Here is a 1,153,433-nt window from a genome sequence, read left to right as displayed (position 1 = left end):
ACATCTGGGTCATATGCGGTTTTGTGAGAACCTACTCAGAATTCAGTGGAACACCTGAGTTTCCACTGAGACTCTCTTATTTGGCAAGTCTTGAACTTTAAACTCTTCTCACCAGCGTTCCAGAAACATCTTCCTGGAAAGTGTCACCAGCACCTTGGTGCACAGTATCCTAGCGTGTCTTGCTGACGCCCCAGTGAAAAGCCTACTAGATAGTCCCATCACCAGCATAACAAGTTGCTTCTTAGTACAGTTTCCCAGAATCAAAATGGACAGTTACCTAGAAGATTTTGCTGCGATTCCAATGAGGGGTCTCTCCTCAGCAGCCTTGACCTGTGACATTAGCAAACCTCTTACATTCAGCGCTTCACAGCCACATACTTCCTGTGACAACTGAATCTTAGTCCTGAGGTGAGCATTATCTCTTTCAGGCTTGTTCCTTCCTTAAGTACACTCCCTCAACCCTGCATATGCTGTTCCAGGATTCTCTAGGGTTCTCTTTATCCATTCTTAGTAGTTAGTCCCTTTTTACAATTTATTAATGCTGTTCAAATTGCTGGTTTGTCTTCTGTCTCCTTAATGGACGCTGACATCTTTAAACAATCTCAATGCAGCATGAATTACAGTGCTTAAAAGAAACTTTTCAAATGGTATACAGTTCAACTCAACTCAGTTGAGGGTTCCACAAGCTATGTTTGGTTCCTGGAATATCTACAAATGGAACAATAGCAAGAAATGTAGATTTAGTTAGAGTGAAGTTAAGGAAACATTGGAAAACATAATTCATCCTAAAACAAACACACTACTTCAAAAACAGCCTAAGAACTATAGTGTCGGTGTCAATAATTGATGCTCCTTTGATGACAAAACATTTCATCTGGAAAATGTAACTGAAAATAACATGAGGCCATTTAATAATGGATAATATAAAACTCTGAATTTGTACCCTCTGCATGGACTTTCTACTTGGTTACTGATATTTTTTAACCTGTGAACATGGGTTCAAATATATCTTTCAAAGCCCCTTGCTCAAAGTACCTGTGTTTACCTCACATTCCCTCTTCCAAAACAATTCATTTTCCCCCAGTCTTCAGTCTCACTGCTGCCCTTTCTTCATACTGGTTTCTAGTGATGTTTGTTTTTCATTGTCACAAGTGGAGACCAGGAGCCTGGAAAACTGTTAAGTACTGGATTTTGTTTTACTCGGTAGGTACTTGAAGCAAATGATTCCTTTTCCACTGCTGGGAGGTGCTGAGACTTGGGAGATTGGCTGCTATTTGCTCTTCTTGAAGCTTATTGACTGTCAGTTTCTCTGGGAACTGCCTGCTGTGGCTAGGGAATGTGAAATGGCTTCTGTAGTTCCTACTGAGAAAGTATTCATTTTCTTAGTGATAAAGTGTTTCCCTCTGAAATATCATTGAAAGATCATTGCTACTGGTTACTGCTCTTCTTGGGAAAAGGAGGTTTCCTTTTAGCAGGTTATTAACTGAAGCAGATAAATGAGCTTATTTTATCATTAAAGGACTCCATAAGATTTGCAAATGCTTATTTATCCAAAGTGATATAAATTGTCAAGTTAACAAATATTCTGACTGATGAGCATATAAAATTATTTCATTCAACTCAAAGGGTTTTTTTTTCCATTTCATTTCTTTTTTGTTGTTGTTGTTGTTGTTTTCCATTTATTTTTATTAGTTGGAGGCTAATCACTTTACAATATTGTAGTGGTTTTTGTCATACATTAACATGAATCAGCCATGGATTTACATGTATTCCCCATCCCGATCCCCCCTCCCACCTCCCTCTTCACCTGATTCAATAGGTTTTAAGAAGTATTTAGTATATGTTTAGAATCAAGTTAAATTAGAAGTAGTCATAACAATTTTAAAAAAATTAAGGCCCCAGAGTCAAACTTCTGATATTTGAAGCTAATACTTCTACCATATATGTAATTTAGGCAGCCTTCCAAGACCCCAAACTCCTCATCTGTAAGCAGAGATAATGTTTCCTGCCTCTTGGAATGAGTATCTAAGAAATTTCATGTAGAGTTATTTATAATTGTTGTTGTTCAATTGCTAAGTCATGTCTAATTCTTTGCAACCCCATGGACTTCAGCATGCCAGGCTTCCCTGTCCTTCACTATCTCTCAAAGTTTGCTCAGATTCATGTTCATTGAGTTGGTGATGCTATCTAAACATCTCATATGTTTTTAAATGTTAGAAAACTATATAAAAATTTTCCTGTCCTCAAGAAGCTTTTCTAAAACAAAAAATAAACAATAAAATACAGCTTGTAATAAATTGCCATGTCCTTTAAGATAAATTTTATAAGTTACAGCACTACTAGCCCTAAACCTATATATGTGTGTGTATGTGTGGGTGTGTATATCTGTGTGTGTGTGTGTGTGTGTGTGTATATATATATATATATATATATACATATGTGTGTATATATATATATATATATATTCATGCATGTGTTAGTCTGTTAGTCATTCAGTCGTGTACAATTCTTTGTGACCCACGAAATATAACCTGAGAGGCTCCTCTGTCCATGGAATTCTCCAGATAAGAATACTGGAGTGGGCAGCCCTTCCCTTCGACAGGGATCTTCCTGACTCAGAGATCTTCCTGATTCAGGGATTGAATTTGGATCTCTTGCATTGCAGGCAGATTCTTTACTGTCTGACCCACCAGGGAAGCCCATATATATGTGTGTACACACACACACACACACACACACACACACGCGCACGCACACACATAAAACTCTGAAAGTTATTAGTGCTGGCCCCCTAATATTTTTTTCCTCCTCACGAGTACACAGTAGGATTGCTCTTCCCTCCCTCCTGGAAGTTAAATATGACCATGGTTCACCCTCTGTAAGCAAAGTGGTGTGAATCACTTCCAGGCAAAAACTAAGAGAGCCCACTTACAGTTCTACACGCACTTTTTCTCTGTGTCTTGACAGCAGGGTTTTGGAAAGCAGTGTTTCCTGTGTTACTTAAGCCGCATTGGGGATGTTTGGTAAGGTCTGGAGACATTTTTTAGTTGGCATGACTGTGGAGGGTGTTACCTGAATCTAGTGAGTAGAAGCCACTTCTGCAATAAATATTTTGCAGTGCACTGGAAACCCCTGCCCCTCCCACTCTAAAACAACAAAAATTTTGGCAGTCCAAACTGTCAATAGTACCACCATTAAGAAACCCTAGCTTGGAGCAAGGAAAATTTGGATGGTGGTTCCTTATTGTCCAGAAATGGACAAGAAGCATAAGCAAGAAATAACCCTTAGCTCTTTCGGACCACTGAAAGTTTCAAATTGTGTGTTATCACAACACAGCCTAACTTTTCCTAGTTGACACATTTAATTTGCAATTTGAGTGAAGTTAGAACACAATGGACTTACTCAAGTGATGTTTAAATAATTTCTTTCTGACACTTCTGGACTTAATATCCTTGAATACATGACTGCTGGGATTAAAATTAAGGTTGAAATTTGTTTAAAATGGAAAATAAATTGATCAATTCAGATTTCAAGATAGTTTAGCTAGTTTTCAGAGTGAAATGATTGCTCTTGAGAAGCATCTGGCTTTAATGCTTAATGTTCTTGCTCTAAGAAACCCAGCCATCCAATCAAAATGCTTGGGAGAAGAATAGATTATGAAATTTGCTTTAAAAATAAAACTGCAAGTTGCAATTGCACTGGAAAAAAATAAACTTTACATCACTTTTAGTTAAATATTTTAATATTTCCTACTATTCTTTTCATGAAATAATTTAACACACCTATTGAAGCAATTCCAAAAAGACTATTTTGATTTATACTTTTAGGGAATAAAAGAGAAAATAATTTTAAAAAGTTATGAAAATTTTTTTTATAAGCACTAATTCTTTTGATGAAAAATACTACTTATGATATCAGATGTAAAACGTGTAATTTTAATTTGTTTTCAAAGTCACAGGTTTTCTCTCAAGACATTTACTTTTTCATTTACTGCTCTCCATAGTTAATATATTCACTTAATTCAAATAATTAAAATGTATGAAAAGTGTCCCTCCCAGTTCGGCCATTACCTGTGACCCCGTAGGTGCATGACCTAGAACCCCTCATGAATGGAACCACCTGGAGTTGGACACGCTGTCATACTATATCCAATCCCATCGTGCTAACCTCGTTCAGAGTAACCCTGTTATTAGTTTCATATGGTTATACATATATTTATTCCCTTATAAATTTGTGATATATAATAAAGGCCAATGCATCCATATATGTTTGGAAACAAATGCTGATTAACTTTTTCCTCACTTTTTATTATTTTTCTTATATTAAACACATCCATAGGCTAGAACATAATCTCCATGTCTGTCCACAATAAAAAGTTCTCAAAAAAAATCACCTTGTTCCACATGCCTTAGATAAATAAGCTACTACCCAAAGGCTCCCATTTTCAAACCTGCCATTCCTAGCAACATCCCTTAATTGAGGTTATTTCCACAACTTATCCTATTGACCATTGACATAGTTGTCACACCTGCACATACTTCATATTCCCTCTGTTATACACCTGATGATCTAATGCCTAAAAATATGTCAATGACTGATAAATGCTTTGAGTGTTACCCTCAAAGAGAAATATATACTGTGATTTTATTGTAATTCTCACTAATACATTATGTAAGGTTAAGTTTTAAAATGTTTAAACTTTCATTTAAAAGAGACTTGAAAAATCCTGTTTTGGTTGCTATAAGAATCAGCATATTTAAATCTCCCTTTCTAACTATGGGCTTCCCTGGGCTCAGAAGTAAAGAATCCACCTGCAATGCAGAAAACTCAGGTTTGATCCCTGGGTCAGGAAGATCCCCTGGAAAAGGGAATGGCTACCCTCTTCAGTATTCTTCCCTGGAGAATTCCATGGACAGAGGACCCTGGTGTGCTATAGTCCATGGGGTTGCAAAGAGTTGGACATGACTGAGCAGCTAACATTTCTAGCTATCAATGTAAATGACCTTCAAAATATGGAAACAGAGGAAAATAAGCATTTCCATTAATCTTCTGAAGAAGACATGCATGAAAAGGTGTTCAACATCACTAATCACCGGGAAATACAAACCAAAACTACAATGAGATATAACTTCACACTTGTTAAAATGGTTATTATCCAAAAGACAAGAGATAACAAGTATTGGTAAGAATGTGGAGAAAAGGAAATCCTTGTGCACTGTTAATGGATACAAATTGGTGCAGCAACTAAAGAAAACAGTATGGTAATTCCTCAAAAATTAAAAATTGAACTGCTGTATGATCCAGCAATGCCATTTCTAAGTGTACATCCAAAGGAAATAAAATCACTATCTGGAAGAGACATCTGCATTCCTACAATAATTGCTACATTATTCACAATAGCAGAGACATGAATCAAGCTAAGTGTTCATCAATGAATAAATGAATAATGAAAATGTGATATGTGTGTGTGTATATATATATATATATATAATCTTCATATATATATATATATAAATATACATACCCAGGCATATTATTTGGCCATGAAAAACATCCTGCTACTTGCAACAACATGGTTGGACTTTGAGGGCATTATACTAAGTGAAATAAGTCAGATGGAGTAAGACAAGTACAGCATATTCTCAGCTGTATGTGGAATCTAATAAAACCAAACTCAGAAATAGAGAATAGAATAGTGATTGCCCGGAGCTAAGGGTGGGGGAAATGCGGAAGAATTATTCAAAGGGAACAAACTGCAGCTATAAGATGAGTAACTTCTGGGTATCTAATGGATATCATAGTGACTATAATTAACAATACTTTATTATATACTTCAGAATTGTTAGGAGAATAATTCTTAAATGTTAAGACCACAAGAAAAGGTAATCATATATGGGTATAGAAGTGTCAACTAACCTTATTACGGTAATCATTTCATAATATATACACATATCAAATCATCTCATTGCATACTTTAAATTTACTAATGCTATATGTCAATAATATATCAATAAATCTGGGAAAAAAGGCCCTGACAAAAAGCAATAACATTTGATTTGCCATCAAAATAAAAAATAAGCTATCACTTCACCGAAAGCAATGAAATGATGTATAGTATGAGGAATAAGAAAATGTCCAAACTAAAGCATAACTCTTTCTCTATGTAGTATATTTCCTATAAGAAATTATGTTGTCAGAAAATAATTATTTTTCATCTTTGAAAGATTTAAATATAAGTATATTAAAGATTTAAATACTGTAAAAAATTGTGTTTGAAAAATATATTGCAATTTCCTCCTTAATAATGATTTTTTTTTGGTTTATTTAACAGACATACACACATTATCTCCCACATTGCATATCTCAGTACAGAGAAAATATGATCTCATGAAGTCAATGAGACTTTTTTCTCCAGGTAATTTGAATTTTGAGCAGAATCATGTGGTGCATGAACATAGTTGGAGCTAAGACATTTGATGACAGCTTCTGATGATAAATTTCTTGAATTTTTTAATGCTTAATGGTTTAGTTTCCTTTCCATTTCCTAAATTAAACCATGAGCCATCCAATGAGTACCTTTTTTGCTCATTGGATTTATGGTTTCTGTTCCTAAAACAACAAATAAATTTCATTGCATTTTTATATCACAAAAATCAAAACATATCCTTGATATTAGAGCAAGAAATCAAGGAATTTCTTCAGTATGAGACTTGTAAAAAATTCAACATGAACAACACGAGGTCAAAATTTTAAATATGATGTAAATACTGAAAAATAAATTTATAACTAAAGAAAATCTATTTTGGAAAAAGGAAAAGCATTATAATTCTTCCACATTTCTGAAGGTGACAAAGCAATAAAAATTAAATAATTATTATATGCTTGTGTTTTCCCCACCCCCAATTCATATGTTAAAGTCCTAACACCTATTAGGGCTGAATTTGGAGGTGGGGCTTCTAAGGAAGTAAATAATGTTAAATAGGGTCATAAGAGTGGAGTCCTGATCCTTTAGGATTGTATTCTTGTAAGAAGAGAAATAAGAGAACATTTTTTTTATCTCTTTCCCTGCGCTCATGCAACAAGGAAAGGCCATGTGAAGACATATTCAGGAGGCTGTCATCTGCAAGCCAAGAAGAGAGTCCTAACCTTCTGAGACCAAATTTGTTAGAATCTTGATCTTACACTAGCCTCTAGAGCTGTGAGAATATAAATCTCTGCTGTTTAAGTCACCCAGCCTGTGGCATTTTGTTATGTAAGCCTGAACAGACTGATAAACATGATGAAAGAAATAAAAACTAGGTCCAGGAAATTTAATCTACAGGGAAAAATAAAGAGCTTAAAGAATTCATGACAATATAGAGCAAATGGATCCAACATAATAACTAAAGAAATAATACAAACATTCTTAAGCTGAAAATGAACATTAGCTTGGATATTTAAAGGGTTCACTAAGTAACAAAAAATAAGTATGTACATATATAAAAATAAACATCTTAAAGAATAAAGAACATCTCTGCAAATATCAAGAGAAAAAACTTAACTATAAAAATATAAAAAAATAAAACTGCTTTCAAGTATCTACCATACAGTAATAAATGACAATAAGAATAGATTCATGTCTGCAGCATTTTGGATAAAAAGCACTGGTGCTTAGGAAAGCTATATTACAGTTACCAAAATTTTTGTAGGGCAATATACTAAACAAACTAAGTAAATATTAAAACTAAGTACTTCAACATATTAATAGAGTGACACAATCAAGATTTCCTTCTCACTCACACCACAATTCACCTTGGTCTGAGGAAAAGCCCTCTCTCTCTGCTGCATGCAATCATTCAGGGACACAAGTCCTTCCATGCTTAGCCCAGAAGGGACATATCACTCCCTCACAAGCTGTGAACAAGAATGAGTGATATGGCCAGACCTCAAGATAGGGGACTGGAAAATGCTTCTTGGTTGCATGCTCAGGTAAAGGAAACACATTTCGGAAACATCTAACCAGCACTGTCTAATAGAACTTTCTGTAATGATGGAAATGTTCTATTGCACTGGCTAATATGGTAGCCATAAACCAAATATGGAACAGTGGTAAAGAATTTCTCTGCCAGTGCAGGAGACAGCAGGAGACGTGGGTTCAATCCCTGGGTCAGGAAGATCCCCTGGAGTAGGAAATGGCAACCTGCTCCAGCACACATGCCTAGAAAATTGCATGGACAGAGGAGCCTGGCAAGCTACAGTCAGCGGGGTTGCAAAGAGTCAGACACAACTGAGAACACACACACACAGGCATATATGGTATTTAGCCCTTGAAATGCGGCTAGAGTGACAGAGAAAATGAATATTTGAATTTATTCATTAGTTTTAATTACTTTAAATGTAAATAAATACATGTGAGTGGTGGTTTCATCCTGGAGAATGCAGACCACATGCACAGGACAATAGACTATGTGTTCAAAGATATTCACTAGGCACTATTGGTCTTGGTCAAAATTTGGAGACATGACAAATAACAACTCTTTAGGAAGCTGTGATATGATCCCTTCAGCAAATAGTTAAAATAGTATCTGTTGAATATCAGTTCTGGGCCTGTGGAGGCCAGAACTTTAGATTTGGTAGGAAATATCAGAGTATCAGAATATATTGGCTTTTCTAAAACTAGTGAGGTACTGCAAAAAGCAGTATCCTTTGGTCAAAGGCATCAGTTTTCTGTGGCTCAAACCAGAAACAACAGCATCACCTGGGAACACGGAAAAGGAAACTCTCCAGACCCACTGGGGACCTGTTGTGGGGGTGGGGCTCAGCAATCTGTGTTCAACCAGCCGTCCAGGTAATACCACCACATGCTAAATTTTGAGAATCACTGATCTAAAGCAAAAGTTCTCAACACCAGTTGCTCATTACAATTATCAAGGGAACTTTAAAAACCAGGGTTGCCATGGCTCCATCCTCAGAGATTTTTATTTGTTATGCAGTAGAACCAAGGATTTGAAAAAGCTCTCTAGGTGATTCAAATGTACAAACAGAATTGAGAATCAAAACTGAGGTGACCCAGACTGAAAACAGCAAAGGAAATAGAACGCAGTGTTAGCACAAATGACTTTTTCTGCCCGTGGCCTACAACACAAAACTGCTGAAGGTCCCTCATAACTTTGGATAAATATAATAGCACAATTCGGTTTCCTGTACCATTTTATGTGAGCAGAGACGAGCTACTAGGAATGCAAATAGAAGCAAGGACTGGGCTCCTGGTGGTGCCAGGAAGCTGGTAAGTCTGAAGCCCCAGTCCAGCCAGCAACACAAGCCTCCTGACGAAGCCTCTGAGAAGCGTCCTGGGAGACGGCTCCCTGCGCCTCCCCTCAGAGTCCAGGGCTGCTCACTGCTCTGAGGAAGAAGCCAGGGCCCGGGCAGGGCACACTGTCATGGCAGTGGTCACGGGCACAAACTCAGGAGCCAAACTGTCTCCAGTTTTGCCACGGCCTCTTAGCTGTGCAACTTGGGAAAACAGAGGAACTCTTTTATGCCCCACTTTTCTTCTCTAAAACGGAGATAATACTATTGTAACCTTCGGTACAGGGCTGCTCAGAAGAAAGAAAGAATAAATGAATGTATTGTTCAGACACTTCAAACAGCACCTGACACATATTATTAGACTTAGAAATAAGATTAAAAACAAAGCTCATGTCAGCTTGTTGCTAAGAAACAAAAACACAGTTCAATATTAAATGATTATTAGACAATGGTTACTAGCTATAAAAATAACTGTACATACATTATATGTGATATATAATCATATACATTTTAACATATTATATGTTTTAATATATATGTGGGCATATGTATAATTTCTAGACATCATGCTAGAAAATAACAATGACCAAAAGAGAAAATATAATGAGACACCACATTGTAGTATATTTATAGCATGACAGAAAATGCACAACTAATATACCAGACAAATATAAGCACCATGATAAATAAAACAACATAAGAAATAGGAAGTGATATTTGAGAAGTAACTTGAAAGAAATTAAGAAAGTCATGTTCATACCTGGGGTCAGAAAAATAGGACCTAAGGGAACATCAATACAAAAGCCCTGGGAAATTACAATTTTAAGTGTTCAACAAACAGCAAAATATATATATATATATATATATATATATATATATATATATATATATCATTAGAATGAACTGACTGAAGTACAGGTATTAGACAATGAGGCTTCAAAGATGGTCACGGCCAAGACATATAAAGTCTTGCAGGGCATGACCAAGATTTCAAATTTTATTTTTAAACAATGAGAAGATAGAATTTTTTGAGCAGGCAAGTTTTCTTTATCTACATACTGTACAGCTTCAAAGTCAAATCTACTCTAGCTTCCATGTAGTGAACTCATAATACTAGCTCAGGAGTAGAGGTGGCAGCAAGTTATGAAGATATTGCACAATGAAGTTTGCCACCCAAGAAAAAGATTATGCTGGCTTGAACCAAGATGATGATATAGAAGTGGTGACAATTAGATCTGAATAAATGTGGATTTGTGGATATGATTTATGAGCATGTTTGGCCTGAAAAAATCAATGAATCATAGGGCCAGATTCTATGACTGTGAGAAGACCAAACAGTTTGGCCTTGTTAAATGTGAATTTCATGGAGGCTCCAAGGAGAAATTGGAAATGGAAGTCTGATGCTCAAGGGAAACATGGGAGCTAAAGACCTTAACTAGGCTTCACAAGTGCATATAAATCCATGAAACTACCTGAAGTCTCCTAGTAAGTAAGTGTAGATAGAGGGGAAAAAATTAAATTGTTTGGCATCCAACTAATCATTTAAGTGAAGTGTTCGCCACCCAGGCCTGACTGTAAGAAATCTCTGATTGCTCAATTCCTGAAGCAGTTCAGGATTTCCTAAACTTATGGAAATAGGAAAAGAACTTCCAAGGTGTTAGTTTCCAGAGATGAAAATCCTCCCAGTATTCCTTGGAAAAGGGATCATGGAGGACATTGGACCAGGAAGGCTCCATCTATCCACACTTACAGGAAGTGTGGCTGTTGCTTTGTAGAATTCACTCTTCAGCCAAGGGGAAAACAAGTTAGAGGCCATTATCTCATAGAATAAAATCTGTATCCTGGAACTCTGATTGTTGCATGTTGCTTTCCATTTTCCCTATTTCTTAAAGGGAGGTGTTTGCTTTGTCTTCTTGTTTTTATTTTAAAACATGTATGTGGAGGTGGCTTTGTTTATATTTTAGCCCATAAATGGACAGAACATGCAATGAAATATCCAGACCTGACTGAAGGAACTCAACATAAACCAGTGATTCTAAATGCAGTAACTAAGATTTCAGGTAGTGTTCCGATGGAAAATAATAAACTTGTTTTCAATTACACATGAAATAATTGCCTTATTTTATCACAGACAATGTTGAAAGTTTAGGTATTGGTAAATGGGTGCAGACATATCTATCAAAGATGAAATGTAGTGAATATTTTTATTTTTGCCTTTTTAAGAATTTTTCTTTCCTCCCCTTGGCCAGCTTTTCCTTTTGGCAACAATACCTTGAATCACCGTCCACAGTGATTTTGGAGCCCAATAAATATCTGTCACTGATTCCACTGTTTCCCCTTCTATTTGCCTGAAGTGATAGGACCAGATGCCATGATCTTAGTTCTTTTAATGTTGAGTTTTAAGCCAGCCTTTTCACTCTCTTTCACCCTCATCAAGAGGCTCTTTAGTTCCTCTTCACTTTCTGCCATTAGAGAAGTATCATCTGCAAATCTGAGGTTGTTGATATTTCCCCCAGCAATCTTGATTCCAGCTTGTAATTAGTAAAAGCTATGGTTTTTCAGTAGTCATATATGGATGTGAGAGTTGGACCATAAAGAAGGCTGTTTGTGCTAAGCTGTTTCAGTTGTGTCCAGCTCTTTGTAACCCTATGGACTGCAGTACACGAGGTTCTTCCGTCTGGTGATTCTCCAGACAAGAATACTAGAGTGGGTTGCGATGCCCTCCTCCAGGGGATCTTCCCAACCCAGGAATTGAACCTGCATCTCCTGCATTGGCAGCGGATTTTTTTTACCACTAATACCACATAAAGAAGGCTGAGCGCCAAAGAATTTATGCTTTTGAACTGTGATGTTGGAGAATTCTTGAGAGTCCCTTGGACATCTAGGAGATCCAACCAGTCAATCCTAAAGGAAATCAACCCTGAATATTCAGTGGAAGGACTGATGCTGAAGCTGAAGCTCCAACAGTTTGGCCACTGATGCGAAGAGCCAACTCATTGGAAAAGACACTAACCCGGGAAAAATTGAGGGCAAGAGGAGAAGGGGGTGACAGAGGATGAGATTGTTGGATAGCATCACCAATTCAATGAACATGAGTTTGAGCAAATTCCAGGAGGCAGTGATGGACTGGGAAGTCTGGCCCACTGCAATACATGGAGCCACAACGAGTCAGGCATGACTTAGTGACTACACAACTACACCTTCAATTCAAAGAGATTCAATAACACATCATCCAGGTTTAAAAGGTAGGAATACAATCCAGGTCTAGAGTCTGGTTGTCAGTTCCCTTGTCCACAGTGATAAGTCCAAGCCTGTTATATGATCTAAAATAGTCTAAACAAATTCCTGCCCTGATTTTTGCTTAAAGAAAGAGTGATGATCCTTCCACTTCAGATTGTAGATTTTGAAGGACTTGAATTGGTGGCTACTAGGAGCCATTGTCTCTTACCTTATACATGAAAAAGCTATCTGGTATAAAGGAAAATGAAGCCAAGCCCATATGAGATGAAGCTGGAAAAAGTCCCAACAGTGTTGGGCCTCTGATTTTGGAGTCTGACCCCCTAGATCTATTCTCAGTCCTGAAGTTCTCTCTTTGGTTCTTTGACCTTCAGTTTTAACAGCTGATCTCAAGGACTGAAGAGGTGAGACAGAGAGACAGGATGACACCTTGATTTGGAATATAAAGACCTTGAATTTATACTAAATAATATTTTCCAACTAGCTGCCCCTGTGCCTGTGGGTTGCATGAGGTTAAACAATGTGCTACCAAAATTATCTATTGGTCATTTAAGTTTAAAAAACATTTAAACAAAGTTTAAATAAACAAGTTTTTCCCCCTGAAATATTTCTCAAAGTTTCTGATTGCATTGTAATTCTTTCCTGTGGTGTGGAGTAACCACAGTACCATCTATTCAAAGAAAACCATATCATTTATTAACATCTCCTCCACCAAACACAGTTTGGGAAATACTGGACTAGTCTTATGTTGTAGATAGAGAAAATTGTCCTCCTTAGGAATCTTATTCTTATCTTATTTGTTCTGATTTAAAGTCTTAGAAAGAAAGAAGAATGGCCAGAAGGAAAATACCATTCTTCCCCTGTGCAAAAACAGTCCCAGATAAGGATGTGAGCCAGTTCAGCCTAGATGCCCAAAATCCAGACTGTTAAATGGAATCACAGAAAAGCAAAGCCCTAAGCCAAACAAATAAATCTTTAGTGATGGAGCCCAGTGATTTTGACAGGCAAATCTGGGAGTATTTATGAATAAAAGAAATTTTCTAGTTTCAAAAATGACTGATATGGCTACATTTAGTCATCTACGTGTCCTAATTGATACACATCAACTCTCTGATAAGTAGAAGTTTATTCAAGCGGTTTTAGGTGTTAAGACTCTCTTGATTGCTAGACAGTTATGAAATGACAGTGATTTTTTTTGAGAATTGTGATATCTTAAATTTTAGATTAATCCTGAAATATAAAAGAATCATTTTCAGTTCAAAGATAAGCTGAAAAGAGATTAAATCCTCTGCTCTCAACTGTAAGGTTTAGTATTAGCCTGAAAGCATGAAGATAGGCTAACAGCCTTGAAAATCCTTGTAATCAGTCTTCTTCTAAGATAAAATGCACTGGTATTTTGCTAGTTATTGATATTCAGGCCATTTCTTTATTTTACTTCAGCTCTGCCCAGTTTTTTGAATTGACAGATTTTGAGAAGGGGAGAAAAAAATGAGATGTAAACTTAGAACTTATAACTGAAGGAACTAAAATTGCTTTAAGATTCCAACCAACAAAATCCATACAAAACAAATGCCAGTAACTCTGGTGGAAATAAACCTAGAAATTATATGTTTGTATGTGACTGACACACACACACACAAAAAGAAACAAAGTCAGTTTCACCTTGGAATATCTCAGGGAAGTTGGACTGTAACATCCAAGTTCAAAAAGTAGAAATCAAATGAAATATTTAGAAAATATATATATAATTAAGAGAAAGGTAATAGCAGAAGACAGGAAAATAATGGCAAATAAAGCCTCAAGTTTATAGTGTTTAAAAGTACTATGCAGGTAAATCACAAAATTGTATAAGTATCACTCATCAGGGTTTACCATAGCCCAGAAAAATACACTTCAAAATTGTGCACTCTATTAGAACGGAGTCCATGATATAACAAACCATCTTCGGATTACCACAATGACTTCTCACATTAAATGAGAGGTGGAGTAATTTGAATAGAAGATAAAAAGCAATCTAGTGATTGGTAATCCCTGTTTCCTATAGCAGTGTAGTGTATTTCCCAGGCCACTGTAGTCCAGGGTATAAAATGTTGCATATTACTAGTAAATTTCACTTATTCTTATTCTGACCTACAGTGTATCCAATTCTTGACAGAATCTTTTCCTTTTATGTGGAGAATGCCTCAACAAGTTTCTTTACGTGCCCGTGAGCAATTCCACTCATACCCTGTGAGACCATCATTTGTATGTTATTTGCTTGGATTTGCATATGCCTGGAGTCATGACTAGGGTCACTAACTCCCTCTCTGCTGAAAGGTAAAAAACACTTCACCACTCTCTTAGTTTGTGCTTCATAGAAACAGAGACTGAGTTAGAATTCTTCTTTGAGTGATATCTTAAGAAAGTGCTTTATAAGAAGCAAGATGAGTGAAGCAGGAAGGAGCAGGAGGAAAAGCTAAGCAAGGCTGTGTCTCAGCTAGGGACTAGGTTTTTTTCCAATTCCACGCTGAAGTTCTAAAGTTTAAATGGCACCATTGATGTAGCCCAAACTTAAGGCAAGAAGGGGTCCTTTTAAACACCCACAGTCATTGGATAAGGTCTACTTACAAGAGATTGGAGTCAAGGAGGAGAAAGGCAGAGCAATGGGTTGTTATTAGCCAACATTTAGAACAACAGGAAGAAGGGTGTATGAGATAGAAAAGAAACTCAAGTGAGGCACCAATAACACCCTTCCCTTACATAGCATTGTTGCCATTTTGAGCGCGTGCTCCCACTTCTGCTGTATCACCACTCCCACAAGGTATTGTCTAATCTGTGAAACCTCCATCTCTTCCTCAGGATCCACTCACTCAAACACTGCTGACTTCTCACTGGATACCATAACTTTTTAAGGAATAACTGATTCTTCTGACAAGTACTTCAGTTCCCCACTGCCAGTAGTATTGACATATGGGAGACCTAGAGAACCCAAAGCTCTATCATCTTTAGCTACACAAAAGAAAATGTCTCTTCCCTTTCATGTCATATTTTCATAGAGAAGAAATTAAGATAGCCATGATCATCAATGTTTTGCATTATTTACTCGGAGCTCTCTTGACTTAGGACTTTAGACATGAGTTCACAGGCAGGATGGAGGTTAATTTATAGACACTGTTCTCAATCATTCCTCCTATTTGAGAACTAAGGTTGATTTTTCTTCTCTCTTAAGAGTCGTTCTTTCCTAGAAGGTTTCTCTGTTGCTTATACAAATATATTTCTGGAAGCCCCACCTATCTGTCTGATATTTCCAGATATTTCTGAATCCAAAAAGGAAATAGACTTAAACCAAAAAAGAATACACAATAATTTGGTAGATAATTATATATATTTCAATACTTCTAAGTCTAATAGTTTTGCCTGCCTCGCCAAGTCTAATCAGAGAGCCAGTGAAGGCTGAGTTTACACTCTGAACCTTCATGAATCCTCCAAGGTGTGTCCATTCCATGAGATATTCCTGCAGACTACAATCAAGGTTTCTCCTCAAGGTACTGCAAGTATTTCTCTTTCAATATTGTCTTTTTTTTTTTTTTTTTCCTAAAACAAATTTGTTTCTTACTCTCCTTTTTTTTCTCTTTCCATTCTGTTCATATGAACTACATTTTTTTCATTTTTATTTGACTTTATAACAGATGCAGATTATAAACAGCAGCAATGATTCAGAAACTCCTGAAAACAAAATATAAAAGGTTGTAAAACACATGCTGCATATGCTGTAAACATTTGTTTCGTAATTTTGTCTGTAAGATCTGAAGTGTCTGATCATGCTTAAGTTTGATAGGATTCAATAGCTTCAAAATTGGTTTTTTGCTCTGCTGTCAAATGTTAGATCCCATTGCCTTAACTTTTACATATTTAATTTAATAAAGATTAAAGCAATAATATAAATCAAGTAATGAATACAAATACTCCCTGGAAAACAGGAATAATGTATTTTTAGATGGTTCTAGGGTATAAGACTTCCTGTAATTTGTTTTCAAACGCACAAAGAGTATACTTTGGTAGGCAACAAAAGAAACATATTTTTTCCTATTAAATCTCTGGTTTTTAACCTCATGACATACAGTATTCTTGTGACTGAAAAACTATTAAGTCTATAAAAAAGAAAGAAAACAAGCTTAAATAATTTGGACTCACATTTCATCTCTCAATAATTCATTTAAAAAAATGAGAATGTATTTTTCTATAGAAATTTGTCATGAGTATTCCTGTCTGCAGATAGACGGGAGGATTCAAGCTATTTTAGCATTTGTTTGTAGTCTAGAAACCTGAGTTCTATTTATAACTCTGATTGACATTATCAGCTAAAACCAAACATTCCACTGATTCTTCCTGGAGTTTCTATACCAGTACTATCAAATAATAATTAGTGAGCTTAATTAAAAGGATAACAGAATGTTCTTGAAGTACTCTAGCAATGAAGAATGTACCAGCATTTTCAGAGACTGTTTAGCAGCATTGTGGTACCAAGCATATACTGCATAGTCAGACTGCCAACTTTAAATAACAGCAACACCTATACAACTTTGAGTGAGTGAATCATCATTTTTTGGCCACAGTTTCTTCACTTGTAAAATAGGGATAATAATAGCAGTCATCATATAGGTTGGTTCTGAGAATGCAAGCTATCAATATCTATAAAGTTCTCAGAAAAGAAGCTGGCACATAGTAAATGGAATGTTGGTTTAACAAATATTATTCAGGTAACTATCACAAAATTTAATATTGCTTAATTTGTATACATGTAAGGGAAGGAGTCTAAGATAATAAAGAAACAAATCACGATCACTTAAAATAATACATAAAATGACATTCAGCAAAAGCAGAAAAAAACGAAAAATGATTTTTGTCTTCTGTTAAGCCATGAGGTATAGTTTTCCTATCTTTACAGTGGAAACAAATGGTAAACGCAAAGATTGTGACATGCCTTAGATTTTTAAACAGATTAGCTAAAATGATGAAAACCAAATCAATACACCTGCTTCTCAGATTAGCATCTATTTAACTTTAAAAACACCAAAGAAGTCTCAGAAATTCTTAAATAATTTCAAAACAGATAACAGAAAAATTCAGAATTTTAGAGATGGAAAAGTTTGAAATTTCTTTGGCAGCATTGTGTAGAGTGTAAGATTAACTTTCCTGTCCTGCTAGTACCTATGTATGTCAATATGACTTAATTATGACAATTAAAATCTAAGCATCAGTGTTGTATGAGACCTCTAAGATGCCTGCTTAAGGACTCTTTTTTTTTTTTTTTTTTTTTTTTGGCATTTTCTATTTCTAGGAAATAGGGAGCTCCAACAGCCAACTTTGTCAATGAAGCAATCTTAGGAATGGAGGCCATGTGCTGAGGCTGGTAGAAATGAACATTACACTGAAATTGGGGCCCTGATGGCTGTAGAAACACAAGTCAGTCTTGAAAATCACCTACTTTCTGTCTTTAGATTTGAGAGAGAAATAAAACTTGGCATTAATTAAGTCAGTGTTATACTTTCTTTTATATGGAGCTAAAGATGAACTCCCCAGGTCAGTAGGTGCCCAATATGCTGCTGGAGACCGGCGGAGAAATAACTTCAGAAAGAATGAAGGGATGGAGCTAAAGCAAAAACAATGCCCAGTTGTGGTAGGAACTGGTGATAGAAGCAAGTTCCGATGCTGTAAAGAGCAATATTGCATAGGAACCTGGAATGTTAGGTCCATTAATCAAAGCAAATTGGAAGTGGTCAAACAGAAGATGGCAAGGGTGAACAGCGACATTCTAGGAATCAGCAAACTAAGATGGACGGGAATGGGGGAGTTTAACTCAGATGGCCATTATATCTACTACTGTGGGCAGGAATCCCTAAGAAGAAATGGAGTACCCATCGTAGTCAACAAAAGAGTCTGAAATGCAGTGCTTGGATGCAATCTCAAAAACAACAGAATGATCTCTGCTCGTTTCCAAGGCAAACCATTCAATATCACAGTAATCCAAGTCTATGCCCCAACCAGTAACACTGAAGAAGCTGAAGTTGGATAGTTCTATGAAGACCTACAAGACCTTTTAGAACTAACACCCCCAAAAGATGTCCTTTTCATTATAGGGGACTGGAATGCAAAAGTAGGAAGTCAAGAAACACCGGGAGTAACAGGCAAATTTGGTCTTAGAGTACAGAATGAAGCAGGCAAAGGCTAATACAGTTTTGCCAAGAGAACGCACTGGTCATAGCAAACACCCTCTTCCAACAACACAAGAGAAGACTCTACACATGGACATCACCAGGTGGTCAACACCAAAATCTAATTGATAATACTCTTTGAAGCCAAAGATGGAGAAGCTCTATACAGTCAGCAAAAACAAGACCAGGATCTGACTGTGGCTCAGATCATGTACTCCTTATTGCTGAATTCAGACTTGAAGAAAGTGGGGAAAACCACTAAACTATTCAGGTATGACCTAAATCGAATCCCTTATATATATATGTATAATCATACAGTGCATACAGTGGAAGTGAGAAATAGATTTAAGGGACTAGATCTGATAGAGTGCCTGATGAACTATGGACGGAGGTTCATGACATTTTACAAAAGACAGGGATCAAGACCATCCCCAAGAAAATGTAATGCAAAAAAAGCAAAATGGCTGTCTGAGGAGGTCTTACAAATAGCTGTGAAAAGAAGAGAAGTGAAAAGCAAAGAAGAAAAAGAAAGATACACCCATTTTAATGCAAAGTTCCCAAGAATAGCAAGGAGAGAAAAGAAAGCCTTCCTCAGTGATCAATGCAAAGAAATAGAGGGAAGCAATAGAATGGGAAAGACTAGAGATCTCTTCAAGAAAATTAGAGATAGGAAGGGGACATTTCATGCAAAGATGGGCTCAATAAAAGACAGAAATAGTATGTATCTAACAGAAACAGAAGATATTAAGAAGAGGTGGCAAGAATACACAGAAGAACTGTACAAAAAAGATCTTCATGACCCAAATAATCACAATGGTGTGATCACTCACCTAGAGCCAGGCATCCTGGAATGTGAAGTCAAATGGGCCTTAGGAAGCATCACTACAAACAAAGCTAGTGGAGGTGATGGAATTCCAGTTGAGCTATTTCAAATCCTAAAAGATGATGCTGTGAAAGTGCTGCACTCAATGTCAGGAAATTCGGAAAACTCAGTGGTGGCCACAGGACTGGAAAAGGTCAGTTTTCATTCCAATCCCAAAGAAAGGCAATGCCAAAGAATGCTGAGACTACCGCACAATTGCGCTCATGTCACACGGTAGTAAAGTAATGTTCAAAATTCTCCAAGCCAGGCTTCAGCAATACATGAACCATGAACTTCCAGATGTTCAAGCTGGTTTTAGAAAATGCAGAGGAACAAGAGATCAAATTGTCAACATTGGCTGTCAACATTTGTCATTGAAAAAGCAAGATAGTTTCAGAAAAAAAAAAAAAAAAAACATCTAGTTCTGCTTTATTGATTATGCCAAAGCCTTTGACTGTGTGGATCACAATAAACTGTGGAAAATTCTGAAACAGATGGGAATACCAGACCACCCAACCTGTCTCTTGAGACACCTGTATGCACGTCAGGAAGCAACAGTTAGAACTGGACATGGAAAAACAGACTGGTTCCAAATAGGAAAAGGAGTATGTCAAGGCTGTATATTGTCACCCTGCTGATTTAGCTTATATGCAGAGTACATCATGAGAAACGCTGGGCTCAATGACACCCAGGCTGGAGTCAAGATTGTTGGGAGAAATATCAATAACCTCAGATATGCAGATGACACCACTCCTATGGCAGAAAGTGAAGAACTAAAGAGCTTCTTGATGAAAGTGAAAGAGAAGAGTGAAAAAGTTGGCTCAAAGCTCAACATTCAGAAAACTAAGGTCATTGCATCCTGTCCCATCACTTCATGGCAAATAGATGGGGAAACAGTGGAAACAGTGGGTGACTTTATTTTGGGGGACTCCTAAATCACTGCAGATGGTGATTGTGGCCATGAAATTAAAAGACCCTTGCTCTTTGGAAGGAAAGTTATGACCAACCTAGACAGCATATTAAAAAGCAGAGACATTACTTTGTCAACAAAGGTCCGTCTAGTCAAGGCTATGGTTTTTCCAGTGGTCATGTATGGATGTGAGAGTTGGACTCTAAAGAAAGCTGAGCACAGAAGTATTGATGCTTTTGAACTGTGGTGTTGGAGAAGACTCTTGAGAGTCCCTTGGACTGCAAGGAGATCCAACCAGTGCATCCTAAAGGTAATCAGTCCTGGGTGTTCATTGGAAGGACTGATGTTGAAGCTGAAACTCCAGTATTTTGGCCACCTGATGTGAAGAGCTGACTCGTTTGAAAAGATCCTGATGTTGGGAAAGATTCAAGACAGGAGGATAAGAAGATGGCAGAGGATGAGATGGTTGGATGGCATCACTGACTCAATGGACATGAGTTTGGGTGACTCCAGGACTTGGTGATGGACAGGGAAACATGGTGTCTTGCGGTTCATGGGGTCCCAAAGAGTCAGACATGACTGAGTGACTGAACTGAACTGAAATCAAATGTTAAATGAAGCCTGTGTTTTAATTGCTCAGTCATGTCCAAGTCTTTGTGACCCCATGAACTTGTAGCTCCCCAGGCTCCTCTTTCCCTAGAATTCTCCAGACAAGAATACTGGATTGGGTAGCCATTCGCATCTCCAGGGGATATTCTCAACCCAGGAATTGAACCTGGGTCTCTTGCATTGCAGGCAGATTCTTTATCATCTGAGCCCCAAGAGAAGCCCTAAATGAAGCTTACTCCCACAAAAAGGACAATAACTGTTTTGCCTCTTTATTCAGTGACTTGTGGAAAGATCTGAGACTCATGTTGCTTGGAAGGTATAAACAAAGGAAAATGAAATAAAGCAGGCGTTATCCCATTACTTTGGTATGAATAAAGTGTACCTTGGTAAAAAGAAGTACTCTAGTGATTAGTTGAATTTCCCAAATTCTCCACATTGGAATTATGATAATATCATATTAGAAAACTTTTGGTTTTAATCCGTTTCTTTCTGGGAATGGCTGGCAGGATTTGATAGATCTGGCTTCTAATCCATAAGGTCATTTAATATCCTTGATGCCTCTTTTGCTCTTAGTAACTCACCAGGACTCCTTACCTGAAGCTGATTAGAGCTCTGGCACCTGATGATCAGGGAGTATCTCTAAAGGTGCTCACCTACTAAAGATACTGCAGCCCCTTTATTCGTGATGATTGATCAAAAATACTCCTTGAAGGTGCCAATCTGTGTTGTGTTATTTGAGAAAACTATTTTTAAGTATATATTTAGAGTGAAGCTTTAAATAATTCAGTTGACCAAAATGTTTGTGGGTACTTGTCTGACTAAACTGTCTTATCTAATTATTATCATGCAAAATAATTTCCACCAAGTGTACTGGTTGAGCTACCAGGGAAGCCCAAGACATGTGGAATATATATGACTTCAACCCCATGGACTATACAGTCCATGGAATTCTCCAGGCCAGAATACTGGAGAAGGTAGCCTTTTCCTTCTCCAGGGGATCTTCCCAACTTAGGGATTGAACCCAGGTCTCCCATATTGCAGGCAGATTCTTTATCAGCTGAGCTACCAGGGAAGCACAGTGCAATTGGTTAGCATTTTTGACTGTTAACTGAAAGGTTGGTGGTTCGTGCCACCCAGGAATGTGCATCACTCATTTTCTTAGGCTTCCCTTGTGTCTCAGCTGGTAAAGAATCCACCTGCAATGTGGGACACCTGGGTTAGATCCTTGGGTTGGGAAGATCCCCTAGAGAAGAAAAAGGGTACCCACTCCAGTATTCTGACCTGGAGAATTCCATGGACTGTATGGGGTCATAAAGAGTCGGACATAGTTAAGTGGCTTTCACTTCACTTCAACTGTATTAGTAATGGACAGAATCTCAAAGAGACAGTGATTATAACAAGGAGTAGTTGCTTATTCAATAACCAGAACTTTACTTATTTTCTCCACTAAACAAGATTCACCTAGAATATGTGTTCCATATAGTTAATCTCCAAAACTTGTATGGGAATGATAGGTCTGTTAGGTAGTTAAAATAGGAAAAAGGAATCAAAATGGTGGTGGCTAAAAGATAAGGAAGGGGAAAGCCTAGGAATATAGAACAAAGGAAGGTCTGAGGACTGGAGTGAGGACTTCAGGTAAAACAAACAACACTCCTGACTAGCCCAGTGTAGATAGGGCAGGCCCAGGAGGAGGAGGAGAAAAAACATAAAAAGAGGAGCCAACAGACTGTTGCAGGAAGGGGGACCCCTTCCAGGGCCCAAAACTGGGCTCTTGTCTAACACTCAGAAATGAATTGTCTGAGGAGACACATGTGCTGACAAAGCAAGAGATTTTATTGGGAAAGGGCACCCGGGTGGAGAGCAGGAGGGTAAGGGAACCCAGGAGAACCCGCTCTGCCACGTGGCTCACAGTCTCTGGTTTTATGGTGATGGGATTAGTTTCTGGGTTGTCCTTAGCCAATCATTCTGACTCAGAGTCCTTCCTGGTGGTGCAAGCCTTGTTCAGCCAAGATGGATGCTAGAGAAAAGGATTCTGGGAGGTGGTCAGACCTGTAGTGTCTACTTTTGACCTTTCCCGAAATCTTCCGGTTGGTGGAGGCTTATTAGTTCCGTTTTCCTTACCAGGACCTCCTGTCGTAAAACAACTTATGCAAATGGTTACTATGGTGCCTGGCCAGGATGGAAGGTTTCAATCAGTGTGCTTCCCTTAACAGGACTGGGGGATCTCTCTTTTTGCGTCTTTTGGGTCGGTATGCCCTAATGCCTTGAGGATGTATTTTCCTTTATTTTCTAAATAAAAATGAACTGTAACATGGAGCTATAACACTGGTCCATAGCTTCAAATTTTTGCTGTGATGAGACAGATCTGAGGAAATTACACACTCCCCCGACAGGTCTAATAAAAATGAACAACAGTATTAGGTAAGAAAATCTGGAATGGATATAGCTTGCCCATTCTCTAAAAACATTGATTTGAAATGTTGCCAATACTGATTCATTTGCTGTACAGTTGGTCAATTCCTTATCAGAAATAGTATTTCTTATAGCTTTTGTGGTGACCCAAAGATGAAAGAACACATAAAACCAAGGAGGGTCTTGGAATGCAGGAATGGAAAAACCAGAACTTATCATCCTTCCCTCCCCGATGTTGTAACTATTAATGGATTTCAGGTCCTCCTGAGCAGTATAACCTCCTACCCCACAGGAAGAAGATATTTGCTTTACTCTTCCCCCACCCAGTATGTATGCCTCATCTGACCAGCAAATGACCCACAAGACCCCTATCCTACTCCTTGTTCCCTGGATATAAAACTAGACTAAGGACCCCTGCTCAACATCAGTTCTTCCTTGAGCTGACCCACTGTTCTAACAGTGTCTCTCACTTTAATAAACTTTATTTCCTTTTCATTCTGTCTCATATCTGGAAATTCTTTTCTAACCCATGCCTGGACCATGACAGTTTTATTTAGCAATAATTAACACTATGAGATTCAGAAAATCTATCAATGTATGGATCATCTGTCAAACAAAAGGCTTTCTTTTCCTAAGTGGTGGAAGCTGGAGAAGTAATGTTACTTCAAAGAAATGAAAACCTGATAGAGACTGCTATATTCATAGACAGGATAAGACTGAATTAACCACTCAATGTTCATAACCCCGTTGGTTAGAACTCAGTAGGCTTAAAGGGATATAGAAATAACCCAGCCTAAGAAATACTCTGTAAAACGGTGGGTCAAACTTTGGGAGAAACTCAAATTCTAATACAAATGACCAGGAAATAGTCTCAAGGGAGGATAACTTAACTCATTTGCACGTCTAAAGCTGAAAGAAGGTGTTAACTCTAGGGAGGTATCTCATAGGGAGATGGTTTGCAAAGCAAACCTTTCTGAAAAAGGCCAGCCTAAAGAAACAAAAGTTAGTATATTTATGCAAAATTTCACAAGAAAAATGGAAACTAAATCTGATTAGAGAAAAGAATTTATTCTAGTCAATAAAGTCCGTGCTCAAAAAAAATTAAAAAATTTTCATTTTATTTAAAATTCAAAGTCCAAAATAACAGCAAGTTAATATTACTAAAAGAAAAAGGTGGGTGGGAGAAAGGCAGCCTTTAATTTAATCTAAAGAACACACTACTACTTAGAATCATCACGGCTGAGATAACCATCCACATTAAAAGAAACTAAGGGCAAAATAATGACTAAATATATTTTTAAAAAGAGAAGTTTTATAGGCTGAGAGTAAGAAGTATCCAACCACTAAAAGCAGTGGCTGAAGGTAGAATGTACTATATTTTCAAAACAATTTTATCAGAATCTGTCTTTACCAAATCCCATTTCTCTATCTGGCCTGGATGGGGAGAGGGGGAGAGATGTAATTGAAAGGATTATGAATGGAGTGTTTTATATATAAGAACAGCTTCTCACCCTCAAGCATATTGGGTCTGTTAGGTAGTTAGAATAGGAAAAAGGAGTCAAGAATGGCAGTGGCTAAAAGACAAAAAGGGAGAAGTCCACAAAAATGGAACAAAGGAAGGTCCGAGGGCTGGAGTGAGGACCTCAGGTGAAACAAACAGCCCTCCTAGCTAGCCCAGTTTACATAGTGCAGGCTCAGGGGGAGGAGGAAAAAAAAAATGTATAAAATGAGGAGCCAAAATTGAGCCTCTGTTCTTTCTTCTCTTCAGGTCTTTTGGGTCAGCCCGTCCTCATGCCTGGAGGATTTTTTTTTTTTTTTTTTGCTTGCCAAATAAAATTGAGCTGTAACACTGGTCCATCTATTGCTTTGAACTTTTGCTGTGGCAAAACAGAACTGAGGAAATTACAAACTCCCCTGACAGGTCCAAATTCATGTATTAGAGTGTTAGAATCTGAGAAACAGAGAATCCATTCCAAATAAATTCTGGGGAATTATTGAGGATAACAGCTCATAGCAAGGGTGGAATTTCCCTCATGCTTATTATGGAAATATATCACTGCTACTTCTGCAGCTTCTCAAGCATTCTGGTAGTGAGATGATGTGTAAGTATTATAATCTTCAGATCTCATTATAAATATCTTAAGTATCATATTCATTGATTGATTAATGTTTAATTATGAGTTTAGGTAGCATGGGATCCACACTAACTGAAAGTCATTGGTGGGCGGAATCTCACTCTATCTTCTGTCGCTAGCTGTGGTAAGAAGAATAGTAGCTGGAACATGTGAACATGTTATCTTACACAGCAAAAGGGACTTCACAGATATGAATATCCTGACTTAAGCAGGTGGACCCAATCAAATTGCATATGGTGTTGGTTTAGTCACTAAGTCATGTCCGACTCTTGTGACCCATATCAGCCTCCTCTATCCATGGGATTCTCCAGGCAAGAATACTGGAGAGGGTTGCCATTTCCTTCTCCAGGGGATGTTCCCAACCCAGGGATTGAACCCAGGTCTCCTGTATTGCAGGCAGGTTCTTTGCCAGCTGAGCTATGAGGGAATTTCACTCATGCAACTAGTTGCATGAGTCCTTAAAAATGGAGAACATTTCCTGACTCTGCAAGATGAGATAGAAGAAAGAAGAGATATTCAAAGAGAGGGATTCAGTCTATCATAGGTGCTTTGAAGATGGAGGAGCCAAAGAATGTGGGAGGACTCTAGAAGCTGAGAATGTCCCTCAGGTGACAACCAGCAGTAAAAATGGGAATCTCAGTCCTACAATCACAAGGAGTTACATTCTGTCAACAACTGGAATGAGAAGGGAATATTTTCCCCAAGAGCTGCCAGTAAGGAAGCCACGCCTGCCAACACATTGATTTTAGCCTAGAGAGACCCCTCTCAGGTTTCTGAGCTACAAAAGTGTATGGAAATAAATTTGTGATGCTTTAAATCTCTAAGAGTGTTTTAATTTGCTATGATAGCAACAGAAAAATAATACACCAGCATTTAACTTTTTGTCTGACATATCAGAAGCACACAGCATTTAAATAAATATGAATCATTCTTTCATTAAAAATATAAGAAAATCTACTCAAATCCCTATATCTTCTAAACTTAACCAATATTTACTAAATATTGGTGTTATTCAGAACACTAGAGGCAACAAATATGTCACAGTGATGAGGAGGGTTATAAAATATATCAACAGAGGGACTATACCCCATTTGATGATTCACAGTTTACAATACCATAGTAAAGACTCAAAAAAATCCTAGAAAAATAAAATATTCAATTTTGTGTTTCTCAAACTTATTTGACCTTACAAATTTTTTCCCCAATTTTACTTTTCCTTTTTAATATCCTCTAGAATAAAATAAGGAACTATCATCTTAAGCAAATTGTTGTCATTTGCCTAGTTTGGGTATCATTTACACTACAGGAGAATCAATAAAACTTCTTAGTAGAAAGAATAACAAAATGATCAACATATTTAGCAATTAGGACCAAAAAGGACAATATGGCTACTAATAATGCCACAAGGATAAGGTTCTAAAAGAGTAGACTGTAACATGATGGGGGTCCATTTGTTCTTTTAAGAATTGCAACCCACAAACTCGTTTATCTTTAACCTTTTTTGGGAGACAATTTTCTGTTTTTTTATATATGTGCAGAAATATAATACGAGTAACTTAAACATTGACAAGAATCTAAGTCTTTGATTTCATGATAATCTTTTGTTATCACAGTGTCTAATTTTAAAAGGTGGACAAATTTATACCACTTCAAAAATGACAGTACTTAAACAAAAGCAAAAGAAAATATTTTTATCTTTTTCCATCTCTTCTCATTTCCGTCTCTTCCAAGATGCCTAAGGATTTTTATATTTTTCTGTCTCATCTCATTTCCATCTCTTCCAAGATGCCTAAGGATTTCTGTAAGAAAAGAAGAGTTAAATGAAGCAGATTCAAAAATTTAAACTATTCTTAGCTCATTTCAACTCTAACATTCATTTAATAATGGGGTTTAACTTAAACTAAATGAAACAGTAAACCAATCTGCCCCATCCATTACACTATTACATGCTATTTTTATTTACCAAATAATTTGAAGCCTAATGACTCAACTGGAAATCATAAAAATAAAATTTAGTTTGTCACATGATTTGTTTTTATAGTAGCCTAGCTTTCCTCTAAAGATTAATATAATGAAAAAACAAAACTTCCAACTATGATTTCTTTCTGCCATTGAGCTCACTGGGATTCATTCTACAATTTTAGATAACAAAGCAGAAAAAACTTTTACTGTTCTTAAACTCAAAATTCAAATAGTATATTATAAATGCTCTATCAAATATTAAATATATAATTTTATTGAAATCATTGTTACCAAAATTCCAGAATTCTAGCATTTTAATGTTATAATAAAAGCATTTAAAAAGAGTATCAAAATGCAATTTCAAATCAAAGACAGTGTATATATTTTACATTCCAACTGAAATGTGATGATATAAAAAGTTTTGCTTTGTAGGTTGAAATTTTTCATCTATGATTGCTTCAGTTTTACCTTAGCCTACAATTTCAGTCCCTCTTCCAATCACATCATTTAAAATCTTGTCTTTACATATGAAATATATGAATTGTGACACAACCAATCCAATGCTTTAGTCAGCCTTATAGCTGATATTCAGCCACTGTTAGTCTGATGTAACCTGCATCAATCACGAAACTGGCTAAAATGGAGGTCTTCCCAGGGCCTGGTGTCATAATCAGCAGCCACTGGAAAACATGGCTCACTGTGGAGACTTGAATGTTCTAAGTACCTACACCTCCAGTCATGTGTTAGCTAAACTTAATTAAATTGTGACTAGTAGTAGATTTGGGTGATCTTGGAGGAATAGTTACTTTAAACACTTCAAAATATAATCCATTTCCTAAAAGATGAGAATGAACTCATGGAAATAATCCTTTTTATAGATAAGAGAATTATTAGTCTAACAATCACCTTTACTTCTTGTCTCTTAGACTTGATAAATTTAAGAATATAGAAAGGTCATCAGGATGAACTTTTAAAAATAAATTACAAGCACACAAATATATTGAGTTACATATTTGACTCAGTCATTAAAAACACTAGAGTTGAGTATGACCGTTACACTTATCTTTTTTTCTTCATACTATCAGCTCTACCTAAACAAGGTATTCAATGAAACCTAGATTAGTAACTTCAGACACTTTTTTGTTTATCTTACTTGCATGTGAAGTAAGGACTAAACTGCCTATCCATCTTTAAGCAGACTCCCAGAGCCCCATAAAAGCTCGCTACAGCTGAGTGCTTAAACCACTCAATCTTAAAATGTGGAGTTGGGCCACCAGGCCACTGGTCCATTCATTAATCCAGAAAACCTGAAATAGGAATCTTGGAACACATCCTTCCTGATCACATCACGGAAGGGTCTAGTGCTCTCCCCCCATGTTAGTGGAATAGGGCTGGAAACAAGGATTTGCCAGTTGTTGATGCTGCCATTGCATCCCAGGTCTTGACCATGAATGCCATGAGAGGAACTAATGATTTCCTAATCATGATATTTAACAGTCCCATGCCCTCAAGTCAGTCTTCTGGCATTGATAGATTCTTTAGCTGTTCTTGAAGGTCAACAGCAGATCATATGGCACTAGTCTCTGTGAGTTTTCCCCCAATAAATTGATTCCAAACTCCTACTCCATGTTTGCTATCTTGTCATTCATCTTGTTCACCTGATTTGCCCTTGCATTCTAAGTATGATGGGCCTGTGTCTATTTCTTGCAAGCCCAAATTGCAGTTCTTAGATACTATTTTACATAGTTCAAAGAGAATAAAAATTCCAGGCATTTTTGATGAAAACACAGCTCTTGCCAAGAAAACAAATACTGGCAACAGAGAAAGAGCTTAATATTTTACTGGCAAAGTTTAATTTTAAGAACCTGAAATTTCTCTGGAGAAATGTTTAATATTTAGGGTCTTTCACAAGAGAATAGTATTTATCCTTTTACAAACTAAGAGGCCAAGAGATATAGTCAAAAGAACCCCAGATTAAAAGTCAATAGACATAGATTGCATGGCTCTGAAAACAAATCAACTGTGTAACCTGAAGCAAGTCAGTTTAATCTTTCTGAAACTGTTGGAAAGAGACTGTAAGAGAAAGAGCAAGAATTGATTCAGCAAATGAGGAATATCTAAGTCAAATGCATTCTGTGGTTTGAAACTTTGAGCAAGTAGAGAGTATGTATTAAAACAGGTCTATATGGTCAAGGCGGGCACCCAGTATTTGTACTTTAAAAGACTTGCCAATTTATGAATATAATGAAAACTGTATACCCAGTGCTGGATGAGATAGTGGATGAGGACTGTAATAACCTTCCCCTGACATATAGAGTATACTCAGAAACTTCACAAAGCACAATTATTTTAAGGGTAAATATAACTAGTACATTTTGCAAAGCATAAAGCCAAAGACAGCAAATAGTCATTACCTCTTCATTTATTACCTAACAAGATTTCAGAAAACATTTAGATGCAAAGAACTTTTAAAATGTGTTCATTCAAAATGTAGTAACACATTGAGCTTGCATGCCATTTTGTTTTTCTAAAGAACTTAAAAGTGCTTTTCAAGATCCCATTCATCCATTACAAAGCTTTTATTTTCAATAAAGGAAGAAAGATGTCCAGATATAAAATAGCTGTGATAATAAAAGATGCTAAGCACTGCACAAAGTCAGAATTTTAAGAAGAAAATTCCCTGGCATACCAGTCTTAGTTTGATGATTTTGTTACTGATTTGTATGCTTTTTCACCTGCTCTTTGGTGGATATTTTTATTTTTTTCTTCTCTTTTGAGGAGAAAACTTTTCATCTTATTTATTTTCCAAATCTATTACTTGGAGTTCTCACAAGTTAATGTTTTTTTAAGTTTCATAATTAATAATAGCAAATGCTATGTTGTTTTTAAATTAGGAGAGTTTTATTTTTTATTATTTTCTGATGAATATTGTCATAAACCACTGTCTTCAGAGAAGTATATTAGGACACCCTGTTTTATTGACACTCTGATTTCCTTATTAACTCTTTTGCTTTTTTTAAACCAAGAATGTAGGAGGTAGAATGCAGATGATGGAAGTGGTGACACCTCTGTGGAATGAGAAGGAATGATGTCAGGTGTATGTGATATATACGTGTGTGCTTGCAAATCTTTGCAGCTGCTAGCTGCCATCTCCTTTCTTCCTCGGTTTTGCTTTATCCAAATGCCACCTCCCTACCTATCCTGACAAGGTCACAGTTGCTTCACAAACTGAAAAACATTGGGAAATGCTGGTATACAGAAACACTAGTGTGGAAGAAAACAACACACACCAAGGACACCTTGTCTTGTCTTGACAAGATGGTGGCAGCATAAATTGGTTCTGTGTATGTTAAAAGATCAGTTCTATCAGTGTTCCAGAGTAGTGCTTTCTCTCTGCATGGTGTTAGCATATTATTTTGTGACAATACTAATGGTGGTTCTCCTTTGTTGTAGTTAAATGTTAGAAGTTCTAGATCTTTTTACCAAATTACACAATATTCCACAAAATCACAAAACAGTGCAAAATGTATTTTCATATGGATTAAACTGAAATTTCTGATTTCAGAGTTTAAATTGATCTGTCTAGTCTCTTGTATTAGTTAACATTTTGTCTCAATTCAAGACCGATGGTTTTGCATTGTTTTATCTTTAATAGAAAGGATATTTTATCCTAGGAAGACAGCTAAGAGATGAATCATACAGTCTTTTATTTTGGAATATATGACAATCATCCTAAATTCTTAATTCTGTACAAATAAATAGCAGAGTTCTCAGAAACGTATTGGTATCTTTAGAAAGGGATAGATAAACAAACACAATTTTTAAAAAATGTAGAGTGGGTTCAGAACACAATTATTTGTTAAACTGAGAGCCTCTTTTCCCTATTTCTTTTTTTGGCCAATTCATAGTTTCATTATAAGAAATACTAAGAACACTTGTCTATATGAATAACTGTATTAGATGCTAAAAGTAAGAAGCAGACTTTATTTTCGAAAGCTTACTGTCTCCTACACAGAAAGACAACAATACAGAAAACTATTACATAAGATAGAACATGGAAGTAGATACTAAAAATATTTTTAAGTGGTAGAAATGGAGAAGTGATTCCACTTGAATAGAATCATTAGAAACTAACTGAAATGGTTTTGGAAATGTTTCATAGCTATGGTATCTGCGGATAAGTGAGAGACATCATTCCAAACAGAGAACTGAATGAGCCAAATCTCTGAAGCAATAAGGGTTGGATACACACAGTTACTCTTTTGTGGGACAGATGTTGGGTTTAGCACTGGCAATACAACAATGAATATTAAGGAGATTGATATAATGGAGTGCACAGTCTGGTAACAATCTAGAAAGAACAAGAAAAGAAACTTTGCCACTAATACCAGTACCACCCAATGGAGTGACAAAGTAAGGATAGTGAAACCTGGAAAAAGGATGTGATTCGGTGAAATGCTGGTATGTGTGTGTTGTGTGCATGTGCGCACACATACACGAAAGCATATGAGTGTGTGGGTACACAGTTTAAGCATGTGAGAAGCATAATCATAACTGTGATTTAGGAAGATTAATTTGGTAGAAATAAATAATACGGAGCTAGGAGAATAGAAGTCATGTGGCCAGGGAAGAGTTTACTTTTGCATAGCAAATGCACTTTTTTTTTTTTAAATAAAATCTTACATTTTATCTCTCTGTCCCCTTCAATCTTCATTTTTGTTTAGGTTTTTGTTTTTTTAAATGGGAGATGGATGAAGGTAGGCAGGGTCTCTTGCCCTTTCCACATTCACCACCTGCTTAGGTTTCTCTTATCATATACCTTACATGCTCTGGCTGCTGCTTCTCACTGTTTATTCCTGCATGCATTGTTGTTGTTTTTTTTTTTTTTTTTCCTGTAATCTCCTTTGTCCCTGATGCCAATCCTAAGTACTCAAAAGCTAGTTGAATATATTACTACCTACTTTCAAACTCTGATCTTTAAGTTCTTATACAGATATATGTTCCATTCAGGTTGGCAGTTTGATTTATTATAAGCAGAGCTTATACTGATAGAATCATATATTCAGGCCTTTTCATTTTAAGAAATATAAAAGAAAATAAGCTCTGGAGCCCTGGATAAAAAGGGTGCTCAGTTACTGGGTGGGATAGGACCAGATGTCTGAGTATGGAAGCAAGGGTCAGGAATCATAGTAGATAAGATGACAATGGTTCACTGGTTGGGACTACAGTTAAGAAAGGGAACATGATAGTGTGATACTTGAGTAGGATCATAAAATGTACAAACCATAAGGTACTCAGCATTAATCAGTCCCTACAGATCTGGGCTTAGGAGTGTGATGACAGGGCTTGCCTAAGGCACAATAGCGAGGTAAGTGAATTCTGCTTCAGCAGCTGCTGACCAGCCTCTTCCACACCCTGCTTATCTCCACTGACATGACCGCTGCCAGGCAGTCAGCACGCAGGGCTTCCACGTGTGGCCCACCACCCTGGCCCTGGCCCACATTCTAGTACCATCCGGCTCTCTGGCTCTCTTTCTACTGTACTTACATTTTGAGATCAGGATCCCAGAGCTCTGATAAACTATTTTGGAGAAAGAAAGTAGTTGTGTTTCAAAGAACAATCCGAAACAATAAGACTTAAGCCAGTGTGATGACTTCGTAATTGTGCAACATCAGACTGCATGGCAGGTAGTAAACAGATATGTTAGGATGGAGAGATATGGTAAGGAAGGTTTTATATGCTGTTGTTGTATAAAAAATATCTAAACCAAAGCCACATTATGCATGCAGCTATCTACCATAATACATATATCTGGCATAAAATATTTTAGAATGACTGTAGGTAATTAAAAGGACAAAATAATCAAAATTCATTTAACTCCAAAACATATTGCTCTGCACGTTTTGTCAAATTTAAATTTATTTCTGACAAATTTTTCAAGTTAATAAAAATCATTTTAACTCAGATTGTCCTCTGGAGGTACTGTGTGTGTGAGTGCTAAGTCGCTTCAGTTATGTCCTACTCTATGTGACACTATGGACTATAGCTCCCACACGCCTCTGTCCATGGGAATTCTCCAGGCAAAAATACTGGAGTGGGTTGCCATGCCCTCCTCCATGGGATTTTCCTGACCCAGGAATCCAACCCACTTCTCATGTCTCTTGCATTGGCAGGCGGGTTCTTTACCACTAATGCTACCTGGGAAGCTCCTAGAGGTACTGTACTAGCTAATAATTCTAAATTAAGTTGTCAAGAGCAAACTATATGTATTATAAACACACACACACATATATATATACATAATCATAAACATATACCTGGTCTTATATGTATATGTATTTATATATTCTCCAGTTTTAAATTCAGGACATTTATTAAATATTTTAAAACATTAAACCTAATTAGAAAGTGCTTGGTCTTACTCACATTTTCTACATTGAAAACTAGTATTATATATATTGAAACTCAAAGCTAAACCTCCTGAATCATTTCTCTACATCTCAGAATACATAAAGTCTTCAGAACTATATTTTGGAAGTTTTGATCAATAGGATGATTCCCAACACATCAAAAGAAAACAACTGAGGAATAAGTTCTTCTAAATCTGTAATTGTTAACATGGGTTTCTGCTTGAAGAAAATCATCATAAACAGTATGCTTTCATTATGTTTTCTTACTAGAGTCAAAATCTGCCCTGTAAACATGCATGGTTATTCATTCAACATTATTTTTCTACATGCCAGTATAAACAAGACAAATAAAGTCTTTGCTTTCATGGAATTTAAATTCTGTTGAAGGAAAACAATGGATAAACAAAATAGCAACTATCAGATGAGCATGTGTGCTTAAAGAAAATAAAATACAGTGACAGGACAGTAAGTGGATGGCACAATGACACTTGAGAGAGAAGGGCAGTGAAGGACATTTGAAAGGCTGATCTTTGAATTGAGACCTGATTGTCAAGGATCTGTCCACTCAAAGATATCAAGGAAGGAAGCATTCCAGGCACAAGGAAAAGCAAACTCCAAGGTCCTGAAGTAGGAAGAACAAACACAGGTCATCGGGAAAATAGAACAACGACTGATGAAGCAGCAGAATAGTGACCCAGGTCATAGAAATGAGGAAGGGCCAAATGATGTGGTGATTTTTATGCCTTGGTAAGAACTCAAGTATTATTCTGAGTCAAAGCAGAAGTTAGCAGAGAATGTTAAAGTGGAAAGTAAAATTATCTTTTTTTTCTTTTTTCTTTTTAAACATGCTTCCATTTGCAGTGTCAAGAGATAGCAGGAAGACAGGAATATAGAACAAGGGCCAGTGGGGAGGCCTGCCGTTCTCAGGGTAGTAGTAAATGAGATAGAGAAACATGAAAAATTCATACTATAGTTTAATGGTAGAGCAAGTTGAATTTCTTTTATATTGGGATTGTGATGGGGCACTAATAAAGAAGAATCAAATCCCAGTCAAGCAGTAGACCTTATATATTTCTTTTAAAAAGTTTAAAAAAATAAAAACTAGATCTACATTAAAGTCACTTGTTAAATTAACCCTACTGGACACAAAACTCCTTTCACTTATAATACAATAAAATTCAACTCAAAAATATGTGTTAAGAAACTGCTATGCATAAAGCACTTTGATAAGTCTTACAGATAACACAAAAGACACCATTCCTGCTCTCAGTAACTACTAAAAATAGAAGACATATAATTAACTAGAGAACCAGTTTTTAGATAATGCTTTCAAATCAAGTAAAACATTTACCGAATGCCTACAATGAGCACAGAGCTGCTAAGAATGAAAAGAGGTTATACACTGATGAACAAACCGTGCCATTGGCAGCAAGTAATTTAAATCTAAACGAAAAACATAATTTCTCCTGGAATTAGCTACCAGAGATTATAAAATATACATCTATCCATTCCATCTTCAATAAGTTGGGAATCATCATTATATCATTTTTAAAATCTATCTCCATACTTAGCAGTGACATCTAGTAGTCATTTTCCTTTCCCTTTTACATCATGGCTCAGCAAAGTGTGCTGAAGGGACTATAGCAATCAGCATGTTGTGTTTTTCTTGTAGGCTTACTTTGCTTGGCTCTTGTTGTTTTAGGTAAAGAAGCTGCACTGCTAAATTAAAAGGCTATAAACTCACAGTGAGTGAGTGCCAATGACCTATATGATTAGAAAGAGAGTGATTTGCTCTGCCATCTGAACTCGGAGAGCACAGAGTAAAGTGATGCACTGGGCATGGGCCTTTTCTGTGCCTTCATGTGCTAGGATTTCCCAGTCTGCATAATTAGTCACTTCATAATAAAACTATTATATAAGAAAGGATGTTAGTGTCTTGCATGTTGCTAACGATGTGTTGCCACTTGCATAAGAGTACTTGAAATGTATCTTTGGAATATACAAGTGTTTCAAGCCAGCAGCCAACATTTTCCAGGCAGGGTGGGAGAATAGTAAAAGAGGATCTGGGTTTTTCAGAATGACTGAGATTACCTCATCTGGTACTTATAATTCTAGGTGTTAAATAGCAATAGTCTGTTTTCATTTTGAAGGGCAGTTTGGTATTATGTCAAAGCCAATGGTATGTTTATATTCATGATATCTGTGGCAAAGTTTGGTAGAAATGCTTAAGGGGTGGGAATTTTACATAAGGAAGCAATTGGAGGGCAACATACAGACACACAGACATGAGATCTCCTCTCGGGGATTCTGAGCACAGCTGACTTCTCCGAGTTCAGATGAGTACCTAGAGGCTGGATCTGGCCCTCAGAGTGACAAAAATAACATGTTCTCACACTGATGATGATAGACACCTGCTATTTAGACAATTTCTACCCACAGCAAAAAAGTAAAAAGCAAAAATCCTCATTGCTAGCACTTCCCTCCTCACAGCTGCTTCCTTTCCATACTAATCACAGCAAAGCAGACACTCATCTCAAAATTGACCAGAGAATGTAAATGGAAATAAAAATCTTCACTAACACATCTGAATATGATAACTGTCTGGTGAGAGTATTGAAGTAAAGGGGATATTTAAAAAGAAACTGAACTGAAATAGAACCAGAAAGAGATAAAGAAAAACTAACATTTTCCAGTTGGTAAGTCTGGCTTCAGATTAAGGTGTCCTATATGTATATGAATATAAAGATATCTGAGCAAATATATATGTCTATCTTTTTCAAGATGATACTACTTTATCCACTTATTTAGAAATGTTGGCTCAGCAGTAAAGCTTCCACCTGCAATACAGGAAACACAGGAGACTCAGGTTCAACCCCTGGGTCAGGAAGATCCCCTGGAGAAGGAGATGAAAATCCACTTCAGTATTCTTGCCTGGGAAATCCCATGGGTATCAGAGCCTGGTGGGCTACAGTCCACGATAGGTCACAAAGAGTCAGCTGTGACTGAGCACACACATGCATCTTGAGAAGAAATTATTTGTTCGTGTTAAATTGGATTGGGCTTCACAAAAATGATGACATTTTCCCTGAGTGTTAAAGAACCAAAATGTTTGTGTAGGAGAAAGATGAAAGATAATAATGTTGATCTAACAGCTCTTTCCATTCTGTGGAAAATTAAAATTGATCCTATTTTGGTGAATGCCTCCACCATACCTGGGAAAGCTGCCTTCTAGATTCAAATTTGGTCCTTTCTGTCAATAAAGCTGATCCAAATCTGACAGCCCTTGGCTGATTCTTCCAGCTGCACGTGCTTCTGAGTTATAGAGGTATGACCTGTGGTTTAAGATTGTGCAACTCAGAATTCCATCTGTATTTTTTTCCTCCCCCTTCCTGAAATTATCCCAACTGAACTTGAAACTAAACAGGTACTCGGATATTCTGCCATATTTCACTTTTTTACATACATCTCATCCAGCATATGGAAATCTCAAATATTAAAAATTATCTGTGTTCTAGGACCAAATTGTTGTGTTCATTGATCTTGTCCTGTCACTTGATATCCTCCAAAGTGTAAAGAATTTGATGTTACAGAAACACAAGAGGTGAGAGAAAATGACTATCTTTTGTGTACTATGGGTTTACAGGATATTTTTCAAAAAACTTGCAAACTAGATAATGTTATACAAATATTAGAAGAGTTTTTGGAGTATCAGTATGATGCGCTTAGCCTACCAAGGATACACTGACCTTGAGTCAATTCTCTCTTTCATTTTCAGTGATGGCATCATTAGACATACACATGTCTTTACACAACATTCACATGACTCACACCTAAACCCTGCCAGCCATGGTTGCTGCAACTTCTAAGAACAACTGACTCACTGAAAACTAACTAAGGTTATATTTGATATGAACATATATGCTATCTTAACCAGACTACTCTCTAACATCAGTGAAGAGAAAAAGAGCTTTCCATCAGCTCTGATCACAAGCTCACAGAATGTCAAAGGGACCATCTGGCTGACAGGTCCTAACATGCAGCTGCACAAATTTTCTAAAAATTATGAGAGAAATTGGACATTTTCTATAAGATAATACCACACATAGATACAAAAATAAGTTTCTTTTATTTTAATTGAAAGAAAGTGAAAGAGTGTTAGTCACTTAGTGGTGTCCGACTCTTTGCAACCCCATGGACTGTAGCTCACCAGGCTCCTCTGTCCATGGAATTCTCCAGGCAAGAATACTGGAGTGGGTAGCCATTCCCTTCTCCAAGGGATCTTTCCAACCCAGTGATCAAACCCAGGTCTCCTGAATTGCAGGTAGATTTTTTACCATCATCTGAGTCACTAGGGAAGCACTTGATTTTAATCAGTATTATATAAATGTAACTAAGGAAACAATACTAAATTAACTGTACATTTCATAATCAATTATTAATATAATTTTTAATACAATTTAAGTTACTGATTTTTTTTAATCTCTGACTTATCTCCTGTCTTGCCCTCCATCTAATCTATTCTCCATGCTACTAACATTATACCACTTCTAACAAGTCAAATCTAATCAAGAGCTTCCTTATTTATCTCTTAAAGATTCTGATTTGCCTAAGGGACAAAGCCCAAAATCCTTATCAGAACATAGAAGACATTCAGTGGCCAAGCCCCAGTCTAGCTCTTCAGCTACAGTTCTCATCTAACTTCTCATTTCCTTCTACCCACTCATCCACCCACAATTCTCAACCTCAAGCCATGCAAAGCTGCATGACTTGCAGGTCCTCAAAAATGCCAGGATATTTCATGCTGCCTGGCCTTTGCATTCACTGCTTCTTCTGCCAGGAGCACTCTTTCCGTCTTTGTTTGCCTAGCAGACAAACACCTACTCGTCTTTCAAAATTCAGCTCAAGCATTACCTTTTCTGTAAAGAGTTTTTCCCTCCTGGACGTCTGCCCAAGTAGAATGACCACTCTCCTATTTATGGTGTATACATCATAGTATATTTGGCATAAAGCACCCACACTCATGTACAGTTTTGCTCCTGTGTGCTCACTCCCTTCCCTACCTCCTTTTGTCCACTGCCTGGGTTGTTCTGAGGTCAGGACATGTACCATAATTATCTTTGGCTCCTTAGTACTAGTACTTTGCCATTGACCAGTTGCAGAAAGAAAGAAAACAGCAGAGAGAGGAGGGAAGGAAGCAAAGCCAGAAAGTTCTCTCAACTCAAAAGTATATTTCACATCTACTAATATCTGAGCATCTCTGTTGCTACTACACTCATCCAAATCTCCCTCCTCTGGACTTCTGCAACAGCCTGTTTCTCTGATCTTTTTGCTTTTAATTTTGCCTTGTTTGGGCCATCCTCCGTACAGCTGCCTGAGTAATCTTTCTGAAAAGCACATCTGAGCATATGACTTTTCTGATAAAATCTTCCAAGACTTCACATTGACGAGAGCAACAAGAAAAAAGATCTTCATATGCTGCCTTACATCCTCAATTTCATCTTTTTGAAATATATTTTTTAAGGTTTATTTATTTTAATTTTATTTTTGGCCATGCTGGGTCTTTGCTGCTGTGAAGCCTTTTCTCTAGTTGATGTGTACAAGCTTCTCACTGCGGCGGCTTCTGGTTGCCAAGCACAAGCTCTAGGGACTCAGGCTTCAGTAGTTGTGACATGCGGTCTCCGCAGTTGCAGCTCAGTAGTTGCGGTACGTGGGCTTAGTTGCCCCATGGCATGTGGGATCTTCCCAGATCAGGGGTCCAATTTGTGATTCTTGCATTGGCAGGCGGGCTCTTTATCATTGAGGCACCAGGGAGGCCCCTTCAATGTCATCTTGCACTGAGATTGAATGCAATCTCCTAATTTAGTATCTCCAGCCACACAATTCTTATACCTTTTTCACTATGATAACAGTTTTCCTGTCTCGGGACTTTTGCACTTGATGTGTCAAGAATATTCTTCCTCAGATCTTCGCATGACCGCTGCCTCCACATCATTCAGAGACAAGCTTCAAATATAACTAAAAGAAGTCCTTCCTGACCTCCCTGGGGTAGCCTCAGTGTAGCCTCAATCCCATTCCAAATAATACAATTGTCTAGGTGGAATTTATCACCATCTAAGATATTTTATTTGTTCACTTGTTCATTCTCCACATCCCTCAGTAGTAGAATGAAAAAGAGATCTGTCTTCTTCAACACTATATTCCCAGGACTCAGAACAAATCAAGGTACATACTGCATGCATTAGGCACCTAATACATATTTGCTGAAAGGTGAGGAGAAAAGTCCTATTTCATTTACTCTACTTTTCCTAGATGACTTTTCCACAAATTCTCTCTCCTCAAACTTAGACTTTCCCCCACAAAGTGTTAGTGTCTCCATTTGCTCCCGCCTTTTTGATCTACCCTTCTCTGCTCCTCTGCCCTCTGGAAATTGACCCCTATAAATGCATCACCTAGGGCCCTGCTGATGGCTTCTCAGAATTTAAAGTGGGAATCTTTGAAAGGATATCAAAGGGCAGAAGAAAGAGGCCCATGCTTCCTGCCAGCTGTGGATCAGTCTCTGTACCCTTCGAAATGTTCAGCTTTGGAAGGCAGCTCCTCCTCTTACCACCTTTTCCTTCCCTTTCTCACTTTGGCCTAGAACCGAAAAGGCTTTCTTCTGGTGTTAGTCTCCATGTGATTAATGTTTCCAACTCATTAGTAAGACTCTTGAAACAATTGAGTTTGACTCTGTTTCCTGAGGAGGTCTCATTAATACATTTATCCTAAGCTAGTGCTTTGTACTTTACAGAGAAAATTGGGACATTCAACTGAGAATTCCCAATGGCTGGTCCACCACATATGCCTACCTTTGCATCATGTTTCAATATCCTCTGCCATTCTGCCTGAGAGTCCAGGGTTGCCTAATATTATAGTCACAAGCAACACGTGGCCTTTGAGCATGTGAATGTGGCCAATATCACTGAGAAACAAAATGTTAAATTTTATTTAAATTTGTGCATGCATGCTAAATCCTTTCAGTCATATCTGACTCTTTCAGACCAATGTACTGTAGTCCACCAGGCTGCTCTGTTCATGGGATTCTCCAGACAAGAATACTGAGGTGGGTTGCCATGCCCTCCTCCAAGGGATCTTCCCCACCCAGGGATTGAACCCATGTCTCTTATGTCTCTTGCATTGGCAGGCAGGTTCTTTACCACTAGCACCACCTTAAACTTTGAATGTACAATTCATTTGTAGGCAAATATTAAATATGTTTGGAATGTTTGTGTTCAGTTCAGTTCAGTTCAGTTGCTCAGTCGAGTCCGCCTCTTTGCGACCCCATGAATTGCAGCACACCAGGCTTCCCTGTCTATCACCAACTCCTAGAGTTTACCCAAACTCATGTCCATTGAGTCAGTGATGCCATCCAACCATCTCCTCCTCTGTTGAACCCTTCTCTTCCTGCCTTCAATCTTTCCCAGCATCAGGGTCTTTTCAATTTGAGAGTCAGCTCTTCACATCAGGTGGCCAAAGTACTGGAGTTTCAGCTTCAGCATCAGTCCTTCCAATGAACACCCAGGACTGATCTCCTGTAGGATGGACTGGTTGGATCTCCTTGCAGATCAAGGGACTCTCAAGAGTCTTCTCCAACACCACAGTACAAAAGCATCAATTCTTCAGCGCTCAGTTTTCTTTATAGTCCAACCCTCACATCCATACATGACTACTGGAAAAACTATAGCTTTGACTAGATGGACTTTGGTTGGCAAAGTAATGTCTCTGCTTTTTAATATGCTGTCTAGGTTGGTCATAACTTTTCTCCCAAGGAGCAAGCATCTTTTAATTTCATGGCTACAGTCACCATCTGCAGTGATTTTGGAGTCCAGAAAAGTAAAGTCTGTCACTGTTTCCCCATCTATTTGCCATGAAATGATGGGACCAGACAGATCCCATGATCTTAGTTTTCTAAGTATTAAGTTTTAAGCCAACTTTTTTACTCTCCTCTTTCACTTTCATTAAGAGACTTTTTAGTTCTTCTTCACTTTCTGCCAAAAGGGTAGTGTCATCTGCATATGTGTATGTAAACCCATATTTTGATCAGTTCATTTTTTAAAGTCTAAATACCAGTTAATTATTTCTCTAGTTATAATTATATCTATATAGTGCTCTATAGATATAAAATACATTATTTTATAGGAATCTGAAGATCTAGTGTAAAATAAAAATTATAAGTGTAAAATTGCTTATTAACAATTGATATTATTGATACATGTTGAAGTGATAATATTTTGAATATACTGGACAAACAAATATAACATAAAGGTAAGTCATCTGTTAATTTTACTTTTTAAATGAATTTACTGGAAAAAAGTAAATTACATCTATGGCTCATATCCTCTATTGCACAGCATAGCTCCAAATCCATTCTCTGGGCCCCTAATTTAAGTCAACCTTTCATTTGTATACTAGCTCACATTCCTCTCACCTGCCTGAACATACCACTTGAGCAGTTCTCATCTTGTTCTCCAAAATAATCAATTTCTTCTTTCAATTGTATCCTTTCTATACACACAAACATGCTATTATTTTTCCCCTTCAGAAAAAACATCATCTTCACTCACTTTCAACCACTGTTCTATTACTCCCTTTGGCATCAAAATTCCCTGAAAGTGTTGTTAATATTGATGTTCTCAAATTCTGGTCTTTCCATTCTCTCTTAAACTGCTGAAACTGCTCTTACAAAGACCACGCTGCTAAGACAGTGTTACATGGGCCATTTGTCTTCTACATTGTTCACCAGCTAAGTACTGACATTAGTTGATGTAACAAATAGATTAGAAAAAGTTCATTAGCCTCCTCTTTCTTGAAATTTCTTGAGCTTCCCTGGTGGTTCACCTGGTAAAGAATACTCCTGCAATGTGGGAGACCTGGATGCAATCCCTTCATTGGGAAGATCCCCTGGAGAAGGAAACAGCTACCCACTCCAGTATTCTGGCCTGGAGAATTCCATGGACTATATAGTCCATGGGGTTGCAAACAGTCAGATACCACTAAGCAACTTTCACTTCTTTATATACTTTTTTTTTCCTAGTTTCCAGGACATCATACTCTAAGTTTTCCTCTGGTAATACCAGTTTCTCCTTCTTGGTCTTTTTTATTATTCTTTCTTCTTTTCTCAACCTCTTAATATTGTCATGCTCCAAGATTCAGTCTTTGGTCTTCTTTTTCTCTCTATCTTCATTCCTTCTGTGATTTACATCAAGTTTTGTGGTTTTATCAATCCACTTTGCCAATGATTCTGAAATTTACATCTCCAGACCAGAGATAAGCCTGAATTCCAACTCATATTTCTTACTACCTACTTGACATCTTAAACTTAACTTGTCCAAAACTGAGCTCCAGTCTTTCTGATCTGTATCTTTGGGTTACCTGGGCCAAAAATTTCAGAATCATCCTTGATTTCTTTCTCTATTACACAATAGGACATCAATCAATAAATCCTGCTTGCTCTAGCTCCAAAATATAGAGATTGTGACTAGTTCTCACCACCTCCACTGTCGTATGCTGGTCCAAGTCCCTATCATCTCCTACCTGGATTATTGCAAAAGCTTCCTAATTGTTCTCCCTGCTTCTCCTTTGCCTCCAACAGTCTATTTTACACACAACAGCCAAGAGTAAGCATGGCAACCAGGAAATCATATCTTGTCTTTGCTCAGGAAAATTCAGTGAGTCACCATTTCATCTGGAGTAAATTCAAACTCTTAACAAGGGCCAACAAACCCTACACAAAATGGCCAAGACAATGCTATGATGACATCTATTATTCTTCAGTTTTCTCACTCCACTTCAGATGCACCAAGCTCCAAGTTCTTTCTAGAGAAATCAGAAAAAGCCTTTACAATGGCTATTCCCTCTGCCTGGAACAATATCCCTGTAGATTTCTATGTGCTTCTTCCTTCATGCCTTCCAAGTCTTTGCTCAGAATTCACCTTTCCTATGAAGCCTGAGTTGACTTCCTATTTTAAACTGTGATGTTCACCCCAAATATACTATCTCCCTTATCCTAACTTTTGTTATCTCCTGACATTCATTGTCTCCTTACATACTATAAGTTTTACTTATTTTTGTGTCTGTTTGTTTGGTTTTTATTTCCTACTCCACTACTAAGTACACTCTACAAGACAGAGGTTGTTGTCTACTTCTGCCTAAAATAGTGTCTAGCACACAGGAGATGTTCACAAGATATGTGTAGAATGATATGATAGTTCAGCTACTTTATTCAGTCTTAATTATTCCAATGCAATCAAGAGTCTAAGTTCCAGTTTAAGAAAAAATATGATCCAGACTCATCACACTTAGCCTCAGATGTGCTTGAAATCCCTGATACTCAGAGATCATGGTATGGAGATCATGCTTTCTAAATGTATGAGAAAACAGATGATTTGCTGAGGAGCTACAGCCTATCATGAAGCCTGACCAGTCTGCAACGGCAGCTCTTCTTGACGCTTAATGCTTTCACTCTGCTGCTGGTAACTGCAACTATGAAATCAAAAGATGCTTGCTCCCTGGAAGAAAATCTATGACAACCCTAGACAGCATATTAAAAAGCAGAGACATCACTTTAACCACAAAGGTCTATCTAGTCAAACCTATGGTTTTGCCAGTATTCATGTACGAATGTAAGAGTTATACTATAAAGAAAGCTGAGCGCTAAAGAATTGATTCTTTTGAGTTGTGGTGCTGGAGAAGACTCTGGAGAGTCTCTTGGACAGTAGGATCAAACCAGTCAATCCTAAAGGAAATCAGTCCTGAATATTCATTGGAAGGACTGATGCTGAAGCTGAAGCTCCAATACTTTGACCACCTGATGTGAAGAACTGACTCATTGGGAAAGGTCCTGATGCTGGGAAAGATTGAAGGCAGGAAGGGAAGTAGAAAGCAGAGAATGAGATGGTTGCGTGGCCTCATTGGCTGAATGGACATGAATTTGAGCAAATTCCAGGAGATAGTGAAGGACAGGGAAGCCTGGCATACTGCAGTCCATGGGGTTGCAAAGAGTCAGATATGATTTAGCAACTGAACAACAACCACCTGATCAACATTCATGGAAGTACCAAGATGGGAAACAGTGCACAAAGTTTTAATTTATTGTACAAAATATACCAGTGTGCCAGCTTCATCAACAAGAATATCCCCCCAAAAATTTCTGCTGGTTCTCCACAGTAGAGGTGTATTTCATACAATACAGTTGCTAGAGTGGAAAGTACATTATTTCCTTATGGTTGGGAAAGCAGATTTTAATAAGTTTTCTGTAAAGTTATTATTATTGACTGCATAATGGTTATTTGTTTTTATAATTAAGGTTTTAAGGTATTATTTAAATAAATGCTAAAGTTCTGCTTAAACTACTCAATAATATTGAGTATATAAGATACTTATTCTCTACTATTTCCAACTTCATATATGTGATAGGCAAAACATTGCCCACCCCCGGCAAAATACCTCCCCATTCTCATCCCCAGAACATGTGAAATGTTATCTAACTTGGCAAAAGAGACTTTGAGAAGGTGAGTAAAATTAAGGACCTTCAGATGGGAGTTCATCCAAGATATCCAGATGAGCCCAATAAAATCACATGCATCCTTAAATGCTGAGAACTTTTCCCAGCTCCAGTCAGAGAGGGAGATGAGACTAGGGTAAAAGGCTCAGAGAGCTGAGATTAGAATTCAGAGGTTTGACATGGGTCTCCTTGGATTATGCAGTTGACAGGTCTATTATCTTTTCTGGAGGTTCTAGGAGAGAATCGTTTTTTGTTGCCTTTTCCAGCTTCTGGAGGCCACACACATTTCTTGACTGGTGATTCCCTTTCACCATCTTCAAAGCCAGCATTAATGGGTAAAGTCCTTTCTACAGCTCAGCCATCTGACTCTCTTGCCATAGTCTCATCTCTCTCTCTGATTGGAGCTGGGAAAAATTCTCAGCATTTAAGGATGCATGTGATTTTATTGGGCTCACCTGGATATCTTGGATGATCTCCCATCTGAAAGCCCTTAATTTTATTCACCTATGCAAAGTCCCTTGCCAAGTTAGATAACATTTCATATTTCAGGGATGAGAATGGGGACAAATTTTGGTGGGTTTGGGCAATGTCTTGCCTATCAAATATATGAAATTGAAAATAGTGGAAGGACTTTACCCATTAATGCTGTCTTTGAAGATGGTGAAAGGGAACCACCAGTCAAGAAATGTGACCTCTAGAAGCTGGAAAAGGCAACAAAAAAATTCTCCCTTACAGCCTCCAGAAAAGACATTAGCCCTGCCAGCCCCAGAATACAGGGAGACCCATGTCAGACCTCTGAACTATAGGACTATAGGATAATATATCTGTACTGTTTTAAGACACAAAATATGTAGTCAGTTATGGCAGTGATTAAATAAAACAATATTATATTCATTTAGAAATATTTTCTCACTAACTAAAACCGAGATATCAACTAGGATCTCCCTGTCTCTTAATATCAAGATCACAAATGCAAGTTCCCAGTCCATTGACTATAGGAACAATTTTCCCTCAAATTCGAATGGATATGCAAGACTAAGAGTGATTCCAACCATCATCGCCCACTGTATGTTTGTCAAAGTAATTCAGTGTAAAAACCATTCCATCATTTCCCTTATATATTTCCTTTTTATATAGCATAGATAAATCCAGGAGAAGGCCATGGCAACCCACTCCAGTACTCTTGCCTGGAAAATCCCATTGACAGAGGAGCCTGATAGGCTGCAGTCCATGGGGTCACTAAGAGTCGAACATGACTGAGCGCCTTCCCTTTCACGTTTCATTTTCATGCATTGGAGAAGGAAATGGCAACCCACTCCAGTGTTCTTGCCTGGAGAATCCCAGGGACGGAGGAGCCTGGTAGGCTGCCATCTATGGGGTCGCACAGAGTCAGACACGACTGAAGTGACTTAGCAGCAGCAGCAGCAGATAAATCCAAGTGAAATTTAATCCTTGTCCACTACTTCCACCAAATTATTTGTGTGCATAAGATCATAATGAAGACAGGAAATTTATGCAACAGAAAAACAAACCACACAAGCAAATGTTTTTCAAATATTTTCTTTATCTTTTCTTCAATTGAAATTTCAGAATCTAGTCCTGTTTTTCTTCTATTAAATCCTACTGTGAGTAGTCTGAGGCATTTTATCCTACTGAATTTTACAAGCTTTGAGTTTTGGCTCTCTTCTCCCTACCAAGTGACTTATCAAGGGTTTCCTCCAAGCCAAACATTTCTTCCCTTAAGGGCTGTAACTAAGATAGTTCATTTGTCATGCTCCCACATAAACTTTGACTACTTAACACACCACCTTCTATAATCTGTATAGGAAAATTTTCTCCCTTCCCAACTCTTACACACACATAATAAGACCAAAATTTTATGGCCATAGCACAATCTAGATAACTATTAAAATCTAATGACACCATGACCACATTTCTCAGGAAACAGTGAAAAAGAAATGTCTAACTCTAAACATTTTATTAAATTGATTTCCTACTGAAATGTTATCTATACTAATTCCCAATATAAAAGGATACAGCACTTGATTTCTAAAGCAACTCATTACTGATTTACAGGAAACAAGAAGGAATTTTATTGACTATTAACTATGTATATCACAAGCCAGCACAACACAACTGTTTTCTCATTTATTTTTCAATAAATCCATAAGGTGAGTACTAGTAGTCCCATAATACAGATGAATGTAAGTCATAAAAAGGTTAAGTAATTTTCCCAGTGGCCAAAAACTTGATGAAGCCAAGCTTCATGTTCTGGGATGCTTGGCTCACAGATAATCCTCCTACCCTATGGCTAAAATATTATACAATCAAATTACAGAATAGCAAACCAAAGTTCCAAGAATTCAAACAACTTCCCTAGAGTCCCACAGCTAATGGGCCATGGGCTAGCTTCCCAAGCTCAGTCACATAGCACACCAAAGTTTATGTACTATCCAATGTTCCTATAGTCAGCAAGGGCTAAGCAACTTGCAAGGCTAAGAAGACAAAACTTTGACTGAAAAATAACCACATTAACCCATTTTTTTCCTCTTCAGTTTTGATGCTAAGATATCCATTATATATGATTTAATATATATATTATATATATAATATACATAATTAAATATTACATGTAAGAATATTTTAGAGAGGCATAATTTTATGGAAAGAATAAAAACCTTTTAGTGAAAAAGACTTGATTTCATATTTAACATTTACATACACTCTTTCCAAAAGAGTGCATAAGAAAATAAAAAAAAAAGCTTTGACTCTAAAAAATGCAAGAGTAGCTGAGACATTGAGATAAAATAAGACATTTTTCACTAAATGCATTTTATGGTTGAAGAATTTTCTGTCATACATTAGTACATCATTTACTGAAAAAAATTAAATTTTAAAGATACATTTTAATGTAAAGTACCTAGCATTGTGAATAGCATAGAGTAAGCACTTAATAAGTGGACTTTTTTTTTTTTTTTAAGAAAAAAATTTTTTTCTGTCAAATTTCTTTCTACTTTCTGTTTAAGAGTCTGTGGAAGAGCAGCTTAAGACCACTCGGTGGTTGTTGCTGCCATTCAGTGGCCCAAGCAGCAGAGATGGGGGCCAATCCTCAAAGGTGGGCTGAGGCTCGTCTGCAGAAGGGAACTGCTAGGTGGGCACATGGGGCACTCAGTAACCAACAGAAGACCCAGATCCAGGAATCTGAGTCAGTGGCAGTGAGGTGAATGAACCTAGAGCCTGTTATACAAAGTGAAGTAAGTCAGAAAGAGAAAAACAAATAGCATATCTTAATGCATACGTATGGAATCTAGAAAAATGGAACTGATGAACCTCTCTGCAGGGAGGGAGTGGAGACACAGACATAGAGGACACACTGGTGGGCACAGCAGGGGAAGGAGAGCGTGGGACAAAACTGAGAAGGTAGCATTAACATATAAACACTACCATGTGTAAAATTGATAGCTAGTGGGAACCTGCTGCGTAACAGAGGGAGCCCAGCCGGGCGCTCTGTGATGAACTGGAGGGTTGGAATGGGGGGGGGGGGGCGTGGGAGTGGGGTACGAGGGAGGCTCTAGAGGGAGGGGATATATATGTTGTTATGATTGATTCTGATTTGAGCTATTGTACAGCAGAAACCAATACATCATTGTAAAGAAATTATCCTCCAATTAAAAAAAAATTGTTTAATATTTATAAAGGCTCTCTGGATCTGATCAGTGAAGCTTCCAGAGTAAAGTGGCAGCACTAGGAGTGTTCTAGTGGCAGCAGAAAAACCTTAAGCGCAGCTCTCTGGCCAGTATTCCTAAAGGGCAGGACACTGACATCAGCCAGGTTTCCAACCATGGCACAAGCTTCTCCCGGTTTCTCTTCAGATTGATGATGTATTGACAGATGTCATTACTGTTCCTTTCTGAGGATATACTGTTCCATTTGGAAGTCAAGGTAGGTGCCACCTAAGTAGGTTTCTGATGCCAGGGCATCCTTCTCCTTCATTTGCAGAACACCAAAGGTTCTGGTGACTCAACGGATATGAGTTGGACCAAGCTTCGGGAGTTGGTGATGGACAGGGAAGCCTGGCATGCTGCAGTCCCTGGAGTCACAAAGAGTCGGACACGACTGAACAACTGAACAACAATAACTGCCTTCTTTATGGTCCAGCTCTCACAACCATATGTGACCACTGGAAAGACCATAGCCTTGACTGAACTGAACTGAAGTGTTCTGGATGTTATAAAAGTTTTCCCTTTAATTTGTAATGAAAAGCCTCTCTTTTTATTTAAAAATGAGAAGTCTGTCCATATCAACAGGATAAAGATTCCTGAGAAAGAATTGCTTTTGAGCCAAATAGTGCCCTCACTCCAAAGATGCTGCTGCTTAATCGAAGTGTGGTCTTCAATAGCTGTCCTCCCATATTTAAAAAAAAAAAAAAGCAATTTCTCAGGAATAGAATTTAAATGTAAAAAATGCACTGAATCAGAAGCCAGACTAGCTTGACATGTCTTACAAGTACTAGCTTACAAAACTCATGAAACAAGAAATGTTTTAATTGAACACTAATTTAGAACTTCAAGTTTTAAGATATATTAATATATTTAGTCTATAAAATTTTGCAGCTCTTATTAAAAAAACCAACCAAAATAAAACTCAACAAATAAAAATGCAGGTTTAGTATATTCAATTATCACTAGATTTTTCACATGCACAAAATGAAACATTGAAGTGATTGTCAGGATATTCATGTGAGGCATTTGCTGAGTTGTTTAGTTCTTAGAACAGATTTTCTACAACCTGGTAGGAAAAAATGGTGAAGGTTATAAAGCTGGGCAATAGGGTATCATTTGGCTCATTAAAAAGAAAAAACAAAAACAAAACAAACAACAAAAAAAAAACACTGTTTGCACTTACCTAAGTTGAGTTGGAGGTACTTTCAAAGAGAAAAGAGCAAAGAGAAAGAGTATGCTTCTTTGAAAAAAAATCAAAGACACTACATATCGATAAACTCTTTGAAAAAAATAGAATATTGAACACTTTAATATCATTTATTGGTCATATACCATGTGGCCAATCACTCTAATTATGAAAATAACCAGTCCATGTTGATTCATAAAGCAACAGCCTTTTCAAAGACTAAGCATCACCTAGTGCTTTTCCTTATTCAGCAAATGTTTATTGAATGAGTTCTAAGTGTCAGGTATCATGCTAAGTGCTATAAGTAATAGAAAATACTTGCAACTAGTGTGGCAGAGAAAATATGTAAAGTAATTATAATAAAAGTCAGTATTTGGCTGGCAAGAGGGCCTTGTGGGTTGCTGTTTGTGATCAGATCTTTTCTAGACCAAGTTCTTCTTCCCATATACAGAAGATCCTAAAAAGTACTGAGAAGCAAGAGTCAGAGAAGAGAATAAAAATGCAACAAGAGGTGGTAGAGGTAAGAAAAAAAAAAAAAAGGGGAAAAAGGCAGTATTTTAAAAGTGCCTAATAAGTATAACAGATATTCTTCAACAGATACTCAAAAGAAGGATATAGCTAGATGAAAAGAGAAAGCTTATGAAGGACAAGTTATGAATGCATAGCATCAGTCCCACACTTACCTTTATCAGCTATTCCTTCTTGTGATATAATGAAGAAATTAAGCTTCAGAGTATGATCTGATAAGGTCTGAATGCTGGTTCTGTTACCACTACCTAGTAAACTGTGGGTAAATTTCTTATCTTCATTGTTCAGTTCAGTTCAGTCACTCAGTCATGTCCCACTCTTTGTGACCCTATGGAATGCAGCATGCCAGGCTTCCCTGTCCATCACCAACTCCTGGAGCCTACTCAAACTCATGTCCATCAAATCAGTGATGCCATCCAACCATCTCATCCTCTGTCATCCCCTTCTCCTCCTGCCTTCAATCTTTCCCAGTGTCAGGGTCTTCTCCAATGAGTCAGTTCTTCACACCACGTGGCCAAAGTATTGAAGTTTCAGCTTTAGCATCAGTCCTTCATTATAGGGGACTGGAATGCAAAAGTAGGAAGTCAAGGAACACCTGGAATAACAGGCAAATTTGGCCTTGGAATACAAAACAAAGCAGGTCAACGGCTAACAGAGTCTTGCCAAGAGAGCGCACTGATCATAGCAAACACCCTCTTCCAACAACACAAGAGAAGACTCTACACATGCACATCACCAGATGGTCAATGCCAAAATCAGATCGATTATATTCTTTGCAGCCAAAGATGGAGACGCTCTATACAGTCAGCAAAAGCAAGACCAGGAGCTGACTGTGGCTCAGATCATGAACTCCTTATTGCCAAATTCAGACTTAAATTGAAGAAAGTAGAGGAAACCACTAGATCATTCAGGTATGACCTAAATCAAATCCCTTATGATTATACAGTAGAAGTGACAAATAGATTCAAGGGATTAGATCTGATGGAGCACCTGAAGAACTATGGATGGAAGTTAGTGACACTGTACAGGAGGCAGTGATCAAGACCATCTCCAAGAAAAAGAAATGCCAAAAAGCAAATGGTTGTCTGAGGAGGCCTTACAAATAGCTGAGAAAAGAAGAGAAGCTAAAGGCAAAGGAGAAAAGGAAAGATATACTCATTTGAATTCAGAGTTCCAAAGGATAGCAAGGAGAGATAAGAAAGCTTTCCTCAGGGATCAATGCAAAGAAATAGAGGAAAACAACAGAATGGGAAAGACTAGAGATCTCTTCAAGAAAATTAGAGATACTAAGGGAATATTTCATGCAAAGATGAGCACAATAAAGGAAAGAAATTATATGGACCTAACAGAAGCAGAAGATATTAAGAGGAGGTGGCAAGAATACATGGAACTATATCCTCATTGTACCTACTTCCATATTTGTAAAGTGTGTATATGCTCAGTTGCTAAGCATATCTGACTCTTTGCGACCCTGTAGACTGTAGCCCACCAGGTTCCTCTGTCCATGGGATTTTCCAGGCAAGAATACTGGAGTGGGTTGCTGTTTCCTCCTCCAGGAGATCTTCCCGACCCAGGGACTGAATCAGACTCTCCTGCATCTCCTGTGTTGGCAGGTAGATTCTTTAACTCTGGAGTAAACAATATCCACATGCCTTTTACATTTTTCTTTTAGAGGTTCAACCATTCTTAATTGATCATTCTTAGCCCTTAGCAGTCTAATTTCATCCTACTCCTGATCATTGGAAGCAGCACTGCATCAAGCACCCGTTAATTACCACTTTACTATTATTAAATCCAACTGAAGTCTTTTGACTATTATCTTAATCTTTCTGCTGTCTTGGACTCCCTTTATTAATCACTCCTTGAAACTCTTTCCTCTCAGTCTTAACAACATACACTTGAAGCTACTTTCCTCTGTAGATGTATTTTTCAAGCTGCAGGTCAAAACACACTAGAGGATACCATTAATGAATCACCACCACAAATTAGATATTTTTTTCATAAAATAGAATTGACTTGAAAATATCACATGCATAATATTAATTATAATAAGCACTGCTTGGTGGCATATTTGTTTCAGGGGTGTGTGTGTGCACATGCATGCACAAATGTGTATGTAAAAATGGGCTACTGAAAATTTATCCATATAACTGGTCAAAATATAAAACGCATATCTCTATTGCAAGTCATGGTGAAAATTATGCAAACCATGGTTCTAGAGTCATTCCTTCCCAGTTTAATTTGTTAGCTCCTAGTCTTAAACCAGGGCTTCCCAGGTGGCCTAGTGGTAAAGAATCTGCCTGCCAATGCAGGAGATGAGATTTTCATCCTTGGGTCAGGAAGATCCCCTGGAGTAGGAAAAGGCAACCCACTCCAGTATTTTTGCCTGGAAAATCTCTTGAGCAGTGAACCCTGGCAGGCTACAGTCCATAGGGTTGCAAAGAGTCAGACTGAGTGACTGAGCATGCACACATGCATTTTTATATCAACCTCTTTGATACTGATTTTCTTCTACTATTTATCAGCTCAGTTCAGTCACTCAGTCGTGTCCAACTCCTTGCCACCGCGTGGACTGCAGCACGCCAGGCCTCCCTGTCCATCACCAACTCCCGGAGTTTACTCAAATTTGTGTCCATTGAGTCCATGATGCCATCCAACCATCTCATCGTCTGTCATCCCCTTCTCCTCCTGCCTTCAATCTTTCCCAGGATCAAGGTGTTTTTCAAATGAGTCAGTTCTTCACATCAGGTGGCCAGAGGATTGGATCTTCAGCTTCAGCATCAGTCCTTCCAATGAACATCCAGGACTGATCTCCTTTAGGGTGGACTGGTTGGATTTCCTTGCAGTCCAAGGGACTCTCAAGAGTCTTCTCCAACACCACACTACAAAAGCATCAATTCTTCGGCACTCAGCTTTCTTTAGAGTCCAACTCTCACATCCATACATGACTACTGGAAAAACCATAGCCTTGACTAGACAGACCTTTGCTGGCAAAGTAATGTCTCTGCTTTTTAATATGCTGTCTAGGTTGCTCATAACTTTTCTTCCAAGGAGCAAGTGTCTTTTAATTTCATGGTTGCAGTCACTATCTGCATTGATTTTGGATGGAGCTCCAAAAAATAAAGTCTGTCACTGTTTTCACTGTTTCCCCATCTATTTGCCATGGAGTGATGGGACCGCATGCCATGATCTTAGCTTTCTGAATGTTGAGTTTTAAGCCAACATTTTCACTCTCCTCTTTCACTTTCATCAAGAGGCTCTTTAGTTCTTCACTTTCTGCCATAAGGGTGGTGTCATCTGCATGTCTGAGGTTTCTGATATTTCTCCCAGCAATCCTGATTCCAGCTTGTGCTTCATCCAACCCAGCGTTTCTCATGATGTACTCTTCATATAAGTTAAATAAGGGTGGCAATATACAGCCTTGATGTACTCCTTTTCTATTTGGAACCAATCTGTTGTCCCCTGTTCAGTTCTAACTGTTGCTTACTGACCTGCACACAAATGTCTCAAGAGGCAGGTTAGGTGGTTTGGTATTCCCATCTCTTTTAGAATTTTCCACAGTTTGTTGTGATCCATACAGTCAAAGGCTTTAGTGTAATCAATAAAGCAGAAGTAGATGCTTTTCTGGAACTCTCTTACTTTTTCGATTTTCTATTTACAACCCTTAATTATCTCTTTTCCTGTCCTTCTGAACGTCACAGCTATCTTTTCCATATTACCAGTTGGTTTTCTAATAAATACCTAAGCTCATTATAAATTATTGATCCTTTTAATCAAGTGACATTAAGAAACTTATATGCTCTCATACTTAAGTGACAACAGTGTGATAGGTTTGAAGAAGAGAGACGGGTAGTGGGAAATCAGTCGGAAATATATTGCTGTGATCTGGGTTAGAGTGATTAGAGGAAAAATGTAAGTTAAAAGTCACTATGAGGAAATAATGTTCAATAGCAATTCAGAAATTAAGAAAGCAATTTTTTAATATAGACTGATATTAAAGTGACACATGACCAATTGGATACCAAGTGTAAAATAATAGGAAGTTACAATTACTTCTCCAAAATTGTCACTCTGAAAATGAAAGCAATATGAATACTAATAATCACCAGTGATAGTAATATTATCTTTATTGCCTTTTAGCTTGTCACTAACACATACTATACCTAAGCAGTTAAAAGGCTAAAGTCTGTCTAGAACTAAGCTCAGCCCATAACTCAGTCCCATAGAAATTTTGGTTTAATAAACAGTATGCATCTATATCTAGGTTCAACCTCACACTGAAAAAATAAATATATATATTCAGCAAAACTAACTTCTCTAGTGCTGACTGAACCTTTATACCTTTACTTGTGTCATAAATATACAAACAAATAGTTCATAATTTTTAAATCTCTCCAACAGGTCTTAACTATTCAAGAGAAATTTAAACTATTATTTGGATTTTTCAAGGTCTAGGTTTATGTGTAAAGATTTTTTCCCCCCTGTCTGGATCCCCTTTACTTCACACAAAAGTGTTTCTTGCTCTTTTCCAGAAATGACTTAACTTTCAAATTATGTGTCAACAAAGAAATCTGTGATACTGTTATGTCAGATAATTAATTCCTAATTTTCTCCTCCTCTTCAACTACATTTTATTAAATGCCCTCTAACTCTACTTTAACAGGGTGATCAAGATCTCAGCAAAGAAGAATCATAATGGACTGAAGACAGTTATGGGTTACCGTTTGTTTTGCATCCACCATCCAATGAGTCCATATATATAAAAAGACTATCTAAAAAGTCAATGGGGCTTATAAATTCGTGTTTCTACAATCTTACCAATAAAAGACTCAACGAGATAAAACTGATAAATGCACAGTAACATTCAAACAGAATGGACTTGAAATCAGAAGACCCTTTTTCAGGGGATTCCCTGGCAGTTCAGTGGTTAGTCCTTGGTGCTTTCACTACTGGGATGCGGGTTTGATCCCTGGTCAGGGAATCAGGATCCCATACGCTGTGTAGTCCAGGCAAAACATTTTTAAAAGGCCCTTCTCTAGGACTGATTTATTTACTAGTGATCTGGCCTTGGAGAAGTAACATAAATTCCCTGAGGCTCAATATTTTTCATTTATAAATAAAATTAGTGTGTTTTACAATCTAGAAGGCCCTGACACATAAAGCACATAAATAATATTCCTCTAGAATTTATGCTGAATACTCTGTGAAACAAACCTAAAGAAAAGAAGATAAACCAGAAGCTGAACCACCAGTTACACAAAAGAAAGGAAGAGAAAGAAGGTCTAGTTCAGAGAAGTTTATCTGAGGCTGGCTCCTTGCAATAATTTCGAGGGGAATGAAGTCCACACACAGCTGGAAGTATCTGTGTGCCTAGTCCCTCAGTCGTGTCTGACTCTTTGCGACCCCATGAACTGTGACCCTCCAGGCTCCTCTGTCCATGGGATTCTCCAGGCAAGAGTACTGGAGTGGGTTGCAATGCCCTTTCCAGGGGATCTTCCCAACCCAGGGATCGAACCCAGGTCTCCCACATTGCGGGTAGATTCTTTACCGTCTGAGTCACCAGGGAAGCCCCAGAATACTGGAGTGGGAAGCCTACACCTTCTGAAGGGAATCTTCGTGACCCAGGAATCACACCAGGGTCTCCTGTGTTGTAGGCGGATTCTTTCCCGGCTAAGCTATGACATATACAAGGTCAACAAACAAAACAAGGTTTTTAAAAAAGGAAGGAAAAAGAAGAATGGAGTCCACACAAATCCTTACATTGTAATAATGGCAACTTGCATGCAAAAGTGCATTGCAAGCACATAAGGATATAGCTGGGTTCACAAATAAGGGGTCTTACCAGTGACATTGTTTCAATATGAATATTGACTCTGTGAGCTTAATGGGAATTATTTAATAAAGACATGAGACTGTCAGCCAAAGAGTAGGTAAACAAAAAATAGGAATGCTGTTGCTATGGTTATATACAGAAAAAATGGCATTCAGTTCAGTTCAGTTCAGTCACTCAGTCGTGTCCAACTCTTTGCAACCCCATGAATCGCAGCACGCCAGGCCTCCCTGTCCATCACCAATTCCCAGAGTTTACTCAAACTCATACCCATCGAGTCGGTGATGTCATCCAGCCATCTCATCCTCTGTCATCCCCTTCTCCTCCTGCCCCCAATTCCTCCCAGCATCAGGGTCTTTTCAAATGAGTCAACTCTTCACATCAGGTGGCCAAAGTATTGGGGTGTCTGCTTCAACATCAGTCTTTCCAATGAACACCCGGGACTGATCTCCTTTAGGATAGACTGGTTGGACCTCCTTGCAGTTCAAGGAACTCTCAAGAGTCTTCTCCAACACCATAGTTCAAAAGCATCAATTATTCAGCACTCAGCTTTCTTCACAGTCCAACTCTCACATCCATACATGACCACTGGAAAAACCATAGCCTTGACCAGACAGACCTTTATTGGCAACAGTAATGCTAATAGAACATTATTTTTAAAAGCCATACAAATTGTCTTCATTGCTTGCTTTCTTATACTCCAGGTATATATGAAACTAAAGCCTGTTATACAGGGTGAAATCAGAAAGAGAAAATCAAGCACCCTATGAAAGTAAAAGTGTTAGTCGCTCAGTCATGTCTGACTCTTTGCTATCCTTTGAACTTTAGCCTACCAAGCTCCTCTCTCCATGGAATTCTCCAGGCAAGAATAATGGAGTGGGCAGCCATTCCCTTCTGCAGGGGATCTCCCCAATCCATGGTTCAAACCCTGCTCTCATGCATTTCAGGCAAATTCTTTACCATCTGAGCCACCAAGGAAGCCTGAAATATTATATATTAATGCATATATATAGAATCTAGAAAAACTGTATTAATGAACCTATTAACAGGGAAGGAATGGAGATGCAGCTATAGAGAATGGAGTTGTGGACACAGTGGGGAAAAGAGAGAGTGGGACAAATGGAGAAAGTAGAATCAACATGTATACAGTACCTTGTATAAAATAGATAGCTGGCGAGAAGTTGCTATATAGCACAGGGAGCCCAGTCAGGTGCTCTGTGATGCTCTTGAAGGGTGGGATGGGAGGAGTGAAGGGAGTCTCAAGAGGGAGTTGATATCTGTTTAATTATGATTTTCCTTGGTGGCTCAGATGGTTAAGAATCCATCTGCAATGCAGGAGACCCAGGTTTGATTCCTGGACTGGGAAGATCTCCTGGAGAAGGGAAGGGCTACTGAGTCCAGTATTCTTGCCTAGGAAGTCTCATGAACAGGAACGCTTGGCAGGCTGCAGTCCATGGGGTCACAGAGTCAGCCATGACTGAGTGACTCACAAGGCTGATTGGCATTATTGTACAGCAGAGACCAACACAACCTGGTAAAACAAGTGTCCTTAAATTGAAAACTATACAAATACTATAAATAACTAAAATTAAGTATTAATTGGATTTTGTAAGTTAGAAAGTTAAATAATGAAAAAAATTAACAAATCGGGACCATTTCTGACTTATGAGCCCATAACACTGAAACTTTAAGTTAGCTGGATCCCCTTACACTATCAAATTGTTGGTCTCTAAAGGAGTGTATCATTGTGATTGTGGTCATCTCTCTGGATCCTTCTTACTTTAATCTTCTTTCCCCCAATTCTTATTCCTGCTTTGTTTTACTTATCTTATTTCTACTGGCTGAAACTTTGGAATTTGGTCTCTACATCTTGAACCTTGGCTTATCTTCAAGGATTTCAACAAAGATTCTCACTCCATTCCTTCCCACCTCTCAAGGATCACTCAGATACATTAAATCATCCTTGTTATGAATATCTGTGTCTCCCCATAATTCATATTTTGAAACCGTAATATCCAGTATGGTTGTATTTGGAATAAGGAAGTAGTTATATTTAAATGAGGTTATAAGAGTGGAGTCTTGATCCAATAGGGTTAGTGTCCTTTTAAGAAGAGTCAGAAGAGAGCTCACACATGCTCTGCCTCTCTACCCACACTGAGGAAAGGACAAAGTAGACATCAGCAAGTCAGGAAGAGAGCCCTCACCAGAATTGACCCTGCCAGACCTTGATCTGGGACCCCTATCCTCCAGAATCATGAGAAAACTGGTGATTAAACCATCCAGTCTGTGGTATTTTGTTATGGCAGCCTGACCTACTAGGTCCTAGATTTGAAACCATAGACATAGACTCTTTATTCCTATCACACCACAATTTCCCCAATATGCCTCTCTTAAGCAGAAGTTGGGGGGAGTGTATCCACAAACCAATTGAAACTCATAAATCAGAAGCCATCAAATTACATCTATTTTCTCTATTATTGTAGCATGCCAGATTCAGTGGGGAAAGCAATGCAAGGATTGACAGTTAAAAAGTGAGAGTTTGCCTTCTTTTAACATTGCAGTAACATTCTAAAGGAAATCAATCCTGACTATTCATCGGAAGGACTGATGCTGAAACTGAAGCTCCAATACTTTGGCCACCTAATGTGAAGAGCGGACTCTGAGAAAAGACCCTGATGCTCAAAAAGATTGAAAGCAGGAGGAGAAGGAGGACTGAGGACGAGATGATTGGATGGCATCAGCGACTCAATGGACATGAATTTGAGCAAACTCCAGAAGTTGGTGAAGGACAGGGAAACCTGGAGTTCTGGCAGTTCATGGGTCACAAAGAGTTGGACACGACTGAGCAACTGAACAATCAACAACATTGCAGTAAGTGATCATTACCTTTCTAGACATATTTTCAAAATCAAAAATTAAGTTGACTTTAATAGTTTTCTAATTCTTGCATTTATAAGCATTGTCAGAGGTGCTATTTTACAATGTAGATAGTTGTCATTCACCTTCAGAAATTTTGATTCAGTATACCTGGGGTGTGATGTAGGAATTTACATTTTAAGCATCCAAGTAATTCTGACAACATAGTCCAAGACCATATTTGGTTAAGAATTAGTTTGAATATTCTAGCTATTTAATCTGTGTTTTTATCAATATTACCACATATCATAATATTCAGTTACATGATTTTTTTACCATTTCTCAAAAATGTATTTAGTTTTATGACTCTTTCATACTATATTATTTGTGTAGGTCTCTAAACATTTATGTTTTCCCTCAGAGAAACAGAAAATGATATTTTAATTGAGTTGTGAACTTGGATGAAGCCCTACTAGAGCTCATAGAAAAAAGTATTCCTCTTTTATTTTCCTCTTTATTAGTTTATAGTCACTGATTACTCATTAATTCCTACATTTTATGATTGAACTAATTTGATTCTATCATCTCAAGGCATTCATAAAGACAGAGAGATTAGGCAGAAAAAAAGGTGAAAAGATGACCAAATGTGATTTTTTTTCTCATCTGATGAAATTTAAACTAGAGCTACTGAAGTTAACTGTAAACTGCAAATGATAAAGAAATAACCCACTAGAAATTAATTTTACTGATGAGGAATAGACAAATAAGAAACACTGTGCTCCCTTAACATTTTTAAAGCAATTAAAATGTAGTCCATTAAAGACTACAGGTGATTTGTAATGTGAGTTGGACAGTGTTGTCATTGAGGTTAGTCAAGATAGATTTTCATTCAATTATCTACGCATCTTACCTCCCCAAGGATACTTGAAGGAGTCATCCAGACCAAAATCCTCAGTGATTTTTTTTTAACTTGAAGTTCATTAGCTCAATGGCAGATTGATGTATTGCACTTAAAATACACTGAAATGTCATCGTTTTAAATATCTACTAACACAGTCTTACACTATAGAGTTAAATTCATTCAATTTAGCTTTCGTTCTTTGGAGAGATTACTTTCTTTTATCAAATTCAAGCGGCAAGCCTGCCAGAAAAAGGTGTTAATCATGTCATTTGCTCCCATTGATGAAAGCTTTGTGTTTATTCAGTGTATTGCTCAACTTCCTTCTGCAGAGCCCTCCACTACCTAAGAGCAACATATATGCGTTAGGAGGCATATTAAATAATCAATGTGTATTGAATACTTACCATGTACCTGAAAGAAGACCTGCGCCCTTTACAAGGAATTTATCATCTTATTGGGAAAAGATGATTGGCATACATGAAATGTTTAAATGGCCATGAAACAGTTAAAATAAAAGGATTTTATATTTTAGAATTACATGCTATACAAGTTCAATGATAGGAAGGAAACCAGAGGATTTAAGGTGGGTTCAAAGGAATGAGCAAGGTTTTGGAAGAAGAAGAGAAAAATGAAAGCCACAGCAAATGGCAGAAAATGGTATGAGTGCAGAATGGGGTTCAGAAACAGAAAGTGTGGCTAGTGTGAAACTGGAGGTTGGGTCAGCCAGCCTGCTTAGACTGGAAGTTTCACATTGGGAAACAGTAGGAGATAAAATAGATTGACTACAACAAGAATAACATTTACTAGACTGTCCAGCTGTAAAACAAACAGAAGATCAAATACTATCTCCAATCTTTAAAGTTTACACTCTTAGGAAAAAATAATATTCTAAGACAAGTATTGCATCCTTGCTTCTTTCAGTTGTTCACCTACGGACTGTTTTCTGCACTTAAATCTGATTCATTTTCCATCATTAATTGATTTGGATACCAGAGAAGAGTTTAAACTCAACTTTATTGAAGCCTGAAAGTGAAAGTTTTAGTTGCTCAGTTGTGTCCAACTCTTTGTGAACCCATGGACTGTAGCCCACCAGGGTCCTGTGTCCACGGAATTCTCCAGGTAAGAATACTGAAGTGAATTGCCATTCCCTTCTCCAGGGTATATTCCCTACCCAGAGATCAAACCCAGGTCTCCCACATTGCTGGCAAATTCTTTATTGTCTGAGCCACGAGGGAAGCCTTGTTTAAGCCTATCTCCTCTTTTTTCTTTATCTCTTAGGAGGTAATGGATTTAACTCAATATAATTAATTGATGACTGGACATTATTATAAACCAGACATTTGTTAGGGCCCAGATCCTACATTGTTTTAAATATAGAATAATTCTCTGTGAGAATTATAAATTGTGAACTATAACAAAGGGGAACTTGAGAATATCATAATCATACCTGAAATGAATTTACCAGGCAAAAATTATAATATTTAAGTTTGGATTTGACCATCAATTCCTTTTTGCCTAGGACACTGGAAAATCTCTTGCCTTCAATTTTTTTCAGTCATTTTTTTTTTTAAAGTAAGGGCTGATTTATTATTCTTTGTTTCTCTGCTTTTCTGTTTTTATTTTCCTTGGTGCCATGGAGGGGATTTGCCTAGACGCTTGAAAGTGATTCATAGTTTAGTTCCTCAAGAAACTGGGGCTATGTGACCTCCCTAAGAATCCCAGTAACCCCCATCCCCAATGTCCTTCACACTGTCTCTTGTATTGTTCTCATTATGTGTACGTAAGTGTTTGGTAAAAGTTTTGGTTGCCAATTTAAACTATTTATTGTCTTCTCTGCTTCAGCTGCTGCTGGATTTCTGAACTTAATCTGCCAATAACTTCCATGTAACACATGCTCATGGCAGTTTTCATTGCGGCTGCCAGTTGCTGAACTCTTTGTACACATTTGCAATTCATTGTGTTACCCCCTCGGTGCTGTTTCTGGCATCTGCCCTAACGGCTGGATTTTCAGGGACAGAAAGATTCAGCAATTCTCTTTACAAACTCTCTACCCAGTGGGAGGTGCTATTATTTTACTTTATTCAGAGAAATTGGCTATGCCCCTAGGAAATCAAACAAAACCCCTTTCTTTTACACTTCCTCATTTTCTTACTTCAACTAAAGTCAAAAAAGGTATTCCACCCATGAATACTTTTTTTGTTTGTTTATTTTATTTTAAACTAGACTTTCCACTAAATGTGGGCATAAAATCCAACCGCACAGAGTTAAGAGCTAGCTGGTAACTCATAATGCCTGAGCACCCAAGTACCAAATTGTTTCCTAATTATTCACATGATTTATTTCAATTAATTTCTACAAAAAACTTAGGAAATGGGTACCATTAAGTAAGCTAAAGTCTACGAAGTTAAAGAAATTTCCCAAGTTAACAAAACCTTTCATTTGATATAGGTAGGTATAAGTAGTAAAGTGGAGATAAAAATGGCAACCTACTTTAGTATCCTTGCCGGGAGAATCCCATGGGCAGAGAAGCCTGGTGGGCTACAGTCCATGGGGTTGCAAAGAATAGTAAACAACTGAGCAACTGAGCATAGCAGATGCCAATTTCTTCACTTCTACAGTATATTGCATCTCAGACCACCAAGAAAGGGATCACTGAGAAAGGGACCAGTTTACAGTGAGACTATAACTTACTGTCCATGACTATTATTTTTTCCAAAAGACAGGCAGTGTTATGAGAGCCTAGGATAAGAAGAAATAATGCAGTTTCCCTTATGCATATGTATTAATAAGATTTGATATAAATAGAACCAACTTATCATTACAAATAGAACCAAGCCTAGCTCAAACATAATAGAGATTCATTACTCATTCAAGTAACAGTCTAGGGTGAAGAATAGGTCAGCAGAGTTATTCTCCTTTATGCTATTGTTCAGGCACCCAGACTGACATGTCTGGGTCATTTATAACATATGGTGTCCCTAACTCACCTTTGATTATCACTATTCCAGTCTGAAGTGTTCCAACTACTACACAATTGCACTTATTTCACATGCTAGCAAGGTCATCTTCAAAATCCTCCAAGCTAGGCTTCAACAGTATGTGAACCAAGAACTTCTGGATGTACAAGCTGAATTTTAAAAAGGCAGAGGAACCTAAATCAAATCCCTTATGATTATACAGTGGAAGTGACAAATAGATTCAAGGGATTAGATCTGATAGACAGAGTGCCTGAAGAACTATGGACAGAGGTTCATGACATTATGTAGAAGACAGGGATCAAGACCATCCCCAAGAAAAAGAAATGCAAAAAGGCAAAACGGTTGCCTGAGGAGGCCTTACAAATAGCTGAGAAGAAAATAGAACCTAAAGGCAAATGAGAAAGGGAAAAATATACCCATTTGAATGCAGAGTTCCAAAAAATTGCAAGGAGAGATAAGAAATCCTTCCTCAGTGATCAATGCCAGGAAATAGAGGAAAACAATAGAATGGGAAAGACTAGAGATCTATTGAAGAAAATTAGAGATACCAAGGGAACATGTCATGCAAGTTCTGTTCAGTTCAGTCTCTCAGTCGTGTCCAACTCTGTGCGACCCCATGAACCGCAGCACGCCAGGCCTCCCTGTCCATCACCAACCCCCGGAGTCCACCCAAACGCATGTCCATTGAGTTGGTGATGCCATCCAACCATCTCATCCTCTGTCGTCCCCTTATCCTCCTGCCCTCAATCTTTCCCAGCATCAGGGTCTTTTTAAATGAGGCAGCTCTTCGCATCAGGTGGCCAAAGTACTAGAGTTTCAGCTTCAACATCAGTCCTTCTAATGAACACTCAGTACTGATTTCTTTTAGGATGCATGGTAGGATCTCCTTGCAGTCCAAGGGACTCTCAAGAGTCTTCTCCAACACCACAGTTCAAAAGCATCAATTCTTCGGTGCTCAGCTTTCTTCACAGTCCAACTCTCACATCCATATATGACCAGTGGAAAAACCATAGCCTTGACTAGACAGACCTTTGTTGGCAAAGTAATGTCCCTGATTTTTAATATGCTATCTAGGTTGGTCATAACTTTCCTTCCAAGGAGTAAGCGTCTTTTAATGTCACAGCTGCAATCACCATCTGTAGTGATTTTGGAGCCCAGAAAAATTAAGTCAGCCACTGTTTCCACTGTTTCCCCATCTATTTGCCATGAAGTGATGGGACCGGATGCCATGATCTTAGTTTTCTGAATGTTGAGCTTTAAGCCAACTCTTTCACTCTCCTCTTTCACTTTCATCAAGAGGCTTTTTAGTTCCTCTTCACTTTCTGCCATAAGGGTGGTGTCATCTGCATATCTGAGGTATTGATATTTCTCCCGACAATCTTGATTTCAGCTTGTGCTTCCTCCAGCTCAGCATTTCTCATGATGCACTCTGCATGTAAGTTAAATAAGTAGGGTGACAATATACAGACTTGATGTACTCCTTTTCCTACTTTGAACCAGTTTATTGTTCCATGTCCAGTTCTAACTGTTGCTTCCTGACGTGCATACAGATTTCATGCAAAAATGGGCACAATAAAGGACAGAAATGGTATGGACCTAACAGAAGCAGAAGATATCAAGAAAAGGTGGCAAGAATACACAGAAGATTTATACAAGAAAGATCTCCATGACCCAGGTAACCACAATTGTGTGATCACCCATCTAAAGTCAGACATCCTGGAATGTGAAGTCAAGTGGGCCTTAGGAAGCATCACTATGAACAAAGCTAGTAGAGGCAATGGAATTCCAGTTGAGCTATTTCAAATCCTAAGGGATGCTGCTGCTAAAGTGCTGCACTAAGTATACCAGCAAATTTGGAAAACTCAGAATGGCCACAGGCCTGGAAAAGGTCAGGTTTCATTCCAATCCCAAAGAACGGCAATGCCAAAGAATGCTCAAACTACCTCACAATTGCACTTACCTCACACGCTGGCAATGTAATGCTTGAAACTCCAAGCCAGGCTTCAACAGTTCGTGAAACATGAAATTCCAGGTGTTCAAGCCAGTTCTTTCAAGACGTGAAGAGCCTCTTGGTGAAGTTGAAAGAGGAGAGTGAAAAGGCTGGCTAAAAACTCAACATTCAGAAAACTAAGATCATGGCATCCAGTCCCATCACTTCATGACATGTAGATGGGGAAACAGTGGAAGCCGTGACAGACTTTATTTTCTTGCACTCCAACTTCACTGTGGATGGTGACTGCCACCATTAAATTAAAAAAAAAAAAAAACTTGCTCCTTGGAAGAAAAGCTATGAAAAACCTAGACAGCGTGTTAAAAATCAGAGACATTGCTTTGCCAACAAAGATCCATATGGTCAAAACTATGGTTTTTCCATTAGTCATGTATGGATGTGAGAGTTGGACCATAAAGAAAGCTGAGTGCCAAAGAATTGATGCTTTCTAATTGTGGTGCTGGAAAAACTCTTGAGAGTCCCTTAGCCTGCAATGAGATCAAACCAGTCAATCCTGGAGGAAATCAACCCTTAATATTCATTGGAAGGACTGATGTTGAAGCTTCAATACTTTGGTCACCTGATTCATAGAGCCAACTCATTTAGCAAAGACACTGATGCTGGGAATGATAGAGGGCAGGAGGATAATGGGGCAGCAGAGGAATGAGATGGTTGGATGGCATCAATGACTCAATGGACAAGAGTTTGAGCAAACTCTGGGAGATGGTGAAAGACAGGGAAGCCTAGAATGCTGCAGCTCATGGGGTTGCAAAAATTTGGACACGACTGAACAACAACAAGAAGCCCAACGTCAGAGAGAACATGAGGAGGCATGTCAAGGAGTTTTAATAATTAACCTCAGAAGTGGCACATATTACCTTTGCTTATATAGGAGAACAATGGACCCACTGGAAGAGCAATCACATTACTCCATGTAAATGAAAGGGAAGCTGGGAAATATGGCAGAGATGGCTAGACACATGTCCAACCCTACAATTACAATGGAAGATAGGAGGAGACGTTTCTGGGGGACAAATGGCCATCTCCACCCCAGTCTACCTTTCTAGCCATCAAATACTGCAAGTAGATAAAATAGACTCATTCCCTCCCCAGAGAGACAATTCAAAGTCTTACCCATTTGCTGCAACCAGTCCCAAGTCCGGTATCTCCGGAATGTGAAAATTTTCCTCCAAGGCTAGATGTTTCATTTTAATTTGTATTTAGTTTAGTGGTATCAAGGCTAATACCAAAGATTATCTGCCCTCACCTAAGTCAATATATGTTGATACGGCAGGATAACCACAATAAAAATGCCAGGTAAAATGCAGGAGAATGTGTAGAGAAATAGAAATTCTCTTTTATTACTGGTATGAATGTAAATAAATTCAGTCAACTTTGGAAGACAGTTTGACAGTTTCTTACAGAAGCAAACATATTCTTAACATAGGATCCAGCAACCGCGCTGCTTGGTATACACCCAAAAGAGCTGAAAACTTATGAAAACCTACAAATGGATAATTCATAATTGCCATAACCTAGAAGCAACAAAGATGTCCTTCAAGAGGTAAATGGCTAAACAAACTGTGGTATATGCATACAATAGAATATTATCCAGTGATTTTAAAAAAAGAACTATCAAAACATGATAGACACGGATAAACCTAAAAGGCAGGATGAAGAAAGAAGCTGAACCGTAAAGTCTTCATACTGTGTGACTACAACTATATGACATTCTGAAAAAGACAAAACTATGATGACAGTCAAAAAAAAATTAGTGGCAGGGGTGGCCGTGGTTGTTAGGCTTGAGGAGTGAGGGTGAGATAAACAGATGCAGCTGGGATAATCTTTAGGGCAGTGAAACTATTTTGTATGATATAAAAATGGTAGATATGTGTCATTCTATTTACATTCCTCAAAACCCATAGGACATACAAGACAAAGAGTGAGCCCCAATGTAAATCATGGAATTCAATTTATAATGTATTAATATTGATTCATCAATAGTAACAAATGCACCATAATAATGGACAATGTTAACAGTAGGGAAAACCAGCAGATGAACAGTGAGGGAATACATAGGAATTCTCTGTATGTTCCAGTCACTTTTCCTGTAACCTAATACTGCTTACTAAAGAAAAAAACGTATGGTTGAGGGAAATGGCGAAGGCAGAGTTCACCAAAACAATGCCCTGCCACCAGGGAAGCACTAGATAAGACCTTGGCTGGTATGGAAAGGATCCCCACGTTAACTGTGATTCTGCCCTCTGGGAGAAGCTCCCTTTTCCATGACCCTCAGAGGCTCCTGAATTTGCCTTCTAGGAGCTTCCTCCTCCTCCGCCGTCTTCCATGGCACATCTATGATGAGGAAAGAGTGTGAGCCCTCTGAACAGGTCAGAGAATCAAAAGCTTTCTCAGATTCTTTGATAGTGCAATTCTCTCAAAAACTAAATAGGTTTTCGATCTATTTATTTCCTGTCCCTTCTAAGCGGCAGTGGCAACACCCCCCACATTCCTTAGATGTAATTTTTCATTTGTTTTTAACTTCCCTGTTTTTAACAGTGTGTGTGTATGTGTGTGCCTGTGTGTCTGCAGGTGTGAACTTAATGGTAGCTACCTTCAGAACATCTACAACAGTTGGGTGGGAAGTTATCACTCTGTATCTGATTTTTGCTACAAGGCTAAGTACCTTAATTCAACTTAGACATCTTACTGGGCCTTTGCATTTGAGATCTTTTTAAGTCTTATTTCTTCTTTGGGTTTCAGAAGCAGTTAACTTTTCCATGAGGCTCTTCATCTGAATTCTCTCCCCTTCAATCTCTGAGCTTAAAAAGGTCAATTCATGTAATACCTTACTTGAAGCAATGAATAGCAGCCAATACATATAAATATTCCAGCTCTTTCCAACCACTATACCTAAAACTATATGAACATGTGGTTTGTATTCCAAGTTATAGTTGGAGATAGCTTTTTTTTTTAATAAATGTCAATGTTTTGCCATGATATCATGTATTTCTCCAACTTTTCAGGCTGTGACACCACGGCCCAAATTGAATTGGTTACAACAGGGAAATTGATTGAATCAAACACCAATAATTCAGTGGTTTATATATATATGTATATACACATACATATATGTCTTTCTCACATAAAAGGGTAGAAGTTTCAGGGCAACCCTGGCTTTTCTCCATGTAGCCTTTCAAGGGTTAGTCTGATGGCTTACCATTTTCAGCACAAATAAGTTCCAAGATCTCTCTGGTTATTGTCATGTTGGTTAGGCAGAAGGAGAAAAGAGCACTGCAAGGGGCTCAGGAGGCAAGAAGCCAGGTGTGCAAATGGAAAACATCACTTCTACTCATATTCTGCTGGAGACAACTCTTGCAAGCCAATACCTAACTGCCAAGAAAGCTGGGGGTGCAATGTGTGCATGTTCAGTCATGTCCAACTCTTTGCAACCCCATCCACTGTAGCCCACCAGGCTCCTCTGTCCATGGAATTTTCCAGGCAAGAATACTGGAGTGGGTAGCCATTTCCTCCTCCAGGGATCTTCCAGACTCAGGGATTGAACCTACATCTCCTGTGTCTCCTGCATTGACAGGCATATTTCTTACCACTGAGCCAGTGGGGAAGCCAGGGATGCTGTACGGCTTACTAGTCATTTGCCAAACACTTCCACTCCAGTGGGAAAATGGAGACTACATTTTAATCAGCAGCAAGAGTACCCAAGTCACAAGAGGCCTTAGTCGCAGCCCAAGTTAATGGAATAGTGACTGATGTTTCTGCCACACCACACAAAAGGATCCCAACTCACCTCCAAGTATAGACACCCGTAGAGTCATTTAGTCAGAGCAAAAAAATAATTCCTCTTCCACCTCACTTAAAAGCTCACCTTTTAATTTTCTGTGCCAGAATCTTCCTCTATTCACAATCACTGTGAGTGGGAAAGTTAATTCAAGAAAAACTCTTTTTCGAAAATAGGCAAACATGGCCAAGCATAGCAGTACATGTGACTGTCTCTATCTGAATTAGTCATGTGCAGGATCAACAGCTGTTTCCGTGAGGCTGTCTTCTGTACTTTGTCTGTGGTCCTTCTGCAAGAGGAAGGGTCCGCCTTGGAGTTCACTCTATGGTCTTCTGCCCAAAGTGTCACATCTCCAGAAAGTACAAAAATTTACTAGCAATGTGCAATCTCACTTCAGACAAAGAAGTGAAGTATTTATTTCTTTTAAAAAATAGTGATAGTCTCAGAAACATGTTCATCACGAATATTAAGCCGCTGACTAGATGTATGTTCAGTTGCTACGGCCTTGTCTGACTCTTTGCAACCCTGTGGACTACAGCCCACCAGGCTCCTCTGTCTATGGGGTTATCCCCGCAAGAATTCTATAGAGGGTTGCGTTTTCTTCCTCCAGAGGATCTTGCCAACCCAGGGATCAAACTCGTGTCTCCTGTATCTCCTTCATTGCAGGCAGATTCTTTCCCGCTGAGCCACTGGGGAACCCCGCTGACTAGATATGAGATTCCCTTTTTAAAAGTTTACTTATATTACTTTATCTTCCCAAATATTATTGTCCCCACTTTACTGAGGAAGAAAACTGAGATTGGTAGGGGTTCCCTAACTTGCATAAGCAGAAGCAAAGTCACGCATTAGCAAACAGCTTACTTAGCCTCACAGTCCAAAATGCTTTCATTCGGGTGAACAATTACATCACATCTTTCTCCCAGAGCAATGCATAATTCATAAGTGATTCTTGCTGTACATTTGTGCAATTAAAGGCCCAATCAGGAGGCTTTCCCTGAGTGAAGGAACAATCAGCTCCTGAGGAGTTTTCAAGTCTTTACCCATTAAAGAATCTACCTGTAGCTTTTATGTGACAGTTTTTATGGCTTCTACCTATCAAGATATCAGAACACACTGTTAGAAAACCATGCAAGTGTAAAAAAAGACTTGCTCAGGAACAATCTTAGCCTCATCCCACTTAAGATTTGAGTTATCTAAAGCTACTTGTTCTAATTTCACACTTACCAAGCAAGCTTCTGATTAGGAATTGGCTTCTCATGTGGTTCTGTAACAGAAAGAACATGCTGATCAAAAGGATTTTAGAGTATTTATGCTTTCTGTGACAATACTTTCTTATGGCAAAGTGGCTATAATTTAATAAGTGACTTGGATTATAATGTGACTTCCCATACTATTTACCAAGAAAAGAAACTGCAATGATCATGCAAACTCAGGTGTTCTCAAGTATGCAATAATTAAATTTGTCATTAAAAATTAACATGTTGATATTATGGGACCAAGGAAAAGGACTGAACACAGAAACCAGAAACCTCACTGGCCACTTTGGTTCAAAGACACTAGGCCAATAATAAAAGATGAAAAGACTGAAAATTCAATTGTGTGAAATTCAAATCTGAAACAGATGTTGACAAGGAGAAACTATAAGATTTTAAGGATGATGTTTAGAAATTGATTCACTTAAGCCAAGAGTACATTTGATAATTTTATACCACAAAGAAAACTTTTAGAAAATAATCCATAAGAAATTAATTTGAAATTACTTACATGATATTATTCAGACTCAGGCACTAAGAATAAAGAAATTGAATTCAACTGAAATCACTGCAGGGAGAGAAACTTAAGATGCAAAGGCTAATATAAGATTTCATGTTTGAGAGCTGTGGGAAATGGGTGTGCTTCAAAAAGTGATGAAAAAGTCAAAATGGAAATAAATAGATTTTGTTTTCTGAAGTTTTATCTCTCTCTTTTCCGATTATGATGGAATTGATTCTGACAGATGTCTGTCTTTTGAACACCTGTGTGAGTCCAGTGCTATACTAGGTACTGGATAAAATGTAAGAGAGAAATGAAAATGGTTCCAGTCAATATGCAGCTTTAAATGCTATTGAATACACAAAGTAAATATGCATATATTTCAAAACAAGGCTGTAAAAATGAAAACAATTGATATAAATTGCAAGTTCATTATATATTCAGAATAGAGAGACATAAACTAGAATTAGAAAAAACTTCTTGAAGGAGACAGCATTGGATATCATTACTTCATGGATGTTTTTAGGCATCAGCATCATGAGACACAAAAAGATAGCTAAGTCATGTAGAAATTGCAGAAGAAACTTTGGAATAATTATAGCCTACTCTCCTTCCTCGCTCCAAAAATAACATATATGTAACTCTTCACAAAATCATTGTGAATTGAAAAGTTCTGTGACTAAGAAGTGACTGGAGACTTTGTTAGGCATGCTCTGGTGACCCTTAACGATCAAAAGTTTGAGGATAGTTACACTAGCTTCCAAATTTACTAAAGTATGCACACACACACACACACACTCAGAAAATCAGATGAAAATTCTAGCCACCTCTGGAGTTGCATTTATTTTGCTCACTGGCTGCAGCTACTGTGGAAGTAACTTTCAGTTAGAAGAATGTGCCATGAAAATATCAACTAGATTCAAATGCTCTTCATATTAGAGTATTCCTTTTTAATTATCATCTTGTTACATTTGGGGTTACAGAAAATCCTCAGCTTACAACAGTTCCATGACCCAAGTCTGATGATCCTTCTGGAATTAATTACATTCAAAGCATTTGATTAAGACTCATTTCTCTAACATATTAGAAATATTCTACTTTAAGGATAAAGAAGACTGAAAATGATGGGTTATTATTGCTGTTGCTCAGTCACTAAATCCTGTTCCATTCTTTGTGACCCCATGGACTGCAGCATACCAGGTTCCTCTGTCCTCCACTATCTTCGGAAATTCACTCAAATTCATGCCCATTGAGTTGGTGATAGTCTAACCATCTCATCCTCTGCTGCCTCTTTCTCATTTTTCCTTCAATCTTTCCCAGCATCAGGGTCTTTCCTAGTGAATCGGCTCTTCACATCAGGTGGCCAAAGTATTGGAGCCTCAGTTTCAGCATCAGTCCTCCCAATAAATATTCAGGACTGATTTTCTTTAGGATTTACTGTTTTGATCTCCTTGAAGTCTAGGGGACTCTCAAGAGTCTTCTCCAGTACCACAACTCAAAAGCATCAATTCTTTGGCACTCAACCTTCTTTATGGTCCAGTTCTCACATCTATACATGACTACTGGAAAAAAACATAGCTTTGATGAAGTGGACCTTTGTCGGCAAAACAATGTCTCTGCTTTTTAATACAAAGTCTAGATTTGTCAGAGCTTTCCTTCCAAGGAGCAGCATCTTTTAATTTCATGGCGGCAGATACTGTTCAAAGTGATTTGGGAGCCCCAAAATTAAAATTTGCCACTGTTTCCATCCCTCCCCATCTATTTGCCATGAAGTGATGGGACTGGATGTCAAGATCTTAGTTTTTTGAATGTTGAGTTTCAAGTCACCTTTTCTTCTCCTTTTTCAACTTCATCAAGAGGCTCTTTAGTGCCTCTTCACTTTCTGCCATTAGAGTGGTATCATTTGCATATCTGAGGTTGTTCATATTTTTCCTGGCAATCTTGATTCCAGCTTGTGATTTGTCCAGCCTGGCATTTGGCATGATGTACGCTGCATATAGGTCTTCCCAGGTGACTCAGTGATAAAGAATCCACCTGCAGTACAGGAGACAGAAGTTCTATCCCTGGATTGGGAATAGACCCTGGAGAAGGAAATGGCAACACATTTCAGTATTTTTGCCTGGAAAATCCCATGGACAGCAGAGCCTGGTGGGCTACAGTCTATCAGGTTGCAAGATTTGGACAGAGTGATTAAACAACAACATCTCTGCATGTAAGTTAAATAAGCAGGATGATAACATACAACCTTGTCATACTCCTTTCCCAATATTGAGGCCAATCAGTTGTTGCACGTTTGGTTCTGGCTGTTACTTATTGACCCACATATAGGTTTCTCAGGAGACAGGTAAAGTGGTCTAGTCCCCACATCTCTTAAGAATTTTTCCACAGTTTATTGTGATCCTCCCAGTCAAAGGCTTTAGCTTAGTCAATGAAACAGAAGTAGATGCTTTCCTGGAAACTAATGGGTACTCAGGTCAAAATGACAATATCTTAGAATTTTGCTCCATTTGTTGATAAAAGTTTTAATGTCTGTAATGAACTTCAACAGCATATAAGGTAGTAAATAAGAGTAAAACGTCACAAAATAGCGTAATTTACAACACATTAGAAATCACATAAAACTTCCATTTTATTTAGTTAAAAAGAAAGATCTATATATTTTATCATTAAGAAAATTGGATCAAGGGTAGATAAAAATTTGAATAATCTAAACACCTTAAATTCCTGCCCCAAAATGTTAATATTCTGACTAGAAATGAAACCAAGATTAAAACACAAAGCCAAACACAACTTGAACGTTCTTGGAGGAAGGCAAAATGCCTTTTGAAATTTGAATTTGCACACTAAGACAGGCAATCATCTACAATATTGGAAAAATCAAAGCTATCAAGCAAGAAATGTTTTCCATTTAGAAATAATACTTGAGAATGTAACCGACTTTAAAAGAACAATTTAAACGTTGTTAGGCCATTTTTGTGTCCTCTCTCATGAGTTATTATATTATGAGACCCTTTTCCAAAGGAATACAGATATTTTATTCCCAATTTATTTATCCTCTCGTAGGAGAAAACCAGAGGGAAGAAAACTCAAATTGTCCTACATTTTTTTACAGAAACACACCATCACCCTTACTGTCTAATTCCTCTTTCCAATAGGAAGATCTAGCAAGTAAGTTGATATTCTTATTAATCTAAAGGCATTCTGCATGGTGTTTCTTGCAGCAAAACTGAATTAGATTCAGGAAGCTCTGAGTGGTAAAAGGAATTATCAGGGCACTTTTAAAACTTAAGTAATCTATTTGTTGTGCTTTGGTATATTTTTGGTCAATGTCAATAACAAGACCACACATTTCTATATGTTAATGATAAATTGGATATAAGTCCAAGAGAGAATATCTTTACTAAATAAAAATACAACATCTTCAGGTTTGGTTAGCCTGAGCTTCTGTATATAAGCCAAATGTAAAACATTTGCATGAGAGAAACAAAGAAATAATATTCCTATTAGAGATGGGAGAACTCAATTCAGAGTCAGAAACCATTCTAGTGCTGGTCCAGGCTCAGCTGCTTACTATTTAAAATACTTGAAACCCAGATGTCTAACTCCCAAAATGAAAGATTCTTATACAATTCTTAATTTATATGATAATATTATAATAGATTTTGTTGGACCTTTTTTATATTTAAAATTAATTAGAAAAATGGAAATTATGTTTAACTAAAAAGAGAACCTATTTTATTGGAAAACTTCATAAAGGTATGTTTGTAGTTATATGTATTTGAGGGTAAAAAGAAATTTCCCTTGAGAATATAGTAAGTAAATCTTTAAGCATAGGACATGGTTTTATTCTGTTTTTGTTTTTATTTTACTATAAACATTTAGTATATGTTCAGCTATTCTGACAATGGACCAATTAATTGCATCTTTCTGTTGCAAGATTCACAAATATAGCTTTGTGGCCCACAGTGAGCTGGTGGAAATCGCTCAGTCATGTCCAACTGGAATTCTCCAGGCCAGAGTACTGGAGTGGGTAGTCTTTGCCTTCTCCAGTATCTTCCCAACCCAGGGAATGAACCCAGGTCTCTTGCCTTGCAGGGAGATTCTTTACCAGCTGAGCCACAGGGAAGCCCGATAATACTGGAGTAGGTAACCTATCCCTTCTCCAGCGGATCTTCCTGACTCAGGAATGGAAGCGGGGTCTCCTGCATCTCAGGTGAATTTTTTTACCAACTGAGCTATCAGGGAAGCCCTACTATACTATGTATAGTATGTGGCCCATATTACTCAGATATTCTTGGTTATTTAAATTTCCTTTTTTATAAATAAAAATACATCAGAAAATAACAAGTTTTTTTTTTCTTTCAAAAATGCTGATATACCAAATAGCTGTGTCCTACAAACCCAACAACAAAAAATTTACTCAATCACATAAATATTGGCAAAATTATGTGTTTTACACAGGGAGAAAAATAGTCATTTTATAATGTGAGGAAATCAGAGCTATATGTCATTCATTTTGACAGTGCAGCAAGATTAGTCCTTTGTGAAATCTACGCTGGTTTAGGACTGATTATCCCTTTTCTTTTTTCAGCAAACAATTTGGTCCAGTCGACCAGCACAGAGCTTCTTATCAAGTCGCTGTTAAAATAAGTCCCTTTGTATGTACTGTAAAGCCTTCCTGGTGGCTCAGTGGTAAAGAATCTGCCTACCAATGCAGGAGACTTGAGTTCGATCCCTGGATCAGGACAATCCCCTGGAGAAGGAAATGGCAACCCACTCCAGTATTCTTGCCTGGGAAATCCCATGAACAGGGGAGCCTGGTAGGCTAGAATCCATGGGGTAGCAATAGAGTCAGACAGGATTTAATGACTAAAAAACAACAATATATCTACTGTAACATTCAACCTCCAAGAAAGCCCCCCAAAATTATCACTCCCTAGTGTTTCTGGCCTTGTATAACTCCCATCACATTAAATAGAGCTGATATATGTATCTAATGGAGCATTAAGAATATGACAGAGTGTATTCTGAGACTAAGTAATAAAAGACAGCGGTTTTTGTCTTACACTTTCTCTTGAACTGCTTTCTGTGTGAGAAGTTAGCTATGATATATAGATGATACATTGATGCATTCATACCAATAAAAATGCCCAAATGGAGAAAAGTAAAGCATCCTGCCAACAGCCAATGAAGAACTAAGACCTTCTCCAGACAGCAGTGATGTTGAATGAACTATCTTGGAAGAGAATCCTCCAGTCTTTGTCAAGTCTTCAAATGAATGCAATCCTAGCCAACCTCTTAATTGCAGACTTCTAAGAGTTCCATCATCAGAACCACCCAACTAAACTGCACCTAGATTCCTGACCCTCTGAAATAATAAATGTTTATAGCTTTAATTAGCTAATTTAGGGAGTGATTCATTATACAATAATAGATAACTAGTACTATTAAAATTTTTGATTTTTTATTGTTTAAAAAGTTTTTTGTCAACATCACTTCATCATACAAACACATATACACATGCATTCACATGTGCTTCTACATATGGATATGAAAAGCATATTCTAAAAGTTATTTTTTTAGAGAATTCCTTGGCAGTCCAGTGGCTAAGACTTCACCTTCCAATGCAGGGGGTGTGGGTCCAATCCCTGGTCAGGCAGCTAAGATCACACATGACTCGTGGCCAAAAACCCAAAGCATAAAACAGAGGTAATAGTGCAACAAATTCAATAAAGACTTTAAAAATAGTCCATATCAAAAAAAAAGTCTTTATGATAAAAACTCTTCAGAAATCAGCATAGAAAGAACCTATCTTAGCATATTAAAGACTATATACAACAAACCCACAGCAAACACTAGTCTCAATGGTGAAAATCTGAAAGCATTTCCTCTAAGATCAGGAACAGGATAAGGGTGTCCACTCTCACCATTATTATTCAATATAGTTTTGAAAGTCTTAGCCACAGCAATCAGAGAAGAAAAAGAAATAAAAGGAATTCAGATTGGAAAAGAAGTAAAACTCTCACTGTGTGCTGATGACTTGATACTACACACAGAAAACCCTAAAGCTGCCACCAAAAAATACTGGAGCTAATCAATGAATTTAGTAAAGTCAGAGGATATAAAATTAATACAGAGAAATCCATTGCATCCCTATACACTAACAATGAAATTTCAAAAAGAGAAATTAAGGAAACAATCTCATTCATCACTTGAATAATAAAAAAAAAAATAATAAAATACCTAAGAATAAACCTACCTAAAGAGACAAAAGAACTATATGCAGAAAACTGTAAGACACTAATGAAAGAAATCAAAGGCAACACAAATGGATGGAGAGGTATACCATATTCTTGGACTGGAAGAATCAGTATTGTCAAAATGACTATATTACCTAAAGCAATCAACAAATTCAATGATATACCTGTTAAGCTATCAATGGCATTTTTCATAGAACTAGAACAAAAAAAAAAAAATTCACAATTTGTATAGAAACACAAAAGACCCCAAAGAGCCAAAGCAATCTTGAGAAAGAAAAATGGTGCTCAAGGTTTCAACTTCCCTGACTTCAGACTATTCTACAAAGCTACAGTCATCAATACAGTATGGTACTGGTACAACAACAGAAATGTAGATGAAAGGAACCAGATAGAAAGCCCAGATATAAACCCATGCACACATGAGCACATTATCTTTGATTAAGGAGGCAAGAATACACAATGGAGAAAAGACAGCTTCTTCAATAAGCGGTACTGGAAAAACCGAGCAGCTATGTGCAAAAAAAAAATGAAATTAGAACACTTCCTAACACCACACATAAAACAAACTCAAAATGCATTAAAGACCTAAACGTAAGGTCAGAAACTACAGAGCTCTTAGAGGAAAACAGAGGCAGTACACTCTGACGTAATCTCAGCAATTTGCTCTGTGACCCATCTTCTAGACTAATGGAAATAAAAACAAAAATAAACAAATGAGACCTAATGAACCTTAAAAGCTTTTGCACAGCAAAGGAAACTATAAACAAGATGAAACGACAACCCACATAATGGGAGAAAATGACAAATGAAGCAACTGACAAAGGATCTCCAAAATATATAAGCAACTCATACAGCTCAATATCAGAAAAACAACCCAATCAATAAATGGCAGAAGACCTAAACAGACATTTCTTTAAAGAAGACATACAGATTGCCAACAAACACATGAAAAGATGCTCAACATTACTCATTATTACAGAAATGCAAATCAAAACTAAATGAGGTATTACCTCACATCAGTCAGAATGAACACCATCAAAAAATCTGCAAAAAATAAATACTGGAGAGGATGTGGAGAACAGGGAGCCCTCCTGCACTGTTGGTGGAAATGTAAACTGATATAGCCATTATGGAAGACAATATGGAGATTCCTTTAAATACAAGGAATAAATCTACCATATAACATAGCAATCCCACTACTGGGCATATATCCTGAGAAAAACCACAATTCTAAAAGACACGTGTACCCCAATGTTCATTATAGTAATAGTTACAATAGGCAGGACATGGAAGCAACCTAGATGTCCATCAACAGATGAATGGCTAAAGATGTGCTACACATATAAAATGGAATATTATTCAGCCATAAGATGTAACAGATATGAGTCAGCCGTATTAAAGTGGATGAACCTAGAGTCTGTTATACAAAGTGAAGTAAGTCAGAAAGAGAAAAATAAGTATCATATATTAACACATACATGTGGAATCCAGAAAAAATGTACTGATGAACCTAGTAGAGAATGGACTAGTGGACTACGGGAAGGTGAAGGCGGGATGAACTGAGAAAGTAGCATTGACATATATGTAATATAATCTGTAAAATAGATAATGTGAAGTTCTTATATAACAGAGGGAGCTCAGCCTGGCACTCTGTGACGACCTCAAGTGGGTGGGATGCAGGGAGGAGAGGGAGACTCAAGCTTGATTTGTGTTGTTGTATAGCAGAAACCAACATAACATTGTTAAAACAGTTTCCTACCAGTTAAAAAATAAAAACAAAAATCTTTTAAAATTAAATAAAAATAAAAAGAATTTTTTTACTCTACATGCACTCAGAAAATGTTCACCTTCTCTAAATAATTCCCTCAAAGTTACTTTCCATGTGGCGCTAGTGGTAAAGAACCCACTTGTCAATGCAGGAGATGTAAGAGACACAGTTCAATCCCTGGGTCAGGAAGATCCCCTGGAGAAAGGCCTGGCAACCCATTTTGGTATTCTTGCCTGGAGAATCCCATGGACAGAGGAGTCTGCCAGGCTACAGTTCATAGGTTCGCACAGAGTCAGACACAACTGAAGCGACTTAGCACAGTTGTTTTCATTACACATTAAAAATTACTGTAATTTTAAGATATTTAAAAATTATAGCACCTAAATGTCAGGAATTGATTTTTTTTAACATTTGTATATTGAAAATAAATTTAATAGTTTGCTGCTGCTTACAAAGAATAAGCCCAACTCTATTACATAAGTATGTCGTTAAAAAATAAACCACTTTCACTCTCTCAGACATTTGGTGTTCCCATGAGTCAGTTTATGTTACCAATAGGACTTCTTATTTTGACACGCATAAAGGTAGCCTCAAGAACCACAGAAAACTTTGCACCTAACACTAAACGTGTAAGTGAGTTTGCCATCAACACACAATGCTTGGCTAAGGTCTTTACCACAATACACAAGAAATTCATAAGTGTTGACTGTTGCCGCTTCAGCTAGTTTGCCTGCTTACCCCAAAGAATTCTGAAGTGGAACATCTTGAAGACATTCCTATATTTAACACCACAGGAAACCACTTTTGCACTCCCAATTTGTTGTGATTTTTTTTTCAAGTAGGGGCACTACAGTTTGGAAAAGCACGCAAGGGTTGTTTGTTTCCTACACACTGGCCATCTTGCTGTGAGAAAAGGGAAGCGCCCATCACAAGCTTCTGCATAAATGGCCCTGATTGGCACTCTGCTGACTCGCTGATGTTAAGCACAGCCAGCAGAAGCCTGATTGTAATTATTCTTGTTCCTGCTCTCTGTGTATACATCAGGTGCAGCGGGGCTCTCAGGGATGTGCTGCTTAGTATCAAAACCCAACAGAGTTGGAGAGTTACCCTCACTCATTCACTGGTAGGCAAGGAAACACATTTAACATGGCTAAGTTGTTTGCAAGCCAAGTCAAACATAGCAGGACTCATGATTGGCACCTCGCCAAGTGCTCGTAGTGGGTGGTCAATGCACATTTGTCTAATTTAATTGAATCATCACAGAGAGCTGTAAACTAAACTAGAGCTTTAAAAAGTTTCCATTATAGGCGCCAGCTTTTAACACTAAAATATGGTGGCAGATTCATATTCTCAGAATGTGATTGCCAAGGCCTTTCTGGAAACTTCCTGTAGTGTAGGCTAGAATTAGTATATGTGACCAGAGTCACATCCACAATGGAAGCTTCGGCTATAATTTTCTAGCCCTCCTAAAGAGGTAATGAATTATCTAGTATCCTTTTAAAGAATCATTCTCTTTTTCAAATATCCAGAGCTATTTTCTATTTCTCATAGCTGAGAATCTTGACAATACAAGGGTCCTGTATATATTTCAGAATTTGAAGCTTTTAGGCAAATAAATAGAGAAAATACAAACTTACAGAATCAACATAGAACTTACAAACACATTAAAACATTAAGATATGCCGTTGCAACATAATATTATTTTGAAATGACATCATAACACTAAAAAAGCAAGACAAATATAATTTTTTTAATTTAAAAGTCACTTAGATTTATTATATTTAGCTTCATGGGAAATATAACCATTTTTCACAGTAGAAAGAGTGCTCCACAAGCAGTTTGAAGTCAGTGCTCTAGAACATTCTGCTGAATGTATATTTCTAACCACCCTTCACACCATGCCTCATAAACTACCATTTTATGTTATCTTTTGTACCCCCCATTTGTCTCCTTTCTTTCCTATGTCATGACATTGAAATAGATTTAAATAATTTATCAGTCTGCAGGATAAGCTAGGTTGGAAAAAGTGGCTTAAAAAGATGTAAAACCGAAAATTGATCTATACAGGAAACAAAATCTCTATCAAAACCCCAAATGGCTTCTTTTGCATAAATTAACAAGCTAAATATAAAATTTATAAGGAAATGCAAGAAACCCAGAACAACCCCAAAAACTGACAAAAAAATTAAAGTTGGAGAATTTCTATTTCCTGATTTCAAAACTTACTAGAAAGCTATAGTAAACAATACCTTGTGATGTTAAAATAAGCATATGCATATTAGATAAATAAAATAAAATTGACAATTCAGAAATCAACCCAAACCTTAAAGGTCAATTGATTATTTACAAGGCAATTCAATGAGGAAAGAAGAGTTTTTTCAATAAATAGTGGTGAGATAATTTTTGTGTTCAGCTCAGATCGGTGTCTCATTCGTGTCCAACTCTTTGCGGCCCCATGAACCGCAGCACGTCAGGCCTCCTTGTCCACCACCAATTCCCGGGGTTTACGCAAACTTATGTCCAGTGAGTAGATGATGCCATCCAACCATCTCATCCTTTGTCATCCCCTTCTCCTCCTGCCTTCAATCTTTCCCAGCATCAGGGTCTTTTCTAATGAGTCAACTCTTTGCATTAGGTGGCCAAAGTATTGGAGTTTCAGCTTCAACATCAGTCCTTCCAATGAACACCCAGGACTGGTCTCCTTTAGGATGAACTGGTTAGATCTCTTTGCAGTCTGAGGGATTCTCAAGAGTCTTCTCAAACACCACAGTTCAAAAGCAGCAGTTCTTCACTGTTCAGCTTTCCTTATAGTCCAACTGTCACATCCATACATGACTACTAGAAAAACCATAGCCTTGACTAGATGGCCCTTTGTTGACAAAGTAATGTCTTTGCTTTTTAATATGCTGTCTAACTTTCCTTCCAAGGACTAAGCATCTTTTAATTTGATGGCTGCAAACACCATCTGCAGTGATCTTGGAGCCCAGAAAAATAAAGTCACCCACTGTTTCCACTGGTTCCCATCTATCTGCCATGAAGTGATGGGGCCGGGTGCCATGATCTTAGTTTTCTGAATGTTGAGTTTTAAGCCAACTTTTTCACTCTCCTCTTTCACTTTCATCAAGAGGCTCTTTAGTTCTTCTTCACTTCCTGCCATAAGGGTGGTGTCATCTGCATATCTGAGGTTATTGATGTTTCTCCCAGCAAACTTGATCCCAGCTTGTGCTTCCTCCAGCCCAGGTTTTCTCATGATGTACTCTGCAAATAAGTTAAACAAGCAGGGTGACAATATACAGCCTCCTTTTCCTATTTGGAACCAGTCTGTTGTTCCATGTCTGGTTCTAACTGTTTCTTCCTGACCTGCATACAGGTCTCAAGAGGCAGATCAGGTGGTCTGGTATTCCCATCTCTTTCAGGATTCTCCACAGTTTATTGTGATCCACACAGTCAAAGGCTTTGGCATAGTCAATAAAGCAGAAATAGATGTTGTTCTGGAACTCTCTTGCTTTTTCAATCATCCAGTGGATGTTGGCAATTTGATCTCTGGTTCTTCTGCCTTTTCTAAAACCAGCTTGAAAGTCTGGAAGTTCTTGGTTCATGTATTGCTGAAGCCTGGCTTGGAGAATTTTGAGCATTATTTGCTAACGTGTGAGATGAGTGCAATTGTGTGGTAGTTTGAGCCTTCTTTGGCATTGCCTTTCTTTGGGATTGGAATGAAAACTGACCTTTTCCAGTCTTGTGGTCACTGCTGAGTTTTCCAAATTTGCTGGCACATTGAGTGAAGCCCTTTCACAGCATCATCTTTCAGGATTTGAAATAGCTCAACTGGAATTCCATCACCTCCACTAGCTTTGTTTGTAGTGATGCTTCTTAAGGCCCACTTGACTTCACATTCCAGGATGTCTGGCTCTAGTTCAGTGATCTCACCATTGTGATTATCTGGGTCATAAAGATATTTTTTTACAGGTCTTCTGTGTATTCTTGTCACCTCTTCTTAATATCTTCTGCTTCTGTTAGGTCAATATCATTTCTGTCCTTAATTGAGCCCATCTTTGAAATGTTCCCTTGGTATCTTAATTTTTTTGAAGACATCTCTCGTCTTACCCATTCAATTGTTTCCCTTTATTTCTTTGCATTGATCAGTGAGGAAGGCTTTCTTATATCTCCTTGCTATTTTTTGGAACTCTGCATTCAAATGGGTATATCTTTCCTTTTCTCCTTTGTCTTCACTTCTCTTCTTTTCTCAGCTATTTGTAAGGCCTCCTCAGACAGCCATTTTGCTTTTTTGCATTTATTTTTCTTGGGGGTGGTCTTGATCCTTGTCTCCTGTACAATGTCACGGACCTCAGTCCATAGTTCATCAGGCACTCTGTCTATCCAATCTAGTCCCTTAAATCTATTTCTCACTTTCACTGTATAATCATAAGGGATTCGATTTAGGTCATACCTGAATGGTCTAGTGATTTTCCCTACTTTCTTCAATTTAAATCTGAATTTGGCAGTAAGGAGTTCATGATCTGAGCCACAGTCAGCTCCCAGTCTTGTTTTTGCTAACTGTATAAAGCTTCTCCATCTTTGGCTGCAAAGAATATAATCAATCGGATTTTGGTGTTGACCATCTGGTGAGGTCCATGTGTAGAGTCTTCTCTTGTGTTGTTGGAAAAGGGTGTTTGCCATGACCAATACTTTCTCTTGCCAAAACTCCATGAGTCTTTGCCCTGCTTCATTCTGTACTCCAAGGCCAAATTTGCCTGTTACTGTAGGTGTTTCTTGACTTCCTACTTTTGCGTTCCAGTCCCCTATAATGAAAAGGACATCTTTTTGGGGTGTTAGTTCTAAAAACAGTTCAAAAAGGTCTTGAAGGTCTTCATAGAACTGTTCAACTTCAGCTTCTTCAATGTTACTGGTTGGGGCATAGGCTTGGATTACCATGTTATTGAATGGTTTGCCTTGGAAATGAACAGAGATCATTCTGTCATTTTTGAGATTGCATCCAAGTACTGCATTTCAGACCCATTTGTTGACCATGATGGCCACTCCATTTCTTCTAAGGGATCCTGCCCACAGTAGTAGATATAATGGTCATCTGAGTTAAATTCACCCATTCCAGTCCATTTTAGTTCTCTGATTCCTAGAATGTCGATGTTCACTCTTGCCATCTCCTGTTTGAGAGTGAAAGTGAAAGTGAAGTCGCTCAGTTGTGTCCGACTCTGCGATCCCATGAACTGTAGCCTACCACGTTCCTCCGTTCATGGGATTTTCCAGGCACGAGTACTGTAGTGGGTTGCCATTTCCTTCTCCAGAGGATCTTCCTGACCCAGGCATCGAACCCAGGTCTCCCACATTGTAAGCAGACGCTTTACCATCTGAGCCACCTGGGAAGTCCCTGTTTGACCACTTTCAATTTGCCTTGATTCACGGACCTAACATTCCACGTTCCTATGAAATATTGCTCTTTACAGCATCAGAACTTGCTTCTATCACCAGTCCCATCCACAACTGGGTATTGTTTTTGCTTTGGCTCCATCTCTTCATTCTTTCTGTAGTTATTTCTCCACTGACCTCCAGTAGCATATTGGCTACCTACCGACCTGGGGAGTTCCTCCTTCTGTATTCTATCATTTTGCCTTTTCATACTGTTCTTGGGGTTCTCAAGGCAAGAATACTGAAGTGGTATTCCCTTCTCCAGGGTATTGCCATTCCCTTCTTCAGTGGACCACATTCTGTCAGACCTCTCCACCATGACCCATCCGTTGGGCGGCCCCACACACCATGGCTTAGTTTCATTGACTTAGACAAGGCTGTGGTCCATGTGATCAGATTGGCTGGTTATCTGTGGTTGTGGTTTCAGTCTGCCCTCTGATGCCCTCTCTCAGTTCCTACTGTCTTGCTTGGGTAGATACATTTTTTTGCAGAGATACATTCAAAAGAATGAAGTTGTGGGCTCCCTTGGTGGCTCAGTGGTAAAGAATCTTCCTACCAATACAGGAGACAGGGGTTCCATCTCTGAACAGGGAGGTTTCCATATGCTGCAGAACAACTAAGCCCTGTTCCACAACTATGAGCCTGTGCTCTGGAGGGCAGGAGCTCACACGCCCTAGACCTGTGCTCAGCTGTGATAGAAACCATCACAAGGAGAAGCCACACATCACTGCACGTGGAGACTAGCCCCTGCTTACCCAAAAATAAATAAAGTTTTTTAAAAAGAATGAAGTTGGATACACATCTCAGAGCATATACAAAAATTAACTCAAAATGGATGAAATATCTAACTGTAAGAGCTAAAGTTATAAAACTCTTTAAAAATATATATAGATGTAAAACTTTGGACCTTTGGATTAGGCAATTATATTCTAAGGCATCACACTAAACTACAGAAAAAAACAGATAAACTTGGTTTCAAAATTTAAAACTTCTGAACTTAAAAAGACACTACAAAAGGTGAAAAGACAACACAGAGAATTGGAGAAAACTTTTGCAAATTATATATACGATGAGGGTCTATTATCCAGAACATCTAAAACTACTATAATTCAATAATAAAAGGTCCAATAACCAATTTAAAAATTGCACAAAGGAACTGAACAAACATGTCTTCAAAGAAGACATGCAGATGGTCAATATAAATATGAAAAAGAGACTCAGTCATTTGGAAATTAAAAATCAAAACTAAAGTGAGATACCACTTCACACCCACTAGAATAACTATAATCAAAATGACAGAAAATAAAAATGTTAGTGGAATGTGGAAAAATTGGGATCTACATTCACTGCTAGTGAGAATGTAAAATGATGTGGACACTTTGAAAAACAGTTGACCAGTGGCACAAACGACCCATTCTGGAAAAGGTTAAATCTTCAGGGGTAGAAGACAAATCAGTGATACCGGAGGTTTAGAGTAGAGGGAGCGGTTTCCTGCAAAGGGTCCATGGGAGAAAATTTTATGGTGATGAAATTTTCCTATTTTTCACATAGGGCTAGGGTAGTAGATGCATGACTATGCATATGTCAAGACACACAGAATTATACACAACAAAGACTGAACTTCCCTGGATGCAGATTAGAAAAAAGAGAGAGAGAAAACAATCAGCAAGTCAAGAGATTTCAGGATGGATTGTAGATTGTGACCAAAAAAATGTCATCACATTATAAATATGTTACATAACTTCACTGAAGGGGGTAAAAAACTGACCTAAATAACCTGAAAACAATGTTCTGTCTGGTTGCTATAGGCTCAAGACAAAATAAATTATATACAACCACTATTGTCTTGTTGGTAAATTTGTCTTTCATAGAGGTATGGATTAGAAATTCTGAACGCATTTTATATATACCATATATATGTATGATACATATATATATACACACATATAATTAAATAAATTATAATTAAACATATAATCAAATAAATTGCACCCAGTTTCTCACTTCCAGAGAACATACTTACAAATAAGCAAAGCAAAATGTCTACAGCAAGCCCCATGGTGCTGGGTTAAATTCAGAAATATATCTGTGAACTTGTTTTTATCTTAATGTGCATATCGATAAATAGGTTCAGTGAAACATATCTGTGCATATATGGATTGGTGATCATACATGTATTTGCTATTTTTGTCAGTTAAGAATGTAAAAAGTGACACCCAGGAGTAATATAGCACACCCCACCACCAGATCATGATTTCTAAATGCCTGACTCCAAAAAGATTTCAGGGCTTTCCTGGTGGCTCAGTGGTAAAGAACCCACCTGCAATGCAAAAGACTCAGGTTCGATCCCTGGGTAGGAAAAATCCCCTGGAGGAGGAAATGGCAACCACTCCAGTATTCTTGCCTGGAAAATTCCATGGACAGAGGAACCAGACAGGTTACAGTCCATAGGGTCACAAAGAGTCAGACATTACTGAACGACTAACGTGAAAAGATTTCACTTTAAGAAATGATTTATTCTAACACTATAACTGAGAAACACAAGATGAATCTGCTGCATCATACACTATGATAGAGAAAATAAGGACTTGAGAAAGGCAGAATACATAATGGTCCTTGTCAGAGAGAAAGAGACAAAAAAAGCTCCCAATGTCTAAGACCAGAATAATTTTTACAATACAATACAATGTGATACAATAAAATACAATTACAATACAACAAAGACCATAGTGAATTATATGCCCAAAGAATAATAAATATTCATTAATCCATACAGAGGATAAGATGGTTGTATGGCATCACCGACTCGATGGACATGAGTTTGAGCAAGCTCTGGGAGTTGGGATGGATAGGGAAGCCTGGCATGCTGCAGCCCATGGGGTAGCAAAGAGTGAGCGACTGAACAGAACTGAATCCGTGATAATATAAATCATTGATTAAAAAACAAATGGAGAGTTGGAAAAAAATCTCATTATAGAAGAATTCAATGAAGAATTGAGGGAACTAGAATATTACCTTAGTAGGTGCTGTGAGCAAAGTTCACTGATACATGCTAAAACTAGTAAAACCGTTAAGAGAAACAGAATGCTTACAAATCTTCAAAGTATCTCCCCCATAGTAAATAATTACAGTGATTTTTACCATGTGTCCACAAATTTGTTGCTATTCTTCCCTCCAGATTGTGAAGTTTAACTCCTCTCCCCTTGTGTCTAAGTTGAATTGGGTGACTTGCATTTAACAAGGGAACTTCAGTAATCATACAATAGAGAAATTTGACAGACACCACCTTAAGTATATCTCAGTTTTATAAGATTTTAGTAACAAACTACCACAAACTCTGGTGTAAAACAACAGAACTATATTTTTCTGACAGTGTGGGAAACTAACAATCTAAGATCAAGTTGTTGGTAGGGCCATGCTTCCTCTTGAGGGTCTAGAAAAGAATAAATTTTTTCCTCTTCTTTCTTCTAATGATTACTGCCAATGCTTGTCATTCCTTGGCTTCACTCCAGTATCTTCCTTTGTCTCTCTATGGCCTTTTTCCCTGCTTGTCTGTGTTATATTTCCAAATTTCCCTCTTAAGTTCACAATAGTCATTGGATTTAGGGTCCAATCTAATCTAGTATGATGGCATCTAAACTTGATTACATCTGCACAGACCTTATTTACAAAAAAGGTCACATTTTCATGTTCCAGGGGGACATGAATTCTGTGAGATAGTCTTAATACAAGTGATCAGGTCAATACCAAAGTAAAAGTCACATTGATACCATCTCCCCACTGATTTTACAAGAGCCGATTGATTGTGTTTGTAAACAATTCTATCATCTTTGGGTTGGAACCTGTTAATCATCTTTTCCATGTGCGTTATGATTTTCCTGATTCTTTCTGTGCTGAGTAATTTTGGATTTTTACTCTAGACATTTTGAACACTGTGCTATGAGGCTTTGTATCTTTTACAAGTACTATGTTGATATCTTTGTTTTGGCAGGTATTCAATCCCAGTGGGTACAGGTTTCAAGACCTGACCAATGTTCCATAGCTTGTTCTATTTTTAATGGCTTTATCGTGCTTTTTAGACACATCCTGTGTATTTGTCACTTATTGGTTTGATCAGCCTGGGACTAGATTGGGAATCACTCCCATGGTTCATCACTCAAAGCTGTTTGTATGCTATTTAGAACTTCCCACGTGGTGCTAGTGGTAAAGAACCTGCCTGCCAAGGCAGGAGATACAAGAGATGTGGGTTTGATCCCCTGAAGGAAGCATGGCAATCCTCTCCAGTATTTTTGCCTGGAAAATTTCATGGACAGAGAAGCCTGGCTGACTACACTCCATGGGATCCCAAAGAGTCACACATGACTGAGCACAATAGCACACATGCTCTTTAGGGTCACATCTGTGCATATACATCTGAGGGGTGATCCCAAGAGTTTATATCAAATTTATATGGGGTAGGTTTTCAAGCTGCTTCCTCTCTATGATTCCCTGAGTAACTTTCAGTTCATCAAGGCTCCCCTTTAGTCTTCCATCCAGAAAGCAGCGGCTCTGTTAGCCTCACTGTACCACACGCTTCCTGGCAAGGAATAGATTAGGATGTGCTGTGTGTGCTTAATTGTTCAGTTGTGTCCAACTCTTTGTGACCCCATGGGCTGTAGCTCTCCAGGCTCCTCTGTGCATGAGGATTCTCCAGGCAAGAATTCTGGAGTGCATTGCCATGCCCTCCTCCAGGGGATCTCCCCAATCGAACCCAGGTCTCCTGCATTGCAGGTGGATTCTTTACCATCTGAGTCACCTCGGAGTCACCACTCCAAGAATACTGGAGTGGATAGCCTATGCCTTCTCCAGGGGATCTTCTTGACCCAGGAATCTAACCAGGGTCTCTTGCACGGCACGCAGATTATTTACCAATTGAGCTACCAGGGAAGCCCCTAGGGTAGGATGGAGAGAGACAAGGCTTTATTCCACCCCCTTGAGAGCACAGTTCCTCTGATTAGAGAGGAAGTTTCTCCTCCCTCGTAATTTTAGGCACTAGTGGGCCTATGCTGTCACCACTATTGCTAACGGATCTCTTCCCTGCTCATCAGTCATGAAATGGAGAACTTCTCCTGGAGCTGTGTCTGTCTTTGTTAATGTCCACTTGTGAGTTTCAGACTGCCTTGAGTCCAGGATAGGAAATAAGGGGCGGGGCAGGGGGGGGGATGATAAACTCACTAGCAGTCTAATGACATTAAAATTTGGGGGCTTCTTCTGTTTCTATTTAATTTTTAGAGTCCTCAGATCACTGCTTCATACATTTTGTCTAAGTTTTAAAGATCATTTAGTAGAACAGACAGGATGAAATATGCTTATTCCTTTTACCTGGAGCAAGAATCACCAAAAAGGAGATGAACTGGAAATAAATAACAGAAAGATATTAGGAAAACCTCCATATATTTGGAAGTTAAAATATATTCTAAATAAACACTGTATATCAGGAATATTAGAATTTATTTTATACTATTGAAAATAAAACTTTTGATGTTGTACATCAAAATCTGATGAAAAAATCTGAAACAGTGCTTAGAATAAAAACTTTGCCATTGGAGATTCATACAAGAACAGAAGTTAGGAAAATCTGTAAACCAAGCTTTAAAGGGTAGCAGAATGTACCTCTCCAAAATATGTCCACTTTGGCAGATTGCTTATTTTTAACTATAAACACGTCAGTTTAGTTCAGTCACTCAGTCATGTCTGACACTTTGCGATCCCAATGGACTGCAAAACGCCAGGCTTCCCTGTCCATCACCAACTTCCGGAGTTGCTCAAATTCGTGTCCATCGAGTCAATGATGCCATCCAACCATCTCATCCTCTGTTGTCTCCTTCTCCTACATTCAATCTTTCCCCGCATCAGGGAATTTTCTAGTAAGTCAGCTCTTCACATCAGGTGGCCAAAGTATTGCAGTTTCAGCTTCAGCATCAGTTCTTCCAATGAATACTCAGGATTGATTTCCTTTAGGATGGACTGGTTGGATCTATTTGCAGTCCAAAGGTCTCTCAAGAGACTTCTCCAACATCACATTTCAAAAACATCAATTCTTTGGCGCTCAGCTTTCTTTATAGTACAACTCTCACTTCCATACAAGATCACTGGAAAAACCATAGCTTTGACTAGACAGACCTTTGTTGGCAAAGCAACATCTCTGCTTTTTAATATGCTGTCTAGGTTGGTCATAACATTCCCTCCAAGGACCAACTGTCTTTTTTTTTTTTTTTTTTCATTTATTTTTATTAGTGGGAGGCTAATTACTTTATAATATTGTAGTGATTTTTGCCATACATTGACATGAATCAGTCATGGATTTACATGTGTTCCCCATCCCGATCCCCCCTCCCCCTTCCCACCTGCCTCTCTACCTGATCCCTCTGGGTCTTCCCAGTGCACCAGCCCTGAGCACTTGTCTCATGCATCCAACCTGGGCTGGTGATCTGTTTCACCCTTGATAGTATACTTGTTTCAATGCTATTCTCTCAGAACATCCCACCCTCACCTTCTCCCACAGAGTCCAAAAGTCTGTTCTGTACATCTCTGTCTCTTTTTCTGTTTTGCATATAGGGTTATCGCTACCATCTTTTTAAATTCCATATATATGTGTTAGCATACTGTATTGGTCTTTATCTTTCTGGCTTACTTCACTCTGTATAGTGGGCTCCAGTTTCATCCAACTCATTAGAACTGATTCAAATGAAGTCATTTTAATGGCTGAGTAATATTCCATAGTGTATATGTACCACAGCTTCCTTATCCATTCGTCTGCTGATGAGTATCTAGGTTGCTTCCATGTCCCGGCTATTATAAACAGTGCTGCAATGAACATTGGGGTGCACGTGTCTCTTTCAGATCTGGTTTCCTCGGTGTGTATGCCCAGGAGTGGGATTGCTGGGTCATATGGCAGTTCTATTTCCAGTTTTTCAAGGAATCTCCACACTGTTCTCCATAGTGGCTGTACTAGTTTGCATTCCCACCACCAGGGTAAGAGGGTTCCCTTTTCTCCACACCCTCTCCAGCATTTATTGCTTGTAGACTTTTGGATAGCAGCCATCCTGACTGGCGTGTAATGGTACCTCATTGTGGTTTTGATTTGCATTTCTCTGATAATGAGTGATGTTGAGCATCTTTTCATGTGTTTGTTAGCTATCTGTAAGTCTTCTTTGGAGAAATGTCGGTTTAGTTCTTTGGCCCATTTTTTGATTGGGTCATTTATTTTTCTGGAATTGAGCTGCAGGAGTTGCTTGTATATTTTTGAAATTAATCCTTTGTCTGTTGCTTCGTTTGCTATTATTTTCTCCCATTCTGAAGGCTTTCTTTTCACCTTGCTTAGAGTTTCCTTTGTTGTGCAAAAGCTTTTAGTTTAATTAGTTCCCGTTTGTTTATTTTTGCTTTTGTTTCCAATATTCTGGGAGGTGGGTCATAGAGGATCCTGCTGAGATTTATGTCAGAGAGTGTTTTGCCTATGTTCTCCTCTAGGAGTTTTATAGTTTCTGGTCTTACATTTATATCTTTAATCCATTTTGAGTTTATTTTTGTGTATGGTGTTAGAAAGTGTTCTAGTCTCATTCTTTCATAAGGGGTTGACCAGTTTTCCCAGCACCACTTGTTAAAGAGGTTGTCTTTTTTCCATTGTATATCTTTGCCTCCTTTGTTGAAGATAAGGTGTCCATAGGTTCGTGGATTTATCTCTGGGCTTTCTACTCTGTTCCTTTGATCTATATTTCTGTCTTTGTGCCAGTACCATACTGTCTTGATGACTGTAGCTTTGTAGTAGAGCCTGAAGTCAGGCAGGTTGATTCCTCCAGCTCCATTCTTCTTTCTCAAGATTGCTTTGGCTATTCGAGGTTTTTTGTATTTCCATACCCAAGTGTCTTTAATTTCATGGCTGCAGTTACCATCTGTAGTGATTGGAGCCCCAAAAAATAAAGTCTCTAATTGTTTCCATTGTTTCTCCATCCATTTGCATGAAGTGGTGGGACTGGATGCCATGATCTTGCTTTTTTCAATGTTGAGTTTTAAGCCAGATTTTTCACTCTCCTCTTTCAACTTCATCAAGAGGCTCTTTAGTTCTTCACTTTCTGCCCTAAAGGTGGTGTCATCTGCATATCTGAGGTTCTTGATATTTCTCCTGGAAATCTTGATTCCAGCTTGTGTTTCATCCAGCCTGCCATTTCTGATGATGTGCTCTGCACAAAAGTTAAATTAGCAGGGTGACAATATACAGCCTTGACATACTCCTTTTCCAGTTTGGAACCAGCCTGTTGTCCCACGTGCAGTTCTAACAGTTGCTACTTGATGTGCAAACAGGTTTCTCAGGAGGCAGGTAAGGTGGTCTGGATATTCCCATCTCTTTAAGAATTTTCCACTGTTTGTTGATCCACACAGTCAAAGGTTTTGGCATAGTCAGTAAAGCAGAAGTAGATGTTTTTCTGGAATTCGCTTACTTTTTCAATGATCCAATGGATGCTGGCAATTTGATTTCTGGTTCATCTGCCTTTTTTAATCCAGCTTCAACATCTGGAAGGTCTTGGTTCTTGTGGTGCTGAAGCCTGGCTTGGAGAACCTTGAGAATTACTTTGCCAGAGTTTGAGGTAGTTGCAATTGTGCAGTCATTTAAACATTCTTTGGCATTGCCTTCCCTTGGGATTGGAATGAAAACTGAACTTTTCCAGTCCTGTGGCCACTGCTGAGTTTTCCAAATTTGCTGGCATATTGAGTGCAGCATGTTCACAGCATCATCTTTTAGGATTTGAAATAGCTCAACTGGAATTCCATCACTTCCTCTAACTTTGTTCATCATGTTGCTTCCTAAGGCCCACTTGACTTCAGACTTCAGGATGTCTGGCTCTAGGGGAGTGATCAGACCATCGTGGTTATCTGAGTCTTTAAGATCTTTTCTGTATAATTCTCCTGTATATTCTTGCACCTCTTCTTAATATCTTCTGCTTCTGTTAGGTCCATACCATTTCTACCCTTTCTTGTGCCCACCTTTGCCTGAAATATTCCCTTGGTATCTCTAATTTTCTTAAAGAGATCTCTAATCTTTCCCATTCTATTGTTTCCTCTATTTCTTTGCACTGATCACTTAGTAGGGCTTTCTTATCTCTTCTTGCTATTCTTCAGAACTCTGTATTCAGATGGATATATCTTTTCTTTTCTCCTTTGCCTTTAGCTTCCCTTCTTTTCTCAGCTATTTGGAAGACCTCCTCAGGCAACCATTTTGGCTTTTTACTTTTCATTTTCTTGGGGATGATTTTGATCACGGACTCCTGTATAATGTTATGAACCTCTGTCCATAGTTCTTCTAGTACTCTGTCTATCAAATCTAATCCCTTGAATTTGTCATGTCCATTGTATAATCATAGGGAATTTTATTTACATCATACGTGAATGGTCTACTGGTTTTCCCTACTTTCTTCAATTAAGCCTGAATTTTGCAATAAGGAGTTCATGATCTGAGCCACAGTCAGCTCTTGGTCTTGTTTTTGCTGACTATATAGAGCTTCTCCATCTTTGGCTGCAGAGAATATAATCAATCTGATTTCGGTATTGACCATCTGGTGATGCCCATGTGTAGAGTCACTTGAGATATAGCACTTGAAATATAGCAAATTGAGGGAGAAGCCCTTTCTGAATTTTTCGTATATACTTAGTGACAGACCTTCTAAAAGTGACTGAGTTGTCATAAACCGCCTCCCCAGGAGTTTCATCACTGGGGAAAATTGACATTATCTTAGAAGATGAGACTAGAAATTGACACCACACCAGAAAAACTGTCTCCGAATATCATACTTCCCATGTCTTCTAAGGGCCCATTCATCTTTCCAAAATGTCGTCTACTCTCCCCTAGGAAACCTACAAGCCCCTACCCTTTTCCTCCTGAGATGATACTTATGGCTGAATTCTAAGCTACTTCTTTGAGTTAGATTCATTTTTCCCTAGGTGTCTCAAATGAGGTACACATGTTAAATTTTTTTTTTTTTTTTTTTTTTTGCTAATTTGTCTTTTATTACAGGGATCTTAGCTAACACTCAGAAATTAAAAAGTAAATGTGTTAGTCCCTTAGTCATATCCAACTCTTTGTGCCCCCATGGACTGTAGCTCACCAAACTCCTTTGTCCATGAAATCCTCCAGCAAGAATACTGGAATGGACAGCCATTCCCTTCTCCAGGGGATCTTCCTGACCCAGGGATCGAACCTTGGTCTCCCACATTGCCAGCAGATTCTTTACTGTTTGAGCCACCAGGAAAGCACAAGATATAGAAAGGTAGAAGAAAAATTGTTTTTTCTCCTCAACAGTTTCTGCCTTCAGAAACTGGATAAATGAGAAATATATAAGCCCAAAGCAAGGGGAAGGAAGGAGATAATAAAGGCAAAAGCAGAAATCAGTACAATTTAAAACAGAAAAGAAACAATAAAGAAAATTAAGGAAACCCAATGTTGTTCTTTGAAAAGATACATAAGTCAACCTACTTGTTGCTTGGATCAAGATGATGATCAAGTAGACATGGTGAGAAGTAGTTAGATTTTGGATATATTTTGATGGTAGAGCCTTGAGGATGTTTTACATACTAGCAGAAGACTGTGAGGAAAAGAATGAAAGATTTCTTCAAGGGCTTGGGCCTAAACAACTAGATAAAACATTTGCCATGCAAAAGAAGGACTAAAGAATGAGCAGTTTTCAAAGGCTGGGGTTTGTTTTTTTCTACACCTAACAGAGGAACCCATTATATATTAGTCAAATTTAAACCCATGTAAGATTATTCATATCTCATGTAAAACAATATTTAGGGAGATTCGAGTTCCCATATTTATGTTCTGCTTCTGGCACATGTTTTCCATCCTCAATGTCACCTATTGATGTCCAGATGAGACCTAACCCAGCAAACACAAGCAAACTTGAGTTAGAATAAAAAAGTCAAGTTCTTGTGAAAGGAGCCCTTTCAATTGTCAGCTCTCTTTAAGTAGCTACACGAAACGTCCCATGTAACAGTTTCATGTGTATTACATTAGTTATAATTAGTTGCATGACCACCCCTTTTACAAAGAAAACTAAACAATGCATTATCTTATACTGGGCATTGATTTTTCCAACTAAAATTAGGGGTCACAGTGTAAGACTTTGTCTGATGAAGAGATGGAGATTAAGAGATATACAGAGCTACATGGAAATGAAATTTGGCAATGAGAAAATCTTAGAAATTTTGTGATTGATGTGATACAGTACGCAATGGCATGGAACCAGCATGAGAAATGCTAACCATTCATAGTATGTGAAATAGATGAAGGTGATATAAAGGCAGCATTCTAGAGATCTGATCTACTCAAGAACTCAGTTAGATGGACATAAGTATTCTAAAAGAGAAAATTCAGGTGTTACTGAACAAGATAGAAATGAGGAAAAAATGGTGAAAAAAATGAAAGACTAAATATTGTCAATGCTATTGATAGACAGCTGCAAATCCAATTTCAATTATTGAACAGTTACTCTACAAGGTCCCAGTACAAATGGAATGGTGTCACATCTTTATCATTAATTATCAGTAATTATCTATTATTGGTAATATTGGTAATTATTAGATGCATTTTGCTGAGTAATTTAGCAAAAGAAAAATCACTACATTTACTTTCTCTAGATGGCTTTGAGTCTGAAGATTTATTTTTAGCCACCAATTTAGGAGGGAAAAAAATCATTTTAGGTCACTTTGCTTAAATGGAAATACTATTTATATGTTAATAATTATAAAGCAATGACAACGGTTTGTGAAGGCTATGCTTTTATTAATTAATATAGTATAACAAGTAAGATGAACAGACTGTTATATGTGTGAGTGGTGTTTTGTTGGCTCAATATATTTTTGTTTAGTATATGAGACAAAAAAGGATTAACATTTTATATTTGTATCACTATAAAATTACCTCTTTGAAGGGTAGCTCATTTCATTTTCCATATCAGTGATGAGGAAATGTCTAAGAGGAAATCCATATGGAAGTATTTAGAAGAATATAGGAGATAACAGGGCAATCTTTCTCATGATTAGTTCCTACTATTATTTAAATCTACCCATAAAATAGTTGTAAAAAAAACTCTATTTCTTTTTTCTTTTTCTTTTTTAAGACTCTTAGCCCATAAGAAAGAAACCCAAAATATTTTTCTTGGGACTACATAACTTAACCCAACTCTATAGAAATACCTAAGTTTTCATTAATAGCTTCCTTTACCTTCTATTAAAAGTAAGTTGCTAGAGGAATTGCTTAATGTAGGTTTGAAAATGATTGCAAATATCAACAATTGATTCAGTAACTACTAAAATAGTTTTTGACTTAAATATAGTATGTTACAGGTTCTAAATGAATCTAAGGTTGCAACAGTTTTATAAGAACAGGGACTTTAAAAGATAATACTTTCACATTCCACATTGATAGCATCACTGACTCAATGGATATAAATTTGAGCAAATGCCAGGGTGCAGTTAAAAGGACAGGGAAGCCAGCATGCTGCAGTCCATGGGGTTGTGAAGAGTCAGACACAACTTAGCAACTCAACAACAACAACCTCATTCTCATGGCCTAAAAATTCTCTGGAAGAACTCTCCAACAGAAGTATTTCATTCCATGGTTATATGCCACTTTCTATAAATGAAGAACTGAAACTTCATAATATAAACAAAAGGGAAACATGTAATAAAACTTGAGCAATGTATTAAAAGGGAAACTGCCCTTTAGAGATAATGGATCTATTCTCTACTCCATGCATGAATGCAACTCTCATTAACGTTAATGGAAGTTATGCGTAAGCATCAAGAAAATATACCTGGTATAATGGATTTCCAGAATGGGTAATGGCATCTAATGTATTCCTGGCATAGCTGTGTCTTTATGCAGCCAAATAAGAGTATGCCTAAAATTTGGGGATAGAGATAAGAATTTAAGAGAAGAATTTTAAAGTAGTAAGAAAGTCTGAGAATACAATAATATCTTTGCATTTTTCTTCTCTCTTAAAAAAACTCCTTCCAGTCACTGGTAATTTCTCTCCTGCAATTGTGCGGATTTTAAGAGTCTAGTTTCAAAGCAATGATGTCACCTAATCAATTAACTGATCTCCAGTAGCATATTGGGCACCTACTGGCTTGGGGAGTTTATCTTTCAGTGTCCTATCTTTTTGCCTTTTCATACTTTCATGGGGTTCTCAGGCAAGTGTATGAAGTGGCTTTCCATTCCCTTCTCCAGTGGACCATAATTGCTGGGAGAAATATCAATAACCTCAGATATGCAGATGACATCACGCTTATGACAGAAAGTGAAGAAGAACTAAAGAGCCTCTTGATGAAAGTGAAAGAGGAGAATCAAAAAGTTGGCTTAAAATTCAACATTCAGAAAACTAAGATCATGGCATCTGGTCCCATCACTTCAAGGCAAATAGATGGGGAAACAGTGGCTGAGTTTATTTTGGGGGGCTGCAAAATCACTACAGATGGTGACTGCAGCCAGGAAATTAAAAGATGCTTGCTCCTTAGAAGAAAAGTTATGACCAACCTAGAAAGCATATTAATAAGCAGAGACATTATTTTGCCAACAAAGGTCCATCTAGTCAAAGCTATGGTATTTCCAATAGTCATGTATGGATGTGAGAGTTGGACTATAAAGAAAACAGCATCCAAGAAATGATGCTTTTGAACTGTGGTGTTGGAGAAGACTCCAGAGAGTCCCCTGTACAGCAAGGAGATCCAACCAGTCCATCCTAAAGAAAATCAGTCCTGAATATTCACTGGAAGGACTGATGTAGAAGCTGAAACTCCAATACTTTGGCCACCTGATGCAAAGAACTGACTCATTGGAAAAGACCCTGATGCTGGGATAGATTGAAAGCAGGAGAAAAGGGACTATAGAGGATGAGATGGTTGGATGTCATCACCGACTCGATGGACATCAGTTTGAGAAAGCTCTGGGAGTTGGTAACAGACAGGGAAGCCTGGCGTGCAGCGGTCCACGGGGTCACAAAGAGTCAGACATGACTGAGCAACTGAACTGAACTGAATCAGTTAACTAAGGTAACTTATAACCACAATGCCTGACAAAAAGTTAATGCACATAAAAGTTTAGTTGCTTTCCTGATCTTACTTGGATATTACATATAAAAACTCTCACAGTAGTAGCTATCAGTAATCCAGAAATCTTTTTTTCTCTAAATTCAAAGGTTCTTGATTATAGATTATCTGTTGATGTTTTGGTAGCTTAGTTAGCTGCCCAAAGCTTTTTTTTTTTTTTAAACTGTGGAATTTTTAAAAATCAGATTGTCACAACAGTCAAGCAAATATAAAATTTTATTAAGCAAATTATAATTTACCTAATTCCCTTGTGGCTCAGCTGGTAAGGAATCTGCCTGCAATGTGGGCAAGCTGGGTTGAATCCCTGGGTTAGGAAGATTCCCCTGGAGAAAGGAAAGTCTACCCACTCCAGTATTCTGGCCTGGAGAATTCCATGGACTCTTTAGACCATGGGGTCACAAAGAGTCAGTCACGGCTGAGTAACTTTCACTTCACTTTCACTTAATTTATTGAACAGTCAAGTTAGATACTAGTATGATGCTCAAAATGTAAACCAGGGCAGTTTTATTAACCCTTCACCTAAATATCTTCCACAATTTCTGGAAGAGACATTATGTGAGCTGAACGTAGTGATTATGTTCAGAAACTCTTCAGAACAGCCTCTCTATACAACTAATCTACATTCAATCATATGACAGAGAATAGCTAACTATTTTGAAATAAACTATTTCACGGTTCTTGGTCTTGGTTTTTATTTACGTCACTAATTACTCAGTTTATCTAAGGAAGAGTTCTTATCTGTTTCACACTGATATATTAGCTTTTTCTCAGCTTTGCTCTGCAATTTTTTCCTATTCAAATCCTTGGGAGCTTCCCAATCACATATCTTGCTTCTTCTTCAATAATGGAGACTCAACTGGTCTCCCCTTTCTTCCTCCCTCCCTCCCTTTTGCCTTTTGCTTTCCTTTCTGTCAACTCTACATAGGGTGTAAGCATTTATTCTCCCTTTCTCCCATCTAAAAGGGTGGGACAAGTCTATTGAAGTTTTGAAGAATAGTGAATAGAGGCAAAACTGACTTAACACTCATGTAAACATTGTTATGTTTTCCTTGACAGTCACTTGTATAAGTATACTACTGAAAATTTTTTTCTTTTGGTTTATATATATATATATATTTTTTTTCATTTATTTGGGATGTGATGGGGAGGGAGGTGGGAGGGGAGTTCAAGATGGGGAACACATGTAAATCCATGGCTGATTCATGTCAATGCATGGCAAAAACCGAAATGTTATGAGAAAGATTGAAGCCATGCCTTTTGAGATCTACAATTTGAGAAAGAAGGAAAAATGCAAATTCTGGCCAAGAGTCTGGAAATAGGATAAACCAAACAAGGTGTAAAGGGAGCTGACAAGAATAGAACTAGTGTGATTAGAAATTTCTTGTATGCCTGACATTTTGAGTATTAAGTAGCATTGCCATACATTTACTGATGATATTACCAAGTAGTATCATCCAGAGAGACTGAAGCTCAGAGGGATTTAGAAAATTTCCCAAAGACAGACACATGGTAAGTGTGTGTGTGTGTGTGTGTGTGTGTGTGTGTGTAATTTGACTCCTGAACTTTCCACAGCTAGGAAAGACTGCCTCATTAATAAAATGGAATTTTATTGGTTACATTCTCTGTCCCCTGAGTAGGTCATCTAAGCCATCAAATTAGAGTTTTTCGTCTCCTACCAAACTTCCAACTATTCATACTCTACACCACATAGTCTGTACACTAGAAAATAACATCTTCCAATTTTCAAAAGTCTCTAGTGGGCAAATTATTTCATATTTCTTAATAAATGTACACCATTCTTAATCCCATATATAATATCTTTTCAAGGGCATGTTACTCCATTATGATTCAGAAGAACATATTTGTCCACAACTTCCTCATGCAAAATGAGGATAACCTGCCCTTCATTCTCATACAATTGTTGAAGGACAAAATTTATGCAAACTAAACATGTTTGTTGGTAAGAGCTATTTTGTAACTTTTCTTTTCTAGGACCTAAAATAATACTTTGTGCATAATTCTAAGTAAACGTTGAATGGGTGACCTTTGACTTCTTAGTTCCACATATAGCTCCAAAGAAGAAATACCATGGAAACCATTACCTATTGTATTACAATGAAAAGAATCTGTTTTTAGTGTCCTAAGTACGTTCGGACAGGTAAGTACTCTACCATTCTCATTACATCTGTCAATTTTGAATTTAAAGAAGTACTGTGGCATAATAGAAAAAGCATGGGAAATCCTAAAAAACCATTTGTTCAAGTCCCCTAAAATACTTATTATGTAGTTTATAATCTTTACTAAAGGTTAAATAATTTGTTTGTGCTTCAGTATCCACAGCCACAAAATTGGAACTGAATATTTACCCCATTGATTTGTTAAGATGAAAAGACAATGTACCTGTTCCATATTATGCAGAAAATAAATTATTACTATTGTTATGATAGTAATCATCATCACTACCAACAGTATTCAAGTCAATACAATGAGGCTAGAAAGAATTACTTCATAATCTAGCATTTATATGCACATTTTACTAAAATGTGTTTTTTAGGTCGTGAACAATACTGCTAATTGATGGGCATTGAGTTAATTAGGGTACACAAAGCACTAATTGCAGAGAACAAAAAAGATTCCCTAACATGAATATCTCACAATTTAGAGCACATTTGTAATACCATCTATTATAGGGTATGGGTTCTATCAGCACAGCACTATACTATATTTCCCTGCAAAATCTAAATTTGTATACCCAAATAATAAATCTGTGGTCCTGGAAACTTAAAATAACCAAAACATTCCCTTTCTTTATTTCTCTTTCTTCATTTCCAGAAATTTAGAGTTTGTTTAGTATTCCAAGCAAATAAAATAATTTGCTGATTTTCTCCACTTATTTTGTTGTTTTCTTCTTTCGTCCCATTCCCCAAACTCTATCACTGAGTTCCTTTACTTGTCTCAAAAATTCATTTACTCTATAATATAAAATAGAAAGAAATGCACTGGAGAAGGAAATGGCAACCCACTCCAGTGTTCTTGCCTGGAGAATCCCAGGGATGGGAGCCTGGTGGGCTGCCGTCTATGGGGTCGCACAGAGTTGGACACGACTGACGTGACTTAGCAGTAACAGATTAAAATTACAGTATTATTTGTGGAAAGAAAAAGGGTGTTATTTAACATTTAGTAATCAAAGTACCAGATCATCTAATGTGCATGCTCAGTCACTCAGTTGTGTCTGACTCTTTGCAACCCCATGGATTATAGCCTGCCAGACTCCTCTGTCCAGGGAACTTCCCAGACAAGAATATTGGATGGGTAAATCATCTAATTAGCACGTGAAAATTTGGTCACCAAAAATCTGACCAGTTTCTGAATGGCCTCTTTGCTGAATTTTCATAGCTGCATTTTTATAAACATCCTAAATATTGTCTCAATACTTAGAGAAAAATATAACTGCCAGATTCAAAACAGAAGCACAAAATGCACAGAAAATCAGCTATCTAATCTAAAAACCATACATTATGATTTTATCCCAAATTTTTTATCAGTTTAAAACACTTAATATTAATAATAGACAAAAATGCTGAGAATACTAACTTGTGGAAAGACCTACCACAACCATATCCAAGTTACTGATAACCCTTTTCCAACATTTTCTCCTTGTTCAAGCTATACATAGTCTCCTAAAAATAAGAACACCAGCTATACTTGCTTAGGAGTCAGAAGGAAAATACTCATCTTTCCTTTTTGACCCATATATACCAATGTATTATACCTTCATGTTTACTTACCCAACAATATTCCAGTCAACATCTTGGCCATATGCCTCCAATCTTTGCTTAGTGTAATGGATTCTGAATATACCTTATAGAATTGCTCTCTGGTCTATTCTAAACTCACTTTACACTATACCATGTTTCTTTTCGGGTCTGAATAGTAAATCCTTATATTTGATGGATTAAAGCAATGCTTTTTTATTAAGAACACATACCGAGAAAAATAAACTTAAGGAAGCATGAAGACTGACTCTGTAAGTTGGAACATATGAAGCTCAAAGCACAAAAGAGAGGAGTTCCATTAAAATAAGTGTAATTTAAAAGTCAAATTTAAATATATGCAGAAAGCATATGAAATTGTGTGTATTTTAGCCATCAGGAGCAGACAATATTACTTGCCTCAAAATTTTTAAGTTCTTTAATGAAATAATATGATGTTTAAAATATGGGGAAAACCAGTATAAAAACTCAGTAGTGTTACTATGACAACAGAAAACCATTCAACAGTCTTAGACTAAGAAAAGTGAAAATAGATTCTTGCTTCATGAGAAATAATATTAAATTGGAATGTGCAATATTCTAGTTCTGCTTTTGACTTAATAAATATTCCGTAATATTTTAAAGCACATTTCTTATAGAAACACGTATACTGAGTCTTTGGAAATAATGTTTTTAAAAATTAAGGGAACATGACTCTAAATCTGAAGAAACTTATGATGTCTTTTGGGATAAAGATGGCACATCAATTTATTTCATTTTTTGCTTCATTTAACATATATTTATTAGGCTTCTACTATGCTCCAGCACTGTGATAGGTACTGTGGAAAAAAATGATGAACAAACAACACAATCCTTATTATCTTGGAGAGAAAATGAAGTAGGATAAAAAGACATTAATCATTTAATCATAACTATAAGATCACTGAATATACTATTTCTCCTGGTGGAAAGGGGATAGGGCAGAATTTCTGATACAGAGAGAATGTATGGTGAATTCTAAAAACTGTTAAAAAAAAAAAAAATCCAGTATAGGCCCAATCATACAGGATTTTGTAAACAAGTTAAGACTTTGATTTTTAGTCTAAAGGCATTAGAAAACTATTGAAGTGCTTATCAGTTCAGATAAATGATATTTTTATCTCAGAGAAAATTAAATTTCAGACTGTATTACTGACTTTTGTTGTAGAAACTAATATCAAAAGCTTATAAAACAACAAAAGGTTTGTATATGAATAGTGCCGGTCAGTTGTAGCTCAGTTCTGGTTGTCAGGATACACTTTTACTCCCCTCCCCAAGATTTTTTCATTTTCAGGTCAGGCTGAGAGATTAGCTCCTATCTGGCACACCTCTTCTTATAGCACATCAAAAACATCCCTCAGCAGTGCATAATATTCTAAAAGCCTCCATCTCAAAGTGAAAAGATCTCTTTTGCTCTGATTTCCTTGTCTCTCACAAGTCACAGAGCCAAGACTGACCAAGTGGTCAGAAAGTATTTAAACAAATGAGAGGGTTGGCAAGCCACCTGGCAAGGAGATAGAAAGGGAAATATGTAATTCTTCATTAGAGACAGGAGAGAAGAGTTAGGGAAAGTAAAATAATCTACAAGTGTTTAAATGTACTTTTGTGACTAATGAATAAAAGTGTAAGATAATATAGTAAAGTCATAGCATTCTTAAAATCACCTTGCTTGTTACTTAGATATGAGGAAACAAGTTGGTCGACATATCATGAATGAAACGTTTAGAGGAGGTATTCAAGGATGACTACTTCAGTAATAATTTGAAAGCATGTGCAACTTCATGAAATATGTATCCCCCAATAGAAAAGAAAACAAAATTAAAAGTCATCTTTGCTAATAGATTTCAAGAATTGCATTTGTAACCCATATGTACTTATTGTTTTATCTACAGAAAATAATTTAATCTCAAAGATTTCATAACCAGAACATTAGGGCTTGTGTTTAGTTATTTGTGCCCATGCAAATCAAAAGTATACACAGTACTATTTCATGTAGATAAGCATTAAAACTTAGCCAACCATTTCCTGTAAAAAAAATGTAGTTAATTCTTGAACATAGAGTAATGGTTTGGCACTTAAAATATGAATCATATTTTATTTGAGAATTCATAGTTTAACTTCATCATATATAAGCAAAACCTGTGTACTAAGGTAATATTATATTCATTTTGTACTTTTTAATGAGGGAATTTCTAAACCAACAAACAATTATCCCTCATCATCAAAAAATTTGCCTAGTGATGACCTCCTGGGAGTTTCACCAGTCTGTCTAGAAATTTAAATACCTCCTGTCTGATCAAAGTGTCCACAAGCACAGGATTTTTTAAAGTATCATATTCATACTAGCAAATACTAATTTTTGTAAGTATTATTCCATGAAAAGTTTTTTCATTAAATACTATGCCATTTTAAAAATGACCCATTTGTAGTATATTAGGCTTTCTATTGCTATATGACAAATTACTCAAATTTAGCTATTTACAACCACACTAACATATCATACAAATTTCCTTGGGTCAAGAATGTAAGTACGGGTTAGATGGCTCCCATGCTCAGAATCTCACCAGACTGAAATCAAGGTGTTAGCCAGAACTGCAATCTCATTCTAGTCTCAGGTCATCTTTCAAACTTACTGGTTGTTGGAAGAATTCAGTCCCTGTTGCTGTAGAGAAGGAAGTCTCCCTTTTCTTGCTAGCCGCAAAATGGAATACTGTCAACTCTTAGAGGCTACCCTCAGGACCCCGCCAAAGGTCCCAATCCAATAGGCAGTTCAGGATGTGGTAGCTGGCTTCCTCAAGGACAGCAGGAAAGTCTGCTGTTTGACTCTCTGACTTCTTTTAAGGACTCAAATTATTACATCAGGCTCACATAGTAAAATCTCTCTTTTGATTAGTTCAAAGTCAACTGATGGGGGATTTTTTCATATCTACAACAGCTCTTCTACCATATAAAGTCACACAATCGCGACAATGATACGCCATTATATTCACAGGTCCAAACCACCCAGACCCAAGGGAGGGAATGGAATCTTCAAGGCCATCTGAGAATTCTGTCTACTACACAGGGTTACTTTTTTTTTTTTCCCCCAAATGGCCCTGATGACTCAACAATCTAAAATGTAGAAATATAAATTCAACTCCACACAATCAATTATAAGCGCTACTTGACAAGTAACATGCCTGGAAAATCTTTCAGGGGAAAAAAATGTTTGCAATATATCCCATGTTGAGAAACCTTCTCTAAAAAACTCAGTTCATATAAACATACATTTAAACTTAAAATAATTTTATTATAAACAATGAGTGAACCAGAGAGGCCCAAAAGGAAACTAAGGTGAGTTTTTTAATCTCTCTACTCCCACACATTCCTCCAACTCAATCTTTTCCTTTTTCTTATTCCCTTTACTCTGTGGATGATCCTGCATGGGAAATCTCTACTTGGACCCTCAAAAGATATGGAATTAGTAAAAACCATCATCCTGCTATAATCTGAGTTCCTGAAAACAGTGATCTAAGTTTCCAGTAAACAAGCAAACAAGCCAATGAGAGAGACTGTGTGTGTGAGAGAAAGACAGAATATTGGCTGGCAACCCTAATCTTACCCCCAACCAATGTAAGTCCTAAAGTTTGTGTTTCAAATTGAATGCTCAGACCTGAAGACTCATGTCCCCCTAAAATCCTCTGTGCAAACCTAACAGCTTTATTCACTGGAAACAAGGCAAAAGTGCCTCAACAAGTGTCTGATAAACAAAACTTGTACCTACACACAACAGAACATGACTCAGCAACACAAAGGACAAGCTGCCAAGTCATGTAACAGCAAGGATAAACTTTAATGAATTTTTCTAAATGAAAGCGACCAGAACCAAAAGAGTTCATTCTGTAAGATTTTATGTATACAACATTCTGGCAAAACTACTGCATCAGTGGTTTCCAGGAGTCAAGGGTAGAAGGAATATTAACTGAGGGGGCTACACAGGGACAGTTAAGGTACCATTGAACACAAATCTCCTGGAAAATGGCAGATCAAGATGACAAAGTGTTAACAGATGATTTTCCCATTGGAAAAAATTTGAATGTTCAGCAAATTCCAAAATTTACATTTATTTTTCTTAGTTTTAAACTCTTTTTTTTTTAATTTCCATTTATTTTTATTAGTTGGAGGCTATTTGCTTTACAATATTGTAGTGATTTTTGCCATACATTGACATGAATCAGCCATGGATTTACATGTGTTCTCCATCCCGATCCCCCCTCCCACCTCCCTCCCCATCCCATCCCTCCGGGTCTTCCCAGTGCACCAGGCCTGGGCACTTGTCTCATGCATCCAACCTGGGCTGGTGATCTGTTTCACACTTGATAGTATACTTGTTTCAACACTATTCTCTCAGAACATCCCACCCTCGCCTTCTCCCACAGAGTCCAAAAGTCTGTTCTGTACTTCTGTGTCTCTTTTTCTGTTTTGCATATAGGGTTATCGTTACCATCTTTCTAAATTCCATATATATGTGTTAGTATACTCTATAGGTCTTTATCTTTCTGGCTTACTTCCGTCTGTATAATGGGCTCCAGTTTCATCCAACTCATTAGAACTGATTCAAAGTATTCTTCTTAATGGCTGAGTAATATTCCATGGTGTATATGTACCACAGCTTCCTTATCCATTCGTCTGCTGATGGGCATCTAGGTTGCTTCCATGTCCTGGCTATTATAAACAGTGTTGCGATGAACATTGGGGTACACGTGTCTCTTTCAGATCTGGTTTCCTCGGTGTGTATGCCCAGGAGTGGGGTTGCTGGGTCATATGGCAGTTCTATTTCCAGTTTTTTAAGGAATCTCCACGCTGTTCTCCATAGTGGCTGTACTAGTTTGCATTCCCACCAACAGTGTAAGAGGGTTCCCTTTTCTCCACACCCTCTCCAGCATTTATTGCTTGTAGACTTTTGGATAGCAGCCATTCTGACTGGCGTGTAACGGTACCTCATATTTTTCTTAGTTTTAAATTCTTAAAGCAGCCTTATACATTAAAAAATGTGTGTATGTTTCTGAACCAATTTTTTCTTTCATTAAGAGTTTGTAACAAACTGAATATCTGAGAGTGAAAATTGATAAATATTAAATGGTGAAAGAAATCATTACCTTTTACTATAAGTAGAAAAGTTCTAAGGCTAATAAGGGATAAACACCTAGACTATTGAATTGCCATTTATTCCTGAAAAATCATCTAATTTCAGCATAATCACAGTATAAATATTTAATTGTTTATCAAAAATATTCAAGGGAGAGATGAGCTTTTAGCTCCTACCATGTAGCTACCTACATTCTGCAGGTAGGTATAAGGAAGTGCTAAACTTTTCAATTCAATTAGAACTTGAAAGCTGCCCACTTTGAGATTCGCTGTCAGTTTGAATTGATTGACATTCACTGTTTTATATTTCTGTGATTTTTTTGTTGTTGTTTATAAGGTTCTTTCACTTTTACTATTTTATTCTATTATAAAATACATGGTTCAGATTCAAAAATATGAAGATACAAGCTATAGCTATAGTTTTACAACAATAAAGAGACGAACCTAGATATATAAGAAGAAAGATTAAAACCTAACTTTAAATTGTAAGAAATGTCTGTCCTTCACACTTGCAAAAATATGAAAAATGGATGGCAAAATATACTGAATTCTCACTGTAATACTTTAATACTAAGAGAAATTCAGCAGAAAGAAGCTTATCTGTTTTTACCTGAGATGTTTGGAAGGTGAAAATAGAGAAAGGATCTAGGTGATCGCTTGTGCTGATCTCTTGAGGATTGCATTATAGAAAGATTTCACAGTATCCCTTCATTCATCAATAAAATGATTAGATATTTAAATATTCAGAAATGTATTAATAATCCCAAAAATATTTTATCAGTTTTTCCTACAAACCGTTTAAATATCATTCTAGCATTTAAGATAAGAGCAAATAATTGAGACAGTACTAAAAATCAGATAATCTTTTAAAACTTTTTTTCCTTTGTAAATTTACTTGAGTAAAATTGACCTTTTTTGGTGTTCATTAAAGAAATTGTAACACATCCTTGTAACCACCACAACAAGCAGGGTCCAGCAAAGTTTATCAACCCCCCCAGAAACTGCTTAAGTCTATCCCTTATAGTTACAGCATGCTCCAACCCCTGACAAATACTGATTTGTTCTCTTTACTATAGCCTTGCCTTTTCTAGAATGTCATATAAATGAAAAATGCAGTATGTGACCTTTACACGTGGATGTTATATATGGGAGATACAAACAAGAGTAATTAAAAAAAAAAAAACCTTAATAAAATCATGTAGAGCTCATTAAAATAACTATGGAAACATGCCCACAGACTTGGAACTGAAGATAAAATCAGTTTTATAATATATAAGGTCAGAACAAAAGGCTAGAAATCGTACCTTCTTTCAAAAGACTAAAGTGTAAAGCTGTCCCCAAATTCACCTCTCATAAGCATTTATCTTTTAGATATGTTCTACAACTTGACAATTCTTATAAACTGGCTATTCCCATTTCCCCCTTTGGAATATGGGGCCACACAGTTTCCACCTGTTAAGGTCAATTAATTTGTGAAAGAGCTCCAACAGCTTTGAGCAAAAGCTCTTTTCCTTTTATTAAGGAATCAGAACTGCCATATGTTAATTGCTAATCCATTTCTCACCTAGAATAGTGAGACAACACAAAGGCATTATTTACACAGCATATTAAATTACTGCTTTTTAAAAATATAAATGGATATTTCTATAATAATAATGATAAGCTTTCCCACAAGAATTTAACTTTTATTTGTGAATTTATTTTCTCTAGTCCAAATTTAGGAGGAAAACATTGATAGAGGAGAAAAATTCTTTCAAATGATTTTTGATTCATCTTTATAAATGAACTGAAGATTATGGGTATAATAATTTATAATAAAGAACAACTCCATAAATATTAGTTTATTATAGAAAATGCATAACTTTATATCAATTAGGAGATTGTTTTGTTAGCTGGACCTCTCAGAGAGCATAGTGATGGGATAGACAACACTAAATAAAGTTTCTACAACTTCCTAGGGCTGGCATATCTAGAAGGTGATAAAGAAGGTCCCATTTCTTACTTGAATTTATGGTACTTTATTTGTTGTATAGTTTGAATGACAACTGTGAATGTCTAAATATAAGAAAGGTTAAGAAGAAAATTTCCAGACTGCTTGATGGAGCTAAGAATTCTTATCCATTACACAGGTTTGTTAAGGAAAAAAAAAAAAAAAAAATCAGGGTTGGAGAAAAGGAATCAGTATCTCAATTTATGTTTCCTATTATCTGTCATTTTCTCTTTCTTATTATAATAATATAGAATTTCAAACTCTATCAGCCATCTAGCCATCATAGTATTTGGAAACTGGTGAGAATATACAGTTTCACGTATACTTCACTACCCTGGAAGTTTGCAGAACACTAACAATGAAATTTGCTCTCATAAATAATAGAATAGCAAAGCTTTGTCTTGAAATACTATGCTTCGATCTTTGCAGATTAGAGAGCTATCACACAAGATGATAAAGGCTAAAATCTCACCCACAATCTGTGAGTCCTTGGAACATGTCTATTTTCCAAATAAATCTCAAAATAATATTTTTATTTCATTCATGTGCAATACAATCTCATGCTACAGCTGATTCATTTCTCCACTAAAGACAATTAGTTCATGTATTTTCCTATACTGGTTATTCTTTTCCATAAACAACTTAAGAAGTCATTAGCCTTGCTTATAACAATAAATGGATATTGAGCCTTATGTGTCAGGTGCTTTATTAGTCATGTTTTTACAAGAAAAGAGTTATTCAAAAGGGAATCCATTTAGTTTCCCTACTTCCAATCTTCTGAAGACTACGTCTATCCAGGCTTTTGGAGCATTCATTCACATGAAACAATCTAAAACTGCCCAGCTGATGAATTTAATGCTTCTACAAATATGACAAATAGAAGACTCAGCCTTGCATCTGGGGAGCAGCTGAGGATTAGCAATCTGGATGGGCATTCCAGGAGAGGTCAGGAGTAAGGACTCTGGCTATGAGTTTTCAGAAAGGGAACACTGAAATGGAATGGGAATACACCAAAGGAGGGCTTAGAGAGGAAAGAAGAATCTGGAGAGGAAAGAAGAATCAATTCTATGCAAAAGCAAGAAGCAGCATATATCTAGTGTCTGCACTCAACTTCACATTGTCTTTGGTCCCATGGAAAAAATAGGCCTTTTTTTCTTAACTCAGGTAATTAGTGTTCACCCACTAAGTAAATTTGTTCTTTTTAAAAACTGTATTTATTTTACCTGGAGAATATTTTCTTTACAATATTGTGTTGGTTTCTGTCATAGATCAACAAGAATCAGCCATAGGTATGCCCCCTCCCTCTTGAACCTCTGTCTCACCTTCCACCCCATCCCACCTCTCTAGGTTATCACACAGCAGGGGTTTGAGCTCCAGGCCTCACGCAGCAATTTCCCACTGGCTATCTGTTTTTTTTTACATATGGTAATTTATATTGTCTATGTTTCCAGGCTACTCTCTCAATTTATCCCACCCTCTCCTTGCCCCACTGTGTGCTGATGAACTGATTTGCAAGTCAGCAAAAGAAAATTTGTTTTTGAAAAGGGTATAGCTTCCTTCACTTTAAGATGTGAAACACAAATCTTCAAATTCTACCCCATTTGTCATGCACTGGAGAGTAGAGAGTCAGGCCAAAAGTAAGACAATATGTTTGTCATATGCTTCCCAGGTGGTGCTAGTGGTAACGAATCTGCCTGCCAATGCAGGAGACATAAGAGACACGGGTTCAATCCCTGGGTCAGGAAGATCCGCTGGAGGAGCGCGTAGCAAGCTACTCCAGTACTCCTGCCTGGAGAAACCCCATGGACAGAGGAGCCTGGCAGGCTATAGTCCATGGGGTCACGAAGAGTCTGACCTGACTGAAGCAACTTGGCCCAGCACACTTGTTCTGCAAATAGCATCTACTGATCCTGCCGCCTGGAGGTACGCCTTTGCCCTTCCTTTAACCTAACTTTGGTTAGGCAGTTCTCCTTTTGCAGATTTGGAATTACGGAATGAGGATAAAAGCAAGAGTCAAGAGAAAAACAGGAAAGAGAGAAACCTCAGATGTTTAATTATTTAATTATATTAATTGATTAACATAAATTACCTCTGGTTATTTCAGTTTTACACCTGACTTATTTGGGGGCTTGGGCCCTGATAAGCTGACTTTGCACCTAGACCCAGAAAGCTCAGAACAAATCACTGATGACAGCTAGGCAGTGATTCAGAAATTGCATCCGTCTCTAAACCCACACTCTGGCCTGTCTAATCTCACTTTGCTCTTGGTTCCAAATTTGTGATTCCTTACGGTAACTTCACACTTCCCTTAAAACTTCACTTTGCTTCCTCTGCTTTGCTGCTAAGAGACTCTAGCATTTGGACACTAGTTTTTAGTGTCATCTGTGGGCAGCAAAGTGTTAACTCAGCAGACCTAAGTTTCCCAAAAATAATCTCAGAATCCATACCCCAACGCCCTCCCCCACTCAAAATAAAAAAAAAAAAAAAAAAGAAGAGGTGATCTTGGTAAAATAAGTGTGATGAGCAGACCAAAAGTGAACGTCCATATATTTAAGTAGAATTGATGGCTTTTAAAATCAAATCTATGCCTAGATTTTGTGTTGTCTCCCCCTACTCCTTGCTCTCCACTCGACTGTGTGTCTGTCTTTAGTTATAAAAGCTTCCACACTATTGTACTATTATATGCTTCCTTGCCTCTGTGTCTCTGGTCATGCTATTGTCTGTGTTTGGAAGATCTTTCCCCTCTTCTCTATCTTTTGAAATTTTATTTATCCTTCAAGGCTCAGTTCAGATATAACATCTTTGGTAACGCTTGTTATTTGCTGTTGTTGTTCAGTCACTGAGTCATATCTTTGCAACTGCATGGACTGTAGCACACCAGGCATCCCTGTCCTTCACTGTCTCTTGGAGTTTACTCAAACTCATGTCCCTTGAATCAGTGATGCCTTCCAACCATCCCATCCTCTGTCGCCCCCTTCTCCTGCCCTCAATCTTTTCCTAGCATCAGGGTTTTTTTTCTAATGAGTCGGCTATGTGCATCAGGTGGCCAAAGGATTGGAGCTTCAGCTTCAGCATCAGTCCTTCCAGTGCATATTCAGTTTTGATTCCCTTTAGGATTAATTGGTTTGATCTTTTTGCTGTCCAAGGGACTCTTAAGAGTCTTCTCCAGCACCACAATGCAAAAGCATCAATTCTTCAGTGCTCAGCCTTCTTTATGGTCCAACTCTCAAATCCATACATGACTACTGGAAAAACCATAACGTTGACTGTACATACCTTTGTCAGTATAATAATGTCTCTTCTTTTGAACACACTGTCTAGTTTTGTCATAACTTTTCTTCCAAAGAGCAAGCGTCTTTTAATTTCATGGCTGCAGTTACCGTCCACCATGATTTTTGAGCCTCTCACTGTTTCCATTTCACCAGTTAGAATCAATTGTTTACTCTCTGCTAATTTAGGCATTCAGGTTACACTTTATTGGGAAAGCACAGTCTTAGAGTTTGTTGTGTTTATCTTCAGCCATCAGAAGATTAAAGAACAGGAAAAAAAAGTGTCTTAATTATTTTATATCCTCTAATTTGTGGTGATACCCATAATCAACTAGGTTTGTTGCCCCCCTGCCCCTGTATGATTTTTTTTTCTCTGCTTTCCATTCCCAACTCTTAAATTATAATCAAAGTAAAAAGCATAACTGTTATGGAAAAAGTATCAAGACAAGTCTTCTAGCCATACCTTTTCACCAGATTGCAACCAATAAACAACCCATATGAATATTCTGGAATCACTTCTAATCCTAATGCTTTGATCCTAATAAACAGTTAAGTATATGAATTGAATTTGATTAAAGTAAAAAGCTACCCAGTCTCTCTTAAAATATTCTCACTGGCCCACAACTAATCATCTTACTAGTTAGATGACAACTTGATGAAAATTAAGGTTTTTAAGTAACAAATGTTTAAACTAGATTGTAGGATGAAGGTATAAAAGTGGATTTAATTCGGAAACATTATATAAAATATAGAATTATTTTACATGTATATCTAAATATCAGAAAGAATTAATCATTTATCATGAATAAATGGATTGTATATCATACACAAAGAAATTAAAAAGGTCAATTTTTTAAAAATAGCACATTCGCAATCAATATAATTAGTTCTGTGACCATACCCACTGCTGTCTTTTTACAGAACTATGACTACTGGATCATAACCAAGTTCGTCAGCTGAATTCCAGCTGCAGAATTCATGTCTCTCATAACTATATGAGAGGGAGAAGAGGACTGCCTCATTTTCAAGCCATAAGTTGAGACCACAGTGTCATCTGGAATATGATAAAGTTTGTGAATGAGTTCATTTTATTTGGAAATCACTTAGAAAAAACAAATATGAAACCAGTGATAATGTATTTTCTGATACGTTTCAGATTTAAGCCACAATTAGAAAGGGTAGCTGTAATGCTATATAAAATAATTTTCCTGCCTATGTCAGACAGTTCATTAAGCTGTCAAAAATAATCCCACTAGACCTATATATAAATATATATAATATATATATATATATATACACACATATGTACATAGTGGGATTATTTTAAATTTTTATTTTATTTTATTATTTTAATTATTTTATTATATATATATACACATATATATATATATATATGTATATATATATATATATATCATCCAGTTACAGATTCTTATAGTATAAGGATTCCATAAAAAGGAAAGAGATTATCACAGCATAATTTTAAATTTAATGATTTAAATCATCTTTTTCCTTTTTGGCCTTTATTTGCATATGATTTTTCTAAAAACTGTAATTTAGCCTATGGAATAGGAAGAAACAACAGTCTCCAGTAAATGTACAGTTGGGATATTTTAGTTAGTCGTTTTTTTTTTAACTTCTAGGTTCATTCCTAGAATTGAAGACATTTTTTCATATTATATATTTTTTCATTGTTTTTTATCTTCAGGTTTTTTTTTTTAAAGCCAAACAATAATAATACTTGATGTTTAGGCATGTAGATGCAAAACATGGTATTTAAGGTCTTCAATGTATGTGCCTCCCTTACCTTATTAGCTAAACTTTCTTCTACCATTGTACCATAACAAGATGATACAGTTATACTAACCTTTTCAGATTGCTGAATTGTCCAATAACAATATCTTTCATTTAGTGATATCATGTATAAGTCACAGAACCAAAGACAGTTTGTACTGTAACAAAAATCAGCATAGAATAGTTTAGACTTGCAGATATTTGGGTTCAAATACCTGTCCAATCCTGTAGTACTTATGCAACCAAGGCAAGTTACTCAAATCCTTGTGCCTCATTTACTTCATGTGTGAATTAATGATAATAATAGTACTTAACTCAGAATTTTTTGAACAAAAATTAGTTAATATTTGAAAAGCTCTAAACAAATTGTAAGTGCTCAATAATTGTTAATTGGTATTTTAGCCCTAGCATTGTCACTAAAATCATGTGGAACATCAGGCAAGTCATTTAGCTTGTCAAGTGAAGATAATATACATTCCTTAATTAGTTATTAAGCTTGTTGTAAGTGCAAAGTTTAAAATTTTTAGTATTTTTAGTATTTATGTATTAACTTAAAAGGATTTTTGCAAAAGGAGTGATCTTAAAGGAAATGGAGTAGAGTTAAGGATGTACCAAAAGTATGGACAGAGAAGAAAGAAAGAATAAACCAAAATATTGACTTTTCAATATTGAGCTAAGAATTCTGCAAACACTGAATAGAATGTGTGACACACACAGACCAAAACTAATGATGTTTATAAGACACAGAAACCTGAAAAATATCATAAACTTACAATAGGGCAATTGATTTATAAAATGCATTATGTAAATACTCAACAAATACTCATTATTATAAATACATATCTTCAGAACAATCTTACCATGTGTGTATAGTTTTATTTCCAGTTTACTAGTTGGAGACCAAAAGTTAAGAAAACTTAACTAAATTACCCAAGATCCATAACACAACTAAAATAAAGCAGCACTGAGATGCAAATTGAAGTCTTTTGCAGATAAAGCCTGCGATCCTTCAATAAACTACCTCTCAATTCCAGGAAATGACATCATGTAAGTCTGTCTGAAGCAATGGTGGAAAACTAGGCTTAAACAGCTAACACATTTCACCAAACACTTTTAAAAGATTATGCTTCTTTTCCATTAAAAAGAAATAGAACATATGGTTCAGGTGGCCAGACAAATAAGTGGTAATTGTTTCATCAATATCCTAAAGGAGGAAGTTGAATAATTAATTGAAACTAGAAAAACATTAACAATTCAAGAGTGAGAAGAATTGACATTATCTACTGTTGGTTTGTATAAGGTCAACTATGTTTTATATTGTACCATATTGGATATGTAGAATTGAATAGGGAATTTCAAGGATTGTTTCGCCACTTGCTTTAACTTTTCACATAGGTTTTAGAAACTAACATTACACTTTACATACACTGGTGAGAAGCAAATTTAATCTACTCTCCCTATATGACACTTTTCTATTTCTACTTTTTTCCTTTGTCTTATGCCCTGCTGCTTCCGCATGTGGACTCTTAGTTTCCCAACCAGGGATAGAACCAGGGCCCCCTGAATTGGAAGCGTAGAGTTTTAACCTGTGGACCAGTAGGGAAATCCTTAACATCCTTCTTGTATCCCCTACATTAGTGAAGGTAGTCTAATGAATGCAATCCACAAATGTCAAGATTTCAGTAGCTTACCACAGTAAAGTTTTGTTTCTCATTCAAAACTCCCTCAAATGAGTTTCCCTAATCAGAGTGTAGCTCTCTTTCCAATGTGATTCAGGGAGCTAGGCCTCTTTCATACTGTGAATGTGATCTCTCATCTTCCTCAATTGGTTTCTAAGATTTAGGGACCATTTCAACAGACAGAATAGCAGGTGAAAAATTACACATGGGAGGTCTTATAAGCCTGACCTGGAAGTCTGCAGACTTTATATCATTTCTACTGAATACTCATTGTATATTATGTGTATTGTAATGTATATACTAATATACATTTCTTTGGCTAGAACTCAGTCACATGGTTATGTAACTGAGGTCACTCATCAGTTAGATCCATTAGACTATGTCTTGCTTAATAAATAATAAACTGTAACCTACCTTCATTGATCAAGCTCACTTTGTTTTCACAAAAACTGGACATACTCCAAGCCTCAAGTAGCCTACATAATAATACGTACACCCAAGTTGTTTTTCAGGAACTCAGGGTCAGTTGTGTCCAGCTTGAGCTCCAGTCATTTAAGACTGATCTGGATAACTGACCCGTCAACTTGTCATACACAAGTGTCTGGTCAGTGACCTTTTGACGTCAGAGGGCCAATAACTCCACCCTCGCAACACATCTATGTCGCCTTTTGCTGAACACGCACCCTGTGAAGAGGGCTGTGACTTAGCTGCACCTGCACCGGACAAAAATTACATCACCTTTTTCTTATTTCTAATCGCGTTTCCTTACATTCCTCATGCCTCACACCACCTGCTTCTTTATTTCATAAATATCCAGCCCCTTACCTTCCGTGAGGCAGACTTGAGACTTTTCTCCTGTTTTCTTGCTTGGCTGTTTTGTGAACAAACCCTTTCTCTGCTATAAGCCTCAGTGTCTCGGTATTTGGCTTGCTACACAATGGGCAAAGGAACCTAATTCGGCAACAGTTAGGCCTGTCTACAGGGGAGGATGAGAAAGACAGCCTCACTTTGTGTGTGGGAAGAAGACTTGGTGACAAACTAGCAGGTCTGAGACACAGTCTCGCTACCTGAAAACCATGTCTCATTTTAGAGTTCCACATGTCCAAATACATCAAGGACTGCTCTAGATGCAGTCTTCTTAAGTTTCCTGAGTTATTACCGCATAAGTGTGTTTTTTGCCATAAGTGAGCCCTTAAACAAGTTTGTAGGCTTTTGTTTTGTTTTCATTTTACATTGCTCTTAAGGAGCTTACTCTAAAGGCAAAACAGATTAAGAGTGGGATTCAAGGGACTTTCCTGGTGATCCAGTGGTTACGACTCTGCACTTCCACTGCAGAGGCCACAGATTCAATCCCTGGTCAGAGAATTAAAACCCCACAAGCCATTAGGTGTGACAAAAAAAAAGAAAAGAAAAGAGTTTGATTCAAGAGAAAACATCACAAGTTCAAATGCCATCATGTTTGAGAAGTTGCTTTAACTCTGACTTCATTTTCACATCCATAAAATAACACTCAAAGTATGGTTAAAAGGTCCAACTGGTATAATATATGTAAAGCTCTTAGAAGAGTGCCTGGCACATAGTGAATCCTCAATAAATTTTATCAATTATTTTAAATCTGCCACTTATTATCCATTTGCTTATCTCATTACTTTTATGAAACCAAAACTTCCTAAGGACCATGATCATGTATTTCCTTCAGGATCCTATGCATTCTTAGGCAATGCTCACCTTACGCATTCTTAGGCAATGGTACCTTAGGCAATGATAAGTCATTCAATCATGTCTGACCGTTTGCAACCCTTTTAACTATAGCCCGACAGGCTCCTCAGTTCGTGGGATTTTTCAGCCAAGAATACTGGAGCAGGTTGCCATTTCCTTCTCCAGAGGATCTTCCCAACCCAGGGATTGAACCCTCATCTCATGTGTCTCCTGCATTGCAGGTCGATTCTTTACCCTCTGAGCCATTGGGGAAGCACCTTAGGAATATCAGGCAATCAAGTATTTGTTGGATAAAGCAAAGGATTTCTTTCTTAGTTTTAAAAAATATTCTATATGCACTGCCATTATGTATGGTTGAAAAGATAATACATTGGAACAAAATACATAGTGGTGCTTCATATTCAGTTGCAAAATACTAAAATATATTCATAATTTTCCCCATTACTTCACACAGTTTAGTACATAAACGCTCACTTAAATGTATAGGATGATATTTATGATTGAGTTTTACCCTAAGTGCCCTTTATATTAATGTAAACTCTTGAGCAGTAACCAAAAATCATTACAGCTTGATGTCTTTTCAGTGGCCCAAATGAAATGAATTGGTCTCAGTCCAATTCCTACTGGACAAGTGTCTAAATCAAAAAACACCACCACAATTAGCACTACTTTAGTTAATAGTTTTAACCACTGAGGTCAAGGATAAAATGAATAATAAAATTTGAACTAACCTTGTAATGCAAGTTGTAACTCCTTCCAAAATAGAGGTTGCATAAGTGATATCTGATAACTAGTTAATTTGAAGAATAAAAGGAAGAAAGGAACAGCAATGAGACTGACTAAGAATTTATGTAATTTTATGAAACCGAATTTTCTGTAATAGTCATTCCTTTCCAAAAAATAGCCACTAAAAGTTTGCTTCATGAAAAAATAAATGTCTAACAAAGCTAACAATTTTCAACCTACTATTAATTTTGCAAATAAAGGTGAGGATTTACTTACAAATATATCTATCTCATTTCCAAGTCACCATATAGAAGACTCTGCTTCTCTCTGAATGTCCACTCCCTTCACTTCCTGCAGACCTCCCCTTCTCTGCTTGTCAGGCCTGGGATTAACAAAGCCTCTCCATGGTTTGTAGTTAATACATATCCCATTTTCAACTAGCTGAAGATACTTACTCAATTCAGTTCAGTCACTCACTTGTGTTCGACTCTTTGCGACCCCATGAATCGTGGCACGCCAGGGCTCCCCGTCCATCACCAACTCCCGGAGTCTACTCAAACCCAAGTCCATTGAGTCGGTGATGCTATCTAACCATCTCATCCTCTGTCATCCCCTTCTCCTCCTGCCCTCAATCTTTCCCAGCATCAGGGTTTTTTCAAATGAGTCAGCTCTTCACATCAGGTGACCAAAGTATTGAAGTTTCAGCTTCAACTTCAGTCCTTCCAATGAACACGCAGGACTGATCTCCTTTAGGATGGACTGGTTGGCTCTCCTTGCAGTCCAAGGGACTCTCAAGAGTCTTCTCCAACACCACAGTTCAAAAGCATCAATTCTTCTGGACTCAGCTTTCTTTAGAGTCCAACTCTCTCATCCATACATGACCACTGGAAAAACCATAGCCTTGAGCAGACAGACCTTTGTTGACAAAGTAATGTCTCTGCTTTTTAATATGCTATCTAAGTTGGTTATAACTTTCCTTCCAAGGAGTAAGAGTCTTTTAATTTCAAGGCTGCAACCACCATCTGCAGTGATTTTGGAGCCCAAAAAAATAGTCTGTCTGACACTGTTTCCACTCTTTCCCCATCTATTTCCCATGAAGTGATGGGACCAGATGCCATGATCTTAGTTTTCTGAATGTTGAGCTTTAAGCCAACTTGTTCACTCACCTCTTTCACTTTCATCAAGAGGCTCTTTAGTTCTTCTTCACTTTCCACCATAACGTTGGTGTCATCTGCATATCTGAGGAGATACTTACTAGCCACTCCTGAATGCCAATTCCAAATTCCCTGGAGAGAAAGACCTACTGGTCCAGGTAAGACAAAGATCTAGGATCACATAGAATAAGAACAACTGCCTTTCTCTTTGAAAGGGCAAGAACTTTCTCTGTGGGAGAATGATGAGGTTTTGTGAGTTAAGTAAATTCCTCCAGAATAGTTTATAACAGACAGTAAAAGCTTCCTCTTCAGCTATTAGATATCACATTTTTTTTACAAACTATTTTAGTTCTTTTTCCATGCTTACACTTTCCTCATCAAAATTTATAAATATTCTTGAAACTACTCTGAGCATTTCTTCTTTGGCATGGAAGGGTAGAAAGGGCACAAAGGAGAGGGAGTCATAAAAATTAGGTGAAATCTTACATTTCACAGTACATAGCCTCATGTTCTTGAGCATGCTACTTTATACTTCTCAACTGGAAAAAGCATGTAACAAAGCTCTTATCACACTACATGTAATTGCTTATTTATTCAAATCCCTACCCACTTATGCAAAATTCATTTTTTAGAAAAAATTTACTACTTTCTCACCTTAGGCCAAGCACTCTGATAAAACAGGGTATCCAAAGGAAGAGTGGGAGCGAGGAGGGGATCTGACACATTATCTGTACTTACAAATTACTGTAGATTGATGTTTGCACATCCCCATTCATAGGTTGAAACCCTAAATCCCTAGGGATGGTATTAGATGGTGGGGATCTTTGAGAGTTGAACTCTTATGAGTGGGATTTGTACCCTCATCAAAGAAATCAGGGAACCTCCCTCACCCCTTTCATCACATGTCACTTGAGATTAAAGTGAAAAGAGAGTTATCAACAAGACGTGGGCTCTCATTAGACACCAGTTCTCTCAGCACCACGATCTTGGACTTCCAGCTCGTAGAAGAGTGAGAAATAACTATTTCCTTTTATAAGCCACCCAGTCATGGTATTTTTCATTATAGCAGCAGACTAAGGCAGAAATTATTATTTGCAACTTAAAATTCCAATATGCTTTATGAAAAGCTTTACTTATCTTGGTAAAGTTTGAAACAAGGTCCTCCTATGAAAGCGAAGCAGAGAAAATGGAGTTAGAAACTCTAAGTTTCTAAAGGACAGAAACTGAATCGTGCTACCTCCAATATTCAGGATTTGATTGGCAACCAATATACTGGAGTTGGTTACCATTTTCTCAAGAGGACATTCGAAACCCAGGGATCAAACCCATATTTCCTGCATCTCCTGCATTGCAGGTGGATTCTTTAAAACTGAGCTACCAGGGAAGCTCCTTCACATGTTTTAAAAAGAACTAAAATTTTGTAGAACATGTGCCCCATTCTCATATCTTGCATCTCTTAGCAACACTTAAGTGGGAAATTTTCAGGTGAGCTGGATAACAGGGTGACTCCAAGAAAGACTAGTGAGGAATAAACCAACATGAAGATAGGACTATGAGATAAGTATGAAATAAAAGCATTCCACTTGTCACATACTCATTGTATCACAGAATCTTTTAAATTTCAAAAGATGTTTAATCTCCTTTAACCTCTATATAGATTACTCAAAAATTCACATAGAATGATGGTTTTGTTTTACTTTACTTCTAATTTCAGACTCTAAACTCAACATTCATATCTCCCAAATGTAAGCAATCCATGAATAGCTACACAATTTAGGGTTATTAATTAGAATAAAGTTGGCAGTTTGACTGCAGAGTTCAGCCTGTTTTCTTGTGATTCTTTAATGCGGTTGACTGCCTGCAAACATTTAAATGATTCCCCTGCCACTTGTCTATGTATTTAAGCAAAGAGACTATTACAAGAACAAAGACCTACTTGGTTTTTCTAATTTGACAGACGATAAAAGAAGGCTTTTGCAGCTTTGTTTTATTTCTAAACTCATTTACCACCAAGAGCATATCCACTTCGACTTTTTTTTGGAACTGGTTCATTATGAAAATGGTCCAATAAGGAGTAGTTGGACCTAGAGTTTTTATCCAGCGTTGAATGAGCCCAAGCTTGTTTCCCCTTTCTTTGTTTTATAATTGTATTCTCTTTCAACCCATTCTGTGGTATCCTCCTAAACATACTCTCTTTTGTACTGTTTCCTTTGATTGTGAATACTTCATTATATGTAGCAATTTCTATTATAGGTATACAAAATAAATTCATCAACTGATCTCTAGCTGTCTATTTTTCTAAAATAACCCATTGACAATTTATAATATAGGTGCTTGCTCAAAATCTTATTACTGCATATTAGAGAAATACAAGTAAATGAGCCATTAAATAAATCAGAATAGAAAATATAAATGTTTTGTAACTCTGAGGTTGAGCTATGCCCAAGCCAAAGGCTTGCATGCAGATGGTTTTTGGGATTGTGATCCCAAGAAGCAGATGGTTAGGGGAGGGCAAGGACAGGGAAACATGGAAGGAGAGAAAGTAATGTAAGATTGTAGAATATTAAAAACTAATCATCAGTACACAGCATTTTAACTTCTCTGTAGGCGGGACATTTTTTGTGGTGTCCTGCAATTGTTTTGAATGTGTTTCCAAGTGCTATTTGTTAATTTTCAGAAATACTGATAGGTGATTTTCAAATCATTGGCAATTTGAAAATGGTGGTATTTATACCACATAAATAAGCAAACATTCCCCATCAGAACATGTATATTTTTCCATAGGAACACCATTCATGGATACTTTTATCTGTTCTATCAGGGTCCACAGATTACATTTTTGTCAATAAGTTTTATTGACTCACAGCACCACCCATTAATTTATGTATTACCTTTGCTTTTGCACTAAAGCCAGATTTGGGTAGCTGAGACCCAGATCATACGGCCTACAAACCCTGAAATATTTACTATAAGGCTCATGACAGAAAAATGTTGGTCAGTTGCTGTGTTGAACTATGCTGAGTGAATCATCTGCCTTGGTAAAACAGAGCCCTGCTGCAAGGTTATTACATTTACCACTTTGCCTTTCTTTATTGAGATGATAAGGAGTCTATTCTCACATTTCCCCCAGTAGAGTTCATGTTTATCTGTCCCAGTCCTAGTGCGTTGCTCCCTATATGTAGGTATATTTCGTGATGCCCTAAATACATCTGGCAGCTACAGAAACATTTTAAACAGCAGCAGATTTTAAACTCCTTAGACCCTTGTATAACAATACCCTAAAAAACAGTGCAACAAGATTATCCTTTTTGTGGATTTTAACTCTTTTACCTTTAGCACTATATATGTGAATCCATCATTTGTGTTCAGTTCAGTTCAGTTCAGTTCAGTTTATCCATCATGTCCAACTCTTTGTGACCCCATGGACCACAACATGCCAGGCCTCCCTGTCCATCACCAACTCATTTACCTAAACTCAGGTGCATTGAGTTGGTGATGCCATCCAACCATCTCATCCTCTGTCGAACCCTTCTCCCCCCATCGTCAATCTTTCCCAGCATCAGGGTCTTTTCACATGAGTCAGCCCTTTGCATCAAGTGGCCAAAGTATTGGAGTTTCAGCTTCAACATCAGTCCTTCCAAAGAATATTCAGGACTGATTTCCTTTAGGGTGGACTGGTTAGATCTCCTTGTAGTCCAAGGGACTCTCAAGAGTCTTCTCCAACACCACAGTTCAAAAGCATCAATTCTTCGGCACTTAGCTTTCTTTAGAGTCCAACTCTCACATCCATAATGACTACTGGAAAAGCCATAGCCTTGACTGGATGGGCCTTTGTTGGCAAAGTAATGTCTCTGCTTTTTAATTCGTGTTTAGAAGCAAACCCCGTTCCCACCAGAGACGCTCAAACAGCTCAAAAAAACCTTGTGCGCACCAGGACCCAGAGACCCCACAGAGACTGAGACAGAACTGTGTTTGAGCATCTCCTGTGGAGGTTCAGGCAGGGGCTCTGGGTGCAGCAGACATGGGTATGGCATTAGCCCTCTTGGAGGAGGTCACGATTAACCCCACCATAGAGCTGCCAGAACTTACACAGGACTGGAAAATAGATTCTTGGAGAGCATAAACAGAACCTTGTTCCCACCAGGACCCAGGAGAAAGAAGCAGTGACCCCACAAGAGACTGACCCAGACTTGCCCAGGTGTGGCCAGGAGTTTCCAGTGCAGACATGGGTCAGTGGTGGCCTGCTGCAGGGTTGGGGTCACTGAGGGTAGCAATACAGGTATGGGACCTTTTGAAAGAGGTCACAATTATCTTTATTACCTCCAGCACAGTTTGGCCCCAGGTAAATAAAAGGGAGGGAACAAATTTCCTCCAATCAACAGAAAATTGGATTAAAGATTTACTGAGCATGGCCCACAGAAGATACAAAGAAGAACTGTACAAAAAAGATCTTCACAACCCAGATGCTCATGATGGTGTAATCACTCATCTAGAGCCAGAATCCTAGAATGTGAAGTCAAGTGGGCCTTAGGAAGTGTCACTACAAACAAATCTAGTGGAGGTGATGGAATTCCAATTTAGCTATTTCAAATCTTAAAAGATGATGCTGTGAAAGTGCTGCACTCAATATGCCATCAAATTTGGAAAACACAGCAGTGGCCACAAGACTGGAAAAGTCAGGTTTCATTCCAATCCCAAAGAGAGGCAATGCCAAACATTGCTCAAACTACCACACAATTGCACTCATCTCACATGCTAGTAAAGTAATGCTCAAAATTCTCCAAGCCAGGCTTCAACAATTCATGAACCATGAACTACCAGATGTTCAAGCTGGGTTTAGGAAAGGCAGAAGAACCAAAGGTCAAATTGCCAACATCAGCTGGATCATTGAAAAAGCAAGAGTTCCAGAAAAACATCTAGTTCTGCTTTATTGACTATGCCAAAGCCTTTGACTGTGTGGATCACAATAAACTGTGGAAAATTCTGAAAGAGATACCAGACCACCTGAAGTGCCTCTTGAGAAACCTGTATGCAGGTCAGGAAGCAACAGTTAGAACTGGACATGGAACAACAGATTGGTTCCAAGTAGGAAAAGGAGTATGTTAGGGTTGTCACTCTGACATACTGTCACTCTACTTAACTTATATGCAGAGTACATCATGAGAAAGGCTGAGCTGGATAAAGCACAAGCTGGAATCAAGATTGCTGGGAGAAATATCAATAACCCCAGATATGCAGATGACACCACCCTTATGGCAGAAAGTGAAGAGGAACTAAAGAGCCTCTTGATGAAAGTGAAAGAGGAGAGTGAAAAAGTTGGCTTAAGGCTCAACATTCAGAAAACTAAGATCATGGCATCTTGTCCCATCACTTCATGGCAAATAGATGGGGAAACAATGGAAACAGTGACAGATTTTATTTTTTTTAGCTCTGAAATCACTGCAGATGGTGACTGCAGACATGAAATTAAAAGACACTTGCTCCTTGGCAGGAAAGTTAAGACCAATCTTGACAGCTTATTAAAAAGCAGAGACATTACTTTGCCAACAAAGGTCCATCTAGTCAAGGCTATGATTTCTCCAGTGGTCATGTATGGATGTGAGAGTTGGACTCTAAAGAAAGCTGAGTGCTGAAGAATTGATGCTTTTGAACTGTGGTATTGGAGAAGACTCTTGAGAGCCTCTTGGACTGCAAGGAGATCCAACCAGTCCATCCTGAAGGAGATCAGTCCTGAGTGTTCATTGGAAGAAGTGATGTTGAAGTTGAAACTCCAATACTTTGGCCACCTGATATGAAGAGCTGACTTGTTTGAAAAGACCCTGATACTGGAAAAGATTGAAGGTGGGAGGAGAAGGGTTCAACAGAGGATGAGATTGTTGGATGGCATCACTGACTCGATGGACAGGAGTTTGAGTAAACTCCAGGAGTTGGTGATGGACAGGGAGGCCTGACATGCTGCAGTCCATGGGGTCACAAAGAGTCGGACACGACTGAGTGACTGAACTGAACTGAGCATGGCCTTGCCCATCAGACCAAGACTCAGTTTCCCCCTCAGTCAGTCTCCCATCAGGAAGCTTCCATAAGCCTCTTATCCTTTTCCATCAGAGGGCAGACAGACTGAAAATCACAATCACAGAAAACTAACCAATCTGATCACGTGGACCACAGCCTGGTATAACTCAATGAAACTATGAACCATGTTGTGTAGGGCCACCCAAGACAGACGGGTCATGGTGGAAAGTTCTGACAAAATGTGGTCCACTGGAGAAGGGGATGGCAAACCACTTCAGTATTCTTGCCTTGAGAACCCTATGAACAGTATGTAAAGTATTATTTGTGTAGGTACTTGCTTAGTGTATGTCTCCATCTTAGCCCTCAATTTTGCAAGACCAAGGTCTCCATTGAGGGCTTCCCAGGTGGCTCAGTGGTAAAGAGTCCCCCTACTAATACAGGAGATACCAGAGACATGGGTTCAAACTTTAGGTCAGGAAGATTCCCTGGAGTAGGAAATGGCAACCCACTCCAGTAGTCTTGTCTGGAAGAGTCCATGGAATCTCAAAGAGTCTGACAGGACTGAGTGCCCACACACATACACAGATTGTCCCTATTATTCCATCCAATGACTTCAGTTTGTCTCTGACCCCAGAGAGCCATGGAGCAACTTTGATGTTCATAGAGTGATCTTAAGACTCTGTTTCTCTACGTGTTTACTAGGTCTTTGTTGGATTCCATTTTCTCCTCTCCTGTTTCTTACTCCCATTATCCCACCTCTAAAATAAAATGTGCTTAGCTCATACATTACTAAAGCAATATACAAAGCTTCTCCTTGATTCTTGGGCTTTTACTATATTTCACTATTCTCATGGAATTTTAGAATGTTATTTAATTCAATATTTACATAACTATATTTATTTTTAAAGCACAGCTGCTCTTTCCCATATTTGACTATTTCACTTATTAACTGTTAATCCCATTACTAACCATAATATTAATAGCTGATCAGAATGTAATAAAATTTAAAAACATGGGAAAGCCTTTTTAAAGAACTGGATGCCAAATATAATTCTTGCTTTGATTAAAATTCATTCTATTTTTTCAAATATATTTTGAAATTATCTTAATCTAAAATGCAACCATAAATAACAAAACTAAAAACGTACCATGTTTTAACTTCCTTTTCTAAGATTCTAAATATTAGACAAGTGCCACATTTTTATAATTATCAAGAAAAGAAAAAGAGTTGAGTTAGTTCGCCCCCTTTCATCATCAAAACACGTTTTAGATGTTCTATTTATCAAGAATCTTGCCATGGATGAAATCCAGCTAGAACTAAATTAAGCAAAATGCAAATAGACTCAGGGGTGAAAGTTGGATGTATTTGGCTAGCTCCATGAGATCCTTTCTGTTTCTGTCTGTCTCTCTAGGGCTTCCTCAATAGTTCAGTTGGTAAAGAATCTGCCTGCAATGCAGGGGATCCCCGTTTGATTTCTGGGTTGGGAAGATCCACTGGAGAAGGGATAAGCTACCCACTCCAGTATTCTTGGGCTTCCCTGGTGGCTCAGCTGGTAAAGAATCTGCCTGCAATATGGGAGACCTGGGTTCCATCCCTGGGTTGGGAAGATCCCCTGGAGAAGGGAAAGGCTACCCACTCCGGTATTCTAGCCTGGAGAATTCAATGGACTGTAGAGTCCATGGGGTCGCAAAGAGTTGGACACGATTGAGCAACTTTCACTTCACTTTTCTGTCTCTCTCTCACTCTGTCTCTTGTTTTTACTTCACCCTCTGTTGGCTTTATTCTGAGGCTGATTGTATACATGTAACAAAGCAATGTCCTAAAACAGCTTTAGCTTGCATATTACCAGATAGACACCAAAGAGAAAAAGAGCCTATTTACCAGTAGCTCAAGAAAATGTGTCCTGGTGATTTTGATAGTCCATACCAGTAGGAACACATTTATCTTTTCCTAACTCAATCAGTGTGTCTGGAGAAAGTGATATACTGTGATTGACCAGGGATGGATCACATGCTCTCACTGTGGTATTTGAAGCATAGCCACTTAAAAGCCTCAAACAATAATGAGTTCTTAAAAAAAAAAAAAATTAAACAGTGGAGGGAGAGAAAAGAGGGTCATTGTGCCTACCATTGTCTTTTCTATCGATGATAAATAGCTGCTTGTTCCTAAAGTGAAAATTCACACTATGATCAAAGTGTATACTAACATGAAATATAAATAAAAACTGAATACTATTGCTCTTCTCTGAAAGGGTTTGCTCCACCTCAGATGAAAGAATAATGAATAAATGGATGAATGAATGAATGAGTGAGTCATGAAGCTTGGACTTACCTTCTCTGTCCAGGGTAATTCTCACATTCAAGAACTTCAAATTCAAACCAACTACTTTTCAATTCCTAAAGAAGTAATATCAACCAGGGGTTGAAGTCATCACCTGTCCAGTATGTATTTGCATTCTTGAAACAGGCCCAAAACCAGAGAAGCTAACAGAGACAATTTAGGCCTGGGGAAATAGTCAAGTTTCAAAGCAAAGTTCTAGTTCTCAAAAACATGAATATTAAAGTCTTTCTTCACATATCTCTTTTAAGACAAGGTAGTTATAATCTAATAGCTCTCTTGAAACTAGATTTTGTAAATGGTCTCACTTTTCAATGACCTAAAATTCCAATCACTATAGACATTAAACAATAAAATTTGGATTATTTAACCATCAGCAAAGAGCTTTCAATAACTTATTCATTTGTGCAATTTTTGCCATGTTGCTTTGAGTAAGTCACAAGTCACTTCTTTTTTGAAATACTCTCCATTCTTCCTCCCAATGCTTAGTCCCTTACCTTTCCTATCTTTTCCTTATCCTTTCCAAATTCCATACTAAACACTCCAGATTGAATGAATCTATTTGCTTGGTAAACATAGCATTTGATTTTACCATTTATTTTATCAATTGGTAATAATGAGTGTGTGTGGGTGTGTGTGCATTTTCTCTATAAGATGGTAAATATGTTGAGAACATAGTGCTATTAATAATTATATCTCTAGTTTCAAGTCTAGTGGAATACTAGTGATTATCCAGTAAAATAGTTAATTTCCAATTTTCAAATGGAATTACCTGTCTATGGTGTTTGGGAAAAAAATCAAATCTAATTTTGAAAGAATAGGAAGCCTTCATGTGGATTCTGATTTCAATTTCTTGGCACTTTTAAGAGTCCTAGACATTACTTGTTATGATTTCAAATTCAAAACATAAGACTTGTTTCCTTGATATGTGCAATGAGCCATATTTTTTCTCTTTTTCTGTTTAAAAGAAAGGAAAATAGTATATTTTGTGGATAAAGGCACAAATGAAGCTAGTGTAGAGACTGAGACAGAAGCTTAAATGGTCACGTGCAAATATATTACATTTGATGGATGTTTACATATTTTCACTTTGGAGTCAGTTTGATCTTGTATGAAGCAAGAAGGAAAGATACTTTTACTTTTACTTAATGAATCAGTAACTGGAAAATTAGAAAATTAAGGAACTAGGGCAAATTCATGAATCAAGTTAGTTCAGGAGTTCAGCATGTAAAATGGAGTAGGATTATAATTATGGTAACATGTTTCTATGTCCTTTACTTATTATTACATTACATTTGACCAGAAAATCACTCCTTTTAGTATCTTTTTTTTTTTTTTTTCACATTTTGAAACAGAGGTTAAATAGCCCTCACCTTATAAAGTCCTGGTGAGGAGAAGGAAAGAATGCGTGGAAAGCACTGTTTAATAGGAAGTAGTGCTTTGCAGCCACTTCAGCAACTTTCTCTGATGTTATCCTGCCAACCTGCCTCATTTAAGAAAATGTTTGCTTAGAAAAGACAGAGCAAAGTGCAAAATAACCATATGTTGAATGTGCTGACCATATTAAATTCAACCGTATGTTGAATGTAAGGAGAAAAAGAGACATAAGAGACACAGGTTCCATCCCTGGTTTGGGAAGATCCCCTGGAAGAAGGCACAGCAACCCACTCCAGTATTCTTGCCAGGACCTTGGTGGGCTACTGTCTGTAGGGTTGTGAAGAGTCAGACAGGACTGAAGAAACTCAGCACAAGAAGAAAAGCAGTAAAAAAAAAAAAAAAAACAAAAAAACTCTAGTCTGACATTCATTCTGCAGACCAAAAAGAAGTGTTATTGGTTGAAAATGGATTAAATGTCATGGGAGAAATGGCTTATGGCTGAAGGTGGTGAAGGAATCTTAGTGTACCAGCAGCAGGAAGAGAATGTATAAGAACCAAACATCAATCCCCATGATATACTTGAAGAGAGGATAGTTGAAAAATTAGCTAAGACCTATCCCAGACAATGGGCTTCCCAGATGACACTAGTTTAAGTAAAGAACCCGTCTGCCAATGCAGGAGACATAAGAGACATGGGTTCCATCCCTGGGTTGAGAAGATCCTCTGTAGGAGGGCAAGGCAACCCAATCCCCTTGCCTAGAGAATTCCATGGGCAAAGGAGACTGGTGGGATACAACCCATAGAGTCGCAAAGAGTCAGACACAACTGAAGCAACTTAGCACACACACATACTAGCCAATGCAAGAAAATTTTGCAGCCTTATAGCAGTTTTCTACATCAAAGTACCAGTTTCAAGGACTAAGACACCCAAGTATAAATTTAAGGGAAAATGTGCCAGTATTAATGGTGCACCTTTTCATATGCAACGTAATTGGTATTTACTGACTTCTAATCAGTTGAGTTCAGTCGCTCAGTCGTATCCGACTCTTTGGGACCCATGAACCGAAACACGCCAGGCCTCCCTGTCCATCACCAACTCCTGGAGTTCACCCAAACCATGTCCGTTGAGTGAGTGATGCCATCCAACCATCTCATCCTGTCGCCCCCTACTAGTTCTGCCTTCAATCTTTCCCAGCATCAGAGTCTTTTCAAACGAGTCAGCTCTTCGCATCAGGTGGCCAAAGGATTGGTGTTTCAGCTTCAACATCAGTCCTTCCAATGAACACCCAGGACTGATCTCCTTTAGGATGGACTGGTTGGATCTCCTTGCAGTCCAAGGGACTCTCAAGAATCTTTTCCAACACCACAGTTCAAAAGCATCAATCCTTTGGCATTCAGCTTTCTTTACAGTTCAACTCTCACATCCATACATGACCACTGGAAAAGCCATAGCCTTGACTAGACAGACTTTTGTTGGTAAAGTAATGTCTGTGCTTTTTAATATGCTGTCTAGGTTTGTCATAACTTTTCTTCCAAGGAGTAAGCTTCTTTTAATTTCATGTCTGCAATCACCATCTGCAGTGATTTTGGAGCCCAGAAAAATAAAGTCACCCACTGTTTCCCCTTATATTTGCCATGAAGTAATGGGACTGGATGTCATGACCTTAGTTTTCTGAATTTTGAGCCTTAAGCCAACTTTTTCACTCTCCTCTTTCACTTTCATCACGAGGCTCTTTAGTTCTTCTTCACTCTCTACCATAAGCGTGGTGTCATCTGCATATCTGAGGTTATTGATATTTCTCCAGGCAATCTTGATTCCAGCTTGTGTGTCATTGAGCCCAGCTTTTCTGATGATGTACTCTGCCTATAAGTTAAATAAGCAGGGTGACAATATACAGCTTTGATGTACTCCTTTCCTGATTTGGAACCAGTCTGTTGTTCCATGCCCAGTTCTAACTGTTGCTTCCTGACCTGCATACAGGTTTCTCAAGAGACAGGTCAGGTGGTCTGGTATTCCCATCTCTTTCAGAATTTTCCACAGTTCATTGTGATCCACACAGTCAAAGGCTTTGGCATAGTCAATAAAGCAGAAATAGATGTTTTTCTGGAACTCTCTTGCTTTTTCAATGATCCATCAGATGTTGGCAATTTGATCTCTGGTTCCTCTGCCTTTTCTGAAACCAGCTTGAACATCTGGAAGGTCATAGTTCACATATTGCTGAAGCCTGGCTTAGAGAATTTTGAGCATTACTTTACTAGCATGTGAGATGAGTGCAATTGTGTGGTAGTTTGAGCAATCTTTGGGATTGCCTCTCTTTGGGATTGGAATGAAAACTGACCTTTTCCAGTCTTGTGGCAACTGCTGTGTTTTCCAAATTTGATGGCATATTGAGTGCAGCACTTTCACAGCATCATCTTTCAGGATTTGAAATAGCTCAACTGGAATTCCATCACCTCCACTAGCTTTGTTTGTAGTGATGCTTCTTAAGTCCCACTTAACTTCACATTTCAGGATGTCTGGCTCTAGGTGAGTGAGAGTGATCACACCATCGTGAATATCTGGGTCATGAAGATCTTTTTTGTACAGTTTTTCTGTGTATTCTTGCCACTTCTTCTTAATATCTTCTGCCTCTGTTAGGTCCCTACCATTTCTGTCCTTTATTGAGCCCATTTTTTCATGAAATGTTCCCTTGGTATCTCTTATTTTCTTAACTTACTTCTAATATTTGAAACCAAAAAGTTACTGCAGACATTTATATTAAGTGTGAGGGAAACTGTGTGTAAACTAGGTATTGTAAGGTCTGAGTTAGCAATTAAGCCACTTTGTAAGAGTCCTTCCGAGCTGTAAATGTTACAACTTTCTATTTCATTTAATACTCAATGAATACTAACTTTAGATTCATTCTAGTTCTCATGAATAAATTCTTCCATTTTAGTAATACAGTTACAGATAATACAGATATTTTAAATGTCTCTCTAAGAGTTTATTCACATGATGTTCTTGCTCTACCTGGAAAAAAGTTAATATAATAAAATAATGATCCTCTTAATACTTTCATTTTGATAGTTATTTACCTGAAATAAGAGTGTATACCTCTGAAATGAGAGGTAAAATGTAGTTCCTTAGAATGGGCCCTAAATTCAAAGAGTTCTTTAGGAAGAAAATATAATTGAAGAACAAAAACAGATATCACTGATATCTATTTTTTATTCTAGTTACTGCTATTGTTACATGAAAAACTGCTGACATAGGTACAGAAATCAAAAGAGATACATTTGGGTAGCTTATATAAGATTTTGAAATAATCCTGAGATAAAAATCAGAACTGCTAGGTTTTAAAATAATAACATAATCAAGTCTCTCTGAATTAGGAACTCAAAGAACCATTATGAAGATGACAATATGATGAAGTCAAGGGCTCAAAGTTAAGAAAAATACCTATTTAGAAATGGATTTACCAGCCATAGATCCAAACAAATGGGACCCTGCAAATGGATTCACTACGTTGAGGAAACAGAAAATATTCCCTTAAAAAGTGTTGAATTAGAATATAGATTTTTCCCATCCACTGACTTGCATATCCACACAGCCCCATATTTAGCTTCTTAAGAAACTGGTGCCTTTATTAGAAGAAGAGTTCCAAGTTCACCTTGCATGGATAAGTGAGTACTTTCTTTCCATTTCTCCACAGTCAATACAAGATCTTTGAAAGGCGTGGTACTAACAAGGGACTTTAAATTTTTTTAAAAAATTGAACTATCTATGCATATTATTTGTCAAAAGAACTTGGAAAATAAGCGAGAAAAAATATTACACAAAGTGAATAAAATTTTGAGCCATAACTAGAATATACTACAGACATCGAATAGAAATGTAAAAGATTACAGGGAGAAAAGAGCCACTGTTTTTAACTAATCTTCAAGCCAGTGTTCATTGTGACTTAAAGCTATTAAAAATAGCATATATATAAAAAGGACTCACTCAGTGCCCTAGAACAGTATAGGTAAACAATGTCTTAGAGGCCAAGTCCAGCCTGCTACATGTTTGGTGTGCGTTGTTTTTGTTTGTTTTTTAACCACTAATGGGAATGGGTGTTATTTTTAATAATGTTTATAGTAGTGTTTAATAATGGTTTAATAGTGGTTATAAAAACAATATCAAGAGAAGAATTATACTTGGTGGTTATAAATTATACATGGTGGTTAATAGTGGTTATAAAAACAATATCAATAGAAGAATTATACTTGGTGACATGTGAAAATTATTTAAAATTTAAATTTCAGAATCCAAGATTTTACTGTGACACAGTCACACTCATTCATTTACATATTTTCTATGGCTGCTTTCACACTGCAAGATCAGAGTGGAAATGTTGGGGGCAGAGACCATATAACAGCCGTACCACCTAAAAATTTTGTTAGCTGACCCTTTATAGAAAAAGTTTGCCAACCATTGTACTGGAATAAGAATATAATAGAAGAGAAGACATCTCTGTCTCAGCCACTTTCATAAATGTACATAGAGCTGGGGAAATATATTTTGTTCCCTGGTTAGGCTGTTCTAACTCTAGTAGATAGTTTCACAACGGCCAGGAGAACAAGACATGGATGCTCAGAAATGAGTTGAAATAGAAGTGATTTGGAGTAAAGAATTCATACCTTCTATTGAAACCCATTGTTCTTTCAAAATCTCCCAAACTTTCATTGTTGGTGAAGCACAGGAAAATGAGGACAGATTAGAAAGTACCAGAAAATCTGGATCAACTAAGAAATTCAAACTGAAGCATCGGGACGAATCTGATAAAACAGAAGGGATAAAAATGTCTCTGCCTTTAAAAGATGAAAGATCCCAGGGGGCTGAAATAAATATTTTCCTTTCTTAATCAATGGACTCCACTAGTTACAGGTTAGGACTGGACCTAAGAAGAATTATTGTGCTTGCATTCAGAACTCAGTCAGGATAGAATTGGTTACACATTTGCTCTAATTTTGGCCAAAAAAAAAACAACTTTTCTTGGTAAATACCTATTAATATTATAAAGTAAGCACAATCTATTTTTCAAACTACTGTTCAATGACACCTAGAAAGAACAGGAAATAAATGGTGAATGCCCTTCCCCCAGTCTAAAGTACAGAAAAGAGACTGTAATAAACCCAACAAGGCCCTGCTTGGCAGTGTTTCTAGAGTTTTTCCAGATAATTACTCAACGCTCACCAAGCCCTCCTTCTCTGCTCCCAAAAACAGAATTAAAAGAAAGTTAGGGTGTGATCAATTGCCAATAAAAGGATTGTCTGAAAGTCCAATTTAAATATTGCCTTTGAAGGCATTCTGTGAAGGCTGACCAGGGTAAATGTGTTAAAAGGGTAAAATTTTTAAATTATAAATTCCTCAGTTCTTTCTACCTGTTAACTAAATAGAATGTACTCTCCCTATTTAGTTTCTCCTTGATGAAGTGTATCTTTGTTAGAATATTATGATATAGACTCAGATAATAGTCAGAAAGAAGAAAGAAGTAGGTGGAGTAAGGAAAGCCTTTTTGTGAGATACATAGCAAAAGTAAAGACTGGGAAATAAATCAGAAAGAAAAACCTGCATTAATTGAGACACTGAAAAATGAGTTCTGTTATCACTTATTTACACTAAGATATATTGCGAGGTATTGGCTTTAGAGAAAGACGGACTCCAAAGCAATATAGAGTAGAAGAGAATTAGAGAAAAGAGAATATGAATAGAGTCCCGAAATTTGGATAGCAGAAGTATCACTGCATTTAGTTTTCTGCATACCTATTTGCATATGAGAGTGATATCAGTTCTAGGATTCAAAAAGTTTGTAATATACTTTTATCATGTAGAGCACATATTCAGTAAATGATTGCTGCATAGACCTTTTATTTGGAATAGTACTTTATTCATAGGAAGTGAATCGGATTCATAACCTGGGTGACCAGCCATAGAATTTCACTGCACCCTAAAGACTGTTGGTTGACCTGTTTTAGGCATGCCATCTTGGACATCCCTTTGCCCTCATATTAGTGTTAATAAATCATTTTTTTAATAACCTTTCCCCATAATTTGTAAGCAGTTAGCCATAAATCCTAATTTTTGAGATGATATGATACTATTTACTTTTCTAGGAAGACAATAGAATCTCAATATTTCTCTACTCTTGAGAATATCTTGACAGCTTATTTCCCTCTTATGCTCTAAAAGGAAAATAAGTATAATCAATGCACAGTGAAATATTTATGTGCATAACTTCCTTTCTAATGCATTATCAAAATATCTGTTAGCACCACTTAAACAAAAATTTAGAACATTGTGTTTCTCTAATCAGATAATGTCACAAAATCTTTAAAATGTAATGGACTAGCACACTTTTGGTGGCATTTTGATGTGCTGAAACAGAAATCTGGCAAAATTGTCTCCAATCAGACCTCCCCCCAAATGTGAGGAGATAACTTATACTCAAAGATTGAACACTTTTTTTTTTTCAACCTGGAGAATACTGTTTTTAAAAGTGTCTATTAGAGATATTCTGCAACTGAATAGGAAGGTGAATATAAGTGAAAAGCAAACATATTCAAGAGAATGACTTTTGATGAACGGCAAATACTTCACTGAAGAGAAATATCTGTCAAAGAATCAGTAAAACATATGCACTCATTCAATCAGTTCAACAATAATTTATTATCTTCTTCATGAAGGCAATGAATTAGGTGTTCGGGTATAAAGATGAGAAAACCAGAGTAACATGAAATAAATATTCCAGTTTCCCCGCTCTAATGCCAAATGTGCTAGAGAGTCACAGTGTACTATTGGGGAGAGAGAGGAATTATGCTGACTGTGGGACTGAGGATGACTTCATGTCACATGTGGGTTTAAGCTGGGACTTCAAGGATTATAACTAGTTGTGATAATATGGGGGAATGTAGAAAAAAAAAACTGAACAAAGTAGAAAAACTCACAGGGAATGAGGTAGGGAGGAGAGGTGTGAGTGAATACAATAGAGGAATTAATTCCAAAAACACATCAGAGATGGAATTAATAGGGCATAATGGCATAAGATTAGGATAAGAGAGCCAAGGTTGGAAAGTTTTCATTTGGAGCATCTTCCTGCAAAGTTAGCTTCCTAAGTGATTCTGAAAATTCAGGATAAAATGTAAATTTTCAGGATAACTAAATTCATTCAGTTTTGAGCATATTATACTTGAGTTGACTATAGGACTTTGAACTAGAAATAACCAGTAAGCAGTTAAAATCTTTGTTTCTGGGCCACAGGAGGAGCTTCAGTCAATTATTCATTCAGTCAGTAAATATTAAGTATAATGTGCTAGGCACTGTGGTGGAAAAGAAAGTATAAAAATTAATTAATATGATCCCCCTCTTTAGAGGCTTCCAAATTAATGGTAGAGCTAAACCTGTAAACACACAACTAGAAATCAATGTGAAATGTGTCCTACTCAAAAAAAAAAGAATTACATACAAAAGGTCATAGAAGGAAAATGGGAGACATACAACTCCATCTGAGAAGGGAAAGTTGGCTTCAAGGCAGGGATATTTCTAGGAAAGTTGGACCTTGTCATCTGACTCATTTTGGCTAGAACTCCTCCTTATGGGGCTTCCCAGGTGACTCAGGGATAAAGAATCTGCCTGCCAATGCAGGAGCCGCAGGAGAAGTGGGTTTGATCCCTGAATTGGGAATTTCCTCTGGAGAAGGAAATGGCAATCCATTCCAGTGTTCTTCTGAGATTCCATGAACAGAGGAGCCTGGCGAGCTATAGTCCATGGGGTCACAAAGATTCAGACATGGCTGAGCAACTGACAAATAGATGGGGAAACAGTGGAAACAGTGGCTGACTATTTTTCTGGGCTCCAAAATCACTGCAGATGGTGACTGAAGCCATGAAATTAAAAGACGCCTGCTCCTTGGAAGGAAAGTTATGACCAACCTAAACAGCATATTAAAAAGCAGAGACATTACTTTGTCAACAAAGGTCCGTCTAGTCAAGGTTATGGTTTTTCCAGTGGTCATGTATGGATGTGAGAGTTGGACTCTGAAGAAAGCTGAGCGCAGAAGAATTAATGCTTTTGAACTGTGGTGTTGGAGAAGACTCTTGAGAGTCCCTTGGACTGCAAGGAGAGCCAACCAGTCCATCCTAAAGGAGATCAGACCTGGGTGTTCATTGGAAGGACTGAAGTAGAAGCTGAAATTCCAATACTTTGGCCACCTGATCCAGAGAGCTGACTCATTTGAAAAGACCCTGATGCTGGGAAAGATTGAGGGCAGGAGGAGAAGGGGATGACAGAGCATGAGATGGTTGGGTGGCATCACCGACACAATGGACATGGGTTTGGGTAGACTCCAGGAGTTGGTGATGGACAGGGAAGCCTGGTGTGCTGCAGTTCATGGGGTCACAAAGAGTCTGACACAACTGAGCAACTGAACTGAACTGAACTGAACTGAGCGACTGACTCTTTATGGACCTGGGTTTCATCCCACTGAGAACTTGCATAGTGGTACCACTCTAAGGTAATGCATTTAACATATCTCTGTACCCATCCTTACGGCTGCACCTGCCACTTGAAATGCAGTTTTCTCATAAGTCTAATAAAGTAGGTAATAGGATATTAAAGATACATAGTATTTCCAATATAGGGGCTTCCCCTCCTTGAGCTCAAAACATGTACATATTACTGTCTGTTATCTTTACTTGATTGCAAACTTACAATAGTCAGAACAAATGTGTTGATAAACCTTCTAACTTCTCACTCTGTAACCATTTGCTTCTCTCTCAAGATTCCTCATCTCAGCAAATGGCACCTTTGTTCTGGTTGCTCAGTCAAAAAACTGAAAGCTGTTTCTCTCACATTCTCACATCTGAATGGTGTCTCTGATTCTGCCCTGCCTCTCAGGACAGCATTTAGAGTGATTTGAAAGAAAAAAAAAAAAAACTGATCTAGCTATTCTTCAGTTTGGGCTTTCCAACCTTCTCTTAGGAAAAGGGAAAATCCTCAGTATAATCAAGAGGGCCCTAAACAACATTTCTGATTTCCTATCTTGAGTCACTCCAGGCATTCACACTTCCCTGTTATTTCTCACATACAACAGGGATATTCCCATCTCGAGGCCTTTGCTATTTCCTCTGAACCAAACATTCCTTCCTAGTCATCCCTAGGCTTACTGTCTCCCCTCAATCAAGACTTAACGTAATTTTCTTGTTTTTAGCAGACAAAACCTGCTGTGATCATGTTATATAAAAGTTTAACCTCATTCCTCATACATACACACATGCAATACGCTTCCTCTACTTTGTCGTTGTTTTACTATTTAATACTTTCCACTAGAATGTAACTTCCATGAGGTCAGAGAATTGTTCATTTTTTTTCCACTGTTATAGCCTCTGTACCTAAAACAGTGCCAGAAACATAAGGGGTGACCAATAAATAAGTCAAATTAATACTTTAAAGCTAATGAATTATAATCCTTGTTGTTGTTCAGTGTCTCAGTCTTGTCTGACTCTTTGTGACCCCATGGACTGCAGGCTTCCCTGTCCTTCACTATCTCCCAGAGTTTACTCAAACTCATGTCCATTGAGTCAATGATGCCATTCAGCCACCTCATCCTCTGTCACCACCTTCTCCTCCTGCCCTCAATAATCCTTGAATAATTGCTAAACATGGTACTTTAATAGAAAGGAAGGAAGGGAGGGATGGAGAGAGGGAGGAAAGAAAGATAGTAAGGCATGAAGTTAGAAAAGAAGGGAGAGATGAAGGGAGATGAAGATGGAAGGAAGGCAGAAAATTAGGAAAGAAAGGAGTGATGAAGGGAAGGAAGGCAAGAGGGAAGGTGGGATGGGATAAGGGAAAGAGGAAGAGGAAAAAAGGAGAAGAACAAAGAGAAGGAAAATGGGCATTTTCCAAGACAATTTACCACGTTTCCATGCAAGATACTTGCCCATAGTAGAAGAGGCTCACTTCTAGATCTCGCTGCTACAGCTAAAACTGAATGGAGAACCAAATTATCCAAGATGTCAGCATTAAAGAAAGAATGCATATATGATAAAGAATGAATCCAAGAAGCAAATTCTGCCTTGTATCAGTTAGTTCCGCTGTTAACACTGGACTTTTCCCAATTACCAGAGTAGAAGTAATCACTCAATTTTTAAATTTTACTTAACATTGTTTTGTGTATAAGCCTCTGATGGTACTACTGGAAGCCAGAATAACTGATTTCATATTTTAATTGCTTCCACCTGATTGTGAAATAAAGAGGGTTATGGTAGCATTTCATTTCTCTTTGATCCCCAATCTAGCATACTACCTGTCATATAATAAGTCTTCAGTAAATTGGCTGAATTTAATTGTGCAGGCAATAAAGAAATATAAAGAGCAAACTTAGAATTACAAGTTTTTTCAAATTTAACTTTAAGAGACACCTCTACCCCTCCTTCCCCATCCTGTCCTTCAGTATGGTCAGATTTGAATGAGTTATAAAATGAACACTCATACACACACATACACAACACATTTATTTTTTCCTATGTAGCCATGCCCCTAAAGTTCTCAGTCTTTCAGGTCACCCTTCAACCTATCTTTAAATGTAAAGGTTATTTACCTAGAGCCGATACCTTGCAGACTATGAGAAATCCAGTGCCTTCCCCCAGGACTTTGGTATTTGCAGTCCATTTCCTCTGGCCAGGTGACCTAGATGGTGGGAGGAGGCCGATGGGAAGGAAGTCCCAGGCGAAGCCGTATATGTACACATAAGGTCGATTGACTTCGTTGTACAGTAGCACGTGCTAAGTCGCTTCGGTCATGTCTGGTTCTTTGAGACCCTGCGGACTGTAGCCCGCTAGGCTTCTCTGTCCGTGGGATTCTCCAGGCAAGAAAACTGGAGTGTGTTGCCAGGCTCTCCTCCAGGGGATCTTCCTGATACAGGGATCGAACCCGTTTCTCTCACGTCTCCTGCATTGGCAGGTAGGTTCTTTACCACGAGCCTAAATCCCAAAGAAAAAAGAAAAAGTTATGGGGTTGTTTGACTCACTTCCATTACCAAATGCACAAACCAACTTCTCCTTCTGTCTTATAAATTATCACTCATCTGAGATCTTTGAATTGAATGTTGTATTTAAAAATAGCATAATAGAAAGTAAAATTAACCATTAGGTCTGAAAGATTTCCCTTTACTTCATGTCCCTAGTGTTTGCCCTTTCCCTTCACCTAGATTGTTAGTCCTAGGACCCACCGCTTAAACTAGAGACCTCTTCTTAAATTCTCTCTTTATAAAGTCTCTGAACTCCATATCTGGCCTGAGTCCTCAGATAACATAATAATTATCTATACAAAAATATCCCTACTTAATTCCGGGTCAGAAAAATCCCCTGGAGAAGGAAATGGCAACCCACTCCAGTATTCTTGCCTGAGAAATCTCATGGACAGAGGAGCTTGGCAGGCTACAGTCCATGGGGTTACATAGAGTCAGGCACAACTTAAAGACTAAACAACAAACACCAACAATAGAAAAATAAAATTATATGTTTGGTATTTACCTAAAATCTGCATGACTATAGTCTTAAAAATGTTAGCTTCTAGAAATAAGGAAGAGTCCACCAACAAAAATATATGGCTTCTATCCTTAGAAATATTATAGATCAACCTCAAAACAATGTATTAAATAGATCAATGTAAACAAAGAAATTAAAATTATGGTTGTATAAAGTGAGAGTTGAGTACTTTACAACTTAGTGCCAAGGAAAGAGGAACCACATGTATAAACATCCTCAGACATTCAGAAACTTATTCTGGGTCCTGGAATTATTGTAATGAGATACCAAAAACAATTTTTGATACTAAATTTTTCTGAGTGCTTATAAGGGTATAACCCTGATTGCCCAATGAATGATGATTTTAATTCTGAACTGAAGTTGCTTTCTTAAAATTTGTATTTACTAAAATGTTGCATTAAATAATAATTGTTTTGGGTTACATTTTGAGAACTGTATGGTCATATCTTTTAGTCAGTTGCATTGCTTAAATGTGCTTGAATCTTCACAGCCCTTCAAGGTGGGAATTTTCCTTTCTTTTCTTCAGGTAAACACAGGTAAAATAGATTTAATGGCTTTATAGCTCATGCTTTCAGTCCACTGTACTACACTTGCTCCAAAGAGAGTGAATAAAATAAACCATTTATTTCTCTGCTCCTTGTGATATCGAAGAATCCCATGAACTTAAGAATAAGACAAAGGATAGCCTGAAGATAATCCTTGTAGTACAAACACATTATGGCAATGAGACATTTTTATTACTCATCAATATTTCTCTTATCTTTAAAATAGTGCTTATAGGCAACTGAATGCTTAAATTTTCTTCTAACCACACTCTGTCATCTGAATGATCTCTTGCCTATTCTTTCAAAACACATTTACAAATATGTTTTTACATTAGCAGAACACATTATATATACTTTTTATTTGAATAAATTTAAAACATAATCTGTATTCATGAGAATAGTTCTTATTTCATCCTTACTGAAAGCAAAGAAAGTCTCATTATTTCTGCAAGATTTTTGTAGGGGTGGATGGGGTGAGGGAAAAGGGATGGGATAATTTGACAATTTTTTCATTACAGGCATTATTCACAGAGCAAAGGTTAGGAACCTCTGTAAAACAAAATTCATAATGAAATCTTTCTTGAATTCAAAGCTAAGAAAATATTGTCTTAAGACTACATTATCTAAAATACTTAACACACTAGTATACACAGGTGCTACTTAATAAAAACTATTTTAATACCATGATTTGTAATGAAGTCAAATAAGACTTATGCCTTAAGATTTACAAAGCCTCTTTAAAAAATGATTGGGGTGTGTAAGTGTTGCTTTTAAAGTGTGTTCAAGTTCTAACAGTATTAAATAATTAATTTATTGTGTTATTTTAATTGCCCAACTGCCAGTAGGCATTTGGCATATATTTCTATCAATAGTTAATGTGGTACAAAAAATCAGATACTTGTTTATAATGTACCTAATTCAACTAAGCTGGAAGAAAAATTTAATTTTTTCCAATTTCTTCTCAAATTAATCATATGTGTTTTAAAATGAAATAGTGTGTCAACTTGGTTAGGGCAAACTACTTAAAAACTTTAACAAGCTCAAAGGATTCTAAATTTTAGTTAATATACGTTACAGGCTGCAATAGAAATATTAAAGCTTCCTCCCACAAAATCTAGAGGAATGCAAGAATTAGTGTTTTCTTAGTGTACCAGAGATCAAATTGCCAACATCTGTTGGATCATTGAAAAAGCAAGAGAGTTCCAGAAAAATACCTACTTTTGCTTTATTGACTAAGTGAAAGCCTCTGACTGTGTGGATCACAACGAACTGTGGAAAATTCTGAAAGAGATGGGAATTTCAGACCACCTGACCTGCTTCCTGAGAAATCGATATGCAGATCAAGTGGCAACAGTTAGAACTGGACATGGAACAGACTGGTTCCAAATCAGGAAATGAGTACATCAAGGCTGTATATTGTCACCCTGCTTATTTAACTTATAGGCAGAGTACATCATGTGAAATGCCAGGCTGGATGAAGCACAAGCTGGAATCAAGATTCCTGGGAGAAATATCAATAACCTCAGATATGGAGATGACACCACCTTTATGGCAGAAAGCCATAAGGAACTGAAGAACCTCTTGATGAGAATGAAAAAGGTGGCTTAAAATTCAACATTCAAAAAACTAAAATCATGGCATCCAGTCCCATAGTTTCATGGCAAATAGATGGGGAAACAATGGAAACAGTGGCAGACTTTATTTTCTTGGGCTCCAAAACCACTGCAGATGGTGACTGCAGCCATGAAATTAAAAGACACTTGCTCCTTGGAAGAAAAGCTATGACCAACCTAGCCAGCATATTAAAAAGCAGAGACATTACTTTACCAACAAAAGTCTGTCTAGTTCAAGCTATGGTTTTTCCGGTAGTCATGTATGGATGTGAGAGTTGGACTATAAAGAAAGCTGAGCACCAAAGAATTGAACTGTGGTGTTGGAGAAGACTCTTGAGAGTCCCTTGGACTGCAAGGAAATCCAACCAGTTCATCCTAAAGGAAATCAGTCCTGAATATTCATTGGAAGGACTGATGCTAAAGCTGAAACTCCAATACTTAGGCCACCTGATGAGAAGAACCAACTCATTAGAAAAGACCCTGATGCTGGGAATATGGAAGGTGGGAGGAGAAGGGGATGACAGAGAATGAGATGGTTGGATGGTATCTCTGACGCGATGGAGATGAGTTCGAGTAGGCTTAGGGAGTTGGCGATGGACAGGGAGGCCTGGCATGCTGAAGTCCATGGGGTTCTCAAAGAGTCAGACACAACTGAGCTACTGAACTGAACTGAAGTAGTGTATTATGACTGCAGAATTTTGCACATTTCCTAAAAGTATATTAATGATCCCATTGTCTGAGTTTGGTCAGAGAATTCATTTATCCTAGTAGTTAACCATCTTTTTTTTTTTAACATAATTGCCTGTATTTAAATATAATTAGAAATATTTTTATTAAAAGAAGCTTTGATTTAGTTTGCCAAAATTGAAAACTTTTCAAAATCTCAGTCTCAAAATGCCAACATCATGTTATGTATATATATTCATGACTATAAGTACTCATTTTTAAAATATCATAAATCTCTATATAAATAAATGATTTAAAACCCAGCATAACCATATCCAATGAAACTAGCATTCTGATGTGACAAGTTATACAGTGCAAATTGTCAAGAGATGTCTTTGTGAAGTCACTTGTAAACAATTAAATGGTTGCTCACTATTATCATTGCAATTAGGCATTTGGAATTCTAAGAATTCACAAACTTAATAGCAATGTCTGCTTTCAAGTGGAATGGAGCAGCTTACTACAGATCAGTTCTTCACCTAGAACAATCAGAAAAGTTGGATAAATGGAAAATTCAAAGAGGTGCTTAGACAATGATTATTAAAAGAGTTAAAACTCCAGAAAGGAAACCTTTGAAAAGTTAGTTTTATTTTTACAGCCATTTTTACCCTGGAGGATTTGCAATTATGAGAGTGGGAGGGACTTTGAATAGGGTAGAGAGCACGCCTGTGATTAGGTTATGTTGACTAAGGAAAACACTGCTCTTTAAGGGCTAGGTCATTCCTGGTGAGAGATTCCAAATGTGACTGGTACTGAAGGAGTTTCTCCTTTGCTGTGTTTGAAAATGGAAGGGGGCACATGGTAGGTCACAGCAGGCAGTGTCCAAGGGCTGAGAGTAACCCCTGGCCAACACACAGCAAAAAGATGGGGGCTTCAGTCCTACAACTCCAAGGAACTGGATTTTCCCAAGAGCTTGAATGAGCTTGAAACCTGATCCTTCCTTAGTCAGCTCGTCACATGAGCACACAACCTACTTGTCTCAATGTCAGCCAGTAAAACTGTAAGCAGAGAACTCGGTCGTGCCATGCCCAGAAATCTGCCCTACAGCAATATAACCTGATAACAGGGTGCTGTTTTAAGATGCTAATTCTGTGGTAATTCATTATGCAGAAATTGTAAGCAAAGTAGAAGGCTGAGAATCTTCTATTTATACTGGTGAAGAACCATTGCAAAGAGAAACCAGAAAAGCTTTTGGTGGAGATTCCCAGGAGACTCAGATTTGTGACCACTTCCTGTGTGAGACAGGAAACTGAAATCTTAAGTGGAAAGCCTCTGAAATGCAGATCCAATTTTTCAGGAGGTATATTAGACAGCTAAGGTCCAAGAAAACTCACTAGATTCTCAGTTGAAAATCCCAGAGGGACGGGTGGATCACAAACAGACTGAACCTTATCAGGGCTACAACCAGCCTCCACTCAATAAAATCCCTGAGGGATTAAAGTGCCACTCTCTTCAACTAATGCAAAGGGTAAGCTCCAGGAAAGATAACATCATCTACAATATCCAGCATTCACTCAAACATAGCTAGTCATGCCAAAAGTCAGGACCATGTAGTTGAAAACAACAGAAAATAACAGACAATAAAAATAGATCCACCAGTGGTCCAGATGTTAGTTATTTAATAAAAAAACCTTAACATAAGTTATTGAAATGTTCTAGAAAGTATGAAAACTGTGACAAAAAGGTAAAGTGAAGAATTTCACCAGATAATAGAACTATGAAAAAAATAAATCATATAGAAGTTTTGAACTGAAAAAAAAAAAAAATGCAATACCTAAAATAAAGCATTAAGAAAGCTTCATAGGTGGTCTTCTATTATCTGCAAGCAAATTCATGTCAGAGTTCTATGAAATGAAAAAAAATATTCATTACTCAGCTAGGCTTGTGTTGCTTTTAATTTAAAAGTATAACGTGACGTTTTACAAAATAACACTTAAGAACCAATATCTAAATTCTTTACAGCAAAAGGATCAACAGTGGCTGTTGTTTAGATGACGCATGTTCAGCTATATACTTGAAAAGAATTTAAATATTTGTTCTTCACATGTGGAAAATAAAATATCAGTTAACTGAGGGATTATCCAACCTTTAACAAGCAAGTTACTGAAAATCTGGAGGCACAAGAATTGAAATATTGGTAAAGATTAGGAAGTCCCATAAGTCTAAAGCTAAACTTCTCTGAGGGCTTCAGGTTGAGAAAGAAAAAAAAAGATCAAAATTTTTTTGAAAGATACTCCTAATTACTGCTTTTTACATTCATAAAGTATTGTCATAAGTATTCTGTTATGAAATGTCTTTAATTTGATTTCCTTCAGAAATGTGAGAAACTAAAAAGAAATTAACCTAAAGATTAATCATACTTCTTAATTGCTAGTCATAACCAGTCATAAGGGAACTCAAAACGCTTAACAATAAATAAGCAATTCCATGCATATCATAGTCTGTTTGATCCGAGGAAACACATATTTAACTTACCAAGATATTGATTCCATTTATATATGAATTTATTTTGTTTTGTTCTTAAATATAACATTGAAGATATTTATTGAACTAGCTAAATGCTTTACATAAAGAATTCAGAAACAATCATACATTAAACTTTAATTTCATTTATATTTCAGAAAATTTTACTGCTTCAAAATGATGTTAACTTTCTCTTGAGAGATTGATTTTTATTGGAAAAATCTTCTTGTTACAGGATTATTAAAATAGTACACTAATAATGAATATTAGCTATTATTATTAATGGACACATAAAAAGAAAAAATATTAATCAAAATTCCCCATTCTGGTTAAAAGAAATTTATTAACACATAAAAATTAATAATAATTAATTAGAGGACTATAATCTTGTTTTTCTCATAAACCAAAATATTTTGTGACCATAGTTAACTCTATTCCACAGAATTTTTAAATATACTTTACATAAAATGGTAAAATATACTTTACATAAACATATCAGAGTAATCAAGTTAAAATCAAAGATAAAATCATTTTGGAAATCATAACAAATTTAAGCTTCTAATATGTCAGCTTATAGTAAATTATTATGAAATAATTAGATTCTAGATTTATTTGTATATATAAATTAAAAGCCTTTTACACTTAAAAACACAATATTCTCTTATTCTATACCCATTACTGAGTATTATAGACAAGTCTCCTAAAATGGGATAAAATGAACTCTTATTTTTCTAGTAGTCATTAAAATGAAACCAACCTGTAAAATATTTCATATCTGAATTTAGACAACACTACATTTTCTGAATTTTGGATTTTTTCTATAATTCAACTTTTGTATTTATTTCAAGCTTAGTTAGTATAAAATTTCACATTTTATGTGAATGGGTTTTATTTCTGGTCTAGGTCTGAAACTACACTACAGGTGTATGCTAAAAATGACTTAGTAAAGCAAATAATGTTAAGCCTTCCTGCTTCCCAGATTTTAATTGCTAGATTAAAGAATGACTAATAAACACTAAATAAATAAGAAAAGATCCAAGAAATATATTACACACATTTATCATGATTAAATATGGTTTATGGCTTATGCTTATGTAACCCATATCTGAGATGCCTCAGGCTTGCAGTCTACTTTATCTTACAGTAGGCAAGGCAAAGAAACAAATGACATTTTGGTTGCCCTAAGCCCCCATTTAACTCTTAGGAAAAAATATTTCCTTGGATTTAACTTTATAAGGATAAAAGAGAATGGACTTTGAAGTTAACAAATCTTTGTTCCAATTCTGCTCCTTTCCCTTGTTTGCTTTTAGAAATTTAACAGATTTCTTAATTTATTTTAACCCGAGTTTCTTAATCTGTGAAGTAATACGCACTGTAGATGTCCTTGCCTGTATAGGAATTGTCAGGAAAGGTTTAATTTCTCCCTCTACCTTTCTTGGGGCTGTGCTAATAATAAAATTGATAACAGACAGATTAACAGAAGGAAAAGAAACAAATTTTAACTCATGCCCACAGAGGTCACATAGAAATGGGACCTAAGAAGTGGCCAAACCAGACAGCTTTTATACATTTTAGACAAACAATAAATTTGTGAGTAATTGACACAGTAAAGAACCTTGGGTTTTGGGGTACTCAATTAGTGAAGAATATCTATACAGAGTCTGGGCTTCAGGCAGTAATTAAGGAAGTAACAAGATTTGTTTATACAGACTTTTCAGCTCTGGATTCCCAGTCTCTGGTGATAAGGGTGTCCTACCTCCAGAGACAGGGAGACCATCTTTCACACGAGAGATTTATTTCCCATCAAGGGGACAGGGGAGGATCAGAGTTTCCTTCTTACGTCTGCAGCTTCTCAAGCAACTTCAATTCAAAATAATGAATGTGGCATTGTGGCTCATGTTGGGGTGACCTGCCCTGAACCCCAACAGAATATGAATATGTATTTAAAACTCTTAGCCCTTGGTGGACATTCAGTAGATGGTAGATAGTCTTGAATGCCATGACCCTCTACTGGCCAGTATTCTATCCAGTGGTTCAAAAGAGTTAATTAACAGAAAACAATGTTAATTAAATCTGAGGTATGTGTAAAATGACTCAAAGTAAAATTCGTGATTGGAATCAGATCCCACAATGAACGTTTTTCATCCAGCTAATATACAAGTATTCTGACGAATTTCTCAACAATTGCTTTCCTAGTGAGCCTTGCCAAGTATTGTCTTGAATGTGACCTCTGAGGCACCCAAGACACTTTTGCTTGGAGCACATTTCATTCTTAGATGAAGGAAATCTCTCTAGCTATTTGTAATATTACTAGATCCTTTGCTTTGATCTTTCTAAAGCAATTCTTGCTCAGGTAAACTAGAAAGTATGATGCATGTGTAAGTGTATTTCTCCTTCCCAGTCTCCTCTATCACAAACACCAGTCCTACCTTCCTTTTTCAAGGGAAATTCTTATTTTCCTCAATGCTTTTTCAGTGTATGCTTTGAGATATATGTGACTTTATCTCTCTCTTATTCTCTATAACCTGTTTGAAGCTCATTTTTCAGATTGAGCATTCACACAAAAGAACCACAGAATTTCTAGGGAATATCATAAATGCACTAATTGAAATTATGTAAGATTTTTTGTGTTATTGCAAAATCTGACTCACTGACATTCAGTTAAAAGGTCAATCCCACCATTAAAGTTTCCCTCATCAGCTCAACCTTCCTCAGAACTCCAATTGCAATTTATAACTCTTCAGTTCATATCATTCTTGGGCTTATATTACAGTTTTGTAGGTACATGGCTTCTTGTTTTTTAAGCATATGGGAGCAGCATGAGGAATCAGAAAGAGCATGGACTTTGGATATTAAACAAACTCACAGGTTGAAATTCTGGCCTCACAATGACTGGCTGTGTGGCCTTAAACATTACTTTCATCTTGACTCAGTTGCTTACTTACTGTTTGACATTTAATCTCTCTGTATCCCAATCATCTATAAAATGTGGATAATAATAGTGTTTAGGTAATATGCAACTATTGTGATGACTAAATCAGATATTTCATGTTAAGTGTTTAGTACAGTTACTGGTACATGGTAAGTGCATTAAAATATTAACTTTTATAATAGTAAAAATTGTTATATTGTAAAATTATCATATTATCAAACTCTCTAAATTTTAATTTGCATAATATGTGTAATCATACTTTCTTCTCAGGGATGTTGTATGAGTTAAATATGATATTTTATGAAAAGAATACCTAGAATATTTTCTGACAACTAATGTGTATTTTGTAAATTAATCTATCTTCTATTTCAAAGTCTAATTTTCTCCACAACAATAAAATGTTTCACTCATTTTTGAAACTCTCAAATATTTTTGTACATAATTGAATCCAATAAATGTTTGTTGAATTAATTAAATCATAGAGTCAAATAGAATTGATTCTATGAAATAAACAGCATCCTACCAAATAAATTTTTGTTTGTAAGGCTAGATCTCATGAGCATTTATGATTCTGAGAATTTGCAGATTCTGACAAATAGTATTAAAATTTGCTATTCACTTGTAAATAAATATCCCTTTCTTTCTCCAGACATCTGGAGAAATCTGTCTCATTTTTAAATCCAAAGAAAGCAATTTGTTGAAATCAGAGAATTTAAATGGAAAATATTCTATATATTTTACATCAAAATTGAGAAATACCTAAAAGAAAAGTAAAAAGTTTGTTTCACTATCAAGTGAAGAAACTTTAACTCATTTAATAAGCAATTGTTAAATACATACTATGTTTACTTCAGGGATAGACATGGCTGGCCACAAGGACATTTAAGAAAAAATCATCCTATATTTTTAATAGGTAGCACTATTTTAAGTGGATTAGGCATGCAAATGAATGAATATAATATGAAAAACATGGTGATTTGCATGGCAACATGGAACAAAATATGTCTTGAACTCTGAAAATGAGTATTTCTAGCTGAAAAAATGGGAAAAGACTGAAACAATGTAGTATCTGAGTAAAGTCTTACAGTATGAATGCGTTGATGAGTCAAGATGGAGAAAAGAGTACAATCAGACTTTAACAGAGTGAAGATAGTCTTTGTGGCTTCAATAATGGCCTGAAAAAGATAGATAGGTTCAAGCCTTAACCTATGATCCCTATAAATGTGACCTTATTTGGAAATAGGATTTTTGCATTTGTAATCAAGTTGAAGTCACACTGGATTAGAATGAACCCTATATCCAATGGTTGCTTACCTTATAAGGAGACAACGATTTGGAGAAACCCGGGAAGATACCCTGGAGGAGAGCATGGAAACCCACGCCAGTATTCTTGCCTGGAGAATCCCAAGGAGAGAGGAGCCTGGCGGGCTGCAGTCCATAGTGTCACAAGGAGTCTAACATGACTGAAGCAACTTAGCGCACACACACACACACACACACACACACACACACACACACACACACACAATCAAGCTAAGCTGAAGTCCTACTGGATTAGTTCAGTTCAGTCGCTCAGTCATGTCCGCCTCTTTTTGACCCCATGAACCACAGCACGCCAGGCCTCCCTGTCCATCACCAACTCCCGGAGTCCACCCAAACCCATGTCCATTGAGTCAGTCATACCATCCAACCATCTCATCCTCTGTCGTCCCCTTCTCCTCCTACCCTCAATCTTTCCCAGCATCAGGGTCTTTTCAAATGAGTCAGCTCTTCGCATCAGGTGGCCAAAGTGTTGGAGTTTCAAATTCCACATCAGTCCTACTGGATTAGGATGGGCCCTAAATCCAAAGGTTGGTCTCCTCTAAGGAGACAAAGATTGGGAAACATTCAGACATACAGAGGAAATAAAGCCATATGACTATGGAGGCAGAGATTTTAGTGATGCCCCTACAAGCCAAGGAACACCAAGGATTGCCTGCCTTCACCAGAAGCAAAGAATAAGCAAGAAAAGACTTCCCTAGAGCCTTCAGAGGGAGCCTGAATCTACAAAAAGTTTGATTTCAATCCTCAGAACTGTAAGAGAAATCTCTGTTGTTTAAGCCACCAAGCTGTGGTAATTTGTTATGGAAGTCCTAAGAAACTAATACAATGGTCAAAAAGATGTTTTCCACAGTTTACCTCTTCTGTTGGAGTGGGCTTTAATAAAAACAATTGGAGATTTAATCAAAATTAAATCTTGTCTGTGTCATTTTTACTAGATGTGGAGCTTTGAGTAAATTAATTACTTCCTCCTAGCATCAGCCTCACTACAAAAAGAATATGAAGATTACCTACAAGTTCTTCAGATTTTTTTGTGAATCAATTGAGATGAAGTATATATGTCATCAGATACATAGCAGATATTCAGTCAACATTGACAGTAATAATGTTATAGTGCTCACCCGGTTTCATTCCTGGGGGGGGGGAGGGGAGAGGGGGGAGATCCGCTGGAGAAAGGATAAGCAACCCACTCCAGTATTCTTGGGTTTCCCTTGTGGCTCAGCTGGTAAAGAATCCTCCTGTAAGGTGGGAGACCTGGGTTTTATCCCTAGGTTGGGGAGATCCCCTGGAGAAGGGGAAGGCTACCCATTCCAGTATCCTGGCCTAGAGAATTCCATGGATTGTATAATCCATGGGGTCGCAGAGTCAGACACGACTGAGCAACTTTCACTTCCACTGTTGATTGCAGTTACCAAGACCTCTGGTGTTGGCATGAAAATAAACAGATAACCTCATACTTTAAATTATACCTCACATAAGTTTACTAAAGATTTTGAAGATCTAAGATGTACCTGAGACTTTTGAAAACTTGAAAAGTCAAGATTTTATTTGAAAACAGATAAAGGAATACAAAGGATCATAAGAGAATACTACCAGCAGCTATATGCCAATAAAATGGACAACTTGGATGAAATGGACAAATTCTTAGAAAAGTATAACTTTCCAAAACTGAGCCAGGAAGAAATAGAAGATATTAACAGACCCATCACAAGCACAGAAATCAAAGTTGTAATCAGAAATCTTCCAGCAAACAAAAGCCCAGGACCAGATGGCTTCACAGCTGAATTCTACCAAAAATTTAGAGAAGAGCTAACACGTATCTTACTCAAATGCTTCCAGAAAATTGCACAAGAAGGTAAACTTCCAAACTCATTTTATGAGGCCACCATCACCTTAATACCAAAACCAGACAAAGATGCCACAAAAAAAGAAAACTACAGGCCAATATCACTGATGAACATAGATGCAAAAAATCCTTAACAAAATTCTAGCAAACAGAATAAAATAGCGTATTAAAAAGATCATACATCATGACCAAGTGGGCTTTATCCCAGGAATGCAAGGATTCTTTAATATCTGCAAATCAATCAATGTAATACACCACATTAACAAATTGAAAGATAAAAACCATTAGATTTTCTCAATAGATGCAGAAAAAGCCTTTGACAAAATTCAACATCCATTTATGATAAAAAAACTCTCCAGAAAGCAGGAATAGAAGGAACATACCTCAACATAATAAAAGCTATATATGACAAACCCACGGCAAGCATTACCCTCAATGGTGAAAAATTGAAAGCTTTTCCCCTAAAATCAGGAACAAGACAAGGGTGCCCACTCTCACCACTACTATTCAACATAGTTTTGGAAGTGTTGGCCACAGCAATCAGAGCAGAAAAAGAAGTAAAAGGAATCCAGATAGGAAAAGAAGAATTGAAACTCTCACTGTTTGCAGACATGATCCTCTACATAGAAAACCCTAAAGACTCTACCAGAAAATTACTAGGGCTAATCAATGAATATAGTAAAGTTACAGGATATAAAATTAGCACACAGAAATCCCTTGCATTCCTATACACTAACAATGAGAAAACAGAAAGAGAAATTAAGGAAACAATACCATTCACCATTGCAACAAAAAGAATAAAATACTTAGGAGTATATCTACCTAAAGAAAGAAAAGGCCTATATATAGAAAACTATAAAACACTGATGAAAGAAATCAAAGGGGACACAAACAGATGGAGAAATATACCATGTTCATGGATTGGAAGAATCAATGTTGTGAAAATGAGTATATGACCCAAAGCAATCTATAGATTCAATGCAATCCCTATCAAGCTACCAACGGTATTCTTCACAGAACTAGAACAAATAATTTCACAATTTGTATGGAAATACAAAAAACCTCGAATAGCCAAAGCAAACTTGAGAAAGAAGAATGCAGCTGGAGGAATCAACCTGCCTGACTTCAGGCTCTACTACAAAGCCACAGTCATCAAGACAGTATGGTACTGGCACAAAGACAGAAATGTAGATCAATGGAACAAAATAGAAAGCCCAGAGATAAATACACGTACCTATGGACACCTTATCTTCAACAAAGGAGTCAAGAATATACAATGGAAGGAAGACAACCTCTTTAACAAGTGGTGCTGGGAAAGCTGGTCAACCACTTGTGAAAGAATGAAACTAGATCACTTTCTAACACCATACACAAAAATAAACTCAAAATGGATTAAAGATCTAAATGTAAGACCAGAAACTATAAAGCTCCTAGAGGAGAACATAGGCAAAAAACTCTCCGACATAAATCACAGCAAGATCCTCTATGACCCACCTCCCAGAATACTGGAAATAAAAGCAAAAATAAAGAAATGAGACCTAATGAAATTTAAAAGCTTTTGCACAACGAGGGAAACTCTAAGCAAGGTGAAAAGACAGCCTTCAGAATGGGAGAAAATAATAGCAAATGAAGAAACAGACAAAGGATTAATCTCAAAAATATACAAGCAACTCCTGCAGCTCAATTCCAGAAAAATAAATGACCCAATCAAAAAACGGGCCAAAGAACTAAACAGAGATTTATCCAAAGAAGACATATAGATGGCTAACAAACACATGAAAGATGCTCAACATCACTTATTATCAGAGAAATGCAAATCAAAACCTCAATGAGGTACCATTACACGCCAGTCAGGATGGCTGCTATCCAAAAGTCTACAAGCAATAAATGCTGGAGAGGGTGTGGAGAAAAGGGAACCCTCTTACACTGTTGGTGGGAATGCAGACTAGTACAGCCACTATGGAGAACAGTGTGGAGACTCCTTAAAAAACTGGAAATAGTACTGCCATATGACCCAGCAATCCCACTCTTGGGCATACACACCAAGGAAACCAGATCTGAAAGAGACACGTGCACCCCAATGTTCGTCGCAGCACTGTTTATAATAGCCAGGACATGGAAGCAACCTAGATGCCCATCAGCAGATGAATGGATAAGAAAGCTGTGGTACATATACACAATGGAATATTACTCAACCATTAAAAAGAATACATTTGAATCAGTTCTAATGAGTTGGATGAAACTGGAGCCCATTATGCAGAGTGAAGTAAGCCAGAAAGATAAACACCAATACAATATATTAACGCATATATATGGAATTTAAAAAGATGGTAATGATAATCCTCTATGCAGGACAGAAAAAGAGACACAGATGTATAGAACAGACTTTTGGACTCTGTGGGAGAAGGCAAGGGTGGGATGATCTGAGAGAACAGCATTGAAACATGTATATTATCAAGTGTGAAATAGATCGTCAGCCCAGGTAGGATGCATCAGACAAGTGCTCGGGCCTGGTGCACTGGGAAGACCCAGAGGGATGGGATGGGGAAGGAGGTGGGAAGGGGAATCAGGATGGGGAACACATGTAAATCCATGGCTGATCCATGTCAATGTATGGCAAAATCCACTACAATATTGTAAAGTAATTAGCCTCCAACTAATAAAAATAAATGAAAAAAAATAAAACCTATGAAAAGAAAATAGATAAAGGAGTTACTAGTTACACCATTTTTTTCTCTTATTTGCATAATTACAGTAGATACACCTGACTCTTAAGCACCATGTTTGATTGACATTGCTTGTAGTCAGATGATACAATCAAATAACAAATGTTACAAACTGTTATTTTGTAACTGGATCAACAATATGTTGGCATTATATTCAATAGCATTAGATACAGTTTTAAATATGGACATATTTCTTGGTAGTATGTATAATTGCATAACTTGAGGAATCACATAGTCCTAGCTTTGTTCTTTTCTGATAAATAGAAGATAAACAGTGCCATATGCTTTAATGATGCTTCTCAAAATGAGATTTAGAAGGTGTGTGTAGCACTGTGCTAGGTAATGCTTAGTAACTTCACTAGTAAACAGTGCATACCTTCCTATAGGTTAAATTTTAGAGAGAGTAAAAAGGGAATTAAATGTGTAATATCAAAGCAAGCACACCAGTGAACAATAGTTAACACTGCTGATTCCAAATAGCCTTGGTTCATTTTCTTGGGTCAATCGTTATCTTTGTGAATTTCAGGTATGTTTCTTAACCTCTGTGTGCCTCAATTTCCCTCATCTATAAAGTGGGGATAATCATTACTATGACATTTAATATGTTCATTAATTGTGCTAATAATATATATAAGCCACTTAAAAGTAGAGTGCCTGACACTAGAGTTGGATTTACCATGAAGCTGTAAACCTTAGCATCAGGTTTTTATTTTTCCTTTGCATTTCTCATTTTAAGCCTTGGGAGGCACCCTTGCAATGTTTTCATAGGCTCACATCTTTTTATAAATATGCAAATATAAAACATTTATCCATAATCACTTAAGACAACTGTCTCTCTCCATTTTGATTCCCACTGGATCAGCTTCCTTTCATGTCAAACGAGTTGAAGTGGCCCTGGGCATTCTGAACCGGCTGCGGGTAAGCTGAACTGGGGAGTAATTGAGTTTAGGTTCAATAGAGTAATTTGCATATATAGTTAAGGTACTACTGACTGTCTTGGTGAAGGAATGCATTCCAGGACTACTCCTAGCATACTGTGCTGATGTGCCCAGTGCCATAATATGAAAGTATAGGACCAGAGGATAAACTCATCCTTTAGCAAGTTGAACTTAACCTGTGGCACTGGCAGTGGAAGCAGGAGTGAAGTTGAGAAGAAACAAGGTTTGAAATGTATATAGCCAGAAATTAATTTCTAGAAAATTCATCCAAGTCTTGCAAAATATATATGAAATAAAGTTGATAAAGATTTCCTCAAATTTAAAAACAGTCCAAAAAATTTACATGGTATTAAACATAATGAATTATGATGCTGAAAGAAGTTTTTCTAAAGTCGATATTAGTTTTTAAAAATGGTAACCAATCAGTTATGTGAAAGAAGACTAAATTATCTTTCTATTCTCTCTATAGGAAATGATATGTTATGATTCTTCCCACAAAAAGGCAAGGAAAGGTATGAAAACAAAAGAAAAAGAAAAGATAGTACAGAGATATGTTATACATTTAATTACTAAAGATATTTTATTTCTTTTTTTATTTTATGATCCTGGTGATATTTGCTATGATTTCCCTTCTGAATAAATGATCACTTACATACTTATAATAATTTTATATACATAATTTTCTATTCATTTTCTTAATGAGCCAGCAAAATTTTATAAGCTTTAGCATCTATAAAATCTGGACAGGGTTTATATTAAGTATTAAAAACAATCAAAAAGTCATTAAAATATGTGAGATATATATATATGAATGTATATGAATACATATATGAATGTATAATTATAGATAATATATATGAATGTCTTAAATGCCCAATTTTAAAATGTAACCTTGAGAATCCAAAGAAATTTACAGCTCACAGAGGTCAAACTACCATCATCATATATAAGTCTAAGAGGTATTGTTTCATTGAAACCATTCAGCAGAGATATATTGAGCTTCCACTAAGTGTTGACGGGAATACAAATTGAACACTTAACTGTCTCTGTCTTCAAGGCACAGAGTATCTAGAGGGACAGAGAGTTGCTATAAGACAAATAAATGAGAGTGATAGGAAAGAAGGAAGGAAAGAAAAGGCAGGAAAAGAAGGGAAAAGAGAGGAGGGAGAACAGAAGTAGAACGAAAGTGTGGCGACATTTCTACTTCATTTTGTTTACTTGAGACCAAATAAATGAGAGTGATAGGAAAGAAGGAAGGAAAGAAAAGGCAGGAAAAGAAGGGAAAAGAGAGGAGGGAGAACAGAAGTAGAAAGAAAGTGTGGCGACATTTCTACTCCATTTTGTTTACTTGAGACCTTGGATTTTGTGATACCTCTTGTTGTTTTCTGAGTATTCAGTTTAGTTCACTTCAGTCGCTCAGTCGTGTCCGACTCATTGCGACCCCATGAATCGCAGCACGCCAGGCCTCCCTGACCATCACCAACTCCCAGAGTTTACTCAAACTCATGTGCATCGAGTCAGTGATGCCATCCAGCCATCTCATCCTCTGTCGTCCCCTCCTCCTCCTGCCCTCAATCCCTCCCTGCATTAGGGCCTTTTCCAATGAGTCAGCTCCTTGCATGAGGTGGCCAAAGTATTGGAGTTTCAGCTTCAGCATCAGTCCTTCCAATGAACACTCAGGACTGATCTCCTTTAGGATTGGCTGGTTGGATCTCCTTGCAGTCCAAGGGACTCTCAAGAGTCTTCTCCAACACCACAGTTCAAAAGTATCAATTCTTCAGTGCTCAGCTTTCTTCACAGTCCAACTCTCACATCCATACATGACCACTGGAAAAACCATAGCCTTGACTAGACGGACCTTTGTTGGCAAAGTAGTGTCTCTGCTTTTTAATATCTTGTCTAGGTTGGTCATAACTTTGATTCCAAGGAGTAAGCATCTTTTAATTTCACGGCTTCAATCACCATCTGCAGTGATTTTGGAGCCCAGAAAAATAAAGTCGGACACTGTTTCCACTGTTTCCCCATCTATTTCCCATGAAGTGATGGGATCAGATGCCATGATCTTAGTTTTCTGAATGTTAAGCTTTAAGCCAACTTTTTCACTCTCTTCTTTCACTTTCATCAAGAGGCTTTTTAGTTCCTCTTCACTTTCTGCCATAAGGGTGGTGTCATCTGCATATCTGAGGTTATTGATATTTCTCCCGGCAATCTTGATCCAGCTTGTGCTTCTTTCTGAGTGTTAGTCATCCTTTTGTCATCCCGAAGAGAAATTAATCCAGAATACCAAGCAACAGACATTAAGTAGCCCCAAGTAATTAGTTAAATTTTTCTAGATTTTACCAAGTCAAAAGAGTACTTCAGTAATGATATATAACAAGCAAAAAAATGGGTGAGAAGAAAACAGTGAAATGAGAAAAATGGACATAGATATTTTCCTTTTTATTTAACTGATGTCTTCCTTGAAACTCAAAATTTGGTTTTCATAAAATCACTGAGAACAATTTCTCAACACAATATAGAAAATCCCTTTGTAAAATGAATATTCTTTTCAATTATTTTTAAAATAAGTTTAAAAAAAATAGCGAAGTGACAAAAATAGGAAATCAGCCTGAAAATATGGAAGCAAACATAACAAATTAACAAATCAATGGAAAAGCTCTGGTGAATTAACACAAAGAAGTAAAAAGAACAGCACAGGAATCAAATGTAACATATTACTGGGTCTCTCATAGAGATAAATAAAAGCTTTAACATATGTTACTTTCACATTTTCATGAGAGTCTTAATTTTATACTCTTAAAACCTGTCCATCAAGATGCCCAATGGTTTCCCATGACAGAGATTGGTAAGATGTGCTGCCAGATGATTGCATCTAATAGACGGCTTAAGCTCAGACATATATTTTTTGAACTTCCAGAGATGAATCACAATCATCAAGAATTTTACTTTTTTATTTCTCTAGCTCTTGTTCTCTGTTAATTATGTGTTTTGTTTAGTTTTTGATATGCATAGGGCAGAAAAATTTTTGCCTATTGATGGCAGCAATGATTGATAATTTCATTTTATGGTTTTATCATTTAGTGATTGTTGAAAATAGATTAATAAATTATAGAGATTCATTCCCTCTTGAGTAAGAGCTGAAAGAGAATATGGTATGTTTTCTCTTGTTTGTTTACTTTGAGGTCAAATAATTTAAGAATGTCATGTCTACCAGCAATGATAACAATTTTTTGTATATGGATTTCTTAGGCACTGTGTTTTTGTTTACCTGTAATTAAACTGCAGATTTTATAAGATTATTGTACGTCTGCATGTCTATGTGTCTGCATTTTGTGAACAACCTGGTTTTTTGTTGTTATATTAGTGTGAAATATTTTTTAATTTCCAGAAAGTATTAATAGTTGAACTATAAGTTACTTGAACCCTGTTCTAATTGGTTTATGGAGATAAATAAGTAAATATGTAAACTAAATATTCATAACATTGTTAGAGAATAAGAAAATTTAACTTCTGATATTTTAAATATGCTAGACATTTAAAAAGTATTCTTAAAGAGACTAACTCAGAAATATTTTAAGGATCCAGGTTCATATACTTAAGCCATACTTAAATAATACAAATTTTATAAATTTAAGGTCAGTCTCTGGTAAACAAGAACATTTTATAATTTTGACATAATAAAAAAAAAAGCATGCCTTCTCTATGCATCAGTTCAGTTCAGACGCTCAGTCACATATGACTCTTTGTGACCCCAAGGACTGCAGCACTCCAGGTCTCCCTGTCCATCACAACTCCCGGAGTTTACTCAAACTCATGTCCATGAAGTAGGTGATGCCATCCAACTGTCTCATCTGCTGAACCCTTCTCTTCTCGCCTTCAATCTTTCCCAGCATTAGGGTCTTTTCAAATGAGTCAGCTCTTCACACCAGGTGGCCAAAGTATTGGAGTTTCAGCATGAACGTCAGTCCTTCCAATGAATACCCAGGAGTTATCTCCTTTAGGGAGGGCTGGTTGGTTCTCCTTGCAGTCCAAGGGACTCTCAAAGTCTTCTCCAACACCACAGTTCAAAAGCATCAATTTTTCGGCACTCAGCTTTCTTTACAGTCCAACTCTCACATCCATACATGATTACTGGAAAAATCATAGCCTTCACTAGATGGACCTTTGTTGGCAAAGTAATGTCTCTGCTTTTTAATATGCTATCTGGGTTGGTCATAACTTTTCTTCCAAGGAGCAAGCATCTTTTAATTTGATGGCTGTAATCACCATCTGCAGTGATTTTGAAGCCCAGAAAAATAAAGTCTGCCACTGTTTCCACTGTTTCCCCATCTATCTGCCATGAAGTGATGGGACCAGATGCCATGATCTTAGTTTTCCAAATGATGAGCTTTAAACCAACATTTTCACTCTCTTCTTTCACTTTCATCAAGAGGCTCTTTAGTTCTTCTTCACTTTCTGTCATAAGGATGGTGTCATCTGCATATCTGAGGTTATTGATATTTCTCCCAGCAATCTTGATTCCAGCTTGTGCTGCTTCCAGCCCAGCGTTTCTCATGATGTACCCTGCATATAAGTTAAATAAGCAGGGTGACAATATACAGTCTTTACATACTCCTTTTCCTATTTGGAACCAGTCTGTTTTTCCATGTCCTGTTCTAACTGTTGCTTTCTGACCTGCATACAGGTTTCTGAAGAGGCAGGTCAGGTGGCCTGATATTCCCATCTCTTTCAGATTTTTCCACAGCTTATTGTGATCCACACAGTCAAAGGCTTTGGCATAGTCAATAAAGTAGAAATAGATGTTTTTCTGGAACTCTAGTGCTTTTCCATGATTGAGCAAACATTGACAATTTGATCTCTGGTTCCTCTGCTTTTTCTAAAACCAGCTTGACCATCTGGAATTTCATGTTCATGTATTGCTGAAGCCTGGCTTGGAGAATTTTGAGCGTTATTTTACTAGCATGTGAGATGAGTGCAATTGTGTGGTAGTTTGAGCATTCTTTGGCATTGCCTTTCTTTGTCATTGGAATGAAAACTGACCTTTTCCAGTCCTGTGGCCACTGCTGAGGTTTCCAAATTTGCTGGCATATTGAGTGCAGCACCTTCACAGCATCATCTTTCAGGATTTGAAATAGCTCTACTGGAATTCCATCACCTCCACTACCTTTGTTCATAGTGATTCTTCCTAAGGCCCACTTGACTTCACATTCCAGGATGTCTGGCTCTAGGTGAGCGATCACACCATCGTGATCATCTGGGGTGTGAAGATCTTTTTGTACAGTTCTTTGTGTATTCTTGCCACCTCTTCTTAGTATTTTCTGCTTCTGTTAGGTCCATACCACTTCTGTCCTTTATTGAGCCCATCTTCGCATGAAATATTCCCTTGATATCTCTAATTTTCTTGAAGAGATCGCTAGTCTTTCCCTTTCTATTGTTTTCCTCCATTTCTTTGCACTTACAGTTGAGGAACTTCCCTGGTGGCTCAGATGGTAAAGCATCTGCCTACAATGGAAGAGATCCAGGTTCGATCCCTGGGTTGGGAAGATCCTCTGGAGAAGTAAATGGCACCCCACTCCAGTACTCTTGCCTGGAAAATCCCATGGACGGAGGAGCATGGTAAGCTACAGTCCATGGGGTTGCGAAGAATCAGACAAGACTAAGTGACTTCACTTTCACTTCACCATTGAGGAAGGCTTTCTTATCTCTCCTTGCTATTCTTGGGAACTCTGTATTCTAATGGGTATATCCTTCCTTTTCTCCTTTGCTTTTTGCTTCTCTTCTTTACACATCTAATGGTAAGGTCTCATCAGACAACCATTTTGCCTTTTTGCATTTCTTTTCCTTGGGGATGGTCTTGATCCCTGTCTCCTCTACTTTGTCAGGAACCTCCAGCCATAGTTCTTCAGGCACTCTGTCTATCAGATCTAGTCCCTTAAATCTATTTCCCACTTCCACTGTATAATTGTAAGGGATTTGATTTAGGTCATACCTGAATGGTATAGTTTTCATTTTTTTTTCTGTTTTACATATAATACAAGCATACATTTTGTTCTACCTGAGTTTTCTTCAAATTATAAAATTTTACTGATTGAATAAACTGATTATACACCTATATAATGTTTTCAATTATAAAAATATACCTTTTTATTCAACTAAATTGAATAGTTGTTCTAAAACTTTTGATTTCAAAAGTAGTTATACTTTGTAGTGTCAACTTGAAGATAATTTCCAAATTATCTTAAGGTAGCTTAAACCAAGGATTCAATTAATTAATGGATAATCATTGGATCCCTAATTAATTTGTTAGAATACTGAAACATCCAAACCATTGATTTATACTTGTAACTTAAAGTTTATGTATTTTTACCTATTTTCCTATGTTACAGAGAAGCTATATCTTTGGGTGATGTTATTGAGTGTTCATTTTTGCCACTTTAAGGAAGTGTAAAAGAGATGTGTAGCTATCAAAAACTTCATTTTGCATTTAGTTTCACAAACTGTGCTTATCTGTTAAATGCTTGCATAAGAGGACAGCTCTCTCTATTATTCACTCTGCAGTCCACTGTTTTTTATGCAAAATGAAGTTATTTACTTTTGTTACAAATGTATAATTAATGTATAATGTACATTTTTTGTTAAAAATGTATAATGTGAAATAGAAGTTATTTACTCTTGTTCAAAATGTATAATAAATGTATACTTAAGACTAAATAGTGAGAATTCAACTTTTTTTTTTTTTTTTTTTTTTTGCTTTTTAAGGAAAAATAGTCATTTGTTCCAAAGCAGGAATTCTCAAACTTCTTGGTCTTTGGATACCTTCCCATTCTTAGCAATTATTGAGGATGTGCAAGATCTTGCATTCATGTGAGTTACACTTATCAATATTCACTATATTAGAAATTGAGATGATTTTTTATTTCTTTGAAGAGAGTAGTGATGAGTTCACATGTATGAATACATACATACATATGAATCTATCATAGCATGATGAATTCATGAATACATCACAATGTATTCATCATTACTCTCTTCAAAGAAATAAACATTGTGTGTTGGCAACAATATCTTAGTATAACTATGAAATTAGTTTTTACATGGTAGAGCTATCCTAAAATAATTGTATCAGTTTTACAATATGAAAAAGCATAATAAAAAATGAAACTTGGAAGACAAATTTCATTTTCTTGCATTATAGTACCTGAATCTAAAAAGAAACTAACCAATATATTAATGTTTTACCAGTTAATTTAATCCTGGGTGGCTTGCTTCCTTGGTTTACTGATTAATACCTTCATCTACAGTATGAAAGGTAACTACCTTCTGTGTAAGCTGCCTTGCTGTTGTTCAGTCACTAAATCATGTCTGACTCTCTGCAACCCCGTGAACTATAACTCACCAGGCTTCCCTGTCCTTCACTATCTCTCAGAGTTTCCTTAAACCATGTCCTTTGAGTCAGTGATGCCATCCAACCATCTCATCCGCTTTCACCCCCTTCTCCTCCTGCTCTCAGTCTTTCACATTAGAATCTTCTCCAATGAGTCAGCTCTTCGCTTCAGGTGGCCAAAGTATTGGAGCTTCAGCTTCAGTATTAGTCCTCCCAATGAATATTCAGGGTTGATTTCCTTAGGATTGACTGGTTTGATCTCCTTACTGTCCAAGGGACTCTCAAGAGTCTTCTCCAGCACCACAATTTGAAAGCATTAATTCTTAGGCACTCAACCTTCTCTATTGGTCCAATTCTCTCATCTGTACATGATTACTAAAAAAACCATAGCCTACATTGTAAAATTCTGTGTTTTCACCAAAATTATTTTCTGTGCTTTATGTTAATTTTTATTAGGTCTTGAATACTTTAGAGGAAAGAAGAACAAAAACAAAAGTTATCACTTACCAAAGAACTAAGGTTCTTTAAATCTTATCATATATTGCTTTAAAATGTTTTATTGTCACTTTAAGTAGTTAACCAAATAATGTTTCTCAGATATCCTTGATCCTTTTAAACCAGTGTCCAAATCTCTCCTAAAAACTTTTTAAAATTTTCCTTTCAAAAATCAGATCTTACTGGATACAGTAATCTAGGTTGTAGGTTATTCTCTTTCATTACTTTCAGTACGTCCTGCCAATCCCTTCTGGCCTGGAGGGTTTCTATTGATAGATCAGCTGTTATCCTTATGGGAATCCCTTTGTGTGTTATTTGTTGTTTTTCCCTTGCTGCTTTTAATATTTGTTCTTTGTGTTTGATCTTTGTTAATTTGATTAATATGTGTCTTGGGGTGTTTCGCCTTGGGTTTATCCTGTTTGGGACTCTCTGGGTTTCTTGGATTTGGGTGGCTATTTCCTTCCCCATTTTAGGGAAGTTTTCAGCTATTATTTCCTCGAGTATTTTCTCATGGCCTTTCTTTTTGTCTTCTTCTTCTGGAACTCCTATGATTCGAATGTTGGGGCGTTTCACAGTGTCCCAGAGGTCCCTGAGGTTGTCCTCATTTCTTTTGATCCTTTTTTCTTTTTTCCTCTCTGCTTCATTTATTTCCACCATTTTATCTTCTACCTCACTTATTCTATCTTCTGCCTCCGTTATTCTCCTCTTGGTTCCCTCCAAAGTGTTTTTGATCCCATTCATTGCATTATTCATTTTTAATTGACTCTTTTTTATTTCTTCTAGGTCTTTATTTAACAGTTCTTGAATCTTTTCAATCTTTGTTTCCAGGCTATTTATCTGTAACTCCATTTTGTTTTCAAGATTTTGGATCATTTTTATTATCATTATTCTAAATTCTTTTTCAGGTAGATTCCCTATCTCCTCCTCTTTTGTTTGACTTGGTGGGCATTTTTCATGTTCCTTTACCTGTTGGGTATTTCTTTGCCTTTTCATCTTGTTTAGATTGCTGTATCTGGAGTGGGCTTTCTGTATTCTGGAGGTCTGTGGTTCCTTTTTATTGTGGAGGATTAACCCAGTGGGTGGGGTTAGACGATTGCCTTGTCAAGATTTCCTGGTTAGGGGAGCTTGCGTCAGTGTTCTGGTGCGTGGAACTTGATTTCTTCTCTTTGGAGAGCAATGGAGTGCCCAGTAATGAGTTTTGAGATGGGTCTATGTGTTAGGTGTGTCCTTGGGCAGCCTGTATGTTGATGTTCAGGGCTATGTTCCTGCGTTGCTGGAGAATTTGCGTGGTATGTGTTGCTCTAAAACTTATTGGCTCTTGGGTGGTGGTTGGTTTCAGTGTAGGTATGGAGGCTTTTGGACGGTCACTTATTACTTAAAGTTCCATGTAGTCAGGAGTTTTCTGGTGTTCTCAGGTTTTGGGCTTAAGTCTCCTGCCTCTGGATTTCAGTTTTATTCTTCCTGTAGTCTCAGGACTTCTCCAACTATAGAGCCCTCCTTTCAAGGATCTCATTCAGATATGAAGGAGAATTCAAAAGCTTTACAGATAAGCAAAAGCTGAGAGAATTCAGCACCACCAAACCAGCTCTTCAACAAATGCTAAAGGATCTTCTCTAGACAGGAAATACAGAAAGGTTGTATAAACGTGAACCCAAAACAACAAAGTAAATGGCAACGGGACCACACCTATCAATAATTACCCTAAATGTAAATGGGTTGAATGCCCCAACCAAAAGACAAAGATTGGCTGAATGGATACAAAAACAAGACCCCTATATATGCTGTCTACAAGAGACCCACCTCAAAACAAGAGACACATACAGACTAAAAGTGAAGGGCTGGAAAAAAATATTTCATGCAAACGGAGACCAAAAGAAAGCAGGAGTCGCAATACTCATATCAGATAAAATAGACTTTCAAATAAAGGATGTGAAAAGAGACAAAGAAGGACACTACATAATGATCAAAGGATCAATCAAAGAAGAAGATATAACAATTATAAATATATATGCACCCAACATAGGAGCACCGCAATATGTACGGCAAACGCTAACGAGTATGAAAGAGGAAATTAATAGTAACACAATAATAGTGGGAGACTTTAATACCCCACTCACAACTATGGATAGATCAACTAAACAGAAAATTAACAAGGAAACACAAACCTTAAATGACACAATGGACCAGCTAGACCTAATTGATATCTATAGGACATTTCACCCCAAAACAATCAACTTCACCTTTTTCTCAAGTGCACACGGAACATTCTCCAGAATAGATCACATCCTGGGCCATAAATCTGGTCTTGGAAAATTCAAAAAAATTGAAATCATTCCAGTCATCTTTTCTGACCACAGTGCAGTAAGATTAAATCTCAATTACAGGAAAAAAATTGTTAAAACTTCAAACATATGGAGGCTAAATAACACGCTTCTGAATAACCAACAAATCATAGAAGAAATCAAAAAAGAAATCAAAATATGTATAGAAATGAATGAAAATGAAAACACAACAACCCAAAACCTATGGGACACTGTAAAAGCAGTGCTAAGGGGAAGGTTCATAGCATTACAGGCTTACATCAAGAAACAAGAAAAAAAACAAATAAATAACCTAACTCTACACCTAAAGCAATTAGAGAAGGAAGAAATGAAGAACCCCAGAGTTAGCAGAAGGAAAGAAATCTTAAAAATCAGGGCAGAAATAAATGCAAAAGAAACTAAAGAGACCATAGCAAAAATCAACAAAGCTAAAAGCTGGTTTTTTGAAAAAATAAACAAAATTGACAAACCATTAGCAAGACTCATTAAGAAACAAAGAGAGAAAAACCAAATTAACAAAATTAGAAATGAAAATGGAGAGATCACAACAGACAACACTGAAATACAAAGGATCATAAGAGACTACTACCAGCAGCTCTATGCCAATAAAATGGACAACTTGGATGAAATGGACAAATTCTTAGAAAAGTATAACTTTCTAAAACTGAACCAGGAAGAAATAGAAGATCTTAACAGACCCATCACAAGCAAGGAAATCGAAACTGTCATCAAAAATCTTCCAGCAAACAAAAGCCCAGGACCAGATGGCTTCACAGCTGAATTCTACCAAAAATTTAGAGAAGAGCTAACACGTATCTTACTCAAATGCTTCCAGAAAATTGCAGATGAAGGTAAGCTTCCAAACTCATTCTATGAGGCCACCATCACCCTAATTCCAAAACCAGACAAAGATGCCACAAAAAAAGAAAACTACAGGCCAATATCACTGATGAACATAGATGCAAAAATCCTTAACAAAATTCTAGCAAACAGAATCCAACAACATATTAAAAAAATCATACACCATGACCAAGTGGGCTTTATCCCAGGAATGCAAGGATTCTTTAATATCCGCAAATCAATCAATGTAATACACCACATTAACAAATTGAAAGATAAAAACCATATGATTATCTCAATAGATGCAGAGAAAGCCTTTGACAAAATTCAACATTCATTTATGATTAAAACTCTCCAAAAAGCAGGAATAGAAGGAACATACCTCAACATAATAAAAGCTATATATGACAAACCCACAGCAAGCATCACCCTCAATGGTGAAAAATTGAAGGCATTTCCCCTGAAATCAGGAAAAAGACAAGGGTGCCCACTCTCACCACTACTATTCAACATAGTGTTGGAAGTTCTGGCCACAGCAATCAGAGCAGAAAAAGAAGTAAAAGGAATTCAGATAGGAAAAGAAGAAGTAAACCTCTCACTGTTTGCAGATGACATGATCCTCTATATAGAAAACCCTAAAGACTCTACCAGAAAATTACTAGAGCTAATCAATGAATATAGTAAAGTTGCAGGATACAAAATTAACACACAGAAATCCCTTGCATTCCTATACACTAACAATGAAAAAACAGAAAGAGAAATTAAGGAAACAATACCATTCACCATTGCAACAAAAAGAATAAAATACTTAGGAGTATATCTACCTAAAGAAACAAAGGACCTATACATAGAAAACTATAAAACACTGATGAAAGAAATCAAAGAGGACACAAACAGATGGAGAAACATACCATGTTCATGGATTGGAAGAATCAATATTGTCAAAATGGCTATTCTACCCAAAGCAGTCTATAGATTCAATGCAATCCCTATCAAGCTACCAACGGTATTTTTCACAGAACTGCAACAAATAATTTCACAATTGGTATGGAAATACAAAAAACCTCGAATAGCCAAAATAATCTTGAGAAAGAAGAATGGAACTGGAGGAATCAACCTGCCTGACTTCAGACTCTACTACAAAGCCACAGTCATCAAGACAGTATGGTACTGGCACAAAGACAGAAATATAGATCAATGGGAACAGAATAGAAAGCCCAGAGATAAATCCACGTACCTATGGACACCTTATCTTTGACAAAGGAGGCAAGGATATACAATGGAAAAAAGACAACCTCTTTAACAGGTGCTGGGGAAACTGGTCAACCACTTGTAAAAGAATGAAACTAGAACACTTTCTAACACCATACACAAAAATAAACTCAAAATGGATTAAAGATCTAAATGTAAGACCAGAAACTATAAAACTCCTAGAGGAGAACATAGGCAAAACACTCTCCGACATAAATCACAGCAAGATCCTCTATGACCCACCTCCCAGAATACTGGAAATAAAAGCAAAACTAAACAAATGGGACCTAATGAAACTTAAAAGCTTTTGCACTACAAAGGAAACTATAAGCAAGGTGAAAAGACAGCCCTCAGATTGGGAGAAAATAATAGCAAATGAAGAAACAGACAAAGGATTAATCTCAAAAATATACAAGCAACTCCTGCAGCTCAATTCCAGAAAAATAAATGACCCAATCAAAAAATGGGCCAAAGAACTAAACAGACATTTCTCCAAAGAAGACATACAGATGGCTAACAAACACATGAAAAGATGCTCAACATCACTCATTATCAGAGAAATGCAAATCAAAACCACAGTGAGGTACCATTACACGCCAGTCAGGATGGCTGCTATCCAAAAGTCTACAAGCAATAAATGCTGGAGAGGGTGTGGAGAAAAGGGAACCCTCTTACACTGTTGGTGGGAATGCAAACTAGTACAGCTGCTATGGAAAACAGTGTGGAGATTTCTTAAAAAACTGGAAATAGAACTGCCATATGACCCAGCAATCCCACTTCTGGGCATACACACTGAGGAAACCAGATCTGAAAGAGACACGTGCACCCCAATGTTCATCGCAGCACTGTTTATAATAGCCAGGACATGGAAGCAACCTAGATGCCCATCAGCAGATGAATGGATAAGGAAGCTGTGGTACATATACACCATGGAATATTACTCAACCATTAAAAAGAATTCATTTGAACCAGTCCTAATGAGATGGATGAAGCTGGAGCCCATTATACAGAGTGAAGTAAGCCAGAAAGATAAAGAACATTACAGCATACTAACACATATATATGGAATTTAGAAAGGTGATAACGATAACCCTATATGCAAAACAGAAAAAGAGACACAGAAATACAGAACAGACTTTTGAACTCTGTGGGAGAATGTGAGGGTGGGATATTTCAAAAGAACAGCATGTATACTATCTATGGTGAAACAGATCACCAGCCCAGGTGGGATGCATGAGACAAGTGCTTGGGCCTGGTGCACTGGGAAGACCCAGAGGAATCGGGTGGAGAAGGAGGTGGGAGGGGGGATCGGGATTGGGAATACACGTAAATCCATGGCTGATTCATATCAATGTATGACAAAACCCACTGGAAAAAAAAAAAAAATCAGATCTTAGAAGCAGAAAAATAAGATAAAATTTTCAGAATATTTTAATATCTGAAACTAACAGACTATGTCAGAGGGTCCCTTGGAAAATCACAAAGATTTGTTCTTTCACTTCAAAAAGAGATTTTAACAAGTATCTAATTAGATTTGTTTGATGAGTTTTATAGCCAGACTCGTCAAATCAGAAGAGACATTCAGCCTTCCTTAGGTTAAAGTGATATTGGTAAAATGTTATTAATATAAATATTCCAGAAATTTCAGAGTTTATGGGAAGTCTTTGTGTATTTGTTACTGCCCTTTCTTTCAATAACATGTTTCAACCTCAGGGAAAACATTGATCTAAACTCTTATTAAATTTTTTTCAAGTTTTCCTGCATTTTTCAATCTTCTGGTAGTGCTTTATCTAATATTAGTCAATATCTATATAACGTTATCAGTCATAGTTTCAATTATTACTTAAAATATTTATTGACCACCTCCTTACTTCTGTAATTTCAAACTACCACCTACAAGGCCAGTGATTCTCAAACAGTGAGACATATTAGACTTAACGTATGTGTAAGCTTTACTCCAGAGTTTATTTGACATTTGTGGGAAACTTTTGATTTGTATGTTTCAGGATCATTAAACGTTATATCCCAAGATTTTTTTCATCTTATAAGAAAAACTCCATCCATTATTTAATAGTCAGAACAGTCACTGACTTCTTTAACAAAAATATATCAGTCTCCTTCAACAAAATACAGTCTCAAAGGTTTATGGAAAAGGACTGTTCTAGGTACCTTACACTATTGACATTTCAGTGAATAGAATTTTGGATATATGTTTCTGACCTGACATTGTTTACATCACTTTTAGGTTCTGCCAGTGGACTACATCGGGATTTCCAGAACTATTTTTAGTCAAGAAGCAGACGGCCTCCTCAAAATGCTAACCCAATACCAAATAGAACAAGAATTAATTACATAGGGCTGAATAAGCTGGTGAGGGGAATTTTAGCATAGCTTTTTAAGGGAAGGGTATATTATTAATATAGCTTTAGTGTTTTATCTCCTGAATATATAAGAAAGTGTTTTCTCTTTGTTCAGTTCAGTTCAGTCACTCAGTCATGTCTGACTCTGCCACCCCATGAATTGCAGCACACCAGGCCTCCCTGTCCATCACCAACTCCCAGGATCTACCCAAACTCATGTCCATCGAGTCAGTGATGCCATCCAGCCATCTCATCCTCTGTCTTCCCCTTCTCCTCCTGCCCCCAATCCCTCCCAGAATCAGGGTCTTTCCCAGTGAGTCAACTCTTCACATGAGGTGGCCAAAGTTTCTCTTTGTTAAGCTATCTGAATCCCAGAAAAACTGCGTAAACTCTGCTTTTGTAAATTGAGATGAACTATTTTAGATGATATCTAATTCTCACTAATCATCAAATGCAGAAACTTACTACTTCTATTTACTTTTATGCCAATATAGTTATTTGCAGAGGATTGATAAAAATGTCTTTCTTTTTACCAGAATATAATAAAACAAAATGATTGTGAAACCATGGCCTTATCTCAAGAGTGTCATATTTGAGAACAATGCTCATTTAATCAGATATGACAAGCTGCTTCTTAAAAATAAAAGCTGGCTTTCTTATGGAGACAATGACTACAAAACTCTTTCAGGAAAACTGCCTGACACCTGGTTTGCAGAGCTCAGCCTCACAGGTAGTAAAGAAGGTTACCACCTGTTTGGTAAAGAACCTTATAAAATTTGGGGCACTATGAGAAGAGAGAAAAGTGACACAGGTTTAGAGTTACTGCAAATAAATATGGTGGAAGGAGCATCTTTGGACTTTATTTCCTTACCTTGGATTACTAGATAATAAGAGCTTTTATAAGTCAAACCTGATATTACTTAATGTAATTTTCTGAGTAGATGTTAGCCTTGTGGTGTTTGCAATTGTTAAATATTATATGGCTCTTGATTTTCAAAAGTGTAAGGTGTCCATGGTAAATTAATACTCTTACTGTACCTGTGTAAATAATCAGACCAACCTAGTGAGAACAGACTTATTTTGTAATCAAGAAAATCTTTTTTTGAGATTATCATGATTACAAGGGAAGAGGAACCTGTCAAGGAAGATTGTGAAAGACTTTGAAAGGTATCAAAAAGATTACTAGGTATCCTTAGTGGAACATTATGTATTGTTTAGAGCACACCATTTCAGGTTTTCTGACGCTAAGGGGTTTGCATTTTTCACTGTCTTTGGCCTAGTTTATAACTTTATAAGTTGTAGAAAATCAATGTGAATGATTCTTGCCCATGAATGTGTAAATTAATAGTGTTTGGTGGAATTAAATTGATTATTGCTCTGTGGATATTGACTAATTTTGCTGGTTTTGCATTTATTAAGCAAATTTATTTGAATATTCACCATGGAGCTACATAAGATGGCTGCCCTTTGGATATTCCTGCAAACTGGTTGCAACATTTTACAGGTTCCCTCATTACTTAATGGATTATGTAGAATTTTTGGCATGTGTTCTTTTAAAATATAAGAAGTTATGACAAGTAGAATACTTGAATAAGTAGCAAAAAGAAAAGTAGGCCACTACAGGTTCAAGATTAACCATATTTAATATATTTAAAAGGTAAAGTGTATAATTAAGGCTTAATTTTGATTTCACAAATGCTATGAAGAGAGAAAAAGCTTAGATATTAGTTTTATGTCAGCACATTTTATATCTTTATTTTATCTTTATTTTCTATAACACTGGTTGGCTCATCTCTCAGAAACGGTTTATATGAGCACTGTTCAGTCACATCATTTCATTGATTTAAATTGGTTAAAAGGCACAATGGTTGCATTTCTGAAACAATGCAAAAGTTCTCTATCACCTAAAAAATGGCATCTCTGAAATGAGAGAAACCAAGCTCTATATATTGAGTGGTGCACTTCTGAAGAGAGATTTGTAAACATTGACAATTTTTATCAGCCCACAAAACTTCATATCCCTGCTCTTGCTTAACAGTGTTATGACAATAAGGTACCCAATGTAGAGATCACCAATTGTCTTAAGGAAACTGATGCTAACCCATCATTTATCAAAGTAATATAAGAAATATTTATTTTTATAGAAATTTGATTAATATTTTACACAAAAAGAATTCAGTATCCATTAAAGTTGGAAGATTCTCAATGAAAATTAGAATATTAGAAGTTCTAAAAAAAGAAAAAAAGAATATTAGAATTTCTGTGTATTCTTACCATTGAAAATTGTAACTGTGAAGCTTTAATTCAAGTTTTCCGAACCTATGTGAGCATTTCATCCCATAGATACCCATTAAGAGCATGTGGAATAAAATTCCTCATAAAAACATTTTAGGGTATGCAGTACTGTCATGAACCATATATTAGATTGTTAATAAACTCTTGATGAATCCTATAAAAATAAGGTACTTTTAATGAGAGCAATTAAAAGTGTTTATAATAGAAAGAAGTATAAATACAAATAAGAATAAATAGAAATAAATTATATATAATCTTATATATAAGATTTTTAAAAAAATACCACTCCTGGGCATACACACTGAGGAAACCAGAGCTGAAAGAGACATGTGCACCCCAATGTTCATCGCAGCACTGTTTATAACAGCCAGGACATTGAAGCAACCTAGATGCCCATCAGCAGACGAATGGATAAGGAAGCTGTGGTACATATACACCATGGAATATTACTCAGCCATTAAAAAGAATTCATTTGAATCAGTTCTAATGAGATGGATGAAACTGGAGCCCATTATACAGAGTGAAGTAAGCCAGAAAGAAAAAGATCATTACAGCATACTAACACATATATATGGAATTTAGAAAGATGGTAATGATAACCCTATATGCAAAAGAGAAAAAGAGACACAGAAGTACAGAACAGACTTTTGGACTCTGTGGGAGAAGGCGAGGGTGGGATGTTTCGAGAGAACAGCATGTATATTATCTATGGTGAAACAGACCACCGGCCCAGGTGGGATGCATGAGACAGGTGCTCGGGCCAGGTGCACCGGAAGATCCAGAGGAATCAGGTGGAGAGGGAGGTGGGAGTGGGGATTGGGATGGGGAATGCGTGTAACTCTATGGCTGATTCATGTCAATGTATGACAAAACCCACTGCAATGTTGTGAAGTAATTAGCCTCCAACTAATAAAAAAATTGAAAAAAAAAAAAAGCTGCTACTCTAAAGAAAAAGAAAAAAAAAATAAAAGTGTGTCATTTTAAAAACTTTGTGTCATTTCTGTATGGATTAGTAAGTTCACTTTTATTAAAAAAAGAATCATACTATTTTCTTTTCTATAACCTCCAATTTTTATTACACATAAACATATTTCTAGGCTGTTAAATGCTTTAAAACACAATTTTAATGTCTTCAAAGTATTCTATTTATGAATATACCAAAATATTTTAGACAAGCCTTATCAATGGGCATTATAAACTGGTTTGCTTTTCACTATCATAAATTCCATACAGAATTCTTATGACTCTTTAGGATAAATTTCTAATCCAAACACAGTAGATCAAAAAATATGCAAAATTCTAATGTTCTTCATCTGTATAAGTATTTGGCCTTCCACCTCCATCAGGTTCTCCAACCGGCAGACCTGTGTTATGTTTGTATTTTACTATCAGTTCTCTTGTTACTTTTTGAAGATGTTTAAAATCATGACTAATCTCTTCAAACTTTCAACCATATTCATTTTCAGCCAGTTGAATTCACATCCTTCTTTTGATAGAAAATAGAACACATGCTTCCTCACCTAAAATAATTTTATATACTTACTTGCGTCACTGTCTATCCTTTTCACTTTTACACAGATAAAAATGTAAATCTTTGTCCTGCATCTTGGATTCCACTCTTGTGTTGCTCAGAAGACCTTCATATTCTCTATTCTGCATATCTCCCCACGTCTATTGATTCTTTCACAACATAGACCCCAAGCAAACAAATAAACAAAAAACCTAAACACCACAGTCCACCCCAGCTACTACTTTAAACTTTTTCTCCCTCCACAGTGAAAATTTTTCAGAATGTTGTTTCTACTCACAGTTTTAATTTCCTTACATTTAAGGCTCATTGCACAAGTCTGACCCATCTCCTACACTGCTTTTGCCAAAGGTATATTTTTACTAATAATTTTAGTGAAACTTATCATTTGGTCCTTATTTGCCTTCCCTGCGATATTTAGCATTCTTGATTACTCCATCTTTGAAATATTTACTTTTCCATGTTTTATAAAAGCATACTCTCCTATTTTCCCCCTACCTTTCTGACTCCCTGATTACTCTGATTTGACAGCTTCTTTTATTGTATACATGCTTTAAAGTAAGTTATTTCTCAAGTATGGCACCAGGCTCTTTTTTCTTTATTATTTTTTGCTTTGCTTCTTCTCTGCATAAAACATACTCTCTCCTATAGTATGAAGTATCTGGTAATTTCCATGTACCAGCTGTATCCTCACCCAAGTTATTGATAGTGAAGTTATCTCAATGTTAGTTTTCTCATTTGTAGAATGGGAATGAGAATTGTTTATCTGCTTTGGGTCACATTGGGTAACATCAGTGAGATAATTTAAACATTTTACTACAGTACCTGGCAAATAACAAGTGCTTAATAAAGACCCTTTATTCCTAATCTATAGTGTATTCAAAACAATTTTGGACAAAAATGTTATAATACTCAAGTAATTATTGGGAAGAAAATCCTTGGTGAATAACACAAGGTCAAAATAACAAAGCTCAAATAAGGTCAAAATAACACATTGCTATGTACATGAAAATATATTAGTTAAGATGACACTAGCTGCAATAACAGATGAACCTGAATTTTTCAATGGCTTAACACAATAGAATTTTATTTTTCATTCACTTAAAATAAATAGGTGGGGCAGAAGCTTTGCCCCAGACTGATGCAGATTTGGTATGCATAGAGTCTGCCATCTAGCATACTGCAGATAGTGTTTTTGCCAAATATTTTGGCACTGGCTATCTTAAGTCTTTCCAGCCCATGACACAAATTTTCTTGCCATCCACTGCCTTCTTACTAAGCCATGATATATCTTTTACGGTTTTGTCTTTTAGAAGTCCTACTCACTTCTACTGGCAATTTGTGTATTAGTTGTAGTAATACAAACTGCCTAAGATATAATTGCCAAAATCTCAGTGGCTTACTACAGTGATCATATAACACTGATAAAATTAATATCATTTGTATAGTAACTTCTTCCATCTCTTGATGACCTGTAAATCAAGAAACATATATTAATTCCAACATTGTAAGCAATTGGTAATCAGTAGTATGACTTGGGCTTCCCTGGTGGCTCAGACAATAAAGAATCTGCCTACAATGAGGGAAACCTGGGTTCAATCCGAAGGTGGGTAAGATCCCCTGGAGAAGGGAATGGCTACCCACTCTGGTATTCTTGCTTAGAGAACCCATGGACAGAGGAGCTTGGCAGGCTACAGTCGATGGGGTAGCAAAGAGTTGGACATGACTAAGCAGCTAAGGTTGCATGTACACAGTATGATGTAGGTGAGGCTACTTACTTTTGTCACTTCTCAGACTTGTATATCTGCAAATTAAGGGGCAATGATGAAATAAATGCTAAGATACATTCAACTATAACTTGGTCAATTTAACATCATATCAGGATAGCCTTAGCAGATAAAGTGTTCATGGCTGTGGTTTTTTTTTTTTTCTTTTTCTATCATCATTTTGACTGCAGCATCTACTATCATCTGGCATGCAAAGTTTCTCCTGAAAAATCAGCTGGTTGTTTTATGATCTTTCCCTTGTACATCAGTTCAGTTCAGTTCAGTCACCCAGTCGTGTCTGACTGTTTGTGACCCCATGAGCCACAGCACGCCAGGCCTCCCTGTCCATCACCAACTCCTGGAGTCCACCCAAACTCATGTCCATCGAGTCGGCGATGCCATCCAACCATCTCATCCTCTGTCATCTCCTTCCCCTGCCCTCAATCTTTCCCAGCATCAGGGTTTTTTCAAATGAGTCAGCCCTTCACATCAGGTGGTCAAAGGATTGGAGTTTCAGCTTCAAAATCAGTCCTACCAATGAACACCCAGGACTGATCTCCTCTAGGATGGACTGGTTGGATCTCCATGCTCTCCAAGTGTCTCTCAAGAGTCTTCTCCAACACCACAGTTCAAAAGCATCAATTCTTTGGCACTCATCTTTCTTCACAGTCCAACTCTCACATCCATACATGACCACTGGAAAAACCATAGCCTTGACTAGATGGATCTTTGTTGACAAGGTAATGTCTCTGCTTTTTAATATGCTGTCTAGGTTGGTCATAACTTTCTTCCTAAGGAGTAAGCGTCTTTTAATTTCATGGCTGCAATCACCATCTGCAGTGATTTTGAAGCCCAGAAAAATAAAGTTAGCCACTGTTTCCACTGTTTCCCCATCTATTTCCCATGAAGTGATGGGACCAGATGCCATGATCTTAGTTTTCTGAATGTTGAGCCTTAAGCCAAATTTTTCACTCTCCTCTTTCACTTTCATCAAGAGGCTCTTTAGTTATTCTTCACTTTCTGCCATAAGGGTGGTGTCATCTGCATATCTGAGGTTATTGATATTTCTCCCAGCAATCTTGATTCCAGCTTGTGCTTCCTCCAGCCCAGCATTTCTCATGATGTACTCTGCATATAAGTTAAATAAGCAGGGTGACAATATACAGCCTTGACGTACTCCTTTTCCTATTTGGAACCAGTCTGTTGTTCCATGTCCAGTTCTAACTGTTGCTTTCTGACCTGCATACAGGTTTCTCAAGAGGCAGGTCAGGTGGTCTGGTATTCCCATCTCTTTCAGATTTTTCCACAGTTTATTGTGATCCACACAGTCAAAGGCTTTGGCATAGTCAGTAAAGCAGAAGTAGATGTTTTTCTGGAACTCTAGTGCTTTTTCGATGATCCAGCAGATGTTGACAATTTGATCTCTTGTTCCTCTGCCTTTTCTAAAACCAGCTTGAACTTCTGGTAGGTCACGGTTCACGTATTGCTGAAGCCTGGCTTGGAGAATTTTGAGCATTACTTTACTAGTGTGTGAAATGAGTACAATTGTGCGGTAGTTTGAGCATTCCTTGGCATTGTCTTTCTTTGGGATTGGAATGAAAACTGACCTTTTCCAGTCCTGTGGCCACTGCTGAGTTTTCCAAATTTGCTGACATAACTAGCATATTTTCTCTTGCTGCTTTTAATATTCTCTTTTTGTATTTAATTTTGCTATTTTAGTTATAATATGTCTTGGTATGAACCTCTTTGGGTTCATCTTGTTTCAAACTCTCTATGCTTCCTGAATCTGGGTATCTGTTTCCTTTCCCTGATTCTGCAATTTTTCAGCTTCTGTTTCTTCAAATAAGTTCTCTGCCCCTTTCTTTATCTCTCTTCACCTTCTAGGATCTCCATAATGCAATGTTAGTATGTTGATGTTGTCTCAGAGGCCTCTTAAACTCTGCTCATTCAAAAAATTTCTTTTGTTCAGCTTGAGTGATTTCCACTACTCTATCTTCCTGTTCACTGATCTGTTCCTATGTATCATCTAATCTACTCGATTTTATCTAGCATATTTTTATTTCAGTTATTGAATTATTCAGCTCTATTTAGCTCTTCTTCATGTTTTGTCTTTGTTAAACTTATCAGTGTGTTCACCCATTCTTCTCCCAAGTTTGTTGAACATCCTTCATTTGGAACATATTCCTCTATCTCCTCATTTTGCCTAATTGTTTGCATTTCTATGTATCAGATAGGTTGGTTATGTTCCACCTCTTGGAGAAATGGCCTTAAGTAGGATACGTTCTATGGGACCCAGCAGCACACTCCTCTCTGGTCACTAGAGCTAGATGTTCTAGGAATGTCCCTTATTTGGGCTGGGTGGGCTCTTCTCCTTTGGCAGGTTGACCACTGTGGGTATGATGGCAAGCAGAAATGTCCCCAGTCCAGTTGGTTGCCAGGTCTACCTTGTGCAGTGGCTGGCAGCCCACTTGTGGGCAAGTAAGCACTAATAGGCTAGAGGGAAATCTCCAAAATGGCCCTCTTGCTGGAACAAACTCCCCCAAACAGTTGCTGCCAACACCTGTGTTCACAAGGGGAGTCCCTGTGGCTTTCTCCCTTTCCAAAGGACTCTCCAAGATCACCAAGTAGGTCTGACCTAGGTTCCTTTCAAATTACTGCCTCTGTGCTGAGACCTGGAGCATGTGAGATTTTGTGGCTGCCCTTCAAGAGCAGAGTCTCTTGTTTCCTACAGCTCGCTGGCTTTCCTATATGTTAACCTCTCTGGTCTTCAAAGCTAGATGTTCTGTGGGCTCCTCTTGTTGGTGCATGGAGTGCAGACTCTTGCTCTTTGGAGAGAACCTCTGAAATTGTAATCATCCTTACTTTTTGGGTCACCTACTTGGAAGTGTAGGTGTTATCTATACTTCATTGTTCACCCCTCCCATCTACCTTATGTGGTTCCTTCTTTACATCTTTAGTTGTAAAACATCTTTTCTTCTAGTCTTCAAGTCATTCTCATAGTTGGTCTGTGAATAGCTATAACTTTGGTGTGCTTATAGGAGGAAGTGAGTTCAGACTCTTCCTATTTCATCATCTCAGTCACATCTAGTAAAATTCATTTCATCATATAAAACTTATAAAATACAGATAGGTAAGAAAGGAAAAGAACATTACTTGTAATCATATCACCTAGAGAGCTATCATTTATGTTTTGATTTATATACTGCAAACAGCTATTTTATAATTACTTAGGTACTTTGTATTTAAATAATTTATGGATAGTAGCATATATATGTATGTTATTTGCTTAGTCAATCAGTTGTGTCCGACTCTGCGACCCCGTGGACTGTAGCCTGCCAGGCTCTCTGTCCATGGCAATTCTCCAGGTTAGAATACTGGTGGGTTGCCATGCCCTCTTCCAGGGAATCTTCCCAATCCTGGGGTTGAGCTCAGGTTTCCTGCATTGCAAGCAAATTCTTTACTGTCTGAGCCACCAGAGAAGCCCAAGAATACTGAAGTGGGTAGCCCATCCCTTCTCCAGGGGATTTACCTGACCCAGGAATTGAACCAGGGTCTCTTGCATTTGCAGGCAGATTCTTTAGCAACTGAGCTACCAGGGAAGGCCTTATATATACATATATATATATGTATATGTGTGTGTGTTTGTGTGTGTGTGTGTGTGTGTGTGTGTGTGTGTGCATGCACATTAAGTTTCTTTGGTCATGTCTGACTTTTTCGACCCTATGGACCATAGCCTGCCAGGCTCCACTGTCCATGGGATTTTCCAGGCAAGAATACTGGAGTGGGTTGCCATGCCCTCCTCCAGGGGATCTTCCGAACCCATGTCTCCTGAGGCTCCTGCATTGCAGGCAGATTCTTTAGCACTGAGCCACAGGGGAAGACCCGTGTGCATGTGTGTGTGTGTGTGTGTGTGTGTGTGTGTGTGTACCTACATATATATTCTGTATACGTATAGAAAGTTTTCTAGTGTTTCTATGTGTTAAGCAATTTTCTAAGCACTTCATTTCATATTTATTAACTTCTTTAATACCCACAAGGACTTTCTATTAATACCCCTGTGTACAGATAAGTGAGCAGAGGCCCAGTATATCTACATTCACATTGTTTTCTCACTGAGCAAACTGATTTTACAAACTAGTATATAATAACAAGGATTGGTGAAAGGGAATATAGAGGGGACAGTCACTCTGGGAACCCTCAATATGGAGGGTCCTCAAAAATTAAAAATAGTTTTATGCTAAGTGAAATAAGTCAGAGAAAGAGGAATAGTGCATGATTTTATGTATAATGTGGACTCTAAAAATAGAAACCAACAAAACAGAAACAGATTCATAAACACAGAGAACAAACTGGCTGTTGCTAGATGGCAGGAAGATGAGGGATTAGAAAATAGAAGTGAATGGGACTAAGAGGTGAAGATTTCCAGTTATTAAATAAACATATCATAGAGAAGTAACACACAGCATAAGGAACATGGTCAAAAATATTGTAATACTGTAATAACAGAATGATGACAGATGGTCACTAGACTTATTGCGGTACATATTTCATAATGTGTTTATGTAAATGTCCAATCAGTACATTGTACACCTGAAAAATAACATAGCAGTGTGCATCAACTATACTTCAATTTAAAAAGTTTGGGAAAAATTTTTTTGAGTTATTGGTTTGAAAATTTTAAACACATCATTAAGAATATCTTACTTGTTTACATTTTAACAAAAGCCTTCTAGGGACACACTTTGTCACTTTCATAGGTGTCAGTAAATGATGAAAGAATAGTAGAAAGCCTGAAAAATCCTTAATCACTACTTTTAAAACACACACACATTTCCTTCATTTCTATATAATGCAAGTCAAGAGGTCAGCATTTCTCAAAAGATACCCTGGAATCCAGCTGCTGGAGGAGAGGACAGACCTATGTTAGCATCCCACGTGGTGGAATCAGGATTAAAGGAGCTATTCTGATGTATCTACCAGTCCTTCTTCCAACACCATAGGTTACATCTCCTTACACTTGATGAGATCTGGAAGACACGTGGGCAAAATGTCCTTATTACAATCAGAGATAGCAGAGGAGCCAGAAGGTGATTTAAAAGCCCAAACTTAGCATATTAGGAACTGTGGTATTCTTCTCAACTGTGAGACTCAAGAATCAGTGTATGTCAAATCAAGCAGCATTTTATAAAACTGTGACATCTCTGCATTGAGTGAAAGTTGCCAAATACGCTTACTATATTGAATTCTCTATCTTGAGAGAAAACATTAAAAATATATATGTAACATTTGGTGATTATATCTTTGCCAGTTTGATGTAAGAAAATGTTCAGTTTTTTTTACCTGTATTTTAAATAAAGAAAATGCATAGAATATATTGAATTAATCTCTCCAATATACTATAGTAATGACATAAAATATTACTATAATATACCATGTATTGTGCATATAACTATGCTGCTGTTGCTTAGTCATTCAGTTTGTGTCCAGCTGTCTGTGGCCCCATGGACTGTAGCCTGCCAGGCTCCTTTGTCCACAGAATTTTCCAAGTGAGAATACTAGAGCCAGCTTCCATCTCTGACCCCAGGAGATCTTCCTGATCCAGGGAATTAACCCGCATCTCTTCCATCTCCTGCATTGGCAGGAGTATTCTTTACCACTAGTGCCACCTGGGAAGCCTGTATATAACTATACATAGCTACAGCATGACCACTATGATTGTCTTTTCAAATTTAATCTTCATAAAATAGAAACTTTTCTGTGTTCTGTATCCCCTAAGAATGGCTTTGTATCAGGCATATATATGTATTCATTCATTTAATAAATACATGTGACTACATACTATTAACAAGGAAACAAGCTACAGAGACTAATGTATTCAGGTTCACATAGCTAGCCTACATTGATTAGAATTCAAGATTACACCTAAAGTAATCCATCATTACCACCCAAGTAGGAAGAAAAAGGTTACAGTGACATCTAGAACTCTAGAACTCACACAAACCCCCAGGTCTACCCTAGAAGTGAATGTGATTGTATTAGTTGCTCAGTTGTATCTGACTCTTTGCAATCCCCTGCCAAGCTCCTCTGTCCGTGAGATTCTCCAGGCAAGAATACTGGAGTGGGTTGCCATTCCCTTCTCCAGGGGATCTTCCCGACCCAGGGATAAAACCCAGGTCTCCCTCATTGCAGACAGATACTTTACTGTCTGAGCCACCTGGGAAGCCCTAGGAGAGAGCCACTAGAAAATATTTTCAGTCACAGAATTTGAACCATTTTCAAGATCCATATCTCTACCTGCTTATATTATGGGTATTTTTGTTTCCAAAATATGTGACTCCATAAAGAATAAACTTTATGCCTTATTCATATACATTACTATGGAGCTAGCCAACACAAGAGACCCAGTAAAGTTCTAATGAATTGAATTAGAGATGAACAATATGTCAGTGGCACAACTGATTATAGAAACGAATATCCTTTTCATAGGACAATGAGAATACATTAGACACATGTATGTACAGGCATGCAGATTGATCTACTATCAATACAGGATCAAACTCCAAACCAAAGGGTTATAAAGTGATGTTTCTTTCTGAATTTTATAGAAATATAATAATTATAGAAATAAAATCATTTTTAAAACAAAACTGGATTTTCCATCAATGAAAGGAATACTTCCCATGAGTTGAGGCTGGCAGTGATGGGCCTGACTCTCAAACTAGACATAGACGCTGAGTTGTAAAAGGCATTTGAAAGGCAAATAGTACAGGAAAAGTCAACCAAATAAAATATGGAGTAGGTAACAGGAACCGTGGTTAGCACTAACGCAAATACACACCAGCACCTCTTATTGGACTTTCTTATACCATTCATACGCATGTATGTGTATACACACATGTGTGCACATATAGGTATGCTTGTATACATACACATAGCAACAGATAGATGGACAGAGAGGCTCACATTCAGAATTGAGTCTACCAGGCCAAAGGTAACAAGACCACCTATGTAGATCTGGCCTTTAGAAGGGATCCAATCTCAGAAGAAGAGAGATTATAGAAAAAGTTTATCAAAATAAAGAAATGCTCCATTCACAGAGGAAATGAAATATGAAGACATGTAGTCAAGCATAAAAGAGTAAAGCAACTGTCCCAGATACTCCAAGTTGGATTCAGAGCAAAAGCTTGTTCAGTGAATCAAGGCAGAAATCATTAACTTAAATGGAAGAAAATTAGGCAGAACCAAACCTGAAACATTGAAAAAAATGTTAAAATTCCTCACGTCTCTTCCTCTTTAAGTCTCTTTCTCATCTTTTTCTTTCTTATCTCCAAAAGGAAAAGTAGGTATGGTACAAATTAAGGTCACAAATGACAAAACTGTAACACCGTTTAAATAATTACAAGAGACAAGTAATGATGGGAACAATAATCATCTCAGACACCGAAGTCTAGGGAAATTCTTACTATTGTGCACAAAGCCAAATGCTTATCTTTCAGGCTTTGAAAGCAGAAGGGGAACATAATAGGATACATAGCTTTCAATAGCTAATAAGTAGAAAACCAAATTATCAGGAAAGAGATATGCCCCTCGCTCTGAAATCTGAGAAGAAATATTTCATGGATCTACACTGAAACTCTTCAAAACCACACAGACAGTATTGCAATAAGGTCTTTAAAGAGGAGGAAAAAAAAAAAAAAGATATCAAGAAACTTTGGATGAAATGAGATGAAATCATAGAAATAAGATAGAAAAAAATAAGCAATGCAAGTGATGATGAGACATATAAGACTAAAGGAGAGAGGCAGAAATAAATAATTATGAAAGGTAAAGCAGCACCAAGAAGATAAAAGTGGTAGAATCATTTTCACAATTGAACTGGACATGAAAAAAAAATACAGATTTTTAAATAATACAAAATCCAATGGCCAATATCTGTTATTGTAAATGTCTCCATTTTCCCTAGGAATGCATTCTTCATTTGCATGTAGGTCTCTCTGGCCAAAAAAAAAATCATTGTTTCAGAATTATTATTTTAATGCAGTGGCTACTAAGTTAAAATTTCAACTATTTCATAAAAATTCATTTATGTTATCTTTCAACATCTTTCTTTAAAAGATTGTTCCACTCTGAAATGCTATGTTATTTTGTAGAGCTGATCTTTCGCTAATCTGAATATGTAAGTGAAGGAACATAGGTTTTAGAATTAGATAGGTTTAGGTTTGAATTAAGCCCTTCAACTTATTGGCTGTTTGACTTTCAGCAAGTTAGCCAGCCCTTGGCCCTCTAAATTTACAACATGAAGTAAATAACTCCTATACCTCTGCATTGTTTTATTGTTAAATGAGATCATGTATAAAATGTTCCTGGTAAGTTTCAAGGCAAGTATTGGATAAATAATATTGCTACTCTGATAGGCTTCAGACTCTATATCTTAAATAGATAAATGAAATACACTTGTGGCAGGTAGTAAAAAAGAAACTTTCAAAGGAAAGAATTTTCTAAATATTTATACAATAAAACAGCCTTAAGAAAATAACCTTAGTTTATAGTTTTTAAACTGTTTCACATTCAATGGTTCAATCACTGAATATCTAGTCAATATGAAAGGGATCTTGTTGGGTAATATATGTACTAAAACAAATTTTAACTGCTTCCCCAAGAGTCTAATGGAGGACAGACATTTTTAACTAAATATTGAATGTTAGCCAAGTTTTGAAGAAGACACATGAGGCTATGGAAAGTAGAACACATGGGAAATTTTAGAGTAGTTCCAGAAACAGTCAGGAAATAATCATGAATGTTCCTGATCAGCTGTACATTTAAATATTATGCATATTAATAAATGTATGCAGCACTGTAATGATTTTTGCTTCCCCTGAAATAACATTCCTCTCAAAATGATTTCAGTGACTGTATACTAAGAAATTCATAAGTACTAGGATCCTTCAGTACAAATCAGCAATATTTATACCCCTGAAAGTTTAACTTCAGTTTTCCCAAATCAAATTGGAGCTCTGATCTCTCCTTTTCTAATAAATACAAATCACATTTAGTCATTTTTTTATCCTTGCTCTACCACCTGAGACCCACCAGTTTCATAGAGCTTTTTTTTATTATTTTCATTAAAATAAATCTCTGTAATACAGCAACCACACCATAGTTTAGTTCTATAAAATTATCTAAAGTTTTTTTTCATGATTTATCTTGTTATTTAGAAGATATTTCAAGATTATTGTTTATCTCTAGGTACCAGCAAATTTTTTCTTATAATTATTCAAGGAAAATTTTCTCATTTCAAAAAATATCTGTTGTGATATTTGTAATAACTTATTGACAGAGTATATAACTTGCCAGTGTACCAAGGTGCGTTATAGAAAAGTAATTCCTTCAGCTCACTTACCATAGCTTCCCAAGGTTCCCATGAGTTGTATAAGGCTAGAGTCCTGTGGTTAGTTCAAAGGCTGGTTAGCCTATTGCAGAATTATTCTTGAAGTTTTAAGTGCTGAAGTTGAAGTAACAGTACATTCTAGGTTAAGCCACACAAACCAATTTCACTAAGGGAATGGAAAACTGATTCTAATGGAAAACCAAGGTGATATTTTTAGCCATTCATATGTTAAGCAAATATTTATTGAACATTGCTATATGCAGTTCCTGTTTTACTTGTGGAGAAATATCAATGAGTAAAACAGAAAAAGTTCTCATCATCCAAGAGCTTACATTCTGATGGGGCGACGGTTATAAACCAGGGCCAACTTACCCATTCATATAGAGACTAAGGCCCATGGTAAGAAGAGGTGGCAAGAATACACAGAAGAACTATACAAAAAGATCTTCATGACCCAGATAATCACGATGGTGTGATCACTCATCTAGAGCCAGACATCCTGGAAAGTGAAGTCAAGTGGGCCTGAGAGAGCATCACTACGAACAAAGCTAGTGGAGGTGATGGGATTCAAGTTGAGCTATCTCAAATCCTGAAAGATGATGCTGTGAAAGTGCTGCACTCAATATGTCAGCAAATTTGGAAAACTCAGCAGTGGCCACAGGACTGGAAAAGGTCAGTTTTCATTCTAATCCCAAAGATTGCTCAAACTACCACACAATTGCACTCATCTCACATGCTAGTAAAGTAATGCTCAAAATTCTCCAAGCCAGGCTTCAGCAATATGTGAACCGTGAACTTCCAGATGGTCAAGCTGGTTTTAGAAAAGGCAGAGGAACCAGAGATCAAATTGCCAACATCTGCTGGATGATTGAAAAAGCAAGAGACTTCCAGAAAAACATCTATTTCTGCTTTATTGACTAGGCCAAAGCGTTTGACTGTGTGGATCACAATAAACTGTGGAAAAATCTGAAAGAGATGGGAATACCAGATCACCCGACCTGCCTCTTGAGAAACCTGTATGCAGGTCAGGAAGCAACAGTTAGAACTGGACATGGAACAACAGACTAGGTCCAAATAGGAAAAGGAGTACATCAAGGCTGTATATTGTCACCCTGCTTATTTAACTTATATGCAAGGTACATCATGAGAAACGCTGGGCTGGAATAAGCACAAGCTGGAATCAAGATTGGTGAGAGAAATATCAATAACCTCAGATATGCAGATGACACCACCCTTATGGCAGAAAGTGAAGAGGAACTAAAAAGCCTCTTGATGAAAGTGAAAGAGGAGAGTGAAAAAGTTGGCTTAAAGCTCAGCATTCAAAAAACCAAGCTCATGACATCTGGTCCCATCACTTCATGGGAAATAGATGGGGAAACAGTGGAAACAGTGGCTGACTTTATTTTTGGGTGCTCCAAAATCACTGCAGATGGTGATTGCAGCCATGAAATTAAAAGACGCTTACTCCTTGGGAGGAAAGTTATGACCAACTAGACTGCATATTAAAAAGCAGAGACATTACTTTGCCAGCAAAGGTCTGTCTAGTCAAAGCTATGGTTTTTCCCGTGGTCGTGTATGGATGTGAGAGTTGGACTGTAAAGAAAGCTGAGCGCCGAAGAATTGATGCTTTTGAACTGTGGTGTTGGAGAAGACTCTTGAGAGTCCCTTGGACTGCAAGGAGATCCAACCAGTCCATCCTAAAAGAGATCAGTCCTGGGTGTTCATTGGAAGGACTGATGCTGAAGCTGAAACTCCAATACTTTGGCCACCTCATGCGAAGAGTTGACTCACTGGAAAAGACCCTGATACTGGGAGGGATTGGGGGCAGGAGGAGAAGGGGAAAGAGGATGAGATGGCTGGATGGCATCACTGACTCCATGGACATGAGTCTGAGTAAACTCCGGGAGTTTGTGATGGACAGGGAGGCCTGGCGTGCTGCAGTTCATGGGGTCTCAAAAAGCCGGACATGACTGAGCGCCTGAAGTGAACTGAACTGACTGAACTTATCCATTCATATAGAGCCTAAGGCCTATGGTACTTTAGGGCCCATATATATGTTTTAATTTTAATTTACTTTAAAACTAGAAGAAAAATGTGAATGTTATAATAATGCACCCATCCTGCATTACATTTTTCTTTATACCAGTGCAGCTGTAAAATATAGTTTAAAATGTATTTTGTTTTTGAAGAAGGGGACCATTAAAGCAAAAGTGCCTTGAGACCACAAAAGTCAGTAGACCAGTAACAAACACATATGAACAACTAAATTATGTGGTGTATTAGAAAGTGAGAAGTTCTGTGGAAGAAAAAAAAAGGAAGTGTGGTAAGAGTCTGGGATAAAACTGTTTGCAGTTTTAAATAGAGGTTAGAGAAAGCATCCCTGAGAAGCAACATTTGTGCACAGACTGGAAGGAAGCAGTGCAGACCTCTGCAGGTAAAGAGTGCTCTAGGTGCAAAGATGAGCAGATGTAAAGCCCTGAGACAGAGTGTGCTTGGAAAGTGGTTAAGCAGCAAGGATGCTGCTGCTGCTGCAGCAAAGTGACCTCTGGGGAAACGAGCTAAAGGTCGTTTTTTTTTTTTTTTTTTTTTTTTTATTTTGAACAGAGCTGTTTCCCATTTTATTTTATTTTATTTTTATTTTTATTTTTATTTTTTTTGGGTTTTGTCATACATTGATATGAATCAGCCATAGATTTAGAGGTGCTGGGAGTCAGACTGTATAGCGCTTAGCAGGCCACTTCAGACCTCTCTGAGTGATAAAGGAACAGCTGGAGGATTTAAGGCAAGGCCACTGTTAGGCGTTAAACTGAGCACCCTAAAAAGTTACAGTGATGTCCTAACCCCAGGTACCCGTGAATTAGATATTTGGAAACAGGGTCTTTGTAGATATAATCAACTTAAGACGAGGTCACTAGATTGAGTTCCTAATCCAACATGACCACTGTCCTTATAAGAAAAGGAAAATACTATGGAAAGACAGAGACACACAGGGAGAATGTCGTGTGATGACAGAGGCTAAGTTTGGAGTGATGCAGCTGCCAACTGGGGAAGGCCAACAATTGATGGCCATCATCAGAAGCTAGGAAGAGCAAAGGCAGAATCCTACCCAGAGCCTCAGCGGGAGTGTAGCTCGGCTGACATCCTGACTTCTAGCTTCTAGTAGAACTGCTAGACAGTGAACTTCTGTTGTTTTAGGTTACCCAGCTTGCGGTACTTTGTTACAGTAGCTCTAGGAAACTAATACAGTCACGGCTCTCCCAGCAGGTATCTGACTAAGTGTCAAGAAAAAACTATAGCAAGGGCAAGGGTAGGAACTAGGAGGCTATCTTAGATCAAGTGTCCTGGGAAGCAGATTCTAAATCAGAGACTTGCAGACAGAAGGTTTATCCAGAAGTACACTCAGAAACAATACCGGGTGGGAATGGAGGTGGGGTGGGGGCCGGGGATGAGGGACTCAGAGCTAGGCATGGGGAAGAGTGGAGCTTGCAAAACACCCAGACAATTCAGTGGGTCCCGCTGAAGGCGAGATGGTCCTTCTGAGTCAACTTGAAGGTGAGCCTCCCATAAGTACCCCTGTGAAGGACAGGTATTGAATCTGTTTCCGGGGAGCAAACACAATCTTGAGTTAGAGATTTCCCTTTCGTGGAGGGAAGGAAATACTTGAGGAACGCCTCTGTGAGCAGCCCACATGCTTCAGGCTGTGGAAACGAATATTTTGGTCCTGGGGAGATGGAATATGCAAGGTGCTTTATATCATCTCCAGAAGAGGATACTGCATTTATAGAAGAGAGATTCAAACAGCATGGGAAAACGGGACTTGGGAGTATAGCCCATGGAATTCTGTGTGTGTAAATGGTGTAGTTGTCTATGGGGTGTGTGTGTGTATGTCCTAGCAAGGATCTTCCATTTGCACAGTACTCTAAATTTACACTATATGTAATTTGATGGCCACATTAGCCTTTTAGTGCAGGTAGCACAGATTTTTAAAATACTAATTTCTCCAATAAGGAAAACAGAGCCTAGAAATATCAACTACTTGCCCAATACTTGGTGAGTTAATGGTAAAGGCAAGACTGAATATATGGTCTTCTGAATCCATGTCCTGAGTTGTTTGTTCCAAGTCATATGGCTTAAATATCACTTCAGATACGTGATAGTGACTGTATTACACCATTCTGCATAGTCTTTTACACTTTGTTATGTTGCAATACTCCAAGAAGTATGTGGAAAGAACTGCATAATTGTTTATCAAATTCACATCAGTTTCTTCCTGGATCCAAAGCTAGACCACATTTGCCAACTTCCTTTACAGTTAGTGTAGCCATATGACTGAGTGCTCTTGAATGGAATCTGAGCAGTGATAAGGATCATTGTTGTTGTTGTGATCTCATGGGCTATAGCCTGCCAGGCTCCTCTGTCGATGGGATTGTCCCGGCAAGAATACTGGAGTGGGTTGCCATTTCCTCCTCCAGGAGATCCTCCCAACCTAGGGATCAAAATCCCATCTCCTATGTCTCCTGCATTGCAGGAGAATTTTTAATGCTGAACCACCAGGGAAGACTGCACTAAGAATCCTGCAGGCCCATAAATAAAATGCTAAGGAATCATCCCTCTCTGTTCCCCAGGGTCTTCCCAGTGCAAAGCCAAGCATTAAAGATGGACGAGTATCCACTAGCCTGGATCTCTGAATGTTTGAAAGGAACAAAGATACCCATACACTGGCTCCTGTTTAAATTTAGATTCCTAATCCAGTGTTTTTTTTTTTTTAAGGATTAGAGAATTGGAAACACTATATGCCTTAGTGTAAGATACGTAGTATAGTTTGGGGGGTTTTACTTCATGACATTTCACATAAGCCTAACTAATGTATCTTATTAAAATATAATGCTAAATAAATTAAGAATATATCAAGCTGTTTATATATGTATATTTAATTTTTTCACCATTTTGTGAGAAAAATCATTACTTTATTTTTCTAGTTGGTTAAATCCCTGAGAAATGAACTAATTAACTAATAACTGAGCAAACAAAAAACACTTGAGATTTAAATCATTCCAGCTTGAAAACATACCAGAGAAGGTGGGGAATTTACTCAGTGTTCCTATTTTAAAAACTGCATGGAAGAACTCTGAAAAGCCCCGCTTAAGTCATGTGGCCATCTATAACAAAACACTGGTAGAGCTGGTTACAATATGTGATTTGGCCTGGATCACAGCCTTCCCTATGAGGGCTGGGTACCACAACGCACAGATCATTACCAATACATAAGTGCAGAGGAAAAGGACACCCAAGGAATAGGCATGCAATTTTCAAAAGCAGGAAGTGGGAAATGACCAGACAAAATCCATTCATGACTATGACTAAGTTATGCTGGCTTCATCAAAAGGAGAATTTTCTGTAACATCTCAAGGGCTGTTTTCCAGAAACTAAGTATAGCAATGTAGCTGGATCTTACAAAAGAAATAGAACTGAGGTCCAGACAGCCATTTAAAAACTCTCTCTGCATTTCATGTAGGCTCTTCTCTGTGCATATGTTTTATGATTCCTTCTGCAGATTATCATTTTCTTCACTTTTGCTGGGTCCCTAAAGGCAAGTTTAAATGATGATAGAATAGTCCAGGTCTCCCATCAAACACAAACCATCTCTGATTCTTGAATGAAAATGGCAGGGAAATGAGGGCCACACCAGAGTTTGGTAGCTTACCTGGCCTATTCAGAGAAACAATGACTCTCTCAAGGCCAATTCCAATTTCTCTGGAAACAAGACTTGTTTATCCTGCTAAAAGCGACTTACCTCCTCCCCTTCCTGATTCAATGAACTGTAACCAAGGAGCAGTGTTCTCATTGGAAAAACTCACTTTCAGGATCTCTACGAATGTTGCCAAAGGTTTAATAAGATAAACGTGTCTAAATGCTGTACTCTATTAATACTAAATGTTCATTCTTGAGAAAGATATTATACTCTCTAAATGTTAGTATCATTATTATTAAAGTAGAAATTATACCTATGTCGCTGATTTCTTGGGAGGATTAGGCCTTGCCCATAGAAGGTGAGGATGAGATGGTTGGATGGCATGACCAACTCGATGGACATGAGTTTGAGTAAACTCCAAGAGTTGGTGATGGACAGGGAAGTCTGGCATGCTGCAGTCCACGGGGTGGCAAAGAGTCAGACACGACTGAGTGACTGAACTGAACTGATAGAAGGTGAGGGTCATTACTTTAAAAGAGTTTCAGTGCAAAAATAATATACATAAAAATTAGTCATGCTTTATTTTGAACAACAAAACATATTTTTTTCCTGGCTTGATAGGTAATTAGATGATTTCCAAGCTCTTTTCCAGTTCTTTAATGCAAGTGATTCTTTCCAGTGGATTCCAAACTATTAGCTAAAAAAATAGTGTTTTCAAAGCAAGAGATTTGCTAATATCTCAAGGATATTCCAAAGCATGTCATAGCATAAAATTATTTCAGAAGGATTCAATTTGTTTTAAGCAACAGCAGCCTCCCCTTGTCAAGGTGACTAACTTGAATTTGATAGCTTTAATTTAGATGTATAACTTTTATTAATATATAATCTTAAGAGTGATATATTAATATTAATCAGAGATAACATGAATTTTATAACATATATCATATAATACTTGCCTTGAATTTTTTCATCACCAAACATTTATTAAATATCTAATATGGTCCTGAGCACTGTATTTTTAAGTGGGCAATAACTATTATTTTTCCTACCACTCTTCATTTTGCTTTTATAAGAAAAGAGGTGAGGTGTATGATTGAAGCAAATATCAGAAATGAGAAAATTATCTAACTGGGAGTTAGATAACCACAAAAATAATATGACCAACATTCCAAGAGGAACAATGCAATACGTGTTCTATGAGCTAAGCTTACAGGAAAATCCAGCAGACAGTATTACAGGGAACTGAATTTCCTAGATATCACCATAATACAGACTGTATGTTAGACTATAACAACATGTCCATACACAATTTTCCCTTTGTGTACATCTTTATTAGGAGTTTAGATATAGATGCCAAATAAAAAATAATTTCTTATTAAGGCTAGCAGTATTTTTTAAAATCGGATTGCTTTCTTCAAGAATATATTGCACTAAATCAGTCTTAGATATATAGCAGAAAATGGACCATGTACCCCTGATCCTCCACTATTAGGGGTGTTGAGACCCTTTGCATAATATAGTCTGAAAACTCCTAATGAAGGATTCTGATTAGCGAAATTTGGGTCATCTGCCCTTGCCTGGATCACACATAGCCAAGGGACAGGGCCAAACAGTATGGCCAAAGCCTACTCATACTTATGTTTAGGAACCATTCTGAGAGAAGGGGGAGTAATTATGAGTCAGTCACCTCCTGTTGGTGTGTAAAAACAGTAAGGTTGAGGACCAGAGCCCAACAGGGTGCAATATTTTACAAAGAAACAAAAAGTCTTTCCCTTTTGTTCCAGGCCGTGACAGTCATTATTAAATACCTGGTTGACCATGATATTTTAATTTGTAATGCATAAGCACATTTGCCTTTACAAGAGGGAGATCTTAAGAAAACAGTTTTGGGTTTTGGAATATTTTCATATTTCTAGAGTCTAGAAGCTAGACACTGTGTTGTAATATTTTAATAGCAACCATGTTTGTAAGAGTGCTGAATACTTCTCCAAGGGCCAGTGTTCTATTTGTAACATTTATAGTAAGTAGTTTAAAGCATTTGGTGTTGAACCTAATTTAAAGTTATGAAAGGCAATTTAATTGTGGGATCTAAGACAAAGTAGCTGGGAAAGTTACAAAAAAAGAAAAGCTTGTTGTTTCTTTCATAGTCATGCAGAACTGGCATGCATGTATGCAAGCATTAGGGAAATTATGAATAGGAGTTCTAGAGAGACTCTCCACTGAGAAGAAAAAAGTCAGGATATAAAAAGAATGTTAAACAATTAGGAGAAGCTGTTTATAAAAATATCTATATCTAGATTTATTTTATCTAGGTCTATTGATAAATTTCCAGGTTATTTAGAATGTAGAATACACAGATCCTCTTTTGGACCAAAAAAGAGTAAGGCTGAATTGCTTTGAATCATGGCAAGAATAGATGATACCAAATCAGTAGGGATAGATAACCAATCTTTTAAAATGGGCCCTTTGATGTATATCCCAAGAAATAAAGAACATCACTGGATACTTCATAGAATTAAACTATCCCTTAGTCAGTCAAATACGTTCTGATAGTATATATAATTTTCTCTTGAGTCATTATTCTGGGCTTCCCTTGTAGCTCTGTCGGTAAAGAATCTGCCTGCAGTGCAGGAGACCTGGCATCTATCCCTGGGTTGGGAAGATCCCCTGGAGAAGGAAATGGCAACCCACTCCAGTATCCTTGCCTGGAAAATCTCATGGACAGAGGAGCCTGGTGGGCTGCAGTCCATGGGGTCGCTATAGTCTTCACTTGAGTCATTATTCTAGTGAACCCAGAATCCCTTAGACTTCTAATCATACCATGGCATACTAGGAATCTGAGTACTAAGCTCTGGTACATACTTTGCTTGCAGGTATGATTAACCCTGCAGTGTATCTAGGCCCAGTAGCATTTAAGATGACAACTGTCTGCTGATAATTGATTAGGTATTAGAAAATATTTTTCCTAATAACAAAAGCTTAGTAATTTATAATCTTGTGAAAGTTTACATCTGATTGAAATACAAGGTCATTTCATGTGAGGGTGGCATTGTCTAGCGTCTGCAGTAGGGACCATTTAGTTACTAAAAGCCTCAAATATTTGAAGCTCAGCCCAGGGTAGTGCACAACGCCAAGACATAGGGTAAGGAAGAGTTGAATCATTAATGAATCCTGATTTTCACTTGCATGCATGCCTGCCTCGAATAGTCAACGCTTCTCATTATACTTGTAGCTAGGTGTTACCAGCTCACCATTTCCGAAAATGAAATGAAAGGGCAAATGGTGTGTGCAGCTTTAGGAAAATGTCTCTGGGTGTGAGTATGCCTTTCTTTTCTTCCTTTTCTTCTCTGCTCCTACAGTGCAGGCATGTTTGCGAGAACTGGAATTGGGAATAACTACCCTGTGTGGCTGAGCAAGAAGATAAGGAAGGTGTCTGTTACAGGGTGCAATGTCACGGCAGCCCAGGATCACTAAATACTACACTTTAACCTGAAAAAATAAATCAACTTGTATCTGGTTTATTGTTGATGTGCGTTTCTGTTGCTTGCAGTCAAAGTGAATCCTAACTAACATAGAATATTTAAAAAAAGAAAAAAAAAACAACTTTGTTAACTTTAACTAACTTTTCCCTGACTAATTGAATAACTATCAATTCCAATCAGGTAAGAAGGCATTTACTGAGTATGAAAAAATAAGATATCTTACATACTCACTTCTTTTATACAATTACAACTGAGAGGTGTGCCACTGTGCAAAAGCCTCTGTTTATTTCTGTAGAAGTGACATCCGTGAATAGAAACCATGGATTAGTGACGTATATGTTCTATAAGGCAGTTGACATAATATCAGCTTTCTTTCCAGAAAAATTGTGTCAGTGTATATCACTAGCATAGAGGCAGGCCTGTCTCAGTTCACTTTTGTTAGAGTTTAGTAGTAGGAAACTGCTATTTTTCAGCTAATTTCATGAGTGAAACAAGATGGCTCTGGTAATTGTATACATTTTTATGTATTGGATTTATATTGACAGAACATATTTCCTTTTTTTTAATTGGCCACTTGTATTTATTTTGTGAACATGTTATGCATGTTCTTTTCCCAAATTTCACGTGCTGGAGATTTTAGTGTACTTCTTATTTGAAAAGTCTTTTGGTCAGGAAATTTTTTAAATGATTAAAATATTTTAATTGTGATTATCTTATTTGATTGGCTATTCAGCTTTTAAACAATTTCAGGGGAGGGGTTCTTCTCAGTTTCATACATATTGATTTATTTTTCAATTTTAATGTAGTTAAAATCAACAGTGGGATCTTTTTTGAAACCTCTCTTGCACACAGAGCTACCATGCATAATAGCTTCTTTGCTCAAACATCATCTGCCCTGAGAAGAAGGTGTTAAATAGAGTTGTGTAGCAAAGAGGGCACAGCATTTTATTTGATGGTATTTTTGTGGAAGGTTCACCTTAGAAAAATATTGGCAAGAGTCATGGATTTCCTGGCAATGGAGTATTGACACTTTGTATCTTAAATCAAATAGAGAAGACTATGCCCATCAGATTAAAAATGATTTGGAAGCATGAGGTTTGAACCTAAAGTACAGGTAGCTGCTGTAAAAATTGTTACCTTGACAATTGATTAAGTTGTATAAACCTTTAACCTATTCTTTTCTTTCCAGTGCTTTTCATTAACCACCAGCTATTTTTATTCACACATTTTTCCCCCCTTTTTGGTTCTTTCTTCCGCATTATTCTGTTTGTAATTTTGTTTGTTTGAGTCAACTCCTCTGTGGTGAATACTTTTAATTATTTATTTAACTTACAATGTTTAGTTTTCACTTATTATATCTCACTTGTTGATAAATATATTAATTATATTTTACAATTTATTTTTCTCACATATCCTACCAGACCTGCCATTCGTGATGTCTGGTTCTAACAGTTGGTCCATAGGTGCTGTTTACTTATTTCTGCTGCTACCACTAATACCATTTAATATCTATATAGCACCTTTCATTCTATATTCTGTTTTTATTTCTTTTCTACATATCTACATTTGGGGGATGAATTGAGTACTTTCCATTTTTCCTCCTTTACAAATAAGAGCCTCTTGTCACAATTGGTTAGAGTCCACTCTTTCCAAAATCATTTAAGTAACAAGTGACTCCAGATGTCAGTTTACGGTTTCTTTAAGTACTCTGGGGAATTCATGGATGCCCCATATTAAGCAAATTCAAGTAGCCTAACTTAAGCCTGTGAATATTTAGTTGGTCACAATTCAGCAATATCATTCAACCTTTTTCCCATTTTTTTTCCAAAATAAAAAGAATTATAATGTGCAAAATAATGTGGGTACAGATTAATCTTACACAGATGATTGAAATTTGTAATTTAAATTCCAGGAAGATACTCTAATGTGAAGAGGCATACAGACAAGCAAATAATACCTTTAAAAGAACAAGAAAAAAACAGAATGAGATGAGTGTAGAGATACAATCAAAGTGCTATGGGAATATAATAGAAGGGGTGATTATTTTGAATGGGTAGCAGTTGGTACTGGAATTGAGTTTTGAAGACTGAATGAGATTTTGATAGTCACTTGTATTGGGTTTGGTCTGTTAATTCGAATGAGGCTTTATGTTCTTCAGATGTTGACTCTACCTCCCTAATAACTGAGAGGGCATTAGATCATTCTGAATATATTATATACACTCAAATGTAATTTGGATATAATGTGCTTGTTGGATGCATATAATAAATCCTAGTTTCTCTTATAATTGCAACTCAAATGTACTGATATAGACAATAACACCTTAGCCATTTCAAATTATGAAATTTTAGAGCAGGAAAAGACCTTAGAAATTACCTACTTAACCCTCTCATTTACAAAGAAGGCAGAAAGGGGCTCAGTAATCGAACAAGGTCACTCAGTTAACTTGAACAGACTTTTCCTCCATCAAAAGGCACTGCTTTGGAAGCGGCACCTTTCCATATCCATTATGGTAATTTTGATTGATGTGAAATAAAATCATTGAATCCCCACATCGGATTATCAGAAGATACTTTAACGGCTACTATGAACTTGCACGCTATGCTAAGTTTGAAGGAACATAAAATGGACCAAAGGCAGAAAACGCACTGGGACTGGATACCTGCATAATGAAAATATGGAATAATTTGCACCTGTAAAAAGAGACGCTGGCGGTAGTTTCAATCTGATGTCACTTATTCACCTGGGTGGAATGAAGGAGGAAGAGAAGAGAGAGGGGGAGGGGGGAAAGAAAGAAAGAAGGGAGGGGGAGGGAAGCTCGAAGGGGGAATGGGGGGGGGGGCGAGAGAGAGAGAGGGAGAGGGTGGGAGAGAGGGAGAAGGAGGGAGAGAGAGAGAAAGCTTGTCTCAAAGCCGCGAGGAGAGGTACCCTTTGTTTGACAAACCCTGAAAGGAAAGCCTCCGTAGCAGCTCTCTCGTTCCCACCTCCAAGCGTTAGTCGAGCTGCTAGGTGGAGCCCGCGCGCACTCCAGATCCGGGTTTTGCCTTGCGCCACCCCTTCTCCCGGCGCGAGCCCCCTCTTCGGCTCTCGGCGCTCGCTTGCCCGCGGCTCATTCTGGGCTCGGCTCGGGCCCCGGCTGCGTCCGCCGCACGCAGGCTGCACGGCCCCGGCGCGCCCGCGCTCCGAGCCGCTCTCGGCGCGTCGCCCGGTTGTCTGCTCGCCCCAGTTCCCAGGAGCGGGGATGCAGATGCTGCCGCTGGTCGGGGTGGGCGCCGCCGCAGCCGCTGCCGCCTCTTCCCGGACTGCTCGCGGCCTCAGCTCCCGCAGCTGCCGCTTGTGACTCGCCCCCTCCCCTTTCTTTCTTCTCTTTTTGCCTCCGTCCTCTTTCTCCGGGTGTGCGCGCGCGCGGGTTGCACGGCTGGCTTTGGCAGGAGCTCGCTCGTGTGTGCGCGTGTGTGAGTGTGCGTGTCTGGAGAGCGCCAGAGCCTTGCTCGCTCGCGGGGAGTCGAAGAAGAGAACGAACCGAGGAGGCGGCGGCGGCGGCGCGGAGCCCGGGGCCGCGCGATGAAGCTCCCACATGCCCGCAGCTGCCCGGCCCGGCCGACGAGCTAATCAGCCAACCCCCGGGCTCGGGGCTCCGCGGCCCCCGGGACGCAGCCCTAGGCGGCCGGGCTCCCGCTCCGCCGGCGAGCCCCCGCTGTGCACCTGGGAAGGAGTTTGTGGGGCCCTCGCTCCGGCTCTCGGCGCAGGTTTCGGGCGCGTGGGGAGACCCTCGGCGGCGAGAGAACCTCGAGAGGAGAAGGAGGAGGGTTTGGCGGAGAAGGAGCCACCCCTGGCCCTCGCGGCTCCCCCTACCTTTTCCACCGCTCCCGCTCTCCGGCGGAAAGGGGAGGACGAGGAAGAAGAAGAAAAAGAAAGGGGGTGGGGTGGGAGAACTGGATGTAAAGATCGTCTGGGGGGATGGTGGCAGATTTTTGGTCTCCCCAGCAGCGTGTTTTCTTAAGCGGCAGCAGCAGCAGGAGGAAAAGCAGCCCCAGCTATGACTGCCGCATGTTAATAGCTGCCGCTGGGGTCCCTCGGCTGCTCCTGGAGCCAGAGCCTGACTCCGAAGTTGTGCAACTGTGGACTGGGAGAGACATTTGAACCCTCCACTCCCTTTGCTCCGTTTTTACTCCCTTGGTGTGTGTGAAGCGAGGAAACGTGAAGGAAGACAAGCATTTGGCTTCCCCCGCCCCCCGTCCCTTTTCTTCATGGCTGTGTAGCAGAAGAAAAGGGGGAAGGAGACTTTTCGTTGTTTCCTCGGCCGGGGTCTCCACCCTCCCGCTGCCTTCTCTGCGCTCTGGTTATAATTCCTGGACGCGAGTGCTGGGGCTGTCTACGCTGGGGCCGCTCGGTCTTTTGCCCCGGGCTCCACGGTTGGATTGTGGAAACTGCACCAGGCTGCAGGTTGTTGAGCAACTGATGGGACGAGATCAGGGACCGGCGGTTACGAAAGGTAATGTATTCTTCTCACTCTTCCTAACAGTGGTGGCCCCGGCCCGGCGCAGGCGTCTGCGTCCGCGGGGCAGGCGACCGAGGGGGCGCAGGATTCACGCACACTCAGCCTCCCACTTGCACACTCGCCCGCACACACACTCATCCAGTCGTGATGTGGGGCGGGAAGGGGACCTCACGGCTGGTGGGCGCTGGGGGTTGGCACGGGTTCGAGGTTTTTGCAGCCACTGGGCGGTTTGGCGGCTGAGAGAAACGCAGGGGAGGGTGGCCGGGGAGCATTCGCAGTCCAGCACTCTGGGGGGGATAGGAACGGTTTCCACCCCGGGAATTTCCCCTCCTGTCTCACCCCAGTGTCATTCCCCTGGTGGGAGCCCAAGGCAGACCAGGGGGCGCCTTCTCTCTGCCGGCCGGGAACCTGTGCCGCTTGAGGCGGGAGAGGGCTGGAGGACCGACAGGGACCGGGTGAGGAGCTCGGCCCAGGGGTGATGGGGGCTGAGGGGACCCTCTCAAGACACCTGCCTGAAGCATCCAAGGGGGTCGCCTTTGCCCAGTTCGTGCCCCGGAGTCGCGGAGCCTCACCACCTCCCCGTACCCCGCCCGCTGTGTCCCCTTCACGGGCAGTTTGGTTTAGACCTGCTTGCTCGGGCTTTGTTAGGCGGTTTTGGCTGGAGAAAGCGACTACTTTCGTGGGTGGCCGGGGGCGGCGTGGTGTTGGGAGTGGGCACTGGGCGGGGGTGGGGGGCGGTGTTGCAATCATCAGGCCGGCCGGGGCGCCGGGGCAAGCGTGGTCAGAGCATCGGTGGCCGCGGTCGGCTAGGTTACAGGTAGCAACGCAGGCGCCCCGTATTTTCTCACCAGTGAAGGGGAAGCTCCGGGCTGCGGCGGAGCTTCAGTGTTCCCGCACCCCGGCCGATGGTCCCGCGTCGGAGCTCAGAGGCTCAACGTGCCAGGCCCCCTGGCAGTGTAGGTGGGTGGGTGTGTATGTGTGTGTGTGTGAGGGGGAACCTCCGCTACCGGGGTGAATCGGCAGCGGGATCGGCGTGTTCGGGTCTACGTGTGCGCGCCTTAGTGCGCTCCGGGGATGGCCCGGAGATATTTGCCGGGATGACAGAGCTGATGCTACTTGAGCTGAGCTTGCTTATCGAAATCGCCTGGGATCCGCTTAACTGGAAAATCTGGTTTGAGGAGGCCGTGGGGGAGGTAGGGGTTCTGAGGAAGCTCTACTGTGTCCCCTGTCCCCTAGTGAGCACCTCTAAGAGATGCGTGCTGCGCGTGAGAATCTCTGGTGCAGCGCGCGATGCACCCCAAATTGGCCCTGATGAGGACCAAGTCCTCTTTCGGTCAGGTTGAAATAACCAAGTCAAGCCAGCATAACCCTTGGTCCTCGGAATTCTCTGGCCACTCTCCGACAGAAATGTGCGCTGCATAATTTATGGCCAGAGATATCACAGCAATTGGGCGAACTCGAGGCGTGTGAGCCACCTCTGGGTGTCTCCTCCGTGTGCCTGTGTGTGATCTGCCTGCGGTAGTTAGAACACATTGTAAACAACGGTGTAAGCAGCCCTGCCAGTCTCCCTCGGAGCCCGACCTGGTGATGTCTGCTGTGTTTACTTTCTTGGGTGGATTACTCATTAGGAAGTATAAGCCTTCTTGCACCTCTGATTTTACATCCTTTCAGCCAGCTGCTGGGGAAATGAGGAGATGCACAGACTCTGGCAGGAAGGAAAAATTGCCTTCTGTGGTTTGCTCTGAAGTAAATAGGCAGTCTGCTAATTTAGTGTCATATGGGCTATCAACACTAGTTAAAGGATGTCACTGTAGAATCTACAGAGAAATAGTTCTTTGTGATTTTTCATTTGGAGAATGTACTTTATTTCCCTGAGATTAAACAGAATTTAGCTAGATTTCCCTGTTATTCAGTCTGTAATGGTACTAAATGACTTAGAGTTCCAGTGTCCAATTTGTCTATATATGGATTATAGATAGAATTGTCAGTTCTTTTATAGTGTCTCCAAAAGAGGTTCCCAAATATTTGTCTAGGAGTTAGAATATTTGCAGTGAAATATCTCACCTTTGTTTCACTCCACCTTGTTGTTGTTGTTGTTGACCAAGGGTTAAAAATGTACAAAGACAGTTTTAAAAAGTTGGAAGGCTAATCCCTTTTCAGTTTCAATAATCAGAGACATGAAATTCCTTAGTTGTAGATTAGCCCTGACTGCTTTCATGTTTGTTGCCCATGGTTTTGTTGAAAGAAAGTATAGCACTGTAAATGTAAAAGGGTACTTTGATTCTGGGTACCATCATTTCCACATTTCTTTCAATTTTAAGATACTGGCCTCTTGAAGAAGCTTAGGTTACCCCTCACTCCCCTCACCAACAAAAGGAATACTGAATCACTGAGGATGCCTGATTTTGATTAAGTTATGTTTGTATGGGATAGGGCTAGTGGAAAACTTAGGAAATTGTGATTTCATCCATCTGATTCTAGCTTCTTACATTTCTTTCATTTCTAGAGGGTATGTGTTAAAGCCTTTGCCCTTGCAAATATTTCTGAAGATTAAAGAGTACTTGTCCTCTTATTTTAGAAGATCTAATCACAGTGATTCCCAGTCCTGTGCTAGAAGATTTGATCAGATCTGTTCTTTGTTTCCTAGCAGCATGTGTTTCCTAGCAGTCATACATTCCACAGGTCCCCATGTCATTAGAACTGTGTCTGTCAGGGTATTGTGCTGTCTTTAGCTGAAGGTGAATGTGTCACAAGTGTCTGAATGCCATTCCCTAGCCCTTCTTCATAACTAAATATTCAGTAACCTGCTCTGTTGGTGTGCATGGTTGATGAGACTATTTCTGTAAACTCAGGGTAGGAGAAATGATGACTATGAAGGTTTATGTGAACTATTTAAAATTTTAGATAGATACATTAGGTTGCTCCAGGCATCCCTGGCCTAAAGAGCGATAAGCCAGCATGTGATTTGCTTGATGGGTAAATGCTTTTGATGTCTCATTTTAAGTTGCTTGGTGTGATTATCCTTCAGATTGGGAGCCCTCCATGAAAATATGAATGGAAGGTCTTTTAGAAATGAGTTTCTTAATGATGATCTTCTTGCATTTTGGAGATTTTAAACATTCCTTTAAAACATTCCTTTGCACAGGGAATAATAGTGAGTATGAGACTTACTGGCTCCAGCTACTGTGCCTGGCATTGTTTCTAGTAATTAGGAAAGACAAATTTTTTATGGACTTGTTTTCCTTTTGATTTCTTGCTGAGCTCTAGCGAAGTTAATCCTAAATAGCAGATTAAAAAAAAAAAGTTATCAAATCAAAAGAACTGAAGTCAGTCAAATAATCTAATGCTAAACTGAAATGTTTTTTCAGATTTCATTTGGACAAATTTAACTGCTGGATGAAACTCTCTTTGAAAAGAGCTACCAAGTAGGAGTGATAGTTACTGTTAGAAGTGGGGGATTTTTTTTTGCCCAGGAATCAGCCAGGAAAACTGCTTGTGTATTTAAAAACAGAATAATTTTGAGAAATGCTATGCAGCTTTAATTTAGCATGGTGTGAATGGCTAGAGCATTTGGAATTAGAGGGAGACTATCTTTCCTTAAGTTTTGCAAATGACTATTTTCCCTTTGATTTCTTAGATTTGCATTGCATTCAAAATATGCTCTTGTTCACAGAGGGAGGAACCCTAAAGACAGAGGCTGTATTGTAATTTAGCATTTGTTTGCCTTCAAGGACATGCTTGCGCTTTGATCACTATTGCATTTATGTCTTTTTCTTTTATGCAAATGAATTTCCTACTAGAATATCCTATTTTATAATAAAATATAAACGAAAACTTTAAAATATGAGTAAGGGCTTCCTGACATACTTCCTTTCTTATCTTTGAGTGTGTGTTATTAGGGATTTGCTGATCAGTGGGAGAAAAACCCAGATTTTTCACTGATTATGATTTTGATATTGATGTTTATTGGCCAGTGTGGAAAAGTAGTACAAGCGTGCCTGTGAATAGCATTTATGAGCCCAAAGATGTGCACACTGTTCCCCAGATTCTTTCATGTCAGTACCCTGGTCTGAGTGTCTACGTGGGCCACTGATATTAACTTTTCTACTGCATAAAGTAACCAGGTGTAATTTTTTTCTTAGAATTGTTAAGTGTGCCCATGCACTCACAAATACAAATATATATAAAAGACTTAGCTGTTCTACTCTGAGTTCATTGAAATTCTCCATCTGTTTTTAGAGAGTGGGTGAAAGGAAGAATCCTTTCTGTATTTGATCATAACAGATTCTATGTGTGTTAGTCACTCAGTTGTGTCTGACTCTTTGCAACCCCACAGACTGTACCCCGTCAGGCTCTCTGTCCATGGGATTCTCCAGGCAAGAATACTGGAGTGGCTTGTCATTCCCTTCTCCAGAGGATCTTCCCGACCCAGGGATCGTCTCCTGCATTTCAGGCAGATTCTTTACTGTTTGAGCTACTGGAAAATCCTAACAGATTCTGTAGATCTTAATAATTTATGTCTTACTAATGTCTTGTTGACATTAGTTGACTTAAAGCAAGACTTTAGTTAAATATTAACGAATTTCTTCAGGAGTGATTACATATACATATTAGTTGTTAGCATTTGGTCCATATTCAAGAACTTAAATGGAATACTGTTGGTGGTAATCATAGTTATTGTGAACATTATCTTTGGGATGAGATTTGAGTCATCCAAATGAATATTTCTATCTGGTAAACTTCTGTGTCAGTTATTTTGTAGAGCAGACAACCTTCTCTTTTCAAACTTTATACTGGAGAAATCTGTGGGTTTTTGAGACCCTTTCAGGGGTACTGTAAGAAGAAAACATTTTCACAATAATGCTAAGATTTTTTTTTTAAACCTTTCAATCTCATCTTTAACAAGTTTATGGTAGAGTTTTCCAGAAGGTATACAATATATGATGCCATCATTACTTTGATGGCATATGGCCTGCTAGTGTATTCTTGTGTTTTAAAATTTTATGAGCTTAACTATTAGTATTTAAATATTGATGGTTGTAACCAATATAATCAACAGTTGCTTTAGGTCACCAATTTTAAGTGTGTAAAAGGGTCCTGGAACCAGAGAATTTGAGAACCACTGAAGTTGACTTTTCAAGATCTGCCTCCTTGTATTCAAAAGTTCACCTCACTGGACCATATAAAGAGTCATCTAGGATGAGAAAACAGATTGTCCAAGTTTTAAAAACACACAAGCCAGACGGGTATTTTATTAATTATTTGGCATGTTCACTTCTCCCTTCCCAATGTAGAGAGCTTCTTTCTAGTTTATTTGGTCCCCAGTTAGTGGAATGGAGACTTTAAGGTTGCGGGTCTCCAGCATGACATGCTGATAGTAGTAAAGGAGCTACTGGGAAAATTTAAAATCTAGCCCCAATTCTCGATATTCTGCTGTCTAGATAGGCAGACTGCTTGGTGGTGATGAGAAGGAACTCTGTGGTGTGTTTGCCGAGGCTTGATAAATTATTTGATTTTTGCCAAGATATTCGATCTCTCTCTCTATGCCTTAATTTCTTGGTATGTTTTGATGGGTATAACAGTTGTACCTAATTCATAGGTTTTTATTATTCATAAAATTTAATGGGAAAATACATGCAAAGTGTTTGAAGCAGTTACAGGCACAATTGTAACTACTTGCTACTGTCATTATTATTATTTTCTAGGTCTCATGAGGGGCCCAGGAAACTTTAATCAATTCCCCATGTGACTATGTGACTGAAATTTGCAATATGTGTTATCTCGTTGCTTTATAGCATACCTTAAAATGTGATTAAATTTGAAAATTTCATATAAAAGATAATCTTGGCTTTATTTTACCCTTGCACTTGAAAACTTATGAAGAGTTACTGGATTTTTTTTTTTTTCTGTATAGTAAGAATGAAATCAAACACCTTTTTAGTCCGGGCCAAGTTTGAAGTTTGGTAGAGGATGAATGCCCAATTAAATTGAGATTTCAAAGACCCTAATTGAATATTTATATGTCTTGGGAATTATTAGGGAGGAAATCACTTTTCTGAAGTGATATCAAGACGATTCACTACACTGTTAGTCTGTTAATCACTGTCTAAACATCACAACAGGCCATTTTCAGTGAAAAACATCCTTGGGGTAATTATACACTGCCGTTCTGTTTGTGAGTGGCTATGTGCTTGACGAGTAACAGAAACCCCACATAGAGATTACTTTTAATAGATGCTGAAGTTTAAAGCTGACCTGTAATACTTCCGAATGCACTTTGACATCTATTGGAAAACCTTCTCTCTCTCTCTCTCTTTAGTCGCTAAGTTGTGTCCGATTCTTGAGACTCAAGGACTGTAGCCTGCCAGGCTCCTCTGTCCATGGGATTCTCCAGGCAGAATGCTGGAGGTGGGTTGCCATTTCCTTCTCCAGGGGATCTTCTTGACCCAGGAATAGAACCCAGGTTTCCTGCATTGCAGGCAGATTCTTTACCAACTGAGCTATGAGGGAAGCCCTAACCTTATAGAGATATTTATAAATTCCATACATATATTTGAGCATATTTTATGGTTAGTTTTGGAGAAGGAAATGGCATCCCACTCCAGTACTCTTGCCTGGAAAGTCCCATGGACAGAGGAGCCTGGTAGGCTATATAGTCTATGGGATCGCTAAGAGTCAGACACGACTGAGCGACTTCGCTTTCACTTTTCACTTTCATGCATTGGAGAAGGAAATGGCAACCCACTCCAGTGTTCTTGCCTGGAGAATCCCAGGGACGGGGGAGCCTGGTGGGCTGCCGTCTGTGGGGTCGCACAGAGTCAGACATGACTGAAGTGACTTGGCAGCAGCAGCATGGCTAGTTTAATTTCTGACTTAGGGTGACTACTACGAAATGAGGACCATAGCACTGATCTTATCCAGCTTGTTGGCGAAACCTGACTTTTTGCTGGAGAAACTATACTATACTCCTTAGATGGGCATACCTGGACAGTGTTCCTGATTATGAACTGCTTAGAGATGGCCTTGGGAAAGAGAGACACTTGAATACAGTCTCAGATCTACAGCTTTATAGCTATATCATCTCTCTTTGTGAAATAAAGGTAGTAAAGTCTGCATTGCTGGTTTGGGGTGAGAAATAGGAAATGAGCAGAAAAGGACCTGATACAGTGAGCATTTAATAAATGGTACCTATCATTATTAGAGTAATATTAGAAATGTCCTTCGCTACTGGTATTAAAAAATCTTAGCTAAATCAAATATCATTTTTTTATTGAAGAGTTCTTGATGAGCTATGAAAATCAATAGCATTTTCTTAAGAACTTGAGAAAGGTTTCACATGCATTTTTGTCTTTTCCATGATCTTTCCCTCTTTCTTGTTTTAACCTTTTAGTAAGTACCTATTTCTGAGCTCTTCCTTGTAATCTTAAAATGTTGTATGTACTTTGCTACTAATTCTGCCCCCCTCCATCATAATCCTGACAGGAAAATATTTTTGACAGCCGCAAAGTGCTGTGTCTGAAGATTGACTTTAAATCAGGTATAAAATGAAAGTGGCAATTTAACTTAAGACATTTTAAATTAAACTCCTGATCATCTTTTCACATGGCGTCAGCAGCTCTTTAAGCTTTAACTGCATCAGAATATTCTACATGTTGTAACTAAATCATCATAAACTTCCAAGATTTAAGGATTTCCCATATTTTTGAAGGATTTATAATCTTAAAGTTTAGTCCTCATAAGATTGCTATAAATGCAGATGAACCCTTAAGATTCAGATCCCCAAATTGTCTTAAAAGACTAGAAGTATGGGAGGGGTCATAAATAAGTCCATGTTTTAGAAGGAACATGTGTATTTCAGTGACAGTTGCCATTAAGAGAAGCTATTAAAATGTGTGACTCATATCTAATCATTCAGAATTTATGTTAAAACGGAAAGTGTACAACATGGTTGGTGGTAAAAATGAATGAAATAATAAACTGCACATTGGACGGCTGACTTGCTAAATTGTACCAGACTTAAGTGTTTTAAAGTATGACTCAAGAAAATGAAAGCCAAGTAGAAACGACATCTCCTTCTGTTTGATCAGCTTGTGTTGGTGTTTACGCATCCCGCAGAGGCAAAGTGTGTTACTATTCAAGACAGCCCCAGTGGCTCCACAGTAGCCTAAGCCTGTGAGAATAGGGGAGAGACTTAAGCCCAGTTTTTGATGTTCTGCGTGGGTGGGTAACCTGAATACTAAAGTGCATTCCATTGACAGCTGACCCTCTAAGAGGGTTTCCAACAGTCTCTTGTTTTGTTTTGGTCCCCCCTCCCCATTTTCCTTTCCTCAGAGTTCTTCCAAATACTTTTGGATAGAGGAAATGGTCCTGACGGATGGTTCTTTTTTTGTATGAGATTTTATTTCTGGCCAGAACGGAAGGGCTCAACTAGTTTACATTTCTGTCTCTTGTTTTTTTTTTTTTTTTTTTTTCATATTTTCAGTGTTCTTGATATGTCAGTGGCTGATGGTTGTTTGAACCTTGACTCAGAATACTGATCATGACTTCAAGGAGTAGACAAAGAGTCTATTGAGAAATAGGTTTGTATTAGCATGAGGCATGTGTATATCTATAGACTTCTTTCTGCTGGCTTTAACTGTTCAGTTGAATTTGTCTGTTGAGTTTTAATCATAATATTAACAGTAGTTGACTTTGGAAGAAGAGCTTAGGAAATCCATTTTCTTTTAAAATAACATACCATCATGATTTGAATTTTAGATATATTCAATTAAATTTCACTTTTCAATAAATTTTATGTGTGACAGTTAAATATTATTTTGCAGTCATTCTAAAATGCAGCATAGTTGATAACATCTCACTTGATGCTTTATGATAAATCATACCATAATACCTTAGTTTTTATGGTTACATATGATAACCATAAATGATATGATATATGATATCATTATCATATGATATATCATATATCATATGATAACATATGATATATGTTATATGATATATCATATGATAACATCACTGTATGATAACATCTTGGTTGTCAAATGGACTTCAATTCAGCTTAAATGATTTAGTAGAATGGGTGTGCATGTTCTTTTTCTTTTAATTGCAGACACCTCCCATTAGGTTTAGGCCATAAATGATTAGGGGGAAGTTTTTGTGTTTCTCACCTAAAAAATCTTGGGGAAGGATGGAGGTTTACCTAGGCATCATAAAAAATTAGCACCTTGACTACCACCCGGATTCTGTTCCAGTCTCATGATCCAGTGCAGACTGCCTCTTTTCTTTCTCTCTGGCTTCACTCTGGATTCTTAACCTTTCACCACAATCTTAATTAGGTATTCAGCTTTAGATCAATCTATTATCACCAGCTTATGGAGTCAGTAAGGACACTGCAGTTCCTCTGTGGATGGACTAATATCTGGAAGAAAGAAAGACTCAATTAAAAGAGGGATATTGTTGACAGAAAAAGGTAGAGGGACTGATGAAACCTGAACGTCCACTGTAGTTAACTTTGTTAACTCATATCAGGCATTAGGAGAACTGGTTAGAAAAGCCATTTAAAAGGGATGCATTCTTTTCTTTTCAGTAGCCAAAGTGATCATGGAAAACGGTTTCCTTTTACTTGACTCAGAAAATGCAACAAAACATGCAGATCAAGGGAATTCAAATTTTCAGATTCAAGAATGTCTGTGAAACTGTCTAATTTGTCCAAGCTGTCCATGTCTGAAAAGCCATCAAATATCTTCAGATATTATTTACATAAACAGTGTATGCCATTCCATCATTTGATGGCAGAGTTGCCATCCCACAGTGTCGAACAGGGGACACTGGAGACAGATTCCTTGGTACACAGAATGCTAACTTTTTGCTCCTCTTCCTTCAGAGTGCTGATCTTACTGGTTAGATGGTTTAGGCATCGAGTCCTAAAATCCAGGTGAAAAATCCCCTAAGATGTGCCACTGGGCATGGAACTTGTGGTTGGGTGAACTTATGTATGAGCTCCACTAGCCATATTTAGATGGTTCTTACTGAAAAGGAACAAATTGTTCCTAAACCAGAAATGGAAGTTTCGCAGGAGAAAAAGTTATCCCAGAAGAAATCAAAGAAACAAAAACTTATGTCATGGGATTAGGTACAACATAAAATAAATGCAGGTAGAAATAAAGGGAGAAAAAAAATGGATTTACAGATATAAATCCACCCATCTGTTTGAAACGTCTAATTATTTTACACTTGCTAGTGTACTCATTATGTCATGCTACTGATGGGAATATATTTTTATTCAAATTAACCTTATGTTTAGAGGCAGAATTTTCAGAAGTACATCATGTAGGATATTTCAAATAATTGAGTATGGATAGCTTTATTAGCTAAAGCATCCAATGAAAATATATCTTCAGCATATCCACTAATAATGTTACTGAAATGATAGACATCTAATTTGGATCCATTATCACAAAAACTAGAGCCCAGGTAGTGTTTAATCCTGACACTTGACCAGCTGAAGTTAAATGGGGCTTGAGAGCTAGTATTTGTGTAAGATGGGAAACCTTTAAATTTACTGTGTTTTATGTTTTCTTTATTCAAACAGAAAGTTATTGTTGACTTTTCTTTTAAAATGACCAACTCGATGTAAATAGCAACATAGGAAAATTTGGGAGAATTTTTAAAGGTTGATAGAAGCCTTAGTTAGAAGAATTCCTATATACTTTCCTTATTGTTGTGTATCTTTGAAGAAAGAAGAGTCCTAAAAATTAGTAGGCTGTCAGCATTTTATTTTTATGATCTGACACTATTAAGCAAACTTTGGGAGTATTTCTTTTTGTGGTGCATTTGATTAAAGGTGTGATCTTATCTTGGTGAAATAGCCTGCTGGGTTGCAGACACTAGTATTCAGAAATGAAATTTGCTTAGAGCCTCTGAGCAGACATTTATTCATTGAGACCCTTACTGAATAATGGATGACAGTGAAATTGCAGGAGTGTATATGTGTGTTTTCTTGCCTGAATATAAGGGTTGAGATAGAGCAACAACAAAAATGTAATGGTGTATGAAAGATAGCATTAGGTTTATAAGTGAGAAATTAACCTACATCATTACGAATGGACTATCTGTGTGGAGGACTCAAAGTATCACTATTTGTGCTAGTCCATTTGCCTTGTTTCAGTAATCTTGCTGAGTTCCTTCCTTTTCTGCTATTCTCTCTTAGCTTGGTAGATGTTATTCTAGGATTTGTGCCACAATCCCAGTGTATAGCCTTTATGTATGCTCTTTTGATTCTACTTGGGTGCCAGTGATAGCTGAATTTTCATTCCTATTCGTTCTTCCTAGTGCAACTTATCCTACATTCTCAGTGATCACACTTAAAAAAAATTTTTTTTCCCCCTATGGCACATGCTCATGTTGAATACTTGTGAAATATAGTGATACATAAAGTCAAAACAGAAATCAACCAGTATATCATAATATAATGGCACATTGCCATGTTCACAGAGGTTATGTCACACATTTTTAGGCTGATTATCTATATATTTATCTATGTATTACCTGCATTGTATGTATGTTTGTGTCTTTGTTTTAGTAGAATTGAGGTTAAACTATATATAGTTTGTATAATTCTCTTCAGGTTCCCAATGGCATTAACTTTTGAGAGCATCATTTTTAATGTTGTAAAATATTCATTTTGTAATGTGGATACACTATGATTTGTTTAAACATTTCCTGAGAAATTCCCTGGCAGTCCAGTGGTTAGGATACTGTGCTTCCCCTGCAGGGGGTGTGGGTTCAATCCCTAGTCAGGGAACTGAGATCCCACATGCCACACGGTGTGGCCGAAAATAAATACATAAATTTTTAAAAATTAAAAAAAATTAGACATTCCCTTATTCATGTGAGTTGTACTTTGTGATGATAAATAACATGAAGCTTGGCCCATTCTCGGATGATTTTCGTAGCGGAGATTCCTTGAAGTACAGTTATTAGGACAAAGAGTAAATAATGACTGACTTTTACTACTTGGTTATAGTAATCCATATGCATCACCGTCTAACTGATTTTCTTGGGAAATTTTGAAGAATTATCAACTGTCAATTGTGTAGAATTAGTAGTTATTAACTTTTCGTTATTTATAAAGTTAGTAGCAGTTATAATAATTACCAAAGTTGTTTGGTAACTCTAAAGAATTACTAACTCTCATATCAATGTATAAAAGCTGAGGTCAATAAACTTCTCAGTAATAAAACAATGAAATTTACTGGCTATTAACATTTAAATAGGATTATCCTTAATGTCTTTGAATTTAACTTAATATTAAGATAAAACCATGCAGTGAAACTAATTTATGAAGAATTAAGAAATCCACCATCCCATTTACATCCCCATAAAATTTCTTAGTTTTGTTCTCTGCTCTGGATGGACTGAATCTCTCAAGTTCATCTGTAAACATCAATTTTTAACAAAGCTCTTCTTTTCCAAACCTCTCATGGAACAAGAAAATTGGTGGACTAGATTTGGGCTATTCTAAAATTTAAGGATAAAAAGCAGGAGTAAACTGTCAGTAAACACATTTACAGTAATTGAAGGTTGCCTATAAACGGAGAATGAGATCAGTAAAGAAAGTAACTGACAGAACAGTATGGCTCATAATTAATAAATGAGAGCTCAGTTTTTGTTAGGCTTAAGTTAAGTTAGAGATCTGTCCATTGGATAAAGAATGAATATAAAATGTTAACATGTTCAGTAGCACTGAAGTGAAATAGTAGAGGAAAACAGTAGGTATGTAATGCAAATTTTTATCATTTTAACAATAATGCCAATACCTACTGAGTTTAATTTCATTATTTCATTCTTTGGTCAGAGGGACCAGCTGTTCTATTTTTAACAGTATCTTTGTGATTTCTGCATCCAATCATAAAGACATTTATTTAGGGTACACTTCCTAGCAGTCAAGTTGGAGACCAGTTCTTACTTTACTTTCTATATTTCCTTTAAAAATGGGTACCAGAACATATTTATGGGACCGAGTTTAATGCTAGGTTAATAATAAATGTATATCTGCATGAATGTGCTTTATGGACCTAGAAGAAATAATTGAACATGCAAGCAGTTTTTGAAGTTACTGTTGCAAGGTAAATTCAAGTGCCATTGAAAATTGCTTTGCACGTGCAAGTAGAATAATAAAGGCATAGAAGGAATCCTAAAAGGCACACTCTTGCACACTTTGGTTCCTCAAAAAAAAATTAAAATGTTGGTTAACAACTCCCCGTTTACTAATCAATGGCTATAAAGTTTCAGTTATGCAAGATGAGTAAGTTCTAGAGCTCTGCTGAATAACGTTGTGCCTGTAGTTAATAATATTATATTGTCTGCTTACAAATATGTTAAGAGGGTAGATCTCAAAGGTTCTTACCATAGTAAATCTGTTTTAAAAGATTTACTTTTTTTTTAAAAAGATTCACTTTTTTTTAAAAAGTGACATGTCTGATGACTGTGAGCACATAGCCCCAGGCCTCCTAGAGCCTAAAGATTGATAATGTTAACTCCTGTGACACCACCCTGTTACCTATGTCAGAGAATTGCATCCATTCTGATCACATACCCTTTGACCCCCACTCCCCACCTTTGCCTGGCTTTTTAAAGGTGCTTTGTTAAAACTCTTCAGGAGCTTGAGGCTTTTTAGGGCATGAGCCACCTCATTTCCTTGCATGGCCCTGCAATAAACCTTTCTCTGCTCAAAAAAGAAAAAAAAAAGGTGCTTGTCAGGAATTGAACTGACTTGTCTGAAGTAAGATGACTGGTTTATAGCATGTGCTGCCCTTTGTCGAGTGCATGCATTGATATACTTTGGTGTATACTGAGATGTATACTTCGTGTTTCCTTTTCACTCCTTTTTTTTCTCACGTGGCTGAATTTACTTACATAAAATTATTACAAATTATTGTAAAGTTTAAGTATTAACTTGCATTTAGTTCTATATTAATGATCTTTCAGTTCAGTTCAGTCACTCAGTTGTGTCCGACTCTTTGCAACCCCGTGATCTTTACCCCAAGTAATAAATACACATGTAGAGAAATAACAAAATACAAGAACATAATGTATGTTAATGAGAAGCAAAGCGATAGAATAGCAGAAGCTTGAGAGTCAGAAGTGCATGATTTCCAACTTGCTCTCTGTTGTGACTCTGAAAACGTGACTCAGCCTCTCCATGACTTCATGTAAAATGGGGGTAAAAATAACGCTTACCTTTCCAAGTTATTTTGAGGATTAAATGAGATGATAAACATAAAACATATAGCACACTGATAGCTTGTATAACTTGTGTTAATTTTTCATAGATTTTTAAAGTGGATATCTTCTTTTAAGTGGGGCTCTAAATCATTCTGCTTTTTCTGCAGTTCTCAAAAGACCAGCTTTATGAAGTCATTATTTTTGTCATTCACTATGTATTTGTTAGCACCAGATGTCTACATGATGCTGGGGATGTGGAGCATAAGATGGGAAAAAGAGCCTCTGACTTTAGTACTTGCACAGACATAGAAATAAAGAGGTATTAAGCAATGTATCTATCATGAATTGTTAAAATTCTGGTAAGTGCTACAAAGGTCAAGTTCAGGATACTATGAGATAGCAGCAGGATCAGACCTTGTCTCAGTTGACGGGGTGAGTGAGTCTGCAAAGACTTCCCAGAGCAAGTGACATTTGAACTGAGATATGAAGGTTGAGTAGGCAGCCCTAGAGAATGTGCTGGTTCACTGCTTCCTTCACATTCTGTCATCAGGAGAGCTCATCACAGACCCAAGCATGTTCAAATGGAGGAGGTTAATAGAGGTGAGTAGAGGGAAGAAAATCGAGCATAGTTACCCTGATTTGACAGTAGAGACAACACATTACAACACACCTGAATTTTTCATTTTACCTGAGTTAACACAGAGAATGGTTTAACATCAGTTGTCTGGCTGTGATGCTAAATTTCAGAGTGTCATAAACTGTCTAATGACCATAAATTATGATCAGGCACTGTAGATTTGAAATGAGGAGGGTACTTAAAATCTGCATGGACACTGTAATCAAGGTTTCCTAGTTTAGCTTTAGACACATGTATCTGTGTGTGTGTGACTGGGAGAGAGTTTTACTCTAGAGGGTTGCTTTCTGTTCATTTTTATCCTAGCTTCTCCCCCTGCCCATTGTCTTTGTAAGTGTGTGGTGTCTTTGGTTCTGAAACTTTAGAAATGGAGGAACTAGTTTTAGGAATACCAGTTCTATAGTTTGGCAGTGGTTATAACTCTTTACTTGTCAAAGAACGGTAGTAAAATATCAATATGGAAAATGATTGTTAAGAGAGATATGGTATAATCATTTAGTAAAGACAGTAGATTTTCTCTAGCATCTCTCCACTGTGAGGATTAAGCTTGTTATTTATTTTTTGAAAGCTTTCCACAGTATATGATGATAAAACTGGTTTTATTGTTATTTAGAACAAATCATTGAATGTTAATAAAGTAACAATGAAGTATGTTCTAGAAAACAAATGATATTAGTTTAAGAGTCTGTGAATGAAAAGATAAATAAGTGTGGTTTAAGAAAATTATCTTAGTAGAATAAAAGAATTAATATAGGAAAAATGCTATAAAAAGAAGATAGTAAGTTTGGAATCATTAATCTTTTGCATCTGTTTATCAACATTTTACTTTGTACTTCCTGTATGATAAAATTAAACAGACTAGTGGTAGAGATTAGAAAAGGAAAATAGTGAGAATAATTGCCCCAAGAATCTCAGGCACTCCAGGTAAAAGTTTTTCTCACCCTACCACACCCTGGAGGATTTGTAAGAACTGACTAAGCAGAGAAACTTCTTGCAGAGAGGATCCTCCAGTCTCAAGGCCTAGAGTGAGATTGGTGCTCAGCTCCTGTGAAAAACTCAGGGAAGGTTCTAGTAGCTGGAGCATCAGGATTGAGAGAGGCATGAAATGTAGCTAGGGAAGTAGGAGTCCAGAATTTATAGGTTCCTTTTTTTTTTTTTTAAGGTTTTTTGGATTTTATCTTAGGAGAAGCAGGGTAATAACAAGATCAGATTCTCATTTTACAAAGATCATGTTGGCTCTTCTGTGTCGATGTCATTGGGGGAGGCTTAGAGAGGGGACGTGAAGAGACCAGCTAGATGAGAGTCTAAGCTTCTGCCTCGCCCCTCCTCAGTTGGGAAGTGTGGTCCAGAGCTTCGCGTGTAAGGAGGGAGTTTGTGCTAAGTGATGTCCCTTTGATTTCTAATGTGCTCTGCTGTGCTTACTCGCTCAGTCCTGCCTGCCACTTTGCGACCTCAGGCTCCTCTGTCCAGGGGATTCTCCAGGCAAGAATACTGGAGTGGGTTGCCTTTTCCTTCTCCAGGGGATCTTCCCAGCCCAGGGATTGAACCTGTGTTTCCTGCATTCCAGGAAGATTCTTTACCTTTGAGCCACCAGGGAAGCCCAAAGTCATTCAAAGGAATTTCTGTTTTAATGACACCTGAAAAGACAGTAATATAGGTTTATTGCAACACTACAGTGGTGTGATAGTCTGAGTGACAAATGCAAAAATGTTGACTATATTATTTAAGAATTTCTAAGACATTTTACCCATTATATACTTCATTAACAATTTAAATACTATATTTCCCCCTTGTATTCTGTTTTATAATTTCCCATAACACTTTTTAAATATCTCTTTTATAGCATTTATAACACTCTGCCATGGCTTTTGATTATTTGTCTTCTTGTCTTATACTTGTATGGAAATATAGTTTCATTTATAGTTGGGACTGCTTTTAGTCTTTTGATAATCTAGAGTATCTGATTATGTAAATGGAGTTTATATAGGTTATTTTTTTTAAGGATGGAGATATAGTATGCTAGGTAAGCATCATGTGTGAAATATATCTTGGATGATTTAAAAACATTAATAGTATAACCTCTAATAACTTGACTGTGTCCATGAGACTTAGTGTTTTAGAACATAGACTTTTAGAGTCGGATGAACTTAAGTCTGAACTTTAGGGCTGCATACCAAGAAAGAGCTGATCAGTGGTTTAATGATATCTATTTCATAGTAATATTATGATAATTAGTTTCTGTTATATAAGGTTTGTATATAAGGTTTGTATATATATATGAGAGTCAGATGGGAAAAATAGATACTGTCATGCTTGCATGTAGCAAGGAGTGAATCAAGGTGGTTCAAGCCATCTCTTTTTATCCTTTAATCCCAAAATTTTTGCAAGATTGACATCACTTTACATGTTGTCTTCAATCTTTATGGCCTTCCATTTGGGATTATTTTGCCGTGTCCCTTCATATATACCATACTATGTTTTTTTTTTCATCTCTGACTTATTCTGAAAGAAATGATTATTTAGCAGTTTATGAGATACAAATGGAAGCCTAAAAAAATTTTTAAAATTTGAATAAAGTTGCTTATTTTAAAAAGGGAGAGTTTAAGAAAATAGCATTACTCTCATAAAGAATTAACTCTTAGGGAGGATAAGGTATGAACTCAGTGTTGAATGCAATACAGTTTTGTAAAAACCTGAAGCAATGGGGAATTATAATTAGGTAATAGTTACCAAAATTAGTGGTGGTTTAGAGAAAAAAGTGTACAGTTAGTATGCATAATAGGAGCAGTATAGTTTTCAAAAATATTTTGTAGCCAAGTATTCTGAGAACAATTGCAGATGTGTGAGAACTAGGGCTTGGTACCCTTTGTACTTAGCTTGTGAGAACTTGCTCTTCAGAGGTAGCCTTATAGTATGTCAGTACTTATATCCTCATGAAGAACTGCTATTTCAATTTAAGATATTCTCTATTCTCTAATTGTACTGGGTAGAAGAGTTGCAATTTTAAAACTCTCTTGGCACCTTAAAGGACTTTTTGAATGAAAGTAAAAATCCGAAGTTCTTCTTCTGGGTAATTGAGTATCTAATATTATTTATAATCCTGACTGCTCTAAAAATGAATTAGTAATTTTTCCATAAGTTTTTGAGTCTTTCATTGGAATTAATATTTTCTTCTGTAATTGTTTTATTGTTTTTTTTCTGAATGTTGTATTAAAAAGAACTGTTAAACACAGAATGACATAGTTAAGCATATCAAAAAAGAACTTATTTTGAATAATTTTGGGTAATTGTAGCAAACCAGATGTTGCTAAGTTCTTATTTAATCAGAGATAAAAAATATTTGCAATATAGTTTTGTCTAGCTGTCAGCTTAGATAAATGAATCCATTTCAATCAGCATGCTCCTAGTGAAAAAAGGAGAGGATATAATAACATTTTTCTAGCTACATTTGTTGAAAATAAATATTAATCTTCTATGTGGTTAAAACCATGCTGTGCCAATTTTATCATAACCATAATTGAGCAGAAGCCATTTAGATTTTTTATTTTTATGAAGTTTGCTTCTTTTTCTCCTCTGGAGGCATTGAGTTAAATTCTACTTTTCATTTAGATTATATGTCCATGTAGGTTTGTGTTAATCTTATATTGTCTTGAGGCTACTTGTTAAGACACTATTGGGTGATTTATTCTACAAATATAATGCTGTGACATGGCCAAGATTTTTTTGTCCTTCCCAAACCTAAACTTCTATCTTTTTAAAAAAAGTCTGTTGTAATTCTTGAGAAATTTAAATATTAATACTTTAAAGATACCCTGTTCTCTTTTGTTCAGTAGCTTTAGTTAAGACAAACTGCAAGTTAAGGCAAGCTGTGCTGACTTCTCAGAAAATGATGTATAAAATAAAACACTAAAGGGAAACAAAAATCAAGCTAATACAACAAAATAAAATAAGACATTAGGCCAGGAAAAATAATGTTAATTTCAAGCTCCATTAGAAGTGCCAGTGAGAAGAATGGCAGAAAAGGATGATAGGTATCAGGACCAAGTTGGTATGGAATGAGTTTATATGTTTTTGTCTTTTTATTGTGCAGTCAGGGAAGGTGGAAAGAAAATCTCAGACCGTAAAGTGAAAAACATCTTCTTAAGAAAGTGTCAGCAATGTCATACTTTTCTGTACTAATAAAAGTTTGAATTTATGTGCTGTCTTAAGGGCTTCCCAGATCACAGTGATAAAGAATCCAGTTGGCAGTGCAGGAGATGCAAGAGACTTCAATCTGATCCCGGGGTTGGAAAGATCCCCTGGAGGAGGGCATGGGAGCCCACTCTACTCTTCTTGCCTGGAGAATCCCATGGACAGAGAAGCCTGGTGGGCTACAGTCCATGGGGTCTCAAAGAGTCTGACACGCCTAAGCACATACACACACAAACACACCGGGCCTCCACTATTGTTGCATACAGGAGTTGTAGTGAGGGGTTTGATATTATGGTTGTAATTGTTGATTTTTGTCAAATATATGGAATGCTTGTAGGGAAAATTGTTGGAGCCTTCTAGATATGGCTCAGAGGGTAAGGAGTCTGCCTCCAATGCAGCAGACCCAAAACATCTATGAGCTGTAATAATTGCCAGAACTAATTGATTGTTCCAGTTTATGCAGATGCTTGTCTAGGCAATTCATAGAGGAAATATAGAAAATAAAGATTGAGTTGGAATTTTATTTCTACCTCTAAGAATAATTCTTAAGGATGTGTCTTAGATTATTTATTTTTTTTTGAGTCAAACTCTTATTTCAGTTTTATTTGTGTCCTTTTCAGAAAGCAAGTTTTTAAAAGTGTTCTTCTTAATTGGTTGTTAGAAAATTGGTTGGAAACATAGCACAAAATTCTCTTTGGAGAGAGATTGGGATGCCAAGGAAGAAGGGAGAAATCATAGGTATAATTTTGTCTCCTTTTGCTTTTATTATGGCAGTTTGAGAGAAGAGCAGAAAGCACATTTAATGGTCTCTCTGCAGTTATGACTACTGCGTACAATATGAGCAGTGAGCAGAGAGTGATGCAAAATTGTCCTTTTATGGATTTCTCATTGGTCTTCCTGCTTCAGTGACTCTGAGAGAGAAATAAAGCAATTCTCTTTGCTTCTCCTGGAACACAGTGGTTTTGAATGTAGGTGTAGAACCAGATTGGTGAGTGGTGGTGTCAGTCCAATGCCTCTACTTGTGGTTAAGATTCATATGTCAACAATTGTGGGTGTTTTGCCCACACACTATGGGGTAACAACCTGTATTTGATTTTTATTTTCTTCCTACTGTGCTGAGGGTGTGTGTCTGAGTGTTTGTGACTTACTGATTGTTTGGGCAGAAGAGTAGGTTTCTTTGAGGTACCTTGTCATTCCTATACTGTCTAGTTTCTGCCTGCCTCCCTATGCCTTTTGAAGCACAGTAGAAGTCACAATCTAGAACCAAACAATCAGCTTCCAAGGGCAAATACTAACAGATCCCAGACTTTAAATGTTTCTGAAGAAATCTCCAAATATTGCAATAAAAAATGTGATTTCACAAAGTACTAGGTAAGTGTCTTTACATTTGCTACCCTCTCTTTTAAAATTCTCGCTGCGTTGTTTCAAGTGGTCAGTACCTTTTTCACTCATAACTTTTTTTTGTTGATAAATTATAACTTATTTTTAAATACTGTTTAAAAATCATACTTTAATTTTTTATTTCCAAAAAGAATCTTTGCATGAATATCTGAGTGGGGTCTCAAAGATGGATCTGATGAAAATTTCATATCTAATAAACTGCCTTTATCATTACTCTCTTTTTCCAGCTTTGGGAGAACTTTAAATATGTATATTTTCCATAGTTATAATTTTTGGGGTAGACATACATATCTAACGTTTGTTTAAGAGCCTTTATTTAGGTCTTTGTTGACAATATATTCTACATGAATGTGGAATCCACTCTTTTGTTCTTTTAAAACTGATTACAATTTGATATAGTAGTGGCCAGAAACTTGAAATGTATGGACGTTCTTCCTGTATCATGATATGACATGAGTCATTTCCTGGCTGATACTGTGGGCTAGTTAATTTCCAATCAAAGCCACCTTCCCAGAGTTGATAGCCCTGTGTCTGCAAGGGCTATGTAAGACTGAAACTTTTCGGAACATGTCCTGTTTTATGTAGTTACTGGGTCAATGTCTGGTTTTCCCATTTCTACCCTTTCTATCTCTATGCTCTTAGGGACATTATCCTTTCTGCCTCATCTTTCTTAACCTCAGTGCCGTCCCCAGGCAATATAATACCACTTAACTATCCTGTGCTAGGGAAAAATAGTCCTAATACCATAGTCAGTGTTTCTCTGTGCAGGTAATTACAAATATCACCTTGTTGTTCACCCTAGCTATATGTAGCTTCATATATTTGAACAGGTATCTGGTTTTTTAGACATCTCTCTTTTTACTTCCTCTGCTCTTTTAGTGACATCCAGTTTAATTCCAGAGCTGAGCTTAGTTCATTCTTAGAGGAGCAAGTCCGTTTCTTCTGAGACCTAGTCAACAATCCAAATTGGTCTTCCAGCAAGAACTCTGGCTCATCCAGTTATTTGGATTCAGTCCTATGTGTCTATTTCCTTTCCTGGCCCATGGTCAGAGTGAAAATCCATTGACTGTTCCCCTGGTTTCATTTGTTAGTAACATCTTTTGCATCACTGTTTTCTACCGTCTTGTTACCTGATTTTTTGTCTCAAGTTCTCATTTTTCTCTGACAGTCTCTCAGAATGCTCCCCACCCTTATTCTTTGTCTCCCCCAAAATAACTATCTAGAATTTATAATGACTCCTCATTTGTTATAGGTGAGTCACTGTCTAGCTTAGAGTTAGTTCTTTATTGTTCCTTTTCAATTCAAATATTAGCATAAACATTAACGTTTCTAAACCCAATTATAGTTATCATGCTTTCCATCCAATCTTAGCACAACTCTTCCTCTTAGCTTGGTGAGGGGTGTCTCAGTATCTAGTTATCCTAGTGGGTAAGCTTAAGGACCACTTCTTTAAAAGAAAACACTGAGAATTTATATTAGCTGTAACTGGACACACTTTAGAATTTGTAACAGTAAATAAATAATTTCACTTTGAAGTGTGGGAGATAGGAAAAATCTTTTTTTTTTTTTTTTTTAAAATATCACATTGGTGTCCACATGGTCAGAAATCTCTTGTTTTCTGTGTGTGTGTGATTATTTTAGCTTCAGGGTCATTGATAGAGTTGAGATTTTGATGTGGAGTGAATAGTAGAAATTAATTCATTTTATGAGACTTGTTTTAGATTTATGACTTTAGGTGAAACGCAAATATCACTACTTAGGTGAATAATCTCTGAATTATAAAGTAAGATATATTTGATCTTTGCTTATTGGCTTCACTTTATGAGAAGATGGAGGAGGTGCAAACCCTGAGAGATTTTCTACTTTGCAAATTGCCTAGCAAACAACTACAGGGACAGCTCAGATGGGAATGTGGCATGAAGTTGTCATTTCAGCTCACTCTGGAGATATGTGGGTGTCAATTAAAAAAAATTAATGGAAGGTGGATAGTCTATAAAATCCAACTCTTATCTTCAATCCTCAGAATAATTTAAAGGTATATGAAAGTAAAGCCTCATTATCTTTGTAAACCGAGATTATTTAAGCTCAGTGAAGAAGAAACAGAAAATATACCCTTCTGAAAAACCAAATTTGACTTTTAGGTATTCAAAAGTCAGATTATTAGATTATTTTACTAATTTGTGCTTTGGGAGCAAGTTATATACCAACATGATAATAAAATATTTTTATTTAAGATTTTGTTTTCTGGAGCTCAACATGAATGGCAATGCTAGCACATAATACATGCTTCATAAACGCACATTGATGAATGAAGAGGTAAAACTTTATTTTGCTGTAGCAAAGATATCTGGCAAAGATGGTGTGGGGAATTTTAAACTTTTCTTATGGCAATGTATTTCCTGTGAGTGTTCCTTTTCTTTCAGAATTATATTACAGTCCTAATGGAAAAGTATAATCTGTTCTTTAATTCTGCCCTTGGCTGAACTGAGCCTTGGAATTGTATAACTAACTAGATACAGTGTTTTGCTTCTCGGGTTCAGATGTAGCACTTAGGTTTTCATTTTTCATTCATGGCTCTATCTTTATAAAGCCATTCCTTTGTCAAAAATCAAAGGTTAATAAGCCCTAATTGTTAAACACAGCCAGTAGAAGCTATGCTATGCTGGTGTTCTGAAGCTCAGAATATTTGAAATGGTCTTCATTTGATGTTCTGTGACATTGGGACTGCTCAGCAAACTACTCTAAAATTTTCTGTTAAAAGAACTGGCAATTTTCTTAAATGTTTTATTTTGGATCAAGTTCAACTTAGAAGTTGTAAAAATAGCAGAAAGAGTTCCCATATACTCCTTAATTGGTGTCCCCTAATGTTACTGCTACAGTTTGAAGGTGTCCTAAATTTCATGTGTTGAAATCCCAATACCTAATGTTATGGTATGAGGAGGTGAGGCCCTTAAGAGGTTGTAGGTCATGAAGGTGGAGCCTCATAATTCCATAAATCAATGGAATTAACCGTCTTATGAAAGAGACCCCTCAGAACTCCCTAGCCACAGTGAAACTACCATCTATGAACCAGGAAGTCCTACCAAACACTGAATCACTGCACCATGAACTTAGTTCTATCTCCAGGACTGTGAGAAATAAATTTCTACTTTTATAAGCCACTAACATCTCTGGTATTTTGCTGTAGTAGCCTGAACAGCCTAAAACAGTAACTATAGTTCAGTTATCAAATCTGGAAATTAACATTGGTGAACTACTATTAACTAAATTCTGAGCAGATGTAAAATAGCCTATGCAAAGTGAGTCATGTAGCTAGTACATCTTTCAGGAAAATCTTTCAAATAGGTAGTAATTAGGCAATGAAAAGGGTTATTCAGGTAGTCTTATCTAGACATTATTTGCTTCATAATACTGTTTTGAGAAAACTGGAATTTGTGGATAAGATTTTGTACATTTGAAATGTAATGTAGATGTCTCAGATTCACACTGGACATATTACTTTTTTAACTTAATTTTTTCTTTCAACCAGACATGTATTAATTTTAATTTGTAAATATGTGAAAAAGAAGCCAGGCTAACATCAAATGAGTATGAATCAAAAATTTAGAATGTAGTGTAAAAAACTTATTTCAACATCAGATATTTATGTGAGGGCTGAATAATGTGTGGAAGTCAGAATGTCCAAAGTATAGGTTATAGCTCTGGCAATAGCTAGTTATGTGATATTTGCACCTTTCTGTGTCTCTTGCAAGTTGGGAATACTAAATAATACATTAATAGTGTTAAGATTCATGAGACTATATATCTAAAACTCACAGCACAGTTTGGTCCACAATAAAAACAATAAATACTAATGTTTATAATTCTTTAAAGAAGGCATCATTTTAGAATTTTAAATCACTGTATACCATATGACATCTTTTGAGAGAGGGTCAAGGACAAATTAGCAGAGGTGTCATTGTTAGATAATTAGAAGTTACATTGTTAAATTTTAGTATATTTTTATTATTTTCATTTTAGCGAAATAAGAGATTTGTTAACTTGCTATTGATTGAATTTAGAAATTATCATAACATGTAACTGTTTTATCCAAGAATGGGTAGATAATCAGGAAAATTTAGGAATAAAGAGAAGTAGAGAGGTGGGGATAAATTAGAAGTGGTTTGACAACAAGGAAAGAAGAAAACTATTAAACAATAGTGACTAATAAATTTTCCCCTTAGTATCGTAGTAGTTAAATAGTGCCATGTGTTTAGTTGTGTCCAACTCTTTGTGACCCCATGGACTATAACCCACCCGTCTCCTTTGTCCATGGACTTTTCCAGGCAAGATTATTCGAGTTAGTCACCAGTTCCTACCCCAGGGGATCTTCCTGACACAGGGATCGAACCCACATCTCTTGTGTCTCCTGCATTGGCAGGTGGATTCTTTACCAGCCTGCCACCTGGAACCCCCGAATACTGCCGCAGAGACATTTTAACTTTACCAGGCTCCTAGAATAAGAATATTGCTAATTCAGCAAAGTAAAAATCCAGATGAGACAATGCATGCAAATGCCTGAAGAGATTTAAATAAATATAGTCTTGATTTTTTTCATGCAGAAAGACTCACAAGTACAAAGAACAAACTAGAGGTTACCAGTAGGGAGAGGGAAGGGGCAAAGGGTAGGATGGTGGTAGGAGATTGTTAAGAGGTAGAAACCACTGTGTATAAAAGAAATAAGCTACAAGAATATAATGTACAGCTCAAGACATATAGCCAATATTTTTCAATAGCTTTAAATGGAGTATAATCTTTAAAAATATTGAATCACTATGTTGTATACCTGAAATTAATATAATATTGTAAATCAACTGTACTTGAATAAAAATAGCATGTCACTTTAAAAAAAAATAAAATAATTCCAGAAGTGAGTTGTCCAATGCTAGTGTAACAGGTTTTTGATGACGGTAAGACCTGAAGCTCCTATTGCTTAAGCCTTGTCATGTTGCTCTTACATCCTATGTATTCTCATAGTTGGCCTGCACATCAGCCACGGGAAGGAGAAAAAGTTGTGTGGAGGTATTGGATCTAGTAAAGGTAGAGGAAAACTTTTCTAGAAAATACTCAGTTTCTATGTCTTTCTACAGTGATGAGTCATAGGACCACTCCTAGCTAGAGGGGTGTCTGGGGAATCAACTAATTTTTAAATAAGCGTATTCTTACCCAAACAATGTGAAGATTCTGCTACTTAGGAAAAGGGAGGTGAATGATAAGCAGCTAATACTGTCTGCAGAACCCCTTGGCACAGTTCCCAGCATCTAGTGAGTCCTCATCATCTGGTAGGCATTCTGCTTTGTTATTGTTGTTGAATTCTTTTAGATCATCAGCATTAGACCCAGTTTGGTTAAATGAAACAGTACTTAGTAGAACTGTCAAGTGTTGTGAAAATATTCCAGATGTTGCAGTCTTTCCTTATCTTTTCTGAATTTCTAATGTGGGGTTCACTGCATAAGTTGTTAAGAAACTGTAGTGAGGTCTTTTCCCCAATTTTCTAAAACTCTTTCACCCCCCTTGTCATTTTTTTTATTTGTATGTTATGATTTGTAAAAGATGTATTATTGTTGATCCCGACCACCTGTCACATGAGTTTCATAGCAGTAGAGCTTTATTTAACCATTCAACAAAATATTTATTGTGCATGAAGTTTATATCATGATATGCCTAATAATGTCTTGAGGCTTATCAAACCTGCAGATAGGTTGCAAAGATTTTAGTCTTAGATGAAAGCCAGTAGTTTCCTAGAGAGAAGTGCTGGTAAGAACTAGGCTAGTTGGCTTGGGCACAGCCAGGTGGGCATCTGTCCCAGGCAGTCCCCCAGCCCGAGCAGGTGCTGTTTGTGCTATACGAGGAGACTGAGGCAGCAGCCCAGCTGGATAAAATGGTCCAGTGTGAGGATTGTTCTGTCTCTAGGAGACGATGGTCTCAGTGTGTGCAGGACCGGACTCAGGCATGCCAGATATGCAGTTTGTTGCAATAAAGGTAGATTCACATGACTCCAGTGGGTGGACTGAGGTTGCTGTTATGCTTGTCTTCTCTGGAGGCTGGGTGGGGCAGAAATTGAAGTTGGAAGACATCCTATGATTCTAGGTGAGAGGTTTTGTAGAATGAAGAGGCCAACAGCTAGCTAGTAATTCATGCAGGGAAATCTTTTATGGAGGGTGTTGGGAGGGGACAAAACGCAAAAACAAACCCTCTCCCAGGATTTGGCCTTGAAAGTGAAAGTGTTAGTCACTCAGCTGTGTCCGATTCTTTGCGACCCCATGGACTATTACCTGCCAGGCTCTTCTGTCCATGGACTTCTCCAGGCAAGGATACTGGTGGAGTGGGTAGCCATTCCCTTCTTTAGGGGATCTTCTTGACCCAGGGATTGAACTGTGGTTTCCTGCATTGCAGGCAGGTTGTTAATCGTCTGAGCCACTAGGGAAGCCTGAGTTTTGCCTTGGTCTTTTCTTTTCTTCGGGAATACTTTACTGTACTTCCATCTCTCCATCCTTCCCTCTTACTGGGCGATTTCAGGCTTATTATCATTTAGGACTCAGTTTAGACGTCACTCAGCTCCCAAATCTGGAAAAGGTTATCCTTTTCTGCATTTCTTAGCAACTACACTCTTTTCTGTAGCATTTCTTAAGGCTTTTTGTAGCTACCTACTTATTGTATTTCCCACAAGTAGTATCTATATTCTTCATTTTATCCCCTAGAGCAATCTCACTGCCTAGGACATGGTAAATGATAAACATAAGGTAATTAAAGATACCCATAGTGTCAGATATCTGCATTGCAACGTACAATACCTGGATAGGAGTGTATTTGAGTGTGTAACACTGAGCAGGTAATGGTGACTGTGTCATGCTATTACAATGCAAGAATGAGACCATTAGATTAGAAGGAGGAAAGAAGCATTGTTCGACAGATAGAGGTGGGAAATTTAGAGATATGAACTCGTGCAAGTACTTAACCTCCCAGAGCCCCAATGTCCTAATCTGAAAATGGTGGAGAGAATGGTGATTTCTCCCTCCTGGGATTGTGTGGAGATTAAATGTGATGATGTGTATGGAGAAATCAGAGAAAGGCTTGCTACAGAGTAAGTGATCAATTATTGTTACACATATTGTATTACACCTCTTATATATTCTTATCTAGATTTAAAGAGGTAGAATGTCTATTCTAATGTTTGCTTAGGTTTGAATTCCAGTTCTTCCAGTTACTACCAGTGTCACTTTAGAAAAGTAAGTTTATTCATCCTGAAAATGGGCTCATGATAGTAGCAGCTTCCCATTGCTGTTCTAAGGACTGACTGGCTTCAGGTATGCAACATGTTTAGAGCAGGGCCTGGCATTTCAAAAATGTGCTTTAAGATAGCTGAATGTGCTTTAAGATAGCTGAAGTCTCTGAAAATACTGTGTTAAGAGATGGACCTTCTGCTTTCATTAGATCACTCAGCAGAATAGAGCCAAAGGAGGCCACACTGTGTTTATGGAATTGCCGCCAGCACGACTCGCCCAAAGGTGTCATCAGCCAAGATAATTTTGTTGCCTCTGTGTCAGCCTGAATGTAGATAGTGACAAAGCCTTAACAGTTCTGTAATGTTGCTCTATTAAAAAATTATTTGCTTGAGTATTTATTATTATAGACTTTTTAAACAAATTTTTTATAAATAGTACTAAAATTCATTATGAAAAAAGCCATCTGGTTTGTTTGAGTACTCTAATGAAAAATCCCTTAATAATGGTAACATGTGGCACAGTGGTAAAGAATCTGCCTGCCAGTGCAGGAGACACAAGAGATGTGGGTTCGATCCCTGGGTCGGGAAGATCTCCTAGAGGAGGAAATGGTAACCCATTGCATATTCTTGCCTGGAAAATTCCATGGACAGAGGAGCCTGGCGGGCTACAGTCCATGGAGTCAGAAGAGTCAGACATGACTGAGTGCACACACACACACACAATAATAATAATAATAATAATAATAATAATAAAAACCTTATATTCAGCATATTAAACTTAATTTTAGTTAAGCGCTTCTGTACACAGATTTTTACTTAGGACCAGCTCATCTCTTTAGGCAGTTGTGAGTGATTGAAGTGATATGGGTTAAATTCCTACAATTCTTCTTTTATAAACTATTCTCCTTTATTTTAGTTTCCTGTGCTTTTGTCTTCTTTCTTTTTAAAAAGGCCATTGCGCTCCCCTGCTTTCTGCCATATACTACTTCTATATTTTTTCTTCCTTTATCCCTTTGCTTGCAAGAGCGTTAGCTGTTCTTCCCAAGCTATACTGTGAGAATAATACAGTGTTTGTATTTACCATCTAGATCCTTCACTTTATAGACTAAAAAGTTGGAGTTGTGGGAAGGAGAAAGTATTGGAACAGAATGCTCAGAGGAACAAACAACGATAATGAGGTTAGCCTGAAAGCCTGCGTGTCTGCTGACCAGTCAGCAGCCCTCATGGCAGCGCTCTCTCTGCTGTGGGAGTTGGATCCCTGGAGAGGGGTGTTGGGGGGTGTTCAAAAAATCCCAGTGCATGCGGTTGCAAAGAGTTGGACACGACCGAGCAGCTGAGCACATAGCGCTGGGTGGTGGGCCATATGATATGTGAGAAGATGTGATAAGGTTAACTTCTGTGGTGCTGAGCATGGGAATGCTCCCATCTTACAAGTATCACTTCCATCATAAATTATTGTACTGCTCATTAACCGGTTTAGACAAACAGGTGAAATGAAATTACATATTTAATATTTAGCCAATGTATATTTGAGTACCTATTCAAAACCAGATACCCATCTGATTACTTGGGATGAAAAATGAGCAACAGCCAAAGATTCTTGTCTTCCCAGAATGTTTTTCTATGGGGGAGAATAGACGTTAGTAGTAAACTTAAAAAGTGAGTGAGTTACACTGCCTTTTGGAAGGTAATAAGTGCTCTAGAGAAAGGCAGAGCAGGATAAGGGGATTAGAGAAATAGGTTGAGGGGAAAGGAAGGCAGGTTGTCATATTAAACAGGTCGGCTTCATTGAGAAGGTCACATTTGAATAAAGACTTGAGGATGTCAGAATGTATAAGCAAGTTTAATCCAAATTTCTACACAATTTTAGTTGTATAGGAGTTAGAAAATGAATAAGGAAATGAAAGCATGTTACTTACAATCTCTCCTGCTTGGGGTATTGAGACATATCATCCATAACTATAGATATAAACCATGCTCTACAGATCAATAGTCGATTTCAAGGACATTTGTTAGGGAAAATTTTAATTTATTAATAAGGAGAGAGGCATCTTTTGCTGACAGAATGAGAATGATATATAAAATGACCTGCTTAGGTTAAGAATTTTGGCATTCTCCTTAATCCCACAATGAACAGAACCTCTTTATGAAGGAAAGATTTTTTCTTTGGAAAAATTACATTTTCTTCACTTTATAGTAAGTTCATTATATCTTAAAATGTGTTCTGTATAGTGATTGCTGTATATATCTTTAGTGATATTTGCATCAATGTTTGTATCCAGTTGGGTATGGAAGGTGGTGTTATGTTATCTGAGCGAATGCATGAGCTTGCTCTCAAGGCTCAGCATCAAATTTAAGTTGTTTCTTGTCACTGGAAGTTATAGAATATCAGAAGTGCTTGCTAGTAACTCTGAGCAATATACTCACATATTCAGTATCCACAGTAACATTAGCATTATATTGTTAGTGTAGGGGTTTATTATTATCGTGAGCTAAAGCTGCTAAGTAATTCAGAAGTTCTCATATAGTAAGGTATAAGCCCTGTTATTACTGGCGGATGTAGATAGAAAGCTTCTTAATTTGTGACAGTGAAGAACATGATAATACACTGTGTTCATAATTCTTGTTATGGTGGAAGTTGTGGTTTGGCCGTTGTGGTTTGGCATATCTAAACTGGTGACATGAGAATTATTTCTGTTGACACTTAACTGAGAAGAGAACTCTGCAATTTTTATAATCATGCCTTGGTTTTAAAACATATTGTGGATCAGGTCCGTCACCAAAGAAGTTGAAATTGGCTTTCTGAGACTCTATTAGGTGTTGGATCAATGTGGCACTGACCTGAATATTGTGCTGAAAGGTGTAGCAGAAAGAGGATGAACTTTTGGATAAATTTGGTGTGTGTGCACAAGTGTGGGTGTTGTATTGATGTGGTTTACAAGACGGGTCAGGAATTCTGATGAATAAAGCTGGAGAGGTATGGAGACTTCCCTGGTGGTCCAGTGGCTAGGACTCCAAGCTCGCGGTGCAGGGAACCTGGGATCAATCCCTGGTCAGAGCACTAGATCCCACTTGCTGTAACTAAGAGTTTGTATGCTCCAGCTAAAATTCCCAGATGCTGCAATGAAGATCCTGTGTACCAAAGCTAAGATCTGGTGCAGACAAATAAATAAATCAAATATTTTTTTTTAAAAAAGCTAGAGAGGTGAGTTTGAGCCAGGTTCTGGGGCTTGGACTTTCTTGTGGTTAACAGGTGTAGGACACGGAAGATAAGAAGTTCTGCAAGAGGGGCCAGTCCTAGGTGCCTCTTGGAAAGATGTGAGGGACCTCGCCAGGCAGTAGCCTTGGGAATGGTGAGAAGTGTACTGATATAGAAGGTTGTAAGAAAGTAAAATGTTTAGGAGCTGATGACTAATTTGGGGATGGACAGTAAAGGAGAAGAAATCCAAGTTGATTTATATGTTTCCTGTGTGATAAGATGGTGGTGTCATTTTATGGTATTAGAGGAACATAAAAAAAAAAATGATAGGAAAGGTATTGCATTCAGTATAGGCCATTTCTTTCCCTTCCTCATGGGTATGGGCTGGAGATGGATTTCTGAAGCTATGGGGAAGATTTGGGCTAGAGATACAGATTTTGGCATCTTTGGGTGGAGGTTGAGGCCAAGGTTATGGATTAAATTACTAGGAGTCATAAAGTATAGGCATAGAATATAGCCAAGGATAAATTCATAAGGAACTGTGAGGGATCCAAACTAGAAAAGGGAAAAAAAAAGGTGTGGTCACAGAGTGTGGAGGAAAAACACTTTGATTTTAAAATAGAAGCAAAGAAAGAGTATTTCAGAAGTTCTTGTTCAAATGTAATTAGTGACCTTTTCCCAGAGTTTTTAGTGAAAGTTGGCACTGGCCAAAAAAGATGATTGCAGAGGGTTGGTGATTGAAGGAGAGGTGGGTAAGAACAGACAGCAAGTATAAATTATTTCCCCATTTGTAGGGAAGAGCAAGAGAAATTTTTGGCAGTGTCCAGAGGAGAATTATAGATGGCTGTGAGGGTTGGTTTTTTGTTTGCTGCATTGCTCACTTGCACTTTGAAGATAAGAGAGGGTGGAACATAATTGTGAGCTGTAGAAGTCAGTCTGAAGAGAAAATGTGAGGAACTTAGCTAACAAAAGCAAGGTCTCAGGAACATTTGGAAGGAGAGGCTTAGCTTATTCTTCTGCTCATGGAGATAATGCCCACCCTATCTCTATAAGGAATTAATGAGAGAGTAGTTTCTCATTTATCTAGTTATGTGCCTAGAGGTAAGAGGCATTCAGTAAATGTTTGGTCTATTCAGCTCCCAAATTCTCGCTTCTGAAATGTGCTTGCTGACCTAGAGTTTATACTAGCAGATATGTATTAAGTGGTTAACTGTGCTCGGTTAAACTTAAGATAATTTTAAGAGAGTGGAAATAGTTGATCTGTAATTCTTAATTTGCCATACAAATCTGTTTTTTGGCTAATCTTTTTTATTACCACAACTTTTCTGGCTATGCCACTGGTTGGATCAAGCTTTACAAATATAATCCTTACACTGCAGAATGATAATGCAGTGTGAGAGCTTATAGACCAGAGTGTTGCTTAAATAAGTAAGAAAGAATGGAAATAAAAATTCCTCTAAAAGTGAGGTGAGCACAGAATGGATAAAGCATAGGTGTGTAAAACCATCTTAAAACCAGCCCAGGTGGGATGCATGAGACAAGTGCTCGGGCCTGGTGCACTGGGAAGACCCAGAGGAATTGGGTGGAGAGGGAGGTGGGAGGGGGGATCGGGATGGGGAATACGTGTAACTCTATGGCTGATTCATATCAGTGTATGACAAAACCCACTGAAATGTTATGAAGTAATTAGCCTCCAACTAATAAAAAAAAAAAAAAAGTGATTGAATCGCTCTTTGGCCTAAAGCCCTTTGTTAGATTAAAGTATGCGTAGATCTGATGAGTACTGTGTCACTCAGGAGAAGAGCTGGTTAACTGTGGTTGTGTAGAAAGAAAATTCTTCATCCATTGGTGAGACCATCTGCCCTTAGAGAAAGAATGGGCTGATGGCTGAGACTCTAGTATCTGGGTCCCTGTGAAGGTTATTTCTCCTTGTAAATTAGTAAGGTGACATTCTGCTTATCTATGTCAATCTCTGTGGGCTTGGATATAGTGAGTCTGCTTTTAAGAGGCCTTTTCTTCCCTTCTAGATGTGCAGCTTTCTTTAATGTTTCTAAGCATATGAGAGTGAATCCTTTCTGTAAATGGTCAAGGAGACATGCTTTTTTCTTTGGTGAATCCATCAGCCATTTTTCTACTCAACACCACAGAGATAAAAAATTAATGCCACTGAAACCTCTTCTTTATCTTTGGTATTTTATGAAAACAATCTTTACTAGCTAGAACATGACTGTTATTCTAGTAAAGCTTTTTAGGGCTTATGCATATAAAATGAACTTTTATGAGCATATATCAATATTATGATAGCCAGCTAATTATTTTAGTGATTTTTAGCCTCTGTAAGTGGAGGTCTGTTTAAGAAAAGCATGGTAAATCCTAGTAATAATTCCTCTGAATTGCAGTTGTCACATGAGGTTGTTTTGGAAAAAGTATTATTTATTTCATAATTCAATAAAGTGAATTAGAGCTGAGTTTCCTCAGTGTGGTATATATCAAAACTTTTTTGTCCACCCAATGAAATCATAATTGTAAATCTGTCTAGGCTTGCTTTCTTCCTATCTTTTTAGATAAACAAGGCTATGAATTTGACTTTCTCTTTCAGATTTTACTACATTAATATCTTTTGCTCTGCATGCGAATTTACCTTTAATTCTTTACTCATTCCTTTTCCAGAAAGCAAAGATATTTATTCATCTGTAGTCGTGTTCCGTCAGAGTTACAGTTTCATATTTTAGTTTATTGTTGTTGCTGACTACTAAGAGATTGCTTAAGCTTATTTTCCCTAAAGTTTTTTCTTCTTCTTCTTCTTCTTTTTTTTTTTTTAATACATGAGCAGTACATTCTGAAGATGTTAGGAATCTTTTCATTTTCCAAGTATATATTCAAAAATTTGGACTGCCAGGAGTTTGACATAGATTAAACTTTTAAAATTTAAGAAATCCAGAAAAATGGTACCAATGAACCTATTTGCAAGGTTCTATAGGCAAGAATAGAAATGCAGATGTAGAGAACGGGTGTGTGGACGTGGTGGAGGGTAAAGAGAGGATGAACTGAGGTTGGAGTTGACGTCATACACTGCCGTGTGTGGAATAGATAGCCAGTGGGAAACTGCTGTTAGCAACGACCTAACAGGGTGGGATATAGGGGTTGGGTGGAAGTGGGGAGGTCCAAGAGGGAGGGAATATATGTATACATACAGCTGATTCACTTTGTTGTACAATAGAAATTAAAACAGCATTATAAAGCATCTATCAGTTCAGTTCAGTCACTCATTCGTGTCCGACTCTTTGTGACCCCATGGCCTGCAGCACACCAGGCTTCCCTGTCCATCACCCAATTCTGGAGTTTGCTCAGACTCATGTCTATCAAGTCGGTGATGCCATCCAACCATCTCATCCTCTGTCGTCCCCTTTTCCTCCTGCCTTTAGCCTTTCCCAGCATCAGGGTCTTTTCCAATGAGTAAAGCTTCTATACCCCAATTGAAAAAAAAAAAAAAAAAAAAGGAAAGCATTACATAGTATGTTTTATACATCTTGCCATCCCTTATGCCACAATCTTTAGTTTGGGGGTGGATTCCTGTTGAACATTTAGATAAACTTTTGGCCAACAGAGCTAGGTTAGGTGCATTTTCCCCCACTTGAGCGGGGAGAGGAGAAGGGAGGCAGTAGGTTCCTATTAGTCTTTGTTCTTTGATGCAGGGAGGCAGACAAAATGTGATGGAAGAGCTCACCATTGACCAAATCCTAGATCTTTTGTCTGTACCAACTCCTTGAGTGAAGCTGAGAAAATACCATTTTTTTCTTTAACCTGATGTATAACCCTGTCTGCATTTTAAATGTTTTGAATATTGATAAAGATTATAAAAGATAGACCTATTGGTTAGCTTTAAAAAAGCAAAAAAACAGCTGTATGATAATTAATGCAGCTGAGGTTTTCTGCAGTTATTAGTATTCTGGAAATACCTCACTAAGTTGCGTTAGCTTTTTGAAAACTTGGCAACATCTATTTTTAAAATCTGGTCTGTAGTCATATCTCTAGTATATTAAATGTAAAACAAGATCTCCTTAAAAGCCAGATGATATTATAATATTGTATATAGAAATAATATGTACGTGAATGGTCGGAGTGAAATATAGAAACAGAATAAAAAGCATTTCTTTTGTAACAATGTGAACCTGTGTATCTGAGGCATATAATAATAAACTGACACTAGCTCTTTTGCACTCTTGAGATTTCACTGGTATCAATTCATTGGAGTCTGACAACTTTCTTCTTTCAGTTGATTGATTTTGAATTTTTCAAACTGATTAATGTTTTCATTTGAATGGTAATGCTGACTTTGCAGAAGACGTGATCTTTTAATTAGCAGATGCTGAGATTAGCATTAGGGCTGAACAGTAATTAGCATTTGTTCTTATAGTACAGGAGTGCAAACTGCTGAAGCAAATAGAGCTACTGTGTCTACTTTCCATTGTTCTTTATATCTTATTTATGAGAGAGGTTAATAATTTTTGAAATACTTAATCACCGTGGCTCTAAAAACATTTTAATACAGTGAGGATTCACTTAAGAGAAAAATATTTTCAATTCCTTAAGAATTTCTGTGTGTGTATATGTATTGTGTTATCCAGTCACTCAGTCGTGTCTGACTCTTTGCGACCTCACGGACTGCAGCACACCAAATTTTCCTGTCCTTCATCATCTCCCGGAATTCGCTCAACTCATGTCCAATGAGTTGGTGATGCCATCCAACTATCTCCTCTTCTGCTGTCCCCCACTCCTCCTGCTTTCAATCTTCCCCTGCATCACGGTCTTTTCTAATGAGTTGGCTCTTCACATCAGGTGGCCGAATTATTGGAGCTTCAGTATCAGCCCTTCCAATGAATATTCAGGATTGATTTCCTTTAGGATGGACTGGTTTGATCTCTTTGCAGTCCAAGGGACTTTCAAGAGTCTTCTCCAACACCACAGTTCAAAAGCATCAGCTGTTTGTCTCTGAGCTTTCTTTATGATCCAACTCTCACATCCATACATGACTACTGGAAAAATGATAGATTTGACTATAACGGACCTTTGTTGGCAAAGTAATGTCTCTGCTTTTTAATATGTTGTCTAGGTTTGTCATAGCTTTTCTTCCAAGAAGCACACATCTTTTAATTTTATGGCTGCGGCCACCATCTGTGTTGATTTTGGAGCCCAAGAAAATAAAGTCTGTCTCTGTTTTGGTCGTTTCCCCATCTGTTTGCCATGAAGCAGTGGGACCTGTTGCCATGATCTTTGTTTTCTGAATGTTGACTTTTGATCCAACTTTTTCACTCTCCTCTTTCACCTTCATCAAGAGGTTCTTTAGTTTTTCTTCACTTTCTGCCATAACCGTGGTGTCATCTGCGTATCTGAGGTTATTGATATTTCTCCTGGCAGTCCTGCTTCCAGCTTGAGCTTCATCCAGGCCTGATATTTCATATGATGTAACCTGCAAATAAGTTAAATAAGCAGGTGATAATATACAACTTTGACGTACTCCTTTCCCAATTTGGTTCCAGTCCATTGTTCTATGTCCAGTTCTAACTGTTGCTGCTTGATCTGTACACAGGTTTCTCAGGAGGCAGGTAAGGTATTCCCATCATTTAAGAATTTTCTACAGTTTGTTGTGATCCACAAAAGGCTTTAGCGTAGTCAACAAAGCAGAAGTAGATGTTTTTCTATAATTCCCTTTCTTTTTCTATGATCCAATGGATGCTGACATTTGATCTCTGGTTCCTCTGCCTTTTGTAAATCCAGGCTGAACATCTGTTACGTTCTCTGTTCACATACTTTTGAAGCCTAGCTTGGAGAATTTTTAGCATTACTTCATTAGCATGTGAAATGAGTGCAATTGTGCCATAGTTTGAACATTTCTTGGCCTTGCCTTTCTTTGGGATTGGAATGAAAACTACATATATATATGATCCTGTTTTCAAGGTTTACCTAAAATTTTTATAATGGAACTTAAACATTATTTTGTGAAAGTGTGAATTCTTATTTATATGTATGTGTGTGTATACACAGATGTATGTAGTTATCAGATTATCCACAGTCTTTGTTTCCAGATTGTGCTGATTTCATTAACACTCACTCTATATCCAAAGCTACTTTGGGAATTAGCTTAAAATTGATGAACCCGAACTAGAGACAGTAGAGTGAAGGTGTTAAAAATTGGGGTTTGGTACAATGAGATATCACCTCACAGTGGACAGAATGGCCATCATCAAAAAGTCTACAAACAATAAATGCTGGAGAAGGTGTGGAGAAAAGGAACACTCTTGCACTGTTGGTCAGAATATAAATTGATACAGCCACTATGGAAGACAATATGGAGAACCCTTACAAAACTAGGAATAAAAGCACGTTCAGTTCAGTTCAGTCGCTCAGTCATGTCCAGCTCTTTGCGATCCCATGAATCGCAGCATGCCAGGCCTCCCTGTCCATCACAAACTCCCGGAGTTCACTCAAACTCACGCCCATCCAGTCGGTGATGCCATCCAGCCATCTCATCCTCTGTCGTCCCCTTCTCCTCCTGCCCCTAATCCCTCCCAGCATCAGGGTCTTTTCCAACAAGTCAACTCTTCGCATGAGGTGGCCCCCAGCAACCCCACTCATAGGCATATACCCTGAGGAAACCAAAGTTGAAAACTACACATGTATTCCATTATTCATTGCAGCCCTATATAGAATAGCTAGAACATGGAAGCAACCTAGATGTCCATTGACAGATGAGTGGATAAAGAAGTTGTGGTACATATGCACAAGGAATATTTTCAGCCATGAAAAGGAACACATTTGAGTCAGTTCTAATGAGGTGGATGAACCTAGAGCCTATTCTACAGAGTGAAGTAAGTACAGAGAAAGATAAATATTGCATACTAATATATATAGAATCTAGACAAATGGTACTGAAGAATTTATTTCTAGGGTAGCAGTGGAGAAACAGACATAGAGAATAGACTTATGGACATGGGGAGAGAGGAGGAGAGGGTGAGATGTACGTAGAGAGTAACATGGGAACTTACATTACCATATGTAAAATAGATAGCCAGTGGGAATTTTCTGTGTGTCTCAGGAAACTCAAACACCCTAGAGAGGTGGGATGGGGAGGGAGGTGGGAGGGAAATTCAAAACGGAGGAGATATATGTATACATATGTCTGTTTCATATTGAGGTTTGACAGAAAACAACAACATTCTGTAAAGCAGTTATCCTTCAACTAAAAAAATTCTAACACCATACACAAAAATAAACTCAAAATGGATTAAAGATCTAAATGTAAGACCAGAAACTATAAAACTCCTAGAGGAGAACATAGGCAAAACACTCTCTGACATAAATCACAGCAAGATCCTCTATGACCCACCTCCCAGAATATTGGAAATAAAAGCAAAAATAAACAAATGGGACCTAATGAAACTTAAAAGCTTTTGCACAACAAAGGAAACTATAAGCAAGGTGAAAAGACAGCCCTCAGTTTGGGAGAAAATAATAGCAAACGAAGCAACAGACAAAGGATTAATTTCAAAAATATACAAGCAACTCCTGCAGCTCAATTCCAGAAAAATAAATGACCCAATCAAAAAATGGGCCAAAGGACTAAACAGACATTTCTCCAAAGAAGACATACAGATGGCTAACAAACACATGAAAAGATGCTCAACTTCACTCATCATCAGAGAAATGCAAATCAAAACCACAATGAGGTACTATTACACGGCAGTCAGGATGGCTGCTATCCAAAAGTCTATAAGCAATAAATGCTGGAGAGGGTGTGGAGAAAAGGGAACCCTCTTACACTGTTGGTGGGAATGCAAACTAGTACAGCCGCTATGGAGAACAGTGTGGAGATTTCTTAAAAAACTGGAAATAGAACTTCCATATGACCCAGCAATCCCACTACTGGGCATACATACAGAGGAAACCAGATCTGAAAGAGACACATGCACCCCAATGTTCATCGCAGCACTGTTTATAATAGCCAGGACATGGAAGCAACCTAGATGCCCATCAGCAGATGAATGGATAAGGAAGCTGTGGTACATACACACCATGGACTCTTACTCAGCCATTAAAAAGAATTCATTTGAATCAGTTCTAATGAGATGGATGAAACTGGAGCCCATTATACAGAGTGAAGTAAGCCAGAACGATAAAGAACATTACAGCATACTAACACATATATATGGAATTTAGCAATATGGTAATGATAACCCTATATGCAAAACAGAAAAAGAGACACAGATGTACAGAACAGACTTTTGGACTCTGTGGGAGAAGGCTAGGGTGGGATGTTCTGAGAGAACAGCGTTGAAACATGTATATTATCTATGGTGAAACAGATCACCAGCCCAGGTTGGCTGCATGAGACAAGTGCTCGGGCCTGGTGCACTGGGAAGACCCAGAGGGATCGGGTGGAGGGGGAAGTGGGAGGGGGGATCGGAATGGGGAACACATGTAAATCCATGGCTGATTCATGTCAATGTATGACAAGACCCACTGTGGTATTGTAAAGTGATTAGCCTCCAACTAATAAAAATAAAAATAATAGAAAAAAAATAATAAAAAAAAAATAAAAAGCAAATGCACCAGTGGGGAGTGGGGTGGGAAATGGGGTTTGGAATCAGAGTCAAATCCCTACTATGATACTTTCTAGGGTGTATTACTTGACAGTTTTATCCACAGTGTCTTTTACTGTTGTGCAACATGAAGAGTGTAATAGAATTACTATGAAGATTAAATAAAACTGTATTTTACAGAAAGCATGTGCATGCTGCATGCTAAGTCATGTCCGACTCTGTGTAACCCTGTGGACTGTAGTTCGCTAGGCTCCTCTGTCGATGGGATTCTACAGGCGAGAATACTGGAGTGGAGGGCCAGGCTCTCCTCCAGGAACCTTCCCTATCCAGGGATCCAACCCGTGTCTGTTATGGCAGGACAGTTCTTTACCATTACCACCACCCAGGAAGTCCACATAAAGCTTGTAGTGTACATTAAATAAATTGCTGTTCTAGGGCTTCCCTTGTAGCTCAGCTGGTAAGGAATCTGCCTGCAGTGCAGGAGACCTGCGTTCAATTCCTGGGTCGGGAAGATACCCTGGAGAAAGAATCCCAGGGACAGATGAGCCTGGCAGGCTACAGTCCATAGCGTCACAAGAGTTGAACATGACTTAGCGACTAAACCACCACCATTACTGTTCTAAAAAAACCTACTGTATATGTTAAGTGATACAAGATAGGAGAATGAGATGGTTAGATGGCAACACTGACTCAATGGACATGAGTGTGAGCGAACTCTGGGAGATAGTGAAGGACAGTGAAGCCTGGCGTGCTGCAGTTCATGGGGTCACAAAGATCAGACACAGCTTAGTGACTGAACACTAGCATCATGATGACCTACATTTTAAAAACACAGAAAAACTGTTTATTTTAGCTTAGTTAAGCCTAACAAAGAAAATAAGTGCTAAACACCTGTAGGCTTGCTAAACCCCTGTTTTGCACTCTCGTGAGCATCACGTATGCCTCTGCCTCCTCTCCAGAAAGCCTGTCCTGCTGGTCACTGTGTCCATCCTAGCTCTTCTTCATATAGGATTTCTTACAGATAAGCTGAGATGTCCTCTCCAGAATTGTTGCCTAGCAGTGGCAGTTTCTGTTTTGTTTTTTATTTAAATGGTTTCCACAACAAATGACAGGAGAAAACCATCAAACCATGAATGGTGAAATACTTATATAAATTGAAGGCTGTTTTTCCAAAATGGACTGCATTTTTAGGTTGAAGGTAGAGAAGAGAGTGATAATGTATAGGGATGCTAAACGTGTGGCTGACTCAATGTATATCAAACGGTCAACATTGTGGGAGTTTAGCCAATGAAATTTAAAGAGAAAATTGCTGCTAATTCCCAGTGCCTGGGAGACATGTTCCTATATAGATTTTTTTTTAACTAGTGGTACCATTTAAAATAGCCCTAAAGTAAGTGTTTTTACATCTGTTACTATGGATGTTACTTTCTCCCAGGAGACATCAAACAGAACACTTAAACTCTGAGTGAGCAGAATAATTGACAATCTAGATCTCTATTCTCACATTGTGCTGCCTGCCCACTTAAATACAAACACAGGGAAAGAGTAAAAAATGAGTCAAAGAAGATTTCTAGAAAAGAAAAATAAAGAAGCTTCAAGATATAATGCTTTATTTCTTTGGAGGGTTTAAATGGTTCTTGAATGTAATGAAATTTTAACATGGAGAGAATAAGATTTTCTTTCAGGTTATCACATCTGTTGAAAATAGGTAAAACTAAATATGACATTGAAGCAGGAAGAGTTTTTACTTTAGAATTAGAAAATAGTTGAGAACCACATTCTTGAGAAAAACTGGCTTAAGTTCGTAAACTGAAATATCTGTTTACTTGAGTGTGTATTTAGTTGAATATCAAAAGATAATAAGGCAATTGACTGGCAAGCATTTCAGTTTTCAGACCTAACTAACTGGAATGTTTCCAATTAGATCTCAGATTTCCTTTTCTGCTCATCTCTATAAGACCTTTTATTCCCTAAGGTCAATACAAAGAAAAGTCCATCTTTAGCAACATGTAAATAGATCAATGAAGTTAGGACACTCCCTCACACCATACACAGAAAATAAACTCAAAATGACTTAAAGACTTAAATGTAAGACATGACACCATAAATCCTAGAAAAGAACATAGGCGAAACATTCTCTGACACATGTCATACCAATAATTTCTTAGGTCAGTCTCCTAGGGCAATAAAAAATAAACAAATAGGACCATATCAAGCTTATGAGCTTTTGCACAGCAAAGGAAACCATAAATAAAACAAAAAGAACCTACAGAATGGGAGAAGATATCTGCAAATGATTTGACCAACAACTTAGTTTCTAAATTATACAAATAGTTCATACAGCTCAGTAACAACAAAACCCCCCAAGCAATCCAATCAAAAATGAGCAAAAGGCCTAAATAGATATTTCTTTAAAAAAGACATGTAGATGGCCGATAGGCACAGGACAAGATGCTCACCATCTCTAATGATTAGATCAATGCAAATCAAAACTACAAAGAGATATTACTTCACACCATTTAGAATGATCATGATGAAAAGATCTACAAATAAATGCTGGAGAGAGTGTGGAGATAGGGGAACCACTGAATACTGTTGGTGGGAATGTACACTGGCACAGCCACACTTGTAAATAATATGGAGGTTCCTAAAAAAACTAAAAGTAGAGTTGCCACATGATGCAGCAATCCTGCTCTTGTGTATATATCCACAGAAAGCTAATTTGAGAAGACACATACACCCCAACATTCACAGCAGCACTGTTTTCAGCAGCCCCATATATGGAAGCAACCTTACTGTCCATTGACAGATGAATATATACAGCGGATGAGGTGTATATATGGAGTGGAATACTACGCCACAAAAAATGAAATGGTGCCACTTGCAGCCACATGGGTGGACCTAGATTTTGTCATGCTAAGCATATGTAATCTTGAATTAGGCATCAATATATTGAAATCACTTTTGTCAATATCCATTTTAGCCAGGTTAATCTCTATGTGGCTTGGAAATGCTTTTGCAAGGCAATTACTTTTCCGTAATTGTTTCTATTTTTAGAATGGGTAATATAAAGGGAAAAAATTGTGCTTTCTATCAATCTATTTGGCTTTTATAAAATTTGTAAATTACTTATAGGCAAAATGCATAGTTTGAATTGGGAGTGACCTCTCTTCTATTGTCCATTTTACCAGTACTTTAGTAAGCATCACCATATTTATCACTTGGTTATAGCATAATGTAACTTTTTTTTACTTGTGAGCACAGAAATACACTCGATACACCATGTACTTTAGGTATAGTTTGAATTTTATATTCCCGTATTTTGCTTAGCAATATGTTACTTGAGAGAAATAGGTTTTATATTTCTAAATATATGTAAATGTTAAATATATGTAAATGTTAAAAGGACTAAATTTGTGATGGTATATGGCACAATTTAGATTATTAGAATATTCCTGATCGTGTAACTCTTTGCTCACCACGCTCACCTAATTCCTTTTTTTCTGGGCAACCCTCAATCATAATTTTATTTGCTTGATGATCTGTTTAATATCTAGTGCTTTATACCAATTGTAACCTCAGTGAGGCTGGGACTTATGTCTATTATGTTGCACTGATGTACTTCCAGTTCCTATAGAGGACTGGGCATGTAGTTGGTGTTCAGTAAATATTTGTTAAATGAGGTGAATGAGTGCCTTTCAGACTGGTGAAATTGTGCTTCAGTGTTTTTTAAACATTGTTAATTGCCAGAAGGAAGCCTATGTATAATTATTAGAATGCTTCTGCAATTTTCTTTTTTCCATTATCTCATACACTGATTTATATTTGAATCAAAGAATATTTGTATTATTTTGAACATTAAATCTCTTATCTATATGCAGGCATAAAATTAGGATTAATGTCTGAAATCTCAAGAAAAAGCAAGGCCTGGGTTTATCAGTGAGCAGCTTTCCAATGAAAGAGTTGTATAAATTTTTCATGAACATTAGAACTAGCAGTGCAGAAAATACATAGAAAATCCCAGCGCACAAGTTATCATTGCCTGAAGGCTGCTGGCTATCAGTTTCCCCTGAACTATTTAGGAATGTGCTCTTATTTGTTGGCTAAATAGAATAGATATGATGATTTCATTTTTACAGACTGTCATTCTCTTCATACTTCATAACACATTCTTGATTTCAATATCCTCACATTGAGAAATATATAAATTTTAGAATTTTACAAACAATTATTGAACAGTTCTATGCAAGGCACTGTTTGAAAAGCACACCAATAATTATTGTCGCTGGCTTTGTTTGTAAGCTAGTGAAGAAATAGGACAAGTGCTATAAGCAAATTACAGAATGCCCTGGGAACATTGAGGAGAAAGTTAATTTCAACAAGAGAATCAATGAAATGTTTACTGAAATAGGTGATACTGGACATGAACATTTAAAGATGAGTAGAATTTCAGGAGGTGAATTGCTAAGAACACAGTGACCCCACTGTGTATTTGGTGTAGGGAGTTCAATTTCAAACCAGATGGGAAATAAACGCAAGTCAGGTAGAGGTCAAACCATCTACTTTATTATTGGCAGATATCAATTAGATACCACAGTCTGGCAGGGTAGCAATGGAGAGGCAGACAGGGAACAGACTTACAGACTTGAAGGCAGGGTGCAGGACGAATGGAGAGAGTAGCATGGAACGATATACACTAACATGTAAAATAGCTGGTGGGAATTTGTTGTACGACGCAGGGAACTCAAACCAGGGCTCTGTGACAACCTATGGGGGTGGGGTGGGAGGTGGGAGGGAGGCTCAACAGGAAGGGGACGTATGTATACCTGCGGCTGATCCATGTTGATGTATGGCAGAAACCAACATAATATTGTAATTATCCTTCAATTAAAAATTAAAAAAAAAAAAAAAAAGAAATCACAGCCTGGACCTGCAGCCAAGTGGCTTCTCAAATACTTCTTCCCTGGAGTTACACTTATCCAGGCCAAGTGCGAAAAGACACCCAGGTCTTGGGCCAACTTTTTACACCTTTTTCTCGCTAAATTGAAGTACATGAAATTACCCACCAAGTAATCTCTGCTTTTCACAAGGGCAGCAGTGACTACAGAATGAAGAGATGGTTAAGTATGTTTTCCTCTTGGGAGTAGAAGTGTCTGCATGAGAGAGGGGATTATGGTTCCCCCTAACAGTAGGTATCTTGATAGAAACTGGCTTAAGTTTTAAATACTTACTAGTAATATTTAAAGAAAGCTTTGTTAATTCTAATATTGGCTTTTCTTTAGAGCTGTCATTTTGTTTTGACGGAAAGCTATTTAATATCCAATCTAGTTCCTTTTCCTTCAGAGACCTTTCAAGGGAAGTCATATTTGTATTAGTGGAAGTCTTCAGCAAATAAAATTAAAAGTCTCTTATGTTTGATTTGTGAATGAAACCCAAGGTTGATTTTAATGCCATCATCGTAAAATAAGTTAAAGGACATTATATCACTGTGCAATCCAATGAAGCTAACCACACTATTAAGATTAATTTAAATTAAATTTTATTTCACTACTAAAATATTTTGATGAAATTCTATCCTTGGACTTATGATTTTTTTCTGCATTGAAAGTAAATTTGTATTGGCAATTTCAAATACAACTCATTGATAGAATACAAAAATTAGGGTCATTTATTGCTGTCCAGATCTACCTAACTTTCCCAACCTGTCATATTTTATAGAGCAGATATTTGTGGGTTATGGAGTTCAGCATGAGACCTTTGGTTGTGAAAGTTTATTAGCTGACTCCAGTTACACTGATTTATGCAGTAGTAAATATGATGAAAGGGGAGGGATTGTGTTTTACTGATCAGAAAACACATTGAGAGTTAAACTTGTATTTCAGGTCTTCTGTGGAGAATGTTTTCCTTATAAAAATGTTTTAATGACAGAAATACCCATTTGATGGAATAGAAATAAAAGTCACTTAAATAGCATTATAGAAGAGTTGCTGGCCTTGGTTTACTTTTTCCATGAGGCCTAAATAACTGTACGAGTAATAAACATAAAACTGGTGTTTCTTTTTCTCTCTTTAAATAGACATCTATTTAAATGTGTATATAAATTATTATTATTTACATTAGTTTTTTATCACATTATATAAACACTTTTATTACATTATTTACATTAGTTTTAATATTACATATTATTTATATTAGTTTTTTAATAATTAATAAATAATTATTATTTACATTACATTAGTAATACATACTATTACATGTGTCTGTAAATATATGTATGGCATATTCTCTTATATCATGTGACTCTGATCTGCTTTTCTTCTCTATTATCTGCCACTTATCTCTGCTTATTATACCTTATACTGTTTTTTTTTTAATGAGATAATACTTGTTAGAGAGATGTGAAGGGTTTATTTCCACATAATCCTCTCCTTGCCCTACTCTTCTGCAGATCCTGGTGTGAAGAACTTAGATGTAAACAAGAGAGAGAATTCAGTTCAGTTCAGTCGCTCAGTCGTGTCTGACTCTTTGTGACCCCATGAATCACAGCACGCCAGGCCTCCCTGTCCATCACCAACTCCCGGAGCTTACTCAAATTCATGTCCATTGAGTTGGTGATGCCATCCAGCCATCTCATCCTCTGTCGTCCGCTTCTCCTCCTGCCCCCAATCCCTCCCAGCATCAGGGTCTTTTCCAATGAGTCAACTCTTCGCATGAGATGGCCAAAGTTATTGGAGTTTCAGCCTCAGCATAAGTCCTTCCAATGAACACCCAGTTGGGTAGTAGTAAATGGAGAGACAGAATCTGGCCATTGTCTTTCTTTCTCATCATTTCTCCTCTGAAGCCCATTCGATTTTTTAAACACATTTATTTTTTATTTATTTCTGGCTGTGCTGGATCTTCCCTGCTGTGCAGGCTTTTCTCTGGTTGTTGTGAGCAGGCGCTACTCTTTGTTGGGGTGCGAGGGCTTCTCACTGCGGTGGCCCCTCTTGTTGGGGAGCACAGGCTCTAGGGCATGCGGGTCTCAGTGGCGGCACGTGGGCTCAGAAGTGTGGTTTCCAGGCTACAGAGCACAGACCCCATAGCTGTGGCCCCCCGGGCTTCGTTTCTCCTCTGCATGTGGGATCTTCCCAGACCAGGGATCAAACCAGTGTCCCCTGCATTGGCAGATGGATTCCGTACAGTGAGCCAACGGAGGCCCCCAGCACATTCAATTTTGCTGTCCTTACTTCTGCTTTCTTTGGCAGACTGTCAAGAACAGCTAAAGAAAACCAAATAGGCTTGTGGATCAGTGCTATTACACATGTAAGGTTTTTAGCTTCAGCTGAACCTCAGCAGATCCTTTCACTCGTCTCCCAGTCAGCTTCCTTTTCCCATCTATCATGGTTTTTATATTTGCATGTGCTATTCTTTTCCTGAAATATCTTTTTAAAAAGTTCCTCTTCGGATAAACCCCAGTCATCCTTCAAGACTGGCTGGAAATGTTACTTGAGTTTATGAAGCTTTGCAGCTTGCCCCTTTCTTCTTCCCATCTTCCCCAGGTCCTTCCCCCAGCCCAGCTACTGTCTTTCTTTTGCACGCGTTTAATGTGTCACAGGTAACATTATTAGTGTTGAAACCTTTTTCTCCCACGTGCAGTTACTGGAGGCCTTGTCCATGCTTCATTAATTGTTTTCTAGTCCATTGGAGGGCGGGGGGTGGGGGAGGCATGGTTAACATCAGTCTAGGTTTGCTGAGTAAACCAATGCCTTTGAATGGGTGTTGGTCTCAAAATGTGGTCTGCTGGGGAAGCCAGAGTCGTTGTCTTCTTGACATTTGTCACAAATATCTTCCTGTTTATAATTGCCATAGTTGATTTAAAATACATCACTACATGGTAATAGCATTAAGTGGTAAACAGATGGAAGGGTGAGGAAATAGTTCAAGTAATAATCTAGCTTTGCTCCTTTTAGATAAAGCAATAAAATACCTTCAGGCAGATATCTGTGTTTTTTTTAACAAGTTCTCTCAGGTTATAGCTCCCATAATTTCTATAAGTAGTTCCTGCCAGAGTGTGTTTGCATCAGTAGGCTATTTCTCTGTGTTTCTCTTCTTCCTGTTTCTTTTCCACCCTCGTCTTTTCCTCTGTGCTACTCTCTGTTGCCTCCTGACTATGGCTCTCCTCTAAAAATCTACATAAAATCTACAACTCCTTTCTGATCTCATTTCCATCGGCCATCTGCCAGCTGTCGAGGCAACAGCTGATTTTCCTTATATAGTGAAAGGGTGGGGCACTGATTCACAGGTGCCAGGCTTCTGGTTCTTTTCCCTCACCACCTTGAAAACCCAAGTTCCTTATTACATAAAATAGCCCAGCTGCCATCTGTCTTGTTACTGGTGATCAGGGAAGAATTTTCTGTAGAATGGTTCATAGTGGGACTCATTCTGAGGGTAGTAACTAGCAAAACTTACAAATGTCAGGCATTGGCATTGGGGGTAAGTTTAGTCATTGCTATCTTGCTGCAGTTTGGGACCCTTAAAGGGTTATTATATTCTGAAAATGTTCACAAACCTTAATAATTGTTTGTCCATAATTATTTAGTTTCTCGATAAGTTTAAACTTAAATATGTATTTAGGTTGGAATTTGTCATTATTGAGTTTGACTATGTCTCAATCTGAAGCAAGTTTCAATTGATTTTGTCTTTTATCATGTTATTACTTTAATTTTATTTAGCTCAGAACAAATGAAGATTCACTTATATCCTAAATAATAGATTTATGCTAATAATGCTTTTCCTGTATAATATTTTAACCAAGATGAGTTTTCAAATTTTTTTGGGAGGGATAATGGATCAGAATTGGGGTGAATGCTTTTTACTATGATTACCTATTATGGAGCATCACATTTTACCATGTGCTTATAGGGAAGAAACTAGGTTTACAGTCTATAAGGCCACACAGTTGAGTGCTTCTACTGATTATCTTTTAAGCAAACACTAATAATGTAACAATCTGAGATTGAGATGTTTTTAAAGAATAAGAAAAGAAGCAAATAGTTAATTTTTTTCCATATGCTTTAGTCTCAGATATTTTTGTCAGTAGCATATTAGCTTTTTAAAGCATGATCAAAAGCAGGCACTTTTAGTTTTAGCTGAATTCATTTAGCTATTAATTTAAAATATAATGTTCCTGACACTGAGCTACATCCAGGGGATAGAGAAATGAGTACAACACGCAAAGAGCCTTCATCATGTTCTTTTCCCATTCAGGGGGTGCTTTTATAAATAGAAATCTCCCTTGTATCCTACCTCCTATAGGCAGACCAAAATGTATATGGCAATTTGTGCATTGTAAGTTCTATAAAGTTTAGCTCTTTTGTAAAAGTTCATAGGGCATTCACTTTTTGATGTGTGGATTGTAAAACTTAGGTAGGTTTTTAAATACCTCATCTGCATAATTTGTGATGGGAGTTAAAATATTTTGAAGGGCATATTTTACACCATACTTCCCACCTAATGCCATGATTGACAGTTGTTCATTTTCCTGCCCCACAATGGTATTTAAGTAATGACACTTTCTGGTAAATTTCAGCCAGTTGTGGGGTTTGAATAACAGAATAATTCTACCATTATTTACATTATATAGCGTTTTATGTTTTAATGAATTTTCACATAAAAAAATCTGATTGCATTTTCCCAACCTCCATGAAATTTAGCTTTACCAGAAATTATTATTCCTTTCCTTAAATAATAAAATGATACTCAAAGATGTTAATAATAATAATAATAATAACAGCTTTTCCTTTTAGATCAAGAACAAAGGTTTGTCTGGAACAGTACCAGGAACAATACATCACAGTGGCTGTGGAAGTTATGCATTATTAACTTTTTCTTTACAGTTGAAAAACATGGAAGATCAGGCATGATAGATCCCGCCCTACTGCCTGGTATATCAGGATTTGAACCTAGATCTATCTCTTAAACTTGCTTGGAGTGTCTTTATTATATATTCTAATATAACATATTATAATATGAATATTCTAATATATAATTCTTTATTATATATTCTAATTATACCCCTCTGTCCTCCTTGTATGCATTAGTCAAGTCATTCAGCCAGTTGTCAGAGCTGGAATATCCAGATCTTATGGGACATAATCTGGTGCATTGTCATTCACTGACTCATTATTTATTCAAAGGTTATTTATTGCATGCAGATTCTATTCCTGTGATTGTGTCCTAGCTCACAGAGTTAAGAGCAAAGACATGGATTTGAATTTACAGTTTATTAGTAATGCTTTAAGGAAACATGAAACTATTCAAAACAGAATTAATGTGATTTATGTTTTAGAGCTTTTCTATTTACTCCAGAAATCCCCCATAAGAAGAGCAGTAAACTAATTTGAATACCATTTAAAAGTTTCAGGGAGGGAGGGTTAACAGGGAGGGGATATATGTATACCTATATTATATTGAGGTTTGACAGAAAACAAAATTCTGTAAAGCAATTATCTTTCAATAAAAAATAAATAAATTTTTAAAAGTTTCACAGGGGCAAACTGCTACATGCGTGAAATGCCGCGTTGACTTACTAAATTGAAACATTCTCATTTAGTTGTCTTTGCTTCTTTAGCAGTTAGATCAAGCGGTACTGTTTATTTTTTTGTCACTCTCATAGATTTTCAGATTATCTTCTAAAACAGACCCATGATGAGTTGTTGAAATGCTTCATTTTAGAAAGTTACATATGACTAGGCATGCTGTAAATTGAAAAGTTAAATTAAATTACTATTATATAACATTTCTTTCCAAGTATATTGAGTTTGATTTCCATTATTTTCTAAGCTATTTCCACTGCCTTAGTCTATTTGTTTGTTTAAAGTCTTTTAAAAAACAAATTTCACTGCTGATTTTATAATCAGTTGACTAAACAGCAAATACTGATATATTGATTATGTTACCTTTTGATATAATTTGATCTGCAGTAAAACCTAATCTGACATGATTTGTCTGTGGGTTGATGACACATGGGGAGAAATGGGTAATAGCTAAAGCATCTAAAATTAGCTGTCTTATATTTGTCTAAAATACTCTTCTTTGAGACATCAACCAATTTTTCTTTTAACAGTACATCTAATCAATTTCAAAGTGGAGAAAAATAAAGCCTGAGCCAGTTTTGAAAATTATTCCTCCTTGAAATGTTCTGAGTGCTGGAATTTATTTTACAGTTTCAGCTAAGTAGGCTTCTAGGCTGAAAAGAAGGGGATGAATAGTGTCTAAATCTGCTTTAGCAGAGAGCTTGTTTATCGAGCTACACCTCATTTTCCTTTATCTGTCACTGGGTAAATAATGGGTAGAATTTCTTGGTTGGTTGTATTGTACGTGCACAGCATAAAGCTTAGAGTCAACTAACTGTAGCATTTCTGATTCTTCCTTAAGCTGCCTTTAACTTGCTTAGCTCCCTTCTCTATCTCACCTTCCTGCCTGCAATATGATCCAAGCAGAATTATGCAGTTTAGACAATTATAGTCTTCAGTGTCTATCTTTAAATTTGTACATTCAATCTTGAAGTATAGATCCTCTGCAGGATGAAATAGAAATTACAGTGAAGTAGATTCTTAGGTGTAAATTGAGTTTTAATTTTTTTAGGAGCTTTCAACATTTTGTTTGGCAATATTTTTCTGTAAAGGTAATACATTGGTAAGGATTAGCTGTGTCTCATAGCATTTATCAGAAAACCCAGCATGTGAGGAGCTTAAACAGTACAGAAGTTTCTCTGTCTTAGAAAAGAAGTCTCAGTGGGCAGTACATGGTTGTAGGTTGTTTCCATGCTCTTCAGAGACCAAGGCTCCTGCCTCCTCCTTCCACATTTTGACTCTGGCTTTCATTCTCAGGATCACCTTAAGTTATGCCCTGGCTTCTGGAGCTGAAGCGACCTCATCTACATTTCCTATTGCAGGAAGGAAGGGAGAATGCAAAGCAGGAAGCACAAAAGGGATGCATTTTTCAGCTGAATCAAGGCCTTCTAGGAAATCCCATACAGCACATGTATATATCACTAGCCTGAATGTAATAACATGGCCATACCTAACTACAAGGATGGTTGGGAAGAAACCTAGTCTTTAAATTGGGAACATTGCCCCTTTAAATGAAATAAAGAAAAAAAAAGGAGAATGGATTTTATATGCAACTGTCATTGTTCATATCCATGATGGTTGCTTCTCCAGTTTTCAGTTTTTTCAACTGTAATTTGGGCAATAGAATATCCTCCCCATGGTGTTTGTGTGAGGGTTGAGGGAGATACTGCATGAGTGATACTTAGTCCTGGGACAGAGTAAACATCACCATGGTTGCTTTTCTAATTCTCGTTTCCCTTGTCATTACTGCAACATTAGAGCAGCAGGAAGTCTTAGGGCTTTATGGACACTTAGGATATGATGATCCACATTAACTTGTGAATTACTTCACTTTCGAGACTAATATGTGCTTTGTTTGCAATTGGTGTCTCCTTGTATTGTCTTTCTTCTATAATGCCTTACATAGCAAAGGGACATTCTATATTCATGCCCTAAATATAACTGAGAACTGGGGATTAGTCACTCTTTGAAGTGGAAAAGGATTAGCCACAGCCAGGATTAATCTATTCTGAAATTTTGGGGACTACAGAGTTCACTGAAATAATCAGTCTCCTTAAAGAAGCAGGCTGCTCTTTAGTCAAGGATGCTAAGAGAGTGTCAGTAAAGAAGGGCAGGCCTGGGCAAGCCACATGGCTAGTCTCCTTGTCAAAGGAGGGATTGGATTGGCTGATCTCTGAGGTCCTTCTTTTTAAATGATGTAATTGTAGAAATCCCATTCTCTTTAGGTCTTTTAAGACCATGTAGGTCTTTGTAGTGTTTGCTGCTTTTTATATGAAGGATAGTGAGGGTGGGCTGATCTGGTGGACTCTAAGCAGCCCTCACAATTTTATACCATTAAGTTTTGCTTCCTGAGGTATCAAATTCTTTACTTCCCTCTCTGGAGTTCCAAGAATTGCAGATTTAATCAGATTTGAGCTATTTCAAGTAAATACTCTTGAAAATAAAAGTTCAGTGGCACATACATTAATATGTTTTTTTGTTGTTATAAAATGGCTATTGGATTGTACATTATTTTCCTTTCAGTTCACTTCAGTTCAGTCACTCAGTCGTGTCCAACTCTTTGCGACACCATGAACTGCAGCATGCCAAGCCTCCCTGTCCATCACCAACTCCTGGAGTACACCCAAACTCATGTCCATTGAGTCGATGTTGCCATCCAACCATCTCATCCTCTGTCTTCCCCTTCTCCTCTTGCCCTCAATCTTTCCCAGCATCAGGGTCTTTTCAAATGAGTCAGCTCCTTGCATCAGGTGGCCAAAGTATTGGAGTTTCAGTTTCAACATCAGTCCTTCCAATGAACACCCAGGACTGACCTCCTTTAGGATGGACTGGCTGGATCTCCTCGCACTCCAAGGGACTCTAAAGAACTTTCTCCAATACCACAGTTCAAAAGCATCAATTCTTCAGCACTCAGCTTTCTTTAGAGTCCAACTCTCACATCCATACATGACTACTGGAAAAACCATAGCTTTGACTAGACGGACCTCTGTTGGCAAAGTTATGTCTCTGCTTTTTAATATGCTGTCTAGGTTGGTCATAACTTTTCTTCCAAGGAGCAAGCGTCTTTTAATTTCATCCCTGCAATCACCATCTGCAGTGATTTTGGAGCCCAGAAAAATAAAGTCACCCACTGTTTCCACTGTTTCCCCATCTATTTGCCATGAAGTGATGGGATCAGATGCCATGATCTTAGTTTTCTGAATGTTAAGCTTTAAGCCAACTTTTTCACTCTCTTCTTTCACTTTTATCAAGAGGCTCTTTAGTTCTTCTTCACTTTCTGCCATAAGGGTGGTGTCATCTGTATATCTGAGGTTCTTGATATTTCTCCCGGCAATCTTGATTCCAGCTTGTGCTTCATCCAGAGCAGTATTTCTCATGATGTACTCTGCATATAAGTTAAATAAGCAGGGTGACAATATACAGCCTTGACGTACTCCTTTTCCTATTTGGAACCAGTCTGTTGTTCCATGTCCAGTTCTAACTGTTGCTTCCTGACCTGCATACAGGTTTCTCAAGAGGCAGGTCAGGTGGTCTGGTATTCCCATCTCTTTCAGAATTTTCCACAGTTTATTGTGATCCACACAGTCAAAGACTTTGGCCTAGTCAATAAAGCAGAAATAGATGTTGTTCTGGAACTCTCTTGCTTTTTCGATGATCCAGCGGATGTTGGCAATTTGATCTCTGGTTCCTCTGCCTTATCTAAAACCAGCTTGAACATCTGGACATTCATGGATCATGTATTGCTAAAGCCTGACTTGGAGAATTTTGAGCATTACTTTACTAGCGTGTGAATGAGTGCAACTGTGTGGTAGTTTGAGTATTTTTTGGCATTGCCTTTCTTTGGGATTGGAATGAAAACTGACCTTTTCCAGTCCTGTGGCCACTTCTGAGTTTTCCAAATTTGCTGACATATTGAGTTCAGTAGTTTCACAGCATCATCTTTTAGGATTTGAAATAGCTCAACTGGAATTCCATCACCTCCACTAGCTTTGTTCGTAGTGATGCTCCCTAGGCCCACTTGACTTCACATTCCAGGATGTCTGGCTCTAGGTGAGTGATCACACCATTGTTATTATCTGGGTCATGATGATCTTTTTTGTACAGTTCTTCTGTGTATTCTTGCCACTTGTTTGTAATATCTTCTGCTTCTGTTAGGTCTATACCATTTCTATACTTTATTAATACGTTTCAGTTTTTTAAAATTATTTATTTTTAATTGAAAGATAATTGCTTTAAAATACTGTGTTGGTTTCTGCCATACATCCACATGAAGCAGCCTTAGGTATACATATGTCCCCTTCCTCTCAAACCTTCCTCCCACCTTCCACTTTGTCCCACCCATCTAGGTTGTCACAGGTCACCATGTTGAGTTCCCTGAATCATGCAGCAAATTCCCACTGACTATCTATCTATATATAGTAGTGTATATATATTTGACATGCACTTTTATGAAAGGAACTGGACTTTTTTTCCTCCCAAATTAGCAGTGGATTACTAACAACTAATTTCTTCCAAATAACTCCCAAGTAAATACTTGTTCTGGTATGTATTCTGTTGTTTTCAGAGACTACTTACTATCTCATCTGCACAAATGGGAATATTTATTATACTTGTTTTTTAGGTCAAGGAGGGAGAGTTAAAGAAAATCATGAATGTGAAGTTTGTTAACCGTTTATCTGGAGCTAGAGCTTATGACTATTATTTTTTTACTGGTACTAAATAGTATTCTTCCTATTATGGAAATGAACTTGATAGCTAGCTAATTTAATTAGGGAGATGATCATTCATCTATTGCTAAAAAACAACTATCAGTAACCATTTTATTATGCTCACACACTATATGGGCGGAATTCTGACATCATGCTTGCCTCTGTCCCACACTTGTCTGGGCACTCGGTGGGGAAGAGTCCACAGGCTGAGGGTGCCTCATGTCTGGGACCTGGCTCATCTGGAGGCTCCTTCACTCACAGGTCTGGTTTCTGGGGTGTGGTGCCCTGAAGGCTGTGTCCAGCTGGACGATTGACTAGAGAACCTGTACATGGCCTCTCTGTGTGGTTTGGATTTCTCCCAGTATGACAGCTGTGTTTGGAAGGGGACATTCAGAGATCAAGTGTTCCAAGTGACCCAGGGGAAGCGGCATGGCACTTTTTGACATTGCTACAGAAGGCACATACATCAGTCCTGGCACATTCTATTAGTTGATGAATTCACAAGCCCTCCCAGGTTAGGGGGCATAGAGCTTCTGTGTCCTTGGAAGGTGTGTCAAAGGACTGAAGGCCATTCCCACTGCCCTCCTGTCCTTAGAGAAGCTTGAAAGTGATGAGGGATAAGCATGATGTCGTTTGAAGATAGCTTGTCTGTAAGTTATTCTCAGAAGTAATGAAACTCTAATCTGTCAACATTTTAATATTACCAAGCAGGTAGAGTTTTTCATCAAAGGTGTAAAATTGCTGAAAATGTAATCCTAGCTTTTAATCCTGCTAATCTTCGGCCTTTACGCTCTCAACTCTATGATAAATCTTTTTCTAAAAAAAAATTTAAAAGTCATTGTGGTGGTCCAGGCACATTTTATTTTTCTCATATAGGAGTTATATCTTCCTAAGGTTTTTGAAAAAATAATTTATTTATATTCATTTTTGTCTGTACTGGGTCTTTGCTGTGCAGACTTTTCTCAATCTGTAGTGAGTTGGGGCTACTTTCTAGCTGCGGTGTGTGGGCTTCTCACTGTGCTGGCTTCTCTTGTTGTGGAGCCTAGATCTAGGGCCTGTGGACTCAGTAGTTGTGGCTCCCAAGTTGCCGAGCACAGGGTCAATAGTTGTAGAGTACTGGCTCAGTTGCTCCATGACATGTGGGATCTTCCTGGACCAAGGATTGAACCCGTGTCTCCTGCGTTGGCAGGCAGATTCTTTACTGAGCTACCAGGGAAGCCCCTAGGTTTTAATGAAGATTAAATTGCCTATTTTTAAAATGCTTAGAACAGTACCAAGTATATATATTATAAATCCAAAATAAGTGCTTACTACACTTTAAAAAGGTTTTCCAGGTGGCTCAGTGGTAAAGAACCTGCCTGCCAATGTAAGAGGCCTGGGTTTGATCCCTGGGTGGGGAAGATCCCCTGAAGGAGGAAATGGCAACTCGCTCCAGTATTCTTCTCTGTCTCCCATGGACAGAGGAACCTGGTGGGCTACAGTCCATGGGGTCGCGAAGAGTCAAACACGACAGAGCGATTAAGCATGCACACATGCATGCATGCACACTTCAAAAATGCTTGTAAATCCCTTTCAAAATGGCATAAGGAATAATAAAAAGTAAATTATTCTTAAATCAACATAATATTTACCAATATTTGTACCATCAGAATTGTTACTATATATTTCAGCATATTTGATAAACAAAAATGATTTTGTTAATTTGTTTTAAAGGTCAAAATTTATTGTCAACTAATTAGTGATTCTGATTTTTAAAGTACAATGAGTATTCTTTCTCAGATCTGTGGTTACAGTTATATTTCAGATGTGAATGTCTCATTAATTTTCCAAATTGATCTCACCTATTTTTTGGAAGCAACAGCATATCATCAAACTTGTTCAGATTTATTTTGGATCATTTCTGACTTGTATTTTAGTTGTCTCAAATTTAAAGCACATTTGAGGGGCCCCAGTCGAATGTTTTAAAACCTGAGATTATAGCACCTGGTGGCTGATGATGCTCTTCTAAACTTACTCAGACCAGAAAGCAAACTTATTTACATCTAAATGACCATACTTTCTTTTGCTCAGTATCAAGCCTGCTATTTCATTTTTATTTATAGTGACCTCATGCTTGGAGTACCTTGCATAAGTAGGAGTTTAAAAATTATTTGAATAGCCAGGATGAATATGTCTTTTCTTGATATTTTGATTTCTAAGCGAAGTGAGGACATGGAGGTTAAAATGTGTCGTGCATATTTTTTTAGTTATCCACTCAGTCTAAGCCAGGCATATGGACAGTTCTGACAGTTAATTCTGTAAATCATTCAGGAATCTGACTGCTTTCTCAAAACATACCTGGGTCTTTCAGGCAGAAGTCTACAGGTGATTGCCCCTAGATGTTTGCCTAGAGATGATTTAGAAAATTGGTGGGGAGCTTTGCTCTTCCCCAGCTATCAAAAATTAACCTGCCAGAAATTTGCAGACACAGCAATGATATGTTAATGATTCTGCACAGATTTTTTTTTTTTTTAAGTTAGCTATTCCAAATTTCGGAGATTCAGCATTTATTATTTGGTAATTTACTTCGTTGTTTGTGCTATGAATAGGACATTAATTATCAGGCTCCTTGACTGTCTCAAACCTCTAGAGTACTGATTCTATTTATTGAACTCAGGTAACCAGTGTTCTGTTATTCCAGTGGTGAACATAGTTCTCATTTGCTGGGAGAAAAGAGAGGAAAATCTTTGTACCAACAACTTAACTCCAAGAGGGACTGTTGTCTGATTTCCAAACAGGCTGGGGAGTAGGTACACTGGGTTGCCGGATCCCCTTCGGTATTCATTATAGCATCCTGACTGGGTCACAGGGTGAGAGCCCAGAGAGTGAGAGGGGCCGGGGTTGTGACGTTTTGTTTATATGTTCAGTTCCACTCATGCATGTATGTATTTATGACTTAGTATACTGTCATAGCCTTTTATAAATTTATAAATTAAAAAAAATCATTGCAAAAAATTTTATGTACTTTATAATTAAAGTTAGCTTCAAATGGTTTGAGCTTTTACATGTAAGTTAGTTAATTTATCTCTGTGAGGATCGAACCAGGTGATCTCCGAAGGCAGTTCTAAATCCCAGTGATTCTGTAATACAGGTTATTTTTCTAAACTTGAGCCTCCAGTTTGATTTTTTACCTTTGTTCAATTTTTGGCCTAACCATTATTCTGATCAAAGTGCTATACAAGCCATCAAGGTGCATTATCAATATTATTGGTAGGAACAGGAAAGCGTTTTACCTTTAGCTTTTGCTGTTTTAACTACTTCTCAACCTCCTTGTGCATTTTTTGTTTGCTTGTTCATTTCATTTACAGGAATTGCTTTACATTCAGCATCTTCAGGTTTAGTTAAAGGGCATGGTTACTCTTCCATTCCACTTATACTCCCCATCCTATAGAAGTATGTGTGTGGCTCAGTCCTTTGAAAGTTTGAAAATAGGATCCATAAAGTCAGAAGCTTCAAGATCTAAGCAGAGAGTCTTTATAAACTAGGCATATATTGTGTATGTGCTGCCAGCTCCTCAGATTATTTTTACTAGAAACTGGAAACCCAGATTTTTACTGTTACACATTCTACCATCTTGATGCCATTTGAAATGATTTTAAAACTCTGAAGGAATAAAGATAAAAGAAATTAAAAGTGATATGACTTTGGAAGACCAGGTCTACTAGTCCTTTAACTTCTAAACCTTAAACCTTAAAAGGCACACTTTTCAGCTTTGTACTGATTGCTACTCTGGGGGGAATGATTCCCCCCAGTAGACCCCCTCCCCTGGGGACTCTCCATTCGTGACTGCTATGTTTTACAAGTGTGAACTTGCCCAGAAACTATAATTATTCCTGGACTTCAACACGAGTTCCTCAGTAGTAGTTGCCATGCTTATTAATTTCCTGAAAAATGTCTGTCTCCTGAACTAACATCAGTTTCACAGGCATCCAGGGTTGTTGCTGGTCCTTAGGTCATCCTCACACTCAAAGCTCTTCCTTTTCACTAGTCACTTGTCTTCCTGTCTTCTGGATCAACCTACAATATTTTGCATGTTTTCTGATTTATTCTTCATCTTTCAGAGTCACTGCAACTCCTGACTCTGTGCTCATCTCAGCACCAGTGATTGCTTTCATTCTTGTTATCCTTTCACTTCTGTCATTGTGTGATCCTTCTTACTACTTTTTACACTCTTGCACTTTCTACATGAATGGAAAAAATGGAAGGGATAATGTCAATAACATAACTTAAGTAAATCCATGGCTGATTCATGTCAATGTATGACAAAACCCACTACAATATTGTAAAGTAATTAGCCTCCAACTAATAAAAATAAACGAAAAAAAAAAAGTTATAGCATAAATATAGCAACCACATGTTAGATTAAAGAATGATGCTGTGGGTTGGTATAAGAATGACATTACCTGACCACTGAATGCATTTGTTGTTGGCAATCAGGTTTGACATCCTATTGTTCTTCAACACAGACTTGCTCACTTTTGTGAAACTTTGAAATTGGTAAGTTCTCAAGAAAAGAGTTTCTGTTCTGCAGTAGCTTTTACATACAGATGTTACAGTATACACAGTATACTGTATATATTCAGTATACATAGACTGGTGTTTTAGAGGTCCTGAAATGATTCAGCTGGCCCTCTTATGAAATGCTTTTTGGGTTTCTCTTACTAAACTTGCAGCATTTTAACACTCAGCTAATTCACTTCAGTCATGTCCACTCCTTGTGATGCTGTGATTGTAGCCCTCCAGGCTCCTCTGTCCATAGGATTCTCCAGGCAGGAATACTGGAGTGGGTTGTCATTTCCTCCTCCAGGGGATCTTACTGGCCCAGGAATGAAATCCAGCTCTCTTATGTCTCCTGCATTGGCAGCTGGGCTCTTTACCACTAGCACCGCCTGAGAAGCCTTGCTTGATTTTATTTCTGTGCATCCCATTGTGAGGACAAGACTGTCATGAGTGATCTCGCCAATTGCCTTGTGCTGTTGTTTAGTCTCTAAGTCATGCCCGACTCTTGTTGTTTAGCTGCTAAGTTATGTCTGTCTGTTTTGACACCCCTTGGAATTGTATTCTGCTAGACTCCTCTGTCCGTGGGATTTCCCAGGGAGGAGTACTGGAGTGGGTTGCCATTTCCTTCTTCAAGGAATCTTCCTGACCCAGGGATCGAACCCACGTCTCCTGCATTAGTGTCTTTACTGCTATGTCACCAGGGGTAGGACTGGTTAAACTCAAATCTTCTGTGCTTCCCCTCTTTACACATCTGATATGTTTAGAAAGGATGATGTTGTAGTTAGAGATGCCATTTTCAATTATTTATGCTGAAGAAGATGTGCATTATTGTTTTATGTCATCACTATTAAATACATTTATTTTTCATAACTCTGCTATGAAGAGGTCCTGTTATTACTGTTGTACAAATAGGAAATCAAATTGTAGGGAGTGGAAATTACTTACCCGATGACACAGGTTACACATAATTCCTGGGAGCTCGCACTGTTCACCATTGTTCTGTGCTGCGTCTCAGCCTTTATTTCTGATAACTCATGGCTAGTGTAGCCAGGTGGCCCCAGTAAACAAGAAATCCTTTTCTAGCACCATACAAATCAATTCCTAGTATGTTGTTATGTAAACTTTTAAAAGAATAATGTAAAATTCTTACGTCGATATCTTGAAGAATTTACTGTTCTCGTCTTTTGCAAACTGAAAATGCATTTGTCTGAGTCTGCTGGTGTCTTCTGGCCCCTCTCCAATCTTTTAAGTTCCTTCAAAGATAACTGCATTTGTTGGATCCATTTTGCAAGTCTTTTCAAATAACCTGCTCTTTAGTCAAATGGTCTAGGAGATTGGAATACTTTCCTAGTAATACAATATTTCTCAACACGTTTTCACATTTTCTTACCTTTAGCTCTACTTTTCCTCCTGACCAGTTTTTCTTCTGCTCTTTACAGTCAAGTGATCATTCTCTAATAAGAATTCTGAGGCAACATGAACATTAGTTGTTTGGCTATCTTTTAATCATCCTTTTAATTATCCTTTATCATTTATATCATTAAATTAAAAATGTATGTCTCCCTTGTCCTCGTTTGTGGGCATTTGCTTCTTGCTTTAAATTGTTGCAGCACATAGTATTTAGTTGTTAGAGAATTTAAAAGTAAATCAGAAGTTATTTTCCTGCAAAACTGAATAGAATTTACTAGAATTATAAGAGTTTTCTCTGAGGTAGTATCAATAATTACAGACATTTTTTTTTCCTCTGCATGAGTCAGTATAAGTACTCGACATTTTTAGGAACATCATATCTTTCAAGATAAATCTCCAAAGTTTAGCTTCTTTTGTTTGTTTATTTGTTTTGGATGAAGGAGTACTGTGAGTTAATCAACACTAAATCAACCTGAGAAAAGCACATTTTTACTGTGCTTTGCTAGTGACTTACTTTGTGTTAATTTTTACCTTTCATTAATTGTAATCTAGAACAAACCAAGTTTATAAACTCTGAAGATGATGAAGGCCATCCAGGGTAGAATCACATTTTAAAAATGCAAATCCAACTAAGTGTGTCGTGCATTTGACTATATGTATCCTCACATCCTGTCATTTGTATTTATGGAAAAAATATTTATATATGAAAACTAACTTTAATAGGTGGTGCACTGTTAAAGAATCTACTTGCTAATATAAGAGACACAAGAAATGTAGATTTTATCCCTCGGTCAGTAATGCCCTCTGGAGTAGGAAGTGGCAACCCACACCAGTACTCTTGCCTGGGAAATGCTATGGACAGAGGAGCCTGGCAGGCTACAGTCCATGGGGTCGCAAAGAGTCGGATATGACTGAACACAGCATACACATTAAAAATTCTAACAGGTTTGTGATTACTTTGCTCATTTCTTCTGTTTCTAGTATAAAAGATTAGAATACACACAATCAAATTTTAATATGAACTGAAATATGAAAATTATAATATTCCTAGCTGTATACAAAAGTACAGTGAAATAGTCTTAACATGCTTAGAGTCAGTTTCATTGTAAGACATATTCAGTGCTTTTATTTCACCTTTCACTAGTTTGAATTCTTTGGCATTGAAATGCAGTATTTCCATTAGGTCCATGTTTTCAAGTCTATTCCTAACATACTTTCCCTCCTATGAATAATATCATAGTAGTTAATGATAGATCACAGTGTCAAAAAAGATCACAAGATCACACTGATCTTGGTCTAATTTTTCGCTCTGTTGAAAGAAATAAGAAATTCAGTTTGCTTCCAAATTTTGGAAAGAGGATAATGTTATTCAAACCAGTGAAGTTGCTCAATCGTGTCTGACTCTTTACGATCCTATGGACTGTAGCCCACCAGGCTTCTCCATCCATGGAATTTTCCAGGCAAGAGTACTGGAGTGGGTTGCCATTTCCTTCTCCAGGTGTTATTCAAAACAATAGTTTAAATATTTATTCATGATATCTAATTAGTGCTATTTATAATTGTTATTTTAAAACCATAATAATCCTTTGGTATCAGGTTTATGTTGTGTGGACCAGTGAATCTATTTGTTTAAGGTCATAGATTAGGTATATATTTAGACAGATCTGTGTTCTTTGAACTTAGTTTCAGACACACTGACTTAGCTTAGGAATACTTCAAATCTATTCTATGAGTACCAAATTTAAATAGTGGAGATAAGTATTCAAATTCAGTTAGAAAGCCTCACTACTGATGATAACAGTCTTGAAATAAAAATCAAATAAAACATTGTAATGCTCTTGTGTTGTCCTTGCTGTTCTATAGTTATGTCGTATGAACTCATTAAACATTATTTCACTTCATAATATTTTTGGATCGATTTTTCTTACTGCAGGTATGGATGTATGTGTGTGTGTGTGTGTGTGTACATATGCACGCACACTGTTGGGCGGAAGGCACAGTGGTTTGTGGGGAAAATGTGTATGTGGTTTCAACTGCCTGTTTTTCCCCAAAGTAAGAAGAGATGTATAAACAGGTACAGGTTAGAGTCCTTTAAGGTCTTCATTTTAGTTACCAATTGCTTCGGGACCCCCAGGACTAATATTTTTGTAAACATGAGTGTTACAATTTCTACCCCACCAATTCTAAAATATTGGTAACACCAAGAGATCTTGCTTATTAGCACTGAATAAACTAATGGATCAGGTCCCTTGATAAAATTTAGTTTTGGTTCCAGTTTTTTTAAAAAAATCATTATAACAACAGAGGATCCCCAAATGTGAGGATACACTTTGCTCTATAAGCCACCATGTTTTCGGTATTGATGATGATTTTTCCAACTGTAGTATTACTCTTGGAATATTTAGGACCCAGCAGAAACCTGGGGTGTGTTAGCTTGTGTGTTACATCATCCTAGTGTGTTACATCATCCTAATGTGGTTCATGTGGCCTTCGGATCAAGTTTTTGGTCTATTCTTCTGGGATGTGTGACATCGGGGATATTATCTTACCTCCCTGATTTCTACCTTGTAGAAGGGGAATACAAATAGTAACTGCTTCTTGATTATGTTAAATAACAGAATGCATATAACGTGATTAGTTCTGTATCAGGCACCTAGTAAGTGCTCAGTATTATTGAAATCAACTAATTGTCATTGACACTCCTGAGATTGTTGTCAGACTGCTTGAAGAGTAAACTTACAGTACTATTCATAACTACTCGTTGTAGCCCCTAAACCTATAACATTAGTGTGTCCATAAACAGTAGGGAAGGTGTTTACCCCAGGATTAATCACATATTGTTCTTATATGAATATATAATAAAAATAAAGTAATTCTGTTTTGAAATATAGATAGATATGTTGGGTATCACAAGTATTAAAAAAAAAAAAACAACCTCATATACTAATACTTTGCATTCTTAAACCTATGTCCAAGATAAGAAGATACAAATTTGGCCTTTCCTTTCTGTCCTGCCAAGATTTTTAAGCATTCCCATATTTGCCTGATTGGCTCCCAGTATCATTTCAGGCATGCTTCTTCATCAATTGAATTTATTTCAAAACTAATTAATGATATATTCCAATAAAATCTTTCACCAGCATCCTCCCTTTCCCACCATATTTAATTATTTTAAAATCAAGACAAATAACAATTTGATATAAGATCATCACTATTCAGAACTGGTCAGGCTTATTCCTCAATGTAAGCAACTCAGCAAAGCAGTTTTCCTCACAGCCTGGAGTCTTGCAGTTTTATCCTCACAGTGTTTCTGTCGCATAAAGTCTCACTGAAATGCAAGTTAGTCCTTGTGTCTCAGTGACATGATGACAGAAAGGAGAAAAATGGCATGATTAGCTTTTTGTATCTTTCTCTTGTACATTTTTTTCGTTGAACATATTTATGTTCTAAAACACTCACTTTCCATTGGAAATATATGAGATTCTGTTATAAAGTGATGCAAATCAATGCATACTCAAATAGGTTACCAAGATATATGCCATTGACATATTAGATTTCCTCTTTTCTACAGTTTCAAAAATCATTACTTTATGATTCAATTTAGAAAACATTTGAGTAAGTACTTAGTATCTAACATTGTGCTAGTAGCTTCAGGGATTTGCAAAGAAGTATAAAAATGCTTCTTGCAATCAAGGAACTTCCATAAGAAGTGTATGATTAAATGTCGGAATATATGATAAGCATGAAAATGAAGTCATTCACTCGTGTCTGACTGTTTGCAACCCTATGGACTGTAGCCTACCAGGCTCCTCCGTCCATGGAATTTTCCAGGCAAGAGTATCGGAGTGGGTTGCCATTTCCTTCTCCAGGGGATCTTCCCAACCCAGGGATTGAACCCAGGTCTCCCACATTGCAGGCAGATGCTTTACCTTCTGAGCCACCAGGAAAGGCCGTGAGGAGCATAGTAGATATTAATACCACACAAGGTCAGAGTTGAAAGAGATCAGAATGATTTAGATATTTGAAGATGGTTTCATTGCATATTAAACCTGTAAATTTGTGAAGCTCATGAAGAATACTAGAAACCTGATAATGGTTTGCTTGTTTTATACTTTTTGGACGAGAGATAGACTAGATAGAGCCTTAAATTTTATATCTCCTACTAAAGCATTTAGCTAACAGCTGTTTATAGAAGGAAACAGAATGTGCTTTTCTGTTATTTTCCCTGGGCATTTCTTGATCTACTTGTTAATAAATAATGAAGCCTAGAGACAGTCTAGCATAGTAGAGTTGATGGCAGAAATGGAGTTAATGGTGAGATCAAAGGCTTTGATGTAAACAATGTGATTTTGACTCTTAATTTTGATACTTACTACCTTTCCAATTTTGGAAAACTTATTTAATATCATCATGTCTCTTTTTTCATACATAAATAGTATTTCATGGTAGTTGTGAGAATTAAATAAGGTAAGTGAAAAGTACTTAGAGTGTCTGGCACACAGCACACATCAACACATACAAATTTAGCTCTATTTTAAACTAAGATCCTGGTTTAAGATCTTTGTAATTGTATGAAACCAAATCTGGTTTTTTCATCTCTATGAAGAGAACAATAGAGATTTACCAAGGTGTTTCAAAGGTTTGAAAAGATTGGTATTTTGGGATTGGCCATGGTGTGTGTGTGTGTGTGCAGTGCTGGAGGGGACCAGATGTGTTGCCATGGAAATTGATAAACATTGCAAATCAGAGATCCTTATTTTTTTCAAGAGTTGACTTACAAGCACACTGCTGGATAAAAGAGACATATGATTAAAGAATCACTGTAAAGACTATGATACAACTCTAATGCAGTGTTTCCGTTTAGTATTTGCAAGGACATTGAAACCAGCCAGGAATGTCAAGGAAGAGTATCTCCTCTGAAAAGAAGTAACATCTATAATTGAGAATTTGCCATGTGATAAGTGAGGACAACCGTTTCTGAAACAGAAGGAAATAACCTGTGTGAGGTTCTAAAGCTAAGAGAGAATTGTTCTTTCAAACAGCTGAGTTAAGTGGGGCTTGGTCTTAGACTTCTACGGAGATAGAGATGTTAGGAAAGGAGAGGTTGAAGAAGTAAAGTAGAGATCAGGGAAGGACTTAGCCATGGTTAGATTTGACTTTTAACTTTATTCCATGTTAACATCTAATAATCCAGCCTTATTCATGAGAGTCATCTTTATAATAGTTATGAAATTTATTATTTGCAATTTTAAGCAGTTATACAACCTGTGGTCATTCATAGCCATCTATGTGTTGTCGTCATTCAGCCACCTCTACATATTATGATATATTTTTCATTCTTTTGTATTATGTGTTTTATTTTTTTTAATGGAGGACTTTATGAAATTAAATATGTGCATACCTGATAATATTAACTCTCAAAATTAGAAAATGAAGTTAGTTTGGTATGACTTGCCTAGGAACCTCTATAAGTGCTAATTCTATTTTATACCTGTTTCAGTTTTGCCAGGGAGAAATATTAACCTCAGAATTGTGTTATTTCTGGGCTTCACTCTTTTGAGAAAACTCAGCTAATGCTTTCTTTCACATTCATTAAACAACATATTAGTGATCACCACTGTTAGATCTTTAATCTGGGCTGCTGCTTGCCTGGCCAACCACCCTGAATTAAAAAAGAAAAAAAAGTCTGCCTTGGTTTCTTTTGATTATATTTTCAATTTGGAACCCTAGTTTCTTCCTGATCATATTTATTTTATAATAGTTTTACAAGCATTTATCTTGTTGTAGAAAGGAGAAAAAAATGAAAGTGAAGGACTTCTGTCTCCTCTAATTTTGCCCTACTATATACAATGCCACCTATACATCAAGAACTAGACTTCTTGTCTGTTTTATTTTGAATAATAAGGAACCAGTTCATTATTTTTGTCCTGTGATGCACTACAACTCTTAAAAACTTCTATGACTCAACCATAAAGGAGTGTATCTTTTAAAATATTTCTGGAAAAACTATAAGCATATCAGCTTTCAAATGGTAATGCCAGGGAAGATTTATAAAATAGTGCACAGAGGTATTAGGAACTGTACATATTTAGATGAGTTTAAAATGTAAAGGTGGGGATTCCACATTTAAAATTTCTGAAAATTGTTCAATACAATCTTGATATAAAGAGTCATTGGGTAAATAATGAATTCCTGGATGGCTCAGTGGTAAAGAATCCCTCTGCCAACGCAGGAGACTCTATTCCTGGTTCTGGACAGTTTCCTGGAGAAGGGAATGGGTACCCACTCCAGTATTCTTGTCTGGGAAATCTCGTTGACAGAGGAGCCTGGCAGGTTACAGTCCATGGGATTGCAAAAGAGTTGACTTAAGACATGACTTAGCCACTGAGCCACAATAACAAACTGAAAACTTTGGTAAATGTAAAATCGTTGCAGAAACAATTCACAGTCTGCTTTCTGCTGTGTTATTTTCCAAGTAAAGTATGTACCATTTTGTTAGCAATATTAAATGAAAATAATTGGAATGAAATCAACAGTATGCAATATATTATTTAATAGGAATTGAGCTTTATAGTAAAGATATCCCTAATTTTCCCAGAGAGAGGGGATTTAAAATAGTTCATTAATTCACTTTGATATTTTGAAAAGTTAGGAAATTCTTAAGAGGAGGAACCTTGTGGTTGGGGTTTAATCTTTTTAATCTTAGCTGTAATTAAATATTAATTATAAAACACTTGTCTTTATATATAGTACCTTAAGGAACCTAGAAAAGTCTGGTTTCTTTGAATTTTTATGTATAGTTCTAGCTCTTCATTTCGCAGGAAGAAAAACTACTCCTAAAACTTTTGTATTTGGATGGAATGTCTGTCTACTCTGAAGTGCCAGGAAAAGCCTTAAATGACGTGTGATGTGCTACTAATCATCTGATGAGGCATTCAGTGCAGTGTGAGTAGGACTACATTACGTGGGTACCCTGGGTACTGGTTTCTCAAATGAACCAAAAACGTTTCCAGGGCCAGCAGCTGCTGAAATGGTGCCGCTGCTGCTGCTAAGTCGCTTCAGTCGTGTCCGACTCTGTGCGACCCCATAGACGGCAGCCCACCAGGCTCCCCCGTCCCTGGGATTCTCCAGGCAAGAACACTGGAGTGGGTTGCCATTTCCTTCTCCAATGCATGAAGGTGAAAAGTGAAAGTGAAGTCGTTCAGTCGTGTCGGACTCTTAGCGACCCCATGGACTGCAGCCCACCAGGCTCCTCCGTCCGTGGGATTTTCCAGGCAAGAGTACTGGAGTGGGGTGCCATGCCCTCCTGGAGGGGATCTTCCCGACCCAGGGATCGACCCAGGTCACTGGCCAACAGCAAATGTAACAGAGAGAGCATTGCAATTGTGGATAAAATAGACTGTGTTTATTTGTTCATTTACAGTGGACCTTTTCTCATTTGCTCCAAGGTAATTTTGACTTTCTTTGAAACAAATGGAAGTTATAGACATGTTGGTATCTTTTATTGTCTGTGTGGTGTCTGCATGAAAGAAGAAGCAAGTACATTTCAGGAAGTTTCCATAGCAGTAACAGATGCAATCAAACCGGCCAATATTGGGAATTATTGCTCCATAAGTAATTGTGGTTGGTTTCTAACTTTGATTTTATTCAGTCTAATAACAAGTATTGCTCTAAAGATAATTGTTGATGGTTGCAGACACTGATTTCATTCAATTAAGCTGGTAACCTTTTTAAGAAACTGCCTGGGAGAAAGCCAAGAATTCCAGTCAACTGATTTCTAGGGGAACTGAATTGCAGTCGTCTTAGCCTAGAAAATGTTCCAGGTAGACCACAGCTGTGTTAATTAACCTTTTCTTTAAACTACCTTCTCTACACAGAACTCCAGATGAGCAACATAACTGAGGACCATGTTATCTGGATTCAGATTTTGCTCAGAGTGATTATAAAGTTGGGAAGACATAATAAAATATGTTTGAGACATATACTAAGAGTATGAAGGATGGTCTGTCTTTGTAAATCACATCAAAATTCAGATTCTCCCTCCTTTCTTCCTTTCTGAAAATCAGTGATGTGTGTATTCAACAAAAGCAGAACCAGTGTGTATTATACAAAGGTTTGCTTTCTTTATGTCAAATTATAAATCCATAATGATAGATAATGTGCTTGGAAGACATTGGAAACCTGGTCTAACATACTTTTTCTTAATGAAATGTAGAATTATTGGAGTAGTATAATTGGCCTCTGACTAATATGGAGAATACTGAAATTTTGCTGTTTATATATTTTTTTGTTTCCCAGAATGGGAGAGGAAAAAAAAATACTTCGTGTTGAAAGTATACATTATATCTGGGGAAAACTGTTTCTTTAAATAAACGAAGCCTTTTGTGTAGGTACCAGTGCAAACTAGGAAGGCAAAAGTCATAGGTCCCAGTGACCATGTGTGTCAAAAAAGGGCATTTATGTGTCATAGCGACAACTAGTCATCTATGAAGTTGTATTGTTCATCGTACTAGTTAGAGGCAGGGAAGTATTAATGGAATTCCACAACCATCCATCCCTGCCTAGGTAAGGTAGGAAGAAAAACTGATAAACTCTTCAAAATATACTCATTTGAGTGATTTTTATATACAGAATATTTGAGCTAATTTTTATTGACTGTATCAACCTGATTAATGTTTTTATATTTTTGAAAAAATAGAATCTACCAAAAAACAACTTGCTAGGAAAACCATTCCTGACATTGCTGTTGATACTGGGTTTTGGTAGGTGAAGATTCATCATCTGTGATGATATTTATGTTTACAATTAAAAAGAATATGTCCAAGATGATTTTGATTGATTGACTTTTCCCTGGCTCATTGCCAGGGCTGCCACATATGTGAATTTCTAGGCTGTATCTTTTAGGTTTTGGTCTAACTCATGACAGCAGGAATTATTTCCTATCTTTCTGGGCTGAAAAAATTGAGGAGAGTAGTTAATAAGGTGACTTTGAACAGTGACAGAGGAATGTAGTGGGTATACCTTATGCTGTAAGCAAGTACTAATCTCTCTATGAACTGTAAGTAATATAAGTTAAAAAGTATAAAATTAGGAGTTTTTGCTTGAGAAGGGAAAAGTGAGATAATTGGCTAAAATGGAAAAGTTTTGAAATTTATTAGCCTTAAACATGATGAGAAGTTTAATTTAAACTGGCTTTTGAATCAAAGCAATATAGCATACTCTGGGGGTCAGTCAGTTCCAGTAAGTGGGAGGTACTGGCACGCCTAGTAAGATAATGTGAAAAATTAACTACAACCCAAGATTTTTGACCTTCAGTGCAATTTCAAAGTTGAAAGAGATTAACTTAAAATAATGATCTTTAAAATTTGCATTTTGGAATTGATCTTTTCCTTAGTTCTTGCAAAAGCACATTGATGCCCATAGATATTTGGGATATTATTTACAGTGGTATAAAATTAATAAGGAATTTTTTAATTTTACATCTTTTAGTCTTTATGTGTTTCTAGAATTCTTCTTTGGGCAGGTATAATTTGATAACAAATCCAAAAGTAATTTGTTAGGTTAATTTAAGGTTAGGTTTTTATTTTTGTAATGATTCCATTTTCAGAAAGTTTGTCTGGTCTTCCTTCATGCCTCTGCTAGCTGTCTGGCACAACCGTATCCTAAGGGGCTTGGACTTGATTCTCCACTCCACATTTTTTCTGACTCAGGACTACTTTAGAAAGAGCTCTGTTTTCTAGGCTTTTTCTGTGCTTCTCTACAATATTACCTTTAAAAAGTGCATTTAGGGATACTTTAGAAAGATTAAATTGTACTCATACATATTCATAAGGCAGGATAAAGAGCTGACTCTTACTTGGGGAGACTTTTAGAGAGTAGGGATTCTAGACTGTTAAGAAGATGCCATTCAATTTTAACATACTTCTGTAGGAAAAGAGATTTGTTATATATTGCTTTGATTCACTAAATCTTTACTGGATGTTTTTGGACATATTTGGACAAGCATTCATGCCTGGAAAATCCCATGGGTGGAGGAACTTAACGGGTTACAGCCCATAGGGTCGCAAAGAGTCGGACACGACTGAGTGTCCAAACATATAGACTCGTGTGTACTAGGACAAGCATTTGTGGGCAGGGAATGTTCTACAGTGGATCTTATACTGAGATTTTTCTTACATACAATTTACAGGCTGTTCTAAAAATATAGGGATAAAGATTCTCAGGAAGTAGTTTTTCTACTATAGTCACTCATTCTTATAGAATGAAATAGTTTTATATATAAGAATAATCTAATCATTCCAAAAATATTTTATGCTTGACAAAAATTCTTTTGATCCAAATTGGGGCTTCCCTGGTTGGCTCAGATGATAAAGAATCTGCCTGTAATGTGGGAGACCTAGGTTCAATCCCTGGGTTGGGAAGATCCTCTTGAGAAGGGAATGGCTACCCACTCTAGCATTCTTGCCTGGAGACTTCCTTAGACAGAAGAGTCTGGTATGCTGCAGTCCATGGGGTCACAGTCAGATATGATTGACACTTTCACTTTCACATAGTAGTCCACTAATTAGAGTAAGCCATAGGCTAGATCCTTTGTTTTTAACAGTAAAGTCATAGAAACATTACTGATGTAGAGCAATGGAGAGTTAGTGTTCACAATTGTGTGTTCAATGATGAAAATGTCTTGGACTATTGCTAATGAATTCCATTTAGGTTTGAATAGTATTTTTGTAAATATTCTTCATTTTGATGTGTTGTATTTTGTCTAAGTATTATAATTCTGAGCTCAGTAGCAATTTTGATGTGTTGAGTGCCATGTTTTTAAATACATTTAACAGAGTGAAACAAACTCAAAGAAGTTACATAAATGAAAGCAATTGCAGTTCTTGTTGCAAAATTAAGCTTTCAACTCTGTTGGAATATATTTTTAATAACCTTTTCTAAAAGCAAACACCCTATATAATAAATTACTGGCATGTGATATTTAAGAGACATCAATCAGGATTTCTTTTTTTTTTTCAGAGAGGGTCCCAGCTGCAACTTAGCATGAATAGAAATCTCTATCCCTTTCCCTCAGAAAGATTTATATGGTTAAAATATGAGTTATATAGTGAGTTCTTATATCACCACTGATCATCATTGATCTGAAACTGGCCAACCTGTAGATCTCTTCCTCATTTCTGCTATACAGTAGGCTTGAGAAGTGGAGGCAGCCCAAATTTTTATTCATTTGCACTTCGAGAGTCAGTTTTCTTATCCTTCTTTACTCTTCAGCATTCCAGCACAGATGAGAAAGAATATTTAAAGTGAGTTGATGTCAGCTTGGTGTAAAAAAAAAAAAAAATAATGTCCATCTACTAATACCATGGTTCAATTAAAAAAAAAAAAAAGGGAGGAAGAGATGTTTTCTTTTCTCCGTCCCTCTCTTATGTACTGGCTTCCAGAAACTGAGAGCTACTCAATTAAAAGGCCGGCTGTGCATGGACTGAGTCTCTGGATCTGTTTCAGTAAAGCATTGCCCACCTCAAATTTGGATAGTGTGTAGAATATTTTAGTTGTCTTCGCTTTTTATTTTGCTACTTTGATTCGAGTATTGTAATTATATGATAAATAGTGTACTGGTATTTTTGGGGAGGTATTGATTGAAATGCTTTTGAAAATACAGAATATTAAGTAAGTTTTGCAGAAGTATGCTCTTGGTCCAAAATCTTGGCGAGAAAATATTGATAACTCATTTTAAAAATTATGAATATGTATAATTATTAGTGGCCAACATGCCATTTTTTATGAGCCCATGTAAATATTTGATTGATTTCCTAAAACACAGGCTTCACTTTTTAGTCTATAAAATTTAGTTTGCTTTTGTTATGAATCCAATGTATTAAGTGATCCAAATGGATAAAATATAAGTAGTTTATGGAGAAGTTAACATTACTTCAGTTCTTTTGAAAGTTATTCATATTTTGAGTGGATGGTGTCAACTTCTTAGTGTAAAAGTCACAGGCCTAATATTCCAATTTGAAATCATTGCAGGTTTTCTCTCCTGAATTCAATTTTTCCCTCTTTGTAGATGCATGGTAAAGAACTTCATCCCAAGAATAGCTATCTGTTTTTACTTGCTGATTAACCAAATTTATATCTTCCTACTATCAGGTATGTTTTAGTCTAGGGTCTAGTAAAGTATATAAGAATTTATTGGACTGAGCTATTTTGAAGGAGGTAAATTCTATGGTTTAAGGAAGATATTTGTATATCATAATTTCCTGTGGAAATGCCCTATGAAATATTTAACATCAAGTTGCTAGCATACCTTTTTAGTACTAACAGCCTCCTCTAAAGAAAAATAAATGGCCTTCCTTTTCTTTTTATTTTAGTTGTGTGTGATGTATTAAAATATTACACATATTTGGGAAAAAACATTATGTAAAATTAAATGTTAGACCTGTAATACATCATTTATTAATTGGCAAGATAATTTCTTGAGAAACACTGCTACAGTACTATATGACCGAGTTTCTCAGATAGCAAAAACTATCTTAATTATTTAAAACTAAGGACATTTATTTGGAGAGCACTCTTGGGAAAATTAATAATTTTGTCAACCCATTCATTATTTGCCCTTTATACTTAGGGCTTTAAGAAGTGAAAGGCAGGTGATAGTATATCCACTGTTTCTTGGTCATTCAGATGGTAACTTGTTCAATTAAAAATTCTTGTTAGGTCGGACATAATGGATTCTTGTTGTTACTTTAGTATTTATTCAATGAAAGGGATCAATATTTTGGGCCTGAGGGAGCTACACGGATAAGAGACTCTGCAGTAAGTCTCTCTGTTCATTATAAACTTTTGGCTGGCAGGTGCAGAGTCTGCTGTAGGACTTATTTTAGTTAGAAGATTAAGGTGGAATAAAAATTCACATATTCTTTTTCTCCCTTTTTAATAGCACATAAGCTTTGTTAGTGCATTTTACATTCTCCTCCCTGTTCTCTTCTGTGTGTGCTCTTTTTAGAAAGGATTTCTAAAAGAGAATTTGAGAACAATAGATCTGATTTTGAGAAATTTAACTATCATGCACTTGAACTCTGCACAGAGCCCATTTGTTTCAAGTTTGAATAGATTAAATCTTATCGTGGTAATGTACACTCTGGTGGTACCTGATAGGTAGAGAAGTAATCATTCTTCATTAGCATAGTCACCTTTGCCAAGTTTTAAATGTATCTTTGTTTAAATTTAATGAAACTGATTTGTGATTTTTCTGAAGCATGGCATTAAATAAAGCTATAATAAATTCTATTTTGCTTTGCTAGTTGAAGTACTTTCCAAATATGGCCTAATGCTCTATTCAAGTAATAATGTCATTTGCAGAACAAGCTGTCAAATTCGACTTGCTCTAAATTTGGCAAGAGCCAGTATTTAAAAAATTAAACCAAAATGCAAGTCCTTGCATTCTGCAGCAAAACCTTACTCAGACCATTACGTTCAATCTAATAGATGATTTATTAACTTGCCATTTAATTCATCTGAGTAAAAGATTTAAATGAGATCATCGATCTGAGAGCTGGCATGAACCTTTCCAAATCCTTTAGTTCTGCTCCCTTTTTTTACAAATGGAGAAACTGAGGCAAGGAGAAATTAAATGGCATGCCTAAAATTACATAGCAAATTGTTGCCAAGAAAACCCGGTCCCCTCAACTGAGTCTTCCTTTCAAAACATCATGTCAAAGAGATTGGTTGCTGTTTATAAGAAACAATAATGGTTTAAAATTTATTTATGTGAGGACTTCCTTGGTGGTCCAGGGGTTAAGACTTTGTCTTCCAGTGCAGGGGGTGTGGGTTCGATCCCAGGTGGAGGAGGTAAGGTCCCAAATGCCCTGTGGCCATATATAACCAAAACATAAAGCAGAAGCAATATTATAACAAATTCAATAAAGATAAAATGACCCACATCAAAAAAAATATGTAAGCCAGTTTGTCTTCAGATCCCAATTTACTTAGAATTATCATAGTACAAATAATTTAGACTTGTGCAGCTTGCAAAAACCACCATATTTAAGGGTCAGATTATGTAAAGGTTAAATGTTAGAGGCCCAGAAATGTTAGGTATACCCTATAAGACTAAATTTAAAATCATAGGCTCCTGAGTGCAGGGCCTCTGTTTACTTCCATGTCTTTATAAAAGAAAACCTTTAGGGTTAAAATTCTAACAGGATGTTGTTGCATGACTGATTAAATTCCATAAAGGGTGAGAATTTGAGAAAATTTTACTTGTGACTAGCACCAATATTTCCCACATGGGAATCACATTATTTGTATCACTTTTCAGTTAATATTCTTAATAAGAAAAAAATTGTTTATCTGAGATTAGACATTCCTGGAAGCATATGTTTCTGTCTAATTGTGAAGATCCTAAGCATCATAGAAGAGTGGCAGTCATGGTAGTTTAGATTTGCTTGTGAGATAACACTGCATCAGAGGGAAGAAGTTTGAAATGCAAAGGCAGTTGGAGAGGTTGTCAGGAAGTTAATGTTATCCGAAGCGTGTTTTTATTATTGCTGCCAGTAGGCAGATGAAATGTAAGAATGACCAAGAAAATTAGAATGTCCTAAACACCTGCCATTTATAGCAGCTAATATGGTAAGAAACCACGCATTTCCTTAAATATGTAATTGAGCTCTTGCTATGCCATGAATATCTGATATTATTTGAATGACTTTTCTGATCACTTCCTTCATTGACTACAGTTATGTTGAAACTTAATTTTGGAAGACTTGATGCTGGTAGGTTCCAAATTCTTTTCATATCATGTGTATGGGAGACGATAATATCTGTATGGCATATACATTCCTAGAAAACTCCATCTTGTAATAGACTGTCGAGACCTGGTAGTTAAAGGAAGCAACAGAAAAACAGTAGTGGTTATTGAGCATCTCTTATATGAGAGGAATATGAACCCTTTTCTTGGAAAGTGATAAAGATGGGTATCAGTGTTCTTTTTCTGCAAAATTAATGCTCAGGAAATACAGCTAAGAAGTAATAGAACAAGAATTCAAATGCAGGTGTTTAGAATCCAAGTCAGGACTATAAACTCAAATGCCTTTAGGAGACAAAAATGTAAAATGAAACTGAAATTTATATATGTTGTAAATCTTTGCTCTTCACTATTGTATTATATTGATTGTCCAAGTCCTTGATCTTCAAAGATTTGACAGAATTGAATGTTACCCAGTTTTACAGAGATCTCAAATGAGGTCATACTATGGCAGAAGAAATATAATTATCCTAGAGCTGTTGGTTTCTCAGAGTAAGTATTGTTTAGGTTTTTAGTATTTCAGATATTTAAATGAATGGGGAAAATTTGTGAAATACAATCTATCTTATGTCCATAGCACTTCCATGTACACATCAGTGTGAAGTAGGTCTTTCTAAGGTTGATTTTGCGGCATTTAAGAAAAGAAAGTAAGTTACTAAATTCAGAAATGGATAAGGAAACAGAGAAGCCTACTCTTCTCTGAACTCTTTGCTGGAGGCAGCTGCACGCATCCCAGAGCTAACTAATTTATGGGAGAGTATTCACTGCTTGAGCTTCAGATTATTCAGAAGCAGCAATCAAGGCCAGCCCAGAATTAATGTGCAAGTGACCTTTCTCAGAACTGGGACAGAGGAAAACGTCACTTATCATTGGAAGAGGTAGATTTTCAGATGTCATGAACTTCTCTTGCTTCTGTTTGGGCTAAATGGTAGAAAGGTTTCCTTTTCATAGATGTTCATTCTCAGTAGAGAATGAATGGGTGATATAGTTCCATCTAATTCTGGATTCTTGCTGTTCATTTGTGTGACATTTAATGCAAAGCCATAGGGAAGAAAGTGATGTGTCCATTTAACAAAGGACTTTTCAGAGTATATTAAATTTACCATTAGAAGTGAAAATACATTGTTTTTTAAGTGCTTGATATATGTGAGATCTTCAAATACAAGAACAAATTCAGTCAATTCCAGGTAATTTGAATATGTGGAAATTATTTGGAACATCTGATTTCTCTAAGTAATTGTGTCTCATAGGACACTAAAACATTTAACTTTCTCATATAAATTAATGCTTATGCTAAAATAGAGCTTCTAGAGTCTCAAAATGATATGGTTTTATGATACTAAATTTAAAATTTTTGTGTTCATTTTTTTGATTTCTGTGACAAACTTAAAATGTTAATGAAAAAACTATGCCTAGAAGCAGAAGTATGTTCAGAAGTCATGATTTAAAAATAAGCAAAGAGAGTGAATCTAAAAAAAGGGGGAGGTAGGGTGATATCTTACATTTTTCAAATGAAATTAAAGTAATTCATTGGTAAGATTAATGTTGCATTCATGTGTATAAATCAAATATCTGTGTAAGCCTTGCATTCTGTGTAATGAGGGCTTTGGATACATTTTACTTTTTGAACAGCCTTTTAAAATTAGAAAACAATGCAGTCATGATTTTCATGAAATAAAAAAAAAAAAAAACCAAAACCTGTTCTAACATATCCCCAGACAGCTTGGGACACACTGCTAGTGAGAATACTACAGACTTTTAAGATGATAGGTAACTAAAACCAACATGGATATGGCTATAATCCTAATTAATATTTAGAATGAAAAGTAGGTTTTGAATAACTTTAACTATCAATCCTATTGAATTTATTTTGATATTTTTAAGAGAGGACTCTTCATTTAAAGTAAATTAGGGAAATTTTGTGTAATCAAATGCCCATCGAAGAGCATTCAGACTGCTGTATAAAGTATATTCTTCATAGACAGTAAGTTGAAAATAAATAAACTTTGCTTTAAACTATTATTTCGTATTCTGGAGTGGTCTTTTGGGTTGACAGAAATCTCCATAACATCTTGTGGAAAAACCTGACCAAATTTTCTGGTCAATCCAAAAATACACTTTGAATTCTAGTGTCTACTGTCTAGATTTGCTTCCTTCCCATACATGCTAGTGGTTTGACTTTGAGTAAGTTACTGTGTCAACTCTCAATATCCTCAGCAATATACAGGGGATAATGAGGAAAACTACTATTGGGGGGTGTGGGGCTGGGATGGAGAGGAGAATGGCAAACCACGTCAGTATTCTTGCCTTGAGAACCCCATGAACAGTATGAAAAGGCAAAAAGATAGGGCACTGATAGATGAACTCCCCAGGTCGGTAGGTGCCCAATATACTGCTGGAGATAAGTGGAGAAATAACTCCAGAAAGAATGAAGGAATGGAGCCAAAGCAAAAACGACACCCAGTTGTGGATGTGACTGCTGGTGGAATTAAAGTCCAATGCTGTAAAGAGCAGTATTGCATAGGAACCTTGAATGTTAGGTCCATGAATGAAGGCAAAGTGGAGGTGGTCAAACAGAAAGTGGCAAGAGTGAACATCAACGTTTTAGGAATCAGTGAACTAAAATAGACTGGAATGGGTGAATTTAATTCAAATGACCATTATATCTGCTACTGTGGACAAGAATCTCTTAGAAGAAATGGAGTAGTCATCATAGTCAACAAGAGAGACTGAAATGCGGTACTTGGACGCAATCTCAAAGATGACAGAATGATCTCTGTTCATTTCCAAGGCAAACCATTCAATATCACAGTAATCCAAGTCTATGCCCCAACCAGTAATGCTGAAGAAGCTGAAGTAGAATGGTTCTATGAAGACCTACAAGACCTTCTAGAACTAACACCCAAGAAAGATGTCCTTTACATTATAGGGGACTAGAATGCCAAAGTAGGAAGTCAAGAAATACCTGGAGTTACAGGCAAATCTGGCCTTGGAGTACAGAATGAAGCAAGGCAAAGGATGATAGAGTTTTGCCAAGAGAACACACTGGTCATAGCAAACACCCTCTTCCAACAACACAAGAGAAGACTCTACACATGGACATCACCAGATGCTCAATACCAAAATCCGACTGATTATATTCTTTGCAGCCAAAGATGGAGAAGCTCTATACAGTGAAAAACAGCAAGACTGGGAGCTGATTGTGGCTCAGATCATGAACTCGTTATTGCCAAATTCAGACTTAAATTGAAGAAAGTAGGGAAACCACTACACCATTCAGGTATGACCTAAATCAAATCCCCTATGATTATACAGTGGAAGTCACAAATAGATTCAAGGGATTAGACCTGATAGACTGAGTGCCTGAAGAACTATGGTTGGAGGTTCCTGACATTGTACAGGAGGCAGGGATCAAGACCAACACCTAGGAAAAGAAATGCAAAAAGGCAAAATGGTTGCTGATGTGGCCTTACAAATAGCTGTGAACTGAAGGGAAATGAAAGGCAAAGGAGAAAAGGAAAGATATACCCATTTGAATGCAGAGTTCCAAAGAACAGCAAGCAGAGATAAGAAAGCCTTCCTCAATGGTAAGTGCAAAGAGATAGAGGAAAACAATAGAATGAGAAAGACTAGAGATGTCATCAAGAAAATTAGAGATACCAAGGGAACATTTCATGCAAAGATGGGCTCAATAAAAGATGGAAATGGTATGGACCTAACAGAAGCAAAAGATATTAAGAAGAGGTGGCAAGAATACACAGAAGAACTGTAAAAAAATATCCTCAAGACCCAGATGATCATGATGGATTATTGATCACTCACCTAGAGCCAGATATCCTGGAATGCGAAGTTAAGTGGGCCTTAGGAAGTATCACTATGAACAAAGCTAGTGGAGGTGAAGAAATTCCAGTTGAGCTATTTCAAATCCTGAAAGATGATGGAACCAGCAGACTGGTTCCAAATAGGGAAAGGAGTATGTCAAGGCTATATATTGTCACCCTGGTTATTTAACTTATATGCAGAGTACATCATGAGAAATGCTGGGCTGGATGCAGCACAAGCTGGAATCAAGATTGCCGGAGAAATATCAATCACCTCAGATATGCAGATGACACCATCCTTATGGCAGAAAGCGAAGAAGTAGTAAAGACCCTCTTGATGAAAGTGAAAGAGGAGAGTGAAAAAATTGGTTTAGAATTCCATATTCAGAATATTAAGATCTTGGCATCTGGTCCCTTCACTTCATGGCAAATAGATGGGGAAACAGTGAGAGACTTTATTTTTGGGGGCTCCAAAATCACTGCAGATGGTGACTGCAGACATGAAATTAAAAGATGCTTGCTCCTTGGAAGAAAAATTATGACCAACCTAGGCAGCATATTAAAAAGCAGAGACATTACTTTACCAACAAAGGCTCGTCTAGTCAAAGCTATGGTTTTCCAGTGGTCATGTATGGATGTGAGAGTTGGGCTGTAAAGAACGCTGAGCACTGAAGAACTGATGCTTTTGAACTGTGGTGTTGGAGAAGACTCTTGAGAGTCCCTTGGACAGCAAAGAGATCAAACGAGTCCATCCTTAAGGAAATCCTTCCTGAGTATTCATTGGAAGGAGTGATGCTGAAGCTGAAATTCCAATACTTTGGCCACCTGTTATGAGGAATTGACTTATTTGAAAAGACCCTGATGCTGGGAAAGATTGAGGGCAGGAGGAGAAGGGAACAACAGAGGCTGAGATGATTAGATAACATCACCAACTCAATGGATATGAGTTTGAGTAAACTCCGGGGGTTTGTGATGGACAGGGATGCCTGTCATGCTCCAGTCCTTTGGGTCGCAGAGAGTCGGACATGACTGAGTGACTGAACTGAACTGAATGATGTAAAGTACTTTTAGGGGTGTGGTTGCCCTGGAATGAGGTAAATGGTGCATGTAAATGCTTAGTACAATTTCTGTCATAAATGTTAACTCACTTATTGTTTTGTTTGCTGAAGTTGTTTTTAACAGAGGAAGGACACATGTTGATGCACTCAGGGCCAGAGTTTAGTTTCCTTTGTTGAATTTATTTAATTTGGAAAGGAACATAAATATTTAAGTATGACCACTGTCATTAGTCCAAAGCTCTCTTTCCTAAGTACTGTATTTGGAGGGAATTGTGCAGTCTATTGTCTTTCTGCAGTTGGCAGCGGCGAGGCAGCACCGAGGCCCCCGTCCTGTGTGTGCAGAAAGCTGGACTCCTGCCTTTGCCTCCATATGAGTGGCAGAGTTGCCACTTTGCCTCCCATATGCCTGTCCACGAGGCTGTTTTTGCAGAATTATACAAAGGTCCTGTATTTGCTGAAAAAATATGCTTGTATGGGAAAGGCTTTGTGGCATTCTTTGTGTCTTTGAATTACTTCCATCTGTTTCTTAGTCAATGTTAAAAGACAAAGAAAGAAAAAAAGAGAAGTGGTGTTAGAAAATGGAAGTGTAGTTTTATAAACGCTGTGATAAAATTTTTGTTTATGACCCATTCCCCGCCCTCCACCATGAGGCATTTGAGAGGAGAGTGGCTGCCACACGCACTATTTCAATTTTACCAATTCACAGCTGTATGTAATAAAAGCATTTAGAGGTTTTAAAGAATACCTTTGCTGTTAACTAACGTCTGTTCCCCCAAATGGAATTTGTGGTGCAAGTCTTAACGGTTCTTTGTTATTTACCCAATATATATTTTAAATGTATTTCCTCCTACAAACATATCTGTTCCTAGGCATAAAGAAAGCCATTTTAAGATACACTGATGTAATATATTTTAGTGGTTTTAAAAATTGTGAAAACTGTGACTTTTTCCATATAGTCTATTGTCTTCAGCAATCTTGACTACAATAAAAGATCCTAAAATAACCTTCATCTTTTTAGTAAAAAGAGAATCTACATGCAACATAATAAAGAGAAATTAAGAAACTTTAAAGTGTCTATGTAGCAATATTAGAGGAAACTTTCTATAATTTGGAAAGGTTTGGCAAGAAAAAGTTGAAGTGTGGAAGTCAGAAATATTTGATAACAGAGTTCTGGCAGGAGTGATTTTCCCCTACCTTTCAACATGAAGAGTCTCTAGCAGTTTAATGAGCAAATATAAAAATGATAAATGTTGGCATTATTATATAAACCACAGGAGAGACTGCTATCTCCACTATGAAACTGAAGAGTTTTAAATCGTATCCCATTAGTGGAAGACAAGAAGGGAAGAATATGTTACAAACTTTCAACTACATTGGCCCCAAGTTGTAGACATCTAATTCCCCAGGGTACTGCCTTTCCATGAGGGCAGGGATGTTTATGTTGTGTTTAGCAACTTACACCCAGGGTCTAGCCTAGAACTCCTCAGCAAATGCGTTGAATGAATGACTGTATTTCTCAGAATGAATGATTTAAAAACTAATGTGTTTAGGGTTCATCATCTGTCTTCTCTGTATGTTTCTTTTCTTATCATAGGTAGAGTGCTGGTTAGGGAAGAATATAAGATGGACACTTAGAAATTGGTTCCTGGCTTTGCCCCTCACTGGTTTTGTGACTTTGAATAAGTCAGTTTCTTTTTCTGGGCTCTTTCCTGGAAGACATTGGTTTAGAATTAAAATTAGGACAATTTTAACCTTCAGACTTTTTTTTTTTCCCTCCAGCTTTATTAAGATGTAATTTGCATAAAACATATTGTAATTTTAAGGTGTACACCATGTTGATTTGATTCATTGATAAACTGCAAGATCATTACCGCCACCCAAGAAGTGAAGTGAAATTGCTCAGTCGTGTCCGACTCTTTGCGACCCCGTGGACTGTAGGCCACCAGGCTCCTCTATCCATGGGATCTCCCAGGCAAGAATATTAGAGTGGGTTGCCATTTCCTTCTCTAGGGGATCTGCCCAACCCAGGGATTGAACCCAGGTCTCCCACATTGCAGGCAGATGCTTCACTTCTGAGCCACCAGGAGGTTTTAGATAAGGGTCCATTATATGGTTTAGGGCCACGTGTGTGACTGTATTCAACTTCACCCTGGTCCTTAGCCTTCAGAGGGTAGGGTAAATATGTCTGTATTGTCCCACAGACTACATACTCTCCATGCTGCTGGAACTGAGTGTTTATTCCTTCCTGTCAGTATTGTCCGCTGTACTGCTTAAGCCTAGACTTCACTCCCTTGCATTATCAGATGACTATCGTCTCCGTGACACCACAAGTTTATCTGAAGGTAGGATTTTGCCTTTATCAGCTTTGAATGGTACCTGTGCTGTGTTTTACCTAACAAGATACATTCTTCACTAACAACAAAAAGTACCTTTCAGTAATAACTTTTTTCAAGAGCATCTGTACCAGCTGAAGGGTATTTGCTTCTAATTTCTCAGGATGTGCATATGCAAGTTCATATTGATGTAGGGTCTGCTATCCTGTCCCTTTGTTATCTGAAAGGAAACACCAGGTCTCTGGTTCTTCTCTTTTCTCCAGGCATCACAGAATGTCCTGCAGGGTCTACCCAGTCTGCAAAACTTGTCTCTAGGTGCTCTTTATGGATTTTAGTGATATCCCTGTTGAGGAGCATGCAGGCTTTAGTGTACTGGAGTTTTCACTATTTCTCTTTGCTTCTGCCCTGTCCACTTGACTCATTTAAACAACCTGGCTGGTTCCTGCAGGGCCTTGTGTTTGAACCATGTCTAGACAGATCGGGGTGGGCATTCAGTTACTTACGTATCTAAAATAAAAGCGATGTCTGTTGGCCTCAGGGGACACTCTGTTGAATCTATTTATTCTCTTAAAAATAGAAGTAGAAAACTAAATAAGGATTTAAGAAGTAGACGTTTGTGTCTCTACATTTTTTCTTTAAACAAAAGGTCTGAGACTGTACCACAGGCCAAAGACACATGTTAGGGAAAAGACAAGAAGCTGCCATCAGAGTTCATGATAGAAGAGTGTGTGTCCAAAACAGAAAGATGGGAGTTATCCTGCTAAATGAGGAGTAGGTACCTGGGCGCAAAAACTGGGAAAAGAAGTTGATTATCTTATTCAGCAAAACAATCTGTTTCAATAAAGGTCATGATGCTGGGTAGAAAGGAATATATGATTTTTAACATCCTTAAAATGTTGCTGTCCACAACAAAGGGTTTTTTCCTTATCTTAACTTTAGAGCTTTCCTGACCAACCCTGTTAAAGGCACGTCATCCATAAATTTAGACATTTTAAAGCCTTTTATGATTTCAGTCCATACAGCTTTTTGGATTCACATATAATGGTTTCAGTGGAGAGACTATGTCTTTTTGTTTGTTATGTATTTACCTCTTTCATATTTAAAAGAATGGCACTCAGTTCTGCAACATGTGGCTTTAGCAAATTCCATGTAGTCATGATTTTACAGATCAGATTTTGATTGTATTTATTTTTTTTGTTTTTGGCTTTCTGGGCTATATGAAGTAGTTCATTCTTTAGTGGTGTTTCCACAGATGTGTTTAAAAGATTATTTTATATCATAGATTTTAGAATTCTTGCTGTTCATTTCTAATTCCTTTTAATCAACTTAGGTGGTCATGTATAACTGAGCTGTGAACTTTATTTTATGTTAATATGCCTATTTTTCTTATTTAGACAGTTTTCTCTATTCTTTTTTCAAGCTGATATGTTAGTAAGAAGATATCTCAAATTTAGAAAAAGCCTGCATTTTATTTCTTTTCTAAAAATTTTTAACCATCAAATCTTAAGCTTATTACTTAACTTTTTAAAATGACTGTGTACTCATCTCTAAAATAGGGATAATATACATAATATTGTATTAAACAAAAAGTTCATCTGGATTTTTCTGTAAGACAATGTAGAAAAATCCGAATACAGTTTTTGGCCAACCCAATAGAGACTGGTGTATACATAATTTGCAATAATACATAATATACATAGCAGATATACTCAATACACATGCTATACATAGTAGATACTGTTGTGAGAATCAAATGGTGTGTGAAAGAAACTGGAAACTGAAGCACTAAGTAAGTTGAATTTTTTTTTTCTTCTTTGATGTAGCTATTGTTAAAAAATAATATCTGGACATTCAGCAAGTGTTTTTTGATCGTTTCTGGCTTCCTATGGGTGGGGTTTATAACATACACATTTTATTTACTCAAACTTTACTAGAGCCAGCAACCTGATTTCAGTTTCTGATATTGCCATATGATGGATGTGCAATTGTGGGAAAAATAAGTCATTTAACTTCTTGAGCCTCACGTTCTATATTTTGTGGGTGATAAGGTAGGAATGACTGATATGGGTTAGAATTATGCCTGTGAATCTTAGAATAGCACATGGATTAAAGTAGTTCAGCAGGGGTTGATATTGGTTTATCTTGATGAATGTGGGTAACATATAAAGTACCTAGCATGTGAAAAGATTCAGGTGGACACACATCAATATTAATTCTGTTTCACTTTCTTGTTAAGTTATGGCATTTTTAAAAACTATGAATACCATTTTGGTCAATTTTCAGTTACTTAGATAACAGTCAACATCTTGGCATAGAATTTCAATAGAATTCAGAATCTAAAATCACAGGGATGTAGTGGAAAGAATGTTTGAATAGAGAGTCTCAAGATCTTAATTCCAGTCCCAGAGTCACACCTTACCAGCTGTGTTGTTCAGAACAATTTACTTCACCTTCCTGAAATCCACCTCTCATTTACAAAAATAGGATAATAACATCTATCCAATGTAGCAGCAAAGATTGTCCTGAGAATTAAATGAAATGAATACATGTCAAAATGTTTTGTTAAGCTCCATTGCACTATAAATGATGCTATTGTTCCTATTAGGCCAAGCAATGCAAAAGTTAAGAGGGGACACTCAGAAGAAAGTAGGTATACCCTCAGACCTGTAGAAGAAGCAGTGATGGGCTAATTCCGTGAGGGAAGCCAGCCAAGAATTTATACCTGCGGGGTAAATTCTCAGTTGTAAGGGTTTGTGGCTGTGAGCAGTCAACAATTTTCAAGAGGCTGGTTAGGAAATTAAGAGAACAGATTAAAGTAAAATTGGGTAATGTTTCCCATGGATCTTTATACTTGAAAATTTTCAACTGAGACACAGCTGATCCTTTCATTTATTTTTTAACGGTAGCTGAGTTTGGCTGCCTGCAGTTACGCCATGAATCATGTTTATATTCTGAAAAAAAAAATGGTCTCTTTCATCTGCCCTTTCTCTTGTCCCACAACATGCAACTAAGATCTAAAAGTATTTTTTTCTCAAGGGAATTTTCTCGTCAGATCAAAACTCGAGTTCTGTGCAAAGATAATGAGCTTGTAGCAAATTGAATTTTAGCTTTTCTAAGACTACTGAAATATTTCTTACAGTATTTCTGGTAGGGTTCACAAGTGAAAATATGAAATGTGACATAAAATTGCAAAATATCTTAGGAAACATTGCAGTGGTATTTTGAAGGGAAAATGAAGCACTTCATTAGTAAGAAATGGTTTTGAATCCATATACAAAAGGACCAGATATGAGCATGTACAGTATCAGTCTGATTTATACCACAGGTTTTAGTTCATTTTGCATACAGACATGCCAACTCTTAATTCACATTGAACAAGACTCCTTTAATAATAAAGTCCTTATGTGGCTACAATTTAGTGCCTTAAGTTTGTTGCTGCTCCATGTCTGTTCATGATCATAAAAGAAAAATATTTCAGACTCCAGCAGATTCTGTTTGTCTAGACTGGTTTCAAAAAAAGTATTGCTTTATTTGATAATGGAAGTTGTAATATTTCAGCTTAGAGGCAGTTCCTTTTAAAAATATAGATCTATTTGGACTGTCTTGAAGCCAAAAATGTATCACTTCTGAAACTTAGTTTACTGGTACATAAGTAAACTGCTGCATTGAAAACTGGGTATTCATTGACATTTCTGAGTGGGGTTTTGTTTTGTGTTTATTAAGTAAAAATATTTGTTTCCCTGAATTAGGTCCTTTGTTTTGTATTAGCCAGCCGACTGTCTTCCTATTCATCTGTTCAGAGTACATTTACTGAACATCTACTGAACACCTTAGACAAATGTTATAATAGCAGAGGTTGTTGAGAGTGTGACTGAGGAAAGAATCTTTATTTATTTATTTTTTTCTTTTTTTTTTTCCATTTATTTTTATTAGTTGGAGGCTAATTACTTTACAATATTGTAGTGGTTTTTGTCATACATTGACATGAATCAGCCATGGATTTACACGTATTCCCCATCCCGATCCCCCCTCCCACCTCCCTCTCCACCCGATTCCTCTGGGTCTTCCCAGTGCACCAGGCCCGAGCACTTGTCTCATGCATCCCACCTGGGCTGGTGATCTGTTTCACCATAGATAATATACATGTTTCAATGCTGTTCTCTCGAAACATCCCACCCTAGCCTTCTCCCAGAGAGTCCAAAAGTCTGTTCTGTACATCTGTGTCTCTTTTTCTGTTTTGCATATAGGGTTATCGTTACCATCTTTCTAAATTCCATATATATGCATTAGTATACTGTAATGGTCTGTATCTTTCTGGCTTACTTCACTCTGTATAATGGGCTCCAGTTTCATCCATCTCATTAGAACTGATGCAAATGAATTCTTTTTAACAGCTGAGTAATATTCCATGGTGTATATGTACCACAGCTTCCTTATCCATTCATCTGCTGATGGGCATCTAGGTTGCTTCCATGTCCTGGCTATTATAAACAGTGCTGCGATGAACATTGGGGTGCACATGTCTCTTTCAGATCTGGTTTCCTCGGTGTGTATGCCCGGAAGTGGGATTGCTGGGTCATATGGCAGTTCTATTTCCATTTTTTTAAGAAATCTCCAGACTGTTCTCCATAGTGGCTGTACTAGTTTGCATTCCCACCACCAGGGTAAGAGGGTCCCCTTTTCTCCACACCCTCTCCAGCATTTATTGCTTGTAGACTTTTGGATAGCAGCCATCCTGACTGCCGTGTAATGGTACCTCATTGTGGTTTTGATTTGCATTTCTCTGATAATGAATGATGTTGAGCATCTTTTCATGTTATTGTTAGCCATCTGTATGTCTTCTTTGGAGAAATGTCTGTTTAGTTCTTTGGCCTATTTTTTGATTGGGTCATTTATTTTTCTGGAATTGAGCTGCAGAAGTTGCTTGTTTGTTTTTGAGATTAATCCTTTGTCTGTTGCTTTGTTTGCTATTATTTTCTCCCAAACTGAGGGCTGTCTTTTCACCTTGCGTATAGTTTCCTTTGTTGTGCAAAAGCTTTTAAGTTTCATTAGGTCCCATTTGTTTATTTTTGCTTTTGTTTCCAATATTCTGGGAGGTGGGTCATAGAGGATCCTGCTGTGATTTATGTCGGAGAGTGTTTTGCCTATGTTCTCCTCTAGGAGTTTTATAGTTTCTGGTCTTACATGTAGATCTTGAATCCATTTTGAGTTTATTTTTGTGTATGGTGTTAGAAAGTGTTCTAGTTTCATTCTTTTACAAGTGGTTGACCAGTTTTCCCAGCACCACTTGTTAAAGAGGTTGTCTTTTTTCCATTGTATGTCCTTGTCTCCTTTGTCAAAGATAAGGTGTCCATAGGTTGGTGGATTTATCTCTAGGCTTTCTATTCTGTTCCATTGATCTACATTTCTGTCTTTGTGCCAGTACCATACTGTCTTGATGACTGTGGCTTTGTAGTAGAGTCTGAAGTCAGGCAGGTTGATTCCTCGAGTTCCATTCTTCTTTCTCAAGATTACTTTGGCTATTCGAGGTTTTTTGTATTTCCGTACCAATTGTGAAATTATTTGTTGTAGTTCTGTGAAAAATACCGTTGGTAGCTTGATAGGGATTGCATTGAATCTATAGATTGGTTTGGATAGTATAGCCATTTTGACAATATTGATTCTTCCAATCCATGAACACGGTATATTTCTCCATCTGTTTGTGTCCTCTTTGATTTCTTTCATCAGTATTTTATAGTTTTCTATGTATAGGTCTTTTGTTTCTTTAGGTAGATATACTCCTAAGTATTTTATTCTTTTTGTTGCAATGGTGAATTGTATTGTTTCCTTAATTTCTCTTTCTGTGAGGAAAGAATCTTTAAAGAGATGACATTTAAGGTCAGGCCTAAAACATTAGAGCTGGCCCTTCATTTCTGTAAGGCTGAACTTAATGATATCTAAAGTCATATCTGTGATTCTGTGTGTGCCTGAGTAATAGAATTATCTGCTGTGACTGCCTTTATCATGTCTTGTTACGGCCTTATATTCCCGGTTGAGAACTTAAGAGGTTTCTGCTGATGTTTTTTGTTTGTTTTGCTTTTTGCCTCATTTTCCGTCTGTTATTTATTTGATCCCATCTCCCCTTTCTCCCTTACCTTGTAGCAGAAGCTCTTGGCTTTACAAGATTAATGTTAAATGTGTTGTTCTTATATTGGTTCTGTTACTAAATGTATGCGTATGGCCAAGTTACTTAACCTCTTTGGGACAAAGTTTCCTCATCTGGAAAATGAAGATATTTAAGCTTTGTAAACTACTTCAGAGTATTAGAAGGTTACTGATAGTTCAGTATTAAATGTACATGTGAAGGATTCTGAGAAGTATAAAATATGTGGGAAATATAATGTGTGTTGGTAATTTCACCCCAGGAGACACTATCAAAGAAAATTTAAACTATTTGATATATTGCTCTCTAAAATATGTTTAAAGTATTATTTTTAAGAAAAAGGACAAATTAATGTAAATAAAGTAGTTTTCTATATAAGTGCTGTTTGTTATCTCTAATCCATCTATATACAGCGCTGCCCTTATAAACAACGCGTAATTTTGGGAGACATTAATAGGGATCACATATTGGATATGTAAATTAAATGTTAACATTTTAATGTGAAATTAAAATCCCCTCTACAAAGTAGGGCTTCTAGGTGCACAGTGGTAAAGAATCCTGCCAACACAGGAGATGCAAGAGACTCAGGTTCAATCCCTGGGTTGGGAGGATCCCCTGTAGGAGGAAATGGCAACTCACTCCAGTACTCTTGCCAAGAAAATTCCATGGACAGAGGAGCCTGGAGGGCTACAGTTCATGGAGTCTCAAAGAGTTGGACACAACTTAGTGAGCATTCCAATGTATAGTTTCTTATCATCTGATATTATTTTTCCTGAGAAGATTATTTCAGAGTAGATAGGCTTTCTGAATTACAGCTTTGTTATTGTTTAATGATTCAAAAGGTGTATCTTTTTTTAAAAATAAAAGAAAACACAGAAGTCCATGCAAAGATATATATTTTAATAGCAAATATCAGAATCAATTTGTTTGCCTAACAAAAGTGCTTAATTAAATGTATTGTGAAACATTCACTTAGTGAAATGCTTTGCAGCAATTCAAACTTTTGATGAAAAATTTAAATGTTGACCCAGAAGACAGCTGTTATTTGACTGACAGATAAATGGAAAAAGAAGCTCTTGTATATTACACACACACACACAATATTACTCAGCTTTATTCCAGGAAAAAAAAAAAAAGAATGAAATAGTGCCATATACAAAGCATGGATGGGCCTGGAGATTATCATGCAAGTGAAATAAGCAAGACAAAGACAAATGCCACATTATATTGTTTATATGTGAAATCTAAAAATATGAAACAAGTGAACTTATTTACAAAAATAGGCTCTAAGACATAGAAAACAGTATTCTGGTAAGGAAGAGAAAGACAGGGATACATTTGGAGTTTGGGATTAAAATATGCATGTGTGCTGTGCTTAGTCGCTCAGTCATGTCTGACTCTTTGTGACCCGTGGACTGTAGCCCACCAGGCTCTCTGTCCATGGGATTCTCCAGGCAAGAATACTGGAGTGGGTTGCCATGCCCTCCTCCAGGGGATGATCCCAACCCAGGGATCGAACTTAGGTCTCACACATTGAAAGCAGATTCTTTACCGTCTGACCCACCAGGGAAGCCTAAAATATGCGTGAAAGTGAAAGTGAAGTTGCTCAGTCGTGTCTGACTCTTTGCGACCCCATGGACTGTAGCCCACCAGGCTCTCTGTCCATGGGATTCTCCAGGCAAGAATACTGGAGTGGGTTGCCATTTCCTTCTCCAGGGAATCTTCCCGACCCAGGGATCAAACCCAGGTCTCCCGCATTGCAGGCAGGCACTTTAACCTCTGAGCCACCAGGGAAGCCCAAAATATGCATACTACTATGTATAAAATAGGTAACTAATGGGGACCTGTTGTATGACACAGGGACCTATATTCAATATCTTGGAATAGCCTATAATGGAAGAGAATGTTAAAAAAGAACATAGGTATTTATCTATATGTATAATTGAATAACTTTATGGTTGACATGAAACTAACACCACATTCTAAATTAAGTATATTTCTATAAAAATTAAAATAAATTTTAAGAAAATTAAAAAAAAGAAAGATGAGTCAAATAATATGACCAACTTTGTAATAAACATTGATATATATGATATTGAGTACTTTCGAATATTGTATATTAAGTAGTATTTTAATTAAAACTTCTGGAAATTTCTGATAGTACTCATTTTTACATGTGACTTTATATATGTCTAAATTTTTGAAAGGTAGCAAATACTACTTTTTTATCAGACAAAATAATAAAGCTGCTTTCTGGTTTACTTTTTCGTGGAAAGGCTTTTTATTTTAAATGTATTAGTGTATGGATTGACATGAGTTTGGGCAAACTCTGGGAGATAGTGAGGAACAGGGACTCCTGGGGTGCTCCAGTCTATGGGGTGACAAAGAGTCAGGAACAGCGTAGGACTGACCAACGGTAGTGGTGTATACATGTCCATCCCAAACTCCCACACTATCTCCACACCCCTTCCCCCTTGGTAACTCTTAAGTATGTTCTCTAAGTCTGTGAGTCTGTTTCTATTTGGTAAATAAGTTCATTGAATCATTGTTACAGTTTTTTTGAAAAAAACAAAACAAAAACAAAAACAAAAAAAAAAGATTGTACTGTTTGAATTACATTTCCTAAAAGGGGAATGTTATTCCAAAAACCAGTGAGATTATGATACTCTAAACCAGATTTTTGTTGTGATTATTGTAGCAAGTATTTTTTAAGCTTTTCACATGTGAAGCTCCTTATGTTACGATTCTTGCAGTATTTCTCTGATCTAACCTTTTGGCACCTCAAGAATAGTATTTCTTGCACATTAAATTGCATTCTGATGGGGAGGTAATATTTTAAAATGATTTAACATACTTGGGAGTAGTTATATTTTTTGCAATAAGGAATTGTTAATTGTTAAGAATATCTCTAGGGATTTGTTTCTTGGATGAAGCATTAAGTTAAGAACAAGGTGTGGAAAAGAAGGCAGGATTTAGACTTTAGAATCTTCAGACTGAAACACTCCTTACCTTTGATTTCTTCTAAGTGCCTTACAGCCAAGGAAGCAAACGCTGGAGAGAATTCAGAGAAGCAATTCTGTAGAATTGGATTTTTTATATTGGGCGAGTTGACTGACCTCTACTGAGCCTTGGTTGCCTTTCTGGTTATATTTTTCTTGTACAGCATTCCATTTCTTTTATTTGACAAAACCATAATAATGATTTGGGAAAAAGCATTTTTAATGAGAAATACTAAATTACAAAAGTAGGCATGTTTCAAAGTTTAGAAAATCTTTTCAGTTTGTTATTGTCAATATCTATCTAGAGTCACTGAAGTGAATGTGACTTTCAAAACATCTACTTAGTTTCTCTGTGTTAATAAGGTACTTGACCCTTATTCTCTGGGTCTTCCAGTTCAGAACTATATCCAACGTATTTTTTATTTTGCTATCAATATTCTAAATAGGGTACAGTAGCTGCTTTTGCTTGCCTTCCAAAAGTGGAGCATTGCAGTAGACTCAGTTCAATTCAGTCAATCAGTCATGTCCGACTCTTTGTGACCCCATGGACTAAAGCACAGCAGGCCTCCCTGTCCATCACCAACTCCTGGAGTTTACTCAAACTCATGTCCATTGAGTCGGTCATACCATCCAATCATCTCATCCTCTGTTCTACCCTTCTCCTCCCACCTTCAAACTTTCCCAGCATCAGGGTCTTTTCAAATGAGTCAGTTCTTCGCATCAGGTGGCCAAAGGATTGGAGTTTCAGCTTCATCATCAGTCCATCCAGTGAACATTCAGGACAGATTTCCTTTAGGATGGTAGGATCTCCTTGCAGTCCAAGGGACTCTCAAGAGCTTTCTCCAACACCACAGTTCAAAAGCATCAAATCTTTGGTGCTCAGCTTCCTTTGTAGTCTAACTCTCACACTCATACATGACCACTGGAAAAACCATAGCTTTCATTAGATGGATCTTGGTTAGCAAGGTAGTGTCTCTGCTTTTTAATAAGCTGTCTAGTTTGATCATAGCTTTTCTTCCAAGGAGCAAGCGTCTTTTAATTTCATGGCTGCAGTCACCATCTGCAGTGATTTTGAAGCGCCCAAAAATAAAGTCTGTCACTGCTTCCACTGTTTCCCCATCTATTTGCCATGAAGTGATGGGACCAGGTGCCATGATCTTAGTTTTCTGAATGTTGAGTTTTAAGCCAACTTTTCACTCTCCTCTTTCAATTTCATCTGGAGACTTTTTAGTCCTTCTTTGCTTTCTGCCATAAGGTTAGTGTCATCTGCGTGTCTGAGGTTATTGCTATTTCTGCCGGCAGTCTTGATTCCAGCTTGTGCTTCATCCAGCTCAGCATTTCTCATGATGTACTCTGCATTTAAATTAAATAAGCAGGGTGACAATATACAGCCTTGAAGTTCACCTGGAAGTTCATGGTTCACATACTGTTGAAGACTGGACTGTAGAATTTTGAGCATTACTTTACTAGCATGTGGGATGAGTGCAATTGTGCGGTAGTTTGAGCATTCTTTGGCATTGCCTTTCTTTGGGACTGGAGTGAAAACTGACCTTTTCCAGTCCTGTGGCCACTTCTGAGTTTTCCAAATTTGCTGGCATATTGATTGCAGCACTTTCACAGCATCATCTTTTAGGTTTGAAATAGCTCAATGGGAATTCCATCACCTCCACTAACTTTGTTTGTAGTAATGCTTCCTAAGGCCCACTTGACTTCACATTCCAGGAGGTCTAGCTCTAGGTTAGTGATCACATCATTGTGATTATCTGTGCCATGAAGATCTTTTTTTGTATAGTTCTGTGTATTCTTGCCATCTATTCCAAATATCTTCTGCTTCTGTTAGGTCCACACCATTTCTGTCCTTTATTGTGCCCATTTTTTACATGAAAAGTTCCCTTGGTATCTCTAATTTTCTTGAAGAGATCTCTAGACTTTCCCATTCTATTGTTTTCCTATATTTCTTTTTTTTTTTTTGATCACTGAGGAAAGCTTTCTTATATCTTTTTGCTATTGTTTGGAACTCTGCACTAACATGGGTATATCTTTACTTCTCTGCTTTGCCTTTCACTACACTTCCTTTCATAACTGTTTGTAAGGCCTCCTCAGACAACCATTTGCCTTATTGCATTTCTTTTCCTTGGGGATGGTATTGATTCCTGCCTCCTGTACAGTGTCACGAACCTCAATCCATACTTCTTCAGGGACTCTATCAAAACTAATCCCTTGAATCTATTTGTTACTTCCACTCTATAGTCATAAGGGATTTGATTTAGGTCATACCTGAATGGTCTTAAAGAGATGGGAATACCAGACCACCTGATCTGCCTCCTGAGAAATATGTATGCAGGTCAGGAAGCAACAGTTAGAACTGGACATGGAACAACAGACTGGTTCCAAATAGGAAAAGTAGTATGTCAAAGCTGTATATTGTTACCCTGCTTATTTAACTTATATGCAGAGTACATCATGAGAAATGCTGGGCTGGAGGGAGCACAAGCTGGAATCAAGACTGCCGGGAAAATATCAATCACCTCAGATATGCAGATGACACCACCCTTATGGCAGAAAGTGAAGAACTAAAGAGCCTCTTGATGAAAGTGAAAGAGGAGAGTGAAAATGTTTGTTTAAAGCTCAACATTCAGAATACTAAGATCATGGCATCCAGTCCCATCACTTCATGGCAGATAGATGGGGAAACAGTGGAAACAGTGGGTGACTTTATTTTTCTGGGCTCCAAAATCACTGCAGATGGTGACGGCAGCCATGAAATTAAAAGATGCTTACTCCTTGGAAGGAAAGTTCTGACCAACCTAGACAGCATATTAAAAAGCAGAGACATTACTTTTCCAACAAAGGTCTGTCTAGTCAAGGCTATCGTTTTTCAAGTGGTCATGTATGGATGTGAGAGTTGGACTCTAAAGAAAGCTGAGTGCAGAATAATTGATGCTTTTGAACTGTGGTGTTGGAGAAGACTCTTGAGAGTCCCTTGGACTGCAAGGAGATCCAACCAGTCCATCCTAAAGGAGATCTGTCCTGGGTGTTCATTGGAAGGACTGATGTTGAAGCTGAAACTCCAATCCTTTGGCCACCTCATGTGAAGAGCTGTCTCATTGCAAAAGACCCTGATCCTGGAAAGATTGAGGGCAGGAAAAGAAGGGGATGACAGAGGATGAGATTGTTGGATGTCATCACTGACTCAGTGAACATGGGTTTGGGTTGACTCTGGGAGTTGGTGATGGACAGGGAGGCCTGGTGTTCTGTGATTCATGGGGTCACAAAGAGTAGGACACAACTGAGAGACTGAACTGAAATGAATGGTCTTGTGGTTTTCCCTACTTTTTTCAAGTTAAATCTGAATTTGGCAATAAAATTTCATGATCTGAGCCACAATCAGCTCCTGGTCTTATTTTTGTTGACTGTATGGAGATTCTCCATCTTTGGCTGAAAAGAGTATAATTCTGATTTCAGTATCTGGTGATGTCCACGTGTAGAGTCTTCTCTTGTGTTGCTGGAAGAAGATGTTTCCTATGACCAGTGTGTTCTCTTGGCAAAAGTCTATTATACTTTGCCCTGCTTCATTCTGTACTCCAAGGCCAGATTTGCCTGTTACTCCAGGCATTTCTCGACTTCCTACTTTTGCATTCTAATCCCCTATAATGAAAAGGACATCTTTTTTGGGTGTTAGTTCTAGAAGATCTTGTAGGTCTCATAGAAACATTCAACTTCAGCTTCTTCAGCATTACTGGTCGGGGCATAGACTTGGATTATTGTGATATTAAATGGTTTGCCTTGGAAGCGAACAGAGATCATTCTGTCGTTTTTGAGATTGTGTCCAAGTACTGCATTTCAGTCTCTTTTGTTGACCATGATGGCTACTCCATTTCTTCTAAGGGATTCTTGTCCATAGTAGTAGATAAAATGGTCATCTGAGGTAAATTCATCCTTTCCAGTCTATTTTAGTTTACTGATTCCTAAAATGTTGATGTTCACTCTTGCCATCTCCTGTTTGACCACTTCCGATTTGTTTTGATTCATAGACCTAACATTCCAGGTTCCTATGCTGTATTGCTCTTTACAGCATCTGACGTTACTTCCATCACCAGTCAAATCCACAACTGGGTGTTGTTTTTCCTTTGGCTCCATCTCTTCATTCTTTCTGGAGTGATTTCTCCACTGATCTCCAGTAGCATATTGGGCACCTACAAACCTGGCGAGTTCATTTTCAGTGACCTATCTTTTTGCCTTTTCATACTGTTCATGGGGTTCTCAAGGCAAGAATACAGTGGTTTGCCATTCCCTCCTCCAGCTGACCACATTTTGTCATAACTCTCCACCATGACCTGTTCGTCTTGGGTGGCCCTACACAGCATGGCTCATTATTTCATTGAGTTAGACAAGACTGTGATCCATGTGATCAAATTGGTTTTTGTTTTTGTGATTGTGGTTTTCAGTCTGTCTGTCCTGTGATGGAGAAGGATAAGAGGCTTATGGAAGCATTAGAATAAAGTGTAAGAAAATAAAAAGTGATAACTTGCCTCCTTTAATAATTCATTGAGATGAAACTTAGGAATAATTTGTATATGTTGAAATCCTAAGTAGCAGTCTTCATGAGTAGTCTAAAGAATAGCATTTTTATGGCTTCATTCTTTCTCTGAAGTCCTGGCAGCTGATAATCAAAATTTTCCAGTTAAAGAGGATTAAAAATGATAAGTCTCATAATTTTATAGATTATCTTACATGCTAGCAAAATAATGCTCAAAGTTCTCCAAGCCAGCACTGGGATGACCCTGAGGAATGGGATAGGGAAAGGAGGTAGTAGGGAAGGTCAGGATGGGGAACACATGTACACACACACACACAAAATCTCTAAGCCAGGCTTCAATAATACGTGAACCATGAACTTTCTGATATTAAAACTGGTTTTAGAAAAGGCAGAGGAAACAGAGATCAAATTGCCAACATCCGCTGGATCATTGAAAAAGCAAGAGAGTTCCAAAACATCTATTTCTGCTTTATTGACTATGCCAAAGCCTTTGACTCTGTGGATCACAATAAACTGTGGAAAATTCTGAAAGAGATGGGAATACCAGACCACCCAACCTGCCTCTTAAGAAACCTGTATGCAGGTTAGGAAGCAACAGTTAGAACTGGACATGGAACAACAGACTAGTTCCAAATAGAAAAGGAGTACGTCAAGGCTGTATATTGTCACCCTGCCTATTTAACTTATATGCACAGTACATCGTGAGAAATGCTGGGCTGAAGGAAACACAAGCTGGAATCAAGGTTGCTGGGAGAAATATCAATCACCTCAGATACGCAGATGACACCACCCTTATGGCAGAAAGTGAAGAACTAAAGAGCGTCTTGATGAAAGTGAAAGAGAGTAATATAGTTGACTTAAAGCTCAAAATTCAGAAAACTAAGATCATGGCATCCGGTTCCATCACTTCATGGCAGATAGATGGGGAAACAGTGGAAATAGTCACAGACTTTATTTTTGAGGGTTCCAGAATCCCTGTAGATGGTGACTGAAGCTATGAAATAAAAAGATGCTTAGTTCTTGGAACCAAAATTATGACCAACCTAGACAGTGTATTAAAAAGCAGAGACAACACTTTGCCAACAAAGGTCTGTCTAGTCCAAACCATGGTTTTCCGAGTAGTCATGTGTAGATGTGAGAGTTGGACTATAAAGAAAGCTGAGTGCAGAATAATTGATGCTTTTCAACTGTGGTGTTGGAGAAGACTCTTGAGAGTCCCTTGGACTGCAAAGAGATCCAACCAGTCCATCCTAAAGGAGGTCAGTCCTGGGTGTTCGTTGGAAGGACTGATGTTGAAGCTGAAACTCCAATCCTTTGGTCACCTGATGCGAAGAATTGACTCATTGGAAAAGGCCCTGATGCTGGGAAAGATTAAAGGCGAGCGGAGAAGGGGACGGCCAAGAATGGCATGGTTGCATGGCATCACCAACTCAATGGACCTGAGTTTGAGAACACTCTAGGAGTTGGTGATGGATAGGGAGGTCTGGCATGCTGTAGTCCATGGGGTCGCAAAGAGTTGGACATGACTGAGCGACTGACCTGACTGATGTTTAACAGCTGCTCTCAGAAGATCGAATTCAGGACTGTATCATGTTTAAAATCCACCTTTGGTTATTAAGTTGATTGTTAATATTTTAATTTTCATATAAGGTAGTTTTTGTGTTAGAGTTTTTTGGAATATATAGTAATGTATTATAGTGGGAAGTTGGCTTTGAGAGTGTGTAAGTTAGATTCATAATGCTTTTAAATTGATAACATTTTAGGTGTTTTTTGAGTAAAATTTTTAGATATTTTGTGGATTCACTAAAGAGATCCCCACACCTTTTATTATAATTAGCATGATATATCCTTTCTAGTTCCTTTTTAAATAATCTTTTTATGTTACATCTGATGAACTGTTTATCAATGGTGAATACAGTTGATATAAATACTGAAATTCTGCAGTAGCTGACATTCAAATTTGAACTTTAGACTCACAATTCAAATTTACTGAATTGTTGGAACCTCTGGAGTGTGACAACCAGTGGTTATTTTATTCATTCACAGTTACTTGGCAGACCTGAAGTTTTTGTTATCCATTGAAAGTCTTCGAATGTAAAGGTCTTCCTCATAATATGACATAAATTTTCATATTGAAAATTGTTTTGTTTAATGATAGTCCAGCTACTTTTCATAGTGAAGAACACGTCTTCTTTCTTTTTTTTTCCCCTTTGTTTAGTTATGGTCCAGCTGTTAAAAAAAAAAACAAAAAAAACCAAAACACTACACTGTTCTTTGTAATATGTTCTCATGCCAAAGAGAATCCTAATAGAAGGTTGCATTTAGCTTACTAGCCAGTCACACATTTTAAAGGTCTTCAATAGAGCCACCAATAATTCTATCACATACTGCCTAATATAATTCGGAAGTATGAAAATATTCCTCTCTGATTCCTTTATGTTTATTTTTTTTTTTTTTGCAAATAAAGTAGTAAATGTATAACTTGGGTATATTGGAATTGATTAGCCTTCCTGCTCTTCATAACTATAGGTAGCACTGGCTTGATGGCTAAAAGTTACTTTCCTCAGAAATGGCTAATTAGCAATTGAGACTTTTTTCAGGGACCCCTTTTCAGTGGTAGTCATGAACAGGACTTTCAGGTCTTTTAATTCCATCTTTTTCTCTTTTTTAACTTTTTCTATTTTTTCCTTTTGCAGCAGCTGCCTCACTCAGGTGCTGATGACCTCAGTTAGACCTGCGCTAGTCTCTTCCTTCAGCTCTGCTAGTCATAAATTCTGTTACCTTGTGCCTAGGAAGTCAGAGACATTACTCTCTGTTAACTAACTTTCAGCAATGGTGCCGACTCCTCAATTCTCCAAAGTATAGTAGAGAATCGACTCCAGTGGTTCAGACTTTACTGGTAAAGTTCAAGGATAACCAAAGAAAAATAACACACAGTACAATACAGATGTTGTTAAAGAAATTTCATATCTTAAAAGCTTAAGTTTATCCTAAGTCTTCTAGCTCCTTACCTGTTTCTGGAACCCTGGGGCAGCTTACTCTTCCAAGTGGAGTACTTTATGCATCCACCTCACTGCCCTCTACATTTTGGTACAAATTTGAGAGGATCGTGCCCAGGGTCCTTAATCTCCCCGGATGTCAAAATGATTCATAGTGCTAGGGTCCACACTCCAGAGCATCCCCCTACAATTATGTAACTATATGCACTTCATCCAGAATTACACAGTTGTGGTCCGGTCCCTAATACATGATCGAAGCCAGTGCCTTCTGGAGTATTTATTCTTAATAACATATCCTGACTATTTCAGTGTCTTTCCATTCATCTTAATTGATGTGAAGTGACACAGAATGGTCTTTAATTCCAGATCTCCTACAAACAACTATTCAAACAAGCAGGAATTTTCACAGAGCCTTCTCCAGAAGTAACAAAACACCATAACCTTGTAACACATTTATACTTAAGACATATGATTGACTTTCTTAACCAGAGTCCACTGTCTCTCTTTGTAAAATATCTGTATCAAGTGATTCTATTGCTTTTAAGTCTCCTGTGAGAAATAATGGACAATTGTTTGCTTTATATTAACCAAATAGGGCCATATTCTGCACCCATATGTACAGAAAAGTATATGGCAGTTATAAATAAAAGCTCAGTGCCTACTCTCTACCAAAGCATCTCACCACGTATTATTTATGAGCTGCATATAAATGATGGATCCAGAGATATATATTTCCTCATTCTAAAAGTATGCAGCATTTTATCTACTAATTGCTGTTTTTGATTATCAAAGAAATCAGTTTCCTATTTATAAAAATATTTTCATTGTATTAGTATGGAATGTTTAGAAATCTATTATCAACTACTCTTAACTTTATCTAGCTATAAAAATAATTGGTGGAACATATGCAAAATTTTAGCATTGGGGTATTCACTTATATAATGGAAGAATTCATTGAAAGAATGTGTGTTTTCTTTTTTTTTTTTCATTTATTTTTATTAGTTGGAGGCTAATTACTTCACAACATTGCTGTGTGTTTTCTTAAAATGTCTAAAGAAATAGTGAGATTTCATCATATTGACGTGGGCAGGAGATCAAACTGGAAAATATATCAGCATATATGAATTGACAGGACACTGTGCTTCCTTTCCTCCTTTCCTCCCTCCCCCTATCCCTTCCTCTATTCTTCAAGCTATCCTGAGTTCTCCTTATTTTATCATCTTATTTTACCAATGGCTTTGTTTCATCATTCCATGTTAGCTTAATGATCTTAATGTCCAAAAATATGTATTTGTGAGATGGTCGGACACAGGTAGATGGATATGGTTTCAGGCAATGAAAGAGAAACTACTTAATCTGTCAAGAAAGAAAGAAATATGACCCCGGCTTTATTTAGTATAGTGCTTTAGCCAGCTGGGATACCGTATATTAAAAAAATAAATAAATAAAACATCTCTCCAGATGCTAATTACAACAGAAGGGTTTACCACCTGCACTGATTAAATCAACCTTGAAAAATTATGCATTTATCTTACTAGGTAAAAATATAGAATATTTATCAACAAATGGAAGAGCAGATATATGGGGATATATATATATATAGTTTTAGTTTTCATACCTGGAATACTGCTGAGTTTTAAGTTGTATATATAAAATGAGGGGTATATTTCTTTTAATTTTTGGTGGTTGCTAGAAATAGTTAAGTAATTTTCTTGATGGTAAACTTGACCAAATATAATTTCTAAAATATAAAATGCATGCACATCAGTACTTTTTCTTCGTTCCCCTGGCTGTGCATCTGGACCGCCAATAGTCCATGGATTGAGCCTCGCATTGCCCCTTTTGGAGCAGCCTTGCGGCTCAGTCCCGCTTTGCACATCCCAGTGTCTGTGTCTTGCTCAGCGCTCTTCTGTGCCGCTAGGGAAACCATGCTCCAGGCTTCCGAAACAGGACAGTCATTCATTGTTGCAAACAGAAGAAAACATGTTCTCCAGACTCACTTTTAACTTATCCTTGCTTCAGTCAGAGGTTTAAAGGGATCCAGTTTGGAGCTCAGCATTATGTTAAAAATTGACTTAGGTTTTGTGAAATGCTTTCTTTTGGTGCTTTCCCTGCATTCCAGTGATCTTGAATTAATTAATATGGTACCATTAAGAACAGAGAGGGGGCTGTTCCCTCTTAGGAATTTAAAAATCATTTTTTTCACTTGGTGCTTCCGCTTGGACTTTCCTTTAACTTTCCTTATCTTTTTTTTCTTTTTTTCCCAGCAATTCATGCATAGGAGAACTGAAGAAGAGTGTTTAATTCTCTTAAAAAAAAAAAAAAATGAAACATGATCTTAAATATATTAAAATATTTTGATTTATTCTGCTGTAAAATTAATTCTCTTTGTGGCCAACTATTTCACAGCAGCTTGGCATGGGGATATAGAGTGTGTTTTTAAAAATATAGTTATTTGAAACTTGATTTATCATTTTGGCTCAAATATATGAACCCATAGAATATTTCACATGGATTGCAGTGCCAAATTCATGTCATCCCCCAGAACAAAACAATGAAGTTTGTTTTTTGATTGGAGCCTGGAGTCACTTGTTTAGTAGTTTTTTTTTTTTTCCCCCCAACAGTTAAGATTTTTACTTTGTCATGAAAGCTGACTGGCCTTGGCAATGAAATTTTAAAATAATGTTTGATTTTTAACAATCCTATTTTTTGGAAGTAAAATTTAAAAGTTTTTTCTAGAATCTTTAAAGCATTTCAGATGGTGACAGAAGTCATAAAATGAGAGAAGATAAATTCAGTCTGACACTTCAAGATGGTGTCTGTATAACTAAGGCAAATTGGTGAGTTGTATATAAATACCCAGTGAATTGGGAAACTGCAAATAGTTAGATATAATAATTCAGTCCGACATGAATTTTTCCTTCTTTTGTATACCGAGACAAACCTTGTGTACCTTGGTAAATTCTTTTGTAATTTCATCACATTCATTGAATTTTTCAGCAGTATATTATTTCTAGAAGTCCTAATTTGAATAAGATAAGAAAAGGAGGGAGAAAATCCCCCAAATTCAGTACACACACATTCTTTCTCTCAATATGTAGTGTTGGAAATAATATTTCTTTCAAAGTTATAAAATCCACAATTTTTCTTTTTAAATGTGGTCACCAGTTTTATGCACATTTCTTGCCCCACCCCCCAATTTTATCCTTTTGTTTTTGGTAAACAAGGTGTCTGTGAAGTGAAAGTTGCTCAGTTGTGTCCAACTCTCTGCGACCTCATGGACTATATAGTCCGTTGAATTCTCTAGGCCAGAATACTGGAGTGGGTAGCCTCTCCCTTCTCTAGGGGATCTTCCCAACCCAGGGATCGGACCAAGGTCTACTTCATTGCAGGCAGATTCTTTACCAGCTGAGTCACAAGGGAAGCCCAAGATGTCTGTATTCTTTTGTAATTGCTAAAGGACTTAAAATTACTAGTAATTTTGTAATTACTAAAGTCAAAGGACTCCTTAAATGTATATAAAAAAAAGCAGTGTCCAGCTTTACTTTCACTGACTATTATTTAATGACTGAATATCAGCAATAAATATGGAGCTCTTTATAGTCATGATTTTGCATAGGTAGAAGAGACCAAGTTCTCAGTTCTTGAATAGAAGGTACATTTTAACACACCAACGTAGAAACAGTCCAAGCACAAACTGCTTGTGGATAGTGTAGTTATATTGTAGAAGTGTACTACACTATGTAGAAGGCACACTTCAATGATCATTTGCCCCCTTTAACATCTTAGTATTTTAATAATAGACCATTACTAATGCAGTCTTTTATACTGTGGTCTTGCACCAGAGTATAAATATGTTTGACGTTGTTGTTAAGGTGACACATCATTTTCTTGTATATTGAGATTTTCATCTTAATGCATTATACCTGTCTGGTGAGGAAAACTTTAATGTTCTCTTGAAACATTTAAAAAAACAAAAACCCTGGAAAGTAAAAATGTCCCCTCTAAGGGATTAGAGGTAATTTTACTGACTATGTTTTCTGTATTATAGAAAAATGATTGTTTGAATAAATGTTACTCTTTTGTGTAGATTTATTAAATTGTATAAGAATTCTGTAAGCAGCTTTCTCAGTGGTAATCAAAAGCATAAAAATATGGGCTATGCTTGTGTGATATTTTTCAAAGGTACTGTTTATAGCTCTGCCTCTTTAGGAGGAATTGAAAATATAGGATGGTGGATATAGATTTTTTGGTAACTTGAGAAAACTTATCCTTGAGGACGGATAGTACCTGTCTCTTGATATATAACTTTAGTAAGTTAAATTGTTTAGTATGATTAATGGTTTTGAGGTATTATAGTTGAAGTAGTGATAATGATTTTAGAAACAGGTAAAAATCTGACCTAGGTAACTTAATAAAATATGTGAATGTACTGATTTTACTAGTGAGTTGAAGGATATATCTGGCTTCAAGCAGTATGATCAGAACTAGCATTTCTCTTTCTCCGTTTCTTGGTGCTTCTCCCTCACTGTTGACTCTGTACTCTAGTGAGCCAAAGATGGTAGGCCACAAGCTGTAGGACTACAGGATTTTTCTTTAAAATCCTGATCAATAGGAAAAAAATCAGCTTCCCATATTGTTTTGTAAAAGTCCCAGGATCAATGCTATTGACTCCAACTGGCCTGACTGGGAGAAGAGACATATCCCAGTCCATCTGAAGGTCAGTGAGGATGGCATGTACTAATTGACCTCAATCAATAAAGGGTTATGTTTCAATGAGTATGACACCAGTTTCCTATTGCTGAGAAACTTGGAGTACTATTTAGAAAAGATAATGGATGCAGGATTGACAACCACAGATTTTCACTGTAGTCATAATTGTTTTATTTTTGGAGCTCATGGACAGTGAAGCTACCGATGGGTTGAGAGGGCTTAGCATGCTTGTTTTTTAATGTTTTGAACACTGATTTTCACCTCCTCATCCTTATTGCTGTTTAGTCACTAAGTAGTACCTGACTCTTTTGTAACTCCATGGACTATAGCCCACTAGGCTCCTCTGTCTGTGGAATTCTCCAGGCAAGGATATTGGAATAGGTTGCCATTCCCTTCTCCAGGGGATCTTTCTGACTCAGGGACTGAACCTGGGTCTCCTGAATTGCAGACAGATTCTTATGGTCTGAGCCAGTAGGAAAGCCCAGAAGCAGACTATAACGTAATTCTTTTAGACCTTACTCTAATGGGCTGCTGAAGAGGACCATTTTCTCAGTTCTATGCCGTCAATAGTAATAGTATGCCATCAGAAGTTTTGCTGGGAGGAAAATGTTTCTCTGTGCTTTCTAGCTGCAATGTGCCTCCCTTCATAAATGGATTTTTTAACCTAGTCCTTAAGATATCTCCTTGGTTTAGCAACTTTTGGCTCTATATAACAGAAGATCAAGCTAGCAGTGACCTTATCCAAAGGACACTTGCTTACTTCAAAAGAATTCCGAAAGACGGTGGTACTTGTGACGATTTGGTTTTTCAACTGAATCATCAAGGACCTTTTCTCTTTTCAGAGGCTTTGGTATATAATTTTGCTAACTGTAGGTAGTAAAATGGCTTTCAGATATCTTGGCATCAGGTCCTGACATAACAGCATTCAAAAACAGAAGTATAATAGATTGCACAAATATTTTTCTGAAGTCACCCAGTACCCTACCCCCATCCCCAATTGCATATCATTAACTAGAACAATAGACTGTAAATAAATGTTATCATGTTCTATATTCATAATAGAGGCTGTGCCAGGTAGAGCGTGACTGAGAGCACTTGTGTGGCTGGGATCTCCCATTGCTGCTGAAAGTAAATAGGAGATAATTCCTTCGTCTTATGTAGAGGCATGGGGGTGAGAGACCATCCCATACTGAAGACTTGGTAATGAAAACCACTTTTTTTAATCTGTTTTAGTTCTTGTGCTTTTTCAGTGGTTCTGAATCTTTAGAATAATGTCATTTTAACAAAGTATTTCACATAATAGAAGCAAGTTCTGCTAAACCTGTCATCCTTGCCTGCTTCCTCCATCAAGATGCTAATGATGAAAACAGGATAGGTCAAAATAAATTAGGCAAAAAAGTAAAGTAAAATTATGCAGATATGTGCATGTATACACACAGAATGTTATATACACCTGGATATGTGTATGTATTATCATGTATTTTGGAGGTGCACATTGCCATGATGTAGCACAACTGAAGAATTCTAGTAATTTAAAATAGCCTTATCAGGTTTTTCTTTCATTTACTGATTTCCAAGCTTTTCTTCTTTCATAGGCTCAGATACTGCTCTCTTTCCATTCAAAATTTATATGATCAGTGTAATCTATTAACAAGAAATGCTTTAAATACATTTTCACCCACAGAAAGTATTAGCATCATCTTAGAGAAATGTTTGCTTACTACACTTTGCACCATCTTTCTCTCTCATTTCATGTCTGACTAATAAGATACTTATCATTGTACTGACTTAAATAATTATGATGTAGATAATTTTGCTTCCCTGGTCACTTCCAACATTAGAAGACTATTAACGTGTTGTGTACTAAATTATATAGATATGAATTATGGTAATAGTTGTCTTTATGACATAGTCATGATTTATATTATAGAAGATGTGTTTAGAGATAAGTTCTAACATAACAGTTTTTTTTCTCATGCTATCAGATTCAGAACTTCTAAGTCAGTTTTTTCAAACTTTTGAATGAGCCAGATATTTGGATGTTGCTATACCAAAAGTTTTCTCCATGATTATTATCTTTGTTCAGGTGATATATATTAAAAAAAAAAAGAAAAGGCAATTTTAGTGATCCCAATATAATGTAAGGAGTTAGTAATAGGATACTAAAGACAAAATGTTTTAATCAACATTAATTTTTAAGTCTAATCTGCCTGCAATGCAGTCAGGAGACCCAGGTTCAATCCCTGGGTGGAGGAAATCCCCTGGAGAAGGAAATGGCAACCCACTTTAGTATTCTTGCCTGGAGAATCCCTTGGACAGAGGAGCCTGGTGGACTACAGTCCATGGGGTCGCAAAGAGTCAGACACAAGTTACCAACTAAACCACCACCTTCAATTTTTTTTTTTTCCCACCTTCAATTTTTAAGTCATGCAACTAAGAAGGGAGAATCAGACAGTGCCCCCATTAGAGTAGAGTTAATGAAATGGAATTGGAGTTTCTCCAGTGCCCATTGACTGGTTTAGACTTTGTAGGGTCAAAAGTATAGAGCCACAATCATAATGTAGTCAATATAAACCTCAATAAAAAAACAGATGTAACTTATAGAGTGGCCATGATCTCTTATTAATTAAAACTACCTTATATTTACTGAAATATGCTTATTTTTCATTATGGCTCATGTATAAAATATCATTCTGGATATTTAATCCAGTTTGTTTAGTTCAAAGAGAAAGTCTTCTAACTTTGATGAAAGAAAGCAAAGTAATAACATAAAATAATCTCTGCGGGTTTTGGAACTATAGTTATAAAACTAGTAACATTTATTGCAGTTTATCTAGAAAGTACCGATAGTGTTTGGAAATTATTGTTTAACTAGATGGCGAGCTTGTACATGTTTGTAATTACCTTTTGTTGATATGAAAATATACTTGTGTATGTATGTGTAACTGTGTATCCATAATTTGAACATTAAAAACTAAAGCAGCCTCAAGACTGCCAACAACATAGTCTTCATGAGTCTGCTGTGCATCCAATGAGTGCGTGGTGGTACAGGAGAGAATCAGTCAAATAAAGAAGGTCTGCCCCAGGGCTTTTCTTTGTTAATAGCAAAGCAAGAGACCAGGAGTCTGAGAAAATCCTGGAAGCTAGGAGGAGGCTGGAAGGCAGAAAATAATCTAGCTGACAAAGGAGGAAGATTTTAGAGACTTTTCTATGTTCTCTTAGATGCCTTTTCTCAAAATGCCTCCCTATCTTCAGATTGCACCACTGGGAAAGCAAATAGAGCCTCCTTGACTAACAACCAAGATTCATTTTAGCAAAATATGTACCCAAGTGGCTTGACTATATCTTCTGACCTGTAATTTCCTGAGACCACCTATCCAATTTGAGGCTCCAAGGGAACAGTAAGGAGAGATTTCACAGACTGTTCAGGTGAACCTCTTCTTTCTCTGTTTCAATCTCAGACACAGCTAGTTATCAGACGCCGAGCACTTGCCTCAGCAAAGCCGGGATGTGCAGAAAACAGAGGTGGTGATTGCTGAGATAGGTTATATACCAGCTGGGGGTTTTGTGAAATGAAAGACACCAAGTCAAGCCCAAGTACTGGTTATGTTGAGGGGCAAAAACATGGCGCGGACTCAGCAGAAGGAAGAGTGAGTTATCTGGAGTGGAGGGAACAGTAGCATTCCCCTTCCGCTTTTGTCTTTTAAGCCATTATTACGCCTAAGATATTCTACTGGGTTTATATTAAATATGATTGTTGAATAAAGCTTTCTTGATTCACTTGCAAGTCATATGATTTAAAGCAGTTGCTCAGACATTTCCAAATGGATTTATTTTCATTTCCTCACAATGATATTGAAACTCTACCTTTTCCTGTAAATGGAAGTATTTAAATAGATGAGGTACTCAGAATCTAGACTTATGACTTATTTTACTTGTGATGATATATACTGTAGTATTGAATATGATGTTAGCAAATACCTTACCTGTCTGTGTGCACCACAACTGCATTCATTAATCAGAAATTAAGAAACTCAGATAGGAATATTCTGATTGATGCTATACTAGTTGATAATGCTTAGAAGAAAGTGACAAAATAGAGAAGCATATTCTATTGGCCCCAGGTATTTGTTTACTCACTTTTTAATAAGTGAATCCAATTTCAAGTCTGTTGATGAGAACTCAGACCTAGCAAGCAGTAGGAATTGAGGAAGGTTCAACCAATGTGGGATTAATTTAACATCCTAACTGTGACCTTCCTAGTTGTTCTGTTAGAACAAGTAATAAATCTCCCTCTGCCAGTTTCTGTACTTCATAAGTGTGAAATGTTCTCTTGTGGTTTTTAGGGATAAAACGGTAATGGCCTTAAGAGTTTTGTACAGTGACTGGAACATACTATAATTTATCCACTCAAAGGCATACATTATATTCTTATTTTTCTGTATCTGAAAATGGATGCCTTATAATATTTGATAGTCTATCAGTGTAATTGGTAACATGCTTTTCCCCTTAATGGTGAATAAAATTATATTCTATTGTATAAGCAGTGGCATCATGTGTTTTTTGAAATATGAGTCATAAAATGGCCTCTAAAATAATACTCCACCCTATAATGAAAGGTGTCTTAATGTTTTACAAATTGGAATAAATGTGCCCAAACTGTTAGTTCCCTTTCCTTTTCCGTAGAACTGTTATTTGATGTTAGCCATTGTTCAGTAATAATGGCTAATCTAAGCCTCAGTCTGCACTCCTTTTGTGATGCTTCCGATTTTATATATGTGTGTGTGTGTGTATTATTTTCAGTTAATAAATATAGACATCACAAATATGAAACAAATAATAAAAATAGTTAAATTCTTGTAATTGCGTTTGTTAATAATAGCTGTGCTTTGATAAAGATATTTTCACACATCACCAAGTTTCTGATGAAACAGCTGATCTCTACATAATACATGGGGGCTATAAACAGAGTGGAGAACAGTGTGACAAACCACTCCAGTATTCTTGCCTGGAGAATCCCATGGACAGAGGAGCCTCATGGGCTACAGTCCATAGGTCACAAAGAGTTGGACACTACTGAAGTGACTTAGCACTCACACATGCATTAACAGAGACTCCACTCAGTATGGAATTGATAATATATGTTATGTGTTTTTTTTTTTTTTTTTTTTTAGTGGACTTTGCCATGGTGTCTCATCTAAAGTAGACTGGTTTTTATGGCTGTGTAGTATGGATATGTGTGGCTACTGTGTGCAGTATGAAAAGGATGCTATGAAATAGAGGCTATTGGGTTTTTCTGATAAGAAACTAACGGGCCTGGTGCACCGGGAAGACCTAGAGGAATCGGGTGGAGAGGAAGGTGGGAGGGGGGATCGGGATGGGGAATACATGTAACTCCATGGCTGATTCATGTCAATGTATGACAAAACCCACAAAATAAATAAATAAATAAAATAACAACAACAAAAAAGAAACTAAACAAAGCTAGCTTAATAATACTGTTATTTTTTTTCCCCTGCCACTTCAGCAGATGATGTGATGAAGGAAACGAGTGCAGTGATGAAATATCAGGACAAGAACGTGGAAGGTTGAGTTATAGGAAATGAGACAGAAGATAGACTGACTCTTTACCCAGAACAAGTCTCAGGTTAACTGAAATTCTGGTGCTAGGAACAAATACAAACTCATTGCCTTTTCATGGTAAATGTCTGTAAACCCAGTTGTGAGGGAACCTCTGATGGCCTGGTGTGCTTTTCAACAGATTTGTAAATTCACTCGATACATGAAATAAAAATAAGCAGTTGGGAGTCAGTGCATTGCCTTATATTTTGGTAGATCAATTGCTTAAGGATTTAAAATCCATCTGCAGTAAGAATGATACATACTGGATTAGAATTAAGGGATTTATTTGACCTTCTTTTCCCAGAAAACCAGGATTACTTCATGTCAAAACAGTGTCTTGAGAAAGTGTAAATAGCAAAAGTCTTTACTTGAAACTTCATTTGGAGATGAAGACTTTTATTTCCAAAATATATTATCATTATAAGATATGATTTTGTGTACCTGTATTTTTGAAAGTAAGTAACTTGTTTTATACAAAGCAAAGCTTGTTAAATTGTGTTTGTAAAATGCTACTTGTGAAAGTAGCAGTGCTCAAATACATAATTTATATCTCTCTTCTTTGGCTCCCTATTTTAAAGTTACATTAATTATATCTATGAAATTAAACATGCTTTATTATGGTATATTTGACATATTGGTATTATTTGAAAACTCTCACCAAAGTATTTTGCAAAGAGAACATCAGTTTTATAGCAGTTGGTACTCTCCCTATTCCTCCTTAAACTATGCCTGTGTGTGTGTGTATTTGCTCAGTTGCTCAGTTGTGTCCAACTCTTTGCAACCCCATAGACTGTAGCCTATCAGGCTTTTCTGCCCATGGAAATTTCCAGGCAAGAACACTGAAGGGGTTACCACTTCCTTCACCAGGGGATCTTCCCAACCTGGTGATCAAACCTGAGTTTCTCTGACTCCTCCACTGGCAGGCAGATTCTTCACCACTGTGTGACCTTGGAAACCCTATAAATATTAATACCATGAAAACAATAGATCAGGCATCATAATTGATACTGTTTGTTGTGCTTTTTAATTGCATAGGTAGCTATTTACTTTTAAAGTGTTGTTTTATTTCCTGGATGAAATGGATAATTCTGATTTCTGAATAGGTACATTGAAAATCATTGCTGGATACCAGAGATGTTTCTGGGGTGCCTTTAATTGCGTTGAATAGTCTGCACCTAATCAGTTTTTGTACTTGGCCCTATGCCTTTCATAATATATGCCAAGTTACAGATTTCAAGTCTTTTGTCAATAGAATGGTGATGTTTATATGTACTTTGAAAAACTGTAGGGAACACAAAAACACTGAAAGTTGATTTCTAATTTATTAGTAATGGTGATCAAAATCTGCTGCATTCTTGTTTCTGCTTTGAATTTTTGTAAAGTGTGAGGCTGCAGATCTTATGTACTAACATAAGATTAACAACACAAGATTTTTCCCCTTCTGCTTTTTTGAAAACAAGTGTTTATTTTTAACTGTAGGATGATCACTTCACAATACTGTGTTGGTTTCTGCTGAGTGTGTGTGTGCGTGTGTGTGTTAGGCACTGAGCTGTGTCAGACTCTGTGACTCCATGAACTGGAGCCTGTCGCACCCTGCTGTCCATGGAATTCTCTAGGCAAGAATACTGGAGTGGGTTACCATTCCCTTTTCCAGGTTTCTGCCACACATCACCATGAATCAGCCATAGGAATACATATGTCCCCTCCCTCTTGACCCTTCTTCTCACTCCCACCCCATCCCACCCTGCCAGGCTGACACAGAGCGCTGGGTTGAGCTCCCTGAATCACACCGCAAATTCCCAGTGGCTCTCTATTTTATGTATGGTAATGTATATGTTTCCAAGCTACTCTCTCAATTCATCCCAGCCTCTCCCTCCCACACTGCGTCCCCAAGTTTGTTCTCTATGTCTGCATCTTCATTGCCGCCCTACAGATAGGGGCTCATCAGTACCATTCTTCTAGATTCCATATACATCCATTAATACACGATATCTGTCTTTCTCTTTCTGACGTACTTCACTCTGTAGGTTCATCCATCTTATTAGAACTGAATCAAATGCGTTCCATTTTATGGCTGAGTAATATTCCATTTTCTCTACATTCCATGACCTTTTTGATCCATTCATCTGTCCATGGACATCTAGGTGGCTTCCATGTCCTCACTATTGTAAATACAGCTGTGATGAACACTGAGGTACATGTGTCTTTTCCCATTATGGTTTTCTGACTGTATATACCCAGTAGTGGGATTATTGGGTCATATGGTAATTTTATTCCTAGTTTTTAAAAGAATCTCCATATTGTTCTCCGTAGTGGCTGTTACCAATTTGCATTCCCGTTAACAGTGCAGGAGGGTTTGCTTTTCTCCACAGCCTCTCCAGCATTGAATGTTTGTAGATTTTTTGGATGATGACAATTCTGACCCATGTGAGGTGATAACTCATTTTAGTTGTTACTTGCATTTGTCTAATAATGAATGGTGTTGAGCATCTTCTCATGTGTTTATTAGGCATCTTTATGTCTTCTCTGGAGAAAATGTCTGTTTATGTCTTCTGCCCAGTTTTTGACTGGGTTGTTTGTTTCTCTGTTATTGAGCTGAGTGAACTGCTTGTATATTTTGGAGATTGATCCCTTGTCAGTTGTTTCATGTGCTATTTTTTTCCTCCCATTCTGAGGGTTGTCTTTTCACCTTATTTATAGCTTCCTTTACTGTGCAAATACTTTTCATTTTAATTAGGTCCCATTTGTTGATTTTTGTTTTTATTTCCATTACTCTAGGAGGTGGGTCATAGAAAATCTTGCTGTGATTTATGTCATGAGTGTTCTGCCTGTGTTTCTCTAGGAGTTTTATAGCTTCTGGTCTTACATTTAGGCCTTTAATACATTTTGAGTTTATCTTTGTGTATGGTGTTAGGTGGTGTCTTAATTTCATTCCTTTACACAAAGCTGTCTAGATTTTCCTGTACCACCTGTTGAAGAGACTGAATTTTCTGCATTGTATATTTTTGCCTTCTTTGTCAAAGACAAGGTGCTCATTTGCATGTGGGTTTATCTTTGGACTTCCCATCTTGTTCCATTGACTGTATTTCTGTTTGTGTGCTGGTGCCATACTGTCTTGATGACTGCAACTTTGTCTGAAGTCTGAAGTTCAGGCAGGTTGATTACTCCAGCTCCATTCTTCTTTTTCAAAATTGTTTGGCTACCTGGGGTCTTTTGTGTTTCCATATGAATCTTGAATTCTTTATTCTAGATCTGTGAGAAATATCATTGGTAGTTTAATAGGGATGGCATTTAATCTTTAGATTGCTTTGGTCATTTTCACAATATTGATCCTTCCAATTTAGGAACATACTCTATCTCTCCATCTGTTTGTATCATCTTTGATTTCTTTCCTCAGTGTTTTATGGTATTCTCCATACAGGCCTTTTGACTTGGTAGATAGGTTTATCCCTAGGTATTTTATACTTTTTGTTGCAGTGGTGAATGGGATTGTTTCCTTAATGTCTCTTTCTGATTTTCCATTGATAGTATATCATAATGCAAGGAATTTCTGTGTATTAATTTTATATCCTGCACTTTGCTATATTCATTGATTAGTTTTAGTAATTTTCTGGTGGCATCTTTAGGGTTTTCTATGTACAGTATCATGTCATCTGCAAACAGTGAGGGTTGTACTTCTGCTTTTCAATCTGGTTTTCTTTTATTTCTTTTTCTTCTCTGATTGCTCTAGCTAGGACTTCTAAAACTATGTTTAATCATAATAGACACTCTTGCTTTGTACCTGATTTTAGAGGAAATACTTTCATGATGGTGTGATCACTTGCACTCACCTAGAGCCAGACATCCTGGAGTGTGAAGTCAAGTGGGCCTTAGGAAGCTTCACTACGAACAAAGCTAGTGGAGGTGATGGAATTCCAGTTGAGCTATTTCAAATCCTAAAAGATGATGCTGCGCAAGTGCTGAACTCAATATGTCAGCAAATTTAGAAAACTCAGCAGTGGCCACAAGACTGGAAAAGGTCAGTTTTCATTCCAACCCCAAAGAAAGGCAATGCCAAAGAATGCTCAAACTACCGCACAATTGCACTCATCTCACACACTAGTAAAGTAATGCTCAAAATTCTCCAAGTCAGGCTTTAGCAGTATGTGAACCATGAACTTCCAGATGTTCAAGCTGGTTTTAGATAAGGCAGAGGAACCAGAGATCAAATTGTCAACATCCACTGGGTCATCGAAAAAGCAAGAGAGTTCCAGAACAACATCTATTTCTGCTTTATTGACTATGCCAAAGCCTTTGACAGTGTGGATCACAATAAACTGTGGAAAATTCTGAATGAAATGGGAATACCAGACCACCTGATCTGCCTCTTGAGAAACCTATATGCAGGTCAGGATGCAACAGTTAGAACTGGACATGGAACAACAGACTGGTTCCAAATAGGAAAAGGAGTACATCAAGGCTGTATATTGTTACCCTGCTTATTTAACTTATATGCAGAGTACATCATGAGAAACGCTGGGCTGGAAGAAGCACAAGCTGGAATCAAGATTGGTGGGAGAAATATCAATAACCTCAGATATGCAGATGACACCACCCTTATGGCAGAAAGTGAAGAAGAACTAAAGAGCCTCTTGATGAAAGTGAAAGAGGAGAGTGAAAAAGTTGGCTTAAAACTCAACATTCAGAAAACTAAGATCATGGTATCCAGTCCCATCACTTCATGACAAATAGATAGGGAAGCAGTGGAAACAGTGGCTGACTTTATTTTTCTGGGCTCTAAAATCACTGCAGATGGTGATTGCAGCCATGAAATTAAAAGATGCTTACTCCTTGGAAGGAAAGTTATGACTAACTTATACAGCATATTAAAAAGCAGAGACATTACTTTGCCAACAAAGGTCTGAAGTCAAGGCTATGGTTTTTCCAGTGGTCATGTATGGATGTGAGAGTTGGACTATAAAGAAAGCTGAGCACTGAAGAATTGATGCTTTTTAACTGTGGTGTTGGAGAAGACTCTTGAGAGTCCCTTGAACTGCAAGGAGATCCAACCAGTCCATCCTAAAGGAGATCAGTCCTGGGTGTTCACTGGAAGGACTGATGTTGAAGCTGAAACCCCAATCCTTTGGCCACCTGATGCGAAGAGTTGACTCATTTGAAAAGACCTTGATGCTGGGAAAGTTTGAAGGTGGGAGGAGAAGGGGAAGACAGAGGATGAGATGATTGGATGGCATCACTGACACAGTGTACCTGGGTTTGGGTAGACTCCGGGAGTTAGTGTTGGACAAGGAGGACTGGTGTGCTGCGATTCATGGGGTCGCAGAGTCGGACATGACTGAGTGACTGAACTGAACTGAACTTTCAGTTTTCACCACTGAGAATGTTTGCTGTGAGATTCTTGCATATATGTTTAATATGTTGAGGTATGTTCCTTCTATGCCTACTTTCTGCAGGGTTTTCATCATAAATGGTTTTGAATTTTATCAAAAGCTTTCTCTGCATCTATTGGGATGATCACATGATTTTTATCTTTTAATATGTTAATATGATGTATCTCATTGATTGATTTGCATATATTGAAGAATCCTTGCATCCCTGGGATAAAGCCCACTTGATTATGATGTATGATCCTTTTAATGTCTTGTTGGATTCCTTTTGCTGAATTTTGTTGAGGATTTTTGCATCTATGTTCATCTGTGATATTGCCCTGTTTTCTTTTTTTTTCTGGTGTCTTTTCATGGCTTTGGTATCAGCATGACGGTGGCCTCATAGATTGAGAGTTTTCCTTCCTCTGCAATTTTCTGAAGAACTTGAATAGGATAGTTGTTAGCTTTTCTCTAAACTTCTGGTAGAATTCACCTGTGAAGCCATATGGACCTGGGCTTTTGTTTGTTGGCAAATTTTCTATTACAGTTTCAATTTCTGTGCTTGTGATTGGTCTGGTTATATTTTCTGTTTCTTTCTGGTTCAGTTTGGGAAGGTTGTACTTTTCTAAGAATTTGTCCATTTCTTTCAGGTTGTCCCTTTTATTGGCATATAGTTACTTGTCATAGTCTCTTATGATCATTACTATTTCTCAATTGTCTGTTGTAACTCTTTTTCATTCTAAGTTTATTGATTTGGGTCTTCTTTTTCTTGATGGATCTGGCTAAAGTTTTGTTAATTTTGTTTATCTTCTCAAAGCAAAGAATTAGCTTTTAGTTTTATTGATCTTTGCTATTGTCTCTTTCATTTATTTTTGCAGTGGTATTTATGATTTATTTCTTTCTACTAACTTTGGGGGTTTCTTTTTTCTTTTTCTAGTTGCTTTAGGTGTAAGGTTAGGTTGTTTGTTTGAAGTTTTTCTTATTTCTTTTTTTTTTTTTCATTTATTTTTATTAGTCGGAGGCTAATTACTTTACAGTATTGTAGTGGATTTTGCCATATATTGACACGGATCAGCCATGGATTTACATGTGTTCCCCATCCTGAACCTCCCTCCCACCTCCCTCCCCATCCCATCCCTCTGGGTCATCCCAGTGCACCAGCCCTGAGCACTTGTCTCATGCATCCAACCTGGATTGGTGATCTGTTTCACACTTGATAATATATATGTTTCGATGCTATTCTCTCAGATCATCCCACCCTCGCCTTCTCCCACAGAGTCCAAAAGTCTGTTCTATACATGTGTGTCTCTTTTTCTGTTTTGCATATAGGGTTATTGTTACCATCTTTCTAAATTCCATATATATGCATTAGTATACTGTATTGGTGTTTATCTTTCTGGCTTATTTCACTCTGTATAATGGGCTCCAGTTTCATCCATCTCATTAGAACTGATTCAAATGAATTCTTTTTAACGGCTGAGTAATATTCCATTGGGTATATGTACCACAACTTTCTTATCCATTCGTCTGCTGATGGGCATCTAGGTTGCTTCCATGTCCTGGCTTTTATAAACAGTGCTGTGATGAACATTGGGGTGCACGTGTCTCTTTCAGATCTGGTTCCCTCGGTGTGTATGCCCAGGAGTGGGATTGCTGGGTTTTTGTTTCTTGGCATAGGTTTGTATTGCTATAAAATTCCCTGCTATAAACTTACCTCTTAACACTGCATTTATTGCATCCCATAGGTTTAGAGTTGTCATGTTTTCATTGTCATTTGTTTCTTGATATATTTTTGTTTCCTTTTTGATTTCTTCAGTGATCTGTTGGTTATTAAGCAACTCATTGTTTAGCCTCCGTAAATGTTGTGGCATTTTTTGGTTGTTTATTTCTTGTAGTTGTTATATATTCTTATAGCATTGTGGTTAGAAAAGATTCTTGAAATAATTTCAGTTTTTTACAATTTACAGAGTCTTGATTTGTGACCCAAGAAGCGATCTCTCCTGTAGGCATTTCCATATGCACTTGAGAAAAAAGTGGAATCTATAATTCTAATAGTGGTACACTTAATATTGTCCCAGAGATCTCTGAGATCGTCCCCATTTCTTTTCATCCTTTTTTCTGTATTCTGTTCTGCTTCAGTGTTCCCACTGTTCTTTCTTCCAGTTCACATCTTCATTTTCTGTGTCAGATAGACGACTGTTAGTTTTGTTGGTTCCCTTTAGTGTGTTTTTAATCTCAGTTATTGTGTTGCTCTTTGCTGATTGTCTGTTCTTTAATTATTATAGTTCCTTGTTAAACATTTCTTGTTTCTTCTCAGATCTGTGCCTCCCATCTATTTATCTCTTCCTCCATTTTATTTCCATGATTTTTGATCATTTTTTGTTATTGTTACTCTGAATTCTTTTTTAGGTAGACTGCTTATTTCCTCTTCATTTGTTTGGTCTTGTGCATTTTTGCCATTTTCCTTCATCTGCTGCATGTTTCTCTGTCTTTTCATTTTGTTTACTTTACTGTGTTTGGGGTCTCCTTTCTGCATGTGGGGGTGGGGGGCCATAGTTTCTTTTAATTGTGGAGTCTTTCCTGTCATGGGTGAGGTTGGAACAGTGACTTCTGAAGGTTTCCTTGTTGGGAGTATTTGTCCTGTGTTCTGGTGGATGGAGCTGCATATTATCTCTCTGAAGAGCATTGACATGTCCAGTAGTATGTCTTGGGGTGTCTATGAGCTTGGTATCACTTTGAGTAACCTTTCTACTATGGGGGAGGGTTGTGTTTCTGTTTTGCTAATGGTTTGGCATGAGGCGTCCAGCACTGGAGATTTCTGCCCTTTGAGTGGGGCTTGGTTTTAATATTGATATGGAGACCTTTGGCAGAGGTCTCATCAGTTAATGGTCCATGATGTCAGGAGTTCTCTGGTGGTCTAAAGTCCTAGACTTGAATCTCCCACCATGGGGATTCAGGCCTGACAGTTTATTGTAGCATCAAGACTTCACAGGCCTCACAGCACAGAAGACAATACCCCGAGGGTAACAGCGAAAGCAACCCTCAATAGCCAAGGACACCCAAAGAGATTTGCACACTTACAGAGGGAAAAGAAGGGAAAAAAAAGAAAAGAAAAAATAAAAAGATAAAGACAAGAGCCAAAAAAGAAGAGATCCAGACTGTAGAAATAAGGGAGAATATTAATGAATTCATTTAGAAATAAATTGGTATTGTCCCAACCTCTATGCAGGTCAGGAAGTAACAGTTAGAACTGGATATGGGACAACAGACTGGTTCCAAATAGGAAAAGGAGTACATCAAGGCTGTATATTGTCACCCTGCTTATTTAACTTATATGCAGAGTACATCATGAGAAAGCTGGTCTGGAAGAAGCACAAGCTGGAATCAAGATTGGCGGGAGAAATATCAATCACCTCAGATATGCAGATGACACCACCCTTATGGCAGAAAGTGAAGAGGAACTAAAAAGCCTCTTGATGAAAGTGAAAGAGGAGAGTGAAAAAGTTGGCTTAAAGCTCAACATTCAGAAAACTAAGATCATGGCATCTGGTCCCATCACCTCATGGGAAATAGATGGGGAGACAGTGGAAACAGTGTCAGACTTTATTTTTTTTGGCTCCAAAATCACTGCAGATGGTGACTGCAGCCATGAAATTAAAAGACACTTACTCCTTGGAAGGAAAGTTATGACCAACCTAGATAGAATATTAAAAAGCAGAGAAATTACTTTGCCAAAAAAGGTTTGTCTAGTCAAGGTTATGGTTTTTCCAGTGGTCATGTGTGGATGTGAGAGTTGGACTGTGAAGAAAGCTGAGTGCCGAAAAATTGATGCTTTTGAACTGTGTTGTTGGAGAAGATTCTTGAGAGTCCCTTGGACTGCAAGGAGATCCAACCCGTCCATCCTGAAGGAGATAAGTCCTGGGTGTTTATCAGAGGGACTGATGCTGAAGCTGAAACACCAATACTTTGGCCACCTGATGTGAAGGGCTGAGTCATTTGAAAAGACCCTGATGCTGGGAAAGATTGAGGGCAGGGGAAGGAGATGACAGAGGATGAGATGGTTGGATGGCATCACCGACTCGATGGGCATGAGTTTGAGTGAACTCCGGGAGTTGGTGATGGACAGGGAGGTCTGGTGTGCTGCGATTCATGGGGTCGCAAAGAGTCAGACACGACTGAGCGACTGAACTAAGACTTTTAAAAATGGAAAAAGTAAGTTATAAAAAATAAAAATTAAAGGAATAATAAAGAACATGAACAATATGAAAAAGAAAATACTAAAGGGAAAAAAGGAAGGAGAAAAATGTATATAAGGGGTAGTTCTACCTCCACCTCCCTAGAAGGCCCTCCAATACTGTACTCCTCTCTGGACCTGCTGTGGGGACAACTCAGACTCTCATCTGACTCTGCTTCTGTGTGTACTTGCCTCCAATGCCCACGGTTGCCAGAGATGGGGCTTTTTTCTTTTGTGTGACCTCTCATTGTCCTTTTATATATTCCGTGGACACAGAGTCTACTTATTTGATCATGTGGATTTACTCTGCAGCTTGTAGAGCTGGTGGAAAGTTTTTTTGACCCTCCTCCTTAACTAGAGGACCCGCATCCCTGCTGAGGTTACGTAGGGCTGCAGTACAGATTTTCTGTAGGGTTCTCACTGCATTCAGACTGCCACAGATCAGCTGCTTCACTCTCCAGCATCCCGTATGCCTCCTCTCTGTCCCAAACTATTACTTTGATGTGGGAATCTCACCCCTGCTTCAGTTCCTCTATCCCTCGGATACAGGTCCAGTCCCGCTCTCTCTCCTCCTCTTTTCTCCTCCTCATTTTCCCTTCCTTCCTTTGTTCTACCGAGTTTTTGTGGATCCATATTCCTTTCTGGTGGTCAGGGACTCCTGCCAGCTTTCAGCTGGTGCTCTGTGAGATCCTCTGCTTTTGAATATGTATTCCTAATGTACCCCTGGAGACAGTAGTCCATGTTCAGCTATTCCTCTGTCATCTTGATGTCTTATTCCCTTCCGCATTTTTTCTTGAATCATTTTTCTATAGCTGAAGGCACAGCCTCTCCTGGGGAAGAGGAGGGTTTTTGAGGAGACAGAACTTACTGAATTACTACCTTATTTTTTACCTTAGTTAGAATACCCTCTTCTCTTCTTTCTGATGTGTGGGTTTAAGGGAGGAAAAGTAATTTTCCCGCTACCCTTGTAAGTTCATAGCTGTGACTCCTGTAATAAAAGACAGATAACAAGAGAAAAACAAAAGAAGTTTATTACCTTGTATACCTCATGCGTATATAGGAGATACCCAGAAAGAAATGAGTAGTAACTCCCTGAAGTGGCTTAGAATTCAGTCTTGAATGCCATCTTAATAGAGAAAGGGTAGGGGGATTTAGATCTCCAAGTTGGAGAAAATAGATGACTTTAGGGAAGATGAATGGGCCCTTAAAAAAACAGATGTGGCGATGATAGTTTGCGACAAACTTTGGTATGTCTTGGTGTGGTCTCAACTTTTAGTCTCCTATCCTGTGACAAAAGTCAGTCTTTCTTGGGCATGAAGTTCCCAGGAAGTGATTTCTGACATTGAGTTCCTCTTGGGAGATCTATCATTAGGCAGATAAGAAAAGTTCAGAGAAAGCCTCTACCTCCATTTGTTGTTTTTCATATGCCTATAGCTGAAACTAATCAGTGTTTCAGAGCAGTATAATTTGTGGTAAGATATCTTGAACTCCTGTAGTCATATTTTGGGGTGTAGTCGTATTTTGATATCCTTCAAAGCTTTGTTTTAAGTAAGTCAGGAGATTCTTGTGAAGTTTAATAAGATACCTCCTAGAATGGTCCTTAATACTCATGTATCACTGTTACCACCACCACTCAGTTATTAAAACACTTACCGTTTGCCAGGCTTTCTGTTATGTGTTTGATTTTTAGAATTTTGTATAATCTTCCAAATTGTCATTTTACATGCATGGAAAAAGGTTTGAGGAGAATCAGCTCCTCAAGATTACATAGTTAGTACATATTATAACAAGGATTTCAGCTATTTAAAAAACGAACAAACAAACAAAACCCATTTTTAATGAATTTGACAGGTTTGTTGCAAACTAATTTGAGCATGTTTTAATTATTAAATGTTCTGGAATTCGTCAAAAACTTGTTCATGTGAAAGTTATTTAAATTGTTCCTATTTCTATGTGCTCCTTTTTTTTTTTTTTTTTTTTTAGTAAAAGCATGAAGATATTAAGAAAGCTGTCATGAGAGTATCATAATAATATTAAGGGGATAGAATTAGATTAATACTATGTATGCTGTGTTAACCGGCCTACATTTGTGATCCATCTCCTTGGGCACACAGGCTGCTTCCTGTATTGTGCTGGTGAAGATAACCCTTAATTCCTCTGTATCCTGTTTTTGAATCATTTCATTAAACAAAAGCCTTTGAGTCTTCTTTTGTTGTGGAGAACAAATGGTTAGATTTTAGGAACTGTGGCTACTTTTGTTGTTCACAAATTCCAGGGCCTTTCAAAATTTATCGTTCACATTCTCAGCTCTGCACACAATCAGTCATTATGTCAGCAGCTGCCCAGGGAGCCTCACTTCAATTCATTCAGCTAAATAATAACCATCAGGACAACCATTGCTACATTAAAAATAATAATAAAATCAAATCCTTAAATAGCGGAGTTCTTTACTTCTGTAGCTAAAAAGCTTATATTGAGTAGAAAACCCATGGTACATTTTGACAGGAAGAGAAAAGCAATATCTGTTGAAAGTTAAATTGATTAGATTGATATGTTTTAATACTAGGAAAGGTTAGAAAGGGTTCCATTTCCAAATAAATGACTTCAAATGATTTATTACAGGCTACCATAACTTAATCAGATGTTGGCTTAGGTTTTTGTAGTCTAGAGAAGTTAGTGATCAAAAATTTGTAACCATGTGAATAATTATACATTTTGAAATAACAGCGTAAACTCATATATTTTGTACTTTTCTTCATTAGTGGTAATGGACATATTACATATTGAACATTTACCTTGCTTTTGAATGTGTGATATAATCTATTTGTAATTAAATTATTAAGAAAATAATTATCTAAAATGATAACTTGAGTGTTTGTCTCCATCCTTCTTCCACCCTGTACACCCTCCTCGTCTTTTTTCTCTGCTTTCCTGTGATGCGTCACTTCCTGCATTCCATGGCATATCACTGTTTCGAACACTGAAGAAGCAATTCATATGTTGCAGGCAAAGCATAAATATAAATATTAATTTATACAGCATCATTGTGAGGCTGTGTCAGGAACACTTTCACTGAACTCTTTTGTGTAATGTCAGGTTCTCCTTATTTTAAGTGTCCTTGATCATGTTCTTTACTGGGGTCTTAAACGAAAACCCATGTTTTTATCAGCATCCTCACTTAATTTCCTTCTTATGCTAGAAATAAAGAAAATGAGAGGTAAGTGCTGACTCAGATGATCAGTTTGCTGGCAACTTGCTTTTAAGGCACATGGAATTACAGCCATTAATTTATGCATAATGTTGCCACCTTTTGCATAAAACTTTACGTCTTTGAAACGATCTGTTTTACTTTCTGAGTTACTATTAACTTGAAAAAAAATGAGAAGTTTTATGTGAATTTAAATTCAGTTTTGGTTATATGAAAATTAGATGCATATGTCAGTTGACCTGAAGACTTGTTTCTCTTTTTTTTTTTTGATATATGTAGGGTCTATTGTTAAGAATCTGGATAATTTTCCTTAAAGATTTATGTTGTATATTTTCTCAACTATTGGCAAAAATGTAGTAATTAACAGTTTCACTGTTCATTAGCAAATCTGATGTCATAGATGTGATTTCTTAAAAGGTAACCAAGATAATTTTGGTGTTTATAGTAGAATATCTGTATGGTATCTTTTATTATTATTATTATTTATTATTATTATTACTTGAGAATCCAATGGGCAGAGGAGCTTGGTAGGCTGCAGTCTATGGGATCGCAAAGAATTGTACATGGCCAAGAGATTGAGCCCCTGGAAAGGGAAATGGCAATTCACTCCTGTATTCTTGCCTGGGGAATCCCAAGGACAGAGGAGCCTAGTGGGCTACAGTCCATGGGGTCTCGAGAGTTGGATACTATTTAGTGACTATACCACCACCACCAAGAGACAGCACAGCACAGGACATCATTATTATTTTTACCTTGAATGTTTTTAGTTACTGTCTCATTTACCATCAAATTTGGGATCCAGTTTTCTATTTTAGATTAGACAAGCATAGCAGCTTGCTGAAGAGTGGCTTTTTAAATTTAAGAATTATTTAGCTTACACTTATTAATACTGGATAATTCTGATATTTTATTTATCTTGAAACAAATAACTCATTTAGTTGAAATACAAGGACTTCTTAAGTTATATTTACCAAGTAAATCATTTTCATATATGATGCCAGTATTTTATCTCCATTTAAGCTCAGGTTACTGCTGTCATAGCCTTCATTCAGTGTTTCAATGCAAATGTTTCTAAAGGGTTGCTACGAATTTGCAGATGCTTTAAAATCTGCCAAACAAATATACATGCTCTAAGTGTGTAAATCTTCCAAACAAATCTGATATGGTATTAATATGAAACTGGAATAGACCAGACTAATGAATGCCAAACAATGTACAGTCTTGTTTGAATAAATTTTACAGAATTGCAGAGTTTGTAAATTACATAGCCAGCATAAATCAGTACCCTTTAGATTGCTCTGCCTTGGATAAGGAGTTGCCCTGCAAGAGGCCATGACATACTTGAAAGTGATTGAGAAGAAAGCAGTTAAAAGGAGAGAGGAACGCCCATTCAGGAAAGGGAATGCTTAGGAAATTATTATAAAAGTTGAGTACACGTATTACACATTCCTGAGCACTGGTTATTTTATGCAGAGTGCGTGGATGAATGAGATGGCTCATGCTGGTTTTTACTCTAGACTGTTATAGAATTAAGATTTTTGAACTGTTCTTGTAAATTTGCCCTAATGCTTGAGAAAAGTGAAGTCGCTCAGTCGTCTCCGACTCTTTGCGACCCCATGGACTGTGTAGCCCACCAGGCTCCTCCGTCCATGGGATTCTCCAGGCAAGAATACTGGAGTGGGTTGCCATTTCCTTCTCCATGAGTCCTCAAATCTTAATGTTGTTAGTTTCTTAATAAAGATTTTGTATTTATTGATCAGGGGCTTCCCAGGTGACGATAATGTAAAGAACCTGCCTTTCAATGCAGGAGACATAAGAGACATGGGTTCTGTCCTTGGGTTGGGAAGATCCACTGGAGGAGGGCATGGAGAATCCCATGGACAGAGGAACCTGGCAGGCTCTAGTCCACAGGGTTGCAAAGAATCAAACACTACTGAATCAATTTGGCACACACTCACTTATTGATAAAGCTGTAGATCATGGTCTCTGTTCTCATCTCAATGTTGTGTAAGAAAATTAACTTCCATGGAAGATACTGGTAATCTCTTAAGAATATTTCACTATGAGCCATCTAATAATTTTTAATCATTTTATTATAATAACTTACTTACTTTGCCATCCCCTTTACAATTTTATTGACTAAATGAAAAGTATTAGCATAAAAAGATTGTGAGGTTAAAACACCACTTTTTAAAATACTGTCTATAGTGGCAAAACAAGTTTTGTGAAGATATGTGAACACTTTTTATTTATTTATTTTAAAAAAAAGCTTTTTCACAGGATCAAATTAACTGCCAGGAAGTTTTGCCAAACAGATTTTAAGGGGAAAATCAGGCTATCCTAACTGTCCAAATGTTTTCTCACGTTTCAAACAAGCAGCTGCTAGGAGTTCATGCCAGTAGTAAACCTTTCAGGCAGAATGTAAGCAGCTGTCAATCTTGTGTCAATATTTTAAATTCACTTACAACTATCTTAACTGGTGTAAAAATGTCTCTTTCCCCCAAAAGTACTAATAGATAATTCCTTTTCATACTTGGCCTCCTTTTACTTCCCTAATGGTGAAATAGCCAAATAAGCAACTTTGGAAGAGAAAGAGAGGTTTCTTTTGAGTATTAGGAGTAAGGACAAATCTCAATTTGTCTCTTGATGAGGGTAAATCAAAAATACCAACAGCAACCAAAATATACTAACAACATGAAAAGTGTTAAAAAGTATAATCTATAAATAGTTTAGCAAATATTTGCATAATAAATTTTAGGGCTTATTGCTAGAGCTTTTTTAGTTTCATTTTTTGGTAAAGGCAGTCTAGAATTTGACCTTCAGAAGCTTACAGGTAAAGATTGGCAGAAGCAAGAACAAAATGCTTAGAAATTAGTTTGAAGATATCTATTAAGCTGAAACACTGGTGCATAATTATCACCTTGACTCTTAGATTATAATACAAAGATTATATTGTAATCCTTGGTCTAAAGAAGTTTTCTTTAAAATAGATAAGACTCAAAAGTGCCAGATATTATTGTGTATGTAAATTGAGAGGAAAATGTAAAAGATTGTGCTTGAGATATGATTGTATAACTTTTGTTTGCTAGAGTAGGAGGATTTTATTGAAAGCATGATGATGTGTAATCATAGGGTGAATAATGAGGGGAAAAGATAAAGAAACAGCAAACTGAAGCCACTTGTTTGCCTGGAGAGTGAGGATTTGTACAGAGCTAAAGATAGGGAAGTGAAGGCTATCAGTGGAGACACTGAAGCAAATGGTTAAATCCCATACTGTCCTTGAATGTTTTATCTAACAAGTAGGCATTGGGGAATTTTTTTATAAAAAGCAGAATGATTTATGGAACTAAGCGTTGTTTACTTCTCCTTGAACAACTTTTCACTTTCTGTCTTTTTTTTCCCCCTGCTTAACATTGACAAAAATTCCTTTAGTCATGGAAAATTTTTATAAGATTTAATTTTACCTCTAATGTTACATTTTTGCTATCCAGGTTCAAAAACTATTAACATACATCATTATGCATATTGATGATGGTTAAAAAATAGCCATAAAACAAAATCCTAACTCATTGTTAATATTGGATTATGAGATATAACTACAAAGTAATGTGATTTAGAAAAAACCAAACTTTCAGAATTGCAACAATTAATGTAAATAAGACAATCTTTTAAAATAGTCATTTTGAGACACTATACTCTTATTCTAGTGACAAGGATATTGCTAACTCATTTTTGAACTTGTCACTGGAATTGTCTTTATAACTGGTAATAGATAAGAAAGTAAGAACCACTGTTTTGTCAATACTTATGAAATATTTCTGTCACATCATGATCTGACTTGGCTCAGAATATATTCAGCCTTTCAAATATCATATCTATTCCTTACAGTTACTATGAAATGTAATATGGACCTCATCAGTATCCCTGAAACTTTAGTGAGTAATGAATATGAAAATGAATTCTGTCAGAGGTGCTAAATTGAAAAAGGGGTTCCAACATTTTTTTTTTTTAATTAATGGAAAAGTTGCTGTATTATTGCATAGATTTTTAAGGTAAGTTATAAAGAATCACATTCCTTACCATGTATAAATTCTAAGAAACTGTTAAAATTTTCTTTTATAATATCAACTCATATGACTATTCAAATTTACAACTTTTCTTTATGGAGTTAGAACATCAAACATCTGCATCTTGAAAGAATAGTTTATATACTAGTTGTGTGGTACTTAGACTCTCAGAGCTTATGAGATATAATGACTACTTTGAAAGTCCAGCTTCAGATTTTACTGAAAAAAGCCACCTTGGCTTCCCAGGTGGTGCTAGTGGTAAGGAACCTGCCTGCCAATGCAGGAGACATAAGAAATGCAGGTTTGATCTTCGATCCCTGGGTCAGGAAGATCCCCTGGAAGAGAGCATGGTGACCCACTCCAGTCTTCTTGCCTGGAGAATACTCTGGACAGAGGAGCCTGGTAGGCTACAGTCCATAGTGTTGGAAAGAGTCAGACATGACTGAAATGACTTAGCACACAGGACACACACAGCTTTTACATGCTGTGTGGTCTTAGGGGAAAATATCACTTCTGCCTGTAACTCTGATTCCACATCTGGTTATTGGGAATAATAAGAATGTCTCATAGGTTGTTTTAAAGATTAATAACAGTGTATGTGAAGTATTTAGAATGGCGCCCTGAACACGGGAAATGTTATCTAATGTTGATAGTTATTCATACTGATAAATTTGATTTTTTTTTCTTCACCAGCAAATTTAATATTAAATGATCCTATGTGTGATTTTCATCTGAAAGTAGTTATGACAGAAACTGTTTCTGGAAGAACACTGTTATATGCCTAAATCTGTAGTTTCCTTTGATTGTTAGGAGTCTTACACTTTTGTAGTAAAAAAAATTAATTAGATATTTATACATTTCTTCCATTTCAGGTGGCATCATTAAATGCCTATAATGTGAGATTTTTAAGTGTAGCATAGCTTTCTTTCTCAGGGTTTTAAAGTAAGTCATTCTGTGTTCATATACTACAGTAGTGAATTTTATGCATGGTTGTACAAACTACCTAGTACAGTTTGATTTCCTCATTTAATTTAGTAAATACTGAGGAGTGTACACCAATCTTGGATGGCTACATAAAACATGGATGTGATGAAAAATAAAGATATGTTAAATCTTGCAGAAATCACAGTTTAACTGCGACATGGAATCTTTACTGTCTTCACAAGGCATTATGTTCAGTATTAGCAGATGATAATAGATAGCTTGTTTTTTCAAGGGTGTGAACACGTTCATTTCTGTGCCTTGGGTAGCAGCTGTGTCTGCTGCGCACAGATGTTGCAGACTCTCCAGGTAAATGAGAGCTACAATGTTGTTTGTGTAGCTGCTGCTGCTAATTGTAGAGTATTTGTGCAGTAGCCCTGTTGCCTGGCTCTCTCTGCTGCTTTCATAGTGGTGAAGACCTCATTGTGTGATTGCTTTTGCCCTCATGTAATTGATTCACTCCTTGTTTTTCGCTTTGTAGTGAAATACATTTGATTTTAATCCAGTAGTTGTGCAACTCTCAAGGGAACAGACATTGTTCTATTGTAGGTGAAATACTCCCTATGCTCTTGAGGTCTTGGGACTTCCAGTTTGTTTGTTTATATTATTTGGTAAAGTGATTAAATAATTCACCCCTCCTGTAGGTTATGCCATTGAAAAACAAACTCCTGAATTGTAACAGGCAGCGAGGAGCCCTTATTCATTTATTTTTAAGTTTTAAGTTTTATACCTGAGGTCACTTTCTGCCTGCTCACTTAGTAGCTTTGAATGTTTTTTGGCTTTTGTATACTAATTAGTGCTTTCCTCTTCTTGTGTTGGTTAAAATTTTCAGATTTTCATTCTAGAAGTTATGTGTGTGTGTGTATGTTTTTGGTACACATAGCGGAAGGGTGAGTGCTTCCTTGTAATAACACGTTTCTAATCATTTCTGTTTTAACAAGCTCCAGAGGACCTTGGTATAACTTTTCCTGGGTGTCTTATTGATTTAAATCTCAGGATTAGTAATACAGTGAGTGTTTATGGAAAATCCCAGAGCAAAGAATTTTGATAGGAAGGTTCTTCCCATCTTAAAAATCACCTGAAATAATTCTGGTAGGCTTAGCGGTGAATTAGTTTCAACAGTGGAACACCAGTGCCTACCCTAGAATCCTTTGTCTTTGGCTCAAATTTCAGTCAAAAAAGCAGAGTTCTGGGTCCTATGTATTAAGTTATGAGGCAAGATTAAATTGTTAAATTATGAAGTCAGATTCTGTTATTCAAGATCAAACAACTAGTGTTTGTTATCAGTCATAAGCCTTGTGCCTCACTTGAACCATTTACAGGAATAATTTGAATCATTGATTCTTTGAAACAGCAGATTTTACAAATAATTTTTTCCAACTATGTTACTTGAAGTCTATAATAAACAAGACATAGTGTCCATGCTTAGTCACTGCAGTTGTATCCGATGACTTTTTGTGACCCCATGAACTGTGGCCCACCAGGCTCTTCTGTCCATGGAATTTTCCTGGCAAGAACACTGGACTGGGTTGCCATTTCCTTCTCCAGGGATTTTCTTGACCCAGGGATGGAACCTGTGTCTTCTGCATTGCAGGCGGATTCTTTACCACTAACCACTAGGGCAGCCCCCATACTTTAGTTCCAGCACTTAAATTGTGAATATTTTCCTTGGAAAGTGAGTTTTAATCTACATTTGGAGCTTCAGTAGTAGGAAATACTAATACTCATGTATTAAAATTTCTATATTATTATATCATTCCAGAATTTATAAATATAAAGTATCTCGTGCCCCTTCTGAGGAAAGTTCAAGTCTAAAGTAACAAAACAACTGTATTATATATTGTTGTAGATTGTATTATAATATCAGTGAGAATTTGGTTCACAAAAGTATGGTATGTTGGTGTAGGAAATGCTAGAGTTGGTAGGGTCTGGGGAAACTCTAAAAGGTTTTCTTTTATTTGTCTTTCAGTTAAGTTCAGTCACTCAGTCATGTCTGGCTCTTTGCAACCCCATGGACTGCAGCATGCCAGGCTTCCCTGTCCATCACCAACTCCTGGCGCTTACTCAAACTCATGTCCATCGAGTCAGTGATGCCATCCAACTTTCTCATCCTCTGCTGTCCCCTGCCTACAATCCCCAGCTCTCCTGCCTACAATCTTTCCCAGCATCAGGGTCTTTTCAAATGAGCCAGTTCTTTGCATCAGGTGGCCAAAGTATTGGCATTTCAGCTTCAGCATCAGTTCTCCCAATGAATATTCAGGACTGATTTCCTTTAGGACTGATTTTTAAAGAAAAGTAGGGCATCTAGATTTCCATGTAAACTTTCCTACTTTTTTTTCTAAAATTGTTTAATAATATGTGGTTCATAAAAGAAAAGATGTACAGTATCTTTCCATAAAGTCTTTTGATTTTCTGACTCGCAGATTAGCTTGAATTTAAAAAAAAGTGAGATGTAATTAACATGAAATATACACACCTCTTAAGCCATCTGTTTAATGACTTCTGACAGTATACATACTACTGGATAACCACCACTTAAAACCAGGTTCAGAACATTCTCACCACCCTAGACAGTTCCCTGGTACCCCCTTCCAGTCAATTCCCGGTTCTCCAAGTGTGCAACCATTTCCTGGAACCTTACCATAAAGGACAAAGAAATTCTGTCGCTACATCAATCTTTAAAGCCCAAGGGCTAAAACTTTCAATGGCCATCTTCTGCTATAAAGAAAACAAAATAAACTCAAAATGAACTTCCTTTGGTCAAGGCAGGAGGGAAAGGAAATAACATTTGTTTAATGCTTACTCTGTGCTGACCACTTTACATCCATTATTGAAGCCTCGTGTGCAAAGTAATGCAGTTTTTAAAGTATTTAGATGCAGGGACTGAGGCTTGTAATGAAACAATGACTTGCTCAGAGTCAAACAAGAGAAATGAAAGGTGAGAAATGAAAGGTAAGGTGAGAAATGAAAACCAGAATCACAATATTAAAGATTTCGTTTTCCTAGTATAAACTTGGAAATGTGTTTTTGAATATTAATATAATAATGAAAAATGGTTTTCTATGGTAAGATTGCCACATGGTAACAACAGCATCTAAAATATTAATACTGTTGTTCAGTTGCTGAGTCACGTCCAACTCTTTGCAACCCCATGGGCTGCAGCATGTCAGGTTTCCCTGTCCTTCACCATCTACCAGAGTTTGCTCAAACTCACGTCCTTTGTGCTGATGATGGCATCCAACTCCCTCATGCTCTGTCGTCCCCTTCTCCTCCTGCCTTCAGTCTTTCCCAGCATCAGGGTCTTTTCCAATGAGTCAGCTCTTCACATGAGGTGGCCAAAGTATTGGAGTTTCAGCTTCAGCATCAGTCCTTCCAATGAACACCCAGGACTGATCTCCTTTAGGATGGACTGGTTGGATCTGCTTGCAGTCCAAGGGACTCTCAAGAGTCTTCTCCAACACCACAGTTCAAAAGCATCAATTCTTCGGTGCTCAGCTTTCTTTATGGTCCAACTCTCACATCCGTACATGACCACTGGGAAAAATGATAGATTTAGCTATATAGGACCTTTGTAGGCAAAGTGATGTCTCTGCCTTTTAATAAGCTTATCTAGATTTGTCATAGCCTTTCTTCCATGGAGCAAGCGTCTTTTAATTTCATGGCTGCAGTCACTATCTGCAGTGACTTTGGAGCCCAGGAATATAGTCTGTCACTGTTTCCAATGTTTTCCCATCTATTTGCCATGAAGTGATGGGACTGGATGCCATGATCTTAGTTTGTGAAATGTTAAGTATTAAGCCAGCTTTTTTTCACCTTCACCTTCAATAAAATATTAATATATTCATTTATTAATTGCCTGATGCTATTCTGACATACTATTTTCGACATCATAATCAAATTTAAGAGGTAGTATTTTTATTTGTATTTCACAGATTAGGAAAATAAGGACTATGGAGGGTATAGTCAGGCCACTCAAAATGGCTGCCTTATGGCTTTATCTGCGTCTCCTTCCCGACCTGGGCCTTGCTTCACTTGTACCCTACACGTATGACTGACCTTCTCAGATACTTGCCCCAGGACCTAGTGATGGTTCTCATCAAAGGGGCGCTGAGGGAGTGTGCCCATCTACTGGTTTCCCTGGTTACTAGTGAGCCCACCTGACGTCATTTCCCCTCTAACTGGTGATCTCACCCCCCAGCATGCCCTGTTATTGCCACTGTGTCCTTCCTGCCTTGGGATGCAGGAGATGGGGTGGCGCTCTAGGACTCTGCTTCATCCATCCAAGCTTCCCTCATCCATTTAAATGATTGATGTTTCTGTTGCTGACTCCAGTCTTTCTCATGTTTAAACCTTGTAGGCCTGGGGGTGCTGGTGCAGCCCAACAGAGATATTGATTACCTTCTTCAAATTCACATATCAAATGAATCAGTTAAACCAGAAGTTAAACAGGGATCTTTAAGGATTGTACTTTTTATAAAATTATTTTGTTATTTGTTATATTTTAATGACTTAATATTACTGACTTTTACTTTGAAAGAAAACTTGATTTATTCTGTGACAAATGTTGATGGATTAGAGATATCAATTTTAATGGGGTATGAAGTGTGAAAGTATGCAAACACTATAGATGTTTCTAAAAGTGTGGAAACAATATGGGTGAAAGATGATATATTTTATATATAAATGTAAGATAGTAAAAAAAAAAACTTTAAAATACAATTAAGATGTATATCATAATTTACTGAATGGTGGTGTCTGTAGTCCAGATATTAAATAATTAGCAATGTAATGTTTTGTCTCACTGGTGGGGTTGAATAGTACACAAGTCCACCCTTGATTCTGTCTCATTTAGGAACTAATTGGCAAATTAAAATCAAACTATTTTTTGAATCATCAAGGCTAATTTAAGAGAAGGTAGCTTGGGTAAAATGTGCTGTTTTAAACTATCCCCCTGAAATGGTCTCACCTTCCTCTTTTTAGAGGAAGAAGCTGGAGAACCAAGATCTCCCTGAAAGTAAGCTCAAGACTTGTCCTTGTAATTCTCTTCCCGTTGGGAAGAAAAAGATGCTTAAGTGCATAGTGGTGTGTGGAGAAGGGAAAGAGCCCAGGGACAGACCCACATAGAAGTGTTACCTTAGCATTTTTACCTCTGTTGAAATTCAGTACATGACTTACTTAAAGTTAGCGTCTTGCCAATTCTATTTCTCCTCTTTGGGGAACAAATATAGGATGGAGACATAGTAGGATTTTCCAGTGATTCTGCACCTGAGAGTGGAAGGGTGCTGGGGGAATGCAAGCACCTCCTTGCAAGGATGGCAGAGAACAGAGGGACGGAGGGAGAGTGGCCCATTTTATTAACTATTCCTCATTGTTTTCATGTACCTTGAGGTTTCCCTGTGAATGACACTAAAATGTTTGTGTATTTATACTTTAATGTTTTTGAGACTTCCTTTGGGGACACTTACTGTGCTTAACCTGCTCATTCACTTCAGTCAGTTGCTAGTGTGTTAATTCATCCTGACACTATAAGTGCATTTGAAGTTCACAATAAAATAAAGACCATTAGTGAAGGTATCATTCAGTAATAAAAATAAGATCTGCAAAACTTGTACTTTAATTAAAAATGGGGGCTGTTGAAATGAGAGATTAATGGAGCCATAAAGTAGAAAAATTAAAATGCATATGTAAAACTGAATGGAATAATAGTTCCAAAGATTTACCTTGTCTTAAAATGGTTTCTGAAACCTTACTCTCATTAGATTGTATTTCTGAAGGTCATGAAGCCATAGAAGCAGGAATTTGCACAATCATTATTATTGGATTGATGATAGGTATTATAGTTTACTGTCTTATTTAAAAAGGTAACAGTGGAAAACAATACTATTTTGCCTTTGCTTTTTATTTTCCTTAAAAACAAAGTAAAATATTTATTTGTTTGGCAAGTTCTTTAATTATATTTTTGTTGCACATATAGAGAAAAGACTCCTTCAAATTAGATGACCTTAAAGTATATAAAAATGTTTTGAGTCATTCAAATGTAAAGCTTTAAATGATGCTCATTTCTAATTGATTTTCCAGAAGGGAGAATGATAGGAAGGAGGAAGGAAAGTCACATCTGTCAATTACTTTCCTGAAAATCCATATGAATTTAGTAAATTAAGAGATGCCTTAGTCTACTGTGTAGTTCAATATCTGAGGGTCAGGACATCTGGTACCCTAATTCAGCTCTGTCATATTTGTACAATGGAGATTTGAGTCAAACCATTTAAACACTTTTTGTTTTGCCCTCTATCAAGCCTCTACAGATTAACATGCTGGAGGGTAAAAGCTGGGGTATGATACTAGCATCTTATCTACTCCTTGTCTATGTCTGAAAATTAATAAGATGTTTACTTCCATCTTGATGCTTCCTTATTGCTATATAGCAATGATCACTTATCGTACTAAAGAATCTCTGATACATGTACACAACTCTAATAAATCATGTTTAGCATATCAGTGTCTTCAGATAAGAATAACAACCTTATGTTTTAAAGAGGTTAGCAGGAAAAAAAGGCAGATTGCTGATAATTCACTGGTTCGGAGTACTGGTTTTTAGGTATTTTCACCAGTGGACATTCGCCACAAAAACCTCCCTACACAGTCTTCCACCCCTCAGAAATGAAAGATGAGTTGGTTATCCCATAAATCATCTTTCCAAGAAAGCGAGCTGTTCTGCAATAGGATGGCAGATGGAACAGCTTTTTACCAGTGGGGGGTTGTTCTCTGCTGCCAAGTATATTGAGGAAAGAAGGAATTATGTTAATTTGTCTGTTTTTCTCCTTTGCAAGCAATTTTATATGTATAAGAAGCTCACTCATTTTGGGATCTAAGTTATTATTTTTGGCACTTTGTGTGCTGAATGTATATGCACTGGTTAACCTTTAAACAGATATAAATGCAATAGACTATTAAAGGGTCTTCTGCTTGTTGAATTTCAAAAAGTCATGGGAGGTTAAGGTCTAGAAAACATTATAGGTAGTCTCTCTTGCTGCCCAGTTTCTCAAATGTTCAGAGTAGAAGAACTCTTATGAGAGAAGTTTTCTTTACCCTGGCTAAAGACTAATAAAAAATATAAAATGGTTCAACTCTTACTCTGATTAAGCATGTGAAGATTATTTTATTAAATGACCAGATTTATGTAGGAATAGAATGCTTAGGCTCTTGGTAAACTTTATTCTTCGTATTGACTTTTGATATACATACAGATAGTTTTGCTGTCTCTCCTGACTTTATACAATGACTACTTAAATGCATAATCTGTTTTCTTTCTGTGAAGTACAATATCAATGTTCTATTCTTTGCCAAGGGCATGGGTTATTCCAGGGTGTAGTCAAGTGAGCAGTCCATCGGGACACATAATTATATCCTGCTCTTTCGTGCCTTCAAAGAGAATATTATGAGAGAATTACTAGTTTTCTCAAACAGCCACACATGTATTGAAATAGCAAGATCAAGTCCAAAATCCTTTGAGCTTTTTTTGCTAAAAAAGATAGCATATGAAATGCTGCACATCTTCATTATAGTTACTGCTTTCTAAGAAACCCCTTTTCCATGCTGCCTAAGATCAGCTTATTTTTTTAGAGTTCCTTTCTTCTTTTTTCTTTCATCTTTTTTCTTCACTTGTCCCACTTGAGGGGAAGATAACTGAATCACCTCAGGCTCTGTGCTTGTGGACCCTATGAATTTAATGCCAGTAAATAAATTACGCATGTTATATAGCAGTTAGAAAGAATGAAATGGGTATATTCCAGTCTAGGTTATGATTTCAGGTGAGTAGTTAGTATCTTAGGTGTTTTGTGTTATTTGATAGGGAGGAGATAAAAAATGATATCTGGATCTTAGGAAGGGACATTCTACTTTGTGCCAGATTCTAACTTTAAGTAAAATACTGTGTTTTAAAATAGTATTTTAAAATGCTGTCTTCTGTGTTCTGAATGCGTATCAGATGATTTTCTTGAGTATTTCTCTAACACCTTATTTGTAGATCCAGGTTACTTCCATTGTGTTGTTAGTCTTTCTGGAATATGTGGCTTCTAACATTGCTGTGGGGCTTCCCAGTGACTCAGTGGTAAAGAATCTTCCTGCCAAGCAGGAGAGGAGGGTTCGATCCTTGGGTCGAGAAGATCCCCTGCAGAAGGAAATGGCAACCCGCTCCAGTGTTCTCCCTTGGGAAATCCCATGGACAGAGGAGTATGGTGGGCTACAGTCCATGGGGTTGCAAAGAGTTGGCCATGACTTAGTGACTAAGCAACAACAACAACATTGCTATGGTATGTAAAGAGAGCTAGAAGACCAAGAACTGTATTTTGAGGGCCAGGTCTGACACATTTCATAATGCTGAACTTACTCATTCTGCAACCTCACTGCAAGGAGAACTGAGAAGAGCCCTCTTTTGGTATGTCTAGGAAGAAGTAGCAACGGGTTACTAGGCTTCATTGTCTCTGCCAATAGTTAGTGCTTTTATAAATTCATAACACAACCTATAATATTATCATCAGAGTCAATTTCAAATTATGTTACTCACACCTGGATACATTATGTATCTTAGTGTTCATAAAACTCTAAGAGAAAACGAGAACTTAAGACTGACACTACTCAACTTCAGGATTTACAAAGCTACAGGAATTATGGTAGTATGGTTTTTGGTGAAGAGTGGACAGACTGTTTTTGTCAAGATTAATGGAACAGAAAAAAGAATCCAGCAGTAGACCCACAGAAACATAGCTAACTTATCATTCACAAAAGAGCAAAGACAATTTAATGGAGAAAAGATAGCTTTTCAACAAATGGCAGTGCATGCAAAAAATATGAAATTAGAAACAGCCCTTAAACATGTCACAAAAATTAACTCAAAAATGGATCAAAGACTTAAGTGTAAAACCAGAAAAAAACTCCTACTTGATCACATAGGATAAAGTCTAGGTGACCATAGGTTTGGTGAATAATTTATATACAACAACTAGAGCATAGTATATGAAAGAAAAATACTGACAAGTGAGGCGTCATGGAAATAAAATCTGCTCCGTGAAAGACACTGTTAAGAGAAATGAAAAGAGAAATTATGTCTGGTAGGAAAATCTGTAAAACCTATTTGTGACAAGACTGATATCCAGTATATACAAAGAACTTTTAAAATGCAATATGAAAAAAATAATCCAGTTGAAAAGTGGGGAAGAGAACTGAACAGACTGCTCTGTGAAGACGATATGTAGTTGGTAAATAAGCCTATGAAAATATGCTGAGCATCATTTGTCATTAGGATATTCTAAATTAAAACAGTGAATTACTATTACCTTTTAGAATGATTAAAATCCAAACCACTGACAACACCAGTTTGTTGACAAGGCAATGGAGGAACAGGAACTCTAATTTGTTGCTGATGGGACTGCAAAATGATACAACTATTTAGAAGACTGTCAGTTTAACAATTTTTTTAAACTGTATTATTATGGTATGATACAACAGTCATGGTCCTTGGTATATGTTCAAATCAATTGAAAACACATGTTACACAAAATCCTGCTCACAAAAGTTTATAGAAGCTTCATTCATAATTGCTAAAACTTGGTAGATATCCTTTAATAGATGCATGTATAAACACACTATGGTACATCTAGACAATGGAATTATTATTCACAGATAACAAGAAATGAGCTATCAGGGTGGTCCAGTGGTTGAAATTTCACCTTCCAATGCAGGGAATGTGGGTTTGATCTCTGGTTGGGGAGAAAAGATACCACATGCCCCATGACCAAAAAACCAAAGCATAAAACAGAAGCAATATTGTAACAAAATCAATAAAGACTTTAAAAAATGGTCCACATCAAAAATAAAATCTTAAAAAAACAACAACGAAATGAGCTATCAAGGCACAAAAAAACATGGAGAATTTTAAACACATGTTGCCCCAGTAAAGAAGCGGTTTGATTCCACACTGTATGATTCCAACAGTGTGGCATTTTTGAAAAGGCACAAGTTACCAGTAAAAAATTCAGTGGTTGCCAAGGATGGAGGAAAATGGGACAGGATGAACAGGTAGAGCACCGGGGAGCTTTAGGGCAGTGAAAAGATTCTATAGGACACTCTACTGTTAGATCCATGTTACTATATATGTTCAAGTTTTAAAAGAGTGAAAGTTCTAAATATGAGATGGGAAAGAGTGTGGTGAGCAAAGGGTATTCCAAGTGGAGCTCACGTTCTCAGAGATTGGTAAAAATCAGGTTAAATTTCTCAAGAGGAGGAAGTCTGCTCAATTCTTGCCCAAGATCTTAACTCACATTTGCCTTGTCTCTGAATCCCCTCCCTTACTTCCAATCTGATATCTAAACCCTTGGCTGTCTAGGGACAGTATGTGTTTGATCCTTTATCTCATTTCCAGGACACAGAATTAATGACGATTCTTTTAAGTACCCCCAACCCATTCATGGGAGTTGAGTGGAAGTTCATTCTAACATAGACTAGCCACAAGCACACTATTGATGAGCCTTGGGATATTAGACGAGGGCTCTGTTTAACACCTTCTTCCCTGATGGCTCAGTTGGTAAAGAATCCGCCTGCAATGCAGGAAGCCTGGATTTGATCCCTGTGCTGGGAAGATCTCCTGGAGAAGGAAATGGCAACACACTCCCGTATTCTTGCCTTGGAAATCCCATGGACAGAGGAGCCTGGCGTGCTGCAGTCCATGGGGTTGCACAACTGCAATAAGGCCAGAGACTAAGTCTCCAGTGGTTGTGTTAAAAGTGTAGTGCAAGTGATCTTGAAGGAAGAGGCACTGCAGAGGCAAAGAATCAGGCTGGTTTTGATTTTAAGTCTTATATATAGATTAACAGGTACCTTCTGCCATCAACTTCTGGAAACCATGAATGATCAAGGTTAAGGACCAAGAGTCATATATAGGTACTAGGAGTTAGACTAGGTTGGATTTTGTGCAGCTCTTGACTGCTGTAAACAATCATAAGACCATATTCAGATCTCAGTCTAGGTACTTAGAGTCCTCAAGGTGACACTATTTTTTTGGCAGCAAGTTAAATGAACTAACAGAATAAATGTGTCTCATTTTCTCCCTGTTTTCAAGATATGAACCATGTGTAAAAATAGTTTTGAAATATCATAATTTAGAGTTTTCATAGGTATTAATTGAGTATCTACTATGTACCAAATATGTTTGAGGCCCTGGAATGTTGCTGTTCAGTCATCCAGTTGTGTTCAACTCTTTGTGACCCCATGGACTGCAGCACACCAGGTTTCCCTGTCCTTCGCCATCTTCCAGAGTTTCCCCTAGTTCATGTCCATTGCATCGGTGATACTATCCAGCCATCTCATCCTCCGTCACCCTCTTCTCCTTCTGCCTTCAGTCTTTCCCAGCATCAGGGTCTTTTCCAATGAACTGGCTGTTCTCATCAGGTGACCATAATATTGGAGCTTCAGCTTCAGAATCAGTCCTTCCAATGAGAATTCAGGTTTGATTTCCTTTAATCTTGAATATAACAGTAAGTAAAATTTACTGTTGCTATCACAAAACTTCCTCTACTTGAGGAAGACTGATTATGGAAAATATTTATAAATAATCTAGTGACTAATTCCCGGAGAAGGCAATGGCAACCCACTCCAGTACTCTTGCCTGGAAAATCCCACGGATGGAGGGGCCTGGTAGGATGCAGTCCATGGGGTCACTAAGAGTCGGACACAACTGAGCGCCCTCCCTTTCACTTTCCACTTTCATGCATTGGAGAAGGAAATGGCAACCCACTCCAGTGTTCTTGTCTGGAGGATTCCAGGGACAGGGGAGCCTGGTGGGCTGCCGTCTATGGGGTCACATGGAGTCAGACACGGCTGAAGTGACTTAGCAGCAGCAGCAGCAGCAGTGAATAATTCCAGATACTGTTGAATACAATTAAAAGAGTAAGAGATAAAGAAACTTAGAATGATCTGAGAATGAAGCTAACCTAGGCTCCATTGAGGAGTAAGATTTGGGATGAGACTCAGATGATAAGAAGGAAGAAGCTTCTTGAGGATCTGGGGGAATAACAAATGCAAATGCCCTGAAACACATACAAATTTGGCTTATTTCAGGGTCAGAAGAAGTTAATATGACAGGCATTTAGTGTTCCAGACCACGTGGGATAAAATATAAAATTAGAAACATAGGCAAGGTCTGAACTATGTAGGTTTCTAAAATGCCACAGTAAGATATTTGTTTTCTCATATACTTTCTTATGCATCATTTTAGTGAGTTATTAGAAGGAAGAATGTTATATCTGATTTACCTTTGAGAAGATCAGTCTGTTTACTGGATGGATAATGAACTAGGGGTGAGTTGAGTTAAGAGGAGAAGGCAAGAGTTCAGTTACAAGGTCTTTGCAGTTTTCTAGGTAAGAGATGATGATAAGCTGCCAGAATTGTGGTAATGACCTACAGAAAAAGCTAGTTTCGTGCAGCAAAGGATTTGGAATTGTTCCCTTCAGTTCTGTGTCAAGTTCTTGTTTTAGAACTCTTTACCTTGGGATCATTTTAAATGTTTGAATACATTTTTACCAACATAACAAGTGTCATATATACATTTGATATATACATATATTTTATATGTATATACATTTATACACATAGATATATATACATAAAATAGCCTCTTTCTCTCTCTTTTTTTTTTTCAGAGAAGGAAATGGCAACCCACTCCAGTATTCTTGCCTAGAGAATCCTGTGGACAGAGGAGCCTGATGGGCTGCCATCCATGGGGTCGCACAGAGTCGGACACGACTGAAGCGACTTAGCAGCAGCAGCAGTTCTTTTTTTTTATATTTTTGAAAACTACATAAATGGAAGTAGAGAATTTTAGACCATTTTTACTGTCATTTTTCCAAGATGTGCTTTGTTAAAAATATTAGGAAAATTATTGATAATGCAGAACTTGAGCAGTGTAAATTGATTTTTTTGAAGTTTTTTTCTTCAGGCTTGGGAAATTTTAAGCATTCACCCAGACTTACCTTTTGGGGGTATATATTTTATTATCCAGAAATTTATAAGAAGGAAGCAAACTCTGAAACTTGTAGAAATAAAAGTACTACTGAAAACTTTGGTCACATTCTGATGTGTGACCATTGTGGAATAAACCATGAGGCTGGATTGTATGTGCTTTAAGAATGCTAGTACATTTTTGAGAGCTAAATCTGGGGGTGGATCTGGCAGACCAATATCCTAGCTTCTGATATCACTAAAGAAGTAGCAATTATTTTCAATTTTTAAAATATAAAGCAGATTTTTGTTGGAAGCATGTGAAAGTACCCAAGTAGATTGCAAGACAGTTTTGACCCAAAGATTAATGGGACCATTACAAAGGCTTTCACCAGGTTGTAATTCTAAGGGTGGTTAGAGTACATTCATTATGTACTGCCAGGATCCTTAAGGGGTTTTTGGGAGAGCTGGAAATGGATCTTTCTACATCAAAAGCTATTAACTTGTTTTTCCCTTCTTATGTAAGGCATACATTAGTGACTTTTTAAAAAATGCATTGACTTTGGTACTTTTTTGAAACGCAGAGTAAAAATGAATTGTGAAATGTGAGTACAGATTAGTGGAGAGCAAATTAACTTAGCTCCCAATCATATTTTATCACTGGGTAAAGAAATGCAAAACTGAGAAGTATAGCTTCTATCTTTATAGAATAACGGGACTGCATTAGCTTTCCAGTCTGCCACACTGACAATTTAAATAACTGAATGTCTTCTTAATATATTTTTCCCCTCTTCTGTACCCTCATGTAACACTCAAAAAGAGAGCTATTATTTTTGTGCACTATAAGAATAGGATATTATTGTAAATAAATGATTTTTTCAAATTCAGTCTACTCAGCTTTGGAAGAAGATTGTTACGAACAACATCACACGAGGGGACTCAAGATAAGGATTTTAGCTCTGGTTTTGCTAATGGGCCAGATTATTACCTTCTTAGAAATCCAGGTCCCTTAGCAGCAAAAGGGCCATAGTATTAGGTTGCTGCAAACGTAATTGTGGTTTCAGACCATGCATTTTAAATCATTATAACTAGGCTCAAACAGATCTTTATTAGTCAAAATAGGAACTCTTACAATCAGCAAATTTTTGCTGAGAAATAGTTTGTTTATTCCTGTAGTGTAAAAATCATGCTTCAGGATTCAACGAACTCTTTGAAAGCATTGTCTGCCTGCTGCTGCTTATGGAAGCATTTTCCCTGAAAAATGTCGTCCAGGTACTTGCAGAAGTGGTCGTTGGTTGGTGAGTGGTTAGAAGAATATGGCAGATGAGCAAATCTTTGTAGCCCAAACATTCAAGTTCTGTAACTGGATGTGTGACATGTGGTTGGGTGTTACCTTTGAGAAAAATTGTGCCCATTTTGTTGACGAATGCCGGCTGGCAGGCATTGAAGTTTTGGGGGCATCTTATCGATTTGCTGAACATACTTCTCAGATGTAATGGTTTCACAGGGAATCAGAAAGCCGTAGTGTTTCAGATGAGCAGCACACCACCAAACAGTGACCCGTGACCATGACCTTTTTTTGTGCAACTTTGGGAAGTGCTTTGGAACTTCTGTTCCATCCAGCCACTGAGCTGATCATTGTCGGTTGTCCCATGCAGTTCACTTTTCATTGCCATTCAAAATCCGATTGAGAAATGGTTTGTTGTCATGTAGAATAAGATGACACTTCAAAACAGTGATTTTTTAAACTTTTTGATCAGCTCATGAGGCACCCACTTATCGAGCTTTTCACCTTTCCAATTTGCTTCAAATGACAAATGGTATGGGTTGAGTTCTTGGGCAACTTCTTGTGTAAAAAGAGGATCAGCTTTGGTGGTGCTCTAAGTTGGTCATTATCAACTTCCGATCACCGGCCAACATGCTTCTCTTCAAGGCTCTTGTTTCCTTGGCAAAACTTCTTGAACCTCCACTGCACTGTCCATTTGTTAACAATTCTTAGGCCAAATGTGTTGTTGCTGGTTCAAGGTGTCTCTGGTGCTTTGTGAACTATTTTGAACTTGAATAAGAAACTTGCTTGAATTTGCCTTTTATCTAACATTATTTCCCTAGTCTAAAGTAAATATAAAATACACAAGTGATAAGTCATTAGCAAAACAAAATAAAGCGAGAAACGTACATAAAAATTATGTGTAACATAACCACATTTAAGAATGTATTCCAATGTCAAAAGGCTAAGCTCAACAATGCAAAACTGCAGTTACTTGGCAGCAGCCTAATATATGCCTTGCCTTCATGTCAAGACATTTTGAGGATCAAATGAGGTAATTCTTGGACAAGTTTGTGAATTATGAAATAGTATAATATCATGATAGTTTTCCTGGTTTGAGTCATCACTCCTTTTCAGCAGAATTAGCCACACACTGCTGAAGTTTTGTCGCTCTGTTCTGTGGAGTTAACCCCTGGCAGCCGACAGAATGACGGAGACACTATGAATGTAGTCTTCAGATAAGCATCAGCTCTCTCATCAGGGTAACAGCTCTGTAATCACCCCAGGGAACTGCAAGTACAGTTATAGCACACAGTTTTGTCCAATTATAAACAGTTTCGTTTTGCAAATATGAAAACTCCCTCAGTCCAATTTTCTGTTTTTTTTTTCTTGACAAATTTAATGTTCTACAGAATTTGAAATATTTTAAATAGAATTATTATGTTGACAGTCAGAATGCTAACTAAATGTCATATTTATTTAGTAATTATTGGTTGTCAGATATTTGACAAGTCCTGTAAATTCTCAAATTTAATCCTTACAGCAATCTTGTATTATGATGCCTGTTTTAGCTAAAGGAAATCTGAAACTTCAAGATATTAAATAACTTGTGCAGGTTACAACTGGTTAAATGGTGTAATTAAGAACCAGACTGCCTGGTTTTAAAATATACACTGAAATACTACCTTTTACTACCCTCCTAGAGTCATTTTCTGGTAAAAATATTTCAGAAAAAAATTAGATAGAAATGCAGCATTTTCATAAACTCAAAGAAAACACCATTTAAGAAAAACACATGTCAGTTCTTCACTTTTATTTTGTTCTGGGGAGAGAAAATTTTAGTCCTCTCTACCAACACTTGGAATAAGTTATTAAGTTGTTTGATAAAAATCTTCACATCCGTATTACTTTCGGTCCCGTAGGCCCAATATATTTAAAGTTTCTTTTATTCTATTAAGAACCCTGGATATATTTACATATTCATACTTGACTTGGGATACTCTGAGCTAAGAAATAAATGGGAAACTGAATAATTCTTGAAAATTGACTTTATTATGTTAGTCTCTAGATTCTTCCACTTTCTCTCTTATATCACAGTTGATGAGTAGTTCTGAATATGCAGAGCCTATGGTATTTAGAATCAATGCATGTAGGCTCAATTCCAGCTTGCTCTTTGTGAGACTATAGTATTGAGATTTAGTGTACCCCCACTGAATTCTAATTTGATCATACATAACATGAGAATAACTATTAAATTTTTACTAATCTGAGAGAATTTTATAAAGTTTTAATGCTATATAAATTACTATATTATGTAATAAACTACAGGTTTATAAGCAACTGATTAAGGTAAGGTGTTCATATCTGTGTAACTGTCATAAATTTTAAATATGAAAGCTACTAAAATATGTGCATGTGCTTTGAAGAACTGGTACTCCTCTGCTGTGGACTGAATTGTTCTCCATTCTTATGTTGAAGTCCTAACCCTAATAATGTGACTGCATTTGGAGTTAGGATCAATCAAAGAGTGATAAAGGTTTAATGAGGCCATAAGTGTGTGGCACTAATCAAATAGTATCAATACCAGTGCCTTTATAAGAAGGGGGCTTCCCTGGTGGGTCAGGGGTAAATAATACGCCTGCCAATGCAGAGACGTGGGTTCGATCTCTGAGTCAGGAAGATCCCTTGGAGGAGGAAGTGGCTACCCACTCCAGTATTCTTGCCTGGGAAATGACAGGGGCAGACGAAGCTGGTGGGCTACAGTCCATAGGGTTTCAAAGAGTTGGACATAGCTGAGCACACACGCATACACACATGCATGTATATATAGAAGGTGAGAGACAGCAGAGCTCTCTCTTCCATATGAAGACACAGTGGGAAGCCAGCTGTCTGCAAGCCAGGAAGAGAGTCTCACCAGGAACCAAGGTGGCTTGCACTTCGATTTTGGACTTCCTAGCCTGTGAGATATAAATTTCTGGTCCTTAAACCACCCAATCTGTGGTGTTTTGTTATGGCAGCCCAAGCTCACTAATATACTTTCCTAAGTATACTAATAAACCCAAGGATAGTTGTAATAAATAGAACTAGGAGCAAGTTACTAGTAGTAAGTTACACGTATAGTGTGGGATTGGGTGAGGGGGAGAGAGAGAGAGAGAGAGAGAGATTGACTTTAACGAACTGGCTTAGTCTGGAGAGTCAGTCAGGTAAGAACTGATGTTGAGTTTTTGAATTGCAAGACTGGTCGTCAGAATTTCTATGTTGCATCCTAGAGGAAGAATATTTTATTCTTTGGGAAAACATAGTGTGTGGTCTAAAGGCCTTCACCTTATTGTATTCTGCTTTGCGTAGTTAACTGATTATAAATGTAAATCGCATTTATAAAGTACCTTTACAGGAACATCTAGTCTAGTATTTGGCGAAACAATTGGTAAACCATTTGGTTGGCCAAGTTAACATACAAAATTAACCGTTGTATTGCTGTAACAAATAACTATAAATTTAGTAGCTTAACAGAACAAATTTATAATCCTACAGTCTGAAAGTCGGAAGTCCGAAATGGTTCTCAGTTGCCTAACACCTAGCAAGACTCAACTTCTGGAGAAAATCCACTTCTTTGTCTTTTCCTGCGTCTCAAGGCTGCCTCCATTTCTTGGCTCATGGCTTCATTCCTCTGTCTTCAAAACCAAGTGTGTCTTACATTGTCATCTCCCTATTTCTCTTTCTTCTGCCTTTTCTTCCATTTATAAGAATCTTTGTGGTTACAGTAGCCCTACACTGATAATCTTAGATATTCTCTTAATCTAAAAGTCTGAATAGTAACATCCTTAATTCCATTTGTAATCTTAACTCCCCTTTGTCGTGTAATTTAAGATATCCACAATTTTGAAGGGTTTGAGACATGGACATCTTGGAGGTGGTGGCTTCTTCTACCGGCTTCACTAGCTGACTTATGTGGCCTGAGAAGGATATGGTTAATTGTTGAGACCAAACGTTTAAGCAAAAGCACCTAAGTTGGTAGTTCTAGCTCTTCCTTTGAGTTCAACAGGCAGATGACTTTATTTTTCCACAGGTTGAAGTGTTAGTTGCTAAGTTATGTTTGACTCTTTGTAACCCCATGGACTATAGTCTACCAGGCTCCTCTGTCCATAGTGTTCTCCAGGCAAGAATACTGGAGTGGGTTGTCATTTCCTTCTCCAGGGGATCTTTCCAACCCAGGGATTGAACCTGGTCTCCAGCATTGCAGGCAGATTCTTTACCATCTGAACCAAGAGGTTTGCTCATCTATAAATTGAACTGAAAGTGTTTGAAAGGATTAAGTGGTTTGATACTTGTAAATCATCTAGAAGAGTGATTAACACATAATAAGAAATCAGCTCATTTATCTGTTATTATTTTGATTACATATTCCATCTGTGTTTTTTTAGAAAATTAAAAGTAATATAAATTGGTTAGGGGAAATGAGAGATACATAATTATTATCACTTTGTTCCATGACTTTTCTTTAGGTTTTATGCAGTCCAAGATAACTTACTTTTTCTGTTTTAAATTATCTTAAAATCTAGAGATACAATGATATTTTATGCATATACATATGTACCTAGTAAATAAATGATACTTCATGCCTGGCAATGGAAACAGAAAAAGCATCACCAAAAATATTGAGCATATTAAAATAAGAATTTAAAAGAAAGATTGATTTTTTTCCCCACCATTTTCTTCTGATTTGAAGGAGGTGGGAGTTTTAGAAAAAAGAGTAAGGCAGACTTGATTATTTTTAAGAATATATAACATTATAATTAAATGTTAAATATTCTCAATAGAAAATCAAAAGCAAAACCAGATTATATTACAAAATCAACTTTAGTCATACATATGTGTTTGTGTGTGATTTTTATTGTTAGAAATGAGACTTGATCTGCCAAATATTTTACCTGTTAGGCCCTGGCAGCTCAACAGACAAATATGGAAGCCACAAAAATGGTATATCTTTATTACATTGAATTTATAAATATTTATAGAACATTTTGATGTGCACTTTTTAGATTTAATATTTTTGACATCAGTGGTCACATATTGAACTTTTCTATATTTTTCTTTCTTGGCTTTGACAATTCCTGTCTATAATAAATTTTGTGAATTTAGTAGTTGCATTGACATAGCTAGGTACCTGGGTAATGTAATCCATTAAGTCATACATGAAATAGAATGTTAAATTCTGCACTTTTAAATGTTTTTCATTTAACAAATATTTGTTGAGCATGTTCCAAAACAGATTCTAGTGGTTGCTGCTGCTGCTAAGTCACTTCAGTCATGTCCGACTCTGTGTGACCCCATAGATGGCAGCCCACCAGGCTCCCCCATCCCCCGGATTCCCCAGGCAAGAACACTGGAGTGGGTTGCCATTTCCTTCTCCAATGCATGAAAGTGAAAAGTGAAAGTGACATCGCTCAGTCGTGTCCGACTCCTAGCGACCCCATTGACTGTAGCCTACAAGGCTCCTCCATCCATGGGATTTTCCAGGCAAGAGTCCTGGAGTGGGTTGCCATTGCCTTCCCCGCTAGTGGTTGAGGACAAATTAACAAAATAGAAGAGACTCTTTTTCTATGCATCTTATATTCTAGCCTTAAAAAAACCCAAAATGATGGTTTTTAACCTTTTCTGGTAATTTTATGGTAGTATTCCTTTGTTATTGGATTAGAGGAGTAGAAGTATATTTAATGTAATTCATTATATAAAAAGTTAATTTTGAACTAATAGGATTAAATAGATTGCTGTGAAATAGAGAAGGGTCCCAGGTGGTACAGTGCTAAAGAAACTGCCTGCCAAGGCAGGAAACATAGGGTTCGATCCCTTGATGGGGAACATCCCCTAGTGGAGAGAGTACATTCCAGTATTCTTGCCTGGAAAATTACATGGACAGAAGAATCTTATGGGCTGTATAGTCCATGGAGTCTCACAGAGTTGGACATAACTGAGCATGCACAACCTCAAATAACAAAAAGAGAAGGGGGTCATTGAGCAAATAGTTATTGATTACTTACATATTGAAAAGGATTATGTCCCTTTAGGTACTAGAACCTATTATACTGAACAGTGTAACTTCCTCATGGCAAACTCAGAAATAGGGCCATACAGAAGCTGGGACCTTAGAGAACTGAATTATTTGCTCTGGTTGTACAGTTGAAGAAGCTGTGTCCAGAAATCAGGTATGTTTCATTCCAGCATAGAATACTCTTGACCCAAGTGCAATGTGATGTCTAAGTTTATAAATTTTTTAAAGCATTTTATTGAAATATCATTGATTTACAATGTTATGTTGATTTCTGCTGTGCAGCAATATATATTTATGTATATATTTAATATAATAGTTAATATATTCAATAATTATTTAATAATATTTAATATATATAAAATATATTTATATATAAATACACACATATATATATATTATTTTCCATATTATTTACTATTATGGTTTGTCACAGGATATTGAATATAGTTCCCTGTGCTATACAGTAGGACTTTGTTGCTTATCCATCCTGTATATAATAGTTTGCACTTGATAATCTCAAAGTCCCAGTCCATAACTCCTGCACCCTCCTCCATGTTGGCAAACGTGATTCTATTCTCTATATCTGTTTCTGTTTCTGCTTCACAGATACATTCATTTGTGTTGTATTTTAGATTCCACATATAAGTGATATCATGTGGTTTTGGTCTTTCTGATTTATTCCACTTGGTATAATAATCTCTAAGTCCATCTACGTTGCTGCAAATAGCATTGTCTCATTCCTTTTTAGGGCTGAGTAGTAGTCAACTCTATGTGTGTGTGTATACGTGTGTGTGTGTATCATATATCTCACATCTTCTTCATCCATTCATCTCTCAGTGGACATTTAGCTTGTTTGATGACTTGGCTATGGTAAATAGTGGTTTCACTATAAACATAGAAGTGTATGTTTCTTTGGAAATTATAGTTTTGTCTGGATATGCCAGGAATGGGTTTGCTACAGCATGTACTAAATTGCTTTAGGTATTTCTAACTCTTTGTGGCCCTGTGGACTGTAGGCTGCCAGGCTCCTTTGTCCATGGGATGCTTTAGGCAAGAATACTGGAGTGGGTTGCCATGCCCTCCTCCAGGGTTTTTTCCCACCCCAAGGATCAAACCTGCGTCTTGTATGTCTCCTGTATTGGCAGGTGGTTCTTCACCACTCGTCCCAGCCGGGAGGCCCTGGAGCAGCATATGGCAACTCTATTTTTAGTGTTTTGAGGAACTTCCATGCTGGTTTCCATAATGGCTGTTCCAGTTTACATTCCTACGAACAGTTTGGTTTGTAAATAACTCATTCTCTTGAGGGAGATGTTTCTACTTGTTAATGTGTGTTGTGTTACGAGGGATTTGGAAGTCTCTTTGGCCACAGGGTTTGTATGTATTATCATACAAAAGGAGTCCTCTGACTTCAATCCATTATAAACTATTGGAATCCACATGCAGGGAATAAAATGGTCTCTTTTATCTACACGTCAACGGGAATTCTAGGAAATATATGATTTGTGTATAAGTTTCAAATGATCACTTAAATACTTGAAAATTACTATTTGTTACTTGTCTAATTTGTAGGCTGTTTTTTAATCAACAAATTTAAATTTGAATTTCCATAAGCATGAACTTATTTTCTGTAGTTGAAATTTATCTCTAGTTTTTCTCTTTAATTTTTCATACATGGAAAATTTTTGTCAATGTAGTAAAAAGTTACTTTGTTTATGTGAAAAGTACTACATGTTTAATATGTTGTTAATGTAAAAAAAAAAAAAATGGATAAGGAAATGGCAACCCCCTCCAGTATTCTTGCCTGGAGAATTCCATGGACAGAGGAACCTGGTAGGCTATAGTCCATGGGATCGCAGAGTGGGAAACAACTGAGCTACTATCACTAACGTAAAAATACTACATGTTTAATAAGATCTTACAATAAGCATTTCTTGAGTAGTTACTCTTTGCTCTTTGCTGGATGTGAGGAGGTGAATTTGCTAATCTCTTTCCTCAGGAGGGAAATATTTAGAAATGCAGTCATTTCATTTAAATGCTGTCTGAGACATAAAAATACGTATCTGGTCATGTGCTATATTTTATTAGAATTTTTACCAGAGAGAGTATTTATAGTCATAACTATTTTGCTGTTTTAAAACAATTGTAAAAAATAGAAAAATTTAGGTAGCTATCTGATATTAGTTTAGTATGACAAAATCTACAAAATTTTATTAAATTTTATTTAGAAGAATTAATTTAATTATGTTTTTTCAGTGTTAATAATCTCCAGCTAGCCAATTATTCCATTTAAGAATGTTACTACAAAGAAAGAATTTAAAATTTTATATTTAGAATATGTTTCACTAAGAATTACTGAGATTTAGTACCATCTGAGTATTTTTTACCAAACTATTTTCATATTTTATATGATAAGCTTTACATTCAAGCATGAATTTAAATTAATATGAGACAAAACTTTGGAAAAGTATTTAAAACAGAAATTTAGACAATGATATTACAAAAGCATATTTAATACTCGTTTTGTACTGAAGCTTATCATAGTCAACAGAAAACTATATAGTGAAAGTGGCATATTCTGGTAAGCACAAGATTACTAAACCATCTAATTTTTGAGTGAAATCTCCAATTAAAATATTTGTAAGAGTTTCTCTATGAGATTAATCTTAATGGGGTACAGACCTATACTTATTAAGACTTGCCACTCCTTCGTTTTTGCTTTGAAAATTGAATGATTATTTTTATGGAAAAGAATTTATATTCTGAGTTCAAGAATGGTGAATTCTTGAATCAGAAAAAGATAGATTTGTGTTGGAAAATTTTAAATTTCTTTTGGGGTGCTTTTGTTTACAGGCTTTGGGGTAAATTTTCAACACTGTGTGTGTTAAGATTGAACCACGCAGCTCTCACTGATGTTATTGGGAATCTCTAGGCTACATTTGCTCATGCTGTGCTGAAAATGTACCTCCTAATGTTTGAGTCGTTTTCTGGCTATCATAGATGCTAAAATAGAGTGATTATGGCCCACAGTATAAGTATATACTTAGATAGTTTTAAAATATGTGTTTGATAAAGGGTTATGTGAATTGTTATATAGAGCTCCAATCTAATACACTACAACTTAACATTGAAAATAGTAGTGTTCAGTGAACTATAGCTTATATTTCACCAGGACCATATGATATGCTTCATTCTGACTTCATTTTACTCCTTGCTATGATTCTGAACAGGAGCCCCTATGGCACAAATGGAGGGCACCCCAGTGGATTCATTTATGAAATGCCATATGCTAAAAGTATTCTTAGAGCTTCACCCTCTTTCCCCTTTGTCCTTATTTTTAATGGGTACATCCAAGGCTTCAAGAACAAGGCTTCTATCTAGTGCAAGCTACACAATGAATTTTGCTAATTTTTATTCTTCATTTTGCTTGTTGAGGCAAAGTACAGAAGTATTTTCTGGAAAGTGTGTCCCTAGATTACTTTCTTTTTCTATTTAAGTGCACGTAGATGCTTTATCATTAACCTACTTCTCCATGATTGATTTAGAGAAATTCAAACTTATTGTAAAACTGATTTATCAGATATTTACTGTATTTTATGTGGTTTATGAATGGTTTTATATACTTATAGAACTCTGTGACTCTTTAAATAGTAAAAAGTCTAATTTTTTGATCACTGAAGAATGATTATAGAATGTTTCTTATATAGTACTTTCAGGTTAGTAAGGTTCAAGTGAGAAGCATTCTAAGTTTTGCTTTGTTAGTATTTAGTGTTTATTCAAAGAAACATTGATACATGAAATTTTAGAAGAAATACAAGAAAGAAATGTAATCTGAAAATATACCAATATTAAGCCATATATATTTATCACTGTGATATATCATATTTAAATTAAGGGAAAGGAAATGGAGAAGATTGATGATTTTTTTTTTTTTTTTTACTTTGAAGACGAATCAGACTAATTCCACAATATGCCTGATTTTAAATGTTTGGTTTTCTCCATGTCAAAAATGTTTTTTCTTTTATACACTTTACTGAGGTTATTGAATATTACTATCCGTAGGACTAAAGCACCATTAGATACTCTCCAAGTTAGAAAGATGAATAAAGCCCTTGGAATTAGAGCAAAATTACACATTTAAGAGTGATGAAAATGAGTTTGGACTTCTTCAAATCATCAAGCCTCCTGATGCCATAAGGAAAATCTACAAGCCTGATTAAAATTGAATGTCTTGGATTTAGGGGGAAAAGTCAATTCAAGGGACAGATTTAGATGTCACAGAGTTGGTAGCTGAAATTCTGGGATTAGAGTAGATCACTAAAGAAAAGGAAGTAGAATAAGAAATGAAACATCTAGGGAAATCATACAAATAAAGAGAAAGAGAAACAGAGAAAGACAAGCAGAATTTGAAGAGTTAAGAGACTGTGAAAATGATAGACAAGAAAGAAGCAATTTTAAGAAAATGAAGAGCTCAAATATCTAATGTTTCATATTGTTTTGGGCATATTGAGTGAGAAAAGGCAACTTAGTTAATTAATTCATGGATATGTTTAGTAGTTTTAAAGAGATATAACTTGAGGTTATATCTCATATTGATGCCTGAAAGGAAAATAATATGGAAACTGCCATTAAGACTGTCAAAAATTATTTCAATACATTGACCAGCCCCTTAGACTGCAGGGAGATCAAACCAGTCAATTCCAAAAGGAAATCGACCCTGAATATGCGTTGGAAGGACTGATGCCGAAGCTGAAGCTCCTATACTTTGGCCACCTGATGCAAAGCACCAAGTCATTGGGAAAGACCCTAATGCTGGGAAAGATTGAAGGCAGGAGGAGAAGAAGGCTGCAGAGGATGAGATGTTTGATGGCGTTATTGACTGAATGGACATGCGTTTGAGCAAATTCCAGGAGATAGTGAAAGCCAGGGAAGCCTGGTATGCCGCACTTCATGGGGTTGCAATGAGCTGGACGCGGCTTAGCGACTGAACAACATTGGCCATAAGAAGGAATCAAGTATGACGGTGCTATGAAACAGAGCGGGAGTTGTGGGAGGATGTTTTGTTGTTAATTTGTTTCTCTTCCATGGGCAAGATTTGCACTAATTTTTCACTAGGAAGATGTGTTAATTTATAGTCCACTGTCACCTTTGACAGTGAAAAGGGGCTGTTAGTATTTGTTTCAGGATGATAGGCATATACAGGAACTCTGAGTAGCAAACTAGGATATAATAGTTACCCTATTAGGCAGAAGGAATTAAGCCTAATAATTTTCAGTTCTAGACAGACTAAGGTAGCATAAAAAGCTTTTAGGTGTCTGGATGACAAAGAGAGCAGAAACATAGCCACATTCATTCCAGAGATAATTGGATACAGTGACACTTTCCCAATGATTGACTATAAAGTAGAGGCAAGACATATAAGGCCTATGCCAATTTTTTCATTATATATTTTAAAGAGTATCTTCTTTGCATGAAAGGGAAAGACAGAAACAGCATTTGACACTCTAAACAGTTGTTATAGAGGCATGTATACACAACCCCTAAAGGAAAATGACAGAGAATATCATCCATTACAAAAGAAAGCAGCCAGATTTGCAGTTTTTTTTTTTTTTTTCTTTGTTTTTAGGTTCAGGTTAACTTTTTTGGATATATTAAAGGAAACTATGTGAGATTTCAGTGAAACTTTATTTGAATATTTTAAGTTTTTTTTTTTCCTAAAGCAAAATGTTTTTCTGATAAATATGGTAGGAATGTTAGGTGATACAAATGGCCTCTCATTATACTAAGAGGATCTCATTTGGTTTGTTTTGTTACACTGTTGAATTCTCCCGGTCCTCCTCCTGCCTTATTGTGTACTGTTCCCCATAGTCCCTCCAGCTGAAAATTGATCTCCAGTCAATAGTGTGCATTTATTCAACCTGCTTCGTAATCGGTCCTGCTCTGTGAATGAAATTCATCGTGGGAGACTTGTTTACTAGCTCTGTTAGGACTGACCTGTTTGAAAGCCCTGTCAAGCTGTCTGAATTTGGATGCTTTGGACGTTTGCCGTAAGGAATTCTTTGCTCACCGAAGGAGCTAAATTGAGCAGAGATGAAGGACTGGTGTTCATTGATTTTTTTCCCTCCTTGCTTCTGAACAGCTTAGAGGACAGGATACAAATGTAAAAGCTGTACCATAAGCATTTAAATAAAATACTCTTCTAGTCTTGCAAGTCTAACTGATGTGGTTTCAAATGACTTCATAAAATAAACCAGGTTTATAATTGGGAAAGCATTTAGCTGGCTAATAGAAATTCAAAGAAATCTTTGGCAATATTGTATCATCTCTTGTACCTGCTCTTGAAAGCTGTTAGTAATGCCAGGGTTTCCTTCTTAGAGGGATCAAACCATCCTTTGTTTGAAATTAAAATTCAGTCCTTTGATGTTTCACTGGTCCTTTTCTTCTTCTTGCTCTTTTTTTTTTTTATTCTATTCTGATTTATTTTAAATGTAGAAATTTGTACATATAAAAAGATAAATGCTCAGTGAAAAGGAGGATTCCAACAATACAGGAAATTATAGAGGAGCTAAAGTCATTTGACGTGTCTGAAAAATTAATTTTGTTAAGCTTAGGTCACTATCCCTCTGTGCACATATATTGAATTGATGGTGTTCTGTAATCTGCTATTTTTTGTTTTTTTTTTTTAACTTAACAGTGTGTTGTGACCATTTTCTAGAACAATAAGTATAGGTCTGTGTTATCTTCCTATGACTTAAAGGATTCTGATTTACAGGATTCAGCTTTTTACTGCTTTTATAAAGATGGACATTACTAGAATCATAGAAGAATAGCTTTGTGTTAATCCTTGTTTCATGTCAGAAGAGAGCTATTCAAGTGGTCTGAGCACACAGGAATGTTAGCCACGGACAGGTGCATGTCCCAGAACCTGAGCATATTCTGTACAGTTGGTTCTTCTTTAAAGTCTGGAATCAAGGAATACATTTGGATTACTTTTTTGGCACGTTTCATTGTCTTAGCTTCTTTTCTTACATCTGCTCACAGTCTTTACATCTCTGTGGTTGTTCAGTCGCCCAGTCGTGTCTGACGCTTCGTGACCCCGCGGACTGCAGCACAACAGGCCTCCCTGTCCCTTATCATCTCCCGGAGTTTGTCCAAGTTCATGTCCATTGCATTGGTCATGGCATCCAGTCATTTCATCCTCTGGATTGCATTGGTTATAGCATCTAGTCATCTCATCCTCTGACACCCTCTTCTTCTGACCTCAATCTTTCCCAGCATCAGGGTCTTTTCCAATGAATGGGCTCTTCACATCAGGTGACCAAAATATTGGAGTTTTAGCATCAGCATTAGTCCTTCCAATGAATATTCAGGGTTGATTTCCTTTAAGATTGACTGGTTTGATCTCCTGCAGTTCAAGGGACTCTCAAGAGTCTTCTCCAGCACCACAGTTCAAAGGCATCAATTCTTTGGATGTCATGCTTTCTTTTTGGTCTTGCTGTCACAACCATAGGTGACGCTGAAAAGACCATAGCCTTGACTATATGGACCTTTGTCAGCAAAGTGATGTTTTTGTTTTTCAGTACGCTCTCTAGGTTTGTCACAGCTTTCCTGCCAAGAAGCAATTGTCTTCATGTCTGCTGTTACCATCCACAGTAATTTTAGAGCCCAAGAAGAGGAAATCTGTCACTGCTTCCACCTTTTCCCCTTCTATTTGCCATTAAGTGATGGAGACGGATGCAATGATCTTCAGTTCAGTTCAGTTCAGTCGCTCAGTCGTGTCTGACTCTTTGTGACCCCATGAATCGCAGCATGCCGGGCCTCCCTGTCCATCACCAACTCCCGGAGTTTACTCAAACTCATGCCCATCGAGTCGGTGATGCCATCCAGCCATCTCATCCTCTGTTGTCCCCTTCTCCTCCTGCCCCCAATCCCTCCCAGCATCAGGGTCTTTTCCAATGAATCAACTCTTTGCATCAGGTGGCCAAAGTATTGGAGTTTCAGCTTCAGCATCAGTCCTTCCAATGAACACCCAGTACTGATCTCCTCTAGGATGGACTGGTTGGATCTCCTTGCAGTCCAAGGGACTCTCAAGAGTCTTCTCCAACACCACAGTTCAAAGGCATCAATTTTTCAACGCTCAGCTTTCCTTACAGTCCAACTGTCACATCTGTACATGACCACTGGAAAAACCATAGCCTTGACTAGACGGACCTTTGTTGGCAAAGGCAAAGGTAAAGGCAAAGGCAATGGTCATAGCTTTCTTTTTTTTAATATTTAGTTTTCACCCGGCTTTTTCACTCTCCTCCTTCACCCTCAAGAAGCTCTTTAGTTCCACTTTGTTTTCTGCCATAGGAGCAGTATTATCCACTTACCTGAGGTTCTTGATGTTCCTTCTGCCAGTGTTAATTCCAGCTTGTATCTCATCTAGCCCAGCGTTTCTCATGATGTGCCCAGCGTATAGGTTAAATAAACAGGGTCACAACAAACAGCCTTGTTGTACCCCTTTCTTAATCCTGAACCAGTCAGTTGTTCCATACAGGGTTCTAACTCCTGCTTCTTGACCCACATACAGGTTTCCCAAGAGACAAGTAAGGTGGTCTGGTAATTTCATCTGATTAAGAGTTTTCCACAGTTTATTGTGATCCATACACTTGAAGGTTTTAGCACAGTTGATGAGACAGAGGTAGCTGGTTTTCTGGAATTCCTTTGCTTTCACTATGATCCAGCGAATGTTGGCAACTTTGATTCTGGTTCATCTGCCTTTTCTAAACCCAGCTTGGAAATCTAGAAGTTCTTGGTTCCTGTAATGCTGAAGCCAAGCATGCAAGATTTTGAGCATTACCTTACTAGTGTGGGAGATGAGTGCAATTGTCTGGGGGTCTGAACATTCTTTGGTACTATCCTTCTTGGGAATTGGGATGAGGATTGACTTTTTCTAGTCCTGTGGCCATTGCTGGGTCTTCCAGATTTGCTGATGTAATGAACTTTGATAGTATCATCCTTTAGGGTTTTAAATAGCTCTACTGTAATTCCGTTGTATCCACTAGCTTTATTGACAGAAGTGATTCCTAGGGCCCAGTTGACGTCACACTCCAGAATGTCTGGCTCTGGGTAACTGACCACATCATGTTTATCTGGTTCATTGATATCTTTTGTGTGTGTGTGTGTGTGTGTGTGTGTGTGTGTGTGTGTGCAGTTTTCTGTGTCTGTGCATTCTTTCCATCTCTTCTTGATCTCTTCTGCTTCTACTAGGTCTCTACCACTTCTGTCCTTTATTGTGTCCATCTTTGGGTGAAATGTTCCCTTGATATTTCCAATTTTCCTGAAGAGATCTCTAGTCTTTCTGCTTCTGTTGTTTTCCTCAATATCTTAGCATTCTTCATTGAAGAAGGCCTTCTTCTCCCTCCTTGTTATTCTCTGGAACTCCATGTTTAGTTGAGTGTACCTTTCCCTCTTTCTCTTACTTTCGACTTCTTTTCTTTCTTCAGCTGTTTGTAGAGTCCCCTCAGATAGTCAGTGTTTACAGATTTTCCCAGTGTTTTTTCCTTCCGATTAAATTTCACAGATGAATTTTTCTATGATCATCTTTGGCTCAATTTGCAGGGCCTTACATTTTCTTTGATTAGAAATTATTTTCCCACCTAGATTTTCAGCCTTGTTTATAATAGCTTTGCTATATGGGCATCTAAATTTTTTTATTTCAAAAGTTTTTAAGCATGACAAAATTTTAGGTTAGAGGAATATACATTCCAAGTAAAATTAACCTTAGCTGTAAGTAGTAATTTCTGTTATTGCTAGGTATAAGTTGCTAATGCCAATATAAAAGTGTATGTAATTACTTGCCGAGTTCAGTCATTATTCTCACTTGAAGGTACATTACAATTGCAGACCAGTCTTTTCCTTTTTGATTTGGGCAAATAGGAGCACAAACTTAGACGCTCCCTCATAGCACTGTGACTTAAAAAGGTGGGCACATTTACTGCGTTGAAAGTAGACGAATCTCTTAGATATCACAGGTTTCATTTCATCTGCTGTAAAGCAAGGCATTTGGAATTGTAATCTCTACAAATGTGTATTGAGCATCAATAATTTATTGGCCTATTTAAATGTGCTTTTTATTTATTCATCATTTCAAACTGTATGAGTGTTGCTACCTGCTTCCCATGTGGTGAGAATCTAAGGTTCAGAGAAATGAATTAAACTTTCTTATCATCTTATAGTTAATACATGGTAGAACTAAAATGTGAATTTAGTTCTTTCAGAATTTAAAACCTGTTGTTTCCCTGATTATATCATATATTTATGTTAATTTGATATACCCCAGGTGCTCCAGAAACTTACTTTCTAATTGGACAGAGGGAATATTGGGTTGGCCCAAAAGTTCATTTGGGTTCCCAGAGTAACTTTTTGACCAACCCAATATTTATCATTTGCCATCCAGACCAGTGATGCTTAACTAGCATGGTACCACCCCTGGAGCATTTGAGGATGTGGGAGAACATTTTCATTTGTCACATTGACTGGGAGTTGCCACTTGCATTTAGTGATTGAGGCCACAGGAATATGAAACATTTTGCAGTGTCTACTTCAGGCTCCTGGAACAAAGAATTTCCCCACACAGTTGGGCCCTTGGTGCCTCTGTTTGGAAACAGTAATTTTTCCTGCGATATCTGTGAGGGCAGGAGACATTTCTTCTTGTATTATTACTGCCTAGTAGAAGCATAGAGCTTTAGTGTTTCATAATGCGTACTGAAAACGTCCTGGAGTCATAGCCACCACGAGGAGTAGCCATACCAATAAAGCAGTAGTTATTACCACCACTTAACATACAACCCGGATTTTCAGTGCTGAGCATGTCTGTTTACTAAGAGAAGATCCAAAGCCTTCATGATGTTACAGATTTTACATCATAAACTCTCCTATGATATTAATTGTTCTCTGCCAGAGTATTTCACTGGTTACTTCCTTCACACTTATATTCTGTTGATAGTAATCTACCAAAGAAATTGTGCTTCCTGCTGTTTCATGTTACCCTTTCTTGGGTCTTTTTCTTTTCTATGCTAGGAAGGGGAAGTGTGAGGCGTTCAGTTGGGCCTGACTCCTTGTGAGTACATGGACTGTAGCCCGCCAGGCTACTCTAGCCATGGGATTCTCCAGGCAAGAATACTGGAGTGGGTGGCCTTTTCATTCTTCAGGGAATCTTCCCGGCTCAGGGATCGAACTTGGCTCTCTCACTTGGCAGGCAGATACTTTACCCTCTGAGTCAGATTCTCCTTTGGCATGCAGTTCCCATTTTTTATTACCTTGGTAGGTCTGACTCACTTTTCCTTATCTAGTTTAGGTATGTAACTGTTTCTCTTGCACAATTCCCGAATACCCTGCTCATACGGCTATTAAGGTGTTTACCACAGTACAGTGTTTTAGTTTTCTGATCTTGTTTTTCCTCTAGCCTATAAGCTCCCTAAAGGTAAGGGACTGTGTTTACTTCAGTAGATAAAAGATTATAGGTTCCTTTCCCCGTAACTTGAACTATTCTTGATGGGAGCAGTTGTAGAACAAGTAGTCCTTCAGCCAGTTCAGACTGTCCAAACTTCGTATTATGTCTTGGCATTCTTTTCATTGGAATGAGTCTTGTAAAAATCTTAGTATATATTCTCTTCACAGAAGATATATTTATACGGCTTTAAATCCATCACTGATTTTTAAATCTGTCATCGTTTGGCAGTAGACACATTTTTTTTTGGCTTAATAAGGCCAATTTTTTGTTGAAATTTACTCTCTGTAAAGGCTCCATTCTAAAAATATTTAAATCATTTGCTTTAAATAAGCATTTAACCAGCATAGAAGATAATCGAATATACTTTGAAAGTAAAGTACGAATAGTAATTAACAACTGTGAATAGGAGAGAACACTTGAAAATTTATTATTTCTATTTTGTACTGCTATCACAAATTGACTTAAGAGCAAATTGTTTCTTGATTAAATCCTTAAAAGGAAATCTTTAGTGGGCCTGTGTGACTATTAAAAATGCAAATATTTTAAATTCAGACTTATGAGAAACCACTTAAAAATAGAATTCTTGGATAATTAACTGTTCTGACTTAAAGGATCTTCAAATTTATCACAATAAAGTATAAACAAGTCACCTCACTTTTTCAGTTGTATTAAAAATTCTTCTATAATACTTTAGTCCATTAAATTAAGCATAGAACACTATAGAAATGATATATCCTCCTTGATTTAGGCTCTTACAATATTTGATCAATTTTTGAAATATGAAGCTCTTAATTGTAATTATGGGCTATAAACAAAATTATGTCATACTCATTTCTTGAGTCTAGGATGTACTCTGGGTGATAATGTTTTAAGAATAATAATTTATAATATACTTTCTTGTGATTTATCTTTCTCTTAAAAACTAAATACAATAAGAAAGAGTTTATCTTAGTTGAGACTTTGTTGATAATTAAGGTTTTAATGTGTCTATTAAATATAAGCTCATTTGCTGATGAGTGCTAATGGCCAAAATGAACTATGGAAATATTAATTCAAATAAGTGGTTGGAGGATGAGAAAAATAGGAAAATATCACTAAAATTAATTAAATGCTCTTTCCTATTATGAGATATATATATATGTATGTATGAGCTCATTTTAGCTTAAAATTATGTATACTTACATACAGTAGTTAAGGAAATCAAGCTGTTCCATTCTCTTTACAATGGTGTATTATTTTATTCTGCTTTTTATAATTAAATTGAAATGATGTGTATAAACTGAACTTCAGTGAAAATAAAGTTGTCATCTCAAGCTTTGTGGATTTTGTCTTGAGAAAACACATGATTAAATGTGTTAGATCGAGGTTAATGGATGTATTGTCTCTGAAGGCTCTGACAGTTGGGTTGCTGGCATGGTAAAAGAATTTGTATTCCATCAATGGGTGAACTTCTTACTTAGGTAATAAATAGTGTACTTTACAAAGAAGTAAAATGATGAGATTTATTTCCTTTGCTTCGGGGAGATGAGGCAAGGTGCATATGGCTATCTTGACTGACAAAGTTGTCTCCTTATCAAGAAATGACAGGTAAAAATGGCTAAATTCCAAATCATGAGCACTTGAAAATATTTATTGAAATTTTATTTTCTTTGTATATTAGTGAAAAAGAATACATTGTGAAATTTTAACTCTGATATAAATAATACTAATATCGTTGACAGTTTTAATAACTTTGTTATAAGTTAAGTATATTCTATGTCTTTAGTACCTAGAGCTGTGATAACTCAGGGGACATGATTTGAAATCTGGAACTTTAGCATCCTTATAAATATGAACTAATGGAATTTTACTTCATTTTTTATTCTATTTCTCAAGGTACAGTAAAACAGCAGAAAATAAGTAGTATAATAACGGGAATGTACTGAATTGGAAGCTGCACAGTTTTATTTTGGAATGTCACTTAAATGTATTGTGTTTAATCTGGGTATGTTGAATTCTTACTTAACCTTTCAACTTTATTAAATATCCTGATCTTATTATTCTCAAAATATCCTTTAATATAAATTTTATTTGCAAAAAATTAAAATAAATTTCCATAGTTTGCAGATAATTTAAATTTATTTCTCTCTTCAAGGGTTGGAATAGATTTTCTGGAGCAATGGGGAGAGAACGTCCACCCTCAGAACTTTTTGTAGTTGATCTCCTTCCTCTGGTCTGATCAGGAAAGAAGCTCTGAGAAAATTGTATTGTGAAGAGATATTAATTACATGTAGCAAAATGTAAAAGTGTGCATTTCGCTTGAAATGAAAGTGAAAGGAAACATTATAAACTTTGGATACCTAATGCATTCCAAGAAAAAAACAGAGATGTGACTATCAAGAACCATCAGTAACTGTTGTCAGGGACAACCTTTTCTTCCTCATACAAACTGATCGTTCCCACAGATCTAGAAAATGTACCCTACAAGCAAAGTTTTTCTAGCTACATTTTAGGACCCTAGGGAAGCTTCTGTAGATATCTCCGCTTGCATTTTACTGTGTTGATCTCCCCCTCCCTTTCCCTTTTTCTTTTTTTGGTTAGGAATAACCAACGTGAATAGAATGTTATATATTTTAAAAAGACTCCTAGACAAGACTATAAAGTATGTCTTTTTCAAATTCTGTTGAGTTAGATTTGTGACAGCTTTGGTAGAATTTTTCTATTTATCAAATTGGATTTAGAAAGAGGTTTATCATCCTAATCAGTTAAATGGGGACAAAAATCTCATCTTAAGTTGTTTCCATTGAATAAAATTTATCAAATTTATATGGTGGATACAATATTTGCTTCCTTATTGAAGAATGCCTATTATAATCCATATGAAAAATTCTTAACTCTTCCTTTTAATGGCACATTTATAAGCTATTCTTATGAAAAAAGTAGAATGATTTCTATCTTTTCTTGGTGGAGATTGCTTAAAGTAATGAAACTGGTTTGTTAAAATACTAATATAATCCTCAGTTAATAACCAATTATTGTGGTTTTTGTTTGAAGAAGAGACATTTAGATGAACCTCATCTCTTTGTAGAGAATTTACCTCTGGGATATGACACTGGACTTTTCTCACATTTCTGGGTAATACCTAAAAAAGCAGTACCTAATGCATAGATTCCTTTTCATTCTGTTTTACTTTTAAAGTTATTCAGCTTTTAAAGGAATATCATTACTGCTTGAGATTATCCCTATAATGAGAAATCACAGCATGCATCTTGAAAAAATGGTTCGACTTCATCTTTTCTCATTCATCTCCTTGTGCAATTATAAATGCATGAGTGCAGTGTATGGCTATTCAGGTCAAATTCTTTCAGGACTGATGTTCCTGTTATACAGTTTATCCATCTATTAGCATGCTGAAATGTCAAAAGCTTCATTTTTTAAGAGTAGAATGTCAGTTTCTTTTTTTACTTAGAGCAATTTACCCAGGGAAAAAGCAAGAGATTTGACAGTTACAGCCATCAGGGCAAGGTCTGGCTGATCATATGAGAAAATAGGAGTAAATGTTCAAATACAGGGTTTTCTAAGTTTATATGTTTTCAGGATGGTGTATGAGGTAAAAGGGACAGTGCATGATGTAAAAGGTAAATAGAGATCAGAATAATCTGTGCCTGTGTATATAAAAGGCTGCATCTCATTCCTAAATTTCAGGTTTTGAGAACTATTTTTTCACTCCTCTAAACTCTTGAATTCAAACTCTTAAGTGACTTTTGAATTGCAGCCAAGGGTATCATTGTGACTGCCTGAAAGTAAAGAAGTTTTCAGTTAACTGTTGTTTACATCTAAATATTTGAAACTGTGATTGAGAGCTTTTCATTGATAATTATAATTTTATTTATTGTATGTATATGGATAATTAAGAAATTAAAGATAGCATATGTATGTGGAAAAGAAGTTGGATAGAGTACAAAGATTCTGTATATTAATGTAAAATATATAAGATGTACTCAATAAGTACTTCATTAGAATATATAAAGTGAAATTATTTTAAAAGTACTATAAATATGAATATTAGCTCAGCTGTGTTGATCATTCAGCAGATAGTATTGGGATCAATGAAAGATTCTACAAGGGTACAGTTTTCAAGGTGCCAGTAAAGCCAAACAGTGAGCTTCTCCTCAAATTTCTGAAAATTCTCCTTTTGTGAGATAATGGATTGGGGTGGCTCTTTTTCTTTTCCATTTAAAAAGTCAGTTGGCACTGAGGAATGATGTGGTGGTTATCCACATTCCACATGGATTGAAAATCCCTTCCTGCATGCCCATGCTCTGGGATCTGTATGAGTCCATGAAATCCTGTGTGGTCTGTGAGCCTCTGCTCCGTTCTTTTATGTTCTGTCTCTGGATGGGACTGCGCTGTCTTGAGAGGTCTATCTGTTGAGAGTATTTCTCCCGAGAAAGGAAAGTGAAGAGCTTGGAGGGTAGCAGGTTATTTTGCAAGCCTCTGAGCCTCAGTGTATAAGTGTGTGGGGAGGTGTTAGGGTGGAAATTGGGCTCATTATGCCTTTCAGTTTATTCGTTTGTTGGTCCCCTGTCAACCTGCCAACCTCTCTGTGGGATAACTGCCCTTTGTATCATAATCTGCCAACATTCATGGTGGTTGCATTCACTGTATCCGTTGTACTTTGGAACTCCATTACATCTGGGGTTTGAATGCAAAGCTTCATGATATCTGGGTATATAGACAGTGTGCTGAGCCACAAAGGCATCTTTGTATTACTTAGTCTTCTTATAATCCTTTAAAACAAGACAAAACACAAAAATGCCCAAACCAGCTTTGAAGAAGGGATTTTCTGAGAATAGGAAGGAAAATATGCTTTCACCACGCTGTTCTATACTTTCATAATACAGTGTTTGGGAAGAAGGGGGAGTTTCTAATATTAAAGCTAGATTTGTTTCTTTGGCTAAAGTTGGCTATGTCTAAGACTAATTTTCTACCTGTGGAGACGTGGGTGACTTTGCACCTGTCTTCATCTGTTACCTTGCCTGGCAGGTGGCTACGTTGATTATTTTTGGCATGTGCCTTAGAAGCACCTCTGTGACCCTTGTGAGTTCCTGCTTTATCCACAGCAGTCCTGGACGATTCTTAACTTTGAACTCCTTTTTCAAAGGAAGATGTGCCTCTGACCTCTTTATGGTCACCTCCTCTGAGTCTCTTGTTTATCTTCTCTTTTCTGTGGGTGTGCAGTGTGCTTTTGAGAACAAAGAATGACAGCATCTTCAATCAGCAGACAGATGACAATTACAAATGAAATAAGGAAGACTTGTTTTCCTTCGTTCCACACCCCCTCCCATTACTTTAGAGACAGAATTCCAGTTCTGAGTTATGAGGAAAAGCGACACAGTTGGGATGCTACAGCAAACTCAGATAAATGCTGTCTTCTGCTTCTGTCCTTCCTGCCTCTCTTGAGGGCTGACACAAGCTTTGTGAGGGTCAGGGTACTCTCTTCCTTTCTTCCTCCTTTCTGTTGAAATACGTGACATAATTGGAAATGATATATTTACTCTTTTTGTTAAATTTCAGTGTAAACTGGTTAAGTTAGTGCATTAAGGTTTTGAGCACTTGCCCAGTACTCTGGTTCACATGTACTTTTCTTATTTAACTGATAAACTTACATAGGACCATGAAGTCAGAGCTTCCTTTGGAGATTCTTTGGCTTCTTAAGAATCCTAAGTCTGTTCATGCTACTGTACCTTCTTGTTTTGGCAGACCATTGACTTTCATAAATGTATACACATGCACACGCACATATGCGCATGCATGCACACACAAACACACACACAGACAGACACACAGAATACACTAGTTATAGTAGGGTCTGTTACGGTCTTCATCAGTACAGATGAATACAAGCAGATCCTAGGTCTTTTAGTTACTGTAATTAAAAGAAAAGAAAGTCCCTGTTATATGGTGGTCTCTCTAACATTGACTATTTACTACATCTTCAGAGTGGTATTTTCAGGACTTCTATGACAATATATAAAAGAAGGAAGGTGTCTTTCTGTTCTTCCTGTTTGTAGATGGTTCTGAAAATTTAGTGTGCATTTGATTCACTCGTGTTATGGTCTGTGTGACAGAGATGAGACTGATTTGATTTAGTAGCTATTATGTGGCACAGAGATATGCATATTAAATAAACATTCTGATTTTCAGACAAGAGGCTCAGAAGACACAATTTGAGGACCACTGAGGAAAGCCTTCGTGTGTGGTCTCTAGTGTGTTATAAATGAATCATTCTGTGTGAGACTTTGATCATCTAAGCTAGTTTAACTATCATTTCTAAGTTTGATCACCAGAAGGGCCATTTAATCTATATTTGGTTATTATATATACATATATATATGTAAATATTTATATTTTAGATAATATCCTATATTGGTTTCCATTCATAATTCAAAATTATTGAATAACTATTAAATGAATGTCAGTGTACAAATCATAATGAACATTTTATGTGAATGTGGATTATTATAATCTTCTGACATTGTAGGTACTCTGAACAAATATTACAATATTATGAAAGTGTCTTTTACATTAGGTAGAGCTTATCAAGTAATCCTATTTCCGTGTGTCTACAAACCTAACTCATGATCATTCCATTTCACGCAGATGTATGATTCCTAATCCTTACCTGCTCACTCATTAATGAGTACTGAAAGATTTTGCTCTTTGTAGGCCCACCGATAAAATGTTTAAGTGCTTTCTGATCAGACTGACTTCAGCAGTGATTGACACAGACTCATTCTTTTCTAGTCTTTGCTTAGGATCCTTAACTTCTAGTTGTTGCTGCTGTTCACTTACCCAGTCATGTCCGACTCTTTGTGACCTGATGGACTGCAGCACACCTGACATCTCTGTCCTTCTCCGTCTCCCAAAGTTTGCCCAAGTTCATGTCTACCATCCAGCCATCTCATCCTCCTATGCTCTCTTCCCCTCTGCCCTCAGTCTTTCCCAGCATCAAGGACTTTTCCAGTTAGTCAGCTCTTGGCATCAGATGACCAAAATACTGGAGTTTCAGCCTCAGCATCAGTCCTTCCAATGATTCAGGGTTGATTTCCCTTAAGATTGACTGGTTCGATCTCTTGCTGACCACGGGACTGTCAGGAGTCTTCTCCAGCACCACAGTTTGAAGACATCAATTCTTCAGACAACAGAGGGCAAGATGGTTGGGTGGCATCACTGACTCATTGGACATGAGTTTGAACAAGCTCTCGGACATGGTGATGGACAGGGAAGCCTGGCATGCTGCCGTCTATGGGGTCGCAAAGAGTCCGACACGACTGAACGACTGAACAATTGTCCAGCTCTCACACCATACGTGCCCAAGGGGAAAACCACAGCCTTGACTATATGGACCTTTGTCGGCCTTCTCGGTACTTGGCATTAAGAAATTATAAAAATAGTTCTAACTTATAGGTTTATTTTGATGCTTGATGCAAATATATTTGCAGAACCCTTAGCACAGTGCTTCACACATATTGAACCTTCCATAAATGTTTAGTTAGGTGATCAAGAGTGTCTAGGAAGCACATACCATCTCTGGATTTTTTTTTTTTTTTTTGATTGTGGCTATCAGCAATTTTGTTTTTATTTAGGTATTTGTTAAACTCAAGAAGGCAGTTAGATTGGTTTACTTTATACTAAAAGAGATCTTAGAGATTTTTAAGTGAACACCCATGCCACCATTTTTCATTTCAGAAACGGAGGAACTTCATGTAGAATAATTAATAAGCTGGCACTGGAGCTGGCACTGATTTACTTGCTCCAACTATGGAATACACATCTCCTAGCCTCATTATACTTCTGAATATTAAAGTATGGTGCCTTAAGTCACAGAAATTGGGCTATTGTCATCAAATAGCAAGCATTTGATAAACACTTACACTGTATAGGATATTTTGTGGTAGTGGTTGGTGGTTTAGTCATTCAGAAACGTCTGACTCTTTGTGACCCTATGGACCATAGCCTGCCAGGTTCCTGTTAATGGGATTCCCCAGGCAAGAATACTGGAGTGGGTTGTCATTTCCTTTTCCAGGGGAACAAAGATATTTTGTATGTATTTTAAATATTTGCAGGAATATAAAACTGGTTTATACTAAATTTTTAACATTTTTCTCTTTGAGTTGGGTCTAATAACAGCATACAGCATATATCAAACAGCCTTGAACTACAATTGTCTTGCACTTTGTATATGAATAAAAATTGGCAGACCCGATTCTATAGCTTGGCAGTGGTTCCACATGATGATGGAGCCCAGGGGGACAGTCTTAGACCTCTTGGTCCTTGGGCTTGTGAAGCTCAGGTGTTTTGGAGCCAGTTTGCTGCCAGCTGGTTTATTCTCAGAGGTGGTGCTCTGGAAATAATTCTTCAGGCAGATAGAAGCAGTCAGATTGGTCAACAAAACGGAGAACCAAAGTTATTGGATCCCAGTCCAGGATAATACCTTTTCAGCCGACACTGGCTGCCATGTAAAGAAAAGTACAAAGTTGGAGGGGTATTGACAGAACTTGTTCTGCACTTCATAATGTAACTCCATCTGAAGATGCAGGGCTTTATTTTGGCAGCTGTGATGTGGTGATTAGGCACATGTTTTAGACAGGACATGCATCAGAGCCATCATCCCTCAGATTCAAACTAAATTGGGCATTTTGCTCTAGGGAGTAATTCTGCCCTGCTCACATCTTAATGCTAGCTGCTTATCAGAGAGTGGCCCGACTGGCCCCATTAATCCTCATTTTAAAGTCCAGACCAAATATCACCTTCTCAGTAAACCCTTGTCCACTGTCCTCTTTTGTACAATATCTGCCATGCTGCTCTCTATTTTAGCAATCACTGATTTATACCTTTTTTGTCTCACTTTTGTCTCATAGTGTAAATGATTATTAGAAGGTTGTTATTTGATGACAAGTGTGAGATGGGCATTCTCACACTCTTACTGTACAGATTTAGTTTTGTTTTTTCAAGTCTCCAGTGTAATGTCAGGCACATTCTCAGTGCTTAATAAAAGTGGAATGAATGAATGTGCCATTTGGATACTTCTTTGTAAGGTAGAATTTAATAAGTATAGCTGATCTTGAGTGAACAGTGTTGCTATTGTACAGTGTAATTAAATATACCTTATAATGTCCCATCTCAAACTTTCTTGCTCTGAAATAGTACAGCTCGTCTGGAAAATTTTGCTCAACTTTCTCCTTTAAAGACGTTTCACAAAGCTGTTTTTCACTATTATTTAATAGTAACTCAACATTCAAAAAGCCAAGATCATGGCATCTTGTCCCAACACTTTATGGCAAATAGATGGGGAAACAATTAAAAGAGGGACAGACTTTATTTTCTTGGGCTCCAAAATCACTGTGGTTGTTGACTGCAGCCATGAAATTAAAAGACACTTGCTCCTTGTAAGAAAAGCTACGAAAAACCTAGACAACATATTAGAAAGCAGAGACATTACTTTGACAGCAAAGGACCACATTGTTGAACCTATGTTTTTTCCAGTAGTCATGTACAGATGTGAGAGTTGGACCATAAAGAAAGTTAAGAACTGAAGAATTGATGCTTTTCAAACTGTGGTGCTATAGAAGACTCTTGAGAGACTCTTGGACTTCAAGGAGATCAAACCAGTCCATCCTAAATGAAATCAACACTGATATTCTTTGGAAGGACTGATGCTGAAGCTCCAATACTTTGGCCACCCAGTATGAAGAACTGAGTTGTTGGAAAAGATCCTGATGCTGGGAAAGATTGAAGGCAGGAGGAGAAGAGGATAGCAGAGGATAAGATGGTTGGATGGCATCACCAACTCAATGGACATGAGTTTGAGAAAATTCTGGGAGATAGTGAAGGACAGGAGGCCTGGTGTGCTGCAGTTCATGGGGTCACAAAGAGTTGGACATAATTGAGTTTACTGAGCAATTGAAAAACAATAATAAATAATGATATACCAAGAGCCAAAGGACTTTCTTTAGGTTTGTTTGTTTTTATAGCTTTCTGTGTGTCTGTGTGCAAAGGGTCATGTGATACGAACAGTGGCAACAACTGCATTAGTTTGATGAATCAAGACAATTTTGAAGTGAAAGATTTAATATCAGTTCTTTAAGGGAAGTTTGCTTTAAATGTACCCTTAGATGAATTGTACCAAGGTAACACTGAGGTTTTTATAATGCATATTTGGTATAATGATTTGTGTGTGTGTGTGTGTGTATTTTTGTTGTTCTTATTTTTATTGCAAAACTGTTTTGTTAAATCTATAATCTATTGAAATTAGTATAATTCTGAGGAATAGCTACTTTCACATTTTCAAAGCAGTTAATCTAGGGAGATATTTGTTAACATTATGATAGTAGTTGCTATTTCCTTTGGGAAGTTTTCATTTTAATGTGTTATAAAATAATTATAAAACCAGTTTATAAATACTTATAAAAATTAAGGACTACAGAGGTGTATCAAGTTGAGTAAAAATTCCCAACCCCTCTTACTGGCCATAAGTAAATATGGTAAATGATTTAGTGTGTATTTTTCTAGATTTTTCTTTATGTATACAGTCATGTGTGTGCTCAGTTGCATCCAACTCTTTGTGACCCTTTGTGCTATAAACCACCAGGCTCCTCTGTCCATGTAATTTTTCAGGCAAGAATAAAGAAGTGGGTTGCATTTTCTTCCTTCAGGGGGTCTTCCCAACCCATTGATCGAACCCACATTGCCTCTGTCTCCTGCATTGCAGGCAGATTCTTTACCACCGAGATATCAGGGAAGCCCTGTGTAGTCACATATAGGGTAGTGTATTTATATATGGGCTTCCCAGGTGGCACAATGGTAAAGAATCCACCTGCCAATGCAGGAAATAGAAGAGATGTGGCTTCAATCACTGGGTCAGGAAGATCCTTTGGAGTAGGGAATGGCAACCCACTTCAGTATTCTTGCTGGAAAATTCCTTGGACAGAAGAACTTGGCAGACTACAGTCCAAATGGTTGCAGAGTTGGACATGACCGAGCACACAAGCACACAAACACATTTATGTATGCAATATATGCTTATACATATATGTGATGTATGCCTATAAAGCCCGTAAATTCCATTCATTAAAATGGAAATGGTATTGTTATTCATAACATTCTCAGATGTTTTTGTTGCTTCAAAACTTATCTTAGAAATCTTTCTGTCTTAGTGTAGATACATTTGTTTCTTTCCTTTTTATCAGTCTCTGAAAGTGAAAGTTGCTCAGTAGTGTCTGACTCTTTGAGACACCGTGGACTGTATAGTCCATGGAATTCTCCAGGCCAGAATACTGGAGTGGGTAGCCTTTCCTTTCTCCAGGGGATCTTCCCAATCCAGGGATTGAACCCAGGTCTCCTGCATTGCAGGCAGATTCTTTACCAGCTGAGCCACAAGGGAAGCCCAGGAATACTGGAGTGGGTGGCCTATCCCTTCTCCAGGGGATCTTCCTGACCCAGGAATCGAACCGGGGTCTCCTGCGTTGCAGGCAGATTCTCTACCAGCTGAGCTTTGCTCTAGTGGTTCTTTATTTACCAGGTCCACAGTATAGTGATTCAGTCTCTTTTTCTTGGCCTTTTGCATTGTTTTCAGGTTTTTCCTACTTTGATTTCTGTTGCAGCAGACATCATGGGCATATTTATTGGTGCAAGTATTGTGGGAGATTATATTTGTAAAAGTGGAATTATAGGGGAAATTATGAAATTGCCAAAACACAATGCAAACGCAGGAGTTCTTTCTTTCGCGTGGTCATTTTAATAACAGGATCTTGGTAGTTTAGTGTAAGTACACGTTTTTCTAATTATAAAATAATGTATATCCATTATAGAGAATTTAGAATTATAGAAACGTTAAGGGATAAAATGAAAAGCTTTATAGTCCTACCATCTAGAAGTAAGCACTGTTGCTCTTTTGATGTGTTTAGTTCCAGTCCAGATTTTCCTATGCATAATTTTTACTGTATTGATACCTCAGATCTTCTTATTTATCATTATAGTGCATTTATCCCTGCATCATTAGAAATATTAAAACATTGATATACTGATTCCCTCATTGTTCATTATATAGCACTAGCATGATACTTAAACTATATTTCTCTGTTTTATATTGATACTTAATATGTCTCCATTTTCAGCAGTCGTAGATAGTAAGAAATATCTTTCATGAAAAGCTTTCTGTGTTTCGTATTAGTCTCTTAGCACACATTAAAAGTTATATAAATACTGGGTTAAATAGTAATAATACTATGATGCACTTAGATGCCAAATTATTTCCCACAAAGACTGTATCAATTGCAGTCCTTTTTGTAGGGTTGAAGTATGCCTATTTCAGCATTCCCAGGCTGCTACTGATGGGTTTTTATGATGTTTGGAAGGCTACAACCCATTTCATTTTTAGACTTAGAATATTATTTTTTATTCGTTATAGATACTCCTTTATAGTTTTGGCTTAGAATTACAACTTGAACTTTGCCAATTGGCCCAAGTTATTAGACATTTCAGGACTATTTACTTATTGTGTAGTTTTACATGCATCATGTGTAGTGGGGTAATCAATAATGAACAATTCAATAACATAAATGTTTAATAGTAATAATGAAAACCGAGAGTCTCCAGAAAAATTCAATATGCATGAGAGTTCCTTTCAACTTTGTGTATTTCTTGGTGCTCGCTTCGGAGACCATGTCGTCTGCATCCACCCATCACACACACTGTGCACCTCAGAGAAGGAAAAAGTGTGTTAGTTTCTTTTTCTGTTGCCGTTTCCTCCTTCACATATGTCTTCTTTTTGTGATAAACCATATTCCTTGGTGGCTCAGATGGTAAAGAATCTGCCTGCGATACGGGAGACCCTGGTTCAATCCCTGGATCAGGGAGATCTCCTGGAGTAGGAAATGGCTACCCACTCCAGTATTCTTGCCTGGCGAAGTCCATGGACAGAGGAGCCTGGTGGGCTACTGTCCATGGAGATGCAAGATTCAGACACGACCGAGCGACTATGTTTTTTTGAAGCTTTTGCCACTGGGCTTTACCACTTTCTTGCCTCTTATTGTTGACATGACTGAGCTCCTACCATTTTCTCATTCAGGGAACCTTCTAGGATTATTCTCATAGCTTTTGTCTTACTGAACCTGTAACCTCAAGCAGCCATGATTTCAATACAGCTCAGTTATCAAACTATCTCATATAAATTTACCCATCTGCCATGATTATCACAAATCTTATCACCAGATTATTTCAGTTTTCAAAACCACAGAAATCAGACCTACTTCTGATTACAGTCTTCTCTTCTTCCAATTAACTTTCTCAGGTACTGTCATAACATCAGTACCATTAATACGTTGATTTTTGCCCTCACCGTATTCGATTCGTTGATCATCATTTTTCTTACAATCTTGCAAACACTCTCAAAACCCTTGTTGCTCTGTTTTCATCACACTAGCCTGGTGAGATGCTTTACCGTATGTCAAAAATGATGTGTTGGAAGGACCGTGGCCACATCAGGTTTAGTCCTTGCTCTCTCTGCTGACTAGCAATATAACCTTGGCAAGTCACTACGCTGATCTAGCCTGTGTGAATTGTAGTATTTAGACTAGATCATCATTTTCTAAAATATAACAGACACTAGGTCCAGGTGTTATATAAAAAAAAATTCCATAGTCAAATGCATTTGCGTATTATTCCCTCTTACAAATTCACTCTGCATAATAGCATTTTAAGGCTCTGAGGAGTCCTATGGGGAGGAAAAAGCAATTTGACATTATTTATCCTATTGTTTCTCAAACTATTTGACTATGGGGCCTCACGCACTTAATATCTATCTGCAGAACTTGAGTTACCTTGAACACACATTTGGGATTGCTGGGCCAGATTATCTTTGGAGCTGTTTATTTTTGATCTTTAATTTCATGATTCTGTAATTTGTTTTATGTGCTTGTTTTAGTCACTAAGCATATCTAGGATAGATACAATTTCGTTTGTCTGTAATTCAGTGAGATGGATTTATGCTACATATCACCCACAAATAGTGCTTGACCGTGGGCCTTCCTTAGGAAGTATTTTTTTGAGATCAGCGATATTTTATATGCTGTATTAGAGAGAAAAGCAATGCTTGTGACTTATTAACGACAGTGTGGCAAGCAATCCCTTATTCATCAGTCCTCAGTCAGTGAATATGAAGGTTTCTTTAAGACCCTCCCTCAAAGTCACTTAATGAAGAAGTAGATGCATTTTTGTGGGGGAGGCAATGCAGATATGTAAGAATTGCCAATCCTTGCTTTGCATAATATAGTGATTCTGGTAGGTTGCTTGAGTAAGTACAAGTTAAAGAGACGCATGCAAGTACAGGATTGTGAAGTTCAAACAAAATGGAAACTTGATTAACAGAAGTCACTGTCATAGACTAATTGTAATTCTGCAGCATGTGAATCCTTGAAAAATGTCCCCTAAAAGGTCAGCCAAAAGTCCTGCTTCTGTCTACTGTTCCCCTGAAGAGAATTTTCAAACTTAGGTATTTCCTGGCATGGTAAAAACCAAGGGACCTTTAAAAAATTTTTTTTTAAATATTTATATAAGTTAAAACAACATGAGTTTGGTGGAAATGATAGTAGAGCCTTTTCTGGTCATTAAGTAATAAGAATTTAGCTTTCAATTTATTTAACTAAATACACTATATGTGAATGAGAGCTCTTTAAACTGTATACATCTCTTTATTTTTTGTTCCCATGTGTCATTGTCTTAAGTTTACTTTTTTGAGAGAATATTTCTAAATTTGACCTTTTTCATGTATTAAGTTAGCATATAAAAGATTCATGCAAATGTTATTAGTTATGCATTTTAAAATAATTATGTTGGTTTTATTATAAATATGGGATATAATTCCCCAAGAGCATGGCAGAAATAATGAATTAGTACTTAGAGATTTTTCTAGTGCTAATGATTAAATGATTGCTTCAGTAGTGTAATTTTTCAACTCTACATAATTAATGACTCTGAGTAAGCAATTAAATTATGTTTAATTTTGATAACTGTTATGATTAAATAATTACATATTTTGTTATTTCTAAAAATTAATTGTTTTATTGGCTGTGATGTTGATTGAGTCTTCACATAGTTTATTGATTTTTGTTGTATGGGAAATGTTTTCTAAGTCAAACAAAAGCCCATGATACAACTAGGCAAAATCTCTATACATTTACTACACGGGCAAGAATAAAAACTGTGGTTCAAATACAAGAGCAGTTCCTTGTATTACTAACTGATTCATGAATTATACCAAGAGGATGGTCATTGATATTTTCTGAAAGGAAGTCCTTAAGTGGCATACTACACTTTTCTGTCTCTTTTGCCCTCTTATAAAAAGTTCAACATTTTATTAATGACTTGAAGAAAGACATCAAAGGGAATTTTTTCCAGATTTGAGGAGGACATTTATTTGGTAGCAAAATGTTATGTTTCAGAAATAAATTCCAAAATTGGTCTCTATAGGCTATAAAATTTGTATGAGTTATACAAGAAGAGGTTTATGGCATCTTATTTCTTCAAGAAACCATCTGAGAAAATACTCTATCACCATGACGTGAGTTAGGAGCTGCAAGGTGAGATAGGACTGAAGATTTTTTTATTCATTTGTCAAACCTGATTGATCGCTGACTACATGCTAGCTTCAGCTCTTCCTGAGCCCCCAAGGAACCCGTAGAACAGTTGAAATAGGTGTTCACTAACTGATGGTGGTAGTGAAAATAGATGCGCTTTCAGAAGTAGAAGGTTTGCATAGAAACAAAATTAAGATTGTTTTAATGCGCACATTACTTAGGATGTTTGAGGTTTCAATTACCTTACCACAGTTTGACCTTGTGGTGCTATCATTAATGACAATTATTAATATTGTCCAGAATAAAATGTTGTATATAGTATTGAAAAAAATTGAAACTTAAGAATTAGGTTTACAAACAAGAATTAGAATTACAAACCCTAACTATGAAACATACAGTGGTGTAGAAGGTCTAGACTGTATTATATAAAGAAATATTGAGAGACTGTTTAGCCTAAGCAAGAGAATGCTTAGGGATATGAAAGCTTTATATTGATATGTGCAAATGCCATAATCCATGTTTTTACTATTCTTTGTGTCCTGAAGTATAAGTGTACCAAAGATGTGTGAGAGTTAAAACAGTTTTCAGTTTAAAACTGTTTAAAACTGTTTAAGTTATAAACAGTGAGGATATTAGGATCCGTAAGCTTCTCTATTGGTATGTGAAACCTTCTTTGAAATGATTGTGAGGAGAATTGCTTTAAACTCTTTATGTACCTTTCATTACACCAAAGTGAATATTTCCAACTGTAGGAAGAAAGAAAAGAGGTATAAATGGATATACTTCATGATATTGAGTAGGAAGACAGTATATTCAATTTGGTTAATCGGCACATTAGCTCTTTAAGGCCAGCAGGTATCTTTCAATGCATTATTCAAATAATAGAACCCATTGGGTTACTAACGCACCAAACTGGTTTTCAGTATATAACTCACAACTACTTAGAATGGTTCTTTGAACTACAGTCTTAGAGTATGATGTCTGGTTTCACCAAAACAAACAAACAAAAATCAATGTATGCCTGGGTTAAAACTGATTCATGTTTAAAGTCTCAGGAAAAGCAATGACTTGATTCAAATCAAAGGACCTATCACAGGTACTTGAAAGTCTTGGATATTCCGTGAGGAAAATTGTTGAAGTTTTATACTTGCTCAAAACCAAAATCAAGAGATGCCTTCACCAGTGTGAGCCAAGTTGTATTTCTTCATTAACCCATATTTTTACATTTTATGTATGGAGAGTTTGCATTTATTTAATCATGGTAAAACATTCAACTAGAGATACTTGTTAAAGTATTATTAGAAATTTTATATCTTTATACTTTCTGTATCTATGTATATAATCTCTACGGAGAATTTTTCTTCTTATATCTTAAGAAGAGCCTGTTAGTAAATTATTGTACCCCTAATGGATCATTTGTCTATCATTTATTAAAATCAGACAAACTGACTTGTTAATATTTCTTCATCACCTGAAACCACTGTAGAGCACTCTTAGAAAATTTTAGCACATTTTCTAAGCTTGTAATAAAAGCAGATATTATTGGAAAAAGCAGAAAACACGATTACCAAAGAGAAGAAACCAAATCAAACCCTCAAACCCAAGGACAGACACGTTTTATTCTTAAATGCACATATGAATATTTTAATCAAAATGATTACAAAGTGATTATTTTCCTATGTAATTGATTCTTTATTGTGTATGTATTTATATCTTAGAATTTGAAATTACCTCGAGGGTAATTTTTGAATGTGCATTGAGATATTTGTTGATATTTTATTTAAAACATAAGTCACAGTTGCTCATTCAACATTTTGTAATATTCTTCCAGGAGTACTTCAATGAGATCATGTAATAAATATTCTCTATTATTGCAGAGCAGAGTTGTGGAGAAAGCATGGTATATTCAAATGAGTATCCTAGTAGTACTATCAGAATAAATATATGTTCTTAAAATACAAAACTTATGTTCTTTGGAATGTGGAAGCCTGATTCCTAAGTTAAATTTTTACAAGGCAGAATTAAGATTATTTAATTGGTGAACATAAATTTCTACAATACAGAAAGCTTAAATCTGAGAAAAGAAATAGTCAAAGGTGTAAAATATGGTAGATATAAAAATGAAATAAAAAATCATAGTAAATCATGACTGCCATTTTATTAAACTTTGTTTCATAAACTGGAAGAATTGGCAATCTGATAAATTTGCCTTTTAATATTCAGTGGTTAATTTTTTAAATAAATTATTCCTTTGTCTTCTACTGCAGTAGTTAGCTAAATCTGTCTTAAGGAATGTGGAAATCTTCAGTCTTGACTAAGTAATGATAGAGATATAAGTAAAACAGTTCTGGACTTAAATCCAGAACTGTTATTTTTTTTTTTTTTCCAGAACTGTTATTTTAACCGTATTCTTGATATAATTTAAGAAGAGAATTTGAAATAAAGATGAATGAGTTGGAAGGGTAGTTATTTAGGATATATGCATTTCATTTAACTGCCTTAAGGTATTTCTATAAGATCTGATTATGTTTGAATGCTAAGAAAAAAGCTTGTATCATGTTACTAGTTTCACATACAAAGGCAGTGTTATTTTTAAAAAGTTACGGAATATTTTGAATCTTGTAGTGAAGCTTGATAAACAGACTTTTAATTTTAGTATTTAGATGTGTGTTCCAGATTCCCTGGTGGCTCAGAGGGTAGAGTTTGCCTGCAATGTGGGAGACCTGAGTTCGATCCCTGGGTTGGGCAGATCCCCGAAGAAGAAACTGGCAACCCACTAGAATACTAGAGTATTCTTGCCTGGAAAAATCCCATGGACAGAGGAGGAGCCTGGTGGGCTACAGTCCAGAGGGTCGCAAAGAGTTGGACATGACTGAGCAATTTCACTTTGACATTCCACTTTCGTATGTTGATTCCTTTCCTATATTCTCTGAATTGCAGAAAAGAATAACAATTTTTGAACATTTTCATTCCACTGAGAACCACCTGTGATACATTTTTACTTTAAAGATAATTAAGCGTTTGGTTATTGCTTTTCTGTGATTATAGAAAATACAATGCAACAATAATACCCTATGATTATTTTAGAAATAAACCTCTTCCTCTTCCTAAAATGCCACACCATAATTATCTGTATTCTCTCTGTTAGGCTCACTATACTATAATATACAGTGTCCCTTTATAAACTTTGATCATGTCCAGAATCCTGGCTGCATCACACACAATGCTATGACTTACTTCTTAGATCATCTCTTAGATGGCACAATATTAGTGCTTGTCTTGTAGGTTGTAGTGGGAAACAATGAAATAAGGTTTAATAAATACTAGTACCTTTACATAAAGTAACCAATCAAAAATGTTAGATGCCATTATTTTCCTTTAAATTATGGGTTCCTGGGGCTTCATTTTCTATAATATTTATCCATGGCTTCCAAAATTGTGCCTCCCTAGAGTCAATGATTGTTAAATGAATCAGAAAATGAATGAGTGGTTCATAGATGGCCTTTTCACACTATACCTCACTCCTACTTATTTTTGAGTTAGCCACTGAAAATTTAAAAACATGCTTTACTTCCTACATTTATTCTACAAATGTTTATTGAGTAGTAACTTAGATCCATGACACAGTCTGAGGTTGTCCGTAGATAGGTGGTGGTGTTCAGTCACGGAGTCGTGTCTGACTCTTTGAGACCCCATGAACTGCAACACATGAGGCTTCCCTGTCCTTTATTATCTCCCAGAGTTTGCTCAAACTCATGTCCAGTAGTTGATGATACCATCCTACCATCTCATCCTCTGTCACCCCCTTTTCCTCCTGCCTTCAGTTTTTCCCAGCATCAGGGTCTTTTCCAATGATTCAACTTTCACATTGGGTGGCCAAAGTATTGGAGCTTCATCTTCAGCATCAGTCCTTCCCATGAATATTCAGGGTTGATTTCCTTTAGGATTGACAGGTTTGATCTTTTAGTAGTCCAAGGGACTCTCAAGAGTCTTCTCCAGCACCACAGTACAAAAGCATGAATTCTTTGGTGCTCAGCCTTCTTTATGGTCCAGCTCTCATATCAGTACATGATTACTGGACAAACCATAGCTTTGACTGAACAGACCTTGGTTGGCAAAATGATGTGTTTGCTTTTTAATATGCTGTCTAGCTTTGTCATAGCTTTTCTTCCAAGTAATAAGTTTCTTTTAATTTCATGGTTGCAGTCACTGTCTGCAGTGATTTTGGAACCCAAGAAAATAAAATCTCTCACTGTTTCCATCCCCCCCCCCCATATATTTGCCCCCATATATTTGGGACTGAATTCCATGATCTTAGTGTTTTGAATATTGAGTTTTAAGCCAGCTTTTCAACTCTCTTCTTTCACCTTCCTCAAGAAGCTCTTTAGTTCCTCTTCGCTTTCTGCCATTAGGGTGGTGTCACCTGCATATCTGAAGATTACTGATATTTCTCCCAGCAATCTTGATTCCAGCTTGAGCTTTGTACACCATGGCATTTTGCATGATACACTCTGAATATAAATTAAATGAATCAGTAGATTAGGATGTATTTATTTATCTTAAAGTTTCATTCATTTTGTAAATACAAATTGAGTGTTTAACTGAAGGTTTGGGCCAGGTGTGGTAGAGAGTATTTCAGAAGGGACTCAAACTGGAAACAGGGAAAAAAATTCAAACACAATGTTGATAACAATTCGAGAACACTATTTGAGATCTGTTGTCAATGGAGCATGAACCCATATCTGTAATATTTTCAGTTAATACAGATGTCATTTTCCTTTTTGTATTTTGAAATTTATACTGAAGAGTAACTGCAAAGAAGAGAGTGTAATTTTTCCAAAAAATTGTATGCCTCCTCCCAAATATTCTCTCATAGAATATTTTCTTTCTGTTTAGGCAGATGTAAACCTTTATAATAACTGTTCTGTCAGAAGTATAAAATTAAAAACAGTGAGGTGGTGCTGTTTATGTTATTCATAATCACTACTTTAGTACATTCAGTCACCTAATGATTTAAGTTATGAATTGAAAGTACTTTTAAAGGTGGCTTAGAGGTAAAGAATCCGCCTGCAATGAGGAAATTTGGGTTTGATCCCTGGGTTAGGAAGATTTCCTGGAGAAGGAAATGGCAACCCACTGCAGTATTCTTGCTTGGGAATTCCCATGGACAGAGAAGCCTAGGAGGCTACAGTCCTTGCTGTTGCTGAGTTGGACACAACTGAGCATGCAGGCATGAATTAAAATATTCAATGCATGGTAGTTCCCAGACATGTCATTTTGACATGACTGGAAAGGATCTGAGTCTCTCCATCTCTTTAATTCCTGGCTCAAAAGTCCCAAGAGAGAAGTCTTTTCTGTCTAACTACTATAGTTTAGGCTGGTCCTAGCATTTCCAAGGAGGAGTTTGGTAATGTTCTAGGCAAAGTGTTCCAAGTATTCTTAATTGTCATTTATTTGTGTGCTGTTTTTTTTTTTTAAAGCCTCATCACAAGACTTGTGGGATCTTAGTTCCCAACCAGGGATCAGATCCACGCCCCCTGTAGTGGACTACCAGGGAATTCCTTTGTGTGCTGTTTTGAATAGGTGCTGGCTGCATGTGCTTATATATATGTATGTGTGCATATATATATATGTACATATATATATACACATATGTGTGTATAGCTATATACATATATAAATATATGCTACACTGTGCCATTTTACAGAATCTCTGTTTCTAGTGCATTTAAATTTATAAGTTCAGTTCAGTTCAGTTCAGTGGCTCAGTCGTGTCCGACTCTCTGCGACCCCATGAACCGCAGCACACCAGGCCTCCCTGTCCATCACCAACTGCCAGAGTTTACCCAAACCCAGGTCAATTGAGTCGGTGATGCCATCTAACCATCTAATCCTCTGTCGTCCCCTTCTCCTCCTGCCCCCAGTCCCTCCCAGCATCAGGGTCTTTTCCAATGAATCAACTCTTTGCATGAGGTAGCCAAAATATTGGAGTTTCAGCTTCAGCATCAGTCCTTCCAATGAACACCCAGGACTTATCTCCTTTAGGATGGACTGGGTGGATCTCCTTGCAGTCCAAGGGTCTCTCAAGAGTCTTCTCCAGCACCACAATTCAAAAGCATCAATTCTTTGACGCTCAGCTTTCTTTATACTCCAACTCTCACATCCATACATGACCACTGGAAAAACCATAGCCTTGACCAGACGGACCTTTGTTGGCAAAGTAATGTCTCTGATTTTTAATGTGTTGTCTAGGTTGGTCATAACTTTCCTTCCAAGGAGCAAGCATCTTTTAATTTCATGGCTGCAATCACCATCTGCAGGGATTTTGGAGCCCCCCCAAAATAAAGTCAGGCACTGTTTCCACTGTTTCCCCATCTATTTCCCATGAGGTGATGGGACTGAATGCCATGATCTTAGTTTTCTGAATGTTGAGCTTTCAGCCAACTTTTTCACTCTCCTCGTTCACTTTCATCAAGAGGCTCTTTAGTTCTTCACTTTCTGCCATAAGGGTGGTGTCATCTACATATCTGAGGTTATTGATATTTCTCCTGGCAATTTTGATTCCAGCTTTTGCTTCTTCCAGCCCAGGATTTCTCATGATGTACTCTGCATATAAGCTAAATAAACAGTGTGACAATATACAGCCTTAACATACTCCTTTTCCTTCTTGGAACCAGTCTGTTGTTCCATGTCCAGTTCTAACTGTTGCTTCCTGACCTGCATACAGGTTTCTCAAGAGTCAGGTCAGGTGGTCTGGTATTCCCATTTCATTCAGAATTTTCCACAGTTTATTGTGACATATTATATAAATCATAACAAATACTAGCCATGTTGACAGATATGGTTTAAGTGATTGATTTCTGTTAAATATTTAAATCCTCATAACATCCCTATGATATAAGTAATGGTATATTGCCTTTTCACAGGGGAACACCTTGAGATACAGACAATCAAGTGGGTTATCTTAGGTTGCATAAGTAGTCATTGGGGCATCAGGGAATGGAGTTGTTAGCCGTCTAACTACATTGATCATGCTATCAACCACTGAAGTATTCTGCTTATGAAATAGTTTATTCCATTACAATATAAAATTTACATTACAACATAAAATTTGCATTACAATATAAAATTTACTTCCAGAAACAAAATTAAGAAAAAAAGATATGCCATGGGCAGTGCAAATCATTGTAGAAATGAAGGGCAATTTAATGGCCAAGATTGTTTATTTGGGTATCAAAGCATGATGGCATATGTTACATACTTCGTATAAAATTCTCTACTAACCCCAGTGGATAAGACTTTTTTTCCCAGTGCTTTACTGACCCAAATCAAATTCCGACTTTGAACTCTGACTCAATAAACTGTTGTAAGATATATAACATTTTAAAAATTATTAATCAGGAATGTGAATGATATACCCATTACCTGTGGGTTCAGAGAGGCCAGGACAGTGGTTTCTGAAGAAATTAGCATGATTTATTAGTAGTTCCAAGTTGTATTCATTTCAATTTATCAGCATGACCTTGCTTAGACTCTTTAAAAAGCTTCTAGTTCACCTTGAGTTTCTGTTCTGCCTTAGTTTGAACAGTGGTACAGTTTTATGGCTTCTTTTCAGTTTATACTTGCTAGAGCAAGTCAGTCTCTGGCTTCAACATTTCTTTCTGTCATAGTTTGAATTGATCGGAATATTTAAGGTCAGTGGAGCAGAATAATTTGTCCTTGGCCCTTTCTTTAGCTCCTTAAAAGTAAAAATATAAAGGCTAGTTTCATTTTATAAAAATAGGAGCAGAGAGATCTCTTTTCTCTTATCAATTCTTTAACTGCCTGATGGGTAATATTAGATGAGACACTAAACTAGGCAGGATTCATTCTCATCTGAAAATCTGATAAGATGAAATATTTACTGTTCAGAAATGTGAAACCCAAGTAAGATAAAACATATTCATCAGCTACAAACAAATCCTGTATTTTACTATTATATTAATATTATAACTGATTTTTGTTCTTTTTTAAGCCTCTTCCAAAAAGACTTCCTCTAGGTTACATATATTGCTTTTAGCATATATATACATCTATATATGTGTGTGTGTGTGTATATATATATGTGTCTGTAGTCCACCTTTTTTGATAATTTCTTAATCTTTTAATAATAGTAATGTATTACTCATGTAAATTAAGTTAGTTCCTGTTATATAATCACAGCTATTGTGCTTGGTTTAAATGCATTTCTAAGTTCTTGAGTGAAGAAGGTACATATCCAACTATGGAAATCTCCTTTGGTTAACTAGAAAAGTAGTAGATAATATCTTTCTAAGGTAAAGCAGTACCTTTCTAAGAAAGTTAATAGATAGATGATATTTTTCTAAAAGTGATAATTTGGGAATTAAGTTGAGTGTTTTCAATTTGTGGAAGGAATGTAAATGAGTCCTTTTTGGCCATGTTTGTTGACAAAATATGCCTTGGCATTCAGAACAGATATTGACACACTCTCTGTAAATACATAAGTGTTTTTAGCTGCTGATCATTCCATTTCTTAGCACAGCTATGCTAACTTCCCTATGAGAGTAATGTATCTAGCAGAGAAGAAAAGGAATGAAAGATTTTCAATAAATGTTGGTTAAGAGAATGAAGAGTAAATTCAAGTTTATGTTTCACTGGTTGTCTTGTGTCTTCAGAGATAATATTCATGGTTATATTCAGATTTTTGAAGTGTTATCCTAAATCTGCTACTTCAGTTCAGTTCAGTTCAGTTCAGTCGCTCAGTCATGTCTGCCCCTTTGTGACTACATGAACCGCAGCACGCCAGGCCTCCCTGTCCATCACCAACTCCTGGAGTCCACCCAAACCCATGTCCACTGAGTCAATGATGCCATCCAACTATCTCATCCTCTGCCATCCCCTTCTCCTCCTGCCCTCAATCTTTCCCAGCATCAGGGTCTTTTCCAATGAATCAGCTCTTCGCATCAGGTGGCCAAAATATTGGAGTTTCAGCTTCAACATCAGTCCTTCCAATGAACACCCAGGACTGATCTCCTTTAGGATGGACTGGGTGGATCTCCTTGAAGTCCAAGGGACTCTCAAGAGTCTTCTCCAACACCTCAGTTCAAAAGCATCAATTCTTTGGCGCTCAGCTTTCTTTATACTCCAACTCTCACATCCATACATGACCACTGTAAAAACCATAGCCTTGACCAGACGGACATTTGTTGGCAAAGTAATGTCTCTGCTTTTGAATGTGCTGTCTAGGTTGGTCATAACTTTCCTTCCAAGGAGCAAGCATCTTTTAATTTCATGGCTGCAGTCACCATCTGCAGTGATTTTGGGGCCCCCAAAAAATAAAGTCAGGCACTGTTTCCACTGTTTCCCCATCTATTTCCCATGAAGTGATGGGACTGGATGCCATGATCTTAGTTTTCTGAATGTTGAGCTTTCAGCCAACTTTTTCACTCTCCTCGTTCACTTTCATCAAGAGGCTCCTTAGTTCTTCTTCACTTTCTGCCATAAGAGTGGTGTCATCTGCATATCTGAGGTTATTGATATTTCTCCTGGCAATCTTGATTCCAGCTTGTGCTTCCTCCAGCCCAGCATTTTTCATGATGTACTCTGCATATAAGTTATATAAGCAGGGTGACAATATACAGCCTTGACGTGTCCCTTTTCCTATGTGGAATCAGTCTGTTGTTCCATGGCCAGTTCTAACTGTTGCTTCCTGACCTGCACACAGGTTTCTCAAGAGTCAGGTCAGGTGGTCTGGTATTCTCATGTCTTTCAGAATTTCCCACAGTTTATTGTGATCCACACAGTCAAGGCCTTGGCATAGTCAATAAAGCAGAAATACATGTTTTTCTGAAACTCTCTTGCTTTTTTTGATGATCCGGTGGATTTTGGCAATTTGATCTCTGGTTCCTCTGCCTTTTCTAAAACCAGCTTGAACATCTGGAAGTTCACAGTTCATGAATTGCTAAAGCCTGGCTTGGAGAATTTTGAACATTACTTTACTAGCGTGTGAGATGAGTGCAATTGTGCGGTAGTTTGAGCATTCTTTGGCATTGCCTTTCTTTGGGATTGGGATGAAAACTGACCTTTTCCAGTCCTGTGGCCCCTGCTGAGTTTTCCAAATTTGCTGACATATTAATATGGTATTAATTTAGTTCTTTTAAAATTTACAATGACTGATGTTAATAATGTAATGATTTTTGGATACACACACAAACAGACACACACACACACACACACACAGAGTCCATGGGGTCACAAAAATTCAGACACAACTGAGCTGAACTGAATGATCCAGAAATTTGTTAAGTAGAATTTTTTTCTACAGAACAGTTAAGGTTCCACCAAATAGACTGTGTTGTGGCACCTCACTAGTAAAATGGTACATTGTTTCTGTGAATGCAGAAAAATTATTCCACATATTAAGAGGAGGAATCCAAGACTTTTTCTTCAAAGAGGAATAAACTTCAGTTATGTAACTAATGGCTTTATACAGTAGCTCTTTTCCATAATACTAATCATAGTTTTTAATTCATTTTGCAAGCATGTTTTAATACTCTCATGAAGCAAATATAGCTCATTCCATGTGGTATTTGACAAGGTCATTGCATTAAATGGCTTCTTCAGTTCTTGCTTCTTAATTTTCTTTGCTTGGTCTCCTTTTAAATTAAAAGCAAACATTGGTATTTTCCTTGCAGCTCCTCTTCATAAACAAGATAGCTTGTAAATGCATTTTATCATTAATCATAGGAATGGAAAAGATAAGTTTGAAAACATAGCCAACTAAAATACCAGGACTGCAGAGTCCTACCCTGAAAAGGTCTGTATTTTTCTGTATGACACAACTGATTTTTTAAAAAACACTGGGCATTCCTTCCTCCCTGAATACTGTTAACTGTATTTCAACTTACTTATTGGTACTTGGTAACTTCCTGTTACACTTTTGACAAAGTGTAGTGCCTTATATATAATTTTTCAATAAAATGTTGGTGAGATTAAATGTGCAAAGTTGATTGAATTAGTCAATTAAAGTAGCATTGCTTTAAACCTTGTCATCATATATTCAGTTCATTATGTACTGATGCTAGGGAATTTTAAGTTTTATTTTATTATGTTGCTCTGGAGAAGGTAATGACCCATAGCTGCCTTTTATCAAATAATTATGTTTTTTATTTTATAAAATGAGTATAACAATTAGTTGCTTAATGAAGATTAATATGTTTCTTCATATATGATGTTAACTAGAACAGTGATGTGAAAGAAGAAAATGTTGTTGAGGATATGGAGTTTGGTATAATTGGAATTAAATAATATGTTAGAATTTTTTGAGTTAAACTGAATAATAGTAGAGCATGTTGGTATTTTTCCATTATAGTATTAATGTATGTCTACTGATGCTGCTGTTTAGTTGCTAGGTCATGTGTAACTCTTTGCAACTCCATGAACTCTCCCACCAGGCTCCACTGTTCATGAGATTCTCCAGGCAAGAATACTGGTTTCCTTCTCCAGAGGATCTTTCCAACTCATGGATCGAACTTACATCTCCTACTTGGCAGGTGTATTCTTTTCCACTGAGCAACATGGGAAACCCAATGAATGTCTTTTAAAGAAAAAATAGAGAAAAGAGGAAAATGAGAAATCTTCACTTACAAGATCACCAATTTTTAAAATATTTAATATATTTATTCTTTTCATAGCTATTTTAAAAGCATATTTTCAATAATTACAGAAAGAGCTGACTCATTGGAAAAGACCTTGATGCTAGGAAAGATTGAGGGCAGTAGGAGAAGGGGGTGACAAGAGAGTGAGATGGTTGGATGGCATCATCAACTCAATGGACTTGAATTTGAGCAAATTCCAGGAGATAGTGAAAGATAGGGAAGCCTGTCACAGGATCACAAAGAGTTGGACATGTCATAGTGACTGAACAACAACAATATCTACATTACGTATATGTGTTTCCTACTTTATTTGGTTCACATTGTATTCTAAGCCTTATTAATTGTGAAGATGTTTTAACATTTTTCATATTGAGAATGGTTTCATTTAGGCATAGAGATCCACACTTTTGGGTAGCAACTGGCTCTAATAACTGGGGAGCCTCTTGATAAATATCTAAAAATGTATTTTTATATAGTTTCAGACATATGTGAAAAGTTCTAAAACCCATAATGACCTGTTTGGGGAAAAGCAAAAAGCCAGTTAGTAATTCATATTAATACATACCAATGGAACATTTCTATGAAAAAAAAAAATACTCTAATCAGAAGCAGTTACTTACAAATAATGTGTGAAAGAAACTTCATGGCTTTAAAAGGAAGTGTGGCAGTGTGGTTAAGATATAGACTTTAGAGCCAGAATGGCTAATTATTGCCATTTTGCTTAGCTGCAGTATTTCCATAGAGGGTTACAAGTAGTTATGGGGGTGAAAAGTACTAGTCAGACTTTCTTGCTTCATCCTCTTTTAAACCTACTCCCATCTGACTTTAATCCTGACCATTCTATGAAAACTTTTCTTTTCAGTATTCGTATTTTCAGTATTCTGTTCAGTATCCCTAAATTGAGTGATAAATTTAGGTTCCCACTTTATTTGATCTTTCATCAGCCTGATACAGTTCATCATCTGTCCTCATTGAAACTCCAGCTCTCTTCCAGGTCATCACAATTTCCTAGTTTTTTGGCAACTCCCTCAATTTTCTTCAAAGGTTTCTTTTCATTCTCCTTAATCGGTAAATCTTAGACATTCTCACAGCTCAGTCTTTGCTTCTTTTCTATCTCATATTACACTGAATTCCTTGTAATATAGTTTGTTATTGTTTTTGTTCAGTCACTAAGACGCATACTACTCTTCGCAACTCCATGGACTGAGGTTGCCGCACTTCCCTGTCCCCCACTATCTGCCAAAATTTGCTCAAATTCATGTCCTTTAAGTCAACGACAATATTTAACTATCTCATCCTCTGACTCCCCCTTCTGCTACCCTCACTCTTTTAGTCTTTTCCAGTGAGCTGCTTCTATCTGATGGCCAACGTACTGGAGCTTCAGCTTCAGCAACAGTGCCTCCAATGAATATTCAGGGTTGATTTCCTTTCAGATTGACTGGTTCCTTGCAGTCCAAAGGACTCTCAAGAGTCTTCTCCAGCACCACAATTAGAAAGCATCAATTCTTTGATTCTTAGCATTCTTTATGGTTCAACTGTCACATCTGTACATTACTGAAAAAAAACACAGCTTTGACTATATGGACATTTGTCGGCAAAGCAGTGTCTCTGCTTTTTAATACTCTGTCTACCTTTGTCTTAGGTTTCCTTTCAAGGACCAAGTATATTTTAGTTTTATGGCTGTGATCACTGTCCACAGTGATTTTGGAGCCCAAGAAAAACTCTATTGCTTTTTCTATTGTTTCCCCATCTATTTGCATGAAGTGATGGACCTGATGCCTGATCTTACTTTTTTGAATCTTGAGTTTCATGTCAGCTTTTTCACTCTCCTCTTTCAACTTCATCAATAAGTTCTTTTATTATTGCCATAGGGGTAGCATCATCTGCATATCTCTGGTTTTTGATATTTCAAAAACCAGTCTTGACTCCAGCTTGTGATTCATGCAGCCTGGCAATTTACATGCTGTACTCTGCATAGAAGTTTAATAAGCAAGGTGAGACTATACAGCCTTGTTGTACTGCTTTCCCAATTTTGAACCAGTCTGTCGTTCCATGCCTGTTTCTAACTGTTGCTTCTTGACTGGCATAAAGGTCTCTCAGGAGACAGGTAAGGTGGTCTGGTACTCCTATCTCTTTAAGCATTTTCTGCAGTTTTTGTGATCCACACAGTCAAAGGCTTTCATGTAGTCAATGAAGCAGGCATAGCTGTTTTCTGGAATTGCCTTGCTTTCTTGATGATCCAATGGATATGGGCAATTTGAACTCTGGTTCCTCTGTCTTTTCTAAACCTATGTATATCTGGAAATTCTCTGTTCATGTACGTCTGAAACCTAGCTTGAAGGGTTTTGAGCATTACTTGACTAGCATGTCAAATGAGCGCAAGTGTATGGTAGTGTGAACATTCTTTCGCATTGCCCTTATTTGGGTTTGGAAAGAAAATTGACCTTTTCCAGTCCTCTGGCCTCTGTTGAGAGTTCCATGTTTGCTGACATATTCAGTGCAGCACTTTAACATCATCATCTTTTAAATACCTCAGTTGGAATTCTGTTACCACCTCTAGGTTTGTTAGTACTTATGTGTCCTAAGGCCCACTTGACTTCATACTCCAGGATGTCTGGCACTAGGTGAGTGACCATACCATCAAGGTTATCCAGGTCATTAAGACTTTTCTTGTATAGTCCTTCTGTGTATTCTTGCTCCCTCTTCTTATTCTCTTCTGCTTCTGTTAGGTCCTTACAATTTCTGTCCTTTATCACGCCCATCCTTGATGTCTCCAATTTTCACTGGAGACATCTCTAGTTTTCCCCCATTCTATTTTTTCCCTCCATTTCTTTATATGATTCATTTAACAAGGCCTTCTTATCTCTTCTTGCTGTTCTCTGGAACTCTGCATTCAGTTGGGTAAACATATATTTCCCTTTTTCTCTTGCCTTTTGCTTCTCTTCTTTCCTCAGCTATTTGTAGAGCCACCTTAGACGTCCATTTCACCTTCTTATATTTCTTTTGCTTTGGGATAGTTTTGGTCACTGCCTCCTGTATGATGTTATGACCCTCCATCCATAGTTCTTCAGGCATTCTGTCTACCTGATCTAGTCCTTTGGCTCTATTCATCACCGCCACTGTCTAATCATAAGTGATTTGATTTAGGTCATACCTGAATAACCTACTGGTTTTCCGTTTTCTTCAGTTTGAGCCTGAATTTTGCAATAATGCACTCATGCTCTGAGCCACACAGACTGCAAAGAACATAATCAGTCTAATTTCGCTATTGACCTTCTGGTGCTGTCCATGTGTAGAGTCACCTCTTGTGTTGTTGGAAAGAGGTGTTTGCTAGGACCAGTGTGTTTTCTTGAATAACATAGTTTAAGATATACTAATATAGGTTAGCATTGAGAATTCTCTAAATTCTGATTTTTCCTGAATTTTATCTCTGGCCCAACCATTTACACCAGACTGATTCATATATATAGCTTCTTTCTCAAACATCTTCACTAGGATTTTTATTATATACCTTCAACTTAATGTGTCACAAACTACTCCCTATCCACATACCTAAGATCAACTTGTCTGAAGCCTTTTATAGTATCACAATTGCAACTCTTTGCTTTCCACTGTAATAGTAAAAAAAATAAAATGAAAAGACTTTGCTATCTCTCACAGCATGTATACAATTCACAGGCAAATCTTAATGGCTCTATCTTATATATGTATCAAAAATTCTACCACTTCTCATCTTTACTGTCACCACCTTGCAACCAAGTCACTTTCCTCATTCATCTAGATTATCATCATTTTTCTGACTAGTCCCCCTGGCTTCCTGCAATCTGTTCTTAACAAGCAGCCAGGGTCATTGTTTTAAAATACAAGTTTGTATTATTTTCTTCCTCTGCTCAGAATCTTACATTGGTATTGTCATACAATCAAAGCCAGGGAATGAATAATAGCCTGCAGGGTTCATTTGAGTTAGGATTCTGTACCCTTTTCCCTATTAGCTGTCTAATCTCTGCTACCATCTTCCATCTTCCCCTCACTCAGGCTGCTTCAGACCTTTAGACTTCTTGATGCTATGGAAATATCCTTTTCAGCTCTTGCCTGAGGGTCATTGTAGAAGTTCCCCCTGCATAGAATGCTCTTGCTATTGATACCCAAGTAGCTTGCTACTGTGGTCCCTTCCTTTAGATCTTATACTGAAATGTCACCTTCTCAGTGAAGGATTCTTTCATCATATGATCTAAAAATTTATAAATCTGTATGCACTTTTATTATCACTACACTGTGTGAAACATGCAATATACTTTACTTATCACATTTTGTTATCTATGTTCCATGATAGGAATATAAGAAAAAAATGTCAAGGACATACATAGGAAAAGCTCAATACATTTATTCAAATAATTAGATACTTTTTGATGAATAAATTTAAAATCACTTACTGCATATTTGGTTTCCACTGTTTATTATTATTGTGTCATTTTTTCATTATTATACATAATATTGTACCTAGTACAGATTAGCCTATCTCTGAGGTATGGGTTTTCCAACTGTTATTGCTTGGGACCAAGAATTTCATGTTGTGATTTTAAGGATTATAAATATTTCTAAGATAAATCTGAATATAGTTTATAATATTGAATCAATGTAAAAGGGACTTTTTTTTAGATGTAAGAATCCTAAAAATGACCAAAACCATTAGGAAAGATGATACATGTTAAATTTGTAAAAAACTGAGATTATTTAGCCTGAAGAAGAGAAATGTCATACATATATGGCAAAGGATATTGACCAAATGGTTTCTATAACTACCAAAAACAGAACAAAGTAAAAAGTAAGAAATGATCTTTGGCCCCAATTGTATTACTTTCCTTTAAGATAGAATTGTTGAATATGAGGATATTAAAATAATAAAGTTATCTAAGAAAATTATCTTTCCATGATCAGTTCAGTAGTTCAGTCATGTCCGACTCCTTGTGACCCCATGGACTGTAGCATGCCAGGCTTCAGTGTTCATTACAAACTCTCTTGCTTGCTCAAACTCATGTCCATCGATTCGGTGGTGCCATCCAACCATCTCATCCGCTGTTGTCCCCTTCTCTTCTTGCCTTCAATCTTTTCCAGCATCAGGGTCTTTTCAAATGAGTCAGCTCTTTGCATCAGGTGGCCAAAGTATTGGAGTTTCAGCTCCAACATCAGTCCTTCCAATGAATATTCAGGACTGATTTCTTCTGTGATGGACTGGTTGGATCTCCTTGCAGTCCAAGGGACTCTCAAGAGTCTTCTCCAGTAGCACGGTTCAAAACTATCAATTCTTTGGTGATCAGCTTCCTTTGTGAGCCAACTCTCACATCCATATATGACTAAGAGAATAAAAACATATCTTTGACCAGATGGATCTTTGTTGGCAAAGTAATGACTCTGCTTTTAAATATGCTGTCTAGGTTGGTCATAGCTTTTCTTCCAAGGAGTAAGCATCTTTTAATTTCATGGCTTCAGTCACCATCTATGGTAATTTTGGAGCCCAAGAAAATAAAGTCTGTCACTGTTTCTATTGTTTCCCCATCTATTAGCCATGAAGTGAAGGGACTGGATGCCGTGGTCTTCGTTTTTTGAATGTTGAGTTTGAAGCCAGCTTTTTCACTCTTTCACTTTCATCAAGAGGCTCTTCAGTTCCTCTTTGCTTTCTGCCATAAGGATGGTGTCATCTTATAACTGAGATTATTGATATTTCTCTCAGCAATCTTAATGTCAGCTTGTGGCATCCAGCCCAGCATTTAGCATGATGTACTCTGCATATTCCCTGCTGGCTCAGAGGGTAAAGTGTCTGCCTACAATGTGGGAAACCTGGGTTCAATCCCTGGGATGGGAAGATCCCCTGGAGAAGGAAATGGCAACCCACTCCAGTACACTTGCCTGGAAAATCCCATGGACTGAGATGCCTGGTAGGCTACAGTCCATGGGGTCGCAAAGAGTCAAACATGACTGAGCAATTTCACTTCCACTCTGCATATATGTTAAATAAGCAGGGTGACAGTATATGGCCTTGACGTGCTCCTTTCCCAAATGGAACCAGTTTGTTGTTCCATGTCCGGTTCTAACTGTTTCTTCTTGACCTAAATACAGATTTCTCAGGAGGCAGGTAAGGTGGTCTGGCATTCCACTCTCTTTAAGGATTTTCCACAATTTGTTGTGATCCACACAGTCAAAGGCTTTGGCATATTCCATAAAGCAGAAGTAGATGTTTTTCTGGAACGCTCTCACTTTTTCTATTATTCAATGGATGTTGGCAATTTGATCTCTGGTTCCTCTGCCTTTTCTAAATTCATCTTTTACATCTGCACATTCTTGGTTCATGAACTGTTAAAGCCTTGCTTGGAGAATTTTGCACATTACTTTGCTAGTGTGTGAGATGAGTGCAATTGTGTGGTAGTTTGAACATTCTTTGGCATTGCCTTTTTTTGGGATTGGAATGAACACTGACCTTTTATAGTCCTGTGACCACTGCTGAGTATTCCATATTTGCTGGCATATTGAGTGCAATTCTTTAATAGCATTATCTTTAGGACTTGAAGTAACTCAGCTGAAATTCTATCATTTTCACTCTTTTTGTTCCTAGTTACGCTTCCTAAGGCCCGCTTGACTTCAGACTCCAGGATGCATGGCTCTTGGTGAGAGATCACATCATCGTGGTTATCTGGGTCATGAAGATCTTTTTTGTATAGTTCTTCTGTGTATTCTTGCCACCTCTTCCTAATAAATTTGCTTCTGTTAGGTCCATTCTGTTTCTGTCCTTTATTATGCCCATCTTTGCATGAGATGTTCCCTTGGTATCTCTAATTTTCTTATAGACATCTTTAGTCTTTCACATTCTATTGTTTCCCTCTATTTCTTTGCATTGATCACTGAGGAAGGCTTTCTTATCTCTCCTTGTTGTTCTTTGGAACTCTGCATTCAGATGGGTATATCTTTCCTTTTCTCCTTTGTCTTTAGCATCTCTTCTTTTCTCAGCTATTTTTAAGGCCTCATCAGGCAACCACTTTGCCTTTTTGCATTTATTTTTTCAGGGGATGGTCTTGCTCACTGCCTTATGTACAATGTCTAAAACTTCCGTCCATAGTTCTTCAGGTACTCTGTCTATCAGATCTAATCTCTTGAATCTGTCACTTCCACTATATAATCGTAAGGGATTTGATTTTTGTCATACCTGAATGGTGTATTGTTTTTCACTACTTTCTTCAATTTAAGTCTAATATTTGCAATAAGGAGTTCATGATCTGTGCCACAGTCAGCTCATGGTCTTGTTTTTGCTGACTGTATAGAGCTTCTTCATCTTTGGCTGCAAAGAATGTAATCAGTCTGATTTCAGCATTGGCCATCTGGTGATGTCCATGTGTGGAGTCATCTCTTGTGTTGTTGGAGGCGGGTATTTGCTATGACTAGTGCCTTCTCTTGGAAAAACTCTGTTAGCCTTTACCCTGCTTCATTTTGTATTCCAAGGCCAAATTTGTCTGTTACTCCAGGTATCTCTTGACTTCCTACTTTTGCCTTCCAGTCACCTGTGATGAAAATGACATCTTTTTTCATCTTTCCTTGATAGTTTTTTTTTCATTTTTTTAATGAAAATCCTTTCCCTCAAATCGATCTATAAACTAAACTCTTAGAATGATTTGGCTTCTAGATTCATAATAGTTGCTCAGTCGCAACATACTTAATTGGGCTTTCTCTCATAAAGTAAAAGATAATGAAGACTAAAACCCTTCAGACATTTATCGAGATCTTTTCCTTGCATAATGAATACTGATAGGCAACATTTTTGAGGAAGTGAACTTTCAAATAGCTATTTCCCTAGTAAATGACATCGTCATGTAAATAGCAATTATATTACTAATAATAGGTAAATTTTATGTATCAGGGTCTTTTAGAGAATATGTGCCTATGTTATTTCATCTTTTTCTTCAAATAGTACTGATAAGTAGACACTATTTTTATATTAGTATTAATACCATTAAAGAAATTGAGGCTTAGAGGTACAACAATCCAGCAAAGGCTGTGAATATAGTGAGTAAGAGACCTAGATATAAGGCCAGGTTTCCTCATCCAGTTCTTTTCTTTCCAGTAGCAATGGAATATTGTGTACTGTGCATAATGTGGGAATCACAGCTTCTTAGGTTGAGTTTTTACCAGTTTACTGTGACCTTTTAAATGCCTTAGGTCCCTGGAGAAGGAAATGGCAACCCACTCCAGTATTCTTGCCTGGAAAAGTCCATGGACAGAGGAGCCTGGCAGGCTGCAGTCCATGGTATTACATGACTGAGCGTGTGTGCACGAGGGTGGAGGGAGATGGGTTGGTAGCAATAAAGTGGTAGAACTAAAATAAGTAAATAAGTAAATAAATGCCTTAGGTCTTCCTTTGTCATATTTATAAAATGGAGATAATTATATTACCTATATCATTTGTCAGGTGACTCATGTATAGAAATAGTGCCTAGAATATAATGAGTATTAATAAGCACAAGGGATCAGAGAACAGCTTCAATGGATAAGGGAGAGAAGAAAGCTCTGTTTTGACTGATTGCTTGATATTAAAAAAAAAAAAATCTTTTGAAATATCTACTTTTGATTTGAGTCTTGATGTAATTGAAATAGTCTAAGAAAGGAGAAAGCAAAATGAAATGGTTAAAAGTGTGGGCATTGGGGTTAAATAGGCTTGATTTCTAGTGCAGGTCCTGACAATTACTAACAGATTTCTAGATCTCCATTGCTACATCTTAAAACCAGGACAGAAATGATAGCTACCCTCCTGTTGTTGAGGGGCTTCTGTTGTGGCTCAGATGGTAAAGAATCTGTCTGCAATGCAGGAGACCCGAGTTCAATCCCTGGGTCAGGAAGACACCCTGGGGAAGGCAATGTCTACCTACCCCAGTATTCTTGCCTGGAGAATCCCATGGACAGAGACACCTGGTGGACTACAGTCCATAGGTCACAAAGAGTCAGACATGACTGAGTGATTTAACACTTCACATGATGTTGAGAGGATTAGATGAGTCCCTGCAAAAAGGCTTAGAGCAGGGTCCAGCATGTAATAAAGTTAGGCATTTTATTTATGAATTTACCTGTGTTTTAGAACACATACTGTGGAGGCAATAAACAGTGTGAATTAGTAGAGAATGGGCGATATATTAGTGAAGAACTATGATTGTGCTAAGTCTCTCAGTTCTGTTCAGCTCTTTGCGACCCCATGGACTGTAGCCCGCCAGGCTCCTCTGTCAATGGGATTCTCCAGGTAAGAATACTAGAGTGGGTTGCCATTTCCTACTCCACAAAACTATGATAGACTTCTGTAAATTAAATTTAGCAAAAATGTTATTAAAAATGCCACAGAGCTTACTTAGTGTTTTAAAAAAAAATAAACATATATGGTGAAACATACATATTTGGTCATAAAATTGAAGACAAATATACAGAAGCAATTAAAGGAGTTTTGAAATCATGTGTTAATGTAGAAAGTATTTTGAGGATGTATTTTCTTTTATGCTACAAGCATATATTTGAAAGTGCTATTTTTATTATATGTATGTAAGCAAAAAAGGTTACGTTCTAGTAGTTCTGTTGTAATATATCCCAGGGTCTATTGTTAGTGTCTATTTTTAAAGTTTGTAGAGACATTTACCAATGACAAGCTCATGTTCCTGTATTTTAATTCAGAGCATGACATTGACACCAGTGTCTGAGGACTAGACCTTAACTACTTTTTCTCTGATTTATAATTCTGTATTGTTAGTACAACTGCCTAGCATGAAGAATTTAAAATATTTCTTTTGCTGCTGCTGCTGCTAAGTTGCTTCAGTCATGTCCGACTCTGTGCGACCCCATAGACGGCAGCCCACCAGGCTCCCCTGTCCCTGGGATTCTCCAGGCAAGAATACTGGAGTGGGTTGCCATTTCCTTCTCCAATGCATGAAAGTGGAAAGTGAATGTGAAGTCGCTCAGTCGTGTCCAACTCTCAGCGACCCAATGAACTGCAGCCTACCAGGCTCCTCCATCCCCGAAGTGGGTCGCCATTGCCTTCTCTGTAAAATATTTCTTTTAGAACTTTATATTGGATGCATGTTAGAATTACAGTTTCTCTATTTAAAGTTTGTCAATACTATGCATTTTTATATCTAAATTTTATATGATATAGTCTTACTCCAGAAGACTGATGATATTAATATCAATTTAAATATTTTATAATAGGCATAATATAAAATATCAGAAGTGATTACTTAATGTTCTGGTTTGTTTACTAATAAATAATGCAATGATATCTATATTTTGTCTAGATCCCTGAGACAAGGGTCCCAATTTAAAAAAATCTACAGCTCGTGGTATTTGAATATTTAGGTTTTTTTTTTTTTAATGTTTGAAAAAGAATGTTTCCCTTTGTTTACTCTGGCAAGTTTTTTTCTTGTAGTGGTGCTCACTTATTTCTTGAAATCACTAGAATTGTAAGCTCATAACTTATGATGCCCAGCATGATATAAGCATGTCTTTTACTTCTGTCCTTTTTGAATGCTGTAGAGCTATTTTATCTTTTGACTCTACCATTTAGTATTTATCTCATGTTTTGTAAGTTTTACATTCTCTATGCTGCAGATTCTTCATCTGTTGAATGGTGGTACTCTTCTTTACTTTGTAAGTTAAAATTTAAAAAAATAAAATAAAGACTTACATACATAAAACATGCAGTGTAACATTTATGGCCTTCATAGCAAAAAATAATTTGTGCCTATTATGTGCTGAAAAGGGTTCCAGGTTTTTCATATCATTTATTTAAAATCTTCTCAATAACATTTTAAGATACTTTAAGATAGCTCATTTCCCAGTTTTACAGGTGAACAAATAGGAACACAAACAACTTAAATTAATGCACTTATTGTCAGAGTCAGAATTTGTAATTGAGTAGCCTGGTTCCAGAGCATATACTTTATGCTTCTTTCTTTGTTTTTTTTTTTTTTTTTACTGTTATTACATAGATATTTCATATATTGTATATATAATTTATGATAAATAATTGGGGGTGTAATAAATCACTCAGTGATATATCCTATCTTCTATAGGTTTATCATGTGGTGCTTGAAATATGAAAAAGAGTATACAGAACAAGATGATATTATGCTTATCTTATATAAAACCCTATTGTGCATTTTTGCTGCTTTCAGTTCTTTTTCTAAAAAACAAGATATTTACCTTGTGTTTTTGAATATTTATTTACACACGTTTCCTCCATTGGGTGTGGAGCTTCTTAGTAAGCCAGGTTCTCATTTTTTATTTTGTATCACACATAATAACGTAGTGACTACTACCCAGTAGATTTTGAATACATTTTGTAGGATGAATGAGTGAACAAGGAAATGAAGCCATTAACATAAATGGAGAATTAGGAAAGTACAGTCTAAATGTTTCTCATGATATGTATAATACAAACAGGTTGGAGTTTGAAATGGGGACATTTGCTAGATAACCAAAATGCAATAATAATACTAATGGTTACTGTAATGTCACTTGCAGTAGTCTTTTCATGAATAACCACACCTTGATGCTATCAAGTTTTGAACAGCTGTATTTTGGGTAATGTTGTAGTAGACGTAATACACAGTAACTGTGCACCCATGTTCTTAAAATGATGAAATGGTTGAATGGCATCACTGACTCTATGGATATGAGTCTGAGCAAGCTCTGGGGGTTGGTGAAGGACAGGGAAGCCTGGTGTGCTGTTGTCTATGGGGTTCCAAAAAGTTGGACATGACTGAGCAACTGAATGTCGTTTTTCTTAAAACCATTCTAGCAAATATGATAAGCCTTACTTTAGCCTTAGGTTGTATTTCTAGAGGGAACATTAAGCAGCAGAATATTCTCTAAATAACAAGAAAACAAAAAACAAAAAAGACAAATACTTGTCTGGTCAAGGAAATGAAAGATAAAATATAAGCTGATATCATTATACCAAGCCATTAAACACTGGTTAAAATATGATTTTCATGCAGATGCCACTGCCTAGGTATCCTAACTGAAGTTGGTTGTTCTAAACAGGAGAGGGGGGAAAAAGCCACTTTTAGTCTTGAGTTTACTTGACAACTTGACTTTGGAGATGACAATGCCAAAAGCTACAAAACTTCAATCTACCACTGGAAGTTTGACTGACTTTTCTAAAATGTAAAAATCTGTATTTTAGCTCTACAGAGACTGCTGAAAAGACCAGTATTCTGGGAATTAAACACTTCTAGAGGAGCCTCTCAGCAAAGACAGGCTACTTGGTGCTCAAGATCATTTGGACTAAACTACATCAAAAGAAGAACTGCACCCTCCACGTCCCGCAGACACTTCTGTGTCCTCGCTGCCACCTTGCCGTACCTTTTCAGGTGGCACAGGGATAGTTTGCTGCCATCCTCTTGCATGTCAGAAACTCTCAGTTTTGGGATCAGCCAAAGTTTTGAAGGGGTATTTCATGGTAGCAAGTCTAAAATTGCTTCTGCTTCAGAACTAAGAGCAATTCCTAGAACTCCTCAACTTTTGCCCCACGATATTTTTTGTCTAAAGTGTATGTGTGTATGTTTGTGCTTAGCTGTGTCTGACTCTGCAACCCCGTGGGGTGTAGTCCACCACAATCCTGTGTCCTTGGGATTTTCCATGCAAGAATACGGGAGTGGGTTGCCATGTTCTTTTCCATAGTATCTTCCTGACCCAGGGATTGAGTCTCTTGCATCCCCTGCATTGACAGGTGAATTCTTTGCCATTGTGCCTCCTGGGAGGTGCCTAAAGTGTGAAGTGTAGAACAGTTAGTATCCTTAGAAGTTGCAAATGTTAACCCCAAAACTATTTTTCCTTCTCTTTCTCTCTTGCTCCCAAAAAAACATTAAAAAATTCTTATTTCTGTTTTGTAAGAATTCTATATAATGGCTGCAAAAGTTTCAACACATGCTGAATATAAATTCATGAGAACCATGATGAAGGGAGGTTTAGGAAAGCTATTATCCTAATTGTGTTATGAAGTTCATTCAGTTTCTCAACAAATTAGGCTACTTATTGAATAACTGATTTGAATGAAAGTTTACAATTTATAATATGATGAAATGCCAGATGATTTTTCCTAAAAGTATGGTAGTAATTTTAGGGGGAGAAAATTCATTTTATTTTATTTTTTAAAAAGAGATAATGGTACTTAATAACTTTATTTTAAAACAACTCTTCTCCTTCCAAATTGTATAGAGACACTAGAAATGCTGAAAAGTTTCGAGATTTCTATAAAGCCATAATTTTATGGAACATTTAAGTGTCAGTTGTTTTGACCAGCTTTACCATTAGACACATAAACATCAGTGCCTATTCACACACAGTAAAGGCACAGTTGGAATGTAGCCTGTTTTCGTGCTGTCTGTGCTGAGTTTTAATAGTACCTCTGCATCTATTTTTCCCAGTGGAAAATGACTGCATGTCACATTGTAGTTTTTTTTTTTTTAAATAACTACTGTATAATAAAATATAGCCTTGATAAATAGCATCTAAGCAAATAAAGCAGATTTGGACTGAATCCATTTTGCCTTCATCACTCAGGCTTTTAAGTAGTTGTGTATCCTAAATTGGTTTAATTGGATCAAGTTGCATTTGCAGTGAAGTTGAGAAAGATTTTATTTTTACTTATTGTTTAGGTAATGTTTTCAGTATAGTTTCCTCTATACTCCACTGTGTTTGTCCAGATTGTAATGTAAATTGCACTTTAAGGTAGTTGACATCTTCAGCTATTTTTTTTTTTCTTTTCTGTTGTTACTATTATTATTGTTATTCCTAATGAAGGAAAGAAAGTGAAGTTGCTCAGTCCCTCAGTCGTGTCTTGACTCTTTGTGACCCCATGGACTGTTTGTTGCCTACCAGGCTCCTCCTTCCATGGGATTTTCCAGGCAAGAACAGTGGCGTGGGTTGCCATTTCCTTCTCCAGGGGATCTTCCCGACCCAGGGATCGAACCTGGGTCTCCCGCATTGTAGGCAGACGCTTTACCATCTGAGCCACCAGGGAAGATTCCTAATGCTGGTAATTAAATAGCTCCAAAGCAGGGTGTTGTACATTGTTAAGAATTTGCACAATAGCTCTGAGTGTCCTGGGAGCAAGAATAATGTTTAATTAGATTTTGTAGCTGTTAGCTAACTCAGCATCAGATTTTCTGTGGTTTTGTATATTGGATTGATTATTGAATGAAAATGACTATGAATAGTTTTCTTAGTTAAAATCTAAATATATAATTAGGTTTGCTTTATAATATATTTAAAATTTCCATACACTTTAATGTAAAATTACAAAGTGAAATATAAAATTTAATTTTGTGGGTGAAAAATGATTCCATCCGTTTTTCAAGCCCTTTCTTACTTACTCTTCCAGAAATACCTTATTCATCTTTGGTCTTGATTTTTAACTATAATAACCATAGCCTGCTATGTTTGCAATTATAATAGGTATATCATAGTCATATAAGAGGGAATAGATATATGACTGTGTTTTCTATAAGGCATGGTCATTTAGTTCTAAATGCTGTTTGAAGGAATGAAAAACATTAAAAACTTTATTTTCATTTAATAGTTAAAGGTCAATTTATATTTGCATATTTTATCACATATGAATTTGGGAACTTAAGTTTGTTAAGAGGAAAATTAGAGGAAAATACAAAATTTTTGTATGAACAGTTAGTATTAATATTTCCTGTATGTTTCACCTCCTGAAAGCATAATTTATAGTAAATTGATTGTATTCAGTAACAATGGAGACTAAAATCAATTCCAAGTAAAATTTAAAAGCTCAATATTTTAATTCAGTGATTTTCATTGTGTTATAGTCTTTGACGTGTTAATCTGAAAAGTACTGTTTGGTTTGATCAACCTTACTTTTTAAAGATTTGTGTTGATTGCTTGCAAGCAACATGTATTACTTTTAAGAGATCTGTGAATAAATATGCTTTCTGCCTGTCTCCTCCCAAAATCCCAACTAATTAAAAAAAAATTTTGCCTGGACAGTATTTAGAAGGAGTGATATGAATTTCCCCCTTCATGGGTATGTGGTATTTAAATAGCTTAAAATGTGGGTTTATATGCTTTTCTTTTGATATACATAATATATATAAATAAAATAGATATGCTTAAAATCATGTCTTGAAAAGGCATGGACAAAACACACTTATGTGTATACATATCCTTTAAACTTTATCAAGGGTGTTAGCTTTTACTTGTATTTAACACTAGCATAGTTTGACCTTACTGAATTGAACATGAATAAAAATGCAGTTGTGTAGAAATCTGATTTGGGTATTGTGTTCTTTGCAGAGAAAAGCTTCTGAAAATTGGAAGCAACCCCCATCTGATAAAAATGGCAGAGCTCCAAATGTTTGATACTTTGAATAAAACCATTTCGAACTTCTCTGTAGGTAGATTTCAGTTTGCCTTGGAGCTTTGGGTGTTTGTGGTGGTGGTTAGTCGGTGAATGCCACAGTGCTGCCTCTACTTCTGATTTCTACCTGACGGACCCCATAGAACACAAATAATAAGAGTTGACTGAAGGCCTCTCTGTGGGTCAGGCTCATTGAGTTTTAGTGCACTGTATTTTCTTTTACAACATATTTCTTGATTAAGGACTGTTTGTTAGATTGATCTGATTTCCAGATGGTGGAGTCTCAGATAAGGAACTTATTTCAGTGGCATATAATGTACATCGCTTTAAAGATCTCAGTGCTCAAAATTTTCTGCTTGAAATCTTACACAAAGTGAGGAATAAAGCTATAGGCAGTGTAAGAATGGGACAGAAAAAAAAAATATAAAGGAGAAAGCAGAGCAGTGTGGTGCAATGGAAATCTGATATTTGATATGTAAGCTAATCTCTTTTGGTCCCGAAGCCAGATTTTTCTTTTTTTTTCCTCTTGTGAGAAGCATTTCTTTCTTTTTCTTTCTTTCTGCTTTTTGATCCCATACTCTGCCCTTTGCACAGTTGGAATGTCCCCAAAAGGCTTTGGCAGAGGTCACTTCTCAGAAGCTTTTTAAACTTTAGTTAGAATACATTTATTGATTTTTTTTAATGACCAGTGGAATGAGAATTTTTGGAAAAAGCTCATCTGAGATTCAATGTCTGACTTGGCAGTCCGAACTCTTTTAAACCTTTGAGAACACTTCATTAGACGCCAGGTCTTCATCGTTAGTAAAACTCTGTGTGGATTCTGGCATATTGGATTTTCCTTGGGATTGATAGCAGCTGACAATTTGGCTCCACAGACATTGGAGATAAAAATCATTTTTCTGGAGCTAACAGTCAGAAGCTGCATAAGTATATGAAAGTTCTGTAACACTTTTAAAAAAAATTCAATCATGTGTGTGTTGACACTATTTCATAGAAAGAGTGGCACACTAACTTGTTCTTAGACTCTTTTCCTTATTTATAATCATTTGAAGTTAAGCTGTTTTGTTTGTCTAAATTAACCATGAAGGGAAAGTACATTTTTGTCAACTGAAAACCTGATAACTAAGAATAGGATAGTGCTTAAAGGAAAATATCTTTTTATATTTCAGCATTTCTGCTTCAGTGTGCTTTTTGTTAAAGTTTTTTGTTAAAATTTTCAACATGAGATAAAACATGACAAATTTTTCTACACCCATATTTCTGAGATAATTCTCAGAAATTTACTCAAGTTAATACCATTCTAACACTCATGCTTCATGTTAGGCTCTAGTGTCTGCTTGACTGGTATCAAAGGTAATGAGATGTATTGATTGAAGGGTATTTAAATAATATACATTGAAAGTTGATTATTATGCATTGTATTAAAATGTTATTTGGAGATCATTTAAATAGCAAATATCTGCAATATATTCAAAATGAATGAATTCATATGCAACCATTCAAAAATACATATAAAGAATAAGGTGACTGTACTTTTTTCTTTTTGTAATCCACCTTTAAAAGGACACATTATGAGCTTTAAAATGTATATTCAAAGAAGCAGTAGCAATCAGTATCACTTGATTGAGGTATATATTTTGAAAATTAATTCTGTATAATTTAGGAATCATAGTTTCATATTTTAAAAAGAATTCTGAGACCACATTTTTTCTAACTCCTATGTTTAAAACATTTGTTATTCAAAATTTGATATTATATATAGCTGCTGAAGTTGAAATAAATGGACATGGATCTAAATAATCCTCTTTTTAATAAAAATTCTTGGGTAATCAATTATTGTATATTTCATTACTTATAATGCAAACTGGTCAAATTATTTTGTACTGCTCTGTTAGAGACCATATAAATATGTATATTTTTTTTAACAACTTATACTTCATGATATAAGTAATGAAGTGGATTTTAGAGTATTCTACCAGAAAATTATTATTTAAAAGTATATAGAGTAGGCACTTTTTACTATAAATGACAGAAGCTAGATAACGCCTATCATTATAGAACTTGCAAATCATGATTAGGAAGCAAATATGTGTTATTATGGTTAAAACATAACCATTTTTGAGGGTTAGAAAGAGATTACATTGGATGATGTTTTTTATATTGATAACTTGAAAGCTATTTCTCAAGAAGAGAATGCAAAGAATATTCATTGCTTAGGAAATAATCTTCCTAGAACTCCACCAACTCTTCTTAGGGTTAGAGCAATGGGCTGCTGACTACTTGTAATGCAGAAGTGTTAAAGGGAAAGCAGGAAGCCCTGCAGACCTCAGCCATTAATCCATCTTCCCTACACAGAGTTTCTATTATGAATTGAGTCCTTTATAGTATTGGTTCTAACCTTCAATAGTCACATCTGTTGTGTATTTTACCAACTTTTCTCCCATCATAGGAACTTTCTCATTTTTCCTGTAAGCAATAGAGTGCTTGAACTCCTTTTGACGGTGAATTATTCACAGCAGGTCATGTTTTCTTCCTTATGCCATAGGGTGATAGCCGCAGAGTTCCTTACATAGGAACAAGCTAAAGCATCTATGACTCAGTGGGCCAAGCCCTAAGGAGGAGGTACCTGTGGGTGTGAAAACTCTTGCCTTTTAGTATCATAATCAAGGCCAAAAGAATGCAGTGAAAGCAGACCCATGGAGGAATTACCACTCAAATGCAATGCCTTAACCCAGACGAGAGTTTTGGTATGATATATGCCATGAACTTTTGATTATTCAGGAATTTACCATTTCTGTGGGGCAGAAACAATCTTTGTGTGTAATTGAATTACAGACAAAGTAAAAGGCCTATTCTTTGGTTTTGATTTTAATAAATAAAAACTGTTCTCTGTAAGAAATTTGTACACACTGTTCTAATCCTTTATATTAACCACAGAGACGAGGTATACAGTGGACACTAATAAAGAGTTTTCCCTTCCCTTCCATGTGTCTGTTTATCCTATACTATTCTACTTTATCTTATCTAACAATCCTATTCTCTATATGTAGGCAACCAATGTATTTGTCACCATAATATTTCTTCCTTTGTCTTGTTTTAGTTATAATTTACTTTTTATTCATCTAAACAAAATGTAAGAAATTCAGCATTTGATCAGTAAAAATGTTGGATGATATATTGATCTTTGAAGATTATTCTCTATTTTGCATTATCTGTGTACTTTTCCCCTAATAAACTATGAGTTGTCATGTACTGTATATAATTTATATCCTTTGTAGATCTGTTGACTGTTCCAAAAAACATGTTATATTTTTTTTTCATGGGGAAGAAGTTTATGACTAATTTATTCACATTAAAAATGAAGACACTTTTGGGCTAGAAAAGACATGAAAATTTTTTTAACATAAAATAACTAGTGGGAGTGTATTCATCTTAACATTGGTCTTTGGTCAACATTATCCCTTCTTTCCTTTATTTTTCTCTCAGTTTTGTTAAGTTTGCATTTAGTTTGCTCTTCTTTTCTTCTATTTAAGGTGTCAGCTTTAGTTATTGATATGGAAACTTCTTTTGTAATATAGGTGTTTAAAACTATGTATTTGCTTTTAAGTGGTACTTTAGCTACAATCCATAAATTTTGTCATGTTGTGTTTTAGTTTTCCTTAGTTGAAAGTATTTTTAAATTTCTCTTGTGATTTATTCTTTGATGCATTGGATGTTTAGAAAAATTTTAAAAATTTCCAAATACCAGAGATTTTCCAAACTTCTTTCTTTTTTTATTTTTATTTTAATTTTGTTTTGGTTTGACAACTGACTTTGTATAGTTTTCAGTTCTTTTAAATTAGGAAAAAGATGGTGAAATTCCCAGGTGTAAATGCCACAGCATCCCTACTGTTCTTACCAAAAGTAGAGTAGTTTTTCTGGCTTAAGCACCTAATCTGTTGTATAACTAGTCAATTTCCAAACTCCTGAAATAGATAAATTTTGACACTATTTTTATAATTGATTTAGAAGTCTCCCTTAAGACACTCTTCTTTCTATGTGCTAAGTCACTTCAGTTGTGTCTGACTCGGTGTGACTGTGTGTACAGTAGCCCACCCAGCTCCTCTGTCCATGGAATTCTCCAGGCAAGAAGAGTGGGTTGCCATTTCCTATGTCAGGGGATCTTCCTGACCCAGGGATGGAGCCCATGTCTCTTAATGTCTCCTGCATTGGCAGGCAGGTTCTTTACCACTAGCGCCACCTGGGAATTCTCCTTTCTACAATGGCATACATTCTTGAGTCCTTAAACTATCACGTGTGAAAAATATGGTGCATTTAGAACTAAACTTTGCACTCAGTTTAAAATGCACCATGAGTTTAGAGATGTGTTTGTACACAAAGTATTCAGGCTAAATTCATGGGGTTTACATTAACAAGGTACTCTATCTTAGCTATATTCTGTCTGAGGAGCCAGCCAGCAACCCAAGCTGGCTGATGGAAAAATTCTATTTAATGGTGTAGACAGTGTCAAAAAGACTCTATGGAAAATAATAGGGACTTTTTTTGGATTAGTGAGGAAAATGAGGTCTTAGATTATTCTTGCAGATAGATTTAAGAGAGGGATAGATGGTACTCCAAGAATATCAAGTCCTGTTGCAGTATGACAGATGGAGGGGCCAGTGATGACAACATGTAATAACAGGTGGCCAAACTAAGTATCCGATACTTTGGATTCCTAGCCATGATAATCTTTATGAGTTGCCTTTTCTAATCTGTAAAATAGGAATTTTTTTTTTTTTTTTTTTGGTCTCTGCCTGCTTCATGTGGCTGGGATAATTATGATACTGGAAATAGAGGTGAAAAACAAATCTAAACACTCCACAGAGAGAATAATATAGTAGTACATAGTAATGGTCATCCATAAGGGCTTAAGTAGAAAATATTTGAAGATAACTCATAGACTAGTAGATTGAGAGACTGAAAGATAGTAGTTGGAAAAATGATTTGAATAATATGATCTCATGGAGGTAGAATGTCAATAGTGTTGTACTGTATCTATTTATAAAGCTTAATCTTATATTTTTTTAACTTCCAAACAATTTGAAATGATAGATATGAAGACTATATACTTCCTTTTACAGTAAGATAATAAATTGTGGTACCCAGTGTTTATTTGTTTAATTTAAAAATGAATTGAGCTCTAACTCTCATAGATAAAAATTTGCCTTATGATAATTTCTTTGATTTATTGTATTTTTATATGAATCTAAGTTCTCATTGACCTTTTAAAAATATCCCTCATCTTAGGCTGCAGACCATCTATTAACTGACACTAAAATGATCTTTTAAAAATATGTTTGTGCATATCACTTCTTTATCACTTCATGAACCTTTCCTGGACAGTTGAGTAGGAGTTGTCAAGTACTTTTGAATTAATGTCACACAAGGATATGGTGGCATTATAATAAAATGTCATTTCATCTTAATTCCAGACTGATTTTTACTGAGATTTCCTGGGGAATCTCATTTAAATATCAGAATATGAATATATCTTCTAAAAGTCATGAATCTTAGGAAATTCTGAGATGACTATTTCCTGAAAAATTCATTTAAGGAAGCCTGTTTTCTGTCTTTCATTGTAAATGTGCTCTTAACATATATGGATAGTAATAATCAGTATAATGCTGTTTGAATAGCTTGAGGGTTTAGACTGTGAATCTGGAATATTTGTAAGCAAATTCTAATTTTACCATTCAGTGTCTCAGAATATTTATTTGTAAAATAAAGAACATAACATTTATACCAACCTCAGAAAATTTTTCTAAAGTTTAAGCAGAATATAAAATTTTACTGTATTTAAATATTTTTTAAGTTCACTGACAATATTAATTGTTCAGAAAATAGTGTTTAAAGTTTAAAAATGTTTTTAAAAAGTCTTAAGAATATAAAGTCAAACTTAACTCTCTTCCCCTTCCTCTCTTTTTCTCATTTTGTTCTTAGTTTCCATTGAGAACAAAATGTAAACTCTGTAAGTGATATTTTTGTCTGTTTGGTTCATTCCTGAATCCATAGTACCTAGATCAGTGCCTTTACACAGGATAAATACTTAATTACTTTTGGAAGGAAAGAAGGAAAGAAGGGAGAAAAGAAAGAAGCTAGTCTATTTTTTAAACTTGCTGTCTCAGGATCAGAAGATTTATCTTTAACTTTCATGTCTTTATCTTGTGTTTTTTTAAATTAGAGACTCAAACTTTATTGTTATGTTATTTTCCATTTTGATATATTTGTGTTTGTTTACATTTTATCAACAGCAGGGTCTAATTTAACTTTATTTTTTAATTTAAGCAATCTAGTATTCATATCCAAGTACTTCATCTAACTAACTCTTACAACTGACAATTTCAATAATTGCTCATGAATTGGTTTTTTTTTTTTTTTTTTTCCCATTTTATTTTTTTATTTTTTATTTTTTTTTTTTTAATTTTTTTATTAGTTGGAGGCTAATTACTTCACAACATTTCAGTGGGTTTTGTCATACATTGATATGAATCAGCCATAGATTTACACTTATTCCCCATCCCGATCCCCCCTCCCACCTCCCTCTTCACCCGACTCCTCTGGGTCTTCCCAGTGCACCAGGCCCGAGCACTTGTCTCATGCATCCCACCTGGGCTGGTGATCTGTTTCACCATAGATAGTATACATGCTGTTCTTTTGAAACATCCCACCCTCACATTCTCCCACAGAGTTCAAAAGTCTGTTCTGTATTTCTGTGTCTCTTTTTCTGTTTTGCATATAGGGTTATCATTACCATCTTTCTAAATTCCATATATATGTGTTAGTATGCTGTAATGTTCTTTATCTTTCTGGCTTACTTCACTCTGTATAATGGGCTCCAGTTTCATCCATCTCATTAGGACTGATTCAAATGAATTCTTTTTGACAGCTGAGTAATATTCCATGGTGTATATGTACCACAGCTTCCTTATCCATTCATCTGCTGATGGGCATCTAGGTTGCTTCCATGTCCTGGCTATTATAAACAGTGCTGCGATGAACATTGGATTAAAGATCTAAATGTAAGACCAGAAACTATAAAACTCCTAGAGGAGAACATAGGCAAAACACTCTCTGACATAAATCACAGCAAGATCCTCTATGACCCACCTCCCAGAATATTGGAAATAAAAGCAAAAATAAACAAATGGGATCTAATGAAACTTAAAAGCTTTTGCACTACAAAGGAAACTATAAGTAAGGTGAAAAGACAGCCGTCAGATTGGGAGAAAATAATAGCAAATGAAGAAACAGACAAAGGATTAATCTCAAAAATATACAAGCAACTCCTGAAGCTCAATTCCAGAAAAATAAATGACCCAATCAAAAAATGGGCCAAAGAACTAAACAGACATTTCTCCAAAGAAGACATACAGATGGCTAACAAACACATGAAAAGGTGCTCAACATCACTCATTATTAGAGAAATGCAAATCAAAACCACAATGAGGTACCATTACACGCCAGTCAGGATGGCTGCTATCCAAAAGACTACAAGCAATAAATGCTGGAGAGGGTGTGGAGAAAAGGGAACCCTCTTACACTGTTGGTGGGAATGCAAACTAGTACAGCCACTATGGAAAACAGTGTGGAGATTCCTTAAAAAACTGGAAATAGAACTGCCATATGACCCAGCAATCCCACTTTTGGGCATACACACTGAGGAAACCAGATCTGAAAGAGACATGAATTGGTTTTTATATAACTTTTATTTTTGGATAGGGAAAGTTCATTTTTAATAATGTTTTCTCGTGAACATTGAGTTCCTATTTTAATGCTATCAGATTTGTAAAATATTTACTTTAAAAATATACCTTCTTTTTACAGAAAAGAAAGACCCCAAAACAAATGGAACTGACCCCAAAAGTATATTTTTAAAGTAAATATTTTGCAAATTTGATAGCATTAAAATAGGAATTTGATGTTCATCAGAAAATATTATTAAAATTAGTGAAACGACAGGCCACAAGTAGAAGGTATTTGTACCACTTAACCAACAAAAGATTACTTTCAGAATTAGTATATAACCCTAAAAGTCAATAAGGGAAAAACAAAAGAAAGTTTATGGAAGTCATGAGTAGACACTTTATATAGTAAATGTGAAAGGTCAATGAAATACTGCAGTGATACTCAGTTAATTGTATTTATATAAATTTTGAACACTAATGAAAACATGTCAATATAAACACATTGAGCTGTTATAGCCTCCATGAGTGTTTTCCTTCAAAGTAATCACTTTGATCAAAAATAACTGTAGCAACTCTTCTTTTAAAACTCCCTTTAGACCTGTTTACTAATTAGAAAGGAAATTCAGCCTTGTTGCTTTATACTGAGGACAGTGTTATTTGGTCTGGTATCTCTGTTTGCTTCTCCAGTCCCTCTGTCAGGTCTGTTTGTTTCGCTCGCTTGGTTCTTGTCTTATTACAGCAAAGATTTGAAATGGTGGACTGAAGGGTTTAAACCAGCAGGGAAGTTACAGCTCAGTTGCAGCTCACGCAGGCAGAACTTTTGTTAAACAGACCCCACCAAGACATGGGAGCAGGCCAACCTTGAAGGACTCATGATCTCTCTTGGTCTCCTTTTTCACGCTTCAAACCTCATTCTCTTGGTTGTGCACTGTGTAAAATGGGACTTGTACCCATCACCACTCAGGAAAGGGAATGCAAACGGGCTGACTGACAGTTGCGAGTTAAATAACAGCAGGCTCTGTTGTGCGAGTCTTCCCAAAATTCAGTCTGCTATAATCAGATGTATTTATGTATAGAATATTTATGAACCCTTAATGGGCTCCTAGCTGCCTAAGGTTACTTGAGGAAGCACCCGTAGTTAGTTTGTATCTACTGTGTGCCTAGGGCCCACATGCAATAGTTGGAAAAGACTCTGTGGGTTTTTTTTTTTTTTTTTTTTTGTAGCATTATCTGTGAGCTCTCCTGGGCGTGTCTGGGATGGGTTTTAAAGATCAGCTTTGCAGTCCTTTTCCGCTAGGCCACTCCTTGTTGCTTATGCCTAACATGAGTTGATGTTCATTGAAGAAAACAGCCGGTCCCATTGCTTTCATGTTTTTAAATCGAAACAAAATATAATGCTTCTATTAGTGAATATTTTTCCACTAGCTTGTTTTCATATGTATCTGATGGTAATCAATAATGTCTGCAAAGGAAAACTCAACTTTAATTTTATGCTAATGGCTTTCTGCCTATAACTAATTCTTTATCTATTTGAGGGACAAGATACTAGAATAGATAATAGCTTTTGTCATTGTTTTGGCATGTACATGATTACTTAACCTCTGCTAATAGCACAATACTAACAGCATAAAGAATACCAAATATCATAATAATTGAAATAGGTGATGCTTGTATAAAGCATTAAATGGACTCACTGTAAAGTTCAGAAATTGAACTTGTTGCATGACACTGAAAATGCTGAAATACCAAAAGAAATACCTTGGAGGACATTATTCCTTTTAAAAATTTATATATATATATGTGTGTGTGTGTGTGTTTATATTATTTCTTTTTGAATAAAATGTCTGACATTGATATTATTTTAATAAAAAGATAAATAGGAGATACTATAGTAGTTTACAGGAAATAAAGACTAAAATTTGCCATTTAAGTAAACTTTAATGTTATTGTTTATTCCTTCATAATACTTTTAAAGTCTGAGTTTCTCTAAATTATTATAATCACATTCTATGTGTGCTGTTCTGTGCTAAGTCACTTAAGCCATGTCCTACTCTTTGCAACCCAATGGACTGTAGCCCGTAGGCTCCTCTCTCTGTGGGATTGATTCTCCAGACAAGAATACTGGAGTAGATTGTCCTGCCCTTCTCCCTTCGTCCCAACCCAGGGATCAAACCCACATCTCTTCTGTCTTCTGCATTGACAAGTGGGTTCTTTACCACTAGCACCACCTGGGAAGCCCCTAAGCACTATCTATTTGTTCATAAATACACAGATCATGTATATTTTTGGGGTTTGTGTGTATATGTCTAATAGAGTAGCAAGATATATTAAGGTCTTCCTCCAATATTTTCCCACAATAGTTCTAGTAATAAAAGTGATTAAACATATCCCGGGATCTTAGCTAAAAGTTTCCAAAATTTCTTGGAAACCTCAGAATTTATTTTAAAACCCTGTGTGTTCATTTAATTGGGAAAATATTTAAGCACCATACCTATCAAATTCATTCAATTTTCCCACTGAACATTAGAGTAAATTAGATGGTGAAGGAAGACAAATCACATGTGAATTGAATTTTGTTTTTATATGTGGTTCTGCTGCTATGGACAGAGAAGCCTGGAGGGCTACAGCCCATGGGATTGCAAAGAGTCAGACATAACTTTGTGACTAGCAGCTATACCCTAACCTTTGTTGGAAAAATACATTTGACAAACAATAAGAAATACATATATACTCAAATAGTGCTACACCTATAACTATAAAGTATGTATTTTTTCTCATCATCTAATTAATTTTTTTTTACAGAAATGTTTAAGTGTTCAGTAAATCGGAGGAAAAAAATATGGAGTTTTAGCAACTGAAGCGCAAATTAAGGTAATTATTAGATTATTGCTGCCAATCATGATTGTTAGTAATTTCAAAGTATATTTAATATATTCGAGTTAGTATATGCTTTTATTTGTTTCACTGAAAATTGAACATATTGTTTGATGGGCTATTGAAATGCAATTTTTACATAGTTTTGGAAATTAAATTGACATTGCTTGTGAACAAATATGTAAATAATATACTACAAAGTACTTGTTGTGAGGAATTGTACTCTAAATATTTGCACACTAAATGGGCTACTAAAAATAATTTCATCAGTGTTCTACTTTTGAAAAGCATATGGCTATCTTACACTCCTAAGTAATATTGGATAACTATACAGATTTTTTAAAAAAATTAGTACATGTATATGACAATTCATTAAAGTCACTTTTGCTTAATCCGTTCTATTTGCTCTCAATTACCTATCCATGATGGTGAAAATGAATATTAGGAAATAAATGTATGCATCTTATAGACCAGACTATTTAATGTAAAGCACATTCTTTTCAAAAGTAATGTTTTTATTTATCATAAATATATGTATGCAGTACAACATAAGAGACTGTAAGGAGTATTACAGTAGGCCAGTACATGTAGTTTGTTTTGCAGCAAATCATTTGAAAACAAAATTAATTACTCAATGGTAAAATTGGAATTTCCTTTCTTCTTGAAGTTACTAAAGTTAAATTCCTTAATTTAGAAATTTCTAAAATGTACACTATTATAAACATGCAGCTTGAAAGTAGAAATATTAACTTTATTTTCTCTATATTAAAATCATATTAATCTAATTTTGAATTGAGGATATAATTGTTATGTATTATAAATCATTATAAGCCTGTTTTCAAAGATTCTGTATTTTTCTTTTTACTCTAAGAAGAATATTGAGTGACTTAAGACTATAAAAGCATTGCAGGCACCTTTGTAGATACTAAATTTTCCCCTTGATTTTCTTTCTTTTAGATATTTTTTTACAATTTCTTTGTCACTGTTCTCTTCTGCCCACTCCTTTACAAAGCAAGCAAATAACATTATCCCTCTTTTCCAGAATAGATGTGATTGAATCTACTAGCTTATCTATACATTGCAATATAAATTTCACAGAAGTTCTTTTATTGACTTGAGTAAAGTGGTTTTTCTGGCACTTAGTGAAAGAAATAAATTTTAAAACCGTCTGAATCATTTTTTTAATCATTTTAAAAAAAAATTAAGCCAAGCTAAACTTGTATGTGCTTGCTATAGAGAAGTTAAGGCTAATGAGAAAGACATGAAGCTCTATAGAAGTGATTATATATATTTTAAAAGGGTCAGTAGCAAACTGCTAAGGAAACAGCCATGGGAGAGCTTACTTTTGCTGGAGGCCCTTGAAACCTTCATGCATGCTGTGAAATTCACTGAGAGAGGTTGCTGATAGAGAGAAAGGGAGGCCATCTGGGTGGCCATGCATTCCAGATCAACACAATATCTTGTGAAGGGGTGCATAAAGAAGAAAGGGATGGCCATTGAAGGACTGAGGGATTACACATGTGATAGTACAATGTTAAGAGATGAATCTGGAAAAGTAGATTTGGAGCAGCTCATGTAACATATCATGTTTACCAGACGAAAGCTTAATTTTCCATCTTAGCTGTCTCTAGAGTGCTTAAGTATCCATAAGGTTGTGAGAAAAAAATTTTCAAATCTCTTCTGATGCCTATTTTCATTAAGAAATATGAGAAACAACAAAAACCTTATAATATTTAATATCATGATTGCTACTGGCCCCCAAATATGAAATTTCTGGAAAATTTTTGAAATTTTTACAGTATTAAGTGGTAGACAGTATTTGTTTCCTGGTTTTTTAGTTGACATAAAATACATATACCATATGTTCACCCTTTTAAAGTATATAATTCTGTGATTTTTAGTGTATTTGCAGAGCTGTGTACCTGTCACCACTATCTAATCTAGAAACATTTTCTCATTCCTCAAAGAAACATTGTACCCATAAGCAGTTCCTCCCCATTCCTGCCTCATCACATCAGCAGGCAGTCATTAACTTATCTTCTGCTGCTATGGATTTACCATATAAATGGAATCATACAATACTTTTGTATCTGCTCTTTTCACTTAACATAATGTTTTCAAGTTTCAACTCTTGTGTGAATCAGGACAATTATTTTATGCATGGATAATAGTAATAAAATCACATTTTGTTTATCTATTTATCAGTTGATGGACCTTGGGTTCTTTAACACTTTCTGGCTATTATCAGTAATGATGCTATGAACATATATGTTCGAGTTTTTGCATAGACATGTGTATTACTTTTTCTTGGATGGATAGGTGGGGTGGAATGGTAACTATGTTTTACCTTTTGAGGAACTTCCAAATTGCTTTCCAAAGCAATTTGAAGGATTTTACATTCCCACCAAAATTATGTGTGTTCTAATTTCATCATATTCTTGCCAAAAGTTTTTATTGTCATTTTGATTACAGCCGTTCTAATGGATATCAAGTGGTATCTCATTGGATTTTGATGGCAATTGTATTTTTAAGAGTATTTTAGTATACTGACGTTACAAGTGTTTTGATAAGTATGTGAAATAGAATCATTGTCTATTTTCAACTAGATTCAACTAGATAGATATTTAAACAAAAGTCTTTACAAAAGTAAAAGTGAAAGTCGCTCAGTCATGTCCAAATCTTTGCAACTCCATGGGCTATAGAGTCCATGAAATTCTCCAGGCAAGAATATTGGAGTGGGTAGCCTTTCCCTTCACTGGGGGATCTTCCCAACCCATGGATCAAACTCAGGTCTCCCGGATTGTAAATGAATTCTTTACCAGCTGAGCCACAATGGAAGCCCAAGAATACTGGAGTGGGTAGCCTATCCCTTCTCCAGTGGATCTTCCCGACCCAGAAATCAAACCGGGGTCTCCTGCATTGCAGGTGATTCTTTACCATCTGAGCCATCAGGGAATTTTGAGTTAAACTTACAAAATAAAGGTTATTTGATTAATCCCATGCATAAGTCAACAACAAATGGTATAGCTGGCATTTTCTCTATATAAAGCCTATTTTCAGATTCATTATAAGCATTGATAATCTCCTTAAATTTATTCAGGGTGTCAAAAACAACATAATCTCTTATATGTGATTAAACTTGGCCTAAGAGCGTATTTGTCTTGAGGTATAGGTTAGTGATAGTACACAGCATCATTAATACAAAAATTTTAATAATATCTGGAACACAGCTGCACCCCTTTCTGGGTTTTTCAGCAATGTCTGAAGTCATGCTCAATCTAGTCATTTACAAATTTTCACTAAATTTATGATAAATGTTTAGAAGTTGTGTTTGAGATTTCCTGCAGAGAAGGAATGAAATCATTGGAGAAACCATAGTTCTTCCTGCTGTGGTAAAGATGGTTGAAATCACACAAGACAAATTACATGGCAACAAATAAAATTATGTTACTTTATCACTAACTATTCTTAGAAAATTACATGAGAAACATTGCTTTAACCAGAAAAAAAAAAGTAGTGTTAGAACAAATTATGTAGTATGAGAGATTTGTTTTGCCTTTGGACAAAACCTGTTTTTCCAATATCAATCAGCTTATGATATTTGCTAGATTGCTTTTTAAATTCATGTTTATTGATATATAATTATGTATATTAAACACACTATTTTTAATTTGCAATTATATTTTGATGCATTAAGTTGTGTTAAAATGCACCACCAAAATCAAGATGTAGACTGTATCCTTCAACACAAGTTCTCTTGTGCCTGTTTGTAGTCATTCCCTCCTGCCAGTATCAGTCCTGGGTGTTTCTAGAATCTTCCTTAATAATGAAATACGGCAAAAGAAAAACAATAACCCCTGAGAGGAAGCTGACTGAAGAAGAAGCTGACTAAAGTTTTGAAGAAGGATTCTATATATGACCTTCAAGGTGTTACTTTTCTTCTCTCTGCTTCAATTTCTTTGCTAGACATACGGAGTTAACAACATCATCTACCACATATCATTTAGGGTAGAGCTAGGTATATTTAAGCACTCTGGACACTCATGTTTTTAAAATGAACTATAATTTTTTGAATCTTGTACAAAAGATTTATTGGAGTATATTTTCCACTGTAAATGACTTCTTAGTATCGATTCGGTCAGAAAGAATCAAATCACATTTTTCAAAATAATACAAGTATTTCAGAAGCATCATGCTCACACAAGTTTTGGTTAATGGTTCCATTCTTCCAAGTCCTTAGGCACAGATGCTTAGAGTGAATCTTGAATTTTCTTTCAAATGCATTGCATATTCATCAGCATCTTTTGTTGGGCTACTGAGTACCTTGTCTGCTACATCCAAATCATAATCCACTCGACTGGAGAATTGCAGCAGTCTCCTGTTTTTCTTGCTCCACTGTTTTCTCTCCTGTTCTGCCTTCAACCTTATCTGAACTCCAGCTGCCCTGACACCATTTTCATTCACTGACCACAGGAGCCCTCCCTACCAAGGAGTCTTAGCATCTTCTACCAATCACATTCTCCCAAGATACTCCAATGGCTTACTTCCTAGGCTTCAGATACTCTCTTCTCATGGCAGCCTTCCTTGAACAAACTATTTAATATTGAAACTGTCTGGGGGCATACCCCACCCTCCTCTCTTGCTTTCTTTTTCTCCAGATCATATAATACCACATTACACACAATTCTGTTTCTTGTCTCATCCTATTAGTCAATATATTTGAAATATTTCCTCTTTATAGCATCCTTTTAAGTTTTACTTTAATGTGTCTTTTATATTGTACCACTGGCCTTGCTCATGACTTTGGATATTAAAAAGTTAATTCTGGAGGCAGGCAGTGTGGGGGATTGTGTGTCTTGAGGCAGGAGAATTATCTGGGAAATATTTGCAATATCTCATGTAAGAGATAATAAAGATTTGATTTAAGGTGACAACACTGGGGATTGAGTAGTAGAAATGCATTTGAGACTCTGTATTTAAAGAAAATTGACAAGTAATAATGACTGATTATATTTGATTAGTAAGAGTTGAAGTCTCAGTGAGACAAATCTCAAGAAGCTTGAAACTGATGTCTCCATGGATGGTGGCACCATTTACTGAGCTTTAGGGAGCAGGGTTCTAGAGACCCTGTGTGTTTTTTACAAAAAAACAATTTTCTTCCTAGGAATAATAGAGCTTGTTTTTTTTTGCAGAAATTATTTCCAAAGCTTGATGTTAATTTTTATACCTAGGTAGGAATGATCTCTGGAAATAGAACACTTTAAACTGAAGGTCATTTCATTAATTGTCTCAAATTCTTCACCCATTTGTTTATAGAAATTAAGAAAAAACGTCTTGGTATGCTCTGAAATTACATTTTCTAATTAATTTCAAAACCACAGTCAGAAAGTGTAAGATGTATAAACTGGCCATGGGCAGAGTAAAAACACATTAATTATTCAGACAGTCATCCTTGCTTATTCCATTCTTGGAGATATAGTGGCTGTCAGAATCTGTCAGCTGTATAGTTAGTACCCTTCAGAATTTACATTCATAAATGGTGACCTTTGGAAATTTGCATAAAGATAAGTCTGGCATTGGAATGATAGCTGCCAGTCAGTGTTGCAAGGTGAAAGTTGTCAGCCACCATTTAAACAACAAAGTGGGCAATGAAGCAGAAATAGCAAATGGAGTATATACAAAAATGGCAATAATACTTATCTGCCCAAAACAAAAATATAACTTGTTTTTAATTAGAGTTTTATGAAGTTAAAAAAGTTATAGCCAATTACTAGATATCTTTGGAGCAGTATTTTTGCTTTTCTTACAACATTTTTATTCAAAGTTTTGTTTTAGAATATCAAATTTAAAAATTTAATCATTTAATATGTTTACTAGATTTTGTATTGTAAAATCAGTGTATAGTTATTATAGACAATTTAGAAATATTGCAAAGAAAGTTAATGATTATCCATAGCCTCACACTCAGAGAAAGTCATAGTTAATGTGTTAGTGTAAATTCTTATTTATCCTTTTAAACAGATAAATATATGTATGCATATTTATTTATTTAAATAAATAAGCATATTCATAACCTCATAAATGGGCAAGTACTTTCTTACTGTCATTATACTATATTTTATTCATCATAAATACAACTGAGATAAACATGTATAAATCCTTTGATACATAGTGATTATTTTTTTAATAGATTTTTAGTGGTGGAATTCTTTGATTCAATTTATAACTCTTTTTAAAACTTTTGATGTATATTAAAATTTCATTACAGAAAGTCAATTTATCGAAATACTCACCTTCTCCCTTTAATCATTTTCAGATGTTATATTTTATATGTCTGATAAAAGACTGCCATTTAGGGAATATTGCACTAAAATCAAACCTATGTAAGGCATAAAGTCATTTTCAATTAAAAGTATCTTTTATTATTGTTACTAGTTTCAATTTCTATGTTTCTATGTATGCATGTCACTTACTACTTAACACACTCGTCACCCTAAACCTGAAACATTAATATTTCAGAACAGTGCTGAATACCTAAACCAAAAGTAAAAAAATAATGAGAAACAAAATTTAAAAACTTTGAGCATTTAAAATAATTATATATAGATCATGTGATTTATAGAATTTATAGAATATTGAGATTTGTGCCACTGAGACTTCAACTCTCACTAATCAAATACAATCAGTCACTAAGACTGGTCAGTTTTATCCTTTAAATACAGAGTCTTAAATGCAGAACTGTCACAAAGTCCCCAGTGTTGTCGCCTTAGACACTAAATCTTTTTTATCCCTTACATGGGATATTGCAAATATTTCCCAGATAATTCTCCTGCCTCAGGTCACACAATCCCCTACACTGCCTGCCTGATTTATGGCGTTGAAAATATTGTGATGGTTCAAAAAAGACTGGTCATTTCTGCCTGAATTGGAGATATTATGTGGAGTATAGAGAGGACTGCTCTAGAATGTAAATATTTATAAGTTGGAGGGAATGGAATTTTTGTTTTGTGCCATAGCGAAAAACTAAAAATAGTTTGTTACCGACGATTTTTATTTATTTTTTGCAGGAAAAGGATTTTTAAATAATTTTTAAATTGAGTATATACATTTAAAATGTTTTCCTAAATACATGTATTTCAAATTATGAAGTAATTTGAAAATACTGGAGGAATTTTATCAAATGTGTATACCCATGAAACTGTGGCTGTTATTTGTCTGTCTTTATACCTATCTATATATCTGACTATGTATCTATGCTTATAGTGTTTGTTTTGTTTTCTACATTCTATTCTGAGATTTAAGACTTGTATAGAACTATGTTTTTATCACCATAAGTAGGATACAAAGTAGTTATAGCACCTAAAAGTTTCTCCTTGCTGCCCATTTTTAGTCATTTTCTGCCTGTGTGTCTAATCCGTTGCAAACACTATTCTGTTCTTCATTCCTACATTTTTAGGTTTTTTAGAATACCATATAAACAAATCATACAATAAGCAGGCTTTTGAAACTGACTTCTTTCACTCATCATAATGCCTTTGAGATTCATCCTTGTTTTTGAGTATATCAACAATTCACATGTTCTTTATTGCTGGCAGTATTCCAATCTATAGCTAACTCACAGTTCATTTATCCATCTGTTCCCTAGTTGAAGACATTTGTGTTGTTCGTAGTTTTTGGTGAAATTAAAGTTCCTGTAAAAATTCATATTGTGTATGTACATAAATTTTCATTTCTCTAGTATAAATACCTGAGAATTTGTGTTGTGTTGTGTCATGGTAAGTGTGTATATTATTTTTTTTTATTGTTTCTGTTGTGTATTTCAGGCTTATTTTCTTCCTGTTGCTATTTTATTTGTATCTTATGTGACATTGTTGTTATATAAATTGGTGCTATGCAAAGATTTTAATCTTCAAGTGCTAAGTTAAGCTGTTACTTTTTTAATGCTGACTTCAAGACCTGCTTTTATTTATCTCTGAATTTAAATAGAAAAAAATATGTCATCCAAGTGGAAAATGCTGCTTTCATGATATTTCCTTCCATAATATTTTTCACTTTTCTTTGGGACTATGTCTTGTTTCCTTTAAATTGATCCCCAAACAATTAACCATAGGAACTGCAGTTTAACTGTTTATCCACTAGGTACAATATTAGCTTGTATACTAATTAAGCTTAATTAGTTTTATTCTAACTAAAGCACTTTTTACATAGAAAAGATCCTCACTGAAAAAAAAAAAAACCACAATATATTCTAACAAATTTGGTCATTTAGCATCCAAGACTTAAGTGAAAATTTACAAAAAACACATATAAAAGTTTAGAAATACTAAAAACTAAATGTTAATGTTTATCAAGTATGAGGCATGAATAGAAATTGAAAGTCATCATAAAAAATCTTGTAAGTGTAGCAGTCTATTATATTTCAGAGTAAAGTTTCCATATGTACCTAAGAGTTTCTGAAATACATATTTTAGAAATGTGGTTCCCATTAGGAACACCTCTGAATCAGGTTCTGTTCCCTCTAGGCTTGGTCTTGCCATTAACTTGCTATGAGACCCAGGGCACACCATATAATCTCTCTGGATTATAGTATTCTCCTTTGTGCAATTAGTGAGGGTAGTGCTAGATTATCCATAAAGGACCTTCGTGCTCTTAAAAAAAAAAATAGGATGCTGCAATTCTGTAGTGATCTTGGGTCATTGAGAAGAAAAAGTTAGTTTGTGTGTGTTTAATATATTTTGTCACAAGGCAAGGATATATACAGTATGTTGTAAAAGACTTAAAAATATGTATAACTTTGAAAAACAGCTTTGGTACTTGGAAGAAATCCACGAATCATTCTAGGAACCTTGACTATTATCAAATCATTAATTTTCTTACTATTTTTCAAAAGTTAAGTAATTTAAAAAATTCTAGAATTTGTTTTATATTAAGTATTTACTTGAGTAAATATAAACTGATAACCTCTTTTTTAGTACTATAGAGCTTTATTGAAAATAGCGTTTTATCATTTTTTCCAGAATTTCTATTAGTACAAATGTGTTGAATTAGTTCAGTTCAGTTCAGTTCAGTCGCTCAGTTGTGTCCTACTCTTTGTGACCCCATGAATCGCAGCACGCCAGGCCTCCCTGTCCATCACCAATTCCCGGAGTCTACTCAAACTTACCTCTCCTTATTATGAAACATAGACTTCATAATGATTTCTCAATTTTTTTCAGAGTAAATATGAGTTGTTTTTTTTTTCCTTTTTAACAGAATTTTCACTTATATAATCACAAGGAAAGGGGACTGATTAAAAACATCATCTTTGGTTACATTTACTTAATGCGGGTAACTACTGCCTCATTAAGTAATATTTTTCAAATGCTGAAGAATGTCATTGTGAATCTTGAAGAGGAATAAAGGTTAAAACATTAAATTTGTTTTTAAAAAATGATTTAGTGGGTATTATATTAATATCTGGGATACTTAAAACCTCTGGTATGGTCTAGAGGGATTGTGTTGTCCTTGTCCTGACACAGAGAAAATCACAACTCTAGCAGGGGATAAAGGATCATGTAAAACTAGCTACATTATAATGTCCTAAATACTATAATAGAAACATGAGAAAAAGGACGTAATTAATTCTGAATAAAAGGCCTTAGGAAAGCTTTGCAAATTACTAGCGTATGGGAAGGATTTTACTTCCTGAGGCAGAGAATGGAGATTCTAAAAGAACAGATATTCTTTAGAAAATACTGTATTCATTAGAAAATAGTGAATATTCTATTTGAGGGAATATAGTTTTCCTCAGTGATGGAGTATTAGGTAAAGATACCTGAGGAAATTTAAGGATAATAAGAGATCCTTTTGATATGATTATATATTAAGTAGAGAACTAATTTTATAACAATATTGTCTTTTTTTTTAAAAAAAACAACATCTCTTGGAAGTGTGAGAGTTGCATTAAAGGTAGGATATAACCATCAGATAAGAAACATGAACTAGAGGGGTAGAACTGATAGCTACTGTTTTCTGTAAGCTGATCGGAAACACTAGTGTATTCAGCATTGATGAATTCCAAGTGCTTAACTTCCTCCCCTGCATTTTTATATAAACCTTTGACATATATACCTTTAGAACATACTTAGTTGAGGAGGACTACAGTTTTTCTTCTTTAAAACATTATAAATTTTACACATAAATAAAAATTTCTTTCATCTCTTTCCAATTCATCTCATGTATATTATATACATTTTGTTCTTGAGTTCTAAAATGTGTTAGTGGAGGAGAATTTAATTCTTTAAGAAAAAAGAATAAAGAAATTGAATTTCTTGGTTTGGCTTAGTGTTGCCTTCAATGTTCTGAGAACAATAATGCAATTAGATAAAATGTTTATCCACAAAATTTAATTCCTGGGGAGTAGCTTCTCAAATTGCCTCTTACAAGAGTAATGGAAGCAAGCAGTTGTTTGCTGGCTTTGTTGCCAAAAATTGTGAATGGCTAGATTTTTATAAAACGTGGTGGTAATGCATATATAATCATGTAAACTCTCCATTGTCAGTTTGAATGAAGAAACTGAGTTTTGTAGACAAACAGTTTTTGTTATATTGTCTCAGTGTTCTCAGGCATGAGTGAAGAAATCTTTGAATGTTATTAATTATTCCACAAATGAAGTTCTTAATAGAGTTCTTTTTCATTTCAATTTAATTTCATCCCTGATTAAATACACTGAATTAGTACTATTTTGGATTGTTATTTTATGGATAATCTAGTGATAAGTAGTTGAAAATAAAAGTTTGATATTTATTCTAGGAATATGTAAATATCCAAAGAAAACAAATGCTTCTTATCATTATACCTCTATCAATAAATATTGTAGCAGTTATTCCCTCCCATTAGCAGCTAATGATAACATAGCTGAATATATTTTAATTGGCATGAACTTCCATATAATGACAAGGAATAAACTTAATATAAAACAATTTGGAAAACATTGATATGGAGGGGAATAGCCCAACTGTTCGTTTAGAAAGGGTGACAGTGAAAGTTGCTCAGTCGTGTCTAACTCTTTGGGACCCCATGGACTATACAGTCCATGCAATTCTCCAGGCCAGAATACTGCAGTGGGTAGCCTTTCCCTCCTCCAGGGAATCTTCCCAACCCAGGGATCAAACCCAGGTCTCCCACATTCCTACATTACTGGAGGATTCTTCGCCAGCTGAGAGACAAAGGAAACCCTTAGAAAGGGTAGAATGTTTTTTAATCCCATCTTTGAATTAATGCTAATAGATCAACAAGGAATAATGAGCTAATGGAGTGTCCAACAAACTGTATTCATCATAAATTGAAGACAACATCTGAACTGAGATCATTTCCAAATTGCACTTACTATAGCCTTTGTTACCTAAAGGGGAAAGGATGTTTCTGAAGTGCTATTATGTGTGCTTTTACTCAAATGCTTGATACATTTCCTGTACATACATGATGCCCACTGATAAAATTCTTTTAACTTTAATTACAGCAGAAAATAAATTTCCAGCATAGTTTAAATTAGTGAGATAATATTAGATTTTGTTATGATTATGTGTATTCATCTTTAATACATTTAGAATGTAAACTCAAAGTTCTGGCCCATTTCTGCCATTAGTGATGATAAAGTCTTAATTTTTATTTATGTATTTCTATCTTTCATAATGTCATAGATCAACAAAAATTGGGTACTCTGATACATTTTAAAGAATGTATATATATCAAGTTACATTAAAACACATTTCTTTTTTTTTGCCATTTAAAAAATTTATTTAATTTTATTGAAGGATAACTGCTTTACAGAATTTTGTTGTTTTCTGTCAAACCTCAACATGAATCAATCATAGGTATACAAATATGCCCTCCCTTTTGAATCTCCCTCTCAGCTCCCTCCCCATCCAACCCCTCTGATGCAGAGCCCCTGTTTGAATTTGCCATACAGCAAATTCCCATTGGCTATCTATTTACATATGGTAATATAAGTTTCTATGTTACTCTTTCCATACATCTCACCGTCTCCTCCCCTCTCCCCATGTCCATTAGTCTGTTCTCTATGTCTGTTTCTACATTGTCGCCCTATAAATATATTACTTTTGTTTTTATTTCCCTTACTCTAGGAAGTGGATCATAGAGGATCTTGTTTGATCTTGTTCTGCCTATGTTTTCCTCTAACAGTTGTATGGTTTCTGGTCTTACATTTAGGTCTTTAATCCACTTTGAGTTTATCTTTGTGTGTGGTGGTGGAAGTGTTGTAATTTCATTGTTTTATGAGTAGCCATCCAGTTTTCCCAGCATCATTTATTGAAGAGGCTGTCTTTGCTCCATTGTATAATCTTGTCTTGTTTGTCAAAAATAAGGTACCCATAGGCGCATGGGTTTATTTCTGGGCTTTCTGTCTTGTTCCATTGGTTTATATTTCTGTTTTTATGCCAGTACCCTATTGTCTTGATGACTGTAGCTTTGTAGGATAATCTGAAGTCAGGAAGGTTGAGTCCTCCAGCTCCATTGTTCTTTCTCAAGACTGCTTTGGCTATTTGGGGTCTTTTGTGTTTCCATATGAATTGTGAAATTCTTTGCTCTGGTTCTGTGGAAATGCCATTGATAATTTGATAGGTATCGCATTGAATCTGTAGATTGTATTTGGTAGTATAGACAGTTTCACAATATTGATTCTTCCTACCCAGGAACATGGAATGTCTCTCCATCAGTTTATGTCATCTTTGATTTCTTTCATCAGTGTCTTATAATTTTCTGTGTTTAGGTAAGTTTATTCCGAGATATTTAGTTCTTTTTGCTGCAGTGGTGAATGGGATTGATTCGTTAATTTCTTTTTCTGGCTTTTCATTGTTAGTATATAGAAATGGAAGTGATTTCTGTGTATTGATTTTGTATCCTGCAACTTTGCTAAATTCACTGATTAGCTCTAATAACTTTCTGATACTATCTTTAGGGTTTTCTATGTACAATATCATGTCATCTGCAAACAGTAAGAGCTTTACTTCTTTTCTGATCTGGATTCCTTTTATTTCTTTCTCTTCTCTGATTGCTGTAGCTAGGAATTCCAGAACTATGTTGAATAATAGTCGCAAAAGTGGACACCCTTGTCTTGTTCCTGACCTTGGGGAGAGTGCTTTCAGTTTTTCATCTTTGGGAATAAAGTTTGCCATAGGCTTATCATATATGGCCTTTACTATGTTGAAGTAGGTTCCTTCTGTGCCCATTTTTTGAGGAATTTTAATAGTAAATTGGTGCTGAAATTTGTCAGAGGCTTTTTCTGCATCTGTTGAGATTATCATATGGCTTTTTTCTTTCAATTTGTTAATATGGTGCATCACACCATTTGATTTGTGTGTATAGAAGAATCCTTGCATCCATGGAATAAACCCAACTTATTACTGGCATATGAACTTTTTGATGTGTTGCTCAATTCTGTTTGCTAAAATTTTGTTGAAGATTTTTGAATCTATGTTCATCAGTGATATTGGCCTGTAGTTTTCTTTTTTGTGTTGTCCTTGTCTGGTTTTGGTATCAGGGTGATGCTGGCCTCCTAAAGTGAGCTTGGTAATGTTCCTTCCTCTGCAATTTTTTGGAAGAGTTTTAGAAGCATAGGCATTAGCTCTTCTCTAAATGTTTGATAGAATTCTGTGAAGCTATCTGGTCCTGCACTTTTGTTTTTTGGGAGATTTTTGATCACAGCTTCAATTTCAGTCCTTGTGATTAAGTTGTTCATAATTTCTATTTTTTCATGGTTCATTCTTTGAAGATTGAACTTTTCTAAGAGTCTGTCCATTTCTTCCAGGTTATCTATTATATTGCTATATATTTGTTCACAATAGCCTCTTATAATCCTTTGTATTTGTGCATTGTCTGTTATAACCTCTCCTTTTTCATTTCTAATTCTGTTGATTTGATTCTTCTCTCTTTTTTCCTTAATGAGTCTGGTTAATGGTTTGTCAATTTTGTTTTACCTTCTCAAACAACCAGCTTTTAGTTTTAATAATCTTTACTGTTGTTTCTTTCATTTCTTTTCAATTTATTTCCACTTGGATCTTTATTATTTCTTTCCTTCTACTAATTTTGGGGTTTTATTGTTCTTCTTTTTCCAGTTGTTTTAGGTATAAAGTTAGGTTTTCTATTCGATGTTTTTCTTGTTTCTTGAGGTAGGATTTTATTGCTATAAACTTCTGTCTTAGAACTGCTTTTGCTGCATCCCATAGGTTTTGAGTTGTCATGTTTTCATTGTCATTTGTTTCTAGACATTTTTTGATTTCCATTTTGATTTCTTTAGTAACCTGCTGGATATTTAGGAACATGTTGTTTAATTTCCATGTGTTTGTGTTTCTTACAGTTTTTTTTTTTTTTTCTTTCTTGTAATTGATATCTAGTCTCATAGCATTGTGGTCAGAGAATATGCTTGATACTATTTCAATTTTCTTAAATTTACTGAGATTTGATTTGTGACCCAAGTTGTGGTCTATCCTGGAGAATGTTCCATGTGCACTTGAGACGAAGGTGTATTCTTATGCATTTGGATGGAATGTCTTGAAGATGTCAATGAAATCCATGTCATCTAATGTATCATTTAAGCCTTGTGTTTCCTTATTAATTTTCTGTTTTGATGATCTATCTGTTGGTGTGAGTGGGGTTTTAATGTCTCCTACTATTATTGTGTTACTGTCAATTTCTCCTCTATATCTGTTGCTGTTTGTCTTATGTATTGATGTGCTCCTGTGTTGGGTGCATAGATATTTATTTGTTATATCTTCCTCTTGGTTTGATACCTTGATCATTATGTAGTGTCCTTCCTTATCTCTTGTAATCTTCTTTAATTTAAGGTCTGTTTTGTCTGATATGAGGATTGCTACTCCAGCTTTCTTTTGCTTCCCATTTCCATAGAATATATTTTTCTATCCTCTCACTTTCAGTCTATATGTGTCTTGAGGTCTGAAGTGGTTTTCTTATAGATAGCATATATGTGGGTCTTGTTTTGCATCCATTCAGCCAGTCTGTCTTTTGATTGGAGCATTTAATACATTTACATTTAAAGTAATTAATGATATATATGTTCCTATTTCCATTTTCTTAATTTTTCGGGGTTTATTTTGTAGGTCTTTTTTCTTCTCTTGTATTTCTTAACTATATAAGTCCCGTTAACATTTATTGTAAAACTGGTTTGGTGATACTGAATTCTCCTAACTTTTGCTTATCTGAAAAGCTTTTTATTTCTCCATCAATTTTGAGCGAGTTACTTGCTGGGTACAGTAATCTTGGTTGTAGATTTTTCCCTTTTAGGTACTTTAAATATTTCCTGCCATTCACTTCTTGCCTGCAGAGTTTCTGCTGAAAGATCAGCTGTTAAGTGCGTGAGGTTTCCCTTGTGTGTTACTTGTTGCTTCTCCCTTGCTGCTTTTAATATTGTTTCTTTGTGTTTAGTCTTTGTTAGTTTGATTAGTGTGTGTCTTGGTGTGTTTCTCTTTGGGTTTATCCTGTATGGGACACTTTGTGCCTCTTTGACTTGATTGACTATTTCCTTTTCCATGTTGGGGAAATTTTCAACTATAATCTCTTCAAAAATTTTCTCATACCCTTTCTTTTTCTGGGACCCTTATACTTCAAATGTTTGTGCATTTGATGTTGTCCCAGAGGTCTCTGAGACTATCCTCAGTTCTTTTCATTCTTGTTTCTTTATCTGCTTTTCAGAAGTTATCGCTACCATTTTATCTTCCAGCTCACTGATTGTTCTTCTGCTTCAGATATTCTGCTATTAATTCCTTCTAGAGTATTTTTAATTTCAGTAATTGTGTTGTTTGTCTCTGTTTGTTGATTCTTTATGTCGTCTAGGTCTTTGTTAGTTACTTCTTGCGTTTTCTCCATTTTGTTGTCAAGGTTTTGATCATCTTTACTGTCATTACTCTGAGTTCTTTTCGGGGAGTTCGCCTCCTTCCTCTTCACTTATTTGGGCTTCTGTGTGTCTAGTTTGTTCCTTCATTTGTGTAGGATTTCTCTACCTTTTCACTTTTTGTTATTTTTTAACTTATTGTTTTCGAGGTCTCCTTTTCTCAGGCTTTAAGGAAAGTTGGATTCTTTCCTTGAAGAAGGTTGAATTCTTTCTTCCTCTTGGTTTCTGCCCTCCTAAGGTTGGTCCAGTGGTTTGTGTGAGCTTTGAATAGGGTGAGATTTGTGCTGAGTTCTTGTTTGTTTTTTTTTTCCTCTGATGGGCAAGGCTGAGTGAGGTGGTAATCCTGTCTGCTGATGATTGGGTTTGCATTTTCGCTTTGTTGTTTAGATGAGGCATCCTGCACAGTGTCCTACTGATGGTTGGGTGATGCTGGGTCTTGTATTCAAGTGGTTTCGTTTGTGTGAGTTCTCACTATTTTGTACGCCCTAGGGTTAGTTCTCTAGTAGTCAAGGGTCTTGGAGTCAGTGCTCCTACTGCAGAGGCTCAGGGCTTGTTCTCTTTTCTGTTTTCCAGTCTGTCTTGGACTCAGCCAGTGAGGCATGAAAGATTCCCAGTGAACAAATTAAAGACAATTGGGCCCCTCTGTTCTGTCCCTGTGAGTTCTAGATCTCTGGCTCATTACAAAAGATTAATCTCAGTAACAGCTACATGGGAGAGGTGCGGTGGGCAAGGTCTGAGAGGAGATGACTCTTTCCAGGATGCCGTTGTCCCCAAATCTCCACGTGGTCTCCTGAAACACATTTTTAATATTAATCTCGGAAGAGAGATTTTTGACATATATGAAAATTATTGCCATCATGACACATTTGAACTGAATTTTTGAGTAGTTTTTCATCTGAAAGGCTGTGATCTCTGACAGCGTATTGTGTAGTATAGGTAAAAATGAAGAGTAGCCAAGATGCTTTGGCTTTCCCAGACACTGCATTTTCTGTAATATCCAAGTTTAACTCTTCTAAGAAGAAAATTGTATTTGTTGTTTTATGAATGTATAATGTAGTTACTGTAAATTTATTCTAAATCTATATTTTTTCCAGATAAGAAATTAGTTTTTAGAGTGACATGATAGCACATATTTGTGCCATGCTTTAGTATTTCTGATGCTTTTCACATTCAAATTCATATCACTGAGAATCTATTATTTTCCAGATCCTAGGAAACATATTTTAATGAAATTTCTAGTAACTCATTGACATAGTAAAGAAGAGATTGTCACTCTAGACATTGCGAGGAATGGAAATTTGATTTAGTAGAATAACATTTGATATCTCACAATTAGTTTCCAATATAATAAAATTATATTAAAACTATAAAATAATACATAGCAACAACAATCATGCAGTTTCCAGCATTATTATTTATTATTATATTAAAAATTAATCAAATCATTACAACATCATTCACCAATTATTACAAAATTATATAAAGTTAGGATTTTTAAGCAATGAACTGTTTCTTTGTTGCATGTTGATATAACTTATGGTTTTTCTCCCATGACAAAGTCTTCTTGTTCTCATGGAACTTTCTCAATTTTAAATTTTAATGGTTTTACAAGATCAGTTAAGGAATAGAACCCATGTGACTGAAGCAGAATTCCCCTTCATTTCTGTGATCTGGCCAGCATTAAAAACCAAATAGTAAGAAAGATACCAAAAGAGAAATGGGGCAAATGTGGGGATATGAAAATATGAATGTACATTTTGCCTTTTATAACTCGTTTAGATACCGTTTTAATCCTTCAGAGAATTTTGAGTTTCATAGCATCTTCCTACCTCTTAATTCCTAGTTAGCTATGTTGCCTGTATCTTCACCAACTTTTCTTTCCTCTTTTGCATCACAAAGTTGAATGCCAGTGTTTCTAAGATGCTCCTTGAGACTACTCCTGTTCTATTCTTTGTTTTATTAGTGCCACATGTGAGTACTATCTTTAGAAAAATTAAATAACTGCAGGAGTTTCTAACCTGGAGTAAAAAAAAATTAAAAAATGGTAAATGGTTTTTTCAAGGTCCAGAGAAGTATACTGAATTTCTTATCTCTTAAGAATCATTTCTTTAAAGAAGGAATTTTAAAGTATAAAGATTCAACTTCTCTGTGTTGTACTCCAAAGATATTTTGAGTGTATATTTGTAGAAATAGAATGGATGAGTAATAAATCGTTCACTGGAGAACAATACTAAACCATATTTTGAACAGGTAAATAAATCTGAAACTGTTGAAAGCTCTAGAGTGAATCATTTTTCATCGTATTTTAGAAAACTTTATCACACCCAGCAGCTTAGACTCTGAATGATGAAATAATAAAGTGATATTAGTTTTGATATATTTATTTTTCCTTGAGCAAAAAATTCGATGAACAATGTTTCACTGAAACTATAATCCTGAAAATTTGTCAGTGCTGTTTGTGAAATGTCTAAAAATTAAAATTAAGTAAGTAGTTGAATGTGATAAAGTAATTAATTAAACAAGAAATCATCCTTTGTAGAGCTGAAATTCCATATAAAATTTGGGATTTTAATTTTGGATTTTGATCGACTGAAAATATACATTTAAGTAGACCTTTCATTAGATATCAGAAGGTGAGAATTTTTAGCCTCTGTAAATGTATTGATGGTGAATAGCATCACAGTTCAACTTGAGCCATATTTTTTTTCGTTGAGATAAGTTACCTTTTTTCTTGTCTATTAGCATTTAAAGCATGGCAAAGAATTTCATATTTAAAATCATCATCTGAATTTGGTTAGCAAGTTCAATTCATGACAATCCTATCTATCAACCTTACTCTGATTCAGTTAATACCTGGGAAAATGGTGTCTCCTTTTCTATCTTCCCTGACTCCCCTAGGTTTGTTGACCACTCCACCGTTTGGGTTTCTCTGTACTCTTGCCCTCTGACACCATATACAGAGCCGGTGGTACTAAACACTTTCTTTAAAACCATGTTTGACTTTATTGGTATATTTCTGAAATATGAACCAACATATTCAAAGGATCTGTCAAAATCTAATATTTAGTTAAAGAAGTGAATCAGATCTAATGTCTAGAACATTTAAATAAAGGAATCTTCTCTTTTTTTCCTTTTCTCCTTCCTCTTCTCTTTTGCACTGTGTTTTTCTCCTTTCATAACTGTCTCCCTAACAAACACTGACACATGCATATACACATCCAATGCTTTTTTACTCCTTTATTCTTTCTTACAGTAAAGAAAAGAATAATGTACACTAGGGTTACTTGAATTTATTCACATATTCTAATTAAAAATAACAGTATTGAATGGACCATTTATAGGACAGGACAATTCCTTACTTGTAAGTAGAAAGTATATGGAAATAGAAATTGTCCACAGAATTGAGCATTACTAAAATTATTCTTATTCAAATGTCAACAGGATATTTGACATGAAAGATTCTTAGTTCAGTTAGTATTCTGTTCGTCATTAATTTATAAATAACATGAAGTGGACTGTGTGAAGCTCTCAGGAACAGAGATGATTTTTTTGTATGTTTCACAATAGAAATTAAGATTATTTAGAAAGGGCACTGGTGACTAGTTTGACATTGACTTTAAAAGTGTGTTTTTATGGCTAACGATTTAATCTTTAAAGCAGTTTATTTTCCATATGAAGTCTAATTTTAAATGATATAGATCATATATTAGACAATAATTTATAGCAGAATTATTTGTTCATTCTTGTTTCATCTTTTTGGCTAGTTTGATTAAGTTTCAAGATCTATTTTACAAATACTATATATACTTTACATTTTTAAAGTTTAAAGTTTTTAGGTTTGTAAGCAAGAGTAGAAAAAGGTATCAATTAATAATAAGATACTTAACTCTTCATAGTGAATAAAAATGCTAAATGAGTATTTAAAACTACTAGTAGTGGTTCTTTCACTGTACATATTAAGGATTGGGTTTCACTTCTGTAGACGAGTTTCTGCTGTAAATTTGAGAGCACTGAACTTAATGATTGAGATATCTTTCTTTTGTTAAATGTTTAATATTTAAATTTTCCTTTGTGCTCTACAAACTTAAACTCTTCCCTTTGGGATTTTAGAAGTGAGAAGAATGTCATTTATGTTTGCTCTTATATATGATAAAGTAGACAAAAACTTCAGTCGGGATGACAGGGTATAATTTCCAAATTTAATATGGAATTTAGAAAGATGGTAACGATAACCCTATATGCAAAACAGAAAAAGAGACACAGAAGTACAGAACAGACTTTTGGACTCTGTGGGAGAAGGTGAGGGTGGGATGTTTCGAAAGAACAGCATGTATACTATCTATGGTGAAACAGATCACCAGCCCAGGTGGGATGCATGAGACAAGTGCTCGGGCCTGGTGCACTGGGAAGACCCAGAGGAATCGGGTGGAGAGGGAGGTGGGAGGGGGGATCGGGATGGGGAATACGTGTAAATCTATGGCTGATTCATATCAATGTATGACAAAACCCACTGAAAAAAAATAAATAAATAAATAAAGGAGAAATTGAAAAAAAAAATGTGTTGACAAATGCAATGAATTTATACTTAGTTATAAGTAGAGGCAGTGAGTAGCAGGGCACATGATAAGTGCAAGTATGCTCCTGAGATAATATAATTTTCTATAAATCAAAATAATCAAGAGAGCATATATTTAATGGAATATGGATAATTTATCAGCTTCTATTAGAGTATTTATTTTAAAAAAATGAAAAGGGAAAATATCTAGTTGAATTTTTAAATCTCAGTTAAATAGAAAAATTTTGCATATATAGTATCTTAATGATTAGCCTATCTGGAAGGATAAATTCCATGTTGAAAGTAGTGTAATAATGATAGAAATGAGTATAATTATTATAAAAAGCTTTTGCTCCAGTGAAAGTCAAATGAAATATAAGAACTAAAGAAGACTTACAGTATAAGAAGAAATATGATATATATATATATATTTTTTTTTACTTTTTTTTGTAGAGGAGACTAGAAAGACAACTAGAAATGATTCCTGTTTAAACCTGGCATTTAGTAAAAGAAGACCATCACTATACATTGTCTGTGAGATTCCTTGTGAATAACTGGCAGTGTGAGGCTATAGTAGTCAGAGCTCTTTATTCCTTCCAAACCAGTTATTGTGCTGCTAATTAGAATTGGATATTGCTGGTAGTGGAAATGAGGGAGACTATCAATGTTACTTTGTGTTAAATTTTAATCACACAAGTTAGGACATTCAGAATTATGGTTTCCTTGGTAACCGCAACACTAAGCCCTGTGTGAAGGCATTACAGTGGGGGTCTTTGATTAAAAGAAAGTAAACCAGAAGTGAAACAAAATGCTCCATATGTGCAGCTAAAGTTACCAAAAAAGAAAAAAAAAAAGTCCAGCTCCCTTGTCCCTCATTATGTTTGTTTAATAGTACGTCACGTGTCTGTGCAGTGGCCTGAAAGGTCTGTTGTGATTCTCATGTGGATGCTGTGTTTTCATTAGGTTTCAAATGATTATTTTTATAGCAGCTTTTGCATTTTTAAAATTTATTCAATTTATGGTTTTCATTTTTAACATCTGCAGAATCTGACCCTGGAGAAATCGTGATAATTCATGTGGAAGATAATTTATTTTTTCAGTGAAAAATTTTTATAAAATGTGTAGATAAAATTACGTGTTGTGGGCTAGTCGCTCAGTCACGTTCGACTGTTTGCGACCACGTGGACTGTAGCCCACCAAGCTCCTCTGTCAGTGGGATTTTCCAGACAAGAATATTGGAGTGGGTTGCCATTTCCTTCTCCCGGGGATCTTCCCAACCCAGGGACTGAACCCAGGTCTCCCACACTGCAGGCAGATTCTTTACTGTCTGAGCCACCTGCACTTTTGCTTATAAGGTTTTTATTTATTTTTTTAATATTTAGGTTGACAGCTATTTAAGGTTCCATTTTTAGTAAGTTAAGTTTTACCATCAAAGTGAAAAGAGTCCCAAGGAAGAAACAAGATTGACTAATTAAAGGCATAGAAGAGCATTGGAGCCATAAAGAGAATGTCCTGGTGGTCTAGTAGTTAGTAATCTGGACCTTCACTTACAAGGGCTTGGGTTCAATTCCTGGCCAGAGAACTAAGAATTTGCAAGCCAGGCATTGCAGCCTAAACAAAAACCCACAAAACAGTGAACCCATGAAGAGATTGGTATAGTTAAAAAGTAGTTGAAGACACTGATCACTATAGATAAAATGTATTTAAAGAAGAATTTATTTTTGAATACATTTTGGTCAAGAATGGGGATAGTAATCACTAAACCATTGTGTCACATTCCTGTCTCATTTTTACAGAATATAATATTTAGCATATCCTGGAAAACAAATATGTTTCATGCAGTTAAATAAAAATGCACATATATGTATAAGCATGACAGTGTAATGTTTGTGCTGTAAAAACAGGGGAGATGTACTCTGATGAGGATTTTTTCCCTTTACTGTAGTGATTTATTGAGCATCTATTATAGAGTTAATTATGCTAGATTTGTCGTTACCGAAATTTAAGTGTTTTAAGAAACAAATGATCTGGTGACATTTTTGACAAAAATAAGTAAAAATAGGAAAAATATTTTTCTACATTTTAATCTCTAAATATAAACCATGCTAATCATCCTGTTACTTCCTATAAATATCTCAAAATATAGACTATAGCATATATTCAAATCAGTAACATAGATAAAATACTTTTCTGTGAATACCTAATCTTGGAAGAAATGTCAATGGGTCAGACTTTGGCACATTGTTATACAGACAGTAAGTCTGTTGCAGATATCAGCAAACTTTTTCTATAAAGGGCCAGATAGTAAAGATTTAAGTTTTTGCCTGACATATGGTGTCTGTCCTGACTTCTAAGCTCTGTTGTCATAGTGCAATGGCACCTGCAGTCAATATGCTAAAAAATAAGCATAGCTGGGCTATAATAAAATTAAGTAGATGACATTTGAGGTTCATCTAATTTTCACAACATGAAATCTTCTTTTAACTACTCTAAAATATATAAAGTAAATCTGAGTTTGTGAGATGTACAAAAACAGGTAACATGGCATGTTAGTCCTGTGGGCTGTAGTTTGCCAAACCCTGGTCTTTTTTACTTTCCGATTTTTGTTTTATTTTTATATTTGGAGAGGGTTTGTTTCTTGGTTTATTGAAATACAAATATAATTTAAATACAAATATAATAGCTACCAGCATGAGAAAAATTAGTACTTAAAACACTGGACACTTATGTATTCAAAATTGCTTTTTAAAATTCTACATCAGTTTCTGTTGATGATGTGAATATTTTTATGACACATTCTATTTTGAAACAATGGTAATATCATCTACATAGATTTAATAGTATCCCAAAATAGCATGTTTTTTCCCCCCACATATGATGTTTAATCAAGGTAAGAGCTAGGCAGATATTTGGGTAGGTGGAGATCAAAATGTGAATAAAGTGATTGGAGAAGGTAGTGTATACATATAGGTGCAATGTGCATTGCAACCCAGAATTAAGCAGATGAATACATATAGGCCTCCCCATGTAGACTGTTACTGCTGCAAAATTTATGGAATGATACACTAGAATCTGTGTTTCTGGTGTATGTCTGGCTGCCCACAGATGGAAGAGAGAGAAGAAACTAGTCAGGTATGTCATGCTCCTTTTTTGAACCTCTGATAAGTCTCAATGTTTTTTTCCCTACAGCAGAGTGAACAAAGGCTGGCAAATACCAGAAAGTTACATTAAATGCTGTTCTTTCTCTGAAAAAAAAAAAATACATTTAGAGGAAAGGCTTTTGGTTTTCCTATCTTTTATTCATTCATTTATTCAATCATTCAACACATCTTTTTAGTTACCTACTCTATTAGTTGTAGTTACCTACTCTATTAGCCTTAAAAATAGTTGTGAAAAAAAGAGCAAAAGGTAAAGGAGAAAAGGAAAGGTATACCCATTTGAATGCAGAGTTCCAAAGAATAGCAAGGAGAGATAAGAAAGCCTTTCTCAGTGATCAATGCAAAGAAATAGAGGAGAACAATAGAATGGGAAGGACTAGAGATCTCTTCAAGAAAATTAGAGATACCCAGGGAAACTTATCATACAAAGAGGGGCACAATGAAGGACAGAAATGGTATGGACCTAACAGAAGCAGAAGGTATTAAGACTAAGTGGCAAGAATGCACAGAAGAACTATACAAAAAAGATCTTCATGACCCAGATAACCACAATGGTGTGATCACTCACCTAGAACCAGACATCCTGAAATGCAAAGTCAAGTGGGCCTTAGGAAGCATAACTAGGAAAAAAGCTAGCAGAGGTGATGGAATTCCAGTTGAGCTATTTCAAATCCTAACAAATGATGCTGTGAACGTGCTGCACACAGTATGCCAGCAAATTTGGAAAACTCAGCAGTGGCCATAGGACTGGAAAAGGTCCATTTTCATTCCAATCCTAAAGAAAGGCAATGCCAAAGAATGTTCCAACTACTGCACAATTGCACTCATCTTACATGCTAGCAAAGTAATACTGACAATTCTCCAAGCCAGCCTTCAACAGTACATGAACCATGAACTTCCAGATGTTCAAGCTGGATTTAGACAAAGCAGAGGAACCAGAGATCAAATTGCCAACATCTGCTGGATCATCAAAAAAGCAAGAGAGTTCCAGAAAAACATCTATTTCTGTTTTATTGATTACGCCAAAGCCTTTGACCGAGTGATTTACAACTAACTGTGGAAAATTCTTTTTTTTTTTTTTCAGGTCCTTATCTTTTATTTTTATTTATTTATTTATTTATTTTCATTTATTTTTATTAGTTGGAGGCTAATTACTTTACAGTATTGTAGTGGTTTTTCTCATACAGTGGAAAATTCTTAAAGAGATGGGAACACCAGACCACCTTACCTGCCTCCTGAGAAATCTGTATGCAGGTCAAGAAGCAACAGTTAGTACTGTACATGGAACAACAGACTGGTTACAAATTGGGAAAGAAATACATCAAAGCTGTATATTGTCACCCTGCTTATTTAACTTATGTGCAGAGTACATTATAAGAACGCTGGACTGGATGAAGCACAAGCTAGAATTACAATTGCCGGGAGAAATATCAATAACCTCAGATTTGTAGATGACACCATCCTTATGGCAGAAAGTGAAGAAGAACTAAAGAGTCTTTTGAAAAAATAGAAAGAGAAGAGTGAAAAAGTTGGCTTAAAACTCAAAATTCAGAAAACTAAGATCATGGCGTCTGGTCCCATCAGTTCATGGCAAATAAATGGGGAGACAATGGAAACAGTAATAGTTATAGAGTTTATTTTTTTGGGCTCCAGATCACTGTGGATGGTGACTCTAGATATGAAATTAAAAGACACTTTCTCCTTGGAAGAAAAGTTATGACCAACCTAGACAGCATATTAGAAAGCATAAACATTACTTTGCCAACAAAAGTCCATCTACTGAAAGCTATGATTTTTCCAGTAGTCATATATGGATGTGAGAGTTGGACTAGAAAGAAAGCTAAGCACAGAAGAATTGATGCTTTTGAACTGTGGTGTTGGAGAAGACTCTTGAGAGTCCCTTGGACTGCAAGCAGATCCAACTTGTCCATCATAAAGAAATCAGTCTTGAATATTCATTGGAAGAACTGATGCTGAAGTTGAATCTCCAATCCTTTGGCAACCTGTTGCAAAGAACTGACTCATTTGGAAAAGACCCTGATGCTGGGAAGGATTGAAGGTGGGAAGAGAAGGGGATGAGAGGATGAGATGGTTGGATGGAGTCACTGACTCAATGGACATGAGTTTGAGTAAGCTCTGGAAGCTGGTGATGGACAGGATGGCCTGGCGTGCTGCAGTCCATGGGTTGGCAAATAGACATGACTGAGAGACTGAACGGAACTGAACTTTGTTAGTTGACTCTAGCTGCTGAAAGAAAATATCATCGTCTGGGTGGGTTACACAGCAGCCGTGCTATTTTTTCAGTGTTGGAGGCTGGAACTCCCATCTCCCAGTGCCCGCCTGTTTGGTTTCTGGTGTGTGCATCTCCCTGACTCATAGCTGGCTGCCCTCTCACTGTCCTCACCTGATCTCTCTCCATGTGTGTTCCTGGAATGAGCGCGGGGAGGGCTCCCAGGCACCCTTGATAGTTACAGTTGTCCTATCAGATCACAGCCTCATCCTCATGTTCACCTTCATTGTTTTTAGAGGCCCCATATCCACGTACTACCATATATGATTTTTTAAAGGGGACAGCTTATACGGTAACAACTACTCTGGGCCTGGCTCTGTTACAGTTGATGTGTTTATATTAGTTAGCAGGTTCAGTGCCATGGTGTTTATAGTCTATTGGCAGAGAGAGATATCACTCAAGTAATTTCACTAATTACCGTGTAATAGAAAGTGAAGTAACTTCTCTAAGGAAAAAAACTCTATTTTGAGATCATTATAATAATAAAGAGTATATATAAAATCCTAACCTAGATAGGTTCAGAAAAGGTCTCCTTGAGGATTGAAGAGGACTCTTCTAAAGAAAGAAAGCAGCTTGTGAAAAATAAAAAAAATTCCTTGTCACAGTGGGGAGCATGCTCCTGTAGTCATTCCTGTTCAGTTACTCTGGGGAATAGTACCTTGCTTTTTTCTGATTGTAGCTTAACTTTTGATCTGTAGGGAAAAAAAAAAAGTCCATAGTCTGTAAATATTTAGTTACATTTGAAACAAATTATCTGAAGAAATTTAGAATCATACATTTGATATTTCTTTATCTTGGCTTTAATGCTCATTAACAGAGGATGCCTCAACTAGATGTTGCTGCTACGAAATAGAACATTCTTTCAATCGATCACTTTTTTATTATCACTTGGAAGGAAATATAAAAATCCTGATAGTGTATATAAGTAGTTTAGTCTAAGCTGATATCGTATTTCTTTTCTTCCTTTGCAAAAAAAAAAAAAAAAAAGAAAAAAAAAGTCTGGTTAATATTAGTCAAAGGGAATATCTATTATTATTTTAAAAATTCAAGTCAATTGGTATTTTTGATCAGAATATCAAAATATCAGAATATCAGAATCATTAGATAATAAATAAAAGCCTTTCCTTTTTTTTTTCAGAATTGTAGCATGTTAGTAGTCCTAACATTTCAAGAGAATATAAAATAATTGAAATATTCATGAGAATAACATAGAAAGTGATGATAAATACATATACTGACAACTGAGATGTAACTAAAGATGTGGTGCATATACTTAAAATGCACTCCCTTTGACCAGTTCATTGCTAAATGCTTTCCCAGATTGGAGCCTGGATAGTTTTCATATAACTACTTACATCTTTGAAAAGAGATGAGGTTAATTGAGGAGGGAAGATGTAGATGTTAAGAGTCTTTGGAAACACTGCTACTTATTTATTATGGGGAATACAAAAATATTGACAGATTAAAAAATAACATGATTTTACAGTGAATAAGCAATTCCATTTGGAAAGGAAGCATAAAATTTCATACACTTTGATAAATTGTTCCATGTGTGACAGGAGCTCAGTCTTAATTGCACTCTGTATTATAGTAACTATTTACATTTCTTTCTACTGTGTGTAAAAAGGCATAGTTCTCTAAGAGCTACAATTTGTAGACTCCTAACACTTGATCTTAATTGTAATAGTTATGACCTACCTAGTCCAGATACATATCTGGAGTAATACCCAAAGGAGTTCTTTAGCTTGAGATTTATGATGACATTAAAAACTTTTGTTCAGAGTGACTGAAGCATTCCTATGGCATGAGAACTATCCATAAAGCCCAATGAAACACCAGGTAATATTCTGGTATACATCACTTATTGTAGTTGATTCAGATTCCTCCTAACTGTGAAAAATATCTGATGTGAAATTACAGGTTAATATTAGTACTGACTATGAGACATAAATTGTTTTTTGAAATTTAGGGATGCAAAATGAAATTTAGATTTGATCATAACTTTACCAAATTCTTATGTTCAAAGGCTTCTTTGTATTAAATGCAAAATATGTTTTTTAGATTGCCAAATGCTAAGCTTCCTAATTAATTAATGTTACTCCATGGTTAGCCACAACAGGAAAATAATGCATTTTGATCTGTATATTTTAACATCTGGTTGTCACTATTATGCTAAACCTATCAGAAATACTCTTTTCCAGATGTGACTTATGGCTACATTATATTTTATTTAGTTCAGCAAAATGTATTTGAAAAGAAATCAAAGATATTACAGGGAATAAACAAACCTAAGTAGTTTATTCATTCATTCATTGAAACAGTAAAACATTCATAGTGAAAACAGTTAACATTTATTGAGAAGGACCTACACACCTTCTATTTGTATACATAACAATTGTTTAATTTTTACATCAACTATGAGAGCAAATTCTATTTGTTCTTCATGGTATAGATGAGAAAACTAGAGAGAAAAAAAATTGTGGGTAGTCATATAGCTAATGTGGGCTTTCCCACATTATATGGCAAGCTTTGAATCTGAGCTGAGGCCAAAATGCTATACAATACAGCCTCAGTGTATGCTGCTTTAGTTTCTACTTGATTTTTGATCTACCTAAAAGAAGAATGAGTTGTTAAATTTTACAGGTCAAATGACTTTTTAATATTAATGAGGACTATATGCTGCTTTTATGAATAACTAGTACATTTTAAAGATGGTACATATTGAGGGAGATAGAGAAGGCAATATTTTATTAAGGTATTTTTTCCGAGGAACATATACTTTTTTTCCTGTATTTAAAATGATTTCTAACGTGTTGATAGATAATCCATTTTTATTTGTAAAAAGTCATTTCTAGTTTTGTATTATTTTAAACACCCTGTGTTTATCAAAATACAACAGAGTGGCTGATAAATTATTGAAATTATTAAACCTTTTCAATACTACACATTCATATTTGGAGAGGCAAAGGTAGTTCAAATATTTTAACTATAGTGTGTTTGTGGAGGAAAATATTCTGTGCAACTTATTCATCATGTCAATTTAGTAGAAATATAAAACACTGTAAGTATTGTTCTTTAATAGGTGAGCTTATCTAGTGTAATGGCTGAATGATGTCATTGGTATTTCCTTTAGCTAAGAACAGTATGCCTTATGCCACAAATCATTCCATGGAACCAACTGTCATAAAATACTGTATAGGGTTTTACATTACAACTAAGGTTAAAAATAACAAAGTATAATGTTATGAATATGATTACTTTAGTCAGATTTGTATAGATTTTATTTCATTCCAATGGTATGCGAGTTAGGCAAGTAATTGTATAAGTAATTCAACAGGACTTCTATACTTGGATATCAGTGATAAAATTTATATTCAATGCCTAAGTCTGATACAATGAAATCTCATAGTACTTTAGTGTACTTTTGCAGAATTAATAATAAAGATAATTTGAGGTAATATTTTTCTAAGTGGAAGCCAAGATTTGAGCCATATGGAAAAATCTGTTGAAGAATTATACTAAAGAGATATGCTTAAAAGTAATTTGTTTTGATATTGCAAAAGAGGATATGTCATTAGTCTTTCATATATTAATTTTCTCTTTTCTCAAACCATAATGATAGAATAGTGTCAGCCCTTTAAGATTTGAACTTCATCTGAGCGTAATTCAATAAATAGAGTAGTTAATCCTTTAATTTCCCTCTTTTATATCCTATGAAACCCTCAAACTTCAAGGTTTGAGGTTCTCATAATCTTTCTTTTTTCGTAACATCTTGATTATGTCTTAGGGTTGCCCATAAGAAACAAAAGAAAACACCAGCTGTGTAAACCAATTCTGAGTTTACATTGCATCTGGTTTTACCTTCCACACGAAGTTCTCTATAACAAGTTTCTCTGTCATCATCATAGCTTGAAGGATTGGGAAATAATAGAGTCGAATCCCAAGAGATGAAGGAGACTGGATTAGCTCATACATAATGTACATACTTTGCCATTAATTTCAGAAATGCCTGTACTTCAAGTTATAAAAATTATTGGGGACTTCCCTGGTGGTCCAGTAGCAAGACTTCAGGCTTCCAATGCAGGGGGCCTGGGTCTGATGCCTGGTTAGGAAACTAGATCCCACATGCTGCCCCTAACACCTGGCATGGCCAAATAAATAAGTAAAAATATTAAAAATTCTTTTGACTTGCATTCTCATGTTTATATGTGTATAAATTATAACTGAATGAATGAATTCATTAGAGAATAACAGTATATTAGTAAATGAAGGGACTCTTTTATAAATCATAAACTCAAATTATAAATTAGTTTTCCATAACAAACATTTTGTAGATTATATTCATAGAAATACATCTGAAAACAAAATTTAAATACAGAAGATGGTGAGCCTACAGTGCATCATATTTTCTAACACAGAGGACATAGGACAGGAGGGAGAAGGAAAGTAAAGTAAGATAAAACTTTTAAAAAAGGACTCTTAACTGCTGATTCTAAGATGAATCTGTGATCCTCAAAGAAATTTTACAAACTTTAACATCCAGCAAAGTTCTTTTGTACATACACTAAATTGACTATTATACTCTTCTGTATTCTTACTTTTTTTGTGGAAAGTTTCCCTTCTCTTTGTCTGCAATGAATTCCAAATGTGCTAGGCTTATTAGTTTGGCCCTTCTCTTCTGGGCCCCAGTTAACCAAAGAGAAGGTTATTTTAAACTACTGAAGCTGCACCTGGGTGTTTGTAGCTCATGGAGATATTAGATCTTTCCCTTTCTTTCTTGCTTGTAAAGATTTGCCTGGTCGTATTAATAGGCTATACAGAGATTAATTTGATTATTCCCTGCTTGTGAGAATAGGTTACCAGAAGCTGCACATCAATTTTTCCAGTTCTTACTGGTCTGGAGGACTGATTTTGTACTGAATCGTGGTTTTGCCTCTTTAAGCCTTGTGCAAACGTCCCATGCATACCAGTATTTAACTTGGAATTTGCTCTTTAAATGTAGATTATTCAATTTATATAAGTTTCAAGATAATCAGTAATGATAAATCTCAAGACTCTTGAAACTCATATGTATGGTTTTAGATGGACTGAGGTTCAAACTGAGATTCAATGATAGCCTGATTTCTTTTCCTGGAAGTTGAATAAGAAAACACGGAATTTGTATGATACCAAGGTGTTTGTATTGTCTCTTGCTAAATCTAACATACTATTGTGTGTGTGTGTTATTTGCTCAGTCATATCCGACTCTTTGCGACCCCACAAACTGTAGCCCGCCAGGCTTCTCTGCCCTTGGAATTCTCCGGGCAAGAACACCGGAGTGGATTGCCATTCCCCTCTCCAGAAATATGCTTTTAAGTATACTTTTTTCTGAGTTTTATAAATTATTCTTATAGATTAATTTAGAACAGTCATTATTAATGAAGAGAGCTGCTGATCAGATTTACACATATTGACTTTTAAGTCTACATAATGTAGTTTACTTATTACTTTTGTCTTCTTTTCTCTTAATGTGTCAGAGCAATTATTTTGTGTATGGAATTCAGATACTGGCATTTTATGCATCATGACTAGCTCTGCCTGGTTCATTATTTTTTTTATTCCCCAGTTTTTTATATCTTATATCAGTATTTTATATTTTATTATATTATATATTTATTTATTTATTATATCAGTATTTATTATATTTTATATCTTTTCTTGGTATTTTATATCTTATAAAAACAAAGATATGTTTAGAAAAGTCACTAAAATTTCCAATTTTGTCAAAAAATTTATGAAGATTATGTCTCTTCTCAAACTTATCCTTTTTATATTTATCAAATAGCTAAGTCATGTCTGACTTTGGAACCCCATGGACCCCTCCAGGCTCCTCTTTCTACAGAATTTACCAAGCAAGAATACTGGAGTGGTTTGCCATTTCCTTCTCCAGGGGATCTTTCTGACCCAGGAATCAAACTTGTGTTTCCTGCATTACAGGCATTCTCCAGCATTGAAGGCAGATTCTTTCCCATGGAGCCACCCAAGAAGTCCATTCATCAAGCAGTATACATATCATTTAGTTTACTTTTTGATATGTCTTAAAATTAGGCATTTTGATAATCTTAATTAATACATAATCCCAAAACTCTTGACCAGATGAGCCAAAAAAAGGTAAAGCATCTTAAAAACCAAATTGTGTACAGAGGTCTAAATGTTTCAGTCATACATAAAGTAACCTCATTTTTTATTCTTTTTAAGTAATATCTAAAAAAATAATATTAATAAAAAGTCATTTTAACCAAAATTTGAACCAGAAAATAAAATGTTATACTTTCTTTTTAAGGTGACTTGTAAACATGACATAATACCTTTACTGGGATTCAGAAAATGATTACACTTATTTTTATGCTTGATTTATATTCTTAAAATTTAAAATATTGATGATTTGATCTAAAAGTTAATCCAAAGGAAGAGTGGGTTTTGTTGTGCCTTATTTTTAAAGAAGTGTTATCTCAACATTTTTTTTCCCAATTATTTTCAGTAGTTGGAGGCTAATTACTTTACAATATTGTAGTGGTTTTTGCCATACATTGACATGAATCAGCCATGGATTTACATGTATTCCCATCCCGATCCCCCCTCCCACCTCCCTCCCCACCCCATCCCTCTGGGTCTTCCCAGGGCACCAGCCCCGAGCACGTGTCTCATGCATCCAACCTGGGCTGGCGATCTGTTTCACGCTTGATAATATACATGTTTCGATGCTGTTCTCTCAGATCATCCCACCCTCACCTACTCCCATAGAGTCCAAAAGTCTTCTATACATCTGTGTCTCTTTTTCTGTCTTGCATATAGGGTTATCGTTACCATCTTTCTAAATTCCATATATATGCATTAGTATACTGTATTGGTGTTTTTCTTTCTTGCTTACTTCACTGTGTATAATGGGCTCCAGTTTCATCCATCTCATTAGAACTGATTCAAATGAATTCTTTTTAATAGCTGAGTAATATTCCATTGTGTATGTACCACAGCTTTCTTATCCATTCGTCTGCTGATGGTCATCTAGGTTGCTTCCATGTCCTGGCTATTATAAACAGTGCTGCGATGAACATTGGGGTACACATGTCTCTTTCAGATCTGGTTTCCTCGGTGTGTATGCCCAGGAGTGAGATTGCTGGGTCATATGGCAGTTCTATTTCCAGTTTTTTAAGGAATCTCCACACTGTTCTCCATAGCGGCTGTGCTAGTTTGCATTCCCACCAACAGTGTAAGAGGGTTCCCTTTTCTCCACACCCTCTCCAGCATTTATTGCTTGTAGACTTTTGGATAGCAGCCATCCTGACTGGCGTGTAATGGTACCTCATTGTGGTTTTGATTTGCATTTCTCTGATAATGCGTGATGCTGAGCATCTTTTCATGTGTTTGTTAGCCATCTGTATGTCTCCTTTGGAAAAATGTCTATTTAGATCTTTGGCCCATTTTTTGATTGGGTCATTTATTTTTCTGGAATTGAGCTTCAGGAGTTGCTTGTATATTTTTTTACCTCAACATTTTTAAGTAAACTTTTTCAATATTCTTTCGTAGGATTAAAACTTAATTCAGAGTTTAATTAAGGGATCAGGAAAAGGAAGTTTAGGATAGAGGAAATGCATTACAGTTACATTTTTGTCTATGAGTATGTAATGCATGCTGCATCCGCTTCAGTCATGTCTGACTCTTTGCAACCCCATTGACCATAGGCCACCAGGCTCCTCTGTCCATGGGATTCTCCAGGCAAGAATACAGGAGTGGGTTGTCCCCTACTCCAGGGGATATTCCTGACCCAGGAATATCCTGTGTCTCTTACATCTCCTGCATTGGCAAGTGGGTTCTTTACCACTAATGTGACCTTGGAAGCCCCAAGATATAAATCTACTTGATATTTATAATCATCAATCCATATTAAATTGTGTGTACTTGTATGTAATGTTCTTTTTTTTTGGGAAAAAAGTGTCAATCAGCACTTTGGCAAATGAAAGGGAAGAAAAAAACTCTAAAACTTATTTGTTTCCACTTATTCATTAAACGAATTGGTATTGGACATTTTAAAATAGCATGTTTTCCCATAAATTTATATTTGTAATTCTTTAAACCTAGGCTATAAAAATGAAGTTTTGAGAGGTGAGCTGGAAAACAGGATATTTTTTATTCTTTTAATTTGTCATATTGCAAGAATTACACAATGAACTTCTGTATATTCTTCAACCACATTCCCCCAAATATTAAACTTTTACCTGTAACCACAGTTCCTAAAAACAATTAGCATTTTTTTAACATAGCGACGTACATGGTTTATCATTGTTTTCAGCTTCACATGCAAACAGAAATGCAAAGGTAAAATTATGAAAAATTGCAAAATGGTTACTGAAGAGCATTTAGCCTAAAGTGCTGAGTTTGGGGTTCATGTGACTGCATTGGTTGCAAGCCATCACTGTTTATAAACCTCAAATGTTGTCCATTTTACCAGTAATCTCCATTATAGCTAGAGAAAAGTCCCTAACCATGCATTATATTCAGTGATCATGCCCCTTTAGACTTTTTTTTCCTTTTTTTTTTTTTTTTTTTGTGTGTGTGGTGGTTTCTCAGCCTTTCTTTGTATTTCATTAAGTGATATTTGTAAGTTCTATAAGATAGTTCTTTTATAAATGCACCTCAGTCAGATTTTTTTCTTATTTTTTTCTCATGGTTAGATTTATATTAGACATTTTTGACATGAGTACCACAAAAATGATATGATGTTCTCAGTACAGCATATCAGGAGGCAAATGATGTCAATAACAAAAGTTGCCAGTCTTCCTTCTTTATTCCATTCAGCTCAATTCAGTTCAGTTCAGTTCAGTTGCTCGATCGTGTCTGACTCTTTGTGACCCCATGGACTGCAGTACGAAAGGCTTCCCTGTCCATCACCAACTCTTGGAGCTTGCTCAAACTCATGTCCATTGAGTTGGTGATGCCATCCGACCATCTCATCCTCTGTCATCCCCTTCTCCTTCTGCTTCAATCTTTCCCAGCATCAGGGTGTTTTCCAATGAGTTATTTCCTTGCATCAGACAGCCAAAGTATTGCAGTTTCTGCTTAAACATCAATTCTTCCAATAAATATTCAGGACTGATTTCCTTTACAGTTGACTGGGTTGATGTCTTTGTAGTCCAAGGGACTCTCAAGAGTATTCTCCAACACCACAGTTCAGAAACATCAGTTCTTTGGTGATCAGCTTTCATTATGGTCCAACTTTCACATCCATACCTGACTACTGGAAAAACCATAGCTTTGACTAGATGTACCTTTGTCGGTAAAGTAATTTCTCTGCTTTTTTTTTTTTTTTTTAAGCTTTGTCATAGCTTTTCTTCCAAAGAGCAAGCACCTTTTAATTTCACAGCTGCAGTCACCATCTGCAGGGATTTTAGAGTCCAAGATAATAAAGTATGTTGCTGTTTCCATGTTTCCGTATCTATTTTCCATGAAGTGATGGGACTGGATGCCATGATCTTTGTTATTTTAATTTTGAGTTTTAAAGCAGCTTTTTCACTCTCCTATTTCATCAAGCTTTCATCAAGAGGCTCCTTAGTTCTTCTTCCCACCAATCAACAGAAAATTGAATTAAATATTTACTGAACATGGCCCTGCCCATCAGAGCAAGAATCAAATTCTCTCACAGCCAGTCCCTCCCATTAGGAAGCTTCTAGAAGCCTCCTATGCATCAGAGGGCACACAGAATGTAAACCACAATTGCAGAATATTATGCAAACTGATCACTTGGATCACAGCCTTGTCTAACTCAGTGAAACTATGAGCCATGCCATATAGGGCCACCCAAGACAGACAGGTCATGGTGGAGAGTTCTGAGAAAACATAGTGCACTGGAGAAGGGAATGGCAAGCCACTTCAGTATTCTTGCCTTGAGAACCCCATGAACAGAATGAAAAGCCAAAAAGATATGACACTAAAAGATGAACTCCCCAGGTTGGAAGGTGCCCAATGTGCTACTGGAGACAAGTCGAAAAATAGCTCCAGAAAGAATGAAGAGGTTGAGCCAAACGAAAACAACGCCCAGTTGTGGATGTGACTGGTGGTGTAAGAAAAGTCCAATGCTATAAAGAACATTACTTCATAGGGACCTAAGATGTTAAGTCTGCCAATCAAGGTAAATTGGAAGTGGTCAAACATGAGATGGCAAGAGTGAATGTAGACATTTTAGGAATCATTGAACTAAAATGGACTGGAATGCACAAATTTAATTCAGATGACCATTATATCTAGTACTGTGGGCAAGAATCCCTTAGAATAAATGCAATAACCCTCATAGTAAAAAAAAAAGAGTCTAAAGTGCAGTACTTGGGTGCAGTCTCAAAACGACAGAATGATGTCTGTTTCCAACAGAAACCATTCATTATCACAGTAATCCAAGTCTATGCCCCAACCAGTAATGCCAAAGAAATTGAAGTTGAATGGTTCTATGAAAACCTACAAGACCTTCTAGAACTAACACCAAAAAAGATGTCCTTTTCATTATAGGAGCCTGGAATGCAAAAATAGGAAATCAAGAGATCCCTGGAGTAACAGGCAAGTTTGGCCTTGGAGTACAAGATGGAGCAAGACAAAGGCTAACAGAGTTTTGTGAGGAGAATGCACTAGTCATAGCAAACACCCTCTTCCAACAACACAAGGGATGACTCTACACATGGACATCACCAGATGGTCAACACCAAAATCAGATTGATTATATTCTTTGCAGCCGAAGATGGAGAAGCTCTATACAGTCAGCAAAAACAAGACCAGGAGCTGACTGGGGCTCAGATTTTGAACTCCTTATTGCCAAATTCCCTCTTCTGTAAAGATGATATTGAAAAAGCAGGATTCTTTCTTAAAAGTTTGCCACAGTTTTGTGCACCTCTTATGTGGATAACTGTCTGATTCACACTAATATAATACATATTAACACAAGAGCAGTATTTAGCTCTAAGTTTGAATCATTAATATTTTCATTCTTTCAGATTACAGTTTTAGCCAATACCTCTTTTAGTCTTTATCTTTTTTGGATAAATCATCAATTCTCTTTACCTTATCTTGAAATTTTGTTCTTTACACTTTTCTGACTTGTCAGAAATTTCAAGTATGTCTTAAGCTGGACTGCTGAAATGACTCCTTATATTTTACTTACTGGATATCAAGAAATACTTGGGAGATTTGAGAGATTTCCTGAACACTTTCAAATGTAGTGATATTACTAAGAAAGTCACTTTAACAATTCAGCTAGTGGAGTGATAATTCTATTTTAAGATGAGATCCAATTATTGAAATGATTTAAATAAAAAGTCATTAAAACTTTTCTTAGTTTTTAAATTAAATAATAAGAATGTGTTAATATGAATGCTAGCACTCATTTATTCATGTTAATAAACACAAATTGAGTTTTGGTAGTACATCACCTCTCAAATGTCCACGCTTGATGACTAGGTGCTGTGGTAGCTTGTTTCAAAAAGCTCACTATTTGGCTAGAGTCATTGACAGGTAACTCAATAATTTTAGTTCAGTGGGGCTAAGTCTTATGACTTTATCATCTCTAATGGTTATTCATTTTATAACACCGATTCTCCAAAAGAACTTCCATAATTTCCTGAAAATACTCCACCTACCTTATGCAGAAGCAGAAACTCAGGATTAATAAATGATGTATGACCAACTTAGACAGCATATTAAAAAGCAGTGACATTACATTGCCAACAAAGGTCCATCTAGTTGAACTTTGGTTTTTCCAGTAGTCATGTGTGGATGTGAGAGTTGGACTATAAAGAAAGCTGAGCACTGAAGAATTGATGGTTTTTAACTCTGGTGTTGGAGAAGACTCTTGAGAGTCCCTTCAACTGCGAGGAGATCTAACCAGTCCATCCTAAAGGAAACCAGTCCTGAATATTCATTGGAAGGATTGATGAGGAAGCTGAAACTCCAATATTTTGGCCCACCTGATGCAAAGAACTGACTCATTTGGTGCTGGGTAAGATTGAAGGTGGGAGAAGGGGATGACAAAGGATGAGGTGGTTCGATGGCATCACCAAGTCAATGGACATGAGATTGAGTAAACTCCAGGAGTTGGTGATGGACAGGGAATCCTGGCTTGCTGCAGTCCATGGGGTCACAAAGAGTTGGACATGACTGAGTGACTGAACTGAACTGAACTGAGCTACATTGAATGTGTAGCTAATGCTGCAGTGAATATCTGGATGCATATAACCTTTATGAGTTAGTGTTTTTGTACTAGTTGAATAAATAATCAGTAGTCATAAGTGTAATTGCTCAATTATGTAATAGTTCTGTCCTTATTTTTTAGCAACATTCTTCATTTTGTTTTCCATTGTGGCTGCACCAATTTACATTCCCATCCACAGTGCACAAGTGTTCCCTTTCCTCCACATCCTTGTCAACACTTGTTTTTTCTTGTCTTTTTTGGTAAGAGCCATTTTAACAAGTGTGAGGTGATTATTCATTGCAGTTTTGATCTGATCATCCCTGATGATTAGTGGACTTTTACATTCTTACTTCACTCTACTATAGTTTAAAGTGAAAAGTTAGATTTTCTTTAAGGTAGTCTTTTTATTTACTTGTTAATCTCAATTGAAGTCTCCCAAATGTTTTGGGTTTTCAAGGAAAATTAGAAAAGACGATGTGACATTACTGCAACTAAGCTTTAGTACCAAGCTTGTGATATTCCAAATAAACTTCATCTTGGAAACAATTTTTCCATACACTTTGAGAGGTAGATAAAGTGTTTTATATAGTGAATAATTTTAAAAATGTTTTATTATTAGATAATAGATTGCAGCCTATGACAGGAGGCTTAGATTTGATAATGCTTTGTAAAATAACAAAGATATAAAATACTATAAAATAACCCACATTAAAATATTCCCACATATTAACTGAAAACTTTGGTTTATTGATTTCATACTAAGGAATTTCAAGTACATCAAATATATTCAATATATGTATTATTGCTTAATATTTCCATAGCATACAGTGTTTGGTATCAATCATGTACTAAAAAATGCAATGTTTTTTTTATTAAATTACATCAGTTTTATAATTTACATGTGATTTTACATAGTATGTAAACAGAAAGACAAATAATTCCTGAAGTTATCCTTACATCTTAAGAAATGATACCAACACTTTTATTTTTGCAATTTAAGAAATAATGATGTGAAATTTATTCTTTTAAAATAATACTGGAAGTAATTAAGTTGTCTAATAAATATATAATTACTTTAATTTAAGATTATGAATAATGTTTCTATTTCAAAATACTGTATGTTTTATGTACATATCTAATAAACAGTTGAATATGTATGCACATTTTGGAAATTAAATTACACAATATCCCTAGGATTTACTTTACTAATCATTTTGGTAAATATTTGAACATTTTATTACTTAGATAAAATTTTTGATGTCATTGTGAAAATTATTGGGAGAACGTAATATTTGTATTAATCTACAAATATGCATAATTATAGTGCCTCATTATTCCATATTACAGTTCCTATTGAAAGCCCTGTAATAAAGTTCATAAGGAAACATTAATTTAAACAAATTTTAACACTTAATTTTTTGTTTTGTTTTTAATTAAAAACATACATAAATTTTACAGATAGATGTAGGTTGACATGTAAGAAATACTATGGAGAGTCTTCCTTTCCTAAGTTTTCTCCAATAGTGATATATGGCAGAACTGCTGTAGAATATCATAGACTGGGTCTGACATTGGATCAGTGAAATTCTTTTGCTTTCTATATGCCTATCTCCTTATATCAATATTTGAAGAGAGTTTCTTATAGACACCATATCTGCCAATCTTTGTATTTAATTTGGTTTAAATTTTCATAGTAAATTAGTTAATATGTTCAGGCTTGCATCTTTACTGTTGGTTTTTTCTGTTGGCTGTACTGTACAGCTTCTGGGATTTAGTTTCTACACCAAGTATTAAAATGTAAACTCTTGGCAGTAAGAGTGTGGAGTCCTAACCACTTGACCAACAGGAAAATGCCCTGTCTTTATTGTCTTTTATGTGTTTTTATATAGTTGCTTTCTTTGGGCATTATAGTATATATAAATGACATCTTGGTGACCTGGTGTCAACTTTTCACCAGTACAAGTTTCTCCACCAAAATTGCTGAGGCTTTATCTCCCTTATCATACTTTTACCCTCCCTCATGTATAAATAATTGTCTTATTTTCTCTCCGTACATTTAGAACCACATCAATGTCAAAATTTTGCTACTAAAGTCAAATATAATTCAAGAAGAAAGAGAAAATCTGTTTTATTAACACTATTTTCATCTTACTGTTTTCTTTATAATCAGTGATTCCTACTTTTATTATTTCCATTCAATTTAGAGAACCACTTTCAGGCATTCTGTTAGAATAGTTTGTTTGGCAACACATTTCTTTAGGATACCTTTATTTCCTGTGATTCCTGAAGGAAATGTTCATATGTTCCTTGATATATAATGTAGTGTGTTCACAGGTTCCACTGATTAGTATTTGGTGGGGATTGGGGGGAATTTTGTGTCTATCAAAATGAGGATAGTAGATCTTGTATTATAGCTTCTAAGACTCTCCTTAAATTTTTGTTTTCATTTTTTTTTCTCCTCTGTGGTTTAAATTGGATAATTATTTTGCTCTATATAAAATTATATATATATATATATATATATATATATATATATATATGTATGTATGTGTGTATATATTCTCTTTCTTATCTGTTAGGCTCTTGGGGTTATACACTGAGTTTTTAAATTTTGATTATTGTATTTTTCTGCCTTAAATTTTCTGTTTGGTTCTTCTTTACATCTTACATTTCTTTCCTGAAACTTTTTGTTTCCTTGCTAAGATTGTTTTATTTGGTTCAGGTGTTTCTGTAATTGGTCTTGGGACATTTTTGTGATAGTCACCTTAAAAGCATAGTCAGATGTCATCACATTACTGACATCATCTAATTTTTTTTTTAGTTCTTTGAGATTTTATTGGTTATTCACATGATGAATAATTTTCTTTTAAACTTGAACATTTTGTGTATTATGTGATGAAGCTCTGGATTTTGTTTAAATCTTCTCTTCAGCTGATTTCTTTGGTTACTGCCCCAACTGGGAAGATTGAGTACTGCTTTGTTATTTTCTTATGGAGATAGAAGTTCTCGTTTGGCCATTGTTAAAACCTGAAGGGGAGCACCTTATCACTGCGGGATGAGGCTGGAACATGCAGTTCCCACCAGTCCTCTACTGATACCTCCCTGACTGGGAGGAAGAAGAGTGCTCCATTATTACTAGCTATGTGGCTTCCACCTCCTGTGTGCACTGGTAAAATCTCTACTTGGCCTCTGCTCACCAACCTTATAAGAGATATTTCATTACTCTTGTTAAGTGTGGATATCCAAGTTCCCCATGTAGCTTTTATTGATAACATGGAGTTAGGAGTTCGTATTATTGCCTAGAGGGGATGAAAGTGTGACCTCCCCACTTTACCTTCTCTGATATCACACTTGTGGGGAAAGTATTAAGCTATATTGTTATAATTTAGTAGGAGTTGAACTTCAGACATTTCTTGGTATTTGGTGATGTCAATGGTGATGGGGTACAATGAGTTCTATGTTGTTTGCCTTGGATAGAGTGTTTTTGTTAAGTTTCCTGCATTGCTGTGATGCATTTTTCCTTGTTCCTTGGTTCAAGAGAGGAAGCTTTAGTTGAAGTTTTTTGTCTGCCTCTGTTATTTTTTTAGGTTTCCAGGTTTTTGTGTTCCAAGCCTAAGTTCTATAAATCTAAGAGAAAACCCAGGGATTCTCCACCATGTTGTTCCTTGAATCTTGAGGACCCGAGCGTGTCTGCCTACTCTCTCCAGATTTCAGGGTCTTCTTATATTTGTTTTATGTATAATGTCCATGGTTTTTAGTTCTACTTAACTGAAGAAATAAAAAACAAAGCAACAACAGCACAAACTCGTGCTGGGATCAGAGTTCTCTTTACCTTGTTAAGAAGAACAATCCCATATACTGCTCTAATTTCCAAACATCTATCCATTGGATTCATTTCATATTCTGTGTGGACTCAGGATCAAGGAGAGTGAATGGGTTATTGCTAATTTTTTGACTATTAATGAAAAAATATTAAAATCATGTCCCACTGATATGAAGTACCTTTGTGTATAAAGGCCAGATTAGTATGAAACTTTATATTTAATGAAATGCTTTCATATTACCAATCTACAACTTTGCTACTAGCTTTTAACTTTATATTGTTTTCATTTTACTTTTGTTAACTTATTCCCTTTCTCTGAGAGTATTTACTTTAGTGATTCATACTAATTCAGTCCTTTGACAAATTTTTCATTCTTAAGATATTTGTATGACCAAGTTTTTTTTTTTTTTTAATTCTTGCTATTAATGTACTAACAATTTAATGATGGATATGTTGAAGAATGAGAAATTATTATGATTTTCATTTTGAAAATATGAGAAAATATACATGTAAACTTAATTTCCTTCTATTTGCTTTCTTTATTCTTTCCTTTGTATTAAGTCTTGGTACCTCAGATTAAGAAACCAAACAAGAGTCAAGTGTTCAAATGGCATGTTGTAAATCTTATTGTTTATTAAATATATGCATTTTCAAATAGTAAATGTACATTTGGCAACTATGTGTGATTTTCCTGTATTTATTGGGAATATTTATGCCCCAAAGTCCTATTTCTAATATTAAGTTAAACCATATTGTTGTGACTGAAATTCATCAACTTTGTGGAAAACATTTCAGAAAATTATACCAGAAGACCCTCTTAGGCTGTCATAGATAATTGTGAAGGGAAAAAAGCATTACATGGAAATAGGAGCCCAGAAGCTAACTCATCTGAAAAAATGGAAAAAACAATATCAAAGGATTTCACTTTCCTCTGGTTGGGTCCAATTAAAATCTGGGGAAGTTTCATAACTAGTGAAGTCAAAGTTGCTCAGTCATGTTTGACTCTTTGAGATCCCATGGATTATACATCCATGGAATTCTCCAGGGCAGAATACTGGAGTGGGTAGGCCTTCCCTTCTCCAGGGGATCTTCCCAACCTAGGGATTGAACCCAGTCTCCTGTGTTGCAGGCAGATTCTTTACCAGCTGAGTTATGAGTGAGTCAGACGAAGTTTTATCAACTCTTCCAGAAAAATGCTTCACTAACTTAAGATGCATCGTCCCTTGTATGTAATATAAAGAGGCGCTGCCAAGACTATTCTTTCTACTACTAGTGCACGTTAATTATTTTGAACATTGGAGCTGATAATTGAAGAATTTAATTATTCTTTTATAAGTATATGTCACTCTTTTTCCAGAGAAGAATTTTATTGTTTGAATTTTCTTCTCTTCTAGTAAATGTAACATGATCCAAGTGAATATTTTCAAAAGTTTCTGTTATTATGTTTGACATTTTGCTAACTCTTTGACTATTATTCTGTGCTCTGTGTCAGTTTTTGCATTTTGTGAGCTTTTCCTTTTTTGTTTATTTTGTTCTTATCCCACCTATAAGTGAAATCATACAGTATTTGTCTTTCTCCATCTGACTTATAACATAAGTCTTATGTTATAACATATATAACACACTCTAAGTCCATCTGTGCTGTCACAAAAGGCAGATGCATAACACATCCTGTTTATCCATTTCTCTCTTGATGGTTACTTAGGTTGCTTCCATATCTTTACAGTAAATGATGCTGTGATGAACATAGAGGTGCATTTATCTTTTTCAATTAATGTTTTCATATTCTTTGGATAAATAGCCAGAAGTGGAAATATTGGATCATGTGGTAGTTTTGTTTATAATTTTTTGAGGAAATGCCATACTGTTTTCCATATTGGCTGCAGCAGTTTACATTCCCAGCAACAGTGTATAAAGGTTCCCTTTTCTCTGTGTCCTTGCCAGTATGTATCATCTTGCCATTTTGATAGTAGCTATTTTAACAGGCATGAGGTGATACCTCATTTTGGTTTAGATTTGCATTTCCTTACTAATTAGTGATTTTAATATCTTTTCACATGCCTATTATCCATCTATATGTCTTCTTTGGAAAAATACCTATTTAGCTCTTTGCCCAATTTTGTTGTTGAGTTACATGGATTCTTTATACGTTTTGGATATTGGATATCCATTTTATCTGGATATAGAATTTGCAAATATGATTTCCCATTCCATAAGTTGTGTCTTTGTTTTGTATTCACTGTTTAGTTCCTGAAAAGTTATTAGTTAATCTGTGCTTATGCAGTTATATTAAGGGAAATGGAGGAGAGGAGACAACAACATAGAAAATATGAGTATTAGTTTGTTTTTCGCTCGCGCTAGTGGTAAAGAATTTGCCTGCCAATGCAGGAGATGCCAGACATGGGTCCAGTCCCTGGGTTGGGAAGATTCCCTGGAGAAGGAAATGTTTACCTACTCCAGTATTCTTGCCTGGAAAATCTTATGAACAGAAGAAAGAGCCTGGTAGGCTACAGTCCATAAGTTTGCAAAGAGTCAGACACGATTGAAAATACATGTCCTTAAATTTGCAATAATAGTAAATCCAAGAATTGTATTTATGGTTATTTTCCTTTTCATTTTTCTCTGCTTGTTACAGGAGTTGATATTTGTTATAAACTGTAAAAGTGGTTTTTCACTTAATTTTTTGTAAAAGGCATAAAAATTTTATTTTTCCAACTTTAGTCATCAAAATAATGATATGGAAGTTTTTCTGTTATTTCAGTTTAAATTTTCCAACCTTTCATGGAGATCTTAAGCAAATACAATGTTTACTTGGACTTCCTAGATTGCTTGGTGGTAAAGAATTCACCTGCCAATGCAGGAGACATGGGTTTGATCCCTGGGTCAGGAAGAATCCTTGGAGAAGAAAATGGTAACCCACTCCAGTATTCTTGATTGTGAAATCCCATGGACAGAGGAGACTGTTGGGTTATAGCCCGTGAGGTCACTAAAGAGTCAGGTATGGCTTAGCAACAACAGCAATTCATTCATTTTTCATTTCAGTCACTCAGTTGTGTCCGACTCTTTGCGACCCCGTGAACTGCAACACGCCAGGCCTCCCTGTCCATCACCAACTCCCAGAGTTTACTCAAACTCATGTCCATCGAGTCGGTAACGCCATCCAGCCATCTCATTCTCTGTCGTCCCCTTCTCCTCCTGCCCCAATCCCTCCCAGCACAACAGCAATAATATTTACTTAATCTACCTTGTAGCTTTCTGGTTGCTGTAAAATAACTGGAAATGTATAAACCAATATTCTAAGTAGGTTTCTGATTTTCACCTGAGTGGAAGGAGATGCTGTGTTTTTATTTCCAGCTATTTCTTGTTGTTTTGCTTTGACTTTAGAAAAAGGTCTATATGTCTTGAATAAAAAGACGAGAGCCATTAAAATAGGCTTTACTAAGATATATCTACTAAGATATATCACTGAATGCTAACCAAATTTATTGTGGAGTACTTTAATACAGTAGTCTATGTAAGTTATATATTTAATTAAAACTAGGAATTAATTGATTAAATTACAATCTACTTACTAGGAGTCACATAATAAGAAACATATTTATATTAGTTTACCTTTCATGTATTGGTAATTCACTTTTGAAAATTTTATTTATTTCTAAACTGTTGCCTATTTTCATGAATTCTTTTTATTTTAGGAAGACTTTTTTAACGAGGAACCAATGAATTCTTGAGGAAAGACAAAAATTTTTTTTTTTTCCCCAAAGTTGCGTATCTGAAGCAAATTTTGTAGAATGTTAATACTAACTAGTTAGGAAAACTTAGAAAGTTATCTCATGAAGGCATCTCATGAAGGTTTGTACCATCTAGTACATCATTATTGGGGTGCTATTTTTATAAAGATGATAAAATTCTAATGAGTACTAGTAACACATATAATTGACCATTTTAAGTTTATCTCATTTTCCTCTTTGTTTCTACTTCCTTTTACCAATCTTTTCTTTCTCTCCTTATTCCTCTTCTTCATCCCCATTAAAAACAAAAACAAAAACAAAAACACACACATCTATTTAAAGTACCTTTTTTTCCCCAATATAGTATATATTTTCAGCTTTTCAAATAATCACTTTATAGAGCCAGGGACATACACTTCAATAATGCAGGTTGTGATATTTCTCAGTGTAGGGAATGTAGATGAGGACATTTTTCCCATGTTCTGACACTAACATATTGTTCTCGTTTTTGAGCCATTCTCCCGCAGGGTTTCAGAAGTTAAGTAGTCTATGCCTTTTAAAGGCAATTTTTCCCTTTCTTCTGTCTCTTTTGCGGTTTAGTTAGACATTCATCAAGATTCCTCAGTCTAACTGATAAGAAGTTTAGGTTATTATGGAAAGTAATTTTCAGAATATTAAAAAATACATCTTTCAGTTATATTTATCTATGTGCTCATTTTTAGAATTGATGAATTATGTAAAATGTATTACAATGTGTTATTTGATCTTATTGTTAGTATATATTCACAAGCATAATATTGACTTACATCTGTCTCAATTTTGGCTGAAAACATAATGGGAGATAAGAAATTAGTACTTTTTCAGTAAAAGCTAAGATGTTGAGTATTTTTTAATATTTATATACCTATTAGAAAAAATAAATAACTTTGAACTTCTTTCAAAAGTCATTGAACTTCCTTTTCTTCTTCATCCAAGCCTTCCCCAGATTCCTCAAAATGATTCTGCTTTATTCAGTTTCAACATGTGATAAAGAAAAAAGGATAATTGAGTACTAAACTGGGTCAAAGTATGTAAAAATCATGTTTAGAAAAATATTTTTGCTTATACTTTTGAATTCCAATACAAATGATTTTGAAAAATGGTATAGTAAGATCAATTCCAAAGTGCTAATAGCTGCTTATTTCTAGTATTTTTGAGAAAACTTAGAAACATTTTCCTTAGTGGTAAATATAACAGATGTTGTAGTTTAAATTTTAGTTTAGTTTTAAAATTTGTCATTTTTAAATTTGTAGCTTAGTTTTTAGTTTAAGTCAAATTTTATTTTTTCATTATAAGAAGAGTTATATAGAAATATAATTGAGAATTCAATTTTGTGCTTAAACTCTGTCTACTCCATGACTGACTTATGGAGCTTGAACTTTGGTGAGGCAGAGAGTTTTAGGGCAAAACCTTTGACATCTGGAGTAATAGACCCAAAGGAATCAGACTGACTGCATATTGATAGTAGAGCAGTGAAGATTTTCGGTAAAATTTAATTTCATTTTTAATGAGATACACATTTTAGGCACAATTACTAGTTAGCAGTTGAACTTGGTCCAAGCTGATTAAAGATAGAATCTTTAATTTTTTACTATGATGGATCATACAGACACAGGGAAACAATGTAATTTCCTAGGACTAAGCTTTTCTGTTGTCCTTAATATGTAACCTTCATTCTCATGCTTGCAAACTGGTTACTATCTAGTGCCAATCACCATGTTCTGGCTGGAAAGGGAGAAGAGCTGGATGCAAAAGGCACATTTCATCTAACGCTACCATTCATTTTGGAGATTTTCTAAATGTTGTGCTTAATAGCGTTCTTATTGTAACGTTTCATATTTGAAAGGCTTGAAAATATTTCTTTTTATGGTTAGAACAGAGCTTCTGCCACAAGGAATGAAGTTCTGTTAGTAAGGAGACACTAGAGAAAGGATATCGGGTAATCATCTGGAAGTCTCTGCCATCGCAATGGTTTGATATTCCCCAGTTCAGCATATGTTGAGCTCTGAACATCTGGTCTGATTTTGTCTTCAAAATGGAAGCAAATTGATATAAAATTTTGTTTAGGGTCATCTCTGGTCATTACTTCAGTATCTTGAGTATTATCTTTTTTCTTTTTTTAATGGTCTTGCAGTACTCTATTCCTGACAGTCTTCCTGTTAACAATATATCCTTTTCATTTTTTGTTGGTCTTGGCAAGGGCTATGTTCTTTGATAAAATGATATGCATTGATAAATTTTATAAAAGAAAACACTTTAAATGAAAACAGACCACTTGAATAGGGAAATAACATCCTGCTCAGAAAATTCTCAGTAAGGCCCAATGTTTGTTTTGTTAATTTTCTCATAAAATGTTCTTTTCATCATCAATATGCATTCATATAATACACCACAGTACTAACTGTATTAACTGTGTTGAATGCTCATGCTTCTTTGAGTAGAGTTTAAGAGGAAATTCTTGATTGGATATACAGGTAGCATCAGTTCAGTTCAGTTCAGTCGCTCAGTCGCGTCTGACTCTTTGCAACCCCTTGAATCGCAGCACACCAGGCTTCCCTGTCCATCACCAACTCCTGGAGCTTACTCAAACTCATGCCCATTGAGGCGGTGATGCCATCCAGCCATCTCATCCTCTGTCGTCCCCTTCTCCTCCTGCCCCCAATCCCTCCCAGCATCTGGGTCTTTTCCATTGAGTCAACACTTCCCATGAGGTGGCCAAAGTATTAGAGTTTCAGCTTAAGCATCAGTCCTTCCAATGAACACCCAGGACTTATCTCCTTCAGGATGGACTGGTTGGATCTCCTTGCAGTCCAAGGGACTCTCAAGAGTCTTCTCCAACACCACAGTTCCAAAGCATCAATTCTGCACTCAGCTTTCTTCACAGTCCAACTCTCACATCCATACATGACCACTGGAAAAACAACAGCCTCGAGCAGACAGACCTTTGTTGGCAAAGTGATGTCTCTGCTTTTTAATAATGCTGTCTAGGTTGGTCATAACTTTCCTTCCAAGGAGTAAGCGTCTTTTAATTTCATGGCTGCAGTCACCATCTGCAGTGATTTTGGAGCCCAAAAAACTAAAGTCTGACACTGTTTCCACTGTCTCCCCATCTATTTCCCATGAGGTGATGGGACTGGATGCCATGATCTCAGTTTTCTGAATGTTAAGCTTTAAGCCAACTTTTTCACTCTCCTCTTTCACTTTCATCAAGAGGCTTTTTAGTTCCTCTCCACTCTCTGCCATAAGAGTGGTGTCATCTGCATATCTGAGGTTATTGATATTTCTCCCGGCAATCTTGATTCCAGCTTGTGCTTCTTCCAGACCAGGGTTTCTCATGATGTACTCTGCATATAAATTAAATAAGCAGGGTGACAACATACACCCTTGACATACTCCTTTTCCTGTTTGGAACCTGTCCGTTGTTCCATGTCCAGTTCTAACTGTTGCTTCCTGACCTGCATACAGGTTTCTCAAGTGGCAGGTCAGGTGGTCTGATATTCCTATCTCCTTCAGAATTCTCCACAGTTTATTGTGATCCACACAGTCGAAGGCTTTGGCTTAGTCAATAAAGCAGAAATAGATGTTTTCCTGGAACTTGCTTGCTTTTTCGATGATCCAGCAGATGTTGGCAATTTGATCTCTGGTTCCTCTGCCTTTTCTAAAATCAGCTTGAACATCTGGAAGTTCTTGGTTCACGTATTGCTGAAGCCTGGCTTGGAGAATTTTGAGCATTACTTTACTAGCGTGTGAGATGAGTGCAATTGTGTGGTAGTTTGAGCATTCTTTTGGATTGCCTTTCTTAGGGATTTGAATGAAAATGGACCTTTTTCATTCCTGTGGCCACTGCTGAGTTTTCCAAATTTGCTGGCATATTGAGTGCAGCACTTTCACAGCATCATCTTTCAGGATTTGAAATAGCTCAACTGGAATTCCATCACATCCACTAGCTTTGTTCGTAGTGATGCTTTCTGAGGCCCACTTGACTTCACATTCCAGGATGTCTGGCTCTAGGTGAGTGATCACACCATTGTGCTTATCTGGGTTGTGAAGATCTTTTTTGTACAGTTTTTCTGTGCATTCTTGCCACCTCTTCTTAATATCTTCTGCTTCTGTTAGGTCCATACCATTTCTGTCCTTTATTGATCCCATACAGTAAAATTTAAAGACTCTGTATTATTCATATATAGGAAGAGAAAGTATATGATTTAATTCAGATACTATCTACATGTTACTGATTATAAATAGAAATCCTTTGTCATATGTGTCAATAGTATACTTGATTTAGAGTGGTTTCCATGGTTTTACAGTTTTAGAAATTCATATATGACATTTATTACATTAAAATGTATGTATAATACATATATGATACATGCAAGTAGATATTTAGAATTGTAATACTATATTTTGGTATTTTCAGAGAAGTAAAATATATTCAGATATGTTAAAATATCTATTTTTACAACTTTATATCAATCTGATTGTTCATGACTACAGAGTTAAAATTTTTAAGATACAGCTTTCTATTTTCCTTATTTTTTTTTCCTTACATGGAGTCTTTTACATTAGGGATCATGGCTCTGTGAATATGCATAAGAGTTTCTAATCAGGAATTTTAAAACAGTTTGGTTTCTGTAAATGCACACATTGGTTAATAAATCTTTATACGTATTTTTATCATGATAAACTCTAATATAATAATAAAACATTTGTAGTGGATAGAAATGTGGTGACTTATTCAAAGTCTCATTTCTATAGATGAAGAAACGAAAGCATAAAGTAATTTGGAGTCACACCCAAATTTATAAAATGTGACTTATTGGGTGAGGTCAAGTAAAACTTCATCCTCTAAGTCTTTATTTTTCTGTCACCTGTCTCAAAGAGGAAACTTGCATACCAGATAAGAAATGCCACTCTGGATGTTTTAGAATGCTATTGGAAGACCTATCTTCAAGTGTTATCTCTTTTCTTAAGAACTGCACAACTTGGAGCAAAATACTTATCAGTTTTCTGTAAAACTGGCAAATGCCATCTTAGTAACAAATTCACACAATTGCTGTGAAGATCAAATAAGATGTGTGTGAAAAGCACTAGAAGTCTTATAATAGTATCCACAACAAGAGTAATTTATATCCCTATGGCACTTTTAGAAAGTACTGTTTATTATTGCTCTCATGCCTAATTCATTTGACCTGCTTATTTATCTTTCATGTTATGGAATTGACAGGCGAGTGTATTTTCCTCGGTTCTGTCTCATCTCAACAAAAATTTGAAGTGAAGGACATTAAAGACCTCAGCAAGTCACAGCTCTTGACAGACCGCGTTATAGCTCTCAGGTCTCAAACAGACCATGTTATAGCTTTTAGACAGATCAGTGTTACAGCTCCCTGTTACAGGTCAATTTTATTTAGAAAATAGCAGGGATATACATCCTCCAGGCATGAGGGCACACAGACCCAAAGACGGGAAGAGAAGAAAGGGCGAGCAGAGTGCACGTGGTAGGGGCGGGGAGAGAATGATCACAGGAGAGAGAGAGAGACCCCAGCCCTATGGCTCCTCTTTTTGTATGTTTTTTTCCTCCTCTGGGGCCTGCCCTATGTAAATTGGGCTAGCCAGGAGTGCTGTTTGTTCTACCCGAGGTCCTCACTCCGGTCCTCGGACCTTCCTTTGTTCTCTTTTCGTGGGCTTTTCCCTTCCTTGTCTTTTGGCCACCGCCATTTTGGACTCCGGTCCCTATTCTACCTACCTAACAGATGTATAACCATTTTTATGCAAGTGTTAATTTTAGTATCTCTAAAAAGGTTCCCAACTAGAATATCCTGTTTAAAACATCTCTCTTAATACATTCTTAAAGATTTGGTTTTTCTAACTGTTATTTTGATTTCTTCAGTTCAATTCAATTCAGTCCCTCAGTTGTGTCCAACTTTTTGTGACCCCATGGACTGCAGCACGCCACGCCTCCCTATCCATTGCCAACTCCTGGAGTTTACTCAAACTCATGTCCATTGAGTCAGTGATGCCATCCAACCATCTCATCCTCTGTCGTCCCCTTCTCCTCCCACCTTCAATCTTTCCCAGCATCAGGGTCTTTTTCAATTAGTCAGCTCTTCGCATCAGGTGGCCAAAGTATTGGAGTTTCAGCTTCAGCATCAGTCCTTCCAATGAATATTCAGGACTGATTTCCTTAGTCTATTTGATTTCTCATCACGTATGTTCAGTTAAAATTTTAACAAACATATGTCATTGTTATGCTTGTTAATATATGCAAACTTATTCAGAAACATAGCCTGTTTATGTATACACACAGATAAGACAAAATGGTTTATGGTTAAGTTATGGAGCATCTTACTTTTTACTTGGTTATGAAGTACTGGGGCTTCACCAGTGGCTCAGTGTTAAAATATCCAACTGCAGTACTGGAGACATAGGTGACTCGGTGACTCAGGTTTGATCCCTGGGTTGGGAAGCTCCCCTGGAGGAGGAAGTGGCAACCCACTCCAGCATTCTTGGCTTGAAAATTCCATAGTTAGGGGAGCCTACTGGGCTACAGTCCATGGGTTTGCAAAGAGTCAGACATGACTGAGTTATGAAGCATATTGTGTACTAAGGATTCCAAGATATTTTTAAAAACATGATAAAATCAAAATTTATTCAAGGTATTTTTCTGTGTAGTATATTCATATAAGAAATTTTGAGTCTAATATGAATACTGCTGAATATCTAATTCATTGGTATTATAAATTTTGATTAAGTCTGGCATGGGGGTATTACATTGTCTAATTAATTAGTAAATTTTTGGTTATCATTGGTTATTTTATTTTCTTATGAATAGTTTTAAGAACTTATGTATTATTCATATATAACGTATGCACATAAGATTATATATACTTAAGAACATATCACATGATTGAAAGAAAGAAATTAGAAGTCACTGTTTTGCTTTGGCCAAAAAGCATTATGTTAAACAGATAATAGGAAAAGTAACAATTTTCATTGTGAAATTTTGATGAATGTAAATATAGATGAAACATTAAATCTTAGCCTTAATATTATGAAGAGGTATTGCTAAAAGTTCTAGGGGGACTGTATTTTGTGATTTTTAGCATTATTTCTGGTGTGTGGGGAAGTATGACCGAGACTTTTTAAAATTGAGAGGAACTAGATTTTGTTTTGAGTTAATATATAATTTGTCTGTGTTGGTTGCATCTTGATTACCCCCAAAGTTTTACACTTTTTAAATCTGTTCTGCATAATATATATATTGTACATAAACCTTGGAGTTGAGAGTCAACTGCTCAGAAAAAAACAAGAAAAGGCATTGATCATTTCACTAAAGCAACTGGGTTATTAGAGTTCTGTTAGGTTGAGAAGTAACAGTGGGAACAGTATGAATAAAGCAGGAAGCCATGAACTTTCTTTATATTTAGGGGAACGTTGAATCTGGTGTAGAGCAGATTAGCAAGCGATGAGCTAGAAAGGTATACTGAGGTTGAATTTCAAGAGTTCTTGATTATGGTAGGGAGCTTAGATTTCATGCTATAGCAGCATGAAGTCATCTGAGACTTGATGAAGAGATAGGGAGAGACCTTTTCAAATAAGCCTGGCTGGCAGCAATGTGCAAGATGAAAGTCAGACAAGAGTTCACAGGGCCCTGAACTTGTGGAATGACAGAAATAGAATGAAGGAGGTGGCTTTAAGAGGTATTTTGGATTTGGTTTAAAGGAATCCACAGGCTTATATGTGGAGAAGAATGAGGAAGAGAGAAATCTCCACAATTATAGCAGGATTTGTAATGTGACTGACTAGAAGACCAGTGATGTTATTTTAATAGGTTGAAATCACAGGATGTGAAAGAGTTGGATTACTGGGAGAGGGTGATGATTGTGGGGTGTTTCAGAATTGCTGAAGATCTTGGTTGTTTTTTTCCTTACACGGTTGGAAATGTGTTGTTTTGGAACTTAGAAACAAGAGCACAGTTAAATCAAGATATGGAGAATGGGAGGCAGTGTTTATAGTAGCCATAAGCCAAGGATGGATTGTAGGGTAAAACCATGTTTAAAAATGAGACTTTTATGAAAACTCCATGTAAAGATGAAGTAGAGGATGAGGAGATAAGTGAAGGAAGCTGAGAAGGGTTAATGTGAGAGATTCAGAAGGAAACACAGAAAGGGAGGACAATGTCACAGAGGTAATATTGAGGAAAATTCAAGGAAAACAACGCACAGTGTCAAAGGTTACAGAAGTTAGATCTGAAAAGATTCTGCAGTCTGAAAATAGAGTTTGTATTTAGATATTGAGAAGAAATATAATAGCATATCAAGTGAGAGTTAGCTCAAAATCCCAGGAAATAAAGGGGATTGGAGGTTGAAAATTAAAAATGAAATTTAGCAAAGCAACTTTTGTTGCCTAAAAAAGTACTTCCAGCAATGGCAAATTAAAGGCACACAACAGTATCTAATGAAATGTCACCCTCAAGTAGTTTCCATTGCACCCTGTTGTCACTTCAGAAAAGAGTGTGTGGGTAGAAAGCATGCTGAAAAATTAGACGTGAAGGAAAATCAAGCATATGTTAAGTAAATAGTTGGAGAAAGAAGACTTTGGATCATCACCTTTAGGAGTATGTGGGTTCATATATCATATAAGATATATTATATTCTAAAATTGCATGTGGTCATTTTACATTCACTATAGTTGAACTGATTTTTACCCCAGTGCTCTTGTTTAGAGTTGGGGAAATGATTATAGTTTTATCAGTTTTTCTGTGAACATAAGAGGTAGCTCTGTAAATTCTCATGTCCACGTTTCAAGAATGTCAATAAATGGTTTTTTTAAAAGTTCCTGTTTGTAGGCATTATGAGTGAAGAAATTAGGGCATTATCTTGCCTGAGTACTGGATATTCAGACTCTCAAGTTATTATCAATTACAGTTCAGAAATATGGATGGGAAATACTCATTTTAATTAGGAAGAGACACTTGGAAATGAAGTAATTTTTTAAGGTAATTTTCTTGGTGAATGATCACTTGAATTTATTTATCACATGAACGTCACAATGAAATAGATATTTATTGGGTAGTTTTTAATTAGAAATAATGGCTTGTAGAGTTGAAGTGCTGAATCATTTTATCTGTATCTTGGCTTAAGTGGCCCTAGTGAAAGATGATCTCATTGATAGCTTTGGAGCATCCTACCTGAATACTTTGTCTTCTAAAACACAGCAAAATCAGTCTTATATTGATATTCAAAAACTCTACATCAACAGTGAAATACAAAGATAATCAAATTATTAACCTGTACTTTGGAACAAACAGGTAATTTTGCCTTTCATCATAACTGAAGTACTTTATAAATTAATAGAAAAATAAGTTATATGGCTACCTATTTCTAAATGTAAATAGGATTGGAAGTGAATCAACCAACCTTGTCAAATTTATGAGCATGGGTGCAATAGTGTAACTGATGAGATGGCTTCACTGGTATGAAGGATGTGTCATTCGGAAGGACACATTGATTCAAGTTAGTTCTTTTCTGTTTGTTTGCATTTAATTATGTCCTAAAAAGATTGGTATAGAGAATAAAATATACATGAACTAGCACTTCTGATTTATAAAAGTATATCAATGACATTTCAATTTTGAATGCAACCTCTGTAGGGAGACTAGGACTGAACATGCAACTTGCATTAACAATATTGAATTCAAATGAAAATTTATTCCTATTTCTCATTCATCTTTTAGCCAAGGTATTTCATCCATACTGAAATGTACATTTTAACATTGCTTGTACTTAAAACCCACAATCAATAAAACTGAGATACAAAAATAAATGAAATTGAAAAAATTTTGTACTTAGTTTTATTATCTGTTCGTCCTTTATATAAATGTGGTGTTTCTCAGTGCCCTTTAGGAAATAATGGGATTAAGGAATTGAATCTGCCACTAACTGATTATGGATAGTTAAAATTTTTCTTGTGAACACAGCATGTATCTGATATGTTTATATCATATCAAAATATATTCCACCTAGTATTTTGATATTAAGGGTAGAAGAGGTTTAGTGGCAACATTAAAACCTCAAGCTCAGGAAAGCCTCAGGGTGGTTATAAAAAGAATAATGAATGTTAAACAGTATTTTCGATCACAATGTCTTAGATGTTTAAGTAGTCACTGAATGCTACTAAGAGCCTTCTCCTTCCATAAGTCTTGGTTTGTTTCTCGAAAGTTTGAGCCACATTGTAATCATTATTATCATCACTTGAAACTAAAGAAAAGAGGTGGATTGAGAATGCGGTCTCTGTATAGTTTCTGTCATTTTAATTGAAACAATCTGTCTTTGTGAGGAATCTGAGGTAAACTGTGCAAACCGTGAAATAGGATCTTTGAAGTGCTTAAACAATCCCTCTATAAAACAAAACCAATGGACGTGAGGGCCACCTGGCAGAAGCAGCTGTCCCCTGTCTCCCCTTCCTCAATGGCTGTTCTCATTCCACAGTAGGGACCATTCCTTTGTCCAGGGAAGCTGTTGTCTCCTTTGAGACTGAACACTCAACACAAGATGGCCGACTGAGATAGACAACTATTTTTTGTAGGAGTGTTCCACCTCAAAGGGGCTTGAGACCGATTCTAGTGACTCAGACAGTGAAGAATCTCCCTGTAATGCAGGACACCCGGGTTCTATCCCTAGGTGGGAAAGATCGCCTGGCAGAGGAAGTGGCAACCCACTCCGTTATTCTTGCCTGGAGAATTCTATGGATAGAGGAGCCTGGCGGGCTACAGTCCATGGGGTTGCAAAGATTTGGACACAAATGAATGACTAACACTTTGAGGCTCCAGAGCCTGGACCTTTTTGTTACCTATAACAAGTTCTACTGATATTGAACTGTTCTAATTTTTTTGTGTCTGTTATACAGAGAGCAAACTAAATGTAGTTGACTCTGGAACAATACCAGCTTAAACTGTGTAGGTATACTACTTATAGGAGTTTATTTTTCAATAGTAAATACTCCAGTACTAAGTCATTGATTGGTTTAAATTGTAGATGTGTGGGAATGGAGGTTACTTGTACTGAATATAAATTATAAGAGGATTAACCTCTGCATTGTTCATAGTTTATATGTATCAACAAAATAAATTGGAATAAACAAATGTCTATTGTCAATTCACCATGTAAGAATGATTGGGGAAGAATGAAAGCAAGAAAACCTGAAAAGATAGATTTTAATACTAAATCTCCCTCAGGGAGAAAGATATTTTAAGTCATATTTTTAATGTCAGTAGTAGCTTATAATGTACTTTTGTCATAGGGTCAGTACTTTTAAAATAACTATAAGCTCTTGCCAACAAAGGTCCATCTAGTCAAGACTGTGGTTTTTCCAGTGGTCATGTATGGATATGAGAGTTGGACTATAAAGAAAGCTGAGCACAGAAGAATTGATGCTTTTGAACTGTGGTGTTGGAGAAGACTCTTAAGAGTCCCTTGGACTGCAAGGAGATCCAACCAGTCCATCCTAAAGGAGATCAGTCCTGGGTGTTCATTGGTAGGACTGATGTTGAAGCTGAAACTCCAATGCAAAGGGCTGATTCATTTGAAAAGACACTGATGCTGGGAAAGATTGAGGGCAGGAGGAGAAGGGGACAACAGAGGATGAGATGGTTGGATGGCATCACCGACATGAGTTAGGGTGGACTCCTGGAGTTGATGATGGACAGGGAGGGCTAGCATGCTATGGTCATGGGGTTGCAAAGAGTCAGACACAACTGGGCGACTGAACTGAACTGAACTTAATAAATTAATAGCAATGCTATCCCCTGTTTCAGTGACCATAGGTAAGCTAATTTAATTTATCTCTGCTTCATATTTCTCATGAGTAAGATAGGGATATAATCAGTCTGATTTCAGTGTTGAACATCTGGTGATGTCCATGTGTAGAGTCTTCTCTTGTGTTGTTGGAAGAGGGTGTTTGCTATGACTAGTGTGTTCTCTTGGCAAAACTCTATTAGCCTTTGCCCTGCTTCATTCCATATTCTAATGCCAAATTTGCCTGTTACTCCAGGTGTTTCTTGACTTCCTACTTTTGCATTCCAGTCCCCTATAATGAAAAGGACATCTTTTTTGGGGGTTAGTTCTAAAAGGTTTTGTAGTTCTTCATAGAAACATTCAACTTCAGCTTCTTCAGCATTACTGGTTGGGGCATACACGTGTATTACTGTGATATTGAATGGTTTGCCTTGGAAACGAACCGAGATCATTCTGTCGTTTTTGAGATTGCATCCAAGTACTGCATTTTGGACTCTTTTGTTGACTATGATGGCTACTCCATTTCTTCTAAGGGATTCCTGCCTATATTAGTAGATATAATGGTCATCTGAGTTAAATTCACCCATTCCAGTCCATTTTAGTTCTCTGATTCCTAGAATATCGACATTCACTCTTGCCATGTCCTGTTCGACCACTTCCAATTTGCCTTGATTCATGGACCTAACATTCCAGGTTCCTATGCAATATTGGTCTTTACAGCATCGGACCTTGCTTCTATCACCAGTCCCATCCACAAGTGGGTATTGTTTTTGCTTTGGCTCCATCCCTTCATTCTTTCTGGAGTTATTTCTCCACTGATCTCCAGTAGCATATTGGGCACCTACCGACCTGGGGCTTCCTCTTTCAGTATCCTACCATTTTGCCTTTTCATACTGTTCATGGGGTTCTCAAGGCAAGAATACTGAAGTGGTCTGCCATTCCCTTCTCCAGTGGACCACATTCTGTCAGACCTCTCCACCATGACCCGGCTGTCTTGGGCGGCCCCACACGGCATGGCTTAATTTCATTGAGTTAGACAAGGCTGTGGTCCTGGGATCAGATTGGCTAGCTTTCTGTGATTACGGTTTCAGTGTGGCTGCCCTCTGATGCCTTCTTGCAACACCTACCGTCTTACTTGGGTTTCTCTTACCTCGGACGTGGGGTATCTCTTCACGGCTGTTCCAGCAAAGCGCGGCCGCTGCTCCTTACCTTGGAGGAGGGGTATCTTCTCATGGCCGCCCCTCCTGACCTTGAACGTGGAGTAGCTCCTCTCAGTCCTCCTGCGCCTGGCAGCAGCTGCTCTTTGGAGGTGGGGTTGCTCCTCTTGGCCGCCGCCCCTGACGTCAGAGGTGAGGTAGTTCCTCTAGGCCGCCGCTCCTGCGCTGTCGCAGCGCAAAGAGTTGGACACGACTGAGCGACTGAACTGAACTGAACTGAATATAGGGATAATAATAGGTACTTTATAGTTTTGTCATGGCAATTGAGCCAGTATGTGTTGAGTATTCAGAAGGGTTCCAGGGAAGTAAGTTAAATATTTGCTATTATTTTAAAAAATTAATAATAGCAGAATCACTTGTTTTGTTTGATGTATGTAAGCCAATTGATCTTTTCCCCTGAAGAATTAGTGTAATACCAAGTTCTTGAAACTGGCTTATTTTAAAATATAATTGAAAATGTGCTGCCATTTTATGATTCTGTACATGTAATAACTTTTTGCTTGTAGTAACTGTACATATAAATATTGACTCTTTTAAATCAAGTTATTTTGTCATGTTGGACTGGTTATGACTATTCAGCCATGACGTATTTGATCCATGCTCATCCATTTTTAGTCCATTTCACATGTCTAAATTACCCATTATGCAATAAGATTATAAGGCAGGATTTAACTTTGAAAAGACAAGAGAAGCCTGGTAAATAGCAGGTACATCAGACCTTGTCTTAATCCTAAATTAGTATCCCTAATGTCTCATTAATTATAATACTTTTCTACTCATCCTTGATGTTTTCTGTGTTTCTAATGCTCCATTTAGGCATGAAGTTACTAACTTCCTTAAGCAAAGGATCAGGGTATGCTACAAGAGCCTTATAAGGGCTCTCAACATTTAGTAGGGGCAGTTCTAGAATAAAAATACATAGACTAGAGATATGATTATTTTCCTGCATTCCAGTGATCCCGGTACTTCATTATGCACTGTTTCTATCTGGTATTTTCAGTGTTTCTTAGGTATATTTTTTCATGATGTTTTGGGCTCATTATATGTAAAGGTGATATCTTGTGTATTATCCCTCTGAGTTGCCATCTCACTGCAGAGGACTTGTCAGTAGAAACTGAATAAAAGTTTGTTAAGTTTAATTTATGAATGTATACATGGTGGATAAGATATCTAGGTATCATATTAGTGAAATGTTTACAAAGGCATGCCATGATAATTTACAGTGTCAGGATTGTGAGTGGCTTTTTTTTCTTTTTTAAATTAACCTAGCAAGTCACCTAACTCAGCACAAATCCTGTAACTTCTATGTTGCTAAATATGATGGATAATTTCCAGTCTCATCTTAGTGAAGTGTCAGTAGTATTCAAAACACTTAATAACTCCCTTTATTTCTGACACTTTTTTTTTTTTTTTTTTTGATGCAGTGAGCTAAATCACATCTCTAGAATTTCCGTGTCAGTTTCAGACACCACCATTCAGTATTGCCTTTTGCCTGTTTACTGAGTTTTTTCTTTGAGTTTTTTATCCTCCTTGTCTTCTTGCATTCCTACTCTGTAAATACTGACTATTTCCGGCTCACAAATTTATATCTATATGGACTTAGTTCCAGACTCATATTTAGCTATCTCCTGACATTTCAATTTGGGTGTCTTATAGTCTTCTCAAGTTAACATTTTCAAAAAGATAAAAAGTTAAAAAAAAATCAAAAACAAAAAAAAAGCCCTCTCTTCCACAACTGTTCTAACTGCCAATCTTCCCATATCAATAAATAAGATTTCCATTATGCCAAAGACTGTTGAATCATTTGTGATACCTCTGTCTTGACTGGACACTGCCAGAATATGTCTTAAATGAATCTGATTTTCATTATATTTCTAAAGACCATCTGCTTAGTCCAAGCCACTTAGTTTTCTGATTTAGTCTCCTTCACTAGATTATAACCTCTTAAGCACAATAATTAGATATGTTGAGGTTCTTGTTATTTTTCAAGTGATTAACCCAGCACCGGGCTCACAGTAGTTATTGGAATATATTTATGAATGAATGGATTTATTAGGGCTTCCTGGAGGAGCCTCTTCTATAACCACTGGTAAATGATACTTTGATAAAAATTTGCCATAGTCATGGTAGAAAGACTGCTGACAGTGTATTAATTGACACTGATATTATTTGAAATAAATTTCAATGCCCTTTTGGTGAAATCTGTTTAGAACTTTGACAGAGTGATAAGTTTTGACAGAGCAATTCATGATTTAGATAAAAGTGTTGTGCAAGCCATGAGCACATTTATCTTTAACTCTAACTATATGCTTCTCACTATGAAATTCCATACATTTAATAGTAATAAAATCAGGTGGTATTCTGATTTTAATCCTTTGTTTATATAGTCAGAATAGATAATATATTCATAGAATAGTTTCCTTCTTTAGCATAAATGAAAGCTTAATGATTATCCTGAATCCTGCTATTTTAAAACTTCTCAATTTGACATGTAGTAATTTTGAATCAGAAAGCATACTTTATACTACTGTATTTAGTGAATATTTTTCTTATTCATTGAGTAATTTCAAAATTAACCAAAGTACTTCAGATATGCTGTTTTTTTTGTTTTTTGTTTTTTTTTTTCATTAGAGCTGATTTTAAAACATACACATAGCTTGATTTTAACTAACATAAATTAGCAAAATGAAGATTTGTAAATTTGAAGATGTGCATTTATCACTCCCATTTTTTAATTCAATTGGACTTTACAAATATTTTTTAATATTAATTAATATTGATTTATATTTATAAAACAGAACTGATTCATTTGAGATAAATTTCAATTGAGATAAATAATATGGCCACTGAGATTTAAAAATGATATCACTCAAGTTTTGAAGAGAAAGTTTTCAAACATTAAATTGAAGAACATAGATTTTATAATTCTATTTTGTAAATCATGAAATAAAAACAATGTAACTCTTAGTTTTAAATGTCAGGACGATTTACTTTATTAATTATGTTAAAAGTATTTTATCAGTAATATACATGGTCATATGCAAATATACTATTTTTTGTTAGTTTGTGTGATGTGACCATTTAAATTTATTATACTTTAGCAGCCCTGGAGAAGGAAATGGCAACCCACTCCAGTACTCTTGCCTGGAAAATCCCATGGGAGGAGCCTGGTAGGTTATAGTCCATGGGGTTGCAAAGAGTCGGACATGACTGAGCGACTTGACTTTACTATGCAGCTAGAACTATCATTTTTATGAGGTTGTAGCCCCTGAAATTAAAAGAGAATCATTGATTTTGCCATTTATCTCATGTTTTTTCATGATTAGAATTATTTTTCTGTCTGTAAAGGAGTTCAAGGTTACTAATAAATATAAAAGAAAAAAATAATAGCAAATATAGAGAGTAAAATGTAGAGATCCCTTTCTAATCCTCTGCTTAAATTTCAACTACCACCAGACATTCATGGATTCATCATAAATATATTATTTCTCTGTACCAGTTTATTATTGATGAATGTATCAATACATATGCCCATTTTCAATGTGAAAATAGAAAGGTTAACTTAGGTTTCTATGTACTGTTTAGGCTTGGCAATGTATTCTATTCTGTACAGTGTATTCTAGTCTGTATTCTGTTGTCTATATAATATTATCTCTTTCTAAAATATGTATTAGTTGGTATAGTATTCATCATCTCCTTTATTTTTTTTTTCATCATCTCCTTTAATCAATGCATAATCTGAATGTTTCATCCCTCACCTAGGAAACTGTACAAGGTTTTTTCTGGTCCTCTATCTTGTTCCCTGACAGTCTTTCATCCATAAAACAGCAAGTGAGGGAATTCCTTGGTGATCCAGTGGTTAGGACTTTGTGCTCTCACTGTCAAGAACCTGGGTTTGATCCCTGGTTGGGGAACTAAATTCCTACAAGTCATGTGGCATGGACAAAATAAATACACATAATATAAAACAGCAAAATGAAACTCTCAATTTTTATAATCTAGCATATTTCAAAGAGTGTACTAAGAAGTTAAATTAACAGTAGTTCTAAACTTATAATATGTATACATAAATAGAACCTTGCATAATAGACAGGTTTTATAAATTTGGAGTTTATTCTAGGAATTTAATTAGTATATAATTCTTGCTGACCTGATGTACCTGAATAACTTCATTAGTATGAAAAGCCAAAAAAAAAAAATCAATTTCATTTTACATGTAATCAAGAGTAAGCCATGATGGGTATTGAATAAAGCTTATGATTCCAGATGTGAGCAGCTTTACATAATAATAATTTTTTTCAATACTGATTAATTCACGTCATTAGCGTCTATTTGTTGGTTGATTAAAATATATTCTTTGTTTCTTGGGAAAATTAAAGACAGCTTCAATTCATTTTTGCTTTTCTTTGAATTTTAAAATATTTTAAATTTTTGATTTTATATATGGAATAAATGTTTATGGATATACAATTTGATCAGTACCTCATGCTATAGAAGAGTGTGATTAATAGATCATTCACCATGTGTATAAACTCATTCTGATTTTTCTGTGTTCATTCACATGTTCCTCCATGAACAGTTTCTGAGTGACAGACTGTTTTCTATATTATTACTTGCGATGCCCATCTGCCTGGACAGTGTCTGTTCTCAAGGAGCTCATAGTTGGGTATGTCATAGTTGATTTGGGAAGGCTGACATAAATAGTTACAGAAAAATGTAATGAGTTTCTTAAAAGATGTATGTAAAAGGGGCATTGCTGAGATTTAGGACAACAATACAATCTGCCAAGTTTACAGAGAGAAGAAGCAAGTACTAGGGAGATTATGATACCTAGCATTGGCAGCTGCCCATTCCAGGGGGTATGTTTAAAAACACAGAACTGTGAAACTGTGTGGTGGTAGCCAGAGTAAAAATACAGCAGTTGAGCTGGCTCCCTGTAACTGTTGAGCCAGTTTTCTGGAGACTCTAGTGGTAAGGTTTATACATGAGAAAATTAATACCATGTATGAAATGTAGTGTTGATAGAAAGTCATTGAGTGTATGAAAGACTGAAGAATGCTTTAGATATTGTAATATTTGACATTGAAGAAAGAGGTCTTGCCTGGAGACAAACATTTGAAACTGGTCAGCTGATAGGTAAGAGAGAAAACTTGGGATTGCTTGAAATTCTAGGAACCCTAAACTTTATATGCCTTTAGCACTTAGCAAATTTGTTTCTTCAGTTCAGTTCAGTTCAGTCGCTCAGTCAATTCCGACTCTTTGCGACCCCATGAACCACAGCATGCGAGGCCTCCCTGTCCATCACCAACTCCCGGAGTCCACCCAAACCCATGTCCATTGAGTTGGAGATGCCATCCAGCCATCTCATCCTCTGTTGTTCCCTTCTCCTTCTGCCCTCAATCTTTCCCAGCATCAGGGTCTTTTCAAATGAGTCAGCTCTTCACCTCAGGTGGTCAAAGTATTGGAGTTTAACCTTCAACATCAGTCCTTCCAAAGAACACCCAGGACTGATCTCATTTAGGATGGACTGGTTGGATCTTCTTGCACTCCAACGGACTCTCAAGAGTCTTCTCCAGCAAAACATTTCAAAAGCATGAATTCTTTGGTGCTCAGCTTTCTTTATAGTCCAACTCTCACATCCATACATGACTACTGGAAAAACCATAGCCTTGACTAGATGAACCTTGTTGACAAAGTAGTGTCTCTGCTTTTTAATACGCTGTCTAGGTTGGTCATAACTTTTCTTCCAAGGAGTAAACATCTTTTAATTTCATGGCTGCAATCACCATCTGCAGTGATTTTGGAGCCCAGAAAAATAAAGTCAGTCACTGTTTCCACTGTTTCCACTCTTTCCCTATGTATTTGCCATGACGTGACAGACCGGATGCCATGACCTTAGTTTTCAAAATGTTGAGCTTTAAGCCAACTTTTTCACTCTCCTCTTTCACTTTCATCAAGAGGCTTTTTAGTTCTTCTTCACTTTCTACCATAAGGGTGGTGTCATCTGCATATTTGAGGTTATTGATATTTCTCCTGGCAATCTTGATTCCATTTTGTGCTTCTTCCAGCCCAGCGTTTCTTGTAATGTAACCTTCATGTAAGTTAAATAAGCAGGGTGACAATATACAGCCTTGATGTACTCCTTTTCCTATTTGGGATCGTCTGTTGTTCCATGTCCAATTCTAACTGTTGCTTCCTGACCTGCATACAGGTTTCTCAAGCGGCAGGTCAGGTGGTCTGGTATCCCCAACTCTTTTAGAATTTTCCACAGTTTATTGTGATCCACACAGTCAAAGGCTTTGGCATAGTCAATAAACAGAAATAGATGTTGTTCTGGAACTCTCTTGCATTTTCGATGATCCAGCGGATGTTGGCAATTTGATCTCTGGTTCCTCTGCCTTTTCTAAAACCAGCTTGAATATCTGGAAGTTCTTGGTTCAAGTATTGCTGAAGCTTGGCTTGGAGAATTTTGAGCATTACTTTACTAGCGTGTGAGATGAGTGCAATTGTGCAGTAGTTTGAACATTCTTTGGCATTGCCTTTCTTTGGGATTGGAATGAAAACTGACCTTTTCCAGTCCTGTGGCCACTGTTGAGTTTTCCAAATTTGCTGACATATTGAGTGCAGCACTTTCACAGCCTCATCTTGAGGATTTGAAATAGTTCAACTGGAATTCCATCTCCTCCACTAGCTTTGTTCGTTGTGGTGCTTCCTAAGGCCCACTTGACTTTCACATTCCAAGATGTATAGTTCTAGGTGAGTGATCACACCATCCTGGTCATCTGGGTCATGAAGATCTTTTTTGTACAGTTCTTCTGTGTATTCTTGCCACCTGTTCTTAATACCTTCTGCTTCTGTTAACTCCATACCATTTCTGTCCTTTTTAAGCCCATCTTTGCATGAAATGTTCCCTTGGTATCTAATTTTCTTGAAGAGATCTCTAGTCTTCCCCATTCTATTGTTTTCCTCTATTTGTTTGTAGTGATTGCTGAGGAAGGCTTACTTATCTCTCCTTGCTATTCTTTGGAATTCTGCATTCAAATGGATATATCTTTCCTTTTCTTCTTTGCTATTGCCTTGTGTTCTTTTCACAGCTATTTTTAAGGCCTCCTCAGACAACCATTTTCCTTTCTTGCATTTCTTTTTCTTGGGGGTGATGTTGATGCCTGTCTCCTGTACAATGTCATCAACCTCTATCCATAGTTCATCAGGCACTCTATCAGATCTAGTCCCTTAAATTTATCACTTTCACTGTATAATCCTAAGGGATTTGATTTAAGTCATACCTGAATGGTCTAGTGGTTTCCCCCACTTTCCTCAATTTAAGTCTGAATTTGGGAATAAGGAGTTCATGATCTGAACCACAGTCAGCTCCCAGTCTTGGTTTTGCTGACTTTATAGAGCTTCTCCATCTTTGGCCGCAAAGAATGTAATCAATTTGATTTCATTGTTGGCCATCTGGTGATGTCCGTGTGTAAAGTCTTCTCTTGTGTTGTTGGAAGAGGGTTCACCAGTAGTTCTGGGTTTAATCATGTTGATATAAACCTAAAAGAATGAAAACAGAAGAATTTATATAAATGTTGTTATATGTGAATATAAAATATCATGTTTGAAATGAGGAGCATAATGACAGGTACATCGTTGACCCAAAAGTCAAAATTTGGCTTGTTATAGTTAAGTTTAGTCAAAGATTTGAAAAGTTGAATATCCTCTTATATAAAACTTATGTAACATACCGGATACCTAAAAAATCTTTAGGGTTTATGTTAAAAATAAAGGTATACTAAAAACTACCCACTGAATTTTTGTGACTGCTAAGTAAACTCCAGGAGTTGGTGATGGACAGTGAGGCCTGGTGTGCTGCAGTTCATGGGTCTCAAAGAGTTGGACATGATTGAGTGACTGAACTGAAGTTTATTCAACAGAAGTGTTGAATATATCATAATATCATTGGCAGTAAAGTGGACACTTCGCCTTGTTTTCCTGGCAATGGCTGTAAATGTGACAACTCCCTTTTCCCGTATTTTTACCTATTCATCACATTAGTCATGGTGTCTTGTCTATCAGATCTGTAACAGTTTTATGTGTCCTTTTAAACTTTCAGCTGCTATTGGTTTATATTAACTCGTCATCTCATTGGAAATTTCCTCTTATCTTGTTTTTAAAAGTGCATACTGGTCCCCGAGTATTTGTAAAATATCACTTTCATCATATTATTCTCTTCAGAACTAATTGGCTTACTTGATGTATACAGATAGAAATCCATGAACAATGTTTTCCACAAGCAAGCCTCCTTTTCAGTACCAGTGTCTCCTTCTACAAAATACAAGTATCTCCTTCGACCTAAGTTACACTTCAGACAGACATTCTCCATATGTATTTCATCCTGTTATTCCTGCTGACAATTTTCTTTGTCTTCCTCCCTCCCTTTCCAACACTTGCCCTCACTTCACACTCCAGATCATATCCTATTCTTCACTGGACATCAGTGACATTTTTCTCTGAATTCTTTTGAAAGTCATCCACACTTAGAAATTAATCCAAATGAATTGTTGACAGTATTAACAAGTCTCCATAACTGACTTCCCAGCCCTGTGTACCGTGTTTTTCCTAACTAGCTGGAAAGCTCCACTAGGGCTGGCTGGCTTAACATTTTTCTTGTTCTGCTTGGAGCTCCTTATACTTAGAGTTGTGTCTGTCAAAATACAGTCTTTCTTTAAGCGTTTTATGATGGGATGATAAGGCAAATGTGCCCTCAGTGAAGTGATGACTATGAATATGACGCAGTGGAAAGAAGCTATGAATATTTTAATACACTTTTTAGGAATTCGCATGCTAAAATGCATGCAAACCTATAAAACTGTCTGTAGGTATTCGAGTCACTCTATCACTCTCTTTCACCTTAACCTATTTCAGTTCCTTCCTAGTATTAAGTATCAGGAATGAACTTATTTCTTTACATATTTAGTTGCATTTCTGTCTAGGTGATACATGGACTAGGCTCCATAGGAGACTTCTCTGTCTTCACTACTGTGTTTCCAGCACAAGCGTAGTACCTGGAACTTAGTCAATATTAGATTAATTAATTAATCAATTAACCAAGCAAAAATGTACAATTTTGGTATCTAAGATGAGGCCTACATGAAATGATGTGCTTCTGCTCAGTGGCGAAGTCTTCCTGCCTGACTGTTCTCCGACCCCATGCACTGGGGCCCACCAGGTTCCCTTGTCCACAGAGTTTCCCAGGAATGAATACTGGAGTGCGTGACCATTTCCTTCTACAGGGATCTTCCCTGCCCAGGGACTGAACCCTGCATTGCAGATGGATTCTTTACCACACAGTCACCTGGGAATTGCTTCTCCAAAATTGATGTTGAATACCAAACTTAAGGTATTTGTGAAAACATCATTATGTTGTAGTAATCTCTTCAATTTAATCTTCCCAATTCAGACTTCATTTGATGAAGAAGTTTCTCTGTAAATCTATCAGAGGTGTTTTAACTTTCCAGTCACTGTGCTTTGAAATTATTGAAAAAGTAGAACAGGGCCTCAGAGGTTGAAAGACAGTATTAGATAAGAGCAACTTTTGTCAGCTTATATTTTGTCAAGATTTGGTCTCAAATAATTCTTGAGAGTGACCCCCTTACACATAAGAGGTGACATTTTTCTTGTAAGAAAATGTATAAATATATTGGCTGAGGTTTTTTTTTTTTAATTTTAAACAAATTCCTTTATCTTAAAAAGATGACCCTTAGAAAAAGATGCATTTCAAAAAATATGCTACTTTTTCTTTTTCTTCCTACACTCATTCTATACCTCCACTCCCTTTTTATCCATTTTGTTACCTGTTTTACACATGCACATATACATGAATATATATACACAAATAGATTGAACATGTATGCATGTCATATACAATAAATATAATTTTATTAGTTGTTTCCATCAATTATATATCTGTCCTGTATTTCTTGTAATATAAAGTTTATGGTTCTCATATTTAGAATATTTTTTTCACACTTCATATGGAAACTGACAAAGTTTAGAAGAGGCGCTTGGTAATTGGGCCGCTCAAGTCATGTAACAGGTGATTCAAATCCTATTTATAAAACACCATCTGTTGTCTCAAGGGGCTTCTCAAATGCATTAGCCATGTCAGTAGATTTCTTAAAGTTTGTCAGTGGCTTTTCTTAAGAGCGCATGAGGCAGATGATTTCGTAAGAGGGTAACATCTGCAGATGGCAGAAGATGAGCTGCTGTTTGAAAACTTGAAATAGAAATACATATAATGTATCATGATGTGTTGGTGACCTGAGGTGCCCAGCTCAGCTTTCCTGTCATGCTTTGTGTTGCGCTAGCGGTCCTGCCCCAGACCACCTGAACTTTCTCTTGAGAAATCTTTTCTTTTTTAAAAAAAATTTATTTAAATAAATAAAATGTTGGAGGCTAATTACTTCACAACACTGTAGTGGTTTTTGGCATACATTGATATGAATCAGCCATGGGTTTACATGTGCTCCCCATCCGGAACCCCCTTCCCACCTCCCTCCCCATCCCATCCCTCTGGGTCATCCCAGTGCACCAGCCCTGAGTGCCCTATCTTATGCATCCAACCTGGACTGGTGATCTGTTTCACATATGATAATATACATGTTTCAATGCTATTCTCTCAGATCATCCCACCCTCGCCTTCTCCTATAGAGTCCAAAAGACTGCTCTATACATCTGTGTCTCTTTTGCTGTCTCGCATATAGGGTTATCATTACCATCTTTCTAAATTCCATATATATGTGTTGGTATACTGTATTGGTGTTTTTCTTTCTGGCTTACTTCACTCTGTATAGTAGGCTCCAGTTTCATGCATCTCATTAGAACGGATTCAAATGTATTCTTTTTAATGGCTGAGTAATATTCCATTGGGTATATGTACCACAGCTTTCTTATCCATTCGTCTGCTGATGGGCATCTAGGTTGCTTCCATGTCCTGGCTATTATAAACAGTGCTGCGATGAACATTGGGGTACACGTGTCTCTTTCAATTCTGATTTCCTCTGTATGTATGCCCAGCAGTGAGACTGCTGGGTCATATGGCAGTTCTATTTCCAGTTTTTTAAGGAATCTCCACACTGTTCTCCATAGCGGCTGTGCTAGTTTGCATTCCCACCAACAGTGTAAGAGGGTTCCCTTTCTCCACACTCTCTCCAGCATTTATTGTTTGTAGATTTTTGGATAGCAGCCATTCTGACTGGCATGAGGTGGTACCTCTTTGTAGTTTCGATTTGCGTTTCTCTGATAATGATTGATTCTGAGCATCTTTTCATGTGTTTGTTAGCCATCTGTATGTCTTCTTTGGAGAAATGTCTGTTTAGTCCTTTGGCACATTTTTTGATTGGGTCATTTATTTTTCTGGAATTGAGCTTCAGGAGTTGCTTGTATAGTTTTGAAATTAATTATTTGTCAGTTGCTTCGTTTGCTATTGTTTTCTCCCATTCTGAAGGCTGTCTTTTCACTTTGCTTATAGTTCCTTCATTGTGCAACGGCTTTAAGTTCAATTAGGTCACATTTGTTTATTTTTGCTTTTATTTCCAATATTCTGGGAGGTGGGTCTTAGAGGATCCTGCTGTGATTTATGTCGGAGAGTGTTTTGCCTATGTTTTCCTCTAGGAGTTCTATAGTTTCTTGTCTTATGTTTAGATCTTTAATCCATTTTAAGTTTATGTTTGTGTATGGTGTTAGAAAGTGTTCTAGTTTCATTCTTTTACAAGTGGTTGACCAGTTTTCCCAGCACCACTTGTCAAAGAGAGTGTCTTTTATCCATTGTATATTCTTGCCTCATTTGTCAAAGATAAGGTGTCCATAAGGTGCATGGATTTATCTCTGGGCTTTCTATTTTGTTCCATTGATCTTTATTTCTGTCTTTGTGCCAGTATCATACTGTCTTGATGACTGTAGTAGATTTGTAGTAGAGCCTGAAGTCAGGCAGGTTGATTCCTTCTGTTCCATTCTTCTTTCTCAAGATTGTATGCAGGTCAGGAAGCAGTGGTTAGAACTAGACATGGAACAACAGACTGGTTCCAAATAGGGAAAGGGGTATGTCAAGGCTGTTTATTGTCACCCTGCTTATTTAACTTATATGCAGAGTACATCATGGGAAACGCTGGGCTGGATGAAGTGCAAGCTGGATCAAGATTGCTGGGAGAAATATCAATAACTTCAGATATGCAGATGACACCACCCTTATGGCAGAAAGTGAAGAAGAACTAAAGAGTCTCTTGATGAAAGTGAAAGGGGAGAGTGAAAAAGTTGGTGTAAAACTCAACATTCACAAAACTAAGATCATGACATCTGGTTGCATCACTTCATGGCAAATAGATGGGGAAACTGTGATGAAGGGATGTGGATATGAAGTGGGATTTTTTTGGCAGTCCAAAATTACTGCAGGTGGTGACTGCAGACATGAAATTAAAAGATCCTTGCCCCTTAGAAGAAAAGTTATGACCAACCTAGATAGCATATTAAAAAGCAGACACATTACTTTGCCAACAGAGGTCTATCTATCAAGGCTATGGTTTTTCCAGTAGTCATGTATGGATGTGAGAGTTGGACTATAAAGAAAGCTGAGCACCAAAGAATTCATGCTTTTGAACTGTGGTGTTTGAGAAGACTCTTGAGAGTCCTTTGGACTTCAAGGAGATCCAACCAATCCATCCTAAAGGAAATTGGTCCTGAATATTCTTTGGAAGGACTGATGTTGAAGCTGAAACTCCAATATTTTGGCCACCTGATGTGAAGAACTGCCCCATTTGAAAAGACCCTGATGTTGGGAAAGATTAAAGTGGGAAGGAGAAGGTATTACAGAGGATGAGATGGTTTGATAGCATCACCGACTCAGTGGACATGAATTTGAGTAAACTCTGGGATTTGGTGATGGACATGGAGGCCTGATATGCTGCAGTCCATGGGGTTGCAGTGAGTCAGACACGACTGAGCGACTGAACTGAACTGAATTGAACTGAAGTTGTCCTGATTCTTATTGTTCCTGCCTTTCATCTTTTTGTCCCTGGTGGTAGGGGATGTGATGATGATTATTATAGCAATATAGCAACAACAGCAAAAAGTAATGATCAAATTGTGTTAAAAATTGTAGTCCTAATATGTAATAGGTCATGTGGTATTTATTTTAAACATTGTGACATCTGATCATCATTACAGTTTAAGATTTATGTTAAATTTTTTGTGCAGTGCTTGTATGCTCAATCACTAAGTTGTATCTGACTCTTTGCGACCCCGTGGTCTGTAGCCCACATGGCTCCTCTGTTGATGGGATTTTCCAGGCAAGATTACTGCAGTGGGTTGCCATTTCCTCCTTCAAGAGATCTTCCTGACCCAGGGATTGAACTCTCGTGTCCTGGATCTCCTGAATTGGAAGGCTGATTCTTTACAGCTGAGGCCCCTGAGAAACCCATTTGTCCTGTATTGTGCAACTAATAAATATCAGAACCAGTGTCTAAGTTCAATTATCTTTGAGATCCTATGGAGTGATTCTCTAAACTTTAATTTTTCCAGTTATTCCTCTTCTTTTTGTACTTTATATTTCCTGCCAGACTAATTCATTCTCGCTTCATCAATTTTCATGTCTTGGTAGATAATTCTTAAATTGATATCTATAATCCCATTCCTCTCTTTCTTCTCACTTCTGTGTCTCCAAATGTCTGACCAATGCCTCTGCCTGAAAATACTCTAGAAATATCACAATCTTTCTACAATATTGAAAATAGATTCTTCTTGGTTAAATCACCTTTGTCCTTTTAAACACCCACACGCACAACATTGTCTTTATCTCTGCTCTCTCAGTTGTTATCTACAAGCAGGAGGCATACAGTGTCAATTTTTATCTTGTTCCCTAGTTTTCTTCATTGTTGTCATATATATAGCATTCTTTTAAATATTATTGCTATTCAGCATGTTTTAAATCCTACAAATATCCCTACAAATTAAGTCTATATGTCACTGCTGAATAATCTTTCTGAAATTATTGAAAAGATTCTCTTTATGCTCTTAACAGTCTTCATTGCCTACACATGTTCAAAAATAATTAGAGAGGGCATGCTTGCCATATTTCCATTTTGGTACTTACTATCTTATGTGTTTGCAAGCCAACAAATGTTGGTTACATCCAGAAATCTCCTTCACAATTCATCAATTGAAGATGGACAACTTTTCATTACTTATCAACATGTCCAAGTCCTCGTGCATGACTCTTTCATCTTCCTGAATGTCCTGTCTTCCCCAACCTCTGCCTTGCTGAATTCTACCCTTTATCCATTCTACTTAGGTAACTTTTCCAATGGGAGGTAATCTCTTCCATGAACAAATTGACCATGGCTGGCTGAACTTTCTTCTCTCTGGTCTAGATGTTTAATGAATGTCTATTGAATTGAACAGGCTTCATCTAAATTCTAAGTTTGGCTATTAATAAATAGATAATTTTATAGTTCTAAGTTCACATATAATACTGTTTTTGCTGCCATCATATTAATTCTGATTTTGAGCATATTGTTTGAATATGCTTTCATTTTTTACTAGATTAATATAGTTTGAGATGATGTTCATGAAACTCTTGCTTAAAAACTGAGAATATTTTTTACTATTTACTGAAAATTTGGAAGAGTAGTTTCAGCTAAAGGAATAATTTGATTGCAGTGAGCAAATAGTTTTCTTCATCAAAGTTATTAATATTTTGTTTTAGTGCTTATAAAGTATTACTAAACTATAAAACATACTAATACAATTTTGTTTGAGCTTAAGAAAATATTTAGAGCAGTTAGTAGGTGCAGTGTTCTGAATGTAAGGAAGATGAAAGAGAACCCCAGTCTGTACCTAAAATAGAACTCCAATTATTAACAAAAATCCTTTGATAATAACTATAATGCTAGTTCAAATAAAGTATTTGAGAAACATTGAATAGATACAGTTGGTTATTTCACAGAAAGAGTTATATCTGAGTTGAAACTTGAAGCATAAACCTGAGTATAGGAAAGACATTACAAGTAAAAAAGTGTTAATTGTTCAGTCATATCTGATTCTGTGACCCTATGGACTGTGGCCCACCAGGCTCCTATGTCTATGGGATTTCCCAGGCAAGAATCCTGGAGTGTATTTGGAAAATTACTTCATTTGCTGGTAAACAGACTGATCCCCTTTTACAGGGGATCTTCCCGACCCAGGGATGGAATCCTGGTCTCCTGCAATGCAGGTGGATTCTTTACCATCTGAACTAGCAGGGAAGCCCATTACAAATAAAGTAGAGTGTGAACTACAGTTTTTGGAGGGATGACTAGTGTGTTGTGCTAGAGAAAAAGTAAGTCAAGCTGACGAGGTAGAGTATTAGATATGTGTGAGAAAATGACAAGAGGTTAGGCTTAAAATTTGGCTGGAATAGGTCAAAGAAAACCAGGCTCCTCTGCCCATGGAATTTTCTAGGCAGGAAACTGGAGTGGGTTGCTGTTTCCTTCTTCAGGGGATCTTCCCAACTCAGGGATCAAACTCGTTTCTCTCATGTCTCCTACATTGGCAGGCAAGTTCTTTACCACTAGTGATACCTGGGAGGCCACAAAGAGAGCCATTAGATCCTTTTAAGCAGAGAAACAAAACAGTCCTAGGTATAGCATTATAAAATCTGGATTTGAGAGGGGGTGCTGGTCAGAGAGATCTTTTAGGAACCACTTCCAATAATTTTGGTGAGAATAACATGCTTAGACTGGGCTTTAGATCAAGAATGGAATGAGACAAGTGTCAAAGAAAATAGTACTCCATTGAGTAAGGATTTAAAGGAGAGAGTTAGGTTTCATCTTGAACTCTGGCTGGGTCGTAATAATACTGCCTACTTGATAGAGAAAGCAGGGGAGTTTAGGAGGGGAAGCAATCATAATGAATTTGTCTCGAGTTTATTAAGTACTTTAGCTTATATGTATGTTTCTTGAAGTCAAAACATGCTGATGCATCTTAATCAATTCAGTCACTCAGTCGTGTCCAGCTCTTTGTGATTCCATGGACTGCAGCATGCCAGGCTTCCCTGTCCATCATCAGCTCCCAGAGCTTACTCAAACTGATGGCCATTGAGTTGGTGATGCCATCCAACCATCTCATCCTCTGTCGTCCCCTTCTCCTCCCACTTCCAATCTTTTCCAGTATCTAGGTCTTATCACATGAGTCAGTTTTTCCCATCAGGTGGCTAAAGTATTAAAGCTTCAGGTTCAGCTTCAGCATCAGTCCTTCCAAGAAATATTCAGGAGTACTCAAGACTCACTTTTCCCCACAGTCAGTCTTTCCCATCAGGAAGCTCCCATAAACCTCTTATCCTTATCCATCAGAGGGCGGACAGAATGAAAACCAAAATCACAGAAAAAACTAATCAAACTGATCACATGGACCACAGCCTTGTATAATTCAATGAAACCATAAGCCATGCCGTGTAGGGCCGCCCAAGACAGATGGGTCATGGTGGAGAGTTCTGACAAAACATGATCCACTGGAGAGGGAATGGCAAACCACTTCAATATGCTTGTCTTGAGAATCCCATGAACAGTATGAAAAGGCAAAAAGATGGGACACTGAAAGATGAACTCCCCAGGTTGGTAGATGTCCAATATGGTGCTGGAGATCAGTGGAGAAATAATTTCAGAAAGAATGAAGAGCTAGAGCCAAAGCAAACAAACAAATAAAAAAGACTGGGAGCTCCGTGTGGCTCAGATCATGAACTCCTAAGGCTACCCACTGCAGTTTTCTGGCCTGGAGAATTCAGGATCACAAAGATTCAGACACGACTGAGCAACTTTCACTTTCTGCATTTTAATAATTCATACTTTAAAAAATGCAACATAACCATTTATTTGTTAATAGAGTTTTCCATTCACAAGCTAGGAATTTTTTTTTTTTTAACCAGGAAAAGGAAATGTAGAATATTTTTATTCAAGGCACTTACTGCTATGGGGCATTTTTCAATTTGAATTCATTTTTATCTTAAAATATGTTTAATATAATGTATCTTGCAAACACAAAATGCACTGTGTAACGTTTTAAACAGTAGTTGAAAGACTCTAATACAAAACCATTTTGTTCTAAATCTAGTGCACTGTTTCTGACCCCTTTCCTACCAAATTCAGCCAGTGATATCAATGAAGTCATATAGTTTTCTCAACTAAAGGCCACTTCGTCTTTGTTTTATGCAAAACAGTCTATTTACCAGCAAATGAAGTAATTTTCCAAATCCCATTGCAGCATACACAGCTACATTCTTTGCAAATACTCCATTTATTTTTAGATGTTAAATGAGGATTTACAGGAACTCTTGCTCTGAAGAACATTTCAGAACTTGCCATTTAATCTTACTTAAAATTTAAGTAATTTTTTTTAAACCATTTGGTGCCATGTAGTTTTATGTTTAACAGGGATGTTATATATTATCACTGTTCAGTTTTTATGGTTGTTATCTTATCTAAGTAATCCTTTAAAAAGCCCGGGAATTTCCCTGGCAGTTCAGTAGTTAAGACTAAGTGCTGCCAATGCAAGAGGCATAGGGAAATGGGAACTCACATGCCAAGGAGCAAGAAAAAAGGACAAAATTAAAAACTCCAAATAAACTTAGCATGTAAACCAGCCAGCCTTTAATTCTGTTATTTAAAAATATTTCTTTAGATTTGAAGACATATTTGATCATGTTTTTGCACTTCATGTGATTGTGGTTTTCCTTACTTTAAACCAGTGGTGTGTGAGCAGCATATTGGGTTTGCCAAAAAGTTTGTTTGGGTTTTTGTATAACAACTATGGAAAAAAAAAAGTAATGAAGTTTTTGACCAATGCAGTAAAAATTTGTTCACACGTTTTGGCCCTTCCTACTCCCTATAGTCATTGAGAAACCACCTATCAATTTCTCAAAGAAAAACAAAATGAAGATAAGTCATAACTAACTTCTAATATGAAAGCCTTTTGTTTTTGTTCAGAATTAATGTGTTTATAAGGACAGAATTTATTATGAATAATGTGAGATTTATATGAGGAACATTAATTTATTAACACTAAATTTAGATGGTTTCATTCTCAATGGATGTCACTTTAAATACATTGCCGATATATCTAATTCTGATGGCTTAATCAGTGTGTATTGTTAGATGAAAAACAATGACAGGAATTTATATTATGTAGTATAGTCAAGGGACTCCCTCTATTTGGGGGAATAAAAAGGCATTCCTTGTTCATAGTATCAGACCAGTTCTATGCATTTAATAGTCATAACAATTTGGGATGGAATGGCATTCATATATGAAGGCATATTTGCACTGCTTCTCATTTGGTGTGCTTTTTAGTGTAATGTGATTAATTCTTTCAGGTGAGCAGCTTTTAGAAGTACTTTGTCTCTGGTCATAGGCCTTTTATTCTTTTTTTCCCAGCTTATGAATTGTTGAATCCTTAGCTTTATCTCCTTTCCAAACTCTTGGATTGGTCTATGGACACTTCTATCACCATGCTCAACCCTTCCCCTCAAGCACCAAATTCAGTCAGTGACTTTTATCTTGATATCTGGGCCCAGCCTCTGATTTGAACCCACTTTGGCTCAACTGAATTGTGTTCCCTTACTCCAGTTTGTGTATGCCTAGATCCCCGCGTTCATCTCTTTTTCTAACCTTCTAATAAATTACAAAGATTTTGATCATAGCCCTAGATCTTACCTTAAGGTAGTTCTTGCATTCTGTATATCATGTACTTACATAGTTTAATCTCCTGTTAGAGATGTCCCTTTGGGTTGCTATTTCTCAGTTCACTCAGCTTGCACTTCATTTTTTTATAATCCATCACTGGCATTCAACCAACCCAATATGGTCTGTATTGCCAGAGGCAGTTGCCAGAGGCAATTGCCATGGTTTTAAGCTCATCATGAACCAGGTTTCATGGTTTTTCCCCACCTCAATAATCCCTGGATTCTTAGGACAAACACTTTAGATTAGCCTTCTTGAACCTATGAGATGGGATTGACAGCTGCCAAATTACTAAAATGTGCTGCTTCTATATGGAATTTCATGTTTGTAGCTTCTGCATCTTGAAAGACAGTCTAGGCCCCAGCCCAGTCTCAGCACCGTAGCACTGCCTGTTTGAAAAGCTGTATTCTGCGTGTCCTGTCTAGGGTCATTGGAGAAAACATAGGTGAGCATGAGGGAAGTCAGAGAAGATTTACATAAAGGCAAGGGCAAACTTGTTTTTGTTAAATCCCCAGAATTTTCCTCAGTGGCAGACACAGAGCAGTGATACATATTGGTTGAAGTCACTAAAATTGTCCTGATATTACACGTTACACAGGAGTAGCAGGAAGCTTCTCCTGCTTCCTTCTCAGTTGTTGTCAGCCAGGTGTATATTTATTTAACTGCTTGGAGGCTTAGCCTGGAACAACAACAACAAAAACGTATTTGCTAGCAAATCATTTGCTGCTACAGAGCTGAAAATATACATTAATGGACAAAGGGACAATAGTAAGAGATAAAAGACATAGGAAAATAATTCTAAGCAACCTAGCTGTTAAGGATGAGATTCTCTTGGGGAATTTTGGGCAAGTGATTTACCTGCTTGTGCTTCAGTTTCGTTCTTTATTTGTGGAGTGAAAATTATAAAACTACTCCATAGATTATTGTGAGGTTTAAATGACAATTAAAAGTGCTTAACACAGCTCTCGGCATATGCATCATTTGATCAGTGTTACACCTTCTGTCCTGTGGACTTCACATAATTAAGTTGAAATTTGATTCAAATGCACTTCATTAGCAGCTTTAAAGGGCAAAAATGGCATTGAAGATTGTGTGTTGGGAGGTTGAAAAACCCTTCATCACTTAATTTTTTTCATCAGACCTAGATTCTTAACTCATCTTGATAATTATTTAGTTACAATTTTTTTTTTTTTTAAATTTTTTTATTAGTTGGAGGCTAATTACTTCACAACATTTCAGTGGGTTTTGTCATACATTGATATGAATCAGCCATAGATTTACACTTATTCCCCATCCCGATCCCCCCTCCCACCTCCCTCTTCACCCGACTCCTCTGGGTCTTCCCAGTGCACCAGGCCCGAGCACTTGTCTCATGCATCCCACCTGGGCTGGTGATCTGTTTCACCATAGATAGTATACATGCTGTTCTTTTGAAACATCCCACCCTCACATTCTCCCACAGAGTTCAAAAGTCTGTTCTGTATTTCTGTGTCTCTTTTTCTGTTTTGCATATAGGGTTATCATTACCATCTTTCTAAATTCCATATATATGTGTTAGTATGCTGTAATGTTCTTTATCTTTCTGGCTTACTTCACTCTGTATAATGGGCTCCAGTTTCATCCATCTCATTAGGACTGATTCAAATGAATTCTTTTTGACAGCTGAGTAATATTCCATGGTGTATATGTACCACAGCTTCCTTATCCATTCATCTGCTGATGGGCATCTAGGTTGCTTCCATGTCCTGGCTATTATAAACAGTGCTGCAATGAACATTGGGGTGCACGTGTCTCTTTCAGATCTGGTTTCCTCAGTGTGTATGCCCAAAAGTGGGATTGCTGGGTCATATGGCAGTTCTATTTCCAGTTTTTTAAGGAATCTCCACACTGTTTTCCATAGTGGCTGTACTAGTTTGCATTCCCACCAACAGTGTAAGAGGGTTCCCTTTTCTCCACACCCTCTCCAGCATTTATTGCTTGTAGTCTTTTGGATAGCAGCCATCCTGACTGGCGTGTAATGGTACCTCATTGTGGTTTTGATTTGCATTTCTCTAATAATGAGTGATGTTGAGCACCTTTTCATGTGTTTGTTAGCCATCTGTATGTCTTCTTTGGAGAAATGTCTGTTTAGTTCTTTGGCCCATTTTTTGATTGGGTCATTTATTTTTCTGGAATTGAGCTTCAGGAGTTGCTTGTATATTTTTGAGATTAATCCTTTGTCTGTTTCTTCATTTGCTATTATTTTCTCCCAATCTGACGGCTGTCTTTTCACCTTACTTATAGTTTCCTTTGTAGTGCAAAAGCTTTTAAGTTTCATTAGATCCCATTTGTTTAGTTTTGCTTTTATTTCCAATATTCTGGGAGGTGGGTCATAGAGGATCTTGCTGTGATTTATGTCAGAGAGTGTTTTGCCTATGTTCTCCTCTAGGAGTTTTATAGTTTCTGGTCTTACATTTAGATCTTTAATCCATTTTGAGTTTATTTTTGTGTATGGTGTTAGAAAGTGTTCTAGTTTCATTCTTTTACAAGTGGTTGACCAGTTTTCCCAGCACCACTTGTTAAAGAGGTTGTCTTTTTTCCATTGTATATCCTTGCCTCCTTTGTCAAAGATAAGGTGTCCATAGGTTCGTGGATTTAAGAATTTGGAGTGATGCTGTTAGAATATGTCAGGCCAGAGAATCATGTACATATAGGGAAAAAAATAACCTATTGTTTTTCCAGTCTTTTGGAGTCTTTGACCACAGGTATTTATAATCTGTAGAGTGTATGACTTGCTAAGAATAATGGTGCATGAAACCACCATTTCATTTACTTTGTCTTAAATGAAACAAAAAGAAAAAATGTGAGAACATATAGAATAAAATATATACACACACACACACATATATATATTCTCTTTCTGCTGATGTTCCATTTGATTTTTCTCATAGTAGGACACTTTCAAAGTCAGCTAACAGAATATGTAATCTCATATTTTGGACAACATTTTCATGTGCATTGCTTTCTAATATTTGCAGGGTTGTCATGTACAATGTATAGTTTGCTTACTGTGCAAGTCAAGGAGGCAAATAAAGTCTGAAACCCAGACTCTGCTCTACTTCCCAAGGCATATTCTCTAGATTGGGCTGAATGTGCACAGATGGGGCATCTTTATCGAATGAATTTGCAGTTACACTATGGGCTAAGAGCAGCCCTGTATATTTGGCTTTGATATTCATCTAAGTTACAAATGACAGTAAGCATTAGATAATATAATTGAATTCTTTCACAGATGTGTTATGTCCTAGAGTCATTCAATGGCAGATTTAATTATTCTACAGAAATACTTCTCCCCAAAAATATGGCACATTCTTATATTCATCTTTTAACTCTTTGGGGAGAAAGAAAAAAAAAAAAACTCTCCTTATACATTTTATCATTTTCCTTCTGTTAAATAGATGAAGATGGATCATGCAGTTATAATTATGACTGGAACTTAATATTGTAATATAGACCAATAGTTGAATATTAAGATCAGCTTATTTTTTCTTGGTTGCTTTAGATTGATAAAATATTCAAACAAATAATATTAAAGGTCCTAGTAGAGTGTTAAGAGAAAATGTCAGATTATAAGGCATTGATGTGTAATTTGTGAGAAAATGGAAATTTTTCATATTTGTTTTTTTCACATTGCAAGGGAAGTGGAGGGAATTTAATGAAATATGAAAAATATGAAGAAGTGACTCTTTTAAGCTCAAACTTTATAGAATGAATAGAAATCATATAGTTTCTTTTACCTTAATTGTGGATATACTAAGATTTCCAGACTTTTTATATCATGTGGAGTTTGATTTATAGCTCACTATTTGGTTAATTTACTTTGTTCCTTGGTTCCACAGTTTATAAAAAGAGGATGATAATAGTAGGTATTGTTTGGATTTTTCTAAGGTTTAGGTATCATAATGTACATGAAGAACTAAAAACAATGCTAGTTAAAATTTACAGACTCAAAATGTGAGATGTTATTTTTATAATTATTGGTTTTAACTACATCTTGCATAGCTATTTATTTACTCTTTCGTCTATAAGTTTAAGCCGATGCTTATTTTAGCATTTTAATACCATACCATATAGTAATATGATAGAAATATATATATTTTCTCTTCAGTGTCACTTTCAATTTAATGAGAGCATTGGAGTTGGGGGATGTTCAAATAACAAATGAATAGACATGAGAAAAATAATCACCAAGAATTCATTCTTTAAAAGGAAATTATTGTGTTATCATTACCTCCATCATGCTGTGCTGGGGTGTGCCTAGGCACTCGGTGGTATCCGACTCTTTGCAACCCCAGGGTCTGTAGCCCACCAGGCTCCTCTGCCCAAGGGGCAAGAATGCTGGAGTGGGTTGCCATGCACTTTTCCAGGGATTCTTCCTGAACCAGGGATCAAACCCAGGTCTCCTGCATTGCAGGCAGATTCTTTACTGTCTTAGCCAGCAGGGAAGCCCAAGTCAGATGCCATGGACTACCATTAATTGTATTTAGCAAAGGTGTTAAATATGAACACTTTACTTTTCATTGGTTTCTAGAGTTCTAATTTAGCCAACTAAAAATTAGATATATAAAAAAACCTTTGGCTAAAGAAATTACATTTTCTGCTATCTAGATGATAACTTGTGTGAACCTACTTTGTAAGTAATTAACATCATGTTAGAGAGTGTTACCACAGTATATTATGTTCATTGTCCAGACTGGGCATCCAGGAAGTTACGTGATTCTGAGCAAGTCGTATCTCTTTATTGAATCTATTTATGCTTTGAATAAATAAGTGAGACTTAAAGAGTTTTCAAACCATATCTTCCTAGTCACACAGTCTGATAGTTATTTATTTTTTTCTTCCAGATAATAAACTAAAAAAAAAGAAAAGGAAAAAAAGGACAGTCTCACAATTAAAAGATCTGTTCAGGTTCCCCTGCCTTTAAATTCTAAATACTCTAAATAAATTATATATATGTATATAGCTTGTATTATAAGTTGTGTGGCTCCAAATTGCTAACTTCATAGAAAACCGGACTAATGGCAAAAACTAATAAAGTAAACAATTGGTAGATTCTGGGAAAGAAAACAATGTTCATAATAGAGATTTATACTCCCTCCCTTTTTAAATAAGAAATTCTTAAGAGACAAAATAATTTATTTAGAGCATTTAGAATTTAAAGGCAGGGGAACCTGAACAGATCTAATTGCAAGACTGTCCTTTTTTTTGCATATATATATATATTTTTTATTATTTCACATTAAATTATTTGTGTCTTTTTCTATAGATGTATTCTTTTAAAAATATGTTACTTTTTGTTACATGACACCATTTTGTGACAATACTTATTTTAGTCTTACCTTTTATACAGATTATCAATCTCTGCCTGTTGAACTGGCATATTGAGTTTTGTTGTTGCTGTTCATTCAATAAGACCTACCTGGAGCTTTGTGACCCCATATTCTGCAGCACACCAGACTTTCTTGTCTTTCTCTATTTCCCAGTTTGCTCATATTCATGTCCATCGAGTCAGTGATGCTATCTAACTGCCTCATTCTCTGCCACTCTCTTCTTCTTTTGCTTTCAGTCTCTCCCACCATCAGGGTCTTTTCCAGTGAGTCAACTCTTCGCATCAGGTGATGAAAGTATTGGTGCTTTAGCTTCAGCATTATATCTAATATAATTATTTATTTTGATATAAGACTATTAAGTTCATGATTCATATCTATTTGCCCCATCTGCTTTTGTTCTCTCAGCTCATTTAAAGTGCAATAGTTTATTATTGAAATCTATGTTTAATAAAGGCATCTGATAAAAATAAAGATAGAAAGTTTTATTATATATAGATTTATTATGTATTAGCAAAAGAAGTTTCAAATTTTGCTATCCAGAAATTTCTGTACACTACAGTCTTAGACATTTCAAACATCTATGAATAACTAATAAAAATATCTGAAAACCATTTAATGATCACTTATTGTTTGCTGACTCTTTCATTTATTATCTACCAGGTTAAATATTCTTGAAGGAGTAAATCTGATATAAGAATAGTCAGACAAATCATTAGAATAGAATAGGTAGCCTAGAAGTTGACCTTGATTTGTATGTGATCAGATTATATGATAAAATAGATGACTCAAACAAAAGAGATTGAAGTATTTCAGAACTGTTGCTTTGTTAATTTGTTAGACTCCTCTATAAAAATATGTTTCCTCTCTTTCAAACTGTATAACTAATACATTTAAAAGATATAACATTTTAATTAAAAAAAGGGGCAAAGGGCAATGCAGCACTTTCTCTGAATGGTGAAGGATGTTATGAGCTTGCAGGTAATGAAAAGTATCACGAAGGCTATACAACCACTGTGTTGAATATCAATAGATTCAACAATTTCCAGACTGATGGATTGGCCAGGTTAGATACTGCTAAGGTACATAGAAGAGGTTACTTATATAATATGTTTTTAAAAATCTCAGAGCAGTCTGGATACATGGCAGCTAAATAGGCAATATTTTCTGTATAAATGGACATTTAGACTTTGAGCTCATGTTCCTCACCAGAGAATACAGTGGTGAAGAAAGTAACATTTGTAAGGATTACATTATGCCTTTGGAAACCCAACTGAAAACCTCCAACTCTCTCCATAGATGAATGCAAATGTCCACATGTTTGGAGTAGTCAAAATCATAGCCTAATCTGAACATATTCTGGACACCACTTCAACTGGCCAGCCTTCCTTTAATCATTTCAGCTCTGTGTGGATCAGAAAGGGGTCAGCTTACCAGAAGTCACAAGAAGTCAGAGTAACAAGACCAACTAAAGAGTTTTTGCTAAAGTAGACTAAGGTTAATAATGTACTGAACTCTGATTTTGTATCACATCATTTTCAAATCCTCTTTTTTCTCCCTACATAAAAGAGATCACTGATTAGTGATTTACGTTTTATACAGGGTCCAGAGTCCTCTCCTTTAGAGCTGATTCCCATAATTGCCTGGAGTGTGGCTGCTTTGGGCTGACAGCCAAATCTTTCTGCAGAAATTTTCCTTAGACTGGGAGGTGCCTTGATCAAGGCTTTGTCTTTGTCCTAAGGAAGTCTTCCTCCAATGAGCGGTCAGTGCTTGGGTACCCAGGCCTTCTCCATTGCTGTACATGAGTGCCCACAATGGCCATCTTTCTTTGAAGTCTCTTCATTGTTAGGGTGAAGCCTCTGTATTCATTACAGTTCAACCTTGTCCTCTGCTTAACTCTGCTTTCCTAACGTATCTTGATTCCTGCCGCCCCGCGCCGCGCCCCCCCCCCCCCCCCCCCCCAGTATTCTTCCTGCAAATATATGTTGTGTTCAAGGTGTGCTTCCCAGGGAATCTGACCTAGAACTCTAGTCATATTCATGATAATATTCCAAACTTTGCAGATATTATTTCAATTTTTGTTGATTCCTAGAACAGGAAAACAAACTTGTTCTTAGATGAACTTCGAGTGATGTTTGAGAATCTTTTAAATGTACCTTACTTGGTGTTTGAAATTATCGTTGGCATCTTTTTAATTCTTAGCAGGGCTTTACAGCACAAAACATGTAAGACTAATTCTGTACTCTCCTCATTTTCACTCAAATTGTACACATAACCATAATGATTATGATGTGTTCACAACCCCTTTTGAGATTTGGAGTGTTTGTGACATGAAATTTCATGATGTATTTTCATTTGATAATGGAATAGGCAAGTGAGACAGCTCTTTTTTCACAAAACGCCTGAAACAAAGATGCCAGAATGTAAAACAGCTTGGCAATTTATGGACAATTTATTATTATTTTTCTTGATTTTTAAATTCTATTTTATAGATTACTTTGGAGAAATTTTCCAAAAGTTTAATGTTGACTTTTGCAATAACTTAGACATGCATATATTGCTTGTTTAGGAATCATAAATGAGAACTGATTAAATTTGTAAAATAAATTTGCTACTGTAGTTCAGAAGTGTATGATTGGGAGACTGTCATAAAAGCTAAGAGACTAGTTCAGTAGTGAAAGACTGGGATACAGCATTGCGAGAACATCTTAGTTTGAATAAGGTCAAGTAAGATGGGAGTAAGTTTAAAAGATTTTGACTGTTAGTCTAAGGATATTGAATTTTACCTTTTAGGTAGTATGCAGTTTTAAACAACTTAAGAGGCAGGTTAGGTAACATATGAGAAATATATTACAGATGAAAAAGTGATACGTAAAATGAACTGGTAAAGGAAGAGAATGGTGGAAGGGATGTTATCTCAATAAGACAGGATATAAGTCTTCTTGATTGTCATATTCTCAATTCCATTACTTGGAAATCTTACAAATATATTTATGTTACATATCCCATGGAATGATTCCTATGGTTACTCTTGACGTGGGTTATTTCAGATGATTGTGTGGCTGAAAGACCCCTTTTAGGCAGTGGGGCATTGGTGTATTTAGTCACAAAATTATAATTTTCGGATGTAATGGTTATTTTATTGATTAAAATCAAAACATTCCCGAAGTCCAAAGATTAAATATACTGCTTTCTCCTTATCTTCATTGCCTCAGGATTTATCCCAGGAGAAAATTCAATTGGTTTGGAAACATTTATGTTTTACAAAGCCATGTTGGATTTACCTAGTATCTCATGCTTATGTAAATAATGGAAAATTGATTTTTAACTTGCAGATACATTAATCTGTACTTAAAATTATTGTCCATTTCTTATACAAAGACTCAGTTTATCACTAGATTTCTGTTGTCTCCACTATCTTACTTATTTTGTTTAAAGACATTTTGCTAGGTAGTAGCCCTAGGAATAATACTAGCTAAAACTTGCATAAATATTTCTAAAGAGACACATTTCTTACATCTATGCTCAAACATATACATGTACATACACCCAGATTCATTTATGTATAAATATGTGTTTATATATAAATATACTTATAAATGTATTACATTTACACAATTATAAATATAGACCTGTGTATATAAATAAATGTACAAATATTTGTATATATGTATTATAAATGTAACATATTATACAATAAATGTTTTACATTTATACAATTATAAATATGTATATATTTATATATACATGTATGTATAAATATGTATATGTATAAAATGTATAAATATACATGAGCACAATTATAAATGAATACATATGTATATATGTATTTATATATACACATATATATGTATATGTATGCTGCTGCTGCTAAGTCGCGTCAGTCGTGTCCGACTCTGTGTGACCCCATATACGGCAGCCCACCAGGCTCCCCCATCCCTGGGATTCTCCAGGCAAGAACACTTGCGTAGGTTGCCATTACCTTCTCCAATGCATGAAAGTGAAAATTGAAAGTGAAGTTGCTCAGTCATGTCCAACTCTTAGCGACCCCATGGACTGCAGCCTACCAAGCTCCTCTGTCCATGGGATTTTCCAGGCAAGAGTACTGGAGTGGGGTGCCATTGCCTTCTCCGATGTATATGTATAAAATTTATAATTATGTACATACATAAACATTTATGCATTTATAATGTATACATGTAGTACATGCATTGTATAATGTGTTACATTTACAACATATATACCTATATACATATTTATACATTTATAATTGTATAAAATTATACATTTATAAATGTATTAATTTATACAAATACAATTGCATTTATACAACATCAGTTCAGTTCAGTTCATTTCAGTCGCTCGGTCTTGTCCCACTCTTTGCAACGCCATGGATCGCAGCACGCCAGGCCTCCCTGTCCATCACCAACTCCCAGAGTTCACTCAAACTCATGTCCATTGAGTCAGTGATGCCATCCAGCCATCTCATCCTCTGTCATCCCCTTTACCTCCTGCCCCCAATCCCTCCCAGCATCAGGGTCTTTTCCAATGAGTCAACTCTTTACATGAGGTGGCCAAATTATTGGAGTTTCAGCTTCAGCATCAGTCCTTCCAATGAACACCTAGGACTGATCTCTTTCAGGATGCACTGGTTGGATCTCCTTGCAGTCCAAGGGACTCTCAAGAGTCTTCTCCAACACCACAGTTCAAAAGCATCCATTCTTTGGTGCTCAGCTTTCTTCACAGTCCAACTCTCACATCCATACATGACCACTGGAAAAACCATAGCCTTGACTAGACGGACCTTTTTTGACAAAGTAATGTCTCTGCTTTTTAATATGCTGTCTAGGTTGGTCATAACTTTCCTTCCAAGGAGCAAGCATCTTTTAATTTCATGGCTGCAATCACCATCTACAGTGATTTTGGAGCCCCCAAAAATAAAGTCTGACCCTGTTTCCACTGTTTCCCCATCTATTTGCCATGAAGTGACGGGACCAGATGCCATGACCTTAGTTTTCTGAATGTTGAGCTTTAAGCCAACTTTTTCACTCTCCTCTTTCACTTTCATCAAGGGACTGTCTAGTTCTTCTTCACTTTCTGCCCTAAGGGTGGTGTCATCTGCATATCTGAGGTGATTGATATTTCTCCCAGCAATCTTGATTCCAGCTTGTGCTTCTTCCAGCCCAGCGTTGCTCATGATGTACTCTGCATATAAGTTAAATAAGCAGGGTGACAATATACAGCCTTGACGTACTCCTTTTCCTATTTGGAACCAGTCTGTTCTATGTTCAGTTCTAACTGTTGCTTCCTGATCTGCATATGGATTTCTCAAGAGGCAGGTCAGGTGGTCTGGTATTCCCATGTCTTTCAGAATTTTCCACAGTTTATTGTGATCCACACAGTCAAAGGCTTTGGCATATTCAATAAAGCAGAAATTATACAACATGTGTGTGTGTGTATATATATATATAAATGTATATACTTGTATACCTGTGACTGATTCATGTCAATGTTTGGTGAAAACCAGCACAATATTATGAAGTAATTAGCCTATTATTAAAAAAATAAATGTATGCAATTATGAATGTATTACAACAAACAATTCTACAATGATAAGTGTATAAATAAATTTATACATATGTATATATGTATTATAAATTAATACATTATATAATACATATATTACATTTATACAATTACAAATGTATAAATGTGTTTATATAGATATTCATTCACTTGAATTCCTTTGGTGTCACATAGCTAGCATTTCAAAATTTAAAAAATTGCTTGTCTTCTCTATTTATATTTCACTTTTTTTAGATTCTGTGAATTCACATTTGCTAACTTGTTTTTCATGTGGTTAATGGAAATAAGTAATATCACCTTTCCAACTATAGATAGGCATCACTCTTAATGAACTTGTATCTTCCTAACTCCCAGATCTGTCACTTAATTGTAAGTATGTCATTATTAAAAGCTATGTGACTTATGTAAGGAGAGATCCTGTTCATGTTAACAGAGGTTTCATTAAGAGATAAGTAAAAAGTAAAAACTTGAAGTCTATGTAGGTAGAATCTTTCCAGCCTGTTTCCAATTGTGAGTAGCAGCCCCGAGAAGAGAAGTAATTACCAGGCTTGCCATGAGTCTACGGTGGCTTCCTTTGTTCTACCGCTTCACCTAAAAATAAAGCAGCACATTTTATACTCTTTTTTTCTGAAGTGTCATTTATCCTTAATTTTATGTATACAACACCAAGCTGGCTATTACTTACTAGCCATTTTGAATAGAAATAAGAGTCGCTAATGCTCACATATTTAATATAATATTCTAGGCAACAGTTCTACGTGTGTGCTCAGTTGCTCAGTTCTGTCTGACTTTTTGAGACTCCTTGGACTGTAGCGCTGCAGAGTCCTCTGTATATGGAATTTTCTCGGCAAGAGTACTGGAGTGGTTCACCATCTCCTACTCCACGATTTGACATTAATAAACATTCTTAGGGGGCTTCCTAGGTGGTGCAGTGGCAAAGAATTCACCTGCCATTGCAGGAGATGCAGGAGACTCAGGCTGGATCCTTGGGTCAGGAGTATCCCCTGAAGAAGGAAATGGTAACCCACTCCAGTCCTCTCACCTGGAAAGTCCCATGGACAGAGGAATTGGGTGGGCTACAGGCCATGGTGTTACAAAGAGTCAGAGATTGCTGAGTGTGAGCATGAACATGATTATGAGCAAGAAATGTTTACAATGAAAAGTAAAATGTCATAGTGAAGAGCATGGATGTGGAGCAGTCAGGTCTGAAATAGTGGCCCTGCCAGCTACTTGGTGAGTGGCCTTTGGCAAGTCACTTATAGTCTCAGTTCTTTACCTTGTTTGCATAAACGTTAGGGATACTAAAAGTTCTTACTTGTAAGGTTGGGGCGAATATTAAATGGTTAACATATGAAGAGTGCCCAGCACAGTGCCTGTTACCGAGGAAAACGTCAGCTATCTTGTTGCCTATCCTGAGTTATAATTCTTCCCACAGCTGTAAATCTCCATGAGGCTTTATGTACATAGCTCCTATAACTAAGTTTCACCTTCACATAGTGAAATTGGAAAGGAATTGAAGAGAATACCCTAGCAGTTCTGTTGTTAGGGCTCTGTGCTTTCACGGCAGGGGCCTTAGATTCCATCCCTAGTAGGATCCTGCCTATCAAACGGCCCAGCTGTAAAAAAAAAAAAAAGAGAAAAGAAAAGAAGTTAACAAAATAAATCTGTACTTCTTTCTGAATACAGGTCTCACTGAGAGAAAAGAAAAGAATATCTTTAGGAAAGATAAATTCTTTTGCTCATTTTTTTTCCCCCTTGCTTGAGTTGTTCTATCCTAAACCTTCTGTTTAGGGTAATATTTAGATAAATTATAATAGGACACAAATATTTTATATTTTAAATTCAAAACAAAGATTTTTTTTTAAACAAAGCAATGAGAATATATGCAAGTAGGATTTTTTTCTTTTTTTTTTTGCAAAAAAAGTGATCTATTATTACTTTGTACTGGAGTGTGAAGAGCTTGATTTATAACCATGGATAGTTAATATGAATAAATCATACATTACAACAGTGAGCTTCTTCTGAGATTTAGAATGCAATTTTTTGCATATAATCAGAATGAATTTGGCTGAACAAGTGGTAGCTTTTTGTTTGTGCGATATATATATATTTGTGTGTGTGTGTCTGTGTATGTGTGTATGGTAAGGATATATGTATACATACCTATACTCTAATCTTTTGTCCATGTAGATTCATATATAAATATATATAATCATAAACTAAATCATAAAAATATATGATTTGACAGAATGTAAGATTTTTTTCCCCCTTAATCTGTGAGAGGAGTATTTGTCTTTGGAATTTCTTTTGTTTAGAGCTCACTTTATCAGAAAGCATGAAGGCCTTTCACATTGGAAATCCTTCCTGTGACAGTGGTATTATAGTTTAAAGATGAAAAATTTAATTATGTAGCTAGTAATATATTTTACCTGTTGTTAAGGCAAAACAAAAGAAAACTCTTAAAAAATGACTTCATGATTTTGGACTTAAATTTAGTCTATTTTCCTTTTATGTACCTAAAAGTAATCAATCAAACATAGTGGTGGTGGGATGGGAAAAGACGTATTTTGGATTTGAAAGACTTCAGTGACATTAGTTTCTAACTAATGATGACAATTGCAGCAGTTGGAATATCCCATTAAGTTTGGAGGACTGGACAAGTCAGTGGAAAAGCATCAAAGCACTATTATTAAAAATGAAAAAGAAGAATTAATCATAACTTTGGAATATTTTCAAATTTGAAAATGTTTTCTTATGATGAGGATTATAGATGAGGACACTTATAACTAGAAAAGGTAAAAATATGGCCAGAGCTTAGCTATATCTTGAGGCTGAATGCCGTGACCATTGTATTCTAAGTAGTTTATTCATTTGTTCAACAAATGAGAATCAGCCATGTGCCTGGCCCAGAGAGTGTAGGTATGAACAAAACAGAGAGAAAAAAAATGCTTTTCTGTAACTATTACTGTATTACTATAGTATATGCAGTATATATATTATATGGAGTATATATAGTATATGAGTTATATGCTATAGTAATATAATAATAGCCTATACATATTCAACTATAATAATATTCTTATCTATTCAACTCAGCTATTTTGCTATTCTGTTCTATCCTATTCTACTACATTCTCTTCTTTATTTGCTTATGAAATAAAAGCATTTCCAGGTATTAGCCCTATTGTACTTAAAGAAACTCAATCTTTTACATAATTGAGATATTTGAAATTGAATAAACCTGTTACTTCAGAATTAGATGTAAAGCACCTTTGATCTATAACATTATAGATATATGTGTTTAGTTGTTTGGGGCTTCCCTCATGGCTCAGTTAGTAAAGAATCTGCCTGCAATGTAGGAAACCCTGGTTCGATTCCTGGGTCAGGAAAATCTGCTAGAGAAGGGATAGGCTACCCACTCCAGTATTCTTGGGCTTCCCTTGTGGCTCCGCTGATTAAGATTCCATTTAGTTATTTGTTACAGACAAATTTCACACAACTACTAGGCCTTATATCTGTATTATTCATTTGATCCCTACTGAATTGTCTGTTTCATGTATATTTAATAATAAAACAAACCAGATGATTGAACAAAATATTATGAAACAAATGTTAAAGGAACTCAATGACTTATTTATTCCATATTGCTTTGTTACTGAGACAAGTCAAATATAATGTAAAATACAGTCCCTAGAGTTTTGGGAGGGCTGGTGGCTTAGTTGTCAAGAATCCACCTGCAAGGCAGGAGACTGAGGTTCATCCCTGGGTGGGGAAGATCCCCTGAAGGGGGAAGCGGCAACACATTCCAGTATCCGTGCCTGGGAAATCCCATGGACAGGGAAGCCTGGTGGGCTACAGTCCATAGCGTCCCAAAAGAGTGAGTCACAGCTTAGCTACTAAACAACAACAGCAGAGTTTTGGGAACAAGTGAGGACAGACAAGATGAGATGTCACTTAGATAAAACTATGTAGGTTTACTTCTGGGTCTAGAAGAGGTAAATAAGAGTTTTTAAAAATTGTGTAATGGGATGAGTCCCAAAATAATGCATAAGAATTTGTCAAAAAGCGAAGATGGTTAAAATTTAGTCATACAAATTTTATTATATCGTAAAATGTCCAGCTTTCCCTGGGGCTCAGTGGTAAAGAACCTGGTAAAGATCCCTGGTGAGGAAGATTCGCTGGAGTAGGAAATGCTTCCCTGGCAAATCCCATAGACAGAGGGGACTTGTGGTCTACCAGTCTATGCTGCAAAGAGCCGGACAAGACTGAGTGAGCACTCGCAGCACAAAATGTAGGGAGTTATATAACTCACTTTCTCTCTAAATTCCTTTTTGATGTTTTCTACCAGTGACTATCATTTATATTTTGATTTACATTTTTGATATACATTAGTCTTCTGGAAAAAAAAAATGTACCTATGATATTTTTTCTAATATAGAGTCATTATAGATGAGAATGCATGCACAGTTTGTATCTTTTACTTAAGTCAAAATATATCATGAGGTACTCTGCATCCCCATAAATGTTTTTCAAAATGTTATTCAGTGGCTATTTGCATTGTTTCTAAAAAACTAGTCTCCCTTTATTAAACCATGGTTTGAAAATATATAATTGCCCCAGTTAATAAATTTTCCAATGTAAAATGGTTACATAATTAAAAAATTTTATTTCACTCAATTGTATGTAGTTATCCTCAAATACTTAGGGGTTGGCGTATGGTAGTCATAGTGCTTAATTTGGAAAATGATTGGAAATTGATCGTTAAACATAAATTAACAAAAATATAATTTTCATTAAATTGCTTACCATCTTATATATTAACAGAATGTCAAGAAAAAATTAAAAATCAGAAGACTCTGTTCATTGTCTTACTCTTTTCTGAGAATACAATTTTCAAAGCAGAGACCCCCAACTTAAATCATGTAATAGTCATGTTCTGAAGTAGCTTAGTTTGAAAACCTCTGTTAAAATGCAATTACATAGTTTAATAATGGAAATTTAATCAAACTAATGGAGCCTTAATTTACATTTTTAGTCCCTTCTGACTTATTTTTTTGTTCTTTGTGACTGATTAGATTCAGTATATTATTCTGGAATATAAACTGGCAATTAAGATTCATGTATTGGCTTTTAAAGTCTGTGTCAATTTTAGGAAAGTCATTTAGCATTTCTTATTTTACTAACATAAAATGATTAGATTGGACAAGGTTAGAATTTCTTAGTTATTCACAAAGATCTTGAGATTTTGGAGTTCCTAATTTCCCAATATAAATAAATAGCCATTGATTTATAATGCCTCTTGCAAATATAGAATTCTTCTTTCTGGAAGTGTTCAGATTTCATGAAATGCTTTTGCCATAAATTTGTCAAGATTCTTTGCAAGAGTTAATGTGTTTGTACATGGTAACTGTCTAAAAATAGTTTCCATGTGATAGCATTCTTCTTTTTGTCATAATAAGTGGGGTACTTTTCATTATGATTTTCAACCACTGCAATTTAATTTGTATCTTTTTCATGGGAAGTGAAAATAACTAATTGGATATGTCCATAAGTATGAATAGTGGTGTTTTAGTTCATTAAAATATCATGAAACAATTGTTAGTTCATGTGTAAAAATTCAAATTTTCTTTATTTTACAAATCTGAATTAAATGAATTATTCTGCTTGATTTTCATGGAAATTTCTAAAAATGCAGTAAGCAAAATCTTCATTAATAATTGTTTGGTCAGAAGAATTAATACAATTTCAAATTCACCTTTGCTTTCAAATAGTGATGTGTCTTAGAAGAAATGAATTTGGAAAAATAATAGAAATAGATAAATTCCTAAAATTTAATCTTGGATACCAATTTAACTTAAAAAAAATGTTTTCTTGCCCTGTTACTGAATTTTACCTCATCGAATTACCCAACACAAATTATTCAGGTCATCTAATATTACTGACCAAAATTAATTTTAATTTATGTAAGAAATACAATTTTAAATTATGGAACATTTATTTACTTCCTTTTTGGAAACCCATTATCCCTAAATGTTCTTGAGATCATTTACTTTTTGAAATACTGATATTGTAATGTGACTTGGGTGACTCTAGCATCTCAGAAATTCAGTTCCATTTATTTTTCTAATTCCTATTTTTAATGTTTTCTTTTAAAGGATTTCATACTTTTAAAAGAATATCACCAATGAGATAGTTATTCAAAAACATGTTCATATTTAGTGATATAATGGATGGTAATTTTTTAAGGCTGAACATTATATCACAGTCAAAAATAAATATTTCTCTTATTTAGCTCATCTACTGTATAGAAATTATCTTTATAAATTTGTCTCTTTAGATATTAAGGATACACATTTAATCTTAAGTTTTAAACCTTTTCTCATTTTTTGACATTATATTTTTAGGTATTTATCTTAAAAATCAGTAGTAATTCAAAAAGTTATCAGGAACTGAATTGTTTCATCTTTCTAAATCACCAGCACAGATCTTAGTAGATATCTTATTTCATGGATCTATATAAATGTGGTATGGTAACAAATAAAACCGAAGCTGAATCCCAAGCTGAATCAATGATTCACCTCCAGATCACACCTAGTTTAAGTTCCATGTGTGATAGCTGATATGAGTCAGCTTACAAGGGCATTCTTTATTTTTTGTTATTAATCTGTTCAGAGAGGCTGCATTTTCCTAATTAAGGAAAAGAGTAATTAAAAAAATCAAACAGCCAAAAACTTCATAAATGCCTAAGCATGTATTATTAACTGCATGAGGTATAGTAAAATGTAATATTTATACATGTAATTAAAGAGCATCCTGTTATAAAATTTACATTTGACCTTTAATTTTTATAGCTCTTTTAGGAGCCTGGTTATCTTCATTGCATATGTAAATGGGGATAGGAAGAAATATGATTTCATCAAGTGTTTCTAATTTGACTTGTTTCTTAATAATAGCCATAGTAAATTGTTGTCTAGCTATTGTTATTTCAAGGGTTCCAGAAGGGCCCTGGATCCACTAATCCCTTCTTTTCTGATGAATTTAATCTCCAATAAGATCAATTCTTGGTTTTCACTGAAATGCAGATGTTCCAGGGGAGGATAACAACTTGAGCCCTAGCAGAACTTTATGCTTTATAAACGAACTATTCACATTATTTCTAAGTAAGGCAGGTAAGAAAGGAGTGAGAATTTGAGAAAAGGGTGCCTTTAAAGGAAAAAGACACAGTGTGAGGACAATAAGTTTGAAATAGAGGATACTGGGCATCAGTCCCCTGGATGCTTTGGGCTTGGTTTGGTCCAAGTTCACTGAATCAGTAAAAAAAAAAAAAAAAAAAAAAAATTGTTACACACTAAAACATAATTAGTAAAAGATGTGATGACTTGATAGTGTCCTTGTCCCTTGATAAACTGTTTCTTAGCTGTCAACAGCAGGAAGTAATGGATCTGATTATTTGAGAGAAATTTTAAAAAATAATAATAATAGAGAAAGAAGATAGAAAACATCTGTTTTGTTTTCACCTTGGCCTAGTATATTGGGCCAGTCAGCATAGCCAGATGACATGGTATTGTGCAGGGTACATAGTCATTGTTCAATGAGTATAATGGTTGTACAGTACCTGCTTCTTGGCAAAAGGTCAAAGCTAAGGAGCACAATCCCTATAACCAAGGAGATTAAGACTCAGTCACATTTGGGGCTAATCAGAACTGTTTCAGTGGCCTCCTGCTCAGATGTTTGCTTGTTCCCACCTCCAGGGAGTTCGGTAGAAAATTATAAGCCTTAGTTACACAACTAATATTCTTCCCATGGTGGAATAATTTAAAAGTAAAGTGAATATAGAAAGGAAATGTGAAAAGGAACAGACGAAGCCCCTTTTAATTTTTCTCTTTGAAAGTTCAAGGGATGGGCGGGGTATGTGTAATGACTGGCAATACTGAAGACATATAAAAGTATATGCTGTTCCCTTGAAATTAAAATATTACCTAACATCCTGCATTTTTTACTGTAATCTGGCAATCCACATTTAGGGGACACACTAAAAATAATAATAATAATAATAAAGCAACAAAATAAACACAATACATATGGTACTTTACCTTGAAAAAGATTTCAAATTTATTATGGAAGTGGGGGTTTGTGAGTTGTGGGGAAAGAATTGATATGAAGTTTATGTGAAATTGGATAGAAAGTTTCAATGTCATATTAGATAAACTGAAGTCACCTGTGGACATTTGAAGTTGTGTCTGTTCATTTTCCTTGAGCTAGAAAAGGCTATGGTCCAAGTGATCAGTTTGGTTAGTTTTCTGTGAGTGTGGTTTTCATTCTGTCTGCCCTCTGATGGATAAGGATAAGAGGCTTATGGAAACTTCCTGATGGGAGAGACTGATTAAAGGGGAAACTGGGTCTAGTTCTGATGGGTGGAGCCAAGTTCAGTAAATCTTTAATCCAATTTTCTGTTGATGAGCAGGGCTGTGTTCCCTTCCTGTTACTTGATCTGAGGCCAAACTATGGTGGAGGTAATGAAGATAATGGCGACCTCCTTCAAAAGGTCCCAATCACACACTGCTGCTCTCTGTGCATCTGAGAGCAAGCCTGCAGCAGGCCAATGCCGGTCCAAGCCTCCACTGGAGACTTCTGGACACTCATTGGGCATGTCTGGATCAATTTCTTGTGGGGTCACTGCTCCTTTCTCCTGGGCCTTGGTGCACACAATGTTTTGTTTGTGCCCTCCAAGAGTCTGTTTCCTCAGTTAATTTAGTTCAATTCAGTTGCTCAGTTATGTCTGACTCTTTGCTACCCCATGGACTGCAGCACGCCAGGCATCCTGTCCATCACCAACTTCCCAAATTTTTTTTTTTTTCAACTTCCCAAATTTAACCAAACTCATGTCCATTGAGATGGTGATGCCATCCAACCATCTCATCCTCTGTCATCCCCTTCTCCTCCTGCCCTCAATCTTTCCCAACATCAGGGACTTTTCAAATGAGTCAGCTCTTTGCATTTAGGTGGCCAAAAGTTTAAGCCATAAGATCAGTCCTTCCAATAAACCCTCAGGAAGGCTCTCCTTTAGGGTGGACTGGTTAAATCTCCTTGAAGTCCAAGAGACTCTCAAGAGTCTTCTCTAACACCACAGTTCAAAAGCATCAATTCATTGGTGCTTAGCTTTTTTTAGAGTTGAACTCTCACATCCATACATGACTACTAGGAAAACCATAGCTTTGACTAGACAGACCTTTGTTGGCAAAGTAATGTCTCTGCTTTTTAATGTGCTGTCTAGGTTGGTCATAACTGTCCTTCCAAGCAGTACGCTTCCTTTAATTTCATGGCTGTAGTAACCATCTGCAGTGATTTCGGAGCAAAAAAAATAAACTCAGCCACTGTTTCCACTGCTTCCCCATCTATTTGCCATGAAGTGATGGTAGTAGATGCCATGATCTTAGTTTTCTGAATGTTGAGTTTTAAGCCTACTTTCTCACTCTCCACTTTCACTTTCATCAAGAGGCTCTTTAGTTCTTCTTCACTTTCTGCCATAAGGGTGATTTCATCAGCATATCTGAGGTTATTTATATTTCTCCCAGCAATCATGATTCCAGCTTGTGCTTCATCCAGCCTGGGATTTCGCACGATGTAATCTGCATATAAGTTAAATAGGCAGGGTGACAATAAACAGCCTTGACATACCCCTTTGCCTGTTTGGAAACAGTCTGTAGTTCTATGACCACTTCTAACTGATGCTTCCTGACCTGCACACAGATTTCTCAGGAGGCAGGTCAGATGGTCTGGTATTCTTGTCTCTTTAAGAATTTCCCACAGTTTATTGTGATCCACACAGTCAAAGGCTTTGGCATAGTCAATAAAGCAAAAATAGATGTTTCTCTGGAACTCTCTTGCTTTTTTATGATCCAGTGGATGTTGGCTATTTGATCTCTGGTTCCTCTGCCTTTTCTAAACCCAGCTTGACCATCTGGAAGTTCACGGTTCACATATTGCTGAAGCCTGGCTTGGAGAATTTTCAGCATTACTTTACTAGCATGTGCGCTGAGTGAGATTGTGCAGTGGTTTGAGCATTCTTTGGCATTGCCTTTCTTTGGGATTGGAATGAAAACTGACCTTTTCCAGTCCCATGGCTACTGTTGAGTTTTCCAAATTTGCTGGCCTATTGAGTGCAGCACTTTCACAACATCATCTTTCAGGATTTGAAATAGCTCAACAGGAATCCCATCACTTCCACTAGCTTTGTTCATAGTGATACTTCCTAAGCCCCACTTGACTTCACATTCCATGATGTCTGGCTCTAGGAGAGTGATCACAGCATCATGAATATATGTGTCATGAAGATCTTTTTTGTACAGTTTGGTGTATTCTTGCCACCTCTTCTTAATATCTTCTGCTTCTGTTAGCTTCATACAACTTCTGTCCTTTATTGAGCCCATCTTTCCATGAAATGTTTCCTTGAGATCTTTAGCCTTTCACATTCTATTGTTCTCCTCTGTTTCTTTGCATTGATCTCTGAGGAAGGCTTTCTTTTCTCTCCTTGCTATTCTATGAAATTCTGCATTAAATGGGTATTTCTTTCCTTTTCTCCTTTGCTTTTGGCTTCTCTTGTTTTCTCAACTATTTGTAAGGCTTCCTCAGACAGCCATTTTGCTTTTTCCATTTCATTTTCCTTGGGATGGTCTTGATCCCTGTCTCCTGTACAATGTCATAAACCTCCATCCTTAGTTCATCAAGCACTCTGTCCATCAGATCTAGTCCCTTAAATCTATTTCTCACTTCCACTATGTAATCGTAAGTGATTTGATTTAAGTCATACCTGAATGGTCTCATGGTTTTCCCTACTTTCTTCAAATTCAGTCTGAATTTGGCAATAAGGAGTTCATGATCTGAGCCATAGTCAGCTCCTAGTCTTGGTTTTGCTAACTGTGTAGAGCTTCTCCATCTGTAGCTGCAAAGAATGTAATCAATCTGATTTCAGTGTTGACTATTTGATGATATGCATGTGTAGAGTCTTCTGTTGTGATGTTGGAAGAGGGTGTTTGCTATGACCAGTGTGTTTTCTTGGTAAAACTCTATTAGCTTTTGCCCTGCTTCATTCTGTACTCCAAGACTAAATTTGCATGTTCCTCCAGGTATTCCTTGACTTCCTATTTTTGCACTCCAGTCCCCTGTAAGAAAAGGACATCTTTTTTGGGTGTTAGTTCTAACAGGTCTTGTAGGTCTTCATAGAACCATTCTACTTCAGCTTCTTCAGCATTACTGGTCTGGGCATAGACTTCGATTATCGTGGTATTGAATGGTTTGTCTTGGAAACGAAGAGAGATCTTTCTGTCATTTTTTAGACTGCATCCATGTACTGCATTTCAGACTCTTTTGTTGACTATGATGGCTGCTCCATTTCTTCTAGGGAATTCTTGCCCATGGTATTAGATATAATCATTATCTGAGTCAAATTCACCCATTCCAGTTGATTTTATATTGCTGATTCCTAAAATTTCGACATTCACTCTTGCCATCTCCTGTTTGACCACTTTCAATTGGCCTTGATTCATGGAGCTAACATTCCAGGTTTTAATGCAATATTGCTCTTTACAGAGTCAGACCTTGCTTCCATATCCAGTCACATCCACAACTGGGTGTTGTTTTTTCCTTTGGCTCCATTCTTTCATTCTTTCTGGAGTTATTTCTCCACTGATCTCCAGTAGCATATTGGGCACCTACCGACCTGGGGAGTTCATCTTTCAGTGTCCTATCTTTTTGCCTTTTCATACTGTTCATGAGGTTCTCAAGGCAAGAATACTGAAGTGGTTTGCCATTCCCTTCTCTAGTCAGTCCTCTGCAAGTTCTGTTTGTTCCATGGTGGGATTAATGGCCACCTCCTCCAAGAGGGCTAATGCCATGCTCAGGTCTGCTGCATCCAGAACCCCTGCACCAGGCCACTGCTGACGTGTACTTCCACAGGAGACTCTCAGACACAGTTCTGGATCGGTCTCTGTGGGCTGGGCATGCATTCCATGCCCTTTCCAGGTCCGAGACGCTCAGGCGACCAGGTGCTTGGTGAGCCCAGTGTCCCAGGTGGGTCGTGGGTCTCAATCACTTCCCCAGGCCCGCCGCTCGGTTCCCGGGTGTGCTGTGGGGACACTGGATCAGGTGTGCCGTATGTCTCCTCTGGAGAGCTGGAGGCATCGCTACGAAGAAAGCTAGTGGAGGTGATGGATTTCCTGTTAAGCTATTTCAAATCCTAAAAGATAATGCTGTGAAAGTGCTGCACTCAATATGTCAGCAAATGTGGAAAACACAGCAGTGGCCACAGGACTGGAAAAGGTCAGTTTTCATTCTAATCCAAAAGAAACACATTGCCAAAGAAAGTTCACACTTCGGCTCAATTGCACTCATCTCACACACTAGCAAAGTAATGCTGAAAATTCTCCAAGCCAGGCTTCAACATTACGTGAACTGTGAACTTCCAGATGTTCGAGCTGGGTTTAGAAAAGGCAGAGGAACCAGAGATCAAATTCCTAACAGCTGTTGGATCATCGGGGAAAAAAAAAAAAAAAATAGCTCCATAAAAACATGTTCTTTTGCTTTATTTTCTATACTAAAGCCTTTTACTGTGTGGATCACATCATACTGTGGAAAATTCTTAAATAGATGGGAATATCAGACCATCTGATCTGCCTTTTGAAAAATCTGTGTGTAGATCAGGAAGCAACAGTTACAACTGGACCTGGAACAACAGATTGGTTCCAAATAGGGAAAGGGGTAGGTCAAGGCTGTATATTGTCACTCTGCTTATTTAACTTATATGCAGAGTACATCATGAGAAATGCTGGGTTGGAGGAAGCACAAGCTGGAATCAAGATTGCCGGGAGAAATATCAGTAACCTCAGATACTCTAATGAGATCACTCTTAGGGCAGAAAGTGAAGAAGAAATAAAGAGCCTCTTGATGGAAGTGAAAATGTAGAGTGAAGAAGTTGGCTTAAAATTCAATGTTCAGAAAAGTAAGATCATGACATTCAGGCCCATCACTTCACGCCAAATAGATGGGAAACAGTGGAAACTGTGACAGACTTTATTTTTGGGGACTCCAGAATCACTACAGATGGTGACTGCAGCCATGAAATTAAAAGACACTTCTTCCTTGAAAGAAAAGCTGTGACCACTTAGACAGGATATTAAAAAGCAGAGGAAAAGGGGACGAAAGAGGATGAGATGGTTGGGTGGCATCACCTATGTGATGGACGTCAGTTTGCGTAGGCTCCAGGAGTTGGTGATAGACTGGGAAGCTTGGATTGCAGCAATCCATGGATTCAAAAAGAGTCGGACAAGACTGAGGGACTGAGTTGAACTGAACTAAACCGAACTGTTCATTTTGTGTGTTCCTCTGCAGGTGGGTTCAGTTTAGTGCAGCCATTTACCTAAGGGGCTAGAGAGGTCTTTTAAAGTTATTGGACCTTTAAAGCCTGAAAGTAGTGGACAGTACATAAAATGATGGTCTTGGCTGTCTTCCAATAATTTTTTTTTTTTTAATAAAAATTGGTCATTGCTGATTTCACATGAGTTTGCAGATTTTGGCTTAAAGTTTTCTGCCTACCAATTATTAAATAAACAAATCTAAAAATTGCATTATGTTCAAATGGTTCCTGAACCCCATCAGTTGCATCTGAAACAAATTTATGTTTTCAAAATGAGTTTTCAATTTCATTCTTAAGTTTGGCATATTGGAGTGCATGGACATATGTATATAGCGAAAGAGTCAAACTTCGAGTCATTAATACCTGTACTAGGAATATAAATATGAACATTTGTTCACTGAAACATGCTAAGTCAGGTTTACTCTCTCTGCCAAGGTGTCTTCATATTTTCATTTCTTACATCTAATTTCTTAAATTTAACTTTTGGTTTACACTGTTTATGTATTTTGTATTTAAAAGTATCTATTTACTCTAGCAACCTTGGTAGTACCTTCTGCATTTAATTTAGACATTTGGAAATATTTTAGCTGAAGTTATAAAATCCAAACATTTAAAATATGTATTTCTATTATTTTAAAATAACATATAACTAATACTGTAATTCCTAAAGAATTTCTGTTTTGTAATACACATTTTAATATTGGGACTAGAAATATGTATTGCTTGTATTTTATATGGAAGTTATTCTTTCTTGACCTCCTGATTTAAAATTGCTTTAAAATTTAGGTAGTGTATTTATTAATTATATGTTCCTTAGAAAACTTATCAAGGTTGGAGCATATAAATACTTTCTTTACAACCTTCTCTAATGCAGGCAAGCAGTTTGTGTTTATGATATATATATAATTGATGAATGCCTCTAATAGTACTATAAACATATATATATATATATATACACACACACACAATGATATAAATTTTCCTTTAATATCTGTATCTTCTGAATCTTAAGCTGCAACAAAAGGCTTTGGGGTAGCCTTTAGAATTGTTCTTTATAAATCACTGTCATAACTGATCCTCAACACTGGGATCCTGATGTCATTGCATGTTTTAGGAAAACGCACTTAATTAAGTGTTGACGTATGTGATTTTTTTTAGAACACCCATGTAGACAATACTTAATGCTGCATTTTGAGTATTCTGTATATCAATAAAATATATGCAAATACCTTTTCTTTGTGGGCATATATATGCAAATATAAAAATAGTGTTATTTGCAAGACTGGAAAATATATTTAATTTTAGTAAATATTTTTCTTTCGTTTTAAAATTAGTAAAGCTTGTCCAGAAGAATATGGGAAGGATTTTAGGAAATAATTGTGAGAAATTTTTAAATGGTCTAAATACAACCTACAAATAGCCACCTTTTTGTCCTAAACAAGCAGATTAATCAGCTGTAATACAATTCATAATCTTATGATTAAATATAATTTGGATACAATTACAAATACATTCATTTGTCCATTTTATAAATAATCTCGATGAGTTCATATTGTAATTTATTGAAAAAATACACATATTCTTTATATTTATACTTCTTATAATTTTAAAATTAAATGTTCAAAAAGTCCAGTAATTACTTGAGTATGAATTATTTCTAACTGCCAAATTATTTTTCCAAAAACTTCTTTTCTCTTTGTAAGTTAAGTTAGTTCAACAGGACTGTGGAAAATTAAAGTGTGTTTTTTTGTGTGTTTTTGGGCTCGTTCTTGAATGGTACAGTAAATTACATTTAAATATGAGATATACAGTTTGGACATATTGTATCCAATTCAATAAAGATTACCTCATCTTTAATGTGAGAAGTAAAATTATTTAACATTTGACAGTAATATTTGAAAAAATTTCCACTTTCTGATCCTTTTCAATCTTATTTCTAGATTGTCTCATACATTAGCCAGTATCAGAAAACAAAGCCATGGGGAAATTTGTCATCTCTAAAATGACTGTAAAATACATTTCATACATTATTTTCTTATATGAAAATTTTTTTCAAAAATTCTGAACATTTTGTATCATTAGTATCTCATGTGAATATAAAGAACAATGAACACTGGATAATTCTGCTGTAGTTTGTCTAGTTTGGTAGACCAGTGAGTATACAAAAATCAGATTCTGGATGAGTATGATTTACATTACCGTCTTTGTGTTATTCAATTGCCAATGTGTCCAATACTTTTGGAGAATTCAATATCCTCAAGAGACTAAATGTTCCATAAGCTCAGAGATTGCTAGCTTCATTCCCTGCTCTGTCCCAACTTAGAATGTCTGGTATAAAGTAGGCACTGAATAAATATTTGTTGAATGAATGATGTCTTCCTGTGTTTGTTAGACCAATAAGAGTTCAATTAAACCAATAAATCATTTGTGAAAATTTAGTATATGAAAAACGATGAAGTCAATTTAAAATCAAATAGAACCCAGCTTGACTGTTAGCTGTGTTGATTTTAGAGAAGCACCTGAGTGGCCACATTAATAAAGTATGGATGATGATATGTAAATTATAAAACTATTATAAGGACCAATGGAAAAAAATGTGTTTAAAGCATTTAACAGCGTGTGTAAAAGATACCTTCCCAGGTGGATCAGTGGTAAAGAATTAGCCTGCCAGTGCAGGAGACACAGGAGCAATGGGTTTGTTCAGAAAAATCCCCTGGAGAAGGAAATGGCAACCTACTCCAGTATTCTTGCCTGGGAAATCCTTTGGGCAGAGGAACCTGGAGGGCAACTGTCAGTGGGGTCACAAAGAGTCAGAGGATACTTAATGACTGAACATCATCAGATCATACAATTAGTTTAAGCATTCCAATGCATAATATACGTATAAAGAAATTCAGTGTCTGCAGCTCTACAAATAATTTTTGAATGAATGAATGAATAACCTCATTAATGTGAGGTTTGATTGCATTGCAAGTGTGGACACAGTGAGTGAGTTAGTGAATGAAAGTTGCTCAGTCATATCTGACTCTTTGCAACCCCATGGACTGTAGCCTGCCGGGTTCCTCTGTCCATGGAATTCTCTAGGCAAGAATACTGGAGTGGGTTGTCATTTCCTTCTCTAGGGGATCTTCCCAACCCAGGGATCAAATCCAGATGTCTAGCATTGAAGGAGGAATCTTTACCATCTGAGCCATCAGGGAAGCACATATCTATGTGAATAAATGAAATTTGAGGCTTATATAGTTGGAGAACAGTTTCTTTAAGAAGTGTGGCAGTGAAATACACTCTTATTTCAAGTTAGAACACTGGAGTAGAAGTGACCTGTAGTTCTCTTCTCACAGTTAATATGAATGCAGCTCAGTCACCTCCTAGTTATTTTAAACCTTTTTCTCCCATTTGTAACTTTGCAGATCTTACTTTCTTCTTTCAACATTTTTCCTTTTTCATTAAAAAAAAAAAATCTTTGATTTATTTTCATGGTTCTCCGCCTTTGTCTCTTTCTCTCTTTTCCTCCCTCCTCCCCTTCCTCTTTCCTTTCATCAATTTTTGATTTTTGGACCTCTGTAAATATTTATGAAAAACCACCTATATTTTCTTCTCTGTGCATGACTGTTGGCAGCATGTTTGTCTGTTTATGTCTGTCTTATTAATCACTGAATTGACATGTACACCTGGGAAAATGTTCTGATTATTGTGGAAAATTATGTTCTTGTTACTTAAAAATGTTTTGTCACATCTTTGACCTTTGTCAAAGGAAGGATAGATTAGACCTTGAGTAAGGCAGGTATACCATGATATCTCAGGTAACACAGATAAAGAGGGACATGGAGAATAACACAGATGTCCAGAGAGGAGAACATGGGGTAAGGGGATGAACTGAAGTAAGAAGTAGCTACCTTAGACATGATCTATCAAGCATTAGTCAATAAGACAAATGTGTGAGACAGATGCTCATGTTTTAAACTTTGGAGTCATCTGGCTGGTCAGAATGCCTCTTTTATATGAATAAGTCATAACTGTGGAATCAAGCCAACATAAAACCTTGAGAAAGCTTTAAAATGGCAGCATTGAATATTGATGCAAAGTTTTAAAGATATCAGTCAAATTATTTGCCTTTGTTTCTTTGAATGTCTGTTGCCATCCTTACAAAATAGTGAGTTGTAGAAGTTCACATAAAATAGTTCTATGCTATGTACAATGTACAATAATTTAGGATTAAGTAATTGAAGATACATGAACTTATGTTCTGACACATTCATATGTAATACTTATGCTTTCCTTTACTTGTGTGCTAGGGAAGCAATAAATAGCCAGGTTCCAATAGGTTTTACCCTGTAGTCTTTATACTTAAAATCACTTCAGAGTAACAGCTCTCTAAGTCATAGCAGCATATAGTATATTGCAACAGGTGCTACAGAGGAATTAAGCATAAAAGGAAATAAAACAAGTAAAAGCCCCATTGTTGAAAAACAGTTATTGCCTCAGGCATAATTTCTTCCACACCTTCTCCTGAGCCCCTGCCTGTATAACCATCACGATCTCTTAAGCAGCAGTGAGGTCACTTTGTGAAACTGTGTCTGTGTTTTACTGCCTAGCATATAAATACCAGGTAGCTCAGCTTTAGCAGTTGTTTTCCTGACTTCATAGCTTTGCTAAATCATTATGAGGTACAGCTGGGATGCCAGTGCTAGAAGGCTAGAGACGGATCTCTTTTTTTTCAAAAAGGTCAGCTTTTGTCAAATCACCCTGAAAGGAACCGTTTTTCTCAAAAAGACTTTTTCAGAATGTCCCAAATATTCTGTCATATACAGGGTGACTAGAGTTTAGAAAAGATTTCACTTTATCAACAACATCTTAAACTCAACTGAGTTAAAATTCCTTGCTTTGTCCAGAATAATAGTATCTTAGGGAAGCTACAGGTTGGAAATAGTGGAGAGCGAATGGAGCGAGACTTGGAACAAAGGCTGGAAATAGGACTAGGGCAGTGATTAACTGTGAGAAGCCATTGTTTCTCATTTAATGGACTTGATAAAAAGGGCTCTGTTGCAGGGACTAGCATCAAGAGAGGGAATGTCATTTAGCAGAGCCTACACCGCAACCTCAGCCATGGAAGGGACACAGCTTTTCTACTTCAATCATTGGCTATGGACCCAATCATCTCTTAGTACTTACAGAGCTTCTCATTTCTCAAGTAATAGGTAAAATGGAAGATAAAAGTAAAATAGGTTACTAAATTATGAACATGTTGTAATTAAAGTCTTCCTACTTTTTGGCATCCCTGGAGCCTGACTCAAATTTCTGGCTTGTGCGCTCTATTTGGCTGGGCTTTGGCATCTAAGCCTGCCCTTACTTCAAGGAGCATGGCATTTTTCTCTGTTCTTACGAGAGAGGTCCAGGTACCATTACTCCTCACTGGGAAGTCAATCTTCAGATCTTAAAAGGAAAGGCAGTACACTGTCTTGTGGTCCTGAGTTTAGACTACCTGGTTTGAATCCCTTTTTGGCCACTGTGTGTCTACGTGGACAGAGATGTCTTCTTTGAAAATTCTTCACTGTTCTATATTTCAATTTTTTTTATCCATAAAAGTGATGAAAATAATGTTTAAAGAATGTTCATGAGGAATGAATTAATTAACCTTTGTCAGGTATTTTGAATGAAGCCGAGTGCATTGTAGATGTTCAGATAGGAAAGGCTTTCCTAATTATAAACCTCTGTTTATGAGCACACTGCCCCATAGATTTCTGTTTAGAAGCATTGATCAGAGTTGCACTTTTCTGTTTGTGTGTGCATATATGTGTGTTTATGTGATTCAATTTTGTCCCTTCATTTGAAAGCTATGCTCTATAGCATTTAAAAACCTGTTTTATATTAAAACTTGTTTTTTGCATCATCCTGATAACATTTTATTCCTTGGAAAATATTTTCAGTTTCTCTTTTGAGATTGAATTTAGATGGAGAAAAAGAGATAAATTTGGCTGTATGAATATTCATAAGTTTTAAATGCTATCTATTTTCAAGACCAATTGTAATTTACAGGATGAGACTATTACACAGAATACAAGTGACAGGAGAATATATAATATGGACATTGATTTAGAATATAATTATTTATGAATTGTTTTGAGAAGTCAAATACAACTCTATGGGTCCTACCTGTATGTGCTTAGGAAGGAAAAGACGATATTATGTTTTTTCATGGTTGTGTGCTCCATAAGACTGTTTCTCTGTGTCTTATTTGTTTAAAGGAGAAAAATACACTGAAGGAATGGTTTGATTTTCTACCACGTGGGTGCCTTAGTTTTTACTATTAGCTATATATTTTGATTCAGTTCAGTTCAGTCGCTCAGTCGTGCCCGACTCTTTGCGACCCCATGAATCGCAGCACGCCAGGCCTCCCTGTCCATCACCAACTCCCGGAGTTTACTCAAACTCATGTTTATAGGTAAGGCTAATTTAAATGCTGCTTTTTCATTGTAATCACTTTGTCACACTTTTAGACAGTACATTATAGTAAGATTCTAGACAGCTCATAGGAAACCCTTTTCCTATAATTGGAAAAACTATGATTTTGAATGGGAAGGAAAATCTTGATCCTCAGTACTTTCTGAGGCAGAGTCATTTTAAAAAGAGAACAGGTTTGAATTTTAGGTTCTGGAAATTGATTATCTTAAAGCTATCTGGATCCTATACCTTTTAGAGTGTTTCTATATTCTCAGAGTAGGCGTACCTGAGTTTATTGTACAACTTAGGTAACAACTGAAAATAACAGTAGAACCAATGATCCAGGCTGGCTGTTATCTGAGTGACAAAGCATTTATGTAACAGTGATTTCTTAGAATTGCAGAAGTGGTCAATGTAAATATTATTGTACAGAATTTTTGTTATTTTTGAACATTTAAAAATAATATTTCAATACCTATTCTAAGGTTGCAAATGTTCCAATAACAAATAGCAGAAGGAAACCACTGTTTATATTTGAGAAACAGTAAACCGGTTAACACAAACTGGAAGACTGTGGTTGGCTTTGGGTACTAGATTCAGTATTTTTAACATATCTGTGTTTGTTAGTATTTTTATGACATTGCTTATGGGACATTGAGTAACAGAAAAACATGACGTGTGTGCTGGTGTTGGAAGGATAATGGAGTAGAACAGTACAAAATAGGATGAAGAGATACTTCAATTAGTAATATTACAAGTAGTTTCAGGATAGGATGTATTATCTTTGATGCATGAGAAAAAATTACTCAAAAATAAGCATATTCTTGTAGTTCTGTGGCTTATGAGTCTTCGTGTTACTTAGTTGAGTGTCTCTAGCTTGGCTCTCTCAGGAAATTGCAGTCAGGCTGTTGGACTGCAGTCTCATCTTTAGGCTCAACTGGAGGAGAATCCACCACTAAACTTACTCACCTGGGACTCTCTACTGGTTACATCATGACATCATGACGTCATACCGGTTACATCGTGACCTTACATCATACATGATGACGTGGCAGTTGTATTCCTCCAGAGCAAACAACACAAAAGGCCTAAGATGAAAACCACAGGATTTTTATAATCTGATCTTTAAAGTGACATCCTATCACTTCTGCCATTCTGTTTATTTGAAGTGAGTCAGTAGACTCAGTTCACCTACAAGGCGATGGATTACATGTGAGCGTAGATACCTGCAGGCAAGAATCATTGGGGTTCATCTTGAGGCTGCCCACCACAGATATGAGAGCCTCAGATGTAGATTTGGTAGAAGTACTGAAAGAAAGATCTATGTTGAAGAAAGTATTGATAGACTTTGAAAAGATAGCCCTAAATTTTAACCATAACTCTGTGTCAACTCAAGATACAACCTTGAAAGAGTTAACTTATCTTAAGAGTTCCCATTGTAAAGTGAAATGTTAGGTTCAATTCTAACTTTTCATTATTATTTCATATTATTTCCTCTTATCCTTTGCATATGATTGAATTCCTTGGAATCTGATTGGTATAAAGGTCTCCTGTGCTACTAATACATTAAATAGATTGAAAGCTATGAAGAGACTGCTGGATTTGACAATTAGGGAATTTTTTGACAGAATTCTCAGTGAGTGAAGAAGACAGACGTGACTGGAAGTAATTAGAGGGTGAAGTGGCTGTGAGGTATTGGAATCATTATTTTTTGGTTGCTAAGGTGAGAAATTTGACAGTGAAATGAAAAAGATATGTATGTTTTTGAATGTATGTCTTTTTTTGTAAGCATTAGAGACTTTCATATATTTCTGAGAAAGATGGTGACCAGAGAGCCTCAGCTTTATTCACCTTTGTGTCTTAGACCCTTGTGTAATGCCTGAAGCAAAGCAAATGCAGGACAAGGAGATGGTAGATGAATGAAAGCAGCTTTTCCTTCTCCCTTTATTACAGGCAGGGCAACCCACTCCAGTGTTCTTGCCTGGAGAATCCTAGGGATGGCGGACCTGGTGGGCTGCCGTCTGTGGAGTCACACAGAGTTGGACACAACTGAAGCGATTTAGCAACAGCAGCAGCATGTGACTAAGAGCAGGCACTAGATTGAGTTTGCTTGGACTGAATTAGTTTGGTGACACTTTTTGTGGCTCAGCTTTTCCATATGTAAAATGGGTATAATTCCGGACTGAACAAGAAATAAATGAAGAAAAACAAAGACAAGCCGAAAACATTTATATTGTTTATAATAGGGCATAAAACCTTGATATATGGTTAATTTTATTATTAAATACTTTTATTTAGGAAAAATATTTACAGTCATTTTCTCTTTTACCTAACCAGCTCTTACTTTTCTTTTATCTGAAACTTTAATCATTGGCTTAATTCTATTACACATTAGTGAAGCAGAAATTTATTCACCTTCTATTACATGCCAAGCTTTGTGCTAGTTGATGCAAATGTAGAAATGAATTAAATATAACCATGTACTTTTAGGCCTGTTCTCTAGGAAGAGACACATATACGTGAACAAATGAGAATAGTAAAGTATTCTTGACTTTGTGATACAGTTGTGAATAGAAATTTTTATGAATTTGTCAGAAAAAACTTCACAGGGAAAGAGATTTGTAAATATTATAGAAGTGAGATTTACTTTGCAATGGACAAGATTAATGAATGTATTATTAATATTGATGATTATGGAGCTGATCCTGAATCTTTAATTTTACAGTACAGCAAGCAGACAGAATAATCTGCAAGGCTCAAGTTCTAGTGTACAATAAAAAATGTTAGGATTCTGATGTACAATAAGAATGTTGTGCAAATCCCTTGGAAATATTAAGAATGTAATCTTGGCATTTAGGTACAACTGTCTTATATGAATAACTTTTAACTAAGGGAAAGAAAATAATTTGAAGATCCTATGTTATCTTTTGTGAATGACAGTGAAAACAATTAATTTGAGTCTTTTCTATGGCAGGCTTTGTTTTTCCATAGGATGTTCTAAAAGTTAAGGACACGTAACCAAAAAAAGAAAAAAGAAATATCAGTGAATGTTATGGTAAATAGTAATTTTGGGACACAGAGATGGCTTATTTACATTATTTGTTGAACACAAAGTCTTTATTGAATATTATTAGTTGCTAAATTCATAGGAAACGAAGTTATATCATTGACCTTCAGTTCAGTTCAGTTCAGTCGCTCAGTCGTGTCCAACTCTTCGCGACCCCATGAATCACAGCATGCTAGGCTTCCATGTCCTTCACAAACTCCCGGAGTTTGCTCAAACTCATGTCCATTGAGTCAGTGATGCCATCCAGCCATCTCATCCTCTGTCATCCCCTTCTCCTCCTGTCATCCCCAATCTCTCCCAGCATCAGGGTCTTTTCCAATGAGTCAGCTCTTCACATGAGGTAGCCAAAGTACTGGAGTTTCAGCTTCAGCATCAGTCCTTCCAATGAACACTCAGGACTGATTTCCTTTAGGATGGACTGGTTGGATCTCCTTGCAGTCTAAGGGACTCTCAAGAGTCTTCTCCAACACCACAGTTCAAAAGCATCAATTCTTTGGCGCTTAGCTTTCTTCACAGTCCAACTCTCACATCCATACATGACCACTGGAAAAACTATAGCCTGGACTAGATGGGCCTTTGTTGGCAAAGTAATGTCTCTGTTTTTTAATATGCTACCTAGGTTGGTCATAACTTTTCTTCCACGGAGTAAGCGTCTTTTAATTTCATGGCTGCAATCACCATCTGCAGTGATTTTGGAGCTCCAAAAAGTAAAGTCTGACACTGCTTCCACTGTTTCCCCATCTATTTGCCATTAAGTGATGGAACCAGATGCCATGATCTTAGTTTTCTGAATGTTGAGCTTTAAGTCAAAATTTTCACTCTCCTCTTTCACTTTCATCAAGAGACTTTTTAGTTCCTCTTCACTTTCTGCCATAAGGGTGGTGTCATCTGCATTTCTGAGGTTATTGATATTTCTCCTGGCAATCTTGATTCCAGCTTGTGCTTCTTCCAGCCCAGGATTTCTCATGATGTACTCTGCATATAAGCTAAATAAACAGTGTGACAATATACAGCCTTAACATACTCCTTTCCCTATTTGGAACCAGTCTGTTGTTCCATGTCCAGTTCTAACTGTTGCTTCCTGACCGCATATAGGTTTCTCAAGAGGCAGTCAGGTGATCATTGACCTTAGATGCTGATAATTTTTTTTTTCAAGGAGAACCTGTAACAAGAAGGAAGAGTGAGAACATTTCAAATAGCAAAATTAAGCAAAAAAATGAGAAATGTCCTCATTGTGTTATTTTTACAGTTTTTTCACCCTAAATCATAATGAGTATATTAACTTCATCAATACTGTAATAGATTTATTAACAGGAAAGCCCTGCCTATCTCAAAGCTATAGTGATAAGGAATTACCTGCTGTTTAGTATCTAAAGCATAAATTTATTTCACTCGAGTGCTATTATACTTCATCTATTTATTCAAATGTAATGTATCTCCTCCAAAGATAAATCTATTTTTCCCTGCAGGATTTTGTTGCTGATTAAATTAATATAAATTGCTGTCCAACTTTCATTATGTCACTGTTTTCCAATTGTACAAAGTTACATTTTATTTGAAATGATTATTTTCTCACTAAAGAACATGTGTGCTTAATAACAATCCAACTACTTTAGGCTAATCTAACAAACTATATTAGAATGCGATGGAAAAATGTAAAATAAATATCTTCTCAATGTGCTCTGATTGAACATTTTGAAGAGAATTTTCACAAGCTGGGGCATTTTCTTGTGCTTCTTTGTTTACTATTGATTTGTTCTATAGCAGTATCTATTGCATGTCACATGTCAATGGGTCCCTTGATTCTCTGTGTAAAAGATCATGATATTTGAATCATGAAATTGTAAGCATTTTTTATTGGAACCTGAAGGAGGTAAAATAAATTGGGATACTGTTAACAGCACTGCTATGTTACTTTAGCTTAGAGAAAAAGAACACGGTTCGTTATGATTGAATTCAGGGCTCATTTCTAAAAGTGACATAGATTTATAGTTTCTTTTCTGTCAGTCCTGCTTGGTCCCCATGGTACTAGATCTTTTTTGAAGTACGTAAGAAAGAGTTAGTGCTAATGGCAAGATTTTTTTCTATAAAGTTATATTTTAAAGTTAGATTTGGGAAATGTTAGCAAAGCCACTCTGATTTTTTGAAACTGTGATGAATTATGACTACCAAATATAGGTTTTGATTAATATTCATAAAACAGATCTTACATTTTCTTTGTTTTGTCAAAATACCTGCCAAGATCTTATGTTAACTGCTGCAACCATGGAGATTCCTCAGAAGCCTTGATAATATTTCAGGGATTTAAACTTCAATTCAAGAATGTTAAATCAGGGATAAGTGAAGTTCCTAAATTCTATTACCTCAGTAGATTTACAGACTATGTGTGTTTAGTATTGAAATCTATAGACATCATCCTATTCACATTGAAGCAAATATGTAGACTGTGTAATGATGAAAAAAATAATGACAGCCTTAATTTCAAAACACACAAGATGTTACACAAGAATTTTAGTTAAGAATTTAGACTTTACTCAAAAGATTAAATGGCTTATCAGAAAAATCTGGCAGCATCACAGTCAGTCTTGGCCCAGGGGCATTTTTTGAGCTGTGTTCAGTTTGGGTCATAAGGGTCCTAATATTTATCATTATATTTATATGTCAGATTTTCTGTTGTGCAATAGCTACTCTTCTATCTTCTGGTGAATTCCTTTCTGTATTAAGTATTTGAAAACCTTCATTAACATAATCAAGTATTCAACAAATATCCTTGCATATCAATATTATTTAAGAGTGATTATTGCTTCTAGGGAATTTCAGCCCCACCTCCTACTTCCCATTTTATTTATTTATTAAGCAAAAACTTGAACTCAGCTCATGCGGAAAAAAAAAAATGACATATATAGAAATAAATGAAAAGATAATGCACTAAATCTTTGTAGCTTGAAAAAAAAAGTGTACTGTAATATGTCTGATACCTAATTTTAAAAATCTTTGAGCGGCGGCGGCGGTGGCTCCGGGGGCGGCAGCGGCACCCCGGGCCCCGCGGGGTCCCCGGCGCCCGGCCACCCGGCCGTCAGCAGCATGCAGGGTAAACGCAAAGCACTGAAGTTGAATTTTGCAAATCCACCTTTCAAATCTACAGCAAGGTTTACTCTGAATCCCAATCCTGCAGGAGTTCAAAACCCACACATAGAGAGACTGAGAACCCACAGCATTGAGTCGTCAGGAAAACTGAAGATCTCCCCTGAGCAGCACTGGGATTTCACTGCAGAGGACTTGAAAGACCTCGGAGAGATTGGACGAGGAGCTTACGGTTCTGTCAACAAAATGGTCCACAAACCAAGTGGGCAAATAATGGCAGTTAAAAGAATCCGGTCGACAGTGGATGAAAAAGAGCAGAAGCAGCTCCTCATGGATTTGGATGTAGTGATGCGGAGCAGTGACTGCCCGTACATTGTTCAGTTCTAGGGCGCGCTCTTCCGAGAGGGTGACTGTTGGATCTGTATGGAACTCATGTCTACCTCGTTTGATAAGTTTTACAAATATGTATATAGTGTATTAGATGATGTTATTCCAGAAGAAATTTTAGGCAAAATCACTTTAGCAACTGTGAAAGCACTAAACCACTTAAAAGAAAACTTGAAAATCATTCACAGAGATATCAAACCTTCCAATATTCTTCTGGACAGAAGTGGAAATATTAAACTCTGTGACTTTGGCATCAGTGGACAGCTTGTAGACTCGATCGCCAAGACGAGAGATGCTGGCTGCAGGCCCTACATGGCACCTGAAAGAATAGACCCAAGTGCATCACGACAAGGCTACGATGTCCGATCTGATGTCTGGAGTCTGGGGATCACATTGTACGAATTGGCCACTGGCCGATTTCCTTATCCAAAGTGGAATAGCGTATTTGATCAACTAACGCAAGTCGTGAAAGGGGATCCACCACAACTGAGTAACTCTGAGGAAAGGGAGTTCTCCCCAAGTTTCATCAACTTTGTCAACTTGTGCCTTACGAAGGATGAATCCAAAAGGCCAAAGTATAAAGAACTCCTGAAACACCCCTTTATTTTGATGTATGAGGAGCGCGCTGTCGAGGTCGCATGCTATGTGTGTAAAATCCTGGATCAGATGCCAGCCACTCCGAGCTCCCCCATGTATGTCGATTGATGTCGCCGCTCCGTCAGACTCTAGACAAAGGGCTGAGAGGAAGCAAGACTTCCAGAACCTTCACCCCCACCACAGTGTTTCTGTTGCTCGCCAGACACCGCGCACACCGTGACTGGTGTTCTTTCATCCGGTCTGTATACTCCCGCCACCCCGAACGCGCGGCCCTGCGCGCCCGCGCAGCGTCAGCGCGGGCCAGAGGCCTCGCCCGCTCTCCCGTGAACCCGGATGTCAGTACGATCAGCTTGCTGACTGTGATGAGACCACATTGTAAACTCATTTCTAGACTCGAAGCCTGGAGACGCAGCTGCTGGAAGGGTGTTTCGTCAGGCTTCCGAATGCTGGATGGACGCGGTGGCGGCCGCGCTGTGTCTGAATGCAGGCTCTGGGCTGGAGCGCGCAGCGGGCGCGGCCAGCGAGACACCTTGCCTTCCGGAGCTGGGAGCCGGAGGAGGGGTAGACTTTCTTCACCAAGTGCAATAGGTTGACTGATTGGACCTTTTGTTGTTTGACAGTCACTGTCCACGCTTGGGGATCCATGTGCTCAGCCAAATTCCCTGTTTGAAATATCACGTTAAATTAGAGCACGTTTATCTTTACCAAAAACCGTGCTGCGTTCAGAGAGGAGAACGTGAAAATGCCCAGACGGGACAGAATGTGTTCTTTTCTCCCCCGCCCCCACCCCCAGTCCCCTGCCCTCCATCGGGGAGACAGGAGTCTGCCACGCGTCAGAGAAGGTGCTGATTCTCCGAGTTCGGTGTGCTGCCAATTGGATGTTCACCTGCCACAAACCACCCGGGCTGAGAAGGGAAGAATACAGAGGGCAAAGTTTACAGATGTTTTTAATCCTAGAATCCTGTCTGGAACAACTCGTAGCAGCTATGTATTTCCCCTGGTCCCAAGCCTGATGCTCTAGCCTCTGTAACTCACTGACGGGGAGAAGTAGCTGGTAGCAGTGTGCCTTGACTGATCAGATAAAGATGTCTTTTAGGCAGCGAAAGACCAGGTCTCAGCTGTGCGACATGACTGGTCCGGGTCTGCAGCTTCTGCGTCTCTTTCCCCACATCTGTGGTCTGTTGCCCCTACGTGACTTTTGCTTGATCCAGTATCTCGCCTTTTTCCCTATAATGGAAACCTTCATGATTACCAGGGATGTTCTTTACCAAGGATTTGTACAGCCTCCAGTGTATCACATGATCTCAAGTTTAAAAGGCTGAGAAGGTGGGGCCCAGCTGATGTGGCGGGTGATGGAAGAGCATCTCTTTTAGAGATAACACTTGACCAGAGGAGGATTTCTTTTACATGAGTTCCTCACCTACAAGACACTAGCAGGTCACCACATTTCTTAGGATTGGAATTCTACAAAAAACAACCCTAAAACCAAAAAACCCCCAAAGAACACCAGAATAGTTCTAGGAGGCTGTTGAAATCTGCATCTTCTGCTGTCCTTCCTCCCTTCCCCGTGAGCTGGGTCTCCATGGTCTCCCTCCAGCCCCCCCGGACGCCCCGCGTAGGTGTGATGGTCAGGTCTGTCCAGCAGCGCCGTGAGCAGCTCACGCCCACTGGAGCGTAAACCGGCCGAGGTCTGAGACGCGGCAGATGCTGTGACGGAACCAAACAGCGGTGGGTGTCGCTGCGTCTCCTCCCAGGTGACGGTCACAGACACTTTTCAACAACAAAGGGAGAATGGTGCTGTTTACAGTTACATCCTGTCAATTTCTGAATTCACCAGTGGTTTCTCGCTTTGGTCCACTTGCCTGATCTTCCTGTTTTCTCCCCCGTGGCATCGGAAACCCCAGATTTCCCAGCCTTGGAGGGGAAGCCCCGCAGCGCCTGCCCCTGATCACGCCAAGCCATCGCCCCCCATCCCCACGGCTCCCAGGGACCTAGGAGGACTCCACGTGGGGTCACTTTGCCATATGCAGATGGAGAGGAACACAGTGCTGACCGTCAGGAGCTGATCTGACTGTTCTCTCATGTGGACGACCACATAAAAAAGGCAATTTTAGTGTATTAATCATAGATTATTATAAACTATAAACTCAAGGGCAAGGAGTTTATTACAGTGTATCTTTATGAAAACAAAAGGGTGTACAGTGTTCACACACTGTGACAATAGTGTAAGAACTGTACATTGTGAGCTCTGGTTATTTCTCTCCTGTACCACAGAAGCATATTGTATAAAAACTGTCGGAAAGCTGATGTGAAGGGCTACTGCCTTATTTGTCTGTAAAAAGTGCAGCTCAGTCACATGACTGCTTCCTGGAGCTTGGGAATAGTTTATCCTGTATTCTTGTTTGAATTCTCCCTCTATTTAAGATGTATCCATGGAATCGAAGTGTCGATGTAATAGTTCTCTTCTCTTGTCTGCAGGTCAGTTGTAATAAATCTAGGATGTGATGATGAAAAAAAAAAAATCTTTTATAGCTTTTCAATAATTTTTTGTTCAATTTATCTAGTTTCAACTACAGTGTGGGTCTCCATGTACATGCGTGCTCGACTCTTGAGATCCCACGGACTGTAACCTGCCAGGCTCTTCTAGCCATGGTGTTTCCCAGGCATGAATACTGGAGTGGGTTGCCATTTCCTTCTCCAGAGGATCTTCTCCTACATTGGCAGGCAGATTTTTTTTTTTTTTATCAAGAGCCACTTGGGAATCCCATAAAAATAGTATAAAATCAAAAAAGTCAACTGCATTAGAGACATTAATGAAATTCCTCATTATTATGTTAGAGTATTCATGGTCAGAATTTTTCTATTAGTATGGTCAAGCATTGGCTTGGTGGCCATTCATGTTTTGTTACTAATAAGCTGCAGTAACATTTACTTTATTTAAAGAGGTAATGATCCACATCAATAATTATCAAAAAGAGTTGAACCAAAAAAGCCTGAATTTTTTTTTCTTTGTAAAATCATTAATGTTACAAGAACCATTTAATTCTCTGAACAAAACTACTTGGTACAAAAATATGTGGAATCAAGAATTTGAACTATACCCTTTAGCTCCTTAGCTTCCCTGATAGCTCAGTTGATAAAGAAGACTCCAGTAATGACCTGAGTTGGATTCCTGGGTTGGGAAGATTCCCCTGGAGAAGGGATAGGCGACCCACTCCAGTCTTCTTGGCTTCCCTGGTAGCTCAGCTGGTGAAGAATCTCCCCACCAGGCAGGAGAACTGGGGTCAATTCCTGGGTTGGGAAGATGCCCTAGAAAGAGAAAGGCTACCCACTCTAGTATTCTGGCTGGGAGAATTCCATGGACTGTATAGTACATGGGATCTCAAAGAGTCTTGGACAAGACTGAGCAAATTTCACTCTCACTTTAGCTTATTGTAAACAGAAATCTATTCCTACTGTATTTATATTTTCTTGGTAAATGTATTTCAGTACTAAGAAGTGTGTATAGGGGAAGGATGCAGAGAGCTTAGGGAAGTTTATAACATTATCTCTTTCTCACTTGGCTTAGGAGATTTAAAAGTTTGTGCATACATACTACTGTATATAAAATAAACAACAAGGACCTACTGTATTGCACAGGAACCTATATTCAGTATCTAGTAATAACCTATCATGGGAAAGAATTTCAAAAAGAATAGATAGATGTGGCGGGTGGGGGGGGATTGGTGGGTGTGTTTGTGTGTGTGTGTGTGTGTGTGTGTGTATAAAATTGATTCACTTTGCTGTTCACCTTAAAGTAATACAGCATTTTAAATCCACTATACTTCAATTAATAATTATTTTGAAATATATTTTGTGTTTGAGTTACTACTTTCTCTCTTACTCTTATAATTTCTCTTTATCTTTATTAATTTAAAAACTATATTTTGGCACAAAGTGTATAAAAGCTCATTGACTTTTAATGTTTAATTCATTACGTTTCTCTTCTTTAAAAAGGCTTGAAGAAGATGATTGCAAGAGTTTTCCTTTGTTCTGACACACCAAAATTACCCAAATATGGAGTTTGTACTTTTTAAATATATAAAATAATTTCTAGTTAATTTCTCCATAGAGTATCTTAAGTGTCATATGTTTCATTTTTATTTCCATATAAATTTTCTTTGAGAATAGAGCATAGAATAATAATTACTTCACTTGGAATATGATCTCCCCAAACCAATAAATTGTTGATCCTTATCAGAGTAATTTGTATAGGTATCTCAGATTAACACTATGCTAAAAGGATTAATGCTGTATTTCTTTCCAGGTAATTTTGTGTCTTCTGGCTAATTTTTAAGATACACACACTCACACTGAGACATGTATTTGTATCCCAGGATGATTCTGGTAATGGGGTTAGTGAGCCTTTGCTTTGTCGGCTAGACCACTGTAAGTCAGCAAAGTAAAAGATGAAGAAAAAAAGAAGGAAACTTGTGGGGTCATGTCTGAGAGGAGCTAATGGATGCTTTTGGTTTAATGATATCTGAAATGTATTTTTCAATGCTCCTTAGAATTCAAAGAAACTTTTCCATTAACTGTTTTAGTCCCAGGGAATACTGAGGTTCTCCACAATGCCATCCTGTCTCTGCTATGTATTTTCATTTCTGAATCTTTAATATTTAAGAAATCCAGTGTGGGGCTATTTGACTCTTTTCTGTTTGAGATGAAGTGAATCATTTCTGTATCTTTGTCTTGGATTTGGATGGTGAAATTGTTTTACATTGGATGTTTACTGGCAATATTCAGCAAATTTTCCCTTAAGTACTAACTTGTAATAATACATCCATTTCCATCTAAGATTTTTAAAGGTGCCTGTGAATGTACATATGTGTATGTTTTATGTTCATATGAAATAATAATATAATTATTTCAGGTAATATTTCAATGGTGTAGAAAATGTATGGATACACTGTAAAAATGCTCTTTTATTTCTATACCATGGGTCCAATAGGAAATATTCATTGTCTTTTCACTGTTCGATTGATTGGTTAATATTTGTTGCTATACTTCAGCTGAACTGGTGAAGTTTTTCCTTTTTTTTTTTTTTTTATCTTAGTTATGGGCAGATTAACTCTATACAAGATTGTCAAAGAAATGCCTTTTTGACATCTTGATTCACAAATAATTTTTTTCTTTTTTGACACCAGGCTCCCAAACAGATTGAAATGTTTCTGTTAGAAAAAAATTAATAAAACACAAATACCTCCGTATAAACCAACTATCCATGCTTTGTTGTTATTGGTGTTCAGTCGCTGAACCTTGTCCAGCTCTTTGTGGCCCCATGGGCTGCAGCACCCCAGGCTTTCCCGTCCTTCACTATTGCACTGAGTTTGATCAAACTCATATCCATTGAGTCAGTGATGTCATCCAACCATTTCATTCTGTCACCTGTTTCTCCTCTTACCCTCAATCTTTCCCAGCATCAGGGTCCTTTCCAGAGTAGTCTCTCCGCATCAGATGGCCAAAGTATTGGAGATTCAGCATCAGTCCTTCCAATGAATATTCAAGGTTGATTTCCTTTCATTTCAGTTCAGTTGCAAAGTTATGGGCAACTCTTTGTGACCCCTGGACTGCAGCATCCAGGCTTCCCTGTCCATTACAACTCCCGGAGCTTGCTCAAACTCATATCCATCCAGTCAGTGATGTCATCCAGCCACCTCATCTTCTGTCTTCCCCTTCTCCTGTTTTCAATCTTTCCCAGCATCAGGGTTTCAATTTTTTTTCCTAAGGAGTCAGTTCTGGGCATCAGCTGGCCAAAGTATTGGAGTTTCAGCTTCAGCAACGGTCCTTCCAATGAATATTTAGGACTGATTTCCTTTAGGGTGGACTGGTTTGATCTCCTTGCTGTCCAAGGGACTCTCAAGAGTCTTCTGTAGCACCACAGTTCAAAACTATGAATTCTTCAGTACTGAACCTTCTTTATGATCTAACCCTCACATCAGTACATGAGTACTGGAAAAATTAAAAAAACAACAAAACAACCATAGCTTTGACTGTATGGACTTTTGTTGGCAAAGTGTTATCTCTGCTTTTTAATACACTGCCCTGGTTTGTCATAGCTTTCCTTCTACAGAGCAAGCGTCTTAATTTCATGGCTGTAGTCACCATCCACAGTGATTTTGGAGCCGAAGAAAATAAACTCTGTCATTGCTTTCACTCTTTCTCCTTTTATTTACCATGAGGTGATTGGACTGGATGCTATGATCTTAGTTTTTTGAATGTTGAATTTTAAGCTAGCTTTTCCACTCTTCTCTTTCACCCTCATTAACAGGTTCTTTAGTTCCTCTTCACTTTCTGATATGAGAGTGATATCATCTGCATCTGAGGTTGTTAATATGTCTCCCTACAATCTTGATTCCAGCTTGTGATTTATCCAGCCTGGCAATTTTGCATGATGTACTCTGCAAAGAAGGTAAATAAGGAGGGTGACAATATACAGGCTTGTCATGCTCCGTTCCCATTTTTGAACTAGATAGTTCTATTTCTGGTTCTAACTCTTGCTTCTTAACCAGCATACAGATTTCTCAGGAGACAGATAAGGTGATCTGGTGTTCCAATCTCTTTAAGAACTTTCCTTGTTCGTTGTCATCCACACAAAGTCTTTAGAGTAGTCAATGAAGCAGAAGTAGATGTTTTTCTGGAATTCCCTTACTTTCTCCATAATCCAGTGAATGTTGGAAATTTGATCTCTGTGTTGAGGGTGTATAATCTGTTTTTTTTTCTTCCTGTTTTATTAGTTAAAATTGATATACAACTGAGTATTAGTTTAAGTTGTATAGCATAATGATTTTATATATATATAAATTTTGTATAAATATATAAAAATTATGTATATTATGATGTATATATATATCATTTATATATATAATGATTTTATTTTATATGAAATGAATGGGTTCATGCCACAATAAATTTAGTGAACATCTATTGCCTTATACTGGTATAATATTTAAAACAAGTTTTTATTTATTTATTTTTTTTTGCAGTGAGAACTCTTAGGATTTACTCTGTTGATAACTTTCACAGATAAATACAACAGAGTTAATTATATTGATTGTGCATTATATCTCTACTATTCATTTATCTTATAACTGGAACTTTGTGTCTTTTGACTACCTTTGTCCCCATACAAAGATACTGAATTGTTATTGACTATGTTACCCAGTCTGTACATTTCATCCTTCTAACTCATTTATTTTGTAATTAGAAGAATCAGATACTAAAGTATACATTTTCATTAAAGGTAATAAATAAGACATCATAAAGAAAAAAGAAAGAAGAGACCCTTTTCAAAAGGCCATTATTTTATTTGACTAAATAATCTTATTGCTTTACAAAGAAAAATAATTATCTGCCTTTTATTTTAAGAGGTTTAGGGGAAAAAAAGTTAGGGCTATAAGCTTTGTGTTTAAACTATGTTATGTTTCATGAATAACATTAAAAATTATTGCTATAGTACATATTCCTAAAAGCAAGACTATGTTTCTTTGGAAATGCAAGTTTCTGAGATATTTCAGAGCATACCTTATTTTTTTTTTTTTTTAATATTCTTGAAAGGTAAATCAGTGTCTCCACAACATGAAGAAATAGTCTTTTGGGTACTTTCAGCTATGTCTTATTCAGTAATCATAGATGTACTAGGGGAAAAAAAAGCCAGATAACATAGATAATCATTGTTTCTAAAAAATAAAGTTTTGTAATTATTCTAAATCACAAAATTTTAACTGCTCCAAAGTTAGTGCAAATATAGTTATTGTTTCAAAAAATATTTTTAACCTAATGATGCCTCAGCAGTTTCCACGGTAGAAAATCATGTACTTTGGCTCTTTATCTGCCTTCACTATGAATTATATTAGAAGAATAGTTAAATAAAATGTTGGTTAAATAGGTCCAGATATTACTGTGTATAGTAATCTGCCAGTTTTGTTGTTTCTGATGGATTTTCCATCACAGTTGATCTGTGTTTCTTTACTATATTTCTAGCTAGAGCCAAGTGTTGAACAATGATACTATATATCTTTTTTGTACAATTTGCCAATTTTGGTTATTTTAGAACCTAGGTGTTCCTGAATTGTCCTTGTGAATCATCCCCGTTCTGCAGAGAAAAGACTGAAGAAAGAAATGATTTATGTACTGAAGAGTCAATGTGATTTTTAAACTACATAACTCAAAGATATTTTTACCAAAGGCGGGGAGAAGAGCTTTTTCTAGGGAATCAAAACTGCAGTATCTTTAAATAAATAGAAGCCATTAAGTCATTTTAGAAATCTTAATTATTAAGAAAGTCAAATTATATGAGGCAAGCTTCTTACAGGCATTTATATTAAATAGTACTCTTTGTCACAATAATTTCAGGCAGCCACTTTTGTACTGCTCCTTTTCAAGTTTTGTTTCCTTATGCTTTCTCAGTTGCATAGTTTCTAGAATGGATTACTTTTAGCCTAAACTCAGTTAAATATAACTTAGAAGTAATTCTATAGCATCCTCTTATCTAATGGGAAATAAAAAACAGTCACTGTATGTAAAAGAGTATCTTGCTCAAATTTCATTTGATTTCATTGATGTGTGTAGATTTTCAACACTTTGAAAAGTATAGACAACCAGAGGATGGAGTGTAAGGACTTCGAGGTGAGATGTGTATGGTTTGTGTGGCTTGATCTTCATGCATTTTCACAGTTCTTAATGGGACTATTTTTTTCAACAACAACAACAACTTGGTTATTCTTCCCAATAAATAAGACTGTTTTTTTTGTTCCTTTGTTTTTACCAGTTGTCTTAATTAAATCACCATATTTAATTGGTTTAATTATCTTTCTACATCAGAAAATGTGTGCTGTTATTTGTGTAGACATCTTTAGGAGTCATTCAGTTTAATTTTTTAAGTGAAAATTCTTGACATTATTATAATTTAAGATGACACTTATTTTTAACATTATAAAATATTCCAGATATATAGAAAGTGCACTGAGAGTTAGAAATTGACTATTTGAATGATAACTGTCCAGTACTCTTGCCTGGAAAATCCCGTGGACTGAGGAGCCTGGTAGGCTACAGTCCATGGGGTCCCAAAGAGTCAGACAGGACTGAGCAACTTCACTTTCACTTTGTTTCATCTATTCATATGCATTCTGTTTTATTAGGTTACTTAAATCACAATATTTACTGAATAAAAATGAATATGATAAAAGATTATATGTTATCATTGTATTAATATTATATGACATTTATATAAATTATGTGTTACATATATATGAATCAATAAATTAGTGTATTAATGACTAAGTATAATAAGTTATGTTATAAAATTCTTTAATTATGGGAATCTTAACAGGACCTGACTTACATTGATTTTTTTTTTCTCTCTAAATACATCCTTTATTATTCTGTATTTAAGGACATTAGTGAAACCTGTTTAGGGTTTCCTTCTCTGTTGAGGTACTACCACTAGGAAATTTTCAATATATTTCTTTTCCTTGACATTTTCTTTCCCAGACTGTCAGTTACTGATTCCCAGATGTAATTGCTTTTTAGTTTTTCCCAATGTTGCTCAGGTCAGCTTCTATAGTGATAGGGCTAGAAATATGATGAATGGAACATAAAGATGATTTCATTCTGATTTTGTTTAATTCCTGTTGACTGTTTTGCCTACTAGTTAAACCCTGGAAGTTGAGGAAATGTTGCTGATGTGAAAATAAATTTCTTTACCTTCAGGAGCAATACCCATAGCTCCATCATATACTTGTTTTATAACTCCTGAAGAATAGATGTTATAATGAGATTATTATTTCTACTAAATTATACATATTTTATTATAGAGATTAAATATAGTTTAGATATAATATTTTTCCCCATGAAAAATATACTTTGAGGTACAAGCAGCTGTCTTAAAAGTTGAGTTTTGTAAAATGACATGTTTCATAATTTGATAGCTACCTGTAAATGCTAAATCATCAAAGTATTAATAGAAAAGTGTATTGATGCATTCAAGTTTTTAATCTGTGTTTTGGTGTTATATTAAACCAGACTATGGTAGCTATTGATTTTAAAACCATTAAGTGTATATTTAAATAAACTCTCAGTCATGTTAAAGTTACAGCATAAATATTGCATCATATGCTACAACCTTAGAAACTCTTCCTTAGCATTAATGGTCCCTGACTCCCTTTGGGTATTTCAGGAATTGATACTCCATAACGGGCCATTAAGGAAGATGTTTAATTTGAGACCTATCCAGGTGCACCCTACTGAGATGAGATAATTTCAAAACCTCTAATTTTCCTCCTGCCTGGTTACTACTGATACACTAACTGCAAGGAATGAAGCATAGCAAAGATATCTGTATACTCTTAAAGGGCACTACATTTCTTTCATAATCTCAAGAACAAGGCATGTAAAATATATAGATATCTTTATGTTAGGAGGTTCTAAAGGAATTATTTTTAGACCTTATTTGTTACACATTTTTTTTTAAATCCACTATTTTATAGTAATATCTTTCTTATCAATACTTGTTTAAACTTCTTTTGAAAAGATACATAATGATCTTTTTTTTTTTAAATGTGAATATCAAGGGTTTAAAGTCAAACTGTTTATATGGAAGAGTTGAATGGGACTGACTAGTCATGATAACTAAACCACAGTGAAACTCGGATCTTAGCATCTAGCTCATAATGAGATTTAGCTTCCCCTGCATTCCACTTGGTTTTGGAAAGTCTTCAAAGAAGCTGTAACTAGATGTGTAATTTTTTTTTTTCCTTGTGTGCCTGAAGGAATTGTAATAGAATGAATCTGATATCACTACCTCAGTTCTTTTAGCTTTTTTATTCTAGGGTTTACTTTTAATTAAGTCGGTTATTCAGTGACCGTCATTGTTTTCAGAGAAGTAGTGTTAAGACTCCCCACCCTCCCCATTCAGCCTTCTAAACCCATTCTACGGCTTGATATGACTCTAGCATCTAAGTTGACTTTTAAAGTTTATTGTTCCCAGCTATGCAAATACCTTTTTACCACTGTCAACTGTATTACTATCTGCATTGGTATGATATTTTTAAACTTTTGCTAGAGAAAAGATAATCATGTTTTTTTATTTCTCCAGCAAACCCTGGAACTTAATTTGTAACTCAAACTTATGCTAGATAGAATATATCATCATGATTATCAATTGTGAAGTACCCAGGTGATTTCAGTTATAAAATTGTCAAAAAGAAAGCAACATAAAAAAAAAAAGAAAGAAAGAAAGCAACATAAGACAATACTAATCTATCCCAATCATGAAGTCAGGGCAGATAGTAAAAATCCAATAAATATTAGAAATGTTTGAGGTTCATGACCTAATCACCTCTCAAAGCCCTCACCTACAAATTCCATCACCTTGGTATTTGTATTCAACATGTGACTCCTTGGGGAAGGGGGACAAACATGCAGTTTATAGTATGTAGGCTATAGAGTCAGTAGTCAAACGAAGTGATGAGATAGAGTAGGATCTTAAGAATGAAAGTACACACCATGTATCTAGACTATTCAGGTACAAATCTGAGCATTTTATTTTTAGCTTTGTGACCTCAACAAATTCTAACTTCTTGGTCTTGCAATTTCCTCATTTGCCAGTTAGGAATAATAATAGCTCCTTTCTTTGGAGTTGTTACAGAATTAATATTAATGTTTATTTTTAAAATAAATTAAGGGTGTTACAACAGTGCTTGATAGTAAGGAATCAGTAAATGTTCACTGTTATTGTGAGGAGGACTTTTATTTTGCCTCATGCTCTAGATTTTGGAATAGATTCACCTTCTCTTGTCAGAAGTGGAATTACTTACTTTGAAATAGAAACCTGATGAATCTGCATGTATTAAATGTAGCTTGCTTGACTTTGTTAATTTCTACTTTGCTTGGAAATAGAAATCAGTCCTTGAATATTATCATAAATGACATATTATGAAACAGTTGTTGATTTTTTGAATATCCTTTTAAATAATGGCTGTGTTCATCAGGCTTATTTTTCACAGCTAATATTGATGATAAAAGTTTGAGATTTTACTGATGACAAAAGTTTTCATTTGTAAAGACCAGAGTATCTATTTTACAAATCATATACATGGAAAGAGTATGAGATCCAGTTTTAAGTTTTACTTATCTCATTTCAAACAGCATTATTTCTCAATCTGGTTGCATTAATGCTCTTATTTATACTTAGGTTAATTTCAAACTCACTGATTTTATTTCCTATTGAACATATCAATGGAGGCAAATATCTTATCCAAAGCCTATTGGAAAATACCAGATGCTTTGTAGAATCTCAGGGAAAAGGTTAACTCAAGGACACGTTGCAAGGAAATGATCCTTAGTAAAACATCAATCTATTTCATGGCTAAATGATATGCTGCCCTAAAGCTAAAAATAGCAGTGTTCATTAAATCCAAATTTGTTCCTAAACATTAATAGACACTTGTTAGATCATAACATTATCTGAAAGACAATTAGATGGGACTTTTACTCTAGAGGACTTTCTTATAAAAGTTACCTTTCTGGATTACCTGTTTCCTTACATAACATCAAATTATGTTTGAAATGTAATTATAAGGCAATATGTGTTTTACTTAAGCAGTAAAAAATACTTTGTTAGTGTTTCAGACAGTGGGTAGAGATTTAGCATTTCATTGCTTGAAAAGTGTGGTGGGTAAATAATAAAAAATAATTGAATACAAATGGGTCTTTTTTCTCATCACTTTGGAATCTGTGGGACCATAGTAGTGAAGGAATGAGGAAAGAATAAAGACTTCAGGAAAGTTCTAGTGGACATGTAGTCTTACTTTTGGACTATTCTCTCTAACTCTAGTTTTTTTTTTTTTTTTTCTGTATATTCTTAACTATCTTCTATTTTTTGTTTTTCATCCTGATTTATTCTTTTTCTTTCCACCCTTACAAAATATATAACTTTGATATTCTGTAGTATGGGAAATCATTGTCTTGACTTTCTCCAAGTAATCTATACTTTAAATCACAGTTCTACACTTGGAGGTCTCTGTGAACTCCCAAAGTACAAACTCTGGTTAGTATTGTTACTAATACCACTAGCCTAAATTTTCTTTCCTCTCCATTTTTTTCTCGGTATGCCAGGACCAATTTAATCTTCTCAAAGTGTTGTGTTTACATTATACTTTCTGATTCTATCCCAGTTTTCACACAACCAATCATCCATTCCTATTGAATATTCTTCTGTCCCAGTCACCACCAAATGTAATCTCATTTACGATTTATAATCCTACTTTGGAATATAAAACCCTTCATTAAATGAAAAAAAGGATTTTTCTCACATATTGAATGCCTGCTCTTGCCAGGTATCTTTATAGGTCATGTAAGTGTATAACTTTTATTTAAGCCTTCAACCATCTGGTGGAATAAGTATTAATTTTAGATGTGAACATTAGAGTATAGAAAAAATTAAGTCATCTGCCTGTGGTCATACAGCTCACAGCTTGAAGAGAGAGAACTTTAAAACTTTTTCACTCCAAAGCTTGTATTATGCCTTCTATTCATGCTGATTCTGACGGCTCTGTTTAATACTTGATGATAGGAAGTTTTTTAAAAAAAAATGTGCAGAAATAAGGGACTAAGATGGAGAAGGAAATGGCAACCCACTCCAGTGTTCTTGCCTGGAGAATCCCAGGGACGGGGGAGCCTGGTGGGCTGACGTCTATGGGATCACACAGAGTCGGACACGACTGAAGCGACTTACCAGCAGCAGCAAGGGACTGAGAAAGATATGGCCGCATCTGGTTCTAGGTCAAAGCAAACATATACCTAGTGTATGTGAAATTTCTTCCAGGTTGTATTTGTCTTCAATGTGTTATAAAATATACATCTGAGATAAGTAGCAGAGTTAAACACGTAGCCTGTTATTTGGTAGTAATACACTTCCAAGTGCACACCAATGCCATTGTATGTGAAAGTGTGGTAATTTTCTGAAATCAGTGTTTGATCTCAGATAGCATAACAGCTGCTTAGAGATGTTATGCAAGTTTAGAACCCGGACAAATGTATCATATTATGAAAATGCAAAGTCTCATATTTTTGTGTGGTGTCATGTTAGGTACGATCTAAATACTAGTTAGTTTATTAGTTTGATGGTTCACTTAATACTTCTATTTCATTTAATATCTTAACTCAGTCTCTTTATATCATACCAAAGATGATTCACATAAATTACTTTCAGAGCAAAATGCTCAAGTGTTTAAGAGTAATGTAGAAGATTTAAAATTTTTTAAAATATATTTTGTATAAATATTTGACTTTCCTGGTTGCTCAGATGATAATCTGCCTACAATGTTAGAGACCCAGGTTCAATCCCTGGGTTGGAACGATCCCCTGGAGAAGGGAATGGTTACCCACTCCAGTATTCTTGGGGCTTTCCTGGTAACTCAGGAGGTAAAGAAACTGCCTGCAATTCAGGAGACCTAGTTTTGATCCCTCCTTCCGTCAGAAAGATACCTTGGAGAAAAGAAGGGCTACCCACTCACTACAATATTCTTGCCTAGAGAATTCCATGAATTGACTAATACTTTCACTGTAAATATATACCCTCAATTTTGAAAGAAAATGTTTGCAGTGATTTTTATTTATGCAAATTGTGCTTTTAAAATAAAAAAATTAAAATTTCAAAATTCATAGTTGGAAACTAAGTAAATTGAATTCAAATTCTTTGTATAGCTTTCACAACCTTTCTCTTCTACCCAAATGCTTTTCTATACAAGGTTCCCTTGCTCCTTACATACTCAGTAATTAGAGTTCTATAGTATGCTGTTTTTTATCTACTCTTAACTTTCTTCATAACAACTCATAACCTAGAATAATCCTTCCCCAACCACTGTGTAGTCAAATTTTATCTACTCATTCTCTAGCACAAGTATCCTTGCAAACTTAAAAATTCCGTAGTCTACTCAAATGTACTCTCATTTGAGAAGTTATATATAATAATTCTCTTGGCAAGCAGCAAGAAAACTTTAAAGAAAAAGTACTTTTTTTAAAGTTTTAGACATTATAAATTATAGCTAACATTTAAAAAAATATGTATTTTACTCAGTCTGAACTTTAAAACTTATTTTGCTTCTACCCAGTGATCATTGACACCAGACATTTAAACATTTTATAAGATGGTGATGGGAGGAAGTGTGTAATAGTCATCTAATTTTTCTTTTTACTGCTCTACTTCTTTTTCCTAAGAGTTAATTATAACTTGGAGCATCCATTCACAGCAGAATGAGTTTTCCATGTAGAACCATGTTGGAAAGACATGTTTGTGAGAATAGATACCATCTATTGTTTTATAGGACATGGATTATGGAGCACTGACCTGTGTGTGCTTATGATTGTGTAATATTAATAAATCATGGAAATATTGCCATATTAAATTTGAATAATTAGCATTTAAACTCCTTTTCTAAGCATCTATGCATAATTAAATACTCTATTTGAAATATATTTTTCAGCCTTGTTAAATGAATATTTCTCAGAAACACTTGATCCTTTTTGGTTAACAATACAGATAAACTTTTTTTGAAAATGTATCACTTTCATTAAGTTACCATATGTCAGTTTTATATTGCTAAGAAGTTAATATTTGTTAATGAAAGTAACTGCAAATCATTCAAATTTCAAAATCTGTCTAATAACCCTGGAGGAATATAGATTACATTCAAAAAATATTTATAAACATTTCAAAAGTAGGGTTTTTTTTGTTTGTTTCTTTTTTTGAGAAAATAGCTACAGTGTAGCTATTTGGAAGGAGGAAATGTTGCTTAATGGGAAACTGTTGTTTTATAATTAGCAATGGTATTATAGGACTATGTACCAATCAGTTATTAAAACAGTGCCACAAGGCATTTTAAACATTCGGCATGTACCAAACATGTAAAAAAATCAAGCTCTAAAAATACTTAAATGGAAAAACATGTAAATATAAAAAATGAAATGTGGATTAATATAAATTTGTAAAGTAGATATGGAATACAATTTGTAGTTAGCAGAATTTGTAATAAGTGAATATTTAACTGGTGGGAGGATATAAAATATTATAAAGAAGATATCATAGTATCTTCGGTAGGTTATTATGAGGGAAAAAGTACAATAATGACATGCAATTTAATTTGGAAAAGATTGAGGTTAAGTTATTTTATAGATATGTGGTTAAGAATAGCTAAAGTAGAAGCAACAATTCCAAGATGAATGGCATTTACAGGCTAATACTAATCTTTATTTAGAGTGTAGAAAGAAAGCAAATATAAACTTTCAAATATGATTTGAGAAGGATATATGAAAAAATTAAATTGAGAAAAAATTATGCCATCAGAATTTAAAGTACCAGTTTCCTCAAAGTAAATCAATGTCCTAAGTTCAGAAGAACTTTTATTTCAGCAGTAACAAAAAAAAAAAATAGTTTTAGCATATAATTGTGCTAGATATGAATTAAATTTAATCTGCATTAAACAAGGAATTTTATTAAATTTTAATCTGAACAAATAAGGAATTTTCCATGCTGTTTATGAGGAAAGAGTTTACTTATATAAGCCTTTGTAGAATGTTTTCCGTATTGTGAATTTTTTTTAATGTTTAGTTGAACATGAGTCAAATCACAGTTTCCTAATTATAATCTTAAATATTAATGATATAAATTAGAACACTTTCATCAGCCTCAATTTTTCCTTTCTAATATTGTTAAGTGTAGTAAAGCTATATAGTTTTGTTGGAGGACAGATATCCTAATCAAGATAAATATATTCCTTCCAAGTTTTTGAGAGCTTCTCTGGCCGCTCAAACAGTATAGAATCTGCCTGCATTGCGGGAGACCCAGGTTTGATCCCTGGGTTGGGAAGATCCCCTGGAGACGGAAATGGCAACCTACTCCATTATTCTTGCCTGGAGAATTCCATGAACAGAGGAGCTTGATGGGCTATAGTCCATGGGGTTGCAAAGAGTCCTTCATGACTGAGCGACTTTCACTCACTCCAGATTTTTCATACCGTAGCAGGCAAAACTGTCTGCTGTCTTCTGATAATCTTCGATGTAAGTTAGAAACTATCGTTCAGTAGTACTTTTAAAGCAACTTAATTTTTAAAGTAATTTAATGGTGGCTCAGACAGTAAAGCATCTGTCTACCATGTGGGAGACCTGGGTTTGATCCCTGGGTTGGGAAGATCCCCTGGAGAAGGAAATGGCAATCCACTCTAGTACTCTTGCCTGGAAAATCCCATGGACAGAGGAGCCTGGTAGACCATGCAGTCCATGGGGTCTCGACGAGTTGGACACGACTGAGTGACTTCAATATGTTTTATTACTGGAAATTAATATCCTAAGTAACAGTGTATTTCAAACAAGAAGAACATACTGAAAATTCTTTTTAAAAAATAAAATCTTACATTGTTTTAGTATCCTTTATTCATCCCTAGCTTTCTTAAGGACAGTGTGCATCTTTCTCAAGGAGACTGTGTATGATTTTCCTAAATATGTAAATGAGAGGTGTGAGAGTCAAGCATATCGTCTATTCCTCAGTTTTGAAGAAATTAAGGAAACAAAGGAATTGGTGAATGACAGAAAAGTCCTGGTAGACACGCATGATGACGTGACATCTCTGCATCATGCAATGTGTGCGTTAAATTGCTTCAGTCTGACTCTGTGGACACTATTGACCATAGCTGCCCAGACTTCTCTGTCCATGGGGATTATCCAGGTAAGAATGCTGGAGTGGGTTGTCCTACCCTCCTCCAGGGGATCTTCCCAACCCAGGGATTGAACCTGCGTCTCCTGTCTCCTGCATTTGCCTGTGGGTTCTTAGTGCCACCTGGGAAGCCCCAGTGATTTATTGTATTGCTAATCTTCTCAACAGAATACAGGTGTATATTTTTCTCTTATGCAGTTGAAGAAATTGAAATTCAGAGAGCTTTGTAAACTTGCCTAGCACCAGAATGTTCAGTCAGCATGTTTTTAAGTCCTTTGCTGTTTCTTTCAAAAGATAATCTGGCAAATTGTGTGTGTGTGCACATGTTTCTAGAATATCTCACTTAACACATATCACATTTTGCACAGCACTTTAAATTATTGGTGAGTATACCTTCTGGCATCCATATTTAACTGAAAGTTGTTTTAAAATGGTGATATTTTAGACTTTCAGCCACATTCTCCTTATTTGACCCCTAGTATTAACATAGAGCTTTGTACATGGAAAAGTTTAAAGAAATTCTTTAGAGTTGGAAATATATGTTGAACTTGACTTGTCAAATTCTTTTGATTATTAGTAAATTTTTTTGAGCAATCATTTTGTTCAAATGTGATTTAATGAGTCTTATGTCTTTTCTTGGTTTTTCTTCTTTATGTGTTTTTGAAGAGCTGTGTTTCCGAAATGATTTGTGTAAAAATCCACTTTATATGAAAAATGACTGGTTTGGCTAAAAACAACATGTAATTGGAAAAAAAAAAAACCATTCCAAAAAGTTTTCTTTTTTTTAATGTTAGTATTGAAAGCGTAATGGCTTATTTTTCTGTAGATTATTAACACTCTGGTCTGGAAGATTATCTACTAAAATTTCAATTTTATTATTTGTACCTCCAAATTAGCATATTATTGTGGGACTGTGAGTGAAAGGTCCATGGATGGTGAGGCTAGAGTGTGAAAACATGTCACTGTCCTCAAATAATAGCTTCCATTCATCTAAATTCCTTTCCTTACCTCTGTTTACACACAGGTATTTACATAGTAAACAGTACATGGATACACTATAATCTTGAAAACAAATGTTTATGCATAAATTAAGTTCAAAGTAATCTTAGTAGACATGGTTTTATGCCCTGCCATGATATCCTAAAATAAGTCATTATTATAGATAATCACTTTCTTATACTTTCTATAATTTTCTCCTGTTCCTTCATCAAGTTGAAAAGACATGAAATAAACTGCTGGTTTTCACTAAAACTGCACTTAATTTACTTCATATTTGTGTACTCATATTTCACTATGGAAATAATTTTTTGATTCCTTCAAAGGGTTTCCTTTTTAAGCATGTCTATCTTCTTTCTCTTTGTCCCTCCAGACCTACTTCATATATCCATGCTGTTCCTTTGTTCTCTACTCAGCATAATTGGGTAACCTGTTTAAGCAAAGCCTAAGTCTTTCCTTGAAAACTTGCTATATTTTGTCTATCCCTTTTCACAAGTAACACCCCTGATTATGCTCAAAAGTAAGTAAGTGTTAGTCGCTCAGTCGTGCCCGACTCTTTGGGACCCCATGGACTGCAGCCCACCAGGCTCCTCTTGTTCATGAGATTTTCCAGGCAAGGATACTGGAGTGGGTTGCCATTTCCTTCTCCAGGGGATCTTCCCAACCCAGGGATCGAACCTGGGTTTCCTGCACTGCAGGCAGATTCTTTACCAACTGAGCTACAAGGGAAGCCCCATACATCTTGTTTATTTCTACCATAGAGAGAAGAAAGAGCACTGATATTGGAGGCAGACATTCAGTTTGAAATTCTCAGTAACATGTCTGATTTTCCTTCTCAGTAGACATGAGACAATATTATCTGCATGATAGATCTGTATGGATAATTTAATCATATAATTGTGTAAACCTAGAAAAGTAGTCATATGATAAGAACTAAAAATATTAATTCTTCTCTTTCTATTGAGACTTCATTTATTATGATGTTCCTGTTAACAGGAGAAGTTGTGGGAACAATTTTTCTACATTAGTTGCATTCTCAATAGTATCCACCATGGTAGATATTTGGTATATATTTGTGAAATAGTGAATAAATAACTCACCTAGATGAGTTGCTATTAAAATAGTACTGTGTATATTTATCTTCTACATATATGTGTGTGTGCGTGTGTTTGTGTGTATTTGTCTGTGCACACACACATGTCTCTCGATGCTACAGTTGTAGAGGGGAAGAAAAGGTAATTGAATGTTGAGGGGGATTGTTTACTTGTTGACGTGTCAGTCAATTTACATATCCTTATTTAAGTATCCATAATCACATGCATGTAAAAGAAGGCTATTTTAAATTAGTACCTGCTTTCAAATTTATTTTCAGAAAGTTATATACTTGTGACACGACAATTAAATATAAGTTCTAAATGTTTTTCTACAAGTCAAAGTGTTGATAAGTAAAACAAGCAACATGTTGCATAGAAATCCTTTTCACATTATTTATCTCAAGCTCATTTTTTCTTGTCAGTGCTTTCTCTGTTTGCAAAAGTAAAATGTTGTGAGAATGTTTATTATGAGCTTAGTTTTTCTATCATGTCTGTGAGTTTAGAAAGAAAATTATTATACCTGTTGTTTCCAGATTTAGTTTATTCCAAGCCTATCTGTATAATAGTGACTCAGTAAATATTTTTGCTTGAGTTTTCAAATGATTTTGCTTCTTACACAACCACAATAAAAAGTATAAGTAGGATAAAATTGAAAATTCATGAGATGTATAAGAATTGTTAAGATATATAGCACTTTCATACTTATTATTCTGAACAATACATATTTTTATGTATTGCATATAATATATGACAAATTTTAACCTATTTAATGTTCATGTAACCATATGAATTTAGTAACATTGCTTCCCCGCCATTAACAGACAGGAAACCAAGGAACTGAATGCTTAAATGACTTATCCAGTGTCTTAGTACTAGTAGAGTTGTGTGTATGTTAGTTGCCCAGTTATGTCCGACTCTTTGCAACCCCATGGACTGTAGCCGGCCAGGCTCTGCTGTCCATGGAATTCTCCAGGCAAGAATACTGGAGGGGGTTGCCATTCCCTTCTCTAGGGGATCATCCCAACCCAAGGATTGAACCTGGGTCTCCTGAATTGCAGGCAGATTCTTTACTGTCTGAGGCACCAGGGAAGCCTACTAGTAGAGCTAATAATTCAAATTAGATGGTCTTGCTTCAGAACCCGTGCTCTTAACTACATACTGTGAATTGTAGTGCCAGAAATTCAGATAAATCTGTGTAAGTTTGCCTTATAATGAATGCAAGCACTTCAGAAATATTTTCCAACGTGTTTTGATAGAATGAAGGTTATTATAATCCTCAGTAAACTATCTCTATTTTGAATATTTCATTCCAGAAAAAAAATTTAGATTTATACTCAAAATGTGAAATACATTTCACACTATTTCACAGTAGTGAAATATATACTGTCAATAGTTGCCTGAAGAGAGGGAAAGAGAGAGGAAAGAAAAGGAAGACCCAGTTAGCACTTGATTGATCAGTTTTAAAGATGCTCACTGTGAAAAACAACATCTCAAAAGTGAGGTCATGTACCTTCAATACTTTTACTTTCTAAGATATATATGTGCAAACTTTAAAGAGAGAGCAGCTATATCAGTTTGGTTCAGTAAAATAACTTTACAATGCTTAAAATTTTTAGTGTCTTCTATATGTATTTAACACTTTTAAGCAAAATTCCTTATTTTGAGTTGTAGGATCCTGGAAGATAGGTTGCATGTTTTATTCAATATTTTGCCCTATTTTCTTAGCACAGTACTTTGTAATTTAGTGGACACTCAGTAAACTTCTGCTAAATGAATTGATTATGATTGAGCATAATTAATTAATATAAATTATAATCTTCACAAATTTAATTACAAAAATAATTAGAAAAGTAATATGGTTTAAATGTAGAATAATTTCTGAATTATTCTCAGGGTCTGGAATGAAAGCAAGACTCATACATTTAGCTGTTTTGTTTACACATATAGTAATCATAATGAATGATTTTTTTTTAACTTTTCTATTGTTAGTAAAAATTATATTTGTGGATATATTTACTCTGAGTAAACACCAAATGTATTTAAACCTATTGATGAATTATACAAATTAATTATTATACTAATGAGTATAGTTTATTTATATTAATTTGTCCAGTGAGACTGAATTACTTGTTTCAGTAAGTTTGGGGATTGGGAAATAAACACTGTGGTAATACATAAGTTAATAATGTCTTTTAGGTTACTTACTTATTTTTATATATGATGTGTGTATTCATTACAATGAAGAAAAGAGGAGGTATACAGATGTTCTTGTCAACAAGGAAACTTTCAAGGAAATGATAAAACCTATATTTGATAACTTTTCCTTTTTTTTCTTGTTTGCAGGATTCTGAATTGGGTATTGGTGTTTCTGTTTTGAAGAATATTTCTTTTTGAGCTGTTTTGTTTTTAATCATCCATCTTGGGATACAGAAAAAGAATCAGAAAGACACTTATTTTAAGTTTAGAACACTCACTCCCGAGGCACCCTCACTGCCGAGCTCACGACCATGTGGCCATCACAGCTACTAGTCTTCATGATGCTCTTAGCACCGATAATTCATGGTAAGACTTTTAATTATATTTTTCTGTGACACTTAATGTTGTCTCAGTAATTTACATTAGACCCTTTCTTTTAAATTTTTGTGCTATGATTTTGCAGTTTTTGCCTACCATGTAATAATAACTGTAAGTAATGTAATTTAAGCTGCAATAAATAATGTTTAGTTTTATTTCTTAAAATACCATTTAAAATGTGTATCTAACCAAGCTATTTTTTAAAAATTTCATGTTTTATTATTTTTATCACCCTTAAGGAGTATCATTTGAATTATTAACTATCATTTATTATGAATTTAATTGACCTATTTTGCTAAGTAAAATAGCTTTTAATACAGTAAATGTCCTTTTGAAAGAAAACACTCCCAAACTCTGCTTTCCTGAACCCAGTAATTATTTGTTTCTGAGTGTTTAGTACCTTGCTCATACCTTAACACACAAAATTAAATTGAAACCTCTCATTAAGACAGAATTGGGATATCCCTTTTAACGAGAAAAGAGACAAAAAGCATTATCAAAAGAGTACCAACATAAGCAAAAATGTATTTTTCCTGAAACATGCTAATATACTCATAAAAGACTATATACATTGTTCATTTAGACATCTTGGTACTTATAGTATGAGTATGATAGGTAAGAAATGATCTATCTTCCTTTGCAAATTTTTATAAAACATCAAATTAGTCAATAAATAAGCAGAACAAATTCTGTACCACTTAGTATAATATTTATTTAATCCCCCTAAAAATTGCCAGATTAAAGTCTATACATATGTTACTCTTTCCCAATGTATTGTTTTCTATTGATTATCATTGGTTTTGCCCTTAGATGAAAATGGCATAATACAGTCACTGTCACATGTGTTAATGATAATTATAACAAAGAAAAACGGACCCAGCTGCACTTGCCACTGCTTAGGAGGTCTCAGAATATGATAGTTTATCAGGCAGCTGAAATGACTTTTTAGCCTCCTTGGCTCACTTTTGGTTTTTAATTGACTATAGAAATCTACTGTACTTTGTCAGTGATGCAGTTCTTAATTTGACTCATTCATATGTTTTAACATGAATTGCATTCTACTGTCAGTATAAAAACAGGATAAAATCACTTGTCTTTTGACATTTTCCCTAAAGTTCCCCTGCTTTCACAACTTTATTTCTAACAAATTGCTATAAGATTAGTGCTTTTTTTAAAAAATAAAAGTAAAATTATACAACCATCTCATTTTAAACAATGTAAATTTGTTAAATATTTCAAATTTTTTCCTTAATTCTTATACTGATGTGACACTTGTACATTCACATACTTGGGCATGTATAACATTTTGTGATATGGGACAGTATAGGAATTATGTTCCTTTAAACAAATGCTTTTCTAATTGTCAGTGTGCCTAAAGATGATTCTGCTTAGCCTTTTTGATATTATGAAAATGTCTCACTCGTAAGGTTATTTGAAGATTAAATAAATAGGATATGTAAAAAATCTAGCACAGAACATGGCTGATATTAAGTGATTGAACATGTTAATTTCATTCATCATACTATCTACCCTTCCAGTATATTTTTGTTCCAGTAAATTGTAACATTTAAGAATTAGCTTACCCTGAGAGCTTCTTCATTTGATACTGATATTCAGGAAAAAAAAAAAAAACCCTCTAAGTATATGTACAGTTCATGTTTACAGAGTCAGTCTAAAATTGTACTCTTAGAGCAAGGTAGGTTAAAAATAGCAGAAATACACATTGTAAGAAAGACTTTCTTTTCAGAAGTGCAGTTTCTGGTCTCCTAAACCTGACACCTACTATGTATCTCATGGGTCCCAAAGATCACTGAGCGTTACACCATGATTCTTGAGTTGAGACCTGTACTGAACAAGCACAGATAAACATACATATAATCTCTTCAAGTAACTCTAATTAAAAGTTTTTAAAAACTAATAAAGCACAGAGAATACTGACCCTAGTATATAAAAATATATAAAATATTTTGACTAAAAAACTAAAATAATATTTTCATTTTCTGTGAACTACTTTATATCATCCTAAGCATATCAGGCTAAACAATATAGAAACTTTCCACTTATAACTTTATTCTTATTACCTTGTGTAAGTATTTTAAAATTTTTTTACCAGAGAAAATGCAAGTCAGTTTTGGCTGCCTTCTATGGAAGGCTTTCTCCATTGCCTTGTGATGCCACTTCAGACTTGTAAATGAAGGGCTCCATGCAAGCAGACTTTTGGAGTTCAGCTTGCTCATAAACAGAAAGTGTGTGTGCCTTTGTTCAGTGCAGAAATCTAATAGAATTAGGCATTTTTAGAGTCCCCACCAGTCCTGGCTTGAAGGAAAACCATATAGCTTGAAACCTGAGAGGACTGAAATAAAATAGATGTCTTAGTAATAGAGGTACTTTTTCCCCAAAACATCCCTGGATAGCATGTCCTTGCCTACTGTTGATGCAATGCCTAGCTATATTTGTTCTCCTGATGAAAGAGAATTAACTTTTCTGGATATGACCCGAATTTCTGGCCTTTTCTCCAGAGTAAATAATAATGATGACTACTTCCCTGGTAGCTCAGACAGTAAAGAATCCACCTGCAATGCAAGCGACCAGGGTTCGACCCCTAGATCGAGGAGATTGCCTGGAGAAGGGGATGTTTACCCACTCCAGTGTTCTTGCCTGAAGAATTCCAAGGACAGTGGAGCCTGGCATGTTACAGTCCATGGGGTCACAAAGAGTTGAACATGACTGAGTGACAAGGACATAGTGATTCAATGGCCATAGACTTTAAATGTATTGGTACAATTAATTATCCCAGCATTCTCATGGGTTTAATATTACTTATTATTATCATCATTACCATTAACTTTTTATAGTGAAAATATTGGGGTACCAAGTGACGAAACAACTTGACTAAAGTTGCACATGAGACCCAGAGAGGTCTTAAAATGAAGGATTTAGCTTCTTGAGCTCTGGTCTTACTGCCAGTAAATAATCAGTTCCTGTTAAAGCCATTCTTCCCTATAGAAAATTCCACATCAGCTCTCCTGGTTCTTGTGAACAGATGAGGTAAAAAGGTAGATTTCTGCCTCTTCCATGTTCTAGGCATAGACCGACTGGACATAGACCTATCTGGTCTTAACAGATCTGAGATAAAATTTCAGTTCTACTGCCTACAAGTTCTGTAACAGTTACTTGGTAAATTAGTTAACAAATAACATTTATCATAGACTGCGAGTCAGATGACTGTGCTAGCTGCTAAAGCTATGGTAATGAACAAGGGATTTTTAATCCTTCCTTCAAGCTTATAGCAACTAAGAAATTTGTAAGCCTGCTTTTCATCTGTAACATAGTGCTTGTCACTCAGTAAATCTTTCTGTTTTATTTTCCTACCCCTAATTACTTTGAAATAGAGCTAAACCTCTCAGCATTAGATAAGGAAGATATACAATTATACTTATTCTTACCCTGAGAATTGAAGTCTTTTGTTACTAGAACCTCAGGATTTTGGTTTTGCCAGAAAATTTTAATACTAGTATATAAACAAAATTATTGTCAAACTGATTGTATATATTAGATATATATAAAGACAACATATAATTGTCAGTATATTATAGTATAAAATTCTCTATTGTCAGTGGTAGTAGTATGTAATTGTCAGTGATGCATTTTTGCATGATTCCTGCATGGGTAAAATTAGAAACTAAGCTAAATAATTAATTCTGAATAACATTTACATTAGTTGAGTAATCTCCCACATCATCCTAGAGAGTCTGGCCAGTATTTTTTATAGGAAAATAAACTTAAATTAGTATATCCACATTTTGTGTATATTTATATATATACAACTTTAAACTTAAGAAATGTCTCTGGTTCTGTGTTTATCTGTCCATATTTTATGTCTCTGTGTACCTCTGTATTTCTATTTTTCTGTTTTCCATGATTGTGTCTCCTTCCTGTATAACCATAAAATCCTTATCTATAATGCAATGAGACCTGGCAGAAGGAAAGAGATGTAGTGAAAGCAGATGGCCAGTTCTTTGCTGTTAACTAATGTAGTGTTGCATGAAGATAAAAGACTGTTTTGTTCTAATGATGTGGTTGGGAGCAAGGGAAAAGAGAGGGATCAGAGAACAAAAATCCGGTGATAACATGAACACCTGGGACTCATCCTGACTGGCCGTAAAACAGTATCATGGTTCAGTATACGACCCACACTAGGAGATTTGTCCTTGGGAGGAACGTCCCCCAAGCCATAATGGGTTGGGAGTTGAGAAGGTGATTGCGATGCTCAAATATTTTAACTGCATCTTATGTTAATTAAACTGTACTTAGCAAGTATGTCACAATGACAGAGATAGAAAACAGGATCATTGTAGCTTACTGTGTGTAAAAGGCAACAGTAGTTTTAGTGAATCTTTGCAAAAAAAGTAGAATTTAAAAAATTATTTCATGAGCCACCATATATGTACTTTTTTCCCCAAGTCTATTTTGTGTTGGTAAAGTTGAATGTGTATTTATGTATTAATGAACTTTAAAGCTAACAAGTTAATTATTATAAACAGTTCTTAGCAGGGACAAAACAATGATCGAACACATATATCTTGTACTATATGTTTCTATGTAATTTGCCTTATTATTAATCTATTTTTAGTTACAGTAATATTTAATGTGTCAATGATTTAAAATAATAATTCAAAATATTTTAACCTTTAATAATATGTGAAGCTTGAGAAAGTACCAAATTAAATTTTACCACAGAAAATAGTACCATATAAATTTGTTTATGAAGCCATGTTTTATTAATGGTGAAAAAGGTAGGTTGACGTCTAAGCTGTGCTTAGCTTTTTTTCTTCTTCTTCTTTTCTAGAAATTAATCATCCTTTAAATGTTTATAATGCTTGCCAGCCTAGACAATTTGTAACCTTGCAGTAATATCACTATCTGTATGGTCAAATATGTTATACTGAGAAATCTTTGTCATCATCATGATACATGAGATTATTGAGAACACATCTAATAGCGTCTATTAATACATTAGCCACTTGGTACTGAAATTCAAAATAAACATTAATATATATTTCAAAAGTTAACTGTGCAGTCTCTGGTACAGCCGTATGTACTCCCAGTATGGACACCTGAAAGCTTTCCTTTGTAAGAATGTGTTTAGGAGCCTTCCCTATGCATTCAGTGTACAGCTTGGCAATTGGAAAATAATTTTATTTTGCCTTTGCAAAACATGTTCTGTGAGAATTTTATTGTAGTGAGACTCCTCTGCAAGTAACAAATGTGCACTTTGAGAGCAAAGTAGTGTTTTCTATCTTCAGATTTTATGTACTGTGACTGTTCCGAGGGTTTAGGATCATGTATTATTTTTTGTGCTTCTTGGCTTTGGGGTAGACTATACTAGGATGGTCGTTGTGCATTTGATGTTGAATAAATTTCAAGTAATTTGATATGTAATATATAAGTATCTAATTATCTGTCTCCCTCTTCTTCGCATTGCTATTTATTTTCATTCTCAATGTAAGAATAGTGCTCTTATATTTATAATTTCATGTAAATAGCCATAGGACATTTTTCATACAATTATTTCCTGCATTCAGATTGGAAAATAATTGCTAATGACCAATCAAAAAATTGAAATGCAATAGGAAAGAGTCTTATCATGCAAATAAGATGCTATATATCAATGTTATATTATCATCTGTTTTAATTTGACAGTTTAGAATAAGGCCCTGTTGAAAACTATGGTTGAGTCATTCTCTAATTTATTTCAGATTTTTAATTGGTGAATTAAAAATAAACTTTTTATTTTAATAATTGCATTTTTATTTTATTTGAATCTATGTTTCTTTACCATCATAGCAGAACTAGTTTCTTTAAATATAAAAACTTGTCTTTGTTTCAGAAAAACTGTGTATGAATGATTTGACCAAAGGAGTTAGGCTAGCTAAGGATTTGCAAGAGAAATATGCTGGTTGTATTTCCAAAAGTAACGGATAGACATCTTCAAACAAAACTAGGCTGTCACAGTGACACTTAATACACTTTTTGTGTTTATTTGATCTATGCACACTGTAGCTTGTGGTGGTATGAAGTCATGAAGTCAAGGTTATAGCTTGATAGAGTGTAAGAACATAGTCTCATCTATTTCTTTGTTTGACATTACCAGTGTCACCTATTTTAATGTCTAAGTAATCCCCCTCAAACAAATTTAAATCAGAAGGTTAAAATTCAATAATCCCATGACCTGGTGGTATAATTAATACTAATGGTTGTTAGATATTTTTTGCAGTTGTGAAAGCACATATTTTTTAAAAGTAGAATAACTTTAGAAATAAAATTTGTATCTTTAATACTGATTTCACCTTAAAATTAAGACATTTCTAGCCCTTCATTACAGTTTCAAAAATTATGATAGCATGTTATATGAAGGGATCATTGTTTATCTAACCATATATTACTGGCTCAGCATTGAAGGTCATTGATACATTACAGTTACAAATCACAGTATAAGGGAACATGGTTGTATATAAAATTTGACTGTATCTTTGTACCCATAGAAGAAAATCTCTTGGTAATATGGAAAGTAAAAGAATGACTTTTTTTTATTAATTCACAACTGTCTAAAATAAATGGTCGTAAATGATCAAAACAGCCTAAAATAATTCCACAAGTTTTGGCTACTATAATAATGAACAAAATATAAATAAAAGTAAATATTAAAATATTAAGATATAATAGTTATTTGCAGGGGGATTATGATGCATTCAGAAAATTAATAATATAATAACTTTCTCAGAATTAATTAGAGCACTAAGTTCAGGTTTATGATTCATACGTGCATATATGATTACATCACAATAGAAATGAAATGCCTGAGTTACTTAGGGAATATAGGAGGAACTACATTAAACCTTTAAGAAGAAAACTGAGAAACTTACTGTGAATTGTACCATGTTCCTGAATAAAACAAGGGTAGGAACAGCAAAATTGTAAGTTATCTCCAAGTTAATTTTTATGTATGCTCACACAACTGCATTCAGAGTACCAATGTTAGCTTTTCCGTGTAGAAATTTAACAACATTATTCTAAAATATATATTGATATATATAAAATATTAAGCAAAATTTTACAAAGGTAAAAAGAGTAATAGGAAGATATAAATTTAACATATATTATGAAAGAACAGTAATTAAGATATAATATCAAAATTAGGGTAATTGATCAATTGTGAAAATGAGATTGCTAAAACATCACTGCACTTTATATTTGTGTTGTAATTTTCAAGGAATGACTCCTCAGAAAATCAAATATCTAAGACAAGAAAGAGTCAAATAAGGATCAAATCGATTGTGTGTGTGTGTTTTTCCAACTAAACATTATGAAACTTCTGGAGAAAGACTTCTTTGAGTTGACTACTTTAATTTCCATTCTTAATGTATTAGATAGCATAAACTTTGGCTGTGGTCACAGTAGAATTCAAAATGAATAATAGCTTCTAGAGAATATTTTCTTGTTCACCAAACATTTCAAGAAAGGTAAATGTTTCTGGTTGGATAGTGTGTGTGTGTGTGTGTGTGTGCGCGCGCATGCGAGTCTCTGCGTATAAAGGACAGAGGGGATGCCATTCTCTTGTTCTCACAGTTATTTATAGACTCAGTCTATTAATGGCACAAAAGTTCTAATATCTTTCTGAGGCTCATTGTCATTCCTGTCCACAGAAGGAAGAAGAGTATTGGGAGGATTCCAGTGGGAGGTTCTTATATGGATATGCTTGGAAATAGTGCACATTACTTTTGCTTCCACTTCCATTAATTAAAACTCTGCCTCATGGTCACACCTATAAATAAGTCTGAAAATTGTAGTCCTCTTGTGATGAAGGAAGAAGAAAATATTTATAAGATATTTTGTAGTTTTTTAAAAATTAGATTTGATGCATCAATATCTTTTTAATGTATAAATGGGTATTTAAAGTATCTTTCCTGAGATAAATTTCATATACCATAAAATTTACCCATTTAAAGTGCTTAGTTCAGTGGATTTTAGTGTTTGCATAGTTGTACACCTTTTAGAATGTAATTAGTCTTCCAAAAAGAAATCCTATATCCATTAGTGGTCACATCCATCTTCCCCTTGGGAAGACCCAGTCCCTGACCATCACTAATCAATGTCTCTATGCAATTCCCTTTTGTAGACATTGCAACTTGCTTCTTTCATTTAGCATAATATTTTAAAAATTTATGTATACCATGGCATGTATCAGTAGTTCTTGTTTTGTTTCCAAGTAACCTGTTATATAAATATACCACATTATATTTTCCAGTGGATGGAAATTTGGATTATTCCCCACTTTTTGGCTATTTTGTATAATGTGGTTATGAAAATTCATGCATAAATGGTTGTGTGAATGTTTTCACTTTTCTTGGGTATAAACCTAGGACTGGACTTGCTGAGTCACATGATTACTATATGCAACATTTTGAGGAAGTGCTGAACTACTTTCCAAAGTGGTTGCACAGTTATATGTTGCAAACATTAACATGAATGTTCTTACATTCTCAACTGTACTTGTTACTGTCTTTTTTCTTTTAATCAATCTGGTCAAAATGAAGTAGTATGTCATTGTATTTTTTTTTTTTTTGGACAAGCTAAATTTTTTTTTTTTTTTTGCTACTCAGTAGTTTCTTTTTGGTGATCTATTTTAAATACAGTAGTTTGTACATGTCAGTCCTAAACTCCCAATCTTGATTTACATTTCTCTAATGCATAATCTTGAGCCTATTTTTGTGTACTTGGTCATTTGCATATCTTACTTGAAGAAATATTATTTAATCATTTCTTTTTTATTTTTTGTTTCTAAGTATTCTTTATATAAATATATTTTTGTAAAAAGATCACAGGGTACCATTGTTACAGCACATTTGGATTTAAGAAATCTTTAGATTGCATTTTCTAAGAAGCTTTTTGCTTGAATTTGCCCACCTAAATCTCAGCTATTTTAAATTCACTGTGAAATCATATATCATTTGTCTAGCCCCACTCTACCTGCTTTTTTACTTATGAATTTGTGTTCTAAAAATAGTTCATTAACTTGTTCTTTTATATGATTGCAAAAACTGCTAATTGACAATGATTGAAACTTTATTCTGATATGTGAATTGTATAGTGGTGAATGATACACAGAATAGTTAGATAATTCATTGGATTCTTCTAGTTAGTTTCCAATTACTCCTCCTTAAGAAAATGATGAAGAACATTAAGCTTTCATTGTGATGGCCAAAAGTGTTTCTATTTTTGTTCTAGTCTGAATTCTTCTACCAGATTCAGAAAATCCTCTTTTTTACATTTTTTGTATCTTGGCTCAAATTATAAACGGCACATCTTTTATTTCCATAGACTTATTTTCTCTGGTATGTTCTACAAACAATTCAATGCCTCTTTAAATCTCAAGAAAGTTATGTGATTTGTTGTATCTGTCAAATCTACACATGTTACTTAGTATCCTTTGAACTCACTCATATCACATCTTTAAACAAACAGAAAAAGATGAGAAGTGGAAAAGGACTTGAGGTATTATTTGGAAAAAATCCTAGTCAACTTGCACTATTTCAGTGCATTGGACTTATCTGAAATATAACTATTTCAGGAGAAAAGATTAGGACTAAATAAAGATAATGATTTATAAATATTAATATTGAACAGTTGTTACATTTTTAAGAAACCCTGAATAAAGGAAGTTGTTGTATTTAGAATGTAATGCTTACATGAAGCCCAGAAACTGAAGTGTATAGTATTATTCAATTTAAACTGCTTTAGAATTCTAATTTGCATGGTTCTATTGAATGAAGTGAAAAGACTTCAGGCCTTAGAATCTAATTCCAATCTAATTCTGTTACTTCCAAGAAACATGACCTTAACCAATTTGAATCACAGTTTCCTTATTTGTTATAAGGGTAATTAGGCCTACTTTGTTGTAGTATGAGAATTAAGTAAAATAATGTATAGAAAGGCCTTAGCACCAAGCCTCACACATTTAATCTTGGGAAAATGTGGTCATTAAAACATACCTTTAGGAATTAGACCTAAAAACCAAATGACCTGGATAGTTAGCAAATTTTTAAATACTACACTGTCTTGGGTCACTTACTTTCCATAGTGTTTTTCAAAGACTGCATTGTATATTCTTAATCCCCAAATGTGACAGTTTCTCTAATTATGAGTCTACACATTTGTACACACATTCCATCATTATATTCAGGACTCACCCACTGGACTGTGACCAAGTCTTTAATGAGTTACTAATGAACATCTTAAGCTTAGATAAGCAGGAAAAAAAAAAAAGTTTGAGTGTTGAAAAACTATTCATTGTTAAGCCTGTTGCTTTTAATTAGTCTCTAAACCTAGTGAAATTTCCTGTCTTTACTAATCTTCCCAGGTTTGAAGAAACTGAATAATAAGTGACACATGTACCCTCCCTTTGATATTATTAATGTAATGTAAAGTAAAAAGGGGTAAATACATTGAGCTGAATTAGAAAAATCATTGTTTGATTAAATACAAAGATAAAATAATATTCAAATTCAAAATAGTATTTTACAATGATTCATTTTTTTTTTCCGAGACTCTGATGACTTCAAAACCAGTTAATTTTGTTGTTGACTTAGAAAATAACAGATATCATGAGGAAAAAAGATCCAGACATGATTAGACCATGTAGATGAAAAAAAAAAAAATCCTCTATATGGATGAAATAAGAAACAGCTTTTACATGTTACTGCTTCTCTCCAAGCTGTTAGAGATACTGTGAAAGTAGTGATCACAGACACTACCTGAATTAGATCAGGACTCTTATTTTCTGTAGCTCTTGTTATAAATCAACAGTGGTGGTGACTGTTTAGCAATGATCCATTTTAAAAATTCCTTTTGATAGTGAAGTTTGTGAAACCATGCAGACCTTAAGGACACATGATTAAATAATGAAGACAGATAATACATAAAATTCAAAGCAACAGGCTGACATGATGCTCCCTCCAGGGAGCACTCATATTTGCTTAAAGGGAACCCTTTTATATTAGTCACAGTGGCTCAGAACAGTTGGAAGAGCTGAGAAAGCCCAGACGTTTTACGGGTTACACACGGTTGTCAGAGGCAGGCTTGACCTCGTGTCTACACACACAAATTAAAAATCAGCATGTCAATTTTTAGAAGTAAGAGTCCAATAATAATCACACTCTCTCTATATATATATCAAAATATAAAAACATAGTCAGTTGTTTTGACCTGTGAGCCTGTTAGCATGTCTGCTTTCTTGTGAACCAGCATTTAGGCATTCATTTTGTATATGTGCTGAGGATGGGGTTGATTGGTAGAAGTTCCTTATTATTTGAAAAATCATCCATAAAACGTTTTCATTCTTCTCAACTACCTTCAGAAATGCCAGTTATGATTAGCTTAGGATGGGGAGAAAGCACTCACTAACAAGACAGATCTCTGTCAAAATATGTATAATTTTTTGCTGTTTCTTTTTTCCCTACATGTCAAGTACAGGTGTCAATGGGATTAAGGTAAAGTGGCTCATTACTATAGTTATAAAGATTTTCAAAGAAATTATTTAGGACATTCTGAAGGCACATTTTCTATACCATTAAAATGTTAACATTCTGTAAGAGGAGAGAAGAGGAAGGGAAATTAAAAGAATATTTGTATTCTCCAAAGAATAAATTCCAGAGTTATACTTTTGTTATCATGAATTGAAATCTGTTTGCATTATGTTTACAGAGAGACAGTTGTGACATTTTATTTAATTTAAATGAAAATAATGTCCTTTCAAGAGCTGATTTTTTTTTTTTTACAAATTTGTATCAGTACAAGAATTTTATTCTCTGCTTATTCATTTTAACAAATGTTTGAGATATTTCTATTGCAGTATTTCAGAGTAAGCAACCATTACAGTGGACCACAATTTTTCATTTATTTTTAGAACATAGAGGATACCATGGTTGAAAGACAATTAAAAATAATCTTTTAATGTTGTTTCTTTTGTTTTTTAACACTGGGAATTTAATTTCCCTTTAGCTTTATTCATAACAGGTGTTTGCTTTTTCCACTAGTCAGGATGTCTTATATAGCTTTCAGAACTTGAATATTCAGTCTTTGATGAAAGTTTAAAACATTTAAAAGTGTTTTATTTTCCTGTAACAAGCTCTGTTTTATAAAAGAGCGAGAAACTCAGTTTGAAAGGAAAGTTGTATATACACATAGAGCATATGATCACTACATAAGACAAGCATTAGAAGAATCTGTTGAGTTAAATAATAAATGCATATACTCTAAAGGTTGCTTCATCATATACAGGTAGAAAATTCATCACTTCTGAGCCATTTCTTCTAAGACCCAGAATTAAATCAGAGTGTTCTCTGTATTAGAACTCCCATGATGTAGTTTCTACCTGATAGTTTCTACCTTAGTCAGGTAGAATTGGAACATTTATGACAATTGTTAGAGATTACTTTGTTGCTGTTAAATTGCTAAGTCATATCCGACTCTGCCACGGTGTGGATAGCAGCACTACAGGCTTCCCTGTCCTTCACCATCTCCCAGAGTTTGCTCAGATTCATGTCCCTTCAGTCAGTGAAGATCTCTAACCATTTCATCCTCTGCAACCCTCTTCTCCTTTGGCCTTCAATCTTTCCCAACATCAGGGTCTCCAATGGGTCAGTTCTTCACATCAGGTGGTCAAAGTATTAGAGCTTCAGCTACAATATCAGTACTTCCAATGAGTATTCAGGGTTGATTTCCTTTAATATTGACTGGTTTGATTTCTTTACAGTCCAAGGGACTCTCAAGAGTCAAGAGACTCTCCAGCACCACAATTTGAAATCATCAATTCTTTGGTGCTCAGCCTTCTTTATGGTCTGAGTCTTATATCCATACATGACTACTGGATAAATCATAGTTTTGACTGCACGGACCTTTGTAAGCAAGGTGATGTCTTTACTTTCTAGGTTTGTTATAGCTTTCCTTCCAGGGAGCAGGCATCTTTTAATTTCATGGCGGTACTCACCATCTACAATCATTTTGGAGCCCAAAGAAATAAAATCTGTTACAGCTTCCACTTCTTCCCCATCCATTTGTCACGAAGTGATGGAATTGGATGTCATGATCTTAGTTTTTTGAATGTTGAGATTTAAGGCAGCTTTTTCACTCTCCTCTTTCCCCCTCATCATTAGGCTCTTTATTTCCTCTTCACTCTCTGCCATTAGACTGGTATCATCTGAACAATGGAGTTTGTGGATATTTCTCCTGGCAGTCTTGATTATAGCTTTTGATTTATTCAGCCTGGCATTTTGCATGATGTACCCTGCATATAAGTTAAATAAACTGGGTGACACTATACAGTCTTTTCTTATTCTTTTCCCAACTTTGAATCGGTCTGTTATTCCATTAAGGTTCCAACTTTTGCTTCTTGACCTACATACAGATTTCTCAGGCGGCAGGTAAGGTGAGCAGGAAGAGAAGGTCTCATATTCCTATCTTTTTAAGAATTTTCCAGTTTGCTGTGATCCACACAGTCAGTGGCTTTAGCATAGTCAATGAAGCAGAAGTAGATGTTTTTCCTGAAATTTGCTTGCTTTGTCTATTGCCCAACAAATGTTGGCAATTTGATCTCGGGTTCCTCTGCCTTTTCTAAATCCAGCTTGTACATCTGGAAGTTCTCAGTTCACATAGTGCTGAAGCCTAGCTTGAAGGACTTTGAGAATAAACTTCCTAGCATGCAAAATGAGTGCAGTTGTACCCAGTCTATAAAGCAATTTTGCAGCTGTCATACATACTTTAGGGAGAAATCAGGAAAGAAGTAATTTATTAATATAGCCAAGACAAAGGTGCTGGCAGAAAGGTAGAGTCTTTCAGGTATGCATAAAGAAGCACAAAAAATGGGAAATGACAGTTACTTAAAAGAAGAGAAATAATAGCAATCATCTCTCTCCCTCTCCTTTTCTTTCCTGCTCCCTCCCTCCTCTTCTACCCTTTCTCTATAGATAAATAGATAGATATAGATATGGCACTAAATTGGATTAGATATTTTGTATAACTCAGTCATTTTTTGTTAACAAGTATTTCAATATAATTTGTAGCATTTATGTAGCACATTGCCATTAGTTGAACACTTTTTCACATAATATGTCAGTAACTGCTCATAGCAACTCTTTGAATCATACACAGTAGTATCATTAATTAAAACATGCACAAATAAACTTGGAACTATCAATCTAATGATGCACTGACATTTCACATAGTTATTAGGAGAGAAATTCAAATCAAAATCCCTTAACCAACTCTTAGAGGCTTCTTCCAAAGCATTTTAACAAACTATTGAGAATCACCTTATTTTGTGGACCTGTGATTTTATTTAGAAATAAAACAGTCAGAACAGCATATGTTAATAGAAGAATGAACTAGAAAAAAGAAGAAAAGGAAAGAAGTAAAGTTTGTAAAGTTTAATTTAAGGAAAGCAATATTGTATTTGCTTAAATCTTGGAAATAAAAAGACACATATTTGAAGACAAGTGTCTTCTAGAAGTAGCTTGATGTGTTTTGCACATAGCCTGTTTGCATTGAATTTAGACAAGTGGGTGGAGAATGCCATAGTACAGATATCCCATGTTTCTCAACATGAGGAATGACTTGCTTCTTCATATGTAATTGGGGGGATGGCTCAAGAGCAGAGTGAATTTGTAGTCACAGTACCTTGTATGAAACTTAGCAATTTTTAGCAGGGATAATCTTAGAGTTATTATCTATTATATGAGTTGAGGGTTCTTTCCAGACTTGAGATTGCATATTTTTAATGGAATGCCAGACCTATAACTGCAATATTTATCTTGAAGACTTAGTTTTATAATAGCTTCAGGAAGACAAATTAGGTTTATATTTATAACTCAAATATTTCCCCAGAATATATATATAATACCTTAAGGATAACTTATACACTATTTTTAAAAACAAAACTAAAAATATTAAAAAAAATTTAAAAAAATTAAGATTTTAGCTCTGTTCTAAGAAAATTAGAGATACCAAGGGAACATTTCATGCAAAGATGGGCTCACTAAAGGACAGAAATGGTAGGGACCTAACAAAAGCAGAAGACATTAAGAAGAGGTGGCAAGAATACACAGAAGACCTGTACAAAAAAGATCTTCACAACCCAGATAATCACAATGGTGTGATCACTCACCTAGAGCCAGACATCCTGGAATGTGACGTCAAGTGGGCCTTAGGAAGCACCACTACGAACAAAACTAGTGGAAGTGATGGAATTCCAGTTGAGCTATTTCAAATCCTAAAAGATGATGCTGTGGAAGTGCTGCACTCAATATGTCAGCAAATTTGGAAAACTCAGCAGTGGCCACAGGACTGGAAAAGGCCCGTTTTCATTCCAATCCCAAAGAAAGGCAATGTGAAAGAATGCTGAAACTACCGAACAATTGCACTCATCTCACACGCTAGTAAGGTAATGCTCAAAATTCTCCAAGCCAGGCTTCAGCAATATGTAAATGGTGAAATTACAGATTTTCAACCTGGTTTTAGAAAAGGCAGAGAAAATAAGACCAAATTGCCAACATCCACTGGATCATTGAAAAACCAAGAGAGTTCAAAAAAAAAAAAAAAAATTTCTTCTTTTTTGACTATGCCAAAGCCTTTGACTGTGTGGATCACAATAAACTGTGGAAAATTCTGAAAGAGATGGGAATACCAGACCACCTGCCTGCCTCTTGAGAAATCTATATGCAGGTCAAGAAGCAACAGTTAGAACTGAACATGGAACAACAGACTGGTTCCAAATAGGAAAAGGAGTACGTCAAGGCTGTATATTGTCACCCTGCTTATTTAAATTTTATGCAGAGTACATCCTGAGCAACGCTGGACTGGAAGAAGCAAAAGCTGAGATCAAGATTACTGGGAGAAATATCAATAACCTCAGATATGCAGATGACACCACTCTTATGGCAGAAAGTAAAGAAGAACTAAAGAGCCTCTTGATGAAAGTGAAAGAAGAGAGTGAAAAAGTTGGCTTAAAGCTCAGCATTCAGAAAACTAAGATCATGGCATTTGGTCCCATCACTTCATGGCAAATAGATGGGGAAACAGCAGAAACTGTGGCTGACTTTATTTTTCTGAGCTCCAGAATCACTGCAGATGGTGATTGCAGCCATGAAATTAAAAGACACTTCCTCCTTGGAAGGAACTTTATGACCAACCTAGACAGCATATTAAAAAGCAGAGAGATTACTTTGCCAACAAAGGTCCGTCTGGTCAAGAAATCAAAAAACAAATCAAAATATGCATAGAAACAAAAGAAAATGAAAACACAACAACCCAAAACCTATGGGACACTGTTAAAGCAGTGCTAAGGGGAAGGTTAATAGCATTACAGGCTTACCTCAAGAAAAGAAAAAAGTCAAATAAATAACCTAGCTCTACACCTAAAGCAACTAGAGAAGGAAGAAATGAAGAACCCCAGGGTTAGCAAAAGGAAAGGAATCTTAAAAATTAGGGCAGAAATAAATGCAAAAGCAACAAAAGAGACCATAACAAAAAGCAACAAAGCTAAAAGCTTGTTTTTTGGAAAGATAAACAAAATTGACAAACCGTTAGCCAGACTCATCAAGAAACAAAGGGGGAAGAACCAAATCAACAAAATTTGAAATGAAAATGGAGAGATAACAACAGACAACACTGAAATACAAAGGATCATAAGAGATTACTACCAGCAGCTCTATGCCAATAAAATGGAAAACTTGGAAGAAATAGACAAATTCCTAGAAAAGTATAACTTTCCAAAACTGAACCAGGAAGAAATAGAAGATCTTAACAGACCCATCACAAGAACGAAAATTGAAACTGTAATCAGAAATCTTCCAGTAAACAAAAGCCCAGGACCAGATGGCTTCACAGCTGAATTCTACCAAAAATTTAGAGAAAAGCTAACACCTGTCTTACTCAAACACTTCCAGAAAATTGCAGAAGAAGGTAAACTTCCAAACTCATTCTATGAGGCCACCATCACCCTAATTCCAAAACCAGACAAAGATGCCACAAAAAAAGAAAACTACAGGCCAATATCACTGATGAACCTAAATGCAAAAATTCTTAAGAAAATTCTGGCAAACAGAATTCAACAACATATTAAAAAGATTGTACATCTTGAACAAGTGGGCTTTATCCCAGGAATGCAAGGATTCTTTAATATCTGCAAATCAATCAATGGAATACACCACATTAACAAATTGAAAGATAAAAACCATATGATTATCTCAATAGATGCAGAAAAAGCCTTTGACAAAATCAAACATCCATTTATGATAAAAACTCTCCAGAAAGCAGGAATAGAAGGAACATACCTCCACATAGTAAAAGCTATATATGACAAACCCACAGCAAATATTACCCTCAATGGTGAAAAATTGAAAGCATTTCCCCTAAAATCAGGAATAAGACAAGGCTGTGCACTCTCACCACTACTATTCAACATAGTTTTGGAAGTTTTGGGCACAGCAATCAGAGCAGAAAAATAAATAAAAGGAATCTAGATAGGAAAAGAAGAAGTGAAACTCTCACTGTTTGCAGACGACATGATCCTCTACATAGAAAACCCTAAAGACTCTACCAGAAAATTACTAGAGCTAATCAACGAATATAGTAAAGTTGCAGGATATAAAATTAACACACAGAAATCCCTTGCATTCCTATACGATAACAATGAGAAAACAGAAAGAGAAATTAAGGAAACAATACACCATTGCAACAAAAAGAATAAAATACTTAGGAGTATATCTCCCTAAAGAAACAAAAGACCTATACATAGAAAACTATAAAACACTGATGAAAGAAATCAAAGAGGACACAAATAGATGGAGAAATATCCCGTGTTCACGGCTTGGAAGAATCAACATTGTGAAAATGAGTATACAACGGAAAGCAATCTATAGATTCAATGCACTCCCTATCAAGCTACCAATGGTATTTTTCACAGAACTAGAACAAATAATTTCACAATTGGTATGGAAATACAAAAAACCTCGAATAGCCAAAGCAATCTTGAGAAAGAAGAATGGAACTGGAGGAATCAACCTGCCTGACTTCAGGATCTACTACGAAGCCACAGTCATCAAGAGAGTATAGTACTGGCACAAAGACAGACATGTAGATCAATGGAACAAAATAGAAAGCCCAGAGATAAATCCACGTACCTACGGACACCTTATCTTCTACAAAGGAGGCAAGAATATACAATGGAAAAAAGACAACCGCTTTAACAAGTGGCACTGTTTATAATAGCCAGGATATGGAAGCAACCTAGATGCCCATCAGCTGTGGTACATATACACTATGGAATTTTACTCAGCCATAAAAAGAATTCATCTGAATCAGTTCTAATGAGATGGATGAAACTGGAGCCCATTATACAGAGTGAAGTAAGCCATAAAAAGACTAATACAGTATACTAATGCATATATATGGAATTTAAAAATATGGTAAGGATAACCCTATATGCAAAACAGAAAAAGAGACACAGATGTACAGAACAGACTTTTAGACTCTGTGGGAGAAGACGAGGGTGGGATGTTCAGAGAGAACAGCATTGAAGCAAGTATACTATCAAGGGTGAAATAGATCACCAGCCTGGTTGGATGCATGAGATGGGTGCTCAGGGCTGGTGCACTGGGAAGACCCAGAGGGATGGGATGGGGAGGGAGGTGGGTGGGGGGATCGGGATGAGGAACATGTGTATATCCATGGCTGATTCATGTCAATGTATGGCAAAAACCACTGCAATATTGTAAAGTAATTAGCCTCCAATGAATAAAAATAAATGGGAAAAAAAAAAGTAGAGACATTACTTTGTCAACAAAGATCTGTCTAGTCAAGGCTATGGTTTTTCCAGTGGTCATGTATGGATGTGAGAGTTGGGCTGTGAAGAAAGCTGAGCACTGGAGAATTCATGCTTTTGAACTGTGGTGTTGGAGAAGACTCTTGAGAGTCCCTTGGACTGCAAGGAGACCCAACCAGTCCATCCCAAAGGAGGTCAGTCCTGGGTATTCACTGGAAGGACTGATGTTGAAGCTGAAACTCCAATACTTTGGCCACCTGATGTGAAGAGTTGACTCATTGAAAAGACCCTGATGTTGGGAAAGATTGAGGGCAGGAGAAGGGGACCACAGAGGATGAGATGGTTCGATGGCATCTCTGACTCAATGGACATGGGTTTGCTTGGACTCCGGGAGTTGGTGATGAACAGGGAAGCCTGGTGTGCTGTGGTTCATGGGGTACCAAAGAGTTGGACATGACTGAGCGACTGAACTGATCTGAACAGACTTTGTCCATGTGGGCAATGTTACAGCCCCTCCACTTTTGCTGCTAGTGGTCGGTGACTCGGATTCCTTTGTAGAAATGGTCAGTTTAAAGATAGTTTGATCTATTTTCACACTCTGGCTTCATGGAACACCTTGCAATCTAGTCTTCTTCAATTTAAGAGTCAAAATCTACTTAAATTCCTAGTATTTTTGTGTTTCTCCATCTTACCACATGAAATAATTTTATCATCTGATCCAAACCTATTCTTTATAGGTCCACAGACCTTGCTTTCTAGTATTTTAAGCACTCTTATTTCTTGTTTAAACAGATTCTTTCATTTAATGCAGACACTCATATTTTTCAACTGATAGTGATTGCATTCCATATGCATTTTCAATCAAATACAGTTTTCTGCTTACTCTAGCAATTTACCTTTCCTGAAATAATTGATCTCTAGTTCAGTTCTTATGTCTTTTTCCCTATCCAGCCCTAGTACTTTTTCTCCAGAAGCTGTCTTCCGTATCTTAACCAAGTGGCTGGTTTTTCGCAAACCAAACTCCTTACCCTGGTTTACAAGGCCAGTGATCTGGCAGTTGTTCATCTCTCTTATCTCAGTCCAGAACATTCTTCTCCCAGTCCACTGTACAGTTTCATTGGCCATTGTGATAATTCTTGATCAGCCCAAGGTGGTTCCAGATTGAGGCCTTTGGAATGCTCTTTACTCCTGATTTTTTATGACTAGCAACTTCTAATATCTTGAGATCTGTTTAAATTTTGCTTCCATATGTAAATCTGTAAAAATCTAAACATAGTAGCATTTTTTATTCTATTTAAACTTTCTGTGGATTACTCATATCTATATGATATTGAAATCATTTATGTATTTGTATGTTCTCTGTCTCCCACATAAGAATGGGTGATTCATTAAAGTAGGTATGTGATCTCTTTTATTCACTAAAATCTCCAGCACCTAGAAAAGAACTTGACATATAATTGCAACTCAGAACACATATGTTGAATGAATGAACAAGTAAATGCATGCTCCATCACTCCAGATCTTCTTGTTTGTTAATTTGGCTGAGGGCAAAATCTCTCAACTTTATTATAACTGAAGCTTGAAGGATACGTAATAGCTTCATAATCTTTTTCCTAATTTCCTTCCATAGACCATAAAGATTTTAGGGAATATATACCTGTATATGTTCATGTGGCCTGCCCTGGTGGCTCAGCAGTAAAGAATTTGCCGCGCCCCCCCCCCCAAAAAAAAAAAGAATTTGTCCCAAGTGTAGGAGACACAGGTCGAGACATGGATTTTATCCCTGGGCCAGAAATATCCCCTAGAGAAGGAAATGGAAACCCACTCCAGTATTCTTGCCTGGGAAATCCCATGGACAGAGGAGCCTGGTGGGTTACAGTCCACAGGATCACAAAGAATCAGACATGATTGAGCAACTGAGCATGCACATATTCATGTAAAAATAATAGAAAAATAGTCACTTTGTCAACTTGGGTACAAGGAGAATGATATTTTGCAATTTGAAAGGTTGGAAAAGATGACATTGGAGGTGGCTTTTTAGATATTTTAATTTTTGGCACAGCTGTATTTGGCTTTAAAACTTGTTACTTCTTTTGATACCTTTTCATTCACACAAACTGTGAAAATAGCATTTGATTACCTTTAGCTAGATATTTTAGTGTACATACATTATAATGAGTTTAAATAAAAATTTGTTTTAGGGTGGTGCCTTAAAGATATATTTTAAACTTTTTCATTGTAGATGGATTGTTTGACAAATTTCTTAATATCATTTTTGCTTTTTATAACGGCTGTATCATTTGTCATGATTTGGAGGAGAATGTGTTTTTCACTCTTAATTTTCAAATACTTTAGATACCAAATAATTTTAGCACGTCTGTATAAGCTTCTAGTGTTAGAAAGATGATTATAAAATTCTCTTACTTTATCAGACTTCTTAGTTTCTCTCCTGACTGTTGAATGGTAGCCATATAGCATCATTATCATGGTTTTAATATGCATGTTATAATATGTTAAACTAATTATGTAATGCAAAATTGTTTTCCTTGTAAAGTCTTTTTCTTTTCGTTAGCAGGAACATTATCACTATCACTCCTATTTATTACACTAGTTGCAATTAGTATAGAAAAGTGTATCTGTACCAATTCACACACACACAAAAAAAAATTCTGTACTTAAATTGCTCTGTTTTTCATAGCATAAAATGTATGACTGTTCTGTGAATATTAAAAATTAGTCATGTGTGTGTAATTTTATTTTTTCATTATTGTCTTGGTCTTCCATATTTATCCATTTATGTAATATGTACCATTTGTCAGTGAAATCACTGTGTATATATATGGCAAAAATGTATGTATATCTTTTTCATCCTAATGTCCGCCACAAACCTTAATACAGCATCTTTCCAAAAATGTTAAATAACCTGAAACATATAAATAAATATAAAATAATCCATGTAACAACTCAACAAAAAAAAACTAATAAAAAAACTTTCTGAAAGTTTCTTAACCCATTATTATATCAAGCTTTTTGTGTGTAAATATTTAATTCAATAACCAATATTTCCATTGACACAGACATGAGTGCCCATAAATTGTTAACAGAATGCTGTGAATCTATAACAAATATAATCATTATGTTTTTCAGGCAGCTTTCTCTGCTTTCGATCATTATAGTTAATTTTCTAATTGTTGTTAGGAGTTAGGATGAGGTTTTTGGGTTACTTAAGATCGTGATTAACTAGGACAGAGTTACACAGTCCATATCGCGCTAGCAGTCAGGAGATGTGAGCTCCTTAGGTCCAGGGTTGTCTGTGGGCCTGGGGTGGTGGCGTCCAGGGCCTCGGGCCCGCAGCAGAGAGCAGCCTTGGGAATAGCCCCAGCAGGGCTCCTCTGAGGCCGGCCTGAGCTGAGCGGAGTCTGATGGTGCGCCCTGCGGTCCCCGCAGGTGGCAAGCACAGTGAACGACATCCAGCCCTCGCGTCTCCACTGCGACATGCTGAGCGCGGCCCAGGAGGCGCTCTTCCTCCCAGACACCTCCTTCAGCAGCCAGCTGCGGAGCGCGCCACTGCTCATCGCGGACCAGGGCCCCGTGGAGCTTCCAGAGGAGTTCGTGGTCCAGGTGCCCATGGAGCTCAGATCTCAGCCCAAGGTGCGGCCAGTGGTCGGGAGAGAGGGCTGGGGGTGGCTGGGTAGGGGCCCCGGGGAGGCTCGGCCCCAGGCTGTGCCCCAAACGTGTCTTCTCATAGACCTCTGCATTAGCTCATTGTGGCCGATGTTTGCAGCCAGTGAGATACTGACCTGTTGTTGAACAGTGCATGCTTGTTCTACATTAGAACCTCATCACTATTTCAAAATGTTTGACTTTAAATTTCCGATGTGGTTTGAAATATTTTCACAGGAAGTTTAAAATTACTCTTAGTGACCATGTCAACGGTTGTAAATTTGAATGGTTGTAAAAGACACAGTTTAACATTTCTGATCATCTGTTTGAAAAACTATTCCCATCAGTGGAAAGTGGAAAGATTTTTGAGGAGATTATGGTGAAAACATCTTGGTTAGGAATTGTGTGTAGTCATTTAAAGAGTCCATCCTGATAGGAAAGTGATGGTTGCAGAAGCAACCAAATTTTTTAATGGAAATGTTGGAAAGTGCTTTATTTTTATTATTGTCTCTTCAACTGGCAAGTACAGTGTGAGACACCCAGCCTTTGAAGTTCCAATGAGGAAAATTATGTAATATTTTTAGAAAATCCAGTTTTAGTCTTTTTCAAAGTACTTCATATATATATTTTTTATCTTTACATAATATTTACTTAATAGAGTTTTTTCTTTTCACTCATCAAACTTTATGAAGACACTCTTATCCCTCTAATTTCTCTCAGGGAACATAATATGTATAATGTAATATAAGATAACATACACAAATATTATTTAATACTTATGTGCTTATTATGTATATACACTATATATATAAATGCTTTATTAATAATTTTCTTTGTGTCTGCAACATGAAAGAGGTTGAGAAACATCTGGCAGGTGGAACCATGAGTATCAAGCTTTATCCCAAAAGACAATCACATCTCCTATACCGTAATTTAATAATATAGGAAATACTGTCTAAGGAACCTGAAATGCCACTATATTAACTGATCTTATCATCTAGGCACCATGAAAACTCTCTGGTAAAATATGTTGGAATACTGTATTTTAGTTCAGGGACTAAGGGTTATTCATCACCTTTTTATCAATTTGAGATTTAAGTTCAGTTCAGTCGCTCAGTCGCGTCTGACTCTGTGACCCCATGAACCGCAGCACCCAGGCCTCCCTGTCCATCACCAACTCCCGGAGTCCACCCAAACCCATGTCCATTGAGTCAGTGATGCCATCCAACCATTTCATCCTCTGTCGTCTCCTTCTCCTCCTGCCCTCAATCTTTCCCAGCATCAGGGTCTTTTCAATGAGTCAGCTCTTCGCATGAGGTGGCCAAAGTATTGGAGTTTCAGCTTTCAACATCAGTCCTTCCAGTGAATACCCAGGACTGACCTCCTTTGGGGTGGACTGGTTGGGTCTCCTTGCAGTCCAAGGGACTCTCAAGAGTCTTCTCCAACACCACAGTTCAAAAGCATCAATTCTTCTGCGCTCAGCTTTCTTTATAGTCCAACTCTCACATCCATATATGACTACTGGAAAAACCATAGCCTTGAGATTTAAGAGACCTATGATATTTAAACCTAATTCTTCAATTACTTCAGCCACATAGAGTAAGTTTGTGGTGATGTTGGCACTCACAGTGGCTCTTTCCACTCAATCACATATTTTAATTAGTGGCCTAGAGTCTTTCAATTCAGATTAGCATTACTTCCCTGACAGTGATGATTGGGGGTCAGTGGTGGGTGGTAAGTGCATATATTTGTACAGAAGCACATAGAATTGACTCCAGTGTTTGGAAAAATCAGGGAAAAGGTATAATATATATTCTTTAAGAATTCTTTTTTTTTTTCTGTTTTGTATTATCATTTTAAATCTGAAATTCTCTAAATTGGGTACAGTTATATTTTTCTCAAAATGTGCTTTAGCAATCAGAAAGTTTTCACCATGATATTGGCTTTTGATTTATATTATGAAACAGTGACCCAAAATTAATGTGTTTTTTTTTTTTAATTTGCTCAAATACATATGTGTTCATCACAATTTCTAGTACTAGTGAAGAAGAAATCTAGAAATTAATTTTACTTTTTGAGTAGATGTTATAAATGTTTAAATCAGCAACGGTAACATAAACACAGAAACATACACACACCCCTGTTGGCAATTCAAACCAGCAGTCAATTAGCATAAGTTCTTTCCTATAGTACTTTTTACTAATATGTTGGCTGAATTTATACGTTCCACAGCTTTTACAGCTTAATAAGATTTTTCTGTATTACTAGCTTTTGCTTTTTTGCCATTTGTGTGTCAGGTTACATTGTAGTAAGGGGATTAAGTCACATTTTCCTATCTATTTACAAATAGGAAAATTGAATTATATTCTATTTTGGACAGAGACAAAAATGAGAGTATCAGGAAACCTTTACTTGATCTTGTAAATGAACACTTAGGTAAATATCATGTGATTTAAAAGGAGCCTAGGTTATTATGTTAATCTGCTATGATGAGGTAATACTTTCTGAAAGTCACTTTTGTGCAAAAGTAATTTTATCAGTCAGAGAGCAACTAAAGGTCATCTTTGAATTCTCCCTATAGAAAGAATAAAGAAGATGAAGTAAATATTACAGGGGCATAATCTTTCTTGATATGGAAAATAGTACATACAGCTAGAACACATGAACTGGTATTAAATATGAAATTAAAATAAGAGATATCACATTACTTTGAGCTCTTCAAACTGAAAAGACATGAAAGAATTCAAACTGGAAAATGTCAGTGAACTCCAGCTTCCTCCCTTCTTCTACCTGCTTTTCTAAAAGAAAAACAACAGTCTGTTATAGAAACAAGATATTTTAAGATACAGAAAACTCAGAGAAATATAAATAGTAGAGCTTGATATTAATGCAGTCTTTGATTGGAATACAAAATTGATATTACTTTAAAAAAAGTTAACCTCTGTTTATTCTGTAGATAGCCAAAGGAGCAAATAGAAACCCAACAAACACAGCCTTTACAACATAACAAAACCCCTTTTATTTATTTGAAATTAAGCATTGCCCTTTTTTTCCCCTTTATATTCATTTGATTCCAGATAGCTAATAGCAGCTCTTGTGAGTTAACGAGTGTTTGGATTCACAGGAATTAGGACTGCACAGCAGAGCAGCAAAGCATAAAGAATTAAAAAACATTGTCCTCAGAAGACATTTTTCTCTTTAGCATATTAAGGCAGAAGGATGTCTGAGGGCAGATTGCACGGTTAATGACTAGATATCAAGACTTTTCCTTGAAGCTAAAGGAATGTTAATGTGTTTTTTATCAGCATTTTCCTTGCTTTAATTGTGATTTTCGTGCAGATGCATAAAAAGTTCATTGAGATGATCTACACATAAGCCTCCTGCAAGCCACACGTGTAGTGTGCAGCGTTCATACACGTGTTCTCTCGGAGTACAGCTGAAGCATTTCCATCCTGACAGGTCATAAAAACTCTAGTAGTCCGTGATCATTTTTAAGCTTAAGCTTACCTTTTGTGGGAGTCAAAATGCTTTTACAAGCAACTTGTATAGTCTCTCAGTCCCTTGATGAATCACATTCACCTCTGCCATCACTAATTTTTTTTTCCATTTTCCCCCATTCTTGGGTTTTTATGTTTATAGATGAGAATTCTTTCATGCTAATTAAAGTCTATTTGATTTTTTTTTTTTTTATTGCTTTAAACACAAGTCAGCCTTTAAATTCGTCTGCTGCTGCTGCTGCTAAATCACTTCAGTCGTGTCTGACCATGTGTGACCCTATAGACGGCAGCCCACCAGGCTCTGCTGTCCCTGGGATTCTGCAGGCAAGAGTACTGGAGTGGGTTGCCATTTCCTTCTCCAGTTAAACTAGTCTGAATACTGGTAATTCCTTCATTCATTCTTGCCTTCACTTATTTTATTTTTTTTTTTAATTTTTTATTAGTTGGAGGCTAATTACTTCACAACATTTCAGTGGGTTTTGTCATACATTGATATGAATCAGCCATAGAGTCACTTATTTTTTCCTCTTTCAATTGTTCATAGAGGCATGCTGGGCCTTGCTCTAAAGTGGCAGGAAGGCAGAGATGGAGAACTAACAAATTTTAATGGTATTGGGAGATAAAAATAATACATTGTGGCAAAAGTTTGCTAGAGGATATCACTTCCTTGCACCCAAAGAGGCAAGAGCTTTGCTTATAAAGTACTGATTAACTTATGCCCTTGTATGTGTGTGTGTGTGTATTTGATGGTAGGTGCTATCTGTAGGGGCAGTGTTTTAAGAATTCATAATTCTGACTTCCCTGGTGGTCCACTGGTTAAGAATCAGCCTTGCAATGAAGGAAACACTGGGTTGATCCTGGGTCGGGGAAGATCCCACATGCCATGAAGCGACTAAGCACACATGCCATGACAGTTCAACCCGCGGGCCAGAAGCCTGGCGCTGCAGGAAGACAAGCTGCCACAATGAGAAGCCCTCACAATTCAACTAGAGAGTAGCCTGAGAGCTTGCTTGCTGCAAGGAGAGAAAGTCCAAGAGCAAAATGAAGATGGAGCACAGTCAGTAAATACATAATTAATTCAAAAAATTTTAAAAAATAAATAATTCTTTTGGAAATCTAAGGACTATTAAGCACTGGACCTTGGTTATCAGTAAATGATACCAGGGGATTTTTTTCTCCCCCCATGGGCCTAGTTCCTCTTTGATTCTTCTCTAGCTTTCTGGCAGCTTTCTTTGCTCATTAACATTGTAAATGACTGCCTGCCTGAATTGTACACTACTGCCCTTAGCAATAGCACTAACCACCAGCTGGCACTGGTCTTGCCTTTTAGTTTGAATTTCCAGAAAGGACATTTACTCCTCATTAGTTAGGCCTGATTAAACCCCTGGTTTAATTATTCATGTCACTGGTCATTTTAGGATGTAGGGCCATATAGAAGCAATTTTGTAGTAAAGAGGCAATACTGAGACGCTATTACAAAAGTGAGTATAAAGTCCAATGGTACACGTAAGGAGAGTATCAACTCAGTTTTGGAAGATTGGAAAAGATGCTCCTGAAGAAACAGGACATTTAACCTGGGATCTGACAGCCAAATAGTAGTTAACCAAGTCTAGAGGTAGAAGAAGAAAGATACTATTAATTTTTAAAGAAATGGTACCAGACCACTTTACCTATCTCCTAAAAAACCTGTGTGCTGATTAAGAAGCAACAGTTAGAACCAGATGTGGAATAACTGACTGGTTCAAAATTGGGAAAGGAGTACAACAAGGCTATATATTGCCATCCTGCTTATTTAATTTATATGCAGAATACATCATGCGAAATGCCAGGCTAGACGAATCACAAGTGGGAATCAAGTTTGTGGGGAGAAATATCAACCTTAGATATGCAAATGATACCACTCTCGTGGTAGAACGTGAAGAGGAACTAAAAAGTCTCTTGATGAGAATAAGAGAGGAGGCCTGAAACTCAGCTTTCAGAAAACTAATGGCATCTGGTCTCATCACTTTATGGCAAACAGAAGAAGAAAGAGTGGAAACAGTGAAGGCTTTTCTTTTTTGAGGCTCCAGAATCACTGCAGATGGTGACTCTAGTCATGATATTAAAAGACACTTGCTCCTTGGAAGGAAAGCTATGACAAAGCTAGACAGTGTATTAGAAAGTAGACATCATTTTGCTGACAATGACTGTATAGTTCAAGCTATGGTTTTTCCAGTAATCATGTATGGTTGTGAGAGTTGGAACATAAAGAAGGCTGAATGCTGAAGAATTGATGTTTTTGAATTGTGGTGCTGAAGACTCCTGAGAGTCCCTTGGACTTCAGGGAGATCAATCAGTCAATCCTAAAGGAAATCTGTCCTGAATATTTATTGGAAGGACTGATGCTGTAGCTGAAGCATCAGTACTTTGGCTACCTGATGCGAAGAGCCAACTCATTGGAAAAGACCCTGACGCTGAGCAAGGTTGAAGGCAAAGGGAGAAGGGGGCGGCATAAGATGAGATAGTTAGATAGTATCACTGACTCAATAGACATAAATTTGAGCAAACTTTGGGAGTTAGTGGATTACAGAGGAGCCTGGTGTTCTGCAGTCTATGGGGTTACAAGGAGTTGGATATGACTCAGCAATTGAGCAACAGCAACTAATATAGAAACAGGAGTACACAGGCCTAGTTCAGAAAGGATAATATCTATTTGTTTGCCCAGAAATAATCTACAGAAGGTAAATATGGCATGATATAATGTTATGAGGAGTTTGGAATTTCTCTGATGGCAGTAAGGGTAATATTAAGTTAATTTTAGAGGAATTGAGGGAGGAATGAACTGCCATCTGCATTTGACAAACTAGAGGCTTCAAGGCTTGAAATGGGAGATTTATTCATTAATTCAGATAAGAAATGATGTGGCACTGACTCTGGGAAAGAATGACATTGGTGATAATGAGAATCTATTGACAGGAGTTATAGGATTCATTGGATAAGTGAGTAAGACAGAGGGAAAACCCAGAGAAGACTACCAAGTTTCTATCTTGCATGAGTATATGAGGAATGATCCTATCACTTACTGAGATAAGAAAGACAAGAGGAGACAGAGAATGTTGATAAGGAATGATGGTGGTGTTACCCAAACATTTACAAATGACTTCTTCAATACATTACTTGGAATAAAAACCCAGGTTTCTGGTTCTGAATTTAAGAATGCTCAACTTAAAAATAATATGTTAGTCTGAAAAAATATATATAAATGCCATTAATTGAGCATGACATTCTCATTAAAAAGAAGAAAAAAAATTATTATTCTTCATTAGGTATTCTATTTTGCCTTAGATTCTTCAACAAATGAGCGTCTGGTAGGCATTCAGGCATTCCTTCTATCTAATACTTCCCAGTAATACCTCGCAGGGCTTTAATGGAGCCAAGATGTGATTTGATTTTGAACTCTCCTGTGTTGCCGTGAAACCCTATATATGTTCTTTTGGAATGTATACTTTTCAGTACTGTGGCAAAGAGGCAAATTGAATGAGGTTAATACAGTTGATCTGCAGGCCTAAATATATTTGGCATTCATTCAGTCCTTAGTTCAGTGTTCCATGTCAAAATTCAGAAAGGAAGTAAGAGACTAGTCTCCTCATATTTGGGCTCATTAACAATGAAACAGACAACATTGTTTAATGAAATAATAACAAAAAATAATCTTCATGTGCTTTTGAGAATACCTCAGAGATGAATCTTTATGTATACTTTTGCCTAATTAAAAATGATTAATAAAACAGAATATCTCTTGATAGCATTGTAAAATGATGTTTTATCTTAAGGAAATGCTTAATCAATTATTACTCAGTTATTAAAAAGAATACATTTGAATCAGTTCTAATGAGGTGGATAAAACTGGAGCCTATTATACAGAGTGAAGTAAGTCAGAAAGAAAAACACTAATACCGTATGAAGTTGCTCAGTCATGTCCAACTCTTTGCAACCCCATGGGCCCACCAAGGTCCTCTGTCCATGGGATTTTCCAGGCAAGAGTACTGGTGTGGGTTGTCATTCCGTTCTCCAGAGGATCTTCCCAACCCAGGGATCAAACCTGGGTCTCCCACATTGTAGGCAGACGTTTTACCGTCTGAGCCACCAGGGAAATCCATATTAACATATGGAATTTAGAAAGATGGTAACAATGACCCTATATGTGAGATAGCAAAAGAGACACAGATGTAAAGAACAGACTTTTGGACTCTGTGGGAGAACGCAAGGGTGGGGTGATTTGAGAGAATAGCATTGAAATATATATATATATATATATATATATATATATATATATTATCATATGTGAAATAGATTGCCAGTCCAGGTTTGATGCCTGAGTCAAGTGCTCAGGGCTGGTGCACTGGGATGACCCAGAGGGATGGGATGGGGAGGGAGGTGGGAGGGGGGTTCAGATGGGGAACACGTGTACACCCATGGCTGATTCATGTGAATGTATGGCAAAAACCACCACAATATTGTAAAGTCATTAGCCTCCAATTAAAATAAATAAATTAATTTCTAAAAATCATTGATTAAGAGTCTCAAAAACTAAAAGCTGCCCTCCCCCCAAAAATAAACACTTTCAAGTCATAGGTCCAAGACCACAGCTGCAGAACTCACCTAGTTGTACATATGAAGGCATTAAAATAAACTGATGGAGGCAGGGGGAGGTTAGCAAAACCTCATTTACTGTGATAGTTGTAAGACAGTGATTTGGAAATGGAGCCAGTTATACCATGATCTCACCAACATGAGAGGGGAGGTCATGGACACTGGAATAAGTGAAGAACAGGGAGGGTAACATGGGATGCTTTAAAACTTACAAGCCAAAGTACATGCATCTGGTAAATAAGATTAGTGCATGCATGCTCAGTCGTTCAGTCGTGTCGAACTCTGTAACCCTGTGGACCATGAGATTCTCCAGGCAAGAGTCCTAGAGAGGGTTGCCGTTCCCCCTTCCAGGGGATCTTCCAGACCCAGGGATCAAACCTGCATCTCCTGCACTGGAAGGCAGATTCTTTACCATTGAGCCACCTGAGAAACCCAGAATAAGATTAGTAGGTAGCACATTTTTCTCTTACCTCAAACTACATCTCCTTCCACACATTTTTTATCTTTCAACCCCATGGAGTTTCTAACAATTTGTCAGACAAGCCCTTTCCCCTTCCTTCCACATCTTTGGCAAGTGCCATTATTTTTGCTGGTTGGCATGTCCTATAGCACCTGAGTCCTCCTCAGCTCAGCTAAAAATTCAATGTAGGACTGCCTCGAATTGATTTTTTCTCTCCTTGCCCTCATCCTTAGCTGTATTCTTGACCAAACAATTTTTATCCTCCCTCTCATTCTGAATTAGAGTGGCCTGAAGATGTGTGTGTGTGTGCATTTGGTAAATAACTTCTCTTCACTTCCTCCTGGCTTTTATATTTTCATTTTATGTAAGCAATGATCACAGGAAAACCTGAGCCTTTTTTACTCTTCAGTTCAGTCGCTCAGTCGTGTCCGACTCCTTGCGACCCCATATGTTTTTATACGTGTTACTTATATTGACTTTGATGAGTTATTCTTCTAGCATGTTCTCATGTTCTTACTCCCCAACTTTTGAAAATCTGGTTTTTATTTTGTTATTACATTGCAATCTGAAGTGTATAGGTTAAGTCCAGGAATTCAGGGGGAGCTAAGGAGATGAAAGAACTTGTAACAGAAGAACAGAGATAAATGTTGCTACAAAAATGGAAACACTCTGCTTTACAATCTCGGTCTTTTGGATATAACTGTTGCTGCAAAAGAATAGTATAACATGGCCTTCAAAGTGCTTTGTTAGCTTCTTGTTTTACATGACAGTGTAATATTATTTCAGATAAAAGCCCCTGTTCATATTTATTTCTTTCAGTGAGGTTTGCCAGTTTAAACAAAATGTCAGGTCGAACTGATATGCAAAATTTATCATTTGGACACCACCCTTTAGAATTATTGTGTGTGTGTGCTAAGTTACTTCAGCCATTTCCGACTCTTTGCAACCCCATGAACTGTAGGCTGCCAGGCTTTTCTGCCCGTGGGATTCTCCAGGCAAGAATACTCGAGTGGGTTGCCATGCCCTCCTTCAGAGGATCTTCCCTACCCAGGGATCGGACCTGAGTCTCCTGCATTGACAGGCAGGTTCTTTACTGCTAGCACTAACTGGAAAGCCCTTTAGAATTATTAGGTACACAATATTATATTTTTACATGGGAAGGATAATAGGTATTTAGGAAAATAGGTAAAGTATTGAGGTTAAAAAAATAATAAACTTTCTGGCTTAAAATGTGATATTTTAAATATTTCTTTAGGATCTTGTTTCTTCCCCAAATGGTATAAATACTAGAATGATGTATCCAGTGGAAAATAAATGCATTCATGAGATTGGCCTTCATATATTTCCAGGAAAATATGATAAACACTTTTGTTTCTTTATGTTGCATAAATTATAAATTATTTTCCCTTTCCATCTGACAAGTAAATTTTGAGTAGCTTTTCAAAATGCTCATGGAAATTATATTTTTTGCTATTAAAATTTTCTTGTTACCAAGAATTTGTATCATGAAAAATAGACACAAAACCTTGACATTCTATCCCCAAAAGAGTTAATTAGGGATATATAAATTATTTCATTAATTTATTGTGTTTGCCACATAATAATAATTGTGTATATGTTCCAAAGAAATAGGTTTTACCCTTCCAGTCACAGGTGCTTTTCAGAATAAATTATTTACTGGAAAATTTTTTCCTTTTTCTTATGTTTCCCTTCAACCCAAGTAATATGTGATAGTGAGAAAGATCTGAAGTGTATTCCAGATACAGAGAGGAAGTTTCCATTATATTTATAGAAGCCTTAACTTCAAATTAAGATGAAAGGGAAGAGGAGGGCAGGTGTTGTTTTGCATAGAATATCATACATTCATAGACTGGTTTATGTCTGGTTTTTAGATTTTTGCATTATTCATGTATGTCTCCAGCACAGAAATGCATTTGGTGCATTTGGTCAGGCACTCTAATTTATTATTTTTCTCTTTCATATGTATAGTTAGCCAAACTGATAATTTCCTTCCCAAGTAATACATCCTAACGAAGCAATTCCTTTTTCTTAATCATTATACATGTCTTTAACTCTCCACCATTTTGTTTTTATTGCTATTGAGAGGGTAGTATTATGGAATTACAGTAACTGTATGAAATTTAGGGTCACACAGATTTGAGTTCATTCTCACCAGGGGCTTCCGTGGTGGCTCAGATGGTAAAGAATCCACCTGGAATGCAGGAGGCCAGGGCTCAATCCCTGGGTTGAGAAGATCCCCTGGAGAAGAAAATGGCAGCACACTCCGTATTCTTGTTGGGAAATCCCATGGACGGAGGAGCCTGGCCAGTACAGTCCACGGGGTCACAAAGAGCTGGGCACAACTGAGCGACTAACTCTTTCAGCTTTATTGTTTATTAACTGTATTAACTGAGGCCAAGGACTTACATTTTTAAAAATCTTCATTATCTCATCTGTATAGTGAACTAATAAAAGTATATACATTGTTGTTCTTATGATTAAGCATCATATGTAAATATATCAAATATGATTAAGCTCATAGTTTTTGAGACCTAGTATGCATTCCTTTTTTTGGTGTTGTTTTATAATAATCATACCATAGACATATAATGCAAGATCCATGATAATTTTTCAATGAACTATTTAGTTTCTTTTAATATTTTTGTTGACTTTGGAAGAGACAAAATGCTGTACTCAATTACTGGCTTCATGTTTCTGTCACAATCATGGGTTCATAGCTAGGGTAACTGAAAACTGAGTGTAAGTATTTTGATGAGAAAATAACTTCAGTTAATTTAGTTTACATATTGGCTTTTTCTATAATGCACATAGAACCCTCTGTAAGGCTATTTCTTTCCTCAAGGATTTACAGTCAGTTGCTGGTGACAGAGAGAGTTGGCAAACCATAGGCATTTGACTCAATGATTTGGTGAAATATGGTGTCATACAACCCCCAGGGAATGGAATGGCTCCCCACTCTACTCTTTTTGTTAGGAGAACCCCATGGACAGAGGAGTCTGGTGGGTTACATTATGATGGGGTAATACAAATGCTGTCGTATTTAAAGGAGGAAGAAATGGCTTCCCTGGTATGAGCTGGGGATTTTGGAGAAAGGAGTACAGGTAAAGCTAAGACAATGTGGAATTTTTTTTTTTTATTATTTCTAGATTTTGATGTGAACTATTTTTAAAGTCTTTATTGAATTTGTTATGATATTGCTTCTGTTTTATGTTTTGGTTTTGGCTGCAAGGCATGTGGGATCTTAGCTCCCTGACCATGCCCCGCATTGAAAGGCAAAGTCTTGAAGCATTGGACCACCAGGAAAGTCTGATAATGTGATATTTTAACTAACTCTTGAAAAATCCCCAGAATCATTTGCAAGCTTAGATGGGAGGTGCTGGCAGTGGAAGATGTTCCAGGGAATTGAATTATGTGAACAAAGTTATAGGTGAAGAAAATTATGACATTTTCATCAAACAGTGAATAGCTTAGTTTAACCCACAATAAGGGAATAAGGAAAGAAGTTTGAAAAGTAGTTCGTAGCCATCTTGTAGGGGGTCTTAAATGCCTGGGTGAGACTTTGTATGTAATTTTGTCTGTCATAGGGATTGTTTGGAAGCTTTTGATCAGAGTTGCAGTTTAGAACTTGTCAGGATTATGTAGGAAGGTTTGTGGTAGAGAGAGACTTGAGCATGGGGAGATCAGTTAGGTTGTTGCCCTAGGGCAGAAGGTAATGAGTGTCTGAACTGGAGAGAAAGCAATGGGGATGGAAAGAAGAGGAACAATGTGAGAGATGCACAGAAATTGAATCTGCAGTGCTTGACTACTAATTGGATGTAGGAAGTGAGGATGAGGGAAAAATCAAAGATGCCTAGAGGACTAGGCCATTCATAGAGTTAGGATGACAAGAGTAAGCTTTGGTTTTCAGGGGGAAAATGATGAATCTGATCTTAGAAATATTGACTTAGATGTATAAATGAGAACCAGACTTTGAAATATTAATCTAAATATTGAGAGAAGTTATTGCTAGTAATAGAAGTTAGACATTTTTATCATAAAGGTGATAGATAGTTAAGGTTATTGGGGTTTAGGAGATTGTCAAAGCAGAAAAGAGAATGAGCAAGAAGATATCCTGGGGGCACACTTTCATTTAGAGAAGGGAATATTATAAGCCAGTGGAGGGGTAATCATATCATGGGTTGATACAACTGGCAAAGGGAACTCCCAAACTTTTAATATGCTTTACCACTCTGGCAGCCTCTGCTGATGCTAATCCACAGAAAGCTCTTAAATGCATGATAAGATGATGAGAGAGTGTGAGCTAATAAGTGACAAAATGAAAGTATTTTTGATTCTCACTGACAGATTTGTGATGTGATGATCTTTCTCAAATATCCTCTAGCAAGTAGAGCTTATGATAGATGATTAGATTTATTAGTATGTATGTTGGAATTGGGGGTAAATTGATTATGTCTAGTGATTTTCTTCTATTTTGGAATTTTCACATATTCTTTTTTCATCATGGTTTAGTTGTGAATCATCAGGCTAAGGTAGTGCAGGAGAGGACACATGTTAGAAGTATGTAAATTTTTTTAAAATTTCAATTTCTAGAATATTGTAATACTGTTTGAGATTAATAGAAAAATGCTGGGTTTTTTTTTATGAGACTTGGAAATTAGTAATTAAGCTAAAAATGATATACTGTAATACATTTTGACTGGTTGGATCTAAATACATGCAGTCAATGGCAAAAGAAAACAAAAGCCTTGTTTAAACACTTATATCACTTTAAAATTTAAGAATTATACAAAGCAGATTGATTTTTAAATTTTATTTGAAACTGCTGGTCTTGTGAAAGAGAAATTTATTCCTACAGTTTCACATCTGAAAGGAAAAAAGATACCATTTGTTCATCTGGTATTTATAAATTTTCTTTTATTTATATTAAGTAACGTGATTATTTATAACATTAGAAAAATAATATGATTATATTGGGAAGATATTCTGCCAGAATTATTTGACTAGCCTATGAAGATGTGTGTTTTGTTGGTTTTCTTCTTACTTCTTACCTATCTTTTATTTGTCCTGTTATACAGATTTGTTTACCATCTTAAACGTCTATGACAGCATAGTGTTGTTGAAAAGATACTTGTATGAGGTCCATCTTTTCATTTCTCACATTCTTAGTCAATATATACATAGGTGCATATTCACAGGAATTTAAACAAAATAAACATGGTTATGTAATCCATGGATAGGACTATACTAGAGTAGATGTAAGTTAAAATCTTTCTTTGTATTGCATTGTAGTTCAGAGAATGTGAAATTTTTATAAGATATTGCCTTACATTAAAGGAAAGTCGTCACTAATTGAAAACTTCAAGGCTTGTTTTATTTTTTGCATTGCATGATGTATTTACTTCTTTGCATTTATGGTATTTATTTTTTGCATTGCATTTGCGTGATGCATTCACTTGTTTTCCCCTTAACATATTGTAATTACACATTGAGTTATGGGGGCACATGACAGGGAAGGTGACGAGGTATTTTGATAAAGCCTCTGGGAATCTCAGGTTCTGAGCCCTGCCTAACTTAACCACTTCATCTCTTTCAATTCCTCATATCTGTGCCATGTTTTTAACTCTGTGGAGGTATGGTGGTTGTCTTAATTTGTATTCTCACTATGCACTTCCCTCCCTTTTCTGCCTTTCTAATTCCCATTCATACTGTGGTGCTTGGCCCCTGGGATAGGACACAGTGGAATTTGGTGATGAACAGGGTGGTTTCTTGGGCCAGAATGCTCTGCATTCAGTCCTGACTCTTCTACTTGCTAGATGTGTCACCTCTTTATGCCTTCCTTCTCTTATTTTTCAGATAGAATAATAGCAATACTACTTCATAGGGCTGTTATGAGCACTGAGTGAGTTAGAAAACGGTACAGCATGCAGTAACAATAAATGTTAGTCCCTGTTTTCCTTCTGTTCTGTTTTGTTCTATACTGTGTTCTTTGGTGTCCCTTCCTCCGGGAAGCCTTCCTCAATCCCAGGAGGCTAGGTATAACAACATTATTGTATCTTGTCTGTTTACTCATGTGTTTTCCTCCTTGGACTGTGTTTAAGAACAGCGGCCTGTCTTTCATTTTTATATCTCAGGCACCCAGAATTGAGCATGCTGTGTGGTAGGCACTCACATTTGTTGAATGAGTAAATAAATTAATGAGATTTGAGAGATATGTGCTGTTGTGTGGGAATTTATATCAGTGCAGTAAAAGCCTCTATGTAAACTACCAGACAAGTGAAATTATGACTGCAAGGCACACAGACCAAGGCATCAAGATTCTGGAATTACATGCTTTATATAGTCTGTCGTGGGAAGCCCGTTACAAAGCTGTAGGATACGTTTGCACAGATGGGACGAGTTCCATTGGATGGTTGAAAAGGTCTCACTTTCTTAATTCTGTTTATGCAGTGTCACGATAGCCTCATTCACTTTCTACTTCGTCAGCTATTTCTGCTACTGATGTGGTTACAAAAAGCAGATAAACAGGGAAGTTCAGTGTTTGGGAAGTATCTACAGGTAACACTGGCTCACTTTATTGGAGAGATGCAGAGACTTGTACACTTCACTGCAACTATACCCTGCTGTTTACCGTGTTGGGCTGCTGTGGCTTATGTCGGCCTTTTTCAAGAGAAGAACACGTAGCATCAGAAATGGGCCATAACAGGTATAACTAAGGGATGCAGATGTAGCCTCTGCTGCTGCTGCTGCTGCTAAGTCACTTCAGTCGTGTCCGACTCCGTGGAACCCCATAGACGGCAGCCCACCAGGCTCCCCCGTCCCTGGGATTCTCCAGGCAAGAACACTGGAGTGGGTTGCCATTTCCTTCTCCAATGCATGAAGGTGAAAAGTGAAAGTGAAGTCGCTCAGTCGTGTCTGACTCTTAGCAACCCCATGGACTGCAGCCCACCAGGCTCCTCCGTCCATGGGATTCTCCAGGCAAGAGTACTGGAGTGGGGTGCCATTGCCTTCTCCGCAGATGTAGAGGGGAGGTAACCATCAATCTAGAGGTGAAATAATCTGGGCTTTATGAATGTTTAAGATTTATGATCTTTATATCCCTTTCTAAGTAACACTCTTATTTGTTCCATTCTTGTAATTGTTCCATTAATTCTGTAACATGTATAAAGGTTACTAACTTACTCTCTATTCTTCATACATTTTATGAATTTTACCTGTGTCTCCCAAGTTACTTGCTTATACTTAATGTATATTTAACATATAAGTTTTACCTATACATTTGTTTCTTATATCTATAGCAGATTAAATGATCTCAATTGAAGTAGCAAATACACATTGCATGTGTTATGGCTAACCATAATCTCTGGATTTCAAAGAGACCCAGCTTATACCTGTTGTCCTCCAATAATCCTTAATAGTATCCTCTCCCATTCTCAGAAGTGTCCCGTTTTGAATGATAATGTATTGGGTTGGCCAAAAATTTTGTTTGGCTTTTTCCATATGATGTTGCAGAAAATCTGAATGAACTTGTTGGCCAACCCAAAATATTGCCACCTTAGTATTAATCCACCATCTGTTACTTGTGTAACTATGTAAATTGAGGTAAGTTACGGAATACCCCATCTATACAATTAGTGGATTAGCTATTAATTGTAAAGCCCTTGCAAAATCCAAAAGTCTTTGATACTAAGGAAAAAATGCATAAACCATTTTACTTCATTGAGGCTATTCATATAACTACTATCCTGAAGACAAGTACATTTTTCCATTAGAACTGGACCTAAATGCAGGTTGCATGTAAATGTTTGCATTAACTACTTTGAATTATACAAAATTACAGTTTTAATTTATACTTGAGGTGAAATGTTTGAGACATTATGACCATCAACTTTAAAGTTGAAAAACTAAAAGCACTTTTATTAATTTCTTTAAAAATGGAGTATATTAAATAAAACATTTTGAAACTATTATATGTGGTTTTTAAAATACTTTATGGCTGTGAGTTCAACCTCTGCTTGTATTCTTATCTATATATTGAATTAAATGGTTGGCAAGGAATACTGGTTTTTGAAGAAGGTAATAACTTCAGTTTTCAATGTGATATATTTTCAGATATCCATAGCCAGTTCTGTAGGGATTTTGAGAATAATGGGAATTAAAGTCAATCAGATTTTTAGCAACAGATTTGGATATCATCTACAGAGAGAAAATCACATAAATATATGAATTGTCCCAGAAGGGTTAGTGTAGATGTAGAAGGGAAGTGAAGAAAAATTTGGATAGCACATTTTTTACTGGTGAATTAATTCTTGCTTTGTGGGTCTTTCAAGATTGACAACTAAAAATCTTACCAGAGGGTAACTGAATTTTCTGTACTCTGCAAAAAGAAATCTTCCTAGAATATATGGATATCTGAACTATTTCATTTTAATGCAACATTGTTTATTTTAGTTTTTTTGATGGGTAGAAAGTCTCATGGCCCAGGATTGAGTTTGTTGAACACAGATTATAGAGAGGTTTTGCTGTTTGTAATTTTGCACTTATATATGGTTATTCCAGTTTGAAGGGGCTGGGGTAATACAGTCATCTATTATTCAAGTGTCCCTACACCCCTGCTTGGGTGATGACCTGACACCACTGGAAAAAATGATTCTACCAGTGTGATCTTATACCACATTAAATTTGAAAATACCAGGAGATTTGATGGGTGATTAAATAACTTGAGCTCAGTGGAAACCCTCCTTTTTGTAGGTGGATGGAGAAGCAAGATTGATGGAAATGTATTGATCTGTGTATACCTAGCAGTTTATAGGAATTTGTATAGGTGTTGATGGTAACACTTGGCACTCAAATGTAGTAGAGAATTTATCACACTGTCACATTATAGTTATGTATATATGTACCTTTTTCTCCTTACCTGATTATAAAAGTCTTGAGGAACTTTTATTCATCATGCATTTGCCTGGGTTCTTAATATTATATTATCTATGACTTTGGGTATTTATCCAATAAATATGTCTTTAATCATGTAATAACTGTAATACAAATAGCACAATGTTTGTGAGCTGTAGACAACCATTTATGAAAGCAGGAGGTTACTGATACAATACTGACATTCTTGTATGGCATATCACTGATGAGCTTATTAAGCAAATAAAATGAGTGTGCATGTTTGCACACATGTTCTTTCACAGACCTGAATCTCACTTAAATAATTAGATGCTTTGCTCCCATCTCTACCCTGCAGGAAACATGTTTTTCTCCTAGTTTAACTTGTGTTATCCTAACAGGCTACAGTTCTGATTTTAGTTGTTTGCTTCTGGGCTTTGTGGAAGCTGCTCATTAATTCCTTTGGGGTTCTGGAGGGGAGGAAAGGTAAGTACCTTTCATCATCCTATGATAGCCTCGGGGGTTCATTCAAGAACCTCGGTGGCTTGCTGTGGTGAGAGCAATGAACAGCTCTCCAGTTAGAAAGACATTATAATTAAAGCATTTAATTTCCTTCCTTCAGCAAGCTTTTACTATGAACCTAGTGTGTGCAAATGAATGACTCTCTTTAGATAAATAATAGGGATCTGAAGATTTGACTCCAGCTTGGGAAGAAATGATAAACCAATAAATAAGACAGAAGATGGAATAGAAAGGAGAGCAACCCTGTTGTAAATCATTAGAGGAGAAGGGATAATTGTTGGAATAAAATTCCCTTATATGATATGCTCTCTGATTTTCTAATAGTATGCCTTGCATTTCCTCCTGTCTGCTTGACTTTGCCCTTAGTAATTCCTAAGAAAAGCAGACGGATCTTTTTATTCTCTAGTATACTTTTGTTAGCCTGTGGAAGTATTATTTTTTACCTCCCATGATACAGTGTCCGTGTTTCAAATTAAGGTGGTATGTTTTCTACCACATGCATGTAAAACAAGGAAAGGATCATTTTGGCTTTCTGAGCAAATAACTTACTTGATTCAGTTCTGTCTGTTTTATAATACTGAGTCGTGAACAAGCTAAAACAAGCTAAAAATATTTGGCAGAGTTGGCGGTCCCTTTCCTTAGGTGAGATCTTGGAATCAGAAAGCACGCCTCAATTTATATGAAGGTCACTGGTTTATACAGAGTGTGTGAGGAAAGGAGGCAGTCAGATATGCATGGCTGCATCTGGACAGGAAAAGCATTGCGTTTATAGCCGCACCAGCTCTTGCTTTATCTTCAAAGTTGGAATAAAAGCTTGTATGACTTGGAGTGGAAAAAAGTTTATCAGCAAGATCATTAATAACTTGGTACTCAGCTTTTCAAGTTACAATTAGCTGCTCAACAGCTGTGACCTTCAAGAACTGCTCATTATTGTTGGTCTGATTGTTCACTCCCACTCAAGATCTCCTTTCAGAAATAGTTTCTCTGACATCATTGACCCCCAGGGGTCAGAGTGAGAAATGAGTCTTCAAGCATTCATTTGTAAGTCTTGTTTTTGCAGGATGCTATACATGTGTGGATGTGGGTGTGTGTCTGTGTGCGTTTGTCTAAGGAATTCAGCCGATGGTGAATGTTTCATTGTAAATCCAGCTGTTTGGTCAGATCCCAATTAGGATGATGCTTGTTGGAAAAGGGGGACCCCTGGGAGTACGGAGAAGATATAGTGGCCTCAAAAACAGAGTAAAACTGATGGTGGCACAGACTCCATTTTATTTAGATTTTTTTTTTTTTTTTGAGGTCTCAGCGCACATGCTTGCCAAACTCTGTCATGCACTGTGTAGCATCTGAACGGATCAGCAGGGATTTTAAACATGCTGTGTGTTTGGCGTCCACTGCAACCCAAAGAGAAAGTGAGGATTAGAGAAACTGTAGTGAAGTATGAAATGAAAGCTCAGCTGCAAAAGGAGGACTGGATTATGTTCAACTTCTTTGCCTCAGTTCCTTTGGAAATTAAGAACATGGTGCTCTTAGGAAAAAGGGATTTGCTTTCTCAGGGTGCAGCGCCTAATCTCTATGTTCTGAAAGGAGGCTTAATTAGGGAAAAGCTATCTGTCATGACACAAAGAACAAACAAATCGACAAGAAGGTTGATAGAATTTGTTAATGAAAAGGACTTTTCTGCCCAATTATGACTCAGAGTCATATCTTTTACTCTTTAGGGAGTCTGGTCAGTAAAATGTATATATAATGAAGTTTGTGAAAATGCAGCCTTGGCAGTTTCAACCTAAGATTTCAAACATGTGAAGTCATTGTGACTCTCGGTGGAGACCTCTGGTCTGGTTTCTAGTTCTGACTCATTTACTTCTATATCAGGTGGTCCATGACAGCATCCCTGGCCTGCGTGCTTTTTAGCTTTCATTTGAAAAGATGGTGGGACTGAGTTAGACTTGCATAGTCTGTAAAGTTTTTGGGGAACTGCAGTTCTTGGCATTGTAATCTCTCTGAGGGCATTTGTATTTCTCTATCACCTTCATTTTAACCATATTCACTAGTTTTACTATTACTAGCTTTAATGACCAAAAGAACCACCGAATAAAATCTAAATAAATTTCAAAGATCTCTTCCTGTGTTTTCTGGCATTAGCCCTTCTACCACAAATCTTTACCATGTCTAATATCAAATGGTTAGGTTACTATTTTCTATTTTTTGAAATGTCCATATTCATGAATTTGTTCATATTATGATTTCTAAAGCATGGCTTTTTCATACTGTTCATGGGCTTCTCAGGGCAAGAATACTGAAGTGGTTTGCCATTCCCTTCATGGTAAACGCTGGGCTGGATGAAGCACAAGCTGAAATCAAGATTGCCAGGAGAAATATCAGTAACCTCAGATATGCAGATGACACTACTCTTATTGCAGAAAGTGAAGAAGAACTAAAGAGCTTCGTGATGAAAGTGAAAGAGGAGAGTGAAAAAGTTGGCTGGAAGCTCAGCATTCAGAAAACTAAGATCATGGCATTTGGTCCCATCACTTCATGGCAAACAAATGGGGTAACAGTGGAAACAGTGTCAGACTTTATTTTTCTGGGCCCCAAAATCACTGCAGATGGTGATTGCAGCCAAGAAATTAAAAAAATACTTACTCCTTGGAAGGAAAGTTATGACCTAGAGAGCATATTAAAAAGCAGAGACTTTACTTTGAAAACAAAGGTCTGTCTAGTTGAGGCTATGGTTTTTCCAGTGGTTATGTATGGATGTAAGAGTTGGACTATAAAGAAAGCTGAGTGCCAAAGAATTGATGCTTTTGAACTGTGGTGTTGCAGAAGACTCTTGAGAGTCCCTTGGACTGCAAGGAGCTCCAACCAGTCCATTCTCAAGGAAATCAGTCCTGAATATTCATTGGAAGGACTGATGCTGAAGCTGAAACGCCAATATTTTGGCCACCTCATGCGAAGAGCTGACTCATTTGAAAAGACCCTGATGCTGGGAGAGATTGAAGTCAGGAGGAGAAGGGGACCACAGAAAATGAGATGGTTGGATGGCATCACCGACTCAAGGACTTGAGTTTGAGTAAACTCCAGGAGTTGGTGATGGACAGGAAGGCCTGGCATGCTGCAGTCCATGAGGTCGCAAAGAGTTGGACATGACTGAGCCACTGAACTGAACTGAACTGAAAGCACAGCTTTGCGTTCAAATATCTAAGTATCCTCTAAAACATAACATATTAATGATGAATTGAAACTTCATCATTAAAGTTGATATTTTAGCTAAAAGACGATACAGATGAACAGCAGCAGCAATAAAAATAGCTTACTTATTAAAAATGTACTCTGGACTAGGTGCTTTTTGTTAAGTACTTCACATTAATATTAATATATGTACTTCACATATATTGACTTATTTACTCCATAACGAACCTATGATGTAGGAACTACTATTATTCCTTTTACAAATTAAGAAATTGAACACAAAGAAATTAAATGACTTATTCAAAGTCATTGCAGAAGTAAGACTCAACCCCAGGCAATCTGTAGCAAAATCTGAAATCCTTACATCTATAACCACATTATACTCAGTGAAATACAATGGACTTTCTTTAGGAAATCTAAGATTTCCATATGTTTTAGACATTAGAATTATTAAACACATTCCTAAAACTGAATTAAATATAGTAAACTCTTGAGGGAGAAGATTTGAGAATATAGCAAAATTGTCAAGTTGAATTCATTGTGTTTGAAGGTTAACCTGAATTTAAATCCCCAAGTTGATATTTCAAAGCTATATTTTAAGAAAGATTATATTTGTGCATATTGGAAATCTATCACTGATTACTACAACTGATTAATTACCAAAAGGGGCATCCTTGAATGTAGAAAAGAAGTGGAAATACATAACATTCATTTCACTAGATTTTTATCAAAGGTTTCATATGGTAAAAAGGGAAATAGTCCCCAAAATAAAGAAAAAAAAAAAAGCCACACACCTTTAGTCACTATGTAATTTGGATCAGCTGGTTTGAGCTGGGGCAGTAATGGCTTTGAACCTCTAGGACATTGTTATCAGAGACAGAGTTGCAGAAACATTCCATGTTCAGGGAAACTGCTGGCAGCCTGGAGAGTGCTAGGAAATGAAGGTCCAGAGCAAGATGGGCAGGAGTTCGTGGCCCCAGCAGCAAAGGAAAAAGACTGAAGCAGCTTGATTGCTCAGGGTTGGCTATTTTTATTTGTTTCACCCCCAGTGAGAGTTCATCCTGAGATAACCTGGCCAGCAGGTGAGAATAACTGAAAACAGCTGGCTGTTGTGAGGGCAGGGCTAGAGCAGATGCTATTCTCTGGTAGATTTTTTTTTTTTTTTTTGACAACTGGACAAGTCACATGTAGCTTACTCTTTTAGCCAGACATTTTAGTGGTTCTTCCAATAATCACATGGCCACAAGCCTGCCATTCTTACATGCTTGAAGCCTGATCTAAGGCATTATAAAGGAAGGATTGGGAATGAAGCATTGATATTCTTCAGTAAGGCTGATTTGCTTCCATCTCATAGTTAACCTCCATAGTCATCTTGACAGGAAAGCTGTCATCGGAAAGAGGAAGAGAGCTCCCAAGAAAGCGAGAAGGAACAAGTGTGAATTCTGTTCAGCTGGACTACCTGGAGAGCAGTTCCTCTGTACATTTCCAGAGGGAGCTCTGGGCTAAAAGAACCAGATGATGGATAGAGTTCCCTTGAGCCTGTAAATGTATCCTCTTCCCTCTTTTCAAAGCAAGTAATCTATAAAGAAAGACAACCAACGAGGCAGATGGAATGGATATATTGAGGCATACACACACATATGTACATATCCTAGTATTTCAGTGGCCATGCTGGTTGAGTTTTGAAACCTTTTAATTTTATTTATTTTTAATTTTTTTTTTTTTAGCACCAAAACCAGTTTGTATTGGGGTATAGCTGGTTAACAATGTTGTGATCATTTCAGATGAACAGCAAAGGGACTCAGCCATACATATACATGTATCCATTCTCTCCTAAAACCCCTCCCCACCAGGCTGGCACATACATTGAGCAGAATTCCATGTGCTACACAATAGGTCTTTGTTGGTTATCCATTTTAAATATAGCAGTGTGTACATGACCTTCCCAGAGTCCCTAACTATCCCTTCCACCCCACCCTCTGGCAACCATAAGTTCATTTTCTAAGTCTGTCTCCTTCTGTTTTGTAAGTAAGTTCATTTGTATAATTTCTTTTTAGATTCCACATATAAGGGATGTTATATGATATTATTTAAACTGGCTTAAGTCTATCCTTGCCTGTGACCATCTTTAGTGACATAGTGCTGTGGGGTTATGGCAAATGCATCCAAACTTTCACAAGCACTAATTACCAGAAGTGTAGTCAATGAGAGTGTCTTTTTGTCTGATGATTTTTGATCTAGGTAAATTATATGACTTTTTTAGTGTGAATATACAATAATTTATTCAACATTTGAAGTTGACAAGTAAAGCCATGTCTGCACATAAATATTATTTCATTTTTGCCAGTGTATTTTTTAGATAAATCTTTGAAATTTGAATTGCAGGCGACATAGGTAAAATGCATGTATTCATTTCACTAGTTATTGCCAAACCAGCTAGATCTGAGAGTGTTTGCTTTCCCATAGCCCCACCAAAAAGAATATACTGTCAAAGTTTTAGGTTTTCCAATCTGATAGTAGATAAATGAATATTTCAATGAGTTTTAGTTTGCAGTTTTCTTAATGTGAGAAGGCTGGACAGTTTTCTTGTTGTGAAAGCCTTGAGATTAGTTTCTTAAGGTTCAGGTCCATTTCCACTTCTTTTTTGTGTGTACTATCTATTTCTATAAAGTTGTTGGCTTTATCATCTTTGTTTTTAGAAGTTTTATATACTAGAGATATCAACACTGTGATGTAAGTTGTCATTATTTCCCAGTTTTTCATCTATCTTTTATAGATTTTTATATAAAAATTTTATATAAATAAAAGTTTTATAAATAAGTATTTTTATAGAAACAAAAATCCCTGCTTTCCTATTTGAAAGTAGGAATGTAATTTGAATCTGGATATTCTCAAAAATATTTAAGCTTAGATGGATCGTTTGAGATCATGTCTATAATCCACTTATTTATAAATGAGAAAATTGTGGCTCAGAAGCTTCATGTAATTTCCCCATAGTTAATGGGCTGACACCAGACCCAGTTTCATCTCTAAACAAGTTTTAGTTTCTTTATTGTGAACACATATGCTTTTTAAGTGAACCATTTACATTTTCATTTTAGTTGTTTAAACAAAAACAATTTTGAGGAATCTAGCTATGTCTTAACATTTACATTATTTCTGGAAATTAAAAAATAATTCATGTGCATAATAGTGGAAAAACATAGGAAACTTAAAGAAAAAAGTATATATCAAGCTGCTAAAGGCAATCACTATAAAGAGCTCTACATACTTTTTTTATCTTTTTATCTATGCTGTTTATGTATCTATATATTTAATGCAGTTGTGAATATACTATAGTTTTTATCTTTTTTCAAGAGTTTGAAAACAGACTCATTAAAAGTGTTTACAAAGTTGCATTTGCATGATATTCTATTAAGAAATAGAATAATTTGTGTGCTCTCTATTTTGTGACATTTCATTTTTACTAACAGGAGATTTTTGCATAATATAAACACATCTTAGAGAAGTGACACTGTGTTTTTGCACCATTTCTACACCTAACATCCTCTCCTTAGTTCACTTTAATCCGGCATTCTTTGCTACCACTGTACTCAGATTGCTTTTCTTAAATTCACCAAGAATTTCCATTTTGTCAAATTCACTGTTTGTTTCCTCTGTCATCAAGTTAATTGACTTTTCAGCATCATCTGACATAGCTGACAACACCATAATCTCATAGTCCTCTTTTTTCTACACTATTTTAGGATGTTGGGTACAGAGAATTCAGAGATTATTTGATTCCTCATGGGTGTCAAACTATCATCACTCTTCCAGCTTGTTCAATCTTTGTTTTTATTTATTCATTTTTAGCTTTCCCTGTGGTTGGCAGCATAATGGCTTCCCTAAATGGTCATCATTCTAATTAATTTCTAACTACTATATAATCCCTAACTACTCCAGAAAAGAACACAGCCCTATTGGAGTTTAGCCTGTTGAGAACCACAGCAAATTTCTGACTATAGAACTGTAGAATAACATTTGTGTTGTTGTAAGCCACTTAGTTCATGGTAATTTGTTACTTCAGAAGTAGAAAACCAATATATGCTTCTCATCTTCCTTTCTCAAACTAATTCTCCTTCTCCACTTTAGTGCTTTGGATATATATTCTTTTAGTCATACTTTCCACAATTGTTTAAATGTACCTATATTCTTATAAAATTAGGAAATATTTCATGAGTTTTTTTTTTTTACATACAAGAATGCAGAAATGGTATTGTGCTATTCATCTTATTTGTTTATTACTTTTTTTAACTCACTATTATTGTTGAGCTTTATCCATGTTGCTGTAATGCTTGTTCAGTGATTCAAACATACTCCATCATCAGGTATTCCACTGTTGTGTCGTATTTCATCATATGAATGTACTGCATTTACCCATCCAGTCTTGTAGTGATTCTGTCTGCTTATCTTAGCCCATCGTATGTGTGGGTCACATCTTACTAATCCAGTAATGGATACTTAGGATGCTTCTAACTCTTCATAATCAAAACCAATTGTGCTACGCGTTGTCCTAGTTGTCTCTCTGTGGATCAGGATGAGTTTTCTTGGGAATAAACACATTCCAGGGTAGATCACACACAGATAACTTCACTGAGCAGCAACATCTTGCTCTTCAGAGTGGTTGTAGCAGTTTTCACTTCAACAAACAGGTCAGAGCTTTTCCTTCTTCTTAGCTTCACCAAAGCTTAATTGTAGAAACCAGCTTTTGTTTTGTCTATGGATAGATATTAAGTGGTATCTCAATGTTTTAATTTGCATTTCTCTGATTACTAGTGAGATTGGATATTCTCTTTCAAAACTAATTGGTCTTTGGATAGTAACTTCTGTAAATTGACTCTTCACAGTCATTACCTATTTTTCTCTGGGGTTTTTTCCCCCTAGGTTGTAAGAACTCTTAATGGTAAGTCTTTGAGATTTTTAATTGTGCAAATATCTTCTTCCTCTCTTTTGCCATTTAGATAGGTTTGAGCATAAATCTTTCATTGAAATATAGTCAGAACATGCCATTTTCTCCCTTTTGGTTTGTGATTTGGAGGTATTTCAAAAACCAGTCCTCACCCAATTTCATACATATTTTAACTTTCACATTTAGAGCCACTCCTAGGATTCAAGTAGATTAGCTTGGTGTTTTTAATATGTTATGAGCTAGAAATAAAACATTTTTTGGATGTAGTGAGCCATTTTTTTTCAATACATATTACCAAATAATACAAGCTCTCTTCAGTGGTTTGTGATGTTATTTCTGTGTAACAAATTCGTGTGCACTCATACCTCTTTATTCTCTTTCACTGGTTCATTAGCCTGCATCTAATCCAGTATGCCACTATGACTTTGTAATACTCTTAATACCTGTAGGAACAAGTTCCTTCCTTTTACTCCTTTTAAAAATTGGCTTAAATTTTTTAAACTAGATTGTCAAGTTTCCATCCAAATTTTATGATTAAGTTTTAATTAGAAATACATTGAATTTAGATTGATTTGTGGGACACTGATAAAGTGAATCATATTAATAGCTAGTAAAATCATCCAAAAAAGATGTCCGTTTCATTATAGGGGACTGGAATGCCAAAGTAGGTAGTCAGGAAACACCTGGATTAACAGACAAATTTGGCCTTGGAGTACAGAATGAAGCAGGGCAAAGGCTAATAGAGTTTTCCCAAGAGAACACACTCGTCAGAGCAAACACCCTCTTCCAACAACAGAAGAGAAGACTCTACACATGGACATCACCACATGGTCAACCGAAATCAGATTGATTATATTCTTTGCAACCAAAGATGGAGAAGCTCTATACAGTCAGCAAAAACAAGACCTGGAGCTGACTGTGGCTCAGATCATGAACTACTTCTTGCCAAATTCATACTTAAACTGAAGAAAGTAGGAAAAACCCACTAGACCATTCAGGTATGACCTAAATCAAATCCCTTATGACTATACAGTGGAAGTGAGAAATAGATTTAAGGGACTAGACCTGATAGACAGAATGCCTGATGAACTATGGAGCAAAGTTTGTGACATTGTACAAACGACAGTGATTAAGACCATCCCCATGGAAAAGAAATGCAAAAAAGCAAACTGACTGTTTGAGGAGGTCTTACAAATACCTGTGAAAATCAGAGAAGTGAAAAGCAAAGGAGAAAAGGAAAGATATTCCCATTGTAATGCAGAGTTCCAAAGAATAGCAAGGAGAGATAAAAGCCTTCCTCAGAGATCAATGTAAAGAAATAGAGGAAAACAACAGAATGGGAAAGATTAGAGATCTCTTCAAGAAAATTAGAGATACCAAGGGAACATTTCATGCAAAGATGGGCTCAATAAAGGACAGAAATGGTATGGACCTAACAGAAGCAGAAGATATTAAGAAGAGATGACAAGAATACACAGAAGAACTGTACAAAAAAGATCTTCACGACCCAGATAATCACAATGGTGTGATCACTCACCTAAAGCCAGACATCCTGAAATGTGAAGTCAAGTAGGCCTTAGAAAGCATTACTATGAACAAGGCTAGTGGATGTGATGGAATTCCAGTTGAGCTATTTCATATCCTGAAAGATGATGCTGTGAAAGTGCTGTACTCAATATGCAAGCAAATTTGGAAAACTCAGCAGCGGCCACAGGACTGGAAAAGGTCAGTTTTCATTCCAATCCCAAAGAAAGGCAATGGCAAAGAATGCTCAAACTACCACACAATTGTACTCATCTCACACGCTAATAAAGCAATGCTCAAAATTCTCCAAGCCAGGCTTCAGCAATATGTGAACTGTGAACTTCCAGATGTTCAAGCTGGTTTTAGAAAAGGCAGAGGAACCAGATATCTAATTGCCAACATCCGCTGGATCATTGAAAAAGCAAGAGAGTTCCAGAAAAACATCTATTAATGCTTTATTGACTATGCCAAAGCCTTTGACTGTGTGGATCACAATAAACTGTGGAAAATTCTGAAAGAGATGGGAATACCAGACCACCTGACCTGCCTCTTGAGAAACCTGTATGCAGGTCAGGAAGCAACAGTTAGAACTGGACATGGAACAACAGACTGGTTCCAAATAGGAAAAGGAGTATGTCAAGGCTGTATATTGTCACCCAGCTTATTTAAATTTTATGCAGAGTACATTGTGAGAAACGGCAGGCTGGATGAAGCACAAGCTGGAATCAAACTGGAATTAAGTTTGCTGGGAGAAATATCAATAACCTCAGATATGCAGATGACACCACCCTTATGGCAGAAAGTGAAGAAGAACTAAAAAGCCTCTTGATGAAAGTGAAAGAGGAGAGTGAAAAAGTTGGCGTAAAGCTCAACATTCAGAAAACTAAGATCATGGCATCTGGTCCCATCACTTCATGGGAAATAGATGGGGAGACAGTGGAAACAGTGGCTGACTTTAGTTTTGGGGGCTCCAAAATCACTGCAGATGGTGATTGCCGCCATGAAATTAAAAGACGCTTACTCCTTGGAAGGAAAGTTATGACCAACCTGGATAGCATATTAAAAAGCATAGTCATTACTTTGCCAACAAAGGTCTGTCTAGTCAAGGCTATGGTTTTTCCAGCGGTCATGTATGGATGTGAGAGTTGGATGGTGAAAAAAGCTGCGACCCAAAGAATTGATGCTTTTGAACTGTGGTGTTGGAGAAGACTCTTGAGAGTCCCTTGGACTGCAAGAAGATCCCACCAGTCAATCCTAAAGTCGTTCAGTCCTGGGTGTTCATTGGAAGGACTGATATTGAAGCTGAAACTCCAATGATTTGGCTAACTAATGCGAAGAGTTGACTCATTTTAAAGGACCCTAATGCTGGGAAGGATTGGGTGCAGGAAGAGAAGGGGACGACAGAGAATGAGATGGCTTGATGTCATCATCGACTTGATGGACATGGGTTTATGTAGACTCCAGGAGTTGGTGATGGACAGAGAGACCTGGCATGCTGCAATTCATGGTGTCTCAAAGAGTCGGACACGACTGAACGACTGAACTGAACTGAAAAATTCTAGAAGTTCTTTTCAAAAGTTCTCTTTTGTTTACCTCCTACTACGGCTATGTTGTCTTTAATATTTGTCTAGCTAGAACAGGGGCTTATGTCGAAGCCTGCATATCATACATTCTAGTTGAACGTTATTAATTAAGCTATCTTCAATACTCTGTCCATGTTACTACCCTGAAATATGGAGGCTAAAGAAGTTCCCCTCCTTGTGGGGCAAACGCTAATAAGTTTAAAGGTCGTTCTGTTCCACTGGTAGGAACTACTAGGAAGCTGGTCTAATCCAGGATCTACCCAGAGGCGGGACTGATATCATCAAACTCTAATGAGACAGGGTGGGCAATACCTTTCCTCTGTATCTCACTTTTCCCACTTCGGGTTTCCAAGCAGTCCTAGGTTCTTGGAAGCAGAGGGGGAAAGAGAGGGAACTGTATTTTCCTAGACATTGACTCCAGATAATTTGAGAAAGACAGCTTTAAGCAAAAGCAGCCACTCTTTTCTCTGATTTTCTACTGTAATTTTTCCTCTGTTCTCTCCTTCTACCACCACCCTCCCACCCTTTCCTTCCAGTGCTCAGACTTGTAAGCACTTTGGAGACAGTTCCTGTATCTCTCCCAGTAATTCTCTTTGGGTGTGGAGCTTTCAAAAAAGCTTTCTTATGACCTACAAAGGAGTTTCTGTGAATGTGAGATATGGATCTTCTTAGCCTGATCCAAGGGTTCTGCTGCCTCCACTTCAATCCATCACTAAGTCAAGTTCCCTCCAAAACATCATCGCAATGAGTAATTTCTTCCCAAGTCATTATTATCTCTCACCCAGGCTTTTATAGTAACTTCTTTCTGGTCTCCCTGTATCTGTTTTTATGTTTTTGAAATTAATTCTCCAGAGTACAGAGAAGGAATGTTTCAGAACACAAATTGTCACAGCTCTCCCCTGATTTCCACATTCTAGTGGTTTTTTCTTATTCTTTGTATTAAATAAAAACTCCATCTATTGGTTTATAAAACCTTTACCTGCCATGTACCTGTTTATATCTTCAGCCTTGTTTATATCACCTTATATCTACATTGAACTGGAGTTGGCTTGCACTGTCTGTGAGCATGAATTGATAAATTTTCAAAAACTTGGCAAGTCAGTTGTTAAAATAAACTATTAAAATATTATATAATCTCACAATAAATTAAATTACATGGTAAGCAATAACTGGTTCAAGCTCATTACTTCCTAATTATTTTATTGCATTTTATTATACTATTGTTTACATTCTTGGGATCTTTTCATATATATTGTGTGTATATGGTTGAATACTGTCTAATGGTTTTACTTTTGTCCATCTCTTCTTAACTTAGTGTATAGTAAAGTCATGTTGATTGCTTGATATCAGCTCTTAAGAGAGAATTTTCACCATAGAAAAGAACAAATATTACAAATCAGTGCTTACTTAATGTTTTGTTGATTGTCCAGACATAAAAATGTGTTGTAAACGGTTGTTAATGCAGAGTAATCTATAAGTGGGGCTTCCCTGGTGGCTCAGATGGTAAAGAATCTGCAATGCAGAAGACCAGGGTTCAATCCCTGTGTTGGGAATATCCCCTGGAAAAAGGATTGCCTACCCACTCCAGTATTCTTGCCTGGAGACTTCCATGGACAGAGGCTATAGTCCTTGGGTTGCAAAGAGTTGGACACAACTTGAGGGACTAACACTTTCGCTTCACTTCAAACCATGGATCGCACAAAAATTTGAGGAGATATTCCAGAATTTAGAAACTACTGTGCAATAAAACACAGAAGTTGCATTACTGATGAACCAGTCAAGTTTCAACATTTGTCTTTGTTATGTTTTCATCTTACTCATTAAATAAATAGAAATATCAATCAACATTAACTTTAACTCCACTTGTTCCTCAGTTTCAACCTTACTTTGGCTACAGATATAAGAGGTTAGTGACAGCATTCCATGAGAGTCAGTTGGTTGTATGGAATTTATAACATAGGGTATTATATATGTTACTATTGTTTACAAATTTTATGCTGTACATCTTTTATATCAGTAACATTTATAACAAATTTAATATTTGTATATACTCATGATTTTCTAGAAAGCTAGTCAACCATTTGTTAGCACATCATTGCTCTTCATGCAGTATTTTCATCTTTGTAAGTAATATTTTTTATTATAATCATTTTACTTCGGAATTCAGTTAAAGTCCAAAATATAAGTAAATTCATGGAACTAGATTGTTTTTTCTTCTATTGTGGTTTCTGAGTTAAGAAAATTAACTGAAGGGTGCTAAAAAAGACAGTCCTGTAAATAATGTCAGAGTCAGCATGACAAATTGCTCTCAGGTTGCTCACTGCTAAAGGATATGCCTGGCAATGCAGGAGACATAGGAGATGCAGGTTTGATTCCTGGGTTGGAAAGATTCCCTGGAGGAGGAAGGAGCAACCTACTCCAGTATTCTTGCTTGGAGAACCCCATGGACAGAGGAGCCGGGTGGGCTACAGTCCATGGGGTCACAGAGTTGGACACAACTGAGCGACTGAGCATGCGCACATACAGGGTGATAAAGTAATTCACTTTTCTTAGACAATTTTGAACTTGTGTACTTTTGTTATCAACCCTCTCACATTGTTTCCCAGGAAGGATCCTTCTGCCTGGTGTTGTTTGAGCTAAGAGAATGAGACTGGGTGTGCTTCAGAAACAAAAGAATGTTTCATTCTTTGATCAGAGGATGGAGGGATGCTAGCTCATCTTTAGTCCAAGCTCTTTCCCACGGGCTGTGGGCAGAGTTGCTCACAGGGCTGTCTTTAGTGGGGAGCGGTTGCTTTGGGCAGGGGCAGCTGTGCTTGCTTTCTTCAGATCCCAGAGCCAGGCACAGAGTTTTGTCTCATTGCCTGCTGACATCATTTTGAGTCTATGTTTCCTCTACTTTGCTTCTGCACAAACCTGTCCATCTAGATATTGGGCACAACCATTTTGTAGCAGGAACTCTGGTCTGAAGTAAAGGGTTTGAGGCCCCTGTGCTCAGCACGCTATGAATACAAAGGAAAAGGAAGAAAAAGCTTAGACTATCCTATTACCCAGATTGTTTTTATTTCCTGAGAATTCTTAGTGGATTTTGCCACTGACACTTTCTCAAAAGAGGCATGCCTTATTTGCATAGGAATTTATATGCTGATGCACATATGTGTGTGTTTTCTAATTGATAGGCCAATAAAATATTAAAGGAATACAGATTGCCTCAATGTCCTATAATTTTTGTTGATTCACTTTATGAAGCAACAGACAAAACATTTCGTATATTTTGCTGTGGTGACTGGTGAATCAATGATAAAGGCGTTGAGTCTAGGATAACAAAGAAAGGTATGTATTGATAAATATGATTCCAGAAGTATTCTTACTTGTGAAGCTAAGTGATTTTGAGGGGCTGACTAAGGTATAGTTTTAGTGTTGCAATGTATTTATTAATTTATGGGTCATTAATCTAAGGAGGTGGCCAAATAAGTAGTTACCCTGTTAAATAATAGCACTATAAATCTAGGTAATTCTTAAACATCTCACTATTTACATTATAAATTATGCTAGTCATGTGATCTTTCAATTCTCAATTGTCAGCTCGTGTGTGTGTGTGTGTGTGTTTATGTGTGTGATTAGACACTTTTAAAATTTTACATTAAAAATATTTATCACATTGTATTAATAGCTACATAATACTTACTCATTTCAACTCCACAGTTAGTACACTGTAGCTAAACACCTGACCCAAGAGTCACTGTGCATATCTTTTTGTAGATTAAGGACTCTATGGCTATTTTTCTAGCATCAGGTCTTGGAGCAGATGTAACTGTTCGAAATTATATAGTTCAGTTCAGTTCAGTTGCTCAATCGTGCCCAACTCTTTGCCACCCCATGAACTGCAGCACGCCAGGCCTCCCTGTCCATCACCAACTCCTGGAGTTTACCCAAACTCATGTCCATCGAGTTGGTGATGCCATCCAGCCATCTCATCCCCTGTCATCCCCTTCTTCTCCTATCCTCAATTTTTCCCAGAATCAAGGTCTTTTCAAATAAGTCAGCTCTTTGCATTAGGTGGCCAAAGTATTAGAGTTTCAGCTTCAGCATCAGTCCTTCCAATGAACACCCAGGACTGATCTCCTTTAGGATGGACTGGTTGGATCTCCTTGTAGTCCAAGGGACTCTCAAAAGTCGTCTCCAATACCACAGTTCCAAAGCATCAATTTTTCTGTGCTCGGCTTTCTTTATAGTCCAACTTTCACATCCGTACATGACTTCTGGAAAAACCATAGCCTTGACTAGACGGGCCTTTGTTGACAAAGTAATGTCTATGCTTTTTAATATGCTGTCTAGGTTGGTAAATCCTGATTAATTATTTAGAAACTCACCTATCAAGCGTTAGCAAATTCTTAGTGATATTTTATGTAATTATAAAGCCAGTTATGTACTTGTTGGGGAAGAAAATTTTTCCTTATTCCCTTTTAGGTTCTTTGGTCTAATAATTAAGCTGATACAAAACAGATTAATAGGAGGGATACAGACACAACTACATGTATATGAAGAAGCCCTATAAAGATGAAGACTCAAAAGGCAGCCAGGAAATTAAAGATTATATAACATCCTAAGCTAAGCAAAGGGCTAAGCGTATGGGGATACAGAACGGTGGAAAGCCATACATAGGAAAGCAGAGCTGTTTAGGAAACAAAGGTTGCTCTGTTATCAGTTTCTTAGGTAAAAAGATAATTCTGTTAACAGCTCTCTTCCTGGTACAATCCCCTTTTTCCAATGGATAGTAAGGCTATTGAGGGGGGTATAGGGAATTGTTCCTCAATCTGTTGCATTTTTGATTATCTTTCACTGAAAATAATCTTCAGGCAAAACCAGCATATTTTAGGAGTACTGACAAAATCTGTTCCCTCGTGGTCAATGAAGAAAGGTATACCTCAAAGGTCATAATTTGAATTCTTCATTTTAGCTAGAGTTGAAAGTATTTACAAAATCATGACACTGTGGATATTTTAATGTTAAAAATATTTTGGTCTTCGTCTTTGCTTTCAAACATGAAAATTAAGAGTAATAACTATGGAGGAGACTGAAGGGATTGTGATGACTGGAAACACAAGAACATTTTATTCATAGGAGGTACATGTCAACATTTATATAAGGTGTGATTGCATTTATACATAACATCATCATTGACCATTATCAACGTGGGTTTAACTGCTCACGTCCACTTATGCAGACTTTTTTCAGAAGGGAACATGTATGAAATACTAAGGGACTACACTATCCATGGTTGGTTGAATTAGAAGATGTAGACTAGGGGAAATATAGAAACTGTGCATATAGAGAACCAACTATAAGTTATATACAGGTATTCAAGTGCACAGAGATTTGTGCCCCTAACCTCCACATTGATCAAGGGCCAACTCTATATAAAGACTCAGAAGGTCAGGAATATGGCTTCACAGGTGAATTCTATCAAATATTTAGAGAAGAGCTAACACCTTTCCTCAAAACTTCCAAAAAATTGCAGGAGGAGGAACACCCCCAACCTTAAGAGGCCACCATCACCCTGATACCAAAATCAGACACATATATCACAAAAAGAAAATTACAGTCAAAATCACCTATGAACACAGATGCAGAAAGCCTCAACAAGATACTAGCAAGCTGAATCCAGCAATACATTAAAAGAAGTGGGATTTAGAAATCTTCACTATATGCAGATCAATCAATGTGATACACCATATTGTCAAGGGTTCCTTTGGACTTAGTCTCATAGAGTCACATAGTTACATTTTTGAAGATGTTTCAAGTGAAACTGGACCTTATAAATTCTGTGCCTGATAATTTAGAGAACTTTTCTTTTCAGTTGTTTAAGAAACAACAGTATTTATATCACCCACAGATCTCCTTTGTCAAAGTTAATTTTTCTTTAAGTCCTATCTGGAATCACCTTCTTTTGCTCAGAGGCAAAGAGCTGGGAGGTGGCTCTTTTGAAAAGAGGTAAGTGCCAATTTGTAAGCCCTTGGGATAAGTTGGACAAGGAAGGCAATTAAATAAATCTCATCTTGGTGCTCTCAGGCCATAACAGCTAATTTGAAAAGACTGCAGTAAGTCTTTTAGGATGAAATCTTCCAAGAGAACTCAAGATGCAATTGGTAAAGAATTTGCCTGCAAATGCAGGAGATGCAAGAGACATGGGTTCACAAGTTCGATTCCTGGGTCAGAAATATCCCCTGGAGGAGGAAATGACAACATGCTTAGCATAATAGTGACTACCTACCCACAGCAAATATCATTCTCAGTGGTGAAAAACTGTAAGCATCTTCTGCTTGGCCACATCCAATTTACCTTGATTTATGGACCTTACATTCCAGGTTCTTGTGCAATATTGTTCTTTGCTACTTTGGATTTTAGTTTGACCCCCAGATATACCCACAACTGAATGCCATTTCTGCTTTTGGCCCAACCAATTCACTCTTTCCTGGAGCTATTAGTAATTTGCTCTTTGCTCTTCCCCAATAGCATATTGGACACCTCCAACCTGGGGTGCTCATCTTCTGGTGTCACATATTTTTGCCTTTTTGTACTGTTTATAGGGTTCTCATGGCCAAAGTACTACAGTGGTTTGCCATTCCATCCTACAGTAGGTCATATTTTTCAGAACTCTTCATTGTGACCTATCCTTCTTGTTTGGCCTTGCCCAGCATGGCTTATAGCTTCACTGAGTTTTATGCAAGCTCCTTAGCAAGGCTGTGACTCATGAAGGGGACATAAACACTGCTGTACTTAAAAATATTTAATCAAGATCAAAACTAACAATAAAAATAAGAATAAATATTTTCAATGCATAGGCAAAATGGATAAATTGATATAGATTTGTTTTAGGAAGAGGAGAAAGAATTGTTTTAGCTGGATAAAATATTATTGCACAACTATTAATTATGCTCCCACAAACATACAGATTATAAAACTTCTCAGAATGCATAAATGAAGAAAATTAAACTGTATAAATGATTTAATATTAAAATAGAGCCAATCTCCCCAGTTGATTATACAACTGGTGGATTTCTGTGACTTTTCACCATCATTTAATTCTATTTTTTCCCATATGTACTAATTAATTTTTGGCTAACCTTGTAGTATAATAGGGCATCCCTAGTGGTTAAAATGGGAAAGAATCTGCCTACGATCCAAGAGACCCAGGTTCAATCCCTGGGTTGGGATGATCCCCTGGAGAAGGGAATGGCAACCTACTCCAGTATTCTTGCCAGGAGGCTCTCACGGACAGAGAGGCCTGGTGGGCTACAGTTCATGGAGTCACAAAGAGTCAGACATGATTGAGCAGCTAGCATCTTCACCATATAATAGAAGGGATAGTTTTTAAGTATTAGGATCAGTGTAAGCATAAAATAAATGACAGTAATTCTCATTCATTGGGCATTTTTCTATCATGTTCTCAGTAATAGATTGCCAGATATTTCTCTAGCAAAGATAGATTTATTCAGAATCAGCAAATAATTATAATTTGGAATCTGTGACAATGGTGAACCACAGGCAATTATGTATACAGCAAGGGAAGAAAAAGGAAAGTTGTTTTTTTTTTTTTAAGGAAAGCACTTTTTTAGAGTATAAAAGGAAGTTGGGAGAGCTCAAAGTGTCTGGAAGAAGAGGTGCTTTTTTTTTTTTTTTTTCCCCAATATTGGGCTCTGTTATCATCATAAGGCATGAGAGCTCCTCCTTCTGGTTTTTCAACTCTATTTAAATGAGGATTCTGTATTAATTTTTCACACTGTTGTTCTAAACACCTCACTAAGTGGAAGTATTTGGTTAATTAGTGGCTAGGCAACAGGATGATTTGTAGACTTGCTAGAAATTTGCTGAACTTCTCAATTAACTTCTGCAATTGATATCTTTGGGTTTTTAGATTCCCAATCTTGAAACAGAGTTAAAATCCCATTTTTAAATTAGCTTATGCAAATGAAGAGTATTTGAGCTGAAGCAATCAGAATTTACATATCAATGAAATGTGGAATTTCCTTCAAATTAGTGCTAGGGTAGTGCCTCTACTTGTTGGAGGACCCTGGAGAAAGTTTTTGAGTGAAAGCTATTAAAAGGAGAAGTGAAGTGTCCATTTTTTCAGTCTTTGTTTTAGGGATTCATTCTAATCCTCATTAATTCTTGATTATTAAGAAATATTTTAGCCCAATTTGGAATGATAGTTCTTTAAGGGGGATCTCAAAGTCATACTAGCTACAGACTTTTTTTCTGTAAATTACACTTGGTCCTTTAAACTGTTTGATTCTATCTACTTGTAAAAAATTTTCTCTCCTGATTTAGGTTTCAATTCTAACATTTATATGCATATTTTCTGCTGTTTCCTAATCCACCATCTGTGTGTGTGTGTGTGTGTGTTCCTGAGAGTGAGAAACTGAAAAAAGGAGAAAGAAGGAAATTTGATGATATATCTAAGTGTTTAAAAACAATTACAGGTTTTTCATTTTATGGCATTTCTACACTTTAATTTCAGGGTCACACTGAATTAAAATGTATGTCAGAGACTTCCCTGGTGCTCCAGTGATTAAGACTTCATGCTACCAGTGTGGTGGGGCAAGGTTTTGATACCCAGTCAGGAAACTAACTTCCTGCATGCCATAAGGTGCAGCCAAAAAAAAACAAAAACAAAAACAAAAAGTCCATATAATTGAGGGTAAAACTTTTCTTTCTGCTTTCTTAGATTTGATATTTGGAGCTTTCACATTAAAGTGACACAGGACGGATTAGCAGGAGAGGAGTTTTATGCATATGCATATTCATATGCATACAAGGGGACTGCACAGAAAGGAAATGAAATCCCCCCAAATGAGATATATGTGGGGGTTTACATACCATCTTAACAAAGCATGATAAAGTGTGCATAAAGGACTTTTTACAGGAAACGTTTTGGGGATTCTGGAGGAGAGAAGGAATTGTAAGAAGGTGACCAAGAAAGGTAGTGTAATGAGGGTTTTCTAGACAGGTTTGTTGTACAGACTCCAGTCATCTCCGATAAAAGCTGTCTCCAGATTTGTACACTCACTCCTGGAAAGGGGGAGTAGGACACATTTACAAATGGAAATTTCCTTGATATTTTCTCTGCAGAAAGGACATGTATCTCCTGCTTTTAGGTAGAAAGTGGAAGGACAACTCCTCCTGAGTTTTGTTGTTGTTCAGTTGTTCTGTTGTGCCTGACTCTTTGCCACCCCATGAACTGCAGAAGGTCAGGCTTCTATGTCCTTCAGCAACTCCTGGAGGTTGCTCACACTCAAATCCATTGAATCAGCTCTTTCTTCATAGCTTTCAGCTCAAGATAATCCTTACACCAATGTGGCATATTTTGGGGTGACATGTTCTGGTCCTTTTCATTTGCTTTAGAATGTCACTGAGTGTCCAGTAAGGGAATTTTCTTCCAATGAATATAGGCATGTTTTAATTTTAATATATTGTATACCTTAGCTGTTTGTGCATGCTAAGTGGCTTCAGTGTACATCAGAGTCTTTGCACCCCTCAAGACTGTGGCCTGCCAGGCTCCTCTGCCCATGGCATTTTCCAGGCCAGGATACTATAGTGTGTTGCCATGCCCTCCTCCAGGGGATCTTCCTGACCCAGGGATCAAACCTGAATCTCATGTCTCCTGAATTGGCAGGCAGGTTCTTTACCAGTAGCACCACCTTAGCTCTTTATTTCCTATCTTAAAAGTAGCAGAAATCTATATTTTAGTGAATGCAAATGACAAATGAGCCTATTAAAAATAAAGCCAGGGTTATATACATTCTGCCTTTTTTCAGTAAATATTATGACTACCATTGTACTCTAGGAGCTCTTCTAGATACAAGAGCAAAATAATGGGATAGAAATAAGCAATAGACAGTATTCTGTTTTCTTTGGTAGGCAGCCTTGGGAGAGCAGATAGAGAAGACAAGACTGGAAATAAAATTCATTGGTATACTATATCAAAGGAAAATATTCCTATACCATTCTAGCTTCTTCTGGTATTATAGAACCTAATTTTCATCCATGTCTGATACACAGCAAAACAATTTACTGACACTGAGAAAATTATAGCATTTAATCAGGGTACCAAGCAGGGAGAATGGGCAACTCTTTTCAAAATACTTGAACTACCTGATGACTTTCATAGAAGGGTTTTTAAAGGCAATGTCTTGAGTTAAGGTTACAGGATACATTACTTTCTTCTGATTGGTTGGTGGTGAGGTAACAGGTGGTATTTTGGGAATCTCAGTCATCAACCTTATGTTTCCAAACTTGTCTGAGGTCTACATGCTAATGGTCACCATATTCCCCCCAGATAGAGGTCTCAGTTTTTGCCTAAGAACTTAAAGTTATATATCACATTGTTACGTGTATATTTTGAGGAGGAGCTAGGACTCTTATTTAATAGCTGAATTACTGTTCAAGCTGCCTTGCTTAACTTCTTTTCCTTTGTTTCTGCCTTCCCTCACTTCTCTATTTAGTAGCTGCTTGAATCTGCTCTTTGGAACTCAGCAAAAGCCTAGAAGATTAAAACCTTTTTTCTGCAAATGAGAAATGTGGGACTTGGAAGAGATTTTGTACCTGGGAGGGTTTTGTAGGGACCAGATTTGTTTCAATGCCCTCTCTTTTGATACTCCTTTATCCTAAGGGGAACAAGGGTAGGATAAAAAGGGAATGGAGTTTTGAAAGGAGAAGTTAATCATAAACTTGGCAGGGGAACTTGGTTTTAGGGGGACTCTGTTTCACTGGATGTTCTAAGAATAAAACTAACACGAGACATGAACACGAGAAAATTGGATTTAATTTCATGCATACATTAACCCCATATACATGAGAGGTTCAGAGACAGAATGGTAAAATAAACTATACTTGACATCCTGGGCTAAAGAATGGGATATGGGCCTGAGATTCTCAAGGACATGAGGGTCATTCACAGTGCAATAAAGAGAACAGATATTGGGTAATTAGATGTTTGCTCTGCCATACAGATGGAATCATTTAAATAAAATTTCTCGCTGGTAATAATTCTGTTTTGGGGGAAAAAAATAAAAAAAAAAAACCACAAATTATTCTAGGTAGTTAAGGAGGGCAGTGATTTCTCTTGAACCTCAAGGTCTCCATTGCCTTTAGCTTAAAATAATCCACATACCAAGTTGATAGGTCTCTGGGAGGCCTGTTCTGAAGCTCTGCAATGAAAATGAAAGTGTTAGTAACTTGGTTATGTCTGACTCTTTGCAACCCCATGGACTGTAGCCTGCTAGGCTTCTTTGTCTGTGGAATTCTCCAGGCAAGAATACTGGAGTGGGTTGCCATTTCCTGCTCCAGGGGATCTTCTCAACCCAGAGATTGAGGCTGGGTCCCCTGCATTGCAGGCAGATTCTTTACCTTCTGAGCCACCAGGGAAGCCCATGCAATATTGTATATCAAAAACCATGGCATATCATATATCAAAAAGTGATATAAAGAAAAATGTTAGGGTAGATGAAAAAGTTTGCAAATATAAAGAAAACAGTCAGAAAAGAATTCAATGAAAAAGTGACTTCTGATCAATATCTTGGGGGAGACAGAAGGAACAAACAATAAAGGAAGGCTGAGAAAGGAGTATATTGAAGAACAGAAAGGCGATTGATGTAACTGAAGCAGAATGAGCAAATGGATGAGTGTTACAGAGTGGGAGAATTATGGAAATAAGGGTTGTGTGTTGAGGGGCTTGGTTGGATCAGAGTAAGGAGTTTGCATCTAAGGAAAATGAGACTGAGTAAGAGGACTTGACTACCCTGTTTCCAAGAATCCTTCTGCCTATTATATAGAGAACAGTAGGGAAGGGCCTTCCTTATTTTGAGATGGAAATTTTCCTAAAGCTCTACTGAAAACACTTAGATGCCTATAGGGCCTAGAGTTAGCATAAAAGAGCAAAGCTTAGTATTGAAAGCAACTGGGTGTGAAGAGGATTAAGGAAATGGGTGCTTTGCCTCAGTGATAAGCATTTTAGCCGGGTGAGTGAGGAAGCACGATGTGAAAGGGCTGTCATTGCTCACCTCCAGTTTTCACAATATAACATGGACCCAAGTGTTTCTAGGTCTTCAGATTTTTTACAAGAAGCCAAAAAAAATTAATTTTTATGTTAAATCGGCTGATCTTTAGAAGTATGACCTCTCACTCGTATTTAAAACACTCAATCACCCAACACTATCTGAGCTGATTATAACATTTCTGAGGGAAGGGTTTAACTGAAGGTTTCCAGTTTGCATTTTCTAATCTATATGTAGCAAGATGAAGCTGGTGGGTTCAACAATGATAAATAAGAGATGAGATAAAGATGAAGGGAGAGAGATCTGCTCTTATATTCTGATCTTTTTAGGTAAAAGGCTTATGAAAGTTTTCTTCTTATTATTTTACCTTTAATAATCTTCAATTTTTATCACAATAAAATGATTCTTAACACATGCAAGCATTAGAAGACTTTATCCTTAAATAAGAGGAACTCATATATATGTATGATATCTAAAACAGATTTTCATTATGGACCCTTAATGAATGCAAGGTACAGTCATTTTTTTTTTTATCATTACAAATATATCATTGATTCACAGGCATGAGGCACCAGGAAGTGCTAGAATTTAAAGACTCACTATAAGGTTTTGTTAAAAATAAGATGGTAAAAGTCGATAACCCATTTATTATCAATGTGTACCCTCTACATAATTGGGTATTTTAATGATGCACTGTCTATTTCAATGGATAAAGCTAATAGGCATTTACAAGTTATCACCAATGAAAAATTACCTAGCAGGCTGACTGCATTTTAGTCTGTAATGCTAAAGTGCTGTAGGTCCCCAAAGTTGCAGTTAATAAGAACACTTGAACACTAACTTTTGGAATCTCTCACAGAGTATGGTTTCTTTAGAATAAAAGTATATGTGTATGTATATATACTTTGCTTATTTTTGCCTTGAATCATTGATTGGATTTTTAGTAGTCTGTTTTTTTTTTGTTTTTGTTTTTTTAATAAAAAAATCTTAACTGTAATTGACTCCAGCACTTTTTCATGAGAAGGGATTAACAGATTGCCTGGATGACAATATTTACAAAACAGATGAGGTAATATGGATCGTTATTGTAAAATCTTGTGGGAAACTAATGGGTAAAAATGGCACCTTTGTTATAGTGGCTTGTGAAATATGATTTAAAACGTGCCCTAAGTTTGGGGAATGTCACAATATATATCTTGAGTTTTATTAAAGTACCCCTGTTTAGTTCAGATTTTGAGGTTATTGTTTTATATTCTTTCCCATCAAAACATATTTAAATTTCTGGTTATAAAATATGATGATAGTCTGGTTGAATGGAGCTTTGATAGAACTCTAATATTGTTAAATCATTTTTCTTTTGTGTTTCTAGCTCCTTTCCTCATGGACTTTCCCAGTCTATATTTGATGACCATTTTAGAGGCTGAGTGGAAAAAAGTAGTACTGTGAGAATGGTGTTTAGCCCTTTGGTAAACCTCTAACATATAATATTGCTTTTAGTTCTACTGTCTTTTACCAGCACCAGAGATAAGATAGAACACTCCTTTTTTCCTCGGTACCTATCTATCTGCACAGATTCACTGCCTATAAAATTGCTTGAAGAAATTATTGTTAGTATCCAATTGTTTTTAAAAAAATCTCAAAATTCCTCCAAAGTAAACTTTTTATTTTAAAAATGGATCATTTTAAGATTCTGGCTGAAATGAGAACTATTTCTAGGTCCTGATGGAAATATTTGACATATTCAAATGTCTTATAAAGTTTCAAAGTGCTTTGAACAGTGGCGTATGACTTGAACTTTCTGAGTGGACTTGAACTTTCTTCTTTTCTCATTGGGAAATGCAGATTCTAATACCCCTCAGGTTGTCATAAGCGTTAAAGGAGCATACTATGTGTACATAATAATCATATTGCAAATTAAATGAGATTAATGGTTAGCACAAGTCCTGGTGCAGGATAACTGCTTTGTCATACTTTGGAATTATTATCATCACATATTGTGCTATACATAGCATAAATGAGACAGGTTGCATAATCCATTTAATGCTGTGTTTTGCACAACGTAAGCTCTCTGTGGTGGTAGCTTCTTAGAATTGCCACTGCCATCATCATCCCTAACCATTGGCACTTTCTCCTTGTATAAATCCCGCATTTTATTTTTTGATTAAGAATTAAAATAATCTATTTGTAGAAAGATGAGACAGTGACTACGACTGGTTTAATTCCCTTTAATTTTTGTGTGGTTACTTGAAAGTCTTCTGTAAGTTGTTCTCCCTTTGGCAATATAAGCTGCTTTTGTTTATGGCCTAGCTGAATACTTACATAAAAATTAGAAAATGAAAAAGTTTAAAAATAAAACCTTGGCTTGCACCCACCATGGCATTTAATGTTATTAGGCTGAGTTTGGCTCCTTCTTGTCTACTAATAGTCACTGCATCTGACACACTGCAGTAGGTTTTTCCAGCACAAATGTTCATGCCTTGTAATATTTTGTACTCAATGTGTGGACATATTTGTTATGTGTTACTTTTTTTTGGCAGTACCATAAGGGGATGAAAGTGTGACTAAAAATGTTGGAAACAAGAAAAGCATGAGTAAAATATTTGTGTCTTTCTTCCTGATTTGCTTATGTCCATATTAGAGTGTATAGTCCACTGACCTAAAGAGGAAATAATGGGATAGTTACGCATAATCATAATTATCTTATTTTTATTTTAGTTTTATAGAACAAAGATGAGCTTTGATGGAATTGAGAAACTGACTAGGAGATGCGATGTATGTGTTACCCTTTGCGAGTGCTATATTCATTCATGCCTGTTCTGTCTGTATAGCATTCTCTTTTCTCTCTTTGATCCTTAACCATACGCCTCTGATTCACATGACAAACTCCTAACTATCTTTCAAGATTCAGCTTCAAGACTCATTGTATCCTCCTGTGCTGTTACATCTTCCCTGGGCAGGGAAGATTAGAGAGCCGTCTCTGCTCCCATGGCTTGCCTTCCACAGTCTGTTATGACACTTAGCCTGTTATATTGTTATTGATTACTTACCTGAAGCAAAATAAAAGTATGAACTGGGGAAGAATGCTGGATGTGTCTTTCTGTTATTTTAAATCTATTATGCCTAGCACAGTGATTAACTTGTGATATACAATAAATGATGATTTTATGAAACAATGCATGCTAACTATAATAGTTAATAAGGTATCTTTTATATATCCAGAAATTACAGTAATATAATGTCATTTCCCTACATTTCAAAGTAAAAATGATAAAAACTAATGGTAAACTATGTTTGACCTTTAACTGACCAGGATACTCTAAATGTCCAAGTATATTATATCCTGAAATTGTTGTGATGGTTAGCCTTCCTTTTTGGGAAATAGTGTGATGATCTGAGCACGAAAAGTGATTATGGTGGATACCTGCATTTGGATGTCACTAAGTGTGTAGCGGTTGAGAAACCCAGTCCTAGCAAATGTGTCCAATATTTCAGATCCCACTGCATTTTCCCTTGTTTTTCTAAACCTTGCTTTAAAGAAAGGAGTGCAATCTACCCCTTCGTAAGAACCTAAATAAGTCTCTTATCTTCATCCGGCTGATTTCACATGGCCTCCACACTTAGGCTTGCTATCCATGGATCTCTTTTACTGTGACAATAAGACAGTGGGAAACAGATCTGCCTATTTGTTCTCCAGTCATAGTTTTGTTTTCATTGTCACTAAAATACAGACTCTTTGATTTATTTATGGTTGCAGCAGTTTTCTTTTAGATGAAATGTCATGATAACTTGTGTTGCTAATAACTTAAAAAACATTGAGAAAGCTACAGTACCATATAGATAAATGAACATGGCACCTTTTATTTTAACTTTCAAGGTGCTTAAGGAGTATGGTATGCTTTATAAATAATATGAACAGTACATACATTCTAAGGTTTTATATCAAATTTTTTTTGCCATCCAGGGAAAATTAATTCTGCCTTTCAAGACTCATTTCTATTGGGGTGCAGTGCTCCATGTTGAATACCTTCTTTGGCAGTAGATAAAAGAAAAATTAATTATGCTTGTCTTATTTAACAATGCCATTTAAAAATAATTTTAAAAGAACATATTTTGTTGCCATTATTCTTACTGAGGAAAAATGTCAAGAAAGAAATACATGTTCTAGATGAGGATATTTTAATTATCAAGATTTAATTATTTCAACTCATGTCTCATTTATAATCTCATTTAACTCTAGGTACATTAGATTTCTTTTTTTTTTTCTTTTTTTTTTTATTTATTTATTTATTTTTTTTTGACATTAGATTTCTTGATACATATTTTCTTCAGAAAGAAAAATGAGTAATTTACTGCTTTTTTTTAAACAGATGATTCAAGGAAATGGGTAAATTTTTGAATACCTGAAATTTTCATAGCCTTATTCTAAATAGTTATTAGTTACTTCCTTACACAGAAAGTAGATATTCTTTGCATGTTTCTTTCTATTGTGAAACGTACTAACAATTGTTCCATTTCTACTTCATGGAAATTATAAATTACAGTCTATAAATCTCATAAATCTACCAAAAAAATATGAATTATTGTTTTACTTCTCAGTAAGGTTGACTTTAGAGATTATTTTTCATTATATATCATAATGTTTGTTTTTATCTTGTCATTTCATCTATCCTGTGGTTTATTAATTCTAAGCTCAGGCTTGCCATCTTGAGAATTTATTTATTACCCATAAGATGACACTATTATTAGTGTTCTGAGTAAAGACTTATAATTTATATTTAATCACATATTATTTTGGCACTCTTGATGATCACTTCAGTTCAGTTAGTTGCTCAGTTGGTCCGACTCTTCACAACCCCATGGACCACAGCGCACTAGGCCTCCCTATCCATCACCAACTCCCGAAGTCTGCTCAAACTCATCTCCATTGGTCGGTGATGAAATCCGACCATTTCACCCTCTGTCGTCCCCTTCTCCTCCTGCCTTCAATCTTTCCCACCATCAGGGTCTTTTCAAATGAGTCAGCTCTTGGCATCAGGTGGCCAAAGTATTGGAATTTCAGCTTCAACGTCAGTCCTTCCAATGAACACCCTGGGCTGATCTCCTTTAGGATGGACTAGTTGGAACTCCTTGCAGTGCAAGGGACTCTGAAGAGTCTTTTCCAACACCACAGTTCAAAAGCATCAATACTTCAGGACTCAGCTTTCTTTATACTCCAACTCTCACATTCATACATGATTACAGGAAAACCATAGCCTTGACTAGATGGACCTTTGTTGTCAAAGTAAATTCTCTGCTTTTAAATATGCTGTCTAGATTGGTCATAACTTTCCTTACAAGGAATAAGCATCTTTAATTTCATGGCTGTAGTCACTGTCTGCAGTGATTTTGGGGCCCAAAAAAATAAAGTCAGCAACTCTTTCCACTGTTCCCCCATCTATTTTCCATGAAGTGATTGGACCAGATGCCATGAGCTTAGTTTTCTGAATGTTGAGCTTTATGACAACTTTTTCAACTCCTCTTTCACTTTCATCAAGAGGCTCTTTGGTTCTTCTTCATTTTCTGCCATCAGGGTGGTATCATTTGCATATCTGAAGTTATTGATATTTCTCCAGGCAATCTTGATTCCAGCTTGTTTCTCATCCAGCCCAGGGTTTCTCATGATGTACTCTGCATATAAGTTAAATAAGCAGGGTGACAATATACAGCCTTGACGTACTCCTTTTCCTATTTGGAACCAGTCTGTTGTTCCATGTCCAGTACTAACTGTTGCTTCCTGACCTGCATACAGGTTTCTCAAGAGGCAGATCAGGTGGTCTGGTGTGCCCATCTCTTTCAAAATTCTCTACAGTTTACTGTGATCCACATAGTCAAAAATTTTGGCATAGTCAATAAAGCAGAAATAGTTTTTCTGGAGCTCTCTTGCTTTTTTGATGTGTCTGAGCCACCAGGGAAGTCAATGATCCATCAGGTGTTGTCAATTAGATATCTGGTTCCTCTGCTTTTTCTAAAACCAGCTTGAATATTTGGAAGTTCACAGTTCACCTATTGCTGAAGTCTGGCTTGGAGAATTTTGAGCATTACTTTACTAGCATGTGAGATGAGTGCAATTGTGTGGTAGTTTGAGCATTCTTTGCCATTGCCTTTCTTTGGGATTGGAATGAAAACTGACTTTTCCCAGTCCTGTGGCCAATGCTCAGTTTTCCTAAGTTGATGGCATATTGAGTGAAGCACTTTCACAGCATCATCTTTTAGGATTTGAAATAACTCAACTGGAATTTCATCACCACCATTAGCTTTGTTCATAGTGATCCTTCCTAAGGCCCACTTAACTTCACATTATGATGTCTGGCTCTAGGTGAGTGATCACACCATCGTGATTATCTGGGTCATGAAGAGCTTTTTGTACAGTTCTTCTGTGTATTCTTCCAACCTCTTCTTAATATTTTCCGCTTCTGTTAAGTCTATACCATTTCTGTCCTTTATTGAGCCCTTCTTCACATGAAATGTTCCCTTGGTATCTCTAATTTTCTTAAGAGATCTCTAGTCTTTCCCATTCTATTATTCTCCTCTATTTCTTTGCAGTGATTCCTGAGGAAGGCTTTCTTATCTCTCCTTGCTATTCTTTGGAACTCTGCATTCAAATGGGTAAATTTTCCATTTCTCCTTTGTCTTTTGCTTCTCTTTTCACAGCTATTTGTAAGGCCTCCTTAAACAGTCATTTTGCCTTTTTGCATTTCTTTTTCTTGGGGATGGTCTTGATCCCTGTCTCCTATACAATGTCACAAACCTCTCTCCATTTTTCATCAGGTGCTCTATCTGTCAGATCTACTCCCTTAAATCTATTTCTCACTTCCACTCTATAGTCATAAGGGATTTGATTTAGGTCATACCTGAGTGGCCTAGTGGTTTTCCCTACTTTCTTCCATTTAAGTCTGAATTTGGCAATAAGGAGTTCATGATCTGAGCCACAGTCAGCTCCTGGTCTTGTTTTTCCGGACTGTATAGAGCGTCTCCATCTTTGGCGGCAAAGAATATAATCAGTCTGATTTCGGTGTTGAGCATCTGGTGATGCCCATGTGTAGAGTCTTCTCTTGTGTTGTTGAAAGAGGGTGTTTGCTATTAGCAGTGCGTTCTCTTGGCAAAACTCTACTAGCCTTTGCCCTGCTTCATTCTGTACTCCAAGGCCAAATTTGCCTGTTACTCCAGGTGTTTCTTGACTTCCTACTTTTGCTTTCCAGTCCCCTATAATGAAAAGGACATCTTTTTTGTGTGTTAGTTCTAAACAGTCTTGTAGGTCTTCATAGAACCTTTCAACTTAAGCTTCTTCAGCATTACTGCCAGGGCATATTGAATGGTTGCCTTGAAAACAAACAGATAGCATTCAGTTGTTTTTGAGATTTCATCCAAGTACTGCATTTCGGACTCTTTTGTTGACTATGATGGCTACTCCATTTCTTTTAAGGGATTCTTGCCCACAGTAGTAGATATAATGGTCATGTGAGTTAAATTCACCCATTCCAACCCATTTTAGTTCGCTGATTCCTAAAATGTCGATGTTCACTCTTGTCATATCCTATTTGACCACTTCTAATTTGTCTTGATTCATGGACCTAACATGACCTAAAATGAACATGGTATCTTTCAGTGTCCTATCTTTTCACCTTTTCATACTGTTCATGGGGTTCTCAAGGCAATAATACTGAAGTGATTTGTCATTCCCTTCTCCAATGGATCACAATTTGTCAGAACTCCCCCTCAAGACTCATCTGTCTTCGGTGTCCCTACACGACATCGCTTAGTTTAACTGAGTTAGACAAGACTGTGTTCCATGTGATTAGATTGGTTAGTTTTGCAATGATGGTATAGGATAATAAATCTTGTCTCTAACTGCCCATACATTGGAACTAAAATAGGATACCAAATCAATGAAATTTGGATTTATCAGTTTATGTATGTGTTCTCTTCCCTTAAGGATCGAACCTGGCTCCTGTTTCTTTCGGCTCCTGCATTGGCAGGCAGGTTGTTTTTCACTAGTACCACCTAGGAAGCCTTTCTTTGATTTTAGGATCTGTTATTAGCTATGATATAGCTAAAATGATCATTTTCCCCATTCATTTGTTTTATTTGCATGGAGTTATAAACTGCTTACTTGATGTTTATGATTTCCAAGTTACAGTTTTGGAAAGGTCTAAAAGGATATTAATTCTAAGAAAGGAAGATGAGAAGATTTTTCCCAGAACCTAGTAAGTTTATTAACATGCTCAGTCAGTTCAGTTCAGCCGCTCAGTTGTGTCCTACTCTTTGCGAGATCCCATGGACTGCAGCAACACTGAAGGCCTCCCGTTCCATCGCCAACTCCCAGAGTTTTCTCAAACTCATGTCCATTGAATCGGTGATGCCATCCAACCATCTCATCCTCTGTCATCCCCTTCTCCTCCTCCTTCAATCTTTCCCAGCCAGGGTCTTTTTGGATGAGTCAGTTATTTGCATCATGTGGCCAAAGTGTTGGGGTTTCAGCTTCAGCATCAGTTCTTCCAATTAACTTGCCTGGGCTGCTGTGATGAAGTATCACATAGAGGGTGGCTTGAAAAACAGAAAGTTATTTTCTTTTCAGTCTGGAGACCACGAGTCTGGGAACATATGGTATCCCCAAAATTGTTTTCCCCTAAGTTCTGTGAGGGAAGGACCTGTTCCAGGCCTCTCTTTAACTTATTGATGGCTGTCTTCTCTCTGTTTCTCTTCATGGAATCTCCCCTCTATGTTTTGTCTCTGTGTCCACATTTTCTGTTATAGGGATATCAATGATATTTGATTTCACTCTATCCTAATAGCTGCATTTTACCTTGATTATATTTGTAAAGGCCCTATCTCTATATAAGGTCACATTCTGAGATACTGAGGGTTAGGACTTCAACATAGAAAATTTCCTTCAACATGTGTAACAGGAAGGAAAATTTGCATTTCAGAAAAACATCTGCAGCTTTTTTTTCTAGTAGGGTTGGATCTGCTATTTAAAGTTTTTTTAAAAAATTATGAACGATTTCTCTTGATATCTGTTAGAAGAGATTTAACAAAATGTGTTTTGGCATAGACTCAATAGTTTTATTGTGTCTGATGATGGTAAGACATGTATGGTTAATAAATAAAATTAAATATTATTTATAAATGCAATTTTGATACTTTATGCAAGAAATTTTGTTCTTAAAGGATATTTTTTAATAATTTAGTATAAAATTGTATAATTTTTCTATCATTAGTAATACATGTGTGCTCCTTTTTATTAAATAAATGAATTCTTTATATGAGTAAATATGATCTATTTGCTCAACAGAAATGTGGCATTTTAACTCGTAGAATATGAAACTGCCTGTATTTTATCCATCTCCTAGTCTACTTGGACTCTAAGCTTGGACAACATTCTTAATCATTTATTTACCATGTTTAATGAGAAGGAAATAGATTCCTGAAGCAGAGAAGCAGCTTGTCAGATGCTATGCAGTTACTCAAAAAAAAATGTCGGGCAAGAAACCAAAAATCATAGAATAAAAATTCAACAAGTTTTACAACTTTAAATGACCTTTGAGTTCATCAGCTTTGTAATTTTCCAATGAGGGAACTAAGGCTCAGAAAAGTTAAATAATTAGTCAAAATCATACAGTTAATTCAGTGGCAGAGTAAATACTAAAATGCATGTTTAACTAGCGCACTCATTTCAAAATCAGTTCAAGCAAGATCAATGTCATGGGATGTTTTAGGGGCCACTAGGTAACCTACTCTGATCTTTATCACCCCTTCCTCCAAATACCCCTATAGGTAAATGCTAAAAATAGTTAAGCAAATATATACCTAGGTAGGGAAAATAGGGAGAGTATCTGCAGTCTTCAGACTATTGAAGTCACAGCTCAATTTGTGCTACCACTGGTATCAATGGCCAGTCATTAGGAAGAAAAGTATATTAAAACCTAAGGACAAGACCCTATGTTCTACCTTCTAATTATCCCAGTAGATTGATAGTCCTTAGCCCCATCTGAAATCTCTATTGAATTAACTGATGATTCCCATACACCATTCTTTTCAAGGCAGTAAGTAAATTAAGTCTAATTATTAATTTGTTGTGTTGTGATTTTTCTTCTTATTATGGTGTCTTATATTTTTCCTCATTCAGTTTCCATTTATCTTTTAATCAACCTAATTATATTAGTATATGATCTGACTTTGAACACTTCCTTTCCTATCAGTATGTAATCTTATCTCCTTTCATTTTGAATCTTTTTGCATGACCCCATACCAAATATTCATAAGCACTTTAAGAATTCTCCTGCAAATAAGCAAAGAAAACATAATAGTAGCAATTATAATTTCTAAAATCTGTCTACCATACCCTTCAACCTATTTTCTTCTGCTACTTTTCCATCAAATCATACTAATAATTTGAAACTAAATTTACTCTTTATCTTTTATGGATTGAAATTCCTGTTTTTCGTTCTTTTAACTATACTGTAAAACCAATTCTTGTTATGTGGAAGCAGTAGAAGAAAGGAATTCTGAAATAATTGTTCACACTCATAGTTGAAGCTCTGAGGAATTGAGAAATTATACAATGGTTATAAACTGAACAAATGATAAGTCAGAACTCGGTAACAAAAAATTTTTCCACAGTTCATATTAGTTCCACTGTAATATATTAATGCAAATGTATTAACTAAATGTCTTAGTCCATTTGGACTGCTATAGCAGTTATAGACCATGGATGGGGTGATTTACAAACAATAGAAGTTTGTTTCTCATAGTTCTGGCGAGTAGAGAGTCTAAGGTCAAGGTGCTGGTATGTTTGTTGTTTGATGAGGACCTGATTTCTGAATTATAGATGGCCATCTTTTTGCTGTATTCTCTCATGGTATTAGTGGTATTGGTGGAAAAAGAATCTCTGAAATCTTGTTTTTTTTTTTGTTTTTTTTTAATTAGGGAACTAATCCCATGTGTGAAGGCTTTGCCCTAATGATTTAATCACCTCCCAAAGACATCCCACCTGCAAATACTATCATATTGGGAATTAGATTTCAACATATGGATTTGAGGGGAATGGAGACACAAACATTTAGCCTGTAGCACTAAGTTATAGGTCTTTTTCACTCTTCATCATCAGTGAAAATTCTACATTACTTGATATTAATTGCTAGTTCTTTCATGATCCCCTTCACTCCATCTGATTTTGTAAAGTATAACCGTGGTTCTCCTCTTGCTTCTTTAACTCTCTTTTTCCTTCACAATCCCTTCTTCTATTTTTACCCCTTCTCCTCCAAATGAGTCTACTTCTTAGGATAATCCTCAGCTTTCTTATCTTTTCTAGAATTGTGTTGTTGTTGTTTTAATCTGTAGATTATGATTGATGATTGATTTAGAAAGTCAATCTAAAGGGTTGAGATTAGAATTATTTTAGTGTACAACAATAGAATAAACCTCATATGGTGAACATCAGTATTAGTTGGAGAGGCTTCTTTCTACTGTATGTGTGTGTGTGAGAGAGAGAGAGAGAGGAAGAGAGAGAGAACTTTGTTTTGGGTTAAGTAAAAATGCATTTATTTCTACAGAGTCATGGTCAAAAAAGTTTCAGAAATGCCTCCCTGTTTAGATTGTCCTCCTTGGCAACTGAGAAAAATAGCTTTATTTAAAAGTGCTTCACATGCAGTAAAATCTATCCTCATAAAATACACAATTCAGTGATTTTTGATATGTTCACAGAATTGAGCAAGTGTCGTCACACAGAATTTAGAATATTTTCATCACCACCATAGAAAATCTATAACTATTAGCATTCACTCAACATTTTTCTTCAAATTCCCAAGTGCTAAGCAACCACTAATCTACTTTCTGTCTCTATAGATGTGACTGTCTGTATATTTAATATAGATAGAATAATAGAGTATATCATATCTTACAAACTGGCTTCTTTTATTTGGCACAGTGTTTTCAAAGTTCATATAAGTTACAGCACATATCAGTACTTTAATTTTTTATTTTTCTACTGAGGTGAAAGTCACATAAAGTCAGCCATTTAAAACTGAACACTTATATGGCATTTAATACATTCATTATTGGTGCAATAACTACATATATCAAGTTCTAAAAGTTTTTATCACTTCATTTCTAGTTATTGCTGAAAGATCTTCTGCATTTTGTTTATCATTCATCAGTTGGTGAACACTTGTTTTGTTTTCGTTTTTGGCTATGACTATTGCTGCTATGAACATTTGCATCACACTTTTAATGGCAACTTTTTAAAACTGTTGTACTTCATGTATCGTTTTTAATTCAGATGATTATCACATGTCCCCCAAGATTGATTTACACAAGCACTTGAAGTTTAAGGGCTAAATAGTTACTGAGTCTTTATGTATATAAAAACGTAAAGTGAACCTATCTTTGTCTCCTTTCCCACTATTTTGAAAATTCCTGAGTTTTCCTTTCTCTGCTACTAGTGCAGCCATCCCTATCAACTTTGACACCATCCTACCCTTTCTTCTCACTATTGAAAGTCAATAGTATTTATTAATTCCTGCAAGGCTCCTTTTTTCTTTATTAACATTGTCATTTCTTCTTATCTGGATGATTACAATTGGCATCTTGTTTGGGTTTCTTTGTTTGTTTGTTTGACCATTTTTTTTTTTTTTTTTGCTGTAAATTCTCTCAAATCTGTCTTGCTCATCTCAAGCAGATTATTTTTCTTAATATGTGGTTATGACCAAATTGAGACTCCATGCAAAGATATCAATGCCTCATCTCTGAAACACCTCCTTGTCCCTCGAAGTCTGTGTTCCCTGGGTCCCAAGCCTACTGATGGTCATGCTCTCAGCTGGAAACACCAGAGACATTCACTTGAGCCTGTATTATTTAGAGTTAGCCCCCCAGACATTTCTGCCACCGGGCCATTGTCGTGGCTGGAAGGGCCTTGTGCTTCTTTCTGTTATCTAAGGAATCACCTCAGCAAAAACAACCAAGGGACTCGGAAGAACAAGATTTATTGCTCAGAGGTCCTCCAGGGCACACGGCACACGCAGGGGCCACAAAGGACGGTTGTAAGATTGTAAGAGACAGAGGGCAAAGAAGGACCTGGGGTTCTGCCTTTATTTCCATTCCTGGGTTCACTTTATTGGCTAAGTTGAAATATAAAAGTGGGAATTAGGGTCCAGGAAGGGAGATGCAGGGTCACTCAAGCAGTTAGTTTTCTAGCTTACCAAGGGTTTTCTAAAAGACGGATCTTAATGCATGGGGGTGGCCTAGTTCCTTATCTGATTGTGTCACACACCTGGGGAATATGTTTATTCAAGATGGTTGTCTTTTGAAATGGACACCTCAAAATCAAAGGTTTAGCATCAGACACTTGCACTGTAATCAGATTAATGTCAGGATCAAACACTGCATTCTGTTATATTTTTTTTGCCATGATACTTACCATTAATGGACACAACATAAATTTATGGTTCATTTTCTATCTCCCCCAATCAGAAGTTAGGCTCCATGAGGTTAGATACTTTTTGTTGTTGTTGTTGTTAGTTTACTGCTATGCTCCAGCTTTTTGGACTATGTGTGTAACTCAGTAATTATTTGTTGAATGAAGTAAAAATCAAACCCAGACCTCTCTTTAACATAACCTATTATATATTTTCACTAGTAGCATATATTATTTCTTGTCTTATACCTGTAACCATAGCAAAAGTAGACCTCATGCCATTTCCTAAATTAATTTCTGTGTTAATTTCAATTTAAACCAACTGGAGAAGTGGGTGGTAATGGGAATTACTGAGGCTAGAGGCTATGACTCTGTATTACAGAAGAGGATTGATCAAAGTGTTTCTGAAATCAAGGTTATCTGGAAAGCCATCTTTAAACAGTGGAAGCACAGAAAAGGACATAAAGTATGATCTAAAAAAAAGCGTGAAAACCAAAGGAGATTAATACTGAAGTGGAGACCACAAACATAAGGTACTGCATAGTAGACATCGAGGCAATTAGTGGGCTCGGATTAGAGGAGCGTGACGGTTTGTGGCAGCGTGGAGGCAGGTAGCTATTTTACTGGATGCCCGTGTAAACCTCCCAGGCCCCAAGATGACACTCCGTAGCTTTATTTATACTATTTTGTCTGCTAGGAATGATTTTGTGTATAATTCTCATATTCACTTAAAACTCGGGCAGTATTGAAATTTACTAGATGTATAACTTTGATCAAGCACTTATTATGTGCCTGGCACTATGCTTGACAATTGACTTAATTCCTATGAAGGAGATTCAAATTATTATCCTAATTTTATACAGAAGAAGACTAGTACTTAAAAAGTTTGAGAAGGTTGTCCATGAATAAATAGCTTTGGATAGGAAACATAACATTTATATTCATTACACTCATATTCATCTTTGAGAGAATAAAGCTTATTTCTTGGCGTATAATAAAAATCAACAGCTGTTTGTAGAATTAATGACTGAGTAGATAGATAAATAAATTGTATTAGCTTACAAATAATAATAAGATGTTCACATCAGATGATGTTTCCCAAATGAAGAGTTTGAGTGTTTTTGAATATTTTAATAATATTTGTTAGAGAGTTTTCAAAAAAAATTTTGGCTTGTTTTAAATCCTTTTTCTTGGCAAAACTTGCTTTAATTGATTTAGTGTTATGGTAAACAGGCCCATAAACCATAGAAAACACTATAATTATGCAATTCACCACTTTTTAAAAACTGAAAATATTATTCCAGTGGGCTTATATTTTCTCTACAGTAACTGATCAGGGGACCACAAATATTGAAGAAAAGAAACTTCGGCTCTTCGTGAATCCTATCTGTGTAATTATTCTTACTTATATTACATTTTTGCTTCAGTGAAGACCACTTTTAATTCAGCTTCACTTGGTCTTTTATTTTGTCTTGTAGACCAATTTATAGCCCAGTTTGTCCTTAGACTTAACAGATAAAATTCATTTATCCAGATATTGTATTGTGAGAAAACAAATATGGTTTAAATGCATATGTTTTTAAAAAGAGCAGTTTATGAGACTGTGAATTATCTCAGGGACTACAGATAAATTCCTTTTTAGTATATACTTTTAAAAATATATTCCTCTATCTTAGAAAACCTAAAGCTTGTGATATGATATTTATGGCAATGTGGTATCTCAAAATACTATAAATTAAATAACATACCAGCAACTTATAATTTATAAAAATGTCACTTATTTCACAACTTTTCCCCGAAATAACACTGCATTAATTTCTGTCATGTTAAATTAAATATGGCAGAGATTATTACATTTGTGAAAATTGCATGTGTTCTCAAGGCCCCGTTCTGTGATATGACCTCATCTTTGAGACCACCGAAATAAAGAAATGCCTTTGACAGTTTGAGTCTCCAAGCATCTTTATGTAAATGATCATCTTTTGACAAAAGTTCAGAATTTCTGTGACAAATTCTTAGTGTATTTCTTTTTTTTTAGTATATGTGCTGCCGAAGCGAGCACTTTAGTGTATTTCTTAAATAAGATGTATAGGCCCCTGAGCAAAGCTGTAAGACCAAAATAACAGTTGTTCATTAATGCAGAAAATCAGCAATAGAAAGACACTTATTCAGTAACTATGTGCTAAGCATAGTGTTAGGCATTGGGATCTGGGATTATCAAGTATTATATTCTTTGCAAATTAAATCAAAGATCTGAAAATCATCTGTTTACAAATGTCAGCATTTCTATCACATTTGTTTAAACATACTTGTAAAATGATATGGTTTGATTGAAGTGGGATCAATATTGCAGTTTATCCCTTCATTTTTTTGGTATGAATTACAGAAAGCCAATTATGAATATAATCATCCTTTCTGTTGCTCTTCAAAAATTTATTGATTCAAGTCAATGTCTGTTTGTAACAATACATTTTTGAAAGCTTCCTCTAATAAGAATTTGAGCAAGACTTAATGAAATTATTTTGAGTAACATTGAGCTCTATAAGATTTTAAAATTGTGTTTTAGTAACTTTAAAAACAATCTTGTTAAAATCATTTTAGACACTCTCAACTTCCTTGGATAAACCAGAGACACACATTTGTTCAGGCTTCAGTTGGTGAAACTATGCTGTGTTCTCTCAAAGTATCTTTTTTTTTTTTTTTCTTTCAGAGTCCTCATGATTATTTGGGGGTTAGTTAACCACTTGCCTATTTAATTGTTCTTAGTGTGTATTCCTTTCTCCTATTTATGTTATAAATTCCATAAGGTCATGAATCAGTGTTTTATTGACTATTGAATACCTACAACCTGGAACAGTGTTGGGTGCTTCCTTTAATGCTCAATTTATTTTTGTTGAATTAATAGATGAAATTGATCACTGATTGATATTTATCTTTTAGACTTGTCAGAGTATGTATTTCTCAACCATAACCCTGACAATTAGTTTTTATTTCAGTTTTCTTGTTTAATGATTTGAGGAAGCATCAAAGTGGATATTTAGAACTTTATTTCTTTGGTTTTAATCTATCTCAAAAAAGTTGCTGTGTGGTTATGAAAATATATAAATACTTTGTATTAACTATTTTTATAGGTGGGGAAATTTTATTAACCTAAATAATGTATTTTGAGGATGAGCTGAACAAATAAAATAGAGTGCTGGACATGTCTTATATAATTTCATGACACATATACAGTTTTCATCAACATATACAATATTCTTTGGTATAATCTTTATCACGTGTTTTCTGTGAATTTTTTAAAATGTGGTTTTTGAAGTCAGTTCATAAGAATTTTGAAACTTAAGTGTGTGAGGTGCTTTTCTGCCTTCAGAATGTTTTTGATGTGTTTATTGTTGTTAGAGAAAAGAGAAAAATCTACTCAGAATCCTCCTAGTGGCTTTGCCATGAAGTTGGGGAGAGGTGAGTGTTCACTTCTGACCCAGCCCAGTGTATTTCATTTTCTCTCAAAAGACCTTCCCTGATGTTCAGAATTATTCAACGTGTGCTTGGGACTTTTGTTTGTATGCTGCTTTGTTTAGGACTTACAGTTTCATTTTAGCTAGATTTTTCCACATTCTGATTCCTAGTTTTGCCTAATGTGGAGAAGAAATCATCATCAGTATTTATGAAAAAGCATGTTACTATTCTTCCTAATCCTACAGTTTGCATATTTAGCAAATATCTGAACTTTCATAGGCTTAGAGGTTTTGTTAGTTAGTACATTTCTCGTTTACTGTTTCACTAAGTATTGCTTTCACTGTATTTAAAACTAGGATTTACATTCAGTATTTAGTGTTTAGTCAACTTCTTAATGAAATGTGTTCATCTGAAAGCATAGTTAATAAAAGTATTCACTGGGGATAAAGAATAATTCATCTTGCAAACAGCATTGTCCATTTGCAACATTTGTTAGCTTCTGTAAACAGGTAGTAGGAAACTTGGGCTAAAAATCCAATGAACATGTAGATGTGGATTTGGCCAGGCTCTTCTTGATTAGATTTTTTGTTCTAATCTCAGGTGTATTACACAGACACTAATGCTCAGCACTGATTTGGTGAGTTTATATATGTGAAAGCTGTTGTGAGTCTTGTGGATAAAGAAATTATAAATATTGTTCTATATGTTTTTCAATATTGAAGATTACCAAAGAGGATTTTACAAGGTCTTTTCTGTTGAAGATTTGTGCTGCTGAATTAGAAAGAGATGTCTTAGCATTGCTTTCCTTAAGGATAAAGCAAAACAAAAACATATAAGCCACTGAAAGCTCTTTATCCTTTCCAGTGAATATACTGTGTTTGCTGGGAAAGTCGGAGGAGGGGAAAATGTGAGTAGGTGCTGCTTGTGTATTTCTGAATGGTATTTGCCGTGCATTTGAGAGTTCGTTCACTGCTTAGAAACCCCTTCCCTTTAAAATTAAACATCATTTGGTCATAACCTGTGACATCACTGTTCATTCAAAACTGATATTTATCCTTCTCTAAATTTCCTGTATATTTCTTATTGAAATCTGCATGACTGCAGATTTTCTCTGGTGTATGACAAGAAAAACATATATTTTAAACTTGGTGATTTGCAATAAAGAAAATCATATATTTATATACTGTAGTAAAAATATAATTGCATTTGAAAATTAATGCTGTAATTTAAAATCAGTGATTTTTCCATCTTACCACAGTAGATTTTCACACAAAGGAAATTTTCATATTAGTTTTAGTGATATAATATTAAAGTGTATTAAATGTTAGAAAGAAATTTACAGATTTTTGAAATAATAAAAGTATACTGTTGTATTTTGTGCTACTAAAAAAGGGCCCTGCCAGACACAGTAAATGGAATAATAACTTGCATTTCATATTCAGACATTAGGCTTAATTTCACTAAAGAAATGGCAATCCATAAATGTTATATTATTAATAACTAGTGTGATATTGTCCCATCGCCTTATGTATCTCCTGACATAATCCCCCTTCCTTCGTTCTCTGTGTAACATACAAAGAGAGTCATTGCATCTTTTTTCCTTTATGACTTTCTAGTTAACTCCTCTCATTCTTGCCATTTTGGACTAAACCATAGTTTCTTGGTGTACACCAAATGGGGATGATGACGTTGACAAGCTTTATAGTTTGGAGTTTGAAATACAGTGATATATAAGAAAACAAAATGATGCTTTTAAAGCACCTGATATATATTAGCTTACCATCATCATATGGTCTTATAGCTTATTACCATATTTGTTTCATCAATTTCTAGACTTATTTTTTACTCTGTTCTTTTCAAATAATCTATTGGCTAGGGCTTTTAGGATTAATTTAATTAATATGATGTTATTCTTTTTGCTGTAATTTTCCACTACCCTATATGATTTGGAGTATATTCTGAATCTGATTTGAAGACTCTTTCTGACTTGACTACTGTTTAGTTCTTTCTGCCATCTACTGACCCTCTTGTGATATGTCTTCTCTTCCCCACATTTGTTGAGACACAGTTGACATATAATATGTTTGTTTAAGGTATACAATACGCTGATTTCATACACAAGTATTTTGTGAAGTGATTACCATAATAGAGTTAGTTAATACCTTCATCATCTCACATAATTGACATTTATTTTTTTAATGGGAACATTTAAGGTCTCCACTCAGCAAATTTCAAGTATTTAATACAGTTTTGTTAACTGTGCTCACCATGCTCTACATTAGATTTTCAGAATTTATCCATCTGATAACTACGAGAAATGTAAACCCTTTGGTAATATCTCTCCATTTCCTTAACCTCCAGCCCCCAGAGATCACTAATCCATTCTCTGTTTCTATGAGTTTGGCATTTTAGATTCCATATATCAGTTCAGTTAAGTCACTCAGTAGTGTCTGACTCTTTGCGACCACATGGACTGTAGCCAGCAAGACTTTCCTGTCCATCACCAACTCCCATAGCTTACCCAAACTACTGTCCTTTGAGTTGGTGATGCATTCCAACCATCTCATCCTCTGTCATCCCCTTCTCCTCCTGCCTTCAATCTTTCCCAGCATCAGGATTTTTTCCAACCAGTCACTTCTTTACATCAGGTGGCCAAAGTATTGGAGTTTCAGCTTCAGCATCAGTCCCTCCAATGAATATTCAGTACTGATTTCCTTTAGGATTGACTGATTTAATCTCCTTGAAGTCCAAGACTCAAGAGTCTTCTCCAACACCAAAGTTCAAAAGCATCAATTCTTTAGAGCTTTGCTTTCTTTAGGGTCCAACTCTCACATCCATACATGACTACTGGAAAAAACATAGCTTTGATTATATGGACCTTTGTCAGCAAAGTAATGTCTGTACTTTTTAATACACTGTCTAGGTTTGTCATAGCTTTTCTTCCAACGAGCAAACAATTTTTAAATTTCAAGGCTGTAGTCACCATCTGCAGTGATTTTGCAGCCCAAGAAAATAAAGTCTCTCACTGTTTCCATTGTTTCCTCATCTATTTGCCATGAAGTGGTGGGACCGGATGCCATGATCTTTGTTTTTTTAATGTTGAGTTTTAAGCCAGTTTTTTCACTCTTCTCATTCACTTTCTTCAAGAGGCTCCTTAGTTCCTCTTCATTTTCTGTCATAAGAATGGTGTCTTCTGCATATCTGAGGTTATTGATATTTCTCCTGGCAATTTTCATTCCAGCTTGTGCTTCATTCAGGCCAGTATTTCACATGATGTACTCTGCATACAAGTTAAATAAGCAGGGTGACACTATACCACCTTGACATACTCCTTTCCCAGTTTGTAACCAGTCCATTGTTTCATGTCCAGTTCTAACTGTTGCATCTTGACCTGCATACCAATTTCTTGGGAGGCTGATAAGGTGGTCTGGTATTCTCATCTCTTTAAGAATTCAATCACAGGTTGTTGTGATCCACACAGTCAAAGGCTTTGGTGTAGTCAATAAAGCACAAGTAGTTGTTTTTCTGGAACTCTCTTCCTTTTTTTTATGATCCAACAAATGTTGGCAGTTTGATCAATGATTCCTCTGTCCCTTCAAAATCCAACCTGACATCTGGAAGTTCTTGGTTCATGTACTGCTGAAGCCTAACTTGTACATTATTAGCATTACTTTGCTAGCTTGTGAGATGAGTGCAATTATATGGTAGTTTGAACATTCTTTGGCATTGCCTTTCTTTAGGATTGGAATGAAAACTGACCTTTTCCAGTGCTGTGGCCCCTACTGAATTTTCCAAATTTGCTGACATATTGACTGCAGCACTTTCACAGCATAAATCTTTTAGGATTTGAAATAACTTAGCTGGAATTCCATCACCTCCACTAGCTTTGTTCGACCTCTAAGGACCACTTGATTTTGCATTCCAGGATATCTGTCTCTAGGGGAGTGATCGATCACATCATCATGGTTATCTGGGTCATCATGATCTTTTTTTGTATAGTTTTTCTGTGTATCCTTAAGTTGTGTTACACAGTAGTTGACTTTCTCTCGTCTGACTTTCCTTACTTAGCATAATGGCCTCAAGATCCATCAGCATTGCAAATGGTGTGATTTTCTTTTTTCACTTGACTGAATGATATTCCATTGTGTACATATACCACATCTGCTCTGTTCATCCATCCATCATTTTTCACATTATAATACAATTATACTGTTTCCAATTTTTGACTATTGAAAATATGCTGTAATGTACAGGGGGGTACAGGTATCTCCTGACATCATTACTCAGGACATTAAATATATCTTTCTTTGCTCCGAACTTCTGCCTGGAATATTATATTATCTTCTCCTGTGTTCACATATTATTTCATCTTTAAAGGATATCTCAAGTTTGCTTCCTTAAGAAATCTATCTTAAGCACCCAAACATGTTTATTGCTTCATTACTTTGCATTTGTTTCCCATTTTCTTTGTATTTTGAGTTGGTTAAACCTTTCATAGGTTGCCCATTTTCTTATCAACTATAAACTTTCAGAGTGGTGTGGAAACACTCTGGAAGATTCTCATTTCTTTTGCTCTGGACCATCTGTCTGTCTGTTCTCTCCTGCTATGAACTTTTACCCATCAGATCTTGTTGCCATTTTTCTGTAACCTTTGGTTTTAGTAATCATGGATACTGTCTTTTGGCTTTGGAGAATTTGCCACACTCATGTCATTAGGTTTCTCTAGATTGTTTTCCAGTTTTATTCATGAGGAATGAAATTTCTAAGCTGTCAAATTTCACATATCACATTATCCATATTATCTTTATATCAAATTTATCTCTATTATCTATATCTATGTTTATCTACTGAGAGGTCAATATGTAGAAATTTATAATGAGGTATTGACTCACAAAATTATGAAGGCTGAGAAGTCTCATATTTTGCTGGTTTGCAAGATGGCAGCCTGTGAAATGCAATGATGTAGTTCCAATCCATATTTGAAAACCTGAAAATCAGAGAGTCACTGATATAAGTCCTGGCCTGTGTTTGAGGGCCTGAGATCTTGGAGCCCCAGTGTTAGAGGGTGGAAGATACTTATTCCAGTTCATGCAGAGAGAAAATTTATACTTCTGCATTTTTGTTGTATTCATACCCTGAACAGCCCACCTTAAATTTGTGACAGTGATTAGTCTTCAGAATCAAATGCTAAACTTTGTTAATCTTTTCTAGAGAGGCCCTAAAGATACTCTCAGAAATACTGTTGGGGCAGCTACCTGGAGCATCCCTTAGTCCAGTTACATTGACACAAACAATTAACCATCACATGCAAATGTTTGTCATTTTCTTGATTTCGTATGATAGCTCTGAAGGTCTTTTTGCCAGACTTTTGGAATCCCATTCTGTAGAGGACCACTGCTAGGCCTGAGATCATCACCAATGTGGATGGAGAATTTAAACAGTATCCATGTCTTAGGTTTAGTAACACCCAGCAGCAGCCTTGTTGTTCAGTTGCCCAGTCATGTGCAATTCTTTGCGACCCCATCGACTGCAGGATACCAGGCCTCCCTGTCCTTCACCATCTCCCAGAGTTTCCCAAGTTCAAGTCCATTGCATTGGTGATGCCGTCCAGCCATCTTATCCTCTTATGCCCTCTTCTTCTGTCCTCAATCTTTCCCAGCATCTGGGACTTTTCCAATGAGTCGTCTGTTCACAGCCATCTTGTAACTGATAAATATACATTTCAAATTAAATTGGCATATCTTTTAAATTTTCTTTTAAATTGTATAATTTTTTTTAGTAGACTCTTGTTTATCTTGAAATTATAATTTTTAGTCTTAAGAACATTTTGAACAGCCAGGTTGGTGTTTTTGACATTTAGAAAAAGACTGGGATAATTGTGATACGTGAAATTTGACACAGTTTTAGACATTTTATCCCTCATGAATATAATTGGAAGACATGTCGAATATAATTTTATTAAATGTTGAAACTTATAACAAGTAGATATGAATTCATTTATTCAGACACTTGATACATTTTTTAGGCAACCTCCATGTGGATAATTTCACTTAAAGGTCACCGATTTGTATATGTATCTTTAAAAAGAATGATTAATGTTAAAGCTCCGTAATTCAAAAGGATAGCTTTGCATTAATTGTTTCATGATATTACTCTCTTTAGAATACTTTTTCCTGTAATTTCAGAATTGTAAATTTCATGCTTTTTTTTTTTAACCTCAGACCATAATTGCCTTTGGTTATTTCTTTATGGTGTCAGTTTTAATTGTCACTGTTACACTTTATTAAATACTAAAGTATTTAAATTATATGTATTCTTTATTGAAGTAGACTTGTTGAAATTCAGTGTATTGGATGCTTGCTGGTAGTAGATGTACATTTATAGAAAGTAGATAATAGGTTGATATTTCACTGGGTTTCCAATATTATTTTTGCAGCCAAACACTTCAGACTAGATCTTCAGAGCACAGTTTTAAAAAATTGGATAAGTATGTTGGCATGTAAAACACAGAGAAACTATAACATATTTAAGAAAATTATGTCATAGGTTCTGTTGAAACTTAGAATTGGGAATATTTGCTTTTTGGCAGCATTTACGTAATGGAGTATTTTTAGAAGGCATTACTGATAATTTATGGTAGAAACTAACCCACTCCCAGATATGTTAGTATTCTCTATAATTAAGAAATTCCTTTAAAATCATTGGCTTTGACTTATAAATGGTTTAATTTACTTCTTACTTTAAAGGAAAGAGATCTATTTTTTAAAAATTTTATCTTTATTACTGCAAATATCCTTCTAATTTGCATTTTCCTTTCTATGATTAATTTTTCTTAGCAAATTTAATTTTGTTTCATACATGGGATATTATGCTCTCAGGTGGTGTAGGAGAGAATCTGACTGCCAATGCAGGAGATACAAAGATGTGGGATCAATCCCTGGGTTGGGAAAATTCCCTGGAGAAGGAAATGCCAACCTGCTCCAATATTTCTTTTCTGGAAAATTCCATGGACAAGGAAATGGGTAGGCTACAGTTCATGGGATCACAAAGAGTCAGACATGACTGAAGTGACTGAGCATACATGAACTCACACATACTTGATTCATCTGTCCTGAAGCTAAGTGGTAGTGGCAGGTATGTTAGTCCTTTTACTCAAAATCTTCTTAAAGTAGATAAATAGTGCTTTTCTCTATGTTATAGATATCCAGCATCTAATCAATACACTCATCTATGTGTCTTCTCTGGCCACTGATACTTCAACTTCTGCATTTATCCTCTTCTACTCTATGTGTACTCCTCAAGCAATTTTGTGTCATTACCATGATTTTAGCCTATATTCTTTTCTTGAATTCTAGACTCATGAATCCAAATGAGAATTAAACATTCTTGAGTATTATCCTGACACTTAAATTCAACTTGTTTAAAAACTTAATTAATTATGCTAGATTAATACCCTCAACCAACTGATCCCTTGTCTCTTAATCTGTTTAGTCTTTTACCTAATTGCTATCTTTTGTCCTGAAATCCTGTGTCAAGTTCCACTCTCTTCTTTGAGTGTTCCCCTCTATAAAGCTCTGAAGTTACCTTAGCAAGACTCTGACCTCTGTTCTTGAAGCCAGGTGGAAGGAATTAACTCTCCTGTGGTCATAGCTTTTAGCACCCATTTCTGAACCTCATCAACCACTTCCCTGCACCACCACTCACCCCACCTCCACCCTGCCCAGGCAATCTTTAGATTGGTATCTTTAGTTACCCATAACTCACCAATAATTTAAAGTATTTTGAGTCAAATGTCATCAACCCAGCATTATGATAGGAAAGCAACAAGAAGTTTCAAAAGCAGAGTGGCCAAGGTCTCAGAAAATGAAGAATCAGAGTGATTTGTGCTGAAACAAGTGAGCAAAAACTGGGATCTAATTTTCTTGTTGTTTAATCCCTGGTTAGGAGCACTTTTAGTTAAGGATGTTTTTCACATAGAACTTGGGCACTTTCTGAGGTTCTGGTCATTGGTAGCAGAGAAGTTCATTTTCATTTGTGCCCCCTTTGTCCCATGGTCAGTGGGTAGTCCCACTGGTCCCATGGTCAGTGGGTAGTCCCAATGGTCCCAAAGGTCAGTGGGTATCCTATAAAAAGTCTACCAGGTTTCACATTTAGTTTTCCAATTTATTCCGTTAAAGGAATAAATTCCGTCCAAAGGTCAATGGGTAGTATCCTATCAAAAGGTCAGTGGGTAGTCCCACTGGTCCCATGGTCAGTGGATAGTCCCACTGGTCCCAAAGGTCAGTGGGTATCCTATCAAAAATCTACCAGGTTTCACATTTAGTTTTCCAATTTATTCCGTCAAAGTCTGTCTATCACACACATAATAGGTAAACTCTTATTACTACAGGTTAACTCATGGTAAGAAAGTGAGTTGGAGCTCAAGAATATGTCTTTTTTGCCCCATATTATTTTTCTATAGCTGCTTCACAATGCCCAGTGCAATATATCCTGATTAAAAAAATGGTAGATGATTTCACTGGCTAAATGCAGTGAATATACTATGCGTTGGAAATATACTATGACATGGAAACTGTCATATTATTTTTCTGTAGTAACCAAAGTCTCTCCATTGTTATCATGATAACTGAATGAAAAGCAAGACAAAATGATGAAAAAAAAAAACTTTTAACTTAAGCATTTTATTTTTACCTTTGAATTGCTTGCTGATTAAAGCATTTAGCAACATAATTAGAGGTAATTTAAGTAGGTAATCAGATAATGTTATAAAATAGTTTCCAGTGATACATTCCTTTAAACAAAGCATCTGCATTTAGGAATGTAATTTATCACTGAGTTATTGATACAAATTCAATTACATGTTAAAAAGAAGAAAGAATTCACAAATCAACCCTGGTACCCTGTAAAAATGTCCGTATCTATAACTTTTGAATAGTTCTTATAGGATCCAAAGAGATACATGGGAAATTGGCCCTGCGTATTTTAGCTCTCTTTGCCATTTTGTAGTGTCTGGTTCTAAATCATATTTTGACAGTTAAGACTCAGATAAAGCTATGTCTGTGTGTGTGCATGTTTTAATAAAATTGACTGATGAGTTTAATCAGTCAAATTGTTCACTTAGACAAATGCTTTGACTGTATGATTTGCTTATTTGTTTTTCTTTCTTTATTAAATTAACTTGTTTTAAACAATTTGATTTAATTGGTTAGGTTAACAAAACATAGCAAGATCAACTCTATGTTTGAAAGCAGTTTTGATGTGATTTTTTTAAATAGTTATACCAAAGTTAAGACAAAAAATTGTCCCTTAGCAAATGCTCAAGGGTTTACTGTAAAATATTCTGAAAAATTCAGATTTCAAGAATGTTTTGTAAATAAACAAGCAAAAAATTGTCTATTATTTTATTTTAACTGATCAAAGTTATGAAACTAGATTCCAAAATTGGAGCATGTTTATTTTTCAATGATTTTATTATTTAAAATATTATATACATTAATGAAAATGTCTTTTTCCTTGAAAGAATCTCAGTATTAAAAAGAACTTCAGGTTTAAAAATAGGTGTCTAATTTCTAAATTTTATATATATATATACATATATATATAATATTAGGTACCATAGAAATGCACATTTTAAAAATTCAGTGTCTGTTGTGAGACTACTCTGTCAAATATTGACTCAAAATCAAACTTTAAAAATAATGTTTCCTCCAATCTCTATGTTCATTCTCTTTCGATAGTGCTGTGGCTGTGCTAGATTCGTGTGTGTGTGTGTGTTTCCTGTGTGTATCTGTCTCTGTGTTTAAAGGTGATGGAGAACAGAACAAGAAAGAAGCTGAATGAAAAGAATGGAGTTAACTGTACAGTGTGGCTTGAGTGACTTACTCGGAGGTTATGCCTGGGGTCTTTGGGGGGTGTTTATGGTTTTTCCAAAGTAGTATTGAAATGAGATAAAAACTAATGTCAGTTTCTTTAGATATAAGTTGTGGTTTCATAAAACAAATCAGTATTTTCTCTAAGTTTCAAGTGAAAATGTTTATAGTAATAAAATCTCATTTCCCCATTACAGCTCTTTTTACACTTTCTTGTTTCTCTCCTCTCTTCTTTGCTTCTCAGGTTTCATACTTCATGTTAAAGCATAAGAAAAGTTGAATGTATTTCTTTAAATACATTTTTATGTATGTACACACTGAGTTAATCAATCGTCAATTAAAAGTTAATGCTATCATGTGTTTATCTCTATAATTAATTCTCTTACGTGGATATCAACTTAATAATTGGTTGGTAAACACTTAATTTTGGAATTTCAGTCATGTGCCTTTAAAAAAAGACTTGTTGAGTTATTCCAATTAAACATTTGACTGTCTTGCAATAATGTACTGATTATGTTCACAGTCTTGGATTATGAAACTGTTAAATCTGAAATGAAAAGATAGACGGTTTGCTGTATGAAAATGAAATATATATGCACAGCATATATCTGAAACCAAACAGCAAACAAGAAAAACACAAAGAACAAAATTTCAATTTTCTTGCTATGCAAAAACTTTAACAATTACAAACTATATATGTGAGCAAGTAGTTCACAAATGAAATACATGTGGAGGATCAATAAGCATATGACAATATATTTCATTGTATAAATAAAATGGTGAAAATTAAAATACAGATGATTGTTATATCATTATTTATCACTGGCAAATTATGAAAGAATTGGTAATCTGTAGTTTTAAAGAAGAAAGTACTGCTGATAAAAGTGTGCATTTATATTAAGCTTTTTGGACATTTAGTAGGTGATATTTTTCAAACTTCATATATATTTACCCCCTATAAATTTTATTTATAGACATATGCCATAAAATATATTTAGATAATTATATTTTTTCTAAAGTATCACAGCCAAGTACACAGGTTTGTACTTCTTTACAATATTATGACACAAAAACACTGGGACATTTCTAAGTACCTGTCAGCATAAGACCAATTAAATAACATTTTATGTGTATACATATATGTAATGCAGGTGTTAAAAATGTGAGATTCAACTATAAATGATAAGATTTCCACCATATATTGTTAAATTAATAAGTAAAATAAATCAGTGTATCAAGCAATATGTTTAGTGTGATACTACCTGATTGAAAGTTACTTAAGTAAAATTTAAAAAGGGAAGGGAAGAAAAATACAATGTTTTTTTCTGTAGACAATTTTGATAAGAAGGTCACCACATTGTTAACTTGTTACCTCCTGACACTGAAAGATAGATGCAGCAAGGGACCTGAATGAATTGTAATTTGTGTCCTTATAAATCTCTATCTTCTAAAAGAACATTCACTATTTCTATCATTAACTCAAAAAGTATACTGATTTATTTTAATTATTTCTTGAAACAATAAAACAATTTTAAAATTGAAATAGATTGCCTTTTTAAGTAAGTATATATAAGTTCAAGAACAGTACTTTTTTGGAGAGGGGTAATGGTTTCCATAGAAAAATGAAACAAATACAGTATTCCTGAGGTTAATTTGATTTTTGATACTCTTGTGTTACAAGTTGGATGATATTTCTGTATAGTCTTTAGCTCATCTACCAGCCAGTGCTTTAGAAAATCCAGAGTGTTTTGTTTCCATTTATAAGGGGAAAAAACAAACAAACTGTAAGACTAGGTTTTTAAGAAATAATTGTTATAATTAGATTTTTTAAATTTAATTTTATTTTTTAACATCAAAGGCATTTTGTATTGGAGTATAGCTGATTAACAATGTTATGATAGTTTCAGGGGAACAGTGAAGGGACTAATCCATACATATTCATGTATCCTTTCTATCCCAAATCTCCTTCCCATCCAGGCTGGCACATTACACTGAGCAGAGTTCCGTGTGCTATACAAAAGGTTCTTGTTGGTTATCCATTTTAAATATAGCAATGTGTAGATTTGCTTCTCAAAGTGCTTCACTGTGCCTTCCACTGGCAACCATGAGTTCACTTTCTAAGTCTGTGAGTCTCTTTCTGTTTTGCGAGTAAGTTCATTTGTATAATTAGATTTTTTAAAATCCTGTCAAGTTCCTGAAGTGAAATGCTCCATTTTTAGTTCAATTTATGAATTGGAATTGCTTTATTCCTTGGTATTAGTAGACCAAAACCACATATTTTTCCTTTGTACGTAACAGAGATGTTTTATTTTTCTTCCTCCTCCTTTTGGTAGCTTTCAGCCGTGCCCCCATCCCGATGGCTGTGGTTCGCAGAGAGCTCTCCTGTGAGAGCTACCCCATTGAGCTCCGCTGTCCGGGAACAGATGTCATCATGATTGAAAGTGCCAACTATGGGAGGACCGATGACAAAATTTGTGACTCTGACCCTGCTCAGATGGAGAATATACGATGCTATCTACCTGATGCCTATAAGATTATGTCTCAAAGGTATGATATTTCTAATATTCTTTCTGCCTTTAGTGTAGACTCTCAACCTGCATCTGTGTGATGTATTACGCATAGGTAAGAACATAAAATTTTGTACTTTAGAATACTTTACAATGCCTTTTCAATATCAAACTGTTCCCTGTATCACTAAAATGCTAGTGGAAGAAATTGCAAATGGCACCTGGAAAATATTAAAATGTATTAGATTATTTATTTTTTCATGTGTTCTCTTCTGCATCCTCTAGACCTAGATACATTAGTTGAGAAATCAAATTAACTTTTCAGTTTTCAAAAACAGAATTATGTCATTTTCTCCAGAAATTACAGAAAAAAATATGTTACTGCTAATGCTTTTCCATTGGTGTGGGGAAAAGCAAGTAAAATTTAGATTCATGGGCAATTTTATAAAAAATATGGTAAAGAATATTGATTAATGATTATTTGACCTTGGAAAGCAATTTTAAAAGTTTTCCTTAGATATCTAGCATATGAATTAATTCTTTTAATATGTTTAAACTATCTGAATTATTATAATATTAAAATAAATATAAATTAAAATACCATGCAATATCATTGGATAAGTAAAAGAAAATCTTCAATTATAAAGAGACTGGTTTATTCAAATTTGTAGTTTAGAAAGTTTATATTAAAATTTCTTAATGTTGTTATTCAGTCATTCAGTCGTATCTGATTCTTTGCAACTCCATGGACTGCAGGCTTCCCTGTCCTTCACTGTCTTCCTGAGTTTGCCCAAACTCACATCCATTGAGTTGATGATGCCATCCAACCATCTCATTCTCTGTTGCCCCCTTCTCCTGCCCTCAATCTCTCTCAGCATCAGAGTGTTTTCCAATGAGTTGGCTCTTCACAACAGGTGGTCAAAGTATTTCTTAATAAATTAGTTAAATACTAAATATCATTCATATATTTGTTCACTATTATGATTTGTCAGAAATCAGTAACAAAGTGATTTATCTTTGACAAGCCTTCATCCTGTCTACGTACTCACAAAGTAATTTTTCTAAAAACTTAATAAACAATTTAGTGAATTTGTTTTTAATTCGAATTTCTATTCAGGCATTTCTTTTGTTTAAGGATTTCTTAAAATATGGAGGAAGTCATACCATATGTAAAAATAAATTGAATTATAATTGCACAAACAGTGATTTTCAGGATTGTCTTTCCTGTACTTATAAAAGCTTGCTTTATTTTTAACCTTCTTGATACTTAAAATTCAGATACATAAGTCTATAGTTTTATAAATTTCTGTTGTGCAAATTATTCAGAGAAATTATAACATGCCAGGATTTTGATGATAGAGCATCTGGGGTATAATGGAAGGATAGTTAATGGTCTCTGGGCAAATCTGAGGGCTTATTTGTCTGTTTCTAAAATGCTGGCTCATGGTAAGGTGTGTGTTAATGGGAAATAAGATTTTAAAATTAGGAATTCCATTTGAGACAAGTTTGGTGATTAGAAATCTAATCATTTTGTTGCATATAAGTGTTAATATCATCTTTCAAGAGCAGTTTTTCTACAAGTAGTATGGAACTGGCACCATAACTAAGTTTGTATTTTATTTGTTTTGGTTAGAAAACCAAACATAGGATTTTTCAGAATCCTTTTTGGGAGTGGGTTGAGGAGGAATTTCTGCTTTTCTGTGATTACGTTTTTATTTAAAATGTAGAGAAGCATTAACTTCTGTAGCTCTTTGATCTCTATATGATTTTTCACACACACAAAAAATTGTCTTAATCCTTTCATTGATATTATTAATGGCTCCCAAAATAAGCCCTTAATCATATAATTATTGCAAAAAAAGACTGTTACAATGGATTCTCTGTAGCTACTGAATTAAATGGGATGCATCTGTAAAGTTACAAATCTGCATATAAAATTGCTTTAAGCACCCTGAGTAAATCATTTATAGAAGCCCTGATGGGGGGCTCTCAAATAAGAATTGTCAGTTAACTATAATAGCTGTGGTTAATTCTCCATGGAAGCAAGATTCTTGCTTGTATTTGAACTATTAAATGTACTATATTTAAACCTGTCCAAAATAAGTGGAGAGAAGAAATCTGGTTCCATTTTGTAAGTTCCCAATATATGGGATGATCACGTCCACTTAAGCTCCTTCATAATGAACTCTCACAGTCATGCCAATGCTAGCATGTTAAATAATGCTCATAATTACTAAGTAACATATTAATTATGATGTTGACAGTTTAAATAATATGTTTGAATTAAAACCATAATAGAAAGCATCTTTTTAAAAGGTATTTTAGGTTAATTATTGTGTTTCCTTTTATTTAAACTTCTAGAAGGACATTTTATCAGAGTCTACAGTTTTTAAGCATGTCTCTAATGGGTAAATTATTATTGAAGTCAAAAAATATTTATGTATCTTTGCATAACCTTGTTAAAAAAGGCTTCATAACTTCAACCTCATAAATTAGACAGATGTCACAGACAAGGACAGGCATGACATGTTATTCCTGTGGATGTTTGAATACACATTGAATGAATGCATAAATAAATTGTATGCTAATATGTGCATTTGGTGTGAAAAACTGGGGACTTGAATCAAAAAGGGTATGACACATGATTTCTACTTTTTTTTTTCCCCTAGTAGAACCATAGAATCTGCTCTAGAGAGTTCAGTTTCCTCACTGCCTTTCAGATTAAGCATGGTGTTCTCAACTCCAAGTGTGTTTTCATACCATTCTTCCCCCAATTTCTCTGAGTATTTTGTGCCTTCTTTTTTTCATTATATTGCCAGAAGACTTGTTAAAATATCAGAACACATTTACTTTCCCTTCTCAGAACTTCTCATGCTGCCCCTCACCTACTATCATCTACATCCATTTGTTTTGCATCTAAATAATAGATGCGTATTACCATATTTTAGATCATTTCCTTGTCTAAAGTAAACTGTAGGCTTCTAGAGTGCATACTTGCTCTTGATTTTACCTAAAAGTAAATTTTGAATGTACTAATCAAATATATGTATATATTTCAAGTCAAGTCAAATACATATATCTTCAGTTCAGTTCAGTCGCTCAATCATGTCCAACTCTTTGCGACCCCATGAACTGCAGCACGCCAGGCCTCCCTGTCGATCACCAACTTCCAAAGTCCACCCATACCCATGTCCATTGAGTTGGTGATGCCATCCAACCATCTCATCCTCTGTCATTCCCTTCTCCTTCTACCCTCAATCCAAATATATGAATTAATGAAGAAATACATATGCTATTCAATTTTGTCATGCCAATTAAAAGCTTTCTTAAATTTATTAGCTGATTCATTTTTGTTTATTTTCATTTTATGTTTATACAGTTGATACAGAAATCCAAAGATTTATACAGAAATCCAAAGATTTCCCACATGGTTAGAATGAACTCTGAACTTCTCATCATAGTATACAGGGTCCTACCCACACATTTTTTGATTTAGCCTCCAGTCTTCTCATTAGTTCTTTGTTTCAGTAATTGTTAAGGATATATTTTTTTTCTCATCTTTCATAACTCTCTTTATATTTCATAAGCTAAAATTTTATTTTAAATTTTTATAACTTTATATTTCATAACTCTGTCTTTGTATTTTACATATAAAATACACTGTCACATAAAAAAATAAAATAAAATATAATACATATAACTTTTGAATCTAAATGAACATGACTGGCAACTAATACCTGCAGGACTTTTATATCTTGAATGCAGCTGTTATGTTATCACCAGCTATTAATGGAAATACTTGTGTTAATCTACGAATATCCAAAAGTTCATGACATGTAGTTCACTGTGAGAGTTAGTCTGGAGTTTGGTGGATAAATACATCAGTCATGATTGTAATTCATAAAACTATGTATTTTTGTTCAATAAAAACTAAATCGCTATATCATTTGTTCAGTAATTTATTTTTATCTCATTTACATTAATTGAAGAGTTCAAAACAGGAAGTGCTCTTTTACCTACAGGATATCAGGGAGCATTCAGCTGAAGCCAAAGTGTTAGACTGGTCTTTGAAGGATTGCAACATTAGTGTAACTGGAAGAGACCAAAGTGATGTTAGATATAGAAGTGGGTGAATAATGAAAAGAACATGGGGAGCTGCTTCTACTCAGTAAACATTCACCCATCCTTTTCTGTCAGGACTTATTATTGATGTCTGCTGTGCACAACTTAATCTCTCTAGATCCTCTTCCCAATGTGCCTGAGGCCAGCATCTCACCACCAACTATTCCTGTAGATTCAACATAAATGCTCTTAGGAAAGCTTTGACGATTCAAAAATAAACTAGCTTGGATGCTATTCCCTTGTTAATAAAGCTGCTGTAGAGTCCATCTTATAAACTAAACACACACACAAAAAATAAATAAATAAACACAAATTGCATGTAAATGTGGGAAGTTTGAAAATCATATTTTATGATGTCCTCAGCCAGCTTTTGACAGGTATTTTAAGTATCTGGTATAATAGCCTTACGTTACATACACTTGCCCATAATTTTAAAGTTGAAAAGGAAATTTGAATGAGCATGTATATACTAATGGGTTTCCCTGATGGCTCAGCTGGTAAAGAATCCTACTGCAATGTGGGAGACCTGGATTCAGGAGACCTGGGTTCAATCCCTGGGTTGGGAAGATCCCCTGGAGAAGGGAATGGCTACCCACTGCAGTATTCTGGCCTGGAGAATTCCATGGACTATGTAGTCCATGAGGTCACAAAGAGTCAGGCACGACTGAGCGACTTTCACAGGATGTATATGAATATGTATATGAGGGATTCCCTCATAGCTCAGTTGGTCAAGAATACTCCTGCAATGCAGGAGACCCCAGTTCAATTCCTGGGTCAGGAAGATCCACTGGAGAAGGGATAGGCTACCCACTCCAGTAGTCTTGGACTTCCCTTGTAACTCAGCTGTTAAAGAATCTGCCTGCAATGTGGGAGACCTGGGTTTGATCCCTGGGTTGGGAAGATCCCCTGGAGAAGGGAAAGGCTACCTACTTCAGTATTCTGGCCTGGAGAATTCCATGGATTGTATAATCCATGGGGTCCAAAGAGTCGACACGACTGAGCGACTTTCAGTTTCACTGTGTATATGAAATACTGTGATTTATTGCAGTATAACATACGTACTAATAATTGCACACTGCTGTTGTTTAGTCGCTAAGTCATGTTGGATTCTTTGTGACCTCATGGACTGCAGCACACAAGGCTTCCCTGTTCTTCACTGTCTCCCGGAGTTTCCTTAAACTCATGTCCATTGAGTTGGTGATGGCATCCATCAATCTAACCCTCTACTACCCCCGTTTCCTCCTGCCCTGAATCTTTCCTAGCATCAGGGTCTTTTCCAATGAGTTGGCACTTTGCATCAGGTGGCTGAAGTATTGGAGTTTCAGCTTCAGCCTCAGCCCGTCCAATGAATAGTCAGGGTTGATTTCCTTAGGATTTTCTGGTTTGATCTCCTTGCTCCAAGGGAGTCTTGAGAATCTTTTCCACCAACACAATTTGAAAGCATCAATTGTTTGGCACACAGCCTTCTTTATGGTCCAATTCTCACGTCTGTACATGACTACTAGAAAAAAACATGGTTTTGACTAGACAGATCTTTGTCTCCAAGGTGATGTCTCTGTTTTTTAATATGCTGTGTAGGTTGGTCGTAGCCTTTCTTCCAAGGAGCAAGTGTCTTTTAGTTTCATGGCTGCAGTCACCATCCACAGTGATTTTGAAGCCCAAGAAAATGAAATCTGCCACTATTTCCATTGTTTCCCCATCTATTTGCCATGCAGTGATGGGACCAGTTGCCACTGTCTTAGTTTTTTGAATGTTGAGTTTAAGCCAGCTTTTTCACTCTTCTCTTTCACCTTCATCAAGAGGCTCTTTAGTTCCTCTTCAGTTTCTAGCATTAAGTTGGTATCATCTGCATATATGAGGTTTTTGATATTTCTCCCAGCAGTCTTGATTCTAGATTGTGATTCATCCAACCTGACATTTCACATGAGGTACTCTGCGTATAAGTTAAATAAGCAGGGTGACAGCATGCAACATTAATGTACTCTTTTCCAATTTGGAGCCAGTTCATTATTCCATGTCTGGTTCTAACTGTTGCTTCTTGACCTGCATACAGTTTTTGCAGGAGGCAGGTAAGCTGGTTAGTATTCCCATCTTTTTAAGAATTTTCCAATTCATTATGATCCACCCAGTCAAAGATATTAAGATAGTCAATGAGGCAGAAGTAGATTTTTTTTAAAAAATGTTCTTGCCTTTTCTGTGATCCAGTGGATGTTGACAATTTGATCTCTGGTTCCTCTGCCTTTTCTAAATCCAACTTTAACATCTGGAAATTCCCAGGTTCACATACTGTTGAAGCCTAGCTTGAAGGTTTTGAGTGCTACCTTGCTAGCATGTGAAATGAGTGCCATTGTACAGTAGTTTGAACATTCTTTGGCATTTCCTTCTTTGCGATTGGAATGAAAACTGACCTTTTCCAGTCCTGTGGCCACTGCTGAGTTTTCCAAATTTGCTGGAATATTGAGTGCAACACTTTAAGCACAGCATCTTTTAGGATTTGAAATAGCTCAGCTAGAATTCCATCACCTGCACTAGCTTTGTTTGTAGTAATACTTCCTAAGACCCACTTGTTTTACACTCCAGGATGTCTGCCTCTAGGTGAGTGACCACACCATTGAGGTTATCTGGATCATTAAGACCTTTTTTGTACAGTTTTTCTATGTATTCTTGCCACCTCTTCTTAATCTCATAAGTGTACATCTCACTGAATTTTTACAAACCAAGCTTATCTAACAGCAACCAAATGAAGACAGAATATTAAGTATACCTCAGATATCCCACCTTGTGCTCTGTACCACCCATATTCCCCCTAACCAAGAATTGCTGCTACTGTGTTGTCTATTACCTTAAATTAGTTTTGTTCAATTTAAATTTAAATAAATTGATTCATATAGTATATGTTTTTGCTGTCTAGCTCCTCTCACTCATTGTGTTCATTATTTTCCCATTTATTTTTATTAGTGTGTTCATTTTAAAATACAACTTTATTGAAGCATTTTTATATACCATGTAATTCACTCATTTTGCATGTATAATAACTTTTCTAGTATGTTTATCAAGAGGTGCAATCATTTCCATAAATCAGTTTCAGGATGTTTACATCACCACAGTAAGATTATTCATGCTGTTTGTTGTTAATCTCCATCTCCTTCTCTACCCAGTGTTATTTCTACTATATTTTGTCTTTCTATCCATCCTTGATGCATTCTTCTTTAAAGAAGTCCAGTTAGATTTAGGGGGATAATAATGAAGTCCAGTTAGATTTAGGAGGATAATAATGGGGATATTATCAAAGAAATATTAGCAGTTATTTCTGGAGGCATGGACATAAATATGTTTATTGCCTTTTGGATTGTCTTGGAATCAAATATCATGAATCTAAACATTTAAAAAGTACCCTCTTTAGAGTTTTCTCTCAAGAAGAGATGTTAAATGTATCAAGTAGTAATGTTTTTCTATTTAAATAAATGATTTAAATTTTATTTTTAACTTTCCAGCACCATTTTAGCAATATCAAATTTCCACATGTCGTAGTCACATCAGGAACACGCAAAGAAAAAAGGGGGGGGGTGGTGTTGAGAAAGAAAGAGAGAAAATCGTTTCTCATCTTTCTGAAAAAGTTCTATTTCAGTTTCTATCAGTCCCACTGCAGGGGATTTTACAGTGTACAAAAAGGGCTTTGTTTTTGTTGCGGTCAATCCTAGTGATGTTAAGAACTCTTTCAATAGCAGTAAAGGAGGAAGTGCTGGTGACAGTTTTTGTATGGACATAGCTGAGTGTATATTCTGCAATAACTTTGTATATAGACGTGAATTTTTCAGTTTGAGTATTCTCCTTTGCTCCTTTGACAGATTCATTGCTTTATGTCCCGTATTTCTCTTGGAAATTATAACAGATCAAAAATAATTCCACGTGTTCAGGAATTTTTTCATAGAATCCATATTTTAATGCAACAAAAAGAACAAAAAATAGATAAGCATAGAACAGTAATATATAACTCTTTGCTCTAAGTATGAACAGTAATGTTCATATGTATGCTGATTGAGGAAACACAAAGGGAAAAAAGAAGAGTGAAGGAAATGAAGGAAGACAAGTCCCATTCCCAAAGCCCAAATGTAGAGGATATGGAAAAACTGAAAAGTTTATATCTGAAAGGAATTTATCTCTTCTCTTATATTTTGTCCCATTTCAATTCTGAGAATACCTATTTGATAATACTCTGCTAAAATACTTCCTAGTCCTCCTCACTGGTCACCTGATTTTGAATGAAATTATGTTATGTATGTGTAATTTGAAATTTAAAAATTAGTAACTGATTCAAATGTTTCAGGAAAGATTAGGGGGAAAGTTAAAGAGGGTTGTGTTGGCTATCTCTTATGGGCCTTGGGGAGTGTTAACCCCTTGTGCAAACATGCTGTAACACTGTTCGTGGAAACTTGGAATCCTTGGGTTCTTTCTTGGCATTCTGCAAGATCAAAACTATTTTCATAAAAATTCTGACAATATATTTGCCATTTTCACTGTATTTAGGGCAGGCACTGATGGCGCAAAGGCAGTGGTAGGTAATATTAGCAGGGATCAAGGCACTAGCAACAATGTACTTTTAAAAATATCTCAGTTATTTAATTTCTAATATGGTAAATATTGATAGATATAACTCATATAAACTGAGAGCTTGGGAATCTTAATTATTTTAAGAGCTAAGGTCATGAGTCCAAAATTAGAAAAATTGATGATTTTCCAAAGATTTTTTTTTTCATTTCTAATAACTGGGTGAAATTAGTGATTTATGTTCTGTTTTAATTATTTTTACATTGCATAATACTCATTCTATTTATTTTAAAATCATGTAGACATTTTCTATAAGTGAATTATTTCTGAAGGGATTAATATCTCTGTTATACATTACCCCTGCTAATATAAAATCAAATGAGAATTCAACTCATGCCTAAAAATTACTAATGTAATTTTCTGTTCAGATACTCATAAGTTTCATAAAATTATAAAACCTGCTAAAATTATAAATAAAGTGATTAAAACACTAGAAAATTAGAATAGCTATTTTTTTTTAATAAAATTACTACACAGGTTAGCAGTGTGATTTTGTGGGAATGACAAGATAGACCTGTTATGATATTATCCTAAACACAAATATTTTAGAGAAACTAAATTTATATAAGTATGTATAGTGGAAAATATTTTTAATTTTTGTGTATTGTTGATATCAGTTTTCTTTTTTAAAAAGAGTCAGCCTTGTAAAGACAGAATTGAAGAATGTTTAGGGAAACTCTTCCCTGGCACTCTTTACATTTTCTGAGTTCTTTTTAATTATTTTAATTCATGGTAATCCAGTGCCTGAAGCCATTAGCAAATGCATTGGAAAATATGCTAAACAAAATAAACCTAAAAGCAACCTAGAAGTAGAGGTAGAGTGAGAATGTTAGATGTACCTAGAATTTGTCCTATTACACATTTGATTTATAAAATATAAGAATCACTTTTTTCATTTATAGTGGAAGATCATCATGATTGTTTCCCCACTTCTAGATTTTTTAGAAATTTTACACCCGGTGGTCTCTATGTAGAACTTGACATCTTGTGTAAAATGTTTAAAAGATACTAACAAGGGAAAAAGGATAAGAATTTTCTGAAATTAGAGAACATAGGATAAAAACACTGAAGCTATTATCTTGAGTAGAACTTCAATTGAAATGGAAAATAACTGACAATTAGGAGCATAAATTTTTTCCTGATTAATGCAATGTAACTGGACTCTGGAGGAAAATAAGTTATAGTGATATGTAGCAGATATTCAGAATAAATACCTCAGTTTCTCTTATCATTAAGTAATTTTAAAAGTTGCTGAGGATATTGGGGGAGTGCTTTCAGAGTATATTTACTGTCTCATTTTTCATTTTACTGGTGAGGAGGCTGAGTTGTACAGAGTTAAGAAATTTATCTGAAATTATATTTCTGATGATTTTTCTACTATAGGTTATTATGTGATATTGAATGTTGTTCCTTGTGTCATACAGGAAATTTTTATTGCTTGTCTGTGTATATATAGTAGGTTATATTAATATATGTTAATACTATACACCTAATTTATCTCACCTTTCCTTTTGTTACTGTGAGTTTGACTTCTATTTCTCTGAGTCTGTTTTTGTTTTGGATTTAGATTCATTTGTGGGACTTTCCCGGCAGTCCGGTGGTTAAGACGTCATTCTTCCAATGCAGGGGGTGCAGGTTTGATCCCTGGTTAAAGAACTAAGATCCTGTAGGCCAGGTGGCATGGACAAAAAAAAAAAAAAGATTTGTTTGTATTATTTTTTACATTCCACATATAAGTAATACAATATTTTGTCTTTGACTAACTTACCTCAGTATGATAATCTCTAGGTTCATCCATATCAATTTAAAAAGTAATATTTCGTTCTTTTTATAGCTGAAAGATGATGTTCCATTGAGTTTATGTAACACGTCTTCTTTCACCCACTCATCTGCTGACAGACGCTTAGATTGGCTCTTGGCTCTTATAAATACTGCTGCTCTGAACATTGGCTTAAAGTATTTTTTCTTTCTTTCTTTTTTTTTCCCCCTGGATGTACGCCAATGAGTGGGAACACTGAGTCATATGGTAGCTCTAGTTTTTGTTTTTTAAGGAACCTCTATACTATTTTCCATAGTGGCTGCACCAATTTGTGTTCCTACCAACAGAATAAAAGAGTTATTATTTGTAAATTATTGATGATATCTGTTCTGAGTATGAGTTGATACCTCAGTGTGGTTTTGATTTGCATTTCTTTGGTAATTAGTGATCCGCTAAGAATAATTTCTCCGACGTGGGGTAGCTCCTCTTGGCCGCACGTGTGTGCCATCGTGGCTGCTGCCGCGCGTGCTGTCCAAGGTCAGGGGCGGCAGCTGAGGGGAGCTACCCCACGTCCGAGTTAAGGAGGAGCAGCCCTGAAGAGATACCCCACATCCAAGGTAAGAGAAGCCAAAGTAAGACGGTGGGAACTGAGAGAGGGCATCAGAGGGCAGACGCACTGAAACCACAATCACAGACAACGAGCCAATCTGATCACATGGACCACAGCTTCTCTAACTCACTGAGACTGGGCCATGCCGTGTGGGGCCACCCAAGACAGACGCGTCATGGTGGACAGGTCAGACAGAATATGGTCCACTGGAGAAGGGAATCGCAAACCACTTCAGTATTCTTGCCTTGAGAACCCCATAAACAGTATGAGAAGGCAAAAAGTTAGGACACTGAAAGATGAACTCCCCAGGTCGGTAGGTGCCCAATATGCTACTGGAGCTCAGTGGAGAAATAACTCCACAAAGAATGAAGGGATGGAGCCAAAGCAAAAACAACACCCAGTTGTGGATGGGACTGGTGATGGAAAGAGCAGTGATGGTTTGATGCTGTAAAGAGCAATATTGCATAGGAACCTGGAATGTTACGTCCGTGAATCAAGGTAAATTGTAAGTGGTCAAACAGATGACAAGAATGAACTGATGAACTATGGACGGAGGTTCATGACATTGCACAGGACACAGGAATCAAGAGCATCCCCAAGAAAGAGAAATGCAAAAAAGCAAAATGGCTGTCTGAAGAGGCCTTACAAAGAGCTGTGAAAAGAAGACAAGCGAAAGCAAACGAGAAAAGGAAAGATATACCCATTTGAATGCACAGTTCCAAAGAATAGCAAGGAGAGATAAGAAAGCCTTCCTCAGTGATCAATGCAAAGAAATAGAGGAAAACAATAGAATGGGAAAGACTAGAGATCTCTTCAAGAAAATTAGAGATACCAAGGGAATATTTCAGGCAAAGATGGGCTCAATAAAGGACAGAAATGGTATGGACCTAACAGAAGCAGAAGATATTAAGAAGAGGTGGCAAGAATACACAGGAGAACTGTACAAAAAAATATCTTCACAACCCAGATAACCACGAAGGTGTGATCACTCACCTAGAGCCAGACCTCTTAGAACGTGAAGTCAAGTGGGCCTTAGGAAAAATCACTACGAACAATGCTAGTGGAGGTGATGGGATGCCAGTTGAGCTATTTCAAATCCTTAAAGATGATGCCATGAAAGTGCTTCACTCAATATGCCAGCAAATTTGGAAAACTCAGCAGTGCCACAGGACTGGAAAAGGTCAGTTTTCATTCCAATTCCAAAGAAAGGCAATGCTAAAAATGCTCAAACTACCACACAATTGCACTCATCTCACATGCTAGTAAAGTGTTACTTAAAATTCTTCAAGCCAGACTTCAGCAATATGTGAACCGTGAACTTCCAGATGTTCAAGCTGGTTTTAGAAAAGGCAGAGGAACCAGAGATCAAATTGCCAACATCCTCTGGTTCATCCAAAAAGTAAGAGAGTTCCAGAAAAACATCTATATCTATTTCTGCTTTACGGACTATGACAAAGCCTTTGATCGTGTGGATCACAATAAACTGTGGAAAATTCTGAAAGAGATGGGAATACCAGACTACCTGACCTGCCGCTTGAGAAACCTGTATGCAGGTCAGGAAGCAACAGTTAGAACTGGACATGGAACAACAGACTGGTTCCAAATAGGAAAAGGAGTATGTCAAGGCTGTATATTTTCACCCTGCTTATTTAACTTATATGCAGAGTACATCATGAGAAATGCTGGGCTGGAGGAAGCACAAGCTGCAATTAAGATTGCCGGTAGAAATATCAATAACCTCAGATATGCAGATGGCACCACCCTTATAGCAGAAAGTGAAGAACCAAAGATCCTCTTGATGAAAGTGAAAGAGGAGAGTGAAAAAGTTGGCTTAGTGCTCAACATTCAGAAAACTAAGATCATGGCATCCAGTCCCATCACTTCATGGCAAATAGATGGGGAAACAGTGGAAACAGTGGCTGACTTTATTTTTGGGGGCTCCAAAATCACTGCAGATGGTGATTGCAGCCATGAAATTAAAAGACGCTTACTCCTTGGAAGGAAAGTTATGACCAACCTAGACAGAGTATTAAAAAGCAGAGACATTACTTTGACAACAAAGGTCTGTCTAGTCAAGGCTATGGTTTTTCCAGCGGTCATGTATGGACGTGAGAGTTGGACTCTAAAGAAAGCTGAGCACTGAAGAATTGATGATTTTGAACTCTGGTGTTGGAGAAGACTCTTGAGAGTCCCTTGGGCTGCAAGGAGATCCAACCAGTCCATCGTAAAGGAGATCAGCCCTGAGTGTTCATTGGAAAGACTGATATTGAAGCTGAAACTCCAATACTTTGGCCACCTGATGTGAAGCGCTGACTCATTTGAAAAGACCCCGATGCTGGGAAAGTTGAGGGCATGAGGAGAACGGGATGACAGAGGATGAGATCGTTGGATGGCATTACCGACACAATGGACCTGGGTTTGTGTGGACTCCCAGAGTTGGTGATGGACAGGGAGTCCTGGCATGCTGCAGTTCATGGAATTGCAAAGAGTCAGACACGACTGAGCAACTGAACTGAACTGAAGAATAATTTCTATCATAAGGAAGGGTCTTTTTACTTTTTTAGTATATCAGAAAAAGCAAGTGAAATATTCAAATCTATCCACATTTCATATAATTCATTCTGTTGGTCAAGTATATAAGGGTTTTAATGAAACCAGTCTTACAAAATTGATCAACATAGGCATTTAGTTTCATCTTCGGAAAAATATCCTTTCTTTTCTTACTGATTTTACCTTTTGCTGGAGTATAATGTCTAGAATATTATGTGCATGAGCAAATAGAAAGCATATTAAGTTTTTATGGATAATACCTGGACATGTGTATTGGTGCTTTTTATTTGCTATACATTCTGGTAGTGATTTTTACCTTCATTAACTCATATATTACTCTCAGTAACACTAGGAAATACATTTTATTATTACTCCCATTATAAAATAGATAATTAAAGCATATAGAAATTATCTTGTTTTAGAATTTATTTTAAGCCCATAAAGTGCCATAGTTGAGGAATTTGGGGTTTTGTTTACTATGGAAAGAATGATAAAATATTAAGATTAGTTAAGAACAGTGCTCCTGATTGTGTTCATTATGGTGAGTAAAGAAACTCATTACCTCTCATGGAAACACTCAACCAAATAACAGGTTGGTTTAGCTCATGTTTTATTAATATTCAATTATAGCCACTAAAAATTTTTTATCATTGAAGTTTTTGATAGAAAAATTTAATTTTTGTGAATCTGAAACTGTCCAGCCTCTCAACCCCTTGTTTACCTGAATCAATTATATTTATAAAATGTTTAGTACAATGTTATGCATCTTTCATTGACAGATACATGCATTGATAGAACAAGTCTGACTGAATTACCAAATATTCCAGTTATAACCATATATCAAGCAATATTTATTGAGAACTTCATATTAGCCAGACATACTCTAAGCACATTATGTGAACTAACATTTTTAATTCTTCTCTCACTCATATAAAGTGGGTACTATTATCAGCCTTCCTTTGCTGATCTGGGAACTAAAGCATCAGTTCAGTTAGTTAGCATCCCAAAGTTATACAGTTTAATGTCAGAGCTGCAGTTTTAACATAATGAACCCAGCTTCAAAATCATGATAACTAGTACCATCTATTGCCTGATGTGCTCTGTCTAAAATATGCACTATTTTTAATAAAAGACCTTACCCAGGAAAGAAGTATGAACTAGTCACTGTTCCTGAAAAGAAATCAAACACACACATATGTGTGCATGTTCACCCCCCCATGCATATGTATACCATCAGTGCTTAGTTGTCATGTTCACATACAAATAATGAAACATGGCATGAAGTTTATTAAATTATATGACATTAATTTTCTAAGGATAAGTTTTCAGATAAAAATCACTCAGTTGTGATAAGTTTTTTCTTAAAAAATAATGAAATCAGATTTTCTTATTCTTTTAAACATTTTAGAGTTTATAGGGAAACAATTATCTATAGAAAACTTCAGTAAAGATGAACTTATAGGTAATAATGGGGGATAATATACCAGTTTCTGTATGTGTATGTACATAAAAGGAGATAGGCATCAGTTGATGGGCAGACTTTAGCAAAGTGAGATTCATGAATTGGAAACTAAATATATCACATGGGAATTTGAAATACTTATAAATGAGAAAATGTATCATGTCAACCATTTTAAAATCAAACTTGAATAACACAATATATTAAACTTTCTAATGTTTTATGTAATGAGATTTTAGGTAGCATAAATCTCTACAAGGCTTTTGATAATAGTTACAGAAAACAAAGTGGATCTTTATTTGTGCCACACTATGGTAACCTTGTTTAATTTGTGGTCAGTTTATTCCTATTTTCTATTTTATTTTTCATTTTCTGCCACATTATGCTGAAAACATATTGGTAATTTTGCCTCCATGAATACCGTGTTAGACACAAGCTTAAACTGATTTATTTTCTCTTTATTAACAAGTCATTCTGTGTAATACACTTTGAATTTCTCATTATGTTATGTGATTAATTTATTAAAAAATGGTATTTCCCAAGTCATTGGAGAATAACTGTTAGTCTAACATTTGTTAGTATGAAAAATTGCATTAATTGATAACAGTTTCTGTGAAATTAGGTGTTTATAATACTTTGTCACATATGTTGCAGCAAGATATGTAAATCATATTTACTTGTAACTAGACTTACAAATGATATAAGCAAAATATGTTTTTTTTTTCATACATATGGGCTTATTTCCATATATAAATATATGTTGAGAGTTTTGGCTTGAAAAGACTTTGATCTTTCCAAAACTGTTAGTACTCATTACTATTAGTACTATCAACCTTATGAAAATAAACATTTGGAGCTGTTTCTTGGACATGTTAGTTCGTTGAGGAAGTAATATTAGTAAAATAATATAATTATACAAATATATTGCCATATGTAAAGAGAAACACATACTTCAAAAGTATTATAAAATACAAGAGGATATGGTTATGAGCTAATATGAAAAGAGGAATAAAAATGGCAATGGGTTTGAAGGTAACAGTATAGTAATGTTACATGAAAAATTTAGAAGTCTTCTACCAGTATAAACATCTTACTAAATATACTTTTCTAATATTATTTACTGATTTAACATTGACTTTCTTTTTTCATAGTAATTGGTTTTGCTTTAGTTTCAGAATTATGCCCACCAAGTTCTTGCAATATGCTACCTCCTTGATCATTTCTGTTGTGTGTGTGTGTGTGTATCTACATATGATTGTGATATATTTCACTGCTTCTCATTTTGTTTACATACTATATTTTATAATCTCATTTCTCTCCCCAAACCACAACTTTTTGTCTTTCCATTAAAATATAGAGTAAAAATACTTATAACCAGTTTCATCATTTATAATCTTCTACACAGTGTGAGTTATTTCTCTGACAGTATTTTAGAAATTAGGTTCACAAATATGCACACCTCTTTCACAGATTAGTCTCTGCAAATTTGCTGCCCTAAAATGTCTTTTACTTTTGCAAGGATTTCAAGTAGATCATTCTTGCCTGAGGAGATAGGATTCTGAATTACTTTCCAAGTTTGGATCTTAAAAAAAAACACAGTGGAATCTTGCTAATGACTTTACATTCAATTATTTCTTCCAATAGCATTTCCCTACTGAGACATTAAAAGAAAACACTGCAGCTATAACAACAATAATTATATAAAATATTTTAATGAAAGTCATAGATGTAGAAAGTGTAAATTAATAAAAGAAACACAAGTCCACATGGATATTAGAATGGAATATGACCCTTATTCTGCAAACTAATGGAAAGAAAAATGTGTCTTACTGTAAGTTATGAGGTACATAACATATATCTCAAATGTTACATTATTGTATGTAAATGCAGAGATAATTTTCCTATATGATATGATATAATTGGAAGTATATATTTTATAGCTATAATTGCATTATAATAGGATGTCAGCAACAAATGACCAAAAAGGAGCTGCAATATAAGTCATATCTTCCAGAGTCCTTTAGTCTGTTGTACCACAGTTTCTTGCAGGAACCAGCTGAAGAATATTTTGCTCTGATGGGTGTGGCATGAACTCAGTGTATCCTTAGTTTTGAAATTATTATATCAGCAGTGTTGGCATGTACACAAATATAAATAAATAGTATAACTTCTGAGACATAAGTGTATAGGGTATTTATTTTATGTATTTCTTCGATGTTGATTGATTTTAGGAAAAAAAAATTTGTCCTGGAATCACGTTGTTATATCATTATCAAAATTTAATGTTTACTTTTTCTTTCATTTACTAATAAGTAGAGGGATATGTTTTTCATCCATTTATTTGATTGTTTCATTTTAAAATATTTGTTTTAAAATATTTATTTGTTTTAGGATGATAGATAAGACATTTATTTTATTTTACTATTTATGATACTGATAATCAAACAGATAAAACGATTAATCCAACGTTAAATATGATCCTGTGCCTTGAAGTTTAGTTATATATTAATCTGTTTTCATAGCTAGTTTATTTGTAAAGCAGACTGACTTATCTTTAGTTTTATTAATAAAAATATGTCTTTTGTTTATTAGCAAAATGAGAAAAACAGTTTAAATTCTTAGACTTTAGAATTCAAAAATAAAATTTCCTAATTATAAGTGGAAACAAATTGGAAATGAGGTATTCAGCAATGGTATAGAGACTTTTTAAGAAAAATGTGTCTTCTGAAGCTCCAAAATCATATCATTAATAGCTTTAAAAAGGCGTTTAGAAACCACCCCGTTACTCTCAGATATCTATGCCCCCTCTTGTAGGTTCAGAGCATTGAATGTTTTGCCTTGAGATCTTTGAAGCAGACTTTGGTTTTAAATTCACACCATGTGTCCCAGTACAGATGGATTTCTGAGCAAGTTGGAATTAAAATACTTGCCTTGAAGGGCCATAATGAGAATAGAAAGTTTGTGTTTTTTTCACATATGTAATAGCATGATGCCAAAGTGATTGTTATTATGTCTAGGGATATGTTTTCTATATTATCTTCTTTTTTTTTTATTTATTTTTTTTTGTCATACATTGATATGAATCAGCCATAGATTTACACGTATTCCCCATCCCGATCCCCCCTCCCACCTCCCTCTCCACCCGATTCCTCTGGGTCTTCCCAGTGCACCAGGCCCGAGCACTTGTCTCATGCATCCCACCTGGGCTGGTGATCTGTTTCACCATAAATAGTATACATACTGTTCTTTTGAAATATCCCACCCTCACCTTCTCCCACAGAGTTCAAAAGTCTGTTCTGTATTTCTGTGTCTCTTTTTCCATTTTGCATATAGGGTTATTGTTACCATCTTTCTAAATTCCATATATATGTGTTAGTATGCTGTAATGTTCTTTATCTTTCTGGCTTACTACTACAATGAGGTACCATTACACGCCAGTCAGGATGGCTGCTATCCAAAAGTCTACAAGCAATAAATGCTGGAGAGGGTGTGGAGAAAAGGGAACCCTCTTACACTGTTGGTGGGAATGCAAACTAGTACAGCCGCTATGGAAAACAGTGTGGAGATTCCTTGAAAAACTGGAAATAGAACTGCCATATGACCCAGCAATCCCACTTCTGGGCATACACACTGAGGAAACCAGATCTGAAAGAGACACGTGCACCCCAATGTTCATCGCGGCACTGTTTATAATAGCCAGGACATGGAAGCAACCCAGATGCCCATCAGCAGATGAATGGATAAGGAAGCTGTGGTACATATACACCATGGAATATTACTCAGCCGTTAAAAAGAATTCTTCTTTTTTTTTTTATCTTCTACTGTTGAATAAGAGGTGTTAGTCTGGATTTTGATGTTTATTTTCTTATGAAAGTCAAAAGTTTTTAAACAATTCCTGTCTCCCTTATTAATCAAGTTCATATTCCAAAGAAATATGATAGAATATGTTTACATTTGTAGATGTTTCTCTTGCTGTAGTTTTTAAAAATGTTATGGTCACTATGTAAAGAGTTCTGGTTCTGGGAAAATCCTTAAAACACATGAAGTTTCTTTTACAGCCAGAAAGATTTTTAGGGGTGGATGTGTTGCACTTTTACTTCTTTATGTTCTGGGACCTTAGACCTCATTGTTTTAGTCTATTTAGTCTCCCTTCCCTGCCCCACTCTTTGCTTTATAGTCCTATATAAGAATGCCATTACTTTCTTACTTTAAAATTACCTTTGAAACTAAGAATGGTTCTAATTTCAGGTGAAGCACATGCCTCATAATGAGGGATGAATGCTCACCATAGTTTTATCTGTCTGGTCCTGGCAAGGAAAGAGAGAAATACATGTTGAGGAGATAATCCAAACTAGCCACTCCTATTCCAAAGTCAAATTAGAATTTATGTGGAATATCACAAAGTGATTTATCTTTTGTGGCTCAGCTGGTAAAGAACCTACCTGCAATGTGGGAGACCTGGGTTCCATCCCTGGGTTGGGAAGATCCCCTGGAGGAGGGAATGGCTACCCACTCCAGTATTCTGACCTGGAGAATTCCATGGACTATATAGTCCATGGGGTCACAAAGAGTCTGACAGGACTGACTTTCACTTTCAGTTGACTAGATTAATAACAGGCATAATATTGTATAATATGTTACAGATATAAGCAAAGCTATTATTTCTTGAAAGTGTTTGTTTCTTTATTAAGAGTTCACCTACATACTTATAAGAGGCTATATTTTGCAGTATGAAGATGTCACTTGTCTGAAAAGAAATGCGGCTTCCGAATGTCTCCACATGTCACGCCTTTGGTCTTGGCATTGAATAATCAAGCTTTGTAGATTTTTTTCTCTCCTATTTAAATATTATATTTCAAGCAGTAATCTTTGTAGATTTTTAAAGGAAGTCTTATACTTGTGAATTTTGTCTCACCAGTGTCATTTTATTCTGTCAATATTGTTGGAAACATCCTGATAGAATACATAAGGAATAGTCACCCACACACTGTTTACATTAGTAATCAACAGAGATAGAATTTTATGAAGAAGCATAGGCAAAACCATCTTTCCAGAATCTTCCTTTTAATGAAGTAACTAGCACAATGGAGAGTCAGCTGTGTTTGAAACCCAACAGGCAAAACTGTGGAATAGAAACCAATAAGTGTCAGAAGGAAGGGTCTGAATATAAAGTTTGCTAAAACTGAGCATAAGTACTCCTCTAGGGAAATACCTCTTGGGCAATTCCGTCTAGGAGCTTAGAAAACTAGGCCTCTGCAAACTCACATTGCCACACAATTTCTAGTATAGCTGGACACTTTGTAGGCTAAGGCTACAAAGCCTAAATAGAATTTATAATGTGATACTTAATTGTCTTTGAATTCTGAAGACCCTGCTCCATAAGACTAAAACCAGAATTATTTAAGTAGGCCCTTTTACATATGCCTATAGGTTTGGGAATAAAGTAGTTATCTCTTCTGCATTGAGATATTTCCAGAAGGAAACATTGAACAAGAAACAAGCAGCTATTTAAACGTATTCCCACTTCTCTTCCTTTTTCCCTCTTTCCTGACATCTGGCCTTTGGTTAATAGCACCAATGGCTAAAAAATGTTTCTGATCTCAGGGAGGCTCATGGCTACAAATAAGGGAAGAATACTCACCACTGCAAATCTATGTATTCTTGACAGAAAATGAGGGATAGATGGTGGGATGCGTGCATGTGCTGGTTGCTTCAGGCATGTCTGACTCCTTGCAACCCCATGGGCTGTAGCCCACCAGGCTCCTCTCTGTCCATGCGATTCTCCAAGCAAGAGCTCTGGAGTGGGTTCCCATGCCTTTCTCCAGGGGACTCTTCCCAACCCAGGGATCTAACCCACATCTCTTATGTCTCTCTCCTGTTGCTGGCAAGCAGCTTCCTTACCACTAGTGCCACCTGGGAAAATCCTGGGGAGATAATCACTATATATCCCCTACTGCAAGCACAATTTAATATTTTATGTGGAATGTCATGAAACAATTTCCCCTTTACTGAAAATAACGATGCTGATCACAAAGACTTGGAATCTCAGCATCTTTCAGGCCTCCACAGTATCACCACCCCTACAAAATCTAAACTAAAGATAAACCTTGTTCCTGCGGATAGTACTTCAATGATGAAAGAAAAGCAGTGTCTCTGTTTCAGTCTCATAGCACCAGATGCTCTATGATCAGATTGAAGATCCTGCTTTTCAAGAAGAGATTTGGGACATTAGTTAAACTTGAATTCAGATTTTAGTTTGGTTACATGTTTTACATAAACCTTTGTGAATTTTCCCTCTCTTTTCGTCACTGATCTGAGGAGACTAATAATGAAGCCCTGGGCTGGAACTTACTGGAATGTGCACTGCTACTTCTGATCTGAGACCTGGCTGCCTCTTTTTTCTTTCACCTTCCCTCCACTCCAGGTTGTTGGGGTCAAACTGATGAAAGAACCTGGATGTGGGAAGCACCGGTCAGGCTTCATACTGACCACAATCTGTAAAGTTACCTAAAAATTTTAAAATCAGTGGTGTTTTTTTCTCTGAAATGAAACATTGTTCATAAAAGGTAAAAAGAAATGTCGTCACATTAAAGTGAAATAACTAGTGAATTCCATGCTGAAAAATTTTAAATATTTAAAATTTTTATTATGAATAGAAACAAACTTTTAAAACAATGTAAAATCTCAAATAATCCCTTCTTCCCCATACTTTAGTTTAAATTGCAATTTTAAATTTGATGAAATTCTGTATGTTCTACCGTAAAAATAATTTCTGCAATTTTTACAGCATCCTGATTTCTATTATTAACATATACTAAATGAACCATTGTTAGGAAATGGTATAATTCATTTGTAGCAGGAAAAAATACATATGCATATATGTTTGTGTGTATATACATATATATATTTATATAGTTCTTGTTCAGTCGCCCAGTCATTTCCGACTCTTTGCAACCCCGTGAACTGCAGCATGCCAGGCTTCTCTGTCCCTCACCATTTCCTGGAGTTTGCCCAAGTTCACGTTCATTGCATCAGTGATACCTTTTGGCCATCTCATCATCTGATGCTCTTTTCTCCTTCTGCCCTCGATCTTTCCCAGTTCAAGGACTTCTCCAGTGAGTCGTCTGTTCACATCAGATGACCAAAATACTGGAGCTTCTGTTTCAACATCAGTCCTTCCTGTGAATATTGAGGGTTGATCTCCCTTAAGATTGACTAGTTTGATTTCCTCACTGCCCAAAGGTCTTTCAGGAGTCTTCTCCAGCACCACAGTTCAAAGGCATCAATTCTTTGGCATTCTGCCTTCTTTATGGTCCAGCTGTCACAACCATACATGACCACTGGGAAGACCATAGCCTTGACTATATGGACCTTAGTTGGCAGTGTAATGTCTCTGGTATTCAACACACTGTCTAGGTTTGTCGGTGCTTTCTGCCAAGAAGCAACTGTCTTCTGATTTTATGGCTGCAGTCACTGTCTGCAGTGATTTGGAGCCCAAGAAGAGGAAATCTGTCACTACTTTCACCTTTTCCCCTTCTATTTCCCATGCAGTAATGGGGCTGGATGCCATAATCTTAGGGTGTATATATATATATACATATATGTATATATATATATATATATAGTCTTAGGGTGACTCTAAGTCATAATCTTATGACTATAGTCATAATCTTAGTCTTATATATATCTAGTCTTAGATTATATATATATATAATCTTAGGGTATATATATGTATATATAGTCTTAAGCTGGCTCTTCCACTCTCCTCCTTCACCCTCATATAGAGGCTCTTTATTCCTCTTTGCTTTCTGCCATTAGAGTGGTATCATCCACATAGTTGAGGTTGTTGATATTTCTCCCGCCTATCTTGATTCCAGCTTGTAACTCATCCAGCCCAGCATTTCTCATGATGTGTTCAGCATATGGGATAAACACATGGGGTGACAGCAGATAGCCCTGTTGTACTCCTTTCTCAATCTTGAATCAATCAGTTGTTCCATACAGTGTTCTAACTTTTGCTTCTTGACCCTCATACAGGTTTCTCAGGAGACAGGTTAACTGGTCTGATATTCCCATCTCTCTAAGAGCTTTCCATAATTTTTCGTGATCTACACAGTCAAAGGGGCTTCCCTTGTAGCTCAGTTGGTAAAGAATCTGCCTACAGTGCAGGAGACCTGGGTTTGATCCCTGGGTTAGGAAGATCCCCTGGAGAAGGAAATGGCGACTCACTCTAGTATCCTTGCCTGCAAAATCTCATGGACAGAGGAGCCTGGTGGGCTGTAGTCCATGGGGTTGCAAAGAGTCGGGCACGGCTGAGTGACTAACATCTACGCACACACACACACACAGTCAAAGGCTTTAGTGTAGTCAATGAAACAGAGACAGATGTTTTTCTGAAATTCCCTTGGTTTTTCTATAATCCAGCAAATGTTGGCAATTTGATCTCTAGTTCCTCTTCCTTTTCTAAATCCAGCTTGTACATCTGGAAGTTCTTGGTTCGCATATTGTTGAAGCCTAGCATGCAAGATTTTAAGCGTGACCTTACTAGCATCAGAGATGAATGCAATTGTCTAATGGTTAGCACATTCTTTGGTACTACCATTCTTGGGAATTGGAATGAGGATGACCTTTTCCAGTCCTGTAACCACTGCTGGGTCTTCCAAATTTCCTGACACAATGAGTGGAAACCCTTGATAGCACCCTCTTTTAGGGTTTTGAATAGTTCTGCTGGAATTTCATTGCATCCACTAGTTTTATTAACAGCAGTGCTTCTTAGGGGCTACTTGACTTTGCATTCCAGATTGTCTGGCTCTGGGTGAGTAACCACACCATCATAGTAATCAGGTTCATTAAGATTTTTTTACACAGTTCTTCCATGTATTCTTTCCATATCTTCTTGATCCCTTCAGCGTCTACCAGGTCTCTACTATTTTTATCCTTTATTGTGCCCTTCTTTAGGTGGAATGCTCCCTTGATGTTTCCAGTTTTCCTGAAGAGATCACTAGTCTTTCCCTTTTGTGGTTTTCTTCTATTATTAAACACTGTACATTGATGAAGGCCTTGTCTCTTCTAGATATTCTTTGAAACTCTGCACTTAATTGGATGCACCTTTCCCCGTCTCTCTTGCTTTTCACTTCTCTTCATTCTTCTGCTATTCATAAAGCCTCCTCAGATAACCTCTTTGCCTTCTGGCTTCTCTATTTCTTTGGGATGGTTTTGTTCACCTCCTCCTGTACAATATTACAGACCTCTGTCCATAGTTCTGCAAGCACACTGTTATCGAGATCTAGTCTCTTGAATCTGTAACTTCTACTGCAGATTCATATGGGATTTGATTTAAGATGTACCTATCTGGCCTAGTGTTTTTACCAGTTTTTTCTTTCTTTCTTTCTTTCTTTTTTTTTCTTTTAAGCTTAAGCCTGAATTTTGCTATGAGAAGCTGATGATCTGAGCCATAGTCAGCTCCAAGTATTGTTTTTACTGATTGTATATAGCTTCTACATCTTAGGCTACAAAGAATGTAATTGATTTGATTTCGCTATTGACCATTAGGTGATGTCTATGTGTAAAGTCGATTCGTGTTGTTGAAGAGTATTTGCTATGACTAGTACCTTCTTTTGGCAGAATTCGGTTAGCCTTTGCCCTGCTTCATTTTGTTTTCCAAGGCCAAACTTGCCTATTACTCCATGTATATCTTGATTTCCTAGTTTTGCATTCCAACCCCCAATGATAAATAGAACATATTTTTTAGGTGTTAGTTATAGGAGGTCTTCTAGGTCTTCATAGAACTGATCAGCTTCAGTTCTTTTGGCATCAACAGTAGTGGCATAGACTTGGATTACTGTGATGTTGAATGGCTTGCCTTGGAAACGAACAGAGATCTTTCTGTAGTTTTTGAGGTTCCACCCAAGTACTATATTTTGGACTCTTTTGTTGATTATGAGGGCTACTCCATTCTTTCTGGGGGATTTTTGCCCACTGTAGTAGACATAATGGTTATCTGAATTAAATTCACCCATTCCCATCCGTTTTAGTTCCCTGATTCCTAGGATATCAATGTTTATTCTTCCTGTCTCCTGCCTGACCATGTCCAATTTTCCTTGATCCATGGACCTAATATGCCAGATTCCTATACAATACTGTTCTCTGCAGTATCATATTTTACTTTTTTCCCCAGACACATCATCAACCAAACTTCATATCTGCTTTGGCCCAGGCACTTCATTCTTTCTGGGCTATTCGTAATTCTCGTCCACTCTTCCACAGTAGCATATTAGACACCTTCAGACCTGGGGGACTCATCTTTTGGTATCACATCTTTTTGGCCTTTTATACAGTTCATGGGATTCCCAAGGCAAGTATACTGGGGTGATTTGCTATTGCCTCCTTCAGTGGATGACATTTTGTCAGAACTCTCTGCTATGACCCATCCTTCTTGTGTGGCCCTGCATGGCATGGCTCATAGCTTCATGAGTTATGCAAGCCCCTTTTCCATGGCAAGGCAATGTATACACTCTGCATTTAGCAGCAACAAAAGACATGAAATCATTGTTCATTCCATTCTGAATTTTAAAAAAAGATACTGTATAATAAACCCATGAAGTCTATTTATCTACCAAAAATTAGGAAACTTGGTCTTTATAGGGAGAAAAACAACTACTGTGCATTAAAATGCAAATAAAAAGCTAAGTTTCTTTCTTTTTTTTTTTTTTTTTTTGGAAATGTCTAAACTTATCTCACTGTGAGAAGACAGGAAAGGAGACAGTCAGGTATTAGAGAAAGAAGAGGGGTATTTTTATCTAAAGCCCCAGCCTTCAACAATGTAACTGTTAGCTACTTCTGATTCCTCTGCTTTGTTATCTGGATATAGTTTCCAAGCCAGAAACAGGGAAAGGTAATGAAGGATTCTTCACCATGAGGACAGGATAGAAAAGGGAAACATGTACAGAGAAAAACCAAAGAGAGACAGCTTCCTTATTTGTCCTATATTGTGCCCATCTTTGCGTGAAATGTTCCCTTGGTATCTCCAATCTTTGGAACTCTGCATTCAGATGGGTATATCTTTCCTTTTCTCCTCTGCCTTTCACTTCTACACTTTTCTTATTTAATTTTTAGGCCTCCTCATCAACCATTTTATCTTTCTGCATTTTTCTTGAGATATGGTTTTGATCAACACCCATCTGTTTAATGCTATGATCCTCTGTCCATAGTTCTTCAGACACTCTATCAGATCTCATCCCTTGAATCTGTTGGTCACTTCCACTGTATAATTTAAGGGATTTTATTTAGGTCATAACTGAATGGCTTAGTGGTTTTCCCTACTTTCTTCAATTTAAGTCTGAATGTTTTTATAAGGAGTTCATGATCAGAACCACAGTCAGCTCCCAGTCTTGTTTTTGCTTTCGTTATAGAACTTTTCCATCTTCAACTTCAAGAAATATAATCAGTCTGATATTTGTACTGACCATCTGGTGATGTCCATGTGTGAAGCTGTCTCTTGTGTTGTTGGAAGAGGGTGTTTGCTATGACCAGTGCATTCTCTTGGCAAAATACTATTAGCTTTTGCCCTGCTTCATTCTGTACTCCAAGGCCAAACTTGCCTGTTACTCCAGGTGTCTCTTGACTTCCTACTTTTGAATTCCAGTCCTCTATGATGAAAAGGATATATGGGTGCATATGTCTTTCTGAATTATATTTTTGTCTCAGTGTATTCCCAGGAGCGGAATGTCTGGATCAAAATGGTAATTCTATTTATAGTTTTCTGTGTAAACTCCATATTGTTCTGCATAGTGGCTGTGTCAGCTTACGTACCACGAACACTGTACAAGGATTCCCTTTTTTCCATACCCTCTCCATATTTTTTATTTATAGATTTTTTGATGATGGCCATTCTGACCAGTGTAAGGTTTACTGTAGTTTTGATCTGCATTTTTCTAATAATTAGTAGTGTTAAACATCTTTTCATGTGCCTACTGACCATCTGTATGTCTTTGGATAAATATCTACTAAGCTCTTTTGCCCATTTTTCAGTTGGGTTGTTTGTTTTGTTTGTTTTTTTATTGTTGTTAAATTGTATCAGCTATTTGTTTATTTTGGAGAATAAGCCCTTGTCTGTTGCATACTTTGCAAATATTGATATTTTCTCCCACTCTGTAGATTATCATTTTGGTTTTTTTATGGTTTTATTTGCTAGGCAAAAGCTTGTAAGTTTGGATTATGTCCCATTTGCTTATTTTTATTTTTATTGACTTGGGAGGCTTAAAAAAAATAAAAGTGCGATTTATATCAGAGAATGTTTTGACTATGTTGTCTTCTAGTCATGTCTTATGTTTAAGTATTGAGGACATTTTAGTTCCTTGTATCACCTCAACAGAACTTTTGCCAGGCTGTCCTCTTACCTTTTGTGCTTTGATTATGGTTCTTTTTGGCAAAATGCTTTGGTTGATAAAACGTAATTTGGAACACAGGATCCACTGGAGTGGATAGGGGAAAAAAAGGAAGAAGATAACTAAGTAACTTAAAGAATTTGTATCATTAAAAAGTGATTTTTTTTCACTTTTTGTGTATATCCATTAAATAAATAAAATTGTTAATTTTATTTTGTGAGGAAGACACCTTGATGTTTCATCAATTCAGTTCAGTTCAGTAGCTCAGTCATGTCAACTCTTTGCAACCCCATGGACTGCAGCATGATAGCCTTTCTTGTCCAGCATCAACCCACAGAGCTTGCTCAAACTGATGTCCATCAAGTTGGTGATGCCATCCACCCATCTCATCCACAGTCATCGCTTCTTGTGCCTTCAATCTTTCCCAGCGTCAGGGTCTTTTTCAATGAGTTGGCTCTTCATATCAGGTGGCCAAAGTGTTGGAACTTCAGCTTCAACATCAGTACTTCCTATGGATATTCAGAGTTGATTTCCTTTAGGATTTACTGGTGGTCTGGTATTCTCATCTCTTTAAGAATTTTCCACAGTTTGTTGTGATCCACAGAGTCAAAGGCTTTTACGTTGTCATTAAAGCACAAGTAGATGTTTTTCTGGAACTCTCTTGCTTTATCAATGATCCAACCGATGTTGGCTATTTTATCTCTGCTTCCTCTGCCTTTTCTAAATCCACCTTGATCATCTGGAGGTTCACAGTTTACGTACTGTTGAAGCCTAGCTTGGAGAATTTTGATCATTACTTTGCTATCTTGCTAAATGAGTACAATTGTGTGATAGTTTGAACATTCTTTGACATTGCCTTTCTTTGGAAATGGAATGAAAACTGAACTTTTTCAGTCCTGTGGCCACTGCTGAGTTTTCCAAATTTGCTGGCATATTTAGTACAACATTTTCACAGCATCATCTTTTAAGAAATGAAATAGCTTAACTGGAATTCCATCACCTCCACTAGCTTTGATTAGTGATGCTTCCTAAGGCCCACTTGACTTCACAGTCCAGGATGTCTGGCTCTAGGTGAGTGATCACACCATCATGGTTATCTGGGTCATTAAAATCTTTTTTGTATAGTTCTTCTGTGTATTCTTGCCACCTCTTCTTGATATCTTCTACTTCTGTTAGGTCCATGCCATTTCTTTCCTTTATTATGCCTATCTTTGCAGGAAATACTCCCTTGGTATCTTTAAATTTCTTGAAAAGATCTCTAGTCTTTCCCATTCTATTGTTTTCCTCTCTTTCTTTGCACTGATTACTTAGGAAAGCTTTCTTACCTCTCCTTGCTATTCTTTGCAACTCTTTGGAACTTACAGGGATATGATTGTATTGTGGGTAGTTCAAGATCCTTAATTTCAAACTTAATGCATAAGAAAAACAAAAAGCCTGCTGTTTTATTTTGTCAATAAAATTACTTTCATACAAGAAGGGCAAGTTTTACTTTTCAAACATTTAACGAATAGCCAGGGTTTCTATATTTCAGTCAACCTTTATAGAAAGCTTATATATCTGAAATGAGTATCAAAAGCTGAGGCTGAGCAAGTCCAGGCTTGATGGCACAGATACACTAAATTAACAATAGGAATAAGCTATTCCTAAAGATTCTCCTACTTAATGCTACTGTGCCAGGAATCTTGATAAGTGCTAGGAATTTAAGTCCGACTAAAATAGTCCTTCATTATAAGGAGGTTTAATGGAAAAGCTTGTATAACCAATTACATTGAAAAAAAATGTGGTAGATGCAGTAAGAATGATGTGGATAATCGATACATTATCCATTTATTAATGTTGCAAACACATGTTTGCTATTGAAAATTGATATGAAACATCAAGGTGTGTCCCTCACAAAATAAAATTAACAATTTTATTTACTCAATGGATATACACAAAAATGAAAAAGATTGTTTTTTAATCATACAAATACTTTAAGGAATAAACAAAAGAACTCGTGTAGTAGACTGGGAAACCTCAAGTGTGAAATCTTAGCTGAATCTTAAAGTGTACATGAAAAAGTCATCAGAAGAACATTCAGGGCTAAGGAGAGTTATGGGATTCCATAAATGAGAACGGAAGTAAAAACTAATGCAGTTCAGTGACACTGGAATTTGCAGTCTAGGAAAAGATGAGGTATATAGGCACAAAATAATGGCCTTGACTATCATGTTCAGAATATTGGATTTTATAATAGCTGTAGTAATTTGCTAGGACTGCCATAAGAAAATACCGCAAACTGTGGCTTAAACAAAAAGACATTTAACTCTGAACAGTTCTGGAAGCTAGTTGTTTCAGATCAAGTTGCTGAGGGGGTTGCTTTCTCCTGAGGCCTCTCACCCTGACTTGCATATGGCTTCTGGTGCCCACATAGTCTTTTTTCTGCACATATGCATCCCTGGTCTATTCCTCGTCCTATAAGTACTTCATTCCTATTGAATAATAATGGAAGCCTGAGAGCAAGTTAGGATTCCTATTGAATTATAGCCTCATTTAATTTTGATTCTTTAAAGCCCCTATTTCCAAATATGGAGTTTAGGGCCTCAACGTATGATTTGGAGGGAAACACATTTGTCTATAATGATAAACTTGAAGAGAGTCGACTGAAAGATTTTAAGAGAAGAAGCACATTCCTACATTTGTAAAATTTGTGTCTAGATGCATAATGAAGATAGATTTGAAGGTAAAAAATAATGGAGGCCTGAGGACAAGTTTGAAACATAAAATAAGCTATCTGTTACGGGACACTTAATCTAGAGCAGTTGTAGAATGGACAGAGAATGGCAGACTGAATTGAGAGGAATGTATCATTAACTGGATGCAGATGAGAAAGGGATTAAAAAATAAAATTAAAGTCCCAACTTCTGTCTTACAAAAATTGTGGTTCTACCTTAAGAGTACAGGTTAACATAGAAAGAATTAAAAAGTGGCCTTCAAAGCTGGACCAACCTGCCTCCATTCCCCGCCTCCCACCCTTGCCTACACATCGTGGCTTCTTTGATCTTGTCTCTGTACTCCCGGTCTTGCTCCTTCTAATCCAGCCGTGATCCTGCCCTTGAACAACACTGACACAAATGCTGCTGGTTCTTCAGTTAATCAAGTTAACAGCATAAGTATTGTTTTTGTTACCTTGCTGTGGAATGCTGTAGACAGTTTCAAAAGTATATGCAGAAAAATAGAAAAACCTCCTAAGTACAGTCAACATTATAAATAAACCGAGAACAAAAAAGTCCCAAAACAATCAAACAAAAACTGAGGCAATATTAGAAATGCAAAAGGAAAAGAAAACCAGCACTTTGCAGACTCACTCAATCGACATTTGTTTATTTATGTATTGAATTATAAAGACAGACTGTTAGCTTTAGGATGGTAATGATAAGGAATGTGTTAAACTAAAGATTTGTATACCCTGTAGAGGTTTATTGTAGGAATGCTAGCCATGTGCAGCTAACCTTTTTATTATTAAAAGAAGTCAGAAATTGGACACTTACAACAATCTCCTAAATTCTATTGAATCAGATAAGGTGTGGGTTGGACAAGCTATCTGAAGAAGAGATTTACCTTGTATTTGACGGCTGTCTACTAGAATCTGGGAATTCAAATATGAATTGTCATGGATAATGATTATTACATCAAGAAGTCAGTAAACGAGGCTCTATTTAACCTGCTGTCTAAAATGCATTTCAATCATTCAAGGATTTTAATAAGTGTGGACAGTCTCTTAAGTTCACAGAACCGACCATCTCAGGGTTTGTCTGTTTACTTTCAAATTCAGTAGCGTTCACGTAAGTTCCAAGTTCTGGGTGGTGGTAAAGAAAGGAGGCGTAAAGACCGTCAGAGTATAGCTTTGAAACACAAATTGGAGTTATGTCAAAGCGATGTTTTCATAATTACATTTGGCTAGCACCAGATAGCAAAATAATAAATGATTATAGGCTTATTAGAAATGTTTTCCCTCAGACGTGATGTCATTAGAAACGGTATGCCTTCACTTATTTGTAATTTGAGAAGATGCTGCCTAAGTAGAGCAAATGAGTTAGGACAAAATTATCTTTGATTTTTCCATAGTTGAAAAATATAGAAACATACTGTTTATAAGTTTTCAAATATAACTTAGTTATTCAGGATCGAGAAACCTCAGGTTTGTTACAGAGTATTCTTTTATTGATTTGGTTCTTTTGCTGGCATTTTCACATACTTTATCCTATGTATGCATATGTGTAAGAGTGAGAAGGAGGTGACATTTTTATCTATTAGTTTTATCTTTTAAACCTGTGTCTTTAATTTTATGAGGTAAGTCATTAAAGGGAAGCACTGGAAGTTCATGGGTATATGGAATTTACTATACTTTATACTTAGAATATTGAGAATAGTCTAAATCACTGATCTACACAATATCATAAAGATGTGACTTAGATTATAAATATACCTGCTGTATTTGTTAGTGGCATCTAGTCAGCTCAATAATATGGCAATGTTGGAAACAATGTATTATCTTTTATGGAAAATTAATAATTCACTGACTTACCCATGAACTTATTTGTAATTTCTTGCTTAGGATTATGATTAGAAAAAACTGATAGTTATTTTTGTGTTAAAATTGTGCCTTTATTTTGCATTTTACAGTTTAGCATTCTGTTAAATACATGATAATGCTTATTTGTTTCTGTTTATGTAGATAGGCCTTATCAACTGTGAAGCTATTAACTGTGTAGAGGAAGTCACAGCAGGCATGAGGCAAGGAAAATCCTTGCCAACAATATTCTTATTGGTTATTCTGTTTGCCAATATTATTACAATGAAAAAGATTTCTCAGTTCCAAATTTTTTAATGTTGAGATTAATTAAAATTTACTCATCACTATTCCCAGAGAAATCTACACTCATGTGTTGTTCTGCACCTTCTGAAATAATAAATTCTAACTCTGCAGACTTGTGCAAATACATAATTAATAAGCAAGGTACAATATGCTGTATATACTATTTTGGACTACACCCTAAAGACTATTTTAAAACTTTTATTGGGTTTATAAAGTCATTTATGAGTAAGAATGTGCCTGATTAATTTTCATAGCTATTAATATTTAATAGCATAGCTCTTAAAATTAAAGAAGTAAACATGGTTCATTGGGAAAAGACCCCGAATATCTGGAATTCATTTTTAAAGAATTGTTTCATACATTAGCATATTATTTGGTTCAGTTTCTGTGTATTTTAAGAATTTCAGAATTCTACCTTCTGAACTTTCTTTCCTATATTTGTATATACAGTCCTGATTAAGCAACCCAGCTTCACCTAATATTATTATGTCTTAATCTTTCTTCCCTTTGGCATGCCCCAAGTTACTTTCAAATGTGTAATATTATGATAACAAATATTTCAAATTAGGATCCTCTAGCTTCTGATATGAATTTTAAAAATTGCCCATAAGTAGCTGGTTTTAATATGCAGATAAAATGGGCATAAATTATCAATGGTTCTTTTTGCTGCCTGAGATAAACTCTCCCCCCACAAAAGAAACTGAAATGAAACAAATATATAGTAGTTAGCAAGGACATGTCTCATGTAGGCTGATACATATTTTTGTTTAAAGAAAGACATTTTTAAAAGTCAAAGTAGGCATTGTTAGTAATTATGTCAAGATTATAGGAGTATACAAGTAGCGTGTGTGCTAAGTCACTTGAGTCTGTCTGACTCTTTGCAACCCTGTGGACTGTAGCCCACCAGGCTCCTCTGACAATGGGATTTCTTCAGGCAAGAATAGCTTTCCCTTCTCCAGGGGATCTTCCCAACCCAGGGATGGGACCCAGGTCTCCCGCATTGCAGGCAGATTCTTTACCAGCTGAGCCACAAGGAAAGCTGAAGAATACTGGAGTGGGTAGCCTATCCCTTCTCCAGCGGATCTTCCCTACCCATGAATTGAACCAAGGTCTGCATTGCAGGCAAATTCTTTACCAACTGAGCTATGAGGGATGTCCACTGCATTGGCAAGCAGGTTCTTTAACTAGGACATGTGTATAATATCTAGCTTCCAGAATTAATTATCTTTTTATGAACATTTCATGTTAAAATAAGAGAAGTGATACATGTGTCTCTTTTATAAAAGAAACTGATTTCATTTTTATTTTAATGCAGGAAAATCTATGATTCAAACATTTAATTATAGATTTACTGACTCTCTGACTTAGTACTTTTCTTTTAGACAAGTGTCACATTCCTAAAATCCATTCTTAATTTAAAACTTATTTGAGTAATGCATTGATTCTTTATGTCTAATGGATCCTATTTCCAAAGATTGCCCAGAGGTAAGTCAGCAAACCAAATTTTAGAAGCTGCGTAATTTCAAATTTGTACGTTAACTCACCTTCTTATATCAGAACTGATCTTTAAAGGATGTCCTTGACCTCAGGGAAATACCACTTAATGTTTTGATACTGTAAGTGATCTGGCAGATTAAAAGAACAGCCAAAATATAAGTATTTGTTGAAGAGAAAGCCTCTAAAAATAATTTCATGGAGATAATAGTGAGATGGTCAAGTGATTAGAGTAGATCATATTTTTCCTTGATTTTTAGCAAGAATATAGACAAACATTCAGATGTTTCAATTTAATTCTTTTAACATTATCTGCTTGTCAGTACAAAGAGAAAAGAAAATGGTTTTAACCATGGGGAACAGAACGCTACGTGAGTACTTTGAAAGAGAAAGTCTTTTATTTCTTTTAGATTAGAAATTCATTTCATAGAGGTCAAAAAATAAATACTAAATAGATAGTGCGGTGAAAAATGTTTGCATATAATCAGCATTAGCAATTTTTCCAAAAAGCAACCACTACTTATAAAAATCTTTTAATATTCCTTGGCATAGGGAAAGTATTCTGTTTCTTTTTGTCTCTCAAGTCCATTATGTCAATAATGTCAGTATATTCAGGGATAGTCTCTTTTAGGGAAATGGTAGATGCTCTCACAAATAAACCCCAAAACTTCAGAGGCTTAACGCACTGAAGTGTATTTTTTGTCCTTATAAGACTTCAGAGCTGATATTTTGGCAGGCTATTTTCTTTCATATGTTTATCAAAGAACCTGGGCTCCCTCTAACTGTGATTCCCATCTTCTCTGGTGCCTAAGAATTCCCTCCATCCAGCTGGCACGGTAGACAGGGGACATGGACTAGATACAGAGGAACCCCACAAAATTGAAAGTGTTAGTTGTTCAGTCGTGTCTGACTCTTTGTGACCCTGTGGACTGAAGCCCCCCAGGCTTCTCTGTCCATGGGGTTCTCTAGGCAAAAATACTGGAGTGAGTTGCCATTCTCTTCTGGAGATCTTCATGACCCAGGGATTGAACTTGAGTCTCCTCCATTGCAGGAGGATACTTCGCCATCTGAGCCACCACAGAAGCCCTACAGCTCCTCAAAACTGTGACCTGGAAAGGTCACCCCTTCCAACCATGAGACTCTGGCAAGAACAAGTCACATAGCCAAGAATAAAGAAATAAACAGTCACATAGACACTCCTGATAAAGGTGTCTTGCTGGCCTTTAGTTTCTATGAGTGGCTACTTCCCACACTCTGGAGTAAAGAACACAATTTTTTGTTGAATAACTAACTGTCTCTATCAGAGTAACTATGATACATTTAATTTGATAGTGAAAGTCCATTCCAAAGATGAGTATTAACAAGCCATCAGGATGGTGCCTCTAGGTGGAGTGAGCTGAGTCCCCAGGAGGAAAAAGATATTCAGTTACTACCTTTTCACAGTTTGAACTAATGCCATGTGAGTGAGTTAATTATTAATTATATTTAAAAATGTGTCTATATAAATTTTATGGAAATGAATTTTAGTAATCAGTAACTCATCAACCCTAGTGATTTACTGTATATCATACACATTTTCTATTTACTTAGCCATTACAAAGTGGAATTTTGATGGTTTGAAGAGATAAAAGTTAAAAAGATGAAATAGGGTTTGCTTAATTTTCCTGTTAGAAAACATTTATGTTAGTTCGCATAATGAAAGAAAAAAATCTCTTTATTCTTGTCAGATTGAAATCTGGCCAACTTAAGCATATGATAAGTAATTTAGACACAAAAACAGATATAGCACAATGCAATATAATTGGCATGATTTTGATATTTTTCAGTCTTTCAGCCTTGAGATCATTGTGAATTTTATCAGCTGAAGCATTTACTGGTGGGGAGCCTGCTCTCTTTATCTTTGAGAAACCTGCAAGTGATTTATTCTGCTAAAAGACTCATGAGAAAACAGAGATGATACTCAAAAGCTCACTAGACATTAGATAGTGAAGGTAATCACAGTTACTCTTGTAATTTGTCTTGAAAACATACACCTTTACTTATTTATGGATCAACCAAAAATATGAAGAGTCTTTTAACTAGTTCTAAAGAATATACTGGACAGTAATGACTTTTTCTTTACTTTTACAAGATGATTATTACCCTTGTTAGAGAGGTAATATACTCCGAGAGAGAATTAAAAGATGAAGGCACTCAAAAAAAAATCCTTTAATACAAAAATCAGTCTCTTTTGCCATTGAGAAAATGGATTATATTACTATCTACAAACAGGGGATAGACTTAGGCTTTTGCAATGTAGTATGCAGAATCAAGAACCATTTATAGATTTCACTACTTTTGAGCACTGCTAAATTATTGGTTGTTAAACATGGGATGTCTCAAATTGTATGCTCACCAGTTTAGTCTAGCCAATGTGTACATAAAATTGGCAGTCCCACATAAAGTAACCTCAAGAGCATGAATGGAAGCTGATATCTGCTTCAAGGAAGAAAGGGGAGAAGAGGAAATCCTAAAGCTTTTTTATATCTCGAGGTTTAATTTATTTGTCTTTTTATTTTCATCATCCTAAATAATTGTATAGGAAATGTATGTACAATTTAGGCCAAGTCTCTACCCTCATAGGGCTGAAGTAATTTAACAAAAAATGTTGAAGGAGCAGATTATCCCTTAAATTATCGTGTTTTTCTGACTTACCCTGGCCCTCAAGACTCAATACGATGTGGACTCCTGTCTCACTGTATCTCCTAACCGTGATCCCTATTCTCCTCATATTCCCTTCGAGTGTTGTTTATGATCCTAGATTTGCCCCTTTAACGTTTTCTTTGTGTTGGTCTGGGGAAGCTTTGAAGCTGGCTTAACTAAGAGCTTAATTTTAATTTCTCTTCTCTATTTTTCTTTTTTGAATATTTTACTGCAAAGAATGGTATATTTAAGTCCTAAGCATAAAATTCTGAGTTCTTATGAAAATTTTCACTGATATTTTTGATGAATTATTTCCTTTAAAAAATTGCCCAAGAGTGGGTCCTGGAGACGTGTTGCAGTAGTAGATTTAATTGTAATCAGTACAGTGTTACATGAAATACATAAACTGAGATTCAATTATGGAAACATTTGTTTTGTTCAGTCAGTCAGTTGTGTCTGACTCTTTGTGATCCCATGGATTGCAGCACTCCAGGCTTCCCTGTCCCTCACCATCTCCTGGAGTTTGTTCAAACTCATGTCCATTGAGTCAGTGATGTCATCCAACCATCTTATCCTCTGCCCTATTATGGAAACATATCACAGTGTGAAAATAAACAATGTTATAGCAGGGCTGCAACTTGACACTATTGAGTACAAAATTCCAACTGTGAAGACAGGGGTGCTTGTTAAATTCCTAAATGGTATAAGCATCAAAATCATCAGTGTGAATTTGTCCAGAATTTATTGGTGGGGATGCATTATGGGTAGTGAATTAATTCCTCACATGTTTAATTTTTAATAAAGTTTAAAACAAGTATTTTTAGAAAGGAAATAAAATATCCAGGTCTCAAGAAAAAAATATTGCAAAGTAAAAAGGTCCTACTGCTAACTATATTTGCAATATTCACAGCCACAGAACTGAAAGCTGTCACTGGGAGATTCAAAAGCTGCCAGCACACAGTACTCTCAATAATAGCATTATGCATGCTTACATTGAGAGTGATCTCAAAAAATTGAATTTATCCCAAGTGGCAAACTTCAGAAGGCTCTCTTTCCAAACTTCATAGCATGCAGTTCAGAAAGTGATTGATCTTATTAAGCAGTTGCTGTTGTCTGCTATGAGGCAGTGATGCTTAAGGTCACTGCTTATTCTGTGCACCATTTATCCCTACTGAGAATATTTGCACTGCAGGATGTGAGCAATCAATTGGAATCGTGATGGCTAAAACATAAAGGCTAGATTCTGAGAGTCTCAGTAAGCCACACTAGATTTAAAGCACCTTTTAGCATAGTAATCACCTTAGTGCTCTGAGAATTCAGATAAATTCATCAAGTCTAATACAGAGAAAAAATCCAGGAGGCCAAGAAATGATGTATTGGAAGTGGAATGATACTTTAGTCTCTGCTTAAAAATCATCTCTTAAAGACTTCTTTCCTGACCTCCATGTCTGAAAGAACAGTGGTGACCCCTACCCCCAAACACACATATTTTGTTTCCATCTTCTCACTTATTTTTCTTCAGACATGATTACCAATCTGTATAACTATTGAAATGTATGCAGGTATGTGTATGTCTCATCTGACTAGAGTATCATCTCTATGAGGGTAAGGACTTTGTCTTTTTTAGCTTACTGCAAAGTACTGTTGCCTAAAACAGTACCTAAAACAGGCACTTTAAAAATGAAAGAATGTTGTGGAGTAAAAAGGAATGTATTATCCTTTTTTCTCACTGGAGCTGAAGTAGGGAATTTTCTTTTATAAACAGTTTCAGAGTATATAAAAGAGTTTTACAGAGAACCCTTTAAAATGGACAAAAAGCTATTAATTTATAAGATAATGATAAAAAAATACAGTTTGAGAGAAAACATGAATATTTATATGAGATATGCATAAGGATGAAGATTTTAAGAAATCTAACATCTTGAATTATGATTGCTATATGTTGGCTTTTAGTAATTATTAAATTATCCCTACTATGCCTGACATTACTCTAGACTTATGCATAGTAAGATTAATAGAGCATATGTCCTGCCCTTCAAAGGTCCAATATCTGGAGAAAGTTGAAAGCAGCTACAGTACATTTGAATCAATAATGTATGTGTTAAAATAGAAGCTAGTATAGGGCTCTGTGAGAACAAAGAGAGGAAATGCCTTGCAATTTTGAGGGAAAGCTTTGAGAAAGATGTACTATTTACATTTAATTTTGAAGTATGATAGAGATTTGTGTATCGGATAGACATAAAGGATCTAGGTGTGAGAAAGAATTTGCGTATTCTGGTCAGAATCACGTGTGTATGTGTGTGTGTGTGACAGACTACAGTAGACTGATGAAGCGGGAACAAATCATGGTTTTGAGTATCAGAGTAAGAGAGTGCATTTTCATTTTATTCTCCAGGTGATAGGAAGCTGCCAAAGAATTTTAAGCAAGGGAATATAACTTGAACAAAATTGTATTTTTAAAAAATGATTTCTATGTCCAGAATGTGATGAATACTTTGGAGGGAGACAGTGGCAAGGTAGGAGATTGATATCTTAGACCTCTGGTTTTCCCGCAAAGATTTTTCAGTGGAATGCTGGCTTTGGGGAATGTCTGTTGAGAAAGGGTGAAAAAAATATTGCAAGGTCAGCTGTGTTTTGGGAATATTAAGCAAAGATAAATGGTTTATTATTTGCTTTATTATTTTATTATTGCTATTTCTATTATTATTATTATAGAACTTCTTAGCAAATTCAGTACAGCTGTGTGCATCATGAATCTCTAAGTTGGGGGAATGTATGTCATATTTCCAAACATGATTAACCATGGAACTGTGTATCTTCCTTCCTCCTGTAAACTGCCACCTCCAGTCTTATCATCTATGACATTCTTGAATCATCATTAGAGCTAGTATTCAGGAAGACTCTCTCAGCTGGGCTTCTATGAGAAATTAAGTCCTATAGAAAGTTATTTGAGTGAGTCTTTTGGCAATTTTTCCAGTGGTTCATAGGTAACACCATTCTAGATTCATAAAAGATAAGCTAATTCCTTACATACAGTGAATGCCCTTGGATATTAGAAATTGATTCTTTAATGTGACCCCAACTGAGAGAACACCTTTAAGGGCTGGAGTTAAAGCAGTAGGAGTGTTAAGAAAGAGGCTATGCCAAAAACTTTAGTGAGTTATTTTGATATGGTGAGGGATTTATGGCTTGGATAGACAGCTGTTACCATGGATTTTTTATTATTAAAGATAAATAGATAATGCACCCAAAATAATCTCAATACATATGCATTTCAATTTAAAAGTCTGACATTTTCCTCCTCATATTTACGTGGAATCAAGGCAGAGTTCTGTTCTAAATGATTTAGAGACATCTTAATATAAGGGACAAACTTTTTCTATAGAAAATGATGGGTAAGGAATGTTTGCATCTCAGAGAGTCTGGGAACATATGTTTCAACAAAACTGAACATTTTGTTGAATCATGGGAAGGACATAAAAAATATACTAAAGCTCCCATTGGAAATTATGAGGAAATTAGACACTGAGAGAAAATGGTCCAAAATATTTATTTTTTAAGGTTGACAATATATGTGATAGGAAAAGAAAACATGGACACAAGATATTTGATCAAAATGATTAACTGTTGCATAATAGCTGTGCAGTGTGGATATGTTGAAAATAAGCATTATTAGAAATAAAGCTTTTTAAAAGCAATGTCTTATGAAGATATTAAAATTTGCATAGCAGACACCTAAACCTCATGCAATTGACATTATAAACTATAATTTAAGGTCATTTATATTTTAATTTTCAGAGTGAAAGTCATTGAATAGTTTAGTGGGAAAAAAGTTTTATCACTACTGGAAATTAATTTTCACTTCTGTAATCAGAGAAAGGATTTAAAATTTCTGTCCTTCAAAGATGTTGTGTAGAATTTTAAGCAACACAAAAACCACACAAGAAGGCTTGTTTTTCACAAGCAGCTTGATTGATGGAATATTTCTTTTTCTTTTAAGTAGTGCTGTCTTGCCAGTGAGATAGTCCTAATCCAATTATTGATACAACCTCCCCATGTTGACAAAATTTTTTTTTTCTTTTTAATTTTTATTTATGATTTCGATTGGTACCTGGAAGGAAAAGCTAGATTTCTGATACTACTTTTTTACTTTCAATTCTGTTATCCATACTATACAGTGTGACTGATGTTTCAAAAATAAGCTTTTATAAGTTTGTTATATTCTTTTAGGGTGGTATCCAAAATTAGAAAAAAAGTAGCAATAGGTGGGTTGCTAATATTTAAACATTATTCTATAATTTTTGCTTTCTTCCTATATAAAATTCTTATCATTATGATACAGTGGATATTTATTTTGTTTAATCCATTTCATGAAAATCTGGAGTTACGGGGTTACTTTCATAGATATGGGATTAATTAATTTTGATTTCTAAGGAATTTGATCATAGATGCAAATGGTCTGTATTGTTTATTGGAATGATTTTCTCTTTGTACTAAATGTGTAAAAATACAAATTACACATAAGAATACTGTGTTTTTATTTAATAGTGGGCTTATCAAGTTTGATGTTTATGCTATTCAGGACAAATACTGGCCTTTAGAATTTCTGATAATTGCTTGGATACATTCATTTCTCCATATTGTATTTATTTTTTTTTAACTTTTCTTTCCATTATATGATTTATATTTTCTTAAGCTTCAAAACCCCTGAGCATCTGCTTTATCTCAGCTGTTTCCATGAGCACTTCCTTTTAGGTGTTTAATTCCTCTCATTATTTTTGGTGGTCATTAATTGGTCATTCCACCTCTTGCTTTTTTCCCCAAATTAGTTTGAGTGCTTCCAGTAAGACTGGTACCTCTCAATCAAAAAGAATCTTCTTTTCAAAGTTGCTCCAAATTTAAATGGAAAGTATGAGGCAGCCAAGAATTCAAACAGCATCTGCCCCATCTCAAGTCACTTGAATGCTTCTTGTTCAGCAAGTCTATTTTTATTTCTTCAAATATGAGTCTTATTGACATAGCTTGAATTCTGAAGATGTGCTTAATATTTCACCCTAACCTATCTGTTCTGTCAATTATTGTTATGGATTCTACTTGAATATCTACTTACTTCTATTATTTACCTTAGGGCCTCTCTGACTGCTCTCTAACAGTCAAATCAGGGAACTTGTTCTAGTAAAATAAGCTCAGTAACATCATATGAATATCTACTATTTTAAAATCTGTAATTGGCCTGAGTTATTAGAGCTAACTAACAATATGACATCTTCCTGTCTTTGAAGAGTATAAAAATCTAGTAAAAGTCACATACACAGATAACTTCAGCCTAATATTTTAAGCCCTGAAATTATAGGTGTGATCAGGATTCTGTTGGAATCTAGAAATAAATTATTGGCTCAATATTGAAATTGAAGACTAATAGGTTGGTGCAAACATTACTGTGGTTTTGGACTGTGAAATTTAAATCATTATGACTAGGTTCAAGCACATTTTTATTAATCAAAATAGGAACCATTGCAATCAACACATTTTTGCCAGCAATAAATAAGTTTATTTCTGTAGCATAAAAATATTTACTTTGGGTTTCGACAGACTCTTGGAAAGCATTTTCTGCCTCCTGCTGATTGTGAAAGTGTTTTCCCTCCAAAAATTTGTCGACATGCTTAAAGAAGTCGTACTTATTTGTTGAGAGGTCAGGTAGCATGGTGGATGAGGCAAAACTTTGTAGCCCACTTCATTAAACTTTTGAAACTTTGGTTGTTTGATGTGTGAGTGGGTGTTGTCCTGGAGAAGAATTGGGCCCTTTCTGTTGACCAATACTAGCTGCAGGCATTGCAGTTTTCTGTGTGCCTCATTGATTTTCTGATCAAACCTCTGAGATGTAATGGTTTTGCCAGGATTCAGAAAGTTGTAGTAGATCAAATGGGCAACAGACAACCAAAGAGTGACCATGCCCTTTTTTGATGAAAACTTGGCTTTGGGAAATGCTTTGAAGCTTCTTCTCAGTCCAGCCACTGAGCTGGTCATCACTATTTGTTGTGTAAAGTCCACTTTTCATCACCCAACACAATCCAATAGAGGAATTGTTTGTTGTATAGAATAAGAGAATATGACATATCAAAACTGTTACCAAGCCCAAGCTCATGCTGCTCACCAAACAACAGGTCAGTAAATCAGGAGACTAGTTATTGGAGCAAGGAGTGATGACTTTAATTGAAAGGCCGGCAGACCAAGGAGATGATAGACTAGCATCTGGAAGAACCATCTTATCTCAGTCAGGATACGGAGTCCTTTTATATACTATGCAGAGAGGGGGAAGGGACTTTCAGTTGCGCCAACCAATGGCAGAGCAAGACTGTTAACTGGTTGCTGCTTGACAGTTGCTCACTTGGTTGGGAGGGGGGCCCACCGGGGTGCTGAGAAGGATTGTTATAGCTGGTGTCTGTCTCAATGGAGCGTGCCAGCCAGAGCGAGGGACGGAATGGCCCCTTATGTCTTGGGTCCCATCTGGGACCACCACTGCAAAACAAGAATTTTTTGATTTGTGGTCAGCTCATGAGGCACTCACTTATTGAGCTTTTCATCCTTCCAATTTGCTTCAAATGCCAAATGACCTTAGAATGGTTGACACTGTGTTCCTCGAAAACCTCTCGTGTATTTGCAAGAGGATCATTTTGGCTCTCATTTGGTTGTTGTTAACTTCTGATGTCCAGCCACTGAACTCAGCTTCAAGGCTCTTGTCTCCTTTTGCAAAACTTCTTTACCCACCCCTGCACTGTACATTCATTAATAGTTCCTAGGCCAAAAGTGTTGTTGATGTTGCTAGTTGTCTTTGCTGCTGTATGACTCATTTTGAACTTGAAAAGAAAATCGCTTAGATTTGTTTTTGTCAAAAATCATTCCCTAGTCTAAAACAAATATAAAATAAGCAGCCAGTAATGTCATTAACAACAACAACAAAAAACAAACATAAAGCAAAAACTGTGCAATAAAATGATGTATAATGTTCCAACAGTTATTAGAATGTATTCTAATACGAATTGACAAATTTCAGCAGTGAAAAACCATGATTACTTTTGCAGCAACCTAATAGCTTCCTGAGGAAGATTCTGTCTTGGAAAAGTAAACAAGGTATAGGAAGATATTTCTAATAGCAAAAGCCCAGATATGAAACAGAATGAATATGAAAAAAACTATAAGGTTTACATTTTTATTTAATTTATAAGCTTTTGTATTGTTATTAATACTTGCTTTAAAATGTTATTTTTTAAAAGTGAAATTTAATAAAAATAAGATAGTGCATAAAATTACCATATCAGGAGTTTCTATTTAACAAATCATCCCAAAACTTAGGGCCTTAAAATGATAAATATTTATCAGATTTGCAGTTTTGTTGGTCAGCTGTGTGATTTTTTTTATCAGATCTTGGCCTGCTAGGCTGAGGCTTGATGGTCTATGATAGCCACACCTATCGTAGGTGGTAGTAGTTGGCAGAGAAAGTCCATTGGTTAGAGGAGAGTTGGAGGGATCAGATGGAACTGGTTGTCTGAGCTTTCCCAGGCCTCCAGTTCTCCAGGCTTCTTTAAAAGGTGGTCTCAAGTTTCCAAGGGACTGCAAGCTAGAGTAAGGTCCAGTATTCTAGCACTTTTTAAATCTCTGCTTGAGTCATATTTTTTAAAAGTGAACTATTAGCCAAACCAAGTCACTTTGGCCAATCCCAGAGACAATTGTGGAGAAAGAAGCTTCACCTCTTTTTAAGGGAATAGTTGCAATTCAAATTTCAAGTATTATTTATATATGGATAGGAATGATCTGTGGCTATATTTGTAATTTACAGTCACTCTGTAGATTTTAATTTTTGTCATTTTATTCTTTTTTTCTTATTTCATTGTGGGTTTTTTTTTCATATTGAAAATTACATTCCAGTTTGTCTCAGGACTAATCATTAGTTATACATTAACAGTATGAAGAGTGGATCTGTTTTTTTTTTTTTTATTTCTTTTATTGGTTTCCCTTTTTATTTGAATGTTAAATTATCTGTATTTTATTTTTAATTGGAGGGTAATTGCTTTGCAATGTGTTGGTCTCTTCCATAGAACATTGCAAGTCAGCCATAAGTATAAATGTACCTCCTCCCTTTTGAACCTTCCTCCCTCTCCCCATTCCTGCCAAAGGAATGAATGTGAATCAGCTGAACTGAGGTGGATGAACCTAGAGTTTGTTATACAGAGTGAAGTAAGTCAGAAAGAGAAAATAAAATATTTACATTGGCACATATATATTGAATCTAGAGATATGGTACTGTTGAACCTATTTGTACAGGGTTAGAGACACAGACATTTGTTTGCTTTTGTTACTATTAGTTGAACACATTTGCTTCCTTACCGACCTACTTTATTCCTTCTACTTGGTCTTTTTAAATGCACTCTTCCATAAAAAGTTTTTCCCAAGTAGGTTTTTTTTCAAGAAATCAAAGTAAGAAAATAATTATTTTCTTTGGAAGGGGATAGTAAAATTATTTTTAAAAAAACATTGTGTGCTACTAAGTATCTACATTTGAAATATTCTGTTTTTGTTTGGTAGCTTTATTGCTAGGCTTCTAGAGAGTATGTTGTATACATAGTCATGCTTTTGGGTATATAGCAACTCTGATGACATTTTTTATCCTGTTTGCCCCCAGGTGTCCAAAGTAGTCCTAGCTAGTGCCTGAAGCTCACAAGGCTCACTGCTGCTTTCTGGCCACCTGGGTGCCATTCAGAGCAGAGAAACTGTAGCCACTGCAGTTCACACTTGGAAGTTCTAGGGACTGAAACTTACTTTACTTTTTTTTTCATTCTCTACTTAAAATATACCATCAGTTTCAAAAGAAACATATCTTTCCAAAGGATTTTACATTCTGGAGAAAACAAATTTAATGTCAAGAGGTTACTGCTGATTGATCAAATATATGCGGCTACTCATCCTGGTAAAGAACAAATAGTTAAAATTTCTCTGCATCAAGTTTCTGGTGGAGTTCTTACCAGTAAAAAAAGAGTCAAGTGGAGTAAAATTATAAACGGAATACTTAAAATCTGTTCTTAGATAATTTAGGATACTTTTTTGATATTTTAGAGAGACATATGTACATATATATACATGTATTTAATGTAGATGTATGGAGAAGACTCTTGAGAGTCCCTTGGACTGCAAGGAGATCCAAGCAGTCCATCCTAGAGGAAATCAGTTGGAAGGACTGATGCTGAAGCTGAAACTCCAATACTTTGGCCACCTGATGCAAAGAGCTGACTCAATTGAAAAGACCCTGATGTTGGGAAAGATTGAGGGCAGGAGGAGAAGGGGACGACAGAGGATAAGATGTTTTTGGATGGCATCACTGACTCAATGGACATGGGTTTGGGTGAACTCCAGGAGTTGGTGATGGACAGGGAGGCCTGGCGTGCTGTGGTTCATGGGGTCGCAAAGAGTCGGATACGACTGTGTGCCTGAACTGGCTGAACTGATATATACATATACGTGTATGTATAAATAAAATGGAGCTTGCTTTTACGCTTTTTTCATAAATTGTTAGGAGTTCTTTAATAATATAATAAAGTACAAACAAGAACAATTTCCAATATATTTAACAGATTTAACTCATGCAACAAACTTCTTTCCCTTCTGAAAATCATAGTAATGACAGTGAAGAGATTTTTTCTTTTTTTAAGACGTAAATGCTACAAGACTGGAAAGAAACTAAAGAAAAAGTAGCTAGGCAGTTTTTGAACCTGGAATGCAGATGGATGAATAGCAAATAACTATTTGAGTATAACTAAGAAATTTCAGTTCTAAACTAACATTGCAGAAAGCCTAAAATCAATCCCATCCAAAGGTCTTAAGGAACTGATAGAGGTGGAAAAGAAAATAAAAATGGTTATTTAATAAGTGACACTCACAGAGAAACCTGGACACTTCAGTCTACACAAGTGTCTCTAGTTTGCCTTTTATTCTTTCGCTCATCTCTTAAGCAGTAACGGACAAAGCAATAGTTTGGCTGACTTATTTTCTACTCTTGTGTGTAATGCATGTAGTGTAAATTATGCCTTCCTATAGAATAGTTCACTTCTGTATCAAATTTTATGGATTTACTTGGCTTTTGTTTTTTTTTTTTTTTCTGTTTTCCCCCTTTAGTTTTTTGTTTGTTCTGTTTTAAACAATTAAGCCTCCATTGGACTGTGGAAGATTCCCCTCACTCAAAGAGTGTAAGTCAATAATGAACAGTCTTACAGCTCTATTTAGTATTGATTAATGATTAATGCTTCCAGAGGTTCAAGCTGGATTTAGAAAAGACAGAGGAACCAGAGATCAAATTGGCAACATCTGTTGGATCATCAAAAAAGCAAGAGAGTTCCAGAAAAGCCTCTACTTCTGCTTTCTTGACTATTCCAAAGCCTTTGACTGTGTGGATCACAACAAATTGTGGAAATATCTTAAAGAGATGGGAATGCCAGACCACCTTACCTTCCTCCTAAGAAGTCTGTATGCAGGTCAGGAAGCAACAGTTAGAACTGGACATGGAACAACAGACTGGTTCCAAATAGGAAAAGGAATATGTCAAGGCTGTATATTGTCACCCTGCTTATTTAACTTAATGCAGAGTACATCATATGAAATGCCAGGCTGGGTGAAGCACAAGCTGGAATCAAGATTCCGGGAGAAATACCAATAACCTCAGATATGCAGATGATACAACCCTTACGGCAGAAAGTGAAGAGGAACTAAAGAGCCTCTTGATGAAAGTGAGAGAGGAGAGTGAAAAAGCTGGCTTAAAACTCAACATTCAAAAAATGAAGATCATGGCATCCAGTCCCTTGACTTCATGGCAAACAGATGGGGAAACAATGGAAACAGTGACAAACTTTATTTTTTCGGGCTCCACAATCACTGAAGATGGTGACTGCAGCCATGAAATTAAAAGACAGTTGCTCCTTGGAACAAAAGTTATGACCAACTTAGACAGCATATTAAAAAGCAAAGACATAAATTACTTTGCTGACAAAGGTCTGTCTAGTCAAAGCTATGGTTTTTCCAGTAATCATGTATGGATGTGAGTTGGACTATAAAGAAAGCTGAGCACTGAAGAACTGATACTTTTGAATTTTGGTGCTGGAGAAGATTTTGAAAGACACTTTGACCAGCTAATTTTCCTTTTACTAGGACCAGCTAATGTTCCTTTTCCTTCCCTCACTAGGACAGCAGAGCTAATTAATTTGTGTGCAAAAAGGCAGATTTTAGGGGGGGGGGGGTTGATGCTTTTAATTTTTGCTGTGAAATTTAAAATTAAAGAAAAAAATAGGTTTTCTTTTCATTTCCTGTTATAAAAGCGGAAAAGGGCAATTAATTTTTACTTACATAATTTATTCAAAGGTGGAAGGGTAAAAGAAATTGCTGTTTTCATCTATGCCTGTACTTGTAAGCAAAATTTTAGTCAGACAATTAGACCACAGTAACTATTCATCAAGAGATTGCTTATATTTCTGTGACTGCTGTTGGTATATTTATATCAAACTAGTTAGTACTCTTGCCTGGGAAATCCCATGGACGGAGGAGCCTGGTGGGCTGCAGTCCATTGGCCGTGAAGAGTCCGACACGACTGAGTGACTTCCCTAGCCATTTTCACTTTCATGCATTGGAGAAGGAAATGGCAACCCACTCCAGTGTTCTTGCCTGGAGAACCCCAGGGACGGGGGAGCCTGGTGGGCTGCTGTCTATGGGGTCGCACAGAGTCGGATACAGCTGAAGTGACTTAGCAGCAGCGGCAGCAGTCAGTATTTCTTTATCATTTTCTGAGAGTTTATACAACCAAATTTGAGGCAGATGCACAAAACAAAGTTTGGAACTCCATCTCTTTTATATATTGAGAAAAGAAAAAATCTCCTAAAGGAAAATGATATAATCATTGATCTGATATTAGTGAGCGAGATATATTTATTTTCATTCAAAAATTCTATAAATTCTATTGAGGATATGCTGGTAAAATAAGATAACAGTAATCCAAACAAATATTGATATTATGGCTGCAGGGTTAAAAATTGTCCCTATGAAGTTCTCCTTGAGCATTATAAAATGGTCTATCTTAACATGCTCATCATTGCCTCTCATTTCCCCAAAGCCTTTATGAACTCAGTCTGATTTATTAAGATAACTTTTTATACATGTTGTAGGATAATAATATTAAAATAAAAATATACTAATAATATGAAAATCATGATGAAGGTGAAAAGAATAGTTAGAATTTATTAAGTATTTATTACATGCAGGCATTCTAGTAGGTGCTTAATGTGAATTTTTTTCATTTAATCTTCACTATTAAGTAGATAAAAATTTCGTTTCCATTTAAAACAACTGGAGCAGGGAAATTTTTTAAATATTTCAAAAGTCATAAGGCTAGTGAGCAAATAAGCTGAAATTGAAATCAAAGCAGTCATTTTGAAGGATGTACTATAACCATAACGTTCTTTACTTCCTCCTTAGTGACAATTTAGTCCAATCTTAATGTAACTATGATGATGCCATTTTTCTCAGGAAAAATTATGAAAAACTGAGAAAACCAACTATTTAGTTCTCAGTCTTTGCATCTCAGAAGGAAAAGAAAATACTGAAAAATATATGTTTAGTTTCCTACAATGGTCACATTAATAGGAAAGCTAATAGGAAAATATGCTAAAAGCTAATTTGAAGTTGACAATTAACCAGGATCATTCTTTCCCACCATGACCTAAACTAAGATTTTTGCAGTTAAAGAAAATGACCCAGTTTTGCCTTATTCAAACCTTATTCTACTGTCTTATTATGTCTTTGCCACATATCTTCTCTAATGTAAGGTCCTAACTTCTTCCCTAACTCATTTGATCTATTTGCTTCTTGCTAGTAAAACCAGAGCTAACTCAGCAGTCTTAATTTTCTAAGACCCCATCCTTCAAAACAAAAGATAACTTTATTTTTTTTAAAGATAACTTTAAAAAATGAAAAAGAACAGGAACCATGTTCAAACAGAGATGAGCTTGAACTCTAGGTCACAACTCTACAATTTAAAAAGATTTTAGTATGAATTTATTGTCAAACACAAAAATCATCTATTATCTTACTTCTTGTTTGAATCATATGAAGTAATCCTTTCTAGAAATAATTTTTAGGTTTTTCCAAAATAAAACACATGCAACCTTCGAGAACTGATACAGTCCCTTGAAGTCAGTTCAGTTGTTCAGTCATGTCCGACTCTTTGCAACCCCATGGACTGCAGTACGCCAGGCTCGCCTGTCCATTACCAACTCCCAGAGCTTACAGAAACTCATGTCCATTGAGTTGGTGATGCCATCCAACAATCTCATCCTCTGTTGTCCCCTTCTTCTCCTGCCTTCAATCTTTCCCAGCATCAGGGTCTTTTCCAATGAATCAGTTATTCACATCAGTTGGCCAAAGTATTTCTGCTTAAGCCTCAGCATCACCCCTCCAATGAATATTCAGAATCAATTTCCTTTAGGATCGATTGGTTTAATCTCCTTTCAGTCCAAGGGACTCTCGAGAGTCTTCTCCAACTCCACGGTTCAAAAGCATCAGCTTTTTTGGTTCTCAGCCTTCTTTATGGTCCAAATCTCACATCCAACATGACTGCTGGAAAAACCATAGCTTTTACTATATGGACCTTTGTCAGCAAAGTAGTGTCTTTGCTTTTTAATATGCTGTCTAGTTTTTTCATAGATTTTCTCCAAGGAGCACGAATCGTTTAATTTCATGGCTGCAGTCACCATCTACAGTGATTTTGGAGACCAAGAAAATAAAGTCTGTCATCGTCTCCCCATCTATTTGCCATTAAGTGATGGAACCTAATGCCATGATCTTATTTTTTTAAATGTTGAGTTTTAAACCATTTTTTTTTCACTATGCTCTTTTACTTTCATCAAGAGACTCTTTAGTTCCTCTTTGCTTTCTGCCATTGCTTTCTCCTGTTTGCTTTCTGCTTTCTGTGGTGTCATCTGCATATCTGAGGTTATTGATATTTCTCCTGGCAATCTTGAATCTAGCTTGTGCTTCATCCAGCCCAGCATTTTGCATCATGTACTCTGCATATAAGTTAAATAAGCAGGGTGACAATATACAACCTTGACATACTCCTTTCCCAATTTTGACCCAGTCCGTTGTTCTATGTCTGGTTCTAACTGTTACTTCTCAACCTGCTACAAGTTTCTCAGGAGGCAGTTAAGGTATTCTATTATTCCAATCTCTGTAAGAATTTTCCACAGTTTATTGTGATCCACTCAGTCAAAGGCTTTAGCGTAGTCAATAAATCAGAAGTAGATGTTTTTCTGGAATTCTCTTGCTTTTTCTATGATCCAGCAGATGTTAGCAATTTGATATCTGGTTCCTCTGCCTGTTCTAAATCTAGCTTCAACATCTGCAAGTTCTTGGTTCATATACTGTTTAAGCTTAGCTTGGAGAATTTTGAGCATTACTTTGCTAGCATATAAAATGAGTGTAATTGTGCAGTTGTCTGAAGATTTTTTGGCTTTGCCTTTCTTTGGGATTGGAATGAAAACTGACCTTTTCCAGTCCTGTGGCCAGTGCTGAGTTTTCCAACTTTGTTGGCTTATTGAGTGCAGCACTTTAACAGCATCATCTTTTAGGATTTGAAATAGCTCATTTGAAATTCTTTCACCTCCACTAGCTTTGTTCATTGTGATGATTACTAAGGCCAACTTAGCTTCGCACAACCAATATGTCTGGCTCTATGTGAGGGATCACACCATTGTGGTTTTCTGGGTCATGAAGATCTTTTTTGTATAATTCTTCTGTGTATTCTTGCCACCTCTTCTTAACATCTTCTCCTTCTGTTAGGTCCATACCATTTCTGTCCTTTATTGTGCCCATCTTTGCATGAAATGTTCCCTTGGTATCTCTAATTTTCTTAAAGAGATCTCTAGTCTTTCCCATCTATTGTTTTCCTCTATTTCTTTGCATTGATCACTGAGGAAAGTTTTCTTATCTCTTTTTTAACTCATGATGAGACTAGCTATAGTAAATTAATTGTATTTAATAACTATGATACCTCAGAAACAGCTTATATATTTTATTATATATAATTAAGATGTATCTTTTAAAAACTCATAAAATATGTCCTTGAAAATTTTACTATAAGACTTCCCTGATAGCTCAGTGGTAAAGAATCTGCCTTGCAATGAAGGAAACTTGGGTTTGATCCCTGGTCTGGAAAGATTCCACTTCCTGCAGGGGAAGTAAGCAGGTATATCACAGCTAAGACCAAGGCAGCAAAAAAAAAAAAACAAAACACTATAATATGATAGTAGATATGCATCATTAATGTAGGCTTTCTCATGCTTTGGAGATAAAATTTTTCTTCGTATTAAAAATACAAATGCTACATATTAACAATTCTTTTTGAAGTATGCATAGGTTACTATTTTGAGGTATAAAACTGGAAATTATTTTTAAAAATCATCCATGTGGTGATAAAGACCCCAAAAGAGACTTAAATGTTGAAAATGAAATGTCTAAAAAATTAAACAATGGCATTTGAACTTTGAACTTTAGATGTAATTCTATTAAAGTATTGTTTCTCATCTAGTCATTCAGTAACTATTTATTTAGTGCTTCGTATATGCTGAGCAGTATTTATGGCACTGGCATAAATCTATGAACAAACTAGATAAAATGAATTCTTGTGGGTAGGGTAGGCCAGATTTCTATTTATATAAGGTGTTCAGAAAAGTTCTTGTTAAAAAAATCATAAACAAGATTGATATTATTTGTTTCAAAAAGTATATGGACTAGCAAATAGTTTTTGCTAGTTTTTTTGTTTTTTGGATAATAAACTTAGATGTTAGAATAATGCCTATATATATTTATTAGTATATAGAAGCCTACATATTAGTTAAATAGATAATTTTTAAAATATTTATAACAACACTAACTTAGATGATTTCCTCTTCCTAATTTAAATATTTTTGAATTTGACCATCTGACCATTCACAGGCCTGATATTCCTGATATATTAAGATGCATAATACAATCTGAGAACTTGGAGGGGTCTTGACTTAGCATGGATGTGGGGAAGGACACTTCACAGAGATTATATTAGCTACTTGATGGGAGAATAAATTTAATTATAAGTGTGGCTGTGGGCACTCTATGCATATTATTAAAACTCATTTTTAATGGTTATTAAGTATGTAGTGGAAAGCATTGCATCAATTGACAGTATTTTATTTTGCTCTATTTTGTATACTTCTGTATATCATAGAATGGAGATCCTATTTGGTTCTACAAATAGTAACTATTTATTAAGTAAAATCCTATGTATTTGCAGAGTAAATTAAATTTGCCCTTGAAAATGAAGTTTAAAGTGAACGAGTCCACTTATACATGGATTTTTTTTTTTTCACTATGTGTACATATACTTATTGTCCATTGAATTGATGGATGCAAACTCCATGGATTTGGATGAGTGACAATGCAGAGTTTAGTATCTGAAATAGATCCTAGGACCAATCACCTATGAGGGACATCTGTGTTTCTCACCATTTTATAGTGTAGGATATATGTGTATAGAGTCTTTTATTTCATTTTCATATCAAATAAGAAAACTATAGGTAGAAATAATAATCCCTTACTTTAAAAGTCTGTAAGAATCTAATAACTTATTTTTACATGATTTAATGATTTATTTTATTCAGAAATATTACTGTTTAAGTGACTAAGTGAATGTTTCATACAACATAACTTATATCTGTTTGTCTTCAGCTCCATTTCCTCTCCTCTAGATACCTATTTATTTGGATTAAACCACTTACCATCAAGTATTTCTATTTTCATAAAATTCTTGACTCAGCATATTTCTTCAAGCAGAAAAGTCATGCTGGAAACAAGTTAGGGTCATTGACTATATGCCACTTCTGTTGTCCTCAAACTTCTTTTTTTTTCTTTCTCTTTTACTTGTTTTTATTGTTGTACCTCAATAGTTTTTTTATTAAGAGCCCAAGCTTTAATTACCAATGAATTATTTTTGTATTTCATTCATTCACATTCGATAAGGAAAACTATTTCAAAAATGAATCAAAGCTACATATTATTATTGTTTATCATTTATACTCTAATAACAGAGCCTGTTTTATCTATTAAAAGCATATTCTTTGCCCTCTTTTACAACATGTGGATACATAAACATACACCCACATATCCATATATGCATTCATATACATTTCTCTAAGAATACAACTGCATATGTACATATTGAGAATTATAACCTATATGTGTACAAATACATATTGGTCTCCTTTGTACAGTATAGTATCAGAATATTTTCTCTACTCTTCATAGCAAAAATACGTACGAAGATAACATTATTTTTATTAATAAATAAGACTTCTGGAAACAATGTTGGTGATCCATGGGGATGATATGAGGAGTTCCCAGTGAAATGGAAATGCACATTTACATGATACATTTTATATACTACATACTCTGCTGTGTGTTAATTAATTTTAGTAATAATAACTAAATGAGGGACATTACTATCCACATTTAAATGAGGAAATAGAAACAAATGTTATTCCTTCACTTCAAACAAGTAAGAAAATATTGAGATTTAAATCTACTATTTGGATTGGAAGAGTAACTGAATTCATTCAATACAAAGATGAAATAGGAACAAAACTGCCTTCAGGAAAACCAGGTTACTAAAAATAGATATAGACATTATTTAGGAATCATTTTACAGGAGTTGAAACCATGATCATATTTTCATCTCCTTACTACCAGTATTTTTGTAGCCTGAAATTTAGATTAAAATACTGCATATAACTAGTACTACTAGCATTAGTTTTAAATCATTTGCTTTTTTTCTATTTTTTAAATTTTATTTTGTATTGGGATATAGCTAATTTCCAATAGTTTATTGTGATAGTTTCAGGTGAACAGCAAAAGGATTCAACTTTAAATATGCATCTATCCATTTTCCCTCAAACTCCCCTCCTATCCAGACTGCCACATAACAGTAAGCAGAGTTCCATGTGTTGTACAGTAAGACCTTGTTGGTTATCCATTTTAAATGTAGCAATGTGTACATGTCCATCCCAAAGTCCCTAACTATTCCGTCTCCCCATCCTTCCTCCCTGCAACCACAAGTTCATTCTCTAAGTCTGAGTCTCTTTCTGTTTTGTAAGTAAGTTTATTTGTATCATTTCTTTTTAGATTCCACATAAAAGGGATATCATACAATATTTCTCCTTCTCTGTCTAACTTACTTCACTCACTATGACAATCTCTAGGGCCTCAAACTTTTTAAAAGTTGTATTTATTTCTCTATTGATTTGTGTTTTACTATCCTGTTAGTGTTGTCTACGCTCTGGCAAGGTTGAAGAAGTAAAAATGTTTCCTCCTCAAGATGGATCAAATGCAAAAACAAATATTAATCATTACTTAAATTTTGTATTTCAGATTTCAGGGCATTTCCTAAATTTAGCTTATAAATTGCATAATTTCTAATTTCATTTCTATTGTTATAAAAGAAAATTCTGTAAGTTTATTACAAAAGAACACTGACTTTAAAATGATGTACACCTAAAGTTAATAATAATTTTGTTTATTTGTGAAATTTCCTTTGTTTAATCTTTGTGGCTATTACTATCTTAATCTCTAAAATGGGAATAGTAATATCAAATAAACGAGTTTTATGAAAATTAAAGAAAATATCATACACAAGTCACCTTGTAATGTACCTGACATTAAGGTAGTAAACAATTGTATTTCCTTTTGACTTTTCATCCTCATTTATTGCAACAATAATATACCATATCAGTTTATGATTTTAGTATGTACATGCCCTTTTCCAAAGAACTTGGGGGAAAAATACTCTACCCTTTTTCTTCTGATATTAACATGTTTATTACCATGTCCCTCATATATCAAAAGAAATTATTATTCTGATATTCTGCAGAATTTTTCATCTTTACTAGAACTTATATTCATTTTACCTTATTTAAAATTTGCCTTTTCTGCTTGTACTTTGTGAAAAATAATAATCATCTTTCTCTAAATGTTCCTTTTGAGCTGGTACATTGGTAACTGTTAACATCAAATCCTCTCAGTATACTGTACGCATGATAACAGATTGCATTAGAAAAAGTAGAGTAGGTGTCCGTGTTTGGCTACTTCATGGGCACAGTACTCTCCTTAGCCCCCTTTGCTTGTTTACAGTGCCTTAATTTCCCAATCATTGAAACCATTTTTTGCATTAAGGTTTCTTCTTAAATATGAACACGTTATATTAAAGATTATGTTTGAGTCACTATCTTATATTTTGTGATAGGTTGGCATAGAGACGCAAAAGAGGAAAGGAGAATATGCAGAAACAAGTATACAGATAGGATATCAACCTGAGGAAACGTGACTCTTGGTCAAATAGGTGCATATTTTATGGTAGCTCCCCTTTGAGTTAACTTGATAGCATGGAAGGAAGAGGTACACAGTGTAGTAATAATGATAATAATAACTGCAGCTAATGCATAACACAGCTATTTGAGACTTAATGATTAGTGGGACAAAATAGTGCATGTTTCAGATCCTTTGAGATAGTATTTGTTTTAAAAGAAATGAGTTCTTAGAGACTAATGGGTATTTGTAATGTGGTTTACTCATGACTGAGTACATTAAGCATTTTCATTTAACGTTATGCATCTCATTGATGATAACTTTCAGTTCAGTTCAGTTCCGTTGCTCAGTCGTGTCTGGCTCTTTGTGACCCCATGGACCCCATGACCCATGAGGCCATGCAGGTCAGGAACTGTTGCTTCCAGACCTGCATACAGATTTCTCAAGAGACAGGTCAGGTGGTCTGGTATTCCCAACTCATTCAGAATTTTCCACAATTCATTGTGATCCACACAGTCAGAGGCTTTGGCATAGCCAATAAAGCAGAAATAGATGTTTTTCTGGAACTCTTGCTTTTTTGATGATCCAGCGGATGTTGGAAAATTGATCTCTGGTTCCTCTGCCTTTTCGAAAACCAGCTTGAACATCTGGAAGTTCACGGTTCACATATTGTTGAAGCCTAGCTTGGAGAATTTTGACCATTACTGTGCTAGCGTTTGAGATGAGTGCAATTGTGTGGTAGTTTGAGCATTCTTTGGCGTGACCTTTCTTAGGGATTGGAATGAAAACGGGCCTTTTCCAGTCCCATGGCCACTGCTGAGTTTTCCAAATTTGCTGGCATATTGAGTGAAGCACTTTCACAACATCATCTTTTAAGATTTGAAATAGCTCAACTGAAATTCCATCACCTCCACTAGCCTTGTTCATAGTGATGCTTCCTAAGGCCCACTTGACTTTACATTCCAGGGTGTCTGGCTCTAGGTGACTGGTCACACCATCGTGATCATCTGGGCCTTGAAGATCTTTTTTTATACAGTTCTTCTGTGTATTCCTGCCAGCTCTTCTTAATATCTTCTGCTTCTGTTAGCTCCATACCATTTCTATCTTTTATTGAGACCATCTTTGCATGATATGTTCCCTTGGTATCTCTAATTTTCTTGAAGAAATCTCTAGTCTTTCCCATTCTATTGTTTTCTTCTATTTCTTTGCAGTGGTCACTGAGGAAGACTTTGCTATCTCTTCTTGCTATTCCTTGGAACTCTGCATTCAAATGAGTATATCTTTCCTTTTCTATCCATGGTTCATCAAGCACTCTGTCTATCAGATCTAGTCCCTTAAATCTATTTTTCACTTCCACTGTATAATCTTTAGGGATTTAGTTTAGGTCATACCTGAATGGTCTAGTGGTTTTCCCTACTATCTTCAATTTAAGTCTGAATTTGGTAATAAGGAATTCATGATCTGAACCACAGTCAGCTCCCGGTCTTGTCTTTGCTGACTGTATAGAGCTTCTCCATCTTTGGCTGGAAAGAATATAATCAGTCTGATTTTGGTGTCGACTATCTGGTGATGTCCATGTGTAGAGTCTTCTCTTGTGTTGTTGGAAGAGGTTGTTTCTATGACCAGTGAGTTCTCTTGGCAGAATTCTATTAGCCTTTGCCCTGCTTCGTTCTGTACTCCAAGGCCAAATCTGCCCTGTTTATTCCAGGTGTTTCCTGTCAGTCACTCAGTCGTGTCCAACTCTTTGCGACCCCATGAACTGTAGCACACCAGGCCTCCCTGTCCATCACCAACTCCCGGAGTTTACCCAAACTCATGTCCATTGTGTCAGGGATACCATCCAACCATCTTGTTTTCTGTTGTCCCCTTCTCCTCCTGCCTTCAATCTTTCCCAGCATCAGGGTCTTTTCAAATGAGTCAGCTCTTTGCATCAGTTGGCCAAAATATTGAAGTTTCAGCTTCAGCATCAGTCCTTCCAATGATAATTCAGGACTGATCTCCTTTAGGATGTACTGGCTGGATCTCCTTGCAGGCCATGGGACTCTCAAGAGTCTTCTCCAATACCACAGTTCAAAAGCATCAGTTCTTTGGCACTCAGCTTTCTTTATAGTCCAACTCTCACATCCATATATGACTACTGGAAAAACCATTGCCTTGACTAGATGGACCTTTGTTGGTAAAGTAATATTTCTGCTTTTTAATATGCTGTCTAGGTTGGTCATAACTTTTCTTCCAAGGAGTAAGCGTCTTTTAATTTCATGGCTGCAGTCACCATCTGCAGTGATTTTGGAGCCCAGAAAAATAAAGTCAGCCCCTGTTTCCACTGTTTCCCCATCTATTTGTCATGAGGTGATGGGACTGGATGCCATGATCTTAGTTTTCTGAATGTTGAGCTTTAAACCCTACTTTTTCACTCTCCTCTTTCATTTTCATCAAGAGGCTCTTCAGTAATTATAAATGAGCAATAAGAGCTTAAATTACAGTTTGACATCTTAACCTGCTTGCAGGGAAACATCTGTTTGGCTCTCTAGTGTGAAAGATGGTTGCTTCCTTTCTTTTACATGTTATTCCTTCCATTTTTTTGTTGTTCTTTTAAAGTTTTGAGGGCAGTGTTCATTTCTAAAAGAGATGGCTGTAAGGAGGTTGAGAACTGCTTTGCGTAACTCAACTTTTTCTGCTTCAAAATATAGCTTAGGCACAGTCCCATTTAATAATCTTAGTTTTTAAGAAATAAAGTTGGACCTTGTTCTTTTTGATAATATGTAAATTACCTGGAGAATAAGTGCTGCCACAGAATAGTTGTGGTGATTTCTGTTTATATAGCACCTATTCCTGCAAAGCAAATACAGCCTTGCTTGCAAGAGATCCTCTGTGTCTCTGAAATGTGAGATCTTGCTACCTCACTCAACCAACAAATCCACGAAGAAAAGACAAGTGAGACTTCAGTGAGAATGGTATGATTTGCAGATCGGCAAAGTGAGAATGAGTGAAACTTACCATATACAGATGGAGATTCTCTTTAGGAACCTTTTTGCCTTGAAGGTGCTATGCCAATAGAAATAGTTCCTTTTCATTTTGTAAAAGGACAACTTGTAATAATCACAGGCAACTGGTGCTGATACTACTAGAAATTCATAGGGCTAAAATGTATATTTTGTGATGATGTAGAAAGATTAGTTATTTCTGTCTCCATTGTTACTTATTTTGTGAACTTGCATTTGTAGTTCAATAACATACATCTTTCATTGCAGGGCCATGTATTATTAGTATCTGAAGTGGTACTACATGTTTTTCCTCCATCTTTAAAACAAAAATCCAAAAAATTTGGATTCACCTAAAAATCGTGATGCAGATTGCCAGAATTAGAGTCATTTGCGTTGAACATGTGTAATTGTATCCATGTGTTGGCATGATATTCTGTAGAGACTAATTCTAATCAATTCTGTCTAAACATTCTGGATTTCCCCTAAATTACTATGCTAAGTCGTTGACAGAATTCCTGCCAGTCTTTGGGCAAATGCTTCCCAATACTGCTATTTTAACATCCCAAAATGAGAGCAGCTTGACAGGTCTCTTTGTCTATGTATTTTACATACCCAGCTTATTTAAATGTGAAAGATTTCTCCTGTGAAATCACTACTTCAAGAGTATTATATTTTTCATGGATTTTATTGTACTGTGTGTATTTGACCCATATATTATCCTATTTTTTTAACTGAATTGGCAATTGAAATATTAAAGCAGATTTATACATATCTAATATTCAGGCACATTTTAACCTTCTAACTAGCATGCATGTATGAGTTCTAAGTCATTTCAGTTGTGTCCAATTCTTTGAGATCCTATGAACTATAACTTACCAGGCTCCTTTGTCTTGGAGATTTCCCAGGTAAGAATACTGGAGTGGGTTGCCATGCCCCCCTTTAGGGGATTTTTCTGACCCAGGGATTGAACCTGCATCTTTTACATCTCTTAGATTAGCAAGGGAGTTCTTTACCAATAGCACTACCTGGGAGACCCTCTAAATAATATAATGCTAATCAAAAAGTGAAGTAGTTTTCCATTATTGGCATTGAAGCCTTTTGTTAACCATTTACATTGTTGTAAATTCATATATATAATATTATCCATGACATTTCTCTTTTAATCATAGGTCTTTTTAGTGAAAGAAATAGGATCTTAGTAAAAATAGTTTGATTGAGAAAGTAATTTTTTAGGAATATATTGTGTTGTCTACTGACTTTGCATTTTTTTGGAACAAAGAGCTGTAAAGACTCCATAGACTCAGTAAGATGTGGGTCTTTCTCTCTTCCATGTACTTCTCATTCTTTTTTTCTCCATTACTCGCTTTATAATTCTATTTTTTCACTTAATTTTCCAGTGTTCAATGTTTCTTACAGTTAATCTGTATAAGGATTGAAAAAGATTCCATTGAAATCAAGTTTATATGTCTACAGTTCGAGAAACCAGCCAAAACTGGCTAGCCAAGCACCCAGGAAAGAACATTTAGGTTGAATTGTAAACCTTGGTCACAAAGATTCACACATTCATTTTCACATGAATGTGTGAAAAGTGCATACATAAATGTGGAGGCTTTTTAATGGACAATGATATAGGTGGTAGTTCTCAAAGAAGAGGTGGGCAGACACCTTAAAAGCTGTTGAGTTATATTATCATTTCAAGAATATTGTGTTCAGTCATTAAACTATGATGCATGAAACTAGAGATAGTTTATTCCTCACTGGCTGCCTACCTAGCCTAAATAATTCTGAATTCTAAATAAATATTTATTGTTTGATTAAATGAATGAAGTAATAGTTGGCAGGCTGACATACTTATTGGTATCTCAATTTGTGTTGATAACTTCATTATTTTCCCATTTCCCAGGCTAAACAACATGACAGTTATCTCCTTTATGCCTCTTTAGTACATTCTTAGACATTTTTCTTGTTACTGTCCCTTCACTATGCATAGTGAATTTGTACCTTTCTCAATATTTCCAATGGCATCTCCCAAATCCTGACTTCCCTTAGAACAGCACTTTCTAAATCGAGTTTTGTGGAATAGTCATATCCAGTGAGATATTAATGTGTCTTCTGGGAAGAAATAATAAAAGGTTTCTATTTTCAAATAAATTTGGAAAAGATGCATACTCTATCACCCCTTGGATAGTCACAGTGAACATTAGTGCTTTGAGAAATTCTACGATAAAGAAACTGTGTTTAATGTTGATTATCCTAGCATTTCTTTAAAACATTTGACCAATTAACTCTTTTATCATAGAGTGTCTATTCAAATCTCATGAGACTAGTGTTCTATATATCAGTGTTTGGGAAATGTTGAGGTATAGCGTATTAGAAGGAATTAACCACTTTCTTTTTGCTTCTTGTCTTGTTGAGTCTCTGCACCCTATAGGTTCCTGTTGAAACAATAATTATGGAATAGCACCATGTAATGGGCATATAGAAAGTGGTTACTAATTCTATTGATCATAGTTACCACCTAGAGAAAAAAGAGAATGAGTTTATTTAAAATCAGATATTATTTGCTAGAATGTAACATTTATTAGTTACTTAAAATAAGCTTAAGATAATTTCAAAACAGATAACTAGTACTGTTTTACTTAAAAAAAAACTAATTATTTATGTATCTATAAGAGTAAAGTCCCTATAAGGGAACTATGAAACAAAATATCTAAATAGCTTCTTATACATACCATCTCAAAAGTAATAATCACTACTGGGACAAAATCAAGCTGCAGTCATTTTGCTCATAACTTCTTTAACATTTAGTTGCCTCTGTATATGTTATTTTATTTTTAATGACTATATTGGGAAATGTTTTACATTTTAAAATTCCTGTCCAGAAAATATATTTATTTATTTTTGTGTACCAGAAATATTAAGGTCATAATAATTTTCCATTTTAAATAAAACATTTATCTAAATATTGTGAAAGTCACACTAAGAATTTGTTATTGAGTCTTCAAATCTTCATGAGTATTAGCTTGTTCCTTTAAGTTAATGAAAAGAAGCAATAGTGATCATCAAAGCATGCAGTATTTAAAAATCAATAAGGGATCTGCTCTCTGTTTTGCTCTTTGAACTTTAATTTTTTTTTTTTTTTCCTCTGCCTCGAAGCTTAGGAAGACTCTTTTTTGAACATTAAGATGCACAGTCTGGTGTCATGCCTATTATGTCCATGATAAAAATGAACCCAGGTCTCAGTCTAACCTAGATACTGGTCCTTGATGTTTTATACCTGGAAGGTAATTATTGTTTCACTTTTCAGAGCTTCATTACCCCCAAACAACTTTCCTCTGCTCATGCTTATTTCATTCCTCTTGCTAAGGATGATTGCATGTAGTTTTTATTGCTGTCCTTAAAGGTGTATATATAAATTATCTATACAATGTAATTGTTGGCTGAGGTAAATGACCTTTCTGGGTTTCCAGAATGTTTTTACCTTAATTGATCTACCGTATATGGCTGGCAATTGATTTACTATATGTGAATTCACATTATTAATAGTTTAAAAGTATTGATGACTTTTGAAGTTTGGAGCTTCCCGATAATAACAGTGATGTTCACAGATTATATTTGAAAGTAATTTACATGTTTGCAGATGTGCTTTCACATATATTATCTTATCTTGTCCTTGCAGCAACACTGAAGATCATAAATATTATTATTCCAAATAATGAAGGGATGAACTCATTATTGGAGAGTCAATTACATTGTGTCCTCATACATATAGTAAGTTTTGGAGCTGGGACTCCAAAGCCAGTATTCCTTACTCCTTTATTCCTGAAGTAGTAATTTAATAACATTGACCCATGTTCCAATTTTTTGTTTTAAAGAATTATTATTGTTTGGCATACACACTTAGGTTTAACATCTACTTCATGTATAGTCCTGAGTTTGTTTTACCTTTTGTAACTTAGTTTTACAATGCAAAAATAAAGTGGGGAGAATCCCAACATTAATGATAATTTCAAATCACTTCTGAGTTACCATACTCTGTAAGCATATGATTTCACATATTCTAAAGGCAAAGAGATCCAACCAGTCCATCCTAAAGAAGATCAGTCCTGGGTGTTCATTGGAAGGACTGATGCTGAAGCTGAAACTCCAGTATTTTGGCAACCTCATGTGAAGAGTTGACTTATTGGAAAAGACCCTGACGCTGGGAAAGATTGAGGGCAGGAGGAGAAGGGGACGACAGAGGATGAGATGGCTGGATGGCATCACCGACTCGATGGACATGGGTTTGGGTAAACTCCGGGAGTTGGTGATGGACAGGGAGGCCTGGCATGCTGCGATTCATGGGGTCGCAAAGAGTCGGACACAACTGAGCAACTGAACTGAACTGACTGAAAGGCAAAGAAAAGAAACAAATATTAGGGTGCTAGGAAGTAAAAGCAGTATACTGATCAAGATCGAGAGCAGGAGGAGAAGGGGACGACAGAGGATGAGATGGATGGATGGCGTCACCAACTCAATGGACATGGGTTTGAGTGGACTCCGGGAGTTGGTGATGGACAGGGAGGCCTGGCATGCTACAGTTCATGGGGTCGCAAAGAGTCGGACACGACTGAGCAACTGAACTGAACTGAACTGATCAAGATAACCTATAAAGTCAGACCGTATGAGTTTTAATTCACTCCTTCTGAGTGAGCTTTGTGATCTGGCCTACGTTACTTAAGACTCATGTTTTCTTACATGTAAAGGGAATGCGATTAAAGCATTTCCCTTGTTAAATTGTTCTGAAAATGGAATGACATAATATGTGTGCTGTGTGTGATTAGTCACTCAGTCATGTCCGACCCTTTGAGACCCCATGGACTGTAACCTCACAGGCTCCTCTGTCCATGAGGAGACAACCCTCTCCAGGCAAGAATACTGGAGTGGGTTGCCATCCCCTCCTCCAGGGGACCTTCCCAACCCAGGGATTGAACCCAGGTCTCTCACATTGCAGGCAGATTCTTTACCCTCTGGGCCACCAGGATAGCCCATACTATGTGTAATTCACTTAATACAGTGTTTCTACTTAGTAAACACTTGCTCATTTTTAGCCATGAAGAAAGCAATGGAATTGTCTTGCTGGTCCTGTTCATGATGTTAGATGTCTTGCTGTTCACAGTGTTCACTCTGTTCACTGAACCCAGGGTAGGCAAGGAACGGTCTAAGAGGCTGGAAGAAGACTCTAGGAACTGTAGGAATTGCAGACACATTTATTCCCTCCTGGCTGGCACAGGAGCCACACACAGTCTCTCCCCTGGCTGATGCAGCAACTGTAGCAACAGCCATAACCTAAGCATAACGTAGCGATAATGTGGCCATAACATAACCTCATATGATGTAGTCATGGCGTTGCTCCCATGTAGCCCTGATGCAGCAGCAGTCGGGGCTTTCTTGGTGAAGCTCATACAGGCATACTGCCCACAGGAGCCCATGAGCAAGTGAGTACCTTGTGACATGAATGCACAGTGCTATATGTGATCTCAGATCTCAGCTGTTACATAATCATTATTTACAAAATGTGGGGCAAGAGCGAGAGGCCGTGGGGCGAGAGAGCCTGACCACGCCACCTTGGCTAGTTTGCTCTTTCCCTGTAGTAATGAAAACTTGAAACTATATTGAGACTGCTGGAACATCAAAGCATACAGGCATGTAGAGAAGGGGCAAATGAAAAGGGAAACAGGGGAATGAGATAGGGTAATTAAAAAGAAATGCAAAAGGGCTGCTATTTCTAATGAGGATGTACAGTGTTGCAGGGGAATGTCCCTCCAAACCTAACAAGGAAAACAAGCTGAATAAACTATAAAATCAGTAAGTTTAGCCCATCAAAGAATCAGGCCCAAAGCAATTGAATAAATTAAAATCCAACATTTGACAAACCTCTCTTAGGATATATAGCTGCTTTCATTTTTGAAATGTGGGAGGAGGAATTCACTAAAGTAAAAATAAAGTGGCTGAACTTTTAAATTTTTAAATGCTGAATGTGGGCTGGGCGTAGGAGTTTAGAATTTCTAGGAGTCCTAGATACAAGAGGAATCTTTGCTCTCTCCTCATCTTCTTTCTCATTGGCCTTCACTTGAGGGAGAGCCCATGAGAAAGGTCAGGGTAAGGTCAGGAGAAATGAGAAGTGCATCTTACGAGGAGCAGGCTCACCAAGTCTGCTATGGTCTCCATGTGCCGATGAGAACTAAGAGAAATGCTTCTGCATTCAGGGACGCATGTTCAACACGCAGCAGAAGCAGTCCGCCTCAGGAGAGATCCCCACTGCCCCATCTGAGGTTCACTGACATAAGGCTGAGGCAGGGTATGGTGGTGGGGAGGTCGAGGAGAGCTGAGATTTCCTGTCGAGCCCACTTAAGTCTGAGGGCAGGCAGAATGGAGAGAAGCCCAAAGGCACCCTCCCCTGAGTGAGTCTCTGTCTGTCTTCCTTTAGCGGGGGGAGAAGACAGTTGAGACAGAAGCTTCCTAAGCCACAGGTGCAGAGACCCTGTTGAATGAAGTGTTAAGATGGAGAAGGAATGGGTGTCACCAGTGTGCTGGGGGGTCAAGATCAGAACTGGGAGAAATCTGACAGGCACTCTGGGCCCTTGCTCTTAAGAGTACCAGGAAGTGTTCTTATACCACTGGGATAGGAAAAAGATTGCTGAGATATAGCTCTGGGACATCTGAAAGCAGAGTATGACAACTAAGACAAAATCTGCTGTCCCTTAGACTGTAAAGTGAAGTTTCTAATTCTCCTTTCAGCATTTAAGCCTGTGGTGAATTTAAACAACACCAAAACTCTGGTGCATTGTACTAGTTTGATAGATGTGCTGTAACAAACAACTCTAGCCTGAGTGACTTAACAGAAACGAATTTTCTCGTGATTTTGAAAGCTGAAAGACTGAGATCAGGGTGTCATCAGAGTTGGTTTCATCTGAGGCCTTTTTTCTTTGGATCATAGATAACAGACTTCACCATCTGCCTTCAAATGGTTTTCCTTCTATGTGTTTCTGTGTACAGATTTCCTCTTCTTAGAAGGATGCTAGTCATAATGAGACAGGATCCAGCCTAATGAGTACATAAAGCCTAACGTAGCTATTTAAAGACCCTTTATTTAATCACAATCATATTCTGAAGTACTAGGAGTTCGGATTTCGACATATAAATGTTGAGGTTACACACTTTAGTTTATAATGTCTATGTAAACTGTTCTGACTTCCAGTCCAAACAAGACGTGTACCCTTTTCTGTGTATAAATATTACTCATCTCAGTCCTTATTTTTTCGTATGATGTTCATAATCAATCCCAAAATTACAATGCACAAGAAAATATCCTTTTTCAAAGGAGGCAAGAATCAATAGAAGGAGATCCAATACATTGCAATTATCAGGCTGGATTTTAAAATACCTCTAATAACACAGACATAGAGAACGGGCTTGTGGACACAGCAAGGGAAGCAGAGAATTGGGCAAATTGATGTTTTAGCATTGACATATGTGAAATATCATGTGTAAAATAGATAGCTAATGGGACGCTGCTATGTAACACAGGGAGCCCAGCCTGGCACCTCTCTGCAAGGGGTACAAGGGGCTCAAGAGGGTGGGGGTGTATATATATATATATAATTATGGCTGACTTGTGTCAGCAGAAACCAACACAGCATTGTAAAGCAGTTATCCTCCCGTTAATTTTTTTTTTAAATACCTGTAATATATTAAGAGATTTTCTCGAACAAAGGACAACATATGTGAGCAGATAGTGAATTTCAGCAGATAGAAACTACCAAAAAATCAAATGTGAATGCTAGAGACCCCAAAAAAAAAAAATACTGCATTGGAGTTAAGTAGTTCTTGTGATCTTATCAGTAATCTAACACATGAAATAGTGATTCTGGCCAACATTGAGCAATATAAATTTTCTGGCTTAAAGCACAGGAAGAAATATAACAGAGTGACTAGTTTCTGTAAGACTATGTTTAATTAGAGTCCCAAGATGTAAAAAGAAAGAGAATGAGAGAAGAAATACTTGAATAAAAATTGATAATTTTTCAACATTAGTGAAAAACATCAAACCACAGATCAGAACACTAGAGAACTTCAATCAGTGTAAATTCAAAGAAAAACATACCTCCAATATCCTAATCAAACACTGAAAATCAAAGATAAGAAAGAAAATTCAAAGAGGCAACCATAGAAAAAAAGTATTAAGTATAGGACAACTGATGCAAATGATGCTGTTTTTCATCAGATGCAGTGGAATCCATGAAATAACAGAATAGCTTATTTAAAGTTCTGAAAGATAGATCTGGCAACCTAGAATTAACACCTCACAAAAATATTTTTCAGAAAAGAAAGTGAATTGAAGACTTTTTTTATAAATTAAAAAAGCCAAAATTTTCTCTGAGTTTTCCATTATAGATATGTTAAAATTAAAAAGAAAAAAAAGATTCTTCAGGCTCTTGGGAAATGATAGCAGATATGTATCTGATTTGCTTTTAGGTGAAGAATACCTTAAAGATATGAAATATATACATATGAATATATATATACAGAAATAGGTATGTATGTAATATATGCATATAATTTATATAATACATAGACATTAAATATCTATCTAGTTAGACATCTATGTGACTAAGGAAAAATGATAGCAATATAGTGTGTCTCTAACATCTATACAAGTTAAACATATGATAGTAAGAGTACAGACGATGGGCGGATGCTAATTCGAAATATATGGTTGTAAGGTTTTTATGTTTTATTTTTATAACTAGACAGTGACAAATTAAAGATGCATAACCAAAGTGAACAGAGCAAGGCATTTATATGGATTGAATTCTTTCATCTCCCCAAATTCAAGTCCTAATCCCAGTATCTCAGAATGTACCTTTCTTTAGAAATAGCATCATTGCGGGTATAATTAATTAAGGTGAAGTTCTATTGCAGTAGAGTGGTCCCTTAATTCAATGTGATTGTGTGCTTAGTCAGTCAACCATGTCCGACTCTTTGCAACCCCATGGATTGTAGCTCACCAGCCTCTTCTGTCCATGGGGATTGTCCAGCAAAGTATACTGGAATGGGTTGCCATGCCCTCCTCCAGGAGGATCTTCCTCCTGGGGATCCTGAGGATCCTCCTCCAGGGGATCTTCCCAACCCAGGAATCGAATGCAGGTCTCCCGCACTAAGGCGGATTCTTTACCATCTGAGCCACCAGGGAATCTGTATAAAAGGGGGAAATTTGGACACTGACAGGAACCCTGGAGAATGCCATTTGAAGATGAAGGTAGAAATCACAGTGATGTTTCAACAAGCCAAGGAACACCAAAGATCACCAGCAAACCACCAGAAGGAAGGGAAAGGGCATAGGACAGACTCCCTAGCGAACTAATGAAGGCACAAATAAAAAGTCAGTAGAGAAGATAAAATGGGATACTAAAAATATTTGGTTAACACATGCCCAAAACAAGAGAGGAAGAAGAAAGAGGAAAGAAGGAAGAGAGAAACAAAATACATATTGCATGAAACAAAATCAAACACCTGAATAATGAATTAAATTAAAATGGTGCAGTAATTGCAATGAAGATAAATGGACTCCAATTAAAAGGTAGAAATTGCCAGACTGGATCATAACAGTTTGTCAGATTCTTATAAAAGTTAACATGTATCAACTTTATGACTGAGTAATTCCAATCCTAAGTATTTATCTATGAAAAATGAAGACATATGTCCACAAAATTACTTGTATACGAGGATGTTCCTACTAGATTTATTGATGATAGCGAAAAACAGGAAATAGCCTACATATTTATCCATAGGAGAATGAGTAAACAGACTGTGGTATATTGCTGGAATAAGAGATTCCTCACTGATAAAAGGAACAAACCACTGATGGATGCCACAGAAACTAAAACTCTGAAAAACATTGTTGAGTAAAGGAAACACGACTGCTCAATATATACTGTTTGATTTCATGATTAAAGGAATCAGAAGAGTTTTTTGTTTGTTTGTTTTAAATGTGTGTTCCAGCAGCATGGGGGTGCAGTGAGAAAGGCATATGTGGGTCCTGGGGTAATGTGAATAACCCATGCTTCATAGTGGTGTGGGTTAGGTGAATCTAGACATCTGCCAACATTGATTGAAATACATTTAAGATCTCTTTATGTATACAACTTGAAAAAAAATTGTAATATGAAACGCATTTACTTATTTGGCATGCAGTCAATTTTTACTTGACTTTATCTTGAGTGAACAATGTGAATTATGCTTTAATCCACTTACTACTACCACTGCTAGGGCTTCCTGGGTAGCTCAGACGGTAAAGCGTCTGCCTACAATGTGGGAGACCTGGGTTCGATCCCTGGGTTGGAAAGATCTCCTGGAGAAAGAAATGGCAACCCACTCTAGTACTCTTGCCTGGAAAATCCCATGGACGGAGGAGCCTCGTAGGCTACAGTCCATGGGGTTGCAAAGAGTCAGACATGACTGAGTGACTTCACTTTCTTTCTTTCTCTTTCTACTACTACCACAAATATTTAATATAAATGTTTATACTGAGTTTCAGTTTGCAAAGTTTGACTCGGGCTTCAAAATCACTCCAAGGTAAACAGGAAAGGCTCAGTATGATTATCCCTGTTTTATAGAGGGGATGATGTCACTTATGTTTATTTATACAGAATCAGTGAGATGATCAGTGGACAAAATAAATCTTAAATGAAACTATTTTGACTCTGACTCATTTCAGTGAATTTCTTCTACTGAAAACATAATTATATGTAAATGAGTTCCTCCCCCTCTCGACTCTCACTTAACCTGCCTGCTTATGTTTCATTTATGTAAAGTAGTTCTCTTGAAGCACCGAGTGCCAAAGGGCTTGGTAGCTTATTGCACTGATCCTGTGTTCTAGAACTTCCCAGGTGGCTCAGATGGTGAAGAATCGGCCTTCAATTCAGGAAACCCAGTTGTCTTAAGCCAGTCAGTCATATGGCACCTCTGTGTCCCTGAATCAAACCTAGTTATTGAAAACAGCCAATGACAAGAGTGAGATTATTTTGTTTGTGTGTGTAACAGGTTTAGAAGCAGAAGAAATGCCAACTCAGTATGTCTTTGTACTCTAAAGTAGAAAACCTATATGTTTTTAACTGTATTTTTTTTCTGTTACCTCCTTCCTCAACCTCCCCAAGGCTGTTAGAAGTGTTGTGATAATTTTTGTTTTAATATTTATTTATTTGGCTGCATTGGTTCTTAGTTGCAGCACTCTACATCTTCTTGTGTCATGCAGGATCTTTAGCTGCGTAGCAGTAGCTCTAGTTGTGGTGGGCGCGCGACCTCAGTAGTTGCAGTACGTGGGCTTAGCTGCTCCACAACATGTGGGATTCTAGTCCCCTAACCAGGGGTCGAACCCATGTCCCCTACCTTGCAAGGCAGATTGTTAACCACTGGATCACCTGAGAAGTCTCTGTTGTGATGATTATTAAAAGATGTTGTTGACACGTTAGGTCTTAACAAGTTTCTTAAGAGAAATGTAAAACTTTGGAATAATGTTTAATGTTGTATGTGAATAATGCATATCTTAATAAGTAAAATGATGTGCACAATTAAAAAAAAATGGAAAATGTATCTCCCAAAGTAGTATAAAACATTACTGCTGTGTTCTGAAATCAGTCATCAAAACTTATATACTGGTGAGATCATAGAAAGGACATTTCAAGAGTTACATTTGTAACTCAAAACAGGAAACAGTGAATATAAATTAGAATCTCTCTGGAAAGTAGGTTTATCATGCAAAATAGGACAGTTTCATTAGGGGGATTTATTTTACTCAATTAATAAAATATAATATCCTGCTGAAGACAATGGCTGAACAAGTATAAACTGGTAGCAGAGAGGTCATAAAATCTCATTAAAAAGGATTTTTAAATTGTAGTCTCAGTAGTGAGTTAAATTAAAGAAAATGAGTCCAGATATTTCTCACCCAGAATTATGTGTTCATAACCATAATTTTTAAACTTTAGTCATAGAGGCCATATTAAGTTCTAATTAATATTGACCATTTTCTCAAATAATTTTAGTATCTATCTAGATTTCTACTTAGTCTTTCATGTTACAGATTACATAAAAAAACAATTGAGACCATCTGTATTTCACAGAGGCTAACGGGTACTCCATACTCATTAAAGGAAAATGGAATTGTTGGAATAAATTACTTCTGACTTTACTCCTGACAGCTGGAATCTAAAGAACAGTTCAGAGTGTGATATCCTTACCTCCCTAGGCAAAAAGTGGTCAGAATAGTTAAACCTCTTTTTACTTTCTCTTAACTTACTACTTAGAATCATTTAAACTCCTGTGATCAGATAATCAGATCGTTATCATGCTGCTGCCACCAAATAAATCTACTCAGAAAGCAGAATATGAAAGAGAAAAAAAATATGTCTTCATTTTGTATAGAAAAAAAGTAAAGGAAATAGTAATTACAGTGATGTGTTTTTTTTAGCAGATGTCATCTTTTTTTTTTTTTTTTCAGATGTCATCTTTTGAGAATAAGTTACATAACAAATCCTTCTGCCACTGACAGTATCCATTGGAGGATACTTTTGCCTTCTGTAGTGTGAACTAAGAAGGCTAATGCTACCCCACAGAAGATTGCTGTTATATAGTTAGCCATAATTGCCTTTTGAGGGCACACAGCTTCATAAAGTGGGCCTTTAGGAACAAACCCTGGTTCACTGTATTCTCCGTATGACCATATAGTTGTGACAGTGTCTGTCATACACTTTTTAAATCTATTTGTCCATATCCATGTCTTCTCCATAGCGTAACTCTGGGTGTGAAAATTCCTTTTTATTAATTTATCAGTTATAGTGATCTCTGTCAGAACTTTGTGACACATACTAGATACAGTTTTTATTTGTATGTGACACTTTTTCTTAAAATAATATTGATTTCCACCAGTCAGTACCTAGAAAAAGATACCATTTTTATAGGTCATTGGGTATCATTATCATTCTTGAGTTCTGCTTGGATGGGCTTTTTTTTTTTTTCCCCTCAGAAAAACAAAAATGTTTTATTTTTCTAGAATAAATTTGTTTTCCTTTGTGAATTAACCAGAGTTTGACAAAGCTGTTTCATTTTCTGTATAACTATTCGTATTTTAGATTAATGGATATAGATCTTTTAATTTTTTTTTTTTAATTTCTTAAAAATAGGTTGAGGTTAACAAATCAAGAGGAAGGTACAGAGATTTTCCTTATACCCACTCATATCCCCTGTGCTCCACAACCTCCCTATTATCAGCCTCATTCACCAGAATGATACTTTTTTTTTTTTTTTTGTAATTAAGGGTGAACCTACACTGATTCATTATAATTATCCAGAGTCTATAGTGTGCTTTAAAGTTTCCCTTTGGTGTTATATAATCTATGCACTTGGACAAAAATATACTGCCATACATGAATCATCATAGTATCATAAAGAATATTTTCACTGCCCTAAAAGTTCTTTGTGATCTTCACACCCACCCCCACCAGCAACCACTGATCATATTTTTTATTGTCTTTATAATTTTACCTTTTATAGAATGTCATATAGTTGGAATCATACTGTATGTAGCCTTTGCCGATTGGCTTATTTTATTTAGTCATCCACATTTAAGGTATTTCCACATCTTTTTCTGGTTTGAGAAATGTTTTCTTTTTATGGCTGACTAATATTTATCGTTTGGATTTGCGAGAGTTTATCTATTCACCTAACGAAGGCCATCTTGAGTGCTTCTGAATCTTGGCAGTTATGAATAAAGCTGCTATATTCATTCATCTGTGTGCAGACTTTTGTGTGGACGTAAGTTTTCAGTTCAATTGAGTAATTATCAAGGAAAGTGATTGTTGGATCCTCTAGTATGTTTGTTTTGTAAGATACTGCCTAACTGTCTTCCAAAGTTGGTTATGAGTTTGACATTCCTACCAGCAGTGTATGAGAGTTCCTTTGGCTCCACATTAGTGTTGCCCGTGTTCTGGTTTTTGATCATTCTAGTATGTATGTAATAGTATCTGGTTTTATTTTTCTCTAGTGACATAGGATGCGGAACACCTTTTCATATGTTTATTTGCCATCTCTATATGGTCTTTGGTGAGATGACTTTTATGATTTTTGGCTCATTTCTTAAATTGTGTTGTTTTCAAGAGTTCTTTTATGTTTAGGATGCATGCGTGTGTGCTGCTTCTTCAGTTAAGTCTGACCCTGTGTGGACCTCTGGACTGTAGCCCACCAAGATCCTCTGTCCATGGAATTTGCCAGGCGAGAGTGGTAGAATGGGTTGCCATGCCTTCCTGCAGGGGACCTTCCAGACCCAGGGATCAAACCCATGTCTCCTGCATTGCACGCAGATTCTTTACCCACTGAACCACCTGGGAAGCCCGGTTTAGGATGACAGTCCTTAATCAGATGTCTATTTTTCAAATATTCTCTCCCAGTCCATAGACTGTCTCTTCATTCTCTTGATATTGTCCTTTGCAAAACAAAATATTTTAATCTAAAATTTTGGTGAGTAGGTTTGAAGAATTGGGGAATTAAATCTGTATATATTTTTAAGTAGAAAATAGCTTTAATGAATGATTTCCTGTTCAGTAATGTTGGAATGACACATTACTTTCTCAGATACTCAGTTAATCAAGTTAAGGATTTGTCCCATTACCATTCCTATCAGTTACAGGTATCATTGGTACTAGGAGGGTTTTGTTTTGTTTTTTGGTTTTAAAAAAAAAGTCTTTTCCTCTTTCAAGTCTGTGAAGCTAAATATCTAATAAGTTATGTTTCTATTCTCTAATTAGGGGAGAAAAAAAAGTCTAGAATATAAACACTATTGACTTTCACTAATGAAAAAGGGAGGAAAATGAGTAAACTGGTATTCATGAAGTAACCGCTGTGTGCCAGACACCGTTAAGCACCTTCTATATATTATTTCAATTGCTCCCCATCTAAGTCAGGCATTTAGATGAAGAAATTCAGTTTTATTGATGAAGAAATTGAGGCTCATTGAATGTGATAACTTTTAAAAACAGCTTTTCACCTTAAAAGTACTAGGGACGCAGTTTCTTAGGACTTCAGCCTTCTCTTTCCATTATTCTTTATACTATCTTTCTCCCTCTTAAGTAATCCAACTTATAGAAGTAATGCCTCCCCCCCCCAAAAAAAAACCACATTTTAGTCCTTTTAAGTAACCACTTTTAACAATCAGATATGAATATATTTATGAAAATGAGATCTTACTCTCTATATTGCTCTAGATATAAAACAGTTAAAATGGATATTAGCTGTTAAAATAAGTTTTGGAAAAGAATGCTAGTAAAAATAGTGCTATCTAATTTTTTTCTGGCAGTTAGTTATATATAGAAGAATCATCAATGACTAGTTAATGAAAAAATCAAATTCATAAATTTCTATAATAATAAGATAACAAGATGTATCTTTCTGATATTTTGCATTTTATTAATAAGATAAACATCTCTAACTATTTCATCCTTAACAATGGCAATATCTAAATTTGCCAAATAAATTTTTAAAGCTTTAGGCCTCTTACTTTGGGCATGTTTATCTTTTATTTGTATGCCTTCAGTTCTCAGTAAATTCATAGGTTCAACTTTCCTTTCTTTTTTTATATTATTATTTATTTTTTAGAGGTTTTTCGTTTCTGAGAATAAAAAGAGCTTGTTTATTTACTTTGTGCAAGGGTTTAACCTTTTGTGACATCTCTTTATTTTAATGATCTATGATTTTTTTTTAAGCTCTAAGCAAAACACAGAATGTCTTTTAGGCTAATGCTAATGATTGGTTTCTTATCATTTTACACCCTTTGTTGTTTAAGATGAAAATTTTAGAGAAAGTTCAATTCCTTTTTCTTAGATGAGAAAATTAACATATCAATACCATATTTTTTTGACCTGTAAATAGCTAAGTTAGAACCAGAACCAAGCACTCTCTAGTTATTATCTCTAAAAGATATCCATCTACACACAAACAAGAAATTGAGTCCACATCTCAATCTGCATTCCTATTACAGAGATCCTTCAGAATTTAGGAGAGAATTGTGATTCTTATTCCAGTAAATGTGGCAAAGATTTACTGATCTAACCTTGTCTAGCCTTCACCGTGACCTTTTTCAGGTTGGGCACTTGGAGTTGGAGTTGCAATCTGTTAGGTAGTTAGAATAGGGAAAAGGAGTCCAAAATGGCAGTGACTAAAAGACCTGGAAGGGAAAAACCTGCAAAATAGAACAAAGGGAGGAGTGAGGACTTCAGGTAAAACAAACAGCACTCCTGGCTGGCCCAACTTACATAGGACAGACCCAGGGAGAGAGAAACATATAAAAAGAGGAGCCAAAGCTCGCTCTCTCTCTCTCCCGTGCGCTGGGGCGCTCTTCTCTTCCCGTACCCTCATGCCTTAAAGATGGATTTTCCTGTTATCTTCTAAACAAAATAGAGCTGTAACAGTGAGCTGTGACACTGATTTGTCTAAGAACTATAACACGGTCTATTCGAGACCTGAGAGCTATAACACAGTCTGTCCAAGACCAGAGAGCTGTGACATGCCAAGGGGGCTTTAATGTCCATCACTCCAAATCTTTGTTGTGATGAGACAAAATCCAGGGAGCATACACTCGCCTGACAAATCCATTGTTTGGCGTCTTTTCTGCCCTTTTAGAACATTACTGTTAATAATTACGTATAGTAAAACCGGCTAAAGGTGTGAAAATGAAGAAGCAACTTAGGGCAATTAAATCTACCAAAAGGAATAAAACCTTTTAATCTTTGTCTTAAAAATAGTAAATATATTTGTATATTTTATGTTATCAGGGTTTACAAGGGAAATTTATTAAGGAGGATAATCAATGAAATACAATGCTATTTTATAAAGTATAATCAAAATTAGATTGATTCTTACTCAAAATACTACATGTTAAGAAATAAATTATAACTGTTGGGAATACATACTCCATAACTTTAGAAAAAATGTATTGAATAGAAGCACATTATAAGACCTCCAAAAGTTTTATCAGATTCCATATGCAATGATCTTGTAAGCACTCTTTATCTGGTCTGAATTTTCTCTATTTTGTAATGATGTATTCCTAAAACTTTTGTAATGGTATATTCCTAAAACTTAAATAGTAAATGCCAATTTTGATGTTTTCATAGCAATGTTTATTTTATTTTTTTATTTTACTTTTTTTTTAGGATGGTGTATAACAACCGTAGCTTTAATTTGTTTATTTTTTTATTTTTTTTATTAGTTGGAGGCTAATTACTTCACAACATTTCAGTGGGTTTTGTCATAGATTGATATGAATCAGCCATAGATTTACATGGGATGGGGAATACGAGCAATGTTTATTTTAAAAATTATGACTACTAGCCCTCATGTTTCTGTGTTTGGCATTTTTATTTTAATATGTATTTTGGGGCTTTATGTTAATTGTTTTCTTTTGTTTTGCAATTTTTTGGGCATAGGTGACTATCAAGTGAACTGAGTAAATAAATGATATTAATTTGACCTGTATCCTTATCAGTTGAAGAAGATGAATGTGACTTTCTAACTACAAAGTCATGATGGAGAATATCAGCTATCATCACCTTAACCGTAGTATATAAAGTATCAAATAAAATAAACTAAGAAAATAGTGAAAATTAATGCAGCCCCTATATTTATACTTGGAGAAGGCAATGGCACCCCACTCCAGTACTCTTGCTTGGAAAATCCCATGGATGGAGGAGCCTGGTAGGCTGCAGTCCCTCGGGTCACTACGAGTCGGACACGACGGAGTGACTTCACTTTCACTTTTCACTTTCACACATTGGAGAAGGAAATGGCAACCCACTCCAGTGTTCTTGCCTTGAGAATCCCAGGGACGGGGGAGCCTGGTGGGCTGCCATCTATGGGGTCGCACAGAGTCGGACACGACTGAAGCGACTTAGCAGCAGTATATTTATCCATGAGTCATCTGTGACCTGGCAAAATCTATGCTGATTGTGGGCAATGAGCAATAAATAATTTTTCAGTTTAGTTAGTTGCTTAGTCATGTCTGACTCTTTGCAACCACATGGATTGCAGCATGCCAGCCTCCCCTGTCCATTACCAACTCCCAGAGCATGCTCAAACTCATGTCCATGGAGTTGGTGATGCCATCAAACCATCTTATCCTCTGTCATCCCCTTCTCCTCTTGCCTTCAATCCTTCCCAGCATTGGGGTCTTTTCTAATGAGTCAGTTCTTTGCCTCAGGTGGTCAAAGTATTGGAGCTTCAGTTCAGCATCAATCCTTCCATTGAATAGTCAGGATTGATTTACTTTAGGATTGACTGGTTTGATCTCCTTGCAGTCCAAGGGACTCTCAGAAATCTCAAAAACCACAATTCAGAAGCGTCAGTTCTTCGGTGCTCAGCTTTCTTTATAGTCCAACTCTCACATCCACACATGACTACTGGAAAAACCATAGCTTTGACTAGATGGACCTTTGTTGGCAAAGTAATGTCTTTGCTTTTTAATATGCTGTCTAGATTAGTCATAGCTTTTCTTCCAAGGAGCAAAGATCTTTTAATTTCATGGCTACAGTCACCATCTGCAGTGATCTTGGAGCCCAAGAAAATAAAGTCTGTCACTGTTTTCACTGTTTCCCCATCTATTTGCCATGAAGTATGGGACCAGATGCCATGATCTTAGTTTTTTGAATGTTGTGTTTTAAGCCAGCTTTTTCACGCTCCTCTTTCCCTTTCATCAAGAAGTTCTTTAAGGGTATTTTTTGAATACCTAATTGCCTGCTTAAGAAAAACAAAAAGTAATAATAATAAGAAGAAGACAGGAATCAATGACATGACAAAAGATATTTAAATAATATAATCAACTTCAATCAATATGTTTCTTGAATAAAATTATTTTTTTCCCACTAATGTTATAGTAGTAAAATGTTGGGAGGAAAAGTTTCAGCTTATGCAGGCACTTTCCATATGAGAATGAGGTTAAAAATCTTAGCAACTCATTACCGATCCATTAGAAAGCAGAAATGTTTATTTTTTTTTTTTTTGGATCATATTACATGGATAATTGCAATCATCAAACAATGCAAATGGGATGATGAAATGATGAAAACTGATAAATAAGCTAATAAATGTGCACAATGACTATAAATCCTTTGTGTTTAAACTGTTTCCTAAATCACTAAAATACCACTAGATATATTTACATTATTTATTGAACTGGTAAAAAAAGATTGACTGAATTATTACCGTGTCTTGTCCTTATTTGCTATATGAGAGCACGTCTAATATCCTTATCTAATAGCCTTATCCACCAGCTGCAATTTTGAAAATATATTCCAACTAGTTGTGCTGTTTAGTGCTTTTTACACAGAGACCAGTGTTACTTTGGGAAGGGCTTAAAAGTTGTATTGAGTAATGTTTTAAAATAAATTGTTAAGATACTATATAAGATAATTTTAACAATGTTTTAAAAACAAAATTGTTATTAAAAATATTTAAGCCAAAGAAGGCAATGTAATTGGATTAACTTATTTTTCAATCTTTTTGACAAAGTTTGCATATGCATATTAAAAAGAATTTCCTTAATACCATCTAAAGGAATTGAAAAGTGTATAGGAGAAAGCACAATTTATTCTCTGTTTTGCCAAGCATCTAAGGGGTAGTCTTAGTACAGTTAACTTCAACAGAATGTCACAGAATACTGAAATGGTTTTTGTTGTCACTAATAGTGATTGTGGTTTTTTGTTTCTTTTGTTTTAGATATCAATATATGCATGGAATGCAAAGCTATATACTTTTAAATTGGGGGAAATTTTAAAAGTATTACTTAATGGTGGAATGCTTTGGATTTTAATAAATATTGTTCATCTTATTTTTCACCCAGTCAAAAAGTTAAAGGTAGTTATTATTGCTGAAATCAAAAAAAGAGGGATCTTTAGGTTGATTGATTAAATAAAGCAGGGGAGATCAAGCAATGACCCTCATTCCAAACGAGGCCTGTTGTAACACAACTTATGTTTTTGATTTTTGTCTGTGGAGGCTTTCTTGCTACAGTGACAGAGCTGAATAGTTGTGACACAGCCCATCAATCCCATAAGGCCTGAAATATTTACCACCTGATCTTTAAAGAAAATTTATGCTGACTTCTCAAAGGAAGACATACATGTATATCATATATAGATTATCGCCATATTACAGTATATTTTAGAAATCATTTTGAAGAAATGCATTTGGCTACAGAATCTATAAACTCTTCTAAGATTATCTCTGTTTATGCTTCCCTGATCTACAATATTTGTATTTCTGTCATAATTATAATCACCTTTTTTCTTGTAAGAGCATGTTTTATATAATGTCTGCCAATGAAATAATTAATGCCTTAATTAATTACTGAACACTTGCTAGATACAAAAAAAGTAAGTACTAATGATATCAAAGTGAATAATTTTGTTCACAATCCACCGAGAGAGTCAGAGATAATCTAAATCAACACATGCATTATATGTAATGGGCAAGATGTAGTCAGGCCTGAAGGAAACTCAGCCGTTTACTACTCTGAACTGCAGGGAGCTCAAGCCTAACTTAAAATGACTTACAGAGAATGGAATTACTCTCTTACCTGAAAAGCCCCAGGTTTAATTGACTTTAGGTCTCTCTTCATCTACGTGTTCAAGTGAAGCCGCCAGAAATCTGTCTTTCTCCACTTCTGTTGTACCTTGTATTGGGCTTCATTTTTAAGTGTTAGCATATTGCCTTTAAGCAGCAGCAGGATTATGTACTTGAACTCTTAATCTCAGTTTTAGGTTACCAGCATTTTTTTTTCCCCCCAGTGTTTTCAGCAAAAATTCCAAGTTTGGATATTATTGACTTCTGTTGGATTGCAAGCCCATCCCTGATTCAGTCAGTCTGACCAGGGAGCTTCATTAGGCAAATGTGGCTTACATGTCTAAATAGACTGAGTTTATGAGCAATGATTCTGCAGAGCAAAATTTTCTGCAGAGCGAAATCGAGATGCTCTTACAGGAGTGAGTGCTAGGTGGACAAATTGATATTGACTGCATTCAGTTAACCTGAAAACCTCTTCTAGGGAAACTTTTCAATAATACGTAACTCTATATAACTAGGATTTTCTTTGTGATATTTTGGGCTAAAAATAATATGATTTTTATATTTGGTCATGTAGAATCAATCAGTAGGGAGTAGACTACACTATTTTTTGGTAAAGTTTGTAGTATGTATATCCTGGTGATTAATTAATTTAGAAATTTGAAACATTTTTTAAAAGCTTCAATTTTTTAATATCACTGATAATGAAAAATTTTGTAATGAATGTGACTTACATTTATATATATATATATATATGTGTGTGTGTATGTATGTATATATAATGTAGGAACTTATTCTTAGTACCCAAAGTTTAGGTATAAATATAAATACAGCATTTTTATTAGAATGGATTCTCTATTTCATTATTCCCTATGAGGTGAGTTTGAAGTATTTCTGTACTCAGTTGTGTCCAACTCTTCGTGACCCTTTTGACTGTAGCCCTCCAGGATCCTTTGTCCATGGGATTTTTCAGGTGAGGATACTGGAGTAAACTGCCATTTCCTCCTCCAAGGAGTCTTCCTGACCCAGGGGTCCAACTTGTGTTTTTCCTGTATCTCCTGCATTGCAGGCAATTTTTTTACCTGCTGAGACATCAGGGAAGCCCAGAAATATTTCCAGGGGAATATATAAGATTGTTAATATACTGTAAGATGCATACCAACTTGAAAATTAAATATGAAAATGATTCTAACACTTTTGTAATTCTTAGAATTCTCTTCCATACTCTATTACTTCCTAAAATAAAACTGATTATGAAATTTATATTACATAGCAAAAGACCTTTATATATACATATATGAAGAAAACTGGAAAAGAAACTTTTTTGAAAATGCAATTTTTTTAGAATAATCATGACCTTTTTAAATTAACTGCCTTCCATATATATATATTTGGCATGGCTTTTGGTATCAGCACTATTAATACCTAAAAGAAAGTGTCTTCTTTTTAAGCAATATTGTACTTACACTTACTTATACCATATGGTTGGCCTCTTTTACTCCATACAGGAGCCCTGTGAAATATGGGTACTGTTATCTCTATCATATAGATTAGGAGTTTGAGGTTTGGAGAGGTTAAGTAACTTATATAAACTATAATAGCTGATAATTGATCTATGATATATTCTCAAGTTTGCATAATTTTTAAGCAAATGTTTTTAATTTATGCAAGGCTTCCTCCAATTTCACTGCAAATAGATGGGGAAACAATGGAAACAGTTAAAGACTTTCCTTTTGGGGGCTCCAAAATCCCTACAGATGGTGACTGCAGCCATGAAATTGAAAGATGCTTGCTCTTTCCCTGGTGGCTCAGATGGTAAAGTGTCTGCCTGCAATGCAAGAGACCCAGGTTCAATCCCTGGGTCGGAAAGATCCCCTGGAGAAGGAAATGGCAACCCACTCCAGTACTCTTGCCTGGGAAATCCCATGGACAGAGAAGCCTGGCAGGCTACAGTCCATGGGGTTGCAAAGAGTTAGATACCATGGAGCAAATTCAGTTTCAGTTTGCTCCTTGGAAGAAAAGCTGTGACCAACCTAGACAGCATATTAAAAAGCAGGGACATTATATTACCAACAAAGGTCCATCTAGTCAAAGCTATGATTTTTCCAGTGGTCATGTATGGATGTGAGAGCTGGACCATAAAGAAAGCCGAGCACCAAAGAATCAATGCTTTTGAACTGTGGTATTAGAGAAGACTCTTGAGAGTCCCTTGGACTGCAAGGAGATCCAACCAGTCCATCCTAAAGGAAATCAGTCCTGAATATTCATTGGAAGGACTGATGTTGAAGCTGAAACTCCAATACTTTGGTCATCTGATGTGAGGAACTGACTCATTGGAAAAGACCCTGATGCTGGAAAAGATTGAAGTCAGGAGGAGAGGGGGACAACAGAGGATGAGATTGTTGGATGGCATCACCGACTCAATGGACAAGAGTTTCAGTAAGCTCTGGGAGTTGGTGAAGGACAGGAAGGCCTGGTGTTCTGCAGTCCATGGGGTCTCAAAGAGTCAGACATGACTGAGCGACTGAACTGAACTGAACCTCCAATTACCTCTGTCATGTAGTTTGAAAATACTTATAATAAAAGCGATAGCATATATATAAAATCTTCATTCAGTTCAGTTCAGTCGTTCAGTCAGAAAAGGAAAGATATACCCATTTGAATGCAGAGTTCCAAAGAATGGCAAGGAGAGATAAGAAAGCCTTCCTCAGTGATCAATGAAAAGAAAAAGAGGAAAATAATAGAATGGGAAAGTCTAGAGATCTCTTTAAGAAAATTAGAGATACCAAGGGAATATTTCATGCAAAGATGCGCACAATTAAGGACAGAAATGGTATGGACCTAACAGAAGGAGAAGATATTAAGAAGAGGTGGCATGAATACACAGAACTATACAAAAAAAAAAAAAACTTCATTAGGAAATCTTTTATGATTTCATTGAACATTAATGTGCTTCCTCAAGCTTACTATTAAGTCAAATCAGTATTAACTTAGTTAAATAAAATAAAATTAAAATTAAAAATGAGAAAACATTTTAAATAATCAAAAACACCTTTACATTAGGGAAAAATAACCTAAAAACTGAGTTGATTTTAGGCAAATGCCTCTCTTTCCTAGTTAAAGCTTGACGTGGTTTTTAGTAGCAACTAAGTCCCTCGTTTTTCTCTAGATTGATAGATTATTCAGAAAAATTTTTAAATCAATTACTTCTACATGCTGGGTGATATGGTAAATTATGAAATAAAAATTGGCAAATTTGACTTCTGCATAAGTCAAGTTTCTAAAGAAGGTTTATTATTTTTTCTTCTTACGGAACTCTGCATAGGCCTGTTACACTGTTGACTTGAATTTAGTTCAAATAAAACACATGTGATGTTACCATAGTTTTAAATTTTGAATAAAAACATGTATTTCCTTTAGATTTATGAGATTCTATTTATATATGGAATGTATTTTTCTATCTGGTATTAAAAAAATACCTGCTTCCTTGTTAATGCTAAAATTCAGGATCATTGGTTGACTTGGTCCCAGCTGTTAGGTTTTCTCCAGTGGCTTTTCGTGCATTTTCTTAATCATGTTTTTAATGTTGAAGTAAAGCATTAAGTGTTCACTGTATTGCTAAAAGGATGCTTATCACTTTAGTGAGTCATATATTTCATATTTCAGCAGACAGATGCACATTTCATGAATGTCCCTCAGTGCTCTCTTTTGGTATGATGACTTATATGTATTATTGTAAGTCAGCATCTTAAAATTATTTAAAAGATTAGTATGAATCTATAGTTCAGTTTTTTCTCTATGAAATTAAAGTTATACGTGATCATTTGTTGAGTGGAATGACTTGCATTAAGTATACATAAATTGGTTGAAACATATAAAAAGTGTTTCTTGTTACATTTTTTTTTTTTTTCATTTACTGCTGCATGGCAGCCCACTCCAGTGTTCTTGCCTGGAGAATCCCAGGGACGGGGAGCCTTCTGGGTTACTCTATGGAGTAACACAGGGTCGGTCACAACTGAGGCGACTTAGCAGTAGCAGCAGCAGTAGTGAACTCAAAAGTCCTTGACGATAAAAATAAATATTTATTGGAACCCGTATCCCTTAATTTTGGAATCTAAATTTTAAAACTGCATGTTATAAATGGCAATGTAAATGAGTTATTTTGTCCCTAGGTAAAATTTAAGTTCAGAAAAAGTTTCTTTTATTTTTATCTCATTAGTTTGTAAATTTTGGCAAGTTGAGATGCAGTAGTTATATCCTACACTTCTAGAGTGGGTCTCCAATTGATGGGGACAAAAAAAGCCAATGTATAATGTAGAAAAAACAATGAATTTCCTAACTTTTTCTGCCTCGTCACCCAGGTTATACTTGTTAGGTGACTCCTTGTTCATGTCCACTTAGATATTTCAGATTCACTTAGCCGTTGCTGCTGCTTAACTTTTGTTCCCTGCTATTTCTCTCTTTGCTGTATTTCCACTGATTTTCTCTGTTGATGTGCTAGTAATGGCAGTCTCCCAGTACTCTTCTCCCCATGTAAAAGTAGCAAACGCATCCTTCAGTTTGCATACATTTGCCAAATGTTGACCCTTTTGATATATTTGTAAAAGTCTATTTACTTATCAGGTGAATTAAAATGCTTGAAATATGGTAAGCAGTAAAGAGCATAATTTTTTTTCACCTTTGCTTCTGTCCATTCTTATACTTTCCTTCAGGCTTCTCCATTTTCTTTCCATCATTTTTATGTAACTTGCTTCCAGCTGAGAACCCTCAATGGGAGTGCCTTTCCCTCAAGCTGAGGAAAGTATTGCTGTGTATAATTAGACCACAGGGAATGCTGCAGAAGGAATCAGCCACCTTCTTCCCTGTCTTTAGGGACTGCCTGTCATCTCTGCAACATGCTCAGACATTATAACCCTCAAGCGCTAATGCTACAGACATACATATACACCTTATAAATGTTAACTTTTAATTGCATATGCTCAAAAATATATTGCTAGCTGATAGTAACTTTAATCAATATCTGACAGTATGGGATTTTATTCACTTAGGTACTGTCCTCTCTGGAGACCCAATTCTTTAAAATCTGTTGTAAAAATTCTCATTTAACACCAAAGCCAAGAAACAAGACTGTCCTTTTAATTCTGTAGCTGACTGCCTCAATCACTTCTAATATTTCTTCTTCTAAGAAATGTGAATCTTTCTAATTCTGAAAATGTTTCTTTCTTTGGAGAATGAACAAACAACACAATCTGGCTATTTGAATGTGTATATTGCATTAGAAATTGTTAAACATTTCATATAATGTATTAGAAAACCAAAGGGTGTATACCCCAGATATTTCTTTTGACATATGGGATTTAGGTTTATATCTTAATCTCTTTAAGGATAATGGTAAACATTGGAGAACAAGAGAGTCTGTTTAGCAGAGTGATACCTTACAGCAGAATATAGCAGAGGAACAGTGCTTGCTGAAGGACATTGGAGGTTTACCATCAGCTATTTAGAGTTCCTATTGTGTACAGGGGCTTCACTGGTGGCTCAGATGATAAAGAATCTGCCTGCAATGCGGAAGACCTGGGTTCGATGCCTGCGTTGGGAAATTCGATCCCCTGGTGAAAGGAATGGCTACCCACTCCTGTATTCTGGCCTGGAGAATTCCATGAACAGAGGGGCCTAGCAGGCTACCATCCATGGGATCACAAAATACACATCAACCCAGAACCAGTGCTTCATGTATCATTTTCCTAATGTAGATCTACTATAAATTATGCCCCTTCTTCTGTTCTCTGCCGTCTTTTTAATTTTTTAATAATTGGAGGAAAATTGCTTTATACTCTTGTACTGTTTCTGCCATCCAGCAATATGAATCAGTCAAAAGAATAGATATATCCCCTCCCTCTAGTCTCTGCCTTCTTGTGTTGTTCCACCACCAGACGTTTAATTTCCAAAGCTAGAGTCTTCAACCTTGGTTCCTCCCGCCTTTTAAGTCTTGACACTTCAACCAATTATCAAGGCTTTTCAGTTTTTCCACCTTAAGTATATTTTGAATTCACCTATTTCTCCATCTCTGTTATACAATCCCCATGCCTATAGGCCTGTACTTCACAGATTCATTTTCTATAGAAATGTCAGATTAACCTATATCAGAAGTAAGGAGAGCTTATTATTGGATGGACAAAAAAGTTCATTCGGGTTTTCCCATACTATGTTATGGAAATCCTGAACAAACTTTTTTGCCAACCCAATACTTCCTTGCTTATAACACATTCTGGGATCTCACTTAACCAAATAGACTGACTCCAGACTCCTTCAATAACTAGCGGGATAATGTGTACACAAATAACAATTTTTCAAAGCCTTGCTTTCGTCATATGCACATGTATACAAACCTATTAAGGTCATTGTGAAGATTATTACAAGATAATGCACATAGAGCACTTTGCACCGTGTTGAACTCGGAGGAAGCGATCGATTTGTGTTAGCTACTCTCTTTATTAACATGTTATACAAAATCTCTGTGTTTGAGCCTCTGTTTGCCTCTCTGACCTCTTCTGTTGTCAGACTGTGTCTTCTACTCCAAGGGCACAAAATGGCTTCTAGATCTGTATGTAGTTTCAATTTTCTTTCTCTTGTCATCTGTCTGAAATGCCTGCTCTTTTCTTCTAGTAATTTCACCAAGGTGACTGTTATTCATCCCTTAACACTCAATTCTGATGTCATATCCAGGAAAGCTGCCTTGATATCTGCTGTTCTGTCCCATTAGATATCTGTATTTCCTAGGGCTGCCAAAATAAAGTACCACAAACTAGGTGGCTTAAAACCATGAAAATTCCGTCACTGTTCTGAAAGTCAGATATGCTAAATGTCATGGGTCTGAGGTCCTGGATGGACTCCTCCCTTGCCTTCCTAGCTTCTGGTGGTAGCCATCAAACCTGGTACCCCTTGGTTTGCAGCCTCATCACTCTGATCTCTGCCTCAGTTATGGTATGATGTTCCAGCTGTGTGTCCAAATTTCCCTATACTGTGATACTGGATTAAAGGCCCACCCTACTCCAGGCTGACCTCATTTTTCCTAGTTGCATCTGCAACAAGTCTAAGTCCAAATTAGGTCACATTCTTAGGTACTTGGAGATTAGCACTTAAACACATATTTTGACAGACACAATTCCAACAATAGTGACTCTCGTGTGTACGTTCATATCACCTGTCATACACTGTTTTTGCATTTAACTCATCATGTGTTAATCACCAGTTCATGTATCTCCTCTAAGAGATTTCAAACTCTCTACAGTATGTGCCAAGTCTAATCCCTTTGTCTTCCTAGCACAGGACACATGATATGCTTTTAATACATGTCAATTAAGCAAGCATATTATTGTTCACTATTTAAAAATAGGTTTTGTGATCCAAAAGATTACAGGAGTTGATAATGTCACATAATACCTAATAATCTGATTTTTTACTTTCTCATTACTGCAAAGAGAAAGAACATAGAAATACCTTGAATCAGAAACAAAGAGAATATAGTTCTTTTCCCTGGGTCCTCATTGTTAGTGTAACTTTGGGGAAAATATCTAATTACTTCATGCTTATCTATAAAATATAAATGAAAGAAGTTATAACTTACTGATTCATTTTCAGGCATCATATGCTTTCCCTTCCAGAACCATCAGAAACTTAATTTAATCAGAAAGTAGAGTCTACTTATGAAGAGACTGAGGTGTCATATTTAGTTCAAAATCTGAAGGAAATGAAGGGCCATGAAAGGCAAGTAAGGATTATGAGAAAAGCTGAGATAAAGCAGCAGTAGTAAGTCCGGTTAAGAAGGGGTGCTGGAGATGGGGTTGAACACACAGGTATGGGGCTGATTAAATGTTGGGAAGGACGAGAAAGAGGTTTAGGAAGCAGTGTTGAATGAATTTTTGAACCTGTTATCAAATGGCAGATATCATGATATGGATGTGTGAGTGTGCTCAGTCATTTCTGACTCTTATACCTCCATGGATTATAGCCCACCAGACTCCTTTGTCCTTGGGATTGTCTCCTTTGTCCAAGAACACTGGAGTGTGTTGCCATTTCCTATGCATATGTTAGTCGCTCAGTCATGTCCAAATCTTTGTGACCCCATGGACTGTAGCCTGCCAGGCTCCTCTATTCATGGGATTCTTTAGGCAAGAATACTGGAGTGAGATGACATTCCATTCTTCAGGGAATCTTCCAGACCCAGGGATCAAACCCAGGTCGCCTGCATCACAGGCAGATTCTTCACCCTCTGAGCCACCAGGGAAGCCATTTCCTACATTGAAATCTAAAATTTTAGAATTTGGTAGAATGATATTTTTGAAAATATAGGAGGTTTTATATGCCTTTCTCTGTAAATGCGTACCTCAGTAAGACCACTACTGAAGTTATTATGCCCTGTAATTATAAAACGTTTACATTTTCCTCACTATTCCCCACTTCATGTCTTTCATATAGGGAGGTGAAGCCCTGTAACAGTTGTCTTATACATGAGTGGAGTAAAACTCAGAAGGATAAATGGTTTGCTTGTATAATTGTTACTGTGAAAATAGTCTTTTAATTTCATTTTTTTCCTTAAAGCTTATATGTAATTTTAGTCTTACTTTCCCCGACTTCATCTACATGTTTATTTCCCTTAGCAACTAATAATCCACAACTGTTTCTTAATCATTCTCTGTCTTCATGGATTATTCTATAATTGTGGAAAATATCGTGTGTTTTTGGAGATGGGTAGGGTCTTCAAATGCAGCACAATTTTCCAAACCCAAACTAAATAGCTTCCTAATTTTGTCCCCATTAATCAAGAGTATTTTAATTAAACTGTTCATGAAGAAGATCTAATAGCGCAGTGATATAAATAACTTTTTTTGACAGAACAGAAGTGAAGTGCACAGTGCTAAGTGGCTTCTTTCTTCTGAGTAACTTTCTACATTGAGCCAGCTGTTCAAAAATGAAATTGTGAGGTTTGGACATACAGCGCTTTGCTTGGTTGGCAGGGAATTTGTTTCATTTTACTTGGAATTCCAAAGTGAAGGCTTTGTAGAATTCATTTATTTTGTTTTTATATTTGCAATGATTTCTTACATTTTTAAGATTAATTATCATATATCTTTGATTCAGGAATCCAGCATTTATGAGTAGTACCTAAACCATCCTGTGTTATATATTGCATTATCCTATATAGTATCTATTTTGAGTCTTTAAATAATCACAGATTATAATTACAAATATGTAGAAAGTGAGACCCTGAGAGATTACATATTTTGTCTTGTTTTTCATCTTAGTATATGTTCAAAGATAGGCTTCTGAGCTTACTTCTAGGATACTTTCTATATTGCTAATGGTATCTAAACTCTTGGCTGTGAACTTTTTAAGAACCTTAAAATTATTCCACATTTCAAGCATTCTCCATAATCTGAAATCTTCCTTTGTGCATTTTGCATATTTTCAAGTGTGTATAAGATTATTTGACCAATGTAATATAAATACATTTAAAAATAGTAAAAATAAACTGATCAATTCCCATGGTAGATTTTTTAATCAAAAAACAATGAAACCACAATTGCTATTCTATAGTAGAACAGAATTTTTCTTAAAAAGGAAGTCTATATCCCTGAAAAAAATTGGAAACCATTGGCTTTCATCAGAACATTCTCTTAGTTAAGTGCTGTATTTGAATAATAAAAAGTCTAGTTCATGGTAGGCACAAAGTAGGTATCATAAAGAACTGTTTTTATTGTGTGTTTATTAGTTATAAATATTTATAAATATCTTTCTCTAAAAGGAAGCAATTCTTAAAGAGTAGTGTAACAAATGTTTAAGTTTATTTATATTTACTGATTTTTTATCTCTCAAGTTTAAGACATAAAGTAATAATTGTATGTTTCATTACAAATATTTTAGAATTGTGCCTTATGCATTATATTACATATTTTATTTCTATTTCATATATGTGATTTCATATTAATAAAGGATGTTAATAAAACATGCATTTAATCTTTTTGGGTTCAGTAATACAAAGTCCTTTCACTTAAACTTCAAAATGTGTAGATTATTTGTTAAATATCTATCTATCTTTCTATCTATCTATCTATCTATCTGTCTATGATCCTAAATGCAAAAAAGAAACACCAAGTGCCAGTCATTCAAAATGGCAACCTGGAAACCAAGAAAATAAATAAATAGTGTTTACCTTTTGCTTACTATCTTTAAAGGAAAGCTATGATACCAGATTTTTTTCTTCCCTTTTGTTTTTACTGCAAACCTTAAATTATTGGTGACTTTCCCAACCATGCATAAATTATGAATCATATATCCCAGATAATCACTGTGTTGGATTGAGTAGTATAGTCCACTTGAATATATTTCTCTCATATATGGAATAAGGACCACAACTTTCAAAGGACAAATGTGAAAAGTCCCTGAATACAATGAATGCCTTTAAAGTTGTCAAAAATTGTCATCATAGTCATTCTAAGATGAATCAACCAACACTGTTATCATCTTAAGTTCCTTAGGAACTGTTGCAGAGATTATCCAATTGTGAAGGATATGTATAAGCTTTCCAGACATGTGGCAAGATAGGTTTTCATTATGCCAGAGTTTCTAGGTGACCTACACCTTTACATTATCTCTAGAAAGGCTATTTCTCCCCTCAATACTAAAAAGAAAAGTAATGTTTTAGAGGGAGAAAGATGTACAATAAATATTGGAGAAACTTTGTTTTATAGAAATATAACTTAAGAAATTAAAAAACGTTTGCTCCTTGGAAGAAAAACTATGACCAACCAAGACAGCATATTAAAAAGCAGAGACATTACATTGCCAACAAAGGTCCATCTAGTCAAAGCTAGGGTTTTTCCAGTAATCATGTATGAATGTGAGAGTTGGACTATAAGGAAAGCTTAGCGTCGAAGAATTGATGCTTTTGAACTGTGGTGTTGGAGAAGACTCTTGAGAGTCCTTTGGACTGCAAGGAGATCCAACCAGTCCATCCTGAAGGAGATCAGTCCTGAATATTCACTGGAAGGACTGATGCTGAAGCTGAAGCTCCAATACTTTGGCCACCTGATGCAAAGATCTGACTCATTTGAAAAGACCCTGATGCTGGGAAGGATTGAAGGCAGGAGGAGAAGGGGACGACAGAGGATGAGATGGTTGGATGGCATCACAGACTCAATGGACATAAGTTTGAGTAAACTCCAGGAGTTGGTGATGGACAGGGAGGCCTGGTGTGCTGCAGTCTGTGGGGCTGCAAAGTATCGGACACGACTGAGTGACTGAATTAAAACTGAACTTAAGAAAGCTGTAGATGGCATTACATACAATTTTTGGGAAATTTATCAGAATATGAAGTAGTTAGTATGGATAGTCCTAAAAATGTTGTCATTTTATATGAATTTTGTGTACACTTTGAAGCGTAAATATTCACTTTGAAATATTCACTTGAAACAGTAAATATTCACTTTGTTTTAAAAAGCACAATATTAAGAAATTGCGAACTCACACTTATTCCATATCTCGTTGATAATCACTGTTGCTGCAGATCCTTTCTAGATATTTCCTAAGTTTATGCGTATATTCAACTATACACATGTTTAATATTTTTATTTAAAATATAAATCTGGAGGTTTTGTTTTTTATGCAGATTAGTGAAGGAAGAGTTGCTTTACCATTAAATGCTGTCTAGCATCCCACAATAGGCATGCATTTTAATATATTTAACCAGAGCGTGTACCTTAGAATGCACATACTATATGCATGCTTTCAGAATAAACTGTTGTGTTTTAAATTTGAAAAAAAGACTTATTTTTATGTCCCAATATTTTTTATTGCTGTGCTGAAGACTTTATAATATTTTAAATATGAGATGCTTTTCACTAAAGAAGGAATCTTGAGAGACTGGTATATCTATATGCTTGCTTGTGACAAACCCATCCTCACTAGCAACCACAATTTATCCCATCTTCTGTTAAGTGGCTAGTGTATCAAAGGAGACTGCTTGCCTCTCTAGCCCTCTGATGATGAACCCTCACTGGGTAAAACCAGTCAGGTGGATTCCCCTTGTGTGACTGTTTTAGGCATAGGCATTTTTTCATTTGGGCCATTGTTCTTTAAGGGCTGCCTATGGAGTGGCTTTTGGTGTAGAACATCCTTACCCTTAAAATGAGACACAAGGTAGGAACTTTACTTTTTTGGATTTAACTTATTCATGTAAGAACTACAAATACAGTGGCCATTTTAAGACCATAGGACATAAATCCAAGAAAATTTCACAGAATCCAAGTCAGAGACATGATGTTATATGTTCGGTGTTAAATCTCTGAATTAATGAACTTGAATCAATTCATCTTCCAAATTTAATGTGTGAGATAATACAACCCTTATTTTTAAGCTACTTTATGTTTTTTTTTTTTTTACAGTCTAAAGTATTATGATTAAAGTAGAAATGTCCTTGCATTTATCTTGTACTTATTGCTTCCTGGAAATACCTTAATTCAAAACAGGTAGGGTGTACACTATAGAAGAGTCTCTGTCTGAGGTCATCACTGGACCTAATTCAAAAGAGCCAGCCCAACTAGGTCAGGTACCAGAAAGGAGAGATGAAGCATCTTAGAGGAGACAGACCTGTGAGAATTAGTGGTCTTGAGAAACTGGCACATGTGGGCTTTCTTTCACAGTTTATTATACTGCACCATGTATATTATACTTACAATCTATAAAGATGGCTAAAATTATTTTTGTGTAATATAAATGTTACTCTTGCACTCTTCAAAAAGTCCATGTATGAGGACAGATAGACATGAAAGTTTATTTCTGCTGTGTATTCTCCTTTGGAAGTCTTTTTATATGTATCCTAAAGTAGGCATGTGCACACATACGTGCAAACATACACACAAAGTTATTCATTTGCTTTTATTTGGCACTTCATTGAAAGCAAATGTGAAGAAATCACAAGACATCTTTCTGAGCTCATGTTCCTTTCATGGGCTTTCATGTTAACTGATTTCAGGAGCCAACATTAGTAAAATACCATTTCTTTGCAATTTTCTTTCTCTGGATTAGATTTTATTCCTTTTTATTTTTATCACACATAAATAGTTTGATCTGAAAATATTACACGTTGAGAAGACGAAAGACTAAACTGAATTAGTATGACGTCTCCAGTCTTAGTCCTGTCATGGCAGCTAGGACGTTCCTGTAGCTCGGGGAAGGGAGGAATGCTTTGCCGCACTGACAGGAAGTAAAATCAATTATGTCTGTTTTTAACTTTAAAAAAAAAATCTGTCGGCAAAGTGAACATTGTCTTCAGTAAGAAAAATACATACATGCAAATATTGTTCCTCTTTTAGAAGAAAACAAGTTATACCTCCATTTACTATACTTTAAGATAATGGATTCAGACACACACTGATTTATTCGGTTAACCAAACATGCAACTTCAAAAACGTTCAGTTCTGATATGCTGCTGCAAGTAGATGGTTAATAAACTAATACAGAGGCAATTCCAATTACTTTTAAATGAGAAGTTTGTCATAATTCTATATACCCATTGTTGTAGCGTTCAGCTAGTACTAGAAGATTACAGCTTAGAAATCACTGGCACATAACTCAGAACTGAAATGCTCTTCCAAGCAATGCTTGTGAGCATGTTAATTTTAAATGTACATTTCCATTATTGTGAATGCATGCTTCTATGAATTGTATTCATGTCTGACATAGTTAATCATTTCGTTTTTGGAATGGGCTCCATAAATATTCTGTGGATGCTGACTGATGATTATGATAATTTGTTCTATCAAATATTACCCAGAGATGTGTGGAATATTTGGCAATTGGACTTCCTTGCAAGATTACTGCATTTTCAAATATATTTCTGTATTTTCAGAATATTATTATTATTATTACTAAGGCAATTTGAAAAAAAAATTCCCAGTAATAAACCCTTAAGATTCATAAACTTGTTCATACTATAGTAAGACAATCTGACAATTTTTCTTTTTTAAATTGCCACAGCAATAGTTTAGAGCACAGGCAAATATTATCTTTTTAGTGCAGTAGAAAATTAGTATATTAGATTGAATTTTGTCAAACTAAAACTGTTTACTTAAGTCTGTAAACATGAAATAGTCACTTTTTTATTTATTCATGTAAAGGTGTAATAACACTGGAAGATGAATTAATACATCAGTTGGGTTTCATTAATAATTTCTTAATGTTTGATATTTCACATTTTATGAAGTTTTATTTGTGATATTTTATACTTTCACTTTTCACTTTCATGCATTGGAGAAGGAAATGGCAACCCACTCCAGTGGTCTTGCCTGGAGAATCCCAGGGACGGGGGAGCCTGGTGGGCTGACATCTATGGGGTCGCACAGAGTCAGACACGACTGAAGTGACTTAGCAGCAGTAGCAGCATACTTTATAAAATAAAAAAATTGAAACAATGACCTAGTTTCTGTAAAATGCTTTAATAATTGCCTTTGTTGGTCAGGCAAACCTAGCTCAGCTTCTCACATCTATATTGCAATAAGCTTTATCCACTGAAAATCCCATTGTGATCCAAAAAAAAAAAACCAAGCATAACATGATGTCTTTTAGCCAAGCTGTAATCAAAATGTTTGTTTGTACTGAAACATTATATATGTAACTATAGGCCTATGCATCCTTTTAATAAATAAAACTGTATATTATGGAAACGTTAAACATCTTGGCTCTACTAAACAGGCTCTACTATAATAACATGCATCTTCCTGAGTAAGACTTCTATAAAGTGACTGCCCCAGGAAGCAATTTCAGTGAGTCTTTTTGCTTAAGTGCTTATGGTAGGCTGCATAATACCTCTTCAATGGTCTTGACATCTTTATTCCCATAACCTGTGAATTTTACTTTATATAGATAAAAGATTTTTATGTATGCAACAATATTAAGACTTTTGAGGCAGAGGTGTCAGGATTATGGAGGTGGGCCTTAAGTATGATCACAGTGTCCTTATAGAGGGAAGCAAGAAGGTCAAAGAAGGAAGAACATAGTGCTGTCAGAATCAAGGTGAAAAAGGTGATGTGGTATGGGGCTACAAGCCAAGGAATGAGGGCAAGCCTCTAGAAACTGGGGAGAAAAAAAAAAACAAAACAGAATCTTCTCAGAGCCTCTATGGAACCAACCCTGCCAAACCTTTGTCTTAGTCGTTGAAGACTATTTTGGACTTCTACCACCAGACCTATTTTGTGGTAATTCATTCCAGAAGCCACAAGAAAACTAACACAGTATCCTAGTTTCTGTGGTCCTCCTCACTCCTCATTTTGGTCACATTTTTACTTGCTTGTGTCATATCACATTTCTAATGTAAAGAATGTGAAATAAAACATAAAAACACAAAATATGAATGACTTGGGGTTAAAGAATTACCTTGTGAATCATAGAACTTGATTTATATTCATCAGCATAGTGTCTTCTGTAAGACATTACAATACTTTTAGTTTATGATTTAGAATCAATGTTCTCAAAAATATAAACAGTAAATAAGGACCTTATCACTTTTGTTGCTCTTTTTTTTAAATTTTTTGTTGATTATTCAGTTTTATTTATTTATTCTTTTTACTTTACAATATTATATTGGTTTTGCCATGTTGCTCTTTTTAAATTGTCACTTAGAGTATATGTGGAGAACGTTGGCAGATTCCTTTGTTAATTTTAGGTGTAAAACTAAGCTATAAGAATTAGAGAATTTTTAAAAATATTGATTTATTTTTCTCTGACAATTTAGTTATCATACTAATTAAGACCTGCACGATTCCTTTATTATACGTATATTCATATTCTACCAAAAGATAGTTGCCTCATTCTTCCCAAGCAAGTCCAAACTGAATGATGTATTTGTAGGCCTCAGAGCAGTGGACAGTGACACATAGGGAAAGTACTGTCCTAAGGAAAAGATAATTGTTCTTATGGACATTGAGCAAAATGCTATTGATATTCATACATGAATTTGTTTTTTGTATATCACTACAGTCCATCCTGAGCATTAAAAATTGCTAGTAACCCTGATTTGTTGTTGTTTAGTCATTAAGTTGTGTCTGACTCTGCAACTCCATGGACTATACCGTGCCAGGCTCCTCTGTCCATGAAATTTCCCAGGCAAGAACTGGTTTGGGTTGCCATTGCCTTCTTTGAGGGATCTTCCCAGATCAGAGATCAAACCTATGTCTTCTGCATTGACAGGCAGATTCTTTATCACTGAGCCAGCAGGGAAATCCTGATTACCTAAACCATTTTTGGATTTTTAACACTAATGTAGCATGAGGATAGTACCTTGCTTTTTGCATAAATTATATGTGCTTAGTCACACTGTCATGTTCAAATCTTTGCAACTCCATGGACTGTAGCCCACCATGCTCCTCTCTCCATGGTTTTTTTTTAGCCAAGAATACTGGTATGGGTTGCCATTTTCTACTCCAGGGGGTCTTCCCAACCTAGGAATTGAACCCACATCTCTTGATCAGATATAAAACATTTTAGTCTGAGAACAGAATGCCTTACTCATATATGGTTCAGATATTGATGTGCCATATTTTAGATACTGTATTACTTGGGTATACTCAGTGTATGTGTTTCTCATCAGTCATGTGATAAATACTAACATAAATTCATATGATTAATTTTGCTAGCAAAAGACACAAAGTACTTTTTTTTTTTAACATGGTCATATCTTGTAATTCCAATGATTTTAAATGGAATTTTATATATTTGCATAACTAAAGAATTAATTGAGAAGTTTCTGAACATCTGTTGGATTGGATTTTTTGTACACAATAGTTTAAGAGCATAATAAAAATATGTAATTGGGTTTATTAATGGAGAACCCTATGGTCACAGTCCTAGTGTATAAACACAATAATACTTTGTTTAAATTTTTTAGTTTTACCATAATAGAATTCTAGAGCCATGGAACCAACCAATATAATCCTTATATATCTAGAATGTAAGAATGTTTTGAAATACAGTTATGTTTAGTATTCATTTTATATTCTGCATCTTTAGGTATTTGTAACTAAATTGCAGCTAATGGGATGCTAATTTTTATCTATATATGGAAGTTAAAACAAACATAACTTTATTAAATTTAGCAGAAAAGAGGCTGATTATTTTCTATATAATTAGAATTTACTGAATAGATGATGTGTGCATAAAACTAGCAGTTTCATTTTTATTATTTTCTGCAATACATTATGGTGAAATTTTGCCCAGTATGACTTTTTCATTATCATATTTAACTATTTTTTTCTTATATTACTATGAATAATATTAGAATGAATAAGCTAGCAACAAATGATTCTGTTCTAATTTATAATCCTGTAATTATGTATATCTTCCCTGACAGTCATCATAAGACATCTTAGTTAAGCAATATTACCTTAAAATTAGTACTAATATTGCTTTAAACTTAGTACTAATAACTAATCCTATTGAACATGTTATGTAATATTTTTAAATAAACTTTTATCAATAGGTGGCAACTGTGCTTAGTTTGAAGCTTTGTATATGGATTGAATTAAAATGGCCAGTTTTTGTCTTTTTTTCTTTTATTATGTCTTATATATAAGTAAATATTAGTCTTATTATTCCTTCTAACTTATGTTCAGAGATTCATCTTTCTGATTGCTTCATTCCAACTTGAATTGAGCGGGCCTCATTAAGTCATGCTAATTTAAATTCATAACATCCTTGGAATGCCTGATTCAAACCACATCTGAATGAAAATTGGGCCAGTTAGATATTTCACAGCAAGTCTACCTCAACAGATCATCATCAGTTCAGTTCAGTCACTCAGTCGTGTCCAACTTTTTGCAACCCCATGAACCACAGCAGGCCAGGCTTCCATGTCCATCACCAACTGCTAGAGTCTACCCAAACCCATGCCCATCGAGTCGGTGATGCCATCCAACCATCTCATCTTCTGCCATCCCCTTCTCCTCCTGCCCTCAATCTTTCCCAACATTAGGATCTTTTCAAGTGAGTCAGCTCTTTGCATCAGGTGGCCAAAGTATTGGAGTTTCAGCTTCAGCATCACTCCTTCCAATGAACACCCGGGACTGATCTCCTTTAGGATGGACTGGTTGGATCTCCTTGCAGTCCAAGGGACTCTCAAGAGTCTTCTCCAACACCACAGTTCAAAAGCATCAATTCTTCGGCGCTCAGCTTTCTTCACAGTCCAACTCTCACATTCATACATGACCACTGGAAAATAGACCGACCTTTGTTGACAAAGTAATGTCTCTGTTTTTTAATATGTTGTCTAGGTTGGTCATAACTTTCCTTCCAAGGAGTAAGCGTCTTTTAATTTCATGGCTGCAAAGACCATCTGCAGTGATTTTGGAGCCCAGAAAAATAAAGTCAGCCTCTGTTTCCCCTGTTTCCCCATCTATTTCCATGAAGTGATGGGACTAGATGCCATAATCTCAGTTTTCTGAATATTGAGCTTTAAACCAGCTTTTTCACTCTCCTCTTTCACTTTCATCACGAGGCTCTCTAGTTCTTCACTTTGTGCCATAAGGGTGGTGTCATCTGCATATCTGAGTTTACGGATATTTCTCCCAGCAATCTTGATTCCAGCTTGTGCTTCCTCAAGCTCAGCATTTCTCATGATGTACATTTTTTAATGTATACCTGAATTAAAATGAAATTGCAGAAAAAACTGAATGTAAAACACATGAGAACATTCAATTATTTTATTTTGCTTTTATCATCAAAGGTATTTTAGAATAAATTTAGTTTTGACAACTTTGATATAATTGTAAAAGTTCTCTTATTGGTATATAATGATCAATAATCTTTAATATAATATTAATTTAATTTTAACTCACAGTGACTGAAATCGTAAAAGAGAAATAAGAAGATAGACTTTTTTTTTTCATTTATTTTTATTAGTTGGAGGCTAATTACTTTACAATATTGTAGTGGGTTTTTTTTTTTTTTTGTGAAATTGTTTTTGATTCAAGACGGATTCTTAGAAACAAACACTGTCATAATTGCAAATTTCAACCTTTATGCCCGACTCATAAATAACTAGTAATTTGGTTTGCTGGTATTAAACATTGATTGCTTAAACAGTATAAATTTGAAATTGCCACTTATATCTGAAAATTTTAAGAACAGCACAGATTCTAAATTAATTTCATTACTATAAAGCTGTAGTAATTAGGAAACAGGTTGATAATAGGAAGTAAAACAAGGTTCATAAACTTGTTCATACTATAGTAAGACAATCTGACAATTTTTCTTTTTTATTTATTTTTTTTAATTAATTTATTTATTTTTTCAGTGGGTTTTGTCATACATTGACATGAATCAGCAATAGATTTACACGTATTCCCCATCCCGATCCCCCCTCCCACCTCCCTCTCCACCCGATCCCTCTGGGTCTTCCCAGTGCACCAGGTTTGAGCACTTGTCTCATGCATCCCACCTGGGCTGGTGACCTGTTTCACCATAGATAATATACATGCTGTTCTTTCGCAACATCCCACCCTCACCTTCTCCCACAGAGTTCAAAAGTCTGTTCTGTACATCTGTGTCTCTTTTTCTGTTTTGCATATAGGGTTGTCGTTACCATCTTTTAAAATTCCATATATATGTGTTAGTATGCTGTAATGTTCTTTATCTTTCTGGCTTACTTCACTCTGTATAATGGGCTCCAGCTTCATCCATCTCATTAGGACTGGTTCAAATGAATTCTTTTTAACGGCTGAGTAATATTCCATGGTGTATATGTACCACAGCTTCTTTATCCATTCATCTGCTGATGGGCATCTAGGTTGCTTCCATGTCCTGGCTATTATAAACAGTGCTGCGATGAACATTGGGGTGCACGTGTCTCTTTCAGATCTGGTTTCCTCAGTGTGTATGCCCAGAAGTGGGATTGCTGGGTCATATGGCAGTTCTATTTCCAGTTTTTTAAGAAATCTCCGCACTGTTCTCCATAGCGGCTGTACTAGTTTCAATTTTTCTTTTTTAAATTGCCACAGTAAGACAATAGTCCAAGAAACAAAACATTATATTTATATATATATATATAATATTTATTCCAATCTTATAATTTAATTACTTGAGATTAGCAATCGTATTTTGTTTATAGAACAGTTAAATATAATCTTGTTTTTGTCATGTATATTTTTATTTTTCATTATTTCTACTTTGAATTCATTCCTGATAATAGCTGATTTTTCTGTAACCATCTGGATATAACTGAGTTTATATAGCTGCTCATTGTATAAAATCCTGACACAGATTTAGGAGTTTATTTTTTCAAGGTGTGATGTTAAAATTGTACTTCTTAACTGCAAAAAAAAAAAAAAAAGTCATGTCTTTTAACTTAAGACAGCTTTCTCAAAGGGTTTTTGTATGTAATAGGAAAGTACTGCTGTTTAAAAAAAATGTTAATACACTAAAATATTTACACCACCTATTATCTGTGTATGTTGGTGGCAGCCACATTTATGTTAATGTTCTTATACAATTGTGTGATAATCATTCTTAGACCTAAATCTATGCAAGAGAATTCTATAGTATGTTGACCATCAGAATTAGCTGTTATTCTAAACTGCCTGATGAGTATGGAATTTTTTTTATTTTATTACTTTATTACTCTTTCTTTGACAATACAAAAAATTTGTTTTTCTATTTCATTAGTAATGTCTGATCTTTCTCTTTGGTAATTTTAAGTTATTTTAAATGATAAGATGCTGACATTTTTGTGAATAGAAATCTGCAATATTAATGTCATTACTTGGCTAATCATGAGGAATATGAGTCCATACTTAAAAATAGTCTTATTTATGGGATTATGTATTATTACACAAATTTATATAAATTAAATTCTTAGATATATTTTGATATTTAAATATTAACTTTTTACTGAGTTTATTGTTTAGGTGTAGCTAAAAGTGTTTCAAAAACATATGTTCAAGGCCTATAAAAGTGATATGATAATCAGTGAATTTATTTTACTAGTGCCTATAAAGTTCTGTGGTTCTATTTTCTTAATTATTATTATTTATTTATATAATGAGAGTGTTTTCCTACCAAATAGTCCTGTCTTCACATTGACAATATCCTATGGGCCAGTTAATGTTGCTTAAACTGTATTTTAACTTCTAACTCAATATCATGCTGTGCTCAATCTAATATTCAATTAGTTACTAGGGATAAACTGAATGAATTTTTTAATGTCTAGCTTTTTAAAGTAAACTATAGTATACTTTATTTCCTTAGTAAAGAATTACTATATTACTTAGTTACTATATTACATAGTGAGGAAATACCACATTTCCTTAGTAAGCCTAAAACGCTGAATTACCCAAAACCTTGCTTAAATCTATGTAATTAGAAACTATTTATAAGATAAAATTTGTATTTATGTTAATAATGACTTAACTATATAGGCACTTATTATTTTTCTTCTCTTCTGACTTTAGGTGCAATAACAGAACCCAGTGTGCAGTGGTGGCAGGCCCTGACGTTTTTCCAGACCCCTGTCCGGGAACCTATAAATACCTTGAAGTGCAGTATGAATGTGTTCCTTACAGTATGTATATTCTTGTACTTCTTTTAAAAAAGGAAAGATATTAAGCATTATTTTGCATGCATTGACAACATAGTCTCTATAAAACATAAAAATAATCACATAAATTATATTAAAAACTGGATAATTTAAATTTTTCAAGGTCATACATTATCCTCATACTTGGACTAATTCGATGTTGCCTGCATGATCTTGCAGCATTTAATTTTGACTATATTTTTTTATATATCAATCAATACTTATTCTAAAACTCTTTTCTTAATGCAAGAATATAAAATATTTAGGAAAAAGGATGAATGAATGATATGACAGTACTATATCCCTCTAGTTCCAACAAACAGAAGGCAAAGTGAGTAATATGCTTGTATATATAGTAGCATAGAAATTGATGCATTTTCAATTTGATAGAAGCAATTAAATCTAAGCTTCCTGTGCTGCCAACATATTGAGAATTAAAAATATTCATCCAGAGGGAACAGACTGGATAGAAAATGCAAGAATTACATGAACTAAAGCACTCTTTAGAATGTATCCTTTATACTTCCAAGAAGTGAGTCGTTGCAACTTTTATGTCAGAAAAAATATATACCAGTAAATTATTTTTTTTTCTTCAGGAATAATGAAAAATCAAACATTCAAAAATGAAGCATTTTTGTTCCTTTTTTTTAATTCAAAGGTAGAATCACCATCTCAAAAGAAAAATTTTTGATCTAACTAGTTAATTATTCATGGAATACCTTAGTGAAGATCACTTAGGAAATCCTGTATTCTCATACTAAATATGCAACTCATCCTAGAGGGAGAAAACTCCTGGGATCAAAAACAAATCCCAGGTTCCGATATCCTTTGACATCTCAGAAGAAACAAACTGTCTGGGGATCAGCAAGTTTACTGTGCCGAGAGATATTTCTAGGCTTCCCTCATTTCTGTTTATTTAAAAAGCAGTGCATTGCTCATGAGCTGTATGTGTGCATACTCTGATAATAGAAATTTGGCCAGCAAGAAATGAATTTAAATGTAAAAGTAATAGTGAAAGCAGTTAGGAGAAAATTCCATTGTTTGCTTACTTAAGACATAATTGATTAGAAGTATATCTAATGAAGTTTTATAGGCTAACTTTGTTATAAAGAGGCACAATTGTATAGGTTTTATTGAAATCCCAGTTGAGGTTCCTCTTCTTACATTGTTATCTCCAGGGACTGACCCTTCTATAAAAATATAAAGCTAAATGACCATTTATTGTTCATCAGTGATATTTTAAAGAACTAAAATTTGTAGTCTATTTTAGAACTGTGACAATTATACTTGGATTGCATAATAATAATATCTTTGTGAAAAATATAGAATAACTACTTCCAAAGGCATTTTTAAAAAGTATGAATTAAGGTGTGCTTCAGTTTTAAAGACAGTTTTAAGAAACTTACATTTATATTTTTGAAACATGAAAGCTGAAGAAGGCTTTTTGTATATTGGTTTTTTACACAATTTTTAAAAATTAAAGAATTTCACAGCTGTTTCTTCAATTTTATGTCTTTTCCAAACTTCTTTTAGGATAACTACTCCAAAATCCTATGCCAAACTCATTCTGAAAAATCATTTTCTTAAATCATTTCGATATAAATGAGAACTTGCTCCCACACATTTATAAAACAGGATTGTGATTTACCACAGAGTTCCTCTCTCTCATAAATTTTTAGAGTTGGGCAATTTGATTCCAGAATATCCTATATTTACAAGTTTCTGATAATCCTAAAAATGTACTGATTACTTTAGAAGTATGTCCATACTATATTAGAATATTTATCTGATTATTTCATTAAATAAGAATTATAAGCAAAGGTGCAACCACTTTTCCAGGTTATACATGCTTTAATTTATATGATACAGTATGATTGTTTAAACTATCTTCAGTCTGTTTCAGTTAAAAGTATAATAAATACTGTAAATTCATTTAGTAAATTTAACTTGAATTTAAAAGAAAAGAATCCAAAAGAAATTGAAAACCATAAAATAAAATAGAGTGACTTGTTTGAAAAGTAGGATAGTTTAGTAGAAAAATGACCAGGTAGCAGGATCCTATTACTTAACAAAAACCTGGATACTTCAGCTTAGGTAAACTGTTAAAATTTTCTGAATCTCACCTTACCAACGTTCCTCATCTATAGAGCAATCACCCCACTTAATCTGTGGTTTCACTTTCCATGGTTTCATTTACCCATGGTCAGCCTCAGTCTAAAATTATTAAATGGAAAACTCTAGAAATAAGCAATTTGTAAGTGTTAAATAATATGCCATTCTAGGTAGCTGGATGAAATCTGCTGTCCTCCCGCAGACATGAATCATCCTCTTGTGTAGTATGTTTACTGTATTCACTACCCACTTGTTAGTATCTCAGGAGTCATTGGGTCATCACCTCAGCTGTCTCGTGATGATAGTTATCACGCCATCATAGTTCTTGTGTTCAAGTCACCAATATTTTACTTAGTAAAGGGCCCCAGAGTGCACGAGGAGTGATGCTGGAAATATGGATTTTTTTTTTTACTATGACTAATTTATAAATTAAATGTTATCATAGATATGTATAGGAAGAAAGACAGTGTATTTGGGGTTTGGTGCCATTTGCAGTTTTAGGGATCCACTGAGGGTCTTAGAATATATTCCCCTTAAAATGGTCTTAGAATTGGTAAGTCAGTGGGAGACTATTACAAGTCCTGATTTAGGTGATGATGAGCTCCTTTACTTTTCTCCAGAATGAAAAAGCACTGTTTGTTGTTGTTGTTGTTTTCCCAAAAGGGAAAATATTCACTTATTAAAAGAGCTGACATTTATTAACATTTACCACATGTCATTTACTACATTGGTTATAAGACTCTTTGCAGGTGACCCCATGGACTACACAGTCTGTGGAATTCTCCAGGCCAGAATACTGGAGTGAGTAGCCTTTTCCTTCTCCAGGGGATCTCCCCAACTCAGCGATCAAACCCAGGTCTCCCACATTGCAGGCAGATTCTTTACCAGCTGAGCCACAGGGGAAGCCCAAGAACATTGGAGTGGGCCTATCCCTTTTCCAGAGGATCTTCCCGACCCAGGAATCAAACCGGGATCTCCTGCATTGCAGGTGGAATCCTTACCAACTGAGCTCTCAAGGAAGCCCTTTATGTTTACATACTCTCTTTTATTTAATTCTCACGATCTCCTCCCTGTTAAAAATGTGTGTCACAACTTTACTAAAGAAGAAACAGACTCAGTAGGATAAGTAGAGTGTTTCTTATATCATGTAGAATAGCTAGAAAATGGCAGAGCCAAGAGTTGAGTGTCTTTGGAATATTTGTTCTTAAGGACCCAACTCTATTTCCACACATAGATGTTCCCCTTTATATTTTCACGAGTTATTCAGTGGTGTTCAATATTCAGCGTTCATCAGTACAGTAATGGCATGTGATGAAGAAAGAGCTTCAAGAACTCAGGCCCTTTTTCTCAGTTCTTTTGCTACTTACTTTTAAGAGGTTTGTATTCCTCTCTTAAAGCAGCTGAATTGCTACAAACTTTTTTTTTCTCCCAAACATCTAGTGAAGCTTTATGGCAAAGACTAATTTGCACTCTAAAAATACTACCCACAATTTAGAATGAGGCTCTTACCTACATAGTAACTTTAAACGTTTTTTAAATTACCTGCATTATAAGAAGAAGAAAAAAAAACTTGTACGTAATTAAAATGCTTGTTAAAAGACCTCATTGTATTAGTAGAAGACAGACATCATATTTAGAATTCAATATTAATATTTGAAACTTTTCTAACTGTACCACCGAATAAACAACCAGACAAGAGATGCTGTTAGGTTCTGTTTGTCATATAGTTTTATAATATCCATTTTAATTTTGAATTTAAGATGATAAATTAAAGTGTATATAGTGATATATTTTATATTTATAAATGATTTGATCTTAATATTGATGTGTGGGAAAATATTGATATTTTCTTTTATTTTACACACGCTCTGTATTTTTCCATGGTAATATTGATTTCTAAGATGATGCTTTTTCTTGGCAAAATATAGAAAAGAAGGAAATATAGATATACAGGGAAAAACAAAATTATGTATAAAAACATATCAATATTAATGACATATAAGCATATTAGAAGTAATATAGAAAAATACAACAAAGTCTGTTGTATCACATAGGAGAAGGAAAGTTGAAAATATCTAAGATAAGATTGTAATAATTTTTGCACAGAGTTTTAGGAGTCAGTGAATAGGTAGATAATTGAACAAAGTTTTAAAAGGACCTTTACCTGAATCAATCAAATGTTATGACTTCATTTGAAAAGATGACAGTAGGAAATAAAATAAGGAAAATGAGTAATTGTTAACAATGTAGTGAGGCTACTGAATTGTCTTACACTGAGTTTTTTGGATGCCTTGTACTCAATTTTTTTTTTTCAAATTGTAAAAGTTATATTTAATCTTTTCTTCCTACTATTTGTATTATCTTGTTTGGGTTTATAGGTACCCTGTTTTGGGGTAAGATGAATTAATATTTTTTCCGTTGCTGTCACACCTTAGTTCCACTGTGACATTTATAGCTTTTGCCTTTCCTTCTGCGACTTGATTTTCCTCCTTTGTGATATTTTCTCTCCAAGAGATGACCCAAATATTCAAGAGGTTAAACCTCAGCCTTTACCAGTGCCACATATTTGCTCTCTCATCTTCTTTTCACCCCACCCCATGACTTCTAGCCTGATTTGGGATAAAATTTGTAAGCATCTTTAAGTAGAGCTTCCTTCATTTAGCCAATTTACGGGGATGACTTGAGTTAGAAAGAAAACAATAAAACAACTAACCACCTACACAGAGTATTTCTGAGCAAAAAAATCTTTGCTTTATATCCTGCTGACAATTTGTCTTTCTTCCAAGGCATACAATTTCACGCACATTACACTCAAAAAGTGCTTGTCTTCACTCACAGTCCAGCTTTTCTATTCAGTTGTTTCTTCTTTTTAAAAATACAAAGCACATTTTACTTATTCTAGTAATCTCCTCTGGTAGATTTTCTTAGGAGATGTGGGAAGCACATAATTGGAGAGGTACTAGAAACAAGTGTTTGGTTAAACCAGTCTTATTTTATAGCACTTACAGACCTTTCCACCATTCACATTAGCCATCTGGAATTATGTATAACATTGTCTTTATAGAAAGACTTGCAAAAAGGACATTATCAGAAATTAATACTTATAATTAATTAGATAATCTACTTTTTTTTTTACTAAAAAAAAATGCCATACTTTCAACATTTAAAGTGAACAAAGCCTTTAAATATTTAATTATAAATAACTCAATATATTTTAGGGCTTCACTGGTAGCTCAGTTGGTAAAGAATATTCCTGCAGTGCAGGAGATCCAGGTCCAATCCCTGGGTTGGGCAGATGCTCTGGAGAAGGAAATGACAAACCACTCCAGTGTCCTTGTCTAGAAAATCCCATGGACAGAGGAGCCTGGTGGGCTGCAGTCCGTGGGGTCACAAAGAGTCGGGCATGACTGAGTTACTAACACACACACAAATATATTTTACAAGTACTGTTTAACTGAGTATATATTTTTAAATGTGCACTGAGTGTATATTTTAAAGTGTGAACACATTGGTTTCCTACTGGTATTTATTATATAAATAAATCATCATATATTTTAAAGCTCATTGTACTGAAATTAACCCATAGGTTTAAGTTTTTAAATATCAAATAATATCAAGATATAATTTGATTTCCAATGCCTCAGTACATTTTCCAGTTTGATACATAGGAGATATTCAATAAATATGTATTGAATGATTGAAAGAATAAATGTGATCAAAATTTATCCTCTAAAAGTATTATGTTCATTGCTAGAATGATAAAAGAAACTCTTATCTACAAGACCAACCATATTAACTCAAAGGAAAGATCTATGGTTAAAAAAAAACAGAATATATTAATTTTAGTTTCTCCAAGTTAATTGATGTTTCTTACTATATTCCTCAAGAACGCTATGTTGTGCTGTACTAAGTCACTTTGGTCATGTCCGACTCTTTGCGATCCTATGGACTATAGCCTGCCAGGCTCCTCCGTCCATGGGATTCTCCAGGCAAGAATACTGGAGTGGGTTGTCATTTCCTTCTCCAGGGGATTTTCCCAACCAGGAATCAAACTGGCGTCTCTATGTCTCCTGCATCGGCAGGCATGTTCTTTACCGCTAGTGCCACCTGGGAGATGCCTCAAGAATGCAACTAGCAACCAATTTGTTTTCCATATTATTTTTTATACCTTTTTATAATATAGCAAGTATTATCCTTCTATAAGAGGAATGTCGGTTATCCAAATTCTCTGTTTTTAGAAGGGGGAAGAGGGGGTTGGGAAATAACAGAGTAATAGTTCCAGAATCAAAAGAGAAAAAGGTAAAACTCAAGTGTGAAAAAATAAGATCCAGTGATCTAGAGAGTATTAGTGGACAGCAAGGACTCCATGTTTGGATAAATCAGTTCCAAAAATAGTCTGTGTAATCTCAGTCCTGTAAAGATCTCTGCTGGGACATCAGTGTTAGTTACTCAGTCATTTCCGAGTCTTGGCGACCCCATGGTCTATAGCCTGACAGGGTCCTCTGTCCGTGGAATTCTCCAGGCAAGAATACTGGTGGTGGTGGTGGTGGTTTAGTCACCAACTTGTGTCCAACTCTTCTGACCCCACGGACTATAGGCCGCCAGGTTGCTGTGTCCTTGGGGTTCTCCAGGCAAGACTACTGGAGTGGGTTGCCATGCCCTCCTCCAGGGGACTGTCCCAACCCAGAGATCAAACCTGGGTCTTCTGTATTGCAGGTGGATTCTTTACCATCTGAGCCACCAAGGAAACCCTGGGACATCAGGACTGTAAGAAATTCAGAAAGAGCCTACATGTAATTAAAAAGAAGCAAACTCCTCAGTAGACTGTGCAATTTAGTCCCTCAGTCATGTCTGACTCTTTGTGACTCTATGGGCTGCAGCATGCCAGACTTCTCTGTCCATCACCAAATCCTGGAGCTTGTCGTGTGCCAAATACAGCCTGCAGGAGATTTCTTTAGGCCTCTTAGATATCAACAAGTCAGTTTTAACATTAAGTCTGGAGAAACATTTGACCTGTTTTCCCTTGGGCAACTGCAGACCAGAGCTGAGTATGTGCTGCACCATTTAAACAGGGTCTGTTCTTTGCTACTTCATGTAATTTCCATTACTTTTTGTATTGTACCTTGTTCATTAAGGGCTCCCCAGGTGGTCTGTAGGGTATGGGCTTTGCCTGGTGGTAAAGAATCAGCCTGCCAAAGCCAGAGATGCAAGAGAAGCAGGTGGATCCCTGGGTTGGGATTATCCCCTGTAGGAGTAAAATGGCAACCCACTCTAGTATTCTTGGCTGATGGATTTCATATACAGAGGATTTTGGCAAGCTTGCAACTTTTGTTCTAGATTTTGTATCCAATCCATGTTAATAGGAGTAAAAGCACTCTAAATAGTTACTTTTTATTTTCAAAATATATTGTATTAATTTTTTGCACCAACAATAATTCTACCAATAGAAGTTTATCAGTACCTTTTTTTTTTTTTTTTTAATCAGTACCTATTATAGGTCAGTCACTGTGTTAAATGCTGGGGAAAAGTAGATTTTGGTCTTAAGGATCTAGTGGTCTAGGGTAAGGCAAATAATAAACACATGAACTCATAAATATAATCATCAGTGATAAAAAAAATGAAAGAAGAAAATAAGCACAGTTGTATGATAGAAAACAACAAAAGGGCCAGCTTATATAGGTGTGATAAAAGAATGCTCTCAAGAGAGGATATTTGCAAACTGAAGGAAGAAAGATGCGGTCAGGCAAAGAACCCAGGAAAGAGCTTTCAAAAGAGAGAGGTCATTAGTTCCTGAGGTTGGAAAAAGGTTGTTTGTCCCAATACCTAATACAAAGTCAATGTGACTTCAGTCCAGTTAAGATGAAGAAAAAGTGACTTGGAGAGATACCAACCAGCATTTAATACTATTAATATCATTAAAGAAATTGGGATATTCTATTAGTGGGAGTTCAGATGGCTGCCATAGTTTTGGGAATGAGCTTTGCATTATCTGCTAATGTTGATAGCACCCTTGTCTTTTGCTTCTGGCTGGGGGAGTGATTGGAAGGAGCACTAAGGTAGTACTAGAGATACTCTGTTTCTTAGTAGTTAGCGGTTACAATGGTATTCCTTCTGTCTCAGAATACTTGTGTATTTGTTTCGTAAGAGTCAGGCAGGACTGAGCAACTGAACTGAATACCATTAATAATGAAGCAGCAATTTCTTTCAAGTTTCTAGGATTTGTTGATAGTCAAAATATGATTGCAGGATGAAATTAAAGTGACATTATTCTACAGTAACATAAAGGTAAATTTACATCAAATAAACCAAACATCAAATGGCATCAATATCTAGATAGAATTTTTATATATTTACAGCCATTTAATAATATGTAAATGTAAACATGATGCTAATTATCAGTAAACAAGATGAATTACAAGGATTAAAAATTAATTGGATTTGGAAAGTTAGGAAAGTATTTGATTTAGGAAGCAAAATGTTATTATAGACTTACAGTTTCAGAGGTTAACTTACTCAGCTCACTTACTTTATTTGAAATAGTAAGATTATATAACTAATGCACTTGAACTTAATTCAAATAAAGTTTTATAAGACCCTCAAATTGAATAACATAAACATGACGTTTAAAGAGACATGGATTATAGCATTTTGTTTTTAAAATACACAGCATAGGGGAAAAAAAGTAGTGAAAATATGTGAAAGTGAAGGTTTTCTTTCCTAAGTGTTTGCTACTAGGAGCATCTCATAGCAAATATGATTTGTGAGATCTTTGGAGTTTATTTTTCAGATAAATTTTTTCTAAATTCTTGTAAAATCAATTGAAATACTATGAAAGGGTATTATTGTATTATAATCATTAATCTTATGAAACCAGAAAAAAATAATCAATTGTGTAGAAAGTACTTAATCCAAATATTAAAATTTTTGCATAATAGTACCTCAATAAAATGTGTAATTAGTAAAGGGAAAATGTATATAAAGTTTAATGTTATGTTTTATTTTTGAGGATTTTCTCAAATGATAGGAGATCACAGATCCTGTGAATGTTGTAAATTTTATTAAATTTCTTAAAACTTTTTCAAAGCCCTGCTATAAAAGCCAAATTATTTTACACAATTAAATACTTATATGGTAGACTCAATATGATCCCTTAAAGAAATCCATATCTTAATCCGCTGATTAGGTGTTTATAAGTGGCAGAGAGACTTTGCAGATTTGATTACAGACTTTGAAGATCTTGAGATGGGGACATTATCCTGGATTACCCATGGAGACCCAATCTAATCATAAATGCCCTTATAAAAAGGAGGCAAGACATTAACAGATGAATGGATAAAGAAGTTGTGGTACATATATACAATGCAATATTACCCAGCCATAAAAGGAGTGAATTTGACTCAGTTCTGGTGAGGGGGATGAACCTAGAGCCTGTTATGCAGAGTGAAATAAGCCAGAAAGAGAAAAAACAAATATCATATATTAACGCATATATATAGAAACTAGAAACAAATGGTCCTGATAAACTTATCTGCAGGCAGTAATAGAGACACAGACATAGAAAAGAAACTTGTGGACAGAGTGAGGGAAGGTGCGGGTGAGACAGACTGAGTGAGTAGCACCGAAACATATACGTTACTACATGAAAAATAACTCTCGTGGGAAGCTGGTGTATAACCCAGGGAGTTCAGCCTACTGCTCTGTGACAAACGAGAGGGGTGGGATGGGGTGGGGAGTAGGGGGAGGTTTGAGAGGAGAGGGACATATATACACTTATGGCTGATTCACTTTGTTCTATGGCAGAAACCAACACGACATTGTAAACACTTATCCTCCATTTAAAAATAAAATTTAAAAAGGAAAGTAATAAGTAATATTCAAGAGAAGAGATAAGACAACAGCAGCAGAGATTGAGGGATGCACGCTGAAGATGGAGGCAGGGACTGCTGACCAAGGAATCAGGTGTCCTGTAAGACACTGGAAAGAACAGGGACATAGATGTTCCACTACAGCATCCAGAATGAACACAGTTCTGCTGACCTCTTAATTTTAGCCCTTAAGACCCATTTTGAACGTCTGACAATGTATGTTGTTTAAAACCACCAAGTTTGTGGTAATTTGTTATAGCACCACTAGAATACTAAGTATAACCTGTTACAATTTTTTTCTGAAATGATTAACATATTTGAAAAAAAAAAACATTTTTTTTACTTATGACATAAACTAGTGAAGACAGTTTTATTTTCTGAATAAAGATTATTGTGTATTTCTCTAATGATATTTTTAAAAGGTAAGCATGGAAACAGTCTCTGCCATGGACTGGCTGGATATGAGATGCATAACATGTTGTTATAGACAGAAATCATTTTAATTCTATGACTATAGCAAGCCTAAAGCAAACCAAAGTCAACTTAATGGTTTGAAAAATCAATTTTAATGTATTACATATATCTACTACTTATAGTAGGCAGCAAAATTATTGAATGGGTGAATAAGTGGTTTATGGTAAATATATGAGCTAATCAGATAGGGTGAATAAATGCAGTGAGTTTCCATTTAAATTTTCTTGTACTTTAAACAAAGAAGAAATTTTCACAGTAACTGACTTGTACTACTTGAATTAAATCCATTATTTATGGACTTCCAAGTCTACTCTGCATGTATTAATTTAATTCCATTTTATTAGCACTTAGTTGCTCAGTCATGTCTGACTCTGCGACCCCATGAACTGTAGCCTGCCAGTCTCTGTCCATGGGATTCTCCAGGCAGGAATACTGAAGTGGGTTTCCATTTCCTTCTCCAGGGGATCTTCCTGACCCAGGGATCAAAACCTGGCCTCCTGCATTGCAGGCAGATTCTTTACCATCTGAGCCACCAGGGAAGCCCAATAAAAACCTAGTTATCTTCAGAATTTTACACAATGTCTAGATGCCCCCAATATTATAAATATGATTGTTTTCTAACTTCCAAGAAACCATAATCTTCTCACAATTCTGTCATCATTAGAGTAATCATATTAACATTGAATTAGAAAGGGAAAGGAACTCAGTATTCCTTTGTTTTATTATTGTGTCTTAATAGTATATTTTGTGCTAATTGCTTTTATACTTCAATTGGAATAAAAACCAATGCAGGATAGAATAATAAGTTACATAGAGACAAAAGAAGTGGCTCTTTCCTAGTGTTCTTCATGGCAATGACATATTTCTAATTATTACTTAAGCACATGGCAGGTTCTGTCACATTTTCCATTCCCTTACCAATTCTCTCAAGCATGAGACTATAACAGTGCTTAAGAGTGAGAACCTTAGAATTTATGTTCTGATTTTGCTAATTAATAGCTGTTTTCTAGTGAAATGACTTTATTGCTCTGTGAATGAGTCTTTTCACATAGAAAGTAGGGATCATAATCAACTCACATAGTGTCTGTGAAAATTAAAATTAAATATACATAAAAAGGTTTATACAGTGACAACCATATCAAATTAAATTCCCAGTATATATATTAAATACTGAGTATATCATAACTATTAAAATTAAGATGGTTGTGACATTTCACCCATTTCTAAAGTTTTTTGACAATCAGTGCTATGGTGTACTTGGGCTTAGAATTGTTATGCTGTTAATTTATCCCAGGAAGCCCTGGGTATCCTAGAGTTATAGCTATCTCTATTGCTCTAGACAGTCAGTATAGATTCACAGACAAGACCTTTTGTCTTCATTCTTCTTCGGCTTTTTTTTTTTTTTTAAATTTTATATCACCTCAGGGTTTTGAGTCCTTCTTAGAACTAGTTACAGAGCAATCTGTCTAATGATTTAGCTCTTGAACCAGTGCTATTTTATGCAGTTGTTCTCTTTGACCCCGAAGTGATACTGACACATCACACAATTTTTCTCATCTACCCTCAATTCTGTGCATTCTTTTAGCACATATTCCCCACTCTGCATCCTCTTTAGACTTAACCTTCAACAGAAAATTGGACTAAAGATTTACTGAGAATGGCCCCGCCCATCAGAAGAAGACCTAGTTTCCCCCTCAGTCAGTCCCTCCCATCAGGAAGCTTCCATCAGCCTCTTTCCCTTCTCCATCAGAGGGCAGACAGACTGAAAACCACAGTCACAAAAAACTAACCAATCTGAACACATGGACCACAGCCTTATCTAACTCAATGAAACTATGAGTCATGCCCTGTAGGGCCACCCAAGATGGATGGGTCATGGTGGAGAGTTCTGACAAAACGTGGTTCACTGGAGAAGGGAATAGCAAACCACTTCAGTTGAGAACCCCATGAACAGTATGAAAAGGCAAAAAGATAAGACACTGAAAGAGGAACTCCTCAGGTCAGTAGGTGACCAATATGCTACTGGAGATCAGTGGAGAAATAACTCCAGAAAGAATGAAAGGATGGAGCCAAAGCAAAAGCAATACCCAGTTGTGGATGTGACTGCTGATGGAAGTAAAGTGGGATGCTGTAAAGAGCAACATTGCGTAGGAACCTGGAATGTTAGCTCCATGAATCAAGGTGAATGGGAAGTGGTCAACCAGGAGATGGCAAGAGTGAACATCGACATTCTATGAATCAGCAAACTAAAATGGACTGGAATGGGTGAATTTAACTCAGATGACCATTATATCTACTACTGTGGTCAAGAATCCCTTAGAAGAAATGGAGTAGCCATCATAGTCAACAAAAGAGTCCAAAATGCAGTACTCGGATGCAATCTTGAAAATGACAGAGTGATCTCTGTAATTTTCCAAGACATATCACAGTAATCCAAGTATGTGCCCTGACCAGTAATGCTGAAGAAGCTGAAGTTGAACAGTCTATGAAGACCTACAAGACCTTCTAAAACTAATAACCAAAAAATATGTCCTTTTCATTATAGGGGACTGGAATGAAAAATAGGAAGTTAAGACATACCTGGAGTAATGACCAAATTTGCCCTTGGAGTACAGAATGAAGCAGGGCAAAGGCTAACAGAGTTTGCCAAGAAAACACACTGGTCATAGCAAACACCCACTTCCAACAATACAAGAGAAGACTCTACAAATGGACATCACCAGATGGTCAACACCAAAATCAGATTGACTATTTTCTTTGCAGCCATAGAAGGAGAAGCTCTATACAGTCAGCAAAAACAAGACCAGGAGCTGACTGTGGCTCAGATCATGAACTCCTTACTGCCAAATTCAGATTTAAATTGAAGAAAGTCGGGGAAATCACTTTTTCGAGGGATTAGACAGAGTGCCTGAAGAACTATGGATGTAGGTTTGTGACATTATACAGGAGGCAGTGATCAAGAACATCTCCAAGAAAAAGAAATGCAAAAAGGCAAAATGGTTGCCTGAGGAGGTCTTACAAACAGCTATGAAAAGTGGAGAAGTGACAGGCAAAGGAGAAAAGGATAGATATTCCCATCTGAATGCAGAGTTCCAAAGAATAGCAAGGAGAGATAAAAAAGCCTTCCTCTGTGATCAATACAAATAAATAGAGGAAAACAATAGAATGGGAAAGACTAGACATCTCTTCAAGAAAATTAGAGATAGCAAGGGAATTTTTATGCAAAGATTTGCACAATAAGGATGGAAATGGTATGGACCTTACAGAAGCAGAAGATATTAAGAAGAGGTGGCAAGAATACACAGAAGAACATGAAGATCAGAAAAGATCTTCATGACCCAGATAATCATGATGGGTTGGTCACTCACTTAGAGCCAGACATCCTAGAATACTAAGTCATTTGGGCCTTAGGAAGCATCACTATGAACAAAACTAGTGGAAGTGGTGGAACTCCAGTTGAGCTCTTTCAAATCCTGAAAGTTGATGCTGTGAAAGTGCTGCAATCAACATGCCAGCAAATTTGGAAAACTCAACAGTGGTCACAGGAATGAAAAAGGTCAGTTTTCATTCCAATCCCAAAGAAAGGCAATGCCAAAGAATTCTCAAACTACTGCACAATTGTACTCATCTCACACGCTAGCAAAGTAATGCCGAAAATTCTCCAAGTCAGGCTTCAACAGTACGTGAATCGTGAACTTCCAGATGTTCAGACTGGATTTATAAAAGGCAGAGGAAGCAGAGATTATATTGCCAGCACCTGCTGGATCATCTTGCTGGAAAAAGCAAGAAAGTCCCAGAAAACCATCTACTTCTGCTTATTGACTATGCCAAATTCTTTGACTGTGTGGATCACAACAAACTGTGGAAAACTCTGAAAGAGATGGGAATACCAGACCACCTGCCTGCCTCCTGAGAAATCTGTATGCAGGTCAAGAAGCAACAGTTAGAACTGGACATGGAACAGACTGGTTCCTAATCAAAGAAAGGAGTATGACAAGGCTGTATATTGTCGCCCTGCTTATTTAATATAAATGCAGAGTACATCATGAGAAATGCCAGATGGGATGAACCACAAGCTTGAATCAAGATTGCCATGAGAAATATCAATAACCTCAGAAAATGAGATGATACCACCCTTAGGGCAGAAAGTGAAGAAAAACTAAAGAGCCTCTTGGTGAAAGTGAAAGAGAGTGAAAATGTTTGCTTAAAACTCAACATTCAGAAAACTAAGATCATAACATCTGGTCCCATCACTTTATGTCAAATAGATGGGGAAACAGTGGAAGCAGTGACACTATACTTTTTTGGGGGGAGGGGCTCCAAAATCACTGCAGATGGTGACTGCAGCCATGAAATTAAAAGACGCTTGCTCCTTGGATGGAAAGTTATGACCAACCTAGACAGTTTATTAAAAAGCAGATATATTACTTTGCCAAAAATGGTCCGTCTAGTCAAAGCTCTGGTTTGTCCAGTAGTCATGTATGGATATGAGAGTTGGACTATAAAGAAAGCTGAGAGCCAAATAATTGATGCTTTTGAATTGTGGTGTTGAGAAGACTCTTGAGAGTCTCCTTCCTGGAACAGCAGAGATATTCTGCCAGTCCGTGCTAGAGGAAAGCAGTCCTGAATATTCATTGGAAGGACTAGTGCTGAAGCTGAAATTCCAATATTTTGGCCACCTGAAGCAAAGAACTGACTCATTTGAAAAGACCCTGGTGCTGGGAAAGATTGACAGCGGGAGGAGAAGGAGATGACAGAGGATGAGATGGTTGGATGGCATCACCGACTCAGTGGACATGAGTTTGAGTAAACTCTGGGAGTTGACGATGGACGGGGAGGCCTGGCGTGCTGCAGTCCATGGGGTTGCAAAGGGTCAGACACGCCTGAGCAAGTGAACTGAACTGAAAGGTGCTGGAAATTGCATGAATCACTCCCAATCTTACTATGGATTTGTGCATTGTGTCCTTTAGAGTCATGCGTTTCTCACTGATATTAACTTCTTAGTGCTTGTTTATTCACCTCCAGACCCATTTCCTCCATAGATCGCAATAGATAGTGAAAGTGTTAGTCTCTCAGTCATGGCTGACACTTTGTGACCCCTTGGACTACATGTAGCCCACCAGGCAAATCTGTCTGTGGGATTCTCCAGGTGAGATTACTGAAGTGTTTTCCCATTCCTTTCTCCAGGGAAGATCCCAACAAGGGATCAAACTCAGGTCTCCCACATTGCAAGAAGATTCTTTACTCTCTGAGCCACCAGGGAAGCCCAACAATAGATAAGAAGGTGTCAGTGTCCCCCAGCATCTCCAGGTGGATCCTGGCCATGTTCAGTTATTTCACTCAACAAATATAGGTGCAGCCCTTATTATATGAGTTTTCACATACTGACTCTAGGTTAATAACACTAGTGATTAGCTATGAAGCAATCTGAACTTTTTTTTTTTTTTTGTAAACATCCTAATTATTCAGAGTAGAGTTGTATAGTATGATTGTATAGTTATAACTCATTTATTCTTAATTGTAAATTGAGCTGTCCTTTTCTTCATCCTACTCTGTTTCTTTAAATTTCAGAATAGTTTTATGTAGCCTTGGAAAACAATAAAATAGGAAAGACTAGAGATCTCTTCAAGAAAATTAGAGATAACAAGGGAACATTTCATGGAAAGATGTACACAGTAAAGGACAGAAATGGTATGGACCTAACAGAAGCAGAAGATATTAAGAAGAGATGGCAAGAATATACAGAAGAACTATACAAAAAAGATCTTAATTACCCGGATAAACACAATGATGTGAGCATTCACCTAGAGCCAGACATCCTGGAGTGTGAAGTCAAGCAGGCCTTAGGAAGCATCACAACGAACAAAGCTAGTGGAGGTGATGAAATTCCAGCTGAACTATTCAAATCCTAAAAGATGATGCAGTGAAACTGCTGCACTCAATATGTCAGCAAATTTGGAAAACACAGCAGTGACCACAGGACTGGAAAAGGTCAGTTTTCATTCCAATCCCAAGTAAGGGCAATGCCAAAGAATTTTCAAACTACTGTATAATTGCACTCATTTTATATGCTAGCAAAGTAATGCTCAAAAGCCTTCAAGCTAGGCTTCAACAGTTCTGGAACCGAGAACTTCGAGATGTTCAAGCTGGATTTAGTAAAGGCAGAGGAACCAGAGAATAAATAGCTAACATTCATTGGATCATAGAAAAAGCAAGGGGGTTCTAGGAAAACATCTACTTCTGCTTCATTGACTACACTAAAGACTTTGACTGTGTGGATCACAATAGACTCTGGAAAATTTTTAAAGAGATGGGAATACCAGACCACCTTACCTGCCTCCTGAGAAAACTGTATGCAGAACAAGAAGCAACCATTAGAACTGAACTTGGAACAAGGGACTGGTTCAGCATTGGGAAAGGAGTATGTCAAGGCTGTATATGGCACCCTGCTTATTCAACTTAAATGCAGAGTACATCATGTGAAATGCTGTACTGGATGAAGCTTAAGCTGGTATCAAGATTGCCAGGAGAAATATCAATAACCTCAGATATGCAGATGACGCCACCCTTATGGCAGAAAGCGAAGAAGAACTAGAGCCTCTTGATTAAAGTGAAAGAGGAGAGTGAAAAAGTTTGCTTAAAACTCAACATTAAGGAAAAACTAAGATCATGGCTTCCAGTCCCATCAGTTCAGTCTCTCAGTCGTGTCCGACTCTTTGCAACCCCATGAATTGTAGCACGCCAGGCTTCCCTGTCCATCACCAACTCCCGGAGTTTACTCAAACTCATGTCCACGAGTCGGTGATGCCATCCAGCCATCTCATCCTCTGTCGTCCCCTTCTCCTCCTGCCCCCAATCCCTCCCAGCATCAGGGTCTTTTCCAATGAGTCATCACTTCATGGCAAATACATGAGGAAGCAATGGAAACAGTGACAGACTTCATTTTCTTGGGCTCCCAAATCACTGCAGGCCATGACTGCAGCCATAAAATTCAAAGATGCTTCCTCCTTGGAAGAAAAGCTATGACAAACCTTGACAAGTGTATTAAAAAGCAGAGACATTAGCTTTGCCAGCAAATGTCCATATACTGAAAGCTATGGTTTTTCCAGTAGTCATGTATGAATATGCGAGTTGAACTATAAAGAAAGCTGAGTGCCAAAGAATTGATGCTTTTGAACTGTGGTGTTGGAGAAGACTCTTGAAAATCCCTTGAACTACAAGAAGATCAAACCAGTCAATCCTAAAGAACATCAACCCTAAATATTCATTGGAAGGACTGATGCTGAAGATGAAACTCCAATACTTTGACCAACAGATGAGAACAGTGGACTCATTGGAAAAAGCCCTGATGTTGGGAAACACTGAGGTTAGTAAGAGAAGGGGATGACAGAGGATGAGATGGTTGGAAGCATCATTGATTCAGTGAGCATGAGTTTGCGCAAACTCAGGAAGATAGTAAAGTTCAGGGAAGCCTGGCATGTTGCAGACCATGGGGTCACAAAGAGTCAGACACGACTGAGCAACTGAACAACAGTAACAGACAGAAGGAGTGATTAAGGCCTTCTTTAAAAGATATGTTTTAAATGTATCCCCTTTAATTGATATTTGGCATTCTAATTCATAATGATTAAAATTCTTCCATGATGATTTCAAAATTCAAAATTGCCCTCATGTGAATAACTTGGTTATTTTGTGTTTCTTTACCTTCAATATAACCTATAATTAATACAAGTTGCTGCTAAGTCACTTCAGTCGTGTCCTATTCTGTGTGACCCCATGGACAGCAGCCCACCAGGCTCCCCTGTCCATGGGATTCTCCAGGCAAGAATATTGGGGTGGGTTTCCATTTCCTTCTTCATAATACAATTTAGGATAGCATACTGAAACATCAAAAAACCCAACTTTCTCAATATCATGAAAGAGCAATCTTTTGTGCATACAGCTTGATTTCAAGTCTTGTAACATGTCTCATAAATTTATTTCAAAATTACCTAAAGAAAGCCAATAAGTGAACATTTTTAGAGAACGTGGGGTGTGTCATTGCCTTTTATGTTCACTATAGGCTAACTATTTACTTTTGGAAGCTTTCAAATTTACATCCAAATTTCTGTAGCAAATCCTTTCTCATTTTAGTTTTTAAAGTAGCTTGAAATAGATTCACTGCTCAGTTACATTGAGATTTAATAGTTTCTAAAAACTGTCTGCAGTTAAAAACAATGAAACAAAACCCAGCAAATGTAATTATGGAGACAAGAAAAGAATGAATCTCTCTCAAAAGGCAAAGAGGAATGAATCTCTCTCAAAAGGCAGAGCATAGGCTTTCCTATACTGTTGTTTTCCTTGTCTTGCTCTCTTTCCTATTCTTAACTCTTAGAAAATTCATTGTTGTTAAGTTTATCAACACAAAAGGAAAAATTCAGATGAAGACCATATTCAAATTTGTTGGAAACAAAATGCATTTATTTCTGCAACAGGGCTTTTTTTTTTTTTTTTTGCCTTCTGTATTCATTCTGTTTTCTCAAGCACTGATTGAACTGGTAGTTGCCTGTGTATATCAGATTCTAACAAACTTTTCTTATGGCTGTGTTCTGGGTTTATCCTGATCTGTTCTATCCTATTTATCGAGCTATTTATCCAAATTCATCAAGGCTTAATTCCAGGAAAAGTGCTCGCTTAGTAAAAGAATATTGCGGAGATTATCAAGGACTAATACTCATATTGAATGAGTTTCAAATATCAAGCTCAGATCTCATAAATTATGAAGTGACTGCTCTGCAACATGTGGTATGTGTTACTCTTTTAAAGAATAAGTGATAAGTGTAAAGTGAAAAACTTAAACTATTCTTTGTCTTAAGGACCCAGCAGTCCTTCCGTCATTTTTCAACATTTGCCTACATTTGCGATTAGCACTGATTCTAACACAAAACTCAAGATTTTATGATGTTATATTACTTGATTGAATCTTACCAGCTGTGCTCCTTGGGAGTGTCAGATGATATTTTCTAAAATGTTGAAATGCCTTTTCCTTATCATCAGGGAGTAACTTAAACACTGGTAGTAACTCTTCACTAAAAATCCCGTTTGTCATTGGTTCTGAAAGTGCTGAAGATTCAGAACTAATAGGAACCAATGTATGAAGGCCATTTTATTTTACTTAAGTATTAGAAAGGCAGAAAGGATCTTTTCTGCCTCATTGATGAAAAATAGATGAAGAGTCTCGCTGTTTACCAGAAATATTCAAATGAATCTAGTGCTTTGTAATGTTATTTATCTTTTCAATGCAAGCACTTACATTAGTTATTTTGACTCTTCAAATAGCTATGCACACAAAAGAATAAAATAGTTTCTGGCATGTAATTAGTGCTTGATAAAAATTTGCTATTAATATTTCAATCTTTCATACAATATGGGTAGAGAGCTTAGCCTATTGTTGAAAACACTAAATAAATAATAAAATTCTGAATTGTTGTTGTTCTTTAGTTGCTAAGTTGTGTCCTACTCTTTGTGACCCCATGGACTGAGGCCCACAAAGGTCTTCTCTGTCCATGGGATTTTCCAAGCAAGAATACCAGGGTGGGTTGCCATTTCCTTCTTCAGGGGATATTTCAGAACTAGGGATTGTACCCACATCATTCTTTACTGCTGACCCACCAGGGAAGCCCCAAGCTATAAATAGTATTGTACTTTCCTGATTTGGGCTCTTGAGATATTCTCCCTGAGAGTGTTTTTAAGAGTTAAAATTCTAATATGGACTAGTATTCATCTATCTTTGAATTATTTCAGTATATACTGTATACTTTAACAGAAACTGAAATCTAATTTTACATTAATGATGGTTGCTAGGTAACTATTTGATGCAAATAGTTCTGAAACATTTAGCAGATCATTCTCTGATTGGAGTGGAAACTGGAGTGACTTAGAAGCTGATGGTCCAGGAAACAATTGATTGAGAAAGAACACTGTGGAGTGTTTAATAAAAATAGCTTGTAACTCTTCTACTTGATTTTCTTTCTCTTTGTCCAAATTAAAATATAAAAGGGAGAAATTGCTAGAGAAAAATGAAATATTTCTCCCGAATAGTAGAGATTGTTCTCTGAGCAAGTACCAAGTGTTGACACTATGCTAAATACTTTGTATACGGGAACATGTCCTAACAGCAAGGCCAATGGCAGCCTTTAGCATGCAGTTGCTTCTATGTGCCATTAGCTCTCACCCTGTTACCAGGCAACACGTCCCACTTGGCCATTGGTCTGCACCACAGAGGGCCCTCTCACAAGCAACCAGCCGTTAATAAGGGACCCTTAGTGGTCATGCTGAGCCTCTGGTCAGCACCGCAGTGGACCCTGCCCACAAGCAGCCATCTGCCAAGGAGTGTCGCTTAGGAAGAGGCTTTTGGCCAAAGGTTGGTGAAATGGTGGCCTTAGTGGAGAGTGAGGTAGGAGATGGATCCCATCCTTCTCCCTGGGGCCCTCGCGCTCACCCAGCCTTGAACCAGCATGTGAGCTGGGGGTTCAGGGGACAAACTGGGGGCTGTGTTCGGGGCTCTGGAGCCCTCATTGAGGCAGCGGTGAACATCTTCCCCATCCCTGTCTCTGTGACCTAACAGCAGCGGCAGTCTGCCTGGGCTGCAGTTTGTGGGAACTGCCGTCCCGCCCTCCCCAGCCATTTTGGTGGCCTGAGGAAGCTGCCGATTCAAATCTGCCTCCTCTTAGCCAGGACCGAGTCCCTAGAAGGTGAAAGTATTGCCTCAGGACCTAATCCTTTCTTGACAGGGCAGGGAAAACTTCTGTTTGGTAAAGATTTGGGGCTTCCCAGGTGGTGCTAGTGGTAAATAACCCGCCTGCCATTGCAGGAGACATGAGACAGGGGTTCCTCCTTGGGTTGGGAAGATCCCCTGGAGAAGGGCATGCAGCCCACTCCAGTATTCCAGCTTAGAGAATCCCATGGATAGAGGAGCCTGGCAGGCTAAAATCCATGGAATCACAAAGGAGTTGGACACGACTGAAGTGACTTAGCATGCATGCACAAACGGTAGAGATTTACAGAAACATCATTACTGACTTCAAGAACAAAGGATCTAATGGCAGAGTAATATTCCATGGTGTATATGTACCACAGCTTCCTTATCCATTCGTCTGCTGATGGGCATCTAGGTTGCTTCCAAAAAAAAAAAAAAAAGAACAAAGGATCTGACACCAAGAAGTTTGCAACAACTAACCACTCCCCTCTCTCACCTTTCCTAGAAAAGGGCTTTGCTAAAGCTTTCGGGAACTCTGTTTTTTTTAAGGCATGAGCCACCCATCTCCTTCTCTGTTCCAGACTCTGACATTCTGGTATTGTTTGGTTTCACTGTCCGTCAGGCACACAACTTGCTTTTGGTAACAATTTTTTCCTATAGCAGTTTGTTTATTTATGTAGAATCAGTTCAGACGTGTCCGACTCTTTGCGATATAGTTCCCATTAAAAAAATTAGGAACACAGGAAAATATTCTTAGTCCTTATTTTGTCCAAGTTCTCATGCTTACTAGATGGGTGGAAAGAAGGGATGGGGATTTGAATACAGGTCCCTTTGACTCATGCAATTCTGTTCATTTTATTAAAGGCTGGTAAAAATAGCTTCCTATCTGGGAATTCTTATCAGCTATCTTTTGCAAAATGTTTTACTATTCTTTAGGGCGATACCCAAAAATTAGAGTCATGTTTGCTGAAGTTAGCTTAACATGAAAACAATTTCCATCAGGAGGTAGGAATCTTCTTTAGGAGCCTGTGTTAGTACAAGGGGTACAAGAGAGAAACTCGTTAGTGAGTAGGGTGATCACTGTCACTTACGCTATATCATTTTATGCTTAGAGCTTTTTTAAAAATTTATGTAGTATAATTCCCATTTTAAAAATCTTGCAAGTCTTTCTCTGAACTGAATCTGATTTATAATGCTTTGTTTCTGTTAATAATTGTTAAACACTTGCACTAGTTTTCTACTGCCGCTATATTGCAACATGGTGATAATTTTATTCCCTTACAGATGTGAAAGTCAGAAGTCTAAAATAAGGTTATTGATAGAATCCATTTCTATTAGAGGAGTCCATTCCCTTGACTTTTCCAGCTTCTAAAGGCTGCCTGAATTCTATGCCTTGTGGCCCCTTCCTCCATCTTCAGAGCACATCACTCCACCCTCTGCTTCTGTCCTCAGGTCTCTTCTCTGACACTGACCCTCTTGTTTCTCTTTCATAAGGACCCATTATAGGCTCACCTGGATGATTCAGGATTGTCTTCTCATCTCAAAATCCTTAACTTAATCACACCTGTAAAAGTTCATTTTGCAATGAAAATTAAAACATGCACAGGCTCAAGGGATTATGGTATGGACAGTTGAGAAAGAGGGCATTATTCAGCCTTCCACAAGTTTTTTCTTTATTTTTTTTAATTAAAGTGCATGATTTTATTTTAAAAAGAATATAGTTCAGTATAGAATATACTTCAACAATATACTTCAAGAATATATGTCAAGCTCTATTGTTTATTGCTTATGACCAAATATACTTGTTTATCAAATATCAACTGTCATAGAGTGCTCATATTATCTAGGAGAAAATGGGCAGTCCATGGCTGATTTCAGATTGATGGATTAAATTGAAACCAGTCTGCTTACCTTTTTCTTCTACAGCAAAGTGTCTTTTTTTCTGATTACATAAATAAAGAATAAGTGATCAAATAATAAAAATATTACAAATATATAAATGAAGATGAAAGTAAAGTTTACTTGAGTTTCTATAACTGGAGGTAAATTCAACTATCTTTGGTACCAACCATTATTTTAGGTGTTGCTTTATACATTGATATATACACATGTGATTTTACAAGGATGGAATTTTTATATATATATAGCATACATATATATGTATTTATGTATGTGCATATATAAATACATATATGTGTATATATACATATATATATATAGGCACACACATATAAACTTATAATTCAGTGTATGTTTTTGATAGTTCTTGTACTCAGGAATCCTTTGGAGATTTTTACATGAATAGAGATTTATATACGTGGGTGTCTAGGTATGTGTGTATGTCTTTACAAAAATGAGATCATATCGCATATGCATCCTTCTTTTTTCATTTATGATATTTTGTGAAGTTAGCCAGAGTCAGCTGGTATAATTTGGTTCTTTTTTAGTGGCTTTATAATAGTTCATGGGTTTATGTAGACCATGTATTGAGTCATTCTCCTATTGATGAAAATTTTCATTTTGCTTCATATGTAAAAAGGTGAATAATGTTTAAATCTTTACCAGTAAGATGATCTTGGTTAATCTACTAAGAATCATTTGTTTTATATTACTTTGAAATAGCAGTGAGGCACTTGCTACGTGAATAAGAAAACCTGTTTGCTGACTGAAGTTAATGGTTCAATATATAGAGTCAAACTGAATGGGACTGAACTTATGATCTTTATAATTCTCCACCAAAGTGATTGACCCAATACCACTACAATTCTTAGCCTTTGTTAATATTTGTGGCATGTGTTTTGTGAACCAGTATTGTCACTGAACTTGGAATATTTTTATTAAATAAACTTTGGAAGTATCACATAACATCTGTCATAGCTAGTACAGCTCACTTAATCAAAATACTATGATGGAAGAACCAAAGTAACTTTGAGCTACTCAGAAAACAGAAGGGCTATGACACAAATGAACTAATTTCTGTAGTGTCAGGAGGGCTGGAAGTTTGTTTTTTTGTTTGTTTGTTTTTTAACCTTAATGATATTCCTTAAGCAGTTAGTAGCTATTTCCCCTCCATATTTTTCCTCCACTGATTTACTGATAGTATTTTATCAAAAACCATGTGAAACTTTCCTTTGAGTCAAATTTTATTTTCTCAGAGCTTGCTTTTCAATATCTCCACGGTAGTTGTGACCATCTACTATTTCCTTCTTTACTAAGTTCTTCCTTTTGACTTATCAATATTTCTTTCAATTTTGAAGCACTCTCACCAACTCAATCTCATAATTATTATTTTATTTTGTTAAATTTCTTATACTTTGAGGAATTCAATGATCCTAATCCTTCCACAGACACGTTGCAAGTAGCTTTAGTGTATTCTTGACTGCTCGTGGGAAAATGTGAGTTCTTATCTTGAAAATTAACACGCTCCAGTCCTTTTGCTCCTTTGTGATTTCTTCACCTTCCTTAACTATTATATAATTTCATTTTTAGAAAGCTTCCCAGTGTGATAGTAATTAGAACCCAGGGAAAAATGCCAGGATCCGTGAATGAAAATACTTAAAGTTAAGGACAATTTTTCTTTCACTGTTACTTTTGTGAGGTTTAATGATCTTCACTTTTGTGAAAAGATTAGAATAATAACAGAAAGCGTATGCTTTTGTCTTATGCTCTTCTATTATCATACTTTAACTCAATATTGCCACTGCTATTTAGTTTCTTACACAAAATAACCAGATTAACCTTTAAACTGTCACGTTCACTCTTTTCAAGCTTCAAAGGATATGGATCACTTTAGCGCCAAGCAAAATTTATTCCATTTTATGAGAGTTTTAGACAAACCAACAATTTAGCATGCCAGAATTCTAACTGGCATGCCTAAAGCTTATAATGTTATACCCTTAAATTGAGTGTTATTAAATCACCAAGAAGTTTCAAAGTGGTAGAATAAAGATTATGTTAAGTCTGAGATTAAGCTGTCACATCATAGTAATTTGATTTTAAGTCTGGCTCCACCACCTCCATTAGTAATCACATCCTTGACAGAGACAAAGTTCATCGAATATGAGTTCTTATTGCAGATGAAGTACTGATGTTTTTGTGTTACTTTGGTCAGTCAATAAAGTTAAAAGGATAAAGTTTATTTCGTTTTCAACTTGAAGTCAAATGTCTATTTAATTAAATTTTCCAGTATTTGGCAAGAAAGAACTAGTCACATCATCTTTCTTCAGCTTGATATTAAATAGCATATTGTGAAGTCTGGTAAAGAATATGTACATTAATATGAAACAGATATACTTGGAATCTATTTAGAAGAGCATCAGAAAGTCCAACTTCTTTGTTAAGATAGTTGATAACTTCTGATAGTCCCCTAATGCTAAAAGTTTGTGTTACATCTGCAGGTTTTAAGTATGGTATTCATTTTCTAATTGGCTTATGTTACTCTCGAGTATTCTACTTCTTCAAATATTGAGTGTGTATATCTATATCTATCTATCTATATATATATCTTTTATAATTCACAAAATAGTTTCTGAACCACGCAGATGATTATGACTTTAAAACAGTATGTATTCTACATTTCATTTCTAATCCAGACACCTACCACATGATCATCTCTTCTACCCTGTGCTATTGAAAATTTACAGTGCCTTTTTAAATATACTGATGACATATATAAAGAAGAAGTAAGTAGAAAATATATTATGCATGATGTGGTCACATTATACTTACTTGACAAGATAAAGAACCCACCTGCCAGTGCTGGAGACTTAAGAGGCATGGATTTGATCCCTTGGTCAGGAAGATCCCCTGGAGGAAGGCATGGCAACCCACTCCTGGATTGTTGCCTGAAGAATTTAATGGACAGAGAAGTTTGGCAAGCTTTGGTCCTTAGGGTCACAAAGAGTTGGGCACTACTGAAGTAACTTAGCATGCAAATCATTAAATATATATTATACTTATTATATATTCAGTGACCAATTGAAGACTAACTACAAAGATAACCTGAATATTGAAAAGCTTATAACCAGTTTCAGGAGAAAATACAAATTCCTGAATGACTCTTATAGTTTTATATGTGAAAAATAAAAATTCTCATGAGCCAGTTTCTATAGAAGTAGAAAGACATATTCAAAAACAAAAATTGGCAAAGATTCAGGGTAGAAGACTACAGTGAAGTGAGTTAAAAAATAAGTTGTAATAATATTTTAAGTCAAAAAGTATTTGATATTATTTGAAAATTGGTTTAAAAAAATAGGGGGGAACATCCAAAAGCTCAGTGAGACAACAGAAGACCCTATGCAAGAAGTGTTAATGACAGAGATGTTTCCAAGAAAACACTATCAACTGTTTTCTGTCCATTTCTGAATTCTCTAGAAACTGGCCTAATAATTGTAGCATATAGTGGTTATGTGTACGGTATATTACTGTGTCTCTGAATTTGAGCTAGTATTCTCTTTGTAAACTCACAAAGCTTCTGTATGAGTTCTTCCTGAGATGGTCTATACTATTAGCATGGAACCTCATTTACTAATCTCAAGTTATTCTGTTATGTGCATCACTTAACCACAGAGAAATTTCTGCCACATGAAAGCCAGGAGTGATTACAAGACTAGAGTAAATCAATCTGATCTATACCCTTATCTCTTAGCTAGGGAGTAATATTTAAAATTACTAAATACTAGAGTTAGACCATAAAGAGTGATGAGCACCAAAGAACTGCTGCTTTCAAACTTTGGTGCTGGAGAAGATTCTTGAGAGTCTCTTAGACAGCAAGGCAATCAGACCAGTCAATCCTAAAGGAAATCAACCCTGAATATTCATTGGAAGGACTGATGCTGAAGCTGAAGCCCCAATACTTTGGCCACCTGATGCAACGAGCTAACTCATTGGAAAAGAACCTGATACTAGGAAAGATTGACAAGGTCAGGAGGAGGAAGGGGACAACAGAGGATGAGATGGTTGGATAGCATCACTGACTCAATGGACATGAGTTTGAGCAAACTATGGCAGATGGTAAAGGACAGGGAAGCCTGGCATGCTGCAGCCCATGGAGTTGCAAGCAGTTGGACATGACTTAATGACTGAACAACAAAAAACTATTCAAGGCACTTCCCACCATTCGGGATTAGGAACCATAGAGAAGAATATTACCCATTTTAGTGTTCTATTTTAATTTTAATGAAATTAAAAGATGCTTGCTCCTTGGAAGAAAAGCTGTGACCAACTTAGACAGCATATTAAAAAGCAGAGACATTACTTTGTCAGCAAAGGTCCATCCAGTCAAAGCTGTGGTTTTTCCAGCAGTCATGTATGGATGTGAGATTTGGACTATGAAGAAAGCTGAGCACTGAAGAATTGTTGGTTTTGAACTGTGGTGTTGGAGACGACTCTTGAGAGTCCCTTGGACTGCAAGGAGATCCAACCAGTCCATCCTAAAGGAGATCAGTCCTGGGTGTTCATTGGAAGGACTGATGTTGAAGCTGAAACTCAAATGCTTTGGCCACCTGATGCGAAGAACTGACTCATTGGAAAGACCTTGATGCTGAGAAAGATTGAAGACTGGAGAAGGGGACAACAGAAGATGAGATGGTTGGATGGCATCACCAATGTGATGGACATGAGTTGTGTAGGCTTCTGGAGTTGGTGATGGACAGGGAAGCCTGGCATGCTGAAGTCCATGGAGTCGCGAAGAATCGGACAGAGACTGAGCGACTGAACTGAACTGTACTAGTTTTCTCTGTTTGGTTTCTGACTCATTCTTTGAGACAGTTGTATCAAAACTTATTCCGCTATGTGACATTATAAAGTATTAATGATTGTAAAATTCATGATTTGTTTTTAAAAAGGCATTTACTGAGCTTCAGTGCTATATACTAGGCACTTAGCAAAAAGCTGAAGCAAAAAGTGAAAAAAATAGTGGGTCACTGACCTTACAGAATGAAAAGAGGTTACACACATTCAAGTTCTTGTGATATTCTCAAATGCTTAGTTTTTAATTCCACTAATTTTACATTAAATAAATTATTTAGAGTTGTTTAGTATGTGAGATTATCACAAGAAGAAATGTGATTAAATATCATAATCATCTTGGTGTGTTGTTCTTCATTCCATCACAGTGTATTGCAATCTTTGATTCCAGCCCCAGCTTATAAAATGAGATAACTGCACATTACATAGAGTTCCAGAAAATCCACTTTAAATTATGTCTTATGTAAATGGCAGGCTGTTCTTTTGCAATGGGTGGCATTATTTAATCCAGTTAAAATTACTTTCTTTTTAACTCTGGAGCTTTGACTTAAATTAGTTTATCCTTACGCTTCAGCATCTCACTTAAACCATTAGTGTTCTTCTTCCTCTAGGGACTCCCATTTATACTTTCCCATCCAGAATGTAATCCTATCAGAAATGGTAATTATACTTTATACTTAGTAACATCTTTCATCCAGAGAAGTCTTGAGCATTTTAAAATATGACCTTGTTAATGTTTTCCACCTCCCTGAGATGTAGCCACTAGCTGAGAAGAAATTCTGCAGTTTTACAGATGGAAAAAGGGGGTGAAGGAGAAAAATAGAGTTCTCCAAACATGATTTTAAATGTGAGAAGGGATAAGTTGAATATCAGAGGTACTCCACAAGAATATAAATTTTTTTAGAAATATAAGCAATTATAAAATTTAATTTTCACTTAAAAAATAATTTTCCAGTCATTATTCATTAACTGGTTACTCTGACCCACTGGTATGCTAAACACTGAGTACAGTATATAGCAAAACAGAAGCTGGTGAAGTGGGAGAGACACAGAGTTCAGATCCTATAAGGCTTATGGGCCAAGAAAAAGGCCTAAAGCCCAAGATAAGGGCTTTAGTCTTGGTTTAAGTTTGTTGAAGGGCTTAGAGCATGTTTAGGTTTTAAAAAAGAATCACTCCCAACAGAATGTGTAATAGGGGATTTAACACAGTGAGCAGAGAAAACCCATTAGGATTTTTATTTCTAATGTTGTATATTGATTGTTTTTGCTCTAAAACTTCACCTTGTGCTCAGTGGTTCCTGAACATATAATAATAACTTCTAGAAATCTGTGCAATTATATAGGAATAAGTAATGTTGAATGTGTTGAATTTTCTAATAAAATATACCGCTTTGTTTATTCAGGAGCTTCTTGAAAATTGCTTAACTTGGGAGAAAGTATTGTAGATAAATCATGCTTTTATGAAATTATAGACTGATTGGAAAGTTTAGATCTGCACTCAGATAACAAGTGTGTATCTATCTATGTGTCTTATTGGCTAGATAGGGTATTATAGGAGTTCTAAAAAGAAAATCATCACTTAAGGGGAAAATGACCAGCAAAAGAGAAAGCGGCTATATATTATATGAGTCAAGTCATGAAAGTATATTTAAAAACTCACAAATAGTCATGTCATTTATTTCCCAACCACTATGGAAAGTTATAAAGAGGATGTAAATGTATTACCTTGTGTTTGTATTCAGCCAGGTGTCAAGTGTTACACTCAATAATGTCTGACTCTTTGTGACCCCATGGACTATAGCCCACCAGGCTCCTCTGTCCATGGAATTTGCCAGGCAAGAATACTGGAGTGGGTTGCCATTTCCTTCTCCAGGGGATCTTCCTGACCCAGGGGCTGAACCCAGGTCTCCAGCATTGCAGGCAGACTCTTTACCGACTGAACCACCAGGGGAGACTTTGTGTTCAGTGGTCATAGTCTATTGGAAGAACTGCATACTTGCCCAAATCTCTAATACTAGGCACACTACCAGAAGTACCACAAAGTAGAATATGAAAGAAGAAATTTAATCTAACTGCAGAACCAAAGCAGTTTTTAAATTTCAGAATAGTAGACAATAAAATATCAAGTTTTCATTCAAGAGAGAACAGATTTTACCTTAAATATCAGTTTGAAAGAAGACCCATAGGTAAGAAGAGAATTTTAGAAAATGCTGTGACAGTTGCATTCAAGTGCCGTAAATTCCAGAAAGAATAGTTAAGCAGATGAATGCCACCACCTAGGTGTTCAGTGATTCCACTGAACTAAAGTGCTCATGATGGTGAGGGGGAGAAATGAGATTAGGGTGAAGTGGGGAAGAAAATTTGACAGAAACTAACAAATTCTTGAGTGTGGTATTAAAAAAAAAAAAAGCAAGTACTGAGTTTTGAGCCGTAGTGATTAAGCAAGTGGCAGTACTGTTATTTACAATAGGAAAATGAAGAAATGTTGATGTGTAGAGTTCAGTGAAGTGGGTTCGGAAGTCCTTAAATATCTGAAGTTTGAGCTGCTGGGGAAATTTATAGTGCTCAGCAGTGACGATAGCCCTGGGTTTAGAAAAGAACTTGAAGCAGGAAAGAAAATAATAGTTTATAAAAAATATTTGAGGCATTTTTCCTGAAACCTAACTAAATTTTCCAAATTTGTTGAGCAAATACTACTAAAACCCAAGGTCATATAGCTAATAAGTAGACCTGAATTTTATCCTCCTTCACCATTGTTTTGTTGAACCAAACCACTATGCTGCCACTTCAGAAGGAACTAAATATTTGAGAATCAATTTTAGAGAGGTACAAGTGGAATTTTGAGAGTGGAGCAAGTATCTGAAACAAACCGAAGGCCGGCAGTGGTGGTGGAGAGGAGTGGAGCATAGAGAACAAAAACTTTGAAGACAGGATGAAGATATACATGCAGAAGGTTTGTCTAAGTTGAAAGACGCTAGTCCAGAACCTCGGGAAAAGGCTATCCTCACAAAAACTAGGAGAAGGAAGTTTACAGAAAAAAGAAACGCATTAACTTGTAGAATTCCGTAGAGCAGTATTTCTCAAAGTGTGTTCTACGGAACATTAGCCATGCTACATAATTGAGGAGTGCAAAGGAAAGATTGCATCTATCATCAAGTAAGTCTGTAAGACAAAAAAAAAATAGGCTATCACTACCATCTTTCTTCTCACCTTGTAGAGTCATAGTGTAAATTAGCACGTTAAAGTTATAGAGAAATATTAAATTTAGCTTCATCTTAGTGGGCTTTTTTTTAATGTTTTAAACCTAGGAATTACATATTTGAATATATTTTCAAGAAAAGAATCATTTAGGGGTAAGATGAAGATTCTGAGTCACTAGAATCTAAGAAATGTTAAAAGAGGTGTTGCAGAGATAAAAGGCCAGTTTAAATCTGGACACAGGATTGGGGGTAAACAGTGAAAGAGAGTTGTGGAATTGTAGAATTAAGAGGAAAGTGTGAGGCCCACTAGGTTAATGACTGTGTTAAAATTACCCTGGAGCCAGATTGATTACAAAGCTGTCTACCACTGGGACTCTGGTCTGTGTAAAGGTTGATAGGAATACCAGTCCCTGAATTATTCTGTCCTGGTGATAACTCCAGTTTCTCTCTCCGTGGTTTCTAGACTCCACTCCTTTCAAGTTTCAATCTTTGAACTCGTCCACCTTGATTATGTTGCTCTCAAAAAGTATTGCTTAGAACTGAAGACAGAATCCCTTGCCTTTTTCTAGGACACTGTGTGTTTCATCTTTTCTGACAATGTGATCAGAGGGTGGGTTCTCTTTGAATTTTATTCAATTGTATTTAATTTATATGAATCTTTAAAATTCTTCTAGTAGCTATCCAACTTTTGTACATGAATGAAACACCTTTTTAAGGTTATTTTATAACTTTGCGTTACAATTTGCATTTACATTTCATTAGTATCAGCCCTTTATCCTTGCCTGGTATTTAAAGGACTTTTTCAAATATTCATTCTGACTTTCTTTTTATGGGAGCCCCTCGCTTTGTGTGAATTGCAGATTTTACTTTTATGCCTTTTGATTTCTCCAACTGAATATTAATATTAGAGTGATCAGCATGAAGGACAAAGGTTTGCTGAAAGCTGCTATCATCATTGTCCAACTTTAACTTACCCAGAGATCTCTTTGAGTGCAGTTATTAATTGCATCTGGCTCATTGGGTGTGGCTTTTTCTCTTAATCATCTCTGTTGTTTTATTTCTACAATCTATCCACTTACATATTAGGATAAGCTTTTTCAAAGCCATGTGGTGTCCTGTAAAATCTTTATTCCTGTATTTCCTGGTTTTCTATGAAGAAAGTGGTATTACTTTGATATAATTTGTGATTCTGTTTTCACGTACTTAGTACCCATCTCTTCATTCTAGAATCTAGCTTGTACCCTAAGTCAGTATCACTAATATGTTTCTCTAAACATACATTTCCTCCCTTTCTGCTAAAGACATGTGTCTTTCTTCTTGCTTCCCCACAACTTCCCTTTGTATTTTATTATTCTATTTTTAAGGTAGTTTATCATGGTGGCTTTAGCATCTTGATTTATGCACTCAAATTCTCTGTACCTCAGTTTCCACAGCATTGTGAGAATTAAATAAACTTAAATGCTGGAATGTACTTTGCACAGTAAATGCTCAACAAATCCTGGATATTATTCTTTCAGCACCCTAGTCTTGACTAAGAACCTAGATCCATTTACAAACCTAGGGTGAAAGTAATTTTGGGAACTATAAGTCATTGAATACATATAGAAGTTTCTTTCAATTGCTAAGCTTAAGGAATGTGAGACTTATGCTGGGAACTTAGTCTTTAATTATTTCTACAAAAACAGCTTGTGGGAGACATCTTTCCAGTTAAAAATATGTAATAGTGAAGGGTTCTGTTTATCCATCCATTCAACATCTTAAAATAATTTTCTAAATTTAAAGTTACAATGCCAAGTATCAGAAAAATAGGGTATGGTTTTAGGAAAAATGGATCAATTTATAAAAGAGATAGACATCAAGACTGTTCTTTCCATTGTTAGGAAGAGCAAATTAGGACAGTCTTGCTGGGCAGTGACTCAGAGAGGCAGATGACAGAGAAAATGGGTGCTAAAAAAAGACCAAACCTTGTCACCACAGAATTTACATCCACTTCCTTCAACAGGCCATAGGATACTCTTTTATGATATATCTCATCTATTGTTTGCTTTGATATTTATTTTAACTATTGCTCTTTTTACGTAAAGACATTTGTTTAGAGGCCAGAATGGAGAAGAGATGAGGAGTAGTATCTGCACCTTAGGGAAGTGGTTTCTTATCTTTGGGGGCTCATAATTGCTTGCTTCATAAGTTGAATGGAGATACTTTCCTTGGGGGTAGCATCTATAGTCTCTAGACGATGTATAGCAGTCTTTGGAATCTCATTAACAATGCTTCACAGGGCAACGCTATTACCAGCTGAAGGATTTTAATGGGAACTTAAAAAAGTGTAATTGCTAAATAAGGTCAAGTGTGCCCAGGCTTTGTTATTTGATATCACAGCATATCCGAGACTGATTGGAAAATATGTATCAAAGTCTCTCTACTTATCAATAAATAAACATTTCCACAGGAATACAAATATTTGGAAAGAAAGATAAACTATAAAGTATTTTGATTCAAAAACAATAAATAACAGTGTGTTCATTTCTTTTTAATGTCTTTATATCTTTTCAATGATTTTATTTATTTTTGTTGACGTATATTTGCTTTACACTGCTGGGTCAGTTTCTGCTGCATAGCAAAGTGAATCAGCCATACTGATACATACAGCCCCTCCTTTTTTTAGAATCTCCTTCCCACTTAGATCACCACAGAGCACCAAGTCAAATTCCCTGTGCTACACGGTAGACTCTTATTAGTTTTCTATTTTATACACAATAGTGAATTTATATCAATCCTAATCTCCCTATTTATACCTGCTTTCACCCTTGGTGTCCATACATTTGTTCTCTAAGTCTGTATCCTATTTCTGCTTTGCAAATAAGGTCAGCTATCCCTCTTTTATAAATTACATCTATGTGGGTTAATATACAATATTTGTTTTTCTCTTTCTAACTTAACTTCACTCTGTATAACCACCTTTAGATCCACCCACATCTCTGCAAATGACACAATTCTCTTACTTGTTTATGGCTGAGTAATATTCCATTGTATATATGTAGCACATCTTTATCCATGCCTCTTTTGATGGGCATTTAGAGTACTTCCATGTCCAGGCTGTGGTAGAGTGCTGCAGTGAATATTTAGGTGAGTGTATCTTTTTGAATCATAGTTTTCTCTGGGTATATGCCCAGGAGTGGGATTGCTGGGTCATATGGTAGTTCTGTTTTTGTTTTTTTAAGGAATGTCCATGATGCTCTTCATAGTGGCTATGCCAACTTACATTCCCACTAACAGTTTAAGAGGGTTCCGTTTTCCTGACATAGTCTCCAGCATTTATTGTTTATAGATTTTTTGATTCTGGCCATTCTGACCATGTGAGGTAATACCTCATTGTAGTTTTGATTTGCATTTCTCTAGTAATTAATGATCTTAAACATGTTTGCATGTGTTTGTTGGCCATCCAACATTCTTGCCTTGAAAATCCTATGAATAGAGGAGCCTGGTGGGCAACAGTCCATGGGGGTCATGAAAGAGTTGGACATAACTTAGCAACTAAACAACAATGTATTCTTTGGAGAAATGTCTATTTAGGTCTTCTGTTCATTTTTTAATTGGGTTGTTTGTTTGTTTTTGATTCTGAGCTGCATGAGCTGTGTGTGTATTTTGGAAATGAATCCCTCCCAGTTCCCATGGAGGCAGAAGCTGGCAGATGAGGAAGTGGGTTAATGGCCGCCATGCCCCTTGCATGCCACTCAATAACAATGCGTTGCTTCTATGGTGCTAGGGCTTCTTCCACAAACTTTGCCAGGGTCTTCATCTTTTTTATTCCTTTTTTTTTTTTTCTTTCTTTCTTTCATCTTGCCTGTTGTGAAGGTATTTTTCTTGTCCTTTTAGGTTTCCGAAATCTTCCACTTATGTTCAGCAGGCCCTTTCTGAGAATTGTCCCTTTTGTAGACATCTATTCTTGATAGATGTATTTGTGAGGCGAGACAAACTACACACCCTCCTCTTCTGCCATCTTGACTCCTCCCCTCATCAATAATTGTAAACGTGTTTGTTTGACCTTGAATTTTTTAAGCCTTATTTAGTTTAGCTTATTTCAAACATGTTAACATCTCTAGCTATCTAATCAGATCTTAGGGACACTTTTCAGCATGATTAAGTGTACTGAGAAATTTTTTAAGCACACAAAGAAGAATTATGAAAAAGAGATGAAAGCCCTTGAGCTTCATGTGCTGGTGTCTCCTCACATGTAGCCCAGCATATACTCCTTGGTGTGGAAGCCTGTCTGCTGCTGAGACCCCCTGAGGAAAGGCCCATATGTGCTTACATATTGGCTGCAGGTCTACCAGGACCCCAATATGAGCGCTCTGGAGGCCTTAACTCACCATGTCACTGCCTCTGCTACTTTATTTCAAGCTTACTGTGGGCCACTTCATCTTACTTTCATTCTTTACCCCCTTTTGTGGCTATGATGTATAATTTAACTATGTTTTCTTCAGAATATTGCATTCAACATTACCCCAATCTCAGACATTCTTTTCTGAAATTCAAGCTTCCTGGGTCATTTGGCACAGTCATTGGCTTATTTCCAAACTTGCCATCTCCCTTTTGTTTAGAATTGCTGACATTTTCATGCTTATTCATGAAAAATACCATGTGAATTTACACTGGCACTGGGAGAAAATGGTTGTGGTGCCAACAGTAAGTGTCATTTGGATTACAGAGGAATTTAAGGCTATAATAAATTCTCTCATTCTAAATAAGGTAATGTATCAGAGTAATAAATCTTACCTTTCAAATGCCTTTCCTTAATTGCAGTTGCTTTTTTTTTTTTCTCTACACCACTAGCAAGAAAACTGAGTATTCTTAATATCTTTAAAGATGGTTTAAGCAGTTTAAATACTTGTCACTTAGGGCTAGTTTATAACAAAATGAAAAAGGTTTGTTTTGTTTGTTTTGTTTTGTTTTTGCTTTACCGCAGGTATGTGTTGCTGGCTCAACAGGAAGGAGATACTGCTCTAGGTTTTAAAAGTTGGTCTAAGTTGATTTTTTTCATAGAGATAAATATCAACTGGGCCATGACTAAGAGCAAAAAACTCATTAAGGTGAATAAAAGTCTATGTTCATACTGAAAAAAAAAAAAAGGTGGTTTAAAACAGGTTTTTAATGGTACTGTTTTCTGCCATGTTACTAGTTTTTTAAACTCTTAAGTTCTTAGATTTTTTTTTTTTTAATACAGTTTCCAGGTTCAAAATTTAGACTCTCTTAGGTCTACGTTTTTTGGGTTTTTTTTTAAAGTAGGGACTGAAAAGCTCAATAAAAATTTAAGAAAACACATGATGCTTTCTACTTTTATTTTTTTTAAGTTATAAATGAAAATTGATCAAAATTAAAAGATCAATTCTAAGATTTTTAACATTTCTTAATCTTTCAGTTTCAGTCCCACCTTACCAGTAGAACATTTCATAGAGTTATATTCATTTTGATATTACACGCTTCTTTCAATTTATAGCTCAATTGTATCTACTTAAATTTAGCCCTTTATTTTAGCCCATTTTATTTTATCTCAAGTTATATTAGGTTGGTGCAAAAGTAATTGCAGTTTCAGACTGTGAATTTTAAATCATTATAACTAGCCTAAACATATATTTATTAATGAAAATAGGAACCATTCATCAACACACTTTTGCCAGTAATAAGTTTGTTTATTCCTGTAGCATAAAAATCCATGTTTTGGGATTTGACGAACTCTTGGAAAGATTTTTCTGCATCCTGCTGGATGTAGAACATTTTCCATGCAAAAAGTTGTCAAGATTCTTGAAGTAGTGGTAGTTGATTGGTGAGAGGTCAGGTGAATATGGCAGATGAGGCAAAACTGTGTAGCCCTATTCATTCAGTTTTCGAAGTGTTGGTTGTGTGATGTGCAGTTGTCATGGAAAAGAATTGGGCTGTTTCTGTTGACCAATGCTGACTCTAGGCGTTGCAGTTTCCATTGCATCTCATCGATTTCTTGAGCATACTTCTCAGAAATAATGGCTTCACTGGGATTCAAATCTGTAGTGGATCAGATCAGCAGCAGACCACCAAACAGTGACCATGATCTCTTTTTGGTGTGGGTTTAGCTTTATAACTGCTTTGGAGTTCTTCTCAGCCCAGCCACTGATCTGATCATCACTGGTTGTCATAATAAAACTCACTTTTAATCACAGGCCACAATCTGATCAAGAAATGTTTCATTGTTGTTGCATAGAATAAGCAAAGATGGCACTTCAAAATCGACAATTTTTTTGATTTGCAGTCAGCTCATTAGGGACCCACTTAGCAAGCTTTTTCACCTTTCTGACTTGCTTCAAACGCCAAAGATCTGTAGAATGGTCAGTGTTGAGTTCTTGGGCAACTTCTCATGAAGTTTTACGTAAGAGGATCAGTTTGATGTTGCTCTAGGTTGTTGTCAACTTTCCATGGCTGACCACTATGCTCCTCATCTTCAGGGTTCTCATCTCCTTGGCAGAATTCTTGAACCATCACTGTACTGTACATTTATTAGCAGTTCCTGGGCCAAATGCATTTTGATTCTATGAATTGTCTCCACTACTTTGTGACCCATTTTGAACTAGAATAAGAAAATCACTCAAATTCACTTTCTGTCTAACATCATTTCCATAGTCTAAAATACATATAAAATTGCAAGTAATAATGCATTAGCAAAAAAGTATAAAGCAGGAAAGTTGCATTAAAATGATGTATAACAAAACCACATTTATTTAAGAATGTATTCCAAGATCAAATGGCCAAGTTCAACAATGCAAAATTGTAATTACTTTTGCACCAATGTAAATATTTAATCTGATAATTTATTTCATATTTAAATGTTACTTTATTGGCCCATGTATTTAAGCTTCTAATTATTCAGTTAATAGAAATAATGTCTTTAGCAAAATTACAAAGTCATAAAAGGGACTCATAAACTTCCCTGATGGTTCAGTGGTAAAAAATCCACCTGCCAGTGCAGGAGATTCCAGTCCAATCCCTGGATCAGGACAGTCCCCTGGAGAAAAGCTTATGGTCTTAGAGAACGGCCATGAATCCAGTCTTCAGCTTTATAATACCCTTTAATTTGTACCATGGAAGGTCACTCTTCAAAATGTCCATTTAATCGCCTGGAGACCCTCACCCGCAGGATGTTGCTCCCTTTTTCTTGAACCATAGATCCTTTGATTCTTCTGCCCAGATGACAAGCAAACAGGAGTATAGCATTCTGTTGAACATCTGCATTCCCAGACAGAATTTTATAAACACTGTACTGGGTAAGGTTATTGCAGATTATACCTAGAGTATATATTAATGATTCTGAACCTGTGTGTATACATATATATATTAAGACACATCAAATACCAGAATCTTGATGGGTCTCTTGAATGAATTCAATTTAATTCACAAATAAAGCACTGTATATTCACTTTAATGTGTTCCCCTCTCAATATAACACTTTTCTGGACTGCTATCCTTATACACATGTAAAATTATTTTATACATTTCAAGGGAATATTAAAGATTAGGATTTTTCTTTTGTTAATTAATTTATTTTTTATTGAAGGATAATTGCTTTACAGAATTTTGCTGTTTTCTGTCAAACCTCAACATGAATTAGCCATAGGTATACATATCAGTTCACTTCAGTTCAGTTCAGTCACTCAGTCATGTCCAACTTTTGGAAACCCCATGGAGTGCAGTACGCCAGGCCTCCCTGTTGGTGATGACCAACTCCCAGAGTTTACTCAAACTCATGTCCATTGAGTCGGTGATGAGATCCAACCATCTCATCCTCTGTCATCCCCTTCTCCTCCCACCTTCACTCTTTTTCAGCATCAGGGTCTTTTCAAATGAGTCAGCTCTTCCCATCAGGTGGTCAAAGTATTGGAGTTTCAGCTTCAACATCAGTCCCTCCAATGAATAGTCATGACTGATTTCCTTTAGGATGGACTGGTTGGACCTCCTTGAAGTCAAGGGACTCATAAGAGTCTTCTCCAACACCACAGTTCAAAAGCATCAATTCTTCGGTACTCAGCTTTCTTTGGAGTCCATCTCTCACATTGAAACATGACTACTGGAAAAACTATAGCTTTGAGTAGATGGACCTGTGTTGGCAAACTAATGCCTCTGCTTTTTAATATTTATGTTGGTCATAACTTTCCTTTCAAGGAGTAAGTGTCTTTTAATTTCATGGCTGCATTCACCATCTGCAGTGACTTTGGAGCTCACAAAAATAAAGTCTGTCACTGTTTCCACTGTTTACCCATCTGTTTGCCATGAAGTGATGGGACCAGATGCCATGATCTTAGTTTTCTGAATGTTGAGTTTTAAGCTAACATTTTCAGTCTCCTCTTTCACTTTCATCAAGAGGCTCTTTAGTTCTTCTTCACTTTCTGCTATAAGGTGGTATCATCCGCATATCTGAGGTTATTGATATTTCTCCTGGCAGTCCTGATTCCAACTTGTGCTTCCTCCAGCCCAGCATTTCTCATGATGTACTCTGCATATAAGTTAAATAAGCAGGGTGACAATATACAGCCTTGATATACTCCTTTTCCTATTTGGAACCAGTCTGTTGTTCCATGTCCAGTTCTAACTGTTGCTTCCTGACCTGCATACAGATTTCTCAAGAGGCAGGTCAGGTGGTCTGGCATTCCCATCTCTTTCAGAATTTTCCACAGTTTATTGTGATCCATCCACACAGTCAAAGACTTTGGCAAAGTCAATAAAGCAGATATAGATGTTTTTCTGGAACTCTCTTGCTTTTTCGATGGTCCAGCAGATGTTGGCAATTTGATCTCTGGTTCCTCTGCCTTTTCTAAATCCAACTTGAATATCTGGAGGTACATGGTCCATGTATTGTTGAAGCCTGGCTTTGAGAATTTTGAGCATTACTTTGCTAGCGTGTGAGATGAGTGTTATTATGTGATAGTTTGAGCATTCTTTGGCATTGCATTTCTTTGGGATTGCAATGAAAACTGCCCTTTTCCAGTCCTGTGGCACTGCTGAGTTTTCCAAATTTCCTGGCATATTGAGTGCAGCACTTTCACAGCATCATCTTTTAGGATCTGATATAGCTCAGCTGGAATTCCATCACCTCCACTAACTTTGTTCATAGTGATGCTTCCTAAGGCCCACTTGACTTCATACTGTAGGAGGTCTGGCTCTAGGTGTGTGATCACACCAATGTGATTATCTGGGTCTTAAAGTTCTTCTGTGTATTCTTGCCACGTCTTCTTAATATCTTCAGCTTCTGTTATGTCCATATCATTTCTGTCCTTTATTGAGCCCATCTTTGCATGAAATTATTCCCTTGCTATCTCTAGTTTTCTTGAAGAGATCTCTAGTCTTTCCTATTCTATTGTTTTCCTCTATTTCTTTGCACTGATCACTGAGGAAAGCTTTCTTATATCCCCTCCCTTTTGAAGCTCCCTCTCATTTCCCTCCCCACCCCGCCCCTCTAGGTTGATTGAAAATGTGTTTATTTTGGAAGGTTTTATTTTTGACAGTGGCTGTACCCCATGTGTTATCACATGACTCCACTCAATTTAACATTTTATCCAGTAGATTTTATGTTTCTCAGTTGCATCATGATAATGATTTTGCACATTGATCAAAATTTGGCACCACATCTGTAAAGGATTTGTGGCATATTATGAATTCTATAGTCTTTTCAGACTGTCCATTTAAGTCAGCACAATGGGCCTTATGTCTAAGGGACAATCAGTCCCTAAATTTCAATGACCTGATAAGATGCTTTTTTATTTATTTATTTTTTATTTATTTTTTCTTTTTTTTTATTAGTTGGAGGCTAATTACTTCACAACATTTCAGTGGGTTTTGTCATACATTGATATGAATCAGCCATGGAGTTACACGTATTCCCCATCCCGATCCCCCCTCCCACCTCCCTCTCCACCCGATTCCTCTGGGTCTTCCCAGTAAAAGTACAGTCTCTTCTTATACCAGAGATTGCTTTGCTCATTAAACACATATGGTAGCGTGACTGTCAACAATATTATTTGCCTGTTATAATTTGAGTGGAAAATTTTATTCACTGCACTAGCTGTACATGATATTTGCTTTGCAGTGTTGAGTTGCTCTTAAATAAAGAGTACGCAATGATTGCTAGTGCTTCTTTTTATCCTTCTTGTCTGTTACTAAAGTTAGGATCCATTTGGCTGCAGCTATCAACCTAACAGTGCCGTCTTAAAACATATGCTTCAGAGATTTTGCTGTAATAGTACAATTATAGAATTAATAGATGCAACTATTTCACTAAATTAGAATACCATTAGCTTTGAACAGTGTGAGGAAAAAACATTTTTGAGGGTTTTTAGAATCATCACAAGTGAAATTATATTTTACATTTGCATTTCATTCTATATTCTATCCACAAATAAATGTATAGCATTTTGGTTGGAATGTAGTTTTTTTTATTATCTGACAAATCATTTATTAACACATTAATAAAAATTTGCCATGACAAGTCCACCATAAGTATATCCTGATTATACAGTCATTTGTGTTAAAAATCATAACTTTTCTGTATTTCATGGATTTACTGAGTATCAGTATCTCATTTTCAATTATAACTAATTTTTGGAAGAATATAGATTTTTTAATCTTACATGTCTGGATTGAAATCTCAAGCTTGTCAATCAAATTTTATGATTTATATACTTGGACTACTTAGTTCACTGAGCTTCCATAAGGAAATGAAGACCTTAACCTGAGTGTTTTTACCAAGATTGATAAAAAGTAGGAATCTGTGGGAAAACATGAGAGGACAAAATGTTTGAATGATGGTTGATAAACTGATAGAAACTTAGGCCTCTTCTTTTGGATTCTTCTAGCATCTCTCTGTCTTCTGGGAATGAATAGGGCACCTCTTACAAGATAGCCTCCTGCTTCAGGAGAGGAGAGGAAGGTCAGAGAGTCCTTTCTGCACCTGAGGTTTCCTAAAATATTTCATATGTCAAGCACCATGTCTTAGGGTGGCGTATTCTGATCCCCTTTGTGTCCATACAGTTACATAGCTGATATCACAATGGGAACGTTCTTGCCACCTGTTGAAATTCAAGGGATGGCTGTCATCTGCACAAAGGCCAATGGAGCCTTCTTCACTGTGATTCTGGTTGCTTTTGTCTCGAAGTCGCATGTCTCTGTATACACTTCCCTTCTGTGTTTCTTCTTGGAATGTTTTGTTTTCAAACTAAAATTTCCCTTTTGACAAAAGTGACTATCATATGCTTTCAAAATTGGCCATCAGTTAAACCTGGGTATCTGAGTTGCTCAACACCAAGATACATGGAAAATGATGAGGACTGATATTACAGTTATTGCCAAATACCCTCCTCATTATAAAGTAATAATATATTCCTGTAATAAGACTTTATTAAAATTATTTTAGTGTGTAAGTATGAATGCCTATAACTATATTACTAGCTTGATTCTGTAGCTACTTTTCCATTAATAAACATACTGTCATTTTATAATAATTAAACAAGTAGTTAATGGTCACTGGTACTCATTTCCTCCGGTGAGAAACCACTTATGCTTGTATGGCCAGCAGTGAGTGTACTGTTTTCTTTTTACCTTCAGTATGTTCTTTCTCCATCTAGAAATTAGTTCTTATTAACTCATCATCATGTTCATTAAGTCAATAACTCAGCAAATATTTTCTGTGTAACCAGTGCTCAAGAAAGCATACATTTTGTTGCCTTTAAATTGCTTATAAATATATTAGGTTGCTTCCTAATTTACTGTGGTAGATTAATCGACCTTGATCTACTCAGTTTAAATTATGTCCTCTTGGAATCTTAAAATTTACAAAGGCTCACTTTTCTGTTTATGAGTTAGTAAATTAAAATATGTGAGTTTAAATGGCCAGCATTGCCTATCTTGTCATTCTTTATTCAAGAATTTTAGGTTCCTTTAATCATCCTGAGCTGCACATGATTTATTAAAATAACTTCACATGCTGTATTTTAAAAGGCCAAGAAGTAAGACACCCAAAAATGAATAATGGTTTTTACATAGGTAGTATTTCATAGTTTCTTATGATGAAGGTCTATCTGAACATGTTTTCTGTTTAGAAAATAGGAAGGACTATCAAAAGGCTAAATTTAAATGAATGTTATCATAAAAAGTAGCAGAAAAGGATGATTACATCTGTTGAATCTCTCCTTGTCCACTGGGTCCTAGCTGCTTGTGAAGTGAGAATATGTGATCTAGGTGATTTATCTTTCTCTTTATATATTCCCAGAATTCACACGAGAATAGACAGAATCAGCCGCAAAGTTCTGTTTTTCCCCTTTCTGTGTCTGCTGCAGAGGTTCTGTGGAATGTGTAAATTTTAGACCTCCAACTACACTTCTTTTCTGGACTTTTCACTCTCAGCTGCATGTGACCAGAAAGGATGTTACAAAAGTAGCAATATTACAGTAGTAAAGTTTTTTTTTGTGTGGTGGTTTGGAGGAATGAAGATAAACTGCTATGTGAAAAGTCATATGAGTAACTATCTTTTCCTATATCCCAAATTGAAGGGATTACTAAATAAATTTGAAACTCAGGATTATGAGTTAATGGAAGTTAAAGATTAAGGTTTAGGTACTGTTTTTGTTTATGTACATGCATACACACATCCTAGTGGCTCAGACAGTAAATAATCCGCCTGCAATACGAGAGACCTGGGTTGGATCCCTGGGTTGGGAAGATCCCCTGGGGAAGGGTACAGCTACCCACTCCAGTATTCTCTCACACACACACACACACACACACACACACACACAGGCACTTAGCAGATGCCTCTGACATACATATAGCAACCCCTTGGCTCAACTGTAATTTTACCCTTTTACTGAGTGAAAGTCACTCAGCTGGCAACTCCATGGACTGTAGCCCACTAGGCTCCTCTGTCCATGGAGTACTCCAGGCAAGAATACCACCGTGGGTTCCCAGTCTCTTCTCCTAGGGATCTTCCTGGCAGAGGGATCAATCCCAGAATTCTGCATTGCAGGCAGATTCTTTACCGTCTGAGTCCCCAGGGCCGCCAAAATTTTACCCAGACCCAAAGTAAACTATTTTGTGAGCGCTCAGGCCTACCTCAGTTACCTCATCCTCACTTTCTGTGCCTTCTCTTTCTCTTGTAATATTCTGCCATAAGACTTTCCCGAAGTCTACAAGCTTCTGTGATTGGCACTCGGCCATTCACTTGGATGCAGGGGAGTTCATCTCATGAAGATTGACCTCAACCACTGGGGAGAAGGGCCTGTGTATCATTACCCCAGATTTATATTACTCACAGAAATATCTCAGAGATCTGGACAGAATTTGGCTTTCTTTGCCAAAAGTGGCAATTCCAATAATAATGCGTAGTGTGACTTTTCTTCCTTTTCAGTTTATCTCTCCTCATTCCTTCAAACTACTTTCCTGGGATCACCCCCTGAGTAAACTACCTACATCAAAGTTCTTGTCTCAGGCTCTACTTTTCAGAGATCTCAAATTAAGATACCATGCCACATAAGATTGCTTGGATTTATTATGTTTGAATAACTCAAAACATTTGTAGGCATCATCTGTCAGTAAGTATCTACCAACCATTATGTAATTATTTATTGTTATAAAAATATTTCATAGCCTTCTGTGTAAATTTGATTTGCAAAACATTAATCATCTCACTCCCTCTTTTAACATTTACCATATTATATACCTTCTTCGAAAGCAGCTATAATCTTGCTGATGAAGTAATAAGATTTACATGTTTGAAACAGTTGACCAATGCTCCTCTGTTATTCTACTGAATGCTGAATTTCTTGTTAACATACAAATTGAAGTGGTGTCTTACTCCAGATCTCCCAAAGTGAGCAATTTCTGTAAAATCTTCTTCCTAAGGCTTATTTTTCAAAAGCAGGCTTTCCTAAAAGCTGTGGTTCACATAGGAAGTTGTTGAAAAACCTCGCAGAAGAGGTGGGATTTCAACTAATCTTAGGTAAATGTATTGGAGAATGGGAAAGTCAGTATTAAATGATAAGTGGTATGTGCATTGTTGTTTAGCTGCTAAGTTGAGTCTGACTCTCTTGCAACCCCATGGACTGCAGCCCTCCAGGCTCCTCCATCCATGGGATTCTCCAGGCAAGAGTACTGGAGTGAGTTGCCATTGTCTTCTCCAATGGTGTGTGCATGGGCACAGCTATAAGAGAATCATTGTGTTTCATTTCAAAAGAGATAGCTTGAGAGAGAGGGACCCTATAACCAACTTGCTTTTTCTTATGTAAAAGGCAAGTTTGAGTGCAAGAAAATAGTATATAAAATTGAAAGCAAGACATTAATTTACACACAGCTTTTCAAAAGTAAAATCAAATTTATCATAATAAAAATTCTGGCATTTATCTACTGAGAGATATTTTGTACTTATGCTAGGTATGTAAGAAATACAGTATAGGTATGTTACAGCTGTGGGCATGTTCTGATTTAGTAAACATCAATATTGTCATAATCAAGAATAAGATGATTGCCACATAGAACTGGGAGAGAGCAGGTTTTATTATCTGTGAGCATGTGTTCTGACTGTGGCATGCTTGACCAATTGCCCAGAATGGCTCTAGGAGATTGACTATGTAAGCTTATCCAAAACCATCTTCTGTGGGAGGGAAGGGACTAACAGGGCAAAGAGTCTACCTTCAAAGTAAAACATGTTTTCCTCTATATTTTTAAGCGAAGTACTATTTCCAACATTTTGTTTAATCCCTCAATTATCAGTTTAAGAATATTGAACTAAATTTGCTTTTATTTATTTTTATGGAAATAATTTAGGTTTATCAATAAGCCATTGTTATAGTCAATTTAAGAAAAGTATCAAACTGGGACTTCCCTGGTGGCTCAGAGGATAAAGCGTCTGCCTTCAATGCAGGAGACCTGGGTTCGATCCCTGGGTGGGGAAGATCCCCTGGAGAGGGAAATGGCAACCCACTCCAGTATTCTTGCCTGGAAAACCCCATGGATGGAGAAACCTGGTGGGCTACAGTCCATGGAGTCACAAAGAGTCGGACACGACTGAGTGACTTCACTTTAACATTATAAAATTCAGTCAGTTAAGCTCTCTTGCCTCTTTCTATACTAAAGAGTTGTATGGCTCGAGAAACAATAGATTGAATCTTTTAAAGTCTTAATATACTCCTCATTTTCCCTTTTATAAATATCCCCAAGTATATATCAGAAATATATATCTAGTCTTATTAAACATTAACAAAGTAGCATTCTGTCAGGGACCACAAAAAAAGGGAAAATAACCTATCTCTGTGCCTTCTTGAAGTTCACAAGATAAATATTTACTGATTTTAAATTAAAGTGAACATCAGCAAGCTAGAGAGATTTATAGAGTTATCTTGTAGGAAAAGGAGCTTGCTCTATTTTCACATACTTTTTCTGGTAGCGAATGTTTTAATCTATTGATGCCATGGAGAAATGTTACATTAGTTGTAAAGCAGAAAGAGGGCCCTGTTCAGAGACAGGACCAATAATGTATATAGTGCAGGAACGACTTTGCGAGAATTTATTGGCCCTGAATTCAATAGACAACGTATAGTTTACCAGTCTGAGAGAGAAGATTCATAAAAGACTGGTGCATTCTCCAAATGCATAAACTAAACTTTGACATGAAATTAAGATATTTTTTACAGTGGCGTAGAAATTAGTTGATTTGAAAAAGAAGAAAGAAAAAGAAAAAGAAGGAAAATTCATTTTCATAACTCTGCTGTACACTAGAATTTTGCACTCTGTTCTTCTTTTCATAGTTTCAGCATTTGACTTTCACTTTTGCTGCTAAGGAGTTATAATTTTCCATCACAAATCTCTCCCCTAAAGTTTTTAGGCACAGTAAAACTTAGATCCTCACTGTTTTCTAATGAATCCATGGTGCATGCGTAACAAAATGAACTGATGCTAAGAGAAGACTGGTGAGTTGAGATGCTATTGTTTGAAAGTAGAAAATATCAACTTGAGAAATCTAAGAAACCTCACACTCTCTTTCCAAATATACATGTCATTCATTTGAAAGTGGATACCAAATTCTGTAGGTCACATAATTTTCATATAAGTGGTAAATCAGCCAACATTCACAACTTGAGAATTCATTCAAAATATCATAGTTTTGAATCTGTTTTTCAAATTTATTAACTTTTAAAATGGGCATCAAACTGTTGTGTTACTTTATTTTCTGAGCAAGAAACTTTAGTCAGTATAAACTGATAAGTAATTCTCAGGAGATCATGTAGAACCATCTGATGAGAATAAGCTTTTGGAGTCAGATTGTCTTCTTTCAAATTCTAGCTCTTTTTCTCACTAAATTTGTGGCCTTAAGCAAATAATTCCTCCTTCATCTGTAAAATTTCTACTTCATCTGTAAAATGGTGATTGTATCGGGTGGCTCAGACAGTAAAGAATCTGCCTGCAATGCAGGAGACCAGGGTTCAATCCCTGGGCCAGGAAGATCCCCTGGAGAGGTGAATTCCAGTATTCTTGCCTGGAGAATCCATGGACACAAGAGCCTGGCAGACTGCAATCCATGGGGTCGCAAAGAGTTGGACCAAATTGAGTGATTAACACTTTTTCACTTTCATGCGTACTTTAATGAGTTGTTTTGATAATTAAATGAGTTAATAGTAGGGGTTTCCACATAGTACACATTCAGTAACTGTTAACTGTTGTTACTATAAATGCTTCTTGTTTCAAATTATGCAGTTATTGCCATGTTTTATAATGTCAAAAAATGTAAATGACTTTGTTTTCAGTGTTCAGTATTTTAAAATGTTTTTTTCTTTTTTTAAGTAATTAAATAGTAATCTAAAATATCAAATGGGTTTATTAATTAAACATTATATGTAGAAAATATTTACTTCAGTGTAGCAATTACACAATCTACATATATCAGTTAATTTTTTTTTTCCTTTCATCTTATCTTTGGTGATTTGAGTTAAGTTTTGCCAGCTATTCAAGAGCATCATAGATCGAGACCCTCTGTATTGATTTAACAAATTCAGAATATTTATCGAGTAGCTTCTATATTCTAGGCACTATTCTAGGAGCTAGGACAGAGCAATGAATAAAATGAAAGAGGGACCTTGAATATATACAACTAACTTTCTAGTAGATTAATAGAGAATGTCATAATATGGATGCTTCTGAGAAAATATATAGTTTCTATTTGAAATTTATTTTTGGTCTTTAATGTAGTATTTTTTAATCACCTTCTGTGGTAGATTCAATAATAACATTTTTATGTTATACCTGTAAACACGAAATTAAAAATTTAAATAATTACTATCTATAGTCAGTTTGTGGGGGGAAAAAAGTGAAAGTGTTAGTTGCCAAGTCTTGTCGAACTCATTGCGATCTCGTGAACTGTAGCCGGTCAGGCTCCTCTGTCCATGGAATTTCTTCAGGCAAGAATTCTTCAGGCAAGAATACTGGAGTGGGTTGCCATACCCTTCTCCAAAGGATCCTCCCAGCCCAAGATCGAACTGCCTTGCAGGGGTCTCCTGCATTGCAGGCAGATTCTTTACACTCTGATCCAACATGAAGCCCATTGTCAGTTTACAAGTTAGCATTTTTTTTTTAATTTTGTGTTTGTTTATCGGAGGTTTTTAAATTAAAAAGTGAGAAAATTATGCATAATAATGTTATATTGTTGATAGTTCCTTCCTGAATGCTCTAACCAGGAAATTTGTATTTTATAATCCTTCTACAGATAGCTTCTAAGGCAAAATTAACTAACAGACAAACAACTGGAGTCAAGTTAAATAAAGTCAACTGTAAAGTATCTAGTGTTGACTAGAGTAAAAAATAGAGTGATTATTTATTTTATTCTCTAAAACTTGCATTTCATTTAATTTGACATATTTTACTAAAACAAACTAAAGAGTACATTTAGTGAATTACTGAACAGATGTTGGCTGAGTATTATAAAGATTGGGATAACACACTTTATGTTGTACATATTTATTTTAAATTTAATGTCTATACTTTGGGTGTTGTAAACAGTATATCCATTTGAAGAGCTGCCCGCTTATTATTTCCTTTAGCAACTTTCACCTGGCTAATTTGCAACACATCTTTTAAGGAAGATTAATTCCTTCTGTTATTGTCTCTCAAAGGAAGAACATAATATGACAAGGAAAGGAAGGAAGACTATGTTCTGGTTATTAAAAGCATAAGAATATGACCTAAGAATACTTCTTATGTCAAATATAACATTGCAGAGCTAAAGTCTATTATGAATGCTCTCACCTATGAGTGAGAAAAAAGTAGGAACTTTTCAGTATACAATTAGCTATGTTTGACTAGACTAAAATGAAATCTTGCTGCTAAATTGTCATAGGCACGCTATGATGGACACTGAAGAATAAAGAAACAGAATGAAGAGTAAAGAAATTTCTCATATGAGAAGCATGCTATGTCTACAGTTTACTCTAGGATGCATAATTAATACAACATATTTTTCTTTCTAGTAGGAAAAAAAGTACGAGATAGTTTTATGTATATCACCTTTATTATGGTATCTTTAATTATTCTACCTCTGCATTTCTTCCAGTTCTGTCTGACATCATTGATTTGGGTCAGAAGCTGGCTCCTGTCTTTACAGGGGACCTGTGCATGCCTTGTGAGTCTGGGATGAGACACTGCCCTAAAAGGCATGTAAAAAGAAAGGCTCTTGTCGCAAAAGAGATCTTAAATAGGCAGCTTTGAGAAGAGATTCTTTAGCGAAATCAGTAAAATACTTTTGTTCAAGTTAAGTTATTATTAATTATTAATACTAACCTTTCAAAGGTTTTGGTTATTGTTGTTGAAATCACATATTTTTCTTGCAGTCAGGAAATCATTTTTTTATATCTGGTAAGTATAATTTAGTGGATAAAGCACTACTGGCATTTAGAAAGTAATAGGGATAACCGAGATACTATTCCTCAATTGATGGATTTATTCAACAATAGTTTGCTCCTGAAAGATACTGATTAGCACTTAGGTTCTTGTGTCAGAGGCCTGGCATTGGATCCTGAGTCTGCTCCTTGCTATTAATTTATGTTATCTTCATCTAGTTTCTTTCTTTGAATACTGAAATAATAATGCTGCCATTTTACAATGGTAATGTGACTATTGTGTGACTTGTTGCTATTGTTCAGTCGCTAAGTTGTGTCTGACTCTTTACGACCCCGTGGACTGTAGCAAGCTAACCTCTGTCCTCCAGTGACTCTGGACTTTGCTTAAATTCATGTCCATTGAGTTAGTGATGCTATCTATTATATGAATAGTATATGTAAATTATTTTAAATAATAGATCATCTAGTAATTAGTAAGCCCACAGATGATATTAGTTATCCTCATTATTTTCATCATCATCACCTTCTTGTTTGCTGGAGAGCATAGCATAGAGTTTAAGAGTGCAAGCCCAGAAGTTCAAATAGCAAGCAGCTCTACCAACTGCTAATTATGTGAACTCTGAACTCACCTGTATAACACTGACAACATTCTCATCAGGGTTGTGGTGAGGATTAAATAAAATAATCTAGATAAAGTATTCAACAAATAGCCTGATATAGGTAAGTATTAAATATTTTAAAAATTTAAAAAATTCATTTGTTTCAATATCATTAAGGAGAAATTCAACAGAAATTACAAAATGTTTCTTAGTAATTGATTGTAGAAGAAACATTTTGCCATGTACAATCATTTTGGTAGATAGTGAGACTTACAATGGACTCTATCATAGAAAGATAATAAGTAGTATCTAAGGGGGATTTTGTCTGTTTACCCGGAAGTACTTTGCTGTCTGTAAGATTTGCCCCTTCTCTTTTGTGCACGTCATCAAATAAAGCATATCAAGTTCATATTTGGAACTATTTGCCTGTGATTTTAAAAGTGTATCAGTCCCAAAATTTTTTGACAAGCAGTTATAACAAGACATTAAGATAGACCCTTATAATCCCTGAGTGAGTGATATAGCATTTTAGTCCTTCAAGAACTTCTAAGTACAGTTTATCCTTGAATAACTTGGGGATTAATCTGAGTATAACTATGGTTTGCCCTCTGTATCCACTGATTCAACCAACCATGGACCATGGAGTACCAGAATATTTACTATTGAAATGTATCTGTGTATAAGTCATCTTGCATAGTTCAAACTCACATTATTTAACAGTCAGCTGTGCTTCCAGAAGAAGGATAGAAGGTTAAAATACCAAGAGCCAGGAGGATAGTAAATGAGACAGTATATGTGAAATTAAATACAATAGATATTAGCAAACTGTGGCCAAGGGATAAATATCCAGTGGGTTGTCTACATACTGGCCCATGAGCTAAGAATATCTTTTACATTTTTAAACAGTTGTTTCATAAAAAAGGGACAAAGGCAACAAGTGTGTGACAAAGCTTACAGGTGGCTCAGAAAACCTAAATCACTAACTGGCTGCTTCTAAAAAGTTCGCCAATCATTGGACTGGGACATTACAGAATACCATTCTTCATAAACTCTGTTGGAATTATACACATATTCAATACGGACCTAGAAAATAATTATCGATAGTGCTTATGGAGGAATAACCTAGAACACGGAGTTTGACTTAACTGAGATATATTGTGTGAGGCATTCCAGGTAGGGGCTACAGAGTGAGTAAAAGGTGAAAAATAAATATAGGTGTGAAGTATATTGAAAAATAAATATAGGTGTGAAGTATATGAAGAAAAATGATTTAAAAAAATACTGGGACAAAATAGTAAAACACAAAATGAGAATAATATCATAAAGAACACATTTTTTGAAGTTTAAAGCAATGAAACTAAAGACCTGAAATTTGTTCAGATGAATTGGTATTATTAGCATGTTAACTTTATCAAATTCCAAAATCTAAATGAGTAAGGATCTTAAATCTACTTTTCAAGAAATTCATATGACATGAATAAGACATTTTTGGTGTATATTTTCTACTAATTAATTCTTGATCTAACTTTGTTTTTATTTATACTTATATTTTCATAATTCTGTTATTAATCTTGTTCTTATTAACCATGCTATTCCCAAATAAAAAATGTTTTCTACTCTTTGGCTACTGAATCTAGTCCAGTTAGGTTGGGATATTTGGAAGAGTCATACCAAGTAACGATTATGTGGCAGCTCTTCAGATCCCTAAGCTATTTCTCAAAATGTTATTTTCTTTTTTCCTTATTGAATGTCATTGTGAGTTTTGTTGTCTTATTCCCTTGCACCAAGTGATTATACAAATTTTCAATTCCAAGAATAAGTCACAAGATCTTAAGAACTCCAGTGGAAACTGAAAGAATAATATTTAGACAAAAGTAAAGTAATTTGACTTCCTTCAGCTTTTTTTTTTTTTTGCATCAATAAGATTATGACAAATAGATTCAAAGGATTAGATCTGATAGACAGAGTGCCTGAAGAACTATGGATGGAGGTTTGTGACATTGTATAGGAAGCAGTAATCAAGACCATGCCCCAAAAACAGAAATGCAAAAAGGCAAAATGGTTGACTGAGGAGGCCTTACAAATAGCTGAGAAAAGAACAAAAGAGAAAGGCAAAGGAGAAAAAGAAAGATATACCCATTTGAATGCAAAATTCCAAAGAATAGCAAGGAGAGATTAGAAAACCTTCCTCAGTGATCAATACAAAGAAATAGAGGAAAACAATAGAATGGGAAAGACTAGAGATGTCTTCAAGAAAATTAGAGATCCTAAGGGAACATCTCATGCAAAGATGGGCACAATAAAGGACAGAAACGGTATGGACTTAACAAAAGCAGAAGGTATTAAGAAGAGATGGCAAGAATACACAGAACTATACAAAAAAATCTTCATGACCAAGATAACCACTATGGTGTGATCACTCACCTAGGTCAGACCTCCTGTAGTGTGAAGTCAAGTGGGCCTTAGGAAGCATCACTACGAACAAAGATAGTGGAGGTGATGGAATTCCAGCTGAGCTATATCAAATCCTAAAAGATAATGCTGTGAAAGTGCTTCACTCAATATACCAGCAAATTTGGAAAACTCAGCAGTGGCCACAGGACTGAAAAAAGTCAGTTTTCATTCCAATCCCAAAGAAAGGCAATGCCAAAGGAAGCTCAAACTATCACACAGTTGCACTGATCTCACACACTAGCAAAGTAAGGCTCAAAATTCTCCAAGACAGGCTTCAACAATACATGAACTAAGAATTTCCAGATGTTCAAGTTGGATTTAGAAAAGGCAGAGGAACCAGAGATCAAATTGTCAACATTGTTGAATCATCAGAAAAGCAAGAGAATTCCAGAAAAACTTCTACTTCTGCTTTATTGACAATGCCAAGGCCTTTGACTGTGTGGATCACAACAAACTCTGGAAAATTCTCAAAGAGACGGGCATACTACACCACCTTACCTGCCTCCTGAGAAATCTGTATGCAGGTCAGGAAGGAACAGTTAGAACCAGACATAGAACAATGGACTGGTTCCAAATTGGGGAAGGAGTAGGTCAAGGCTGTATATTGTTACCCTCCTTATTTAACTTCTATGCAGTGTACATCATGCAGATTGCTGGACTGGATGAAGCTAGGAGAAATATCAGGTACCTCAGATATGCAGATGACACCACTCATATGGCAGAAAGTGAAGCTGAACTAAGGAGCCTCTTGATGAAAGTGAAAGAGGAGAGTGAAAAACCTGGCTTAAAACTCAGCATTCAAAAAACAAAGATGGTGGCACCCACTCCCATCACACCATGGAAAATAGATGGAAAAACAAGGGAAACAGTGACAGACTTTATTTTCTTGGGCTCCAAAGTCACTGCAGATGGTGACTGCAGCCTTGAAATTAAAAGATGTTTGCTCCTTGGAAGAAAAGCTATGACCATATATATGTGTTAGTATGCTGTAATGTTCTTTATCTTTCTGGCTTACTTCACTCTGTATAATGGGCTCCAGCTTCATCCATCTCATTAGGACTGGTTCAAATGAATTCTTTTTAATGGCTGAGTAATATTCCATGGTGTATATGTACCACAGCTTCCTTATCCATTCATCTGCTGATGGGCATCTGGGTTGCTTCCATGTCCTGGCTATTATAAACAGTGCTGCGATGAACATTGGGGTGCACGTGTCTCTTTCAGATCTGGTTTCCTCAGTGTGTATGCCCAGAAGTGGGATTGCTGGGTCATATGGCAGTTCTATTTCCAGTTTTTTAAGGAATCTCCACACTGTTTTCCATAGCGGCTGTACTAGTTTGCATTCCCACCAACAGTGTAAGAGGGTTCCCTTTTCTCCACACCCTCTCCAGCATTTATTGCTTGTAGACTTTTGGATAGCAGCCATCCTGACTGTTTAGAAAGGTGATAACGATAACCCTATATGCAAAACAGAAAAAGAGACACAGAAATACAGAACAGACTTTTGAACTTTGTGGGAGAATGTGAGGGTGGGATATTTCAAAAGAACAGCATGTATACTATCTATGGTGAAACAGATCACCAGCCCAGGTGGGATGCATGAGACAAGTGCTCCGGCCTGGTGCACTGGGAAGACCCAGCGGAATCGGGTGGAGAGGGAGGTGGGAGGGGGGATCGGGATTGGGAATACATGTAAATCCATGGCTGATTCATATCAATGTATGACAAAACCCACTGGGAAAAATAAATAAATAAATAAAAAGAAAAGCTATGACCAACCTAGACAGCATATTAAAAAGCAAAGACATTGCATTGCCGACAAATGTGCATCTAATCAAATCTCTGGTCTGTCCAGTGGTCATGTATGGATGTGAGAGTTGGACTATAAAGAAAGCTGAGCACCGAAGAATTGATGGTTTTGAACTGTGATGTTGGAGAAGATGATTGAGAGTTCCTTGAACTGCAAGAAGATCTAACTTGTCAGTCCTAAAGGAAATCAGTCCTGACTATTCCTTGGAAGGACTGATGCTGAAACTGAAACTCCAATGTATTTTGCCACCTGATGCTAAGAACCGATTCATTGGAAAAGACCCTAATGCTGGGGAAGATTGAAGGCAGGAAGTGAAGGGGAAGACAGAGGATGAGATGGTTGGATGGCATCACCGACTCGATGGATATGAGTTTGAGCAAGCTCTAGGACTTGGTGGTGGACAGGGAGGCCTAGCATGCTTCAGTCCATGGGGTCACAAACAGTCAGACATGACTGAGCAACTGAACTGAACTGAAGATTAGGATAGCCATGTTTCCCCTTACAATGCATAATGTTAAGTGACTCAAAAAGAAAATCACGTTTCCTATTAATTTATTTTAATTCTATTGAGTTAAAAAGTAAACTGAGTTGAGACTGATATATTAATTCTCTGGCTTCCTTTTTCTAATTTATACAATTTTTACTGAGACTAGATAATCATAAAAAAAAAAAAAAAACTTTCAGCTGTAGAACCCAAGGAGAATTCATTGTAAGTTTTTACTAACTGTCTGAGATTAGATTTAGATTCACTTTGAAATATATTTTATTTTTAAATATACAGAGCTGGAGCCATAGAACCTAGTAACAGGCGTCAATCAAAAATATCTTTCTCAAGAGCAAATGGATGACATTTTTCATAGGAAATTTGATCGCAGTCATACTGTGATGCCTTGTGTTTGTAACTCCAGTCTCTCGTAACAGTTCCCCCTTTCTCTGCTGTTCACTTCTCTTCTTTTTTTTATTTTATCTTTCTATATCAGTTCTTTTGAAGACATTTAGAAAGAACTTATCATTGCTAAAAAAGTATTTTGAAAATCACCAGTTATTGGATTGTAAGCTTCCCTAAGGCAGAAATCGTACCTCCTTTTTAACATGTCCATAAAAATACAACCAAGTTCATCTTTTTGAGGATTCAATTAAATGATCTTCTGAATAATTATTCACACAGTACATGTTCAGTTAATTGTTAGGTATTTTGATTGTTATTACTGATTTCTGTATTCACATCTCTTAGGGCCTTGCACTTAGCAAATAGTTTTAGTGGATCTAATATATAAATATGGATGTACAGTCAAAGACATTCTGAGGGGACTCTGCCTTTTTTAACAACTCTAATTGCCACATGGTTGTTACATAGTGTGACAAATCATTATGATAAGGGTACATCCTTGATGAACCAAATGTGATGTTGACTTTACTGTTACCAATAATAACTTTGAAAATTATTATTTTTTACTAGAAGTTATTACCAACGGAGTCACGAAAGAATCAACCAGTAGCACCATATTATTGAAAGCATCTAAATTAACAGTTTGAAGGATTTTACAGATCCATCAATGGAATAGAGAGTTAATACAAATTTAAAGACAGTCTCAGTTTCTGTGGCATCTACAGATATTGTATTTAAGTGCTTAAATTATAATGTGGCTAGTGAAGGGATTTTATGAATTATTGATATTTTCAGTCTACATACTCCAGGATGAAATTCATTAGGAGGTGATAGTTTAGGAAACACATTATATAAAGCCATTGTAATACAAGCTGATTGAGCAGCACTTTTATTCACTGGTGCACGGGTATCATTTAAAAACACAGTTTAGATGCTGAGCTTCAGAGATTACCCTTGTCTTTCATTAAAAAAGTATTAGCAGTTTATTTACGGAAAGAGACAGATGTCTGTCAGAATTTTTGATACGCAGTATACCAAAAATTAATGAACATCACAGATCTTTTTATTTCTGTTTACTGAAGTGCTTTTGTATTTTCTTGGTGGATGTGAAATGCATGAGGAGAGAATTTTCTCTGCTTCAGAATAATAATTAATAGGACACGAGTTACTCAGCACTGGTTTGTTTCTGGTGATAAGAAATATTTTGTTTCCTTGGCCAAGAAATGAGGAAGCCATTTCTTTTTCTTTTATTTTATCTTCTCCAGAGAGATACATTACATCACCATTCTGAAGCCTGATAGCACTGGAAACTATGGCATTCAGTTCCTTTCTTTGAAAATACCACAGTACAATTCATCATTGCATGGTGGTGGGAGAAATATTAATTGAGCTCTTTCTGTGTGCTGGGTATTGAAGATGCAGTGATGAATAAGACCAGAACTTGGTTTTGAATTTGAATTCTACTGCTACTTAATAAAAGAGCCATATATCTTTGTTCCTGTTTTGTCATTTGAAAACTTAAGATAATGAGAATATCTACCTCATAAGTTTGTTGTGAGATGATTCAATTAGTATATATGCAATATTGGCATATGGTACATGCTTAATTGTTGTTCAGTCACTCAGTTATGTCTGACTCTTTGCAATCCCATGGGCTGCAGCATGCCAGGCCTGCTATTTCCTGGAGTTTGCTCAAACTCATGTCCATTGACTTGGCAATGCCATCCAACCATCTCATCCCCTCCTCTTCTTGCCGTCAATCTTTCCCAGGATCAGATTCTTTTCCAAAGAGTCAGCACTTCGCATCAAGTGGCCAAAGTATTGGGGCTTCAACTTTAGCGTCAGTCCTTCCAATGAATATTCAGGGTTGATTTATTTTAGGATTGACTGGTTTGATTAACATGCTTGATAAATGTTGGCTTTTATAGCAGACACAGTGCCTGCCCTTAGGGAGATTCTATTTGTGTCATTTATCTCCTCTACACCCCTGCTTGGCTTTGATGACAGAAAGGAAATGGAGAGCAAAAACGCAATAGTGTTTCATTAAGTTTAAATGTTGTGAGAACCGGTATATATTAGACAAGTGCTAGGACTCTGCCACCTACCAGTGTTGACCTTGGTTAAGCTTTTAAACCTTTTAAGTTTTGGTTGACTTTTGTGTCTAATATGGTAGTAACTAGGACCATGTTGCCGGAGAAGGAAATGGCACCCCACTCCAGTACTCTTCCCTGGAAAACCCCATGGATGGAGGAGCCTGGTAGGCTGCGGCCCATGGGGTCAGTAAGAGTCGGACTCAACTGAGCAACTTCACTTTCACTTTTCACTTTCATGCATTGGAGAAGGAAATGGTAACCCACCCCAGTGTTCTTGCCTGGAGAATCCCAGGGACGGGGGAGCCTGGTGGGCTGCCGTCTATGGGGTCGCACAGAGTTGGACACGACTGAAGTGATGCAGCAGCAGGACCATGTCACACTGTCATTTAAAGAATAAAAGCAAGTGATTCATATCAAAACACTTTGTTAACTTCAATTTGATGGCTTAGTCGTGTCCAACTCTTTGTGACCCCATGGACTGCAGCACACCAGGCTTCCCTCTCCATCACCAATTCCCAGGTCTACCCAAACCCATGTCCATTGAGTCGGTGATGCCATCCAACCACCTCATCCTCTGTAAACCCCTTCTCCTCCTGCCTTCAAACTTTCCCAGCATCAGGCTCTTTTCCAGTGAGTCAGCCCTTTGCATCAGGTGGCCAAAGTATTGGAGTTCAGCTTTAAAATCAGACCTTCCAATGAACACCCAGGACTGATCTCCTTTAGGATGGACTGGTTGGATCTCCTTGTAGTCCAAGGGGCTCTCAAGAGTCTTCTCCAACACCACAGTTCAAAAGCATCAATTCTTCTGTGCTCAGCTTTCTTTATAGTCCAACTCTCACATCCATACATGACCACTGGAAAAACCATAGCATTGACTAGATGGACCTTTGTTGACAAAGGAATGTCTCTGCTTTTGAATATGGTGTCTAAGTTGCTCATAACTTTCCTTCCAAGGAGTAATAGTCTTTTAATTTCATGGCTGCAATCACCATCTGCAGTGATTTTGGAGCCCAAGAAAATAAAGCTGACACTGCTTCCACTGGTCCCATGAAGTGATGGGACCAGATACCATGATCTTAGTTTTCTGAATGTTGAGCTTTAAGCCAACTTTTCCACTCTGCTCTTTCACTTTCATCAAGAGGCTCTTTAGTTCTTCACTTTCTGCCATAAGGGTGGTGTCGTCTGCATATCTGAGGTTATTGATATTTCTCCTGGCAATCTTAATTCCAGCTTGTGCTTCCTCCAGCCCAGCGTTTCTCATGATGTACTCTGCATATAAGTTAAATAAGCAGAGTGACAATATACAGCCTTGACGTACTCCTTTTCCTATTTGGAACCAGTCTATTGTTCCATGTCCAGTTCTAACTGTTGCTTCCTGACCTGCATACAGGTTTCTCAGGAGGCAGGTCAGGTGGTCTGGTATTCCCATCTCTTTCAGAATTTTCCACAGTTTATTGTGACCCACACAGTCAAAGGCTTTGGCAAAGTCAATAAAGCAGAAATAGATGTTTTTCTGGAACTCTCTTGCTTTTTTGATGATCCAGCGAATGTTGGCAATTTGATCTCTGGTTCTTCTGCCTTTTCTAAATCCAGCTTGAACATCTGGAAGTTCACGGTTTACGTATTGCTGAAGCCTGGCTTGAAGAATTTTGAGCATTACTTTACTAGTGTGTGAGATGAGTGCAATTGTGTGGTAGTTTGAGCATTCTGTGGCATTGCCTTTCTTAGGGATTGGAATGAAAACTGATCTTTTCCAGTCCTGTGGCCACTGCTGAGTTTTCTAAATTTGCTGGCATATTGAGTGCAGCACTTCCACAGCATCATCTTTTAGGATTTGAAATAGCTCAACTGGAATTCCATCACCTCCACTAGCTTTGTTCATAGTGATACTTCCTAAGGCCCACTTGACTTCATACTACAGGAGGTCTGGCTCTAGGTGAGTGATCACACCATCATGATTATCTGGGTCATGAAGATCTTTTTTGTATAGTTCTTCTCTGTATTCTAGCCACCTGTTCTTAATATCCTCTGCTTCTGTTAGGTCCATACCATTTCTATCCTTTATCGAACTCATGTTTGCATGAAATGTTCCCTTGGTGTATCTAATTTTCTTGAAGATATGTCTTAGTCTTTTCCATTCTATTGTTTTCCTCTATTTCTTTGCATTGATCATTGAGGAAGGCTTTCTTATCTCTCCTTGCTATTCTTTGGAACTCTGCATTCAAATGGGTATATCTTTCTTTTTCTCCTTTGCTTTTTGCTTCTCTTCTTTTCACCGCTATTTGTAAGGCCTCCTCAGACAGCCATTTTCCTTTTTTACATTTCTTTTTCTTGGGGATGGTCTTGATCCCTGTCTCCTATACAGTGTCACGATCCTCTGTCCATAGTTCTTCAGGCACTCTTTCTATCAGATCTAGTCCCTTAAATCTATTTCTCACTTCCACTGTATAATCGTAAGGGATTTGATTTAGGTCATACCTGAATGGTCTAGAGGTTTTCTCCACTTTCTTCAATTTAAGTCTGAATTTGGCAATAAGGAGTTCATGATCTGAGCCACAGTCAGCTCCCGGTTGTGTTTTTGCTGAGTTGTTTTTGCTGTCCTGTGAAAAGTGTACCCAAGTGCATTTTAATAATCTAAGCCAAATGTAACCAAGAAATGAGATTGTTTCAAAATACTACTACATTTCAATAATGAAAATATTTGTTTATAATTGTTTAATATTTTATAACTATCTTATTCTCTTCATAAATGTCATTTCTATATATTAGATTAGATGCATTATTGCATAACATTCTGCTCATTTAGAATGTTTAAATTTTAGATAGAAAATGGGTTGTATGACTTGCAGAGAAAAGAAATTTTCAGCTGCATTAGCATTAAATATAATTTCATAGTTCTCAGTTATGGCAATTTAGTTCTAACAATTTTTGGCATGCGACAATTTTATTTCTCTGTAATTTGTAACACTATTTGAAAAAAGTTGGCAATGCATGCATATGCTCTCTCATCCATACGTTTTCTAATTAAAGAACACAATCCCAAATATTGCATATGGTACAGATATGAACAGAACGAATATAGAACTAATAACATCTTATTTTTTCTAAGCAATAACATGACTGTATTATATTTTATGAATTGTTGTGGAATGAAGGGGAAATCTGCTAGTCTTTTTTCTTTCTGTTTCTTCCTTTTATTCAGAATGGGGTTACCCTTAATTTGAATTTGCCCTGTAGCTAACCACAGGATGTAGCTTGTGACATTAAGTTTGACAAAGGACAACAAGAAAAGCACTTTAAGGCAATATATAAACATATTTATGGAGGTTGCATGAATTAAAAAAGTAGTTTGGGTATTAAAATTGAAGGCAGAAAAGTAGAGAAACTACTTCCAAGGAGGTTTGGAAATGAACAGCAACAGCTAAAATGTCAGAATTCAGGATATTGGATCAGAGTAACAGACAAGAGGTCCTGAAGAAGACCTAGCAGGGTTGTCATCATACAATTCATTTATTCATGATCCCATAACAGAGAGAATAAAGGGAGTATTTTCCACTTGTGTTTCTAGATTGTCATAGACTGCTTTATAGTGACAAATTTCTCTTGCCATTATAACCTCAAGACCATGCTTTTTTTTTTTTTCTTTTCCTTTTTTCCTCTGGTTTTACATTTAATGAGTTGAAGATGCAAATTGCTTATAAATTTTACTTTCCTCCTCATCCTTTAAAATTTTCAAAGACATCATACAGATATGCATCCCATGTGTGATTCTATATAGCAAATCCAGATTCTTCTTTGCCTTTTTCTTCTTCTTATCACATGCTTTAAATATCTACAAAACAGAATTAATTATCTCTATGTGGATTGTGTATTAATTCAGCGGTTGTTCATTGGATATACATTACGTGCCAGGCATTGTGAGCTTGTGAAAGATTCAGGGGTAAGCATGGTTTTTATATGCAGGCAGTTTGTTTGCATATATTTCTCAGGTGAGGGAAGCATCTAGAATCAGAATTAGATGATGAACAGTAACTGGAGAATCCTAAATGTTACTTAGCTTTTCAGTGACAAATTATGTTTGCCATACTAGTTTTTGTGATGGGAATATGATTTGTATGTACTTATTTCAACTTAAATTATAGGATTATTTTACTTTAGTCTTAGAAATGGCAAGTAAATGATGAATGAGGTACAGCCAGTCATGACATAAGCAACACCATAATAATTTTCTCTGAAATAGAATTGCCTAATAAATCTTAATTTTAAGTCACAAGCAGTGCCAGAGGCACATTACTTGGGCTACAGTTTATGACAGTTTCTTCAAATTAAACCAGGACCAGAGAATTAGAAGTTAAACTTTACCTAATGACTGTTGAGAAAATAAAAGTAAAATTTATTTGAAAAATAAAAATCTCCATTAAACTTTAAGGTAGTAGTTATAAATTGTAATAAATACCTATTAATACTTTTTGCCACATATCCATCTTGCTCATTAAGCATTTGTTGGAGAGAGAAATACTAGTCACCAAGAAGTTAGGGTAATTGCACACAAAAATAAGATGAATTTTATATGGAATAAAACTAAAGTTGTATGATTGTACATTTTATGTGGTATAATATAAACAGCTTCATGTATAATCCAAATATCTAGAACTATTCCAAAGAATGAAATTAGTTCTATTAATCCCCTGGTAGAATAGTCCTTGACAAATATTATCTTCAGTGTAAGACACCACTCTCAGCCTCCACTATCATTGTGAAATGAGCCTCCAGTACAAACTTCCTGAGACTATAGATTAATTTTTAAAGCTCTTACTTCCATTTCTTCTAGTTGTCAGTCTGAGCTCAGGTGTGTTAGTAATCTAATCATAGCAAGAAGTTCATCTCTTAGGTAAAGTAGTTAAGTGAACTATATTGAAGTATACAGTCCAGTAAATACTACATTTACTTGATATAGGTTTAATTAATGATGATGATAAGTAAAAAAATAATATGATTATCATAGAGGTTTTTTTAAAAAGTCCTAAAAATACTGTTAAAAATAAGATTTGTAAATTAAAGACATATCTTAAAAAGGATAACCCCATTTACAACTTCCTAAACATACGTTTTCATATATACCATTTTTGTCTTCTAACACATGTGATTTTGAGCTTTCAGAAAAGTCAAGGAGAGAAATGAGTGTGATTTTGCTGGTAATTGAAGACATGAGCTTAGGTCAAAGCACAAAATCTTACCTGGAAGTAAATATCCAAAAAAATATTTCTCCTTTGTTTTAAAATTTTCCTAGAGTTTTATTTATTGTACATAGTAGCTCAGTTTATCCCTTCCACTGAAATTGTCTTAGATTTATATCACTTGGAACCAATTATTTTTTCTTTTTAATGTTTGTATTATGAGCCCATTCTTTGTTGAGTCTTTCCCTGTTTTTTCCCCCATTGATCCTTTTTTGTTTGTTTGTTTCCTTGTTGTGATCTCGGCAAATTCTCCCTAATGAGACCAATATTAATTAGAAAAGAAGATGTCGCTTGATGAGTTTCATGAATATGTTACAGTTTCCCAGAATTTTCCTCTACTTGTAATAACTGATACCTTAAAATAATAATGGAAGCTAATTTGAAAGATACATAACCATAACATGTTTGAGAATCTCAATTTCTTCTTATAAGAGTTTGTTGAAAGACTTGCTTTAGAATTTCAGAAAAGCCCAGAGCAGGTGGCTCATTATTTGTATCAACCTTTGGATATATATTTTCCTGAAGATAGTATTTTTCCACAGTAATATAAAATATTGATGAGTGGGAGGAAGAAAAGCTTCTTCAGTAAGGATTCTAAATATATTTATTCAGGATGACAGCATTTCCTGTTAATGGGTCACCTCACAAGGTACATTTTTCATTAACTATAGAAAATATTAGGCCCTAAGAGATTAGTTACAAAGTAGTTTCTTCCAAAGAGATCAATTCTTGAGATGGGTAAAAAGCAAGACTATTTTGTTAAGTTGTGGTATAAACAATAATTAATAAATGAGACTATCCAAACTATCTGAAAGCTTTCTGTGTATAATTACCAACCTATCTTTCAAATAGAAAATCCTTGTGTTATTATTATGAGTATTGTATTTCCTGTGTCTATAGTTTAGAATGATATGTTAATTCAATCTTAGCTTGATTAACTTTTGCCTTATTTTTTTTCAAGCTTGTACTGTATTTTTAAGCTTATAATGTGGTTGTTTCTTAAAAAATAATTTTATAGAGGAATGGGTTCTTTTAAGAAAAACATAATGTTCAATAAATCAAGTTTGAGTGCAATAAATTATTTACTTTCAGTTTGCAAGAGGTGAATAAAAAGTGCTTGGCCAATATCGTACCATTAATCTATTCTCTTTTCTCCTTTCTCTCTTTACTTCTCTCTCTCCAATAGAAGTGGAACAAAAAGGTAATTAAATACCTTTCATAAATTATATACTATTTATAGGCTAAGTTATTTAACAGTTTAACATCTAGTTAAAATAATTGTTATTAATTTTTATCTATTTTCTGAAAATTTATTTACTACTTCTGCTGCTCAACTTCACTTTAATCTGTTGTACTGACCAGTGCCGGTTTGATTATTTTTATCCTAAAACAGTTTAATACTGTAAAGTTTTCAACCATGCATTTTATTCCTCTTTATTTTTAAATGAGTAGTTAGAAATCCAGTAGATTCTGACGCATAATGACTGCTTCAGATTTGTTTTTATTTTCTATACTAGATGATTTTCCATAGCTCTGGAGTGATTCCCTGTTCTTTTGATTTTTATCTATTAAGGGAAAAGGGGAGATGGTTTTCTGAAATACATTAAAATAAATTACTTTTGTAAGCAAGGGCTGATTATTAACTAATATAAAGTTTATATACAATTTTGACAATAATACCTATCCATCCTTTATAATTATAGACATCATATTGTGTGTGTGCTAAGTCACTTCAGTCGTGTCTGATTCTTTGTGACCCTATGGACTGTAGCCCGCCAGGCTCCTCTGTCCATGAGATTCTCCAGGCAAGAAGATGGAATGAGTTGCCATTTCCTCCTCCAGGGGATCTTCCTGACCCAGGGATTGAACCTGAGTCTCTTATGTTTCCCACATTGGCTGGTGGGTTCTTTACCACCAGCATCACCTGGGAAGCCCAGACATTATACTAGAGTCCTGAAAAATTCTTCCAATAATGAATTTTATTATTAAGTATAATTTGATGATGGCCCTCTATCCTTGCTATGGAAGATTTTGACAGTTAAATTTCCCCCTAAATGTCTCTTCCCAAAATTGAAACTGGACATTTTAACAATGTACTTTTGTTTTTAATAACCTGCAAACCCTAGTTGAGTTTCATCTTAGATTTTCTCTTAGATGTAGGTTTAAAATTGCTGTTAAAGAGCTAATCACTAATATCAAGAGAATAATACTTTAATCATTAAAATACGGGTCAACCTCCAAATTTCTTGTGATTTCCTAATTTCTCTTCCCAATATACTTCTAATCATTTCAAACATAACAGTGGACTGCATGATTATTTTTCAATGTGTTTGCTCTGCAAAAATATTGGAGCAGTGTTTCCCATAGCAGGTTCAAGAGAAAATTAAATCCCATCAGGCTCTGTAGAAAGGGTTCTGTGATCAAATTAATTTGTGGAAATTTGCTCACACTCCCCTCTTCTACCTTGAAGAGTCACTAATGTACCTCAGCACTTAGAATCTTGATATTATTTTAGTTAGATATTTCTTAAGCATGTGTGGCTAGGAATCCCTGTTTTTGTGGGGTTTTGTTTTTTTTTCTGTGTATTATATATCTAAACCATATAAATAGGTATTTCAAGGACCTCCTTTTGGGAAACATTGCTTTTTAGCCCCATTGTTACAGATGAATCAGTCAAGCTTTCCTTACCACCACTCACATGATGTGCTACTGAATCATATTAAAAATAAAATGAATCAGACAATTCCTGCCCATTTTCAGTCTGAAGTATGAGCAGCAAAATATTGTAGCAAGTAATCTTGTTTTTTTAATGTTCTTCTCATGTAACAGTAAAAGGTACATGTTTTTAAGTTCCAATTCTACTGTACTTAACAGGACATTTTTAACTGATTAAAATCTAGATCTTGGGTTCTTCTCTGTAACTTTTCACCTTTTCTTCTTCCCTTATTTCTTCTTTCCTTTCTTTTTCTTCCTTTCTCTTTTTCCTTCCAGTATCCATCCATCACTCATTTTTAATTGTGTGAGTTGCATGCTCTGTGTGTGCTGTAGCGGCTTTAAGGGCTTTTTTCCTTAAGATTCAGTGGCCTGTATCACAAAGTTTTTCTTTTCCCTTATTATGTATTTTAATTACTATTGTATTTTCATTTGCTTCTTAATGATAAGTATAGAGTAGTTACTAGCATCAGAGTGAAAGCAATATTTTTAAAAAACTTTCAAATAAGATATATGAAACCATCACATGTAAATGTTTATATTTGTTATATGTTTATAGAATACACAGACATAAGTCACATCTATATAGATAGCATATCCAAAATTATTGCAACACTCTTGCAAAGGTAAAATGCAAAGAAAAGCACAGCCACTCATGAAAAGGCCAAATTTCATGAGCAAATCAAATCAGAATGATTCTAAAGAAATGTCAAAATTAATGTGGAAAAATACGTTCTCCGAAGAATACAGCAAAATAATTAAGTGGTGGTGGGTATTTCTTATTAGAGTTGAATTCCAGTTGGTGAAAAGTAAGAACATATGACAAAATATGTAAATTAATATATTTATTATTTTGACTCTTTCCCAATTGACAGTTTTTCTTTGTCCTGGACTACTAAAAGGAGTATACCAGAGTGAACATTTGTTTGAATCCGACCACCAGTCTGGGGCATGGTGCAAAGACCCTCTGCAGGCTTCTGACAAGATTTATTATATGCCCTGGACCCCCTACAGAACTGACACCCTGACTGAGTACTCATCCAAGGATGACTTCATTGCTGGAAGGCCAACTACCACCTACAAGCTCCCTCACAGGGTGGATGGCACGGGATTTGTAGTGTATGATGGAGCTTTGTTCTTCAATAAAGAGCGCACCAGAAACATAGTGAAGTTTGATTTGCGGACTAGGATAAAGAGTGGAGAAGCCATCATAGCAAATGCCAATTACCATGATACCTCCCCTTACCGTTGGGGAGGCAAATCTGACATAGACTTGGCAGTGGACGAGAATGGGCTATGGGTAATCTATGCAACAGAACAAAACAATGGTAAAATTGTCATTAGTCAATTGAACCCTTACACCCTCCGGATTGAAGGGACGTGGGATACTGCATATGATAAAAGGTCAGCTTCCAATGCATTCATGATATGTGGAATTCTGTATGTGGTCAAATCTGTCTATGAGGATGATGATAATGAGGCCACGGGAAATAAGATTGACTACATTTACAACACCGACCAAAGTAAGGACAGTTTGGTGGATGTACCCTTTCCTAATTCATACCAGTACATAGCAGCTGTGGATTACAACCCCAGGGACAACCTTCTTTATGTATGGAATAACTATCACGTCGTGAAATATTCTTTGGATTTTGGACCTCTGGATAGTAGATCGGGTAAGTTTGACTTTTGATGGTACTTTAAAGGGAACTATTTACAGCTTGAACTTAGTAAGTTTATTGTATATTTTGATTAGACTTCTTTCTCCTGGTTTTTCTTCTGGCCTGTGTTTTGAAAGTTCTTCATTTTCTTTTTAGCTAAAAAATGTTGCTGTTAATCACTGTAAAAAAAAAAAATTTATAGGCATGAGAATCCAACTTTTCCTCCTTTGTGCAGCTAGTCTCCAACTTTCATCCCTTCTTTGAAGGGCATTTTCATTATCAGGTAGTTAGTTTGTGTGTCTGTGTGTGTAGTGAACTATACAAAACCTTTGCAAAAATAGAATGCCATCCCACCTAATTAATTGTGACATGCCCTACAAAGTGCCCTCTACTTGAAAATGCCAAAGGGTTGGCTTGATATAATTTTTTAGGAGCTCTATACCAATATATTCAACTCACTGAGCGCATCATATATGACCACCCCTACTGGGAATATTGTCAGTTTGTTCATATGTATAAGTGTATCTAATTGATATATACAGAAAAATGTTCATAACTGATACAGATAAAAGAATAGATCTCAATTGTTAAAGAAAAAACAGTACAAAACTCAGCAAAAAAAAAAAAAAGACATTTCAACTCCCTTTCTTTATTTTATTTATTTATTTTTTTTACAACTCCCTTTCTTTAAAAGTATCTTTTTCTTCTCTAGGAAATACTGATTACTTTTAATATTGTTTGAAGATAGTCATGAATTGATCCATCTTTTACATTTTTAGTTGCGTAACTGAGCAGATCTATCACAGTTTAGAAGTTAAATTATTTTAACTAGCAATTTTATTGTTCAGTTTAGTTCAGTCTCAGTGTGTCCGACTCTTTGTGACCCCATGGACTGCAGAACGCCACGCTTCCCTGATCATCACCAGCTCTCAGAGCTTGCTCAAACTCATGTCCATTGAGTCGGTAATGGCATCCAACCATCTCATCCTCTGTCGTCCCCTTCTGTTCCTGCCTTCAATCTTTCCCAGCATCAGGGCCTTTTACTATGAGTCAGTTCTTCACATCAGGTGGCCACAGTATTGGAGTTTCAGCTTCAACATCAGTCCTTCCAATGAATAGTCAGGACTGATTCCCTTTAGGACAGACTGGTTTGATCTCCTTGCAGTCTAAGAGACTCTCAAGAGTCTTCTCCAACACCACAGTTCAAAACCATCAATTCTTCGGTGCTCAGCTTTCTTTGTAGTCCAACTCTCACATCCATACATGACTACTGGAAAAACCATAGCTTTGACTAGATGGACATTTGTTGGCAAAGTAATGTCGCTGCTTTTTAATATGCTGTCTATGTTGGTCATAGCTTTTCTTCCAAGGAGCAAGCATCTTTTAATTTCATGACTGTAGTCACCATCTGCAGTGATTTTGGAGCCCCCAAAAATAAAGTTTCTCACTGTTTTCATTGTTTCCCCATCCATTTCCTTGAATTAATGGAAACAGTGATGATATTGTTCCTTCTGATAAAATATAATGGAAAATTAAGATATGTGTCTGAATTTTGATAGTGACATAGCAATTCAAAGTTCATTTTTTTCCCATTCTTACAAGTTATTGTTTCTTATTTTCTGCATTGTTTTTATCATGCTTTTACTAGCATGTCATTTTGCTTTACTAACTTACTTCATTATATACATATCATCTTATACAATTAGAGTCTAAGTGCCATATAGCTAGTAATCTTGCTTTACTTATCTTTTTTATTATTTTTCACCTGAACATTATTTCTGCCTTCTTAGATCCTAGTGTAATGTATAGCATAAAGATAATAAAGATTCAATAATTCTTTGATGAATGAATGGATGAAAGCATGAATGGATGCCTTTCTATTTCTCACTATGATAGAATGTCAAATTGGGTGGCATTTTCTCTAATGACTGAGAAGCTTCTACAAGAGTGAGAGCTGTTCTTTCCATGACCAGCATGTTGATATATGTTGATATATGTTGAATTGCTTTTCATAGAAGAAAAACCCTAATATTCAATGGCAGCAAAAGTAACTTCTCATTGTTAGTCCTGAAAAATCTCCTAGACCTAGCTAACCTCTGTACAGGTAAGGTTTCTTAAACCTTAACTGAAACCTAATTTCAGTTAAAAAGCTAAGCATCTGAAATATTCTGGGAAGACAGTTCTTTCAGATCTGTGATATTCTTGAGTATTTTGCCAGTGGAAACTCTATTGTTGAGTGGTTCTTAGCCTTTTTTGACTTTCAATTGTAACCAAAGTAATTTCTAATTGCCTTAGAAAAAATGATACATAGTAACATAGTCATCTTTTAATGTTAGTGAAATAAGGGCAGTGATATACCTTATTTTTATTTATTGGTAAAATCATGCATTATTTTTTAGACTAATAGATAAGTTTAAATTAATTAGCATTCCAGATTTTGACTCAGTGGACTGAAGCAAATTCTTAACTTACTTTTTGTAAATTATCCTTAAAGATGATACTATAGCCCCATGTATTTAGAGACTTGTCAAAAATATTTCTGGCATACATTAATAAAATTATATTTTTATCCCATACATGTATCCCTATGCATGATAATTCATTGTAATCATGGACATAGGAAAATTATACCACTCGCTTAATACTTATTGTGTTTGCTTATAGAAGTTAGATTATGAGCCATCTTGCCCACTTGTAATAGTTATCATATTTGTTAAAAGGATATTATTAAAGTGGCAAATACTGAGAAATGAAAAAGCTCAGCTTTTGAAACAAATCACTAACTTAATCCAGGAAATTCAGTTTTCATTCTTTTTAAATGACAGTGAAATTGCTTCTGTTTTCCAAAAAGTGAGACTTCAGCTGTATTAAACTTGTATATGTAATCACAAGAAAAATGACCAATTTTCTTGTATGAATGCTCAAATTAAAAAGCTAGAACTTTGGTATGTTACTACAGTGGAGAGGTAGAAAGAAAAAGTAGAGAATAAGAATGTGTACATTTTATGCATCAATATGAGAATTTCAACTAGTATTAATGGAAGTTGTTCAAAAACAGTTTCAACTGAGGATTTCTCTTTAGTATACATTACAGTGACAGTTTTCAAAGAAATTTCCTTTTGATTTGTTTTTATGGACATTTTTATGTGTCTGTGTATGGACAGACTTACTTACTATAAATATTTAGGGTCAAAAAAACTACTCTGTAAATTAAAATATCTGGGTATTGGAAGTTGAGACAAATATGTTCCCCTGATGTATAAAAATCCCCAGGTGAAACATCCATGGAGGTAGCATACTGCTTCTGAACATGAGTCTAGGAGCCAAAGAAAGGACTTGGGTTTTAATTCTGCCTCTAGTGCTTGTTTGACTGTGGGCCTCTTGCTCTTAGTTACCTCAACTGTAAAATGTAAAATAATAATAATAATAATACCTGTGTCCAAAGATTGAGCTTCCCTGGTGGTTCATTCATAAAGAATTTGCCTGCAGTGCAGGATACCTGGGTTCAATCCCTGAGTTGGGAAGATCCCCTGGAGAAGGGAACGGCTACCCATTCCAGTATTCTGGCTTGGAGATTCCATGGACAGAGTTGTCTGGCAGGCTAAAGTCCATGAAGTTTATTGTTAGATTTTAATGAGATGATATATGTATAGATATAGCAAAATTAACATAAAATTACATACCAGCCCTACAAGGAACATTATTATCCATGTTATCTAACTGAGGGGCTTAAGGCACTACTGTTCATACAATTTTCTTAAAAATCACCAACTACTAAAATGCAGCATGAACTTCAAAGTCATGGTCTCTTCTGTGACACTAGAAGTGGAAAGTATGCTTACTGAAACAATGTGTCCAAATTCATTCACTTGATAGAAGTGATCTCAGTATCCCCATGTGCCAGGCACCCTCCAGATGGCAATCTAATTTGTAGATCTCATGATTAGATAATTACCATAGATCTGCTCTCCGAAAAAGTGTTTCTGGTTTTCAGTGGTGAAATCACATAGTCTATGAAGATTTGCTGAATAATTTAAGAAATAAATCAATGAATTATAATATATACATACATATTTTATATCTTATTATTCAGAATATTATGGTAATTGGAGTAATAGTCCAAAAATGTATTTTATTAAGATTATACATATGCTTCTCGGGTAGTCCCCTTCACTGTTGGCCATGCACTCCTATGATCTGAAAGTTATTATCTGGAAGTCACCCCAGTTATTCCCCACCCACCACACACACTTACTTCTTATCTTCACTCAGATCGTAGTGATATTTGGTAATATAAAGGAAGGTTGGTGTGGTAAGAAGTGCCGAAGCACGTTACAGCACCTAGTGCATTTTCTTCTAGAAGTTATTATAGAATTACTCAATAGTTTTACAATGGGAAAGAAAGTGAGCAACTGTTCAATGGATTTTGTTTTCAGAACATCTCAGATTTTCCCATTGATGAATTGCATGAATCTTTTCAGCTTAGAGAAAATGGAAAATGGAATCCATTGAGTGCACCTGTGTATTCAAGTGAATAAGTGTGTTTCTTTGAAAATATATTTTGTCTGCAGAATAGGTGGTTAAGTTTTGGACACCAGTATCTAAAATGCTTGTAAGTGTTACCACCTGAGCTGTAAAGTAAATATGTGAAATTGCTTTTTTTTTTTTTTCCTGAGCCAAGGACTAGCAAATCTACAATTTTCCTAAAATGTACTTTTAACTGAGCTTTTTTCCTCTCTTATAAAATATGATAAATTATGCATTCATCATTGCCTTCAATGGCTATCTTTTGTAAGATATACTTTTAAAATTTCCAAACAGTACTTAGCTATTTCACATGTTATTTGAGTGATTCTCATGTTGCCATCATGATTCTAAAATTCTACCTGATATCTTCATATGTCTGATGTGAGGGAATCAAGTAGTTACTTTACTTGTCCTTAGTTCACTGCTGTTGAATGACTTTTACTCTTGGAGTTCTTCCTCTCAAATCACCTTGTGCTAAGTTCATAATTCATTAATAAAAAAGAGATGTGAGGTATTATCTTTTACTCTCTCATTTTGTCTCTAAACTGTCAACCGAACAATCTCAATGTTCTTTGTCAAATATACAAATATTTTCCACTATTTCATCCTGAAGAAAGAAGAAATATGCACAGGTTGATAATAAGAATATTCAGAGAAGGCCAATGCCAAAATTCCTAAAATTAGGACATCTGACAGATCTACAACCCTGTTGGTTGAGATTTAGTGAAACATACCAGGCAGTCAGTATGAACATCAGATGACAACATGTAACTACTGTCTAGTGCCTGCTCTTTTGCTTCCCAAATGCAATCCAAATTTTGAAAACCATTTTAGATTATGTAAATGTAATTATTTTGTATATGCTGAAGATAGTAGATTCTAAAACAACAAAAAGCCTACACATAACAGTTTAATAATGCAGATAAGGTGAACCTTCTGTCCTTATAATATGCTAATTAAGTGCATTTGTGTCTCCAGTAAAGGCTGTGGCTATGTAGTGATGAATAAGAACTTTAAACACACATGACACCTCGTTAAAATGTAATTTTCACATCATATATCTGAGCTCTTTACTTTGACAGCTGAGTAATGTGAATGCTGGGCAGAGAATCTTGAACATTTTGAAGCTGTCACGTGCTTAATAGGTAGCTGAATCTGCTTCCTGGACGGTTTATTTAAATATGTGGCATCCTAGTCACAAAATAGAGCCTGGAAGTAGTGGGATGTTAAATCAAACTTGCCCTCAGCATATAGGTTGCGATTGCTTCATGGTTCCAGTCGAGATGCCACACTGTCTCTAAAGTTTAATTGATGTAAATCTCAGTAGCTGAGTGAACTTCACAGAAGGAAAAAATAGTCAGCTACTTGTTGCTAATTTCACCCAGGTCTTTATTTTTGTGCGTCAGCTGTTTGGCTGTCTGCAGAGGCGCCCTCTCTCCTTCTCTCCACTGTGCTTCTCTGCTTTTGGTGACAGCTGCTGCCGGAAGGGCATTGCTGCTGGTGACTTTTCAGGGAGCACAGCCAAAACTTACAAGTTTTGCAAAAGCTATTCTATTGCCACTTAATGTCAGCTGAATTCTCTTATGTTTGTTTTTACATTTTTTTATATTTTACTTCTTTGTAATTTGAAGGCTAAACCTTTCCAGAATGCCACTCTCTGCTTTTCAGGCTCTTCATATCAAAATCTCAGTCCTGTACAAAGCAAAACTTAACTGGGTTTCTACAGCCAAACCCAGTGTTAGCCTTTCATCCCACATAGAGGTGATCCTCCTAATAAAGGAGACAGATACAAGGGATAAAAATGTTCAAAATTTTTATTAATTTTTTCCTACATAGTGACATCCCTGAAAAATGTATAATTATTAGAACAGTAATCAAAATTATTTCTACATGTAGCTCACAGTCATAAAAGATGACTTACTTGTGAATAAGCTTCCCACTCAGACCAGCTGTCTTTTCTGTAACCATTTCACTGCTCATTAGCACGTCCACCAGAGGGCAGACAGGTGGAACTGAAACAGTTTGGCTGTTCATTATTAGTGCGTCTTGTCAGGGTTGGCAGTAGTGATTAAAATGGGATTTCTGGTTATCAAGGGATCCCACTTTAGAATACTCTGCTTCTATCCATATTACCATAGGTAAGTGAGAACTGACTTTATTACATAGTAAAGTCTGACATTTGCTTTATTTTTCTGTTTTTTTTAATTCTATACAATGAACAAACAGAATAGGATTGCCAAGCAAAAATACAAATTGAAGCAGAAAAATATTTCCTTCTTAATAACTACTTTTACACCACAAAGCTAAATTCTCAAATAATAATGATGAATGACCAGAAATTTAAGATACCTAAATTACAGGAGTAATCTACCATGCTATATAATTTTATGAAATGAGACATGTTGTCAGATATCCCTGAAAACAAATGGATTATGTACTTTAATAATAATTCTTCCTGGTTTTCTTCATGCCCTTCATAGTACAAATCCTTGGCCAAACTCTATGTATCCACTTACCCCAAAGAAGACACAAATTAAAATTACCTACTGTCATGTGACTGAACTATTTTAGCTTTAGAATTTGGATTTTTAAAACTGTTAAAAAATGAAATTCTACCAAAAACATACAAATGCACATGAAATTAGGTATTTATTGATTTCATGGCTTAGAATTATCTCTGAGAAAAAATCGCACTTTATTTGTAAACACTTTGTTCAATAAAAATACAAAATGATAAACTTTAAAAATTTTTAAAACAAACTTTTCAAAATCTATGAAAATTTTGCTATATAGTATACATATGTGCATATTAAAAATAGATTTTTATATTTTATAGAGAAGCCCACTAATATAAATCTTAGAGAAACAATGATAATAGTGGGGAGCAGTTCTGAAAATTCATGCTTCATTTTGATACAAAAAAAATAAATCCCTTAACCTGTTTGTGGAGATGAAGCTTGAAAGTGGAATTGAAAAATATTAAAATAGAGGTGAAAAGTGAAATTCAGGCACAAAATCAAGCCCGCTATAGAAAGCCACAGCAGGGAGCTGCCAGGGTCCAGCCCTGGCGGAGTCCAGGGGTTCCCTTCGGGTGAGCGGCCTCGGCGAAGAAGAGAAAGCGAGTGGAGTCTTGGTTGAGTGCAGGATCAAGACTACTTTATTTTTTTTACATCAGTGCTTATATACCCTAAAACCAATAATCCTTTAAAGAGGTTTAAGGAGGGGGGAATGATAAGATTGTACCAGGTGCATAATCATGGGTTACATCATAAATAAGTTTCCAGAACAGTTAATACCTACACATAACTAAATTTTAAACAATTCAATGGCAGCAGCTAGTCAACTGTGAAAAGCCATCTACAAACCTTACCTTGGGAAGCTCAGCCCCAGGCGGAAGGGTCAGAGGTCTCATGAATTCCCTCCTGATCACACCCTAAGGAATCTTCTCAATCTCGTAATGGACTCTATCTACTTTTGCTTATGGGATAGATAGGCCTGTTTATTGGGACCCATGTGCCCCCGGGGACTGTGTTGCTGCCATGCAAAGGTTTCAAAGAGGGATTTTAGGTAAGAGTCAGACTAGTTGTTAGGGAACATAGAAGAACGCCAAGCATCAGAAGATGAAAGCATCAGAAGATGAAAGGACGAAGGCCTGGGAGTGGATGGTGGGGCGGTCCCGAGAAACCCCCGGAGGTCCAGACGCCTTTGCGTGCCAGCTTCTTGAACCCAGACCTTGTCACGGGCGCGGTTTCTCTCGCCGGCTCCCGAGAGGGAGCCAAACTGGGCTTAATTCGGAAGTCCAATGATTAATAGGTTGTTTCTTCCCCTTTCTCTCTTCTTCCTCCCTTCCTTCTTTCCTTTCATCCTTCAAGACACATGTCTTTAGGGAGCTGAGGTATGCTCTGTGGTTACCACTGTTGAACAGGCCAGGCATTGACCCTGCCCTCGTGGAGTTTACAGAATAGGGAAAACTTAGAAGAAGAACCAAAAAGAGAAAGGGGGACGGTGTATCAGAGAACAGTGTTACTGATTAGCTACTATTTTTTGAGTATTTTATTTTCTGGCCTTTTACATAGATTATCTAATCCTAACAAAAATCTTGCAAAAAAGCATTAGCTTCATTTGCAGTTAAGGAAATTTAGGATCAGAGGACAGTAAATAACTCAAATGTCACATGCATAGTCCAGAGTTGCAGTTAAAGTATTAACTGTCCGACTTTCCACTGTGTCGCGTTGCCTCCGTTGGTAATTAAAAAGGAAACAGGTGCCATGGTTAAGGAGCAAGGGGAAAGCAGGAAGGCAGTGTGGAGGTAGTACATAGAATATAAGTAAAGCAGGTAAAGTGAAGTAGCAAATGCAAAGCGCCAAGGCCGCATCTAGCTCGTTTAGAACAAGGACAAGCACACAGCAGCTAGTGTTAGAAAGCGCCCAGCGAACAGGGCCCTGGGTCTGCTGTCCGTGCAGCGGGGTAGAGCCTTCCTTCGCATCTGCCTTGCCCCAGCGCTTGGCCAGCGGTATCAGCGTAGGACCACAGGGCCGCTGTCAGACAGGCAGACCTTCCTCGCCTTGGTCTCTGGTTTCATTTGCCTGAAGGATAAGAGCAAGCAGTCTCTGCTGCTTTCCCGTGAACTCTGCCCACGTGGCTGAGATCTGCTCTCAGAAAATTAGGTGCCATGGGCTTGTCAGGAAGAAGGTGTAGGATGGAGGAGCTACAGGTGTTTCTGGAGAGAGATTTGGAGAATTGGAGAGATCATTCCAGAACACTTCTGTTTTCTAAAAGAAGCACCTGCCATCCCACCACATTGCACTAGGTTTCACATACATAGTTTAACACTTAAAACAATGCTGTGAAGTACAGATGTGAAAACTAAGACTCAGAAATGTAATGTCATCTGTCTGGAGAAACCCAGTTTGTGAACGTAGATGTGAACTTTAAAGAAGCCCAGGTTTATTTAAGTAAATCATGAAGCTGAGACACTTCGTATTTACAATGAAAAAATTGTAATGCACACAAATATACAGTAGAATGTGATATAATGGTGTATGGTTTTTCTGTGTGTGTGCGTGTGCATGCATATGTGTGTGTCTTCTTAGAAATGCTTGAAGAAACAGACTTAATTATTGAAGGATTAGAAGACTTAGAAACTTGCAGAAATTCTGAGCAATTTAAAAGACTTTAGAGATTTGGGGACTGGCTCTTTATTAGATTTAATTTTACTTAACTTATATTAATTCCATTTTCTTAATCTAGATGTTTTGCTAGCAATACTTTTACGGTTACTATCTATGAGCAAGATTAGTAAAATGGGGGAAAAATGAAGAAACAAAAGAAAGGAGGTGATGAGGCAAGAAATGGGGGAAATAACCATTTTTCTCCTAAAAATAAATGGATGAGAAATGAATGGTTCTTTTACTTCAAGAAGAAAGTGGGGAAAGAGCATGAATTTTAAAATGTTATTTTTCCAAGATTGGTATAAGAAATAACCTCAAGTGGTTAAGGATAAAATTAAAGACAAAATTTGGTGTACTTATGCCTTGCTGGTTGAAATATAAATTGTTGTTAACCACTCTTGAGGGCAACTCGGCAATATCGAGTAGAGCCCGTGGAGCTTCCCAGTTGACTTAGATGGTAAAGAATCTGCCTGCCAGTGCAGAAGACACAGGTTGGATCCCTGAGTCAGGGAGATCCCTGAAGGAAGCAATGACAACCCACTCCAGCATTCTTGCCTGGGAAATCCCATGGACAGAGGAGCCTGGTGGGTTACAGTCCATGAGGTTGCAAAAGAGTTAGGTAAGACTGAGTGAGCAAGCATGCATTTAGTAGACCGATGTCTAAGTGATTCCTTATATACTAGCAAGGGGCTTCCCTGGTGGCTCAGATGGTAAGGAATCTTCCTGCAATGCAGGAGACCCAGGTTTGATCCCTGGGTCAGGAAGATACCCTGGAGAAGGGAATGGCAACCCATTCCAGTACTGTTTGGGGAATTCCATGGACAGAAGAGCCTGGTGGCTCCAGTCCACCAGGTCTCAAAGAGTCAGACACGACTGACCGACTAACACACACAAATACTAGCAAATCCACTTTTAGATTTGCTTCTGGAAACTTTCTTACTTTTGTCCTAAGAGAGCAAGGTTTGTTTGAGGTTGCCCAAGTGACTAATAAGCAGTTGGAATAGGAGATATGAATGTGACATTTATCTTCACTGGCACCAAAGATTATAAAAGCCCTGGTCAGTGTTAAGTGAAAGTGTTAGTAGTTCAGTCAACTCTTTGCAACCCCATGCACTGTAAGCCCCCAGGCTCCTCTGTCCATGAAATACTCCAGGCAAGAACACTGGAGTAGGTGTAACAGTTCCCTTCTCCTTGGATCTTCCCAAACCAGGGCTCGAACCCAGGTCTCCTGCGTTGCAGGCAGATTATTTACCATCTCAGTCACCAGGTCAGTGTTGAAGGTAGAGGGAAGCATTATGTGATCAGTTATACCTTAGAAAGAAATATACCAAGTCAGGTACTGGTACCCATGAAATGATAAATAAGAAAAAATCTTATCCTGAGATTTACTCTTTCTAGTAATATCATCCATCTGGCTTCACGCTGGCTATAATATCTCAAAGAAGCTAGGATTACAGTTTCCCAAGCACCAACAGCCTTTAACTCCTGTAACTCTTTCTCAGAAATCATTGCACTATTTGTAAAAGAAGCTCTTTCTTGTCAGAAAAGGAAATTTTACTCTGAAATTTTAATTGAGTGTGACTTATTATAGTAACTCATGTGTTTCAGCCACTGTGCATATTAAACAATTCTTAAGATTTAATTGCTTCAAATTTATTTTATATCACCTTCACTGAATTTTCCCCTGAGTATGAATAGATTAACCTGCCGTACATTCTAACCTGCCATATATTCTGTATTCTTATAACAACTTTTAGTATAATAATAATTTTTAAGCTGTCAGGATCATGGCAAAATACTTCAGGGACTGAACAGGATGACTGAGTTGGTTGATCATGTTCGAGTTAAGAACTTGCAATGCCATATCATAAGCTCAAATGCCCAGTTTTTGAAAGCATGGAAAATATAAAATTTTCTAAACCAAATAGGGAACTAGAGGATTTACATGTGAATGAAGGTTGAGGTTTTAGTTCTCTGAGTTACAATAGAAAAAGCTGAGTTAGTCAGAAGAGATTTGTGCCATAAAAGTATTGTATTTCAGAACAGAATATCACATAAGGAATTTAAGAAAATAATTATCTAGTGGAGTTGAAAGGTATATTGGGTTAGATTCTAAAACCATCTATTAAAGTAAAATTAAATATTACCAAACCTATTTTGAATCTCCTGTAGTAGTTTATAAAAATAATGAGGTTTTAAAAATATATATATCCCTACAAAGTACAGAGATAGTATTATATGTTATAGTGTGATGTATAGTGTACATAATAAATGGTACCTTTACAAAGTATAATTTTACAGTAATTTAATTACATAACAGAACTACATGAGTTCATGTAAATTGAGTGTAATAACTGATACAATTCCTTTGTATTAAAAAAGAGTTCTATAGTTACTCCTGTGTAAATCATTTACATGAGAACTTTTTCCCCAAACATATATTGATTTGTACTTTCCCATTAAACTTATATACAAGTATTAGAACACTTATCAAGTGCTTAAATGACACAACTACAAAAGTATTGTGGTATAAGAATATTTAATGATATGAGAAATGTTCATTATGTATTGTTAATTCTTTTTAAAGCATGTTTAAATGATTTGGAATTTAGGTCATTATACATTTTTCTACTTTCATTTGTATTTGAAAAATTTTATACAAAGCTTTTAAAAATGCCTTATGTGGAATAAACCTACTCATTATATCTAATACAGTTATTCACAAGCATAGAATCCAAAGTTTTAATGATAGTTAGTTCTTTTTATTTGGCCTTGCCATGAGGCTTGCAGGATCTTCCTCCATCAGGGATCAAACCCATGTACCCTGTGTTGGGAGCGCAAAGTCTTAACCAGTTAATTTCTTATTGGTTCAGATTTGAGCTGGGATTCTCCAAATTTCTGTAGTGAATATGTGCAGTCTTCAAAATATATGAAACACATTTCTTAAAATTAATATTGCACATTATTGGAATATAATAATCTTTAGAAGTCTATGATGAGATATTAAAAGGCCTTCTAGTTGTGTTCAGGACAATTGCCCAACTAACTGATTCTCACCCACTTGTGACTAGGACACACAAACAAGAAACTGCCAAAATATTCTTGAGAGAATGAAACTGAAAGGGGGAAGCCTTACTCAATTTCTAGCTTTTTTTTTTTTCCTTTGCTATAGAAGAAAATTTGTAGTTCTTGAAAGTATTGGGTATTCCTAGAAACTTTACCTCTACCCCTTGATTACTGAGACATTATTTGGTTTGGTGGTACTTTCTGTTGATTTTGACTTTTAAACTTTTTAAACCACCAGTTTTCACCAGTTGTTTATAAAGATTAAAATTGAAAAGGGAAAAATATAAAAAGAGAACCATGTATTTAAGTGTACCAGCATTGAAGTTGAATAAAAGAGTCAACCTTCCTAATCAGAGATGCAACTTAAATATTTTACTTTTAGCTTTGACAGGAAGGCAGGTTAATTGCTCATCTATGACATGCAGTATTATTTTCTTATGTATACAACTGTCCCCTTTTTGTGGGCTTCCTAAATGACTCAGTGGTAAAGAATCTGCCTGTCAATGCAGGAGTCGCAGGTTCAATCCTTGAGTTGGGAAGATCCCCTGGAGAAGGAAGTGGCAACTTACTCCAGTATTCTTCCCTGGGAACTTCCATGGACAGAAGAGCCTGGCAGACTATAATCCAATGGGTCACAAAAGAGCTGAACACAATTTAGCGAGTAAACAAGAACAACATGCTTATATTTTCTAACAAGTAGAAAACAAGTACGTTTATTGAATATTGACTATTCAGTTCAGTTCAGTTGCTCGGTCGTGACCAACTCTTTGTGACCCGGTGGACTGCAGCTTACCAGGCCTCTCTGTCCGTCACCAACTCCCAGAGTTTACTCAAACTCATGCCCATTGAGTTGGTGATGCCATACAACCATCTCATCCTCGGTCGTCCCCTTTTCCTCCCACCTTCAATCTTTCCCAGCATCAGGGTATTTTCAAATGAGTCAGTTCTTCACATCAGGTGGTCAAAGTATTGGAGTTTCAGCTTCAGCATCAGTCCTTCCAATGAATATTCAGGACTGATTTCCTTTAGGATGGACTGGTTGGATCTCCTTGCAGTCCAAGGGACTTTCAAGAGTCTTCTCCAACATCACAGTTCCATTAAAATAAGATATCCAAGAAATACTTTAGATGACTGAGAAGCACTAATGGTTGTTATCTTTGCGTAATTATATTAAAAACTGTTGATAAACTATTATAATGTTTTGCTGCAGTTTTATGTAATTATTTTGGCAGATAATTTTGTTCTAGAGATCAGTGAGTTTAAATACTCTGATGAATTAAAGCCTCTTTTTGCATTTCTTTGTATAATAAAATTTCAGTATTTGCAATTAGGTTACAGGCAAGTGATTCCTAAGTTATATAGCATAATGGATCTCAAAGCATAGTCCAACAGAAATTTTTTAAAATGCAAGTTCTCAGGTTTCACCCCAAATTTTCAAATCAGAAAATCTGGAGGTGAACTCAGTAACCTATTTTTAACAGGCTGCTAAATTTGAGAATTACTATATAGGCCATAATCCCTCAATTATATAAAGTAGGGTAGTATATACTACAAAGTATAATAAAAATATTACACTATTTTTTTAATTTTTTTTGCTTTCTAAATTTCTGATTGCCTATAAGTGTTTCCCAACCCCCTGTCTGAAAGAAGCTATATAAATCACTAAGGGAACAGTTTAAAATGCAGATTTCCTATCTTTCTCAAATCACAGCCCTAAGATGTTGATTCAGTCTCAAGTGAGATCTGGGGACAGTATTTTTAAAAAGTGATTCTGGGTTTGAAAAAATATATCACTACTTTAGATTCCGTAAGGTGTAAATAAAAGTGGTATCTTAGCAGGAATGTTATTTTAATGCATTAAGAATCTGTGGAGCAAGATATACTCTCTACCTTCTCTCTGAACTAAGGCTGTTCTGGGAGTGAAATGCATCATTTTGTTTTGATTAAATGACCCTGTTTTGTGTCCTCATAGAATTACTACCTGTGTGTTGACAGAAAAGAACAGTAGCCTAATACAGGATGGACACATCCCCTCACAGGCTTGTCCTGGCAAAGCAAGGTGCCATTCATCTTCACCTTGGGTAGCTGGAATAAATTAACACAGTGAGAAGAGCCTTGAAACATTTTGCAGTCATGCATCGCCTTACGAACACTCATGGTATAATCATGTGTTGGGAAACAAACACCAAAGGTAAGAAAAGGGGCAGGAAAACAAGTAAGGCCTTTCCCTGTAGTTGAAAGAATGTATAGTATAATCCTATGAGCAATACCTCAAACTTCCGTATTTTAATTTAAGGCTAAGTTATATTTCATACTCAAAAGTGATGGTAGCTAGAATTCTGAATTTTTCATTAATGTTCATAATTTTCCAAGTATATTAACTTGGTCAGGAATACACGATAGGTCCTTCTTCTTTCCATTCCCGCTCACTTTCATAAACATGGACAGATGATGATATGTTTTGAAATGCTGTTTTGCTCTCTGAATCTGATCACCCTTTATGACTGTTTCTTCTGGCTATTCAAGGCAGGCATGAATGGCGCTCAGCTTTGCCAGCTGAGATCTGAGTGAAATCAGAAAATGTGCCCATGCTGAATCAAACTGATGTGTAAACTTTCTTTTGTCCAGCCCCCTGCTGCGCTCCTTCTTTTCTTTTTTAAGACAGAAACATCTGGTGGCTTTGACTCAATAAGGATGTAAAATTCAAAAGCACATTTTCAAATATGAACCTGTTGAATAAATATGCTAACTCACTTAAAAGGCACTCAAAATTTTGTATCATTTTTATTTTAAATTAAAATTGTGCTTGGAAGTGCTGTGTCACTAAACAAAATAACTTTTTAAGAAAAACTTTTCTTTATGTTAAATTCTCCCTTCATTTTTAAAAATATATCTATTATCAGAGTTATCCCTAGAAATGTTTGGGTTAGTAACTAGATTGAATAGTAGTTGTTTATTCCAAAGATATTTTTGTTCAGTTTCCTCTAATTCTTTAAATTTTATACTGTCTCTTCTCCCAATTTAGAGCTGAAAATGCAGTCATTCATTCTTTATGCATTGAAGTTTGATTTATTTGTTTTGAGTGTACTCTATTCTGATTAGAATGAAAGATAATTCTGCTATTTTTCCTGTTTAAAATAATATGAAATACTAAAGTAATAAAATAATATGAAGCCTCACACAAGCCTTTAGGATTTTTTGCATCTAAACTGTAGGAAAAAGGAAAATCTAAGAGATGGAAAATCTAAAAATCATGTTTCACTAATAGCCATCATGATTACCTATTTTATATTCTAAGTATATCCTCTTTGAGATAATTCAGAAGCCTTTTATATTTCTTTAATTATTTTACATAATAAGGCTAAAGTTTTTATGTAATTCACTCTGTTAACAAATAGTTATTGAATTCTTATGCCCAGCTCTGTACCCAAGATCTTAAATTAACTAGAATGAATATGTGATGGAATTGATCCTTTTAAATTTCAAAGCAATTCATTTAAGTGTTAAAGTGGACTGATTATACTGCTTGAAATGGGATGAGGAGGACACAGTTATCATTTTGCAGAGTATCGATGGGTACTATAAGCAGAGGATGTAACACTGACTGCATCCTAAATATATGAGCTCCCTGCTATTTTGATATGCTCAGGTTTTACTAGATTCATTTCTTTTTCCATTAATGAGAAGGAATAATATTCACTGATTCAGTCTGTAGCACTTGGCCATTATATGCTGAGCTGTATAAACAATGAGCAGCTGTATCCTTGTTTATATTACATGATTTTGTTTATTCATTTAAAAATTTCATGATAGCAGTATGGCTTGGCTGCATGCTTATGGTAATGAAGAAGTTAATTAGTAATGTTGAGCAGAATTTCAAGAGATGACTTTTAGTAAATAATACTGAAAATATTATAGTAGTCATCCACAGATAAACATAAGCTTTAGACAAATGGGAAACAGGGTCAGATTACAAAAATCATATTAGAATCCTTTGGCTTTAAGTTTCCAAAGAATAGTGCAGATAAACATACTCATCCACATACCATAATTTCCCTGGGTTTTTTTTTTTTTTTTCTCCCCTAACAATAAACTACAACACGGGTGGATAATGGAAGATTACTTTAACAGAAAGTAAGCAATCATCTTTAAATAATAAATTCACTCTGATAGAAGATGATGACTCTGCCAGTAAAAGAGGCAGACGGCCTACCAAGAATTCTGGAATTGCATGAGCTTTCCAGCCCAGAAATATTGATAGACATAGTCTGAGTGTGTTAGTCTGCTTCATATTAGAGCCAAAGAAGTCTGAATTCAAGCACCAGGAAATCCATAATTGGAAAGAATCCCACAGTCACTGCTGATATTTTCCTCTAATTATAAGTGACTTTGTGTGTCATAAGTCCACTTAAGAACTCTGGATTCTGATAAGAAAAGTATTCTCAGTCTCCATTTACTAGATCTGGTGTTATCAGAAATTCACTTCTGCTGGCTATGCATTAGAGTGTCATGTAGCATTTGATACAGTGATATGAAAATCCTTATATTGGTGTATTTTAATGCAGTGTCAATTTTTGCCTGAAGGCTAAACAGAGGTTAAACTTACATTTCTTAATATTTGTAATTTAGTGGATACTATGGCTCATTCAGGAATTCATTGTGATTGTGGCAGGTGATGTTACTTTATTCTTGTGTCATGTCACCATCACCAGTAACTCTAAGCCCACAGGGTGGACAAGCCCACTGGGTGATTAAATATGGATTCAATTCTCATAGGCCTGAAGAGGTTACTTTTAATGAGGGAAAAGGTATTTTTTCTTGTTTATAAACATCATATATATGTGTGTGTGCGTGTTGTATCTGAGTGGGAAGTGCCAAAGTTATTAAAGCCAAGAGAAGTTAGAAGATTGGTGATATGAGATATTTTGAAAAGAGATAATTCCAGGAAATTGTACATAAAACCTCTCAAGATTTTTTAGTTGGATGGGTTATGAGCACACTCAAAATATCAGATTTTATTTATTCAACATTTCATGAGTATTTATTATGTGCAAAATACTTGGCATAAATGGCTAGAAAAGGAGGGGGAGAGAAATAGATTATTGATAAATAAATAGAATGGTTTAGGAGGGAAATCAGAGGTGTCTTCAAAGACCTGAAGTCTGTGGATGAGAAGATATTCATACTTGATTCTTCCTACAGTGAGCATGAGCAAGTAGTTAGAAACCATAGGGTGAAGACAGATCACATTATGTTATAAAATATAACTTAAAATTTAAAAAATTAGCCAATTATAATCTTGAAGTCCTTTCCTCCTTCCTAAATTTCGGTAGGTTCTAAAATGATGCAGAATTGGCAAAATTAGCTTCAACATCCCTGCAACCTGACAGCTTTCATGTGAACTAGGAGGCAGTGTTTTTAAGGGCTACACAAATTTCAGAAATATTGTCAACTCCAAATATGGAAACAAAGTTTATTCTAATAATGGTTTGGAACATGAGCACATGCCATGTTAGGGCATGACTGCCTACTGACTGATAATATAGCCGGTAACCAGAGGTGGTAGGGTCATTTTCCCAGCTTCTGCCAGAGATTATCTGAATAAATTCAAATAATTTTCTTAGCCTCTCTTTTTCTGTAACCAAATAAAATCTCGTCAGTACAGTGCTATTACTAATATTATCTAAGATTTCTTTTAGTAACAGGTCCTACTGTGGCGACTTCTTCCTTGGACTATTCTTAATGGATTTACTGAAACCTCTCTTGCTAACATAAATATAATGTAACATTTTCAAAGTAAAACCATGGTTATGAAGAAAGAGGAGCTTTTGAAATGGTGTTTTAAAAAATTATTTCCTTAAAAGAGAATTGGTTTTTTTTTCCCCTTGGTATTCTAAACCTACAATATTTTTAGGTTATCCAAAAATAATCCAGAAAAATAAGTGTTATCACATCCACTTGAAGGCTATATATATACCTTAGATAGTTAGTTGTATGTATACTAGCTGCAGTACCACAGTTTCATCTATAGAATGTTCGTGCTGTGTCTCCACTGATACATATCTACATTTATGCTAATAGAAAGCTATTTATTGTTGATTTGACTGTTTTCGAAAAGGCCAGTTTCCCCTTGTTAGGTACATGTAAGGTTACGGTTGTGATTAGTAAGCAGTCAATTTTTGGCATTCAGTAAGTTCTCTTATTCATAATTAAGTTCACTTATTCACCTTCATACAGTTTAAACATTTATTAATTACTTCACTCTGTTTTCAGTGAAGATATTTGGTGGGCCCTGTGTGTGAATTTAACATTATAGAAAAAATATATATATTTTCCCCAAATGACCATAGGCCAGTTGGGGATGCAAGCCATAAATGAATAAACCAGCTGCAGAAGGAACAGGAAGAGCATTCATAAACTGATGAAATAACACTCAAAAAGGAAAAAGGCATGAATGACTCTAGGAGAAGGGGAGATATAAGAAGTTTGGGGAGATGCTCATTCCGTAGTTGCTATTACCCAACAAAGCATTTTACTTCTCATAGTTTTATGTATTTTTTATTTTTTAACCAATAGCCTATCCACTTTTTTAGATTGTATAAACACTGGATTTTAAAAAATTGCAGTTCTTTCTCACAGATGAGCTTATGAACTAATAAGATATTTTTACCCTAAAAAAGTTCTTGGTCCAGTTCAGTTCAGTTCAGTTCAGTCGCTCAGGCATGTCTGATTCTTTGCGACCCAATGGACTGCAGCACGCCAGGCCTCCCTGTCCGTCACCAACTCCCGGAGTTTACTCAAACTCATGTCCATTGTGTCGGTGATGCCATCCAACCATCTCATCCTCTGTCGTCCCCTTCTCCTCCTACCTTCAATCTTTCACAGCATCAGGGTCTTTTCAAATGAGTCAGCTCTAAGAAGCAGGTGGCCAAAGTACTGGAGTTTCAGCTTCAACATCAGTCCTTCCAATGAACACTCAGAATTGATCTCCTTTAGGATGGACTGGTTGGATCTCCTTGCAGTCCAAGGGATTCTCACGAGTCTTCTCCAACACCACAGTTCAAAAGCATCAATTCTTTGGCACCCAGGTTTCTTTATAGTCCAACTCTCACATCCATACATGACTACTGGACAAACCATAGCCTTGAGTAGATGGACCTTTGTTGGCAAAGTAATGTATCTGCTTTTTAATATGCTGTCTAGGTTGGTCATAACTTTCCTTTCAAGGAGTGTCTTTTAATTTCATGGCTGCAGTAACTATCTGCAGTGATTTTGGAGCCCCTCAAAATAAAGCCAGCCACTTTTTCCACTGTTTCCCCATCTATTTGCCATGAAGTGATGGGACCAGATGCCATGATCTTAGTTTTCTGAATGTTGAGCTTTAAGCCAGCTTTTTCACACTTCTCTCTTACTTTCCTCAAGAGGCTTTTTAGTTTTTGTTTACTTTCTGCCATAAGAGTGATGTCATCTGCATAGCTGAGGTTATTGATATTTCTCCTGGCAAACTTGATTCCAGGCTGTGCTTCATCCAGCCCAGCATTCCCCATGATGTCCTTTGAATATAAGTCAAATAAGCAGGGTGACAATATACAGCCTTGACATACTCCTTTTCCTATTTGGAACTAGTCTGTTGTTCCATGTCCAGTTCGAACTGTTGCTTCTTCACCTGCATACAGATTTCTCAAAAGGCCATTCAGGTGGTCTGGTATTCCCATCTCTTGAAGAATTTTCCACAGTTTATTATGATATACACAGCCTAAGGCTTTTGCATAGTCGATAAAGCAGAAATAGATGTTTTTTTCTGGAACTCTCTTGGTTTTTCGATGATCCAGCGGATGTTGGCAATCTGGTCTCTGGTTCCTTTTCTAAAACCAGCTTGAACATCTGGAAGTTCACGGTTCACGTATTGCTGAAGCCTGTCTTGGAGAATTTTGAGCATTACTTTGCTAGCGTGTAAGATGAGTACAATTGTGCGGTAGTTTGAGCATTCTTTGGCATTGCCTTTCTTTGGAATTGGAATGAAAGCTGCTCTTTTCCAGTCCTGTGCCCACTGCTGAGTTTTCCAAATTTGCTGACATATTGCGTGCAGCGCTTTCACAGCATCATCTTTTAGGATTTGAAATAGCTCAATTGGAATTCCATCACTTCCACTAGCTTGATCCAAAAATATTCTAATGCTTGCCCATTATTTTTTCATGTATTTGCTGTAATATAATTTCTCAGTTGATGCTTTTATTGAGAGTCACTCAGCTATCTGAATAAAACAGGAATTCATCATGTTGGTAGCAGTGGTTTAGTTGCTAAGTCGTGTCCAGCTCTTGGGACTCAATAGACTGAAGCCCACTAGACTCTTCTGTTCAGGAGATTTCCTAGGCAAAAATATTGAAGTGGGTTGCCATTGCCTTCTCCAGGAGATCTACCAGACCCAAGGATAGAACCCTGATCTCCTATTATTGCAAGCATATTCTTTTCCAACTGAGCTACCATGTGGTATCCCCCAAATACTCTTTATATTGTGGCTGTAATAAGCCTTACATTCGAAATAGTCCTATTATTGATAAAAGCAAATATTTTATATTTAAGAACTTTCATTTTAAATATGAATAACAAAAATTAGTTTTCTGTAAAGTCTTATCCTGATTACTTGAGTTTCTTTAGTATTAAAAAAGGAAAAAAGAAAATTTGTCATACAAAGTGATGCTAATTCTTTTGGCATTCACCAGCATACAAAGATAAAGATAAATCAAGAATATAAATTAATTAATTTCAAAATGTATTAAGTTTTCTTAATTTCCCATACTAGATACACCCTGGGAGGTTGCTGGGGCATGTGACGCTCCTCTATCCATGGGGATTCGCCAGGCAAGAATACTGGAGTGGGTTGCCATGCCCTCCTCTAGGGGATCTTCCCAACCCAGATATCAAACCCAGGTTTTCCATTTTGCAGGCAAATTCTTTACAATCTGAGCCACCAGAGAATCCCCCTCAAAAAAATATTGTTTTCTTAATTTCCCATACTAGATATGCCCTGTGAGGTTGCTATAGGAAAGAAAATTGCTGTAATATCCTATAAATGTCAAAATTTGTAAATAACTCACTAACTTCACAAGGGAGGTATCATTTCTCTTTGATTGATATGCCCTATAAGATTTAAAATCAAAAATAACATAATGGATTTTAAAAAGTATAGGGCTATATAAGGCTTCCCTTTTGACTCAGATGATAAAGAATCTGCCTGCATTGCAAGAAACCTGAGTTCGATCCCAGGTTCAGGGAGATTCCCTGGAGAAGGGAACGGCTACCAATCCAGTATTCTTGCCTGGAGAATTCCATGGGCAGAGGAGCCTGGCAAGCTCATGGGTCGCAAAGATTGAGACATGACTGAGAGCTAACACATCTCACTTTTTCATAGGACCATATAACACTGAATTTGGATTAAGTAATATTTTGCCACTGTTTTCTTTGAAAATCTTATTGTATGTTCCTTAAATATTATAAAGTAACATCATAAAAAGTGTTTGACAGATTTCAGTATTAGCTTAAGCTTGTGAAAGAAGAAAACAATCCAGTGAAATTTAATATTGAAAATAAACCCATTCCAAATAATTCTGTTTTTCTTGAAATTTATCATTTATTGAAAGTTTGCCAGAACTCTTTGTATGTTATATTCCTTATTTTTTTAATTCAGTCCCTACCTTATTTAAAAAAGATTTTTTTTTATTTTTTAAATTAAAGAATAAATTATATACAGTCAAATCCACTACTTTAGTATAGATTTCTGTAAATTTTATAAAATGTTTTAAATTCACTACTATAATCAAGGTATAGAATTGCTATTGTTCAGTCACTATATAATGTCCTACTCTTTGCAACCCCAGGGACTATAGCATGCCAGGCTTCCCATCTCCCTGAGTTTGCTCAAACTCATGTCCATTGAGTCAGTGATGCCATCCAACCATCTTATCCTCTGTCCTCCCCTTCTCTTCCTGCCTTCAATCTTCCCCAGGATCAGGATCTTTTCCAGTGAGTCGGCTCTTTGCATCAGGTGGCCAAATTATTGGAGCTTCAGCTTCAGCTTCAGTCTTTCCAATTCAGGGTTGATTTCCTTTAGGATTCACTGGTTTGATCTCGTTGCAGTCCAAGGGGCTCTCAAGAGTTTACTCCAGCACCACAGTTCAAAAACATTAATTCTTTGGCATTCAACTTTCTTTATGGTCCAACTTTCACATCCATACATGACACTGGAAAAACCATAGCTTTGACCATACGGACCTTTGTCAGCAAAATGATGTCTCTTCTTTTTAACATGCTGTCTAGCTTTGTCATAGCTTTCCTTCCAAGGAGCAAGCATCTTTTAATTTCATGGCTGCAGTCACCATCCACAGTGTTTAAAGTCTCTTCTGTTCCCATGATTTCCCCATCTGTTTGCCATGAAGTGATGGGACCGGATGCCATTATCTTTATTTTTTGAATGTTGAGTTTTAAGCCAGATTTTTCATTCTCCTCTTTCACCTTCATCAAGAGGCTCTTTAGTACATAGAATGAGAGCACATAAATAAAAACTGAAAAGGACTAAAAAAACAATAAAAAATACAGTGAGGAAAGTAACGTCCAACAGATGTAAAGAACAGTCTTTTGGACTCTGTGGGAGAGGCAAGGGTGGAATGCTTTGAGAGAATTGCACTGAAACATGTACATTATCATATATGAAACAGATCACCAGTCCAGGCTCGATGCATGAGACAGGGTGCTCAGGGCTGGTGCACTGGGATGACCTAGAGGAAAGGGATGGGGAGGGAGTAGGGAGTGGGGTTCAGGATGGGGAACACATGAACGCCCATGGCTGACTCATGCGAATGTATGGCAAAAACCACTACAGTATTATAAAGTAATTAGTCCCCAATTAAAATTAATTAATTAAAAAAAGAAAGTAATGTCTAAAAAGACATATTACATAACCTAATATCCGGCCACAAATTTGACAGTAAAGATCTTTTCCTTTTGATGAGAATATAATAAAAAAATTATTTGTATATGTTTATGTAACTTAATTATCAGATATTGCATTCAAAAGTGATTAAATGTTTTTATACATATTATATATATTATATTATGTATGTAATATATATATTCCATTTCTGAGAATGGATTCCACTGTCAAGAACTGATTCCATTATTTCAGTGCAATAATTTTTTCCTTATATGAAATCAATTTCTTTTACCAGTTTAAAAGATATGTTCTACTTCACTTTGGAAAAGGATGTAATGAATCAACTTCCCTTTAAAAATAATGTTCATCACAAATTAATAATTGCTTATTCTCAGTCTTACTCTCCAGTCTGAACATCCTTAGGGTTCATTCATGTATCATCATGACAATGTTCTTAAGACTGCTTATCTTCTTTTCTCTTTCTATTCTCAAAACTGGGCACCACATAGAGATATAATGAGACCAATTACAGGTGGTTTGACTATCATCAATGGTTCACCACTAAAATTTATTGAGCTTTTCCAATGAACTGTGAGGTTTCATTTTTTTTTCCTTTTTATATATAAAGAAACCGGAAGTTGCAAAGATTGAACTGTATCTCTGTGATCACATAACTCAGCTTAAGAACTGAGATTTCAATCTACATTTAACTTTGTACAGAATACTAAATCATTATAATGCAGACTGAATATATCAGAGTTTAAGCATCTGTATTGTTGCATTGGTTCATGATGAATTTATGTTTAAGAAACCAAGTACTATAAAACTTTCCAAAATATGATTTCTTTATTTGAAATATAAAAGTATGTCTCCTCAATCCTATATATACATGTACAATCCACATTTTAAAACAAATTCAGAGTAATTATGAGATCTTAAATGAAGGAATTCTTCACTTTTAAAATTTAAGTAGGGAATAGGAAACATTTTACTCAATTTTCACCTTGGATTCAGAATATTAGAAATTTATATATTTATGGCATGAACACATGCATTAAAGCTGTGCTGTTTATCTTGACTGTGTTTTTAGTTATTCCTAAAAATATGTTTGTTAAAATATATCTTAAATTTTATCTATTATTGGAATGAAAAGCAAGTGTTTATATAGAGATTTTATATTTTCCTGGAATACTTTTCATTAAATTATACAGATAAAATTATAGATATGTTAGTATTTATTAACAAAAGAAGAAAATTTCAAATGCCCTTTGAGGACTTAATATGACACAAACACATACCAATTAATTGTCAAATGTGCTCAGTAAAGTAATTGCTTTGTCACTTGCTAAAGGAAAATCTTACATTCAACATTACTTTTTCTAAGGCTTATCATATATGTGGGCAGATATTTCAGGAATCTTATACATTTTAAACTTTATTTTTTCTTCAGAATTTAAAATGTATTACTGTTTTAGATTTTCTAATATGCATGAGATAATATTACTAAATAGTATGCTAAGCTTCCCTTTAATTGACAGGTTTGAACTTTAAGTATTTAATTGGTACTTGATAATAAAAATGACTGAAAGTCCACTTTCAGAGAATTCTCTAAGGGATGAAATGTCTTCATTATCAGCAAGGTGTAATTAATTTTAAATTATTTCCACTTTTGCCAAGATACATTCATCTACTAGTATATACATTCCATAACTCCAGTGGTAAAGATTCCAAAATGACACTGAAAAAGTGTTATATAATCAAAACTGGAATGTGCAATATGAAGTGTAAATGCGTAAATGAGCCATGCCCTTTTATCGGCACCCGTTATTAACTGGAATGAAAGTTTTCCTATTTGAATCTCTCAGGAAATGAGTCATTTTGAATAGCTGAATTCTCTATCTAAATGAGAATGTTTAAGTAGCCAGAACATTTAAGACACATTTTAATATTTTTGAAGAGATTCTTTCTGTAAATTCTTCTATACACTATATATATATTTAACCAGCCTTTTTTTTTCTGTAGTCAAGCTAGCTCAACTTGAATTGACTGTTCCATGGTCCCTCTAGATTATCATTATGTTTGTGGCTTTTGACCTGACTTACATATATTTCTTATATAAATTCCTGGTTTCAAAGTAAGTGGGTTATTTTTACTATGATACTATGGGAAATTAAGTGCCTATAACTAAATACATATATTCATTACAAACATTTGTAGTTGTAAATTAAACTTTGACAGCTCCTATGACAGTAGTTGGCTATGCATTTATTTGTGTAATCATAAATTACTTGGATTACACTGTATGAATGCATTTGTCATATTATTTAACATAATCAAAAACTGAAGCTAGAACAGTGTTGATATAGTGAATTACCTCACTTGCATCCATTCCCTTTAAATTCTGGGATACTAGATTTATTTATATTTTTTAAAATTACACAACCTTGGCATCCCCCCTTTTACCCTCCCATCACTGTTTTACTTCAGTCCATTGATCCTCTATTCAGGTGTGAGTAGGGGTGTTACAAATTCTGTATTGTACTCACCTGAACACATGAAGATTCCAAAACCACCTCATCCTCCAGAGTTTCACCTGTTGAGAATTATTGCTGGGTGAATCACTGTTTTTGATGGAAGCATGTCTTCCTTTACATATTTGGAGGCTGAAATGTGGGAGATTGGTTGAGGCTCCCAACATCACTTTCCTATCATCTTGTAGCAACTGATTCATGTTCCAATTTGTAGTCTCAACAGACTCCTCTTTGTCCTCATTCCCATTGTCAGTCTGTCCTCCACACAGCTACCAGCTAATTCTAAAACTCAAAACAATAATTTAAATCCTATAGTTTGATTTCTTGACTTCCTGTTGCTTTTATGATTAGCCTTATGAACTGTATCATGAGAGATATGACCTCAATATATAGTCTTCATCATAAACAATGTGTTTTCATAATTCCATCTAAATTTATACTGTAAATTAGAATGTTTTATATATTTAGCTTCTAAATAAGAATATTAATGTAAGCTTATTTTAATGGATTTTAAATACATTAGAAAAGCTAGAATAATTCCCTGATAATGATCCACATATTCTTTGTGCTCATGCTCACTCAGTCATGTTCAACCCTTTGCCACCCTGTAGACTGTAGTCTGCCAGACCCCTCTATCCACGGGATTTTTCCAGTCAAGAATACTGGAGTGGGTTGTCGTTTCATAGGAAATATGTTTTACAGGAAAGGATGCTAGGTGCCATCTCCATGATGTCATAACCTATTCTGCAGATAGTCATAGTTGATAAATTTGTATTGTGTTTAGAGAACCAAGTAGATCATATTTATTTTTGTAGTTAAAAGAGTCTTAAACATGTGCTATATTCTAGTTGACAATATCCATACAAAATTAGCCATTTTCCTACTATAAGTTTGTTTACCATTGGAGAGTGGGGGTGGGTTCACTGTCACCTGAACATTGGCTGGGGGTAATTTTATCCTCACAAAAGTAATGATGTAAGTGGATGAATGATTACAGCATACAGTCTTTAGTACTTTTCCACTGTATAAGTTTATACTTTTGTGATGTCCATTACTAACTTCAAAACAGGAAGGAAATTTCTGCTTGTAATACTATCTAAAAAGGACAAATTGGTTAGTTTTTAAACCAATTAATCTAAAAAAGAGAACACCTGTCTCTTCTTAAATAGTGAGTGTGATGCTTTCCTGTGAATTCAGTTTGAGATAATGCAAATCTGAATAGCCATGATTCATTTCTAGTTGTCTGTTTCTTCCAATTTGAAACAAATGAAAGCTTCCTGTTATTGAGTTTCCTGGAAAGGAAAGACAAGTGATTGTTCACTTGCCTGTGGAGATATTCTTAGTGAAGAGGAACTCAAATGCACTTGGCGATGATTGACTGGCTTTAAGAATAAGGTAGCAGAGTTTAAGAGGCACTTGCTCATTTGTAAGTCGTAGAGACTAAATGAGGAAAACCATTAGGTGATGGCTCCTTCAGTTTTCTGTCATGTTTGCTTGTGAACTAATGACCATTTGAAGCATAGATCTTAACTGAAAATTATTCTAAAGAAAGTCACTCATCACAGTTGCATTCACAATTACTTCCACATGAATAACTTCTTATCTCTTAACCTCTTTTCATGCCTAAGCAGCTCAAAAAATTCATATGCAATAAATGCATTTTACATGAATGGCTTTATGTCAGGCCACTGAGGAGAAATTGAAGAGCTATTCATTGGATTTTTCTGTATATCAAATAGAAACAATAATCGCTATTTTCTAAAAATGAAAAAAAAATCAGTGTGAGCTCAACCTAGATTTAAAAACAGAATGGATCAAGAATGATTAAAGAGCAACTACTGATTAGAATTCTTGAGTTTCATTTCTTTCAGTTTATATGTGACCTTGAGGAAATCATTTGAACTCATCCCTGTTTAACTATGACTAGAGAGTACATCCATTATGCAAAATTTGAAAATAAAATATGGAAACATAAAGGAAATGAATCACTTCTTCGGCTTATCAGCTACCGTCTGCAAGTGAATACTTTTCAGCTATTCACAGTAAATAGAAGTCACTTTTCCAGCTTATCAGCTAATCTGTTCAAAGGAATACTTTTCAGCTATTCACAGGGGTTTTCATTGTTTCTTAGAATTATATGTAGTTCAGAAAAAACACAAAAAATCCTTTTTGGAAAAGGATTTTTTTTTTTAACTCCCCCAAAAGATTATTCCGTGACCTTTTCAGAAAATATATCCAAAATCTGCTCCTGCTTATGTCTCTTATCCCGCCTCCCACTTTTCCTTGCAGTTGGCACGCAGTACAAAGATGGCCCTGGGCTGCTTCATGTAAATGAACTTCCCCACGTTCTGGTACCTTGGTGCTGCCTTTCTTTCTTCACTCAGGAAGCCAAGTCCTCTGTACCTTTGGAGATTGGGATGATCATAGAATTAATCACCCAAATTGGGACACTTGAGAAGAAAAGGACAGCTAGCGAGACAGGAAGTGTGAAAATAGATGTCAACAGGGCCGTATGGTCCCATTACTTAAGAGCTGTCTAAAACATTAGCTCCTCTGCGATGGTTTCTCCCCAAACAGAAATGCTCATCTCCTGTTTTTACTGCTGTTGACATCCATTATGGCACTTAAGACATTGTATTGGGTTGGCCAAAAAGTTCATTCAGGTTTTTCCATAACATCCTTAGAATACTTTAAACAGTAATGATTTCATCCTAACCAAGTAGAAACAGATTTCAAAAGGAAAAAAGAAAACAGTTTGCATCCCTTCTGGTGTTTTCCGTTTTATAATCGAACAATTTGATTTTGTGGTAGAGTTGTTTTCCCTTATTCTTTAGAATTTTTAAAAGGTCAGCACTTAACAGCCTGTGTTTTTTTCTTTTTTCTTCTTTATTTTTTCTTCTAAAACACAGAACCCTTTGCTTTTCCAAAGAATTAAAAAGATTTCTCAGAAGTTCTTGGCCTTTTTTCGTTACATAGACAATTCAAATGAAATTTGGTACTACTTTCCTTCTTTCAGTTCTTTGATAGCTTTTCATCCACACAGAAGTTAAGCAATGTAAATTTATAACAGAAGAAAATCAGAACTCTGGTCTCTAAGAAGGCCATTCAGACTCTATGCCACATGATAAAGAATGTTTTAACGTATCAACTGTCTAATTTTAGACCAATGTTAAGTACCCTACAAAAGGGTATATCCTTAGTTTTAATTTGAGGGTTATATTTTCTGTGAAATTACTACAAATTTGAGGCAGAGAATATCGGGGCAAAACATATTTAAACTGAGAGTTAGTTGCCTCATTTGTTAAACAATGATAACTAGAGCAATTACTGGATTGATTTGTTGTAAGGATAAAAATGGACTTATAAAATCCTTAACAGAGAATTTAGCAAAGAGCTGAATATTCAACAAATATCACCAACATTATCATTATTTTTATATTATCTTTTGTAGCAGTTTATCATTACCCAAACCAATTGATAAACCAGTTGAATTGGTTTATTGGATATTTAACCAAATGTTCATGCTATCAGGAGAAAAACCCAAAACACATATTCCTTTTTAGATTAACTTTGACCACGTGAACGTGAAAGTCGCTCAGTCGTGTCCGATTCTTTGCGACCCCATGGACTATATAGTCCATGGAATTCTCCAGATTGGGATACTGGTGTGGGTAGCCTTTCCCTTCTCCAGGGGATCTTCCCAACTCAGGGATCAAACCCAGGTCTCCCATATTGCAGGTGGATTCTTTACCAGCTGAGCCACAAGGGAAGCCCAAATTTGACCACCACGTATATGAATTCTCAGTTCCTACCATATCCTAATCACCAAGTTAAACTATTCCATACTCAAAGGGTTTAATGAACAGTGATGATACTCTCCTTTGTCTCAGAGAAAACAAGTGTAAAATAGCCATGACGCAAACAGTAATGATGACAGAAGTTTGACATTCAGGCCTTATTATGTGGCAGGCACTCTGCTTCATATTTATGATTTTTTTTTTAACCCTCACCACAATCATAAGAAATGGGAATGCTATTGTTTGCTTTTTGTAGATGAAATGGACACTAAAAGACTAATACGCCCACACCCCAGAATCCATAAGTGATATAACTGCATGAGTACACACAGGTCTTAGGTCTCTACAACCTGTGTTCATAACCATGATACTACATTGCCTCTCTACTGAAACCCATGTGTTCTGGAATATTTGATTAGAATTGGTGAAACGTATCTCAGCTCAGCCTTGTAAGTGAGGTCTAGCAAAGACTAAGCTTCTTAACCATCTAGTAACAATGAGCTAGGGAGTGCAATAAAAATAGAAAAAAAAAACACACACATACATTCATGTATATTTGTTTTTTTTAAGATTCCCTTAGTACAATTGAAGCAAGACATACGCTGTCAACATGTGATTCAGCAGGAATGATTGTTGTATGAGGATATTGAGTGATACTTTAAGACCAAACAACTTGTCAAAATTCATTAGCTAATTATTTTCATATCACTTCATATTATTTTAATTCTGCTGTAGGGGGTCCATCCTTGCCTGCACCCTTTTTGGCCGTTGCTCGATAAGAAGAGTGGTATTTAGGTAAGGATAATTCATAAAGTTTCCAACCTCAACTGAGATATATTCAGGTCAGAAAAAGTTATAACATATCTGGTCATCGGTGTATTGAAAATCATTAACTCAGAGCTGAGATGATGATGACAGAAGTTCAATATATAACTGAAACCCTTCATGTTGTTTTGATAAATAACCCTGCATGATCAAGAGTTCCCCTGGAGTTCTCTTGAACTATAATTGAAGATACTTGTTCAAACATCTTTGGTCATATTCTAATAATATAATTGTCTTTTTTTCATTTATTTTTATTAGTTGGAGGCTAATCACTTTACAATATTGTAGTGGTTTTTGCCATACATTGACATGAATCAGCCATGGATTTACATGTGTTCCCCATCCTGATCCCCCTTCCCACTTCCCTCCCCATCCCATCCCTCTGGGTCTTCCCAGTGCACCAGCCTTGAGCACTTGTCTCATGCATCCAACCTGTGATGGCTAATAATATAATTTTCTTTAATGGAATATGAACATCTAGGCTTGGGCTTCCCTGGTGGCTCAGCTGGTAAAGAACCCACCTGCAATGCGGGAGACCTGGGTTCGATCCCTGGGTTGGGAAGATCCCCTGGAGAAGGGAACGGCTCCCCACTCCAGTATTCTAGCCTGGAGAATTCCATGGACTGTATAGTCCTTGGGATCGCAAAGAGTCAGACACTACTAAGCAGCTTTCACTTTCACACTTGGACTAAACTCCTCTGGAGCCGGTAGGCCATCAAACATAATTTTAAGAAGGATTTTCATGAAAATAGTGTGTATAATATTATATAGATAATGTGACAATCATATTCTGTAATAACCACTTACTGTTTTTCCTTTAATAGTACCCTTTATGGCAGAGAAGTTAAATTGCTTTTTTGTGACCAACTTTTATTTTCTCAGCCATGTTCTAGTACTGATGTTCTCCTTCATCCTGACAAATAGGACTCCTGTCCTGTGCAGTTAACTGTGCAGTTTGATCAGACTGAAGAGATAATTGAGGATCCACTAGCCTCAAACCTTCCGTGAAGTTAGCACAGTGTCAACTTTGACATTCAGTGGGAGATAACTCAGCCCATCAATATTCAATATTGCTTTTTTGGTTTTGAAACTATAGGTAAGACCTCATGCTCTTCTGCACAGATAATCTACTTGAGAATGTGCTTATTTTCAGAAATAAGATTAGTGATGGGTAATCAGTAAAGTCACCACTAAAGTAGAGGCTATAGATAATTGCTTTTGGAAGGTTTATGTGTTTTTTTTTTCTTGAGATAACATTTCTATGAGCATTTAGAACATAATGGCTATTTGAATACAGCACTAGCCCTTGATGTAAAATATTAATGGTAAGACACAATGATTTATATATACCAAAACATGGAAGAAACTTTAAATTGAGAGGATTTGAATTCTATTCATTCTCTAGCTATTATTTTTTAACAGATTCTCACATTTATCTCACAGAAATAAGATGTTAGATTCTAGAATAAAGTTAAGAATTCTAGAATTCTTTGGCATTGCAGCAGTGAAATACAAAAAAAGAAAAAGAAAAATATTATGATGCCTCATGGTATCATGATGGTGGTTGTGGTTTAATCAGTAAATAGTGTCTGACTCTTGCAATCCCATGGACTGTAGCCAACCAGGCTTCTCTGTCCATGAGATTTTTCAGGCAAGGATGCTGGAGTGGGTTGCCGTTTCCTTCTCCAAGAGATCTTCCTGGCCCAGGGATTGAACACTGGTTTCCTGCATTGCAGGCAGTTTCTTTACCAACTGAGCCAACAGGGAAGCTCTTGGTATCATGATATGAGGCTCAATTACTTGTTCTGAACTAAAGGAGGATACACTAACAAGTCCAGCACTCCTATATAATATTAGCAGCTCATAGTAGAATTTGTTAACGATATTGATTGATCTCTAATGTCCCTAAAATGCATTTTCAAGATATAAAAATATTTTGATATAGTTAATTTCCAGAAATGAATATTCTCCTTAATGAGTTAATGCTTTTTCATCACCAACATTTAATGATTTATCTAGTTTCTCTATTTTTTATAGATATTTTTGTCTAAAGTTTCTAAGGCATACCCCCTTTATTGCCAGTTAATAAGCACTTTAGGAGGTATGATGATGAGCAATTTTTTTTAAATTGTATATTAGCTCTCCATATATTCCCATTCAAAAAGTGATAAAATAAGATATATTAGTTGAGTTATAAGTGGTTGAATTAATTGAATTGCAACTATGTTAGTAAGTTTTTGAATGGCCAAGGAAAAAAGCTGAAGTGATTAGCTTCCTTTTGTAAGGTGTGCTTATTAAAGGAAGAAAATACTTCTGCTACCCAGACACATAGACACATTTCTACATACACAAGATGATTTTATTTCACATTAAGAAAAACTCAACTCAAATTGGATAAAGCTAAAGGAAGGAATTAGATGTCTGACATACACAGACTTCCAAAGAGAGAGGCTTGATTCAGACCTAAAAAGGAAGTGTTCATTTCTGTTATCAAGGCTCTATCTGATTCATCCCTAAGCTGCTCAGCTTGCTTGTGATTGACTCCTGTTTCAGATATACTTCCTCCACATGGCAGCGAGATGATCACTGGCATCTCCAAATGTAAGTTTTTCATGGAGCTCTTCAGAAGAGTGTTCTTTCTGTCTAAATTACACTAGCAAGTTCCAGGGAAAATCCTGATAGGATCTTCTGATATATTTGATAGAACTGTCCGAGTAACCAAGTTCAGTTCAGTTGCTCAGTCCTGTCCAACACTTTGCGACCCCATGGACTGCAGCACACCAGGCCTCCTTGTCCATCACCAACTCCCGGAGTTTACACAAACTCATGTCCATTGAGTTGGATGGATGAGACATCCAACCATGTCATCCTCTGTCATCCCCTTCTCCGCCTGCCTTCAATCTTTCCCAGCATCAGGGTCTTTTCAAATGAGTCAGCTCTTCACATCAGATGGCCAAAGTATTGGAGTTTCAGCTTCAACATCAGTCCTTCCAATGAATATTCAGGACTGATTTCCTTTAGGATGGACTGGTTGGATCTCCTTGCAGTCCAAGGGACTCTCAAGAGTCTTCTCCAACACCACAGTTCAAAAGCATCAATTCTTCAGCACTCAGCTTTCTTCACAGTCCAACTGTCACATCCATACATGACTACTGGGAAAACCATAGCCTTGACTAGACGGACCTTTGTTGACAAAGTGATGTCTCTGCTTTTTAATATGCTATCTAGGTTGGTCATAACTTTTCTTCCAAGGAGTAAGTGTCTTTTCATTTCATGGTTGCAAGCACCATCTGCAGTGATTTTGCAGCTCCAAAAAATAAAGTCTGTCACTGTTTCCACTGTTTCCCCATCTATTTCCCATGAAGTGATGGGACCAGATGCCATGACCTTAGTTTTCTGAATGTTGAGCTTTAAGCCAACATTTTCACTCTCCTCTTTCACTTTCAGCAAGAGGCTCTTTAGTTCTTCTTCACTTTCTGCCATAAGCATGGTGTCATCTGCATATTTAAGGTTATTGATATTTCTCCTGGCAATCAAACTCTATGCTTTTACTTTATAAATATTTTCATTTTTATGACAACTTTAACTTTTCATAGATAATTATAATATAAATGCCAAGTACCTCCAAATTATACTAATAGTGCTTTGCTATTCTTTGAGTATAAAGCTAAATTCTAACTTTTCCAAATTCCTTTGATTTAGACTGCAAACATAAAAGTAGGATAAATCTGCCAAAAATGAATAATTTGCACAAAGAGTTCAGACTTCTCAGCTGAGAGCATTTTAGCACACAGAGGGGTGTTGTCAAAATTTCAGTACAGGCAGTTTCATTCTATGCAATGATATATTTTAGAGTTTATGAAAAGAATTACATGGTAAAATTCACTGCCGTCATCCTGGGAGAATATCCATACCCTTTTATTTCTTGGTGTACAAATCTAGTCTTATCATGTTCGAGGCACTCTGGTCCCACTATTGAAAGCCTATATATGCAATACCTTTTGCACAGAAATTTCTGAATCCAGGTCTTTCGTGGGTGTATATTGATCTCCAACAACTAACTGAACGTGCTAGCAGGGCCTGCTGGGCTCTCTTCATGATCAGTCCCCTCACAGATTCAATGGATTAATGAAAAGAGAGAAAATAAGTTCTGAGCTAACTGGCCTGATTGTGGGGAAAATAAGCATCTCCTTATTTCTTTCCTTTTAGAAAAAAAATAAATTTTATGTTCAAAGTGAAAGTGAAAGTCTCTCAGTTGTGTCCGACTTTGTGACCCCATGGCCTGTAACCTGCCAGGCTCCTCTGTCCATGGAATTCTCCAGGCCAGCATACTGGAGTGGGTAGCCGTTCCCTTCTCCAGGGGATCTTCCCAACCCAGAGATCAAACCCAGGTCTCCCTCATTGCAGGGGGATTCTTAACCCTCTGAGCCACCTCTTCCCGACACAGGAATTGAAGCAGGCAGATTCTTACTACTGAGCCACCGGGGAAGCAGCTATATAATTACACATGTAAAGAACTTCTTTGAACACTGGACCTATAATTAATATATTTGAATTTTTCAACTCCTTTCAATTCAGGAATAACTTGAGGTATATTTATTACACTATAATATCCAAAGTTCTCATTCTAATTCTCCTACAGGTATGTCTTCTCTAATTTTTACTGACTCAGGAGCTGTGAGGAATAATGCCTGAAGGGCATCATTTGAGAGTAACACATGCTCAGTAGCTTTTACTTGGAGACCTGTGCCATCTCACTTCTCCATTGATAGCATTTATTCAACCAAATCCAGGCTGCTATTTTTCATATTCTGTACCCTTCCATGGGGACCAGGGCCAAGGGCAAAGTGTAAGCATTTTGTTTCCATCCACTTATGAACTTTTTTTTCAAGTACATTTAACATGCTTTATCATTCTGCTTTGTGAATAAATGTTGCTGTATATTTTCTGATCTATCAGTGGGGAGGAAAAGAAATTTAACATGTTATGTTTTTCTTAGCATGCTTAGGATAATCTTTGAAGCAGAACTCTAAAAACACAAGCACAACAGGCCAGCTTCCTGACTCTGTACTCCAGGGAACAAACTTCTTTATTGTGAAGACCCTAATCTAATCTATACATTTTTTCTTGCTGCTTGCTTCTGTGATTCTAGTAGCAAATTTTCATTTGCTAGTTCTCATTTGAAGTAGTTTGAATAACACTTTTCAGGCACTATAACCCTTTATCCTAAATACACAGTTTTAGTCTTTCCTTTATGGCATTAAATATGTTCAATTCATTAAATACAGATAAAGAAATAGAATTATAGTGTCAATTTATCCAATTTTTTACAATTTATTGTAATTTTGTAATTGTCACCTACTTAATAATTGTATTGGGGGAGCAAAATTGATAAAGTTACACTAGAAGGTTTTTTTTTTTTTTCTGCTTTTTATTTTGTGCTGGGTTAAAGCCAGTTAACAATATTGTGACATTTTCATGGGAACAGCTAGGGGACTCAGTCATACATGTACATGTATCCATTCTCTCCCAACAGAAGGGTGTTTTTAAAAAGATCTACTTTACATAAACACATTGGGTTAAAGTCTGTATTTGGAGAATTGCCGTGCATCTCATTTGGTAGAGACCTCTTCAAGAACCCCATAAATGTTTTCTGCTAGAAATGGACAAGATGAGAGAGTTGAAATAGTTATAAAACTTGTAACACTTTTAAATTAAACAAAATTAGTTGCGCTATGAATTTATTTCCATATGTGATGGAAATTTTCCCAGAGTTTTACTATTTGCCTTGTTTATTATTTGAAGTGTAGTATTTTTAACATTCATCTTAATTGTTTATATCTTTATTGTGAATTTTCACTAGATGAGATTGGGTATGTTTATGGCCATAAATGAATTTTCATCAGAAGTCCATTGAATTTTACAGTGACTAAGACATTTGGGTGAGTCCTGCAACAGTACAGAAGACATAGGAACTGAAGTTGTTATCCTTCCAGCTCTCATGGAATCTTCTACCTGGATTGTCCTCTGTAAAGTCTGTGTGTTCAGTGAGCTTACTCTTCCAGTAAATGCAGGGAAGCCGGGTGTGCTGCGGACCTTGGGGTCGCAAAGAATCAGTCATGACTGAGCAACTGAACAACAAAGGCAAATTAGAGAAGTGAAAGGGTGTTTCAGTTTTAATATTTATAAAATTGTAACAAGTGTTTAAACAGGTTTAGGAAATCATAGAATAATATGAGGGTAGCCAAGATGTGCATGTGTGTGTGTGTTTATGTGTGCATGTGATGATAAATATAAATGTACGCACAAAATTGCTACTCATGTTTTCCCACATGGCACACATCTTCTGGAGAACATATGTTTATAAATATTATATAAGTTTTCATGACATAAAATGAGTATAAACCTACATCATCTTTTTTATTCCTTTGGAATTTGATACCTAGGCTGCATGTTGAAAAGGTTAAATAATTGTTATCATTTGGTATTAAGTTTTGATAGTTGAGTTTATTTATAAGAAAAGAAGTGGATTCAAGAAATGAACAGACTATGCTCTTTATGCATTTCTTGCCGTAAATCAGATGCCATGGAAAACACCTCTTTTCCTCTCTCTTGAAAAGCACTTTTTAATATGGTGAATCATATTTCCAAATATCATAAGAGAATTAGGAGAGGGAACATGACAATTTTAGTCCTATAGGGTCACAGTATCTGCCCTGTGCTGCTCCTCTGCCAGTCTTTCCTGAGACACCCGAGATTTTACTTGTCAGTAATCAAGGTTATTTTTGTCCTTCTTATAGATACAATTAATAAGTATTTGTTGAACACTTACTCTGAGACACATACATATTTATTGGGCTCCCTTTACCTTAACAAGTGGATTTTTCACTTAAATCCCATAGTTTTCACCTCTGATTGTAGATTCCAAGAGTTAACAGTTTACTTATTTCCAACACTTAGTATCAATCATAATCAATGAAAGTCACTCAGTTGTGTCCGACTCTTTGTGACCCCATGGACTGTACAGTCCTTAGAATTCTCCAAGCCAGAATGCTGGAGTGTGTAGCCTTTCCCTTCTCCAGGGAATCTTCCCAACTCAAGGGTAGAACCCAGGTCTCCTGCATTACAGGCAGATTCTTTACCAGCTGAACCACAAAGTATAGTAGGCATTCATTAAATATTTGTCCTAATGAATAAATGAGTAATTGAGGAAATTAATGAAAGCTATTCACCATTTCTTTCTTTTTATTTTGCCATTATTTGAGTTAGAGTTATTTTACTCAGTTTTTGCAAGTTCCATGATCAATAACTGGTATAAAACTAACATTTGGTATTTTATTTTAAAAATTTACAATTCTTGAACAGTGATATATCATCAAGAACATGATAAACACTTTATTATCACAATGCTGCACAAAGTTATATTCTTAATATACCACAATATATCTGAATATTAACAAGAAATTCAGCTGATACATAATAGCCCACATTTTAATATCCCACTGCACAATTAGATCCTAAGTGTTAAAAACATGACAAAGAATGATTCCAGTTCAATCCAAAATTTTCATGTCTTGTCTTCCTCCTCCTCAAAATTAGATAATAAGAAGCAATTTTAAAAAATAAATTATTTTTCATTACTTATGCTTATCATTTATATTGACTGATGAATTAGGTATCAGAAAATCACCACACAACAATGAAATAACCCAAAAGGAAATATTTAGTAAAGGGGTAGGAGCGGTAAAGAAATGTGTGTTTAATGAACCGTGATTCTGTACTGGACACTAGTGATCTTTATGTCACTATTGATTTCATTCTCACGTAAATCTGTGACCTAGATAATTTTGTGAAAGTGGATTGACTCCACGTCTCCCTTTTATATAAAACTTAAATTTCCTATAATGCAGCATTCCTAGACTTATTTTGTCCAACCAAGTTTCTACACTTTCTCCATTCTCTGTCATAAAAATAAGAGAAATAAAGGAGGAGAGAGGATGAGTCAGCAAAGCACAGATAATTTTTAGGGCTGTGAAAATACTCATATGATACCATAATCATGGACTGATATCATTATACATTTGTCCAAATCCATTGGCTATAAAACACCTAGATTGAGCCCTAATACTAAATGGACTTTGGGTAATTATAAAGTGACAGTGTCAGTTCATCAGGTGTAATAAATGTACCACTGTGGTGGGGAGCATGGATAATGGCCATACCTGTGTGGGACAGGATATATGGGAAATCTCTATCTCCTCCTTAACTTTGCTGTAAATTTTTAAGTTTTCTAAAAAATTCCTCATAAGAAATGATAAACAGACAGAATACTAAAATGTGTATAATTATTATGCTCTGTCTGCCTCTGCCCTTAACTAGAGGGTGATCTTAGGTGAGTCCTTTATCTTCAGTTTAGTTGCCCAGTCATGTCCTGACTCTTCGAGACGCCATGGACTGCAGCACGCCAGGCTTCCCCGTTCATTCTATTTCCTCTGGTAAATCACAACAGTTAGGCTAGATGATTTCTAAGAAAAGTATTCCGTCTCTGATTTTTGTTTTGCCTAATTATTTTGTATAGTTGTGTTTTATGCTTATCATTTATTTACAGTCATCAAGTTATGTTGCCTCGTGAAATGATCTCTTTTTTGATTAAAAGAACTTTGTCCTATCTATACTACTGGCCGTATTTTAGTGATTGTACATTCTTAATAATGTAATGCAGGGATTTATATGCATTCGAAAGATGTGGTTAAGCAGTTGAAGCTCTAGAACTGTCGTTTAGAGCAGTCCTGACAAAATGTAGAATCTCAGTGTGTTATAATATGGCAGCAATTCAAATAAATAAATACATGGTAGATTGTGTGTATGTGAGTGTGTTATAAGGGCATAGAATAACTCCATCATGGTATACTAGATAAAAGAGATTGCCTGTGGGAAGCATCAATATGATTAGGTGCTATCATTTTATTGCAGTTAAATATGTACCACATCCATGTATTAGCTATTCAAATAATTAGTACATTTAATATGAACAGAATGTGTTTAAGATATATATAGGGCCTCGCTGGTGGATCAGATGATAAAGAATCTGCCTGCAATGCAGGAGGTCTGGGTTTGATCCCTGGGTCAGAATGAGCCCTTGGAAAAGGGAATGGCAACCCACTCCAATATTCTTTCCTAGAGAATCCCATGGGCAGAGCAGCCTGATGGGCTATAGTCCATGGGGTCTCAGAGTCAGACATGACTGAGCAACTAAGCTCATCACTACTTATGGTATCGTGTCTTCGTTTTCTGTCACTGATGGAGTGAAGTACCACAAACTCAGAAGGATAAACAATGGTAATTTATCATTTCTTTATATTTCTCTAAGGTGGAAGTTCAACATAGGTCTTATTAGACTAAAAGAGGTTCTTTCTGTAGACTGTTAAGGATCTTTATGTTTTTCAGTTCTAGAAGCAGCCACTGGTCTCCTTCCTCCATCTTAAGAGCCAGAAATGACTTATTTAGTGTTTTTCACATTGCATCAATCTGACTTACTCTTCTGCCTCCCTTTTTGACTTTCAAGAACTACTGACATAAGGATAATCTCTCTATCTCAACCATAATCACATCTGTAAACTCCCTCCTGCCACATAAAATAACATATTCACAGATTCTGAAGATTAGGAGATTGGCATCTTTGGAGGATTGTTGTTCTATCTGCCATAAGCTATAAGGAGAATATCTGAGGAGACTGCAATTCCTAAATCAGAATTGCTCTAGAAGAGAAAAAGTCTTAGAAATAGCCTCTTGTATGGCCTGTGATGATTGACCAACTGAAGTTTATTACCCCTGTTTTCATGCTAACATCACAATTCTGGTCTTTAGGTTTGCCTGTGTTTTTTCCTATCTAGCTTTTCCAATTCACCCTGAACACATACTCTCAGTGGAATAGGTCTGAATATTACCTACTTCAGTAGTATTTTCTTCTTATGCAGAGCATGGGGTTAGTACAATGATGATAAACATTAGGAAAGATTTGAGTTTGTGTATGGAGGGGAAGACTGCCTCAAAAGTCTTTTTTCTAGCTTTTGGATTCAAAATGATTCAAGGAGATCTGTGTTACTGAACCTTATCATTTTTAAGACCTCCATTAAAATAAAATTAAAAATTCCAGGGGAAGACTAATATAGTTAACCTGTTGTTAAGTAGTACATAATGTTTTGCCCATTGTTTGAGGAAAGTAATTTTAGAATCCTGATTGTTCTGTGATTTAGTAATGTAAATACTTAGTTTTAGGTTAGCTTAGAAAAGGAGAACTAAAAATTTCAGAATTTTAGTGTATTTGCCGCTCTCCGCCCTCTTGGGTATATTTATAGGATGTGGAGGCAGTAAGCTATATTCTAAGAACATGGTCTCTGGACTTGAAACCTGATTCCCACCCACACTGTTGTGTAACCTTTGAAAATACACTTAACCTTATAAAGCTTTAGTTTCTGCATTTCTATAATGGGAAGCAACATTTACCTCACATGGTGCTTCTTGATATTAGTCTTGTAGAAAATAATCATTTTTATTAATATGATCTTCAGTATTCAAAGTGTTCATTCCTCTTTTTTTTTCTTAAAGGACTATAAAAACTACTAAAAGAGGACTATAGTTTTTTTATAAAAACTAGAAATTCAGGAAAGAGAAATGCTCTGATTCATTTTCCTTTTTCTATTCTCTTTCTAGTTTATTTTTGTAAAGCTTGCTACAAAAGGTTTTTGAGACTTCAAGGAATAATTTTGAAGTGATGCCTCCAAAATTCAGTGTTTGTCATTTTAACCACCAAGTCTATTTTTCACACTTGTGAAAGAAAGAGAAGCATTTGTATGGTTTTATAAAATAGATTCCCCCTCTATATCTGTGAGCACCTGAAATTCATCATCAATATAAAACATTCCTCCATCCAATACAATTTCAAACCTACAACCAATGAGGTATTTTGTAGGCCGGCAGGTTTCATTTCTCTTGGATATGAAAGGCAATTCTTCCTGAAAATTGTTCCATTGAATTTTACATTAAATTCCTTTCCTAGTGTATCTTCTTAATTTCTAGGTATCATAATGGTATTGTGGTTGTTTTAAAGAACTCTTATTTTAAAGACACATACTCAAGTAATTTACAGATGAAATTATATGATGTTTGGGGTTTGCATCCCATATTCTGGGATGGGGAAAGAGGCATGGGAGGAGACCAGTGAAACAATATAGGCAATGATATAGGAAACAACATGACTCAGAGAATTGACCATTGTAAGACAAAAAGGTATGAACCTGGGGCAGTAAATTAGTGAAGAAGTAACAAGGCTTGTTTGTGCAGCTTTCTCAGCCCTGTCTCTGGGACAGTGATGCCTTCTGTCCTCCGTGTACAGATAGGATACCTTTCACATGGGAGATTTATGTCATGCTTTCAGGGAGACCAAGAAGGGCCAGAGTATTTTTATGTATCGTTTGTTTCTCAAGTAACTTTAATTCAGAATAATCAATAAGTCAGAGTGGCATGCTTTGGGGTGGTTTAGTCTGTTCTCCTTCACATGTATTTTTTAATTCTTTCCTTTTTCATACATTTTTGAATTTGTGTATTATTTTAGTTGGCTTCTTCTGTCTACCCTCCTTCGTGGATTCCTGTCCTGTATCCCTCCCACGCATTTTACTGGCAGGCGTTCCCTCCTATCCTTCCTTCTACTGCCCCATGCCTGCCAGGCCCATTAACTACGTTGCTACTTGCTGTTCCCTCCGTCTCATCTTTCTTCAGATCCTGTTCTTCCCTCACTTCACTTCCTGCAGTCCAGTGCTATTGTGCTGTGACCCTCACCTCTGTCTAGGTACTATCATCCTTCACTGCAATTACCTAAACATGTGGTCAAGTTGCAATCTTTTGATTGAATCATTGCAGTTTCTTGTTCCTATAGTTACTGTTAATACTGGTCACAGAATGGGAGTGGGTACTAAAGAAATATTTGCTGGATGAAATACACACCAAACATAAACAAAACTCACAGAAGTTACCTTTGCTTCAAATTACTCTCTTCGTTTTCTGTGTGGCGAGTGATATCTACAGAGAAGCCCAGCAATGACCTTTGAGCCTCCTCCAGTGACTTGATATCCTCAATAAGTCCAGCATTCAGTGTTCTCTGTTACCTCGTATGTTACTAAAGTCACTGAAAATAAGTGTGAGTAATTGGATGAAGGGGGGAATGGAAAGCAGAGTGAAAAGATAGTCATTAAACTGGCAAATTTACAACTCTTTTCTTTGGTAATTACTTTTGATTGGTGTTATATCTTCACCTGAAAGCTAGCTTTTTGAATGCCAGATGGTTATCGTCAGACTATATGAAGACAGAAACACAAGCTGTTGTAATACTAGGCACACCCAGTTTTCCGTCAGCACATACAGCACACTGATCTGTTTTTTTTTTTTTTTTTAATCAGTAGCTGAGATTATTTTCAACAATAAAAAATTAAGTTCTTTTTTGAGAAGGCTCATCTACTTTCAGAGTATTTGAAAAACATAGAAAAAATCTCATATGCCATTCTTTTGTGTTTTTTTTTCCTTTTTAATTTTATTTTATTTTATTTTTTTACCATTTATTTTTATTAGTTGGAGGCTAATTACTTTACAATTTTTTGTAGTGGTTTTTGCCATACATTGACATTCTTAAAGGTAGCATAGTATGTGTCACCCCCTCCCCGCTTTCATGGATCACTGTCTTCTCATGGTGATGGGCCTTGCATAACTCAGTGAAGCTGTGAGCCATATCGAGCAGGGTCATCCAAGACAGACAGGTCAAAGTGAAGAGTTCAAACAAATGCGGTCCACTAGAGGAGGAAATGCAACCCACCACAGTATTCTTGCCTCAGGAACCCCATGAACAATGTGAAAAGATGAAAAGATACATCGGAGATGAGCACCTCTGGTCAGAAAGTGTCCACTGTGCTCCTGGGAAAGAGCAGAGGATGATTACTAATAGCTCCAAAAAGAATGAAGAGGCTGGGCCAAAGTGGAAAGGACACTCAGTTGTGGATGTGTCTGGTGGTGAAAAAGCTGGCTTGAAATTCAGCATTCAGAAAACTAAGATTATGGCATCTGATCTCATCACTCATAGCAAGCAGAAGGGGAAAAAGTGGAAGCAGTAACAGATTTTATTTTCTTGGGTTCCAAAATCACTGTGGATGGTGACTTGCAGCCATGAAAGCAAAAGATGCTTCCTCTTTGGAAAGAAAGCCATGACAAACCTAGACAGCATATTAAACAGTACAGACATCACTTTGCCGACAAAGGGTACATATAGTCAAAGCTGTGATTTTTCCAATAGTCATAATATGGATGTGAAAGTTGGACCATAAACAAGGCTGACCACAGAAGAATTGATGCTTTTGAATTGTGGTATTGTAGAAGACTCTTGAGAGTCTTTCGGATTATGAGGAGGTCAAATTAGTCAATCCTAAAGGAAATCAACCCTGAATATTAAAGGAAAGGGCTGTTGCCGAACCTTAAGCTCCAATATTTTGCCCACCTTATGTGAAAAATTGTCTCACTGGAAAAGACCCTGATTCTGGGAAAGATTGAGGGCAAAAAAGCTGGGGCTGGTAGTGTATGAGATGGTTAGATAGCATCACTAACTCAATAGACATGAATTTGAACAAACTGTGGGACATAGTGAAGGATAGGGAAGGCTGGCATTCTACAGTTCATGCGATCACAAAGAGCCGGGCATGACTTATTGACTGAACAACAATGATAGGTTCCTACATTCCACATGGAATCATTATTATGGTAGGGCAGAGAAATGCAGAGATATCACTTGCTATCATTCTAAAGCTTGTAAAAGGAAAATGAATATCATTAAAAACCCCATGAACAAAAATATGAGATCTATTTTATTGTTTGTAAGAAGGGGAAAATGTCATATCTCTCGAGGAAATAATTAAGTTCAGAAGTTGAAAATTTAAAGCAAACAAACAAAAAGAAGGCATGAAATCTTCCTGGAGGGCCATAAACTATTAAATTTGTTTACAGCACTGTGTAGAAAATGAGGAAAATTTGATTTGAAAGTTGGTACAACTGGAGAAGCCAGTGGGGACTTTGTTATTAACGTGTGTTTTTACTTCAGGAACAAAGTTGTATTGCCAACTACATACTGCTATATATTATTTGTGTCCTCTTTTACTTATAAGTGATATTATTAACGTGTCTGTGTGTAAAATTTGAAATAAATATGTTAGGAAAGCCATCTGATAAAAGCACATTTTGGTCTTTCATTCTTAATTAATAGAAATAGATTTGAACTCATCCATATTTTTATCTTTTTACAATTTCCTCTAAAAGTCAGATAGGATCTCTTGCCTTTTCTTGAACTTTTCAAATGCTGTTCATAGAAATTGAATTAGGCCTTCCAGATCATTGCTTAAAATCGCAAACTGCCAGTCCCACTTCAGTTCCCCTTTAGCTTATTTTAATTTGTTTCCATTGCCTTCAGCATCCCACATATATAATATTTGTTGTGTTAATTGCTTATTGCCTATCTTCCCCTACGTAAGAGTGCGGATTATCATTTGTTATGTGATGTACGTCAACCACTGAAGAAGGCACCTGTCACATATTAGTCACGCCATTTATTTTGTGTGATGAATTAATGAATGAATGAATTTATAATGGTAATGATCATAAAGCTAAAAATTCTAAGCAATTTGCCACGCACCAAGCACTGTTCTGATTGCTGAAAGTGAGTTAGTTCCTCAGTCGTATCCAACCCTGTGACTCCATGGGCTGTAGCCAGCTAGGCTCCTCTGTCCATGGAATTCTCCATGCAAGAATACTAGAGTGGGTTGCCAGTCTGTTCTCCAGGGCATCTTCCCAACCCAGGGATCAAACCCTGGTCTCCTGCATTGCAAACAGACTCTTTACCATCTGAATCACCAGGGAAGCCCTATATGTATAAATTTAATTTTCAGAATACCCTATGAGCTTTATGCTATTATAATCCCCCTTATCCAAATGAGGAAATCAAGGCACATAGAAGTTAAACAGCTCTATAGTGACTATAGAGCTGGCTAATAACTTATGTGGTTAATAATTCTATGGCTCAAATGTGGCAGAATCCCAATACTAAGACAGGCAGTTCTGTGTCCTAGGCATGATTTTACCTGTTACACTAAGCTGCCTTTAGTTTACAGACCTAGCCAAATGGAAAAAAATAAAAGTACATATTTTTGTAAGTAAGTAGTTTTCAACCCTTTAAGGTCTCTACTTAAAGCTGAAAGTTCACGACCCAAACACCTTGAGAATAATGGCTTGCTGAGACTTCAGAGGTAAGAGGGAGTTGAGGGCAGTTTTCTGCAGACTAGCTGCATCCCCTTTATCACTGTTCCTCTAACATCACTCTTGACAACCACTGGCTTGATTTGGCTTTTGAAAGTCACCAATTTCTCAAGATGTCAGTTTTCTTATTCTAAAATGTTTGGGACTATATGCTATCAGATGTCTTCAGATGTCCAAATTCTATGGTTCTAAAAATGTATTTCTGTGCTCTGATGTGCAAGTAAGGTATTGACAGAAAGAGGGGGGAAAGCCTTTTCCTGTAGCTAGTGCTGGCCAAGTCTTTTCTATATTTGAACTTCAGTAGAAATCACACAGAATTCCTAAATGAGATGGAAATTAAATGAAACTTGAAAGGGAGATTGAAGATAGAAAAAAATGGCTTTTCCAAAATGCAAAATGGCCCTTCAAGTTCTACTAACAAGCACCCTTAATTTTTCTGTATTTTGGGCATGCCTAACCCTGGATGGTTCACACATTTTCACTTCAGAATATGAGCTGCTCTTTCTTTTCCTGTCTGTGTGTGTGTGTGTGTGTGTGTGTGTGTGTGGTTTTTTTTTTTTTTTGGCCAGATCATTTTTTCCTCTAGTCTCTCAATGTGGATGAACTATATAAATTTGACCGAAATCTTGTTTATTTATTTGGTGAGATTATTCCCTTCCCAGTTGTCTTAATATTAATTATTTCAAGTTTTTATCAATCCTAACTTAACTACACTATCAGCTTAAAATGAACAAACAAGCAAAAAACCCTGAAAACCGTCTCTGTGATAGCGGAACCTAGTATGTCCCTAATGAAAAGTAAAATGGTACCTGGTGGCTCAGCGGTAAAGAATCTGCCTGCCAGAGCAGGAGACACAGGTTTAATCCCTAATCCGGGAAGGTCCGCTAAAGAGGGAAATGGCTGCCCACTCCAGTATTCTTGCCTTTGAAATCCTATGAACACAGGGTCCTGGGTGCGGGGGAATATAGTCCATGGGGTTGCAAAGAGTCAGACGCAACTTAGTAACTGAGTAACAACAGCTTCTTTAGAAATAATTTCCACAAAAGTTTAAAACATAGAATTTACTGTGTGACCCAGCAATTCCAATTCTAGGTATATATATTCAAGAAAATTGCAACATATGCCCACACAGAAGCTTGTAGATGAAGTTTCATAGCAGAATTTTTCATAATAGTAAAAAGGTGGAAATTATACCCAAAGTCCATCAACTGATTAATGGATACAAAATATATGGTAGTCTTACAATGAAATATCTCCAATGTTCTTGAAGAGATCTCTAGTCTATGTACATACATGTGTACACATAAATGCATATATATGACATCTTCATACAAATTACATCATCATACAAATGACATCTTCATACAATGACATCTTCATACAAATGCATACAAATGTATTCATACAAATGAATACAAATATATGCATACAAATGTATGCATGTGAATCTTAACCTGGGAATATATTTCTTATAAGAAACAAAGATCACAGATGATAATCAAAATGCTATTATCAGTGTATATAGGTCTAAGGACCTAGTAAGGTAGAATCAATAACTGATAATTATAATAATGAAGGTCAAAAAATATAAGTGAAAGTCATTAAGAAAATTTAGAAATTTTGTTCAAAATAGGGAAAATAAAATACTTGCACAATGAAATATTCTTATAACCAAAGTATAGAAAACTTCAGAAAATATTTTCATTAAAAAGCAATTCAAACAAAAATCAATCCATTTAAAATATATGAAGACAAACTATTTAGAATGTTTATTCTTCAAATTGTTTACAGAATTAATGTAATTCTAATAAAATTTCAGTATGATTTTTTTGCTTTGAAATTTAGAAAACTGCATTAAAATCAGAAGGAAAAATAATCAGATATGTATCCTTTTTAATTTGGAAAAGTAAGGAGGATATCATATATTTAGATATACAAAGCTGTGGTTACAAGGACGAGGTAAAACTAGATATCAGTTCAATTGAGTTTCTCAGTCATGTCAGACTCTTCGCGATCTCATGGAGTGCAGCACGCCAGGCTTCCCTGTTCATCACCAACTCCTGGAGCTTGCTCAAACTCACGTCCATCAAGTCGGTGATGCCATCCAATGATCTCATCCTCGGTCGTTCCCTTTTCTTCCTACCTCCTAGTCTTTCCCAGCATCCGGGTCTTTTCCAATGAGTCAGTTCTTCACATCAAGTGGCCAAAGTATTGGAGTTTCAGTTTCAGCATCAGTCCTTCCAATGAATATTCAGGACTGATTTCCTTTAGGATGGACTGGTTGGATCTCCTTGCAGTCCAAGGGACTCTCAAGAGTCTTCTCCAACACCACAGTTCAAAGGCATCAATTTTTCTGTGCTCTGCTTTCTTTATAGTCCAACTCTCACACCCATACATGACTACTGGAAGAGCCATAGCTTTGACTAGATGGACCTTTGTTGACTTTGTAATGTCTCTGATTTTTAATATGCTGTCTAGGTTGGTCATAACTTTTCTTGCAAGGAGCAAGTGTCTTTTAATTTCATGGCTGCAGTCACCATCTGCAGTGATTTTGGAGCCCCCCAAAATAAAGTCTGTCACTGTTTCCATTGTTTCCCCATCTATTTGCCGTGAATTGATGGGACCAGATGCCACGATCTTAGTTTTCTGAATGTTGAGTTTTAAGCCAACTTTTTCACTCTCCTCTTTCACTTTCATCAAGAGGCTCTTTAATTCTTTGCTTTCTGCCATAAGGGTGATGTCATCTGCGTATCTGAGGTTATTAATATTCCTCCCAGCAATCTTGATTCCAGCTACTAGGTATAAGACATGCAATTATGGTGAAAAATGTGTCAGATGTTTAAAAACATGTATTTGTCATGCTTTTTACTCTCTTTGGGGCTTCCGCGGTGGCTCAGAGGTTAAAGCGTCTGCCTGCAATGCGGAAGACCTGGGTTCCATCCCTTGGTTGGGAAGATCCCTGGAGAAGGAAATGGCAACCCACTCCAGTATTCTTGCCTGGAGAATCCCATGGACGGAGGAGCCTGATGGGCTACATACCGTCCACAGGGTCGCAAAGAGTCGGACACGACTGAGCGACTTCACTTTCACTTTCACTTTACTCTCTTTGCTCTTTTTGGAGCTGACCACATTTTTGTTGTTGAATATTATTCACCATAAATCCAAGAGAAAATTTTATGGCAGCTATTCTTTTTTCCATTTATTTGTATTAGTTGGAGGCTAATTACTTTACAATATTGTATTATGGCAGTTATTTATGGTTTTAGCTGGTCCTGAGGTTGTTATCTGACTGATGATGGGCAGGGCTGGAGCCTAGGATGTTTGGCCACGGGGACCTCGGGGCCCAGGTCTAGCACCTGTGCGCTGATATGAAGGCCCATATCCTGGGCCCTCTGGTGTACAGGGCGGTGTCCTCGGGAGGCTGAGGGCTCAGGGGATCTTAAGGCAGCCTCACCCAGTTAGCTACTGGTCCTGATGCATCCCAGTACTGGTGTAAACACACTGGTGGTCAGGGCGAGGTCCCAGTGCTAACAGACTTGAGGAAAGATTCCAGACTGGCGCTTAGCAGTACCACTGTCCACGTGAAGGAATCAGCTCCGCACAGTGAGGCCACTAGTGTCTGTATCTCCACAGTGAGCTTCACTTTCCTTCTGCCTCTGCTCAAAGCTCTCTGAGGTGAGCTGGTGGGTCTGACCTAAAATTACCGCTTCTGCCTTGAGTCCTGGAATGTGAGAGATTTTGTGTGTGTCCTTCTAGAGTGGAGTTTCTCTTTCCCACAGCCCTCTGACATTAAGCCCCTGCTGCTGCTGCTGCTGCTAAGTCGCTTCAGTCGTGTCCAACTCTGTGTGACCGCATAGATGGCAGCCCACCAGGCTCCCCCGTCCCTGGGATTCTCCAGGCAAGAATACTGGAGTGGGATGCCATTTCCTTCTCCAATGCATGAAAGTAAAAGTGAATTCGCTCAGTCGTGTCCGACTCTTCACGACCCCATGGACTGCAGCCCACCAGGCTCCTCTGTCCATTGGATTTTCCAGGCAAGAGTACTGGAGTGGGGTGCCATTGCCTTCTCCGGATTAAGCCCCTACTGGCCTTCAAAACTAAAAATATTCTGGTGGTTTGTCTTCTTGGTACAATACTCCCAGACTGCGGAGCCTATTATGGGGCTCAGACTTCTCACTCCTTGGAGAGAACCTCTGCAATTGTAATTCTCCTCCCCCTGCACTACCTAAAATATGTGGGTGGAGCACTCTGAAGTTACATGGTTATCCCAAGAGCAGAGGCAAAGCTGTCATTTAAAGGGACCATTTGCTTCATTTTGAATATGGAGGTGACAGTTTCAAAGGCAGTTACTTGTCAGAATTTGATCACTAAAATCTACACACATTATTTCCAGGTTTAGTATACCTTCTTTGAGAAACATATTATGATATAGAAGAGCAAACTTCAAGTTTGTTTGTCAAATGCTTTTGTCAAAAGTCAGAATGCTGCTGGCCTTGCTATTTGCCTGTTAGTTACTTACATTTTTGATTTAAATTTTTGATTTAAATTTGATTTAAAATTTTGACTGCATGGTTTATTTAAAAATATGTGTTTACTAATATAGTACCTACCTTTGAAAGCTTATAGTGATACTGGTTGCATAAAATGAGATACTGTATGTATAATACTTAGCAGTTATTATGATATGTAGTAAAAGCCATGTTCCTTAGTTAGACTTGAAATCAACACTATTTTATATGCTGAGATTATTTTGAACCAATATAAAGTGACTCTTATTTTCATTTACATGATCAATGAAGTTTGAAACTGATTCATTTGTAACAACACAGGACCTTAAAAATAAAAATGCTTTTGCAACAAAGTATGCAGCATAAGTAAACGTCAGATGTTTTTATAATTAATATAATCTGAAATTTTTAATAAGCTCTATTACACATGAACTTGATAACAGTGCACAGTTTCTCTCTTATTACTTTTATAGCAGTGCTTTTAGTATTCCACTGAAACACGGCCAGTGAATGCACAATATTCTTAGTTACCATTATGAGGGGCTCTGTATATTACAGTCTTTTCACTGTGTCTGCTGTTAGCTAGAAAAATGCTGGGAGCAACAGCAGCTACTATCAACAGGGAGCCATATTAATTATTTGAAATGTGCCTCATAAGAGGAATCAGCAGAGTTTATTACAAGTGGAATATTACTTGAAACGGGGAGGTTACTCTAACTGTTATCATAATCTATGTATCATTAACTTTCCTTGTTTAGGAAAAGAGATTAACAACCCTGTAAAGTGCTTTAGTAAATGTATAAAATACAACTGCATATCCCTTGTAGAAAGAAAGTGATGGGTTCTCTACTTGTACCCAAATTTTTTTTCATATAAAGTGGCTTTAGTAATTGAACTCTGTAATTATACTTTCTTGCTTTAAAATTCTAATTGCTTACTGGATTATCAGTATACAAGCTATAGCTACTTTGAGCATTAGAAAATCCTTTTGTTTATAGTTAGAATTTTTTTTTTCAGTCAGTAACTTGGTCTTCAAAGGAACTTTAACACTTTAACTCATATGACAGAAAGTGTATTACAAGTTTGTGTATAAGCTGGCAAAATGCTTTACAAGAAACAGAGAATGAATCCATCTACCTGCTTTTTATATTGTGGTTAGTTATTATTTTTCCATCAAATACAATAAGCAAGTAGGAATAGTTTTCAAATAATAAGTAAAATGTTGAAAAGTAACATAGTAATAAAATTAATTAGGATTGTAAATAAGTGCTATCTAAATAAGAGCTATTGAAAGTGTTATCTTTCAATAACATGGAAAGACATGGATGCCTGTCTGGAGATTGTTTGTTACTGATCTGCCTTGAAATAAGTGCAAAAATTAAAAGCCAATGTTTAGAAACATTTAAAGCAAACAGAGTATTTAATGTCTCTTTAGAAATGAAAAATGGGGACTGTATTTTGTATGTCTTTGTTTTTAGTTTTTATATTTCATTTTTCTTGCCAATGACTTTAATGGTGTTTTTCAAAGTGTCATTTCACAATAAACATGATTTAAAAGCAACAAGAACGAAATTGGAGAAGGAAATGGCAACCCACTCCTATATTCTTGCCTGGGAAATCCCATGGAGAAAGGAGCCTGGTGTGGTTGAGTCCATGGCGTCACAAGAGAGTCGGACATTCCTTAGCAACTAAACAGCAACAATAAAATTAGCTTAAGGACTGTTTTAATTAGTTGATGTTTGGATGACACATAATGTTTGTATTCTATAAGGCTATGAATTCAGTGTGCAGAGAGATGTGTGAAATCATAAAACTAACCAAAAGGTATAAAGACATAATTATAATATCTTAATGTTTATTTTTGGGTCCACAGGACAGGCACATCATGGACAGGTATCATACATCTCTCCACCAATTCACCTTGACTCTGACCTGGAAAGACCCCCTGTTAGAGGTGAGTTGTTGTATTCTTTTCTTTTTTTTTAAAGAAAAAGAAATTCTATTCATTCTTTGATGAAGACAATTAATTAAAGATGATGGTAAATATGTATGTTACAGGGCAGTGCTTGTTTAAAAAAAAAGGAGGAAAATGGTTTGTAAGGAATATGATAACAGAGAGTAAGTCTTATTTATAAAATAAGATGTGAAATATTGTTTTGAGAAATGCTTGTTAACCAAATAAGAAAGGTAGCTCCATAGTGAAGGACTAATTGAAAAACAACCTAGATTTAAAGATTATCATATAATCATTACCTTTTTTATTGAAACTTTCCTCTTCTACTATCTTTTTTTTTTTTTTTAGTAAATTAAGATGTCTTAAACTAAGTTACATTGACAAATTTATTTCCTTGCAAACTGACATCTTAGTTCTATTATCTTTTAAAAACTCATTTTAGTATTAATAAAATTTATTTTTAAACTGTATAAATTGAAATTGTAAATTTAAATTGATGCCATGTGTTTAAAGGTTTTTAAAAATAACTAGTCATACAAAACAAATTAAAAGCAACATTTATCTCATCTACAGAATTTATCTTTCTACTTTTAAAGGATTGTTAACAAATTTTAATGTTCTATAATGTTTAATCTGATGTAATAGTAGACACAACTTTTAATTTCATAAATACCAAATATCCTAAGGTTAATTTTTTTTACTTAAAGTAATATAGTATATTTTCTTATACCTTCAATAATATGCAATAAAAATCGTTAGATCTGTCTTTTATGTCTCCTCTGCTAGGAGTCTCTTATTTCTTTCTTTTCTGCCTGTTAAGTTTCTACCAGTGTTTCAATGCCCTGCTCTATCTTCACTTCCTGTTAAGCCTTTGCTGACTATGTGTTAGGCGGAAGCTAAGTGCATGCCTCTGTGCTCTGTGCCTGCCTCTGCCTCAGCTATTGTACCTAAAGTACATTGCATTTTAGTTTCTCAGGCTGAATGTTTCCCTTTCTGTTTTGTAAGGTCCTTCAGGGCAAAAGTGTCATAATTATTATTTCTCCTCCAGCCGCTGCTCTGTGCTTGGCACATAATGGGAAGTCATACAATGATTTCTGAATCTGACTATCTATATCGTGAAGGATGCAACCTCATTTTTTTCAAGAAGTAAGCTGAGCAGGAATAATAAGAGATTTCACAAAGAGGACACAGAATGTACCAAAATATGGGTTTGTAAAGGTTGTGATTTTTTAAGGAAATATGCTAGGCGCACAGTAAAATGGACGCAGTTTTAGAGGAAGAAACTGGAAAGACTGTAAAGCATTCTGTGTCATATGCCAAGGAGTTTGTCTTTTATCCTGGAAAAAGAAAGTCATCAAATATTTTTAATTAAGTTAGTGGGGTGTTACATTATAACGTTATCAGTTCTTGATATCAGAAAAATATCACTGTCAATGTAGATGATGCAAGATTGACAGAGAGAGGCTGATTCAGTAATCCAGGTAAAATATGAATGGGAAATTAACAGTGTATTGGTGGCAGTGGTAGGGTCTGAGAAGTATTTTGAAGAGACATAGCATTGATTGAGCAGATACAAGGGAAGGAGCAGAAATACCTCTAAGATTTCTATACTGATTAATTACCTGAATGCTTATAATGTGATTTCTCCTCATGAGGGAAATGTGAATTATGAATAGATGCCTTGTTTTAACCTTGCTAATTCTTAGTAGAATGTCATTTCCACCAGAGGTGGAGGCCTACTTATGCAAGTTAGTGACTTTAATTCAGTTCTTCATACATAGTCCCAGTATAATTTGGGAAGAGTACTGTATAGTCATGAGTAGAGTAGTATAATAATCCACTCCAAAATTTAGTGGCTTAACTCAAGAAGCATTTTTTATAGTTCTCAGAGTTGTTTGCACTGCATGTGTACTGACTTGACTGAGCCTGGCTGTTTAGTACTTAGCAGTCTGGTCGGTTTTGCAGGGGAGGAAACTCACTTTCAGGTTTGGTAGCCAGCCTGATGCCATCTTGGGCCTTCCCTGGTGGCTCAGACGGTCAAGCATCTACTGCAACGGGGAGACCCAGGTTTGATCCCTGGGAAGACACACTGGAGAAGGAAATGGCAACCAACTCCAGTACTCCTGCCTGGAAAACCCCATGGACGGAGGAGCCCGGTAGGCTGCAGTCCATGGGGTCGCAAAGAGTCAGACACAACTGAGCGACCTCACTTTCTTTCTTTGATATCCTCTGGGTGGTAGCCACATGACTCTCATCTTCTAGGAGGCTGGCACCGGATCATTCCCATCGTGACAGGACTCCCAGCAGTAAGTAGGAAAGTCCCAAAGCTCAGGTGTTGTTCAAGACTCTGCTTCTGCCACGTTTGTTATGTCCAGTTGGCCCAAGTCAGTCACATAATCATCCCCAGACTTCAGATATAGACTGCATCTCTTGAAGAAGGAACCACAATCTGAAGAACTGTGGATAGAAGAAGGAGAGGAATTCGGGCCATGTCAACCTAGAGTATTCTTGCCTGGAGAATCCCATGGACAGAGGAATCTGGCAGGCTATGATCCATAGGGTTGCAAAGTTGGACATGACCGAAGCGACTTACCACACATACAAGCAACCTACAAGCTAGGCAGATAGAATAAAATAAGTTTAGAATAAAATTTGACAAAAATTGAGTGATAAAGGGATTTAGAGACAGTAATTTTAAACTTGGGATTTCTAGACCTTTCTTGTCTTTAATTCCTCAACTGCTACACAGAAGACAGATAAGAACTCAACAGTGTCTTTGTGAGGATTAGGGATAATCTAGATTAGAGTCTGGCATTTGATAAATGTGGCTATTAGTATGTACTTTTGGGTTTTCTATTGTGGCATATGGGAAGAAATTTGACCTTGAGGCCAGGCAGACCTGCATGACCTTAAGCAGCTTCTGTCTGTCATCTGTAACACAAGGATAGTAATGCAACCCTGGCAAGTTTATAAGGATGATTAAGTGAAATAGTTAGTGTCAAGCTCCTGGCAAATAATTTGACATAAACTAGACTCTGAAGAGTTAGTTGGCATTATTAAGAGCTTCACTTTAAAGTGGCATCATCTTAGTAAAAGTAGTGATGATACTGACCTGGTGAAGAATGAATTACCAGAATCCAACAGTTTCTCTGCTTTATGAAAAAGTAGAAGTGTTGGTCCCTCAGTCATGTCCAACTTTTTGTGACCCCCTGGGCTGCAACCCACCTGGCTTCTCTGTTCTTGGAATTCTCCAGGCAAGAATACTGGAGTGGGTAGCCATTCCCTTCTCCAGAGGATCTTCCCAACCCAGGGATCAAACTTGGGTCTCCTGCATTGGAGGTAGTTTTATTTGTTACTATTTGAGCCACCTCAAATTATTCTCTCTACCTTAGAAGGACTGTCCTGATAACTTGTAGTTCTCAAATCTTTCTTCTATATGCCCAAGACCCTCTTAAACTACTCTGATTAATACAATTACAGTTATAGTTATTAGCTCGTGTATTATAGTTCTGAACCTTTTTTAAATGAACATTTAATTAGATAAAGAGGTTTGTGTAAATCACCAAAATTGTAGCACAAATGATCTTGTTTTTTTATTATTAAAACTATCTAATATTTAATTTAAAAACAAATATTGGAAATAGCATAGAATAGGCAATATCGTTACTTTGGAACCAAAAATATTTCCTTTCAACTATCACTCCTCATTTATCGTCATTTACTATTTTTAATTACACTGTATATTTTTGATGTTTTTATGAAGTCAAATGACATAAATGACCTATAAATTATCTTTATATATAGAGAGAGTCTCTCATGCATGTTATAGATTTTTATTTGAATATATGCAATAAGATAAATTAAGTTCTTTATTTTGGAATTCTATCCCTAATAATTTTTGTTAGATTATTTAGTAATATACTTTGAACTACCTGAAAAACCACACAACCTATTTTAGCTTTTCTTTTTCTACTTTTCTTCCATAATTTTGTACATGTTGAGACTATGAGAGCTATGTCTTGATATCCAACCCCCCCCCAACTAATTTACAGTTCACTGTATACTTTCTCTCTCTTCCTATACCAGTTTCCACTAGTGTACATGGATGTTCATGTTTTAGGAATTCTTGCAATATACATATTAATTCCTTGAGTATTATACAGACTTGACTATATTTTCATAGAATGTCGTACTTAAGTTTTTTACATCAAAAAAGCAATACAAAGTAATATTTAGAATGTAGGAAAGAAAGCTGTGACAAAGCTAGGCAGCACATTAAAAAATAGAGACATCACTTTGCCCACAAAGGCCCATATAGTCAAGGCTATGATTTTTCCAGTAGTCATGGACAGATGTGAGAGTTAGGCCATAAAGTAGGCTGAATACCGAAGAACTGATCCTTTCAAAATGTGATACTGGAAAAGACCCTTGAGAGTCCCATGGACTGCAAGGAGATCACACCAGTCAATCCTAAAGGAATCAACCCTGAATATTCATTCGAAGGACTGTTTCTGAAGCTGAAGCTCCAATACTTTGACCACTTGAGGTGAAGAGCCAGCTCATTGGAAAAGACCCTAATACTTGAAATGAATGAAGGCAAACGATGGGAGCGGCAGAGGATGAGATTAGTTAGCATCACTGACTCAATGGATAAGTATTTGAGCAAACTCCAGGAAGATAATGGAAGTCAGAGAAGCCTGGTGTGCTGAAGTCCATGGGGTCACAAAGAGCAGGACACAACTTAGCAAATGAACAACAGTAATAACAATATACTTACCAATGTTTTCCCAGGGGACTTTTTAATACAAAGTGTCATTTATCCAACATACAATTATGTGTCAGATTGCTTCTGATATTTTGCCATTTTATTCTATTCTCACCCGAAAGGTTTTGTGTTACTTGCTACTATTTTTTTAATAGTTATTTTCCTTTTAGTATTTGAGATAGTGAACTAATTATTGGTAATTTTGGAATTATTTTTAAACTGATATTTTTAAAAAATAATTACCTAATTGTTTTCAAATATATGTATATATTACATTTTCATTTATTTTTCGTGCTCTTAAATTTTATATAATGCATGAATCATTCCAGTTTTAATCTACATGTCACCATAATACCTCCTTTCAGTTTTCTTGATTTCTTTCACTTTTGCTCTCATTTTTAGGGGGAAAAAAAATGTCTTTTAAAATTAATGCATTTGTTTTTCTAATATATTTCTTCTTTGATAATGTGTATTCTGTAACCAACATGCTCATTGTAACCATGTGAAAAATGTAGTAGCACGTTACCAAATAGCCTTGAATAAATGTTGAAATTTATTATGTCAAAGTAGCTGATGTATATAAATTCAGTAGCACTTACCCACTGATGAGTAAATTTGAGAGATGCTGTTCCTTAAATCTAATGTGATCATACATGGCATTTGGTCACATAATTTATGCCTATGATGATTATATATGCATTCTTCAATTTACAGATTTTATTACTGCACAGGGGTGTAAATTCCAATGGTTTACTAGTGCATTAATGTCACAATACATTACAAGATAGTTAACCAGAGCTGCCACTATAAATAGAAAAATAGTCACAGCCCTCACTATAAACTACTTAATAAAAATAAGATCCTGAATCAGCATTCACCATTATAGTAATTTTTCTCGCCACACATCTCATTAATCAGGACTTAAAAAGAAATAGCTTTATCTAGAAGCCTTATTATTTTTAAGCCCTTCATTATTAAAATGTTTGTTACAATTTGTACTTAATTTAATAGGGTTGATTATATATTTCTTATGCATATAAGTTCTCTATGCTTTTAAGACATATTTCCCAATTTTATGTATTACAATTGGAAATGAAAGTCTACTTTGGTAATTTTGTAGCAGATTTGTAAATAAGGGCAAGGGAATTCTTAGCAGGGCTCAATAGAAGTTGCAGTTCTGAAGGTCATGTGTCCTCACCAAGGATCCTTTCTCCCTAACCTTTATTTTACTTCCTAACTACTCACAAAATACTCTGCACCAGAATCAGATCTGTCACAGGCAGAATCACTCAATCTCTCATTGTTTAGGAGGGAGTTTATTTGGGGAGCTGAATCAGAATCCTAAGCAGAGGTGAATATTGAGATTCAACTATACCAGTTGAGGAACCCTCTTCAGGAGAAGGGGACAACAGAGGATGAGATGGTTGGATGGCATCAACAACACAATGGACATGGGTTTGGGTGGACTCTGGGAGTTGTTGATGGACAGGGAGGCCTGGTGTACTGCGGTTCATGGGGTCGCAAAGAGTCGGACACGACTGAGCGACTGAAATGAACTTCATTTGAAACTGTTGTGTTATTATTTGGTTTGGTTTGGTTTCATTGTTTTTTCTATAAAATTGGCTGACAGCCTTAGCAGTTAATGATAGAACCCTTCCTATAAATTCTTCACAACATCATTAGAAATTCAGTTCAGATAAGTTCTGTCAATAACCAAGGAAAGACATTAATTTCTGAAAAATGTCTTCCCTGTATGTAACTAATGGTGATATTTTGAATATTATGCTGCAGAAAAATTTGACTGTTCCCAGATACTTTCTGCCTTCCAATATGATGAGACAGTAGTAATAAAGCTGGCAAAAACATTGTTATATTTTATATAGTATTATGTATAATCTTCCTTTAGGTAGGTTCTTATATTTGATCATAAGCCTAATGTGACGTGAACAGTCCTGTCCGACTCTGCAACCCCTTAGATTGTAGCCCGTCAAGCTCCTCTGTACATGGGATTCTCCAGGCAACAATACTGGAGTGGATTGTTGTTCTCTTCTCCAGGGGATCTTCCCAACCCAGAGACAGAACCTGGATCTCCTGCCTTGCAGGCAGATTCTTTACCATCTAAGCCACAGTGAAGCTCCAAAGGGGATGTTGCATAAGTCTAGTAATACTCAATACTAAAGGATGTGTTGCATAAGCCTAATACTCAGTACTCAATACCAATTTATACATTTTTAAGCTTCTTTTTCTGTAATAAAATTAGTAATGTAAACATGGTTCCATTGGCAGATAATCAATGAATAGAATAATGCCAGGCATTAAGTTCCACTTCCAAACTGAATTACATTCAGCAAATCTACACACAGAAAATATTTTTTCAGCTCAAAATAAACAGATGGTTCTGTGTGGTGCATATATATCAAAAACAGACTATAGCCAAAGATATAGAATCACAAATTTGAGACGTTAACACAATATTATTTAGTGAAATATAAAAACATTTGATATTGATTAAAATAAAATAAGATCAACACATCTGGCATTCTTACTGAGGAGTCTCCAGGCTTCTTTACTGTGCTATGATTATGTTTTTCTAATTTATTTGGTTAACAAATATTATATGGTGAAACATAATTCCCAAGCTTTATCCACCCTTAACCTAAGGTAATAAAAATTAAACTTGCATATAATGGAGTACTTTGACCATGTTGGATAAACTTCCAACTGTTGCAAATGCCAAGCTTTTTATGTTGTGTTTAAAGTATACTGTGAACACATATAAAATAGATACAGAGAGTATATAGCTTGTTATTATTAATGGTAAACACCACTCCCTTTCATTAAGTATGTATCTTATTCAGACACAAGAAAAAATATTTTATACACATTGTCTCCTTTAGTCTTACAAGGATCCTGTCACTTTTCAGCCAGGCTTATTGGTCATCATCATTCTATTTCTAGCATCAAGCATACAACTATAATACAATAAATTAATAATTGAATTTGGGCTGAATTTAATTGAAGTTAAATTCTAACTCAATGGTAAAATGTACTTTTTTCCCAATATCTTTAGGAATAAGTAGGATGATTTTGTAAATTGTAATCTACTTTCAAAGTATAAATTATTGTTGAAAAGTCAATATTTATCATTTGAAATAATTTAGTATACTCCTGCAGCCCCCTTGTGGAAGATGATTTATGTGTTGTGAATAATTATCCAGAGAAGAGTGTGATCAGGTAGGTTATCTCGTTAGGCTCCTAGTTAGCTTATCTTGGTGTTCTCTCCATGAGCCTGATTGAGAAGAGAGCTTGTTTGAACTCTCCTTCCCCATTGGTTGATTAAATAATATTCTTAGTATCCAAGGGGTATTAAGTGAAGACAGAAGCTTGATACTGTTGTGATATGTACATTTTCCTTCAGATTTGGTGAGCCTAATGGTAGGTCCAGTGATAATGGTCCTTGACTTGAATATGATGATTCCTCCACTGGAGCTATTGTTCAAGCCAAGGAAAAGTCTATGGTATTAGGATATCTCTAAGAAGCTATGACCATGGTTCAGTTCGCTGAACTTCACACTTCCCCACACCTCCCAACCACCCCTGGCTCTCTGCTCACCCTCTTAAGATTGCTCCATGGCCCAGCTCTCCTGAGAATGCCACCACAGGTTCGAGTACTTACTTCTCTTTGTCTTCTTTTGGTTTTAGTCTCATTAAGATACATGAGAGTAGAACTGCTTTATTTTGTTCAGAAAAAAATATTTAATGTTTTCCAGATGTCATAACTTTACAGTGAGGTATTACTAGTCATTAATAATAATAGCTAACATTGATTATACAAATTAACCTTAAGCATAAGATCACCTAAAAATTATCCATATGATCCCCTTCCTTCCAATTCTCAAAGACAGCTTCTCATAGTATTCGCCAGGATGTTCCAGTAGATACTACTTTTTTTGAGTTGACTTGGTATGAACACTTGATATTTATACTTAGTGTTTGTGGCAAGCTCTATTCTAAGCACTTGACATGGATTAGTACTTCAATAATTTCCCAAATCCAATGAATCAGATAGTATTATTGTTGTAACTTTAGGAATGAAAAAACTGAGACACAGAGAATTTCTTTAACTTCACAAATGTCAGACAAGTATTAAGTATTGGAGCTGAGATTCACACTGAGGCATCTACAGTCTGGTACGACAGTTTTTCATTTATAAAACGACATACTATCGCAACTATTTAGTAATAAAATATTATAAGCAAGCAACAGGAGTCTGACCATCCATAGTAGAGTATTTTTTTTTTTAATTCACCACTCTCAGTACTCATCTCAAGAACACAATATGATACAAGCAGTTCAGACACTTATGTACTACTGCCCAATGAGAAACAATTTGTGTGTGTGTGTTGCTTTTTTTTTTTCTATAAATAGAATGTTTTGTTCTGTTGCCATCCTTGTTACCTTCTACTCTTCATAAAATGTGTTACTTTTTGCTTACAAAAGGAGTGTCTAATACTGTGTTTCCCAGTATTCTCTCCCCAAAATGGTTTATTTATGTAATCACTAAAAAATAATGTTATATGTCTATACTCAAAATAATTGTGCTGCCAGGAGCAGACAGCTATCAGGTGTATTAGCCACCACCACCAAAGCCTGGGATGGGGAAGAAGCAATTGGCTTGAACTCCAAATATAGCAGTCACCTGCATCCCTACCTGCTAAATACTCACAGCTGCAAGGTTCTCATTTTTTTGGTGTACCCCCAGAACGCATGCATACACACACATATGCCACTCAGAAGTACCATCTCTAAAAATAATTCTTGACAATAGATTTAGAAGATTGGTATTATAAGGATAAAATGTATAGTAAATCTTTAAACTTTAAAATACCTTCTACTTTTACAGTCAGCTGCCTGTGATGTGATAAAATCTCTTTTCTCCAGGTTCATCTTTTTTTTTTTTTTTTAATCCAGGTTCATCTTTTATATCTGGATGGTAGTAGGTGAGGCTGTCACAGATACATCGTGTATATCATAGGAATGAGGAGAGTGAGGATCATGTTTTCTTAGTTCTAAAACATTTATGTATGGGAAGTATCGACTTTGGGTATTATTAATCCCATGACACGCAAAAGCAGCATTGCCTTTACACTAAGAGGCACTTGGCACTCTCAGTGCTGAGAAACACTTTTCTCTTAGCTAATTATAGCTTTGGGTCCAGCAATTATTTCCAGTTCTTCAGAGGCCAGCAAAAAAAAAAAAAATTCCCTCACTGGAGCAGTTAGTCCTGTTGTTTGGCATCAGGTTTTTCTGGGTGGAATATTATGAAATTATGCAGCTCCAATTCTAAGTTTTGTATTTAATCATGATAACCTTAGTTTATGTTAGGCTCAAAATCCTTCAAGCTCAGCTTTAGCAGTACGTGAACTGAGAACTACCAGATGCACAAGCTGGATTTTGAAGAGGCAGAGGAATCAGAGATAGTGGAGAAATCAAAGGAGACTCCGGAAAAAAAAATCTACTTCTGCAACACTGACTATGCTAAAACCTCTGACTGTGTGGAATACAACAAACTGTAGGAAATTTTTAAAGAGATGGGAGTACCAGACGACCTTACCTGTCTCCTGAGAAACCTGTGTGCAGATCAAGAAACAACAGTTAGAACCGGACATTGAGCAACTGACTGATTCAATGTTAGGAAAGGAGTTCGTCAAGGCTGTATATTGTCTCCCTGCTTATTTAACTCATATGCAAAGTACTTCGTGCAAAATGCCAGACTTAGTGAATCACAAACTTGAATCAAGATTGTTGGAAGAAATATCAACAACTTTAGATATACAGATGATACCACTCTAATGGCAGAAAGTGAAGTGGAACTAAGGAGCCTCTTGATGAGAGTGAAAAAGGAGAGTGAAAAACCTGGCTTAAAACTCAACATTCAAAAAACTAAAATCATGGCATCTGTTCCCATCACTTCATGGCAAATAGAAGGGGAAAAGATAGAAGCAGTGACAGATTTTCTTTTCTTGGGCTCCAAAATCACTGGGAACTTTGACTGCAGCCATGAAATTAAAAGATGCAAAAAAATAAAAATAAAATAAAAGATGCTTGCTCCCTGAAGAAAAGCTATGACCAACCTAGGCAGCATATTAAAAAGCAGAGACACTTCTTTGTTGTCGAAGGTTCTTATAGTCAAAGCTATGGTTTTTCCAGTAGTCATGTAGGGTTGTGAGATTTGGACCATGAAGTAGGCTGAGCACAGAATTGATGCTTTCAAACTGTGGTGCTCCAGAAGACTCTTGAGAGCCCCTTGGACTGCAAGGAGATCAAACCAGTCAATCCTAAAGGAAATCAACCCTGAATAGTCATTGGACGTACTTATGCTGAAGCTCCAATAATTTGGCCACCTAATGCAAAGCGTGGACTTATTGGAAAAGATCCTGATGCAGGGAAAGATTGAAGGCAAAAGGAGAAGGGGATGGCAGAGGATATGATGGTTAGATAACATCACCGACTCAATGGACATGAATTTGAGCACACTCTGGAGATGATTGAGTTCAGAGGATCCTGGCATGCTATAGTCCATGGTGTTGCAAAGTGTTGGACATGACTTAGTGATTAAACAATAATAACAAACCTTAGTTTGCTAACTATATATGATCATGGACAAATTCAATGACAACATCAACAAACTCTTTCCCAAGATTTTTTAAGTATCAAACACCAAATATGATACTATATGTGAAAGTGCCTCATACACTATAGGTGACTGTACAGATATTAATATAATTTAGCACCAGTGCTTTATTGCTTTAGTCTAAATCTCATTATACCTCATACACACTAAGATCAAGAATATAAGTCCTCAAGAGGGTTTACAATGTTTTAATACTCCTTAAATCCTATTGGCTTATCTATGAAATTTTCACGTTAAAAATATCAATGTTTACCCTGTGAATTTCTGTACATTTAAAATCTCAAAAATGTATCAGACAATAAAGCTATACTTCAGCTTTTTTGTCCTTTCCTGAAAGACTGATTTTTATTTAATATTCTGTGCTGTTACATCTTAGGAATAGGTTAGCTTCTGCGCTTATAGGTTAAGACTAGAAAAAACCCACAGAACCCACCTTGAGATATCCTCAAAATTACCTATAAAATATGGTTTATCCAACAGTGAGTTGGATGTCAGAAAATGTGAATAAAAATACCTCAATTTTCTCTTGGAAGTGGAGGTATTTTTGTGATAATGGTGTGAGAAGACATGGAACCAAGGAGACATAGCTCTTGTAGTCGTCACTCTGGGCCATGTGTTCCTTGAGTAAAATGGCAAATGGTCTCCTCTCAAATCCTTTTTGAGTTAATATCATTGAATTTAAGTCAAATTAATTTTGCAATAACTATACTATAGGGAATAATTATTATGTGCCGAACACTGTACAGGAGATGGGCAATACAGTGATATACGGGAGAGAAAACCTGGGCTTAACCTGGTAGCGGAGGAAGTCACCAATATATAAATATAGATTCAACAACCAAGGTTATGAATAGGTTATGATTAGAAGTATAAAGAAGGTATCTAAGTGGATGATCAATGAAAACAGTTCTAGGGAGATAAATATTGAGCTGAACTGTGAGATCAGAATGAAAATGAGTTAGCCATGATTAAGGTTGCAGGATAGTGTAATCAAAGCCCCTGACATAGACAAGTCATGGTGTTATTTCATGGTTTTACTAAGCAAATACTGATTAGAGCTTCACATGTGCCAGGCTCTCCTGGGACTGTGCAGTTTAAAGGCCTGTCCCCACTTCTGTTCTCATGAAACTTACACTCTAGACAGTGAAAGACACAGTAAATGAACAAAATAATTAACAAATACGTGGATGTGATTAGTTCTGAACATAGAGGGAGAACTGAGGGTATAGGCAATGCATTTAGTCAGGACTCAGACTATATAGGACTTTTTCAAGGAAAAACCAGAGCTGGACAGTAAAGTGGTTTAAAAGTTTCTTTTTTAGAACTATTGCAGTAGAATAAAGACTCTGGAATAGAAGAGGCCTCCTCTTCAAATACAGCATGAACTAGTGAGAATTTATAGCCAAGGAACAGAGCAGGGATCAGTGGATGGAAAATTACTAAGATGAAACATCAGAGGTGAAGGTAATCCTGAAACCAACTTCATAGGATCCTAGCTGAAGACGGGTCAAGGAGATTGGACATCTGATGAGGTCCAATGGTGGAGATGAGGAATATGATCAGTTATGGAAGGCAATCAGATACTAAGGGTGGGGTTCTAATTAAACTAATTTAGCAGGGTCATTGTTAAAACTGGATTTTACAAGTGCACAGATGGACCTGAAAGAAGGTTCAGGAGTCTATAATTAAAGTTTGTTCAAGCAAAGAATCGCTGTCAGCCTTGTAGGCCATGAAAGGAGTTTGGGTTTTATATTAAGATCTTTAAGGATCCCTGAGTAATTTTTACACAGAATTCTGCATAATCTGGTTTTGATTAAAAAAAAAAAAAAAAAAAAAAAAAAAAAAAACATGACTCTAGATCCAGTGTGGAAAATGGCACAGAATCCAATCATATTGTTGTGACCCTTATTTGAATTTCATTTAGAGAATTCCCTCCTGCCACTTGATTTTTTTTTTTTTTTTTTTTAAGATTCTCTTTCCTACTTCCCACTCCATTTTTCACCTTATTGGCCTTTGGGTAATGTGTGACTTCTCTGATCCAGAAGTGGAGAAAAATTTGGAAACAGGCTAACTGTTGAGCCCTTTAGAAGTGGAACCTGAGGGAACACATGCCTGGATTCCAGAAATGCATGGAAGTTATAGTCCCTGGAGGGAAGAAGGACATTAACTGATAACAGATAACCCGTGAAAACACTGTATTTGCCAAGCCCAGGCTGGGTACACTGAATATTGACCCTGTTAAAGCAAGAACAGCTTTAGATTCTCGGCTGGTGATTACTAGATTGTTAACCTATTGGTCAGGTTGGTCTGCATTGCCTCTGGAACTGGGAAAGCCTTCAGTGTCCATAACTGATCTGATATGAAATGAAAAGGCAGAAGCTAGCATGAGGGATTATAGCAGATCTTTGGGTATTAATGCTAGCAATTCAGTGTATCCTATAGAAACTAAAAATTACTCTGGGTATAGAAGGCTTCCCAGGTGGCACTAATGGTAAAGATCCCACCTGCCAATACAGGAGATTTAAGATATGAAGTTCCATCCCTGGGTGGGGAAGATCCCTTGGAGGAGGAAATGACAACCTACTCCAGTATTCATATTGCCTGGAGAATCCCATGGACAGAGGAGACTGGCAGGCTACAGTCCATGGGGTTGCAAAGAGTCAGACACAGTGAAGCAACCTAGCACACGTTCATGGTAGGCATTAATACCACTATTCTGCATAGAAATTTTGACTACTTTGCTTAGAATGGATTGGGAATAAAGAAAATTAGTCAGCTATTTCAAGAAAGGATTCTTGGGAGTGTAAACTTAAAGACAGTAACTTTGGGAATATAGAAGACATGATGGATTCATAGACTCTGCAGTTAAAGTTATAATAGGTCATGGTGAGTTTTTGGATATATTAGAGAGAAAAAATATGTAATTCCTTGATTTCTAATTTGGATAATTTGGGTGAATATTGATAATGTCCTGGAAGACAAGGGAAATTCATGTTCAAACTAAAGATCACCTATTATTAATTCTTTGAATATATATGCAAAATGAAATGTGATTGGAACTTGTTTCCTTTCAGTCCACGGGAGATACGAAAAATAATTTCAGGGGTGTCTGAAACCTTTAACCTTTTACAAGTAATTGAATTGGCCCTTTGGTCACAGGGTGGTTAGTTATCCCAAGATGTAATTTATTTAGAAGAGTATGACCAGTGGATTTATGGGATACTGAGTCTGATAAAGTTCTTTCCTGGAACCTGAAAGGCATGCCTGCCAGATTTTATTTAGGTTTTAATGAATGAATAAATGAGGGCAGGGCTCCAGAGTGAAAACCATCTCTGGTCATCAAATGGCCCATGCCTTTCCTTTGTTTCACTCTTTTGAACAATTGTACTCCTTCATTTGCAATGTGTGTGTTCATTTGAGAGGGGCGCCTCAGGGCACACTGGTTTCCTTTTTTGTTAGATAAAGCCATTCTTGAAGATGAAGCACAGAACATAGAGGCTGCACTGCAAGCACATAAAACCTGGAATACCAGCTGGAAAATATCTTAGCCTTGTACTTCTGATTTCTTAAAAAAAAAAGGGGGGCGGTGGTGGTGGAATAAACATTCAAATTTTGTGTCGTTTTTCTCTGTTATATAAAAAGGTGATGTTGATATCTTACAGAAGAAGAGTTTTTAGAAGCAAATGCTCAGATTTTTAACACCCTCCCCAAAATATGTGGTATTATTTTTCTTTATAAAATCTATCCAGCTAAAGTATTTTCTGGTAAGTTTAAATGTATATGAATTAATGCTCTGGAGAGTTTCTTTTTTTTTTTTTTAAAGCTCTCATGGTTTTGAATTTAATAATAACAATTAAAAACAAAAAAAAAAAACAGGGACATCCCTGGTGGTCTAGTGGTTAAGACCTTGCATTTCCAATGCTTCCAAAGCAGGAGGCATGGGTTTGATCCCTGGTTGGTGAGTTAAGATCCCATATGCCATGTGGTGTGGCCCAAAATAAAGAAACTAATAGTACCATCGTGTGTGTGTGTGTGTGCTCAGTCATGTCCAACTCTTTTACGACCCCATGGACCATAGCCCACCAGGCCCCTCTGTCCATGGGTTCCCCAGGCAAGAATACTGGAGTGGGTTGCCATTTCCTTCTCCTGGAGAGTTTCTTAATTGAGTACTTCATTTTGCATTTTACTGAAATGTGTATTTTAAAAACATTGGTGAAATTTGCCATTTCCCACCTGGCCCCAGCAGCAGCTGGAGCCTGGACCATTTTCGATGGCCGATGCTCAGGCAGCACTAATTTAAGGCAAATGCCACATTAAAAGCCACCTCACCACCTCTTCTGTTAGATGTACCTAAGGTGAAAGAAAGAGGATAATATTGTATTGAAGTTCCAACTGTTTTCCTTTTTCTCCTCTTCCCTTTCCATTTCTATTACCTTAAAACTATTAACTACTGGTCATGCTCTTAACATCAAAATACTTACAGGAAAAGATTTGTTTTGAATGAGCAGATGGACCAGTTCTAAGACAAGCTGCTATATTAATAAACATGTGCGGTGCTTTATCTGCAAATGAGCCTATTTTGACATTTCTCCTGGATGATTTGTATAACCTATCACTATCACACCTGGAGCAGGGACAATAAATGGGCACTTAATAGTCAAGCAGTGTGTGAACACCTTCATTATAGCTTCATTATGTCAGATATCATCATCTATTACTGAATGTCAGGCATTTAATTTATGAACAGTTACCCTACAGAATTAGTGGCCATACAAATGAATGATCCATTCATGTCACTTTTACTGTAAATTTCCTTCTCCCAATACCATCTCCTTTTTTAAACACATAGTATTCATTTGATATCCTCTTGGGATTTTAGAATATAAGATGTCTTGTTTATATTTATGAAATTTGAGAAGAGGGTAAATGTGAATCACATGTGATGTACAATTGCATATATTAATGTGCATATCTATTTAAAACAATAATACAGTTCTATCATTTACTTATGAACTTTTATTTAATTTTGGTAAAGAAGGGATAATGCTCTTAGGAAAAAGCAAAAGTTTCCCCAGAAATCTACAATGATACAAGGTACATATCATTAATACTATTGTTTGGTCACTACGTCATGTCGGATTCCTTTGCAACCCCATGGATTGTGGCCAGACTCCTCTGTCCATAAGATTTCCCAGAGAAGAATACTGGACTGGGTTGCCAGTTCTTTCTCCGGGGGATCTTCTGAACCCAGGGATTGAACCCATGTCTCCTGCATTGGCAGATTGATTATTTATCAACAAGCACCAGAGAAGCCCTAACAATACTGTACTGTGCATCTAAATGTTCATTGAGAGTAAATTTTCATTCTATGTATTTTTAGCACAAAATAATAATAATCCCAACAGTAATAATTCCACTGGACCATAATCAGCAGTGAAAAGTGAAAGTGAAAGTTGCTCAGTTGTGTCCACTTCTTTGCGACTCCATAGACTACAGTCCATGGAATTCTCCAGGCAAGAAGACTAGAGTGGGTAGCCTTTCCTTCTCCAGGGGATCTTCCCAACCCTAGGATACAACCCGGGTCTCCCGCATTGCAGGCAGATTCTTTACCAGTTGAGCCACAAGGGAAGCCCGAGAATACTGGAGTGGGTAGCCTATCCCTTCTCCAGCGGATCTTCCCAACCCAGGAATCAAACCAGGATCTCCTGCATTACAGGCAGATTTGTTACCAACAGAGCTATAAGGGAAGCCCAATCAGCAGTGGCACTACCTAAATGATATGTATAAGAGAGATAGTAAGAGATCGTGAAAAGAGAAGCTTCAGTTTCTGAGAGAGAAGCTGAGGGAAATAAGAGAACCAGAACTAGCATTTTGTTGTTTTATCATAATTGACGTTCCTATTGGCATCTGCAGAACCCTTCAGCCCTTTTCTTTGGACTTAAGAAAATACAGCCAGAGCTTCACCATATCTGTTTCCAAGTTCAGGATTAGAGAGAGCTTCAGTTGTTATGAAGACTCCAGATCTTCAGATTGAAATTACTATCTGTGAAAAAGTTCTTTTAGAGATGTCTCAACCACTGTCCGTTTAGAAACTGAGGACTGGGGTGACGGTAGGATCCAGTACACGGGCAGAGAAATCTCAAAGGCTATTAAATAATCAGTGCCACTTTTAGACCTTGACCTTTCAGATTAGAACAAGATGAATGATACAGACAGGAAATTGTTAACAAACTGACAACAGAAGTGTATGGTATGAGGATGAATCTACATTAGTACCAAAACCATATTACAATTGCCTTTGGCTGTTTGAAAGGATGAAACTGCCAAAAAAAAAGCTTCCTCCTATATATTAACAATACAGACCTGCTTTTCTTCAGCCCAGTTCCAGCTTTCAATGTGATGAGTGGTAGCATTCACACAGGAAACTAGGTGGCAGAAGATTATGAATTTCTTCTTTAGAATTATAAACTTAAACCATGTATTTTGGAAGGATGTCTCACATAACTGAAAAATATCATCGAGGATAAAGAACGGGAGGATATTTAGTTCTAATAAAAATAGAAAAATTTTTTTAAATTTAATGAAATAGTTCATGGTAGAAAATAGCACAATAGTAATCTATAATAACAACATAGTGGAAGCCTGTGGTGTGATCTAACTATAAGTTTTTCAAGGTGTGTATAATCACAGTGAAAAGACTATAAATTTACAAATCTTATCTTGAAAACTAACCATTTGACAAATGTTTCTGGAATTTAACAGAAAATTTTAAGATATAGCATCTATTTTAGGCCACAGGGTAGCAAAATGTAAATTGCTTTCAGTTAGCAAAAAATGGAATAATTCTAAAATGTAAGCAACATTCTTTTCCCTCTAATATAATTAGAATCATTATTAAATTTGATCCATTAAACTGCTGGCAATTTGGGGACAATAATTAGATTTATTTACAGAAGTTGACGTATACCCAGTCTAATGAAAAATTACATACATTTTTGAGAACTAAAAGTTTTTACTGATTTTATTCTTTTTTCATGTTTCAAATAGTTTGGGGCTTAATCTTTTCATCTTCTAAACTAGAAATATTTGCTAGATTAAAGCTCCAAAATTCTATGTTCTCTGAGGAACAAATATTGTATAATTAGGGTCCCATCAAATTATGTAAACTCATTATTGTATGCACTGTTGAATAATATATACGATGCAAATAATTGAAATCTTGGAGTCATAAAGTTGTTAAAGCTAAGTGGAAACAATTTAAGTGCATTCTTTCTTTTATCAAAAGCACTAGAATTTTTTTTTTCCTTTTTGTATTCTATGTTTTAGAATAGCCAATGTTAGATTACTGACATGAAATGTTATAGTCTCTCTTCATTTTACCAATCAAATTTGAATGTGTGATATTCAGGCCATTATGCATTTCTAAAACTATGTTAATCTGAAGTACCCATAATTTCAAATCAAGAGACATGTAAAACACAAATGTCTTCCTTATGCTAATATTTTTCCTTGAATTAAAAATATTATTCATGAGTGCTTATTATAGTACTCATTAACATTTCATTTTTAAGTGACTGCATTTATCATGAAACAAATTTATTTTTGTGGAACTTTTTGATGTCTTCTCAATTAAGAAAAGAATTAGTGAGTGGTTTTTATTTATTCTGTCATGCAAAATCTTTGCCTTTATAAACATGTAATTTAAAAGGACTTTTACTCAGCTTCTATCCAACTGTAACTATCGTAGTAGTACTGAATAACAGAAGAAAATTTGAAATCTAAGACTTAGGAAATATCTTTTAAGAACAAGAAAGGTCACCACCAAGTGAATGGCAGTTTTAAACCTGGTGCAGTGTTCGGTGCTTCACATAGGTTATTTCTAATTCTTATGAAAACTTGGGAAGATAAGTCTCTTTATCCTCTTTATAGAAAAAAGAAGCTGAGGCTTAGAGAAGATGGAGTAACTCATCCAGTGTTATACAGCTATTAAGTGCTAGAGCCAGAATCCTGCAGAAGATTCCAAGCAGTTGTTGTTGCCTGTTGTTGTGTTCAGTGGCTAAGTTGTGTCCGACTCTTTGCGACCCCATGAACTGCAGCGCGCCAGGCTTCCCTCTCCTTTACTGTCTCCCAGAGCTTGCTCAAACTCAGGTTCATTGAGTCAGTGATGCCATCCAATCATCTCATCCTCTATTGCTCCCTTCTCTTCTTGCCCTCAGTCTTTCCCAGCATTAGGACCTTTTCCAATGAATCAGCTCATCACATCATGTGGCCAGTGCTGGAGCTTCAGCTTCAGCATCGGTCCTTCCAATGAATAGTCAGGACTGAATTCCTTTAGAATTGACCAGTTTTATCTCTTTGCTGTCCAAGGGACTTTCAAGAGTCTTCTCCAGCACCACATTTCAAAAACATCAGTTCTTCAGCCCTCAGCCTTCTTTATAGTCCAACTCTCACATCCATACATGACCACTGGAAAAAACATAGCTTTGACTATATGGACCGTTGTCACTAAAGCAATGTCTCTGCTTTTTAATATGCTTCAGTGTTCTTGCCTTGAGAACCCCCCCACAAAAAAAAAAAAAAAATTCCAAGCAGTAACCACATTTTTATAGTCAGTAAAATATATAATAAAAGTAGTAAATTACCAGTGTCTCTTAGGAAACAATGTAAAAACAAAAACAATTGTGATAACCTTCTAGGAAGTAAAGATCACACACTATTATCAGGTAATAGTAATCTCCCAGACGTGGAGTTTGAAAGAATGGTATTGAATAATTATTTTAAAGTGAAATGAAGTGAACTGAATCCCATTTGTCAGGATGTACAGGAGACAGGGATCAAGACCATTCCCATGGAAAAGAAATGCAAAAAGGCAAAATGGTTGTCTGAGGAGGCCTTACAAATAGCTGTGAAACGAAGAGAAGCTAAAAGCAAAGGAGAAAAGGAAAGACATTCCCATTTGAGTGCAAAGTTCCAGAGAATAGCAAGGAGAGATAAGAAAGCCTTCCTCAGCGATCAATGCAAAGAAATATAGGAAAACAACAGAATGGGAAAGACTAGAGATCTCTTCAAGAAAATTAGAGATACCACAGAAACATTTCATGCAAAAATGGACTCAATAAAGGACATAAATGGTATGGACCTAACAGAAGCAGAAGATATTAAGAAGAGGTGGAAAGAATACACAGAAGAACTATACAAAAAAGATCTTCATGAGCCAGATAATCACAATGGTGTGATCACTCACCTAGAGCCAGACATCCTGGAATGTGAAGTCGTGTGCCTTAGAAAGCATCACTACGAACAAAGCTAGTGGATGTGATGGAATTCCAGTTGAGCTATTTCAAATCCTAAAAGATGATGCTGTGAAAGTGCTGCACTCAATATGCCAGCAAATTTGGAAAACTCATCAGTGGCCACAGGACTGGAAAAGGTCCGTTTTCATTCCAATCCCTAAGAAAGGCAATCCCAAAGAATGCTCAAACTACCACACAATTGCACTCATCTCACATGCTAGCAAAGTGATGCTCAAAATTCTCCAAGCCAGGCTTCAGCAATACGTTAACCGAGAACTTCCAGATGTTCAAGCTGGTTTTAGAAAAGGCAGAGGAAGCAGACATCAAATTACCAATATCTGCTGAATCATCGAAAAAGCAAGAGAGTTCCAGAAAAATATCCATTTCTTCATTGACTATGCCAAAGCCTTCGACTGTGTGGATCACAATAAACTGGAAAATTCTGAAGGAGATGGGAATAACGGACCACCTGACCTGCCTCCTGAGTAACCTGTATGCAGGTCAGGAAGCAACAGAACTGGACATGGAACAACAGACTGGTTCCAAATCGGAAAAGGAGTACGTGAAGGCTGTATATTGTTACCCTGCTTATTTAACTTATATGTAGAGTACATCATGAGAAATGCTGGGCTGGAGGAAGCACAAGCTGGAATTAAGATTGCTGGGAGAAATATCAATAACCTCAGATATGCAGATGGACACCACCTTTATGGCAGAAAGTGAAGAGGAACTAAAAAGCCTCTTGATGAAAGTGAAAGAGGAGAGTGAAAAAGTTGGCTTAAAACTCAACATTCAGAAAACTAAGATCATGGCATCTAGTCCCATCACCTCATGGGAAATAGATGGGGAGACAGTGGAAACAGTGTCAGACTTTATTTTTCTGGGCTCCAAAATCACTGCAGATGGTGACTGCAGCCATGAAATTAAAAGACGCTTACTCCTTGGAAGGAAAGTTATGACCAACCTAGACAGCATATTAAAAAGCAGAGACATTACTTTGCCAACAAAGGTCCATCTGGTCAAAGCTATGGTTTTTCCAGTGGTCATGTATGGATGTGAGAGTTGGACTGTGAAGAAAGCTGAGTGCTGAAAAATTGATGCTTTTGAACTGTGGTGTTGGAGAAGACTCTTGAGAGTCCCTTGGACTGCAAGGAGATCCAATCAGTCCATCCTGAAGGGGATAAGTCCTGGGTGTTCATTGGAAGGACTGATGCTGAAGCTGAAACTCCAGTACTTTGGTCACCTCATGCAAAGAATTGACTCATTGGAAAAGACCCTGATGCTGGGAGGGATTGGGGGCAGGAGGAGAAGGGAACGACAGAGTATGAGATGTCTGGATGGCATCACCAACTCAATGGGCATGAGTTTGAGTAAACTCCGGGAGTTTGTGATGGACAGGGAGGCCTGGCGTGCTGCGATTCATGGGGTCGCGATGAGTTGGACATGACTGAGTGATTGAACTGAACTGAACTGAACTATATGCAGTTAGGAATAAACTTTAGAACTGTCTTGTTTGTTGCTGTTGATAACATTTGTTTCTCATCAAACTTTCATTATCATTGGTTGCATTACCCAGACCCCAAGTGGTAGCTATTTGTAAACCACATTTTGATCATATTAGTAATAATTACACCTGCTGGATTATATCATGGGACAAAGAGGAAGAAATGTGTTCATAAATCTCTTTGGCCATCTCATTATGTGTAAAGATAAGTATCCAGTTAAAAACCAAGAAACCTTGTGAAGTTTCTGAAAAATCAGTGCTGTTTTATGTGGGTTCATGGTAGTTTAAAATTACTTAAATGTTGAACCTAGTTCTATAAAAAGGAAACAGAAATGAACAGGAAATTTTTTATTAGTTTCTTAAAGCAAATTAACATTTATTGTATTTAAAGAAAGATTGTCAAGCAGGTAAATTTGAGACTATTCTTGTATTTGTTGAAACTTCAGGTTTTGTTTCTATGAAGTAAATTAGAGCTACATACAAACATTACAATTGAGTTACTTTGGTTACATATAGATATAGGTTTATCTAGTATGTGGAACATCTTGAAGAATCCCCAACTCTGTTTATATTAATGAGTGAAGTTTTAACAAGCAAAGCTGTAACTTCTCTGGCTGGATGTAAAACAAAGTCTGTGCCATTTATCTTTTAAGAAAATGTCTGAATATGCAGATTCATTTAATTTCTTCCCTTTGTTATATTTTATTGTGAAGGAGATAAGAGAGTTGGTTTAATTTAATGACAAAATAAAAGGCTCTGTCTGTAACTCTCATTCATTCATGTGTCTTAAGTGTCTAGAGAAAATGGAAATGACCTTTTAAGAACTATGGGTTGAATATTCGTGAGAGACTAATACAGAGGTGTTCTTCAGCATCACTTAACATAAAGGGTTGTGTTGATAGCTGCCGCTAAGTTGCTTCAGCCGTGTCTGACTCTGTGCAACCCCACAGACGGCAGTCCACCAGTCTCCTCCATCCCTGGGATTTTCCAGGCAAGAATACTGGAGTGGGTTACCATTTCCTTCTTCAACGCATGCACGCTAAATCGCTTCAGTCATGTCTGACTCTGGGTAATCCCATGGACAGCAGCCCACCAGGCTCCTCTGTCCATGGGATTCTCTAGGCAAGAATACTGAGTGATTTTCTATTAAGGAAACTTCATTGGTAAGGTGGAGTAAGAGAGAGCAGGAAGGAATAAGGCATGTGCTGGACTGTTTAAAACTCTCATACTTTGTGCAATAGTTCTATAATTCTTTGTTTTTATGTAACTATAAAATTATAGTTGAAAAAAGAAAAAAAAATACCATAAGAATACATTTTTCCTGTTAATATTCTTATGCTTTTTTTTACTTTTTAATTTCCATAATTTTCCAGGTTTTCTTCTTTTTAATGATTTGGTTACTTTTGATTTACTTATAGATTTTAGAGATAAGAGATATGAAAAATTGCAGATTATAAAAGCATGGTTCTCATGTAATGGTATAGAATGTCATCTATTTAACTTTCCCAGAGATATCTAATGTGATAAAAAAACATCCCATTTACATATGTTAAAAGATAAACTAAGACATATTAAAATTTTAAGAATTTATTTGAAAAAAACTGACCAAATCAGGCAACATCCAATCTAGCACATAGAAAGATCTGAGGAGCTGTACAAAATGAAAGCCTTTTACAGGCAGAAGGGAGTGAAATCAAGGAAGTTATCCTAGGCAAAAACACAGACTAATTATTGCAAGGTTACTTTCCTTCAGGGGATGGCAAGGATCTACGAGCAGATCATCTAACTAGTGTGCATGCCTATGTGTGCTCAGTTGTGCCCAACTCTGCTATCCCACGGACAGTAGCCCACCAGGGTCCTCTGTCCATGGGATTATCCTGGCAAGAATACTAGAGTGGGTAGCAATTTCCTTCTCCAGGGGATTTACCCGACCCAGGGATCAAACCCACATCTCCTGCATTGGCAGGCAGATTCTTTACCACTGCGCCACCTGGGAAGCTATCAAGCAATTCCCAACTGACTGATTTAAGACTCCATTTCTGGCAAAGCCAAAACTGTACTGGGACTTACCATAAGCAGCTCCATTTGGGGCTTGTTGTCTTTACTATTTTTTATTTATTTATTTTTTACACATATAAGGAAAGGGAAGCTCTAAGAGTTTGTGACTGATAATAACACATTTTGAGTATACTACCGTTTGTAAGTCTAAGTCTGAACTAACTCTTATGAATCAATAAGCAGCTCCATGTATTGCCTTTCAGTCAGTTCAGTTCAGTCGCTCAGTCGTGTCCGACTCTTTGAGACCCGATGAATTGCAGCACGCCAGGCCTTCCTGTCCATCACCAACTCCTGGAGTTTACTCAAACTCCTGTCCATCGAGTCAGTGATGCCGTCCTACCATCTCTCGTCCTCTGTCGCCCCCTTCTCCTCCTGCCTTAATCTTTCCCAACATCAGGGTCTTTTCAAATGAGTCAGCTCTTCACATGAGGTGGCCAAAGTATTGGAGTTTCAGTTTCAACATCAGTCCTTCCAGTGAACACCCAGGACTGATCTCCTTTAGGATGGACTGGTTGGATCTCCTTGCAGTCCAAGGGACTCTCAAGAGTCTTCTCCAACACCACAGTTCAAATTATTCGGCATCAATTATTCAGCGCTCAGCTTTCTTCACAGTCCACACATGACCACTGGAAAAACCATAGCCTTGACTAGATGGATCTTTGTTGACAAAGTGATGTCTCTGCTTTTTAATATGCTGTCTAGGTTGGTCATAACTTTCCTTCCAAGGAGTATGTGTCTTTTAATTTCATGGCTGCAGTCACCATCTGCAGTGATTTTGGAGCCCAGAAAAATAAAGTCAGCCACTGTTTCCACTGTTTCTCTGTCTGTTTGCCATGAAGTGATGGGACCGGATGCCATGATCTTAGTTTTCTGAATGTTGAGCTTTCAGCCAACTTTTTCACTCTCCTCTTTCACTTTGGTCAAGAGGCCCTTTAGTTCTTCTTCACTTTCTGCCATAATATATTGCCTTTAACTGACCTTTTCTAGCTTTGCTTTTCTTTTTCGTTGTTTTATTTTACTAGTTACTGTGCTAGGGCCTTTAATAATAGTAATAGTAGTGTTAGTTACTCAGTTGTGTCTGACTCTTTGTGATCCCATGGAATGTAACCTACCAAGCTCCTCTGTCCATGGGATTCTCCAGGAAGAATACTGGAGTGGTCCCTGCCCTTCTCCAGGGGATCTTCCCAAACCAGGGATCAAACCTGGGTCTCCTGCTTTGTACACAGATTCTTTACCATCTGAGCACTAAATCCTTTAGGAGGTTATAATAGAAGTGTTTGTTGTTTGCTTAATTTTCTTGCTGTCCCATCTTGAAATGACATTTTTTCCCAAAAAGAATGGGTCAGATAATTAGGGAAAGCTATATTTCTGGGTTTACATCTGGATTTGGATGAAGGAAAAGGTTAAAGAATGCCTCTGGATGATCTATCAAAATATGCTACTTAAGGAAGTGATTACACCTTCAGCCAAAGGAGACGAGATGGTTTGTGTGTTTTGGTTTAAATTATGTTTTTCTTAAAGGATTGCTTCCTTCCATCCTTCCTTCTCTTTTTCTTTTCCAAGGCTAATAAAAATTTCCTTCTCAAACTTCCTCTAGTCTCTAGGGAAAGTAATAACTAAATTCCCGGTGTCCTTTATCAGTGTAAACTGAAAATGTACATTGGCTAAGTTTTAAAGTCAAATATTCCATATTTTACATTAAAGGCAGCCTTTCCACCACCAGCCTCTCCTTTTCTTTCTTCACTAGGGTTTCTCCTTTTTTTTTTTCTCTCCTGTTTTGCCCAAACAAATGTAACCATGGCAACAATAAAAGTCCTGGTTAAAACCTTCAACATTTGAAAACCCAAAAGTATGACAGTCTTTTGGCAAAACTGAAAATCATTGGTCTCCATCAGTCCTTTCTAATATGCTGGAGGCTCACTTAAGTATTTGCATATAAATTATGTAGTTTCTTAAATTTTCATACACATCCTCAGGCCTAACAGATAGTCTCAGGTGATTTTCAAGTCAAAATCACAATAACCAGTACCCTTAAGGAAGTTCTTTTAAACTTTTCTGTTTTCCCTACCTTTTCATCTCACTGCTCATCTTAATTGACTCAAAACTTCATGTCAGCACCACATAGTAGCTGGTAGAGATTTTGAGAATGAAAAATGACGGAAAAGGTTAACAAAGCAACACAGATTTGTTACTAAGAATATTTTACACAAGAAGGACAAATTGTCTTTCCAGAGAGGAAGGCGCACATCCATTGTTGTTGCTTAGTCGCTGTCGTGTCTGACTTTTTGAGACCCCATGGGCTGCACCTTGTCAGGCTTCCCTGTCCTTCACTGTATCCCAGAGTTTTCTCAAACCCACGTTCACTGAGTTGATGATACCATTCAACCATCTCATCCTCAGTCATCCCCTTTTCCTCCTAATCATTTAAAATCATGACAATTTCAAAATTGTAGAATGGGAGAAAAAAAATTTTATTGGACAAATAAGTTATCATGAGGAAAAAAAAATCCATAGTGAAATCATTTGTACACTTGAATATTTTAGTTCTTTGCTGCCTAAAGGACTTTACTCTTATCTTTGCACACTCTGCTATTAGAGTAATATTTGCAGTGGGAAAGGAGAGGGCATGGGAAAAGGCCAGCTTGTATAGAGATAAATGACTGAAATTTGACTTTAGTTATCCTTTGTAGAAGCCAGCAAAGTTGCCACTGTGGGTATTTTGCAATCATTTGTTTAATTAGCTGAAACTCCTAAGGGAAAATTTTATGAAATGGCAAACTCCCAAAGACTAATTTAAATCTGTTTTTCTATGTATGAGAGAATTTTGTAATACAGAGCTTTTAAAAAGGTCCCAGTGTATAAAAGTCCATAGAGTCAAAACCTTTTAATACCAAAAGCAATATTTTACAGAGATGTGAAAGTAAGTTCTATAGGTTAAAATATTATTCACCTGAGAGAATTGAGATACATTCTTGCAGGTGGCTGAGAAAATCATATTTTGACTAAGAGGATTTTTTTTAACAGTCTCCACCCCCACCCCCACCCCTTTCTTGTTTCCTGTGGATTTTTCTGTGTAGGTAAGTATATAATTAAGTTTACATTCCGTTTTTAGCTAGTGGATTTTTCAAGCTACAAGATAATTCATTTTTGTAACAACTAGAGGTTATTGAGTTTTCATCATCCTGCTTTAGTCCTTTCAGAGTTTAGATTTAGGTAACTGGTTGATTAAAGAGGCTAGAGAACTAGGTTTTCCTTTACATTTGGTTACAAAGACACAAAAATACTGTGAGTCATCCTCCTAGGGGAGAAAATAGCAGCTGGCCATAAAGCCATCTCCTCAGGTGTTTTTAGTTTTTTTTTTTTTTTTTTAATCTACTGTATCATTTAGAAAATCAAAATCTTATTAATGTACTGATTTCGGTTGAATAAAATCATTCAGATTTGTTATAATCCTGAAGTTAGAGGATGACTTTATATAAAACTCTAGTTGAAAGCAGTTTGCATTTTGTATGAAGCTGCATCATTTGTTGTTTGCAGTAGCTGATGAATTTTCTTGAAAAGATCAGCTAAATGGAAGCTTCTAGTCATGAATGCATGTAGTATACACTCAAGATGTAGTTTATACACTGGAGATTGGAAACAGGTGTTCCGGCACTGGTTCTATATGGGATTGCTTTCAGTAGCAGGCTATGAGGAAACACACACAAGAAAAAGAGCAACTCATAATTCTTATGATTATTACCTCATTCATACAAGTGCCAAATGACTCAAATGGAATAGGGTACCATAGGATTAAATCTTTCAAAACGTAGGCCTAGGTGGGAAGGGTGTGATAGTACAGACACAGACAGAATCGTTCATGCTGTGAAATTGTTTGATTTCCTTCACTCTCAGAAGTTGTCTAGTTGACATCATTTCTAAATTTATAGATATAGACATATAGATATGTAAAATCCATGTAGCAGAGACAACTGGATGTCCAGTATCTGTTTCCCTTTCTTAAGTGGTAATGGGGCCTTCATTTACAGCTGGATCCTTAGCTACAGGGAATAAAGAGATTTCCCCTAATGGTTAAGATATGTCCTAGCCAACAGTACCTAAATAGAGGTGGTTTGTGAAATTTCCAAGAAGTGTTCTTGGATGAAGTTGGCATTCTCCTTCCCTTCTTTTATCCTCCCCACTGGCTGGCTGCAATATTCTAGGGGAGCCATTATAGATCACAAAGTAGAAGACTCTGATGTATTAGAGAAGCAAAGAACATGATTGACAGCACCTGCTTCCATATTAGCCCTGGGAAACTGTTTTGTCTTGAGAGAGAGAGAAAATGGTCTCTTGAGTTAACCATTCTTAGGTTGGATTTTTTAATCACCAACAACTGAATCTCATCCTGTTATTCTCTAGCATGAGATCCAATAATCACTAGTAGACTGCCTATTATCAATTCGTGAGGGTCTCTGATTCTAGAGTATAAAAATGTATATATATACATTTATATATGTATATACATATATATGTATATATATAAAATATATACACATATATTTCATATATATATACACACAAAATACATATATACATACATATATTTTATATATACAAAATATATATACATATATAATATATATAATGTATATATAAATTATTTTTTATATATAAAAAATGTATAAAAATGCAAAAATTATATTTTTATGTGGTTTCTCTTTCATCTTTGCTTTCCTTTCTTTTTTGCAGTTCTAGTTTTACCATAGCAAATGCATTCAAAAAAGTTTTCAGAGAAAAAATTAATTAAAAGCTATATATTTACCTTATTAATGTACAAGTTGGGAAAAGACTGGCTAAAAGTGAATAGTGGCAATAAATTCACTGTTTTGGAGGTTGAACAGTACTGCTTTAAAGCTTGTCATTGAGGTGGTTTTTGTATCCATTCCAACTGGCCTTGCCTTTTGCAAAGCTCTTCATCTCTCTATATGGTGGTTCAGTTGTAAAGAATCCCCCTGCCAATGCAGGAAACACAAGAGTGGCAGGTTCAATCCCTGGGTTGGGAAGATACCCTGGAGGAGGAAATGTGTTTTTGACCGGAAAATCCCATGGACAGAGGAGCCTGGCTGCAGTCAGACACAACTCAGCACCCAAGGACCAGCCTTATATCCATTCCAACTGTCCTTGCCTTTTTTGCAAAACCTCTTCATCTCTTCATAGACACATAATTTTAAAAATTTATTGTAGTGCAATTGCTTTACAATGTGTTAGTTCCAGGTGTACAACAAAGTGAGCCACTTATACATATAAATATAGCCACTCTTTTTCTTTTTCTTTTTAAGATTCTTTTCCCATATAGGTTGTTATAGAATATTGAGTAGAGTTCCCTGTGCTCAACATCAGGTTCTTGTTAGTTACCTTTTTATTATGTAATTGTGTGTATATATCAGTCCCAAACTCCTAGTTTAGCCCTCCTCCCCTTATTCCCTAATAACCATAAATTTGTTTTCTACATCTGTGACAGTACTTCTGTTTTATACATAAGTTCATTTGTACCTCTTTCTTTTTTTTTTTTTTTTTCGGATTCCACATATAAGCCATTATCAAATGCTTTGTCTTTCTGTGTCTGACTTACTTGACTCAGTCTGACAATCTCTAGGTACACCCAGGATGCTGCAAATGGCATTGTTTTGTTCTTTTTATTTGCAGTATTCCAGGAGACTCAAACTGCACTCACAGCCTTTGGACTGTTTTCTTTGCTTTATCTGACCAGCTTCCTCATGGCCTGTGCTGTGGCGTGTCTCTTTCACACTTAACAACACTTGTGTAGTTACTCTTTACATGCCAGTCAAAAACAATGACAATGTTCGTTCCTACATGCCAGTTACCTGTCTAGACTAATGGGCACATAGTAGCTACCCATTAAATATTAGGAAAGAAAAAAGGATGGAAGATAGGAAAGAAGGAAGGGGTTGTTCTTAGAGTAAGTCAGCTTTCTTCTTTATATTAATCAAAAATATTATGTGGATAGGTGCAGTCATCATATACACTTCTCGTGTGTACAGTAAGCTTTTTATTACAGTTTTGTGTTTTGATAGTTTAATTCTTGGTGTCTTAATTTTATTTTTTAGACATAAATTCTCTTGGAATGATCCCTTTTCATTTTTGGACAATTTCTTATGAGGAAAAGTAAGAAACTATCCACAACTATTGATCATAAGTCCTGTTACATTTTTTTTTTTCTTTTTTTTTTTTTATTTTATTTTTTTTTGGGTTTTGTCATACATTGATATGAATCAGCCATAGATTTACACTTATTCCCCATCCCGATCCCCCCTCCCATCTCCCTCTCCACCCGATTCCTCTGGGTCTTCCCAGTGCACCAGGCCCGAGCACTTGTCTCATGCATCCCACCTGGGCTGGTGATCTGTTTCACCATAGATAGTATACATGCTGTTCTTTTGAAACATCCCACCCTCACCTTCTCCCACAGAGTTCAAAAGTCTGTTCTGTATTTCTGTGTCTCTTTTTCTGTTTTGCATATAGGGTTATCGTTACCATCTTTCTAAATTCCATATATATGTGTTAGTATGCTGTAATGTTCTTTATCTTTCTGGCTTACTTCACTCTGTATAAGGGGCTCCAGTTTCATCCATCTCATTAGGACTGGTTCAAATGAATTCTTTTTGACGGCTGAGTAAAATTCCATGGTGTATATGTACCACAGCTTCCTTATCCATTCATCTGCTGATGGGCATCTAGGTTGCTTCCATGTCCTGGCTATTATAAACAGTGCTGCGATGAACATTGGGGTGCACGTGTCTCTTTCAGATCTGGTTTCCTCAGTGTGTATGCCCAGAAGTGGGATTGCTGGGTCATATGGCAGTTCTATTTCCAGTTTTTTAAGGAATCTCCACACTGTTTTCCAGAGTGGCTGTACTAGTTTGCATTCCCACCAACAGTGTAAGAGGGTTCCCTTTTCTCCACAGCCTCTCCAGCATTTATTGCTTGTAGACTTTTGGATAGCAGCCATCCTGACTGGTGTGTAATGGTACCTCATTGTGGTTTTGATTTGCACTTCTCTAATAATGAGTGATGTTGAGCACCTTTTCATGTGTTTGTTAGCCATCTGTATGTCTTCTTTGGAGAAATGTCTGTTTAGTTCTCTGGCCCATTTTTTGATTGGGTCATTTATTTTTCTGGAATTGAGCTGCAGGAGTTGCTTGTATATTTTTGAGATTAATCCTTTGTCTGTTTCTTCATTTGCTATTATTTTCTCCCAATCTGACGGCTGTCTTTTCACCTTACTTATAGTTTCTTTTGTAGTGCAAAAGCTTTTAAGTTTCATTAGATCCCATTTGTTTAGTTTTGCTTTTATTTCCAATATTCTGGGAGGTGGGTCATAGAGGATCTTGCTGTGATTTATGTCGGAGAGTGTTTTGCCTATGTTCTCCTCTAGGAGTTTTATAGTTTCTGGTCTTACATTTAGATCTTTAATCCATTTTGAGTTTATTTTTGTGTATGGGGTTTCATTTTTCTTCTTTTGTATTGACAATTACTATACTCCACTATGCTCTACTTAATGACCCAGAATTTGCTTAGTGGTAATATTAACCCTTAATGACAGAAATCAATAACTATTGTGGTAAAAGTGTGGCATTTTGGTGGAAAATTGAAGAGATCAAGGGATACAATAAAATAGTTAAACTGAAATAGTGTGAATATTTATATGATGAGATGTAAACCAATTTCTGTGGACAGTTACCCCCACCAGTGCTATTCTAGTAATGTATACTGCTTAGTGCACTTTTATAATATATATTCTCATTGCATTATTTTATCAGTGATTCTTTCATTCTTTGGTTGCAAAACTTTATATTTTCATAATATCTTTATTAAAAATTATGCACTTGCTCATGTAGGACATGTTATAAATTAGAAAAGAGTAAAATTAAAAATTACTCATGTATACACTTCCCAGAAAATTGCAGTGTTGTTACCTTAGTGCATAGCCACCTTGCCTTCTGTTCTGTTTGTACAGGGAATATTGTTGTACATTCTATTTTGCAATCTATTTTATTAACTTCAAAATAGGTCATGAAAAAAAGTTTACATCAACAAATATTTTTCTACAGTATTATTTGTGTTCGTATTATATTTCATTTGATGGGTATATTTAACTGTTCTCATATTATGAGATATTTAGGATAATTCCAATTAATTCCTATTATAAATAACTCTGCAGTGAATCTTCTTGCAAAGTGTGTGATTATATCTTTTGTGCCCATCTGTGATTGTGTCCTTAGACTAAACTCCTAGGTAATGAAATTTTTAAATTTAAGGATAAGCAAAATGCTACCACATCTTTTAAAATATTCATTGATAGTTGTCCTGCAGAAATGTCACACTGATATACAATCTAAGTAGGGCTGTCCCCCAAATCTCACTGATTATTTAGAACCACTTAGAAAAATGTTTAACAATTTAAGTAGTGTGTGTGTGTGTGTGTGTGTGTGTATCACTTGAAAGTAGATACTATACTTTTTGTATGAAGAATCATTAAATTTTTATCTTAGAATTCTATGTGCTTCAAAGTCCCAGTTGGGAATTTATGTGAAGTGAAATAATATTTATGTATTAAATAATAGTAGAATGGAAGAATATTTTTAAACCATGTACTGTATCTAAAAAGCTTATAAACCACAATCTTTTTTTTTTTTTTTTTTGGTACTGAACTATAGTAACTCTTCTAACTCTGAAACCACGTAAGTTAGTTTCCTAAGGAGGCTATAATAAATCATTACCACATATTTTAATGTCTTCAAACAACAGAAATTTATTCACTCCATAGTTCTAGAAGCTAGAAGTTCAAAGTCAAGATGTCAGCTGTACTATAATCTCTTCAAACCCTCTAGAACAAGATCCCTCATTGCCCCTTAGCTCCAGAAGTTCCCTAACTAGAGGCAGCATAATTCCAATCTCTGCCTGCATCTTCACATACACATCTTCAGGTACACATCTTCCCTGTGTACCTCTATCTCCAAGTGCCAGTCAAAGAAAAGAAAAAAAGATAAACACCAGTAAAGTTGGATTTAGCACCACCCTTCTCTAGTATGACCTCATCTTAACTTGATTACACCTGAAAAGATTCTTTTTTCTGTAAAGTCAGACCACATTCACACAGGGTCAGGAGTTCAGCCAAGTTCTCTTTGGAGGACCAATTTTAACCCATTACCCCATATATCTTAAAACTTATCCAATCAATTATTATCTATTTTGATAATGAGGTAATAGTAGTTCTTACTTGTAGGTTAATACTTTTAATAGTATTATCTCATACAATGAGAAATTAATTCAATCACCAAACCCTTCACCTTGTGACTACTTTCTGTTCCAGAGATACTCTTATATACAAATAATAGGAAAATCAAAGTACACTGAGGATTTTCTGAGACATGCCACTGATATCACAGGTGACTAGATTATGACAGACAGCAATGAAGAAAGTTCCAACCCATTCAATCCTCTGTCCATCCCAGTATGTAGAGAGAAGTACTTTATAAAGCTGTCCAAATACTTTAAAATAACCAAACCAACTCACATAGATAGTATATACATTTTAACAAGTTCAGCTTTTAACAATATACAGTAAAGTTATAGTTATAATGTTTTCTTCTAGTGAAAAGTCTTAGCCACTGTTACAAAAAGAATTCATATTTAGCTGATCTGAATTTCTTTTTTCTCTGCCTTAAATTCTATTGATTCTTTTCTCGTTTTGAAAAAAGAAAATTCCTACTGTTTTTTTTTTTTTAATAAGGGCACTTACTATTATCTATAAAAGTCCTGTGTGCTTATAGAGATGCTCAAATTTCACTTTAAATCCAGTGATATTTAGCTTTGTATTACCAATGAAGTATTGCTTCCTTAGGGCACAAACTTCTAAATGCTGTCTGCTATATTTGTTACCTGGCTTCAGTTAGTGTCTGTCAAGTTCTCTGTATCATTAGGATAGATTCTAATGCATATTCTGTTTTTCTGTAAAAAGAGGAATATTGTATACAGGTTTTGTGAGATGTAGTTCAAAAACTGGATCCCTCTTTGATCAGGCACAGACTGGTATATATTAACTCTTCCATATGTAACCCCATTCAACACTCCCTCTGCAGGGCTTGTTGGGGGTCTTTTTATCCATTTATATAGAAGTTATGTATGTAACCTTTAGAAACAGTTCTGTATCTTCTGGTTCTCATCTCTGATTTTAATTGCCTTTAGGTTGTTTTCAATTCTTTCTTACAAATATTGTACTCATTTAATATCTAAATGCCAGCAGCAACTTTATTTCTTAAAAACAAAGAGCAAATGCAATCAACAAAACCAAACACATTTAGTTTATTCTTAATTTGAGGACTGCTTAAAATATTTTCATACTCCAATGAACATTGTCATGAGTATTTTAGGTATAAGCACATTACATGTAAACAAAATGCTTCTGCAAAGCAGATTGACCTGAAAAATATTCCTTTGAATTATGATATAGCATATTTAGGCAATTTTTGGCATTATTTTATTTTCCTAATTTCTCTAACTGAGGACATCAGAATCTTAACTCCTAAGAGATAAGTAGTAATATCCTCTGATCCAGGTCTTGATGAAAACAGTAACTAGGAATTCTTTAATTCAGGACAGTGGCTGGTCAGTCTATATTCTCTTTATATTTATTGGGCACATGACATGGGCCACATGAACTCTGCTTCTTAACCTTATGATTATCTCCTTTTATCCTCACAATAATTCTGAATTATTATTATTATTATTAATTTTTTCCATTTTAAAGATGCAGACACTGAATCTTAGAGAAACTGTATTTTCTTTCCTAGCTTTAAGTTTATTATTCAATTTTCTAGATACTTACCATCAGTGAAATACAATGAGTAGAACAGATTTGATATCAGACTTTAGATTGTCTTACCATTATTATATGATAGCTTTAGTGACTAAGTTAATAGTACTGATCCATTTTAGATCCTTTGTCCTAATTTTAATTCTAGGCTTAAAAGTTTCAAATTACGCAGGCAAATTGTATTGTTAATGATAGAAAATATCAGCATAATTGTGCTAGTTTTCTGGGATCTTTCTAGAAGGCATTTTCCTTGCAGCATTTTGCCCTTAAAAAAGATACAGACATTAAATACTGAAGAGGGTCTGGAGAAAAGAGAAGCCTCTTGATTGTTAATGGGACTGTAAATTGATATAGACACAGTGGAGAACTGTATGGAGTTTCCTTAAAAAACGAATAAAACCACCATATAACTGATAACCCAATACTGAGCATATACCCTAAGGAAATCATAATTGAAAAAGACACATGTACCTCAATGCTCATTGCAGCACTATTTATGATAGCCAGGACATAGAAACAACCTAGATGTCCATCAGCAGATGAATGGATAAAGAAGTTGTGGTACAAATATACAGTGCAATGTTACTCAGCCATGAAAAGAGGCACATTTGAATCAGTTCCAATGAGGTGGATGAATCTAGAGCCTATTATACAGAGTGAATTAAGTCAGAAAAATATTGTATATTAATGCATATATATGGAATACAGAAAGATGGTACTGATGAACTTACCTGCAGGACAGCAGTAGAGATGCAGACATAGAGAATACACTTGTGGACACACTGGGGAAGGAGAAGTTGGGACAGAGGAGTAGCATTGGAACATATATATTACCATATGTAGAGCAGAAAGCCTGTGAAAATTTGCTTTATGTCGCAGGGAACTCAAACCTGGTCCTCTGTGACAACCTAGGGAGATGGGATGGGGTGGGTATATTAAATAAATAAATTAAAAGCACAAGCAAAACAAATAAACCCTAGAAGGAAAATACTCTGGACAAGGCTATTACTTCTTTATAATAGCACTATTTTTTTTCCATGTTATATATGATTGTACTTAAGTGGAAACTTAAATATAGATAGAAAATCTGAATTTTTTTGTCAGTAATCTATATAAAAATTATCCTCTGTGCAACAAAAGGGAAAATAAAAAAATACTTTAGATACAACAAAATATAAATTATCCCCATCAAGATATACTGCTATTGAAAATTCTGTCCCCAAATGAAATCATCTTTGCCAGTAGCATTCCCCATTGAAATAAACACAAACATATTCCCTAATAATGAAAGTGAATTAAACAGTGAACCAAATGTCATTTTTAACCATTCATTAGTAGAGACTTGAATTGAATGCTTGTATATTTTATTCTAAAACAGACATAACTTTATCTTCTTTATCTACTATTTTTATTATTTATATTACCTTGATATTCAAGTCTTTTATCTATTTCTTTTTAAATATGGTGATTTATCCAAAAGTCATATTATGCAGAGAAATTATGAGATCTTCAGTATTAAGTGAACAAAGATGTATAGCTCAGGAAAGATATATATTAATTTCAAGAGCATTTATTAAGTACTTATAATGTGAATAACAAATTAATGTTCTTATTCAATGCATTCAAGTGGTACTTTTAGGGGGTAGTTGCTATATAGTAACTTTGGTCTTGTTAAAAATTTCACCCTAGCTCCATTTCTCCTGATATTATATTTAAAACTGTTTTTTCATTTGAAGTATTATATGGAATAAATCTCTCCAATGACATGTGATACTGTTTGTGTTTTTAATATAACATAATGAATATAGTGGGTTTACTTCTTTAAATTTTGAAAGACAGTGTCAACCTACTATAACAAAGATTTGTTTTGCTATACAACTAGAAAAAAACATAGGTTTTACTTTGTCAGGAACTGATGATATAATTATGTGTTTATGGAGGGAAAAAAATGTCATAGCTAAAATATATATTGTTAATGTCTACATTTTTCCTGAAGAATTTAAAATTTAGATCTTTAAGTTTGCATGTTAGGAGACTGCCAGGATGGTGGCTATATTATTAGGTTTTTGTTTACTTATTAGGACAGTTTTTTAAGGGCTTTTATTTATATTTTTTTAATAAAAAAAAAGGGTGGGGGGGTTGTCCTTGTTTCTCTAAACTCTGCTTAGTTATCACTGATATTATATTGGTGTGCTACTTAATACAACTAAAAACTGTTTTTAAAATGTAGATGCCATGGTTATTTAATCTGCTTGTTTCATTTAGTTAGAATTTGTGAAGTTAAAAGTGGAAAACTTTTATGAATGAAGGTTCAAAATATGTGGAATTATCAGGCAGATATTTCTGCCCACAGTTCAGTTTGTTTTAGAACTCACCTTCTTACTTCTTACCAATACTTCTAACTTCCCTGTTTTGAAACCACCAGCTATTGACTATAGAAGAAACTTGTTTTGTGCCCTAGAGGTGCGTGCCTGTCAGAGCTTATCCCTCTTTGTACTCCTCTTCTTAATTAGCACAGTGTCCAGGCCAGAGGTGGGGGTAGAGATTCACAAGGGCAAGATTTACTAATCTGGTATTCACTGATGGCCTTAAGCAATCCCTGTTTCTTAAAGAAATGTAAACATATAGGATAAATGTAAACCAGTATCTGTTTAAGGATCTCCTGGTTTTCACACTGCAATATCCTTAAGAAATACCTGGCATGCAGATTCCCAGGACCCATCTCCCAGATTGTAACCCTTTAGATTTATGACGTGGAGAAGGAAATGGCAACCCACTCCAGTACTCTTGTCTGGAAAATTCCATGGATGGGGGAGTCTGGTAGGCTACAGTCCATGGGGTCTCAAAGAGTCAGACATGACTGAGCAACTTCACTTTCTTTCTTTCTATAGTTCCTTTTGGAGAGGGAAATGGCAACCCATTCCAGTGTTCTCGCTTGGAGAATCCCATGGACAGAGGGGCCTGGTGGGGCTATAGTCTATGGGGCTGCAAAGAGTAGGACACGACTAAGCAATTAACACACACACATACACACACAGACTCATGATGGTGGAATAGAATTTGTGTTGTTAATAATTTTGATAATTGTAGCTGATTTATCTCTCTGATCTGGAGAAGTGAAGTGAAAGTCGCTAAGTCATGTCCCACTCTTTATGATCCCATGGACTTCCATTCCATGGAATTCTCCAGTCCAGAATACTGGAGTGGGTGGCTTTACCCTTCTCCAGGGGATCTTCCCAACCCAGGGATCAAACCCAGGTCTCCCAAATTACAGGTGGATTCTTTACCAGCTGAGCCACATCCCTGTAAAACTACTATTATTAATGACCGTTTGTGTTACAACTATTTATTAAATACTTGTCATGGGCTTGACAGCATAGCATGCACTTTTTAAAGTTGTTATTGTTGCTCTTCAGTTCCTAAGTCATGTCCAACTCTTTGCGGTCCCACACTCTGCAGCATGCCGGGCTCCTCTGTCCTCCTCTATCTCCTTGAGTTTGTTCAGATTCATGTCCATTAAGTCTGTGATGTTATCTAACCATCTCATTCTCTACTGCCCCCTTCTCATTTTGCCTTCAGTATTTCCCAGCATCAGTGTCTTTTCCAGTGAGTCACCTCTTCACATTAAATGGCAAAAGTATAGCAGTTTATGCTCCAGCAACAATCTTTCCAGTGAATATTGAGGGTTGGTTTCCTTTATGATTAACTGGTTTGATCTCCTTGCCGTCCAGTCTCCACCACCACAATTTGAAAACATCAATTCTTTGGCCCTCAGCCTTCTTTATGGACCAACTGTCACATCCGTACATGACTATGGGAAAAGCAATAGCTTTGACTCTAGGGACCTTTCTCGACAGGTGATGTCTCTGTTTGTTAATATACTGTCTAGGTGTGTCATAGCTTTCCTTCCGAGGAGCAAGCATCTTTTAATTTCATGACTGCAGTCAATGTCCACAGTGGTTTTGGAGCCCAGGAAAATAAAATCTGTCACTGCTTCCACTTTTTCCCCTTCCATTTGCCATGAAGTGATGGGACCAGATGCCATGGTCTTAGCTATTTGAATGTTGAGTTTCAAGCCAGCTCTTTCACTGTCCTCATTCACCCTCATCAAGAGGCTCTTTAGTTCCACTTCGCTTTCTGCAATTAGAGTGGTATCATCCGTATTTATGAGGTTGTTGATATTTCTCCCAGCAGTCTTGTTTCCACCTTCTGTTCCATCCAGCCTGACATTTTGCTTGATGTACACTGCATGCTAGTTAAATAAGCAAGGTGACAACACACAGCCTTACTATACTCCCTTCCCAGTTTTGAACCAGTCACTTCTTCCATGTCTGATTCTAACTGCTGCTTCTTGACCTGCCTACAGGTTTCTCAGGAGACAGGTAGGTGGTCTGGTACTCCCATCTCTTTTAAGAATTTTCCACAGTTTATTGTAATCCATACAGTCAAAGGCTTTTGCATACTTAGTGAAGCAAAGCTCAGTTCAGTTCAGTTCAGTCACTTAGTCATGTAACCCCACGGACTGCAGCACACCAATTCTCCCTGTCCAGCACCAACTCCCGGAGCTTGGTCAAACTCATGTCCGTCGAGTCAGTGATTCCATCCAGCCATCTCATCCTCTGTTGTTCCCTTCTTCTTCTGCCTTCAATCTTCCCCAGCATCAGGGTCTTTTCCAAGGAGTTAGTTCTTCCCATCAGGTGGCCAACGTATTGGAGCTTCAGCTTCAGCATCAGTCCTTCCAAAAGTAAATGCTTTTCTGGAGTTCCCTTGCTTGCTCCATTGTTGATCCACTCTTGGCGATTTGATCTCTGCTTCCTCTGCCCCTTCAAAACCCAGCTTGAACCAAAGTTCATGGTTCATGTACTGCTGAAAGCCTAGCTTGAAGAATTTTGAGCATACTAGCATGCTTCCACGGTGCTGCTGCTGCTGCTGCTAAGTCACTTCAGTCGTGTCCGACTCTATGCGACCCCATAGACGGCAGCCCACCAGGCTCCCCCGTCCCTGGGATTCTCCAGGCAAGAACACTGGAGTGGGTTGCCATTTCCTTCTCCAATGCATGAAAGTGAAAAGTGAAAGTGAAGTCACTCAGTCGTGTCTGACTCTTAGCAACCCCATGGACTGCAGCCTACCAGGCTCCTCCGTCCATGGGATTTTCCAGGCAAGAGTACTGGAGTGGGGTGCCATTGCCTTCTCCAGCTTCCATGGTGGCTCAGTGGTAAAAGAATCTACCTGAAATACAGAAGACTCAGAAGGAGCCACAGGTTTGACCCCTAGATGGGGAAGATCCCCTGAAGAAGGAAATGGCAACCCACTCTAGTATTCTTGCCTACAAACTCCCATGGACAGAAGAGCCTGGCAGGCTACAGTCCATGGGGTTGCAAAGAGTCGGACATGACTTAGTGGCTAAATACACTTTTCTAGCGTGTGAAATAAGTACAATTGTACAGTAGCTTGAACACTCTTTGTCAATGCCTTTTTTGGGACTGGAATGAAAGCTGAGTTTTCCAGTCCTGTGGCCACTGCTATTTTCCAAACTTGCTGACATATTGAGTACAGCACTTTAAGAGCATCATCTTTTAGGATTTTAAGTAGCTCAGCTGGAATTCCATCACCTCCAGTAGCTTTCTTCATAATAATGCTTCCAAGGACCACTTGACTTCACACTCCAAGGTGTCTGACTCTAGGTGAGTGACCATAGCATTGTGGTTGTCTGGGTCATTAAGACTTTTATTGTATAGCGTATTCTTCTCTATATTTTTGCCACTTCTTCTTAATCTCTTCTGCTTCTCTTAGGTCCTTGCTGTTTCTGTCCTTTATTGTACCAATCTTTGCATGAAATGTCTCATTGATATTTCTAATTTTCTTGAAGAGATCTCTAGTCTTTCCCATTTACTGTTTTCCTCTATTTTTTTGCATTGTTCACATAGGAAGGCTTTCTTGTCTCTGTCTGCTATTCTCTGGAACTCTGAATTCAGTTGAGTATAACATTCCCTCTTTCCCTTGCCTTTCACTTCTCTTCCTTTCTCTGCTGTTTCTAAAGCCTAATTAGACAACCATTTTGCCTTCTTGCATTTCTTTTTCTTTGGGATGGTTTTGGTCACTACCTCTTGCACATTGTTACAAATTTCGGTCCACAGTTCTTCAGAAACTGTTTACCAGATCTAATCCTTCAAAACTATCTGTCACCTCCATTGTATATTCATAAAGAATTTGATTTAGGTCATACCTGAATGGCCTAGTGGTTTTCCCTACTTTCTTCAACTTAAGCCTGAATTTTGAAATAAGGAGCTGATAATCTGAGCCATAGTCAGCTCCAGGTCTTGTTTTTGCTGGAACAAAAAATCGTATAGAGTTTCTCCATATTCAGCTGCAAAGAATATAATCAATCTGATTTTGGTATTGACCATTTGGTGATGTACATGTGTAGAATCATCTCTTGGGCTGTTGGAAAAGGATGTTGTCTATGCCTATGGTGTTCTTTTGACAAAACTCTGTTATCCTTTGTCCTGCTTCATTTTTTACTCCAAGGTAAAAATTGCCTGTTACTCCAAGTATCTCTTGACTTCCTTTTGCATTCCAATACCCTATGATAAAAGCACGTCTTTTGTTGATGTTAGTTCTAGGTCTTGTAGGTCTTCATAAAACTAGTCCACTTCAGCTTCTTGACAACAGTGGTTGGGATCTAAATTTGGATTGCTGTTGTTGAATGGTTTGCCTTGAAGAGGAACCAGAGTCATTCTGTCATTTTGAAATTGCACCCAAGTACTGCATTTCAGATTTTTGTTGTTGTTGAATATGAGGGCTACTCCATTTCTTCTAAGGGATTCTTGCCCACAGTAGTTGATATAATGGTCATCTGAATTAAATTCTTCCATTCCCATCCATTTTAGTTCAGTGATTCCTACAACGTCAGTGTTCAATCTTGCCGTCTTCTGCTTGACCATGGCCAATCTTTCCTTGATTCATGGACCTAACATTCCAGGTTCCTACGCAATATTGTTCTTTACAGCATCTGACTTTACTTTTTACCACCAGACATATCCACAACTGAGGGTCATTTCTGCTTTGCCCAGTCATTCATTCCTTCTGGGGCCATCCCCTCTTCCCCAGTAGCATATTGGACACCTTCCAACTTGGGGGATTCATCTTCTGACTTCCTATCTTTTTGCTTCTTTGTACTGTCCATGGTGTTGTCTATGCAAGAATAATCAAGGGAATTGCCATTTCCTGTGGATCATGTTTTGTCAGAACTCTTCACTATGTACTTTTTAAAGCACTCCAAGTGGAGAAGATCCCCTGGAGAAGGGCATGGCCACACACTCCAGTGTTCTTGCATGGAGAATCCCATGGACAGAGGAGTCTGGCGGGCTACAGTCCGTAGTTTTGCATACAGTTGGACATGATTGAAACGACTTAGCACACACTGCTTTTATATCCTTCTGACAACTTTTTCTGGTAGAACTATTTCTCCCCATTTTACAGACAAGGTAACTAAAGCCCAGAGATCATGGTTCCCTTCCCCATAATAGCAAAGTCAATAAGTTGATTTATGGAAATCCCTCACTTAAATTTCTTAACATTTAGTTGAGTAATCATGCTCCCAAATGATTTTCACAAGAAGAATGAAAGAAACAAAACAGTAAACCCAGACTACTCTCACATACATGTTCTCTATCTGCCATGTGATAGCCACTAAACAATGGTTTAATTTGTCTCATTAGAATAGCACTGAGTTCTAAGGTAAAAGTTTGACAAAATCCCTTTAAATTCAGTTTTTCTTTAGGTTCCTACTCACTTTGGTCTAATTAAACATCCCATCTTGTGTTAGAAATGAGTTCTTCACAATCAAGAATGTGCACAGTCAGCTGTAGTCTTCAATGAGATTTAGCAATTATTAAGTAACTTAAAGAAATGTGAATGAATACTTTGCTTTTCAGTGATAAATAATGCTGGACATATTTATCCAGTTCTGTGTCCCACCCCTGGTACCTAATGTATTATTATCCTTAACACAGTTCACCCAAACTATACTGACAGTGTATGTTATATGCCCTACAGGAGTCTTTTTTTCACTAATAGAAATTAAACAAATAAATACATATGTGTGTATATATACACACATATGTCTATGTATATATAAATCAAGGATGATAAACCAAGAATGACAGCATTTTTGCCAATAAGGATATTAGCTATATATGTATATTTAAGAAAAAACTATTATTGGCATCAGTTTCATAAGAAGAAAGAACATTTTAGTCCCTGTTCCAGTGATGAAAATGAGAATAAAAATCATAATATCAGAGTAAAAGGTATTACTTTAAGTTATGGGTGGAAGTGACATGGATTGGTATATGTTCCTACACAGGCTCTTCACAACCGGTGGTTTAGGCAGTTACTAGGTTTGTCTTTTCAAGAGCTTCCTAATGACATTCCTTGCTTTTGTACTTACTTATAAAAAGACATCCTTCAAATTTTTCAACAGTTTTTTGATTAATGCAATATTTAACATTTCTTTTTGACTTTAAGATTTTGTAGCATCATTGCTATGATGCATCATTTCCTCTCTAAGTGGCAAGCAATCTGTAGTGCTTTTTAAATTTCTATAAAAGTGCATTCCTAGTGTTTTTCTCTCAGTCTTCTACTTCCTTTTTGGACTGAAAGCATACTTATTATGCTATTGGTGTCTAATATTATCTTTAAAAAAGGATAACGAAGTTCTCATTTGCAATTTCAAAATAATAACAATAGTTCTTTTGTGTCTATTTCTTTTTCTTACTACTACTGCAGTAGTAAAGAATCTGCCTGCCTACTCAGGAAATGCAGAGATACAGGTTAGATCCCGGGGTCAGGAAAATGCCCTGGAGTAGGAAGTGGCAACCCACTCCAGTATTCTTAAGTGGAAAATTCCATGGACAGAGGAGCCTGGCGGGCTGCAACCCATGGGACTGCAAAGAGCTGGACACGGCTGAGCGACTCACACACGCTGCATTGACGGCTCTAAGAAAAGGAAGTCTGCGATTAGAATATTTAGGGACTGCATCCTCTGCTCAGTCACTCAGGCATGTACAACTCTTTGAGACCCCATGTCCAACCCTGGCCTGTAGCCTGCCAGGCTCTTCTGCCCGTGGGAATTTTCCTGGCAATAATGCTGGAGCGGGTTGCCATTTCCTTCTTCAGGACTACATGGTATATCTTTCATTTTTTAAAGTATGTTTTCATATTGTTTGTGTGTCTGGTTTTCTGACACAACTCCCAAGAAGACTGTCCCCACGCAGATGCCAGGCACAAAAGAATGCCTGGGCTACCCACACTTCTGCCTGCCCGACTACAAATTCAAGGGGTGACTCTGATTCCCTTCCCCATTTCAGGTTCAATAGTTCTGTAGAGCAACCCATGGAACTCTGAACTCGTGAAAATGCTCTATTTTTATTTAGCATTATAGCTTTACATGCAACTCAAGACAAGCCAGATTGAAGTAAGAAGATGTGTGGGGCTCTGCACAGCCTCAGTATCCTCTCTGGGTGTCACCTCCCAGCACATTAATGTGTTCAACTAATCCAGAAATTTTCAAAATCCTGGAATTCAAGAGTTTTTATAACCAACTCTCTAGTCCCCTTTCCCCTCCCAGGAGGTTAGATAAAAAGGCCTAAAATTCCCACCCTCTAATCCTGTGTTTGGTCTTTCTGTAACCAGCCCCCTCCATCAATAGACCCCACTCTGAGTCACTTCTATTAGGATGAACTCAGAATTTGTTATTAGTGAGAAAAGACACTCACACTACTTAGGATATTCTGAGAATTTTAGGAGTTCAGTGACAGGAACCAGGGATCAAGACCAAATATATATCTATATATGCATATATACATATATATATATATATTTTTTTTTTTAACTTTACCAGAGTTTGATTTCTGAAGTGAGTGGAATATTATGATCAGATTTTCCACTCCCGAAGCATCAGTAAGCATTCATAGTATGTTTACTGTCTCATCTGGTAATCATCTGGTAATTTTGTTATGTTCTACTACATAATTTCACTTTTGGCTGCAGCATAATGGCTACAAAAATACTTGGAGAAATTAAAAAGTACTCTCTGCTATAAGGTATTATTATTACTTTAATAATCTTGAAGAACATTGCTCTCCTGAGTCACTGAAGAAGCATGTTTGTGTCCCTTGCCTCTGACCCATAAGAAGGTAAACTCAAAGCCACCTGCTTTTTGTTGTTGTTGTTACATGATTTGCATTCCTTGAGTTGATGTTTATATATAGTTCCTAATATTTGAAATATTTTCTTAATTTCCAGGAGTCCAAATAGCCATCCTAAGAATCAGGTTCATTTATAAAACTCAATATGGGAGAGCCAGATATGGAAAGTATGAACCATAATGATTACTGTTTTTATAGAAATAATTTTTATAGAAAAGGGTTCTTTTCAATAGCCTGAATTTGAGATCTATACATTGAAAGCATATCTTTTTTGTTGTTGTTGGTGGTGGTAGTTACGGATTTTTATATGTTACAGTTTTCATATGCAGATATGATTTAGTTTATTTTCTAAGAAATCTTTCTTAGCATATCTATAAGCCAGCGTACTTGGGAATTTTTTGTTGTTCAGTCACTCAGTCATATCTAACTCTTTGCAGCCCTATGGACTGCAGCATGCCAAGCTTCCCTGTCCTTCACCATCTCCCAGGGCTTGCTCAAACTCATGTCCATTGAGTTGGTGGGAATTTACTGACTCTTTATTGGTAGAACTACATATGTGTGACTATGCTTATATTCGCATTCTTAGAAGGAGTGATGGAATAATGGTGGGCATCCAGAAAGTTGATTAGTCAATATCTTCCTTGCATAGTTGAAACCAATCTCAAAAATAAAAGAAACCATGTAGCACTTGATTTCTGAAATGATTCTCCAGTCAAGGAACCAGCTCCTTGGAGGGATGTCTGATTCTGGGACTGGGGCAGAAAGTATACAGAACAAGTCTGGAAAATCTTACAGTGCTGGAAAGTAAAGAATGTCTCAAAAACTAAAACAATGATGATTTGTCAAAGAATGATGAGAGTGACCAAGAGGGAGGAGCTCAGATGGGCAAAGTGGAAACAATTTGTGCAACAGACTTAATTATGTAACATTGGAATACAACTTAACAATATAAGATGAATATCCATGAATCCATACTAATACAAGTAAATGATTAAACAAGTAAATAAATAGAGGGGGAGAGACTGATTTCCTTTAGTAACGTGCTATCAAAGAATACAATATGGAAGGGCGGGGGAAACCCAAGTAAGTTTACAGTGGAGAAATTTGGGAAGCACTACCTCACTCATAGGATCGATGCTAATATCTTCACCAGTCAGACATGTTAAGAGCATATATACTTGACATAATGTGATTGAAATGACACTTCACTTCTGTGGCCATCTTTCCAAAAGACTACATTCCCAGTCTAATCATGAGACAGGTCAAGAGACAAGCCCTAATTTAGGGACATTCTACACATTATCTGACCAGAAATCAAAATTATCAACATCCTTAAAAACAAGCAAAATGCAGGAACATGTCACAGTCCAGAGAAAGTTGCAGAAATGTGGAAACTAAATGTAAAGTGACATCCTGGGTGTGATCCTAGAACAGAAAAAAAGACATTTAGGAAAAGCTAATTAACTGGTGTTTACTTAACCTGAATATTCATTGGAAGCACTATTGCTGAAGCTCCAATATCTTGGCCACATAAACCAACTCGATGGACATGGGTTTGGGTGGACTCCGGGAGTTGGGGATGGACAGGGAGGCCTGGCGTGCTGTGGTTCATGGGGTCGCAAAGAGTCGGACACGACTGAGCGACTGAACCGAACTGGATGCAGAGACTCACTGGAAAAAGCCCTGATGCTGAGAAAGACCGAAGGCAAAGGAGAGGGGGAGGCAGAGGTGAGATGGTTATAGCATCACCAACTAAAGAACATGAATCTGAGCAAAATCCAGGAGACAGTGACGGACAGAGGAGCCTGGCATGCTGCAGTCCATGGGGTTGCCAAGAGTCAGACACGACTTAACGACTGAACAGCAACAATAAATTAGTTATGACAAGTACACTACAATAATGGAAGGTGTTAAAAATTGGGGAAACTGAGTTCTAGGTATGTAGGAAACCAGTTGCAAAGTAACCTTTGCAAATTTGATGTAGTAAACTAGGAATCATTTTTAATTATGAAATAAAAAAAATGAGAAAAAAATATGAAACAAAAAAACCTCACATTTATAGAGTTGCCTGGGATTTTATATAGAAGAACATTTTCTGGAAGCAATCAAATCCAGAAACTGAAAAGCTTATGGTGTTTGTTTGCTTTCAACAGAAAGGAGTTCTGATTTAAAAGACACTGTTTTGTGAGTGAATTGACAATCAGTGAAGAATATTGAGATAGCAATAGGGGATATCAATAAAGATTATTTTTCACTTTTAGCAATTTTCCTGGGCTATTTAAAACATCATGACAGTTTAAATTTTGTTTTTTAGATATCAGCAGTTTGTTACTAATAAAATGCACAACTGGCCCACACTGGGGCTTTAATAATCCACTTCAAATCATCTTAAAGTAGTTTTATGAGGGTTATGTGCTATGTATGAGTGAAGAAAATACTTTCCTAATATTCACTGAAAGGTGAAAGATATAATTCCTTTAGTTTTTTTCAACAAACATTAATTGAATGCCTACCAGTTGTGAGGCTATGGAGATACAAACTTAGTCCCTAATTTCAAAGAAGTTATGGTCTAGTAGAGGGCAATGAGCATATAATCAATAACAGTAATTAAGTAAACTATGCCTGGGTCCACTGAGAGCCCTGAAGAAGGAATCATCAATTGCAGAGGACAGGGACAGTTTAAAAAGGCTTTGCAGAACAGGTTATTCCAGAGCTTAAATATCTCTCATCATGCTGAAAATGTTGGGAAACCAAACGCATAGTCTGAAGCCTGAAAGTAGTATGTTAGATTCAGGCAACTGCTAGTACTTGAGAACTTCTCAGCCATGGTGAGAGTAGAAATTCTATAAGAGAAAAGCCTAGAAATACAGGCATACTCCAGGCTATAGGGAGCTTTATAAACTTGGCTAGAGTTTTAAATACCAGAGTAAAATAATCAAGTTATTCTAGCAGCTGTTAAGCAAGGACAATGAAGGTGGCTTGCCTATCAGAAAGTGTTGGGGCCTTATTTTAACTTCCTACCACCTAGGCACTGCTAATTTCCTCCGCTCTGATGAAATAGTACACCTAAGTGTGGCATTACAACAGCCATTAAATGTGTTGGGGTAGAACGCTGAAGAAACCTTTGGAAGAGCATAAAATCGTAGACAGCTGAGATTAGGTGGTGAATGGCTGTTTTAAAGTCCACATGAGAGATCTGAATTAAGGCTTCACGATAATGACAGAGAGGAAGACAAATTTGGGATAATTTGATGAGGCAAAATCATTTGGAACTTAATCATTGATAAGTAGTGAGAATAAAGATATCCCAAATGAGTTTTCATTATTGAAAGGAACAGAAGTTGGCTTGTGAGGAAAGATAATGAATTGAGTTTTAGCATATTGAGTTTGAGATACCAACGGGAAGCAGAGATGACAGACCCAAAAGGTAATGAGTAACATGATCTAGAGCGGGAGTTGCAGGTTTTACCGTAAAGGACTAGATGGTATAGCCCAAAAGGTCTTTGAAGGCTATCTAAGGTCTCTGTCACAGCTACCCAGTTCTGTTGTTGAAACTGGGAAGCAGCCGGGGTCACTGTGTAAACAAACTGAGGGAGGCAATAAAACCTTACAAACACTACAATTTGATTTCATATCATTTTCATGTCATGTAGTATTGTTTCTTTTTTCTAACTATTAAAAAGAAGAACAAAAAAATTCTGCTGTCATGGACCATTCAAAAACAGACCAGGAGGGGGCCGGGGTGGGGGTGCGGTTGGGCAGATTTGTCCCCAAATCCTTTAATTTGCTGACTTTTGACCTAGAAAGAGGTCTGGCTTAGAGATGGGAACTTTTTGTTGTTGTTGGTATTAACCTACACAAAGAGGTCTGATGTGATGGTTGTGAACACCATGATATCTATGTATTGATGGAGGAAAGAGCATGGCTAGTATGTGGTTAGGGAACCAGAGTTTATGGACTAGGAGTCAGTAATGAGATTTGAGAGGTGTCAGTAAATGAGATCTGGAAAGTATCAATTAAACAAATCCTATATTTTTATGAATAATCCTATAATCATTATTCTTTACATATACTATGAATCTGAATACTATTAGCATATAAACTATACTGCTATTTCCATTTTTCTGTGTATTTTCTACCTACAGTAGAATTTGCATTTGAAAAATGTCTAAAGGAGGATGGATGGTTAGTAAAATATTTTAAATACCCTTATTTAGAACTGTTTGATTTAACTTAGAAAGTTGTAGGTTGTGTTCTATTTCTATTAATCTAGATAAGTAAAAACAAAGCTAAATAAAAAGCTTAGAACTTTGAAATAACTTGTAGGTTAAGTAATGATAAAATAATTAGTAATGGTAATATTGCAAATTAGTGGTTACATTTAATTTTTTCATACTCCAGTCATGATGGTCTCAAGTGTTTATGTTTCTCTTAATTCCTTGATGGTGAAAAATGATTAACTAAAATATTTATTAATGAAGTCCCTCACCATTAGGTAGGTTTCAGTGACCCAAAGTTCCATATTTTCTCAATGTTCTCTTTCCAATTTGTAAGTAGTTAAAAAGTATGACATAGTAATAATAACCACATGCAGTTCTGTAAGTAGAAGAAATTCAAATGTCAAAAAGTTAAAAATGTTATTAAATGGTATTTATAATTTAGTTCTGATAAAATGCTAGGAAATTAATGTGATTATGAATCCACAGTAATGATCTGATTCTACAGTGTGTGGTATTAAAGTGGCATTATTCTTACTAAAGAGGCTACTACTAAACAGAACTAGTTATCTCATCAGTGAAACCAATTTTAGAGAAAGACAGTGCCTAATTATGTATGTTAGCAAAATAAATGACATTGTTTTTCTGATGCTTGTCTGAGTTAGAGAAATATGATCTTATTGCCTTTAGGTTAATAAAATACCACTATACTAAAAGCTATTTTTCAAAGCACAAATCCTTATACTTAACTTAAAAAATAGAAGTAAATGTATGTGTGTGTGTGTGTGTGTGTATGGTCATTATTTTAGAAAAAAAGTTTTAACGACAGGGTGTATTTCAGGTTTACCTGTGGAGACTTTTGATTCTGTAGCTTCAGAGTGGCAGGGCTTTGTCATTTTTTAAAGCTCTCCAGGGGTTTTCTGACTTGCATGTCAAAGGCAAGAGACATAGTTGTGCTGTGTGGAAGTATATATACAAGTCTGTATTGTTTACTTCCTTCCCTGCATCTGGCTTAGGACAGCTAACCTGAGCACAGTGCCCTTCTCTTCTCTTTATTTTTCCTTAACAATATGGAGAGAAACTGAAGCCCGATGAACATTTACTTACCAACATTGTCCAAAATCAGATTATTAGAGTTGAAGTGAAATGTGGAATTATTTGCAATGCTGATCAGAAAGTGAACAAATTTACCCACAAGCAGAGATAGATAACAGCAGCTGTCAGCTAATCCTTTATCTCTCTGAATCTGGGTGGAGTAGAAGACTTTTATGATGCTGGCATCAATGCGCTGTGCTGACGCCAATATCTGGATCCTTTTGTGAATGCCAACATTATACAAATCTTCTCATCCACTCTACTTCATCTGCAGTACTTCCCCTGGGTGCTACATCTAAGAGTTGTCACTGAAGGCCTGATTCCCATGCAGTTGCCTCTCAGAGTTCCTTCAGGTTGTTAATAGCTGCTATGAAAGTACCTGCCATGTGGCAACTACTCTTTGGAGCACTTAATGACTTCTTATTCAATAATTGTCACAGTATTACAAGACAGCTAACATCATCATCTAAGGAAAGGCAAAATTCAGGGGAGATGAGTGAGATTCTCCCTTTTAATAAGGGCATGGCAAGGTAGAGTAGCCAAACCTTTTTGTTTCCCCAGGACTTAGAGAGTTACTATGACCTGAGCCTTTCAGTTTTAAAACTGGAAATGTCCCGGGAAAGCCATGATATGTTGGTTTCTCTATGGTAAGCCCAAGTGCAAAAGAGCATTTGGAATAAGAGAACAGTTGCTCAAGATATAATCTGTACCAAAAGCAGAAACCAGGGGGCAGAGCTGTAACTATGAGAAGCCAGAGTCCAGATCAGCCAAAGCATAGACATTCACATGTTTCAGGTGGCCTGACCCACTTGTAGCTAGAGATGTTGGTTGACATGGTCTAATGTGGGTTAGAAGAGAAAGAGACTCATCTATGATAGGATATTGAATGACCTGACCCTGGATGAAAACAAAGCAGACCATTCGCTGTCCCCTCCCGCATGTTCCTTGGTGCTATGTGTAGCACCACTGCCAATAGTATCCTTGGGGAAAACCTCAACTCTGAGTCTCTGCAGGTGCCAGTGGCCTTGCTCTTCATAACAAAGCAATTCAGAATGTCATCTCTGGACCCCTAGGATTAGCCTCCCCAGGACCTTCTTAGAACTACAAATTCCTGGACTCTATCTCAGACTAAATCAGAACCACTCTGAGGTAACACAGGAATCTGTTTAAACTCACTCTTCAGGTGACTATGATGCTCAAGAAAATGTGAAAAGCTTGGCTCCAGCAAAAATACCCCAGCACAGCTAGTAGGTTTGTGGTCCTCATTCTGGTTATGCATCCAAATAATTTTTATATGGGGGGAGCAGGATAGGAGGTATATTTGTAAATCAGACAAAAATCAGCTTCCTAAGTTGCATTACTGAAATGATTCTGATTTAGTACATTAGGGAACCAGTAGATAGGCAAAAGAACACAGGATTTGAATTTCAGAAGCCAATATTTGCAGCCCAGCTTTGCCGCTTAAGGACGGTGTGATTCCTCTCTGAATGAACAGGTTGAATCAGATGAGCAGAATGAATTATTTCTGTTCTTACATTCTGATATGCTTCATATCCTGAACCCACTAACAAAGACCAAACATCACTGACAAGGAAACATTCTGCTTCACTTAGTGTCTGGACATCACTCATGCTCAGCAATTCCAGTTCTACATCTTTTAGTGTGCTAAATTGGATACTTATGTTGATAACAGCCTACAGACAAACACACTCAAGTATACATGAATTACTTTATTTTCAAACATTATTTAACACAAGTCTTGCAAATATATCACCTTAGTTGGGAAGGAAGTTAGCTATTTTATAACTTTAGGGCTATAATTTATTATTGGCAATAAAATGAAAAAACCTCACTGCCAGCATGTGGGCACAGTTTGAAGCGATTGAAATCATGCAAACATCACCTAATAAGCATTGATTTTTGAGCAGCATAGCTTCAGAAAGGATTGATTTTTAAAGGATATTTTAATTATGCTCTAACAGGTGTTCAAAATGAAATGTTAAATTTCAATTATCCATATGAAGCTTTAGTCAGCATTGATTATTCTGAATGTCTAGCTTTGCAAGAGAGCAAAAAGGAAAGTGGTTTTAAATAAACTCTTCTGGCACATATTTTATACTACTAGTAGTTACAGGGTCATCAAACCTTGAAAATAGTCTCAATGTATATAAGTGAAAGAGGGTGGACACCAAGCTGTTATAGAAATAGGCTGTATCTTTGTAGGTTATCTAAGACATTAAATTTCTGAGTTAAAGTTCTAAAGAAAAAGTTCAAGTGAACTTTACTTTAAAACAAAACTAGAGTTACAGATCTAGAAAACAAACTTACGGTTACCAGAGGGTAGTGAGGTTAGGTATAAATAGGGAGATTGGGATTGACATCTGCATGCTACTGTATGTAAGACAGACAAGTAGTGAGAACTTACTTACTTATAGCACAGGGAACTCAATCCAATACTCTGCTATGGCCGATATGGGAAAAGAATCTTAAAAAAGGGGGATGTATGTACAGCTGATTCACTTTACTGTTTAGTGGAAACAAACACAACACACCGAAGAACTGTACAAAAAAGATCTTCATGACCCAGATAATCATGATGGTGTGATCACTCACACTCACCTAGAGCCAGACATCCTGGAATGTGAAGTCAAGTTGGCCTTAGGAAGCATCACTACAAACCAAGCTAATGGAGGTGATGGAATTCCAGTTGAGCTATTTCAAATCCTGAAAGATGATGCTGTGAAAGTGCTGCACTCAATATGTCAGCAAATTTGGAAAACTCAACAGTGGCCATAGAACAGGAAAAGGTCACTTTTCATTCCAACCCCCAAGAAAGGCAATGCCAGAGAATGCTCAAACTACTGCACAATTGCACTCATTGCACAGGCTAGTAAAGTAATGCTCAAAATTCTCCAAGCCAGGCTTCAATAGTCCGTGAACCATGAACTTCCAGATGTTCAAGCTGGTTTTAGAAAAGGCAGAGGAACCAGAGGTCAAATTGCCAACATCTGCAGGATCATCAAAAAAGCAAGAGAGTTCCAGAAAAACATCTATTTCTGCTTTATTGACTATGCCAAAGGTTTTGACTGTGTGAATCACAATAAACTGTGGAAAATTCTGAAAGAGATACCGGACCACCTGACCTGCCTCTTGAGAAACCTGTATGCAGGTCAGGAAGCAACAGTTAGAACTAAATATGGCACACCAGACTGGTTCCAAATTGGGAAAGGAGTACATCAAGGCTGTATATTGTCACTCTGTTCATTTAACTTATATGCAGAGTACATTGTGAGAAACGCTGGGCTGGAGGAGCACAAGCTGCAATCAAGATTGCCGGGAGAAATATCAATAACCTGAGATATGCAAATGACACCACTCTTATGGAAGAATAACTAAACAGCCTCTTGATGAAAATGAAAGAAGAGAGTGAAAAAGTTGGCTTAAAGCTCAAAATTCAGAAAACAAAGATCATGTCATCCAGTCCCATCACTTCGTGACAAATAGATGGGGAAACAGTGGAAACAGTGACAGACTATTTTTTGGGCTCCAAAATCACTGCAGATGGTGACTGCAGCCATGAAATTAAAAGATGCTTACTCCTTGGAAGGAAAGTTATGACCAACCTAGACAGCATATTAAAAAGCAGAGACATTACCTTGCCAACAAAGGTCCGTCTAGTCAAGGCTATGGTTTTTCCAGTAGTCATGTGAGAGTTGGACTATAAAGCAAGCTGAGAACCAAAGAACTGATGCTTTTGCACTGTGGTGTTGAAGAAGACTCTTGAGAGTCCCTTGGACTGCAAGGAGATCCAACCAGTTCATCCTAAAGGAAATCAGTCCTGAATATTCATTGGAAGGACTGATGTTGAAGCTGAAACTCCAATACTTTGGCCACCTCATGAGAAGAGTTGACTCATTGGAAAATACCCTGATGCTGGGAAAGTTTGAAGGTGGGAGAAGGGGACGACAGAGGATGAGATGGTTGGATGGCATCACCGACTCAACGGACATGAGTTTGAGTAAACTCCAGGGGTTGGTAATGGACAGGGAGGCCTGGCGTGCTGCAGTCTATGGGGTCACAAAGAGTCGGACACGACTTAGCAACTGAACTTCACACAATACAATATTGTAAATCACCTGTGTGCCAATAATATTTTTTCAGATTTAAAAGCTAAAAATCCATTAGACTTTCTCTTCAGACCAGTTTTCTCATGATTGATTCTCAGATATTCATTTGAATTTATGAAATTAGCATGAAATGTTGGGAATTGATCTTTAAAAATATCTTCTCTAAACCAATAAAAATTTCCCTACTTAATTCAAGTCCTTGATCAGAACAGGAAGGCCAACTAACTAGTTTTCCTCTCAGTGCAAAAGGCCTTTCAGGAGCCTCAGTAAATATTAGCAAGTCCAACGTAAAACCTTGCTTCTTCCTGATCTTGCATTTGATTTGAACATTTCAAAACCCCAGAGTATCAGATACTTAAGTTAAACTGAGCTCACCAGAAAACCAAGCTTTTAGATGTTATTGTGATGTTTTTATGACAGTTACTTACTGCCTAAATCACATGCAGAAACTATAGTCATGCTGGCTGTAGAAGATCAGAATTTTGATCTACTATTCCCTTTTATTTGTGGTAGAATAGCTTTATACTGCTGTGGCAACAAATAAAGCTGAGGTCACTAGCAGAAACTGGAGCAAATAATGGAATTTTCAAGCAAGATTCTTTTGAATCTGGTGTTAAACTGACTGAGGGGAAAAATGTTACATTTACTGAATATATAGAGTTCTGTGAAGAGTGCCCCAAAGACACATTAAAAAGCACAGGTTGGAAAAACTGGTAAAGCTGTGAAACTATTGAACTGAAACGCAGTCAATAGAAGCATAGTATATAATGTTTCATTTGACTGTGTTTTGAGGTTATTTTCTTTGATGGACATACATTATCACATGGTAGGTACTTTGATCCAGAAAGACCCAAATATCTTCATAATGACGCAAAACCTAGTGATTTTTAGCCTGTTAGGAGAAAATGTAGACAGGATTACTTATAAATGAATATTTGTGATCCACTTAATAATTTATATCTCACTGAATGAGGTTAGTTTAAACTAAGTGTAAACTATGAAATAAAATTTTAGTCTAGAATAAAATAAGTATTTTAGATGAGAAACTTGAACCATCCACAAGGGTTTAAAAAAACAAAAAAATGGAACTAAATGTATTGGTTTCTTCAGGGCCTTTGTGTAGCTGTCCTGTTTCCTGGGCTTCCCAGATGGTGTTCGTGGTAAAGAGCCTGCCTGCCAAAGCAGGGGACATAAGAAATGGGGTTTGGTCCCTGGGTAGGGAAAATGCCTGGAGAAGGACATGGCAGCCAACTCCAGCACTCTTGCCTGGAGAACCCCATGGACAGAGGAGCCTGACAGGCTACCATCCATAGGGTCACAAAGAGTTGGACATGTCTGAAATGACTTAGCACAGTTGTATCCTGTATGATTAAACTCAGGATGTAGATTCCCAGGAAGTCTAACTGACCTAGCTTGACTCAGACCAGAGAGGGTCAGGGCATCTTGAGTGGCATTTCACAAATTTATATACACAAGTTAGATAGTTCTACAAAGCAAAATTGAGATGCTTTTCCAAGCAGAAGGAATGAAAGTCAGGGAAGCAAAAACAATAAATATTCAACACAGAAAGCTAAATGAGAATTAATTTTCATTAGTCCTACTAATTTAGGAAGCCTTTAACTGTGTGGATCACAATAAACCATGGAAAATTCTGAAAGAGATGGGAGTACCAGACCACCTGACCTGCCTCTTGAGAAACCTATATGCAGGTCAGGAAGCAACAGTTAGAACTGGACATGGAACAACAGACTGGTTCCAAATTGGGAAAGGAGTAGGTCAAGGATCTATATTGTCACCGTACTTATTTAACTTATATGCAGAGTACATCATGAGAAACGCTGTGCTGGAGGAAGCAAAAGCTGGAATCAAGATTGCTGGGAGAAATATCAAGAACTTCAGATATGCAGATGACCCACCCTTCTGGCAGAAAGCAAAGAAGAACCAAAAAGCCTCTTGATGAAAGTAAAAGAGGATAGTGAAAAAGTCGGCTTAAAGCTCAACATTCAGAAAACAAAGATCATGGCATCTGGTCCCATCACTTCATGCCAAATAGATGGGGAAACAGTGGAAACAGGAAACAGTGGCTGACTTTCTTTTTCTGGGCTCCAAAGTCACTGCAGACTATGACTGCAGCCATGAAATTAAAAGACACTTACTCTTTGGAAGGAAAGTTATGACTAACCTAGACAGCATATTAAAAAGCAGAGACATCACTTTGCCAACAAAGGTCCATCTAGTCAAGGCTATGGTTTTTCCAGTGGTCATGTGTGGATGTGAGAGTTGGACTATAAAGAAAGCTGAGCACCAAAGAATTGATGCTTTTGAACTGTGGTGTTGGATAAGACTCTTGAGAGTCCCTTGGACTTCAAGGAGATCCAACCAGTCCATCCTAAAGGAGATCAGACCTGGGTGTTCATTGGAAGGACAGATGTTGAAGCTGAAGCTCCAATACTTTGGTCACCTAATGCGAAGAGCTGACCCATTGGAAAAGACCCTGATGCTGGGAGGGATTGGGGGCAGGAGGAGAAGGGGACGACAGAAGATGAGATGGTTGGATGGCATCACCGACTCGATGGACATGGGTTTGGGTGGACTCCAGGAGTTGGTGATGGACAGGGAGGCCAGGCATGCTGCGGTTCATGGGGTCGCAAAGAGTCAGATGGGACTGAGTGACTGAACTGAATTTAGGGTAGTTTTTGGAACCAGTCTGACACTTTTCCACTTCAGTTAACAGATCATCAACTATCCCTGAAACCCACACACATTCTTTATTTGAGAGCAAAAATCCAAAAATATTTATACCTGTTCCTTCTCCCTACTACCTACTGCAAAATTTCTCACATTCCACACTTCTGGCAGGTGCCCATTTAGCATTTTAACATCTGGGACAGGATGATTATTTGTTGTTGGGTGCTGTCTTGTGTATTGTGGAATGTTGAACAGCATTTCTGCCCTCTACCCGCCGGATATCATCCCTCTCCGTTATTACACCCAAAAATCTCTAAATATTGCTAAGTGTCCTCTAGAGGACACCATCATCCCATTGGTACCCACTGAACTCTTTGACCATATTTGAGGAAAATCTCTTTTTTTTTTTTTTCTAATGAAAATAAATAGTATGCCTGCTAATACATTTTAGTTATTTGAAAGAAATTTCATGTCAGGGAAGATTGCCCTATATACTAATATTAACATTTCTTTTTGTCATAATTAGTCTGTAATCACACATTCACTAAAGGTTCTGAGTCTAATCATAAAACACCTTTTGTTCTAATCCTACCATATTTCTTTCCTGCCTTTGTAGCCCCCGTTGCCCCACAATCATCATTTCAGTCCAAAGAATAATCTGATTTTTGAAGTTTCAATTTCCATTTACTGTTCCATATGATAGCAAAATTTCCAAAGTTCATTCACAGTAAAATTTCTTCTCAGCTTTCCCTCTCCTTGGTGCTATAGGAAGCTTGCTGTGTGAACTGGGTGCCTAGCCTGCTTCCTCTCCGTTTCTCTGCTGAACACTTCTGCTTGTCTTCTGTGGGACAGACTGCCTCTAGCCCCAGTGGTTTAGCATCACAGGTGAGGAAGAGAGGAGAGGTGAGGCATAGGGATCGTCTTATGTGATAGATTCAGATGGGGTAGCAGATCGTTTCTCCTTAGAAAGGTAGATAAAATGAATCTGTGTTGGGCAGATATCTGAAAGCTGGAAGGTCCCACTGAGAAATATTTGACTGTGTTCCATGTGAAAACAAGTGATGCACACTCTTCCAGCTGGGTGACCACGCATGATTCCTCCTTATGCCCCCTGGAAATTCCTTTGTACACCTCTTCTGCCAATACCATTTTTCACCTCCAAAAAGTCATCTTGGGCTTCCAGGCTGTACCCTTCCCTGGTCGTTGAGAACTTATGCAGCCTTGCTGTCATCTTTAGAGTAGATTTATAGCCAGTTCTCTGTGCATCTTGGTCTTTTTTTCTCTGCTTTGTCAACAGACTCTGGGGCATACATATTAAGCTCCTGTGAATCCTTTCTCATTAGGTTTAAATGAGAGAGAAACAATGACACAGCCCTTCAGTGACTTGAACACACTAGATGGTGGCATATCGCACTGTTTGCACTGTTTGCGTATTCCTCAGGTTCGTATTGCTTGTACAAACTGCCAGGCCAGGAGTGCAGAGAACTTCCTTAGGGCTGTCTGCAATTTAATGACAGATTTGTCTGCTCTGGATCTAGTTAGCCTGTCCTCAGCATATATGTTCTCTGTGGCAGGAGGAATTCAGATTCTGTTGGTACTGGCCTAAAGCTACCTCATTCTTTTCGTTTGTGTCTATAGTAAGGCTGGAAAACACTCGGATTTCAAAATACCTCCAAGCTTTCCAGTATGACTTCTGGAACCTTATAATTAAGGAACTCCCTGTTCAGCAAGTCTTTTCACTGAAGACTCCTTTCACTTCCTGGCATTAACTAAAATGCATGTCTCCCCTGAGCACACCCTCAAGTCCTCTTTTGAAGGAAAACTATTTTCTCCTGTCTGTTGTCATTCTATTTTAGGGATTAAAGGTAGTGTCACATTGATCAATCTTCCACATGCTTGTTGAATAACAAAATTAAACAGGACAAAAAAAAGCAAAGTAAAAACCTCCTCTGTTCTTATGCAGCTCATGGCATTCAGCTGTTTTCCCTGAGAGTCAGCTACAGGCACAGTAGAGATTATGTACAGACTATAAGAATCGTATTGACTTTCTTACAGAATTTTTTTTCATTACAACAGGAAAAATTCTGTGTACTTGGCCTTCAAATTCTGTTTCTTAGGTTAAACATCATAAAAAAGGGATTTTGATATTAGCTTATATCTGCTTCTTAACAGATATGCTAAGGAATATTTGCATTATTACTAGTTAGATTAAACCAAACAGAAACCAGAAACTTACATCTAAAGGTAAATTTTTTGAGATAATCATATCTGCACCTGATAGTAAGTTAAAGAATTAAATTTAAAAATTGAAGAGGAGGAAGACCATTATGAGGGAAAGAGAGGCAGGAGGAGAAAAATGTTAAGTGTGTGAGAAGGTGTTCAGCCAGGTGAAGTCAAAGCAAGAAATGAGAAAGATAGTTAATAAAACATGAGCAAATTCAACCTGTTCAGGCATAGGAGTCAGATAGATCTTATTTTGACTCCCTGCAATACTTCTAAGAGGTTGTATTTGGAGTTACTAGCATTGCCTTCCAAATGACAGTAAGTTTTTTTTTTTTTTTCCCCAAAAAACATTACTAAGTAATTTAAGTGATGTTGATTTTAAGAAGGATCTGGTGGAGTCTAAGATCAAATAGTGTGTGTATCCTTTAAAGTAGGAGCAGTAAAATGCAACTTGAATTGTGCATTAATAGTACAGAGTCTTTTAAGCAACACATTTAGACTAGTAGATTCATCCAGTGTTTATAGTAAAATATAAGCAAATATTTTATTTTGCTGTATGAAAGTGTTCCAGTGAGAAAGAATGGTATCATTTGTTTATTTTTTAAAGTTATCTGAATAGCCCTTATGTTAAAGTTTTACTAAATGCATTTAGAGTAATTGATAAGAGGTAATGGATTTTTGCTTTCATGATAAAGGTGAATTTATATACTTTTTCTTCTTCATGGGAAATGTCACTTAATCAAAATGTTGCCATTGTGTGCCTTTGATGACATTTATTTGTCTGAATATATACCATATTCCAAAAAAGAAATATAAATGAACTTATTTTAATAAAGGGTACAGCAGAGAACCTTTCAATATTACTTTTACATTCTAAGTGTCTTTTATTATATACAAGTTGACATGAAATATCAATCTTTTGTTAGGTCAATGCCATATATGACAGATTGATTTATGTTTTTCTTAAGTTTCTGATTAAATATGTAGAATAATAAGTGATAATATAAATAATATAAATGTTATCATTTACTTTGATAACAGTATTTAGATTTTTCACACTAAAATCAGAGTAACTTAAAATATGTTCATAGGCAGGGTGAGAAGAGTGTAAAATTTTTCTTTAGTTTAAAAATTTTTAGGCCTAAAATGTGAACATAATGTGACTAGAGTTTATTTTATTCTCTTAAGGCAAAAATCTATTTATCAAGCCATAAGGAAATTACAAGCCCGGCTTTCAGTTCTTTGTTTAAAATGCACTGTAGTGCAGTATGATTTGCATGTTAATGATGTGAATCCAACTGTATAATAAATGAGAAGGGGAAGATGTAAACTAGTTTCATGTAGCAGACTTGTTTGTTTTTCATAATTTATTCCTTAAATGTTTAACCTGAGAAGACATCTATGAGGTATGTTTATGTGAAAGCTGATAATTTCTGGTCACCAAATGCGGTGGCATTAAAGCCAGAAGTTTCATTCTCAGATTTCTCACTCAGAAAGCAACTGGACACCAAAGGCGTTTGAACATCTTTGGAAGACAGATCTAATACAGTGAACAAGAGGCTCACAGAATTTATTCTGCGCAGTGTGATCACTGAAGTCAGAAAACATGAAACCACCAGTGTTTCTTTCTCTCACCAATTTTCCCTGCCCTTGACCTAATTCAAGCATGCAGTTGAGATGCTTTGTATTTTGTGTTTTTCATTCGTTTCCTAGTATGCTGTTTTGTCTATTCTCCTTAAGTAAAAAAGCAAAATACAGCCAGCTTTTCGATATTAATGTGTGATTTGTGGAAATGTGTTTTAGAAGCATGGAATCACTAGAAATTGAAAAGCGTAATCTGTGTTTTTGAAAGCCATCCCATTTCCTTTATTTACAGACTTGACTCATTTCACAAATTGAAAAGCAACCATCCAGCCATTTCATGTTTAGATTAATATATGTTTAAAAGATTCTAAAACTATTATCAGCATGCAGTAGCCCTCTCATTGAATAAATATAGATAAGAGGTAAATGAAGAAATTCCTGCAAATCAGTGGTTCTCAAATGGAGGTGATTTTCCCCAAAAAGGTTATTTGGCAGTCTCTAAAGTTATGTTTAATGGTTACCACTAAGAGTAGAGAGTAGTACTGGCATCTAGCGCATAAAGTCCAAGGATGTTGTTAAAATCCTGAAACGCACAGGACAAACCCCACTCCCTAACACACACGCACAAACCCACACACACCCCAAAGTGTAAGTAGTATCACTGTTGGGAATTCTTGCTCTCAGTAAATTGTAGAACCAAATCATATCTTAAATTTTAAATTCTAAATCACATACAACTGTGACAACAGTTAGAACTTTTGTTATCTACTGGTAAATAACAGTGCTGCCACAGGGGATCTTCCCAACTCAGGGATGGAACCCAGGTCTCCTGGGTTGGCAGGCAGATTCTTTACTGCTGAGCCAGCAGGGAAGCCCCACAAGTAACCATAGTTCTTTCTGTTTACTGTTTGATCTATTAGCTATACTATAAAAGCCATATTCTATGGTACTTAATACATATGTGATGACTGATAAAATTGCAGTTTGATAGATATCAAGTATATTTTTCACATTCATAGAATTCAGAGTTTCTATTTTATAGAAAATATATTCATAATACATAATTTTGGGGACATGAAAATTATATAGTCAAATAGAATTTTCTGTTTCTTTCAAATAGCTTCATTGGACATTTGAGCCATTTGCATATCTTACATGGATATTCACACATACACGAAAGGTTTATTAAGCACCTATTATCTAACAGGAAGTGGGTACTAGGTGTGCAATATTGCATTCTCACTCATAAGTCTATTTTGCCCATTTTTTAAAAAAGGGAACTAAAAGTTTTCCTGGTTTAGAGGTTTGCTCAAAGTTTCAAAGCTAGAAAGTACAACAGCTGGTACTCATATGCAAACGTCCTTTCATGTGGTTCTTCCTAACTGGTGGTGTTAAAAAAAAGAACACTCCCAGAAGAATGAAATCTTGAATTCTCAGTCTAAATTAATGTCCTAAAATAATAAACATACACTGAATACAATTATGAGTCATCTAAAAATGATCATTTCATTCACTCTTCCTCCTTTTCTGATTGCAATCATTACAAATCACAGCTATCATTATGATTAGGGATTTAGTGAAATAAAGGAAGTGGGATGTGGAAGGGAAAAAGTAGTTAAGACTGAGAAGAGTACATTCCAGAAAGAAACATTTGGATCATTGAAGTTGACAGGGAGCCTTTTTGGGACAGGAAGTAAATCCAGGATTATTAGAAGGGAGAGAACAAAGGCGGGGTGGCTTCAGTGACACTTGAGAAGTAGGCAGGATGAGGATTAGAGGCCTTTTAAAATCATGTTTAAGCATGTCAAATTTATGGTAAGATCAGTTGGGAGCTTTTAAAGAGCAACAACATTATATTTGCATTTTTCAGAAATCACTCAGATAAAAGCTGAAAGATTGCAGGTATTTTTGTGATGATTCAGGGAGATGACTTAACTGTTGATAACTGCAACTACCTGGGTGGACCTCAAGAGCATTATGCTTAAAGAAAAAAAGTAGTCTCAAAAGTTTCATGCTTATGATTCTACTTCAAACTATGAAGATTCAGAATAGTTAAGAGGTTGCTAGGAAATAGGGATGAGTGGAGAGTGTGTAGGTATGAATACAGATAGAACATTTCTGTGTCATTAAGGTGGTGTTGTCACAAACATGTCTACATGAGATACAATCACACTGAACTATATGCAGGTGTACATAAATGAATGCAAGTGAAAAACAGTGAAAATTAAAGTTTGAAGGTCTGTAGTCATCCAACAGTTCTGTACCAATGCCCATTTCCTGGCTTTGACATTATACTGTAGTTATATAATGATTCACCATTGGAGGGAAGATAAAGGAAGGGACTCTTTGTACTATTTTTTGCAACTTCCTATGAGTCTATGCTTATTTCAAAATAAAAAAGAGTTCTAAAAGGCTATCATAATAGAATAGGCTTAGGTTAGAATGGAATGACGCTAAAGAACGAGAAAGGCAATGTCCTCTGGGCTCAATGACAATCACATTTGCAAGTCCCAATGTTGAGGTTTTGTAATGAATCAAAGCAGTTGATGCTAGAGTTCTTTTATTGAACGAATACTAATCGGCCAACTTCTCTGTGTCCCAGGCTATTGCAGGCACTGAGAATCACTGTTGGGCAAAACAGCAAGAGTCTGTCTTTAATGGGGCTTCTGGGCTATCAGGTGTCTAAATCATACCTGGAGAGAGCGTTATAAAATTTTGGCACTCTCCTATATAAAGACCAGGCTGTGCTTCTAAGAGATCAAGCTGCTGATTGAATTTTATTATGATATGTGGACTCCTAAATTATGTGGGCCATCTGTAATTTTGATTTTACAGTAGTTTGATCTTATTTATATCATATATTTCAATATTGATTTAAAATGTCCTTTTTCTCTCCACTTTGAAACTAAAATCCCTCCCATTTTACTTTTAAAGCTAATTATTGAATTTTGGGGGATAAAATGATTTGTTATACCCTGTATACTCCCAAATTTCATGTTCTGAAATACCACAGAGCAGACAAATGATTTTGAAGAAATATTTTCTCCTTATTTACATTATTCTTACTTAAATATATATATATATTTCCCATTGGAGTGCAAGTAACAATATCCTATATCTTTTCTAAAGCTGGTTTGGATAAACTAGGTAGTAGATTACTAGTGGGGTTTTAAATATCCTTCAGAGCTTGAGGTAAAAAAGATAAACTTTATGACTGTACTTCAGGCTGGTCTAATTGCAGTCCTTGTTATATAAATTCAGGAAATAGTTCAACCTTCTAAATTAGGTGGCTGTTTATAACTTTCCTGAAACAGAGTCAGTGGCATCTTAGGATAACCTGCATTTGATTATAATAATGTTACTGTTGTGTGTGCGCTTAGTCACTAGTTGTGTCTGACTCTTTGCAACCCCATGGACTGTGGCCTACCAGGTTCCTTTGTCCATGGGGATTCTCCAGGCAAGAATACAGGAGTGGGTTGCCATGCCTTCCTCCAGGGAATCTTCCCAGCTCAGGGATTGAACCCATGTCTCCCACATTTCAGGCAGGTTCTTTACCATCTGAGTCAACAGGGAAGCCTAAGAATACTGGAGAGGGTAGCCTATACTTTCTCCAAGGAATCTTTCTGACCCAGGAGTCATACCAGGGTCTCCAAAATTGCAGGCAGATGATCTACCAGATGATCCACCAAAGAAGCCCATGGTATTGTTCGTGAATATCTATTGTATGCCTGTATTATTTTTAATAATTTGAACATATTATAATATGTAATATATTGTATGTCTTATATTCAAGTGAATATAGGAATCCACATCTTTAAAGGTTTAATTTTTGCTTTTTGGAGAATTAACTTGACTAAATCCACACAGCTAGTAGATGATTATCTAATATTTGAAGTTAAAATGAATGTTCTTTCCAGTACACCTCAGTGTCTTTAATTTTTTTAATATATTGTTTTATGAAGCCTTTGAGGTCTCTTCATAGGCCTCTGAAAATGAACGTAATTCTTTTGGAGTAAAAAAAACTCAGTATAATCAGTATCCATTTTATTTATTTGTTTCCTTAGCAATTTAAAATATATGTGAGATGTGCATATGCATGTATTTGTGTGTATGTTTATGCATATGTGTGTGTATACGTATGTGTATATCCATATATTTTAGTAGAGAAACCTCAAAATCATTATTCCAATTATTATTCTATGACCATTTATTACTACCTGTGAAATGCATGACTCCATCTTATTAAAAGAAAAATCACCAGGATAAAGCAAACTGGGGAGGTTTTTATTATTCTAGGTGGAAGGTGTTCAGTAGGCATGGTTGGCATTATAGTAAAAAGAAAATAAACTATTTGGTATATATTTGAGTGAGGAGAAATTACTAAGTTCCCAATATGAGGACTAGTCAAAACATTTGCTTTAGAGATAAATGTCCTGAATTATTTTCCTGAATATATAACAGAAAATACCTTGGCCTAATCACTCAAACACTTAATTCTCTCAAGATAGATAATTTCTATGCAATATTACTCTTTATAGCATCAGACTTTACTTTCACCACCAGACACATCCACATTATCAGTTATTAGTGAAGTCGCTCAGTCATGTCCAGCTCTTTGCGACCCCCTGGACAGTAACCTACTAGGCTCCTCTGTCTATGGCATTCTCCAGGCAAGAGCACTGGATATGGGTTGCCATTTCCTTCTCCAGGGGATCTTCCCGACCCAAGGATCGAACCCGGGTCTCCCACATTGTAGGTAGACGCTTTATCGTCTGAGCCCCCAGGGAAGCCCACATCCACAATTGAGTGTCATTTTCACTTTGGCCCAGCAGCCTGATTCTTCCTGGAGGTATCAGTAATTGCCCTCCGCTCTTCCTCAGTAGCATATTTGGACACCTTCTGACCTGGGGGGCTTAACTTCTGGGGTCATATCTTTTGCATTTTCATGCTGTTCACGTTCACGGGGTTCTTCTGGTAAGCACAGTGGAGTGGTTAGCTGTGCTGCCGCCCATGGGGTCGCAGAGACTCAGACACGACTTAGCAACTGAGCAACAATAAAGACAGATTCTACGCCTTTCTGTATTTTAGGGGAAAGTAATGGAATTATCAGTATCTATTTAAATATGTAAGTTTCTCAAGAGTCTAGGTCTGTATTTTCTGATATTCTTCTTATGGCTTAATATTATGGAAGTAAAAGTTTGAAACTCTTGTAAATTAAATCATACAAAATTTAATCTATAATGGACAATTAAATTATTTAATCCAACTTTGTTAAAATCTCAATATAATGAGATACAGTTACATACATACATATATCTGAACATACTTTTCAAAATAAAGCATAAATAATTATTATATCATGCACTCATCATGAATTACTGAGTATTTAATATATGTCAGGTAGTATATTTGCATGGAAAACAGGGTAGAATATCAAATTTCCTTGCATTCAGTAAGAGCTATAGAGTTGAAGAGTTTAAATGTGGTTTTGGAAGGATGAATTAATTTATCAAGTCTGTAATCTATATGCTGATTATTAAGTGACTTAGAAGAATGTTTATGTTTTTACTTGAAATTAAGCATCATTTATATGACAATTATGCAGCTCTCTTTCTTTTTTATAATTTCAATTACCTGAAGAAATGAAATGTTTAGTGGTCTTATCAGTGTTAGAGAGATGATGGGCACAGTGAGGAGCCAAGATTTGACTGTCTACAGCTCATAATACAATAGGCCTGACTACCCTACTCTATAGACTCCTTGAGGAGAGGGGCCATGTCATATTCAATCTTGTATTCCTATTCTAGCAACAAGTTGGATCTCCCATTTGTATCACTGTTAGGTTCTTTTGGTTAAAAAAAAAAAAATACTTGAGTTTGTTTAATTGTTGCTTCTAAGAAAGGGCTTAGAATACAATCTAATGACCTTCTTTTTTCCAGACTCTAGACATAAACAGCAAAACAAATAGCTGAGAACTTCAGCCACCCTGAAAAAAGGCCTTACATTTTATCAGTTTCTTAGGAACTTGTGCATATGTAACAGGGATAACCACATATATATTACTTCAAGCATCTGCAATAGATCAAAGTTACTAAAATTACATTCTTAAAAAAAAAAAAAACCTGGAGCTTAAATTATGAGCTCTTCTTCCCTGTTCACTTTGAGTGTTTCATTTCCAGAAACAGAATAATTTTCTTTCTCTTGAATTTATTTTAACTTCATATTTATAAATAAATCATGTATAACCCATACATTTTGGAACCACTTTGTCTTCATAGGTAAACTACAATTCACAAGTTAATAATAAAACATATGTCACTGCAAATATTAGGCAATAACTTCAGTAACTGGATAACAATGATGTCAAAACTAGGGAAATAAAATATAATATTGAGGCTATAAGTAAGGAATTATTCTAAATCCTAGCACCAATTCAGCATCATTACACTCTGAATGTTTTGCTGCTTGTTGAGAATTCAGTAAATTCGATTCAGTTGAATTTATTCCCCCAGTTTTTTTGTGTGCATAGTTTTGTAACCACCAAAATTTACTTAATATTCTCATAAATCAAAACTTCTGGAAATTTTACTGTAATGAGAAAATCAACATAACTCTGCTGATTATAACTCAGGATTTCTCAGAAATATTTTCATACTGTTTGAAGTTAATATGTCTATGTGGTCGTTTCAATTTTAAGTAAATAATAGTATTTGAGATGGAGCTGAAAAAGAGTTTACTTGAGAAGGACTAACTCTTCTTTTGTTCAAATAAAGACTCAGGCATTGACTCAATTCCACCAACATTGTTGAAGGCCTAGTATGTACTGATGAGGAATATAGTATCCATATTCAAAAGCCATCACCTCTCTTACAACCCCCGTGTTCTCGTATGTATGCACGTGACCCATAGTATTCTAGTCATCTTCGTCACCACTGAACCCTCAAATATATGGTCAAATAGGAAGTTGTTCTCCCTACTTCCATTCTCTTCCAATTCAGTTAGTCTTCAACACAACAACCGAAGTGAACCTAAGTCACATCATGTCTTTCCTCTGCTCAGACCTTACTGTGTCTTCCCACACCAGACAGTGAGCACCGAGGTCCTCCCCATTCCTCAAGTCCTGCATGCTCAGCCCCTCAACACCTCTGTGCTCTCATCTCACACTGGTTTTCCCTCCTGTTGCTCCAGCCACACTGGCCATCTCACTTCATAGAGACTTCTGCAGATGCTTTTCCCTCTACCTGGAAAGCTCCCCAGTTATCCACATCTCTCAGTCCTCCACTTCCTTCAGCTGTTCCTTGTCACCTTAACAGCTAAGCAAAGCCTGACACCCTATCCTAAACTGCAATTCCCTCTTCTAACACTTCTGATTATTTTCCCCTGTGTTTCTTTCCTTCTTGTCATTGGCACTTTTAAATTCTTAATATGCTATATATTTTCATTTCTGTCCTATTTATCATACTAAAATATAAGCTTTTTGAGGGCAAGAGTCTTTCCCTTTTGCTGTTTTTGTTGTTCATATCTGTATCCCAGTGTTTAGAATAGCACGTGGTAAGCAATCAATAATTCTTGGCTGTGTTGAGGAATAAACAACAATATCATGTCCTGTGCTAAATCACTTCAGTCATGTGTGTCCGACACGTTGCAACCTCATGGACTGTAGCCCACAAGGCTGCTCTGTCCATGGGATTCTCCAGGCAAGAATTCTGGAGCGGGTTGCCATTCCCTTCAGCAATACCATGGCTGATAGTAAATGTTTATTAATCTGTTGTTCTCTGCCATTTACTTTGCCAAGTGTGTTGGTAACACTCTTTCCCCACAGCATCTACCAGTAAAAGCTTCTTTCTTGGGTGCTGGTCACCACATGCGTATCACTAGTTGTATCTAACTCTTCAAAGCTGGCATTGAGCAGAGCCCTTGTTAGTCTTACATGGCAGTAAATTCAAGGGAAGGGATGGAGGATCAGAGACAGCTTTGAAAATAGACTTTTATTCTGCTTAAAGTCAAACAGAAAGATATGACCCTGCTTGTAGACATCTCTCTGAAGCACAGTTCTGAGGGGAAAAGTTCTATACTAATCCTTAACATTAGTATTTCTGTATTAAACTAAATAAAGTCCTTAAAATGTATTTCACAACAAATTAAACATAAAAATATAATTTTTATCAGTGTTATTGCTTCACAAAAATAATTCAATTTAAACATGGTTGTTCTGAGATAAGGTCATTTGGGAGAGAGGGGCTTTGTGGTGTCCCTATTCATTTTCTGTTTGACTTATCTCTTGAATTTTCTGAATATAGAATAAAATGCATTGATGAAATAAACTTCCCAGCCCATCAGCTGTAGATATTCTTAGATGCGCTGCTTGCTATTTTCCCCATTATCCATTCCTATTTATTGTGAAGTTTTACAATGGGACCCTGCCCTGCTTCCTTGACCTGTCCCTGATGGTCATCTATATTGGCTGGGAGCTTGTGAGCTCTTAGTTAGACACAAGGCTAAAAGTTGAGAAAATAATTTTGTCATAACACATTGTAACAGATAACCCTGTCTTGTTAAATTTGAAAAGGTCTCTTGATGGAGATGGTATCCAATCTAAACTCCACAGAATACATAGGAATTACCAGATGGAAATGGGGGTAGGAATACTGTAGCATACACAAAGACCCTGGGGCCAAAAGAACAGGACAGCTGGGAAACTACTGGTGATTTCCTATGGTTTAAGAGGAGAAGTAAAGATGAAAAAACATTGTAAATGAGCTGAAGAAAGAAACTCCTAAGGGCTATAGGCATGAAGAGAAAGCGATAAGCCTTTGGAAGGCAGATGGAAAACATTCAAGGATTTTAATCTGGGGAGTCACCTATTCCAATGTATACCCTAAGAATGCCCCTGGCAAAAGGTAGAGAATGGTTTGGATAGCGAAATTTTAGAGAAAAATAAAGAACATTGATTTTCATTATGTGATGCTATTGCTAAATATAGTTTGGTAGGATACTGTAGTCTCTAAAAAACTGAAATCGGGATCGTTTAAATAAAGCACAATGATCATGTTAAATCTATGCTAAAAGACAAATACATTCAAACTTGGCAAGTCTGGAACTATAGCAAGCAAAATCTTATGATAATGTCATTACTCCTTGTGCATTAGCCATGTGATTGACACAGTAAGCTGAAGAATCTTCTCACCACACATGTGATGCACATGTGATGGTGCATCTTTATCAGAGCAAACCTGATTGCAAACAAATCTCTTCTCCCTGAGTGTTGTATGTTAATTAAAATATCTAACTGAAGAAGGGTGCATTTATTCAGAAAGCATTCATTAGTACCTACATAATTCTCAAGAAGAAAAGGAAGACAACTGAAAATCAATGATTGAGCTAGAAGACAAAGAACTCAAAATGCTTTGCATGAAACAAAAACTGTAGCTCACTATGAATGAAAAGATTTACAGTTCCTTTCAAAAATTTGTTATTCAAAATGGCTCCTTCAAAAGTCCAATGAGAGATGGCATTATTGAAATTGGAGTCAGAAAAGATAACTTGAAATTAACTTTTAACTATTGCCTTACTACTCCATCAAGCAGTAAGAAGTCATAAAAGAACTTTTTCCATCAGCTGGAAAAATTTGCACAGAAAATGTGTTAACATCCCAGCAATGACACCATTGACACACATTTTTAAACCTGTTGCTTAATATTAATAAATTATATCACTTAATTTTAACATTAATTAATATCAATACATAATATTTAAACTTCAAGTTTTTATTATTAAATTTTATTAATTTTATGTTTTCATTTTGAAACATCTAGATAATTTTCTTTGCAAAAAACACATATTAAAATCATTTTTACTGTTTATTATTTTAAGAATTCAGTTTCACTTAGCATTTTAAAATTTGTTGCTCAATTTTATATTTGAATTGAATTAAATGCTGGGCCAATAATTTTACTTTCTAAATCCTGATTTTGTATTTTGCAAAAGTAGATAGTGAAATACTACAGTTCACATTTTTTTTGCTTTTATTAGTAAAATGTTAAAAGACTGCTGTTTTCATTCACTGATGATGATAGGCTGAGTAGATAATGGTGCCTGGGAAGAAAGAAGTTTTTTAATGAGACAGAATCAGCCAGACCTAGCAATTTAAGTATATTGTGTATAAGGAAAAAGAAGGGAAAAAAGAATACTCTGCTTTCTTGTATGAACTTTGAGTAAATGTAGTTATGACCATTACCATTTCCATAGAGAGAGGCAACACAAGAGAAAAAGGAGGAGGAGAGGAAACAGAAAAATAAGCAAGGAAACAACATAGCAAATAGCACCTCTATCCTGTTTTAAACCCCAAATGCACTGTGATGGATTTGGCCACTCTTCCGGATTAGCAGAGTCTAGTTGATGACACAGTAAAGCAGACCATGAATGGCAAACAGAAGGTTCATCACAGGACTCTCTCCAGTTTCTTAATCCTGAGATACTTTGAATCCAACCAGAGCCAGTGCCCCTCCTGTTTGTTGCCTGTAAGTGAGGTTGAATGGTTTCTAACCTTAAAGTTAGAAAAGCAGCGTATGTATGTGGAGGGCTGGTATATGCTTGTATTCCTATGATGGGAATCTGAATGTATTTTACCAGAAAGATGATTCTCTGCAGTGGTTATTTCTGTAGTATTATTCAGTTCAGTTCAGTTCAGTCCCTCAGTCGTGTCCAACTCTTTGCGACCCCATGAACTGCAGCACGCCAGGCCTCCCTGTCCATCACCAACCCCCGGAGTTTACTCAGACTCATGCGCATCGAGTCGGTGATGCCATCCAGCCATCTCATCCTCTGCCATCCCCTTCTCCTCCAGCCCCCAATCCCTCCCAGCATCAGGGTCTTTTCGAATGAGTCAGCTCTTTGCATGAGGTGGCCAAAGTATTGGAGTTTCAGCTTCAGCATCAGTCCTTCCAATGAACACCCAGGACTAATCTCCTTTAGGATGGACTGGTTGGATCTCCTTGGAGTCCAAGGGGCTCTAAAGAGTCTTCTCCAACACCACAGTTCAAAAGCATCAATTTTTCAGCACTCAGCTTTCTTCACAGTCCAACTCTCACATCCATACATGACCACTGGAAAAACCATAGCCTTGACTAGATGGACCGTTGTTGGCAAAGTAATGTCTCTGCTTTTTATATGGTGTCTAGGTTGGTCATAACTTTCCTTCCAAGGAGTAAGTGTCTTTTAATTTCATGGCTGCAGTCACCATCTGCAGTGATTTGGGAGCCCAAAAAATAAAGTCTGACACTATTTCCACTGTTTCCCCATCTATTTCCCATGAAGTGATGGGACCAGATGCCATGATCTTAGTTTTCTGAATGTTGAGGTTTAAGTCAACTTTTTCACTCTCCTCTTTCACTTTCATCAAGAGGCTCTTTAGTTCCTCTTCACTTTCTGCCATAAGGGTGGTGTTGTCTACGTATCTGAGATTATTGATATTTCTCCCGGCAATCTTGATTCCAGCTTGTGCTTCTTCCAGCCCAGCGTTTCTCATGATATACTCTGCATAAAAGTTAAACATGCAGGGTGACAATATACAGCCTTGACGTACTCCTTTTCCTATTTGGAACCAGTCTGTTGTTCCATGTCCAGTTCTAACTGTTGCTTCCTGACCTGCACACAGGTTTCTCAAGAGTCAGGTCAGATGGTCTGGTATGCCCATCTCTTTCAGAATTTTCTACAGTTTATTGTGATCCACACAGTCAAAGGCTTTGGCATAGTCAATAAAGCAGAAATGGATGTTTTTCTGGAACTCTCTTGCTTTTTTGATGATCCAGCTGATATTGGCAATTTGATCTCTGGTTCCTCTGCCTTTTCTAAAACCAGCTTGAACATCAGGAAGTTCTCGGTTCATGTATTGCTGAAGCCTGGCTTGGAGAATTTTGACCATTACTTTACTAGCGTGTGAGATGAGTGCAATTGTGCGGTAGTTTGAGCATTCTTTGGCATTGCCTTTCTTTGGGGTTGGAATGAAAAATGAGCTTTTCTAGTCCTGTGGCCACTGCTGAGTTTTCCAAATTTGCTGGCATATTGAGTGCAGCACTTTCACAGCATCATCCTTCAGGATTTGAAATAGCTCAACTGGAATTCCATCACCTCCACTAGCTTTGTTTGTATAATGCTTTCTAAGGCCCACTTGACTTCACATTCCAGGACGTCTGGCTCTAGGTCAGTGATCACACCATTGTGATTATCTGGGTTGTGAAGATCTTTTTTGTACAGTTCTTCTGTGTATTCTTGCCACCTCTTAATATCCTCTGCTTCTCTTAGGTCCATACCGTTTCTGTCCTTTATTGAGCCCATCTTTGCATGAAATGTTCCCTTGGTATCTCTAATTTTCTTGAAGAGATTTCTAGTCTTTCCCATTTTTGTTTTCCTCTATTTCTTTGCACTGATCACTAAGGAAAGCTTTTTATCTCTCCTTGCTATTCTTTGGAACTCTGCATTCAAATGGAAATATCTTTCCTTTTCTCCTTTGCTTTTCACTTCTCTTCTTTTCACAACTATTTGTAAGGACTCACCAGACAGCCATTTTGCTTTTTTACATTTCTTTTCCTTTGGGATGGTCTTGATCCCTGTCTCCTGTACAATGTCATGAACCTCCATCCATAGTTCATCAGGCACTCTGTCTTTAAGATCTAGTCCCTTAAATCTATCTCTCACTTCCACTGTATAATCATAAGGGATTTGATTTAGGTCACACCTGAATGGTCTAGTCGTTTTCCCTACTTTCTTCAATTGAAGTCTGAATTTGGCAAGAAGGAGTTCATGATCTGAGCCACAGTCAGCTCCTGGTCTTGTTTTTGGTGACTGTATAGAGCTTCTTCATCTTTGGCTGCAAAGAATATAATCAGTCTGATTTCAGTGTTGACCATCTGCTGATGTCCATGTGTAGAGTCTTCTCTTGCGTTGTTGGAAGAGGGTGTTTGCTATGACCAGTGCGTTCTCTTGGCAAAACTCTATTATTATGAGGACATTCCTTTGTATACATTATAGATTTAATAACCTGTTAATATCTGGGCTTCCATGTTAGCTCAGATGATAAAGTGTCTGCCTGCAATGCAGGAGACCTGGGTTCAATCCCTGGGTGGGAAGATCCTCTGGAGAAAGGACTGGCTACCCACTCCAGTATTCTTGCCTGGAGAAAGTGCAGAGCGGAGCCTGACAGGACACAGTCCATGGGGTCACAACGAGTTGGATATGATTGAGCAACTAACACTTTCACTTTTCACTTAATATCTGGCCAAATAACCTAACCACTTTTATTTGGAATTTGGAGTACATTGGGAAAATGCCATTTAAAAAAGTCTCGTTAGTAAATAATTTTATGAACACACCAATAGGGAACTACTTATGGAGACAGTGAATGACTGAGAAACACAGCAGGCTGCAGTCCATGGGGTCTCAAAAAGTAGGCACAGCTTAGTGACTGAACAACAACAAATATCAAGCTTGAAAGTTCTGATACAGTGGGTCAGTTTTTAAGAGCATCAGAGTAAATCACCAAGCTACTCCAATTTGCGTTAAGGAGATTCAGAATTGCTCTTTTACTTTTTAGTTTGTGAGCACTTAAATTTCTGATTTTTTTTTTTTTTTTTTTTTGGTCTCTCCTCTATTTGCAACATTTTAGAAACTCATGTTATGGTTAATGTGGAAAAAAGTATTGTTTTCAATATATAGCTCTCTTCCTATCTGTACTAAGTTTGAAAATGGTAAAGAGAGGGCTTTAAATTTTGTAATCCCCTAATTGTTGAAAAGTCCTGAAGCTTCTTAAAACTTACTGAAGAGTTGAATTGTGCTGTAACTTTGTTTTCTGTAATTGAAGTCGAAGAGAACCACAGACAAGACTGCATTTCGCGTTAGTCAAATGGCTTGTTTTGAAACTCAAGTGGCATTCTGAAATTTTGATATTGGTTTTTCTTTCCCATGTTTAAGGCTCCTTGAATCGTCAAATAAAAAAGACTTCTGAAGTGTTAGGATGTCTTTAGGTCCTCCTGTGAACCAGCAATGCAGGTGTTTTCTTCTGGATTTTATTTCAGACATCTCTACCGCAGGACCTCTTGGCACGGGCAGCACCACCATCAGCACCACCCTTCGGACCACAACCTGGAGCCCAGGCAGGAGTACCAGCCCCTCCGTGTCAGGAAGAAGGAACCGGAGCACCAGCACCCCATCGCCAGCCGTCGAGGTGCTTAACGACATCACCACACACCTTCCATCAGCATCGCCCCAAATCCCAGCCCTGGAAGAGAGCTGTGAGGCTGTGGAAGCTCGTGAAATCATGTGGTTTAAGACGCGTCAAGGACAGATGGCGAAGCAGCCGTGCCCTGCAGGAACTATAGGTACGTGTGTCCTGCAAAACGAAGCTAAAGGTGTATTGCTACTTTGGCTTTTTGCTTTCCTGGCATTTTCTTGTCTTGTTTATTTGTTGGTGGTGGTGGTTTGGGGTTTGTTTGTTTGCTTTTTGTCACAACATATTTTAACATTTGATTACCTTCTGGACTCAGCTAAATTACAGTTGAAAGCAAAATATTTTCAGAGTTTGAGAATGCAGCCTAAAGAAGTCACAGGTGAGAATCTGCTGGTGCTATTTATGAGACCGGTAGTTCTCAGCCATGCTGTGCAGGTTCTAGGTCAAGTTTCAGCTAAGCTCCAAAGGGACTTCCCTGTGGCTCAGATGGTAAAGAATCCGCCTGCAATGCGAGAGACCTGGGTTCAGTCCCTGGGTTGGGAAGATCCCCTGGAGGAGGGCATGACAACCCATTGCAGTAATCTTGCCTGGAGAGTCCCATGGACAGAGGAGCCTGGCAGGTTGCAGTCCATAGGGTCACAACGAGTAGGAAGACAGAGCAACTGAACGAGGCACAGCCCAAGTTCCAAAGAGCCAGCTCTTCTACACAAAAGCTCAGAGTTCAATCACTGGGCTGGTGGGTGCTAGTTCTCATGCTTGTCACCGTCAAATGTTGATTACACAAAGCTAGACGGAGGAGGCGCTAGTTCTCATGCTTGTTACCATCAAATATATATTACACAAAACTAGACTGAGGACTTCTATATTAGATAATCATTGGAACTACCTATCAGTTAACAAGAGAGAAGATTTAACTATCTTTTATTACCAGTCCTCATAGCTGGCCTTAATAATCAGAGGCTCTTTGTTATCAGGGATGATACTGGTAGGAGCCAACCTCCTCTTACCGAACAACCACTGGAGACATCAATCCTGTGTTGTTTTCTGTAGGGGGCAGTCAAGAACTGGATAGCTCTTTGCCCTCCACCACCACCCCCCGCCCCCCACTTTTTTTCACTGATAACAATTCATAATATCCCAAACCCAGAAATAGTTTGATTTCTTATTGTTACATATAAACCATCATAAAATTAATACTTGATACCCTGCATAAAATTTGAATTATTCTGTAAAATATGTAAATAAAATGAATAGGCAATAGATGTCATTAAACTAGCATTGTTAGGACTCTGTCTCTGGATTTTATTGATTTGATTACTTCAACAGGTTTGTCTTAACAAAGTTTCAATGTGGACACATACTTCTGAATCTCATGGTATATGAAGTGATGAGAAGACCAGAAGATGTATATTGATTTTTATAAAAGTGCACATTTAATTTTTTTCAGCAAAGTATTTAAAATTATTGTGGAATCTTCCTTCCCTTTATGAAGGGGCACAGTGTTTAGTCCCATTGTTTTCCATGGTATTGGAATCAGAAAACATTTTTAATTTCTCTAGCACTGTCCCCCTAATTTTGGACCTCAATTCCTTTATCTCTAAAATAAAAGAGAAATAATAATAGCACCAACTACTTCAGATGTTTGTTGTAGAGGTTAGTGAAGTACTTTTTCTTTGAAAGCAGTTTGCAAACTGTCAAGAACTACAGAAATATGTCGTTATTTTTCTGTGAAAATGAAGAAAGAGATTTAAAGAAAACCTAAAACCCTCCCTTCCAGGTGACTATGTTATGCTGTGGTCTTATTTTTACCCTTTCCCTGTCCCCTCTGATGATCATGTGTTCAGGCCCACACAGTCTTTTCTCACTTGAATTATTGTGATAGCTTCCTCATAGCCCCCGCATCACTCCCCGAAATTCATCCTCCATCCTGCTGCCACAGTTATCTTTCTAAAACCTAAATCAGCCCATTTGTCTCCTCTGCTTAATGGTCTTCATTGATTTTCCAGCACCCGCAGATGACAGACAAGGGCGTTTACGATCTGGCTCTGCCAGCCTTTCCAACTCCATTAAATACAACTCCCCTACCCAGCAGACCTCAATTCAGAACACTTGATTCCCAAAGACAGCATATTTTCCCTTTGCCTGGAATGCCCTTACCCATCTTGCAGACTGATTCCTTTATGACTGAGCTGCCACCTTACATCTGAAAACTCAAGCAATAAGCCCCATGGAGGCTTATTCATCCAATTCATGAAATTATTCCCTGTACCTGGTGTAGTTGTCCGTCAATGCTTTAAAAATACTGAGTGTTTGTTGTGTTGTTTTTCTAATGATAGTTGCTTTGCTTGCCAGGCACTGTAAATGGTACTTTAATAGTCATTACCTCAGTTCAATGATCACAATCTTATCTTCTGCTCATATGTAAAAATATCATGGACATAAAGTCATTATAGGAAAGATTGTTTGAATATTTGAAGCAGACCTATTTCTCTCATTATTTTAGGAGTATCAACTTATCTCTGCCTGGCTCCTGATGGAATCTGGGACCCCCAGGGACCAGACCTTAGCAACTGTTCTTCTCCTTGGGTCAACCATATAACACAGAAGGTAAACTATGTGACTGTCAAGGAAGGCTTTGCCAGTTCTAGATCCTCGGTTGTTGCATATAACTGCTAAAAACAAAATAGCCAATAGTTGTTTTAATTAATGGGGAAAAATTCTCCCATTTTATTTTAACTCAAGATTTCATGACAATTCTAGTATGCTGTGAGCTAATTCTAGAATTTTGTTGTTCTTAAAGGGCAAATCTGTGTATTTCCCCTAAACTGGCAGTATGGCTTATAATAGTTTTATTATTAATACAAATTTTATGGTATTCTGAACTACAGATATAAAAGTCCAAGAGGTATTATAAATCAAACAAGCAAAAGCTTCTAGTATTCATACATACAGATTTTCCTGTGGAAATAATAATTATCAAAAGAAAAAAAATCTACCTTTGGAATCTTAATCCATTTGATAAATGTTCTGTAACCTATTCATTTATCAGTGTTAAAAGTATACACATGTGTGGCAGAATCTTGCAGACTCAAATTTGCAGGGCTTATTTGGTTGCAATATGTTGAACATTTTTATTATTAATGCACTGTGGAGCTTTGAATTGATTTCATTACAAACAGAGACCAGATGTGCATTTATGCCAAAAGGGCTATGGGATGAATCCTTATTATAGCAATTTGTGTGGATTTATGCACTCCTAAAATGGAGAGTCCTTCTATAGCACATTAGCTATGCTGAGGAATTTTTGAAAGAGATTTTTCCTGAGAAATATTACAAGCAATGGCCTCACTAAAAGCCTGTCTGTGCCATTTGCTCTTTTCTCTATTTGTTTTTAACCAGGCTTATCCTCAATAATATACTGTATAATAATCCATAAATATCTACCCAGTAGATCATTTAGCAGATGAGCCATAACTATCTATTTACCCTAAATCATGGAAGACCAGTGGTTATATTGACTCTAGTTACCCTCTTACATATGCATCTCCATACTTGTTGCTATTCATAATGATGCTTCTCCAATTTCAGTACTGTTCCTGCCACAGTTTTTATGTTCTTTGATTTTATTACAATGTAGCTCAGACCCCAGGGCAAATAACTCTTACTGGATGTGATCAGATTAAAAGATCAGTAGCATATCTCCTTACATTAGCAACTTTTAAAAAATATTCCCTACATACTTAGCCTGGGGTTAACATTAATTCAGTAATAATTCACCTAGAAAGCTGTGTTTTCATGATAATTCCTGAATATAGTTGGCATATTTCATTGCAGAAATTACTGGTGACTTTAAATGATAGTATTGCTTAATTCTTTCCTTTCCTCTGCAGACCTGCTAATCTTATGACAAAAGACACAGTTCCTTGCAAAGACCAGACAGTTGTTGCCCATTTGATTTAGGGATGGAATGTTTTTATTTTCTAACAGACATGTTCCATTCTTTTGGAGGGTTTCTGTATAATCCTATAGCATCTGTAAAAATATATTAAGAGTATACAGTTTATTCCATGGTGTATATGTACCACAGCTTCCTTATCCATTCATCTGCTGATGGGCATCTAGGTTGCTTCCATGTCCTGGCTATTATAAACAGTGCTGCGATGAACATTGGGGTGCACGTGTCTCTTTCAGATCTGGTTTCCTCAGTGTGTATGCCCAGAAGTGGGATTGCTGGGTCATATGGCAGTTCTATTTCCAGTTTTTTAAGAAATCTCCACACTGTTTTCCATAGCGGCTGTACTAGCTTGTATTCCCACCAATGGTGTAAGAGGGTTCCCTTTTCTCCACAGCCTCTCCAGCATTTATTGCTTGTAGACTTTTGGATAGCAGCCATCCTGACTGGCGTGTAATGGTACCTCATTGTGGTTTTGATTTGCATTTCTCTAATAATGAGTGATGTTGAGCATCTTTTCATGTGTTTGTTAGCCATCTGTATGTCTTCTTTGGAGAAATGTCTGTTTAGTTCTTTGGCCCATTTTTGAATTGGGTCATTTATTTTTCTGGAATTGAGCTTCAGGAGTTGCTTGTATATTTTTGAGATTAATACTTTGTCTGTTTCTTCATTTGCTATTATTTTCTCCCAATCTGAGGGCTGTCTTTTCACCTTACTTATAGTTTCCTTTGTAGTGCAAAAGCTTTTAAGTTTCATTAGGTCCCATTTGTTTAGTTTTGCTTTTATTTCCAATATTCTGGGAGGTGGGTCATAGAGGATCTTGCTGTGATTTATGTCGGAGAGTGTTTTGCCTATGTTCTCCTCTAGGAGTTTTATAGTTTCTGGTCTTACATTTAGATCTTTAATCCATTTTGAGTTTATTTTTGTGTATGGTGTTAGAAAGTGTTCTAGTTTCATTCTTTTACAAGTGGTTGACCAGTTATCCCAGCACCACTTGTTAAAGAGGTTGTCTTTTTTCCATTGTATATCCTTACCTCCTTTGTCAAAGATAAGGTGCCGTTAAAAAGAATTCATTTGAACCAGTCCTAATGAGATGGATGAAACTGGAGCCCCTTATACAGAGTGAAGTAAGCCAGAAAGATAAAGAACATTACAGCATACTAACGCATATATATGGAACTTAGAAAGATGGTAACGATAACCCTATATGCAAAACAGAAAAAGAGACACAGAAATATAGAACAGACTATGGAACTCTGTGGGAGAAGGTGAGGGTGGGATGTTTCAAAAGAACAGCATGTATACTATCTATGGTGAAACAGATCACCAGCCCAGGTGGGATGCATGAGACAAGTGCTCGGGCCTGGTGCACTGGGAAGACCCAGAGGAATCGGGTGGAGAGGGAGGTGGGAGGGGGGATCGGGATGGGGAATACGTGTAAATCTATGGCTGATTCATATCAATGTATGACAAAACCCACTGAAATGTTGTGAAGTAATTAGCCTCCAACTAATAAAAAATTAAAAAAAAAAAAAGAGTATACAGTTTAGATAGTTGAAATTTATAATACCTTAGCTAGATTACTTATAAATTTGTAGAATTGTCAAACATTTAATAGTGGGCTTTTGAGCCCTGCAAATTGACTTATGTGCTTATTGCCTGGTCAGTGTTGGAGCCGGTGTTTAATTGGGTCTACCTTAATCAAGACATCATGCTTAGCCACAACACTAGCTACACAGTGAACAGATCATGATGGCCTTTATATCCCACACCCACTTAGCTAGTCTCTCTTCACTTCTCTCCACTCTTTTCCTTGGTGTATCCATTATACCTCCAACTATTTATGCCATTCATTAAACATAATTGTAGTTGAACAGGTAACCACAAAACTCCAACACATTTAAATATTGATGTTGTAAACCTCTGAGAGAGAATCTTCATGTACTTCCCATAGTGATTTGTCTCTGTTTTCTCTCCCTCCTCCCCAAAGCATCTTCCCCAGAATTCATCCCTTTCCTCATTTCCTCCCTCAGTACCCAAGTCCCAACAGCAAATAGATGGAACCTGTGCAGAGAGTTTGTTTACAGTATTGGGGGAGCAAAGGTGAACTGCAAGGGATTGAGAGGAATCCCAGTGCTAGGAACCCGGATGGAGCTGTTCCCAACCCCAGGCCTATGGTTGCCAGATCAAAGGAATGATGGAAAATTGGTAACAGAGTGTCTTGGAGAGGAAAGATGACCTCTAGACAAGAGACGCATCCTAGCCTCAGGCAACTTTTCAGAAAAGATCTAGGGGAATAAATATTCTGATCTCACCCACCCCCACCCCTCTTACCTGGCCTCACCTGCCCGGCCTCCCCACTAGCCAAACCCACACAAAAGCCAGAGGGAGAGATGTTGTCTTCATCATATCATGTAAGTCCATTTCCTAAGACAGAAAAGGATGGAGGAGGATGGGAAGGGTCTTCCCCGACTAAGAAATGGAAGGTATCCAGCAGAGTTCAGTTTTTCTTCACTCCTCTCACCCCTCCTCCCTTTCCCAGCCCCCTCTTCCTCTCTTTACTGCCTCTCTCTTCCCACCTTCCTTTCTCTTGCTCCATCCTCTTTCCTCTGCTCTGACCTCCTCATTTTTCTTATGTTTTATGCCATGTTGAAAAACTTAAAGTGAAATAGGTATCTGATTTATTCCTCCCCTCCTCCACTCACTGTAGTTCTGAGAATTTTTAAAGTAGAGGAACACTGTTTACCCCCAATAACAGTATAGATGGGGCGAGGGGGGGAGAGGGAGTGATTCTCTCATTTCAACAGTATATTCAGTTTCCCCTACCCAAGTTTGTGGGTACTGCTGTAGATTGCAAATATGCATAAATAAATGGATCACAATGCTTACTTTAGTTGGAAAAAGCAAACATTATCATTTTTCTTAAGAAATGAGTTGTGTTTTTCCTCCTGCAGTCAGGCAAGGAGGGAAAAATCAAGCACAGAATCTTGATGGTTTTGTGATTCACAAATGAAGTCAGGCCACTTATATATTGGTGAAATGATAGATTAAATTTTGAGTGGTATTATAGAGTAGATTACATTTCACTAGAGAAAATATAAGCCTTTAAAGTCAGAGAAATTTGTTAAACACTGGCCATAATACTTTCATAGTCGTGAGATTTAATAAAAAGCCAAATTTGTGTAGAAAAGAAAAGGAAAATTTACCTCAGCAGCAACGGGGGAGTGTAGAGGCAGAGAAGGAAGGAGAAATTGGTAGGTGAGTGGATAAATAGATGGGCAGGTGGACAGAACGGTAGATACAAAGATAAATAGATGATTGGATAAAAAGATTAGATAGTGAAGCTGAGTACATGTCTTCAAATTAATGTTTTAAAAACATTTTCCTGTTTATGGAAGCCAACAAATTAGTTTAGAGCTCTGCTTTCTCAGATACATGTGATGAAATATCTGATTTTCTCACCTTTCTCAAAGACTTTTCACTGAAATCATAATCTCTGGCTTTAGTTTGACCTGTAGCTTGAACTGAAGTTTTCAAAAAGTTTATATTTTCTATTTTTGCATATCTGTAAAGAATTCATTGCACTTTATAATCCCTCGTACCTTTTTTTAAATTGAAAACTGTGAAATTCTAATTGTGAAGACCCTCCATATTTATAATATTTACATGTAAAATGAGATCTGCTTCCTACTTCATTAACTGGTCCAAGTATTATATGAAAAAGAAACACCTGAATTGTTAGTGGGAAATAGTCTTTCTGTTTCTAGCAAACTAAAGTATCTTTTCTTTTGTCTGCACACAAGTTACTGACAGATTTTGAGATAATGTAAGGTTCTTCCTGCATTTTCTAAAGAAGGATGTGTAGATCTAGAAATGGTAATGCTGTTTTATATTATGTGCTTGCTAAGTTGCTTCAATAGTGTCCAATTCTGTGCAACCCTATAGACTGTAGCCCCACAGGCTTCTGTCCGTGGAGATTCTCCAGGCAAGAATACTGGAGTGGGTCGCCAGGCCCTTCTCCAGGGGATCTTCTTGACCTAGGGATGGAACTAACATCTCTTACATCACCTGCACTGGCGAGGTCTTTACCACTAGCACAACCTGGGAACCCCTTTACAGTACGAAATAAGCCAGCTGTTTGTTCTGGAACTATGGTTGAAGCCTGCCACCCAGATCTTAATTTTACCATTCTTTTAGCACCCATAGATCTACTATGGAATAAAAGTAAATTGCTTATTAATTTTATCAGAGATTTGTGGCATTTCCACATCTTGAAGCTTAACTAGCTTACATTCAGTTGTAAGGTAGAGGCATTTTATTGTCTATAAACCCACTTGACTCAGATTCATAAAAAAATAGGTAGATCTTTCAAAGAAATGGTAGCTTTGTACTTAAACACTGAAACTCCTCCATGAATTGTTTTGCCACCTTATTAATGTTTGATGCAATAAATCCCATGAAATGTCAAAGCTTATTTCAAATAAAACTGTTTTTTCTTGTGTCACAATTTGAAATGCAAATAGTATCCATCTCTGTCATAATTATTATCCTTAACTACAGCGGCAGGGTTTCCCCTCCCCTATTCAAGCTCTAGGTATAATCCCACCATTTCAATACAGGCATTAATTTACTAATCCTCACAAAACTTATAAGATTTCTCAGTATGCATGTACTTATTTCTGAGGGATAATTTTAGCAGAATTTATTAAAAGGATTGTTAGACATTGTAATGATGTCTTTAAGCTAGAATAAGCGAAATAACTATTTCAGTCTTGCTTCTTTGCACAGAAGACTTGAGGTAGATGTAAGATATGTGTACATTTTTGTATGGAAATAGGATAATAATAACTGTGGTGAGTGAAATAAATAGGACAATCAGAAAAAAAGAGTAGCTTCTGGATGCCACTGGAAAGAATATGTTTAAAGCAGGCCTGGTCTGGAGAGGCAAACTTTGAACTGAGCTTGAACCTTAAAGTCATCGTCTCTATCAGTCAGCCAGTTCAGTCGCTCAGTTGTGTATGACCCTTTGCAACCCCATGGACTGCAGCACACCAGGCCTCCCTGTCCATCACCAACTCCCAGAGTTTACTCAAACTCATGCCCATTGAGTTGGTGATGCCATCCAAACATTTCTTGCTCTGTCATCCCCTTCTCCTCCCGCCTTCAATCTTTCCCAATATCAGGTCTTTTCAAATGAGTCAGCTCTTTGCATCAGGTGGCCAAAGTATTGGAGTTTCAGCTTCAACTTTGGTCTTTCCAATGAACATTCAGGACTGATTTCCTTTAGGATAAACTGGTTGGATCTCCTTGCAGTCCAAAGGACTCTCAAGAGTCTTCTCCAACACCACAGTTCAAAAGCATCAATTCTTCGGCACTCAACTTTCCCTATAGTCCAACTCTGACATCCATATATGACTACTGGAAAAACCAAAGCATTGATTGGATGGACCTTTGCTGGCAAAGTAATGTCTCTGCTTTTTAATATGGTATCTAGGTTGGTCATAACTTTTCTACCAAGGAGCAAGCGTCTTTTAATGTCATGGTTGCAGTCAACATCTGCAGTGATTTTGGAGCCCCCAAAAATAAAGTCAGGCACTGTTTCCCCATCTATTTGCCATGAAGTGATGGGACCATATGCCAGGATCTTTGTTTTCTGAATGTTGAGCTTTCAGCCAACTTTTTCATTCTTCTCTTTCACTTTCATCAAGAGGCTTTTTAGTTCTTCTTCACTTTCTGCCAGAAGGGTGGTGTCATCTGCATATCTGAAGTTATTGATATTTCTCCTGGCAAACTTGATTCCAGCTTGTGCTTCTTCCAGCCAAGCATTTCTCATGATATACTCTGCATATAAGTTAAATAAGCAGGGTGACAATATACAGCCTTGACGTACTCCGTTCCCAATTTGGAATCAGTCTGTTGTTCCATGTCTAGTTCTAACTGTTGCTTCCTGACCTGCATACAGATTTCTCAAGAGGCAAGTCAGGTGGTCTGATATTCGCATCTCTTTCAGAATTTTCCACAGTTTATTGTGATCCACACAGTCAAAGGCTTTGGCATAGTCAATAAAGCAGAAATAGATGTTTCTGTGGAACTCTCTTGCTTTTTCGATGATCCAGCAGATGTTGGCAATTTGATCTCTGGTTCCTCTGCCTTTTCGAAAACCAGCTTGAACATCTGGAAGTTCTCGGTTCATGTATTGCTGAAGCCTGGCTTGGAGAATTTTGAGCATTACTTTACTAGCATGTGAGATGAGTGCAGTTGTGCATTAATTTGAGCTTTCTTTGGCATCGCCTTTCTTAGGGATTGGAATGAAAACTGACCTTTTCCAGTTCCATGGCCACTGTTGAGTTTTCCAAATTTGCTGGCATATTGAGTGCAGCACTTTCACAGCATCATCTTTTAGGATTTGAAATAGCTCAACTGGAATTCCTTCACCTCCACTAGCTTTGTTCGTAGTAATGCTTTCTAAGGCCCACTTGACTTCACATTCCAGGATGTCTGGCTCTAGGTGACTGATCACACCATCATGATTATCTGGGCCATGAAGATCTTTTTTGTACAGTTCTTCTGTGTTCTTGCCACTTCTTCTTAATATCTTCTGCTTCTGTTAGGTCCCTACCATTTCTGTCCTTTATTGAGCCCATGTTTGCATGAAATGTTCCCTTGGTATCTCTAATTTTCTTGAAGAGATCTCTAGTCTTTCCCATTCTATTGTTTTCCTCTATTTCTTTGCACTGATCACTGAGGAAGGCTTTCTTATCTCTCCTTGCTATTCTTTGGAACTCTGCATTCAAATGGAAATATCTTTCCTTTTCTCCTTTGGTTTTTGCTTCTCTTCTTCTCACAACTATTTGTAAGGCCTCCTCAGAAAGCCATTTTGCTTTTTTGCATTTCTCTTTCTTGGTTGCTCCCTGTCTCCTGTACAATGTCCCAAACTTCCATCCATATTTCATCAGGCACTCTGTCTATCAGATCTAGTCCCTTAAATCTATTTCTCCCTTCGACTGCATAATCGTTAGGGATTTGATTTAGGTCACACCTGAATGGTCTAGTCGTTTTCCCTACTTTCTTCAATTGAAGTCTGAATTTGGCAAGAGGGAGTTCATGATCTGAGCCACAGTCAGCTCCGGGTCGTTTTTGCTGACTGTATAGAGCTTTTCCACCTTTGGCTGCAAAGAATAGTAGCTGTGGGAGAATCCAACTGATGGCACCACTGCCATTAACAAGAAGCCTGGAAATGAGTCTTGGTGCCTCCCTCTCATTCCTCTCACACATCCAATCAGAGAGTAAGCCTATCTGTACTTATAAATCTCTCCCAAAAAGGCCACTCTTCATTTTCCCTGCTGCTCCAATCCTAATCCACAGCAGCTTTTTCTACTGTGTTAGCTTCATAGTAGGTCCCCTTTCACTCACTCCTGAAACCTCTAATCCATTCCACTGAGTTTCATTCCAAACATAAGCCTGACCAGACCACTCCTATTTAGACTCTTTAATACCATCACATTGCTCTTAGCACAATTTCCCAAAATCGTCATCCTGACTTCCAAGTGCTACCACTGTTCTGCTCCTGCTCATCTCTCCAGCTGCCTGAAGCCCAGACACAAGTCCCCTTCGTGCAGGACCCTTAAGTCTCCCTGCACCTCTTTCCTCAAAGCTTCTCTCTCTGCCTAGAAGCCCCTCTCCTCATCCCAACCTAATATTCTCTTTTCTATTTCTTCTCAAATTAAACATCCTTTCTCAGAGAAGCATTTCCTAAATTATTCCCTAACTTCAAACACCAGGCTAAACTGCCTTTAGGGCTTCCCTGGTGGTTCAGTGGTTAAGAATCCACCTTGCAATGCAAGAGACACCTGTTCAATTCCTGGTCCGAGAAGGTCCCACCTGTATCAGGGCAGTTGCGCCCATGTGCCACAACTAGCGAGCCGGCACTCGGGCTCCTGTGAGCTGCAACTAGTGAGCCCACGCGTCACAACTACTGAAGCCTGATCACCCTAGATCCCGTGCTCCACAAGGGAGGTGACCACAAGGAGAAGCCCGTACACTGCAACCAGAGAGAGTCCAGAAGCAGCAACGAAAACCCAGCACTGCAAAAAATAAACAAATATTTAAAAAAATTAAAAACGAAGCTGCCTTTAAATTTGATCCACTGCACTGGGATTCTGGATTGAATTCAAAAAAATTAAAGTTAAATAATTGTGCAGTTAACTTATTAATAGCTCTTCCCAGATCCTATTATGGGAAACCAGTTTACTTTCCATTTTATCCCCAGATGTTAGTATAGTGTTATTCATAGAATTTCAAATTGTGGTTAAATAACAAATGGACATATAGAATGATAGAACAGTTTTTGAAATTATAAATAAAGATTTTTTGTTCTTAAAAACTGTATATATATATATATATGTATGACTATATATATATATATGTACATGTATACATGTACACAATTTATGCTATGTGGGTAACAGATTGAATTCTGAAGGTATAAATTTTTTTTTTAATTTCTTTTCCACTTTTAGTACCCTGTCTTCCCAAACCATGGTTATTCTAGACTTCACTTATTTATATAGCATCCTCTTGGCTCTCTCCCTACTAGTCCCCATCAGAATTTTATCTTACCGGGTCACCCTCAACTTGTCTTTTAACTTTCAACTTATTTGATATTTTCTGTTGCTTTCTTACCTAGTTCCAGGTCTTTATTACCCCTGTACTATATTCCCATAACACCTCACAGACATTATCTTATAATTGCATTTTTGAATTAATACTATCTGCTTTTATGTACCCCGCATACCAAGCAGTAGAATATGAGCTTCCTGAATGTGAGCAAAACTGCATATAACATTTGACTTTACTTGTTTAGGAAATAACAAGTGTCCAAATGATTGTTAGATGAATGAAATAATTTTTAATATTCTTTAATTTTTTAATATTTTTTAATTTTTTAATATTACTACTATAATTTCTTCAATTTTAAGAAGAGGGGATCATAATAAATAACTAGTTGTATCTAATTTTATTTTTCTTTAAATATGGTTTTCACATTTTTATTTTAAACATTTTTTTATAACTTATCTATACTTTAGTTTGTTTTTTTTCTGTTGCAGCTTTCTTGTTGGTGAACTTTGAGTTCCAGACTTCTTTTGTAGAATTGATTTGATTTATTCTTCATAAATAAATACTTCTTGAATGCTAAAACATAATAACTATTTTTAAGATAAATTACTGATGATTTTTGTACTTGACTCACCATTTACAGCAACACATTATCTTTCATTGACACGTACATTGGCAACATCATTATCTTTTATGTTGAAAACAGTTATATTTTGACTTGTCGTCTATATTTTCAGCTTTTTCATTACTGTATTTTTAAAAAATTTAAATTTTTATATTAGGAATTAAATAGACCTTCTTTTTTATCTTATCATGTCCTACCCCAATATTATAATAATTAATACTGAAAACAACATTTGTACAACTACCCAGAACAAGAAAAATAAATTGAATTGCAATATGAAAATACCTATTATTTTTTTCTGTTTGTTAAGTAATTTTTCTTTTCATAATGTTCCCTGATAGCTGTAATGATAGTCAGTAGTTGCATCTTTAGTTTTGAAGATAATGTGTTAAAGAAATTCTATTACTTATTCCAGTAGATACCAGCCTTTTTCCAAAAGGGCTCATTTAATTGAATCACAAGACTCCAGAGGTCCATATGCCTTGACATTTTCTCATAGAAAAAGTACTATGTGGTAATAAAGACATAGAAGAAAACAATAGAATAATAATGATAATAGTAACAATGGTAATAAAACAATTACACAAGAGCACAATGCTTAACAAAGTAAAACAGTAGTAATTTCACAGCTATGTTCATTTTTATGAGAATAGCATAGGTGCAACACAATAGCAAATGTAAGACTCTGTGCATGGTGCACTGATTAAAAGAATATTCCTTTGGAATATTATAGGAACTCCAGCCGTCTGGATACTCGTGTGCACAGGGGTTTTGTAACATTGTTAAGTAATCGTATCAGCTGTTCAGACTTAATTGATGGAATGCTGAATCTGAACACTTTGTGAATACTAGCATTTCACCAATTTAATTAATGAATACTGAATTTTATAAATCATTAATGAGTTAATAGATTACTAGTAAATAGCTCTAAATTGTATATAATGATTAAATATATGGCTTATAATCACATTTATGTCACTTTGTGAGCACTTCAAAGTACTTTCATGATCCATCAGTGGGTCATGAATGCTACTTTGATCTACATTGACTTTGTTACACATTTATCCTTGAACCTTATAATGTATTCCATTTGGTCTTACAAGTATCTTTCTTTTTCAGGCCCTGATGATATTTTACAAATTCAATAAATTTAGTGTGGGTGTTTTTCTTTTTTCATTTTAAAGGTTTTTAAAAAGTAACAATTAAGCATATAATACTTTAATATATTCTTCTTACTATATATTTTCTTGTAAAATTTAAGCATTGAACAAAATGATTCTTTCAATTTCCATCTTTCAATTTTGTCCTGTGTTTAAACATACACACACACATATATATATATAAACACACAAAATATATACATATAATATTTATTTTTCATAGCACATTTATATGCTGCTCAAGTAGTATTCATATTTCACAAATACTATGCCTATATATATTAGTATATTTATGATTTTTATACTTGCATTTATTTTAAGTCAATATTGCATGTTGAAGATTGATGTTAGCAATATTTTTCTCTTTATTACAAAGCTGTTGTATAGTATTCCATAATTTTTATATATATGTCCAGTTTTGCACAGACATAACCCATTTTGTTTTCTATTATAAGCAAGCTGGAATGAATATCTTTGAACATTTCCCTTTCCTAACAGTGGGATTATTTTGTTATGGCTGATAGTGATAAGAAAAATCTGTCTTATACAGTCTGCACATTTCAGAGTTTAATAGACACTATAATTTACATAGGAAGTATACAAATATACACATCCAGTAGTAGTTTATGATTGTCATATACATTTATACAAATCTTTGCCAACACTTGGTTACTAAACTTTTTTTGCATATTTGAATTAGGATTTTCTATAAACTTAAGAATGTGATTGTTAACAATTTAGGTATTCCAGTTGCTCCAATTTATTCATTTATTTCTTTAACATTTAGTCCTGCTACAAACATATTAAGTATCCCTGCATAAATAGTGGTAACCAATTTGACTGAGTTTTTTTATTGTACCCCTTACAACTTTCTGAATATCGATTAGGAAGATGGCCTTAGAACGAGAGGCCCTTTCTGTTTGTGATCCCAAATTCTATATCAAACTGTTAAAAACAGAAAAATAGAAGAAAATAAAATGTTCTAAATAATGACACTTTTGTATAAGTAATAATAAGGCAGACTAAAATTAGGAAAGATATATGCCAAACCATTAACAATCTCTAGAAAGTGGGAATGTATAGGGTCAAAAGAAGAGACACTCATTATTTTTGCATTGCACACCTATATCTATATTGCATAAATGTGTTATAATTGTACTTTAGTTTAATTTTAAAAAAGATAAAGGACATGATAACTTGGAAAATTATACTTATTTACCTTTTTTTTTTTTTTCAAAGTTTTACAGGCCTTCCTTTCAAATTGATATATATGCCTATCTTCTTATTACCCAGAGCTGTCAAATTTGTTCAAGTGATCTTAGGATATAAGTTTTATCTCTTTTAACATCTTTGGATTGTTGACAATTTGAACGATTCTTATAGAATATACTTAAAAAATCAGCATGTAGTTTTAGAGAAGGAAAGTGCTAAAAGCTAAGCAATAGTTTGCTACCAAGTACATGGGGGGTGAAATCTCTTACTTAGTAAGAAGATGAAGACCATTTTAAAAAGCAGAGTTTTTATTTGGAATTACATTTTCTCAGAGTTTAGCAGACTGAGTATTCGTTGTGAACTAAGTGTTAAAGTAGGCATAATGGAAAATTTGTGTTGTTCTCTGAGAACACAGTCGTTCACAACACAAACTCATCAGTGTCCAATTTAGAAATGCATAGAGAAAAATCACTGGGGAAACCTTAGACTTAACCCCTTAGATGAGTAAAGAGAGAATCATTTCTAGAAGTTAAGAGTCCTCAAGAGGAGTTTCCTAAAAGCATGATTTTCAAGTTAGCTGGTAAGGAAAATAATGGATTAGCAGGAAAACTCAGGGAATGTGTACCAAATAAAGAGGGAGTTTAATAACTTACTCACCTCAATGATTATAACATGCAAAGACAATTGTCCAAAGAAACCAATAAAATTACTTAAGATCTCTTTCCTTTTTGTTCTGTTTTCAAAATTGTAGTTGAAATCTGGAGAGACAGCTGCCAACATTGCTAGAGAACTGGCTGAACAGACAAGAAATCATTTGAATGCTGGAGATATCACTTATTCTGTCCGGGCCATGGATCAGCTGGTAGGCCTCCTAGATGTACAGCTCCGGAACTTGACTCCAGGTGGAAAAGATAGTGCTGCCCGAAGTTTGAACAAGGTAAGGACCTTAGTTACATGCATCTTTAAAGTTGTAGTAAAAGCAGTGAGACTTCCCTGATTAATTTCTCTCTTTCCATAAAATCAGATCATTCTAAAGAAAATTGCTAGCTATATTCAATTCACTTCACTGTCTTATTATAATAATGACCTTCTTTGACTTTCAATCTAAGGAACAATAAATGATAATCTCTTTGCATATATTTTGAATTATAATTCTGTTTTCTGTAGAATTCTTTCTGGATGCTAAATTCTGACATGGTTAATATAGATAAATGCCACTTCTTTTGTTTCTTTTTTTTTCCCTTTCAAGCCTTTATGTTAATATGATTAATAGTAAAACAAATGTCTAATCAATAAGGAGAAATTTAGAAAATGGCAATGAGAAAGGATATTAATAATACATTATAGATTTTTAAAAAAAATAATTTAACCCAATTCTTATTACATTTAAAAGCTCACTGGACAAAGTATTTGTTTTAATTTTCCTTTTGATTTTTAAGTAACTTATTTTGCATCACTACCATCATAACTTAATAGGTTTTAATGTATTTCAGCAACTTTGAATTGTAAGTAATAAAAATATTTTTAAATTTTAAGGGATTTTATGTGTTTTATAGTTATAAATCTACAATATATTTTTATATACATTATATACACATATGTAAACATTATGTATATAACTTATACAGATATAAGTGTTGTATTTACTTAAGTGTATAAAATATGTTTTATATATATTTATAAGGAGTATCATTTATGTAACACAATTTCACATTGTGAAAAGATAATAGAATCGCTGCCATTAGATAACATATATTCTCTTAATGGCATTTTTGTAACAAAGATGATCAGTTATTGAAACTGGATTTTAAGGCCTTAAATATCAGGGATATGTCAAACAGCAAGAATTTGGCAGCAACAGACTAATATAATGTATGGAATTCACTGAATGAATATTCCCCTTTAGAATGAAAAATAACTTTACAGAGTGGTCTTTGTTATGTTTATTTCTTTTCTGTCTTATTTGACTAAGTGTCTCATGAGATGGAAGACACTTTTTAAATGATGATTCTTTGACATTAAAGAAAAAAAAAGCTGGGTATTTTATCTAGCAGTTTTTCCTGCAACTTCATCCTCAGAAAATAGATTCAGTAGTTCTATCAGTTAGATAGAATTTATTACTAAGGGTTTTTTTTTTTTTTTTGGTTATTTTCATGCTGAGTGAAAAGGAGTTATTTTTGTCACTCATATCCATGATACATCTCAGCCCAGCCCCTGATAGAATATAATCCACAGCTGTCCATGTAATCTGGGCATGCTGTGATTTTACCAAGGCTTACTGGATGCTGTTAATGAATATCGCTGCCAGCTATTGTTATTATAATGTACTAGAAGTAGTAATTTCTGTTAATGCTACATATCCATAACACTACTTGTTATAGAATATTTTGTATCTTTATTTAAAAATGATGTTGATGTCTGGCAATATCAGGTAAAGCTGGCAATTAATGTCACATTCTAACAGGCTACAGCTAATCAGCTTGCCTAGTCTGAATATCAAGTAACTACATAATGGGCAGATTTCCACTTGTGATGCTTTTTAATGCTCTCTTTTGTTTCTTATTTGGCTCTTTTTGGTTGTTTATGTAATGTGGCTTGTCACGTGTTAATTCGCATGACGGGGTAAAGAGATGGGATGGCGGAGGTTATTCACGTGCTTCCCGGCCTGCTCCTGTCTCCTGTGGCTCCCGCTGTTCCCTGAAGCAGTTGTAACCCAACAGATTTGCAAAGTCAACTCGGTGCAGATCAATTGTGCTCCACATTGAAATTCTGGAGAGTTTAGAGACCTTTTAAACCAAGATGCAAGTCAGTGATCCAATGACAACACTGGCAGTTTACTTGTGCTCATTACTCACTTAATTCTGTAGAGGAGTAACTACTCTATGCTCATTGAAGAATGTATGAATTAAAGTTGGGAGAGCATTAGCCACACAAAAGGTATCAGAGTAACTGCTGCTTCAAAATGGGTAATTTTCTCCTTCAACAATCAAGGCTACTGAAGGAAAAAAAAATACTAGAAGAGGAGGAAAACTGCAATCTAATTTATAAAATTTGCAGTCATTTATTTAAACTGAGCAAATATATATATTAATTATTCATTTTATCACCAGGAAAAAAAAAATTTGGTACTGAATATGAGTTGCTGCTAATCTTTTGCCCAGAAAAACATCATTCTGTATGCAAACAAATAAACACAGTCTTGTTATTCCATAAAAGTTTCTAAAATATGTAAAATCTTTTGGTCAAAACCATTTAAAGAAATTCTTCAAGAAATAAAAACAGAGATAAATCAAAATATTAATCACATTCTTTTAATCAAAAGTTACTTATATCTTGGTATTTGTCCCTTTGAATCAATGAGTCAAATGAATATGCATTCTCAATAAATGGAACTTTTTGTATGTATGAACAAATAGTTTGTGGTACATATTAACTATCTATATTATCTTGAAACCACAGACAATTTACTATCTTTAAAAAATGGGTTTCAAATTCTTGACATAATTTCCTTAACTTCACACATCTTCATCTGTGGCCCACAAGTTAATAACTAACCTCATATGAAGTGAATCATGTCAAAAAAATAAAGTATATTGATTTTTACTAATTTCTACTAAATTTATTCTAAGATTTCTTTCCATCATTAACAGCTTTATACCATCCAGTTATCACTTGGGTTCTGGAAAAGTATTGGTTACTATTTTTCAAGCCAATGCTGACATTTTGCTGCTGCTTAGCTGTCATTCTCTTCTTGAAAGTAGTGCACAACAAAAAAAGGTGTTTGTGTAGATGTGTTCTTTTATTTTTCTTGTTTTCTTCTGTCACTAACTTGTTTTTTCTATTCTGTGTTTAATCTGCTGTCTTAATGGATTCAGCTTCAGAAAAGAGAGCGCTCTTGCAGAGCCTATGTCCAGGTACTTTCTGCGTTTTTATAAATGTGTTAAGTTGTTGAATTGTCTCTGTTGGCAATAGCATGTATGGGAATCTGATAGAAAGATGATAATGTATTGAACTTGAAGAATTTCAGGGAGGGCATCGAGGGTGGGAGTGGAAAGCTATGTGAAAGAGCATGTGCTAGAAAGAAATTTGACAGACAGTGCTCTATCATACAAGAGAAGCACAGACTAGCAAAGAGGTGCAACTTTGGTGTGAGAATTTTGATCGTCCCTGAAAGGTGAGTTGGATGTAATATATAAATCTCCAATTTCTTCAGGGGGGTATGAAAACATTTCATTCATATATTGATCTGGTTAATACTTGAGTAACAAGTCGTCCAGAAATGGCACTCAATCAAATAAGACAACAGTTCCAGGATACTTGGAATGTTACATTTCTGTACCAAATTGATCAAGACATGCTATAATGATCTTATTCTTCCACTCATTATAAGCACATGAATCCCAATGTGACTGTTTCAGTTAACATGTTGTAATTTGTTTCTCAGCAGGATTTTAAAAAAGTTTCTAGGTTTATGAGTTCTTGTGGAAAGGAATCCCAGAAGCAAGCTTCATAGTTATTTTTAGAAGAAGGAAAAGAAGGGCGGGGATGTCAGAAGAGAGGAGAGAGGCAAGGTCAAATGACAAATGATTTAGTAATGACTTCACTCTGCTTTATTCAAAGTAAATCAATCCATGGGTTGCCGGAGTCAGTGCCTCACGGTCAGTAGCACACTCTTCCTGAGGGATATTGGGCGAGAGTTAGTTTTATGGAGACAACTTGAAACAGCGATTGCAAAGGACATTGGGGGCTTCCTTATAAGGCTAGCAGATCCAGTTTTCGAGGGTAAAGTGAGCTGGGTTAGAGGATTGTGATTGGCTCCTTGACAGTCATTTCCCATAAATGCAGGTTTAGATTTGTGATATGGGCCAGGCTACTGAGGCAGCTTCCATTCTGTGGGTTCCAATACACAAATTAACTTTATCAGAAGGAAGAAAAATCTGACACTGTGTAGCTGTAAATTTTGTTCCCTATGTGGATATATCAGCATTTTTCAAGGGGAAGGTCAACTACATTTGTAAAGAGGGATGTCCTCAAGACCCAAGTTACTAGTTCTCAGTCTGGTAGTCCAGAAATTAAACTGTATCAGGTTATTCACGGAGAAGGCAATGGCACCCCACTCCAGTTCCCTTGCCTGGAAAATCCCATGGATTGAGGAGCCTGGTGGGCTGCAGTCCATGGGGTCGCTAAGACTCAGACACGACTGAGTGACTTCACTCTCACTTTTCACTTTCATGCATTGGAGAAGGAAATGGCATCCCACTCCAGTGTTCTTGCCTGGAGAATCCCAGGGACGGGGGAGCCTGGTGGGCTGCCGTCTATGGGGTCGCACAGAGTCGGACACGACTGAAATGACTTAGCAGCAGCAGCAGCAGTTTATTCACAAAAAGGGCATTTTGTGAGACAGTCATTTAAAAGGAAAAAAAAAATCTTCATAACAGAGGTTAGGAAGAAAACCTTTTAATTTGCAATTTTTTCTTATAAAATAATGAATCTTGGTATATAAGAAACTGTTCAGGTTTTTCTAATATTTTGGAAAAGAAATTACTTTGGGAGATTTATGTGTATATACTGCTTAGTGTGTGCAATAGATAGAAAAATTGAAGTACTGTTCAGAATTGAAAGCTGAGGATCATTTTTGAGCAATATTAGGATTGTTTTTGATTGCAATCTATGTTATCCTTTTAATGGGGCCTTGGAAATAATTAGAATTAGCCTTTCAGTATTTAAATCTATAAAATGCATGGTCATTCAAACAAGAATCTCTGATGGAAAATTAATAGCACAGTTTATTCAATGGCTGATTTCCTGTTGTTATAATTGACTGGCTATGAATAAATGTTTCAGCTATTGACTAAACATCTGATAAGACCAAATACAAACAGAATATTGGTGAAGTGGAAATACTCTGCTTGCTAATACATGATATTATTTCTATTCCTTTTAGTATAGATCATTATTCTGTGAAATTCTAGACTGAATAATACCTAAATCTTTAGCCTATTTGGCTTTTAACGACATGTTCCCTATTATTTCTATGTTCAGAGCACATTCTAAGCTACCTATGAAATAGGAATGAAATATACTAGAAAGATTTTTTACACTAAATTTGAAAGAAAAATATTTATTACAAGATACTTAAAAAGTTTTTTTCCTTTCCATGGGCACAAGCAGTGATTCTTCTAGATGTGATTTTGACCATCTAAGTACATTTAGCATTTAATTATTTAGAAGTACACTGTCTATTTTATGAATTATCTAGATCCATTCATTACTTCTTGCTTCCCACTTTTTATTTCACACACACACACACACAGACACACACACAAAATAACAGTGAAATCTGGACTGTCAATAGTCAGCTGTGATAACTGATCTATTATCAGTTATCATAAAAAGTGAGCAATTAAAAGTTAGTTGCTTTGATTTTTCAAAATAATATATGAATCTCCTAAAACTCATTATGCTTTTGTATCAAGAATTTTAATGAAAAGAAAAAAAACTGGGTCCAATATATTTTATTTTTCTTTATTCAGTTGTAATTTTAGATTACCCTAAAAGATTGTTCACTATTAAAATATAGGTATTCACATATATGAAATTAAAATATCATTACCATATCCCAGACACAAAGCATATCTTCATTTAGAAGAGGGTTTCAAGTTTTATGCCAGAGAAGACAAGTAAGGCTTGTGTTCCATATGCATATTAAGTAGCTACCATATATATTACTACCAGGAGGGGCCATAGACGTGAAGATGAGTGAACTGAAATCTGGAGAGATCAGATGACTGGAGCTAGGTCACACAGGTGACACGGATGGCGCTGATGCTTCTATCCTGGTGCATCCAGTGCTTCTTCAACACCATGCTTAAGAATAACAGTGATGTATTATGAAGAATAAATCATTTATTAGGCATCGTGACCATCACTGTGAAAAGCATTTTGAATAAATTCTTATTTCATATTCTTTTGCAGGAACTATTAAAATTGACTGCCATTCATTTTTTACTGTTTTAAATGCTTTAAAAGCAGGACATTTTCCTAGTTAAGAAATATGTTTTTTTTTTTTTATGTATTTTTACCAGCAGTTTCCATTGTCCTCCAAATGCCATAGGTGGCGTGGATGCCATGGAGACTCGCAGTCAATCTTGCTTGATGGTAATAGAGTCTGCCTGCCAATGTAGGAGATGTGGGAGATGGGGGTTCAATCCCTGGGTCATAAAGATGCCCTGGAGGAGAAAATGGCAGCCTACTCCAGTATTCTTGCTTGGGAAAATCCCATGGAGAGAGGAGCCTGCCAGGCTACAGTCCACGGGGTTGCAAAGAGCTGGATACAACTGAGTGACTAAGCACACATGCATCGCTATTGATGTGAATCTTTTGAGTCATTCTTTGGAAACCACTATTATTTGCATAGTTAGGCTGAGAATTGATTTAAAAATTAGTAAATAGCTGCAATTTTTTTTTAAAAAGACACACCTGGTTTCGTCTCTTCTTCCCATCCTTCCTTCCATTTTTCATTTTTTTAAAAGGCAGATAGTCTACGTTTTAAGTCTTACAAAGTATTTGAAATAAGCCCTCTTTTTATTAGATTTTACTTATTTTATTTTATTTGGGCTTACAATTTATTTATTTATTTATTTATTTTGTTTGTTTGTTTCACCTTCATTATCCACTAGAAATCTGTATCCTAGAAATGGTATCCTAGATACTATCAGTGAAAAAGCAATCTCAGCTTCAACTGTTGAAAAAAAAAGAAAATCACAGAGTATTTAACAAAAACATTCAAGAACTGCTAGTTGAGCACATGTGCCCAATAATCTTCTCAGTACTGGGAATGCAGCAGTGCCCACAACAGGTCAGAATCCCTGCTCACTCTCCTAGGGTGAACTTTCTAGCAGCAGGATATAAACAGTAAATATATGGTATGTGAGAAGGTAACAAATGTTATGGAGAAAAACAGAGCAAGAAATGCATCACTGAGGTGAGGTGACATTTGAGAAAAACTCTGAAGGAGTGAAGATATGCAGGAAAACGCATTCTGGCAAAGAAAACAGAAAGTTTCTGAGGTAGAAATATGCCTGTGTTGTCTAGGAAGCCAATGCAACTGGAAGGGAGTGGAAGAGAAAAGGATGACAGGACGTTAAGGGCCCAGATCTGATAGACCTTTGTAAGGACCTCAACAGATAGGAAACCACTCCAGGTTTCTGAGCAGAGGGATGACATGGTCTGATATGTTTTAAAATTAGAAAATAGATGATAGCAGGAAAAGTAAGAGGTGAAACAGGGTAACCATTTGGGCAATAACAACTACTTAAAATAGGATATGAGTATGGGATGCTCAAATAATTTTTCTGGTTCAAGATTTTTTTTTTTTTAAGTAGAACAAATAGGGTTTACTAAGGGATTGTAAGGTGAAGTGTCTGGAAAAGAGAAGCGTTGGAGTGACCCACAGTGTTTTGCCTGAGTAACTGGAAGAATGAAGTTGCCCTTTACCGAAATGGTCTATCTGTGACCAATTTGGGAGGAACATGAAAAGAACTTCACTAAGAAGCATGTTAAGTTTCTTATCAGATATGCAATATTGATGGTAAAAATGCAGTTAGGTATATGAGCTTAAAATTTAGCTGAATGGTCAGGCTAGAAGGAGTGTTTCAAAAACCAGTCAATCCTAAAGGAAATCAATCCTGAATATTCATTAGAAGGATTGATGCTGAAACTTAAGCTCCAGTACTTCGGCCACCTGAGGCGAAGAACCAACTCATTAGAAAAGACCCTGATTCTGGGAAAGATTGAAGCCAGGAGGAGAAGGGCATGACAGAGGATGGGATGGTTTGATGGCCTCTCTGATTCAATGGACATGAGTTTAAGCAAGCTCCAGGAGATGGTGAAGGACAGGGAAGCCTGGCATGCTGCAGTCCTTGGAGATGCAAAGAGTCGGACACGACTGAGCGACTGGAAAACAACAACAACAACAAAACAATGTTTCACTTAGAGTGGCATTTTCAGTCAATGTTTCATTTCCTAGACAAGTTTATCAAGGAAATGAGTATAGAGAGGAGAGAACCTAGGGCTGAGACCCAGGACACTGTCGTATGATGAGGTCCAGGAGAGGAAGAGTAACCAGCAGCAGAGACTAAAGAAACCTTAAGGAGGAGGAGGACCGGAAGAGTATGGCATCCAGAAGTCAACTCAAGTTCTTATCTCACCCAAAAGGAAAGGATGTCAGGTGCTTGCTGAATCTGCTCAGAAACACAAATACAGCTTTTCAACGATAAAAGTGATTGTCAACATTTGATGAATTTTAAGATTCTAAAGCCCAGATACATAAACATTTCTACCTATTGCTTTCATTTTTCTTTTTTTTTTTGTCTTTAATACAGACTTTCTGTGAGCCAAAGTTGCTACTTGCACCTTTGACAAAGTGAAAATTGAATTATGCCAGTTTTACTTGTGTGCCTTTGGTGGATGAGACAAGAAAAGATTCTAACCTCCATTTATACTGCTAGGAAGAAATTAATGAGTATTTTCAATTCCTTGTTTGGGCACTTAATTGGCTATGTGACAAAGAGCTCTGTGGCGCATGTCAGACAACTTTTTGAGTCTTCTAATGATTTGTGCTTGGCTTGACTTGTGATACTACTCTTTGTGGCCTGTCAGGCTGGATGTCCTTGTTAAAGTGGCTAGAATAAATTGGCTAGTGGTGTGCATACAATGTAGCATATTAACTACAGCAACGGGGGTACTTTTAGCAGCTCTTTCAAGAAATTTCAATGTTTGCCCATAAGCATCAAAGGCAACTCAAACTTTCATTTAGTATAATTAAAAGGACATCTGAAAGTAGTTTGAATCATACCAGATTCTTGAGGTTTGGTCACCCTTTGGTAAAACACTATGAACTTAATATATTTCACAGCTTGATAAATCTGCACTTGATTTGTGTAAGAGACAAAATGTAAATCTGTACTCTGCATGTTTCTGGTGCCCTGAACCTATTGCTAAAAGACATTGAGATCAAAGAAAGTGACTTCCATGTAAAAGTAGTTTTCTTTAGATAAAGAAGATATAAGAGTTCTTTTTTATAAGTTGTAGTCATTAAATACTATTGTAAAGCAATTGTTGAATCAAAAGATAGTGAAACCATATGTAATATAAGCAGTGTAAATTATACAGGCTATTATTTAAGATCTTGGACAGGTCAGTTCATAAATCTAATGATTTGAAAACCTCCAAAGGGTGACAAATGTTGATGATGGACTTTCTGCTTTGACGTGCAAAGAACATCATTTTGGGAATCTCTCAAAATCCCCATGGCTAGTGTGTCAGATCAGGCAGGGATGTCTGCTTTACAAAGTTATTTCCAACTCTTCCAGTTTGCACATTTCCTATAAATAAACAAAATGTTCGTTTTCATATATATATATATATATATATATATATATATATAGCTAGAATATATTCTATATATATGGTTTGTAAATGCTTCAGGAAGTAATTCTAATAAGGGTGGGAGACAAAGGCCTTTTATTTCTATATAAAATACTTTCACCTAAAAGAAAAGTATTTTCTCACTTTTTTCCACCAAATTTTATTCTCTTCTTTCTTATAACTTCTTGATTAAAGCCTGGATCATTATTTAATTGTAAAATTATTCATTTAAAGTCCATTCTAGTGCATCATTGCTTTCTGAACGTGAGTTTACCTTCAGAGAAGTTTTAAATGCATAGAATGTAAATATATATTATTTCTATGCAAACATAGGAGAGTTCACATCAATTTACCTTACTATGTGTCTTTAAAAGCCTTATGATCATATACCTACCCAGAAGGAAAAAAATACATTTAAAATAGCATTAGAGATTTAACATCCTACTTTCTGAACCTATCATTAGCATTTCTGGTGCAGGTTAGGAAAGAAATGGAAGTTTTAAGGTGTCGTTTGCAGTAAAGTAGTTGCCTAATGACTTGGAACCAAACAAATGATTTTTTAATACTACTCCCAACAGAATTATAATTTTTACATTTTCACTTATCTCATGTATGAATTTTGTACAGCCAGTAGTCACAGAAACTTAACTATGGTAACTTAAACTAGGACTTTATTTTCATAAATAAAAAGGAAATGCAGTTGAAGCAGTTCAAGATTAGTATGAACACTCCATTTCAGAGACCAAGGCTTCATCTGTTTTTCTGCTATATTGTCTTTAGCACCTGGGCTTCCATCTTCAAACTGACAATATGCTTACTTAGGATCCAGTCATCACTTCATGCTAATTTCTATGCAGAGAGGAGGACAGTAAACTATTCATTTCTGTTACAACTTTCCAAAAATCTCACCCAACTACATTTAATCATTTCCCCTACTCCTAACCATATCCCTTGGCTGTTCAGTTTACATAAGTAAAATCTTCTTTGATAGATACAGTGTTGCATCTGGGCATAGTGTCCAATGATTCTGTGTCTAAAACAGAATTATTGGGAAATAGTATTCTTAGATGAAATAAACAATACTTTTTTCATATTTGATGGTACATATTGATATATTCATCCAGTTTTGATGTGATATCTGCCAGAGAGTTATGATAATACAATACCAATGGTTACTTTTAAATTCTCAGTAGAGATTAAAATATTCTTTTGATTGTTATAGTCTGAAGGCAATCATTTTTGTTCAAAGGAAAAAAAAATGTTATTTCAAATTATTTCCAGATGGCATTTCCTTCTTTATAAGTACTTTTCTGAATGGCTAATATAGGTATATGTTATAAAATTCAAAAAGTAGAATAATAAATATGTCTCCTTTCCACTCAGGCCACTGCATTGCTAACTCCAGGGCATGCCACTGGTGGTGTGACCTATTTCACTGGTGCCCCCTCGGAGCTGAATGGTGCAAGCAGCCCTGCCTCTCTCCCCAGTAATTCATATCTCCTTCCTCAAAACAATTACTCTATCAACCTCTTAAATATCTTATCAGGGAAGACTAGTTTTGCTCACGTCCATATTTTTATAATGTTTCTTTATAAATCTTGTCATACAATCGCAAAACAGTGTTTGTTCTCCTTGCCTACGACTAGGTCATTGAGAGTAGCTGTGGCAAACTCACGTTATGTGGTAGCATTCTGCCCCTGAAAGGATAAACATATACTGATGATCAAAGGCAGTCTTGCATCACAGTTTATATCAATAAAACAAGTTTGTCAGTAGGAAACCAGTTGAATAAAATGCTACACCAAATAGTTGAATACTCTCTAGCCACAGAAGTGTTTTTATTTATTTTTTTTTTTTCACAGAAGTGTTTTTAAAATGCAGATTGATCAAGACTTGATCCCACTCAAAGACTGTCTTTTTCCCTTAAAAAAAAGAAGTCCTGATTTGGACTACAGTGTTTGAGAATTTGACTCCTCTTGCTGATTTCCCACATCTTAGCTGGCTCCTTCCATAAACTTGGATTCTACACTCCCAAATGACCTAAGGACTTGCAGTTCATATTTCTGTGCCTTTGTAGTCACGGTGCCTTCTGCTTGGATTCCTTCTCTACTTGTTCTCCTTTTTCCTTCCCTTCTTCTCAATAGCATTCACTTTTCTGACAACATTTACTTGATACATAAGTAGGATTATTCCTATATCCTGAAGACCATTTAAATTGTACTTAGCACATGAAAAATGACCTCTAAATATTTATCATTTAACTTAGGCCTTCGTCTAATGTTTCCAATTGTTTGATGGTATTTGCACTGAAGAGTATGAAAGGCAAAAAGATATGACACCAGAAGATGAGCCCTCCAGGTCGGTAGGTGGCCAATATGCTACTGAGGAAGAACGGAGAAATAGCTCTGGAAAGAATGAAGAAGCTGGACTAAAACAGGAACGACTCCCAGTTGTGGACATGTCTGGTGGTGAAAGTAAAGTCTGATGTTGTAAGAAAAATATTGCCCAGGCTCTGAGATGTTAGGTCCATGAATCAAAGTAAATTGGACATGGTGAAGCAGGCGATGGAAAGCATGAACCTCAACATTGTAGGAATCAGTGAACTGAAATGGATGGGAATGGGCAAATTTAATTTAGATGACCATTATATCTGCTACTGTGGACAAGAATCCCTTAGAAGAATCGGAGTAACATCATAGTCAACAAAAGAGTCTGAAATACAGTACTTGCGCGCAATCTGAAAAATGACAGAATGGCCTCTCTCCGCTTTCATGGCAAACCATTTAACATCATAGCAATCCACGTCTATGCCCCAACAACTAATACTAAAGAAACTTTGGTTGAGCAGTTCTATGAAGACATACAAGACCTTCTAGAACTAACACCAAAAAAGATGTCCTTTTCATCATATGGGGATTGGAATGTAAAAGTAGAAAGTCAAGAGATACCTGGGTAACAGGTAAGTTTGGCCTTGGAGTACAGAATGAAGCAGGGCAAAAGCTAACAGTTTTGTCAAGAGAACACACTAATCATAGCAAACACCCTCTTCCAACAACACAAGAGACAACTTTACACATGGACATCACCAGATGGTCAATACCCAAATCAGATTAATTATATTCTTTGCAGCCAAAGAGGGAGAGGTTCTATACAGTCAGCAAAAATAAGACTTGGAGCTGACTGTGGCTCAGATCATGAACTACTTATTGCAAAATTCAGGCTTAAATTGAAGAACATAGGGAAAACCACTAGGCTATTCAGGTGTGTCCTTAATCAAATCCCTTATGATTATATAGTTGAGGTGACTAATAGATTCAAGGGGCTAGATCTGGTAGGGAATGCCTGAAGAACTACGGGAAGAGCTTCATCACATTGTACAAAGGCAGTGACCAAAACCATCCCAAAGAAAATTAAATGGAAGAAGGCAAATTGGTTGTTTGAGGTGAGAAAAGAAGAGAAGCTGAGAAAAGAGGAGAAGCAAAAAGCAAAGGAAAGAGGAAAAGATATAACCAACTGAATGGAGTTCCAGAGAATAGCAAGGACAGATATGAAAGCCTTTTTAATTGAACAATGCAAAGAAAGCAGAGGAAAGCAAAGAATGGGAAAGACAAGAGGTCTCTTAAAGAAAATTGAAGATACCAAGAAAACATTTCGTGCAAAGACAGGCACAATAAAGGACAGAAGTAGTAAGGACAAACAGAAGTTGAAGAGATTAAGAAGAGGTGACAAGAATACACAGAAGAACTATACACAAAGTGTCTTAATGACCTGGATAACCACATGGTGTGGTCACTCACTTAGAGCCAGACACCCTGGAGTGTGATGTCAACTGTGCCTTATGAAGCATCACTATGAAAAAAGCTAGTGGAGGTGATGGAATTCCAGCTGAGCTATTTCAAATCCTAAAAGATGATCTGTAAGGCAATGCCAAAGAATGCTCAAACTACTGCACCATTGCCCTCATCTCACATGCTAGTAAAGTAATGCCTAAAATTCTCCAAGCCAGGCTTCAGCAATACATGAACCTGGAACTTCCAGATATTCAAGCAGGTTTTAGAAAAGGCAGAGGAACCAGAGATCAAATTGCCAACATCCAATGGATCATTGAAAAAGCATGAGAGTTCCAGGAAAACATCTATTTCTGCTTTATTGACTATGCCAAAGCCTTTGACTGTGTGGATCAAATAAACCGTGGAAAATTCTGAAAGAGAGGGAATACCAGACCACCTGACCTGCCTCTTGAGAAACCTGTATGCAGGTCAGGAAGCAACAGCTAGAACTGGACATGGAACAACAGACCGGTTCCAAATAGGAAAAGGAGTACGTCAAGGCTGTGTATTGTCACCCTGCTTATTTAACTTATCATGCAGATATCATGAGAAACGCTGGGCTGGGGGAAGCACAAGCTGGAATCAAGATTGCCGGGAGAAATATCAATAACCTCAGATATGCAGATGACACCACCCTTATGGCAGAAAGTGAAGAAGAACTAAAGAGCCTCTTGATGAAAGGGAAAGAGGAGAGTGAAAAGTTGGCTTAAAGCTCAACATTCAGAAAACAAAGATCATGGCATCTGGTCCCATCACTTCATGGCAGATAGATGGGGAAACAATGGAAACTGGCTGACTTTATTTTGGGGGGCTCCAAAATCACTGCGGATGGTGATTGTGGCCATGAAATTAAAAGACGCTTACTCCTTGGAAGGAAAGTTATGACCAACCTAGACACCATATTAAAAAGCAGAGACATTACTTTGCCAACAAAGGTCCATCTAGTCAAGGCTATGTTTTTTTCCAGTTGCCACGTGTGGATATGAGAGTTGGACTGTAAAGCAATCTGAGCACCAAAGAATTGATGCTTTTGAACTGTGGTGTTGGAGAAGACTCTTGAGAGTCCCTTGGACTTCAAGGAGACCCAACCAGTCCATCCTAAAGGAGATCAGTCCCGGGTGTTCATTGGAAGGACTGATGTTGAAGCTGAAACTCCAATACTTTGACAACCTGATGTGAAGAGCTGACTCATTGGAAAAGACCCTGATGCTGGAAAAGATTGGGGGCAGGAGAAGAAGAGGATGACAGAGGATGAGATGGTTGGATGGCATCATCGACTCGATGGACATGGGTTTGGGTGGACTCCAGGAGTTGGTGATGGACAGGGAGGCCTGGCATGCTGCAGTACATGTGGTCGCAAAGAGTTGGACACGACTGAGTGACTGAACTGAACTGAACTGAAAAGTGCTGCACTCAGTATGTCAGCAAATTTAGAAAAGTCACCAGTGGCCACAGGACTGGAAAATGAAAGCTGTGATACAGAAGTTTTGAACATCTTGGCTTGTAGATAAAGTAAATGCATTCCAGAAAAATATCTACTTCTGCTGTGTTGACTACACTGAAAGCCTTTGATTGTGTGGATCAAGACAAACTATGGAAAATTCTCAAAAGAGATGGGAATGCCAGACCACCTTACCTGCCTCTTGAGAAACCTGTATGCAGGTCAAGAAGCAAGAGTTAGAACTGGACATGGAACAACAGACTGGAAAAGTAAAAAAAGGAATACATCAAAGCTGGCATATTGTCACCCTGCTCATTTAACTTATATCCAGAATACATCACATGAACTGCCAGGTTGGATGAAGCACAAGCTGGAATCAAGACTGCTAGGAGAAATAGCCACAACCTTTAGAGTGGTCTAATGGACATGAGCTTGAGCAAACTCCGAGAGATAGTGAAGACCAGGGAAGTCTGTTGTGTGGCAGTCCATGGGTTGGCAAAGAGTTAGACACTTCTTAGCTACTGAACAACAATAGCAACAACATTTCCACTGCAGCAGAAATTCTCACAACACTTCCCTACATCACTGTCACCAGCCCCTCTCCTTATACTGTCTCTTAATGTCACCTCATCAGACTTTGCCCTCAGTACCTCACTGCAGCTGCACTAGTTGAGGTCATTCATGATTTCATGCTGCTGAACTCAGTAGTCAGTTGTCAATTCACTGTACTTAACCAGTCAGAAGACACAGTTGATCTTTTTGTCTTCCTTAATACACTATCCTGAAGACAGCTCATTCTCTTGATTTTCCTCCTCTTGCTGCTTCTTTGCAGTCTCCTTTCTTTGCTCCTTTTCTTCTAAATCCATGAGTTTGGGTGCCTCTTAGCTCAGTCGGCTCTTGTTTGCTCTTTGTTCTGACACTCCTATGATGATCGTATTGATTTAAATGGCACCTATGTGCCTAAGACCCACACATGTTATCTACAGCACAGACCACTTTCGTGAACTCCAAAATTAGTCTGAAGGTAACTTTTCAAAATCTTCACTTTTTTTTAATAGACATCGCATTCATAACTGAATTCTCAATCTTCACCTGAAAACTAGTTTTATGTGCAGTGTTCACCCACTCAATTGATTTGGTTCACCCCCGCCACCTCCTGTTTTCTAAATAAAGCTCTAAACATGGGCCTCTTTAAGATTTAAATATGTTTTGCATACTTGTTGAATTACAGTCTGTTTGTTCACCCTTTTGGAATACCTCCTCCAAATATCTACATGGCTAACTCTCTCAGCAGTTTTGTCTTTTTTAAATCATTATATTTTCAAGGAGGCCCACCTGGACTGTCCTAGGTAAAATCAAAAGCCACCCTGTCCCCAACCCCACCCCTAACTCTGAATCCCCCTATCATGTATATTTTCCTTTTATTTTACATGATAGATAGATAGATGGCTGGTAGGAAGACCTGACTTACCCCTTGTCTGTTTGGTTAATGTATTTAAGCTTGACATTCTCATGGAGTCTTTCTAATACAAAGCTTGTACTTCTTGTTTCCACTATTATAATGCTGTCATGCTGTATTTTACTTGTTTAATTCCTTGGCTTCACTATATTGTTATCACTTTGAAGGAAGGAAGAATAACTATCTCTCTTTGCAGTATCTCAGTTAAAGGCACTTAATTAATATTTGTTGAAGGAATGTTGAGTAAGCAAAAAGTTAATGGCAACCCACTCCAGTATTCTTTCCTGGAGAATCCCCTGGCAGAGAAGCCTGGCAGGCTACATCCATAGGGTTGCAAAGAGTTGGACATGCCTGAAGGGACTTAGCACAATTTCTATAAAACAACATAGATTTGACAGCATTCAATCATTTAATTTTATATAAGATTTAAAAATAATACAGTTACAGTTTGTTAAAGACATTTTTAAATAACGAGTTTCTTGAAGAGGCAGAGTCTTTTTTTGTAAAATTTCTGTTTTATCTTGTTCTACTATTAAAGGTTCTTATTACTATATTCAGGTCAGTTGTGTTATACAATCATTTTTATTAAGACTTGAAAATGCCAACACTTTACTGTAATATAAAAGGGAGTTCAGAGATTAGTGGTTTCTATATGCTTAGTAATATTAAATGACAGTGATTATTAAAAGAATCGTAGGTTTATTGATCAGATGTGTAAATATCAGTCACTCAGCTTGACTTCTAATAAAAAAACTTCAAGTTTAAAACTGTTTTGAAGACTTCTAACATTTGACCTTTAAAATTTTGATTTGAATCAATGTCTAAACATAGATTGGAGTACAATGTGCCCTATTCAGGAATGATGTTAAACTTTTGCTCTATTTTATTTTATTCTCAAATGACAAACTTATTACAAAGTCAAAAATGAAGAGTTAAATGTTTTTGATTTTTTAGTTATAAATCAATGTAAATTATATATATGTATATAAGAGAAAGCAAGAAATTGGAGCAGAGAAGATCTGAAGACTTATTTTTCTTTCTCTACGTAGCCTGAGATTTATACATGACATATATTAAACATGGAGAAGGAAATGGCAACCCATTCCAGTATTCTAGCTTAGAAAACCCCATGGGCAGAGGAGCCTGGCAGGCTACAGTCCATAGGTCACAAGAGTTGGACACGACTTAGCACTATCTTTCTTTCTTTCTATTAAACGTAAATATACATATGATATAGTAAGAGAAACAATGTTCAGCATGATTACTGTATATATTGATAAAAAATATTGTGTTCATGAGAACACAGGAAAAAGACAAAGATATAGAGGTAAAAAATAAAATTTCATATTACTAAGCAGTTTTTCAAAAAGATGTCAGCAATTTATTAATTTAAATTTGTCCACTAATGGGAGATAATGCTCTTAACATTCTAATGGGCTGCCTAATGATAATATACATATATATGAACCTATGCTTCAACACAAAAGAAAAAAATTAAAATGCATTAAAAAATTGTGAATGACGTCAAGAACTTAAGATCTCAGTTTATAAATCCTTTATGTATATATTTAATGTATTTAGTTAAATATTAATATTTAATTTATGTATATATTTAATGGCTGTAGATTTTCTACACAATACAGCCCAAACTGCTATCATACTGAAAATCTTCTAAGATCTGAATTATACTCACCATTTCTCTCACTTCACTCTTTTTACACTTTTTAAATATATCTTTTCTTACATCATGCATTCTTCTCACCCCAAACCCAACCTATTTCTTGCCTCAATACCTTCATTTTTTCTTTTTTATTCATCAACTTGCTTATTATGTTCCTGAGCCTCAAATTTCCTCTTCTCAGGTAAAGAAAGCTTATTTATCTTTTAATGTCTGATTCAAAACCAAACACCTTTAGGATCTTTTATCCTTCTCAGCAAGAATTCAGTACTTTCTGTCCCATGTGACATGTTTACCTTCTGCTTTGGAGTGCAGGCAAATTGAGAACAGATTTCCTTGTTTTTCCTAACCTCACCCAGCAGTGATTTCCCTAGTTCTTTGCATATCATACATATTTAATAAAATATGAGTTGCAATGAAAGTTAAAATGAATTACCTTCATTCCCTGTAATTCATCCTGCCTTCCTTCCAAACCATGCTGACATCTGGTCACTCAGAAGACTTCTTGGGTGACATAGCAAAAAGTTATAGGAGTAAAAGAAGATGTTTTCAGTTTCCCTATTGTATTGAGGATTTCATAGTAAAAGTAGGATATTTTTGTTTAATGAGCCTTTATTGAATACTAAAATGTCTCAAAACACTAAAATTTACCCTGGAAAAATAAAAATGAACGTGATATGTCCCTTGAGGACATCATAATCTAGTGAGAAAACCAGACCCAAATATGAATAATTCTATTAAAGGTGAATAAGTACTAAAAAATGGGATCCCATTGTGACATCGAGTCTCTGATGATAATGATTTGGATAATACTGGCTAGTTAATAGATCTTTTTATTTGTACTTAAATAATCTTTGCTCTTATAAAATCAGAGTATTTTTTTTTTTTCTACTGATGTGAAAAGGGAGAAAACTCACTTCCATGTGAATCTTCACTAGATGGCAATAATTCAGCAAAGAGTTACTGAATGCTTACTGTGTGCCAGGCAGTTTGGGGCACTTACAAATGACACAATCACTACCTTCATGAAGTTTACCTTTTTTTGAGTGAGTGATCTACCAGTTAAATATTTTTGTAGGTAGGTAAATATCTAACACACCTTAGATAATGGCACCTATTACAAAGAAGACAAAACAGATAATGGATTTAAGTGAGTGACTTGCCTTAGATATGCTGCTAATGGAAGACCTATATGAGCAGCTGATACCTGAGCTAAAACCTGAATGAGATCATGATTAAAAACTTGTCTTCAAAAAAAATACCATGATGGTATAGTTGTATATCCTTTCAAAGGCATTCATTCTGTTTGGATCTTTATTTTAATGGTTATCAAGCAAGGAAGAAGGGTAACTAAGTTTCCCAGGTGATTTTCCTTACCTAGCTTAAGATTTAGAGTTTACCTTGGTAAGAAATGCCATTGATATATTTCTCACCATGGACCCTTTTATGTATTCTTGCTAAGGAATTCTAGACTATTTCACAGGCACATTCTCCTGGAAAAAGATGATGAGAATTGACATTGGAAAGATATACAGCTATTTTTCACCAAAATTTCACAGTAGTTACAACAAATACAGCACCCCTTTTGAAATATATGAAGTGTGATTAAACAGTTTAAAACATCTTTTAACAAACATGCTATAATTAAATGCTCAGTGTAAAATTAGTCAGATGAATTTGCTTAAGATCTGAATTTAATGATCAGGGGTCAGATAATATTGTGCAATGCCAATACATGTCCGGAAAGATATGAAAGTGAAAGTGAAGTCACTCAGTCGTGTCTGACCCTTTGTGACCTCATAGACTGTAGCCTACCAGGCTCCTCCATCCATGGGATTTTCCAGGCAAGAGTACTGGAGTGGGTTGCCATTCTCTTCTCCAGAGGATCTTCCCAACCCAGGGATCAAACCCGGGTCTCCAGGATTTTAGGCAGACGCTTTACCGTCTGAGCCACCAGGAAATATATGGGATGTCCATAATTCTGGTATTAATCTAACTGACTTTTCACACTTCCTAATTTATGTTTGATTTTTGGGAAGGCAAAAGTGACTTTAGAGTCTAGTTTGTAAACTGTTTAGTAAGAAGAGTAGTATCTTATATAGAATGCCCCTAACCACCCTCAAATTGAAATGTGATGCATCTTATTTTTTTATTCAGTTCACACTTTGTTAATTGGTTGGAAAACATCAATTTGCCCAAAGGCACGCTGAAATGTATGGTGGAACCAGAATATAAATTCCCAGGTCCACCTCCTATTCAGTTTCTTGTGTTTTGAAAAAGATAGTGAGGTGAATTAACATTTACTTTCTGGCCAAGATATTTTTAATTAAATTAATATCCCCAAATTTTAAATTATTTCAGTCTATAATGTCAAAACCATTAGGTAATTTCGTTTTCCCTTTTCAATAAAAGCATTATGGTTAGAATATATCTTTTAAGATTTATTCAGAATTAATCTTATTTATTCTAACTTTAGAATATAGATGTTAGGTCAATGAAAAAAATGATAGCAGAAGAGAAAATGATGAGAGCTATTGATCAATAAAATGATGTCCCATTATCTCACTTTAATCAAATTCATTGTGTATTTCCTGTTCAACTTTGGTTCTAAACTGTAGTTAAGTTCATTTCTTTGCAACCAAATAAAATGAAAAATCAACTTGTGTTTTAAAGAGATGTTTTTGAGGTAGTGAAAGCAATGCAATAACTAGTGTGACCAGAAAACCCCCCCCCAAAATGAAAGCTTTATTACCAAATGTCATCATTTGTGTGTAAATGTATAAATGTATGAATATATAGGGAAAATGAAATATAGATGTTCTTTTGCTATTGAATATTTGTGACTGTTTATTTGGTTTTCATGAAACTGGTAACAGGAACATGTCAACAACCTTTGGAAAGCTTACACAAATTGTATTAATTATGAAGCTATTAAAATTGACTTAATTGTGCTGTCTCACTAGCAGAAAACAGATCAGTTAGTTCAAGCCTCTAGAATATATATTGTGAATTCTTTTTAAAAATCATTTATTGTTATTATTTTTTGGCATGTGGTCTTTGTCGCTATGTGTGGGTTTTCTCTGGTTGTGGTGAGTGGGGGCTGGTCTTCCCTGCAGAGCGTGGGTATCTCATTGCGGTGGATTCCCCTGTTGTGGGGCGCATGCTCTAGGGCACGCAGGCTTCGGCAGTTGGGGCACACGGGCTCCGGAGCTGCCGCTTGTGGGCTCTATATAGCGCAGACTCAGTGGTTGTGCATGGGCTTCATTGCTCCCTGGCATGCGGAATCTTCCTTTACCAGAGATCAAACGCGTGTCCGGTATGATGGCAGGTGGATTCTTATCCACTGTACCACCAGGGAACATTCCGAACTATCTAATACACATGTTCCTCTCATTCCTCCATAGTAGTTAAATTGTGTATCAGTTCTGCTTATGAGATTGCGTTGTAGAAGAGGCATTCCTTGTGAATATTTTGCAATGATCAAGGATGACTTGTGTTTTATTCAGTGAATACCTCTCTTCTTCCCACACTGAACCTTGATATCAAATGAAAATAAAGATAGGATTACACCTAAACACTTGTTATGAGCCAGGCAACCTTATGAAATGATTTTATTATCATCTCTAATTTACAGAAGAATTAAAAAAAAGTTTAAAAACTTGCCCAATAGCACACAACTAGTAAGGTGGCAAAGTATAATTACAGACTCAGCAGATCTGGTTCCAAATCCCACACTGATTTTAGCACCTGAGAATTCTGTCTCAATTCTTGTGTTGACATTTCCTTTTATACTTAGGCAATCATAACAGGTGCTATTTTAAAAATAAATAAATACTAGATTTGTGTCTTAACCCACCCAGATTTTAGGACCTGCCGTTTCTGCAATAAACTTGGAAATCATTTAGGCTTTAATAGAAAACTTCTCTAAAGACTTTGTCTTATTTGGGATGAAGCAGTTAAAATATGCTCAAAATATATAATGAAAAAATATTGCACCTTATATATTTTCAGTTGTAAAACTAAGATAATAAGTGGTGTGTCTGATGTATTTACTGTCAATTTAAAGACTCAGTATTTTAGCTAAAGCACTCCATTTGTAAACAATTTCCTATTTAGAATATCTTAGAGTTGACTCTGGTTGCTTCTTTTCCTTTTGCATTTTTAAATTAAAAAAAAATAAAATCTATAGAGGACAGAACAGAAACATTGCATTATCTCCCCAAAATGTTCCCTGAGGTAAGGTTTAATCACTGAAAGGTGATTCACTAATGTTAAAATGGTTGGTCCATAAAGAACCAGCATAATTTTTGTCACATATGGGGTTTTCAGAGCATTTCTAATGAATTAAGAACATCAGTGAATCCCAGAAAGAATACTTCCTTGCACTCAAGAGGTCAGTGTCCTCTGTTTGGCTTCAGAGAATACCTAAACTTTTTTGTTGTTTGATTTCTATCCGGCACCTCCTTTTTTTGGCATGTCCTGTTGGCATCACCCCATAGAGAACTTCCTGGAAAGCAGATCAGATTGTTGTGATCCAGGAATTCTTTTGTCTGGTTTCTAGGTCATGTTTTAAACACAGAACAAATGACAGAGCTAAGCATACTATGTGGAAATACTCAGTCATTAAACTCATGAGAGACTTTTTTTTAAAGATGCAAAGTACTCAACTTGCAAGTAGAACTATTTTATGTAAAAATCCAGTGATGTCGATTTTTAGCCAGAACTTGGAGGAGCTGGGAAAAATATCAAGAAAAACTTCTATCAAAAGGCAGATTAGTTTTTGAAGCTGGTGTTAATTGGCAGCAAGGTGTTTCATTATGAAGCTGAATTTTTAACAGTTGTTAGTTGGTTACTATGAAAACACCAGCCAGAAGAAAACACTGCAGTTTAATGGGTATTCATTCCCCCAGTCTCTCCCACTCCCTCTCCCAAAGTATCAATACTGTGTGTCCTGTTTTAGAACACCTATGTACTGCCTGGAAAGTGCCTATGTTTGCTGTTTATTCACCTTTATTTCTGGATTAGATGCATATTTCATAATCAACAGGTTCAAGGAAGATCACTTTCAAACTGCCGGTAGTGTATTTTTCTGTTGTGCAATTCTCTATGTTTGAGTGAAATCTTAAGAAGACCTTAATGGGAGAACTGTCTTTTCTTGCAACCCAGAGTATTGAGCTAACTGTGGGAAATACATAAATTGTAACTAGAAAGACAGTTCTTTTGGATGAAGCAGAGAGAACCTTGGTACTTTATCTCTACGTGTGAATGTACTTACTGCTGATTTTTTCTTTTTTTTAAGGAAAAATGCTCAAGGGCCATAGGTAGCAAGCTTCAACTGTTTACTCCCCTCCCTAGAACTAAACAACACAAACGTTTCTCTTCCAAAGCCCTGGGAGTGTGTGTGCTTTGTTATTTTCCCCATCCTGACGTTTTACTAGCTGGCTAAGAAAAAAAATTGGTTTGCTTAGCGAGTTCTTAACCTATACATAACAAATTCTTGTATTGTCCTGTCTTTAGTCATCCTTTTGATTTCTATTATGTTCAGCATCTAGTTTTATGGTGATGTATAGAGGAAATCATTTTTGTGGTGATGTGATGAAAGTGTTAGTTTGAATTACTTGCCAATAGTTTCCCAGCCAAATAATTTAATTATGTGATTATAGTCTTATTGAAGCCTTTGCTATTGATTTTAAGAAAGAAGCATAGCTCTATTTGTTGTCCTTCAGAACAAAAGGCAGGTTTTCCTGTTGCCTTGCAAAGTCTCAGCTAGTATTTCACAGCACAAAATAATGAATGCTTCCACTCATGTCACAGGGGAGGCTGGGACAATATTGCATTCATGCACACCAATGATTCTTACTTGCTGGGCAGCATGTATGCCTGGATTTCTGCCAGCCCTGTGGGTCCACTAGAGACCACTGTCATTCTGTTCTTCTTCTTGTAGGCAATGGTCGAGACAGTTAACAACCTCCTCCAGCCACAAGCCTTGAATGCCTGGAGAGACCTGACTACAAGCGATCAACTGCGAGCAGCCACCATGTTGCTTGACACCGTGGAGGAAAGTGCCTTTGTGCTGGCCGATAACCTTTTGAAGACTGACATTGTCAGGGAGAACACGGACAATATCCGTAAGTGGCTTTCGTTATACAGAAGGGCCAGAGAGGACAAGAAAGAACTATCATCTTGTTCAGCAGACGAGGGAAAAGAAAAAAGTAGCATTTATGGTGGACCACATATTATGAGTGGTACTTTATTTCAGGGGAGATAAGCTATTGTTTTTTCTATACTTAGGAGGGTATCACTTGTCATTAGCTTAGAAGTATCCTCATAATCATGTATGTATCTTTCCAAGGACATTTCAATACTGACTATATTAGCCTGACCTGAGATCAAGGACAGTGAGTCCCTTTTTTTTTTTTCAATTTTTATGTATGGAACTGATATATACATATAATTTTCCATCTATGGAGGGTAGTATTTTACATTTTATCCTATGGGTCACTTCAGTTATAACAAGAATCTCTCTGAATTATAAACTATAAAGAAGCTAGTAATTTAAGTGAAGGTGTTAAAATAATTTTTGATAATTGTGTTGCTAGCTCATAAAAAGTATAAATCTAATTAGTGTGTTTAAGGATGTAGCTGACAGTTTTATTTCAGACGATTTGATAAAGTTATTTCAAACTTATTAGATTTAAAGGTAAATCAATATTGATATAATAGTAGAGCTCCAGATTATAAAAAGATTTCACTTAATTCATAAAATAAAGATAACATTTTGAAAGTAGCCTGATAGTCAATGACAAACTGTACTTGAGCTTTAATTTTAAATTCTAGGCTTTATAATTGATATTCTTACATATCTGATTTTTAATAACTTTTATTTGCTTTATTTTGAAAACAATAGAAATACTAAAAAAAAAGAATTTCTAAAAACACTGAACTACTATAAAGTATAGCAGCTGAAGATCAGTTCCAGTGTTTTTATTTCAGAAAAGTTTCAGTAATTAGATTATCTTAACTTTGGCATGTTTCTCAATGAGTACTGACATCTTTTTACCATTAATAGAATTGGAAGTTGCAAGGCTGAGCACAGAAGGAAACTTGGAAGACCTGAAATTTCCAGAAAACACCGGTCATGGAAGCACTATCCAGCTTTCTGCAAATACTCTAAAACAAAATGGCCGAAATGGTAGGCTAGAATTTCTCTATTAAGTTTGATGGAGTTGAACTTGTCATTAATTCATTGCGTCTTAGGTTGGAATTTTAGAACTGCTGTCTAAAATCTTTCCTCTCCTCTCACTCCACTGATTTCTTTCTTCTCCTCTTTCTTAGCTTCTGCAGCAACAATATTTTAATGATATTTGCTCTACAAAATTCCCAGTTATTTTTGGAAATTGTTACCTTTCAGATGTAGAAAAATATCAGAAACTTGAATATGAGGAAAATTGACAGACAACAAAATCCAGAAGTTCTGACTTTTTCCTTTGGAAGGAGTAACTCCCATCAACTTGACAGATTTTGTTTCTGTCAAGTTTAAAATATAATTTAAAAATTATATTTTCCTTATTAACTTATTTTTGAGAATGTTTCTATGCTTTTCCTTTGCAAAGCATATAGAAAACGTAAATGTAAGCAGATGCTTTTGGACAATGGAACTAATAGATACAGATCAATTTAGTACCAGATTATAGTAACTGAGTATAATTAATATTAAATAAATATTAAAAAAATAATCTCACAGAGAGTATGTCTCAAGCCTCACTAATAATAATATTTTTAAATAAGGAGGTGATAGCTTTTAACCTGCTATGTGATAGGAAGATGACTTCAGGTTGTACAACCAACTCAAAGCTGATGTTTCATATTACAAGGTAAATAGTTTTGAAAAAGAGAGATTTAAATAATATCAAGAAAAACAGATCATGTTTGTTGCCAGCAGAACAAAATTCTTTAGTGTTGGAAATTTTATCAGCCCTAACTTAAAATTGTATTTATTTTGTTGCTAAGTGTGAATACTGAGGCACTGCTAAGATTTTCTGTAGAGTGAAATCAGATTCCTGATTCTTCCTAATGGTTTCCCTTCTTTGGCTCTTGGCCTGCATCAGTTTATCCTGCTGACAGAGAGTTCTTCACCCCAACTTACACTTAGGATGAAATAAAATGACTTCACAGACCTATCACATGCTCCCTAGTCCAATTCCTTCCTGCCTCAGCTGCTCCAGCTCATGTCTGTTTTTAGCATGCTCTCTGTGATCAAGACAGTCCAGTCTTGATTTTCTTTTTGAAATTGAGATATAATTGGCATATAATATTATGTTAGTTTAAGGTGTACAACATGGTGACTTGATATTTGTATATATTATGAAATGACACCACAATAAGTCTAGTTAACATTCATCACCATAGAGAGTTAATTTTCTTTTTCTTGAGATAATTTTTTAAATCTATTGTTTTATCAATTTTCAAAACAGGTAATATAGCATCATTAACTATAGTCACCATCCTCATGGCTTATTTATTTCATAAAGAGAAGTTTTTACATTTTACCTTCATTTTGCTTGCCATCACCCTTCACTTCTAGCCACCAGAGGTCTCTTTTCTTTATTAGTTAGTTCGCTAGTTTGTCTTTTTCTTAAGATGCCACATGTAAATGAGATACTTGTGTTTCCCTATCTGACTTATGTCACTTAGCATAATGCCCTCAAAGTCCATGCAGTTTATAGCAAATGACAAAATTTTCCTTTTCATGGCTAAAGAGTGTTCCGTTTCCCATTTTATATCTCTCTATATAATTATATACATAACATTCTCTTTATTTGTTCATTTATCAATGGATACAGGTTTCCATATGTTGGCTATTATAAATAATTCTATAGTGAACATGGGGGTGCATAGGTCTTTTTCAAGTCACTGTTTTTATTTGCTTCACATACATACCCAGAAGTAGACTATCTGATCATCTGACAATTCTGCTTTCAATTTTTTGAAGAATCCTCATATATTTAATTTTTTCCTTTCTATAGTTCAGTCCAGTTCAGTCACTCAGTCATGTCCAATTCTTTGTGACCCCATGAACTGTAGCACGCCAGGCCTCCCTGTCCGTCACCAACTCCTGGAGTCCACCCAAACCCATGTCCATTGAGTTGGTGATGCCATCCAACCATCTCATCCTCTGTCGTCCCCTTCTCCTCCTGCCTTCAATCTTTCCCATCATCAGGGTCTCTTCAAATGAGTCAGCTCTTCGCATCAGGTGGCCAAAGTATTGGAGTTTCAGCTTCAACATCAGTCCTTCCAATGAACACCCAGGACTGATCTCCTTTAGGATGGGCTGATTGGATCTCCTTGCAGCCCATGAGACTCTCAAGAGTCTTCTCCAACACCACAGTTCAAAAGCATCAATTTTTCGGCTCTCTGCTTTCTTTATAGTCCAACTCTCACATCCATACATGACCACTGGAAAAACCATAGCCTTGACTAGACGGACCTTTGTTGGCAAAGTAATGTCTCTGGTTTTTATTATGCTGTCTAGGTTGGTCATAACTTTCCTTCCAAGGAGTAAGCGTCTTTTAATTTCATGGTGCAATCACCATCCACAGTGATTTGGGAGCCCAGAAAAGCAAAGTCAGCCACTGTTTCCACTGTTTCCCCACCTATCTGCCATGAAGTGATGGGACCGGATGCCATGATCTTAGTTTTCTGAATGTTGAGCTTTAAGCCAACTTTTTCACTCTCCTCTTTCACTTTCATCAAGAGGCTCTTTAGTTCTTCTTCACTTTCTGCCATAAGGGTGGTGTCATCTGCATATCTGAGGTTATTGATATTTCTCCTGGCAATCTTGATTCCAGCTTGTGCTTCTTCCAGCCCAGCGTTGCTCATGATGTACTCTGCATATAAGTTAAATAAGCAGGGTGACAATATACAGCCTTGACATACCTTTTTCCTATTTGGAACCAGTCTGTTGTTCCATGTCCAGTTCTAGCTGTTGCTTCCTGACCTGCATACAGGTTTCTCAAGAGGCAGGTCAGGTGGTCTGGTACTCCCATCTCTTGAAGAATTTTCACAGTTTATTGTGACCCACACAGTCGAAGGCTTTGGCATAGTCAATAAAGCAGAAATAGATGTTTTTCTGGAGCTCCCTTGCTTTTTTGATGATCCTGTGGACGTTGGCAATTTGATCTCTGGTTCTTCTGCCTTTTCTAAAACCAGCTTGAACATCTGGAAGTTCCAGGTTCATGTATTGCTGAAGCCTGGCTTGGAGAATTTTGAGCATTACTTTACTAGTGTGTGAGATGAGTGCAATTGTGCGGTAGTTTGAGCATTCTTTGGCATTGCCTTTCTTTGGGATTAGAATGAAAATTGACCTTTTCCAGTCCTGTGGCCACTGCTGCCCCACGTCCAAGGTCAGGGACGGTGGCCAAGAGGAGCTTTCTACAGTAGATACATCAATTACGTTTTCGCCAGTAATACACAAGGGTTCCCTAGTTTAGTCTCAGGACTATTTCTTGAATGTACCAAGAATATTCCCTCATCAGACATTTGTATTTTCTTTCTTCTGAAGTGCAATTTTTACATTACTTGTTCAAGAAGCTTCTCTATCATTCACTGCTGAGTATAAATCTTAACCCTTTAGGAAATTTTTCCTGTTGCCTCAAAGGTAGACTAGTCTTTCCCAATCATTCTTTTCCCATTAGCCATTTTCTGCAAGTGCTTCTTCATAGCATTTTTTTACTTATCATTATATGAAATTATTAATAATTATAATTATTTTTTAAGTTTCCTGCATATTGTCTGATTCTTTCTCTAGGAGATGATCTTCATGAGAACAAGAAGCTTTCCCAGTATGTTCATTGATGTAACCCTTGTGCCTGGCACAGGATGCAGTCACTAAGGGTTTATCAAACAAATATATGGACTTTCAGATATAAAGCCAATAAAGATTAAAATATGTCTACGTTAGTCATATAGACATATAGTTTACATAGTCATATAGTTTTATTTACTAAATTAATGTGTGCATGTGTATGTGTGTGTTTTAGGCCACATTTAAGCATGAATTCTGGAGTGGAGATTCTGTAACAATTACATATGACAAATTGTGCTGGTAAAACAAGGTGGGATGACAGTCTGACACCACTCCACAAGGGGAAATTGGTATGAATTATCGCCAGTTATAAACCAATTAAAATAGCAGTTGTTTCTGTCAACGAGAAAAATACATAGCCATTCCTAAGTTTAGCCCTCCAAAGATTAACATTTTTTTTTGTTAAATCTAGAGGAAAAGAACTAAAATTAAATGCTATGTTGTAACAGTCAAGAAGTATTTAGTACATTATTGTTTGTGTTAGAAAGTATAAGAATGCCCCTTTCTGTTCTGTAGCTCAGATAATATCTCTTCACTGGATTAGAAATCTTATAGTATTACTAAGACAGCTAGATAATCAGGCCCAGAAAACACACAAGAGCAAGGAGGCTGACAGCAGCCTGTGTCATCACAAGGAAACACTGCTGCGAGATGTCCCTGCTGCCACGAGGGAAGCTGCTGCGGCTCCACCTCCTGCATCCTCAGGTCACTGGTCCCCATCTGAAATCTGAGTCTAGTGCATCTGATCTGACTGGGCATGTTGAACTGAAGTGCCCCGAGCAACCTCTTTGAAAGGCAGGCTGGGAAAGCAAATATACGTCCCTTTTGTGTCTATAAGTCTCTAAGAGTAGGGCATTTCCCAAACGTGGGAGTGCAATTTATATATTGGACAGCCCCCTCCCTCCTCAAAAAAAATATTAATTTTTATCTTTATTCCCACTTCACTCTAAGATTCAGGGATTTCCCTGTCTTAGTTACCCTAGTGGTCAGGGCAGTGCCTGTCTCTTGGGGAACCAAAGTGGATTTATACTGGAAGTAAGGCATAGGGCTTTAAGAAAAGAAATTAGGTAAAATTTAAAAGAAACATACTAAAAAGTTAATTTTACAGAGGATTTATATGTAAGAGATTGTCACAAGAGAAAAAATAAGGTAGAAGGACATAAGAAGAATGTGATCTTGAAATGATAGCTGAGGTTTAAGACAGGTAAGGAATTTTAAAAATTTATTGAAATACAGTTAAGTTAAAATGTTATATTTATTATATATATATGTATATATATATATACATATATATATCTCCATTCTTTTCCATTTTGGTTTATTACAGGATATTAAATATGCTGGACTCTGTAGTAGAACATTGTTATTTATTCATTCTCTACATAATTTGCATCTCCTAATCTCAAACTCCCAATCTTTCCCTCTCCCAGAATCCCTCCCCTTCAGTAACCATAGGTAAAGATTTTATATATTTTGTTTTGTTTTAATTGAAATTGAGAAATAATTGAAATATAATAAAATGCACTTATCTTAAGTGTTTGATCTCTTTGCTTGATCTGATCTGACAGCAAACAGATCAAACAAGTCAGTCCTAAAGGAAATCAACCCTGAATACTCGTTGGAAGGACTGATGCTGAAGCTGAAGCTCCAATACTTTGGCCACCTGAGACAAAGAGCCGACTCATTGGAAAAGACCCTGATGCTGGGAAAGACTGAAGGCAGAAGGAGAAGAGGGGATCAGAGGATGAGATGGTTGGATAGCATCACAGATGCAATGGACACACACATGGGCAAGTTCCAGGAGATGGTGAGGGACAGGGAAGCCTGGCATGCTACAGTCTGTGGAGTCACAAAGAGTCGGACATGACTTGGCGACTTAACAACAGGATCTTAAGTATTTAGCTTGATGAATTTGACAGTTATACATTCCTCTGTTATATCACATAAAACAAGATGAGTGATGTTTTTAAAGTGCTGCACTCAATATGGCAGCAAATTCGGAAAACTCAGCAGTAGCCACAGGACTGGATAATTTCAGTTTCATTCCAATCCCAAAGAAGGGCAATGTCAAAGAATGTTCCAACTTCTGTCCAGTTGTGTTCATTTCACATTCTAGTAGGTTATGCTTCAAGCTAGGCTTCAGCGGTGTGAGAAATAACAACTTCCAGATGTAAAAGCTGAGTTTAGAAAAGGCAGAGGACAAAGAGATCTTATTTCTAGCATTCACTGATCATAAAGATTCCAAGGGGATTTCAGAAAAGCATCTACTTCTACTTCATTGACTCAACTAAAGCCTTTAGCTGTATATAACAACAAACTGTGGAAAATTCTTAAAGAGATAGTAATACCAGACCACCTTGCCTGTTGCCTGAGTAACTTATATGCAGGTAAAGAGGTTCGTGACATTGTACAGGAGACAGGAATCAAGACCATCCTGAAGAAAAAGAAATGTAAAAAAAGCAAAATGGCTGTGTGAGGAGGCCTTACATATAGCTGAGAAAAGAAGAGAAATGTAAAGTAAAGAAGAAAAGGAAAGATATACCCATTTGAATGCAGAGTTCCAAAGAATAGCAAGGAGAGATAAGACTTCCTCAGTGATCAGTACAAAGAAATAGAGGAAAACAATAGAATGGGAAAGACTAGAGATCTCTTCAAGAAGATTAGAGATGTCAAGGAAACATTTCATGCAAAGATGGGCTCAATAAAGGACAGAAATGGTATGGACCTAAAAGAAGCAGAAGATATTAAGAGGTGGCAAGAATACACAGAAGAACTATACAAAAAAGATCATCATGACCCAGATAATCATGATGCTGTGATCACTCACCTAGAGGCAGACATCCTGGAATGTGAAGTTAAGTGGGCCTTAGGAAGCATCACTACAAACAAAGCTAGTGGAGGTGATGGAATTCCAGTTGAGCTATTTCAATTCCTAAAAGATGATGCTGTGAAAGTGCTGTACTCAATATGCCAGCAAATTTGGAAGAATAGCAGTAGCCACAGGACTGGAAAAGGTCAGTTTTCATTCCAATCCCAAAGAAAGGTAATGCCAAAGAATGCTCAAAATACCTCTCAATTGCACTCATCTCACATGCTAGTAAAGTAATGCTCAAAATTCTCCAAGCCTAGCTTCAACAATATGTGAACCGTGAACTTCCAGATGTTCAAGCTGATTTTAGAAAAGAGGAACCAGAGATCAAATTGTCGACATCCATTGGATCATTGCAAAAGCAAGAGAGTTCCAGAAAAACATCTGTATCAGCATTATTGACTATGCCAAAGGCTTTGACTGTGTGGATCACAATAAACTGTGGAAAAATCTGAAAGAGATGGGGATACCAGCCACCTGACCTGCCTCTTGAGAAATCTGTATGCAGTCAGAAAGCAACAGTTAGAACTGGACATGGGATAGCAGTCTGGTTCTAAATCGGGAGAGGAATACATCAAGGGTTATTCAGCTTACATGCAGAGTACATCATGAGAAATGCTGGGCTGAATGAAACCCAAGCTGAAATCAAGATTGCCGGGAGAAATATCAATAACCTCAGATATGCAGATGACACCACCCTTATGGCAGAAAGTGAAAAGGAACTAAAGAGCCTCTTGAAGAAAGTGAAAAAGGAGAGTGAAAAAGTTGGCTTAAAGCTCAACATCAGAAAACTAAGATCATGGCATCTGGTCCCATCACTTCATGTGAAATAGATGGGAAAACAGTGGCTGACTTTATTTTTTTGGTCTCCAAAATCACTGCAGATGGTGACTGCAGCCATGAAATTAAAAGATGCTTACTCCTTGGAAGAAAAGTTATGACCAACACAGACACCATATTAAAAAGCAGAGACATTACTTTGCCAACAAAGGTCCATCTAGTCAAGGCTATTGTTTTTCCAGTAGTCATGTATGGATATAAGAGTTGGACTATTAAGAAATCTAAGCACCACAGAATCAATACATTTGAACTGTGGTGTTGGAGAAGACTCTTGAGAGTCCTTTGAACTACAAGGAGATCCAACCAGTCCATCCTAATGGAAGTCAGTCCTGAATTTTCATTGGAAGGATTGATGTTGAAGCTGAAACTCCAGTACTTTGGCCACCTGAGGCAAAGAACTGACTCTTTGAAAATATCCTGATGCTGGGAAAGATTGAAGGTGGGAGGAAAAGGGCACGACGGAGAATGAGATGGCTGGATGGCATCACTGACTCAATGGACATAAGTTTGGGTAAACTCCAGGAATTTATGATGGACAGGGAGGCCTGGCGTGCTGCAGTCCATGGGGTTGCAAAGAGTTGGACATGACTGAGTGACTGAACTGAACTGAACTGAAAGAAGCAACAATTAGAACTGAACATGGAACAGCAGATTGGTTCAAAATTGGGAAAGGAGTACAACAAGCCTGTATATTTTTGCTCTGCTTATTTAACTTCTCTGTAGAATATATCATGTGAAATATTGGACTGGATGGAATTAAAATTGCCAGGAGAAATATCAACAACCTCAGATATCATATATTACTATCTAATGGCAGAAATCGAGGAGGACCTAAAGAATCTCTTGATGAGGATGAAAGAGGAGAATGAAACAGCTGGTTTGAAACTCAACATTAAAAAACTAAAATCATGGCATGTGGTCCCCTCACTTCATGGCAAATAGAAGGGGAAACTATAAGCAGTGACAGACTATTTTCTTTTGCTCCAAAATCACTGCAGATAGTGCCTGAAGCCATGAAATTAATAGATGCTTACTCCTTGGAAGGTAAGCAATGACAAAGCTAGACATCAGAGACATCACTTTGCAGATGAAAATCCATACAGTCAAAGCTGTTTTTTCCAGTAGTCATGTACAGATGTGACAGTTGGACTATAAAAAAGGCTAAATGCCACAGAATTGATATTTTTGAATCATGGTGCTGGAGAAGTCCCTTGGACTGCAAGAAGATCAAGCCAGTCAATCCTAAAGGAAATCAACCCTGAAATGCATTTAAAGGGCTGATGCTGAAGCTGAAGCTCTAATACTTTGGCCACCTGATACGAAGAGCTGACTCGCTAGAAAAGGCCCTGATTCTGGAAAAGACTGAATTCAAAAGGAGAAGGGGTGCCAGAGGAAGAGGTGGTTAGAGAGCATCCCCAACCTGATGGACATGAACTTGACCAGACTTCAGGAGACAGTGAAGGACATGGAACCTGGCATGCTGTGTCCGTGGGATCGCAAAAAGTTGGACACGGCTTATCAACTGAACAGCAACACCCCAGAGAATGTCCTGATGCCTCTTTCTGGTTTTCTCACCCCATCTCCCCACCTGATGAACTGCTTTATTCTCACTAATATTTCTAATTGCAAATTTTATCTGTTCTTAGACTTCATGTAACTGGAACAATAAAGTGTGTACTCTTTCCGTCCGTATTCTTTAACTCTGTATAATATTTTGTGGATTCAGTCATGACGCTCTGTCTATCATTAGTTTGTTCTTTATTCATGTATAGTAATTCTTTTATTTTAATAAGCCATAATTTATTTATTCTCCTATTGATATTCTTTGAGTTGTTTCTATTTTTGGACTTCTGTGAATAAGATTGTTATAAACCTGCTTATACAGCCTTTTCTTTCTTTGTGTATATATGTTTCCATGTATCTAGCAAGGGTAGATATATGTTTAACTTTACAAGAAATTGCCAAATATTTTTCTAAATAGTTGAACTCCCACCAATAGTAGGCAGAGGTTCATTTGTTCCACACTTTTACCAACATTAGTGTGGCTAGTCTTTTGTAGTGTGAGTTGCAGTGATTCTAGTGGGTATGAAATGCTATCTCAATATTATTTTGATTTTTACTTCCCTAATTATAAACAATGTTGACAGCTTTTCTCATATCTATTAGCTTTTTATATATCTATAATAAAGTATAATAATACTTTATAATAAGTTTTGTGTTTTGCCATTTTAGTATGATATTTATTATTTGACTGAGTAGCAGAAATGCTTTATGTATTTATGAGTCATATGCATTTATATTTCCTAGTTTGTGGCTATCTTATTAATTTTCTTAATATTGTATTTTGGTAGACACAGATTTTCAATTTTGATAAAGTTTAGTTTACCATCTTTTTTCTTTTATAATTAGTGGCTTTTGGGTCCTATCCAAAGAATCTTTGCTTTCCGCAAGATCACATAGATATCTGATATTTTGTTCCAGAGTCTCTTTGGTTTGAATGAGATAGGGATTGAGGATTTTTTTTTAGTACTGATATGTAGTTGTTTTAGTATCATTAGATGCTCCTTTCCTCATGAATGACTGGCAGTTTGGTTGAAATGAATGTTTGAATTTCATTATGAACAAATATAAATTTGATTATAGTCTGATTAGAAACATGTAGTCTAAAAAGGATGTTCAAGCTAATTAATTTCTTCCCAATTTATATGTACTTATTTTAGGAGAGATCAGAGTGGCCTTCGTCCTTTATAACAACTTGGGTCCTTATTTGTCCACGGAGAATGCCAGCATGAAGTTAGGAACAGAGGCCATGTCCACCAATCATTCCGTTATCGTCAATTCTCCAGTTATCACAGCAGCCATAAACAAAGAGTTCAGTAATAAGGTTTACTTGGCTGATCCCGTGGTGTTCACTGTTAAACACATCAAGGTAAGAAAATGTTTATCCATATTATATTTGTTGTAAGTATGAAGTGTATTAATTTCCTATCATTGGTCCTATTATTTGACATATAGAAATTCATTTTCTATAAAATAGTGACTTTTTTCCACCAAAGTGAGGGAGGAGAGTAATTCTTGTATATGTATATCAATTCAGTTCAGTTCAGTTGCTCAGTCATGTCTGACTCTTTGCGACCCGATGGACTGCAGCATGCCAGGCTTCTCTGTCGATGCATCACCAGCTCCCGGAGCTTCCTCAAACTCATGCCCATTGAATCAGTGATTCCATCCAACCATTTCATCCACTGTTGCCCCCTTCTTTTCCTTCCCTCAATCATTGCTAGCATTAGGGTATTTTCCATTGAGTCAGTTCTTTGAATCAGGTGGCCAAAGTATTGGAGCTTCAGCTTCACCGTCAGTCCTTCCAATGAATATTCAGGACTGATTTCCATTAGCATTGACTAGTTTGATCTCCATGCAGCCCAAGGGACTCTCAAGAATCTCTCTAACATCACAGTTCAAAAGTAGCAATTAGGTAAAAGTATTTATAGATGGATTTATAAATGCTTCTCTGTAATTAAAAAGAACTAGCAATATGTTCAGTGGAACTGGGCATAGCTACACTCTGACATTACAAGTAATTATGTCCTTTGTGTGTAGATATAACTGTATGCATATGCAAAGATTGTAGTGTAAATTGAACAAAAAATTTTAAAAACTGTTCTCTCAGAGAGGCTTTCCTGGTGGCTCAGATGGTGTAAAATCTGCCTGCCATGCAGGATTCCCAAGTTTGATCCTGGGGTTGAGAAGATCCCCTGTAGAAGGGAATGGCAACCTATAGCTCTTAAAATACTAAGTATCTTTGCCTGGAGAATTTCATGGACAGAGAAGTCTGGTGGGCTCCAGTCCATGGTGTCACAGACCATGGTGTCACAGAGAGTCAAACAAGACTGACCAATTTTCACTTTCACTTTCTTTCATTTTCACTTTTATCATCTCAGAAGTTTATTATATACAGCAATTCTTTGCTTTGTAGATTATATTAATTGACATGATTCTGAGATAATACTAGTATCCCTTCAATATTATTTTTAAATGAGTTTACCTCTAATCAAAGGGAGTAAATAACATATATTCATATATTCAAATTTATTGAGAATTGATAAGCCCCACTTAATATGAAAACATTGGTAGACACCTCCAGAAATATTGGAACATAGGATGAAGTTTTGTTAGATGTAAATAAAATGCCTACTTAATTTGCGTGATCATAAAGTACTTACTGGCTTTATTGATTTTTGTTTTCTGTAGCAATCTGAGGAAAACTTCAATCCTAACTGTTCATTTTGGAGCTATTCCAAACGCACAATGACAGGTTACTGGTCAACCCAAGGCTGTCGGCTCCTGACGACAAATAAGACACATACTACATGCTCTTGTAACCACCTAACCAATTTTGCAGTACTGATGGCACATGTGGAAGTTAAGGTAAGATATATAGCATGCGGTGAAATTCCTTAGCATACAGTTAAGACATTAACTATAAAAAGTCTTACCTCTGCACCTATCTTGGAGAGTATTCTAACTTTTGTAGTAATTCTATTCAAGAACTCTCTGATGTTCAACCCATACCCTAGTGAATGATTCAAAGAACTCTTTTTTTTTCCTACTATCAATATAGTCCGTAATATTGAAATCTGGTATGAAACAAAATTTTGCTGATAAAATTCCCCCTGTTATTCCCTCCTTTTATTTTGTATGAATGAATGTCATACCATATCCTCATGACCTGGGCAAGATAGGACCTCAGCACTACAGGTCAGGGTGACAGAGTTAGGCAGCTAGAATCTGTTAGGCTGAAGACTAAGGAGCCATGCACGAGATCAAATACTCTCAAAATGAGTATTGGGAAAATAGCCATTAAACACATTGTAATAATAATGGTTCTGCCCATTCAGAAGACACAATTCTAAGGAAAAAATTCAGGTAATAGATTGTTTCCAAAATCATAAACATGGCTAACTTGGATGCATCAGTCTCTCTAGGTGACTGGTTGTCATAGAAGGCAGGATGAGTATTTAGATTTTAGATATAGTTAGGATGTAAAAATACAAAGGGATTATTAACTTGGCTATAGATTGATAGATGAGTTTGTAACAAGAAATTATGATTGTGAATTCTCTTCTCATCTTCCTGATGTCAATAAAAATAGAGGAAGTATCATTGTCCAATACATCTTAAAACATAAAAACCATGACAAAGATTTTATCTACCTGATATCATCGATCCAATAATTTTATCCAAAATTGTCTATGGCTCTGTTGAAGTTAAAAATGATGAAGGTATCTTAGAGGAAAACCAAATCCAAGCCCACTCAGCACCTAATAAATTACCTTAGCTGTGTCAACACAGTCAAATTTGGTCTTTTAAGGACTACAAACGGTATTTTGTCAGAACTTCACAAATTGATCAAGCTAAGCAAGATTGGCTACACTAACAAATATTGGATTTAAACCTGGAATGTGTTTGTATGACTCTAGGATCCTCTCTTTTCAGCTTAGGGTATAAATTCAAACACAGGAAAATGGATCATATTTCAAGTCACAAGAAAATACAATTTTTTGCTCAGTTCATTGCAATAACAATCTCTACTCAGTCCATTACACAAGAATCTTGACTGTGACCATTATTGTGTGTCAAAAAGAGATAAAATAGATGGAAATCAGTATTTTCCTTCAGCAGTCAGTAACAAAGTATGCCCTGGATTTCTTATATCACAATCTCTTGCAGCTATGAGAGTCATTCTCATCTTGATCATGCAACATTAATTTGACACTTGAAAAATGAGAAGCAAACAGAATGATCATCCCTGAAAGTCCGAGAGGAAACACAGCAACCGAACTTACATTAGACTAATGTCTAGAAATGAAGGCTAGTGCATTCATGCACAGTGAGATATGCAATAGCCAGTTAGAATAGATATTTACATTGTCTAGTTATCAGTTTCTAATTCCACAGCAAAATCTATAAAGAAAACAAAATTACATTGGAGAATTTTGCTTGATGAGCTTGGAAAGAGCAAGAAGAATTAGCTGAGTCTAGATGCTGTTGCTATTAATCTGTGGTGCCCTGATGTATCTTCACTCCAGGGCTCTACCAATGTACTGAGTTGCTCTTTTCTATCATCTGTGTTATCCTTGCAATTCATTCAGTACTTCCTTCTTTCTTTTAAAGACTTTTTCAAGCACCTAAGTAAAGATATTGATGTGTTACACAATGAAAGTGAAAGTGAAGTTGCTCAGTTGTGTCCAATTCTTTGCGACTCCATGGACTGTAGCCCACCAGGCTCCTCCGTCCATGGGATTTTCCAGGCAAGAGTACTGGAGTGGGTTGCCATTTCCTTCTCCAGGAGATCTTCCTGACCCAGGGATTGAACCCGGGTCTCCTGCATTGTAGGCAGACGCTTTACCATCTGAGCCACCCGGGAAGACTCAGGTTCTCAATAAATGTAGCTCTCTCCTTCTGATCTGCCAGAGATACCGCAAGATTCTAGCATTCCAGTGGAACTTAGGTCATTCATGATGCTTACATTTTTAAGGGGATGGGAAGGGCAGAGAAATGAAGCTTCAGTCATAATTGTGATAAGCCTTATAATTGATACCTACACTGTGAGTTAGGACACAGGAGAGGTTCATCTAAGGCAGGACTGCTCAGAGAGGGCTTATCAAAAAAGTGACCTGTGCTGAAGAACAGGTAGGATGAATTTGGTAAGGTAACCTGTGTAAAATTTGCATCAGCCACATTCTTGGAACACTTTGCCTTGGGTACACTTTTCTCTCTTGTCTCTTTCCTCCCTTGGCAACTGGTCCTTTTGAGCTTCCTTCGCTGGTGCCTCCCCATCTCCACAGCCTCTTGTTGTTGCCCTGGCCAGGAGGGTAATCCTATCTCTACTCCAGGCACTATCCATTTCTCTGTAGTTGATCTCGTATGGTGGTATGCTGTAACCATCATCCCATGATCCCCAGATTCTATCTCCATTTCTTAACTCCACACTCCTAGATTCAATAGTTAACTTGATAAATCCATCTAGACTTCTAATCAGGGTCACAATTCCAGAACAACACTTGTGGTGTTTTCCTATCAGTCTTTTCTTTCTTAGTAAATGGTTACTCTGTCCTTCCAAAAGCTCTGGAATAACCCATCTCCACGAAATGCTGTGGAAGGTAAGAGAAAGGAGGTCACTGGCCTCAGCCAATTTACAGTTTATCAAGGGAGAGAAGTGTTAAGACTGACTTTTGAAGGAAAGGGATGCACTAAAGTGACAAGAGGTCTTCCCAGGCAGTGCTAATGGTAAAGAACCCACCTGCCAGTGCAGGAGACATAAGAACCATGGGTTCGATTCCTGGGTTGGGAAGATCACCTGGAGGAAGACATGGTAACCCACTCCAATATTCTTGCCTGGAGAATCCCAAGGTCTGAGGAGTCCATAAGGTTGCAAAGAGTCAGACACAACTGAAGTGACTTAGCGCGCACACACATGAAGTGACAATATTACTGAAAACCTACCTCTGTGCACCAGTACCAAACTGAATCTCAGATGCAGAATTTTGGGTGATTTAGGAAAGAACATTGCTTTACCAAGTAAAGGGGGCCACTGCAGGCTAATGCCCTCAAAACTGTGCATCCCCATCTGGGGGGCTGTTGTGAGGAGTCTTATGTTTAGAGTTTGGGGGCAGGGTTGCTGATAAGGATGAGGGTGCATGCGGGGCCCACATTCCTTCAATCCAGAGGTCATCTGGCATCAGGTGGTCTTTGGATGAGCTTCTGTGGTTTTTGAGGTTCTTCTGTGACCTTCTGTCTGCAATGAAGGAGGCTTCGTTAAGTTAACAACTTCCATTTGGTGGGGGTTTTGGTTCTGTACAGAACTCAAAGACATTACTATGTATATGCCTTAAGGAAGAACCAGAACCCTTTCCCAAGGCTGCACTATTATTTCTTGACTGCTCCTTCCTTGTCTCTTCATCTCCTCCCTTTTCTCATTAGCAACTGTTTGAATCTGTCCTTTGGAACTCAAGGAAGATCGTGGAGGCTGAATGAAGCCTGTTTCGTATGAGAAATGGGGGACATGGAAAGACTTTTTTGCCTGGGAGCCCCAAAGGGTCCTGCGCAGCTCTACACAGCTGATTAACTACTTTTGAGTTTTCTCTGCGTCTCTTATCTATGGAAGCATTTGATTTTCTTCTCTTTTAGATACAAAAGTAACCATGATGAAAGTTTATATAATACAGTTTTATACCAAACTGTGGTAGTATATATGGCATTTTTTAAAACTTTTCATTATTGGAATCATGTGCAGATTTGTCTGCTGTTCAGTAAAATGTTGAATACACTAAATTCAAATGTCTGTCTCTTCTCCTACTAGTAATTCTCTTTGTGAACAATCTGTATGGGAAGAGTATTTTAGTTTGCAGGATCATAAGTTTCAAACTAATTGACTAACATTTCTACTGTGGTTTTTGAGAACACAGTAACAAATGCTTTAGAAATCATCGATAGCTTTTTCCTCTACTGAAATGATAATTCTTTGGGAGAGAATTTAAAAAGTCCCCCTGATCATTCCTGTCAGTTCAACTTGATGTCAATTTTTATTATGTTTAAAAGGCTTCATTTTCCTTAGTTTGATGCTTGCATCTCTCTTTCCCCCTCTCTTTTCTTTTTAGCTTAGTATATCCTATTGCTTTTACCCCAACATTACCCCAGTCCAAGTATAGGTATTATTTTGCTGTTTAAATACATTGTATTTCTTTTTAAATTTAGTATTGATTTAAAACAATTTGAACAATCTCAAACAATTTTGAAATTTTTAACTTCATACCATGGATTCTGTGTGTCAGATATTTTATAACTAGACTTTGTAGGTTAGAAGGAAATATACTGTAGGGTTCTACAGTGGGGCATGAAGAAAAGTACTTGCTTTTCAAAAAGAGTAATTTTATTTTATTTTTTTTTTCAAAAAGAGTAATTTTATTTTTAAAGTCCAAAAGAAAAGTTAAGAGTGTAAGAGATGATTTTATTAGTGAAAAATAGAATGTTTAATGTATGTTGATAAAGTTTGTACACTTTCATTCCCAGTTGTTTTATTCTCATTTTATATATTGTCATCTGTTCTATAATGGGTTTGAGGTGGACGTGTGGATGGTGACTGCAGCCATGAAAATAAAAGACGCTTCCTCCTTGGAAGAATAGCTCTGACAAACCTAGACAGTGTATTAAAAATCAGAAACATCACTTTGCTGACAAAGGTCCCTCTAGTCATAGCTGTGATTTTCTTCCAGTAGTCATGAGTATATGTGAAAGTTAGACCATACAGAAGGCTGAGCACTGAAGAATTGATGCTTTTGAACTGTGGTGTTGGAGAAGACTCTTGAGAGTCCCTTGGACAGCAAGATCAAACCAATCATTCCTAAAGGAAATCAGTCCTGAATGTTCATTGGGAGGACTGATGCTGAAGCTGAAGCTCCAGTACTTTGGTCATCTGATGCGAAGAGCTGACTCATTGGAAAAGGCCATGATGCTGGGAAAGATTGAGGACAAGAGGAGAAGGGGATGGCAGAGGATGAGATGGTCGGATGGCATCACTGACTCGATGGACATGAGTTTGAGCAAGCTCAGGGAGATAGTGAAGGACTGAGAAGCCTGGTGTGCTTCAGTTCATGGGATCACAAAGAGTCAGACATGACTTAGAGACTGAATAACAAAAGTATATAATACTTTAATTGATGTATTTATTCAGAAGGAAAAAAAAAACATAACTCACAAATTGAATACCCTCCAAATATGTAAAATTCTATGAAAACAAAATGGTTTAAAAAATGTAAAATTTTATTATATAATCTTATGTACTAACTCTATCAAAATCTTTGACAATCTCTTAGAACCAAGAACTTTTATTGGATTTTCTTATCAAACAATTTCATAGTAATATGTTTCCTTCATAGGTTTACTAAAATATGAAATTATTTATTTGCTAGTATGCTGATTTATTGTCTGCCTCCTCTGCCAGACCCTAAGATCAGAATTATGAACAGAAGCCTGAAAGAAATGGGAATCAGTCTTACAGATCATCTGGGGCAAGACTCTTCCAGGCAGAAGGAACAAGAACAAAATCCTGAACTGGGGGTAATTCTGATGTGAACTGCAAGAACAGTGTAGTTGGAGTGGAAAAAAAATTTTTTTGATACTTATTTTCTCCACTCTTTATAGAACTTTAATAGAAAAAGATGAAACAGTGGTAAACACTCACATACTCCTTATTCGGAATTACATTTAAATCTTTGACACATTTGACTTTTACTTTTCTGTGTATGGGTATAACATATATATTGTATTATTTGACTCCTTGAAAGTAAATTGCTAATTATATAATATTTGATTCCTAAATCTTGCAGCAAATGTGTTTCAGGAAAAGTCCCTACCATTAAGACACACAAGAAATTTAACTTTGACTCAGTATTATCACCTACTGTATAATTCATATACAGGTGTTCTAATTGTCCTGATAAATTCCTTTATAGCCATTGTGTTTTCACTTAGGACCTACTCAAATATCACACATTACCCTTAGTTGTGACATTTCTTTGCTCTTCTTTAGAAGTAACTCTACCTATTTTTGTCTTTCATGAAAATGACATGTTGCAGAGTTCAGGTTATTTGTCCTATAGAATGTTTCACAATCTCAATCCTTCTGATTATTTCCTCATAATTAGATCCAGGTTAAATTTTGGGGGCAAAATAATACCTTGTAGGAGATGCTGTATCCTTCCCATTGTGTAGCTCACACAGTAAAGAATCTGCCTGCAATGCAGGAGACCTGAGTTCAGTCTCTGGGTGGAGAAGATCTCTTGGAGAAGGGCATGGCAACTCACTCCAGTATTCTTGCCTGGAGAATCCCATGGACAGAGGAGCCTGATGGGCTACAGTCGTGGGGCTGCAGAGAGTCAGGCGCAACTGAGCGACTGACACTTTCACTCCCACTGCAGAAGAAAGCCACTTATAAGAGTCACTAAGTTTGATCACCTTGTTAAAGTTACATTGTACAGGAACATTTAAGTTTTTAACTAAGAGAAATGTAGATGAAAAGTTAGTTTTATCAATCTCAATTTATTTCATTGTAGTCACTTTTCCCCACCCTTCATTTGTTCCTCAAATATATAAGTACTGTCTTTGGGACAGACAAAATTTCTGATCTAATTAGTAATACAGATAAATAATCAGCAAGATTAGTGTCTTCTGAGAAATGTCTTGTTGTTGTGTTAAAGAATGCTGTAGAAACACATGGTGAGCATGCTGTTGCTCAGTCAAGTCTGACTTTTTGCGGCCCCATGAATTGTAGTTGGCCAGCTTCCTCTGTCTATGGAATTTTCCTGGCAAGAAGACCACAGTGGGCTGCCATTTCCTCCTCCAGGGAGAAACACATAGAGGAAAGCCTTAATTTGACCTTGAGAGGTCAGAGAAGATGCTGTAGATGAAATGCCATAACTTTAAGCAAAATGAGTGACAGGGTTGAGGTAGCATGAAATGAGGTTCAATTTTTTGTGGTGTGTATTTTCAGTAAATTTTATATTCTTTTAGAGAGTATTAGTTGCATTCTTGCTCTGATTTGTTTTACTTCTGGGATATGGTAGCATTTTTAAGCAAAAATAAAAAACCTGCAATCTTCTCAAACACATCCTAAATCCTTACCCTTAAATTTTTCAGGTTCTTGATTGTCTTCAGTACATAAACATGGCTAAAAGTAGCAGCTGGAGCTGCATCTGCAATTCTAGTGAGAAATACTTTAAAGAAAAATAAGTAATCAAGTTTATGGAGATTGCCAAAAGTAGAGATCTGATAAGGACTTCAAGCCTCAGAGAGGCCAGTGATAGTAAGAATTAATATAATTTCTTTAGTGTCTACTTACATTGTCTTATTTGATCCATAGCACCATAATAGGTATTGTCACCATAATTTATTTCCTTGTTTTATAATCTGAAGGGAAGTTGGGATAAGAAAATTTAGGAAACTTAGGGTCCTGATTCCAGCTCTTGAAGTAATTGCCTCTTCTTCTGCAGCAGATTATCTGAACTCACTGTACCCATTATTAATCAGGTAAATGAGGGTAATAAAATTATTTTCTAATATTGTCTCAGGGTTAAATTAGTGATTGAATAGCAAAATCTATTAAAATCATGTTGAGAATTATAAAGATTTCTGAAAATATACATTGTTAATTTACTATATACTCAACTGCCCTCAAAACCTCTGAGCTTTTGATCCTAGGAGTAGTTAACTATCAAGACTCCAATATTTAATTGAGTTTCTAATAATAAACAGTTCTCTACTGGTACCTGAAAGAAAGACATTTAGACCAGTGCTTTGCATCACTGTTCAAAGTGACAGATTATTTTTTTTTCACAATGAAATTGTCAAGTTATAAATAGATTTGCAGCAAGAGTTCATCATAGCTGCCCAAAACCTCCCAATGCTTCAAAATGGTTACGTGGACATTGTGAATTCCTGCAATGTCAGCACCACCAAATTCAATTTTAACTACAATCATAAGTTAGTACTAAGTATACATAATCTTTTCATTGATTGGATTTCTTCTTCATGTGTGAGATGATTTTTAAGATAGACCAAGTGATGAAAAGACACTTGCTCCTTGGAAGAAAAGTTATGACCAACCTAGACAGCATATTAAAAAGCAGAGACGTTACTTTGCCAACAAAGGTCTGTCTAGTCAAAGCTATGGTTTTCCCAGTAGTCATGTATGGGTGTGAGAGTTGGACTTTAATGAAAGGTGAGCACCAAAGAATTGATGCTTTTGAACTGTGGTGTTGGAGAAGACTATTGAGAGTCCCTTGGACAGCAAGTAGGTCCAACCAGTCCATCCTAAAGGAAGTCATTCCTGAATATTCATTGGAAGGACTGATACTGAAGCTGAAACTCCAATACTTTGGCCACCTGATTAGAAGAACTGACTCATTGGAAAAGACCCTGATGCTGGGAAAGATTGAAGCTGGGAGGAGAAATATCACTATTTCCTCCTTTTTTATGTCTGAATAATTTTCCATTGTGTATACTATATCTTCTTTATTCATTCTTCTGTCAATAGACCTTTATGTTGCTTCCATGTCTTCACTTCAGTACAGTTGCTCAGTCGTGTCCAAGTCTTTGCGACCCCATAGACTGCAGCACCCAGGCTTCCCTGTCCACCACCAACTCCCGGAACTTGCTCAAACTTGCTCATGTCCATCGAGTCAATGACACCATCCAACCATCTCATCCTATGTCATCCCCTTCTCCTGCCTTCAATCTTTCCCAGCATCAGGGTCTTTTCCAGTGAGTCAGTTTTCCATATCAGCTGACCAAAATACTGGAGCTTCTGCTTCAGCATCAATCCTTCCAAAAAATATTCAGGACTTATTTCCTTTAGGATTGATTGGTTAGATCTCTTTGCAGTTCAAAGGACTCTCAAGTATTTTCTCCAACACCACTATTCAAATGCATCAGTTCCTCAGTGCTGAACTTTCTTGGTCAGCTCTCACATCTGTACATGACTACTAGAAAAACCATAGCTTTGACTAGACAGAATTTGTCTGCAAAGTAATGCCTCTACTTTTTAATATGCTGTCTAGGTTGGTTATAGCTTTTCTTCCAAGGGGCAAGTGTCTTTTAATTTCATGGCTGTAGCCACCATCTGCAGTGATTTTGGAGCTCAAGAAAATAGTCTCTCACTGTTTCCATTGTTTCCCCATCTGTTTGACATGAAGTGATGCAATTGGATACCATGATCTTCGTTTTTTGAATGTTGAGTTTTAAGCCAGCATTTTCATCCTCCTCTTTCACTTTCATCAAGAGGCCCTTTAGTTATTCTTAGCTTTCTGCCATAAGGGTGGTGGCATCTGCATATCTGAGGTTACTGATATTTCTCCCAGCAATCTTGATTCCCGCTTGTGCTTCATCCAGTCCAGCGTTTCTCATGATGTACTCTGCATATAAGTTAAATAAGCAGGGTGACAATATGCAGCCTTGACGTACTCTTTTTCCTATTTGCAACCAGTCTGTTGTTCCATGTCCAGTTCTAACTGTTGCTTCCTGACCTGCATACAGGTTTCTCAGGAGGCAGGTCAAGTAGTCTGGTACTCCCATCTCTTAAAGAACTTTCCACAGTTTATTGTGATCCACACTGTCAAAGGCTTTGGCATAGTCAATAAAGCAGAAATAGATGTTTTTCCAAAACTCTCATGCTTTTCTATGATCAAATGGATGTTGACAATTTGATTTCTGGTTCCTCTGCCTTTTCTAACACCAGCTTGAATATCTGGAAGTTGTTGGTTCACGTACTATTGAAACGTGGCTTGGAGAATTTTGAGCATTTCTTTACTAGCATGTGAGATAAATGCAATTGCATGGTTGTTTGAACATTCTTTGGCATTGCCTTTCTTTCTTTGTGATTGGAATGAAAATGGACCTTTTCCAGTCCTGTGGCCACTGCTGAGTTTTCCAAATTTGCTGGTATATTGAGTGCAGCACTATCACAGCATCATCTTTTAGGATTTGAAATAGCTCAACTGGAATTCCATCACCTCCTCTAACTTTTTTTGTTGTGATGCTTCCTAAGGCCACTTGACTTTGAAATCCAGGGTGTCTGCCCCTAGGTGAGGGATTACACCATCATGATTATCTGGGTCCTTAAGATCTTTTTTGTATAGTTCTTCTGTGTATTCTTGCTTCCTCTTAATATCTTCTGCTTCTCTTAGGTCCATATCATTTCTGTCCTTTATTGTGCCCATCTTTGCATGAAAAGTTTCCTTGGTATCTTTAATTTTCTTAAAGAGGTCTCTGGTCATCCCCATTTTATTATTTTTCTCTATTTCTTTACATTGAACACTGAGGAAGGCTTTCTTATCTCTCCTTGCCATTCTTTGGAACTCTGCATTCAGAGGGGTATATCTTTCCTTTTACCTTTGCCTTGGGCTTCTCTTCTTTTCTCAGTTATTTGTAAGGCTTCCTCAGACCACCATTTTGCTTTTTGCATTTCTATTTTTTGAGGGGGATGTTCTTGATTGGCACCTCCTGTACAATGTCACAAATCTCCATCCATAGTTCTTCAGGCACTGTATCAGATTAATCCCTTGAATTTATTTGTCACTTCTACTGTATAATCGTAAAAGATTTGATTTAGGTCATACCTGAATCATCTAGTGGTTTTAGCTACTTTCTTCAATTTAAGTCTGAATTTGGCCATAACGAGTTCATGGTCTGAACCACATCAGCTCCTGGTCCTGTTTTTGCTGACTGTATAGCTTCTCCATCTTTGGCTGCAGAATATAATCAATCTGATTTCAGAATTGAGCATCTGGTGACATCCATGTGTAGAGTTGCCTCTTGTGCACTTGGAAAAGGGTGTTTGCTATAACCAGTGTGTTCTCTTGGCAAAACTCTTTTAACCTTTGCCCTGCTTCATTTTGTACTCCAAGGCCAAGTTTGCCTATTACTGCAGGTTTCTCTTGAATTCCTTCTTGTGCATTCTAGTCCTCTCTGATGAAAAGGACATGTATTTCTTTGGTGTTAGTTCTAGAAGGTCTTGTACGTCTTCATAGAACCATTCAAGTTCAACTTCTTCAGAATACTGGTCGGGGCATAGACTTGGATTACTGTGATATTGAATGGTTTGCCTTGGAAACAAAGAGAGATCATTCTGTCATTTTTGAGACTGCACCCAAGTACTGCATTTTTGGACTCTTTTGTTGACTCTGGGGGCTACTCCATTTCTTCTAAGGGATTCTTGCCGTTAGTAGTAGATTTAAAGGTCATGTGAATTAATTTCACCCATTCCAGTCCATTTTAATTCACTGACTCCTAAAATGTCCGTGTTCATTTTTGCTATCTTCTGTTTGACCACTTTCAATTTAGCTTGACTCATGGATTTAACTTTCCGGGTTCTTATATAATATTGTTCTTTATTGCCTTCGACTTTATTTCCATCACCAGTCGTATCCATAGCTGGGTGTTGTTCTCACTTTGGTTCCATCTCTTCATTCTTTCTGGAGTTATTTCTTCATTCTTCTCCAGTAACATATTAGGCACCTACCAACCTGGGGAGTTCATCTTTCAGTGTCCTATCTTTTCGCCTTTTGATACTTGTCCATGGGGTTCTCAAGGCAAGAATACTGAAGTGATTTGCCATTCTCTTCTCCAGTGGACCACATTTTGTCAGAGCTCTCCACCATGATCTGTCCATCTTGGGTGGCCCCACATGGCATGCCTCCTAGTTTCATTGGTTCAGACAAGGTTGTGGTCCTTGTGATCAGTTTGGCTAGTTTTCTGTGAATGTGCTTTCATTTTGTTTGCCCTCTGATAAATAAGGATAAGAGGCTATGGTAGCTTCCTGATGGGAGAGACTGACTGTGGGGGAAACTGGGTCTTGTCCTGATGGGTGGGGCCATGCTCAGTAAATCTTTAATCCAATTTTCTGTTGATGGGCAGGGCTGTGTTCCCTCCCTGTTTTTTGTCCTGAACCCAAGCTATGCTAGGGGTAATGCAGATAATGGTGACCTCCTTCAAGATGACTTGTGCATGCACCTTTGTATTCAGTGCCCCGACCCTGTCGCAGGCCACTGTGGACCCTTGCCTCCTCCGGAGACTCCTGGACACTCACAAGTTAGTCTGGCTCAGTCTCTCGTGGGGACGCTGCTCCCTTCTAGTGGTGCCTGGTGCACACAAGCTTTGTTTGTGACCTCCAAGAGTCTGTTTCCCCAGTCCTGTGGAGGTTTTGTGACCAAATCCCACTGGCTTCCAAAGTCAAATTCCCCAGGGATTCTCAGTCCCTTTGGCAGATCTTCAGGCTGGGAAATTTGTTGTGGGTCCTAGAACTTTCTTAACAGTGTGAGAGTATCTTTGGTATAATTGTTCTGCAATTGTGTTATTACTACTTAAAAGTTATAGTTACTACTTAAAAGGTACAGCTAGTATTTAATACTAATTAGTAGTAGTGCTAATATTGTGAAAACCTATAGTTATATTTTTATTTATTTTTTTCATTTATTTTTATTAGTTGGAGGCTAATTACTTTACAATATTGCAGTGGTTTTTCCCATACATTGACATGAATCAGCCATGGATTTGCATGTGTTCCCCATCCCGATCCCTCCTCCCACCTCCCTCCCCATCCCATCCCTCTGGGTCTTCCCAGTGCACCTAGATGCCCATCAGCAGATGAATGGATAAGAAAGCTCTGGTACATATACACAATGGAATATTACTCAGCCATTAAAAAGAATTCATTTGAATCCGTTCTAATGAGATGGATGAAACTGGAGCCCATTATACAGAGTGAAGTAAGCCAGAAAGATAAACACCAATACAGTATACTAACGCATATATATGGAATTTAAAAAGATGGTAATGATAACCTTTTATGCAGGACAGAAAAAGAGATATAATTATATTTTTTAACTGCTTCTTTCTGTCCTCTGATGTAGCAAAAATCTTTACTGTATATTTAAATTTTTAGGCTATATTATTACACATTTTATAAGTGTGAGAATTAAATAAGTTATTACAACAAAATAATTAAACAGATATGACATATGTTTAATAAAAATAATCATGACTTTTTTTTCTATTTGTACTCTTTATCCTTTTTTTGATAGTGTTAAAACTGAATATAGTGTATGGTAAAATTCACTCTAACCTGTAGTTTTCATCTTATCAAACCCAGATTACATTGATTCTTAATATCAATACAATATGATGGCATAAAAATAAATATCTTCTCAACAAAACTTTTCAGCAAAGAATACTTAGTATTTTACTTAATCACTTTGCTTAGTAGGTTTTTAGACTTGTGGGTATTAGTTCCCAGCTCTCCAAAAATTCCCATTCACTTTATATGTACAGGCTTGTTCTGGTAAACCAGCTGTTTTTCAATTTGTTCCTTTGCATCTCTGAATTCACTATATAGGCTGTCCATATCCAAAATATTCATAATTTAGAACCATTTTCAAGCACATTGAATGTCATCATAAGATAAAACACTACCAGAGATAATGGCTTTAAAGCACTTAAATAGTTGTGAAATTATGAAATAAAGATTGGAGTCCAATACAGTTTTAGTTTTAATATAGAAATCATAAAGTCCTATTTAACATAACTGCTCTTTTCTGGTGAGATATTTTTTGTAAATAATCTTAAATCCCAAAAATAAGCAATGTTTTTCCTTTATTTATTTTTTTTCCCCCAACCTACATAGAAATTCACACAACTCAGGTAGAATAAGGTAGAGTATCTTACCAGATTCCCTATAGCCTCTTCAGAGCTCATCAAAAAGTTTTGGAAAAACATATAAATGTGTCATATTGTAATATTTTTCTCCATTGTCATCTGTCATATATATAAAATTTAGAGAAAGACATTTTTCTTGCTCCATACTTTGAAAATAGGATTTTATGAAAGTCAGTATTATAGCATCTTGTCTATGGCCAGCCCCAGTAATAGTCATCCTGAAGGCACACATCTCAAGGAGACTGTCTCCTTCCGTTTCTACAAAGTGAAAAGGCTCATTGAGTACTTCCACACACTTTGAGGAAACTGAAAAGTGACCAAATAATTTCGTTATGAATCCTCATTGTCACAAGTAAGCAAATCACATCCCTTTTTAGAAGCCTTTTCTACAAGGTATACAGGACATTTAGTGGGTAAGAGCTGTTCATTTCCTTTTGTAAGGAGATTATAGGCTGAATGACATTTTCCAAAATTTACATTTGCAATGTCTATCAAATATGCAGATAGCTAAGCAAAGTCTGTTTTATGTCTAGACAAGGTATCAACAGTCTTTTGTGTCTTCTGAAGTTTAATCAAAATCTTTATGGAAATCAAGACGATAATTGAAACTTCATTTTTCAAATCAAAATATATAAGACCTAGGGGAAACATTATTTTGTTTCTGTGATTCAACACATCCCTTTTTTTTCGTTAGTAAGAACTGACAGAATCAGCTCTATACTATAAGGAAGCACCAAACATTGGTTATCAGAATTTCCCCTTTTGTCTACCCATAGTACATTTCAGTTGCAACCTCTGAATCTGAAAAAGTACATCAGGAAAAATGCACCTTTACTCAGATGTACAGACAAATCAAGGGGATGAAGCATTAATGCATGTTTACTCTTTTGGAATACTCAAGCTTATCCCATCATTAATTTCTACTGGACATTGGTACCATTTGAGGGGAGATTTAAAAAAAAAATTACTTTTTATCTTACAAAAACCTTCCTGTCTCATCTTAGGTTTGTGAGATTCAGCCTCTATACATACATTCACACTTTTGCCTGGTCACAAATTAATTTCAGCATTTTGTGCAGTATGCTTTGTTTTTGTTACCTCTATAATCTAATTTCATGTATCTGTAATATAGCGTAGTTGTTTAGCCTTCTTTCTCAGTATTGTCATGTTATTATACTATAGCTGTTCTCAGTTTCATAGTGAACTCTTAGAAAACATTGTCCCAATACTAACAATGTTAAAAATTAATTTAGCATAGTCTTGATACAAAGTACAACAGTTAATCCAGACATTTAAGTCAAAGAGGAATTCAGGATCACAAGATACTAAAGTTGCATACTTAGGTTTCATCACTCAGAATGATGCAATAATGTTTGACTCTATACTAGGAACTGCAAATCAGGGTTTCCAACATCAACAGTCAGGGGAAAGAACAGCGGGAGTCACTGAGGAAAGTGAATATTCAACGCCACAGACATTTGATACTAAAAATTAGTGTTGCCTCCAGCCTCTATTTTCTAAACAGTTATATGGATTTTGTACTTTTCTTTCAAACTGAACCTATCTCTGATCTCTGGAATAGTTTCATTGTCTTGGAGAGCATTTTCCCAGGATACCAAATTTTATTGCTAAAACTAAGACATTCCTGAATGAACCTGGATAGGTAGTTACTCTGCCATTGATGCTATATCTGCCACATTACTAGTTGAATGATTATTCAACTTACTTAACTTACTTGATTAACTTACTTGATTGATAATTATTCAACTTGATTAACTTACTTGATTGATGATTATTCAACTTACTTACAATAATTCAATGATTATTCAAATTACTTCTCTCTGCTCCAGTTTCTTCATCTGTTAATTGGAAGTAATAATAATATAATGTCATATTGTTTTATAGGACAAAGTGACTACCTTAATAAAATAAATTAGCACTTCTAGAAGAATCTGGTATTTTGAAAGTTGTGTGTCAGCTATCATTATCATCATCATTATTGTTATCACCATGATCATCATCACTGTCAGAAAGGTTAAAGATGAAATTTTCTCTCTGCCTCACTTCGTTTCTTACCCTCACCCCAGTTCTCTAAACTCTTTTTCTTATTTATTGCTTGATTACATCATTTACTTAAAAATATTCTAATTGGCCAGTAATTATTTTTTTATCAACTATACTTTTTAAAAACCTATATCTGCATTTAATTCTCAGCTACTGTATGATACTTACCTTCCACATTTCCTGTTTGTTTTTTTTTTTTCTGTTTCCTTCATTAATGTAGTTGTGAATCTGGTTCACTAAATGTGATGAAATTAAAAAAATAATAATAATTCAAATCAAGAAAATCTTACATAACTTAAGCATACAATGCTGTGCTTCTAAAACCAAAGAGACGTTCTGAATAAGTTCTGTTGAGCTCTGAAGACAGTTGGATATGTATGTTTTTGTATGCTCTCACTTGCCAGTGTTTATCTCGGCAGTTAAAGTCTGAAAATATTTGATTGATTGTTTTTTTTCAATTTGATATAAATTTGGAAATTACTGCTGAGTTATTTTGGTTAATTTACTACAGAAATCATAAAAAATGGAGCCATATCGTTCTTTTTACTGTTACTCAACTTTGACCTTCACCCTATTCCACAAAGAAAACCCTTATTTCCTCAAATCATTGAGCCCTTTATTTTGCCAGTATTTGTGGGGTGACCTTTGTGTTTGATGATCTGTTAGAGCAATGCAAGAAACTTATTTCACAGAGTTCTTGCCACATTTATCAGAAAATAGGGCTTTCATAACCACACTGGCTTCAGTGAAATTCTTGAGTCAGAACAATGCCTTATGCTGATGTGATACATTAATAACAAATCTAGTGCTCCTACACTGGCAAAGAATAAAAAAAATCAAACTCATTTCAGTTATATTACAAGCACTTCAGAACAAGATATGTTTGAGAGGCAATTTAAAAACCATATTATTATACCTTAGCAAATCTGACTCAACATTAAAATAATACATTTTAATACATAAAGTAAGACAGATTCTTGAAAATTACTGGCCAACAATTAATAATTATTATAGGGTAATTGTTTAAGCAGTGTCTGGAAAATTCAGCTTTCTAAAAATATATAAAAGAGAAAATATCCAGAGGGGTTCAAAATTAATTCGTACAGTTTGTGTCCCATCTGGAAACACTTATGAAGTTAAAATGAAAAGCATTTCAAAATCTATTTCTCCATCTTGTTTGCTGACTTACTTTTTGAAAATAACGTTGAAAATATCAAAATTTACATAAGGGTCTTAGTTAACTCAGATTGAGTTATTTTTATATCATGAGGCAAAAACCACATTTCCCTATTCCATGAATTTGGGCTTTGTTTCCTTAAATATACCTATTGGTTTATTTGTGAGTTTTATATTGACAGAGTTTCATAAAACATCATTGTTTAAGCCATCTTTTTCCTTTGTTGAAATACTTATTCCTTTTGTGGTATTTGAATTATTCAGTAACCCAACAGTGATAACACAAAGCAGATTCATTGAGATGAAGGTAAAAGGGAAATCAGAAACTTTCCATAGGCTTTACAAAATGTCTGGCATTTCATATGTGAATATAAACTTCATAAAAAGCTGGAAAAACAAGTGTTATTTTCATAAAAATTTCTTTCTAAAATGGAAGAGTCAGTGAATTTCCTGGAAGTATATTCTGATGAATCATTCTGCTTGTAAGATTTTCTCTCATAGTTCTCCATCATCTTTAAAAGGTTAATTGCCTTGAAGTTTTTTTATTCTTTTGTTTATTTTTATTTTTTGTGACTTTTCCAAATGTTTATAGTAGCAAACAGTTTATGGTACACACTCTGGAAAAATATTTATAGAGGTGAAATTAAGTACCTTTGGGCTTTGTTATTTAAACATCATAAACACAATTGTATAGTAATGAAGGGCTTTCCAAGTGGTCCTAGTGGTAAAGAACCCATCTGCCAATGCAGGAGACTTATGAGATGCAGGTTCAATCTCTGACCTGGGAAGATCCCTTGGAGAAGGGTATGGCAACCCACTCCACTATTCTTGCCTGGAGAACCCTATGGACTGAGGAGCCTGGCAGTCTATAGTCCATAGGGTCACAAAGAGTTGGACACAACTGAGGCAACTTAGCACACACATATAACAATAAAGGTTGAATTCAGGTTCTAAAGTTAAAATCTGTCTCCTGATATGCTATGGACATATTTTGCTCTTAATTTATAATAACCCAAATATTATTAATAATATAAGTAAATTGCCAGTGTTATAAGAAGAAACTAGGTAATTCATTAGTTGGTTGCAATAATGTTTGATATCCTTAGGCAAAATAGCATTAACATTTGTTCTTGTTACAGTTATTATTTTTCTGTTCTACCCTGTATTATTCATATAAACTTTTAAATGAAGGTTGCTGTCAAGCATGAAAAAAATTAAGAATATTTTTAGATTACCCAAGAACAAAGAAACATTGACTTTCTTACTTTCACATATATTATCTTACTTACCACACAATAACCCAAATCCTCTGTTATTTTATCTCTATATGTGTGAGGTTTTGATACTGTAAAGGGTGTATAGTTCAAGATAACAATTGCAAGATTGGAGTGACAAGGTTAAATCCGCATCTTTCGACTCTCAGATTTACCCTGTAGTCCTCTTATTTCCATGTAGAGTTTTGCCTTCATTGTCATAATTGACACCTTGACATATCCACGTATTTTAAGATATTGTGGTTTAACAGCCTCCTCATTCTCCAGCTCTATTTTTTTTTATCTCTTACTCAAGATTTTAGAGCAGGTGATTTATGAACCAAAGTGAGAGTTCCCTGCTGGTCCAGTGGCTAAGACTCTGCTTCCACTTCAGGGGCAGGGGTTCAATCCTTGGTCAGGGAACTAAGATCCCACATTCCTGCATTTTGCATGCCATGCGGTGTGACCAAAAAGTGTCCCAAAGATTGGGCAGCATGATGCAACTTTTAGTTTATAATCTAAGGCCATTTCAGAAGAGAGAGATAATTAGAGAGAGATTCATTTATTCAGTTCACATGTTAATTGGGCATCTACTCTAGGAGGCAACTTTATAGGACCTGAAGATACATTGGGGCTCAGAAGAGATAAAACAACTTATTCTCTTGGAGTGCAATTTCTAGTAAAGGCCAAAGATGATAAATACTAATAAAGTATCTAATATAGGTAAATGTTAAGGGGGAAAATAATGCAGGAAAAGTAATAGAGTCAGTTGGGTAAATGATGTTTGCAATTTTAGATGGGATGATTCAAAAAAGCTCTGTGAGAAGGTGACATTTGAATGAAGTAGTGAAGGAGGGTAGTGGATTAAGTCACACAGCTATCTTCTGGAAGAGCATTACAGACCAAGAGAACATCAAGTACAAAGTTTGTGAGGTTAGAATGTGCTGGACATATTCATGGGCCAGAGGAGGCCAACGGGGGTTGAGTAAACTGAACAAAGGGGAGAATAGAAAATGTTTCCACAGAAGCGCAGACTTCTGGGACCTTGTAGATCTTTGTAAAGACTTTGGTTTTTACTTCTATCGAAATGGGAGACATTGGATGCTTCCATCAATGAGTCTTCTTATCTTACTCACTGATGGAAACATCCAATATCTCTATCTTGTTGAATAGAGAGGAAAGGGCAATAGATGAAGGTCAAAGTAGGGAATTCATTTAGGAGGCTGTTAAAAAAAATCAGGTGGATCTAACCAGTGTGGTACAATTGAGATGACTGGCAGCTGTTAGATAGAAGACAGGATCTACAAGATTTCTTGATGGATTAAAAGTAATTTGTATGTTTGTGTGTGTGTAAAAGGAATCAATATGACTCTTAAGTTTTTGGCTGGAACACTTCAAAGAATGAAGTGTTGCTATTTACTGAAATGAGCAAAACAGAGGGAAATGTTGATTTGGGAGTGTGAGTGGAGGGAGAAACAGGATAAGGGACTCAGTTTTGAATGTAATATTTGATATTGATCCTTTTAAAATTCCAATGGAGACTAAATGGAAGCTAAAGCTATACCGATGTAAGAGGGTCCAGCTCCTAGGATATTTGGTCTAAATGGTGTAGGGTTATAACCATTCAAAAGCAAATATTAAGCATTTTTTGTGTGTCATGTCCAGTACTGAGTGCTGGGATATAATAATAAGATATAGGCTTAAAAAGATCTTAAGTCACATAATGAGATGTAGTTCATGTCAAAGGTGATTTGAGTTATATAGTATTCACAAACATGAAACCTTGGAAATAAGAATACTTGATCTGTTATAGCATTGTTAAAGCTATACTAGGAGTTTTAGTCAATTGACCATCCTCTTGAAGAAGGGTTGGTTGTTTTCATGGTTTGGTCTCCTGAAAGTTCTGTTATGACAGACTATTATAAAGAAAGCTAAACTCGTAGATCTTGTTCACATTTAATGCCCGTTGTTCTTTCTTTTTCATCTTACTGATAAAATTCACGTGGTGAGTTGCATTTGATCACAGTATAGTATATATAAGGTTGTTGATGTTTATGTTTTCTGAGCTACACAGTATTACCTGAAAGATGATTATTAATTAATTGCTAGACTTTTTGTTCTTCATTTGAATGTTATGTCCTTTTTGTACTGTTGTTTTGACATTTGGTATTCTTCTCTTAGTACCTCTGCATGAGGTTTTTGGAAGACCTGCGAAGGCATGGAGTATAGTATATATACATTTCTAATAATGCAACTACCCAGGAGAGGCAGAAGTTATTTGGTTTCTTTTTTTTTTTTTAAGTTTTATAGGTCTTTAGGATACATTTGAGAACGTATTATACGTGCCATTATGAAAGACTGCTGTGCTGAATGTCGGTGCTTGATATTCAATTACAGCATCTTTCCTTTAAGTCAAAGAAGAGAGCAAATAGCCCTCTGTTCAGGGAACCAGTAGCACTAACCACTCTCCAATAGTAACAGTAATTTCAGCTGTCAGAGACCAACACTAGTCTGTGTCCCCTGGAGAAAAAAGCAGTTAAAGCAAAATTTCATGTGGTTTTCTTTCATGATTTGAGCTCCTTCTGAGAAATACATCTAGAGTTATGCAGGAATATATCAAAACTGTTTCACTGACAGTGTCCTAGCAGAGTTCTTTATCAGATAACAACTGTGAAATTGTATCTGGAGGTATGTGAAGTGCTGTGATTCAGGTTACAGCGTGGTGGCTCACTTGTAAGGAGAATTCCCACATTCAGAATAATCTTTGTATGAAGCTTCCGTAAAACATAAAAGGACAAATCTGGATAAAATAAAAAATTTAAAAAAACTATATATATATGTGTGTGTGTGTGTGTGTGTATATATATATATATATAGCTAAGATGAGCTAGCAATGTGGGAGACAACTAAATGTAAATAGTAACTCCATCCTAAAACAAAAATCAATATGTGTGATCTCTACAGTTGAAAAGATGTCAATTAGAAACACATCTCTTTGTTTTCAACTAAAAAGTTTCCTATGCACGTTATTCTTTTTTCTACTTATGCAGAGATCTATCAGAATCATGGATTTTTAATGCAATTGAATTGTGTCTTTTAAAAGAAAATATTCCCTAGCAAGAGTTGTTTTAAAAAAATTGTAAAAAAGCAACATGGTATAGAAAAATGAAAAACTTTACCTTGAAATCTTTGGCCAGAACTAAGTTGTTTTGTTTCAGCTATTTATATGCTGAAAATGAACATATCTAAGAAAGGTGTGGACAGTACTGACAAACTGATTTACACCTCAGAGTAAAGATAAAATGCTTTACCTGTGGACTAGGAGAAAATAAATAATTCAGTCATCTTACTCATTGTTTGTGTGGAGGATATTTAGTGCCTTTTTAAAATCACATTTCATGAATCCAGGCCCTTATAAAACTTTGTAATTGGTTATGCATAACTGGAACTTATGTATTTTCTGTTGTATTTCCAGCATAGCGATGCTGTCCATGACCTTCTTCTGGATGTGATCACCTGGGTTGGAATTTTGCTGTCCCTTGTGTGTCTCCTGATTTGCATCTTCACATTTTGCTTTTTCCGTGGGCTCCAGAGTGACCGTAACACCATCCATAAGAACCTCTGCATCAGCCTTTTTGTAGCAGAACTGCTCTTCTTGATTGGGATCAACAGAACAGATCAACCAGTAAGCAACTTATGTTGTTATTAGAAAACAATTTCTCCATTTGTAGCTTTCCAATACTCAAAATATTCTTGTTTGAAAGTATCCTCTCTTCCAGTTGTCTTAGTTATTGATTTTCATATCTTACTCAGTTTTCCCTTTTTCATGTCAGGGAGTCTTTAATATCTGCAAATCAATCAATGTAATACACCACATTAACAAATTGAAAGATAAAAACCATATAATTATCTTAATAGATGCAGAAAAAGCCTTCAACAAAATTCAACATCCATTTATCTAACTCTCCAGAAAGTAGGAATAGAAGGATCATGTCAATTCATAAAGAAGTATTGAATATATGGATGTATGAAAGTACATTTCTTGAGAAATTCTGTTCCTAAATTTGCCTTTCTGAAGAACCATGTTTCTTTATTAGTCTTTATTTTTCAATCACAGAGCTGAATATTGAGGAGAGTTAAGTCATTAGGGAATGTTAGAGTATCTTTTCTAACATGCATTTGTGGTTCTTTTCATAATATACTGTTTAAAGACAATGGGAATTATGTTGAAAATTGCATGTCTAACATGGCTTTTCTAATTGACTTATTTTGGAAATTAGTTCAAACTGTATATTGTTTTTATAATTTATATACTCGTCCCAAATTTTGTTTTACACTTTTTATTTTTTCAAGTTCTGTTTACATTTTAATGCTAACTTCATACTTTATTACTAATGACATTTAGCTATATCAAGAAAGAAAGAGAAGGAGGGAGAGGAGGAGGTAGGAAGGAAGGGAAGAAAAGAAAGAAAAGAGTATAGTAGAAGGAATAGTACCAGCCAACTGTTCTTGATAAAAACCAAACAGAAAATATGATCAACAGATAATATCTAATATATCAAACAAACTTTATGCCCACTTGTAACTTTTGTGAGACTCTTTCTATGTCCTTGAGATTCATGAAAATAGCACATTTGTTCTTGTGATTAAAACTACAAATGAAAACTTTCATTTTTTAGAAGACTTGTAGGCATAATAAATAATTCATTCACTTAATGCTGTTCTCTGGTATGAGTCCATATGTATAGTCTTTACAATGAAAAAGCAGTTGGATTCATGTTTGTGATTACACATTCATGATTAATTAAAGGGTGCAGTTACAGTGATTATACTTTTAATTGGTTATCATATACAAATGTGACAATTTTTCCAAGAAATGCATATAGATGAATAAGCAATCAAAGTGCACATTTCTTTCTCCAAAAAGTACTTTCTGATAACAAAAGTTAATAGTTGAAGCCCTAACTCTAAAAATCAAGAAACTGTGATATTTCCCAAGAAGAAATCATTTCATTCTCTTTTTAACCTGCAATTCAAGTGCTCTTTGAGTTTTCCTTTCATTTAGAAACCTTCCTCTTATTTTTGCTTCCTGATGATACATCTGGTATGATAAACTTCTCCAAATTTTGCAGACTGCACAAAACTAATTTCTGACAGTAGCATGAAGACAATGATTGATATGCAACTTGGATAAGCGCCGCTCAGCTCAACTGTCTTTGCGCTTGTTGCTGGATATGTGTCCTCTTCCTGCATCTTATATGGCAGTTAGGCTTTGCTTTCTCTCTCCGTGGGCCTCCCTGGCGGCTTAGACATTAGGGAATCTGCCAGCAGTGCTGGGGACCTGGGCTCAATTCCTGGATTGGGAAGATCTCCTGGAGAAGGGAATGGCAACCCACTCCAGTATTCTTGCCTGGAAAATCCCATTGGCAGAGGAGCCTGGTGGGCTTCTAAAGTCCATGGGGTTGCAAAGTGTCAGACAGGACTGAGTGACTTTCACTTCCCTTTTCTCTCTCTAGCTCCTTTGGTGCCTGACTTCCTTATCACCCCTACATCATCATCTCTCTAACCCAAGGATATAGACCTGCCCTTTGCCTCATTTCTCAAGGATCATACTCATCATTGAATCCATACTAATCAGATCATTTGTATGAATTTGTTGCCTTTTTTCTAATAGGAACCACAGATTTTACTTAGGACTCATAAAAAATAAAGACTTCCCCTCCAGAAGAGTGAGAATTTCAGGAACTGACATAAGAAAATTAATATATGGTCAGCTGAAACTTGTAGTACCTTAGAAAATATGGCAGAACAAGGGCCAGCTGCCTTTTTTGACCAAGCTTGTGTAGACCAGCATTTAGTAAAATAACACAAAAAAGTAAGAAAATTAAAGCACTTACGGAACATTTATTTTTACCGGATCTACTTTTACATCTTTGCAGTACAAACTTCACAATTTTAGCTTAAATCCTTTCTTAAACAAGACAAGGAAGAAATAAACCATAAATAATAAGAAGTAATAATCTCATAAAATATTTTAAGTATTATATTTTTATTTTGAGCTATTTTTCTCTTTGGTTTAGTGTTTCTCCTTCATTTGCATTGAAGAATTTAGTATGTTAATAAATACAGGATTTTTTATACAGGATCAAGAAAAAAAATTGTGAGATCTATTTTAAAACCTTTAGGCTAATCTCCAGTATAATTATCAAGAGGATCTTCTTAGTATCTTTTCTTACATGTTATACTTTTTTCTTATTATAATGCTCTACTTTCATCCATACATATTATTAATAAAATGTTAAATATGGCGAATAGATGGAGAATCAGTGGGAACAGTGACAGACTTTATTTTGCGGGGCTCCAAAGTCACTGTAGATGGTGACTGCAGCTATGACATTAAAAGATGCTTGCTCCTTGGAAGAAAGTTATGACCAACCTAGACAGCACTAAAAACCAGAGACATTACTTTGCCAACAAAAGTCTGTCTAGTCAAAGATATGGTTTTTCCAGTGGTCATGTATGGATGTGAGAGTTGGAGTATAAAGAAAGCTGAGCGCCAAAGAATTGATGCTTTTGAACTGTGGTGTTGGAGAAGATTCTTGAGAGTCCCTTGGACTGCAAGGAGATCCAACCAGTCCATCCTAAAGGAGATCAGTCCTGAGTGTTCATTGGAAGGACTGAAGCTGAAGCTCAATTACTTTGGCCACCTGATGTGAAAAATTGGCTCATTTGAAAAGACCCTGATGCTGGGAAAGATTGAAGGCAAGAGGAGAAGAGGACGACAGAGGGTGAGATGATTGGATGGCATCACTGACTCGATGGACACGAGTCTGAGTAAACTCCTGGAGTTGGTGATGGACAGGGAGGCCTGACGTGCTGCAGTTCATGGAGTCGCAAAGAGTCGGACACGACTGAGTGACTGAACTGAACTGAACTGATGATTTTTAAATATAGGTTATATTTGATTAGGTTTTAATATGCGAATTTTATGAATCTTGTCTCAGTTCTTTGGCAGACCTATTTTATTACTGTAGTCTTGATAACTATTTATTTTAACTTTATGGCAATTGGAATTTCATTTGATAGTTATCTGACTGACTCATGTGTTCCATTCCCTAGATTGCCTGTGCAGTTTTTGCCGCCCTATTGCATTTCTTCTTCTTGGCTGCCTTCACCTGGATGTTCCTGGAGGGAGTGCAGCTCTATATCATGCTGGTGGAGGTGTTTGAGAGCGAACATTCACGAAGGAAATACTTCTACCTGGTCGGCTATGGGATGCCTGCCCTCATTGTGGCTGTGTCAGCTGCTGTGGACTATAGGAGTTACGGAACTGACAAAGTGTGAGTTTATGTTTTCTTTCCTTTTTTTCCCTCTTTTTAAATCTAGTTGAAATTGAAACTTTGAATTTTCTCAGAATCCAAGATCTTTATAACACCGTACAGCAATAAATGACAGAACTATAGAAGCAAATGAGGATAATTCAATTCATGGGTTGTACTTTTGTTAAGATGTAAAAAGAGATAATATTCCCAGATTCCACATCTACATCACAACCTTGAGTAATTGTAAGGGGACAGTACTTTTAATATCTTTAAGAGCATTGAGACTTTTGTCAAATCAAGAATTAGCTATGTTAAGGATGTGTATTGAGAGGAGAATGTAGTCTCTGACATTAAAACCTTGTCTCCTTCCTGATATATCAATTCTAGTCACTAGAAAGTAACTTATACCATTAATAGAAAGGTTGACTTATAGGATTGGGGGCAACTTGTGGTTTCCCTTTTTTCCCTGAGTAGCTAATGGGGTCTAGTGATGACCTTTATTTTCAACATACCTTCAAACTGGCGAGACATACCCATAGAGATGTTAAGCATACTTATGGAAAGAAATTCAGTGAAAAAATTCCTGTAATTCACATCATTATAGTAACTGGGATCCTGAGAATTAATTAGTTTCTATAGAAGAAAGTTTAGAAAGAACAACAAGATAGATCTCTGATGAATACTCACATTTAAGACATAGTTTGAAGAAAGAAAATAAAAATAGAGAAGGAAAAGAGGTGAAAGAATAAAGCCTTTGAACTATGGAGAAAGTGAGAAAAAAGTTTCAAAGTGGTTCTTTATGTCCAAGATAATGCAAGTAGGGTAAGCATGGAGGAAAAATCATTTGTCCTATTTTGATAAAGTGCTAGAAACAGAAGCCAAATTGGAAGATGTGAAGAGATAAATCAGTGGCAATAGAGTCTTCATGTGTTATCTACAGCTTGCAAACATTTGATTGAGAAATAGTGCAAATATTAATTTATTAAAGCAGTGACGAAGAAGAATTTTTAATAGTGAAGCTGCAAGAACATCTAGGGTATGAAGAATCAAGTTGGGAAGAGGAGATTAGTAGAGAGAAAGTATCTTATGCCTCATTTGTATTCAACATATATAGGCTGAATGAAAAGGAAAGGTCCTAGGGGGACAGAAAAGCATAGATTAGACATAAGATGAGAAAAACCTTGATTCAGTACTGAAAGTGGCCTTAGAATTCACCTAGTCCAAGGCATTAATTTTACAGATGAAAAAATCAGGAGCCAGGTAAATTGCCTTGCACATGATGATAGAGGTAGATGGTGGCAGACATGTAATGAAATAGTCAGGTTTATTTCCACTAAAACTAGGATGTTTTTGAAATAGTCAGATGACCCCTGTCTTCTGAGGTGTGAAGAAAATAACAGATAAGATAAATTTGGAAGTGGAGGAACTTTTCCATCAAGTAGGAGATGCTGATCTTTGCTGAATGAATAGGTGAGGTCATGTTGAAAAGACAGGAGATTTGAAAAGCTTTGAAATGAGCACTATGGAAAATGTGTTAAGGAGCCAATTAGATATTAATAAAAAGATTTCCAAGCAATAGTGAAGGCTCAGATGAGGTTAGATAACATCAATTTATACAGAAGTTAATAAGCCAAATTTCATGACTTTCCACCAGCAGTCAGCAGCCTGAATATGCTAGCAATAAAGCGCTCATTTCCCAGAAGAGAAGATTCAGGAGGGAATGACAAGAGGACTCCTTGTTAAAAGGTGCATAGTTAAAATAGAACATGCTTTGGTGTAGAAGCACCAACAGTTATTTAAAAGAAGACCGTGTCACTTCCCTTGGGTTTTTTTATTGAGAACAGTGACAGGCTACATAAAAGCATTTGCCTAATATTGCTAGTAGTAATTATTTTTCAATCTAAACCTTGTGAATCATAGTCAAATCTAAGGTCATTTTGTGTATCTCGGTGGCAATCATGGACCAGATTAGGATTAGATAAAAATATTGTCTATATTTTGCTGTAAAGACATTTTAGGAGAGGGAGATTAGATAGATGATAGAATTTAATTTAAAATCTTTTATTGATAATTTACATGCCATAAAGTTCACTCTTTTAAAGAATATGCTTCCATTGTTTTTAGTAGATTCAATGTTAGGCATCCATCACCACTATCTAATTTTAGAATATTTTTATCCTTTCTAAAAGAAACCCATTAGCAGACACTGCCCTTAAATCATAGGATTTTATGTTTTAATTAATGTGTTTCCCCTCTAATATATTAAATTGACTGACGTAGTTATTTGTGACCTTATACACTTAGAATATTGTCCTTATGTAGATTCAATTTTGCTCTCTTGCAGTTTGACTTACTTTATCTTTGTTCTGTGTTCTTTTTTCTCTTTAAATATTTGTAAATTTTCCTATTACTAAACTGACAATTTGTTTGCTTTATGTTTTAGTCTTTTATTTTGAAAGAGATGTCATTTTCTGCATAGCAAGAATCTATCTTTCCTTAGAATCAATACTATATATTCTCTTGTAACTTTGTTAAAGCCTTGGCTTAATTTCCTTGCTTTAATTTCCTGCACCATACCTGGAAGCTCTCATTTACTGACATTATTACTTTGTAAGAATAGAGGCTAATTTATTTCCCAGGCACTGATTTGAAACAAGCCTTAATGATAATTCAGTTTCACCATTATGATTTTCCCCAAAACAAGGAGAAGCAAAACAGATACAGATAAAATAAAGGATAAATGAAAGAAGTATAGAAAAGGATAGGGAAAATTGCACTAAAACTCTGTCACAGGTGGGCACAGAGCAGTTAGTGTCTCATTTTTGTATTTTCAATAAATTGTCCAGAGAGAGACCTTCAAAATACATGGAAAAAATGTTTGACTTTTTCCTTTGGGACTTCATCCAGCCCAGTGTCTAATAGAGTTCCGATTTGCTCATTGAGGAAGCACGTGTTGAAAACGAAATGTTATTTAGTCATTTGTATGTACTTGATAAGATGAATCCAGGCATCACCAACTTGATGGACATGAGTTTGAGTAAACTCCAGGAGTTGGTGATGGACAGGGAGGCCTGGCGTGCTGCGATTCATGGGGTCGCAAAGAGTCGGACACGACTGAGTGACTGAACTGAATTGAACTGAACTGATAAGCTGAAACAAACAGACCATGTTTTTGTAGGGAGTTTAATCAAAATATCGTTTAAAAGTATATATAAGCAAAGAATTTTTATATAACTAGAAGAATTTCTGTATATAGAATTATGTATCTTATTGCTTATTATTAAATTTGTCTTTGTTGTCTGATTTGTTACTATTGCTTATTTCTTTTATTTCTAATGGCATTTCCTTCTTCCTGCTCATCATACTTAAGTGTTTATTTGGGTTTTTTTTTGCCACTGTTACCTCCTTATGTGATACATTGATGTTTGTAATACAAATATGTAAGGCCACAGTCATAATAAACAGCAATTAGCCAGAATTCAAAGACATATTGTCACACATTATTTTGTAAATTATTAAACTTGATACAGTAAAATTTTTGTCTTAAAAGTCTATTTTACTTATTTTTGGAATTTTATTATCATACGTTTTTACTTGTTAGCCTCAACTGCTTGATTACATCTAGAATAAAACCATTGAATATATATTACAGTATTCCAAATAACAGGCTTCTCTTTCTTTTCTTCTCATCTTAGTGTTCTTAATGTATTTTATTATAGTAACAATGAGGTTTTATTTCTGAAACCTTTAATATTAATAGCTTACATTTCTAAAAATTACAGAATATCATATCAATGGTAGGAGATAAAATTAGAGACAAAATTGTTTTTGTAGGTTAAGTAAATGTTATTTTGATACAGATAGAGGTAACTATCATATTCCATCTGGCTGATGGATTATGATGTGTTTTTCTATGAAATGTTATTAGGGTTGTTGAATTGATTATTATGTACAAAACACATACTGACACACAAGGCATACATAATTTGATTTTGAGAAGTTGCTTAGTTTGCCATCAATTTGCAAAGTTTATAAGAGAATCTCATTATTTCATGATAGTGTTTAATGAAATCTTTTCATCTGTGTTGACATTATTCTTGAGACAATTGACTTAGAATTACATTTAGGCACAATTATAAGATACTTAAAATCAAATTAAAATTTCAGTACAACTGTTAAAATAAAAACCTCAGCTAGTAGACCACAGGTCTAAATTGTACTGACTATGGGATTTTTTCCATTTTCTCTCTTCTTTTATATCTTCCTTTAGTCTCTCTTATACTATTATTTGGGGCTTCCCCGGTGGCTCAGCAGTAAAGAATCCAGCTGCAATGCAGGAGATGCAGGAGTCGCCAGTTTGATCCCTGGTTCGGGAAGGTCCCCTGGAAGAGGGCATGGCAACCCATTCCAGCATCCTTGCCTGGAGAATCCATGGACAGAGGAGCCTGGCGGGCTACAGTCCATAGGATCGCACAGTGTCAGACACGACTAAAGTGACTTAGCATGCAGGCATGCATGCATGCTATTATTTATATAGATATTCAGTGAGGCCATTGGGTATGATTCTGTCAAAAGATAAAAAGTATGGCATTGACTTAATAATTCAAACAGAACTGATGTGGAAATTCTGTGATAAATAGTTTGATTTTATGACCTGAAACTACTCAATTCCTGTAAACCTTATTTACCTCAGTATTACCTCCCCAAATGTAAACTGTTTGAACAGTTAATTTTTATTCAAAGGAAAAAATGCAGTTATATTTTATAGCGCTTTCCTTGAAATCTAAGTTTAGGGCAGTAAAAACAGTGGTTAAAGTGATGGGTAGATTGAAAAAGGGCTGGAAGGAAGTAGGTTCCAATAGGAGGAGGAGGGAGAGTGCTGGGAAGTAGTAAACCTCAGAGAGTAGCCCAGGAATTAAAGTGCAAGTTCAAAAATTAGTAAGGGGTTTCTGAAAGACGTTGATGAGGTCATGAACATTTATAATGGACCAGGACATCCTTGAGTTCTCGAAGTATAACTGAGCTCTTAAAGATAATTGAAATCAATTTTATGATATGAAAATTATTATAAATCATCTATTAAGTCTTAGATTCGTCTTCCTAGTGAGCTTAACAACAGCTCTAAAAAGCATAGTCTCTCCTCTGCTAGTTAAAATCCCCCTCCACTTTCTTTATTTCAGTTTCATTCTCTAACTTGCATAATCATTTGGATAGAAAACTGATTATTGATTTTTAAAATACTGGATTATATTATCATTCAAGAAGGAAGTCAGCCAAGGAACATTATGCTTGATAGTATCTGAAAGTTATATGCATAGGTTCATTCAATACATTTACAATGTCTAAGCACTTCATCCTACTCATAGAACATTATATATTCATCTGAAATATTTCTCTAATCATATTATTATATGTAAAATATTCCTATTTGTAATATTGCATTAACATGAAGCATTTACCTTATTGAATATGTTGTCAGCAGGCATGTTTGACTTTAAGTTGGCCAGGGGGAAATAATATAGATAATGAAGAAGTATTTATCATCGACGTATATCAAGCTAATCATTCAAGATGTGTGTGAGGAGTGCTCTGTATGTCATATGTTATGTTGTTAAAGCCAAGAGCATGTTTTATGTATGAATTACAGAGATTGAGGGCTTATTGTATCATCATTTCATCACCCAGGAACCTGTGCTGAGCATGAGATTATCACTGTATGCAGTATATAAGAATTTAGGGTTCAGCATATTTTTTTTTGGTAAGATTTAGCTATATCACAGAACATCAAGACTACTGTCTTGTTATTTAGAAAATATGACTGATGTCAAATGTAAGACTTAACTTCTTACTGGAACCAAAGAAGTATAATAGCTTATCAAGAGATCACTTTATAATTGCAAAGATCTAATATTTTTACTTGGGCAATCTGTGATTTATGTGCAACATATACATTTCTCATCTAATCATTTAAAATTTATAATTGTCAACAAAACTTAGGTTTTATTATTTTATATCTTGTGTATTTTTTTTTTTTTTTGAGAAACACTAGGTTAAGGGACTTTGGAGTCAGGTAGACTAGGATCAAATTCAGGCTCAACTAATTATGAGCGATGTGGCTGTGAGCAAGTCAGTTTCACTTTCTAATTTGTAATATGAGGGTTATTATATAAGTACCTTGTGAAACTACTGCCATATTTGAAATTGTGTGTATGAGTAAATACATATGTGTATGTATGTGTGGGCATATATATGTATAAATATTTAACTAAGTGTACATGTGGACTTCCGTGGTGACTCAGTGGTAAAGAATTTGCCTGCCAATTCAGGAGGTGCAAGTTTGATCCCTAGGTCAAGAGGTTCCCCTGGAGAAGGAAATGGAAACCGACTCCAGTATTCTTCCCTGGGAAATCCCATGGACAGAATAACCTGGCAGGCTGCAATCCATGGGGTCAGTACGCTTAGACCTAGATTTATACTTGAAGTATTTATCTGTTCTTTTTCCTCTTCTTTCCTTTCTTCCCTCAATTCTCCTTACTCCTTCTTTTCTCTCTCAATCTTGACAGATATATGTAGTACAAATATACACAGATCTGCATATGTTACAGAGAAAAGACAAATATGTAGTTTACAAACTTTCATAAACAATCTGATCTGATGAGACCATGTAAATTTCAGGATCTACCAGTAGCGAAGGTTGTTTACTGGTTACATTTAATACTCATCAAGGACAGTTTTGCCTGTGATTTAGAGTGTGCAGAATATGAAGCAAATACCATTGTTAATTTACATTACTTCAAAAAAATGGTTCATAGTTAGATGTCTACTTTGATAAGAGTGAATAAACAGGCAAAAAAATGCAGTGCACCATGGCCTCTTAATTAAATGGCACTATATTAAACATGGTAACTTTGAATAAGGAACTGCACTAATGTAGTGTTTCTAGTATCTAAAAGCATTATAAGTCATATGTTTTTGGTAACATTTATATATATTGGGCAATTGGTTTTACCATTTTTCTAAACACAGAATCATTCATGCCTTTGTGTGTGTGTGTGTTTATTAATTTATTTTTTATTGAAGGATAATCGCTCTACAGAATTTTGCTGTTTTCTATTAAACCTCAACATGAATTAGCCATAGGTATACATATATCCCCTCCCTTTTGGAACTCCTTCCCATGTCCCTCCCCATTCCACCCTCTAGGTTGTTACAGAGTTTGAGTTTCCTGAGCCGTACAGCAAATTCCCAAACTCCCGTTGGCTATCTATTTCACATATGGTAATGTAAGTTTCCATGTTAGGCTCTCCATACGTCTCACGCTCTCCCCCTGCCCAGTGTCCATAAGTCTGTTCTCTATGTCTGTTTCTCCGTTGTTGCCCTGAAAACAAATTCTTCAGTACCATTTTTCTAGTGAAAGAAGGGCTTCCCACATAGCTCAGTTGGTAATGAATCCGCCTGCGATGCAGGAGACCCTGTTCGATTCCTGGGTTGGGAAAATCCCCTCGAGAAGGGAAAAGCTACCCACTTCAGTATTCTGGCCTGAGAATTCCATGGACTGTATAGTCCATGGGGTTGCAAAGGGTGAAAGAAAAACAATGAGGAGTATTTTAGTAGAAGAGAATTAGCTTTAGAAGTATGGTTTTCTCTGGTCTTGTTTTGAGAAATGAATTTCATTATTTTTATTTTTCTGAGTAAACTTTAAGGTAGTACTTGCTGGATTGATAATTGATATTTTTATGTGAGACTGATCCAGATATCAATACCTTTATTATCATCTAATTTGCAAGTGTTTCTTATATTTTGAAAGAAGACAGTTCTAGAAGAGAATGATAGTTTAGCCATGTAAATTGGCATTACTTCTTTAGCACCAATAAACTTGAATTAATGTAGTAAGACTTTTTCAAATATTTAGCAATATATGCTGATTTTATAATTTTTTAAAATTGCTACAAAAAAAATTTTGATGACATCTTTGTATAGGTACATGGGAGGAAAAGTCAAAGTTTATGGTTTGTGACAAGTTCTCTTTTGAATTACAGGATATATCTGGTCTTACAAGGTTGTCCAAACTTGAGTCAAATAAGCATGTTGTGTCATCAGAATACACTTGCTCTTTCAACAGCAGGTTATCTCTCTTGTTGCAATATTGCTATAAACCTAATTTATAGATTATATATAAATGACAGAAGTTCATTAGAAAAGAATTGATATAATCTTCAAAAGTAAACAACAGTGGCTTCCTGGTGGCTCAGATGGCAAAGAATCTGCCTGCAATGCAGAAGACCTGGGTTCATTCCCTGGCTTGGGAAGATCCCCTGGAGGAAGGCATGGCAACCCACTCCAGTATTCTTCCGTAGAGAATCCCCATGGACGAAGGAGCCTAGTTGGCTACAATCCATGGGGTCACAAAGAGTTGGACATGATTGAGTGACTAAGCACAAAATTACCAATTTCACGAATTAAATGATGCTTAGTGAATAAAGGAAATTTTCAGATAAATCATATTTTTCAGTGACATATCTATTTGGTCATTTGCAAACTAGACTTTATTGTGTTTAGTGCAATAAGTTGTTCCTTTAACATTTGTCTTCCCTTAATTAGTGGTTTTGCATTATATCTAAGTGACATTGAATTGTCTAGACTTGTGGAATACTATGAGGTGGATTGTATGTGCCCAGGCACGTAAAAACACCCACATGATACAGTTGGCCCTCTAGATCCATGGGTTCAGCATCTGTGAATACAGAGGACCAGCTGTAAGGGACCTGAGCATCTGTGGATTGGGGGCTTGGGGTCCTAGAACCAATTTCCATGGATACTGAGAGATGTCTGTATTCTCCCTGATCTTAAAGCTAGGGTGCGTTCTTTCAACACTGGCATAGGAAACTCAGGGCACAAATCACACAAACTTTTGAGATAGTTAAATGAGAAAGAGAGGAAATACAGAAACTTTTGAGAAAGCCAGCATGCAGCCAGAAACAGCAGGTATGGCCATATGGCAATTGAATTAGAAAAGGAATTCTTGCCACGTTGCCTTCCAGAAGATAGTCAGGCCCAGGCAGCCCTTAGGGATGGATGATTTATTCGGCACATGTTAAGTCTTTCGTATTGCCTCATTCACTGTTTAGTTCTCTAGGGAATTTAAATCTATTGTACTGAATAGATATTGAAGAATTTTCTTTCAATAAAAAAAAACATTTATACAGTAATTTCACTTATACCAAATATATATTGAAGAATTTTTTTTACTGCCCCCCCCCAAAATAAAAACTTCTAAAGTAATTTCACTTCTACATTTAGAGATCACTATGTCAAAAGCACATCTATTTCCAAAAAAAGCATTTGCTAAGTAGAGACCTTTTTTTCAAAAAAGTATAAAAGTTTTGTAAGACTAAAATTTAATGATATTATTTTAACAACACATTTGGTGAGATTATGTAAAGTTTTTTCCTACTTAATCCAAGATATTCTGCAATATTGTAATTAAAATTACTCATGTAAGAGGTACTTAACCTGTAGAGTAACTGTTTTCAGAAATTCTCAAAATGCATTTCCCTTTGAAAACAATTTGCAGAGAATATGTTTTGGTTCTCAGATTAACTCTCAAAAACTTCTTTGACCTACACATGAACAGGGGCTATACAAATCACAGTCATTCTTAAATGTGCTGTTAGAATATCATGCTGCTATAATTTCAGAGAGCTTCCCTGGCCACTCAGATGGTAAAGTATCTGCCTGCAATGCAGGAAACCTGGGTTCAATCCCTGGGTTGGGAAGACCCCTTGGAGAAGGAAATAGCAACCCTCTCCAGTATTCTTGCCTGGAGAATCCCATAGACAGAGGAGCCTGGCTTTTTAGCAACCTTCTTGGACTCTGTGTCTGTGGGTGTATGTGTGTGTGTGCGTGCGTGCTTATGTATGTTTTAATCTGGGAAAATATTCGTGCTTTGTCCTTTATTGATCTTAATTTGTGGGAAAATATAATCCTTGTTGAAAACCCAGAGAGACCCATGGATATTTCCTCTGCTTTGGTCTCCTGGCAACACACACGAACTCATTATTAGAGGGGTAACAAACTAGCCTACGGTCAGAATGAAGACAATGTTTGTATTTCAACTGTTGAGTTCTCTGGTTTGTTTCTGCTTATTGCCAATACCACACTTTTATTTTTCCATGGCCAAACTTTGTTAACAACAGCACAACAAAAAGACTACTAAGTACTCAAACAAATTAATGGCTAGTAGTTTGAGTATTGATTGCTTCTCTAACATTTTTTTCAAATAGGATTATTATGTTTATTGTGAATGAAGAGAATTATGTAAAAATGTGAACTTGTAGTCAGTTTCTTATTGGGCTGCAGATAGATCCCAATGCAAATTATTTCGCAAATATTTTACTTTATAGAATAAAGCCAGATTTTCTTGTTTTAAAATCAGGTTTTTTCAGGGCATTTGGTTATTTCTTCACTTAAAAAATCTAACTTTTAACCTTTATAAAAAATTTAAGTTACTTAAAAGTAAAAAGAAAAAAAATAGTAAAGCTCACTGGCTCTATTGCTCAGATGACAAAACTGTTGGTATTTTGGCAGGTAGCTTTCGGTAATTTTAAAAATGAAGCATATAGCTAAAGACTCTCTTGTGCACTTCTAGTCCTCTGTACACTCATATGAGAGGCAATCACTAATTGAGTTAGGTGATTTTTCCCAATTAATTAAAAAAATTGCATTCATATATATATATATCTGTCAAAAATATGAATATTATAGGTCATATAGATATGTCACTTTAGTTTTTCACTAACCTTTGTTACTGTGATCTATTTTACTGACATATAAAGACCCTCCCTCTTCACTACTTTATAGCATTTCATCACTTGAAAACTTTTTTTTTGTTTGTTGCTGTATTGACATATATAAATTTCTTCATAGCTTTTCTGGTTTTCCATTATTGATGAGATTTAATGAGTAGTTACATAATCAGAAATATTTACGTACTTCAGACAACATTCATGCTGTTTTAGAACGCTTAGCACACCCCTCAACTATTTTCCAGTTTGTTTGTTTTTTTTAATTATGCTTCAAGTATATCCAAATGGCAAATAATTCAAGATATGATTTTTAACATCAAAGGTAATTCGTTCAAAATTTACGTTAATCTTTCTCATAACTAGTCACTTCCATTTTGTCTTCCTGTCATCCTGAAGAAAGAAAATGTAATTTCCCAAAGGCTTTAAGAATTGGGGGAGTATTAAATGTAACTGAAATTAAGTGATTAATAATTTACTTTTGGGTCATGAATCAACTTCATGGGATGTTAAGGATCATTTGCAACCGCAGAAGCACTAGCAGTAACAATGCAGTTTTTAAGACTCAAGAACTCTCAAAGGTTGGCTGCCCAACCTAATTAAACTTCCATCTTCTGATACCAAATTTATTTCTTCTTTGTACTGAATTTCCTCAGATCTTCTTGACAGGAAAATGTCACTTTACCTGACAGCTGATAGGCAGGTTATGTAGCACCATAATTGGAGAGAAAAGGATAGCTTAAAGCTACTCGACTTAATGGCTATATGCATGGCTCTTTCTTTCTTTTTTTTCTTTAGATTTCTATGACAGACACAAAAGGCCCCAGCAAATAGGCCCAGTGCCATTTATTCCTGCTTCCTCCAGGGGTAATTATCTTACTCCATCAATAGTGCTGTCAGAAATTGGGCACATAATTCAGCATTTAAATGAACAAGCAATGTAATATTTCCTGTCTCCCCGTGGAATGCTTTGCAGCTCACATTCTTCTCTGTCACTAGCTCCCTCCTGATGTATGTCCCGTAGCCAGTCCTTGAATGCCTTCTCTCCCTGTGTTTCATTGCAGATGTTGGCTCCGACTTGACACCTACTTCATTTGGAGTTTTATAGGACCAGCGACCTTGATAATTATGGTAAGAACTCCTAATTAACTATGTGTTCCCCAGGTCAAGAAATAAAACTTTCACTCTCCCTGTGCTGACTATCTTTATTTTACATAGATTAATTTGGGGGTAAGCATGTATTTATTTGACCCTAAATAACTCAAGCAATTAGACACTCAGTCTACTTTTGTATTGTAAAATGCTTAATCAAAACCCTCGGGAGCAGAAAACATGCATTTGCACAAGTTTATGCAGTACTATAGCTCCTCAAGAACTTGATCTAGCCTAATCCATTTGGTTTTATAGGTTTTAAACAGTGATGACTTTGTTTGACAGTGGTACATTTTCTTTCTTTTTCATTTGGATAATTTGAACTATGAATGCAATCAAATTGGAAATGTGGCAAAAAAGATAAATAAATAACCTTCCTGTTCCTTCCAATTCTGTTTTTATATAAATTTCAAAAACTTTAAAATTTAAGAGGATTTTACTTGAGAATGACAAGTGAGTTAGGTAAACATTCTGGAATAATGCTTTCTTTTTTATTTTTAAATGCATAATATCTATCAAATATGAACTGTCTATCCTAATTTAGATACTATTGTTGGTATCATTATTTATATGCTTATCATTTTAAAAGACAAGGTTGCCCCAAGTTCTGAAGTATAAACAAAGCAGGTAACAAGGGCATTTTAACATGTGGTTTGTTTTATTTCCTGTCATATGCTCTTTTTGGTCCAGTGATATAACAATGTCGTTGGGGGTGCCCACTACTTTAATTCTAGTTTGTTGTAGCATGAGAATTTAACCAGCATTTTATAAGCCTTTTGATTTAACTACTCACAAATATTATGATTTTGAATATTAGTTTTGTAATACATCATTTGAACAATAAGTTAAGGTCCATGTTTGGAAGGTGGATATAATATCAACCTGGAATAGGTATTGTCTTTTTTATAAACATATACTTGACTTTGAATTGTTTTATAGTTTCTACAGCATCATTCCAACTGCTGCTGATTTTCTATTTGCATTTGGCATATCAATGCTTTGTAATCCTTTGGTATCTCAAGTTTCCAAGCTGCCTTTACAAAAATACTAGATGATTATCTGTGATCCAATTATTTATGAGAGCTAATTTCCCAGAACAACTCATCTGTCATAGAAAACAGACTTACTCTTTTTTCTATTCCAGTTATACTACATAACAGTACCTTTTACATTCCAGCTTAATGTAATCTTCCTTGGGATTGCTTTATATAAAATGTTTCATCACACTGCCATTCTGAAACCTGAATCTGGCTGTCTTGATAATATCAAGTAAGTAACTTTTCTTTTGTTTTTCTTTAGTCTACCTTACCTTGATCCACTAAACTATTCATACTTTTAATTGTATTGAGATTTTTATGACAAAATGATAAAGATCAATGTGTTTTCTTTGCTGAATAAGATCATTTATTGACTACTTAGGTGACTTGATATGCCTGAAAATAAGTATAGTGAAGCTTTGTCTTCAAAGAAACTTCTTTTCTTCTAAATTCTAATTTAAAAAATGATAAGTTTTTATTGAAAGTGTGTTAGTCTGTCAGTCATGCCTGACTGTTTGTGACCCCATGATCTTCCCAACCCAGGGACTGAACCCGGGTTTCCTACACTGCAGTCAGATTCTTTACCAACTCAGCTACCAGGGAAGACCAAGTTTTTATTAGATGCCTTTATTTATTTTGTCCAGGAAGCAAATACATAGTTACTATATCAGGCAGACTCTTGTTTCATAGAGCAATAGCCACACCAGTACTCAACATTCCATCTCCTACGTCAGAGCAATGGGAAGGGAGCAAGATGGTCCCATCTTCAAGTACCAAATGGGGGTGTTTACACTACAGGTGAGGAACCCAGAAATTAGTAATCTGGGTGTTTGCAGAGGAATTCTTACACTGCTGCCCTTCTGTCCTCCTGAGAGAGAGAGAAACTTCACATCTCCCTAATGTAGAATCCTATGGCATACAAGTTTAAGGCTCCAGATTTTACCTTCTTTGAAATGTTAGCAAATATCTTGGGAAGTAAATCCCACCAGAAGACTCTCACTATGCAATCATCTTTTAACTCTCAGGTTTATCCTTTAACCAAAATCTGCTTTTTTATGCTCAAAAAAATCTGAAACATGCAGAGATAAGAAAATAACCACATTCCTTTCCTCCCTAGTAGTACTTCTTTCTATACACAAAAAGAAGCCAATTTACATTTTCTGGAAAAAAAAAAGATATTTAGTATAACCAAGAACTTTGTCCTATTCCCTTAAAGGCTGTGACATTTGAAAAAGAATAGTATGGAGATGTACTTTAGTCATTAACATATAGTCTGTATCAAGTAGCTTTTGTATGTGATTGCGTATGCTATGTGTAAACTGGTTAAATATTTTTATTTAAATGAATGTACTTTCAGAGGTTTAATGAGGTTGCCTGTAACTTTCATGTGCTACTGACATTCTCCTTGAACTACGTCAGATAATAGCTCTGTCACCCATTTCTCATCTACTTTTGTTTAGCACCTGACATAGATCCTTGTCTATAGTAAGCCCTCAATGTGTTTTCAGAATAAAGTCATGCATTAAAGACTGTAGTGACCAAGTGCATTGAAATTAAGTGCTTAATTTGGTTTAAGGGATCTTCTGTCTATAACAGTTGAAAAAGTAGCTAAAGGGTTAGAAAAAATAAAAATATAATGGAGCAAACTAGAACTTATCTACTGTGAGTAATAGTCTTTTGTAGTTTAATATTACAAAGTTGAGTCATTACACTTTTGAATTATGTACAACTAGACTGCCCTTCTAAAATGTCATTATAGTTACTTGGACTCTTTGTTCCTAATGGTATTGAATTTAGATCAATTATATAGGCATATAAAATATAACTTCTTTATCTTAGCATATTTGTACTCACTTTCATATAAATTATATCTTTATATCTATCTTTATGTAATGTAAAATGCATTTAATATTTTATCATTTTTGTTACATTTTAAAGTACTATTAGAAAGAAGTGAATAACACTTTGGTGTTTATGTGACAGCTTTTACCAAATTAAAAATTTTAGAAATGTCTTGAACTTAGTAGAGTCACATATTTTAAAAGATACATTTGTTTTCTCATTATTTATATGTATTTCTTTAAGTAATACAAGTTGAATCTTTGTGATATTACTAATTAGAAAAACAAGCACACAAAAGCAATAATTACATGTAATAGTAGAGATGGCATCAAATTTTATATTATGAAGCAAAATAAAGCATTAAATGATGCTGTCTTGATTTGAATTCTGTCTAAATTCCTGTATAGTTTACAGCCTTTGGCAAGTTTATTGAGCCTTTCTCTCTTCTTTAAAATGGGTATAATAATGAAGCATACATACCCTGCCATCAAATGAGCAGAGGAATGTAATCAGGAATGTAATGATGTAATGATGATGGTTTTTAAGGAAAAGTCAATAAGGTACAAGGAGGTAAATATGGCAGCTGTTATAAAGAATATAGAGGGTAGTTTTAAGATGGAAAGATATGCATATGGATATGCTGATGGGAAAGAACCAGTTTTAAAAGTGGTTAGAAATAGAGGAAAGGGAATATGTGCTATAATCCTGATCCAAGAAACTGTGGGGAATGAGATCCAGTATAGTGGGACAGTAATTCCACTTCATTCGATTTCATGAGGCACTTTTGTTCTGAGATGCCATAAACCAGCTAGGGGAATTCTTGTCTACTCAGAATGGATAAAATAGTTAATAGGTGTGATATACATATGTGGTAGAACCAGAGTGGAACAGTAAATTGAGGAATTTCTATCTGTTCTCCTCTACAAAGTAAGAAAAATGGTCATCTACAGGTTATGAGGACATGTGGGAGAGAGAAAATTAAAAAATAAGTCTCAAGAAAATATTTCCTAGAACTTTACAGAATTTGAAGGACATTTTATTTCATTCAACATATGTTAACTATTTCATAGATACTTGTAAAAAAAATCACCAGGACATAATCACAAAGAAAAAAAAATTTAAGAAAAAGCAAAATACAAAATCTGGCATCCTTTTTGTTTTTAGTAAAAATAAGGATCTGTATGATATAAATTTTTAAGTGGTATGGGTGATATGAGGGTATTTACTTTAAAAGCATGATTTATTTGGAAAATCTTTTTTAGTATGGAGAGAGGGCATAAAAATGTATGTTTTCTTGTTATGTTTTCTTTTGTAAAATAATGAATAAAACCCACCACTTTACACAGTTTGCTGAGAAAATAAGCTCATTATATAAGGCCTTTGCCAGACAGTGTCTTTCTAAAACCATTCATTCATACATTTATTAAATATTTATTACTTTTATTATGTATGTTCTTTCACAGAGAAGAAATATCTTCTTTATCCAAAATGTGTTCCTTCTTCCCATATTCACTACACCACTATCTTTTATGCCACAGTGAACCTCTGCAAAGCTGCTTCAATGGTCTTCTGACATTTTGCCCCACACTGATTCTGGCCCCCTGCCTTCATTAGCTAGAACGATCTCTTGAAAAGTTTAAATCTGATCATGGACCTCTCGGGTAAAACTCATCGGTGGTTTCCTGTCACTCTTACACTGAAGTCCAAACTTTATACCATGGCCCACTGCTGCTGCTAAGTCGCTTCAGTCGTGTCCGACTCTGTGCGACCCCATAGACAGCAGCCCACCAGGCTCCCCCGTCCCTGGGATTCTCCAGGCAAGAACACTGGAGTGGGTTGCCATTTCCTTCTCCAATGCATGAAAGTGAAAAGTGAAAGTGAAGTCACTCAGTCGTGCCCATCTCCTAGCGACCCCATGGACTGCAGCCCACCAGGCTCCTCTGTCCATGGGATTTCCCAGGCAAGAGTACTGGAGTGGGTGCCATTGCCTTCTCCAGTAAGCCTTCCTAATCTAGTTGCCCCTTTCTACAGCTTCATTTTAAGCTATGTGCCCCCCGGCCATTCTAGAGGCACTCACTTTTCCTTCAGGTCTTATCTGCTATTTCTCCACAGACTTTCTTTTCCCTAGCACTGCATGACTGATGCTACTCTAATTAATTAATCATTTAAAAACTATTTAGTTATATTTTCATTTAAATTTACTCCATAGTCATCATATTAATAATACATCTTTTTTGTGTGTTATGGGGCGAATATTTGCTAACCAGCTGACATGAAGTGTTCCAGCCTACTTGACAGTTAATTCTTATTATAAGTGAATAAATTAGCATTTGACTTATAAAAAATAAGTAAATAAATACATTTTGATGTTAGTATACAGTATTCATTTGGTTGGATAATGACTATATTAATGATATACTCTGGGAAAAAATAATAATAAATTGCTATAGTTAACATAATTATGGAGGTAGAGGTACTCCACATCTCAGATATAACCAGAAAAGTACTTAAAACTGCATTTCTGTTTGCTCTTTTCTTACTTGTCCTTTGTCTTCTTTTCATCGAAATAGCTAATTATATTTGGAGGAAAAAAATAACTCCAGTCACTTGAATTTTCGGGTTGAATTTCAGACATAAGGAAAATCTAGCCTAATTTAAAAATATATATATATAAATATAATAAAGCAATTAATTAATTGTTATCAGCACAAACTTAATTTATAGTATTGCTGAAGTATTATGACATGTATAACTTTAATTTTTGAGGAACATTTATAGCACTCTTGACATTTACCTGAGAAACAAAAATTGATCATTTCTATAGTTGATCATTTGATCTATGATCACAGAAATTGATCATTTCTATCATTTCTATAAGCTACTTGTATCGTTGAAAAATATTTAACAGCATCACAATGACTTTGAATAATAAAAATAAATAATATGAATTTTTAGGGCAAAGAAAAAGTTGGTGCCCATATGGAGAAAAAAAGAATCTGCTAGATTTCTGTTTCCTCTATCTGTCCCTTTGCCCTTTTCCAGGGACAGATATCTTCTGCATCCAGGCTTCTTATCTTGACCGAGCCGTGTTTTCCAGTTTCTGGTATCTCCCGTTCACTGTGGTTTTGCATGAGTGATGGATTGGCAAACACAATGTTCAGATAGTTTGAAGAAACAGCTTTCACGTGCCTTCCTGCCTCCCTGTGCTCTGATCCCTAAGGGAAGGTATAGTGCTGAAGAGAAGGAACAACTCACGTTATACACAATTTCACTTCGAATTGGTTCTATGACCTCACAAGTTACATCATGCCTCTGAAGTCTTAGTACCTCCTCAGAATTAGGAATAATTGATTCTGCTTTATTGAGTTTTGCTATAATTAAAATTATCATATATATATAAAGAATACAGAACATAATTTAGTGTTCACATAGGATGGTTTGATTATTTTTAATCAGTCTATGTGGAAATACATTTCTGCCTTTGGATCTCAGTGATTTCCTTAGTAAAATTTGCTCATTCTCTTATCAAAATCTCATTAGAATTTGATTGGCTTTGTTTCTCATGTAGAACTTACCTGATATGATCCTTTTTTTTTTTTTTTAGGCAAAAATTATCCTATTAAGAAAGAATTGGCTCCAGGAGTGAAATGCTCATTTGATTAATAAGTAGCAAGTTCTGTAGTTAGTTTTAAATTAGGGGGGAAAAAGTATCTCAGTGAACTTGGACATCTGCCACACATAAAGAAATCTAAGAAGGCTTCTGAGTAGCTTCAGGGATGAATAGAAAAATGTTTTACTTTAACAGTATCCATAGTAACTTACTTATTCCTTAACAAGGTAGCTTTTGCTTTGTACTGTATTTCTAGATATTTGTAGAAATAATTAAGTCATTTAGCTTTGCTAGTACTACATTAGTACTTCATGAAGTTAAGTGTGGTAGGTTCTTAAAAACTGAAGGTGGAAAAGCAGAATGATATAATCATGAAAAATGTAACAGTACACAAAACCTTTCAGTACTCTGATTTTTCTTCTTTATATTAATATATTAAGATAGAATTTTATATATATATTTCCTGCTTTTTAAAATGCTATCATTTTTATACTGTAGTCAGTGCAGTATCTTAAAAAGAGTTCAATCCTTTATGAAAACTGGAAACCTAGTTCTGAATTATGTGTTGTAAAAATATCCACCCACTTCAATGCCTTCTGGATGAGTTTTGAGGAAAATATTTATAGTACTTTCTCATTCTTCTTAAAATATTAACTGTTGTTGAGTCACTAATTCATATCTGACTCTTTACGACCCGTGGACTGCAGCATGCCAGGCTCGCCTGTCCTTACCAGAAGTTTGAGTTTGCTCAAACTTATGTCCATTGAGTCAGTGATGCTATCTAAACATTTCATCCCTTGCTGCCCTCTTTGCTTTTTGCCTTCAACCTTTCCCAGCATCAGAGTCTTTTCCAATGAGTCAGCTCTTAGCACCAGTTGGCCAAAGTATTGGAGCTTCAGCATCAGTCCTTCCAGGGAGTACTTAGGGTTGATTTCCAGGTTCCTATGCAACATTGTTCTTTACAATGTCCAGTTTTACTTTCACCACCAGACACAACTGCAACTGAACATTGTTTCTGTTTTGGCCAGCCACTTCATTCTTTCTGGAGCTGTTAGTAATTGCCCTCTGCTCTTCACTAGTAGCATGTTGGGCACCTTCCATCCTGGGGGCTCATCTCCCAGTGTCATAACTTTTTGCTTATTCATACTGTCCATGGGGTTCTCTTGGCAAGAATACTGGAGTGATTTGCCATTCTCTCCTCCAGTGGATCATGTTTTGTCAGAACTCTTCACTGTGACCTGTCCATCCTGAGTGGCCCCGCACAGCATAACTCATGAGTTACTCAAGCCCCTTCAACATGGCAAAGTTGTGATCCATGAAGGGAAAAATACTAGCTATGATGTAAAAGGTTGAAATATTGTTTTGGGCTTTTATAAAGGAAGCTCAGTATAGTTTATATAGTCCATGAAGACGTTAAAAAAAAAAATTGTGTCTCTATTCAATTAATTTTATTCATTGTTTACCTTCCACCACCCAAACTACTACATTTAAAGTAAACGCCATAGATTTCTAATTAGCTTAAGCATTTAGAGATGTGTTTAGACACCGTCACCTCTTGTAAAAAATTTCCTCAGCCAACACACTTTACTGAGATGTGTTTTTCCAAAACTTTTAAATCAAATATACTTGTCAACACCCATACACACTGTGAACACTTTAGTTCTTAGGAGAGTCAGAACCAGTAATTGATTTACTTTACTCACTGTAATAAAATAATTTTTAAGAATATTCTGAAAAGAATATCATTCAGTATCTCATTTTCCCCACCTTCCCTCCATTTCCTTGGTCTGTGGTTAAACATCACTGAAAAAGTCTCACAAAGTTATCATAAATGACTGAGTTGTGTTTGAAGAGTAATATAATCTAAACAGCACTGTTTGAAGTTCTGTGTATTTTTATGACACCACTAGATTTACTTCAAATAAGTTAAGACTTTCCTCAGCTTTTAGTTAGTCCTTTAACTGATTAGCTTAATTTCAACTACAAACATTTAACAATCACTTCTGTGGAAGATTAACTTTAGCCACCAGTTCACAAAGCTGTGCATTCGGCCAGTCTTGTTGCCAGTCTCATTGTATCATGCATTTTAGGCTGTAGTTTTAAGTTTTGTGAAATGTTAAAAGCGTTAGTCTCTGTTTTCAGGCTTTCTCTTTAAAATGCATTCAGATCCCCATGAGCTCTTTCTAGGAACCAGGTGTTTTTTACATCACTGTGTTTGGCATACTTGATTTTCTGGGAGCTGACACTGAGAGAGGGGAAAAAAAAAAAAAAAAAAAAACAGTTTGAAGGATGACTGTCACAGGCACAATGGAAAACTGTCAGGCAGTTTACCTTGAGATCAAATAATTCTTTCACTTTTCCCCAAAATGATCAGGTTTATATCAGGATTAGGACAGTCAATTACAGCCTAAGGATGAGAAAGCCTGAAAGACTGCCTGAGGGGGGAAAAAATCTCCTTTATGAGAAAAACGTAAAAGTTAGTAGCTCCTGTGTTCTTTGTATGTTGGCTAGACTCAGATTTCCTTTGTATCCTATATGAAATGTGCATTCAGACTCTGGGAAAGCTTGGTAATCAGAATTATTTTATGAAACCAGCATTTCTGTAGTAATTATACATGCAATGACAGAATTAATCTAAAATAAGTAGTTATAAGAAGGCTATAGTTTTTCCCCCAAAATAACTAGGAGCAAATATTCACTTAAACTTTCATTAGGGTGGAAGAAACACAAGAATAATTATAATTAAATAACATTTATATTCCATATTATTCACATATTTTGTTTAATGTATAAACAGATTTTATTTTTGTCCTTTAATTGCTCAGTAATTTATTTAATAAATGAGAAGTGATAAAATTTTGAATATGTATTGAAGATACAACTTACTGAATTGTTAATTTATTTACACAGACTATAAGAGATAGGAGTAGAGTGTGATTCCAAGGTTTTTGGCATTGGGTATTGAGATATGGAACTGTAGGAAAAGACACACTTGGGGCAGATTAGGAGATTTGGGAGGGGAGTTGAACAACATAATTTTGAAAGACTTACTAAATAGTGCAGTGTAGATGATGCATAAGCAGTTGGAATAGTAAAGAGAGCTGATGATTTAAATTTGAAATCATTGGTATATAGGTTTGATTTGATTTGATTTTTGCATTTAGTGTTTTTCAGATATTGAATATTGATTTATTTTATATATCTTTATTACTTTCTCTAGTGGTAACTGATTCTGCTTTTTTTTTTCCATTTATGACAATGATATATTTCCTGTTAAACCATTAAGCAAAGTGAGATGATTAATAAAAAAGTAATAATGTAAAGGTAGTATGCAGACATGACAACAGCTTAAGATAGTGATTTCCCAGTCAGATTGGTTTGTGTCCCTTGTCATGGTATGTTTCTGTTAGGATATCCTTGCTGTGAGTATATACATCATAATGATCCTGGTGATTAATAAAAACTAAAATCCAAAAGTACATATCTCTGTAGCTGATTTAATAGCTAAGTGATATTAGTAAGTACCTAAGATCTTTCCATCATTTATCACCCTTAGCCTATTGGCTGTTGTCACTCACAGTGTCAGCTTTTGGTCCAGAGGTGTCTCCTTCAGTTCCCACCACCTTACTCTTCAGCAGTTGTGTTCAAAAGCAAAAACAAAGAGAGAAAAGAGTGCTATCATCCAAAGCCTCTTCTATACAATGTTACAAACCTCTGTCCTTAGTACCTCAGGCGCTCAGTCTATCAGATCTAATCCCTTGAATCTATTTGTTACTTCCACTGTTTAATCATTTAGGTCATGACTGAATGCCCTAATGGTTTTCCCTACTTTCTTCAATTAAAGTCTGAATTTGGCAATAAGAAGTTCATGATCTGAGCCACAGTCAACTCACAGTATTGTTTTTTCTGACTCTATAGAGCTTCTCCATCTTTGGCTATAAAGAATATAATCATTCTGATTTGGGAATTGACCATCTGGTGATGTCCATGTGTAGAGTCGTCTTTTGTGTTGTTGGAAGAGGGTGCTATGACTAGGACGTCCTCTTGGCAAAACTGTTAGCCTTTGTCCTGCTTCATTTTGTATTCCAAGGCCAAACTTCTCTGTTACTCCAGGTATCTCCTGAGACTTCCTAATTTGCATTCCAGTCCTCTATGATGAAAAGGACATCTTTTATTAGTATTAGTTCTAGAAGGTTTTGTAGGTCATCATAGAACCATTCAACTTCATTTCTTCAGCATTAGAGGTTGTGGTATAGACTTGGATTACTGTAATATTGAATGATTTGGCTTGGAAACGAACAGAGATCATTCTGTCGTTTTTGAGATTGCACCCAAATACTTCATTTCAGGCTCTTTTGTTGATTATGAGACCTACTCCATTTATTCTAAGGGATTATTGGCCACAGTAGTAGATATAATGGCCATCTGAATTAAATTTGCCCACTCCAGTTCATTTTAGTTCACTGATTCCTAAAATGTCAGTGTTCACTCTTGCCATCTCCTGTTTGACCACTTCCAATGTACCTTTACTCACAGACCTAACATTCCAGGTTCCTATGAAATACTGTTTTCTACAGCAGCAGACTTTTCTTCTACCACCAGTCACATCCAAAACTGAACATTGTTCCCACTTTGGCTCAGCCACTTCATTCCTTCTGGAGCTATTTTCTATGCTCTTCTCCAGTAGCATATTGGGCACCTACCAAGCTGGGGAGTTCATCTTTCTGTGTCATGTCTTTTTGCCTTTTCATACTCTTCATGGGTTCTCAAGGCAAGAACACTGAAGTGGTCTGCTCCAGTGGACCCTGTCTTGTCAGAACTCTCCACTATGACCCATCTGTCTTGGGTGGCCCTACATGGCCTGGCTCATAGATTCACTGAGTTAGACAAGCCTGTGATCCATGTGATCAGTGTGGTTAGCTTTCTGTAAATTGCAGTTTTCATTCTGTCTGCCCTCTGATGGAGAAGGACAAGAAGCTTATGAAAGCTTCCTGGTGGGAAGGACTGACTGAGGGGCAGTTGGAGCCTTGCTCAGATGGGTGGGGCCATGCTCAGAAAATCGTTAATCCTATTTTCTATTGATGGGTGGGGCTGTTTTCCCTACTAGGATTAATGGGGTAATGATGACCTCCTTTTAAAGGACTTATGCCAGCATGCCATGGCTCCCAGAGCTGTTGTATTCAGTGCCCCTTACCCCATGCAGGCCACTGTGGACCCACGCCTCCATTGGAGACTCCAGGACAAGCCCAGGCAAGTCTGGCTCAGTCTCTTGTGGGGTCACTGCTCCTTTCTCCCGGGTCCTACTACGCACAAGGTTTTCTTTCTGCCCTCCAAGAGTCTGTTTCCCCAGTCCCATGGAAGTTCTATAATCAAATCCCACTGGCCTTCAAAATCAAATTCCCTGGGTTCTCAGTCCCTTTGCCAGATCCCCAGATTGGGAAATCTGTTGTGGGCCCCAGAACTTTCACCAGAGTGCAAGAAATTCTTTGATATAATTGTTCTCCAGTTTGTTCTCATGTCTAATTATCATCATTAAATGTCTGCTGTATATGTCTACATTATGAAAATGGAAGTATTATACTATTGCAGTTCATTCATCCCCAAATTCTTTGACAGATAGAACTTATTCTAGTCTTTGCTTTTATTTATACCATCAATTCTCTGTCGTGTCCGACTCTTTGCAACCCCATGAACCGCACCACGCCAGGCCTCCCTGTCCATCATCAACTCCCGAAGTCCACCCAAAGCCATGTCCATTGTGTCGGGGATGCCCTCCAACCATCTCATCCTCTATCATCCCCTTCTCCTCCTGTCCTCAATCTTTCCCAGCATCAGGGTCTTTTCCTGTGAGTCAGCTCTTCACATCAGGTGGCCAAAGTATTGGAGTTTCAGCTCCAACATCAGTCCTTCCAATGAACACCCAGGACTGATCTCCTTTAGGATGGACTGGTTGGATCTCCTTGCAGTCCAAGGGACTCTCAAAATTCTTCGGCGCTCAGCTTTCTTTAGAGTGCAACTCTCACATCCATACATGACTACTGGAAAAAGCATAGCCTTGACTAGACTGGACCTTTTTTGGCAAAGTAATGTTTCTACTTTTTAATATGCTATCTAGGTTGGTCATAACATTCATTCCCAGGAGCATGCGTCTTTTAATTTCATGTCTGCAATCACCATCTGCAGTGATTTTGGAGTCCAGAAAAATAAAGTCAGCCACTGTTTCCCCATCTATTTGCCATGAAGTGATGGGACCAGATGCCATGATCTTAGTTTTCTGAATGTTGAGCTTTCAGCCAACTTTTTCACTCTCCTCTTTCACTTTCATCAATAGGTTCTTTACTTCTTCTTTACTTTCTGCCATAAGGGTAGTGTCGTCTGCATATTTGAGGTTATTGATATTTCTCCTGGCAATCTTGATACCAGCTTGTGCTTCTTCCAGCCCAGCATTTCTCATGATGTACTCTGCACATAAGTTAAATAAGCAGGATGACAATATATAGCCTTGACGTACTCCTTTTCCTATTTGGAACCAGTCTGACCATAGAAGAAATTAATGTAAGAATCTAGTTATTATTAGGAATTAAAAATGTTTAAGCATACTGTTTTAAACTTTTTTGTTCATTTTTAAAAATGTAACTGCTGTGCATTTTCAAAACAGGTACATGTATTTAGCATTATCTTGTTTAATTCTGTCTTGTAAAACTTAATCTTACTTACTATTGGTTAAACTCACAAATTCTATCCTAAAGTGTTTTCATTAATTTGTAATGTATTTATTTTAATATACTTTCGGCTTATAAACAATTATACAAGGAAATAATAGATTTGGAACTATATATTTCAATATAAATAAAGAGATTTGAGTCACTTTTGATTTATTTCCACAAAGATCATCTTTCTTTTAAATATATAAGTCAATTTTTGCCCCAGTGATTACTTAGGGTCATGTTTCTTTAAAATATAAAGTGCAAACTATGCTTGCTTCAAGGCTGAATGAAATATATGAAATCTCATGGATATCACAATTATGTGGTTTTTAAGAGCTGTCTTGGTTGCTATAACTCTAAAGTGACTCTTTGAGAAAGTTGGACATGACTGAGCAACTCAGCACAGAACAGCACAAAGTGACACAAATTATTTTTAACTGAAAATTCTATTTAGTACAATGATTATCAGCCTACAAATTTGTCTGAAAGTTGACTGAAATGATTTTAAAAATTTGTTGTGAGAAATTTTGCATAAATATTATTGGGCTCAAAGACATTTTTAGCTTGCAAATCCTAATCAACCCATATTTAAAATGTTTCTTGGAGATGTTTAAAGAAAATTTGTGGGTAATATTAAGTTAAATATTGAATTACATTTTGAATCACATACTGCAGGTAAAAATTTAGTCATAAATTCCAAAATAAATGACTTAAACACTCTGGATCTGCCCTTCAGTTCAGTTCAGTCACTCAGTCATGTCGTACTCTTTGCAACCCCATGGAGTGCAGCACGCCAGGCCTCCCTGTCCATTGCCAACCCCCGAAATTTACTCAAACTCATGTTCATTGAGTTGGTAATGCCATCAACCACCTTATCCTCTTTTTTCCCCTTCTCCTCCTGCCTTCAATCTTTCCCAGCATCAGGGTCTTTCCAAATGAGTCAGTTCTTCACATCAGGTGGCCAAAGTGTTGGAGTTTCAGCTTCAGCATCAGACCTTCCAATGAATATTCTTGACTGATTTCCTTTAGGATGAACTGGTTGGATCTCCTTGCAGTCCAAGGGACTCTCAAGAGTCTTCTCCAACACCACAGTTCAAAAGCATCAATTCTTTGGTGCTCAGATTGCTTTATAGTCCAACTCTCACATCCATACAGCTGCTGGAAAAACCAAAGCTTTGACTAGACTGACCTATGTTGACAAAGTACTGTCTCTGCTTTTTAATATGCTGTCTAGATTGGTCATAACTTTTCTTCCAAGGAGTAAGTGTCTCAACTTCGGGGCTGCAGTCACCATCTGCAGTGATTTTGGAGCTCAAGAAAAGAAAATCTGTCACTGTTTCCACTGTTTCCCCATCTATTTGCCATGAAGTGATGGGACCAGATGCCATGATCTTAGTTTTCTGAATGTTGAGCTTTCAGCCAACTTTTTCACTCTCTTCTTTCACTTTCATCAAGAGGCTCTTTAGTTCTTCACTTTCTGTCATAAGGGTGGTGTCATCTGCATATCTGAGGTTATTGATATTTCTCCCGGCAATCTTGATTGCATCTTGCGCTTCCTCCAGCCCAGCATTTCTCAAGATATACTCTGCATATAAGTTTAATAAGCAGGGTGACAATATACAGCCTTGACATACTCCTTTTCCTATTTGGAACGTCTTTTGTTCCATGTCCAGTTCTAACTGTTGCTTCCTGACCTGCGTACAGGTTTCTCAAGAGGCAAGTCAGGTTGTCTGGTATTCCCATCTGAACTCCACAGGTCGATAGGTGCCCAATATGCTACTGGAGATCAGTGAGAAAATAACTCCAGAAAAAATGAAGAGATGGAGCAAAACAAACACAACACCCAGTTGTGGATGTGACTTGTGATGAAAGTAAAGTCCAATGCTGTAAAGAGCAATATTGCATAGGAACCTGGAATGTTAGGTCCATGCATCAAGGCAAATTGGAAGTGGTCAAACAGGAGATGGCTAGAGTGAACATTGACATTTTAGGAATCAGCAAACTAAAATGGACTGGAATGGATGACTTTAACTCAGGTGACCATTATATCTACTACTGTGGGCAAGAATCCCTTAGAAGAAATGGAGTAGCCCTCATAGTCAACAAGAGAGTCTGAAATGCAGTACTTGGATGCAATCTCAAAAACAACAGAATGATCTCTGTTCGTTTCCAAGGCAATCATTCAATATCACAGTAATACAAGTGTATGCCCCAACCAGTAATGCTGAAGAAACTGAAGTTGAATGGTTCTATGAGAACCTACAAGACTTTCTAGAACTAACACCCAGTAAAGATGTGCTTTTCATTATAGGGGACTGGAAAGCAAAAGTAGGAAGTCAATGAATACCTAGAGTAACAGGCACCTTTGGCTTTGGAATACAAAATGAAGCAGGGAAAGGCTAATAGAGTTTTGCCAAAAGAATGCACTGGTCATAGCAAACACCCTCTTCCAACAACACAAGAGAAGATTCTACACATGGACATCACCAGATGATCAATACCGAAATCAGATTGATTATATTCTTTGCAGCCAAAGATGGAGAAGTTCCATACAGTCAGCAAAAACAAGACTGGGAGCTGACTATGACTCAGAGCATGAACTCCTTATTGCCAAATTCAGGCTTAAATTGAAAAAGTAGGGAAAACCACTAGACCATTCAGGTATGACCTAAATCAAATCCCTTATTATTATACAGTGGAAGTAACAAATAGATTTAAGGGATTAGATCTGATAAACAGAGTGCCTGATGAACTATGGACGGAGGTTCGGAGGTTCGTGACATTGTACAGTAAGCAGGGATCAAGACCATCCCTGAGGAAAAGAAATTCAAAAAGGCAAAATGGTTATCTGAGGAGGTCTTACAAATAGCTATGAATAGAAAAGAAGGAAAAAGCAAAGGAGGAAATGAAAGACATATCCATTTGAATGCAGAGTTCCAAAGAATAGCAAGGGGAGATAAGAAAGCCTTCCTCAGAGATCAATGCAAAGAAATAGAGGAAAACAATAGAATAGGAAAGACTAGAGGTCTCTTCAAGAAAAGTAGAGATACCCAGGGAATATTTCATGCAAAGATGGGCACAATAAAGGACAGAAATGGTATGGACCTAAAAGAAGCAGGAGATATTAAGAAGAGGCGGCAAAAATACACAGAACTACACAGAAAAGATCTTCATGACCCAGATAATCACAGTGGTGTGATCACCAACCTAGAGCTAGACATCCTGAAATGCAACATTGAGTGGGCCTTAGGAAGCCACACGATGAACAAAGGTAGTTGAGGTGATGTGATTCCAGTTGAGCTATTTAAAAAAAAAAGATGATGCTGTGAAAGTGCTGCACTGAATATGCCAGCAAATTTGGAAAGCTCAGCAGTGGCCACAGGATTGGAAAAGATCAGTTTTCATTCTAATCCCAAAGAGAGGCAATGCCAAAGAATGCTCAAACTACCGCATAATTACACTCATCTCACATTCTAGCAAAGCAATGCTCAAAATTCTCCAAGCCAGGCTTCATCAGTAGGTGAACCATGAACTTCCAGATGTTCAAGTTGATTTAGAAAAGGCAGAGGAACCAGAGATCAAATTGCCAACATCTGTTGGATCACTGAAAAAGCAAGAGAATTCCAGAGAAACATCTACTTCTGCTTTATTGACTACACCAAAGCCTTTGACTTCTGCCCTTAAATCAGCCCTAATAGTTGCATTTGATCCAACATCAATTTAAGATTTCATGTGTTTTTTCTCTTTGAATCTGTGAGCAAAATAATGAGACATACTTAATTTATTGAAGTTTTGCTATGTATTAGACACAGTTCTGCACCCTCTACATGTGTAAATTTTATCTTTGTAATAAACCTTTGAGATTTCAAATGGGATAATTAACTTACCTTGAGACCTTACAGCTATTTATTGCTAAAACTTGGATTCCAATATGCGATCTGGTTTCAGAGTCCATTTCCCAATTATTACCATGTATTCCTTATTATATCACATTGTACATCTACAAATAAACTGTGCTTCACTTGAGTTTTTTTCATAAGGATCATTTTTGAATGAAGACATGCTTAAAGAAGATTTAAATTTAAATATAGACTGGAATACATGACTCAAGAACCCCATCTTCAGAATCCTGTGATTATTTTAATATTTTAAATAATGAGCTGAAAAATAAGGTTAGTAAAGTGCAGTTTTCAGGAATCTTAATGTCACAGTGGTCTTATCAGAATTGGAGATAGAGATTTAAGAGTAACTAGAATTTAAAGTGAATTACTGAATGAAGCTACCCTAGAAGGATGTTGTTTTTGTAAACAGTCACTTTGGTGACTCAGAAAGTATAGTCAACAGGGTAAATAAAAAATTATGTCATAGAAGCCAAAAAATAGAAGGGTATGATGTTCCTGAGCACTCAAGTATGATGAGATGGAAAAGTTGACGAGGGATTTGGCCATGACAGGACATTGTGGAGTTATGAGGAATGTGTGCCTAAGTAGAGTGGCTTTTATAAAAATGAGAAGTGAGGTTATATGAATTATATGTTTAGAAATCTCTTCACAAATTTTTCAGTAAAGATAACACCAAAGATTCTTGGAGAATATCTGGGATCTAGAAGGTGTTTGTTTTGTTTTTTAAAGTAAGAAATACTGAAGTATGTTTGCTGATGGGAATGAACCTATAGACGAGGAGATAATTCATAAAAAGCAGGAGAGAACAATCCTCAAAGGAGCACGGTTCTTGAGAAGTGTCAGAATGAGTGGATATGTTGGCATACTAAGAAAGAGGCATTTATCTCATTGTAAAAGGGGGGAACACAGTGTGTGTGGGTACTGTTGAAAGTAGTTTATAGATTCAGTTTTGGAAAGATGGGGACGTTTCTGTCAGTAGTCTCGTTTGAGTTCTCCCAGAAGTGGACTCTGAGCCAAGGATTCAGCACAAACAATTAAAGAAGGAAATCCTTTCATAGGAAATCGATAAGAAAGTAAGGGGAAGCAGGATAGATAATAGGAAGAAACTTTGCAAGGTTGTCATTCTGGTGAAGTCTCAGACTGACCCTGATCCCAGAGGGAGCTCTGGAGTGTAAATAACACTGTGGAACTGTCCAACGTTAAGGCTTAGGAACTAGAATTCTATAATTTCACACCTGTTCGTAATTTACTACAGTCTTGTTGAGGGGGCAAGGGATGGGTTGTGAGAGTGGAATGTAAACTCCCAGGCACTTCTGGCTGTGTGGGCCTAGTAGCTCTGGTACAGAAAAACAGTCATCTGCAGGTCACAGGACAAATCTTTATCAGCTAAGCATGCAGCAGATAAGGGATAAATTCAGGATCTGTACAAGGGGTTGTGAGGTCCAGACAGTGCACCAATGCATTTGCAACTATCAGATTGCTTCTTTTAAAGTAAATAGGGGGCAATATTCAGCCGAAGGTGTTGGGGTGAAAAGGAAGTTTGAGGTACAAGAAAGATGTTAAATATTCCCCATGGGGTAGGGGAAAGCAGATTGATAGGGGAGTTTAGTTGATTTTCCGGATATTGTTAAATGTTATAAGACATTTGTTGTCATGAATTTAGCATGTCTTCAGAAATCATAGTTGTTTGTTCAATACTCACCTATTCAGGGTTGCATATTTTTTCAAATCATTAAAGATGAAAGGAGATACAAGAAGTTAAAGGTCATAGAATCTAGGCTGGTCAGGCAGGAAAGGATGAATACAAAACGACTGAAAAATGGGATGTCTGGAGATGCTAGTAAATAACAAAAAAGAAAATAGGAAATAAATGGTGGTAGTGATATTTGATGGCAAGACTCTCAAAGGAGCTGGGTTTTCGACGGAGGTAAAAATCATGATTTGGCAATATTACTTCTACTGCCTGAGTTGTGAGAAAATCAATATTTGAGTTTGTGTGGTCTTTAGGGGAAGCACTGTCAGCAGACAACAATGTCACTTAAAGCATGAAGGTGACAAAAACACACCCAGGACGGAATATTAGAATGTAGGGGAATTTGTTGATATTAGATTCTGAATTTCAAAGGACAGGATGGAATTTGGGGAGAACAAGGGAAATGGTGGAAATTCGGATTGAATTAAAAGATATGCATAAAAATTTTAAGTAATTAGATGGAGCAAGCTTGGAACTTTTTGTGGTCCCCATTCAATCTTTACTATCTTATTACAGTCACTTATAATCTTAGATAATAGAATTTGTACCCATAGCAATGGAAAAATCCCCCTAGATAGATGAAAACACTGCTAACACTCTGCCTTAGATACATACATTTTCTCCTCAAATTCTAGAAAATACCAAGATACTTAATCTTAAAATCACATCTCAGGCTATTTAACTATATTCCAATTCATCAAAGGAGATTGAAATGCTCTATGATTAAAGATAATAAATAGATGATCACTGACAGGCAAATTAATCATCACAAATTATGGTTTACACAATAGAGCTGAAAAACTTACCAGCACACTCTGGGTGCATATCAATATCCCCTAATTCCAAGGGAATATCTCTCATTTAAATAAGAATAACATTAAAGCAACAACACTCTTTCAAACTTTAGCTTTTCTCATTCTCCTACTTTCCAGGAATACTTTTTTAATAGGAGTGTTATTTTGTTTTTAAAAAGTTTACCTCATATTAAGAAGTAGTGAAACGATGTAAGTCATAGTTATTTTAAATAAAGGACTGTGTAGTAAAGCACTGGATTTGTAATTAAAATGTGCAGACAGTATAGTGGAATGTTAGGTGTCTTGAGCTGCTCAGTCCAAGGTTGAAAATTTCCTAATCTAATTTTCTCTTGGCTGAGTCCCAATTGTTGCTGGATTTTTCCACTATATACTATTATGTATTTTAAAAAGATCTGTCATCCAAGTCCCCTGGCTCTTTTATAAATGTATATTTGAGCATGTATTCTAGAATACTCAGGAATGTTGTTTGTAGAAGTTCATATTTTCAATGAGACATTTAAACATGCTAACACAAAAATCCTCTCAGTTCCAGAACTGCAATTAATGGTTTTAGCTTTAATTTCAAACTGTTTATGAGATAGACAGCAAGCCATGAGTATAAAAAGTAGTAATATATCGGTGAAAAATATTGACGTAATTGAATATTAACATTACATATGCCAAGAGGTTAAAAAAAATGACAAGTTTTCTTTGCAATAGTCATTGTCATTGTACTTGTCTCATTTTTATGCCTTCTTTGAATTTACAACATCTTGTTCAGGTAGCTGTAGAAAGATATCTAAAATTACCAGATCTTCCACTCAGTTAGTTTCATTAGTGTAATATATAAAAACTTAAAGCAATAAAACAATAAATATTCAACATCTCAGTTCATACTTATAGGAACCCTTTTAGTAAAATGACTATGGTCATTTGTTTCTATTTTTAATCTTTCTAAAAACATTTTAAATTTTCCCATTTTGTTTTTCAATGAGCCTTTCTGTAAACTTTCTCATTTACTTGCTAATATACAGTTTAAATGCTTTGCTTATTGAATGTAGCTTCTCTGTCATGTCTCTGTTGATTCTGGTTTTATTACAGAGAACAGTATTATATATGTATTTATTTTTTTTAATTTTAAAATTTTATTTTTATTTTTTTAGTATTATATATTTAAACCATCAAATTTTCCTCTATAGTGTGTGATTTTGAGGTCTTTGGAGGACATGTTGTGCTCCTAATATGATCAGGCAAATTTCCAATTGTTTCATTGTTCACAAAATGATCCCTCCTTTTCCTGAGGATTTGTGCTGCTACACTGTCCCACAGCAGATCTCTGCATGCCCTCTTCTGTTCCATGGACATAGACCTCACTTCTCTACCATTGTTTCATTATTACCAACCTTGCTTAGTATCTGGTAGCATGGGACCTCCCGTTTTCATCATCTTTCCAAATTGCTTTAGCTTCTCTTAGACTTTCATTTTTCTTTCATGTAAATTTCAGAATCAGTTTTTAAAGTTCTTCTTCACTGTTATGCAATAATTGATCATGATGTTTATGCACCATTAGATTTTGCTATCTAATAGCTTATTTAGGATTTTTAAGTGAGATTTTAAATAAAATGCTCTTATTTATTCTTTTATTCTCTTAAATTTTCCCTACCTAGTAAGTTATAGTAGTCTCATAAAGCTTTTCTTCTTTTTTGTTTAGGCCTGACCTATATGAAAAAAGGATTATTTGTTGTTTTGATATTGAATAGAACTTATTTGTAAAATATTCAGGGTCTTGAGGTTTCTTTGGAGATGTAGCAGCAGATGGATAATTGTTCGTGTACATCTATGGATGTTTTCTAAGTTATTGATTTCAAGATTTGATGTCATGATCATCAGAGAATGCAGTTGGGTTGATATTAACTCAGTATTTTATTAAGGTTGCCCTTTGGCCTAACGTGTGATTGATTTTAGAACTGTTATTTTGGTATTTGGAGTTTGTATATCTTTAAAATTTGATTTATGTGTATATTTGCTTAAATTTTCTATACCATTTCTCAATGTTTTCTTGTTGATGTAATTTTAAGATTATATTCAAATTTCTAGTTATAAATTTACTTAGGGACTACAACATCTCACAGAGCTTCTGTGTTAGAAGTGGACTTGCAGTAGAGATTGTGGGTCATTATCTAGGTCTACTCACTATCCAAGAAACCAGTTGAGGCATAGACTATTCTTTTCTTGGTTGCATTCAACTCTAAAAAGATCATAGTAAGACACTCCAGTATTCTTGGCTGGAGAATTCCATGGACAGAGGAGCCTGGAGAGCTACAGTCTATGAGGTCACAGAGAGTTGGACACAAGTGAAGCAACTGAGCACACACATATGCATTATGGATTATGTCATCCATTGTGAAAGTGAGTAAACTAGGGCTTATGAAAGTTACATTACTTGACCAACATTAAATAAGACTTGTCTGTGTCCTATTGTATTTCAAGGCCTGCCTTGGTTCCATTTATTAGAATCTTTAGTAAATACCAACATGTTTAAAATACACAGTTGTACTTTTTTATTTTATGTTTTAGTTGTTCATACAAGCAATTTATAATAAGGTGTTTATTCACAGATAGGGTATGATGAATGTTTCTGTTGCAAGTTGTTGAAATGAGAGGTGATGATACCATATGGTATGAGAAAGATATAACAATTCAAGCTGTCAAAACACATTTGACAAGAATATATAAAAGTTATCAATTTTTCTCTCTTATTTTGCTAACTTAAAAGTTTTTATATCTTCTAAATTGAAAAAAGAAACCCTGAAAGTATGTTATATATTCTTTAAAGTACTTCCTCTCCTTGCATTCCAATGATCAAGCTTATCAGCTCTCTTGTTTTAAAGAGTCAGTGGCTTCTAAGACTCTTCTTGTAAGTCTGAAAAACATTGGTCCTTAAATAATGAGACTGGAAACATGATTCAATCTGTAAGTTTTAAAAAATAAAAGATGTCAAATTTGTTGCCATTATTTTACAGATCTTGATATATTTCTATCTCACACTAGAACCACAGTTTTCATAGATTACAAGATAAAAATCATTAGTAAGAAATGTAGACTTATATTTATATATTTTTTCATTTACTTTATCCTATTCAGAGTTTCAAGTTTTCAAAAAATGAGAAAATATGAAGTTCAATTTTATAACAGATATCTTAATGAATTTTCATGAACATTTCACACATAATTTTATGTTGTTTATGTCTTACTTGATCAAAGGATTACATTTAGTGAAATATTGCAGTTATTATTATACTTTTTGACACTGAAGATACAATATATTTATTAATTAAATTTGGATTTCTCATGTAATACAAAGAACTATTGGTTTCTATTTTAATGTTCATTAGGAATCTGGGTATATAGCCCATTTCAAATGAAAATGTAGAATTTCATAGCCTATACTAAGCCTAAAGAAATCCAGAATAAAATATCAAATAGACTGAAGTTTTCTCAATCTAAATATTAATTTCAGAAAAAGGCAGTGATTCTCCCTTGCTCTTTGGATTTCTATTTAATATATGAATTTCCAAAACACTTAAAGGGGAACCTGTTTTTTCGCTGCAGCTCTTTTTTTGAGGACAGAAGGTCAATACACAACAGCAAATGTAATAACAAATATGTGTACGGTACTTTTGTATATTAAAATTATATGTTGAGTAATTTTTTGCATATTAAATAAAAGGAGCTTTTTGGAACTTTTGTTTAATACACACAACAGCCCTATGAACAAAGATCTATATTTATACACATTTCAAAGATGAAGAATGTGAGGGTCAGAGAAGTTGAATAATGTGCACAAGGTTGTAGAATGCTCATCTAAGTGCAGACAGGTCGATTCACAAATTAGTGCTTACAGTTACTAAGATACACTTTCTTTCATGTATTAATATTTATAATCATACAATGATCTTATTTGCTTCCAATGTGATTCCAAAATTTTAAATCTTAATTGTACGTGTGTGTTTGTGCTTAGTTGCTCAGTCATGTCCGACTCTTCACAATCCCATGAACTGTAGCCTGGCAGGCTGCTCTGTCAGTGAGATTTCCCAGGCTAGAATACTGGAGTGGGTTGCCATTTCCTTCTCCAGGGGATCTTCCAGACACAGGGATTGAACCCACATCTCCTGCATTGCAGGAGGATTCTTTACTGTCTAAGCCACCAGGGGAAGCATCTTATTTTCATGGGAACTACCAATTCATTTTTATAAATTTTCATAAATTCATTTTTATAAACCTACTAATTCATTTTATAAATTTGATAGATGGAGATACTAAAGTGTAAAAAATTTTTTGCTGTTTGTGTCCAATATGCTAATTCATTACTCATTCTCATAATTGATACTCCTAATGTCTTTCATATGTAAGTAGCTCTTTGACCATATTGTACTGAGTTATAAGAATTTGTATAGCATTGAGTTGGGGGGATAATATAATTAAAGTTTTATTAGTCATTTATTTAATATTTATTAATCTTGATTTATTATATACTCAATTCTTCCTAATTTCAGACTTACCCAATTTATCAGCAGTGTGAAATTCTGGGATTAAAAATTTAATATTGGTGTTTACTCTCCTCAACTCTGTAATATTATTGTAAGGACATTGAGGGATAGGAATGAAAATGTTTATGATATATTCAAAACCATTTATTTTCTTTATTTGGTTCATTTCACTCTCCTCTTAATATTTTTATATGAGCAAATTGTAAAGATATAGCTCTTAGTAGTAATATGTTAATAGTAATAAAATCCACAGTTGAAATAAAATCTTCTCTATACATTTTATATTTGTTATACTTTCATATTTTTCAAAGGATTTTAATACCTTTAATGCTAACTAATTTAAACATATGACCATGATGAAACATTGTTTATATTTTACTCAAAAACATTGAATTACATTCTAAATGACTTTTCATTTTAATCTTCCTACACTGGTTAAAAAAAGATAATGGAATAATAATATAAATCTAGAATGGTATTGTCCCACTAATATAAAATACATTTGAAAGAAACATAAAAACTGTCAGGATCTCTATCATAAGTGTTACTAATGGATTGAGCATTTTCAGGATAGCGAGGTATAAACATTGATACGTTTAAATATTTCTCTGATCACTACTCTTCTAACTATGCTATCTCAAATATCCCTTATCCAACCTGGTAGCAAATATCTTAACTCTGTCTTAGACAGATCTTGCTACTTTGCCATTCTGGTTATTAAATGTTGACCAATTTAAAACTTGAATAACATCCCATTTAAAACATCCTTCCTCCATTGCATGTTAAGATTTGTGTCTGCTGGATTTGTATTAGTAAATCTGATTCTTTTCTTTCTATTTCCACTGTTTTATATATTCTGTGAACACTGCAGTCATGAAAGACCATGTCTTTACTATTTTGTCTTTTTTTCTTTTATAAATAGTGAAGAATACTCTCATTTTGAGAAACTTACTCCTATTACATTTAGCCTTCCTGCTGCTGCTGCTGTTGCCGCTAAGTCGCTTCAGTCATGTCTGACTCTGCAGTAACCCAAACCAAATCCAAGGAGAAATATCTTTATTCCTTTGATACAGTTTTATATCAGGAAAAGTAAATTCAGCTGCATAATGAACCTGGAAATACTGGAATACTGACCAGAATGTATATGTATATCATGATTGCTCTCTTTCTCACAGTTAAATATGCAGTTCAGTCACTGTACAGTTAAATATACAGTTCAACACCAATAAGGTAATTTGGCAATTCCAGAGGGTCTTGGGATGCATTAGCCTTGAATTTGATAAGATCAACAACTCTGGCTTGGGGATTAAATCTTATTCTCAGATAGGACTCCAATGACTCCATCTTCCTTCACACCAAACCTTACCCATTCAACTATATAAAAAAGAAAAAAAAGAAAGAAATTATATGTATCTAATATAATGAAGAAGAAATTTTAAAACTAGTTAAAGAATTAGTCTTCTTTTTATCTTGAAGTTTAGGTGATGCTTCCTTTTAAAAATTTATTAAAAATAATATTCTATTTTGAATTGTTAAAGTCAGAGAAGGAATATTCTATAGCTAAACTGATTCATTGTATTGCTTCTGTCCATTTGTCATCTGTCTATACTGACATATTATATTATAAGACTTGGCAAACCACTCCAGTATTCTTGCCTGGAAAATCCTATGGACAGAGGAGCCTGGAGGGCTGCAGTCCATGGGATCATAGGACTCAGACAAGACTTAGCAACTAAACCACAATTATAGCATTAATTTATAAGTTAATGTTTTGGTTATGAAATCTTTTGAAGATGTATTTTTCTGTTTTTAGCTCAGCTTCTATGGGGCTAGATTTTAATAGCCCTTTTGTGTTCTTTGGAATTGTTATAGACTATATAAGCATATGCATAAGTATTATCAATCTACGTGCATACGTGCTAGTTGCTTCAGTTGTGTTCAGCTGTTTGGGACCCTATGGACTGTAGCCTGCTAGGCTGCTCTGTCCATAGGATTCTCCAGGCAAGAACACTGGAGTCGGTTGCCATGTCTTTATCCAGGGGATCTTCCCGACCCTGGGATCGAACCCATGTGTCTTATGTCTCCTGCATTAGCAGGAGGGACTTCCCTGGTGGCTCAGATGGTAAAGCATCTGCCTACAATGTGGGAGACCTGGGTTCAGTCCCTGGGTCGGGAAGGTCCCCTGGAGAAGGAAATGGCAACTCTCTCCAGTATTCTTGCCTGGAAAATCCCATGGACAGAGGAGCCTGGTAGGCTACAGTCCATGGGGTCACAAAGAGTTGGACACGACTGAGGGACTTCACTTTTCACTTTTTTTACCACTAGCACCCACCACTAAAAATTCTCTACCATAGAGGCCCCTAAAAATTCTGATCTTGATTGTAAGGATCACTCTAAAAAGATAATATTATGACATTAATATTTAAAATTTTGAATTTTAAATATAAGGTTAAAATGATAAATGTCTGATAAAAGGAAAATGTATTTACTAAGAAAAGTGGATCTTTTTTCTTATTTGTACCTTGAAAACTACACAATATGTTTTATTTCATTTTCCATGTCACTACTTGTAAATTCTAAGATAACTTGTAAGTTCCTCTTAACATCTGCCAAGAACATCTTAAGCATTTGTGACCATATTTTCATAAAACCTTAAATAATTAGAGTAAAATTGTTTCAGTCTTACAACTTGGGATGAATTTCTGTTTCAGTGGGCTTTCACTGGTGAATCAGAATGAAAATTATTCAACTTTAGAAACTTGTTATGTAGATTTTTTTAAAATAAAAAGTGAATCAATAGTATATACCTTTGTCACCATAACAGGTGGCAACATTATCATCAATTTAATTTAGATTTGATGAAAGACATTCTGAAACTAGATTCTTTAAGCCAGTAGAATATCTGACAAAATGATGGAAAATAGCTGACATATTATAGATAAACTTTAGTGATATTTAGATTTTAAACTATTGTATATTATTCATGTCATTCTGGAGGTAAAATTAATGAAGAGTTCTTTGTCTTTAGCATGAATTTCTACATTGCATGTGAACTAGGGATTCTTACAGCTAAAACCTGCTTTAGTAATTATTGCACAGGCTAAGGCACAATAAAAATTTCTCTAAATTTTAGTAGCTTAAATTTACGTTAGAGTATAGAAATCAGTGGTCTAAATCTAAAAGGTGGCTCCCCATCAGTAAACAGCCTTTCTTTTAGATCTGAGGCTGTACTGTCAATGTCTCTTAGGAAAAGAGAAGGATAAAAAGGTCCAGGGAAACCCAATTCCAATCTTTTAATTGCCAAGACCCAGAAATGTCACAGTTCACCTATGTTTATATTCCCATGAATTAAACGCATTGCCATCAGTTCAATTCAGTCACTCAGTCCTGTCCGACTCTGCAAACCCATGGACTGGAGCACTCCAGGCTTACCTGTCCATCACCAGCTCCTGGAGTTTGCTCAAACTCATGTCCATTGAGTCGGTGATGCCATCCAACCAGCTCATCCTCTGTCGTCCCCTTCTCCTGCCTTCAATATTTCCCAGCATCAGGGTCTTTTCCAAGGAGTCAGTTCTTCGCATCAGGTGGCCAGAGTATTGGAGTTTCAGCTTTAGCATCAGCCCTTCCAATGAGTATTCAGGACTGATTTCCCTTAGGATTCACTGGTTTGATTTCCTTCCTGTCCAAGAGACTCTCAAGCATCTTCTCCAACACCACAGTTCAAAAGCATCAATTCATTGGCTTTCTTTATACTCCAACTCTCACATCCATACAATACTTCTGGAAAAAACATAGCTTAAAATAGATGGGCCTTTCTTGGCAACGTAATGTCTCTGCTTTTAATATGCAGTCTAGAATTGTCATAGCTTTTCTTCCAAGGAGCAAGCATCTTTTAATTTCATGGCTGTAGTCACCATCTGCGGTGACTTTGGAGCCCAAGAAAATAAAGTCTCTCACCGTTTCCATTCTTTCCCCATCTATTTGCCATTAAGTGATGGGACCAACGCTATGATCTTCATTTTTTATGAATGTTGAATTTTAAGCCAGCTTTTTCACTCTCCTCTTTCACTTTCATCAAAAGGCTCTTTAATTCTTCTTCACTTTCTGCCATAAGAGTGGTGTCATCTGCATATCTGAGGTTATTGATATTTCTCCTGGAAAACTTGATTTCATCTTATGCTTCACCCTGCCCAACATTTTGCATGATGTCTTCTGTGTATAAGTTAAATAAGCAGAGTGAAGATATACAGCCTTGAGGTACTCCTTTCCCAATTTGGAACTATTCTTTGGTTCCATGTCTGGGTTCTAACTGTTGCTTCTTGACCTGCATACAGATTTCTCACAGGTAAGGATGTTTGGTATTCTCATCTCTTTAAGAATTTTCCACTGTTTGTTGCAATCCACACAGTAAAGGACTTTGGCATAGTCAATAAAGCAGAAGTAAATTTTTTTAGAACTCTCTGCCTTTTTCTATGATACAACAGACGTTAGCAATTTGATGACTATTTCCTCTGCCTTGTCTAAATCCAACTTGAACATCTGAAAGTTCTCAGTTCATGTACTGTTGAAGCCTCACTGGGAGAATTTTCAGCTTTACTTTGCTAGCGTGGGAGATGAGTGCAGTTGTGTGATAGTTTGAACTTTCTTTGGGATTTGAATGAAACCTGACCTTTTCCAGTCCTGTGGCCACCACTGAGTTTTCCAAATTTGCTTGCATATTGAATGCAGCAGTTTAACAGCATCATCTTTTAAGACTTGAAATAGCTCACCTGGAATTCCACCACCTCCACTAGCTTTGCTCGTAGTGATACTTCCTAAAACCCACTTAACTTTGGACTCTAGGGTGTCTGGCTGTAAGTGAGTGATAACACCATTGTGGTTATCTGGGTCATGAAGATCTTTTTTGTGTGTAGTTCTTCTGTGTATTCTTGCCACCGTTTCTTAATATCTTCTGCTTCTGTTAGGTCCATACCATTTCTGTCCTTTATTGTGCCCATCTTTGCATGAAATGATCCTTTGGTATCTCTCGTTTTCTTGAAGAGCTCTCTAGTCTTTCCCATTCTATTGGTTTCCTCTATTTGTATGCACTGATCACTGAGGAAGTCTTTCTTATCTCTGCTTGCTATTCTTTGGAACTCTGCATTCAAATGGGTATATCTTTCCTTTCCTCCTTTGCCTTTGGCTTTTCTTCTTTTCTCAGCTATTTGTTAGGTCTCCTCAGACAACCATTTTACCTTTTTTTTTAATTTCTTTTTCTTGGGGATGGTCTTGACACCACCTCCTGTACAATGTCAGGAACCTCTTTCCATAGTTCTTCAGGCTCTCTCTCTATGAGATCTAATCCCTTGAATCTATTTGTCACTTCCACTGTATAATCATAAGGGATTTGATTTAGGTCATACCTGAATAGTCTAAGGTTTTCTCTAATTTCTTCAATTTAAGTCTGAATTTAGCAATAAGGAGTTCATGATCTGAGCCACAGTCAGCGCCCAGTCTTATTTTTACTGACTGTGTAGAGCCTCTCTATCTTTGGCTGCAAAGGATATAATCAATCTGATTTCGGTATTGACCATCCGGTGGTGTCCATGTGTAGAGTCATCACTTGTGCTGTTGGAAGAGGGTGTTTGCTATGACCAGTGCATTCTCTTGGCAAAACTCTGTTAGTCTTTGCCCTGCTTCATTCTGTACTCCAGGTGCAAACTTGCTTGTTACTCCAGGTATCTCTTGTCTTCCTACTTTTGCATTCTAGTCCCCTATGTTGAAAAGGAAATCTTTTTTTTTTTTTTTTAATTGTTAGTTCTAGAAGGTCTTTAGGAATTCATAGAATCATTCAACTTCAGCTTATTCTGCATTAGTTGTTGGAGCATAGACTTGGATTACTGTGGTATTGAATATTTTGCCTTGAAAATGAACAGAGATCATTCTGTCATTTTTGAGATTACACCCAAGTGCTAAATTTCAGACTCTTTTATTGACTGTGAGGGCTACTCCATTTCTTCTAAGGGATTCTTGCCCACAGTAGAAGATATAATGGTCCTCTGAATTAAATTTGCTCTTTCCAGTCCATTTTAGTTCACTAAATCCTAAAATGTCAATGTTCACTCTTGTCATCTCCTATTTGACCACTTCCAATTTACCTTGATTCACAGACCTAACAATCTGGGTTCCTATGTAATATTGTTCTTTACTGCATCGGACTTTTACTTCCATCACCCATTCCATCTACAACTGGGTGTTGTTTCCACTTTGGCTCTGTCCCTTCATTCTTTCTGGAGTTATTTCTCAACTGATCTCCAGTAGCATATTGGGCACCTACTGACCTGGGGAGTTCATCTTTCAGTGTCCTATCTTTTTGCCTTTTAATACTGTTCATGGGGCTCTCAAGGCAAGAATACTGAGGTGGTTTGCCATTCCCTTCTCCAGTGGACCATGTTTTGTCAGAACTCTCCACCATGACCTGTCTTGGGTGGCCCTACATGGCATGGCTCAAGTTTCATTGAATTAGGCAAGGTTGTGGTCCTTTTGATCAGTTTGATTAGTTTTCTGTGACTGTGTTTTTCATTCTGTCTGCCCTCTGATGAATTGCCCAGTAAATTGTTAATCTAATTTTCTGTTAATAATAATAATAATTTTCTGTTAATGGGTAGGGCTGTGTTCCCTCCCTGTTGTTTGGCCTAAGGCCAAACTGTCAACCCAGGCCTCCACTGGAGACTCCTAGACACTCACAGGCAAGTCTGACTCAGTCTCTTGTGGGGACACTGCTCCTTTCTCCTGGCTCCTGTGTGTACAAGGTTTTGTTTGTGCCCTCCAAGAGTCTGTTTCTCCAGTCCTGTGGAAGTTCTATAATCAAATCCCAATGGCCTCCATAATCAAATTCCCTGGGGGTTCTCTGTCCCTTTGCCAGATCCCCAGTTTGGGAAGTCTGCTGTGGGTCCTAGAACTTTCTGAACAGTTCGAGAATTTCTTTGGTATAATTTTTCTGCCGTTTGTGTGTAGCTAACATAAACTCTGGGAGTTGGTGATGGACAGGGAGGCCTGGAGTGCTGCGATTCATGGGGTCACAAAGAGTCGGACATGACTGAGCAACTGAACTGAACTGAACTCTAAGTAAAATTGGAATTGGAATTGCAGTTTTTACTATTGAGTATAGCAAGCAGCTGATCCCCAGAGTTGCCAACAAAAATCACAGAATTGCACCCTGATATCTCTCTTTTTTGGTATTTCTCAAAAAGGCAGACATCTCACTCTAGCAATTATAGTCCAAGTTCTATATATGTATGTATATATGTGTGTGTGTGTATATATACATATATATACAAAACATTTTTAGTGAGCCATAGTTGCTTTACAATGTTATGTTAGCTTCTGCTGTAGAGCAAAGAGAATAAGCTCTATAGAGTCATCCTAATCATAAATTTAGCATCATAGATGGAAAATTTTGATATCATGGGGATGCATATAGTAGAATAAATATCATGCTATTATGTTCTGTACGTTTTCAATATTAATATAAGTATAGGATTTTCTTTTTAGGCACAGTTTACAAGTGTTAAATATGATCAATTCTTAGAAATTCTTCTCCATTTTTCTTTTTACATATCCATGGCATTTTTAAAATATTTCTTAGAATTTCATTTTCTGGCTAAAAACTCCCTTTGAATCTTCTAGTTCAGCACTGTCCTATAGAACTTTCTGTAACGACAGAAATGTTCTAGAACTGCCCTGTCCAATATGGTAGCTACTGAAGTTTCTAAGTATTTGTAATGTAACTAGTGTGACCAAAGGAAATGAACTTTAAACTTAATCTCCTTTTAATGAATTTAAATTTAAATATAAATAAACCCATGTGGCCAGTAACTCCGTATTAGACATTACAGTCAGTTACTCCCTGCTCCATCTCCAAACTTAACTTTCACCACATCTATTTTACAGCATAATATTTACTCCTGAAGCATCATCAAATGATTTAACTGTTCAACACTTATTAGTTTCTGTTATATTCTTTGGGTTAGTAAGAAATTCTGTATTTTCAGAATGAAAATAGTCTAATAGTAACTATGGGATCTTTATTAAACACTGTGTCAGGTACTATTCTGAGCACTTGATACATAATGTATCATTTCATTATCACAGGAAACTTACATTATAATTATCACCATTTTATAGATGTAAAAATTGACACAACCACAGGTAAATTATTAATATTTTTGCCTAAGATCAAATAGCTAGTAAGTGACTAAGTTAGGATGTAAACCTCAGGCAAACTGGCTTCAAATCCCAGGCTGTCAATCTGTTCTTTACTCTTTTATCACCCTGGAGAGTGAGATTTTTTATCTGTGGTTCGCTTTGTTCAGAATGCATCACAGTTGGAGCCTTTCTAAGAGCTTTACTTTGTATGCATGATATCAGAAACCATTGCCTCTGGCTAGAGGTAAGAGAATAGAGGACGGAGTTTTCTGTTTCTTTTCAGTCCTGTCACAATTCACTGAGAAGCAACTATGTTTTTTTTCAAAAAAAAAAAAAAGATCCAAAATATCCCCTAACTAATCTCTACTAATTTGGTGCTTGGATCTCATTTTATGTGGATGATACTAAATAGTGCATATACGTGATAATAGACAGGTACCGTCTGTTTGCTCCTATTGCTACAAAAGATTGTTCAAAAATTTTTCTCAGTGCACCATCAGAAATAATTTTAAAGTAGTCTTGTTGATCATTTTCAAAGGGCTATAATGTTCTGATTTAACTCAGGTCAATCATCTGCTTGTTAAAATTACTCAGAAGTGTACTGTCCATAATTAAGTAATCTTACCTACTAATATTATAGAATAAGGAGACCTTTAGGTGACATGAAATCTGTCATTTTAAGTATGCCCCCAAGCCTTTTCCAGGTTGCTCATAAGATTTCTCATTCTCTAGAGAAATGTGGTCTCTTAGAAATAAATGTCTCTGTCAAGGCACAAGTAATATGTGCACATGATGAAAAAAAATGGAATATTTTAGTCTCATAAGGGATATTGCAGTATTGTAAAATTGATTTTGTTCCTTGTTATTTAGGTTCTCATGGTCATTTTAGGATTTACCTTCTGGATATAAAGGGAAGATTATGATGCCTTCTAGGGAGGTGGGCGACAGAGGCCTTTGGGAACCAGGAGAATATTTTTCATATGAAATTCTTTGTCATAAAATGCTAATGTTGGTGTTCTTGTCTTTATGTCTATGCATTCTTTAGCTATGAGGATAACAGACCCTTCATCAAGTAAGAATGACCTGAATGGCTGATAAATTCCATTTATCAGTGTGGTCCCATGAACCAGCTGTCAGATCAGTACTGAAAAATCATTAGAGCTTCTGTCATTCACATTGAGGCAGAAGAGCAAACTGTGCAGGAAAATAATCAGGCATACAACTTCTCTGCAGAGTAAATATGCTGCAGGTGTATTGCCAGAGAAATTCTGCTTCACCTCTTTTAATTGGATATCACCTGCCCTTAGTGCCACAGTAATAGCAACTCGATGTGGTACAGACTTGTTTTGCTTTTATTAGCTTTCTCCTTCCATTGTGATGTGCTTCTCTGTGCTGCATATGTCGTCATTTCTGTGCTTGTTCGGACATCTTTCATCTAAAACTATTTCATGACTTAGTGTTGTATCTTCAAACGATTTTCTGGATATGAAACTACTGAGTTACAAATGATACTAATGAAGTTTTTAGGCTAAATATCCAAAAGAAGGGGAAATGCCTCCTTCAAAAATTAAATCTTGCCTATGCAAAATAACCTCTTTCAAATTTGACACATATCTTGATTATCGATCATATCTTTTAAGCTTCTGAAACAAAGCTACAAGTCTGTACTAATCTAATAAAAATAAACGTAAATGTTAAGATTTGGGCTTTTTCTCCTTTGTACATTTTAAAATTCTATGTCCTGCAGCAATAAACATAAAAGATTGGCAACCTTTGGGTGGTCTTGCTGTAGACTTTCAGTTTGTTCTTCTGGTGAAGAGTCCTTTGTTTTCATTTTCTCCACAGTACCATTTCACTTACTTCTTCATGCTCTTACTTCTTTTTTCTTTAGAATTTGGGCTCATCACTATTTTATATCATTAACACTTGAGCCCATTATGTGTTTTCTAGTGGATAGCTGACTTGACTATTTTATCCTATCATTTTATTTCTAAAGCTGAATAACAATTTTGTCTTGGTTTAATGGCAACTCTTTCCATTTTTCCTTTTTTCAATATCTGTAAAAACTGAGAGCTTTATCTTAAAAGTTCTCATGCTTCTGAATCTGCTTGTGAAACAAGATATTAACTTCTAAGATGTTTTCTAATTCATATATACAAACATGTCACATACATGTTTGTGGCATGGCAAACTTCCTGTAGGGATTCTTTATTCAAGATTATTAATGTGTTAAATTAAGCACATTAAATTTAGTGGATGTTTACATCTGAAATATAGTGACTGATGGTTATAGAAGGAAAATGGTAAATATTTGAGATTAGTAAGACCGTAATAATGACTACTCTGGGACATATCTTTCTTAAGATGTAGTTCTCTCTGAAAAATTTATTAAACCCAGCTTCAGATTATAGTAAATATATGCAATTTTCCATCCTTTGTTTTGCAAAGTTTCAATCCCCATAAATACTCATTTCTTAAACAATGTAAGTAGAGGATAATAGTCTGCTGAAAAGAAATATTAGTTTACCATGTTCAGGAAGGTATATTGGGAAAGGAAAGGATGGGCTAAGACTATAGAAATCTAGACTGTTTTGGTCCTATCGTATGTACTTAGAAGTTGAGAAGATTCCATTTTCAATTATTGGATTCCTATCTATTGGAAAGGTCTATTTTATGTTGATAGTGAATACATAATACATAACCACAAATATATGGACTTTTGTCATCCATTTACTAGTATTGTGAATGGCAGCTTTGAGGAAACCAAGGGAATGGAGTGAGAGTGAGAATTTGGCTTCCGTTCTGGACTACTTTGTTCATACCTCTCCATCCCATTTTCAACTTCATTATCTCCCATGAGTTTACAGACACTTCAAAGACATGAAGGTGTCCTGAGCCTTTGGGCTTCTTTTCAACAAAGCTGCCAATTGCCTGATTTCCAAAGTCTAGTCTAACATAACCCAGAAGACAGCAATCCAAAGGCTGAAAGAGTAGATGGTGATCTAGAGGGGAACTTTTTTTTTTTTTAATCATCTACTGTATTTCACATTTGTTCTACATAACTACAGAATCAGACAGATTGAACTTTTGAAATTTATATGTGTTCCATATATTGGTTCCTTCTGTTTTTATCAGTACACACTAAATTTTTTATGGAAAAAGAGGAAATTTGGAAAAATGGGGTAAAAGTGTATCAGGTGAAGCACTAATGGAAAGAGTCTATAATCAAACAAATGTTATCATACCAATGAGACCAGTGGAGACTAACATAACTTTACAGACTTTCCCCCCTTGCCATTAACCATAATTGCATCTCCATATCATTCACATATGTGCTGCAAATACATGAATAGTTTAATAGTACAAATCTGCTTTTGCTTAAATGAATTTCTGTGTTCATAACATTTTCATTCATGTATATCTCCTCAAGCTTGAAAACTTGTAAGTTCTCATTAAAATCTTGAAGTACTTATACCACCTGTCTTACATTTCCTGTCAATAAAACTTACCGTAACATTTTTTTCAGTGTCAATATTGTTGATACGATATGACTATGTTAATTAAAGACAAACTATTTGATAACCCTTAATTTTCTCTTCTCTTTGCAGGTCATGGGTTATAGGTGCAATAGCTCTTCTCTGCCTATTAGGATTGACCTGGGCCTTTGGACTCATGTATATTAATGAAAGCACAGTCATCATGGCGTATCTCTTCACCATTTTCAATTCTCTACAGGGAATGTTTATATTCATTTTCCATTGTGTCCTACAAAAGAAGGTAAGCTAGAATTCTCTGTTCAGGAACAAATGGCATACCAAAAAAAAAAGAATAAATGGCATATATTCTATGATAAAAAAACACCCATAATATAAGTCATTCTTAATTTTTTGTCTCTGAAAAATAATATATTATTTGGTTAATTTCATGTTTATAATAGAAAAGAAAGACATAAAATGCAAGTGTCAAAGTTGATGAATGTGTTAACAACAAAAGACGGAATCATATTTTGATTTAGACAGTGCACAAAAATAATATTCTTATAGATTTGACTTTATTGTCTTTGATATCATTATTGGCAGACACATGGAATTTGTTTATTGGGAAGTAGATATTCTAAGATGTATGGATCAAAGAATATACATATGTATATATTATATGGCATGGCATAGGAAATATATATTTTTCTATTTTTTAAAAAACTAGTGTATTCTAAGAAATATAATACCTAAACAATTTATGATAGAAAGCATTTATTATTTTAGTGAATGGTAAAACACTTAGTAAATTTCTCTATGTGTGTGTTAGTTGCTCAGTCATGTCTGACTCCTTGTGACCCCATGGACTTTAGCCCACCAGGCTCCTCTGTCCATGGGATTCTCCAAGCAAGAATACTGGAGTGAGTTGCCATTCCCTTTTCAAGGGGATCTTCCTGACCCGGGAATCAAACTCAGGTCTCCTGCATTGCACAGATTCTTTATGTCTGAGCCACCAGGGAAACCTGAAGATCTCTGAACTTCTTTAAAAGCATGTTTTATTAAAATTTATGATTTTGATGATTAGAATGAAATATTTAATTTTTATAATGGTCTATTTTTTAATTATTTTTCACATCTACCAGGACCTAAATTGCTCATTTTAAAAGTTAATTTTAGCAACTAAACACTTACATTGCTCTTTTTAATCTCAACATTGATTTTCTCATCTTATACTTTTTAACTCAATTAAAAATGTGGTCTTTATAGTTCTGATCACATAGACCCCTGAGTCAAGACTGTGTCCGAATACTAGTTCCTCTAATGGCTTATGTGACTTTGGGCCATTTAATTAACATTCATGTGCTCCAGTTTCCTCATGTATAAAATGGAAGTAATAAAATAATTATGATATACTGAGATGTGGCACTGAAGATGAAATGGGAAAATGTGATTTTTTTTTTTTTTCCTAAGCAACAAGACCTACAGTTTTTCTTCGGAAAATGAAGAGTAAATATATCAGTCTGTATGCTTTTTGGTTTGAGAGACTAAACAAATTTGAGAAATGTGTGTCCACTTACTGAGATGAGTCCAGTTTTATCCTGTTTTCAGCTTTATATGGTGTTAGATATTAAAAATGTGCTGCCATGATATTAAATGTAGGCTAGAATAACAATAACAATGTTAGGCCAGTTAATGTAGGTTACAGAAAACAGGTTATGATGTTAGAATGGATGAATCTTCCTAAATACTTAATGTGCCTACACCCCAAATTGCAATCATTTAACCTAATAAATGTTTATTCGATTTTATTCATGGCCCAATTGATGCAGGTGCCTAATGGAGGGACATAGCCAGTGACAGCTCAACTAACCTCACTATTTGATTTCCATAGTTACTTTGGGTGTTGGTATCTAGCAGATAATCTGAGAAAAAGAGAGGGGACCTTGTATAAAAAGTCTGGAAATGGTTCGTATCATTTCCACTCACATTCTATCAGATAGGACACCATCAGTAGTACCACCCAAACTGCAAACAAGGCTGGGAAACACAGTCTACCTCCTGTACCCCAGGAAGGTGAGGAATTGGGTATTATAATGCAACCAGCTAGCAACTGATCACAGTTGATCAGTGTGAAGACTCGGGGACATGAGTGACGAGTAAGAATAGACATGGAAGAAAGTGTCTGAGAAGAATGAATGAAAAGATAGTATCTGAATTAAAGATATGGGGGAAGTGTCCAGAAGTAGACAGTGGTCAGTATTATAAAACACTGCAGAGAAGTCAGAAAGACTTGAAAAGATTTCTAGATTTTTGTTAGAAAGGAGCCATAATTGATTGTCAAGAGAAATATGTAAAAAGTTGGAAGCAAAATCAGGAAAAGGTAGCATTTGTTCATGTAAATAAGAAAATATTGGGCCATCATAGTTAGTTACACTAACATTTTCAAATAAAATGAACTGGATTTGCCCATTATTTTCTGTATTAGCTGGAAATTTTAAGTTTCAATGTGAGTATTGAAATTTTCTGTAGAACAGAAAAGATTTTTGTGCTTTATACATAAATTATTTTGATTGGGATTATTTTCATTAGCCAGTACCTATTAGAATTTTCCCAATTATTATTTTATTATGTCCAAAATACATGTCACTGTTTTGATATCCGGCTAGAGATACCAAACCTCAGAAGCCAATAACAAATTATAGTTTTTAGTATATTGAACATATTTAACAGAGGTGGATTTTTAAAAACATACATGTCATCAAGCTCAATTTTGTGAATCCTTACAAGAGAGTACAGTAAACTATAGTTTTCTTCTTGATTCATTCATTCACTGATGGACGGTTTGGTTGCTTCCATATCTTGGCTGCTGTGAATAGTGCTTCATTGAAGCAGATATCTCTTTAAGAGCCTGATTTTGTTTCCTTGGGCTATAAGTCCAGAAGTGGGATTGCTGAATCATATGGTAGTTCTATTTTCAATTTTGTGAGGAACCTTCATATTGCTTTCCATAACAGCTGTATTTATTTCTATGACCACCACAGGGCACAATAGCTCTCTTTCTTCCATATTCTCACCAATTCTTGTTGTGGTTTAGTCTCTAAGTCAGGTCCGACTCTTTGCAACCCCATGGGCTGTAGCCCACCAAGCTCCTCTATCCATGAAATTTCCCAGGCAAAAATACTGGAGTGGGTTGCCGTTGCCTTCTCCAGAGAATCTTCCTGACCCAGGGATGGAACATATGTCTCCTGTGTCGCCTGCATTGCAGGCAAATTATTTACCCCTGAGATACCAGAGAAATACCAATTCTTATCTCTTGTCTTCTTCATGATAGCCATTCTAACATATGTGAAAGAAAGAAAGTGAAGTAGCTCAGTCGTGTCTGACTCTTTGCAACCCCGTGGACTGTAGCCTACCGGGCTCCTCCCTCCATGGGATTCTCCAGGCAAGAGTACTGGAGTGGGTTGCCATTTCCTTCTCCAGGGGATCTTCCCAACCCAGGAATCAAACCTGGGTCCCCCTCATGGCAGGCAGACGCTTTAACCTCTGAGCCTCCAGTGGTATCTAATTGTGATTTTGATTTTCATTTTTCTAATTAGTTATGTTGAGTATCTTTTCATGCTAGCCATTTGTATGTCTTCCTAGAAAAAATGTCTATTCATTTCTTTTGTGCATTTTTTAGTTGGATTGTTTGGGGGGGGGCTACTTTTGAGTTGTGTGAGTACTTTGTATATTATTGGTTTTAACTACTTATCAGATATATACTTATCAGATATATGATTGGCAAATATTTTCTTCCATTATGTAGATAGCCATTCAACTCTGTTTCTTTTGCTGTGCAGCCGCTTTTTGTTTGATATAGTGCAACTTATTACTTTTTCTTTTGTTGCTTGTTCTTTCTATGTGTTTGTGTTAGTCGCAGAGTCGTGTCCAACTTTTTGCCATCCCATGGATTGTAGCTCACCAGGCTTCTCTGTTCATGGAATTCCCCAGGCAAGAATACTAAAGAGTAGACTGCCATTTCTTCCTCCAGAGGATCTTCCCAACCCAGGGATTGGACCCGGGTCTCCCACATTACAGGCAGATTCTCTACTGTCTGAGCCAGCAGGGAAGCCCGTGACAAACATTTGGTGAGGTGTAGTCCTCTCCAGGAGTCCACAGATGGCTTCTTTTGTATTGAAACCCACCTCATGTCCAGCACAGTTGCAGCTGCTCATGAGACCAGATTTCAGGAGAAAAGAGACTCATTTACTTATGTATAAGCAGCCTAAGGGGCAGGTGTCTAACTTAACACATACGTCCAAGAGCTTTTGGATGCCCTCCAGTTAGGGCACTTTGGCATCTTTGGCATATCCCTCTGCCTGCTCTAGCTCTGGGGTGCCATCTTTTTTTCTTTTTTTCCTCTCCACAGGTGTCGTAAATTTGTAAAAAAAAAAAAAAATTGATTGATTGATTTAATAAATTCCAAGCCTGGGAATTCCCTGGTGGTCCAGCAGCCAGGACTCAGCACTCCCAATGCAGGGGGCCCTGTTTGATCCCAAGTCAGGGAACGAGGTCTTACACACAGCAATTAAAAGTTCACAAATTAGATGTTGTGTGTGGTACAAGATAGTGAGGTTCAGTTTCATTCATCTCGTGTGGTTATCCAGTTTTCCTAATGCCACTTATTAAGAGATTGTATTTTCCCCATTATTTATTCATAGCTTTTTAATCACATATTAGTTGACCGTATCAGTCCAGTTCAGTTGCTCAGTCATGTCTGATCTTTGCAACCCATGGACTGCAGCACCTCAAGCTTCCCTGTCTATCACCAGCTCTCAAGCTTGGTCAAACTCATGTCCATTGAGTCGGTGATGCCATCCAACCATCTCATCCTCTGTTGCTCCATTTGCCTCTGACCTTAAATCTTTCCCAGCATTAGGGTCTTTTCCAAGTAGTCAGTTCTCCACATCAGGTGGCCAAACTATATGGTGGCCAAAGAGTTTCAGCTTCAGCATCACTCCTTCCAATGAATATTCAGGACTGATTTGCCTTAGGATTCACTGGTTGGATCTCCTGGCAGTCCAAGGGACTCTCAAGAGTCTTCTCCAACACCACAGTTCAAAAGCATCAATTCTTTGACACTCAGCTTTCTTTATAGTCCAACTATCACATCCATGCATGACTACTGGAAAAAACATAGCTTTGACTAGATGGACCTTTGTTGGCAAAGTAATGTCTCTGTTTTTAATACTAGGTTTGTCATAGCTTTTCTTCCAAGAAGCAAGCATCTTTTAATTTCGTGGCTGCCGTCACCATCTGCAGTGACTTTGGAGCCCTCCAAAAAATAGTCTCTCACTGTTTCCATAGTTTCCCCATCTATTTGTCATGAAGTAATGAGACTGGATGCCATGATCTTCGTTTTTGAATGCTGAGTTTTAAGCCAGCTTTTTCACTCTTCTTTTTCACTTTCATCAACAGGCTCTTTAGTTCCTCTTCATTTTCTGCCATAAGGGTGGTATCATCTGCATATACGAGGTTATTGATATTTCTCCCAGCAGTCTTGATTCCAGCTTATGCCTCATCCAGCCTGCCATTTCTCATGATGTCTGCATATAAGTTAAATAAGCAGGGTGACAATATACAGCCTTGATGTACTCCTTTCACAATTTGGAACCAGTCTGTTGTTCCACGTCCAGTTCTAGCTGTTGCTTCTTGACCTGCATACAGGTTTCTCAGGAGGCAGGTCAGGGGGGTTGGTATTCCCATCTCTTTAAGAATGTTCCAGATTGTTGTGATCTACACAGTGAGAGGTTTTGCCGTAATCAGTAAAGCAAAAGTAGATGTTTTTCTGGTGGTATTCTCTTGCTTTTTCTATGAACCAATGTTGGCAATATGATCTCTGGTTCCTCTGCCTTTTCTAAATCTAGCTTGAACATCTGGAAGTTCATGGTTTACACACTGTTGAAGCCTCACTGGGAGAATTTTGAGCATTACTTTGCTAGCGTGGGAGATGAGTGCAATTGTGCCATAGTTTGAACATTCTTTACCATTGCCTTTCTTTGAGATTGGAATCACAACTGACCTTTTCCAGTCCTGTGGCTACTGCTGAGTTTTCCAAATTTGCTGGCAGATTCAGTGCAGCACTTTCACAGCATCATCTTTTAGGATTTGAAATAGCTCAATTGAAATTCCATCACTTCCACTAGCTTTGTCCATAGTGATGCTTCCTAAGGCCCATGTGACTTCACATTCCAGGATGTCTGACTCTAGGTGAGTGATCACACCATTGTGGTTACCTGGGTTATGAAGATCTTTTTTATATAATTCTGTGTATTCTTGCCACCTCTTCTTAATATCTTCTACATCTGTTAGGTATATACCATTTCTGTCCTTTATTATGGCCATCTTCGCATGAAATATTCCTTTGGCATCTCTAATTTTCTTGAAGAGATCTCTAGTCTTTCCCATTCTATTGTTTTCCTCTATTACTTTGCATTGATCGCTGACGAAGGCTTTCTTATCTCTCCTTGCTATTCTTTGGAACTCTGGATTCAAATGGGAATATCTTTCCTTTTCTCCTTTGCCTTTCACTTCTCCTTTTCTCGGCTATTTGTGAAGCCTCCTCAGATAACCTTTTTACCTTTCTGCATTTCTTTTTCTTGGGGATGGTCTTGATAACTGCCTTCTGTACAACGTCATGAACCTTCATCCATAGTTCTTCAGGCTCTCTGTCTGCCAGATCTAATCCCTTGAATCTATTTCTCACTTCCACTGTATATTCGTAAGGGATTCGATTTAGGTCCAGCCTGAATGGTCTAGTTTCCCTACTTTCTTCAATTTAAGTCTGAATTTGGCAATAAGGAGTTCATGATCTGAGCCACAGTCAGCTCCTGGTCCTGTTTTTGCTGACTGTATAGAGCCTCTCTATCTTTGGCTGCAAATAATATAATCATTTTGATTTTGGTAGTGACCCCCTGGTGATGTCTATGTGTAGAGTCATCTCGTGTGTGTTGGAAGAGGATGTTTTTACTATGACCAGGTATAGACAAGGGTTTATTTATGGGCTCACAACCTGTTCCATTGGGCTTGCACTGTGGCTCAGCTTGTAAAGAATTTACCTGCAATGTGGGAGACCTGGGCTTGACCCCTATGTTGGGAAGATATCTGGAAAAGGGAAAGGCTACCCACTCCAGTTTTCTGGCCTGGAGAATCCATGGACTGTATAGTCATGGGGTCACATGGAGTCTGACATGACTGAGCGACTTTCACTTCAGAGTCTGATCCTTTGTCTATTTATCTACTTTTCCAATACCATGCTGTTGTGATTTCTATAGTTTTGTGGTATGGTGTGCAATCTGCAATGTGATGCCTCCGTCTTTGTTCTTTTTTCTCAGGATTTCTTTGGCTGTTTGGAGTCTTTGGTGGTTGTGTACACATTTAAGGATATCTTTTTCTGTATCTGTGAAAAATATTGGAACTTTTATAGAAACTGCATTGAACCTATGGACAGCTTTGGTTCTTATGGACATTTTAACACTCTTATTTCTTGTAGGAGGTTTTTCTTAAGCCATCTGACTGATTTCAGTAATATGCTCATCTTATGTAGTTACTCATATTTGAATAGAGAAATGTGAAATAATCCATTTTTGATATATATTTTATAGGATTATTTGTTGATTGATTCAACTCATTAATGAAAAAAAATCAAACTTTGAATTGTCAGTCATTTTCTGGAGTGTAGGTTATATGATTGTTTCACCAGCATCTCTACTTTGTCATTAAGGTTGTCACATTTTCTTTGTTGTTAACTCAATTATGTGAAACTTCCCAGAAAGTTTCATAATTATTTTATTTCTGATCATAGAGTATAAAAGAAATATTCCTTGGGCTGGTATATTTTCTTTTCCATGTTTATATATTCTAGAACAACATCATGTTGAATAGTCACATGCCATATCTGATTGGGATAAGATGTTGTATCATGTGAAATAGTGGATTAGAATATGCAAATGACTAAATTGTCAAATAAGTTATATTATAATCTGGAGAGATACCTCTCATGGAGATGGTGCATGTTATTTTTGCTTTTTTCTTTTTAACACACATACTCACCACTTCAAATCTAATCATAGAAAAATAAGGTCTGTAATGATTCAGTAAGTAACATAGCTAAATGTGGGACTAGGTATCACTAGATCTCTTTATTTACTGGTTATTTATATAATCAGTTCAAAACATTTAACCTTTTTGGTAAATTTCCATGGTGAATTCCTGCTTATATAATATTGCTCCCTTTGTAAGTAACAGAAATGGAAGTGGTTCCCTTTCCTCTTCTCTCTCTAATAGCCCCTCTCTCCCCAAAATATTTGTTTAGATTTAAATCACTTCACTAAAAAACACTTCCTCTTCTAAGGAGAAAAGCATCACTTGTTGAGTTCATTAGGAAAAACAAAATAGGATATAGGTTATAGTGAAAATTTAGGTTCTAGGAGATATTTCATAAATAGAATACAAATTACTAAACTGTAATTGATAATACTTCCCTATGGGTGGAGATTATTTTAAGTTTCCTCAAATTCTAATTAAATATTTGTCCTCATTTCCTCCAGAAACAAAAAATGAGATAATTTAATAGATTACTTTAATAATATTATGCCTTATGTTGGTTATATCAATATTAGAAATGTGACATCTTAGTGAGAGCTTTCTGATCATAGAGCACCCATGAGATCTGGATATTTTCACATAATGCATATCACTTAACCTTTTCAGTCTTTCAGTTTACTTTCATTGCTTAATCTTTTTAGTGTTCTTATTTGTAAAATGTCAGTAATAATTATTTCCCAGATTCATTTTGAGGGAGGAACCTAGCATAGTTCCTAGCAAAGAATGTTTAAGATGGAGAAGCTTCTTCATCTCACCCTCCCATCTCACCCTCACACATATTTTCAACACACACACACACACACACACAGAAGCAGTCACAGACTTATTTTAAAAAACAAAATATGAATTGGCTTGTAAATAGTGAATAAAAATGATGACTTCTAATTAATGATAAATGGCATAAAAAACTTTGTTGGAAACAATATAATTTAAATATATTAAAATATGTAATTTTGGCATAACCAATGAAAGGCTTCAAAAATTAGCACATCATGCCTCTTTGTTCTGCTCACACTGAGCACCTTTTTTCTCTTATCTATCCTATCTTTCAACTTAATTCACTAAACCAACAAATTCCAACATATATATATATGTATATATTTAATTAATTTATTTTTTATTGAAGGATAATTGCTTTACAGAATTTTGTTGATTTCTTTCAAACCTCAGCATGAATCAGCCATAGGTATACATATGAAGATTATCTCAGAAGTCTTCTTCTCTGGGAAGCCTTTCTTGGTCCCTCTCTACTTCTATCCGGCACTTCTTTTCCATGCTTTGATTCACATGACTTTGTATCATTGTTCCTATCACATAATTTAGTGAATGTGAATTCTTCAAACAAATCTGAATATAGTCAGTCTCTGATTTTGCCATATTATAGATGGAATGAACTGTCATATATTGAGATAATGTTTAATTTCAAGTACTAACTTTAATGTATCATCCACACCCCTTACTTTTTCTTGATTCTAAGTAACATTTCTCAGGAAAGCATGTTTTTATGTTTGTTTTAAATAATTTTACATTATCACAAATTCTGGAAACTATGGACTCATGTGAAATCAATGAAATACTAAAGATAATATATATACAATATTATTTCATAATGAATGTAAAATTTGTGAATGTAAAACCAGTAAGTTATCCTATAATATGTTTTAATTGATAAACAAGTAATTGGCATTTATTTTTCTTGATGTCACTAGTGGAGATATGATTTTGAACAATTTCTGTTTATCTTTGTAAGTCTTATTTGATTAAATTGATTTCCCCCAGAATTATTGATATATTTTCTTGTTTGGAAGTCTCAGCTAAAAAATGTATATCTCCTTTTTATATTGTGACTTTTATACTACAACAAGGATTAAGTAGTTATTTGTAGTCCTACATAGGAAAAAATCATACTTCTCTGTAATTATTGAATAGAACTATTTTGATGGAGGTCTTCCCTCATAGTTCAGTTGGTAAAGACTCTGTCTGCAATGCAGGAGACCCAGGTTCAATTCTTGGTTTGGAAAGATTCACTGGAGAAGGAAATGGCAACCCATTCCAGTATTCTTGCCTGGAAAATTCCATTGACAGAGGAGACTGGCAGGCTATAGTCCTTGGGGTTATAAGAGTTGGAGATGAGTTAGTGACTAAACCACCACCATCTTGAGGGAATAAATTTTAAATATTTTGAATTTTATATTCTCAAATTGACAACTTACCTCTTTTAAGAGAAATAAATTTCAAAGAAATATAAATTATTTAAAAATGCTTAGCCCAACACATTCTTTTTTTCTGCTCTGTCTTTAAATATTCTGTCTCCTCTTTCTTTCTCACCCATTTCCATTTCCTCTTCTAACTTCCTGGCTAGACCTCTGCCTAAATAATAGTTGCACCAATAGGAATACATTGTAGCAGATCTGTGAAGCTAAAAATAGTATAGAAGCGGCTTATTATTAAGTTTTTGTTTTTTCAACTGAGAGATTATATCTTTATGGTGTGATTGGGCATATGTGTTTTAAAAAGTCCAGTTATACAAATTTCAATCTTGACAGTATGGATATTATTTTATATTGTAAAAAAAAAAAAACATACAAAATGTATTCTGAACAGACTTTCTTATTTATATCTGTAGGGCAGAATTTTTTAACTATCTGAAAATAAAACTCACATGCATTTTATATTTCTAGCTGAAATGAATTCCTTGCTAATGGAAGTTGATGTTCTTGACTAGGTACGAAAAGAGTATGGGAAATGCCTGCGAACGCATTGCTGTAGCGGGAAGAGTGCAGAGAGCTCCATCGGCTCAGGGAAAACGTCTGGGTCTCGAACTCCCGGGCGCTACTCCACAGGCTCACAGGTAAACGATATTTGTTAGTTAAAATGAAATAGCTCTTATCTGTATTCTGTTACGCGTTGCTGTCCTTTCTTGGTGAGATTTATTTTCTATCCCACGCACTTGACACAACACATTTTTGTTGTTTTGTTTTAGTGTGTCTCAAATGAGTATGGTTATGACGGAAATTTAAGAAACCAAAGTGCGAAAAGATTTGAAGTTTAGAGTCTAAGTTTGTATACTAATTCATGATTTCAGATTGCTCCTAGTTGAATGAAAAATGAAGGTGAGGAAAGGAATTTGGCACTTCACCTAAAATTCTAAGAAAGTAATATTTTACATAAATATTCTTGAGTTAATTGCTTCTTTTAACTAGTCTAATAATTCTTTATTGTATACTGAAAATATTTACTTGTGAAATAGTAGGTTTAATCAGTTCAGTTCAGTTCAGTCACTCGGTCGTGTCTGACTCTTTGCGACCCCATGAACCGCACCAAGCCAGGCCTCCCTGTCCATCACCAACTCCCGGAGTTTACTCAAACTCGCCTCCATTGTGTCGGTGATGCCATCACCCATCTCATCCTCTGTTGTCCCCTTCTCCTCCTGCCCTCAATCTTTCCCAGCATCAGGGTACTTCCTGTGAGTCAGCTCTTCACATCAGGTGGCCTAAGTACTGGAGTTTCAGCTTCAACATCAGTCCTTCCAATGAACACCCAGGTCTGATCTCCTTCAGGATGGACTGGTTGGATCTCCTTGCAGTCCAAGGGACTCACAAGAGTCTTCTCCAACACCACAGTTCAAAAGCATCAATTTTTCAGTGCTCAGCTTTCTTCACAGTCCAACTCTCACATCCATACATGACCACTGGAAAAACCATAGCCTTGACTAGACGGACCTTTGTTGGCAAAGTAATGTCTCTGTTTTTTAATATGCTGTATAGGTTGGTCATAACTTTCCTCCCAAAGAGTAAGTGTCTTTTAATTTCATTGCTGCAATCCCCATCTGCAGTGATTTTGGAGCCCAGAAAAATAAAGTTAGCCACTGTTTCCACTGTTTCCCCATCTATCTGCCATGAAGTGATGGGACCAGATGCCATGATCTTAGTTTTCTGAATGTTAAGCTTTAAGCCAACTTTTTCACTCTCCTCTTTCACTTTTATCAAGAGGCTCTTTAGTTCTTCTTCACTTTCTGCCATAGAAAGTTATAACTCATTTCAAGTTGTATGCTACTAGGTCAAAGGACAGTTCAGGGAGTGAAGAATACCAAAATAGCATCATTGGTTTAACTGATCAAAGTCCTTACTCCCATGAGTCCAGCACTTCAGTTCAGTCACTCAGTCATGTCTGATTCTTTGTGACCCCATGAACTGCAGCATGTCAGGCCTCCCTGTCCATCACCAACTCCCGGACTTTACCCAAACCCATGTCCATTGAGTCTGTGATGCCATCAACCATCTCATCCTCTGTTGTCCCCTTCTCCTGCCTCAATCTTTCCCAGCATCAGGGTCTTTTCAAATGAGTCAGCTGTTTGCATCAGGTGGCCAAAGTATAGGAGTTTCAGCTTCAACATCAGCACTAGATATATTAATAATGACTGTTTCATCCCTCTCAAAGGAAATTCTGAGCTTTAAAGTTATTTGTCTTCCATTTTCCACACAATATCAGTTCAAAGATTATTATGTAGAAATTTCAGCAACTCTAGGATGCTAAAATGCAACAAATAAAAGACATATGTGGGTCATGCATGAGTGAGTTTGAGTTCCAATTACCAAACTAATATTTCTAAGAATATATGTTTCAGTGGGAAAAACAATCATTTTTGTAGTGTTGTTAATTGAAATTTTCTGAAGAAGACTTGAAATTCCAAAATAAATTTATAAATCAAGAACATATTTTAACTCTATTAACTCAACCTTCTAAATTTATTTATTTTAATTTGGTAATTATATATATACACATATATATAATAAAAAGATAATTTTTTCTTTGACAAATTCCAATTGGCTTATAAATAAGAGGTTCAGTTTCCCTAAACAATTCCATTCTTAGGCTTAGAAAATTAAATATCCTTGTAACCTTTAATTATAATATCACTTGCCAAGCTAATATATCTGATTCTCTAAAACACATTCATTGTCAGGCTGGACAGTTATACACACTGAACTAGCACTTGAAAAACTCTTATAAACCAAAGATAATAAACAATATTCTCAGAAATATTGTCACCACACTAAAGGAGTTATGTTTTATTTTATAAATAAAACCACATATCTATTATCAATCTAATAGTTCCAACTAAACATTTTAAAACTAACATGTAACTGTCAAAACTGTCAGTTATATGTTAGTTTTAGAAAGTTTATTTTTACTTTGACAAGTTATCTTGACACTTAGCAACCACAAATTATCATAATGATCATGGAACTTATTCCCACAGATAATAGGCAGTTTTTTAAAATTTGAATTTATTTTATTATTTCTATGCCTTAGTATGGTTGCAAAATTGTAAATTAAGGAATCAAATGTACCAAATTAGATGGACCGAGATTTCTGAGTTAGGACTAGTAGATTGTCATTCAGAATCTGAGTTTCTCGTAAGAGTGGAGGCACACATGGATACTTTCTGTGTGACCTTCTTGGGATCCATTCTTTCATTTTCAACCTGATAAATTATTTTTTTTTTCATTTATTTTTATTAGTTGGAGGCTAATTACTTTACAATATTGTAATGGGTTTTGTCATACATTGACATGAATCAGCCATGGAGTTACATGTATTCCCCATCCCAATCCCCCATCCCACCTCCCTCTCTACCCGATCCCTCTGGGTCTTCCCAGTGCGCCAGGCCCGAGCACTTGTCTCATGCATCCAACCTGGGCTGGTTATCTGTTTTACCCTAGATAATATACATGTTTCGATGCTGTTCTCTTGAAACATCCCACCCTCGCCTTCTCCCACAGAGTCCAAAAGTCTGTTCTGTACATCTGTGTCTCTGTTGCTGTCTTGCATATAGGGTTATCGTTACCATCTTTCTAAATTCCATATATATGTGTTAGTATGCTGTAGTGTTCTTTATCTTTCTGGCTTACTTCACTCTGTATAATGGGCTCCAGTTTCATCCATCTCATTAGAACTGATTCAAATGAATTCTTTTTAATGGCTGAGTAATATTCCATGGTGTATATGTACCACAGCTTCCTTATCCATTCATCTGCTGATGGGCATCTAGGTTGCTTCCATGTCCTGGCTATTATAAACAGTGCTGTGATGAACATTGGGGTGCATGTGTCTCTTTCAGATCTGTCAACCTGATAAATTCTTACCTCTCTTTTTTGTAACAGTCTTTTCAACAATTTTAAATTGTAATTTCTGAGATTCTACAGAATGTCATTTAACTTGATTTGTTTCTGCATTCCTTTCATAAAACTGAGCTCATCAACCATTATCCCACAACCATTTTATTGGCAGATGTCTTCAGTGAAATCATAATATTTCAGAGTTTCGTGCATTATGTTAGAACAGAGTTGTGCAATGTTTAGCATTTCTTCTAACCCACAAGATAAAATACTGCAGCTTAAAAGAACAATCATAAACTTTGTGAATGGGTAGACCTTGTTTTAATTCTAGCCTTGCCATATTCCTACCAGCTGTGACACAAAACAAGTCATTAAATCTCACTAGCCTTCAGTTTTTTCATAAGTAAAGTGGTTTCTGATTTCTTACATCATTAGGAAGATTAAGCTAATGTATACAAAACATGACAAATTGTATATGCTCTAAAAGTTGGAATTGATATCACTTACTAGGGGCATTATTGCAGACTATAATTTCAGGTATACATTTTAAAGCTGTGTCTTTTTTTTTTTTTTACTTTTATAGTTATAACATCACAATTATAATATTGGGAAGAAAAACCTCATGTTGCTTTCTTGTGCTTAATATAATACTGATTCTGTTTAACTTTGACAGTCTAAACTACATGAAGTAATATTACTTAAATATAGTCTGTTTTGGTAGAAATAACAAATATTTTACATTAACTCTGAAATTCCATGAGCAACATCTAAAACACTCACTGATACTGAGGTAAAATTTTGAGAGTATAGGTGTCTTTTTCCACATCAGAGGACTTCTAAAATAACAATCATTATTTTTTGTTGTTAAGAAACTTTGGATTTATGTTATAAAATGCCAAGCAATCTTATAAGCTCTGGTGATAAAATGGTTAAAAGGCAACTTCCTCCAATATCTGGGGCTTTCATACTAACTGTAAAAGGCAGAAAATTTATTAGCAATCAAATAAACCAACAGAAAATACCACATTATAAAAGTTGGTGCAGAACCAAATATGGCCATATGATGCATAAAGTCCAGGTGGTTACTTGGATTAAGTGCTAGGCAAAGACTGGAGAAATAACAGGAAGGATGTTCAGGGAAAGAGAATTTCAGGTGAGCGCATCAAATATAAAGGCATTTAGGTAGGTAAGAACTTGAAACTTTGGGAGTCGGAAGAATGTCATTGGTTCAAGTGGTGTGTGAATGGGAGATGAAGTTGAAGAAAGCTGGGAGATGGATCCTTAAGTATTTGTAAGAGAACTGGAGTTTTGATTTTATTTTGACTATTTAGAAAGTTAAGGATATAATTTAGGAAACGGGGTGACAGGAAATCACCCACATGTAATAAAATCATGTGGCTACTATGTAGGTAATGGAGGGATGTTATTTTCAAGACTAAAAAGTAAAAATTCTCTCCATCTATTGATCTCCCAGTGGTAATCACTTATAAAAGGTTGGTTTATAAAAACTCTGCTTTCTAACACCATACACAAAAATAAACTCAAAATGGATTAAAGATCTAAATGTAAGACCAGAAACTGTAAAACTCCTAGAGGAGAACATAGGCAAAACACTCTCCGACATGAATCACAGCAGGATCCTCTATGACCCACCTCCCAGAATATTGGAAATAAAAGCAAAAAGAAACAAATGGGACCTAATGAAACTTAAAAGCTTTTGCACGACAACGGAAACTATAAGCAAGGTGAAAAGACAGCCTTCAGAATGGGAGAAAATAATAGCAAACAAAGCAACAGACAAAGGATTAATCTCAAAAATATACAAGCAACTCCTGTAGCTCAATTCCAGAAAAATAAATGACCCAATCAAAAAATGGGCCAAAGAACTCAACAGACATTTCTCCAAAGAAGACATACAGATGGCTAACAAACACATGAAAAGATGCTCAACATCACTCATTATCAGAGAAATGCAAATCAAAACCTCAATGAGGTACCATTATACGCCAGTCAGAATGGCTGCTATCCAAAAGTCTATAAGCAATAAATGCTGGAGAGGGTGTGGAGAAAAGGGAACCCTCTTACACTGTTGGTGGGAATGCAAACTAGTACAGCCGCTATGGAAAACAGTGTGGAGATTCCTTGAAAAACTGGAAATAGAACTGCCATATGACCCAGCAACCCCACTTCTGGGCATACACACTGAGGAAACCAGATCTGAAAGAGACACGTGCACCCCAATGTTCATCGCAGCACTGTTTATAATAGCCAGGACATGGAAGGAAGCTGTGGTACATATACACTACGGAATATTACTCAGCCATTAAAAATAATTCATTTGAATCAGTTCTAATGAGATGGATGAAACTGGAGCCCATTATACAGAGTGAAGTAAGCCAGAAAGATAAACACCAATACAGTATACTAATGCATATATATGGAATTTAGAAAGATGGTAACGATAACCCTATATGCAAGACAACAACAGAGACACAGATGTACAGAACAGACTTTTGGACTCTGTGGGAGAAGGCGAGGGTGGGATGTTCTGAGAGAATAGCATTGAAACAAGTATACTATCAAGGGTGAAACAGACCACCAGCCCAGGTTGGATGCATGAGACAAGTGCTCAGGGCTGGTGCACTGGGAAGACCCAGAGGGATGGGATGGGGAGGGAGGTGGGAGGGGGGATCAGGATGGGGAACACATGTAACTCCATGGCTGATTCATGTAAATGTATGACAAAACCCATTACAATATTGTAAAGTAATTAGCCTCCAACTAATAAAAATAAATGAAAAAAAATTAAATAAAAAAATAAAAACTCTGAACTGAAGTATTGTTCTTTCCACCTTGACCTTTCATTAATTGTTCTGTCATCTATTTTCATTTATTTTGTTGAATTTGTAGATGTATTTACTTTTGTTATACAGTATTTTAAACAAAAAATATATGTACCATAGATTAAATTGTAAAGTGTAGTAATAAAATCAACACCTGTGAACTCACCATCAAACTTAGGAAATAGAGAATTTGCCATATGTTTTTCCCTTCTTGAAACTTCTCCCTAAGCAATCCCTGTATCTCCCTGCCAGAGACAGTCTACTAACCTTTGTTTGTCATTTTCATGACTTATTCTAAAAATTTCTTCACCTCTCCAAAAGATGTTCATTACTTCACCTTCTTAAAGTATTTATTTAAAATGATATCTTATTGTGTGCAATCTTCTGTGACTTGCTTTATTCACTGTAATTTTCTAAAGCTTGTTTCCTTTCCACAAACATTTAAGTATAAGCTTAATGCTACATATTATATATTTTTCTCTGCTTACAATACTTTAGCCTTTCTCCTTTTACTTTTTCAATTATTATTTGATATAGTATAATAAGTTCTAATCTCCTAAATCAGGATCCAAATGATTGAAGACAAATATTGGTTATACCACTTATTAGATCTGTGATATTGTGCATGTTAACCTCTAAATCTCAATTTTCTAATGAATAGAAGAGTACATACCTCAGGGAATTCTTGGGAGATTTCAGTGAGTGAGTACATGAAAAACACATGATAGAGCCTCGAAGAATTGATTGAAATATTTGTTATATTTGTAATATATATTTTACATACACACACAATAATTATTATATATCAGGTACCATTTCAGGTGAACAGAAAAGGACAGAATTTTTATTTTACTTTTTTCTTTTGGCTGCCTCATGTGGCCAATGTAATCTTAGTTCCCTGACCAGGAATTGAAACTGGGCCCTCAGCAGTGAAAGCATGGATTCCTAATCATTCAACCACCAGGGAATTCCCAAACTTTCTGTTTTTTAGAGCCTCAAAACTAATGCAGACATTGGACATTACTGTTTAGACATTAAATATAAATATAAGAAATAACTATATTATTATAATATGTTGTATGTAGAAAATGGTAAAGCTATGAGGGCAAAAAGTTGCAGAGTTGGGTGCATGAAATACAATTCTATATAGGATGATCAAGTTAGGTTTCTCTATGGAGAAAGTATTTGAGCAAAGATTAAAAGAGATGTAAGAGTTATCTATACCAGTATCTGGGGAAAGAGTACTCCATGCAGAAGAAATAATCATACAAAACCTAAGGCAGAAGCATGCTTGGCTTGTTAAGTAACAGCAGGGGAACAGGTGTGCAAGCCCAGGTTGAGAGACTAATAGAAGATAATAATAATAGAAGATAATGGGGCTAGCTCAAATAAATGTCACCTAAAAATAGGAGGCTTCCCAGGTGGCTCAATGATAAAGAATTTGCCTGTCAATGCAGAAGGCACAGAAGACATGGGTGGGCAAGAACCCCTGGAGGAAAGAAGTGACAACCCACTCCCTATTCTTGCCTGGAAAATTCCATGGACAGAGGAGCCTGGCAGGCTATAGCCCATGGAGTCACAGAGTCAGACACAATTGAGCATGCATGCAAAAATAAGCATAATTCCATCAACTCTCAGTTGAGATTTCACTTCTTCACTGCAGTGTTCTCAGATTTCCTAGACAAGGACATGTTCTTTTGTTATACACACTTAAAAATTATTTTAATTGTGTATCATAATAGACATTAACAAAACCACACAAAATTTAAGTGTATGGCACAATGATTTATCCTTCCCCAGATCAATTATTAGAATATTGGCAGTAACTTAGAAACCATTTGAATGCTTCTTAATCAGTCATCTCAAGACATAATCACTATCTTAACTTTTAACAGTAGCTTTTGTTTTACATGTGTTTGATGCTTATCCACATGAAATCATCCAGTACATATTCTTTTATATGTTCTCCTTCTTTCCTTGGGCATTATGTTGCTTCAGGAGACTATGTTGCTCTTTTATTTTTATTACTATGTGTGTTCAGTCCATTCAGTCATGTCCAATCTTTGTGACTTCATGGACTGTTGCCCACCAGGCTCATCTGTCCATGGGATTCTCCAGGCAAGAATACTGGAATGGGTTGCCATACCCTCCTCCAGGGGATCTTCCCAACCCCCAGACTGAACCTGTGTCTGCCTGCATTTCCTGCATTACAAGCGGATTCTTTGCCCACTGAGCCACCTGGGAAGCCCTTCATCACTATACATTATTCTATGATTTATGTGTCCATCCTACCATTGATAGTCATTTGAATTGTGCATAGTTTTCAACTATCATTAGTAATGCTTCTATAGAGATTTGTGGACATATTGTACTTTTGCATTTATTTTGTTAATTTATATGTGATTAATGTGTCATGTATTAGTCTAGCAGCTCCATAAAGGCAAAGATGTTTGTATTTGCCTTTCCCCTTTCTATTTTCTACATTAAAGAGGTCAATTAACCAATAAAGCAAATGTAAGAAATTGATTCACAGTATTTCAGTTTGAATTTTGAAGTATTTTTCAATAGAAACATTTTTTTAAGTGTCAGGTTTATTGCATCGGTTTTCTTATTGTACTTTTATTATTTTTGCTTTGTATATGTAATATGTGTATTTTCTGACTTATATAACAAAATAGTATTTCTAAAGGATAAACATGACTCAATATTCATAAAACCAGTCATCTAATATTTTGAGAATTAGGTATTCCTACTATTTGAGTTCAAATATATTTGGAACATAACCCTTTTGTTAGTATTATAACTTTTTCATCCTTGGAAAAGCTTCTGAAAATATTTTGTTTCCTGTTGACAAGACTGTCATTTCTTTTTTGATCCCTAACTCTAATAAAGTAGCTATACAGTAAACCAGAAAAAAAGTCTCCCCCCACAATGGAAAAATATTGTTCTGCTTTCTTGAATCATCAGACACTTAGAAAATTGAATTTGAGATATATGATGCAAGAATTTCAGTTCTCTATAAAACTTCCTACTACATGGAAATGAATAAAGATCAATTGACTTCCTTTGTTTCCTTCAAAAGATAGAAAAGTCAAGATAGTATGTAACATGTAAAATTACATTGATCTTCTTATAAAATTAATAGAAAATGTTAAGTTTAGTAGCATCTTAATAATACTCTCTGTTCTTTTCATCCCAAACTATTTCTTCTTACAAGATTCTGAATTAAGTAAATTTTTGTTACTAAAGCTTCAATTTAATGCACATTTAAATATTACATTCCCATAAAATTACAGTGAAAATAATTTGTTTTACCTTAGAAATTAAAATTACTAAATTCTATCTAGAGTACCCTTCTATGTATCTTCATATATATCTTCTATGTATCCACATATGTATCACATGTATCTTTTAAATTGGTATTATCATATTACATTTGGGGCTTCCTTGGTGGCTCAGTTGGTAAAGAATCCTCCTGCAACACAGGAGTCACGGATTTGATCCCTGGGTCAGGAAAATCCCCTGCAGATGGAAATGGCAATACACTCCAGTGTTCTTGCCTGGAAAATTCTATGGACATAGGAGCCTGGTGGGCACAGTCCGTAAGGTTGCGAAGCGTCAGACACAACTGACCAACGAAACCACCACTATTACATTTATTTCTTTTAAATAGTTATAATGACTTCTGGCATAGGCATTTAAGAATACACTTAAAAGAGCCAATGATCATCATTAATTTAGCTCCTGATGTCCTCATGTTCCTGTACTGCAAGCTTGTGGGAGCTGTGTGTGCCAGATGCCAGAAATGAAAGCCTCATATAAACCTGTATTACAGAAACAAAAAAAGAGTGACTTGTGTGAGGGTTCACTGTGTGGTGACTTTATTTCCTTTTCTTTTTTCTTCACCCAGAGCCGAATTCGTAGAATGTGGAATGATACGGTCCGAAAGCAGTCAGAGTCTTCCTTCATTACTGGAGATATAAACAGCTCAGCATCACTCAACAGAGGTAATTAGAAATATTTTTTCATATTTACTCTTTTTGTGATTACTTTAAGAAGTTCCTAAATGCATTGCTTTATTTGCAACTTCTGGACTTTTTTCCATATGATAGGAATATTGCAAAGATATAAAATGTGGTTGAGTGTAGCAGTGTATTCCATTATTCATAAGGCTTCTTTTTTCAATCCTGAGTTTTCAGATCTTTTCTGAAAGTAAGTTAAAAAGTGAGAAATTTCTTCCTCTAATCATCTGCCACTGCTATAAACTGGTGAGTTGTCAGGCCTCATTGGAAGCTGTGAAAATGGGCAATTATGTGGCTATATAGTCTGCTAAGCATCATAGAGTTCCACATTGTCCCAGGTATAAAGCAATTTCTTAGTCTTTGTGGAAGTAAAATTATGCTGTCTAATATACTTAAGGCAACCTGTGTATTTGTGGAAAAATCCCATCTAATCTTAATATCAAAAAGATATGTTCAGATAATATTGGATATTTAAAGATACAGAAGGAAAAACCCACTATATGTAAATTTTATACATATATGTATATAATAATTCTTTGGGTGTGTATATGCTTCTGGTTAAAATGTTTCTGGAATATCATTTAGATTTTAAAAATGATGTTCCTTTAATCTACTGTTTTGTTTGTGCTTGATCTTTCTTATTCCCTCTGTCTCTCTCCCTCTCACTTTCTCCCTCTCCTCCCCCTCCCCATCGTAAATGTATGTGTGAGTGTGAGAGAGAGAGATTAAAATTAAATTGACTGCAGTAAAAATGGGTAGAAACAATGTATAGAGCTGGGGTACACTACAGTCTGTGCTGGGAAATCTGTAGAACATAGTTTTATCTGGGGGATGGTGCTGGCGTGAGCACATTTTAATCAGACTGTCCTAAAAGAGACATTTTCTGATGCATACGTTCGGTGGTTATTTTCATGATTTCTTATGATCAATATTGTTATTTTTATTAGCTCCAAACTAGAATTGTTTGCTTTAAACCTGCTTCTGTCTACTTTGTGTTACATCAAATGCTTAGAAACAACTAATTCACTAATTATGGCTTATGATTAAGAATTATTCAGATACTGGTGTTCTCGATTACTTTTAGTCAAATAAGTTCCATCTTATTTATATAAAAGAAGTTATAACAAGTAGTGTCAAAGTTAAATTTGATTTAGGGATTCATCCATGTTGTATAAATCTTGATTGACTTCCATGCTTATATGTGTGGTAGTGATAAAGTAACTATAACCTAGTGATGATATTAAATTTTCTACAACACTTTTGCTTAAGTTAGAACAGTGAGTGCAAATATTCTTCCAAAAATGAAGAAAATACATTAAAGTAAAAGAATTACCTTCTTGTATTTTATTTCATTTTCAGTTTTTTTATGTAGTATCTCACAAGTGTTCTCTTTTTAAGTTTACTTTTATGATTAGTTTTATGAAAATTTAAATATGAATACTCTTAATTCTTTGACATACTTTCTAAATCAGAGCAAATATATTATCTACACATGCCTCCAAAGTTTAGGAAATAAATTGCTTTCATCGTGACAGATTTTCTTTTTACTTTAAATAATACATAGAAATAATACATTGAAAATGTATAGGATGTTCCTTTAAGAAAACTATTCTTTTTTGAAAGCTATTCTTATTAATAAGATTTTCTGTTAGGAGTATCTTGCATCTAATGATCACAGAAACCATAGAATGTATTATTTAAACAAAAGATGAGATTTGATTGTAATAATGCACCATTTATTTGCTTACTGTGAAGACAGAGAAAACTACTACTTACATGAAGACATGTAGACTACTTGGCTTAGCATTGTGATCTAGATTTATATTGACATTAAAGTATGTAGCTTTATTAAAAAATATTTTAAATGAATAATTTTTATGACCTTGATCTTAAGATCAGTTGCATTGTATAAGATTGCTTTACCCTTTTTATTTCCTTCTCAGAAATTTCATCAACTTGGACTATGTGCTATGTATGACTAGGTCAATTTAAAATATATTTAAAGAAAATAATAATATTTTGTATTGTCTGATTATATATTAAATCTGTTTTTAAAAATCTTCAGTTTTAAAGGATACTTCTTAAAGTTATTGAAGAAAAGGTACAAAATTTCTTGTGATATCCAGTAAGTTATTTGATGATGACTTTGGGGAGAGGGTAAAATTGACTTTATGATTTGTTTGAAGTATGCCTATGCAGTGATCTTTTCCTTCAGGATATATATTCTTCCTTTCACTCAGTGACTTTAATGGGGAGACATCATAGTGATCTTCCTGATCTCCTATATTAATTTCCTAGTCCCCCGAGTCAGAAACTCCTCATTTCATTCTCATCTCATTATTTTTTATCTTAGATGAGTTCAGTACTTTAAAATTTTATTTCTTCATATTATATCTCTGAAGCTAGTCTTTAACTTCCTTCTTTAATCTTGTCTTGTTCCCCAGGGTCCTATCTTCCCTGCATTCAGGCGTGTGTATCATATTTAGGTAGGTGGCATATAAGATTCACCCTTCCAGATAAACACTTCAGTCACCTCAGCAGCATAATTATTTACATCTATGTATTCAAAAGAGTATATTCTCTATTATTAAAATAAAAACATTAGGCACTACATCTTTACATCTTCATATATTCTAACTTCCCATTCATTCTTAATTTCTTATAATTTTTTAATTTCCAACTTCATTTTCCTTTCTTTCTAAATTAGATATTTTAAATCTCTTATGATTGTCTTTAGAGTGCTTCTGATCTTTGAAAACTACAAGAAGTTGTCTAAAAATTAGTCCTATTTTCAACCCAGGATTTCTTTTCTATTCACACTACTGTCCAATTCATTAAAAGAAAATTATCTTAAAATTCTGTATGTCTTATCATCTATTCTTTCCAATAAGAACCATTATTATTATCTTTGGGATTCATTAAGAATAAAAAAACATCTACCATGCAGTGAATAAATCCTTCTCAATGGTTTATATTTTTTCAAATCATCTCTAATGTTTGGTTCTTGAACCAACTAGTTATATCCTATATACCAGATTATCTGTCTAGAATCCCCAATGTGATAAATTTGATTACTATTGGGATTGTACTCCTTGGAATCAAGCAAGACTTTGGAAGATTTATTGATAATTTTCAAATTTATGAAATCATTCTTATATGTTCTCTTGGGGATTTTGTTATTTGGTCACCTCATCTCTTTAAAAGCTTTCATTACATTGTCCTTGGAATATCTATATTTTGAAGATGTTTTCCAAGTGTTCCCTATACATTTTCAAACATTTTTCTTCTGATGACTGGTTTGCCACAATGCTACACACTCATACAAATCCAGAATTTCATGAAGCCAATTCCCCAAATCCCAGAACTCACATCAAGTTAACTCCACCCACGCTACTGTATACACAGTGAGAAGGAGCTTTTTGAGAGCCCTGAGGTGATGGTTGTTTACAGAGAGTTTCAGACAAAGTTAACTCTGATCCAAGCCATGTTTCACAAACCCCACAGGATAGTTTGTTTCTTTGTTCATTTAAATATATGCAATTTGCATATACCTTGAAGTCATCTTCAGTTCCCAAGCTGTTCCCAGGACAGTGGAATGCTAATTCAAGTTTTTGGTAGCTCAGAATTCCTGACAGTAGTAGAAACAATTTGTAGCTAAGGTTAGCTTTCCCACCTATATCCCCTACCCACAGTCTCTACTGGCCAAACTGTATTCTGAGTGATTTAGATTAGCAAACTTGAGTTTGATCCAAATATGTAGCATTTGGTGAGAAATTCTCTGGTAGTTCATTTATAATAATTGTTACACGTTTCCACTCATTTTGTAGATTTATATAGAAATTGGGATATTTTCTGAAATGAGATCTTATTAGGCTCTATCATCATGAATAGTATTTATATCTCTCATTTCTTTTTGCTTAATAAGTTGAATTGACATCAGAAATTTCGATTTAAAAATCAAGATTTGGTAGGTAGCTGCTACCAATATGTCTGAATTATCAAAAGGTGCCTCCCCCGCTCCCAGCTGTGGATTGCAAAAATGTGCCCCATTTGAGTGACAGAACCACCAAAAAGGCATTTCTCCTTTTGGAACAATGACTTGGCTAGTACTGTGAATTTTATTTTCCCCTACTTCCCATTCTCCATCCCATCAACATCCCACACAGTGTAGATTTTTCTTCATGAAGATATGACCAGTAATGCTGTATTTATGTAAGCCAAGTTTAAGTGTTACATGACAGAAGAATGTCTAATCTGTAGCTGTATTTTACATAGCAGTTTGACTATGGAGTGTTAACCTAGGAACTTTCAGCAAATTGCTGAACTTTTCAGGGTTTTTGCAGTAAGGATATAAATGGTACCCACTTCAGAGGGACCTTGAAAGGATTGAGTTAATATATCATAATTGCTTACAACATGCCAGGAACATAATAAATACTATTATTATTATTGTATTCACAAGTTCATTAATATTTTCTAACAAATGAAAACTGATTCTTGCCAATGCTCTCAAGTAATCAGATATTAAAATTCATCCTTCATTGCAAAGGTTTCTTTCACTTTGTAGTTTCTAGTAATAGGTAGGAGGAATGAGGTAATTACCTGAATGTCAAGTAAAAGAAATAATTTACCTAATATGGTGCTCCCCTTGACACTAACCAAAGGAAATAAACTAATAAAACTGAATTGTCTCTTTTGAATTAGAAATTAAATGCAAATTACACCTGCATAAAATGCGCTATTTTTGATTTGTATACATATTTTAGCATTGAGGAAATAAAGGTAAAATATTTTTTCTCCCTACCTTAGATGGAATAAGCAAGCACAACCTTCTCTTTCCTCCAAGCCCTCCTGTGCTTCAGAGGCTTAGAGACACTAGCTCAATGTAGACAGGTCCTCTAGATAACCATATACATAGCAGAGTAGGAATATGACTTGTTCCCTTTTTAAATTCATGTCTTCTCAGAACCTATATTGTCTTTCCCAGGAGGTTGGTCACTGGGACAGATGAAACTTCACAAGAAATCACTGGCTGTCTCCTTAGTATATAGGCTACTAAACACATTTTTTTTTTTTTAGTTTTTAAAGAAAAATGCAAATGAAAATATATAAGTGGTCTTTCACTGTAATTAATGATTTATATATATTAAAACTACTAGGGTGAATACTCAAACTCATTCACTTCACCTTATTAATGTCAGTAAGTATAATTTGGCTTATATGCATATGATAGGTCTTATTGCCCCCAAAGCCCTGCTGTTTGAAGGATTATAAAATCATTGGCTGTAAATGTTAACCAGATTCAAATATAATCTGATATCTATTTGTGAAATTTGTAGGCACCATTAATCATATGCTTAAGAGAACTTGCATAGCTAACAGATCAGACTGGGCCATATAACAAATTACTTTGTTATGAATAAGTATTATGATGACATAAGTGCAAATGCAGTAAGTATCCTATGCATGGACACATTTTTTATTTGAGATTCACCATTTTATTTATATCTAGTATTTTTTACTTTTATATTTGTGATTGTTAATGAGGCAACAGTGATTTCTGTGTTTCTTTCCTTTCTATGTGTCTTCAGTATTCCTAAAGTATATGATAAAATAAAAGAGTATCTCCTGTTTTAGGGAAATCAGTTCAATACAAAAAAGCAAAATGGATACAGATTTTAAAAGTGAAATATTGCATCAAATAGATAATGTAACAATGCTACTAATAACCTGATTCCTTGATTCCTCAAGGAAGACCAAGTAATTTTCAGAATGAACTTTCCATTGCAATATGAGATATATTAAATATTGATCTCTAGTCAGTCTGGGGCATATGTTCTTGCTATGAATTGTTAGCAGGAACTGAAAAAGAAAAACCTTTAAAATGCTTGCCCAGTAAGTCCTACTTATGTTTTGCTCTTAACTTTGTCCCTTTGTTAGGAATCCTTGAAATCATCCAGGCTGTCACAGCCAACAATACAATAGTAAAAATGATGTTATTACTATTGTTATTATTATTATAGCTTTTAAAGATCTCTTCACAAAGAGGGTTATTTATGTAGTGTCAATTTCTTATTTTTATAGAATATGATCTTTCTCCCTTTATATTTAATTTATAGTTAGCAATATCTCTTACTGCTTTGTTATAAACCAAACAAGCCACAGTGAGATACCTTGATAACTTCTAAATATGGTGTTATAGAACATTTCCAATTAGTTTTAAAATACTACTGTTTTGTGTAAGTTGCTGAGGATGTAATATTATTTTTTTTAGAGAACAATATCTTTTTTGAGAACTAAATATGAATACTCCAACTTATCTTCAGAAATGACTGGTGTTCTTTTCTCTGCTAGAACACAATATGCTCCTCTTTAGCCTTCGTAAAGTTGAGATTTCTCCATTATTGCGTGTAACTGTCATTTTCTTATTGTACACTGTTCATTATTTATTATCCATTATCTTTATACCCATGAATAACTTGGATTTCTCGGTAACTTGCCCAAAATCATGTGGCTAATAAAGTACAAAATCTAAATTCCAAACAAATTCTTTCTGACCATAGAGTCCTACTTACAGCAATAAAAATTTTCATTATTTTCCTATGATGACAACTTTCAGGAAGCTTACTGAGGATTAGAATTAGGGTATTTTCCAAGAATGTATTTCAGAATGATTTTTATTACCTTGTTCTTAAAGCACAGTTATTCACGTCTTCATTTCTTAATTGCCTTGATGCAATATTCATTTCCTTTCACTTTATTTTGTTCTAAGCACAGTTCTTTAGTATGGATTCATTCATCCTACTCACTTAGGTAAAGAGAAACTGTAAGATATTGTGCATAAATGGGGGGATGGATTGACAATAACATTTTTTTACAAAATGATTTGATATTGAATATGCAGAATTACTAAACATAACTGTTTTACTATACATATTCAAATATAACTGCAGGACTTAGGTTGTAAGAATTTTATGATCATTCTTTTTTCCTGGAAGTTCTCAAATACAAAAAATATCAAGAAATTTTATTAGTAGAATCCTTTTCTCTCTTATTTTTAATTTCTTATGTTTCAGTAAAAGGATCAATATTTTGATTAGAGCAAAGATTGTGTTAAAAAAAATCTGGTATATAGCTTCTGCCTATAATAATTTAGTAATAGAACCAAAGATATAACTTTTCCAAATCTCTATATTCGTGAATTTGATGTTCCTTGAAACTGTGTCCTCTCAGACACAGTTTCTTGGTATAATAATACCAAGAAAAAAGTTGCAAATTTATTTGAGTTGACTTCAATTAGGTAGTGATAATGTTTTAAGTTAAACTTATTAGTTTTATGTGTTAATTTCAGTTTTTAAAAAATCTATGAAACAGCTTCTAATTCAAAATCTAAAAACAAACAAAACGGTACTGTACCTCTTATCTGGAAAAATGCTCCTACTATATTATAAGCATAAAAGTTGTGATAGTATAAATGCAATATATAATGTCCAAAGTTAATTGAGTCATCACTTGTTCAGATTTTTTCTTAAGAAATAGATTATATTAACTTATATCTGCTATTCTGAAAGTGAATAGAAGCTAATTCATTTACATGAAAAATTAAAATGTGGAAATGGGATGTATTTTTATCATAAATAAAGTCTTATTAGAAAAAAAATACTTAAATTGTCATTGCCAATAATTTTGTAGTATCCAAGTAAAATAGCCCCTGTTTATTGCATACTGAATCTTTCATTTTATATAGTTCAACCTTATATACAACCTGCCATTTATGAGTAAGTATTTATGTCATAGGCACTCCTTTGATCTTCGTAATAGGCTTTCCTCATAACATTATTATAAAGGATGTGGGTTCTTCAAAAACTACAACAAGTTACCCATCACATTCATAGAGTAATTTACAACACCAGAAAATCATTGGAGAACTAAGATAGGTTTAAGATGATATTACAGATTGAAGGAAGAGAGTTAGTCTTGATGTAGGAAAATAGAAACAATATGTTTCCTGAAATAGCCTCAGTCTAAACAAAACAGAATTGAGCTGATTATGATTATATGACAAAATAAGTTTTCTCTGAAAAACATTATCAAGAATCTCTGTATTCATAGACACCTTGTTTTAATTCATATCTACTTTTCTCTATATACTTTTTAAATAATGTTTCCAAATTTAAAATACAAACTTTAGCTGGTATAGGCTTCCCCTTGTGGCTCAGACAGTAAAAAATCTGCCTGCAATACGGGAAACCCGGGTTTGATCCCTGAGTTGGGAAGATTCCCTGGAGAAGGGAATAGCAGCCCACTTCAGTATTCTTGCCTGGAGAATTCCATGCACAGAGGAGCCTGGCAGACAACAGTCCATGGGGTCTCAAAGAGTTGGATATGACTGAGCAACTACCACTAACTTTCACAGACTTTCTGCATGTGAGTTTGGATAATTTGCACACTATAAGTATGCCAACATAGGGCAAACAATTTTATGAAAAGTCATATTTTCTTCAAATTGTTATTTTAGGTTGTTTAATTATTATATTTCCTTTGTTCTGAAATTTGTTTTATTCAGCAAAAAATCACAAGCAGATTGTGATTTACAAATGAATATAACTGTGGGACTAAACACATACCACATTATATACACTACATTCTTACTAAAAAGAAATGTGATTTACTGCTATTTTACCTGTGGTTAAGCACTTTTGGCTTATTATTTTGGGCTCAGTATTCTTTGTTTTGAGTACTATGCCAATGTATTCAAAATGTCCAAGTTAAAAGCATACAGAAAGATATGGCTCTGACCACAGAAGATGAGTTTTATAAATGAATGACTGAGTGGTTTAGGTTTATCATTTCTACTTGCACACCATCCACCTCCTATTTTGTGAAGCAAAGACTCACCAAGAATTCTGATTTCCAGCCCTGCCACCATTGACTTGAGTAGTCAGAAAACATAAGATCTCTGAGAAGCTGTCTTTCAACTAATTATGTAAAAAATAACAATGACTATCTAATGGCATAAGTTTCTTCAATAGAGTACAACCAAGTTGTGTTGCATTGCAGAGCAAAAAAAAAATATATATATATATATATATTTTTTTTTACTTTAAATACTTTAAAGCTTTTAGAAGAAAATGTATTTTAGATTTTAGGTTAAAGGAGTTCTTAAAAATAAAATAACAAACATAAACTACAAGAAAAAGATAAGATTCTCATCTCAAATTTAAGCAGTACTCAAAAAAAGTGAGCTACTGGAAGGAGATGTAAATAGTACATGTAACAACAAAATGTTACTGCCTACATTGTAATGAATGTCTCCAAATTAATGTATAAAATTCAACAATCTAATGTGTATGTGGGCAAAAGACATGAATGGGCAATTCTCAGAATAAAGAACACTTACAATCAATAAATATATGAAAAATTACTCCATCTCTCTAGTATTCAGGAAAATGCGAAGTATAAGGGTAGTGTGATATATTTCATGCTCAGTCAAATTGGCAAAATGTCAACCAGACAATACTAAATCCTGGCAAAAGTTTAAGAAATATGTACTACTTGTGAAAGTGTGAATTGATACACACATATTTGAAAAAAATGAAAATGTGGGCAACATATGACCCAATAATTTTACTTCTAAGTATTTATTGTAGAAAAACTCGTGTATCTTGACAAGAAGACATGTATAAAGCCAATTAGCACAAAATAAGGGAGAAGAGAATAGGTAAAATCTAGGCCTCCTGACTCTAAAGCTCTGAGTTTACATTTTAAAATAGAGGCAACACCTCTACATTCAGAATATTCCATTTTATACTGAACTAACAATAATCCAGTCTTTACTCTGGAGAAAACATGTCATTGAAATCCATATTAATAGATTCCCAGTGAATGAATTAGCTATTAAAAGAAACTGAAGTATCTCTCAACCATTTGAAAGAAATTTAATAGGCAGGTTGATTAAAATTTAATAGCAAACTTGTTGGCTATTAAAAGTGCATAGTGTGATAAATCAAGATGTCAGCTCTTCAATTTATGACTTTGGGAAAAAATGATGAACGAGCTTTTGAGTTTCAATAAAACATCTCTTCTTTGACACTTTGTAATTTAATTAATTGTTTGAATAAAAACAGTGAAAAAATATAAAGTTATGGTTTCTATGGCTTTAAAATTTGTATCACTTTTAATGATACCATGCAAACTATGTTACTTTTATCATTATAAAAATCTTGGTCTTAATATGGCTATCTCTATTTTATAAAGTAGCCCTTTAAAATTGAATTAATCATTGCTCTCACTGTCTTTCTGTAGATTGCATTTGTGTACTGATATTGTTTTGTTATGCAAAAAAGCAGAGAAGTAGGAAACAAAATATTTCAAAGATAAATTGCCTATTGAATCAGTTCTCCATAGTTCTAGAAGTATCTTTTATCTACTTTTATTTTTGTTATATTTAATATGTGAATATGAAAAATAAACTAATTAAATTTACAGAAAACCATATGATGAAAAAGTAATACACTACTATAAGGTTCCTAATAAAATTTTGTTGAAACATATATTTGGAGAAGATGCTAAAATATGTTTGAAAGTCATTGACTTAAATATATTTAAGAAAAACTACCAGAGTAATTTTGGCCACCTGAAGCGAAGAGCTGACTCATTTGAAAAGACCCTGATGTTGGGAAAGATTGAAGGCAGGAGGAGAAGGGGACAACAGAGGATGAGATGGTTAGATGGCATCACCGACTCTATGGACATGAGTTTGGGTAAACTCCTGGAGTTGGTGATGGACAGGGAGGCCTGGCGTGCTGCAGTTTATGGGGTCGCAAAGAGTCGGACACAAGTGAGCGACTGAACTGATAGCTACTGATACTGACCAGAGTCATGTGTGACCTTGAATAAATCATGAATGTCTCTGCACCTGTGTTTCTTTACATATTGTGTGATGATGGTAGATTTAGATAATGTTAAAATCTCATTGCATTGTAAATTCTTGGTTATAACCTTTTTCCATTGTTACATTGCAATTGATTAGGTGATACTTACATATGTAAGGTATACTTTGGGTATTTCTGAATCATTTCTTCCAGATTTCTTGTTTATTTTATAGGTCCCTTGCTAAAGAAAAATGCATGCCTTTTTTCCTGTTTACCACTTTTCATAAATATTTAAAAACGAAATAAAAGCCACAGTACTCGCATTCTTGTATGAGCACAGTTGAGTACACAAACATACGCCTAAAGCATTTTACATGCAGCTTTAAGGGTTTCACAACCTTGTAGAGACCATTTCCTGGCGAAAGAGTCCTTGCTTTACACTGAAGTTAGTATTCTAAATTTCTACAAAAAATACATTATTGGTGAAACTGTTTTTACTTATACAAAAGGAAGCCTCTGCTGTGGGCCAGTATTACTCTGTGAAAACAAAAGCACAAAGACATCACTCAGGCATAACTCTGCTTTGTGTAAAACTCTGACTTGTATGCATTGGTCAATTTATATAATGAAAATGACCTCCTAGAAGACAAAACAAAACTATGCCAAACCAAAGGAGAGAGAACCGTGAGGGTACTGAATGGAGGATGAGGTATATTAAGGAGGGAGGAACCATCTGGGTAAAGCTATTTTATTGAAAGAAACCAAACAGAACATTTACTATGCTATATTTATACATATTTATACATATATAATATACTTATATATAAATATATATTAACACATATATATATTTATACATAAGAATTTTAAAATTGAGGTATATTGATATGTGACTATTAGAGAATGGTTGTATTCAATTGGTTCATTGGATCACCATGGTCTTAAATTATACAATTTTGCCCATTTAATGTGATCAGTATGAATGTAAGTGGATTTTTTTTTTTTTAATGAAATGTGAGGGGCAAAGGAGAGGGATAGTTCAAGTTATTTTAAGAACTTTTCAGTATACTTTTGTTAGCCTGCAGTCAAGAAGAAACATTGTTTGAATTATGTTTCTGAATCATATAATATAGATTCAAGTGAGGTCCAACTGTGATCTTGTTTCAGATCTGTTCTTCCCTTCACAATTTCAAAGCAGGCGAATCTGCCTTAGATTTTCAGTCCTCAATTACAGGTATCACATTGACTGGCCTAGGCATGCTGTCATCAGGGCCTCCCAGTGTCAGAACACATATTTTAGTTTCCTAAGGAAAGATATGTAGCAGGTTTGTAGTAAAAGACTACACATTTGAAAAGAATATACTCATTATTCCATTCAAATTTTACTCATTCAAAAACTTTTATATCAACCTCAATTTTCAGATATAATTATTTTAAAAAACCTCTTCGTAAAATGACTACCTTTGATTTTACACTTAGTCTTTTTCAGTAGCACAGGGTCTGACAAAAACCGGTCAGAAAACCCTCTAAGTTTTCAGTGTGGAATATGAAAATCCTATTTTGTTTTCTATCACGCTTTTGCCAAAGATAAAGATTTTGTTCTTAGTCCTTTGTTGACAGCCTTGTTAATGAGTCGCATATGTTGAAATTCAATACTAATTCCTTTCCTATGGTTTTATTAAAGAGCTACCTCTTGTTTCTGATAGCAAATAATCAAGTTTGACTAGACTGTAGTCAGGATGTAATGAGTCAAAGAATTAAAGAACAGCTATTTTTACATAGCCGCCTTGAACTGTTTTACCCTGTTTAAGCTTTTTGCATCATAGCAGTATGTGCTATTTTCTTCCCCTCTAATTATTATCTGCAGTTAATATTCAGGTAGCATTTACTATTTACAAATAATTATATGAATATTGTCTGCTTTAATAGTTTCAGTATTTCATGGCAGACTGTGCTGTCCCCCCCGCCCCCAATTATTATCTGCAGTCAATATTCAGGTAGTGTTTACCATTTCCAAATAATTATATGAATATTTATCTTTGTTTTAATAGTTTCAGTAGTATGGTCATTGTTGTAGTATTGGAAGGAAATAAATCACAGTAGATGGGGAAATAGATGGAGAAACAGTGTAAATAGTGGCGGACTTTATTTGGGCTCCAAAATCACTGCAGATGGTGATTGCAGACGTGAAATTAAAAGACACATACTCCTTGGAAGGAAAGTTATGACCAACCTAGACAGCATATTCAAAAGCAGAGACATTACTTTGTCAACAAATGTCCATCTAGTCAAGGCTATGGTTTTTCCAGTAGTCATGTATGGATATGAGAGATGGACTATAAAGAAAGGTGAGTGATGAAGAACTGATGCTTTTGAACTATGGTGTTGGAGAAGACTCCTGAGAGTCTCTTGGGCTGTAAGGAGATCCAACCAGTCCATCCTAAAGGAGATCAATCCTGGGTGTTCATTGGAAGGACTGATGTTGAAGCTGAAACTCCAGTACTTTGGCCACCTCATGCGAAGAGCTGACTCTCTTGAAAAAGACGCCGATACTGGGAAAGATTGAGCGCAAGAGGAGAAGTGGATGACAGAGGATAAGATGGTTGGATGGCATCACCAACTCAATGGACATGAGTTTGGAAAAACTCTTTGGGAGTCGGTGATGGACAGGGAGGCCTGGCGTGCTGCAATTCATGGGGTCGCAAAGAGTTGGACACGACTGAGCAACTGAACTGAACTGAAATCACAGTAGGAATTATACAAATGACACTCTTTAAAAATTTACTCGAAGTATAAAACTACTTATAATTGAAAAAAAAAAGATTTTGTTTTAGTTTTCATATTTTCACAATGTCATGGATTTCACATAAATTTTTTCTTTAATTAAGGAAATATTTACTGAGCTCTTAAGAACTATCCTAGACATGAGATACAGAGCAGTGAAAAAAACCCTATGTATTTTCTGTTTTCTGGGGTTTCCATTACAGTGAAATTAGCACATGAACAGGCTTTTCCCATACATTGTGTTGTAACTATCTTCCTCTCCACCTCCCAACATCAATTTATTTCTATCTTCAAACTGACTAACCAGTAGGCTTAACTTTTTAGTGGCAAAATAGTGACAGATGGTCTGTAAACACTGATCTTCTTGGAAGTCTTCAACAATTTCACAGTTATTAGAAGGGGAGTTTACGAATCAGAAATTACTTGGAGAGAAAGGGAAAAGACAGGATGGACAGAACCTTGGAAAACAGTATCAGAATTCAAAGTGACCCAATTAAATTGGAGAAGCAGCCAGAAGCAAACAGAACAGACCTGGGAGAAAAGACAAATGAAATACAATGTGAAAGTGTTAGTCGTTCAGTCATGTCTGATTCTTTGTGACCCCATGAACTGTAGCCCTCCAGACTTCTCTGTCCATGGGATTCTCCAGGCAAGAATACTGAAGTGGGTTGCCATTTGCTTCTCCAGGGGATCTTCCCAACCCAGGGATTGAACCTGGGTCTTGCCTCATTGCGGGCAGATTCTTTACCACAGAGCCACCAGGGAAGCCCAAAAAATAGGCATCACTTTCTAGGAAAATTGCCCTGTTTGGCACGCCAACAGGAAACATGGCCTCTTGAGATTACAACAGCTATGAGTGTCCATGAAAAGGTATGAACTTCTTACACAAGGTGAATCAATGAAGCATAATTGTCAAGTTATTCAGATATCTGCCTCAAAACTTCAAACTAGCAAACTCATAGAGCTTATCCATAACCTTATAGCCTTTGCAAAACATTGATCACCAAACTGCACATCTTGATCTGTAGTTCTTGTAACTGAGCCCATTCTTCTTATAACTCCGGTTTCAGGACTAAAGTCAGTTTCAGTGACACTAATTATATTAGTTTTAAATGGTACATGAGGTATAAAAATGAGTGATAGTATAAAAGCCAACTTAATTTAAATAGTGATTCTTTTTCTATCAGGAAGAAAGTTCCTTAACACCAATGATAAAGAGAAAGCTGATTTTAGTTTTAAGTTTAAATTTTTTTTTAAGTGTTTATCTGGTTTTAGATTCAACAGCAGTTGGATCTCCAATAATGTCACTCATTAGGACTGTAGATTAGTAGCTGATTCTTCCTTGCCCTCAGACTTGAAACAGCCTACCAAACTCTTGCGGTAGAGATGGATAGTGTACCATTTCAGCAACACTGTACCATAATACAGAGGCATGCCAATCCATTGCTGCTATTGTTGCTGGCCTTTTCTAACTTAGCAGGAATTCATGATAAGTAAGAAAACTTTAAAATTCAGTCTTCCTACATTAGTAGATTTCACTGATAAAAGTGCTTTAAATTTAAAATACTTTTATTTTTTTATTTTTTTTTACAATAGCTTTCTTCTTTTTTTTTAATTTTTTTTTTATTTTTATTAGTTGGAGGCTAATTACTTCACAACATTGCAGTGGGTTTTGTCATACATTGACATGAATCAGCCATGGAGTTACATGTATTCCCATGCTGATCCCTCCTCCCACCTCCCTCTCCACCCGATTCCTCTGGGTCTTCCCAGTGCACCAGGCCCGAGCACTTGTCTCATGCATCCCACCTGGGCTGGTGATCTGTTTTCCTGTAGATAATATACATGCTGTTCTCTCGAAACATCCCACCCTCGCCTTCTCCCACAGAGTCCAAAAGTCTGTTCTGTACATCTGTGTCTCTTTTTCTGTTTTGCATATAGGGTTATCATTACCATCTTTCTAAATTCCATATATATGCATTAGTATACTGTATTGGTGTTCATCTTTCTGGCTTACTTCACTCTGTATAATGGGCTCCAGTTTCATCCATCTCATTAGAACTGATTCAAATGAATTCTTTTTAATGGCTGAGTAATATTCCATTGTGTATATGTACCACAGCTTCCTTATCCATTCGTCTGCTGATGGGCATTCAGGTTGCTTCCATGTCCTGGCTATTATAAACAGTGCTGCGATGAACATTGGGGTGCACGTGTCTCTTTCAGATCTGGTTTCTTCGGTGTGTATGCCCAGAAGTGGGATTGCTGGGTCATATGGCAGTTCTATTTCCAGTTTTTTAAGGAATCTCCACACTGTTTTCCATAGTGGCTGTACTAGTTTGCATTCCCACCAACAATGTAAGAGGGTTCCCTTTTCTCCACACCCTGTCCAGCATTTATTGCTTGTAGACTTTTGGATAGCAGCCATCCTGACTGGCGTGTAATGGTACCTCATTGTAGTTTTGATTTGCATTTCTCTGATAATGAGTGATGTTGAGCATCTTTTCATGTGTTTGTTAGCAGATTGGGAGAAAATACTAGCAAATGAAGCAACAGACAAAGGATTAATCTCAAAAATATACAAGCAACTCCTGCAGCTCAATTCCAGAAAAATAAATGACCCAATCAAAAAATGGGCCAAAGAACTAAACAGACATTTCTCCAAATAAAATACTTTTAAAGATTAGGAAACCCCTAAGAAAAGCAGAACAGGAACTTTATGCTAGGAAACCTAGAACCAGATGGATTATCTATACAAAGTTTGATAGTTTCATTAGAATCCCATTGTGGAACTCCACTTTTTGTTCTCTTATTATTAGCTTTTTTGAAAACCAAATTCTAAACAGAAACCAAAATTTGAGTCACCTGCTTCTTGCCTATGCTTGATTCTTCCCAACTTAATTGTTTGCTTGTTCTATAGGTCATCTATTTTTAATTATATTCTTGTATTATGTATTAGTTTTTAAGCTCAGGTGAATTGACATATTAGTTTTCAGTGTATGACATAATTAACTTCTTGTGTATATTATGAAATGGTCCCCACGATGAATCTAGTTCACATTCTTTACCATAAATAATTAGTTTTCTTCTGATGTAACTTTTAAGCAGATCATCTTTTACATAGGCATAGTAAAAAAAGGGATATTTTCTTTTATAAGCTATGTGAAGTAAGGAAAAAAAGTGACAAGCCATCTTCCCAGCCTACTGTTTGTTTTCCTATTACTTTCAATAATGTGTAGGAATGAAGGGAAATATATAGAAATGCACATGTAAGTCCCAGAGATAAAGATCTTACCCTTATTTGATCTATGAGAAAATATAAAGAGTTTGAATAATTTTCATATTTTTAAGTTTTACTCTAGTTCATTTTAAGTTCTTACACCTTTCATTTTTTATTTAAATTTTCATTTATAGTAACTTTAGAAAACAACTACTTGTATTAGAAGACTAACTTTTTTTATTTGAGAAAAGGCTGTGATAATAAATATTACATAGATACAATTTACAGGTAGTTTGTTTTTAAAAAATTTGGGCAAATCAAATCCTGTCTCAGTCAGTTTATCTTAAATTTGTGTAACATCAGCAATATCCATGTTTAAGATGAACAGTATTCAGTTTCTTATCTGAAAGACCACTATAGCCAACTCATTTTAGCTTTCCTTACTAATATACCATGTATTTAATTCATCAATGGAAAATAATATCCTGATGTACCCATTTTATAATAAGCTGAAAATCTGTCATCTCACTGTGTAAAGACATTTAAATGTATATGAAATACAATTTTAACAAATATTCATCAAGCATATAGTAAGTGAAAAGTTGTGTGCTAGTTCTTTGCAGAATGTGTAGGATGTAAACATATGGCTTATTTCCTGATATAACTGAAACTTTTCAGCTCTACAGATCAGACAAGCTTTGTCTGGCCATGAAATTCTCCAAGCCAGAATATTGGAGTGGGCAGCCCTTCTCAGGGTATCTTCCCAACTCAGAGATCCAACCCAGGTCTCCCACATTGCAGGCGGATTCTTTACTGTCTGAGTCACCAAGAAAACCCAAGACAAGCTTTATTGTCCTTTAAATCAAGAGTTCACTTTCCCAGTTTTGAGGTTAAAATATTTATTTGACTGGTAATTTACCATATAACAGTATGATTTAAAAAAAAAATTAAAATTGCCATGGCTAAGTTTTCCCTTTTCACTTTTTTAACATTTCTATGAGCAACTGAATGTTCCTATTTTATGCATTCAGTATAGATTACTTTTTGAGACAGTCGTAGATTCACTTGCAGTTGTAATGAAATACTACAGAGATCATATACCTTTTTCCCAGTTTCCCTCATTAATATCTTATAAAAGTATACTACAGAGTCACAGCCAGCATATTGACATTGAAATGTCCCACCAGTTTTGCTCAGATTTCTTCAGTTTTACTTGTATTTAATTGTATTTGTGTGTGTGTATGTGTGTTTTAGTTTCCTGTAATTCTTACAAGAATGAGTGAGTGAGTGAGTGAAAGTCGTTCAGTTGTGTCCAACTCTTTGCAACCCCATGAGCAGGTTTGTTTATCCACCACCATAGTCAAGATACAGGGTCATTCCATCAAGGATGCCTCATATTACCCCTTTATGACCACGCCCACCTCCTTCCCACTTGCATTTTTCAACCTGAGAAGCCACTAATCTGTTCTGCGTTTCTATAATTTTGTCATTTCTAGATTATTATATACATATTTATGGGATCATTCAGTGTAAATCTTTGGAATTGTCTCTTTTACGCAGTATAAGAGCAATTCATCCAGGTCATTATGTGTATTGATAGTTGTTCAGTTTTATTTCTGAGTAGTATTCCATGGTATGGATGTGCCACAGATCGTTCATCCACTCACCAGATGAAGGACATCTGGACGCTTTCCCACTGTGGACTATTACAAATAAAGCTGCCAAGAATCTGTAGGTTTTTGTGCCATCATGAATTTCCAATTCTCTGGGATAAATGTCCAAGAGTACAGTAGCTGGGTGTTATGGTAATTGTACATTTAGTCTTTTTTTTTATTAATTTATTTATTTTAATTGGAGGCTTATTACTTTACAATATTGTACATTTAGTTGTATAAGAAAGTCCAAACTACTTTTCAGAATAGCTGTACTACTGTATGCTTCCATCAGGAAAGTATGAGTGACCCCATTTCTCTTTATCCATGCCAACATTTGATGTCATCTCCACTTTTAAGTGTATAGTGATATCTCTTTATGGTTTTAACCTGTTATTTTCCTAAAGCATTCTTTCTCCTTTTCTCATTATGAACTTGTTTGCCACCTGTATACACTTTGCCGTGACACGTCTGTTTATATCTTTGGTCCATTTTCTAATTGAATTGTTTTTGGTTTTGTTTCTTGTTGATTGTTTTTTACTGTTGACTTTTTGGAGTTCTCCAAAGTCCCAGATATCCCAGATACTAGTCCTTTTTTGGACTGCCAACATTTGTAAATTTGCTTGCACATATTTTCTCCTGTTCTATATGTTATATTTCCATTTTCTAATATGTATATATTTAAATTAATATACAATGTTTTCAACCTACCCTTATGCAGTTTGTATTTTTCTTTCTTCAGTTATTTTTCCTTTATCATCTAACATAAATACATATAGATCTATGATTTTCGTATATGGCCTAATTCTATTTAATAAAACTGTCTTCTAAAGCTTTTGCCTTTTGTGTTAAATTGCTATGAAAGGGGGAGGTTGTAATGCATGCTGACAGTTTGTTAGAGACTAAGTACTTCTATTCCTAAAGACATGAAAGAGTTTAACTTTCTTACTTTGCTATGCCAAAACCCACCAGCTGGAAAATGGAAAATGTAATTATATGTATTGGTTGATACCACGAACTTAATATTTTATTTAAAATATTTTAGAATAATATCCTTATGATCATTTTATCAGATTTGAAATTTCACCTAATGCTTACTATGGTGAACTAGCAAGTATGATTGCATTTTATTTTATTTCAATTTGAATAAGTCTTCTTCATAGAATTGTAAGTAATGTCAAAATCTTCTGTTGTGTCCACAACTGCTCTCCAAATGAGTGTTTTATCATAAATGTTGCGTTTTATTATTTTCATTGAAAACAACCCAGTGGTTTCTGTGATTGAATGAATGTTTTAATTTTAGCTTTTCTTTCTGTGTTTTAAACTTTCTTTCAGCTTTTGTGTTTTGTGTTTTGTTTATATGGAAGATTATAGTTTGCTTTTTTAAAAAATCTTTCATTTTTAGCAAGCATGGGAATATATTCTTGCTTACACTCTGGGAAAGAGAACACCCTAAATGTGGCTTAACATGATAAATCATCTTCTTTCTTTCCCATTGACTCAGATATGTGCATTGTTGGAAACGTGTGTGCTTTAGTGGCATATATTTTTGAGTCTGACTAGCTGCCTGCTTGTAATCAGGACTATATCAACTGTTATCATTCTAAATGTTTCCTTTCTTTTTTTCAAACACTTTTGCCTGATTGACCTTTTTTTTTTTTTTTTTCTCTGTCTTTCTATGGGGCTGCTCCAGGAGCCATGGCTAATCATCTTATAAGCAATGCTCTGCTTCGTCCGCATGGTACTAACAATCCCTATAATACATTGCTGGGGGAACCGGCGGTCTGTAACAACCCTTCTGTCAGCATGTACAACACACAAGGTGTGCTGGAGTTTATCTTAATTTTTTCAAGTGAAAGTCCCATTTTATGTAGCTTTTGTGGCCACATTCTATTTTTCTTTCCTTCCTCCTGCCTTTTCTTTCTTTTGGAAGCAGACACACAGACTCTTTTCACCTTTCACCCTTCTTGGTGCTTTTATTTTCCATTTTCCTTAGGTTTTCCTTAGTAAGAAATGGATTTTTCCCTTCTGATAAACAAATGCTTGATTCACCAATACGTGTTTGTTCTCTGTAATGTTATAAAATGTTTTGTGGTTTGTCAGTACTTTTCTTGTTGTTGATTGATTTCCACACTAAATACCTATGTATTCATTTTGAGAAATGAGCTATTTGCCTAAGGTAAGTAAGATAAAGAAGACTTGATTCAGTAATCTTAATGCTATAAGATCAAGAAAGTAATCTTGCTCTCTTCTACCATGAAGCACACTTGGCACAAGTATCAGTATTAATGAAAGCATTTAGATCAACTTCATGGAAAACCCTGAAATAAGCTGTGGAGGAAAGAACAGAGAACTGAGCAGTAACAGATCAAGTTCTGCCCTATCTTAATATTGCCTGTATGCACCGACTAAGGAAGGTCGTGAAATGCTTTCTCTACTGTGGCTGCGTGTCAACAGCAAGGGTTTTGGATATGGCTCCTCTGTATATCCTCCAACTTTAAATTGTAGCTCAGATAACCATAAGTCTCTTTAAAACCACTTACAATCTAAGCCTTTGTACATGACACTACTTTTTTTTAAGATAAAAATATATTGGGGGCACAAAAATTAAAAATATTCATATCATAAGTAAAGTGACCACAGGAAAAAAAAATCACTCAAGTAAAAGTTTTGTAAAAGAAAAATTTTAGTCAGTGATCCACCTATTTAAAATTATATTTGAAAATAACTCACTATAACAAAGAGACTTCAATAGTTCCTTCAAGCTGGACGTGATAGATTAAATATATTTTAACTTCCTAGGCAATCTTGAGTAAAATGTCTGTTATCCTTTTTTGGGAATCCGTGTGTGTGTCCTCAGTCAGAGGTAACAACTTACTGGCATGAATGTGAAAACTTGGTGTGAATGTTTATTCCAAAAACAGCATGTTTGTTGCAACATGGTCTTTGGGTATCTCTCTAAAATCATCCGAGTTTCCTAGATGACACCTTGTTAGATACAAAAGACAATTTTAAATGATTTCAAAAATCTCAAAGCCAATAATTCAGAAGTGACTTCAGGAATATAGTCAAGTTGTTTGTCAGTAGGAAAAATAATTAAGCAAACTGTTCATTTTATCCCGTTTCTTGAGATTTACACCTGAGAATCATAGACCTAGAATTAAAAGAAGGGAGAGAACACATTGAATCCTCTTTGCTATACTGTGGACATTCTGTCAGCCTGTGCTTAAATATTTCCTCTAGTGATGCCCTTCCTAGCTCAGGAACTTAGATATTCAATTGTTGAAATGTTCCATTTGTTATAAATATTTTTCTTTCCACCAAGCTGAAATTTGCCTCTGGCCATGATGCTTAGCTTTGCCTTCTAGAACAAAGATGAGCAAAGCATTTTTCTGCTGTCTGTGGCATCCTTTAAATTCTTAAATGTAGTTAATCTGGAGTCTTTTAGTCACCTTTTTATTCTAGTAAAGCAGCCTTAGTGCTATCAATAGAAGAAAGTTTCTTCATGGTTATCCCCCTTTATATTGTTTGCTGTTTGCCAATATCCTTATTTTGTTGTAGCACTTAGTTATGTGTATATTACACAATGCACCAAATGTGGCTTGGCAGAACAATTCTGCAGACTTTATGAAGGCTTGTCTGGGGCTTTTCTTTATTTTCATTAGCCTAAATGACAGATAACTGTGTCACTAAAAGCATTTTAAAGTGTGCTAACATATTAAGTTTTGAATGATATTAAATGAAGATTTACACCATATTTGCAAATTATATCTATTCTACATTATTCACCTTACATGAAGAATTGTTGGAAATTGGTTTAAAATAAGTAATAAATTTAGATCACATTGTGTTTAGCTTTTTTGACTATTCAGATATAATTTCTAGTGTCATACATAATGAAAAAGTAACAATCATTAATCTATTTTCCCTAATTCAGTATTTGCCTTCTTGTCTTACTTTATTATTGGCATTCTAAATTGGGAGATTTTTCTAAGGATGGAACACTATTATATAAACACTTTCCAAGTGAATTTTTAATGACAAAATTTAAAATAATACCATATAAATCCAAAGTTTTATTCCTGTCGAGCCTATTACTAAATATTGCTATTAAGATTATCAATAAATGCACAAAGCTTACTTCTGAATGGATTTGTTGTTTATGCCAGTAAATTACATTTGGCTGACTTTTCTTAAAAACAAAAGTAAATAATTTTATTATTGGTTTTCAGAATCAGAAATGGAATTGTTCAACTACTTTATGTTTTAGTATTTTTTAAGATGTTAAGAAACTATGGTAGTGCTTAAAATGATGTTTTACCACTGACCAAAAATAAAACTTGGTGACTATCATATTGCTACTAATCTTATGCTTTCAGATGAATGCACTTATATTCTTACTGGCAAGGTGAAATCTTACATGAAATATAGGTGGCTCGGTATGTACTGGAGTGGTTTATGTTGAATTACAACTTGGTTCTGTTCTGTTGGTCCTTTAATTCTGTTATACCAATGCCATCCAAGCAAAGAAGCATTTGGATTTAAAATATCCATTTTTGTTTTTGATGCTTTTATTTAAAATATGTAAAAATATGTTATAGTGTTCCTGATGCATATAGTGTTAGGAACAAAAATGAATAATATACTTTTGTTAGATTGGATTCAGATTCTCTTTGTGGAAGTATTTAAAACGTCATGCATAGTATTTCTGGACCATTATCTTCCTATCCGTATTGGATAGTTCAGTTTTTCTTAGATAAATCTTATAGATTAACCTGTCAACAAAATGTAATATATTGAGAAGTCATGCTTTTACAAATTAATTTACATTTTAAGGTAATTTAATTCAATTCTAAAACTCTAAAGAAAGACATATCTTTAGGATGGGATACGTGAAGAATACATTATAGTTGTCAAGAATACAAGGTTATAGTATAAAGTATATAATTAAATATTCTGTTATGGCTTTCGAAGTCTAAGGCGGGATGTGAAGAGATGGAGGTGGAGGAGAGTAGTGCATGAAGTCAATCAAGATTCCCCTTCTGATCCCAGTTCTGCCACTGTCGGCAGAGCGGTGTTAGATAAGCCTCAGTCTCTCTTGGCAGCAGCTTCCTCATCTTGCAAAGCAGGAGCTGAACTTCAGTTACCTCTCCTGTGCTTCCCACTTCTAAAATGTTGTCATTTACAGAAGGGGCCATACTGAGCCTACAAGCACTTTGCATCTGTTGCTATACTAATTTGGCTTTTTATTTCAAATTCTTCTTTAAAAGAAATTTTCTCTGCATTTTGAAATATTGTTGGTCTTTTGCTGAGAAGCAAGTCAACTTTTAAAGTACAAAAATAGTACCTCTAAAGCAGTGGTTAAATTGTAACAAGTCTATATCTCTTGTAATTATCTAGCCCAGTGACTGAGCTGGTTTTTATTTTGTGATGATTTAATCTTTTTATAAAGAAAATCAGCAAGAGCAGTTTTTTGATTGGATTAAAATATGAGAATTTTTAAAAATAATGTTTTTATGGTTGCTTTTAAAGTATTACCTTTTAAAATGTTTGATTGCATATGATTATGCAACAATCCAGAGGAAAACTTGATACTGATTGGTGGTATTTTTTCCCTCACATTTTCATGATACAGAAAAATGGTTGGATTTAACATTTTTCTTTCTCCATAGTAATACAACTTTTGAATATGAGCTTCAGAAATGACAGTATTGATCAGTATTATTTACAAATGATAAAAAGCATTTGTATAGGTACAGTGGGAAAAAAATAACCTTTGCACATGAGACAATACATAAGTAAACAAACATAATTATAAAAACTTCAAAGTGTTTTTCTTTTCTCTCTGTACAAAATAAAGAATTTACTTATAATCTAACTGAAAAAAATTAAAGTGACATTCCTTAGAAGCAAGTATGTCCTAACACATACACACAAATATATATGTAATATTGAATTAAAGTTGTGGAAAAAGTCATGGCTTGCCCTCAGGATTTTACTCTCTTTGGTTGATGTGATAATTTTAACCTTAAAATAAATGTGTATTTGCTTGAAATTTACAAACTGACGAAACGCTTATTAAAGACTCATTTTATTAGCATGTGTTATGGGGGTTTCTTATTTTCTAACATTTCAGTATTTTTAATTATGATAAGCCATGTAACACAGACTCATGAATTTTGGGGCAGTGGAATGATTTCCTTTGACTCTTTTTTCTGCATATCATCAATTTGCTTTTTACTCATGTTTCTTCTACTGTCGCTGTAAGCTTACTTGTTGTTTTTCTTTCCTTTTCTCCATGCTGTCGTTTAGAGCCCTACAGAGAGACAAGTATGGGAGTAAAGCTAAACATTGCATATCAAATGTAATTTTTTTTAGTTCACTTTTATTGCATCACATATAGATGATGTAGTTATTAAAAACAGTTCATCTCACAATTTAAAAACTAAAGAACCTATAAATCAACTTATATAAATATATGTTAACAGAGATTAGACGCTTTTGTTGTCTGATTCTTTTATTGTGTCACGTAACATAGTTGTTAAGTCTCATGTAATGTTTGTGTGAGTTAAATTGTTTTTAAATTAAGCATTTATTTTTTGCTAAGTAATTCATAAACTTTTAATTTTCATTACTACATTCCATCACACAAATACATGTCACATACAATGTATCCACCTTTTTTTAGTATGGCTGTTTTCAACCGGTACCTAATGCATTGACAACAGAAATAATAAACACGTTTCAATGCATCAGTTGCTCAACCATAATCATCAAGCATACCATAGCAGCCTCTGCAGCAGCAGTCACCCATCACATATGGCCCTTTAAAAACATTTACTTTTATTTTTTCTTAACATCGTGGATTTGTCTACAAGATATCTTACAACATGAAAATAAATCGCTTCACCCTATGTCTGTGATGGCTGCTTTTTTAATGTATTCAGTGCATTGTTATTTTTGAAAACTGTGTTACTTGAACACAGAGTATGTATCAGAAGTCCGTATAAAAATTGATATATTTGGAACACTTTATTTAAACCAGTAATGAACTAGCTCACTTTTGGTAAACATAACTGCATCACAGATATAGAATGAATGCTATATTTTCACAAGTTAATGATGTATTGAGAAGTTTAATGGAATTCTTAAAAAAAAACTGTTCTATAAAGAAGTACCCTTATTTAGTAGTACTGGTTAAATGTTTGTGTTTTATTTTATTTTGTGGTTGCATTTGAAGTAATTTATGGAACTATTATTGATTCTTGGATTTTTGTTCATTCAAGAAAATGCAAAAACCTTGAAGAAGCATATGGTCAGATTTATATCACTGCAGCTGTTTCTTCCCAGAATAAGATGTTTAATCTCTTTTAAACCCAAAACTTAATATGCACACAAAGTCATCACTCATTATGAAATGGAACCTTAAATACTGACACTATGTTTATAGGAATTAGATGCCCATGTTTTATACATTCTTTTGTAGAATTATCTAATGACCCTAACAATTACTAATGGATATATAATAGTACCCAAAGTGCTTATAACAGAAAAAAAATTGGAAAGTAAACCAAAATATTTCTGTTTTGAAAGTTCCCATTTGCAAATTATTTTGATGTGCCATTTATCTACCTAGGCATTATTTCATAACTATATCATTCTGACAAATTTAACAAAATCCTTTTGTGGTTTTTTGTATAGGGATATTCTCAGTTTTATAAAATTACATACCAAATTATTAGACAGTGCTTGAATCTTCTACTTTGATTAGTATATTCAAAGTACCACACCATGAATTATGCTAATTCTATACCTATTTCAATGTTAAGACAACATATAAAATTAAAAGGTAATGAATTATTGAATTGACTTTGGTGTGTATAAATTGAAAGCTATGAATGACTACAGAAAATTTTGTTTTTCCTAAGTTATAACCAAATATGTTTCAAATAGTGTCAGGCAATGTTTGTATGGAACTTTATAAGGCTTTGTGCAAATTTATAGAGTTTTAAAATTCTTTTAGAGATTTACTGTAAATACTTATTTTCTGTTTATAAGATTTCTATCAATTGTCCAAGTATACATATATATATATTTATATAGATATGTACATATATATTTAACAGTGCTTTTTAATTTTCAAACATTTTATACTTAATTAAAATTGCTACCAATTTATACATACTTCATAGTCGGGTGTTTTTGCTTCTGTGTCTCTGTGTATGTGTTCTGTGGCCAATCGGACATGAATGTCATAATGTTTTGTGATCTTTTTCAGAGGGGCTCCTGAACAATGCCAGGGATACAAGTGTCATGGATACTCTACCACTGAATGGTAACCATGGCAATAGTTACAGCATTGCCAGTGGCGAATACCTGAGCAACTGTGTGCAAATCATAGACCGTGGCTATAACCACAACGAGACAGCCCTAGAGAAAAAGATTCTGAAGGAACTCACTTCCAACTATATCCCATCTTACCTGAATAACCATGAGCGCTCCAGCGAACAGAACAGGAATCTGATGAACAAGCTGGTGAACAACCTGGGCAGTGGGAGTGAAGATGATGCCATTGTCCTGGATGATGCCACCTCCTTTAACCATGAGGAGAGTCTGGGCCTGGAATTGATTCATGAGGAATCGGATGCTCCTTTGCTGCCCCCAAGAGTCTACTCCACAGAGAACCATCAGCTACACCATTACACCAGGAGGCGGATCCCCCAAGATCACAGTGAGAGCTTTTTCCCTTTGTTAACCAATGAGCACACGGAAGATCTGCAGTCACCCCACAGGGACTCTCTCTATACCAGCATGCCAGCGCTGGCTGGCGTGCCCCCTGCAGAGAGCGTTACCACCAGCACCCAGACCGAACCCCCGCCGGCCAAATGTGGTGATGCCGAAGATGTTTACTACAAAAGCATGCCAAACCTCGGCTCCAGAAACCACGTCCATCAGCTGCACACCTACTACCAGCTAGGTCGCGGCAGCAGTGATGGGTTCATAGTTCCTCCAAACAAAGATGGGACCCCTCCAGAGGGAAGTTCAAAAGGACCAGCTCATTTGGTCACTAGCCTATAGAAGACGACAGAAATTGAAGCCAACAAGACTGCTAACACCTGATAGACTGTGCTGAGTTGATATACGCAGTGGTAATGATGTGTGTACTTTTAAATCTTTATGCTGTTCTTGAACGACAAACACAAAACTCAGACTCCTTATTTTTTTTTTTTTTTTTAAACTGGGATTTTTAGGTCAGCCCAGGGGAGAAAGATAACTGCTGAAATTCCCCTGTGCCCTCTGCTTCCTTGTCCTTCACCCCCCCACCCCAAGATGGAGACTTCATTATGTTAATGAACGAGATTTGAAGAAAATGGCACTCACGGTGGCCTTGTTGAATTATGTTGTGTTTGTTCTACCATCTCTGATGCTCTGTTACTCTCATTACAAGGACCTGATTTTTTTCAAAGGCCAGAACAGTGGTTTGAAGTTAGTAACAATGCTGCATCTAGACTGGAGTGCTGCACAAAGATAAAAAGCAAAGCAAACTGTATCACATAGTGGTTTTTAGTCACTCACAACCCGAATTCGCCACAGTGGGAATAGCTGTGGCATACAAAATCAAACAACAAAATCAATAATGAAATGGAGGCGAATTCTAGAATTATATGCTAAATGCATATTTTATGATTTGCTGTATTAACTGATGATAAACTAATGGCAGAAAAAAAACTGAACAATTTCTATGTAATGTACAGATACTAGCATTGCACATGTAGTCTGCTTTCTGTTCCTCCAGAATTTGAGTCCTGTTAATGTAGTGGAAAAAAAAAAGAAATTTTTTTTTTTTCTTTCGTGCTGGTCTTGCAAGTTTGTCTACCAATAAGAGCAGAGTTTCCTTCCTTTCTTCTTTCTTTTCTTTCTTCATTTCTTTTTTTTTTCCTTTTCTTTCTTTCATTCCTTTTTTTCTTTAAAATTTCACCTGGCAAAAAATAAATAAATAAATAAATAAATGAAGCTATCACTTTATAAGAATCATTTTCTAGTAATGCAAACAAATTATTTTTTACAAAAAAATAAAATAAATAAAATTAGACTTCCTTCCCTCACTATATATCTTTATTCAGTCAGAATATTTCCAAGAGCATTTTTGCAAGTTAGAGCAGGAAGAACTTTTATGTTTACAGTGCACATCTGTTGTAATGCAAAGCATATTTGGCAAGCAGTTCATCACTAAGACAGTAGCTATGATTCTAGAAGTCAAGAGATGTCAGTAGAACTAGTGGAGCTTCTGCATGTGAAAAACGGTATCCCATAGGTGTGAAAGTGCTGAATACTCAGTCTGATCCCCAAGTGGGCACCTGCACTACCAATTTTTAAAGGCAATTCACTCACTTGTAGACAGAATCAAAAGGTCAAGTTATTTTGAAGTGATTTAAAAAAGAAAACTCTTCTGTTTATTAACAGGAAAATTATTTATTTGACAGGATTTTAAGTAATGTAGGACTATAAGAGGTAAATTAGCAGCACATACAATTTTTTTTTTTAAATTTATGATCCATTTTGTATGGTCTCAAAGTTGGATGACCTCATTACTAATATTTGTTGTAAAAGTGAAACTTGTTTGCCAACCAATAAACAACTGATTGAGATTTAGAAGATATTGTATTGATGTATGTACTATATGATTAATTATTCTTTTCATTTTTCTCACCTTTCTTTCGTTCTGTTTTCAGTATATAAATTCTGCTAATCCTCTGTGGCTCAAATGAGCCATGCTAAAGAAATCAGTCTGCCTAGATGAATAAACTAAGCACAAAATTAGTTTTTGCAGACAAAATGTAAGAGAAAAATGAGATGGGCATTTTTATGTTGGCTGAAATAAGATGCATAACTTACTTTCAAGCAGGTTAATATATAGATTACTATGTGCTTATTTATAAGCCAGCTTCAGTCACACAGCTTATTATAAAAGTCAGCTTCAATCAGAGATTTAAAGTATTGAATTCGGAAAAGAAGGATCATATTTTTTCCTCCCTTATATTCTTCATTTTGATGTTGAATGTTTAAATTCATTCCATTGGCTAAAAATGCAAGAATAATGGCAAAGAGAATACCCATTTTATAAACAGAAGACATTTTTATGCTATTTTTTTTGTTGTTGTTTTACTATGTATAGATAAAATGAGAGGGAAAAAGTCCTTTCAAAGAAACTTTCTAGATCTCCAGTTACTGAAGAAGAATCTTTACCAGCAGTGTGCAAGCATGGGGACCCTCCTAGGGCAAAGTTAGAATGAATTTGCCAAATTATAATTTCTAATTATATTATATGATTTCTTGGTGATTTTTTTTTATTTTTCCAAAAAAATTAATCATTAAACAACATGAATTAATTTCTTGAATTAAAATTAGAAAGAGTAGTTTACAGAGTAGCCAGTAATCTCTGTATACAATTTTAATATACAACAAAAGAAAAAATTCTGTACTGGGCCAGAGTACATGATAACCTTAAAATCAATATCACCTCAAAATATCTTATGCATCATTCCTTTTAGTCAGTTGACATAAGTATTTTTTAAGTCTACACATTGTCTCTAAGTTACAGGAGAACCACAAGCTTTATGAGTAATTAGGTTTTCAGTTACCACATATGGCAATATTAACTCCTAAAAGGTGGTTAGTCTTATCTGGTACATAGAATACATTTGATAATGAAAGAATCCCTTTTAGACATGCTTAAGGTAACTTCAGAAACACAAATGTAGCCTGTGGATTTATGAAGACTTATGCTAGTTTTGCCAATCCAACAGTAATCTACATGAAAACAGCTCCATCAATAAGAAGCTAGTTTCACAGAATGATGGGGAAACTACCTCAGTTCAGCTTGCTGATGATGCCAATTCTGATTTTCTGCTATTGCTACCTCCCTGACCATTATTTTTGTGTTTCATTATATGGAAATTTGAAGCTGATAATCTCTCAGCTCTCCATAGTCTAAGTTGAAGAAGATCACTTGAATACATAGACTGATGTGGAAAGCCATTCAGTCCTTGTTGGTAACGACCAAGCACTTATGTAAAGATGAAAGGGTCAGATTTTTGAACTCACATACATCATAATTGCTGTGCTTTCAGAGAGACTTTAGATCCCAAAGACTTTCAAGAGAAGAGATTATTCCCCCAAATTGAAGGTGACTATAGTGAAGACAAAATAGTGGATGAAAGAGTTAATTATATATACATTTCAATAGAAATTTGTGTATGTCTCTCATATATTCCGCTAGTCCTCTTTACACTAGCAAGGGTTGAATTCCTGAATTTGAATCTTCTTTCACATGCGTTTTCATGTGTGGCAATTGATAATAACTTTAAAATTTTCTTAATCATATTTGGCTGACCCTTATTTTCAGTACTCTGTGACATTCATCACCCTCTTATTTGCATATTTCGGTGTATTTATCTGATTTTCCATCAAAAAGTAAATTTTCATCAAACATACTATACTACATTGCACATTATTTGAGAGCTGGAAGTAAAAATTATGTCAGTGAAACGTTATTATTTCTAAGTAAAATAACATTTTTATAACATTTTACAATTTTGTTTCCCTTTTGAGGTCTGTTTCACATGATACTTTAATAAGACGTTAGCTTACAAACCTCATGTCTAGTTGATTTAGAAAATGTTGGATTGTTGCATAGCCCATGTTCCTAATTGATAATATTTATGGAGAAATATAAGTTTTGTGAGGAGAAATAGGCAGGAATTCCAATTAAGTTTTTGAGCATCTTTTGTTTTCACTCTATTAAAATTAAAAATACTATAGCTAAATAATAAATTGTTATGCTAAAATAATCATAATGGCAAAAAAAAACTGGCATGAAAAATTTTCTTGAGGTTAAAAATAGTCAATATAATGTAGTAATCAAATGCAGGTAAAGGACACCCCTTTACTCCTGTAATACTAATTTATAATGACTGAAATTAAAATGTAGTTATGATTTGTATTTTTAAAGTAACATTAGTCTAAAAATGTTGACATTATGAGGCAAAGTTTTTAAGATTTCATATTTAAATTTTTTAATATTAACCTAGTTGGTGTAACAAAAATATCCATAATAATGGGAAAAATCATATATTATAAATGAATTATTTAAGAACCCATAAACTTAAGTCAGGCAATATCTTCAGCTTTTTCCCTCAAATCTGCTCAAATCCATTGACTAATTTGCCTGCTTTAAAAAATGACATTAAAGACTTCAAAGACTAACTTTTTGCTTAATTGTGGAGACCAAAAGGGAGAGGAAAATATTTTTTCTAGGTTATCTAAAGATCAACTTCAAAATCATCACCTCCTATTAGTGAAAGAATAATTGATTTTTTTAGAAGTTGTCCATCAGTACTATACCAAAGTGCAACTGCTTATGGCATTTTTCAAAAAACACTGTAGAACTAGTATGTAGTCAGTTCATATTTAGAGAGAGAAAAATTTAGAAAGAAAAAAAAAAGAACCCAAATCCTAATTTGATTTTGAGTAACTCTGAAAATACTGACAAGAATGTCCTTTCTTCTTTAACAAATATATATTTTAGATAAAATAGCAATATGTATGATCTCCCCAATGTACTATAATAATAGTATCAAGATATTAAGAATTAATTAGCTCATGTTTAGCAATTCCTAATTATAGCTCACCACATAAGTAATTATTATGCATTTCTAAGTAATACTTTAAATGTCTTATGTTAGATTTCTACACATAAATTAGTAACATGGAAGCACAAAAGTGAAGCAGCAACATTGCAAAATAGCTTATGGAAGCATTTTTGTGCAAATGAATTCTACATGAGAATCATCTTTGAGCTTATAAAATAGATTAGATGGATCCCAACCATAAATTCAATTTTGTAATCAGTAGTAAAAACGTCCCTACATAATCATCTGAAGAATATTGACAAATATCTAAATTTTCATTTCTAGACTAAAATAAGTTCAAGTGTTGATAGCTTCTTCTTTCCTGCTTAGGCCATAAGAGGAACTTTCCTACTTGCTAATTAACTTGATTACTTCCTGTTTGCTTTAAAAAGGAAATCAGTCTTCAACTCATCTGTACAGGTACTTCCATATGCCATTTCTTTTATTTCCTGTTTACAGAGGAAACAGCTTGTTTACATTGTTGCAAACTTTGTGATTTTTGCAATGAAACAGGTAGTTGTTATGGTTTTGCATATTCTCATTTGAAATAAAGTTATTGCCATTCCCTATTTTTAAGAAGTTAAAAGCCAGTAATTCTTTAATATCTAGGATCTTTAAGTTATTATTCAAATGTGTTGATTTCAATATTTCTGTCTCTTAATAGTACATCACACAAATCTTTCTAAACTCATATCCCCTTAGAGTATTTCAAAGGTAAATACAAACTATGATTTTTAAGCAGTCGTGTGAAAGGAGAACTTTGATTTATGTGAAGAAGTCAAGGAAGATTATATAGGGAAAAAAACCTCTGTTGAGATAATAAAGTGTTTTCAACCATAATATGAACAGAAGAGCAGAACCAAGTGGAGTTCATGGTGAGGTAACTAGAACTAAATTAGAGATACAGAGAAAAGTTATCCAGGAAAAAATAATAAAGTTACTTAGAGTGATAAAAATCTTAAACACTGTACCAAATGTTATTGATGTATTGAAAAAAATCAAATTTAAGTTTACCATATTATAATTTTTACCACTTTTAACCCTCTTTAGGTATTTCTTGTTTAGTCTTGTCTCAAGGAGACATGAATATTTTATAAACGTCTCTTAAATAGAAATATTTTTGCCTCAATTCACATTCACGCTCTAGTCTGCTTACTCTATTATATGTCAACATAGTTAATGCTACTAGTAGCTTTGTACCTTTTAGAGCTTTATTATGAATCTTTCTAATAAGCATTAAATTAACATTAAATTGGAATTATGTACATTGTGCAAAATAATTCATAACCAAGCAATAATCATTAATTCATTATATATATATGAATAAACTTTGAGACTGAATAATACAAATAATTACACTGCTGAAAATAGTACTCTCAAGCCCTTCTCTCTCTCCAGTTATTGTAGTCAATTCATAAAATTCTGCAGACAGTTGCACACATGACGTGTTATCAAACTACTCCATAATCCAAGTATGTCTGAAAGTTCCCAGTGCTTCTTTCGTTCTAAAATACCAAAGGAAAGAGCTTGAAAGAAGAAGAAAGTAATGCCTTCTAAGGATCTTATTTAGATAAATATTGTCATTCAGAATGAATAATTTTAAAAGGAAAATGTTCCATTTTGTGGTCTGAGGGAGAGGTTATTAAAGTTTACAGTTAGCCCAATGTTGGATAATTTTAAAGGAGTTAAGTTTGTCTCAATGGCCCAAGAGTGCAGAATTTCACAATATATTGTCAAGGAAATAGGTTTGAAATCCGTACCTAAAGTGGCTTTTAAATGTTAAAAATTCCTCTGATTCTCCTGAAAGTGGAACAGGTAAAATAGTGCCAGATTCAAAACAAAATATATTGGTTGACCTCAAAAAAATGGCAAAATTCATGAATAACAACAACTCTTTAGTAGTAGGTAGAGGTCTTTGGGGATGGAACTCAGGATACAGTGACTAGAACAGAATATCTTCTCATGCTGACCACTGCCTTGTCCTCTAGTGCATTTTTTAATGCCTTGAATTTCAACTTGTCACCATGTCTTATGTTTTGAATGACATCCTGAATCAAGAGAATAGGAAAAAAACATTTAAAATTGGTTTTCATGCCTCATTTGAAAATAGAGATTTCCTTTACCATCCTAAGTAATATAAGATGATATGTCTTGAAGCAGCTGTGGACAATCAGAATGTGTTCAGTTATAAACAAGTCTTATTTGTATATCCTAACACTGATCTTTGCCTATGAATTACAAACTCAAGAATTGTAGAGAGGGTCAACTTGATTTCCCTTAATGACTTCTGTGAATATATTAGAAAATGGAAGGATAATTAGAAAAGTTTTTTTCATACTGTTTTCCCACTTGCCAAGCATTAAATCTAATTTAAAAATGATAGTTTATTTTAAAAACTAACAACTAATTAAGCCATTTCGCGTTGATAAGAAAAATCACTTTTTTAGAAACTAGAATATAGCTATTGCAGGCTTTGGTCTCTTACATTCTCATATATTTACACATGGCATAAAAATTATCACATACACCTACCAGATTTCAATCTATTGGATTTTTTTCCCTTGTACAACGTTTCCAACTTTTTTTTCCCTTAAATCTTCTGTACAATCACATGTAAAACCATAAGCTACAAACCTCAATAAAAAAAATCAGTAAACAATAAGTGATGTAGTCACTGTTATTATATGGTAATACCCAAACTTTGGTTTGGGAACAGTATTTCAACTGCAAGACAATAATTGAAACATGGACTCTTACTATCCCCACCCCTTCAATCTCCTCTGACAAGCTGAAAATAAAACATGAAGTTATTTTGTTTAAGTTTTCAGAAAACTGCTGCCATCTGAGGTGTCTATGAGTTGATTTGTTATTTCCAGGAAAACAGAAAGTTAAATTCAGAACTTAGTGTTTGCCCTTAAAGTTTGCAATGATGTGATATAATCAAATGCAATCCTGTATCGGCTGCCTGATCAATTTCTTTTTCCTCCTCTCGAACTGGCAAGTAGGAGAATCAGTCACCAATGAAACTTTGGCCCAAAGGAGAATTAGGTGCTCTCTGCAAGCGAAGGTGTTAGTTGCTCAGTTGCGTCAGATTCTTTGCCACCCCATGGACTGTAGCCCACCATGAAATTCTCCAGGCGAGAATACTGGGGTGGGTAGCCATTCCCTTCTCCAGGGAATTCTCCCAACCCCAGAATTGAACCTGGGTCTTCTGTATTGCTTGCAGATTCTTTACCATCTGAGCCACCACTATTCTTTTGAATAAAAGGCATGATATATAGTAAATGTTGTGGATCGCCAAGGTAGACATTATATAATCATTCTGTACTGTCAGGGATTCTGATTATTTAGTTTATTAACTCAGCATCAGTACAAATTTCAGCTAGAGAAAATGTAATTTAGATGCCTCTGCTTTGTAATATTGAAAATACATTTTCATAAAAAAAAAATACTTTGAAAAGGAAACAGAAATCAGGAACTCTTGAGTGGCTAGTGTGGACCTGACACTTTACAGTGCCTCATTTAATCTTTCCAATCACATGGTGAAATGGATTTTTTCACACAAAGGAAATTGAAATTCAGACCTCAGAGTCATAGAGCTAGTGAGTTTAGAACCAAAATCTCTTCTTCAGTTCAAAAAAAGAGATTTTTGGTCTAAAGTCTAAATGGTCTAAAGTCAATGGTCTAAAGTCCATTGTATTCATCACATCAACTAAATGATTAGTTGAGGTGGCTCAGATGGTGAAGAATCTGCCTGCAATGCAAGAGACCTGGTTGGATCCCTGGGTCGGGAAGATCCCCTAGAGAAGGGAATGGCAACCCACTCCAGTGTTCTTGCCTGGACAATTCCATGGACAGAGGAGCCCGGTGGGCTACGTACAGTCCACTGGGTCACAGAGTTAGACAAGACTGAGTGACTAACACTTTTACTTTCACTTCTTAAATAAAAGAGTGAAAACAGATATTCAAGGAAACTTTAAGAAAAGCATGAAGCCTGCTTTTTAAAGAGCTCAAAGTTTATGCAAACTCCATTTTACTAGGCAGTTGGCAGAAATCGAGAGAAAGAGAAGTGTCACTGACTGTACACTTTTGAAAAATTAATTTTCCAAGAATAGAGCATCTCATCTCTAAAGTAAATGCAACACCTAATTTGTATGGGATATATAATGTACTCGACACACATGAAATTCTCAAAAAAAAAAAAAAAACTCTTAAAACAGATTTTTTGTACTAAATAAACTCTTTGTGTGTACTGTTTTTCAGCAAGTCTCATTTGACAAAAAAAAAAAAATGTCTTTGAGTTTAAACGTTTTTGGGAGATGTCAGGCTAAACAAGGTAACATAACTTTTTATTATAAGATTTCAGAGAATGTACTGCAAAGTTAAAGAGGAGTATTTATTGTGTTGTTTCCTAAGGCCCTATAATCCTCAAGGAACTTGAAGAGCAACAATTTAAAATGATTAACCTATGGAACTCAGTTGCTAAAACACTGCCCAAAATATTTTTGTTACAACTGCATTTTTTTATTTCCCCTGAGTATTTTATACCAATGAAATGCTGTAGGAGTGACTCCTCCAATATTAATTGGTTTTATAACTCATTGTGAAATAATGTTACAAAAGTATCGGCCCTAAATATCTGGTCCCAATCTTCAGGTGGAGAAAGAGCAATTAAGATGAATGACACCTTAAGAATTCTGCCTAATCATAGAATCTCTTTATTTTAACATAGCTTCCTATCTTCTAACATCAAATATCCATTTGGCAACAGAAACTGGAAACAAAGAGTTTTTACTCAACAATCATGTTTCTCATTTACAAAGAGAGAGACTGATTCAAATCCCTATGAAACACAATAATAGTGCTACATTTCATTCTCTTATTTTGAAGAGGAAGATTAAACTTATCTTGCTATTTTTATGTGTTATTATAAAGGTCAATACAATAGTTAGCTCAGTATTTCTCAGCCCTGTCATCAATGAGAAATCACCTAGAGCATATTAGGAAAAGAAAAGAAAGCAAACAAACACACACCTCATTCCAAGCAATTAAATCTGAATCTCTGGGTGGTGAATAAGTATAAATTAATCGTCAAAGCCCACAGGTGACTTAATATGCAGCTTGAGCTGAGAATCACAGAATTAAGAATTTAATGAATACTGGTATTAACATTAATAAAATGTTTAAATATGCTCAAAATATTATAAAGTTTCTCTTTAAAGCAGAAATGATATACAGAAAATTACAAAGAAAATTTCTTATCCTCAGGTGAGTCTGATTAATCACCTAAATGGTTTTTCTCTCATTTTATGAAAATAAATTATATATTATTCAAGTAGAAATCAACTGGATTATTAAATATATTTTTCATTATTTAATTCATAGATGAAAAACTCTTGTTCAGAATATCTGGGTTTCTATCACCATTTTCAAGCCCATGAATATTATCATATAGAAAGAAGTCAGTTATTAGTTTCAGATCATGCAGAATTCAAAGATAAATACCAAGAATTAACTGCATGGAACAAAAGTTTCTTTAAGTTTTCCCTGTAAATTTGACTATTATCAAACCATATATGTACCTGGTATTTTGCACAGTGTCCCAGCTATTCAAAAATCCACTCACTGTAAAAATGAGTTGCTTGTAAAATGATGAAGGATATACTTTTTTATTATTAAAAATGCATAACAGATAGTAAATTTTCTTCAATATAATGCCCAGCTAATATTTACCTGTTGGTTATCGAATTCACATTTTTATTTTAAGTTCTAGTAAACACCTAATATTGATTCCTAAATGTTTCTCTAATCAGGAATAGCATGGAGGACCCCATGAAAGGTAAGAGAAAAATCAGTAACCATTCATTAGAAATAACCACTTATGTTGGGTTCTCACAGATACTAAAGTTCTCCTTCAGTGGTCAGCAATGACACATAGAATTAATACATCTAAATTACCAAGCTACTTAACACATAACTTTCATGGATAAAATGATAGGATGTCAAATAGTTTTTGCTCTAGTGACAACTGATCAAATGTTAATGTCTGCTTCGAACATACCTTTTGAAAGATGCATCTGAGATTAGTAAGAAGGAATCCCATAATGATTTTTTATGTCTGCTATAGTAAGGGTAAAAAAAAAAAAAAAGCACAGGGGTAATAAATCAACTCATGTGCAATTTATATATTTGTATAAACATATAGTATATATATAGAGTCTAGTGGACTCTAATCCATGGGTTGCAAAGAGTCGGACATGACTGAGTGACTAACATTTTCAATTTCACTTTTCATCTCTTACATACAAGTTGTTAATACAAATATCTGACACATATTTTAGAAGAATCCAGAGTCCTAACTCCTTTTTGATGACAGCTACTTCACTTATGCAATGATAGGAAATATTTTACAAGGGGAGCAGAAAAATTATCTATAATCACTCATTCCATCTCTTTGTCATGTTTGCTTTATATTATTTATTGGGCTGTTTAGAAAATTTCCGTTCCCATTATTTTCACAAAGCTATACCTAAGGTCTCCTCTCCTCTATCTAGTCATCACCTCCATCTTCCCACATCCCTGTCCAGTCTCCCTCATATTCAGGCTATATTCTATCTAATCTCATAGAAATATGAGATCTCTTTTCTCTTTAATATTTTCCTCCTTATCAATCTCAGTCTCAGTCTCCCTGTTATCTTTACTCTTAGGCTTACTCATTTTCCCCTCTTAAGTCTGTGCTTCACCAAAGTCATTTCTGCCTTTGTTTCTTATCAACAGCACCTTCTTTCACTCAGTCTAAAAAGTTAGTCATCAGCCAATCCATTCTTTTGTTTCCCTTCTTTTCCTTTCAATATTCCCAGACCCACTTTCGTGTTAGTCCTCAACCAAAATTTTTTTTCTAGGTCATTTTCATGCATCTCTCTGGACTCTGCTCATCACTCTAAACCATTTGTGTCCCCAATGCACGGGGTAAATTCACAGAATTGCAGACCTGAGACAAGTCTTGAAATCATTTAGTTCCACCCTTTTACTTCACAGATAAGTAAACTGAGGACTACAGAGGACAAGGAAGTGTTCAATGTCATACCTGATTCATGCTGGAGCTAATTCTTGAATCAGGGTTTCCTGATTAGCACATTTTATACTATGTTATTTTTAAAATGTTTTCCTGGTTTAACCTTCCTATGGCAATATGTCTACCTCACATGTGATATAGCTTCTCCTCTCTTACTATAATTTCAAGATCCTTTTTTTTTAAGCAACAGAACCAAAACTCAATCTTTCCTAAGCTAAACAAATAAAAAAATCAAATATTTAATGGGATTTATTGATTCATGTAATCATGGAGGAAAAGGGTGAAGACAAAACTAATTAGGAACCAGGACAATGAACACAGTAAAGACTTCCGTGTCTTATTTTTATCTGCTTTTCCTACGTGCTAGCTTGATTTCCCTACTGAGAAGCAGTATCTGATGGTGACTGAGTTTCCAGACTTTGAATCTACACTGCCTGAGTTAAAAGCCTGCTCCTCCATTTTCTAGTCCTGTGATTCAGATTCACCATGCTTGGTTCTCATAGCTTACCCTGGACCAGTTTTCTCTGTGGGATTATGTACCATGATTGGAATAGCCTAGGTTACTGTTCCTATCTGCTCTAGGACAACAAAGTCTTAACAGGAGCTAGTGTGAGGGGGATGCTGGAAAAACACACTTGGAGTAGAATCAGTTCTTACAGTGCTGTCTCATCCAGTCCATCTGAGACATGGGCCTTGTAAATGTCACTCTTTCACAGCTAAATCCTGCTTTACATCTGACTGACCTTAACTGATTATTTTCATTTAGTTTCAGTTCTATCTCACAAGAGCACCTAGTAAACCCATAATCCAATCAATATTACAAAAGTGGCATATTTCCCTCAGTTACAATTAATTTCTCTCCTCTCCTTAATAAGTCTAATTATAAACATCGGAAAATCAGAAGTGAACGTTTCATTCTCTCAGTCAAGTCCTGAATTTTACTTTGTAAGTTTGAAAATTTCAAGTAGAGACATACTACTTTTTCTAACACTTATGTGTCCTTGAAAAAGATAATTAAATTGGTTTTGATGAAAACTCTCAAAAAAGGGTAAAGATGAAAATGCTATTAGGTTTAATCCAGGATTAGCAAGAGACAGCCAGAGAAGCTGTTATTCTCATCCAGCCTGAAGGTTTAAAACTGAGGGATACACCCCACTACAATACATACATCTGTACAAAAGAATAATTACATTTCAATTCATTTCAATTCATGCTGCCACCAGCTGGAAACAGTCTTTCAGACATAATGCTCAGGACTTTTCCCAAGGTATGCTTGCACAAAAAGCAGTTTATTTGAATATGGATTGCTGATTTTACCTTCCAACACACATACAAACATACAACTATTGGGAGGAAAATGAGGAGAAATATATATGTGTGTATGTGTGTGTGTGTGTGTGTGTGTGCGCGCGCATGTGCTTTAGTCATGTCCAACCCTTTGTGACCCCATGACTGCAGCCTTCCAGGCTCCTCTGTCCATGGGATTTTCCAGGCAAGAATACTGGAGTGAGTTGCCATTTCCTACTCCAATATATATATAATTCTAACAAATAAAAGCAAATCCTATCAGCTTTCCCCCAATTTCACTGCTGCTACTGCTAAGTCACTTCAGTCGTGTCCGACTCTGCGTGACCCTATGGACAGCAGCCCTCCAGGCTCCTCTGTCCACAGGATTCTCCAGGCAAGAATACTGGAGTGGGTTCCCATTTCCAATTTCACTAAGGAGGAATATATATGCGTCATACTCTGGGGTGTTCTATATTCTTTAGTTTAAAGAAAATATCCAACCCCTTGTATAATGCCATAGGATTTTCAGTTCTACCAAAAGAAGTCAGAAGTGAAACACAATTATAGTCCTACCTTTTCTGCTTCATGATCCATATGACTGTAGAGTGTGTTTTATTTATTAGTTTCTTCAGTTTTAAGTGGAAGTAATTATTGAGATTTTTGTGAATAAGCAAACTAAAAGTGCTACTAAATTTTGATTTTTCTTTTGAAGCATTTCCAGAAATATTAAAAGCTAGATAAAAATAAAAGCTAATTGAGTGGTCTCATTAAAAAATAAACAGTTTGAAGTGTTCCAAATCTGAGATGCAAAAACTTGGATATACATCAGAGGAAATTACTATTTCCAGTAGACTTAATTTCAAACAAGCTAGAGGGGAGACCATCACAAGGAAATGATGCAAATCTTTAATTAGAAAAAATTAAAGCCTAATAGTGATTTAATTACAGATAAGATTAAATTTCACCATTTAAAAGTAAAATTCAATTGAATGTTAATGCTCTATTGTGAGTTTGCTAGATTTAAAAGCCTGGATTTTGGAATTTTGGAACTTGATTACTAAAAAAGACCTCATCCTTTATCTATATAGGCTTTACATTAAATAATGTATTAATATTAAATAATACATTAATTAATTAAATAATATATTAATTAAATAATACATTAAATAATCTCAGTATGCTAAAGTTTTTAAGATGATAGAATGTTCACCCATTTCTTGTCACCCTACCTAAATGCTAACAATATACAAAGTCAACACATACTTTCACTTTTCTCAGAGGAATATCAACTTCAAGAACAAAGGAAAATACTGAGGATTAAATCACACTTGGGGCTTATGGAGTTGCATGCCCCAAGTGTTTGAAAACACTTTCAAGAGAAGGGAATGCAGAAAAGGATTTTAACTCTCAAGACTATTATAACTTAAGCATGAAGTGAAGTGAAGTGAACTGAAGTCGCTCAGTCGTGTCCGACTCTTTGCGATCCCATGGACTGTAGCCCACCAGGCTTCTCCATCCATGGGATTCTCCAAGCAAGAATACTGGAGTGGGTTGCCATCTCCTTCTCCAGGGGAGCTTCCCAATCCAGGGACTGAACCCAGGTCTCCAGTATTGCAGGCAGATGCTTTAACCTCTTAGCCAGCAGGAAAGCATACTGTGCTGCAAATAAATCCTGAAGTGACTGTCATGGAAAATAGGTACTGTAAAGACCATTCTTTAGAGGGAAAATACAAGCTGTCTATGCAAATAATAAAACCTTTTTGATTAAATGAGCTGAAGTTCTGCTGTCTCCTTAGTTTTAGAATGTTCTTCAGCAATTATGTCCCTAGTGAGATTTAATTATCTCATTAGATATTTATTTACTAATATATATTAAGTTCCAGTGCACCAGTATAGTTTGTAGACTAACAAATACTTAACTACTACTAGATAGAAACAACCTACCCAAATAAGTATTTCCAATTATTGATATTTCACAAATATTTAATAATATTCCCAGAACAATTTCCTGTCCAGAATAGGCATTATATATATATATATATTTTTTTTTTGGAGGGGGGCAGAAATGGGAGGATGGAGGAAGACTGACCTGATTTCAAGTTACTTGGCTGCTATTACCTGATCTCCTTTGCAATAAACCTTACAGTGATCCCCTTAGAATTTTAAGCTGAAGTTTGAAGTACATTAAGCAGGCTTGTGGATGGAATATAACGTAGAGGAATAGAAGATTGTAGAGGGTCACTTACAAGTAAGTGACTTTTTAAATACATCCTGCTAGGGTTATTTTTTTCTCTCAAAAGCTACCCTAGCTTGGCAAAAGAATGTTTAAGATGTTAAAAACTGAGACACAAAGGACTAGAGATAAAGCTTTTGAATAACTATTTCCTTTTTGTAGTTCTTCCAAAGAAGAGGAAAAAAAAATGATCTACTGACCTCAAACTAATCATAGTGGTCCTTCAGTAAATGAATGTTAATCTTACACATCTTATTCAAAGAGTTTTTGGAAACATTATCAGGCCTTCAAAATAATCTCTATCATGATGACATTTCTGCAGCAATGAAGTGTAAGAAAGTTACTTTAACACTTAAGTCAGTGTTTCCCAAACTATTCTGATAATCTTCCGTTCTTTGAGATATTATGTATGTGTGTGTGTTGGGTGGGGGGAGGGGGATTTTATATGAGTCAAGTAAATTCAGATTAAACAAACTGATTAAACAGATTAAACACATTTTTTAACCCAAGGTTTTCAAAATCTGTAATATTGTGTTTTCCCCCAAACAGCATAAACTGAATATTAAGAAGATAATATTCAGGATTATGATGGGATAGAAAAGAAGGAAATTAAAGTAGAAAGAATGGTAATCACTAGTCCATGATGTATTGATTTCTAAACCTAGTTCTGGATCAGCAAGATCTCAAGCCTGCTCTGTTTTGTAAGAAGATATCTGAGAGGAGTAACAGAACAGGCTCACTCTTTGGTGAATAAGCAACTGCATTTTACCTATCCAGTCTTCCTTGTCCCTCTTAGGAGAGGTAAGATGAATATTTGTCAGGGATAAACTAAAAGAAATGAAGCTATTACTGGAACACAGCCACACACATTCAATTTGTGTCATCTATTGCTGCTTCTGGTTACAAATGTAGAGTTGAATAATTGCACAGACCCCTTATAGCTGGCAAGACTAAAATATTATGTATCTGGCCCTTTTTAAAGAAAAACCTTTATTTAATACCAACTCCAGCATTAGTAGTTAGGGGTACACATTCTGGAACAAGAAATCAAGCTTCAATTCTTGGATTATTTCTGATTTAGGTAAGTTACTCAACACTTCAGTGCCTCAGTTTCCTCATCCACAAAACACGGGTAATAATTTTACCTCTCCCATAGGATTGTTATAAGAATGCAAGATGTTAATCTATGAAAGCACTTAGAATATGTGATGTACATCTGTGCCTGACACACACAAAGTATATATAAGTACTAAACTATTATTACTATTACTAATAAAATCCTGATATTATATTACCACCGCAGTTTGCTGAGCTACAAGTCAATATTACTCACCCTTTCTTGTGGCCGAAGGTGTTTAATGAGATTTCGATAGAAATTATTGATATTGCTTCCAAGAAGTCTCTGTAAGAGCAATTGCCTCCGCTAGGCATTGTGTCTTTCATCATTCCTTCTCTTCCCTCCTGTGATGGTTGGAACTTTAGCAGTCATCTTGGACCATTCAGTTCAGTTCAGTCGCTCAGTCATGTCTGACTCTGCGACCCCATGGACTACAGCATGCCAGGCTTCCCTGTCCATCACTAACTCCTGAAGCTTGCTCAAACTCAACATCCATCGAGTTGGTTATGCCATCCAACCAACTCATCCTCTGTCAACCCCTTCTCCTCCTGCCTTCAATCTTTCGATCAACAAGGTCTTTTCCAATGACTCAGTTCTTCACATCAGGTGCCAAAGTATTGGCGATTCAGCTTCAACATCAGTCCTTCCATTGACTATTCAGGACTGATTTCCTTTAGGATGGACTGGTTTGATCTCCTTGCAGTCCAAGGGACTCTCAAGAGTCTTCTCCAACACCACAGTTCAAAAGCATCAATTCTTTGGTGCTCGGCTTTCTTTATGGTCCAATTGTCACATCCATACATGACCACTGGAAAAAACATAGCTTTGACTAGACAGACCTTTGCTGGCAAAGTAATGTCTCTGCTTTTTAATACGCTGTCTAGGTTGGTCATAACTTTTCTTCCGAGGAGCAAGCATCTTTTAATTTCATGGCTGCAGTCACCATCTGCAGTGATTTTAGAGCCCAAGAAAATAAACTCTGTTATTGTTTCCATTGTTTCCCCACCTATTTGCATGAAGTGGTGGGACTGGATGCCATGATCTTTGTTCTTTGAATGTTGAGTTTTATGCCAACTTTTTCACTCTCCTCTTTCACTTAGACAACCTTGAAAATGCAGCTATATGTTAAAGATGGCAGAGCAAGAGATTCAAGGAGCATAAGTCCCTGCTGAATATGCAGCTTCTGTAGGACCCTGAAATGTCCACCTTCAGACTTCTTTAACCTGAGCAAAACTAAATCCCTATCTTATTTTAGTGATCATCACTTAGATTTTTCTCTCACATGCAACTAAACATAATTCTGAAATGATAGAGCAGTGAATCAATTAAAATTATTATTATTTATTTCCTTTTTATGAGAAGTGTGGGAAAAGATAATAGTGCCTTTTTTTTTTTTTTAAAGAAAAATAAGGAAAGAGTGTGAAAGGTTTCTGCTGAACCACAAAAGATGCTGGGATTCTTAGCCTCCGGAGGCGATGAATTCAACCCGGGGCCAGAGACGAGGCTCGATTACTCAGAGCTTTTGTGCAAGAAAGTTCTATTAAAGTATAAAAGAGATAGAGAAAGCTTATGACATAGACATCAGAAGGGGGCAGGAAGAGTGCCCTCTTGCTAGTGTTAGCAATGGAGTTGCACACCTTTTATTAGTTATTACAGTGAATCAAAAGAATGTCTGGAGGTTGTAAAGACCTTACTAGATCCACTCCCATAATTTACATTTTAAGATTACAGGATTATCCAGAAGGTTTTTTCCAGAAACTGTCCTCAAGCAGGATACATTATTGTTATATAATCTTAAGGAATGTAGAGGGAAAAAAGTTTATCTTTTCCTCTTCCGTGAGAACATCAGACCCCTCTCTCCTTGGGAACCCCCAGTTCTTATTGGATAAGAACCCACCTGCCTAGGAATTGATTCTCTCAAGTGGTAGGACTTTACACATCAACATTAAACTACAGCTTTGCAGGATGGTCTTATTTTAGACTGCTTAAAACAGGACTATTCAATTTAACTCTAATCTCTTCATGGAATATATATACATTATTGTAGGAAAATCTCAGTCATCATTTAGCTCCAGCACAGCATGATTTCTCATTACTAGCCTACAGTTATCAGAGGAGTTTCATTTCAAGGTTGTAATCATTATGAAAATGAAGTGAAGTGAAGTGAAGTCACTCAGTCGTGTCCGACTCTTTTGACTCTGTGGACTGTAGCTTACCAGGCTCCTCTGTTCATGGGATTTTCCAAGCAAGAGTACTGGAATGAGTTGCCATTTCCTTCTCCAGGGGATCTTCCTGACCCAGGGATCGAACCCAGGTCTCCCGCATTGTAGGCAGATGCTTTATTGTCTGAGCCACTAGGGAAGTCCATTATGAAAATGGCAATGGACTATTCAGTCAAATGATAGTGAAGTATGCTTCAATTAAAACCTGATAGCAATACAAATCTTCCTTGTCTCATGCATGAAAGCTGTTTATATCAACACTTGACTATTCAGTTAAAAATGAGCATTAGATAAAGTTTAGCAAGAGTCATAATGGCAAACACATCAGGAAATGGCTATTTAACAAAAACTGCAGTATCCTCATAGGGAGTGTGATGATCAGGTATGTGTTTTTTTCCTCTTGATAAAACCATGCCATTTTACCCAAAGATGTCAGTAAGATACAACTCTGTCCCAGTAACACAGGACACGCATCATATGATACTATCACTTACAAATGATACACAATTGGTTGGTAAAATCACTTTTGGGTAAAAGTATTGCTTAGATGGACATTTCTGAATGTCTCTGCATGCATACAGGTAACTCTGTTACTTGAAATTTCTGTTACTTGAAATTAAGAGGAACAAACAGGAAAAGTATAATTAGGTGTACTAGCAGGTGAAAAAACTAGTTTTAACAAATGATTGCAAGGAAAAATAATGAAGATCGTTAGAGCTTAACACATAATTATTTAAAAGTGACTGAAGATTTGATTTGATAGGTTCTCAAACAGATTATTGCCAACTGACAGCCAGGTGAATGCTTTCCTTTTCTGCAAATGAAGACAACCACAGATGTCTTTTATAAGCATCAGTATTTTCATGTGCAAATGATACAAACTTATAAAGCACCGAAATAGCTACATAAGAAAAAACCCCCAAACTAGTATTGCAAATACAATAAAACATGTCTTATGACCTGTCTCACCTCACCCAGTGTGTTCATCTATATGTCTATCCATCTCCTTCCTTCCCATTTTATTTTGAAATAAACAATTTTTGTGATTTACTTTCCTTTTCATGAAGCAAATCATGCAATTATATCCATACATATAAAGTGTCTCTTAAAGAGACACTTTAAGAGATTACTGTTTCATTTAGACATAACTGATATCATTTACATGCCTTAAAATAAAAGAATAATTCTTTAAAATTCTCAAATACCTAGTTAGTGTTTATATTTTCAACTGCCAATTGTTTTACATATTTTGGAATAAAGAATCAGATAAGTCACTCACTAAGGCTGATTAGGTCTTTAAGCCATTCTCCCCCCTTGATTTTTTTTTAATTGTTTTTTGTTTGTTTGTTTTGTTTTTGTTTGCAACAATCAAGTTTTACTTGATGCATCACTATGATGTCTTTTACTAGTTTTCTTCCACTCTCTGCACTTCTACAATGAGTGTTGGATCCAGAAGCTTCAGTAGATTCATGTACAGTGATTTGAGCAAGATTACTTCATAGGTGATGTTTCATTTCTTTCCTTTCTTTCATCATCAGGAAGCAAATCACATCTGTTTGTCTCTCTCTATGTAGTATGAGTAGCCATTGATAATGACATCAATATTCATGTCAATATATGTGCAGCCATTTTCATTATCTGAGGCTTATTTCCCTAATGGATTTCTCAAGAAGGAGCGTGGGCATGAGAACTGAGTTCAAAGAAGATTTAAAAAGCTGAACTGCTACTTTTATACTCAAAACTTTGGCAAGAAAAACGTAGTCAAATTTGCTTTCCTTGAGTATCTGAAATATGATGATTAGACTACTCCTTTGTCTTTTGGCGTAAAATGCTGCTATTGACAATTAGGTGACAATCAGGTCTTCTTTACTCATGTGTAGCTTGGTCATTTTGACTTAATGTTCACAGGACTTTTTTTGTTTTTTTTCTTAAAATTTCTATGATGTTATTAAAATATATCTTCAAGAGTGGACATTCTGGGTCAAGTTTTTCAGTATGCATTCCTTTTCAATATGGTTTATTTTCAGATAGTTTTCCTGAATTATAACTTTTAGCATTTTTTTTTCATTTCTTGGAATCGATTTTGTTGTTGTTGAGGACATCTATTATAGCTTACTTCTATTTCATTCCATTGTTTTCTTCTTCAAGGATTACTATTATAGATATATTGAAACTTATTTACCCACATCTTTATCTGTTTTCTTTAATTTCTTATTGCTTTCCTCACTTTTTGTTTTTGCAATTTTCCTTTTTTCTTTGTATTTCTTTTAAGAAGTTATCTATTGAGTTTAGTAGCTCAGATATTCTGTATAATTATTTTTATTACTGAATATATTTTTATTTCTATTTTTTTTAAGTTCAATCATCTTGTCTGAACTTTTAAAATCCTAATATATATTGTTCTTTCACAACTTATCATTTTATTATTTCTTCCACTTTATTTTAAAATTTTAGGTTATAATTTTTACCTTTTTGGAGCATATCTGTCCTGCTTTAATGTCTGTGGGAAGTTCTGCTCCACATTCTTTCCTTACTTCCAGAAGTTTTGTATGGGTTTCAAACCAATCCCTGTCTGTGTCCTATTTTTATCTGAAATTAGTTTTCCTAAACTTTTAGAAAGGAGAAGTGGGCCTGAATTTTTGTTTTAGCTTCATAGTTTCAGGGGTCCTCTTTATAAAGTGTTATGAGAAATATGATTTTCTGAACTCTTCTGATCTGGCAGTCTTCTATTTTTATTCAGACCTTCACTTTTCTTATCTCGTCCCTGTCTTGCTCACTTGGAATCTATTCCCCAAATTGTCTTCTCATTGTGGGCCTTTGTTCTAGATGGTAGCTTTGCCTGGTTAGTTTTGAATGATCACAGAAACCATACTGCTCCATCCTGTCAAACCTTACCATGGAACTTGTGCGCCCAGGAATTGGAATGTGCAAACACCCCCCCACTCCCCCCACCCCCACTTTTTAGCTCCTGTGTTTTCTGGTAAAAATCTTTTGGAATTCTGGAATTCTCCTCCTTTCAGATCATTTGGATTCCCATTTGCTTAATTTTATCCCTTTAATGAATGCTATGAATTATAGTCTATAATTATTGGTGATCTACTCCCATCTGCTAGTATTTTGGAGTCCATGGAAATACTTTTGTCAATTTTATTGTAGTTGCTCGCTGTGAGGTTTTGGGTTTTACTATGCAGTTTCTGCATCTCTTTTTATGATGGGAGGTTGGAAGGTCCAACATTTCACCTCTACAACCATCATTTCATAATATTCTAGCAAAGAGGGTACATGGATTTTTAATTTTGACAGGTGGGACAAATTTCCCTTAACAAAGTCTTAATCTGTATACTCTCACATACAGTCTATGAGAGTTTCTTTCCCCATCCCATGGCTAACATTAGATATTATTACTTTTCATCGTTGGCAGTCTAGCAAGCGAACAGTTGTAGATCACTGTATTATGTTTCCTTTCATGAATGCAATTTATGAAGAAGGGGTATTGAGCTATATTCATGGATATACCAGACAACGATGTATATTTCCTGTGAACTAATGTTTTACATATCGTTTGAATGTATTTCTAACAGGTCTGCCTGGTCTTGTTTGTACTGGTTTATTAATTTAATATATCAATAAGTTGGTTAAATTATTTAGAGAATTTTAGTATAGTAAGTCATATTGTCCTAAGTGTTCCATGTCACTTGTTTTTCACAGAACATTTTGTTGTTTTAAACCTTATTATCCAAATAGTCTGTTTTCTTCCATGGTTTGAAATTCCACATGTATTATTCTCAAATTGCAGAATTGTATTCGGATTAATTAATGAGCATTTAATTCTGATTCACTGACATGCCTGCCTACTCTTTTTTCTATTAAAATCCAATTAATAAATTGCAAAATTATTACAACACATAAGGTATACGTAAAATTATCTTTACAGCATATTTTAATCTATATGGACTATGTTCCTCTAAACATTTTTTCATTAATGTTTCTTTCCTTATATGAAACTTAATTGTAATTTTTGTTTCCTAAGGAAGTTAGTAGCTTGCCTGAGGACACATATCTCAGGGTGGGCAAAGGAAGCATTTGAAATAAAATCTGCCTGGCTCCAAAATTTATACTCTATATACATAGCTCTTTTTTTAAAAAATTTCAATTCACTCAGCAAGAAAAACAAATCTGTGGTGTGCACTGTGTTTCGGATTCTGTGTTAACTGCTAATGCTACAAAGATAAATTATTTTGTTTTTGAGCTTGAGAGCTTATTGCCTAATATCCTATTGTAATCCTTTTTTATTGCCAATTTCCCTTCAGAAAAATTATATATAAATCTTTATAAAGTCTTTTAAAACCAAAGAAGTAGTCATTTTAAATATCATAAATACATCAGTTGGGCACAGAGACAGTTTCTAAGATAATTTTTTGTTTGGAATCATTTTTATGGGAGCAGAATACTTAAAAAAAGAGAAGCAAGCTTTGTATTTTAGAAATAACAGAGTAAGTATAATCTCTTCTCCAAAACAATCGCTTGAGAGTTTATACATAAAGATCCTAATTCATGTTCCCTAATTCTCCTTTAAAGATTGTCTAAACTATTGGAAAACATGGCTCAAAAACCTCAAAAGGTTTCAAATCCTTCCTCCTTATATTAGCTATTTATAGCTGCATAAAATATTACCCTGAGATTGCCTTAAGACAACAATGTTTATTTTCTCATGGTTTCAGTAGGTCAGGAGTCCAAGTGAGGCTAGGCTGAGTATTCTGTTTCAAGTTGCAATCAGTCATGATGGCAGTCAGAAGAGCAGTCATCGTCAGGTTCAACTGACAGAGGGTCCACTTCCAAGCTCACTCACCAAGTTGTTGGTAGGATTTAGGGCCTCGGTTTTTCACTGACTGTTGGTCAGTGGCTGCTTTCAATTCCTTGCCACTTGGACCTCTCTACAGCGCAACTCAAAACAGGGCACCTTGCTTCATCAGAACTATCAGGCAAGAAGACAAGAGAAAGGCGTGTTAGCAAATGGCAGACAGATTTGAATCTAGTCTTGGTAGCACCATCCCATGGCCTTGGCTGGGTTCAAATCATTAAAAGCAGGTTACTAGGTTCACCCCACATACAAGTGAAGGGGACCATAAAATGATATGAATAACACAAGGCAGGCGTCGCTACAGATCATCTTAGAAGTCTGCTTAAATTCTGCTACCCTGACTTGTCTACGTAACAGAGTCATAGAAGAAAAGAAATAATTTACAAATTATTATCAATTAAATTAAATCTAGATATTCTTAGAATAAAGTTTTGTCAATATATTCTTTAGTTTTGCTAACTGATAAAAGTTAACAGCTATTTAATGACTTACTGCGTGGCCAGTGGCAAACTAAATTTCATACAAGTTTATTTCCTTTAGTATTCACATAAGATTACTAATACAGTCTTAAGAATTAGCTGATCACTAATCCCCCGTGTTATATTTGACAAAACCAGGGCACAGAGAATCTAAGTAACTTGTCTCGAGCCCTACAACCAGTAAAAACATTGTCTCAAGTCACACAACTAGTAAAACAACTATCTCCAACTCCACCACTGCCATCGTACATTATAAACAGAAAAATGTGTTTGTTTTTAAACTCTCTCTAAATATTGTGAGCTGGAAACTCTCTACTACATCTCTGGTGACTAATTTTGAGACCAAAATCATCTTTGAGGTAAGACTTAGGGTATCTGTTTGAAAAAAATAAATAAGTAAAAGCCAGCTATGAGTTAAAGTTGAGATATATATCCTATAGTAAGACTTTGCTGCACAGAAATTTTATAAGCCTGCAGCAGCTATTAGCCTGAACTGTGAAAAAACCTGAACAGACACAAACCATTTGCAGATAATTGTGCTGCCATTCCTACTTCATTACTTTGGATAGAATTGAATTTCTTGTGCTCATGCCCAGATTCACGAGTGCTACCTTCAGGATGAAGACACATCAGGTGTCCTTATTCTGAGGTGAATGGAATGCTTTTGGGAGGAAGTCACTATGCAACACAAAAGACACATTCATTTAACTAAAGGACCATCTTCATTAAAATAAAATAATTTTTAAAATGGCTTCAGATGACCCTGTACATCTAGCTTGGCTCTAGGTACAAGAGATGTGATGATAGAAAACAATTATACAATGGAGCTCTCTGGGCAAATTTGGTATCTGTTCCAATAAATATCAAGTAGGGATTACATAACCCACTCTTTTAAATTCTGAGAGGGAATGAAACCTGAGTCAAACAAATATGTATTGTCAAGGGTTACTTTTGTATTCAATTAGTGATGAGATTAAAAAAAGAAAACTTTAAAACATTTTATAGGAAATTAATTTAATTAAAACCAAACAGTTAAACATAATAATCCGGTTCCTTTGCCTATCCAAATGAACTTCTTCATAGCCTTGAAACCACTCCATTTTGTCATTTAAGTCACTCTATCAAATGAATATCTGTTCAATAGGTTGGACTTCCCAGATGGCGCTAGTGGTAAAGAATCTGCCTGCCAATGCAGGAGATATAAGAGACCTGGGTTAGATCCCTGGGTTGAGAAGAGCCTCTGGAGGAGGAAATGGGAAACCCACTCCAGTATTCTTGCCTGGAAAATCCCATGGACAGAGGAGCCTGGTGCGCTACAGTCCGTGGGCTCACAGTCAGACGCAACTGAACAACTTAGCACACAGACACCAGATGACCAAAATAAATGTTAAAAATGTTGAAGAATTTAAACTTCCTGATTCGCAGCTAGTTATCAAGACAATAGGATAGTTGCATAAGGATTGACATGCTCCATATCAATGGAATAGAATTTAAGCTCCAGAAATAAACCTTTACATTTACCATCAATTGATTTTTGACAAGGGTGCCAAATCAATTCAGTTGTGGGGAGGGGTTGGTGGGAAGGACAGAAGTCTTTCTACAAATGTGTGCATATGTTTAGTTGCTCAGTCGTGTCTGATTATTTGCGACTGTAGCCCTCTGTTCATGGGATTTCCCAGGCAAGCATTGGAATGGGTTGCCATTTTCCTCTTCCATGGGATAGTCCTGACCTAGGGATCGAACCTGCCTCTCCTGTGTCTCCTGCATTGGCAGGTGGATTCTTTACCCGCTGAGCCATTGGGGGTGCTGGAGCAATGAGACATCCAGATGTCTACCTCACATCATATGTAAAAACTAACTAAAAATGAATCAAAGACCTAAATTTAAGAGTTCAACATATGAAACTCTTAGAAGAAAACACAGAAGCCAGTTTGCATGACTTTGAATTAGTAAATGGTTTCTTAGTTATAACGTTCAAAGCACAAATAACAAAAGAGAAAATAGATAACTTCAGTTCAGTTCACTTCAGTTGCTCAGTCATAACTTAGGCTTTTTTTAAAAAAAAAGTTTGTGCTTTAGTACCACCAATGAAGTGAAAAAACAACCTACAGAATGGAAGAAAATATTTGCAAGTCATAAGGAATTTGTATCCTAAATACATATGTAAAAAAATCATAGCTCAACAAGAAAATGTTAAATAGTGTAATTAAATAATAGGTAAAAATTTAAAAGACATTTCTCCATAGAAGATACACAAGTAGCAAATAAACACGTGAAAACAGAGGCTAGTTTCCCTAGCCATTAGGGAAAGACAAAACTACAGTGAGATTCCCCTTCACAAGCACTAGAATGGCTGAAACAAAAAAAGACACACAATAACAAGTTCTGGCAAGGATGTGGACAAATTAAAACCATTAAACATTGCTTGTGAAATTGTAAAATGTGCAGGCGCTGAGGATGGCAGTTAGCAGTTCCTCAAAAGACTAAATAAACAAAGGCTACTAAATGTGGCAGTGGTTCTAAAGATGGACCAAAGAGAATGGAAAACACATGCCCGCACAAAAATTACACACAGATTTTCACAGCAGCATTGTTTGTAGTAGTCAAAAAATGGAAACAAACCAAATTCCACTAACATAAATGGTTGAATAATGTGGTATATTCATACATATAGAATATTATTCACTTATACAAAAGAATGAAGCATTGGTGCATGCTAAAACCAGGATGAACCTCAAAAAAATCACACTATGTAAAAGAAGCCAGTTACAAAGGGCCAAATATTGTATTTTCATTTTTTTTTCTTTTGCTGACTGAGTTTTATTTATTTATTTATTTTTTATTTATTTATTTTTTTCCCAATTATTTTTATTAGTTGGAGGCTAATTATTTTACAATATTGTAGTGGTTTTTGCCATACATTGACATGAATCAGTCATGGATTTACATGTGTTCCCCATCCTGAACCCCCCTCCCACCTCCCTCCCCATCCCATCCCTCTGGGTCTTCCCAGTGCACCAGCCCTGAGCACTTATCTCATGCATCCAACCTGGAATGGCGATCTGTTCCACACTTGTTAATATACATGTTTCAATGCTGTTCTCTCAGATCATCCCACCCTCACCTTCTCCCATAGAGTCCAAAAGTCTGTTCTATACATCTGTGTCTCTTTTTCTGTCTTGCATATAGGGTTATCGTTACCATCTTTCTAAATTCCATACATACGCGTTAGTATACTGTATTGGTGTTTATCTTTCTGGCTTACTTCACTCTGTATAATGGACTCCAGTTTCAGCCATCTCATTAGAACTGATTCAAATGAATTCTTTTTAATGGCTGAGTAATATTCCATTGTGTATATGTACCACAGCTTTCTTATCCATTCATCTGCTGATGGGCATCTAGGTTGCTTCCATGTCCTGGCTATTATAAACAGTGCTGTGATGAACATTGGGGTACACGGATCTCTTTCAGATCTGGTTTCCTCGGTGTGTATGCCCAGGAGTGGGATTGCTGGGTCATATGGCAGTTCTATTTCCAGTTTTTTAAGGAATCTCCACACTGTTTTCCATAGTGGCTGTACTAGTTTGCATTCCCACCAACAGTGTAAGAGGGTTCCCTTTTCTCCACACCCTCTCCAGCATTTATTGCTTGTAGACTTTTGGATAGTAGCCATCCTGACTGGTATGTAATGGTACCTCATTGAGGTTTTGATTTAAATGAAATGTCCAGAATTCATGAATCCGTAGAAAGAGGTTATTGACTGTCAAAGGCTTAAGGAAAGGGAAATTTTGTGGTGACTGTTACTGTGTATGGAGTTTCTTTGAAGTGTGATTTAAAAAAAGGACCTTGAAATTAGATAGTGATTGTGTTTGCACGATTCTGCGAACATTAGAAACCATATTTCAGACAAGTGAATTTTATGTTATGTTAATTACATCCCATAGTAGTTTATAAGAAAATTGTACTTGTCTCATTATGTATTTGTCTATTTTTTCTTATTACATTTTAAGTTTTTGTTTCTACCTGAATATTAAAAATTCATTAAAATTAAAGGATTATATTTTCCTGGAAAATTATACTTATTATCTTCAATAACTAACCATCAGTTCAGTTCAGTCACTCAGTCATGTCCAACTCTTTGGGAACCCATGGACTGCAGCACGCAAGTCTTCCTTGTCCGTCACCATCTCCTGGAACTACTCAAACTCATGTCCATTGAGTCAGTGGTGCCATCCAACCATCTCATCCTCTGTTGTCCCCTTCTCCTCCCACCTTCAATCACTCTCAGCATCAGGGTCTTTTCAAATAAGTCAGTTCTTCACATCAGATGGTCAAAGTATTAGAGTTTCAGCTTCACAATCAGCACTTCCAATGAATAGTCAGGACTGATTTCCTTTAGGATGGACTGGTTGGATCTCCTTGCAGTTCAAGGGACTCTTAAGAGTCTTCTCCAACACCACAGTTGAAACACATCAATTCTTTGGTGCTCATTTTTCTTTATAGTCCAACTCTCACATCCATACATGACTACTGGAAAAACCATACCTTTGACTAGACAGACTTTTGTTGGCAAAGTAATGCCTCTGTTTTTTAATATGCTGTCTAGGTGGGTCATAGCTTTTCTTCCAAAGAGCAAGCGTCTTTTAATTTCATGGTTGCAGTCACCATATGCAGTGATTTGGGGGCCCAAGAAAATATAGTCTGTCACTGTTTCCATTGTTTCCCCATCTAATTGCCATGAAGTGACTGGATCAGATGGGACAATTTGCCATGAAGTGATGGGACCAGATGACAATCCATAGTTTTCTGAATGTTGAGTTTTGAGCCAACTTTTTTACTCTCCTCTTTCACTTTCATCAAGAGGCTCTTTAGTTCTTCTTCACTTTCTGCCTTGAGTGTGGTGTCATCTGCATATCTGATGTTACTGATATTTCTCTAGGCAATCTTGATTCTAGCTTGTGCCTCATCCTGTCCAGCATTTCTCAGGATGTAGTCTGTATATAGGGATTCTGTGGTGGCTCAGACAGTAAAGCATCTACCCACAATGCAGGAGACCTGAATATAAGTTAAATAACCAGGGTGACAATATACAGCCTTGACAACTCCTTTCCCGATTTGGAACCAGTCTGTTGTTCCACGTTCAGCTCTAACTGTTGCTTCTTGACCTGCATACAGGTTTCTCAGGAAGCAGGTCAGGTGGTGTATTTCCATCTCTTTAAGAATTTTCCAGTTTGCTGTGATCCACACAATCAAAGGCTTTGGCATAGTCAATAAAGCAGAGTAGATGTTTTTCTGGAACTCTCGCTTTTTTGATGAACTAATGGATGTTGGCAATTTGATCTCTGGTTCCTCTGCCTTTTCTAAATCCAGCTTGAACATCTGGAAGTTCTCGGTTCATGTCAAAGCCTGGCTTGGAAAAATTTGAGCATTACTTTGCTAGCATGTGAGATGAGGGCAATTGTGTGGTAGTTTGAACATTCTTCGGCATTGCCTTTCTTTGAGATTGGAATGAAAACTAACCTTTTTTAGTCCTGTGGCCACTGCTGAGTTTTCCAAATGTGCTGGCATATTGAGTGTAGCACTTTCACAGCATCATCTTTTTGAATTTGAAATGGCTCAACTGGAACTCCATGACCTCCACTGGCTTTGTTCATAGTGATGCTTTCTAAGGCCCACTTGACTTCACACTCCAGGATGTCTGGCTCTAGGTGAGTGCTCACACCATTGTGGTTATCTGGATCATGGTCTTTTTTGTGTAGTTCTTCTGTGTATTCTTGCCACTTCTTCTTAATATCTTCTGCTTCTGTTAGGTCCATACCATTTCTGTCCTTTATTGTGCCCATCTTTGCATGAAATGTTCCCTTGGTATCTCTAATTTTCTTTAAGACATCTCTAGTCTTTCCCATTCTATTGTTTTCCTCTATTTCTTTGCACTGATCGCTGAGGAAGGCTTTCTTATCTTCCCTTGTTATTCTTTGGAACTCTGTATTCAAATGGGAATGTCTTTCCTTTTCTCCTTTGCCTCTCACTTCTCTTCATTTCTCAGCTATTTGTAAGGGCTTCTCAGAGAACCATTTAGCCTTTTTGAATTTTTTTCTTGGAGATGGAATTGATCACTGCCTCCTGTACAATGTTATGAACCTCTGTCCATAGTTTTTCAGGGACTCTATCAGATTATATTTTTCCGGAAAATTATACTTATTCTCTTCAATAACTAGCTATACTTTCTGACATAAAGTCTATTTTGTATTATTTATTCAACTACATCCACATTCTTTTTAAGAATATAGTGTTATAAGTTTTTAAGAATTCTTTTTTTCTCAAGTATCTCTTTTCCAATTCTAAACCTTTCTCCTATCAGAAAGTCCTTTGAAAGTCCTTAAACAATGTATTCATTTACCTTATGTGTTGATTAAATTTGCAGTAAAAGGTTTTTTGACTGTAATTGACTGACTGTTACTTTTTTCCACTCTGTTTTTCCGCAGTCATACTTCCCTAGCTGGTCAATGTCAATAGCATGTCAATAGCACATCAATAGCTTTGGGGGATTCAACTAAGGAGATAAGTACTTTGGGAGTAGAGAATTGTGTTTATGTGGTTTATAGAGTTACTTTCTTGGATTTTTAATTCTTGTTTGCCTTGTTGGTGTAGGAATGCCTTCTAAGAGTTCTCCAACCACTTATGGTATAGTCTTACCTGGTTTCACCACACGGAACTTATGGCCCTGAAGATGAGCTGCCATATGAACTTGTCCTGCAGTCCCTAGCAACAAAGATACATGTGAAGTGGAGGAGAAAAATGTTTTGAAAAGCAAGAATGTAGGAACTTACTTATTAAGAAAAAAATCTTCCAATCAAATTGTAAGTAGAGGATGTTGTCCTTCTTGGTGCTTATTCAAGACAGAAGCTCTGTCCTGTCTGGTACATATCCAGTAATTTACATGTACAGTTATAAATACATACTTTTAAAAAAGTACCTTACACGACAGAATTCAGTGTTCAGTAGGGCACAAACCTGTAAACCAGGTTTGTACACCAGCATGTCCACCCTTGTTTTATGCATCTCAACACATGGGAGCACATCTTAGTATATTTGATGCATTTGTCTTTTAAGTTGCAGCTGTATGGCTCATGCTAAGAAAAGAAAGGTTTCCTGCTGATGTGACCCAAAATACTAACATTGATGAATATACCATAAAATATGCCACACAATGAACCTGTAAGTAATTTGACTAATGAATACATAATTCTTTAATGTATTTTCCTGTATGAGAAGATTTTAAAGGCTCTGAAACCTTACAGCTCACATATAAAACAAACAGGTTTTCCTAATTTTGACATAAATTTTTTAAAAAAAGTCTAAATGATATTACTAATAATAAGCCATAAAATTGAAATTTTTCTGCTTTATCAATATTAGAAACAACCTTCAATCACACTTAAAAAATTGGAATTATTTTTCTTTCTGTTCACTAAAAATTTTCCAAAATCTTTATTATGTGAAGAGCAATACAAAATATTCAGTCAAAAAGTTTAGGACATATCAAGATATGTCCAAAAGGAGACTTTTAAAGTTCATTTGTTTGTTTTGGCTTATGGTATTTGTGATGTGTGTGTGCTAAGTCACTTCAGTTGTGTCTGACTCTTGGTGACCCTATAGACTATAGCCTGTTAGGCCTCTCTGTCCATAGGATTCTCCAGGGAAGAATACTGGAGTGAGTTACCGTGTTTTCCTCCAGGGGATCTAACCCCCTTCTCTTAAGTCTCCTTCATTGGCAGGCAAGTTTTACCACTAGCGTCATGTGGGAAGCCCATTTGTGGTTTTTGCCAGCTCTTAAAACATAATTTGTTATGATTTTTCATTCTAAATAAATATTAAATTTTATGTCAGATTTGTTATTAGTTATTCTTTATCTCTTTTTCTTAGAGAGAGAATCCCAAATTAAATAAGCCCCTGGATTCTTACAAAATCTGTATTTCTGTCTATCATTTATTTTAGTTTTGTCACATAGTATATATAAAATGGTATTTCACTACAAACTTTTCTCTCCATTCCATGTCCACTGCTAATATTTTTATTGGTCATGTAAATTTTTTTTTCTTTGAAAAGTTTCCATCCCTTTTGACCATTTTTTATCATTTAAAAATTTTTCATATTTTACTTTATGAAAGTCTTTATATATGTAACATCTTAGTACTTTGTTAAGTATATTGCAAATATTTTCTCCCACTTTGTAACATTTTGACTTACTTTAAAACATCTTTTGATAAATGTGTTCCCAGTTTTGATATAGATTTGTGTCTTTTTATTTATTTATAGTCAACTCTTTTTCCTAAAGGTTTTTTTCTTTTTTTTCCCATTTTAACCATGACTGACATGTTGCAAAAACAGTGCAGACTAACCTGGCAACCTTTGCAGGACTTGGCAATGATTCAATACTAGTTTCGTTTAAAAAAAAAAAAAAAAAAAAAGGACCGTATTTTGTAATCTATCTTCAAGGTCTTCAGGAGAAGGTTTGAATTCTATACTTTATTACTAAAGCCAACAATTCAGGGCCAATATATCTCTCATCTTAAAATAATAATTATTTTATTTATAATAATAATTATTAAAATAAATATTATTTTCTATGTTACTAAATTATGGAAATTGAAAAAAAGCAAAAAAGGTTAACTTGGGCCCAAGCTATCAAAACCCACTGCCACAGGTCACAGGTAACTTCTGGATGAGCAAATCTGAACCTCAGGAGTCATCAAGACAGACAGACTAGCTTCCCAGTGGAAACTAGCCTTAGATACACAGATTCAGCAACATCATGACAAAAAGTTCACTTTTTGGGTGGGGAGGTGCAACCTGGTTTCCCACAGAAGCTGGCTCTCTAGCAGTCCTGATTTCCTTCTCTCAGGAGAGAGGGCTCAGGCCACGGCCTCTCTCATGACTGGGGCTTTACAGTTGTAGGAGACAAACGTGTTCATGATTTTATGGGTGGAATAATTCTCATCACTCTGCATAGTACCGGGAACTAAGAGAGGAACCCACTGTGGGGGCCAGGGCTCTGACAGAAAACTTAAAGAAACAAGAAGCAGCGTTTGCAGAGGGCATTTTTCTTTGAGGTCATTGTGCACACAGAACAAGCCACTGCCCCCTACATCATGGTTTTAGGGCGGGTTTTCACCGTCTCATTGAAGAGAAGGAGGCACTCAGGTTTTTTCCCTAGTCTTACACTTTCTGTTTAAAAAAAAGAAAAACTGGAAAGAAAAGAAAAACAAGGTTTCCCACTGGCTGGCGGTGTAGCCATCTCCCCAGCTCTCCTTGGCAGCGACAGTGTTTCCCATTAAAGGCGCTGTAGGGGCCCAAGGCCCTGTGGGTCTGTGGCTGGTCCCTTGACCGCTTTGCTGGGGGCTGTCCCCCACCAGGCCTTCCTCCTCCTCGCGGGCCAGCAGACCCTGTGAGGCCATGACAGGGCCACATACCCTGACCCGCTGGCCCCTGCAGGGACCAGAGGAGCCCTGACTCTGCTTGCAGGCACTAACTTCTGAGAGCTAGGACATTCAGAACATGAGCGGAGTGGGGGAGATGGAAAAAGGTGCAGAGTCCAGCGGAGACCAGCCAGCCTGCATCTGGGGGCATTTTCAACAAAGGAGAGAACTCAGTACTGAGGAGGTGAGCGTCTGGGAGACCGGGCGCAGCCACAGGTAGGTGGGGGTCTGGAGACAGGGACAAGGGCTGCTCTAGGAGAGCCTGCATTCCCAGGGATCCGCTTCTTGAAGCCTCTGCTTCCCTTCAGCCTTAGACTCCCAGGAGACGCACACCTCAGCCACCCCCGGAGTCAGGGTGGAAGTTGAGCGTGGGCAGCCCTGCCTCATCCATAGTGGGGGGTCCTCAGAATTCTGGGCAAAGCGGCGCCAGGGATGTCACCCTAGCAGCAGAGGACTGGACCGGTGTCAGAGCCTGCACGCTGGCCTTTGCGGGCGCAGCAATCAAGGACTCTGATTGGCTGCTCCCGTGAAGCTCCGCCTCCGCCCCTTGTGGGGAGGGGCAGGCCTGCAGCCGGTTTCTAGAACCCTCAAGCTGCCTGGTACCCGGCTGACACTGCTGGGGGAGTGGAGGGAGGGGAGCGAGATAACTGGCCGGTGGGATTAAACACACCGAGGCAGGAGGTCAGGGCGGGAGCCCGCTCTGCGCTCTGTCCTTGCACACCCACAGGGAGACACGACACATCCGTCACCAGCAGTAGGTGGCAAACACACCTTGACCTGTTCTACCATAAATAGGGTGTTTTCTCAAAGGAGTCCAAGGCGCTGGCCTGCCCACAGGCGCCCTCAGACAGCGGGGCACCAGCCTCTTCTGTCACCCAGGGTGTTCCTTAGAGACACTCTGATTGACAAGGCAGGGCCCTGCTCACGTGAGATATGCAGGTTTTTGGGGTCCGGGGAAGGTCCCAGCCAAAGTGACTGGCACATTTGTGCTTCTGAGCTTACCGGAACCGGTCCACACAGTAAGTAGAAGTGGAGACTCTGAACACAACACTGCTCCCCCCACCTCCAGGATCCTACCGGCCATAAAGGAAGAGGCAAACAGTTCTGAAGCGGGAACACAGGTGAGGGCAGAGCCAGATTAAAGATATTTAGCATCATTTTTCTGGACATGAACACTAACCCCTGATTCAGGGATGCATACACAGGGGCCTCTCCGGGTCTCATCCTCTGGTTGGACTTGGATATACCATCTACCCCAAGCCAGCCAGGGCCCTGGGGAAGACGCCCCAGAAGCATGAACACAAGAGCTGGTTTTTCCAGTAGCCTTGAGGGGAGGGGAGCTGGAGGTCCCAAATTACAAATTTCTGTCATTGTTTTGTTGTAGTTAAAAAGCATGAGGGGGCACATTTTCCCAGTTAACGGATGCTGGACACTTATGAAAGAAAAAGATATATATATCAAGTTTCGGTCATAGCTCTAAGGCAACAGTCACATTTCTCACATGGACACAAATGAGCTACCTAAAGTCGGACGTTAAGGAGCTGGGTTCACACGGCCTCACAGCACCTTGGCCTGGATGATGATTTCTGGGTTCTCTATGTCCTTCTTGCCCTGGATCATCCTCAGCTCCAACTGGGCCAGGCTGTGTTTCAGTCTTTCCCAGAGTGGCTTTTGCACATTTTTTGACGGTCTGCTGCAGAACATGGGGCACGGCCGATGGAGTTTTCTCGCAGGCCACCTTGAGAGTGTTGGGGACCACAGTTCCGAGCTGGTGATGATCACCCTGTCAGTGCCCAGAGTGCAGCATGTCCGTCACCACTAAGGCTTTTACCTGGCTCTAACCCACCCAGCAACTCAGCCTCAGCTTAGTTGAGTGATGATGTCTGCAACTTGCAGGACTTCTCTGTGTAAACAGGACGGAGATCCTCACGGTGGTACACGGACCTTCTCTGTTCCACTTCTGTCCCATCTCGGGGTCGCATGTGCACACAAGTCTGGAGTTCTGATGCTTCAGCTCCACACGATGCCCACCACCCTGGCCAGGAAGAGCACGACTTTCGTGTAACTGGGAGCATATAGTCATCTGGTTCACCTTGTTCAGCTTTAGCCCGTCGTATAGCTCCTGGAGCTCATCTGAGTTCATCTCTCCGCCCCCCCGTGTGAGTAGCCTGTGTGGTTTGACAACTAAACAGTTTAGGGCATCTACCTCAAACCGCGAAACCTGCAGAGGAACGTGGCCACTCGCTTGGGCACAGAACTCTGGACCTTGGGGCTCTGAATGGGGAGCACCTGGCGTACCTCCTCCCCGAAGTGGGGGTGGCGGGGCGGGGGCACAGTGGGGTTCCAGGCAGAGGCCGGGCGGGGTCCGCGTCTCAGCCACAAGCAGGGGCTGGGCTCTGGACAAGCTCTGAGTGAGCGTGCCAGGCAGGCTCCCTCTCTAGAGGTATTTTATTTCTTTTAAAATACGTGTATTTATTTAGTTTCCACTGCGTTGGGTCTTAGCTGCGGCAGCCGAGCTCTCCCTTTGAGCCGCGTGGACTCTTGCTTGCAGCTGGCTGGCTTGCCTCTGGCCGTGGCCCGGGGCGCAGCGGGCTCCGCAGTTTGCAGCAGGTGGCTCTCTAGTTGAGGCACTGCAGGCTTAGTTTCCACAAGGCTTGTGGGATCTTAGCTCACAACCAGAGATGCAGCCCCGGTTCCCAGCATTGGAAGGCAGGTTGTTAACCACTGGGCCACCAGGGAAGTCCCTAAAGGTATTTTATAGAAATTTTCGTGGCCCTAAATCTAAAATCTTTTAAAATAGGTTCTTCTACCAGACACTTACAACATTTCATTTTTGACATTTACCACGTCCTTAAATTTTTGCATTCTATGTTTATACATGGAATGGAGTTGATCCAAATTTTATCTTTTTCCATATGGATAGTCGTTTTTTCCCTAAACATTTTCCTTTCCCAACTGATCTGAAATTTCACCTCTGTCATGTATCAACATGGGTGGTTATGCTTAGCTTTCTGTTTCAGTTGTTGTTAATATTTTGTTTATCCTTGTACCAGTTTACACTTCTCACTTATTGTACCTCTATAATAATTACTGATAACTTCCTGGGCAGTGCCTTTCACTCTGTTCTCTGGCTCTTATTGGCCTTTTAATTCTTCACATAAAGTTTTAGGATCAGATTATGTTTCATGAATAACCTTGGTGTACATTGGAATTGTACTGGATATAAACTTTATCAGGAGATATATTATATCCAAATATCAGTCTTTCAACCACAGACATGATATATTACTCCATATATTTAGATGTTAATAAATATCTGTTCATAAAGCTTTAAAAATTTCCCTGTTAGCAGTCTTAAACATTTTAAAAGATTACTGATATAGTATTGTAGATTATGGTATCTTATTGTATTTTCAAAATGTTTATTATTGTTAATTAGAAACCCAACTGACAAAGTTTGTATGCTATATATTGATTATAAAATTAGCAAACTCACTGTTATTATAGTAACTTACAAACTCTTTGTTTTCTATGTAAATAATATATTTCCTATTTTACATTTGATGTCTCATTCTTTTTCTTTTTACACTTTCTTAAGACTTCAATGTTTCATAAAAATATTGGTACTATGTATCCTTGTCTTAGTCCTGTTTATAAAAAAAACTATTCTAATGTTTTCAGGATGGTATTATCTTAGATCTGTTCTCTTTATAAGATTCAGAATGTTCTGCTATAAATTCTCGCTTACTAATAATATTCATTATGATGTGTATTGGATTTTATTAAATACTTTTTTCAATCTAAATAGATGATCACATTTTCCCCCTATTATCTGTTAATGTGTTGAATTAAATGTATGCCTTTGAAAATATTGACCTAATCTCCCATAACTGGTGTATCTTCTTGGCCAACAGATATTATTTGAAAAATACATTTGGATTCCATTTGCTAATATTCTGTTTAGGATATTGCTTCTATATTAATGAATGAAACGGTTCTGGTATTTTCCTTTCTGATAATATATTTTTCTGGGTTTAATATCAGGCATATCCATGAATAATAGAATGAGTTTGGAGGATTTTCTCTTTTCAATTGTCTGTGATATTTGGTGTGATCTGTTTTTTTTTTTTTTAATTGAAGGAACTCTATCTCCTGGTTTCTATTTTTATTATTAAGAA

At 36.2% G+C, this 1,153,433-nt stretch overlaps 2 protein-coding genes, 1 long non-coding RNA gene and 1 other non-coding gene across 15 annotated transcripts; 2 read left to right on the top strand and 2 right to left on the bottom strand.

Moving 5' to 3' along the window:
* Positions 1 to 64,263: 64,263 nt before the first annotated feature.
* On the bottom strand, positions 64,264 to 105,278 carry LOC122696183. The gene is made up of 3 exons (XR_006341704.1): positions 105,119 to 105,278; positions 70,573 to 70,612; positions 64,264 to 64,325 (listed from the first exon to the last, which is right to left on the bottom strand). It is a non-coding gene; the product is annotated as an uncharacterized LOC122696183 (long non-coding RNA).
* Positions 105,279 to 199,425: 94,147 nt separating this feature from the next.
* Positions 199,426 to 1,123,158, top strand: ADGRL3 (adhesion G protein-coupled receptor L3). Of its 12 annotated transcripts, none has more exons than XM_043906648.1 (26): positions 199,426 to 199,641; positions 412,335 to 412,403; positions 550,003 to 550,221; positions 572,558 to 572,761; positions 643,197 to 643,410; positions 744,451 to 744,560; positions 808,876 to 808,890; positions 811,277 to 812,077; positions 864,636 to 864,716; positions 940,142 to 940,429; positions 942,782 to 942,885; positions 956,595 to 956,780; positions 959,719 to 959,757; positions 980,624 to 980,807; positions 981,749 to 981,871; positions 991,973 to 992,181; positions 993,504 to 993,680; positions 1,015,488 to 1,015,697; positions 1,019,132 to 1,019,352; positions 1,031,201 to 1,031,267; positions 1,032,466 to 1,032,557; positions 1,067,279 to 1,067,447; positions 1,078,017 to 1,078,142; positions 1,088,167 to 1,088,263; positions 1,108,502 to 1,108,630; positions 1,115,087 to 1,123,158. In XM_043906648.1, the coding sequence occupies exons 3-26, from the start codon at positions 550,167 to 550,169 to the stop codon at positions 1,115,884 to 1,115,886; spliced, it is 4,701 nt and encodes a 1,566-aa protein (XP_043762583.1). In that variant the 5' UTR covers positions 199,426 to 199,641; positions 412,335 to 412,403; positions 550,003 to 550,166; the 3' UTR covers positions 1,115,887 to 1,123,158. The 12 variants fall into 12 exon arrangements, with proteins under 12 accessions (XP_043762583.1, XP_043762582.1, XP_043762594.1 ...); XM_043906647.1 differs by having other exon boundaries at positions 940,127 to 940,429; XM_043906659.1 differs by lacking the exon at positions 572,558 to 572,761 and having other exon boundaries at positions 940,127 to 940,429.
* LOC122696545 (dual specificity mitogen-activated protein kinase kinase 4-like) lies at positions 526,757 to 530,340 on the top strand. The gene is given in 1 exon segment (XM_043906660.1): positions 526,757 to 530,340. A coding segment is annotated over 1 exon segment (1,092 nt). The 5' UTR covers positions 526,757 to 526,836; the 3' UTR covers positions 527,929 to 530,340.
* TRNAC-ACA lies at positions 995,608 to 995,679 on the bottom strand. Its single transcript has one exon. It is a non-coding gene; the product is annotated as a tRNA-Cys (tRNA).
* Positions 1,123,159 to 1,153,433: the final 30,275 nt, after the last annotated feature.

This window comes from Cervus elaphus, chromosome 6, assembly GCF_910594005.1.
Source record: "Cervus elaphus chromosome 6, mCerEla1.1, whole genome shotgun sequence".
NCBI classification, from domain to species: domain Eukaryota; kingdom Metazoa; phylum Chordata; class Mammalia; order Artiodactyla; family Cervidae; genus Cervus; species Cervus elaphus.
The sequence above is the reverse complement of the archived record's forward strand: the minus strand, read 5'-3'. Positions and strand labels throughout refer to the sequence as shown.

What these genes read in the sequence shown, in the direction of transcription:
- ADGRL3 (XM_043906647.1), top strand. Translation starts at nt 550,167, where the DNA reads ATGTGGCCATCACAGCTACTAGTCTTCATGATGCTCTTAGCACCGATA. An exon ending in GGAGAACACGGACAATATCC is followed by an intron (nt 980,808 to 981,748) that starts GTAAGTGGCTTT and finishes TACCATTAATAG; the next exon opens with AATTGGAAGTTGCAAGGCTG. An exon ending in AGTTACGGAACTGACAAAGT is followed by an intron (nt 1,019,353 to 1,031,200) that starts GTGAGTTTATGT and finishes GTTTCATTGCAG; the next exon opens with ATGTTGGCTCCGACTTGACA.